The following is a 953190-nucleotide window of genomic DNA, read 5'->3' on the forward strand; positions in this document are numbered from 1 at the left end:
CTCGAAGATGTAACTGATCAATGATATGCAAAACATATGTGAGGTGAAAATTGGAGAAGATAGAGGAAGAAATTCCATAGTTAGAACAATCTATGGTTTAGTTAATGTGTATAACCATATTATTCTCATCTTTTCCAGGGCGTCTGTCCCTGCAGAAGGATACGTTTTTATCAACTTTACATTAGGGAGCCTTTCTAACAAATAAGGCACCACATTCATGGCCACTTTAACAATTTGGCACTGGCCCTTCAACTATATATTGTTTTGTTTTTTTATCCGTTTTCCAAGAGACATAACTTTTCAATTTCTGTCAATAGCTCTATTAATTTTACTATATGAATTACAAAAAATGCGCAAAATGTTGGCATTAGTAAAAAAAAGAAGTAATTTAGCTACTGTTTTTTCCAATACATTCATTTTATGGCAAAAATGACATAAAAATTTAAGTGACGCACCGCCTTATGAGATGCAAGGCCTAGTATCTCGAAGGATGGTTCAGTCGCAGTGACTCCGATAGCTCTAACAATCCCTAGGTTAGGTGGCAATTATAAAGGGGGAGATGATGGATATATGAGAATGAGAGTTATGTTGATGCCCGCAAGGTATGAGGCAGCGGACGAAAGAAGCATACACCGGGGGTCCCATGCAAACTTGAAAGATGAACTTTACTGAAGACTTGTAACAAATCCTATATTTTTCAATATAACAGTCATGGGTAGCAGATAAAAATTTTTCTTACACATTGCGACGGTCAAAGCCTTTTCTCAGTCCTGGCCTTGAGAGGATGGCGGTAACTTTCCATTTGACTAACTGTGCTGTGTGAAGGGGGAGGATCAGCCAACCCTCATCGGATCGGAGTATCCGAGAAATCTGCTTGCAGTTCTGCAGTTCCTTCTCTTGTCTCAGCACTCTGTTGCTGAAAACATGGGGCAATATGATTAGGGTGCTATTTGTACTCCCCGCTTGTCCCAGTAGAAGAGCCCCAATTTTCTTCCTCCTCTCACCACCAAAACTGCCCGTGACAAGACCTTTTCAGTCCCCCATGCAACATCTCCAACTGCCACTTATTTTCAAATCAGAAAAACAAGTTGCAATGTCAAACTAAGGCAGAAGAGGGCAGCATAGTACTCCAAGTTGTAATACCAAAACAAGGCAGGAGAGGGCAGCATAGTATTAAATAATTTACCTCCTCCCAAGGCAAGACGGGGAGCTGGTGTCACAAATGTAATCATGTAAGGAATAGAGAACACACTTACCACATGACATATAGCATACATTAGTAATGTTTTTTTCTGGTCACTACATAAGTATGATTATGGTGACACCAAATTTATATAACCTTTTTATGTTTTACTACTTTTAATAATTTAAAATATGATTACTATTGCCAAAGCTATTATTTTCCACTGATGGAGATGTGTGAGGACTTGTTTTTTATGGGGTGAGGTGTATTTTGATTGGTACCATTTTGGGATATATATGTCCCCCTTTGATCACTTTTTATTCCATTTTTTGGGAAAAGGGAATTTATGCATTTGCTCACACAAATACATGATTTAAAGTGCAAAATCTCCCGATTGCTAAAAAATGGTTTTAATAATCTCCAGGGGTTTGGCAGTGAACCTCATACAGGAAAATCCTCATGTGACAAACTCCATTACCAGTTATTAGTAAATAAATCACAGGCATTTTACTTACCTCGCTAAATATTTGTCAGACACAGTTTTTTGTGCACAGTGACTTGCGAAAAAAAGCCTCCCACAGAGAAGTTTGTCATATCTGTCGCCTTTAGAAAATTAATTTTTTCTTTGCAGATGGGAATATCATATTTAATTCTATTTATTTGCATACCTGCTATTGTTCTGCGAGATGGACTGAAAGATTTTACAGTTGTGGCCAAAAGTATTGACACCCCTGCAATTTTGTCAGATAATACTCAGTTTCTTCCTGAAAATAATTGCAAACACAAATTCTTTGGTATTATTATCTTCATTTAATTTGTCTTAAATGAAAAAACACAAAAAGAATTGTCCTAAAGCCAAATTTAATATAATTCCACACCAAACATAAAAAAGAGGGTGGACAAAAGTATTGGCACTGTTCGAAAAATCATGTGATGCTTCTCTAATTTGTGTAATTAACAGCACCTGTAACTTACTTGTGGCCCCTAACAGGTGTTGGCAATAACTAAATCACACTTGCAGCCAGTTGACACGGATTAAAGTTGACTCAATCTCTGTCCTGTGTCCTTGTGTGTACCACATTGAGCATGGAGAAAAGAAAGAAGACCAAAGAACTGTCTGAGGACTTGAGAAACCAAATTGTGAGGAAGCATGAGCAATCTCAAGGCTGCAAGTCCATCTCCAAAGACCTGAATGTTCCTGTGTCTACCGTGCGCAGTGTCACCAAGAAGTTTAAAGCCCATGGCACTGTGGTAACCTCCCTAGTTGTGGACGGAAAAGAAAAATTGACAAGAGATTTCAACGCAAGATTGTGCGGATGTTGGATAAAGAACCTCGACTAACATCCAAACAAGTTCAAGCTGCCTTTCAGTCCGAGGGTACAACAGTGTCAGCCCGTACTATCCATCGGCGTCTGAATGAAAAGGGACTGTATGGTAGGAGACCCAGGAAGACCCCATTTCTTACCACGAGACATAAAAAAGCCAGGCTGGAGTTTGCCAAAACTTACCTGAAAAAGCCTAAAACGTTTTGGAAGAATGTTCTCTGGTCAGATGAGACAAAAGTAGAGCTTTTTGGGCAAAGGCATCAACATAGAGTTTATAGGAGAAAAAAAGAGGCATTCAAAGAAAAAAAACACGGTCCCTACAGTCAAACATGGCGGAGGTTCCCTGATGTTTTGGGGTTGCTTTGCTGCCTCTGGCACTGGACTGCTTGACCGTGTGCATGGCATTATGAAGTCTGAAGACTACCAACAAATTTTGCAGCATAATGTAGGGCCCAGTGTGAGAAAGCTGGGTCTCCCTCAGAGGTCATGGGTCTTCCAGCAGGACAATGACCCAAAACACACTTCAAAAAGCACTAGAAAATGGTTTGAGAGAAAGCACTGGAGACTTCTAAGGTTGCCAGCAATGAGTCCAGACCTGAGTCCCATAGAACACCTGTGGAGAGATCTAAAAATGGCAGTTTGGAGAAGGCACCCTTCTAATATCAGGGACCTACAGCAGTTTGCCAAAGAAGAATGGTCTAAAATTCCAGCAGAGCATTGTAAGAAACTCATTGATGGTTACTGGAAGCGGTTGGTCGCAGTTATTTTGGCTAAAGGTTGTGCAACCAAGTATTAGGCTGAGGGTGCCAATACTTTTGTCTGGCCCATTTTTGGAGTTTTGTGTGAAATGATCAATGTTTTGCTTTTAGCTTCATTCTCTTTTGTGTTTTTTCATTTAAGACAAATTAAATGAAGATAATAATACCAAAGAATTTGTGTTTGCAATCATTTTCAGGAAGAAACTGAGTATTATCTGACAAAATTGCAGGGGTGTCAATACTTTTGGCCACAACTGTAAATAATTAATTAAAGAAAAATTTTACTTGAAAATGAGATTTTACAAATGATGGGTTCTCTCTGTCTTCTAAAGAGTGTAATCTCTTATAGTTAGCAGGGTCCTCTCTCTCACCTGAAGAGTGTAAGCTCTTATGGTCAGCATGTTCTCTCTCTCCTGAAGAGTGTAAGCTCTTATGATCAGCAGGGTCCTCTCTCTCCTGTAGAGTGTAATCTCTTATGGTCAGCGGGGTTCTCTCTCTCACCTGTAGAGTGTAAGCTCTTATGGTCAGCAGGGTACTCTCTATCTCCTGTAGAGTGTAAGCTCTAATGGTTAGTGTGGTTCTCTTTGTCGCTCTCTCCTGTAGAGTGTAAGCTTTTATGGTCAGCAGGGTTCTCTTTCTCTCGCTTTCTCTCCTGTAGAGTGTAAGCTCTTACTTTCAGAGGGCTTCTCTCTCTCCTGTAAAGTGTTAGTTTTTTGTTAAGTGGAGTCCTCTCACTCTCTCCTCTGAGGTGCAAACTCTTTTGTTCAGCGGTGTCCCCCCTTTCTTACCTGAAGAGTTCAGTCTTTTATGATCAGCAGGGTCCTTTCTCGCTCTTTCTCTTCTGTAGATTGTAAGCTCTTTTGGTTAGTAGAGTCCTCTACTGTAGAGTGTGAGCTCTTATGTTCAGAGGGCTCCTCTCTCGGTCCTGTAAAAGTGCTTGTTATTTTGTTCAGCGAAGTCTTCTCTCTCTCTCCCCTGTAGATTATAAGCTCTTATGGCCAGCTGGGTGCTCTCTCTCTACTGTAGAGTTTAAGCTATTATTTTCAGGGGGCTTCTCTCTCTCTTTCCTGTAAAGTGTATGTTTTTTGTTCAATGGTGTCCCTTCTCTCCTCTAAGGTGCAACCTCTTTTGTTTAGAGGGATTCTCTCTCTCTCTCATTCTCTCTTTGTTGCACAGCTTCTGCATACCCACAGTTATGGTAAAAACTTCACAGAGCAGATTACATGGGATAACAAGCTTTTACTTCTCAGAACATGAGGTATAGGAAAAAATGCACAGTCATTCAGTGCTGCACCAGGAAGAAGTAAACAAAACTGAAAGTACAAGAAAGACCTTTTCTTTTACAATACATTAAGCAAGGAAACTTAACACAACATCGCCATCTATTGTCAGATCAGCATAAAGTCCTCCTTCACATAAACAAAGAAGTCCGCAACTGTTGCATATACCAAAACTCTTTTCTGTAGATTATAAGCTCTTTTGATCAGTAGAGTCCTCTTTTTGGTACAGTGGAAGCTCTTATGGTCAGAGGGCTTCTCTCTCTCTCCTGTAAAGTGTAAGCTGTTTTGGTCAGTGGGGTCCTCTCTGTCTTTCTCTCCCCCATTTGTATTACAACAAGCTTTCCAGGATGGAGAGTTGCCCAAATTTATTTGCTACAAATTGATTGTTTTGGACAAATTAGACAAAGCTGAGGAATTTGAATTTCCGCTCGTGTCTAATAATTATTACATTTTTATATTTTATGCTGATATTATTTCAATCTGATTTTTAGATAAATTTGTAAATTAGCACTACCCATTTTCATGTCTTGTTTAATAAATGATTCAGTGTAATTACAAGGATGCCAATGTTTTTTTCAACAAAGTCAATATATTATTATGTTTAAAATCCATGAACTATTGTGTATAAAATACATATATTATTCTGTGGGATCGATCATTTCTAGTGATACTAATGAATGAGATGAGCACAGGGTGAAGAGCGGAATGTATCATTCTAATACATCATGTAGCTTTTCTCTCTTTGTCTTCTACTAGACAAACAGAATGAGAAACTAATTAAATTATCTTAGACACAAGAATTTTTTGCCCTATTAAGTGTAGCTGGAGGCTAGATTGACCCTATTACAGCAACTTAGCATTGATGTGCGCACTGGGAGACCCACATAGCAAAGACAAATGTAGCTGCTGCGAGGGATGTGGAGTAAATGTTAGCTGCAATTCCAACATTAACACACTATAAAGGATGACATGAAGCATAATACATGATATTGAGAAATAACCTGCCTATAATACAGTTGCTGCAATAATAAATAAACAAACCCAATAATATTAGTAAGAGAATATTAGTAATATAAGATCTTGAGAACATCACTTGATGCTGAGATGTGAGAATTTTGAACAAAAAACTGTGTTTCATGACTTGCACCATTATTATGAGTTTTAGACACTTTCAGCTGATCAAAAAATGGCCTCACATAAAATTTTTTTCCCTGGCATTCACTAAGACTTCATGTAGCATTCTGTATTATGGCTCGTATGGGCTGAGAAAAGTACCCATAAAAGTGCATGGAGCATCTAATGTAGCCCCATAAGTCTCCGTCTTTCTAGCTTGGCCAGTCTGACAGGTCTTTCCCTATGTTTGTGTATAGGAAAAGACCTGTCAGTCTAAGTAATCCAATGGGGACCTACCTCTTGGAATAGTCACCTCGTTCCTGGCAACGCTTTCAACTTTATTTTTCCTTGAAATAAGGCAGAACTCCAAAGTTCAGTTTTGGTTCCAAAACTGTACTTGAACTTGAACCGCAACCCGAACACCATTGAAAGGAATGGGGACCTGAACTTTGAGATAGAAAATCTCTCTCTTTACAGTTTGGGTTCGCTTATCTTTATAGATAATAGGACTAATGCAAATGCCTTGACTCTCCTATCTCTGTAATAAGGTATGTATTCCTGAATGAATTTTCTCTTTAACCTGTTAACACAAATCATATTTTTTAAAAACAATATAGGATATACACATGTGGTCAAAATTGTTGGTACCCCTCGTTTAATAACAGAAAAACCCACAATTGTGACAGAAATAACTTGAATCTGACAAAAGTAATAATAAATCAAAAATCTATGCAAATGAACAAATGAAAGTCAGACATTGCTTTTCAACTATGCTTCCACAGAATTAAAAAAAAAATAAAACTCACGAAATAGGCCTGGACAGAACTGATGGCACCCCTGAAAATAACGTGACAAAAGGGACATGTTAAATCGCAGTGTGTCCACTAATTAGCATCACAGGTGTCTACCATCTTGGAATCAGTGAGTGGCCGGTATAGAGGCTACAGATACAGAAAATCGAGAGGTGACATAAAGTTAGAAAAAAATGTAAATATCAAGATACAGCCTATAACAATATAAACTGGAATAAAATGAATTGATCCATGGAGGATCGAGTCTAAGTCAAATTTCCTGAAATTTGTGGTTTCATACAAATTCAAAGATTGTGAGATTCGATGTTTACAAAAAACAAACCTTTGCCCCGCACCATTTCCCACACAGCTAAAGCATCAGACAGCCGGAAAACGTCATTTTGCGTTGGCACGCAACCTCCCTATAATGCCCTGCTGCTATGACAGGATTATCATACCTTGTACAGTGGTGGTCAGTACCTGGGCCATCACAGATCAGTGGTTCCTAGTGAAGCACAGTTTGTAAGACGGAGTCATTTTCCATCTCCAGAATCACTTGGTAAGTCTCTATTGTACAGTGTAATCTGTTATGATCTGTTGGGCCCTATCTCTCTTTCTCTCTTGCAAAGGGTAAGCTCTTATGGTCAGTGAGGTCCTCTCTTTTCTGTAGAATGTGAGCTTTTATGGTCACCTGGGATCTCTCTCTCTCTCTTCTGTAAAGTGTGAGCTTTTATGGTCAGCAGGGTTCTCTCTCTCTCTCCTGTAGAGTGTAAGCTTTTATGTTCAGCATGCTCCTCTCTCTCGCCTATAGAGCGTAAGCTCTTATGGTCAGCAGGGTTCTCTCTCGCCTGTAAAGTGTAAGCCCGTTTGGTCGGCGAGGTCCTCTAGCTCACTCTATTCTGTAGAGTCTAAGCTCTTATGGTCAGCGTGGTCCTCTCTCTTTTTCTGCTATAGTGTGTAAGCTCTTATGGACAGTGGACTTCTCTCTCTCCTCTCCCCCACGTATATTTTCATTGCAGTTACAAGCTTTTTATTGTTAAGATTCACACAAATTTATTTGCATCAAATCAAATTTTTTGGAAAAAATTAGTGAAATCACCGAATTGTAAAAGGTCCACTAATTTCAACAAAAAGAGATTGTTAGATTTTGACTTGAAATTACATGGTAGTAAAAGATTTGCTTTAAGCTCAATTTGCAATTGTCTGTATGTTGTTTTACTAGGACAAGCGAAGAGGGGGCACAGCAGAAATTAATAAAACATATATTTCATGTGCCTCTGGCATGCATGCCTTGTTTGTCTGCACAATGATAAAGGCCCCTGACTTAATTGTACTGTGCCTGTGTAAGTAACTAGTTATGTTTTTCATCTAGTACTAGACATTTGTATTTTCATCCAGCCCTAATCTCTTTGCTGCTTTTCATGTGCATATTTAATAAAAGCACTAAATCAGCAAGTTTATCGCAGTTTCTTGTAAAGTAATGTAATCACCATGACTGACATCTCAGTAAAAGTCCTCTTCGGCGACAGGAGTAAGTATAAGTTCTGCGGCCCCTGTGGCAAAGACTCAAACATAGAAAACATTAAGTACAGAGACAGCAGGAAATACTGACTGTGACGTGTGAAATAAAGGTTAGGAAGACAAGGCAGTAATATTAGAAGAAAAATGTTCATTTCTGCTCAAACATGGGCAATGTACGGCTAATAAATACTGAGCAAAATGAAAAAGTTCAGAGGAAACATTGAACAATCATTATGATTGCATGGGAACATCACAAGTCCCTGTGCCAACATACATATTGGTATCAAGAGTTCTGAAGGTCAGACCCCCACCGGTCATACATTGATGGTCTATTCTCAAGACAGATCTTCAGTTTTCACATGGTCTTTGTACTTTCACACAACTTGCTTACATTTGATAGATAATGTGAAAAATGAACTTTCTGCATATTTAAAAATGGTGTCTATCACCAGGTGTTCCCTTCTTTCTAATATGTTGTCCACTGCCTGTTGCCAAGTGCAATCCATCTCAAGCAACTGAGATGATGAGACAGATTAAAGGAAGCGAAGGCAGGTTATTGTCTCTGTACAAGACATTGAGTGGCCTCATTGTACCTCTGATTCTGCTTTTCTGTTTTTACAGTGGCCTTTTTTTGGTAACCTGGAAACTCTCAACAGGGCTACATTGGCCAGGCTTAGCGCTAGTCACTCCATCTACTAGAATCCAGGCTTTGGCTTTCACTCTTTAACTCCTTTATTGTAAGCTGTACTTATATAGGGGCCCTTGTGTTGGGACCATGGAGTAGACTGCTGGCCGGTGGAGAGCACTAGCAGAGCATAGTCAGGAAGCTGCGCTAAGACTATAAGGTCACAAACAGGAACATAATTGCCTGGATGGTTAAAATAAGGACCAAAGTCTTATAACAGTATACAAATAAGCTAGGCAAAGGCAAAACCACAGCACTGAACCAGAGCAAGATTTACAATAACTGGCAGTGGATAGCAGGATTTCAAGAGCTTAAATAGTTTGCAGCCCCGCACAGTTTGAACAGCAAGGAGCAAACATAAACAGAAGGTTCTTTCCGAGCTCCTAATCCTGGACAATACTACACGTCCTAGAGAAAAAGTACTATATCACATGAAGTGAAAGCATGGTGCTGCCCAGTGACAGAAGCTGAAACTGGAATGGCAGACACAAAAACAGATGTCACATCTGCCTGTCCAATTTCATACAGGTTTAACAAAGGAAAGATTTCATATACAAGTCAGAAGAGGACACAGAGGCTGCAGTGGATGGGGGATCTGGATTAAGTGAGTCTAAGCATTATTATTTGTATATATTATATTTAAAGGCACTCTTTCATTATTAATTCTGAAAGCGACTTCGGCCCCTGATGTTTTAGGACCCTAGTAACATCCCGCTTCCCATCAGTTCTAAAGTTTTGTGCCAGGGCTGATAAAGTGGAGTTACCATGAAAGGAGGAATTCAAATCTTCTCACTTTCCACGTTTTGGAAAAGGAGATGTCTGTGAATATGTTCGCACACACATTTTTCTTTTTATTAAATTTTCAAACAAATCTGTTTCAAAATTCACATCAAAGTGGATACAAAGAGCATTTGTTGGGGTTTTCATGTGGATTTTGGAGTGGATCCATTTTAAAATCCACGATAAAAATCATTGTGTGAACACACCCTAAAGAACTTACTTGGAAATTAAGAACTGCATCGCAGTCACACATCTTCACTGACAGCAGGTAGAAGAGGTCCATCAGTCACATTATCGTTCAGTAGACCCTCTGTCCCCTGTAAAAATAGAAACCCTAGAGGAGCGAAGTGATCGACTACCTTAAAGAAAACAACAGAGTCCATTGAAATGAAAAAGATGGAAAATCTAACTGGAAAACATAAAGTTATCACCAAGAGATTTGCTGTTTTTCTTTTTTTCAGCCCAGCTTCACAAAAGAGCCATGTAGCAGTTACAAACATCTGACAAAATGAACGACAGGTGATTTCCCATAGAGGGATCCCGCAAGTTAGCTCATTTATTAAAGGGGTCAGAGTACATGCTTGCTCATGTCTTTCAAGAAAAATAACAATTAACCTTCTGCCATGCACACAATTGTTTGAAAACAGACACCAAAGGTTCTGGAGAAAGAGCATAAAGTTAATTAGCTTGTATGTAATATGGTAATTTTTATATTATCGTCCTCAGCAGCTGGTAGGCAGAGCTGTTTTGAAACATTAATCAAGCGCCAAATATATTCTGATTGTCTGATTGCACCTGTAAATTAAAAATGTTTCCCATGAGCATATTTGTATCTGTATATACATGTAGGGAAATATGAGATGGAATTTACAACTATTTCAATCAGACAAGGGGTGTTATTAAATTATTTACTCCTACCCAATGAAGATCGTGGCTTATTGTAGCTAACATATGTATTGGTACGTTCACGCCACGGAATTCAGTTTCTATAATATTGTTAACATGTCCACACAAGAAGCCGACGGGCGATAATATCCTTCAAAAATGTCACTCGTCCTGCACAAAACAAGCCATCCTATGGCTATGTTGACAGGAAACTAAGGAGGGAAGGAAAAAACTAAATCGCAGAAATAATCATTTGCTCAGTCGGGAAAGGGGTCATTTATACAAGATTCATCCTTGTGCTGCTTTCAAATCCCACTATCCAGGAAACTTCACATTCCTACACAGGCAAGGAACTTTCACCAAATCTCTGTGTCGCTAGTTTTGACATAGTTCATTAGTTAAACAAGCCCCCTTCTCTGTCACAGCTAATGAACTAAGAGTGTCGGTGTGAGGGAGGGCCAGGGCCGTAGTCGTGGCTGAGAGTATATGCTTCACCGTGCCCTTGTCTCCCGTCACATGAATATAATGTCCCCTCTGCAGCATACCTTCTGCTTCACCTTCTGCACCATCAGGGTCTCATCGGGCTGGCTGAAGTTTTACTGCTAGCATTGTTGCATGTAAAGAGACAGAATCCATTTCAAACTTAGAACGTGAAACTTTACTTTCTTCTTTGCACAGCACATCCTTATTAGACACTGCATTTGCATAGGGTTCCAAACAGCTTCCATTATCCTCTTTCTCTGCACTCCTTCCTTGGTCCCCCAGTACCTGCCCGGATTGTACTGCCTCTTGCGGTAATGCAGCATCCTCCCTGTTCAGACTCTCTGTGCTTGGTGGTTCCTTCAGCCATTTAGCCTTGGATCTGAGGGCACCAGCCCATGCGATGATCTGCCACATGATGAGCGACCTGTGTCCCTGTACTGTTCTGGACCTCTTCTCCACTTCTGTTCCCCACTGCTGTCACACTGCTGCTTCCGCTGCACTTCTGTACACTGGATCCTAGATGGCTGGGTCCTTTGCTTTAATGTTATGGAGCTACTGGGTAGCTCGGGCTATAAGCCCACCTGAGCTGTATGAGCTCCCTAGCCCTTCTGAACTATCCAGGAAACTGTTCCTGCCTTACCCTCCAGTGACGCCTCCTAAAGTTAACTATTTACAGGGGTATTGCTACAAGCTACATTGTGCCCCCTCTGGTGGCTAAACTGAGGCACTGAACTGTCCCTATGTTATCAATATTATAAATAGCAGAACACACATATATATATATATATATATACAGCTATACACAAGGAAGGCTTTACAATAAGGGAGTATTTACATTAAGGATGGGAGTGGAGTATTACATGGTCCCGATACACCCCTTACACCTGCACTTTGAGCAACGACTCATGATAAAGCTTCCAACATCCATGCTGCTCTAGTGAGCTAACTGCCACAACTAATCACATGCTGCAGCGGTCCAGCAGCTGGTGGAACAGTGACATCACTACTTCCTGCTTCTGTGCAGACCTTGTAAGTATGAAAGGTTTTATTATTTTTTACATATCCCCAAGGCAAATTATGGTGCTATTCACTTGTCCGTGCTTTTTTACAAACCATGTGTCCATGCAAAACTTACTGATATATGTCTGTTTTTTGCCATATTATGTTTGAAAAGTGTCAATACAATACTATGGTTCCACGAAAAACACGGACAAAAAACACGGAGTGCTGTCCGTATTTAACATTGCAAAAGATAGAAGTTAGCTTTATCATTTATTTATTTATTTATTTATTTATTTATTTATTTATCCATTTGTGAAAAAACACTGATGACACAAATGGTAAAAACAGACAAAGGGACCAAACACTGATTCAAAACACTTGTGACGTTTGTAGAATTTTTTTTCTCATACGTGTGTAAACAGGAGGTTGTGTATTAGGCCTTATTCCTCTGATTTCCTGCTATTTTCGTCAAAATATAAGAGAAGAAAATGGCTTGTTTCATTAGACTTCAACACTTCTGTGCAAAAGACAGTTTTGCCTACCATGGGAACCTTCAAAAGGAACATGAAAAACCAACTCTTCTGACAAGCCTATAACCTACACTAACCATCGCTCCTCCATACCGCTGCACAAGCAGCTCTACCCTCACCTATTGTATCCTCACCTATCCTTTGTAGACTGAGAGACTTCATGGTCAGGGTCCTCTCTCCTCCAGTACCAAGTCGGTGACTTATAGTGTTTAAGATTATTGTCCATGTTTTTATTATGTAAAACCCTTTTCATATGTAAAGCACCATGGAATAAATTGAGTTATTAATTTCATCCAAATTTCAAAACTGTAAACGCTATCCCAAACCCTGATACCTCATGTCTGACCCATTGCTGACTGCTTCTGTGCCATTATAAAATTTCTTCTCTGGGTGAATTGATCAGTCAACTACATTTATTATTATACTTACATTTTTCTAACATTGGTGGTCTGCCAAGCTGATATTTGTGCCACCTGAGTGTGGCTGAGCAAAAAACCAGTTTGAGCTGTTGCATGAGGTATCAGGGCTCCCAGCACAGCAGACTTACATCGATCCCTCACCCACCTCATCTTAATTTAAATTAAATGCTGGGCCATACCCTGATATCTCATGTATGGCCCATGGCTGACTTCTGCTGTGCCATTATCAGGCTAAGTGCACACTTAGATTTTCCTCCTGCGGATTTTTCCGCGCAGATTTGAAGAAATCCGCACGTCAAATGACCTGCATTTTTCCTGCGGATTTCTTCCTTTTTTATTGCGGTTTTCCACTGCGGTTTTCCCCCTGCGGATTTGGAGAATGGAGCAGGTGGACAACCGCACAAAAGAAGTGACATGCTGCATTTTTTGTACTGCACCAAAACCGCGTGGAAAAAAACGCAGCGTTTTTTTTTTTGCTTTGATTTACATTGTACTGTAAATCACTTTGCGGATCTGCAGCATTTCTGCGTGGTAAAATCCGCTGCGGATCCGCAAGAAAAATGCATCGTGTGCACATGGCCTCAAATTTCTACTGTGGGTTAATTGATGCCACTTTTCCTGGTGTCTGCCCCTAAATTGAGTTGTTTTGGCAGCTTTTTGGCCCCCCTGAAGGTGTTGTCGATGGGTTTTGTTTTGCCTTCCGTGGAATTAAAGGGGTTCGGATATGGTCGACGAACTACTCGACAAACTGTTTGGTGAAAAGGTTCTCGCATCTCTACTAATAAGTTTACCAAAAGAAATATTCTTCTTTTTTTGCAAAATAATAAAAGCACAATTACTACGAGAGGGCATATTGATACTACCAGTAGCCTAGCAAGTACTTTATATTTAGAGCATGGTAAGGGTATTAACTATGAATTTATTATCAGGCCATAATGTACAGTTTTATTAGAAGATTAGAAATGCTTATTTGAAATGATATTTTACAGATCAACAGATGGACACTACGATCTTCAAGCATTAATGTTCATATTTTCCCACATATAGCTCAGCAGAGAGCTTAATTTTATTAAGAGAAATGCTAGTTATAAATTTCTCCATCGCTTTGATAGACGCAGAAGGTATGCAGATGTTGATGAATACCTAATCAGCAAGTTGTATGAGCAGAATGTAGGACAGTTACTTTAAGAGAAGTTCTGATTATAAAGTCGGAGGTTTCCACTTTTAGTGCACATTAGAAGAGCGCTGCTTGCAGGTGTGCTTATTTTATAGTGATTGAGCTTGGCTGACAAAGAATTTATGATATTATTTTATGCAAAAGAGAACAACACTTTTTATTTTTTTTCCTGGTTTGAGAAAATCCGGCTGCAGCAATGAGATAAGTATTCATGTATTGAGATTAGCAGGGTTCAGAGTCATTAGAAAAACTTCAAAGAGCGAATGGAATTAAATTTTCACCTACTGTTTTGCAACTCTGATTATAAAAGTACAATATACAAAACAATACAGCAGATATTGGGACATGGAATATCTGCAGCATAGTATATACAATGAGCTTGATAATAAAGAAAAACATGATTATGACTACAAGAAATATGTACAGAATCCTGGGGTCTCATTATTTTGACCACCTAGGGTTTGTTTTTTCTGGTCAAGAAAGTTACATGAGACCAATGATCAATAGATGTTTTTTTTTGAGTGGCCTAATTAGATTAATATATCGTGCATGTGGCGACAAAACAAGCAATATTGTAAGGACTCAAAATATGAAATGGTGAAAAAACCTCCATTATTTGGAGGGTATTTTGGGGTATATGCTGTACAATGCTTTGACAGCAGCAGACGTGCTGTCTGGGTGTTATGTTTGACACCAATCTCTCCTTCACATCCCATATACAATCTTTTGCCCCCTCTTGCCACTTACACCTAAAGAACATCTCTAAAATCTGCCCTTTTTTCACCATGGAAACAACAAAAACCCTCATTGTAGCATTGATCCACTCCCACCTGGATTACTGCAACGCTCTATTAATTGGCCTCCCCATTACTCGACTATCCCTCTCCAGTTCATACTTAATGCAGCAGCCAGGGTCATCTATCTGGCTAATCGGTACTCGGACACGTCCGCTCTTCGCCAGTCCTTACATTGGCTGCCCATTCATTATATGATCCAATTCAAAGTACTTGTTCTCACCCACAAAGCTCTCCACAGTGCAGCACCCCCCTACATCTCCTGCCTCATTTCTGTCTGTCGGCCTAACCGACCGCTGCACTCTGCAAACGACTTTCGACTAACCTCTGCACTAATCCGCACCTCCCACTCCCGACTCCAAGACTTCTCCCGCGCTGCGCCAACCCTCTAGAATGCTCTACCCCGAGAAATTAGGACTATCCACAATTTGCATTGTTTCAGGTGCTCCCTCAAAACACATATGTTCAGGGCGGCATATCACGTTCACTAATCAAAGTCATTCTATGTGTAAGTGTGCGTGTAGCCCATTCACTATCTCCATCTATCCCTCACTCCCTCAAGATGGCTGGACCATCATTGTAAATACACCATTGTAAATACACACCTGTACTCTGTATCTCCCCGACCTCATTGTAGATTGTAAGCTCTCATGAGCAGGGTTGTCTTATTTTGCTTTAATTGTTGTATAGTTAACGTTGTAACTTATGACTTGAAACTGTTAAACTGTAAAGTGCTGCGGAATATGTTGACGCTATATAAATAAAGATTATTATTATTTTGACCTTGAAGCTTTTGCGTGCTAATTTAAAAACAAATCCCCCACACAAAGACACAGGCTAAGGAGTCGATATGTAAAAAAAAAATTGCCAGTATTTGGGATGTAAAAAGTAGCAAGTTTTTGCAAGCCTGCATCTATGTAAAAAAATAAATGCATATTGGTGTTCTTTTGTCAGCACTGCCAAATTTTAAAGTGTGTGGGGAATAGTGTAAGGGGGTGTATGGCCTGGGGTATCCCAACATACTGAATATATTTCTGCAGAAATTATAGCAGAAATATATTCCAGTCAATGAGTTTACTATATTCTTTGATTCTGGCATAGAGGTAGCCAAAAGATGCACCAAATTCATTATGAGGCGCACACTTGTTAGGCCACAGTTAGACAGCCATACAAATCACATGGAGATCGGACTGCGATACATGGACTGGCCAGCAGCATAGAAATACATGCAGCTGTTACGCTCCAGTGGGGAGAGCCGTCAGCCAGTCTGTGCATTGCAGTCAGATCTCCTTTCAATTTATAAGGCTGTCTCACTGCACCTTAAGGCTGGGTTCACACATAGCGGAACTCTCGCAGAAATTACCGCGAGAATTCCGGAATTCCATTCCGCGGGAAAATCGCATTTTAAATTCCCACGGAAAAACTAGCATTTTGCAAGCGTAATTAGCTTGCAAAATTGCTAGCGTTTTCCAAGCGATCTGGAGCATCGCTTGGAGGACTGATTGACAGGTTGGTCACACTCGTCAAACATAGTGTTTGATGAGTGTGACCAACTTTTTACTATTGAGGCCGCCTATGCGGCCTCAATAGTAAAAGATAGAATGTAAAAAATAATAATAAAAAAAAATATTGTTATTCTCACCTTCCGACGTCCCCCGCAGCCTTCCCGCCTCTCTCCACGCTCCCGGTCCCAGTAATCCTTTGCGACAATTACCACGATGACATCTGTTCTCGCGGGATCGCAACGTCTTGCGGTCATTTGCGATGACGTCGCGCGAATGACCGCGAGACTTCGCGATCCTGCGAGAACGGACATCATCGCTCGCAAAGGCTTACTGGGACCGGGGGCGTGGAGAGAGGCGAGAAGGCTGCGTGGGACGTTGGAAGGTGAGAATAACAATATTTTTTATTTTAAATTCTATTTTTTACAGGGATATGGTACCCACAGCCCGGAGGACAGTCTCCTCTCCTCCGAACCGTGGGTACCATCCGCAAATGTTCTGCTTACTTTTCGCATGGTGTGCACAGCCACATGTGGAAAGTAAGCAGAACAATGCATTCCTATGGGTGCAGGATCGCCGTGATTCCGCGAAATTAATGAGCATGCTGTGTTTTCTACCGTGAAGCGATTCCGCCGCGGTAAAAACCGCAGCATTAGCACAGCATTGCGCAATCCCACAGGAATGCATGGTATGCTTATTTTTCACATTTTCGTGGCAAAATCGCGCTGTTAAAGCCGCCGTGGAAACGCGAAAAAAACGCCACGTGTGAACTCAGCCTTAATTTTACCCTAGACTTTGGATCAAAATTGGAATACAAAATGCCAATTCTGATGAATGGGAAATAGCAGCTTATGGAGTCCCTTTAGGATTTGGGATCAAGTATGATGCATTATGTGACAGATAGAAGTTGCACTGTTGATCCAGAAACTAAAGGGGTTGAAATGGTATAGCAGACAGGGAGTGGTTTGCTCAGCCCTAGGGGATACTGGGAAAGATGTTATTGTGTCTGGCACATCCAAGACTTAGGTGTGTGGTCGAGAGTCTCCTGTCATATTGAAATCAGACATGCTGTATTGACCAGTTTTTCCAGAGAAGCGATTGCTGTAATCAGTGAAGCAGTCAGGACAGCCAGGAGCATCTTTATTACCTTAAGATAGAAGTGAGAGAGCAGCAGCACCAAACTCATCCCCCTCCCCCTCCCATGACTGCATGATAAAGATACATTTCTGCTTAGGTTAAGGCATAACTTATGTTTCCTTTGCATTGCCTTCATACAGTATACTGAGTGTTGTGCATGCAACAATTATATTCTGTAGGGTAACTCACAATCGTTTTTTCATCGCTGATCAACGGTCTGCATAGAGAGGTGGAAACTAGGCCATCTCTGGTCCAGTTTTCAGACTTGACCATTTGAGTGAAAAGGTCAGTTAAAAAAAGACAGCATATAGATGGCATGTGTGTGCATAGGGCTTTAGATGGATACAGTCTATAGCATTTTCTATGGGTGCCATATAAGGATGACGGTGCTCAAATTAAAACTCTAATCCCCGCCCCACATGTTAGGTGCCCTTTACATAGACACTAAGCATGTAGGGATTGCCTGCCAGTCACTGTTCTGCCATAGCCATATTGGTAGCGGTATCACTGTGATTCTCTGGTCATATTACACCATCAGGGGTATAAAAGACCAGGCACCGCCACCCTCGGCTCACTGATGCCATTGCACAGCTCAGGGACAGTTCATATTGGAGGGAGAGAGCAGCTATTCAGGTCTGTGGTGAACAGTTAAACTAATCTAAGTCCTCTAGTGTTGATACTGTTACTGATACTGAACCATATTACTAACAGTCCTTCTAAAGGCTAATATTGTGCTTTGCTGTTTGTGTCAAATACATTGTGCATTTAGCCTAGGGACAGTTGCAGGAGCATGGTGAGTGGTAGAATAAAGGCTCAAGGTAGTGCTGAGTGCTTCACAGTGCATTGCTAAATATCTAACTGCTGCATGTGACCAGATTTGTTTTGAGGGGTGAAAAAATTCACTATCATTTTTTGACGTAATAGAGTATTACGTGCTTTGTGATACATTTCTATGATATATAACACTCCCAAAAAGCGTACGAGTATATATTTTTTTCTGGATTCAGTTACTCAACCATATATTATTACGTGTTTTGTGGTATATTTCATTATTATAGAACAGTTTCAAAAAGTGTTAAATGTTTTTCTTGATCCAATTACTCACCCATATAGTATTATTTGGTCTGTGGTACATTTTGTTTGTATCTAACTGTCAGAAAAAGAGTTGAAATTTTTTTTTCTGAATTTAATTACTCACCCATATAGTATTGCGTGCTTTGCAGTGCATTTAGGTGTTATAAAACACTTCCAAAAAGCTTTTAAAAAATTTTCTGGATTCAATTATTGACCAACATAATATTACATGATCTGTAGTACATTTTGTTTGTATATAGCAGTCTTAAAAAGCATTGAAACATTTTTCTGGATTCAGTTCATCATCCATACAGTATTGCATGGTCTGTGTTACATTTTTGTGTTATATAACACTTCCAAAAAGCTTTTCAATTTTTTTCTGGATTCAATTACTCACCCATATAGTATTACGTGGTCTATGGTACATTTGGATGTTATAGAACACTTCCAAAAAGCATTTAAAATTGTTTCTTGATTCAATTACTAACCCACATAGTATTTTGTGGTCTGTTGTATATTTCATTTGCTTCTAACAGTCAGAAAAAGCAATGTAAAAATTGTCTGTATTCAATTCCTCATCCATAGAGTATAAAGTGGTCTGTGGTACGTTTCGCTGGTATATAACAATCACAAAAGGCATCGTAAAATTATTCTTGGTTCAGTTACTCACCCATATAGTTTCATGTGCTCTGTGGTACATTTCAATGTTATTAAACACTTCCAAAAACCGTTTAACATTTTTTCTTGATTCAATTACTCACCCATATTATATTACGTGGTCTGTAGAACATTTTGTTTGCATTTAACAGTCAGAAAAAGTGTTGTAAAAATTTTTTGCATTCAATTACACAACCATATAGTAGTACACATTTTATGGTACATTTCGTTGCTTTCTAACATTCACAAAAAGTGTTGAAAAATTTTCCTGGATTCAATTCCTCATCCATAGAGTATTGTGTGGTCTGTGGTACATTTCATCGGTATATAGCATTGACAAAAAGCGTTGTGCAATTATTCTTGATTGAATTGCTCATACACACAGTTTTACGTGCTTTGTATTACATTATGGTGGCATTAAACTAAAAAAAAGCTTTGCCTGCTGCACATGAACAATTTTTTTTTCCATAAAAATAAACTTGTTTTTCAGAGACCTAGCAGTTGTAAAATGGGTAAAGTGTGCAGTAAGGGACTAAAAAGTGAAAGTGATGATTATGATGCATGCAGATGCCGAGGATGTGGGGCAGGTGTGACTAAACCTATTGCTGGAGCACAAGAAACATGCCTATCCACGACACATAGTTTTCTGTCCTACTTTGCAGGGAAGCATGGTACACCACTTCTGAAGCCACAGTAGGGCGAAGAAGTGGTAGGTTGGATAGCAGATTATGCTTCTAGCCTGCTTGGAAGCACCACCAAGTATTCCACACAGTCCAGTCTCACTAGCAGTCTTCATCCTTACCCTGATGCTCCTTCCTCCCACCATTTTAAATCCCAGGCCACTAGTGAACACACACCAGGACAGTCCAAAGATCTCTTTACATTACTTCTCGATTGTGGCCTCTCACTATGCATGTTCCAAGAGGGACTGATGTAGATGCTGTTTAGTGATGCACAAAACTTAGAGCAGCCACGGCCACAAAAAGATGACGGTAGGGAATGTCAAATTTTGTCACAGGAGGAAGTTGATGAGGAGTAGAGTTGAGCGAAACGGGTCGAAAAAATTCAAAAGTCGCCGACTTTTGGCAAAGTCGGGTTTCATGAAACGAAACCCGACCCTAGGATGAGGTCGGCCACGAGGTCGGCGACTTAGGCGCCAAAGTCGCGTTTCAAAAGTTTGTTTTGCGCTCTTTTTCAGCCAATCAGGATCCACGGACACTGTGGGCAACGTGATGACATAGGCACGGGTCACCACCATCTTTCAGAAGGGCATGCAAGTGATTGGCTTGCTTTGGTGGGCGTCACAGGGGGTATAAAAGGGCGTGCACGCCGACCGCCATCTTACTTCTGCCGATCTTAGTATAGGGAGAGGTTGCTGCTGATTCTGTAGGGAGAGCGTTAGGCAGGGAAGAAGACAAAAAAACTGCTTCTGCTGCTAGCGATTTGGCCTGCACAACACACAAGTCACTGTGTGTGCAGTGCAAGGGTAGGCTATATTGTGGTGTATCAGTGGTGTTGGTTGTTGGGCTGCCTTTTAAGGCTTCCTGACACGCCGGCATTGCTGTTTACCCACTGCTCCGCAAACTGCTTTTTTAAAAGCAATCCAATCTCCCTTATCCTCTCGTCACTTTGGTCACAGGCAGCTGTGCCATCGAGCGTGTCACATAGCGCTCAGATATCAGTGGGCCTCACACCATCCACAAGTGTCCAGTGTCCAAAAGTGTACGCAGAGATTCAAAATCTCCATTATCCTCTCGTCACTTTGGTCACAGGCAGCTGTGCCATCGAGCGTGTCACATAGCGCTCAGATATCAGTGGGCCTCACACCATCCACAAGTGTCCAGTGTCCAAAAGTGTACGCAGAGATTCAAAATCTCCATTATCCTCTCGTCACTTTGGTCACAGGCAGCTGTGCCATCGAGCGTGTCACATAGCGCTCAGATATCAGTGGGCCTCACACCATCCACAAGTGTCCAGTGTCCAAAAGTGTACGCAGAGATTCAAAATCTCCATTATCCTCTCGTCACTTTGGTCACAGGCAGCTGTGCCATCGAGCGTGTCACATAGCGCTCAGATATCAGTGGGCCTCACACCATCCACAAGTATCCAGTGTCCAAAAGTGTACGCAGAGATTCAAAATCTCCATTATCCTCTCGTCACTTTGGTCACAGGCAGCTGTGCCATCGAGCGTGTCACATAGCGCTCAGATATCAGTGGGCCTCACACCATCCACAAGTGTCCAGTGTCCAAAAGTGTACGCAGAGATTCAAAATCTCCATTATCCTCTCGTCACTTTGGTCACAGGCAGCTGTGCCATCGAGCGTGTCACATAGCGCTCAGATATCAGTGGGCCTCACAACATCCACAAGTGTCCAGTGTCCAAAAGTGTACGCAGAGATTCAAAATCTCCATTATCCTCTCGTCACTTTGGTCACAGGCAGCTGTGCCATCGAGCGTGTCACATAGCGCTCAGATATCAGTGGGCCTCACACCATCCACAAGTGTCCAGTGTCCAAAAGTGTACGCAGAGATTCAATATCTCCATTATCCTCTCGTCACTTTGGTCACAGGCAGCTGTGCCATCGAGCGTGTCACATAGCGCTCAGATATCAGTGGGCCTCACACCATCCACAAGTGTCCAGTGTCCAAAAGTGTACGCAGAGATTCAAAATCTCCATTATCCTCTCGTCACTTTGGTCACAGGCAGCTGTGCCATCGAGCGTGTCACATAGCGCTCAGATATCAGTGGGCCTCACACCATCCACAAGTGTCCAGTGTCCAAAAGTGTACGCAGAGATTCAAAATCTCCATTATCCTCTCGTCACTTTGGTCACAGGCAGCTGTGCCATCGAGCGTGTCACATAGCGCTCAGATATCAGTGGGCCTCACAACATCCACAAGTGTCCAGTGTCCAAAAGTGTACGCAGAGATTCAAAATCTCCATTATCCTCTCGTCACTTTGGTCACAGGCAGCTGTGCCATCGAGCGTGTCACATAGCGCTCAGATATCAGTGGGCCTCACACCATCCACAAGTGTCCAGTGTCCAAAAGTGTACGCAGAGATTCAATATCTCCATTATCCTCTCGTCACTTTGGTCACAGGCAGCTGTGCCATCGAGCGTGTCACATAGCGCTCAGATATCAGTGGGCCTCACACCATCCACAAGTGTCCAGTGTCCAAAAGTGTACGCAGAGATTCAAAATCTCCATTATCCTCTCGTCACTTTGGTCACAGGCAGCTGTGCCATCGAGCGTGTCACATAGCGCTCAGATATCAGTGGGCCTCACACCATCCACAAGTGTCCAGTGTCCAAAAGTGTACGCAGAGATTCAAAATCTCCATTATCCTCTCGTCACTTTGGTCACAGGCAGCTGTGCCATCGAGCGTGTCACATAGCGCTCAGATATCAGTGGGCCTCACACCATCCACAAGTATCCAGTGTCCAAAAGTGTACGCAGAGATTCAAAATCTCCATTATCCTCTCGTCACTTTGGTCACAGGCAGCTGTGCCATCGAGCGTGTCACATAGCGCTCAGATATCAGTGGGCCTCACACCATCCACAAGTGTCCAGTGTCCAAAAGTGTACGCAGAGATTCAAAATCTCCATTATCCTCTCGTCACTTTGGTCACAGGCAGCTGTGCCATCGAGCGTGTCACATAGCGCTCAGATATCAGTGGGCCTCACAACATCCACAAGTGTCCAGTGTCCAAAAGTGTACGCAGAGATTCAAAATCTCCATTATCCTCTCGTCACTTTGGTCACAGGCAGCTGTGCCATCGAGCGTGTCACATAGCGCTCAGATATCAGTGGGCCTCACACCATCCACAAGTGTCCAGTGTCCAAAAGTGTACGCAGAGATTCAATATCTCCATTATCCTCTCGTCACTTTGGTCACAGGCAGCTGTGCCATCGAGCGTGTCACATAGCGCTCAGATATCAGTGGGCCTCACACCATCCACAAGTGTCCAGTGTCCAAAAGTGTACGCAGAGATTCAAAATCTCCATTATCCTCTCGTCACTTTGGTCACAGGCAGCTGTGCCATCGAGCGTGTCACATAGCGCTCAGATATCAGTGGGCCTCACACCATCCACAAGTGTCCAGTGTCCAAAAGTGTACGCAGAGATTCAAAATCTCCATTATCCTCTCGTCACTTTGGTCACAGGCAGCTGTGCCATCGAGCGTGTCACATAGCGCTCAGATATCAGTGGGCCTCACACCATCCACAAGTGTCCAGTGTCCAAAAGTGTACGCAGAGATTCAAAATCTCCATTATCCTCTCGTCACTTTGGTCACAGGCAGCTGTGCCATCGAGCGTGTCACATAGCGCTCAGATATCAGTGGGCCTCACACCATCCACAAGTGTCCAGTGTCCAAAAGTGTACGCAGAGATTCAAAATCTCCATTATCCTCTCGTCACTTTGGTCACAGGCAGCTGTGCCATCGAGCGTGTCACATAGCGCTCAGATATCAGTGGGCCTCACACCATCCACAAGTGTCCAGTGTCCAAAAGTGTACGCAGAGATTCAAAATCTCCATTATCCTCTCGTCACTTTGGTCACAGGCAGCTGTGCCATCGAGCGTGTCACATAGCGCTCAGATATCAGTGGGCCTCACAACATCCACAAGTGTCCAGTTTCCAAAAGTGTACGCAGAGATTCAAAATCTCCATTATCCTCTCGTCACTTTGGTCACAGGCAGCTGTGCCATCGAGCGTGTCACATAGCGCTCAGATATCAGTGGGCCTCACACCATCCACAAGTGTCCAGTGTCCAAAAGTGTACGCAGAGATTCAGAATCTCCATTATCCTCTCGTCACTTTGGTCACAGGCAGCTGTGCCATCGAGCGTGTCACATAGCGCTCAGATATCAGTGGGCCTCACACCATCCACAAGTGTCCAGTGTCCAAAAGTGTACGCAGAGATTCAAAATCTCCATTATCCTCTCGTCACTTTGGTCACAGGCAGCTGTGCCATCGAGCGTGTCACATAGCGCTCAGATATCAGTGGGCCTCACACCATCCACAAGTATCCAGTGTCCAAAAGTGTACGCAGAGATTCAAAATCTCCATTATCCTCTCGTCACTTTGGTCACAGGCAGCTGTGCCATCGAGCGTGTCACATAGCGCTCAGATATCAGTGGGCCTCACACCATCCACAAGTGTCCAGTGTCCAAAAGTGTACGCAGAGATTCAAAATCTCCATTATCCTCTCGTCACTTTGGTCACAGGCAGCTGTGCCATCGAGCGTGTCACATAGCGCTCAGATATCAGTGGGCCTCACAACATCCACAAGTGTCCAGTGTCCAAAAGTGTACGCAGAGATTCAAAATCTCCATTATCCTCTCGTCACTTTGGTCACAGGCAGCTGTGCCATCGAGCGTGTCACATAGCGCTCAGATATCAGTGGGCCTCACACCATCCACAAGTGTCCAGTGTCCAAAAGTGTACGCAGAGATTCAAAATCTCCATTATCCTCTCGTCACTTTGGTCACAGGCAGCTGTGCCATCGAGCGTGTCACATAGCGCTCAGATATCAGTGGGCCTCACACCATCCACAAGTGTCCAGTGTCCAAAAGTGTACGCAGAGATTCAAAATCTCCATTATCCTCTCGTCACTTTGGTCACAGGCAGCTGTGCCATCGAGCGTGTCACATAGCGCTCAGATATCAGTGGGCCTCACACCATCCACAAGTGTCCAGTGTCCAAAAGTGTACGCAGAGATTCAAAATCTCCATTATCCTCTCGTCACTTTGGTCACAGGCAGCTGTGCCATCGAGCGTGTCACATAGCGCTCAGATATCAGTGGGCCTCACACCATCCACAAGTGTCCAGTGTCCAAAAGTGTACGCAGAGATTCAAAATCTCCATTATCCTGTCATCACTTTGGTCACAGGCAGCTGTGCCATCGAGCGTGTCACATAGCGCTCAGATATCAGTGGGCCTCACACCATCCACAAGTGTCCAGTGTCCAAAAGTGTAGGCAGAGATTCAAAATCTCCATTATCCTCTCGTCACTTTGGTCACAGGCAGCTGTGCCATCGAGCGTGTCACATAGCGCTCAGATATCAGTGGGCCTCACACCATCCACAAGTGTCCAGTGTCCAAAAGTGTACGCAGAGATTCAAAATCTCCATTATCCTCTCGTCACTTTGGTCACAGGCAGCTGTGCCATCGAGCGTGTCACATAGCGCTCAGATATCAGTGGGCCTCACACCATCCACAAGTGTCCAGTGTCCAAAAGTGTACGCAGAGATTCAAAATCTCCATTATCCTCTCGTCACTTTGGTCACAGGCAGCTGTGCCATCGAGCGTGTCACATAGTGCTCAGATATCAGTGGGCCTCACACCATCCACAAGTGTCCAGTGTCCAAAAGTGTACGCAGAGATTCAAAATCTCCATTATCCTCTCGTCACTTTGGTCACAGGCAGCTGTGCCATCGAGCGTGTCACAGTGCGCTCAGATATCACTGGGCCTCACACCATCCACAAGTGTCCAGTGTCCAAAAGTGTACGCAGAGATTCAAAATCTCCATTATCCTCTCGTCACTTTGGTCACAGGCAGCTGTGCCATCGAGCGTGTCACATAACGCTCAGATATCAGTGGGCCTCACACCATCCACAAGTGTCCAGTGTCCAAAAGTGTACGCAGAGATTCAAAATCTCCATTATCCTCTCGTCACTTTGGTCACAGGCAGCTGTGCCATCGAGCGTGTCATATAGCGCTCAGATATCAGTGGGCCTCACACCATCCACAAGTGTCCAGTGTCCAAAAGTGTACGCAGAGATTCAAAATCTCCATTATCCTCTCGTCGCTTTGGTAACAGGCAGCTGTGCCATCGAGCGTGTCACATAGCGCTCAGATATCAGTGGGCCTCACACCATCCACAAGTGTCCAGTGTCCAAAAGTGTACGCAGAGATTCAAAATTTCCATTATCCTCTCGTCACTTTGGTCACAGGCAGCTGTGCCATCGAGCGTGTCACATAGCGCTCAGATATCAGTGGGCCTCACACCATCCACAAGTGTCCAGTGTCCAAAAGTGTACGCAGAGATTCAAAATCTCCATTATATTCTCGTCACTTTGGTCACAGGCAGCTGTGCCATCGAGCGTGTCACATAGCGCTCAGATATCAGTGGGCCTCACACCATCCACAAGTGTCCAGTGTCCAAAAGTGTACGCAGAGATTCAAAATCTCCATTATCCTCTCGTCACTTTGGTCACAGGCAGCTGTGCCATCGAGCGTGTCACATAGCGCTCAGATATCAGTGGGCCTCACACCATCCACAAGTGTCCAGTGTCCAAAAGTGTACGCATAGATTCAAAATCTCCATTATCCTCTCGTCACTTTGGTCACAGGCAGCTGTGCCATCGAGCGTGTCACATAGCGCTCAGATATCAGTGGGCCTCACACCATCCACAAGTATCCAGTGTCCAAAAGTGTACGCAGAGATTCAAAATCTCCATTATCCTCTCGTCACTTTGGTCACAGGCAGCTGTGCCATCGAGCGTGTCACATAGCGCTTAGATATCAGTGGGCCTCACACCATCCACAAGTGTCCAGTGTCCAAAAGTGTACGCAGAGATTCAAAATCTCCATTATCCTCTCGTCACTTTGGTCACAGGCAGCTGTGCCATCGAGCGTGTCACATAGCGCTCAGATATCAGTGGGCCTCACACCATCCACAAGTGTCCAGTGTCCAAAAGTGTACGCAGAGATTCAAAATCTCCATTATCCTCTCGTCACTTTGGTCACAGGTAGCTGTGCCATCGAGCGTGTCACATAGCGCTCAGATATCAGTGGGCCTCACACCATCCACAAGTGTCCAGTGTCCAAAAGTGTACGCAGAGATTCAAAATCTCCATTATCCTCTCGTCACTTTGGTCACAGGCAGCTGTGCCATCGAGCGTGTCACATAGCGCTCAGATATCAGTGGGCCTCACACCATCCACAAGTGTCCAGTGTCCAAAAGTGTACGCAGAGATTCAAAATCTCCATTATCCTCTCGTCACTTTGGTCACAGGCAGCTGTGCCATCGAGCGTGTCACATAGCGCTCAGATATCAGTGGGCCTCACACCATCCACAAGTGTCCAGTGTCCAAAAGTGTACGCAGAGATTCAAAATCTCCATTATCCTCTCGTCACTTTGGTCACAGGCAGCTGTGCCATCGAGCGTGTCACATAGCGCTCAGATATCAGTGGGCCTCACACCATCCACAAGTGTCCAGTGTCCAAAAGTGTACGCAGAGATTCAAAATCTCCATTATCCTCTCGTCACTTTGGTCACAGGCAGCTGTGCCATCGAGCGTGTCACAGTGCGCTCAGATATCAGTGGGCCTCACACCATCCACAAGTGTCCAGTGTCCAAAAGTGTACGCAGAGATTCAAAATCTCCATTATCCTCTCGTCACTTTGGTCACAGGCAGCTGTGCCATCGAGCGTGTCACATAGCGCTCAGATATCAGTGGGCCTCACACCATCCACAAGTGTCCAGTGTCCAAAAGTGTACGCAGAGATTCAAAATCTCCATTATCCTCTCGTCACTTTGGTCACAGGCAGCTGTGCCATCGAGCGTGTCACATAGCGCTCAGATATCAGTGGGCCTCACACCATCCACAAGTGTCCAGTGTCCAAAAGTGTACGCAGAGATTCAAAATCTCCATTATCCTCTCGTCACTTTGGTCACAGGTAGCTGTGCCATCGAGCATGTCACATAGGGCTCAGATATCAGTGGGCCTCACACCATCCACAAGTGTCCAGTGTCCAAAAGTGTACGCAGAGATTCAAAATCTCCATTATCCTCTCGTCACTTTGGTCACAGGCAGCTGTGCCATCGAGCGTGTCACATAGCGCTCAGATATCAGTGGGCCTCACACCATCCACAAGTGTCCAGTGTCCAAAAGTGTACGCAGAGATTCAAAATCTCCATTATCCTCTCGTCACTTTGGTCACAGGCAGCTGTGCCATCGAGCGTGTCACATAGCGCTCAGATATCAGTGGGCCTCACACAATCCACAAGTGTCCACTGTCCACAAGTGTGTGCAGAAATTCTAAAACTCCCCTGTCCTATAGACACCTTGTACCTTGTTTTTACATTACTATATAGTTTGTTGGATTTTGTCTACATTTCTACCAAAAATGAGGAAGGCTGGTGGAAGAGGCCGTGGAATTGGGCGGGGGTTGGCAGCTGGTAATGATGGTGTTGGTGGTGGATCTGATGGTAGTGGCAAGAGCAAAATAGGACCGAATGCAGGAGGTGCTGACCCTGCGTCATCGTCTGGCTACATAAGGCCTCGAACGCTTAGTTTTCTAGGAGTTGGCAAACCGCTTTTAAAGGCAAAGCATCAGGAAAAAGTTTTGTCTTACAATGCTGACTCAGCCTCCAGCTCTATCGCCTCCTCTTCAGTTGTAAAAAGTAAAAGCACTGAGTCGTCATTGGAGGCTCATGTTCATGAACCACACCTTTCCTTGTGTCCTTCACCCCAACCAAGATTGAAGGATGACGCAGGCCATACTACTGATTACTCCATGGAGCTGTTTTCACATACCATGCCTGGATTATCAAGTGAAATGGTGAATTACCCAGGCCAAGATGAATCTGACATGGAGTGCACTGATGCACAGCTGCTGATGGATGATTCTGCTGGTACATTCACTCAGAGCACTACATTGTCCTCGCAGTGTACAGAGCCAGATTCTGACCCTGATGAGACTCAGGTGCCCCTTCCCGCACACTATACCACCATACACGGTGACACAGAGGAAGGTGCACATGACATAGAAGAGGAGGTGATGGATGACCCAGTTGTTGACCCAGATTGGCATCCATTGGGGGAAGAGGGTGCTGCTTCCAATAGCTCAGATGAGGAGCATCCACAGCAGACATCGACATCGCAACAGCTGTTATCCGGCAGGCCCGGAGCACTCCAAAGACAGGTTCCAAACATCAAAAGAGTTGCTGGACAGCTTGTCCAGAGGGTCAAAAGATCACAGCGTGCTAGGCCGCAAAATGTCTGCCAAAGTAGGAAGAGTGCAGTGTGGCACTTTTTTGAACAAAATCCTCATGATCAGGCCAAGGTTATCTGTAAGAAGTGCGCAAAGACCTTTAGCCGAGGGAAAAATCTGAAAAATTTGAATACCAGTTGCATGCTTAGACATTTAACCAGCATGCACTTGCAAGCGTGGACACAACACCAAACCTCAAGTGCCACATGTGCAACTGATCACAACGAAGGTAGTCAGCAACGCTACATTGTTTCCCCCACTGTAAGCCCACCGGTTAGCACAGCAGCAAATGTTGAGGTGTCGTTGCAAGGCCACAGCAGTCAGGGAATCCCACTGTTATATCAACGAAAGACTGATTCTAGGCCATCAGAAAGAACACCAACTCCATCACCATCATCAACCCTCTCTCAGTCCGCCCTGTCCACCGCTACTTCCACCATATGCAGCTCTCAAGTCCAGCTCACCCTCCCAGACACTATGAGTAGGTCAAGAAAGTACTCAGTCTCTCATCCGTGTACACTGGGTTTGAACGCCCACATTGCCAAACTAATCTCGTTTGAGATGATGCCCTTTCGGTTGGTGGAAAGCACAGCTTTCCGCGAACTCATGGCCTATGCAGTACCACGCTATGACCTACCCAGTCGCCACTTCTTCTCTCGCAAAGCCATCCCAGCCCTCCACCATCATGTGAAAGACCGCATTGTCCATGCACTCAAGCAGTCAGTGAGCGGAAAGGTGCACCTCACAACTGATGCATGGTCCAGCCGGCATGGCCAGGGCCGTTACGTGTCCATCACTGCGCACTGGGTTAATGTGGTGGATGCAGGGTCCACAGGGGACATCGGTGGTGGGACAGTGCTGCCTAGCCCATGGTATAGGAAACAGTTGGCTGTAGGCGTTCGACCCTCCTCCTCCTCCTCCTCCAGAAGCGAAAGCTCGTCCACAGAGCGCAGTCGTACGAGCACTCCATCTGCAGCTGCCACTATTGCACACGATGTGTCCCCCTATCGAGCAGCTAGTGGAAAGCGTCAGCAGGCTGTGTTGCAGATGATGTGTTTGGGCGAGGACACACCGCCGAGGTGCTGGCCGAGTACTTGAAGCGACAAACTGAGTCATGGCTGGGCAGTGTACATCTTGAGGCAGGCAAGGTAGTTAGTGATAACGGCCGTAATTTTGTGGCAGCCATAGCCCTTTCAAAACTCAGCCACATACCTTGCTTGGCTCACACCTTGAACCTGGTGGTGCAGTGCTTCCTCAAAAATTATCCGGAGTTAACAGCCCTGCTACAGAAGGTGCGAAGACTGTGCGCGCACATCCGCCGGTCGCCTGTACACTCCGTTCGTATGCAGAAGCTGCAGCGATTGCTCCACCTTCCCAACCACCGCCTCATTATCGACATTGGAACAAGGTGGAACTCCACCCTGCACATGGTGGAGCGGCTGTGCGAGCAGAGGCAGGCCATAATGCATTTGTGGGAGCATACACGGCCAGGCACTTTGAGAGCAGACATGGAGTTGACAGGCGTGCAGTGGTCGAAGCTGAAAGACCTTTGTAAAGTCCTTCAGTGTTTTGAGGAATGCACACGGCTGGTAAGCGCAGACGACGCCATCCTAAGCATGAGCATCCCACTTATGCGTCTGCTCATGCAAACTTTGACGCACCTTAAGGAGCAGGCGTCTGCAGCCAATGTTGATGAGGAGGAAGAGGAGGAGGGAATCCTTGATGACATTCAGCCATTGTCTGCTCAGGGACCTCTCCTGGACGAGGTGGAGGAAGAAGAGGAGGAGGAGGAGGATGATGGGGATGATTACTTAGGGGAGGAGGATGCATCTCGTGGGGCAAGTGAAAATGTTGGCGTGGCAAGGTCTGGTACAGGGTTTGTGCGTGACTGGAGGGATGTGGATTTGCCAGAAAGTGCTCCTCCACCCAGCACTCGCAGTGCATCATTGACACCGGGAACATTGGCCCACATGTCAGATTATGCCTTGCGGATCCTAAAAAGGGACCCCCGCATTGCCAAAATGATGAACGATGACGACTACTGGTTGGCCAGCATCCTGGATCCACGCTATAAAGGCAAATTACAAAACATCATGCCACAGGAGAACCTTGACCTAATATTGGCTAATAAACAAGCAACTCTGGTAAATCGGTTGCTTGAGGCATTCCCAGCACACAGCAGCGGTGATGGTTCTCACAAGAGCCGTACGGGCCGGGGGCAGCTTGGCAGAGGTGTTCGTGGTGCACACAGCAGAAGTGGCGTTGGAGACAGGGGTTTCATGACAATGTTGTGGACTGATTTTTCAAATACCGCTCACACAACTGGTAATACTGCATCGATGGAAAGTGACAGGAGACAGCAGTTGTCAACTATGGTTACAAACTACTTTTCCTCCCATATCGATGTTCTCCCACACAGGTCATTCCCCTTTGACTATTGGGCCGCTAAACTGGACACCTGGCCTGAATTGGCCCAATATGCCTTACAGGAGCTCGCTTGCCCAGCTGCAAGTGAGCTATAGGAAAGAGTCTTCAGTGCAGCTGGATCAATCCTGACAGAAAAAAGGACCCGTCTGTCAACCCAAAATGTGGATGATCTAACCTTCATTAAAATGAACCACGCATGGGTTTCCAAGGATTTTGTCCCACCTTCCCCTGATGACACATAGGGTGACAGAAAAATGGCTTGCTTTGGTCCACCTCTTCCTGGTACTTCACCTATTTCGCCTTTTGCATCAGCTGAATGTCCAACATCAACATATGCCACTTTCTAAAACTCCATAACTGTGCTGCCTCCCCCCCCATGGCCGGGGTCACCACCTACCGCACGACACCGTGCGAGTGCCGTTGCCCTGGACAGGTGGGTAGGCCGACTCTTGGGCGCGGGCACTGGCACAGGGTCCCTCATAGTGCAATCAAGTGTCTGACGGTGGTGGTGCACACCCGCCGTCAGACACACCGCTGTACTATGAGGGGCCCAGTGCCAGTACCGACGCCCACGAGTGGGCCCCCCTTGCTTGGCCAGGGCCCCAGCATTTGCAATCTTTACCTCTCCCTGCTCCTCCGCTGTGTAATCTGGGCCGTCAAATCCATACTGTGCCTGACACCGTCTGAGCCTGCCTCCTGAGACATATATTTTGAATGTGTACGCTATCCATACATGTTATCCAGGGATATGGTACCCTTTCTAACCTTTGTGCAATGACGTGCAATCCATACTGGGCCTAACACCGTCTGAGCCTGCCTCATGCTGTATAGACATATATTTTGAATGTGTACGCTATCCATACATGTTATCCGGGGATACGGTACCCTTTCTAACCTTTGTGCAATGACGTGCAATCCATACTGGGCCTAACACCGTCTGAGCCTGCCTCATGCTGTATAGACATATATTTTGAATGTATACGCTATCCATACATGTTATCCGGGGATACGGTACCCTTTCTAACCTTTGTGCAATGACGTGCAATCCATAGTGGGCCTAACACCGTCTGAGCCTGCCTCATGCTGTATAGACATATATTTTGAATGTGTACGCTATCCATACATGTTATCCGGGGATACGGTACCCTTTCTAACCTTTGTGCAATGACGTGCAATCCATGCTGGGCCTAACACCGTCTGAGCTTGCCTCATGCTGTATAGACATATATTTTGAATGTGTACGCTATCCATACATGTTATCCGGGGATACGGTACCCCTTCTAACCTTTGTGCAATGACGTGCAATCCATACTGGGCCTAACACCGTCTGAGCCTGCCTCATGCTGTATAGACATATATTTTGAATGTGTACGCTATCCATACATGTTATCCGGGGATACGGTACCCTTTCTAACCTTTGTGCAATGACGTGCAATCCATACTGGGCCTAACACCGTCTGAGCCTGCCTCATGCTGCATAGACATATATTTTGAATGTGTACGCTATCCATACATGTTATCCGGGGATATGGTACCCTTTCTAACCTTTGTGCAATGACGTGCAATCCATACTGGGCCTAACACCGTCTGAGCCTGCCTCATGCTGTATAGACATATATTTTGAATGTGTACGCTATCCATACATGTTATCCGGGGATACGGTACCCTTTCTAACCTTTGTGCAATGACGTGCAATCCATACTGGGCCTAACACCGTCTGAGCCTGCCTCATGCTGTATAGACATATATTTTGAATGTGTACGCTATCCATACATGTTATCCGGGGATACGGTACCCTTTCTAACCTTTGTGCAATGACGTGCAATCCATACTGGGCCTAACACCGTCTGAGCCTGCCTCATGCTGTATAGACATATATTTTGAATGTGTACGCTATCCATACATGTTATCCAGGGATACGGTACCCTTTCTAACCTTTGTGCAATCACGTGCAATCCATACTGGGCGTGAGAACGGCTGGCGAGCTGTTAGGCAAGCTACAGCACCTGTCCAGACAAGTACAGGGATTCCCTTGCGAGGAGTCTTATTTGATTGTTTTCAATGTTGGGACAGCAATTTTTGGGGAGCACTATACTCTGGAGAATGATAGATGGGGCCCACCATACACTGGAACATTCCAAAGGTGGACATCAGACACTGGAGCAGCATTTACAGGGCCCATTATACACTAGAGCATTAGAAATGGGGCCCATTATGTTTGGAGCATTATTTGGGCCCATAAGACAGTGGAGCTTCATCCATGGGGACCAACATATACTGTAGCATTATGTGGAGCTCATCATATACTGTTTCAAACATTATATGGGACCAATGATTTTGTATGGAGAAATAGATGGGCCTCGTCATGAGATGTAAAAAGTGAGGTATTTTTCATTGTACTATACCGCTATTTATCTGCCGTATCGGAGCATGATGAGTTGTGGTATGTGTTAAAGGGGCGCTCTTTCGCCCAGGGCACATGAAAACCTGCAGCCAGCCCTCCCCCCCCACAACTTTAGCCAAATAACCCCCATTTTTCAGTGCGTAACTTGTATTATGAAGTTAATTAAGGTTGACAAGCTTAAGTAAGAAGAATTGATGCTTTTGGCATTCAAATGGGCACTGTAGGTGTGTTTCCTGTCCTCCTCTCACTGCCAACTTTTATTCCCCATTGACTTACATTGGGTTTCGTGTTTCGGGACGACCCCGACTTTTCCCTATAATCGGACGATCTTGCTCGACCCGACTTTTGGAAAAGTCGGGTTTCACGAAACGAAACGCGACCCTAAAAAACCAAAAGTCGCTCAACTCTAATGAGGAGACATAGTTTCCAATAAGTCATCTTGTTGTTAGTAAGTTACCAAGTCAGGAGGTCCAGGACACAGTGGCAGAAGACGAGGTGGTGGATGACAAAGTCATCGACCCAACCTGGGAATCTGGCATGCAGAGTGAGGCCAGCAGTGCTGTGGGGGATGGATAAGAAGCACCAAAACAGGCAGGAAGGGGCACTGGTGTGACCAGAGGGACAAGGTGGGTAACTGTTCTGTAGAGCACTGACACTCCTGAATTTCTAGGTCAAAGAGTTAGTTGTTCCCCAGTCTGGGAGTTTTTTTTAAAGAGGGTTCTGAGGAGTAAAATGGCAACTTGCAACCTGTGCCATGCCAAATTAGAAGGGGCCTGGCCACTTAGAACCTAACCACCACCAGTATAATCAGGCGCATGTTATCTAAGCACTCGAGTTTGTGGTCCGAATGCTTGGATCCATGATTGATGCCATCGGGTGACACCACTGCCTTTTCCACTGTGTTAGGTGCTTCTCAATCCCCTGTCCATAACACTGGAGCAAAAGTCTCCTGCCCTGCACCTATCCTTGCACATTCTGACTTCCCATCATCAGGCTTTTCCAAATCCTTATCCCAGCACAGCGTTCAGCTATCCTTACTCCAGACCTTGGAATGAAAGAGAAAGGTTCCAGCCACCCACAGGCTAGAGCGACTCATTTCCTGGCTGCTTGCCATGGATATGTTGATGTTTTGGCTTGTTGACACCCCCAGGATTTTCGTAAACTTATGGCAGCAGTCATCCCTCAGTACTCAGTCCCTAGCCTCCACTTTTTCTCCCCATGTGGTGCCTCCACCTTGTACCAGCATGTGTCCAGGAACATTACCCGTGCCATTACCAATGTTGTTACTTAGATTTTCCACTTAATGACCAACACATGGGCAAGCTCTTGTGGCCAGGGATGCTACATTTCACTGACAGCACAATAAGTGAACAAGGTGCTGAGTTGCACCCTGGCATGGCACATGTGCTCCCGACACCGAGTATTGCTGGCCCTACTTCTGTCAGGGTTTCCTCCATCTCATACATCAGCTCCTGCTCCTTCTCATCCTCCATCCCTGACGTGTTATCTCAGTGCACTTCGTCCATATGAATCAGAAACAGAAAGCTCTGCGGCACTGCCTTAGGAAAGTGGCTGTTAGGCGTCGGATTCCTGGCACTGCACAGCGGGAATCCAGAGCCAGACATCCTGCGGTCTCCCATTCTCCTCTGACCGCTCGGACTCCTGCTCAGCAATCTCGGCGAACCAGGCATTCCCCGCAGACTCGTTCTGTGAGCCTGGATGTTGCTGCCACCTCTGATGCAGCAATGATAGCGCAACCTGCTTTGCAGGGAACTGCTCCTGAGGCCAAGTCCTCGTGCCGTGCTACTGGGCATGTCCGCAACTTGTCCTCTCAGTGGAGAGCAGGGGTCACATGTGCAGGTCCTATGTCGGATCTGATTGGTCCTTCCTATAGTACTGGAAGGTCCCGGAAGCGCATGGCTATAAAAAGCCCGCATGGCGGCTCGGCCATGCGCTAGTGTAGCATATTATGCTGTGTGTGTATGGTGATGGATGCATGGACTGGTGACTGACTTATTATGAAACCCCTTCCCTTGGATATTACGAATGGTGACAGTTTGCTGGGTTAGTCAGCTCCAGATTGTGGCAAGCTACACGCCACTGAGCCTTCCTCACCTACACTAGCGTCCGTCGGCGCCCGGCTCCTCCGGCACCGTCGCTTAGCGGCTTCAGTTACGGCCGCGCTGCAGTAGCAGCAGCTTTTGGTGTTCGCGGCTGCGACGCCACACGTCGGCTGACCTGTGCAGCTAACAGGTTCAGCCTTCACGTCTATTGTGTATTCAGGCGTCTCTGTGACTCAACAGAGTCTGCCCTCAGGCTCTCGGGTGACGTTAACCCGAGCACTGTATCGCACTCCTAGCGTATCTGCCATTGTCCAGCAGCGGTCTTGTCACCTACCGCACGGTGGACCCCGGGCGGCGAACGCGCCTCCTATTATTTATATCTGGTGCGTTCCGCCGACCCTAACATTACACTAGCGCCAGGGTCTGGCTGGCAATGGCAGACGTGCAGCAGCTGCAGCGCTACATTCGGCAGCTGGAGAGCAGGTTGGCGGCTATTGAGAGCACCAACTCAGCTGCGAATGCTGCGCTGGCTGCTGCTCAGACAGTCGCTGAGGCTGTCTCACGTGCGCCCACACTTTTGCCCCTGCCGACAATGTCTCGCCTCCCACTCCCCGATAAGTTTTCGGGTGATAGTGCCTTCTGTAGGGGATTCGTTAGTCAGTGCTCCATTCAGCTGGAGTTGCTGGCTGCACGGTTTCCTACGGAGCGGGCTAAGGTGGGATTTATTGTCTCTCTGTTGTCTGGCCGGGCACTACAGTGGGCCACGCCATTGTGGGAACGTGATGATCCCGTGGTACAGGGGGCTGCTCAGTTCCTCGCGGCTCTGAAGCAAGTCTTCTTGGGACCACGGGTCACACACGATACGGCTCTCCAACTCTTATCCTTAACACAAGGGTCACTTTCGGTTAGCCATCATGCTGTCCAGTTTCGGACACTGGCTTCCGAGTTAGAGTGGCCGGACAAAGTGTTGGTCCCGGTGTTTTGGAGAGGCCTAGCTGAGCACGTAAAAGATGCTCTAGCTACTAGGGAAATTCCCACCAGTCTGGAGGAGTTGATCGCCGTTTCCACCCGCATTGACCGCCGCTTCACGGAGCGCGGGTTGGAAAGAGCGCAATCCAGATGCAGGGTTAATTTGGCTCCCACCTTTACTGAGCCGCTGATATATCCCGCACAGGAGCTCCCTGCCTCTGAGCCTATGGAGGTGTCTCGCACCGGCACTAAGTCGCGTCCGATGCGGAGCTCTGTGCGCTGTTATCAGTGCCGACAGTTCGGCCACTCGGCTGGCACATGCCCTCAGCGGCCGAAAAGATGACCACGTTCAGTAGCCGTAGGTGGTGGTCAGTCCAAGGTGGGACCCTTTTCACCTAAACCGGTGTTCCGGGGTACATTAGATAGTGGGTCCTCCTCCTGGGAGGCAGAGGTCACCCTGGATTCCGGGGCCGAGGGGAACTTTATGTCCTCGACTTTTGCCCAGAGACACGCTATCCCTCTGGTGTTACTCTCCCAACCTCTGACTATCAGGGTGGTAAATGGGGCACCGTTACCATCTCAGGTGACCCATCAGACAGTCCCACTCGGACTGACTCTCTATTTCACCCTCACACCAGGAGACTCTGTCCCTGCTAATTATGCCCAATGGCATCGATCAGGTGCTCCTCGGAGTTCCCTGGCTTCATTGCCACTCCCCTCATATTGACTGGGCTTCGGGGAGGATACTGGGCTGGGGCAAGGACTGTGAGGGAAGGTGCCTGAGGGGCAGCGTTCAGGTGGCTTCCACAGAAGTGCCTGCTGATCTCTCCGCGCTCCCCAAACCCTACCACCAGTACACGGACGTCTTCTCTAAGAAGTCTGCGGAGACGCTCCCACCGCACCGTTCCTATGATTGCCCGACTGATCTCCTGCCAGGCACAGAGCCTCCCCGAGGCTGTGTTTACCCCTTATCACTCCCTGAGATGGAGGCTATGTCCCAGTATATCCGGGAGAACCTGGCTAGGGGTTTCATCAGAAAATCTGTGTCACCAGCTGGTGCCGGGTTCTTCTTCGTACAGAAGAAGAACGGAGAGCTACGCCCCTGCATCGACTACCGAGGTCTCAATGCCATCACGGTTAAAAACAAATACCCCCTACCGTTGATCTCGGAGTTATTTGACAGGTTGCGGGGGGCCCGGATCTTTACTAAATTAGATCTGCGGGGTGCATACAACCTGATCTGCATTCGCGAGGGAGACGAATGGAAGACAGCTTTTAATACCAGGGATGGCCATTACGAATACCTGGTTATGCCCTTTGGTCTTTGTAATGCGCCAGCTGTCTTCCAAGATTTTGTCAACGACGTCTTCCGCGACATGCTCTCTACCTCGGTGGTGGTCTATCTGGATGACATACTCATCTTTTCGCCAGATTTGACCACCCACCGGAGAGATGTCTGCAGGGTCTTTGACCGTCTGCGGGCGAACTCGTTATTTGCCAAGCTGGAGAAGTGCCAGTTTGAGCAGGAGTCCTTGCCGTTCCTGGGCTATATCATCTCGGCCCAGGGGCTGGCCATGGATCCGGCCAAACTACAGGCGGTAATGGACTGGCAGGAACCCCATTCCCTCAAAGCGGTGCAGCGCTTTTTGGGGTTCGTAAATTACTACCGCCAGTTCATTCCACACTTTTCCACACTGGTGGCTCCTTTGGTTGCTCTCACCAAGAAAGGAGCTAACCCCAATGCTTGGTCAGAACATGTCTCCAAGGCCTTCTCGGCTGTAAAATCACATTTTGCTGGCGCTCCCATATTACATCGTCCCGATGTGGATAAGCCGTTTATCCTTGAGGTAGACGCTTCTTCCGTCGGTGCAGGAGCAGTCCTTTATCAAAAGGATGCTCAAGGTCGGAAGCACCCCTGCTTCTTCTATTCCAAGACCTTCTCACCGGCGGAGAAAAATTACTCCATCGGCGACAGGGAGCTGCTAGCCATGAAGTTGGCCTTCTCTGAGTGGAGACATCTCCTGGAGGGAGCCCGGTTTCCCTTTCTTGTATACACGGACCATAAAAACCTGGTCTATCTACAGACGGCCCAACTGCCTGAATTCCCGTCAGGCCAGGTGGTCGCTCTTCTTCTCACGATTCCGCTTTACCCTCCACTACCTCTCTGGAGAGAAGAACGTCCGTGCGGATGGTCTCTCACGTTCAGTGGTCTCAGCGGAAGAAGGAGAAGCAGAGCCTCGGTTAATTCTCCCGCCGGAGAGTTTTACGACCGTGGCTCCAGTTGCCCTCGAGGCGGTACCACCGGGCAAGACCTTGGTGCCTCCTCAGCTACGGCCGGAGGTTCTTGCCTGGGCACATGCCTCCAGAGTGGGTGGCCATTTTGGTAAAAAACGGACCGCCGAACTCCTGGCAAGGTCATATTGGTGGCCACATATGGCTCGGGATGTCAAGGAGTACGTGCAAGCGTGTGTTTCGTGTGCTCGGAACAGACCCTCTAGACAGAGGCCGGCGGGGCTGTTGTTTCCCCTGCCAGTGGCGGATAGACCTTGGGAGATGGTTGGCATGGACTTCATAGTTGGCCTGCCCAAGTCTGGTGGCAGTACGGTCATCTGGGTGGTCACCGACCATTTTTCCAAAATGGTGCATCTGGTGCCACTCGCACGCCTGCCTTCCGCTCGAGGTCTGGCCACCTTGTTAACCCTCCGTCAGGCGCAATAGATCTGACAGGCACACAGTAATTAGTTTCACTTCTCTCTCCTTGCCCACTTATCAGAAAACCCCACCCCTCCTAGTTATCTCCTGACTCTACAGGCTCTGTGAAACCTGATATCACAGTGACTCAGCAGACCTTCTAGTGAGCAGATATCAACACTTTGGCTTCTCAGGCACATTGCGCCTGATTTCAACACAAATTGAAAGGTTAGTATTTTCTTTTTTTATTCATCACGATTGTGTATTTAGCTTGTTTTATGAAGGATTAATGCTAAGTTAGTGTACATAAGTACTGTTTTCTTAGACAAAAGGAGGGTGGCTTCTAAGGCACATTGCGCCCTAACACATACTCTTTCTCGCTTGCTTCAGATTTTCTGCTGCAATGGCCAGAAAACAGTATGATTCATCTAAACCCCTTCATTTAGAAGAAATGAAGATTTTTTTGTTAGAAGATGATGAGGAAGAACCAGCAGTAACTGAGGATTTAGAGGAATCTAGTGACATTTCATCTGAAGATGAGGTAGCAGAATGGAACACTGATTCTGGAACAGAGCAGGATGGTGATGACACTGATACAGAGGAAACAGACACAGATCTAGCTTATTATTTGGGCAAAGATAAAAATACAAAGGACGTCCCAAGGACGTTCCAGAACAAACACCGACTCTACCACCTTCTAAAAGACGCAGTTGTACTACCTGCTCATTTGTATCTGGTTTCAGAAGGCTTTCTAAATATGACTGCAAAATATGTAAAGAATCAATCTGCCTTTCCCATGCAACTTTCGTCTGCCAGCCTTGCTTTTCTAAGTGTACCTGTGCTGCTTCTGCTGCAATTGAAACCACTGAAGATGAGTAGAAAATAATTAAGTAACATCTAAGTGCAATATCCTTTAAGTTTTTTTCCATAATTTTATATTTAAGCAATAGTTAAGTAAAGATAACTGGAGCCTATTTGGCGGTACTACCGAAAAGTGGTACTTTTAGTTTTAATAAGTTTATGGTTAATAAATGTTTTTTTTTGCATCTGATTTGGTGTAATCTCTTTTAATACATTCCTATGAAGGTCACTGACTACTTCTATAGTCCTGAAATTGAAATATGTAGCTACTATAGGTGGTTTTCTGACCTGTGCTTGTCAGGCACATTGCGCATGAACTGAGGAGAATCTATATTGCGCCTGACGGAGGGTTAAACACGTATTCCGTTTGCATGGCATGCCGGATAAAATCGTGAGTGACCGCGGTCCCCAGTTTGCGTCTCGTTTTTGGAGAGAGCTCTGCAGTTTACTCAGCATCGAGCTAAATTTATCCTCCGCTTACCATCCCGAGACGAATGGCTTGGTCGAGAGAGCCAATCAGACCTTGGTCACCTATTTACGGCATTTTGTCTCTGCCAGGCAGGATGACTGGGCATCCTTGCTACCTTGGGCTGAATTTGCCCTAAACAATGCGGTGGCCGATTCCACTGGTCAGACGCCCTTCCTTCTAAACTATGGTCAACATCCACGTGTCCCGATGCCAGTGTCCTCCACTGACTCCAGGGTGGCAGACTGGGCAGTGGAGGCCCGGGACATTTGGGATCGCACTCAGGATGCTATCCGGGCATCTAAAGAAAGGATGAGGGCGTCCGCCGACACGCATCGGCGGCCCGCGCCAAGCTTCTCCCCTGGTGACATGGTATGGCTCTCCACCCGAAACATTAAACTGCGGGTCGAGTCTCCCAAGTTCGCACCGCGATACATTGGACCATTCAAGGTCCTCGAGCGACTTAGCTCGGTGGTCTACCGCCTGGCTCTTCCTCCACATTTGGCCATTTCGGACGTGTTCCATGTGTCCCTCCTCAAACCAGTTCACATGGTCCGGTTTTCTGAGTCATCTGCCGGGTCATCAGACTTATCGTCTGATGAGTTTGAGGTTAACGCCATCGTGGGGCGCAGGTTTGTCCGTGGCAAAAATTTTTTTTTGGTGGACTGGAAGGTTCATGGGCCCGAGGCTCGGACCTGGGAGACGGTGGAAAACATTCATGCACCGCTCCTGATCGCGGCCTTTGAGCGCAGTAAGGTTCAGAGGGGGGGGGGCCCTAGGGGGGGGGGTAATGTTAGGCGTCTGATTCCTGGCACTGCACAGCGGGAATCCAGAGCCAGACATCCTGCGGTCTCCCATTCTCCTCTGACCGCTCAGACTCCTGCTCAGCAATCTTGGCGAACCAGGCATTCCCCGCAGACTCGTTCTGTGAGCCTGGATGTTGCTGCCACCTCTGGTGCAGCAATGATAGCGCAACCTGCTTTGCAGGGAACTGCTCCTGAGGCTAAGTCCTCGTGCAGTGCTACTGGGCATGTCCGCAACTTGTCCTCTCAGTGGAGAGCAGGGGTCACATGTGCAGGTCCTATGTCAGATCTGATTGGTCCTTCCTATAGTACTGGAAGGTCCCGGAAGCGCATGGCTATAAAAAGCCCGCATGGCGGCTCGGCCATGCGCTAGTGTAGCATATTATGCTGTGTGTGTATGGTGATGGATGCATGGACTGGTGACTGACTTATTATGAAACCCCTTCCCTTGGATATTACGAATGGTGACAGTTTGCTGGGTTAGTCAGCTCCAGATTGTGGCAAGCTACACGCCACTGAGCCTTCCTCACCTACACTAGCGTCCGTCGGCGCCCGGCTCCTCCGGCACCGTCGCTTAGCGGCTTCAGTTACGGCCGCGCTGCAGTAGCAGCAGCTTTTGGTGTTCGCGGCTGCGACGCCACACGTCGGCTGACCTGTGCAGCTAACAGGTTCAGCCTTCACGTCTATTGTGTATTCAGGCGTCTCTGTGACTCAACAGAGTCTGCCCTCAGGCTCTCGGGTGACGTTAACCCGAGCGCTGTATCGCACTCCTAGCGTATCTGCCATTGTCCAGCAGCGGTCTTGTCACCTACCGCACGGTGGACCCCGGGCGGCGAACGCGCCTCCTATTATTTATATCTGGTGCGTTCCACCGACCCTAACAGTGGCAACAGGTTCTGCTAAAACTGATTTGTCTAGGAGACAAACCGCACACCGCGGCAGAGTTACTTAAGAAATAACAGACCAGACAGATCTGTGGCTTTTGCCACTGAACCTCCAATCAGGCATGGTCATGTCTGATAATGGTCGTAACCTGATGGAGGCTGTGAAGCTTAGCAAGTTTACACATGTACCATGATTGGCACATGTGCTTAACTTGGTAGTTCAGAAGTTCATTAAAACCTGCCCAGATTTGACAGAGCTTCTGGTCAAATTACTTCACTTCATTGCCCATTTCCGAAAGTTGGCTACAGCAGCTGCTGCTATGGCAGTGCTGCAGCAGCACATGGAAGTGCCAGCTCACCGACTGGTGTACAATATGCCGACATGCTGGAACTCCACACTACACATGCTGGCGAGGCTTTGTGAGCAGCAGAGGCTAGTTATTGTGTATCAGCTCCAACATGCCCCTCAGTATTCCTGTCAGCCTTCACACATAACAACTGAAGAATTAGCATTTGTGGGGGTCTCCAAGAGTTTGAGGACTCCACAATATGGTGGGCGGTGATGATGCCATAGTCAGCGCAATGATCCCACTACTGTGCCTAATTAAACAGCCACTGCTCACAATTAAATATGAAGCTATGGAACAGTTGGAGATAGAGGAAGATGTGAGACATGGAAACATTACCCAGCACACCCTCATCTCATCTGTTCAACGCGGATTGGGTAACAACGAGGAGGTTGAGGAGGAACAGGAGCCATTCACTAGTGCAACAGAGGTTAGTACCCACGCAACATTCGCTCTGTCTCTCGTACATGGATGGGGTGAGGAGAGAAATGAGGAAGAGGAGGAGGAGATGAAAGTTGTCATCATGGTGGAGAAAGGGAAATGTTTGCTGTAGGGATCTTGGCACATATGGCTGGCTTTATATACCGCTGCCTTTCCCATGACTCTCGCGTTATATTTATCTTGGCCAAAAAATTAGTAAAGGTTGTTCACCCTTCTAGGAGAACTTTGCATCTCTCCTTCCTGAGGCAGAAAGGTAATCTAAAATGTTGCTATACCAGGGGGCCATTGTTACAAATATGTTGAAAAAATTCCCATCAGACAACACTAGCAACAGATGGCAAACTTCTTCGTTGTCAAATCATGGAGGAATGGCTAGGGAGATCCACAGCAGAGGCTGGGTTGCACTGTAAAAGGCCTGGGCCAATTTCATAACACCATCCCTGCATCATGGCCCTGAAGACTGGGCATTTTTGACAAGGAGGGAAAAGTTTTTAAAGATGTTCTCTAATTTCTCTGCAACCTTCAACTATTGTGTCTCAAAGTTGGAAACCTGGCATGAGCTGTCCCTCTTTGCCTTAGATGTCTTGTGCTGCCCTACCTCTAGCATTTTGTCTGAGCGGGTTTTTAGTGCTGCCGGGGTGGTCATAATAGAGAGGTGTTTTTGCTTGTCAACATAGAATGCTGAAAGGCTCACTCTGGTAAAAATGGACAAAACCTGGATTAGCCCACACTTTTCCACACCACCAGATGACAGCAGCTCAAGTGTTTTTAATGTTCAATATTTGAATGAGGCCCTTTAGTTGTTGCCTTAAAGAGTATAAGGCTTATCCTCCTTATAATGTTTTCCTGGCTTTTCACATTGTGCAAAGCCTTTATGAGTGTAGGTATACATCAACTACAGTACCATTTGTTAATGTTTTTTACCAGGCACAAAACTTGCCTTCAAGGTTGTATCGATGACCCTCCTTATAATATTTTCCTGCCTTAGTACTTTGTGAAAAGCCTTCATGAGTGTAGGAGTGTAACAACTATACTTTGTTAATGTTTTTTTATCAGGCACTACTCTTGGTGCCTTCAAGTTTATATGGATGACCCTCTTTATTATTTTATCCTGCCATAGCACTTTGTGCAAAGCCTTTATGTCCGTAGCAATACATCAACTACAATTTGTTAATTTTTTTTATCAGGCACCACACTTGATACCTTCAAGGTTGTATGGCTGACCCTCCATATAATGTTTTCCTGTCTTAACACTTTGTCCAAAGCCTTTATGAATGCAGGACTATAGCAGCTACTCTTTAAAAATATTTGAATGCGGCCTGCTAGCTGTTGCCTTTCAGAGGTCTATGAATGACTGGATGACCCTCCTTAAAATGTTTAATCTGCCTTTGAATTATCTGTAAATTCTTTATGAGTGTAGATGTACATCAACTACACTTTCAAAATATTTATATTCAAAAACTTTCTCAGGATTATATTATTCATCCTTACAGTTTAACATAGTTATTGTAACATTATGGTGGTATATAACACTCTAAAAAAGCTTTTAAAAACTTGTCTGGATTCAATTACTGATCCATACAGTATTTGGTGCTCTGTGGTACATTTTGTTGGTAAATATAATGGGTCGCCCTCCCAGGGCTGTGGGGTACTCGGTACCGGGCCGGTGTCAGGGGGATGTGTCACAGCAGCGGTGACCCGGTCTGTGGCCCTGGGCACCCAAGTCAATGGCGGTTGATGTTTGTAATGTAGTTTATATGGATAGTTTGTGACGCCACCCGTGGTGTTTGGCAAATAAGATGTTAAGCCAACGCAGCTTGCAGATCCACTGGGACCGATGGTGTGATGCAGCAAAGATGGTATAGCTCCCCACAGGTGGAGCTGTAGTCCCAGGGCAGTGTGGGTGCAATGGCTGAGGAGAGTCACAGAATGATGTGGATGCTGATGCCCAGATGTAGCGGTGCTGATGCGAGAATGAGTGGAGGACACCAGAGCTTGCAGTTTCAAAGCTTTACTCACAGTTCGTAGTACACACTGGTGCCTGCTTCAGTACCGTGTCCTCCGGGGCAGAGGCCCAGCCAACCTCCAGGTGAGATAGGACTCTCCCTGCCAACACTTTGCCAACATGTGCCTTTCTGAATGACTCCGCCAATGCGCCTTTAATGGTGAAGCACTCCAGTACTTAGTTACCCTGGAATACCTCCTGTCTACATGTTCCTAGAACTCTCACTTGTATGACAGACAGCTGTAGCCTGATCAGGGACCTCCTGGATCCCGGCTCTCTATCCGTTTGTTGTTGTGTCCCAAGTCTTGGATGGGAGTAGTGCATTTACAGCCAACTACTCCACCGGTGTCTGCTGCAGAACCATAAGTGTCCATACAACCTCGAGGACCGGGCCCCGGCCTTGCGCTGAGAACCTATAGGCAGGGTTCCTATCCAACCCACTCCTCCTCTCTGTTCTCTCTCCTTCTTCGTTCCGTACTTGTCTTTCTATCTCTTATGGAAATGCAGGTTACAGTTCTTCATCTCTCTCCTCCTTCCTTTCCCGTGCCAGCTGGCTCAGATCACTGAGGCAGCTGCAGCACTCCTTTTTCTATTCCTTTCATCGGGAGCTCTCCACTAAGACCAGTCCTCAGCCTCTCCTGACTGACTGTCTTTCCTCTGCCTGACCTCCTGGCAGGCTGACCTCCTTTCAGCCTGCTCTCTCACTCTCCGGTCATACTTACTGACTGAACTCAACTGAACTCTAGATCCTATCTTTCCCCTTCTTTTATACTAACTCCACCCACCTCCCAGCACATCTCGTGTTATGAAGCAAGGATCCACGAAAGGTGCTCTGCTACCCACTAAGCATTGAGCTGCAATCTGGTCCTCTGCTGAACTATCCTGTGTGTGGGATGCAGGTGTTGGAGTGTGGCAAGGAGTTCCCACCTTATCTGGATGGTGGGGCACTACACCTTAGGTGCAGTACCTCTGTGGCGACCGAGCCTCAGGGGCGCCACAATAACACTACAAAAAAGCAGTGGGAAATTTGTCTGGATTCAATTACCGATCCATACTGTATTCTGTCCTCTGTGGTACAGTCAACTGGTATATACAGCACTAGAAAAAAAAACTGTGAGAAATTTGCTTGGATTCAATACATCCATACAGTTTTATGTGCTTTCTGTTACATTTTGGTGTTATATAAAAATAACAAAAATCTTGAAAAAGTCTTTATTGATTAATGCATACATTTTAACTCACTTTGTGTTATTCGCCGGGATTCTCCAACTGCATAAATTAGATCCCAAGCTCTCCAGCTTCAACTATAGTAACTAGCAATAGGCAGCGGCGAACAGATGTTCCTGAGGCTGTCTGGGAATCACCCTACTGGACATGCTCGTGAGGTGGTGACCTCTCATTGGTGGTTGGTCGTCAGCTGCTCCGGTGATGTGGCAGTCCTGGATTGGTCCACGAGCAAGATCCTGTCTGACTGGACTTAAGCATAGTCAATAAAAGGGTCTTTGGGGCACCTGTCGGTGCGCTAAGATCATTTGCAGTCGTGTGTGTGTGGGTGGAGACTCTGCCGCTCTGTCGGTGTGTGAACATCTAGTTTTGCCTAGAGAGGCAGGTTTTTCCTTGGCTTGGCCTAGCACCTGTCTCGGCCGTGTGTGCTGTTAGCATGGGCTGTTTACAGGGCACAGTCAAACCAATGTGCTTTAACCCTTTTGTTTTGGGTGTAGCACACACCTCTTTTGGTACCACTCGTGGTTAGCTGAGCTTGGTTATCTTATTTTTGCGCCACGCAGTGGAACTGAATTAGCTGTTTTTTGTTGCTACTCAGCGATTAGCTGAGCTGGTATTCCTCGGCCAGTGCTCCCCCCTCTCATAAGTTATCAGAGTTGGGAGATCAGCGCTCAGTTCACACAGGGTGAAGTTTAACCCCGTGTGTTCTTGGTGATCACTCACCGCACTGCTCATCCATTGTGCACTAGCAGCAGGTTAACTTCTCTTTACGGTGTACCCCGGGTTGCGATTGCACTAAATAAAGTAACTATTTGCGATCCACCAACCCAACACTTTGTGTAAAATTGCAGTGGGTTAAAAATTTAAAAAAATGCTTGGCCTTGTACCGTTCACAAAATATTTTTGGTCAAAAAATTGACTATTGTCATATATACTGTAGAACCTGCTTTGCGTGAAATTTCATTGGTTTGAAATCAAAACCAAAATTGTCCTGCTACAGGTGTACACTTTTTTAATATTTTAATGAGGCCGTTCAGTTGTTGCCTTCTTGGGTGTATAGATGACCCTGCTTAGAATTTTTGGATGAAACAAAATAGAAGAGAGGAGGAGGCGCTCCTGGTGTAATACCTGGTGGTCAAATAGAGGCTAGGAACAAAGTACACTAACCAGCCGTGGTTATGCTGCCGGCATAGCCACGTTTGCAGAGCTTGCTGTGCTTATCATGCACCATTCGTTGTCCTGGCTTCCAGGTTCAGAGGTTAGCCGGTCACAAGGGGTGTCACATGATGCTGATGTCACCACAGGTCCTCCGTCTTTCAGGTCTCGCAGGATGGTAAGAAGTCTGCTAGGTCCGTGCTGCACCAAGCCGCTCACCCAGAAGGGTGCAAAATGCAAGGAAAGAGAAGTACGGCTAATTAGGGCGCTCAGACCAAGACAGACACTTGTTTTGGATGGAAAAGAAACTTCTTTACTTGGTCATCAGGTGAACCTGATGAAGGCGGATTCACCACCGAAAAGCTTTGTGAGGACATAATGACCAAGTAAAGAAGTTTCTTTTCCATCCAAAACAAGTGTCTGTCTTGGTCTGAGCACCCTAATTAGCCGTACTTCTCTTTCCTTATAATTTTTGGATGGCTTTGCACTTTGTATAATTTTTAGGAGTGTAGGAGTACCACAGCTATTCTTTGCTCGCAATATTTGAATGAGGTACTACAGTTGGTGCCTTCAAGGTTGTATGGATGACCCTGCTACTAATTTTTGGCAGACTTTGTACTGTGAAGAATTTTTATGAGTGTAGGAGTACCACAACTATACTTTGCTCACAAAATTTGAATGAGGCACTACAGTGGGTGCCTTCCAAGGTATATGGATGACCCTACTTATAATTTTTGGAAGGCTTTGCACTTAGTGCATAGCTTTTATGAGGTTAGGAGTACCACTACATGACAATTTGAACAGAATGTGTGTGAGGCCCTCCTTTATATCTAATACATGGTGTATCTGAGTCCTTATATCACAGTTTTGGCAGTTCTTGCTTCCTTTATAAATTACACTGAAATTTACCACAAATTTCAATTTTTGTTTACATAAATTATAATTTTTTTAAAAATAATTTTTAAATGTTGCCTTGTATAAAAGTCATTATACAGGAACGAATGTTTCTTAACATTTTTTTCATGTAAACTCCAATTTCTTGTCAATTTTGAAAGTTCTTGTCAGGACTCTAATATCAGGACCCTGTCAGCATCGGCAAACTGCCACGCCGAGCAGGGTGACATACCCACACTATGGGAAAGCACGGGGTCCAACACTGTTATGAATAGGTCGCCGAGGAAAAAAAAACATCACAAACTAAGTCTCAGAAAACCAGAGAGGTTGGTAACTATGCAGACTGCAGATCCCTGATTCTAACCACGCAACTAGCAGCAGTCGTGGAGTGTTCCTACGTTGGTCCTAGACGCCTCGTCACAACCGGAGAGCTAAATAAGCTTAAAGCAGGAAAAGAGGAAAACTAACTGCTCCAGAGCAGACCCCAAGGGAAAGACAGCCCCCCACATGTATTGACGGTGAAACAAGATGAAAACACATACAAAGGCAGGAAAATAGGCCAAGCAAACGATGGGGCCAAACTAACTAGAAAGGACAGGAAAGGAAAGACACTGTCTGCAATCTGCCAAAAACCCTACCAAAAATAATGTCCAACACCTCTGATAGCAAAATTAACCCTGAAGTCACTAGACTTCTCCCACTATATCAGCACACTGAAATATTCTGAGACAGAGCAAAAAGAAGCCAATCTAATAAGGGACAAAAAAAAACAAATTGGCAAATACAAATAAATAAGAGTGGAAATTCAGCACAGCCCAGCCGGGCTGGCTGATCACACAAAAAACTGAATTAACCAACAAGAGCAAGTGAACATTAGCAAAAACAAACTTAACTTGAGAAGACTGGAACAGAGCTGAGTCCAAGACCTGAGAAGCAGACTGAATCACCAGCACCAGGATAGGGCGTCAGCTGTCTTATATCCAGTCTGATACTCCAGAGATCCAATCGTTATCCTCCTCACCAGGTGGCAGATAACTACCAATTAAACCAACCTCACTACCTTCTGTCACCACCAGATGGAGAACGGAAGGAGAACTCTCAACTGGTGGAACAGAAAATGAGCTCATAACACAACACTGTAGTGATGATTCAAGCAAACAGGACCTGCGGCACTGAAAAAGTAAGGAGTCCCATGACCTACAATCATGTGACTGCAGGGGGCGGGGCTTAGCGTCCTACTGCTGTAGGTGATGTAATGTACCTACTGCAGGGAAACTGTAGAAGAGAAGAGGAAAATGCAGGTCAGACAAGCGAGGGTTCGTACATGGAGAGGGCTGTGCGGTACCAGAGGGATGAGCAGAGAATAGTCAAGTCACAGGCAGAGGGTCATACACAGAGAGGTAGCGCAGTACAAGAGGGACAGGCAGAACTCGTATCAGGGACAGAACCGGATCAAAACCAAACAAGCAAGCAAGTTATCAGGCACAAGGCACACGTGCGCACATGGTCAACTAACTCAGCCGAGGGCAGGAGTATAATTAACACCGGACCTAGGTCAAGTGAGCATTAAATAGCTGCCCTCAGCCAGAGAGAGGCAGAAACAATTAACCCCTGTCTGACCAGGATGGGCCAAAGACAAACCACATCCTGGATCATGACAGCACCCTCCTCTCAATGGGGGGCCACTGGACCCCTGGGTCTCTCAGGATACTTGGTGTGAAAGGCCCGGACCAACCGATCCGCAGGAACCGATCGAGCAGGAACCCACGACCAGTCTTCAGGACCGTAGCCTTTCCAATTTACAAGATATTGAAGGGCACGACGGACCAACCTAGACTCAACAATTCGTTCCACCTCGTACTCAGACTGCCCGTCTACCAAAACCGGTGGCGGGGAAGACGATGATCCCTCTCCACAGGACCCCACGGGTTTCAAAAGGGCCCTATGGAAAACATTGGAGATCCGTAGAGATGGCGGGAGACGCAACCGAAAAGCCACCGGGTTAACCGCTTCAGTGATTTCATAGGGACCTATAAATTTAGGACCAAGCTTTGCAGAGGGGACCTTGAGCCTTATATTCTTGGTAGATAACCATACCTTATCCCCAACCAGGAACACCGGCCCCACGGACCGTTTTTTGTCTGCAAAAAACTTATATTTATCCTGGGCCTTCGTAATGTTACTCTGGACCTCCCGCCATACCTCCCCCAACTGCTGGATAGTCTCATCCACCCCAGGACACCCAGAGTCCAAACATAAAAACTCTCCAAAATGAGGATGAAACCCATAGTTGCAGAAAAAGGGAGATATACCCGTAGACTGGTTAATGCGGTTGTTAAACGCAAACTCGGCCAAAGGTAATGCAGTACACCAATCATCCTGTCGGGCTGAGGTCAAGCAACGCAGAATTTGCTCCAGAGACTGATTGGTCCGCTCAGTCTGCCCATTAGTCTCTGGATAGTAAGCGGATGAAAAGGACAGACCAATACCCAACCTCTTACAAAATGCCCTCCAAAATCTGGAAACAAATTGTACTCCCCTATCAGACACCACATTCAAGGGTACCCCATGCAACCGCACCACATGCTCAGCAAACAATCTGGACAACGTTTCCGCATTAGGTAGAGCTGCCAAAGGTACAAAATGTGCCTGCTTACTAAACCTGCCCACCACAACCCAAACGACGGTATTACCCTTGGAGGGAGAAGGTTGGTGATGAAATCCATGGACAAATGAGTCCATGGTCTCTCAGGAACTGGCAGTGGTACCAATTCCCCGGCCGGCTGGTTATGGGGGGGTTTTCGCACGGGCACAAACATCACAAGCAGACACATATTCCCCAACATCAGAGGCTAAAGAAGACCGCCAGAATATTCTAGCGATGGCCTTCTAGGTAGCCGAGATCCCTGGATGTCCACCTAGAACTGAGTCGTGGAACTCCCGGAGGACCTTGAGACGAAACTGAGCTGGTTTGAAGAGACGAAACTGAGCTGGTATGAAAAGTTTATCCACCGGCTTAGCCGGAGGTGCAAGAGACTGGGCTCCCGAATCTCCCATTCCAACATATTAGAAATATCTGCCACCACCACCCCAGGCTGAAGAATGGAGGATGGAGGTTAGGGAGGAAAACCGGATCTAGACTACGTGACAAGGCATCAGCTCTGACATTTTTGGATCCTGGCCGAAAAGTGATAGAGAAGTGGAATCGGGAAAAAAAAGTGACCATCTAGCATGTCTAGGAGTAAACCTTTTAGCTGACTCAATGTAAGCTAAGTTCTTGTGGTCAATAATTACAGTTATAGGATGAACAGCCCCCTCCAAAAAATGCCTCCATTCTTCAAAGGCCAACTTCACGGCCAGAAGTTCTCGATTCCCAACATCATAGTTTCTCTCCGCAGGGGAGAATTTCTTCAAGAAAAAGGCGCAAGTTCTCAAAGTAGTCAAAGTGGCGGGTCCCTGGGACAATATCGCCCCCACCTCTGAGGCGTCAACGTCAACAATAAATGGTTCAGACGGGTCCGGTTGAATAAGAAACGGAGCAGACATGAAACATTTTTTTAAAAACTGAAACACCACTATCGCTGCGGCTGACCAATTCTTGATATCGGCCCCCTTTTGAGTCATGTCTGTGAGGGGTTTAACCACCTGTGAGAACCCCCTTATAAATTTGCGATAATAATTGGCGAATCCTAGGAAACGCTGCAGAGCCTTCAAATCACAAGGTTGAACCCAATCGACAATGGCCTGCACATTATTAGGATCCATGCAAAACCCCTCAGCAGACACAATGAATCGCAGAAAAGACAGTTCCTGAACAAAAAATAAACATTTCTCTAGTTTAGCAAAGAGACAATTCTCCGGAAGCCTTTGGAGAACTGCCCGAAATTGACCAATGTGAGCCTGTTTATCAGGTGAGTAGATCAGTATGTCATCCAAATACACCACCATAAAACGTCCAATAAAATCAGAGAACACGTGATTGATGAAATTTTGGAAGACTGCTGGAGCTTTGGTCAGACCGAAAGGCATGACCAAATTTTCAAACAACCCTTCAGTAGTGAGAAAAGCAGTTTTTCACTCATCTCCTTCCCGGACTCGGATAAGGTTATACACTCCCCGTAGATCTAATTTCGAAAACCACTTAGCTCCAGACAACTGGTTGTTGAAATCAGGAATAAGTGGGAGGGGATTCGTATTTCTCACAGTTATCTTATTTAACTCTCGAAAATCTCGGCATGGGCGCAAACCACCGTCTTTTTTCTTTACGAAAAAGAACCCCGCCGCCACGGGAGAGACAGAAGGACGAATGTGTCCCTTACGGAGACTCTCGGAAATGTATTCCTTCATAGCAGCCCGCTCGGGACCCGAAAGGTTAAACAAGCGGGCCTTGGGCAATTTTGCACCTGGAACCAGGTCAATGACACAATCAAATGGGCAGAGTGGTGGTAAAACTTCAGCCTCTTTTTCAGAGAAAACGTCCATATAGTCTTTTAGGTACTCCGGAATACCTTCCAGACCAACGGACAACACAGACACAGTAGCAAGACATTTTTCAAAACAATAGGGACCCCATTTAACAATGTCCCGAGATTCCCAATTAATCATAGGATTATGTAATTGTAACCAGGGGAACCCCAACACCAGTCCCGCAGGCAGGTTGTCCATAACAAAGCATGAAATATGTTCCTGGTGCAAGGAACTCACTTTAAGGAGAAACTCTTCAGTACGAAACATAACGTCATTCTTAACCAGTGGTGTTTTGTCAATGGCAACAATGTGAATAGGAGTCTCCAACCTAATTGTCCCTAACTTATACCTGGACACTAAGTCAGAGTCAAAAAAGTTCAATGACGATCCGCAATCCACGAAGGCAGAAGTGGATGTGGAGACACTCCCACAACAAAGTTCCACTTGCAACAACATTTTAGAGAAGGCAGAAAAGGGTACCTGAGAGCCTGGGTGACCACCACGACAATCACCCAGGCTCAGTCGCTTGTTGGTCAGTGGACAGGAGGGGCAATCCTTTTTCCAATGTCCAGAATCGCCACAGTGAAAACAGCATTTTCCCAAGCGCCGTTGTCTCCTTTCTTTCTCCTTGAGGTCGATGGTTCCCATCTCCATGGTGTCCAATGTAGGACTGCCTCCCCTTCCTTGGGAGAATAACGGGGTCTCAATCTGCATCACTCCCCTCGCCCGTAGCCTGCTATCCATTTGGACGGCCAGTGTCATAGCCTCCTCCAGGGAATCAGGCAGAGGGTGGAGAGCCAAGGCATCTTTCAGATGTTCAGACAGGCCTCTACGGAACAAACCCCGGAGGGCGGCACCATTCCAGCAGACCTAAGCAGCCCAGCATCTGAACTCTGAGCAAAACCACTCGGCTGAGTGCTTCCCCCTGGCACACACTCATCACCATGTCCTCAGCCATACGCATCCAATCAGGCTCATCATAAATATGCCCCAGGGCCTCAAAAAATGCATCCACAGTCATACGCTCAGGGGCAGTGGTCAGAAGGGAGAAAGCCCAAGCCTGGGGGGCTCCCCTTAATAGAGACATAATGACCCCCACTCTCTGACTTTCATCCCCAGAAGAGTGTGGTCTCAATGAAAGAAAAGCTTACAGCCCTCCTTGAACACTTTGAATTTCTTTTTATCTCCAGAAAACGTATCCGGTAACTTAACTGGAGACTCAGGGGAAATTAATGTAACATCCCGAGCCCCCGATGACAAAACCCCCTACACAGTGTCAGCGATCAGCTGCTGAGACTGAGCCAGGGCTAGATGTTCCCCCAAGAGTCTCTGAGACATCTGAGTCAGGTGCTTTACCTGCTCAGAAAGAGCGTGCATAGGATCCATCACACACACAGGAGAAGGGGAGCGGAGAAAAAAAAATGGTAACAGTCAGTTATAATGTCAGGACCCTAATGTCAGGACCCTGTCAGCGTCTGCAAACTTCCATGCAGAGCAGGGTGACTTACCCACACTATGGGAAAGCACGGGGTCCAACAATGTAGTGATGGTTCAAGCAAACAGGACCTGCAGCACTGAAAACAGTAAGGAGTCTCAGGACCTACGATCATGTGACTGCAGGGGGCGGGACTTAGCGTCCTTCTGCTGTAGATGATGTAATGAACCTACTGCAGGGAAACTGTAGAAGAGGAGAGGAAAACGCAGGTCAGACAAGCGAGGGTTCGTACACAGAGAGGGCTGTGCAGTACCAGAGGGATGAGCAGAGAATAGTCAAGTCACAGGCAGAGGGTCATACACAGAGAGGTAGCGCAGTAGAAAAGGGACAGGCAGAACTCGTAACAGGGACAGAACCGGATCAAAACCAAACAAGCAAGCAAGTTATCAGGCACACGTACGCACGAGGTCAACTAACTCAGCCGAGGGCAGGAGTATAACTGACACTGGACCTAGGTCAAGTGACCATTAAATAGCCGCCCTCAGCCATATAGAAGCAGAAACAATTAACCCCTGTCTGACCAGGACGGGCCAAAGAGAAACCCCATACTGGATCATGACAGTTCTATTGTCAGTCCTTAAAGTGGAATAAAAGTGTGACACGAATGCTCTCAGCAGCAATCTGGGAGTCAGAGACACTTCCAGGGGGCTTCTCCATCCTGTTCTCCTTCCATTCAGCACTTTTTCCATTCATTTCAACATATTCTCTTTCTCCCAAGCTTCTTTGTTGGGTCTGCCGGAAAAGTTATATTTGTTACTCTAAATGAGCATTAGGAATTGCATAGTTTGAGTAGCGAGATCACTGTACAGTGCAGTAATATGGCCATGTGCATGGTCACTTTGACTTGTCTTCAGTGTAGACATTACAGGGAATTCTGGTCTATTAGCTGGGACACAGCGAGGTCGTGTCAGCAAATGATTAATACCTCAATAGATTACTTTATTTTTTTTCTGGCCCGCTGCCTTTTGTTTATAAGGAGCTGGACAGAGTATGTCAAACTCAAAAGAAGTCAGAGCTGTGCGCAATTTGTAAGCCATTCCTATTTATTGGGACACAGTAGTTATTAGCAGGACGGAGCAGGACCCTCGATCTTTCATTCAAACTCTCATTGCTTTTCAGGCTTTGACTAGCTGTGTGGTTCACCATGGAATCAATTTCCGTGCTGAATGGGATTGGTAGATTGCCTGTCAACTGTATTGTTAGCCGGACGACTTCAGTGAACAAATGTCTGCTCTAATGAATCTTAGCCTCTCTGCCTGAGAATATCTCTTTCCACACCGCACATCATAAACTAGGACAGATTATTATGTAAAAGTGTAAATGGTATAAAAGATTCACGATAAAGAATAAAGACAAATATAACTGCGAGTAAAGGTTTCAATGCACGAAAACTATTTCCATAGGTATCCACTTTCCAGTGGATACAATTGCGGCATAAATCTGACTTGAGAAAAAAGGAAAACTAATTAAATGTAGAGAATTGTGTGTCCTGCACTGTAGACTATTTTAGATAAAGTTTACCAAAGTAATCCTATACAAAATATACCATATTTGTATATAAAGTGTAAAAACCCACAAACAGCCATACACTGTATAAGATAGATATATATTGTTCAGTATAAATACATGTACAGGTGATTATCACAATATTAGAATATCATCAAAAAGTTCATATATTTCAGTTCTTGAACAGAAAAAGTGAAACTCATATATTATATTGAGTCATTACACACAGAGTGATCTATTTCAAGTGTTTATTTCTGATAATGTTGATGAGAATGGCTTACAGCCAATGAAAACCCAAAAGTCATTATCTCAGTAAATTAGAATAATTAACAAAAAACACCTGCAAAGTCTCCCTTAGCATCTAAAAAGGTCCATTAATCTGTTTTAGTAGGCTTCACAATCATGGGGAAGACTGCTGACTTGATAGATGTCCAGAAGGCAGTCATTGACACTCCACAAGGAGGGTAAGCCACAAAAGGTCATTGCTAAAGAAGCTGGCTGTTCAGAGTGCTGTATCCAAGTATAGTAATGGAAAGTTGAGAGAAAAGGCCATTCAAAAATTTGGGGGAGATTCACAAGGAGTGGACTGCTGCTGGAATCATTGCTTCAAAAGCCACCACACATAGACATATCAGGACATGAGCTCCAAGTGTAGCATTCCTTCTGTCAAGCCACTCATGACCAATAGACAACTCCAGAAGCATCTTACCTGGGCCAGGGATAAAAAGAACTAGACTGGACTGTTGCTCAGTTGCTCAAGGTGTTGTTTTCAGATAAAAGTAAATTTTGCATTTCATTTGGAAATTAAGGTCCCAGAGTCTGGAGGAAGAGTGGAGAGGCCACAATCCAAGCTGCTGGAGGTCTAGTATGAAGTTTCCACAATCAGTGATGGTTTGGGTAACCATGTCATCTGCTGGTGTAGCTCCACTGTGTTTTACCAAGACCAAAATCAGCGCAGCCGTCTACCAGGAAATTTTAGAGCACTTCATGCCTCCCTCTGCCAACAAGCTTTTTGGAGATGGAAATGTCATTCTCCAGAACTTTGCACCTGTCAACACTGCCAAAAGTACCAATAGATGGTTTTAAAAACAACAGTATCACTGTGCTTGATTGGCAGCAAACTCGCCTGACCTTAACCCCATAGAGAATTTATGGGGTATTGTAAAGAGGAAGATGAGAGACACCAGACCCAACAATGCAGACGAGCTGAAGGCTGCTATCAAAGCAGCCTGGGCTTCCATAACCCCTCAGCAGTGCCACAGGCTGATCGCTTCCATGCCACACCGCATTGATGCAGTAATTGAGGCAAAAGGAGCCCCGACCAAGTTTTGAGAGCTTTTAGTGAACATACATTTCAGTAGGCCAACATTTCAGATTTTAAAATCATTTTTTCAAGCTGGTGTTATAAAGTATTCTAATTTACTGAGATAATGACTTTTGGGTTTTCATTGGCTGTAAGCCATAATCATCAACATTAACAGAAATAAACACTTGAAATAGATCACTCTGTGTGTAATGACTCTATATAATATATGATACTTTTGTATTGAAGAACTGAAATAAATTAACTTTTTGATCATATTCTAATTTTGTGAGAAGCATCTGTATATATTTATTTATTAGAGAGGCAGTGAATCAAATTGCATGGCCAATTCCATAGTCCATGGCAGTTGTCTGTGACCCCTGCATAAGAACAGTAGGTCTCTTACCTGCGGACAACTCTCCTATTGATTACCTGGCCAAGCTTGATGACATGCTACTGATAAGAGGTGGCACTCGCGTGCAGACCTGTATTATGGCTGATGGAAAGGGACATTCAAATAGATATTTGTGTATTGGACAGGGTCACTGGAAATGTAAGTGAGGGCAGATATGTATCATGAAGATTGCTAGCTTTCATGATGTGAAAACCCAGAAGGCCATGACAGGTTTGGGTTTTTTTGTGAGTATCTGTAAGAGATGGGCAGGATGGTTACTCGCCATATTCTCTATCCAAGGGTGTGGTTTGGTAAGTTAAATGTTCTGCCGCTGATATTTTTTCTCTGTCTGTGGGTTTGAAGGCAGGAGAGTTCCAGAGAAGTGCTGGACTGTGTTGATTGTACCCTGAGTGGGGGGACTCCCACAGCCATAAGGACTGTGCTATATGTTATCTCTTTGCTTCCTGGTTTTGCCAGAAAGGCCATGTTTATTTTGGTTGGTTTATGCCTTGATTTAAACTAGAGAAAGAAACATTCCCGTGTCTCTATGTCTGCCTCTGTAAGCAGCTGAGTGAGTCAATCTACCACAATACTATGTATATGGCCTCTTTCACACATCAGGTTTTCGCCGTCAGGCGCGATCCGGCGCTTTTGACAGAAACCGGATCCGGCGAAATGCAATGCCGGATCCGGTTTCCCCCCCATTGACTTGCATTTGCGCCGGATCACGCCGGATGGCCATGCGTTTCATCCGGTTTTCGCCGGATCCGGCAATGTGTCGCGATCCGGCGTCTGGAAAAAACGGCTACTGTAACGTTTTTTGTCTCCGGCAAAAAGCCGGACACGCCGGATCCGGCGCGTCCGGCTTTTTCACACAATGAAAGCCTATGAGCGCCACAATGCGCCGGATCCGGTTTTTTGGTCTGAGCATGCTCAGTAGCTCTGCCCACAAGACATATATAAAAGCAAGACAGTGGGACCCACAGCCACACCCAACATGCCACCCAAGAAAGCAACCAAGCGAAGCCGGAGAAGGCAGGAAACCACTGCAGCACCATCAGCACCACCACCACCCCAAATGGAGCAGCAAATGGAACATGCTGAGGAGGGGAGGCCAGCAGCAGATGAGAGACGGTAATTATCAAATCCCCCATTCCTCCAAACTAGGGCTATTGAATATCAAGATATTCATTGGCCCTTTGTTTCTCTTTATTCAACAGCCGCCCAATAGATGCAGCAGCAGCAGCAGCAGCAATGGCAGCAGCTGGAACACCACCCACAGGCATGGAGTGTGGCCACCAGGAAGACAGCACATCATCTTCTGGGAGCCCTCCCTCGCATCGTCAGCGTTTGACGGTAAGTTTTTATTTCCAAAATCCATCTTCTCTGTAATATATGTCTATTCATTGCCTTTTATTTCAAAACAGGATTCACAAGATGAAGAGGAGCTTCCAGAAGAAGAAGGAAGGGGTGGACAGACACCTGGAGTGGGCTCACAATTGGTAAGTTTTTTGCATCAAACGCAGAAACACAACATCACACTACACACAACACATAGAAAACAATGTTCTGCAGACCACACACAGCAAACAAATGCCTACATCCAAAGACATAACATTTTTTGTTTTCTTCTCTAGTCTTCCCAATCTGGTGCTCGGCCAAGAGGTCCTCGCAGTGCCTCCCAGGGTCGTCGGCGACAGCAACGCGGCGGTCACCAGCGTGTAAGTATAAATATTTTTGCTTTGTTTTTTTGCACTTTTTATTTCATTTCTTATGTGGAGGCTAATTATGTTATTTTTGTCTTTTTCTTTAACAGCCTTCACAGCGTGCTCCCGACTCTGACGGTGAGGATGGAGGACTCGATGTGGACCACCTCATCGATCTCGTCCGAGAAAGGGAGCCGCTCTGGAATATGGCTGACCGCCGCCACGCTGACCTTATCGTTACCCGACGACTCTGGGAGGAAATCTGTTCGCTCCTTGTGGGCCGCTGGGAGGACCTCGATGTTCGGGCCCAGATTACAGAGCGTAAGTATATACAGTACCGGTTGCTTGATGTAAACCAGTGTTTCCCGAACTCCAGTCCTCGTGGTCCCCACGGATCATGTGTTCAGGATTTCTATTTACTATGGAAATCCTGAAAACATGACCCCTGGGGACCATGAGGACTGGAGTTTGGGAAACACTGATGTTGTATACTAACCACTCCTTTCTCGTTTCAGGGAACAGAATTGTGAATCGGTGGCGGTCTGTGAGGGATCGTTTCAAGAAGGAGTTCAATAAAGAGATGCGGGCCCCGAGTGGATCTGGAGGATGCAGGAGCAAGTACAAGTACGCAGAAGCCCTGTCGTTCCTCCGGGAAACAATGGTCACCAGAAGGTAAATATTACACACCACATGTGAAAACAAATGTTAGATGTAAATTTTTTTTTCAGCCAGGGCCATACCATGTCAGTATTTTAATTGTTTTTTTTTCTCTTTATTCCACAGCACGGTGAGCAGCACTCGGGAGCCTGCACGATTGGACCCTTCTGAGGCGATCCCTGAGGAGACCGGCACCGAGGGACACTTCGACCGCCCCGGTACATCTGCACCTTCCCAGCCTTCCCACACATTCGACCCATCTGTCCCATCCACCAGCACAGGAGCATCGTGGCCGCCTACATTACATGAAGCTGCTGGTGAGGAGATCGCTTTCCCTTTACCCCACCCTTCTGCCCCTGCCACCTCTAGTACACCTGCGGGTACTGGGCGGCAGCGGCAGAGGGGTCAGGAAAAGACTTATGCGCCAGAGTTCTTGCATCTGAATGCATCTTTCCAGAACTGTCTAAAAGTCTTGTCAGAGCAAATCTCCGCAGGCTATCAGCAGATCAACTCCAGCATTCTGGAGGTGAAGACACTTCTGCAAACCATGCATTCAGAAGCAAGATCTTCGCCAAACCACACCTTTTTCAGGTCTGTTGTGGAGCGCATGGAAACGCTCTCTCCTGCCCAGCAGATGCATGTAATGCATTCATGCCACGCTGCTCTCCAGCAAGTTACCTCCCAACCTCCTCCTCCCACCACAGTAGTTCCTCCACCTGCACCCCCTCCAGCCACTTTCCATCCTCCCCCTCCTATTACATCTACACCCCCTCCAGCCACTTTCCATCCTCCCCCTCCTATTACATCTACACCCCCTCCAGCCACTTTCCATCCTCCCCCTCCTATTACATACCATCCACCTCCCCAGCACCATCCACCTCCCCAGCACCATCCACCTCCCCAGCAACAGCAACCTCCCCAGCACCAGCAACCTCCCCAGCACCAGCAACCTCCCCAGTACCAGCAACCTCCCCAGTACCAGCAACCTCCCCAGTACCTGCAAACTCCCCAGTACCAGCAACCTCACCAGTACCAGACATCTCCCCACTTCCAGCAACCTGCCCCGTACCAGACATCTCCCCACTTCCAGCAACCTGCCCCGTACCAGACATCTCCCCACTTCCAGCAACCTGCCCCGTACCAGACATCTCCCCACTTCCAGCAACCTGCCCCGTACCAAACTCCTTCCCCATACAACTTGCCATCAACATCATCTGCTCCTACAGTCCCTGCCCAACCCTCCACTCCACCACCCACCACCTCTTCTGCTTCCCACATGTCCACCCATTCTGTAGTTTTTTCCACACCTTCACCTCTAACTGTTCCTTCCCCACCACGATCCCAGTCCTCTCTCCACACTCCCAGTGTCGAAGTGTCCCGCAGCCCCTACAGCAGTATTTCCACCACACACTACACAGATTTATAATGTGTGTATTTAAATAAAAATGACCAGTTTTATGGTTTCAGTTTTATAGTTTCAAAGTTTTATTAAACAAGTTTATTAAAATTTTAAAAAAGTTTACTAAAAAAAACATTTTTCAATAAAAGTTAAATTATTTTACACTGGTTGTCTGTCATTTCTTTCTGCGGCGAAAAAGGTTAAATACAGGGTATTTAAAAGGTGAAATGGTATTCAAAACTAGGTACAGTATATAACTGTGGGTAAATTTTAGCTTTTTGCCACAGTTGTGTTCCTGGTTGTGTTTGAAGCAAAGTATTTCACCTAAAAAGTTGTGTTTATTGTTGGTGATTTCCTAACAATGTACACAACTTTTGTTAAAAGGTGAAATACTTTGCATAAAACACAACCAGGTACACACCTGTGGCCTAAAGCTAAAAATAGAGACCATGACAAGATAGCCAACTTTGGTTGGCAAAGGTATATACTGTTGGTACAGAAGGTACACAAGTTTGGTTGGGCACAAATCTTTCACACTCTGTCATCCTGCCAGTGTACTCTGCCTTGAGGTGACATAAAGTATAGTGCAAAATTGTCCCTCATTACTGAAACCGTCACAGAACTTCTAGTGGTAATGTCATGGTAATCTTGCAAGGTGGTTTCTTCAGAGGTGTCCTCAATGGAAATGGGTTCCTTGCAGATAACAAAATTGTGGAGTACCACGCACGCTTTGATCACCTCGTCCACAGTTTCTGTCTTGAGGTTGATCGCAGTCAATAGGACCCGCCATTTGGCTGTCAGAATACCAAAGGTACATTCAACCATTCTTCTTGCTCTTGTGAGGCGGTAATTAAAAATGCGTTTTGGTCTTGTCAATCCTCTGCTAGAGTACGGTTTCAAAAGGTGTTCTGACAGCTGGAAGGCTTCATCCCCTACACAGACAAATGGCATAGGTGGACCAGATGTTTGCGGCAGCGGTCTAGGTGGTGGGAACTGGAAGGTGTTTCCATACAGTTTACGCCCCATGGCAGACAGTTTGAAAACTTGAGAGTCATTGGAGCGGCCATAGGCCCCAATATCAACCGCAATAAATTTGTATTCCGCGTCAGCGATGGCCATGAGGACAATTGAAAAATATTTCTTGTAATTGAAATATTCCGATCCCGATCCAGCTGGCTTTACAATGCGGATATGTTTCCCGTCCACAGCGCCCAAGCAGTTTGGAAACTGACATATCTGTTGAAACTTGTCAGCAATTTCAATCCACCTCTCTGTTGTGGGCTCTGGTAAAAACTCTTCAGCTAAGGAGTCCCACAGTGCACGGCATGTGTACTTCACTATTCCAGATATGGTGGAAATCCCGAGTCTGTACTGGAAATGCAGTGACGAAAGGGATTCTCCTGTTGCAAGAAATCTGTGGGGAATTAAAAAACAATAAATTAGTTTTAAATCACAGCATTACATACCAAAACTGACCTATAACACTTGGAGATGCAAACTACCACCAACAAGATTGCAGTGAAAGTGTGCTCTGATGCGAGCATATCCAATAAATGTGGCTTACCTTAAAGTCACCATCAGACGCTCTGCGGGTGAAACAGAGAAGCGGCATTAGGTGTCCGCTTTTCTTATGAGGTGTGCAATGCGCTCCACCAAGTAATCAAAATTCTCCATTTTCATCCGAACATATCCAAAAAATTTATCCGGGTTTCGTCGAAGGTCCATGCATAGTGTAGAATAGACCCCACGCGTCATTCTCTTGGCTGTGATGGGGTGGATCCACAAACGTCGTCTACGATGCCTGATGCGCTGCTGTCTCGCTCTCTCCTTCTCCAGAACAATCACCCTCAAACGATTCGCCTCCGCTGTAAAATCCGCCAAATTCTTCAAAATATTTCCAATGACAACATCCATCTTCGCCAGTAACTTGCTCTTCTCTCCAACCTGCACTTTCTCCTCTACAACCTGTCAAAGAAGGGCTGTAGGAACATGCTATATATAGTTTTCCAGTAGCCAATCCCGTTTGGAAGGCAACAAGGGTCAATTTTAAAAACCGGATCCGGCGTAATCCGTCGAAAAACGGATAGAAAAACGGATGAACTGGATGAGACGGATCCGGTTTTGTCTGTCAAGAAAAAGACGGATCCGGCAGAAAACCGGATCCGTCACATCCGGTTTTACGAAACATTTGCCGGATCCGGCGTTCCGGCACGACGCCGGATCGCGCCTGACGCCGAAAACCTGATGTGTGAAAGTAGCCTATGTATGGAGTCCAATTCAAAAGTTTGGACACACCTGTTCATGCAATGGATTTCCTTGTTCTTATTGGAATGTGCACATTGTAGAGTCAAATAGAAAGGCTGCAAATCCACAAAGGAACACATGGTGAAAGCAAGGAGTAAGGAAAGACGTGTAACGCAAACCAGAATTTTCGTTCTTTCATTAGAAACTGCACTGATTATGCAGAACTGGTATTATCAGTGCAGTTTCTTTGTTTATTTTTTTACAAATAGTGAGCATGTACCTACATTTATTTTACGTGATAATGAGACTATATTATCTCTGTATTGTGACGTTACTGTGTTTACTATCTCTGCACTGTGATATCATATCACTGTGTTTATTATCTCTGTACTGTGGAATGCTATATGATATTTCATATCCCTGTTTAGTGATAAGCGAGTATACTCGTTACTCGAGATTTCCCGAGCATGCTCGGGTGACCTCCAAGGATTTGGATGTGCTGGAGATTTAGTTTCTGTCACTGTAGCTGCATGATTTACAGCTGTTAGACACTGTGAATACATGTTGGGATTTCCTAACAAACAGGCAATCCTCACAATCTCCCTCAGTGTAGATGATAATCAGATTGTGCATATATGCAAGTGTGCAACTGCAAAGATGTGGGATCAGTTATAGAAAGTGCATGAAAGATAAAATGTCAGCAATAAGCTTTATCTCATGAGAAAGCTATATCATTCTAAGCTAAGTGATGGACAGAACATGCAGTACTATATAAGAAACACCAAGAGATTGTGGAGCTTCTCAGGGGTATTGGAGAAGAATTTAAAGAATTACATGTTTCTGCACTTCTATTAAGTGGTCTTCCAGAAAGCTATGACACACTCATGACTGCTTTAGATGCAAGGCCAGATGATGAGCTGACAGTAGAGTATGTTAAAGGCAAACTTGTGAATGAATTCAAGAGAAAAATGAAACATGTAAGCAGCAGCAAAAAATACAGAGCAGAAACAGCATAAAAGACACCGGATTTCCTTAAATATAAGAGCAATCTTAGAGAAACTCGTGAATGTTTTGTCTGTAAAAAGCCCATCCAACTTAAAGCAGAATGCAGAATTTGGAAAGCAAGAATGAGTCAGCTTAAAAAGCATAACAGTCATCAAAGGGTTAAAACAGTTGTAAAGGAAGATTCTGCACGTGTTGAAGCTGCATTTAATGCCAGTACAGCCCAATCTGCAAAGCATATCTGGTGTATAGATTCTGGTGCAAGCAGTCATTTGACAAATCACAAGGATGTCTTCACTGACCTTAATAAAAGCAAGTCAGAAAAGGTCAACTTAACTTATGGTCACTATATGACTTCAGAAGGAGCAGGAGATGCTACCTTCATTGTCCGGTTTCCTCAGCACAAAGAAGAAAGATCCCAGTAAAGTATGTTCTCTATGTTCCCAGCCTTGAAAGCAATGTTCTGTCAGTAAAGAAGCTCATGCTAAAGGGGAATGTAGTTACTAGAGATGAGCGACTTTGCCTTTTTTCGGGTTGAGTTGGGTTTCATGAAACCCGACTTTCTTAAAGTCGGGTCGAATGAAATCGGCCGACTATAGGGAAAAGTCGGGGTCCGACTGAAACACGAAACCCAATGCAAGTCAATGGGGAAGCAAAGTCGGCAGGAAGTGGAGGACAGTAAACACACGTACAGTGCCCATTTCAATGCCAACGACATCAATTCTTATTACTTAAGCTTGTCAACCTTAATTTACTTTATAATAATAGTTACGCATTGAAAACTGGGGGTTATTTGGCTAAAGTTGTTGGGGGGGTAGGGTTGGCGCCAGGTTTTCGTGTGCCCTGGGCCAAAGAGTGTCAGTGCGCCCTTTTAACACATATCACAATTCATAATGCTCTGATACAGCACAGAAATATAGGTATAGTACAATGAAAAATACTTCACTGCTTACATGACATAATAATAATAATAATAATAATACATTTTATTTCTATAGCGCCGACATATTCCGCAGCACTTTACATTTCAGAGGGGATTTGTACAGACAATAGACATTACAGCATAACAATAATCACACAGATTATAACAAATACCAAGAGGAATGAGGTAGACACGAAAGGTGGGTGGTAACAGTTGCCCTGATTGTATGGACCAGCCATAATGTTAAGTGTGTAACAGTACAGACACAGAGGGCTAATGGATGCATAAAGCATGTGGGAACATGGTGCGGGGAACCTGGTTATGGTAAAACTTTTGGCTGTGCCACACAGGGATAGATTAGGTTAATGTGTTGAGGCAATAGGCCAGTCTGAATGACTGATATCTATTTTAAATTCTACAATAGCTCAAAAGATGGACAGTATATTACTCCATACAGTATTATGGCCACCAGCTAGTGTGCCATACAGAATAATGAGCCCCATATATTTCTCCATACAGAATAATTGGTCCCATATTATGTTCCCTACAGTATATGATGAGTTCCACATAATGCTACAGTATATGATGGTTCCCATGGACGATGCTCCAGTGTGTTATGTGTCCAAATAATGCTCCATAGAGTCCATATATAATGGGCCCCATTTCTAATGCTTTAGTGTATAATGCGCCCCATAAATGCTGCTCCAGTGTCTGATGTCCCCCATTTGGAATGCTCCAGTATATGTTAGTCCCCATGGACGATGCTCCATTGTGTTATGGGCCCAAATTATGCTCCATATATAATGGGCCCCATTTCTAATGCTCCAGTGTATAATGGGCCCCGTAATTGCTGCTCCAGTGTCTGATGTCCCCCATTTTGAATGCTCCAGTATATGATGGGCCAAATGGATGATGCTCCAGTGTATGATGGGCCCCACATATCATTCTCCAGTGTACATTGATCCCCAAAAAATCCTCCCAACATTTAAAAAAACTAAATAGCTCTCCTCACTGGGCACTGCTCTACTCTGGAGTCCTCAGCATTGCCATCTTCAAGCTCTCTGCACTTGTACTGTTTCGGTAGAGGGCATACAGACGTGATGTCATCGTGCTCTCTAACCTGAATGTCACTGTCAGGAAAGGCGGAAGACGTCACGGTGGTGGAGCAGGGAGAGGTAAGTATTGCAAGTGCTGTGGCCCTCAGCAAGCATGGGAGGCCCACTTGTGGGCGACGGCACTGGCACAGGGCCCCTCATAGTACGACGGTATGTCTGACGGCGAGTGGGCCCTCCCACTGTCAGAGACACTTTATTGTACTATGAGAGGCCCTGTGCCAGTGCCGTCGCCCAAGGGTGGGGCCACACACGTGTTCAGGGCAACAGCACTTGCCCGGGTGCGGCAGGTGGTAACCCCGGTCCTGGGGTGGGGGGTACAGCCCATTTAGGGAGGTTAAAAAAATGGGATATGTTGATGTGTAGGCTGGACTTTCAGCTGCTGCAAATGGAGGAATTGGAAAAGTCAGAGGAAGAGGAGGACAAAGGCGAGCCTTTTTTCTGGCAACATATGTGTTATCAGGGGAAGGTGGGACAAAATCTTTGGAAACCCATGCATTTTGGGTTGACAGACGGGTCCTTTTTTCTGTCAGGATTGATCCAGCAGCACTGAAGATTCTTTCAGATAGCACACTACCAGCAGGGCAAGCGAGCTCCTGTAAGGCATATTGTGCCAATTCAGGCCATGTGTCTAGTTTTGAGGCCCAATAATCAAAGGGGAATGACCTGTGAGGGAGAATCTCGATATAGGAGTAGTTTGTAACCATAGTTGACAACTGCTGTCTCCTGTCACTTGCATTCGATTCTGTATTAGCTGTTGTGTGCTCGGGTCTTGAGAAATCAGAGCACAACATGGTCAGGAAGCCTCTGTCTCCAACGCCAGTTTGGCTGTGTGCACCACAAACACCTCTTCCTTTTTGCCCACTATGGCTCATGGGAGAACCAGCTCTGCTGCTGTGTGCTGGGAATGCCTCAAACAAACGGTTTACCAGAGTTGCTTGTTTGTTAGCCAATATTAGGTCAAGGTTCTCCTGTGGCATGATGTTGTGTAATTTGCCTTTATAGCGTGGATCGAGGATGCTCGCCAACCAGTAGTCGTCATCCCTCATCATTTTCGCAATGCGGGGGTTCCTTTTTAGGATCCGCAAGGCATAGTTGCACATGTGGGCCAATGTTCCAGGTGTCAATGCTGCACTGCCAGTGGTGGGTGGAGGAGCACTTTCTGGCAAATCCACATCCCTCCAGTCACGCACAAACACTGTACCTGACCTTGGCACGTCCACATTTTCTCTTGGCCCCTGAGAAGCATCCTCCTCCCCAAAATAATCATCCCCTCATCCTCCTCCTCATCTTCCTCTTCTTCCTCCACCTCGTCCTCGCCAGTTCCCTGAACAGACAATGGCTGACTGTCATCAAGGCTTCCCTCCTCCTCCTCCTCCTGTTGCTCCTCAGCTGCAGACGCCTGATCCTTAACGTGCGTGAAAGTTTGCATGAGCAGACGCATAAGTGGTATGCTCATGCTTATGATGGCATCGTCTGAGCTTACCAGCCATGTGCATTCCTCAAACACTGAAGGACTTTACAGAGGTCTTTCAGCTTTGACCACTGCACACCCGACAATCCCATGTCTGCCCTCAAACTGCCTGCCTGTTGTGAGTTCATTTTCCCCTTCATTACTGAGGCCCGAGGAACTCCCTCTTCTGGTAAAGAAAGGTAGTGAGCCTGATTATCAAACACCTGAGGCTGATGATGATGACTGGCTGAGTGGAGTTACTGACTGGATATAAGGCTGCCGACGCCCTTCTGCCCTGCGGGTGATTTCTCTGTGGGATCCTTGGAAACCAGTCTGAATTCCTGCTCCTCTAAAGCTAAGTTTGCTGCTCGGCCTTTTGCTTTGGTGCTTTGACTTTGTTTTGCTTTGTTTTTCTGGATTTCTGCCATTCCCTGCTGGGGTTTGCTGAATTCATTTAGCTCTGTCTTCTGAAAATACTTGAGTGCTGATTTAGTTTTTGAAGCCTAGCTGCTTCAGGGCCTTTTTTCATATCAGCTTGTTGGCTTATGTCTTTGATAGGGTTTTGGCAGATTGCAGACAGCAGCCTTCCTGTCCTTTCCTATCTAGGTAGTTTTGGGCCCCGTCTTTGCTCAGTCTATCTTTCTGTCTGTGTTAGTATTTTCATCTTGCTTCACCGTCATTATATGTTGGGGGCTGCCTATTGTTTTGGGGTCTGCTCTGGGGCAGTTTAGATTTCCCCTTTCTTTCTTTAGGCCTATGTAATTCTCCGGCTGTGATCGAGGGGTCTAGGGCATCGTAGGAACCCCCCACGGCTACTGCTAGTTGTGTTGATAGGTTCAGGGGTCTGCAATCTGATAGTTGCCAACTTCTCTGGTTTTCTGGACTTAGCTTGTATTTCTGCTTTTGCCTCCTACGGTGACTCATTCATAACACCTGCCCGTGTATCCTCCCACAAATGAATTACAGCCTGCCTCTGTTCGCACAGCCTCTCAACCACGTGCATGGTAGAGTTCCATCTTGTAGCAACGTCTATGATTAGGCGGTGCTTGGGGAGGTTGAGAGATCCCTGCAGCTTCTGCATATGACTGGAGTGGACGGTTGAGTGACGGATGTGCGAGCACAGTCTTTACACCTTATGGAGCAGGGCTGTTAACTCCGGATAATTATTTAGGAAGCACTGCACCACCAGGTTCAAGGTGTGAGCCAGGCAAGGTATGTGTGTGAGTTTTGAAAGGGCTATGGCTGCCACAAAATTCCGCCCATTATCACTGACTACCTTGCTTTGCTCAAGATGTAGACTGCCCAGCCATGACTCAGTTTGAGGATGCAAGTAGTCGGCCAGTACCTCTGCGGTGTGTATGCTGTCGCCCAAAGATATCATTTTTAAAACAGCCTGCTGCCGCTTACCATTAGCTGTTCGATAATGGGACACCTCGTGTGCAACACTCACAGATGTGGATGGCGTGCTCATGCGACTGCGCTCTGTCGACGAGCTTTCGCTTCTGGAGGAGAAGGAGGGTTGAACGCCTACAGTCAACTATTTCCTATACCGTGGGCTAGGCCGCACTGTTTCACCGCCACTGTCCCCTGTGCAAACAGCAATGCAGCTTATACGGCAGCTTAATCACCAACAGAGCTGCTGCACAAAAAAGTGTGAAAAAATGAACGATTGGTAACTGTGCAGAAAAAAGGAATAAAAATATTTTTGCTTTTAAAAAAGCACTCTGCACAGCAGGGTGCAAACAGCAATGCAGCTCTCAGTGAGCCTTATAAGGCAGCCTAATAACCAACAGAGCTGCTTCACACAAATATATCCTCCCCTGTCACTGCACACTATACTGTTGTGTTGTACAGTGACATTCGCTATCAGCAGAAGCAATTGCTTTTTTTTTGGCCTGCCTAAACACTCTCCCTATTGAGAACGAGCAGCAGCAACCTCTCCCTATGCTAAGATCGGCAGAAGTAAGATGGCGGTCGGCGGTCACGACCTTTTATAGGCACTGTGACGCCACACAAAGCCAGCCAATCACTTCACTGCCCTTCTCTAACATGGTGGGGGCAGCTGCCTATGTAATCGTGTTGCCCACAGTGTGCGTCCATGATGATTGGCTGAGAAAAGGCGCTGGAAGCATTGTGGGTAACGCGACTTTGGCGCTCAAGTCGGCGATCTCATGGCCGACCTCACGCTATGGTCGGGTTTCGATTGCCGAAACCCAACTTTAGCCAAAGTCGGCGGATTCTGAATTAGGCCGACCCGTTTCGCTCAACTCTAGTAGTTACTTTTAAAGATAACAGCTGCACCATCTCAAAGAAGGGTCACACTCTTGTAAAAGGAAAAATCCAAGATGAACCTTATCAGCTAAAATGCAAAGAAAGAGTGTACAGTGCTAGGCAAGATCTGCATATGAACTGTATCCATGTATGGCAGAGACGTCTTGGGCACAGAGACCCCAAAGCAGTAAGGAATCTAGATCAACTTGCAAATGGCATTGAAATCAACAAGTGTAGTCAAATGCTAAAGTACACAAACTGTTTTAAAGGGAAAATGTCCAGAAAATCCTTTCCTAAAATGAGCACCACTAGATCTGCACAGCCATTGGATCTGATACATACATATCATGATCCAGACCAGGTTTTGGGGCTTGTCTCTATTTCCCGGTCTGGTCAGGTCAATTGTTAACTTTCTCTGCTTCGTTCCGGTGTCGGGTCTGCTATTTCTCTGCGCTGCATCTTGCAGGCAGTACCAGTTATATTTCCTGCCTACAGCATATGTAGCTGGCTCTGGTAAAGCCCTGATTTGTCCTGCTGCATTTAGCTGTCTTAGCCCATGTCTGTTCATTCCTCTCTTACCCTCCCTGACTCTATGTGTCCCTCTGTGTTTGGATTCGACTCTGCTTTGGCTCTGACCTGATTCTGTCTCTTCCTTCTGGTACTTCTGCTATGGACCGGTACTGAACTTTTGGCGCTTTTCTGACTTTGTGTTTGGGATTCCCCTTTGTACTATGCTACTCTCTGGTATTGACCCAGCTTGTCTGATTATTCTGCTGCCACCTGGTGGGAGCCTGGCTGCAGTTATGTTGGTCTGCTCAGAGCAGGATTTCAGCCCTCTGTCCACTCTGCTGCCATATAGTGGAGTTTTCATTTACCTTGTCATGTCAGACACTGTTCACACCAGGGTGTCCGGCAGACAGCGGTAATACCCTGTTGGGTATTCTGTTCCAGTCGGGATAGGGTTAACCAGGTTGTCATGCTGGCTGAGGGCTGGGCCACGCCCTTGGTCTTTAAATAGTTCGTCCTGACTATGGGCGTTGCCGACTATAGCTTTAGCCTAGTGCTAGCAATACCGGTCAGCAGTGGTGGTCTTGGAGCGTCTGATATCTGGTGCAGTATATCCCTCAGTGGTTCTTTCTCCAATCTGTTATATATATATTTGGTTGCCCTTGCACATTATTGTATTCCCTTGTGTATTAACTGTGTGGTGTTTCTTTTACCCCTGTCCATACGTATTTGTGGGGTCTGGTGTCTGGTCCCCTCACTGGGTGGAGGGTGGTGGGTTCAGCTTAGGGCTGGACAGGAGACAGGGACAGGGTGGAGGCTCAGGCAGGCACACCTTCAGTGTAAACCCTGGGTAGAGGGACAGACCGGGTTCCCCTAGTCTGAGGGACATCGCAGGGGTCCCGGGGTTTTTGCCTAAAGTAACCTAGGCATACCATGACATTATAGTCGGCCCAAATAATAAAGTGAGAGAAAAAAAAAAAAAGGTATAGATAGGGAATATAGGGGTTACTTACTATGGATCCTATACTTTCCCTAACCAAGCAGCTGGAGGCTCTATCCATACAGGTCACTGAACTCAGGGGGGCGGTCCAGCAAAAAGGCCTGTCAGCTCCTGCAGTACCTGCTGAGGCTGCAGCCAGGGCAGCTGAGCCCAAGTTTCCCCTTCCTGAACGATTTGCTGGTGATCGTGGTAAGTTCACGGTGTTTCGTGAATCATGCAAATTGTATTTCCGTATGCGTCCACATTCCTCAGGTAATGAGGCTCAACGCGTGGGCTTGGTGATTTCTTTGCTGAGTGGTGACCCACAGGCCTGGGCCTTTTCACTCCCTTCAGACTCACAGGCATTTGAATCTGTAGATTTTTTTTTCTCTGCTCTGGGTTTGATCTATGACGATCCGGATAGATTAAACTTAGCAGAGTCTAAGATACGCTCACTGCTACAGGGTGATCGACCAGCTGAGGATTACTGCACGGAATTCCGGCGCTGGGCGGTGGACACGCAGTGGAATCACCCTGCGCTTAGAAGTCAATTTTTGCATGGGGTTTCTGGAAGGGTTAAACAGACTCTCCTAATGTACGAGACTCCCGCCTCTCTGGAGGCTGCGATGGCACTTGTAGTACGCATAGACCGACGTCTCCGTCAGGGGGCGCTGGTTTCGTTGCCTCCGGGAGGTGGGGGAGTGGTCGGTGAGGTTGCCGCGGGTGAATCCGTGGAACCCATGCAGATCGCTGGTATAGCACAGTCACCGAGTAACAAGCCTAAACGTCCTTGGCACAGAAGGCAGGGGCTCTGGTTTTTTTGTGGCAAAGGAGGACATTTTATTAACGCTTGCCCCCTGGTACCTAAGAAGGGCGCGCCGGCGGAAAACTGATAGGCTCAGAGGGTTTGGAGGAGTCTAGTCTGAGCCTTTGTGTATCCTCCGTCATGGTTTCCCAGTGTATGCTCCCTGCTAGGGTGGTACTTGGGGGGCAAATGCTCTCTATTACAGTATTTATTGATAGTGGCTCAGCTGCCAATCTCATTGATGAGAGGTTCGCGCATACAGCGGGATTTCCGGTGGAGAAATTGCCGAACCCCATCCGGGTGGTTACCATCAATGCTTCTCCGTTGTCTCAAGGGGAGATCACAGAGTGTGTGTTGGATATACAACTCCACATCGGAGTATTACACTCAGAGCGGGTAACTTGTAAGGTGCTTAGTAACTTACCGGCTCAGATGGTTCTGGGCTTTCCATGGTTGTCAATGCATAATCCTGTTATTGATTGGAAGACCCAGGACATAATTCAGTGGAGCAGGGAGTGTCAGGAGAGGTGCCTGGCTACATGTATTTCCGCTTTGACCCCCAGTATCCCGGAGCCGTTGCTGGATTATGCGGATGTATTTTCTGAGAAGGGTTGTTCGGAACTACCACCACATCGCCCCTATGACTGTGCTATTAGGTTGAAACCAGGGGCCAAGTTACCTAAAGCTAGAATGTTTAATATCTCAGGTCCCGAGAGGCTAGCTCTCAAGGAATAAATTGCGGATAGCCTGAGCAAGGGTCATATTAGACCTTCCTCTTCTCCTCTGGCTGCTGGCTTCTTCTTTGTTAAAAAGAAGGATGGCGGTTTACGCCCGTGTCTGGATTTCAGAGAACTCAACCAGATTACGGTCCGTGAGCCTTACCCTATGCCACTTATACCCGATTTATTCAACCAAGTGGTTGGTGCCAGGTGGTTCTCCAAACTGGACCTCAGGGGGGCGTACAATCTTATAAGAGTCCGTCAGGGGGATGAGTGGAAGACAGCGTTCAATACCCCTGAGGGTCACTTTGAGAGTTTGGTAATGCCGTTTGGGTTGACTATGGCACCGGCGGTCTTTCAACACTTCATTAATGATGTCTTCTCTCAGTTGTTGGGGAGGTTCGTTATAATTTATCTTGACGACATCCTCATTTTCTCTCGCGACCATGATACACATATAGAGCATGTTAGACAGGTTCTGCAGTTGCTCAGAAAGAACAGGCTCTATGTCAAGCTTGAAAAATGTGTGTTTTTCGTACAGGAGCTACCGTTCTTGGGTTATATAATCTCCGCCTCAGGTTTTAAGATGGACACCGCAAAGGTGCAGGCGGTACTACATTGGGATCGGCCTGATAATCTTAAGGCGCTTCAGCGATTTCTTGGCTTCTCCAATTACTATAGGAAATTTATTAAGAACTTCTCTATGATTGCCAAACCACTGACTGACATGACTAAGAAGGGTACCGACTTTTCTGACTGGTCTGAGCCTGCGGTAAAGGCGTTTGAATTCCTCAAGAATAGTTTTGCCTCAGCGCCCATTCTGGTGCAGCCCGATGTCTCCTTACCGTTTGTCGTGGAGGTGGATGCGTCGGAGGTTGGAGTGGGGGCTGTACTGTCTCAGGGCCCTTCTTGGGCCAAGTTGCATCCGTGTGCCTTCTTCTCCAAGAAGCTGTCGCCTGCGGAGCGTAATTATGATATTGGCAACAGGGAACTATTGGCCATCAAATTGGCATTTGAGGAGTGGCGACACTTCTTGGAGGGGGCTGTTCATCAGATTACTGTGATAACCGACCATAAGAATTTGCTTTATTTAGAATCTGCTAAGTGCCTGTCCTCCAGACAGGCTCGCTGGGCATTATTCTTCACCCGGTTCAACTTCATTGTTACCTATCGACCTGGGTCGAAGAATGTTAAGGCAGACGCTTTATCCAGGTGTTTTCCTGGTGGAGAGTTATGTGAAGAGCCGGTGCCTATTCTCCAAAAGGGTGTGGTGGTATCTGCCATCACGACAGAGATTGAGGCAGAGATTGCGGAGGCTCAGGAGGTGGTACCGCCGGGGTTGCCTGCTAATAAATCTTTTGTGCCGCTACATCTACGCTCTAGAGTGTTGGGCGAACATCACGACACGGTACTGGCAGGTCATCCAGGGGTTAAGAGCACTCTGGAACTGGTATTGCGTCGTTTTTGGTGGCCTAAAATCCGGCAGGATGTGGCCTCATATGTGGCTGCCTGTACCACGTGCGCACGGGCCAAGACTCCTCGTTCCCGTCCCGCTGGTAGCTTGCAGCCTCTCGGGGTGCCCAGTAAGCCATGGACTGAGATTTCCATGGATTTTATTACTGACTTGCCCGCCTCGGCAGGGAACTCGGTCATTTTGGTAATTGTTGATAGGTTCTCCAAAATGTCACATTTCGTTGCTTTACCGTCTTTGCCCAATGCTAAGACTCTTGCTCAGATATTTATTCGCGAGGTGGTCAGACTTCATGGTGTCCCGTCTGACATTGTGTCTGATCGAGGTACGCAGTTTGTGGCAAAGTTTTGGAGAGCTTTTTGTTCTCGCCTTGGAATCAAATTATCTCATTCATCGGCTTTCCACCCTCAGTCGAATGGACAGACTGAGCAGATGAACCAAAACCTGGAGCAATACTTGCGCTGCTTTATTTCCGACAATCAGGAAGAGTGGTCAGCGTTTCTTCCTCTGGCAGAATTCGCAATAAACAACCATTGCCAGGAATCGTCTGGGGAATCTCCTTTTTTTTGTGTGTATGGTCAACATCCTCAATTTTGCACCTTGCGTCAGGGGTGCTCAGTTGGCGTCCCTGAAGAGGACCAGTTGGGAGCTCAATTGTCGTCTGTTTGGAGGAGAGTCAAGCAGCGCTTGTTGAAGGTGGGTTCCAGGTACAAACGGGTGGCTGACTGCAGACGTGTGCCAGGTCCGGACCTGTGTGTGGGTGATTGGGTGTGGTTATCTACTAGGAACATTAAGCTCAAGATACCGTCACTTAAGTTGGGTCCCAGGTTCATTGGCCCATTTAGAATCTCCACAGTGATCAACCCAGTGGCATTTCGTTTGGAGTTGCCGGCTGTGTATAAGATTCATAATGTATTTCACAAAGCATTGCTAAAGAAGGTCGTGGGTTTGGTGGATGGTTCCCCCGGGCCACCACCTCCCGTCTTGGTGGATGGCGCGTTGGAATTTGAGGTGTCCAAAGTGGTGGACTCTAGGGTTGTGCGTCGCACTCTATAGTACCTGGTCGACTGGCGTGGCTATGGTCCTGAGGAGAGGACATGGGTGCCGGCCTCTGACATTCATGCTGATCGACTGGTTACTATGTTCCATCGTCGCCATCCGGACAAGCCAGGTCCTCGACATGGTGAGGTTCCGGAGGTCCCTCGTAGAAGGCGGGGTACTGTCATGTCGGACACTGTTCACACCAGGGTGTCCGGCAGACAGCGGTAATACCCTGTTGGGTATTCTGTTCCAGTCGGGATAGGGTTAACCAGGTTGTCATGCTGGCTGAGGGCTGGGCCACGCCCTTGGTCTTTAAATAGTTCGTCCTGACTATGGGCGTCGCCGACTATAGCTTTAGCCTAGTGCTAGCAATACCGGTCAGCAGTGGTGGTCTTGGAGCGTCTGATATCTGGTGCAGTATATCCCTCAGTGGTTCTTTCTCCAATCTGTTATATATATATTTGGTTGCCCTTGCACATTATTGTTTTCCCTTGTGTATTAACTGTGTGGTGTTTGTTTTACCCCTGTCCATACGTATTTGTGGGGTCTGGTGTCTGGTCCCCTCACTGGGTGGAGGGTGGTGGGTTCAGCTTAGGGCTGGACAGGAGACAGGGACAGGGTGGAGGCTCAGGCAGGCACACCTTCAGTGTAAACCCTGGGTAGAGGGACAGACCGGGTTCCCCTAGTCTGAGGGACATCGCAGGGGTCCCGGGGTTTTTGCCTAAAGTAACCTAGGCATACCATGACATACCTGCAGTGCTGCAGCGTGACAATACAGATGTATGTGGTCCAGAGGCGTAGCTAGGGTTTTGGTTTGGGGGGGAGGCGAAACTTCTGAGTGGGCCCCTAACTAGGTAACTTTGATTACAACTCAGTGACGCACCCTAATAGTGGATGTAGGAGACGACTGCGCTGTTACTGAAAATAATCTCTATATAAAGACCAACATGGATATTACCGCCATATGGTCAGTGGTAAATAACAGTCCTACAAGACATACAAGTGATTACTGCACAGTTATAGTTGGTGACTTACCGCTGACATTCTTTCTGATGGAATCATTCACTTTTCATGTCTTTTCCATCTGCCCCAGACTGACATTGACAACGTCTCCAGCCAGGACTCGGCTACAGAGAATACAAAAAAGACATGTTTCACTTCTCATATTCCAGCTCCATCACCATGTATCCCCAACCTGCAAAAACCCCTCATCCTGCTTATACCCCAATGCTGAGCCACTGCTGCAGTATGTGTCCCTATTACTGCACCTGATACCCCAATGCTAAGCCACTGCTGCTGTATGTGTCTCTATTACTGCACCTGATACCCCAATGCTGAGCCGCTGCTGCTGTATGTGTCCCTATTACTGCACCTATTGTGTGGTTCTGTGTGACCTCTAAATTCTAAAGCAACCCTCTATAATATAGTAATGCTGGGTGCAAGCACCTAGAAAACAGTGCCCACATACTGTCTCCTAGAATGTAATGTTGCCCTGTGTGTGCCCCTTTGACAGTCACAGTAACCTGAGTTCCCCTATAACAATAAGTGCCCACTTTACATTTCATAATGTCCTGAGTCTCCCTCCAGTACAGCACCCCTATATACAGTATAATGCCCCCTCACTATATACATACTGACCCCTTAATATCCCCCAATGATGGCTCCAACACTGTATGATGGCCCCCTCACTGTAATCCCCACACTGTATGCAGGGCCCGCGTTTGGACCAGGCAGACTCGGCAGATGCCTGGGGCCCCCACCTACAAAGGGGGCCCCCTGCATCTGCAGTCCATTTAAGAAGTGCCCAGAGGGTGTACAGCAGTGAATAATGCTGTGCATTGCTCTGAAGTCTTGGAGTGTCTCTCGCAAAGCTCGTGGAGCCCCCCTGTCTCTTTCTCCCTGCAGTCAGGTTAAAAGTTGAGAGTGAGGGGGAGGGGCCGATTACAGTACAGTGACACTGTATGTCTCCTCCTGAGTCCTGATCATGGCTGCTCCTAGCACTGTCCTGAGAATGGATATGCCTAAGTGAAGCCACAGAACCTAGTAACAGCAGCAATAACAGGTCTGAGTGCAGTGATTTACTCACTGTGGTCCGGAGCTCTGTGCTGATCGCTGCAGGATCAGGATCCACAGCCACATACAGCAGCGATCAGCATCAGCTCTGACCACAGTCACTAATCACTGCTTGTAATGTGACAGGGCGACCTCCTGTCACTACTGTCTGGATGACACAAGACAGGGATATTGTCTGCTGAATCAGGGGATATTTATGATATAGAAATAAGTGAATTCCCATGTGAAATAATAAGAGTACACCATACACATATACAGTACAGGTGTGCATAGGAATCAGCATTTTTGGTGCATTTTTTTTTGCAGCTAAAGTCGGCTCTCTTGGCAGTAAAAACACTGCTTTCAAAATGCCCATTTTTTAGGGTATGTGCAGATGATCCGGAAATGGCAGCAGTTTGGACACAGCGGACATGTGCTCTGTCTAAAGTGCTGCCATCTTTTGAACGCAGGTGATTCCGCATGTGTTCATTGAACCGTGCGGAATCACCGCATCCTATGCATTGTAAGGGTGACATTTCTCTTGCAGAGAATCGCATCTATGGAAGATAAATTGACATGCTGCAGTCTGGAGAGTCGTGCTGCATGTCAGTCTCTGTGGGTGAGGTGCGGGCATATGTGCACGCACAGAGGACATGGAATTTCTAGAAATCCCATCCACTATGCTGTAACATCTGGCCGCTGCGGGCTAAATGCTGCAGATGTACGCAGCATCCAGAGTTTACTGATTGTGGACACATACCATTAGAGCTTTTGCTGTTTTTTTTTACAATATGCATTTTGTCTACAGTACATGTTTAATAAAGTTAGTTTTATTCACCAAAAACACAGCGGAAAAACAACGTTGCGACATTTGCAGCTTTTCTAAAACTTTTTCATTGCTTTCTACGGGTGAAAAAAATTGCTGAAAGAAGTGACACGCTGCAAATTTAAAAAACGCTGCAGTTGTGAAATTCAGTCAGGAGAAAATAAAAGGGTGTTCAGGAGAATCCTGAAAATCTCAGTCTTTGCTTGTGCTGTAAAATGCTGTAAACTTCTTATTTGCAGAAGAAAAAGCTTCAGAAATTCTGCCTATGAACATGGCCAAGAGCGGCTTTTTAAAGTGCCAGCAAAACATGAGATTTCTGAAATCTCCTGCATGCGCTTGTTTTTTTTTCTGACTGAATTTCAGAACTGTAGCGCTTTTTATATCTGCAACATGTCACTTCTTTCAGTGTGTTTTCACCCGTAGAAAGCAATGAAAGAATATAAGAAAGAAAAATGCAGATATTGAACGGCATTTTTCGCTGCAATTTTTTAAGTGGTTTTGGTGAATTAAACTATTAGGTCTCGTTTACATGTTTAGTATTTGGTCAGTATTTCACATCAGGATTTGTAATGCAGAAACAGCAGTGGAACAATGAGAGGAAAAGTATAGTAGAAACGCAGCACCACTTCTGGATTTATCACCCTCCTGGTTTTGACTTGCACATACTGATGTGAAATACTGACCGAATACTCAACGTGTGAACGTGACCTTACACATACTGCAGACAAAGCAAACACCCTCACTTTAAAAAAAGCTGAAAAAAGTATAAAGAAAACAAGCAACGCAACAGAACAGGTTTTGGCTACTGAAAAAATACTTGTGAACATAGCCATAGCGTTTCAGAGTAAGACTGTCTGTGGTGTTACATAGGACTGCAGGTGACATGTACTACATTATCTGTTCTCAAAGAGTTATCACTGTGCTATCTGTGGTGTTACATTGGATGAGGTCACAGTCATGTGACTAGTCACATGATCCGGGGAGGGCTTCTGTTCTGCAGTGTGCTGTGCTGAGGGAATTGTATGGCGATCGGTACACACTCCTTTCTGAAATGACATGTGGGCGTGGTGGCTGATTCACAGTGCGGGAAAACTACAATCCCGACTGGGATGGTGGGAATGTCAAAATCGGGACTGTCCCACTGGATCCAGGACAGTTGGGAGCCCTGCTGTGCTATCTGCAGTGTTAAAAAAAAAATTAAGAGGGGGTTGGGTTACAACTCTTTGTCTTGGGGCTTGGGCCCCCCAATCTTTTCTGACCATAGCAACGCTCCTGTGTAATGCTAATAGTGGCAGACCCGTTGGCTGATATAAGGCCCCTGAATATGGGGGCCACAGTGCCAGCACAGGTCCCTCTGCCACCTGTATCCGCATACTGCTCATGTAATGTAACCTAAGTGTGTGATTTTACAATGTTAACATTTGGGGCCCCACTTTAAACTTTTGCCTAGGGCCCCACTTTGTCTAAAACCGGCCCTGACTGTATGATGGCCCCCTAGATAGCCTCAATATAGTATAATACACCAGATAGTCCTCAATATAGTATAATGCAGCCCCCCATAGGCAGACTCAATAGTACATTGCAGCGCCCCATAAGCAGACTGTAATGTAAGGCAAAACCCCCCTAGAGGCGGACTGTAATATAAGGCAGCACTCCCACAATAGGCAGACTGTAGTATGAGGCAGCCTCCCCATCCTTTATAGGCATACTGTAGTATAAGGCAGCCCCCATCCCCTATAGACAGACTGTAGTATAAGGCAGCACCCCCCCATCCCCTATAGAAACAGAGAGAGAGAAAGAACAGAGAAAGAAAGAAACATAGAACGAAAGATAGATTCTATAAAGATACTATAGCAACCCGGCTGCCATTGTAGTGCCCACCTGAGCCTCCCGGTGCAGGACATATGATGATCCGCTCACATGGCCAGCATTCCTGATTCCAAAGCAATCCCGCTGTCCGCGCTGTTGGAGGAGGACATGGTGATGGATCTGAAGTATTCTCTAAAGTGCCTCCATGGTTCCATCACAATCTCCTCCCGAAATTACCTCATTTCTGCTTCCAGCACATTACTTCCAGTGGAACGTCACGTGCGAGTTTTAAAGTGCTCCTCGGGGCTCCGCCGTGTACTCTTGTGTCCGCGGGAAAGTAAGCTCCTGGCCGGGACAGCGGGGCAGACTCTCAAAATCGGGACTGTCCCGCTGGATCCGGGATGTTAGTGTAATGTCACAGGTGACTGGATACTCTGCCTCCAGCAGGGCGAATTTCTATGACACCCGTGACCCTGGATACACTGCCTCCAGCAGTGCGAATTTAAACAATGAAACGTGCAGCCGGATACACCGCCTCCAGCAGGCGAATTTCAATAGTTACACGTGTATCTGGATACACCGCCTTCAGCAGGGCGAATTTACAGAGATAAGGGAAACACCAGGGAAACCGATACAACGAAGGGCCCTGCAATAGGGAATGGGGACGTGGAGACCTCCTGCACTCCCCTGAGTCAGTGTCTCTACACTCCTGATGGTCCCTAGGCAGGTTCCTCACCTGGCGACGAGCAGGATACCTAAAAACCCTAGCTCGCCCTGCTCCTATCCCTTTCTAATGAATTGGACGGTGCAGAAACTAATCCCACCACTGCACTAAAACACACATAAGGAAAGTTACAAATAGGGAAAAACCACTTAGCTTTGCTCTGTTGCTATTGCTCCCAGCAACAGAGTCCAGCACCTGAGTGCAGCTTTCCTCCTGAACAGCTGCTACTTCACCAAAGCTTTGTCAGAGCTGCAAGGAACTCCTCACTGTTGCTCCTTCCACACCAGGGCTCTGACTGAGCTGCAAGGAACTCCTCTGTAGCTCCTTCCTCCACCAAGGATGGTTGGAAATGACCAATATCACCAACAGTGAGTGGGACCACCTGACTCTCCTTTATAGGCAAGAGCCAAAGCCATCACACCTGCTAGTGATTCCCGTGTAATAATACTAGCCAGCACCGGAGGCAAAACTAGAACTAAAGACACCACTGTGTAATGACCCTTATGGCCACCGGGGGCAAAACTAACTTTAAGCAAACAGCAAAAAAAAAAGGTTACATGTGCTCTTATCTGTCACAATCCAGCATGGATCATGACAGTTTGTTAGGTATGAATGCTCCCCACCATACACCTTGTACACGCACAGCTCCACACACCTCATACACACATGGTTCCACTTTTATGCTTCGTACACACACGGCTCCGCTACGTACACCTTGCACACACACACAGCTCCACTCAGTACACACATGGTTCTACTCCATAAACCTCGTACACACACAGCTCCGCTCTGTACACCCCCCACACACACGGCTCCACTCAGTACACACATGGCTCCACTCCATAAACCTCGTACACACATGGCTCTGCTCCGTACACACAAGGCTCAGTTCTGTACACTTCGTACACACATGGTTCCGCTCAGTACACCCCATACACACACGGCTCCGCTCCGCACCCCCCTATACACACATGGCTCCGCTCCGTACACCTTGTACACACATGGCTCTGCTCTGCACACTCCATACACACTCGGCTCCACTCCACACACCCCATATACACGTGGCTCCGCTCCATACACCTTGCACACACATGGCTCCGCTCCGCACACCTTATACTCACACGGCTCTGCTCCGCACACCCCGTACACATGCGGCTCTGCTCCGTACACCTTGTACACACACAGCTCTGCTCCATACACCTCGTACACAAATGGCTCCGCTCACCCCATACACACAGGGCTCCACTCCGCACACCACATACACACGTGGCTCTGCTTCTCCGTACACCTCATGCACGCATATCTCTGCTCAGTACACCTTGTACACACACAGCTCCGCTCTGTACACCTCATACACATGCGGCTCCACTCCTCCGTACACCTCATACATGCATATCTCTGCTCCGTACACCTTGTACACATACGCTCCGCTCGGTACACCTCATACACACACGGCTCTGCTCTGTACAGCTCACACACACATGACTCCACTCCGTACAATTCATACACACACAGCTCTGCTACATCCACCCTGTAAACCCCTCCTGACCCCACACATAAACTTCACCTCATCCAGCACCATGGCAACCAGCACAGTAGAGTCCTGTAGAAAGAAGCCCCTGATCATGTGACCCCTGACTCCTCCCCTCCTGTGACCTCATCACAGGTCCTGTGTGCACAAAATAGCCCAGCAACCAGCAACTTCATTGCTAGGCTGTGAGGTGGGGGCCACTGCTGGCACCAGGGCCCCCCTGCCTGCTCAGGCTCATAGCGGCCGGGCGGCAAAGTAAGGAGATCGATTCTTCCTGCTGTGCCACAGAATGTACCTGCATCAGCGCGCTGTGCACGAGGATAGAGTTACTGCAGTGTAGCTCTGGGTGGGCCCCCTCAGAGCACGGGGCCCGGGGCCACCGCCCCCTCTGCCCCCCCCCCCCCCCCCCGGTGGCTACGCTACTGATGTTGTCCAATTAATGTTGAAACTCCTAGCAAGAAGAGATATTTTCTCACATTTATTGATGACTACTCAAGATATACAGTCGCTTACCTGCTTCATAGTAAGGATGAAGTGCCACAGAAACTTGAAGAATATCTTGCTGTAGTGTTTAACAAATTTGGAAGAATGCCAAAAGCCATGCATGCAGAAAATGGAACCGAATATACCAGTGGTAAGGTGAAAGCCATTTTGAAAAAGGATGGAATCGTGTTCCAGACTACCATTCCATACAACCCAGAACAAAATGGCATTGCAGAGAGAAAGAACCGTACTCTTTGTGAAAGTGGAAGAAGTATGTTGTTTGATGCGAATCTACCTACAATGTGTTGGGGGGAAATCATCATGACAGCTTACTATCTTCAAAACAGAGTGCCAGGTAAAGCTACAAATAAAACTCCATATGAGCTATGGAACTGCGAGACGCCTAACCTGAAGCACCTCAGAATATATGGAAGCAAAACATTTGTGTATGTTCCCAAATAAAAACGTTTCAAGTTGGAATCACATGCAAAGCAAGGAGTCCTGGTGTGCTATAGCGAAACTCAAAAGGGATGCAGAATCCTGCACCCAGAGACCAACACAATAACAATCAGCAGAGATATAGTGATATAGTGAAAGTGACTCTGTATCGCTCAAATTCCATGAAGTTAGGCTGGTTTCAGATTTGCGCTTTTTACATGCAGCGCACGGCGCCGCTAAGCCCCGCCCCCCTGCCCGCCCCATCCGGTCATCGCTTCCTACTATCGCACACGGCTGCATGTGATCTGCGCACCCTATTTTTAGCATAGGGTGCGCAGACCGTGCGCTGGCCATGCGCTAGTAGGATTTTGGCGTGTGCTGCATACTTTTGAAGGTGCGCCGGTGTGCGCCAAATGCACCATGTTGCATTTTTGCGCGCTCGGCGCACCTTCAAAAGTGCGCAGCGCATGCCAAAATCCTACTAGTGCACGGCCAGCGCATGGTCTGCGCACCCTATGCTAAAGATAGGGTGCGCAGATCGCATGAAGCCGTGTGCGATAGTAGGAAGTGATGACCGGATGGGGTGGGCGGGGGCGGGGCTTAACGGCGCTGTGCGCTGCATGTAAAAAGCGCAAATCTGAAACCAGCCTTACACCACTTATTCAACCTAAGAAGCAAGAGCAAGAATCTCAATCAACAAACCCAGATGCCAAAAAAGAAAACACTGCAGTGTGGATAAGCTCTGAAGCCACCAAGGAAGACACAGAAAAACCAAGTCAACCTCTATTCAGGAGATCAGAAAGGCCAAACAAAGGTATCTCAGCTAGACGCCTTTCTTATATGGTCAGAACACTTCCTGAACCAAAAACTGCCTGTCCACAAGAAGCAGAAGTGAATAAATGCTTCTAATGAGGAGATGGAGTCCCTTCACCAACTCTTGACGTGGGAGCTTACTGATCTACCACAATGAATAAGGAAATTGCAAAGCTAGGTGAAATTCTCAACCAGCACTTTAAGAATAAGGACCTTGGAAATGTGACATATTATTTGGGAATCCCCAAATCCAGAGAGAGGAAGATGGGAGTTTTCTTATCCACCAAAGTTCTACAATTTCCACAATATTAAACCAGTTTGGAATGTCAGAAGCCAAAGGTGTGTCAACACCAATGAATCCATCCTACTTAAATTTGGAAGAAGAAGATCTTCTACCCAGCAATGAGAGTTACAGAAAAGCAGTGGGGGCGCTTCTGTACATAGCAATCACAACTCGTCCAGATATCACAGCCACAGTTGGAATCCTCTGCAGACGTGTAAGCAAGCCACACCAAAGAGACTGGAATGCAATTAAGAGAATTATTCAATATCTTAAAGAAACTCAAAGACTAAATCTTAAGATATCTGCATCAGGAGATCTCACTCTCAGAGGTTATATGGATGCAGATTGGGCTGGAGATTCAAGTGGTTGGAAATCAACAAGTGGTTACTTGTTCAAGTTAGGAGAAAATTAAATTTCTTAGTCCAGCAGAAAACAAGTGTCAGTCGCATTATCTTTTACAGAAGCAGAATATATGTCTGCTGCTTATGCAAGACAAGAAGTAATTTGGTTGAAACAACTTTTGGAAGATTTTTGCAAGCCATTAGCTCAACCAACAGTTATCTATGAGGACAACCAAGAATGCATTAAACTTGCCAGCAGTGAGAAGATTAGTGCAAGGACTAAGCAGCACATTGATGTAAAACATCACCATTTACGTCACTTAGTGGAGAGTGGTGTACTCGAGTTTGTTTATTGCGAGTCTGACAAGATAATAGTCGATGGTATGACAAAGCCATTATGAAGAGCCAAGTTTGTGGACTTCAGAACTGCAATGGGACTAACAGGATAAGTAAATTAAAAACACATGAGACATACACAAAAGTGAACAAGTCGTAGGACAGTGTTCACACCACCCAAAGACTGAAACACAGAAAAAAACACAGTATAACAAACGTGCAAAAATACTCTGTTGTAAAAAATATTTATAACAGTAAACATCAAGTGTTAGTAAAAAGATGATAACAAAAACAGGGTATTTAGTTGACACGATTTTTGCAAAAAATGTATACTAAGCCACTCCACCAACGTCACAGTATACTCGTCTCGGAGCAGTCCTATCTAATGTATTTAAAACCTGATCATGTGAAAAGTACCTACATGAGCAGGATTCAGAAAGGCGTTGCCCGATGTGGACACGCTGTGCAAGATGGCTTTTTCAAGAGGGACTTGAAAAATCAGTCCATAACATGGTCATGAAACCCCTGTCTCCAACGCCACTTCTGATGTGTGCACCACGAACACCACTTCCATGTCGCCCCACACGGCTCGTTGGAGAACAATCATCGCTGCTGTGTGCTGGGAATGCCTCAAACAAACGGTTTACCAGAGTTGCTTGTTTGTTAGCCAATATTAGGTTAAGGTTCTCCTGTGGCATGATGTTTTGGAATTTGCCTTTATAGCGTGGATCCAGGATGCTGGCCAACTAGTAGTCATCATTGTTCATCATTTTGGCAATGCGGGGCCCCTTTTTAGGATCTGCAAGGCATAATCTGACATGTGGGCCAATGTTCCAGGTGTCAATGATGCACTGTGAGTGCTGGTTGGAGGAGCACTCTCTGGCAAATCCACATCCCTCCGGTCACACACAAACCCTGTACCAGACCTTGCCATGCCAACATTTTCTCTTGCCCCATGAGAAGTATCCTCCTCCCCTAAATACTCATCCCCATCATCATCATCCTCCTCCTCTTCCTCTTCTTCCTCCACCTCGTCCAGGAGAGGTCCCGGAGCAGACAATGACAAGGCTTCCCTTCTCCTCGGCTGCAGACGCCTGCGCCTTAAAGTGCGTCAAAGTTTGCATGAGCAGACGCATAAGTGGGATGCTCATGGTTATAATCTGTGCTTACCAGTCGTGTGCATTCCTCAAAACACTGAAGGACTTTACAGAGGTCTTTCAGCCTCGACCACTGCACACCCGACAACTCCATGTCTGCCCTCAAAGTGCCTGGCCGTGTATCCTCCCACAAATGCATTACAGCCTGCCTCTGTTCGCACAGCCTCTCAACCATGTGCAGGGTGCATTTCCACCTTGTTGCAACGTCGATAATTAGGCGGTGCTTGGGAAGGTGGAGCAATCACTGCAGCTTCTGCATGCGACTGGAGTGTACGGCCGACCGGCGGATGTGCGAGCACAGTCTTCACACCTTCTGGAGCTGGCCTATTAACTCCGGACAATTATTGAGGAAGCACTGCACCACCAGGTTCAAGGTGTGAGCCAGGCAAGGTATGTTTCTGAGTTTTGAAAGGGCTATGGCTGCCACAAAATTCCGTCCGTTATCACTAGCTACCTTACCTGCCTCAAGATGTAGACTGCCCAGCCATGACTCAGTTTGTCGCTGCAAGTAGTCGGCCAGTACCTCCGCGGTGTGTCTGTCGCCCAAACACATCATCTTCAACACAGCCTGCTGATGCTTACCATTAGCTGTTCGATAGTGGGACACCGAGTGTGCAACACTGGCAGCTGCGGATGGAGTGCTCTTGCGACTGTGCTCTGTGGACGAGCTTTCGCTTCTGGAGGAGGAGGAGGATGAGGGTCGAATGCCTACAGCCAACTGTTTCCTATACCATCGGCTAGGCAGCACTGTCCCAACGCCGCTGTCCCCTGTTGACCCTGCATCCACCACATTAACCCAGTGCGCAGTGATGGACACGTAACGGCCCTGGCCATGCCTACTGGACCATGCATCTGTTGTGAGGTGCACCTTTCCACTCACTGATTGCTTGAGTGCATGGACAATGCGGTCTTTCACATGAAGGTGGAGGGTTGGGATGGCTTTGCGAGAAAAGAAGTGCCTACTGGGAAGGTCATAGCGTGGTACTGCGTAGACCATGAGTTCACGGAAAGCTTCGCTTTCAACCAACCGGTAGGGCATCATTTCTAGCGAGATTAGTTTGGTTGTTCAAACCCAGTGTACGCGGATGAGAGGATGAGTACTTTCTTGTCCTACTCAGTCTCTGGTAGGGTGAGCTGGACTTGAGAACTGCATATGGTGGAACTAGCGGTGGACATGGCTGACTGAGAGAGAGTTGATGATGGTGATGGAGTTGTTGTTCTTTCTGATGGCCTAGATTCAGTCTTTCGTAGCAATAACATTGTTATTCCCAGACTGCTTTGGCCTTGTGACGACACCTCAACATTTGCTTCTGGTGGTGTGCTAACCGGTGGGGTTACAGTGGGGGAAACGATGTAGCGTTGCTGACTGCCTTCATTGGGAGCAGTTGCACATGTGGTACGTGAGGTTTGGTAGTCCGTCCACGCTTGCAAATGCATGGTGGTTAAATGTCTAAGCATGCAACTGGTATTTAAATTTCTCAGATTTTTCCCTCGGCTAAAGGTCTTTGCGCACTTCTTACAGATATCCTTTGCCTGATCATTAGGATTTTGTTCAAAAAAGTGCCACACTGCACTCTTCCTACTATGGAAGACATTTTGAGGCCTTGCACGCTGTGCTAATTTGACCGTCTGGCCTAGCTGTCCTGCAACTCTTTTGGTTTTTGTAACCCGTTTTTGGACTGCTCTGGGCCTGCCAGATAACAGCTGTTGCAATGTCGATGCCTGCTGCGGATGCTTCTCCTCCTCTTTTGAGCTATTGGCAGCGGCACCCTCTTCCCCCAATGGATGCCAATCTGGGTCAACAACTGGGTCATCCATCACCTCCTCTTCAATGTCATGTGCACCTTCCTCTGTGTCACCATGTAAGGTGGTATAGTATGCGGGAAGGGGCACCTGAGTTTCATCAGGGTCAGATTCTGGCTCAATACACTGAGAGGACAATGTAGTGCTCTGAGTGAAAGTACCAGCAGATAAATCTAGCAGTGGCTGTGCATCAGTGCACTCCTTGTCAGATTCTTCTTGGATTGGGTAATTCACGATTTGACTTGATAACCCAGGCATGGTATGTGAAAAGAGCTCCATGGAGTAATCTGTAGTGTGGCCTGTCGCATACTTTACTTTTGGTAGGGGTGAAGGACACAAGGAAAGGTGTGGTTCCTGACCATGAGCCTCCAATGACCACTCAGTGCTTTTATTTTTTGAAAGTTCAGAAGAGGAGGCGATAGAGTTGGAGGCTGTGTCAGCAATGTAAGCCAAAACTTGTTCCTGAAGCTCTGGCTTTAAAAGCGGTTTACCTACTCCCAGAAAAGGGAGCCTTTGAGGCCTTGTGGAGCCAGACAATGATGCAGGCTCAACACCTCTTGCATTAGGTGCTATTGTGCTTTTGCCACTACCAGCAGATCCACCACCACCACCAACACCATCATTACCAGCTGGCAACCCACGCCCACTTCCACCACACTTCCTCACTTTTGGGAAAATGTACCCAAAATACCACCAGCAATATGGTACTGTAAAACAAGGTACAAGGTGCATAAAGTATTGGGGAGAATTTGAATCTCCCTACAGACTTGAGGACACTGAACTATTATCTCACGCCCAGTGTAGATTACACCTCAAAATAACAGGCTGAAATTGGATGGTGTATAAAATGTCTATATAGGACTGGGGAGAATTTGAATCTCTCTACAGACTTGAGGACACTGAACTATTATCTCAGGCCCAGTGTAGATTACACCTCAAAATAACAGGCTGAAATTGGATGGTGTATAAAATGTCTATATAGGACTGGGGAGAATTTGAATCTCTCTACAGACTTGAGGACACTGAACTATTATCTCAGGCCCAGTGTAGATTACACCTCAAAATAACAGGCTGGAATTGGATGGTGTATAAAATGTCTATATAGGACTGGGGGGAATTTGAATCTCCCTACAGACTTGAAGACACTGAACTATTATCTCAGGCCCAGTGTAGATTACACCTCAATATAACAGGCTGAAATTGGATGGTGTATAAAATGTCTATATAGGACTGGGGAGAATTTGAATCTCCCTACAGACTTGAGGACACTGAACTATTATCTCAGGCCCAGTGTAGATTACACCTCAATATAACAGGCTGAAATTGGATGGTGTTTAAAATGTCTATATAGGACTGGGGAGGATTTGAATCTCCCTAGAGATTTTAGCAAGCTGACAATGATGCTCTCAGTCCCAAGTATGGCAGCAGGCAGCCTAATAAGCAGGACTGCTGCACACAAAAGTGTGGAAAAATGAACGCTTGGTAACTGGGCAAAAAAGAGGATGAAAAGTATTTTTGCTTTTAAAAAATCAGCTTGCACACCAGTGTGAAAACAGCAATGCAGCTATCAGGGAGCCTTATAAGGCAGCCTAATAACCAACAGAGCTGATGCACCAAAATATAGCCTCCCCTTGCACTGCACACTAACTGGTGTGTTGTACAGGCAAAATCGCTACCAGCAGAAGCAGTTTTTTTGTATCTTCTTCCCTGCCTAAAGTTCTCCCTACAGAATCAGCAGCAACAGCAGCTCTCCTTATTCTGAGATCAGCAGAAGTAAGATGGCGGTCGGCATGCACGCCCTTTTATAGCCCCTGTGACGCCACACAAAGCAAGCCAATCACTTGCATGCCCTGCTCAAAGATGGTGGCGACCGATGCCTATGTCATCGTGTTGCCCACAGTGTGCGTCCTCCATCATTGGCTGAAAAAGGGCGCTGAAGCATCATTTGAAACGCGACTTTGGCGCCATGTTCGCCGACCTCATGGCCGACCTCTTGCTATGGTCGGGTTTCGTTTCATGAAACCCGACTTTTGAAATTGACAGACCAGTTTCGCTCAACTCTAGTGGTGACCGATGCCTATGTCATCGCGTTGCCCACAGCGTGTGTCCTCCATCATTGGCTGAAAAAGGGCCCTGGAAGCATCTTTTGAAACGCGACTTTGGTGCTCTGGTCGCCGACCTCGTGGCCGACCTCACGCTATAGTCAGGTTTCGTTTCTTGAAACCCGACTTCAACGAAAGTCGGCGACTTTTGAATATGACCGACCAGTTTCGCTCAACTCTAGTTATAGCAAAAAAAACTCCCAGAGGCTCACACAGGGAGAGCATGTGACTGTATATCCTGTTTTTCCTGTCTCTGTGTATGGAAGATGAAGCAGCCTGCTGCAGATTCTGCACAGATAGAGACACACGAATGATTTGTTCCTGATCTATTAAGCTTATCATGTATTGTTCCTGTTTGTTCCTGAATAAAGAAGCTCTGTTGTCACACGCTTGGAGAGTATCATGAATAATCCGCTGCCAACAAGCCTGAACTTTACAGTTTGGGTTCTCTCATCCCTACTCAATATGACTAGTAGTACAGGGATTCTTCTTTTCTCAAAAATTGAAGTCAGAAGTCAAAGGTAGAAATTGCAAAGAAATGCAAAGACAATGTTGCATTTTCATCTTGAGCTGGAGGAACGCTTAAATCAAAGTAACTCAATTTATTACTAAAAAGCAAAGAAGACTCAAATAATTACCATTTAGCTTGGCGCATAGTCACTTCTGGAAGCAAGGTTACAGGAATTACGAGACACAGTTTTTTTTTTAAATTAGAGCGAAACATATCCTACGGTTATTTCATCAAGTCATTTCCTTTCGAAGAGCATGTCATGCAACTTTTTGTCTAAAACGGCATTGCATGATACTTAAAATCCATAGATTAATCAACTTGTTTTTGCACTATACGATAGAAGCAATTGAAGCCACCACATCCCTTCTCATAATAGCACCTTCACTGTAGCTTAAAGAGAAGTCTATTGTTTCTGAGGATAATTGTCGTACATGTTCCACTTATTCCCAATGTACAAAGTGTTATAATCATTTGAATGGTTTCAGAAGCTCCATTGTTAAAGAAAATGAGTTTGTAAGAGCTGGGCGCTCTCAATCACCTTTAATCTAAAAGTGACAAATTAATACTTACTAAATGACCTTACTCTTTATACAGATAGATGTCCTTGGTGAATGGAGGCTCATTAGAGGATTAATACATTACATGTAAAACAAGACTTCCATAGAGAACTCAAGGAGCTGTCTCTGTGATTAAACTTCAGCATCAAGACAGATGACAGTGAGAATTTAATAGCGGGAGAAAAGTAACAAATCTTGCTCTATATTGGTAAAAATGGCTCAAGTATTTTAGGTTACAATGTCACGATCATCAATTACTACTAAGGAGAAGTTATGGAGGGCTCTTTCTTAAAACTACTTAACCTTCTGTAGAATACTAATGGTACAATTTGGATAGTAAATGACACTTTGAAACATTTATATATAAGGACAAAGTTCCCGATAATATTATTGGGATGTTTGGGTTATTATACATTGGAAACCCTCGGGGCATTGACTTTTATTATATAGAGAGATATGTGGATGTATTTGGCAGTATTAAGAATCCAGTGATTGGTGGGTACTTTGTAAGTTTTCTCATTAGGGTACTAACCAAATGTTAATTAAAATTACAAAAAAATTCTCAATATTCTCATTCTTAGATTGTTGGGTTGCTTTGTTTATTTATCATGTGGGGCTGAAAACATACCGGCAGGTAGTTATTAACTACTTGCTTGCTCTTCCGGCTCAGTCGGTGACTCTCTTGATTCCTTTAACCTCATGTCAGCAGAGGAGCTCTTTCTCTTCTGCTCGGTTCTGCTGATGGGGCATCACTGCCGTTAAGCTGATTGACAGCTGACTCTCTACAGTTAGGCAGTGGGGAGCCAGCTGTCAATCAGCATAACGGCAGTGATGCCCCATCTACAAAGCAGAGCAGAAGAGATGAAGTTATGCTGTCAACATGACTTCTCTGGAAGCAGGGGAATCACTGTAGGAAGCGATCCGTGACTGTTCTGAGCCAGCAATGATCAATGCTGGGCAGAACAGGTAGGTAGTTAGTAAGTTTTGAGAAAAAAAAACAAGCAAAGTCCCAGATAACACCTTTAATTGAGGTCTAGAAACAAGCTACAGGTACAAAAAAATCAGTACATATCCATTGTCACATCATAGAACAACAATAATATAATCAATAGAAATAAAGCAAATTGTGATAATCTCTGGCAGCAAACATATTTCTCCACCAGCACCAGTGGATTTGTTCTGTGGTGGGTGAACATGGGCTGTAAGGGGTGCAGAGTAAGCATGTACATCTAGGACATGGTGTGTAAGACAGCTCAAAGGACCCTATGCCCCATACAATGTCAGAATTGTATATAGAATATGACAACTATTTGGCCTTGTTAGAGATTTTTCATTGGGCCCAAGGTAAATTTAAAGGGAATCTGTCAGCAGATTTTTGTCATGAAATCTGACAGCAACATCATGTAGGTGCAGAGACCCTGATTCCAGCAACGTATCGCAGAGAAAAATTGATGAAACGTTGAGACGCAGGATAGTCCATATGGAGGATAAGCAGCCCCAATCAAGTTCCAAAGAAATTGAAGCCATCCTGCAGGCTCAGTGTGCATCAATGTCATTGTGGACTATCTGTCGACATTTGAATGAAATGAAACGCTATGGTAGGAGACCCAGGTGGATCCCACTGCTGACACAGAGACATAAAAAAGCTAGACTGAAGTTTACAAAATGTATGTAAGCCAATATCCTTTTGTGAAATATTCTTGTGGACAGATGAGATCAAGATAGAGCTGTTTGGTAAAGCACATAATTCTAATGTTTACAGAAAATGGAATGAGGCCTACAAAGAAAAGAACACAGTACCTACAGTCAGATATGGTGGAGGTTGAAAGATGTTTTTGCATTATTTTGATGCCTCTGACACTGGGTGCCTTGACTGCGTGCAAGGCATCACGAAATCTGAAGATTACCAAAGGATTTTGGGTCGCAATGTAGAGCCCAGTGTCAGAAAGCTGGGCTTGCTTCCTAGGTCATGTGTCTTCCGGCAGAACAATAACTTCAAACATACTTCAAGAAGCACCTAGAAATGGATGGAAACAAAGCTCTGGAAGTTCTGAAGTGGCCAGATATATGAGATGAGAGATCTTATAGGAAGAGACAGATTGCAGTTATTTATTTGAAAGGGTGTGCAACCAAATATTAAGTTGAGAGTGACAACAATTTTGACCTGTCCCTTTTTGGGGTTTTGTGTGAAATTATGTCCAATTTGCCTTTTTTCTCCAATTTTTTGTGTTACAATACATATAAACATGAGTATAGCATAATAATTTCTAGGAGATATACTTCATTTTCTGGAGCAATCTCACATTTTCAAGGGTTGTGTATGTATATATACAGTATATATATATATATATATATATATATATATATTTCTACCTTTATTATTTGTTACCAACAAAAGATTAACCATCAACACAACAGAGAAGTTTAGCAAAGACAAGATGCTTCATTGTTTGATTGTGGATGATAAAAGCCTATCTAATCTATTACCATCTGCTTCATACAATGATACAAAGATGCACAAAAAGAAAACAATCAATACAATAATAAAGTGTTATAAAATACTGGAAATATTTTTATTTCAGAATGTGAACCTGCTGTATGATTATCTTGTGTGTTCAAAATAGTATGAAAAAGAAAATGGCAGAAATGATTGGAATTTGCAGCTGATAAATATAGTGGCATTTATGTACCATTAGTTGTCAGGAATAAAAACACTTTGAACTTTCAGGAGAGCAGCAGTTCTGGGCTGCAGAAAATTAAGTAATGTATTCTATTCTAAAAGAAAACCAGTATAAAGGAAAATAGATACTAAAAATAAAAATACTAAAACCCGATGGGTTAAGCTCAAAAGGACCCAGAAAAAAATGGCAAGTTAAAAGAGAAGAAAAGCAAGTGACAGTGCAGTGTCAGAGCAGAAAGGCAGAGGTCGTTCCACCATGTGGATATGGGTGATAGAGTGGGGTGAATGCAGCTTCTATAGAACCTCTCCACTAAGTAATCATATTTTTTCCCTTTGAGTCTATAAATCATACTAATTATGTTTCTTGGCCTTTTTACAACTGCCAATTGATCACAGGCTCAAATCAGCACTATTTTGGTAGTGCAGGTAGGACCGCCATCAGTATAGTACTTGGGGTTTTGCCATCCGATGCCCGGACAGAAATGCTAAAAAGGTTACGGGTCACCACCACCTATGTCAACATGGCCTCCACAATTGATGCCAAATGTTTTCACTTTCATGAAATGAAGAATTCAGTCATAGGGTTGCGACCTCCCACTCTGCTACAGCCACCTGTCCCCTTTTCTATTCCCTTCTTCCTGTACCACAGCAAAGTATACTGTGTGGCCGCATGTGAGGAGCGGGAGACTGAGGAAGGAAGGAGGGAAGGTGAGAAAAATAAAGAAAGAAGGAACAATGTGGATAGATAAATAGATAGAGTAACAGACAGCACTGTGTACTCACAATTGCTCATTTTGCCTTTTTACTCACATAATTCTTCACTTTTCCATTAGGGCTATGACATCACATCATTAAAAATGGACTAGCTGAATCCTTCTAAGCTTCTATGTAAAAACAGGAGGTCATTTTTTTCTGTATGAGTCATAAGTCATTGCAAAGGTCCCTAGCTGGGGGAGAAGGAGCAGCTGGGTCAGGAGTTGAAGAGGGAAATGATAAATGCAGGGACAAAAGACTTCCTGTTTCTACATGGAGCAGAGAGAAGAAAATAATTAACTGGATAGAAAGGCAAAGTAAGCAATTGTAAGTACACAGTGCTACAATATAATAAGAGGATGAAACTGATGGAAGGAGGAGTGCTTCTTTAATGGGAATCTGTCACCCCTTTTTTGAGATATCACATAATGATATCATTCAATTGTGTGTCACATAAGGATTCTCTTAGTACTTTTGCTTCCCCCTGACCCCGCACCTTTCATGCATAAATACCGTTTTTATATCGGTTCAGATGTATGTAAACTGCCGCTGTCCGGTCCGCTGGGCGGGGCTTATTCACCTGCTCCCCCCCTCCCTGTCTTGCTCTACACAAGAAGAAATGCGTAGGCTTACATGTTACAGATTCCTACATTAAGCTTCAAGCAGAATACATATATTTTGTAACAAAAACTAATGGTAGCTATGCATTCCTGTCCTCCGGGTCTACGTAATCCAGGCCAAGGTGGGCAAAGATGTCTTCTTCAGTCCTGGCTTTCAAGAAAACTTTCTACAAAATAATAAAAAAATTAAAGTAATCATTATCATGTAGCAAATATACAGTTTGTAAATGTGTTATATGGTTTATAAGCCATGTTTTATGTATTAAGGTTGAATAACTGAACTAATGAAGGATGGGGCTACACAATTTATGCAAAGTGAATTCCAACATGACCCATGAAAACTCAGTGGATTCCTGCGAGGCACTTTTGTGTCCACAATCCTATTCAATTCATCAACCTAATGACTTACCCACATTTTTTTTTTTTACCGTGGGCTTAAAATCTATCAGGACTTGGATGTGACTTTCACCCCTGCACCACAATACCTACACAACTGGGGCAACTACATGTTGCTCACCCCCTACTACTAGGCTGAAACAAATTAGTTGCATCAGCTATCTACCAGGTTCACTTTAACTACTGTATACATTGTCACATAATAGCAATTATATAAGATCTAAAAATTAGATGTCAACAGGATTTTGATTATATAGTCCCTTTAAAAAAAAAAAAAAAGCTATGAACCAACATATTGCTTTATCAATGGAGCCCAGCTGCATGGGATCTTTCGCCAATCTTAGCTCTGTGAAATTCATAGAATAGTTACATAATTACATAGGTTCCTCCATCAATTACACATTTTTTTGTCACTAAATTATCTATAACCCACTATGCTATGTGTAATGAGAAAATCATCCAGCCCTTTTTTAAAAGTTGTCATTTTGTCTCCCATTACTAACTCTTCGACAGTCTGACTGCTCTAACTGTAAAGAACCCTTTCCTATTTAGCTGTCGGAATCACCTTTCCTCTACTCACAGTGAGTGCCTCCTGGTCCTTTGTAAAGTTTTTGGAAGGAATAAGTCATGCCCCAGTTCTTTGCACTGACCACACAGGTATTTATACATATAATTGAGATCCCCTCAGAGACATATTTTTTTATCTCTCGGAGGGACAACACATGTACTGAGTCCTAAATGCATTTATGGGATTGGGAACCTCTGGGAAGCAAGCAGTACCTTAGCTGTATTTTAAGATCTGTAATGGCAGGTCCACACCACATTTAGGCACTACCTTTGCACATATACTAGAATATTCTTCCAACCCATCAATAACCAACTGTATTTCACAAAAGTTTCTTGACTATTCACTTGACAAGTGTATATATTTATTTTTTGCCTATTGAAAAGCTTTTAGTCAACTATACAGGTGCTTCTCACAAAATTAGAATATCATCAAAAAGTTCATTTATTTCAGTTCTTCAATACAAACAGTGAAACTCATATATTATGTAGAGTCATTACATATAGAGTGATCTATTTCACGTGTTTATTTCTGTTATTGTTGATGATTATAGCTTACAGCCAATGAAAACCCAAATGTCATTATCTCAGTAAATTAGAATACTTTATAACTTCAGCTTGAAAAATGATTTTAAAATCTAAAATATAGGCCTACTGAAATGTATGTTCAATAAATGCACTCAATACTTTGTCGGGGCTCCTTTGGTACTGCATCAATTACTGCATCAATGCAGCGTGGCATGGAGGCGATCAGCCTGTGGCACTGCTGAGGTGTTATGGAAGCCCAGGTTGCTTTGATAGCAGCCTTCAGCTCATCTGCATTGTTGGGTCTGGTGTCTCTCATCTTCCTCTTGATAATACCCCATAGATTCTCTTTGGGGTTTAGATTCTCTATGGGGTTAAGGTAAGGCGAGTTTGCTGCCAATCAAGCACAGTGATGCTGTTGTTTGTAAACCAGGTATTGATACTTTTGGCAGTGTGGACAGGTGCCAAGTCCTGCTGGAGAATGAAATTTTCATCTCCAAAAAGCTTGTCAGCAGAGGGAAGCATGAAGTGCTCCAAAATTTCATGGTAGACGGCTGCACTGACTTTGGTCTTGATAAAACACAGTGGACCTACACCAGCAGATGACATGGCTCCCGAAACCATCACTGATTGTGGAATTTCACACTAGACCTCAAGCAGTGTGCAATGACTCTATATACAGTACTTTTCAGACTATAAGACCCACTTTTTTCCTCCTAAAATGTGGAGGAAAATGGGGGTCGTGTCTTATAGTCTGGATGTACCGGCTCTGGCTGTGGTGGGGAGGTGGGGGAGCGGGACCGGCGGCTGCGGTTAACTCCTGTGCCAGCTGCTAAAGAGAAATGAATATTCATTTCATTCCATACCCATGGGTGTGGAGGGCAATGAAAATTCATTTCTTTTTGGCATCCTGGTATGATTGGCCCTATCCCGTTCCTGGTATGATTGGTCCCATCCTTATCCTGGTATGATTGGCCACATCCTGGTCCTGGTATGCATGGCCCCATCAAAAAAGATAAAAAATAACAAAGCATTACACTTACCTTCCTTCATTGCCAGCAGCTGCTTGATGCTTGTAAGCAGCGCATGGCAGGGATGTCATAATCTGCTCGCAAGCAGAGCACAGCTGCCGGAATACTCACCGGCACTGTTAATCACAGAGAGCAGTGAGTATTTATTGCTCTTCAGTAGCGCACAGTGTCAGCCGGAACCTCCCTGCTGCTCCCGGCCGTCACTTGTGCTGATACTTAAGAGAAATGAATATTCTCCAGGATGGGGCCAATCATACCAGGATAAGGATTAGGCCATGCATACCAGGACTAGGATGGGGCCAATCATACCATGATAAGGATGGGGCCATGCATACCTGGACTGGGATGGGGCCAATCATACCAGGTTAAGGATTAGGCCATGCATACCAGGACTAGGATGGGGCCAATCATACCATGATAAGGATGGGGCCATGCATACCTGGACTGGGATGGGGCCAAACATACCAGGATAAGGATGGGACCATGCATACTAGGACTAGCGCACAGTGTCGACCGGAACCACCCTGCTGCTCCCGGCGGTCACTTGTGCCGATACTTAAGAGAAATGAATATTCTCCAGGATGGGGCCAATCATACCAGGATAAGGATGGGGCCAATCATACCAGGATAAGGATGGGGCCATGCATACCTGGACTGGGATGGGGCCAAACATACCAGGATAAGTATGGGACCATGTATACTAGGACTGGGATGGGGCCAATCATACCAGGATAAGGATGAGGCCATGCATACCATGACAGGGATGGGGCCAATCATACCATGATAAGGATGGGGCCATGCATACCTGGACTGGGATGGGGCCAAACATACCAGGATAAGGATGGGACCATGCATACTAGGACTAGCGCACAGTGTCAGCAGGAACCTCTCTGCTGCTCCCGGCGGTCACTTGTGCCCATACTTAAGAGAAATTAATATTCTCCAGGATGGGGCCAATCATACCAGGATAAGGATGGGACCATGCACACCAGGACTGGGATGGGGCCAATCATACCAGGATAAGGATTAGGCCATGCATACCAGGACTGGGATGGGGCCAATCATACCATGATAAGATGGGGCCATACATACCTGGACTGGGATGGGGCCATGCATACCTGGACTGGGATGGGGCCAAACATACCACGATAAGGATGGGACCATGCATACTAGGACTAGCGCACAGTGTCGGCCGGAACCTCCCTGCTGCTCCCGGCGGTCACTTGTGCCGATACTTAAGAGAAATGAATATTCTCCAGGATGGGGCCAATCATACCAGGATAAGGATGGGGCCATGCATACCTGGACTGGGATGGGGCCAAACATACCAGGATAAGTATGGGACCATGCATACTAGGACTGGGATGGGCCAATCATACCAGGATAAGGATGGGGACATGCATACCAGAACTGGGATGGGGGCCAATCATACCAGGTTAGGCTAGGTTCAGATTGCGTTAATGCAGTCCGTTCAATGCATAGCGTTGGCGGACTGCATTAACGCTACTCCCTGCTGCGATCGCGCTATGCAATCCCACTAGCACAGATGCTTCATCTACGCTAGCAGTGATGGACCTTCGAACGCTGCAGACCGCACCCGAGGGTCCATAGCAGAATGATGGCACATCGCTAACGCATGCCGATTATGATATGCATCAGCGATGCGCTCGTCTATAGTAGTCTATGGGTGCGTTAACACATCCGTTGCATAGCGTTAATGCCTCTAGGTAACGGATGCGTTAAATGCACCCCTTTAATGCAATATGAACCCAGTCTTAAGGATGGGGCTCTGCATACCAGGTTAGGGATGGGGCCATGCATACTTGGACATGATGGGGACCCTGCATACCAGTATAGGGATGAGAGTGATAATTCCTGCCAGGATGAGGATTAGGGGGACCTCTCCTGCCAGGATAGGGATGAGGGGGCACACATACCAGGATGGGGATGAGGGCCATGCATATCAGGATAGGGATAAGGGGGCCATGCATACCAGGATAAGGATGAGGGCCATTTGTATCAGGATGGAGATGAGGGGACCATATTTACCAGGATAGGGGATATTAAGTACAGAATTGACCACATTTTTTGTTTCAGCTTTTTTTTTCCTAATTTCCTCCTCTAAAACCTAGGTGCGTCTTATGGTCCGGTGCATCTTTATAGTCCAAAAAATACGGTAATATATGAGTTTCACTTTTTGTATCGAAGAACTGAAATAAATTAACTTTTTGATAATATCCTAATTTTTGAGGAGCACCTGTACTTGGAAATGTAACTGTATGCAAAAGAAAATATGTACCATATATATTTTGTACATTTATGAGGATATTTGTACTTGTACAGAAATCCCGGAACATGGAGGAATGGTTTTCTTTCAGACACTAACATGATTAACTTTATTCTTTTTTATTTCTAGTACAGTTTCATGTTTGGAGTCAATACTCTGGCACAGGTGTGGTATTATCGTTGGCATCTGTCTACATGCCCATTGAAGACCTTGGCATGAAACCAAGAACTTGCACAAAGTAGATGCTATACTGTTATATTGTTCACTTTACTTTTTTTTGCATTATTATTTTACTACAGTCTTATTCCACGTAGTGAAGGTGTTTATTTGATGATTACAATCAGTGCTATTCTTTACACTTTCCTAGCGGAGGAAGAAAATAATGATTGTGTGTCTTCATCTACATTTTTGCCATTTCGGAGCATAGCTTATAGCTAATCTCTAATCAGCATCAATCAAGCTTATATGAAATGCTAAAGAGCAGCTGGCACTCCCTTGTGTTCTCTGTAGCCATCAATTCCGTTATTTTAATGCTTGCAAATAATGCTTTTGTGGCTGTAAACATGACCATTAACTACACTTAGTGCAGAACAAATGCCCATGGAAAGCAATGTGCTCTGATTTGCAGCTTCCTATATTTATATGTTGACATTGATAATCAATAGCACTAAAACCAGCGGCAGCCGAACCAAGGACGTTTAGGCTATCATTAATTGAGGGATATTTTCCAATCATGGCTAATCAGTGCATTTAATGAGAGCTAGATACATGAGCGCTGTTCTCTTCATTCATGCTTCATCTCATATTAGCAGCATTTGTTACCTGTTTATTAACTCATTCATTCTTTTTTTTTCTACTTTTGGTTTTTCCACCATTTCTTCCAAGAGCCAAAACTTTTTTTTTTTAATTTTTCCATTAACGTAGCTGGATGTGGAATTTGCGTTTTTTTCTTTTCTGGACAATTATACTTTTGAATGACACCATACACCTTCCCAATATAGTGAACTGGAAAAAAGAAATCCCCAGTCGGGAAAAATGATGAAAAATGTTGACATTGTTTTTTATTGAGATTCGTTTTTAAAACCATCCATGACTGGTAAAAATGACCTTGTAGTTAGAATAAGGGGTGCTCACTGCCAAAAGGTAGGTGTTCAGGAGAAAGAAAAGTCAATAAAAAGATGAACTCCGTCACTCTAAGAATACATTTTTATTACAATTAAATTGATTTACATAGCAGACTCAAAAGGAAAAAATGAAAATGCAGACACGTATAATTCAACGTTTCGGCAACCAAGCCTTTTTATGTGATGAGTCTTCTTAAGGGTATGTTTCCACGTGGCGTTATACTTCAGTATTTGCTGCGGATTGGACGCTGTCTACACCCCCAGTGTCCAATCTGCAGCGTCCAGATGTTACAGCATAGTGGAGGGGATTTTATGAAATCCCGTCTCCACTAAGAGTGCAGAGCCGCATCTGGTGGCCCTGCGTAACAGGGTCATGTGGCGTGTCTTTATAGACCGCAGAATGTTTATGTATCTTGCGGAGACACTCTTTCTTCGCAAGATTGTAAGGGTCGGCCAGGACCATAGTCGTGGCCGAGGACTCCGGGGAAACGGTGTCCTGGCCACCCCTCACATAGACATGACAGCTTCCTGTCAGCATACCTGCAGCTCCATTCTTCTCAGGGTTTTCTGTAATGCGCTGCACGTTCTCCTCAGACAATGTGGAACAAACAGAGTCACAGTCCCATTCAACTTTATCAATAACAGCTTTACTCATTTTTGTATGCAGCACATCCATTTTCTTTACAGTGGTTACCTCAAATTCCACAGTGCACAATTCTGTCACTTTCCCTATGCTCTCATTGTCTTCCTTCAGCATATCTCCAGGACGTACCGCCCCGTTCAGCAACACAGCATACTCTCTGTCCAGCTTCACCATTTTTGGCAGTTCCCCTGTCTGTTTCGCCTGAGAAAAAAGGGCATCTGCCTATGTAGCAAGCTGCCTCATAATGAGCGAACTGTGTTGCCATACCGCTGCCAACTGTCATCTGCACCGCTATGCTCTGCTGTGAACTGTGCAGCTGTGATCTGCGCTGCTGTGTTCTGCAGTGTTGTCATCTGTGGCTCTCAGGCCCTGAACGGCTGGGCCTGTGTCTTTAATGTTACGGAGCTGACTGCCCTGTCAGAGCACTCCTGCCCAACTGATTCAAATCTCAGCTGTTCCCCAGCTTAATGCTGTTAGCTCCTCCTACCTTAACTATTTACAGGCTGAGTATGCACTCCACCCCCTGTCTAGTGGCCTAGCTAGAGTACTACGCTTTCCATACAACCATAACAGTAGTTACACATAGCATTTACATAAATATACATTACACTTTTATCCTTTAGGCTATGTGCATACGTTGCGGATTCTGCTGTGAATCCGCAGCGTTTCTGGCCCTGCAGGTCCGCAGAAGTTTCTGCTGCGTTGTACAGTACCATTGTTTCCAATGGTAAAACCAAAAACTCTGTGCACATGCTGCAGATTTTCTGCGGGTTACAATCCGCAGCATGTCAATTCTTTGTGCGGAATCCTCTGTGGTTTCACACCTTATCCATTGTGAGGTGTGAAACCGCAGGGCTAAACTTCAGGCTAATCCGCAGGTAAACCGCAGGACTTTTGACCTGTGGATTTTTACAAATCCGCGGGGAAAAATCCGCAGCTCTCCAAACTACATGTGCACATAGCCTTAAGGTAATACACAGAATAGTGCAGCAGTACCTGTGTGACACATTCATGCACTGTGTTCCAAATTATTATGCAAAAAATATTTCCTCATTTTCTCTAAATTACCTATATGAATTGCAGTCATTGTTATTTTCCAGTCATCTAATATTCTAGTATAATTGCAATGTTTTTGAACAAACTGCCTATGAAAACAGTATATTTTTAAAAATAAGAAACACTCAAAAAATGCATGTTCCAAATTATTATGCACAGCAGAGTTTTCAACCTTTTTATTTTGAACAAAAAAATGGTCAATTGTGAAATTATAAGCATTATTAGCTTATTACAAAATGAAATCAAACAGTTTTCAAGTCAAAACTTTATTCTAGGTGAGGTTACATTTGCACATAGGACCCCTTGTTGGAAAGAAGCTTCTGAACTCTCTCGCTCATTGAATTTGTCAGTTTTTGGATGGTTTGTGCTTCAATTGTTCTGCATGTGGACAGAATACCCTCCCAGAGCTGTTGCTTAGATGTGAACTGCCTCCCGCCATCATAGACACTCCTTTTGATGATGCTCCAGAGGTTCCCAATGGGGTTGAGGTCAGGGGAAGATGGTGGCCACACCATAAGTTTGTCCTCTTTTATGCCCATAGCAGCCAGAGATGCAGATGTGTTATTTGCAGCATGAGATGGTGCATTATCATGCATGAAAATGATCTTGCTGCGGAAAGCACGGTTCTTCCTCTTGAACCATGACAGGAAGTGCTGTTTTAGAAACTCCACATAGATTATGGAGTTCATCTTTACCCCTTCAGGGATCCTAAAGGGGCCGACAATCTCTCTCCCCATGATTCCAGGCCAAAACATTACTCCACCTCCTCCTTGTTGGCGCCTTAGCCGTGTTTTCATGGGGTGTCCATCAACCAGCCATACTCCACTCCATCCATCTGGACCATCGAGCGTTGCACGGCACTCATCAGTTTGGAAGTCAGTCTTCATGTATCGTTTGGCCCACTGGAGCCGTTTCTGCTTGTGTGCAGTGGATAGAGGTGATCGACAGGATGGCTTACGCACAGCTGCAAACCTCTGAAGGACCCTCCATCTTGTTGTTCGGGGGACGTTGGAGGCACCAGCAGCTTCAAAAACTTGTCTGCTGCTATGACAAGGCATTTTTGCAGCTGTCCTTTTAACCTGACGCAATTGCCTGTTGGAAAGAGTCCTCAATTTTTCCTTATCAGCACGCACACGTGTGTGCTGGGAATCAGATACATACTTCTTGATTGTGCGATGATCACGATGAAGTGTCTTGGCGATGTTGATTGTAGTCATGAATTGACCTAAATACTCCACAATTTGTTGCTTCTCAGCAGCCGACACATCCTTTTTCTTTACCATTTTGGCAAAAAATGTAGGCTGCTTAATAATTTGGAACAGCCTTCTTAAGTAGTCTTGCCTTTATTTGGACATACCTGCCAAACTAATTTGCACAGGTATCTGCAATTGCTTTCAGTGATATAAAGAGCCCTGACACACATCACCATCAATGAGTTTAAATGACAAACAAAAAAATTCTAACCTTATCACTCCTAAACTCTTTTTGCATAATAATTTGGAACACAGTCTAATGGTAATGCACATGAACGTGTAGCAGTACCAGTAAAATACGAGAAAGAGGTAAAAGATAGAATAATGTAATAACATTTTCCATTCCCTTACAAGATAAATAACCCAGTCTATGGATACGATGTGGTGATTCCGCATGTGTCCAATGAACACATTCGGAACCACCACGCGTACAACAGGGGGCTGCACTTTAAGCAAAGCGAAGGTTTCCGCTGACAGTACGCAGCGTTGAGACGTACCCTAAGGCCGGGGTCACACTAACCTGCGCAAAATACGGTCCGTAGTTTACAGGCGAAATACGGATGAATGACCCCTAAATAGTGCTCCGTAGGTCATCCGTAAGCAAGGTGCGGTCGCGTATTTTGCGCATGTGACCATCCGTATGTAATCCGTATGGCGAGATTTTCTCGCCGCCTTGCAAAATGGACATATAATGGAGCCCTATGACAGGGTTTATAACAGAAACCAAAGAATAGATATAGACACATAGAATGCACATATATATATATATATATATATATATATATGTGTATTCTATGTGTCTATATCTATTCTTTTGTTTCTTTATTAAAACTGTCAGTGTGAGTTTACTGTATAGCGCACTGAATTGCCGGCTTTTCTAAAAGACACTGGGTGCGTATTTCTCGCAGGTCACATGTGTGGTCCGTGTGTAATCCGTATTTTTTGCGCACCCATAGACTTGCATTGACGTACTACGGGCGTAGTACGCTGACAATTGCAGCATGCTGCGATTGGCACGGAGCGTAGAATACGGATGAGAAATATACGGCTGGTGCGAGGGACCCCATAGAGAATCATTGGTCCGTGTCTAATGCGTGCTTTTAGCGCCTCTCACTCGGCCGTATTCCTCGCCAGTGTGACCCCGGCCTATGGGTAATAGTTATTCATTTCAATGAGGGTATCCGGGAAAGGGTCTCCGGGTGAATGGCTCCGTAAAGAAGTTCGGGTGAAGGTGTCCGGATATAGAAGAAGATAGAACCCTCAGTGTTATCAATAACTATTACCCTTAGGGTGTGTGCACACGGTGCGGATTTGCCTCTGCGGATCCGCTGCAGATCCACAAGCCAAGTACAGTACAATGCTAATCAATGGATTTTAAAAAGTGCACATGCTGCGGATTTTTCCGTGCGTATTTGCTGCGGTTTTAAATCCGCAGCATGTCAATTCTTTCTGCGGATTCCGCAGAGGTTTGATGCCTGTTCCATTGTCCAGGTGTCAAACCGCAGGGGGAAACCGCAGGTAAACCGCAGGTCACTTTACCTGCGGATTTACATGCAAATCCGCATGGAAAAATCCGCAGCAGAATCCGCACTGTGTGCACTCACCCTTAAGAAGACTCATCACACAAAACAGACATTTCTTGAGAAAGGCTTGGTTGCCGAAATGTTGAATTATACGTGTCTGCATTTTCATTTTTTCCTTTTGAGTCTGCTATCTAAATCAATTTGATTGTAATAAACTCTGAAAATTTATTCTTAGCGTGCTGGAGTTCATCTTTTTATTGGTAAAAATAATCTGGCAGTATGATACTGCAAGTCAATATGATTATGATGAAACCAAGATTTTTATATATATATATAATTTACTTGTTTTTTTTCTTTTGGTGAAAATTAGAAAAAAAAAATTGTGTTTCCATTTTCTGAGGCTCAACTTTTTTCAGCAATGGAGTTCTGTATTGGTTGCCGAGCTGAATTTTTAATTTATATCATGTTTTGACTGCATAGTATTGCATGTTCGGGGGAAATGTGGTGACTATAAGGGTATGTTCACACTGGGCATTTTTGCTGCATTTTTTGCTGTTTTTTTATGCTAATTGTGAGCTGCTTTTTACAGTACCAGCAAAGCCTATGAGATTTCAGAAATCTCATGCACGCACATTGTTTTTTTTGGCGTCATAAGGATTTTGTGCTTTGCTGCTTTTTTGGACATGGAGCATGTCACTTCTTTCAGCATTTTTGCAGCGCTTTTGTAGCGTTTTTCTCCCATTGGCTTGAATGGGTGTTGAAAAAACGCAACAAAAACGCAGGTATCATTATTTGCAGAGTTTTTTCTGCAGAAAAGTCATGGACATTAGCAAGGACAAAGAGACACAAAAAAAGCACCAAAAATACACACCAAATCCGCACCAAAAACACACCTAAACCTGCGTTTTTGCCGCAGCTTCTATCCCGCCAAGAAATCAGGTTTTGCTGCAGAAAAAAAAGCAGCAAAAACGCCCAGTGTGAACTTACCCTAAAAGCGTGAATTTGTCTTTTCTATTTTTTTTTGTTTATGGCGAACACTGAATTGGCTATATAGTTTTTTCTTTAAATTATGTAGAAAGAACTTATTGGCAAGTAGTTGCCTGTCCTGCCCGATTCATACTGTGAAAGCCCTGCTTCCTTTGACTACATGAAGTAATAGTCAAAAAGTAGTTATAGGGCAGCTCTTCCTCTTCTACTCTGTTGACAGGGCATCACTGTCGACATCATGCTGGTTGATAGCCGGCTCCCTGAAGTTGGGTTACTGGGAAGCCAGCTGTCAATCAGAATGATGCTGGCAATGATGCACCATTGACGGAGGAGCTGTTCGGTCAACCTGACATTACAAGAAGCCGGAGAACTTCTGGCAGGAGCGGTCTGTGACCATTGTGAGCTGGAAAAGTTAAATGTAGGGCAGGACCGGCAGACAGTTACGATATGTTCTTAGCCCCATAGTGGAATAAAAACAAAAATCCTGGATAACTCCTCCAACTTTGCAGCATATTGTGAAATGTATGATGTCCTAATTAATTAGCATTAATAGGAGCAATCAGTAGGCCCCCAATAGCTGACGTAAATCCTTGGCATCCCATGATTGGGGGATGAATTGGGGTGATGGGTATTACAACAAATCCCTCTAATGATGCCGCTATCGTGATCCTCAAAGGTGGATCTACAATCAAGCACAGGGTGTGACAGAAGGAATAAGGATTTTTTTTCATAAAATAAAGAGCAGAAGATGGCTTTGAGTTCAGTGGTTATCTTACTTTAGGGTCCCAATGACTCCTGTGTCCAATTGGAAAACAACTTGGAAATCTTAGATTTTCTGAATGACAGAGGTAAATAAGTAGTTTCATCTCAGACATCAAAGCCAGCTTTTAAGAGGGTTTTAAAAGTAGGTGCCACTTTGATGTCCCTATGCCCGTATAGGGTGTATAGGTAGGTGCTGTTGTCATAAGAAAACCCCTTTAGATGGCCCTCATCTCTAAGCCAAATTTCTTGCTCTGAAAGGTAAGAAAGATACCTACACTGTATCTATCACATCATGTTAGTGAATTATGTAGTTCACAAGGTCTGTAACAAATTATTGGGCTTAACCTCTTAATCCCTTTCTAATATCGGGCATGACAGTACGCCAATGTCAGACACCCTCCCTCCGGCAGTGAGCCCACATCTTTTCCGGCACATTTCAACTGTTTTGAAGAGCTGATATGTACCCGGAACAGCCATGGGTGGAATCGTGATCAACTCACGGCTATTAACTCGTTAAATGCCGCTGTCAAACTTTGACAGCAGCATTTAATCATGCCGGAAATCCGCCCACCGGTGACCTCAGTCACATGATCATAGGTTACTGATGGGTTGGCATGACAACCAGAGGTCTCCAGGGGACCTCTATAGTTGTCACTGCCAGCTTGCTGTGAGCGCCGCCCAGTGATCGGTGCTCATAGAAAATGAGTAATTCAGCTACCTACAGGCGGACTGAACATCACCTGTAGGTAGCAAAGCTGATCAGGATATGGCAGCTTCTAGTCACCCATGGAGACTATTGAAACATGCCAAAAGCAAAAAAAATGTTTTTAAACATATAAAAAAAACCAAAAAATATAAAAGTTCAAATCACCCCCCTTTCGCCCCATTCAAAATAAAACAATAAAAATATCAAAAATACACATATTTGGTATCGCCGAGTTCAGAATCGCCCGATCTATCAATAAAAAAAAGGATTAACTTGATCGCTAAAAGGCCTAGCGAGAAAAAAGTCAAAACACCAGAATTATGTTCTTTTGGTCGCCACGGCATTGCATTAAAATACAATAACGGGCGATCAAAAGTACGTATCTGCACAAAAGTGGTATCATTAAAAACGTCAGCTCGGCAAGCAAAAAATAATACCTTATCCAACCCGAGAACGTAAAAATTGGAGAAGCTACGGGTATGAGAATATGGCACAATTTTTTTTTTTAACAAAGTTTAAAATGGTTTTTCTCTAGCAACCTTCCACGACAGCATAGAAGGATGTCTCCACGCCCTAATGGGGGACAGGAAGCACAAGAGGTTAAAAGGTCCCTCCCACCTCCCTCTCACCAGTGACTTTCCTGTCCCCCATGGGGCATGGAGAGGTCGGGTGTGCTGTGTGGCCGGCTGCTGCAGCATACCTGAGGAAAGAAAAAGCCGGGCAGTGGTGGTCGGTGGCGCTGCCTCCCCTCCTCCGAGCTGCTCCCGTCTCCTCCTGGATTCGGGACTGGGACTGTTCCTGGCCCTCCCGCGTGCCCCTATGGGGAGTAAAGCGGGCCAATGATCCCTGACCGGAGGCCTCCTGTAGCTCTCTGGTCTCTCCTCCTCCCCCTGCGTGCAGTGTGACACCCGGAAGTGACGTCACACGCACTGGTCACTTCCAGGGTATGTGGAGGTCGCGCTGTCGTGGCATCCCCCATGCTGTTGCCGGCGCGTTGAGCTCACCAGCGCTTGCTGTGCCTGCTCCGGGACCCAGGGAGGAGGAGGGGGAAAACGAATACCGTGCTGAGGGCGGGGTTAATCTGTTATTAACCCGCCAGAAGATGCCGACAGGTAAGATGAGAATCCCCTGTTAGCATGGACGGGTCTTCCTGCCCTGCGTCTGCAGAGCCCAGCGCTGCCCCAGACACAGTAAGTGTCCGGGGATGGGTCCTAGTGGTGCGGTCTCTGGGTATAGGTCCTCAAAATACTTCTCCCCCTTGTTTCATAGGGAGAAAAGTCTGCCCATAAGAGCACCAATACATCCAGCAAGTCGGCTAAATGTGCGATATGCAGCAAGAAACTTCTCAAATTGGGAGAAAAAGCTATGCCAAGCTTGCACAGATATAATAATAATAACACCAATATAACCTGAATTTAGCAGATATTTGAATAAATCAGTCAAGTATTTATATATAATGATAATAATTCCACTGTATATAGCAGCTAAAAGAATGGTAGACCATTCGAAATATTAAGAAAAACCAACAAGAGAGTGTTCGAATTTGGGTCAATAAAGAAGTATTATATTATAATCTGAATACAGAAATTCCGGATAATAATAAAAGAAACATTATCCTTAAAAAGTATACCTTTATTTAAATGGGGTAACAATAGTATACAACCGTGTCCTCCGTGTAAAATAAATAATTTAGAATAAAAAATAATAAATAAAAATAGACATAGCAGGCTGGCAAGTCATTAATCTCAAAAATACATATATATATATACATATATATAAAAAATAATCACAATATATACAAAATCTTTCTCATATAAATACGTAGGGATAAAAATAGTGATAAACACCCCAAGAAAAAACTTTTTTGGATGTGAACAAAATGTAAATTTCCAAACATCAAAAGATTATCATCTTAATATAAAGTGCCAAGTGCCAAAGAAAAAACAATATAACTATTGCAAAATATATGGAATATATAGTGCTTTCCCAATAGCAACAATATGTGACTTTAAACAAAGTGCCAGGTGCAATATAACCAAACAAGGGTATAATCATTCAAAGTGCCAAAGTGCATATGACTGGGATGGATAATGAGAGAAAATGAGAAAGATATGTACCTGGAGCACAGCCTGCCGGTCACAGAGAAACACAGCCCCGACGCGCGTTTTGGAATTAATCCTTCGTCCTGACGAAGGATTAATTCCGAAACGCGCGTCGGGGCTGTGTTTCTCTGTGACCGGCAGGCTGTGCTCCAGGTACATATCTTTCTCATTTTCTCTCATTATCCATCCCAGTCATATGCACTTTGGCACTTTGAATGATTATACCCTTGTTTGGTTATATTGCACCTGGCACTTTGTTTAAAGTCACATATTGTTGCTATTGGGAAAGCACTATATATTCCATATATTTTGCAATAGTTATATTGTTTTTTCTTTGGCACTTGGCACTTTATATTAAGATGATAATCTTTTGATGTTTGGAAATTTACATTTTGTTCACATCCAAAAAAGTTTTTTCTTGGGGTGTTTATCACTATTTTTATCCCTACGTATTTATATGAGAAAGATTTTGTATATATTGTGATTATTTTTTATATATATGTATATATATATATGTATTTTTGAGATTAATGACTTGCCAGCCTGCTATGTCTATTTTTATTTATTATTTTTTATTCTAAATTATTTATTTTACACGGAGGACACGGTTGTATACTATTGTTACCCCATTTAAATAAAGGTATACTTTTTAAGGATAATGTTTCTTTTATTATTATCCGGAATTTCTGTATTCAGATTATAATATAATACTTCTTTATTGACCCAAATTCGAACACTCTCTTGTTGGTTTTTCAAGCTTGCACAGATAAGGTGGTTAGGGCTGAGCACCCGTCATTAATCGACGAGATCCGCAGCTTGGTTACCCATCAGGTTCAAACCTCTTTAGCTGCCCTGCCCCCCCCTCCACCACCTCCACTCCCCCTGATTGTGGGCTCACCACCCCCAAAAAGGCGGAAAATTCAAATAGAGGATTCGGAGTCTGAATCAGAGGGATCATACAAATCGGAATCCGAGAATTGGGAACAACCGGGAACCTCTGGGTCAGCAGACACTAGAAGGTACCTCCTCTCCACAGAATATGTGGAGGAGCTGGTCAGTGCAGTACGTGCCACTATGGGCCTAGAGGATGAAACTGTCACGCAGACAGCACAGGATCGCATGTTTGGTGGATACGAGGGGCCTAAACGAACAGGCTTTCCAATCCACAGGAGTATAGCAGATATGATTTCCCAGGAATGGGAGTATCCAGAAAAACGCTGCTCGGCCCCCTCAGAAATCTGACATAGATTTCCCCTGGAGGGAGAGGAATTTAAATGGGACATCCCGAAGGTTGACGTCCAGGTGGCAAGAGTGGTAAAAAAGACGGTTCTGCCGTTTGATGATGCATCCCAGCTTAGAGATCCGATGGACCGTAAAGCAGAAAGCCTCCTAAGGAAGGCCTGGGAAACCTCTGCCTTTACCTTAAAGTCAGGAATCGCGTCCACTTGTGTCTCTAGGTCCCTCTTCCAATGGATTGAGGAGCCAGAGAGCCATATTTCTCGTGGTACCTCGAGAAGTGACCTCCTTAACTCCCTCCCTATCTTGCAGAGAGCTATGGGTTTCCTGGAAGATGCATCAATGGAGATGATCCGTGCCTCTGCCAGGGCTATGGTCCAGTCAAATTCCGCCAGGCGAGCCCTCTGGCTTAAAACATGGAGCGCGGATGTTACTTCCAAAGTTAAACTCTGCTCTTTACCCTTCAAAGGCGAACATGTCTACGGCCCTGCCTTGGACGAAATTTTAGAAAAGGCCACAGATAAAAAGAAGGTGCTTCCAGATCAGAGGACCTCAAGAAAGCGTCTTTTTTGAGCCCCCCAGAGTCAGTCATCCCAACCGCGAGGAAAGGGAAAGACTGGAAGATGGAGCTACGCTAAAGGGAGAGGCAGGAACATCCTGGTCCCCCAGCAGCAGCAGCAACCTCCACAAGAAAAACAATGACTCGACCCTGGTCGGGGGGGCTTTCGAGGTTTTTTCCTGCCTGGCAGTTGATTTCCAACAGCCCCTGAGTCCTCAGTGTGATCAGAGAGGGCCTACTGCTAGAGATCGAATCCTCCCTCCGCGGGGTATAAGAGTTACCTCCCTACCACCTCGGGAGTCCCCAGCACTAAAATCCGGCATTCGGCTTCTTCTACACTCAAATGCTATCTCTCGGGTCCCTGTGGAGGAGCAAGGAAAGGGGCATTATTCCAGATTGTTCCTAGTGAAAAAGCCCACAGGGGAGGCAAGGATAATAATAAATCTGAAGGGCCTCAACCGACACATTGCATACCGCAAATTCAAAATGGAGTCAGTAAAGACCGCCATTCCTCTGATAGGGCCATCTTACTTCATGGCAACTATAGATCTGAAGGATGCTTATTTCCACATCTCCATACATCCTTCCCACAGGAAGTATCTAAGGTTTGCGATCCGTCAGGGTCCGGAAGTCAAGCACTTTCAATACAATGTGCTTCCCTTTGGAATAACCTCTGCCCCTCGAGTGTTTTCCAAAATTATGACAGAGGCCGTGTCCTACATCAGAAGCCAGGGAATATGTATTGTATCTTACCTGGACGACCTACTGGTAATAGGGTCATCCTACCAGGCCCTGGAAGACCAGGTAGCCCAGACTCTAGACATTCTCCAATCATTGGGGTGGATCCCGAATATAAAGAAGTCGCAAATCCAACCCTCTCAGGAGATAACATTTTTAGGAATCCTACTAGATTCAAAGAATCAAATGTCCTTCCTCTCGGAGGAACATCAGACGTCTATAATGTCAAGAGTCTCAGATTTCAGAGGACAGAGATCCCCGACCCTCAGGGCAGCCATGCCCATACTAGGGTTAATGACCTCCTGCATCCAGTCGGTGCCTTGAGCACAGGCCCACTCCAGAACACTCCAGTCTCATATCTTAAGAAACTGGACCAGGGATCACACCTGCCTGAACAAAAGGGTCCAGACCCCGGGAACAGTGAAAGTTTCACTAGCATGGTGGATGGACCGCAAAAACCTGTGCAGGGGAGTCAACTGGTCCCAGATCCCCCTGGTTACGGTAACAACAGACGCCAGCAAAAAAGGTTGGGGAGCTGTAGTATCTCGTCAGCCATTCCAAGGGCTATGGAGCCAGAAAATGAGTGCAAGATCCTCAAACTTCAGGGAGCTGACAGCAGTGGAGGAAGCTCTCCTGGCAGCAAGACACCTGGTTCAAGACCAACATATCAGAGTGTACTCGGACAACATAACAACAGTGGCACATCTCAGGCACCAGGGTGGCACACGATCCAGCAACCTGGAGGGCCTCTCAGGCCGAATATTTTGCTGGGCCGAAAGACACCTTCGTTCCCTGACAGCAGTCCACCTGAGGGGTACGGACAATCTTCAGGCAGATTTCCTGAGCAGAAAAAACATCCAGCCTGGTGAGTGGGCCCTGAATGGAAGAGTCTTTCGAACACTAGTCAGCAGGTGGCGCCTCCCGGAGGTGGACCTACTAGCCTCAGGAGAGAATGCTCAAGTGAGAAACTACTTCTCCCTGAACCCAAGGGACAGATCCCTGGGAGTGGACGCCTTCGCCCACAAGTGGAGTTTCCATCTGGCATATGCCTTCCCGCCAGTTCCAATCCTTGCTGCAACCCTGAGGAAAATCCGGGAGGATCACACCCCAACAATTCTAGTAGCTCCGCTATGGCCAAAGAGGAGCTGGTACTCTTTAATAACAGAACTACAGGTAGACCGGCCATTCATCCTACCCATAAAAGATGATCTTCTCTTACAGGGCCTTCTGCATCACCCGAACCTCAGGGGAATGAAGTTGGCGGCCTGGTTTCTGAAGCCCAGATCTTGAGGGCCAGGGGGCTATCAGAGGCGGTAATTAAAACCCTCCAGAAATCTCGGAAGCCAGTCACCATTGCCATATGTAATAAAATATGGAAGAGATTCTCCTCATGGTGTCTGCCAGACCTGCCCGACCCAGACAACCCTGACATTTCCCGTATCCTAGATTTCTTACAGAGGGGGCTGGAACTAGGTCTAAAACCTAGCACACTAAAAGTACAAGTATCAGCATTAAGCTCTATGTTTGACTGTGACTTGGCTAACCACAGGTGGATAAAAAGATTCATGACATCGGCCGCTAGGCTACATCCAAGAAAACTAGTCTCTGTCCCACCATGGGACTTGAATGTGGTGCTTACGGGACTCACTCAATCACCCTTTGAGCCTCTGTCATCCTGTACTTCTCAGCTGCTCACCTACAAATTAGCCTTTCTTATAGCAATAACCTCAGCAAGGCGAGTAGGAGAGCTCCTGGCTCTCTCAATGAAGGAACACTACTTAACAGTTAGAGACGATTCCATAGTTCTCTCCCTTGATCCATCTTTCCTACCAAAGGTTGTGTCTGACTTTCATAGGTCTCAAAATATAATTCTTCCTTCATTCTGTCAAAACCCAGCAGACCCCAAAAAGGAGGTGTTTCACACGCTAGACGTAAGACGAATAATTCTCCACTACTTGGAGTACACCAAACCATATAGAATCGACCACAACCTATTTATCCATACCTCTGGTCCAAACAGAGGAAAGAAGGTGGCAAAAAACACCATTGCCAATTGGATTAAAAAGGCTATCTCTGAAGCATACCTGGCGCAAAACATCACTCCCCCTACAGGGATCAAAGTACATTCAACACGATCTACCTCCACTTCATGGGCTGAGAGGGCAGGCGCATCTTCAGAGCAGATTTGTAAGGCAGCAACCTGGTCATCCTTAGATACTTTCACTAAACACTATAGATTAGACCTTGTGTCCAACAGTGATTTAGTCTTTGGCCGAAAAGCTCTTCAGGCCGTTGTCCCCCCTAGTGCAGTATAGGTTGTTATGCCTCCTATGCTGTCGTGGAAGGTTGCTAGAGAAAATAGAATTAGACTTACCGGTAATTCGGTTTCTAGAAACCTTCCACGACACCACTATTTCCCTCCCTGCATTCTTGGACAAATTCTGAGAATCTTAAGATAACCGGTGCTATGGTAATCAGTTATAAGTTTCTGGTGAGAGGGAGGTGGGAGGGACCTTTTAACCTCTCGTGCTTCCTGTCCCCCATTAGGGCGTGGAGACATCCTCCTATGCTGTCGTGGAAGGTTTCTAGAAACCGAATTACCGGTAAGTCTAATTCTATTTTCAACACTTAGATAAAAAAGAATCTAGACATGTTTGATGTCTATGAACTCATAATGACCTGGAGAATCATAATGACTGGTCAGGTTTAGCATTTAGTGAACCTAGTAAAAAGACAAGCAAAAAACAAATGTGGGATTGCCCTTTTTTTGCAATTTCACCGCACTTGGAATTTTTTTCCCGTTTTTTTGTACAAGACATGGTAAAATCGATGGTATCATTCAAAAGTTCAACTTGTCCCGCAAAAAATAAGCACTCACATGGCCATTTTGACAAAAAAAATTAAAACGATATGGCTCTGGGAAGAAGGGGAGCAAAAAATGAAAATGCAAAACCAAAAATACCTCTGGTCGCTAAGGGGTTAAGGACCAGGGGTGTTTACATTTTTGCGTCTCCGTTTTTTGCCCACCTTCTTCCTAGAGCCATAACTTTTTTTAATTTTCTGTCAATATGGCCATGTGAGGGATTGTTTTTTGCAAGACGAGTTGTACTTTTGAACGACACCATTGGTTTGCCAGACAGTTTACGGGATGACGGGAAAAAAATTCAAAGTGCGGTGAAATTGCAAAAAAAGTGCAGTTTTACGATTGTTTTTTGGTCTTTTTTTTTTTTTTTTTTTTACTATGTTCACTAAGTGCTAAAACTGACATGCCATTCAATTCTCCAAGTAATTATGAGTTTGTAGATACCAAACATTGTATAGGTTCTTTTTTATTTAAATGGGAAAAAAAATCCAAAGTTTATAAAAAGAAAAGTTATAATTTTCCTAGACACCCATGATATCGGATTGGGTGAGGGCTTATGTTTTGAGCACCAAGCTGACATTTTTACTGATACAACCTTTTGATCACTCATTATTGCATTTTAATGCAATGTTGAGGCGACCAAAAAAAAACGTAATTCTAGCGTTTTGATTTTTTTAGCGTTACGCCATTTGCCAATCAGATTAATTGTCTTTATATACTGCTCAAAAAAATAAAGGGAACACAAACAGCCTGTTGCAAATGGAACAGTGTTCCCTTTATTTTTCTGAGCAGTATATTTTGATAGATTGTGCAATTCTGAATGCGGAGATATCAAATGTGTATTTTTAATTTTATTGTTTTTTTTTAAATGGGGCGAATGAGGGTGATTTGAAAGTTTACTTTTTTAGTTTTTTATATTTTTAAAAACTTTTTTTCACTTTACACTAGCTTCAATAGTCTCCATAGGAGACTAGAAGCTGCGATCACCTAATCGATTGGGCTACACAGAGCAGGGCTTCGGCCAGGGCTTCAATGCTCATTTGCTGTGAGCGCTGGCCACTGGGCAGAGCTCATAGTAATCCGGCTATGACAACCACAGGGGACTACTGCAGACCCCGGGTTGTCATGCCAACCCATCGGCGACCCACGGTCATGTGACACAGGCTCCGATGGGCGTGGTTTGCACCGCTCGGGTTTATTGCGATTCCACCCGTGGCTGTTAGGGGCACATGACAGCTGATTAGATTAGCTGTCATGTGCCGGAAAAGGTGTGGTCTTCGGGGGTGAGGCACCAAATGACGGACACTGCACGTCATTGGGTGTTAAGGGGTTAAAATACAAAAGGTTTCAAAATATAATGCATTTATTGTGATACTCCAACACATCAAGGAACCCTTGGCCGGAGCCCAAATGGCTAAACTGCCAGTCCAATAAACAGATCACCATCTCCGTTTCTTGCTTCTTCAACAAATCATGAGTAAGCATTGATATTAGGGCAAAACAGCACGGGGCGGCATGGCCAAAACTACGCCAACCCACAGTGGTCAATGGATATATGATTTTGTTTCAAGATCGTGCGTGCACAGAATACTGCGGGTGAGTGTTTCGGGATGTGGATGGGTGCAGTTTTGGGAGGTATTTGCTTTAGAACTGCAATTCAGAATGCAAACAAATGCCAATCATTTCCTTATTTGCAAGTGTACTCGCATAATGAAAGTTGACATTAACCTATAAAACAGACATATTAGATAGAAGGATGCATGAACATAAAGGTATTGTTCCACATTGCACTGTTTTTTTTCATCTGCATCCCTAGTGCGGACTTTTCAATCACAGGCTATATTGCTAAAAATAAGCCTAATTATGCTCAACAGTGCGTCTACAGTCAAGCACAGACTGTGACAGAAGGAATAAGGGTTTTAATAAAAAGAGAGCAGAAGATGGCTTGGAGTTCAGTGGTTATCTTGCGTTTTGGTTCCCGATGACTGCTGTGTCCAATCGGAAAACAACTTGGAAATCTTAGATTTTCTGATTAGACCCAGCGTGTGTTAAAAAGCAGCTGTATAAAAAGCACCACATAGCTGGCAGAACAACCGTGTTTTTTCTTCTATCATTTCCTATCTTCCCTATTACAGTTCTCTAATTTCAAACTATAAAGACAAATTCTTTTACCTCCAAATTTGGAGCATCGAATTATGTAAAGTTTGCTGCATTTTTAAAGACTTAAAGGCTGAAGTGCTTCATTTTTGAAGCGGAGAACAAAGGCCACCTCGCTAATGATCCTACCATACAAAATGATCATGGAGCTGAGATCAAGCACAGCTTGTTACTGACATCGCTTCAATCAGAATGAAATGTATACAGGTGCAAGGACGTTCACAACAGTCAGCAGTGCTTACAATCCAAGTGCTACTCTCACCCTGGGCTCAGTTGCTTCTGTGTTAAGGAAACACAAAGAAACTTGTTGGAAAAGAAGTAAAAGTGAATGTGGGATACTGGCAATATTTCCTGATCCCTGACTGTTCATTATACAGCACACTTATATTTATGCACATTTATTACATACATTTTGGGGTTTGGTGGAGATATTTACTATAATTTAAAGTACTGTTCTCCTTTCTTAGGCCAAAGAGACTTTCTGGTCCCCTCAGGTTTCTTAGCCTACATGCCACTGTAAGGGGATGGGGTGTCCAAGATGTCGTTCATAAAAGCTACACGGCACTTGTGATGAAATGTTGCTGAACCAGCTGAGTAAGGTGGAACCAGAAGGTGGAGGAAGCTTTTCTGGGGGATGAATTTGAGGAGAACCCAAACTCCGCTGGTCAAGACCCAAAGTCCAGTCAACCCAAGCCAAGACCTGATATCTGGACTCTGCAGGTCAAGCAATGAAGGTCGAACAAGGACTGGATGTTTTCCGTGTTGACCAGGAGATGCTGGATCATTATTTCCAACATAGCTGTACGGTACAGGGTGCGGACTGTGACTGTGCAACAGAGGAGACTAAAGGGCCGTTCACACTAAGGGATAGTTAGATAAAGCAGAGGAGGATATTGAAACTGTTATATGGTTGCTGTTGCCATCACTACTAATAGTGCGCCCTGTTACCCTGTATTTGAGCAACTGACTGTTTCCATAATTAGCAATTTCATTTCTATGTTAGAGTAATAAATAGCTTAAGTTAGTTAATTTCACCTCCACATTATCTGCATGTTGCATCCCAGTAACCTGATAACATTTGGTGTAGCCGGCAGGATGCAACATTCTAGCACAGAAATAGCGGATCAGTCACTAAACAAGTTCGCCAGTGGCAGCACTCCCCTGGGGGCTATGCTTAGCAACCTCCCAAAATTTACAGTGAGCAATTTGTTACTATCGGACTGGGTGGGGCTCTTGAGTATGTTAAACATGCATCCCATGACACATGCCTTACAAGCGGAGATTACCCTTCTAAGGGTACCGTTACACCTAGAGACTCACCAGCGATTCCGACCAGCGATATGACGCGGTCAGGATCGCTGGTGCATCGCTAGGTGGTCGCTAGTGAGCTGCCACACAGGCAGATCTCACTAGCGACATCGCTGGGGACGGGGATCTCTACTTACCTGTCAGACGCGGCGATCCTGCGTCCTCCCGCCCGGCTCCACGCGTTGCTCATCGTCACAGCAGGAAGCACCGCAAGAAGTGACCGACGAGGAATGATCCAGGAGCTTCTCACGCGATCAGCGATAACCAGCGGGGGAGCCGGTCGGAGGTAAGTATCACATGCAGCGATATCGCTAGCAATATCGCTGCAACGTCACAAAATCGGTGACTTTACAGCGATATTGCTAGCGATATCGCAGTGTGTAACGGGGGCTTAACCCTACATAGGGAGGCCCGACAGATGATTATGTTCCGACAGCTAAGGGACCATGATACAGCAGATGAAGTGATCAGAATTCTAGAGAACATGCATGGTGACACCACTGACTTAGCTAACTTGTGCATATGGCTGTTCTGTCGGGTTCAGAGAGTGGGTGAGACAGTGGCCCAGTATGGAAATGCCCTGCAGGAAGTAATTGCCTATACCACTATGAAGACTTATGAAGAGTATTTAGAGTTGGGACCGCTGGACAAGACAGACCCTGAAAAAACAGCTATGCTATAACCCCAATATAAATTTCTTGAAAGTTAGGGTGGAAGCCAAGGTTTGAGAATGAGAGGTCCCAGTCATGTCCTTTATTGTCTGAAGCCATGAATTAAACTGTCTCTGAGTCACCAAACAATGAGCCAGATGAGAACATAGAATTACAGCATGAGATGTGTGACAGTAGAAGGGAATCATGCAGCATCAGAGGAACCCCAGCTATTATCACAATGCCTAGCACTGTGGCCTGGTATGGGGAGAAGTCATAGGAGAAATATCTCCCTTCCTGTGGACAACAATACCGATCACATTGTACCCCAGAGGAAGTGTAGTGTAGAATGCTGGACGAGGACACATCTCTTGGAACTGTCTGACACAGGAAAGCCGACAGAGAGGGTGGCCGTTAAATAAGCACGCTCCATGACCATGGAGCACACTGTGGGGATCAATACCGCCAGAAGGGGAGCGAAGATTCCAAAGACACTGTTTTGGAAAGTCCCACTACCTGGGATGAATTTAATGACAAAGAATTAATTGCTTAATGGATACTGGGTCTCAGGTGATGATCATGCTAGAAGAATACTTCTGGGGCCACTTCCTGGACATCGCACGCTCCAGGGAGGAACCAACCATATGACTGGTAGCTTCCAACCAGCTATCTTTTCATATAGCAAAAGAAATGTGTGGATGACCATATGAGTGTGTGGAAAAGATCTGGGAAAGGGGATCATATCAGTAGGGTGGACCCATCGTGACACTGGGAATGAATGTTTTGACAGGAGTGGGAGTTTCTCTACTATGGATAGCAAGGGAGCAGCTGGGCCCGTGTAACCTGACATTATCTGAGAAAGAGAGTGTTCCTGCAACTTATCCAGGTCAACCAGATTTAGAAGTTACCAACTGCATTTCAATATGTCAGGAAGATGGTAGTGGCCCCAGAAGCTACAGTGACCCTAGAATTAGGACAAACCATACTCCCCATGCCAGTGCGGATATGTGTGTTGTTGGAGGGAATGGAGCTACAAGTCGAATCCTCAGTGTGGAAAGAAACAATCCCAGAGTTGGTCGCCCGAACTAATGTGCCAAGAACATTTCAGCGTCTGATGGAGAGGTGCCTGGGGGACCTATACTTTGAAGCAACCCTAATATATCTACATGACATCATAATCTATTCTGCTGTTTTTGAGGAACATCTTATCAGATTGGGGCACATGTTGGAGAGGCTTCAGAGGCATGGGCTTAAAATCAAGCCCACAAAGTGTCATCTGTTCCAAAGAGAGATCGAGTACCTGAGACACACAATCTCCAGTACAGGGGATTATACCACCACAAATAAGGTAGCTGCTGTAAAAAAATGACCTATTCACACAACACTGAGGGAGTTGAGAGCATTCCTGGGACTTTCCAGATACTATTGAAGAATTCTCAAGGATTTTGCAAAGATTGCGGCACCCTTTCAAGAACTGTTAAGGGAAACGGATTGGAGGGACGGTTGATTCAATAGGGCCCAATGCAAGAAGCTTTTCAGGCCTGAATCTTGCACTGACCAATCCCCCCCATCCTGGCATAAGCGGAATTCTCCCAAACTTCGTGTTGTACATCGATGGAAGATTTTACGGTCTTGGGGCAGTGTTGGTTCAGGTTCAACAAGGGTGTGAATTGGTGATCGTGTATGCCAGCCAGTCACTGAAAGATAGAGTTGAGCGAATATCTTTGGTTCCTCGCATATTTGGCAGGCTATAGTGCTTGCCAAATAAGCTACAGCAGGAACCCGGCTTCCAGGATCATGTCGACAGATCAGCTGATTGCCGCAGCAGCTGCATGTGTAGCGGCTGTGTCACTGTCACAGCACATGCATGGAGAGCCTGTGTGTTGAGCTCTCCATGTATGTACTGTGACAGTGACACATGCAGCTGCGGCAGCGATCAGCTGTTCAGCAGGCACGATCCAGGAAGCTGGGTTCTTGCTATAGCTTATTCGGCAAGCGCTATAGCATGCCGAATAAGAGGGGAACCGAAGATATTCACTCAACTCTACTGAAGGACACTGAGAAGAATCCCAATAACTACAGCTCATTCAAGTTCAAAAGTTTGCGGAGTACCTGTCGGGATTGAAAGTATATGTATGAGCTGATAACAGTCCAGGTGTCCACCTGGAAAATGCAAAGCTAGGTGCATTGCAGAGAGATGGGTTGCAAGACTATCCAAATACCGTTATAAGATCTTCTATCAGTCAAAAGCTCGAAATGCAGACGCAATGTCTAGAGTAACCCAGGAATCTCCAAACCATGATACAGATGATGAACTGGAGGATGACTTTAAGCACTTCACGACAGCTGTAGTAGCCGCTCAAGAATCAGGAAAGGAACCCAAATCCACTCAGATCAGGATGAGTGGGTGCAGTTCCAACAGTCTGAACCTGAATTAGCAGAGCTGCGGAAGTGAGTTATCTTAAGTCAGAAACCCAAGAGGGAAGCAAGAGTAACTTTATCCTCCAGTGCCCTTCAAATCCTAGGGCAATGGGAGAAACTCTGCATGAGAAATGGCTTATTGTATCGAAGAATACAGCTGACTTGGGAATTCGGTGTCATATGGTAAGTGGTGGTCCCAGAAAGAATGACGCTAAGAAGCCCATGAAAGAGGTGCACACTTTGACACTGAGAGGACCTTCCGATGGTTGCACGACTGGTGTATTGGCCTAAACTACGCTGAGCATTGGAAGATATTGACAAAGGTGTTGATAGTGTGAGCTGACTAAAACCCCAGAACAAAGGGACCCCATCCAAGTGATCCGAACTTCTGCTCCACTAGATGATGATTGTTATGTCCCATAATGGCTGCGAATACTGTCTGGTAATGACTGGTCACTTCACTAAGTTCACAGTTGTGACTCCAACTAAGGACCAGAGAGCTGAGGCGGTGGCAAGGGCTATTTGCCGGGACTTCTTTCACATGTACAGGTGCCCAAAGAAGATACACTCGGACCAGGGAGCCTGTTTCTAAAGGACAGTGATGGAAGAATTACACCAACTCTACTGCATTGAAAAGTCCAGAACAACACCATACCATCCAAAGGGTAATGGGGCACACAAATGCTTCAGTATGATGTTATTGCAAATGTTGCAGATATTGGATGAAGATCGGAAAGTGAGGTAGCCTGAATTTGTCGCTGAGTTTGTGTACAATAATCAGGGACGTACACCACCGGCAGATGTCCGACATGCTGCTGTTTGGTCGTAATGGTTGAAAAATCACTGAAATAGAGCTGTATCCTAGGGGCAACTATGCGATAAGATGAGTGGTGGAGCAGAAATTCCAGGGAGCTGGTTCATCAAGATGTAACTCCAGTATAGGAAGAGCCGCTTCAGCTGGGGTAGTGGTTGCTAGTGCAGGACAAATAACCTAAAAACAAACTAGATTATCACTGGGAGGCAGTATCCCACCAGATAGCGAAAAGAGTTCGAAATGACAACCCGGTGTATGGAGTTCAATCTGAAGGATAGGAAGAGGTCCCTGGCCAGTTGCTGCACCAAAACATGCTTTGCCCCTCTCTCTCAGAAACGGAAGAAAATAAGAAGACGGAGTCCCTGAAAGAACAGGATAATGCCGTAATGGGAAAAGATGTCAGCGACGAGGATTAATAGTTTGCCATGCCCGCTGAACCACAGGAAATGACATCATCACTCCCAGTGGAAACAGAAAACAGGCCTGGTTGTGAATCTCTGCATGAAGCACCCAAAGTTCAAAGTGCCTTTAAAGCACCCTTGCAGCAAGACCTATGTAAGACTAAACGAGTCAACGTTGGTGTCCCCCCGACCAGATACGCACAAGATGAGTTCATCTGGCAGCACATCAAGCAGGAGCCACCAGAGATTGGAACAGAGCAAAACAGGCAGGAAATTAGCAGCTATCTGTCTGTATCTGCCCCATAAGAAAAAAAAAGAAATAACCGGATAACCACTTATGCATTCTCCTTCCTCCTGCACTGCATCTTGCTCACTTTCTGTCTTTGAAAGGGTCACCCATGAAGAAGTGACCAGGCTCATTGCATCTTCTCGCCCTACTATCTGCACAAGTGACCATATTCCCTCACTTCTCCTCAAGTCTCTTTCCCTTGCTGTCACCACTCACCTAACTAAAATATTTAATCTCTCTGTCATCTCATATTTTCCCTCCTCATTTAAACACGCCAGCATAAACCATTACTTACTAAACATCCCTCAAGCAGTATGTGCTGCTAACTACAGACCTGTCTCCAATCTTCCTTTCATTTCTAAACTAGTGGAATTCTTGGTCTCCCATCTAATCCGCTATCTCCAGAGAAAACTCTCTTCTTGACCCTTTACAGTTTCGCTTCCGCTCTTTATATTCTACTGAAACTGCCTTCATTAAAGTCTCTAATGATCTCCTAATGGCTAAATCTAATGGTTACTACTCACTACTGATTCTCCTGGAACTCTTTGCAGCATTTGATACTGTGGATAACCAGCTCCTCCTCACTATCGGCCTCAATGATACTGCTCTCTACTGGTTCTCCTCCTACCACTCTGACAGCTCCTTCACTGTATCATTTGTTGGCTCTTCGTCCTTTCCCTTTCCCCTTACTGTTGGGGTTCTTCAAGGTTCAGCCCTAGCCCCTTCCTTTTCTCCTTTTACACCACACTTATTGGACAAACAATAAGTAGATTTGGTTTTCAGTTACCATCTCTATGCCGATGACACCCAATTATTTACCTCACCTCCTGACATTAACCCTGCATTAGTGAAAAATACCAGTGATTGTCTTTCTGCTGTTTCTAACATTATGTCCTCCCTCTATACCTAAAACTGAATCTGTGAAAAACTGAACTCCTCATTTTCCCTCCCTCCACTAACCTACCTATGCCCGATATTGCCACTTCCCTGTATGGCTCCACCATTGCTCCCCGGCAACATTCCCACTGTTTTGGTGATTTGATTCCTATCTTTCCTTCACTCGCCACATCCAATCATTCACCTGCTCACGTCACCAACACCTTAAAAACATCTCTAAAATTAGACCTTTTCTTATCTGTGACTCCGCAAATACTCTTACTGTAGCTCTTACTCATTCTTGTCTGGACTATTGTAACTCTTTACTAATCAGTCTCCCTCTTACTAAATTCTCCCCTCTCCAATCTGTTCTTAATGCAGCAGCCAGGATCATTAAAACCGCTACACTGATACCTCTACCCTGTGCCAATCGCTGAAGTGATTGCCCATCCAATACACAGTTTCATATATACTTATAACTTTCACCCACAAAGCCCTCCACAATTCAGCACCCTCTATATCTCCTCCCACATCTCAGTCTACCACCCTACCCATGCCCTCCGCTCTGCTAATGACACACCCGAGAAGTGAGAGCTACGTGTTGGCCAGTTAAACAGATATAAATTCAAAATGAATATTTACTGCTCTCCGCACCCATGTCTCGGCACCGGCTTCAATGATAGTAAAAATCTTCACAGCCGCTGATAGGTGGGCGGGATTATCCTCTGCTTCCAGAAGATAGCGTGCCGAGCATCGTGTCACCATGTCTTCTACAAGACTCGATGACGTGATGCATCCGGCCAATCATAGTAATGCAGAGAAGCCAACATTTCCACGGCATTGCCAAGTATGGCAGACAATCCCCGCATGTGGCTGTTTAACAGCTGCAAAACATGCGGGACGGGGACTTGAGCATGACACTTGAGCAATCGCGATGCTCGATCGAGGAACTCATCAAAAATACAGACATAAAAGATGATCCAAAAATGGCCAGTTACAAAAAAGCCTGTAAGGGCACAAGTGAGGTAAATAGCTGTCATTGAGCCAGTGCGCGTGTACTGAATAAACAAACTGTGCCCAAAAGATACCTGGGGAGCGTGGCAGCAGTGGTGAAAGATGCATGCTTCAGACAAACAGGACCTGAAGCACATGACTGCCAAGGGGCGGAGCTGGCCACAGGTCTCTCAGAGGAAGCAGGAACAGATAGGGAGTGCTTAAGGCACAGTAGGACCTGAATCACCTGACTGCTGGGGGCGTGGTTTAAGCTCCAGAGATCTAGGAGGTGAAGGAAAACTCCTAGCAGGGTAACTTCGGGATAAAGTAACCAAGTGGCATAGACAGAACAGATAGTCAGGATGTAGCCAAGGGGTCAAACACAGAGAGGGCAGTGTAGTGCAAGAGAAGAAGACAGAGGGTAGTCAGGACGTAGCCAAGGGTCATACACAGAGAGGGCAAACAGTACAAAAGGGTCAGGCAAAACTCGTAACAGGGACACAGCAAAATCAGAACCAGACAGACGAAATGTAGCACAGGCACAACAGGGTCAGACACACTCAGCCAAAGGTCAGAGTATAAACGACAAGGATTGGCCTCATAGTGAGGCTATTAAAAGCCTCCCAGGACCCAGAACAAGGCCAACTGAGTTAACCCTGTGACTACCTGGCCCGAGAACCCAGAAAACTATGACAATAGCCCTAAATGGACCTGTGCCTAACATAAGTCCCCATGTTGGGTGAGTGGTGGTAAAGATAAACACAGACCAAAACGTATGCCATAAAGAAAGTGTATAAAGTATCATGGCAAAACCTAGATGATGTCAATAAATTACATGGTGGCTCAGTGGTTAGCACTGCAGCCTTGCAGTGCTGGGGTCCTGGGTTCAAATCCCACCAAGGACAACATCTGTAAGGAGTTTGTATGTTCTCCCCGTGTTTGCATGGGTTTCCTACGGGTACTCCAGTTTCCTCCCACATTCCAAAGACGTACTGATAGGGAATTTAGATTGTGAGCCCCATCGGGGACACTGCCAATAAAATCTGTAAAGCGCTGTGGAATTAATGGCGCTATATAAAAGAGTAAAATAAATAAATAAAATGGCCCACAACATAATATCAGCAAGGAAAATACCATAACAAAAATGCAAGATATTAATTATTAGAGACATAGCAATGTGCAGAGCAATAGAATAATAATACATTTTATTTCTATAGTGCCGACATATTCCGCAGCACTTTACATTTCAGAGGGGACTTGTACAGACAATATACATTACAGCATAACAATAATCACATAGATCATAACAGATACCAAGAGGAATGAGGGCCCTGCTCGCAAGCTTACAATCTATGAGGAAAAAAGGTGAGACACGAAAGGTAGGTAGTAACAGTTACCCTGATTGTATGGACCAGCCATAATGTTAAGTGTGTAACAGTACAGATGCAGAGGGCTAATAGATGCATAAAGCATGTGGGAACATGATGCGGCGAACCTGGTTATGGTAAAAAACTTTTGGCTGTGACACATAGGGATAGATTAGGTTAATGTGAAAAACCCCAATTTCGCGCTGTAAGAACAGCAGCTGGCTGTAGTTTCAAATGTCTGTCATTGGTGGGTGGCAGCAGGACCTGTGTAAATGCGGCATCCACCGCTGGTGTGGCAGACCTGCTGCCACACACCAATGACAGACATTTGAAACTACAGCCTGCTGCTGTTGTTACAGCGCAAAATTGGGGTTTTCTGTGAGTCACAGGATTTAACAATCCCACAAGTAATCCCCTTTGGGACAATTCCCTTCAGGCATAGCCATAGGATGTTTATGCCAACTTCTGGTTGTTGCAACCTTTGGAGCTTTTCAAAGTCACAGATCTAATAATCCTGTATATGATCTCGTTTGGAATATTTCTCTACTACCCCTTCTCTTTGAAATCTACAGGTTTATATACCAGTTCTTACATGGTGGATGGTATCACCTCCAATAGCACCTAATTAACTATTGGTCATACAATATAATGTCCAGAAAATTATAGAGATAGGAGCAGTCTTGTTTACTGATGAAGGCTAGATGATACAGCCAAAACGTCTATATTTGTGACTGCAAATAAAAATTCTTCATCTTTGCAACAAGTTGAGTGCCAAAATTTTTTTTTAGATTATTCTATACTGGAGTAGGAACCTTCTTTTGTGCACCGACACAGCTGTGCCATATTATACTATTGATTAGTAGATCATTAGAGACTTTAGTGAGGGCAATTTCAGTAGCGTGTATAGAGCGGAAACCGGATTGGAGAGGGTCGAGAAGAGAGTTTTCTGAGAGATAGCGGATAAGACGGGAGTGGACCAGGCGTTCCAGGAGTTTAGAGATGAAGGGAAGATTAGAAACAGGTCTATAGTTAGCGGCACAGTTTTGGTCGAGGGATGGTTTTTTAAGTAGTGGATGTATGATGACATGCAGGGAAAGATACCACAAGAGAGAGGTTAAATATTTTAGTTAGGTGAGGGGTGACAGCAGGGGAAAGGGGCTGGAGTAGATGTGACGTAAATGGGTCACTGGTGCAAGTGGTTGGGCGAGAAGATGCAAGGAGCCTGCTTATTTCTTCTGTGACTGGTTCAAAATCAGAGAGTGAGCTAGATGCAGTGGGGGAGGGAGGACAGTGCATGGTATGAGGTGATTGGGAGATAATTTCCTGTCGGATCTGGTCAATTTTTTCTTTGAAGTAATTGGCCAGATCGTCAGCTCGAAGCTCCGTGGTTGGGGCCTGTACTCTTGGGTTGAGTAGAGAATGAAAAGTGTCAAAGAGACGTTTAGGGTTATTGGACAGTGAAGTGATGAGGGTGTTGAAGTAGGTTTGTTTTGAGAGGTGAAGGGCAGTGTTGTATGTTCGAAGCATAAACTTATAATGGATGAAATCTTCGGGTAGGTTGGATTTTCTCCACAGACTTTCGGCGTCTGTGGAGAATAGAAATAAGCATTGTCTTGAAACAAGCATGGTCCATAGATAAAAGAATCAAACTCCACATGCATTGCTGCATGGGTGCAGCTTCATTAGGGAAAGTGTGAGAGAAGGAACGAATAAAAAGCTACATATAGGTAATGGTATAATATGGTAAATTGGATACCTGTGGTGGTATCATTCCAGGAGCATTAATTGATTACTGACTTGTTTTGCAAACCAACAACTTCAAATGGTTTACTTCAATTTTCCAGCTTACATGCTCTCCATATCAGAAAGGGATTCCTACTGGGCAATTTATGAGGATTAGATGGAATTGCACACGTAACAATGATTTCTTGGCTCAAGCTCATCAACTGACTGAATGATTCACACAAAGGAGCTACCCTAAAAAATCTCATCCACTGCTATCCAATGAGTCGGGAACCACTCTCAATGATCATTACTTCAGTCTAAGGCTATTTTTAGGCTATTTTCTTTGTTGGGATTGTGCTGGTGTGGACCATTTTGCAATTTATTGGCATCTATATTTTACCACGAGGCTTTATACACTTTGATTATGGCATCCATTTTGGTATCTTTATCGTCACTCACCCAACATAGGGACTTAGGTTAGACACAGACCCATTTAAGGATATTTATCTCATGTGTGTCCTTACAGGCTTATTTGTAACTGGCCATTTTTGGATCACCTTTTGTGTCTGTACCTGTTTCATATCTTATTGTATGTGATTTTCTTGCCACTATATATAGTAGATTACAGTTTGCGTTTACACGTTTTTTAATGTTTTTATGTTTTTGCATTGCAGATGTGTGTGTCTTTTCATAACAAATTTTGACTTTTATGGTTGTGCGCATCGCTCTTCTATTGCTTTTGTTTGGTCATCGTTTCTTTTTCTTTATAATGTAGCACCCTGTTATATATTATTGGCAGTGCAGTCTTTTCTCTTTTTGTTTGCCAACAGGAACAGCAATGATAATGTCTGTAATGTTCTGTGGAATATGACAGCCCTATATCAGCAAAGTATAATAAATCGGGCAGTGTCAGACTGGGGTTCTTTGGGACCACTAGAAGATAATCTTCATGACCCACCCATCAAGCAGTAAATAGATCATGAACACCTTCCAGTGTCACCTCCAAATGTGGTTGTCTTCTGCAAGGCCAACATTGGGATCCTCTGGTATCCTGGTGGGTCAGTCCATATAAGTTTGACATTGAATCCTACAAAATCCACCTATGTCCCTGCTGCCCACACAGGTACAGACTGGGGCTAAAATTCAGCCCTGGCATTTGAAATCACACAGGCCCATGCTGTCCCCATCTCCAAGCACCAGATGGGACATATTACTACTAATATTACCCTGGATGGAGGAATACAAGATTTACTACAAGACCAATATTTCTAATGATACCTCCGTCACCACTCTTAACAGTTTGAGTGTCTTGAGAACACCAACTCTGTTAACAACATAGCAGACAGGCCCTTCTGGAATATGACAGAAGTGCCAGATGACCAGTCCGGCCCTAAGCCCACAGCATTGTGACTTGACTACAGTCATGAAGTTTCAATCTAATAAATGCAAATCTGACTTTCCCATCTGTAGTATCAAACTTGCATAGGAAAACAAGTTATTCCCTTTAACTTGTCAGAATACTGACATGTAATGAATAATGTTATTCAAATGAATTTCTATCTTGATGTTTGTAATTAGCATTACTGTCACTTTTATCATATCAAAAACTGCACTGATCTTTACAAAGAACTGATCTCCATAGAGAAGCCCCTGAGAATATACATAGCAAATACTCTGGGCTGTGTAATTACCACAACATGTAAAGGTGCCTTATGACTCCGAAATTACTAACATTCAAGCCCCTGGAATCTAATCTGAATCTCGTCGGTCTCGAAGAGGGAGTAAAGGCAGATGCATAGCGGGAAGCACCGGCATCCCACCAAAGCTGTAAATCATCATATGTCTCTAGTTCACGCTCTGTAGGACTTACCTCTACCATCCAATAAATTCACAAATTGGGTAATGACAGCTATTTTTTTATGGTTCCAGTTCTTTAAATGCAAACTTGCCAACATTTATTCCTCTGCTATGCTATCAAGAAGATTGGAAATGCTATAATTATAGGTAGATAAGTCAGAGTCCTACAATTTTTTACTTATCACTGTAATATTAGACAGACTGACATTATTTGATAGATGTTGTGATAAATAGACAATCTGCAAATCAGTTTATTTAGAAATTAATTTGTCTTCTCCCTGAAAAATCACTTCAAAGTGCCACCCACTACTTATCCCCCTACTGTCTAACTTTCTGTTGACTGCCTGTTGTCAAGTGTAATATTTCTCTAAAAGCAGAGAAGACTAGATGGATTAAAAGATGCGGGTCAGTTCCTTGTATCCCTGCTCTTGTTTCCTGTATGTTAAACTGTGTGTGGACTGACTATTTTTAAAGACAATGTCTAATGACTGATTTCAAACAGTGCACCACTCCCTAACTTCCCAGCTTTCTATTTGCAATGGGGTAGTGCATTTTAGAATTAATAAAAAGAATGGACCGGCAACCTTGTCATATCATTGGCCTGAACTGTGCACCTTCTGATCCAGCCAGCTATAGAGGAGTGGTTGCAAGTTCTATAACAAAGAGCTTGTAAGCCCTGCTCTCTTGCCTAGGAAACTGGCCACTGTTGATAGGCTGCAGTGGTGGATGGTAGTCGAGGCCATTAGCAGTAAACTATAAAATGAAAAGGATTTTTTAGTAACAAGTAAATAGCGAAGTTGCTTGCTTTTACAAGTTCTTTGCAATTTTACATATTCAAGAACACGTCCGATTATCCACCACCCTCGGATCCTTCAAACGGAACCTGAAAACCCATCTTTTCAGGAACGCTTACAGCCTGCAATTACCATTCTGCCGCTTCATCACCGCCCGAGCCGCCGCCTCAAAACCACCAGAGCTGCTGCACCCCCAACCTTCTGTCTATTCCCCACTATCCCACACAATGTAAGTCCGCAAGGACAGGGTCCCCTCCCCTCTGTACCAGTCTGTCATTGTAAATTTGTTTACTGTTAACGATATCTATAACTTTGTATGTAACACCCCTTCTCATGTACAGCACCATGGAATTAATGGCGCTATATAAATAAGTAATAATAATAATAATAACTTTAGAATAGCGCTTTAAGGAGACCAGCTGAGTATAGTTTTTTTTTTAAGTGTTCATTTGAAACGAATATGAAAATTGAGGACAAAAAAAAGAATATTTATCATGCTAGTGCCACCTATTAAAGCAAATTACCTATGCTAAGGGTTACAAGAACGTATATTCTATCATCCGGGAGAATTGGGACAATTATGCAAATCACAATTTGATCAAACTCTGTTCCAGTTCTCCAAAAATGGAGAAATCGTGCTGCACTCAGTGGTCATCCGGGTGTATTCTGATGTTCCCCACGCACTCATTGACTTGCATGGCGTAGTGTGATCCGAATATCGAATCAAACTCGGGCATGCTGTGATTTTTTTTCCTGAATCGGCTCTGTCAGAGAAAAATTTCAGACATGTGCAAAGCCCCATAAGAATAATATTGGTGCAGGTGCGATCCGGTGTTTGGTCGGATCGCACTTGGACCAATTATACGGTCATCTGCACCTGTCCTAAATCAATGTCCAGCTCTTTAAAGGGAATCTGTCACACCATTTTCAGCCTATAGGCTGCCGGCACCGCCATCAGAGGCTTAGCTACAGCATTCTGTAATGCTGTAGATAAGCCCCCGATGTAACCTGAAAGAATGAAAAACAAGATAGACTATACTCACCCGGAGATCCGGTCCGGTCCAATAGGTGTCGCAGTCCGCCGCCTCCCATCTTCATACGATGACATCCTCTTCCTTACTTCTGCCGCAGCTCCTGTGCAGGCGTACTTTCTCTGCCCTGTTGAGGGCAGCGCAGAGTACTGCAGTGTGCAGGCGCCGGACCTCTCTGACCTTTTCCGGCACCTGTGCACTGCAGTACTTTTCTCTGACCTCAACAGGGCAGATATAGTATGGCTGCGCAGGAGCCGTGGCAGAAGTAGGGAGGAGGACGTCATCTTTATAAGATGGGAGGCGCCGGACCCGGACCGCGACACCCACCATACCCACCCCCGCCCCCCGGTGAGTATAATCTAACTTGTTTTTCTTATCTTTCAGGTTACATCGGGGGCTGATCTACAGCATTACAGAATGCTATAGACAAGCCCCTGATGGCAGTGGCCGCAGTTTATAGGCTGAAAATGGGTTGACAAATTCTCTTTAACAAGCCTTGTAACAAACCTATGGCTACACTATCAAAATTCCAAAGTTTTCCTCCTATCCGTTTGAGGGATACTTGCAAAGTTCGACTGAGCCTGAATCAATTTACATCCAAAACAAAATTTTCAGGCAGGTTCCTTCACAAATTAAAGCATTTCCGAAGAACACTAGCTGTACAGAAATGATACACTGTGCTAATATGGACAAAGCGGATTTGAAAGGAATTTTTAATAAGACCTGGAAGAACAGCCACAGTCTCACGCAGGTTTGAAAGATGCTCAGTTATTAAATGTAATTTATGCCGTCAGCCCAAAGCTATCTTCTTTCAGCTTAAAGATGGGGAAAAAAAATATTGCAAAATAAATGGGACGCTGTAAGTAAAAACTTGAACTTAGACCCCGCTCCATTTTCTAAACTATAACAATTTGTTGAACGCTAAAATATTGGACAAGCTAAAGAAAGCTGTAAAAAAATAAATGGCTTTAGCTACAGGGGAGCCATTGTTCGAGGCACATAGAGGAGCGATGAGGGTTTTATTTTTTTTTCTCTTTTGCTTAAGCGATTATGTATTATGCTAAACAAGTCTATGACTTATGTTTAGAACTTGTAATGTGTAGGCATTGTAATCTTTTCCGCGCTGTGTTCCCAAAGCCTGATTATCATATTTATTGTCTTTTTCTACATGTATTCTTCAGACTCGGCATCATATATTTTACCTTTATGAGCTTGTTCAATTATCTTCCAAGGTTTAAGTGGATCCAGTAAAAAGGAAAAATTGGACTGAGTTGAAATGACTGAACTATTATTTTTTTATTAAACAAATAATGAATTGCAAACTTTTAGGAAGACTGCACAGATAGCAAAAAAAAAAACAGTAAAAGAAAAACATCAGCAATTATGAAATCAAAAAGGATTGTTTGATCACTAAAAAGTATAAAATACATCTTTGAATACTGCAAAAGTTTATATACATAATATGACTGTTGGCCAAATGTTGATTCAACCAACCATTTGTCTGACAGCCATCAAGGTCAATTCTCCTGTACACAAGCACTAGCTCGCCTCAGTGCTCCTGTATTCTCTTGAGGGCTCATGTAGACGACCATAATAATCGGACAAGTGCTATCCGTTGTTTTGACCAAATCACACTCATCCCCACGTTATTCAATGAAGCTGTGTACTTGTCAGATTTTTTCCTCGGACAATGTCTGTCCGAGAAAAAAATAGCTGCATGCCTGAGTTTGAGCTGGTATTTGGAACGTAATTGGCCATGCAAGTCAATGAGTGCGTGGGAAACATTGGATCATACTCGGATGACATCTGAATGTAGTCTGATTTCCCCGGACTGACACAATGGAGAAGATGGAGAATTGTTTTTTTCTAAGTCTTCTCCACAGCAGAGAAAATCAGATCATGTTCTGATGATACTTTGATCAAACTAGGATCAGAGTCTGATCAGAGTGTGTGATTAGCGTCATTGATCTGATTTTCTCAGGTGACAAAAAATACGCTCGTCTGCACCTAACTAAAAAAAGTGGCCAACAGATATTTCTGCTGGTGGCTCACCTACAGGAGAACAAAGTGATCAGCAATCTGTGATCAGATAGGCTAGATCAACATCTCCGCTGATGATCAGTTGGGCAGGACCCCCAGACATGAGAGCATTGACCAAACCAGTCTTTACAGGCAACTTCAACTGATATTAATCTATTGTGTATGGTGGCTTTTAATTGACCTAACATATCCTCTGCCACTCATATTTTAATGCTTACCCGGATCCCTGCTGCTTGGGACCTCTGAGGGCATTTATTGGTTGCAGCCGTAACATACCGATCAGGAACAAACAATGGTACCTCTGCTTCATGCGGAAATACCAATGGAGTAAGGTTAAAGAAGCACTCTTATCAAAGTTGTTATCATCTTAATATATTACAGTCATTATAGTTATATAATTATCTGGGAAGAAGAGCAAAATGAGCAATTGTAAGTACACAGTGCTATATAATATGATGATTGCAAAATATTAAGAGGATACAAATTTTCAATACCAGTAACTTCATGTCCATGGTGCTGTGATCAGGCATACAAAAATGTTTTGCCACAGGTAGATCAATTCTTTTTTCTCTTATTGTGTGGCGATGAGAATTCATCCTTGTTCTCAGTTTTTGCCCGGTCTCCCCCACATACAGACCCCCAGTTGGACATTTAGTACAATTAATTACTTAATCACAGCACCATGGATATGAAATTACTGGTATTGAAAGATACAGGAAAAATGTATATCTTTGTACCGTGTTAGCCAGTGGATAGAAAAATATTCAGGATTGAGAGTCCTCAGTAGTTGATACCTTTTAATGGCTAACTGAAAAGATGGTAACACATTGCAAGCTTTCGAGACTACTCAGGTCTCTTCATCAGGCTAGACTAATACAAAATCTGAAGTCACATATTTATGCACAATACAGCCTAGAAAAAATGCAATAGATAAGACAAGTGACGTGAAGCAGAACTATCAATATGGGAGAGCTGCACGGAAATTACAACCTTTACTACAAAAAGATGCCCGATTAAAATCCATTTTTCCAGACCCCCCACTGCTGTGTTTTAGGCAGCCCCCAAATGAAGAAGCATCATTGTCAGAAGCTCCCTGTCCTCTCCAACAGCTGCAGGAACCTTTCCGTGCAACCAGAAAAAATGTAAAACCTGTCCATTTATAATGACCACGGACAAGATAAAGATCCCCAACTCACATCAGGACTACAAGATCCCAGGTACTTTCACTTACATTACATCTAATGTGGTATACTTAATTATTTGTACTAAATGTCCAACTGGGGGTCTGTATGTGGGGGAGACAGGGCAAAAGCTTAGAACAAGGATGAATGCTCATCGTCACACAATAAGAGAAAAAAGAATGGATCTACCTGTGGCAAAACATTTCTGTATCCCTGATCACAGCAGCATGGATATGAAATTACTGGTATTGAAAGGTAACTTCACATCTCAGAGAGAGAGACGAGTTTGGGAGTACAAATTTATGACGAACTTTGACACTCTCAGTGCTGGAATGAATGTGTCGCATGGATTTATGTCTTTTTACATCAATTAAGGAATTTCCTTTTAAAACCTTGCGGGGCAACACAGAACTAGACCCCAATCAGAGGACCATAAAACATCCAGACTCCTTATCTATGAACTGGTCCAATGTTTATATTTATGTTTCTCCCTCTCCCATATTGATAGTTCTGCTTCACGTCACTTGTCTTATCTATTGCATTTTTTCTAGGCTGTATTGTGCATAAATATGAGACTTCAGATTTTGTATTAGTCTAGCCTGATGAAGAGACCTGAGTAGTCTCGAAAGCTTGCAATGTGTTACCATCTTTTCAGTTAGCCATTAAAAGGTATCAACTACTGAGGACTCTCAGTCCTGAATATTTTGGTATTGAAAGGTAACTTCACATTTCAGAGAGACAGAAAAATCTGGGAGTACAAAGTCATGATGACCTTTTACACTCTCAGTGCAGGAATGAATGTGTCGCATGGATTTATGTGTTTTTTTAACATCAATTAAGGAATTTGCTCCTATGACCTTGTGGGGGCATCACAACACATTACCAGACCCCAATCAGAGGACAATAAAACTGTCACTCCTTATCTATGAACTGGTCCAATATTTATGGCCATAACTGTCTATCACTCCCCATAAAGATAGTTCTGCTTCACGTCACTTGTCGTATCTATTGCATTTTTTCTGTGCTGTGTTGAGCATAAATAAGTGATTCTTCAGATTTTGTATTAGTCAATGCCTGATGAAGAGACCTGAGTAGTCTCGAAAGCTTGCAATTTGTTACCATCTTTTCAGTTAGCCATTAAAAGGTATCAACCACTGAGAACTCTCAATTCTAAATATTTTTCTATCTACTGGCTAACACGGTACAAAGATATACATCTTTCCTGTATTGAAATGGAGTGGAGATTCAGATGGCTGCCCTAAAAGTGTTTGACAGAAGGAATACAACTTGTAGCCATCACTTAGGGGGAATAGTTCAGGGATAAGAGAGCATAATTTCTAATTAACTTTTATGTGCATGGAATAGATGGAAAGAAAGTTCAAGAGCTTATAGTGCTGTTAAAATGCTGATAAAGAAGTCACACCAAAATCCGTAGAAAGTTGATAAACTGAAGTATATCTAGAACACATCTTAGAAGGCCTAATAAAAGCTTAACAATAGCTACTAGGTCCACCTTATCATACATGTGCCATATGAATTTTTTAAAGTCACAGAACCTGCATCATTTCCAGGGACAAGCTCTTCTCCCTTCCCCTATGACTGCCACCCTTTGCTATGCTTCACGGCAGATCCATCATCTCCCAAAACCTTATAAGACTTCATTGACAGACCCCTGTGTCTGAGTATTTAGACTGTAATGTGTTACATGACATTGGAGTTGTCGAGCTGCGGTCGGGTTGCATCTACCAACCACTAACTCCCAATAAACCCCCAACCCACCTGAACCCCAAATAACACCAGGACACCAGAATGGATATAATGGCCACAGCAGCCTTTTATTTAAGTAACATACAACAGTTATAAATATATACGCAACCTTGGGAGGGTCCTTGAAGCTCTCCAATCTGGTGACCAAAACGTGAAGAATACTTCACAACAAACACATACCATAAATTACTCCCAGCCGTTACCCCACTGGCTCGGGAGCACCAATACCCTATCGGGGTTGCACTGTCCACTTAATCCCTGGGGATCCGACCAACCACTGACGGAAGTCCCCCCAAATCACCAGACCCAAACCACGGATAATAACAATTGAGGAATCCATATTACCACAGATCCCCCAAAACAAATTTAGCACCAACTTCAAGGACCCCCTCCCCCAAAAGCCATAACGAAGGCAATTGAACACCTCAATTGCCTGAGACCCCCCCCACGCCAAAATGCTATGGCCCTCTCAATACCGTCCTGTAGACCCAATGCCCACAAATCAATGCCCACATCATTCAGATGAACACCATCAGCCAGCCAGAACTCCCCACTCCCTTTCTCAAGGTCAAAATGCCGAACCGACATCTCCCTATTCCTAACCACGAAATTGGACACCGCCCTATTAACCTTTATCCTTGCCTTATTTATCTTGACAACCGACCTCGCATGATGCCAAGTCTTTCTCGGGACAATCTCCGACCACACCACAGTTAACCCCTTAAATGACAACCACAAACGGAGAAGATGGTGCTTAATATCCTTAACTAATTCACGAAAAGGACAAACCCCCAAGTCATTTTCCCCCACATGAAGGACTAAAATATCAGGGTCTTTATCAAGCCTAGCGCTACTATGCACCTCCTGCAGGACCCTGTTCCAACCCATACCCCTAAAACCCAACCACCTGATTACTGCCACACTTCGCGAAAAACCCAGCTGCCGTCCTTCTCGCCGCATGTCTGCACGCCAAGCGCTCCATTAAACAAAGGAATGGCCCAGGATCCACACCAGCAAAGAAGTGCAACCTGTAACGACAAAAAACCACCATTAACCAAAACCAAGGCGCAGACAAATTAACCAACCACTCCATACTTAATGCAGCTTAGCACCCAACGCCCCTGGGCGAACATACGACCTGTAATGCCCAGAGTCCCATCTTCCAATCCGTTCTATTACCTTCGATCCCAAGCCCCCAACCGCCGCTTCTGTAGCTGCCCCAATCCTGAAGGAATGAGAAGCGAACTTAGACCCTTCAATACCCAATCTGGTCAATCCTTTACGAAAAACCGCCCAAACTGGAACCTTGACAAGAAGGAACCGTCAGCATGACGCAGCAATGGCCCCTCTCCACTCTGTTGCCACGACGTATAATCCCACAGACAATGCACTGGGCACATCAGAGATCCTGGCACTGCTCCCAAGACGACTCTTTACCCCCTACCCTCCTGGTCCGTTTTAGACCTCCTGATCCAAAACTACAAACCACCATCACCCACCACCACATCTTTAGCTAACAAACCCCCACCTGAATACCGTCCTGGAGATACCAATTCCCCAACCCTCAATGCCCCAAAAATGGCAAGGGAAAATGCCGCCCGAAAAAGTGAACACTCAAGCCTTGACACACAAAACTAGTCCAACACCACCCCCAACCGTTCGAGAATGCCAAATGACAGCGGACACCGGAAATCCTCCTGATTACCCCGACGTCTGAAACCCTTGATGGCCTGGCTGACCAAAAAACACTTGGTCAAATCAACTTGACCCCGCAATTTAAATCCAAAAGCTAAACCAGCCCTCACCTGTGCTATCCTAGACACTGACCAACCCTCATCCACCCCAAAACCCAGCCATGTCAGCAACGCACCTAACTGATCCTCCACCGAGTTCCCACACGAACGTGCACCCAACCAGTTTTCCCAAGAACTCCACACTGACTCATAGATCGACCAAGTACCAGAAGACAGAGATGCCCGTATTAAAGGTTCTGCAGCCCTGCGACCACCTTCCAAAGCCCGGCTGGACACTCCAAACCCGCTTCCTCCGCATCCGGGGCGAAGGTCCGAAAACGCTCCCACTGTGAACTAGATAAAGAATCAGCAATGGAATTCCTAATACCTGGCACATGAGAAGCCATCACATGATCATTAAGCGATAAACAAGTCAAAACTAAATGCCGCAAAACTCGAATCACTGGAGGAGAGGACGCCGCCAAGCTGTTAATGGAACAGACGACTCCCATGTTGTCGCAATTAAAACGGACCCTTCTGTTCCGAAACTCCTCCTTCCATAAGTTCACAGCCACCAATATAGGAAATATTTCCAACAAAGCAATATTCTTAACAAGGCCCAGCTGAAACCACTCATCAGGCCACGCAGCCGCGCACCATTGGCCCTTAAAATGTGCCCCCAAAACCCACCACCAGACACATCTGTAAACAAATCCAACTCATCATTTACAACTGCCTCCTCCATGAGCAAAGAACGTCTGTTGTATTGCTCCAAAAACTTGTCCCACACCTCCAATTCAGCCTTATGTTCACTGGTAAGCCGAACAAAGTGATGCAGGGCCGGCACTCCTGCCGTAGCGCCCGCCAACCACCAAGAAAAGACCCATTGGAATAATGCGACAAGCTAAATTCGATTTTCCAAGTAGTTACTGAACCTCTCTCAATGACAATTTCTTCAACCGCCTGGCTCGAAACACCTCATCCTGCAAGGCCTTTACCTTATCCTCCGGTAAACGGAACTCCGATTCCACCAAATAAATCATGATTCCCAAAAACGACAGACACGTACAAGGCCCCTCTGTTTTACCGGGAGCAAGCGGTACACCAAAATGCTCCACCACCCATTCCACCGCTCTAAGCAACCTCTCACAACAACCCGAGTTACCCGGACCAATACACGAAAAATCAACCAGGTAATGAATCAAAGAATCAAAACCCGACACTTCCCAGACAACCCACTCGAGAAAGGAACTGAACGCCTCAAAAAACACACAAGACACCGAGCAACCCATTGGCAAACACCTATCAGCAAAAAACTCCCCACCCCAGTAACACCCCAACAATCTAACACTATCTGGATGGACCGGGAGCAACCGAAATGCCAACTCGATATCCGTTTTAGCCAAAAGTGCCCCTTTCCACATTTCCGGACCAACTTTGCTGCCTCATCAAATGACGTATAAACCACAGAGCACAGCTCCGGGTCAATTCCATCATTTACCGACCTCCCATGAGGGAAAGACAGGTGATGAATGAGCCTAAACTTATTCGGCTCCTTCTTCAGCACCACACCCAGGGGCGAGACGACCAAATCCTCAAACGGAGGATCCTTAAACGGCCCCGACATCATTCCCAACTTAACTTCCTTCCCCAACTTTTCCGACACCACCTCAGCATATTGGTCAGCTGACCGGAGATTCTTAAGCACCCATGGTATCTCAAAAGGAGGGGCAGGAATTTTAAAACTGTCCCTGAAACCGGACATCAACAGTTCCGCCTTAACCCCATCCGGAAACCTACTTAGATAAGGGACCATCATGGCCAGTTTCACTGGTGTCTCCCCCTTTGGAATTAGTACTCTTTGCTTTTACTTTCTGCTTCCTAAAGCATCTGGAAGCCCCATGTGAGGTTCCGCTGCAATGGGAGCAAAGGTGCTTGAATTTGCAGCTCGCCCCGAATTTACACTGCCCATCATTAAATTGCCAGCAGAGACCCTGTTTCTGGTTGCCCAATTGCCCCGACTGACCGCCTGCCCCTTGACCACTGCTTTGCGCACTTGAAGAACCAGCCCCCCCGGCTCCCCCATGAAGAGAATGGCCGAACTTAGTTGGTGTCATAACTAGTGTTGAGCTTTCCGATACCGCAAGTATCGGGTATCGGCCGATATTTGCCGTATCGGAATTCCGATACCGAGTACCGATACTTTTTTCGTATCGGATACTGGAATCGGAAGTCCAAAATGCAATGAGCCACTTTTGTGGCTCTGATTGGCTGCCGAAATGATGTCATCATGATGCGCTGTCTGTGCGCATCATGATGCGCCGTCAGTTCGGGCCTTCGGGGGGGCTGTGCCGACTGTCCGGGGGTCTGTGCCGGCCTGCTGGTGGTCTGTGCAGGCCTGCCGGTGGGCTGTGCAGGCTCCGGTGGTCTGTGCCGGCCTGCCGGTGGTCTGTGCCGGCCTGCCGGTGGGCTGTGTAGGCTCCGGGGGTCTGTGCCAGCCTGCCGGGGGAGCTGTGCCGGCCTGCCGGTGGGCTGTGCAGGCTCCGGGGGTCTGTGTAGGCATCGTCCGATGCATTTTACAGTGGTGGAGGAATACAGTGCGGAAGGATACCTACCTTCCGTCATTGTATTCCTGGAGCTGGTAGAGAACGGTAGCATCAGCTGATGCTGCTGTTCTCCACGCAAGATCGAGGTGGGACCCTCGTGGACTTCTGCGGAACGGGGTAAGTATATTAGTGTTTTTTTATTTTGATATTTATTCCTCAGACGACAATGGCTTCGGGGATCAAAGTGACAAGTGACGGTAAGTATGTACTCTATGTTATATGTACTGTATGTCTATATGTATGTATTGTATGTAGTATATATGTATGTTGCATGCATGTAGTATATATGCAGTATATATGTAGTATGCATGTTGCATGCATGTGGTATGTAGCATGTATGTAGTATGTAGCATGTATGTATGTTGCATGTATGTAGCATGTTGTGTGTATGTATGTAGCATGTATGTAGTGTGTATGTTGCATGTATGTAGCATGTAGTGTGTATGTTGCATGTATGTAGCATGTAGTATGTATGTAGTATGTATGTTACATGTAGTATATATAGTATATATGTAGTATGCATGTTGCATGCATGTAGTATATACAGTCATATGTAAAAGTTTGGGCACCCCTATTAATGTTAACCTTTTTTCTTTATAACAATTTTGGTTTTTGCAACAGCTATTTCAGTTTCATATATCTAATAACTGATGGACTCAGTTATATTTCTGGATTCAAATGAGGTTTATTGTACTAACAGAAAATGTGCAATCTGCATTTAAACAAAATTTGACCGGTGCAAAAGTATGGGCACCCTTATCATTTTCTTGATTTGAACACTCCTAACTACTTTTTACTGACTTCCTGAAGCACTAAATTGGTTTTGTATCCTCATTAAGCTTTGAACTTCATAGCCAGGTGTATCAAATCATGAGAAAAGGTATTTAAAGTGGCCACTTGCAAGTAGTTCTCCTATTAGATTCTCCTATGAAGAGTGGCATCATGGGCTCCTCAAAACAACTCTCAAATGATCTGAAAACAAAGATTATTCAACATAGCTTTTCAGGGGAAGGATACAAAAAGTTGTCTCAGAGATTTAACCTGTCAGTTTCCACTGTGAGGAACATAGTAAGGAAATGGAAGAACACAGGTAGAGTTCTTGTTAAGCCCAGAAGTGGCAGGCCAAGAAAAATATCAGAAAGGCAGAGAAGAAGAATGGTGAGAACAGTCAAGGACAATCCACAGACCACCTCCAAAGACCTGCAGCATCATCTTGCTGCAGATGGTGTCACTGTGCATCGGTCAACAATACAGCGCACTTTGCACAAGGAGAAGCTGTATGGGAGAGTGATGCGAAAGAAGCCGTTTCTGCAAGCACGCCACAAACAGAGTCGCCTGAGGTATGCAAAAGCACATTTGGACAAGCCAGTTACATTTTGGAAGAAGGTCCTGTGGACTGATGAAACAAAGATTGAGTTGTTTGGTCATACAAAAAGGCGTTATGCATGCGCTGTATTGTTGACCGATGCACAGTGACACCATCTGCAGCAAGATGATGCTGCAGGTCTTTGGAGGTGGTCTGTGGATTGTCCTTGACTGTTCTCACCATTCTTCTTCTCTGCCTTTCTGATATTTTTCTGGGCCTGCCACTTCTGGGCTTAACAAGAACTGTACCTGTGTTCTTCCATTTCCTTACTATGTTCCTCACAGTGGAAACTGACAGGTTAAATCTCTGAGACAACTTTTTGTATCCTTCCCCTGAAAAGCTATGTTGAATAATCTTTGTTTTCAGATCATTTGAGAGTTGTTTTGAGGAGCCCATGATGCCACTCTTCATAGGAGAACTACTTGCAAGTGGCCACTTTAAATACCTTTTCTCATGATTTGATATACCTGGCTATGAAGTTCAAAGCTCAATGAGGTTACAAAACCAATTTAGTGCTTCAGGAAGTCAGTAAAAAGTAGTTAGGAGTGTTCAAATCAAGAAAATGATAAGGGTGCCCATACTTTTGCACCGGTCAAATTTTGTTTAAATGCAGATTGCACATTTTCTGTTAGTACAATAAACCTCATTTGAATCCAGAAATATAACTGAGTCCATCAGTTATTAGATATATGAAACTGAAATAGCTGTTGCAAAAACCAAAATTGTTATAAAGAAAAAAGGTTAACATTAATAGGGGTGCCCAAACTTTTACATATGACTGTATGTTGTATGCATGTTGCATGCATGTAGTATATATGTATTATGTATGTAGTATGTATGTAGCATGTATGTAGTATGTATGTTGCATGTATGTAGCATGTAGTATATATGTAGTATGTATGTTACATGTAGTATATATAGTATATATGTAGTATGCATGTAGTATATATAGTATATATGTAGTATATATGTTGTATGTATGTTGCATGCATGTAGTATATATGTATTATGTATGTAGTATGTAGCATGTATGTAGTATGTATGTAGCATGTATGTAGCATGTAGTATATATGTAGTATGTATGTTACATGTAGTATATATAGTATATATGTAGTATGTATGTTACATGTAGTATATATAGTATATATGTAGTATGTATGTTACATGTAGTATATATGTGGTATATATGTAGTATGCATGTTGCATGCATGTAGTATATATGTTGTATGTATGTTGCATGCATGTGGTATATATGTATTATGTATGTAGTATGCATGTAGTATGTAGCATGTATGTAGTATGCATGTTGCATGTAGTATGTATGTTACATGTATGTAGCATGTATGTAGCATGTATGTAGCATGTATGTAGCATGTAATTTTTTTTTTTTTTTTTTTTTTTTTTTACATTCAACACATTAGCCAGATGATGGGACTACTACTGTCCCATCATTGGCTAATGTGTCAATCACTGTCATGGTAGCAGGCATCGACCGATGGGACTTGTAGTCCCATCGGACGATGCCTGCACAGACCCCCGGAGCCTGCACAGCCCACCGGCAGGCCGGCACAGCCCCCCGGCAGGCCGGCACAGACCCCCGGAGCCTGCACAGCCCACCGGCAGGCCAGCACAGCCCCCCGGCAGGCCGGCACAGACCACCGGAGCCTGCACAGCCCACCGGCAGGCCGGCACAGCCCCCCGGCAGGCCGGCACAGACCACCGGAGCCTGCACAGCCCACCGGCAGGCCGGCACAGCCCCCCAGGCAGGCCTGCACAGACCACCGGAGCCTGCACAGACCACCGGCAGGCCGGCACAGACCACCGGAGCCTGCACAGACCCCCTGGCAGGCCGGCACAGCCCCCGAAAGGCCCGTACAGACCCCAGAGAGGCTGTACAAGGCAAAAATAGGGTTTTTCTTATTCCGATACCGGAAGTCCCATAGACTTGAATGGGACTTCCGGTATCGGAATCGGTGATACCGATACTTTTTTTTAAGATCGTCCGATCCATTCCGATCCGATATTTTCAAGTATCGGCTGGTATCGCTCAACTCTAGTCATAACCTTCAACCACAGACTTATGTCTTTCTGGTCCCACCTAATCGCTGGACTAACCACATTCCTCTGTCTAAACTGTTCGTCGTAACGGAGCCAAGCCTGACCCCCCGTAGACCCTATAAGCCTCCCCAATCGAATCCAAACAACAAAAAAGAGGAGAACAATTCTCAGGCGCCTTCTCACCAATCATGCTAACCAAAATAGCAAACGCCTGGAGCCAATTAGCGAATGTTTGCGGAATCAAACGCCATCATCCTTCCCTTTATCCAAATTAAACTTTTCCAGTGGAAACAGAGAAAAAATCTCGACGTATTCGTCCATCCAGATCTTTTCCTGCACCTCCTTTTTAAGATGAGTGCCCAGTGGGCCCTCAAAGCATACATATACCTCCCCATGGGCCCTATCATCTAAATGGATCTGACATTCCTTTTCTTTCTCAGTCTGAACTGAAACAGACACATGGTCAGTTCGGCCAACTGATACCCCGGTAGCCACCCCCGACAGGCTGGTCCCTCGCTCCTGCGACCCCACCCGGGTGGCTAAATGCACCAGGGGCACTCCAGCTCCCTCCATCCACGCAAACAAATCCCGCATGGAAGTCGAAATCTCCCCAAGCCCCCTGATCCCTGACGGAACTTGCTCCCCAACTACCTGGCCTAACACCACCGGCCGGCCCCCCAACCTACTCCCGACCGCAGGGGACCTCACTAGGGATGAAGACAAACAAGACATGGATACATACTCACCGGGCTGCGAGGACGCTGTGTCTCCTCCAGGCGCCATTCCCGTATCCCGCTGTGCGTCAACTCCGGAGCTTCGCCTCAGACCCTCTGTCCCCAGAGGTCCGCCACCTGCAGAAACAGGTTCTCTCGACACTGCTGCCCTCCCAGGCCTCTCTGTTCTGAGCTCTTCATTGCTCCGTCCCACGCTGAGGCCAGCGGGCTGCACAGGCACAGGGGCTGCCGCCTGTGGCCAACCACCACCCGCACCCCCTACCGACTGCCTCTCGCTTCGTCCAAGTTGGTCCACCGCTGTTGGTCCAGTCAGGGGGCCCGCAGTACTGGGCATACCTGACAGCCCTGTCCGACGGGAGCTGCTGCCCGACGATCCCCCATCCGGGTGAGTCTCACCACTGCCCCACGCAGAGAAGGCAGACCGCCCGTCTCCATGGTGGCCTGCCGTGAAGTCATCTTTCCGCGCCGGCCCAGCGCTTGCAGGCCCCGCCTCCCGCTCAGCCCAGGGAGAAGGCCCTGCAACCGCCGCTGGACCCAGGTCGGCTCATGGATTCCTCCCAGCCCGGGGCCTGCCAGCACCCGAGCCGGAGGGTCCCTGGAGGGGCTCCGACAAAGGCGCTGGGTCCTGGAAGCAGCGTCGCGGGATAGGCGCTCCGAGGGCCTTACCCACCGCCTCGCACGGGGAGAGACACCAGCGGCCGACCCGCTGCTTCCTCCGATGATCCCCGCCACCTGCTCCTCCAGCCAGCCAGCAGGCTGCGACTCCGCTGCAGCACGCAGCCTATTCCATACCGCTGATATGGACTCCATGGCTACAGGACGGACAATCTCTCGTGGCTCCAGAGCGGGAACTGAGGTAACTGCCCATAAGCCTACCTCAAATACCCCCCCTTATTTCCATACTCCACCCCCAGCCACCCCCAGGGATAGTTAACCCCCTCCTTCCAACCCACTGTCATGTGGGCCTCCACTTAGCCGCTTGGGGGGTTGTGCGGCTCACTTTGGCATCTGTCTTTTCTGTTTGGAGATTGCTATCATCCAGGTTCCTCTGCTTCCATCATCTCCTCCTGCTCCTGTGATTTTTATATTTCCATCTGCTACTTCTGTGACCTGTTGGTTAACCCATCATTTGCTGTAAACATCACACACTATCACTCTTTGTTAACTACTTATTGTAATGTGCTGTGTATTCTATTTTTGCTTCTGTGATCTGTTGGTTAACCCAGTGTTTTCTAAAAGCCTCACAAACAGTTATTAGAGCCTGTTAGCATTATGTTGCAATCTGTTGTGGATTCTATTTTTGCATCTGCTGCTTCTATTATCTCTTGGTTAACCCATTGTTTGCTGTAAGTATTACTTACTATTATTGGAGTGTGTTTAAATTATGCACAATCTGCTTTGCATTCTGCTACCTACATCTGAGTTCTACTCCTGTCCTGCAGTTTTCTTCTTCATCTACCCTCCTGGTTCTGTGGCTTCCAGTGTTAACACTTTGCTTCTTTTCTGTCATTCAGCATGGATGGCCTCTTGTCCGGGTCCTACAATTCCATGTACCTTCCAGCCTGCTGTGCCAACAACCCTAGGTACAGATGCCCACCATGACCTGCAGCTTTGTGAATCCACCTCACCACATGAGTGCCTAAGAAATACAAGGAGTCAGCTGATACAATCCTAGAGATAATGAGACCACATTGTGAACGTGTTTTTGTGGTCATTTTTGTACCATTAATTAGCACATGAACTCTCTATATTAAAATCTAGTAGATCTAACAACACTTTAAAGAGCATCTTTGTGTCCTTTCAATACTAGTGCATTCATTTACATAATCACTCTGTGAAATTCCCATATTCATTCAGTTTATGGTTTATTGTTTGTAGCATGTTTTTACTCATTGCTCTAAAACCTCCAACCCCATGAAATTGTACATACATTTGTACTCATGGAACACTACACTTTCTATACACTAAAACGCTGATATTTGACCTCCACAGGATCAGGCCACCAAGCAGTGAAACGTATGGTCCTAATTAATTGTAGATGAAGACATCACCTTGTTAGTTTTCTGTTACTTGCTACTAATTTTGACATTTTATGAAAACTTTAATTATATGAAGCTCGCAGATACTCATTAAACTTTATTTGCATTTGCATTCTTGCTAATAAATTATCTTTCCCTGTGCTAACATAATATCCTGGTGACAGGTACAAACGGGCTCTGTGATAAATGGTTATCTAAGTCATTCTTTAATTATCTTGCCTCACTGATTATTAGTTCACTTCGCTAAATTCACCTGTTGATTAACCCTGCAGTTTTTTGTAACATTTAATGAAAATACAATATAAAGTTGTAAAGTGAAAGACACAAAAGAAAACTATTTTGGTGTATGAGTGTTGACTTCACAGTTCTGATCCCTATGACCCTTCTGCCACTTCAGTGAGTGGCAGTACTCAATGGCATGTGATGGATTAGGGCAGTTGCGGACACATTTGGAAAAGGGCCTTTGTACAAGAACGGTATATGGGCCTTTTGCCGTACAATAACTCTGGCTAAGGCCGGGGTCAGACTTGTGAGTACAATGCGAGAAACTCGCGCATCAGTACCCGGCAGCACTCAACTGCATAGAAATACATGCAGCCGCTCACTCCGGTCCGAGTGCCGGCGTCAGTGACGAGTATTGATGCGCAAGTTTCTCGCAACACACTCGCAAGTGTGACTTCTGCCTAAAAGAGTAGCTGTGTGGAAGTGGTAATGGGCTCCCTTACCTCTTTTTCTAGTGTGCAGCTGCATCAATGTTATGTCCACCCCTGGTTGGAGGCCTTTGCATAGATTTTGCACTGACCCTAAAGAATTTTTTAATGAGGTCTTCCTCCACATCTCATCATCCACTGCCGCTAGATAATCAGGGTTAACATGTTCCGTGCTGCTACAGCCAGTGTCAAATTCTTAACAAGGGTGGGTGGTTATGCTGGACGTAAAATTATTGTTATGAAAAAGGTTGAGGTGTACCCCACAGGGGAAATGTTTGCATTACACATCTAAGAGAGCCTCTCCGTTCAATGGGACCTATTTTTTAATGAGGCCTTCCTCCACGTCTCATCATCCACCACCACTAGATCACTAGGGATAACGTGTTCCATGCTGCTACAGCCAGTGTCAATTTATTAACAAGGGTGGGTGGTTATGCTGGATGTAAAATACTTATTATGAAAAAGATTGAGGTGTATCCAACAGGAGAAAATGTTTGCCAGCCCATACACTTAGTGTATGGACATTACAAGTCTAGGAGACCCGCTCCTTTAAATAGGGCATATTTTTTAATGAGACCTTCCTCCACATCTCATCATCCACCGCCACTAGATCACCAGGGTTAACATGTTCCATGCTGCTACAGCCAGTGTCGAATTCTTAACAAGGGTGGGTGGTTATGCTGGACGTAAAATAATTTTTATGAAAAAGGTTGAGGTGTACCCAACAGGGGAAAATGTTTGCCAGCCCATACATTTAGTGTTTGTGCATTATAAGTCTAGGAGAGTCGCTCCTTTCAATTGGGCCTATTTTTTTAATGAGGCAATCCTCCACATCTCATCTTCCACCGCCATTAGATCACCAGGGATAACGTGTTCCATGCTGCTACAGCCAGTATCGATTTCCTAACCAGGGTGGGTGGTTATGCTGGGCGTAAAATAGTTGTTATGAAAAAAGTTGAGGTGTAACCCACAGAGGAAAATGTTTGCCAGTTCATACACTTAGTGTATGGGCATTACAAGTCTAGGAGAGCAGCTCCTTTCAATTGAGCCTATATTTTAATGAGGCCTTCTTCCAAGTCTCATCTTCCACCGCCACTAGATCACCAGGGTTAACATGTTCCATGCTGCTACAGCCAGTGTCGAATTGTTAACAAGGATGTGTGGTTATGCTGGGCGTATAGTAATTGTTGTGAAAAAGGTTGAGGTGTACCCCACAGGGGAAAATGTTTACCAGTCCATACATTTAGTGTATAGACATTACAAGTCTAGGAGACCTGCTCCTTTAAATTGGGCCTATTTTTTAATGAGGCCTTCCTCCACGTCTCATCATTCACCCCCACTAGGTCACCAGGGTTATCGTGTTCCATGCTGCTACAGCCAGTGTTGATTCCTAACAAGGGTGGGTGGTTATGCTGGCCGTAAAATAATTGTTATGAAACAGGTTGAGGTGTACCCAACAGGGGAAAATGTTTGCCAGCCCATACGGGCATTACAAGTCTAGGAGACCCGATCCTTTGTAATGGGACATTTTTTTTTATGAGGCCCTCCTCCATGTTTCTTCCAAGGGGGATTGGGTTGTGTGCAAATTTCGGTCAAGGCGGCCCTTGCAATCAATGCATAAGGAAACAGTATGGCAGGACTAACTGAAGAATGTGAAATGAATTTTCCTGTGCCCATCCAGTATGTGGGTTCAATGGCTCATTGGGGTGCATATGACTTGGTAGCAGGGCAGATCTTGCAGTCAATGCATACGAAAACAGAATGGGAGTGCGAAATGAATAATGTGAAGTGAGTTTTCTTGTACCCATCCAGTACATGGGTTCAAAGGCTTATTGTGGTGCACATAACTTGGTAGCAGGGCAGGCCTTGCAGTCAATGCATAAGAAAACAGCACGGGAGTAGAAAATGAATAATGTGAAGTGGATATTCTTGTGCCCTTCCAGTACGTGGCTTCAAAAGCTTATCGTGGTGCATGCAACTTTGGGGCAGGCCAGGCCTTGCATTCAATGCTACAGTTTTTCAGGAAGCCCTCTTGTTCCTCTCGTGAAAGGGGTATTGGGGTGCATCATAATTCTTGGCAGCCCATCCACTCACTGCATAGGCAATAACAGCATAGACCCACTGTTTAATAAAGGCCCTTTAAGAAGATTAATACTGCCTGAATCCCCTGTGAAAATAGGATCTGTGACTTTAAGAGTCCCTCCTTCATAAATGAAATAAGATGAGTCTGCTTATGTGTCACACACCACATGGCCAGCTAGGATTGTTAAATGTTACAATGACATTTCCCAGTGTATGCATTTGTATTGGTTAAAAGCAATGCTAAAGTTGCAAAATGCCTCAAAAACGCTGTGTGTGAATATTTTTGTTTTGGGTTAATTATTTTGGCTTTATTAAAGTCATTAACCTGGAAAGGATGTTCCTTAACATATTTTCCCAGCAAAATCCATTTTCATTTCGTTTTTGTAGGTTTTTTGGTGTGCCTGTAAAAAGGGCGTGAAACTATAACAACTTTGTTTAGAGCTGTGACCTCGGAGTCAGGAATGCTTCCAGGGGCAGTTGCCATGATGTTCAAGTGTCATTTGACCAGTGTTTCCATCATTTTCTGACGTTATTAGACCTTGAAAGGACCCCCGGGGGTGATCGCGGTAAAAATGCTCAGGTCTCCCATACACTTACATTGGGCTCATTGTTCTGTCTGAGTACCCGAGTATTCCAATTTGCTTGATCCGAGCAATGAGCATCCAAGCATTTCAGTGATTGCCCTTTACTACTTTAAGTTTTAATCCTTATCACTTCCTAACAAAAAAAAATATGATTCAAAAATTGTACTGATGTAAAGTAGACGTGGTACATGTTATTTATTAACTATTTTGTATGATTTAACTCTGATTTAAAGATATAAAAATTGAAAAGTTTGAAAATTGCAAAATTTTCAACATTTGCTCCAAATGTACATTTTATTAAAAAATAAACACAAGTCATAGCGAAGAAATTTTACCACTGTCATGAAGTACAATGTGTCACAAGAAAACAGTCTCAGAATCAGTGGGATCCGTTGAAGCGTTCCAGAGTTATTACCACAAAAAGTGACACTGGTGAGAATTGTAAAATTTGTCCTGGTCATCAAGGTTTGGGGGCTGAAGGGGTTAAAGAAGTTATATAGGAGTCACATATTCATGACGTATCTATTTGCTTCAATTTGAGAGAAATTCCAATATTCGGCTAAGAAACAATTTATGGAGCTGTGATATACCGCAAACATTTTTCATCCAAGGCAAATTACTCTGACTTACCGACTTTATGCCTGATATCAACCAAATTAAAAATGGCATCAATGGAACATGACAGTGATGAAATTCTCCAATATCTACAGCTGCTTAGTTTGTACACTCTGGTCCCTACACATCCATTCAGCAAGTAAAAAAACTAGAGTTTATTTTAAAAAATTATCCTAAAAACAAATTTAAACAAAATTTGGTCAACTATTGCTATAAACTGCCTAAAAATGAACACATGTCATTGTTGAAAACTCAATGCTTCCTCAGCCAAGTACATTGATTCCCGAATAAAAACTATGTAGGCTTTAAGCTAATCTCACCTCATTGCGCAAGCACCCCTTTGATATCTACCCGGCTAAATTCACAACAATATTCAAATTTCTAAATTACCGTATGAAATACAAAATACCTACGAAAATATAAGCAGCCAAGATAAAATCAATAAATTTTGTATTGAGAAAATTAGAAGCAAGATCAAAACCATATAAAAGGGAGAGTATCAATACAAAAAGCTGAAGCCACACTGGGAGCCCATTAGCCAAAACGATACCAGTTAATTATCAAGCCCCAAAAAATTGTTATATGTACAGGTAGTAAACATAATGCAGTCAATATACCGATAGAAAAGGTAAAAAAGGCGCAATCAGCTCACCTGTTTGTGTGCACGGCAAAATACTCTAGGAATAGTAAGTCCAAACGATAGCCAGCACTAACATCTTCTTAAAAAATTGCTTAATTGATCCAGTAGTATAAAAGGCAAAATAAATGTTTGAACACAACAACAGCACAAAAAATAAAAAGGGAGAAAAGAAATATCCATTGGGCTCCAAAGCAATATGTTTCAGACCTACATTGTCCTTTTTCAAAGGTTGGCCCTGATTACAGCGAATATTTGCAATTTATGGGACAGAGTTAAATATATCTGTGTGGGCTGTGAATGAAGATAAGTCAAGAAAGCACATAAAAGGCTAGCGGTATGATCATATGCTAATTTATCTTTACGTATGTAAGGATTTCTACATATTGTAGCTTAGCACATTTTCCATGTTTACAGTAATAGCCGTATCCATGTCTAGGAAACGCGTCGTACACGCTGTTCAATGTAATTACTTGGTAATCTTATTTTTGTCTTCCTCCTCTACACGTTCATGCAATTTTCTATTTTATTTAGCATTGAAAATTATTGCAGAGGCGAAACACTCTTCTTTGATGTGTCTTTGAAAGACATTATCTGAGATGAGAGGAGCTGTACTTAACAATGACATATTTAAAATGTAAATTTCCTAGTGATTTTTTTTTTTCTTTCCCCCTGTCTGTATTTGTTATATGCCAAAAGATTGGTTTCAAAAATAATTCATTGCTAATCCATGCGTAGGATTAGTGGTAAAGATACATAAAAGGAATGGCGGCTAAAGTTGTTCCATGATGAGTCTGATAAAATGATTCTATACTGTATGTTACTGGGACATAAAAATCAACCTTCTCGTCTTAGGCTGGCCTTATGTTGGCAGAATATTTACTACTTGGCTTATAGCCATCTCTCTCCACCGCTGTACCCATGTCCAGCTGCAAGGGCATATGTTCTGTATAGGGAGAGGGGAAACAGCTGTGGTGGCGGCTCATCTTCCCTGGAAACAAAAGGATGAAGTTGAAATCAAACTGCCCAATCCCATTCTGGAGCTCCGGTGCATATTGGATGATCGTCGGGAAAGCCTATCACTCTGCTAACTCTAATGTGTATAACCAGCTTTAGCTCTTACATTCATTTTATAAGAGATTGCATTATTTCTAAATTTGTCTGAAATGTTTAAAAATAGATACTGAGCATTTATTATGGGATCTATTAAGAAAACTTTTTGCCCAAGTCTCATTTTTGGAAAAATTTTGACATTTTCTAATTTTTTTAAAAAGTTGCCAGGGATTACCAGAGGGAGGCAGGGTCCATCATGATCTGCCATATTTACTATGATTTACAAGTTTTCAGTTTGTGAGAGATGCACCAAATGTATTAAGACTAGAGACATGCTCCACTTATCCCAACGTGCCATAGGCTTGAAACATTATGGTTTTCGTAAATGCCCTTCTGGTACTGAGATTGACAGTTTCACCAACTACGTATACAGCTGTACACCTCTGATACAGTACCGTATAGCTGCTTGTTGGATTACGGTGAAATACATACTGTGTGAGCGTCTGTGACTCAAAATACAGTGGGGAAAAAAAGTATTTAGTCAGTCAGCAATAGTGCAAGTTCCACCACTTAAAAAGATGAGAGGCGTCTGTAATTTACATCATAGGTAGACCTCAACTATGGGAGACAAACTGAGAAAAAAAAATCCAGAAAATCACATTGTCTGTTTTTTTTTCATTTTATTTGCATATTATGGTGGAAAATAAGTATTTGGTCAGAAACAAGCAATCAAGATTTCTGGCTCTCACAGACCTGTAACTTCTTCTTTAAGAGTCTCCTCTTTCCTCCACTCATTACCTGTAGTAATGGCACCTGTTTAAACTTGTTATCAGTATAAAAAGACACCTGTGCACACCCTCAAACAGTCTGACTCCAAACTCCACCATGGTGAAGACCAAAGAGCTGTCAAAGGACACCAGAAACAAAATTGTAGCCCTGCACCAGGCTGGGAAGAATGAATCTGCAATAGCCAACCAGCTTGGAGTGAAGAAATCAACTGTGGGAGCAATAATTAGAAAATGGAAGACATACAAGACCACTGATAATCTCCCTCGATCTGGTGCTCCACGCAAAATCCCACCCCGTGGGGTCAGAATGATCACAAGAACGGTGAGCAAAAATCCCAGAACCACGCGGGGGGACCTAGTGAATGAACTGCAGAGAGCTGGGACCAATGTAACAAGGCCTACCATAAGTAACACACTACGCCACCATGGACTCAGATCCTGCAGTGCCAGACGTGTCCCACTGCTTAAGCCTGTACATGTCCGGGCCCGTCTGAAGTTTGCTAGAGAGCATTTGGATGATCCAGAGGAGTTTTGGGAGAATGTCCTATGGTCTGATGAAACCAAACTGGAACTGTTTGGTAGAAACACAACTTGTCGTGTTTGGAGGAAAAAGAATACTGAGTTGCATCCATCAAACACCATACCTACTTTAAAGCATGGTGGTGGAAACATCATGCTTTGGGGCTGTTTCTCTGCAAAAGGGCCAGGACGACTGATCCGGGTACATGAAAGAATGAATGGGGCCATGTATCGTGAGATTTTGAGTGCAAACCTCCTTCCATCAGCAAGGGCATTGAAGATGAAACGTGGCTGGGTCTTTCAACATGACAATGATCCAAAGCACACCGCCAGGGCAACGAAGGAGTGGCTTCGTAAGAAGCATTTCAAGGTCCTGGAGTGGCCTAGCCAGTCTCCAGATCTCAACCCTATAGAAAACCTTTGGAGGGAGTTGAAAGTCCGTGTTGCCAAGCGAAAAGCCAAAAACATCACTGCTCTAGAGGAGATCTGCATGGAGGAATGGGCCAACATACCAACAACAGTGTGTGGCAACCTTGTGAAGACTTACAGAAAACGTTTGACCTCTGTCATTGCCAACAAAGGATATATCACAAAGTATTAAGATTAAATTTTGTTTCTGACCAAATACTTATTTTCCACCATAATATGCAAATAAAATGAAAAAAAAACAGACAATGTGATTTTCTGGATTTTTTTTTCTCAGTTTGTCTCCCATAGTTGAGGTCTACCTATGATGTAAATTACAGACGCCTCTCATCTTTTTAAGTGGTGGAACTTGCACTATTGCTGACTGACTAAATACTTTTTTTCCCCACTGTATATACGGAGATTTCACTTCTTACATACACCTTACACAGCTGTACGCTACTCATACTGTACCATTTCTCTGCTGGTATTTTTGGTACATTTTCCCAAACATGAGGAAGTCTGGTGGAAGAGGCTGCGGATGTTGGCGAGGGGGCGCAGCTGGTACTGATGGTGGTGGTGGTGCATCGGCTGGTTTTGGCAAAAGCACAATAGCAGCTAAGGCAGGAGGTGTTGAGCCTGCCTCATTGTCTAACACAAGAAGGCCTTTAAGGTTCCCTTTTCTGGTAGTAGGTAAACCGCTTTTAAAGCCGGAGCATCAGGAACAGGTTTTGGCTTACATTGCCGAAACAGCCTCCAGCTCTATTGCCTCCTCTTCTGAAGTTACAAAAACTGCAAGCACAGAGTCATCAGTGCTGGCCTCTGGTCAGGAACAACACCTTTCGTTGTGTCCTTCACCCACACCAAAAGTGAAGGATGCTGCAGCACACACTTCAGATTACTCCATGGAGCTCTTTTCACATACTATTCCTGGGTTATCAAGTCAAATCCTGAATTCCCCAGTCCAAGATGAACCTGACATGGAGTGCACTGATACACAGCCACTGCTAGACGAATCTGCTGGTACATTCACCCACAGCACTACATTGCCCTCGCAGTCTACTGAGCCCGAATCAGACCCTGATGAAACTCAGGTACCCCTTCCCGCATACTATACCACCTTACACGGTGACATAGAGAAAGGTACAGAGGAAGGTGCAGTTGACATTGAAGATGAGGTCATGGATGACCCAGTTGTTGACCCGAATTGGCATCCATTGGGGAAGAGGGTGCTGGTGACAATAGGTCAGAACAGGTGAAGGATCCGCAGCAGGCATCGTCATCGCAGCAGCAGTTATCCGGCAGGCCTGTAGCTGTCAAAAAACTTGGCAAGAAAACTAAAAGAGTTGTAGGACAGCTTGGCCAGATGGTCAAATTAGCACAGCGTGAAAGCCCTGAAAATTTGTACCATAGTAGGAAGAGTGCAGTGTGGCACTTTTTTTAACAAAATCCTACTGATGACACCGTAGTGGGTAAAATGGAAGAGGTGTTTGTGGTGCACACAGCCAAACTGGCATTGGAGACAGGGGTTTCCTGACCATGTTGTGGTCTGATTTCTCAAGTCCCGCGCACACGACAGCTAATACAGAATCGATTGCAAATGACAGGAGACAGCAGTTGTCAACTATGGTTACAAACTACTTCTCCTCCCATATCGAGGTTCTCCCTCACAGGTCATTCCACTTTGATTATTGGGCCTCAAAACTGGACAATATGCCTTACAGGAGCTCGCTTGTCCTGCTGGTAGTGTGCTTTCTGAAAGAGTCTTCAGTGCTGCTGGATCAATCCTGACAGAAAAAAGGACCCGTCTGTCGACTCAAAATGTTGATGATCTAACCTTCATTAAAATGAACCATGCATGGGTTTCAAAAGATTTTGTCCCACCCTCCCCTGATAACACATAGGTTGCCAGAAAAAAGGCTCGCTTTTGTCCTCCTCTTCCTCTGACTTCTCCAATTCCTCCATTTGCAGCAGCTGAAAGTCCAGCCTACACATCATCATATGCCATTTTTTAAACCACCCGAAATGGGCTGTGCCCCCCCACCCCAGGCCCTGGGTCAACACCTGCCGCACCCGGGCAAGTGCTGTTGCCCTGAACAGGTGTGTGGCCGAACCCTTGGGTGACGGCACTGGCACAGGGCCTCTCACAGTACAATAAAGTGTCACTGACGGTGGGGGGCCCACTCGCCGTCAGACACACTGGCTTACTATGAGGGGCCCTGTGCCAGTACCGGCACCCACGAGTGGGTCCCCCCTGCTTGCTCAGGGACACAGCACTTGCAATACTTACCTCTCCCTGCTCCACCGCTGTGTAGTCTGGCCAGTTAAATCCATCACTGGGACGGCCACTACAAATTTGTTGTACTGATCGATAATGGTTAAGATGTAGCTATGTCCTGTCCTGCTGGCCTCTACCTTCAGATTACCAATGGCTACCATTTGTAATGGACGTCAACTCCCAATCGGATGCAATGGTCCTTTCTCATTTTTCATAGTCACAGACATGTGACATTCCTGCCACCATTTTTCAATGTATCCTCTCATGACAATCCAATAGAATCCCCTACGGCCTGTGGCTTGTGTGTTTTGCACTCCAAAGTGACCAGACAGATCATGATAGGCAGTGAGGACCATGTCTACAGCTCTCCCTGTGATCACAATTTGATGGAGACGAGTTACGATGATGGGATCGACGCAACTGCGATACAGCAACCCTTTCTTCACTAATTTGCGTTTTAGCTGTATGCACAGTTAAAGTTATTGAGGGTCAGCATCACCTCTGCGAATTCTCGCGGGACGTTTTCCCGTAATTACAAATTCAAAAACATCTAAAATCACTCGACTTTACGTCTGTACTTTTATCCATCTACCTTCCTGTAGCGGAGAGTCTGGACTGGCAGACTGACAGTGAAATATAAACGAAGATTTCAAAGTACTCCAACACTGTACACTGGTGTACGTTTCGAATACATTTCCCTTTTTCTCATTTTTTTTATTTGGGTGTAATCCATACTGAGCCTGTGAGAGTTTGTGTCTTACTCTGGTAAAGTATAAGGAGATTTAAAATGACACCAACACTGTATGCAGCTGACCGATTGTAAAACATTACCATTTTTCAAGTTTTTATATTCTTGTGTAATCCATACTGAGCCTGTGAACGTCTTTCTGTAACTCCAGAAATATATTTGTAGATTTAAAATTAACCCAACACTGTATACAGCTGTACGCTTGTGATACCTTACCTATTTACTGCTTTTTATATAGTGGTCTAATCCATACTGGGCCAGTGAGAGTCTGTTTCTGACTCTGGAAATATATACTGATATTTACAATTACCCAAACACTGTATGCAGCTGTACGCTTTTGATCCATTACTAGAGTTGAGCGATACCGTCCAATACTTCAAAATATCGGATCGGAATGGATCGGACGATCTTTAAAAAAAGTATCGGTATCGCCGATGCCGATACCGGAAGTCCCATTCAAGTCTATGAGACTTCCGGTATCGGAATTGGAAAAACCCTTTCCTGCCCTTGTACAGCCTCTCGGGGGTCTGTACGGGCCTTCCGGGGGTCTCTGCCGGCCTGCCGGGGGTCTGTGCCGGCCTGCCGGTGGGCTGTGCGGACTGCCCGGGGTCTGTGCACCCTGTGGGGGTCTGTACCGGCCTGCCGGGGGGCTGTGTTGGCCTGCCGGGGGGTTGTGCTGATGTCCGGGGGTCTGTGCAGGCATCGTCCGATGGGACTACAAGTCCCATCGGGCGATGCCTGCTACCATGACAGTGATTGACACATTAGCCAATGATGGGACAGTAGTAGTCCCATCATCCGGCTAATGTTAAATGTAAAAAAAAAATAAAAAAAAAAACTACATACATACATACTACATGCATGCTACATACATCCTACATGCTACATACATAGTACATACATACTACATGCATGCTACATACATACTACATGCTACATACATACTACATACTACATATATACTACATGCATGCTACATACATGCTACATGCTACATACATACTACATACATACTACATACATACTACATATATACTACATGCATGCTACATATTGTACATGCTACATACATACTACATACTACATGCTACATACATACTACATACATACTACATACATACTACATATATGCATCATACATACTACATGCTACATACATACTACATACTACATATATGCATCATACATACTACATGCTACATACATACTACATACATACTACATATATACTACATGCATGCTACATACATACTGCATGCATGCTACATACATACTACATGCATGCTACATACATACTGCATACATACTACATATATACTACATGCATGCTACATACATACTACATGCTACATACATACTACATACATACTACATGCATGCTACATACATACTACATGCTACATATATACTACATACATACTACATATATACTACATGCATGCTACATACATACTACATGCTACATACATACTACATACATACTACATGCATGCTACATACATACTACATACATACTACATGCATGCTACATACATACTACATGCTACATATATACTACATACATACTACATATATACTACATGCATGCTACATACATACTACATGCTACATCCATACTACACACATACTACATGCATGCTACATACATACTACATACATACTACATGCATGCTACATACATACTACATGCTACATATATACTACATACATACTACATACATACTACATATATACTACATGCATGCTACATACATACTACATGCTACATGCATGCTACATACATACTACATGCATGCTACATACATACTACATGCTACATACATACTACATACATACTACATGCATGCTACATACAATACATTCATACAATACATACATAGACATACAGTACATATAACATAGAGTAACATACTTACCAATACTTGTCACATTGTTCCCCAAAGCCATTGTCGTCTACGGAATAAATATTAACATAACAAACCACAAAAATACTCACCCATGATCCGAAACAGTCCACGAGTGTGTCCCACGACGATCTTGGGTAGAGAACTGCAGCATCAGCTGATGCTGCCGCTCTCTACGGGCTGCAGGAATCCAATGACGGAAGGTAGGTATCCTTCCGCACTGTATTCCTCCGCCACTTAAAAAAAAAAAGTCCCTAGTCTCACTTTATGGTAAAAGCTGTGTGGGAATTTCCCACACAGCTTTTACCATAAAGTGAGACTAGGGATTTTTTTTTTTTAAGTGGCGGAGGAATACAGTGCGGAAGGATACCTACCTTCTGTCATTGGATTCCTGCAGTTCTCTACCCAAGATCGTCATGGGACACACTCGTGGACTGCTTCGGATCATGGGTGAGTATTTTTGTGGTTTGTTATGTTAATATTTATTCCGTAGACGACAATGGCTTCGGGGAACAATGTGACAAGTATTGGTAAGTATGTTACTCTATGTTATATGCACTGTATGTCTATGTATGTATTGTATGAATGTATTGTATGTAGCATGCATGAAGTATGTATGTAGCATGTATGTAGTATGTATGTAGTATATATGTGGTATGTATGTAGCATGTAGTATGTATGTAGCATGCATGTAGTATGTATGTAGTATGTATGTAGCAAGTAGCATGTATGTAGCATGCATGTAGTATATATGTGGTATGTATGTAGCATGTTGCATGCATGTAGTATGTATGTAGTATGCATGTAGTATGTATGTAGCATGCAGCATGCATGTAGTATGTATGTAGCATGTAGTATATATGTGGTATGTATGTAGCATGTAGTATGTATGTAGCATGCATGTAGTATATATGTAGTATGTATGTAGCATGTAGCATGCATGTAGTATATACAGTCATATGTTAAAGTTTGGGCACCCCTATTAATGTTAACCTTTTTTCTTTATAACAATTTTGGTTTTTGCAACAGCTATTTCAGTTTCATATATCTAATAACTGATGGACTCAGTTATATTTCTGGATTCAAATGAGGTTTATTGTACTAACAGAAAATGTGCAATCTGCATTTAAACAAAATTTGACCGGTGCAAAAGTATGGGCACCCTTATCATTTTCTTGATTTGAACACTCCTAACTACTTTTTACTGACTTCCTGAAGCACTAAACTGGTTTTGTAACCTCATTGAGCTTTGAACTTCATAGTCAGGTGTATCAAATCATGAGAAAAGGTATTTAAGGTGGCCACTTGCAAGTAGTTCTCCTATTTGATTCTCCTATGAAGAGTGGCATCATGGGCTCCTCAAAACAACTCTCAAATGATCTGAAAACAAAGATTATTCATCATAGCTTTTCAGGGGAAGGATACAAAAAGTTGTCTCAGAGATTTAACCTGTCAGTTTCCACTGTGAGGAAAATAGTAAGGAAATGGAAGAACACAGGTACAGTTCTTGTTAAGCCCCGAAGTGGCAGGCCAAGAAAAATATCAGAAAGGCAGAGAAGAAGAATTGTGGAGAACAATCCACAGACCACCTCCAAAGACCTGCAGCATCATCTTGCTGCAGATGGTGTCACTGTGTATCGGTCAACAATACAGCGCACTTTGCACAAGGAGAAGCTGTATGGGAGAGTGAAGCCGTTTCTGCAAGCATGCCACAAACAGAGTCGCCTGAGGTATGCAAAAGCACATTTGGACAAGCCAGTTACATTTTGGAAGAAGGTCCTGTGGACTGATGAAACAAAGATTGAGTTGTTTGGTCATACAAAAAGGAGTTATGCATGGAGGCTAAAAAACACAGCATTCCAAGAAAAACACTTGCTACCCACAGTAAAATTTGGTGGAGGTTCCATCATGCTTTGGGGCTGTGTGGCCAATGCCGGCACCGGGAATCTTGTTAAAGTTGAGGGTCGCATGGATTCAACTCAGTATCAGCAGATTCTTGACAATAATATGCAAGAATCAGTGACGAAGTTGAAGTTACGCAGGAGATGGATATTTCAGCAAGACAATGATCCAAAACACCGCTCCAAATCTACTCAGGCATTCATGCAGAGGAACAATTACAATGTTCTGGAATGGCCATCCCAGTCCCCAGACCTGAATATCATTGAACATCTGTGGGATGATTTGAAGCGGGCTGTCCATGCTCGGCGACCATCAAACTTAACTGAACTGGATTTGTTTTGTAAACAGGAATAGTCACAAATACCTTCATCCAGGATCCAGGAACTCATTAATAGCTACAGGAAGCGACTAGAGGCTGTTATTTTTGCAAAAGGAGGATCTACGAAATATTAATGTCACTTTTATGTTGAGGTGCCCATACTTTTGCACCGGTCAAATTTGTTTAAATGCAGATTGCACATTTTCTGTTAGTACAATAAACCTCATTTGAATCCAGAAATATAACTGAGTCCATCAGTTATTAGATATATGAAACTGAAATAGCTGTTGCAAAAAACAAAATTGTTATAAAGAAAAAAGGTTAACATTAATAGGGGTGCCCAAACTTTAACATATGACTGTATGTGGTATGTATGTAGCATGTAGTATGTAGCATGCATGTAGTATGTATGTAGTATATATGTGGTATGTATGTAGCATGTAGTATGTATGTAGCATGCATGTAGTATGTATGTAGTATGTATGTAGCATGTAGTATGTATGTAGCATGTAGTATGTATGTAGCATGCATGTAGTATGTATGTAGTTTATATGTGGTATGTATGTAGCATGTAGTATGTAGCATGCATGTAGTATGTATGTAGTATATATGTGGTATGTATGTAGCATGTAGTATGTATGTAGCATGCATGTAGTATGTATGTAGCATGCATGTAGCATGTAGTATGTATGTAGCATGCATGTAGTATGTATGTAGTATGTATGTAGCATGTAGTATGTATGTAGCATGTAGTATGTATGTAGCATGCATGTAGTATGTATGTAGTTTATATGTGGTATGTATGTAGCATGTAGTATGTAGCATGCATGTAGTATGTATGTAGTATATATGTGGTATGTATGTAGCATGTAGTATGTATGTAGCATGCATGTAGTATGTATGTAGTATGTATGTAGCATGTAGTATGTATGTAGCATGTAGTATGTATGTAGCATGCATGTAGTATGTATGTAGTATGTATGTAGTATGTATGTAGCATGTATGTAGCATGTAGTATGTATGTAGCATGCATGTAGTATGTATGTAGTATGTATGTAGCATGCATGTAGTATATATGTAGTATGTATGTAGCATGTTGTATGTATGTAGCATGCATGTAGTATATATGTGGTATGTATGTAGCATGTAGTATGTATGTAGCATGCATGTAGTATGTATGTAGTATGTATGTAGTATTTTTTTTTTTTTTTTAAACATTTAACACATTAGCCGGATGATGGGACTACTACTGTCCCATCATTGGCTAATGTGTCAATCACTGTCATGGTAGCAGGCATCGCCAGATGGGACTTGTAGTCCCATCGGACGATGCCTGCACAGACCCCCGGACATCAGCACAGCCCCCCGGCAGGCCGGTACAGACCCCCACAGGGTGCACAGACCACCGGCAGGCCGGCACAGCCCCCCGGCAGGCCGGTACAGACCCCGGGCAGTCCACACAGCCCCCTGGCAGGCCGGCACAGCCCCCCGGCAGGCCGGCAGAGACCCCCGGAAGGCCAGAAATGACGGCGCATCATGATGCGCACACACCGCCCATCATGATGACGTCATTTCGGCTGTCAATCAACTTTGAACTTCCGTTTCCGATGCCCGATATTGAAAAAATATCGGATGTCGGTATCGGAATTCCGATACAGCAAGTATCGGCCGATACCCGATACTTGCGGTATCGGAATGCTCAACACTATCCATTACCCTTTTACTGCTTTTTATATTGTGTAATCCATACTGACCCTGAGAGCGTCTGTGTCTGCCTCCTGAAAACAATAAGGAGATTTATAATGTTTAATCAATACTATATGTACCTTGTATCTGGTGATACAGTAACCTTTTTATACTTTTTATTTTCTAGGCTAATGCATACTGAGACTGAGAGTGTCTGTGTCTGCCCCATAAAATGTCTATGGAGAATTAGAATGTTTAACCCTTTAATCCCATATGACGCACTATCCTGTCCATGTGCCCTGGGACTTAATTCCCAGGGACGGGATAGTACGTCATAGCGATCAGCGGCGCCCACGTGGTGAGCGCCTCTGATCGCGGCCGGGTGTCAGCTGATTATCACAGCTGACACCCGGCACAATGTGCCAGGGGAGTTCACGGACTGCCCCCAACAAGTTAACCCCTTGCACACCGCAATGAAACACGATCACGGTGTACCGGGGGTTAAAGGGAAGCATCGGCAGGGAGGGGGCTCCCTCCGTGCTTCCTTGAGCCCTCCACGGCAGTGCAATGTGCAGCGCTTCTGCGGGGGACTCCTTCCCTGCAGGCCCCCGAATCTAAGATGGCAACGGGGACCTTCGGGGGCCTGCAGGGAGCCGGCTTCCTCAGTGCCTGCAAAGCGCAGGCACTGAGGAAGCCTGCTGCACTGCCTGTGACAGATCGCTGATCTGTCACAGTGATCTGTGATGTGAGAGATCAGCAATCTGTCACAGGACAGTGATGTCCCACCTGGGACAATGTAATAAAGTTAAAAAAAAAAGTGTTAAAATAATTAAATAATTAAAAAAAAAATTCATTTTTTGGTAATAAAAAAAAAAGCAATAAAAGTACACATATTTGGTATCATCGCGTCCGTAACGACCTGCCCTATAAAACTTTCCCATTAGTTCACCCCTTTAGGGAACCCCTTAAAAAATAAAAATAAAAAACTAAGCAAAAAATAATGATTTATTATCATACCGCCGAACAAAAAGTGCAATAACGCGCGATCAAAATGACGCATATAAATATCCATGATACCGCTGAAAACGTCATCTTGTCCCACAAAAAACGAGCTGCCATACAGCATCATCAGCAAAAAAATACAAAAGTTATAGCTCGCAGAATAAAGCGATGAAAAAAAAAATTATTTTTTATATAAAATAGTTTTCATTGCATAAAACCGACAAAACATAAAAAAAGACCTAAATGAGGTATTGCTGTAACCGTACCGACCCAAAGAATAAAACCGCTTTATCAATTTTATCGCACGTGGAACGGTGTAAACGCACCCCCCCAAAAGAAATTCATGAAACGCTGATTTTTGTTAATTCTGCGTTCCAAAAATCGGAAAAAAAAGTGATTAAAAAATGTCACGTGCCCGAAAATGGCACCAATAAAAACGTCCCACAAAAAATAAGACCTCACATGACTCGGTGGGTCAAAATACGGAAAAATTATAACTCTCAATATGTGGTGATTAGTGTTGAGCATTCCGATACCGCAAGTATCGGGTATCGGCCGATATTAGCGGTATCGGAATTCCGATACTTAATTCCGATACTTTTTTCATATCGGATTCCGGGATCGGAATCGGAATAGGAAGTTCCCATCATGCTATGAGCCTGCTTGCTTTGATTAAGCCAATGGGAATCCTCCGAAGTGTGGGCACATCCTGTTAGGCATGTAGGCATGTTAACTATTGGCATGGCTGTGATTGGCTGCCGAAATGATGTCATGATGCACTATAAAAGCCACCGCAGCCGCCATTTCTGGTCACTCTGCTGTGAATTCAGTTAGGGACAGGCTGCTGTAGAAGACTGTGAGGGACAGTTAGAAATAGCGATTCTAAAAACAATATTGTGCTTTATCCAGGCTACATAAACCACCACTGTAGCTTGCTTTTCCCTAGCAGCGCTGTTTTCACAGCTGTCTGCAAGGGCTGTGTGAGTGCAGCTCACGCTGTGGAGTGGGTCCTGCAGCCACGTCAGGCTGTAGGCCACCCAGTGTGATCACTGCTGCCTCATACATCTTTTATTTTTTGAGCTGCATTTTTTAAATAATTTCAATCTAGTGTGCTTCCATCCGTATCCATATACGTTGGTTGCAAACACTAGTAGTAGACAGCGGAGCCTTTCTGCAGCCTTTCAGTGCTAGTGTCCACTTTGCTGCACTGTTCACGGCTGTCTGAGAGGTCTCTGACTGTGTGTGAGTGCAGCTCACGCTGAGTAGTGTGTCCTGCAGCTACGTCTGGCTGTAGGACGCTCAGCGTGCGTCACTGCCTCACACATATTTTTATTTGAGTGCAGCTCATTTTTTCTTCTATTAGTGTGCATCCATCCGTCTCCATCTACGGTGGTTGCAAACACTATATAGGAGTACACAGCGGAGCCTTTCTGCAGCCTGTCAGTGCCAGTGCCCACTTAGCTGCACTGTTGACGGCTGTCTGAGAGGTCTCTGACTGTGTGTGAGTGCAGCTCACGCTGAGTAGAGTGTCCTGCAGCTACGTCTGGTTGTAGGACGCTCAACGTGCGTCACTGCCTCACACATATTTGTCTCTGAGTGCAGCTCATTTTTTCTTCTCCTATTAGTGTGCATCCATCCGTATCCATCAACATTGGTTGGTTGCAAACACTATATAGGAGTAGATAGAGGAGCCTTTTTTTCTGGCTTGTGCCCTGCCGGCGCAGCCAGATTAGTATTACCCAATTTTTTTGGAGCCTCATCTTTTGCATTGTAGGTTACCTGCCTGCATTGTAATAGCTCCAAAAAGTTGGTGATACTATCAGTTTCAATTCTTTGTTCTCATACTTTGAGTTTGTTTCAAACAAAGAAACCACATAAAAAGTTCACCAAACACTACATTTTGAACTTGTGTAGGCCACATCAGCTCCTATTAAAGTCTAGTCCACACACACACACTTCATAAAATTAGTGTTTCTTGTACCTGTAACCAGCTGTTCAGGAATAAGCACACTAAGGCCCCCCTTTGTCCTTTTTTGCCTATCTTAAGCAGTCTTGCAAGATGAAGAAGGCAGGGAGTAAGGCGCGGGGGCGTGGGCGTGGAGTTTCAGCAGGGAGAGGACGTGGGGATTCTGCAGGGAGAGGACGTGGGGATTCTACAGGTAGAGGACGTGGGGATTCTGGGCCTGCTGCGGGCACCAGTGGATCAGCATCCCCCAGTTTTAGCAGGCAACAGTCCTTTATGCGCAGCTTTGTAGGACCTCAACGTACCCCACTGCTGCGGGAGGAACAAATTGAAGCCGTTGTCGGATGGATGGCAGCTAACGCATCGACTTCAATTACTTCCGCATCCTCTCAGGGTCAGAGCACCGAAGAGCAACCATCTGTCTCTTCACCACCTGCCAAAGTGCCCAGGCAGTCAGAGAGACATGGACAGGAGCCATCACAATCTCTACTTCTGTTCTCGGAATCTGTTGGCTTGGAAAGAGGGGGCCAGCCAAGCAGCATTCCTGAATGTGAAGAAGAGGGAGTATGCAGTGATGCGCAACTTCTTTGTCCCTCTGAATCTGAAGAGGCGAGTGGGCCAGTGCCTATGGTCAGCACACCTCAGTACGCATCAGATGATGACGAGACTCAGTTGCCACTTTCTGGTGCGTACGGTGCTGGCGAGACAACCCCGGAGAAGCAGCTGTTTGAAGAGGGGAGGGAAGATGATGAGGTCCTTGACCCATCATGGCGTGAGCAACAGGAAGGTGGTGGGAGCAGCTCGGAGGAAGAGATTCCCCTACCGGCCAAAACAGGAGGCAGAGGGAGGGGGAAGACTTGGTTGCCTGTACCCTCCACTTCGGCACCCGTTAGGAGCATTCCTCCTTCCAAAGGCAAACCGGGCGCTCACAAGAGTTGCAGTGCGTGGTCCTTTTTTGACACAGTTGCAGATGACATTTGCTTTGTCAAATGCAAGCTGTGTCATCAGAGAGTCAAAAGAGGGAGAAATGTCAGCAACCTCAATACCACAAATATGTGGAAACATGTGCGCACCAAGCACGAGTTGGAGTTGCAGAGACACCCTCAAGACGTAGGCCAACGTACAGCACCACCTACCACCTCTTCAGTTCGTGTTGGGCCCTCTTCCTCCAGCTCACACACTGCTGGTTCGGCTTCCTCACAGGATCGCCAAGGAAGAACCTCTGCCACTGTTGTCCGGAGACCCTGTCAGATTCCACCCATAACAGCACGTTCCCATCCATCATAGCCATCGGTAGCACAGGCATGGGATAAAAGGCGCCCTTACTCGGCAAACCATCCCCGAGCACAGTCTCTGAATGCTGGCATTGCCAAACTTCTGGCAGTTGAAATGCTGTCATTCAGGCTGGTGGACACTGACACCTTCCGGGACTTAATGGCATTGGCAGTCCCCCAATACAACGTGCCCAGCCGCTTTTATTTCAGCAGGCGAGCCGTCCCTGCCCTGCAGAAACATGTTGAGGGCAAAATAAAACATGCGCTACTAAACGCCGTTAGTAGCAAGGTCCACCTGACCACCGATGCGTGGACCAGTAACCATGGACAGGGACGATACCTTTCCCTCACTGCCCACTGGGTCAATGTTGTGGAGCCGGGTACGGATCTGGAGAGTGGCGCTGTACGTGTTCTTCCAACGCCACGGATTGCAGGACTCCAGTCTGTACACATAGACTCCTCCTCCTACTCAAGTTCCTCAGAAACAGCAGAGCAGGAGCCTGTTACGACCGATATGAGCACAGCCGTGGCCAAACGTCAACAGGCTGTACTCAAATTAATTTCTTTGGGGAATCGAAGCCACACAGCGCAGGAGCTCTGGAATGCTATCAAGCTGGAGAGCGATGTGTGGTTTGGGCCAGCGAATCTCCAGCCGGGCTTGGTAGTGTGTGACAATGGCCGAAATCTGGTGGCAGCTCTTGGGCTAGGCAACCTCACACACATCCCATGTCTGGCACATGTTCTTAACTTGGTCGTGCAGAGCTTTCTGAGGGACTATCCGGATCTTGATGCACTGTTGCACAAGGTCCGCATAGAGTGCGCTCACTTGCGACGTTCCAGCACGGCAAGATCGCGCCTCGCTGCTCTGCAGCGACGATTTGGCCTTCCAGAACATCGCATCATATGTGACCTACCCACCCGGTGGAATTCAACGTTACATATGTTGGAGCGGTTGTGTGAGCAGCAGGCAGCAGTCATGGAGTACCAGCTGCATCAGGCGCAAACAAGTCGCACTGTGCGCCGTTCACACTTCAGCACCATTGAGTGGGCCTCTATGAAGGACATCTGCCTCGTTTTGCGTGCCTTCGATGAATCCACGCGGATGGCGAGTGCAGATGATGCACTAGTCAGCATGACTGTCCCCCTTATCTGCCTGCTTCAACAAACACTGCAAGCACTAAGGGATGAGGTTTCAGAAGAGGTGGAGGATGAGGAGTCCCAAATGCCATCTGCTTCTGGACAGTCTGCGCTACGTGTTTCCTCACAAAGGCCTAGGCAGGGGACACTTTGTGAGGAGGATGAGGAGGAGTCGATGGAGGAGGAAGACATCTCTCCAGAGGAGGGAGGTACACAAACCTCTACTCAGTATGTACAGCGAGGGTGGGGTGATGCAGAGCAGGTCGAGGTCACGCCTCAAACAGGGGACAGCGGTTCTTTGGCAGTTGGGAGTCTGCAGCACATGGTTGATTTCATGCTGCAGTGCCTGAGAAACGACCGCCGCATCGCCCACATTCTCGTCTCGGCTGATTATTGGGTGTACACCCTCCTAGATCCTCGCTACCGGGACAGCGTACAAAGGCTCATACCAACGTTGAACCGGGAGCGTAAAATGCGGGAGTACGAAGAGTCACTGGTGCAGTCCATAATGTTTTCCATTCCACCCGACAGCATTGTTGCAAGTGCTTTACAAAGCAGCTCTGTGCGTCGAGGCAGTGGAGGAAACTCTGCACAAAGAGGGAGCAGAGGCAGTGCCGCAGCACAAGGCAAGACCACTATGGCCCAAATGTGGCAAAGTTTTGTGTGTCCACCACAATTGTCTACACCATCAGCGACGCCTCGAGTCAGCAGGAGGCAACGCTTCCGTCAGATGGTGTCAGACTACATGTCTTGCCCTGTCGCTGTACTCCCAGATGGCTCTTCCCCCTTCAAGTTTTGGGTCTCTAAGCTGGATACATGGCCAGAGCTTAGCCAGTATGCATTGGAGGTGCTGGCTTGCCCTGCTGCCAGTGTATTATCGGAACGTGTCTTTAGTGCCGCAGGTGGTGTACTAACAGACCGTCGCACGCGACTATCTTCCGATAATGTTGACCGGCTGACTTTTCTGAAAATGAACAAGGCCTGGATCTCCAAAGACTTTGCCATTCCTCTTACAGACTAAATTAGTGGTTGGCAACTGTATCCAGGTCTGCTGGTGTGTTCATTTTTCTACCACCTGAACTATAATCCCTGTGCTTCAACACAGCCAGTTGTCGCTCAGATGTGTCGTCTGCACAGAGAAACACACTAGCTCCTGTGTTACTGGGGTTCAGTAATGCCAGCTGATCCCCTGCTGTGTGGACGGCAGAGTCACCAGCTCCATCAACATTCAAACCACTACTGATTTTTAACCGTGCCCAACTTAGGTCTCTGGCTCCACTGTCTCTACTATTTCCCCTGACCTCCAACCCCGCCATCTACATCTCTGAAGTGGCGTCAGCACAATCTACACTTGTTCCTGTGTTCCTGTGGCTCAGTCCCATCAGTTTATCCCCTGATGTGTGTCCGGCAAGGTCTCCTGCTCTGTCCACATTCCCATAACCAGTAGTGGGAATGAGGACAGAGCTGGCGAACTTGCCGGACAAACATCAGGGGATCAACTGATGGGACTGAGCACCAGTAACACAGGAACAAGTGTAGATTGTGCTGACGCCACTTCAGAGATGTAGCTGGCGGGGTTGGAGGCCAGGGTAAATAGTAGAGACAGTGGAGCCAGAGGCCTAAGTGGAGCATGGTTAGAATCAGTAGTAGTCCACAACCTCCATAAAAACCGCTGCCCATTGGCCTCTGCATGCGGCATGCGTAATCCTGGGCACCAACAGCGTCAGTTGGTGTTCAGAAGTGTCGTCTCCACAGAGCCAAACACATTCGTTCAAGTGTTAGTGGGGTTCAGCACTGCCAGCTGTTCCCCTGCTGTGGAGATGGCAAGTCTCCTGCTGCCTTCACCTGCCAAAATCCAGTAGGCCCCAGCCTGCTCCTCGCCTAATCCTGGGCTCCAACAGCGTCAGTTGGTGTTCAGAAGTGTCGTCTCCACAGAGCCAAACACATTCGTTCAAGTGTTACTGGGGTTCAGCACTGCCAGCTGTTCCCCTGCTGTGGAGATGGCAAGTCTCCTGCTGCATTCACCTGCCAAAATCCAGTAGGCCCCAGCCTGCTCCTCGCCTAATCCTGGGCTCCAACAGCGTCAGTTGGTGTTCAGAAGTGTCGTCTCCACAGAGCCAAACACATTCGTTCAAGTGTTAGTGGGGTTCAGCACTGCCAGCTGTTCCCCTGCTGTGGAGATGGCAAGTCTCCTGCTGCCTTCACCTGCCAAAATCCAGTAGGCCCCAGCCTGCTCCTCGCCTAATCCTGGGCTCCAACAGCGTCAGTTGGTGTTCAGAAGTGTCGTCTCCACAGAGCCAAACACATTCGTTCAAGTGTTAGTGGGGTTCAGCACTGCCAGCTGTTCCCCTGCTGTGGAGATGGCAAGTCTCCTGCTGCATTCACCTGCCAAAATCCAGTAGGCCCCAGCCTGCTCCTCGCCTAATCCTGGGCTCCAACAGCGTCAGTTGGTGTTCAGAAGTGTCGTCTCCACAGAACCAAACACATTCGTTCAAGTGTTAGTGGGGTTCAGCACTGCCAGCTGTTCCCCTGCTGTGGAGATGGCAAGTCTCCTGCTGCATTCACCTGCCAAAATCCAGTAGGCCCCAGACTGCTCCTCGCCTAATCCTGGGCTCCAACAGCGTCAGTTGGTGTTCAGAAGTGTCGTCTCCACAGAACCAAACACATTCGTTCAAGTGTTAGTGGGGTTCAGCACTGCCAGCTGTTCCCCTGCTGTGGAGATGGCAAGTCTCCTGCTGCCTTCACCTGCCAAAATCCAGTAGGCCCCAGCCTGCTCCTCGCCTAATCCTGGGCTCCAACAGCGTCAGTTGGTGTTCAGAAGTGTCGTCTCCACAGAGCCAAACACATTCGTTCAAGTGTTAGTGGGGTTCAGCACTGCCAGCTGTTCCCCTGCTGTGGAGATGGCAAGTCTCCTGCTGCATTCACCTGCCAAAATCCAGTAGGCCCCAGCCTGCTCCTCGCCTAATCCTGGGCTCCAACAGCGTCAGTTGGTGTTCAGAAGTGTCGTCTCCACAGAACCAAACACATTCGTTCAAGTGTTAGTGGGGTTCAGCACTGCCAGCTGTTCCCCTGCTGTGGAGATGGCAAGTCTCCTGCTGCCTTCACCTGCCAAAATCCAGTAGGCCCCAGCCTGCTCCTCGCCTAATCCTGGGCTCCAACAGCGTCAGTTGGTGTTCAGAAGTGTCGTCTCCACAGAGCCAAACACATTCGTTCAAGTGTTAGTGGGGTTCAGCACTGCCAGCTGTTCCCCTGCTGTGGAGATGGCAGTCTCTCCTGCTGTCTCCGCATTACAAAGACAGTAGGCCTCTGCCTACACCCTCCTATTTCCTGGGCTTCAACACAGCCAGTTGTAGTTCGGAAGTGCCGTCCACACGGAAAGAGATACTTGCTCCCGTGTCTCAGTGGGGTTCAGTAACGTCAGCTGATCCCCTGCTGTGTGGATGGCAGTCTCTCCTGCTGTAAACTCATTCAAAATACAGTAGGCCTCTGCCTACACCCTCCTATTTCCTGGGCTTCAACACAGCCAGTTGTAGTTCGGAAGTGCCGTCCACACGGAAAGAGACACTTGCTCCCGTGTCTCAGTGGGGTTCAGTAACGTCAGCTGATCCCCTGCTGTGTGGATGGCAGTCTCTCCTGCTGTAAACTCATTCAAAATACAGTAGGCCTCTGCCTACACCCTCCTATTTCCTGGGCTTCAACACAGCCAGTTGTAGTTCGGAAGTGCCGTCCACACGGAAAGAGACACTTGCTCCCGTGTCTCAGTGGGGTTCAGTAACGTCAGCTGATCCCCTGCTGTGTGGATGGCAGTCTCTCCTGCTGTAAACTCATTCAAAATACAGTAGGCCTCTGCCTACACCCTCCTATTTCCTGGGCTTCAACACAGCCAGTTGTAGTTCGGAAGTGCCGTCCACACGGAAAGAGACACTTGCTCCCGTGTCTCAGTGGGGTTCAGTAACGTCAGCTGATCCCCTGCTGTGTGGATGGCAGTCTCTCCTGCTGTAAACTCATTCAAAATACAGTAGGCCTCTGCCTACACCCTCCTATTTCCTGGGCTTCAACACAGCCAGTTGTAGTTCGGAAGTGCCGTCCACACGGAAAGAGATACTTGCTCCCGTGTCTCAGTGGGGTTCAGTAATGTCAGCTGATCCCCTGCTGTGTGGATGGCAAAGTCTCCTGCTGCCTACACAGTCGTACCACTACTGATTTTTAACCGTGCTCCAATTAGGCCTGTGGCTCCACTGTCTCTCGTATTTCCCCTGTCCTCCAACCCTGCCAGTTACAGCTCCGAAGTGGCGTCTGCACAATCCACACTTGTTCCTGTGTTACAGGTGTTCAGTCCGATCAGTTAATCCCCTGATGTGTGTCCGGCAATGTCGCCTGCTCTGTCCACATTCCCATTATCGGAATGTGGACAGAGCAGGCGACATTGCCGGACACACATCAGGGGATTAACTGACCGGACTGAACACCTGTAACACAGGAACAAGTGTGGATTGTGCAGACGCCACTTCGGAGCTGTAACTGGCGGGGTTGGAGGACAGGGGAAATACGAAAATCAGTGAATCCACAGGCCTAAGTGGAGCTTGGTTCAAATTAGTAGTCTACAACCGATCTTAAAATTTCTTCAATGCAGCCTAAGCCTGCTCCGTGCTTGTCCCTGGGCTTCAACACAGCCAGTTGTTGCTCGGAAGTGCCGTCTTCACAGAGTAAAACACTAGCTCCTGTGTTTGTGGGGTTCAGTAACGTCAGCTGTTCCCCTGCTGTTTTGATGGCAATCTGTCCTGCTGCCTCCCAATTGACAGCACATCAGGCCTCAGCCTGCTAAGTGCTTGTCCTGGGCTCCAACATCGCCAGTTGCTGCTCATAACTGACTTTGGCACGGGTACTCCCTCCTGCCCAGCTTGGTTCCAGCCCTGCCTGCTGTTTCCGGGAAGTGTCAATGTCAGTTTGCCACCCCAAGTTGCCATGTCGTGTTGCGGTTGGGTTAGCCGAGGCTAGGGTGCCAGCAGTTTAGGTGCTTCCTATGTGGACTGCGGGTTCTGGTAAGAAAGGTTTGTTCCATAGTGCCAGTAGGACAAGCACCCCCTGTAGGACTGTGTGATTCGGTAACTGCGGCCAGCTTGCGGCATGCCAACTTTGCTTTTCAGGGGTAACTTCTGATACCCCTCCGGGTTCCAGCACCGTCAGCTGGTTCTCATCAGAGCCTTTGGCCTAGGTGCCTCCATCTCGGTATCCGAGTTCCAGCAACGTCTGCTGGTCCTTGGTAGTGCTTTGTAGCACAGGTACCTCCTGCTTAGTAACCGGGTTCCAGCACCGTCAGCTGGTCCTCGGTTGTGCCATTGGCTCTTATTCCTTCTGCTGCCCCTCCGGGTGCCAGCACTGTCAGCTGGTCCTCGCTATTTCCATTTGCTCTTGCAGCTTATGCTACCCCTCCGGGTTCCAGCACCGTCAGCTGGTTCTCGTCAGAGCCTTTGGCCTAGGTGCCTCCATCTCGGTATCCGAGTTCCGGCAACGTCTGCTGGTCCTTGGTAGTGCTTTGTAGCACAGGTACCTCCTGCTTAGTAACCGGGTTCCAGCACCGTCAGCTGGTCCTCGGTTGTGCCATTGGCTCTTATTCCTTCTGCTGCCCCTCCGGGTGCCAGCACTGTCAGCTGGTCCTCGCTATTTCCATTTGCTCTTGCAGCTTATGCTACCCCTCCGGGTTCCAGCACCGTCAGCTGGTTCTCGTCAGAGCCTTTGGCCTAGGTGCCTCCATCTCGGTATCCGAGTTCCGGCAACGTCTGCTGGTCCTTGGTAGTGCTTTGTAGCACAGGTACCTCCTGCTTAGTAACCGGGTTCCAGCACCGTCAGCTGGTCCTCGGTAGTGCCATTGGCTCTTGTTCCTTCTGCTGCCCCTCCGGGTGCCAGTACCGTCAGCTGGTTCAAGAGGACAAAGAACAGGAGGACAACCACCAAGATGCAGAACAACAAGAGAGAGAAGACAAAGAAGCATAAAAAAAACAAAGCAGAAGAACATTAAGCATAAGACTAATACTCTGAGCAAATGATATTATCTTATTTATAAGCAGAAGAAGACTAAGCAGTGTATGGGGGTGAGTCCGTTCCTCCTCGTGGTGCCCCTGGAAAAGGCCTGCTTCTGCAGGCCAAACTGAACGCGGACAAATCCTGTTGTAAATCTTTTTACAGGCAGGCAGAACGGAAGGTGTAAACTTCTAACTTTTCTAGATAACAACTACAGGAATGCCTGACACAAACAAGAATATGATGAAGAAGAATAGGAAGAAGATGAAGAAGCTGAATATGTAGAATAATAATTGTTGAATAAGAAGAATATGAAGAATGTAAGAAAAGGAAGAAGAAGAAGAAGAAGAAGAAGAAGAAGAAGAAGAATGTAAAAAAAGGAAGTAGAAGAAGAAGAAGAAGAATGTAAAAAAAGGAATAAGAAGAAGAATGTAAAAAAAGGAAGTAGAAGAAGAAGAAGAAGAATGTAAAAAAAGGAAGTAGAAGAAGAAGAAGAAGAATGTAAAAAAAGGAAGTAGAAGAAGAAGACATACATGTCTGGCAAAATATAAATGAGGCTAACATAGTTAATATCTTTGTAACTCCTAACATCTTTAAAAAAAAAGTTTAATTCCTGCTATTCCATTTGATTGGGCTAAACCTCTATGGCTTTAATGTCTCCTCCACCTCCCACAATACATTCTACATTATTCTTAGTTGTTTTTCTTCATGTAGAATTAACCTACAAGGAAAGAAAGGGTTTTTTTTAATTCCGATATTTTGGCCCCATTGACTTGCATTGGTTCCCGGTATCGGAATCGGCGATACCGATACTTTTTTTTAAGATCGGCCGATCCATTCCGATCCGATATTTTCAAGTATCGGCTGGTATCGCTCAACTCTAGTGGTGATGCAAAAACTATTTTTACAATAAAAAGCGTCTTTTAGCGTATGACAGCTGCCAAACATAAAAACCCGCCATAAATAGTAAATCAAACCCCCCCTGTTATCATCCCCTTTGTTAGGGAAAAATAATAAAATAAAAAAAATGTATTTATTTCCATTTTCCCATTAGGGTTAGGGCTAGGGTTAGGGCCAGGGCTAGGGTTAGGGCTAGGGTTAGGGCTAGGGCTAGGGTTAGGGCTGAGATTAGGGTTAGGGGTGTGTTGGGGTTAGGGTTGGAGTTAGAATTGGGGTTTTCCACTGTTTGGGCACATCAGGTCCTCTCCAAATGCATCATGGCATCTGATCTCACTTCCAGCTAATTCTGAGTTGAAAAAGTCAAATGGTGGTCCTTCCCTTCCAAGCTCTGCCATGCGCCCAAACAGTGTTTCACCCCCACATATGGAGTATCAGCCTACTCAGGACAAATTGCAAAACAACTTTTGGGGTCCAATTTCTCCTGTTACCCTTAGGAAAATAAAAAATTGTGGGCAAAAATATCATTTTTGTGGAAAAAAATGATTTTTTTATTTTCACGCCCGGGCGTTATAAACTTCTGTGAAGCACTTGGGGGTTCAAAGTGCTCACCACACATCTAGATAAGTTCCGTGGGGAGTCTAGTTTCCAAAATCGGGTCACTTGTGGGGGGTTTCCACTGTTTAGGTACATCAGGGGCTCTCCAAAAGCAACATGACACCCGCAGACCATTCCATCAAAGTCTGCATTCCAAAACATCACTACTTCCCTTCCGAGACCCGATGTGTGCCCATACAGTAGTTTTCTCCCACATATGGGGTATCAGCATACTCAGGACAAATTGGACAACAACTTTTGGGGTCCAATTTCTCCTGTAACCCTTGGGAAAATAAAAAAATTGATCATGTTTGTGGAAAAAATACGATTTTTTTTATTTTCATGCCCGGGCATTATAAACTTCTGTGAAGCCCTTGAGGGTTCAAAGTTCTCAACACACATCTAGATAAGTTCCTTAGGGGGTCTAGTTTGCAAAATGGGGTCATTTGTGGGGGTTTCCACTGTTTAGGTACATTAGGAGCTCTCCAAAGGCAACATGACACCCGCAGACCATACCATCAAAGTCTGCATTCCAAAATGTCACTACTTCCCTTCCGAGCCCTGACGTGTGCCCATACAGTAGTTTTCATCCACATATGAGGTATCAGCGTACTCAGGACAAATTGGACAACTTTTGGGGTCCAATTTCTCCTGGTACCCTTGGGAAAATAAAAAAATTGGTGACTAAAAGATCATGTTTGTGGAAAAAATGCGATTTTTTTATTTTCACGCCCGGGCGTTATAAACTTCTGTGAAGCACTGGAGGGGTCAAAGTGCTCACCACACATCTAGATAAGTTCCTTGGGGGGTCTAGTTTCCAAAATGGTGTCATTTGTGGGGGGTTTCCACTGTTTTGGTACATCAGGGGCTCTCCAAACGCGTCATGGTGTCCGATCTCAATTCCAGCTAAAAACGTCAAATGGCGCTGCTTCCCTTCCGAGCTCTGCCATGCGCCAAAATAGTGGTCTACCCCCACATATGGGGTATCAGCGTACTCAGGACAAATTGCACAATAACTTTTAGGGTCCTGTTACCCTTGGAAAAAAAAGAATTGTGGGTGAAAAGATCATTTTTGTGGAAAAAATATGATTTTTTAATTGTACCGCTGTACGTTATAAACTTCTGTGAAGCCCTTGTGGGTTCAAAGTTCTCACCACATATCTAGATAAGTTCCTTGGGGGGGTCTAGTTTCCAAAATGGGGTCATTTGTGGGGGGTTTCCACTGTTTAGATACATCAGGGGCTCTCCAAACGTGACATGGCGTCCGATCTGAATTCCAGCCAATTTTGCATAGAAAAAGTCAAACGGCGCTCCTTACCTTCTGAGCTCAGCCATGCGCCGAAACAGTGGTTCCCCCCACATATCAGGTATCAGCATACTCAGGACAAATTGCACAATAAATTTTGCAGTCCAATTTCTCCTGTTACCCTTAGTAAAATAAAAAAAATTGAACCTGAAGTATTTTTTTTGTGAAAAAAGTTAAATATTAAATTTTTTTAAATATTCAAAAAATTCCTGTGACGCACCTAAAGGGTTAATAAACTTCTTGAATGTGGTTTTTAGCACCTTAAGGGGTGCAGTTTTTAGAATGGTGTTACTTTTGGGTATTTTCTATCATATAGACCCCTCAAAGTGGCTTCAAATGTGATGTGGTCCGTAAAAATAAAATGGTGTTGCAAAAATGAGAAATCGCTGGTCAATTTTTAACCCTTATAACTTCCTAACAAAAAAAAATTTTGGTTCCAAAATTGTGCTGATGTAAAGTAAACATGTGGGAAATGTTACTTATTAAGTTTTTTGTGTGCCGTATCTCTGTGATTTAAGAGCATAAAAATGTAAAATTGCAAAATTTTCAAAATTTTCGCCAAATTTCCGTTTTTTTCACAAATAAACGCAAGTTATTTTAAAGAAATTTTACCACTAACATGAAGTACAATATGTCACGAGAAAACAAGGTCAGAATCACCGGGATCCATGGAAGTGTTTCAGAGTTATTACCTCATAAATGGACAGTGGTAAGAATTGTAAAAATTGGCCCGGTCATGAACGTGCAAACCACCCTTGGGGCTTAAGGGGTTAAACTATACTATATATACCTTGTATCTGGTCATACTGTACCCTTTTTCAACTTGTTACATTATTGTCAAATGCATACTGAGCGTGTGAGCATATGTGTCTGCCTCCTGAAATACATACGGAATGTTAAGTAGACTATATATACCTTGTATCTGTTGATCCAGTACCCTTTGTGCCCGAAATTTATCCTCCACCCACCACTCAAAGTGCATCATTGACACCTGAAACATTGGCACACATGTGTGATTATTTCTTGCAGATCTTCTTTTTATATTATGGTGTGATCCATACTGAGTCTGTGAGAGGCTGTGTGTTACTCTTGAAATATATATGTAGATCGCCAAATGACCCCAACACTGTATACAGCAGTACGCTTGGGATCCATTCCCCTTTTACTGCTTTTTACATTGTTGTGTAATCCATACTGGGCCTCAGAGCATCTGTGTCTGCCTCCTGAAATAAATACGGAGATTTTGAATGTTGAAACTATACTATATATACCTTTGATCTGGTGATACTGTACCCTTTTTCTACTATACTATATATCCCTGTTATCTGGTGTTAAAATGAAACGCCACGCAGGGCCTGGGGTTACTCAGTACCGGGCCTTTCAGGCTCTTTTAAGGGGGAAGTATGTCACGGTGGTGATTGGGACCCGGTCCATGGCCCTGGGTGTCCAATAAAGAAGATGACAGTTCAGATGAGGGGGAAGAAGGTATGATAATTAATTTGGAAAAGGGGGATCGTGACGCCACCCGTGGTACTATGCTAGGGTAGCCGACGCTGCAATTCAGATCCTCTGTGCTGTGTTAAAGCAGACAAGATAATGAAGCTCTCCATGGGCAGAGCTGTATTCCAGGGCAGTTGAGGTGGTGTTTGTGAGATGTTGACGGTGATGGTGAGTGTAGCGTGTGTAGCAGGCAAGTTGTAAAAGCCACCAAGGACGCAGTTGGGTGCAGTTTCTGAGTTTTTCCCCAAAAGTTTAATGCACAAGATGACCCAATTGGTACTGTGTCATCCGAGGGAGGGGTCCGGCAAACTCAAAGGTAGATCAGGAACACCTGTTCAAGTCTCCTCCTTGTGTATCCTTTCTAGGCCGTGTCTCTGCACTGATCTCTCCCTTCCTTCCTGCTGTGGGCCTTCGCAAACAGTGTCCCAAGCTGGCAGCCACGGATCACACCGGGCGATGTCGGTCAGGCTCCGGGGTCCTTTATTCCAACTGCTGCCTTTTTGAGTATTGAATGTGACTGCGACTGAGGCACTTAAAGTTACCTCTGCCACCGTCTTTCTAGCTGAGTCCTGTATTTCTCCACTACCTTCAGGAGCCACCTTCCCCAACGAGGGGAAGGTGGCTGGTCCTTCCTGGTCCTTCCTCTGCCAGAAACGGGCTTCACAGGTGGCTTATTGCACTTCCTGTGCCCCAAGGACCCCTTCCTTCCAGTCTGGGAGCTTGGACAAGATTTTTCTCTCTTCTCTGACCCTCAGCCCTCTCACAGCAATCCTGCTCTTACTCTGTCCTGTCACCGACTGACAACTCTCTAGAAAGATCCATTTACCTCAGACTAGCTTCACCCATCAACTGTCAGCTTGCTCTCTGATTGGATGCCCACAATCACTCCACTAGCTAAGCTCCTCCCACTGTTCCCACCTTCCAAACTAACCCCTAACACCCTTTCCTAGTCAGTCTGGGTTGAGGCCATCCTCCCGCTGGGTACACCCAGGAAGCACTGACTAAGATGTGTGTGTGTTGAGCGCAAGGTTAGAAGTCATGAGTGGTGATCCCACCTTACCTGAGGGTGGGATACCACACCTTTGGATGAGGTGCAGTACCTCTGTGGTGACCGTACCCTCAGGGGCGTCAGAGTACCCTTTCTCAACTTTCTATATTGTTTTCGGATCCATACTGGGCCTGAGAGCGCCTGTGTTTGCCTCCTGAAAAGTATACGGAGATTCAGTATGTTTAAACTATACTATATATACCTTGTATCTAGTGATACTGTACCCTTTTGCAAATTTTTAGATTATTGTCTGATCCATACTGAGCCTGTGACCATCTGTGTCTGACTCATGAAATATATATGGAGATTTACAATTATCCCTAGACTATATAGAGCTGTCTGCTTCTGAAACAGTACCATATATCTGCTGATATTTTTAGTCCATTTTCACAAAAATTATTACGTATGGTAGAAGAGGCCTCGGACGTGGGTGTGGGGAGCCAGCTGGTACTAATGGTGGTGCATCTGCTGGTATTGCCAAAAGCACAATAGCAGCTAAGGCAGTAGGTGTTTAGTCTGCATCATCAGCTGGCACAAGAAGGCCTTTTAGGCTCCCTTTTCTGGGAGTAGGTAAACTGCTTTTAAAGCCGGAGCATCAGGAACTGGTTCTGCCTTACATTGCCAAAAAAGCTTCCAGCTCTATCGCCTCCTCTTCTCAAGGTTAAAAAAATGCAAGCATTGAGTCGTCAGTGCCGGTTTCTGGTCAGGAACCACCCCTTTCCTTGTCTTCTTCACCCCCACTAAAAGTGAAGGATGCTGTTGTGAGTTCATTTTCCCCTTCGTCACTGAGTTCTGGTGAACTCCCTTTTCTGGTAAAGGAAGGTAATGAGCCTGATTATCAGGCACCTGAGCCTATTGAGGATGACTGGCTGAGTGGAGTCTCGGACTGGATATAAGGCTGCCGACGCCCTTCTGCCCTGCGGGTGATTTCTCTGTGGACTTCTAGGACACCAGTCTGATTCCTGCTCCTCTAAAGCTGTTTTCTGCTTTGCCTGTTAGCATTTGTGTTTTGTTTTTGTTTTCCTTGCTTTTCTGGATTCTGCCATTCCCTGCTGGGGTGAGCTGAATCTCCTTTTGCCGGTTGCTCTGTCTTCAGAATATTCCTGAGTACTGACATAGCTTTTTGAAGCCTAGCGTCTTCAGGGCCTTTTTCACTGTCAGTCTGTTGGCTCTTATTTTCATAGGGTTTTTCACGGATTGCAGACAGCAGCCTTCATGTCCTTTCCTATCTAGTTAGCATGGGCCCCGTCTTTGCTCAGCATATCTTTCTGTCTGTGTTAGTGTTTTCATCTTGCTTCACCGTCATTATATTTTGGGGGCTGCCTATTGCTTTGGGGTCTGCTCTGGGGCAGTTTAGATTTCCCCTTTCTTTCTTTAGGCCTATTTAATTCTCCGGCTGTGATCGATGGGTCTAGGGCATCGTAGGAACCCCCCACGGCTACTGTTAGTTGTTGTGGATAGGATCAGGGGTCTGCAATCCGATAGCTGCCAACCTCTCTGGTTTTCTGGACTTAGCTAGCATTTCTGTTTTTGCCTCCTATGGTGACTCAATCATAACAGGATGCAGCAGCCCACACTTCAGATTACTCCATGGAGCTCTTTCACAGGCTATGCCTGTGCTATCAAGTGAAATTCTGAATTCCCCAGTCCAAATGAATTGGAGATGGAGTGTACTGATGCACAGCCACTGCTAGATGATTCTGCTGGTACATTGACCCACAGCACTACATTCCCCTCGCACTCTACAGAGCCAGAATGTGACACTGATGAATCTCAGGAGCCCCTTCCTGCATACTATACCACCTTACACGGTGACACAGAGGAAGGTGCAGATGAAAGTGCCAGTTCCCTGAGCAGGTGGGGGGGGTCCTACTCATGGGCGACGGCAGTGGCACAGGGCCCCTCATAGTACACAAAAGTGTCTCTGCCGGTGGGAGCGCCCACTCGCCGTCAGACATACCGTCGTACTATGAGGGGCCCTGTGCCAGTGCCGTCGCCCACAAGTGGGCCCCCCATGCTTGCTCAGGGCCACAGCACTTGCAATACTTACCTTTCCCTGCTCCACCGCCGTGACGTCTTCCGCCTTTCCTGACAGTGACATTCAGGTTACAGAGCACGATGACATCACGTCTGTATGCCCTCTACTGAAATAGTACAAATGCAGAGAGCTTTAAAATGGCAATGCTGAGGAGTCTAGGGTAGAGCAGTGCCCAGCAAGGAGAGGTATTTAATTTTTTTAAATGTTGGGAGCATTTTTTGGGGAGCAATATACACTGGAGATTGATATATGGGTCCCATCATACACTGGAGCATCATCCATTTGGCCCATCATATACTGGAGCATTCCAAATGGGGGACATCAGACAGTGGAGCAGCATTTACGGGGCCCATTATACACTGGAGCATTAGAAATGTGGCCCATTATATATGGAGCATTATTTGGGCCTATAAGACAGTGGAGCATCATCCATTGGGACCATCATATACTGTAGCATTATGTGGAGCTCATCATATACTGTATGGAACATTATATGGGACCAATTTTTCTGTATGGAGAAATATATGGGGCTCATTATTCTGTATGGCGCACTAGGTGGTGGCCATAATACTGTATGGAGTAATATACTGTCTGGTTTTTGAGCTATTGTAGAATTTAAAATAGAAATCAGTCATGTCATGTAAGCAGTGAAGTATTTTTCATTGTACTATACCTATATTTCTGTGCCGTATCGGAGCATTATGAATTGTAGTATGTGTTAAAAGGGTGCACTGACACTCTTTGGCCCAGGGCACATGAAAACCTGGCGCCAGCCCTACCCCCCCCACAACTTTAGCCAAATAACCCCCAGTTTTCAATGCGTAACTATTATTATAAAGTAAATTAAGGAATTAGAAAAAAGGAAAAGTCGCTCATCTCTACCCACCTCCCGTGCCAGCACAGTTCATACGATGTCAGCACTCAGTCTTTTGGTTCTCCGATACTATTATTGTGACACATGATGCTGGCACCCAATCAGCACTGACGTCACTGTCTCCACCTCCTGTTGAATTGAGCAGGAAGAGGAAGTCCAAGATCAGCTGCTCTCACTTTCTCTTCATGTTCAGTTTGTCCAAAGCCGGAGACAGTGACGCCGGTGCTGATTGGGTGCCGGCATTATGTGTCACAACAACCGTACGTGAGCCCCGGGAGAGTGAGTGCCGACACCGTGGGAACGGCGCTCGCATGGGAGATGAGTAGAAGAGTTGTCCAAGTAATGAACAACAGCTTTAACTTCGCTGGCCTACCCCTCTAATTGGTTTTTCATGCTTTAAGAAAAAAGTAAAAAGATATATTAGGGTACAGAAGCAAAGGTGTTCACAACAACAAAATCTTCTCTGCTCCAGCAATGCTGCTCTGAAACTTTCTACCAGACTGTAAGCAATTACATGAAACCCATTGTTCTCATGACTCTATATGTATATTATCTCTATGGCTTCCTCCAGTCATTTTTTTAACAAAAAACCCCCCAGAAAACCCTTTTAATATGTAGCAAAAAAACATCAACAACTAATGTTCTCTTAAACTTTGAAACAATTTGATACCCAGTACTAATGCATTTACCAGCCTAGGTCGTTGTTATCTATTTTGTGCAAAGCACGCTTGGGTTCTTCTCCTATTAGATCTCTATTTTGTCTTACGTGAACCTCATTTTCTCCATTTACTTGTGGACTTGTTATGCTACTGTTTGACTCGCTAATGCTGCTTACTAGAGTATTAATAAAAACACATTTCAGTAGTCACAGACGGTAGAGAATAAAGTACGGTAAGCTCTATGCAAACAGCTCAGCTCTGCACAGAGTACCTTACACTACATTACAAAATTAACAGATAGGCTGCTCAAGGTTAGCAAATGTTGCATCTCTGTTATATATTTGTGTATAGGAAGAACGTTGCATTATTATTTTCTACAATCCAAGGATCACTTTCCGTTGAAATGTGCATAAAGTTTTAATATGTGATAAAAAATAGCATTCCATATTCAGACAAATAATTCTTATTTCCACCAAGGTTATAATAAATTTCGGATTATTACAATTTTAAAAAAGTTTATTACATTTTTTTAATGTAGAATTTTTTTTTTAATAAATTGTAATAAAAGTGAAGTTTCATTCTAAGCTTGGTAAAAAATAATGTTTTTTTTCCTTTGTGCCTCTAGAAATTTTTTATCACTATATGTTTTTGGTTTATTACGCAATATAAATTTCACTATTTTAGTCCTGTCTTCCCAATAAAAAAAAAAAATTGACAGAACCAATATATATTTGTACAATATGAGGGAGATTTATCAAGGGCAGTACAATGCAGCTCCAGCCGGGTGCCTCAGGTGAGGAAAGGTAGTTAAGGAGCTAAGTAAAACTGGGTCAGCAGGAGCGCAAAGACAGTACTGCCACCTGAGGAAGACAGAATCATCTGTTGAAACGCGTTGTGGATTATGCAATAAAAAGTATCATTTTCAATACATTATCTAATGTCTTTGCACTCCTGCTGACCTGGTTTTACTTAGCTCCTTAGTCATGATGGAGTAGCAGAGATGTTGAATTTATGAACAATTCGGCACATCTTCTGAGTGTCAGAAATGCTTCTCAAGTCAAAGATGGAGATGGCATTTCTGGCCTAAAAAACGCCAACTTTTCAGACTACCAGGTATAACCACACCCCGTGCCGGTCCAACCCCAGCTCCATCTAGTTTGACGGAGCTGATCCAAAGCGTCATTGAAAGGCACAAAAAGTCACTAATTTGGAGGGCAACTCTGCTGTGTAAGAAAAATTATGATTTTTACAAAGCTTTCATGCTGCTTTTGTAGCTTAAAAGTGGTGATGAGTCGGCCTCTTTCTGTTCCTTGAGCTGTGAAGAACATTTTAGCTCACAGTAACCATCTAATTCTTAAAATCAGACAGATTTATCAAACAGTATGAACTACTATGATAAATGTGAAGGATTTTAAAACTTTCTAGGCTAGGTTTGCACTGTCTAACGATTATACAGAATTGATAAATCTGCCCAAATATACTGAGTCCATTTCTGGAAACAGTGGAATTTGATATTGTATTTTCTATCTCATAATACCAATGACTAAAGGTGCATTTGCGCTAAAATATTATTGTGAACTTGTGTTCCTAGGAATGCTTGTTTCACGATATGCTTGCAATGAAAACAGGTGCGGAACACGGATGAACGAAAAAAACGCATGTTTTTTGGGTGAAACAATCTTTTTGTATTGCATAAAAAGATCATGATACTCGTCAGGGCATCATCCTGTGTAATCAGGACTCACACTACCAAGAACAATGACATCCTATGCAGACTGAAAGGTCTATTACAGATAGTTCAGTGCGCATCATTATCTATATGTGTAAATCAGGGTTTTAAATGACCAAACAACAAACAAGTTATTATTATTATTTAATTATATAGCACCATTGATTCCATGGTGCTGTACATGAGAAGGGGGTTACATACAAATTACAGATATCACTTACAGTAAACAAATTGACAATGACAGACTCATACAGAGGGGAGAGGACCCTGCCCTTTCGGGCTTACATTCTACAGGATGGTGGGGAAGGAGACAGTAGGTTGGGGGGTTGCAGCAGTTCCGGTGCTGGTTGAGGCGATATCTGCGGTAGTGGTGAGGAGGTAGCGGGGTCATTCCAGGCTGTAAGCTTTCCTGAAGAGGTGAATTTTCAAGTTCTGTCTGAAGGATCCGAATGTGGTTGAGAGTCGGAAGTGTTGGGGCAAAGAATTCCAGATGATGGGGTATATTCGGGAAAAGTCTTGGAGGCGGTTGGGTGAGGAGCGAAGAAGTGTGGAGGAGAGAAGGAGGTCTTGGGAGGACCGGAGATTACATGAGGGAAGGTATCGGAAGATGAGTTCAGAGACATATAGGGGAGACAGGTTATAGATGGCTTTGTAGGTCAGTATTAGTATTAGTAATTTGAACTGGATACGCTGAGGGAATGGGAGCCAGTGAAGAGATTTGCAGAGTGGAGAAGCGGAGGAGCAGCGAGGAGAGAAATGAATAAGTTGGGCAGCAGAGTTAAGAAAGGACTGGAGAGGTGCGAGGGTGTTAGCAGGGATGCCACAGAAAAGGATGCTGCAGTAGTCGAAGCGGGAGATGAGGGCATGCACAACCATTTTAGCAGATTGAGGGTTGAGAAAAGGACGGATTCTGGAGATATTTTTGAGCTGGAGGTGACAGGAGGTGGCGAGAGCTTGGATGTGTGGTCTGAAGGACAGGGCAGAGTCAAGGGTTACTCCGAGGCAGCGGACTTCTGGTATGGGGGAAAGCGTGATGTCATTAATTGTAATAGATAGGTCAGGTAAGGAACATCTGTGAGATGGGGAAAGATGATGAGTTCAGATTTGTCCACATTGAGTTGGAGAAAGCGAGAGGAGAAGAAGGAGGATATGGCTGATAGACACTCCGGGATTCTGGACGGCAGAGAGGTGATGTCTGGGCCAGAGAGGTAGATCTGAGTGTCATCAGCCTAAAGGTGGTACTGGAATCTGTGGGACTTTATGAGTTGCCCCAGGCCAAGTGTTTAGACTGATAAGAGTAGGGGTCCTAGAACAGAGCCTTGGGGGACTCCAACAGAGAGAGATGAGGAGGTAGTGTGGTAGTGGGAGACACTGAATGTGCGGTTGGAAAGGTATGAGGAGATCCAGCATAGGGCGAGGTCTTTGATGCCAAAGGAGGAAAGGATCTGTAGTAGGAGGCAGTGGTCAACTGTATCGAAAGCAGAGGACAGGTCTAGAAGCAAGAGTATAAAGTATTGCCCATTCGTTTTGGCTATGAGTAGGTCGTTAGTAATTTTGGTTAGAGCTGTCTCAGTGGAGTGATGGGGCGGAAACCAGATTGTAAATTGTCGAAGAGCAAGTTAGATGAGAGGTGGGAGGAAAGTTCAGCATGGACGTGCAGCTCCAGGAGTTTAGATGCGAATGGGAGCAGCAATATTGGGCAATAGCTGGACATAGCGGTTGGGTCGAGGGTTGGCTTTTTTAGGATAGGCGTGATTGTGGCATGTTTGAAAGCAGAAGGAAAGGTACCAGAAGTTAGTGATAGGTTGAAGAGGTGGGTTAGGGATGGGATAATAGTGGTAGGGAGGTTGGGGAGGAGGTGGGATGGGATGGGGTCGAGTGCACAGGTTGTGAGGTGCGATTTGGAGAGGAGACAATTAAGTTCCCCTTCAGTTATGTTGGAGAGGGAGGTTATGGGGTTTGGGCATTGGTCTGGTACAAAAGGGGTTGAGGTGGTTGAACAATGAAGACTTGCCTTGTTTGGTCAATCTTATTTTTGAAGTGTGTGGCAAAGTCCTCAGTAGAGATGAGGGAGGTTGGAGGGGGCAGTGGTGGGCAGAGGAGGGGGTTAAAAGTTTTAAATAGCTGTTTGGGGTTGTAGGATAGGGAAGATGCGAGGGTTGTGAAGTAGGCCTGTTTAGCAAAGGTGAGGGCAGATTTGAAAGCGAGTGTTGCCTGTCTGAATGCAGTGAAGTCGTCTTGCGAATGTGTTTTCTTCCAATGCCGCTCTGCATCCCTGGACAATTGCCATAGCTTTTTAGTGGTGTTATTGTGCCAGGGTTGTCTGTTTGTACGTCGCACTCTGCCATGAACGAGAGGGGCGACCGTGTCAATAGCTGATGCGAGAGTGGCATTGTAGAAAGCAGTGGCACTGTCTCTTTTGTGGAGTGAGGTTATAGATGCCAGTGGTAGAATAGAGTCAGAGAGCATGTGGGTGTCTATGTGTGCAAGGGTTCTGGGGGGTGCGCATGTTGCTGGCCATGGGTAACAGGAGAGGAGGACTGGGATGAGAAAGTGAGTAGATAGTGGTCTGATAGAGGGAGAGGGGTGTGGGTGGCTGAGGAGGACCACTGAGCAAGTCCAAAGGATGAAGTAAGGGACAGGAGTTTGGAGGCTGCTGACTGAAGGGTATCAGTGGGAAAGTTGAAGTCGCCCATGATGATAGTGGGGATGTCAGTGGAAGGAAAATGAAGAAGCCAGGTAGAGAATTGGTCAATGAAGGCAGTGGTCGGGCCTGGAGGTCGGTATATGACGGCCACTTGGAGGTTGGAGGGAGCGTAGATGCGGACAGAGTGGACTTCAAAAGAGGGGAGGATTTGGGAGGGAAGAGGTGGGATTGGGTTAAAGGTGCAGTTAGAGGAAAGGAGAAGACTCACTCCTCTACAGTGTCTGTTGTCAGGGCGAGAAGTGTGGGTGAAGTGGAGGCCGCCGTAACATAGCGCAGCAGGGGAGGTGGTGTCAGAGGTTGTCAGCTATGTTTCTGTGAGGCCGAGGAAGGCAAGATTACGAAAGAGAAAGAGGTCATGAATCACATGAAGCTTATTCCAGATGGAGCGGGCATTGCAGAGTGCTCCAGAGTGAGGGAGAAGGGGTGTGGGTGTCAATGGCACGGGTTTTACGTTGGAAAGATTGCGGTAGTTCTTATAATAATAATAATAATAATAATAATAATAAATTTTATTTCTATAGCGCCGACATATTCCGCAGCACTTTACATTTCAGAGGGGATTTCTACAGACAATAGACATTACAGCATAACAATAACCACATAGATTATAACAAATACCAAGAGGAATGAGGGCCCTGCTCGCAAGCTTACAGTCTATAAGGAAAGAGGTAGACACGAAAGGTGGGTGGTAACAATTGCCCTGATTGTTTGGACCAGCCATAATGTTAAGTGTGTAACAGTACAGACACAGAGGGATAATGGATGCATAAAGCATATGGGAACATGATGCGGGGAACCTGGTTATGGTAAAACTTTCGACTGTGCCACCCAGAGATAGATTAGGTTAATGTGTTGAGGTGGTAGGCCAGTCTGAATAAATGCGTTTTCAGGGCACTCTTTAAATTGTGGGGATTGGAGACTAATCATATTGACCTGGAAGCGCATTCCAAAGAATTGGCGCAGCACGTGTAAAGTCTTATTAGATAGGGAGCAGTAGGATGGGGTAGTAATGGGGGGTATGAGCTGTGAGGGTCCAGGATTGGGAGATATGTCACAAGCAGTGAGGAGAAGCAGAGAAAGGGAGAGCAGGTAGGAGAAGGAGAGTGGGCGGCTTGTTTTATGTTTAATTAGATTTGAGGTTGAGGAGAAGGTCAGCAGAGGAGGTCAGGTGGGGAGGTAAGAGGGAAGGGCAGATAATTTTTTGGTTAGAGGGTGCTGGGGTTTGGGGATAGTGAAGGAGAGTGAGGGCATATGTAAACATGGTGAAGGAGTAAGAGGGTTAATAGAAAAGCTAGATCCAAGTAATAAGAAGTGCTTACTCAGCATACATACCCATAAGAGACAGGTACATAGTTTGGGGTTCTGACTCCTGCCGTGAATAGCTGTCGTTGAAATAACTGCATCTTCTTGATACTTTTGCAGCAGTGATACTTATGCTGCAGAAATACGCGTGCCAGACCCCACATGTGTGCCCCCCTTAGGGTGCTTCTAAATAGATAGGACTGAGTCGAGGATCAGGTGAGAGTGATTGTGGGAACTGGTTTGGGATAAATTAGCAATTGGCTAGCACACCAGGGGAGGTTAGACAATCAAAGGAATCTGACCCACTTAGACTAGCATTTCTTCTGTGGTGTTGCTATCAGTGTGTCAAGAGTGGGAGAAGAGGGTTGCATTGACAATCCAACACAATGGGCAGCACTTTGAACGCATTTTATAAGTGGTCATAAATTTGTTAATAACTCATGAAAGAATAAAGTTATGTTAAAACCAAGCACACAATTGCTTTCTTGTGAAATTTTCAATAAGTCTGAAGTGTCACATGACCTTCACATTGAAAAAAATACAGTTGGATCCAAAATGGCCGACTTCAAAATGGCCGTTATGGTCACCACCCATCTTGAAAAGTTTCCCCCCTCCCATATACTAATGTGCCACAAAAAAGGAAGTTGATATCACCAACCATTCCCATTTTATTTAGGTGTATCCATATAAATGGCCCACCATATATACAGGTGTATCTGACAAAATTAGAATATCATCAAAAAGTTAATTTATTTCAGTTCTTCAGTACAAAACGTGAATCTCATATATTATATTGAGTCATTACAAACAGAGTGATCTATTTCAAGTGTTTATTTCTGTTAATGTTGATGATTATGGCTTACAGGTAATGAAAAGTCAAAAGTCATTATCTAAGTAAATTATAATAATTAACAAAAAACACCTGCAAAGGCTTCCTAAGTGATTAAAAATGTCTGTTAGTCTGTTTCAGTAGACTCCATAATCATGGGGAAGACTACTGACATGATAGATGTCCAGAAGGCAGTAATTGACACACTCCACAAGGAGGGTAAGCCACAAAAGGTCATTGGTAAAGAAGCCAGCTGTTCACATAGTGCTGTATCCAAGCATATTAATGGAAAGTTGAGTGGAAGAAAAAAGAGTGGTAGAAAAAGGGGCACAAGCAACTGGGATAACTGCAACCTTGAAAGTCTTGTTATGCAAAGGGCAGTCAAAAATTTTGGGGAGATTCACAAGGAGTGGACTGCTGCAAGAGTCATTGTTTCCATTTAAAGGGATCTGCCACGAAGCTTTTGTTACCTCATCTGAAAGCAGCATAATGTAGGAAAAAAAATACCCTGATTCCAATGATACAGTATATCACTTGGTTTACAGAGTACATCAGTTTTGAAACAATCAGAGTTTTAGAAGTAGATATGGCAGAATTCAGAAAGCTGTCCCCGCCGACACCAGGAACTCTTGTACATTGTCTATTGAAAGTGAGCAGCTTACCACTGCCTTCACCCACACCACAGTTTTCTATGTCCATTGTATATTGACATTAAGCTGTTAATCAGTGCTGGGGGTGTGGTTGGACAAGGTCTCATGTGGGCATTATTCTCGGCAGTGATAATCTCCTACTAATAAAACACTCATTGTATTGAAATAACAGGACACAGCCTAATAAGTGACACATCGCTGAATTCAGTATTGTATCCCCTAACTCATGTTGCCCCTAGATTACCGTATTTTTCAGACCATAAGACGTACTTTTTTCCCAAAAAATGTTTGGGGAAAATGGGGGTGCGTCTTATAATCGCAATATACTTACTCCTGTGGCTGGTGAGGATGTGTTAGGGATGGCAGAACGCACTAAATATTAAATAACAGAAAGTGCGTTCACCTCCCAGGGTCCACCGTGCAGAGGTGTTAAAACTGCTGCTATATAATGGCAGACGTGCTATATGGCGGTATAGCACACGCGAGTTATACGTCACCCGATGTGCGCTGGCGAGCTCTACTAAACTCACAGAGACGACTAAGTTATCAACATAAATGCCGAGCCTGTTGACCTCACAGATCTCAGCGGTGAGCACACATGGTATATGGTCACAGGACTAGGCCCAAGACTCAGGGTCAATGTCCATCTAGACCTACCGTGCGTGCGGCGTCACTACTGCGGACGCCAACAAGTGCTGCTGACTGCAGCTTGGCGATCGACTCAACCACCACATGACAATGCCCAAGAGGGGGTGCACTGTCGGACGCTAGTGCTGTAAGATGTGAACTGTGGCCTGTAGCATGCCACTGACTGGCGCTGACTCTATGACTAGGTCCCTATCCACACAAGTAATATCAGAGGGAGGGGATCTTAATGAGTCATTCGCAGGCACATGCATTCATCATCATTCACACAGATAGCAATTAGAGTCTATACTAGCGCATGACTCCTGAACACGTGACTCCCGATCTCCACTGGGAGATCGTCTCATGAGCATGACCAGTAGCGCGGCGAGAGGACTTAGCCTCTGGAGTGGCTTGCTGCAGAGCAGGCTGTGCTACCATTGCTGGTCCAGAGGTGGCAGCAACAACCAGACCCAGAGAACTGGTCTGAGCAAGACGTGTGGATCGCCAAGATTGCTGTGCAGGTCCCTGAGAGTTCAGAGGGGAATGGGAGACCGCTGGCTGCATGGCTCTGGATTCCTGCTGTGCAGCTGCAGGAACCCGATGCCTAAGGGTACCGTTACACCTAGCGATGCACCAGCAATCCTGACCAGCGATATGACGTGGTCAGGATCACTGGTGCATCGCTAGGTGGTCGCTAGTGAGCTGCCACACAGGCAGATCTCACCAGCGACATCGCTGGGGATGGGGATCGCTACTTACCTGTCAGACGCGGCAATCCTGTGTCCTCCCGCCCGGCTCCGCTCGTCGGCGCCGCAGGAAGTGACCGACGAGGAATGGTCCAGGAGCTTGTCGCGCGATCAGCGATAACCAGCGGGGGAGCGGTCGGAGGTAAGTATCACATGCAGCGATATCGCTAGCAATATCGCTGCAACGTCACAAAATCGGTGACTTTACAGCTATATTGCTAGCGATATCGCAGTGTGTAACGGGGGCTTAACAGGATGCAGTGGGGCTCTGTGGTGTGGTGGCAGCAGCTCTCTGTGCTCCATGGGGGGCTCCGTTGGCATTTTCTCAAAGCCCAGAAGCCCCCGCACATCCGTTGCAACCATGTTGCGGTGGTCTCTGGGAACATGGATGCCAGGAATATGGCCGCCGGTCTGGGGGCGGTGCATGCTCAGGTTCAGATGTCGTCCCAAGATCTCGGGAGACGAGATTCAAATCTCGACAATGAGATCTCGTTTCCCGACATCTCGGGATGAGATTTGAACCTGAGCATGCGCCACCCCCGGACCGGCGCCCATCTTCCTCGGCATCCATGTTCCCGGAGGCCATCGCAACATGGCAGCAACGGATGTGCGGGGGCCTCTGTTCTTTGAGGAAATGCCAGCGGAGCCACTGCCCCTGCAATGGAGCCGCTGCCCATGCACCAGAGCACAGCCCCACTGCCCCAGCACAGTTCCCCAACACAGAGCCCCACCACAGCCCCCTTGCCCCAGCACAGAGCCCCTGCCCTAGCACAGTGCCGCCACTCCTGCCCCAGCACAGAGCCGCCACCAACGCACCAGCTTGGGATGGGATTTCCTGGAGGCCACTGCACCAGCCTGGACCATCGAACGACCCCTGTGACCACTCCTCCACCTGTGCCAATCCCTTACCTGGTAAGCTGAATTCGGACTGTAAGACGGACCATCATTTGACACATTATTATTTCTTTCCCTATTTTCCTTCTGAAAATTTGGGGTGCTTCTTATAGTCCGAAAAATACGGTACATACTGAAAACATGCTGACAGATTCCATTTAAATGGTCACTGTCATTTCAATAAATTTCATAAAAATCATAATTGAAAAAGTGAAGAAAGAAACTTTGTGATACATCTTGCCATATTACAAAAATAGTCTTTATTTTTCACTTATCCACCACTTCTCCTCACCTTCGGAACTCATCATTTACTCTGATGCTACACTCTTACTGGGTTTTACAAGTATTTGATGTTCATCGTTTACAGTACTCTGATAAACAGCTAAAATCTGTTCTTCTCAAGTTAGATTGCTAGCACACTGAGGGATCATGTTACAGCTGCCTAATGAAGGCTGTGCAAGAGGAAATAGCAGAATGTCAGAGAGAAGGCAGAGAGATAGAATGTGCAGCTGATTCTAGTCATTCGTTTTTTCTCATTTCAGTACTAAGGTTCTGAACATGTGCTACATAGAAACAAGAAAGCAGGTATCCCTCTGTCTTTGTGTGGTTGTGTATGGGAGACATAATAGAAGTTAGTCTCCATCCACTAGCTTAGAGACAACTGAAAATTAGAGCTAGAGCCTGCAGAGGGGGAAACTGGTGAAAATACTGTATATGAAAAAATTCATATACTTGCCAAAAGAAGTGCTATTCCTTATGTTAACACACATGACACCTGAAACCAAAAGTATGCGTTAAAGATGGACAGCCCAAAGCTGTAAAACTTCTGTAATACTCTTATTTGCAAATATTAACACTTATAAATAAAAATGAGAGACTGAACTGATTTGGAATACCAACAAATTTCTCACTTCAAGCGGAAATGTAAACTAATTACAGATCTCATCAACCAGGTGCAAAGACAAACAAATAACTCAATCCGCAGCACAATAACTAGCTGCAAAAGAAAAATGATAAAAAGCTGGGGAATCACTTAGGTAATGAAGGAATATGCATCTGTTATTGTGTTTGCAATGTGATAGTATTTAATTGTGGGAATGAGCTACATGAGCAACACGGATCAAGTTAGAAATCAATATTATAACCTCCGTATATCTTTATGGCTCATCTCAGTCATTATGGCAGACATCTGAAGGAAGCGTTGCAGATGTGGAATGTTTAATTTATCAAGATGTTCTGTGGGCTGACTGTTTCCCTGTTATAACTATATAGTCTTAGAGCAGCGTCTGCCAAAACAAGACTATTACATCTAACTTAAAAAGGCATAAAAAGTCTGCTTAACTGTGCAAGCAAATAGCTTTAGGCTTAGAAATGAGAAGCAGCCAGGGAAACAAGCTCCTCACATACCACCTAATCATGAGCAATGCCCCCCCCCCATTGTTTATTAAAATGGGCAGATTCATAATGGTGAATGTGGAAATGATGACAGCTTTATGGAGAAGTGTAAAGGTATCAGTGAGCTCATCCGGCCTCCATGTTATGAACGGTACGATTAATGTCTATAATAATGATATATGCCACATATCCAGAGTGAACCTATGCTCATAGACCGGAAACCGAATATGAATGCTTTGATTTTATTTACTTAAAAGAAGATAATTCAGTAACAAATAATCGTAAGATAAGAATACAATGGCTACATAATAATAATATTGATCCAAAGAATAACAAATATAATATCCATAATCGGCAAAACTTGGAAGTTACCAATTAAAGGGAACCTGTCACCCCCCAGGCGTTTTTAAGTAAAAGAGCCACCTTGTGCAGCACTAAAGCTGCATTTTGTCAAGGTGGCTCTTTTATTTAGCGTCCCTTCCACCGCATAAATAATCGTTTTTAAAGTTGGTCAAAAATACCTGAAGTTTGACCGGGGGGCAGGTCTTTCCCCCTCTGATACAGATGCCTCACATCCATCATTCATTTCTTCCTTGAGTCTTTGCTCCGCCTCCTCATTGTTCTTTTGAAATCCTGGCGCCTGCGCTGTACTATATTTTCTTGGGCATGCGCAGTTAGCGCTGCCCATGCTCTCACATCACATCCTGGCCTTCCAATCGCGCCTGCGTGGACGCGAGGCCAGAGATCCCGCCCCGCAGTCGCTTATGATTTATTCACACTGCGGGGCTGGGAATCTTAGGCATGAGAGCCACAGAGAACTACTGCGCATGCCCAAGATGCCCAGCCCCGCATGATTTTAGTGTCTTAAATCATGAAGCAAAGAAAAAGATTGACTCTCTTTGGCTGCTAGTAGGTGGTAAAAACCGAATTAAGGAACTCGATGAGTAATATTTAAATATACATATATATATATATATATATATATATAATTCTGTACAATCGCTGCAAACTATAAGAAAGTCAAGTAACATATTTCTATATATAACAATGGCTACCATATTGGTTATTATTTGTCTGGCAAGATGACCGTAAGAGAAAAATGGTCCAAAACTGAGGAGAAGATGTTTCATCTTTCATTTCCCATTGTTCATATAGCACCATTCTTTTTTGCAGTACTGTAAAGAGATTATCACTTGTCACATTTCTACTTGGACCTTCTCCAACGACATCTGATCCCATCTCTGGGAGCCACCGTGTTCACTCTGCACTGGTGCAGATGATGTAAGCGACGTCATGGCCTATAGATCTGGAAGCTGCAGACACTGACCAGCAAAGATATTAGTGTGGCTAGGACTTGTGGAAACGCCCAGCCAAGCAAAATATGTGTGTGCTGTCCAGCGAGCAGCTCCATGCTGTGGCCAGTAGGGTAGAACCACACCTTACTTAATCTCCTACAGCAGGGGTGTGGAGTCTTTTTTCTGCCAAGGGCAGTTTGGATATTTATATCATCGTTCGAGGGCCATACAAACTCCACCCACAAAGTACATCCTGACTCTGGCACTGGTTTCATGACTTAATCTTTCATTGAATGCCCTTCAATGTTCAGTAGTGAACACTGCGTGTGTGTGCTAACAGAGCAAGAAGAAATTAATGAGATTGTGGCAATCAAAATACAGCTCCTGCCCAAGAATGTGGTCCCTGGGAATATGCCCGGGGGCCTGATAAAAGGTCATCAGGGTTGTAAATGGCCCTGGGGCCTGAGGTTCCCCACCCCTGTCCTACAGTAATGATGGGAGATTCCAGATATTGTGCTTACTTTGGTGTTATATACATGCTTCCTTATTCATCCTTACCTAGCTTATGACGTTGACTATGTTTGCCTTTGTGATTCACCTGATCTTGACATAGGCCTATCTCACTACAATCTGGTCTACCTGTTGGCATTTCACTCTGGCTGTTTCCCTGACTAAGTTATTGGTTACTGATTCTGCTTCTGTACCTCCAGATACTGACCTTGCTTAGTTCGACTATTCTTAATTAGACTCGCTCCTCCGGACAGCAGCTACTCCTTGGATGCCACTAAGAAGACCAGCAGTAACATTGAATTCTTATATAGAGGTTGAATTATGAAGGCCGGAATAACTCTCAGATCTACTAAACAGAATGGCTAGCACCAAGTTACATCTCTAGCATTAATGTCCGCTTCCAATTGGTCTCAATAAAATTTACCAATCTTGGGTAGAGATGAGCGAATTTGCTCTGTTTTTGTGCCCAAAACTAATTTTGACATATTGGAGCTATATTCGAACACTATTCATGCCGAATGTTTGTCTTATGATCGGTTCCGAGCATATTCGGAAAATTCTACTCTCATTGACTCTAATGACGCTCGGCTGTGTTTGGCGAAAATTGCAAATAGCAAATTTGATTCCGATCGTATTCGGATCAGAAGCCCAATAAATTTATTCATCTCTAATCTTGAGCACACAAACACTATGCTAGGGACGGCGGAACGCACTAAATATAAAATAACGTAAAGTGCGTTCGCCGCCCGGGGTCCACCGTGCAGAAGGTGTTAACACTGCTGCTAGCTAATGGCGGACGTACAATATAGCTGTATTACGCACGCGGGTTGAACGTCACCCAGGTGCGCTGAGTGATCTCTGTTTACTCACAGAGATGCCTTAAGTGAAAAACACAAAAAGGTTGAGCCTGTTAGCGTCACAGGTCTCAGAGAAGTGCACGCACGGTATATGGTCACAGGAGCCGGGCCCTAGGCAGAGAGTCTGCGTCTGTCTAGACCTACCGTGCATGCGGTGTCGCAACTGCGGACGCCAAGAGGAGCTGCAGACTGCAGCACGGCGACAGACACTGCCGCTAGTCGACAATGCCCGGATGCAGGCGCACTGTCGGACGCTAGCACTGTGGAGGATGCTGTAGTGGCTTGTAGCTTGCCACTGGCTGGCACTGACTCTATAGCTAAGTCCCTATACACACTCGTAATATCAGAGGGAGGGGATCTTAATGAGTCATTCGCAGGGTCATGCATCCATCACCATTCACACAATAGCAACTTGAGATTATACTAGCGCATGGCTGAGCGGCCATGCAAACCTTTTATTGCCGGGACCTTCCGGAAGCTTTCAGATCCCAGAGATGGACCAATCAGATCACGCGAAGGACCTGGACATGTGGCTCCCGATCTCCAATGGGAGATCGTCTCGTGAGCATGCTCAGTGGAGCAACAGAAGGACTTTGCCTCTGGAGCGATTTGCTGCTGAGCAGCCTGCATTGCCATTGCTGACCCAAAGGTGGCAGCAATAGCCAGCCCCACAGAGCAGGTCTGGGCAGAGCGTCTGGGAAGCCGGGATCTCCTCTGCGGTTGAAAGACAATGGGAGACCGCAGAATGTGAGGCTCTGGATTCCTGTTGAACCCCTGCAGGAACCCGACGCCTAACACACTATTAGTGACAGATGCTGTCAGTTCACGTTGAATGGAAAAGGAGTGGTGCTAAAGGCATAGAATCGTAGAGTTGGAAGGGACCTCCTGGGCCATCTGGTCCAACCCCCTGCTCAAAGCAGGATTCGCTAAATCATCCCAGACAGATGTCTGTCCAGCCTCTGTTTGAAGACTTCTATTGAAGGAGAACTCACCACCTCTCGTGGCAGCCTGTCCCACTCATTGATCACTCTAACTCTCAAAAAGTTTTTTCTAATATCTAATCTGTGTCTCCTCCCATTCAGTTTCATCCCATTGCTTCTAGTCTTTCCTTGTGCAAATGAGAATAAAGATGATCCTTCTACAATGTGACAGCCCTTGAGATATTTGTAGACAGCTATTAAGTCTCCTCTCAGTCTTCTCTTCTGCAAGCTAAACATTCCCAAATCCTGCAACCTTTTCTCATAAGACAGGGTTTGCAGACCGGTCACCATTCTGGTCGCTCTTTTCTGAACTTGCTCCAGATGAGGTCTGGAAGTGGTGCTGGCAGTGATGCTGGACAGCAACAGTAGCCCCAGAGTAGTCTGGACTGGAGTCTCTATAGATGGTGGGTTTGGCTGTGGGTCTATAAAGATTGTGGGTGTCATATGGGATCTGTATATATAGGGGAGGATCTTAAGTCTGTGTAAATTTGAGTATGGTCTAAAGTCTGTATGAAGGGGGATGTCTCTATAAATGGGCATACACCCCATCTATCTGATCTAATACTGTAACTACCAGGGTTGCTTAGGTAAGAAGAGGCTGCTCACACTGCTGTCCACCCTGTCTGTTTGAGGAGACAACAGGAGTGTTGAAATAAGGAGAGACTGCTCACACTGCTTTCCTTACTGCCTGTCTGATCTAATAATGGAAATACCCGGGGTGCTGAGGTAAGAAGAGACTGCTCACACTGCTTTCCACAGGGCCGCCATCAGGGCATGACAGGCCTTACATGTGTATGGGGCCCGGTGATTAGGGGGGGCCCGACCATGCTGGCAGCCCGATCTGCGCTGGGGCCCCCCTACATTTTATACAGGCTTCTGCAGCTTTATTTTAAATTCAGACTCAGCGCCTGCCGGGCCCCCCGGGCCCCTGGGGCAGGCCCCCCCCCCCCCGCACCATGGTCCAGCCAGCGCCGAAATCCCCCCCTGCACAATGGTCCAGCCACAGCCCCGCCCTCACCTGACGTCACACACTGCTCTGCTCCTCCACTTCCTCATTCAGTGTGCCACGTGGGACTGGGAGAGGGAGGGAGCCTCGCCGCTGGAGCACAGCCAGATAACAAGGTAAGAAGAATTTTTTATTTTTTTTTTTAGAGCGGCTATCCAGGGGGCCTGGGGCAGAATGCTGGACGCTGGGGCAGAATGGTGGGGGCAGAATGCTGGACGCTGGGGGCAGAATGCTGGGGGCAGAATGCTGGGGGCAGAATGCTGGAGGCAGAATGCTGGATGCTGGGGGCAGAATGCTGGGGGCAGAATGCTGGACGCTGGGGGCAGAATGCTGGGGGCAGAATGCTGGATGCTGGGGGCAGAATGCTGGACATGGGGCAGGAATGCTGGGGGCAGAATGGACATGGGGCAGAATGCTGGACGCTGGGGCAGAATGCTGGACGCTGGGGGCAGAATGCTGGACGTTGGGGGCAGAATGCTGGACGCTGGGGGCAGAATGCTGGGGGCAGAATGCTGGACGCTGGGGGCAGAATGCTGGGGGCAGAATGCTGGACGCTGGGGGCAGAATGCTGGACGCTAGGGGCAGAATGCTGGGAGCAGAATGCTGGACGCTGGGGGCAGAATGCTGGACATGGGGCAGAATGCTGGGGGCAGAATGGACATGGGGCAGAATGCTGGACGCTGGGGCAGAATGCTGGACATGGGGCATAATGCTGGACACTGGGGGCAGAATGGACATGGGGCAGAATGCTGGACACTGGGGGCAGAATGCTGGACATGGGGCATAATGCTGGACACTGGGGGCAGAATGGACATGGGGCAAAATGCTGGACGCTGGGGACAGAATGCTGGACGCTGGTGGCAGAATGCTGGATATGAGGGCAGACTGTGAGACGGGGCAGAATGCTGGACATGGGGCAGAAGAATGCTGGACGCTGGGGCAGAATGCTCGAAACTGGGGCAGAATGCTGGAGACTGAGGCAGAATGCTGGACGCTGGGGGCAGAATGGTGGACGCTGGGGGTAGAATGCAAGACACTGGGGCAGAATGCTGGACATGGGGGCAGAATGTGACAGTGAGACACAGGAGGGGGCAGAATGTGACAGTGAGACACAGAAGGGGGCAGAATGTGACAGTGAGACACAGGAGGGGGCAGAATGTGACAGTGAGACACAGGAGGGGGCAGAATGTGACAGTGAGACACAGGAGGGGGCAGAATGTGACAGTGAGACACAGGAGGGGGCAGAATGTGACAGTGAGACACAGGAGGGGGCAGAATGTGACAGTGAGACACAGGAGGGGGCAGAATGTGAGACACGGGGCATGATTGGAGATAGATGGAGCAGGGTCATGGGGCAGGATGGATACGATTTAGACAGATTGGTCAGGAGGGAGATCATATGGGGCAGAATGGATACTGATGAGGGTGGGATGGGAGAACATATGGCTGAAGCCAAAAATGAGACACACGGGAGTCAGGATGGGGGATATTATTACCATAGGGGCTAATTAAGGGATATTATTACTGCAGTGATGTATTTTATTTTCTTGAGAATACTGTTGTAAATGGGGGGGCGGTCCTGTTACTGTGTAGAGTGATACTATGTCGCCTTTTTTTCTTCATGTGGTGTAATGTAGAAGTTGGGAAAAAATAAGTAATGTGTTCTGCACGCGGAGCTCTAGATAACTGTGTTATTTCCTGCAGAGACAAGTCCTGGCTGGAAGACGTGATGGCGATCTGTGCTGGATGAAAGATGAAAAACAAAGATGAAGGACTTCACCTAGAGACATCACTGGTGAGTTAGTGTGTTACCTGTACACTGACACTATGTACAGAGGTCCTGTGTATAATGTCACCGGTGATCACTGTGTTACCTGTACATTATATACAGAGCTCCTGTGTATAATGTCATTGATCACTATATTACCTGTACACAGACACTGCATACTAAGTACAGATCTTGTGTGTATAATGTCTCTTATGGTCATAGTATTATGTTTTTTTAATTAATGTCAGTATTGTAGTATTCAGTCTCCATGTGGTGGTAATATGTGGTCTGGGCGTGGTGCAGTGGTATTTGTCCCTTGTATATTCTATTATTTGGTCACTTTGTGGTGGTAATTTGCGGTCTGTTCATGGTGCGGTGGTATTTGTTCGTTGTATGTGATATTATTCGGTCACTATGGTAGTAATATGTGGTCTGGTCATGGTATGGCGGTATTTGTTCCTTGTATGTCTTATTATAGGTCACTATGTGGTGGTAATATGTGGTCTGGACATGGTGTAGCGGTATTTGTTCCTTGTATGTGGTGGTAAGTTGTGGTCTGGACATGGTGCGGTGGTATTTGTTCCTTGTATGTGATATTATTGGTCATTTTAAAAAATTGAAAAATAAATAAAAATATACCTAAATTGTATTGCATATTTTAACAAATATTTAATAAGTTACAGTAGAGTAGGGCCTGGCCAAAAGTGTCTACCCTGTTATGGTGGCGACTTAAAACAATCTTTTGGCCAAAGCAAAAGCTGCTGGCTATATGTGTGATCTGGTGATGGGAACTGTTAATGTGTGATAGGTGAGAAGTGGAGTTTATCCAAGAGAGAGCGGTGGGACTGTGGACAGTTCGAGTGGTGGAGGCGGGGCTGGATGGAGCCTGGGCGGAGTCTAAAGGGGGCCCCGAAAATTTTGCCAGTATGGGGCCCCGAAATTCCTAGTGGCAGCCCTGGCTTTCCATATTGCCTATCTGATCTAATAATGTAAATACTGGGGGTGCTGAGGTATATTGTAGGGGTTTACTCAGCTGCGGTTTGTGGTAGGTACAGGAGGCAGTTTTCATAAAAATGTCAAGTCAGGTTTATTAAACTTCATAAACCTGCTTAAGCATAGGCAAAACAAAAGATAGCCAAAGTGAAAACACACAGAAAATAAACAGTCCATATATTACTGCGGTTCTGCCCGCTCAGGTCAGTGTCTTCAGCATATTTCCTCTCTGTCTTCAGTGAGGAAATGTGAGCAGTCATTTGCACCCATCTCTTTTGACTGCTCGTAAAACCGAGTCCTGGAATGACCTAATAACTCTCTCAGCACTATATGTGCTGGAGCATGCTTTCTGAGCTCACATCACCAAAACTACCAACCTCGATGATACATATCTCCCTAAAGGACATGTCAGGCCGCCATCTTACAATATGCATATATACACACACACAGTATTGCACAAAGACAAAATACTACGTGATTTTATTGAATACATTTTCTTTTTTTTATAAATTAAACAAATTAACTTATTTATGTGTGGAGTTTAGTACAGGTATTATTCCTTGTTTCCACTGGTGATGAAATTTAAGCACATGTGAAATGCATTTGGCTTCAGGTCTCTCAAATGCTTGTGACCCGGATGCATTTTTTTCTATGAAATACAGCTACTTGTACAGTAAGTGCATTAGGCCAGTTGCACATTTCCGTTTCTTGACGGAAGGCCAAATCCGCCAGCGCTGTTAAAAACGGATCCTCTGCTGTTGTGGGCAAAACGGTCGTCACTGGATCCGTGTTGTGTACGGATCCGCTGGAGTCGGTATGTGGGCGAAATTTAAAGGTACCGCGGTCCAGGAAGGAGAGAGAGAGATTTTTTTTTTGGCGCTTCCAGAACGGTATTTAGGGTTAATATGCTTGGCAGGGGAAATCTGCCGGGAATGCGCACCATAAAATAGCAGACCATCGCTGCAAAAAAGTTGCATCGTCCGTCTCTTCCGCCCGCGAGACGCTAAAATTTTCACGGATCCTTCAAAAAACGGATCTGACGGATGAACATCAGTCAAAATCCGCCGCTAATGCAAGTCTATGGGGGGAAAAAATGGATCTGCCAAAAAATGGTCGGATCCGTTTTTTTCTAAAAGTGGCGGATTTTGACTGACGTCAAAAAACTGAAGTGTGAAACAGGCCTTAGGCAAAGGATTTATGTATTGATATGTCCTTGTGTTGTGTTACTACAAATTCACAACTCAACAAAAGCCCTCTCCAATTGCTTTTACTGTAAAAAAATAAAATAAAATGAAAAAACACTTAAGATGATTTTATCAGGGTTGAAAAACATGTAATATTATAGTTTAAACTATGTGAAAAAATGAATCTCAACTTGGTTTACACAGAAAGAAGATAAATATAAAAGCTAAATTGCCAATAACATTTTTGTAATGGTGCATGTACACATCTAATATAGTGTGGAGTCCTAGGACAGTGCAGAGAGATCACCAACTTGCGGCAAAGTAAGAATATATACAAAAAGTAAAGAAACAACTCTGAACAAAATTCATGGAACTGAATCAATCATTAATGGGCTCTGCCCAGGGGTCCTAAATTGTATCTGTGTATATGTTAGGACCAGGGCTGGCGTTAGGGGCAAGCAGACCATGCAGCTGCCTACGGCCCCCGCTCCTCCAGGGGCCCCCAACCAGTGGCATGCCGCTAATAGCGGCACACTATGCGGCTGCTATGGGGCCTGTGAGTAAGAGGGGCTTGGCGTTGCCACCCCGCATTGCGCATTCATCTTATCAGCAACAATGTTGATATAGTTGAAAGCAGTGATGGCGGCATCGATGCCGATACAGTTGAAAGCAGTGAGTGTGCGTGCGCATATATGCATTATAGTGTGTGTGTGTGTGGCTGCTGCTATATACTGTGTGTGGGGGTCGCATTATACTATGAGTGTGTGGGGGCTGCACTATACTGTGTGTGTTTGTGGGGAGGCTGCTTTATACTCTGGGGGGCTGTATTATACTGTGTGTGTGGGGCTGCATTATACTCTGAGGGGCTGCATTATACTCTGAGGGGGCTACATTATACTCTGAGGGGTCTATGTTATACTCTGAAGGGGCTGCATTATACTCTGAGGGGGCTGCATTATATTGTGTGTGTGGGGGTCTGCATTATAGTCTGCTGCGGCTGCAGTATACTCTGAGGGGCGCTGCATTATACTCTGTGGGGGTGCATTTAACTCTATGAGGGGTGCTGCTGCATTATACTCTAAGAGGGGGCTGCATTATACTCTAAGGGGGGCTGCATTATACTCTATCAAGGACCATGAAGCAGGCATTATACAATGTGTACTGTATGGGACCTGCATTATATTGTATTGAGGACTATCTGTACCCATCATTCTTCCTCAGCCGGAGTAAAAAGGCCAGGAAACAAGTGTCAAAAGACTTCAATATTGTCAATTGCTCTCGGTTAGAGGCCTGAACTCAGCGCATGTAAATACAACAGAAAAGTGTCTGTGTGATGGTGCAATATTTGAGCATTTGGGGCACCACTTCAAACTTTTGCCCAGAGCCCCACTTTGTCTAAAACCGGCCCTGGTTAGGACAAGTTGTGTAGGCCATTAATATTTCCCTATTTGTACAATTAGGAAAAGGTGTGATTATTTTCTTTTTTTTTACCCTGCGTAGAGAATAGATTTTATAGCTGTCCTAACAAAATTTTACTAAATTATTTAGTTCTTTGAAGCCATTTCACCCAATTTCACCTTCAGTTTAATGGTCTCAAAGACTCAATCATACTTACTTTATTGAGAAGAAGAAAAGGAGCCACTAAACATCTCTGGCAGAGATCCCCCCTAAAAAAAAATCATAGGCTCGGGAATGTTGAATTTTACCACCATCTACCATTATCTGCCAACATGGACATCATAGGCACCATTATACAATAGAGCACTGGCTGATCTTGCCAAATGTTTGGTTTTGCCTAAACTTTTATCTTATGCCCAAGGAAACCAGATACAGTATGTGACTGGGGAGCAATGTAAGACTATCATTCAATACAACCATCAAAAAATCATCAGAATCTGCCTTTTAACTTTCAATTACAGTCTGAATTAATCAGGCTAATCTTTGAAGACCAGTATATTTAGCCATTCAAATGATAGAAAAAAAAATCCGTTCTTCAAGGTACATGCCCTCCTCCTTTGAAAAGCTTTGAAGTGTAAATAGAATACTCATTTTGTTTTCCTTCTAAAGAATTTTTTTTTTAATTCCGTGACACTTAGAGATAAAGGTTGCAAATCTAGCAATACGTGTTAAATAGTAATGTCATTAGAACGGATTTTTCTGGCATAAAATAAAGCAGATTTCACAGAAAAAGTTATTTTTTTTTAGGTTAAACAGGACGTTCAATGGAAAGGTGAAAATGTGAGGAGATAATTGACAAACAACATTGGAAGCTTTTAACACTATTTATATATATTAAGTAAGGAACGTAAAAGTAAGTGAAGGTGCACTTATAATAATTTCAATACCACTTAAACACTTCACAGGCAGGGTTTCTGAAGGTTGATGGAAAATTTGAAATCATCACGGAAATGTACTTAGAGCGGCCTCAAGGCGACTTTTATCACTTACATTATTTTTAATATATACCCTTTAAGGAGCTGGTAAGACAACCAAAAAAATAATGTATCAGCTATTATTTGCCAAAACTCCTCCAGGATATCTAGTTGCCTCCTGGAAAAATGAAAGTTTTTAGTCCCCACTAGTGTTGAGCATTCCGATACCGCAAGTATCGGGTATCGGCCGATATTAGCGGTATCGGAATTCCGATACTTAGTTCCGATACTTTTGTCATATCGGATTCCGGAATCGGAATCGGAATAGGAAGTTCCCATCATGCTATGAGCCTGCTTGCTTTGATTAAGCCAATGGGAATCCTCCGAATTGTGGGCACATCCTGTTAGGCATGTAGGCATCTTAACTATTGGCATGGCTGTGATTGGCTGCCGAAATGATGTCATGATGCACTATAAAAGCCACCGCAGCCGCCATTTCTGGTCACTCTGCTGTGAATTCAGTTAGGGACAGGCTGCTGTAGAAGACTGTGAGGGACAGTTAGAAATAGCGATTCCACCAAACATCTAGTGCTTTACCCAGGCTACATAAACCACCACTGTAGCCTTCTTTGCCCTAGCAGCAGTGTTCACAGCTGTCTGCAAGGGCTGTGTGAGTGCAGCTCATGCTGTGGAGTGGGTCCTGCAGCCACGTCAGGCTGTAGGCCACCCAGTGTGATCACTGCTGCCTCATACATCTTTTATTTTTTGAGCTGCATTTTTTACATAATTTCAATCTAGTGTGCTTCCATCCGTATCCATATACGTTGGTTGCAAACACTAGTAGTAGACAGCGGAGCCTTTCTGCAGCCTTTCAGTGCTAGTGTCCACTTTGCTGCACTGTTCACGGCTGTCTGAGAGGTCTCTGACTGTGTGTGAGTGCAGCTCACGCTGAGTAGTGTGTCCTGCAGCTACGTCTGGCTGTAGGACGCTCAGCGTGCGTCAGTGCCTCACACATATTTTTATTTGAGTGCAGCTCATTTTTTCTTCTATTAGTGTGCATCCATCCGTCTCCATCTACGGTGGTTGCAAACACTATATAGGAGTACACAGCGGAGCCTTTCTGCAGCCTGTCAGTGCCAGTGCCCACTTAGCTGCACTGTTGACGGCTGTCTGAGAGGCCTCTGACTGTGTGTGAGTGCAGCTCACGCTGAGTAGAGTGTCCTGCAGCTACGTCTGGTTGTAGGACGCTCAACGTGCGTCACTGCCTCACACATATTTGTCTTTGAGTGCAGCTCATTTTTTCTTCTCCTATTAGTGTGCATCCATCCGTATCCATCAACATTGGTTGGTTGCAAACACTATATAGGAGTAGATAGAGGAGCCTTTTTTTCTGGCTTGTGCCCTGCCGGCGCAGCCAGATTAGTATTACCCAATTTTTTTGGAGCCTCATCTTTTGCATGGTAGGTTACCTGCCTGCATTGTAATAGCTCCAAAAAGTTGGTGATACTATCAGTTTCAATTCTTTGTTCACATACTTTGAGTTTGTTTCCAACAAAGAAACCACAAAAAAAGTTCACCAAACACTACATTTGGAACTTGTGTAGGCCACATCAGCTCCTATTAAAGTCTAGTCCACACACACACACTTCATAAAATTAGTGTTTCTTGTACCTGTAACCAGCTGTTCAGGAATAAGCACACTAAGGCCCCCCTTTGTACTTTTTTGCCTATCTTAAGCAGTCTTGCAAGATGAAGAAGGCAGGGAGTAAGGCGCGTGGGCGTGGGCGTGGGCGTGGAGTTTCAGCAGGGAGAGGACGTGGGGATTCTGCAGGGAGAGGAGGTGGGGATTCTACAGGTAGAGGACGTGGGGATTCTGGGCCTGCTGCGGGCACCAGTGGATCAGCATCCCCCAGTTTTAGCAGGCAACAGTCCTTTATGCGCAGCTTTGTAGGACCTCAACATACCCCACTGCTGCGGGAGGAACAAATTGAAGCCGTTGTCGGATGGATGGCAGCTAACGCATCGACTTCAATTACTTCCGCATCCTCTCAGGGTCAGAGCACCGAAGAGCAACCATCAGTCTCTTCACCACCTGCCAAAGTGCCCAGGCAGTCAGAGAGACATGGACAGGAGCCATCACAGTCTCTACTTCTGTTCTCGGAATCTGTTGGCTTGGAAAGAGGGGGCCAGCCAAGCAGCATTCCTGAATGTGAAGAAGAGGGAGTATGCAGTGATGCGCAACTTCTTTGTCCCTCTGAATCTGAAGAGGCGAGTGGGCCAGTGCCTATGGTCAGCACACCTCAGTACGCATCAGATGATGACGAGACTCAGTTGCCACTTTCTGGTGCGTACGGTGCTGGCGAGACAACCCCGGAGAAGCAGCTGTTTGAAGAGGGGAGGGAAGATGATGAGGTCCTTGACCCATCATGGCGTGAGCAACAGGAAGGTGGTGGGAGCAGCTCGGAGGAAGAGATTCCCCTACCGGCCAAAACAGGAGGCAGAGGGAGGGGGAAGACTTGGTTGCCTGTACCCTCCACTTCGGCACCCGTTAGGAGCATTCCTCCTTCCAAAGGCAAACCGGGCGCTCACAAGAGTTGCAGTGCGTGGTCCTTTTTTGACACAGTTGCAGATGACATTTGCTTTGTCAAATGCAAGCTGTGTCATCAGAGAGTCAAAAGAGGGAGAAATGTCAGCAACCTCAATACCACAAATATGTGGAAACATGTGCGCACCAAGCACGAGTTGGAGTTGCAGAGACACCCTGAAGACGTAGGCCAACGTACAGCACCACCTACCACCTCTTCAGTTCGTGTTGGGCCCTCTTCCTCCAGCTCACACACTGCTGGTTCGGCTTCCTCACAGGATCGCCAAGGAAGAACCTCTGCCACTGTTGTCCGGAGACCCTGTCAGATTACACCCATAGCAGCACGTTCCCATCCATCACAGCCATCGGTAGCACAGGCATGGGATAAAAGGCGCCCTTACTCGGCAAACCATCCCCGAGCACAGTCTCTGAATGCTGGCATTGCCAAACTTCTGGCAGTTGAAATGCTGTCATTCAGGCTGGTGGACACTGACACCTTCCGGGACTTAATGGCATTGGCAGTCCCCCAATACAACGTGCCCAGCCGCTTTTATTTCAGCAGGCGAGCCGTCCCTGCCCTGCAGAAACATGTTGAGGGCAAAATAAAACATGCGCTACTAAACGCCGTTAGTAGCAAGGTCCACCTGACCACCGATGCGTGGACCAGTAACCATGGACAGGGACGATACCTTTCCCTCACTGCCCACTGGGTCAATGTTGTGGAGCCGGGTACGGATCTGGAGAGTGGCGCTGTACGTGTTCTTCCAACGCCACGGATTGCAGGACTCCAGTCTGTACACATAGACTCCTCCTCCTACTCAAGTTCCTCAGAAACAGCAGAGCAGGAGCCTGTTACGACCGATATGAGCACAGCCGTGGCCAAACGTCAACAGGCTGTACTCAAATTAATTTCTTTGGGGAATCGAAGCCACACAGCGCAGGAGCTCTGGAATGCTATCAAGCTGGAGAGCGATGTGTGGTTTGGGCCAGCGAATCTCCAGCCGGGCTTGGTAGTGTGTGACAATGGCCGAAATCTGGTGGCAGCTCTTGGCCTAGGCAACCTCACACACATCCCATGTCTGGCACATGTTCTTAACTTGGTCGTGCAGAGCTTTCTGAGGGACTATCCGGATCTTGCTGCACTGTTGCACAAGGTCCGCATAGAGTGCGCTCACTTGCGACGTTCCAGCACGGCAAGATCGCGCCTCGCTGCTCTGCAGCGACGATTTGGCTTCCGGAACATCGCATCATATGTGACCTACCCACCCGGTGGAATTCAACGTTACATATGTTGGAGCGGTTGTGTGAGCAGCAGGCAGCAGTCATGGAGTACCAGCTGCATCAGGCGCAAACAAGTCGCACTGTGCGCCGTTCACACTTCAGCACCATTGAGTGGGCCTCTATGAAGGACATCTGCCTCGTTTTGCGTGCCTTCGATGAATCCACGCGGATGGCGAGTGCAGATGATGCACTAGTCAGCATGACTGTCCCCCTTATCTGCCTGCTTCAACAAACACTGCAAGCACTAAGGGATGAGGTTTCAGAAGAGGTGGAGGATGAGGAGTCCCAAATGCCATCTGCTTCTGGACAGTCTGCGCTACGTGTTTCCTCACAAAGGCCTAGGCAGGGGACACTTTGTGAGGAGGATGAGGAGGAGTCGATGGAGGAGGAAGACATCTCTCCAGAGGAGGGAGGTACACAAACCTCTACTCAGTATGTACAGCGAGGGTGGGGTGATGCAGAGCAGGCCGAGGTCACGCCTCAAACAGGGGACAGCGGTTCTTTGGCAGTTGGGAGTCTGCAGCACATGGTTGATTTCATGCTGCAGTGCCTGAGAAACGACCGCCGCATCGCCCACATTCTCGTCTCGGCTGATTATTGGGTGTACACCCTCCTAGATCCTCGCTACCGGGACAGCGTACAAAGGCTCATACCAACGTTGAACCGGGAGCGTAAAATGCGGGAGTACGAAGAGTCACTGGTGCAGTCCATAATGTTTTCCATTCCACCCGACAGCATTGTTGCTAATGCTTTACAAAGCAGCTCTGTGCGTCGAGGCAGTGGAGGAAACTCTGCACAAAGAGGGAGCAGAGGCAGCGCCGCAGCACAAGGCAAGACCACTATGGCCCAAATGTGGCAAAGTTTTGTGTGTCCACCACAATTGTCTACACCATCAGCGACGCCTCGAGTCAGCAGGAGGCAACGCTTCCGTCAGATGGTGTCAGACTACATGTCTTGCCCTGTCGCTGTACTCCCAGATGGCTCTTCCCCCTTCAAGTTTTGGGTCTCTAAGCTGGATACATGGCCAGAGCTTAGCCAGTACGCATTGGAGGTGCTGGCTTGCCCTGCTGCCAGTGTATTATCGGAACGTGTCTTTGGTGCCGCAGGTGGTGTACTAACAGACCGTCGCACGCGACTAACTTCCGATAATGTTGACCGGCTGACTTTTCTGAAAATGAACAAGGCCTGGATCTCCAAAGACTTTGCCATTCCTCTTACAGACTAAATTAGTGGTTGGCAACTGTATCCAGGTCTGCTGGTGTGTTCATTTTTCTACCACCTGAACTATAATCCCTTTGCTTCAACACAGCCAGTTGTCGCTCAGATGTGTCGTCTGCACAGAGAAACACACTAGCTCCTGTGTTAGTGGGGTTCAGTAATGCCAGCTGATCCCCTGCTGTGTGGACGGCAAAGTCACCAGCTCCATCAACATTCAAACCACTACTGATTTTTAACCGTGCCCAACTTAGGTCTCTCACTCCAATGTCTCTACTATTTCCCCTGACCTCCAACCCCGCCATCTACATCTCTGAAGTGGCGTCAGCACAATCTACACTTGTTCCTGTGTTCCTGTGGCTCAGTCCCATCAGTTTATCCCCTGATGTGTGTCCGGCAAGGTCTCCTGCTCTGTCCACATTCCCATAACCAGTAGTGGGAATGAGGACAGAGCTGGCGAACTTGCCGGACAAACATCAGGGGATCAACTGACGGGACTGAGCACCAGTAACACAGGAACAAGTGTAGATTGTGCTGACGCCACTTCAGAGATGTAGCTGGCGGGGTTGGAGGCCAGGGTAAATAGTAGAGACAGTGGAGCCAGAGGCCTAAGTGGAGCATGGTTAGAATCAGTAGTAGTCCACAACCTCCATAAAAACCGCTGCCCATTGGCCTCTGCATGCGGCATGCGTAATCCTGGGCTCCAACAGCGTCAGTTGGTGTTCAGAAGTGTCGTCTCCACAGAGCCAAACACATTCGTTAGAGTGTTAGTGGGGTTCAGCACTGCCAGCTGTTCCCCTGCTGTGGAGATGGCAAGTCTCCTGCTGCCTTCACCTGCAAAAATCCAGTAGGCCCCAGCCTGCTCCTCGCCTAATCCTGGGCTCCAACAGCGTCAGTTGGTGTTCAGAAGTGTCGTCTCCACAGAGCCAAACACATTCGTTAGAGTGTTAGTGGGGTTCAGCACTGCCAGCTGTTCCCCTGCTGTGGAGATGGCAAGTCTCCTGCTGCCTTCACCTGCCAAAATCCAGTAGGCCCCAGCCTGCTCCTCGCCTAATCCTGGGCTCCAACAGCGTCAGTTGGTGTTCAGAAGTGTCGTCTCCACAGAGCCAAACACATTCGTTAGAGTGTTAGTGGGGTTCAGCACTGCCAGCTGTTCCCCTGCTGTGGAGATGGCAAGTCTCCTGCTGCCTCCACCTGCCAATATCCAGTAGGCCACAGCCTGCTCCTCGCCTAATCCTGGGCTCCAACAGCGTCAGTTGGTGTTCAGAAGTGTCGTCTCCACAGAGCCAAACACATTCGTTAGAGTGTTAGTGGGGTTCAGCACTGCCAGCTGTTCCCCTGCTGTGGAGATGGCAAGTCTCCTGCTGCCTTCACCTGCCAAAATCCAGTAGGCCACAGCCTGCTCCTCGCCTAATCCTGGGCTCCAACAGCGTCAGTTGGTGTTCAGAAGTGTCGTCTCCACAGAGCCAAACACATTCGTTAGAGTGTTAGTGGGGTTCAGCACTGCCAGCTGTTCCCCTGCTGTGGAGATGGCAAGTCTCCTGCTGCCTTCACCTGCCAAAATCCAGTAGGCCCCAGCCTGCTCCTCGCCTAATCCTGGGCTCCAACAGCGTCAGTTGGTGTTCAGAAGTGTCGTCTCCACAGAGCCAAACACATTCGTTAGAGTGTTAGTGGGGTTCAGCACTGCCAGCTGTTCCCCTGCTGTGGAGATGGCAAGTCTCCTGCTGCCTCCACCTGCCAAAATCCAGTAGGCCACAGCCTGCTCCTCGCCTAATCCTGGGCTCCAACAGCGTCAGTTGGTGTTCAGAAGTGTCGTCTCCACAGAGCCAAACACATTCGTTAGAGTGTTAGTGGGGTTCAGCACTGCCAGCTGTTCCCCTGCTGTGGAGATGGCAAGTCTCCTGCTGCCTTCACCTGCCAAAATCCAGTAGGCCACAGCCTGCTCCTCGCCTAATCCTGGGCTCCAACAGCGTCAGTTGGTGTTCAGAAGTGTCGTCTCCACAGAGCCAAACACATTCGTTAGAGTGTTAGTGGGGTTCAGCACTGCCAGCTGTTCCCCTGCTGTGGAGATGGCAAGTCTCCTGCTGCCTTCACCTGCCAAAATCCAGTAGGCCCCAGCCTGCTCCTCGCCTAATCCTGGGCTCCAACAGCGTCAGTTGGTGTTCAGAAGTGTCGTCTCCACAGAGCCAAATACATTCGTTAGAGTGTTAGTGGGGTTCAGCACTGCCAGCTGTTCCCCTGCTGTGGAGATGGCAAGTCTCCTGCTGCCTTCACCTGCCAAAATCCAGTAGGCCCCAGCCTGCTCCTCGCCTAATCCTGGGCTCCAACAGCGTCAGTTGGTGTTCAGAAGTGTCGTCTCCACAGAGCCAAACACATTTGTTCAAGTGTTAGTGGGGTTCATCATTGCCAGCTGATCCCCTGCTGTGGAGATGGCAGTCTCTCCTGCTGTCTCCGCATTACAAAGACAGTAGGCCTCTGCCTACACCCTCCTATTTCCTGGGCTTCAACACAGCCAGTTGTAGTTCGGAAGTGCCGTCCACACGGAAAGAGGTACTTGCTCCCGTGTCTCAGTGGGGTTCAGTAACGTCAGCTGATCCCCTGCTGTGTGGATGGCAGTCTCTCCTGCTGTCACCTCATTCAAAATACAGTAGGCCTCTGCCTACACCCTCCTATTTCCTGGGCTTCAACACAGCCAGTTGTAGTTCGGAAGTGCCGTCCACACGGAAAGAGATACTTGCTCCCGTGTCTCAGTGGGGTTCAGTAACGTCAGCTGATCCCCTGCTGTGTGGATGGCAGTCTCTCCTGCTGTCACCTCATTCAAAATACAGTAGGCCTCTGCCTACACCCTCCTATTTCCTGGGCTTCAACACAGCCAGTTGTAGTTCGGAAGTGCCGTCCACACGGAAAGAGATACTTGCTCCCGTGTCTCAGTGGGGTTCAGTAATGTCAGCTGATCCCCTGCTGTGTGGATGGCAGTCTCTCCTGCTGTCACCTCATTCAAAATACAGTAGGCCTCTGCCTACACCCTCCTATTTCCTGGGCTTCAACACAGCCAGTTGTAGTTCGGAAGTGCCGTCCACACGGAAAGAGATACTTGCTCCCGTGTCTCAGTGGGGTTCAGTAATGTCAGCTGATCCCCTGCTGTGTGGATGGCGGTCTCTCCTGCTGTCACCTCATTCAAAATACAGTAGGCCTCTGCCTACACCCTCCTATTTCCTGGGCTTCAACACAGCCAGTTGTAGTTCGGAAGTGCCGTCCACACGGAAAGAGATACTTGCTCCCGTGTCTCAGTGGGGTTCAGTAATGTCAGCTGATACCCTGCTGTGTGGATGGCAGTCTCTCCTGCTGTCACCTCATTCAAAATACAGTAGGCCTCTGCCTACACCCTCCTATTTCCTGGGCTTCAACACAGCCAGTTGTAGTTCGGAAGTGCCGTCCACACGGAAAGAGATACTTGCTCCCGTGTCTCAGTGGGGTTCAGTAACGTCAGCTGATCCCCTGCTGTGTGGATGGCAGTCTCTCCTGCTGTCACCTCATTCAAAATACAGTAGGCCTCTGCCTACACCCTCCTATTTCCTGGGCTTCAACACAGCCAGTTGTAGTTCGGAAGTGCCGTCCACACGGAAAGAGATACTTGCTCCCGTGTCTCAGTGGGGTTCAGTAACGTCAGCTGATCCCCTGCTGTGTGGATGGCAGTCTCTCCTGCTGTCACCTCATTCAAAATACAGTAGGCCTCTGCCTACACCCTCCTATTTCCTGGGCTTCAACACAGCCAGTTGTAGTTCGGAAGTGCCGTCCACACGGAAAGAGATACTTGCTCCCGTGTCTCAGTGGGGTTCAGTAATGTCAGCTGATCCCCTGCTGTGTGGATGGCAGTCTCTCCTGCTGTCACCTCATTCAAAATACAGTAGGCCTCTGCCTATACCCTCCTATTTCCTGGGCTTCAACACAGCCAGTTGTAGTTCAGAAGTGCCATCCACACGGAAAGAGATACTTGCTCCCGTGTCTCAGTGGGGTTCAGTAATGTCAGCTGATCCCCTGCTGTGTGGATGGCAGTCTCTCCTGCTGTCACCTCATTCAAAATACAGTAGGCCTCTGCCTAAACCCTCCTATTTCCTGGGCTTCAACACAGCCAGTTGTAGTTCGGAAGTGCCGTCCACACGGAAAGAGATACTTGCTCCCGTGTCTCAGTGGGGTTCAGTAATGTCAGCTGATCCCCTGCTGTGTGGATGGCAAAGTCTCCTGCTGCCTACACCTGCCAAAATCCAGTAGGCCCCAGCCTGCTCCTTGCCTAATCCTGGGCTCCAACAGCGTCAGTTGGTGTTCAGAAGTGTCGTCTCCACAGAGCCAAACACATTCGTTAGAGTGTTAGTGGGGTTCAGCACTGCCAGCTGTTCCCCTGCTGTGGAGATGGCAAGTCTCCTGCTGCCTTCACCTGCCAAAATCCAGTAGGCCCCAGCCTGCTCCTCGCCTAATCCTGGGCTCCAACAGCGTCAGTTGTTGTTCAGAAGTGTCGTCTCCACAGAGCCAAACACATTCGTTAGAGTGTTAGTGGGGTTCAGCACTGCCAGCTGTTCCCCTGCTGTGGAGATGGCAAGTCTCCTGCTGCCTTCACCTGCCAAAATCCAGTAGGCCCCAGCCTGCTCCTCGCCTAATCCTGGGCTCCAACAGCGTCAGTTGGTGTTCAGAAGTGTCGTCTCCACAGAGCCAAACACATTTGTTCAAGTGTTAGTGGGGTTCATCATTGCCAGCTGATCCCCTGCTGTGGAGATGGCAGTCTCTCCTGCTGTCTCCGCATTACAAAGACAATAGGCCTCTGCCTACACCCTCCTATTTCCTGGGCTTCAACACAGCCAGTTGTAGTTCGGAAGTGCCGTCCACACGGAAAGAGATACTTGCTCCCGTGTCTCAGTGGGGTTCAGTAACGTCAGCTGATCCCCAGCTGTGTGGATGGCAGTCTCTCCTGCTGTCACCTCATTCAAAATACAGTAGGCCTCTGCCTACACCCTCCTATTTCCTGGGCTTCAACACAGCCAGTTGTAGTTCGGAAGTGCCGTCCACACGGAAAGAGATACTTGCTCCCGTGTCTCAGTGGGGTTCAGTAATGTCAGCTGATCCCCTGCTGTGTGGATGGCAGTCTCTCCTGCTGTCACCTCATTCAAAATACAGTAGGCCTCTGCCTACACCCTCCTATTTCCTGGGCTTCAACACAGCCAGTTGTAGTTCGGAAGTGCCGTCCACACGGAAAGAGATACTTGCTCCCGTGTCTCAGTGGGGTTCAGTAACGTCAGCTGATCCCCTGCTGTGTGGATGGCAGTCTCTCCTGCTGTCACCTCATTCAAAATACAGTAGGCCTCTGCCTACACCCTCCTATTTCCTGGGCTTCAACACAGCCAGTTGTAGTTCGGAGGTGCCGTCCACACGGAAAGAGATACTTGCTCCCGTGTCTCAGTGGGGTTCAGTAATGTCAGCTGATCTCCTGCTGTGTGGATGGCAGTCTCTCCTGCTGTCACCTCATTCAAAATACAGTAGGCCTCTGCCTACACCCTCCTATTTCCTGGGCTTCAACACAGCCAGTTGTAGTTCGGAAGTGCCGTCCACACGGAAAGAGATACTTGCTCCCGTGTCTCAGTGGGGTTCAGTAACGTCAGCTGATCCCCTGCTGTGTGGATGGCAGTCTCTCCTGCTGTCACCTCATTCAAAATACAGTAGGCCTCTGCCTACACCCTCCTATTTCCTGGGCTTCAACACAGCCAGTTGTAGTTCGGAAGTGCCGTCCACACGGAAAGAGATACTTGCTCCCTTGTCTCAGTGGGGTTCAGTAACGTCAGCTGATCCCCTGCTGTGTGGATGGCAGTCTCTCCTGCTGTCACCTCATTCAAAATACAGTAGGCCTCTGCCTACACCCTCCTATTTCCTGGGCTTCAACACAGCCAGTTGTAGTTCGGAAGTGCCGTCCACACGGAAAGAGATACTTGCTCCCGTGTTTCAGTGGGGTTCAGTAATGTCAGCTGATCCCCTGCTGTGTGGATGGCAGTCTCTCCTGCTGTCACCTCATTCAAAATACAGTAGGCCTCTGCCTATACCCTCCTATTTCCTGGGCTTCAACACAGCCAGTTGTAGTTCGGAAGTGCCGTCCACACGGAAAGAGATACTTGCTCCCGTGTCTCAGTGGGGTTCAGTAATGTCAGCTGATCCCCTGCTGTGTGGATGGCAGTCTCTCCTGCTGTCACCTCATTCAAAATACAGTAGGCCTTTGCCTACACCCTCCTATTTCCTGGGCTTCAACACAGCCAGTTGTAGTTCGGAAGTGCCGTCCACACGGAAAGAGATACTTGCTCCCATGTCTCAGTGGGGTTCAGTAATGTCAGCTGATCCCCTGCTGTGTGGATGGCAAAGTCTCCTGCTGCCTACACAGTCGTACCACTACTGATTTTTAACCGTGCTCCAATTAGGCCTGTGGCTCCACTGTCTCTCGTATTTCCCCTGTCCTCCAACCCCGCCAGTTACAGCTCCGAAGTGGCGTCGGCACAATCCACACTTGTTCCTGTGTTACAGGTGTTCAGTCCGGTCAGTTAATCCCCTGATGTGTGTCCGGCAATGTCGCCTGCTCTGTCCACATTCCCATTATGGGAATGTGGACAGAGCAGGCGACATTGCCGGACACACATCAGGGGATTAACTGACCGGACTGAACACCTGTAACACAGGAACAAGTGTGGATTGTGCCGACGCCACTTCGGAGCTGTAACTGGCGGGGTTGGAGGACAGGGGAAATACGAAAATCAGTGAAGCCACAGGCCTAAGTGGAGCTTGGTTCAAATTAGTAGTCTACAACCGATCTTAAAATTTCTTCAATGCAGCCTCAGCCTGCTCCGTGCTTGTCCCTGGGCTTCAACACAGCCTGTTGTTGCTCGGAAGTGCCGTCTTCACAGAGTAAAACACTAGCTCCTGTGTTTGTGGGGTTCAGTAACGTCAGCTGTTCCCCTGCTGTTTTGATGGCAATCTGTCCTGCTGCCTCCCAATTGACAGCACATCAGGCCTCAGCCTGCTAAGTGCTTGTCCTGGGCTCCAACATCGCCAGTTGCTGCTCATAACTGACTTTGGCACGGGTACTCCCTCCTGCCCAGCTTGGTTCCAGCCCTGCCTGCTGTTTCCGGGAAGTGTCAATGTCAGTTTGCCACCCCAAGTTGCCATGTCGTGTTGCGGTTGGGTTAGCCGAGGCTAGGGTGCCAGCAGTTTAGGTGCTTCCTATGTGGACTGCGGGTTCTGGTAAGAAAGGCTTGTTCCATAGTGCCAGTAGGACAAGCACCCCCTGTAGGACTGTGTGATTCGGTAACTGCGGCCAGCTTGCAGCATGCCAACTTTGCTTTTCAGGGGTAACTTCTGATACCCCTCTGGGTTCCAGCACCGTCAGCTGGTTCTCGTCAGAGCCTTTGGCCTAGGTGCCTCCATCTCGGTATCCGAGTTCCGGCAACGTCTGCTGGTCCTTGGTAGTGCTTTGTAGCACAGGTACCTCCTGCTTAGTAACCGGGTTCCAGCACCGTCAGCTGGTCCTCGGTTGTGCCATTGGCTCTTATTCCTTCTGCTGCCCCTCCGGGTGCCAGCACTGTCAGCTGGTCCTCGCTATTTCCATTTGCTCTTGCAGCTTATGCTACCCCTCCGGGTTCCAGCACCGTCAGCTGGTTCTCGTCAGAGCCTTTGGCCTAGGTGCCTCCATCTCGGTATCCGAGTTCCGGCAACGTCTGCTGGTCCTTGGTAGTGCTTTGTAGCACAGGTACCTCCTGCTTAGTAACCGGGTTCCAGCACCGTCAGCTGGTCCTCGGTTGTGCCATTGGCTCTTATTCCTTCTGCTGCCCCTCCGGGTGCCAGCACTGTCAGCTGGTCCTCGCTATTTCCATTTGCTCTTGCAGCTTATGCTACCCCTCCGGGTTCCAGCACCGTCAGCTGGTTCTCGTCAGAGCCTTTGGCCTAGGTGCCTCCATCTCGGTATCCGAGTTCCGGAAACGTCTGCTGGTCCTTGGTAGTGCTTTGTAGCACAGGTACCTCCTGCTTAGTAACCGGGTTCCAGCACCGTCAGCTGGTCCTCGGTAGTGCCATTGGCTCTTGTTCCTTCTGCTGCCCCTCCGGGTGCCAGTACCGTCAGCTGGTTCAAGAGGACAAAGAACAGGAAGACAACCACCAAGATGCAGAACAACAAGAGAGAGAAGACAAAGAAGCATAAAAAAAACAAAGCAGAAGAACATTAAGCATAAGACTAATACTCTGAGCAAATGATATTATCTTATTTATAAGCAGAAGAAGACTAAGCAGTGTATGGGGGTGAGTCCGTTCCTCCTCGTGGTGCCCCTGGAAAAGGCCTGCTGCTGCAGGCCAAACTGAACGCGGACAAATCCTGTTGTAAATCTTTTGTGACAGGCAGAACGGAAGGTGTAAACTTCTAACTTTTCTAGATAACAACTACAGGAATGCCTGACACAAACAAGAATATGATGAAGAAGAATAGGAAGAAGATGAAGAAGTTGAATATGTAGAATAATAATTGTTGAATAAGAAGAATATGAAGAATGTAAGAAAAGGAAGAAGAAGAAGAATGTAAAAAAAGGAAGTAGAAGAATTTAAAAAAGGAAGAAGAAGAAGAATGTAAAAAAAGGAATAAGAAGAAGAATGTAAAAAAAGGAAGAAGAAAAATGTAAAAAAAGGAAGTAGAAGAATGTAAAAAAAGGAAGAAGAAGAAGAAGAATGTAAAAAAAGGAATAAGAAGAAGAAGAAGAAGGTAAAAAAAGGAAGAAGAATAAGAAAGAAGAAGAAAGAAGAAAGAAGAAGAAGACATACATGTCTGGCAAAATATAAATGAGGCTAACATAGTCAATATCTTTGTAACTCCTAACATCTTTAAAAAAAAAGTTTAATTCCTGCTATTCCATTTGATTGGGCTAAACCTCTATGGCTTTAATGTCTCCTCCACCTCCCACAATACATTCTACATTATTCTTAGTTGTTTTTCTTCATGTAGAATTAACCTACAAGGAAAGAAAGGGTTTTTTTTAATTCCGATATTTTGGCCCCATTGACTTGCATTGGTTCCCGGTATCGGAATCGGCGATACCGATACTTTTTTTTAAGATCAGCCGATCCATTCCGATCCGATATTTTCAAGTATCGGCTGGTATCGCTCAACTCTAGTCCCCACCTAAAAAGTCAGAAACAAATCTCCCCTTGTCGGAATACTCTGTCGATAGACAAAATCCTGCATTTCAGTTGCTCTTTTCAAGGGAGGATGGGGGGGGCATTAAAGAAAGGCAATGTCACCAGTGAAAATGTCATCTCTTTTCATGCCATTCGAATGATTCTCCAAAAACAGTCAACTTTGAAAATTTGAGTTTTCCCACTAAAGACTGTAGTAAGTTATGAACATGCCATCGCTTATTAATCATTGGTTGAATGCCAGGACCACCACGATCTTTAAAATAAAGGGGCCACAATGCTGGCTAATCGCTGTTCCTCCTTTACAAGCAATACATAAAAATTAAGGTTATATTGTATTTTTATGCCCTGAGCGCTATTATTTGTTTTCTTCTGCAGGGATCCCAGAGAACTTTGGAAAAGATCTGCGATATTAATGGACAGACTCAGAGGTTGGAAAATCAGTTGATGCTTTAGGATCTTTTTTCTTTAGCGCTACTGAATAAAAGGACCTCAAGCCAATAAGAAATTGATATTAAGATCGATAAACCTTTTTAAAACCTTAGCCAATGATGTCACAGTGATGTCAAAATGCTTAGATTTGTAATCATCCTACACAGTGAAAGTTTTCTCAAATGTTGAAATAAAGCGAAACCTCTCCAAAAGACTACATTATTGAGAAGACAACTCCTGATCTAGACCAAATTTTATTGTGATGGATTAACAATTTTCCTTCATCCTAGGTCCATCGATGATCTTCACAGATATTAGTTCCACTAAAAGAACCCTTAACTATTGGGGGGTAAATTCAAGAGGTTTTACTGTATATTGCTAACATTTGTGAATAAATGTAAATCTTGGTTTATTTTTATAGTTCTTAAATGTGATGTCCCCCTAAAGTGGAAATTGCTTAGCGCTAAATCTGGACAAAAGTTTGATAACTGTATAAGTTCAATTTAATGACCACAGTGATACTAACATAAAAAAAATATTTTGAATTCAAAAACTAAAATAATGTATTGAGTGATATAGGGTTGGAACAGAATTTAGATTGAGGCCAAAATATCTGAATTTTCTTGCTTATACAATGGCTACAACCCTGAGACCTCTTTTGGTTATATAGTTATATAGGTTGAAAAAAGACCTAGGTCCCTCAAGTTCAACCTTTCTCCACCAATTGTATATTTGTCACTAATTTAACTATAACCTGCAATGTTATGTGTATCAAGGAAATCATCCAGCATATTTTTTAAAATATGTCATATTGTCTGCCATTACTACCTCTTGTGGTCGGGCATTCCATAGTCTAACTAACCTAACTGTAAAGAAACCTTTCCTATAAAGCTGGAGGAATCGCATTTCTTCCACCTGTAATGAATTCCCCCTGGTCCTTAGTATTGCCTTTGGAAGGAATAAGACATGCTCCAGTCCTTTGTACTGACCACACATATACTGTATTTATACATCTTTGGTGGAAGTTGAAGAAAGTGGTCCATGATACGGCTCCAACCTGCAAAGCTGATCTGGCAACAGCAATCAGAGAAAGTTGGAGCCAGATTGATGAAGAGTAGAGTTGAGCGAAACGGGTTGAAAAATTTCAAAAGTCGCCGACTTTTGGCAAAGTCGGGTTTCATGAAACGAAACCCGACCCTAGGATGAGGTCGGCCACGAGGTCGGCGACTTACGCACCAAAGTCGCGTTTCAAAAGTTTGTTTTGCGCTCTTTTTCAGCCAATCAGGATCCACGGACACTGTGGGCAACGTGATGACATAGGCAGGGGTCACCACCATCTTTCAGAAGGGCATGCAAGTGATTGGCTTGATTTGGTGGGCGTCACAGGGGGTATAAAAGGGCGTGCACGCCGACCGCCATCTTACTTCTGCCGATCTTAGCATAGGGAGAGGTTGCTGCTGCTGATTCTGTAGGGAGAGCGTTAGGCAGGGAAGAAGAAAAAAAAACTGCTTCTGCTGCTAGCGATTTTGCCTGTACAACACACCAGTCACTGTGTGTGCAGTGCAAGGGGAGGCTATATTGTGGTGGATCAGCGGTGTTGGTTGTTAGGCTGCCTTCTAAGACTTCCTGACAGCTGCATTGCTGTTTACCCACTGCTCTGCAAACTGCTTTTTTAAAAGCAATCCCAATTTTTTTTTTGTCCTGCTGAGGTACTGAGCGTGCATTTTTTCACACCATACAGCGGTGTACGCTCCTCACACAGTACCGTGTAACGGCTGTTATCACAGCCAAAGTGAAGCTATCTGTGTGTCACTCTGTGAGAATAAGTCGAGGACATGTTCCGTTCTTACAGACCTGCACCTTCTAGTTATGTCTAGCTTTCAAACAGTTAAATATATTTGCTGTTTGATGACATTCAAAACTATAGAGAGACAGCGTGTGTCAGTCCGTATACTTAAAAAACACGGAGCTTGACAATTTTACGTACACCGGACAGCCGTGTACGTGCACGCTCCTCTCAGTACCGTGTAACGGCTGTTATCACGGCCACAGTGAAGCTATCTGTGTGTCACTCTGTGAGAATAAGTCGAGGACATGTTCCGTTCTTACAGACCTGCACCTACTAGTTTTGTCTAGCTTTCAAACAGTTAAATATATTTGCTGTTTGATCACATTCAAAACTATAGAGAGACAGCGTGTGTCAGTCCGTATACTTAAAAAACACGGAGCTTGACAATTTTACGTACACCGGACAGCCGTGTACGTGCACGCTCCTCTCAGTACCGTGTAACGGCTGTTATCACGGCCACAGTGAAGCTATCTGTGTGTCACTGTGGAAGGATAAGTGGAGGACTTGTTCCGTTCTTACAGACCTACACTCTAGGGAGATTCCTATTCTGCCCAATTCTACATACACCTTGTAGTTTGTGATACACTAGCCAATTTCTGCCTGTGACATAGCGCTCTGATATTCAGTGGGCCTCACACAATCCAAAAGTGTCCAATGTCCACTATTGTGTGCAGAAATTCAAAACCTCTGTGATCCTGTAGTCACTTTTTTCACACCTGTGCCATCGAGCCTGTGACATAGCGCTCTAATATTCAGTGGGCCTCACACAATCCAAAAGTGTCCAGTGTCCACTAGTGTGTGCAGAAATTCAAAATCAAAATCTCCCCTGTCCTATAGACACCTTGTACCTTGTTTTACATTACTATATAGTTTGTTGGATTTTGTCTACATTTCTACCAAAAATGAGGAAGGCTGGTGGAAGAGGCCGTGGAATTGGGCGGGGGTTGGCAGCTGGTAATGATGGTGTTGGTGGTGGATCTGATGGTAGTGGCAAAAGCAAAATTGGACCGAATGCAGGAGGTGTTGAGCCTGCGTCATCATCTGGCTCCACAAGGCCTCAAAGGCTTACTTTTCTAGGAGTTGGCAAACCACTTTTAAAGCCAGAGCTGCAGGAAAAAGTTTTGGCTTACATTGCTGACTCAGCCTCCAGCTCTATCGCCTCCTCTTCTGAAGTTGTAAAAAATAAAAGCACTGAGTCGTCATTGGAGGCTCATGTTCATGAACCACACCTTTCCTTGTGTCCTTCACCCCAACCAAGATTGAAGGATGACGCAGGCCATACTACTGATTACTCCATGGAGCTGTTTTCACATACCATGCCTGGATTATCAAGTGAAATGGTGAATTACCCAGGCCAAGATGAATCTGACATGGAGTGCACTGATGCACAGCCGCTGATAGATGATTCTGCTGGTACATTCACTCAGAGCACTACATTGTCCTCGCAGTGTACAGAGCCAGATTCTGACCCTGATGAAACTCTGGTTACCCTTCCCATATACAGTTCCATCTTACACGGTGATAAAGAGGAAGCTGCAGATGAAAGTGCAGGTTCGGCCCACCCGCCATCAGACACACCACCGTACTATCAGGGGCCCTGTGCCAGTGCCGTCGCCAATGAGTGGGCCCCCCCTGCTTGCTCAGGATCACTGCACTTGCAAGGTTGAAATACTGTGCAGTGAGATGGAAGATGGGGACGACGAGGAGTCCAGACTAGTACAGGGATTCCCTTGCGAGGAGACTTATTTGATTGTTTTCAATGTTGGGACAGCAATTTTTGTGGAGCACTATACTCTGGAGAATGATATATGGGGCCCACCATACACTGGAAAATTCCAAAGGTGGACATCAGACACTGGAGCAGCATTTACAGGGCCCATTATACACTAGAGCATTAGAAATGGGGCCCATTATGTTTGGAGCATTATTTGGGCCAATAAGACAGTGGAGCTTCATCCATGGGGACCAACATATACTGCAGCATTATGTGGAGCTCATCATATACTGTTTCAAACATTATATGGGACCAATGATTCTGTATGGAGAAATAGATGGGCCTCGTCATGAGATGTAAAAAGTGAAGTATTTTTCATTGTACTATACCGCTATTTCTCTGCCTTATCGGAGCATGATGAGTTGTGGTATGTGTTAAAGGGGCGCTCTTTCGCCCAGGGCACATGAAAACCTGGAGCCAGCCCTACCCCCCCACAACTTTAGCCAAATAACCCCCATTTTTCAGTGCGTAACTTGTATTATGAAGTTAATTAAGATTGACAAACTTAAGTAAGAAGAATTGATGCTTTTGGCATTCAAATAGGCACTGTAGGTGTGTTTCCTGTCCTCATCTCACTGCCAACTTTTATTCCCCATTGACTTACATTGGGTTTCGTGTTTTGGGACGACCCCGACTTTTCCCTATAATCGGCCGATCTTGCTCGACCCGACTTTTGGAAAAGTCGGGTTTCACGAAACGAAACTCGACCCTAAAAAACCAAAAGTCGCTCAACTCTAATGAAGAGTACTGTTTGACACTCATTAAGTCCATGCCTCAGAGTCTGCAAGCTGTAATAAAAGCCAGATGTGGTGCAACAAAATATTAGTCATGTGTTGGAGTGTTTTTTTGTTGGTTTGTTTTTCATGATTCCATAATTTTTTCCCTCAGAATTGAGTGATTCCATAATTTTTCCCCTATGCTTGGTTTAAAAAAGTAACCATTCCTGACTACCACATTTTTTGTTCTTGTTTTCTTTTAGTGTTTCTTAAAGCCAGAAAGTTGCCATTTGAATTGACTTTAGCTATGTGCCATGTCTGTGATCTGCTTTTTTTCTACAAAATTAAACAACTGAATGAACATCGTCCAAGGCCGGTGATTCCATAATTTTTGCCAGGGGTTGTATAAATGAGATCTCCTCTGAGGCGTCTTTTTTCTAAGCTAAACAAGCCCAACTTTTCCAACTTCTCATCGTATGATGTAATAATTTAATTAATCCCTTGTAATAATCTAGTTGCCCGCCTTTGAACTGACTAACTTCTCAATATCCTTTTAAGAGCCCAAAACTGGATCCCATATTCTATATGTGGCCTCACCAGTGATTTATAAAGAGTTAACAATACGTTGGGATAGCGGGATTTTATCTCTCTTTTTATACATCCTAAAATCTTGTTTGCTTTTGCCGCTGCTGCCTGACATTGAGTACTGCTGCTCAGCTTACTTGTAACCAGAATACCCAAGTCCTTCTCCTGTTCTGCAGTCCCAAGTATACTCCCATTTAATGTACCTCATTTTTCCATTTTTCGGACTATAAGACGCTCCGGATCATAAGACACGCACCAAATTTTCAGAAGGAAAAAAAGGGAAAAAAATGAATGCATCAAATGTGGGTCTGTCTTACAGTCCAAATCCAGTTTACTGGGGGAAATCAGTAGCGCTGGGGAAGCATGGTCACAGGGGGTGTTCGATGGTCTGGCAATGATATGACTCCCATCCCAGACTGGTGCGGCAGGTTTTGCAGTGCTCGTGGTGCGGGGGGGGCTCCACCGACATTTTCTGAAATCCCGGAGCCCCCGCACATCCATTGCTGTGAAGCGGTGGCCTCCGGGAAAATCCAATCCCAGGCTGGTGCAGCAGGTTCGTCGGTGCTTAGTGGTGCAGGGGTTCCGCCAAAATTTTGTGAAAGCCCAGAGCCCCACACATCCCCACTTCTGCAATGCGGTGGACTCCGGGAAAATGGCCTCTGGGAAAATGGCCGCATGCACAGATTGAGATCTCAGCAGCGAGATCTTGTCTCCCGAGATCTTAGGACGAGATCTTGTTGCCGAGATCTTAATCTGCGCATGCGCCGCTTCCGGCATCCATTTTCCTGGAGCCCAACCATCACAGCAATGGAAGTGCGGGAGCTCCAGACTTTCATAAAATGTTGGCGGAGCCCCACACTACTGTGCACCACCGAATGCTGCCACACTAGCCTGGGAAGGGGGTGTGATCATCGCCCTGCAGCATCGGACCTCCGCAGAATTGCCCAACTCCTGCTGCCGCCACACTACTTGTAAGTATATTCCTACTATAAGATGCACCCCCATTTTCCCAAAAAATGTTTGGGAAAAAAGTGCGTCTTATAGTCCGAAAAATACGGTATATGCAGTAATAGGATTACTCCGTCCCTGGTGCATTACTCTACATTTATCTACATTAAAACTCATTTGGTATATGGAATAGAGAAGAGATCCACTATAATTCAAAAGTAGACAATATTTATTTGGAAAATAGTTGAAAAAAGGATTCAAATGATTACAACAACAGAGTGCCTATTTAGGGCGACCCTGCTGAATCCAGGGGTAAATAGCAGTATGATACACAAATGCAAAAATTGTGAAAAGCTGCTGCCTATAAAGTGTATAGTTTAGTACAGTATGGAATGTGCATTCAGGAAAAATGGTGACCCATAATTGTAATTGGAGGTGAGTCTGACCCTACCTTCACATGTATAAACTATCAGGTTCTAATTAAGCTGGAAGCATGCTAGAAGGTAAGAGTACAATACTAACACATACAACACAATGGAACATCATGACAATATAGAAGTACCTGAAAAATTGGTAAGATGGCAGCAGGGCTAATGAGCCTGGATGGAGCAGAGTCCCCATAACCCCGATGCATGTTTCGCATCTTGCTTCTTCCAGGGGTGCCAAACTATTGATTCTGGACACCCTTTTGTTAATTCAACCTCATTTTCCAAGTGTTTGCACATTCAACATCTTATTCAAATCGTTTAGCAATATTGTGATGTCACTGTCAGATTTTAATATCCTACATAGTTTGGTCTCGTCAGCTAAGCCTCACTACTCTCAATCCCATCCACTAGGTAATTAATAAAGAGGTTAAAAAGAATCGGTCTTATCACAGATCCCTGTGGTCCCCACTGCAGACTATATCCCATTTAGAGAACGTACCATTTATGACGGTTCTTTGTTTCCTGTCATTTAGCCAGTTCCTTACCCATCTGCATATAGTTTCCCCCGGTCCTTGCCTCTGTAGCTTCAGTATAAGACTGTTATGTGGTACAGTATCAAATGCTTTTGCAAAGTCCAGATAAATCACATCAGCCGCATTACTAAAATCCAGTTCTGCACTCACCTCCTCATAGAAACCCAACATGGTAGTTAGACACGACTTATTCTTCATGAATCTTTGCATGCTGTAATTTATTATATTATTATCTGCAATATATATCTGCCGATCATCTCTTATGATGCCCTCAAAAACTTTGCACACTACTGATGTCAGGCTTACTGGATGGTAGTTACCTGGATCTGCCTTCTTACCTTTATTAAATATCAGTAGCATATCAGCCATCCATCATATAGCATCACCCCTGTTACAAGAGAGTCTATGAATATGAGATACGGCTGTTTGTCAATTACTTAGCTCAATTCCCTCAGTATCCGTGGATGAATGAATGATTTGCTCAGACGCAACTGTACTTCTTTTTGTGTTAAACTCATTATATCAGGTGGTGAACTTTGATTTTTGCCTTGTTGAAAGATCACTGGAACAAACAGGTCATTGTGAGCATGGATGAAAAATGCCTGTATCTCAGCCTTTTCTTTGTCCTCTAGAAATATCTTGTTATTGTCATCTTTTAAGGGGCTGATACCATCTGTTCTTTTCTTTTTGGCATTGATGTATTTGTACAATTTTGGGGGATTTATTTTAATGTTGCTGGCTATTTGTTTTTCTTTAGATAACTATGCCAGCTTGATTTCTTTTTTACATTTCTTATTTAGATCCTTATACTCCTGAAATGCTATTTCTGTTTTTTAGGCCTTCAAGATTTTGAATGCCCTTTGGTTTTTGTCTTATTAACTTTGTACTGTCTTATTCATCCATAATGGCTTCTTTTTATTCCTTGACATTTCATTACTAGAGGGTATAAGTTTTCTACAGGATTCTAGCAGTATTTCCTTAGACATGCTCCATTTATGTTCGATATCCCCAGTTACCATGACATTTCCTAGTCTCCTTGATTATTTCCTTAATTTGTTGAAATCAGCTTTCCTAAAGTTTCAGTTTTTGGCATTTCCCCTTTTGAGTGTTGGGTTGAAAATTACATTGAAACGTACCATATTATGGTCACTGCTTCCCAAATGCTACATGACCTCTAGATCTGAAATTGTATCAAGTCTATTTGACATTACCAGATCCAGCAGATTACCTCCCCTGGTTGGTTCATCTACCAGCTGAGAGAGGTAATTGTCCTGAATTTGCAGCATTTAGCACAATCAATTGAATGTCTGGATAGTTAAAATCCCAAATAATAAGGACCCTATTTTTATATGCTGCCTTTTTAATTTGTTGCAGCATTTCATCCTCTACCTGTTTAGCTATATCAGGAGGTTTGTAGCAAACTCCAATTAGCAGCTTTCCATTACTGTATTGCCATCCCCATATACATTTACCCATACTGACTCTACATGATTCTGACAAAACCTATGATATTTTTAATTCAATCGGAGTTACACATATAAAATATAGTCATATTATGGCAATGTCAAATGCCCCTAAAGCTATGAAGTTGTAAGCTTTAGCTGCAATCAAAACTGTTCAGCCCCCCTTGCAAATTAGGTTTATTAGTAAAATGAAAAAAACATTTTTCCTGTTCACAATAAACCAGTCAAACAAGAACAATATTAGTAGCTCAACACAACTAATACTCTACAACAAGTGGCTTCTCCAAATCCCCATAAAATGCTACTTTTACTGACTACTGCAGTCTCAGATTTATTGAACCCCTTCATGACAAGCATCCAATGATGACAAAGCTTCAGTTTCCTCACAGAAGGCATGATGTTTTCTCCTAGGATTTACCTACACATGATTGAATCCATCCTGCTCTCCACAGGCTATAGATTTCCAGTTCCAGGGAAAGCTAAGCAGGACCAGAGCATCACAGATCCACCACTATGCTTCACTGTAGGCAGGGTGCTCTCTTCAGTGTGAGATTCTGGTGATCAATAGGACCAAAATGATCTAGGTTTGTTTCATCATTACACAGAACAAAATCTTGACAGGTGGGCCCCTTGCGACTTCTCCCCTCCCACTGCGAGTAACTGACCGATCTCTCCCTACATGCACACACAGGGAAGGATCTGTTACTCTAGGACAGTGGATGTGTAGAAGCTGCTGGAGACCTTCCTGTCCTACTAATCTTCCTTTCAGCTCGTTCCCTGATGGCTTTTAAACTGGGTTTTTTTTCTGAAATGCTGCAGCATTTCAGAGTCAGACATATGGCTGAAATCATGCAATTAGTGTCTGATACACCCTGCGCCTTGATCAGGCAGTCTGTATCAGCTGTCAGGTTCACTTTAAAAGTAGTATTGTTTATAACATTTTTGATAAACCAAATTTACAATAAGGGTTTTTTATTGCATCTGTATTTACTATGTATGACCACATAGTACAATGTGATTAAGGTTTGATTTCTTTATTGTAAAAAATGTCAGTGAGCAATAGTAATCCAATAATGTAGCAATTTGTAGATCTTCTGACAAACAAAATAACAGCAGAGATACTAAGTCCCAGTATCCAGTTTGCCTTGTAGCAATACCTCCTACCTCATTCCCCCAACTCCTACACAAACATACGAGAGTGTTTTATTTACAACCTAAGGGAAAAAAAGTGTAATAAAAGCTTATCACAAAAAGTTACATTCCCTTTGCTTTAGATGAACCCTTGATTAATAAATAGTTATTTTATTTCTTGGCCTCTATCCTCTCAGCCTTATGCAACTTGCTGTTCTTGATGTTGTTGGGCATTTCAGATAAGAGATACCTAAAATCAGATGTTTTCAAATGTGATTTGAGACCTTAATAAAAGAAAACATTTTTACTGGCATTTAAAGGATATTGTACACTTTAGATCCTTTTAGCTGGATTGGTGCCACAAAAATAAACTGATCTTTTTTTTTTTTTATTTGTAGCCTAGTTTTCCTGAGTTGGTTCCCTTTTCTTCCCAATCCTTTCCCAATATCTTCCCTACTTGTATGAAACATGTCAGAAGTGTTGGTTTTGGTGAGTAGGATCAGGAGCTGGGCCTGTCCCTGCATGGCCGGAACTGGCTGTGTTATGCCGCCTGTAACTGTCTCTAAAGGCCCCTTTACATTTAGCGATGCACCAGCAATCCCGACCAGCGATCCGACCCGGTCAGAATCGCTGGTGCATCGCTAAATGATCGCTAGTGAGCTGCCACACAGGCAAATCTCACAGCGATGCAGCAGCGATACAGCGGACGATACTTACCTTTCAGACGCAGCGATCCTGACGTCCTCCGCCCGCATCCACGCGTCGCTCGTCGGCGCCAGCAGGAAGCCCAGCAGGAAGCAGACGACAAGAAATGGAACTGGGCGATCTCGCGTGATCAGCGATAGCCAGCGGGGGAGCCGGTCGGAGGTAAGTATCACACATAGCGATATCGCTAGCGATATCGCTGCTGCGTCACCAAATCGGTGATGCTTTAGCGATATTGTTAGCGATATCACTATGTGTAAAACCACCTTAACAGTGGCAGTGGCTTAAATGCTTCCAGCTTCCCCTCTGTAACTCCTTGTTGTATATGCAGTCACGCTTATTGACATATTCAAAAAAAATTAATCAAGAAAAAGTTTCTGCTTATTTATTTCTTTAAAAATCTTTATTCTTAATGTGTGTGTTTTTTAACCCTTTCAGACTAGTGGTTTAATAATGGAGAGGTGTCTTATTGACACCTCTCCATTATTAACCCATCTTAATGTCACCTAACAATAGCAAGGTGACATTAACCCCTTATTACCCCATATGCCACCCGCTATAGGGAAATGGGAAGAGAGAGGGTAAATGCCAGAATTGGCGCATCTTACAGATGCGCCTTTTCTGGGGTGGCTGGGAGCAGATATTTTAGCCAGGGGTGGGCAAAAACAATGGTCCCTCTCTAGGCTATTAATTTCTGCCCTCAGTCACTGGCTTTCCCTCTCTGGCGGAGAAAATTGTGCGGGAGACCATGCCAGTTTTTTACGTGAATTCATCCTTTAATTTAACATCTACAGCTCCAATATTTTACACACACAGACTACTAAAATTATTAGTGAGGGACATATGAAAATCTAATGGATATACAATGGTTTACTGTGTGTAAACCATGTCTTATATCCTGTCAGGTTCTGTAATGATTTTACAGATGCCGACAATTGAATTTTCACCTATTGTGCTATCTATATCTCTATGAAATATAAATATATATATACTAGCTGAAGAGCCCAGCGTTGCCTGGGCATAGTAACCAACTGTGGTTAGTTATAACAAATTATAATGATTATATTGCACATAAAAACCGTGCATCTAATCCTGATACTGAATGCTGAGCCGTGCATCTAATCCTATTGTGTGTGATACTGACTGCTGAGCCGTGTATCTAATCCTCTCCTGTGTGATACTGACTGCTGAGCCGTGTATCTAATCCTATCCTGTGTGATACTGCCTGCTGAGCCGTGTATCTAATCCTATCCTGTGTCATACTGACTGCTGAGCTGTGTATCTAATCCTATACTGTGTGATACTGACTGCTGAGCCGTGTATCTAATCCTATCCTGTGTGATACTGGGCTCCCCCTGCAGTCTGTGTCAGAGGGTGGTGTGTGTTGGCACGGTAATAAATTGTTTTATTTCCAGCTTTACAGAAGGATGATAACACCATAGAAATGATAAGAATAATAGGCCTCAGTTACCACAACTGTCTACAAACAAAACTGTTGCTGATAACAACCAATCACAGCTCATTTTTCATCTTTTAAACAGCTCTGGGACAGTGTGGCGAGTTTTGAGTGGTGACTTTTGTGTTGCGAGTTTTATGTGGCGAGGTTGGTGTATGTGTGGTGAAATGTGTGCTGAGGGTGGTATATGTGTTGAAGCACGTGGTATTGTGTGGCGCATTTTGTGTGTGTGTTCATATCCCCATGTGTGGTGAGTATCCCATGTCAGGGCCCCACCTTAGCAACTGTACGGTATATACTCTTTGGCGCCATCACTCTCATTCTTTAAGTCCCCTTTGTTCACATCTGGCAGCTGTGAATTTGCCTCCAACACTTTTCCTTTCACTTTTTCCCCATTATATAGATAGGGGCATAATTATTTGGTGAATTGGAACGTGCGGGGTTAAAATTTCGCCTCACAACATAGCCTATGACGCTCTCGGGGTCCAGACGTGTGACTGTGCAAAATTTTGTGGCTGTAGCTACGACGGTGCAGATGCTAATACATACACTTTTTCCCCATTTTGTAGATAGGGGCAAAAATGTTTGGTGAATTGCAATGTGCGGGGTTAAAATTTCACCTCACAACATAGCCTATGACACTCTCAGGGTCCAGACGTGTGACTGTGCCAAATTTTGTGGCTGTAGCTGCGACGGTGCGGATTTCAGTCCCGGACATACATACATACACACACACCCACATTGAGTTTTATATATTAGATATCTATCTATCTATCTATCTATCTATCTATCTATCTAATATATAAAGCTCAAAGTGTGTATGTATGTGTGTATGTATGTGTGTGTATGTGTGTATGTCCGGGATAGGCATCCGCACCGTCGCAGCTACAGCCACAAAATTTGGCACAGTCACATGTCTGGACCCCGAGAGCGTCCTAAGCTATGTTCTGAGGCAACAATTTAACCCCGCGCATTCCAATTCACCAAACAATTTTGCCCCTATCTACATACTGGGGGAAAAAGTGTGTGCACGTCAAGCCCCGCCCCTCATTATGATGTCATAATGCACCTATTTGCATACTGGGGAAGCCCTGCCCCTCATTATGATGTCACAATAGTTGCCATGGCGACGCTGATGTCATCATAGGTTGCAAGCCCTGCCGCCGCTCATTATGATGTCATAATGGTTGACTATGGGATGGAGGATGTGTGATGGGTATATGGGCACTGGACTATGGGATAGAGGATATGTATGACGGGTATATGGGCACAGGACTATAGGATGGCGGATATGTATATAGGCATGGGACTATGGGATGGAGGATGTGTGATGGGTATATGGGCACTTGACTATGGGATGGAGGATATGTTTGACGGGTATATGGGCACGGGACTATGGGATGGCGGATATGTATATGGGCACAGGACTATGGGATGGAGGATGTGTGATGGGTATATGGGCACTGGACTATGGGATGGAGGATATGTATGACGGGTATATGGGCACGGGACTATGAGATGGCGGATATGTATGATGGGTATATGGGCACGGGACTATGGGATGGAGGATATGTATGATTGATATGTGGGCATGGGACTATGAGATGAAGGATGTGTGATGGGTATATGGGCACTCGACTATGGGATGGCGAATATGTATGATGGGTATATGGGCACTTGACTATGGGATGGAGGATATGTTTGACGGGTATATGGGCACGGGACTATGGGATGGCGGATATGTATATGGGCACGGGACTATAGGATGGAGGATGTGTGATGGGTATATTGGCACTGGACTATGGGATCGTGGATATGTATGATGGGTATATGGGCACGGGACTATGGGATGGCGGATATGTATGATGGGTATATGGGCACGGGCCTATGGGATGGTGGATATGAATGATGGGTATATGGGCACGGGACTATGGGATGGAGGATAATTATAATTTGCTATAACAAACCACAGTTAGTTACTATGCCTGGGCAGCTCCGGGCTCTTCAGCTAGTATATATATATATATATATATATATCACTGATATAGTGTATATCTATAATAATAAATGCCCTAAGCAGCTTCCGGTTGTAACAACTTCCGTCCAGTTGTAACCGGTGACGTCACCACACACCTCTTTCCATGTTAACCCTCAACACACCACTCCTCCTCAACACACACACTCCTCTCACCTTTCACCATCTCCACTCACGTCCACTCACTCTTTCACTCCACATACGACCCTTTCTCTCACTCCGTCTCTCATACTCACGCCGTCATCGCCGCTGATCCACGACCCCCGACATCTTCTTCCGCCGGCGCCATCCTGGATCCAGACGTCCTCCACGCCGGCGACATGTTCTTGCGGCGACGCCATTTTGGATCGGCGAAATCCCGCGATAGTCAAGATGGCGTCGGGATCCAAAATGGCATCCGCGAAATCTCGCGAGATTTCGCCGACGCCATTTTGGATCCCGACGTCCTCCACGTCGGCGACATGCTCCTACTCAAGGTGGCGTCGCCGCAAGAACATGTCGCCGGCGAGGATGACGTCGGGATCCAAAATGGCGTCGGCAAAAACTCGCGAGATTTCGCAGACGCCATTTTGGATCCCGACGTCCTCCACGCCGGCGACATGTTCTTGCGGCGACGCCATCTTGACTATCGCGGGATTTCGCCAATCCAAAATGGCGTCGCCGCAAGAACATGTCGCCGGCGTGGAGGACGTCTGGATCCAGGATGGCGCCGGCGGAAGAAAATGTCAGGGATCGTGGAGCAGCGGCGATGACGGCGTGAGTATGAGAGACGGAGTGAGAGAAGGGGTCGTATGTGGAGTGAAAGAGTGAGTGGAGATGGTGAAAGGTGAGAGGAGTGTGTGTTGAGGGTTAACATGGCAAGAGGTGTGATGCTATCGCATCCTCCTGATGCGATAGCATCGGGCCATAATCTAGTGTATATATATATATATATATATTATATATATATATATATATATACATACATACAGTACAGACCAAAAGTTTGGACACACCTCATTCAAAGAGTTTTCTTTATTTTCATGACTATGAAAATTGTAGATTCTCTCTGAAGGCATCAAAACTATGAATTAACACACGTGGAATTATAGAACTAACAAAAAAGTGTGAAACAACTGAAAATATGTCTTATATTCTAGGTTCTTCAAATTAGCCACCTTTTGCTTTGATTACTGCTTTGCACACTCTTGGCATTCTCTTGATAAGCTTCAAGAGGTAGTCACCGGAAATGGTTTTCACTTCACAGGTGTGCCCTGTCAGGTTTAATAAGTGTGATTTTTTGCCTTATAAATGGGGTTGGGACCATCAGTTGTATTGTGCAGAAGTCTGGTGGATACACAGCTGATAGTCCTACTGAATAGACTGTTAGAATTTGGATTATGGCAAGAAAAAAGCAGCTAAGTAAAGAAAAACGAGTGGCCATCATTAAATGAAGGTCAGTCAGTCCGAAAAATTGGGCAAACTTTGAAAGTGTCCCCAAGTGCAGTGGCAAAAACCATCAAGTGCTACAAAGAAACTGGCTCACATGAGGACTGCCCCAGGAAAGGAAGACCAAGAGTCACCTCTGCTACGGAGGATAAGTTCATCCGAGTCACCAGCCTCAGAAATCGCAGGTTAACAGCAGCTCAGATTAGAGACCAGGTCAATGCCACACAGAGTTCTAGCAGCAGACACATCTCTACAACAACTGTTAAGAGGAGACTTTGTGCCGCAGGCCTTCATGGTAAAATAGCTGCTAGGAAACCACTGCTAAGGACAGGAAACAAGCAGAAGAGACTTGTTTGGGCTAAAGAACACAAGGAATGGACATTAGACGAGTGGAAATCTGTGCTTTGGTCTGATGAGTCCAAATTTGAGATCTTTGGTTCCAACCACCGTGTCTTTGTGCGACGCAGAAAAGGTGAACGGATGGACTCTACATGCCTGGTTCCCACCGTGAAGCATGGAGGAGGAGGTGTGATGGCGTGGGGGTGCTTTGCTGGTGACACTGTTGGGGATTTAATCAAAATAGAAGGCATACTGAACCAGCATGGCTACCACAGCATCTTGCAGCGGCATGCTATTCCATCCGGTTTGCGTTTAGTTGGACCATCATTTATTTTTCAACAGGACAATGACACCAAACACACCTCCAGACTGTGTAAGGGCTATTTGACCAAGAAGGAGAATGATGGGGTGCTACACCAGATGACCTGGCCTCTTCAGTTACCAGACCTGAACCCAATCGAGATGGTTTGGGGTGAGCTGGACCGCAGAGTGAAGGCAAAAGGGCCAACAAGTGCTAAGCATCTCTGGGAACTCCTTCAAGACTGTTGGAAGACCATTTCCGGTGACTACCTCTTGAAGCTCATCAAGAGAATACCGAGTGTGCAAAACAGTAATCAAAGCAAAAGGTGGCTACTTTGAAGAACCTAGAATATAAGACATATTTTCAGTTTCACACTTTTTTGTTAATTATATAATTCCACATGTGTTAATTCACAGTTTTGATGCCTTCGAGAGAATCTACAATTTTCATAGTCATGAAAGTAAAGAAAACTCTTTGAATGAGAAGGTGCGTCCAAACTTTTGGTCTGTACTGTATGTGTGTGTACATGTATTCTATCTATTCTATTTTAACCTGCCAGTGTGATTTTACAGCATAGCGCACTGAATTGCCGGCTTTTCTAAAGGACACCGGTGCATATTTCTCGCAAGTCACAAGCATGGTCCGTGTGTAATCCGTTTTTTTCTTGCACCCATAGACTTGCATTGGCGAGTCTCGGGCATAATGCGGTGCACATCACAGCATGCTGCGATTTCACCCACATGTATAATGCGGGTGAGAAAAAAATGGATAATGGGAGCTGCCCCATAGGTTAACATTGGTCCTAGTGCTCTGCGATTTTTTCTCACATTGCACTCATCCGTATTTCTCTCTGGTGTGACTCCGGCCTGACAGCAGTGGTCAGACCTGGCAAACGGCTTCCAGCTTCCTGCTTTAACTTAATTTTCCACAATTATTTTGCATTCCTGCTGAGCTCATGGCATTATCTAAATAGTGTTTCCTTCCATTTCCCTTTCGCTACTCCCGCTCCACCTTCCCTCCTTGTACTATAGGCCTTATTGGCATATTGTAAAAAAATAAATCAAAACTCTATATGCCATCACAATAAAAAGGCCAGGGATCAAAAACATTACAAGCTGCAAAATGCTTTTAGAGCTAGTAGTCTATCTCTTGTTCCTCATTAGCAACCATAATTATCTTCTTACATCACACAAAAAAGTCTATAGATAAAGCAATTAGTCTTGCTACAGTAATGAAAACTCTGGTAATGGATTGTGATCTACAAATGTAGCAGAGCTCAGTATGTCAATGAAGCAGAAAGTTGTCAAGGTACACAAAAGAAGCTTTGTAACAAGCTATAGAAACATTGGTACCGAGGTAGAACATCTCTGTAATGCAGAACCATAAGGAGCACCATATGGCAGCATAAGCAGTGCTAGTTTACGGCTCTCCGGTATGGAGCCACAGGGCTCTATGTGCCACCATACGACTGTGAGTGGCTTCCTGCAAATATTTATATACTGTATACTGACTGTAGCAAGCTGTTTTCCATTCCCTGTATATCACGAAAAAGATAAGCCATGGTGTTGACGACTACAAATGTTGGCCATGTCGATTAACCCTTTAGAAACCTCTGATATTTTTCATTTTTGCTCCTTAGCTTTCTCCTCCCCTTGTTCCAAGAGCCATATCTTTTTATTCTTCTATTGAGGGCTTGGGTTTTTTTTTTAGGACAAGTTGTAGTTTTGATTAACTGTATCCATTTCTCCACATAATCTAACAAAAATTGTGAAAAAAAAAAATTAAGTAGGTTAAAATGGTGAAAAAAAATAGTTTTTTTGGGTGTTTGTTTTCACTGCATACATTGTGCACTAAAACTGACCTGGTTATATGATTCTCCAGGTCAGTACAGCTATAGAAATATCAAACATGTACGGTTTAGTTTTTATGCATTTTAGTAGACAAAGTGGTTGTCCACCACTAGGACAACCCCTTCTCATAAACCATGCTTGACCCCGATAAAATAAAAAGCCTATACTCACCTCCTTTGCCGGCGCTATTCCCACGGTGTCAGCGCTCGCGGTCTCGGCGCTCCTGTGCAGTTGCATGTTACGTAGTGCTCGGCACTTAATCAGCGCTGGTATCACTGTCCCTGGCTTTGGACAAATTGAACATTAAGAGGAAGTCAGAGATCAGCTGCAGCCCGGACTTCCTCTTCATGTTCAATTTGTCTAAGATGGGAACAGTGATGCTAGCGCTGATTGGGCGCCAGGGTCACATGTCACAGCAACAACACAGGAGCCCCTGCGAGAGCGAGGGCCGACACCTTGGGAACAGTGCCAACACAGGAGGTATTAACTTTTTTTATTTTATTGGGGCCAAGCATGGAGTATGACAAGGAGTTGTCCAAGTAGTGGACAACTTCGTTAAAGAAATTAAAAACTTTGTAAAAAATATGATTTTGTTTCGACACTTGCTAGGCTGGTTTGACATTAGCATTTTTTGCGCAGCGGATCGTGCACATCCGTGCGCATGCATCATGCGCCCCTATGTTTAGCATGGTGTGCGCATGTTCTTGCGTTTGAATGCGTTCAGCTGCGTTTTCGTGAGCATGTGTTTTTTTCAGGTGTGCGTCTAGATGCGCCAGATGCAACCTGCTGCATTTTTGGGTCCGTCCAACGGCGTTAAAAAAACGCATGCGTTTGCTTGCGCACGGAATGCGTCAAAAAACCGCATTACAGTCTATGGGAACGCAGGCGTGCGCATGGACATGCGTATGCCTGCATTTGCATGCGCATGTGTTTTAAGGGTAAAAACATGTCTACACAATGGAGAGCGAATGCGCATAAAAACCGCAAGCGCATGCAAAAACGCATGATACGTTTTTGCATGCGTTTCTATTGCGCACGATACGCTGTGAAAAAAACGCTAATGTGAAATTAGTTTAGTACCGTAATGTTCTCATTTTTTCCTCTGTTTAGCTGAGTCAGGGCTTGTTTTTTTGCGGCGAAGCTGATGTTTTTATTTATACCATTTTGGGGTTATATATGATATTTTTATTGCTTTTTATTGTATTTTATTTTAGGAAAGTCTAGAAATCATAACAATAACCCTGATTTTTTTTTGTCTTTTTGCCATTTAGTGTACAGTTTAAATACTTTTATATTTTAAGAAAATCAGACTTTTTTGAAAACCAATGAAACCAAATATGTTGTTTTATTTTATTTTTTTTATGAGAAAACAAAAGGGTATATAAAGTTTTCGATATTTTATAATTTTTTTTGTTATGTTGTTTTAAAACAGGTTTTTGAATTATTCTTAAGTCTCCTTAGGAAACCTGACCCTGCGATCTTTCAGCTGATTATACTAGACTGTAGTATTTGTAGTATATAGTACATCGGTGCAAATGAAGCAAATCTACTGCACTGCACCTTAGGGTTCCTTGGCCCCCAGACCGCCTATATTTTTAATGTACTGAACATACAGCCCCATGGGGTTGTTTGGACCACCAATATCTCCACAGGTCTAATCACCAAACAAGACCCCTGGGCATCTGTGGTGCTGCAAAATAAGTAGAGCCACAAGGGTCCAGTTAGTAGGCTAGAAAACTATGCATGTAATAATAAGTCTATCATTAACCTATAAACTCAAAACTACCTGACAGAATACTGGAAAATGTTTTATTTTTCTAAAACATGTAAAATTACAGGCTGAATCGGAGACTCATTTTGCTTTTGTTTCCATGACAACGAGGCCCGCTAACAGTTCAGTGTCATCACCGGTGACATTAGCCATTATAAAAACTCGTCAAGCATATTTAGAAAAATTCGGAGTCTGATTGATTCCTATGGGGCTCAATCTCCTCAACTTCCAGACGGAAGAGTTAAGAGTTGTCATGGGGATGATGCTACTGAAGATCTTCTGTTAGACACCTGTAACTTTAAATTGGTTGTCACATAAACAACATATATAACCTATCTAGAGGATAGATAATAAATAACATCCGGACCCCACTAATCATGACAACAGAGAACACAATTGCATCTCCCCCTGTGTGACTGGAGCTGGGGATTATGAGATCACTGCTCCATTACAACCTTTAGGATGGGCTGTCACACCTCTTCACTACAGCTCCATTCACACAGGACCCCCCAACTTTGTGATATGTGGCAGTCAAACACCCAGTTTTCAAATATTTCTAATGTACCTTGAGGAGAAGGGACATATATTGTTTATGACACAACACCTTTAAAGTTGGATTTTCTGAAGTTTGACAGTTATGCTCTATCCATGAGAGAGGGGATAACTTCCTGACCGCTGGGGCCCCCAATGATCCTGAGATCTTTGGATCTAAGCTGCACAATTGATTTAGAATCATCCAGCAACTATAGGGGTTAAAATGGTTATAGCAGACAGGGAGCGGTTAGCTCAGCCCCAGGAAATATTCTGAAAGTTATTACTTTGTCCTGGACATCCTCGAGTAAGAAGTATGCTATAGAGTCTCCTGTCAGACTGAAGTCAAACAAGCTGTATAGACCAGTTCTTCCTAGGAAGCGATTGCTGTAATCACAGAACCAGTCAAGGCAGCCAAGAGCATCTTTATTACCTCAAGATAGAAGTTAGAGAGCTATAGCACCGGACTCATCCCCCTCCGCCCACCTCCCTGCATGAGCAAGGTACAGTTCTGCTTAGGTTAAGACACTGTGTGTGAAGAGACGTTATCTGTGAAGAGAATCTTCATATATGTTGATGAAGCATTGCATGAAGAGAAGTGATTCTGTGTACTGAAAAAGAAAGCTTGAATAAAACCCCTGTGATCAACTTCAGATCAGGATTGTGTCATGTTAATACCCAGCACTGCCGTCAGCACTTAGACAGGAGTGTGTGGCTGCATGTATTTCTATGCCGCCTCACACTCCGCTCCCGAGTGCCGGTGGCAGTGCCGTGTATTAACATACGAGACACGTCCGAGTTTCTTGCATGTGTGATCCTGGCCAAATGCAGAGATTGGCGATCTTAAACGGTCATATTATGAATTAAAGGAGCGACAGTGCACATCATTGAGCACAACTCCGTTCACATGGGGTTTTTCAGAGTCTCAATTACCAGGTATCAAGCGAGGAGACTCCCAGTGATTAGAATTTTTCACCTACTCTTTAAATAGGAAATAATTTCCAAACTTGAGAATGCCACTTTATGGCATATTACTGTTTTTTCATTCCTGCACATTTTTTCTGCATTTTAATTTCACTTCTATATGATGTCGTACCGTTAATTACATTTTTGATTATCATTCGATTCATTTAACATTCATGGTCTGCTCACAAGGAGTAATCTGACCTTGATTTTTCTGGCTGAAAAAATCCACGTCTAAAAATTGCTAATAAAAGATGTCGTTTTTGACAACGTTGTATAAGAAACTGTGTTTTTTTTTATGTTGTTTTGACATGTGTTTAAATGTGTTTTTTTATGCGCTTTTACTTACAAGGATGTGTTTATGCTGAGTTATTTACCAAGTATGTTCTTCTGCCACAATCTAAAATTGCTCAATCTAAAACTGAAAATTACATCTAAAATTACATCTAAAAATTAAAATACTGCTTCCAATATTTTTTGAATAGTGTTTGATGCCGATTATGGATCAGATCTGCTAAGAAAGTCTTACAAAAAAAAAAAACTGTGTGAGCGTACCCCAATATTAGGTATAGCAATAAGGGGTGTTTTCTTGTATGTTTCGGCTGCAAACATTTTGTGAAAAGACATATGAGAAAACGAAGATGGAGCTGTGTGTTTTTCCCAGATTTCCTTTCTGAAAACAAGCCAAAGATTTGACAGGATGCTTTTACTAACACGCCTTGAAAAATTTATGTATAAACACAACTATAGGCACGTTTTCTCATTCAAATGAATGGGAAGTTGGTTGGAAGCAGATTTACAATGTATTTATTTTTAATGTGAATTTTGGCACACAAAAACTGCATGAGGAAGAAACTGAGTGTGAACATACCCTTAGAAATATCTACTATATAATCGTCTAATTCTGTCTGTCTGTCTGTTTGTAACAGAAATCCCGCGTCGCTGATTGGTTGCGCCGGCCGGGCACGACCAATCAGCGACAGGCGCAGTCCAGCCGCGAATTGGTGCAGAATTCGAACGACTCACGCCACCGCTACCATCGGGAGATCTGTGACGTTAGCTGCTGATCTCCCGATGGTTGCCGCGGGTCATCTCCTGCCGCACGGATTTGCCGCAATCAGCTATATTGGCGCAGAATTTAAAGGGGATCTGTCACCCCATTTTTGGCCTATCAGCTGCAGCCACCGCCATCAGGGGCTTATCTACAGCATTCTGTAATGCTGTAGATAAGCCCCCGATGTAACCTGAAAGATAAGAAAAAATTGTTAGATTATACTCACCCCGGCGTTCGGTCCGGTCCGATGGGTGTCGCCTTCCCGTTCGGCGCCTCCCATCTTCATACTTTATCTGCCCTGTTGAGGGTAGAGTAGAGTACTGCAGTGCGCAGGTGCCGGACCTCTCTGACCTTTCCCGATCCCTCAACAGGGCAGATAAAGTACGCATGCACAGGAGCCGAGGGAGAAGCAAGGAGGAGAACATCATCGTATGAAGATGGGAGGCGCCGGACCGGACCACGACACCCACCGCCCCCGCCCCCCGGTGAATTTAATCTTACGTGTTTTTCTTATTTTTCTGCTTTTATTGGGGGCTTATCTACAGCATTACAGAATGCTGTAGATAAGCCCCTGATGGCGGTGGCCCCAGCTTATGGGGTAAAAATGGGGTGACAGGTTCCCTTTAAATAAACTACATACATATTCTAGAATTCCCGATGCGTTAGATTCAGGCCACCATCTAGTCAATGTATAACAGCACACATTAAAAAGAGAAGAAAGGTAAACCGTGGTTATTTCTCCGTACCTTGGTTTTATCAAACAGAGCGTGGTTATCCAGCATCATCTTTTTCTCCTGGGTAGCATATCTCCGTAAATCTCGCTCAAACTGCTGTTACGGAAAAACAAAGAATACATTTCATTTTTCTTATAGCTATTGTATTGCTTATCGAAGGCGGTAATATGATGAGTTCCCAGCAAACAAATGTCACTGAGTATACAATTTCTCCTTTCGCAGTATTGGAACGGGCGTATTAGGAAAGAGGTTTTGATTATAGATGGGCATATAAAATCGGCTTAAATACCTGATAAACTGTCTGAGCTCTGTATTAAAATAATTGGCCTGCGAGGATTATCACTTGACAAGACCATGCGCCTCTTCACTCTTAATTTAGAACATTAAAGAGCAGCAATCTGAGGGGAACTGCAGTTAGTTCATGCATTTTAATCCCATCTCATATCTACTTTATGCGTTTCCTACAAGGCTTAGAAATAAATGAGAATGAAGGAGCGATGCTATTACTTGGCCAAATAAATATTTTTTTCATAACGGACTATTCATTTGCATGCAAATTTCAATTTTTTAAAGAGAAGTTGTTCTTACAGTGTTCTTTTTTTTTTTACAAACATCGGAATGAAAACATTTAGAGGGGCTGTCCACTTATTGGCACATTTTTATAACTTAAATGCATGTATTTTGGGCTAAAATTAGTTTTTAAAAGTAGGTTTCGTAAAAGACTTTTTACAACTTCTGCTTTCTGCAGCCTTTGTGTTGCACTGCGTGTTGCTGGATGCAGAATGAGTTAACTGAGAATCCATCAGTCAGCTGGTGGCAATACTTATCTGTATTTTTCGGATCTCCCTTCTGATTTATAACTACCGACCAAATCAAAGTCGAATGTGCAGCAAAACAGAGCGCTTGTGAAAGTCAAATGGCGCAAAACAATTTACTAAACCCAATTGCATAAATGATTTTTAGCCCCAAATATGTTTATTTAAGTGAAAAATGAATAACCCTTTTAAACAATTCTGGAGATTGACGGTACAGCGTTTCCATGAGAAAGTGTTATAAATTTGTGACCCCATGACAAAACTTCATATGCCAGTTTTCTGGAAGTTTCATATTATTACATTTGGACTGAGCAATTTGTCAAATATTTTTATTCTAAAAAAAATGAAAGTTGGATTGAAATTGGTTGTTATGATGCCTGATGTCATCACAATAATTCTCCAGTATTCGAGAACAGATTAATTAGTACTAAAGTTGCCATTTTTACTTTAATAGGGCCCAATGTTCTCTTCCCTCACCTCCACCCCAATAAAACTTACTTTCCTAACTTATTACATATACCTTATTACACATTTTATACCAGGTAGTTAAGCATTTCTGTATTATCCCAGGGTTTCTAGTGTGGCTTTGTGATTCATACATATGAAACTATATGGACACATGTATTGGCACACCTATACAATAAACCTACATGATCTTTGTAACTCACTCATACATGGGTAAATGGGCATAATAAAGACTACAACACAGACAAGCTGCACCTACGCCCTACTGGTCACAGTACAGACTAAACAATCCCTAGCCACACTTTTAAAGAACACCACCTCAGACCTTGATTCCTAAAAGGCCATTGAGGGGTTTCTCGTACGTGCTGAGGAATCAGAGCAGAGGCCACTGTGCACAGCTAACCAGCGGAGGGAAAGTGTTCAGAGGGATGCGAGGACCGGGGTTAGGAAACTTAAAGCAGGTACATGAAGGGGAAATAAGGAGGATAAATGAATGAAACAAGAATAATTTCCCACTAACCTAACTGAGGAGAAAGGAAAGGTGCTGGGAAGACATACAAACAAACACACAACAGAAAAAACAAACAGAAAAAAAGTGGTATTTTCAAAGCAAGGAAAATGTCTTTGCTGAAAAGCTGAAACTCCTTACTACTAATCTATTTAGCAGTATATCCAGCAAGGAAGTGCAGTGAAGAGAGAATATATATAGCCCAACCCAGAACATGATAGGTCAACCAAAACTGGATGATTAATACCTGAAGAGCAGCAAATCCATAAATTAAAAATAGACAATAGTGCATCAGCATATGGACAAGGATGAAGAGGGCAATAGCTCAGCAAACAGGAGAACTTCCACAGAGGAAGAGGTCACCAGATTGAATCCCCAAACAAAGGCATAACAATCTTTTATGACATCCCTTTCTAAAGCCATACTTATTAATATGGAGTTGGTCCCATCTTTGTAGCTATAACAACTTTCATTCTCCCTGGAAGACTTTATACAAAATTTCCAATGATGTCTGTAGGATTTTTTGCCTATTCATCCAGAAGAGCATTTGTGAGGTCAGATATTGAGGTTGGAGAAGAAGCCAGGCTCACAGCCTCTGATCTAGTCCCAAAGGTGTCTGATGGGGCTGAGGTCCGGCTTCTGCGCAGCCAGTCAAGTTCTTCCACATTAAACGCCATCAACCAGGTCTTCATGGACCTTGCTTTGGCCACTGGGATGCAGTTACAGTATATAGAACAGAAAAGGGCCTTCCCCAATCTGTTACCAAGCTGGAAGTTACAATTGTGCAAAATGTTTTGTTTGTTAAGGCATTAAGATTTCCATTCACTAGGACTAAAAGTTTTAGGCCATTTCCCCCAAAAAATCCATAGCATTACCAAACCCAGACACGTCCTCCAGATGCCAGATAGCATAATAATCACACTAAAGAACTTATTTCCCCTGCTCCAGAGTCCTGAGATGGCTGGTTTATCTGATGCTTGACATTGTGATTGATGGTGTAAGGCTTGCATTCAGTTGCTCAGCCATAAAGGAACCCATTGTTTTTGTCCTGGTGTTAATACCATGTAGCGACTTTTCTGCCCTCTGGTGCTCAGCACTTGGTAACCCCATTCTATTACTGTACTTTACCAGCCTGACATTGGCTTTTACAGTTAGGTCCATATAGACTTGGACAGAGACAACATTTTTCTAATTTTGGTTCTAGACATTACCACAATGAATTTTAAACAAAACAATTCAGATGCAGTTGAAGTTCAGACTTTCAGCTTTCATTCGAGAGTATCCACATTAAAATTGGATGAAGGGTTTAGGAGTTTCAGCTCCTTAACATGTGCCACCCTGTTTTTAAAGGGACCAAAAGTAATTGGACAGGAGGAGTAGAATTGAGGGAGGAGTAGATAAGAGGGGAGTAGAAAGGAGATCTTTTGAGGATTGGAGTTTGCTTGCAGGTAAGTATCAGGAGACTATGCTACAGCTAGAGCAAACAGTTTATGGTTAGCTTTGTGTGCCATGGTTAGAGTTTTGAACTGGAGTCTCTGGGCAGTGGAGAGCCAGTGAAGGGATTGACAAACAGCAGAGGCCGGGGAACAGTGGGGGTACAGGTGGATTAGTCAGGCAGCAGAGTTTAGGGTTGATTGGAGGGGTGCGAGAGAGTTATAAGGGAGGCCAGAGAGCAGGAGGTTGCACTAGCCGAGGCGGGAGATGATGAAAGCTAACACTAGTGTTTTTTGCAGATTCTTGATTAAGGAATGTGAGGATCTGGGAAATATTTTTGAGTTGTAGTCGGCAAGAGGTAGAAAGGGCTTGGATATGTGGTTTGAAGGTGAGAGCAGAGTGAAGGGTTCCTCCGAGGCAGCAAGCTTGCGGAACTGGGGAGAGTGAGCAGCCATTGACTTTGATATATTGATCTGTTGGGGAGGTCGAGTGAGATGGGAAATAGATTATGAAATCTGTTTTGTCCATGATAAGTTTTAAAAATCTAGCTGAGAAGACGGATGAAATAGCGGACACACATTGTGGGATTCTGTTTAGTAAGGAGGTGATATCTGGTCCAGAGAGATAGATCCGTGTGTCATCAACATAGATATGATACTGAAAGCTATGGGACTCTATGAGCGGTCTCAGGCCAAAGATGTAGATGGAGAAGAGCAGGGGTCCTAGAACTGAATCTTGGGGGACAGTAACAGATAAGTGGCAAGATGAGAAGGTGGTCTGTGAGTGGGAGACGCTGAACGTCTGTGATGCCAATGGATGAGACAATCTGTTGTAAGAGGGAAGGGTCCACTGTGTTGAAGAAGGAAGAGGACAGAGTAATATCGATTGGATTTGGCGGTTTGTAGGTGATTGGAGATAGGCGATTGGTGACTTAAATCAGGGCATTTTCAGAGGAATGATGCAATCGAACACCAGATTGAAAGCGGTCAAAGAGGGAGAAGTGAGCAGACTGTTTAAGATGGATGTGTTGTTACAGTAGTTTTGAGGCAGGAAATATGGGGGATAGCTAGACAGAGAGGAAAGGCCAATGGAGGACTTTCTGAGGATGGGTGTGATCGAGGCATGTTTAAAGCATGAGGAGAAGACACCAGTTGTTAGCGATAGTTTGAAGAGATGGGTTAGTGTTAGAAAGAAGACAGTAGTGAGGTTTGGGATTGGCTCAAGTGCACAGGTGGTGAGATGTGATCTTGAGAGTAAAGAGGAAAGTTGATCTTCCGTAATGCAGGAGAAGCTGGTTTTGAAGGAGGGCAGTGTAGTTATGAGGAGGGGCTGTGGTGACTGTAGGCCAAAGCTTTCACTGATGTCAATCTTCTTCTTGAAGAATAAGGCAAAGTCTTCACCTGAGATGAGAGGAGAGGGAGGAGGTGTTGGAGGATGGAGAAGAGCATTGAAAGTGTTGAATAACTGTTTAGGATTGTGAGACAGGTAGAATATGAGAGAAGATAAGTATATTTGTTTTGCTGAAGTGAGTGTGGACTTGAAAGTAGTGAGGGACTATTTGAATGTGATGAAGTACTCATTGGAATGGGATCTTTTCCATCTCCACTCTGCAACCCTGGAAGTCCACCTCAGTTCTTTAGTCAGGCTGGTGTGCCAGGGTTGCCTGTTGATTGTGCAAGCTTTGGTATGTGTGAGGGGGCCACCGATTAAAGAGCAACAGCTGTTGCGGTGTTATATAGAGGCAAAAGCATCCCCATTGTGTAAGAAACCTTTGTCTGCAAGAGGGAGAAGGTGAGTGTAAATCACGGTGATTGAGATTTCTGCAAGGGTGTGCAAGTTTGTGCAATGGGGATCGTGCATCTGGAGAGGAGAGGGAAGAGAATGTGAGTAGGTTGTGGTCAGACATGGGAAGGGGTGAGTTAGAGAGGTTAGATAAGGGAAAGAGGCAGGTAAAGATGAGGTCCAGTGTGTGGCCATCTTTATGAGTGGCTGGGTAAGACCATTGAGCAAGGCAGAAGAAGGAGGTGATAGTTAGAAGCTTGGAGACAGCTGAGTGAAAAGTGTCAATGGGGAAATTGAAGTCACCTATAATGATAGTGGGGATGTCAGCATAAAAGAAATTAAGTAGCCAGGTGGTGAAGTGATCAAAAAAGGCAGTGAATGGCCCTAGGGGGCAGTAAATGATAGCCAGTTGGAAGTTGGATGGGTAGTAGATGCGCACAGAGTACACCTCTAAAGAAGGGAGAGTAACGGAGAGTGGCAGTGGAATTTGCGTGAAGGAGTAAGTATCTGACAGGAGAAAAAAAACTCCACCACCATGTTGCTGCTGGGTCGTGGGGTATGAAAAAGATGGAATCCACCATTATAACTAAGTAGGACCTTATCCCTTCCACAGTACATACTAAGCCTTCAGGCACAAGCAAAGCTCAGGAGAACAAGAGTTCATCCATAAGGCATTCCTTGTTGGTAGATGACTTATACACTTTTTGATTAAAAACAGTTAACTAATTAGCAGTACCTCACTTTGTTATGTCTGTAGAAATAGTAGAGTCTATGTATCCATTTAATGAAGTGTGCGGATGCAGCTTGTTGGCATGCTCATCTTTAGTCCCAGAGGATTACTGTGCTCAGTGCAGCATTTCTGTTCCTTCATTTTTGCAATCGGTGGTTGTCCCAACACTTAGACCCCCTAACATTAAAAACATCTGACATAGCTGAATATTTTATCCTGGAGTGCTCAAAGAAGGGTTACTGAGTACCACATTGTCCATGGTTATGGAAGACAAAGCAGCATTTATCTCTTTTGAGAAAGTCTGTAACTTGTTAGGGGTTGAATGGGGTTAAAACCACAAAGGATTCTTAATAAGTGGTGGTCCCCTCATCTAAACCCCATCTTTAGTTAAAGTAGAGACCCACTGCAAAGAATTTCTCTCTAAAAGACCTATTTTGTCTGAGCATTAGATGGACAGTCTATTGAATTAGCAGCAGTCAATGTTTATATGGTATGTTCATTTTCCAGAAAATGGGGCTAAGGTAGGTAATGGATAAAAATAAGAAAATAATCATTACTTACTGATTTAGCCGCTGATGCTAAACCACTTCTTCTCTGTTGTAACGCTTATGTCCCATCCTCAAAACATCACTGCCTCAGCTAATTACTGGCCACAGTGGTCTCTTGCTGTCTTTCTCTGCATGTATGCCGAGGCCAAACATGATTTGTGATGCAATTATTCAGAAAAATGTAATTATTCATAAACTATGTTTAGAAATGTTTTTGCATTTTAATTTTTTTATAGTATTATCTACCTTCTGTAAAATGTTCTATATATGTGTGTGTATATATATATATATTATATATCTCGTAAGGTTTCAGATCTCTGGTAACAGCTTGGATGCACACCAGCATAGGATTTTCAGAGTTTTTATATCAAAATAGAAAAAGCTTTATTGTCCATCAGAAACATTACAGCTCCAAAACGTAAGCAGCTTTTTCTCCAATACATATGCATAACATAAACAGTCCTTTCTTCAGGCACAATGAAACAGTGCAAGTGTATTAGCCTCATCAATCTCTATATTCCTGGCTGTAGCAGCTCAAGTAGTTTTAAATGCTTTGACCAGACAAACACACCTCTATTCAGCTCGACCACAACTCAATATAGGGACAAGCTTTTCCACCCAAGCTCTTTTGATTGCCCCTAAATCCCAGACCCAAAATCCAGTTAAATTAAATCTCTCTCAGTAACCTAGTGTAATTGGCCCAGACTTTACATTACCATGACCAACCACCTCAATGACACATATCTGCCATCCAGGACCTTATCTCCTGCTTTCTTATAATTTATATATTTTACAATTTGCTCTACAATCAAGCGCTAAATAGTAGAAATTATCCACTCATATTGCAAACACATAGCAATAAATAAAATAATAACCAAAAAAATGTACTTTGTTCATAAAATGATTTAATTTGGCCAATAATGAGTAAGAAATATGATAAAGAAGAAAGCATTCATTGAAGATTTGTGTTTCAAGGTGAAAACCCCATTTAAAATGCAATTAATTAGTTGAATATTATAACCTCTTGATATGAAGGAGTCAGAGGATTGTAGATTCCTGTAGGCAGTCCAGGGAGCAGAACTACTGTAGATGATAATGATGGATGGTGTGTCACGGAGGCAGGAGAATCACTGCAAGACAATGAATTAATGTTTGCTCAGGGAAAATTAAACTTCCGTGATGAAAGTAATTATGAAGTTTGTGATAATGGTGATGGGTATAAGGTATAATGATTATGCTGCTATTTGCAAAATTGACTTTCAACAGCAATTCAAGGAACACAAGATGAGGATTAGCGGACTTTGATGGTATAACCAAAAGGAAACTCTTGGGTCAAAATGCAAAATCAGTAGCAAAGGCCCAAATATAGTACATTTTTTCCTGTACTGGCTCTCTAAAATGGATCAGAGAACTTTACGCTCTAGAGCCTGGTTCTGACTGCAACCACTGCACCTCCTATATATAAATCACTGAGTAGTATACATTTAGTCAGTAGTAGGAGCTTTTTTATTTGGCAATAAAGGGGTTAAATGCCCATATCAGAAGACATAATGCAGTGCTTTTGTTGGAGTATACAACAGCTGTAAGCATATACTGAGAGACTGTCTTGTGCCCACAGTAGATATGGCTGTCTTTAACCCCTTCGCAACCTTGGTACTTTACATTTTTGCATTTTCGCTTTTTGCTCCTCTTCTTCCCAGAACCATATCTTTTTTTATTTTTTCATCAAAATGGCAATGTGAGGGCTTGTTTTTCGTGAGACGAGTTGTACTTTTGAACTACACCATTGGTTTTACCATATAGTATATCGGAAAACGATAGCAGATCAGCAATGACAAAAACAGGGGTTTCCTGCCAACTCATTGGTACCCCACGATCATGTTACAGGTGTGCCAATAGGTTGAGCTACTGATCCACATCTGATTTGTGCGAGTTAAATGTCGCTGTCTGAGACTGGCAGCGGCATTTAACATGTTAACAGCATGAGTGGATCGCGATTCCCCCAGCGGCTGTTGGTGGCAGACCACGGGTTGATCAGACCAGCTGTCATGTGCTTGAAAACATGTGGGTTCAGCACCGGAGCCAGTACCAAATGCTGGGATATGACCTATCATGTACCTATACATCATAAGTTGTGAAGGGGTTAAGAAACTATTTCATCTTCTCACTCAGGGCACTTGTCCTCTGCCTCTTGCCTTCTTGCTAGCTGAGGGAGGATGTGGCCCTGAAGATGAAGGTTCAGGTGGCAGTGTGGCCTACAAGTTGGCATCAATTTGCTATTCTTCATGCTGAAAGCAGTTACAGGACTTAAGGAGCACAGGGGCATTGAATTTGGTCATATCCAGCAATACGGCCATCTTCAGAGTGGCGCTTGTAAGTTTTATAGCAAACAGTTTGCAAACTCCCGCTACTGGTCTGAGGTGACCGGTAACCGCAGCAATGAGAAGGAAACTATAGAGTTTAAAACCCTGCTGCTTTTGAAAACAGAGAGGACTTGTAATAAGGTGGTAAAATGGAAAGTTATTTTTACAAGCACTTTCCAATTTGATCAATTTAATAAGCCAATAGTGTATAGGAGTGTCCTGCGGAAACCCAGTCAGCCCTACTATGCAGACAGGAGACTGAAGTTCCACTGTAACTTGGGCTAATGCACCATCCTTAGTTTCAGGTGAAATAATGAAAAAAATAATGTTTTAATATATTAAAATGCTCCCCTCCCCCCCCATAAAAAAGTATTTAGAGCTCTTACAGTGTGAGAAATAAAAAACATTTAAAAAAAATTGATTAGCTTAAAAAGTGTCACTTCCAATCTGAATCTTTCTTTCTAGCCCTGCCTCCATTAAAACAATTATCCAATGTATACAAATAATTTCAACTTAAAGAGAAAAACTATTTTTTTGGCTGTACTTTGTGGTCATAAAAAAAGGAAAATAAAATAAAAGAGGTGAAAATAGATATTTTTTTGCATTTTCCACTGATATCAGCAAAATAAATAAAATTAAGCCCCATATATCTTGAAAAATATAGAGAACTATGTTTTGGACCACACTCCCTTGAAAGTCATAGAATTAGAAAAATTCATATTTTCTGTAAATTATTATCTGTCTGCTGGCTTATGTAACCATTCAGACCAGCTGGTCCTTCTCAAAGAGTCCAGAGGGGGTGATGAAGTTCTATAAAATAAATCTATCCATCTGTGTATCTATTTATGTCATATCTATCTATCTATCTATCTATCTATCATTCATCTAATCTATCTATTATCTATCTAATATCTATCCCATAACTATATATCTCATATCCAAGGGGTGCATGCAGTGTGGGGTGCACGCATCCCCTCAGCAAAGCATCCCAGAAGCTAAGCATTCTGAAAAAGCAGTTAATCCATGGCAACGAATTAACATCCATCTTCTCTCTTCACACAGGTACAACTCCCCACCTCTGTTTGCTGTCTCATCTGCTGCAATATATTCTAATGGTTCAACTCCCCACCTCTGCTTGATGTCTCATCTGCTGCAATATATTCTAATGGTACAACTCCCCACCTCTGTTTGCGGTCTCATCTGCTGCAATATATTCTAATGGTACAACTCCCCACCTCTGTTTACGGTCTCATCTGCTGCAATATATTCTAATGGTACAACTCCCCACCTCTGTTTGCTGTCTCATGTGCTGCAATATATTCTAATGGTACAACTCCCCACCTCTGTTTGCTGTCTCATGTGCTGCAATATATTCTAATGGTACAACTCCCCGCCTCTGCTTGCTGTCTCATGTGCTGCAATATATTCTAATGGTACAACTCCCCACCTCTGCTTGCTGTCTTGTGCTGAAATATATTCTAATGAACTCTGATTATTGAATATTTGCTATAATTTATCTGTAGCATTGTAATTGGGATGATTTAGCGAATCCTGCTTTGAGCAGAGGGTTGGACCAGATGGCCCAGGAGGTCCCTTCCATCTCTACGATTCTATTCTACTCAGTACTTACTTTTGTATATCCATGGAATGGGCGTCACTGTAGAAACTATCTTTTGAAAGGTGTTATAGCATAGAAATAGAGGCAGGACAATTGTCTTTGATCATCTATCTATTGTGTAGAGTGTAGAGCAAATGCTGCTAATTTATCCCAAGCCAGCTCCCACCATCCCTCTCTCCTGACCCTGTATTGTGGCCTATAAATTTAGAAGCATTCTAAGGGGTGCACGCAGTGTGGGGTGCATGCATCCCCTCAGCAAAGCATCCCAGCAGCTAAGCATCTAGAAAAAGCATACAATCCATGGCAGTTAGGGCAGGAGACAGGTAACCTACAATCTCCCTTTTAGCCATATGCTTTATTTCTATCCTCCTCTGTTCCCTTGCCATCCACATTCACCACCCCATCCCCCTCCATCACGTCTGATACACATCAGCCCCTCTATATTTCTCTCTCCCATGTACAACTCCTATGCACTTCTCACTTTCCCGAAAAACCTCAGCCCATCTTGCCCAAACACATTGCACAAAAAAACTTCTTACAATTCCAATAGCTACTTGCTCTTTATCTTCCTAATCCTAATGATTTCAGGGGACATCTCCCCCAACCAAGGTCCACCATCCCCCAACCTCAACACCTACCCTACCTCACATCGAGACCTTACTAACCTTATTAACATTTGTTGCACTTCTTCATCTCCTTCATTTAATTGTGCCCTCTGGAATCCATGGTCTGTATGTACCAAACTTCCTTTCCTGCACACCTACTTTATGACCAACTCTCTTAATCTGTTGGCCCTCACTGAAACCTGGATTCAGGATTCTGGCACTGTCTCCCCTGCTGCCATTTCCCATGGTGGCTTACAATTCTCCCATTCACCGAGACCCACAAACAGACCTGGTGGTGGAGTCGGCATACTCCTGTCCCCACAATGCACCTTTCAGGTCATCCCCCCCAGTTCCGCCACTCTCATTCCCTTCTTTTGAAGTCCACACCATCAGGCTCTTCCATCCCCTCTCCCTCAGAGTAGCAGTCATATATTGGCCCCCAGGCTCACCCACCCAATTCCTTTACCATTTCTTGTCCTGGCTGCCACACTTCATGTCCTCAGAACTACCAACCCTTATCCTGGGAGACTTCAACATCCCCATTAACAGCCCCACTTCCACATCTGCATCCCAGCTTCTATCACTAACCACTAGTGTTGAGCGATACCTTCCGATATCGTGAAATATCGGAACGGATTGGATCGGACCGATGCCCCAAAAATATCGGGCATCGCCGATTCCGATACCGGAAACCCATGCAAGTCAATGGGACACAAATATCGGAATTAAAATAAACCCTTTCTTTCCTTGCACATCCAGTTCGGGAGGGGGGAAGAGTGTGGGCGGTGCGTGGGCGGAGACTGTGCGTGTGTGTGCGGGCGGGGTCTGTACGGGCCTCTCGGGGGTCTGTGCGGGCCTGACGGGGGTCTGTGCGGGCCTGCCAGGGGTCTGTTCGGGCCTGCCGGGGGTCTGTGCGGGCTGCCGGGGGTATGTGCGGGCCTGCCGGGGGTCTGTACGGGCCTGCCGGGGGTCTGTGCGGGTTGCCGGGGGTCTGTACGGGCCTCTCAGGGGTCTGCGCGGGCCTGCCGGGGGTCTGTGCGGGCCTGCCGGGGGTCTGTATGGGCCTGCCGGGGGTCTGTGAGGGCTGCCGGGGGTCTGTGCGGGCTGCCGGGGGTCTGTACGGTCCTGCCGGGGGTCTGTACGGGCCTGCCGGGGGTCTGTGCGGGCCTGCCGGGGGTCTGTGCGGGCTGCCGGGGGTCTGTGCGGGCTGCCGGGGGTCTGTACGGGCCTGCCGGGGGTCTGTGCGGTCTGCCGGGGGTCTGTGCAGGCCTGCCGGGGGTCTGTGCGGGCTGCCGGGTGTCTGTGCGGGCCTGCCGGGGTTTGTGTGTGTGTGCAGGCATCGTCCGATGCGACTACAAGTTCCATCGGGTTATGCCTGCTACAATGACAGTGATTGACACATTAGCCAATGATGGGACAGTAGTAGTCCCATCATCTGGCTAATGTGTTGAATGTAAAAAAAAAAACAAAAAAACATATATACTACATACATACTACATATATACAACATACATGCATACTACATACATACTTCATATATACTACATTCATACAACATATACAACATACATACATACTACATACATACTACATTCATACAACATACATACTACATAATACATGCGTACTGTGATAAAACACTCCGGGATCGCCTTTGCTGGGGTCAAAGGTCACGTGCGTTCAGCATGAAACTCAGGCGCAGAGCTGGGATTCGTGTATAACTGACCCTGGGTCAGGTTTATTAACGGTGAAAGCAATGCAAAAGGAAATAAAACATAAAACAAATCCTTGCCTGTCCGGCACTAACTAAACAATGGACAACCTAACTACCAACTGGCGGGCTTCTCCCGTCCAGCCAAACCACAGTTGCAGTGGGCACTGCTTCCACTCACGTGTGTCTCTCACACAGACAGGCTCTCTGTGTTCCCAGGCTGAGACACTCACACAACCACCTGGCATCCTTTTATATCCACCTCCCATTATCCATTAGTAAGCAGGTGCGATACTGTCCAGACTAGGCCACATAGGAAAGGAATCTGGGCGAGATATACCTGCCCTTATCCACTATTCCCACATGATTCTCACATATCCCCCCCCTCTGCTCAGACCACTCTGGTCGAGCAATGACACCCGCCAAACAGTGCACTCGGGACAGGGCATCTGCATTCCCCATCTGTACCCCTGGGCGGTGCTCCACCGTAAAAGTGTAGGCCTGCAGGGCAAGGAACCACCGGGTCACCCGGCTATTCCGTTCCTTGTTCAAGTGCATCCACTTGAGAGGGGCATGGTCAGTGATCAGCCTGAACTTTCGGCCCACCAGGTAATATTTGAGGGCCTCTAGAGCCCACTTAATGGCGAGGCACTCTTTTTCTACGACTGCATACCTTTGCTCGTGTTTATTCAGCTTCCTGCTGAGATAGAGGACTGGGTGTTCCACTCCGTCCCTCACTTGTGAGAGTACGGCCCCGATACCGGTATCAGAGGCATCCGTTTGTACCACAAACTCGCTGCGGAAGTCCGGAGTCACCAGTACGGGCTGATAGCAAAGTGCCCGTTTTAGGCTATGGAAGGCTTCTTCAGCCGCTAAACTCCATTTAATCATGACGGAGTCTTTCCCTTTTGTAAGATCTGTCAGGGGGTAGCGATGGCTGCAAAATTGGGTATGAACCGGCGATAATAGCCGGCGATCCCCAGGAAGGCTTGCACCTGCTTCTTGTTGACAGGTTGTGGCCAGTCCTGAACCGCCTGAATCTTATCAACCTGGGGTTTAACAACACCCCTCCCAATTACATACCCCAAATACCGGGCTTCTTCTAGCCCGATGTGACATTTCTTGGGGTTCGCGGTTAGACCTGCCTCCCACAGGTCGTCAATCACAGCTTGTACTTTCTGGAGATGAGTCTCCCAGTCCAAGCTGTAAATGACAATGTCATCCAAATAAGCCGAAGTGTACCGCCTATGTGGCCTCAAGACTCGATCCATCAGTCTCTGGAAGGTCGCCGGTGCCCCGTGCAGTCCAAACGGCATATACACATACTGAAATAAACCTTCCGGCGTAGCAAATGCCGTCTTTTCTCTGGCAGCCTCAGCCAGAGGGATCTGCCAATACCCCTTTGTTAGATCTAGGGTCGTAATTAGAGTTGAGCGATACCATCCGATACTTCAAAGTATCGTATCGGATGGTATCGGCCGATCTTTAAAAAAAGTATCGGTATCGCCGATTCCGATACCGGAAGTCCCATTCAAGTCTATGGGACTTCCGGTATCGGAATAAGAAAAACCCTTTCCTGCCCTTGTACAGCCTCTCTGGGGTCTGTACGGGCCTTTCGGGGGGCTGTGCCGGCCTGCCAGGGGGTCTGTGCAGGCTCCGGTGGTCTGTGCCGGCCTGCCGGTGGTCTGTGCAGGCTCCGGGGGGCTGTGCCGGCCTGCCGGGGGGCTGTGCCGGCCTGCCGGGGGGCTGTGCAGGCTCCGGGGGGCTGTGCCGGCCTGCCGGGGCGCTGTGCCGGCCTGCCGGGGCGCTGTGCCGGCCTGCCGGTGGTCTGTGCAGGCTCCGGGGGTCTGTGCAGGCATCGTCCGATGGGACTACAAGTCCCATCGGGCGATGCCTGCTACCATGACAGTGATTGACACATTAGCCAATGATGGGACAGTAGTAGTCCCATCATCCGGCTAATGTGTTAAATGTAAAAAAAAAAAAAAAAATTACATGCTACATACATACAACATGCATACTACATACATGCTACATACATGCTACATTCATACTACATACTACATACATGCTACATTCATACTACATGCAACATACATACTACATATATACTACATACATACTACATGCTACATACATACTACATATATACTACATGCATGCTACATACATACTGCATGCATGCTACATACATACTGCATGCATGCTACATACATACTGCATGCATGCTACATACATACTGCATGCATGCTACATACATACTACATGCTACATATATACTACATGCATGCTACATACATACTACATGCTACATACATACCACATACATACTACATATATACTACATGCATGCTACATACATACTACATATATACTACATGCATGCTACATATATACTACATGCATGCTACATACATACTGCATGCATGCTACATACATACTGCATGCATGCTACATACATACTGCATGCATGCTACATACATACTACATGCTACATATATACTACATGCATGCTACATACATACTACATGCTACATACATACCACATACATACTACATATATACTACATGCATGCTACATACATACTACATATATACTACATGCATGCTACATACATACTACATGCTACATACATACTACATGCTACATACATACTACATACATACTACATATATACTACATACATGCTACATACATACTACATGCATGCTACATACATACTACATGCTACATGCATGCTACATACATACTACATATATACTACATGCATGCTACATACATACTACATGCTACATGCATGCTACATACATACTACATATATACTACATGCATGCTACATACATACTACATGCTACATGCATGCTACATACATACTACATATATACTACATGCATGCTACATACATACTACATGCATGCTACATACATACTACATACATACTACATATATACTACATACATACTACATACAATACATTCATACAATACATACATAGACATACAGTACATATAACATAGAGTAACATACTTACCAATACTTGTCACATTGTTCCCCGAAGCCATTGTCTTTCCGGAATAAATATTAACATAACAAACCACAAAAATACTCACCCACGATCCGAAGCAGTCCACGAGTGTGTCCCACGACGATCTTGGGTAGAGAACTGCAGCATCAGCTGTTGCTGCCGTTCTCTACGGGCTGCAGGAAACCAATGACGGAAGGTAGGTATCCTTCCGCACTGTATTCCTCCGCCACTTAAAAAAAAAAAAAGTCCCTAGTCTCACTTTATGCCATTGCTGTGTGGGAATTTCCCACACAGCAATGGCATAAAGTGAGACTAGGGACTTTTTTTTTTTTAAGTGGCGGAGGAATACAGTGCGGAAGGATACCTACCTTCCGTCATTGGATTCCTGCAGCCCGTAGAGAACGGCAGCATCATCTGATGCTGCCGTTCTCTACCCAAGATCGTCGTGGGACACACTCGTGGACTGCTTCGGATCGTGGGTGAGTATTTTTGTGGTTTGTTATGTTAATATTTATTCCGGAAAGACAATGGCTTCGGGGAACAATGTGACAAGTATTGGTAAGTATGTTACTCTATGTTATATGTACTGTATGTCTATGTATGTATTGTATGAATGTATTGTATGTATGTAGTATATATGTAGTATGTATGTAGTATGTATGTAGCATGCATGTAGCATGTAGTATGTATGTAGCATGCATGTAGTATGTATGTAGTATGTATGTAGCATGCATGTAGTATATATGTAGCATGTATGTAGTATGTATGTGGTATGTATGTAGCATGTAGTATGTATGTAGTATGTATGTAGTATATATGTGGTATGTATGTAGTATGTATGTAGTATATATGTAGTATGTATGTAGTATATATGTAGTATGTATGTAGCATGTAGTATGTATGTAGCATGCATGTAGTATATATGTAGTATGTATGTATGTAGTATCTATGTAGCATGCATGTAGTATGTATGTAGTATGTATGTAGCATGTATGTAGTATGTATGTGGTATGTATGTAGCATGTAGTATATATGTAGCATGCATGTAGTATGTATGTGGTATGTATGTAGCATGTAGTATATATGTAGCATGCATGTAGTATGTATGTAGTATGTATGTAGCATGCAGTATGTATGTAGTATGTATGTAGTATATATGTAGTATGTATGTAGCATGTATGTAGTATGTATGTAGTATATATGTAGTATGTATGTAGCATGTAGTATGTATGTAGTATTTTTTTTTTTTTTTTTTTTTTTTTTTTTACATTTAACACATTAGCCGGATGATGGGACTACTACTGTCCCATCATTGGCTAATGTGTCAATCACTGTCATGGTAGCAGGCATCGCCCGATGGGACTTGTAGTCCCATCGGACGATGCTTGCACAGACCCCCGGACATCAGCACAGCCCCCCGGCAGGCCGGCACAGCCCCCCGGCAGGCCGGTACAGACCCCCACAGGGTGCACAGCCCCCCGGCAGGCCGGCACAGCCCCCCGGCAGGCCGGTACAGACCCCGGGCAGTCCACACAGCCCCCCGGCAGGCCGGCACAGCCCCCCGGCAGGCCGGCAGAGACCCCCGGAAGGCCCGAAATGACGGCGCATCATGATGCGCACACACCGCGCATCATGATGACGTCAGGCCGTCAATCAACTGAACTTCCGATTCCGATGCCGAATTCCGATATTGAAAAAATATCGGAAGTCGGTATCGGAATTCCGATACAGCAAGTATCGGCCGATACCCGATACTTGCGGTATCGGAATGCTCAACACTAGTCGTAATATACCGGGCTTATCCTAACCGATCTATTAACTCGTCGACCCGGGGCATAGGATAGGCATCAAATTTTGAGACCGCATTCAGTTTCCTGAAGTCATTGCAGAACCGGATGGTGCCGTCCGGTTTAGGAATTAGCACAATCGGGCTGGACCACGCACTGTGCGATTCCTCAATGACTCCTAACTCTAACATTGCCTTCACTTCTCGGGAAACGGCTTCACGGCGCGCTTCCGGGATTCGGTAGGGCTTTACGTGAACTGTGACACCAGGTTCCGTTACGATGTCATGTTTCATTAGCATAGTCTGCCCGGGTTTTTCTGAGAAAACTTTTGGTTGTGAAGTAGAAACTGCCTGACCTCAGTCTTTTGCCGCTCCAAGAGAGTCTCTGCAACCCGTACCTCCGGTACGGTATGCGAGCAGACAGGACGGGCCAGCTCCGCTGACAAGGCAGACCGATCCTTCCAGGGCTTTATCAGATTTACATGATAAATCTGTTCAGGTTTCCGTTTAACTGCCTGGTATACTTTGTAGTTTACTTCACCAACTCTTTCCTTGATCTCAAAGGGGCCCTGCCACTTTGCCAGGAACTTACTGTCCACCGTGGGGACCAGGATCAACACCCTATCTCCGGGTGCAAACGTACGGATCTTGGCGCCCCTATCATAGATTCTTTTTTCGGCTCCTTGAGCCTGTATCATGTGTTCTTTGACGATAGGCATAACAGCCACAATACGGTCCTGCATTTGTGTGACGTGATCTATCACTGTTTTAAATGGAGTGACCTGACCCTCCCAGGTTTCTTTTGCAACGTCTAACAGTCCGCGAGGACGTCGGGCGTACAATAACTCGAAAGGAGAGAATCCCGTGGAAGACTGGGGTACTTCCCTGATGGCAAAAAGCAAATACGGAAGTAAATAGTCCCAGTTCTTCCCATCCTTGTCTATCACCTTTCTCAGCATCTGCTTCAGAGTTTTATTGAACCGTTCAACCAACCCGTCTGTTTGAGGGTGATACACGGATGTGCGTAACGGTTCGATTTGTAACAATCGGCAGAGCTCCTTCATTATCCTGGACATAAAGGGGGTCCCCTGGTCGGTGAGTATCTGTTTTGGTATACCGACCCGACTAAACACATGCACCAGTTCCTTGGCAATCGTCTTGGTGGCCGTGTTACGCAAAGGGATAGCCTCCGGGTAACGAGTGGCATAATCCAAGATGACCAGGATATGTTGTTGTCCACGTGCAGACCGTGGAAGGGGCCCAACTAAATCCATCCCAATCCTCTCAAACGGGACTTCAATAATAGGTAGGGGTACCAAAGGGCTACAGAACCGGGGCTTAGGTGCAGAGGCTTGGCAGTCAGGACAAGACTCACAATATACACGAATATCGTGATGCATGCCTGGCCAAACAAAACAGTGTAATATCCTTTCGGTGGTTTTCTGGACTCCCAGGTGACCTCCCATCACATGTCCGTGGGCCAGGTCCAGCACCTGCCGCTGGTAGGGTTTTGGCACGACTAACAGTTGCACCGTATCTTCCCCCTTTTTCTCTATCTGATAGAGTAAATCATTCTCCAGAACCATGTAAGGATATGCCAGCCTAGAGCCAGGTTCTACGGGTACCCCATTTATCACTTTTACATTTGTCCTAGCCTGAGAAAGGGTAGGATCCTTTATTTGCTCGCTTTGGAAGTCATCTTTCTGAACTTCTAAATCCGGCAAACGGGGAGGTGGACGGCTGTCGGCCTCCTCCTCTTCCCCGGTCTCCTCCGTATCACCCGCCATGACTGAAAACGGGAACTGCAGGTCATATCCCGCAGACTCTTCCCCAGAGTCTTCCGGGGAGACCTCTTCCAGGGGTTCGGGACCCACACGCTCCCTGGGAGAAGAATCATGTACACTATTACCCGAGGGCATCAACTGATTCTCCCACAATTGCCAGAAGTGGGGAAAATCCCGGCCCAGGATAACATCATGCAATAACGCCGGGACGAGTCCCACTTTATGTTGCACAGACCCATAGGAAGTAGTAATGCATATGACCGTGGTGAGGTACGAACAGGTGTCTCCATGCACACACGTTACAGAAAATTTGTTTGATGGTCCAGTCGGGGCTGACACCAGACTGGCCTTCACCAGAGTCACCACACTTCCCGAGTCTAACAATGCCACCACATTTTTGCCATCAACAGTTAAATCACACAAGTGTTTTTCCACATCCTTTTGACCGGCATTCACACTCACTACCCGTGCAACCATAGACATGCGGTTTTTAGAGTCTGTGACGTCGCACTGCATGGGTTCAGTAGTGACCGGACAGTTCGCAGCAATATGTCCCATCTCTTGGCAGCGGAAACACCTAACGGGCCCCTTGCTTAGACCATAGTTCGTTACTCTCGGCCTCGCAGTGCGGGCAGTCCCGTTTTCCTCCCCCACTGTCTTAGGGATTTTTCCATCTCCCCTACTCCCTGGAACAGTCTTACCGGTTCCACGTGGAGATGATGAAGAACGAGGTGGGGTAGCGTCGTCTCGGAGTCCTTCCGCCACGGAGTAATGTTCAACCAGATCCACCAGTTGATCTGCCGTCGTAGGATTTCCATGGCTTACCCACTTCCTCAGGGCTGGCGGTAGAGCTCTCAGGTACTTGTCCATGACGACTCTCTGGATTATCTCTTTCGCTGTCAACACCTCGGGTTGTAGCCACTTCTTCGTCACGTGGATCAGGTCGAACATCTGGGACCGCGGTGGTTTATCCGGCTGATAAGTCCATTGATGCACTCTCTGTGCACGGACAGCGGTCGTCACTCCCAGCCGGGCCAAGATCTCGGCTTTCAGTTTGTTAAAGTCCTGCGCGGCTTCAGTCTCTAAGTCATAATAAGCCTTTTGGGCCTCACCAGAAAGAAACGGGGCAATCAGGCCGGCCCATCGTGCCTTCGGCCATTTTTCTCTCACCGCCGTCCGTTCAAACGTGGTCAGGTATGCCTCGACGTCATCTTCGGTCGTCATTTTCTGCCAGTACCGACTCACGTGAATCACTCTCGACTCGGCTTCCAGGTTAAGCTCAGGTAAGCATGCCAAGCACCTGCTGGAGAAGCGAACGATCTGCAACTGTCATGTCCACCAACTCCTTCAGCTGGGCCATCATCACCCGATTAGCTTCTTGCTGGACGGCGGTGGACTGTACCAGCGCTTTCACCACGTCCTCCATGCTCATGCTTGCAACGTGTTGCCTGCGTTCTCCACCACAATGTGATAAAACACTCCGGGATCGCCTTTGCTGGGGTCAAAGGTCACGTGCGTTCAGCATGAAACTCAGGCACAGAGTTGGGATTCGTGTATAACTGACCCTGGGTCAGGTTTATTAACGGTGAAAGCAATGCAAAAGGAAATAAAACATAAAACAAATCCTTGCCTGTCCGGCACTAACTAAACAATGGACAACCTAACTACCAACTGGCAGGCTTCTCCCATCCAGCCAAACCACAGTTGCAGTGGGCACTGCTTCCACTCACGTGTGTCTCTCACACAGACAGGCTCTCTGTGTTCCCAGGCTGAGACACTCACACAACCACCTGGCATCCTTTTATATCCACCTCCCATTATCCATTAGTAAGCAGGTGCGATACTGACCAGACTAGGCCACAAAGGAAAGGAATCTGGGCGAGATATACCTGCCCTCATCCACTATTCCCACATGATTCTCACAGTACATACTACATATATACTACAATCATACAACATACATACATACATACTACAGATATACTACATTCATACAACATACATACATACTACATATATACTAGCTTCATACAACATACATACATACTACATATATGTTCATATGTTCATATGTTGATGAGTTTGTGATTTGATATGATGAGTTTGTGATTTGATCTTTATCTCTCAATGGGAGATCGATATGCTGGAAGGTTGCCAGATTATGGTCTGAGGCCTACTCGAGTAGCGGAGAACAAACACACACAGAGACAGGGTATGTATCTGCAGGATGTTCCCCTTTTCCTGATTTAATTAGGTAGCTTATATGCTCATTCGAGTAGGCGGTAACATTACATCATCACATTTCATTGGACAATTGATCATTCAACAGTAAGCATAAATGGTTCCAACCAATCATATTCATATTCGTTAACCAATCAGATTGTACTCGGCTGTTAATTATTAGTATTTGTGTAGACGTGCTGAAAGCTTTAATAGGTCTTGGGTAAATTACACAAGACCCCAATATCATTCTCATTAATCTAGCCTCATGACAGTTATAGCTCCATTAGCCTCATTAACCTGTCTTACTAAGTATTCATGGCCCCAGTATCTACCTAATATGTGGACGTGTAGTTTCAATGTCCAACTGGGTGCAGTAAACAGTTTATCCATCACGTACAAGTTCTTATGAAGAATAAGGTTATAGGTAATCATTATCATGAGACAGCATTTTCATATACAGAGTATGCATGTAAGACCCCAGAAATACATTGATATTAAAAGGACATACAGAATTCCCTGTCAGTATGAATGTAGTATATACAGTATGTAGTATGTATGTATGTTTTATGAATGATGTATATATGCAGTATGTATGTAGTATTTATGTTTTTTTTTCGTTTTTTTACATTCAACACATTAGCCGGATGATGGGACTACTACTGTCCCATCATTGGCTAATGTGTCAATCACTGTCATTGTAGCAGGCATAGCCCGATGGGACTTGTAGTCCCATCGGACGATGCCTGCACACACACACAACCCCCGGCAGGCCCGCACAGACCCCGGCAGGCCCGCACAGACCCCCGGCAAGCCCGCACAGACCCCTGGCAGGCCCGCACAGACCGCGCATCATGATGACATCATTTCAGCAGCCAATCACAGCCATGCCATTAGTTAACATGGCTAACACAACTGGCTCATTGCATTATAGGAACTTTCGATTCCGGTATTCGATATTGTAAAAATATCGGAACTCAGTATCGGAGCTCCGATACAGCGAATATCGGAATGCTCAACACTACTAACCACTTCTCTAGGCCTCTCAGAGTCCTCTGAAACACACAAAGACTGGTCTTTGTCCGGCTCTGTTCAATCTCCTACCTAAATAACTCACCACTTCCCCTCTCTGACCACAACATTCTCTCCTTCATGCTCACAATTCCTCGCTCACCCCAGCACGTACCTACCTACCAAACATTCAGAAATCTACATGCCATAACCCTCATACACTTTCATACTCCATACACTCATCACTGTCCCCAATCTCCTCTTTTTTCTGTTCTGATATGCCTGTACACCACTACAATGACACTCTCAGAAGCACCCTTGACCAAGCAGCTCTCCTCACCCTCAGAACCTCCAAGCACAGAGTAAAACAGCCCTGGCTCACATCGCCAACTCTATTTCTACAGCAATGCTCTAGGAGTGCTGATCGCTTATGGAGGAAAACTCGCACACCAGAAGACTTCATCCACTTCAAATTTATGTTAAGCACCTATAACTCTGCATTTCACCTTGCCAAACAGACCTACTACACCACCCTGATCTTCTCACTATCCAAAAACGCAAAAAACTTTTTGACACTTTTCACTCCCTCCTCAGGCTGAAAGCATAAGCCCCTATCACAGACATTTGTGCTGATGACCTGGCCTCCCACTTTATAGAGAAAATAGATACTATCTATCAGGAAATCCGCTCCCAGCCACCAAGTGCAGTGACTCCCATCCCTCCCTGCATTTCCCCTGGCTCACTCTCCACATTTGATACCATCACAGAAGAAGTCTCCAGGTTCCTTTCTTCTTCTTATCTGACTACATGCACTACTGACCTCATTCCCTCACATCTCCTCCAGTCTCTCTCTCCAGTTGCCACTACTCACCTAACTACAATCTTTAATCTCTCCATCTCCTCTGGCATTTTCCCATCCTTCTTCAAACGCTATCATTAATCCATTTTTAAAGAAACCCACCCTCGATCCATCCTGCACAAACAACTACAGACCAGTCTCCAATCTCCCCTTCATCTCTAAATTCTTGGAGTGCCTTGTCTACTCCCGCCTTACCCTTTACCTCTCCACTCATTCCCTCCTAGACCCTTCACAGTCTGGCTTCTGGCCCCTACATTCAACAGAAACTGCACTCATCAAAGTGACCAATGACCTTCTGACAGCAAAATGTAACGATGACAACTCTCTGCTCATTCTTCTGAACCTTTTAGCAGCTTTCGACACTGTTCACCACCGTCTCCTACTCTCTAGGCTCCAGTCACTAGGCATTAAGGACACTGCCCTCTCCTGGTTCTCTAACTACTGTATCTTTCTGACCGCTCCTTCAGTGTTTTGTTCACTGGCTCCACTTCATCCCCTCTTCCTCTCACTGTTAGGGTATCACAGGACTCAGTCCTTGGCCCCCTTCTCTTCTCTCTCTACACTGTCCCAATTGGACAGACCATCAGCAGATTTGGCTTTCAGTGCCATATTTATGTTGATGACACACAACTATACTTGTCATCCCCTGACAGTACCCCCGCTGTACTACAGCACGCCAGTGTCTGTCCGCAGTCTCCAACATCATGTCCGCCCTCTATCTGAAACTCTACCTCTCCAAAACTGAACTTCTTCTGCTCCCACCGTCTACTAACCTCCCTAAATCTAACATTGCCCTCTCCATGGGTGGCACCAAAATAACACCCCGGCAGCAGGCGCGCTGTCTGGATGATATGTTTGACACCAATCTCTCCTTCTCCTCCCATATACAATCTCTCTCTTGCCTCTTACAACTAAAAAACATCTCTAGAATTTGCCCTTTTCTCACCATGGAAACAACAAAAACCTTCACTGTCGCCTTTATCCACTCCCGACTGAACTACTGTAATGCTCTATTAATTGGCCTACCCTTTACTCAACTTTCCCCTCTCCAGTCCATCCTTAATGCAGCAGCCAGGGTCATCCATCTGGCTAATCGGTACTCAGACGTGTCCGCTCTTCTCCAGTCGTTATACTGGCTGCCCATTCACTACAGGATCCAATTCAAAGTACTTGTTCTCGCCCACAAAGCTCTCCACAGTGCGGCATGCACTTACATCTCCTCCCTCATTTCTGTCTATCGGCCTAGCCGATCGCTGCTCTCTGCAAACGACTTTCAACTAACCTCTGCACTAATCCGTACCTCCCACTCCCAATTCCAAGACTTCTTCCGCGCTGTGCCAATCCTCTGGAATTGCTCTACCCCAAGAAATTAGGACCATTCACAACTTGCACAGTTTTAGGCGCTCCCTCAAAACACATTTGTTCAGAGCGGCCTATCACGTTCCCTAGTCATAGTCATTTTATGTGTAAGTGTGTGTGTGTGTAGCCCATTCACTACCTCTACCTACTCCCCACTTCCTCAAGATGGCTGGACCATCATTGTAAATACACACCTGTACTTTGTATCTCCCCCACCTCATTGTAGATTGTAAGCAAGGTCGTCTTATTTTAATTTAATTATTGTATTGTTAACATTGTTACTTTTGACTGTTGTGTTTGAAACTGTTAAATTGGAAAGTGCTGCAGAATATGTTGGCGCTATATAAATAAAGATTATTATTATTATTATTATTGTCTGTCTATCTATCTATCTATCTATCTATCTATCTATCTATCTATCTATCTATCTATCTATCTATCTATCTATCTGTCTGTCTATCTATCCATCTCACTAGCTGTCTATGTAAGTACCAAGAAATAATTGTGCTCAGTAAATGGTATGACCCCGAACCTGCATCCTTCTAAATAATAGCAATAACAAAATGTCAACACTCCAATTAGCAATATGAACATATCTATCATTTTATATGAAGATGAATCAAATTTAAATTAGAGAGATAGATGTCCAGTAATTACAAGGTGAGAGATAAATTAGAATAAATCTTGGTATAAAAGACAAAAAAATAAAAGTAACTGCCAAAGTGATTGGAAAGTGATTAGAATGACTATTCCACTGATTTCTTCTCCTTCTCATGTACAAAACTATGCACCTAACTATGGAAAATGATTGCAGAGAAGACAATCCCTACTTTGTCCAGCATTCACATATGATATATGCATAATATCCCTTTTCCTGGCTAATGTTAGTTCTGCCTGTCTGCTCTACTCTAATTATGGAGTGGATCCTGCTTATTACAGCCTGCGCCGTTCTGCATCTGTTTAGGGGAGTGTGCGATTCTTAACAAGTGTAGGTTTCCTATTTTATGGAGTAAATGATAATAACATTGTGTGACAGAGCTCCCCAGACATATTCCATTTCCTCCTGCAACAACTTACATTTTAATCAGGGTTTCTTGATGGTAATAGAATGGGGGATATACTGATCGCCTCAAAATTGTGTTTCTAAAGAGCTCCTTGTAATAACATTAGACTAAGTGGGTTGCACCAGGTACAACTTAAATTAAGACGTATTTCTTCTTCCCAGGCAATTTTCCTTATACGAGACATTTCCTTTGACAACTCACTTTACATTTAAATATTCCAAAGATGAGAAATGAGAAATATAGTTTTCTGAAATTTCTTCTCTCTGGGGTATGCAAATACTTATGCATACCGTCTTCAACTGATCATGGCACCCCTCCGATCCCACGCCATTATCTCGTGATCGCAACTTCCAACTGACTGGAAGACAGAGTTAACAGTCACAAGCTTATGTGGTGCCCCTGAGGATCCAGTCGCCACAGAGGTACTGCACCTCATCCAGAGGTGTGGAATCCCACCCTCAGGTAAGGAGGGAGCACCACCTAGGACTCCAACACTTGCACCCAACACACGCTAGTTCAGTCAGGGCATCTGGGTGTACCCTTCGGGAGGATCATCCCAGGCTGGCTAGGAAAGGGTGTTGGGGAGTCAGTGGGGAAAGGTAGGTAGAAGGGGAGGAGCTTAGGAGGTGGTGTGAGAGAGGGTTTCCAATCAGTGACAGTTGATGGGCGGAGTTAAGGCTGAGGTAAAAGGAAGATTATTCTAGAAAGAGTCAGTTGGTGACCGGACAGCGGAGGACTCAGTCAGACGCAGGGGAGAGAGAAGGAGTGAGGGCTGATAGAGTCTGAAAGAGAGGAGAGCTGAAGGAAGCTTCTGGAAGCACAGAAGGGGTCCTAGGAGCACAGGTAGTGCGGAGATCACCCATGGGGCCCGTATCCAGAAGAGGAAGGACCAGGTCTCAGTGGGGGAGCCAGCCCCTAAGTCTAGTGGAGAAGAATCAGGCTCAGCTAGCAAGCCAGAGGCTGAGGTTACTATAAGTACCTCACCCGCAACCGCAATCATTCCTTGAAAAGGTAGCTATAGAGGATCCCGAGGCCTGACCCACATCGCCCGGTGAGGTCCGTGGCTGCTGGCTTGGGGACACTGTTTACAAAGGCACAGGGTAAAAGAGATACAGATTGGCGCAGTGAGACGGCCAGAAGAACGGTCACATAAAAGGGAGTCATGGAGAAGTGCATCCCAATCTACCTGGGAGTTTGCTGGACCCCCCCCCGGAGGACACAGTGCCAAGCGGGTCACCGTGTGCACAAGAATCGTGAGTAAAAACTGTGAAACTGCACCCGCTGTGTCCTTCGTGTCATTTGCGTCTCGCCTGCTCCATACCGCACGCACCATCACAGTCACCAACTCACCTGTTACCACCTAAACTGCCCTGGGACACACTTCTACCCGTGGAGAGATTCACAATCTCTGCTGCCCTAACACCATCCCAGAGGATCTGCATTGAAGTGTCGGCTACCCTTTCCGAATACCACGGGTGGCAGGGTGGCATCACGACAAACTCCCCACTTCCCTACCGCTTCCCCATCATTTTCCCCATTACCCTCATCATCCTTAATTTAACAACCATTTTATATTTGGACGCCCAGGGCCACGGACCAGGTCACTGCCACCATTACATCCCCTTTTAAGAGCCTGACCGGCCCGGTACCAAGTAACTTAAGGCCTTGCGGGGTGCTCCACTCTCAATGCAAGTCTGTGAGAGCGTCATTCTGTTCTCATTCTGGCTCTCATAGACTTACATTGAGATGTGACTTCCAGCTCGCCCAACAAACACTGGAGCGATCCGGAAGGTCACAACCTGCAGATGACCAACTGGAGAGGCGACGATAACAGATGAAGACGGCGGTTGGTGAATTTAATTCTAAGGGCAGGGAACTTAGATTAGTGACACCACTCCAGCAGTAAAATTTAAAAAAAATTCCTGGAATGAGGCTTGGAAAGGCTTTTCCAGGACTGGAAATCAAGTACCTTCTTATTTGCTGAAACAGCACCAAAAGATTATGTCTGGTATTGCAGAAGTGAATGGAGATTAGCCATAATAATAGACACAATCCATAACCTTATTACCAATATTTGACCCCCCCTGTTAACATTCATGCACATTGCCATATTCAAAAACATCAACCATATCACTTTATCCTTACTGTACCTCCAAAATTGTATATTTGAGGCACCTATACATGTATACACTGAGAATCTGTGAAAAAAATGCTTAATCCCCTGCCAAATTAGGGAGTTATTCTCCTTTAGAAGTCTAAGGGGGAAGTTTTCTCCTTGTGGAGAGTGCCAAGCCGCAATAATGAGACTTGAAGCCAACACAATTCTTCCCTAGGAATATAAATATGTAAATAACCTCTTCAGAAAAAAAGAGGACTAGAAATCTAGCTCCACCTATTGGATGTAGCAATCCTAAAAGTCATTATCGATCCTTTAAAGAGCATTGCCACATGACATAGCATAAGAAGCCAAACCAGATACATCATTTACAGACACCTGCGTTTTGGTGTTTACTAATCATCAGTGCAAAGAAGATGTGATTTTTTTTCTGGATGAGAGGCCTCTGACAAAGGTTTAAAGGGGTAACAATTCTCCTTATGGATAACGCCAAGCTTTCTAGTTTAGCTTCTTATCCTAAAGGGGGTTTTACACATAGCGATATCGCTAGCAATATCGCTAAAGCATCACCAATTTGGTGACGTAGCAGCGATATCGCTATGTGTGATACTTACCTCCGACCGGCTCCCTTGCTGTCTGTCGTTGATCGCGCAGCTCCATTTCTCGTCGGGCGCTTCCTGTGGTGCCGACGAGCGACGTGTGGAGGCGGGCGGGAGGACGTCAGGATCGCCGTGTCGGAAAGGTAAGTATCGTCCGCTGTATCACTGATGCATTGCTGTATGATCTGACTGTGTGGCAGCTCACTAGCGATCATTTAGCGATGCGCCAGCGATCTTGACCGGGTCGTATCGTGGTCGGGATCGCTGGTGCATCGCTAAATGTAAAAGGGCCTTAGTCATGTGGCAAAGATCGTTGAAAGGTCATTATTGACTTTTAAAATTGCTACTCCAGTAGATATCACTTGTTCATGTTATGTTTTTCTCTGAAGAGACTAATTGCATATTCAAATTAGCAGAGGAGCATTGCAGTGGGAGAGGCCTCTCACTTAGCCAAATCAGAGCTCCTGCATTGCACTGATGAGAGGCAAACACCCAAAAACACGTGTATGCTAATGAACTCTGGTTTGGCTTCTTATTCTAAGTCATGTGGTAAGGCTCGCTAAAGCAATATTGACTTTTAGGATTGCTACTTCCAATAGATGTCACTAGAGTTCCAGCCCTATTTTTCTCTGAAGAGGCTATTTGCATACCTTCTGTGGAAGCGATATGCCTTTGTCATAGAGGCACCATATTTTACCACATGTAGGGCCTTTGGGTATGTATTATGTCCCTATGGAGTGTATAAGAGGCCATATTTCACACTATAATTTTCTGCTTTGATTTATGCCATGCCTATATGCCCTGTCGAGTGGATAACATACTTTTCTGAAGCACAGATAGTTAGTATTCATCAGTGTTCTTATGTTTGTACTGTAAGCTGTCCCTCTGGTTGTGACACTTAGGTTTGCAGCTGCTGATGATGCAGACTGCCCAAAGTTAAGTGACCAGGAAGCAGACAAGAAATGGACCAGAAAAATGTGATAACAAACCAGTAGGCCAGGCAAACATTAAACTACACGCAAACTATACAAATATGTACCATGACTAAAGATGTGAAGAACAGAGCTTAAGGTAAAACCAGAAACAAAATCAACACAAGACATGACACCCATGACCAGCTGAAATATGTGAGACAACTATTAAAATACAGATGAAATTCAGACAGTGAAATCCTAGTACAAGCAATTCACCTAACAAACACTGACTGATCACAGACACACTTAGCATAAGCATCTCACAAACTTTGAAATCAAACCATTTTTTAAAAGGTGGATATGTCACACCAGTCATTGTACGATATGAGTGAAAGGAAAGGGAAAGGAAAGGGAAAGTGGAAATAAAAGGAAAGGGAAAGGGGAAAGAAAAGGAAAGGAAAGAAAAGCGAAAAAAAGGGAAAGGACAGGAAAAGGAAAGGGAAAGGACAGTAAAAGGACAGGAAAAGGAAAGGGAAAGGAAAGGGAGAGGGGAAATAAAAGGGAAAGGAAAGGGAAGGGAAAGGGTTAGGGGAAAAGGTAAAGGAGAAAGGAAAGGACCCATCTGTATGTAGTCAAAATTAGTGAACAATTCAGGAAAACAGTTTTGGCCTTAGAATCCTACTTTAAAAATGCCAAAAGTCAAGTACCGTATATACTTGCGCATAAGACTACCCGAGTATAAGCCTAGGCACCTAATTTTACCACAAAAAAATGGGAAAACTTATTGACTCGAATATAAGCCTGGTATGCATTGTCCTCTCATTCCCATCCTTGTATGCATGGCCCTCTCATCCCTATCCTGGTATACATGGCCCCCTCATCCCCAACCTGGTCTGCATTTCCCCCTCATCCCCATCCTGGTATACAAGGCCTCCTTATCCTCATCCTTGTATGCATGGCCCCCTCAACCCTATCCTAGTATGCATGGCTCACTCATCCTTATCCTGGTATGCATGGCCCCCTCATCCCCATTCTGGTATGCATGGCCTCCTATCCCCATCCTGGTATACATGGTTCCCTCATCCCTATCCTGGTCTGCATGGCTCCTCATCCCTATCCTGGTCTGCATGGCTCCTCATCCCTATCCTGGTCTGCATGGCTCCTCATCCCTATCCTGGTCTGCATGGCTCCTCATCCATATCCTGATATGCATGGCTACTCATCACTATCCTGGTATGTTGGTATGTATGGCTCCTCATCCCTATCCTGGTTTATGGCTCCTCATCCCTATCCTGGTATGCATGGCCCCCATCAGAAAAACATTAACAAAAATAAGTCATCCTACTTACCATCCTTGCGCTCCTTTGCAGCGTCTCGTAATGACGACGCCAGCTGCAGCGATGCAATCATGTGTGTCCGCTGCTAAAGAAAAATGAATATTCACTGCGCTCCCAGTGAATAATCATTTCCTTAAGTAGCTGGCATACATGATCACCCAGCCGCTGCTAGAAGCTGGTTACTGTGATTACGTTCCCCCTATTAAAGAGAAATGAATATTCACTGCGAGCACAGTGAATATTCATTTTTCTTTAGCTGCGGGCACAGGCTTTAGCCGCAGCAGCCGGCTCCTGCCTCCAGTGTTACACTGCTCCATCGCTGCTGCTCCCCCCCGATCTTCTGAGACCCTCACTCAAGTGTAAGCCAAGGAGGGGCTTTTTCAGCACAAAAATTGTGCTGAAAAACTCAACTCTTACTTGAGTATATACGGTAATACCAAAATTATGACAAAAATGTACAGTAAAAGTGGATCCTTCACCCAATTTCACAATAGAAACTTGATACATTATTAATTATCTTTTAGATCTGATAAGGATTATGAAATTTTAACTCAATTTCAGTCCACTTAGCATGACTGACAGCCTCTCAGTGTGCCTCTTCACTGCTGAAATCTCACTGCTCAATACGAGCAGTTGTGTGTCAGGGTCAGTCAGGTTGGGTCGGTGGAGACAGAATATACTTGGTATTATGAACTATTTAATTTTATATTTTTATATCTGGGTTCATAATTAGCTTATCTTAATATCAAGGTTATACTGAGGTGGATTTTCAAAGTAAATACATCAGCACCATCAGTGCTGGAAGTTACTACTGATTTTATAGCAAACGAGCTGAGGTCTCCTAAGATTTTAATTGATCCAGCCTTTGTATATTAAGTGTATACACACAATCCATAGGGTTTATGGTGTAAACATTAATGAAAGCTCACCTTTACAGATGAGCGGATTGATCTGTGGGGAATAGCATTTCCTGAACATCATGGTTGCACATGAATTTGAACATTTTAAGATTCAATTTGAGGTTGAAAAAAAAAACAACTTCGCCAGACACCATTTCCCACGGAGCTGAAGAATCAGAGAGCGGACTAATGATTTTTTATGTGGCCACGTGGCCCTTCCTAAATTGCTCTATAGCTAAAATGTCTTGCGAATTATCATACCTATACAGTGGTGGTCAGTCTATGGGTCATCACAGAGAATGCTATAGCATAATCAGATTTCTAAATGAAAGCCGAAAAAAATTGCCCAAAATAGCTAAGATACGGGTGCAACATAGAATGGGAATTTAAAACATTTATTTAACTATTTAAAAAAGGCCAATATAAAACCAAAGCACACATATATATTTATATATATATATATATATATATATATATATATATATACAGTAGGGAAAAATAGTATTTAGTCAGCCACCAATTGTGTAAGTTCTCCCACTTAAAAAGATGAGAGAGGCCTGTAATTTACATCATAGGTAGACCACAACTATGAGAGTCAAAATGAGAAAACAAATCCAGAAAATCACCTTGTCTGATTTGACAGGATTTATTTTTCAAATTATGGTAGAAAGTAAGCATTTGATCATTAACAAAAGTTCATCTCAATATTTTGTCATATATCCTTTGTTGGCAATGACAGAGGTCAAACGCAGATCTCCTCTAAAGCAGTGATGTTTTGGGCCTGTCGCTGGGCAACACGGACTTTCAAATCCCTCCAAAGGTTTTCTATGGGGCTGAGATCTGGTGACTGGCTAGGCCACTCCAGGACCTTCATGTGCTTCTTACAAAGCCACTCCTTCAATGCCCTGGCAGTGTGCTTGGAATCATTATCATGCTGAAAGACCCATCCACGTTTCATCCTCAATGCCCTTGCTGTTGGAAGGAGGTTTGCACTCAAAATCTCATGATACATGGCCCCATTCATTATTTCATGTACACGGATCAGTCATCTTGGTCCCTTTGCAGAGAATAAGCCCCAAAGCATGATGTTGCCACGCCCATGCTTCACAGTAGGTATGGTGTTGTTTGGATGCAACTCAGCATTCTGTCTGCTCCAAACATGACGAGTTTTGTTTCTGCCACAAACCGTTCTACTTTGGTTTCATCAGAACATATGACATTCTCCCAGTACTCTTCTGGATAATCCAAATGCTCTCTAGCAAACTTCAGATGGGTCCGGACATGTACTTGCTTAAGCAGTGGGACGTGTTTGGCACTGCAGGATCTAAGTCCCTTACAGCTTAATGTGTTACTGATGGTAGCCTTTGTTGTGGTGGTACCAGCTCTATGCAGTTCATTCATTAGGTCCACCCGTGTGGTTCTGGAATTTTTGCTCACCGCTCTTGTGATTATTTTGACCCCATGAGGTGAGATCTTGCGTGGAGCCCCAGATCGAGGGAAATTATCAGTGGTCTTGTATGTCTTCCATGTTCTTATTATTGCTCCCACAGTTGTTTTCATCACACCAAGCTGCTTGCCTATTGCAGATTCAGTCTTCCCAGCCTGGTGCAGGGCTATAATTTTGTTTCTTGTGTCCTCCGACAGCTCTTTGGTCTTCACCATAGTGGAGTTTGGAATGTGACTATTTGAGGTTGTGGACAGGTGTCTTTTATACTGATAAAAAGTTCAAACAGGTGCCATTACTACAGGTAATGAGTGGAGGACAGGAGCCTCTTACAGAAGAAGTTACAGGTCTATGAGAGCCATAAATCTTGCATGTTTTAAGGTGACCAAATACTTATTTTCCACCATAATTTGAAAAATAAATCTTGCCAAATCAGAAAAGGCGATTTTCTGGATTTGTTTTCTCAATTTGACTCTCATAGTTGTGATCTAACTATGATGTCAATTACATCTTTTTAAGTGGGAGAACTTGCACAATTGGTGACTGACTAATTACTTTTTTTCTCCACTATCTCAAACACCTATTACAGAACACAGGTGAATAAATATGGCATTACAGTTTAGTGAAGTGTTGCAATAAATTAAATACCTTCACATGCATGTACTTCACCAAACAAAGAGATTGTGAAGCAAAGTTTGCATGGCAGAGTTATTTTCCATCTCCAGAATCACATGGTAAGTGTCCTATAGAGTGTAAGCTTTTTTTGTCAGCGGAGTATTCTCTCTCCTATAGAGAGTAAGCTCTTATGGTCAGCGTACTCCTGGTTCTACTATAGAGTGTAAGCTCTCATGGTCAGCATAGTCCTGTCTCTCCTATAATGTAAGCTCTTATGGTAAGCGTAGTCCTGTCTCTCCGATAAAGTGTAAGCTCTTTTGGTCAGCGAAGTCCTGTCTCTCCTATTACACGTAAGCTCTTTTGGTCAGCGTAGTCCTTTCTCTCCTATAAAGTGTAAGCCCTTATGATCAGCGTAGTCCTGTGTCTCCTATAAAGTGTAAGCTCTCATGGTCAGCATAGTGCTGTCTCTCCTATAATGTAAGCTCTTAGGCCTCTTTCACACATCAGGTTTTCGCCATCAGGCGCGATCCGGCGCTTTTGACAGAAACCGGATCCGGCGAAATGCAATGCCGGATCCGGTTTCCCCCCATTGACTTGCATTTGCGCCGGATCGCGCCGGATGGCCATGCATTTCATCCGGTTTTCGCCGGATCCGGCAATGTGTCGCGATCCGGCGTCTGGAAAAAACGTCTACTGTAACGTTTTTTGTCTCCGGCGAAAAAGCCGGACACGCCGGATCCGGCGCGTCCGGCTTTTTCACACAATGAAAGCCTATGAGCGCCGCAATGCGCCGGATCCGGCGAAAGCCGGATCCGGTGGCCGGATCCGGTTTTTTTGGTCTGAGCATGCTCAGTAGCTCTGCCCACAAGACATATATAAAAGCAAGACAGTGGGACCCACAGCCACACCCAACATGCCACCCAAGAAAGCAACCAAGCGAAGCAGGAGAAGGCAGGAGACCACTGCAGCACCATCAGCACCACCACCACCCCAAATGGAGCAGCAAATGGAACATGCTGAGGAGGGGAGTCCAGAAGCAGATGAGAGACGGTAATTATCAAATCCCCCATTCCTCCAAACTAGGGCCATGGAATATCAAGATATTCATTGGCCCTTTGTTTTTCTTTATTCAACAGCCGCCAAAGAGATGCAGCAGCAGCAGCAGCAGAGATGGCATCACTGGCAGCAGCAACAGCAGCAGCAATACCCACAGCCATGGAGTCTGGCCATCAACAGGACAGCACATCTTCTTCTGGGAGCCCTCCCTCGCATCGTCAGCGTTTGACGGTAAGTTTTTATTTCCAAAATCCATCATCTCTGTAATATATGTCTATTCATTGACTTTTATTTCAAAACAGGAATCACAAGATGAAGAGGAGCTCCCAGAAGAAGAAGGAAGGGGTGGACAGACACCTGGAGTGGGCTCACAATTGGTAAGTTTTTTGCATCAAACGCAGAAACACAACATCACACTACACACAACACATAGAAAACAATGTTCTGCAGACCACACACAGCAAACAAATGCCTACATCCAAAGACATAACATTTTTTGTTTTCTTCTCTAGTCTTCCCAATCTGGTGCTCGGCCAAGAGGTCCTCGCAGTGCCTCCCAGGGTCGTCGGCGACAGCAACGCGGCGGTCACCAGCGTGTAAGTATAAATATTTTTGCTTTGTTTTTTTGCACTTTTTATTTCATTTCTTTTGTGGAGGCTAATTATGTTATTTTTGTCTTTTTCTTTAACAGCCTTCACAGCGTGCTCCCGACTCTGACGGCGAGGATGGAGGGATTGATGTGGACCGCCTCATCGATCTCGTCAGAGAAAGGGAGCCGCTCTGGAATATGGCTGACCGCCGCCACGCTGACCTGATTGTTACCCGACGACTCTGGGAGGAAATCTGTTCTCTCCTTGTGGGCCGCTGGGAGGACCTCGAAGCTCGGGCCCAGATTAAAGAGCGTAAGTATATACAGTACCGGTTGCTTGATGTAAACCAGTGTTTCCCGAACTCCAGTCCTCGTGGTCCCCACGGATCATGTGTTCAGGATTTCTATTTACTATGGAAATCCTGAAAACATGACCCCTGGGGACCATGAGGACTGGAGTTTGTGAAACACTGATGTTGTATACTAACCACTCCTTTCTCGTTTCAGGGAACAGAATTGTGAATCGGTGGCGGTCTGTGAGGGATCGTTTCAAGAAGGAGTTCAATAAAGAGATGCGGGCCCCGAGTGGATCTGGAGGACGCAGGAGCAAGTACAAGTACGCACAAGCCCTGTCGTTCCGCCGGGAAACAATGCTCACCAGAAGGTAAATATTACACACCACATGTGAAAAAAATGTTAGATGTAACTTTTTTTTTTCAGCCAGGGCCATACCATGTCAGTATTTTAATTGTTTTTTTTTCTCTTTATTACACAGCACGGTGAGCAGCACTCGGGAGCCTGCACGATTGGACCCTTCTGAGGCGATCCCTGAGGAGACCGGCACCGAGGGACACTTCGACCGCCCCGGTACATCTGCACCTTCCCAGCCTTCCCACACATTCGACCCATCTGTCCCATCCACCAGCACAGGAGCATCGTGGCCGCCTACATTACATGAAGCTGCTGGTGAGGAGATCGCTTTCCCTTTACCCCACCCTTCTGCCCCTGCCACCTCTAGTACACCTGCGGGTACTGGGCGGCAGCGGCAGAGGGGTCAGGAAAAGAGTTATGCGCAAGAGTTCTTGCATCTGAATGCATCTTTCCAGAACTGTCTCAAAGTCTTGTCAGAGCAAATCTCCGCAGGCTTTCAGCAGATCAACTCCAGCATTCTGGAAACCATGCATTCAGAAGCAAGATCTTCGCCAAACCACACCTTTTTCAGGTCTGTTGTGGAGCGCATGGAAACGCTATCTCCTACCCAGCAGATGCATGTAATGCATTCGTGCCACGGTGCTCTACAGCAGGTTACCTCCCAACCTCCACCTCCCACCACTGTAGTTCCTCCACCTGCACCCCCTCCAGCCACTTTCCATCCTCCCCCTCCTATTACATCTGCACCCCCTCCAGCCACTTTCCATCCTCCCCCTCCTATTACATCTGCACCCCCTCCAGCCACTTTCCATCCTCCCCCTCCTATTACATACCAGCAACCTCACCAGTACCAGCAACCTCCCCAGTACCAGACAACTCCCCACTTCCAGCAACCTGCCCCGTACCAAACTCCTTCCCCGTACCAAACTCCTTCCCCGTACCAAACTCCTTCCCCATACAACTTTCCATCAACATCATCTGCTCCTACAGTCCCTGCCCAACCCTCCACTCCACACCTTCACCTCTAACTGTTCCTTCCCCACCACGATCCCAGTCCTCTCTCCACACACCCAGTGTCGAAGTGTCCCGCAGCCCCTCCAGCAGTATTTCCACCCCACAGTACACAGATTTGTAATGTGTGTTTTTTGTAATAAAAATGCCCATTGGGTTTAACACCTTTATTAAAAAAGTTTTTTTCACTTTAAAAACATTTTACAAAAAAAAAAAAAAATTTAAATAAAAGTTAAATTATCGTTTCACAATGGTTGTCTGTCATTTCTTTCTGCGGCGAACTATGTTTTAAAAAAAGGTTAAATACAGGGTATTTCAAAGGTAAAAAGGTATTCAAAACCAGGTATATAACTGTGGGTAAATTTTAGCTTTTTGCCACAGTTGTGTTCCTGGTTGTGTTTGAAGCAAAGTATTTCACCTAAAAAGTTGTGTTTATTGTTGGTGATTTCCTACCAATGTACACAACTTTTGTTTAAAGGTGAAATACTTTGCATAAAACACAACCAGGTACACACCTGTGGCCTAAAGGTAAAAATAGTAAGACCATGACAAGATAGCCAACTTTGGTTGGCAAAGGTATATACTGTTGGTCCAGAAGGTACACAAGTTTAGGGCACAAATCTTTCACACTCTGTCATCCCAGTGTACTCTGCCTTGAGGTGACATAAAGTATAGTGGAAAATTGTCCCTGAAACCGTCACAGAACTTCTAGTGGTAATATTTCCAATGACAACATCCATCTTCGCCAGTAACTTGCTCTTCTCTCCAACCTGCACTTTCTTCTCTACAACCTGTCAAAGAAGGGCTGTAGGAACATGCTATATCTAGTTTTCCAGTAGCCAATCTCGTTCGGAAGGCCACAAGGGTCAATTTTAAAAACCGGATCCGGCATAATCCGTCGAAAAACGGATAGAAAAACGGATAGAAAAACGGATGAACCGGATGAGACGGATCCGGTTTTGTCTGTCAAGAACAAGACGGATCCGGCAGAAAACCGGATCCGGCACTTCAGGTTTTACAAAACATTTGCCGGATCCGGCATTCCGGCACGACGCCGGATCGCGCCTGACGCCGAAAACCTGATGTGTGAAAGTAGCCTTATGGTAAGCGTAGTCTTGTTTCTCCTATAAAGTGTAAGCTTTTATGCTCAGCGTAGTCCTGTCTCTCCTATAGAGTCCAAGATATTATAGTCAACAGAGTCCTCTCTCTTCTGTATAGTATAAGCTCTTATAATCAGTGGAGTTCTCTCTCTCTCCTTTCTCCCACATGTATTTTTTGAGCAGTTTAGTGTTGAGCATTCCGATTCCGCAAGTATCGGGTATCGGCCGATATTCACGGTATCGGAATTCCGATACTTTTAGGATATCGAATACCGGAATCCGAAGCTCCCATAATGCTATGAGCCAGTTTGATTTGATTCAGCCAATGACAATCCTCTGAAGTGTGGGCACATCCTTTTAGGCATGTAGGCATGTTAACTAATGGCATGGCTGTGATTGGCTGCTGAAATGATGTCATGATGCACTATAAAAGCCGCTGCCGCCGCCATTTAGGGTTCACTCTGCTGTGAATTCAGTTAGGGACAGGCTGCTGTTCAAGACTGTGAGGGACAGTTAGAGAACGATTTTCCAAATAACATTGTGCTTTACCCAGGCTACATTCTCAATAAGTGTAGCTTTCTTTTGCCTTGCAGCAGCGCTGTTCACAGCTGTCTGCAAGGTCTGTGTGAGTGCAGCTCACGCTGTATTGTGTCCTGCAGGCACGTCTGCTTGTAGGCCGCTCAGCGTGTCACTGCCTCATACATATTTTTCTTTTATTGCTGCTCATTTTTAATTCTCCTATTAGTGTGCAATTGTGCATCCATCCGTATCCATATACGTTGGTTGCAAACACTACAGGAGTAGACAGCGGAGCCTTTCTGCAGCCTTTCAGTGCTAGTGCCCAATTCCCTGCACTGTTCACGGCTGTCTGAGAGGTCTCTGTGTGAGTGCAGCTCATGCTGTAGTGTGTCCTGCAGCCACGCTGGTTGTAGGCTGCTCAGCGTGCATCACTGCCTCATACATATTTTTCTTTTATTGCAGCTCATTTTTCATTAATTCTCCTATTAGTGTGCATCCATCCGTATCCATCTACATTGGTTGGTTGCAAACACTATATAGGAGTAGATAGAGGAGCCTTTTTTGCTGGCTTGTGCCCTGCAGGCCCAGCCAGATTAGTATTACCCTATTTTTTGGATCCTCATCTTTTGCATTGTAGGTTACCTTCCTGCATTGTAATAGCTCCAAAAAGTTTGTGATACTATCACTTTCAAATCTTTTGTCACATCCTTTTTGTTTTTTTGAAAAAAACAAAAACAAAATAAAGTTCACCAAACACTCCACTTGACAGTTGTGTAGGCCACATTAGCTCATATTAAAGTGTAGTCCACACACTTTATAAAATGTTTCTTATACCTGTTAGCAGCTGTTCAGGATTAAGCACACTAAGCCCCCCTTTCTACTTTTCTGCCTATCTTTATCAGACTACCAAGATGAAGAAGGCAGGGAGTAAGGCACGTGGTCATGGGCGTGGAGTTGCAGCAGGGAGAGGACGTGGGGATTCAGTAGGGAGAGGACGTGGGGAATCTGTGCCTGCTGCCGGCACCAGTGAGTCAGCATCCCCCAGTTTTACCAGGCAACAGTCCTTTATGCGCTGCTTTGTAGGACCTCACCGTACCCCACTGCTGTGTGACGAACAAATTGAAGCCGTTGTCGGATGGATGACAGCTAATGCATCGACTTCAAGACTTCCACATCCTCTCAGGGCCAGAGCACTGAAGAGCAACCATCTGTCTCTTCACCACCTGCCAAATTGCCCAGGCAGTCAGAGAGCCCTGTACAGGAGCCATCACAGTCTCTACTTCTGTTCTCTGAATCCGTTGGCTTGGAAAGAGGGGGCCAGCCAAGCAGCATTCAAGAATGTGAAGAAGAGGGAGTATACAGTGATGCGCAACTGCTTTGTCCCTCTGAATCTGAAGAGGCGGGTGGGCCAGTGCCTATGGTCAGCACACCTCAGTACGCATCAGATGATGATGAGACTCAGGTGCCACTTTCTGGTGCATAAGGGTGCTGGTGAGACTACCCAGGAGAAGCAGGTGTTTGAAGAGGGGAGTGTAGATGATGAGGTCCTTGACCCATCATGGCGTGAGGAACAGGAAGGTGGTGGGAGCAGCTCTGAGGAGGAGATTCCCCGAACGGCCAAAACAGGAGGGAGAGGGAGGAGGCAGACTTGGTTGCCTGTAGCCTCCACTTTGGCACCCGTTAGGAGCATTCCTCTTCCAAAAGTCAAAACGGGCGCTCCCAAGACTTGCAGTGCGTGGTCCTTTTTTGACACAGTTGCAGATGACATTTGCTTTGTCAAATGCAAGCTGTGTCATCAGAAAGTCAAAAGAGGGAAAAGTGTCAGCAACCTCAATACCACAAATATGTGGAAACATGTGCAGACCAAGCACGTGGTGGAGTTACAAAGACACACTGAAGAAGTAGGCCAACCTACAGCACCACCTACCACCTCTTCAGCTCGTGTTGTAGCTAGAGTTGAGCGACTTTTGGTTTTTTAGGGTCGCGTTTCGTTTCGTGAAACCCGACTTTTCCAAAAGTCGGGTCGAGCAAGATCGTCCGATTATAGGGAAAAGTCGGGGTCGTCCCGAAACACGAAACCCAATGTAAGTCAATGGGGAATAAAAGTCGGCAGTGAGAGGAGGACAGGAAACACACCAACAGTGCCCATTTGAATGCCAAAAGCATCAATTCTTCTTACTTAAGCTTGTCAACCTTAATTAACTTCATAATACAAGTTACGCACTGAAAAATGGGGGTTATTTGGCTACAGACTGTGGGGGGGGGAGGGCTGGCTCCAGGTTTTCATGTGCCCTGGGCGAAAGAGCGCCCCTTTAACACATACCACAACTCATCATGCTCCGATACGGCAGAGAAATAGCGGTATAGTACAATGAAAAATACCTCACTTTTTACATCTCATGACGAGGCCCATCTATTTCTCCATACAGAATCATTGGTCCCATATAATGTTTGAAACAGTATATGATGAGCTCCACATAATGCTACAGTATATGTTGGTCCCCATGGATGAAGCTCTACTGTCTTATGGGCCCAAATAATGCTCCAAACATAATGGGCCCCATTTCTAATGCTCTAGTGTATAATGGGCCCTGTAAATGCTGCTCCAGTGTCTGATGTCCACCTTTGGAATGTTCCAGTGTATGGTGGGCCCCATCTATCATTCTCAGATGGTGTTAGGCCCAGTATGGATTGCACGTGATTGCACAAAGGTTAGAAAGGGTACCGTATCCCCAGATAACATGTATGGATAGCGTACACATTCAAAATATATGTCTCAGGAGGCAGGCTCAGACGATGTTAGGCCCAGTATGGATTGCAAGTGATTGCACAAAGGTTAGAAAGGGTACCGTATCCCCAGATAACATGTATGGATAGCGTACACATTCAAAATATATGTCTCAGGAGGCAGGCTCAGACGGTGTTAGGCCCAGTATGGATTGCACGTGATTGCACAAAGGTTAGAAAGGGTACCGTATCCCCAGATAACATGTATGGATAGAGTACACATTCAAAATATATGTCTCAGGAGGCAGGCTCAGACGGTGTTAGGCCCAGTATGGATTGCACGTGATTGCACAAAGGTTAGAAAGGGTACCGTATCCCCGGATAACATGTATGGATAGCGTACACATTCAAAATATATGTCTCAGGAGGCAGGCTCAGACGGTGTTAGGCCCAGTATGGATTGCACGTGATTGCACAAAGGTTAGAAAGGGTACCGTATCCCCGGATAACATGTATGGATAGCGTACACATTCAAAATATATGTCTCAGGAGGCAGGCTCAGACGGTGTTAGGCCCAGTATGGATTGCACGTGATTGCACAAAGGTTAGAAAGGGTACCGTATCCCCAGATAACATGTATGATAGCGTACACATTCAAAATATATGTATCAGGAGGCAGGCTCAGACGGTGTTAGGCCCAGTATGGATTGCACGTGATTGCACAAAGGTTAGAAAAAGTACCGTATCCCCGGATAACATGTATGGATAGCGTACACATTCAAAATATATGTCTCAGGAGGCAGGCTCAGACGGTGTTAGGCCCAGTATGGATTGCACGTGATTGCACAAAGGTTAGAAAGGGTACCGTATCCCCGAATAACATGTATGGATAGCGTACACATTCAAAATATATGTCTCAGGAGGCAGGCTCAGACGGTGTTAGGCCCAGTATGGATTGCACGTGATTGCACAAAGGTTAGAAAGGGTACCGTATCCCCGGATAACATGTATGGATAGCGTACACATTCAAAATATATGTCTCAGGAGGCAGGCTCAGACGGTGTTAGGCCCAGTATGGATTGCACGTGATTGCACAAAGGTTAGAAAGGGTACCGTATCCCCGGATAACATGTATGGATAGCGTACACATTCAAAATATATGTCTCAGGAGGCAGGCTCAGACGGTGTTAGGCCCAGTATGGATTGCACGTGATTGCACAAAGGTTAGAAAGGGTACCGTATCCCCGGATAACATGTATGGATAGCGTACACATTCAAAATATATGTCTATACATCAGGAGGCAGGCTCAGACGGTGTCAGGCACAGTATGGATTTGACGGCCCAGATTACACAGCGGAGGAGCAGGGAGAGGTAAAGATTGCAAATGCTGGGGCCCTGCCCAAGCAAGGGGGGCCCACTCGTGGGCGTCGGTACTGGCACTGGGCCCCTCATAGTACAGCGGTGTGTCTGACGGCGGGTGTGCACCACCACTGTCAGAGACACTTGATTGCACTATGAGGGACCCTGTGCCAGTGCCCGCGCCCAAGAGTCGGCCTACCCACCTGTCCAGGGCAACGGCACTCGCACGGTGTCGTGCGCTAGGTGGTGACCCCGGCCATGGGGGGGGAGGCAGCACAGTTAGGGAGTTTTAGAAAGTGGCATATGTTGATGTTGGACATTCAGCTGATGCAAAAGGCGAAATAGGTGAAGTACCAAAGGACCAAAGCAAGCCATTTTTCTGTCACCCTATGTGTCATCAGGGGAAGGTGGGACAAAATCCTTGGAAACCCATGCGTGGTTCATTTTAATGAAGGTTAGATCATCCACATTTTGGGTTGACAGACGGGTCCTTTTTTCTGTCAGGATTGATCCAGCTGCACTGAAGACTCTTTCCAATAGCACACTTGCAGCTGGGCAAGCGAGCTCCTGTAAGGCATATTGGGCCAATTCAGGCCAGGTGTCCAGTTTAGCGGCCCAATAGTCAAAGGGGAATGACCTGTGTGGGAGAACATCGATATGGGACGAAAAGTAGTTTGTAACCATAGTTGACAACTGCTGTCTCCTGTCACTTTCCATCGATGCAGTATTACCAGTTGTGTGAGCGGTATTTGAAAAATCAGTCCACAACATTGTCATGAAACCCCTGTCTCCAACGCCACTTCTGCTGTGTGCACCACGAACACCTCTGCCAAGCTGCCCCCGGCCCGTGCGGCTCGTGTGAGAACCATCACCGCTGCTGTGTGCTGGGAATGCCTCAAGCAACCGATTTACCAGAGTTGCTTGTTTATTAGCCAATATTAGGTCAAGGTTCTCCTGTGGCATGATGTTTTGTAATTTGCCTTTATAGCGTGGATCCAGGATGCTGGCCAACCAGTAGTCGTCATCGTTCATCATTTTGGCAATGCGGGGGTCCCTTTTTAGGATCCGCAAGGCATAATCTGACATGTGGGCCAATGTTCCCGGTGTCAATGATGCACTGCGAGTGCTGGGTGGAGGAGCACTTTCTGGCAAATCCACATCCCTCCAGTCACGCACAAACCCTGTACCAGACCTTGCCACGCCAACATTTTCACTTGCCCCACGAGATGCATCCTCCTCCCCTAAGTAATCATCCCCATCATCATCCTCCTCCTCCTCTTCTTCCTCCACCTCGTCCAAGAGAGGTCCCTGAGCAGACAATGGCTGAATGTCATCAAGGATTCCCTCCTCCTCTTCCTCCTCATCAACATTGGCTGCAGACGCCTGCTCCTTAAGGTGCGTCAAAGTTTGCATGAGCAGACGCATAAGTGGGATGCTCATGCTTAGGATGGCGTCGTCTGCGCTTACCAGCCATGTGCATTCCTCAAAACACTGAAGGACTTTACAAAGGTCTTTCAGCTTCGACCACTGCACACCTGTCAACTCCATGTCTGCTCTCAAAGTGCCTGGCCGTGTATCCTCCCACAAATGCATTATGGCCTGCCTCTGCTCGCACAGCCGCTCCACCATGTGCATGGTGGAGTTCCACCTTGTTGCAATGTCGATAATGAGGCGGTGGTTGGGAAGGTGGAGCAATCGCTGCAGCTTCTGCATACGAACGGAGTTTACAGGCGACCGGCGGATGTGCGCGCACAGTCTTCGCACCTTCTGGAGCAGGGCTGTTAACTCCGGATAATTTTTGAGGAAGCACTGCACCACCAGGTTCAAGGTGTGAGCCAAGCAAGGTATGTGGCTGAGTTTTGAAAGGGCTATGGCTGCCACAAAATTACGGCCGTTATCACTAACTACCTTGCCTGCCTCAAGATGTACACTGCCCAGCCATGACTCAGTTTGTCGCTTCAAGTACTCGGCCAGCACCTCGGCAGTGTGTCTGTCGCCCAAACACATCATCTGCAACACAGCCTGCTGACGCTTTCCACTAGCTGCTCGATAGGGGGACACATCGTGTGCAACAGTGGCAGCTGCAGATGGAGTGCTCGTACGACTGCGCTCTGTGGACGAGCTTTCGCTTCTGGAGGAGGAGGAGGAGGAGGAGGGTCGAACACCTACAGCCAACTGTTTCCTATACCGTGGGCTAGGCAGCACTGTCCCACCACCTCTGTCCCCTGTGGACCCTGCATCCACCACATTAACCCAGTGCGCAGTGATGGACACGTAACGGCCCTGGCCATGCCGACTGGACCATGCATCAGTTGTGAGGTGCACCTTTCCGCTCACTGACTGCTTGAGTGCATGGACAATGCGGTCTTTCACATGATGGTGGAGGGCTGGGATGGCTTTGCGAGAGAAGAAGTGGCGACTGGGTAGGTCATAGCGTGGTACTGCATAGGCCATGAGTTCGCGGAAAGCTGTGCTTTCCACCAACCGAAAGGGCATCATCTCAAACGAGATTAGTTTGGCAATGTGGGCGTTCAAACCCAGTGTACGCGGATGAGAGACTGAGTACTTTCTTGACCTACTCATAGTGTCTGGGAGGGTGAGCTGGACTTGAGAGCTGCATATGGTGGAAGTAGCGGTGGACAGGGCGGACTGAGAGAGGGTTGATGATGGTGATGGAGTTGGTGTTCTTTCTGATGGCCTAGAATCAGTCTTTCGTTGATATAACAGTGGGATTCCCTGACTGCTGTGGTCTTGCAACGACACCTCAACATTTGCTGCTGTGCTAACCGGTGGGCTTACAGTGGGGGAAACAATGTAGCATTGCTGACTACCTTCGTTGTGATCAGTTGCACATGTGGCACTTGAGGTTTGGTGTTGTGTCCACACTTACAAGTGCATGCTGGTTAAATGTCTAAGCATGCAACTGGTATTCAAATTTTTCAGATTTTTCCCTCGGCTAAAGGTCTTTGCGCACTTCTTACAGATAACCTTGGCCTGATCATGAGGATTTTGTTCAAAAAAGTGCCACACTGCACTCTTCCTACTTTGGCAGACATTTTGCGGCCTAGCACGCTGTGATCTTTTGACCCTCTGGACAAGCTGTCCAGCAACTCTTTTGAAGTTTGGAACCTGTCTTTCGAGTGCTCCGGGCCTGCCAGATAACAGCTGTTGCGATGTCGATGTCTGCTGTGGATGCTCCTCATCTGAGCTATTGGAAGCAGCACCCTCTTCCCCCAATGGATGCCAATCTGGGTCAACAACTGGGTCATCCATCACCTCCTCTTCTATGTCATGTGCACCTTCCTCTGTGTCACCGTGTATGGTGGTATAGTGTGCGGGAAGGGGCACCTGAGTCTCATCAGGGTCAGAATCTGGCTCTGTACACTGCGAGGACAATGTAGTGCTCTGAGTGAATGTACCAGCAGAATCATCCATCAGCGGCTGTGCATCAGTGCACTCCATGTCAGATTCATCTTGGCCTGGGTAATTCACCATTTCACTTGATAATCCAGGCATGGTATGTGAAAACAGCTCCATGGAGTAATCAGTAGTATGGCCTGCGTCATCCTTCAATCTTGGTTGGGGTGAAGGACACAAGGAAAGGTGTGGTTCATGAACATGAGCCTCCAATGACGACTCAGTGCTTTTACTTTTTACAACTGAAGAAGAGGAGGCGATAGAGCTGGAGGCTGAGTCAGCAATGTAAGACAAAACTTTTTCCTGATGCTCTGCCTTTAAAAGCGGTTTGCCAACTCCTAGAAAACTAAGCGTTCGAGGCCTTATGTAGCCAGACGATGACGCAGGGTCAGCACCTCCTGCATTCGGTCCTATTTTGCTCTTGCCACTACCATCAGATCCACCACCAACACCATCATTACCAGCTGCCAACCCCCGCCCAATTCCACGGCCTCTTCCACCAGCCTTCCTCATTTTTGGTAGAAATGTAGACAAAATCCAGTAAACTATATAGTAATGTAAAACAAGGTACAAGGTGTCTATAGGACAGGGGAGATTTTGAATTTCTGCAGACACTTGTGGACACTGGACACTTTTGGATTGTGTGAGGCCCACTGATATCTGAGCGCTATGTGACAGGCTCGATGGCACAGCTGTGACCAAAGTGACTAGAGGATAAGGGAGATTTTGAATCTCTGCACACACTTTTGGACACTGGATGGACACTTTTGGATTGTGTGAGGCCCACTGATATCTGAGCGCTATGTGACAGGCTCGATGGCACAGCTGTGACAAAAGTGACTAGAGGATAAGGGAGATATTGAATCTCTGCACACACTTTTGGACACTGGATGGACACCTTTGGATTGTGTGAGGCCCACTGATATCTGAGCGCTATGTGACAGGCTCGATGGCACAGCTGTGACCAAAGTGACTAGAGGATAAGGGAGATTTTGAATCTCTGCACACACTTTTGGACACTGGACACTTTTGGATTGTGTGAGGCCCACTGATATCTGAGCGCTATGTGACAGGCTCGATGGCACAGCTGTGACCAAAGTGACTAGAGGATAAGGGAGATTTTGAATCTCTGCACACACTTTTGGACACTGGACGGACACTTTTGGATTGTGTGAGGCCCACTGATATCTGAGCGCTATGTGACAGGCTCGATGGCATAGCTGTGACCAAAGTGACTAGAGGATAAGGGAGATTTTGAATCTCTGCACACACTTTTGGACACTGGACACTTTTGGATTGTGTGAGGCCCAATGAATATCTGAGCACTATGTGACAGTCTCGATGGCACAGCTGTGACAAAAGTGACTAGAGGATAAGGGAGATTGGATTGCTTTTAAAAAAGCAGTTTGCGGAGCAGTGGGTAAACAGCAATGCAGGAATGTCAGGAAGCCTTAGAAGGCAGCCCAACAACCAACACCACTGATACACCACTATATAGCCTCCCCTTGCACTGCACACACAGAGACTGGTGTGTTGTGCAGGCCAAATCGCTAGCAGCAGAAGCAGTTTTTTGGTATTCTTCCCTGCCTAACGCTCTCCCTACAGAATCAGCAGCAACCTCTCCCTATACTAAGATCGGCAGAAGTAAGATGGCGGTCGGCGTGCACGCCCTTTTATACCCCCTGTGACGCCCACCAAAGCAAGCCAATCACTTGCATGCCCTTCTGAAAGATGGTGGTGACCCGTGCCTATGTCATCACGTTGCCCACAGTGTCCGTGTATCCTGATTGGCTGAAAAAGAGCGCAAAACAAACTTTTGAAACGCGACTTTGGTGCGTAAGTCGCCGACCTCGTGGCCGACCTCATCCTAGGGTCGGGTTTCGTTTCATGAAACCCGACTTTGCCAAAAGTCGGCGACTTTTGAATTTTTTCGACCCGTTTCGCTCAACTCTAGTTGTAGCCTCTTCCTCCAGCTCACACACAGCTGGTTCGGCTTCCTCACAGGATCGCCATGGAAGAACCTCTGGCACTGTTGTCCAGAGACCCAGTGACATTCCACCCACAGCACCACGTTCTCGTTCATCCTCACACTCTCAGGCCACTCTACAGCCTTTGGTAGCACAGGCATGGGAGAAAAGGTGGCCATACTCGGCAAACCATCCCCGGGCACAGGCTCTGAATGCTCGCATTGCAAAGTTACTGGCCCTTGAAATGCTCTAATTCAGGCTGGTGGAGACTGACACCTTCCAGAACTTCATGGCATTGGCAGTCCCACAATACACCGTGCCCAGCCGCTTTTATTTCAGCAGGCAAGCCGTCCCTGCCCTGCAAAAGCATGTGGAGGCAAAAATTAAACATGCGCTACTAAACGCCGTCAGTAGCAAGGTCCACCTGACCACCGATGCGTGGACCAGTACCCATGGACAGTGACGATACCTTTCCCTCACTGCCCATTGGGTAAATGTTGTGGAGCCAGGTACAGATCTTGAGAGTGGTGCTGTACGTGTTCTGCCAACTCCAAGGATTGCAGGAATCCAGTCTGTACACATTGACTCCTCCTCATATTCCAGTTCCTCAGAATCAGTGCTGCAGGAGCCTGTTACAACCGATATGAGCACAGCCGTGGCCAAATGTCAACAGGCCGTACTGAAATTAATTTCTTTGGGGAATCGAAGCCACACAGCGCAGGATGTCTGGAATGCCATCAAGCAGGAGAGCGACATGTGGTTTGTGCCAGCGAATCTCCAGCCAGGCTTGGTAGTGTGTGACAATGGCCGAAATCTGGTGGCAGTTCTGGGCCTAGGCAAACTGACTCACATCCCATGTCTGGCACATGTGCTCAACTTGGTCGTGCAGAGCTTTCTGAGGGACTATCCGGATCTTGATGCACTGCTGCACAAGGTCCGCATAGAGTGCGCTCACTTGCGGTGTTCCAGCACGGCAAGATCGCGCATTGCAGCTCTGCAGCGCCGATTCCGCCTTCCGGAACATCGAATCATATGTGCCTACCCACCAGGTGGAATTCAACGTTACATATGTTGGAGCGGTTGTGTGAGCAGCAGGCAGCAGTAATGGAGTACCAGCTGCATCAGGCGCAAACAAGTCGCACTGTGCGCCGGTCACGCTTCAGCACCACTGAGTGGGCCTCTATGAAGGACATCTGCCACGTTTTGCGTGCCTTCGATGATTCCACACGGATGGCGAATGCAGATGATGCACTAGTCAGCATGACTGTCCCCCTTATCTGCCTGCTTCAAAAAACACTGCAAGCACTAAGGAAGGAGGTTTTGGAAGAGGTGGAGGAAGAGGAGTCACAAATGCCATCTGCTTTTGGACAGTCTGCCCTACGTGGTTCCTCACAAAGGCCTAGGCAGGGAACACTTTGTGAGGATGATGAGGAGGAGTCAATGGAGGAGGAAGACATCTCTCCAGAGGAGGGAGGTACACAATGCTCTAGTCAGTATGTACAGCGAGGGTGGGGTGATGCAGAGGAGGCAGAGATGACGCCTCAAGCAGGGGACAGTGTTTCTTGGGCAGTTGGGAGTCTGCAGCACATGGTTGATTTCATGCTGCAGTGCCTGAGAAATGACCGCCGCATCGTCCACTTTCTCAACACGGCTGATTATTGGGTGTACACCCTCCTAGATCCTCGCTACCGGGACAACTTAGAAAGCCTCATAGCACCGTTGAACCGGGAGCATAAAATGCGGGACTACCAAGAGACACTGGTGCAGTCCATCATGTTCTCCATTCCACCCGAAAGCAGTACTGCTAGTGCTTTACAAAGCAGCTCTGTGCGTCGAGGCAGTGGAGGAAACTCTGCACAAAGAGGGAGCAGAGGCAGCACCTCAGCACAAGGCAAGACCAGTATGGCCCAAATGTGGCAAAGTTTTGTGTGCCCGCCACAAATGTCTACACCATCACAGACGGCTCCAGTCAGCAGGAGGCAACGTTTCCGTCAGATGGTGACAGACTACATGTCTTGCCCTGTCAGAGTACTCCCAGACGGCTCTTCCCCCTTCAAGTTTTGGGTCTCTAAGCTGGATACATGGCCAGAGCTTAGCCAGTATGCATTGGAGGTGCTGGCTTGCCCTGCTGCCAGTGTATTATCGGAGCGCGTCTTTAGTGCCGCAGGTGGTGTACTAACAGACAGTCGCACGCGACTATCCTCCGATAACGTTGACCGGCTTACTTTTCTGAAAATGAACAAGGCCTGGATCTCGCCAGAATTTGCCAGTCCTCTTCCAGAATAAATAATTGGTTGGCAACAGTATCCAGGTCTCCTGTTGTGTTCATGTTTCTACCACCTGAACTGTAATCCCTGGGCTTCAACACAGCCAGTTGTTGCTCAGAAGTGCCGTCTGCACAGAGACAGACACTAGCTCCTGTGTAAGTGGGGTTCAGTAACGCCAGCTGCTCCCCTGCTGTGTGGACGGCAATGTCTACTGCTGCCTCCACATTCACACTACTACTGATTTCAAACTTGCTCCAACTAGGTCTCTGTCTCTAGTATTTCCCATGCAAAACACAAGCTGCGGAGACACCATCACATGTTTCTCAACGCAAGCAATGACTAGCCAGATCTTTCCCCAGGAAGGAACAACCACGGGAAGGGCAGTCTCCAATGAAGGAAACCACCTATGCCAAAACATGGTATCCATCCAAAGACAGCTGTTTCGGGGTATTGCCCCTCATCAGTGTGGAGTAGGAAACTGGCTAGTAGGAGCAATGCCAGTTTCCTACTCCACACTGATGAGGGGCAATACCCCGAAACAGCTATCTGTGGATGGATACCATGTTTTGGCATAGGTGGTTTCCTTCATTGGAGACTGCCCTTCCCATGGTTGTTCCTTCCCAGGGAAAGACCTGGCTAGTCATTGCTTGCGTTGACAAACATGTGATGGTGTCTCTGCGGCTTGTGTTTTGCATGTTTTTGCATATTTCCCATAAGGGATGGGGGCATTGCTCTAGAATCACTGTGTTGAGAAACATGTGATAGTGTCTCCGCAGTGTTGGATGTTGATCTCCATGAGTTCATTCATCCTCATTTTTCACAGTCTTTTACTAGGCATTGCTCCTGCTAGCCAGTTTCCTACTCCACACTGATGAGGGGCAATACCCCGAAACAGCTGTCTGTGGATGGATACCATGTTTTGGCATAGGTGGTTTCCTTCATTGGAGACTGCCCTTCCCGTGGTTGTTCCTTCCCGGGGAAAGACCTGGCTAGTCATTTCTTGCGTTTAGAAACATGTGATGGTGTCTCCGCGGTTTGTGTTTTGCATGTTTTTGCATATTTCCCATAAGGGATGGGGGCATTGCTCTAGAATCACTGTGTTGAGAAACATGTGATGGTGTCTCCGCAGTGTTGGATGTTGATCTCCATGAGTTCATTCATGCTCATTTTTCTCTAGTATTTCCCCTGGCCTCCAACACCACCAGTTGCTGCTCAAAAGTGGTGTCTGCACCACTGGGAATGTGGACAGAGCAGGAGACATTGCCGGACACGCATCAGGGGATCAGCTGACGTTACTGAACCCCACTAACACAGGAACTAGTGTTGATTGTGCAGACGCCACTTCTGAGCAGTAACTGGTGGTGTTGGAGGCCTGGGGAAATACTAGAGACAGAGTGGAGCCAGAGGCCTAATTGGAGCACGTTTAAAATCAGTAGTAGTCTACAACACATATTAAACTTGATGAATTTAGGCCTCAGCCTGCTCCATGATTGATCCTGGGCTCCAACATCGCCAGTTGTTGCTCAGAAGTGCCGTGTACCAGGAAAAACACATGTTCCAGTGTTAGTGGGGTGCAGTAACGCCTGCTGCTCCCCTGCTGTTTGTACGGCAAAGTCTCCTGCTCCCTCCACATTCAGACTGTGTTGACCTAAGGGAGGGGAGGAACCCCTTGGCGCATTTCCTCAGCCCCACTTAACCACTACAAATCAGACACGGAGACCAAATGATGGGTGAAGGTTGGTCACAGCTTTATTTAAAAATTTTTCTTAACAACCATTTGAAAACAGGCACTTCGCTTTCTTAAACACGCGCTAGCCGCCAAGTGCCCTGCTGCATAGTCGCAGGCAAGTCAGCCAGCAAGCCGTAGCTTAGTGCCATAACTTCTCCACCGCTGTGACTTGAAATAACTACAATAAAAACAAGACAACATAACATCAGTAATTTATAACAAAAGAGGAGGGAGGGTGGGAAAAAGCACCTACAGGACCGCAGTAAGAACGGGGAAGAGGGAGGGCTGCCTAAAACCAGGGACTTTATATACAGAGGAAGGGGTTGTGCTATCCCCTTCCTCATCCCATTGGCCCCCATACATAAACCCCACCCCACTAACACGTGGGCAGGGCAGCTAAAATGCCTAAACCAAACAGGGGTAAGGGGAGGGTAGGAAAGGCACACCCAGTCAGTGGTACTTTCCTTAATCAGATCAGTGCCCACCAAAATAGATCATATTTTCAACTTGCTCCAAGTAGGCCTCAGCCTGCTCCATGATTGATCCTGGGCTCCAACATTGCCAGTTGTTGCTCGGAAGTGCCGTCCGCACAGAGAAAAACACTAGCTCCTGTGTTAGTGTGGTTCAGTAATGCTAGCTGCTCCCCTGCTGTGTGGATGGCAATATCTCCTGCTGCCTCCACATTCAAAATAGATCATATTTTCAACTTGCTCCAAGTAGGCCTCAGCCTGCTCCATGATTGATCCTGGGCTCCAACATCACCAGTTGTTGCTCGGAAGTGCCGTCCGCACAGAGAAAAACACAAGCTCCTGTGTTAGTGGGCTTCAGTAAAGGCCCTTTTACATTTAGCGATGCACCAGCGATCCAACCAGCGATCCGACCCGGTCAGGATCGCTGGTGCATCGCTAAATGATCGCTAGTGAGATTTCATACAGAAAGATCTCACAGCGATGCAGCAGCGACGCAGCGCACGATACTTACCATTCACACACAGCGATCCTGCGTCCTCCCGCCCGCCTCCACGCGTCGCTGGACGTCACAGCAGGAAGTCTCAGCAGGAAGCGCCCGACGAGAAATGGAGCCGGACATTCTCGCGCGATCAGCGATAAACAGCGGGGGGGCCGGTCGTTGGTAAGTATCACACATAGCGATATCGCTAGCAATATCGCTATAACGTCACAAAACCAGTGACGTTTTAGCGATATTGCTAGCGATATTGCTTAGTGTAAAACCCCCTTAATGCTAGCTGCTCCCCTGCTGTGTGGACGGCAATATCTCCTGCTGCCTCCACATTCAAAATAGATCATATTTTCAACTTGCTCCAAGTAGGCCTTAGCCTGCTCCATGATTGATCCTGGGCTCCAACATCGCCAGTTGTTGCTCGGAAGTGCCGTCCGCACATAGAAAAACACTAGCTCCTGTGTTAGTGGGGTTCAGTAACGCCAGCTGCTCCCCTGCTGTGTGGACGGCAATATCTCCTGCTGCCTCCACATTCAAAATAGATCATATTTTCAACTTGCTCCAAGTAGGCCTCAGCCTGCTCCTTGATTGATCCTGGGCTCCAACATCGCCAGTTGTTGCTCAGAAGTGTCGTCCACACAGAGAAAAACACTAGCTCCTGTGATAGTGGGGTTCAGTAATGCCAGCTGCTCCCCTGCTGTGTGGACGGCAATATCTCCTGCTGCCTCCACATTCAAAATAGATCATATTTTCAACTTGCTCCAAGTAGGCCTCAGCCTGCTCCATGTTTGATCCTGGGCTCCATCATCGCCAGTTGTTGCTCGGAAGTGCCGTCCACACAGAGAAAAACACTAGCTCCTGTGCTAGTGGGGTTCAGTAACGCCAGCTGCTCCCCTGCTGTGTGGACGGCAATGTGTAATGCTGCCTCCACATTCAAAAAACATCATATTTTCAACTTGCTCCAAGTAGGCCTCAGCCTGCTCCATGTTTGATCCTGGGCTCCATCATCGCCAGTTGTTGCTCGGAAGTGCCGTCCACACAGAGAAAAACACTAGCTCCTGTGCTAGTGGGGTTCAGTAACGCCAGCTGCTCCCCTGCTGTGTGGACGGCAATGTCTAATGCTGCCTCCACATTCACACTACTACTGATTTCAAACTTGCTCCAACTAGGCCTCTGGCTCCACTCTGTCTCTAGTATTTTCCCAGGGCTCCAACACCACCAGTTGCTGCTCAGAAGTGGCGTCTGCACAATCAACACTTGTTCCTTGTTCTCACTATTAGTGAGAATGTGGACAGAGCAGGAGACATTGCCGGACACACATCAGGGGATCAGCTGACGTTACTGAACCCCACTAACACAGGAACAAGTGTTGATTGTGCAGACGCCACTTCTGAGCAGCAACTGGTGGTTTTATTTGCTCCAGCACCGTCAGCTGGTCCACGGTTGTGCCATTAGCTCTTGTTCCTTCTTCTGCCCCTCCGGGTTCCAGCACCATCAGCTGCTACTCGCTAGTTCCATTTGCTCTTGTTCCTTCTGCTACCCATCCGGGTTCCAGCACCGTCAGCTGGTTCTCGACAGTGCCTTTGGCTTAGGTGCCTCCTTCTCGGTATCCGAGTTCCAGCAATGTCTGCTGGTCCTTGGTAGTGCTTTCTAGCACAGGTACCTCCTGCTTAGTAACCAGGTTCCAGCACTGTCAGCTGGTCCTCGGTAGTGCCATTGGCTCTTGCAGCTTCTGCTACCCATCCGGGGTCCAGCACCGTCAGCTGGTTCTCGGCAGTGCCTTTGGCTTAGGTGCCTCCTTCTCGGTATCCGAGTTCCAGCAATGTCTGCTGTCCTTTGTAGTGCTTTCTAGCACAGGTACCTCCTGCTTAGTAACCGTGTTCCAGCACCGTTAGCTGGTCCACGGTTGTGCCATTGGCTCTAGTTCCTTCTGCTGCCCCTCCGGGTTCCAGCACCGTCAGCTTGTCCTCGCTAGTTCCATTTTCTCTTGTTCCTTCTGCTACCCATCCGGGTTCCAGTTCCGTCAGCTGGTTCTCGGCAGTTCCTCAGCCTTCTTGTACCTTCTGCTACTTTTCCAAGTTCAAGCTTGTGGAAATGGTTTTTGGTTCTCACTCTGGATCTCCCTGACGACGACCCTGAAGACGACGACCCCGAAGACCACACCGAAGAAGACCAAAAAGATGACCCTGAAGAAGTTGACCAAGAGGACAAAGAACATGAAGACAACCACCAAGATACAGAACAACAAGAGACAGAAGACCAAGAAGCAGAAGAACAAAAAGCAGAAGAACATTACGCATAAGACTAAAAATCAGAGCAAAATATATTATCTAAATTATAAGCTGAAGAAGACTAAGCAGTGTATGGGGGTGAGTCCGTTGCTCCTCGTGGTGCCCCTGGAAAATGCCTGCTGCTGCAGGCCAAACTGAATGCGGACAAATCCTGTTGTAAATCTTTTGTGACAGGCTGAACGGAAGGTGTAATCTTCAAACTTTTATAGATAACAACTACAGGAATGCCTGTCACAAATAAGAATATGATGAAGAAGAAGAATAGGAAGAAGATGAAGTAGAATATGAAGAAGAATAATCATTGAATAAGAAGAATATGAAGAATGTAAAAAAAAGAATAATAGGAAGAAGGTGAAGAAGAAGAAGAAGATGAATAAGGTGAAGAAGAAGTTGATGAAAAAGATGCTGCTGCTGAGGATGATGAAGGAGAAAGTGTGGGAAAAGTAAAAAAGAAGGTGAAGAGCATGGAAGTAGTGAAACATACATATCTGACAAAAAATAAAAAAGGTTAACATAGTCAATATCTTTGTAACTCCGAACGTCTTAAAAAAAAAAATTATTCCTGCTATTCCATTTGATTGGGCTAAACCTCTATGCCTTTAATGTCTCCTCCACCTCCCCAATACATTCTACATTATTCTTAGTTGTTTTTCTTCATGTAGAATTAACCTGCAAGGAAAGAAAGGGTTTTTTTTTAATTCCGATATTTCTGTCCCATTGACTTGAATGGGGCTTCCGGTATCGGAATCGGCGATACCCGATACTTTTTTGGTATCGGTCCGATCCAATCCGATCCGATATTTCACGATATCGGATGGTATCGCTCAACACTAGAGCAGTTACAAGCAAATTCAATTTTCGAAAGATCCGCTCATCTCTATTCTCTTTATTAATGAATTATTGACTTTTTAAATGAAATCTACCAATTTGAAGCAGCTTGGTGAGTACTAATATGATACAGTATTATATCTTACCGGAGACCCGGTCCATCCAAGAAGTGCAAAGGCGTATTGTTCCTGTGGAGTTATTACTAGGTCTACCCGTACAGCCTTCCACTCCTTAAGATAAGAATCTTCAAGCTTTGTCCATCCATCCTCTCTTGTTTTTTCAGCCATAACTTCTTTTTTCAAAAGTTTCAGTATTAAAAAGCTCTTCTGATAATGATCGAGGTTATCCACACACCTGCTGGGACGTTTCGTGTCATCAAATGTTGATTCAATTATATCATGATAAAGAAGGCGACCCTTCAAAAGCAAATGATTTGCAGAATTATTATTACGGCAGGACAGAAAAGGTAGAACAAAAAGTGAGATTGCACCTTATTTTGATCTGTTTTTGTACAAAGTCTACTATTTTTAAGACTTGTGACCTAACAACTCAATATCTGTGACTGTGATCAGAACTGTCACGTTGCACTGTCCTAACTCCTCCATTTTTCGTTTTTTTTTCAGTCTGCTGCCTGACCTGACCATCACTAGTCTATTATTTGTGACTTGCCTTGATCTGTGCTCAATCAGACAGCAAATCCTGTTTATCACATTGGTATTACATCCTAGTGTCAATTTCCCAAAAAAATAACCTCACAATTTCTTTTGCCACACTCCCTGGTTTTGCCCAAAGCCAAACCCGTTAGTGCCCCTGTAGATTCACATCACCAGAAGGCCATTGTAACAGCAAAAGAAAGTTAAAGTTCTGAATATAGCTTTTTGTCTGAATAAATCTTCTGTAATACAATAGCGTCAAGTCATTACTAGGGATGAGCAAGTAGTGAAATACTCGGACTCGCTGTACTCGTTATGAGTAGCTCCTAATACTCGGGTACTCGTAACGAGTAGCGAGCCCAATGTATGTCTATGGGAAATGCGAGTAAGGGGCGGAGACTAGGTGTGCGGGCGGAGAATGTGTGCAGGGTTCTGTGGGGCTGTGTGTGTGCAGGATCTGCCGGGCTGATCGGGGGTCTGTGCGGCACAGACCCCCGATCAGTCCAGCAGAGCCCGCACAGACTCCCAATCAGCCCAGCAGAGCCTGCACAGACCCCCGCACACAAATGAAGCTGCGCGGCCAACCAATCACAGTAATGCCACAACAAAGAAGACGGTGGCTTTACTGTGATTGGCTGACCCATGCCGGGCAGGAGATCCGAATATTGCGAGGCGAGTAGTGAAATTTACTCGCTAGGATTCAAGTACCACAAGTACCGAATAACTCGCCGAGTACCAAATCCTCGCTCATCCCTAGTCATTACAAAACGAATGTGTATTTTGAGGGAAAGAAAGGAAGTAAAAAAGAAGACAAAGAAAAATGAGGGAAACTTTGAGAATAGCATTTTTGCATATTGTGCGAGAGAAAGAAAGAACAGAAAGAAAAGGGATCCTGCAAGGGTCTTATCAAATCAATGCATCCTATAGATGAATAACACACTTTTTTCATTTGAAGAACCAGTGTTCTACCTTTTTTCAAGATGGATAAATAGTGAGCTATATTATTATTATTATATATATTATATATACTACATTAGTAGAAATATTAGAGAATTGGGATCCAGCAAAAACATGAAAGTTCACCAGAATTATAAAATCTTCTTCTTTATTTATCCATTAATTCATATAAAAAATGTATGAGGAACTCAAAACAATTGATAACATTCCAGCAAAGGGACTACATGTTTCAGCACTATGTGCCTTCTTCAGCACATAGTGCTGAAACATGTAGTCCCTTTGCTGGAATGTTATCAATTGTTTGGAGTTCCTCATACATTTTTTATATGAATTAATGGATAAATAAAGAAGAAGATTTTATAATTCTGGTGAACTTTCATGTTTTTGCTGGATCCCAATTCTCTCATATTTCTATTTGTTGGGGCACACTCCCTGCCTGGATCCGTGCAGAATATAAGGTGAACACCGACGAGGAACTCCTTTATGGTGAGCTGGCTATATGTTCTTTAGAAAATTAGGAAGGGGAAAGGGAAATTTGTGCTCACCAAAATAGTCCTATAAGCCGGTCGTGCCTAGAGATCAAATGGCTGACCACCATGTGTTGCAAACATGAAGAGAGAAGGAAGATCCGGCACTGGAGACTTGATAAAATCCACGATAAGTTTTATTCACATAATTTCATGATAAAACCATAAAGGGGAAAACAGACCCCCACGCCTGACGCGTTTCGAACCTTAACCAGGTTCTTCCTCAGAGACATGAAACAAAACAGTTCACAAAATGATTATAAACATTCCTAATCAGCAGAGGGACTCCACACATGTGTATAATCAAAGAGGCAGACAACTAAGCCCTCAAATCACTGGTGGAGTCACTCCCTTGCAAGAAGAAAGAAAAAAAAAAAAAAAAAGGAAAAGACCTAAACAGCAATGGACAAGACATAGAATATACAAAAACATGTGCAATACACACGTATAAATGCATAAATACATAACAACTTTCAAATGACATAAAAACAAAAAAACAAAAAAAAATATCAAAAAAAAAATCTCAGCACTCAATAGAAATACATAAGATCATTTCTATAATTTAAACCTTGCGGATATCGTGCATCAAGTGCAAGTATCCAGAAGGCTTCCCGACAGTGTAGTAAATGTTCCCAGTCACCCCCTCTGGGGGGTTTCAATACCCGTTCTATTCCCTTAACTTTAAGACTGCATAAATTACCCTTGTGTATTTCAAGGAAATGTTTGGACAAGCCAGACACATTCCTACGACTGGACATAGACTCTGGATTAGAAGCGGTGATGTGCTCACTTAGTCTCCTCTTCAGGCTGCGTGTGGTACAGCCAATGTAATATAAACTGCACAATGTGCACTCTGCCCTATACACTAAGTGTGTGGTGTTACAATTCATGTAGGTTTTAATTTTGTAGGTTTGTTGTGTACTAAAATTAACAAATCTATCTGTAATATCCATATAGCGGCACAAACCACACAATTTTTCACCACACTTATAATTACCCAAGTAATTTAACCACGTAGGTTTATTGCAATCAGACAAATACAATGAGGGGGACAAAAAATGACTCAAATTTTTAGCTCTCTTTGGAACACACCTATGTCCACCAGCCAATATCTGCGATAAGACTGGATCTTGATGCAGTAAGGGAAGATGTTTATTTATGATTTTAATAACACCCTTGTAATCTGAACTGAAAGCGGTAGAAAAAGTGGGAATATTTTTATTTTGATTAGTATGTACCATGTCATTCTGCAATAAACTACTCCTGGTTTTGTTATCCACTTTCTTAATAGCCCTATTTAACATCCAGTTCTTATAACCCCTTTTTGATAACCTGGTGCAAATTTTACGACGCTCGGATTCATAAAGAGCGTCATTAGAGCATGATCTTTTGGCACGGATTAATTCACCCAACGGTAAATTTCGTATCACATGTGGCGGGTGACAACTATCCGCATGCAATATGGCATTACCACTGGTATCTTTTCTATATAGGGAAGTATATATATTCCCCGTTTTGACATCTCCCATAATTTTAACATCTAGATATGTGGCACAGATGCCATGTATTTCAAAGAATTAGTCCCAATATACTTAAAAAACTCAAGCATGCCAGGAGAGGGAGATACATCACAACGATCAAACCACAATAGGATCACGTCATCAATGTATCTCCCCCACCACAATACATTGTCTAAATAGGGATTATCCATAGTATATATATATTTGTTCTCCCAAAAGGACATATATAAGTTGGCCAGAGTAGGAGAAAATTTTGACCCCATCGGGCAGCCACACACCTGAAGATAGTACTTAGTGTCAAATTTGAAAAAATTGGTGTTCAAAAGATGTTGTAACGCCATAATGATAAATTTTTTAAGATCAGAACTGAAATTACTTTCTTCAGTCAAAATGGTGGAAAATGCATTTATACGTGTGTATTGCACATGTTTTTGTATATTCTATGTCTTGTCCATTGCTGTTTAGGTCTTTTCCTTTTTTTTTTTTTTTTTTTTTTTCTTTCTTCTTGCAAGGGAGTGACTCCACCAGTGATTTGAGGGCTTAGTTGTCTGCCTCTTTGATTATACACATGTGTAGAGTCCCTCTGCTGATTAGGAATGTTTATAATCATTTTGTGAACTGTTTTGTTTCATGTCTCTGAGGAAGAACCTGGTTAAGGTTCGAAACGCGTCAGGCGTGGGGGTCTGTTTTCCCCTTTATGGTTTTATCATGAAATTATGTGAATAAAACTTATCGTGGATTTTATCAAGTCTCCAGTGCCGGATCTTCCTTCTCTCTTCTTTGATTATACACATGTGTGGAGTCCCTCTGCTGATTAGGAATGTTTATAATCATTTTGTGAACTGTTTTGCTTCATGTCTCTGAGGAAGAACCTGGTTAAGGTTCGAAACGCGTCAGGCGTGGGGGTCTGTTTTCCCCTTTATGGTTTTATCATGAAATTATGTGAATAAAACTTATCGTGGATTTTATCAAGTCTCCAGTGCCGGATCTTCCTTCTTTTTTCATGTTTGCAACACATGGTGGTCAGCCATTTGATCTCTAGGCACGACCGGCTTATAGGACTATTTTGGTGAGCACAAATTTCCCTTTCCCCTTCCTAATGTTCTAAATATACTGACTAACTGTGCTCCCATTAAGCCGCACATTTGTTAACATGCAAGCCGAGACTAAAAATATTACAGCAACTTGCTTGTTAAGAAGAAAAAAAGCTGATGAATTATTTGGCATTTCCTCTGATAATGAGGATAAGATTAGTATGGACATGCATTCACTTTTCTCTGAGTTGGAGAGAAAGATGACTTCTCACCTTAAAACCTGGTGGGATTCAGTGACTCTTGAGAAATACGTCAGTCATAAGATGATACCGCGAGGTTTGAGATTAAAGAAGGTACCGACTGTGATTTATAATGATACCTTTCTACAGAAGTGGAATGATATTTTGAGTGAATGCTCTTTGAAACTAATGTCTCTTATTGTGGAGGAAGAATCTGTCAAATTGACCAACATTGAAGCTTCCATCAAAGATTTGGAGTCTAAGTTGGATGTATTTTCTGATCATATGACATTTTCTAAGAGCTATGAACGATTACATGCTAATATTGATAATTTGGAAAGCGGCATTACCAAGTCCAAGAAAAATAAGTTCCTGCGTGATCGCAGGGACTATGACTCTAATATGGTTTATGCTTGGAAACAATTCACTCCGTATAAGCCTAGATCTATTCTCAAGAGGAATCAATCATTCCGTAGTAACAACGTCAGTTTTTCCTCATGTGAACAGTCATTTAATTCACCTACTACTTCTGAGGGTTCAATGGACTCTAACCGGGTGTTACCTTTAACATCACACCCAAAAAACGATCAAAGAAAACAAGGCGAGGTGGACGCCGACGTAAGAAGAAAGCATCAATATGGTCTGCGGAATGTGAATCATTGGAGGAAATAAACGGTAACATTGCTGCGTCTGATGAGTTTACAGTTATAAACATTTCAGCTACCATACTGAGTGAAGCTCAGCTGAGCGTTTTGAAGAGAGGACTTTCCTTTGTTCCTACATGTAGAGGGGATTTGTTTCAAACATTATGTGATGTCAATCGATTCGTGCGATTATTAACAGTTAAGAGACATTTCTTTACTCCTGAGTCTGGTATTGGTAATCAATTTTCTGATATATCATCCTTGAGTTCAAACAATGTTGATTTGTTGCCACTTGCTGCTCCTGTTAGAGATCAAATTATGTTTGACATGTTGTCTAGTTTGGAGAATACAAATCAACATACAGCAGTACAATGTGACACAAATGTACAGATATCTAACCCCACTTTTTACCCCCTTATATCTAGAGTGCCCATTATGGACACTTTCCAGAGGGCAATAGAACGTGATGTTAAATCTCTGTTGGATTCAGATGTGCAGTCTTGTATGAATTTATCTGTAATTGAGCAGCATGCGCTTCATTTACTAAGTAAGAACCAACATATAGTAGTCCGCCAATCAGACAAAGGGGGGTCAGTGGTGATTCTAGACTCACTACTATATCGCAATGAAATTTTATCCATGTTATCTGATATTAATACATATCATCCTCTCAACAATGATCCTACAAGCTGTATTCAGCAGGGTTTATCTGTGATTTTGCAGGAGGGTCTTGCTTTGGGAATATTGGACAAGCGCATGGCTGATTTTTTATATGTGGATAAACCAGTGTGTCCTGTATTTCACGCCTTACCCAAAATTCATAAAGGCGTGTTTCCTCCACCTTTCAGGCCCATAGTGGCCGGTATTGGAGGGGTTAATGAAAAACTCTCCGAGTGGATAGATAGAAAATTACAACCTTTGGTTTTGAAAACACCAGGTCACATTAGAGACACCAAACAGCTTCTGCAGGCACTTCAGGAGGTTGCATGGGGGCCTCACCACACATGGATAACATGTGATGTTGTTGCTCTATATTCATGTATACCTCATGATTTGGCATTATCTGCTGTTTCCACCATTTTGACTGAAGAAAGTAATTTCAGTTCTGATCTTAAAAAATTTATCATTATGGCGTTACAACATCTTTTGAACACCAATTTTTTCAAATTTGACACTAAGTACTATCTTCAGGTGTGTGGCTGCCCGATGGGGTCAAAATTTTCTCCTACTCTGGCCAACTTATATATGTCCTTTTGGGAGAACAAATATATATATACTATGGATAATCCCTATTTAGACAATGTATTGTAGTGGGGGAGATACATTGATGACGTGATCCTATTGTGGTTTGATCGTTGTGATGTATCTCCCTCTCCTGGCATGCTTGAGTTTTTTAAGTATATTGGGACTAATTCTTTGAATATTAAATTCACCCACGAAATACATGGCATCTGTGCCACATATCTAGATGTTAAAATTATGGGAGATGTCAAAACGGGGAATATATATACTTCCCTATATAGAAAAGATACCAGTGGTAATGCCATATTGCATGCGGATAGTTGTCACCCGCCACATGTGATACGAAATTTACCGTTGGGTGAATTAATCCGTGCCAAAAGATCATGCTCTAATGATGCTCTTTATGAATCCGAGCGTCGTAAAATTTGCACCAGGCTATCAAAAAGGGGTTATAAGAACTGGATGTTAAACAGGGCTATTAAGAAAGTGGATAACAAAACTAGGAGTAGTTTATTGCAGAATGACATGGTACACACTAATCAAAATAAAAATATTCCCACTTTTTCTACCGCTTTCAGTTCAGATTACAAGGGTGTTATTAAAATCATAAATAAACATCTTCCCTTACTGCATCAAGATCCAGTCTTATCGCAGATATTGGCTGGTGGACATAGGTGTGTTCCAAAGAGAGCTAAAAATTTGAGTCATTTTTTGTCCCCCTCATTGTATTTGTCTGATTGCACTAAACCTACGTGGTTAAATTACTTGGGCAATTATAAGTGTGGTGAAAAATTGTGTGGTTTGTGCCGCTATATGGATATTACAGATAGATTTGTTAATTTTAGTACACAACAAACCTACAAAATTAAAACCTACATGAATTGTAACACCACACACTTGGTGTATATGGCAGAGTGCACATTGTGCAGTTTATATTACATTGGCTGTACCACACGCAGCCTGAAGAGGAGACTAAGTGAGCACATCACCGCTTCTAATCCAGAGTCTATGTCCAGTCGTAGGAATGTGTCTGGCTTGTCCAAACATTTCCTTGAAATACACAAGGGTAATTTATGCAGTCTTAAAGTTAAGGGAATAGAACGGGTATTGAAACCCCCCAGAGGGGGTGACTGGGAACATTTACTACACTGTCGGGAAGCCTTCTGGATACTTGCGCTTGATGCACGATATCCGCAAGGTCTAAATTATAGAAATGATCTTATGTATTTCTATTGAGTGCTGAGATTTTTTTTTTGATATTTTTTTTTTTTGTTTTGTTTTTATGTCATTTGAAAGTTGTTATGTATTTATGCATTTATACGTGTGTATTGCACATGTTTTTGTATATTCTATGTCTTGTCCATTGCTGTTTAGGTCTTTTCCTTTTTTTTTTTTTTTTTTTTTCTTTCTTCTTGCAAGGGAGTGACTCCACCAGTGATTTGAGGGCTTACTTGTCTGCCTCTTTGATTATACACATGTGTGGAGTCCCTCTGCTGATTAGGAATGTTTATAATCATTTTGTGAACTGTTTTGTTTCATGTCTCTGTGGAAGAGCCTGGTTAAGGTTCGAAACGCGTCAGGCGTGGGGGGTCTGTTTTCCCCTTTATGGTTTTATCATGAAATTATGTGAATAAAACTTATCGTGGATTTTATCAAGTCTCCAGTGCCGGATCTTCCTTCTCTCTTCATATATGTTCTTTACATTGTTTGAATATATACTACATTAGTATATACTGTATATATATTATATATACTATATTATTATACTATATATATATTATAAATAAACGTCAGCTATATTAGCTACATAGATATGACATAGAGTGACAGGCAGACAGAAGAAAAAGACGCAGCACTCCGTAACTTGGCAAAAAAACAAGGTTTATTTCATGCTCCCTGAAGAAGGAGCATTGAGCTCCGAAACGCGCGTCGGGGAGACGCTTGTACTCTGACCGCTTCTACCTCTTCTCTCCTGCAGCCTGCTGTTGTAATAAGTGGATACCGTAGGTATGTTTATCTCATTGATTATTCATCTTTTATGATAATATGAGTGCCTTTTGTTTTAGGCACATACACTATGGTACATGATATGTTAATAAACTCAGGAGAGATTACCTTGCTTCCATATGCAAAACTATTAGGCTTTTACTGGTCTTATATATGGGCTATTGGTGTGATGAGTCAGCGTCATTAGTTTTGTAAACTATAATCACGCTGTGGTGTTTTAGCCTTTTCCATGTTCCCATTATAATAAAGAACTTTTTAAGAATTTTTCACATCAATTGCTGGACTTTTGGATCGTTCTTTTTGTTTTGTGTATAAGGTTTATTTCATGCCAAAGGTATACAATGTTTCGGCTCAAGCAGTGAGAGTTTCTCAACTGAGCCTTTTTCTAATTGAAAAAGATTCACTGCTTGAGCTGAAATGTTGGCTATCTTAGGGATGAAATAAACCTTTACCTTTTTTTGCTAAATTACAGAGTGCTGCCAAGGTTTTTTTAGATTAAAGTGATCCAGGAGCCAGTGGATCTAGATTGCACCCATATTATGTAGGATGAATTCTGCTTTATTCTCATTAGACAGATAGATAGATAACAAGTATATAAATAGATAATAGATAGATAGATATAATAGATAGATAGATGGATAGATAGATGAGGGATAGATACAGTGGATACTGTAGACAGATAGGTAGATAATAGATAGAAATGAGATAGATAGTTAGATAAATAGATATGAGATGGGTAATAGACAGATAATAAATAGAAGATATGAGACCTTTGTTTATACTTAGTAGAATGTTTCACCTGATTTTTTAGTACATTAATGGTGTTGTGCAAAATATTTCTTTCGACTCCACTTCTGGGACATGTAATTAAGAGATCCACATCGTGTCCAACACCTTTACCCCTGTTAATTGAAGTAAAAATATTTCTTGGTCACAGATTGTTGTACCTTTCCCACATTTCATCATGTCTCATTTGTGCCGTGAGTATGTTTTCCTATCTATTTCATACATTACTTATTGATGTTTTCTTAATTTATTAAGTTAACAATCTACATCTTATATCGTCCGTGTTTCTGCCCCTTTTACCCTTTGCCTTGGGTGTATAATATCCTGAATCACCAGGATCTTCTGTAGTGAAATCGGCTTCTAATTATTGAGGAACACGGACCACTTAGGCTGGTTTCACACTTGCGTTTTTTTTCGCGGTATTTTAGCGCTAAATAGCGCATGCGTTTTTTTTTCCTATACTTTGCATGGGATGCGCTTATGTGCGCATACACATGCATTTGTACGCGTTTTTCCGCGCATGCGGTTTTTTGCGGTATGCGCTCGGGCGCACAAAATGCAACCTGTTGCATTTTTTGGGCGTCCGACTTGCCTCAAAAAAACGCATGCGCGCGCAATGCGTTTTTTTACAGCAAGACACCCATCATAAGTCTATGGTGAGCATATGTGCGCATTGGCATGCTTATGTATGCGTTTTTTTGCACATGCGTTTTTTTTTACCATTAGTTTAGACAATGGAATTTAGGGGTTTGGGTTAGAGTTAGGGTTAGTTAAGGGGGTTTAGGGTTAGGGTTAGGGTCAGGGTCAGGGTTAGGGTTAGGATCAGGGTATGGTTTGGTTAAGGGTTAGGGTTAGGGTCAGGGTTAGGGTTAGGGTCAGGGTATGGTTTGGTTAAGGGTTAGGGTTAGGGTCAGGGTCAGGGTTAGGGTTAGGGTTAGGGTCAGGGTTAGGGTCAGGGTTAGGGTTAGGGTTAGGGTCAGGGTTAGGGTTAGGATCAGGGTATGGTTTGGTTAAGGGTTAGGGTTAGGGTCAGGGTTAGGGTTAGGCTCAGGGTTAGGGTCAGGGTTAGGGTTAGGGTTAGGATCAGGGTATGGTTTGGTTAAGGGTTAGGGTTAGGGTTAGTAAAGTCATGGTTTGGGTTAGTGTGAGGGGCCACCTAATGTTGGAAAAAAAACGCAAACGCGGTAAAAACGCACTAAAAACGCATACAAACGCATAAAAACGCTGCGTTTTTTTCATGCATGCTCATAAAAATGCTTGAAAAAAACGCAGCATCTGTATGCGTTTGTATGCGTTTTTTCAATGCGTTTTTTTGTGGGAAAAACGCGCTGCAAAAAAAAGCAAGTGTGAAACTAGCCTTAGTGTAGAATAGGACCTTATAGTGGAGTAAGTTGCCCCAAGCCCAAAAGAGCGGAGAATATTGAAGGTAGCAGTGCAGTCTTCAAAAGTTGAGTGATAGTATATAGTTCCCCCAAAGATGCAATGGAACAGAGGGCTGAATCTGACTGACTCGTCTTATACCTCAGCTATGATTCCAGCCATCTGTGTATTTGCCACCAGAAGTACGTTCAATGCCGACGCGGTTAGAGACATGAGAATATTTAGCACATTTAAATGTGTAATGATTAGTTGTAAATAATTAGTATATTGTGTTTCACAGTTTTACTCCTACGCAGTTTTTGTTTCTTGCATCAAAGCTGAGTCACATAAAACAGATTGAGAAATAAGCGATAATCACTGAAAATGCAGAAAAGATAAAAAATAAATAAAAATAAATTCCTCAACCTGAGAGTAAAATTAAGAACTAATGTACTGTATATCTGAGAGATCTGAGGTGTACCACCAATGGTAAACCATGAACATTGGGAAACCCAGAGCAGAATGTCTCTGCTTCTCGCCACCAACTGCTCCCAGTCGTGAGGATTAATATGAAGCGCGCACACGAGCTGGGTCCCTTTTATACCCAGCAGGTGTTGGTTGTTTTACACCTCTAACTGCCCTGATTGGAGCAAGCTCTGAAACAAAGAAGTTTAATCCCTTAGATGTCATGCAGAACAATGAAAGTGACTTCTAAATAGTTAGACTGGGGACGCTCTGACACCCCCATTGGGCCATCACTTTGTGATTCTGGGATATCGATGGGTTATTTAAGGACATTCATCCACGGAGTTCCTATTCGAACCAACGAGTCACTATGGTCAGCACCTTGGCTCAGTGGTTAGCACTGTTGCTTTGCAGCGCTGAGTTCCTGTGGTCAAATCTCATCTAGGACAATATTTGCAAGAAGTTTGTATGTTTTTCCCCGTGATTGCATGGATTTCCGCCGGGTTCTCCGGTTTCCTCCCACACTACAAAGATATACTGATAGGGAATGTAGATTGTGAGCCCTGATTGAGACAGTGCCAATAATATCTGTAAAGCGCTGTGGAATTAATGGTGCCATATAACCAAAGCATTATATGGGTTTCCCAGATTTTTATGTAGGCTCCTGAGGGGGGTACAGAGATCACCATCACCCCAGGGCCCAGGCAACTGATGAAAGCCAAAAGGTCCTATTGCTGCCCCATATTATCAGATCAAAACTATAATAATGTGTGATAGTTAGGGTCTCAGTGTGAGATTTTTTAATGGGACTCATGAGCTTCACGTTATCTGTCTGTAGAAAATAAAGTAGGAAACTATCTACATAGCAATATTCTTTAGCCCCCTTATAAAATGTTTTACTGTATAATGGAAATTTTTATAACAAACTGGGCACAGAGAGCAAGATTTTCTAACTGGAAATAATTCCTTTAAGAATATAATTTTGGAATATACAGTACATCACTCCTGGAGGTTGAATGCCAGAATAGGATTCCATTCCATATGTAACACACAGGTGCTTGGATGCAGCGACACAAACGCACAGAGCAGGGGGGTAACTACTATTTAATGGTCCAACAACAATGAACTCCTCACAGGCAAATAACAGGGAAAAGGGGATGCAAAACTAAACTCTATAATGGTTGTTTAACTAGACAGTCTTTTGTTAACAGAGTCACTTATTGTGTCTCTCTGAGCAGCCGCCATCACCTGAATGGCTGCCCTGCAAGGCTCTGCGCAGCATGCACTTTCCTGTGTGCCAGCTGACACCTGAACGTCCGTGCTACGATGCTCTGCCTGGTGCACATTCCTCTGCGCACCCGCCGATATGTGTGAGTCTCTCATGCAGCCGTCCTGTCTCTGCGCGCTGCAGTCTATCGCTCTCCTCACTGCAGCCGCGGTCCGCACCTGCTCAGTTTTCTGGTGGGAAGCCCCATTCATTTCCAGCGCAACCCCTTTTAACTTATTTCCCCTGACTACACCCCCTTCACCCAGGTTACTGGCTCATTCTGTCTGCAATTTCATTCCCTCCAGCAACAGGAGGTTTGGCTTCAGCAGCCCTTGCAGCCCGGTCCTCTCTTCTACACATAAAATATTGGATAAGGACCTTGGCACTCCTGCATGGGCAAAATCCACAAGTGAAACAATTGCATTTCACAGACGACTTTTCCCTTTCGACACCTACTAGGGTGTAAGGATGAAGCAAAGCAGGGCCGGCCCGAACGTATAGGTGAACTAGGCGACCGCCTAGGGCGCCGACCCAAAGGGGGCGCCAGAGAAAAAATAGAAAAAATTATAAAAAATCTTTTCAAAAGGCAAAAAGTTTTAGGGATGGAAAGAAAAGTGTACATATTTAAGGGCAAATATGACGCAAGAGAGGTTGGTTGGGTTGGCAACAATTTCGATAGAATCTGAAGTTGCTAAACAAATTAATCTCGGTGACTTAGTGTCATCCTTTTAAAAAAAAAAGGCAAGGAAACAAAAATTTTAATTACCTATGGTCGTTTTTGTTTTGTGTTATTGATTACTTTGTATATATTTGTCCTACAGAACTTCTCAGAAGATTAAAGAGTTAGGAGAGTTAATTAATCATTGTTGTTGTGGTTTATTTTGCTCCTAAATTTATATCCCAAGTTTTCATCTAGTGCCAAGAATAGTAGGGGCGCAACAAAATAGTTTCGCCTAGGGCGCCGTAATCTCTCGGGCCGGCCCTGAAGCTAAGGAGAAGTTTGCTTTGCGGTTCCAAAGCACCCATTTTCAGTACCACTGAGTGTTTGTGTGCTATAATAATCATAAATAATCTTTATTTTTATATAGCGCTAACATATTCCACAGCACTTTACAGTTTGCACACATTATCATCACTCTCCCCGATGGGGCTCACAATGTGCTATCTGGGGGTTTGTTGCTTATTACTTTTGAGGGCACAAGTGGCTTGATGGTAAGGAGACCACAAAAGTATGCGCCGAATCAGTGAGGCTAGAATCCGTTTTAAAAAGATTAAAACTTTTTTACATTAAACAGGATTTCAACAATTGATAGCAGGCATAACAGTTCTTGCACATTTCTTTTCCATCAAGCAGAGGCTCCTTCATTGACAGAATTAAATACAGCATTTCGATAGTATAGGTACAGTTCAAGAGTGACAGAGTACTATTAAACTTTCTAGCTCCAGTCTCACTTTTTTTTATCCTCCACTGCAATGGTTACTCATTGTTCCTTCCTGGTTGGAACAGTACTTCTCTAAACCTCTTTGACTGGTTTACATGTTGCCGTTAAGTAGCCAACTCGTTCTAGCTCCCTAGGGGAATTACATCTCCTTCATCTCTGTTTTTGCTGTAGCTGGTACTCATTGTAGGTGAAAAGAACTTTCTTATTACTCTTCCGATCTCTGCACTCCAGCCGTATAAGTAGTCAGTTGTTGTATAACTTGCTATCTCTTTAAATCTGTCGCTAAACACACTTATGGTCTTCTCTTACTCAGCAATACTTCTTATTTCTCTAACAGCTATGTGACGGCGGTGTGGACCTACTGCACCACTGGCTGGGCTTACTTTGAAGGGGTGTAACTAAGTGGCTACTGTGGTACAGTAAAGGGTGTTTTACTAGATGGGAGATACATTTCTCCCAGTAGATTAATGTTTGGCCAGGTTTTTCCCTAAAGACAGGACCTGCGATGATGTAATGGTCATGTGATCAGCCCATGTGATGTCTACCTCATCAGTAGGAGGGGTTATGGGCTATGTAATGGAGGTTGGTATTTGGCACATGGAGAGTGTGTGTCTGGATGTTACAGGAACTTGGCTGGACTTAGCCTGAACTTGTACGCAGAATCCCCATGCTGCAGGACTATAGCAGCAAGACTCTCAACAACCCTGGGAATGGCACCGGATGCCACAGGACCTGGCAGCCACTTAGTTAAGCCCGTCCTGTGCAAGGGGTGAGTCTGGGACCAGTGGTTCTCCAAACTGGAGTACATTTATGTTTTTCCCTTATTTTCTGTTAACCTGCTGTTTGCAAAGTGACATTAAACCACTGAAATTAGACTTTGAACCTGTGTGTTGCCTCGTTACTGCAGCCCTGCCATTGCCTGCCAGAGCGAATCCCTACACAACCTGGTTCTAACTAGAGTCTGATAGTGAGGATAGGCTTGGGCCATTAGGATATCCAGTAGGTACCACACCAGGGCAGTGACGGACCTGCAGCAGCTAACCGAAAGGTCAGAGCCTCAGCCATGAAGCATAGAGGGAATAAACAGAGACATGGTCAGGAAGTCCAAGGTTGGGGTAGAAGCACCGATTCAGAATACAAAGCAGAGGTAAGGAGTGGTGAGGTCAGACAAAACAAGTACACAAGTCAGGTCAGTAACAGGAAAATCAAAACAGGAATGCACCAAGACAGGTAAGTAGAAAGTCTGGAACTAAGAACCTACAGTAAGTTCAGGCAAGGAGTGGATGGAGGAGATTCTTAACATATCCCATGCTGGCAAGGGATATGCCAGGGAAGGAAAACTCTGCAGGACACAGTGGGTTAAATTCCTGCAGAGTCTGACCACGCCTCCCAAAAGCCAGGTGGAGACTCTCCAGTAATAGGGTTATTAAGCAGAGCTGTGCTGCAGAGGCAGGTCAGCTCAATGGCCTGGTGAGTAGGAGTGCGCTGAGAAGTTGTGCAAGTTACCGACCAACTGCCTAACAACAAGGAACTAGCTTCCTAGGTGCCCTCTTAACTTTTCCCAACCTGAGCTGGCACTACCTATTAACCCTGTCCTAGGCTAACCAACTGCAGCAAAACACAGTGGATGTAAAATCACAGGAACTAAGACACAAAACCGCACATCAATACTGAGAAGTCTTCAGAGAGGGTGTTTGGTCCTTCTATAAAAGATGTAGAAGTCATCTAAACTGTCATTTTTGTTTTGGATTGCACAATAAATAAATCATTTATCTCAAAATCAAAAAGGAGACCCAGTTACTTATCCTTTAAGAATATACTACTTTCCACGAGCATGTTCAATTCAGAATAATTGAAAATCAAACTATGCCATAATAATATAATTTTGATTATCTCTCCAGTGGTGATAGTAACAAAGGATTTATTAACTGAAATAATGCAAAAGAAAAAAAAAGAAGAAAACAATGAGGGAATCATGATATTTTTAATTGATTGCTTAAAGGCAATTAGTGAGTAAGAGATTATGGCATCAGAAAACATTGTTATTATCATGCCTGAAAATAAATTTCTGGGTGGAGGAGGATGCTTTTTTCTCTTAAAAACATGTGCTTCATCTGCGACAGCGATCAGCATCATCGCCTTTAGATGCCCATTTTCAAATCAGATTCACTCCAGTGCAGATCATTTGCTCCGGTACCATCTGAAAATAATTAGAATTTTCTATTTCTGTCAAAAGACGGTTTGTGAGAATTTTTTTTCATATGTACAATTATTTCTAACAGTGATGTGCATATAAAATAGATCTCATTTATCGTTTTCTAAACAAATGTTTTATTATTTATTATGCTTATATAGCGCTATCTTATTCCGTAGCGCTTTACAGACATTATCCGCACTCACCCCATCGGGGCTCACAATCTAAATTTCCCATCAGTAAGTCTTTGGAGTGTGGGAAGAAACTGGAAAACCCCATACCATAACGAAACAGCCTTACCAAAACCTGACAGATGACAAATGCACTAGCAGAATGCAGCAGGCCCCCGCTATAAAGGCAGGAGCAACACAGGTGCAAACTATTGATAGAAACAGCCACCCACACACCTACCAGATCATGGAGGGGTTGGCTGCCTAGTTGAAAAATTGCACACAAATGAGGCTTGCGGAGAACGCCAGTCACACAGGTATCTGTGGTGCAAAGTGTCCGGTTTGCAGCCTATTGATGGCGCCCATATTATATCAGGCGGGCTGCCCAGCACTATATAAATACACCCCACATGGACAGATGACCAAGTACACCCAGCCAACAAAAAAAACAGAGAACCTGGAGGAAACGCAGGCAAACATGGGGAGATCATACAAACTCCTTCCAGTTGCATTCCAATTATTCTGGTCAGACTTTGATCGTAGTTGATCAGAGAATGATCCAAGTGTTATCAGTAGAGTTGAGCGAAACGGGTCGGTCAAATTCAAAAATAGCCGACTTTAGCTAAAGAAGTCGGGTTTTGCCGATCGAAACCCGACCATGGCGTGAGGTCGGCTATGAGGTCGCCGATCAGAGCGCTAAAGTCGCATTTCAAATAATGCTTCCAGCGCCTTTTCTCAGCCAATGATGGAGGACGCACACTGTGGGCAATGCGATGACAAGGGCAGCGGCCACCACCATCTTAGAGAAGGGCATTGAAGTGATTGGCTGGCTTTGTGTTGCATCACAGTGGGTATAAAAGGCCGTGACCGCCGACCGCCATCTTACTTCTGCCGATCTTTGAATAGGGAGAGGTGATGCTGCTGATTCTGAATAGGGAGAGCATTAGGCAGGGAAGAAGAAAAACCAAATTGCTTCTGCTGATAGCGCTTTTCGCTGTACAGTTAGTGTGCAGTGAAAGGGGAGGATTTTTGTTGTGTTCAGCAGCGCTGGTGGTGATTAGGCTGCCTTTTAAGGCTACCTACTAGCTGCATTGCTGTGTGCACACTGCCGTTCAAACTGCTTTTTTCAAAGCCGTGGAGATTTTCCATTTTTCCAGACCTACACCTTATAGAGCTTTCCGCTTTTCAAACAGTTTCGTATATCTGCTGTTTGATTATGGTCAAAACTAGACAGAGACAGCGTGTGTCAGTCCGTATAAAAATAGACGGACATTGACAATTTTCTATACACACACTGTATAGAGCTGTCCGATTCTCAAACAGTATTGTATATCTGCCGTTCGCATTATAGTCACATCTATACAGAGTCAGCGTGTGTTTGTGTGACACTCCGTAAAAACATTTATGAATATTGTTAGTTACACAAAAAAAGTATACAGCTGTACACTTCTGATACAGTTCTGTATATCTGCTTGCTGGATTACGGTCAAATACATTCTGTGGGAGCGTCTGTGACTTACAAAATATATACGTAGATTTAATTTTTTTAATACACCTTACACAGGTGGACGCTCCTCATACAGTACCATCTCTCTGCTGGAATTTTTGGAACATTTTCCCAAACATGAGGAAGTATGGTGGAAGAGGCCGCGGACGTGGGCAGGGGGGCGCAGCTGGTACTGATGGTGGTGGTTCATCAGCTGGTTCTGGCAAAAGCACAATAGCAGCTAAGGCAGGAGGTGTTGAGCCTGCATCATCGTCTGGCCCAAGAAGGCCTGTAAGGTTCCCTTTTCTTGGAGTAAGAAAACCGCTTTTAAAGCTGGAGCATCAGGAACAGGTTTTGGCGTACATTGCCGAAACAGCCAACAGCTTTATTGCCTCCTCTTCTGAACGTTCGAAACCTGCAAGCACAGAGTAGTCAGTGCAGGGTCATGGTCAGGAAAAACACCTTTCCTTGTGTCCTTCACCCCCATCAAAAGTTAAGGATGCAGCAGCCCACACTCAAGATTACTGTATGGAGCTCTTTTCACATACCATGCCTTGGTTATCCAGTCAAATCCTGAATTCCCCAGTCCAAGATGAATCTGACATGGAGTGCACTGATGCACAGCCACTACTAGATGATTCTGCTGGTACATTAACCCAGAGCACTACATTGCCCTCGCAGTCTATTGAGCCAGAATCTGACCCTGATGAAACTCAGGTGCCCCTTCCCACATACTATACCACCTTACACGGTGACACAGAGGAAGGTAAAGAGGAAGGTGCAGATGACTTTGAAGAGGAGGTAACTGATGACCCAGTTCTTGACCCGGATTGGCATCCATTGGGGGAGGAGGGTGGCGCTGGCAATAGTTCAGATAAGGAGAAGGATCCGCAGCAGGCATTGACATTGCAGCAGTGGTTATCTGGCAGGCCCGTAGCTGTCCAGAAATGTGGTCAAAAACTAAAAGAGTTGCAGGACAGCTTGGCCAGACGGTCAACTTAGCACAACGTGCAAGGCCAGAAAATGTATACCATAGTAGGAAGAGTGCAGTGAGGCATTTCTTTGTCCAAAATCCAACTGATGAGGCAAAGTTTACCTGTAAGAAGTGCGGAAGGACCTTTAGCCGAGGTAAACAACTCAGAAATTTGAATACCAGTTGCATGCTTAGACATTTAATCAACATGCACTTGCAAGTGTGGACGGACTACAAAACCTCAGGTAGCACATGTGCACCTGCTCCGACTGAAGGTAGCCAGCAACGCTCCATCGCTTCCCCCACTGTAAGACCACTGCCACCGTTAAGCACACCACCAGCACTAAATGTGGAGGTGTCGTTGCAAGGCCGAAGCACTCAGGGAATCACAATGGTTTTGCAACACAACACTGAATCTAGGCCATCACCACCAATACCATCACCAACCCCCTCTCACTCTGTCCAGTCCACCACTACTTCCCCCATATGTAGCTCTCCAGTCCAGTCCACCCTACCAGACACTCTAAATAGGACAAGAAAGTACTCATCCTCTCATCCGCGTACACTGTGTTTGAACGCCTACATTGCCAAACTAATCTCATTAGAGATGATGCCCTATCGTTTGGTTGAAAGCGAAGCTTTCCGCAAGCTCATGGCCTATGCTGTCCCACGCTATGACCTACCCAGTCGGCACTTCTTTTCTCGAAAAGCCATCCCTGCCCGCCACCGGCATGTGAAAGACCACAATGTCCATGCACTAAAACAGTCAGTGAGTGGAAAGGTGCACCTCACAACAGATGCATGGAATAGTAGGCATGGCCAGGGCCATTACGTGTCCATCACTGCGCACTGGGTTAATGAGGTGGATGCAGACTCCACAGGGGACAGCGGCGGTGGAACAGTGCTGCCTAGCCCACGGTATAGGAAACAGTTGGCTGTAGGCTTTTGACCCTCCTCCTCCATCAGCAAAAGCTCGTCCACAGAGCGCAGTAGCACAAGCACTCCATCCGCAGCTGGCAGTGTTGCACACGAGGTGTCCCAAAATCGAACAGCTAGTGGTAAGCATCAGCAGGCCGTGTTAAAGATGATGTCTTTGGGTGACAACAGACACACCGCGGAGGTACTGGTCGACTACTTGCAGCGACAAACTGAGTCATGTCTGGGCAGTCTACATCTTGAGGCAGGCAAGGTAGTCAGTGATAACGGCCGTAATTTTGTGGCAGCCATAGCCCTTGCAAAACTCACACACATACCTTGCCTGGCTCACACTTTGAACCTGGTGGTGCAGTGCTTCCTTAATAATTATCCGGAGTTAACATGCCTGCTACATAAGGTGCGAAGACTGTGCTCGCACATCCGTCGCTCAAACGTCCACTCCACTCATATGCAGAAGCTGCAGCGATTGCTCCACCTCCCCAAGCACCGCCTAATCATAGACGTTGCAACAAGGTGGAACTCCACCCTGCACATGGTTGAGAGGCTGTGCGAACAGAGGCAGGCTGTAATGCATTTGTGGGAGGATACACGGGCAGGCAGTTTGAGGGAAGACATGGAATTGTCGGGTGTACAGTGGTCAAAGCTGAAAGACCTCTGTAAAGTCCTTCAGTGTTTTGAGGAATGCACACGGCTGGTAAGCGCAGACAACGCCATCATAAGCATGAGCATCCCACTTATGCATCTGCTCATGCAAAGTTTGACACACATTAAGGATCAGTTATCTGCAGCGGAGGAGGAACAGGAGGAGGAGGAGGAGGGAAGCCTTGCTGACAGTCAGCCATTGTCTGGTCAGGGAACTGTCCGGGACGAGATGGAGGAAGAAGAGGAAGAGGAGGAGGAGGAGGATGAGGGGCATGATTATTTTTGGCAGGAGGATGCTTCTCAGGGGACAAGAGAAAATGTTGGCATTGCAAGGTCAGGTACAGTGTTTGTGCGTGACTGTAGGGATGTGGATTTGCCAGAAAGTGCTCCTCCACCCAGCAGTGGCAGTGCAGCATTGACACGTGGAACATTGGCCAACATGTGCGATTATGCCTTGCGGATCCTAAAAAGGAACCCCTGCATTGCCAAAATGATGAAGGATGACGACTACTGGCTGGCCAGCATCCTCGATCCACGCTACAAAGGCAAATTACACAACATCATGCCACAAGAGAACCTAAAGATAATATTGGCTAACAAACAAGCAACTCTGGTAAACAATTTGTTTGAGGCTTTCCCAGCACACAGCAGCGGTGCTGTTTCTCCCACGAGCCGTAGTGGGCACAATGGAAGAGGTGTTCGTGGTGCACACAGCCAAAGTGGCATTGGAGACAGGGGTTTAATGACCATGTTGTGGAATGATTTCTCAAGTACCGCTCACACGACTGCCAATACTGCATCGATTAAAAGTGACAGGAGACAGCAGTTGTCAACTATGGTTACAAACTACATCTCCTCCCATATCGATGTTCTCCCTCACAGGTCATTCCCCTTTGACTATTGGGCCTCTAAACTGGACACCTGGCCTGAATTGGCACAATATGCCTTACAGGAGCTCACTTGCCCTGCTGCTAGTGTGCTATCTGAAAGAGTCTTCAGTGCTGCTGGATCAATCCTGACAGAAAAAAGGACCCGTCTGTTGACCCAAAATGTGGATGATCTAACATTCATTAAAATGAACCATGCATGGGTTTCAAAGGATTTTGTCGCACCTTCCCCTGATGACACATAGGTTGCCAGAAAACTGCCTCGCTTTTGTCCTCCTCTTCCTCAGACTTGCCCTATTCCACCCTTTGCAGCAGCTGAATGTCCAGCCAACACATCAACATATGCCATTTTTCAAACCTTCCTAAGTGGGCTGCCCACCCACCGCCCAATGGCTGGGGTCAACACCTGGCGCACCCGGGCAAATGCCGTTGCTCTGAACATGTGGATGGGCCCACTGATGGCCGACGGCACTGTCACAGGGCCCCTCATAGTACAATACAGTGTCTCTGACGGTGGGGGGGCCCACTCGCAGTCAGACATACCAGCGTACTATGAGAGGTCCTGTGCCAGTATCGTCGACCACAAGTGTGCCCCCCCACTTGGTCATGGCTACCGCTGTGTAGTCTGGGCAGTTAAATCCTTCTCAGGGACGGCCACTAGAAATTTGGTGTATTGATTGATGATGGATAAGATGTAGCTATGGCCTGTCCTGCTGGCCTCTAACTTCAGATGATCAAGGCTACCATTTGTAATGGATGTCAAGTTACAAGCAGATGCAGTGGTGCTTTATGATCACCTTTCACAGTTGTGATAGTCACAGACATGTGACATTCCTGCCACCATTTTTCCATGTCTCCTCTCATGCCAATCCAATAGAATCGCCTACGGCCTGTGGCTTCTGTCTTTTGCACTCCAAAATTACCAGACACATCATGATAGGCAGTGAAGACCATGTCTACATCTCTCCCTGTGATCACAATTTGATGGAGACGAGTAACGGTGATATGATCCATGCTACTGCGATAAAGCAATCCTTTCTTCACAAAGAACTGTTTTCGCTGTCTCCACAAACACAGTAATTGAGGGTCTGCATCACCTCTGCAACTTCTACCAGGAGGTTTTCCCGCAATGAGTAATTCCCAAATTTCTGCTAACACTCGACTTTCTGTCTGTACTTGTGTCCATGTAGTTTCCAGTAGCGAAGAGTCTGGACTGGCTTACTGAGATTGAAATATATACCAAGATTTAAAAGTACCACAACACTGTATACTGTTGTACGCTTCAACTACCTTTCCCTTTTTCTACTTTTTAAATTCTGGTGTAATACATAGTGAGCCTGTGAGTGTCTGTGTCTGACTCCCGAAGTATAGACGGAAATGTACAATTACCCCTAGACTGGATACACCTGGTATGTGCTGATACAGAACCTTTGTTCAAAATTTTGTGTTACGGTATCATCCATAGTGAGTGAGCATGTGTGGTTTACGCCTTCTATATAGACGGTGAATCGGAGATACCAATTTTTACCCTATACTCGATACAGCTTGTATCTTGTTATACAGTACCTTTGTTCGACATTTAGTATTATGGTCAAATCCATACTGAGTAAGCATCTGAGAGTGACTACGGGACTCTGTATACGGAGATTTCAATTGTACCCTATAATATATATATACTTGCTATCTTGTTATCCAGTACCTTTTTTACAACATTTTTTATTATGGTCAGACCCAGACTGAGTGAGCGTCTGAGGGTGACTCCGGAAATATATACCGAGATTTCAAATTTGGCCAACACTGTATACAGCTGTACGCTTCTGATACAGTAACCTTTTTAGCTGTTTAGATTCTGGTGTAATCCATAGTGAGCCTGTGAACGTCTGTTTGTTACTCCGGCAATATATTAGGAGCTTTAAGATTACCCCAACACTGTATACAGCTGTACACTTGTGTTACATTACCCACTTACAGCTTTTCATATTGTTGTGTAATCCATACTGGGCCTGAGAGCGTTTGTGTCTGCCTCCTGAAATGTATACGGAGATTCAGAATGTTTACACTATACTATATACACCTTGTATCTGGTGATACTGTACCCTTTTTCAACTTTTTATTTTATTGGGTAATCCATACTGAGCCTGTGAGTGTCTGTGTATAACTCATGAAATATATACGGAGATTTACTGTTATCCATAGACTGTATAGAGCTGTACGCTTCTGATACAGTACCATATATCTGCTGGTATTTTGGGTCCATTTTCCAAGATATGAGGAAGTATGGTGGAAGACAATGCAGACGTGGTCATAGGGGGCCACCTGGTACCGATGGTCGTGGTGCATCTGCTTGTTATGCCAAAAACACAATAGCAGCAAGGCAGGAGGTGTTGAGCCTGCTTCATGGTTTTCATCTGGAAGGCCTGGAAGGCTCCATTTTCTGGGAGTAGGTAGACTGCTTTTAAAGCCGGAGCATCAGGAACTGTTTTTGCCTTACATTGCTGAAACAGAATCCATCTCTATCACCACCTCTTCTGAAGTTTAAAAAAATGCAAGCACTGAGTCGTAAGTGCAGGCTTCTGGTCAGGAGCAACTCCTTTCCTTGTGTCCTTCACCCACCCCAAAAGTGAAGGATGTGGCAGCACACACTTCAGATTACTCCATGGAGCTCTTTTCACATACCATGCCTGGGTTAATTAAAAATGGGGCCCATCATATACTGGAGCATTCCAAATGGTCGACATCAGACACTGGAGCAGCATTTACAGGGCCCATTATACACTGAAGCATTAGAAATGGGACCCATTATATATGGAGCATTATTAGGGCCCATTATACACTGAAGCATGATCCATGAGGCCCATCATAAACTGGAGCATTCCAGATTGGGGACATCAGACACTGGAGCAGCATTTCCGGGGCCCATTAAACACTAGAGCATTAGAAATGTGGCCCATTATATATGGAGCATTATTAGGGCCCATATTACACTGGAGTATCATCCATGAGGCCTATCATATACTGGAGCATTATAAATGGGGCAGATCAGACACTGGAGCAGCATCTATGGGGCACATGATACACTGGAGCATTAGAAATGGGGCCCATTATATATGGAGCATTACTAAGGCCCATCATACACTGGACCATCATCCATGAGGCCCATCATATACTGGAGCATTCCAGATTGGGGACATCAGACACTGGAGCAGCATTTATGGCGCCCATTATACACTGGAGCATTAGAAATGGAGCCCATTATATATGGAGCATTATTAGGGCCCATGATACACTGGAGCATCATCCATGAGCCCCATCATATACTGGAGCATTATGTGGAGCTCATCATATACTTTATGGAACATCATATGTGAGTGACCAATTTTTCTGTATGGAGAAATATATGGGGCTCATTATTCTGTATGGCGCACAATGTGGTGGCCATACTGTATGGAGTAATATACTTTCCTTTTTTTGAGCTATTGTACAATTTAAAATAGATCAGTCATGTCATGTAAGCAGTGAAGTATTTGTCATTGTACTATACCTATATTTCTGTGCCATATCGGAGCATCATGAGTTGGGGTATGTGTTAAAGGGGAGCACTGACACTCTTTGGCTCAGGGCACACAAAAACCTGGAGCCAGCCCTACCCCCCTCCACAACTTTAGCCAAATAACCCCCAGTTTTCAATGCCTAACTATTATTATGAAGTAAATTAAGGTTGACAAGCTTCAGTAATAAGAATTGATGTTTTTGGCATTAAAATGGGCACTGTAGGTGTGTTTCCTGTCCTCCACTCACTGCCGATTTTGCTTCCCCATTGACTTGCATTGGGTTTCGTGTTTCAGTCGGCCTCCGACTTTTCCCTGTAGTCGGCCGATTTCGTTCGATCCGCCTTTTGCGAAAGTCGGGTTTCATGAAACCTGACTTGACCCTAAAAAAGGCAAAGTCGCTCATCTCTAGTTATCACTTTTTCTAGTATGTAGAGAGAGAAACAAAAAGGTTTCTCTACCTTCTATTTTCTGATAGTTTGTGAAAATTAGGCCTCACTCAGATGTCCTCCAAGTGTGGTCTGAATTTTTACGAACACAGATTTGCATGGCTGATTTTGATCCGAGCCTCGGATCAAAATCAGACATGTCTCCAATATTTTCTGTGGATCAATCGATCCGAGTAAAAAAAAAATCAGACATTTGTACAGCTCCATAACATATCAGGTATGATTACTATCTGTGAAAACCATGGATAGTACTCATACAAGTCCTAAGTGTCCAAGATTCGGAAAAACAGCCGAAGTTCCTAATCTTTTACAGTTGCCCTGAATGAGGTTGAGAGTGGGATAGTGGGATATAGGAGGCAGTCGCTTAGCAAGTGATGTCAATGTCCAAGGTAAGACAAGTATTTTTAGCCTTCTAACTAGTGTTGAGCATTCCGATACTGCAAATATCGGGTATCGGCCAATACCGAGTACCAATATTTTTTCAATACCGGAATCGGAAGTCCCCATAATGCAATGAGCCACTGTTGTGGCTGTGATTGGCTGCTGAAATGATGTCATCATGATGCGCAGTCTGTGTGCATCATGATGTGCGGTCTGTGCCGACTGCGGGGGGCCTGTACCGACTGTGGGGGCCTTACAGGCCTGCCGGGGGCTTGTGCTGGCTGTCGGGGGTCTGTACGGGCCTGCCGGGGGCCTGTGCCGGCTGCTTTGGGGTCTGTACGGGCCTGCCGGGGGATTGTGCCAGCTGCCGGTGGTCTGTACGGGCCTGCCGGGGGCTTGTGCCGGCTGCCGGGGGTCTGTGCGGGCCTGCCGGGGGCTTGTGCCGGCTGCCGGGGGTCTGTGCCGGCTGCCGGGGTCTTGTGTGTGTGCAGGCATTGTCCGATGGGACTACAAGTCCCATCGGGCGATGCCTGCTACAATGACAGTGATTGAAACATTAGCCAATGATGGAACAGTAGTAGTCCCATCATCCGGCTTATGTGTTGAATGTAAAACAAAAAAAATATATACATATACATACTACATATATACTACATACTACATACATACTACATACATACTACATACATACTGCATACATACATACAACATGCTACAGACATACAGTACATGCTACATTCATACAACATGCATACATACATACTACATATATACTGCATTCATACTACATACATACTACATACATACTACATATACACTACATTCATACAACATACATACTACATTCATACAAAATAGATACATACTACATATATACTGCATTCATACTACATACATACTACATGCATACTACATATACACTACATTCATACAACATACATACATACTACATATATACTACATTCATACTACATATACACTACATTCATACAACATACATACATACTACATATATACTACATTCATACTACATACATACTACATACATACAACATGCTACAGACATACAGTACATACTACATACATACTACATACATACTACATATATACTACATTCATACTACATACATACTACATACATACAACATGCTACAGACATACAGTACATACTACATACATACTACATACATACTACATATACACTACATTCATACAACATACATACTACATTCATACAAAATAGATACATACTACATATATACTGCATTCATACTACATACATACTACATGCATACTACATATACACTACATTCATACAACATACATACATACTACATATATACTACATTCATACTACATATACACTACATTCATACAACATACATACATACTACATATATACTACATTCATACTACATACATACTACATACATACAACATGCTACAGACATACAGTACATACTACATACATACTACATATATACTACATTCATACTACATACATAGTACATACATACTACATGCTACAGACATACAGTACATACTACATACATACTACATATATACTACATTCATACTACATACAAACCACATACATACTACATATATACTACATATATACTACATTCATACTACATACATAGTACATACATACTACATACATACTACATGCGACAGACATACAGTACATACTACATACATACTACATATATACTACATTCATACAACATACATACATACATACTACATATATACTACATATATACTACATTCATACTACATACATAGTACATACATACTACATACATACTACATGCTACAGACATACAGTACATACTACATACATACTACATATATACTACATTCATACTACATACAAACTACATACATACTACATATATACTACATTCATACAACATACATACATACATATATACTACATTCATGCAACATACATACATACTACATACAACATACATACATTCATACAATACATACATACTACATACATACTACATACAATACATTCATACATTCATACAATACACACATATAGACATACAGTACATATAACATAGAGTACATACTCACCAGTACTTGTCATATTGTTCCCCGAAGCCAGTGTCATCTATGAAAAAATATGAAAATAACAAACAAGCCATATACTGCCTGATCCGCAGAAATCCACGAGTGTCCCACACCGATTTCCCATGGAGAACAGCAGCATCAGCTGATGCGACCGCTCTCTACGGGGCTCCAGGAATCCAATGACGGGAGGTAGGTATCCTTCCGCACTGTATTCCTCCGCCACTGTAAAAAAATAGTCCCTGGTCTCACTTTATGGCAAAAGCTGCGTGGGAACTTTTTCACACAGCAATGTGTTTTCACAGCTTTTTCCGCTGATCAGATGGATTTTAAAGCACGTGAAAAAACGTGGCTTTTGCAGCTGGACAAAGTGTTTAACAGTGGTTCATGTGTGGTTGTTGATTCCAAGAATAGGGACCTAACTGAATTAACAATCAAATATAAAGAATTACTCCAACGTAGGATTCGTGTATGGTGGAATAAATCATTCCTTGAAAGATATATCTCTTGTGGCCTTATACCAAGAGGCTTACGTGTTCAAATCTTCCCCTCCTTTATTATTGAGAGTGATCAATTTAAAAACCAATGGGAGGAAATTGCATCAACATGTTCAAAGGAATTTATGGGATTACTGATCTCTATTAATGAGGCTACTCTTAATGAGATTGATAAGAATCTTAACCTTAATCAAGATGAGATTAATAAAAACCTCACTCCTGAAACCAGTGCTAATTTCAAAAATGAGATTGATAATGAAATTGAGAAATTGTAAAAAGAAATTGTTTCTACTAAATCTAAGAAATATCAAAGAGACACAATAGATGCCCAAAATAGTCGGGTATATAGATGGAGATCCAATTTAACTAATAGGAGATCCACATCCAGAGCAAGATCTGTTTCATTTTCATCTGTTTCTTCTGTGGATGAGAGACCTGGAACATCTGATATAAATAAAATGGGTTCTGACAGATTTGATGGTAAAGACCGATGCCAGAGAACAACTAGATTTGGCAATAAGAGGAAGAAAGTAATATCACCTCAGAAAGACAAGAGACCTAAGAATAATACTCTAGAGGTAATTAATTTATCTCGTCATACTCTGACTACACCTCAGAAGGAAGTCTTGGGCCTCGGTCTTTCTTTTTCTCCATGTAATAATTATGATTATTTTACAGCATTGAAAGATTTGCACCTATTTTCACGAAAACTTGTGTTGAAAAAATTGCATTCTCGGTCTACAACAGAGAATTTGTGTATTGCTGAACAAGAAGCCATTTCTATATTGGAGGATTTGGAAAATGAATCTGCGGATTTACCTACAGGTATTTCTCTTCCTCTGATTTCTGCTAAATTGACCACGTTTCCCCCTTTTTCTCTCTGTCCACAAGTGGATATTTTTACTAGATTAGTTTCTGCTGATTTAAAAACGATTTCCAATAAAGGGAAAAGGGACAATCTGACTGTGGTTCAGAGGGAAGCTTTGAAAGAACTAAAAGAATTACATGATGTTGTTATAAAGCCAGCAGATAAAGGGGGGAACGTGGTCATTTGGCCCTTTGAGAAATATGAGAAAGAGGCGTTTAAACAATTACGCAATAAAGAGACCTATGAACTACTCTCTCAGAATCCGCTTTCCCAATTTCAGAGTGAGTTATTGGAGATTTTGGAGGAATCACTTGATGTGGGAACCATTCACAAGAGTTTATTTGATGGATTGGTAGTCAAAAATCCTATTATTCCAACATTCTACCTTCTCCCCAAGGTCCATAAAGATGCTCTTAATCCTCCGGGGCGTCCAATTGTCTCTGGCATAGGAGGGCTTTGTGATCCGATTTGTAAATTTATTGATCATTATCTTAGATCACTGGTAGAAACGTTGCCCTCCTATGTCAGAGACATTACTGACATACTGAGGCGTCTGGATGGGGTTATTCTTGAGCCAGATATGCTGTTAGTTACGGCGGATTTTGAGGCTTTATATACCTCCATCCGCCATGATGATGGACTTGAAGCGGTTTCATTCTTCCTGGAATCTAGCAATATTGATGTGGATGTTAGGTGTCTGGTGCTGAGGCTCTTGCGATTCATTCTTACTCATAACATCTTTACCTTTAGGGACCGGTACTACCTTCAGAGTAGGGGCACCGCTATGGGGGCGGCCTGTGCGCCCTCCTATGCTAACCTCTTTATGGGTTTCTCGGAGAGGGGCATTTTTCAGGGGGTTGTACAGGCTGCTCCCCACATTCTGGGGTGGTACCGATTCATAGATGATATATTATTCATTTGGCAAGGTACTGTTGACCATTTACATGAATTTATGCAGGAATTGAATCGCAACAGCCTCAACATCAGACTCACATATAGTTATCACATGAAAATGATCTCTTTTTTAGACATCAATTTGCTTGTCCAGAGTGATGGCTCAATCCATACTGATGTGTTTAGGAAAGAAACATCCGTGAATGCTCTCCTCCATGCTTCCTCATCCCATATGAGCTCTACAATTGGAGCGATTCCTATTGGACAGTTTTTACGGATGAGGAGGATTTGTACTACTGAGGAGACATTTGAGCGTCAATCTGTGGACCTTGGGGAGATATTTCAAGCACGAGGATATAGTAAGAGGAGTATTAAGAGAGGATAATATCGTGCGAGAAATTCTAAACGGACTGAACTGCTCGCAATGAACAAGAAGGTCAAAAAAGAGGATTCAAGAATTCGGTCTATATCCACATTTAATCATAGGTGGGAGACTATGAGATCGATTCTTAAAAGACATTGGCCAATATTGAAAACTGACCAGGTGCTGCCCAGGTATCTCTCGGATTCCCCCCTCATGACGGCCAGGAGGAGTAGGAATCTGAGAGATATTCTGGTACAGAGTCATTATGTCCCCAAAAAACCTGATCCCTTCGGAGCTGGCAAACGAAAATGGGGTTTTTATCCCTGTGGAGACTGCTTAGCATTCCAAAATCATGTCCGCACCACATCCTTTATGTCTGCTGATGGCCAAAAAGATTTTAAGATTACAGAGTATATTTCATGTAGTACTGCATTTGTAGTCTATGTGGCAAAGTGTACTTGTAGTCTTTTGTATGTTGGCCTGACATCACGCGAATTGAGAATCCGCACTCGTGAACATGTCAGAGATATTCTAGCAGCAAAGGAGGTGGAGGACATTGCACTTCTTAAAACTGCTCCACGACATTTCAAAATACATCATAAATGTAATCCCAGTGACTTGCGGGTCTTTGGGATTGACAGAATTAGATGTGGCATTAGGGGTGGGGATATGAAGCGTTAATTGGCATAGGTGGAATGCCGTTGGATCATTGTCTTGGGGACTATGAGTCCTCTAGGCCTGAACGAGCAGTTGAGTTTCGCATCTTTTTTGTGAGTAGTTCTAATATGGATTATGTCCCAATTTTTTGGATTTTAATTTGTGTGTTGTTGTTTTTTTGTTTATTTTTAATATTTTTGCTCATTGCACCCATTCCATCATTGTCTGATGTTCGGGGTATTTTGTGATTGAAGATCATCAAGTGGATTCAGAATAACTGGCTATTCAAGATACGGCAATCCTGAAGCGGTCTTTCCATAACTGGGTTGAATATTCTATATGGAGGGGTTTTTTATTGTAGTTTTTTATGTTGATGTATTATCACTATATATATATATATATATATATATATATATATATACAGTGGGGCAAAAAAGTATTTAGTCAGTCAGCAATAGTACAAGTTCCACCACTTAAAAAGATGAGAGGCGTCTGTAATTTACATCATAGGTAGACCTCAACTATGGGAGACAAACTGAGAAAAAAAAATCCAGAAAATCACATTGTCCATTTTTTTTTCCTTTTATTTGCATATTATGGTGGAAAATAAGTATTTGGTCAGAAACAAAATTTCATCTCAATACTTTGTGATATATCCTTTGTTGGCAATGACAGAGGTCAAACGTTTTCTGTAAGTCTTCACAAGGTTGCCACACACTGTTGTTGGTATGTTGGCCCATTCCTCCATGCAGATCTCCTCTAGAGCAGTGATGTTTTTGGCTTTTCGCTTGGCAACACGGACTTTCAACTCCCTCCAAAGGTTTTCTATAGGGTTGAGATCTGGAGACTGGCTAGGCCACTCCAGGACGTTGAAATGCTTCTTACGAAGCCACTCCTTCGTTGCCCTGGCGGTGTGCTTTGGATCATTGTCATGTTGAAAGACCCAGCCACGTTTCATCATCAATGCCCTTGCTGATGGAAGGGGGTTTGCACTCAAAATCTCACGATACATGGCCCCATTCAATCTTTCATGTACCCGGATCAGTCGTCCTGGCCCCTTTGCAGAGAAACAGCCCCAAAGCATGATGTTTCCACCACCATGCTTTACAGTAGGTATGGTGTTTGATGGATGCAACTCAGTATTCTTTTTCCTCCAAACACGACAAGTTGTGTTTCTACCAAACAGTTCCAGTTTGGTTTCATCAGACCATAGGACATTCTCCCAAAACTCCTCTGGATCATCCAAATGCTCTCTAGCAAACTTCAGACGGGCCCGGACATGTACAGGCTTAAGCAGTGGGACACGTCTGGCACTGCAGGATCTGAGTCCATGGTGGCGTAGTGTGTTACTTATGGTAGGCCTTGTTACATTGGTCCCAGCTCTCTGCAGTTCATTCACTAGGTCCCCCCGCGTGGTTCTGGGATTTTTGCTCACCGTTCTTGTGATCATTCTGACCCCACGGGGTGGGATTTAGCGTGGAGCACCAGATCGAGGGAGATTATCAGTGGTCTTGTATGTCTTCCATTTTCTAATTATTGCTCCCACAGTTGATTTCTTCACTCCAAGCTGGTTGGCTATTGCAGATTCAGTCTTCCCAGCCTGGTGCAGGGCTACAATTTTGTTTCTGGTGTCCTTTGACAGCTCTTTGGTCTTCACCATAGTGGAGTTTGGAGTCAGACTGTTTGAGGGTGTGCACAGGTGTCTTTTTATACTGATAACAAGTTTAAACAGGTGCCATTACTACAGGTAATGAGTGGAGGAAAGAGGAGACTCTTAAAGAAGAAGTTACAGGTCTGTGAGAGCCAGAAATCTTGATTGCTTGTTTCTGACCAAATACTTATTTTCCACCATAATATGCAAATAAAAGGAAAAAAAAACAGACAATGTGATTTTCTGGTTTTTTTTTTCTCAGTTTGTCTCCCATAGTTGAGGTCTACCTATGATGTAAATTACAGACGCCTCTCATCTTTTTAAGTGGTGGAACTTGCACTATTGCTGACTGACTAAATACTTTTTTGCCCCACTGTATATATGTACTACATATTTTCTCACTTTATTTTCCTTTATTTTGGGATTTTATTAATACAGTCTTAGTATTCACATTTCATATATTTCACATGTACACACATTTCTTTTGTTTATATACACAAATTTGTATATATATATTACTTTTAATTATATAATTGTATTTATGTGGGTCTGTTTAGCAGGGGTGTTCTCTTTTTATGGCCCCTGCTATCACAATAGATAGACACATGTTTTCACTATATCATTGTTTTTGCTAACATGAGATATTGCGATATCTATGCCCTCTTTTCTGCCCCTATGGAAGATGGCGGCTTCAGTGTGTGCACATGCCCAGTGTGGCGGCTCCTATGACTCAACTCTCCGGTGGCTAGTGGTGACATGGGAGGCTATTGATGTCATGAGGGATTTCCCTCTGCCTTCCGGTCACATGGGCGGCTGTGGGCATTGATTTGTGGCGTCTTGCTTAACACTGCGCATGCGCCGATAATGGCGCTGAGGATTGTGTACACCTAGATCCCCTACATAAAATGCCCATATGTCCAACACACAGACACAGCCCCCCGAGGAAGCCCACGCGAAATGCGCGTCGGGGCTGCTCCTTCTAGTGCCGCGCTCACCTGCAGTTACTTTATGGGTATGATATTAACTTCTTTCACTGTGTTTTATCAAATTAATCTTTTGGAGTGTGATAGCTCTGTTTCTCTATATGGTGGCCTATGCACTATGCATATACATTATCTTTATGATATGAAAGTATTGGCAGCATTGAGATTCATTGCTTCATATGTATATCACCCAATCTGCTATATAGGGTGTTGCTAGCGGTTACCACATGTGAGCCTTGTATGAGCACTTTTGTCATTTGTCTGTATTTTGTACAATTATTTATGAATTTGTAACAATAAAGTGTATTTTTTATTATACTTTTTGGAACATATCTCCGTGTTTTTTGTAGGATTTATATATAGTATGTATGTATGTATGATGTATGAATGTAGTATATATGTATGTTGTATGAATGTAGTATATATGTAGTATGTATGTAGTATATATATATATATATATATATATATATATATATATATTTTACATTCAACACATTAGCCGGATGATGGGACTACTACAGTCCCATCATTGGCTAATGTGTCAATCACTGTCATTGTAGCAGGCATCGCCCGATGGGACTTGTAGTCCCATCGGACGATGTCTTCGCACACACAAGACCCCAGCAGGCCTGCACAGACCCCCGGCAGCCGGCACAAGACCCCGGCAGGCCCGTACAGACCTCCGGCAGCCGGCACAAGCCCCCAGCAGGCCCGTACAGACATCCACCAGCCGGCACAAGCCCCCGGCAGGCCCGTGCAGACCCCCGGCAGGCCCGCACAGACCCCGCCCGCACACACAAACACGGACAGTGTCTGCCCACACTCTTCCCCCCTCTCGAACTGGATGTGCAAGTAAAGAAAGGGTTTTTTTTCATTCCGATATTTCTGTCCCATTGACTTGAATGGGACTTCCGGTATCGGAATCGGCGATACCCGATACTTTTTTTTGTATCGGGCCGATCCAATCCGATACGATATTTCTCTATATCGGATGGTATAGCTCAACACTACTTTTAACTTGTAAACCATTATTTTAAGAAAATACTAATTTAATTATAGGTTGCCCTTTGGCCCTGTAATATTTTTCAGCTTTTTGCTAAAATACAACATAAAATGTTACCATTTTAAAAATAAAAGGTTCTATATATTTTTTACGTTTTGTTAATTTTTTTCATGGCTTTTTTTTATACTTTTTTTTTTAATGCAATCATTTTATTACCCTATTTCTGACCTAATGATAGTTGGGGTATAAAGTATAAAACATAAAATTAATTCCTATATGTCTGTGGTTTTCTTTTTTTTTTCACAAGGGATACTTTTTTATATTTGGGATATTTCTCCCAGCAGGTCTCTGTGTCAAAAATTACAGGACAGTACACAATTAATTAGCTGCTCAGACTCTCAGTTCCTAAATAGAGCTCAGAAGCTGAGAGGAGTTTGTCATTGGCTGACGCGCTCTGCATAGGCAGCTGAGATGACAAAGCGCACATCACTAAATGGTTACTGCCTATGTAGAGTGCAGCAGCTGATGACAAACTCATGTACAATGCTATGCTTGGAAACTGGTGGTAGTGACCTAGAGTAGAAGCCAAAGCTGTCGCTGGCAAATTTACTTATCCAGCTTGCAGGTACTCTCCATGAAATTGCACCACTCCAAGAAAAAAATAGCGCATCACGCACCGCCCATGTACATTTTTTGACATTATTTGGCATTGCGGCAGAAGAGGGGGGAATTTTGTACTCCTGTAGAATTTGGAACTTTGTGTAACCAAACCTGTGCCCCCCACCACCACCATCACTACAGAAAGAGGATTATATAGTAGGAGAAGTTAAATAGAGGGTTAAAGATAGAACGTAACACAGAAGGATCACTAATAGGTCAAGGAAGAAGAAAAAGGAAATCATTATACATAGAGTGGAAGGAAGCAAGAGGTTACGGATAGGAGATCACTGCTTCCTGTAGTCTCAATAACTGAGCAAAATAAGGGCAGGTTCACATGAGTGTATGAAGAGATCATCAGACTTTCATTCAGAAAACTTTTTTTCTCATGAGTCATCCACATGCAATCCATTTTATACAGCAGCAGTTACTAAACATTTAGAAGACTAAATTCACTTTACTATGTTAAAGAATTCCAATATATCCATAAAAATTGGAGGCTACATTATGGCTCCATATGGAACCTGATTTTTTATTTTTTTTTTGGAAGGGGCACCCATAAACTTGAGTGGGTGAATCTCATCTGACACAAGGAAGAAACTAGCGCATGCTAGTCCGTGAAAAAAAATCCTCATCGGCTACAGCTACGCGTTTCGACTCTACATGGGTCTTTATCACAGCTGTGAGCTGTGATAAGACCCATGTAGGGTCGAAACGCGTAGCTGTTGTCTCAGTGCCTCATAGCACATCCATGCACTCCTGAGGAGTAAGCCGCTGTACTATTTTAATTTTTCAATAAAGCAAGAAAAGTTATCAGCTGGAACGCCCCTTATGTTTCTGTCTACTATCAACTATTGCTGGGTCTAGACAAGGTTCCGGCTGTGGCTGTGGTTGGTGAGCTGGCTAGGGCTTTTTTAGCCCATCTTTTCTTCTATTTGTGATAGTTTGCTACTTCCCTACATTTTTAAAAGACTGCAGCTGCATCTCCCTCCTCTCTCTTTTTTTCTTATTCATTGTACAGGGTAGCCCAAAAATAGTTATAAGAATCTTGCAACTTGATGGAAGACATTTCGACAACTTTTAAGATTAAATGGTGTTAAACAAATGTAAGGCTTGCCATATATATTAGATTTCTGTCAGCTGAACTATGCGTCGGGCGATCGTTTGACTGACAGCCATCTCAGCCGACACTCCCCTAAACAGGAGTGCTCATTTGGCCAACGCCTCCTGTGTTCTCTATGACAAAGCCACCGGCAGACACATTGTTCGGTGGCTTATCTCAGGGAGAACATTAAAATTGGCAGTCTGCAATCAAACATGCACAATCGACATAACTCCCAACCAAGAGTGGAAACTGATGGAAAAGGGCCCCTTTGTAAGGTCGGGATCACACTCGCCGAGTCTCTAATACCTGGCACTGCTGCCGGAACTCAGGACCGGAGTGTGCGGCTGCATAGAAAGACAGACTCACGCAAGTTTATCTCATCAAACTCGCAAGTGTGATCCCGACCTAAGAAAAATAGAACAATACATGGGCACTTTGGAGTCCAATAGGCCCAGCTGCATCCCGCTCCTCTGTTTTTTACTCACTATATTATTGTAGATAGATTAGTTGAAGATGAATTGGGTAAAATTATATTATCTGCCTTGTTGCTCCCCCTTTGCAAAAAATACAGTCCCACACACTGATCCTAATAAACTGCAGTTTCATCTCCCTCCTGTGCAGTTTTCATTCACTACATTACTCTAGATGGATTGTTGAAGACTAAGGCTATGTTCAGACTTTGCATTTTTGCTGCGGTTTTTTTTTCCACAGGCTAAACGTGCTCTCTTGGCATTAAAGAAGCAACGTCAAAAAGGCAGGTTTTGCAACGTTTTTGCTGCGTTTTTTTTTACTGCGATTTGGCAGGGTACATTTGTCTCTTCTGCATGCTGATAAAGTTTAGTACAGAAAAAAATAAATCTGTTTCAACTTTATCAGTTTTGACACCAAAAACGCAGCAACACCTGATACCTGCGTTTTTTGTGCTACTAATTGCTTTCAATGGGTGAAAAACGCTGAAAGAAGCGACAGGCTGCATTTTTCAAAAACGCAGCTCTTTGACAAAATGGTCCAGACAAAAGAAAACTAATGATCTTTTTACTCTTAGACCTGTGACGGGGACAAGGGGGCATCCTCTATGTCTGGAGGAAAGAAGGTTTAAGCATACTCACAGACGCGGATTCTTTACTGTAAGAGCAGTGAGACTATGGAACTCCCTGCCATATGATGTTGTAATGAGTGATTCACTACTAAAATTTAAGAAGGGACTGGATGCCTTTCTTGAAAAGTATAATATTACAGGGTATATACACTAGTTTCCTTAATATTGCGTTGATCCAGGGAGCTAGTCTGATTGCCGTGTGTGGAGTCAGGAAGGAATTTTTTTCCCCAATGTGAAGCTTACTGTTGCCACATGGGGTTTTTTGCCTTCCTCTGGATCAACATGTTAGGGCAAGTTAGGACAGGATATGGGTTGAACTAGATGGACTTAAAGTCTCCCTTCAACCTTAATAACTATGTTACTATGTTATGTGTGTGCATGAGCTTTCTGAAATCTTATAGACTTTGCAAGGTACTGTGAAAAGCAGCTGAAAATTTGCATAAAAAAGCACATAAAAGGAAAAAACCTGCTGCAAAAACGCAACATGTGAACAAAGCCTACTAATACTACTACTAATTTATACAAAAAAGTAATAAACAACGGTATACTGTAAGGCAGTTTCATTTCACATGTGATATTATTTCTGTGTCTTGTATTGGTAGAGGTTTGTTCTCTTTTCCAGTAAATGTTCCCTTTAATTATATACTGTGAGTAAGGTCTCATGCGTAAAGAACATGAATACATTAGTTAAATATGGGCATAACGCATTTGTTAGCTAAGGTTGACCACCATTAAAGCATGCACAAATTATCCCCAAACCTATTATTACATTTCCAGCCAAAATTCTAATATTATCTCAGTTAGACCAGCGTTATCATTACTGGAGCATAAGAAAAACCACAGAACTACAATTAACAATAGGGTTGTAAGGGGTAATTATTTTTTAACAAGTGGAAAATTGTTTAAAAATGGAGAATTTGTCACATAGAAGCTTTTCTATTTTTCTTTTAACCCCTTTCTGTCATGTGACGTACTATTCCATCCATGTGACCTGGGACTTAATTCCCAGGGACGGGATAGTACGTCACAGCGATCAGTGGCGCCCACGTGGTGAGCGCCGCTGATCGCGGCCAGGTGTCAGCTGATTATCACAGCTGACACCCGGCACAGTGTGTCAGGAGCGGTCACGGACCGCCCCGACACGTTAACCCCTTGCACACCGCGATCAAACACGATCGCGGTGTACCGGGGGTTAAAGGGAAGCATCGGCAGGGAGGTGGCTCCCTCCATGCTTCCCTGAGCCCCCCACAGCAGTGCAACCCCACGGCAGTGCAATGTGCAGCGCTGCTGCGGGGGGCTCCATCCCTGCAGGTCCCCAAATCCAAGATGGCTATGGGGACCTTCGGGGGCCTGCAGGGAGCTGACTTCCTCACTGCCTGCAAAGCGCAGTCATGAGGAAAGCCTGTGCAGTGCCTGTTACAGATCGCTGATCTGTCACAGTGATGTGTGATGTAACAGATCAGCGATCTGTCACATGACAGGTATGTGCCCCCTGGGACAATGTGATGAAGTTAAAAAAAAAGTGTAAAAATAATTTTTAAAAATCGCTAAATAAATAAAAAAAAAAAAAAAATATTCCCTAATAAATTCATTTTTTGGAAATAAAAAAACAATAAAAGTACACATATTTGATATCGCCGCGTCCGTAACGACCCGCCCTATAAAACTGTCCTGCTAGTTAACCCCTTTAGCGAACCCCTTAAAAAATAAAAATAAAAAACTAACCAAAAAATAATGATTTATTATCATACCGCCAAACAAAAAGTGCAATAACGCACGATCAAAAAGACGCATATAAATATCCATGGTACCGCTGAAAACGTCATCTTGTCCCGCAAAAAACGAGCCGCCATACAGCATCAACAGCAAAAAAGTTATAGCTCGCAGAATAAAGCGATGCAAAAATAATTATTTTTTATATAAAATTGTTTTCATTGCATAAAAGCGCCAAAACATAGAAAAAGACCTAAATCAGGTATCGCTGTAACCGTACTAACCCGAAGAATAAAAGGGCTTTATCAATTTTACCGCAGGCGGAACGGTGTAAACGCACCCCCCAAAAAAAATTCATGAAACGCTGGTTTTTGTTCATTCTGCGTCCCAAAAATTGGTATAAAAAGCGATCAAAAAATGTCACGTGGCCGAAAATGATACCAATAAAAACGTCAACTCGTCCCGCAAAAAATAAGACCTCACATGACTCTGTTCGTCAAAATATGGAAAAATTATAGTTCTCAATATGTGGTGATGCAAAAACTATTTTTAGAATAACAAGCGTCTTTTAGCGTGCGACAGCTGCCAAAAATAAAAACCCAATATAAATAGTTAATCAAACCCCCCGTTATCACCCCCTTAGTTAGGGAAAATAATAAAATTAAAAGAAAATGTATTTATTTCCATTTTCCCGCTAGGGTTAGGGCTGAGATTTGGGTTAGGGGTGTGTTGGGGTTAGGGTTGGATTTAGAATTGGGGGTTTCCACTGTTTGGGTTCATCAGGTGTTCTCCAAATGCAACATGGCGTCGGATCTCAATTCCAGCCAATTCTGCATTGAAAAAGTCAAATGGTGCTCCTTCCCTTCCAAGCTCTGCCATGTGCCCAAACAGTGTTTTACCCCCACACATGGGGTATCAGCCTACTCAGAACAAATTGCAAAACAACTTTTGGGGTCCAATTTCTCCTGTTACCCTTAGGAAAATAAAAAATTGGGGACTAAATGATCATGTTTGTGGAAAAAATAGGATTTTTTTATTTTCACGCCCAGGCGTTATAAACTTCTGTGAAGCACGGGGGGGTTCAAAGTGCTCACCACACATCTAGATAAGTTCCTTGGGGGGTCTAGTTTCCAAAATGGTGTCATTTGTGGGGGTTTTTTCACTGTTTTAGTACATCAGGGGCTTTCCAAACGCGGCATGGTGTCCGATCTCAATTCCAGCCAAAAATGTCAAATGGCGCTGCTTCCCTTCCGAGCTCTGCCATGCTCCCAAATAGTGGTTTACCCCCACATGTGGGGTATCAGTGTACTCAGGACAAATTGCACAATAACTTTTAGGGTCCTGTTATCCTTGGAAAAATAAGAATTGAGGGTAAAAAGATCATTTTTGTGGAAAAAATATAATTTTTTGATTGTACCGCTGTACGTTATAAACTTCTGTGACGCCCTTGTGGGTTCAAAGTTCTCACCACATATCTAGATAAGTTGGGGGGTCTAGTTTCCAAAATGGGGTCACTTGTGGGGGGTTTTCCACTGTTTAGGTACATAAGGGGCTCTCCAAACATGACATGGCGTCCAATCTGAATTCCAGCCAACTTTGAATTGAAAAAGTCAAACGGCGCTCCTTCCCTTCTGAGCTCTGCCATGTGCCGAAACAGTGGTTCCCCCCACATATCAGGTATCAGCGTACTCAGGACAAACTGCACAATAACTTTTGCAGTCCAATTTCTCCTGTTACCCTTGGTAAACTAAAAAAAATTGAACATGAAGTATTATTTTTGTGAAACAAAGTTAAATGTTCATTTTTTTTTAAATATTCAAAACATTCCTGTGATGCACCTGAAGGGTTAATAAACTTCTTGAATGTGGTTTTGAGCACCTTAAGGGGTGCAGTTTTTAGAATGGTGTCACTTTTGGGTATTTTCTATCATATAGACCCCTCAAAGTGGCTTCAAATGTGATGTGGTCCGTAAAAATAAAATGGTGTTGCAAAAATGAGAAATCGCTGGTCAACTTTTAACCCTTATAACTTCCTAACAAAAAAATTTTGGTTCCAAAATTGTGCTGATGTAAAGTAAACATGTGGGAAATGTTACCTATTAAGTTTTTTGTGTGCCGTATCTCTGTGATTTAAGGGCATAAAAATTCAAAGTTGGAAAATTGCGAAATTTTCAAAATTTTCGCCAAATTTCCATTTTTTCACAAATAAATGCAAGTTATTTGAATGAAATTTTACCACTATCATGAAGTACAATATGTCATGAGAAAACAATGTCAGAATCACCAGGATCAATGGAAGCGTTGCAGAGTTATTACCTCATAAAAGGACAGTGGTCAGAATTGTAAAAATTGGCCCGGTCATGAACGTGCAAACCTCCCTTGGGGGTTAAGGGGTTAAACAGCTACATAAATGGTATGAGCTGGCATCAAATATCTTTTACCGTATAGAAACCTGGCTTACCATAGACACAATATCAAAAATATCATCAATTTTTTAATAAATAATTCTGATGGAGCTGCCTAATCTCAATAATGAAAGAATGACTTAGGATTGTTGTAAAAAAAGAGTTAAGTAGGTGAAAAGTAAAATGAAGGACGCCACTGAGTAAGTTAGAAACCACCTATTGAATTAAGTCAATGCCTGGGAGAGTTTAATGGGAACCTGTCAGCAACATCACCCTTGTGCAGGCGTAGTGTAAAGCATTATGAATAGTGTTGAGCTTTCTGATACCGCAAGTATCGGGTATCGGCCGATATTAGCTGTATCGGAATTCCGATACTGACTTCCGATACTTTTTTCGTATCGGATACGGGAATCGGAAGTTCCCATAAAGCTATCAGCCTGCTCGATTTGATTCAGCCAATGGGAATCCTCAGAAGTGTGGGCACATCCTGTTAGGCATGTTAACTATCGGCATGGCTGTGATTGGCTGCTGAAATGACATCATCATGATGCGCGGTCTGTGCGCATCATGATGCGCGGTCTGTGCCGACTGCGGGGGGTCTGTGCCGACTTCGGGGGTCTGTGCTGACTGTCGTGGGTCTGTACGGGCCTGCCGGGGGGCTTGTGCCGGCTGCTGGTGGTCTGTGCGGGCCTGTCGGGGGTCTTGTGTGTGTGCAGGCACAGGCACAGGTGCAGGTGTGTGTACAGGCACTACAAGTCCCATCGGGCGATGCCTGCTACACTGACATCGATTGACACATTAGCCAATGATGGGACAGTAGTAGTCCCATCATCCGGCTAATGTGTTGAATGTAAAAAAAAAAAGCATACTACATACATACTACATACATACATACTACATACATACAACATACATACTACATACATACTACATACATGCTACATACATGGTACATATATACATACTACATACATACTACATACATAATACATACATACAACATATATACTACATTCATAAAACATACATAATATACTACATACATACTACATACATGCTACATACATGCTACATATATACATACTACATACATACTACACACATGCTACATACATACTACATATATACATACTACATACATACTACATTCATACAGCATACATACATACTACATACATACTACATACATGCTACATATATACATACTACATACATACTATATACATACTACATATATACTACATTCATACAACATACATATATACTACATATATACTACATACATACTACATATATACATACTACATTCATACAACATACATATATACTACATACATACTACATACATGGTACATACATACTACATACATACATACTACATACATACTACACACATACTACATACATACTACATACATATATACTACATACATACTACATACAAACTACATATATACATACTACATTCATACAACATACATATATACTACATACATACTACATACATGGTACATACATACTACATACATACTACACACATACTACATACATACATACTACATACATACTACATACATACTACATACATACTACATACATGCTACATACATGCTACATATATACATACTACATACATACAACATATTTACTACATTCATAAAACATACATAATATACTACATACATGCTACATACATGCTACATATATACATACTACATACATACTACATACATGCTACATACATACTACAAACAGTATATACATACTACATACATACTACATTCATACAGCATACATACATACTACATACATGCTACATATATACATACTACATACATACTATATACATACTACATATATACTACATTCATACAACATACATATATACTACATATATACTACATACATACTACATATATACATACTACATTCATACAACATACATATATACTACATACATACTACATACATGGTACATACATACTACATACATACATACTACATACATACTACACACATACTACATACATACTACATACATGCTACATATATACATACTACATACATACTACATACATAATACATTCATACTACATACATACAGCATACATACTACCTACATATATACTACATACATACTACATACATGCTACATATATACATACTACATACATACTATATACATACTACATACATACTACATACAGTGGGGCAAAAAAGTATTTAGTCAGTCTGCAATAGTGCAAGTTCCACCACTTAAAAAGATGAGAGGCGTCTGTAATTTACATCATAGGTAGACCTCAACTATGGGAGACAAACTGAGAAAAAAAAATCCAGAAAATCACATTGTCTGTTTTTTTTTCATTTTATTTGCATATTATGGTGGAAAATAAGTATTTGGTCAGAAACAAGCAATCAAGATTTCTGGCTCTCACAGACCTGTAACTTCTTCTTTAAGAGTCTCCTCTTTCCTCCACTCATTACCTGTAGTAATGGCACCTGTTTAAACTTGTTATCATTATAAAAAGACACTTGTGCACACCCTCAAACAGTCTGACTCCAAACTCCACTATGGTGAAGACCAAAGAGCTGTCAAAGGACACCAGAAACAAAATTGTAGCCCTGCACCAGGCTGGGAAGACTGAATCTGCAATAGCCAACCAGCTTGGAGTGAAGAAATCAACTGTGGGAGCAATAATTAGAAAATGGAAGACATACAAGACCACTGGTAATATCCCTCGATCTGGTGCTCCGCGCAAAATCCCACCCCGTGGGGTCAGAATGATCACAAGAACGGTGAGCAAAAATCCCAGAACCACGTGGGGGGACCTAGTGAATGAACTGCAGAGAGCTGGGACCAATGTAACAAGGCCTACCATAAGTAACACACTACGCCACCATGGACTCAGATCCTGCAGTGCCAGACGTGTCCCACTGCTTAAGCCTGTACATGTCCGGGCCCGTCTGAAGTTTGCTAGAGAGCATTTGGATGATCCAGAGGAGTTTTGGGAGAATGTCCTATGGTCTGATGAAACCAAACTGGAACTGTTTGGTAGAAACACAACTTGTCGTGTTTGGAGGAAAAAGAATACTGAGTTGCATCCATCAAACACCATACCAACTGTAAAGCATGGTGGTGGAAACATCATGCTTTGGGGCTGTTTCTCTGCAAAGGGGCCAGGACGACTGATCCGGGTACATGAAAGAATGAATGGGGCCATGTATCGTGAGATTTTGAGTGCAAACCTCCTTCCATCAGCAAGGGCATTGAAGATGAAACGTGGCTGGGTCTTTCAACATGACAATGATCCAAAGCACACCGCCAGGGCAACGAAGGAGTGGCTTCGTAAGAAGCATTTCAAGGTCCTGGAGTGGCCTAGCCAGTCTCCAGATCTCAACCCTATAGAAAACCTTTGGAGGGAGTTGAAAGTCCGTGTTGCCAAGCGAAAAGCTAAAAACATCACTGCTCTAGAGGAGATCTGCATGGAGGAATGGGCCAACATACCAACAACAGTGTGTGGCAACCTTGTGAAGACTTACAGAAAACGTTTGACCTCTGTCGTTGCCAACAAAGGATATATCACAAAGTATTGAGATGAAATTTTGTTTCTGACCAAATACTTATTTTCCACCATAATATGCAAATAAAATGAAAAAAAAAACAGACAATGTGATTTTCTGGATTTTTTTTTCTCAGTTTGTCTCCCATAGTTGAGGTCTACCTATGATGTAAATTACAGACGCCTCTCATCTTTTTAAGTGGTGGAACTTGCACTATTGCTGACTGACTAAATACTTTTTTGCCCCACTGTACATACACCATACATATAAACTAAATACATGCTACATACATGCTACATATATACATACTACATACATATTATATACATACTACATACATACTACATATATACTACATTCATGAAACATACATATATACTACATACTACATATATACATGCTTCATATATACTACATTCATACAGCATACATACATACTATATACTACATATATACTACATTCATACAACATACATACATTCTACATACTACATACATGCTACATATATACTACATTCATACAACATACATACTGCATACAACATACATACATAGTACATACATACTACATACATACTACATACATGCTACATATATACTACATTCATGCAACATACATAGATACTACATACATGCTACATATATACTACATTCATACAACATACATATATACTACTATGTATGTTGTATGTAGTATGTATGTTGTAAGTATGTAGTATATATGTATGTTGTATGAATGTAGTATATATGTAGTATGTATGTAGAATGTTTGTAGTATGTATATATGTAGTATGTATGTAGAATGTATATATGTAGTATGTATGTAGTATGTATATATGTAGTATTTATGTAGTATGTATGTAGTATGTATATATGTAGTATGTATGTATGTAGTATGTATATATGTAGTATGTATGTAGTATGTATGTATGTAGTATGTATGTAGTATGTATATATGTAGTATGTATGTAGTACGTATATATGTAGTATGTATGTAGTATGTATATATGTAGTATGTATGTAGTATGTATATATGTAGTATGTATGTAGTATGTAGTATGTATATATGTAGTATGTAGGTAGTATATATGTAGTATGTATGTAGTATGTATATATGTAGTATGTATGTAGTATATATGTAGTATGTATGTAGTATGTATATATGTAGTATGTATGTAGTATGTATTATGTATATATGTAGTATGTATGTAGTATATATGTAGTATGTATGTATGTAGTATGTATGTAGTATGTATATATGTAGTATGTATGTAGTATATATGTAGTATGTATGTAGTATGTATATATGTAGTATGTATGTAGTATGTATTATGTATATATGTAGTATGTATGTAGTATATATGTAGTATGTATGTATGTAGTATGTATGTAGTATGTATATATGTAGTATGTATGTAGTATGTATATATGTAGTATGTATGTAGTATGTATATATGTAGTATGTATGTAGTATGTTTTTTTTTTTTTACATTCAACACATTAGCCGGATGATGGGACTACTACTGTCCCATCATTGGCTAATGTGTCAATCACCGTTATGGTAGCAGGCATAGCCCGATGAGACTTGTAGTCCCATCGGACATTGCCTGCACAGACCCCCGCAGCCTGCACAGACCCCCGGACAGTCGGCACAGCCCCCCGGCAGGCCAGTACAGACCCCCGGTAGTCCGCACAGACCCCCGGGCAGTCGGCACAGACCCCCGGCAGGCCGGTACAGACCCCCGGCAGTCCGCAGCAATCATCGCGGTAATCTTCATGGCCGCGATCTCCCAGCAATCTTGAGGATGTGATTGGAATCGAGGGAGCTCAGGTGAGATCGGGAGAGAGAGAGAATTTTAGCGGCTCCCGGGACGGCATTTCACGGTTAAAACTGCTCCCGGTTTTCACCTTTAAGGGCATGAGCAGTTAAAAATAGCGGACCGTCAACCAAAAAAAAGTTGCAGTGTCCGTCTGGTCCGCCCGGGAGCTGCTAAAATTCTCACGGATCCGTCAAAAAAAGGACCCAACGGATGACCATCAGTTAAAATCCGCCACTAATGCAAATCAATGGGGGAAAAAAACGGATCCACCCCTTTTTTGGCGGATCCGTTTTTTTATAAAATTGGCAGATTTTCACAGATGACCAAAAACGGAAGTGTGAAACAGGCCTTAAGTGCACCCAGTCTCTAGCAAGCAGGCCATCGTATAGGTAATTCACTCCGTAATCCAGAAATGCAAATCCTTGCTGACAGCTCCATCAACTTAGCCAATTGTTCACCTGCAGAATCTTATTCCACCTCCTTGTTCCATGGCCATCCACTAGGAGGATGGAAGAGAAGACCACCTGCGCTCCCAGTTCTTTCACTTTCTTACCTAAGTTTTTAAAGTCACTGCAGATAGTTTCCAGGTCCTTCCTTGAGGTGTCATTGTAAGGGGGTGAAGAGGAGGAGGAACCTAAATGGGGTTACCTCTCATGCTCAGTGTCCGGAACCACCTGCCAGGCAGCAGCGTTTCCTGGGGGAAGGTTATCAGACCAGGACCGACCCTTCCATCTGACTGTGGGGGGCGGGAACCTGTTAGGAGGGGCTGCGCACAGGAAGCAGAGGAGAGTCAGGGCGGGAAAGTACAGTGCAGCAGACAGAGAGAGCTGCGAGCTGCACCACTTCCCTGGAGTGAGAGAACCCTCCGGCTGAGGACTGAGACAGACCGACAGCGCGCATTGAGCGCCCTTTATGTGAACGCAGACCCGCCAGACTCCTCTGACAAGTCTGAGACCGATGCTAGTGGCTGCAGACCCAGCATGCATATTAACAGACCCAGCGTGCACAGTAACAGACCAGAGCCCCTGAGAGAAGTAGCTGGACTGACCAAGGAGCATGGAACCATTCCTGTGGAGACACGTACTGAGTGTGGACTTGTGACTAAGAGTGGTGAGAGCAGGACCCCCTCTCACTGCCCAGCATCTTGTTGTTCACCCCGGAGACCGTTTCTTCTTCCCGGACAGAGACTTGAGAGACTGCATGTGCCGCTGTTGACGGTGCCAAGTTTGGAGAATTAAACCCTTCCATCAAGCCTTCTACAAACTGATAAGTTTATTCTGCTTCCGTTTATTACCTTAAAATACCGTATCACCATTTATCTGTTGCAATCCCCCCCGTTGCTTCTCCCTGCATGGTGTGAATATCCTTGTAAATAAACCCTTTAACTCTTGGCCTGTCTCAGAACCGTGGCGACATCCTCCGTACCTGCAGGTTATAACAAGTGGCATAGTTGGCAGGATGTCACATAACGGCGTGGAGGCGGCAGACCAAGCAGTTGGGGGAGGCCCCAGGTCTAGCATCTCTCTGGGAGCCATGTTAAATAATTTGCCAAAATGTTCTGGGAACAATGTTATGTGTTATGAGTTCATTTTCCCCTTCACCATTGAGGTCTGATGAACTCCCTCTTCTGGTGAAGGAAGGTAGTGAGGCTGATTACCAAGCACCTGAGCTGGGAGAGGATGACTGGTCGACGGGGATCTCTGACTGGATATAAGGCAGCCGACGCCCTTCTGCCTCGCTGGTGATTTCTCTGTGGAATTCTAGGAGACCAGTCTGATTCCTGCTCCTCAAAAGCTAAGTTTTCTGCTTTGCCTTTTTGCATTTGTGTTTTAGTTTTAGTTTGCCTTGCTTTTCTGGATTCTGCCATTCCCTGCTGGGGTGTGCTGAATTCCTTTTTTGTCGGCTTGCTCTGTCTTCAGAAAATACCTGAGTACTGACATAGTCTTTTTGAAGCCTAGCGTCTTCAGGGCCTTTTTCCCGGTCAGTCTGTTGGCTCTTATTTTGATAGGGTTTTTCGCAGATTGCAGACAGCAGCTTTCCTATCCTGTCCTATCTAGTTAGCTTGGGCCCCATCATTTGCTCAGTCTATCTTTCTATCTGTGTTAGTGTTTTTTCTTCTTGCTTCATCGTCATTATATGTTGGGGGCTGCCTATTGCTTTGGGGTCTGCTCTGGGGCAGTTTAGATTTCCCTTTCTGTCTTTAGGCTAGGCAGTTCTCCGGCTGTGATCGAGGGGTCTAGAGCATCGTAGGAACCCCCCACGGCTACTGCTAGTTGTTGTTGATAGATTCAGGAGTCTGCAATCCGATAGCTGCCAACTTCTCTGGTTTTCTGGATTTAGCTAGCATTTCTGTTTTTGCCTCCTACGGTGACTCATTCATAACAGTTATGTTGTCGAGTTGGACAGAGCGCATCCGAGGGATGATGCGGATTCATCCCATGATGTTGGCCCTGGAAGCAGAGATAGCAGTGATGGCCCTAGAGGGCGAGACACGGGACTGTTATGCTTAGACCCCCCAGAAGAGAAATACCCTGGATAAAGTTCTACTTATACTTGAGGAGATGCATGGTGACCCCGCTGCGTAGGGGAACTGCGCATGCGACTATTCCACCAGGTTCAAAGAGAGGGGGAGACTGTGACGCAGTTTATGAATGGCCTGCAGGAACTCCATACTGCCATTATCCGGAAGGATGGCATAGGTATAGGGCCAATTGACGTTGTGCTGCGAGACCAGCTGGTGACAAGTTTACGTGACGTGAAGATGAAGCAGGCCCTGCAAGAGTGCATGCAGTTAAAGCCAAGCATGACTTTCTCTGAGGTCGGGAGTGAGGCATGCACACGCGAGCAGGAGCAGGGAGTGATAGTACCTGTGGGGAAGGTCCGGAGCGGGGAGGTAGCCGCCACCACAGCCACTGCCCCCAATGGGTGGAGGACTTGAGAAAGGAGATTAAACAGATCCATGAAGAATTGGCTGAATCCAAGATAACCCCTGCCATAGAGTCCAGTCCACCGGTGCGAGACAGAGAGGCAGCCCCTCAATGTGAGACTGTTGTCACCTGGCGATGAGGACCCCCCAAGTGCTACAACTGTGGAGAATCCAGCCATATAGCTAGGTGATGCACCCAGCAGAGCTGACCTTTCCAGCGCCATCTGTTAAACTAGATGTCTCAAAGCTTGGGGGGCGCCGCCCGAAGCCTGATAATTTGAGAAGGAGTAACGAAAGTCCCACCAACCTCGTTTACACTTGTCCCTTGGTCTGGGCAGAGATGAACGGCTGAGCAGTACGTTGCCTAATAGACACTGGTTCTCAGGTGACCACCATGCCGGAGTGATATTTCTGCCAACACTTCACAGAGGCGATATGGCCAGAATGGGGGTTGGTGATTAAGCTCACGGTGGCTAATCACTTGCCCATCCTGGTTGCAGGGGTGGTATGGATGAACATAGTGGTCTGCAGAAAAGATGAAGGGAGAAGGGTAGTAGTGCTGTTAGATGGAGAAGCAGCCAAAGACCATAACGTCACCTTGGGCATGAACGTGCTTAAAATCTTCGGGAGCCTTCTCATCAATGAGTCCCCAGACCAGTTCTTGCGACAGTGAAGCGACCATAGCCCTCAAAGAAGGGTCTTCCAGCAACTAATACGGACAGCTCAGGCCCAGGAAACATACAGTGATGGAATGTCGCTCGGCAAAATAATTGTGCCTGCTTCTGTCAATCAAGTGTTGCCCCCTGGACAGACCTTGCTTCCCCTGCCTGTCTGGGCTGGTATCCCTCAGGAGGGGGTCGGAGTGCAAGTTGAACCTAGTAAGGCCGTTTAGCTACCGTCAGGAATATTAGTTGCGCGGACCCTGGCTACAGTGCGAAACGGAACTGTCCTCATGCGATGTGTACATTTAGGAGAGAATAACGTGACCTTGCCCCCCCAGGAGTCAAGTGGCTCACATCCTAGGTATTCCTGATGAGTTAGTTCTGTCTGAAGCAGTGCAGCTGGCTGTGAAACTGGAAGATCCATGGATGGTGACTGTAGGTGCTGTAGTGACCCTGGACCCCCGATTGCTGAAACAGGGGCGATGGATACTGGAAGACATGCTGGCGGATCTCTCGGAACTGACACCCCAACAGGTTCCCTAGGTGGAGTCCCTGCTAGGAAAATACCAGGATGTGTTTGCAAAGCATGAGGACGATTTTGGGCGCACCACTACAATAACACACGAGATACCCACCAGGGAAGCGACACCTATCAGAGAACGATACCATCAGATACCCCAACAAATGTACCAGGAGGTGAAGGGGATGCTGTCGCAAATGTTGAAGGGAGTAATTCGAGAGAGCCAGAGTCCGTGGGCCGCCCCCATTGTCCTGATATGGAAGAAGGATGGGACTCTACGCTTCTGTGTGGATTACCGTCGGCTCAACACCTACATAGTGCGGGATTCATATCCGTTGCTGAGAATAGAGGAGTCCCTGTCCGCGTTAGGAAAAGCCAGATACTTTTCTACATCAGACCTGGCCAGCGGTTATTAGTAGGTTCCAATATCCGAACAAGACTGAGCCAAGACAGCTTTCATGCTTCCGATGGGACTATACGAGTTCAACCGCATGCCTTTCGGCCTTTCCAACGCCGCCGGAATGTTTCAACGTCTCATGGAGAGGTTTTTGGGGGACTTGAACTTTGAAGCTACCCTGATCTACCTGGACAACATTATTGTCTTCGCCCCCACATTCGAGGAACATCTACGGAGACTGGAGCAGGTTCTGAGTCAACTACAAAAGAATGGGCTGAAATTAAAGCCTCAAAAGTGTCACCTCTTTCGTACTCAGATCGAGTATTTGGGGTACACTGTCTCAGCCGAAGGAGTGAGGCAATCTCATGAGAAAATTGCTGTGGTGCAGGAGTGACCTACCCCAAAAACCGTGAAGGATGTACACGCATTCCTGGGACTCACAGGTTACTTCCGACGCATCGTAAAAGACTTTACACGCATCGCGAACCCCCTTCTTGAGCTACTGAAAGGGATGCCCTCCTGTGCCAAAAACAGGAATGTGCAGTGGGGAGAGCGCCAGGAAGAAGCGTTCCAAGCCTTGAAGAAAGCTTTGACGGAGGCCCCCGTAGTAGCCTATGCTGACTTCACTCAACCGTTCATCTTGCATACCGATGGGCGCCTTCATGGGCTTGGAGCAGTACTTTCGCAGATACAAGATGGTAAAGAACATGTTATAGCGTATGCGAGCCGGTCTTTGCACGACTCCGAGAAGAACCCAGATAACTACAGTTCCTTCAAGTTGGAGTTGTTGGTGTTAGTGTGGGCTATGATGGAGAAATTTGTGGAGTACCTAGCCGGCTCTGAAGTTCACATATGCACGGTCAACAATCCGTTAACCCATCTGGAGAAGGCGAAGCTCGGGGCACTAGAGCAACACTGGGTTTCTCGAATGGTGAAATTTCAGTGCAAGATCACCTATAAAAGAGGAGCAGAGAAAACCCATGCTGATGCCCTTTCCTGAGTAAACTATCGTAGGCCAGCACCTAATCGGGATGAAGAGCTGGAGGCTGTGGAAGTCCTGGAGTTTGGAGGTACTGCCAGGACGATGGCAGCCATGGGATTCTCGAGGTTTACTGAGGTTCTCCTTTCAGCTGCAACGGCCAAAATCCAGTGTTCTTTGAGCTCGCGGAGACTCTTCACTTATCCCAGAATGCACTGGGAATATGCAAATTCTCTCCGCAGGACTCCTTGATTGGTATACAGTGATTTTTGTGCCAACGATATATGAACAGTTTTATGTTGGGGGAGTGCATCATTTTCAAAAACTAGAACTAGTTCAGCAAAAGTAATGGGATTTTTTAATTCAGCGCTCTGAAAATACCCTGAATTCATTAAAAAGAACCTTGGTACCTGAAAAAAAAACATTTTTGTAGACCTGTGTAATAAACAATGATGTCACAGTAGAGAGACAAGAAACACAGTCATATCAGAAGACAGGGATCATAAACCCAGAGATGTTAGAGAACAATGATGATAAATACAGTGATTTCATAGTACAGATATAAACATAGTGATATCAGAGTACAGGGATAATAAACCCAGTGATGTCACAGAACAGATATAATAGACACAATGATGTCACAGTAGACGGATAATAGACCTAGTGATGTCACAGTACAGGGATAATAAACATAGTGATGTCACAGTACAGTGATAATAAACTAGTACAGAGATAATAACCATAGTGATGTCAGGGTGCAGAGATAATAAACACAGTGATGTCAGAGTACGGAGATAATAAATCCAGTGATGTCACAGTACAGATATAATAGACATAGTGATATCACTGTACAGACATAATAGACACAGTGATGTCACAGTACAGGGATAATAGATACAGTGATATCATAGTACAGGGATAATAGACACAGTGATGTCACAGTACAGGGATAATAGATACATTGATGTCACAGTACAGAGTACTAAACAGTGAAGTCACACTTAAGAGATCATAAACATAGTGATGTCATAGTACAGGGATAATAAACCCAGTGATGTCACAGAACAGATATAATAGACACAGTGATGTCACAGTACAGACATAATAAACATAGTGTCAGAGTTCAGAGATAATAAACCAGTACAGAGATAACAACCATAGTGATGTCAGGGTGCAGAGATAGTAAGCACAGTGATGTCACAGTACAGAGATAATAAACATAGTGATGTCAGACTGCAGAGATAATAAATCTAGTGATGTAACAGTACAGACATACTAGACACAGTGATGTCACACTACAGGGATAATGGACACAGTGATGTCACATTACAGAGATAATACACACAGTGATGTCACAGTAGAGGGATAATAAATGCAGTGATGTCACAGTAGAGACATAATAACCATAGTGAGATAGGGAGATATCACCTCAACTAACAACGGAACTGCTGCAACCCCCCAACCTACTGTCTCCTTCCCCACCATCCTGTAGCATGTAAGCCCGAAAGGGCAGGGTCCTCTCTCCTCTATCAGTCTGTCAATGTAAGTTTGTTTATTGTAAGTGATATCTGTACTTTCTATGTAACCCCTTCTTATGTACAGCAGCATAGAATCAATGGTGCTATATAAATAATAATAATAATAATAATAATAATAATAATAATAATAATGTCAGGGTGCAGAGATAGTAAGCACAGTGATATCACAGTACAGAGATAATAAACATAGTGATGTCAGACTACAGAGATAATAAATTCAGTGACGTAACAGTACAGATATAATAGACATACTGATGTCATAGTACAGTTATAATAGACACAGTGATGATACAGTACAGGGATAATAGACATAGTGATATTACAGTAATGAGATAACAAACATAATAATGTCAGAGTACAGAGATAGTAAACAAAGTGATGTCACAGTACAGAGATAACATACACAGCGACATCACAACATATGGATAATAAACACAGTTATATCACAGTTCAGAGATAATACACACAGACAGGGTCAGACTGGGGTACCTAGGGCCCACCAGGGGAATTGACTCTAGGGGCCCACCCTATGGCAACCATAAACGGTTTTATTATGTGTTCATTTTTTGGCCTCTCCCACTAAAACGTGTCTTTTAGCAAGCTGTACAGTGTGCAAAACAGAACGCTCTCAGCCTCCTATATATCATACAGACCGCACTCTCAGCCTCCTATATATCATACAGACACTGGCGTAGCGTGGGGGGGGCGGGGGGGGCGGTCCGCCCCAGGCGGCATGTGTGTGGGGGCGGCGCGGCAGCAGCAATTCCACCCTGCAGTGCAGTGCAGCGGCGGGCAGGGAGCTATGCGATCACGGCAGCTCCGCTGCCTGCAAGAGTGAATAGCAGGAGCGGAGCGGCAAGGGTCCGTCCTGCTTCCTGCCCGGAGGCCGCGCTTCCTGTTTCACACAGAGGAGCGCCGCTGAATGACGTCATCATTCAGCGGCCGCTGCTGTGTGAGGGAGGAAGCGCGGGCGATGCTGCGGACAGGTGAGAGGAGAGAGGTGGTGTCTTGTGTGTATGTATGTATGTATGTCTGTGTGTGTGTGTGTGTGTCTGTGTGTATGATGGAGCAGGCAATGATGGGAGTGATGGTCTAGCAGGCAATGATGGGGTGATGGAGCAGACAATGATGGGGTGATGGAGCAGGCAATGATGGGGTGATGGAGCAGGCAATGATGGGGTGATGGAGCAGGCAGTGATGGAGCAGGCAATGATAGGGTGATGGAGCAGGCAATTATGAGGGTGATGGAGCAGGCAATGATGGGGTGATGGAGCAGGCAATGATGGGGTGATGGAGCAGGCAATGATGGGGTGATGGAGCAGGCAATGATGGGGTGATGGAGCAGGCAATGAGGGGAGTGATGGAGCAGACAATGATGGGGTGATGGAGCAGGCAATTATGGGGTGATGGAGCAGACAATGATGGGGGTGATGGAGCAGGCAGTGATGGGGTGATGGAGCAGGCAATGAGGGGAGTGATGGGGGTGATGGAGCAGGCAGTGATGGGGTGATGGAGAAGGCAGTGATAGGGTGATGGAGCAGGCAATGATGGGGTGATGAAGCAGGCAATGAGGGGAGTGATGGGGGTGATGGAGCAGGCAATGATGGGGGTGATGGAGCAGGCAATGATGGGGTGATGGAGCAGGCAATGAGGGGAGTGATGGGGTGATGGAGCAGGCAGTGATGGGGTGATGGAGAAGGCAGTGATAGGGTGATGGAGCAGGCAATGATGGGGGTGATGGAGCAGGCAATGATGGGGTGATGGAGCAGGCAATGAGGGGAGTGATGGGGGTGATGGAGCAGGCAATGATGGGGGTGATGGAGCAGACAATTATGGGAGTGATGGAGCAGGCAGTGATGGGGTGATGGAGCAGACAATGATGGGAGTGATGGGGTGATGGAGCAGGCAGTGATGGGGTGATGGAGAAGGCAGTGATGGGGTGATGGAGCAGGCAATGATGGGGGTGATGGAGCAGGCAATGATGGGGTGATGGAGCAGACAATGATGGGAGTGATGGGGTGATGGAGCAGGCAATGATGGGAGTGATGGGGAGAAGGCACAGTGATGGGGTGATGGAGAAGGCAGTGATGGGGAGAAGACAATGATGGGGTGATGGTCGAGAGGGCAATGATGGGGTGGTGGGTGAGAATGCAATGATGGTGGTGGTGGAAAGGGCAATAAATGGGGGGGGTGGAGGAGGAGGAAATGATGGAGGTGGGGGAGAGGACAATAATGGGATGCGAGGGGAGGAGGACAATGAGGGGTGTGGGGGATTGGGATGGGAGGAAGGGGGACTTATAATGGCCTTAGGAACAGGGGGAGGTGGAGGAAGACATTATCGTTTATTATGTCTAACACAGTCCCTTAGTATATAGTGTACTCACTAATTCTGTATAACACCATCCTTAGTTACATAGTTTCCTCTTTTATTATGTATAACACCGCCCCTTATTACCTACCATCCTCTCTAGTTATATATGGTGCCGTCCCTTATTATATAGCTTCCTCTGCTGTTATGTATAGTGCTGTCTCTTACATAGTGTATTTTTGTTATTTTTGTTATTCACAGCGCCCTCTTTTATTACATGGTCCCCTCTCTTGTTAGATATAAAATGACTGCTGATCGAGGAGCCGGTGACCAGACGACCAGTCCATCAGCTCCTCCATTAGAAAGGAAGCTTTCCCATGCTCCATCAGCCATCATTGCATTATACAGCTAACAAGACAGGACGGTATGTAATAAAAAACAGGGCTCTATATAATCCAATATGTAAGGGACGGAACTGTACATAACAAGAGAAGGCACTGTGTATGGGACAGCAATATACATAATAAAGGAGACTATGTAATATATACCTGTATGTGTGTGTGTGGCTATATAATATCAATAATCTATCTATCTATATATATATATACACACACACACGTAGCTTTGACGCCATAAAAGGAGGGGGGCCCGGACACATTTCTTGCACAGGGACCCCAAGCTGTCAGTGTCCGCCCCCTGTCCGCCAAAATAATTTGTACTTTCTGTTTTTTTTTCTGTCACATTATTAAAAATTATTATTAAAAAAAGCCATTAGGTCTTCATCCAGCATCATCAAGCTAATACATACATATATATAGAGAACTGCAAGAAGTTGAAAGTCTAGAAATTTAGAAATAATAGCAGAGTTAGTAGCAGACTAAAAATTAGATCTTTGAGTGTAGTGTGGGCTCTTCGGATGCTTCCGAATTATCAACGACCAAAGGGGCGGCAAATTTTTCGACCGCCCCGGGCGCCACAAACAGTTGCTACGCCACTGCATACAGACCGCACTCTCAGCCTCCTATATATCGTACAGACCGCACTCTCAGCCTCCTATATATCGTACAGACCACACTCTCAGCCTCCTATATATCATACAGACCGCACTCTCAGCCTCCTATATATTGTACAGACCGCACTCTCAGCCTCCTATATATCGTACAGACCGCACTCTCAGCCTCCTATATATTGTACAGACCGCACTCTCAGCCTCCTATATATCATACAGACCGCACTCTCAGCCTCCTATATATCGTACAGACCGCACTCTCAGCCTCCTATATATCGTACAGACCACACTCTCAGCCTCCTATATATCGTACAGACCGCACTCTCAGCCTCCTATATATCATACAGACCGCACTCTCAGCCTCCTATATATCGTACAGACCGCACTCTCAGCCTCCTATATATCGTACAGACCACGCTCTCAGCCTCCTATATATCGTACAGACCGCACTCTCAGCCTCCTATATATCATACAGACCGCACTCTCAGCCTCCTATATATCGTACAGACCGCACTCTCAGCCTCCTATATCGTACAGACCGCACTCTCAGCCTCCTATATATTATACAGACCGCACTCTCAGCCTCCTATATATCGTACAGACCGCACTCTCAGCCTCCTATATATCATACAGACTGCACTCTCAGCCTCCTATATATCGTACAGACCGCACTCTCAGCCTCCTATATATCGTACAGACTGCACTCTCAGCCTCCTATATATTATACAGACCGCACTCTCAGCCTCCTATATATCATACAGACCGCACTCTCAGCCTCCTATATATTATACAGACCGCACTCTCAGCCTCCTATATATCATACAGACCGCATTCTCAGCCTCCTATATATCATACAGACCGCACTCTCAGCCTCCTATATATTATACAGACCGCACTCTCAGCCTCCTATATATCATACAGACCGCACTCTCAGCCTCCTATATATCATACAGACTGCACTCTCAGCCTCCTATATATCATACAGACTGCACTCTCAGCCTCCTATATATCATACAGACCGCACTCTCAGCCTCCTATATATTATACAGACCACACTCTCAGCCTCCTATATATCGTACAGACCGCACTCTCAGCCTCCTATATATCATACAGACCGCACTCTCAGCCTCCTATATATTATACAGACCGCACTCTCAGCCTCCTATATATCATACAGACCGCACTCTCAGCCTCCTATATATCATACAGACTGCACTCTCAGCCTCCTATATATCATACAGACCGCACTCTCAGCCTCCTATATATTATACAGACCACACTCTCAGCCTCCTATATATCATACAGACTGCACTCTCAGCCTCCTATATATCGTACAGACCGCACTCGCAGCCTCCTATATATTATACAGACCACACTCTCAGCCTCCTATATATCATACAGACCGCACTCTCAGCCTCCTATATATCGTACAGACCGCACTCTCAGCCTCCTATATATCATACAGACCGCACTCTCAGCCTCCTATATATCGTACAGACCGCACTCTCAGCCTCCTATATATTATACAGACCACACTCTCAGCCTCCTATATATCATACAGACTGCACTCTCAGCATCCTATATATCGTACAGACCGCACTCGCAGCCTCCTATATATTATACAGACCGCACTCTCAGCCTCCTATATATCATACAGACCGCACTCTCAGCCTCCTATATATCATACAGACCGCACTCTCAGCCTCCTATATCATACAGACCGCACTCTCAGCCTCCTATATATCATACAGACCTCACTCTCAGCCTCCTATATATCATACAGACCGCACTCTCAGCCTCCTATATATCGTACAGACCGCTCTCTCAGCCTCCTATATATCGCACAGACCGCACTCTCAGCCTCCTATATATCGTACAGACCGCACTCTCAGCCTCCTATATATCATACAGACCGCACTCTCAGCCTCCTATATATCATACAGACCGCACTCTCAGCCTCCTATATATCGTACAGACCGCACTCTCAGCCTCCTATATATCATACAGACCGCACTCTCAGCCTCCTATATATTGTACAGACCGCACTCTCAGCCTCCTATATATCGTACAGACCACACTCTCAGCCTCCTATATATCATACAGACCGCACTCTCAGCCTCCTATATATTGTACAGACCGCACTCTCAGCCTCCTATATATCGTACAGACCGCACTCTCAGCCTCCTATATATTGTACAGACCGCACTCTCAGCCTCCTATATATCATACAGACCGCACTCTCAGCCTCCTATATATAGTACAAACTGCACTCTCAGCCTCCTATATATCGTACAGACCGCGCTCTCAGCCTCCTATATATAGTACAAACTGCACTCTCAGCCTCCTATATATCATACAGACCGCGCTCTCAGCCTCCTATATATAGTACAAACTGCACTCTCAGCCTCCTATATATCATACAGACCGCGCTCTCAGCCTCCTATATATAGTACAGACCGCTCTCTCAGCCTCCTATATATCGTACAGACCGCGCTCTCAGCCTCCTATATATCATACAGACCGCTCTCTCAGCTTCCTATATATCATACAGACCGCACTCTCAGCCTCCTATATATCGTACAGACCGCACTCTCAGCCTCCTATATATCATACAGACCGCACTCTCAGCCTCCTATATATCGTACAGACCGCACTCTCAGCCTCCTATATATTATACAGACCACACTCTCAGCCTCCTATATATCATACAGACTGCACTCTCAGCATCCTATATATCGTACAGACCGCACTCGCAGCCTCCTATATATTATACAGACCGCACTCTCAGCCTCCTATATATCATACAGACCGCACTCTCAGCCTCCTATATATCATACAGACCGCACTCTCAGCCTCCTATATCATACAGACCGCACTCTCAGCCTCCTATATATCATACAGACCTCACTCTCAGCCTCCTATATATCATACAGACCGCACTCTCAGCCTCCTATATATCGTACAGACCGCTCTCTCAGCCTCCTATATATCGCACAGACCGCACTCTCAGCCTCCTATATATCGTACAGACCGCACTCTCAGCCTCCTATATATCATACAGACCGCACTCTCAGCCTCCTATATATCATACAGACCGCACTCTCAGCCTCCTATATATCGTACAGACCGCACTCTCAGCCTCCTATATATCATACAGACCGCACTCTCAGCCTCCTATATATTGTACAGACCGCACTCTCAGCCTCCTATATATCGTACAGACCACACTCTCAGCCTCCTATATATCATACAGACCGCACTCTCAGCCTCCTATATATTGTACAGACCGCACTCTCAGCCTCCTATATATCGTACAGACCGCACTCTCAGCCTCCTATATATTGTACAGACCGCACTCTCAGCCTCCTATATATCATACAGACCGCACTCTCAGCCTCCTATATATCGTACAGACCGCACTCTCAGCCTCCTATATATCGTACAGACCACACTCTCAGCCTCCTATATATCGTACAGACCGCACTCTCAGCCTCCTATATATCATACAGACCGCACTCTCAGCCTCCTATATATCGTACAGACCGCACTCTCAGCCTCCTATATATCGTACAGACCACGCTCTCAGCCTCCTATATATCGTACAGACCGCACTCTCAGCCTCCTATATATCATACAGACCGCACTCTCAGCCTCCTATATATCGTACAGACCGCACTCTCAGCCTCCTATATCGTACAGACCGCACTCTCAGCCTCCTATATATTATACAGACCGCACTCTCAGCCTCCTATATATCGTACAGACCGCACTCTCAGCCTCCTATATATCATACAGACTGCACTCTCAGCCTCCTATATATCGTACAGACCGCACTCTCAGCCTCCTATATATCGTACAGACCGCACTCTCAGCCTCCTATATATTATACAGACCGCACTCTCAGCCTCCTATATATCATACAGACCGCACTCTCAGCCTCCTATATATTATACAGACCGCACTCTCAGCCTCCTATATATCATACAGACCGCATTCTCAGCCTCCTATATATCATACAGACCGCACTCTCAGCCTCCTATATATTATACAGACCGCACTCTCAGCCTCCTATATATCATACAGACCGCACTCTCAGCCTCCTATATATCATACAGACTGCACTCTCAGCCTCCTATATATCATACAGACTGCACTCTCAGCCTCCTATATATCATACAGACCGCACTCTCAGCCTCCTATATATTATACAGACCACACTCTCAGCCTCCTATATATCGTACAGACCGCACTCTCAGCCTCCTATATATCATACAGACCGCACTCTCAGCCTCCTATATATTATACAGACCGCACTCTCAGCCTCCTATATATCATACAGACCGCATTCTCAGCCTCCTATATATCATACAGACTGCACTCTCAGCCTCCTATATATCATACAGACCGCACTCTCAGCCTCCTATATATTATACAGACCACACTCTCAGCCTCCTATATATCATACAGACTGCACTCTCAGCCTCCTATATATCGTACAGACCGCACTCGCAGCCTCCTATATATTATACAGACCACACTCTCAGCCTCCTATATATCATACAGACCGCACTCTCAGCCTCCTATATATCGTACAGACCGCACTCTCAGCCTCCTATATATCATACAGACCGCACTCTCAGCCTCCTATATATCGTACAGACCGCACTCTCAGCCTCCTATATATTATACAGACCACACTCTCAGCCTCCTATATATCATACAGACTGCACTCTCAGCATCCTATATATCGTACAGACCGCACTCGCAGCCTCCTATATATTATACAGACCGCACTCTCAGCCTCCTATATATCATACAGACCGCACTCTCAGCCTCCTATATATCATACAGACCGCACTCTCAGCCTCCTATATCATACAGACCGCACTCTCAGCCTCCTATATCATACAGACCGCACTCTCAGCCTCCTATATATCATACAGACCTCACTCTCAGCCTCCTATATATCATACAGACCGCACTCTCAGCCTCCTATATATCGTACAGACCGCTCTCTCAGCCTCCTATATATCGCACAGACCGCACTCTCAGCCTCCTATATATCGTACAGACCGCACTCTCAGCCTCCTATATATCATACAGACCGCACTCTCAGCCTCCTATATATCATACAGACCGCACTCTCAGCCTCCTATATATCGTACAGACCGCACTCTCAGCCTCCTATATATCATACAGACCGCACTCTCAGCCTCCTATATATTGTACAGACCGCACTCTCAGCCTCCTATATATCGTACAGACCGCACTCTCAGCCTCCTATATATCGTACAGACCGCACTCTCAGCCTCCTATATATCGTATAGACCGCGCTCTCAGCCTCCTATATATCATACAGACCACACTCTCAGCCTCCTATATATTGTACAGACCGCACTCTCAGCCTCCTATATATCGTACAGACCACTCTCTCAGCCTCCTATATATCGTACTGACCGCACTCTCAGCCTCCTATATATCGTACAGAGCGCACTCTCAGCCTCCTATATATCGTATAGACCGCACTCTCAGCCTCTTATATATCATACAGACCTCACTCTCAGCCTCCTATATATTGTACAGACCGCACTCTCAGCCTCCTATATATCGTACAGACCGCTCTCTCAGCCTCCTATATATCGTACTGACCGCACTCTCAGCCTCCTATATATCGTACAGACCGCACTCTCAGCCTCCTATTTATCCTTCAGACCGCACTCTCAGCCTCCTTTATATCGTACAGACCGCACTCTCAGCCTCCTATATATCTTACAGACCGCACTCTCAGCCTCCTATATATCGTACAGACTGCTCTCTCAGCCTCCTATATATCGTAATATATCGTACAGACGCACTCTCAGCCTCCTATATATCGTACATACCGCACTCTCAGCCTTCTAGATATCGTACAGACCGCACTCTCAGCCTTCTATACAGTTGTGGCCAAAAGTATTGACACTCCTGCAATTCTGTCAGATAATACTCAGTTTCTTCCTGAAAATGACCTCTGCTTTCTCACACTGGGCCCTACATTATGCTGCAAAATTTGTTGGTAGTCTTCTGACTTCATAATGCCATGCACACAGTCAAGCAGTCCAGTGCCAGAGGCAGCAAAGCAACCCCAAAACATCAGGGAACCTCCACCATGTTTGACTGTAGGGATCGTGTTCTTTTCTTTGAATGCCTCTTTTTTTCTCCTGTAAACTCTATGTTGATGCCTTTGCCCAAAAAGCTCTACTTTTGTCTCATCTGACTAGAGAACATTCTTCCAAAACGTTTTAGGCATTTTCAGGTAAGTTTTGGCAAACTCCAGCCTGGCTTTTTTATGTCTCGGGGTAAGAAGTGGGGTCTTCCTGGGTCTCCTACCATACAGTCCCTTTTCATTCAGACGCCGACGGATAGTATGGGTTGACACTGTTGTACCCTCGGACTGCAGGGCAGCTTGAACTTGTTTGGATGTTAGTCGAGGTTCTTTATCCAACATCCGCACAATCTTGAGTTGAAATCTCTTGTCAATTTTTCTTTTCCGTCCACATCTAGGGAGGTTAGCCACAGTGCCATGGACTTTAAACTTCTTGATGACACTGCGCACGGTAGACACAGGAACATTCAGGTCTTTGGAGATGGACTTGTAGCCTTGAGATTGCTCATGCTTCCTCACAATTTGGTTTCTCAAGTCCTCAGACCGTTCTTTGGTCTTCTTTCTTTTCTCCATGCTCAATGTGGTACACACAAGGACACAGGACAGAGGTTGCGTCAACTTTAATCCATGTCAACTGGCTGCAAGAGTGATTTAGTTATTGCCAACACCTGTTAGGTGCCACAGGTAAGTTACAGGTGCTGTTAATTACACAAATTAGAGAAGTATCACATGATTTTTTGAACAGTGCCAATACTTTTGTCCACCCTCTTTTTTATGTTTGGTGTGGAATTATATCCAATTTGGCTTTAGGACAATTCTTTCTGTGTTTTTTCATTTAAGACAAATTAAATGAAGATAATAATACCAAAGAATTTGTGTTTGCAATCATTTTCAGGAAGAAACTGTGTATTATCTGACAGAATTGCAGGGGTGTCAATACTTTTGGCCACAACTGTATATCGTACAGACGCCTCCTATTTATCATACAGACTGCACTCTTAGCATCCTATATCACATACAGATCGCACTCTCGGTCTCCTATAACAGATACTTTCTATAAGAAGCTGAGAATGTGGTATGTACAGGATGCCGATATTGTGGTATATAAGGCATATTGGCCTTGTATATAGTAACATAGTAACATAGTTATTAAGGTTGAAGGGAGACTTTAAGTCCATCTAGTTCAACCCATATCCTATCCTAACTTGCCCTAACATGTTGATCCAGAGGAAGGCAAAAAAAACCCATGTGGCAACAGTAAGCTTCACATTGGGGAAAAAAATTCCTTCCCGACTCCACATACGGCAATCAGACTAGCTCCCTGGATCAACGCAATATTAAGGAGACTAGTGTATATACCCTGTAATATTATACTTTTCAAGAAAGGTATCCAGTCCCTTCTTAAATTTTAGTAGTGAATCACTCATTACAACATCATATGGCAGAGAGTTCCATAGTCTCACTGCTCTTACAGTAAAGAATCCGCGTCTGTGAGTATGCTTAAACCTTCTTTCCTCCAGACGTAGAGGATGCCCCCTTGTCCCCGTCACAGGTCTAAGAGTAAAAAGATCATTAGAAAGGTCTTTGTATTGTCCCCACATATATTTATACATTGTAATAAGATCACCCCTAAGCCCTCGATTCTCCAAACTAAATAACCCCAAGTGTAATAACCTGTCTTGGTATTGCAGACCCCCTAGTTCCCTAATAACCTTGGTCGCTCTTCTCTGCACCCGCTCCAGTTCAACTATGTCTTTCTTATACACCGGAGACCACAACTGTACGCAGTATTCTAAGTGTGGTCGCACTAGTGACTTATATAGAGGTAAAATTATGTTCTCCTCATGAGCATCTATGCCTCTTTTAATGCATCCCATTATTTTATTTGCCTTTGCAGCAGCTGCTTGACTCTGGCCACTAAATGTGAGTTTGTCGTCCACCCATACACCCAGGTCTTTTTCAGTGACTGTTTTGCCCAGTGTTTTACAATTAAGCACATAATTATACATCTTGTTTGTTCTACCCAAGTGCATGACCTTACATTTATCCCCATTACAGCTCATTTGCCATTTATCAGCCCAAGCTTCTAGTTTACATAAATCCTCCTGTAATATAAAATTGTCCTCCTCTGTATTAATTACCCTACAGAGTTTAGTGTCATCTGCAAATATTGAAATTCTACTCTCTATGCCCCCTACAAGGTCATTAATAAATATGTTAAAAAGAAGAGGGCCCAAAACTGACCCCTGTGGTACCCCACTGCTAACCGTGACCCAGTCCGAGTGTGCTCCATTAATAACCACCCTTTGTTTCCTATCCCTGAGCCAGCTCTTAACCCACCTACACATATTTTCCCCTATCCCCATTGTTCTCATTTTATGTATCAACCTTTTGTGTGGCACCGTATCAAAAGCTTTTGAAAAGTCCATGTACACCACGTCCACTGCATTCCCTTGGTCCAGTCCGGAACTTACCTCTTCATAAAAGCTTATCAGATTAGTCTGACAGGAACGGTCCCTTGTAAACCCATGTTGATATTGGGTCATGAGGTTATTCTTCTCCAGATACTCCAGTATAGTATCTCTTAGAAAACCCTCCATGATTTTACCCACAGTTGAGGTTAAACTAACTGGCCTATAATTTCCAAGTTCAGTTTTTGTCCCCTTTTTGAATATTGGCACCACATTTGATATACGCCAGTCCTGTGGTACAGACCCTGTTATTATGGAATCTTTAAAGATTAAAAATAATGGTCTATCTATGACTGTGCTTAATTCCTGCAGTACTCGTGGGTGTATCCCATCCGGGCCCGGGGATTTGTCAATTTTAGTAATTTTTAGACGCCGCCGTACTTCCTGCTGAGTTAAGCAGGTGACATTTAACAGAGAATTTTTATCCCTGATCATGTTATCCGTCATGGGATTTTCTTGTGTAAATACTGTTGAAAAAAAGTTATTTAGCATATTGGCTTTTTCCTCATCCTCATCCACCATTTCACCCAGACTATTTTTAAGGGGACCAACACTATCATTTTTTAGCTTCTTACTATTTATGTAGTTAAAGAATATTTTGGGATTATTTTTACTTTCTCTGGCAATGAGTCTCTCTGTCTCAATCTTTGCTGTCTTGATTTGCTTTTTACAGAATTTATTTAATCTTCTGTATTTATTTAATGCCTCATCACTACCTACTTGCTTTAATTCTCTAAATGCTTTATTTTTATCTCTTATTGCGCCCCTTACTGCTCTATTTAGCCATAGTGGTTTCCTCCTATTTCTCGCATGTTTATTCCCATACGGTATATATTGTGCACAGGTCCTATTCAGGAGGCTAATAAACGTCTCCCATTTTCTTTGTGTATTTTTATATCTCAGGATATCGTCCCAGTTAATTGCACCAAGATCATCTCTCATCCGTTGGAAATTTGCCTTCCTGAAGTTTAGTGTCCTTGTAACCCCTATACTACACATCTTATTAAAGGATACATGAAAACTTATTAATTTGTGATCACTATTACCCAAGTGACGCTCAACCCTTACATTTGATATGCGGTCTGGCCTGTTGGTTAATATTAGGTCTAGCAGTGCCCCCCCTCTTGTTGGGTCCTGAACCAGTTGTGAAAGGTAATTGTCTCTCATCGTTGTCAGAAACCTATTACCTTTGCTGGAACTGCAGGTTTCGGTTCCCCAATGTATTTCAGGGTAGTTGAAGTCCCCCATAATAATGACTTCTCCTTGAGTCGCTGCTCCATCTATTTGCTTTATGAGGATATTCTCTGTAGCTTCCATTATTTTTGGAGATTTATAACAAACCCCTATCAGTAATTTATTATTTTTCCCCCCTCCCCTTATCTCTACCCACAGGGACTCTACATTTTCATTAGATTCATATATATTATCACGAAGGATGGGTTTTAAGGATGATTTTACATATAAACACACGCCTCCCCCTCGCTTATTTGTTCGGTCATTTCTGAACAGACTATAGCCCTGTAAATTAACAGCCCAGTCACGGCTCTCATCCAGCCATGTCTCAGATATCCCCACCATGTCATAATTATGTTCCAACAACATTAACTCCAATTCCTCCATTTTGTTGGCGAGACTTCTGGCATTAGTATACATGCACTTTATGTATCTCTCTGTACCTCTATTCTTTCTTAAATTATTAACTGTTCTAACCCCACCCCCCATGCCACCTCCACCCCCAATGTCATTATTTGTGCCCAGGTCTCTATCTGGACTGTCTTCCCCTCCTATAAAAGGAATACCCTCCCCCCCGTCCCTAGTTTAAACACTCCTCCAACCTTCTAGCCATTCACTCCCCCAGCACAGCGGCACCCTCCCCATTGAGGTGCAGCCCGTCCCTAGCGTAGAACCTGTAGCCAACTGAGAAGTCGGCCCAGTTCTGCAGGAACCCAAACCCCTCCTTCCTACACCAATTCCTGAGCCACTTATTAACCTCCCTAATCTCCCGTTGCCTCTCTGGTGTGGCACGTGGTACAGGAAGTATTTCCGAAAATACCACCTTGGAGGTCCTTGCTTTAAGCTTACAGCCTAATTCCCTGAAATCATCTTTAAGGACCTTCCACCTACCTCTAACTTTGTCATTTGTGCCAATGTGCACCATGACCGCTGGATCCTCTCCAGCCCCTCCCAGTAATCTGTCAACCCGATCAGCGATGTGTCGGACTCGAGCGCCAGGTAGGCAGCACACCGTTCGACGATCCCTGTCTTTGTGACAGATTGCCCTATATGTTCCCCTAATAATTGAGTCTTCCACTACCAGAACCTGTCTGGCCTGCCCTACTCTCCTATTTCCCCCCTTACTGGAGCAGACACTCCTCCGGCTTTCAGAGGACATTCCTTGCTGCAGCAGTGCTACTCCTGCACTAACACTCCCCTCATCTGCCAACTTAGCAAACTTATTGGGGTGTGCCAGATCAGGACTAGCCTCCCTGGTGCTCTTCCCTCTACCCCGCCTTCTAACTGTCACCCAGCTAGCTGCTTCATTGTCCTGCAGCTCCAACCTAGCATCCCCCCCCTCATCTATCCCATTGAGCGTCTGCTCAGTGAGCAGAAGACTCCTTTCCATATTGCCTATGGATCTCAGTGTTGCCAGCTGCACATTTAGATCCAGTATCTGGGCTTCCAAATGCACAACGTGCTCACATCTTGCACAGCAGTATGCACCCTCGACCGGCTGTTCAAGGATTTCATACATGCGGCAAGATGTGCACTGGATGGCATTGGCAATAGTGGAGCACATCCTAATGGGGATTGCACCAGACAATAAGATAAGCAAAAATAAATTAAAAAAAAAAAAAAAAAAAGTATTAATATAACAGCAATTCAGTAAGACCTCACTTGGAAACTCCCTGAATCTAAAGTCACTGAATTTCAAGTCACACACTTACCACAGTTCACACTTACGCTCAGGTCACACTCAGCTCGTTCACACTCGCTCAGGAAGAAGATTTATGACATACAGGCTGTCGGCCTTCTTTTAGGCTTCCTATGAGACGTACAGACTGTCAGCCTCCTATTAGACCTCCTATAAGATATACAGACTTTCGGCCTATTATTAGGCCCCCTATAAGACATACAGACTGTCGGCCTCCTATAGGACATACTAAGTTTCGGCCTCCTATTAGGCCCCCTATAAGACATACAGAGTATTGGCCTCTTAGATACTGTACAGACCGCACTCTCTGCCTAGGTACGGCATACAGGAGGATGATAGTGCGGTCTGTACAGTCGGTATACAGGCCTCATATGACATATTAGGCCATATAGGAGTGTGGTGTGTGTGTATCTTATATAGGAGGCACTGGCAGAGATTGTGATCTGTGATGCTGCATCATGTCATGTGTATGAGCAGGGCCAGTTTTAGGTAAAGTGGGGCCCTAGGCAAAGTTTAAAATGGGGCCCCAAATGCTAACACATAGCACATCACACAGAAGCATTTCGATTGTATTCACATGTGCTGAGTTCAGGACGCTAAATGAGTGTGATTGACAATATTGAAGTCGTTCAACACTTCTTTCCCGGCCTCTTTCCACCGTCTGAGAAAGAATGATTGAGACAGAACAATCACTAATGGATCAATCTGTCCCCATATAGTATTATGTTATCAGCAGCACATCTATAGTTTACACCCCATAGTCCTCAATATAATATAATGTGCCCCACAGTCCTCCATATAGTATAATACACTCCTAGGTCCTCCATATAGTATAATATACTATATGGAGGACTATGGGGAGTGTATTATACTATATGGAGGACTGAGGAGTGTATTATACTATATGGAGGACTATGGGGAGTGTAATACACTCCCCATAGTCCTCCATATAGTATAATACACTCCTCATAGCCATCCATATATTAAAATACACTCAGTCCTCCATAGAATATAATACACTTCTCAATATATTTAAATACACTGCTCAGTCCTCCATATAGTATAATACACTCCTCATAGTGCTCCATATAGTATAATACACCACCAGTCATCCATGTAGTACAATTCACCTATAATGCACCCCATAATTCTTCATATAGTATAATGTATTCCCCATAGTCCTCGATACAGTATAATGCAGCCACCCCATAGAGCATAATGCAGCCACCCCACATAGTATAATGCAGCCCCGCCATACAATATAATGTAACCCCCATAGAATACAATGCAGCCCCCCTCTTATAGTATAATGCAGCCACCCCTTAGAGCATAATGTAGCCACCCCACAGAATATAATGTAACCCCCATAGAATATAATGTAGCCCCCCTCATATAGTATAATGCAGCCCCTCTATAGAATATATGGCAGCCCCTTATATAGTATAATGCAGCCCCTCAATAGAATACAATGTAGCCCTCCTCATAGTATAATGCAGCCCAAATAGAATATAATGTAGCCCCTTCAAAAAGTAAAATAAAGTCCCCATACAATATAATGCAGCCCCCCATAGAATGCAATGTAGCCTCCTCATATAGTATAATGTAGCCCCTTCATAGAGTATGATGCGATCACCCCCCCAATAGAATATAATAAAGATAATACAGCCCCCCATAGAATATAATGTAACCCCGAATAGAATAGAATACAGCCCGCCTCCCCATAGAATATAACGTAGCCCCCCATATTATATAACACAGCCTCCCCCTTAGAATATAATGTATAATGTACCCCCCATGGCATATAACACAGCCACATAGTATATACCACAGCCCACATAGTATATAACACAGCACCACACGGTATATAACACAGCACCACACGGTATATAGCACAGCACCACATGGTATACAGCACAGCACCACATGGTATATAGCACAGCCTCACATGGTATACAGCACAGCACCATGGTATACAGCACAGCCCCACATGGTATACACTGTGTAACTAGATTCTTATACAGGGGTATAATGAGGCCTCACTGTACAGGAGAGACCGGAGTGAGGAGCAGGGGCCTGATCACAAGAGCTGACAATCTGAGGACACAACAATGCTGAATAACAGTCTACACTGCATCACTAGATCCTTATACAGGAGTATAATGAGGCCTCACTGTACAGGAGAGACCGGAGCAAGGAGCCGGGGCGTGATCACAACAGCTGACAATCTGAGGAAATGGCAATGCTGATAACAGTCTACACTGCATCACTAGATTCTTATACAGGGCCCAGGGGTATAATGAGGCCTCACTGCACAGGAGAGACCTGAGCGCGGAGCAGGGGCCTGATCACAAGAGCTGACAATCTGAGGAAACAGCAATGCTGATAACAGTATACACTGCGTCACTAGATCCTTAAACAGGGCCCAGGGGTAAAATGAGGCCTCACTGTACAGGAGAGACCGGAGCGAGGAGCCGGGGCCTGATCACAAGAGCTGACAATCTGAGGAAACAGCAATGCTGAATAACAGTCTACACTGCGTCACTAGATCCTTATACGGGGCCCAGGGGTGTAATGAGTCCTCACTGTACAGGAGAGACCGGAGCGAGGAGCCGGGGCCTGATCACAAGAGCTGACAATCTGAGGAAATGGCAATGCTGATAACAGTCTACAATGCGTCACTAGATCCTTATACAGGGCCCAGGGGTGTAATGAGGCCTCACTGTACAGGAGAGACCGGAGCGAGGAACAGGGGCCTGATCACAAGAGCTGACAATCTGAGGAAACAGCAATGCTGAATAACAGTCTACACTGCATCACTAGATCCTTATACAGGTGTATAATGTGGCCTCACTGTACAGGAGAGACCGGAGCGAGGAGCAGGGGCCTGATCACAAGAGCTGACAATCTGAGGAAACAGCAATGCTGTATAACAGTCTACACTGCATCACTAGATCCTTATTCAGGGGTATAATGAGGCCTCACTGTACAGGAGAGGCCGGAGCGAGGAGCCTGATCACAAGAGCTGACAATCTGAGGAAAGGGCAATGCTGATAGCAGTCTACATTGCATCACTAGATCCTTATACAGGGCCCAGGGGAGTAATGAGGCCTCACTGTACAGGAGAGACCGGAGCGAGGAGCCGGGGCCTGATCACAAGAGCTGACAATCTGAGGAAATGGTAATGCTGATAACAGTCTACACTGCGTCACTAGATCCTTATACAGGGCCCAGGGGTGTAATGAGGCCTCACTGTACAGGAGAGGCCGGAGCGAGGAGCCGAGGCCTGATCACAAGAGCTGACAATCTGAGGAAATGGCAATGCTGATAACAGTCTACACTGCATCACTAGATCCTTATACAGGGCCCAGGGGTGTAATGAGGCCTCACTGTACAGGAGAGACCGGAGCGAGGAGCCGGGGCCTGATCACAAGAGCTGACAATCTGAGGAAACAGCAATGCTCTATAACAGTCTACACTGCATCACTAGATCCTTATACAGGGCCCAGGGGTGTAATGAGGCCTCACTGTACAGGAGAGACCGGAGCGAGGAGCCGAGGCCTGATCACAAGAGCTGACAATCTGAGGAAATGGCAATGCTGATAGCAGTCTACACTGCATCACTAGATCCTTATACAGGGCCCCGGGGTGTAATGAGGCCTCACTGTACAGGAGAGACCGGAGCGAGGAGTCGGGGCCTGATCACAAGAGCTGACAATCTGAGGAAACAGCAATGCTGAATAACAGTCTACACTGCATCACTAGATCCTTATACAGGTGTATAATGAGGCCTCACTGTACAGGAGAGACCGGAGCGAGGAGCAGGGGCCTGATCACAAGAGCTGACAATCTGAGGAAACAGCAATGCTGTACAACAGTCTACACTGCATCACTAGATCCTTATTCAGGGGTATAATGAGGCCTCACTGTACAGGAGAGGCCTGAGCGTGGGGCCTGATCACAAGAGCTGACAATCTGAGGAAACAGCAATACTGATAACAGTCTACACTGCATCACTAGATCCTTATACAGGGCCCAGGGGTGTAATGAGGCCTCACTGTACAGGAGAGACCGGAGCGAGGAGCCGGGGCCTGATCACAAGAGCTGACAATCTGAGGAAACAGCAATGCTGAATAACAGTCTACACTGCATCACTAGATCCTTATACAGGTGTATAATGAGGCCTCACTGTACAGGAGAGACCGGAGCGAGGAGCAGGGGCCTGATCACAAGAGCTGACAATCTGAGGAAACAGCAATGCTGTACAACAGTCTACACTGCATCACTAGATCCTTATTCAGGGGTATAATGAGGCCTCACTGTACAGGAGAGGCCTGAGCGTGGGGCCTGATCACAAGAGCTGACAATCTGAGGAAACAGCAATACTGATAACAGTCTACACTGCATCACTAGATCCTTATACAGGGCCCAGGGGTGTAATGAGGCCTCACTGTACAGGAGAGACCGGAGCGAGGAGCCGGGGCCTGATCACAAGAACTGACAATCTGAGGAAATGGTAATGCTGATAACAGTCTACACTGCGTCACTAGATCCTTATACAGGAGTGTAATGAGGCCTCACTGTACAGGAGAGACCGGAGCGAGGATCAGGGGCCTGATCACAATAGCTGACAATCTGAGGAAGGAGCAATGCTGAATAACAGTCTCTACTGCGTCACTAGATCCTTATACATGGCCCAGGGGTATAATGAGGCCTCACTGCACAGGAGAGACCGGAGCGCGGAGTCGGGGCCTGATCACAAGAGCTGACAATCTGAGGAAGCAGCAATGCTGTATAACAGTCTACACTGCGTCACTAGATCCTTATATAGGGGTATAATGAGGCCTCACTATACAGGAGAGACTAGAGCCGGGGCCTGATCACAAGAGCTGACAATCTGAGGAAACAGCAATGCTGTATAACAGTCTACACTGCGTCACTAGATCCTTATATAGGGGTATAATGAGGCCTCACTATACAGGAGAGACTAGAGCCGGGGCCTGATCACAAGAGCTGACAATCTGAGGAAACAGCAATACTGATAACAGTCTACACTGCATCACTAGATCCTTATACAGGGCCCAGGGGATATAATCAGGCCTCTACTACTCACTGGACCTGGAGGGCTGTGTTTACACACACTGAGGCACAGAGGGAGCAGGAGCAGCAGTGTGAGCACAGTGCACTGCAGAGTGCGGCGGCCTCCTACTCTTGTGCTGGCGCTGCTATTAGCCAGGCAGCAGCAGCCAGTTACAGAACGGGAACTCAGTCGCGCGGGGTGGTTGTCACCGCCCACCAAGAGCAGGCCGCTGAAGGTCACGCAGCGGCGCTGGTGAGCGGATGAGTCATCACAGCCTGGAGCTGCCGCCGGCCGGAGCCAGCCAGGGGGTTGCCGCCCGACCGCGACGCGCGCTAAAGTATGTACACGCGCACGGCACAACGCTGAAGCTCTTAAAGGGCCATCATCATTAAAGGGGCAGCAATTTTAAAGGGCCCCCGCAACCCTCGAAGCCCACTGGGCATTTACCCGGTACCCTGCCAGGCCAGACCGAGCCTGCACACAGTGATATCACAGTATATGGATAATAAATACAGTTATATCACAGTTCAGAGATGATATTCACAATGATGTCACAGCACAGAAATAATAAACACAGTGATATCATAGTACTGAAAAATAATGCACAATGATATAGCAATTTTAATAATGTAAGCAGTATTGTCATATTACAGAGATAGCACATACAATCAGAGTCAGAGCAAAAAAAAAATGATGATGAGGAATGCTCTTTAAAGTCATAACATTTAAAATTGAAATTAAAGGAGATCCACCGTACCGCCTAACCATCTAATTTAGCGGCAACTACCAGTCAGTAAGTTGTAAATCAAGTATTATCGGCAGCTCATGTTAACCCTTTTCCGGAGCACCGGGTAGATGCCCCAATGTAGATTGCAGCTTTCCTTCGACGTCGGCACTTTAAGAAGCACTTTTTGTCCAATTTCTTTATGTTAATTTATAACTGCTAAATCAGCAAATGATATAATGAAGCCGCGGTTTGACGACATGCAGGTTTTCTGTCTGAAAAATTCCGAAAATAGATTACGGAGTTTGTTTTTATACGTTCTGTTGATATTACTGCTGATTCAGTTGTCATGGGACAAAGCCTAAATAACAGGATTTGAAGGCAAGAAAGTGCTTCTACTTTGCTGCTTAATAGGGTTTTTTTTTCTGAAACTCCATCTTCAATCCCTAATAATCTTCTTATATAAGTATAGTCTTCCAGCACTACAGCTCCGAACCTTATGGGAATATAATTTAATGCGTGCAGGCTAGAAATTGATGCAATTTTCTTGTCTCTCATTAATGCCTATACACTTGTAGCAGGTAGGAGGAATAAGATAAAGTAGAATAAAATCTTAAGTGCAGCAGAAATTAGAAATGAAAAATGGGTCCTTTGTACACTGCTCAGGGGATTCCATTTTGTCTTTAGAAAATAGCAAAAAGTTGTTGCCTGCCTAGTTTATGTGCATTTTTATGTTAATTTATATAACCTTTGTAGCAAGGTAAATTATCCTGAATGCTTTGAGCCCATAAATAGTCTTAGCAGCCCCCGCGGTGCCAAAAGTATTGTGCATGCCCCTTGGTGTTTATATTCACTTTGCATTAATATAATACAGATTGCCTTTGTAATTCTGTTTGTCTTAGCATCATGGTATCAGCGAGTGGTACAAGAATTGTTTATTTCCATTTATACTGCAGATCTCACTTACATCTTTTTTAGATGCAGGAGTCTAATATGTGCCATAAAAAGCCAGAAATAATGGATCTGGAGAAATGAGATTCTAAATAGGATTCTCTTTTAAAGGGAAGGTGCCATCCAAAAAAAAATTTTTTCAGCAATTGAAAAAATGTAAAGAATTAATGTTTACATTTTCTTAAAAAAATATTATCATTTGTTTGTGATTTTGTAAAATATGAAAAATAATTTTAAAAAGTTTGGCATTTCCACTTGTTAACACTAGGGGGAGCAGCTACTGAAATTTGGCACAAAAACCTAGTGTACAACTAGCTCACATTACTGCCCTGCAGTAATTATGGGCGGAATCTGCTGTCATGGGGGTGGTGTCACTCCTCTCCTCCCTTTCTGGGTGTTTGCTAAGGGAAAAGAGAGGATGACATTTTGGAACACAGTGAGCAGCCATTTTGATGGGGCCTGCAAAGTTACTGACTGTCTTTGCATGCAAAGTCTGGATCAGAACAGGCCGTCAATCAGCAGAAATGTTTCCTGGATTTCTGTGGAGCAGACAAGCAGACGGTCCATCCATGTGTATAAAACACAGCGCTCTATGTACAATCCCTGGCACCGAACAGGGTGCCCCCCATAGACCAGCACATTGCTCTCCTGAAATACTCTGTGCTGCTGTCACCCTGCTCCTTCCACCATATATCAGGCCCCTGTCACCTCGCTTTCACACATCGCCAGGACAGGATCTGAGGAGAGGAATGGGGCTTTTTCGGTCACCAAGGATGGCAGGCAGCAAGGATTATGGGAGCAGGGTGACAGCAGCACAGAGTATTTCAGGAGAGCAGTGTACTGGTCTATGGGGGGCACAGAGGGAGATATATGGGGAGGAGCAGGGTGACAGCAGCACAGAAATCCAGGAAACATTTCTGCTGATGGATGGCCTGTTCTGATCCAGACTTTGCATGCAAAGACCCCATTCCCCTCCTCAGATCCTGTCCTGGCGATGTGTGAAAGCGAGGCGACAGGCGCAGTCCGGGGTGATGCTGGGAAGCAGGATGGGGGGAAATGTAGCCATACAGTAATGATAAAAATGACACCCCTCTCTTCAGCTGCCTCACCAGCCCTCGTGTGCAGGTGCTCAGCCAGAACCACCCGAGAATGGGTCCCCTTTTAGCAGATAATACTGCCATAGGGTTCTCACACAATACCGCCATATACTTCACACATAATACAGCCATATACTTCACACATAATGCCGTCATATAGATCATACACAATACCACCATGTAGATCACACATAAAACCAGCAGGGTGACAGCAGCACAGAGTATCTCAGGAGAGCAGTATCACACAGGATAGGATTAGATACAGGGCTCAGCAGACAGTATCACACAGCATAGGATTAGATACACGGCTCAGCAGTCATTATCACACAGGATAGGATTAGATGTCCAGCAGATGGCCAAGTGTTTTGAAACAGCAGGGGGCAGCTCCTCCTATGTTTTGCAAGAGCAGGGGCTGCAGCTGGTCGGGTGTTTTGGAAAGAGCAGCTGGGTCTCCAGGAGCTCGTCATGTATCCTCTCCTGCAGCTGGTATGTGCAGAGTGAACATCCAAGCCCTGTTATGGTGGAACAGTACAGCATCCAGGGCTTGCAATAGAGTGTAAATGGAGCTAAAAGGAAAGCACTGGGCTCTAATAAGATGGCGCCTGTCCACACCTACAGCTGTGAATTGAGCTGCCCACAGAGGCGTGCCCAGTTCACTCCTGATGCTGCTGCAATGATACAGATAGGGGACGGGAGCCGACTCTTGTCTTTTATGCCCAGGGACTGCCGTAAATGAGCATGGAAAGTGTCGTTCAGCAGCCAGAGAGGTAATATGGCAGCCCCCAGTGGCTGCATTAATACAGTAAAAAAAAACATACACACCACTGAGTCAAGCTTAGGGGACAATATCTTTTTGTACCATTTTCTTTTTTACATTAAATTATGAAAAACACGGCACCTTCCTTTTAACTTTGTACGATATTAATGCACTGATTAATTATTAATTAATTAATACACTGATTTCTAGTACACATTGGAACCTACAGGTTTCTCAATGATGTATTGCACAACGTTGGAGAACCGTTCATTTTCACCCACCAAAGGAAAATAATATAAATTGAAGATTTGGCAATCCAATTATGAGCAAAAAAGTGTTTTTTTTAATCTCATTTCACACTGGCAATCCACTTATATAAATAACTAGCTGAAGAGCCCGGCGCTGTCCGGGCATAGTAACTAACTGTGTTTAGTTGTACCAAATTATAATTATCCTCCATCCCATAGTCCCATGCCCATATACCCATCACACATCCTCCATCCCATAGTCCCATGCCCATATACCCATCACACATCCTCCATCCCATAGTTCCATGCCCATACACCCATCATACATATTCGCCATCCCTTAGTCGAGTGCCCATATACCCATCATACATATCCGCCATCCCATAGGCCCGTGCCCATATACCCATCATACATATCCTCCATCCCATAGTCCAGTGCCCAAATACCCATCACACATCCTCCATCCCATAGTCCCATGCCCATATCCCCATCATACATATTCTCCATCCCATAGTCCCATGCCCATATACCCATCATACATATTCTCCATCCCATAGTCCCATGCCCATATACCCATCATACATATTCGCCATCCCACAGTCGAGTGCCCATATACACATCACATATCCTTCATCTCATAGTCCCATGCCCATATACCCATCATACATATCCGCCATCTCATAGTCCCGTGCCCATATACCCGTCATACATATCCTCCATCCCATAGTCCAATGCCCATATACCCATCACACATCCTCCATCCCATAGTCCCGTGCCCATACACATATCCGCCATCCCATAGTCCAGTGCCCATATACCCATCACACATCCTCCATCCCATAGTCAACCATTATGACATCATAATGAGCGGCGGCGGTGCTTGCGACCTATGATGACATCAGCATCGCCATGGCAACCGTTGTGACATCATAATGAGGGGCGGGGCTTGATACGCACACACTGCTTCCCCAGTATGCAAATAGGGGCATTATGACATCACAATGAGGGGCGGGGCTTGACACGCACACACTTTTTCGCCCAGTATGTAGATAGGGGCAAAATTTTTTGGTGAATTGGAACGCACGGGGTTAAAATTTCGCCTCACAACATAGCTTAGGACGCTCTCGGGGTCCAGACGTGTCACTGTGCCAAATTTTGTGGCTGTAGCTGCGACGGTGCGGATGCCTATCCCGGACACACACACACACACACACACATACATACACACTTTGAGCTTTACATATTAGATTGACGTTTCGGGGAATCATTAGGTCTTCATCAGAACTACGGTATAGAAAAAAGAAGAAATAACAAAATTGAAAAATGTCTAACATCCTAATTAGAGTTGAGCGACTTTTGGTTTTTTAGGGTCGAGTTTCGTTTCGTGAAACCCGACTTTTCCAAAAGTCGGGTCGAGCAAGATCGTCAGATTATAGGGAAAAGTCGGGGTCGTCCCGAAACACGAAACCCAATGTAAGTCAATGGGGAATAAAAGTCAGCAGTGAGAGGAGGACAGGAAACACACCTACAGTGCCCATTTGAATGCCAAAAGCATCAATTCTTCTTACTTAAGCTTGTCAACCTTAATTAACTTTATAATACAAGTTACGCACTGAAAAATGGGGGTTATTTGGCTAAAGTTGTGGGGGGGGAGGGCTGGCTGCAGGTTTTCATGTGCCCTGGGCGAAAGAGCGCCCCTTTAACACATACCACAACTCATCATGCTCCGATACGGCAGAGAAATAGCGGTATAGTACAATGAAAAATACTTCACTTTTTACATCTCATGACGAGGCCCATCTATTTCTCCATACAGAATCATTGGTCCCATATAATGTTTGAAACAGTATATGATGAGCTCCACATAATGCTACAGTATATGTTGGTCCCCATGGATGAAACTCCACTGTCTTATGGGCCCAAATAATGCTCCAAACATAATGGGCCCCATTTCTAATGCTCTAGTGTATAATGGGCCCTGTAAATGCTGCTCCAGTGTCTGATGTCCACCTTTGGAATGTTCCAGTGTATGGTGGGCCCCATCTATCATTCTCCAGAGCATAATGCTCCCCAAAAATTGCTGTCCCAACATTGAAAACAATCAAATAAGTCTCCTCGCTAGGGAATCCCTGTACTTGTCTGGACTCCTCGTCGTCCCCATCTTCCATCTCACTGTACAGTATTTCAACTTTGCAAGTGCTGTGATCCTGAGCAAGCAGGGGGGGCCCACTCGTTGGCGACGGCACTGGCACAGGGCCCCTGATAGTACGGTGGTGTGTCTGATGGCGGGTGGGCCGAACCTGCACTTTCATCTGCAGCTTCCTCTTTGTCACCGTGTAAGATGGAACTGTATATGGGAAGGGTAACCTGAGTTTCATCAGGGTCAGATTCAGGTCGTGTAGCGTGCGAGGGGAATGTAGTGGTCTGGGTCAATGTACCAGCAGATTCATCGAGCAGTGGCTGGGCATCAGTGCACTTGTGTCGCCCCCAGGAGTACGGTCGCCACAGTGGCATTACCTTCTTCCTAGGGAGTGTGATATCATGCTTGGGAGCAACGAACGATCTCTCTAGCAGGTTAACTGATTGGGCGGCGTTATTCCCACGAGTCATGACCCTCCAAACAGCGTTCATGAAGGCAAAGTGTTTGTTTTACGTGGGCAGTATGGTTGCAAAGCTGAACCTTAAAGGAATGTCCAGAAGGGCACCACCAGGAGTGGAGCCTACGGTTAAATTCGACTCCACCTGGGAAACCTCAACCATGCCAGCTACAGAACAGATGCACACATTGCAAGCTTAATTCCGTTAACGAACGAGACTCCGTCATGCCCCGCGGTCCGAGTCCGGCTTACTAGAGGGACACGTGAGGCTCTGGCACATGAGATTGGCCAATAACTGGTGTGTCATGCCCTTACATGTCCGTGGCTGCATGTGCGCTACACTGAAAAGGCCAGGGTTTGTCGCTTACAGGTGCAGATAACCCGCTGAACAACGTTAGTGATGGGGATCACTGATTACAATTATTACCCGCGAACAATGATTTCCCAGTAAGTGCAGGTCAACCGCAGTTCCGGAATTAGGCCTAACCGTTATTCCTGAAAAAATGAAAAACTTACGTGTGCAAACCACAGGTGCTGTAGCTTGCTTAACAGCTCGCCAGCCGTTCTCACGCCCAGTATGGATTGCACGTGATTGCACGAAGGTTAGAAAGGGTACCGTATCCCCAGATAACATGTATGGATAGCGTACACATTCAAAATATATGTCTATACATCAGGAGGCAGGCTCAGATGGTGTTAGGCCCAGTATGGATTGCACGTGATTGCACAAAGGTTAGAAAGGGTACAGTTTCCCCGGATAACATGTATGGATAGCGTACACATTCAAAATATATGTCTATACTTCAGGAGGCAGGCTCAGACGGTGTCAGGCACAGTATGGATTTGACGGCCCAGACTACACAGCGGAGGAGCAGGGAGAGGTAAAGATTGCAAATGCTGGGGCCCTGCCCAAGCAAGGGGGGCCCACTCGTGGGCGTCGGTACTGGCACTGGGCCCCTCATAGTACGGCGGTGTGTCTGACGGCGGGTGTGCACCACCACCGTCAGAGACACTTGATTGCACTATGAAGGACCCTGTGCCAGTGCCCGCGCCTAAGAGTCGGCCTACCCACCTGTCCAGGGCAACGGCACTCGCACGGTGTCGTGCGCTAGGTGGTGACCCCGGCCATGGGTGGGGGAGGCAGCACAGTTAGGGAGTTTTAGAAAGTGGCATATGTTGATGTTGGACATTCAGCTGATGCAAAAGGTGAAATAGGTCAAGTCCCAGGAAGAGGTGGACCAAAGCAAGCCATTTTTCTGTCACCCTATGTGTCATCAGGGGAAGGTGGGACAAAATCCTTGGAAACCCATGCGTGGTTCATTTTAATGAAGGTTAGATCATCCACATTTTGGGTTGACAGACGGGTCCTTTTTTCTGTCAGGATTGATCCAGCTGCACTGAAGACTCTTTCCGATAGCACACTTGCAGCTGGGCAAGCGAGCTCCTGTAAGGCATATTTGCCAATTCAGGCCAGGTGTCCAGTTTAGCGGCCCAATAGTCAAAGGGGAATGACCTGTGTGGGAGAACATCGATATGGGAGGAAAAGTAGTTTGTAACCATAGTTGACAACTGCTGTCTCCTGTCACTTTCCATCGATGCAGTATTACGAGTTGTGTGAGCGGTACTTGAAAAATCAGTCCACAAAATTGTCATGAAACCCCTGTCTCCAAAGCCACTTCTGCTGTGTGCACCACGAACACCTCTGCCAAGCTGCCCCCGGCCCGTACGGCTCGTGTGAGAACCATCACCGCTGCTGTGTGCTGGGAATGCCTCAAGCAACCGATTTACCAGAGTTGCTTGTTTATTAGCCAATATTAGGTCAAGGTTCTCCTGTGGCATGATGTTTTGTAATTTGCCTTTATAGCGTGGATCCAGGATGCTGGCCAACCAGTAGTCATCATCGTTCATCATTTTGGCAATGCAGGGGTCCCTTTTTAGGATCTGCAAGGCATAATCTGACATGTGGGCCAATGTTCCCGGTGTCAATGATGCACTGCGAGTGCTGGTTGGAGGAGCACTTTCTGGCAAATCCACATCCCTCCATTCACGCACAAACCCTGTACCAGACCTTGCCACGCCAACATTTTCACTTGCCCCACGAGATGCATCCTCCTCCACTAAGTAATCATCCCCATCATCCTCCTCCTCCTCTTCTTCCTCCACCTCGTCCAGGAGAGGCCCCTGAGCAGACAATGGCTGAATGTCATCAAGGATTCACTCCTCCTCTTCCTCCTCATCGACATTGGCTGCAGAAGCCTGCTCCTTAAGGTGCGTCAAAGTTTGCATGAGCAGACGCATAAGTGGGATGCTCATGCTTAGGATGGCGTCGTCTGCACTTACCAGCCGTGTGCATTCCTCAAAACACTGAAGGACTTTACAGAGGTCTTTCAGCTTCGACCACTGCACACCGGTCAACTCCATGTCTGCTCTCAAAGTGCCTGGCCGTGTATCCTCCCACAAATGCATTATGGCCTGCCTCTGCTTGCACAGCCGCTCCACCATGTGCAGGGTGGAGTTCCACCTTGTTGCAATGTCGATAATGAGGCGGTGGTTGGGAAGGTGGAGCAATCGCTGCAGCTTCTGCATACGAACGGAGTGTACAGGCGACCGGCGGATGTGCGCGCACAGTCTTCACACCTTCTGGAGCAGGGCTGTTAACTCCGGATAATTTTTGAGGAAGCACTGCACCACCAGGTTCAAGGTGTGAGCCAAGCAAGGTATGTGGCTGAGTTTTGAAAGGGCTATGGCTGCCACAAAATTACGCCCGTTATCACTAACTACCTTGCCTGCCTCAAGATGTACACTGCCCAGCCATGACTCAGTTTGTCGCTTCAAGTACTCGGCCAGCACCTCGGCGGTGTGTCTGTCGCCCAAACACATCATCTGCAACACTGCCTGCTGACGCTTTCCACTAGCTGCTCGATAGGGGGACACCTCGTGTGCAACATTGGCAGCTGCAGATGGAGTGCTCATACGACTGCGCTCTGTGAATGAGCTTTCGCTTCTGGAGGAGGAGGAGGAGGAGGGTCGAACGCCTACAGCCAACTGTTTCCTATACCGTGGGCTAGGCAGCACTGTCCCACCACCGCTGTCCCCTGTGGACCCTGCATCCACCACATTAACCCAGTGCACAGTGATGGACACGTAACGGCCCTGGCCATGCCGACTGGACCATGCATCAGTTGTGAGGTGCACCTTTCCGCTCACTGACTGCTTGAGTGCATGGACAATGCAGTCTTTCACATGATGGTGGAGGGCTGGGATGGCTTTGCGAGAGAAGAAGTGGCGACTGGGTAGGTCATAGCGTGGTACTGCATAGGCCATGAGTTCGCGGAAAGCTGCGCTTTCCACCAACCGAAAGGGCATCATCTCAAACGAGATTAGTTTGGCAATGTGGGCGTTCAAACCCAGTGTACGCGGATGAGAGACTGAGTACTTTCTTGACCTACTCATAGTGTCTGGGAGGGTGAGCTGGACTTGAGAGCTGCATATGGTGGAAGTAGCGGTGGACAGGGCGGACTGAGAGAGGGTTGATGATGGTGATGGAGTTGGTGTTCTTTCTGATGGCCTAGAATCAGTCTTTCGTTGATATAACAGTGGGATTCCCTGACTGCTGTGGCCTTGCAACGACACCTTAACATTTGTTGCTGTGCTAACCGGTGGGCTTACAGTGGGGGAAACAATGTAGCGTTGCTGACTACCTTCGTTGTGATCAGTTGCACATGTGGCACTTGAGGTTTGGTGTTGTGTCCACGCTTGCAAGTGCATGCTGGTTAAATGTCTAAGCATGCAACTGGTATTCAAATTTTTCAGATTTTTCCCTCGGCTAAAGGTCTTTGCGCACTTCTTACAGATAACCTTGGCCTGATCATGAGGATTTTGTTCAAAAAAGTACCACACTGCACTCTTCCTACTTTGGCAGACATTTTGCGGCCTAGCACACTGTGATCTTTTGACCCTCTGGACAAGCTGTCCAGCAACTCTTTTGATGTTTGGAACCTGTCTTTGGAGTGCTCCGGGCCAGCCAGATAACAGCTGTTGCGATGTCGATGTCTGCTGTGGATGCTCCTCATCTGAGCTATTGGAAGCAGCACCCTCTTCCCCCAATGGATGCCAATCTGGGTCAACAACTGGGTCATCCATCACCTCCTCTTCTATGTCATGTGCACCTTCCTCTGTGTCACCGTGTATGGTGGTATAGTGTGCGGGAAGGGGCACCTGAGTCTCATCAGGGTCAGAATCTGGCTCTGTACACTGCGAGGACAATGTAGTGCTCTGAGTGAATGTACCAGCAGAATCATCCATCAGCGGCTGTGCATCAGTGCACTCCATGTCAGATTCATCTTGGCCTGGGTAATTCACCATTTGACTTGATAATCCAGGCATGGTATGTGAAAACAGCTCCATGGAGTAATCAGTAGTATGGCCTGCGTCATCCTTCAATCTTGGTTGGGGTGAAGGACACAAGGAAAGGTGTGGTTCATGAACATGAGCCTCCAATGACGACTCAGTGCTTTTACTTTTTACAACTGAAGAAGAGGAGGGGATAGAGCTGGAGGCTGAGTCAGCAATGTAAGACAAAACTTTTTCCTGATGCTCTGGCTTTAAAAGCGGTTTGCCAACTACTAGAAAACTAAGCGTTCGAGGCCTTATGTAGCCAGACGATGACGCAGGGTCAGCACCTCCTGCATTCGGTCCTATTTTGCTCTTGCCACTACCATCAGATCCACCACCAACACCATCATTACCAGCTGCCAACCCCCGCCCAATTCCACGGCCTCTTCCACCAGCCGTCCTCATTTTTGGTAGAAATGTAGACAAAATCCAACAAACTATATAGTAATGTAAAACAAGGTACAAGGTGTCTATAGGACAGGGGAGATTTTGAATTTCTGCAGACACTTGTGGACACTGGACACTTTTGGATTGTGTGAGGCCCACTGATATCTGAGCGCTATGTGACAGGCTCGATGGCACAGCTGTGACCAAAGTGACTAGAGGATAAGGGAGATTTTGAATCTCTGCACACACTTTTGGACACTGGACACTTTTGGATTGTGTGAGGCCCACTGATATCTGAGCGCTATGTGACAGGCTCGATGGCACAGCTGTGACCAAAGTGACTAGAGGATAAGGGAGATTTTGAATCTCTGCACACACTTTTGGACACTGGATGGACACTTTTGGATTGTGTGAGGCCCACTGATATCTGAGCGCTATGTGACAGGCTCGATGGCACAGCTGTGACCAAAGTGACTAGAGGATAAGGGAGATTTTGAATCTCTGCACACACTTTTGGACACTGGATGGACACTTTTGGATTGTGTGAGGCCCACTGATATCTGAGCGCTATGTGACAGGCTCGATGGCACAGCTGTGACCAAAGTGACTAGAGGATAAGGGAGATTTTGAATCTCTGCACACACTTTTGGACACTGGATGGACACTTTTGGATTGTGTGAGGCCCACTGATATCTGAGCGCTATGTGACAGGCTCGATGGCACAGCTGTGCCTGTGACCAAAGTGACTAGAGGATAAGTGAGATTTTGAATTTCAGCAGACACTTGTGGACACTGGACACTTTTGGATTGTGTGAGGCCCAATGAATATCTGAGCGCTATGTGACAGGCTCGATGGCACAGCTGTGACAAAAGTGACGAGAGGATAAGGGAGATTTTGAATTTCTGCAGACACTTGTGGACACTGGACACTTTTGGATTGTGTGAGGCCCACTGATATCTGAGCGCTATGTGACAGGCTCGATGGCACAGCTGTGACCAAAGTGACTGGAGGATAAGGGAGATTTTGAATTTCTGCACACACTTGTGGACACTGGACACTTTTGGATTGTGTGAGGCCCAATGAATATCTGAGCGCTATGTGACAGGCTCGATGGCACAGCTGTGACCAAAGTGACTAGAGGATAAGGGAGATTTTGAATTTCTGCACAGACTTGTGGACACTGGACACTTTTGGATTGTGTGAGGCCCACTGATATCTGAGCGCTATGTGACAGGCTCGATGGCACAGCTGTGCCTGTGACCAAAGTGACTAGAGGATAAGTGAGATTTTGAATTTCAGCAGACACTTGTGGACACTGGACACTTTTGGATTGTGTGAGGCCCAATGAATATCTGAGCGCTATGTGACAGGCTCGATGGCACAGCTGTGACCAAAGTGACTAGAGGATAAGGGAGATTTTGAATTTCTGCACACACTTGTGGACACTGGACACTTATGGATTGTGTGAGGCCCACTGAATATCACAGCGCTATGTCACAGGCAGAAATTGGCTAGTGTATCACAAACTACAAGGTGTATGTAGAATTGGGCAGAATAGGAATCTCCCTAGAGTGCAGGTCTGTAAGAACGGAACATGTCCTCGTTTTATTCTCACAGAGTGACACACTGATAGCTTCACTGTGGCTGTGATAACAGCCGTTACACGGTACTGTGTGAGGAGCGTACACCGCTGTATGGTGTGAAAAAATGCACGCTCAGTACCTCAGCAGGACAAAAAAAAAAAATTGGGATTGCTTTTAAAAAAGCAGTTTGCGGAGCAGTGGGTAAACAGCAATGCAGGAATGTCAGGAAGCCTTAGAAGGCAGCCCAACAACCAACACCACTGATACACCACTATATAGCCTCCCCTTGCACTGCACACACAGTGACTGGTGTGTTGTACAGGCAAAATCGCTAGCAGCAGAAGCAGTTTTTTTTTCTTCTCAGCAGGACAAAAAAAAAAAATTGGGATTGCTTTTTAAAAAGCAGTTTGCGGAGCAGTGGGTAAACAGCAATGCAGGAATGTCAGGAAGCCTTAGAAGGCAGCCCAACAACCAACACCACTGACACACCACTATATAGCCTCCCCTTGCACTGCACACACAGTGACTGGTGTGTTGTACAGGCAAAATCGCTAGCAGCAGAAGCAGTTTTTGGTGTCTTCTTCCCTGCCTAACGCTCTCCCTACAAAATCATCATCAGCAGCAGCTCTCCCTATTCTGAGATCAGCATGAGTAACATGGCGGTCGGCGTGCACGCCCTTTTATACCCCCTGTGACGCCCCCCAAAGCAAGCCAATCACTTGCATGCCCTTCTGAAAGATGGTGGTGACCCGTGCCTATGTCATCACGTTGCCCTCAGTGTCCGTGGATCCTGATTGGCTGAAAAAGAGTGCCAAACAAACTTTTGAAACGCGACTTTGGCGCGTAAGTCGCCGACCTCGTGGCCAACCTCATCCTAGGGTCGGGTTTCGTTTCATGAAACCTGACTTTGCCAAAAGTCGGGGACTTTTGAAATTTTTCGACCCGTTTCGCTCAACTCTAATCCTAATACAGTGATTTTCAATTTTGATCCATGTGATATCTGTGTATAATTTTTTAACTCACATGATCGTACATTTGGAATTTTTAAGTTTTACCATTTCTTCTCTTTTGTATACCTTAGTTCTGATGAAGGCCTAATGATTGGCCCAAACTTCAATTGCTAATATATAAGGATTGTCTTTGTTTAATAAAAAAACAACATTTTATGCTCAGAATTGGGAGTGCCGAGTCTATAATTTGTATTAGTTTTGGAGTGGAATCCTACTTGAGCACCCATGTGGGTGCAGCCTTCTTCAATTTCATCAAATGAAATTATTCTTAGGCTCCCCCTCCATGAATACAGAACATATATACTGTACATTTATGATTAAAGGGTTTATTCTGGACTATTTTTTTCATGCAAGCAATTAAAAATTAAAGAAGGCATTTTGGTCAGATGATGACCTTCATCAGTCAGACAAAAGGATACGGGTAATAAGGAACTTGCAGCACATGCTGCTGATCCAGATTATTTGTTATTACCTCTATTCTTTTGCACACCGCAATCTGTTTGACTGATGATGGTCACTATATGATCGAAATGTCTTTATTTTTGGATTGCTTGCACATAATAAAATTATCTTCTTACAACTTTTATGTGAGTTCAAAGTTTGCTACAAGTGAAACACAAATGTTACTGGGAGGAATACATTTCATTTCCTCCCGGCAGCATGGGTCTAAGTGTGTGTGCCGGACATGATCGGAACACTTAATAGCCTTTTTTCTCATGGTTTTAAGGGCTTTTTTTTTACTGAAATGTAACTATTTATAAGGTTTTATTAAAATGTTGAACTCTGGCTTCTACAGCCTTTATGCATCACAGTACATAGCAGAATTCAGAATGAGTTACCAGTATACTGATCTCTTCTCGTCTGAGCTCTTCTAATCTAAGGCTCCCGTTACATTTAGCGATGCACCAGCAATCCCGAAAACGATACGACCTGGTCAGGATCGCTGGTGCATTGCTAAATGATCTCTAGTGAGCTGCCAAACAGGTAGATCTCACCAGCGATGCAGCAGCGATAAGCGATCCGTCAGTGGTCGCTGTTACCTTTCACACCGCAGCGATGATGATGACTTCCGCCTGCGTCCATATGTCGCTAGTTGGCGCCAGCGGGACACCAACGACGAAAAAATGGCCCAGAACATTCGAGCGCGATCAGTGATATCCAGCAGGGGGGCCGGTCACAGGTACGTGTCACACAAAGTGAGATCGCTAGCGATCTCGCTATGTGTGAAAGGCCCTTAACACTGAAGAGTGACTGAGATACCAAATGGTACTACATTATCGCAAAGCAAGTTCTCAAAATCTATACAAAATTTACATAAATCTATATTAACCTAAATATCATCTATTAAAACACATTCATAGCTACAATTCCATCCAGACTTAAAGTAAATCCAGCAAAGACAAATAAAGTTCTCATAAAAATGGCTCCCTCTAGGATCTGTCATTGACATATGTATTATGTTACTGGGAAAAAAAAGACTAATAAGTATTAATTTAATGAATGTTCCAAGATCTGCAATTAATTAGTGTTTTTTTTAATAAAAAAAGAAAATATAACAATCAGCTTTTGTCTGCCCCATGCTAATAATAACGAGTCATGTTTCTCAAGGATAAATGAGCATTTAATTCTTACAAGGAAAAGTATTCTTTGATAAAATGGTTGTTGGATTAAAAATGACAAGACCTAAAAAGACGTCCGCAGCTGAGAATTAAATGCTGTGACAGAAGCAATAATATGATATAATCATTGTGGACCCATGTACCGGGTGACCCAATTGACCCAACACTTGTGAGCTTGGAATGATTGCAGCCCGCTGGTCCTAGCTTAATCACAGCCTCTGCTTTCTATCACATACCTCTGCTGTGATAAAATGATCTTTTCATTTACTTATGGAACTAATTGCATAAATTCTTGAAATTGGTTTGATTATGAGAAGTAAACGTGTGTACATGACACCCGTTGGTTAAGCGCTGTACTGAGGCTTTGAGACTAAAGATGAGTGAATGTTTTGAGATTCAATAATTCACCAGCTTTGGCAAATTTTTTGCCAAAAATTCGATTTTCAGCAAATCACCAATGCTCAATTTACAATAAAAAAACACATATAACAGAGATTTCTCATGATTGTCTCCAATCCCCTTCAAACTATTTTAAGGGAACCTGTCAGTTGATTCATGCTGCCCAAACCATGCAGCCACTCATGTTTTTCTATTAAGTGCTCTGACATTTCAGAGAATACACAGTTTTAAGGGACAACCGGGGACCACAGGGAAAATCTAGCCTTGTCTGCCACTGTCATCACCCACCAGCTTCTTCCTGTGCCATTCTAGTTGATTAACAGGTCTCATCTTATGTGGGTACCTCGGGAGAGATTTGGCAGATAACTAAAGAGGTGACGGGAGTAGCCGGCTGGAGGCAGCACCAGACTAGTTTGGTCATTCCCTATAGTCCACTTTTAAAAATAGAAAAAAATCTGACTTCAGTCGTGCAGTGCTGTGAGCTATAATGTCTTGTCACTATCCATATATGCTACAAAATGGATGCATCATTCCCTGCCTTTGCTTTCATACAGGCTTTAACAGTTTAGCACCTCCAAACAGAAGGGGCTATTTGATTAAATAGCTGCAAGGGATTATGAGAAATCCTGCTCGGCAATGCTTGAGGTCATGTGAGCTTTCAAAATTATTAGAAATAAATATGTTGAATGTGTCAAGTACAAACGATGCAAAGTAAAAATGCCACCAAAATGTAAAAAGAAAAAAATAAATAAATAAAAGTGCTCAAATTGATGAACTCAAGATTAGGGTTGCATCTGGACGATTATGATAATCTGGACGATTATGTTAATCACACTCCGACCAGACTCTGATTAGCGTTTGATCAGTGTGATCATAGTGTGTGCAAATTTTCTCAGATGAGGAGAACATCATACCTAACAGACCGGACATTCAGCGTCTCCCACTCACACACCACCTCCTCACCTCGCCCCCTATCTGTCCTTCAGTCCTTGGGCCCCTGCTGTTCTCTATTTACACCTTTGGGCTGGGACAGCTCATAGAATCTCATGGCTTTCAGTATCATCTTTATGCTGATGACACACAGATCTACATCTCTGGACCAGATATCACCTCCCTACTAACCAGAATCCCTCAATGTCTGTCCACTATTTCATCCTTCTTCTCCGCTAGATTTCTGAAACTCAACATGGACAAAACAGAATTCATCATCTTTCCCCATCTCACGTGACCCCCCCTACGAACCTATCAATTACAGTAAATGACTGCCCACTCTCCCCAGTCCCACAAGCTTGCTGCCTCGGAGTAATCCTTGACGCTGATCTCTCCTTCAAACCACATATCCAAACCCTTTCCACTTCCTGCCGACTTCAACTCAAAAATATTTCACGAATCCGTTCATTCCTCACCCAAGAATCTGCAAAAACCCTAGTCCATGCCCTCATCATCTCTCGCCTTGACTACTGCAACCTCATGCTCTGTGGCCTCCCCTCAAACACTCTCGCACCCCTCCAATCTATTCTAAACTCTGCTGCCCGACTAATCCACCTGTCCCCCCGCTATTCCCCAGCTTCTCCCCTCTGTCAATCCCTTCACTGGCTCCCAATTGCCCAGAGACTCCATTACAAAACCCTAACCATGACATACAAAGCCATCCACAACTTGTCTCCTCCATACATCTGTGACCTCGTCTCCCGGTACTTTCCCGCACGCAACCTCCGATCCTCACAAGATCTCCTTCTCTACTCCCGTCTTATCTCCTCTTCCCACAATCGCATACAAGATTTCTCTCGCGCATCACCCCTACTCTGGAACTCTCTACCACAACATATCAGACTCTCACCTACCATCAAAACCTTCAAAAAGAGCCTGAAGACCTACCTCTTCCGACAAGCCTATAACCTGCAGTAACCACCGATCGACCAAACCGCTGCACGACCAGCTCTACCCTCGCCTACTGTATTATCACCCATCCCTTGAAGATTGTGAGCCCTCGCGGGCAGGGTCCTCTCTCCTCCTTGTACCAGTTATGACTTGTATTGTTTAAGATTATTGTACTTGTTTTTATGTATACCGCTCCTCACATGTAAAGCACCATGGAATAAATGGCGTTATAACAATAAATAATAATAATAATAATAATAACATGGAAAACATTTTTTTCCATCTTCCCATTCTGTCAATCTGTGAAAGCGGACTGCACTCAGATGCAATCCGACAGTAGTCCAATGTTTTCCACACACTTATTGACTTGCATAGTCGAGTCCGATCAAAATAACTGATCATACTCAGGCATGCAGAATTTTTTGTTCCCCAAATCGGCTCTGTCCGAGGGAAAAATTGGACATGTGCACAGCCCCATGGAATAACATTGGTCCATGTGTGTGATCTGATGTGCAGTTCAATGTTTTCCACAGACTCATTGACTTGCATGGCCAAAAGTGATTCACTAATCGGGCCCAACTCGGTCATGCGGTGATGGTCCGACATGTGCCTGATAGAATAATATTGGTCCAACTGTGACCCGATGTTTTTTCAGATCACACACGGATTAAAAATACAGTCATATACACGAACCCTAAAAATGTTGAAAATCCAGGGTTAGTGAAATGCCAACTCCAAGGAACTGCATCTTTGTGTTGTTGTGAAGTAGGACTGCATCTCGGCTGCGCCGTCACACTAATGGTTGTTAATCATTATCATCCAATTTTGACTTTTATTAGTCAGTCATTGCTTGGACTATAATTCACAGAGAGACCTATAAAACAGGCTGGATGAGATTACTTCTGTAGACGACATCATTAATTGTTACGATTAACTGACTTGTTTATTGTACCCCTGGTTCATTTATAACAACCCGAAAAAAGTTCTTCCATTTCGACCTAATGAAGAGTCTAATATTGAATACTCGAGGATTTCAGCTCGAAAATCAGATTTCCCAATAAGTTTTGAAATAAATGGAACTACTGGTCTGAAGAAGTCGATGATCCAGGGACTCCATAAACGCAGTGACCCCGAGAAATTTTAAGGGATGCAGAGTGAATGATAGAATTTAATACTGTTTTATCTTCTGTGTGTTCATTTTATGCCTTTCCCAGAAATATAATAGAGGATGGTGAACATAACAGATAGTGTGACGGAGATGAAATATTGATGTCAGCACAAGCAGCGTTGCATACAGCCCACAAGTGCTAGAAACGTATGATCTGAGAATCGAGGACTGCCAACTGTGGACAACGAAATAAGATTGATGAGGAAACCACCATTATAATATAAAGTCATTAAATGTATAAAGATTCCAACAGTAAAGGATGGAACATCAAATGCATCAATGAGTCGGGTATGGCACTTATATGTTGACAGTCAGGCAGAACGAAGACTCATAAGACTAGATTTATAAATTGTATATTAAATTATCAGAACAATATTAGATCTTAGAATTATAAAATGTTACCCGCTCTCATTTTTGATACTTTTATAGATTTATCTATTGAAAATAGTAATGTAAAAAGTGTTAGCAGAACACATAAGAGGCATAAGCGAGTGATGGGAGCGTGAGACTTGCACCGGCCTATATAGATTATTGATTCCCTTATCTCTATATATAAAAAAAATTAATCTCCATCATCTTTTGTCCGTTCCTTGTGTATTGTCAAACGACTAGAACAATTGGCACCAAATTTGAAACATACGATAGGTAAATCAAGGGCTTCTGAAGGATTTTAGACCAGCATTTCAGCTCTCCATGACCTACCATAGATATAGAGATATTCACTCCCCCCAAAAAAATAATATGAAGGCAAATATTAATCTACAGCTAAACGATGGAACCAATTTACCCCAATTTTGGCATGTTGGTAAATCGGGCACTTCGGGAAGGTTTTACACCAGGTTTCAGCTATCTCAAACCTATCGTTTTCCAAATATTTGCCAAAAAAAAAGGAATGTAAATGCAAATATTAATTTACAGACAAACGACAAGACCAGTCTACCCCAAAAGTTAGCATATAGGTAAATTAAGCACTTTGAAAGGTTTTAGACTAGATTTCAGCTCCCCATGACCTACCACTCTTGAGATATTCTCCAGTAAAAAAAAAAGGAACAGAAATGCAAATATTAATTTATGGCCAAACAACTAGATCAATCTGCCCAAAATTTGGTATGTACAGTAGGTAAATCAGACACTTTGGAAACGTTTTAGAAAGGGTTTCAGCTATCTAGAACCTATCTTCATTGACTGGATGAATTTACCCCAAATATTCCACATACTGTAAGCAAATCAGGAATTTTGAAAGGCTATATACCAGGCTTCAGTTCTGTCGGACCTACCATTTCTCAAAATATTCTCAAATAAATGAATACGAAAGCAAATGTCAATTTCCGGTGAAACAACTAGAACAATTTGCAACAAATTTGGCATAAATGTAGCTAAATCAGGCACTTACGAACGTCTAAGACTAATTTTCACCTCTCTAGAACAGACTGTTTTCAAGATATTCACCCAAAAACATTGCCACTGTGATGTCACGTGTGACTGGATACCCCGCCTCCAGCAGGGTGAATTTCTAAGGCTACTTTCACACTTGCGTTTTTTTGCTGCGCGTTTTTTGCACACACAAACGCATGAAAAAGATGCATCATGCGTTTGTGTGCTTTTTTTGCGGGTTTTGGCTCATTTTTTTAAAAAAACGCATGCTTTTTTTGCGCATACGTGCGCATTACAGTGTGCACGTATGCGCACCCAAAGACTATAATGGGTATTTTTCTGTAAAAAAAAAACGCATTGCGTGCGCATGCGTTTTTTGGGGGCAAGTCGGACGCACAAAAAATGCAACAGGATGCATTTTGTGCGCCCGAGAACACACTACAAAAAAACGCATGCGCATACAAACGCGTACAAACGCATGTGTATGCGCACCTATGCGCACCCATGTTAAAGTATAGGGGAAAAAACGCATGCGTTTTTAGCGCTAAAAAACAGCGCAAAAAAACGCAAGTGTGAAACCAGCCTAAGACACTCGTGACCCTGGATACACCGCCTCCAGCAGGGCGAATTTACAGAGATAAGGGAAACACCAGGGAAACCGATACAATGGAGGGCCCTGCAATAGGGAACGGGGATGTGGAGACCTCCTGCACTCCCCTGAGTCAGTGTCTCTACACTCCTGACGGTCCCTAGGCAGGCTCCGCACCTGCCGACGAGCAGGATACCTAAAAACCCTAGCTCGCCCTGCACCTATCCCTTTCTAATGAATTGGACGGTGCAGAAACTAATCCCACCACTGCACTAAAACACATATAAGGAAAGTTACAAACAGGGAAAAACCACTTAACTTTGCTCTGTTGCTATTGCTCCCAGCAACAGAGTCCAGCACCTGAGTGCAGCTTTCCTCCTGAATAGCTGCTACTTCACCAAAGCTTTGTCAGAGCTGGAAGGAACTCCTCACTCTTGCTCCTTCACCACCAGGACTCTGACTGAGCTGTAAGGAACTCTTCTCTAGCTCCTTCCTCCACCAAGAATGGTTGGAAATGACCAATGTCACCAACAGTGAGTGAGACCACCTGACACTCCTTTATAGACAAGAGCCAGAGTAATCACACCTGCTTGTGATTCCCGTGTAATAATGCTAGCCACCACGGGGGGCAAACTAGAACTAAAGACACCACTGTGTAATGAACCTAATGGCCACCGGGGGCAAAACTAACATTAAGCAAACAGTTTAAAGGAAAAATATGCTTTTATCTTGTTACACCGCTCCGTCTTACTCACCCGGCCTCCGCTCCCACGCTGCAGCCGGCCTCCGCTCCCACGCCGCAGCCGGCCTCCTCTCCCACGCCGCAGCCGGCCTCCTCTCCCACACCGCAGCCTCTCTCCACCCGACAGCCACGGCGGTCACCTCTGACGGGCTCGTGGCCAACGCCATTCCTGCATGCAATGCGCATGCGCCATAGGCCGTGCCACCCTGCTGCTTCTTGTGCTCCAGCTGTGCCCTGACCCGGAAGCACCTTCGGACCAATGGCAGACCAGACGGGGATATATCAGGCTGCTTCCCCCTGAGGGAGGCGCCTGATCGTTGTGTTACCTTGCACACTGGGCCCTGCTTCCTCCTGTGCTCTCTACAGTCTCTCGGTGCTGTCCTCAGTGTTTCCTGCAGCAGCCTCGCAGCCTGTCTTCCGTGTTCGCTAACAGTTATTCTCAGTCCTGCTCCAGTGTTCCTGTTTCCTCCGTCTCCTACCTCCGGTGTTCCTGATCCATCCTGCTCCAGTCCTGCCATCCTACTCCAGTCCTGCCTCCGGTGTTCCTGTTCCAGTCCTGCCGTCCTATTCCAGTCCTGCCTCCGGTGTTCCTGTTCCTTCCTGTTCCAGTCCTGCCGTCCTACTCAACTCCTGCCTCCGGTGTTCCTGTTCCATCCTGTTCCAGTCCTGCCTCTGGTGTTCCTGTTCCATCCCATTCCAGTCCTGCCATCCTACTCCAGTCCTGCCTCCGGTGTTCCAGTTCCATCCTGCTCCAGTCCTTCCGTTCTCCTTTATTCCTGTCTCCTGTGTTCCAACTCTGTCCTGTCATCTACACTTCAGTTCCTCCACGTTCCAGTCTATAGTCTTACTCCATTGCTGTCTCCTGTGTGCCAGCCCTGTTCTGTCATCTACACTTCAGTCCCACTGTCCTACTCCAGTCCATCCTGAGCCGCCCCTCTCGGTACCGGCTACCGTGGTACTCGAACCCCTGGGCCTGCTCCTAATGGTCCCTGTATAGGGGGCGGTTCCACCTGGCAGCTTGCCCGGGGCCCCTCGGCTGACCACCCACGCTAACATATCTGTCACAATCCAGCATAGATCGTGACAGCCACTCAGATAAATCACGTACTTCAGAAGGTTTTACACTGGTTCTCATCTATCTAGGAATGATATGTTGATTTCATATTAGTAGCAAACAAAGTTCTTAACAACAAACAGTAAAATCAAATAGACTCATAAAAAGGCGGAGTGATCCTACTAGTCTTATATATATCACCAACATATTCCACACTGCAATAAAGAGATTATCACCATTCACATTAGTTCCTGTCACAATTTACTTTTCCACACTGATGTTTTTTTCCGAGGCAGCCAACTGATCTCTTAGTTTATTTTCAGAGTACATGGCGACACCAGAATATCTAGAGGAAACCCACGTGAACTCCATGCAGCCCATCAAAACCAGGACCCCAGAGCTGAAGAGCAACAATCCTAGCCATACTTGAGCACCTGCTCCCATACTTTTTCCATTACTACAATGTTGTGCTACTCCATGTTATCATTAAAGTTTGGAGAACAAATAGACACTGAACAAAATTAGAAGGTGGTCTGCAGGTACACTGCATGGTCAAATGTATTGGGACCTACATATTACACCTACAGGATCTTTTATGACATCTAAATGAAAAACTCATGAATATTAATATGGATTCCTTCACTTTTGAAGCTATTGCTGCTTTCACGCATCTGGGAAGACTTTGTACAAGATTTTGGAGGTGTCTGGGAATTGTTATCCATTCTGCCAGAAGAGCATTTGTGAGATCGAACACTAATCTTGTATGAGAGTACTGGCTCACAATTTTTTGTTTTAGTCTTCCTAAAAATGCTTGAAGAGGTTGAGATCAGGGCTCACTGCAGCCTGTCATGTTCTTCCACACTAAGCCCACCCAAACATACCTTTATGGACCTTGCATTGTGCACTGGAACTAAGGGGTATTGGCCTGAAAAACAAACCCATAAAGTTATTCCTAAATCAAAAAAGTTACAGATGGCACAAAACAGTCAGGCAGGTAATGTTCTCCTAGCATTCACCAAGCCCAGACTCGTCCATGAGATGCCAGACAAAAAAGTACAATCATCACTCTACAAAATATGTTTCCAGTGCCCTAGAGTCAAGGGCCAGTGACTTTACACCACTTCCTTCAACTGTTGTTATCGTGCTTGGTGATATTAGGCTAGGATGGAGCTGCTCGACTATAGAAAATCATGCCATGAATCTCCTGGTGCACTGCTTTTCTGCTGAAGTTAATACCAGTGGAGGTTTGTTATAATGTAGTTATTGTGTCAGCAGAGTGTTGGCATTGTGAGTCTGCACTCGGCGATCCTGCTGTGTCTTCTGCATGAACTGACTTGTTGAAACTGTGGCATCTTACTAGAGTAATGCACTCAGAGTCAGTGAGCTCTTTAAATCAGGCTACTCCTTCACAGAGTCTACAGACTACATGGTAAGGGGCTGGATTTTATACACCGGCGCAATGGAGATGAATGAAATACCCGATTTAATAATTAGAAGGTGAGAGCTGTTACATTTGTCCAGATAGTGTATGATATATGCAGCTGCAGTAGGACTAGATATTGTGTCCTACTGTCCCTACATAAAAATATATGCATTGGTCCTGGAAGCATAGAGAGTCGGCCATTACTAAATACTAATGTTTGTGGCAGAGCCGCTCAGTCCGGCGATCGGTTGCAGCGCTGCTGCTGGTAAACAGTCACTGCAGCGGCAGTGGAGACACAGCTTTGAATCTCTTTGCTCTTATTATTTTTTTAACACAGGCATGACAATGGCATACAGAACACTGAAAGTTTTCATCCACTTTAAATTTATGCATCTCGGTTGCCAACAGTTTAATAATTCCTGAATAGGCATTTTTGCTCCATTTGTGAAAAAAATATTGATGTTTAATTGGGTTCTTTTTATAATGTTGGAATAGATTGTGTAGATTATTTATGTTTTAATAATTTTTTTTTTACATGTCATAACATAGGCGTGCACAAAAGTTATGGGGCCCCAGGCTCGGACTGGCCCATAGTGGAACAGGGGAATCCCCCGGTGGGCCCCTGTACAGAGCTGGGCTCCCAACTCCACTGTATGGGCAGTACTTGTCATAATTTACAGTACTTGATTCTCTCTGTATAGAAAAAAGCAGCATCTCATTCATTAACCCAACTACCCAGTTTATTATTATATAGAGATATAGGTAAACTTGTGAAAGAGGGTAGTGTAATATTTTTATGCAGGAGAAAAGTGGGCCCCCAAAAGTCAATGTTACTGGTAAGCCCTTGGCACTCCAGTCCTTCTACAAAAAATAGGTTCAGCATGGTAGGTGGGATCACGGATCATAAGCGCCAAATTTTAGACAAGAAAAGAGAGAGTAATTTTGTCCCTATAGAAAACCCTCGGAGAATACATGATGCTACAGTCATGTCACCCATAGCGTATGATCCCAACAAAAATATATACAGCTCACTGTATAATTTCCCCACAATACTCCCAACATGCACAGTATAATGGCACTACAGTGGCCCTAACAAAGTATAATACCCACACAGTGCCCTCAACACAGTATTATGCCCCCACAATTCCTCCACACCAGTTATCTCCACTACAGTATGATATTCCAACAATCCCTCACACATATTATATACCCACATAGTATACAGCCTCCACAACTTTCCTACACAATATGATGCCCCCCACAGTGCCTTATATACACTATGATGGCGTCCCCTCCTAAGATCTACACGCAGTAGGATGGACACTCACATAATATGATGGGCCTTGCTGTTCCTTCTATATACAGTATGATGTCCCTACACATCCCCACAAAGAAAAATGTCCCCAACAAAGTATAATGCCCCTCCACACACCCCCCACACAGTTTGATGGCTCCCACAGTCTCACAATAGTATAATGTCCCTCCACAGCCCTTCACACAGTATGATGGTTCAACCGTAGCCCCCACACAGTAAGCTGGCCCCCACAGGCTCACTATAGTATAATGTCCCTCCACAGCCCCTCACACAGTATAATGGTCCAACTATAGCCCCCACACAGTAGGATGGCCCCCACAGTCTCAAAATAGTATAATGTCCCTTCAAAACCCCTCACACAGTATGATGTCTCTTCTTAGCGCCGCACACAGTATGATGTCTCTCCACAGCCCCCACCCAGTATATTGTCCCCCCGCATAGTATAATGGCCACCCACAGCTGTAGAAAACAATATGACACGATTGTTTTTTGCATGCCTAATGCAACATTTCCTTAATTAATATTCATTAAAGTAATTAAAGTTAATATTTCATCAGAGAATTAATTACCTATTGCTTAAATCAGGTTTCTATGTTAAACGTATCTTTAAAAAAACTTGTTTTTTTGTTATTTTTTTTGTTACTAATATTGTAACAATGCTAGAAAAAAAACTCCAAACTCTTACACTTTTCACACTGGCCATTTCCTGTTCTCTGTATAAATATTAGGTGTAATAAACTGACTCAGACCCTCTGTCTCTGTATAGAAATATAAATTTAGCATCTAATCCAGGCAAAGGTCATTGTGACGGGAGTTGGGGAGGGAGAGAGATGTTAACATCACTTATTATAAATGGTGGAGTCTGTGTTATCTAATATATTTAGAGGTGTTACCTGTAATAGTGAACCTGTCTAATGATAATGAGACTGTTAAAATATTTTTCTGTGCAGAGCAGGAAGTAAGTGTCAAATATAATGACTAATGATCAGTGTGAAAAATTGCAATTTTTCTGATTTTTTTTCTTATGCAGAACATATATTTTGAAAAAACAGACTTTTTTTTATCTAGAATATAGTTATAAGAAAAGCAAAAAAACTTTTAAAACTTTTTTATTTTTAGAACTTTTAACATTGATACGTGATTTAAACAACAGATCATTTTCTTGATGAAACATTTTCTTTACTAAAAGCACAAAGGAGCCTCATAAGGGCAAGTGTTACTAGCATGTTTTTGGTATAAGTGGGAGCATTCGGACCAATGTTATTCTTTGGGACCGTGCACTTGTCAAATATTTTCCCTGGACCAAGTCTGCCTGGGGAAAAAAAATTGCAGCACAATTTGCATCTGTAAATTGGATCGCACTCTGCCATTCAAGCCAATGAGTCTGGGGAAGAAACCAGATCGGATTTTCACGGACTTAGATGGAGAATTTTTGTTCCCCATCTTCTATACATCCGAGAAAATTTGATCACACTCTTATCAAACTCTGATCAGGAAGTGATTAGCACAATCGGAACGATTTTCTCGGCTGATTGAGAATACTGTCGTGTGACCCTAGCCTTACGGTAAAAGTTTAAGCACTAGCTATAATTGAGTAGTCGGAATGGATAGTTATATATTTTTTTAAAAAAAAAACAACATTTGAATTAATAAATTAACACAATAACTTCCGTTAAGGAATTAAAAAGGAGGACTTGTAGTTAGAGAAGTAAAACAAGATTTTCCTGCGGGATTCTCAGTGATTCCGGACCTAATCTATTCTTAGACTGGAGGTTAACAGATACTGGTATCCTCAGAGGATAGTGTTTAAGATGATTTTCTGAGGACGTGGAGATGAGTAGAAGAACATAAAAAGCATCACATTGATCTGTTCCTAGAGAGCCCATCTCAGAGTTGTCTACAGTGATTTAGTCCATGTGCTGATGGGTGCATAACGTCTTGAATGGTCAGGAAAATTTTCACAAACTATTGTTTATTGTAAATCATACATTAAACATACACATGCAAAAGGTTAACACAGTAATCAATAACTGGCCATCTTCAACTTTAATGGTTTCCTTTCCTTATTTATAGCCGTAAAGAAGGACTGTAAACTTCTAATAAGATTTCACGCAATGAACTGGTGTACTGACTTACCCTGGGAATTGCTAGAATCTTAAAATCTATGGGAACCTACTTTGTGAACTTCACCTTCTCCCTACCGAAAAATAATTTTCTGACTTCGTATAACATACAGAATGAATTTATAGATATTACTAGCTGAAGAGGCCGGCGCTGCCCGGGCATAGTAACTGACTACGGTTAGTTATAACAAATTATAATGATTATATCTAAATATATATGTATATATATATATATATATATATATAAAGCTGAGTGTAGAGCCCCGCCCACTCCACATAGCCACATTCACTATAATATCCCACATCATCCCGTCAGCCAGATCCACCAGACTACTACCCCTAATATCCCACATCATCCTGTCAAAGCTACCGGACTACTACCCCTAATATCCCACATCATCCCGTCAACCAGAGCCACCGGACTACTCCCCCTAGTATCCCACATCACCCGTCAGCCAGAGCCACCGGACTACTACCCCTAATATCCCACACCATCCCATCAGCCTGGGCGCAGAACCAGAGTGCTGAGTGGAATGGTCCTAACTTCCATACTGGGGATCCCTTTAAGAGAGGTCTGGCATCAGAACCAGAGCGCTGAGTTGATTTGCCCTGACTTGCATACAGTGATCCCTTTAATAGAACCATGGTGTCAGAATCAAAGCGCTGAGGGATTTTCCCTAACTTCCATGCAGGAGATCCCTTTAAGAGAGCCTGGGGTCAGTAGCAAAGCGCAGAGTGGATTTTCCCTAACTTCCATACCAATGATCCCTTTAAGAGACCCTGGGGTCAGAACCACAGAGCTGAGTGGAACGGTCCTAGCCTCCATACCGGGGATCCCTTTAAGAGAGGCCTGAGGTCAAAACCAAAGCGCTGGATGGATTTGCGCTGACTTGCATACCAATGATCCCTTTAATAGAACCATGGTGTCAGAATCAAAGCGCTGAGGGATTTTCCCTAACTTCCATGCAGGAGATCCCTTTAAGAGAGCCTGGGGTCAGTACCAAAGCGCAGAGTGGATTTTCCCTAACTTCCATACCAATGATCCCTTTAAGAGACCCTGGGGTCAGAACAACAGAGCTGAGTGGAACAGTCCTAACCTCCATACCGGGGATCTCTTTAAGAGAGGCCTGAGGTCAAAACCAAAGCGCTGGATGGATTTGCGCTGACTTCAATACCAATGATCCCTTTAAGAGGGAAGATGTACCTATAGGATGGAGGATGTGTGATATGTATATGGACGTGGGAGGGGGGATTCATTTCTGTCATGTTCTCTCTGCTCCTTTTTGGGGGGCAGACAATGGCTGGGAGCTTATGTTCCCAGGGATGCTAGATTTCTCCCACCATGTCAGTGTCTGCTGAGGTGTTGTCAAGTGGGAAAACTTGCTCATAGCAACCAATCACAGTTCAGCTTCTTTTAACCAGCTCTGGTGAAATTAGAGATGCTTAGTGATTGGTTGCAAGGAAAACTGTTGCTCATAGCAACCAATCACAGCTCAGCTTCTTTTGAACAGCTCTGGTGAAATGAAAGATGCTTCATGATTGGTTGGTGATACACACATATATACATATACAGGGTGGGCCATTTATACGGATACACCTAAATACAATGGGAATGGTTGTTGATATCAACTTCCTGTTTGTGGCACATTAGTATATGGGAGGGGGAAAACTTTTCAAGATGGGTGGTGACCATGGTGGCTATTTTGAAGTTGGCCATTTTGGATCCAACTTTATTTTTTCCAATGGGAAGAGGGTCGTGTGACACATCAAACTGATTGAGAATTTCACAAGAAAAACAATGGTGTGCTTGGTTTTAGCGTAACTTTACTCTTTCATTGGTTATTTACAAGTTTATGACCACTTTTAAAATGTGTTCAAAGTGCTGCCCATAGTGTTGGATTGTCAATGCAACCCTCTTCTCCCACTCTTGACACACTGATAGCAAGAAACCTCTCTTTAGTATGAGACGCCCTGGGATTTCAGCATGAGCAGCTGGGATCAGAAGATGCAACGAAGACTGTCCAGGTGATGGTGAGGAGAGACGAGGACGAAGTGGAGATTGGTGAGGAGAGTATAAGGACTTTCTGTACTTTACATAATGTGTTTGCTATGTTCTGAAGAGAAAAAAAATTGCCGACATTCAAATTTCACAGGAGAAAACACAAGGATAGGCAAATTCTAACATTGCCTGATCCACTCATACCTATACCATACAATAAGGCCATACATATCATTTTTTTGCGCCACAACTGATGAAAAACCATGTCAGTTCTCACTTAGCATTTCCTCGAAATTCTACAGCAAACTGACGAGCCGTATCAATAATCGCAACACATAGCATTTTCTTCACTATTACCAATAATAACTTTTGTGCTGAATGAATGTCAATGATCCCAGAACAAACCATGGCATCCATACTTTCATCATTTCTGTACCTCGCCGGGAAAAAGAAAAACGAACTGCTAACTAAATGGAAAATCTGTCAAACTGAATATACAGTAACTAAAAGATTAAATGGTACCAACATGAAATGCAAAAATAATTCTACCAAAAACTAAATAGTTTCAAAGTATTAAAACTTTATAAAACAAAAACTGAATAATACCACCAGACAATGTCTAAATACTTCCTTGAGAAAGTGCCCGAATAGAAAATGACCGAATAATACTAGCTTACAATAACTCTATGAAAAAGTCAGTGACTGAATGTTGCCACCAATGCAGTAACTGACAAATACCACTGAAAAATGCCATAAAACAGTCAAAGAATACACGCTGTCATAAAGCGCTAAACTAACACTACTTCTAAATAGTATTAGTGATCACATAGTAGCACCACACATGGACCAAATAATGGTTGAATGATATTGTTATAAGGTATTCAAATAACAAAGGTATAAAGAACTGAAGCAACCAACATAAAGAGGCTGATTAATAACATTGTACGGTGACTTAATAGTTCCTCCATACAGTAACCAAAAAATATGTCATATAGCTCTGAATCATACAGAAGCATAATAATAATAATAATCTTTATTTATATAGCGCCAACATATTCCACAGCGCTTTACAGTTTAACAATTTCAAAACACAAGTCATAAGTAACAACGTTAACAATACAATAATTAAAGCAAAATAAGACGACCCTGCTCGTGAGAGCTTACAATCTACAATGAGGTGGGGGAGATACAGAGTACAGGTGTGTATTTACAATGAAGGTCCAGCCATCTTGAAGGAGTGAAGGATTGATGGAGATAGTGAATGGGCTACACATGCACACTTATATATAGAATGACTTTGATTAGTGAACGTGATAAGCCGCTCTGAACAAATGTGCTTTGAGGGAGCGCCTAAAACTATGCAAATTGTGGTTAGTCTTAATTTCTTGGGGTAGAGCATTCCAGAGGATAGGAGCAGCACGGGGGGAAGTCTTGGAGTCGGGTGTGGGAGGTACGGATTAGTGCAGAGGTTAGTCGAAAGTCGTTTGCAGAGCGCAGCGATCGGCTAGGCCGATAGACAGAAATGAGGGAGGAGATGTAGGGGGGTGCCGCACCGTGGAGAGCTTTGTGGGTGAGAACAAGTACTTTGAATTGGATCCTATAATGAATGGGCAGCCAGTGTAATGACTGATGAAGAGTGGACACATCCGAGTACCGATTAGCCAGATGGACGACCCTGGCTGCTGAATTAAGTATGGACTGGAGAGGGGATAGTCGAGTGACGGGGAAGCCAATTAATAGAGCGTTGCAGTAATCCAGGCAGGAGTGGATCAATGCTACAGTGAGGGTTTTTGTTGTTCCCATGGTGAGAAAAGGGCGGATTCTAGAGATGTTCTTCAGGTGTAAGAAAGTGTAGAAGCATAAGAAAACTCAAATACAAAATGTATATACTAGTCACACAAGTCAATGTTCTCTGAATGCAGTTTGAACTTTCATTTTTCTCCATCTGGGTAAGACCATCATAAGAACAATGAAAAGTAAATTATTTATATATGGACATTTTTGGTTCCGCTTATTAGCACAAGCTCATTTTCTTATCTTTTTGTGTTATGTTGCTTATTATCTTTTAATCTTATCAAAATAATATCATTCACGATAATGTTGCAGTGTAAACAGACTGTTAAGCACCCAAATATCTAACAAAATTCTCATTTGTTGAGTAAAATTATCTTTTGTGCTGTGTCTTGTGTAAACAGAACTAGTGCTGCCGAGAACAAAATAAGCTCATGTGCGCTCAGCCATGTATTTCAGATCATTTAGTGAATATCTGAAACCAGGTTGGCCTGCCAACGGGATATTACAGTGGGTACAGAAAGTATTCAGACCCTTTAAATTTTTCACACTTTTTTTCATTGCAGCCATTTGGTAAATTCAAAAGCTCATTTTTTCTCATTAATGTACACTCTGCACCCCATCTTGACTGAATAAAAGCAGAAATGTAGAAATTTTTGCAAATTTATTAAAAAAGAAAATCTGAAATATCACATGATCATAAGTATTCAGACCCTTTGCTCAGTATTGAGTAGAAGCACCATTTTGAGCTAGTACAGCCATGAGTCATCTTGGGAATGATGCAACAAGTTTTTCACACCTGGATTTGGGGATCCTCTGCCATTCTTCCTTGCAGATCCTCTCCAGTTCCGTCAGGTTGGATAGTGATCATTGGTGGACAGCCATTTTCAGGTCTCTCCAGAGATGCTCTATTGTGTTTAGTTCAGGGCTCTGGCTGGGCCAGTCAAGAATGGTCACAGAGTTGTTCTGAAGCCACTCCTTTGTTATTTTAGCTATGGGCTTAGGGTCATTGTCATTTTGGAAGGTGAACCTTCGGCCAAGTCTGAGGTCCAGGGCACTCCGTTCAGAGGTTTTCATCCAGGATATCTCTGTACTTGGCCGCTTTCATGGTTCCTTCTATTGCAACCAGTCGTCCTGTTCCTGCAGCTGAAGAAAACCTCCATAGCATGATACTGCCACCACCATGTTTCACTGTTGGGATTGTAATGGGCAGGTGATGATCAGTGCCTGATTTTCTCCACACATACCGCTTAGAATTATCACCAAAAAGTTCTATCTTCGTCTCATCAGACCAGAGAATCTTATTTCTCATAGTCTGGGAGTCCTTCATGTGTTTTATAGCAAACTCTATGCAGGCTTTCATATGCCTTGCACTGAGGAGAGGCTTCCGTCAGGCCACTCTGCATAAAGGTCTGGCTGGTGGAGGGCTGCAGTGATAGTTGATGTTGTGGAACTTTCTCCCATCTCCCTACTGTATCTAAGGAGCTCAGCCACAGTGATCTTGGGGTTCTTCTTTACCTCTCTCACCAAAGCTCGTCTTCCATGATTGCTCAGTTTGGCTGGACCACCAGATCTAGGAAGACTTCTGGTGGTCCCAAACTTCTTCCATTTAAGGATTATGGAGGCCACTGTGCTCTTAGGAACCTTGAGTACTGCAGAAATTGTTTTGTAACCTTGGACAGATCTGTGCCTTGCCACAATTCTGTCTCTGAGCTCCTTGGCCAGTTCCTTTGACCTCATGATTCTCATTTGGTCTGACATGCACTGTGAGCTGTGAGGTCTTATATAGACAGGTGTGTGCCTTTCCAAATCAATCCTACCAGTTTAAGTAAACACAGCTGGACTCCAGTGAAGGCGTAGAGCCATCTCAAGGAGGATCACAAGGAAATGGACAGCATGTGATTTAAATATGAGTGTCTGAGCAAAGGCTCTGAATGCTTATGACCAAGTGATATTTCAGTTTTTCTTTTTTAATACATTTGCAGCGATTTCTAGATTTCTTTTTTTTCAGTCAAGATGGGGTGCAGAGTGTACATTAATGAGAAAAAAATGAACTTTTATGAATTTACCAAATGGTTGCAATGAAGCAAAGAGTGAAAAATTTAAAGGAGTCTGAATACTTTCTGTACCCACCATAAGTAACTGCCAATCAGCAGATAAGTAGTTGATCAGTGGTCATTTAGTGCCCCAGGTCAGATAATGTCAACGGACCATTAGTCAGCTGCCATTGTAAATTGTCCCTCCAATAAATAACTTTTCTTAGTTCTCTCTTTCTTAAGTTTGTATCCAGTAAGAAAGTTATTCTCTATTCAACCTCATGATTGTTGCAGGTCCGACTGATATGACTGCAACTGATCCTGAGGACAAGGCTTTGCAGAGCCCCTACTGAAAGGAACGGAAGTCGAGCATGAAGTTTCTATATTTCTTGGAGTCAAGATGAGCGTGCTTAACCTCTGCTTCATTCAGTCGAGGCTCAGCAGAGAATAGTTGTGGGATCGTTCAATGTCCTAGCAGTTGGACTCCAAGGGATAAGAAAGGTATGCCCAATCAATAACTCATACTTTAAACTCTTTAAATATTGACTATCATGTGCTTTGATAAATAGTGCTGCCTTCCATCAATACTGCTCACAGTGCCAGTGCCAATAAGCAATACTTGTACCTTTTGTATCTGAAGTGGTACATTTACGCATTCATTGATTTTCAGATGTCTCTTGTTAGCAGAAAAGAGGAACAGAACTAAGCAACAGCACATGTGAAAAACACGGGTATGCTAATAGATCACTGACTGCACAGTAGTCAACAGTGTGATGCAGCAGCAAAAAAGGCAAATGTAATTCTGGGATGTATTAACAGAAGCATACAGTCTAGATCACGTGAAATCATTATCCCCTTCTACTTCTCCTTGGTCAGGCCTCATCTGGAATATTGTGTCCAGTTCTGGGCACCACATTTTAAAAAAGACATGGGATGGTGAGTGGACTGCAAACTATGTCCTACGAGGAACGGTTAAAGGATCTGGGAATGTTTAGCTTGCAAAAAAGAAGGCTAAATGGAGACTTAATAGCTATCTACAAATATCTGAAGGGATGTCATGTCACAGTTTAGCGGGATCATCATTATTCTCATTTACACATGGAAACACGAGAAGCAATGGAATGAAACTGGAAGGGAGAAGATACAGAATAGATATTAGAAAAAAAAATTTTGATAGTGAGGGTGATCAGTGAGTGGAACAGGCTACCACGAGAGGTGGTGAGTTCTTCTTCAATGGAAGTCTTCAAACAGAGGCTGGACCGACATCTGTCTGAAATGGTTTAGTGAATCCTGCACTGAGCAGGGGGTTGGAGAAGATGACCCTGGAGGTCCCTTCCAACTCTAACAAAAAGATCATGACAACCAATTTGCATGAGATTGACTCTTTTACAACCTCCAGTTATGTGTTGTATTTTATTCAGGGTTCATTGCCACAACGCAAAAAAATGCATAAAAATAATATAAAACTACAGTATACATAAAAATAATACAATACAAGTTCGTTATGAAAAACTCATCATCGAATGAGTGCGCACAGCTGGGGCTTCATGTCGTCTATAATATACTAGCTAAAGAAACTGCTGATCAGAGCATAAAGCCGTGTACGTCCTATACTAAGCACATATCACCTCTTGCTTTATAGCTCTCATTGTATTTCTATTGGTGCAGTCAAGAACCTGACCAAGACTGGTAGTAAAAACCAAATAAAGATGGAAATTTAAGGACTCTCATAAATGTAATTACCATGGCTCATGAAAATACCCCGCTAGCTCTAATCTAAATATAAAACATATTCCATATATATTCTTATAAAGCGGAGAATAAAAGAGGATGAAGTGGTAACACAAGTGAATATAGATTTCCAGAAAAGAACAAAGCCAACACTGTTAATCTTTTTTACATTGCCGCCCGGGAAAATTGACGGCTCAGCTAAGTTATAATGGTTTGGAAAAAATGGCTTGGTCTATAAATGGCTATGTAATTTATTGGTAAAGGACAGGTGGAACAAGGCGGCAATGTTAATGCTATAGTGATTACGTCCCTAGATAAAACAATTGTGATTTACCAGTGAAAAGTATTTAGTAAAGTAAATTTTAATGTAAAAATTACAAATAGTATTTAGAAATGTAATTAATAAGGACATCTCCTTTAGTGATTTTCTCTTTCTTTTCCCAGATGACCCTTTTAAGCCTGTACTACTGGTCGCAGCTTCACCTGACGATAACGAGTGATTATTGAGCATTTATGAAGTCAGAATCACTGTCATCAGCTGATTGCTCCTCTAACTTTTAACCAAGAAAATGTTTTTCTTTTAAGAAATTATTTTATGTATCAAAATCTTTGGAATAGTTTTTTCTAATGATATATCTTAAGTTAATAAACTAAAAACTTTCGATGTTCATTCTGTGTCTGCTCACTATTAAAGAACCTTTCCAAAGAATAGTTAAAGAAGTCTAAGCTTATTATCTATATATGGGATAGGGATATCTTCCCCATTGTTGGGGATCAAACAGCTGGAACCTCCATCAATCCCAAGAATCAATGGAACGATAATCAATTAGGAGCATTTGCCATTCATTTATTCTTAGTCGTACCGCCTGAGATGGTGCTGCGCTCTGCTGGTCTTCAGCATTCCCATTAAGAATAATTGGAGCGGCAGCGCACCACTGTTTCATTCACATGAGACTCTTCAGAGCCACTGTTCTCAGGATTGGTGGGGGTCCTAGAGGTCACACCCCCAGTGATCGGGAAGTTATCCCCTATAACTTCCAAATTTGAGAATATCCCTTAAATGGAGGATCCTAATCATAGTTACAATGATAAGAGGAGGAGGCACTGCTGCCCATTAAAGGGAACCTGTCATGTAAAATAACTGTATTGTATGGGGTTAATCTGCAGGCTAATAGAGTTCTGACATTCTGCGGCGCCGGCACTTAGAGCACCGCTGCCGGGAAGGAAGTTAACTTTATTAACACCAGCAGCATTCAGGTTCCAGACATAGGGGTGGAGCCAGCACTGTTTCAGTCACAGCTCAGTGTAACCGCACTGTAACCGCGGCGCTAGCACTGACTGACAGCAGACCCTAATGCTGAGTTGCAGTCATTTAATGCTGGGGGTTCGGTCACAGTCGCTGCTCCCCATACACATAGTTGTGACTGAACCCGCGCTGGCACCTCCCCTGTGACTGGAAGCCAAACATTACCGGGAGGCATACATGCAAAGAGAAAATATGAGTAACTAGGTGAATATAATGAAAATACGTCTTTATTAGTTAACATATGTATCACATAGTACAAAAATACAGAGAATAAAATGACACCACAGGATAGAAAAACAGAATAACCTGGGAAAAGCACCCAGCCACAAGATGTCAAGTAACACAGCAGTATACAGACACTGGTTACTTACATTGATGTGGCTATACTCTATATATACTGCTGTGTTACTTGACATCTTGTGGCTGGGTGCTTTTCCCAAGTTATTCTGTTTTTCTATCCTGTGGTGTCATTTTATTCTCTGTATTTTTGTACTATGTGATACATATGTTAACTAATAAAGACGTATTTTCATTATATTCACCTAGTTACTCATATTTTCTCTTTGCATGTATACCTATTGGAGTGGGTGTTTCAGGTGTTTTCCTGACTAGGGTGGCTACTTATAGCCCTAAACCCTATTTCTGACATAGTGATAATGTCACTGAGGTTTTTGCATTTAATTACCGGGAGGCAGTGGGACTGTCAGTGCGGGCTCTTAACGATATCAATTATCCTGCAGATTAATCCCATAGCTGCAGCAGGTTAATAGTGTTATTTTACATGACAGGTTCCCTTTAAGTATAATGCTGTGCAACAGTACAGCTGCATCAAGGCTGATGGGGTCTCGGGCAAAATATTTGTTAGGGGCCACCTGTATTTTCTAATTTGCTTTTTCTTAAGTCTGTTTTTCATTTTAAAGGGGATATGCCATGAGGATATTGCTGCCCCATCTGAGAGCAGCATGATGTAGGGTCAGAGACCCTCATCCAGCTATGTATCATTTCCTAGACTGATTGCTACAGTTTTATTCAAATCGCCGTTTTATCTGCTGCACATTTTGCAGTGCTCTGAATGCTGAGCTCTGTATAACCCCGCCCACACCACTGATTGGCAGCTTTCTGTGTACACTGTGCATAGGTAGAAAGCTGCCAATTAGTGTTGGGGCATGGTTACACAGAGCTCATGAATGCTGAGGACTACATGGCAGCGGTTTTACTAGTCCTCTAGTGATAATAATCTAATAATCTCCTGATAATCCTAAAAAAAGTGATTTTATCAAAACTGCATCAAGCAGCCCAGTAAGTGACACATCGCAGGAATCGGAGTCTCTCTCTCTACATTAAGCTGCTCTCAGATTAGGCAGCAAAAAATGGTGACAAATTCCCTTTAAATATGCAGAGATGATGTCACGTGGGGCTTAGTCCCAATAAGGCTGTAATACCCGGGGGCCCTGTGATGTCCCTATAACTAGGGGAAACCCTGTCTGACCCTCAACCCAGGGTTTTTGCTGATGGTGCAAATGCCTGAGCCTCCAACCTTTCCTTGTCTCCTGCTCAGCCCTGCACTTAACCCTCCACCCTCCACCCAGTGAGGAGACACACCACCAAAGCCCCCACACAAATAAAGACAGACAGGGAGAACTTAAACTGCACTGCTCCGCACACACACAGGAATATACAGTAATGTGAACAGGGCACAACTAAACACAAATATGGGAAGGAGAAAGGATAACAACGGATCATACGACACCAGATACAAATCTCTCTCTCTGCAACACCTCCACTCCAGACCGGAACCACTTGGTATGAAACACAAGCTATAATCGGCGACGCCCATAGGCCAGCATGACTATTTAAAGACCGTGGGCATGACTAACCATCCAACCTGGTCTCCAGCAGGATTAACCCCCGAGAGCCTGAAGATCAGGCCGGCGCCACTGAGGCTATAGTGGCTGGAGGTGGAACTACCTCTGCCTGCCGGACGCTGTGGTGTGAACAGCGTCCGACATGACATTACCCCGTTTTCTACGAGGGACCTCCGGACCCTCAAGACTCATAGGACCCGGCTTGTCCGGATGACGACGGTGAAAAGAACTGACCAGCCGATCCGCATGTATGTCTGAGGCTGGAACCCAAGACCTCTCCTCCGGACCATACCCCCGCCAGTGCACCAAATACTGAAGAGTACGGCGTACTACTCGAGAGTCCACTACCTTGGCGACCTCAAATTCTAAATCGCCATCCACCATGACTGGAGGTGGCATCGGCGTCACGTCCACAGAGCCTACCACCTTTTTCAATAAAGCTCTGTGAAACACGTTGTGTATCTTGTACACCGCAGGAAGTTCCAACCGATACGCCACTGGGTTAATGATGGCAGAAATCCTAAAAGGCCCAATAAACCTTGGACCCAGTTTTAAAGATGGAATTTTGAGTCTTATGTTCTTCGTAGCTAACCACACCCATTCACCCACACACAGGTCCGGACCTGGCACACGTCTACTGTCAGCCACCCGTTTGTACCTGGCACTCATGCTCAACAAACGCTGTTTCACCCGCCTCCAGACTGATGACAATTGGGCTCCTAGCTGATCCTCCTCCGGGACACCCCCCCGAGTCACCCTGACGTAAGGTACAAAACTAAGGATGTTGACCGTACACACAAAAGAATGGAGACTCTCCCGATGACTCTTGGCGGTGATTATTTAACGTGAATTCGGCCAGAGGAAGGAAAGTAGACCACTCCTCCTGGTTGTCGGATACAAAGCATCGTAAATATTGTTCTAGATTTTGGTTCATGCGCTCAGTTTGTCCATTAGACTGTGGATGAAACGCCGATGAATGTGACAACTTGATCCCCAAACGTGAGCAAAAAGCTTTCCAAAACCTCGCCACAAATTGCGTACCCCTATCAGATACTATGTCCGACGGTACTCTGTGGAGTCTGACCACCTCCTTCACAAATACCTGAGCCAACGTCTTGGCATTGGGCAAAGAAGACAACGCCACAAAATGCGCCATCTTTGAAAAACGGTCAACCACCACCAGGATGACCGTGTTCCCCGCCGAGGCTGGCAAGTCAGTGATGAAATCCATGGAGATTTCTGTCCATGGCCTATTGGGTACCCCCAGAGGCTGTAGCGTGCCAGCAGGACGGGTACGGGGTGACTTAGCCCTAGCGCACGTGATGCAAGCTGCCACGTATGAGACCACGTCCTGCCGGATTTTGGGCCACCAGAAACGACGCGATACCAGCTCTAAGGTGCCCCTCACCCCTGGATGACCAGCCAGTAAAGAGTCGTGGTGTTCCTTCAACACCTTAAGCCGAAGATGCAGGGGTACAAATGATTTGTTGGCGGGAAGTCCTGGTGGTACCTCCTCTTGGGCCTCGGCAATCTCCGCCTCTACCTCCGTCATGAGAGCCGAGACCACTACCCCTTTCTGGAGGATGGGTACCGGCTCTTCCCTAGGTTCTCCCCCCGGAAAACACCTAGACAAAGCATCCGCCTTGGTGTTTTTAGCCCCGGGACGGTAAGTCACCAGAAAATTGAAACGAGTAAAAAACAATGCCCAGCGAGCCTGCCTAGGAGACAGACGCTTGGCCGACTCCAGATAGAGCAGATTCTTATGGTCGGTGATGACTGTGACCTGGTGAGCCGCCCCCTCCAAAAAGTGTCGCCATTCCTCAAAAGCCAGTTTGATGGCCAACAACTCCCTGTTGCCGATATCATAATTCCGTTCGGCCGGAGACAGCTTCTTGGAGAAGTAGGCGCATGGATGCATCTCGCTCAAGGACGAGCCTTGAGACAGTACTGCCCCCACTCCCACCTCCGACGCATCAACCTCCACCACAAAAGGTTTAGACACGTCTGGTTGCACCAGAATGGGGGCTGAAGCAAAACTATTCTTCAGACGCTCAAAGGCACGTATAGCCACCTCAGGCCAGTTCGCCAGATCGGCACCCTTTTTTGTCATGTCCGTGAGCGGTTTGGCGATAGTCGAAAAGTGTTTTATAAACTTCCTATAATAATTCGCAAACCCAAGGAACCGCTGGAGTGCTTTCAGACTCTCCGGCCTCTCCCACTGCAGCACCGCTTGCACCTTAGCGGTGTCCATTTTAAACCCGGCTGCGGACACAATATATCCCAAAAAGGGCAAATCCTGGACAAAAAATAAACATTTTTCCAGCTTAGCATAGAGCTGGTTCTCCCGGAGCAACTGTAACACCTGCCTGACATGCTCCAAATGAGTGTCCCGATCGCTAGAATAAATGAGGATATCATCCAGGTATACAATCACAAATCTCCCCAGGACATGAGCAAATACATCATTAATAAAATGTTGGAAAACGGCAGGCGCGGTGGTCAACCCAAACGGCATAACCAGACTCTCAAAATGACCCTCAGGAGAGTTAAACGCCGTCTTCCACTCATCCCCCTGACGGACCCTTATGAGGTTATACGCCCCCCTGAGGTCCAGCTTGGAAAACCATTTCGCCCCTGCTACCTGGTTGAACAAATCCGGGATTAACGGCATAGGGTAAGGATCACGGATAGTAATCTGGTTTAACGCTCGGAAATCCAGACACGGGCGTAACCCCCCATCTTTCTTCTTAATGAAGAAAAACCCCGCGGCTACAGGCGAGGACGAAGGCCGGATGTGTCCTTTGCTCAGACTCTCCGCGATGTAGTCTTTCAGAGCTTGTCTCTCAGGACCAGAAATATTAAACATCCTGGCCTTAGGTAATTTGGCCCCGGGTTTTAACCTGATCGCACAGTCATAGGCTCTATGTGGAGGCAGTTCTGAGCAAGCCTTCTCAGAGAAAACATCTGCGAAATCCTGCAAAGCCTCCGGCAGGCTGGGCGTCACAGCGGACACACATGTGGCCAAGCAATTGTCTTGGCAAAAACCACTCCATTGTACTATGTCCTGAGTTTTCCAATCAATTACCGGGTTGTGTCTGGACAACCATGGAAAACCCAGTACCATTTGTGCTGGGAGATTACGGAGGACCCTACATGTAACCGACTCAGAATGTAGGACCCCAATGTGGAGTTTCACCTCTGCCACAAACTCCGTAATCTCCCCTTGAGGGAGGGGAACAGCATTAATGGTCACCACCTGTATGGGGTGAGGAAGTTTTTCAATCTTAAACCCGGCGGTGTGTGCAAACTCCTCATCTATGAGATTGGTGGCGGAACCGCTATCCACAAACACTGATATTGGTAGCTCTCTGCCCGCGATAATAACCTTGGCAGGGAGCATACATTGAGATACCATCATGGAGGATATGCATACGCTCAGTTGGGTCTCCTCCATACCCTCTGAGCTTAACAGTTTTCCGCCGATGTGACCCTCTTAGGTAGTACCGGGCAAACGTTAATATAATGACCTCTTTTACCACAGTAGAAACATGTTCCGGGCTTCCGGAATCCCGGAGCGCGACGCTTAACCTGTGCCACGCCAGCAATCTGCATAAGTTCAGGGGACTCATCTACTTCAACCACACTTGCACCTCTGCTTTCCCCCAGAGGTAGCGTCTCCTGTACCCCCTGACGAAAACGGCGATCAATACGTATCACCAAACTCATGGCAGACTCCAACGATGCCGGAGACTCATACATCAGGAGGGCTTGTTTAACCCTCCCTGACACCCCATGCATAAACTGGCTCCGCAGCGCTGGGTCATTCCACTGTGTGTCTACAGCCCAGCGGCGAAATTCCGAACAATAGTCCTCTGCCAAGCGCTCCCCCTGGCGGAGGGCGCGGATTTTAGATTCCGCTAGAGCCAGTCGGTCAGGATCATCGTAAATGAGTCCGAGGGCAGAAAAAACATTATCAACAGAAAGAAATGTAGCAGAGTCAGCTGGTATGGAAAATGCCCATGCTTGGGGGTCACCACTCAGTAATGACAACACCAGCCCTACCCGCTGGGCCTCATTACCTGAGGAGATTGGCCGCATGTGGAAGTATAACTTGCAGGCCTCCCGAAATACGACAAATTTGCTGCGATCCTCTGAAAAACGTTCTGGCAGCGGAAACTTCGGCTCTGCACCGATACCTGCAGATGCCGTTTGTACCTTCGCTACTACCAGGCCCTGCTGCTGAACTGCCCCTTTCAACTCGGAGACCTGTAAGGACAGCGCCGCCAACTGGCGGGTTATGGACTCTAATGGATCCATGGACTCCTGAAAAAATGTGGGCCGATTATAATGTCACGTGGGGCTTAGTCCCAATAAGGCTGTAATACCCGGGGGCCCTGTGATGTCCCTATAACTAGGGGAAACCCTGTCTGAACCTCAACCCAGGGTTTTTGCTGATGGTGCAAATGCCTGAGCCTCCAACCTTTCCTTGTCTCCTGCTCAGCCCTGCACTTAACCCTCCACCCAGTGAGGAGACACACCACCAAAGCCCCCACACAAATAAAGACAGACAGGGAGAACTTAATCTGCACTGCGCCGCACACACACAGGAATATACAGTAATGTGAACAGGGCACAACTAAACACAAATATGGGAAGGAGAAAGGATAACAACGGATCATACGACACCAGATACGAATCTCTCTCTCTGCAACACCTCCACTCCAGACCGGAACCACTTGGTATGAAACACAAGCTATAATCGGCGATGCCCATAGGCCAGCATGACTATTTAAAGACCGTGGGCGTGACTAACCATCCAACCTGATCTCCAGCAGGATTAACCCCCGAGAGCCTGAAGATCAGTCCGGCGCCACTGAGGCTATAGTGGCTGGAGGTGGAACTACCTCTGCCTGCCGGACGCTGTGGTGTGAACAGCGTCCGACATGACAGATGAGTGGCGTAAGAGGAAAGCAATTTTTTTTCTAAGCTAATTAACTTGTGCCACCCATCTCGGACCGAGAGGCGAAATAAGGAAAGAAACATCACCAGCAATATAATATGTAATCATTTCAGCTGAATTGTCCCCAACCCTTGTAGTTTTAGGTATTTTAACAAGCTTGTTTCTTTACTTCCTCAGGCCATTGCCCTTTTTGCCCTTCCTATAATTCAGTCATGTGCAGCATTGGATTCAAAATGCAATCACCTGCGACTTGCCAGGTTCCGTGTCAAGGTCACACACCCAGAACACTGTCATTTATTCATATGGAAACCATGTTTGTTTCTTTAAATTCCGTCCATCATGTTGCATCTAGAAGCCTGGCACATAGAACAAATGCCAATCAAACCGCTGTTTTTTTTAGCTAGTAACACGGAAAAAGAGCTAAATACAAAACCCTATATTACTATATATGCTCTGATTAAAAAAAAAATCAAAAAGTAATTTCCCAAAGAAAAATCATAACATTACAGATTGGGAAAAGTCCTTCTATGAACTATATCCACAAATAATAGCGAATGGGAAAATGAATTCATATAAATAAAAATGTGACTGCATTTATGGTAATTTTATCTTGACCTCGTGTCCTCTGTAAAAATACAAAGGCAGTAACTCATCGCGCTGTCTTTGGCAAATGCACCACATTGCTGACACAGATATAAAGGTTGCAGGGAGCTGTAATGTCAGGCCAGGAACTATAATCTCCCAGCAATAATTCTAGTTCAGCACACTGTTATATTGTTCTGTGATTTCAGGGCTATTTTTGTCGTAATGAATTAGAACAACAGCAAAAAAATGGAATTATTGTCTCAGAGTCAAACTCTATCACAAAAACACATTGACAGACATCCGTAATATGGGGACGCAATATGGACGTATTACAGCTTAAAGGGAATCTGTCACCCCATTTTCGGCCTATAAGCTGCGGCCACCGCCATCAGGGGCATTCTGTAATGCTGTAGATAAGCCCCCGATGTAACCTGAAAGATAAGAAAATCAATCACCGGGGGGGCGGAGTCGGGTGCGGTGGGTGTCGCGGTCTGGTCCGGCTCCTCCCATCTTCTAGCGATGATGTCCTCCTTCTTACTTCTGCCGCGGCTCCTGCTCAGACGTACTTTATCTGCCCTGTTGAGGGCAGAGTAAAATACAGCAGTTTGCAGGTGCAGGGAAAGGTCAGAGAGGTCCGGCGCCTGCGCACACTGCCGTACTTTACTCTGCCCTCATCAGGAGCCGAGGGAGAAGTAAAGAGGAAGACATTAACGTATGAAGATGGGAGGCGCTGGATCGGACCGCAAGATCCATCGGACCGGACCAGATCCCCGGGTGAGTATAATTTAACTTGTTTTTCTTATCTTTCAGGTTACATCAGGGGCTTATCTACAGCATTACAGAATGTTGTAGATAAGCCCCTGATCGCTGTGGCCGCATCTTATAAGCCAAAAATGGGGTGACAGATCCCCTTTAAATGGCGCAGTATAGCGGCAGTATTGCATCAGCATCACCACTGCAAGTAGTAATTGGCTGCATCCAATCAAATCTGTTTATGTACATTTTGTTCTGGCCAGTGATTGGCTGCACCAGTCACTTACAATGGGGAAAATAAGTATTTGATACGCTGCCGATTTTGCAAGTTTCCCCACCTACAAAGAATGGAGAGGCCTGTCATATTTATCGTAGGTACACTTTACCTGTGAGAGACAGAATCTAAAAATAAAAACATAAAATCCAAATTTATGATTTTTCAATAATTAAACAACATTTTATTGCATGAAATAAGTTATTAATGCAATAGAAAAATAGAACATTATATTTGGTACAGAAACCTTTGTTTGTAGGTGAGAAAGCGTGCTAAATCGTAAGTGTATCAAATACCTATTTTCCCCACTGTACCTGCCACTCCAGACCAGTCTAAATTCTCCAGACTGGTTTAAATAATCCCCACCTCAACTGCTTGGTGGTCTCTGCCCACTCTGTGGACTCGTGTGCACAGTTAGCTATATCAGACAAGTGCCATCTGTGGTTTTCACGGGTATCACTCGTACCCATATTATTCTATGGGGCTGTGCATATTTTCAATTTTTTTCCTCGGATCTAGCGGTCTGAGAAAAAAGGTCAGCGACAGGTGAGATTTTTATCAAAATGTCAGATCAAAATGGGAAAAATGCAAATCTATGGGTCTGTGGAAAACATCGGAATTTCACAGACTAACATAATGAAGATAGTGGAGAAACTATTTTTTTCCCTCCACCTCCATGAAAAACTGAGCAAAATTTGATCAGAATATGATCAGAAAAATCAGATTGTTTTTCTCAGATGGAGAAAAAATGATTGCGTGCACCTACCCTATCCTTGAATCTGTGGGAATAGCAGTGCCACTCCTTCATTTGTAGAGCCAAAATATTTTCCCCATAATCCTGAAAAAAGCATAAAATAAAAAAATCTTAAAAAAATATATAAAAATCTACAAATGGAAAAAAATATTACTTTATTTTAGTTGATCAAAAAAGTAAAATTTTCTGTTTACAAAATTGCTGAAATACAACTACAAACATCTTCTCAGCCAATTGGAAAGGCCCAAGAATACATAATCATATATAATAACCTGCAAGTACTGCGGATGTCGCCACAGATCAGAGACAGACCAAGAGTTAAATGGTTTATTTACAGGGGATAGATTCTACACGCAGGGAGGAGCAATAAGTAAGAGTATCAATATAAACGGCAAAATAGACTAAGAAAACTACTACAATTATGCAGAGTTGAGATGGTTCAACTGGAATTAATATGACTTATCAGTCTGGGGAAAGCTTGATTGCAGGGTCTCTTTCTCCCACGTTGGGGCCATCAACAGCAGTGCTTGCAGTCTCTGTAGTCTCCTCTGGATGTAGCTGGAACCTCAGGGGTTAAGTCTCTGCGGTCTCTTCTCAAGGTGAAGCTGGGACTTCAGGGGTTAAAGCAGGAAGCAGGGACATGCTGCGAACCTGAGTCTCCCATGCTCTAAGTCTCTGCATGGTACGCTGACAGTCTCTCTGCAGTAACGATGCTGCGCACACTGGGACGTCTCTTGGCCACACTCAGGGGCCTTGGCTTGTCACTGAAATCCCCAGTCCTGCACACTTGGTCACTGTCTTTGCACTGCCAGGGGGAAGGTCTCAGCTGGTCATGGAGGCTACCGAATCCACGTACTCACATACAGCACGCACTATGTCTTGTACTTCAGTCCCAGAACACTGACGGGGAGTTTTCTTTCTCTTGGAGTGCGGTGCTGCAACCTGATTTCTCTCTAGCATGCTCTCCCCTGTCTCTTGCACGCTCTCCTCCGTGCTTGGTGAGCTCTGTTTTCGCACCCTCTGCCTGCACACGTTCCGGTCCACTACCCATTCCTCTTCCTCCCTGCCCCTTGCAGTCACATGGTCCAGTCCGTCCAGGGCAGAAAGTCTTCCCCCCGGCAACCCTGCTGTCTGGCTAAGTGGTTCCGGATAAGGAACAGGGAAGTTAACCTCCTTTGGGCTCTTCATCCTCTTCACCCCCTTACATTCTCCCTCTCTTAAAGCTCACCATTCCACGGGCGAGGGTTCGTGGTACTCCACTATGTCCACCTGAGGACCGACAGCTGCCCTCAACCTTCACAACTCCTTTTGTCTTGCTGGCTCCAAGTTCTTCCAGTAAGGCTGGTTGAAAATACTTTAGCCTTCATCCTCATCTTCATCAGCTGCAGAAGAGAATACCTCAGATGAACTTGGCTTTGTCTTCTTCTTTTTCTTCTTTCTTTTTGCTTTGTTGCTAGCTCTCCTTCTCCCGCTGTACCATTCCCTCCAGGGGCAACGCTCCCTCCAATTAGCAGGACCCACAGAGGGATGAGCGGATCTTTGCCTCCGCTTTTCTTGGGTAGGGCAATTTCTGGACAGGTGTCCCACTATTCTGCACACCCAGCACTCACGTCTGCGTCTGTCTGGTGGGTGCTTTGGTCTGGTTTATTGACCTCGGTGGGAAGCATCTCTCATCTGCGGTTGCTCTTCACTCCAGGATATGGGGTTACGCTCTGGAGCTGCCACTGAAGTCTTCTTCATGCTCCACACCTCTCCTCTATCTCCCTCCGTCTGCTTCCACACGTTACCTTGAGAAATACCGCTGGTCCCCCAAGACAGCAGTAAGGGCTTCCCCCAGACACTCAATCATCTCCCAGATTCTTATCTTCAGCCATGAATCCTGGGTCCATTTCGTCTCTTCTTCATTCGGGCTGGGTACTCCACAGTTGTAGCATGTGGGCGATATTCTTCGCCCAGCGGCACAAGTTTCACGTTGGGGGGTGGTCTCTCTGTCTCGCACCGGTGGGCTGGACTCTACAGCAGGGGTCCTCTTATATTCAGCCATTTCCTCACGGATTCGTTTAATCTCCTTCTTCAAGTCCCCCCCCCCCATTGGGGGGCAGCTACCTTCCCGCTCCATACCTTCCCTACCGGCACTATCAATCCCTTCTCCTGCTCGAGCGTGCGTGCCTCACTCCCAAACTCAGAAAAAGTTATGCCTGGCTTAACCCGCATACGCTCTCACAGGGCCTGCTTCATCAACATGTCATGCAAACCCGTCACCAGCTGGTCTCGTAGCACAACACCAATTGGCCCCACACCTATGCCATCCTTCTATACGATGGCAAATGGAGTTCCTGCAGGGAATTCAAAAACTGTGTCACAGTCCCCCCCTATCTTTGTACCCAGTGAAACAGTCACATGCGCAGCTCCCCTATGTCAGTGGGGTCCCCATGCTTCTCCTCAAGTATATGCAGAACTTTGTCAGGGCATCTCTCGCCTGGAGGGGTCTAAGCATAACTGAGTCCCGTGCGTCCCCTTTAGGGCCATCACAGCTCTTTCTGCCACCAGGGCCGGCGTCATGGGATGCATCCACATCATCCCTCGGATGCGCTCCATCCAACTCCACAGCATAACATTGCTCCCAGAGAATTTTGGCAAATTAATTAGCATGGCTCCCAGAGAATTGCTAGACCTGGGGCCTCCCCCAACTGCCCAACTGCTTGGTCTGCCCTCTCCGCACAATTGTGCGACATTCTGCTGACTACGCTACTTGTAATAACCTGCAGGTACTGAGGATGTCGCCACGGATCAGAGACAGACCAAGAGTTAAAGGGTTTATTTACAGGGGATAGATTCTTCATGCAGGGAGGAGCAGTAAGAGGATTAAATAATAATAATAATAATAATTTTTATTTATATAGCGCCAACATATTCCGCAGCACTTTACAATTAAGCGGGGACATGTACAGACAATAAATTCAATACAAGTTAAGACAATTCAAACAATGACATTAGGAGTGAGGTCCCTGCTCGCAAGCTTACAATCTACAAGGAAATTAAATGAGTAAGAGTAACAATATAAACAGCAAAACAGACTAAAGGGGGTTTTACACTAAGCAATATCGCTAGCAATATCGCTAAAACGTCACTGGTTTTGTGACGTTATAGCGATATTGCTAGCGATATCGCTATGTGTGATACTTACCAGCGACCGACTCCCCCGCTGTCCATCGCTGATCGCGCGAGAATGTCCGGCTCCATTTCTCGTCGGGCGCTTCCTGCTGAGACTTCCTGCTGTGACGTCCAGCGACGCGTGGAGGCGGGCGGGAGGACGTCTGGATCACTGTGTGTGAATGGTAAGTATCGTGCGCTGCGTCGCTGCTGCATCGCTGTGAGATCTTTCTGTATGAAAGCTCACTACCGATCATTTAGCGATGCACCAGCGATCCTGACCGGGTCGGATCGCTGGTTGGATCGCTGGTGCATCGCTAAATGTAAAAGGGCCTTAAGAAAACTACTAAACAGTTAAGCAGAGTTGAGACAGTTCGACTGGAATTAATATGACTTATCAGTCTGGGGAAAGCTTGATTGCAGGGTCTCTTTCTCCCACATTAGCGTTGTCAATGGCAGCACTTGCAGTCTTTGTAGTCTCCTCTGGATGTAGCTGGAACCTCAGGGGTTAAGTCTCTGCAGTCTCTTCTCAGGGTGAAACTGGGACCTCAGGGGTTAAAGCAGGAAGCAGGGAGATGCTGCAAAACTGAGCCTACCCTGCTCTAAGTCTCTGTATGGTACACTGACAGTCTCTCTGCAGTAACGATGCTATAGCAAGCAAGCAAAGGTATACCTCTGCATCATGTGTACTAGAACTATAGGATGCCGAATATATTGGATAAGCAGAGGATCAGTCATTTAAGCGCATAACATAGAGGATGTGGAGACCACAAATTATGACCAAAGATCCAATAGAAAAACCATAAATACTTTATTAGGGAAAATACACAGAACAGGAGATAGGGGGAGCAGATGCAAAAAGACGCAAAGTGCTACAGTGCAAGAGGACACGTGACCTAACCCTGACCAAATCTACATGTATAGATATATACATAAATGGATAAAGGTAAATACCATCATTCCTAAGGCCTATATAACCTAACAGACTCTGTAATAAATAAGGGGACACAATCCTCTCCCGTTCTGTGTATTTTCCCTAATAAAGTATTTATTGTTTTTCTATTGGATCTTTGGTCGTAATTTGTGGTCTCAACATCCTCTATGTTATACGTTTAAACGACTGATCCTCTGTTTATCTAATATATTCGGCATCCTATAGTTCTAGTACACATGATGCTGTTGTATACCTTTGCTTGCTTGCTATACTGTTACTGTTCTGTGTTTTGCACAGGTTTTGGCACGGGTCAGATGGATTACAAAGCCAGGGAAAAATCCTGGTTAGGACAAACTGATGATGTTTTCGGACAGGACGGGACCAGTGGTATACAGGCTGGTGATCTTAAGAATGATGCGTTATTTGATTCCATTAAGAAAATGTTGACAAAACGCACGAAAATCTGGTGGAACAGAATTTTTTTAGAGAAATATATTATGAAAAATATGATACCTAGGGGTCTCCGTGTCCGGGTCCTACCCACCTTCCCCATTGATGATGCGGAATTTGTGGCTGGGTGGGAGGATGCATGTGGGACTTGCTCAGCCACTCTGATGAAATTGCTTGTGGGACATAATACCAAAACCATCAATAGTTTAGACAAAGAGATTTATCAGGCCTTGATTGATCTCCGGACTACCTGTTCAGCTGAACAGTTGAAAGTATATGAGGAGATTCTTGATAAGTCAGTGAATGCTATTGTGAAGAAAATTAATGAGACACAGATCTCAAAATTTAATAGAATCTTAAAGATTACCAAATGAAATCAGTATATCAATGGAAGAAATTTACTTCAGATTCATCATCAATGCATCGCAGTGTGTCCAACACTTCGGTGTCATCAATTAGTGCGCAGTCCGATGTCTCTGCCTCTTCGATAATTACTCGATCCAGAGCCAATTATGGGAAGATGAGGAATTATAACTTCCACCCATACAAAAGACAGAGAAATCGCTCTCCTGGAGGCCTCAATAGGGACAATAAGGTAATTAACCTTAGTACTCATATTCTTACACAAGCTGACTGCGCACTTTTACATAAAGGCCTGTCTTTCTCACCTGTGGCGGGTTTTGATAGGTTTACGGCTTGCTAGGTCTCTTTTGTTTAAGCGTTTTTTCTTTGGGAGCTCCGAGAGTGGACCCTCTGGACCGTGGCACCGAGGGACCCCAGGCGAGCTGCCAGGTGGAACCGACCCCTATACAGGGACCGTTAGGAGCAGGCCCAGGGGTTCGAGTACCACGGTAGCCGGTACCGAGAGGGGCGGCTCAGGATGGACCGGAGTAAGACTGAGACTGGAGTAGGACGGCAGGAGCACTGAAGACAGGACTGGAGTAGGACGACAGGAACACTGAAGGCAGGACTGGAGTAGGACGGCAGGAACACTGAAGGCAGGACTGGAGTAGGACGGCAGGAACACAAGGCAGGACTGGAGTAGGACGGCAGGAACACTGAAGGCAGGACTGGAGTAGGACGGCAGGAACACAAGGCAGGACTGGAGTAGGACGACAGGAACACTGAAGGCAGGACTGGAGTAGGCAACCAGGAACACGGGTAGCAGGACTGAGAAGCTGCTGTGAGGAGCAGCCGAGACAGGAACTGCAGGAGCAGAGTGTGCACGATGGAGCGAGGCCAGAGTGTCAGGAAACACAACGATCAGGCGCCTCCCTCAGGGGGAAGCGGCCTGATATGGCCCCGTCTGGTCAGCCATTGGTCCAAAGGTGCTTCCGGGTCAGGGCACAGCCAGAGTATAAGAAGCAGGAAGGAGGCGCGGCCGCGGCCTATGGCGCATGCGCATAGCATGCAGGGAAGGCATCGGTCGCGGGCCTGTCTCAGGTGACCGCCGCGGCCGTCGGGTGGAGAGAGGCTGCGGCGTGGGAGCGGAGGGTGACTGCGGCGTGGGAGCGGAGGCCGGGTGAGTATGGCGGAGCGGTGTAACAGTACCCCCTCCCCTAAGCCGCCCCCCCCCGGAGATTAACAAGAAACCTCTTGAGGATACGGGGAGCATTAATATTCTCCTGAGGCTCCCAGGATCTCTCCTCTGGACCAAAGCCCTTCCAATCAACGAGAACGAAAGTCCTAACTCTAACCCTTTTCACAGCGAGGATGTCCTGCACTTCAAAAACGTTGTCGGCACCCACTGGCTGAGGACCAAGATCAAGCAAGGAATGGAAACGATTCAGCACCACAGGCTTCAGGAGAGAGAAGTGAAAGGTGTTCGGGATCCGGAGCGAAGCAGGCAACCTCAATTTGTAGGCAACTTCGTTAATACGTCCCAGAATTTCAAACGGACCGATGTAGCGTGGACCCAACTTGTAGGAGGGCAGTTTTAGTCGGACGAATTTGGAGGAGAGCCAGACCTTGTCGCCAACACGATACGGAGGAGAATCCAACCTCTTTTTGTCTGCATAGTTCTTCATCTGATCAGCGGATCTCTTGAGTGATGTGTTGGTCTCAGCCCAAATCTTAGAAAATTCCGAGGACAAGGCATTGGCCGCGGGTACCTCAGAGGCAGGGGTTATCGGAAGAGGGACACCAGGATGTCAGCCAAAAACAATGAAAAACGGAGACTTGGCCGAAGACTCACCAGCATGGTTGTTATACGCGAACTCTGCCCAGGGGAGAAAGTTGACCCAATCGTTCTGGTGGGCGTTAGAGAAGTGGCGTAAGTATCCCGTAAGCGTCTGGTTGGTACGCTCTACTTGTCCGTTGGACTGTGGATGGTAGGCCGAGGAGAAGTCGAGGGAAACGTTCATAAGCTTACAAAGCGAACGCCAGAACTTGGAGGTAAACTGAACCCCTCGGTCAGACACAATGCGTCGAGGTAGTCCATGAAGCCTGAAGACTTGATGAATGAAGATCTCGGCCAGCTCTGGCGCTGAGGGAAGACCGGGCAGAGGGATGAAGTGAGCCATCTTGGAAAAATGATCCACCAGAATGACTGAGCAGCCCGCAGAGCAGGGTAGGTCGGTGATGAAATCCATGGCGATGTTCTCCCAAGGAACCGTAGGGACAGGCAACGGAAGCAACAAGCCGGACGGAGATCTCCGTGACACCTTGTTCTTTGCACAGGATGGACAAGAAGCCACAAAGTCGAGTACATCTTGGCGAAGTGAGGGCCACCAGTAGTGACGTTTGATAAGGTCAAGGGTCTTCTTAGTTCCGGCATGGCCGGCCAATTTGGAGGAGTGCCCCCATAGAAGAACCTTTTGCTTGAGATTCTCTGGCACAAGCGTCTTGCCAGGCGGAGGAGTAAGCCAGTTCACTGGAGCCACGGTGATGATCCTAGTGGGATCAATGATATGTGACGGTTCCTCCGTGGATTCGTGTGGTTGGAAGACCCTGGACAGGGCGTCGGCTTTGGAATTCTTGTTGCCGGGACGGAATCGGAGCTCGAAATCAAATCGGGCAAAAAATAAAGACCATCTGGCCTGGCGAGGGTTTAGTCTCTGGGCAGACTGGAGATAGGCCAGATTCTTGTGGTCCGAGAAGATGACAAAAGGATGGACAGCTCCTTCCAGGAGGTGGCGCCATTCCTCCAAGGCCAACTTGATGGCCAAAAGTTCCCGGTCACCGATCGAGTAGTTACACTCGGATGGAGAAAAGGCCTTCGAGAAGAAGCCACAAGGGTGCAGGCGACCGGAGACGGTTCTCTGGGACAGCACCGCCCCGGCACCAGTCGAGGAAGCGTCCACCTCGAGTACAAAAGGTCGATCGCTCTCAGGGCGATGCAGGACCGGAGCCGTGGAGAAAGCCCGTTTTAGGGACAGAAAGGCCTCCTCTGCCTCAGGAGACCAATCCTTGGAAGTAGACCCTTTACGGGTGAGCACAGAAATGGGTCTTGTGATCGCGGAGAAGTGGGAGACAAATTGCCGGTAATAGTTGGCGAACCCGAGGAATCGTTGTATCGCCTTTAATCCGACGGGGCGAGGCCATTTGAGGATGGCAGACAACTTCTCGGGATCCATCCTTAGACCAGCGTCGGAGATAATGTATCCCAGAAATGGCAGAGAGGTCTGTTCGAAGAGACATTTCTCGATCTTTGCGTACAGACGGTTCTCCCGAAGACGCTGAAGCACCAGGCGGACACTCTTTCTGTGGGACGAGAGGTCCGGCGAGAAGACGAGGATGTCGTCTAAGTACACGACCACACAGGAGTACAAGAGATCCCGTAAGATCTCGTTAACGAACTCTTGAAAGACTGCAGGAGCATTGCAAAGACCGAAGGGCATGACCAGGTACTCGTAATGGCCATCTCGAGTGTTGAAAGCGGTCTTCCACTCGTCACCTGCACGGATACGGACCAGATTGTAGGCTCCTCTGAGGTCCAGTCTGGTAAAGACCCGAGCCCCTCTGAGACGGTCAAACAGTTCCGGAATGAGTGGAAGAGGGTACCTGTTCTTGATGGTAATCTCATTCAAGCCCCTATAGTCAATGCATGGCCGTAGAGTCCCGTCCTTCTTTTTGACGAAGAAGAACCCGGCTCCCGTGGGCGAAGAGGATTTCCGTATAAAGCCTTTGGCGAGGCTCTCTCGGACGTACTCGGACATGGCGGTGGTCTCCGCGGGAGACAGAGGGTAGATTCTGCCCCTTGGGGGGGTTGAACCAGAAACAAGTTCAATTGGGCAGTCAAACGGCCGGTGTGGAGGGAGGACCTCCGCTTCCTTCTTATCAAAAACATCGGCGTAGGAGCTGTAAGCTGGAGGAAGACCCGGGAGGTCCGGAGGTGACCGTGGAGCGGCCGCCAGGCGGACAGGAGTCAGACAGCGAGCTTGGCACGGGTGCCCCCAGCGGAGTATCTCCCCAGAAGACCAGTCGAGAACAGGCTGATGAGTCCTTAACCATGGAAGACCGAGTAGAATGGCGTGAGAGAGCTTAGGTAAAGCGTAAAAGGCTATCTTCTCTCGATGTAAGGCTCCGATTTGCAATTCCACCTCTTCAGTGACCAAGGTGACGGTCACCTGTAGCGGTTTGCCATCCACGGTGGCAATCTGAATTGGGTTAGATAGAGTGACTACAGGAATTTGGTATTTGTCTACCTCTTCCGGCCGAATGAAGTTACCCGCTGAGCCCGAATCCACGTAGGCCACCTCGGAACCACGCCTCCCTCCTGAAACCAAAAGCACAGAAATCGTAAGGGGTTGAGAGGAATCATCATCATCACCTAGGAAGGCCTCTCTTACCTGACCTAGGTGGAGTCGTTTCCCTGTCTCTTAGGACAGGTGCGGATATAGTGTGACGAATGACCGCAATAGAGGCACAGACCTTGTGCCCGTCTCTCTCTCTGACGTAACTCGGCCAACCTGAGATGATCTATCTGCATGGGCTCACCCGAAGAGAGGGAAGAAGATCCGACTGAACGTGAGCTGGCCGACTGAGTGAAAGGAGAAACTGACCTGGAGGAGCGCCTGTCTCTCACTGACTCCCGAGCGCGCTCCAGGAAGCGCAGGTCAATGCGGGTAGCCAGCGAGATAAGGTCCTCTAAGGTGGACGGGGTATCTCGACCTGCGAGTTCATCCTTTATTTTACTAGAAAGACCGCGCCAGAATGCCCCCACCAAAGCTGCGTTATTCCAGCCGAGCTCAGAGGAAATAGTGCGAAAGCGAATAGCGTACTGTCCAACCGTGAGAGAGCCCTGGTGTAAGTTAAAGAGTGACTCAGTGAGAGAGGCTAACCGGCCCGGCTCATCGAAAACCTTACGAAACGTATCCAGGAAAACCGGGAGACTCGAAACGACCGGGTCGTCACGTTCCCAGAGCGGGTTTACCCAAGAAAGGGCCTCTCCCTCCAGATGGGACATGATGAAGGCCACTTTGGCCCGGTCCGAGGGATATTGCTGCGGCAGCCATTCAAAGTGGAGACTACACTGATTTAAGAACCCCCTACAGAGCTTGGGATCCCCGGTGAAACGAGGCGGCTTGGCGAGGCGGGGCGTCGGAGGAGCAGCAGACGCAGGGGGAGGAGTCGGCACTGCAGCGGCAGCCTGGAGGGCCGACAAGCGACTATCAAAGGAGGCCATGTAGGACAAAATGTGGGTTTGAGTATCTTGCTGCTGACCCAGCTCCTGTTGGAGACTGGCCAGCTGAGTGGCATTTCCAGGATCGGCCACCTGTAAGGCCGACAAACGGGTGTCCATCGACTTCATGATTGACATAATGCGCCCCTGATTCTCCCGTAGGAATAGCAACTCTTTCTGGGTAGCAGCCGTAGTACCGGCGGAGTCCATGGCCTGATCGTACTGTTAGCGCGGGTGGTCAGGAGCGGGAGCTCCGAGAGTGGACCCTCTGGACCGTGGCACCGAGGGACCCCGGGCGAGCTGCCAGGTGGAACCGACCCCTATACAGGGACCGTTAGGAGCAGGCCCAGGGGTTCGAGTACCACGGTAGCCGGTACCGAGAGGGGCGGCTCAGGATGGACCGGAGTAAGACTGAGACTGGAGTAGGACGGCAGGAGCACTGAAGACAGGACTGGAGTAGGACGACAGGAACACTGAAGGCAGGACTGGAGTAGGACGGCAGGAACACTGAAGGCAGGACTGGAGTAGGACGGCAGGAACACAAGGCAGGACTGGAGTAGGACGGCAGGAACACTGAAGGCAGGACTGGAGTAGGACGGCAGGAACACAAGGCAGGACTGGAGTAGGACGACAGGAACACTGAAGGCAGGACTGGAGTAGGTAACCAGGAACATGGGTAGCAGGACTGAGAAGCTGCTGTGAGGAGCAGCCGAGACAGGAACTGCAGGAGCAGAGTGTGCACGATGGAGCGAGGCCAGAGTGTCAGGAAACACAACGATCAGGCGCCTCCCTCAGGGGGAAGCGGCCTGATATGGCCCCGTCTGGTCAGCCATTGGTCCAAAGGTGCTTCCGGGTCAGGGCACAGCCGGAGCATAAGAAGCAGGAAGGAGGCGCGGCCGCGGCTTATGGCGCATGCGCATAGCATGCAGGGAAGGCATCGGTCGCGGGCCTGTCTCAGGTGACCGCCGCAGCTGTCGGGTGGAGAGAGGCTGCGGCGTGGGAGCGGAGGGCGACTGCGGCGTGGGAGCGGAGGCCGGGTGAGTATGGCGGAGCGGTGTAACAATGACAACTTGAATAAATTATTCCCTACAGAGAAAGAACGATCGGCCCTGAGGATATTAGAGGATTTGTCTGATGAACATCTAACATCAGAGGGAGATAAGACACCCCCGTCAATCAGGCCACACTCTAAGAAATCCCCCCCCCCTTTCAAGATGTAGTGCCATCGATCTTTTTGTGAAAGTGTGGTGAGCAATGAGTTCTTGAAAGTTCCTCAGTACATCCAGAGGGACAATTTAACTGGGGAGGAGAGAAGACGTCTTACCCATTTGAAGAGTCTCCCTGACGTTGTGATCAAACCGGCGGACAAGGGGGGTAATATTGTTTTATGGCCCAAACAACTTTATGAAAAAGAAGCCATGCGTCAACTCTCTGATACTACCTGTTATAAGAGATTGACATATAACCCCTTGTCCGCCTTTTGTGGGCAACTCAGGGAGATTCTGAGAAGAGCTATGGAAACTGATATTATCTCTAAAGAGCACTTGTCAGCTTTGATTGTGATTGAACCAACTATTCTGACGTTTTATGTGCTCCCTAAAACTCATAAGAACATACAGATGCCACCAGGTAGGCCCATAGTGTCGGGGCGTGGGAGTTATTTGGAGTGTGTGAACAAATGGTTGGATTCTATCCTCCAATCACTTGTGGAATCCTTACCCATATCTCAAGGATACTAATCAGCTGTTGCGCAGGATAGATAATCTTTTTCTGGATAGTGATACGCTTTCAGTCACCATGGATGTGGAGTCGTTATATACGAGTATCCGCCGTGGTGATGGCCTGCGTGTCACGGAATTTTTTCTGTCAATGTCTAATTTATCTCTGGGATTTAGGGCCTTTATCCTAGAGGTTTTGGAATTTTCTCTTACGTACAGCTTTTTTGTTTTCAGGGGGTCCTTTTTCCTACAGCTCCAGGTTACAGCCATGGGAGCGGCCTATGTGCCCTCCTATGCTAACCTGTTCCTGGGGCTGTGGGAAAGGGATCTCCTGATGTCAGATCGTCTGTCGTCTATGGAGCGCGTCCTGTTATGGACGCGTTACATAGATGATATTCTTGTTATCTGGCAAGGTGAGGCTGGGCCATTGGAGGAATTCATAGGGGCACTTAACGATAATGACCGGAATATCCGTCTCACCGCCACCTTTGACAGGGATAGGGTTGAATTTTTAGATGTTTCTCTCTCTAGGGGGGAGGAGGGTTTGTTTCATGCAACTATATTTCGTAAACCGACATCCACGAATGTATTCCTACATGCATCCTCCTCTCACCCAATACATATGGTGCGATCTGTACCAGTTGGCCAGTTTCTGAAGGATCTGCTCAACTGAGGAAGAATTTGAATCTCAAGCTTTTGATTTGAGGAATCGGTTTTCTGAAAGGGGATACAGTAATCGCTCCATCAAGCGGGCATATCTCCGTGCTAAACACAGCAGTAGGAACTCCCTTTTGTACAAAACTGAGGAGGTACAAAGGAAATCCGACACGGTGAGATTTATCACTAATTTTAATGCACGGTCGGGACAAATGCGTGGGATTCTGGAAAGGTCTTGGGCCATATTAAAGACAGATCCCATTATTACTAAGATCATTCCCGACAGACCCCAGATTACCTTCAGGAGGGCCAAAAACCTACGGGACCACATTGTACGCAGTCATTATATTGGTGAATCCCCGATGACCTTTCTGGATGATTTTGCCAGAAAGAGGAGTGGTGGGAGTAAGGCCTGTGGTCATTGCGTGGCGTGCAGTAATATGGTCAAAGAGGATACGTTCTTTGACTCTTCAGGACAGAAAGAGTTTAAGATCAGGAAATCTATTACTTGCACGTCCCTCAATGTAATCAATTATGCCACTTGCCCCTGTTCCTTGATCTATATAGGGTTGACTACTCGGCAGTTAAAGGTGAGGATCAGGGAACATGTTTTGGGCATACAGGCCGCAGCAAACGAAGATCTTAATTTGCTTAAAACTTTACTGAGACATTTTAAGATCTATCATGACTGCAACAGTAGTGGCCTAAAGGTGAAAGGCATAGATATGATCGATGTGGGGATTCGGGGTGGGCGAGTGTCTCAACAATTGGCCCAAAAAGAGACACGTTGGATATGGACTTTGGACACGGTACACCCCCTAGGATTAAATGAAAATTTATCATAGGTTCCATTCTTGTGATGCCCCTGTTTTTTTGGAGCAGTGCATGAATATGCATTGTGTTGCAGTTTGTTTTGGTTTTAATCTGATTTTAATTAATTTTTATTTTAGTTTTTCCTAGATTGTTCTTTTATGGTCCGGATTAGAATAGCATGGAAGATCTGGGATCTCCCCTCCCGTCATGGATGAAGATTGGTCCTTTCCCTCCCCCCCTCCCTTTCCTACCCCCTTTCCTTTTCATGGACAGGACTGTGTTATATATTTACATGCATATATGTATCACCTAATCTATATATATAATTTTTTATTTATGGATTTTTTGTCTACTTTCTATTTTTTATTTATTTTTTTCACTTTATTCTATGTTATTTTGGATACATTTTGCATATGTTGGTGCTATTCATCTTTCATTTTGGGCTCTTCTTCCTCTTCACCCCCTTATATTTACAAAACTAAATGACGAAACTGCTAAAAAAGAAGTATATTTTCAAAACTATTTTCTAAGAATCTTATATAAAAAGCCAAAAATAAAAAAAAAATGAAAATAAGCAGTGTGCCACATATCAAACGGTCTTTAAATATTGTTGTTCAGGCTTCAAAAAAGAAGCTCCTGCTTTCATCTCCAAACAAATATCTTGTTTTTATTCCTCAAGCTCTTCTTGATGGCAGAAACACAGACTGTAAACATATCAAGAGAGCATTTAAAGTGTGTGAATGACCGTTTGGAAATGAAGCCGCTTATAGTATCTGAAAGCTAGAGATGCATAAAATAAATTAAATCTGCTGTATAGACGTCTCCCATGGGTGTGTGACAGTCCCGGCTAAGAGATAAACATATCTAAAATAGCTATAGGGAAGGACAACGGACGCTATTGTTAGATCATTTTAACAGGAAGCCGTAACGTTGACATATAAATCGACAAGAATACAAGAAATAAGAAATTACATTTCTTCTCTCCAGAGACTATGGGTCACTAAGTGTAAAATTGTTCATGTGAATTCTGTGTTTTATCAAAGCAAGTAATCCATATCTCGAGGAAAAACACTTTAGAGGTTTCATTTTGCATGAGACTGCGGAGGAAATGGAATCACACACGAGACACGCAGAATATAGAAACAATAGTAGATTGAATAGGCAGCAATGTTTTCTTATTTAGTGACCTAAGAACATGTTTTTCTATGACATTTCAAGAGGTGAGGATTACAATACATATTATTACTGGGACGGTATAAGGAAACATGTACAAAGGTAGCAGCCACCAGCATGATGGACCGTGACAGTGTGGAGCCAGAAGAGCGCAGCGTCTGATTGCTCCTACTCTGGCGCTGAGAAGAAGCACTTCTTCATTTTAAATGTGTTTATTTCTTCCAGCAGAACAGGGGTTAATCGGCCATCTTGGAAATCCCTGCGCTCACTGCTGAGCTCAGTTAGCCATTCATTTCCCCTTTATAATTTGAGTTCTGTAACAAATCCTTGTCAGAGCTAGCATTTGCTGCATGGCTAATGGTGGGAGAGGAGTACATATGAGAAGAAGAGTTGGAGGAATTATCTGTGACTGTTGTTTGGTGTGTATGTGTGGTAATTCCTTATCCTTCTCTATTTTGGTCTATTTTCTCTAGCTTCACACCCTGTGGATTCCTCTGTTATATGTGTATGAATATTTTGCATGCCTGGAGTTTTCTGTTAACCCTTGTCTGTGTTGCATTGTTTGTCAGGTTGGTGTACTGCGGTGCCCAGTAGCACCCCCCTCTTCCCTGGGTGGGGGAAGAGAACAGACAGAGGGCTTTCTCAGGAGATAAGACAAAAGCGGAGGCCCTGGCATCTTCAACATCTGAAGTATCCCCAGGAGCAGGGCGAGCTGGGTGCCCCCTAGTGCCTGGGACAGGGTAGGAGCCCCTGGTCCCGGGTCACTCAACAGCAGTGTCATGACACTATGTCTATAGCGCTCTATGGTGCTCTTAGCATAGTGTGGCAATCGTTCAAAATGAGTGCCCTCATAGAAGATAGAAAATTTATAATTAGAGAAGAGCAAATCAAATCATAATGACTTTTTGGGATTCAATTTGCCCAAATCCAGCAACATGGTGGCCAGCTAGATGTAATTTTGCTGTTTTTTTAAGGGCTTAAAAAATTATAATGCTAACCTGTCTTTGACCAACCTCTCAAATATCTTACCTTTGCAGCTCTCTGCCCAGACTTCTGTTTGCACCAGGTCTTTGGGCATATATTGTAATCGTCGACCTCTTGCCCTCTTACTATCTCACAACAGGTACTATAACAGTCTATGAGTGGTGAATGACACAGTATGGTATCTGTGAAAAACTTCATATTTTGAACTATATTGATATATGCAGGTCCAACAGAGGTCAGAGTTCCGTTTTTTGGACTTCATTGAGCTAATGTAACCCTATGGACAAAGGAAACGTGTACTCCAGACAGGATCATTTTTAGCATTCCTGCTGCTGGAGGCAAGAACTGAAATGCAGCCCCTCTTTACCGTGCAATAGAAGCCTGCAGTAAATAAGTGCAGAATCATTATTTTTTTTGCATTTTGCCTTTACGGTATTTATTCATGTCTTTTAGCACCCTTGGGGAACTTGAATTTGTGATCATCTGATCCGTTATACCAGGGTTCCCCAACTCCAGTCCTCAAGGCCCACCAACAGATCATGTTTTCAGGATTTCCTTAGTATTGCTCAGGTGATAATTGCTTCACCTGTGCAATACAAAGGAAATCCTGAAAACATGATCTGTTGGTGGGCCTTGAGGACTGGAGTTGGGGAACCCTGCGTTATACTATAATTATATGGAAACAAGAAACCAGGTTGCATACTATTTGCAGAAAAAAAATTGCACAATAATGTGCAATATATCCCAGAGGGAAATAACCAACTCCAAATATGACATAGAATAGAGGAGAATATGGAGTAACTAGGTTAAAAAGATATTTTATTGTACAAATACAGTACATATAACAAGTCATATACAGTGGGTATGGAAAGTATTCAGACTCCTTTAAATTTTTCACACTTTGTTTCATTGCAGCCATTTGGTAAATTCAAAAAAGTTCATTTTTTTTCTCATTAATGTACACTCTGCACCCCATCTTGACTGAAAAAAACAGAAGTGTAGACATTTTTGCAAATTTATTAAAAAGAAAAACTGAAATATCACATGGTCATAATAAGTATTCAGACCCTTTGCTCAGTATTGAGTAGAAGCACCATTTGAGCAAGTACAGCCGTAAGTCTTCTTGGGAATCATGCAATAAGTTTTTCACACCTGGATTTGGATGCAATAAGTTTTTCACACCTGGATTTGGGGATCCTCTGCCATTCTTCCTTGCAGATCTTCTACAGTTCCATCAGGGATGGTGAACGTTGGTGGACAGCCATTTTCGGGTCTCTCCAGAGATGCTCAATTGGGTTTAGGTTAGACCTCTGGCTGGGCCAGTCAAGAATGGTCACAGAGTTGTTCTGAAGCCACTTCTTTGTTATTTTAGCTGTGTGCTTAGTGTCATTGTCTTGTTGGAAGCTGAACCTTTGGCTAAGTCTGAGGTCCAGAGCACTGGGAAGAGGTGTTCATCCAGGATATCTCTGTACTTGGCCGCATTCATGTTTCCTTCATTTGCAACCAGTCGTCCCTGCAGCTGAAAAACACTCCCATAGCATGATGCTGCAACCACCATGCTTCACTGTTGGAATTGTATTGGGCAGGTGATGAGCAGTGCCTGGTTTTCTTCACACATACCGCTTAGAATTATCACCAAAAAGTTCTATCTTCATCTCATTAGACCAGAGAATCTGATTTCTCATAGTCCGGGTATCCTTCATGTGTTTTTTAGTAAACTCTATGCGGGCTTTCATATGTCTTGCACGGAGGAGAGGCTTCCTTCGGGCCACTCTGCCATAAAGCCCCGACTGGTGGAGGGCTGCAGTGATAGTTGACTTTGTGGAACTTTCTCCCATCTCCCTACTGCATCTGTGGAGCTTAGCCGCAGTTATCTTGGGGTTCTTCTTTACCTCTCTCACCAAGGTTCTTCTCCCATGATTGCTCAGTTTGGCTGGACGACTATGTCTAGGAAGACTTCTGGTGGCCCAAAACTTCTTCCATTTAAGGATTATGGAGGCCACTGTGCTCTTAGGAACCTTGAGTACTGCAGAAATTCTTTTATAACCTTGGCCAGTTCTGTGCCTTGCCGCAATTCTGTCTCTGAGCACCTTGGCCAGTTTCTTTGACCTCATAATTCTCATTTGGTCTGACATGCACTGTGAGCTGTGAGGTAAGACAGGTGTGTGCCTTTCCAGATCAAGTCCTACCAGTTTAATTAAGCACAGCTGGACTCCAATGAAGAAGCAGAAGCACCTCAAGGAGGATCACAAGGAAATGGACAGTATGTGATTTAAAAATGAGTGTCTGAGCAAAGGATCTGAATACTTATGATCATGTGATATTTCAGTTTTTCTTTTTTAATAAATTTGCAAAAATTTCGACATTTATGTTTTTTCAATCCAGATGGGGTGCAGAGTGTACATTAGTGAGAAAAAAAATGAAATTTTTTGAATTTACCAAATGGCTGCAATGAAACAAAGAGTGAAAAATTTAAAGAGGTCTGAATGCATTCTGTACCCACTGTATACTTACTTCCCATGCTGTTGCCATTCCAGCGGCATCTGCACTCGCGCTCCTGGGGTTCTCATGTGGTTATGTGGTTATGACACATGAGCCTGGCACCTAATCTGCGCTGCTGTCACTGTCTCTGCTTCTGGACAAATCAAACATCAAGAGCAAGTGAGAGAATAGCCACCACCTTGACTTTCTCTTAATGTTTGGTTTGTCCAAAGGCAGGAACAGTGACGCCAGTGCTGATTGGACACCAGGCTCACGGGTCATAACAACCGCACAAGAGCCCCCAAAACACAAGGGCTGACACCGCTGGAGTGGCCCCAGAGGTGAGTATAAGCTATTATATTTTATCAAGGCCATGTGTGGGGTATGAGAACGGGCAGTCCAAGTAGTTGACAACTTCTTAAAGCACTTCGGAATAATTTCCACTCATTGTTCCCTTTGCACAAGATATGACAGTCACAGTGTCTCTATTATGATACATTGCCTCTGCTCTGTCCTCTCCTATAAAATATTGCCTTTACATCTTCTGCTTTCATGAGCTATACACACACACCACACCGTCCACCGTTACGAAATACAACTGCCACATCATTCTCCCTAATGAACTACAACCGCCACACTGTTCACTTTCATGGACTATAGACAAAATACTGTTTGCACTTTATCTGAACTATAACTGTCGCAATGTCTACTCTAATCTAATGAGCTATAATGCCACACTGTCCACCCTTATGAACTATAATCACTTCACCATCCCCAATTCACGTTGTCCTTTCTCCACTGATTCTTCTTACATTTTTCCCATTTCTACACTGCCCCTACTAACACTGAGCCCTCACACTGTCTCCCCTATGCTATTGTATGGAGGTGAAGTACAAGAGCAGCTGGGGGAGGGCTGCCTCCTCTGCTCCATGCACAGAACCATTGGATAGGGAAGGGGCTGAGCACAGGGGGCCAGGAGAGGAGAGCAGAGAGCGGGAAATCTGCCCGGGCTTTCTCTCAGTGCAGCCTGGGGAGTTGAAGGGGAAGGACGCTGATAGAGACTGCAGAAGAGACAGAGCTCCCGGTCACAGAGAAAGTCTGGGGTATCGTGCATAGGGACAGCAGAACGTTAGTACGTGTGACTGTGTACTGTGAAGACAGTGGAGCTGCGCCCTGACCCCGTGGACAGACAGAGACCTGGAGCATGAAGAAGACTTCAGCAACGGCTCCAGAGTGTGATCATGTGTCCAGAAGTGAGGAGCAACCACCAATGAGAGACGCTTCCCACCGAGGTCGGCGATACAGACCAAAGTGCCCACCAGATAGATGCAGCCGTGAGTGTTGGGCTTGCGGAAAAGTGGGTCACCTGTCCAGAAATTGCTCGACCCGAGAATGGCGGTGGCAGAGATCCGCTCACCACTCTGAGGTTCCTGCTAATTGGAGGGAGCGTCACCCCTGGAAGGAAAGGTATTGCGGGAAAAGGAGAGCCCCATGCAGAGCAAGACAGTGTTCTGGTGTCAGATGCCAAGAAAAGGTGGAGAGGATGTCGACTGTCCACGAACATATGTCTGTACTGTCCCGGCACGTGGAGGCGGGGTTGGAAGAACCCCAACCTGGGTATGGAGGCCACGATGGTAAAGTTTGACTCATAGAGGAGGAAGAGACTATTGCCCGAGTGGTCCATCAAGATGAGTTACTATCGGACCCGCCACAAGCTACCAGCCAAGGAGAAAAGGAGAAAAGAGCTTCTGAAATAAATACCCATTCCTGCGGTTCCGGTCAATGAGGAGAAAGAGCCACTAGTGTCGTCCCCTGAGGTGGGGCCTGTGCCGTCTGCCAGCTCACAAGATTTCAACTGGGCAAACAAGATAGTACAGCGGTGTGAAACAGGGAGTGTGGCTGAAAAGTACTGGAAAGTGACGCCCGACGTGGATGTTGAAGATTCCTGCTTGAATGACCCTGATCCCACCGGTTCTACTTTTGACGAAAGTACTCCTGTCAAAGAGGGGGGAGCTGTGGAGAAGAATCGCAAGGACTAAGTCCCCAAACTGAGAAGCCCAGGCAAGAAGTCCCTACATTTCCCGCTGATGGTGAAGTAAAGGGCGAAACGTCTGTTAGCGGCAAAGCCAAGAAGAAGAAAAAAAGAAGAAGAAAGTAGAAGCCGTCGGAAGAGTTAATGCGATAACACAAAAGGCATCTGAGGAATTGTCTTCTACAGCTGACGATGAAGTAGAGGAAGAACATCCAAACCTAATCGATGAGCTACTCCTAAATCAGTTAGTTTGGGAGTATTTGGCAGAAGAAAGACTGGAGCAGATGCGAGGTTTACTGGTATCTGTCTACCCGCAACAGAGCAATGAGAAGCACGAAGACCCCTCGCCCATGGAATAGCGAGCTAAAAGAGAGGGGGAATGTAAGGAGGTGAAGTACAAGAGCAGCTGGGGGAGGGCTGCCTCCTCTGCTCCATGCACAGAATCATTGGATAGGGAAGGGGCTGAGCACAGGGGGCCAGGAGAGGAGGGCAGAGAGCGGGAAATTTGCCCGGGCTTTCTCTCAGTGCAGCCTGGGGAGCTGAAGGGGAAGGACGCTGATAGAGACTGCAGAAGAGACAGAGCTCCCGGTCACAGAGAAAGTCTGGGGTATCGTGCATAGGGACAGCAGAACGTTAGTAAGTGTGACTGTGTACTGTGAAGACAGTGAAGCTGTGCCCTGACCCCGTGGACAGACTGAGACCTGCAGAGAAGCAGAGACCGTAGCCTGTGACTATGAACAGCTGGAGTCTGCAGTGACAGATAAGTTGTGTCCTGATCCCCATGTGAAGTCTGTGTCCAGATCAAGGGCTGTATGCTGTGATTAGAGACTTCCCTGTGAACCTCCTTAGAGAGACTGTGATAGTGGCAAGACACTTCCTTGCAGACAGGCTGCATTCAGTAGCTGAGCTGAGACCTGTATAGAGAGACTGAGCCATGAACGAGGGGCTGTGATTCATGTGTTAATGTAGAGCCCCTGATGCTGGTGAGAGAACACCTCTGCCAAAGCAGGGAGAAGGACTTGAAGAAAAAGGGGCATATCGTCAGCCTCAGACCCTTTTGGCTCCTGCGTTAACCCCTCATACTAAAGCTGGACTTCATTAAGGACCCCAGAGACAGAGGACATCAAGCACCGCTTGTGCCTCGGTGCCAACGTTGGACAAGATTGATCCCCTCCAATCAAGACCCCCGGGACTGATAAGTTTGTCTCATAGGAGAATACCTTTTCTGCTGATTGAACCCCATATATGTCTCTCTGCTGTTGTTATAATCTGTTATATCTCATTCTCTGTTATACTGTATGTTTTACCAGTATTATCCATTGTAAATAAACATCGCCGTTTACTGTTGGTCTGCCTGTTCTGTGGTGACATATATCTCTCCTGCACCTTATTACACTATCACCTCTCAATTCTTTCACCAGACTATACTCTACCTATGTTGCCCCCTTTCCATTCTGTTCCCCCGTTTCACACTGTGCTCTGCTAATGCTTTTCTTATCTCAACATTGTCCCCCCCGATGCTGCCCTTTTCTGATGTGGTCTGCAATACCAAAAACAACCTGAAGATAGGTGTGGTGCTGTTTGGAGGAAGTTTTTCTAATCTTGTTTAACCCATTTAAGTCCAAGAGTGAATAATCATATTGTGACGATTGAACTGAAACTATATAGAAAAGAAAATATGTTAAAATTAATTTTTGAAAACGATTTTTTCCACTGTGTGTCCTCATCGCCAAATAGTGTTACTTTTTTGAGATTTTACCTATCACACCTAAATTGTGACACCTCCAGTCTTGTGCTGTGACCCTTGATTGTATCTTGACACCTGGCTGGGATCACTGATGTAGCATTAGCTGTGAGTCTCATGGAGAGATACCTGCCTGGCAGCAAAGTACTCCTAGAAATAGATTTCACATCTTGGCAGCTGCGCCACTTGTAAAGACTCTGGGAGACTCCTTCGGCACATACACATTCTCTATGTGACTTCTGAAATAAATCCATTGCAGATACTGCAGAGAAGTCCTCTCGCGGAGGAGCCCATCTGACATCATCTCATCATTTTTTTCCTATCATTTTAACGCGCAGGATTTCTCTATGAACCCGAGCATCCCGATGCGCAACACAGCAAAGAGGGCTTTATGGCAGGGAGGAACCTTCTGTATATAGATTCAGTTGAGCTTGTTTTGCCAACTTTTTGCAACTATTGATTTTCCTCCTGAGTCCTGACCTAAAACTTTGTGTTTAGATATCTCTAGCTTACCCCCCACAGATCCCTTTAACAATGCTTGACAAAGACATGTTGTGCATTTTACTTTTGCCAATCAAGTCAGAAGTTTTATTGGTCTATAAACTGTACTTTTCAGTGGCAGAACCTTTTGTTTTTTCTTCCTAGGAAGTTTGTACATCTGCGACATGGTTTTCTCCAGCTATGATAAAACTGTTGGAACATTAGTTCGCTAATTATCGTCTTGCAATTTGTGTTTCTCAGGATTTACTATGCATTTACTGTCGTAAAACCCACTGGTTTATTTATGCAGAATTAAAGGTTAATAACAGAGGCAAACTGTAACCAGTGGTCCAGTGGGCCCAGTTAAATATTTGGACCTGGCCCCCACCTGTATTTTCATCAGATGTATGGGTCCTTGTAGCTCTCCAGATCCTGTAAAGACATACATGTTCACCCACTCATGTAACAATGTCCCTCATCCAGTAAAAAGGTCCCCAATCCTGGTCTCTTCTTGTTATAATATCCCCTATTCTGGACCCCTTTCCTGAAATAATGTTCCCCATCCTGGCCTCATCCTGTAATACTCTAATGTCCCTCATCCTAGGCCCCTTCTAGGTGTGTTGTCCCCCATGCTGTGCCCTTTCCAGATATAATGTCCCTCCATCCTCCTTAATATCCCCATCTAGGACCCCTCCCAGGTATAGTGCCTTACTTTCCTGGTATAATGGCCTCTAATGGGCCCCTTCCTGAAATAATGTCGCCTTTTCCTGGTATGATGTCCTCCAATCTGGGCCCATTCCTGGTATAATGTCCCCTATTTTGGGCCCCTTCCAATAATATACAGTATGTCCCCTATCCTGTAGCCCTTCCAGTAATGCACCGAATGTCCCCATCTAGGAATCATACCTCTCAACCTGGGCCCCTTCCAGTAATATATGTCCCCCATCCAGGTATAATGTGCCCCATCCTGGGCTTCTTCCAGTAATAATGCCCCTATTCTTCAGCTCTTCTCCAACAAATATAAAAAAAAGATTTTACTCACCTTCCCTCTCTCCCACGAGGCGCGACGTCCTCTTCCATAGCCACAGCAGAAGCCAGCAACTGACTTCAGCGTGAAAGCAACAGGCAATACATGACGTCGCTGCCATGCTCTATGAGTGACTTGCACGTCACTGTCAGCTGCCAGCCACTAATGGGCCGGCAGCATGTACTGCAGTGTAGAGACCCAGCAGGGCTCTGCACTGCAATACATTTCAGCTGAATGTACGTCCTTGGATGCACATACAGCTGAATAAGCTGCTGGCGTAGGCAGACTGCCCACTGACATGGGCCTGGTCGCACTCTCTGTGACCTCGATCGTTATACAGTAGTATGACAGTAGAATAAATCAATGTAGATGTTCTTTAGATTTTTTTTTACATAAATATATTCTACTAGAAATTTTCGCGCATTGGTCGTCGGGGGCGCAGGCAATTTCAGAAAAAGCAAGCTGGTCAAATGTAAATGTATTTCAGGAGCTGATAAACACAGACAGGTATTTATATATGTAGATTGGTAATACAATAAATTGTTTTGATAAGTAGAGGCCAAAAAATGTCTTCAGGTTGAGGTGCCACCTGCAGGTCATTGTGTCTTTCTGCAGGTTTATGAAAATGAATGTTTAATCTGTATTTAGTGATAAAATCGTGGATGTGTGGTTTGTTTGGCTCTTTTCTTACTGAAGGGGGCAAGTTTACCTTTCAAATGGTGTATCATGTGTGTGGAGCAGCTTTGTGGTAGTGTGCTTTGGTATACTGTGGTGCCACCTGCAGGTCATTTTTCCATACTGCAGGTTTATGAAAATTAATGTTTGAACTGTATTTTGTGAGCAAATCGTGGATGTGTGGTTTGTTTGGCTATTTTCTTGCTGATGGGGGCAAGATTACCTTTCAAATGGTGTATCATTTGTGTGTGTGGGTGCAGTATGAACTGGGATACAAAGGAATCACCGAAAAATAGTGAATAGAAATATTAGAATAGATTCTATCCAGTGTGGCTACTTTGGGAGTCTTTGAAACAAAGGCCTCAGCCTTAGTTTGTCCCATCTTTGCTTGTTACTGACTGCAAAGTATGTATGGAGAAGTCGCCTCTCCATAGAAAACATTTGTTTTGCAAAAAGGAGGGTGCAAAATTGTCATACAAGTCTGCTGACAAAATACACCATAATAGAAAACAATCAAGGCAACTACAGAACTAGCCATCCACAAGATTTACTTTTAGGCCGGGATCACATACAGCGAGATACGGCCGAGTCTCGCAGGTTAAAACCAAGCTCTGGCACCGGCACTCTGGAGCGGAGCGTGCAGCTCCATGTATTGCTGTGCAGCTGCACGCTCCGCTCCGCAGTGCCGGTGCCAGAGCTTGGTTTTAACCTGCGAGACTCGGCCGTAGCTCGCTGTAGTGTGACTTCGGTATATATACACAGTGTATATCTAATATATAAAGCTCAATGTGTGTGTGTGTATTTATGTATGTGTGTATGCCCAGGATTGGCATCTGCAACGTCACAGCTACAGCCACAAAATTTTGCACAGTCACATGTCTGGACCCCGAGAGCGTCATAGGCTATGCTGTGAGGTGAAATTTTAACCCCGCGCGGTCCAATTCACCAAACAATTTTGCCTATTATCATTTCTATGGTGTTATCGCCCTTCTGTAAAGCTGGAAATAACACAATTTATTACCGTGCCGACACAGACCACCCTCTGACACAGACTGCAGGGGGAGCCCAGTATCACACAGGATAGGATTAGATACACGGCTCAGCAGTCAGTATCACAGGATAGGATTACATACACAGCTCAGCAGTCAGTATCACGCAGGGAGGATTAGATACACAGCTCAGCAGTGAGTATCACGCAGGAGAGGATTAAATACATGGCTCAGCAGTCAGTATCACACAGGATAGGATTAGATACATGGCTCAGCAGTCAGTATCACACAGGATAGGATTAGATGCACAGCTCAGCAGACAGTATCACACAGGATAGGATTAGATACACGGCTCAGCAGTCAGTATCACACAGGATAGGATTAGATACACGGCTCAGCAGTCAGTATCACACAGGATAGGATTAGATACATGGCTCAGCAGTCAGTATCACACAGGATAGGATTAGATACACGGCTCAGCAGTCAGTATCACACAGGATAGGATTAGATACATGGCTCAGCAGTCAGTATCACACAGGATAGGATTATATACACGGCTCAGCAGTCAGTACCACACAGGATAGGATTAGATACACAGCTCAGCAGACAGTATCACACAGGATAGGATTAGATACATGGCTCAGCAGTCAGTATCACACAGGATAGGATTAGATACACGGCTCAGCAGTCAGTATCACACAGGATAGGATTAGATACACAGCTCAGCAGTCAGTATCACGCAGGGAGGATTAGATACACAGCTCAGCAGTGAGTATCACGCAGGAGAGGATTAAATACATGGCTCAGCAGTCAGTATCACACAGGATAGGATTAGATACATGGCTCAGCAGTCAGTATCACACAGGATAGGATTAGATGCACAGCTCAGCAGACAGTATCACACAGGATAGGATTAGATACACGGCTCAGCAGTCAGTATCACACAGGATAGGATTAGATACACGGCTCAGCAGTCAGTATCACACAGGATAGGATTAGATACATGGCTCAGCAGTCAGTATCACACAGGATAGGATTAGATACACGGCTTAGCAGTCAGTATCACACAGGATAGGATTAGATACATGGCTCAGCAGTCAGTATAACACAGGATAGGATTAGATACATGGCTCAGCAGACAGTATCACACAGGATAGGATTAGATACATGGCTCAGCAGTCAGTATCACACAGGATAGGATTATATACACGGCTCAGCAGTCAGTACCACACAGGATAGGATTAGATACACAGCTCAGCAGACAGTATCACACAGGATAGGATTAGATACATGGCTCAGCAGTCAGTATCACACAGGATAGGATTAGATACATGGCTCAGCAGTCAGTATCACACAGGATAGGATTAGATACATGGCTCAGCAGTCAGTATCACACAGGATAGGATTAGATACACAGCTCAGCAGACAGTATCACACAGGATAGGATTAGATACATGGCTCAGCAGTCAGTATCACACAGGATAGGATTATATACACGGCTCAGAAGTCAGTATCACACAGGATAGGATTAGATACACAGCTCAGCAGACAGTATCACACAGGATAGGATTAGATACATGGCTCAGCAGTCAGTATCACACAGGATAGGATTAGATACATGGCTCAGCAGTCAGTATCACACAGGATAGGATTAGATACACGGCTCAGCAGACAGTATCACACAGGATAGGATTAGACACATGGCTCAGCATTCAGTATCACACAGGATAGGATTAGATACATGGCTTAGCAGTCAGTATCTCACAGCATAGGATTATATACATGGCTCAGCAGTCAGTATCACACAGGATAGGATTAGATACACAGCTCAGCAGACAGTATCACACAGGATAGGATTAGATACATGGCTCAGCAGTCAGTATCACACAGGATAGGATTATATACATGGCTCAGCAGACAGTATCACACATAATAGGATTAGATACACAGCTCAGCAGTCAGTATGACACAGGATAGGATTAAATACACGGCTCAGCAGTCAGTATCACATAGGATAGGATAAGATACATGGCTCAACAGTCAGTATCACACAGGAGAGGATTAGATACACGGCTCAGCAGTCAGTATCACACAGGATAGGAATAGATACATGGCTCAGCAGACAGTATCACACAGAATAGGATTATATACACGGCTCATCAGTCAGTATCACACAGGAGAGGATTAGATACACAGCTCAGCAGTCGGTATCACACAGGAGAGGATTAGATGCACAGCTCAGCAGTCAGTATCTCACAGGATAGGAATAGATACACAGCTCAGCAGTCAGTATCACACAGAATAGGATTAGATACACGGCTCAGCAGTCAGTATCACACAGGATAGGATTAGATACACAGCTCAGCAGTCAGTATCTCACAGGATAGGAATAGATACACAGCTCAGCAGTCAGTATCACACAGGATAGGATTAGATACACAGCTCAGCAGTCAGTATCACACAGGATAGGATTAGATACACAGCTCAGCAGTCAGTATCACACAGGAGAGGATTAGACACATGGCTCAGCAGGCAGTATCACACAGGATAGGATTAGATACACAGCTCAGCAGTCAGTATCACACAGGATAGGAATAGATACATGGCTCAGCAGACAGTATCACACAGAATAGGATTAGATACACAGCTCAGCAGACAGTATAACAGAATAGGATTAGATACACAGCTCAGCAGTCAGTATCACGCAGGAGAGGATTAGACACATGGCTCAGCAGTCAGTATCACACAGGATAGAATTAGATACACAGCTCAGCAGTCAGTATCACACAGGATAGGATTAGACACATGGCTGAGCAGAAAGTATCACACAGGAAAGGATTAGGTACACAGCTCAGCAGTCGGTATCACACAGGAGAGGATTAGATACACAGTTCAGCAGTCAGTATCTCACAGGATAGGAATAGATACATGGCTCAGCAGACAGTATCACACAGAATAGGATTAGATACACAGCTCACCAAGTGCTTCACAGAAGTTTATAACGCCTGGGCGTGAAAATAAAAAAATCATTTTTTTCCGCAAAAATGATATTTTTACCCCCAATTTTTTATTTTCCTAAGGGTAACAGAAGAAATTGGACCCCAAAAGTTGTTTTGTAATTTGTTCTGGTAGGCTGATACCCCATATGTGGAGGTAAAACACTGTTTGGGTGCATGGCAGAGCTTGGAAGGGAAGGACCACCATTTGACTTTTTCAACGCAGAATTGGCTGGAATTGAGATCAGACGCCATGCTGCATTTGGAGAGCCCCTGATGTGCCCAAACAGTGGAAACCCCCAATTCTAACTCCAACCCGAACCCCAACACACCCCTAACCCTAATCTCAGCCCTAAACCTAGCCCTAACCCTAACCCTAGCCCTAACCCTAATGGAAAAATGGAAATAAATACATTTTCTTTTAGTTTTATTATGTTTCCCTAACTAAGGGGGTGATAACGGGGGGTTTGATTTACTATTTATGGCGGTTTTTATGTTTGGCAGCTGTCACACGGTAAAAGACGCTTTTTATTGTAAAAATAGTTTTTGCATCACCACATATTGTGAGCTATAATTTTTCCGTATTTTGACCCACTGAGTCATGTGAGGTCTTATTTTTTGCGGGACGAGTTGACATTTTTATTGGTACCATTTTCAGGCGCGTGACATTTTTTGATCGCTTTTTATTCCGATTTTTGGGACGCAGAATGAACTAAAACCAGCGATTCATGAATTTCTTTTGGGGGGGTGCGTTTACACCGTTCCGCGTGCGGTAAAATTAATAAAGCGGTTTTATTCTTCGGGTCAGTACGGTTACAGCGATACCTCATTTAGGTCTTTTTTTATGTTTTGTCGGTTTTTTGCAGTGAAACAATTTTATATAAAAAATAATTATTTTTGTATCGCTTTATTCTGCGAGCTATAACTTTTTTATTTTTTTGCAGATGATGCTGTATGGTGGCTCGTTTTTTGCGGGACAAGATGACGTTTTCAGCGGTACCATGGATATTTATATGCGTCTTTTTGATCGCGCGTTATTGCACTTTTTGTTCGGTGGTATGATAATAAATCATTATTTTTTGCTTCGTTTTTTATTTTTATTTTTTTAAGGGGTTCGCTAAAGGGGTTAACTAATGGGTCAGTTTTATAGGGCGGGTCGCTACGGACGAGGCGATACCAAATATGTGTACTTTTATTGTTTTTTTTTTTTCATTTTGAAAAAATGGATTTATTGGGGAATATTTTTTTTTTTTACTAATTTATTTAGCGATTTTTTAAAAATTATTTTTAACACTTTTTTTTTTTTTTACTTTATTACCTTGTCCCAGGTGGGACATCACTGTCCTGTGACAGATCGCTGATATGTTACATCACAGATCACTGTGACAGATCAGCAATCTGTCACAGGCAGTTCAGCAGACTTCCTCATGCCTGCGCTTTGCAGGCAGTGAGGAAGTCAGCTCCCTGCAGGCCCCCGAAGGCCCCCGTCGCCATCTTGGATCCGGGGGCCTGTAGGGAAAGAGACCCCCGCAGTAGCGCTGCACATTGCGCTGCTGTGGGGGGCTCAGGGAAGCACGGAGGGAGCCCCCTCCCTGACGATGCTTCCCTTTAACCCCCGGTACACCGCGATCGCGTTTGATCGCGGTGTACAAGGGGTTAACGTGTCGGGGTGGTCCGTGACCGCCCCTGACACATTGTGCCGGGTGTCAGCTGTGATAATCAGCTGACACCCGGCCGCGATCAGCGGCGCTCACCACGTGGGCGCCGCTGATCGCTGGGACGTAATATTCCGTCCATGGCAATTAGGTCCAGGGTCACATGGACGGAATATTACGTCCATTGTAGGTAAGGGGTTAAAAAGCTTTGACACATGGCTTCTGATAAATAGCTATGTCAGTTCTTCTTTGCATTGATGAGTGGCAATAATCCTGAAAAATATGGTTGCAAATCATATTTCTGGTATGGTTGCATACAGTGGGTGTGGAAAGTATTCAGACCCCTTTAATTTTTTCACTCTTTGTTTCATTGCAGCTATTTGGTAAATTCAAAAAAGTTCATTTTTTCCTCATTAATGAACACTCTGCAACCCATCTTGACTGAAAAAAACAGAAATGAAAAATTTAAAGGGGTCTGAATACTTTCTGTACCATAGTATTTCTGCTCTGCTGGTGGTTCTGGTGATGTATTTCTATACTTCTGGTGGTTCTGGTGATGCATTTCTGTATTGATGAGGGTTGTGATGCTGTGCTTCTGTACTGATGGGGGTAATACTGATGTACTTCTATACTGCTGATGGTTCTGGTGATATTTCTGTACTGCTTGGAGCTCTAGTTGATAATTTAGTATGGCCCCGAACTAAGTTATGAATATCCTCCAAATAGCTCTTAGCAGATAAAAGGTTTCACAGCAGGACTGGAAGTAATTAGAACCATTCTTTGGTCACCTGACCACTAAGACCTCCGGTGACTGAACAAAACATCATCAGATGTGCTTCTGCTGATGCCCTGTAACAGGTCTCAGTAGTCAAGTGGCCAAAGAATTAGATATTATTTATCTCTGTCTAGCCGGAGTCCACCAGAGTGACTTGTGATGAAGCCAAGGAGTCAGTATACAGTGCCTTCTGAAGAGTACCCATAATACAGTGGCTGAGAGCGCCCAGTGTTTTATGGAGAGTACTCATAACACACCAAATGTGAATAGAAAATGAATGGCATCAAGGCAATGAGGCAATAAATCCAAACGCCTGTGGATAGGGATTATATGCGGCTGATAACTAGCGGTCTTTGAACTATGGATGTATGGTGCTCAGCATCAGAAAAATACATTTTGTAAACATCAAAACAAGGAAAAGAGATGCGGCACTCACCCATTAACTATAAAACAAAGTCCTCTATTCAACCTTCATCGGTTTCAGATAAGGTTTATGGGACAAGAAGGTTAAAGAGGCATGCGGGGAAAGAACGGATGACGGCCATTTCGCATACTTGAGGTTTCCACAGGTCCAGGAAGCATCAAGTACGTGAAACGGCCATCATCCGTTCTTTCCCCGAATGTCTTTTCAACCGGCTTGTCCCATGAACCTTATCTGAAGCCGATGAAGGTTGAATAAAGGACTTTGTTTTATAGCTAATGAGTAAGTGAGTGCCACATCTCTTTTCCTTTTTTTGATGTACCTGTAACACAGTGCCTTCCTGAGAGCACCCGTAACACAGTGCCTTCCTCAGAGCACCCGTAACACAGTGCCTTCCTGAGAGCACCCATAACACAGTGCCTTCCTCAGAGCACCCGTAACACAGTGCCTTCCTGAGAGCACCCATAACACAATGCCTTCCTCAAGCACCCATAACACAGTGCCTTCCTCAGAGCACCCATAACACAGTGCCTTCCTCAGAGCACCCATAACACAGTGCCTTCCTCAGAGCACCCATAACACAGTGCCTTCCTCAGAGCACCCATAACACAGTGCCTTCCTGACAGCACCCGTAACACAGTGCCTTCCTCAGAGCACCCATAACACAGTGCCTTCTTGAGAGCACCCGTAACGCAGTGCCTTCCTCAGAGCACCCATAACACAGTGCTTTCCTCAGAGCACCCATAACACAGTGCCTTCCTCAGAGCACCCATAACACAGTGCCTTCCTCAGAGCACCCATAACACAGTGCTTTCCTCAGAGCACCCATAACACAGTGCCTTCTTCAGAGCACCCATAACACAGTGCCTTCCTCAGAGCACCTATAACAAAGTGCCTTCCTGAGAGCACCCATAACACAGTGCTTTTCAAAGAGTACCTATGACTTTTCAGAGAAGCATGCCAAATTCAAACTTTTACCTTTCAAGTAAAAGTTGTTTGTATCATTGAAAGTTCTATTATGTTTTTCATTTACGACCAAAAAAAAATCTGTTAATGTATGAATAGTTTTTTTCTAAACTAAAATCTCAGTATTCAGGTTAAATTGCCATGTTCCCACTTTGAGACAAATAAATGAGTTTTGGATTGCAGTTTGGGCACTTTGTGTCATGATCTCTGTGCAGGTTTTTGAGCTGCACACCTGGGGTTAATGTCTGGAGCTTGGTGCAGGTTTTGACCTGCACACCTGGGGTTAATGATTATGGTCTTTTTCTGGTTCTGGGAGAGCTTCTTAAACCCCTGGGAAGCTTCAATCCCTGCCAGTTATACTTTTACCTTTGGCCTAGTGTGCTGACCCCTGTGTGCCTGTTTGTTGCTATAGCTTGTTTATATGGTTCTGACCCGGCTCTGTTTCCCGTTGTGAGTTTGCCTGTTGATTTTGTACTGCACTACCCTCCCTGTGTATGACTCATTGCCTGTGATCTGACTACTCTCTGCTCGCCCCTCTTGTACCTTTGCAGCTATCTCTGTGTGTGACTCATTGGCTACGTCTTGACTATTCTCCCTGTCTATGCCCCCTGGTAATTTTGTCTTGCAGTTACCCTGCTAGGAGTTATCTTGCAGCTCCTAGCTCTGTGGAGTTTAGGCCATGCCTCTAGCAGTCACTTGCTTCAGGTCCTGCGGCTCTGAAGTACGCATCTACTCGGCTGCTGCCCGCTCCACAGGTATCTTTGAGCACAGTTCACTTTACTCTGGACACGCGCACTGGCTCAGTGAGCAAGTTCAGTGCGGTGTTCCTGACATTATAACTGGCCTACAATTTTTTTTTTCTCTCCTCACTTCTGCAGCATGGACCCAACGTGTGCTTTATCTGAGCAGGTGAAATGCTTGACTCAGTCACTGCAGAAGCTTAGTTTGGAACACCAAGCTCTGGCCCAGTCCCAAAGGCGGGTGGAGGACTCAGTTCAGGGGCTGTTTTCTGCAGGCTTCCAGCAGGTGGGGAGTAGAGAAGTCATTTTAGTCTCTTGAATCCCCGGTTAAATTGCCAGATACATTTTCTGGTAACAAGGATGATTTCAGGGCATTTAAGGAGGGCTGTAAGCTCTTTTTCTCTTTGAGACCCGGCTCCTCTGGGGATGAGAAACAGAGGGTGGGGGTGGTGATGTCCCTGCTTAGGGGGTCCCCACAAGCCTGGGCATTTTCGCTTTCCTCTTCTGCCCCTGAGATAATGTCTGTAGATGCGTTTTTTGAAGCCTTAGGGCTTATTTATGATGAGCCTGATTGAGTGCAGTTGGCTGAGGACAAGGTGATGAGTGTATGTCAGGGGGAGCACTCGGCCGAATGGTTCTGTACTGAATTCAGACGTTGGGCAGCCGAGATTTCCTGGAGTGATGCCGCCCTTCGGGGGCTGTTCCACAGAGGCCTGTGTGAACGTCTGAAGGATGCTTTGGCACTTCATCCTCCGCCTGACTCCCTGGAGGATGCCATGATCCAAGCTGTTCACATGGATCGCAGGCTGCGGGCTAGAGGCATTATGCAACGGGAATCACCATTATTCTTCAGTGGAGATGAGACCCGGACTCTTACTATGGCTATGGAGGTGAGCGCTGTCACCTGTGAGGGAAAGGAAAGAAGACGCCGCCGGGAAAAGCAGTTGTGCTTCTATTGTTGGAAATCTGGACATTGGAAGGACTGCCCCTCCTGTCCGTCATCCTCCAAGATGGCGGGAAACGACTAGGTATGGGTAGTAATCGAGGAGGCTACCCAGACCTTCAGGTACAATTTTCCTCATGTGCAAAAATGGTGCTGCAGGTGGAACTGGAACTTGGTGATGGTCCTGTTCAGACTACTGCTTTTATTGACTGCGGTTCTGCTGTGAACCTGATTGATACCAAGGTTATGACTCTTAATAAGATAGGGACAGTCAGGCTTCACGATCCTGTTAAACTTGTGGCAATTGACTCGTCTCCTCTTACCCAAGATAGTATCTGTTGCAGGTCTGAACTTTTTTCTCTAAAAGTGGGTTCCACTCATGTGGAAAAACTAAGTTGTCTTGTGCTAGATAACTTGCCTGCAGGACTGGTACTGGGGATGCCTTGGCTTCAACGCCATAATCCTACCATTGATTGGGTTACAGGGGAAATCACTCAATGGGGATGCAATAATAAATGTGGTAACCTGGGACATCTTGTTAACGCTGTTAAAACCGTGTCTGTGTTGTCTGTCGGTCTGGAAGGTATTCCGGAGTACCTGAAGGATTTCGAAGACATTTTTTCCGAAAGTGAGGCTGAGGCGCTGCCACCACATAGACCCTACGATTGTGCCATTGATTTAGTACCCGGAGCCAAGTTACCTAAGGCTCGATCGTTCAATTTGTCTGGGCCTGAGCGCCAAGCCATGAAGGAGTACATAGCTGAGAGTCTCCGCAAAGGGCATATCAGGCCTTCTGTGTCACCTGTGGCAGCAGGGTTCTTCTTTGTGAAGAAAAAAGATGGTGGTTTGCGGCCGTGCCTCGACTTTCGGGAACTGACCAAGATAACGGTTAGGAACTCTTACCCGCTTCCCCTCATCCCAGACTTATGTGACCAGTTAGCTGGGGCCCAATGGTTCTTCCATTTAGATCTGCGGGGGGCCTACAATCTGATAAAGGTTCGGGAAGGGGACGAGTGGAAAACTGCATTCCTCACATCAGAAGGACTCTTTGAGAACCTGGTAATGCCGTTTGGGTTAACTAATGCACCCGCTATTTTCCAAAATTTCATCAATGTTGTGTTTTCTGATCTGATAGGCCGTTTTGTTATTATTTATTTGGATGACATTTTGGTGTATTCCCCGGACAGTCAATCTCACTTGCAACATCTAAAGACAGTTCTCCAGAGACTAAGGGAGAACCAATTGTTCGCTAAATTGGAAAAATGTTCGTTTTTTGTACAGGAGCTGTCTTTTTTGGGGTTGATTGTGTCCTGTGAGGGGTTTCGTATGGATCCTAAGAAGGTGCTGGCGATCGCTGACTGGGTTCAGCCTCGAGATCTCAAGGGGCTCCAGCGCTTCTTAGGATTTGCAAACTCTTACCGGAGATTCATTAACGGTTTCTCACAAGTGGTTAAACCACTCACGGATCTTACCCAGAAGGGCGCTGATGTAAAAAATTGGTCTGTACTCGCTAAGGAATCCTTCTCAGCGATTAACAAATGTTTCATGTCTGCCCCGGTGTTGGTACAACCTGACCCGTCCAAACCATTCATTGTGGAGGTGGATGCTTCTGAAGTGGGGGTGGGGGCTGTGCTGTCCCAGGGTCCGGCCACCCTTACCAATCTCAAACCCTGTGCCTTCTTCTCCAAGAAGTTCTCTTCAGCTGAGAAAAACTATGATGTAGGCAATAGGGAACTTCTTGCGGTCAAGCTGGCATTTGAGGAATGGAGGCACTTTTTGGAAGGGGCGGCTCACCCTATCACGGTTATCACGGGTCACAAAAATTTGGCATACCTTGAATCTGCTAAGAGGCTTACTCCTAGACAAGCCCGTTGGTCACTTTTTTTTTCACGATTTCAGTTCTCCATTACTTTTCGACCGGGGTCCAAAAATGTTAAAGCGGATGCCCTGTCCAGAAGTTTTGATCCAGTGTCTCCCCCTGAGCCGCCGTCCTCCATTCTTCCCCCAGGGGTGGTAGTGGCAGGGGTCTCAACTGAGTTGGAACAAGAAATTCTAAGGGCTCAGGCCCTAGCTCCGGCAACCAGGCCAAGGGATAAACTGTTTGTTCCAGATTCATTGCGGCCTAGACTTCTGCAGGAGTTTCATGAGTCTAGGCTGAGTGCTCATCCAGGTATCACGGCCACTAGAGAGGCAGTAGCCAGGGGTTTTTGGTGGCCTTCATTAACAATGAATTTGTTTCTGCTTGTGGCATGTGCGCCCGTTCCAAAAGCTCGCATAACCGACCGGCTGGGGAACTCATACCTTTACCGGTTCCTGATAGGCCATGGACTCATCTTTCCATGGATTTTATTACTGGCCTTCCACCTTCCAGGTGCAATACGGTGATCTGGGTGGTGGTGAATAGGTTTTCGAAACAGGCCCATTTCATTCCCTTGGCAGCATTACCCTCAGCAGAAACATTGTCAAGGTTGTTTGTGCATCATGTGGTCCGATTGCATGGGGTACCCCTGAATGTTGTGTCTGACAGAGGTGTGCAGTTTGTGGCCAAATTTTGGAGGGCGTTCTGTATGAAATTGAGCATCTCACTCTCCTTCTCGCCGGCATATCACCCGGAGAGTAATGGTCAGACAGAACGCACCAATCAATCCCTGGAACAAATTCTCAGGTGTCTGACCTCCGCCAGACAGGAGGATTGGTGTGATGCGTTACCGCTGGCTGAATTCGCTTTTGACAACCGGGTGAGTCAGTCCACCAACATGTCCCCATTCCTGATTAACTATGGGTTTAATCCGCATTTTGGGGAGTTTTCTCGGGTGGATTCCAGTTGTCCAGGGGCAGAGGGGTCTGTTCAATGGTTAAAAAACCTCTGGGCTGAAGTCCGGCGTAAAATCTCTCAGGCCCAGGGGAGATACAAATATTTTGCTGACAAAAAGAGAGCCTCGGGAGACATGTTTCAGGTGGGAGAGAAGGTTTGGCTCTCCACACGTAACATCAACTTAAATGTACCATCAGCTAAGTTGGGACCAAAGTTCATTGGTCCGTACGAGATTATGGAGATAGTCAACCCAGTGGCATATAGGTTGCGTCTCCCTGCCTCCTTAAAAATATCCAATGTGTTCCATAAATCTCTGTTGAAACCCGCAGGATCTGTCAAAGAGAACTCTGAGTCTGTTGTTCCTCCAGTGCTGGTGGAGGGTCAATTGGAGTATGATGTCGGACATATTGTGGACTCTCGGTGGGTGCGCCGCTCTTTGCAGTACCTGGTCCACTGGAAGGGATATGGACCAGAGGAACGCTCATGGGTCCCTGATCGCTCGGTACATGCAGATCGCCTGGTTCGGGCTTTCCATGCCAAGTACCCGGGGAAACCTGGGGGTCCAGAGGCCCCCCGTTGAGAGGGGGGGTACTGTCATGATCCCAGTGCAGGTTTTTGAGCTGCACACCTGGGGTTAATGTCTGGAGCTCGGTGCAGGTTTTGACCTGCACACCTGGGGTTAATGATTGTGGCCTTTTTCTGGTTCTGGGAGAGCTTCTTAAACCCCTGGGAAGCTTCATTCCCTGCCAGTTATACTTTTGCCTTTGGCCTAGTGTGCTGACCCCTGTGCCTGTTTGTTGCTATAGCTTGTTTATATGGTTCTGACCCGGCTCTGTTTCCCGTTGTGAGTTTGCCTGTTGAGTTTGTGCTGCGTTATTATCTCTGTGTATGACTCATTGCCTGTGACCAGACTACTCTCTGCTCGCCCCTCTTGTACCTTTGCAGCTATCTCTGTGTGTGACTCATTGGCTACTATTCTCCCTGTCTATGCCCCCTGGTAACTTTGTCTCGCAGTTACCCTGCTAGGAGGTATCTTGCAGCTCCTAGCTCTATGGAGTTTAGGCCATGCCCCTAGCAGTCACGTGCTTCAGGTCCTGCGGCTCTGAAGTACGCATCTACTCGGCTGCTGCCCGCTCCACAGGTTTCTTTGAGCACTGTTCGCTTTACTCAGGACACGCGCACTGGCTCAGTGAGCAAGTTCAGTGCGGTGTTCCTGACACTTTGTCTCTAAAGCCTTCGCCATAACTGTCTTAAGTCATATGACAAGGCTTTTTTTAAAGAGTTAATATTGACTCTTAGGATTGCTACTTCCAACAGGTGGCAGTAGCCTTACTGCTCTTTTCCCTCTGTGAAGAGGACATTTGCATATTTAATTTTCTAAGGAAGTATTGCATGGCCTATAAGTCTCCCTATGCCTACTTTACACCCTCTACAAGGAGAAACTTTACCCCTCATGCTATTATATTTTGTTATACATGGTTTATGTAGCAGAATTAAAACAAATAATTCCCTGATGGATCACGCATTACGTAACTATGTTGTTGGTTTATATCTCACTACAGTTAGGTCCATATATATTTGGATAGTGACAACATTTTTCTAATTTTGGTTCTAGACATTACCACAATGAATTTTAAAGAAAACAATTCAGATGCAGTTGAAGTTCAGACTTTCAGCTTTCATTTGAGGGTATCCACATTAAAATTGGATGAAGGGTTTAGGAGTTTCAGCTCCTTAACATGTGCCACCCTGTTTTTAAAGGGACCAAAAGTTATTGGACAGATTAAATAATTGTAAATAAAATGTTCATTTCTAGTACTTGGTTGAAAACCCTTTGTTGGCAATGACTGCCTGAAGTATTGAACTCATGGACATCACCAGACACTGTGTTTCCTCCTTTTTCATGCTCTGCCAGGCCTTCACTGCGGTGGTTTTCAGTTGCTGTTTGTTTGTGGGCCTTTATGTCTGAAGTTTAGTCTTTAACAAGTGAAATGCATGCTCAATTGGGTTGAGATCAGGAGACTGACTTGGCCATTCAAGAATATTCCACTTCTTTGCTTTAATAAACTCCTGGGTTGCTTTGGCTTTATGTTTTGGGTCATTGTCCATCTGTAGTATGAAACGACGACCAATCAGTTTGGCTGCATTTGGCTGGATCTGAGCACACAGTATGGCTCTGAATACCTCAGAATTCATTCGGCTGCTTCTGTCCTGTGTCACATCATCAATAAACACTAGTGACCAAGTGCCACTGGCAGCCATGCATGCCCAAGCCATCACACTGCCTCCGCCGTGTTTTACAGTTGATGTGGTATGCTTTGGATCATGAGCTGTACCACGCCTTCACCATACTTTTCTCTTTCCATCATTCTGGTAGAGGTTGATCTTGGTTTCATCTGTCCAAAGAATGTTCTTCCAGTACTGTGCTGGCTTTTTTAGATGTTTTTTAGCAAAGTCCATTCTGGCCTTTTTATTCTTGATGCTTATGAGTGGCTTGCACCGTGCAGTGAACCCTCTGTATTTACTTTCATGCAGTCTTCTCTTTATGGTAGATTTGGGTATTGATACGCCTACCTCCTGGAGAGTGTTGTTCACTTGGTTGGCTGTTGTGAAGGGGTTTCTCTTCACCATGGAGATTATTCTGCGATCATCCACCACTGTTGTCTTCCGTGGGCGCCCAGGTCTTTTTGCATTGATGAGTTCACCAGTGCTTTCTTTCTTTCTCAGGATGTACCAAACTGTAGATTTTGTCACTCCTAATTTGGTAGCAATTTCTCGGATGGGTTTTTTCTGTTTTTGCAGCTTAAGGATGGCTTGTTTCACCTGCATGGAGAGCTCCTTTGACTGCATGTTTCCTTCACAGCAAAACCTTCCAAATGCAAGCACCACACCTCAAATCAACTCCAGGCCTCTTATCTGCTTAATTGAGAATGACATAATGAAGGGATTACCCACACCTGTCCATGAAATAGCCTTGGAGTCAATTGTCCAATTAAACAGGGTGGCACATGTTAAGGAGCTGAAACTCCTCAACCCTTCATCCAATTTTAATGTGGATACCCTCAAATGAAAGCTGAAAGTCTGAACTTCAACTGCATCTGAATTGTTTTGTTTAAAATTCATTATGGTAATGTCTAGAACCAAAATTAGAAAAATGTTGTCTGTCCAAATATATATGGACCTAACTGTAGGTAGATCCAATGCGATCTCACAATACGAAGATTTTTTTTTTAATGACAACTAGCATTTCTACTAACAAAGTTATGTTGTTGCGGTTGTCTCAGCCACATGCAAGCAACTCGGAGCCTTAAAGATTCACACTGCGCTCTCCTTTGTCAGACTTTGATTATGAGTCTTTCTACCCATGCATTCTTCAAAGCGCTTCCTTTCCCTGCCTTCCCGCCATCTCATTTATTCCCTTCCACTTTCTGCATATGTTACGTGTAGGAAAGAAATGGAGCCTCTAATTACGGCAACGTAACAGAATTTCTGCCATTTGCTTATGCCTCTTTACTAGATGCAAGGAGGTTTAGAAAGCAGGCGGAAAGATCTTCCTTGTGCTGCCGCACTGTCAGTCAGTTCGGAAAATGCCAGGATGGTAATTAACACTGAAACATCAGTCTAGCAAAGTAGCTAGGACGAGATGAACACTCATTTGAGAGCATTTTGCACTTGCCATTGAATATCAAGCTTCTCAAGTGGCACAAATGAGGAAAAGCTAAATGGAAGACAAAGCGGTTGAAGGACTTTAATTGCATCTAGAGGAAACAAAAGTGGATGAGGAAAGACAAGGTGAATCCGTCCCTTGGAAATTACTTCCATGTCCTCTATACGCAATCAGTGTGAATAAAGAAAGATAGTGTGCAGCATTCCCGCAACCGATGTGTTATTTGTATTCTATTATCATATACTGTACATAACACACGTCCTTGTACTGTTCTCTCTGTCCTGCTGAGACCCGTTATCAGAAAGGATTCTCTGCTCTTACGTTCGCCTCACATCTTGGCAGGAATTCTGGCGTAAAAGACACATTTTTCACTTAATGTTATCCAGAGTAGAATAAAAGAAAACATCAAATAACATACATGTCAAAGCAGCGTTTGAACCTGCAAAAGACAGTCAGAGATTTCTACACAAAGAAAAGAAGAGGCAGGCAAACAATCGCTGTTAAGGTAGCGGTAGCACTCAATAATTCTTACAAGTTGAGAGGCAAACACCATATAATACAGAAAGTTGCAGTTTGATAGAAGAAAAAATGTAACTTTGCTGCACAGGTTACACAATGACCATATACAGTATTTATCAAGGGCACAGACAGAAGAGGGCCCCTGTGCAAGAACAGTATATGGGCCCATAGCTTATCATAATGCGCAATTCCACCAGCTTTGGAGAAGGAAGTTTGCCTCTTTACCGCCTGGGCCCCTGCATAGGTTGCACCAATCATTTGTCCACAGTGACATAGCTAGAGTCCAAGGAGCCCAGGAGAAAATTTGCGAGTCTGCAAACTGGCTGCCCGGAAACCAGCAGTGGACATTGCGTTACCTTTAGCAGACAACACCACTATCCACCACCGGTAAGGCACACTTTATTTTCCTATACCTACCTCCTCCCTTATGGACACTTATGGGACTTTGTCACTTTATACAATTAGGCAGCAACTAAAAAAGGACTGAAATCCTCCACAAATTCAAAAGACAGCAGAAAAAAGGCAGCAATGTTTTTACCTGCCTAGGACTCCAGCCAAATCCACTTCAGGGCTCAGCAGGCCCATGTGGCAGATAACACAGGTGCAAAGATACTGATGATACAGCCACTCACTACCTACCAATCCATTGAGGTGGTGGCTGCTTAGTATATGATTGCACAATGAGGACTTGTATGTAGTGCTGTTCACACAGTGGTAATGCACAGCATCCAGGTTACCAGCTTATTAGTGACGCCCTTCTATTAGGCGGGTTGCCCCGTACTATCAAGATGCATCCCATGTGAAGGTATCTTTGCACCTGTGTTACTGCCATCTTAACCACATGGGCCTGCTGCGCTCTGAAGTGCATTTGACTGGAGGCCTAGGTAGGTAAAAACATTGCTGCCTTTTTTTCTGCTGTCTTTTTCACTTTATAGAATTGCCCTACACGGCAGGGGCAATGTAAAAGTGCCCAGAAAAAATTCCAATCATAAAGTGCAATAAGTGCTTTCTATATAATGTGCTATATATTAATCAATGGCGCCAGGCTTGGGGACACAGTTCACCTCCATACTAGTAAGTTCTTGGATGGCAGTTTGTTATGTGATATAATTAAGCAATAGGATGTGATTTATTTTTTCTTGCACCTCATGATTATTTTCTTTTAGTACATCCTACAAGCACTTTATTTAGTGAATACTGCATTGGGCGGTCATTGATTAATATATAGCACATGGGAGGTACTGCTGTCATTTAAGTAGGGGATCACTCGCTTGGCAGCCACAAAATCAGATCAAGCATGGGTTTTCCATAAACCGGAACGGTCCATGCGGTTTATTAAACATCATAAACCATGACCAAAAATATATAAACGGCATAGCTTCCATGACAGAGCTTCACTCTGTTAGCAATGTCCAATACGCAGGCTTTTCAGCCTCACAGTTATATCTCACCCCGTCAGGGTTCTCTCATGGCTGCTTCTCCATACTGCAGACATTCATTCCCTCCAGGGAACTCTCAGGCACTTGCAGCCATTACTCACAGCGTCCACACGTGCTGTTAGGCAGAAAGCCCCATCTCAGCAGGACTTTCCACACTGGACCAACCGGGTCCAAGCATTCACCCCCTGTAACCTACCCTGGCCACATTATATGGTTCATAGCCACGCCCACCGGGTCACATGACTCTGACCTCATCACAGGTCCTTCAAGCATTTACACACTCTTTACAACAGTGTTCTTTAAACACACCCCCCGGGTGGGTTTGTAGGTAACCAGGTCCACCCATCTCTCTAGTTACCTCGAGACCTCTCCCTTACACATTGAAACAACACCTCAGCAATATCATTGCTGAACAACACATAAGTCTCCATCCAAAAGCCACCCACTTTGGGATATATAACAGCCATTCCGTATTCTGCCATTCATCCTTTCTCCTTGGACATCCACACAGCGCCCCCTAGCGGACTCAGTGGTTACTACACCACACACATTATATAGAAAGCACTTATTGCACTTTATGATTGGAATTTTTTCTGGGCACTTTATATTACCATAATTGTATTACCCTATATGAGAACTATGGGGTGTAAATTGCTTTAGTAATTGGTCATGATTGCTCAGCTTTTTAGTGACTGGTTCTTATGAACATGGTGTAGAATAATTATTATCTGTGATTAAACCCCCATGTGTTAAGCCTGTTTGGTATAGTGTGTCTTATATTTTTTATGTATTTGTATCTAATAAAATTTACTTGTTTTTCCAAGAATACTCATTTGAACCTTGTTTTCCTTCCATATATGGAATTGGGTATAACATGGTTATTTGATGTTGAATAATTTAATTTCTGCAGTGTGGTCAGCTGTATTGACCAAAACGTTTACTGCCTTTGACTGCAAATAAAATTCCTCGCTTATTCTCAAGTTGAGTGCCAAAATTTACTTTATTATTGTTCTGGTGTGAGAACCTATTTTGAACACCAACACAGCTGTGCCACGATATACTTCTTATCCGGAGAAAATTTGAACCTGGGCCCCCCTGCATATTGGTCAGATGTATAGGCCCATGTAGCGATCCTATAAAGACATACATATTCACCTCCCGCTTTCATTATGTGGTAATCTCCCCAATCCTGTACTAAACTCTCCCAACCTAAGAAATGTATGTCCCCCAACCTGGGCCCCATCCTGGTATATAGGTCCCCCATTATTTTATATATATCAACAATCCTGGGTCCATCCTGGTATATATGTCCTCCATCCTCCTCATATGTATGTTTCCCATCCTGGTATGTATGCCAACTATTCTGGCATATATGTCCACCATCTTAGAATACATGTCCCCCATTTTGGTATATACAGTATGTTTCCCATCCTGGGCCCATCCTGGAATGTATGGCCCCCATTCTGGAATATCTGTCTTCTATACATGTCTTCTATCCTCATTATGTCCCTGTATGTCCATTCCTGAGACATATATAATAATTGTTGTTCTATTTATATTGAGCACCTGCAGCACAATGGGGCAACAATGTTGTGTTTTAGATCATTCACTTTGCATTTTGTTAATTAATAAAAATAAACTATTATCCCTTCTGTTTTTTTAAAGCATTCTTACTTTGCTGCACTTTTCCCTACCTGCCTAAAACTTTTGCACAGTACTATACATGACAATGGGTAAATTGATTTTAGCTGATCTTCACTGCAGTGATGTCACGCACTCTCTGTAATGTTTATTCAATGTTTTAATGCTTTCTCTCCCTATCGCTGTGGTTAAGCTGCGACATCCTCTCACTATCAAGATTTAGCATAAAATGACTACTGCATTCCCTGCTTCTGCTATGATAGTCTCTCCATATTGGCTGTGCTATACCTTGAATGTGACATCCAATAGGAATTTGTTACCACCGCTGCCGGCCCCCCTGCCGCCATGGCTTCTGTGTAGGGTCTGTCCCGTGACTCTGGCACTTCTTATTCTCCCCCTCATCTGGGTAAACCACCTCGGTATAGTGGTGATCCCAAGTTATGTCAGGTTTTTTGAACCAGTGCCATCTTCACTTTGAATTATTTCCCCAGCAGTATCCTACCGACCGGTCTAAGGTGGCATTTGTGGTATCACATTTAGAGAGAGAAGCTTTGGCTTGGGTAAATCCACTATGGGACCGTGATGATCCCATAATCTCTCAATTGTCTACTTTTTTGGAGACCTTTCATAAGGTATTTGACGAATCAGGTCACGTAGCATCGGCTACAGAATCTCTTTTTAATCTCCACCAAGGCTCACTTACTGATGGGCAATACGCCATTCGTTTCTGTACCCTATCCTCAGAGTTGGGATGGAATAACGAGGCGCTGGTTGGGGATTTTTGTAGGGGTTTGTCGGGTCGTATCAAGGATGAACTTGCAGGTCGAGATACTCCTGCTTCCTTAGAGTATTTATTCTCTTTGGTCACATGTATTGACTTACATTTACAAGAGCATTCGCGCAAGTCTGCTAGAGAGCCTTTAGTTAATCGCTCCTCTCCTATCACTTATACGTCTCCCAGTCCATGACCTACTGTGTCGTCACCCGCATCCATGCCTTAACCAATTCAAGTGGGTAGGGTCAAGATGGCGGAGCAGCAACAGAGAGAAAGAGTCGCGCAAGGTCTATATTTCCACTGTTGCAGCGCCTCCCACTTTCTTCGTTCTTGTCCGCTGTAAACTCTTCCACCTAGGTCTGATAGGAGAGGCCTCCCTAGGTGTACATGATTCCTCTCTGCCTCGGACTCTATCGGTCCAGATTAATTTAGGCCCTAAGGGATACTTGGAGGTGGCTTATGTGAATTCGGGTGAGGCAGGTAACTTCGTAGGTCTCAAGGAGGTCAACAAATACCACATTCCGGTCAAGGATCTGGCGAACCCACAATTGATTTCTTCGTTGGATGGTAGACCCCTGCAAGAGACTGTAGCTAAGGTTACTGAAGAGGTAGAGCTGCAGATTGGAGCCTTGCATCGCAGGATAATTGCATTCTATGTATTGCCTCACTTATCTCATGCCATTCTTCTTGGTCTTCCCTGATTAAGGGCACACAAACCGATCCTTTATTGGCGGTCCGATGTTCTGTGCTGGGGTCAGGACTGCCAGGATCGTTGTCTACCATCCGTTTGCCCTGTCGGAGATTCTCGACCTGCTTCCGTTCCAGTCGCCGATGTCTCCTGCAAGCACATCGTGGCTATGACTGACCGATTGACCTTGTTCCTGGTTCTACTCCTCCCAGAGGTAGAATCTGCCCTCTCTCCAGCCGAAATCTGGGCTATGTCGGATTATATCCAGGAAAATTTGTCCAAAGGCTTCATCCGGAAGTCTACTTCTCTTGTTGGCACAGGATTCTTTTTTGTCAAAAAGAAAGATGGCTCCCTTCGCCTCTGCATCAATTACAGAAGTCTTACTGACATTACCATCAAGAATAAGTACCCTCTGCTACTCATCCCTGAGCTCTTTGATTAACTACAGGGAGCCCGGATCTTCAGTAAGCTTGATCTTCGTGATTCGAGGTGGGGACGAGTGGAAGACCGTATTTAATAACCGGGACAGCCATTATGAGTACCTGGTCATGCCCTTCGGCCTCTGCAATGCTCCTGCAGTTTTTCAGGAGTTGGTTAATGACATCTTCTGTGACCTCTTATATTCTTGTGTTGTGGTTTGCCTGGACGACATCTTGTTTTTTTCTCCTGATCTTTCTACCCACAGAAGGAATGTTCGTCAGGTATTGCTACGTCTACAGGAGAATCAGCTCTACGCCAAATTCAAGAATTGCATCTTTGAACAGACCTCTTTGCCTTTTTTAGGATATATTATCTTAGATTCTGGTCTTATGATGGATCCGGAGAAGGTGTCTGCTATCCTCAACTGGCCATGACCTCAGGGAATTAAAGCCATAAACATTTCTTTTGCTTTGAGAATTATTCCTGACAATTCATCCCTCATTTCTCTTCTTTATCTCAGCCAATCTCGTCCCTCATCCATAAGGGGTCCAATCCCAAGGCCTGGTCGTCCACAGCGGAGAGTGCCTTTGTAACCTTAAAACAGGTGTTTGCAAAAGCAACAGTATTATATCGTCCAGAGGCCAATAAGCCATTCATTCTCGAGGTAGATGCTTCATCCACGGGAGCGAGTGCTGTACTCTCTCAGAAGTCTCCCTCTGGTCATTTAGTTCCCTGTGTTTTTTCTCCAGAGGATTCTCTACCTCCGAACGCAACTATTCCATTGGGGACAGGGAGTTATTGGTCATTTAGTTGGCATTGGAGGAATGGTGGTATCTCCTGGAGGGAGCTGTACATCCTTTTGTCATCTACACCAACCACAAGAATTTATTGTACATACAGTCCGCTCAAAGGCTTAATCCCCGACAAGCCAGGTAGTCCTTGTTTTTGCTCAGTTTGAATTTGAACTCTGCAGATGCATGGTCTAGATCTTTCCTGTCGGAGTATATTTTGGACGAACCGTCTCATATTAACAATCCCACCAGAATTATCACCGTAGCTCCGCTCAGATTTTCTAACCCTCCACCAGGTAAGATATTTGTGGCAGAGGCCGACAGAATAAATTCCTGCATAATATCTATAAAAAATAAATGTATACAAGTTACCCATACTGGTGCTGGCATTGGAAGATACGTAGTGTGCATGTCTAAGATGTAGACATCCATTCTAAGCTGACTAGTGTGCGGACATATGACATATGTCAGTGCCGAACACAAAAAGCGCCTGCGCAGACAGTCAACCAAAACCAAATGGACCTCTAAAGAGTGGGCAATAGCCCACAAGGTGCAGCAGTTGTGCAATACTGAATATGGGGGCCGGTGGCCATCACTGAAAAAGGTAAGTAACCCAAAAAAGATCAAGTTTAAAATGAAAGGGAAACACATTAAGAAAAAACGAGGAAGGAAAAAAGGTCATTAGAGGACTATAAACAAGTCGACACACTCAGGGACCCGATTCATCATTTGCAAGGGTGATGGGATTAAGTCACTTCTTTCTTTTGAGGTATTCACTTTTGTTTATTGGGCCGAAATCATCAAAATGGTCTAACGCGGTTCATAAATTTGGAGCAAAATAAAAAATAAAAAGAGGCTTCTATCCTGTTATTAACCTTATTTTGCAACATTTAGAGCAAAAGATCGCATCTTTTTTTTTTCCAAAACGGTGCAGAATTTTTTCAGAAACATGCATAAAACTATAGAAGGAAGTGACGGAATGGAGTTGCATCAAAGTTTGAGACTTTTTAAAAATTTGCAATTGATGAATTAGCCAAAAACATCTTACGGTAACAGCGACTATAAAGTGGAAAAATGAGGCAAGTACTCATAAAAAAGAGACTTTAAAAAGGTCTAAAATAAATTAATGAATGGGGTGCAAAAAAAAGAGTAAAACCAAAAACTAGACAAAAAAACTGAGCAATGACAATGATGAATCAGGGCCAAAGGGTCTATAACCATCTTGGTAGTAACTACCCCACTCCTGATGCTAAGGGGTCAATCAGTCGCAATAAATCACAGAATGGCCACAGAAGTCAGTAAACCACACCTTACAATATCTGCTGTAAAAAAGGGGTTATAGGCAGGATCAAAGGATGGAAGAGATTAAAAACTATAAATGTGTGCACAAATTCAAAATGGCAGTGCTAAAACCATTTACCGTACTTGTGTCTATAGAAAAAAGTTGTCCACAAATGGTAGCACTCCAAATGTTCTAGACAAAACTACATCAATAAAAGGATAAATATATTTATTGGTCACCCAATAGATGTTGTGTAAAATGGCGGCAGGTATTTGACAATTTGCACAAATCTGATTGCTTGAATTTTCCATGTTCAGCAAATTTCCAAAAAATTTAACACAAATTTGTTTCACCTTGAATTAATTTGCTAATTTCTAATTACATCTACAGTGTTGGATGCCCTGTTTTTTAAGTAAAAGTCATCATATCATGGACATTTTCCCAAAACCAAGAGTTTACTAGTAATCTTTGCCATGTTTTATAGAGCAGGACTTCTTAGGGAGGTACAGTTAATGTGTAGTTTAGATTCCAACTCATTCTGGCTCTGCTATATAACCGTTGATGTATGAGAGCACGGAGCGGATGAGAAGGTGTTCACTATCATGGATGTGCTCCTTTGGTTGTGAATCACCAGCCGTTTCTTCTATTCCTTCAATGCGCTCTGAATGCTTTTACTCTGAAAGCCAAAATCTGAGTTAGTGAAGTGGAATCTATTAATCATGTGGGCAAGGAGGTGGATGACTTTTATTGCAAAAATATTCATCGGCAGAGCGGTGTGAAACTGTATCCATGTAAATCTTTGTTTAATGCTAGAATTTAGTTCACACATTGTCACTGTAATGCTCAAGCTGACAAAAGCGTTCTATTTCTGTACAACCTGTTCTACGGATTCCCTTGTTTTATGTTCCGTTATATTCTGCTTCACCTTTACTGTTGGACACCGTGTTACCGAATAGGCTTTATAACATACAGCTAGATATGACTGGATGTGAAATAATTTTCGCAAATAAAAATTTTATTTCAGTTAAAAGATAAAATCCAGGTTATCATGGTCACTAGAAGATCAACCCTAGTATTTGACTTTCACTAGATGCTGAGTTCCTCAAGTCGGATCCTGCCACTGGCACCATTGAGCTTCCTCCCTCTCTACAGAAACAATCACAGATAATGACATTTTGTACCAGCTGAGGATGATGCAGTAAAGTCCAGCAGGCAATGATACAAGCGAGTAGTAGGAGGTAGGGGAGGCAGGTGGGTGCTAGATGAGTCTACTGGGAGGAATTAGAGCTGAACAGAGTGCTGCTATGAAAATGGAGGTGGCCATGCTGTCATCGATGGTCAAGGCATAAAGAGGTAATAGTTGCGCAACTACAGGGGGTCAAAATTACTGCATCTAGTATGAAAATACATTTTTATTGGAACTTATGAGGAAGTTGTCCCCCGGTGCGGTAACTACGAAAGGAGTTGGGGTTGGATCTTGCTGTAGCTATTGTGAAAATGGAAGACAGGCTTTCTAAGGTTAATGACAAAGTTAGGAATTGGACTTGTTCTAGCTCTTTGGAAAGTTCGGGTAGGCTAGCCATGAATAGTGTGGCAGGAGGCCACTGTGGCTCCTGAAGAAAAGGGAATGCCTACTTTTACTACTAGGGATGTTATGGTTGGGAAAGTGGGGCTTGTTCTACCGATTGGGAAAGTTCTGGATGTCTAACCATGAGTAGTGTGGCAAGAGGCCACTGTGGCTTCTTAAGAAAAGGGAATGCCTACTTTTACTACTAGGGTCGTTATGATTGGGAGAGTGGGGCTTGTTCTAGCTATTGGGAAAGTTCTGGGTGTCGAGCCATAAGTAGTCTGGCAAGAGGCCACTGTGGCTCCTGGAGAAAATGGAATGCCTTCTTTTACTATGGGCGACGTTATGGTTAGGATAGGGGGATTATTCTAGCTATTGGGAAAGTTCTGGGTGGCTAGCCATGAAAAGTGTGGCAAGAGGCCACTGTGCATCCTGAAAAAGAAAGAGGGCCTGAGTGGCTTCAAGCATTAGGAGCATGCTTTCATAACTGCATAAGTGGAAAGAAGAGTAAGCACAATTTCTATTACTACTGCTATGACTATTAGGGCAGGTGTAGACGACCATATTCTCTCCATCCGAGAAAATTGGTTTGATTATGCTAATCACACTCTGATCAGAGGTGGAGAAAAGAAAAGTTGCTCCACCTTCTCCATTATGTGAGTCTGTTAAAATCAGCCCGCACTCGGATGTCATCTGAGTGCCATCTTATTCTTGGAGACAAATAATGCATGCTGCGATTCTTTTCATGGGACCATTTGGCTTGAGGAAAAAATATCTGACATGTGCACAGCCCCATCGAATAACATGGGTGCGAGTGTCAACCATCAAAACCACAAAGGGCGCTTGTCCGATCACAACGGCTGTCTGCACGAGCCCTTAGGGGGATATTCATTCTGACTGCTGGAAGCTAAACCTCAAGCAATATAAAAGGCCTGGTTCCCATATTGAATGCAAGAAGCAGCATGTCTTTCTTTACTGACAATCGCATGGATGAGGCTGTAAAATAAATATAAAAATATCTTGCGAATAATTGGTATTTTTACAGTATATTTATATATTTGCTGCATTTAATTGCATCATGTCTACACCTAATAAGAAATAATTATGTGGTCGGGTGAGCACAGAGGCAGGAGGCATCGTGAGCCCCTCCAGGCATTCAGCATGCCGTCACGCTACGCCTCTGTATCGCGCTGGATTAAAGAGACATTTTCTCCCAGAACTTATGCATTTTTTCAATTTCACATTGAATTTAAAACAATAAACTTCTGTTTTCCTCTGTATTAAATTGGTGATCCAGAAGGATATAGTAAGGGCTCTATGTGCATTTATGGGTGCTCCATTATGGCTTCATTAGTTTGGGTCAGATTACATTTTAGCCATAAAGATATGTTTGCACAAAGTTTTGTGAAGCCTCATTGATGGAACGTAGGACATTTGTGATTGTAGAATGATCCTGTGCTTTACCTGCTGTACACAGTTTATGTGATGTGCTTTATAACATTGTTCTCGAGAACATTATTTGCTGTGCCGAAATGTGTTCATCTATTAATACAAGCCCCAGAGAGAGGGATAAACCATCGAAACGGTCTTTTTACACTTAAGATTTGTGATACGTGCTCCTGAATCGACCCTTGGTGGAAAGTTTAATCTGCACCATGTTCACAAGTCTGGAGATGGTTCAGTGGAGGCTCTGCACGATCGAGGTGATGAAAGGGTGAGAAATGGAACTGTTGTTGTCATCCTCAGCATTCTTAGCGGGAGCTGTTACATTGAGTTAATTTTATCATTTTATTACATATCACAAGGGAGTTGAAACAATGTATCAGAAAAAAAACAACACTTAATATAAAAACCCTTTAGAAAAGTAAAGTCTTGCTGCTTTTATCTTCCTCACAAGTATAATTGCTCTTAATGCACTTAGCTGTATAATATGTCCATGAACTGACTTATAGGGAACATGTAATGTGCCCAAATGCTATTAACCTGGAGAGATCGGGTTAATGTGCAGACTAATAACATTCTGAAGTTCCCGCGGTCGCTATACTGAAAGCTCGACTGCCAGAAGGAAATTAATTTTATTTCTCCCAGCAACCCTGGCTTTCAGTCAGAAAGGTGTGCTGGTATGGCTGTGAGTACAACCCCGATGCATTGACTGACAGCTGTGTAGGCAGCGTATCATCGCAGAGATGCCGCTCAATGAATACTAAGCAATGGCTGAAGCTGTCCTGCCACATCTCGCTGTGACTGAAAGCTGGAGGTTCCAAATATCTGTGCTTTCTGTTCGGTGGCCACGCAGCTTTAGAACTATTGATCTGCATATTAACCTAATATTTGCAGGTCAATACCATATAGAAACTTGGCAGGTTCCCTTTAATTCTCATGTTTTTATAACACGCCATGTTCTCTTTTTGAGTTCAAGGTTCCTCTTTATTATCATTCAGCCAGAACTATAGGCGCTGGACCTTATGTTCTCTTAATTCCAATTATGCAATATGATACTGTATATTGGTTTGTCTGTCCTGAACTGATAGCCAAGTTTTGGTATGCCTGCATGCAGTTTAACAGATAGGAAAGCAGAAAAACAGATACAAAGGCGTGTCCTTAAAGGGGTTGTCCGGTCCAAATCAATATGTCTGCAGTCACTCTGCCAGCTGTCTAATGTATATGAATAACAGGAATAGACATCACTCTATAATCTTACTAGAACTGCAAATCAGATTGTGTAACGTTTCGGTCTAATATTTAGACTTTCATCAGACAAATTGCTATATAGAAAGTATTATAGACGATGGAACATCATGAACATTTTACGTCTTTGTAAACGAGTTCCAGATTATTTCTTATGTTTGATGTACATGGGGGGTCAAGGCAAACGACTGTCAGAGAAGTTAAAGCCCCCCGTCTCACATAGCGAGATCGCTGAAGCGTCACCGATTTTGTGACCTCGCCAGCGATCTTGCTACATGTGACATGCAGCGGCGACGGCCCCCCGCTGGATATCGCTGATCATGCTCGAATGTCCTGTGCCATTTTTTCATTGTCGGTGTTCCGCTGGCTAGCGCGCATCACTGTTTTTGAAGCAGGCGGGAATCGTCAGAATAGCTGCTGTGTGAGAAGGTACCAATGACCTCCGAGGTCATTATATGGATCGCCAGATCGTTGCTGCATCGCTGAAGAGATTGGCCTGTTTGGCAGCTTACTAGAGACCATGTAGCGATGCACCAGTGATCCTTACCAGGTCGTATCATTGTCGGGATCACTGGTGAGTTGCTAAGTGAAATGGAACCCTAAGGCTCCTGCAAATTTTAGACTGTCGATTCATTGGTTCTATTTGAGATAAGCTGCTGACTGGGATGTCTGATGGCAGCTCTATTACAGACAAGAGTGCCCAGAAGAACAAGCACTCCTTTGTACGGGAGAGACGGCCGAAATAACTGCCAACCATATAATCGTCCCAAACATCGTTTGACGAACAGCTATCTAAGATGTACGGGAGCCTTTATCTCCTATAATCAGTCTCAGCGATTCTGCTGAAGATAGATTATACTCAACAACAGGCAGTGGACACCAAATTAGAAAAAAGCAAGACACCCAGTGACCGGCACTTTGGAGTGATTTTTCAGGGGAAAAATAAAATAATATTTAAATAAAGTGATTTGTAGATAGTCTATTTATTACACTATCAATCAAACGAGCCCCAGTTGTCTAAAAGAAACAATGACTGTTCAATATACAGATTTTTTTATCTATTTAAATAGAAATAAATGGTTTAAAAATCACTCCTAATATTCATATATGCTGATTAAATTCATGTACAAGTATTTTAATGAAAGAACTGTCTAGATACCTAAATATATACCCTCTAAATGGAAATGACCTACAGAATTCAATCAGTGCACCCATTAAGGAGACGAATAGATGAAAAGTAAAAGACAAGCACTTAATGAAATGTATATTAAATAGCATTATTGATTTTCTCTATGGCATGGCATAAATATACTATGCAACCCTTCAATAGATTTGAGGGAGGGGGGCAAATTTTGGGGTTAGTAAATTGAATATATTGGTCCTTTCATATGGATTTAAAACAATATAACAATATTTGTCTCCAGTTGTGGCAGATAAACAAAAATCTAATAATTCCTCAGATTTCCATTCCATGAAGACTGAATGCTGAAGTATGTGAAAGCAGAACAGCAAACAATATGAGCGATTTTAGGAATGAAATTCGGGACTCCTAAACCTAAGACACTTTGGGAGCGCTAACGGCTGTAGGCAAAATACTAAAGAACATGAATAGGGTCCATCTGTGTCTTTTTCAAGCAGATCTGCCAAATGTACCTCAAATCTCTAGAAACTCAAGAATGTAAATGTAGCAGTGTGATCAGTTCAAGTGCCAGATGGGAAGGAGATCCCTGAAGTGTTTATACAGATTTCGGTTTTGTACTGCGGGATAACATCACTTCTGTTACAAAAGCTGCATATTGGTTGTTTATTGTAATCTGCATACCAAAGCTGCCCAATATTAGTGTCAATGCTTATAATGAAAGCTTTATACTTCTTGTACCAGATAGAATAAGCCTGCAGTTTACATTATTCTGTTCATCTGAGGTCATAAAATACTAAGGGAATGGAACCTAGATGCCATGTAGTGAAGCTATCGGGTTGAGTTGTTCCAGTTGTGAACAGGTCCAAGGTTGGAAGATCAGCATTTCTTATAAGCGAGAAAATTGTAATTGTAATGGAAACCTGGCAGTTCTTATTAGGTCTTCATTGGACACGCTTTGCTCAAGCAACTCCACTTTTAGCAGGTTGCAAGGGAACTCTTGCGTCCCTATACAGAGATTACTTGAGCATGGCCCTTTAGGTTAAGCGCATGGAGTTGGTGCTGGCTGGTGGAGCGAGCTAACAAAGGATTATCATGATACAGAGTCTAAACCAGGTGTTTAAGGTCACAGATATAATCGTGAGACAGTTGGGTATTCAGAATACCAAGTTCAGGAATAAATAAGTGGGAGATTCAAGACGCAAGCTAAACTTATAGGGGGGGGTAAGTAAAACTTATAACTGGCAGCTTGACATAATCTTCTGGGTTTTAAAATAGGGAGTGGCCCCACCAGTGGCTCCCAGCAGGAGATGAGTACAGCTAGTAATCAGCACTCTGCAGTAAAGGTGCTGTCACACTTAGCGATGCACCAGCGTTCCCGACCAGCGATATGACGCGGTCATGATCGCTGGTGCATCGCTAAGTGGTCGCTAGTGAGCTGCCACACAGGCAGATCTCACCAGCGACATCGCAGGGGTCGGGGGTCGCTACTTACCTGTCAGAAGAGGCGATCCTGACGTCCTCCCGCCCGTCGGCGCCACAGGAAGCCCAGCAGGAAGCTGACGACGAGAAACGGCCCAGGCCGTTCTCGCGCGATCAGCGATAATCAGGGGGGAGCCGGTCTGAGGTAAGTATCAGACATAGCAATATCGCTAGCAATATCGCTGCTGCGTCACAAAAACCAGTGACGTTACAGCGATATTACTAGCGATATCGCTTAGTGTGACAGGCCCTTAAGACATGGATTCCCCGACTGGGCAGCATCACAAGTCCTAGCCAGGCAAATGTAAAACAGGGCCATGCTGTGTTCAGGCCTGGATACACTAAAGAAAACATGGCAGCCATTGCTTCCTTGCTCCTCAATTTACAGAGGAAGCCCCAAATGTCTTCCATTAAAGCCCCTATGTACTATAGCATACTTTTTACAGCTCTGGATAAAGTGATGTAGTGGAATTACAGCATTTTCCTATATGTAGTTGCAGGAAGCGAGCTAAATTCCAATGGCCGCATTAAGGGCTGTGTTCAGACGGCCATACTAAACCTGGGGCAGTCACAGCAGAAAACTAACAGGTATTAATCTTGTCAATAAATTTGTTGGTGTGCATGTAGGGGGTGGACTGACCTATGGACCTGTCTGATGTGGAAAGAACATGTAAAAGATGATGTGCACTATGCTTTATTATATGTGTAAGGATAACAGCTGGAATTGGTACAGGACGACGTAGTACCAGGTTTAACCACAAGATGGAGACAGAGAGCAGTGAGAAAAGGACTCAATAACAGCCTTAAGCTAGGGAAATCGCAGAGTCATGGTGGGTGGAGTCACGGGACTGGGAAGGGGATTTCCAGAAGGAAGAAATAAAAAGGAAGGAGAGTGCCAGAGGAGGGCAGACACCCAGGAGGCGGCGAGAAGCGAGAAGAGCTCAGGAGAGGATGGAGGAAGGAAAAGCTCAGGAAAGATAGAAGAGAGAGAGACGGTCATTCGGAGAGGGGGGTGCCCCTGAGAGGACAGCTGCAGGACAGAAAGACAGTGACTAACGGAGGCCTGGGGTACCGGACAGCTGGACACCGAAGAGTGAGTAAGTATTACAGCGGGCAGACTCGGCCTGGTGAAGCGCTGTGGCCGTGGGCCTAATGGCAGCCACGGAGAAAGAAGCCGGAGGGTTAATGCCCACAAGAGTAAGAGGAGGTGACGGGTACCCTGGCCTAGGAGCAGCAGCTGTCGTGTTGGCTGTGGATGTTAAGAGGACACCCAATAAAATTGAACCTGGTTGAACAAGCTTCTGTGTCTGTCATCAGTCCGTCTCGCAGCCGACAGGGTCCACCCCCCAGTCAGCACACATACTGCATGCACTGGCTCACTGGGTATTATTCGATCAGTGTGATGTCAATGAGCACAAGGACTGCACTTCGACTGAATATGGCCGTCTGACTGAACCTTTGCATGTATGTTTGGAGGAGGTCAAAGTTACAGCATGACAACTAGCCACATTCCACATTTCTCAGCTAAAACACATATAAGAAGGATACATTTCATCTATTTAGAGAGGAGAGGAGGATCGCGTTTGAGTAAAATTTCCTAGCAAATGCGAACATTTTTAGATTCGTTTCCCAAAAGAAAAATAAAATTGCCCAGCACCATTTCACACACTGCTAATGAATCATAGAGAGGGTTGCTTTATTTTGCAGTGGTAGGTCGACTGTCCCATAATTCCCTGCAGCTATGACATCTAGCAGATTATCATACCTTGTACAGTGGTGGACAGTACCTGGGCCATCACAGATTCCAATCCAGAACAGCTTGCAGAGCCCAGTTGTTTTCCATCTCCAGAGTCATTGGGTAAGTCTCTCCCTCCTGTATAGCATAAGCTCTTATGGTCAGTGAGGTCCTCTCTATCTATTTCTCTCTCCTGTAGAGTATGAGCTCTTTTGGTCACTAGGGCCCTATCTCTCCTGTAGAGTATGAGATTTTATCATCAGCAGGGTTGTCTCTCTCCTGTAGAGTCAGAGCTCTTTTGTGCAGCAGGGCCCTCTCTCTCCTGTAGAGTATGAGATTTTATCATCACCAGGGTCGTCTCTCTCCTGTAGAGTCTGAGCTCTTATGGTCAGCAGGGCCCTATCTCTCCTGTAGAGTATGAGATTTTATCATCAGCAGGGTTGTCTCTCTCCTGTAGAGTCAGAGCTCTTTTGTGCAGCAGGGCCCTCTCTCTCCTGTAGAGTATGAGATTTTATCATCAGCAGGGTCGTCTCTCTCCTGTAGAGTCTGAGCTCTTATGGTCAGCAGGGCCCTATCTCTCCTGTAGAGTATGAGATTTTATCATCAGCAGGGTCGTCTCTCTCCTGTAGAGTCTGAGCTCTTATGGTCAGCAGGGCCCTATCTCTCCTGTAGAGTATGAGATTTTATCATCAGCAGGGTCGTCTCTCTCCTGTAGAGTCTGAGCTCTTATGGTCAGCAGAGTCCTCTTTCACCTGTAGAGTATAAGTTCACATGGCCAGCAAGGTCCACTTGCTCACCTATAAAGTGCAAACTCTTATGGTCAGTGGGGTTTTCTCTCTCTCCTCTCCCCCACATGTACATTATGTTAAGTGCATTTCCAGCTTTCCAGTATTGAAGTTTGACAAATTTATTGAACACAAATCTAATTTTTTTATAAAATTTGACAAACTACAATATTGTATTCAACTTCTAATACATATATATATATATATATATATACAATATATTATATATACAGTATATAATTCTGCATGTAATGCACATAATATACAATGCCTTATTTCAAGCACGTGTAATAATAATAATCTTTATTTTTATATAGTGCTAACAAATTCCGCAGTGCTTTACAGTTTCGCACACATTAGCATCGCTGTCCCTGAAGGCTCACAATCTAAATTCCCTATCAGTATGTCTTTGGAATGTGGGAGGAAACCGGAGTGCCCGGAGGAAACCCACACAAACATGGGGAGAACATACAAACTCCTTGCAGATGTTGTTGTTGGTGGGATTTGAACCCAGGACTCCAGCGCTGCAAGGCTGCGCTAACCACTGAGCCACTGTACCGTAATGAGCATAATGTAAAGGGTTAATGTAGTGCCATGGAGGGTGATGTTTTTAGCTTTTTATTAGACTTTAATTCAGTTACGTAATTGTGGATGTAGGTTCATATCCAGATTCCTTTGAAACGCCTAGCTCCAAACTGCCCCACCACTGATCTGTGTGATTCCTGAATTGGTTTTATTTATTATAATAAACAAAGGTTCATTGTTAAGAACCAGATCCATTAACATTATAGATTTGTACTCCAGTGTTAATAAGGGGCGTGCAGGAAAAAGATGTGCCAAATTCATTAAGATGCGCACTTAATTAATTTGGCACATCTTATTAGTGTCAGGGACTGGAGTATCATTTCTGGCACAAAAAAATGTCACCACTATTGTTGAATTTGACAAGCAATGCCCTGGCTCCTTCCCCATTCTGTCCATTTGGCAAAGCTGCCAAAACTGTGGTGAAAACACTAAAAATCATAAGTTTTATATGAAACTTCACAATGTGCTAAAATGTTGTGACTTTTCAAAGTGTTTAACGCCAATTTTCTGATATAAACACTTTGATGAATTGGGGGCAAAGTGAAGGTTCACATTTCATTTGAAATATATCAACTTGCTCGCATGTTGGCAGGTAGACTCCTTGGATTTCTTAAAAATTGGACAACCAGTGCCGGCTTGGCACTCTCCGCAAAGAGAAGCGTTCCATCTTAGACCAACAATCGGATCCTCTCATCCAGCCAAATTAGATCTCTTGATTTGTACTGAAGAGAGGCAAAACCCTGAAACACCTGCAAATGGAGTTTCTGGCTTGGTTTCTTATCCTAAATCGTATGGCAAGGCTCCTTAAAGGGTCAATAGTGACTTTTAGGATTAGTCCATCCAATAGGTGCTGCCAAAGATAATGTCATCTTCTTTCTAGCGGTGAGATAATCTCTATCTTTTTTGTATATTTAGTAAGTTGCTTAACTTTTCATTTCAGAAAAAAATTCTGTGCAAAGGTGTACATAGCCTTTAACTCTGTACTTATCCCCAGAAGATAGTAACTTGGGTTTGATAAGACTGAAGAATTAAAATTGCCTGTGGCTGAGTTTCTGACAAATTGTAATGTTGAACGTTCAAAGCAAATGAGATTGATTGTGTTCCGCTGAAAGAATCTAAGGCACCGAAAGTTCCATCATTCCGTCAATTGAGGCAATATTGAGAGTTTAGTCAATGATTGCTCCGTTCTTCTGTAGATAAATAGTACCGGAATAAAGTGCTATTTGTGACATTCCCTTTTCTTCCAGCAGACAGAAAATCATATGTATTTACATAAAGAAACCATTACATCTAATGACAAACAGGAAGTTCTCAATTCTAAAAAGCCGAGAAAAAGATAGAATGGAGGGAAAGAAAATGAGATCTAATTTTTGTTCATTCTGCAAAGTTCTGGTCACATCACATGTGAAATCTGTACAAGGGGAAATGGAAAGTTTATCGTTCAGAATACTATTTTTTTCCTATAAAGAACATTGCTTTTCAGGCTAAATTGGATATAAAATCATGGTAACTAGTCGAAAAATGCCTTTCTTTGTTAAACGGTGGCTCAAACTACTCAATACAATTTACCGCACAAAACAAGTCCCATTTGGCTGTCCAAATCTTAGCATTTGTAAACACCTTGAATCTAGGCTAAGAGGAAATTGCTGAAAATATAAGATCATGAAATTACCCAGCCACAGAAGCTGCTATATAAAAATATGTACGATATTAAGTTGGCTATAGAAGGACATTTTGGGTGGCTCTGGAAATGTTTAGTAGGATCTGCTCACCTATCTATATCTAATCTATAAAGAATAAAAAATATTGCTGATTTTACTTTTTACAATTATGCTGTTTGGAAGGCTGTATAGGGGCCATTGAACTGTGTGGCGGGCTATATTGGGTCATTATACTATGGGCAGCATGGTGGCTCAGTAGATAGCACTACAGCCTTACAGCGCTGGGGTCTAAGGTTCAAATCCCACCACGGACAACATCTGCAAGGATTTTACTTTTTACAATTATGCTGTTTGGAAGGCTGTATAGGGGCCATTGAACTGTGTGGCGGGCTATATTGGGTCATTATACTATGGGCAGCATGGTGGCTCAGTAGATAGCACTACAGCCTTACAGCGCTGGGGTCTAAGGTTCAAATCCCACCACGGACAACATCTGCAAGGAATTTGTATGTTCTTCCCTTGTTTGTGTGGGTTTCCTCCCACATTCTAAAGACATGCTGATAGGGAATTTAGATTGTGAGCCCCATCGGGGACAGTGATGATAATATGTGCAAACTGTAAAGCGCTGCAGAATATGTTAGCGCTATATAAAGATTATTCTTATAAAATGAACATTATTATTATTATACTATTTAAAAGTTTATATGAGGGCCATTATACTGTTTGAAGGGCCATGTAGGGGAAAATTTATATTTTTCAGGGGGTTGTTTTGGACCCATCATATCATGTGGAGAGTTGATAGGGGTCTATTATACTGTGAGGAGGGGCTTGGGGCCACTATGCAGTATGGAGGGCCAGTGTACTGTATGGCAAGCCTTAATAATGTATGGAGAGCTGTGAGGGGCCGTTATATCATGTGGAAGGCTGTGAAGAGATTTATACTTTGTGGAAGAACTGTGTCAGGGCCATCCTACTGTTTGTGGGAGGCATCATACTGTGTTGTGTCACTGTGGGGTTATCATTCTTTGTGGGTGGGAGGTACTGTAGGGAAAGTACTGTGAAGGAATTCAATGACGTGGCATCATACTGTGTTTGGGGGCACTTTTGTTGGAAAAAGCTGTCAGGTTCTCTTTAAATAATAGAAAAAAAAGATGCCGTGTCACGAGTGTGTCATGTCCTCCTGCGAGGACTGGGGTAAGGCGATCTTTATGTACTGTAAATCACAGGTCTTCCATTTAGCCTGTGTGTTTTGTTCCTCAAATTAAATGGACTCTATTTCTTTTGGCGCTGAAGAGGTTAACGACTCTTTGTATGCTGGTTAGAGACATGCAGCTCTATCTCACGTCTGCTACTAATCGGCTCATTTTCTCTCTATAAAACCTGGCCAGACCTTCTCATCCCTGACTGTGAAAGTTTTACTTCCTGGCTTGCTTGAGTTGATGTGCTGAAGTTGAACTTCGTGGTTGCTGCTGAAGATTGTTTGCTGTTTTTGGATATATGCGTTCTCCATTATCCTTTCCTTTATTCCTCTCTACCCTTGGTGAGTGTTTTTGTATGTAAGTTGCTTTTTGTTATGTCTGTTTGTTTTCCATGTATATACACTAACAGCTCTGTCCCAGGCACCTGAGGGAGGGGACGGCTTAGGACATTAACAGGAGCATAGTTAGGTCGGAGACTCAGGCCTCTCCACCTTTAAAAGTACCCATGGAACAGGGATAGTTAGGGTCCTAGTTCCAGTGACAATTTGAGGCCCCTCTTTCCTTACTGAAGACCCTTACAGGGTAACTTGCTGGCAGAAGAACAACTGCAAATATTATGGTAAAACCACAATGAAGCTACTTCAGGAAAAAGACCACCAGCTTTTTCAAAAAGCTTCTTTTAACTAGGTAAACCTTCTAAAACCATCATGTGCATATACCGTACCCAGAAATGTACTAACTAGACAGATTGACCTTATGTTAGTGATAATATGCAGAAATACAATTATGATTAGGGCTAGCGCAATATATAGGAGACAAAATTCAATAGATTCTAACACTACAATATATACATATATACATAAACCTATACGTTGACCAATGTACTGAAAATCCTACTTCAATTTTCAGTGTGAATAGGATGCAAGAAACCTGCGCACTTGACAAATCAACGTCCAGTTTGGTTACCTTAAGCAATTAGTTAAGAGAGGATTAAAAATCCTTTATTAAAGCCGGCTTCCAATTTTAATTTGCGATGCGCAGCTTATGAAGCAGGTGTGCTCAACTTTGATGTAATTAAATAATGGCTGAAATAAGAAGAAAGGAATTGAGCTATGTTTAATAATGCATGCCATTGAAGCTGACTGAGCACCGTATTTTTCGGCAGCAGGTTGATGTATTTAATTACTTGAAACTTGGTATTGAAACTTCAATGGACTTTTCACTGTAAAGGAAAGATGCTATAAATAAAGCATTATTCCTTAATTAAAAATAACAAAGCTGGTGTTGGCCTTTTTTGACAGCAGCATATCAGTTTACCACTGTTAGCACCACATTAACAGAAACGGTAAGTTGAATGGTGTTAGGTATAACACCTCAGATATGTAACGAAATTCATTTATTTTAACCCCTTAACATCTCATATTTTTTACACTTTAGCTTTGATTTTTTTTTAGTCCCCTTCTTCCAAGAGTCAACTTTTTTATTTTTATTTTTTTTATCAAAAAACATGTTAACTAAGTACTCCATATTATTTTCATGCACTATTTCTGTTAATTTATTTACTGCAGAGTATTCTATCATTATTAGAGTTGAGAGAAATGGGTCGGTCAAATTCATATGTCGCCGACTTTCGCTAAAGTTGGGTTTCATGAAACGAAACCCGACCATAGCGTGAGGTCGGCCATGAGGTCGGCGACCAGAGCGCCAAAGTCGCGTTTCAAATGATGCTTCCAGCGCCCTTTTTCAGCCAATGATAGAGGATGCACACTGTGGGCAACGCGATGACATAGGCAGCGGCCAGCACCATTTTAGAGAAGGGCATGCAAGTGATTGGCTTGCTTTGTGTGGCGTCACAGGGGGTATCAAAGGGCGTGCACGCCGACCGCCATCTTACTTCTGCCGATCTTAGCATAGGGAGAGGTTGCTGCTGCTGATTCTGAATAAGGGAGAGCATTAGGCAGGGAAGAACAAAAAAACTGATTCTGCTGTTAGCGATTTTCACTGTACAACACAACACTTTGTGTGCAGTGACAGGGGAGGCTCTATTTTTGTGCATCAGCTCTGTTGGTTATTAGGCTGCCTTATAAGGCTCCCTGATAGCTGCATTGCTGTTTGCACACTGCTGTGGAAACTGCTTTTTTAAAAGCAAAAATACTTTTCTTCCTCCTTTCTGCACAGTTACCAAGCGTTCATTTTTCCACACTTTTGTGTGCAGCAGTCCTGCTTATTAGGCTGCCTGCTGCCATACTTGGACTGAGAGCATCATTGTCAGCCTCCTAAAATCTCTAGGGAGATTCAGGTTCTCCCCAATACTATATACACCTTGTACTTTGTCATACACCAGCCAATTTCAGCCTGTTAAATTGAGGTGTAATCTATAGTGTGCCTGAGATAATAGTTCAGCCTCCTAAAATCTCTAGGGAGATTCAAATAATTCTCCACAATACTATATACACCTTGTACTTTGTCATACACCAGCCAATTTCAGACTGTTAAATTGAGGTGTAATCTATAGTGGGCCTGAGATAATAGTTCAGCCTCCTAAAATCTCTAGGGAGCTTCCAATTCTCCCCAATACTATATACACCTTGTACCTTGTTTTACAGTACCATATAGCTGGTGGTATTTTGAGTACATTTTTCCAAAAATGAGGAAGTATGGTGGAAGAGGCCGCGGAAGTGGGCGGGGATTGGGGTGGTGGTGCATCTGCTGTTAGTGGCAAAAGCACAATAGCACCTAAGGCAGGAGGTGTTGAGCCTGCGTCATAGTCTGGCTCAACAAGGCCTTGAAGGCTCCCTTTTCTGGGAGTAGGTAAACCGCTTTTAAAGCCGGAGCTTCAGTAACAAGTTTTGGCTAACATTGCTGATACAGCCTCCAGCTCTATCGCCTCCTCTTCTGAAGTCTCAAAAAATAAAAGCACTGAGTCATCAGTGGAGGCTCCTGGTCAGGAACAACACCTTTCCTTGTGTCCTTCACCCCTACCAAAAGTGAAGGATGCGGCAGGCCACACTACAGATTACTCCATGGAGCTCTTTTCACATACCATGCCTGGGTTATCAAGTCAAATCGTGAATTCCCCAGTCCAAGATGAATTGGACATGGAGTGCACTGATGCACAGCCACTGCTAGAATTTTCTGCTGGTACTTTCACTCAGAGCACTACATTGTCCTCGAAGTGTATTGAGCTAGAATCTGACCCCGATGAAACTCAGGTGCCCCTTCCCGCATACTATACCACCTTACACGGTGACACAGAGGAAGATGCACATGAAATTGAAGAGGAGGTGATGGATGACCGAGTTGTTGACCCAGATTGGCATCCATTGGGGGAAGAAGGTGCCACTGCCAATAGCTCAGAAGAGGAGGAGGAGGATCTGCAGCAGGCATTGACATCGCAACAGCTGTTATCTGGCAGGCCAGTGGCAGTCCAAAAACGGGTTACAAAAACCAAAAGAGTTGCAGGACAGCTTGGCAAGACCGGTCAAATTAGCACAGCGTGCAAGGCCTCAAAATGTCTTCCTTACTAGGAAGAGTGCAGTGTGGCACTTTTTTGATCAAATTCCTAATGATCAGGCAAAGGTTATCTGTAAGATGTGCGCAAAAACCTTTAGCCGATGGAAAAATCTGAGAAATTTGAATACCAGTTGCATGCTTAGACATTTAACCACCATGCACTTGCAAGCGTGGACGGACTACCAAACCTCACATACCACATGTGCACCTGCTCCGAATGAAGGTAGTCAGCAACGCTACATCGCTTCCCCCACTGTAAGCCCACCGGTTAGCACACCAGCAGCAAATGTTGAGGTGTTGTTGCAAGGCCAAAGCAGTCAGGGAATCACAATGTTATTGCTACGAAAGACTGAATCTAGGCCATCAGCAAGACCACCATCACCATCACCAACCCTCTCTCAGTCCGCCATGTTCACCGCTAGTTCCACCATATGCAGCTCTCAAGTCCAGCTCACCCTACCAGAGACTCTGAGTAGGACAAGAAAGTACTCATCCTCTCATCCGCGTACACTGTGTTTGAACGCCCACATTGCCAAACTAATCTCGTTAGAGATGATGCCCTACCGGTTGGCTGAAAGCTAAGCTTTCCGCGAGCTCATGGCCTACGCAGTACCACGCTATGACCTACCCAGTCAGCACTTCTTTTCTCGAAAAGCCATCCCAGCCCTCCACCTGCATGTGAAAGACCACATTGTCCATGCACTCAAGCAATCAGTGAGTGGAAAGGTGCACCTCACAACAGATGCATGGTCCAGTAGGCATGGCCAGGGCCGTTACGTGTCCATCACTGCGCACTGGGTTAATGTGGTGGATGCAGGATCCACAGGGGACAGTGGCGGTAGGACAGTGCTGCCTAGCCCACGGTATAGGAAACAGTTGGCTGTAGGTGTTCGACCCTCCTCCTCCTCCAGAAGCGAAAGCTCGTCCACAAAGCGCAGTCACACGAGCACTCCATCCGCAGCTGCCAGTGTTGCACATGAGTTGTCCCACTATCGAACAGCTTGTGGTAAGTGTCAGCAGTCTGTGTTGAAGATGATGTGTTTGGGCGACAACAGACACACCGCGGAGGTACTGGCCGACTACTTGCAGCGACAAACTGAGTCATGGATGGGCAATCTACATCTTGAGGCAGGCAAGGTAGTTAGTGATACCGGCCGGAATTTTGTGGCAGCCATAGCCCTTTCAAAACTCAGACACATACCTTGCCTGGCTCACACCTTGAACCTGGTGGTGCAGTGCTTCCTCAATAATTATCCAGAGTTAACAGCCCTGCTCCATAAGGTGCGAAGACTGTGCTCGCACATCCGCCGGTTGCCCGTACACTCCAGTCATATGCAGAAGCTGCAGTGATTGCTCCACCTTCCCTAGCACCGCCTAATTATCGACGTTGCAACAATGTGGAACTCCACCCTGCACATGGTTGAGAGGCTGTGCAAACAGAGGCAGGCTGTAATGCATTTGTGGGAGGATACACGGGCAGGCAGTTTGAGGGCAGACATGGAGTTGTCTGGTGTGCAGTGGTCGAAGCTGAAAGACCTCTGTAAAGTCCTTCAGTGTATTGAGGAATGCACACGGCTGGTAAGCACAGACGACGCCATCATAAGCATGAGTATCCCACTTATGCGTCTGCTCATGCAAACTTTGATGCACACTAAGGAGCAGGTGTCTGCAGCCAAGGAGGAAGAGGAACAGGAGGAGGGAAGCCTTGATCACTGTCAGCCATTGTCTGCTCAGGGAACTATCCTGGACGAAATGGAGGAAGAAGAGGAAGAGGAGGAGGAGGAGGAGGATGATGGGGATGATTATTTAGGGGAGGAGGATGCTTCTCAGGGGGCAAGAGAAAATGTTGGCGCGGCAAGGTCAGGTACAGGGTTTGTGCGTGACAGGAGGGATGTGGATTTGCCAGAAAGTGCTCCTCCACCCAGCACTCGCAGTTAGAGTTGAGCGACTTTTGGTTTTTTAGGGTTTCGTGAAACCCGACTTTTCCAAAAGTCGGGTCGAGCAAGATCGTCCGGTTATAGGGAAAAGTCGGGGTCGTCCCGAAACACGAAACCCAATGTAAGTCAATGGGGAATAAAAGTCGGCAGTGAGAGGAGGACAGGAAACACACCAACAGTGCCCATTTGAATGCCAAAAGCATCAAGTCTTCTTACTTAAGCTTGTCAACCTTAATTAACTTCATAATACAAGTTACGCACTGAAAAATGGGGGTTATTTGGCTACAGACTGTGGGGGGGGAGGGCTGGCTCCAGGTTTTCATGTGCCCTGGGCGAAAGAGCGCCCCTTTAACACATACCACAACTCATCATGCTCCGATACGGCAGAGAAATAGCGGTATAGTACAATGGAAAATACCTCACTTTTTACGTCTCATGACGAGGCCCATCTATTTCTCCATACAGAATCATTGGTCCCATATAATGTTTGAAACAGTATATGATGAGCTCCACATAATGCTACAGTATATGTTGGTCCCCATGGATGAAGCTCTACTGTCTTATGGGCCCAAATAATGCTCCAAACATAATGGGCCCCATTTCTAATGCTCTAGTGTATAATGGGCCCTGTAAATGCTGCTCCAGTGTCTGATGTCCACCTTTGGAATGTTCCAGTGTATGGTGGGCCCCATCTATCATTCTCAGACGGTGTTAGGCCCAGTATGGATTGCACGTGATTGCACAAAGGTTAGAAAGGGTACCGTATCCCCAGATAACATGTATGGATAGCGTACACATTCAAAATATATGTCTCAGGAGGCAGGCTCAGACGGTGTTAGGCCCAGTATGGATTGCACATGATTGCACGAAGGTTAGAAAGGGTACCGTATCCCCGGATAACATGTATGGATAGCGTACACATTCAAAATATATGTCTCAGGAGGCAGGCTCAGACGGTGTTAGGCCCAGTATGGATTGCACGTGATTGCACAAAGGTTAGAAAGGGTACTGTATCCCCAGATAACATGTATGGATAGCGTACACATTCAAAATATATGTCTCAGGAGGCAGGCTCAGACGGTGTTAGGCCCAGTATGGATTGCACGTGATTGCACGAAGGTTAGAAAGGGTACCGTATCCCCGGATAACATGTATGGATAGCGTACACATTCAAAATATGTCTCAGGAGGCAGGCTCAGACGGTGTTAGGCCCAGTATGGATTGCACGTGATTGCACAAAGGTTAAAAAGGGTACCGTATCCCCAGATAACATGTATGGATAGCGTACACATTCAAAATATATGTCTATACATCAGGAGGCAGGCTCAGATGGTGTTAGGCCCAGTATGGATTGCACGAGATTGCACAAAGGTTAGAAAGGGTACCGTATCCCCGGATAACATGTATGGATAGCGTACACATTCAAAATATATGTCGCAGGAGGCAGGCTCAGACGGTGTCAGGCACAGTATGGATTGCACGTGATTGCACAAAGGTTAGAAAGGGTACCGTATCCCCAGATAACATGTATGGATAGCGTACACATTCAAAATATATGTCTCAGGAGGCAGGCTCAGACGGTGTTAGGCCCAGTATGGATTGCACGTGATTGCACAAAGGTTAGAAAGGGTACCGTATCCCCAGATAACATGTATGGATAGCGTACACATTCAAAATATATGTCTCAGGAGGCAGGCTCAGACGGTGTCAGGCCCAGTATGGATTGCACGTGATTGCACAAAGGTTAGAAAGGGTACCGTATCCCCAGATAACATGTATGGATAGCGTACACATTCAAAATATATGTCTCAGGAGGCAGGCTCAGACGGTGTTAGGCCCAGTATGGATTGCACGTGATTGCACAATGGTTAGAAAGGGTACCGTATCCCCAGATAACATGTATGGATAGCGTACACATTCAAAATATATGTCTATACATCAGGAGGCAGGCTCAGACGGTGTTAGGCCCAGTATGGATTGCACGTGATTGCACAAAGGTTAGAAAGGGTACCGTTTCCCCGGATAACATGTATGGATAGCGTACACATTCAAAATATATGTCTCAGGAGGCAGGCTCAGATGGTGTTAGGCCCAGTATGGATTGCACGTGATTGCACAAAGGTTAGAAAGGGTACCGTTTCCCCGGATAACATGTATGGATAGCGTACACATTCAAAATATATGTCTCAGGAGGCAGGCTCAGACGGTGTTAGGCCCAGTATGAATTGCACGTGATTGCACAAAGGTTAGAAAGGGTACCGTATCCCCGGATAACATGTATGGATAGCGTACACATTCAAAATATATGTCTCAGGAGGCAGGCTCAGACGGTGTTAGGCCCAGTATGGATTGCACGTGATTGCACAAAGGTTAGAAAGGGTACCGTATCCCCGGATAACATGTATGGATAGCGTACACATTCAAAATATATGTCTATACATCAGGAGGCAGGCTCAGACGGTGTCAGGCACAGTATGGATTTGACGGCCCAGATTACACAGCGGAGGAGCAGGGAGAGGTAAAGATTGGAAATACTGGGGCCCTGCCCAAGCAAGGGGGGCCCACTCATGGGCGTCGGTACTGGCACTGGGCCCCTCATAGTACAGCGGTGTGTCTGACGGCGGGTGTGCACCACCACCGTCAGAGACACTTGATTGCACTATGAGGGACCCTGTGCCAGTGCCCGCGCCCAAGAGTCGGCCTACCCACCTGTCCAGGGCAACGGCACTCGCACGGTGTCGTGCGCTAGGTGGTGACCCCGGCCATGGGGGGGGAGGCAGCACAGTTAGGGAGTTTTAGAAAGTGGCATATGTTGATGTTGGACATTCAGCTGATGCAAAAGGCGAAATAGGTGAAGTACCAGGAAGAGGTGGACCAAAGCAAGCCATTTTTCTGTCACCCTATGTGTCATCAGGGGAAGGTGGGACAAAATCCTTGGAAACCTATGCGTGGTTCATTTTAATGAAGGTTAGATCATCCACATTTTGGGTTGACAGACGGGTCCTTTTTTCTGTCAGGATTGATCCAGCTGCACTGAAGACTCTTTCCGATAGCACACTTGCAGCTGGGCAAGCGAGCTCCTGTAAGGCATATTGGGCCAATTCAGGCCAGGTGTCCAGTTTAGCGGCCCAATAGTCAAAGGGGAATGACCTGTGTGGGAGAACATCGATATGGGAGGAAAAGTAGTTTGTAACCATTGTTGACAACTGCTGTCTCCTGTCACTTTCCATCGATGCAGTATTACCAGTTGTGTGAGCGGTATTTGAAAAATCAGTCCACAACATTGTCATGAAACCCCTGTCTCCAACGCCACTTCTGCCGTGTGCACCACGAACACCTCTGCCAAGCTGCCCCCGGCCCGTATGGCTCGTGTGAGAACCATCACCGCTGCTGTGTGCTGGGAATGCCTCAAGCAACCGATTTACCAGAGTTGCTTGTTTATTAGCCAATATTAGGTCAAGATTCTCCTGTGGCATGATGTTTTGTAATTTGCCTTTATAGCGTGGATCCAGGATGCTGGCCAACCAGTAGTCGTCATCGTTCATCATTTTGGCAATGCGGGGGTCCCTTTTTAGGATCCGCAAGGCATAATCTGACATGTGGGCCAATGTTCCCGGTGTCAATGATGCACTGCGAGTGCTGGGTGGAGGAGCACTTTCTGGCAAATCCACATCCCTCCAGTCACGCACAAACCCTGTACCAGACCTTGCCACGCCAACATTTTCACTTGCCCCACGAGATGCATCCTCCTCCCCTAAGTAATCATCCACATCATCATGCTCCTCCTCCTCTTCTTCCTCCACCTCGTCCAGGAGAGGTCCCTGAGCAGACAATGGCTGAATGTCATCAAGGATTCCCTCCTCCTCTTCCTCATCATCAACATTGGCTGCAGACGCCTGCTCCTTAAGGTGCGTCAAAGTTTGCATGAGCAGACGCATAAGTGGGATGCTCATGCTTAGGATGGCGTCGTCTGCGCTTACCAGCCGTGTGCATTCCTCAAAACACTGAAGGACTTTACAAAGGTCTTTCAGCTTCGACCACTGCACACCTGTCAACTCCATGTCTGCTCTCAAAGTGCCTGGCCGTGTATGCTCCCACAAATGCATTATGGCCTGCCTCTGCTCGCACAGCCGCTCCACCATGTGCAGGGTGGAGTTCCACCTTGTTGCAATGTCGATAATGAGGCGGTGGTTGGGAAGGTGGAGCAATCGCTGCAGCTTCTGCATACGAACGGAGTGTACAGGCGACCGGCGGATGTGCACGCACAGTCTTCGCACCTTCTGGAGCAGGGCTGTTAACTCCGGATAATTTTTGAGGAAGCACTGCACCACCAGGTTCAAGGTGTGAGCCAAGCAAGGTATGTGGCTGAGTTTTGAAAGGGCTATGGCTGCCACAAAATTATGGCCGTTATCACTAACTACCTTGCCTGCCTCAAGATGTACACTGCCCAGCCATGACTCAGTTTGTCGCTTCAAGTACTCGGCCAGCACCTCGGCGGTGTGTCTGTCGCCCAAACACATCATCTTCAACACAGCCTGCTGACGCTTTCCACTAGCTGCTCGATAGGGGGACACATCGTGTGCAACAGTGGCAGCTGCAGATGGAGTGCTTATACGACTGCGCTCTGTGGACGAGCTTTCGCTTCTGGAGGAGGAGGAGGAGGGTCGAACGCCTACAGCCAACTGTTTCCTATACCGTGGGCTAGGCAGCACTGTCCCACCACCGCTGTCCCCTGTGGACCCTGCATCCACCACATTAACCCAGTGCGCAGTGATGGACACGTAACGGCCCTGGCCATGCCGACTGGACCATGCATCAGTTGTGAGGTGCACCTTTCCGCTCACTGACTGCTTGAGTGCATGGACAATGCGGTCTTTCACATGATGGTGGAGGGCTGGGATGGCTTTGCGAGAGAAGAAGTGGCGACTGGGTAGGTCATAGCGTGGTACTGCATAGGCCATGAGTTCGCAGAAAGCTGTGCTTTCCACCAACCGAAAGGGCATCATCTCAAACGAGATTAGTTTGGCAATGTGGGCGTTCAAACCCAGTGTACGCGGATGAGAGACTGAGTACTTTCTTGACCTACTCATAGTGTCTGGGAGGGTGAGCTGGACTTGAGAGCTGCATATGGTGGAAGTAGCGGTGGACAGGGCGGACTGAGAGAGGGTTGATGATGGTGATGGAGTTGGTGTTCTTTCTGATGGCCTAGAATCAGTCTTTCATTGATATAACAGTGGGATTCCCTGACTGCTGTGGTCTTGCAACAACACCTCAACATTTGCTGCTGTGCTAACCGGTGGGCTTACAGTGGGGGAAACAATGTAGCGTTGCTGACTACCTTCGTTGTGATCAGTTGCACATGTGGCACTTGAGGTTTGGTGTTGTGTCCACGCTTGCAAGTGCATGCTGGTTAAATGTCTAAGCATGCAACTGGTATTCAAATTTTTCAGATTTTTCCCTCGGCTAAAGGTCTTTGCACACTTCTTACAGATAACCTTGGCCTGATCATGAGGATTTTGTTCAAAAAAGTGCCACACTGCACTCTTCCTACTTTGGCAGACATTTTGCGGCCTAGCACGCTGTGATCTTTTGACCCTCTGGACAAGCTGTCCAGCAACTCTTTTGATGTTTGGAACCTGTCTTTGGAGTGCTCCGGGCCTGCCAGATAACAGCTGTTGCGATGTCGATGTCTGCTGTGGATGCTCCTCATCTGAGCTATTGGAAGCAGCACCCTCTTCCCCCAATGGATGCCAATCTGGGTCAACAACTGGGTCATCTATCACCTCCTTTTCTATGTCATGTGCACCTTCCTCTGTGTCACCGTGTATGGTGGTATAGTGTGCGGGAAGGGGCACCTGAGTCTCATCAGGGTCAGAATCTGGCTCTGTACACTGCGAGGACAATGTAGTGCTCTGAGTAAATGTACCAGCAGAATCATCCATCAGCGGCTGTGCATCAGTGCACTCCATGTCAGATTCATCTTGGCCTGGGTAATTCACCATTTCACTTGATAATCCAGGCATGGTATGTGAAAACAGCTCCATGGAGTAATCAGTAGTATGGCCTGCGTCATTCTTCAATCTTGGTTGGGGTGAAGGACACAAGGAAAGGTGTGGTTCATGAACATGAGCCTCCAATGACGACTCAGTGCTTTTACTTTTTGCAACTGAAGAAGAGGAGGCGATAGAGCTGGAGGCTGAGTCAGCAATGTAAGACAAAACTTTTTCCTGATGCTCTGGCTTTAAAAGCGGTTTGCCAACTCCTAGAAAACTAAGTGTTCGAGGCCTTATGTAGCCAGACGATGACGCAGGGTCAGCACCTCCTGCATTCGGTCCTATTTTGCTCTTGCCACTACCATCAGATCCACCACCAACACCATCATTACCAGCTGCCAACCCCCGCCCAATTCCACAGCCTCTTCCACCAGCCTTCCTCATTTTTGGTAGAAATGTAGACAAAATCCAACAAACTATATAGTAATGTAAAACAAGGTACAAGGTGTCTATAGGACAGGGGAGATTTTGAATTTCTGCAGACACTTGTGGACACTGGACACGTTTGGATTGTGTGAGGCCCACTGATATCTGAGCGCTATGTGACAGACTCGATGGCACAGCTGTGACCAAAGTGACTAGAGGATAAGGGAGATTTTGAATCTCTGCACACACTTTTGGACACTGGACACTTTTGGATTGTGTGAGGCACAATGAATATCTGAGCGCTATGTGACAGGCTCGATGGCACAGCTGTGACAAAAGTGACTAGAGGATAAGGGAGATTTTGAATCTCTGCACACACTTTTGGACACTGGATGGACACTTTTGGATTGTGTGAGGCCCACTGATATCTGAGCGCTATGTGACAGGCTCGATGGCACAGCTGTGACCAAAGTGACTAGACGATAAGGGAGATTTTGAATCTCTGCACACACTTTTGGACACTGGACACTTTTGGATTGTGTGAGGCCCACTGATATCTGGGCGCTATGTGACAGGCTCGATGGCACAGCTGTGACCAAAGTGACTAGAGGATAAGGGAGATTTTGAATCTCTGCACACACTTTTGGACACTGGATGGACACTTTTGGATTGTGTGAGGCCCACTGATATCTGAGCGCTATGTGACAGGCTCGATGGCACAGCTGTGACCAAAGTGACTAGAGGATAAGGGAGATTTTGAATCTCTGCACACACTTTTGGACACTGGATGGACACTTTTGAATTGTGTGAGGCCCACTGATATCTGAGCGCTATGTGACAGGCTCGATGGCACAGCTGTGACCAAAGTGACTAGAGGATAAGGGAGATTTTGAATCTCTGCACACACTTTTGGACACTGGACACTTTTGGATTGTGTGAGGCCCAATGAATATCTGAGCGCTATGTGACAGGCTCGATGGCACAGCTGTGACAAAAGTGACTAGAGGATAAGGGAGATTGGATTGCTTTTAAAAAAGCAGTTTGCGGAGCAGTGGGTAAACAGCAATGCAGGAATGTCAGGAAGCCTTAGAAGGCAGCCCAACAACCAACACCACTGATACACCACTATATAGCCTCCCCTTGCACTGCACACACAGTGACTGGTGTGTTGCGCAGGCCAAATTGCTAGCAGCAGAAGCAGTTTTTTTGTCTTCTCAGCAGGACAAAAAAAAAAAATTGGGATTGCTTTTAAAAAAGCAGTTTGCGGAGCAGTGGGTAAACAGCAATGCAGGAATGTCAGGAAGCCTTAGAAGGCAGCCCAACAACCAACACCACTGATACACCACTATATAGCCTCCCCTTGCACTGCACACACAGTGACTAGTGTGTTGTGCAGGCCAAATCGCTAGCAGCAGAAGCAGTTTTTTTGTCTTCTTCCCTGCCTAACGCTATCCCTACAGAATCAGCAGCAACCTCTCCCTATACTAAGATCGGCAGAAGTAAGATGGCGGTCGGCGTGCACGCCCTTTTATACCCCCTGTGACGCCCACCAAAGCAAGCCAATCACTTGCATGCCCTTCTGAAAGATGGTGGTGACCCGTGCCTATGTCATCACATTGCCCACAGTGTCCGTGGATCCTGATTGGCTGAAAAAGAGCGCAAAACAAACTTTTGAAACGCGACTTTGGCGCGTAAGTCGCCGACCTCGTGGCCGACCTAATCCTAGGGTCGGGTTTCGTTTCATGAAACCCGACTTTGCCAAAAGTCGGCGACTTTTGAATTTTTTCGACTCGTTTCGCTCAACTCTACTCGCAGTACATCATTGACACCTGGAAAATTGGCCCACATGTGTGATTATGCCTTGCAGATCCTAAAAAGGGACCCCGCATTGCCAAAATGATGAACGATGACGACTAGAGTTGAGCGAAACGGGTCGAAAAAATTCAAAAGTCGCCGACTTTTGGCAAAGTCGGGTTTCATGAAACGAAACCCGACCCTAGGATGAGTTCGGCCACGAGGTCGGCGACTTACGCGCCAAAGTCGCGTTTCAAAAGTTTGTTTTGCGCTCTTTTTCAGCCAATCAGGATCCACGGACACTGTGGTCAACGTGATGACATAGGCACGGGTCACCACCATCTTTCAGAAGGGCATGCAAGTGATTGGCTTGCTTTGGTGGGCGTCACAGGGGGTATAAAAGGGCGTGCACGCCGACCGCCATCTTACTTCTGCCGATCTTAGTATAGGGAGAGGTTGCTGCTGATTCTGTAGGGAGAGCGTTAGGCAGGGAAGAAGACAAAAAAACTGCTTCTGCTGCTAGCAATTTGGCCTGCACAACACACAAGTCACTGTGTGTGCAGTGCAAGGGGAGGCTATATTGTGGTGTATCAGTGGTGTTGGTTGTTGGGCTGCCTTTTAAGGCTTCCTGACACGCTGGCATTGCTGTTTACCCACTGCTCCGCAAACTGCTTTTTTAAAAGCAATCCAATCTCCCTTATCCTCTAGTCACTTTTGTCACAGCTGTGCCATCGAGCCGGTCACATAGCGCTCAGATATCAGTGGGCCTCACACAATCCACAAGTGTCCAGTGTCCAAAAGTGTGCGCAGAGATTCAAAATCTCCATTATCCTCTCGTCACTTTGGTCACAGGCAGCTGTGCCATCGAGCGTGTCACATAGCGCTCAGATATCAGTGGGCCTCACACAATCCACAAGTGTCCAGTGTCCAAAAGTGTGCGCAGAGATTCAAAATCTCCATTATCCTCTCGTCACTTTGGTCACAGGCAGCTGTGCCATCGAGCCTGTCACATAGCGCTCAGATATCAGTGGGCCTCACACAATCCACAAGTGTCCAGTGTCCAAAAGTGTGCGCAGAGATTCAAAATCTCCATTATCCTCTCGTCACTTTGGTCACAGGCAGCTGTGCCATCGAGCGTGTCACATAGCGCTCAGATATCAGTGGGCCTCACACAATCCACAAGTGTCCAGTGTCCAAAAGTGTGCGCAGAGATTCAAAATCTCCATTATCCTCTCGTCACTTTGGTCACAGGCAGCTGTGCCATCGAGCGTGTCACATAGCGCTCAGATATCAGTGGGCCTCACACAATCCACAAGTGTCCAGTGTCCAAAAGTGTGCGCAGAGATTCAAAATCTCCATTATCCTCTCGTCACTTTGGTCACAGGCAGCTGTGCCATCGAGCGTGTCACATAGCGCTCAGATATCAGTGGGCCTCACACAATCCAAAAGTGTCCACTGTCCACAAGCGTGTGCAGAAATTCTAAATCTCTCCTGTCCTATAGACACCTTGTACCTTGTTTTACATTACTATATAGTTTGTTGGATTTTGTCTACATTTCTACCAAAAATGAGGAAGGCTGGTGGAAGAGGCTGTGGAATTGGGCGGGGGTTGGCAGCTGGTAATGATGGTGTTGGTGGTGGATCTGATGGTAGTGGCAAGAGCAAAATAGGACCGAATGCAGGAGGTGCTGACCCTGCGTCATCGTCTGGCTACATAAGGCCTCGAACGCTTAGTTTTCTAGGAGTTGGCAAACCGCTTTTAAAGGCAGAGCATCAGGAAAAAGTTTTGTCTTACATTGCTGACTCAGCCTCCAGCTCTATCGCCTCCTCTTCTTCAGTTGTAAAAAGTAAAAGCACTGAGTCGTCATTGGAGGCTCATGTTCATGAACCACACCTTTCCTTGTGTCCTTCACCCCAACCAAGATTGAAGGATGACGCAGGCCATACTACTGATTACTCCATGGAGCTGTTTTCACATACCATGCCTGGATTATCAAGTGAAATGGTGAATTACCCAGGCCAAGATGAATCTGACATGGAGTGCACTGATGCACTGCCGCTGATGGATGATTCTGCTGGTACATTCACTCAGAGCACTACATTGTCCTCGCAGTGTACAGAGCCAGATTTTGACCCTGATGAGACTCAGGTGCCCCTTCCCACACACTATACCACCATACACTGTGACACAGAGAAATGTGCACATGACATAGAAGAGGAGGTGATGGATGACCCAGTTGTTGACCCAGATTGGCATCCATTGGGGGAAGAGGGTGCTGCTTCCAATAGCTCAGATGAGGAGCATCCACAGCAGACATCGACATCGCAACAGCTGTTATCTGGCAGGCCCGGAGCACTCCAAAGACAGGTTCCAAACATCAAAAGAGTTGCTGGACAGCTTGTCCAGAGGGTCAAAAGATCACAGCGTGCTAGGCCGCAAAATGTCTGCCAAAGTAGGAAGAGTGCAGTGTGGCACTTTTTTGAACAAAATCCTCATGATCAGGCCAAGGTTATCTGTAAGAAGTGCGCAAAGACCTTTAGCCGAGGGAAAAATCTGAAAAATTTGAATACCAGTTGCATGCTTAGACATTTAACCAGCATGCACTTGCAAGCGTGGACACAACACCAAACCTCAAGTGCCACATGTGCAACTGATCACAACGAAGGTAGTCAGCAACGCTACATTGTTTCCCCCACTGTAAGCCCACCGGTTAGCACAGCAGCAAATGTTGAGGTGTTGTTGCAAGACCACAGCAGTCAGGGAATCCCACTGTTATATCAACGAAAGACTGATTCTAGGCCATCAGAAAGAACACCAACTCCATCACCATCATCAACCCTCTCTCAGTCCGCCCTGTCCACCGCTACTTCCATCATATGCAGCTCTCAAGTCCAGCTCACCCTCCCAGACACTATGAGTAGGTCAAGAAAGTACTCAGTCTCTCATCCGTGTACACTGGGTTTGAACGCCCACATTGCCAAACTAATCTCGTTTGAGATGATGCCCTTTCGGTTGGTGGAAAGCATAGCTTTCCGCGAACTCATGGCCTATGCAGTACCACGCTATGACCTACCCAGTCGCCACTTCTTCTCTCGCAAAGCCATCCCAGCCCTCCACCATCATGTGAAAGACCGCATTGTCCATGCACTCAAGCAGTCAGTGAGCGGAAAGGTGCACCTCACAACTGATGCATGGTCCAGTCGGCATGGCCAGGGCCGTTACGTGTCCATCACTGCGCACTGGGTTAATGTGGTGGATGCAGGGTCCACAGGGGACAGCGGTGGTGGGACAGTGCTGCCTAGCCCACGGTATAGGAAACAGTTGGCTGTAGGCGTTCGACCCTCCTCCTCCTCCTCCTCCTCCAGAAGCGAAAGCTCGTCCACAGAGCGCAGTCGTACGAGCACTCCATCTGCAGCTGCCACTGTTGCACACGATGTGTCCCACTATCGAGCAGGTAGTGGAAAGCGTCAGCAGGCTGTGTTGCAGATGATGTGTTTGGGCGACAGACACACCGCCGAGGTGCTGGCCGAGTACTTGAAGCGACAAACTGAGTCATGGCTGGGCAGTGTACATCTTGAGGCAGGCAAGGTAGTTAGTGATAACGGCCATAATTTTGTGGCAGCCATAGCCCTTTCAAAACTCAGCCACATACCTTGCTTGGCTCACACCTTGAACCTGGTGGTGCAGTGCTTCCTCAAAAATTATCCGGAGTTAACAGCCCTGCTCCAGAAGGTGCGAAGACTGTGCGCGCACATCCGCCGGTCGCCTGTACACTCCGTTCGTATGCAGAAGCTGCAGCAATTGCTCCACCTTCCCAACCACCGCATCATTATCGACATTGCAACAAGGTGGAACTCCACCCTGCACATGGTGGAGCGGCTGTGCGAGCAGAGGCAGGCCATAATGCATTTGTGGGAGGATACACGGCCAGGCACTTTGAGAGCAGACATGGAGTTGACAGGTGTGCAGTGGTCGAAGCTGAAAGACCTTTGTAAAGTCCTTCAGTGTTTTGAGGAATGCACACGGCTGGTAAGCGCAGACAACGCCATCCTAAGCATGAGCATCCCACTTATGCGTCTGCTCATGCAAACTTTGACGCACCTTAAGGAGCAGGCGTCTGCAGCCAATGTTGATGAGGAGGAAGAGGAGGAGGGAATCCTTGATGACATTCAGCCATTGTCTGCTCAGGGACCTCTCCTGGACGAGGTGGAGGAAGAAGAGGAGGAGGAGGAGGATGATGGGGATGATTACTTAGGGGAGGAGGATGCATCTCGTGGGGCAAGTGAAAATGTTGGCGTGGCAAGGTCTGGTACAGGGTTTGTGCGTGACTGGAGGGATGTGGATTTGCCAGAAAGTGCTCCTCCACCCAGCACTCGCAGTGCATCATTGACACCGGGAACATTGGCCCACATGTCAGATTATGCCTTGCGGATCCTAAAAAGGGACCCCCGCATTGCCAAAATGATGAACAATGACGACTACTGGTTGGCCAGCATCCTGGATCCACGCTATAAAGGCAAATTACAAAACATCATGCCACAGGAGAACCTTGACCTAATATTGGCTAATAAACAAGCAACTCTGGTAAATCGGTTGCTTGAGGCATTCCCAGCACACAGCAACGGTGATGGTTCTCACACGAGCCGTACGGGCCGGGGGCAGCTTGGCAGAGGTGTTCGTGGTGCACACAGCAGAAGTGGCGTTGGAGACAGGGGTTTCATGACAATGTTGTGGACTGATTTTTCAAATACCGCTCACACAACTGGTAATACTGCATCGATGGAAAGTGACAGGAGACAGCAGTTGTCAACTATGGTTACAAACTACTTTTCCTCCCATATCGATGTTCTCCCACACAGGTCATTCCCCTTTGACTATTTGGCCGCTAAACTGGACACTTGGCCTGAATTGGCCCAATATGCCTTACAGGAGCTCGCTTGCCCAGCTGCAAGTGTGCTATCGGAAAGAGTCTTCAGTGCAGCTGGATCAATCCTGACAGAAAAAAGGACTCGTCTGTCAACCCAAAATGTGGATGATCTAACCTTCATTAAAATGAACCACGCATGGGTTTCCAAGGATTTTGTCCCACCTTCCCCTGATGACACATAGGGTGACAGAAAAATGGCTTGCTTTGGTCCACCTCTTCCTGGTACTTCACCTATTTCGCCTTTTGCATCAGCTGAATGTCCAACATCAACATATGCCACTTTCTAAAACTCCCTAACTGTGCTGCCTCCCCCCCCCATGGCAGGGGTCACCACCTACCGCACGACACCGTGCGAGTGCCGTTGCCCTGGACAGGTGGGTAGGCCAACTCTTGGGCGCGGGCACTGGCACAGGGTCCCTCATAGTGCAATCAAGTGTCTCTGACGGTGGTGGTGCACACCCGCCGTCAGACACACCGCTGTACTATGAGGGGCCCAGTGCCAGTACCAATGCCCACGAGTGGGCCCCCCTTGCTTGGGCAGGGCCCCAGCATTTGCAATCTTTACCTCTCCCTGCTCCTCCGCTGTGTAATCTGGGCCGTCAAATCCATACTGTGCCTGACACCGTCTGAGCCTGCCTCCTGAGACATATATTTTGAATGTGTACGCTATCCATACATGTTAACCGGGGATACGGTACCCTTTCTAACCTTTGTGCAATCACGTGCAATCCATACTGTGCCTGACAGCGTCTGAGCCTGCCTCCTGAGACATATATTTTGAATGTGTACGCTATCCATACATGTTATCCAGGGATACGGCACCCTTTCTAACCTTTGTGCAATCACGTGCAATCCATACTGTGCCTGACACCGTCTCAGCCTGCCTCCTGAGACATATATTTTGAATGTGTACGCTATCCATACATGTTATCCAGGGATACGGTACCCTTTCTAACCTTTGTGCAATCACGTGCAATCCATACTGGGCCTAACACCGTCTGAGCCTGCCTCCTGAGACATATATTTTGAATGTGTACGCTATCCATACATGTTATCGGGGGATACGGTACCCTTTCTAACCTTTGTGCAATCACGTGCAATCCATACTGGGCCTAACACCGTCTGAGCCTGCCTCCTGAGACATATATTTTGAATGTGTACGCCATCCATACATGTTATCCGGGGATACGGTACCCTTTCTAACCTTTGTGCAATCACGTGCAATCCATACTGTGCCTGACACCGTCTGAGCCTGCCTCCTGAGACATATATTTTGAATGTGTACGCTATCCATACATGTTATCCAGGGATACGGTACCCTTTCTAACCTTTGTGCAATCACGTACAATCCATACTGGGCCTGACACCGTCTGAGCCTGCCTCCTGAGACATATATTTTGAATGTGTACGCTATCCATACATGTTATCCAGGGATACGGTACCCTTTCTAACCTTTGTGCAATCACGTGCAATCCATACTGGGCCTGACACCGTCTGAGCCTGCCTCCTGAGACATATATTTTGAATGTGTACGCTATCCATACATGTTATCTGGGGATACGGTACCCTTTCTAACCTTTGTGCAATCACGTGCAATCCATACTGGGCCTAACACCGTCTGAGCCTGCCTCCTGAGACATATATTTTGAATGTGTACGCTATCCATACATGTTATCCGGGGATACGGTACCCTTTCTAACCTTTGTGCAATCACGTGCAATCCATACTGTGCCTGACACCGTCTGAGCCTGCCTCCTGAGACATATATTTTGAATGTGTACGCTATCCATACATGTTATCCAGGGATACGGTACCCTTTCTAACCTTTGTGCAATCACGTGCAATCCATACTGGGCCTAACACCGTCTGAGCCTGCCTCCTGAGACATATATTTTGAATGTGTACGCTATCCATACATGTTATCCGGGGATACGGTACCCTTTCTAACCTTTGTGCAATCACGTGCAATCCATACTGTGCCTGACACCGTCTGAGCCAGCCTCCTGAGACATATATTTTGAATGTGTACGCTATCCATACATGTTATCCAGGGATGCGGTACCCTTTCTAACCTTTGTGCAATCACGTGCAATCCATACTGGGCCTGACACCGTCTGAGCCTGCCTCCTGAGACATATATTTTGAATGTGTACGCTATCCATACATGTTATCCGGGGATACGGTACCCTTTCTAACCTTTGTGCAATCACGTGCAATCCATACTGGGCCTAACACCATCTGATCCTGCCTCCTGAGACATACAGTGGGGCAAAAAAGTATTTAGTCAGTCAGCAATAGTGCAAGTTCCACCACTTAAAAAGATGAGAGGCGTCTGTAATTTACATCATAGGTAGACCTCAACTATGGGAGACAAACTGAGAAAAAAAATCCAGAAAATCACATTGTCTGGTTTTTTTTCATTTTATTTGCATATTATGGTGGAAAATAAGTATTTGGTCAGAAACAAGCAATCAAGATTTCTGGCTCTCACAGACCTGTAACTTCTTCTTTAAGAGTCTCCTCTTTCCTCCACTTATTACCTGTAGTAATGGCACCTGTTTAAACTTGTTATCAGTATAAAAAGACACCTGTGCACACCCTCAAACAGTCTGACTCCAAACTCCACTATGGTGAAGACCAAAGAGCTGTCAAAGGACACCAGAAACAAAATTGTAGCCCTGCACCAGGCTGGGAAGACTGAATCTGCAATAGCCAACCAGCTTGGAGTGAAGAAATCAACTGTGGGAGCAATAATTAGAAAATGGAAGACATACAAGACCACTGATAATCTCCCTCGATCTGGTGCTCCACGCAAAATCCCACCCCGTGGGGTCAGAATGATCACAAGAACGGTGAGCAAAAATCCCAGAACCACGCGAGGGGACCTAGTGAATGAACTGCAGAGAGCTGGGACCAATGTAACAAGGCCTACCATAAGTAACACACTACACCACCATGGACTCAGATCCTGCAGTGCCAGACGTGTGCCACTGCTTAAGCCTGTACATGTCCGGGCCCGTCTGAAGTTTGCTAGAGAGCATTTGAATGATCCAGAGGAGTTTTGGGAGAATGTCCTATGGTCTGATGAAACCAATCTGGAACTGTTTGGTAGAAACACAACTTGTCGTGTTTGGAGGAAAAAGAATACTGAGTTGCATCCATCAAACACCATACCTACTGTAAAGCATGGTGGTGGAAACATCATGCTTTGGGGCTGTTTCTCTGCAAAGGGGCCAGGACGACTGATCCGGGTACATGAAAGAAAGAATGGGGCCATGTATCGTGAGATTTTGAGTGCAAACCTCCTTCCATCAGCAAGGGCATTGAATATGAAACGTGACTGGGTCTTTCAACATGACAATGATCCAAAGCACACCGCCAGGGCAACGAAGGAGTGTCTTCGTAAGAAGCATTTCAAGGTCCTGGAGTGGCCTAGCCAGTCTCCAGATCTCAACCCTATAGAAAACCTTTGGAGGGAGTTGAAAGTCCGTGTTGCCAAGCGAAAAGCCAAAAACATCACTGCTCTAGAGGAGATCTGCATGGAGGAATGGGCCAACATACCAACAACAGTGTGTGGCAACCTTGTGAAGACTTACAGAAAACGTTTGACCTCTGTCATTGCCAACAAAGGATATATCACAAAGTATTGAGATGAAATTTTGTTTCTGACCAAATACTTATTTTCCACCATAATATGCAAATAAAATGAAAAAAAAACAGACAATGTGATTTTCTGGATTTTTTTTTCTCAGTTTGTCTCCCATAGTTGAGGTCTACCTATGATGTAAATTACAGACGCCTCTCATCTTTTTAAGTGGTGGAACTTGCACTATTGCTGACTGACTAAATACTTTTTTGCCCCACTGTATATTTTGAATGTGTACGCTATCCATACATGTTATCCGGGGATACGGTACCCTTTCTAACCTTTGTGCAATCACGTGCAATCCATACTGTGCCTGACACCGTCTGAGCCTGCCTCCTGAGACATATATTTTGAATGTGTACGCTATCCATACATGTTATCCAGGGATACGGTACCCTTTCTAACCTTTGTGCAATCACGTGCAATCCATACTGGGCCTAACACCGTCTGAGCCTGCCTCCTGAGACATATATTTTGAATGTGTACGCTATCCATACATGTTATCCGGGGATACAGTACCCTTTCTAACCTTTGTGCAATCACGTGCAATCCATACTGTGCCTGACACCGTCTGAGCCTGCCTCCTGAGACATATATTTTGAATGTGTACGCTATCCATACATGTTATCCGGGGATACGGTAACCTTTCTAACCTTTGTGCAATCACGTGCAATCCATACTGTGCCTAACACCGTCTGAGCCTGCCTCCTGAGACATATATTTTGAATGTGTACGCTATCCATACATGTTATCCGGGGATACGGTACCCTTTCTAACCTTTGTGCAATCACGTGCAATCCATACTGTGCCTGACACCATCTGAGCCTGCCTCCTGAGACATATATTTTGAATGTGTACGCTATCCATACATGTTATCCAGGGATTCGGTACCCTTTCTAACCTTTGTGCAATCACGTGCAATCCATACTGGGCCTAACACCGTCTGAGCCTGCCTCCTGAGACATATATTTTGAATGTGTACGCTATCCATACATGTTATCCGGGGATACGGTACCCTTTCTAACCTTTGTGCAATCACGTGCAATCCATACTGGGCCTAACACCGTCTGAGCCTGCCTCCTGAGACATATATTTTGAATGTGTACGCTATCCATACATGTTATCCGGGGATACGGTACCCTTTCTAACCTTTGTGCAATCACGTGCAATCCATACTGTGCCTGACACCGTCTGAGCCTGCCTCCTGAGACATATATTTTGAATGTGTACGCTATCCATACATGTTATCCAGGGATACGGTACCCTTTCTAACCTTTGTGCAATCACGTGCAATCCATACTGGGCCTGACACCATCTGAGCCTGCCTCCTGAGACATATATTTTGAATGTGTACGCTATCCATACATGTTATCCAGGGATACGGTACCCTTTCTAACCTTTGTGCAATCACGTGCAATCCATACTGGGCGTGAGAACGGCTGGCGAGCTGTTAAGCAAGCTACAGCACCTGTCCAGACAAGTACAGGGATTCCCTAGTGAGGAGACTTATTTGATTGTTTTCAATGTTGGGACAGCAATTTTTGGGGAGCACTGTACTCTGGAGAATGATAGATGGGGCCCACCATACACTGGAACATTCCAAAGGTGGACATCAGACACTGGAGCAGCATTTACAGGGCCCATTGTACACTAGAGCATTAGAAATGGGGCCCATTATGTTTGGAGCATTATTTGGGCCCATAAGACAGTGGAGCTTCATCCATGGGGACCAACATATACTGTAGCATTATGTGGAGCTCATCATATACTGTTTCAAACATTATATGGGACCAATGATTCTGTATGGAGAAATAGATGGGCCTCATCATGAGATGTAAAAAGTGAGGTATTTTTCATTGTACTATACCGCTATTTATCTGCCGTATCGGAGCATGATGAGTTGTGGTATGTGTTAAAGGGGCGCTCTTTCGCCCAGGGCACATGAAAACCTGCAGCCAGCCCTCCCCCCCACAACTTTAGCCAAATAACCCCCATTTTTCAGTGCGTAACTTGTATTATGAAGTTAATTAAGGTTGACAAGCTTAAGTAAGAAGAATTGATGCTTTTGGCATTCAAATGGGCACTGTAGGTGTGTTTCCTGTCCTCCTCTCACTGCCGACTTTTATTCCCCATTGACTTACATTGGGTTTCGTGTTTCGGGACGACCCCGACTTTTCCCTATAATCGGACGATCTTGCTCGACCCGACTTTTGGAAAAGTCGGGTTTCACGAAGCGAAACGCGACCCTAAAAAACCAAAAGTCGCTCAACTCTAATGACGACTACTGGTTGGCCAGCATCCTGGATCCACGCTATAAAGGCAAATTCCAAAATATCATGCCACAGGAGAACCTAGAGCTAATATTGGCTAACAAACAAGCAACTCTGGTAAACCGTTTGTTTGAGGCATTCCCAGCACACAGCAGCGGTGATGGTTCTCACACAAGTCGTAGGAGGCAACATGGAAGAGGTGTTCGTGGTGCACACATCCGAAGTGGCGTTGGAGACAGGGGTTTCATGACCATGTTGTGGACTGCTTTTTCAAGTCCCGCTCACACGACTGGTAATACTGCATCGATTGAAAGTGACAGGAGACAGCAGTTGTCAACTATGATTACAAACTACTTCTCCTCCCATATCAATGTTCTCCCTCACCGGTCATTCCCCTTTGACTATTGGGCCTGTAAACTGGACACCTGGCCTGAATTGGCACAATATGCCTTACGGGAGCTCGCTTGCCCTGCTGCTAGTGTGCTATCCGAAAGAGTCTTCAGTGCTGCTGGATCAATCCTGACAGAAAAAAGGACCCATCTGTCGACCCAAAATGTTGATGATCTAACCTTCATTAAAATGAACCATGCATGGGTTTCAAAGGATTTTGTCCCACCTTCCCCTGTTGACACGTAGGTTGCCAGAAAAATGGCTCGCTTTTGTCCTCCTCTTCCTCGGACTTCTCCAATTCCTCCATTTGCAGCTGCTGAATGTCCAACATCAACATATGCCATTTTTTCAACCTCCCTAACTGGGCTGCCTCCCCCCCCAGGGCCGTGGACACCACCTGGCGCACACACCCATGCGAGTGCCGTTGCCCTGGACAGGTGGGTGGGCCCATTCTTGGGCGACGGCACTGGCACAGGGTCCCTCATAGTCCAATCAAGTGTCCCTGATGGTGGGGGTGCACAACCGCCGTCAGACACACCGGCATACTATGAGGGGCCCTGTGCCAGTACCGCCACCAACGAGTGGGCCCCCCTGCTTGCTCAGGGCCCCAGCACTTGCAATACTTACCTCTCCCTGCTCCACTGATGTGTAGTCTGGGCTGTTAAATCCTTCACTGGGACTGCCACTACAAATTTGGTGAACTGATAGATGATGTTTAAGACATAGCTATGCCCTGTCCTGCTGTGCTCTATCTTCAGATGATCAATGGCTTCCATTTGTTATGGACGTCGACTCACAATGAGATGCAGTGGTGGTTTATCATCAGCTTTCACAGTTTTCCTACTCACAGACATGTGACCTTCCTGCCCACATTTTTAAATGTATCCACTCATGCCAATCCAATAGAATCGCCTACGGTCTGTGGCTTCTGTCTTTTGCACTCCAAAGTTACCTGACAGATCACGATAGGCAGTGAGGACCATGTCTACATCTCTCCCTGTGATCACAATTTGAAGGAGATGAGTAACGGTGATGGGATCCACGGTACTGCGATACAGCAACCCTTTCTTCACAAAGAACTGTTTTTGCTGTCTCCACAGACAAAATAATTGAGGGTCAGCATCGCCTCTGAGAATTATCCCAGGAGTTTTTCCCGTGATTAGTAATTCCAAAATTTCTGCAATCACTTGACTTTCGGTCTGTCCTTGTATCCATCTCGTTTCCTCTTGCGGAGAGTCTGGACTGTCTTACTGAGACTGAAATATATATGAAGATTTAAAAATTCCCCAACAGTTTATACTGGTGTATGCTTCGAATACATTACCCTTTTTCTACTTTTTAGATTCTTGTCTAATCCATACTGAGGCTGAGTGTCTTTGTCAAACTCCGGAAATATACACAGAGATTTTTAATGTTTAAACTATGCTATATATACCTGTTATCCGGTACTGTACCCTTTCTCACCTTTCTAGAATCTTGTCGAATCCATACAGGGCCTGAGACCATCTGAGTCTGCCTCCTGATATATACACATAGATTTTTAATGTGTAAGCTATGCTATATATACCTGCTATCCGGTGATACTGTACCCTTTTTCAACTTTCTACAATCTTGTCGAATCCATACTGGGCCTGAGACCGTCTGAGTCTGCCTCCTGATTAGAGATGAGCGGTGTTCGAGTCGAACTGTTTGCCAAGTTAAAATTCGAGCTGTTTTGGGTGGTGTTCGAGCCGTTCGTTGAACTCGAACACTTTGCTTAAAATTTGGCTGTTCGAGGTTCCGTTTGAGAACGGTTCGTTCACCAAAAGCGTAACTTTATTTTCACATTAATAATGATTTTCAATGTTAATAGACAGTTTCATGGGATAGTAGTGGTGTCTGGAAGCCAGCAGTGTAGTACACCTGTCAAGGAGCTACACCGTGTGTGTTTCTAATAATTTTTTACCGCATCTTGTCCAGAAAATCCTTTTGGACCTTGAAGCACTGTCTGCTACTCAGCAGAGGAGCCCACCCGTGAACCTAGCTATGCTGCCTGTTTATGAAAGAACCAGTTTTTGACTGCATTTAGCCCAGTCAATACTTTGGGCCTAATACCTGTGTCTACTGCTCAGCAGAGGAGCCCACCCATGAACCTAGCTATGCCGCCTGTTTATGTAAGCACTTTCTTCTACTCAGCAGAGTTGCCCACCTGTGAACCAAGCTATGCCACCTGTTTATGTAAGAACTGTGTGCTACTCAGCAGAGGAGCCCAGCTGTTAAGCAAGCTACAGCACCTGTGGTTTGGACACTTAATTTTTTCACATTCTTTCTGGAATGCCGGTTAGGCCTAATTCCGGAATTCCGGTTGACCTGCACTTACCGGGAAATCCTCGTTCGCGGGGAAGAATTGGAATCCCAGATCCCCATCACTAATGGGGTTTAGAGGGTTATCCGCACCTGTAAGCGACACACGCTGGTCCTTTCAGTGTAGCACGCGTGCAGCCCCGGACATGTAAGGGCATGACAGACCTGTTATTGCTCGATCTCGCGTGCCAGAGCCTCACGTGTCCCACTAGTAAGATGGACGCGGACCATGGGGGCATGCCGGAGTCTCGTTCATTAACGGAATTAAGCTGACAAATCACTAACACAACTAAAAACGGCCATGCACCACCACCCACAGAATCGAGAAAGCTTGCAATCTGTCCTTCCTTTCCATGGCTGGCATGGTTGATTTTGCCTGTGTGGAGTCCAATTAAGCCGCAGGCTTCACTCCTTGTGGTGGTGCCCTTCTGGACATTCCTTTAAGGTTCAGCTTTGCAACCATACTTCCCCCGGAAACCAAGCACTTTGACTTCCTGAACGCTGTTTGGAGCGTCGTGGGAATAACGCCGCCCGATTAGCAGTTGGCATAATTTATGGTTGGAAGTCTGACAGTATATGATCGTCTTCGATTTTAGAATTTTAGAATTTTTTTTGTATTTTAGATTTTTATTCCAGCCTTTCTTGACTTTATAAGGGCATGACATGCCTATATCTGTGTCTACTCCTCCTCCTTTTACTCCTCCACCTCTTTTCTATATGTAGTTGCCCTTTTCCATATGTTATTTGTGCTTCTGAGCATTTTGTCTGCATTGGGACACCTTTTAAGGTGTTTTGTATGTGTTTTCTATGTGTTTGTATGTGTTTGAGTTTGCCTGCCATTGTTTTCAATGGGGCTCGACGGTGTTCGTCGAACGTTCGACGAACATTCGGCGAACTTGCCTCCTGTTCGACGAACAGAACTCGAACACTAGCGAGGTGGCTCAACCCTACTCCTGATATATAGACATACATTTTTAATGTTTAAACTATGCTATATATACCTGGTATCTGGTGATACTGTACCCTTTCTGCCAGAAAGTCCTCCTCCACCCACCACTCTAAGTGTATCATTGACACCTAGAACATTGGCCCACATGTGTGATTATTTCTTGCGGATCTTCTTTTTATATTGTGGTGTGATCCATCCTGAGCATGTGAGAGTCTGTGGGTTACTTCTGCAATTTATATGTAGATTTAAAAATTACCCCAACACTGTAAAGGTATACAGCTCTACGCTTGTGATACATTACCCATTTACTGCTTTTTATATTCTGGTCTAATCCAAACTGACCAAGTGGGAGTCTGTTTCTGACTCTGGAAATGAATACTGAGATTGACAATCACCCTTGCACTGTATATAGCTGTACGCTTCAGATCCATTACCGTTTTACAGCTTTTTATATTGTGTTGCAATCCATACTGAGCCTGAGAGCGTCTGTGTCTGCCTACTGAAATATATACGGAGATTTAGAATGTTTAAACTATACTATATATACCTGCTATCTGATAATACTGTACCCTTTTTCTACTGTTATATTCTTGTCTAATCCATACTGAGCCTGTGAGCATCTCTGTGTGACTCATGAAATATATACGGAGATTTACAATTATCCTTTGACTGTATACAGCTGTATGCTTCTGATACAGTACCATATATCTGATGTTATTTTGGGTACATTTTCTCCCAAATTTTGAAGTTTGGTGGAAGAGGCTGCGGACTTGGGCGTGGGGGGGCCAGCTGGTACTGATGGTGGTGGTGCATCTGCTGGTAGTGGCAAAAGCACAATAGCAGCTAAGGCAGGAGGTGTTGAGCCTGCGTCATGGTCTGGCTCCTGAAGGCCTAGAAGGCTACCTTTTCTGGGAGTAGATTAACCGCTTTTAAAGCCGGAGCATCAGGAACTGGTTTTGGCTTACATTGCCGAAACAGACTCCAGCTAATATGCCCTCCTCTTCTGAAGTTTCAAAAAATGCAAGCAATGAGTCGTCAAGTGCTGGCTCCTGGTCAGGAAGAACCCCTTTCCTTGTGTCATTCACCCCCACCAAAAGTGAATGATGCAGCAGGCCACACTTCACATTAGTCCATGTAGTTCTTTCTCACATACCATGCCTGGGTTATCAAGTCAAATCGTGAATTCCCCAGTCCAAGATGAATCTGACATGGAGTGTAGGTCACCAGCCAGGGCAGTGGGGTTAATTGGTACCGGGCCGGTGTCTCAGAGGGATGTGTCACGGTGGTGGTGACCCGGTGCGTGGCCCTGGGCGTCCATTCAAAGGGGTGAATAACATTTATAGGTGAATGATACATGACGCCACCTGTGGTTTCTGATCACATTGACCAGCACTGCAGTGTCGCTTCTCTGGGACAGATGTTGTGGTGCAGCTAAGATGTAGAAGCCCTGCACAGGTAGGGCCGTAGTCGCAGGGCAGATGAAAGAGTTGGTAGATGGTGTGCAGTGCAGGATGTAGCAGAGCCGTGCACCAGGCGCAGGAGAAAGATGACAGAAACAGTTGTGCAGTTCCTTTACCTGTACTTGGTAAGTGCCATCCAGGACCCAGAGTACAGATGGAGAAGGAGTTGGTCAGCCTGGAAGCAAATTAGGAATTCTCTCTCTGCAAATAGGTAGTGTGGCCTCCGTTCTAGCGCTTATCTGAGGTACTCGCAGTACTGAGTTCACTGAAGATCCCCCTGCTGACTCTCTTTTGGAACTTTCTCATATGGCAGGCAGCCGTAGCCTTTTCCTTCTGGCTCACACACGTCACTGCTGGGGCCTCCAAGCCTTAGTTGGGAACAAAGCATTTACAGCTGCTACTTCCTCCATTTTCTGCTGCAGGACCGTCAGTGTCCCTACAAACTCGGAGACCGGAATCCGGACCATGTGCTCCAGCTAGGAGTGAGCCTTAACTCTGCTCATCCTCCAGCTCCCCTTCTCACATCCACACACTTCCCCTTCCCTTCACAGACTGCCCTAAGTTCCCTCCTCCAGACCACAGAGAGCAGCTCCTCAGTAGTCAGGTTCAGAGCTCTCCCTGCTGGTCTGGAGTGGGAACTGTGTTGTGTGTTGGTTTAACAGCTAGAGAGATCCTTCGTTGCTCCCAAGCATGACATCACACTCCCTAGGAGGAAGGTAATGCCACTGTGGCGACCGTACTCCTGGGGACACCACAAGTGCACTGATGCCCAGCCACTGCTAGATAATTCTGCTGGTACATTGACCCAGTCCACTACATTCCCCTCACACTCTACACAGCCAAAATCTGACCCTGATGAAACTCAGGTTCCCCTTCCTGCATACTTTACCACCTGACATGGTGACAAAGAGGAAGGTGCAGATGAAAGTGCAGGTTCCTTGAGCAGGTGGGGGGGGCATACTCATGTGCGACGTTACTAGCACAGGACCCCTCATAGTACGCAAAAGTGTTTCTGCCGGTGGGGGAGGAGGGCCCGGGCCCACCCACCGTCAGACACACCGTCGTACTATGAGGGGCCCTGTGCCGTCGCCAACGAGTGGGCCCCCCCTGCTTGCTCAGGATCACAGCACTTGCAAAGCTGAAATGCTTACCTCTCCCTGCTCCACCGCCGTGACGTCTTCCATGTTTCCTGACAGTGACATTCTGGTCAGAGAGCACGATGACATCACGTCGGTACGCCGTCTGCCTAAACAGTCCAAGTGCAGAGAGATGGAAGATGGGGACGACGAGGAGTCCAGAGTACAGGGATTCCCTAGCGAGGAGACTTATTTAATTGCTTTAAAGGTTGGGAGCAATTTTTGGGGAGCACTATACTCTGGAGAATGATATATGGGGCCCACCATACACTGGAGCATTCCAAAGGTGGACATCAGACACTGGAGCAGCATTTACAGGGCCCATTATACACTGGAGCATTGTAAATGGGTCCCATTATATATGGAGTATTATTTGGGCCCATAAGACAGTGGAGCTTCATCCATGAGGACCTACATATACTGTAGCATTATGTGGTGCTCATCATATACTATATCGAACATTATATGGGACCAACGATTCTGTATGGAGAAATAAATGGGCCTCATTACTCTGTATGGCGCACTATGCGGTGGCCATAATACTGTATGGAGTAATATACTGTCCGTTTTTGGAGCTATTGGAGAATTTAAAATGCATATCAGTAATGTGATGTAAGAAGTGAAGTATTTTTCAGTACTATACTGCTATTTCTCTGCCGTATCAGATGATCATGAATTGTGGCATGTGTTAAAGGAGGCCAGTGACACTCTTTGGCCCTGGGCCCACGAGAATCTGGAGCCAGCACTACCCACCCCCACAACTTTAGCCAAATAATCCCCAGTTTTCAATGCCTAACTATTAGAGTTGAGCGAAACGAGTCGAAAAAATTCAAAAGTCGCCGACTTTTGGCAAAGTCGGGTTTCATGAAACGAAACCCGACCCTAGGATGAGGTCGGCCACGAGGTCGACGACTTACGCGCCAAAGTCGCGTTTCAAAAGTTTGTTTTGCGCTCTTTTTCAGCCAATCAGGATCCACGGACACTGTGGGCAACGTGATGACCTAGGCACGGGTCACCACCATCTTTCAGAAGGGCATGGAAGTGATTGGCTTGCTTTGGTGGGCGTCACAGGGGGTATAAAAGGGCGTGCATGCCGACCGCCATCTTACTTCTGCCGATCTTAGTATAGGGAGAGGTTGCTGCTGATTCTGTAGGGAGAGCGTTAGGCAGGGAAGAAGACAAAAAAACTGCTTCGGCTGTTAGCGATTTGGCCTGCACAACACACAAGTCACTGTGTGTGCAGTGCAAGGGGAGGCTATATAGTGGTGTATCAGTGGTGTTGGTTGTTGGGCTGCCTTTTAAGGCTTCCTGACACGCTGGCATTGCTGTTTACCCACTGCTCCGCAAACTGCTTTTTTAAAAGCAATCCAATCTCCCTTATCCTCTAGTCACTTTTGTCACAGCTGTGCCATCGAGCGTGTCACATAGCGCTCAGATATCAGTGGGCCTCACACAATCCACAAGTGTCCAGTGTCCAAAAGTGTGCGCAGAGATTCAAAATCTCCATTATCCTCTCGTCACTTTGGTCACAGGCAGCTGTGCCATCGAGCGTGTCACATAGCGCTCAGATATCAGTGGGTCTCACACAATCCACAAGTGTCCAGTGTCCAAAAGTGTGCGCAGAGATTCAAAATCTCCATTATCCTCTCGTCACTTTGGTCACAGGCAGCTGTGCCATCGAGCGTGTCACATAGCGCTCAGATATCAGTGGGCCTCACACAATCCACAAGTGTCCAGTGTCCAAAAGTGTGCGCAGAGATTCAAAATCTCCATTATCCTCTCGTCACTTTGGTCACAGGCAGCTGTGCCATCGAGACTGTCACATAGCGCTCAGATATCAGTGGGCCTCACACAATCCACAAGTGTCCAGTGTCCAAAAGTGTGCGCAGAGATTCAAAATCTCCATTATCCTCTCGTCACTTTGGTCACAGGCAGCTGTGCCATCGAGCGTGTCACATAGCGCTCAGATATCAGTGGGCCTCACACAATCCACAAGTGTCCAGTGTCCAAAAGTGTGCGCAGAGATTCAAAATCTCCATTATCCTCTCGTCACTTTGGTCACAGGCAGCTGTGCCATCGAGACTGTCACATAGCGCTCAGATATCAGTGGGCCTCACACAATCCACAAGTGTCCAGTGTCCAAAAGTGTGCGCAGAGATTCAAAATCTCCATTATCCTCTCGTCACTTTGGTCACAGGCAGCTGTGCCATCGAGCGTGTCACATAGCGCTCAGATATCAGTGGGCCTCACACAATCCACAAGTGTCCAGTGTCCAAAAGTGTGCGCAGAGATTCAAAATCTCCATTATCCTCTCATCACTTTGGTCACAGGCAGCTGTGCCATCGAGCCTGTCACATAGCGCTCAGATATCAGTGGGCCTCACACAATCCACAAGTGTCCAGTGTCCAAAAGTGTGCGCAGAGATTCAAAATCTCCATTATCCTCTCGTCACTTTGGTCACAGGCAGCTGTGCCATCGAGCGTGTCACATAGCGCTCAGATATCAGTGGGCCTCACACAATCCACAAGTGTCCAGTGTCCAAAAGTGTGCGCAGAGATTCAAAATCTCCATTATCCTCTCGTCACTTTAGTCACAGGCAGCTGTGCCATCGAGCGTGTCACATAGCGCTCAGATATCAGTGGGCCTCACACAATCCACAAGTGTCCAGTGTCCAAAAGTGTGCGCAGAGATTCAAAATCTCCATTATCCTCTCATCACTTTGGTCACAGGCAGCTGTGCCATCGAGCCTGTCACATAGCGCTCAGATATCAGTGGGCCTCACACAATCCAAAAGTGTCCACTGTCCACAAGTGTGTGCAGAAATTCTAAATTTCCCCTGTCCTATAGACACCTTGTACCTTGTTTTACATTACTATATAGTTTGTTGGATTTTGTCTACATTTCTACCAAAAATGAGGAAGGCTGGTGGAAGAGGCCGTGGAATTGGGCGGGGGTTGGCAGCTGGTAATGATGGTGTTGGTGGTGGATCTGATGGTAGTGGCAAGAGCAAAATAGGACCGAATGCAGGAGGTGCTGACCCTGCGTCATCGTCTGTCTACATAAGGCCTCGAACGCTTAGTTTTCTAGGAGTTGGCAAACCGCTTTTAAAGGCAGAGCATCAGGAAAAAGTTTTGTCTTACATTGCTGACTCAGCCTCCAGCTCTATCGCCTCCTCTTCTTCAGTTGTAAAATGTAAAAGCACTGAGTCGTCATTGGAGGCTCATGTTCATGAACCACACCTTTCCTTGTGTCCTTCACCTCAACCAAGATTGAAGGATGACGCAGGCCATACTACTGATTACTCCATGGAGCTGTTTTCACATACCATGCCTGGATTATCAAGTGAAATGGTGAATTACCCAGGCCAAGATGAATCTGACATGGAGTGCACTGATGGACAGCCGCTGATGGATGATTCTGCTGGTACATTCACTCAGAGCACTACATTGTCCTCGCAGTGTACAGAGCCAGATTTTGACCCTGATGAGACTCAGGTGCCCCTTCCCGCACACTATACCACCATACACGGTGACACAGAGAAAGGTGCACATGACATAGAAGAGGACGTGATGGATGACCCAGTTGTTGACCCAGATTGGCATCCATTGGGGGAAGAGGGTGCTGCTTCCAATAGCTCAGATGAGGAGCATCCACAGCAGACATCGACATCGCAACAGCTGTTATCTGGCAGGCCCGGAGCACTCCAAAGACAGGTTCCAAACATCAAAAGAGTTGCTGGACAGCTTGTCCAGAGGGTCAAAAGATCACAGCGTGCTAGGCCGCAAAATGTCTGCCAAAGTAGGAAGAGTGCAGTGTGGCACTTTTTTGAACAAAATCCTCATGATCAGGCCAAGGTTATCTGTAAGAAGTGCGCAAAGACCTTTAGCCGAGGGAAAAATCTGAAAAATTTGAATACCAGTTGCATGCTTAGACATTTAACCAGCATGCACTTGCAAGCGTGGACACAACACCAAACCTCAAGTGCCACATGTGCAACTGATCACAACGAAGGTAGTCAGCAACGCTACATTGTTTCCCCCACTGTAAGCCCACCGGTTAGCACAGCAGCAAATGTTGAGGTGTCGTTGCAAGGCCACAGCAGTCAGGGAATCCCACTGTTATATCAACGAAAGACTGATTCTAGGCCATCAGAAAGAACACCAACTCCATCACCATCATCAACCCTCTCTCAGTCCGCCCTGTCCACCGCTACTTCCACCATATGCAGCTCTCAAGTCCAGCTCACCCTCCCAGACACTATGAGTAGGTCAAGAAAGTACTCAGTCTCTCATCCGCGTACACTGGGTTTGAACGCCCACATTGCCAAACTAATCTCGTTTGAGATGATGCCCTTTCGGTTGGTGGAAAGCACAGGTTTCCGCGAACTCATGGCCTATGCAGTACCACGCTATGACCTACCCAGTCGCCACTTCTTCTCTCGCAAAGCCATCCCAGCCCTCCACCATCATGTGAAAGACCGCATTGTCCATGCACTCAAGCAGTCAGTGAGCGGAAAGGTGCACCTCACAACTGATGCATGGTCCAGTCGGCATGGCCAGGGCCGTTACGTGTCCATCACTGCGCACTGGGTTAATGTGGTGGATGCAGGGTCCACAGGGGACAGCGGTGGTGGGACAGTGCTGCCTAGCCCACGGTATAGGAAACAGTTGGCTGTAGGCGTTCGACCCTCCTCCTCCTCCTCCTCCTCCAGAAGCGAAAGCTCGTCCACAGAGCGCAGTCGTACGAGCACTCCATCTGCAGCTGCCACTGTTGCACACGATGTGTCCCCCTATCGAGCAGCTAGTGGAAAGCGTCAGCTGGCTGTGTTGCAGATGATGTGTTTGGGCGACAGACACACCGCCGAGGTGCTGGCCGAGTACTTGAAGCGACAAACTGAGTCATGGCTGGGCAGTGTACATCTTGAGGCAGGCAAGGTAGTTAGTGATAACGGCCGTAATTTTGTGGCAGCCATAGCCCTTTCAAAACTCAGCCACATACCTTGCTTGGCTCACACCTTGAACCTGGTGGTGCAGTGCTTCCTCAAAAATTATCCGGAGTTAACAGCCCTGCTCCAGAAGGTGAGAAGACTGTGCGCGCACATCCGCCGGTCGCCTGTACACTCCGTTCGTATGCAGAAGCTGCAGCGATTGCTCCACCTTCCCAACCACCGCCTCATTATCGACATTGCAACAAGGTGGAACTCCACCCTGCACATGGTGGAGCGGCTGTGCGAGCAGAGGCAGGCCATAATGCATTTGTGGGAGGATACACGGCCAGGCACTTTGAGAGCAGACATGGAGTTGACAGGCGTGCAGTGGTCGAAGCTGAAAGACCTTTGTAAAGTCCTTCAGTGTTTTGAGGAATGCACACGGCTGGTAAGCGCAGACGACGCCATCCTAAGCATGAGCATCCCACTTATGCGTCTGCTCATGCAAACTTTGACGCACCTTAAGGAGCAGGCGTCTGCAGCCAATGTTGATGAGGAGGAAGAGGAGGAGGGAATCCTTGATGACATTCAGCCATTGTCTGCTCAGGGACCTCTCCTGGACGAGGTGGAGGAAGAAGAGGAGGAGGAGGAGGATGCATCTCGTGGGGCAAGTGAAAATGTTGGCGTGGCAAGGTCTGGTACAGGGTTTGTGCGTGACTGGAGGGATGTGGATTTGCCAGAAAGTGCTCCTCCACCCAGCACTCGCAGTGCATCATTGACACCGGGAACATTGGCCCACATGTCAGATTATGCCTTGCGGATCCTAAAAAGGGACCCCCGCATTGCCAAAATGATGAACGATGACGACTACTGGTTGGCCAGCATCCTGGATCCACGCTATAAAGGCGAATTACAAAACATCATGCCACAGGAGAACCTTGACCTAATATTGGCTAATAAACAAGCAACTCTGGTAAATCGGTTGCTTGAGGCATTCCCAGCACACAGCAGCGGTGATGGTTCTCACACGAGCCGTACGGGCCGGGGGCAGCTTGGCAGAGGTGTTCGTGGTGCACACAGCAGAAGTGGCGTTGGAGACAGGGGTTTCATGACAATGTTGTGGACTGATTTTTCAAATACCGCTCACACAACTGGTAATACTGCATCGATGGAAAGTGACAGGAGACAGCAGTTGTCAACTATGGTTACAAACTACTTTTCCTCCCATATCGATGTTCTCCCACACAGGTCATTCCCCTTTGACTATTGGGCCGCTAAACTGGACACCTGGCCTGAATTGGCCCAATATGCCTTACAGGAGCTCGCTTGCCCAGCTGCAAGTGTGCTATCGGAAAGAGTCTTCAGTGCAGCTGGATCAATCCTGACAGAAAAAAGGACCCGTCTGTCAACCCAAAATGTGGATAATCTAACCTTCATTAAAATGAACCACGCATGGGTTTCCAAGGATTTTGTCCCACCTTCCCCTGATGACACATTTGGTGACAGAAAAATGGCTTGCTTTGGTCCACCTCTTCCTGGTACTTCACCTATTTCGCCTTTTGCATCAGCTGAATGTCCAACATCAACATATGCCACTTTCTAAAACTCCCTAACTGTGCTGCCTCCCCCCCCATGGCCGGGGTCACCACCTAGCGCACGACACCGTGCGAGTGCCGTTGCCCTGGACAGGTGGGTAGGCCGACTCTTGGGCGCGGGCACTGGCACAGGGTCCCTCATAGTGCAATCAAGTGTCTCTGACGGTGGTGGTGCACACCCGCCGTCAGACACACCGCTGTACTATGAGGGGCCCAGTGCCAGTACCGACGCCCACGAGTGGGCCCCCCTTGCTTGGGCAGGGCCCCAGCATTTGCAATCTTTACCTCTCCCTGCTCCTCCGCTGTGTAATCTGGGCCGTCAAATCCATACTGTGCCTGACACCGTCTGAGCCTGCCTCCTGAGACATATATTTTGAATGTGTACGCTATCCATACATGTTATCCGGGGATACGGTACCCTTTCTAACCTTTGTGCAATCACGTGCAATCTATACTGGGCCTAACACCGTCTGAGCCTGCCTCCTGAGACATATATTTTGAATGTGTACGCTATCCATACATGTTATCCGGGGATACGGTACCCTTTCTAACCTTTGTGCAATCACGTGCAATCCATACTGGGCCTAACACCGTCTGAGCCTGCCTCCTGAGACATATATTTTGAATGTGTACGCTATCCATACATGTTATCCGGGGATACGGTACCCTTTCTAACCTTTGTGCAATCACGTGCAATCCATACTGGGCCTAACACCATCTGAGCCTGCCTCCTGAGACATATATTTTGAATGTGTACGCTATCCATACATGTTATCTGGGGATACGGTACCCTTTCTAACCTTTGTGCAATCACGTGCAATCCATACTGGGCCTAACACCGTCTGAGCCTGCCTCCTGAGACATATATTTTGAATGTGTACGCTATCCATACATGTTATCCGGGGATACGGTACCCTTTCTAACCTTTGTGCAATCACGTGCAATCCATACTGTGCCTGACACCGTCTGAGCCTGCCTCCTGAGACATATATTTTGAATGTGTACGCTATCCATACATGTTATCCAGGGATACGGTACCCTTTCTAACCATTGTGCAATCACGTGCAATCCATACTGGGCCTGACACCGTCTGAGCCTGCCTCCTGAGACATATATTTTGAATGTGTACGCTATCCATACATGTTATCCAGGGATACGGTACCCTTTCTAACCTTTGTGCAATCACGTGCAATCCATACTGGGCGTAAGAACGGCTGGCGAGCTGTTAAGCAAGCTACAGCACCTGTCCAGACAAGTACAGGGATTCCCTAGCGAGGAGACTTATTTGATTGTTTTCAATGTTGGGACAGCAATTTTTGGGGAGCACTGTACTCTGGAGAATGATAGATGGGGCCCACCATACACTGGAACATTCCAAAGGTGGACATCAGACACTGGAGCAGCATTTACAGGGCCCATTATACACTAGAGCATTAGAAATGGGGCCCATTATGTTTGGAGCATTATTTGGGCCCATAAGACAGTGGAGCTTCATCCATGGGGACCAACATATACTGTAGCATTATGTGGAGCTCATCATATACTGTTTCAAACATTATATGGGACCAATGATTCTGTATGGAGAAATAGATGGGCCTCGTCATGAGATGTAAAAAGTGAGGTATTTTTCATTGTACTATACCGCTATTTATCTGCCGTATTGGAGCATGTTGAGTTGTGGTATGTGTTAAAGGGGCGCTCTTTCGCCCAGGGCACATGAAAACCTGCAGCTAGCCCTCCCCCCCACAACTTTAGCCAAATAACCCCCATTTTTCAGTGCGTAACTTATATTATGAAGTTAATTAAGGTTGACAAGCTTAAGTAAGAAGAATTGATGCTTTTGGCATTCAAATGGGCACTGTAGGTGTGTTTCCTGTCCTCCTCTCACTGCCGACTTTTATTCCCCATTGACTTACATTGGGTTTCGTGTTTCGGGACGACCCCGACTTTTCCCTATAATCGGACGATCTTGCTCGACCCGACTTTTGGAAAAGTCGGGTTTCACGAAACGAAACGCGACCCTAAAAAACCAAAAGTCGCTCAACTCTACTAACTATTATTATAAAGTAAATTAAGGTTGACAAGCTTAAGTAATAAGAATTGATGTTTTTGGCATTAAAATGGGTACTGTAGGTGTGTTTCCTGTCCTCCACTCCCTGCCTACTTTTTTTCCCCATTGACTTGCATTGGGTTTTGTGTTTCAGTCGGCCTTCGATTTTTCACGATAATCGGCTGATTGCGTTCGACCCGACTTTTGCGAAAACATATATAGACTTTTATTACTTGTACCACTAAATCTTCAATCACTAAAAATATTAGGCTTCAACAAAGATATAATGAGGTAAAGAATCCTACCGCACTTCTCAGTAGTTACCAGTATTGAGCAAAAGTGCTTGAATAAGGTGTTAGCCGAGTATGCACGGGTGCTAGCAGAATATCTTCAGCATGCTCAAATACTCATGTTCTTGTTGCCACGGCTACTTGTCTTGTGGCGATGTCAAGGTGAAAATATATTTTCTTATATAACTTTTATATTTTTATACTGTGAAACAATAAGTTTTTCCTAATTGCTTGCTAATGCAAATGTAACTGTATTAAAGATGGCTGCCAGTGTTCACTTTCACTTAAATTCAGTGTCTAAAGAGTTAAGTTAAGTTTCATTTCTCCTAAAAAAGATAACTCAGGAATGTGAAGAAGGAGTAACCATCGGGAGACGTTTTGACGAATCAGAGAGAGACTGGACACTAGATGTATACTGCATAAACCCCGCCTAATGCACGCCTTCCCCTAACACTCAATATAGTATTGTGTATTTGTAAATAAAAGCCAGTTGTTGTACTGCTCCTGACAGGTGTGGATGCAGGACATTAGCTAAGACTGAATCAGCTGCGTGTCTGAGTCATTCTTAATCGGTACCAGATGTTTTGCGCTCGCACAATGATTTGGAATGACTGGTGAATGAGGATTCATTGTCGTTTACGACCCTGACAATTTGGAGCCCAACGGGGGGCGTGGACAGTGATCCGAGGCTCCTCTGGACCCATGCTTGGATGTCTGTGGATGATACCTGTAGTGGCTGACCTCGAGGACTGATCAACCTCCAAAACACGGTAAGTGAGATCATATACACTGTATGTGTCACACTTGCTAGTGTCTCAGCCGTTATTGGTTTGTCTGTGGTCTCCTTGGGTCTGAGGGGTGACCGGTCGAGTGGTGAGACCGAGTGCGATCCTGTGCCACGCTCTGAACCAGCAACTGAGAGACGTCGCATTCTGCGCGTCCTCGTGTACACCACACCTCCTCCACCGGTCATTGTACTCCATTTAACCACCCTACCCGTGACTATTGTCTAGTAGTGAAGTGGAGTGATAAATTGAGCTAGTTGCAGATTGTGGGGCAACCTAGAGGAAGGGATAGGAGACGCAGCCTCTGTGATATTGTACCAGCTAGGTAATTAAGACGTCCCGAGAAGGGACCACCTGTATTTCTGTGGAGGGCTCTCACTAGGAGACCGCCTCCCGACTGTTGGAATATCGTGGCAGGATAATCTGTTAATCACTGCTGTTCAAGGTTAGGGAAAGGAAATATTGAGCGCGAGGCTCTTTTCCTAGTACGTCGAACGTGAGGCTCCGTACTGTGGAACATCAGTGTTGATATCGCTACCAGTGGTTTTTCTGCAGAGAACCATAGTATTCTGTAAGAGTCATGCTGCGTATCTTAAAGCAGAAGAAGTCTGTGCCCCACAAGTTAGATGAGGATGCTGTGGAGGTCAAGGCAATAGTAGCGTCACGGGAAGGCAAGAAGGCAGTCAAGAATGTTGAGAGATTGTATAAGCATGTAGGATTGCCCTCGTCAGGGAGATTACAGCCGGCTATGTGGCATAATCTCAGAGAACAAACGAGGCATGTTGAAAGATAAAGGATTGTTAGAACAAGCACAAGCTCATCTGCGAGTTGCGCGAGGCTTGAAGAATGAAGGATGGAAAGAGATTGATGGGGAACAGTCAGGGAAAGACACCTGAAGAAGGAAACCGGTTATGTGATATAATTGAGGATAGATATGGAAGTAGTGCAGCAAAGAACCTGGAAAAAGTATTAATCAAATCCAAAGTGCAAGATAGGCAGGCTGTGTGAATCCTTGTATATATGTCTATGAGAACCTCTGAATAAGAGGAGAGATGAGAAAAAAAAAAAAAAAATCAGTGAATGAGCACGTATGAATGAATCATCACACATCGTTTTTGTGTCAAGAGATTTGTGACCTTTCTAGTTGTGGTGGAATCCCGGACAGATGCGTTATAGATATTTCAAATCTACATCTGAGACTGAATGAATTGAGTAATGATATAGTTCGTGTTATATGTGGCATTACATTGTAAAGTTTCCTGAATGCATTTGGCCAGAAAAAGGGCAAGGCATGGTTAATCTCATTATACAGTTATCTGCCCTTACAGTGAAATCCCGTGATTTTGAGTTTCTTTGTAGAAATTGATTTTGATAAGTCTAAAGAACTACAGAATTCTGTGAAGGACGACGCTGCATTCTGACGGGAGGGGTGAAGGATGGAGCTGCGTAGTTTCTTCTCCCTTCGCTCTTATCTCTGCTGAGTGTGAGCTGTGCTCAAAATTCTCTGTAATTCTATCCGTAAGGTACAAGCTGAAAGATTTGTGCATTTTAAAGCAACAGTACTTAATTGAAGATTGGAAGTTAAAAGTAAGATATGGTGCCTAATTTAGAAGGGAATTGTAAGTGATTGCTTGGTCATTAATGTGTTTGAACCTGCTTCTAGTTGTGTGATTGATTTGTATAGCAAATTGTGTCAAATTACAAGAGACAGAGAAGGAAGGAAGCAGTAAAACAAGTGGGACAAACATTGAAAAAGGCAAAAATACCAGAGTGTGAATGTTTGGATGTACAAAAAGGCACAGACAAGGGAAGAAAATAGCAAGTGAATAAATGATGCTTGACAATGTGCAGCAGTATGGAAGGTGTATTATGAATGTTTGATTGACAAAGTGTAACCAGAGACCCAGACAAAATAGATGGACTTGTAAACACTGTGGTCAGACTCAGACAAATCCAGACTGAATAGCTACTTGTGTGACCTGTGCTACTGACCTAAGAGAATTGCACTAAATCTTATCCAGACAAGATCATAAGAAGCTGACATAATAGTGTGGATAGTGGGTAGTGGGGACATTGGCCCTTGAGGAGTAAGCTGACAGTAGACATCAGACGGCCAACCCCATCAGGACCTAGAAGTGTGACTAGAATAAGAAAGATGCAGGTGTATTATCCCTGGAGCCCCTCTGACCAGCTAGCTTTGCTGAAGCAGCTGCCTGCCCCTGAAGACCAACCATTCCCGTTTTACAGACACATAAAGGAAGTACAGCAGACATATAAGTGTACCTGGGCAGACCTAGAGAGGTTGGTGAGTTTAAAGGCAGGTGACGCACTAGATCATATAATTAAGACACACAGATGTGACAAAGAATCAGGCTTGGGGCATGGATGATAAATCTGCACGATCTGGGGAGACGTACTGTGAGTCACTAAGACAATGGGCTGCAGTGGAACAATCAGAGCAGTCTGTACTCCTGACTAATGTGACACAGCAAAGAGGAGAGAGTGTAGAGATGTACTTTGGACGGTTACAGCTGAAATGGGCAGACATGGGGTACATTTGCATAAACCCACTTGATGTTAGAATACTGGTGAATGCATTCATTGACGGTATGAACAAAGACTTACGAGACGCAGTACAGACAGCCAGACCTGAATGGAGACATGTAGATCCGAAAGACCTCCTTAAGGTAGCTAAAGAAATTGAGCAAACAAGGACAATAAAACGACCTGTCATGTATGCTGGAGCACAAGGAAAAAAGTGGAGACGTAATAGGAAAGGCATGTGAGATGACACTGACGTTTCTTTTGACAATCTATTCCCCACATGACATCCATGCCATACTCCTACAAGTTCAACCAAAACATCTGTCTATGGCCAGACAGCTCTGACTTGAGTGTGCTCTACTAATTCCTGAGTATGTCACTCCTCAAAAGATGTAACGTTCTGAATCCAGCCACCCTCCTGCCTGTGGATTCAGAAAAGGGGGAATTGGTGACCGTATTGGCGAGTGAGGAAGGATACTTTGACATGACGCATGAACATGTCTGCATAGAACTGATGAGTCAGGAGACAGTTGGGTTTGCACACATTCATGAAAAACCTGTTCCTAATGCAGACTTTGAGTTTCTTTTTTGTAGATGGCCCCAGATACCACCAGGATGGACGATTCTATACTGGATATGCAGTAGTATCCTCACATGAGGTAATCCGAGCGGAACCACTCTCTCCTCACATGTCGGCGCAGGAGGCAGAGTTGAAGGCACTCACTGAGGCGTGTAGAGCCGCTGCAGGTAAAGTCGCTAATATTTTCACAGATTCGAAGCCCATTAAAAATGCAGAGCTGGTGAAACAATTGATGGAGGCATTGATGTTACCAGTCCAGGTTGGCATTGTCAAGGTAAAAGCACACACAAAGGTGACTCCGTGGAGGTAGAGGGCAATAGAAGGGCGAACAAGGCTGCTAAAATAGCACAAGGCGGCCTAGAGAGAGCAGTGGACGGTGGCGGGGAGTCAGCGTATTCCAGCCACATTGGGTCTAGATGTCCTGAAATCCCTCCAGCAAAAGGCTGCCCAAACAGAGAAGGTACACCGGGGGAGACTGGGAGCTGAGCTGAACTCAAATGGAGTATGGGAGAATAAGGATAAAATGTGCCCACCAAAGTCCCTGTTCCCAATCATGGCGCAAGCAGCACATGGCCCCAATCACACCTCAAAAAGTCACATGTGTGCCATGGTAGATGCCTTCTGGATCGCTCCTGGCTTCAGTTGCGCAGCCGCGAAACTTGTACAATCATGCCTCATCTGTGCACAGCACAACCCAGGTAAAACAGTAAAAGTCCCTAAGAAAGCGACACCTAGGCCTCTCTACCCGTTTCAGAGACGGCAGATTGACGACATACAGCTACCAAGGTAGGAGTGTATGCAAATATCCTAGTATGTGTAGATCTCTTCTCTGGATGGCCAGAGGCCTACCCGGTGAAAACGGCTACAGCTCGAGCTACTGCAAAGAAACTGGTGATGGAACTAGTACCACGATTCGGTGTCCCTGAAACAATTGAATCAGACAGAGGTACACACTTTACTGCTGAGGTTATGCAAAATGTCATGCAAATGATAGGTGTAGAACAGGCATTTCATACACCCTACCACCCACAGAGTTCAGGGAAGGTAGAGAGAATGAACGGGACACTGAAATTGAAAATACAGAAAACCATGGAGCAGACCCATAGACCATGGCCAGAGTGTCTCCCATTAGCATTATTCTCAGTAAGGTACACACCCACGGGGAAAACTAAACTGTCACCCTTCGAGATACTGTTTGGAAGACCACCGAACACAGGGTTGTACTACCCACAGGTCTTAACACTCAATGTGGATAATTTGACAAGTTATGTAATCCAGTTGCAAAAGCATTTAACTCAAATGCATTCTCTAGTTTTCTCTTCCATTCCAGATCCAGATAGTGTGGAAGGAACTCACTGTCTACAACCTGGTGATTACGTATATGTCAAGAAACACTCCAGAAAGACCCTTGAACCCTGATATCAAGGACCTTACCAAGTACTCCTAACAACGCCTACTTCTGTTAAGTTGGAAGGACGACCAACCTGGATCCACGCATCGCATTGCAAACTAGCCACAGGAATTAACAAAGCATAAGAGTAATATACCTTGCAACGAGTCATCTGGATATGAGAAAGGAACTCCCACCTGTAGAAATCCCGATGTAGGGTATTGTAGCCCTTTAGTACAACTTCCAAATTGGTGTATGCTTCAGAATGTATCTGCGTTCATAGATTTAGTTCATAGACTGGTATTACAACATTCAGCCCTATGGGACCTACCTAGTGACATGTTCTGGGTATGTGGAGACAATGCATATAAATGGTTGCCAGTAGGGGTAAAAGGTGCTTGTACTCTGGGTCGTTTGACTCCAGCTACCTTTGTTATTCCGAATGACCAGTTGAATACTCAGAGCATACCTAAACACCACTGCCTGTGTCATGAATTTGTTGAAAGGTTTGAAGCCCACTGATTGCCCAGATTACGTCCCACTAATTCATAAGGAACCCAAACTAAAGGTCCCAGGAGAAGTAACTGTATTAGCTGACAATTACACCTGCTATAATTCCCACGACACCACAGGTACACCAGTAGGGATCTTCGAGACAGGTTTCTGCAAAGAGAATAGTTCTCTAGATACTGACTTGTTAATCAAACATACACAATATATGTATGACATTTATTGGTTATGTGGAGATGGTAAGCTCCGTCCTAGGTTGCCAAATGCCTGGACAGGCCAATGCACCCTTGTTAAACTAGCTATGCAGTTCAAGATTCTACCCTGGGATCCAAAGATACCTGATGAACCTACCAGGAAAAGGAGAAGCCTCGATCAGCTCCATATGAGTTATGAAGAAGATCCACTAGTATATATTGATGCTATTGGAGTGCCAAGGGGGGTGCCTGACCAATTTAAAGCCCAGAACCAGATCTATGCTGGCTTTGCTTCTATAATCCCACAGGTGCAGATTAATAAAAATGTTGAATGGATCAATTACATATATTACAGTGAACAAAGGTTTGTCAATTTCAGCCAAGATGCCTTCCAAGGTATAGTTGAAGAATTGGGCCCTAACACTAGAATGACACTCCAAAATCGACTAGCCCTTGATATGATATTAGCTGAGAAAGGAGGAGTTTGTGGGATGGTGGGAGAGGAGTGTTGTACCTATATCCCTCAGAACTCTGGAGTGAATGGAAAAACCATGATAGCCCTTAAAAAGATAACTGGGTTAGCAGCAGAATTGAAAACTAATGCTGGAGTAGACACATCTTTCTTTTCCGGCTGGTTGGGTGGACTCAAGGGATTCCTTCAACAAGCTTGTATAGTACTGATTGCCCTCCTTGTAATTGGATCGATAACTCTTTGTTGTGTTATTCCCTTGTATAAAAAGGTTATTGCCAAAGCAACTCCGACTGGCACCTTCCTCAATCAAGAAGTAGACTCACCAGAGTACGATGGTACTGATCTATGGGAGATCCCTAAGTATATTCCCCTCAAGAGAGTAGACAAAACCCCCCATTCTCAGATGATGTTAAGAGACTTAGTTTAGGGACAGCGGGAGAACTCCATGTGAGGTTAGTGAAGGGTTCAGCTGCCTGGAGGCCTCTCGCTAGGGGAGAGCTTCTGAGGTGTCTGGATGAAGAAATCCACCTCCCCTTTTCCCATCACATGGACAGTCTCGAAGGATCTTTCATTAAGGGAAAAACTTAGTGTTTAGGGGGGATTGTCAAGGTGAAAATATATTTTCTTATATAACTTTTATATTTTTATACTGTGAAACAATAAGTTTTTCCTAATTGCTTGCTAATGCAAATGTAACTGTATTAAAGATGGCTGCCAGTGTTCACTTTCACTTAAATTCAGTGTCTAAAGAGTTAAGTTAAGTTTCATTTCTCCTAAAAAAGATAACTCAGGAATGTGAAGAAGGAGTAACCATCGGGAGACGTTTTGACGAATCAGAGAGAGACTGGACACTAGATGTATACTGCATAAACCCCGCCTAATGCACGCCTTCCCCTAACACTCAATATAGTATTGTGTATTTGTAAATAAAGCCAGTTGTTGTACTGCTCCTGACAGGTGTGGATGCAGGACATTAGCTAAGACTGAATCAGCTGCGTGTCTGAGTCATTCTTAATCGGTACCAGATGTTTTGCGCTCGCACAATGATTTGGAATGACTGGTGAATGAGGATTCATTGTCGTTTACGACCCCGACAGCGACAACATCAAGGAATTGCCTAACAAACATGTAATCCCTGCATGCGTTGTGGCTGCTGAACAGCCGTGGAACATGCAGCTGCGACGACTTGAACATATTATCAGACGTAATCACTGCGGTCCAGTTACCAGTCACATTGTATTGTAAGATCCACCCCTCATCATGTGATTAACAACACAAATACCTTCCCAGTACATGTCAGTCAGTTTTAAGCTATTAAAAATGGCATTTAAAGCGAACCTGTTATCAGGTTTGGCTGACATAAGATATGGCCACTGCCTTAAAGGGCTTATCTACATCTTCATGGCTCCCCAGCATCGCACTCCTATGCAGATGTACTTATCTGCCCTGTTGAGGGCAGAGTAAAGTACTGCAGTGCGCAGGTCTGGATCTCTGTGACCTTTCCCAGCACCTGCACACTGAAGAACATTACTTGCCCTCAACAGGGCAGAAAAGTATGCCTGCGCAGGATCGTGATGCTGGGGAGCCATTAAGCAAGAAGGAGGACGGCATCGCAAGAAGATGGGAGGCGCCGGACAAAGACCTGTGACACCCATCGGACCGGACCACCCTACAGGTGAGTATAATAAAAGTTATTTTTTTTCTCTTGCAGGTCGGATCGGGGGCTTTTTTACAGCATTATAGGATGCTATAAGATAAGCCCAGAAAGGAGGTGGCTGTAACTCGTATCGGCCAAACCTGGTGACAGGTTCCTTTTAAAATATATCTTATTTACAAGGGTTCATAAAATAGAGGGGTATATTTTAGCCTGGAGGGGTATAGTTTTGCATCGGCTATTTTACACCCCGGGTATAGTTTGGCCTAGAACAGTTTTCCCTCAGGTATACTCTGGCCTGGGCCAAACTATACCCCGGTTTAATCTGGACAGGAGTTAATTTGGCCTGTTACATCAGTGTAACAGGCCATAGTATAGCATGAGTCCATGACCTGGACCAAACTATACCCAGGTTTAATCTGGACAGGGGTAAATTTTGCCTGTTACACTGGTAACAATAATGTTCAATGCACACAGAAAATGGATGAGGACTACTCTGACTGTATGAGGCTCGGAATATTTTTGATGGCAGTTTTGCCCTGCTTATAAGCAATAACATCACAATCCAACATTATGTTTAGATCTTTTAGAAATCGAATCTTTGTAATTTACAGCCATTCTGAAACTTTCAGCATTTTGCAGCGTTCAGGCCAGGAGACAGCAGTGTATTACTCCAGGCAATATCCTGTTTCCTGTAAAAAAAAATATACACTACAGTACATTTTGTCTCTGCTGAAATAACACTGACATTTATTGCTATCGGTGGAATTTGTTAGATAGATGAAAATAATAATATTAATAATCTGCTGAGGAATCTAGAATGTGAACATTTACTCCTCTGTGACAAGCATGAAAGTAGACGCAACTAATATTTAGTTAAAGGAGGAAAATATACTCAGACGTTTATTTCACTATAAAACATGGAAACTGAGAAAATTATTCTTATTTGGTGCCCAAGAAAATGGGATAAAGGGATTTCCATTTGTGTACGGAGTTTTATTGCCTTGTGTCTTTTTAAAGCAATAAATCTCATTCTGCTGTATTTTACGCAGCTTACCAGGCATATTAAGAAAACAGGAGCCCATCTGGTGTTGCCTACATGCATAGTGATCAATTAATTTTACCCTTAAAAAGGTTGCCTCAAGATATTTCTTCTGGAGTGCACCCCTCCTTGTGCCTTGCTGCGCACTCCTGAATGATTGACAGTTTGGGCTAGCAGCATGGTTGAGTCACTGGCCCGAAACACGCTCTCATGCAGATTTGTCTCTGTAGCATTGAAAGAGCACAGGGTGGGTGAAGCTAGCCGGCCACTGTAGAGCAGTATTAGATATGTCTAAAGGAAACAGCTTAAAAGCACTGCACCTGTTCCTTTGCCTAGGAAACCGGCCACCATTGATAGACTGCAGCAGCAAACACTACATACAGCTCCGGCAAAAATTAAGAGACCACCTTCAAATGTTCAGTTTGTCTGATTTTTCTCTTTAAAGGTATATTTTTGAGTAAAATGTAAATTGTTCTTTTAGTCTACAAACTTCTGACAACTAAGTGATGAGCGAGTATACTGTATATACTTGCGTATAAGCCAAGATTTTCAGCCCATTTTTTGGGGCTGAAAGTCCCCCTCTTGGCTTATACGCAAGTCATATATGGGGGTCGGCGGGGGAGGGGGACCGGGGGTGTCAGATCATGCTTACCCTTCTCCAGGTGCGGTCTCTGCAGCCCCCCCGCTTCTCCCATGGTCTCAGGCTCCTTCTTTCAGCGGTCACGTGGTACCGGTCATTAAAGTCATGAATATGCGCATATTCATGACTTTAATGAGCAGTGCCACGTGACCGCTGACGGAAGGAGCCTGAGACCGGGAGAAGCGGGGCTGCAGAGACCGCACCAGGAGGGGGTGAGTATATGCAATATTCACCTGTCCCCGGTCCACAGCTGTGGCTACTCTGTTCTCCGCGTCCTCTGGCTGTGATGTTCAGGCAGCAGAGGGCGCGATGACGTAGTCAGTGCATGCCGCACCCTCTGCTGCTTGAACGTCACTGACCGAGGACCCGGAAGAGCGGCAGCGATAGACCAGGGACAGGTGAACATCTCAGGTGCCAGGGCCCTGAGCCAGCAGCGACACCGGCACCTGTCTCCTAGCGACGAGATTTATTTGCAGCAGCGGCAGCATATGGGGCAAAATCTATGGAGAATTTTATGGGGGCAGCATCTATGGAGCATCTTATGGGGCATCTTATGGGGGCATAATCTATGGAGCATCTTATGGGGGCATAGTCTATGGAGCAGCATATGGGGCATTTTATGGGGGCATAATCAATGGAGCATCTTATGGGGCATGTTATGAGGGCATAATCTATGGAGCATCTTATGGGGCATTTTAAGGGGGCATAATCTATGGAGCATCTTATGGGGGCTGTGGTGTAGTGACCACTGTGTCCGCTAGGGGGCACTGTGTGGATGTCCGAGGAGAGAGGATGAATGGCAGAGTCATGAATGACCATTATGTATCTCAAGGTGGGTGGCCTTGAGATGGAGACTGATGTGTGTGTTGATCAGCAGTGATACTGCTGACGTGTTGTGTCAATGTGTCAGGGAGAAGTCTCCAGGTAGCTGGGGAGACGGGCGACCCAGTTACAGGGGAACGAATGAATGTCTGGAGTGTGAAGCAGCCATGAGGAGACCCTGACAGTGTGAGATAACTTGGTGGCTAGAAAGCCTGCATATTGAACATTGCATAACCTGTAGGACTACAGGGTAACAGAGTGGAGCTCTGGCATGGATGCTATGCTGTTTAAATGAACTTTATGTTATGGCTGTGGGTTTATGGTGCCTGAATAAACCGCATGAAGTTATTGTTTTATGGAAAACCTGTGCCGGATGTGATTATTTGGCTGCCAAGCGAGTGATCCACCAAGGGGAATGACAGTGCTACCTCACAATTGGTGGAGATTGCAAAGGGCAATATTGTAGCCTTGCTGCTGGGAGCAACGGAAGAGGACTGCAAAATTCGGTGGCTAAGGGCAACGCTGAGCCAGGAGGGCTGACAGTCGAGAAAGCAGTGTAATATGCTGACCGGTCACGTGTGTGAGCAGAGCCTGTGACGGCCTGCATTTGGGGAAGCCACTGTCCGGCTGTAGTTCTGGAACCGTGAGGCGGCCTAGTGAGTAAGGCATAGTCCGGATCGGTGAGGCCAGTGCGGCCACTTCCCCAGGAGAAAGAGACTGGTGATTGCTAGGGTGCCTCTGCAGAGAAGGGGTACCCGAGGACCTGTGTGGCCGACACAGGTAACGGACAGGTGTTCGTGTGGTACTGACCTGGGTCAGTGAGTAAGACTGTGTACCTGGAGGGTTCAGTGAGGAAAGGTCCTGAATGGTCAGTGTTGGGAGATTCTAGGAGAAAGAATCAGATCCCAGGAGCACGTGGTATGACCTTGGACCTGGTGAGGCACGAGTGTTGGGCAGTCTCAGGCGGAGACGGATGTCCTGACGAGCACCCACCGAGCCCCTGGACCTGGTGAGGCCGGTGTGTGGGGCGACCCTGGGAGGAGGGTCGCTCCCTGAATCGCACCCGGTGCGCCCTGTGTGTTGGACGGTCTCAGGCGGAGATGGAACATCCTGAATAGCACACAGACAGGACATGTGAGTTTTGTGTGGTGTTTTTTTTTCTTTTCTCCACTCAGCCTGCGGTGGCTCAGTGCGAGTCAAGAAGGTGACAAGCGGCTTCCTGTAACTCGGCGGGTTTACAAAGGGGATAAGCGGCTTCCTATAACTCGGCGGGGTTACGAAGGGGACAAGCGGCTTCCGGTAACTCGGCGGGGTTACGAAGGTGACACCAGCAGCTGTGTGTGAACGGCAGCCGGTGGTGTCGAAGATCGGTGACAGCAGAAGCTGTGGTGGTGCCAACAAGGACTTGTGTGGTATCGTAAGAGACATAAACTGTGTGGTGTGAACTGTGGTCTGAGAAGACCGGTATAACGGACATGGGGAAATCCCAAAAGGGGGCAGTGTCCCAAATCGGGGTGGTAGCCCAAAAGGGTGTGGAGTCCCAAATCAGGGTGGTAGCCCAGAAGGGGGTGGAGTCCCAAATCGGGGTGGTAGCCCAAAAAGAGGTGGAGTCCCAGAGGTGGGCGGTGACCCAAATTGGGGTGGTGGTCCAGAAAGGGGCTGGTGTGGCAAAAGAGGAATCGCAGTGTTCCTGTATGTTGTTTCCAGAATGTGGGATATTCTTTCCGGATGATGACTGGCCGCAAGTGTGTACTGTGATGCTGCACCAAGAAGGAATCTCGGGACGGTTGGACTCAAAGAGTCAGGTGACTCTGGTAGGAACTCCTCTCACTTTCCGTCTGACCGAGAAAATGGTCCTGGTTAGCTGTAAACATGGGGTCACGGTGAACTGTGCGGTAGACAGAGTAATGTTTGAGGGGATCAAAGGCAGTGAGTGCCAAGGTGGCAGTATACCACCAGACTTAGTGTATGCCTTGGAGTGGGGCCAGGACTTTGTCAGGTTTGATGACATATCCTGGGAGGGTGGAGACATTCCTACGGTTGGGCTAACCGATACTAAGACAGTGACGGCTCCTGACGTGGAGAGGTCAGAAGTAGAAGTGACCGGGAAAAGGGGTACGTCGGCCCAACGGACGGAACTGACATCTCGTGACAGGACTGACATTGACCTGGTCGATAAGACACCTGGAGTATTCTCACGGTTAATAGGTAACTGGAGAGATTGCTTGGCAGGTCGGGGTGACTCAGACTCTGGGGGTGACTGTGGCTCTGAGAGAGACAGGGAGTACAGACTAGAGGAGCTAGAAAAAGAAGTCTCTGAGCTCAAAGGTCACATGGTAAAGTGGCAAGCACTGAATAAGGCCCTCAGAGAAGAGGTAGAATATGTTAAACGAGAAAGAGTCTTGAGACAAACGGCCGAGCACAGGGTCGAGGAGCTCGAGAAAGAAGTCTTGGAGCTCAGAGGTCACCTGTCCACCTTGCAAAGTGTGAATAAGACCCTTTGGGAAGAGATGGAAGAACTCAAAGAAACTGTAAGAGATCTTCGGCAGGAGAGGAAGTTGGACGAAGACTTACCACGGGTGAGCACGAATGACAACAAGACAGAACTGCCAGTACCAATCGTGGCAAAGGGTCATAAAGAGGTAAACTCTTGTGAAGTTTGTGAGCTAAGGACTGAAGAATACAGTCACCCAGTCGGGTCAACTGAAGTGAGGGAAGTGTCCGTTTTAAAGCCAGAGTCTTCTGTCCAGGAAGAGAGCAAGACCACGACCTTCAAATCTGTAATCGAGGTACCCGAAGACATGCAAGAAGCCTGTGCGGAGGAAGGTGTACATGAGGCTTTCAAAGTGGCGGTCAAGACATGTAAGGTGCACTGGGCACCTGAGGCCTGGCATATGGTGATAATATCAGCCAGGGAAGATACAGCAAACCGGGTAGCTGTCCTGAAAGAGATGCATTTAGAATCATAGAATCATAGAATCATAGAATCATAGAATCGTAGAGTTGGAAGGCTTTCAAAGTGGCGGTCAAGACATGTAAGGTGCACTGGGCACCTGAGGCCTGGCATATGGTGATAATATCAGCCAGGGAAGATACAGCAAACCGGGTAGCTGTCCTGAAAGAGATGCATTTAGAATCATAGAATCATAGAATCATAGAATCATAGAATCGTAGAGTTGGAAGGGACCTCCTGGGCCATCTGGTCCAACCCCCTGCTCAAAGCAGGATTCGCTAATACATTTACAATGTATCCAAGCCAAACAGCTGGTCAGGCGGAGTAATATGAAAGCTGCTCGACGCCTAGAGTTAGCGAAGGAGGCTATGGATCGGCTGGGTTTGCGGAAAGATGTGGTTCCGGTACCCAAAGCTCTGATTCTGAGAATCGTTGGAAGACTCGGGAAGGTAATGCAAGACCTTGTCAATATCTCCGGTGTGGTGAGGGTGAGGATCCGTCCTGAGGATGAAGACCAGGTATCCAGTGAAGTGGGTAGGATTCCCATCATGGTGGTTGGATCCGTGGAGAGCATGAGAGACTTTCGGATGCTCGTGGAGTATCGAGTGGTGTACCTGCAAGAGATTGAGCAGTTGAGGCGGGACCGTCAGCGAATCAATAAAGAGGTAAGGAACACCAGGTGGCGGCAGCCTTCAACCCAAGATGTAAGGACCCGAACGGTTCCTCCAAGAAGTGACATGGCAGATGGCCAAAGAATGTCAGCAAGTGGTAGTTCGACTGGCAGGATGACGTAGTTCCTGTGAGACACTGAATGAGTCAGACTCAGGCCAGACTGTAGGCGTAGCTAAGACTTATGACCGTACTGGCTGGGGAAGCTGGTCAGGGAATGGAACAAACGGGGAGAGGAATGGGGTGACTAAACAGTGTCTGATGACGCAGACAGGCTGTGACTGGAGGGCCAAAGATCAGGGCCGATATTCTGACCGCTGGATGTGGGGGAGGCCTAACGTAGGAATGAGGCCATATGACAGATGGAGACGGTTCTCTCAACCTGGGGGGCAAGGTGTAGTGCGTGCCCAGTCTCGAGATCCTGGGGTTATGCTGTGTGTTCAACCCCACAGGGTTGAACAGAGGGGGGAGGTATGTGGTGTAGTGACCACTGTGTCCGCTAGTGGGCGCTGTGTGGATGTCCGAGGAGAGAGGATGAATGGCAGAGTTATGAATGACCATTATGTATCTCAAGGTGGGTGGCCTTGAGATGGAGACTTATGTGTGTGTTGATCAGCAGTGATACTGCTGACGTGTTGTGTCAATGTGTCAGGGAGAAGTCTCCAGGTAGCTGGGGAGATGGGCTGGCCCAGTTACCTACAAACCCACCCAGGGGGTGTGTTTAAGAACGCTGTTGAAAATTGTGTGTGAAGGGGTCAAGAACCTGTGATGAGGTCATAGCCATGTGACCCGGTGGGCGTGGCTACAGACCATATAAGGTGGCCAGAGTAGGTCACATGTGGTGAATGCAGGGACCCGGTTGGTCCATTGTGGAGGGTCCCGTTGGGAGATGGGGCTTCCTGGCTAGCAGCATGTGAAGTGGCTGTGTGTAATGGCTGCCAGCATCTGAGAGTTCCCAGGGGAACGAATGAACGTCTGGAGTATGAATCAGTCATGAGGATACCCTGACAGGGTGAGATAACTTGGTGGCTAGAAAGCCTGCATATTGAACATTGCATAACCTGTATGACTACAGGGTAACAGAGTGGAGCTCTGGCATGGATGCTATGCTGTTTAAATGAACTTTATGAGGTAATAACTCTGAAACACTTCCATGAATCCCACTGATCTGATTCTGACAATGTTTTCTCATGACATATTGTACTTCATGTTAGTGGTAAAATTTCATTCAAATAACTTGCGTTTATTTGTGAAAAAAATGGAAATTTGGCGAAAATTTAGAAAATTTCGCAATTTTCCAGCTTTGAATTTTTATGCCCTTAAATCACAGAGATACGGCACACAAAAAACTTAATAAGTAACATTTCACATATGTTTAATTTACATCAGCACAATTTTGGAAATTTTTTTTTGTTAGGAAGTGATAAGGGTTAAAAGTTGACCAGCGATTTCTCATTTTTGCAACACCTTTTTATTTTTAGGAACCACATCACATTTGAAGTCACTTTGAGGGGTCTATATGATAGAAAATACCCAAAAGTGACACCATTCTAAAAACTGCACCCCTCACGGTGCTCAAAACCATATTCAAGAAGTTTATTAACTCTTCAGGTGCTTCACAGAAATTTTTTGAATGTTTAAAAAAAATGAACATTTAACTTTTCTTTCACAAAAATATTAATTCTGGTCAAATTTTTTTTATTTTACCAAGGGTAACAGGAGAAATTGGACTGAAAAAGTTATTGTGCAATTTGTCCTGAGTACGCTGATACCTGATATGTGGGGGGGAACCACTGTTTCGGCGCATGGCAGAGCTCAGAAGGGAAGGAGCGCCATTTGACTTTTTCAATGCAAAATTGGCTGGAATTAAGATTTGATGCCATGTCACGTTTGGAGAGCCCCTGATGTACCTAAACAGTGGAAACCCCCCACAAGTGACCCCAAATGTGGTCTGAGAGCAGCATAATGTAGCGCAAGCGACACTGGGTGCAGCAGTTGTGACACAGTTTTCAGATGTAAAATGCTGCAAAGCTCAAAAGCTGCCCCCACCAGGCTATGTTTGTACATTGTCTATTGACAGTGAGCTGCTTATCCCTGGAGAGGCGTGGTCAGACCAGAACTCACACCCTGCTGTAATGCAGTAGTGATTACCTCCTACTGATAAAACCTTTATTGTAAGTAAACAACAGCACACAGCCAAAAAAGTGACACATGGTTGAATTCAGTTTCTCAGCTGCTACCTCATGCTGTCCTTAGATTACATAGCAAAAACCTGCTGACCGATTCCCTTTAAGGTTGCAAGTTTGCTTACATGGTCCCTGGCACAATTAGTCTGTATCATAGAAAAGGGGCATTGCCAGCAGATTAATTTACTCCAAATATCAGTCATATGGGAATCAAATTCTTAAGAACTCAACCAATCCCAAAAACTTGAGTACTACAGTTGATTGAATCGATTCCAAGTCACATTTCCTGAAATCTGAAGGTCCCATTGAAGTGGAATCTGTGCAAATGTGGTGCCCCCAGCAGTATGGTTGCCACAGTGGCATTACCTTCCTCCTAGGGAGGGTGATGTCATGCTTGGAAGCAGTGAAGGATCTCTCTATCAGATAAATCAGCACACAGCACAGTTCCCACTCCAGGCCAGCAGAGGGAGCTCTGAACCAAACTGGGGGAGGAGCTGCTCTCCGGGGCCAGGAAAGGGAAGTTAGGGGAGTTCGTGTGGAGAAGGCAAAGAGTGTAGATGTGGAAAAGAGGAGCTGGAGGATTGAGCAGAATTCAGGCACACTTCCAGCTCTAAGTGCATGGTCCAGAGTCCGGTATCCGAGGTTGTATGGATGCTGATGGTCCTGCAGCAGAAACCGGAGGAACAAGAGGCTGTAAATGCTCTGTTCCCAGCTAAGACTCAGAGGCAGAGCAGCAACTTGTGTGAGCCAGGAGAAAAAGGAGCCTATGGCTGTCTGCCATACGAGGGGAGTTCTAAAGAGAGCAAGCAAGAGGAACTTCAGTGTAACTCGGTACTGCAAGTACCTCAGATAAGCGCTAGAAAGGAGACTACACAACCCATCTGCATAGAGACGAAAAGGAGATAAATCCAGCGAGCCAAGTTTGAAGTACTTAAAAAATCTTCTTCTTTATTTCAAACGTAGATTAAAAATATTTATCAATAGCAGCATATTATAGATGTAGGCAGAAATAGGAAAAATTACTGCTGTAAAGCGCACGGCAAGACGCGCTTCGGCTAGACCTTTATCATTGCCATGATATTATGGCAATGATAAAGGTCTAGGTCTTTATCTGCATAGAGAGATTCCTAAGTTGCTTCCAGGCTAATCAGCTCATGTTCCATCTGTAATCTGGATCCTGGACTGCACTTACAAAGCACTTACAAAGCACAGTAAAGGTAAATGAAACTGCACCCTGTTGTGTCATTGCCTTCTTCCTGCAACCCCTTCAGCACTGCTACATCTCTGTGGCTAACACGGCACCCTCTTCCTCAACATCTATTACTATTGCCCTGGGACTACAGCTCTACCTGTGGGGAGCCCTTACATCTTGCTGCCTTATACCATCTGTCCCAGAGGATCTGCCTGCAGCATCGGCTTAACCCCTTCATTGCTGAGAACCACAGGTGGCGTCACGTATCATCCACCTATAAACTTTATTCAGCCACGTTTCACCCCTTTTGCAGGGATGGCCAGGGCCACGGACCGGGTCACTGCCACCGTGACACATCCCTCTGAGACACCGACCCGGTACCGAGTAACCCCACTGCCCTGGCGGGCGATCCACATTGATACGGGCAAATTGCGCAAAAAAGTCAAGCAAGGGCTGCATACACTTCCCCAAAATACCTTTCACCTGTATGAGATCTCTATCTCTCTTTAGTTAACTGCTATTGAGCTGTCCTTCTCCTCGGTCTGTAATCCACTGCTGCTGAACTTTCTCTCTCCAGTCTCATGTTATCTACTGCTAAACTCTCTCTCTTTCCAGTCTTGTGTTACCTACTGCTAAGCTCTCTCTCTTTCCTGTCTTGTGTTACCTACTGCTAAACTCTCTCTTTCCAGTCTCCTGTTACCTACTGCTAAACTCTCTCTCTTTCCAGTCTTGTGTTACCTACTGCTGAACTCTCTTGCTCCTGTCTTGTGCTACCTACTGCTGAACTCTCTTGCTCCTGTCTTGTGTTACCTACTGCTGAACTCTCTTTCTCCTGTCTCGTGTTACCTACTGTTGAATTCTCTCAATTATACTAGTCTCGTGTTCCCTACTGTTGAAACTCTCTCATTTTCCTGTCTCATATTCCTTGATGCTGACCTCCCTCTCTGTTTCTGGTCTCATTTTCCCTGCTGAATACCCTCTTCCCAATTTCTCGGTCCCTGCTGCTGAACTCTCACTCTTTTCCTGGTTTTGTGTTGCCTAATGCTGAACTATAGTTCTTTTCTGGTCTCATGTTCCTTACTGCTGAACGCTTTTTCTCTTCCCAGTCTCATTTTCCCTGCTGCTGTACTCTCTCTGTCTTCCCAGTCTCGTGTTTTCTTCAGCTGAACTCTCTCTCTTCCCGGTCTGGTTTTGCCTGCTGCTGAGCTCACTCGCTCATCCTGGTCTTGTGTTCTCTGCTCCTGTACTCTCTCTCTCCCAAGTCTTGTGCTTTGTACTGCGGAGCTCACTCTCTCCTTCTGGTCATGCATGCTCTGCTGCTGAACTCTCTCTCTCCTCTCTCATTTTCCCTGCTCTTGATCGGCTACCAAGCATTACGTATCATTGCTCAGATCCACTAATTTCCACGTATTGACTGCAACAAACAGACAGAGAGGTCACATGTCAATGTATTTCTACATGTCTACCTCTGTTTATCCTGAACCAGAAGTGTGCCCGTCTCTCTCACATCTCACGCCCAAGTTACTTAGGCCCATTAAGCACTAGTGTTAGTTTAGTAGTCATGAAATCATGTGACAATCTGAAATTGGAATAAATCTGCCAGAAATGCATTTTTTGGTTAATAATAGTTGAATATGGTGACTTAGAATTTTCATTGGTTCAATCATCTCTAATAGATACCAAATCTCAATTGCAAAAAATGTCAAAATGCCAAAAATGTCTTTAAAAAAAATTGCTCAAATACTCAGAAAATCAGAAGAATACAGAAACAATGTATCACTACTCTCAATTAGGAAGGAAATTGGTGCAAGCTTGATCACATTCCCTCCTCTTTGCTGTTTTCATAGACTCTTTTGCCTCTACCCTTACTGAAAGATCAGAGTGTTATTTTGTGGTGTGGCGTGACTGGTGGTCACGTGGTTAATGGGAGGTATGTATCACAGGCATGGCAGCTCCCTGTGATGTAGCCCGGAGTGTTTTCTTAAGTGTAAGTAAATTTTTAAGTAGTTGTTCACATTTGGGTCTGGGCTATGGGTAGCTATGAGAGTTGTGAGGGTCTGGCTACCCATGTGCCTCACTCCGTGGTGAGGGAGCTCACTGTACCCTGTTTGTCTAAAGATATGTGTGTGGTTGTGAACATGTGACTAGCCATGTGATAAGTAACTGGGAGTGGTTACAGGATATCTATGGAAGGTGTGTTGCACGTGTGAGAGTGTGTTAGGAGTCTGTCAGCTTGGACAGAGCTCCCATGTTTCAGGCTCGGACGTTTTTGGCTCCTTTTGGCTCGGACAGGGAAGCCATGCTGGCGAGTCCGAGCCAAAAGGAGCGGACAGTCTTGAAAACCGTGTGATACTGACCGGGGTCAGTGAGAAGTATTTACAGGATACCTCTGTGGATAAGAGGGATCCGAGAACATGTGTGGCGATTCAACAGGTAGCGGTCTTGACAACTGTGTGTTACACTGATCAGGGTCAGTGAGAAGTATTTTTCAGTGAGAGACTGTATTCATGTGTTAAAACTGAATGTTTAACAGACAGTGTAATGGCTGCTGGAACAGTCTAAATAATAAATCAAATGGACTCGTGTTAACCCTGAGCATGCCAGTGTTTACCTCAAAGACCTGTAAAGTGAGTAATCCCCGTCCATTCACATGGTGGAATCTTACAGTGGGTTCAGGCATCATCCCCTTAAGCAGAACCCAGTCAGGTGGACTTATATTGCGATTTATCAACTAATCCCTTGTTGAATTATTAGTTGCCATTTGAAACCTGATTTCTGTGCTACTTATGATTGTCGGGATTGTGCGGCATTTCAAGCAAGGTCTTGATTAATTTCCACCAGAAGCAGTGCCATTCCTTACCAGAGCGGTGTCTTATATTGCAGCAATTCTCCATTCAGGTAAACAGACCTGAGCTGTAATACCAGACATATTCCCCAGTAAGGAGTGGCGCTATATCAGGAGCAGTGGGGGGTAAAAGTACACTTTTTCTTGTAGATTAAGGAACTTTAACTACACATTAACTTTCCCTGAATTTTCATATTTATATCTATGCACTATATTCCGAAACCTCCTTATGTTACCATAACAGATCGGTGCCCAGAACAGATTGCACGAGCTGTCTTGCAACCTTAATTCCCTCCTCTAGGTCTATTTATGACGCTTTTCTAAACACACCAACAGATTAAAGTATAGGAATGTGGAAATGTAAAAGCAGAATGTAATTAATTGATTATTGAAGCAGAAAGATTAAAAAAATGTTATTTTCTTATGCACAAGAGGGTTTTTTCCTCCTACTCCCTAATTAGGCAATACAGCTGTTCATCCTAAATTTCCTACAGAAGAAACTTCAGATATATTTTGTTTTATTCTATTGCCTCGGGCAACTTTCTTTCAAAATCTGTTCTTGTGCTGAGGCTTAGAATCCACAAGTCTCAGCATCCGGTTAGGTTACAAATAGCTTTTCAATGTACAACATCATTGCTTATTAAATCCTGTTTATTATAAAAACGCCAGCATTTTATATATTGTGGAATCAATTATATTTGTCCTGGGATCAAAAATGAAGCAGACTGAAAGTGAGCTTGTATAATGGATATTAAGGACAAATTGATGCATAATATAGTTTTGATGGAGCCTGATCTCTAGGGTTCACCGGCTGGTTTGAGCAATTAGTGACATGTGAATGACACTGGCTTTTTAAGTGCTTGACATTACATTAAAAGAGTCCCCTGCCTATACCGCAACTCTTCAGACCCTCTTAGAGACCTCGATGAAACTGATGCATTGTCAAGAGGGAACATTCCGTCTTTGAAAAACAAATCAAAGCCATTTTTTTCAAAAAGGTTCGATAATTTCTGGATGAGGTAAAGATTCATATTCTGTTTGTTAAGACAAGTCTTTCCAGCATAAAACATAATATTTATGCCTTCAGCTTTCAAGACGAAATTTTCATTCCTGCACTAGAGAGACGAAATCCACCACAAACAACCGTAAGAAGATTAAAGGAAAACCAAAGTAGATTTGAAATGTTGAAAAACATTTGTTTTATAGATTATTTATTCTATGAAACACTTCATGCCTAGTTTATTTTACATGGCTAGTGTGTACCCATTTGTGTATAATTTGTGGGATTCGATGTTCCTTGATCAGTAGCAAGATATTGTCACATCTTCACCAAGACCTGCTCCTGTGACATCTGCTTATGTCACCAGACACCTCTGTATCCTTCTATAGGCAGCACTGGTGAAGGAGGAGGAGCAGACTTTGGAAATAGAACTTCTGGGTTGCATGGGAGACTGTCCAGTCACTAAGATTAGAGAAGCTGGGATCTGTAGGACTGTCCAGTCTGGAAGTATGGATGTATGTTCTGTCCAGCTGGAGTAATCAGCTTATTGAGTTATAGGTTAAGGTCCTTGACTTGGTTATAGATATTTCTCCTACCTGACAATTTTGTACTTTCTCTGCCCTCTTGGTTTTGGCACATCTACCACACCATTCTCTTGTCCTGATTCGATCTTCTGGACCGCAGCCCTTCTATGGTGGAAGCAATCCTGCGGACCCCGTTAAAAAGCCAGATGCCTGTTCAGCCTTTAAAGGATGAAGACCGGGGTTCCTCTGAAATCTTCCAGGCAGAGTACGGTAGCTTACGCCAAGTCTGTACAAGGTGGCCATTTTGGGTCTGTGGCCTCTGACAGACATTACATATTTTTTTTCTAAAAAATAGAAACTATACGAATTGATGCATTCTATGTGTTTTGTACGTCTAGAAACTTCCTTCAGGATAACTCATCTCAAATGTCTTCCTGTGGACATCCCATATTATACTCAAGCACTAGCTCAGATTGAGAGCTGCAAGACATTCCAAGATCCTTTTCAATGGAGATCCCAAGTACCAATTCTGTGGCATCACACCATCTTTGTATACATATCCCAAGATCTACTCTACAGACAACCCAGAATCCCCCCCATGAAAATTCCAAGATCTTTCTTTTTGCTTTTTTCCAAGATCTATGGACATCTCAAAATTTCCCTCTATGAATAGCAGATAAGAGGAAAGAACTGCACACAAAAAGGCACGTAGAGATGATTTTAATAGGATTTCTTATGAGGATCTCATATCAGCTGATCACACACCGCATTAGGCACAAAATAAAAGCCACAATGCTTTGGGCATAACACCCTTCATCAGGCACGTATAGTATGCAAGATTGATCCAAAGTATGGGATGGGTTTCCCCAAAAGGCAAACCAAGACACAGTCTTACCTATATCCTATTTGTGGTCACAATTTACTGTATAATCTGTTAAGATCCAAGAGCTGTAATAAAAGACAATGTATATATATATATATATATATATATATATACACACACAAATAGTAAATTCTCCCCACTCATTCCCAAAAAAAATAACATGCTTGGTGTCACTGAATACATAATTATCCAAAATAAAAATATATATATTCCATTTACTGAATGTCAAAATAGAAAAAAAAATCTGAATCACAGTTTTTTTTGGACGCATGACCTCTTATTCGATAGTAAGTGGTGAAATAAATTGTGAGAAAAAAAGGAGAAGACAAGCGCACATAGGGTGATATTGAAAGGTACAGATGAGATAGGTGTTGTGGAGTCGCACACCTGAAAAAGTCATGATTGTCACAACTCCAATAATTGCCCATGAATAATACAGCTGCTGCAGTCTCATCAACATATCGATTAGTAGAAAAAGGAGAATGACATCTCAAAGTTGACCGTGCTGCTGTAGAAAGGAAGCAGTTCCAGAGTGGAATAGTAATTTTGTAGCCGAGCCCTTTTTCAAAAGCATATTGTTTTTTCTATTTAGGTGGTTTTTGAATAAGGTCTCTGCATGAGCACAAAAAGCATAAAAATAAAAACTATGATATTACTACAGTATTCCATTTCTTTTAATAGCAGTTAGTCTATTTTGAGACAGCAGTCTCCTTTTTCTATTAAGCAAAATGAATGGTGTCATCCAAAACTACAGCTTGTTCTTTAAAAAGTCTCTACTGTATATGGTCGTATTGGTGGGAAAATAAAAAAGTTGACTCTTGGAAGGCATAAAGAAAAAAATTAAGCAGAAAAATGGAAGCTACTCCAAAGGAGTTAAGGACCTGAGGGAGTGGTACATGACACAAGGATTTAACAAAAAAAGTGAACCCTTAAAGTCCTGTACAGTATTTAAATATGTATGAATTGTTCATTGAATGAAAAAAAAAGTCTATAAGCCACCGACTATGCATGATAATGATGTTGTGTTGCATGGAATGATTATATACAGTCATGGGTGAAAGTGTTGGCATCCTTGAAATTGTTCCTGAAAATGAAGTATTTCTCCCATAAAATTGTTGCAATTGCAATACATTTTTATACAATACATGTTTATATCCATTGTGTGTAATAGAACAACACCAATAAAAACAGAAAAAAAGGCAAATTGGGCATCATTTCACACAAAACCCCAAAAATGAGCCAGACAAAATTATTGGTATCTTTCCAAAATTGTAGGTAAACAACTTTGTTTCAAGCATGTGATGCTCATTCAAACTCAAATGTGGCAAGTGGGCAATGTGAAAATCCCATCTAAAACCAGCTAAAAAGGGGAAGAAGACTCAATTTTTGCATTGTGGGTCTGTGTGTGCCTCACTAAGCATGGAGAACAGAAATAGGAGAAGAGAACTGTTTGAGGACTTGAGAACCAAAATTGTTGAACAATATTAACAATCTCAAGGCTACAAAAAGTCTATCTCAAGAGATTTTGATGTTCCTTTGTTCATGTTGCTCACATAATCAAGAAGTTTACAGTGCTAGCTAATCTCCCTGAAGGTGGATGGCAGAGAAAAATTGATGAAAGTTTGCAACGCAGGATAGTCTGAATGGTGGATAAGCAACACCAATCAAGTTCCAAAGACACTCAAGCAGTTCTGCAGGCTAAGGGTGCATCAGTATCAATGCAAACTATCTGTCAATATTTGAATGAAATTAAACACTATTACAGGAGATTCAGGAGGACCCCAATGCTGACACAGAGACATAAATAAGCGAGACTGCAGTTTGCCAAAATGTACATGAGTAAGCCAAAATCTTTCTGGGAAAACATCTCGTGGACAGTTAAGACCAAGATAGAGCTCTTTGGTAAAGCATATAATTCTACTATTTATTGGAATAACATTGAGGCCTACAAAGGAAATAACACAGTACCTACTGTCAAATTTGATGGAGGTTCAAAGTTGTTTTTGGGTTGTTTTGCTGCCTCTGGCGCTGGATGACTTGACTTTGTGCAAGACATCATGAAATCTGAATATTACCAAAGGATTTTAGGTTGTAATATAATGCTCAGTGTCAAAAAGCTGATTTTGTGTCCTCAGCCATGGGTCTACCAGGTAGACAATTACCTTAAACATACTTCAAGAAACACCCTGAAATGGATTGGAAACAAAGCACTGGAGAGTTCTGAAGTTGCCAGCAATGAGTCCGGATCTAAATCCAATTGCTCACATGTGGAGAAATTTTAAAAAATTCCTGCTGGGAGAAGGTGCTTTCAAATATGAGAGACCTGGAGCACTTTGCAAAACAAGATTGGTCCAAAATTACAGTTGAAAGGTGTAAGAAGTTTATTGAAGGTAAGGAAGTGATTGTTTGCAGTTAGTTATTCCGAAGGGTGTGCAATCAAACATTAAGATGAGGGTGCCAATTTGGTTTGGCCCATTTTTGTGGTTTTGTGTGAAATTATATCCAATTTGTTCCAATACACTGACAGGAAATAAATATGTTTGTACCATAACATGTGTAATTGCAATAATTTTCTGGGAGAAATACTTCATTTTCTGAAACAATTTCAAGAGTGCCAACACATTTGGACATAACTGTATAATACTACAGGTTCAAATGTCTGCTTCACCCCTGCTTATACCAAGGGGGTGAGCAAAAAATTATATTTATTTGTCTCAAAGGATAAGTAATGCCATTTCTACACTTGCAGACCCAACTGATTGAAGTTTATTTTGCCAAAGATGCTTCCAATCTCTTTACATCACAAAGCAAAGTCTGATATGGCCCATGCTGCGATCACTTGCCTAATGTCAAAGAAAAAAGATTTAAAGGGCATCCCTATATGATACTTACAAAGTTTTAACCCAATATTCATGGCAGCACATAAAGTTTGGCCAGTCTGTGTTGAATGCACTTTCTGCATGATACATTTCACATCCTAAAAATATTCCAGTCAGGTATATCTGGAGCTCACGCTGCAGACATGAAAGAAACAGTAGGGATTCCTCACCGCAGGAGCCCCCGGGAAGGTTGAGAAATAATTACAATATTCACATGGTGCAGGAATACCGTAAAACAAGTTAGCCATTTGTTGCCGTAACTTTCTTTCTCCTCTCATGTTTTCTATTAAAGATCCTTATGTATGGGAGTAATAAGAAACTGTTGGTTACACTTATGAAACTCTCCCATCACCGAGAGTGCAGCACGCATAATCATTATATCATCCATCTGCATGTGACGTAGTAGAGTACGCCTGCCTTTATCTGTCTCCCCTACGAGCATTTTATGGAGTTATTTTGGCTTAAAGGGGATATGTCACCCCAAAAACTGAAATTAAACCAACTACACATTACATAGGGCATTAATCCCCAATAAAATGCATACTTGTAGTACAGATTCAATCTATTGTGTTTGATATAAAAACAGATTTATTTCATATGTAAATGAGGGGGCTTCGATGCACCATTGTTGTGGCCAAGTGCTAAGTGCACTGTTCTACCCCCTTAATTCCATCCTCTGCCCCTCCCCTTCTGATGATTGTTGGCACTCCAAGGAACGCAGCCTTTATTGGCTCCTCAACCCTGCACACTGACATTGCAAGAGCCGAGAGCTCACACATTGTCACTGAATGTGCGCTCACATCTCTTACTCCTGTTTGCAGCGGCCGCTCACTGCACACAGGATCGCCCAGCAGTCAGTGGCCAATGCTGACAGGAGAGGAGATGAGATCTTGCTCTGACACTGCAGAAGCCCAGCATATAGAGCAGTGTTCCCCAACTCCGGTCCTCAAGAGCCACCAACAGGTCATGTTTTCAAGATTTTCTTAGTATTGCCCATCTGATAACTGGAGTACCTGCACAGACAATAATTCTATCACCTGTGCAATACTAAGGAAGCACAGAAAACATGGATCTGTTGGTGGCTCTTGAGGACTGGAGTTGGGAACACTGATATAGAGTATCAGTGTTTACGCACTCTCATGTCATCTCCTGTCAGCATCAGGTGCCCGCTGCTGTTCAATCCTGTGTGCAGCATGTTGACGCTACAGACAGGAGATGGGAGCGTGCCCGCACACACTGACATTGTGTAAGATCTAGGCTCCTGGAGGGCTGTGAATACAATACAAGCAGCTCTCCTTGGATAGCTGCCAGTCATCACAAGGGGAGGAGTGGAAGACGGTAATTGAAAAGTCGGAACGGTGCACCACTCACTTGGACATGCAAAGGGTGCACGAAAGCCCTCTTATTAAAGTATCCAATAAAACCGTTTTACATAAAACAAAATAAATAAAATGTGTACCAGAAGTATGATTTTTTTTATAGGACTAAAGGCCCAATGTGAAGGTATGCTGTATATGGTTTATTTTCAGTTTGGGGGGTGACAGACTCCTTTTAAAACAGATCTGTCACCAGATTTCACAATATACTATACCTGATGATGCTGGCATAATTACTTTGAAAATGTATGTAAGAAAGGCTGCATAATCCCACTTGAAAGTTTTTTTTGCCTGTTATCGAAATGAGTCATTTTCTGAGCCCAGCTCCTGCTAAATTCAAAACCGCTGTATAATCTTCATGAGCAATTTATAATTTATATTCAAATAGTGGGAAAAGTGGGTGATCTGCGTTGATGGTTTTGAATCCACGATAAAAGGTCCAATATGCAATGTCACAGTGTCTACAAGATCTCTACATGAATCGAAGTTAACGAACTTCAGGAGAACCTGAACCGGTATGGTTCTCCCGAAGAAGTAGTTTGTTTACTTTAAAAACGTGTTGAGATTAAATCACATAAACTCCATGACATTGCATATTTGACCCAGATCACCTACTTTTTCCACTATTTGAATAGTATAAATCTATATAGATTATGCTGCAGAAATGGTGTGAGTTTACTGAAGAATTTCCCCCTTGTACTGCAAATTGTAAAATCTGTATTGAATATTTACACCTTTTCAGCTGCTTATTTGTCGGGTTTGGGCATATGGCCCATTTCCCTTTTTTAAAAAAAATGGAATGGGAAACTTAACTTTTGACTAAAGTCCTCAACAAGCCAAGATATCCAGAAATAACTAAACAAATGTTTACTTTCTGCTAACAAATGATCACATCGCTCTTAAGGTCCCGTCACACTAAGCGAGATCGCTAGCGATATTGCTCAAGCGTCACTGATTTTGTGATGCAGCAGCGATATTGCTAGCGATATTGCTATATGTGACACTTACCTCCGACTGGCTCCCCCGCTGTCTGTCGCTGATCACGCGAGAACGTCCTGGGCCATTTCTCGTCGGCGGCTTCCTGCTGGTGCCGACGAGCGACGTGTGGACGCGGGCAGGAGGACGTCTTCATTGCCGCGTCTGACAGGTAAGTAACCACCACCGACCGCTGCTACGTCGCTGGTGAGATCTGCCTGTGTGGCAGCTCACTAGTGACCATTTAGCGATGCATCAGCGATCCTGACCGGGTCGTATCGTGGTCGGGATCGCTGGTGCATCGCTAAATGTGACAGGACCCTTACTCTATTTGTACAGCTTGGCTGTCCACTTTGTATTATAGGGGTCAGGCAAAAAATAGCACGCCGTGCTAAGGGACAAAATGAACATTTGTTTGGTGCTTGCTACATCTGTATTTATGGAAAGGGAACATGTGGTCTCTTAGGCGTAATAGCCATAATTTCAACTAATCCAAAGGTGTGAAAGTTGCTAAAGTGAGCCTGTCAGCAGTTTTGGCCGATATAAGCTGCGGCCATCACATTTCAGGGCTTATACACAGCATTCTATAATGCTGTAGATTAGCCCCCACCCGACCTGGAAGAACTGAAAAATTACTTTTATTATACTGACCTGCAGGGCTGCCCGGTCCGATGGGTGTCGCTGGTCTTGGTCCAGCGCCTCCCATCTTCTTATGATCGCCGCCCTCCTGCTTGCTTCATGTGGATGACGCCACCCTGCATCATCCACACAGGCTCCCCAGCATCGCGCCCCTGCATAGGCGTTGAGGGCAGATCAAAGTACTACAGTGTAGTGCACAGGTGCCTGGGCTCTTTGACCTTTTCCGGCACCTGTGCATTGCATTACTTTGCTCTGCCCTCAACAGGGCAGAGAAGTACGACAGTGCAGGAGCGCAATGCCGGGGAGCCTGTGTGGATGATGCAGGGTTGTGTCATTCACAAGAAGCAAGCAGGAGGGCGGTGATCATAAGAGGATCGGAGGCACCGGGCCAAGACAAGTGACACCCATCGAACCGGACCGCCCCGCAGGTGAGTATAATAAAAGTTATTTTTCAGTTCTTCCAGGTCAGGTTGGGGGCTTATCTACAGCATTATAGAATGCAGTGTATAAGCCCTGAAAGGTGGTGTCCGCATCTTATATCGGCCAAAACTGCTGACAGGTTCTCTTTAATCTAGTGATATCCTCTTATCTTGAATTTCTCTTGGGGTGCATTTGCTTGACCTTCGCGTTCCACACTGGGCTTAGAGTTGTTACTATGCCTTTATCGCCACGCAGTGTCAGAGAAAAAACAATTCAACTTTGCAAGTCTGCAGCAAGTTCTGGGTCATCATTGCTACTTTATTACTACATTTCTCACTTTGAAAGGAAATCTTCCTGCAGCACAGCTGCTATTCTGCTGGATTCATATAAGACTTTTAAGTGCTGCTATTTATATTTTAATTCGCTCGGAAATGTGTGTCAGTGTAGAAAAGATCCACTTGTACATTAAAGGCAGGAAGAAATTGAATCCTTAAGAGCATATTAGGCAAAATGTTTTACAAAATGTGAAGGAACGGGAGAAGAGGGATCTGGGCAATGTTATTCAATTATATCATATCAGTGGGGTTTATTTCTTGTGCTTTATAACGATGTTACAGAAATGATGACTTTGTCAAGTTTCTCATGCACAATTAGTGGAATACATTACTGAGGACTATTAAATATGTGCAATGTATGATCTGCATCATTGGCACTCATTGGCGGAAAAATATTAAAAATGTACCAAATTAATGAATAAATAGGTAATTAATACAATCTAAATACACTGTTTGTACCAAATAACAGACATACCATGAAAAAGAAATCAACACATTAGTAAGGACCCTAGAGCTCCAATGCACGTTTCGCCTTTTGGCTTTCTCTAGGAGTCAAAGGAAGGAAGTAGTGCCAGAGAAGGGGAGGAGTTAGTAGTGTCAGAAGGGGAGTCATTATAACAACTTTTTAATTACAAGGTTTTGTTTTCCCTTTTTTCCTGGCATATGAACACATTTTAGTAACTTACATTTCAGGAAACATAGAGAAAAAAATAACCACCATGGTATGCTTTATGGCAGATCCTTTTTTCAATAATAAAAAGTTGACAAGCATTTTATTTTAAGAAAACCTACAATTTCTCACCCCTCCCTTGACCTTTTTGTCAGTTCTTGAAAAATATAAACAAGAAATGTTCAATAAAAAAGGACAAAAATACATATACAAGTACTCTCCCTGCCATGTATTCATAAGCCCATAAATACAGTGCTAAGATTAAGGAAAACAGTGTTTACACACGATGCCCCAGAAATGTCAGAACAAATGGGAGATGTACACTCACTGGCCACTTTATTAGGTACACCTGTCCAACTGTGTGTTAAGACTTAATTTCTAATCAGCCAATCACATGGCGGCAACTCAGTGCATTTAGGCATGTAGACATGGTCAAGACAATCTCCTGCAGTTCAAACCGAGCATCAGTATGGGGAAGAAAGGTGATTTGAGTGCCTTTGAACGTGGCATGATTGTTGGTGCCAGAAGGGCTGGTCTGAGTATTTCAGAAACTGCTGATCTACTGGGATTTTCACGCACAACCATCTCTAGGGTTTACAGAGAATGGTCTGAAAAAGAAAAAAAATCCAGTGAGCGGCAGTTCTGTGGCCGGAAATGCCTTGTTGATGCCAGAGGTCAGAGGAGAATGGGCATACTGGTTCGAGCTGATAGAAAGGCAACAGTGACTCAAATTGCCACCCGTTACAACCAAGGTAGGCAGAAGAGCATCTCTGAACGCACAGTGCGTCGAACTTTGAGGCAGATGGGCTACAGCAGCAGAAGACCACACTGGGTACCACTCCTCTCAGCTAAGAACAGGCATCTGATGGCTACTTTCAGCAGGATAATGCGCCATGTCATAAAGCTCGAATCATCTCAGATTGGTTTCTTGAACATGACAATGAGTTCACTGTACTCAAATGGCCTCCTCAGTCACCAGATCTCAATCCAATAGAGCATCTTTGGGATGTGGTGGAACGGGAGATTCGCATCAGGGATGTGCAGCCGACAAATCTGCGCCAACTGTGTGATGCCATCATGTCAATATGGTCCAAAATCTCTGAGGAATGCTTCCAGCACCTTGTTGAATCTCTGCCACGAAGAATTGAGGCAGTTCTGAAGGCAAAAGGGGGTCCAACCCGTTACTAGCATGGTGTACCTAATAAAGTGGCCAGTGAGTGTAATTCAATATTAATTATAGTTATATTATGACTTAAATGGAGACAAAATAAAAGGTCTGAGATTAATGGAATAAAGGGTCATACTGGGGTGCATTGCCAATGTGTGTGGGGTTTTAAAAGCCCCAGTCAAAGCATTATGGCATATTACTGAATCAATAAGATGCAATAAAGGTCATGTTCGGCCTTATTGTGAAGTGCATGAAGCCATTTATTACTACTAGCGTTGTATGTTACATTTTGTTGTCACCACTAGCAAAAGGTTATAGGTAAAGCAGAAATCAGACTCAAGTGTAGGACGATTTGTAGAATTCAGTATGCTCATTCAGGCAACCTAAGAAACCTAAGCCCCCTGATACTGTAGTTGGCATAAACCCTTGTTTGGCCAGTTGTTCAGAGAGCAAATATCTTGACCCCCACTCTCCCACACACATTTTCTGCCAAGCGCTCCTTAGCGCTCTATGAAAGCGACACCGCCAGACATGTGTCTCAGGAAGAATAAAAAGATTGACAGTCCCTAAATCGGAAATCTGAGATCTTTATCTTCCCTAACATCATTTGTCCCGGGTCCACATACACATTAAACTGTTATTATACCCGTCGATATTGGCAGGTTCGGACGATTTTGTTCCAATGTGTATGGGAGGGTGAAGTCAGTAGACGGTAGATGGTTGGACTGACTTCCCTGGATTCATGCAGGGCAGTTTGTTGTTTTCAGGACATGTGGCACATGTAACTTTGGCACATAGCCTTCTGTGAAAGGTATGTTACTGTTATGGATGTTTTGTGCCGACTCAAAGTCAGACTACTGGATCACCAATGTGGCCAAATTGTAGGCTCTCTTAGGCTAATTTAACATTAGCTTTTTTTTGCGCAATACAAACGCATGCAAAAAATGCAACATGCGTATTTTCATGCGTTTGCGTTTTTTATGCGCATTTGTTCTCTAGGGGTTAAAACCAGTGTCTACACATATTTACACCAAAAACGCATGCTCACGAAAATGCAGACGAACGCATGTCCATACGCAAGCCTGCGTTCCCATAGACTGTAATGCATTATTATGTCGCATTCCGTGCGCAAGTGTGCGCATGCGTTTTTTTTACGCCTTTCAACGGACCCAAAAAAGCAGCAGGATGCGTCTTGCGCGCCTAGGCGCACACGACGAAAAAACGCATGCGCACGAAAACGCAGACAAACGCGTGCAAACGCAAGACCATGCGCACGCCATGTTAAACATAGGTACGCATGACGCATGTGCATGGACGCGCTGCGTAAAAAAACGCTACTGTGAAACCAGCCTTAGTCACGAGTGCTCGGAGAATACAATGCACACTGGTCATGATGAGCTTAAGCAATTCTATTTATTGGCCTGTAAGAAGTTTTCTTAAACCATTTGCAAATAAAGTAACACTCCATGTACAGTTGTTCTCAAAAGTTTACATACCCCAGCAGAATTTTTGCTTTCTTGGCCTTTTTTCAGAGAATATGAGTGAAAAACTCCAAAACTTTTTCTCCACTCATGGTCAGTGGTTGGGTGAAGCCATTTATTGTCAAACTACTGTGTTTTCTCTTTTTAAGTCATAATGACAACCCAAAACATCCAAATGACCCTGATCAAAAGTTCTGCAGAAAGTTGTAGGTTCTTTAGCCTCTTTTGTACAAGGCTATATATAGTAGGATGCACTATTGAATTTGGATTTTTATTATGACACAACATTGTGAAGACATCTCAAAGACATTATAGACATTATAAAACAGTACCATTTGGAAGCACTTAATAAAGTCTTACAAGTTTAAGTTGCACAATGGAATACTTTGAATGTATAGGATGTGACTAAACCATTCAGTTACTATAGAACATAGAGTATGACCCAACATCTAGACAAGATCACAGAGAACAAACTCATGAATGCGGAAGACACAGAACCTACTGTAATTTCTAAAACAAAAATTGATGTTTAAACTTGTAGGAAATCCGCGTTATTGCAAGCTATTCTACTAAATTGCTGCCATATGCATACAACCACAGGTCATCTTAAAAAAGTAACTCAACTTATCACATTTGAATATTTGAGCGCCCATTTGATTGAATGTAAAAGCAGATATGCGAGTTCCAAAATCCTGAAACCTTCACCAATCGCCTCCACGCTCCCCAAAAAAATCTAAAAGCACACAGCTCAGATGTGTACATCTCCTGCCTGACCCCGCACACAAAGTGGGGTACACACGTACTAGAATGCAGAGTCTATAAAGTTATCAAGCCTATGCTTTCTATTGAATCCAAACTCCTTTCTGTGTGCGCTCCTTTCACCAGAGCACATCTCTTGGGGGGATTTTGAATAATCTGTGGGGGTCTCAGGACCAGGAACTGCACTGATTTGCTTGCAATTAAAAGTGTACTCACATAAAAGAAAGTGAAAAAGATTTAGGTACACTTTAAACCAGTTTCATTCAAAAATTGCTGAAAAGTCTGCTCACCTTTTCGCAACCTCACAACCCATGATCCAAGAGACCTCTTTTCAGCATTATTCTTCATGACACAAATTATTCCATTTGGGCACCTGGGCTCCTTCTTGTTTATGTCAAGAATAGCAATTATTGGCATGAGGCGGCATTTGAATACCTGATACTATGCTGCTAAGAGGCCAGGAAGAAAGGGAACAGATTCCAGAGTTGGTACTGTTGTTTCTAACTTCGGTGTCGGCTGCTATATTGTAAAGCTTCGGCAGCAGCGCTGCTAACCTTGGATGAAGGACCAGGACATGGTCCCGAAGTTACATTTTTGTCTCACCCTATTGCTTTAAAGCGGACCTGTTACTTGCCTCAAAAATTGAATTGAAGACCTTACGAAAATCCCTAAGTTCATCTTATTGTGCTGTATTTTTCTGTTTTGCACGGCATCACACTGATTATGCACCTTTTTTACATTTGGTGCTGCGTCGTTCCATTGCAGAGATATTCACATTTGTTGTTTTTGTAGCTCAACATGTGAAATCTCAACTTGTAGTACAACTGGGTGTTTCATTAGCATTTCCTCAGATGTACTGTTTGTTTTACTGTATAGGAAAGTGCAGCAGATTGTAGTTTCCTACAGAGATGGACATTGCAAACAAATGTAAACCAGGCCGTAAACATGTTTTTTTACGAGTGCCTATGGTGGGTGGATGCCTAGGCAGTGATCCTGACTGTGGACACTGTTGGGTGGGTAGATCCTGACCGTGTGTACCCAACCAGCGGTCTAGCAATCTTACAGTCTTTCACACCTCTCTCCCAGACTCTAGGATTGACAGCGTCTAGGACAGAGGGGTAAAAACGCACGTGCCAAGAGAAGAAACGCCTAGTTGGACTGCAAACAAAGATTTCACTTGCTGCACTACAAAAGCAACAAATGTGAATATCTCTGCATTGGAGCCTTGCAGCACAAAATGGAAAAAAGTGGTATAATCAGTGGAGCATAGGAATTTTTACAAGGTATGTAACTCAATTGCTTTGAGCAAGTGACAAGTCTTCTTTAATTGCCTGTTCATGCCAGTCTGAAATTATATAAATGAAAATGTGCAAATATTAATCTTTACATGCAGCATTATATTATGTTCTAGGTTAGTCTTTAGAGAGACATTTTACAATACTTTACTAATATATTAGCAAAGCCTCTAAAAGCCAGGAAAAAATATTTATTTGTGTGGATCGTAATGTAGTCTCCAGCCATTGTAAATTTGAATAATATATATCAGGCGAAATATGAAATTGTATATATTTATTCCCTCATCACCAGTTTCAGCTCATCTCTGTAAAAGTAGAGAAAATAAATGTGATGTATCAAGACAATAAAAGACGCAGCATAGATGCACTAATAGGCCATGTTAGCGAACGCAGGTAGATAAACATCAGCTGCCAATGAAACTTCTGAACAAGCCGATGATGAGCTACTAAATAATGCACACACATCTGTAGGCAGGAGAAGAAAGAGTCTCTGTACTAATAAATAAATGAGTGTTATTGTTATTGAGGAATAGTTATAGGACATCATTATTTTTGCATGTTTTATAAATATTTACTATATTACCACAATGTATTATTCTCAAATTCATCCTCGGGATTATAGTTAAAAAAATATATATTTTATGTGAGAGTGGTCATGTGACGACCGCTGGAACCTGCAAGCAGAGAGGAGTCCTGACATTGTGGATTGGCATGATCCACTCCCTGACGAAAATAATTCCAGGACTGGAACCCCCTCTAAATGTTTAGTGACAGCTTCACTGGTAGTGTATGTGCTAAACTGGTCAGTATCAGCATCCCTGATGGATTATTGTATTGAAGGGGCTATTGCCCAGATGTCTGCCAGTGAAATGGTCAATGTTAACCACCCTACTGGTCTGCAGATTTATAACTTCCTGACAGCCAGGATACAGAGTGTAAAAGTTGGACCATTCACTTCGGACACCTTGGTCACAAACATCGGGGCACCTCAGGGGTGTGTTTTGTCCCCGTTACGGTTTTCTCTCCATACGAATGATTGCATCTCTTCAGCAGACTCAGTAAAAATCTTGAAATTTGCCGATGATATGACACTGATTGGTCTCATCAGGGGAAATGCTGAAGACTTGTATCGGAGTGAGGTGAAAAGAATATGTGACTGGTGTAAAGCCAATAATCTTGTACTCAACACTAAAAAAACTGCTGAGATGGTTGTGGATTTTAGGAAAGATCAACATGAGATACTTCCAATCTACATCCATGACGAAGTGGTTCTTAGGGTCACAGAGACCAAATTCCTTGGTGTTATCATCTCTCATGATCTTAAATGGGGTGAAAACGTGGATGCTGTTATAAGAAAAGCACAAAAGAGGATGTTCTTCCTGCGTCAGCTGAAAAGATATGGTTTGTCTAAGAATCTGCTGATCTTATTCTTTAATGCTGTCATCAGATCTGTGATTTGTTCCTCTCTGATAGTCTGGTATGGGGGAGCCACTGCGCATGACAAACTCCGCTTACAAAGGACTTTCAGAACAGCAGAGAGAATTATAGATTCCCCCCTGCCTAAAATCCAGGATCTTTATGATAAGAGTATTCGATCCCACGCATTGAAAATTTCATCCGATCCCTCTCACCCGGGACACTCCTCATTCCAACTACTCCCTTCAGGACGTCGCTTCAGAGTCCCCAAATGCAGCACCAACCGCCATATGAACAGCTTCTATCCACTCTCTGTTCAACAATTAAATCGTCATGTGTAGACTATATACTGTATCTGTCTTGATAGATGTTACTTGTTGTAGCTGTTGTTATATATTATGTTGCCTCTTTGCCACAAAGAATTCCTTGTATATATGTAATATGTACTTGGCGATAATAAATTTGATTGATTGATTGATTGAGGTGTTTTGTGGTACAAGGGTGTTATTATAGCCATCCCTGGTAGCTTAGGACAATAAGGGGTTAATATCAGCATCTTTGGTGGTTTGGAGAAAGTGATTTGTGGCATTGAAAATACCAGGCTCAAATATTGGGCAGGCCGGTCACAGTTGGGAAGTGCTACTAGTTTCAACTGGAAAACCATTTGACCCCCAATCAAGAGATGCAAAGAGAAACTTCGTGAGTTGATGCACCCTTAAGTTACTTAGTCCCACAAGTAATTGAATGGTTGCCACTGTATTGTTCTTGGAGTGGATGTTAAAGAGCAATGGTTCCATGTCTACAGCAATGGTTACATGGCTGTATTGTTATTTTTTGTCAGCTGGAGCCTTGATATGGAAAAACCGGAAACTAGAATAGATGTAAAACGTTTGGCAAAACCCGGTCAATCAGCAACATCATTAATATGGAAGCATGAGAAATGCCGCTTACCTAACGGTATCCAAAATAGCTTTTTTGATTAGCCAATCTGGCACGACATCAATGTGGTGAGGTGACACAAGCTGGCTACTCAGGAGAAGAGCCATGGACGTCTTCAGGTAAGCATCTGTTCTCAGGGCTCCCTTCCAGAAGCCGCATATTAATGATGTGACCAATGGACTGATTCAAATCAGCTTTACTGCACACCCTTTTATCCTGCAAACACCTAATTTTTTAGACATTTGTGTTGACAAATGACAATGACTACCCTTTACGATGGCAGGTGCAGAGTCTGCAAAATCCCCAATATAACAATCTTAGTTCCTTTTACTCCTTTTTTAAATAATTATATCCATTATGCAAGAGATAAGTAATAACATAAGGATAGGTAAGAATCGAACTCCATTCACTGACAAAGCTGCACTCTGCAACTCTATAGCATGCAAACATGAAATATATGAATTTGGAATTGCATTACTGTTCTAGAAAATAGGTCAAAATGAAGATACTTAGCACATAAATTGGCCAATTCATGTGTAGCGATGAGATAAATATGTTCGGAAATGATCACCGAATCTGAACTTGCAATATTTGTACTCTATTCGTGCCGAATTTATGTTTGACGATCGTTTCCGAACATATGTGCTCATTTCTACTCCTATTGACTCCAATGGCATTCAGCTATGCTTGGCGAATAATGCAAAAACAATATTCGCCGGGGCGAACGTAATTCGAACCGAATATTGAAAAATTTGCTCAACTCTATTCATGTGAGCCCAGCAGCCAACGACAAGGTAATCCTCTTTTCTGGGAACCTAACCTAATATGATATCTCTCCTGGGCTCCAACCACTGTGACACCAAACGAACTCAAGAATAGGGCTCTGACATGCCTCCATTGGTATGAAGCGGGAGTTGCACTGCTGCATTCATTGTCTATGGTAGTGTTGGAAAAACAAGTGCGATAATCATCTACTGTATGTCTTCTCAGGATCAATTGAAGTCCCAGTAGATGGGCCCCTACCAATCCACGAGTTATCACATTTATTATGATAATGTAAAATTATTAATCCCATAGTTACAAATTAAGAGGATGTTGCCCTCCAACGAGACCATGAGTTTCCGTACATTTAAATGGCTTACGAAAACCACAATATACACGTTGTCAACGTTTTACAAATATTTTACTGATTCACTTCAATATAGGGAAATTGATTTAATTGCAACTTTTTTTTTTCCTACCACTTTTCTCTTCCTCTCTTCGGAGTTGTTTGCTTTACAGCCGATGCCCTTTCAAGCAGAACAGAACAATATTGTATTCTGGCCTTGTAAACAACCTAAATGCGTTTTATGTATTCTAGAATTGCATTGTGCAAATGTTGAATAATATTGTTATGAAGCATCTGTTCATCAGCGGTGCATGTACAAGGTTAATATATTGCTGCCAAGTTCTAGAAATATGTCTGCTGTTGTTGAAATGAAAATCTTGTCAGGATCACATTACCTTCGAAAGCCGCCAGTGATTGTCACAATTGCATCTGGCACAAACTCGCAAATAATATTCCTCACTAGATGCTCCACCGCATCAGCCTCCATCTTTGATACATAACTAGAGATGTCCTCATAGTAAAGTAGTCCTGCAAGGCAATAAGATATCATGGGGTAAAGTATCAACCCTGACTACAATATGTAGACTGATGTTACAAAATTACAAATTATCATCCTTCCTTTAATTATTAAAAAAATAAATAACATTGACTTGAAATAAAAGGGATTGCCACACAAAAATATCAAAATGACGCATTAAGAAAACATCTCAAGCCGCAAAAATTTTTGTGCAACTCGGAAGTTGACGTTTACGAAACTACAACTGGCATCAATTTCTGGCAGTGGTGCACGCTGGGTAACCGAGACCCCAAAAATTCATTGAGCCGTTTAATGAATCAGGTCAGAGTACTCCAATGAGTGCTCCATTAAAGGGGGTTTTACACATAGCGATATCGCTATAACGTCACCGATTTTGTGACGTTATAGCGATATCGCTTTGTGTGATACTTACCTCCGACCGGCTCCCCCGCTGTCCATCGCTGATCGCGCGAGAATGTCCGGCTCCATTTCTCATCGTCAGCTTTCTGCTGGGGTTTCCTGCTGGCGACGACAAGCGATGCGTGGACGCGGGCGGGAGGACGCCAGTATCGCTGTGTGTGAAAGGTGAGTATCGTGCGCTGCGTCGCTGCTGCATCGCTGTGAGGTCTGCCTGTGTGAAAGCTCACTAGCGATCATTTAGCGATGCACCAGCGATCCTGACCGGGTCGGATTGCTGGTCGGATCGCTGGTGCATCGCTAAATGTAAAAGGGCCTTAAGACTAGAGTGTGATTCACCTGTCTTAACCCCTTCCTGCCATCCGACGTACTATCCCGTCCACGGTACCCGGGCCCGTATGACCGGGGACGGGATAGTACGTCGGTGCGATCAGCGGCGCCCACGTGGTGAGCGCCGCTGATCGTGGCCGGGTGTCAGCTGATTATCACAGCTGACACCCGGCACAATGTGTCAGGGGCGGTCACGGACCGCCCCCGACATGTTAACCCCTTGCACACCGTGATCAAACACGATCGCGGTGTACCGGGGTTAAAGGGAAGCATCGGCAGGGAGGGGGCTCCCTCCGTGCTTACCTGAGCCCCCCACGGCAGCGCAATGTGCAGCGCTGCTGCGGGGGACTCCCTTCCTCCAGGCCCCCGAATCCAAGATGGCGACGGGGGCCTTTGGGGGCCTGCGGAAGCTGGCTTCCTCAGTGCCTGCAAAGCGCAGGCATGAGGAAGCCTTCGGCACTGCCTGTGTCAGATCGCTGATCTGTCACAGTGATCTGTGATGTGACAGATCAGCGATCTGTCACAGGACAGTGATGTCCCACCTGGGACTATTTAACCCCTTACCTACAATTGACGTAATATTCCGTCCATGTGACCATGGACCTAATTACCATGGACGGAATATTACGTCATCGCGATCAGCGGCGCCCACGTGGTGAGCGCCGCTGATCGCAGCCGAGTGTCAGCTAATTATCATAGCTGACACCCGGCACAATGTGTCAGGGGCGGTCACGGACCGCCCCCGACACGTTAACCCCTTGCACACCGCGATCAAACGCGATCGCGGTGTACCGGGGGTTAAAGGGAAGCATCGGCAGGGAGGGGGCTCCCTCCGTGCTTCCCTGAGCCCCCCACGGCAGCGCAATGTGCAGCGCTGCTGCGGGGGACTCCCTTCCTCCAGGCCCCCGAATCCAAGATGGCGACGGGGGCCTTCGGGGGCCTGAGGAAGCTGGCTTCCTCAGTGCCTGCAAAGCGCAGGCATGAGGAAGTCTGCAGCAGTGCCTGTGACAGATCGCTGATCTGTCACAGTGATCTGTGATGTGACAGATCAGCGATCTGTCACAGGACAGTGATGTCCCACCTGGGACAAGGTAATAAAGTAAAAAAAAAAAAAAAAAAAGTGTTAAAAATAATTTTAAAAAAATCGCTAAATAAATTAGTTAAAAAAAAAAAAATATTCCCCAATAAATCCATTTTTTGAAAATAAAAAAAAACAAAACAATAAAAGTACACATATTTGGTATCGCCACGTCCGTAATGACCTGCCCTATAAAACTGTCCCATTAGTTAACCCCTTTAGCGAACCCCTTAAAAAATAAAAATAAAAAACGAAGCAAAAAATAATGATTTATTATCATACCACCGAACAAAAAGTGCAATAACGCGCGATCAAAAAGACGCATATAAATATCCATGGTACCGCTGAAAACGTCATCTTGTCCCGCAAAAAACGAGCCACCATACAGCATCATCCGCAAAAAAATAAAAAAGTTATAGCTCGCAGAATAAAGCGATACAAAAATAATTATTTTTTATATAAAATAGTTTTCATTGCAAAAAACCGACAAAACATAAAAAAACGACCTAAATGAGGTATCGCTGTAACCGTACTGACCCGAAGAATAAAAACGCGTTATCAATTTTACCGCACGCGGAACGGTGTAAACGCACCCCCCAAAAGAAATTCATGAAAAGCTGGTTTTTGTTCATTCTGCATCCCAAAAATCGGAATAAAAAGCGATCAAAAAATGTCACGTGCCCGAAAATGGTACCAATAAAAACGTCAACTCGTCCCGCAAAAAATAAGACCTCACATGACTCGGTGGGTCAAAATATGGAAAAATTATAGCTCACAATATGTGGTGATGCAAAAACTATTTTTACAATAAAAAGCGTCTTTTAGCGTGCGACAGCCGCCAAACATAAAAACCGCCATAAATCGTAAATCAAACCCCCCGTTATCACCCCCTTAGTTAGAGAAAAATAATAAAACTAAAAGAAAATGTATTTATTTCCATTTTCCCGCTAGGGTTAGGGTTAGGGTAGGGTTAGGGCTAGGGTTAGGGCTAGGGTTAGGGCTAGGGTTAGGGCTAGGGCTAGGGTTAAGGCTAGGGTTAGGGTTAGGGCTAGGGTTAGGGTTAGGGCTAGGGTTAGGGCTAGGGTTAGGGTTAGGGATAGGGTTAGGGCTAGGGCTCAGATTAGGGTTAGGGGTGTGTTGAGGTTAGGGTTGGAGTTATAATTGGGGGTTTCCACTGTTTGGGCACATCAGGTGCTCTCCAAAGGCAACATGGCGTCTGATCTCAATTCCAGCCAATTCTGCGTTGAAAAAGTCAAATGGTGCTCCTTCCCTTCCAAGCTCTGCCATGTGCCCAAACAGTGTTTTACCCCCACATGTAGGGTATCAGCCTACTCAGGACAAATTACAAAACAACTTTTGGGGTCCAATTTCTCCTGTTACCCTTAGGAAAATAAAAAACTGGGGGCAAAAATATAATTTTGCGGAAAAAAATGTTTTTTTTATTTTCACGCCCAGGCGTTATAAACTTCTGTGAAGCACTTGGGGGTTCAAAGTGCTCTCCACACATCTAGATAAGCTCCGTGGGGGGTCTAGTTTCCAAAATGGGGTCACTTGTGGGGAGTTTCAATAGTTTAGGTACATCAGGGGCTCTCCAAACGCACATGACACCCGCATACCAATCCATCAAAGTCTGCATTCCAAAACGTCACTACTTCCCTTCCGAGCCCCGACGTGTGCCCATACAGTAGTTTTCTCCCACATATGAGATATCAGCGTACTCAGGACAAATTGGACAACAACTTTTGGGGTCCAATTTCTCCTGTTACCCTTGGGAAAATAAAAAAAATGGGGACTAAAAGATGATGTTTGTTGAAAAAATACGATATTTTTATTTTCACGCCCGGTCGTTATAAACTTCTGTGAAGCACTGGGGGGTTCAAAGTGCTCACCACACATCTAGATAAGTTCATTAGGGGGTCTAGTTTCCAAAATGGGGTCACTTGTGGGGGGTTTCCACTGTTTAGGTACATCAGGGGCTCTCCAAACGCAACATGACACCCGCAGACCATTCCATCAAAGTCTGCATTCCAAAACGTCACTACTTCCCTTCCGAGCCCCGACGTGTGCCCATACAGTAGTTTTCTCCCACATATGAGGTATCAGCGTACTCAGGACAAATTGGACAACAACTTTTGGGGTCCAATTTCTCCTGTTACCCTTGGGAAAATAAAAAAATGGGGACTAAAAGATCATGTTTGTGGAAAAAATACGATTTTTTTATTTTCACGCCCGGTCGTTATAAACTTCTGTGAAGCACTGGGGGGGTTCAAAGTGCTCACCACACATCTAGATAAGTTCATTAGGGGGTCTAGTTTCCAAAATGGGGTCACTTGTGGGGGGTTTCCACTGTTTAGGTACATCAGGGGCTCTCCAAACGCAACATGACACCCGCAGACCATTCCATCAAAGTCTGCATTCCAAAACGTCACTACTTCCCTTCCGAGCCCCGACGTGTGCCCATACAGTAGTTTTCTCCCACATATGAGGTATCAGCGTACTCAGGACAAATTGGACAACAACTTTTGGGGTCCAATTTCTCCTGTTACCCTTGGGAAAATAAAAAAATGGGGACTAAAAGATCATGTTTGTGGAAAAAATACGATTTTTTTATTTTCACGCCCGGACGTTATAAACTTCAGTGAAGCACTGGGGGGTTCAAAGTGCTCACCACACATCTAGATAAGTTCCTTGGGGGGTCTAGTTTCCAAAATGGTGTCATTTGTGGGGGGTTTCTACTGTTTTGGTACATCAGGGGCTTTCCTAATGCGACATGGTGTCCGATCTCAATTCCAGCCAAAAACGTCAAATGGCGCTGCTTCCCTTCCGAGCTCTGCCATACGCCCAAATAGTGGTTTACACCCACATGTGGGGTATCTGCGTACTCAGGATAAATTGCACAATATCTTTTAGGGTCCTGTTACCCTTGGAAAAATAAGAATTGAGGGTGAAAAGATCATTTTTGTGGAAAAAATATGATTTTTTAATTGTACTGCTGTACGTTATAAACTTCTGTGAAGCCCTTGGGGGTTCAAAGTTCTCACCACACATCTAGATAAGTTCCTTGGGGGGTCTAGATTCCAAAATGGTGTCATTTGTGGGGGGTTTCCACTGTTTTGGTACATCAGGGGTTTTCCAATCGCGACATGGTGTCCGATCTCAATTCTAGCCAAAAACGTCAAATGGCGCTGCTTCCCTTCCGAGCTCTGCTATGCGCCCAAATAGTCATTTACACCCACATATGGGGTATCAGCGTACTCAGGACAAATTGCACAAAAACCTTTAGGGTCCTGTTACCCTTGGAAAAATAAAAATTGTGGGTGAAAAGATCATTTTTGTGGAAAAAATATGATTTTTTAATTGTACCGCTGTACGTTATAAACTTCTGTGAAGCCCTTGTGGGTTCAAAGTTCTCACCACATATCTAGATAAGTTCCTTGGGGGGTCTAGTTTCCAAAATGGGGTCACTTGGGGGGGTTTCCACTGTTTAGGTACATCAGGGGCTCGCCAAACGTGACATGGCGTCCGATCTGAATTCCAGCCAATTTTGCATTGAAAAAGTCAAACGGCGCTCCTTCCATTCTGAGCTCTGCCATGCGCCGAAACAGTGGTTCCCCCCCACATATCAGGTATCAGCGTAGTCAGGACAAATTGCACAATAACTTTTGCAGTCCAATTTCTCCTGTTACCCTTGGTAAAATAAAGAAAATTGAACCTGAAGAATTTTTTTTGTGAAAAAAAGTTAAATGTTCATTTTTTTTTAATATTCAAAAAATTCCTGTGACGCACCTAAAGGGTTAATAAACTTCTTGAATGTGGTTTTAAGCACCTTGAGGGGTGCAGTTTTTAGAATGGTGTCACTTTTGGGTATTTTCTATCATATAGACCCCTCAAAGTGGCTTCAAATGTGAAGTGGTCCCTAAAAATAAAATGGTGTTGCAAAAATGAGAAATCGCTGGTCAAATTTTAACCCTTATAACTTCCTAGCAAAAAAAAATTTTGGTTGCAAAATTGTGCTGATGTAAAGTAAACATGTGGGAAATGTTATGTATTAAGTTTTTTGTGTGCCGTATCGCTGTGATTTAAGGGCATAAAAATTCAAAGTTGGAAAATTGCGAAATTTTCAAAATTTTCGCCAAATTTCCGTTTTTTTCACAAATAAACGCAAGTTATTTGAATGCAATTTTACCACGAACATGAAGTACAATATATCATGAAAAAAACATTCTCAGAATCAGTGGGATCCATGGAAGCGTTCCAGAGTTATGACCTCATAAAGGTACAGTGGTCAGAATTGTAAAAATTGGCCCGGTAGTTAACGTGCAAACCACCCTTGGTAGTGAAGGGGTTAATAAAGTAAAAAAAAATAAAAAAAAGTGTAAAAATAATTTAAAAAAAATCGCCAAATAAATTAGAAAAAAAAAAAAAATATTCCCCCAATAAATCCATTTTTTGGAAATAATAAAAAAAAAAACAATAAAAGTACACATATTAGGTATCGCCGCGTCTGTAACGACCCGCCCTATAAAACTGTCCCATTAGTTAACCCCTTTAGCGAACCCCTTAAAAAATAAAAATAAAAAACGAAGCAAAAAATAATGATTTATTATCATACCGCCAAACAAAAAGTGTAATAACGCGCGATCAAAAAGACGCATATAAATATCCATGGTACCGCTGAAAACGTCATCTTGTCCCACAAAAAACGAGCTGCCACACAGCATCATCAGCGAAAAATAAAAAAGTTATAGCTCGCTGAATAAAGCGATGCAAAAATAATTATTTTTTATATAAAATAGTTTTCATTGCATAAAACCGACAAAAACATAAAAAACGACCTAAATGAGGTATCGCTGTAACCGTACTGACCCGAAGAATAAAACCGCTTTATCAATTTTACCGCACGCGGAACGGTGTAAACGCACCCCCCCAAAAGAAATTCATGAAACGCTGGTTTTTGTTCATTCTGCGTCCCAAAAATCAGAATAAAAAGCGATCAAAAAATTTCACGTGCCCGAAAATGGTACCAATAAAAACGTCAACTTGTCCCGCAAAAAATAAGACCTCACATGACTCGGTGGGTCAAAATACGGAAAAATTATAGCTCTCAATATGTGGTGATGCAAAAACTATTTTTACAATAAAAAGCGTCTTTTAGCGTGCGACAGCCGCCAAACATATAAGCCGCCATAAATAGTAAATCAAACCCCCCGTTATCACCCCCTTAGTTAGGGAAAAATAATAAAATTAAAAAAATGTATTTATTTCCATTTTTCCATTCGGGTTAGGGCTAGGGTTAGGGCTAGGGGTGTGTTGGGGTAGGGTTAGGGTTAGGGCTAGGGCTAGGGTTAGGGTTAGGGTTAGGGGCGTGTTGGGGTTCGGGTTGGAGTTAGAATTGGGGGTTTCCACTGTTTGGGCACATCAGGGGCTCTCCAAATGCAACATGGTGTCTGATCTCAATTCCAGCCAATTCTGAGTTGAAAAAGTCAAATGGTGCTCTTTCCCTTCCAAGCTCTGCTATGCGCCCAAACAGTGTTTTACCCCCACATGTAGGGTATCAGCCTACTCAGGACAAATTGCAAAACAATTTTTGGGGTCCAATTTCTCCTGTTACCCTTAGGAAAATAAAAAATTGGGGGCAAAAATATCATTTTTGTGGAAAAAATGATTTTTTTATTTTCACGTCCGAGTGTTATAAACTTCTGTGAAGCACTTGGGGGTTCAAAGTGCTCACCACACATCTAGATAAGTTCCGTGGGGGGTCTAATGTCCAAAATGGGGTCATTTGTGGGGGGTTTCCATTGTTTAGGTACATTAGGGGCTCTCCAGAGGCAACATGACACCCGCAGACCATTCCATCAAAGTCTGCATTCCAAAACGTCACTACTTCCCTTCCGAGCCCCGACGTGTGCCCATACAGTAGTTTTCTCCCACATATGGGGTATCAGCATACTCAGGACAAATTGGACAACAACTTTTGGGGTCCAATTTCTCCTGGTACCCTTGGGAAAATAAAAAAATGGTGACTAAAAGATCATGTTTGTGGAAAAAATACGAATTTTTTATTTTCACGCCCGGGCGTTGTAAACTTCTGTGAAGCACTGGGGGGTTCAAAGTGCTCACCACACATCTAGATAAGTTCCTCGGGGGGTCTAGTATACAAAATGGTGTCATTTGTGGGGGGTTTCCACTGTTTAGGTACATTAGGGGCTCTCCAAAGGCAACATGACACCCGCAGACCATTCCATCAAAGTCTGCATTCCAAAATGTCACTACTTCCCTTCCGAGCCCCGACGTGTGCCCATACAGTAGTTTTCTCCCACATATGGGGTATCAGCATACTCAGGACAAATTGGACAACAACTTTTGGGGTCCAATTTCTCCTGGTACCCTTGGGAAAATAAAAAAATGGTGATTAAAAGATCATGTTTGTGGAAAAAATACGAATTTTTTATTTTCACGCCCGGGTGTTATAAACTTCTGTGAAGCACTGGGGGGGTCAAAGTGCTCACCACACATCTAGATAAGTTCCTTAGGGGGTCTAGTTTCCAAAATGGTGTCATTTGTGGGGGGTTCCACTGTTTTGGTACATCAGGAGTTTTCCAAACGCGACATGGTGTCCGATCTCAATTCCAGCCCAAAACGTCAAATGGCGCTGCTTCCCTTCCGAGCTCTGCCATGCGCCCAAATAGTGGTTTACCCCCACATGTGGGGTATCAGCGTACTCAGGACAAATTGCACAATAACTTATAGGGTCCTGTTACACTTGGAAAAATAAGAATTGAGGGTGAAAAGATCATTTTTGTGGAAAAAATATGATTTTTTAATTGTATGGCTTTATGTTATAAACTTCTGTGAAGCCCATGGGGGTTCAAAGTTCTCACCACACATCTAGATAAGTTCCTTAGGGGGTCTAGTTTCCAAAATGGTGTCATTTGTGGGGGGTTTCCACTGTTTTGGTACATCAGGGGTTTTCCAAACGCGACATGGATGTCCGATCTCAATTCCAGCCAAAAACGTCAAATGGCGCTGCTTCCCTTCCGAGCTCTGCCATGCGCCCAAATAGTGGTTTACCCCCACATGTGGGGTATCAGCGTACTCAGGACAAATTGCACAATAACTTTTAGGGTCCTGTTACCCTTGGAAAAATAAGAATTGAGGGTGAAAAGATCATTTTTGTGGAAAAAATATGATTTTTTAATTGTATGGCTTTATGTTATAAACTTCTGTGAAGCCCATGGGGGTTCAAAGTTCTCACCACACATCTAGATAAGTTCCTTAGGGGGTCTAGTTTCCAAAATGGTGTCATTTGTGGGGGGTTTCCACTGTTTTGGTACATCAGGGGTTTTCCAAACGCGACATCGTGTCCGATCTCAATTCCAGCCAAAAACGTCAAATGGCGCTGCTTCCCTTCTGAGCTCTGCCATGCGCCCAAATAGTGGTTTACCCCCACATGTGGGGTATCAGCGTACTCAGGACAAATTGCACAATAACTTTTAGGGTCCTGTTACCCTTGGGAAAATAAAAATTGGGGTGAAAAGATCATTTTTGTGGAAAAAATATGATTTTTTAATTGTACCGCTGTACGTTATAAACTTCTGTAAAGCCCTTGTGGGTTCAAAGTTCTCACCACATATCTAGATAAGTTCCTTGGGGGGTCTAGTTTCCAAAATGGGGTCACTTGTAGGGGGTTTCCACTGTTTAGGTACATCAGGGACTCTCCAAACGTGACATGGCGTCCAATCTGAATTCCAGCCAATTTTGCATTGAAAAAGTCAAACGGCGCTCCTTCCATTCTGAGCTCTGCCATGCGCCGAAACAGTCGTTCCCCCCCACATATCAGGTATCTGCGTACTCAGGACAAATTGCACAATAACTTTTGCAGTTCAATTTCTCCTGTTGCCCTTGGTAAAATAAAAAAAATTGAACCTGAAGTATTTTTTTTATGAAAAAAAGTTAGATGTTCATTTTTTTTTAAATATTCAAAAAAATTCCTGTGACGCACCTAAAGGATTAATAAACTTCTTGAATGTGGTTTTGAGCACCTTAAGGGGTGCAGTTTTTAGAATGGTGTCACTTTTGGGTATTTTCTATCATATAGACCCCTCAAAGTGGCTTCAAATGTGATGTGGTCCTAAAAATAAAATGGTGTTGTAAAAATGAGAAATCGCTGGTCAACTTTTAACCCTTATAACTTCCTAACAAAAAAAAATTTTGGTTCCAAAATTGTGCTGATGTAAAGTAAACATGTGGAAAATGTTAGTTATCAAGTTTTTTGTGTGCCGTATCTCTGTGATTTAAGGGCATAAAAATTCAAAGTTGGAAAATCGCGAAATTTTCAAAATTTTCGCCAAATTTCCGTTTTTCTCACAAATAAACGCAAGTTATTTGAATGAAATTTTACCACTAACATGAAGTACAATATGTCACGAGAAAACAGTGTCAGAATCACCGGGATCCATGGAAGCGTTCCAGAGTTATGACCTCATAAAGGTACAGTGGTCAGAATTGTAAAAATTGGCCCGGTCATGAACGTGCAAACCACCCTTGGGGGTGAAGGGGTTAAAGAATCGTAAACCATTGAGTTTTATGCACAAATTTCCCAAATGTGAATCACAGGATAAGGACTTACAATCCTACTGGACATAAACAATTGAGGTCAACTTTGACACAAGACAAGGTTTTCAATATTAGACAGTGTAGGACTATCCCGAACAGAGTTACCGTGTCGTGGTGGGATAGCTTTCATGCTACTTTTGATCAAAAACAGTATCACTAAAAACTCTGTATTATTTAGATGCACTTTTGCTTTTACTTATTTAGTTACAGCAGGGTTTTTGCTCACTTTGTCTTTTGCAGGTTTTATGTTTTATGGCCAGTGTCAACATGCATTTATATGCTGCATGTGTATCAACTCTAACCAAGCTCGATTTTTGTATTTTTTTCTCTGTAATTTTGCATTCTGTGCAAGCTGGGGTGTGGCCTCCCTCTCCTGAGCTGGAAATTGTATATAAGGCTTCCACAGACTGGTGTCTACTGTTTGGGACCCAGTCCTTTTGTCTGCCCTTGTTCACACATTGAGGTCAACTTTGACACAAGACAAGATTTTCAATATTAGACAGTGTAGGACTATCCCGAACAGAGTTATCGTGTCGTGGTGGAACGGCTTTCATGCTACTTTTGATCAAAAACAGTATTACTAAAAACTCTGTATTATTTAGATGCACTTTTGCTTTTACTTATTTAGTTACAGCAGGGTTTTTGCTCACTTTGTCTTTTGCAGGTTTTATAAACAATAATATGACTGAGCCGGCCATATCTACAGTGATGATATAATCCCATAATGTTCCACAGTAATGATATTCAGTCTACAGAAATTACTTTATATGATCCCACCACGTCTACAGCAATTATATAAATCCCCGTATGAGTGAAATCATCTCTGATTTATAGTCACACAGACCAAATTTATATACTGCCACAAAGAAAGTTCCAATAGAAATATGTAGCCATCCTCCTAGCTTTCATTACCATAGTTATCCTGTAGGAATTTAAGGGCGTGAACAGAAATGTGAAACGGATCTTCCCAGTAGGTTTAAAGAAGCCCTCCTCCTCCCATCAAAATTTTTATTCTCTTAATATATATAGCACTGTGTACTTAAAATTGCTCATTTGCTTTTCTACCCAGCTAATTTTTCTCTTTTACATTAGGTCTATGACATCACATGATTAAATACTGATTAGCTGAATCCTTCAAAGCTCTATATAGAAACAGGAGGTCAATTTTCCCTGTAGTCCTTGCAAAAGTCCCTGCCACGGGAGAGGAGGGAACAGCTGGGTCAGGATTTGAAGAGAGGAATGATTTATGCAGGGAAAAGAGACTTCCTGTTTCTACATAGAGAGCAATTATCTGGATGGATAGGCAAAATGAGCAATTGTAATTACATAGTGCTATATATGATGAGTGCAATATATTATGAGGATACAACTTTGATGGGAGTGATTATTTAAATCTGTGCATACGTGTTTGTTGTTTAGTATGTATTAATATAATCACCTACCGCTGCCTTTTCCGGGATCCAGCGCCGTTCTTCTCTTCTCAGTGACTTCAGCGCTCTGCAGACTCTCCAGATCACGTCGCACTCTATGTGACCTGGTAGTGGCTTTTTACAATATAAGCCTATGCAGTGTCAGAATGATTCTCCATAGGCTTTCACTGTAAAAGAGAGTTCCAGCCTACTCACTGAGCATAGAGTCAGCTGGCTGGGTCTTCCGGAAAAATGCTTGAGTTTCCCAATGACTTCCATTATGCTCGGTACTCCAGTCAAGCCCGTCCGGGCTCGATTGGACTACCGAGCGCAAAGGCATTTTAGTGCTCGATCATCCCTATAGCTGACTAATTAATGGGGTGGTGGATGGGGAAGATTACCAGCTTGTAGTTGTGGTACAAAGGTTGTCAACGTTCTTTAAGGGAATTTAGATAAAATCTGGGGAGATTGCCTTTCACTTTCTGTTATATGTTTTCATTCTTGCCATGTTTGGAAGCTTTAAAGTAGCTTTACGTCATTACCTTGGACTAAGTAGAAGTGGATTAAAATTATATTTCTTTACAGTACGAGTGATGGATGCGTGAATTTTCAGTCTCACATGGCAGATACATTTTAAGGGATGGAAAATTATATGGGTTCTTGATATGGTTCATAAGCTGTCAAAGCAGCTGTAGAATATGTGTTGCACACAGGTTATTGAAAGTCTCAGCATGACTTTCTGCAAAACAAAGAATTTTCGGAGTTGCGTCAGGTCTCACAATTCTCACATACATTGTTTCTACAAGTTCTAAAAAATTTTTATTTGACTTTTAACCGTATGAGCCCCCATTTTAGAAAAGACTTAGCCAAAAGAGACACACATCTGTTTTTCTGACCAATTGACCCTACACACAATGATAGCCACCAGACATATAATTCATTATTCCACATGTGCTTTGGTCCATGCTGTCCTCAGGAATTACCGTAGCAACTGTTTCTCTACAAAATTGGACTATACTTTGTATTTTTAAGTAAATAAATATTATAGCTAAAAATTATCACTAATAAGAATGAAATAATTACCATGTTTCTGCATGCTGGTAAGCTTTAAATCCTTGTTGTTTTTTATATCTTCTAATGTCCTAAGACCCAATCTGTACCATTTTTCTGCAGTCTTCAGTCCCACTCCAAAGATAGATGTAAAAACCTGTGGAATAGAAAATATTAAATAAGTTAATGGAACAGTCAAGTCAGAACTTAAAGTAAATCTTTCACTGGATTTTTTTTGGCAATAGAGTACATTCTCCAACTGGTGCTGCTCCACTGATTCTGGAACAGTTTTTAGTTTTCTTTTGTGCCCCTCCATTCCAAAGTTATGCCCTCCAGAAATAAACTTCCAAATTTTCCCCTTTTACTCACAGAGTTCATAGTGATCTCATTGTCCTTTCTCACAATGAAGTGTCGGGGGAACGCAGCCTCAGTGACCTGCCGAAACCTAGATGACATCACCGCTAGTCACTGATGTTGAGCTCGCAGCACCTCATTCTCACATTATGCCACCATTCAGGTTGCAAACCACATATCAAAGACATAGATTACGATGTGTGACATCTTCACTTAAGAGGTGAGGGATATGATTGTTTATTATTTTTCTTTTTTAAATGGGACAAGGGCTTCAATGGAAGGTGAGTATAACTGTGCTTTTTTTATTTTTATTTCAGCTGTCTGTTTTAGCTTGGCTGGTTGTCAAAAAATTGGCTTTACCACATGCTGTTTTTTAAAATTATTTAGTTAAATAATTTTAAAAAAGACATGGTGACTGGTGACCCCTCTATTCTTGATAACCAGCCATGACAAAACTGGCAGCTGAGTGTTGCAGCCCGCAGCTGTCAGTTTTGCCCACACTGGTTATCAAAAATAGAACTGTTTTCAGTGACAGCCGGCATAGGCTTATGGGAGTAGTACTTTTTTATCATCTGACGCCTGTGTACCGCCGGTCACAGCTGCTAGTTCACACTCTCATCTGACAGCATGGGAACCTAAGTTCTCTGACCAGCGGTAATAATCTCACCACTGATCAGAGCCAGTGCTTGCTACGCTGTCATGCAGATGACAGTGTGGCAAACAACTGATGTTTGGGCCCCCCCATTCATGTGCCTGGGGTCCTGGTTTGGATTTGGGTACCAATCTGGCACCCGAACCAAACTTTTTTTTAGATGTTTGACCGAACTCAAACATCCACATGTTCGCCCATCACTAATCTGAGTCTGTCAATTTCAGTGGGAAAGGATGAGCAACTGGTGTGCATAGGGGGGTATATTGACTTTCCTCCAACAGATGATTTTCGCAAAGAAGTGCACTCAGGACATGGGAACGTCAACGGCCAATCTTTTTGTTTTCATTGGAGATAAGCAGCTGGCAGAGGCTTTCTCCTCCCTCCCCATGAAAAACAATGAACACTCATCAAAGCCAAAAGTTCATGAGTACAGAGGAGATTGGAGAAATAGATATCTACTGACGGGCCATCTTTAGTTGTACCGTATTTTCCTGCAATGCAACTGCAAATAGATGGAGAGAACTACTAATGGCTCATTCAGACATCTGATTTTCATATACAAGTGCTATCCTTTTCTTTTTTACAGATAGCACGCGTACTTGTGATAGTCTATGGGGCCATTCACATGTTGGTGAGTTTTTGCGGACCGAAAGGTTCACGAAAAATTGTAGAAGTATGTCCAATTTTGATGCCAGTGCGGACCAGAATCAGCAATGCAAGTCCGTGAAAAAAATAGGGCCACACTCAGTTGACAGTGTTGTCCGATATTCACAGACTGTCAGAAAGGAAAAGGTGGAGAAAATTTTTTAAAATTTCTCCATGTAAAAGAAAAAGGAATGACATGTCTTCTCTTATGTGGAAAAATCAGAAGTGTGAATGAGCCCTAAGCCTGCACTGATAACGGTGAGGATTAGGGATGGGCGGACCGGTGAAAGTTCGGGTTCTTGCACCTGACCGAAACTTTTTAAAAAGTTCGGGTTTGGGTACCAGAACAGTACCCAAACTTCCACCAGAACCCGAATGCCTTTGAAAATATGGTCACTCAAACTGGTAACAAAATCTCTATCTCCATCCCCCTCTCCTCTCGTGCCACCACGGACTTACCCAAACACTGCACCGGACTTCAGCAGAAAGTCCGTCTTTGGCGTTCAGGCCCGAACAGTCACTGTCTGGTACGAACACCGAACATTTCTGTTCGGGTTTGCCCACCTCTTTTGAGTTTAGCACAGACATAAAAACTATAGATTTGGATAGATTTGGAATCAGCATATTTGAATCCGATTGTTAAAGTTTAGAGGGTTTCAGTGGGGGCGGAGTCCCTTTAAGCCTTCTCCTTTCCTACTCCAGATGGAAATTTGCTTTAATTCTACAAGATGCAAGACCAAAAACTCATTTGAAACAAATTTTCCCTGCATTTGGTTCATATCCAAGAATGATCAGATGCAAATTTACTATTCTCAATATGTTTCTGATAGTTTCAAAAGTCAGAGTCAATAAATTTTTATGCTACTGATGCAATATTTCCAGTCGTGTCTGCAAACTAATATTTTCTTTGTAGTAGACTGCAGGAGCCGACTGCAATAAAAAGTGACAATGTTCCAAAGTAATTTAACTATAATACTGGCCATTCTTATTGAGAAAGGATTGGTACATTTCCTCCAGGCACATTATTGCATTTCTCATTAAAAGAGATTTATATCTTGTATTTTTAATTATTTTCCATTTATTATTTTTTAAGGCGCCATCAGAACATGGCACACAGTTTCATTAACATCAGCAGAGGAAATAATATTGGAGCTAATTCTGTCACACAGAACGTGAAAGCGATCATAAAAAGGTTTAAACCGCCAGGTAAATTGAAATTACTAGAATCTTATTTTTAATTTATGAGATTTGCTTGCAGATTATTTTATTGTCATCTTGCTTTTTAAAAAAATTCTTTGCTTTTCAAACATCTTAGGACAGTAGTAGGACATTTTGATATCTCGGACATTGGTCCTCTGTTTGGTACCTTCTAATAGTTCGATCAGCGCTTCCCTCCCTGGCAGACCTTGACCGTTTATGTATAAAAAGGGAATCTGTCACCCGGGTTTTGGGGTCACTTAATCTGAGAGCAGCATAATTTAGAGACAGAGACCCTGATTCCATCAATGTGTCACTTACTGGGCTGCTTGCTGTAGTTTTGATAAAATCACTGTTTTCACACTTTTGCACATCCACAACAGAGGATGAATGAAGTGGTGAACGTGCAAGTGCATGGCTGCACCATTCAGACAGGAAACAAAAGTCCCCCATCCTGACATGGTAGTAATAATAATAATAATAATAAATTTTATTTCTATAGCGCCGACATATTCCGCAGCACCTTACATTTCAGAGGGGATTTGTACAGACAATTGACATTACAGCATAACAATAATCACATAGATTATAACAAATACCAAGAGGAAGACACGAAAGGTGGGTGGTAACAGTTGCCCTGATTGTATGGACCAGCCATAATGTTAAGTGTGTAACAGTACAGACACAGAGGGATAATGGATGCATAAAGCATGTGGGAACATGATGTGGGGAACCTGGATATGGTAAAACTTTTGGCTGTCACACAGGGATAGATTAGGTTAATATGTTGAGGCAATAGGCCAGTCTGAATAAATGCATTTTCAGGGCACGCTTAAAATTGTGGGGATTGGGGAGTGATCGTATTGACCTGGGAAGTGCATTCCAAAGAATTGGCGCAGCATGTGTAAAGTCTTGGAGACGGGAGTGGGAGGTTCTGATTATTGAGGATGCTAACCTCAGGTCATCAGCAGAATGGAGAGCGCGGGTAGGGTGGTATACTGAAACAAAGGAGGAGATGTAGGGTGGTGCTGAGCCATGGAGGGCTTTGTGGGTGAGGGTAATAAGTTTATACTGAATTCTGGAGTGGATGGGTAGCCAGCGTAATGACTGGCACAAGGTAGAGGCATCGGTGTAACGACTGGTGAGGAATATGATCCTGGATGCAGAATTCAAGACAGATTGGAGAGAGGAGAGTTTGGTAAGAGGGAGACCGATTAGAAGAGAGTACAATAATAGAGACGAGAATGAATAAGAGAAACAGTAAGAGTTTTTGCAGAGTCAAAAGTAAGAAAAGGTCGGATTCTAGAAATGTTTTTGAGGTGCAGATGACAAGAGCGAGCCAGTGATCGAATGTGGGGGGCAAAGGAAAGCTCGGAGTCAAGTATGACCCCAAGACAGCGGCCATGTTGCTGGCGAGTAATAGTGGAGCCACACACAGAAATGGCAATGTCGGGTATAGGTACATTAGTAGAGGGAGGAAACACAAGGAGTTCAGTCTTTGACAGGTTCAGTTTCAGATATAGTGAGGACATGATGTTAGATACAGCATTTAGACAATCGCCGGTGTTTTCTAGAAAGGCTGGCGTGATGTCAGGAGAAGGAGCATATAATTGGGTGTCATCAGCATAGAGATGGTACTGGAAACCAAATCTACTGATTGTTTGACTAATAGGGGCAGTGTACAAGGAGAAGAGGAGGGAGCCTAGAACCGATCCTTGAGGAACCCCAACAGTAAGGGGAAGGTGAGAGGAGGAGGAACCGGCGAACGATACAGTAAAGGAGCGGTCAGAGAGATAGGAGGAGAACCAGGAGAGAATGGTGTCCTTGAGGCCAATGGAACGGAGCATAGTGAGGAGGAGCTGATGATCCACAGTGTCGAATGCTGCAGAGAGATCCAAGAGAATTAGCATGGAGTAATGACCATTTGATTTAGCTGTTAGTAGATCATTAGAGACTTTAGTGAGGGCAGTTTCAGTAGAGCGTAAAGAGCGGAAACCGGATTGGAGAGGGTCGAGAAGAGAGCTATCAAAGAGATAGTAGATAATACGGGAGTGGACCAGGCATTCCAGGAGTTTAGAGATGAAGGGAAGATTAGAGACAGGTCTTTAGTTAGCGGCACAGTTTTGGTCGAGGGATGGTTTTTTAAGTAGTGGATGTATGATGGCATGCTTAAATGAGGAGGGAAAGATACCAGAAGAGAGAGAGAGGTTAAATATTTTAGTTAGGTGAGGGGTGACAGCAGGGGAAAGGGAGTGGAGGAGATGTGATGGAAATGGGTCACTGGTGCAAGTGGTTGGGCGAGAAGATGCAAGGAGGCTGCTTACTTCTTCTTCTGTGACTGGTTCAAAATCAGAGAGTGAGCTAAATGCAGTGGGGGAGGGAGGACAGTGCATGGTATGAGGTGATTGGGAGATAATTTCCTGTCGAATCTGGTCACTTTTTTCTTTGAAGTAATTGGCCAGATCGTCAGCTCGGAGCTCCATGGTTGGGGCCTGTACTCTTGGGTTGAGTAGAGAATGAAAAGTGTTGTGAGTTCATTTTCCCCTTCATCACTGAGGTCTGGTGAACTCCCTATTCTGGTGAAGGAAGGTAATGAGCCTGATTATCAGGCACCTGAACCTGATGAGGATGACTGGCTGAGTGGAGTCACGGACTGGATATAAGGCTGCCGACGCCCTTCTGCCCTGCGGGTGATTTCTCTGTGGACTTCTAGGACACCAGTCTGATTCCTGCTCCTCTAAGCTAAGTTTTTCTGCTTTGCCTGTTTGCATTAGTGTTTTGTTTTTGTTTTCCTTGCTTTTCTGGATTCTGCCATTCCCTGCTGGGGTGAGCTGAATCTCCTTTTTCCTGTAGCTCTGTCTTCAGAATATTCCTGAGTACTGACATAGCTTTTTTGAAGCCTAGCGTCTTCAGGGCCTTTTTCACTGTCAGTCTGTTGGCTCTTATTTTCATAGGGTTTTTCACGGATTGCAGACAGCAGCCTTCCTGTCCTTTTTTATCTAGCTAGATTGGGCCCCATCTTTGCTCAGTCTATCTTTCTGCCTGTGTTAGTGTTTTCATCTTGCTTCACCGTCATTATATGTTGGGGGCTGCCTATTGCTTTGGGGTCTGCTCTGGGGCAGTTTAGTTTTCCCCTTTCTTTCTTTAGGCCTAGCTATTTCTCCGGCTGTGATCGAGGGGTCTAGGGCATCGTAGGAACCCCCCACGGCTACTGCTAGTTGTGTTGATAGGTTCAGGGGTCTGCAATCCGATAGCTGCCAACTTCTCTGGTTTTCTGGACTTAGCTAGCATTTCTGTTTTTGTCTCCTACGGTGACTCAATCATAACAGAAAAGTGTCAAAGAGACATTTCGGGTTATTGGAGAGTGAGGTGATGAAGATGTTGAAATAGGTTTGTTTGGAGAGGTGAAGGGCAGTGTTGTACGTTCTAAGCATAAACTTAAAATGGATGAAATCTTCATGTAGATTGGATTTTCTCCACAGACGTTCGGCGCACCTGGAGCACCGATGCAGGAAACGTGTTTGCAGGGTGTGCCAGGGTTGTCGCCATCTGTGTTGTGGCGTTCTATTTATACAGGGTGCAAATTCATCCAGGGCACTTTGAAGTGTTTCATTGCAGTGCTTCCATGCAGAATCAGGACATGAGAGGGAGGAGATAGGGGCCAATGAAGACTGCAAGTTCTTCATAAGTTTCTGGGTGTTAATTGCCTGTATGTTTCTATAAGTATGGACAGTGGGGGTGACCTGAGCAGCCTGGCAGTTCTTGATAGAGAATGAATGAAGATTGTGGTCAGAGAGCGGGAGAGGGGAGTTTGCAAAATCATCCACTGCACAAAGCCGAGAGAAGACCAAGTCGAGGGAGTTTCCGTCTTCATGCGTTGGAGAATTAGTAAGCTGCAAAACGCCAAGCGAGGAGGTTAGAGATAAAAGGTAAGTAGCAGATGGGGAGAGGGGAAGAGCAATGGGGATGTTGAAATCTCCCATGATGAGGGTAGGGATGTCACAGGAGAGAAAATGTGGAAGCCAAGTGGCAAAATGATCCAGGAACTGATGGGAGGGGCCGGGAGGACGATACACCACCGCCACTCGCATGGAGAAGGGGGTGTAGAGTCTGACAGCATGGACCTCAAAAGAAGGGAAGACTAGTGAGGGTAGTTGAGGGATAACCTGAAAGGTACATTTTGGTGATAGGAGCAGACCAACGCCTCCACCTGCTCTATTGGCTGATCTTGGGGTATGAGAGAAGTGTAGTCCCCCGTATGAAAGAGCAGCAGCAGTGGTAGTGTCTGACTGCTGGATCCAGGTTTCAGTAAGAGCCAGGAGGTTAAGAGAATTAGAAAGGAAAAAGTCATGAGTGAAGGCGAGTTTGTTACACACTGAGTGAGAATTCCAAAGTGCACAATTAAGAGAGACAGATGGCATGCAGGGAATATTAATGAGATTAGAGGGGTTTCTGAGTGTAGCAGTTGGGGGGTTTGACTTTCTATAACATGGGGGACCAGGGTTGGGAGCAATGTCTCCTGCGATTAGGAGAAGGAGGATAGAAAGAGTGAGCCGATGGTTAAGTGATTTGTGAGAGCGTCTCTGATGTTTAATGGTGGGACTGACTGGATCTGTGCAATTTAACAATGTGAAAAGAGTGTGAGTGCTATACATAGGAGAGGAAAGGAGCGAGGGGCCGATATGGATGGAGTGTAGAGAGTTAATGCCAGGGCGGTGGATGTGTGTGAATGCAGCGGCCAGGATATAAATTACAAAAATGCATATGGTATATATTTGTTGTACTCCAAATGTACAGGGAGTAGATATATATAAAGGTCTTACCTGTCTCCTGCCCTGTCTAACTGCTGTGTTATAACCGCCAGTACTTTGATACATGTACTTCGATTACATGTGCATACATACCCCCTGCATAAATGCTCCCCCAAGCTATGTCTGGATATATAGGAGGCTAAGGCTTAGTTGTTTTCTTTTTTTTGTGCTCTCTCTCTTCTCGTTAATCAATCAAACTAAATTGAGACAGCAGGACCCAATAAAATGTTGTGGTCAGATAAACAGATGTCCAGCACTACATGGATCATAAAGCATTTTGAAAAGTTTCTTGACCTCACAACATAAGGGGACAAGCAGAGTAAGTTGAAATAACTATATACCATATATACCTATATACACTCACTGGCCACTTTATTAGGTACACCTGTCCAACTGTGTGTTAAGACTTAATTTCTAATCAGCCAATCACATGGCGGCAACTCAGTGCATTTAGGCATGTAGACATGGTCAAGACAATCTCCTGCAGTTCAAACCGAGCATCAGTATGGGGAAGAAAGGTGATTTGAGTGCCTTTGAACGTGGCATGATTGTTGGTGCCAGAAGGGCTGGTCTGAGAATTTCAGAAACTGCTGATCTACTGGGATTTTCACGCACAACCATCTCTAGGGTTTACAGAGAATGGTCCGAAAAAGAAAAAAAATCCAGTGAGCGGCAGTTCTGTGGCCGGAAATGCCATGTTGATGCCAGAGGTCAGAGGAGAATGGGCAGACTGGTTCGAGCTGATAGAAAGGCAACAGTGACTCAAATTGCCACCCGTTACAACCAAGGTAGGCAGAAGAGCATCTCTGAACGCACAGTGCGTCGAACTTTGAGGCAGATGGGCTACAGCAGCAGAAGACCACACTGGGTACCACTCCTCTCAGCTAAGAACAGGAAACTGAGGCTACAATTTGCAAAAGCTCATCGAAATTGGACAGTAGAAGATTGGAAAAACGTTGCCTGGTCTGATGAGTCTCGATTTCTGCTGCGACATTCGGATGGTAGGGTCAGAATTTGGCGTAAACAACATGAAAGCATGGATCCATCCTGCCTTGTATCAACGGTTCAGGCTGGTGGTGGTGGTGTCATGGTGTGGGGAATTTTTTCTGGGCACTCTTTGGGCCCCTTGGTACCAATTGAGCATCGTTGCAACGCCACAGCCTACCTGAGTATTGTTGCTGACCATGTCCATCCCTTTATGACCACAATGTACCCAACATCTGATGGCTACTTTCAGCAGGATAATGCGCCATGTCATAAAGCTCGAATCATCTCAGATTGGTTTCTTGAACATGACAATGAGTTTACTGTACTCAAATGGCCTCCTCAGTCACCAGATCTCAATCCAATAGAGCATCTTTGGGATGTGGTGGAACGGGAGATTCGCATCAGGGATGTGCAGCCGACAAATCTGCGCCAACTGTGTGATGCCATCATGTCAATATGGTCCAAAATCTCTGAGGAATGCTTCCAGCACCTTGTTGAATCTCTGCCACGAAGAATTGAGGCAGTTCTGAAGGCAAAAGGGGGTCCAACCCCTTACTAGCATGGTGTACCTAATAAAGTGGCCAGTGAGTGTATATATATAACTGAAAACACATATATAGCATTCAGGATTAACTGCTTGCTGACACTGAATGGAGTGGAGAAACACAGGAGTTGATTCAGAGCAGAGATTGAAAGAGCTGGTTACTAAATATAAGCTCGCATAGTTGAAAGCACATATATAGCATTCAGGATTAACTGCTTGCTGACATTGAATGGAGTGGAGAAACACAGGCGTTGATTCAGAGCAGAGATTAAAAGAGCTGGTATGTATGTAGTACCAGCTGTCAGACCACCATCATTCTATAAGTTATCAGTTATGGTGTGGGAAGGTGATAATTTTGTGCAAATAAAGAAAACGTTTAAAGAAGCCCTCCTCCTCCTCCCATCAAATATTTTATCCTCAATATATTGCAGTCATCATATTATATAGCACTATTGTCATGATCCAGTCCAGAGTTTGTTTCCTGCTGTCTTCTCTTTGGACTGGTTATGCGGGGGTTAATCCCCTCTGCCTCGTTCTGGAGCTTGCTGGGCTATTTCAGTCCTCTGCAACTTGCGGGCCAGCGTCAGCTATACTACAAGCTTCCAAGCTAGTACCTCTGACCTGTATTCCTTTAGGGCTCCTCCTGCCCCCTGATTACCTGGACTTGTGTAGGACTCGGCTTGGTCTCTGGACTCTGCTTCTTGTTTTTCCGTTTCTGATACCACGCTTTCTGACTGGCTTTGACCCTTTGGCTTGTACCCTGACAACGGCTTATGTCTTATGTTTCTGATACCACGTTTCAGGTAGGTCCTGACTTCTCACTTGTCCCTGACAACGCACTTGCTGTCTCCCTTGATACTTCTGCTCCTGACAGTTGCTGACTTCGGTTAGTCTGACCACTCTTTCGTTACCTGTGACACCTGTGCTATTGCTCTGTGTTACTACACTGTGTGGGTGTGTGCAACCTCTTTTCCCTCACCATCACCCCCTGGTGGAGGTTGTGCTGTAATACACTGAAGCAGCACGCTACATTATAGCTGACACTACACATTTAAAGGGGATTTTGCATTTTTTTTCTCTTTGGTCATGGATACGCCTGGTAACTTAGCGGATCAAGTTTCCAGGTTGACACAGGAGATGCGGGTTTTTTCGGTGGAACATCAGGCCCTTGTCATGTCTCATACTCTCTTACAGAAAAAACTGACTGAGACTGTTCAGACTGTGCAGGAAACTGCCCATCATGCTGTTAGTCGATCTGGGAATGCAGTTGATGATGTTGTGCATTCTGATGAACCTCAGGTTAAGTTTCCTGATACCTTTTCTGGCATAAGAGATAAGTTCCATACGTTCAGGGAGAGTTTGTAAATTATTTTTTTCTTTGAGACCTCGATCGTCTGGGGATGAGACTCAGCAGGTAGGGATTATTATCTCCTTACTTAGGGAGAGTCCCCAATCTGGGGCTTTCTCGCTGCCCCCTTCTGCCCCTGAATGGATGTTGGGGTAGATAGGTTCTAAGAGGCCCTAGGACTTATCTATGATGAACCAGACCATGTCAGGGTGGCAGAGGACACTGTTATGGGTCTGGTTCAGGGAAAGCACTCAGCTGAGTGGTACAGCTCCGAGTTCCGTCGATGGTCCACTGAAGTGTCCTGGGGTGACTCCGCGCTGAGAGGTCTGTTCAGGTGTGGATTGAAAAAACAGACACGGACGGCACCGCTATTACCATAGAAGCTCAGGTGGCGTGCGGCATTCAGGAAGCTGACAGCTGGGATCCTCGGGTGCCCAACCTTGGAACAAACAATCCTTGGAATCCACATAGAAGAGATGGTCACACTCAACGAGTTAAACAATAATTCACAGGTTTATTGACGCATGCAACACATGTCAGGCCGGGGGAGTGACAAGGAGTGCATAAAAAGACTGACAACGTGTTGTGAGTTCATTTTCCCCTTCATTACTGAGGCCCGAGGAACTCCCTCTTCTGGTAAAGAAAGGTAGTGAGCCTGATTGTCAAACACCTGAGGCTGATGATGACGACTGGCTGAGTGGAGTTACGGACTGGATATAAGGCTGCCGACGCCCTTCTGCCCTGCGGGTGATTTCTCTGTGGGATCCTTGGAGACCAGTCTGAATTCCTGCTCCTCCAAAGCTAAGTTTGCTGCTCGGCCTTTTGCTTTTGTGCTTTGACTTTGTTTTTGCTTTGTTTTTCTGGATTTCTGCCATTCCCTGCTGGGGTGTGCTGAATTCATTTAGCTCTGTCTTCTGAAAATACCTGAGTGCTGATTCAGTTTTTGAAGCCTAGCTGCTTCAGGGCCTTTTTCATATCAGCTGGTTGGCTTATGTCTTTGATAGGGTTTTGGCAGATTTCAGACAGCAGGGTTCCTGTCCTTTCCTATCTAGGTAGTTTTGGGGCCCCGTCTTTGCTCAGTCTATCTTTCTGTCTGTGTTAGTATTTTCATCTTGCTTCACCGTCATTATATGTTGGGGGCTGCCTATTGCTTTGGGGTCTGCTCTGGGGCAGTTTAGATTTCCCCTTTCTTTCTTTAGGCCTATGTATTTCTCCGGCTGTGATCGAGGGGTCTAGGGCATCGTAGGAACCCCCCACCGCTACTGCTAGTTGTGTTGATAGGTTCAGGGGTCTGCAATCTGATAGTTGCCAACTTCTCTGGTTTTCTGGACTTAGCTTGTATTTCTGCTTTTGCCTCCTACGGTGACTCATTCATAACAGAATCACCCGCCATACCGCAGATTCTAGGGTACTCAATAGCAGGAAAGAATTGTTAAGAAAAAAAAAAAAGTGTGTATATTTTTTCCTCTATATCTCTGAGGCCGTAGGGGGAATTTTTTTTTTTCTCTCAATGGAGATAAAGCAATTGTCTGATCGTGTGGAGCAGCTCGCTGTGGAAGTGCGGGGAATTTCCGCCTACCTTGCTCATTCACATGCTGCTGAACCAAAGATTCCTTCACCTGATGTATTTTTTGGGAATCGGTCTAAATTTTTGAATTTCAAAAATAATTGTAAATTATTTTTTGCCTTGAAGCCTAACTCGTCAGAGAGCTCCGCGCAGCAGGTTAAAATTGTCATCTCTTTGCTGCGTGGCGATCCCCAGGATTGGGCGTTTTCTTTGAAACCAGATGATCCTATTCTGACTAATGTGAACGCATTCTTTCAAGCTTTGGGGTTGTTGTATGACAAACCTAATGCCATTGATCAGGCTGAAAAGACCCTGCTGGCATTGAGCCAGGGTCGTGATTCTGCAGAATTGTACTGTCAAAAATTCCGAAAGTGGGCAGTACTTACTACCTGGAATGATACTGCCTTGGCTGCTCTCTTTCGGAAGGGGTTGTCAGAAGCCGTAAAAGATACTATGGTGGGATTTCCTGTTCCCTCTGGTCTTGACGATTCTATGTCATTAGCCATTCAGGTTGATCGGCGTTTGCGCAAACGCAAAGCTGCACGAGAGGTGTTGCCACCTGTTGAACAAATGTCTGAACCTATGCAATGTGATAGAGTTTTTTCCAGAGAGCAGCATCAGGAGTTCAGAAGGCGTAATAAGTTGTGTTTTTTCTGTGGAGATGCCTCGCATATTATTTCTGTCTGTCCCAAACGAGAGAAACGCTTTGCACACACGTTTTCTGTTGGTGGTGTTCAACCTAAGTGTCATGATCCAGGACGGGATTTCGCTTTGACCCGTCCTGGTTAGACTATGGGTTAATTGTGCTGCCTCTCTCTGGCAGCAGGAGGCTATTTAGTGCTCACTGGACCTGGGTCCGGTGTCAGTTATACTCCTGCCCTCGGCTGAGTTAAGTGACCTCTTGTATACGTGTGCCTTGTGCCTGATATTTTGCTTGCCTGTTCGGTTGTGATCTGGTTCTGTCCCTGTTACGAGTTCTGCCTGACCCTCTTGTACTGCGCTACCTCTCGTGTATGACTCTCTGCTTGTGACCTGATTTCTCTCTGCTCGTCCCCTTGGTACCACGTCGCCCTCTTGTGTATGACCTTTGGCTCTGTCTGACTACCCGTCTGTTTGTCCCTCCTGTACCTCGTTTGCCCCTCCTGTACCTCGTTTGCCCGTACTGCTGTGACCTCTGTTTTGCCTGACTCTGAGTTGTTGTATGGTGCCCTGTCCTATCTGAATACAGGACGCTAAGCCCCGCCCCCTTGCAGTCACATGACCATAGGTCCCGTGCAGACTATTCAGTTTCAGTGTCCGCAGGTCCTATGCCTCTTTACTTTCCAGCACTGACTGGACCCTGACACTATTAGCCTGAAGCACGCATGGTCACCTCTGCTGCCCTGCTCCCCAGGTAACTTTCAGCACTGCTTCTGTACTCAGGACACGCGCACTGGCTCTATGAGCAAGTGCAGTGCGGTGTCTCTGACACTAAGTTTCTTCTGGCTATTACTCTGATCTGCTCCCTGTCCACATTTTCCGCCAAGGCTTTTGTGGATTCGGGAGCAGCCCTAAACCTAATGGACTTGGATTTTGCTAAACGTTGTGGATTTCCGATGACACCTCTGCAGACGCCTATCCCTTTGAGGGGAATTGATGCTACTCCTTTGGCTAAAAATAAACCCCAGTTTTGGACCCAGGTGGTAATGCGGGTCGCCCCAGACCATCAAGAAAATTGCAGATTTCTGGTGTTGCATAATCTGCATGATACTATTGTTCTGGGGTTTCCCTGGTTACAGATTCATAATCCAGTTTTGGATTGGAAATCTGTGTCTGTGGTGAGTTGGGGTTGTCGGTGTGCCTTTAGTGAGGCTCCGTGTTTTCCACCTCTCCTCAGTCGCATGATGTTCCTGATTATTTGGCGGACTTTTATGATGTATTTAGTGAGAATGAGTCTGTGTCTCTGCCTCCTCATAGGAGATATGACTGTGCAATTGAACTGAGCCCGGGGTGTAAATTTCCCAAGGGTCGGCTCTTCAATTTATCTGTACCCGAGCACGAGGCTATGTGATCCTATATTAAGGAGGCGTTGGAGAAGGGTCATATTAGACCATCCTCATCACCCTTAGGTGCCGGGTTTTTTTTTGTAGCCAAAAAGGATGGATCATTAAGACCTTGTATTGATTATCATGCCCTCAACAAAATTACTGTTAAATATCAGTATCCGTTACCCCTGATTTCTGATCTATTCTCCAGAGTTAAAGGTGCTTGCTGGTTTACCAAGCTTGACCTCAGGGGGGCGTATAATCTTATTCGCATTAAGCATGGGGATGAATGGAAGACGCCGTTTAATACTCCGGAGGGACATTTTGAGTACCTGGTGATGCCTTTTGGGCTCACTAATGCCCCTTCTGTCTTCCAGTGCTTCATGAACGATATTTTCCGAGATTTTGTCGATAAATTTTTGATTATCTATTTGGATGATATTTTGATCTTCTCCAAGGATTGGGATTCTCATGTGGAACATATTCGGACTGTGTTCCGGATCTTGAGGGAGAATTCCCTGTATGTCAAGGGATCTAAATGCCTTTTTGGAGTGCAGAGGATTTCTTTTTTGGGATTTATTTTGTCCCCGTCAACTATTGAAATGGACCCGGCCAAGGTACAGGCCATTCACGATTGGGTTCAGCCCACTTCTTTGAAGGCCCTCCAGAAGTTTTTGGGTTTTGCTAATTTTTATCGGAAATTTATAGCAAAATTTTCTAGTATTGCCAAGCCATTGACTGATTTGACTAAAAAGGGTGTTGATGTGTTAAATTGGTCTCCGGAGGCTGTTTCTTCCTTTCAGGAGCTGAAGCAAAGATTCACCTCCGCCCCGGTTTTGCGGCAACCTGATGTCTCACTTCCATTCCAGGTAGAGGTGGATGCTTCTGAGATTGGGGCAGGAGCTGTTTTGTCCCAAAAGGATCCTGTAACATCTAAAATGAATCCCTGTGCTTTCTTTTCCCGAAAGTTCTCTCCATCTGAACGTAACTATGATGTGGGGAATCGGGAACTGTTGGCCATGAAATGGGCATTTGAGGAGTGGAGACATTGGTTGGAGGGAGCTAAGCATCAAGTCGTGGTCCTCACTGACCACAAGAATTTGATTTACCTAGAGTCGGCTAAGCGCTTGAACCCTAGACAGGCTAGGTGGGCCTTGTTTTTTACACGTTTTGATTTTGTGGTTTCTTTTCTTCCTGGAACAAAGAATGTCAAGGCAGATGCCCTCTCTAGGAGCTTCCTTGCTGATTCTCCTGTGGTGACCAAGCCTGCTACCATCTTAGGCGAAGGGGTAGTTCTTTCTGCCATCTCACCCGATTTGAGACATGCTCTGGAAGAGTTCCAGGAGGACAAACCTGAGCGTTGTCCCAGTGGAAAGTTGTATGTTCCTGACCAGTGGAAGAAGAGAGTGATGTCTGAAGTTCATTGCTCTGCTTTGGCTGGTCATCCAGGTATTTTTGGTACTAGAGATCTGGTGAGTCGGTTTTTTTGGTGGCCCTCCTTGTCTCGTGATGTCAGGAATTTTGTGCAGTCCTGTGGGACGTGCTCCCGGTCTAAATCGTGTTCTCGCTCTAGTGGGTTGTTGATGCCTTTGCCTGTCCCCAAGAGGCCATGGACCCATATTTCAATGGATTTCATCTCTGATATGCCTGTCTCTCAGAGGATGACTGTTATTTGGGTGATTTGTGATAGGTTCTCTAAGATGGTTCATCTTGTACCACTCCCTAAGTTGCCGTCTTCCTCTGAGTTGGTGCCCCTGTTTTTACAACAGGTGGTTCGTTTGCACGGGATTCCTGAGAACATTGTATCTGACAGAGGAGTCCAGTTTGTGTCTAGATTTTGGAGAACTTTCTGTTCCAGGCTGGGAATTCAGTTGTCCTTCTCCTCTGCTTTTCACCCTCAGACCAATGGGCAGACAGAGAGAACAAACCAGACCTTGGAGTCATATTTAAGATGTTTTATTTCTGCTGATCAGGATGATTGGGTTTCATTTTTGCCCTTGGCCGAATTTGCTTTGAATAATAGAGCTAGTTCTGCCACTTTGATGTCACTTTTTTTTGTAACTTTGGGTTTCATCCTTGATTTTCTTCAGGGCAGGTGGAGCCCTCTGCCTGCCCAGGTGTTGACACTGTGGTGGAGAGAATGCACCAGATCTGGGACCAAGTGGTGGATAAGTTATCTCTCTCCCAGGAGAAGGCCCAGCGGTTTTCCAACCGACATAGGACCATTGGTCCCCAGTTTAAGGTTGGTGATATGGTGTGGTGATCATCAAAAAATATTGCTATGAAGGTGGCTTCTCCTAAGTTTAAGCCTAGATTTATTGGACCTTACAAGATTGTGGAGATTATTAATCCGGTCTCTTTTCGTTTGACTCTTCCTGTCACATTTAAAATCCATAATGTGTTCCATAAATCTTTGTTGAAGAGGTTTGTTGAACCTGTTGTTCCGGGGGTGGCACCTCCAGACCCTGTATTGGTTGAAGGTAACATGGAGTATGAGGTAGAGAAAGTACTGGATTCCCGTCTGGCTAGACGGAGACTCCAGTATTTGGTTAAGTGGAAGGGTTATGGTCAGGAGGATAATTCCTGGGTCTCTGCCTCTGATATTCATGCCAAACGATTGGTGCGTGCCTTTCATCGGGCTCACCCTGATCGTCCTGGTGGCGTAGTTGAGGGTTCGGTGACCCCTCCTCAAGGGGGAGGTACTGTTGTGAGTTCATTTTCCCCTTCATTACTGAGGCCCGAGGAACTCCCTCTTCTGGTAAAGAAAGGTAGTGAGCCTGATTGTCAAACACCTGAGGCTGATGATGACGACTGGCTGAGTGGAGTTACGGACTGGATATAAGGCTGCCGACGCCCTTCTGCCCTGCAGGTGATTTCTCTGTGGGATCCTTGGAGACCAGTCTGAATTCCTGCTCCTCCAAAGCTAAGTTTGCTGCTCGGCCTTTTGCTTTTGTGCTTTGACTTTGTTTTTGCTTTGTTTTTCTGGATTTCTGCCATTCCCTGCTGGGGTGTGCTGAATTCATTTAGCTCTGTCTTCTGAAAATACCTGAGTGCTGATTCAGTTTTTGAAGCCTAGCTGCTTCAGGGCCTTTTTCATATCAGCTGGTTGGCTTATGTCTCTGATAGGGTTTTGGCAGATTTCAGACAGCAGGGTTCCTGTCCTTTCCTATCTAGGTAGTTTTGGGGCCCCGTCTTTGCTCAGTCTATCTTTCTGTCTGTGTTAGTATTTTCATCTTGCTTCACCGTCATTATATGTTGGGGGCTGCCTATTGCTTTGGGGTCTGCTCTGGGGCAGTTTAGATTTCCCCTTTCTTTCTTTAGGCCTATGTATTTCTCCGGCTGTGATCGAGGGGTCTAGGGCATCGTAGGAACCCCCCACCGCTACTGCTAGTTGTGTTGATAGGTTCAGGGGTCTGCAATCTGATAGTTGCCAACTTCTCTGGTTTTCTGGACTTAGCTTGTATTTCTGCTTTTGCCTCCTACGGTGACTCATTCATAACACAACGGCCGTTTCGCGCTGTTTGAGTGCTTCAATGGGTCAAACAGTGGAAGGAAGTGACAAGTTCATATTGTAATCACATCACCTAACACCTCCTCCTTCCACAGCTGTTGTCTAAGTGACATTAGGTGGAACGGGTGGTGGATTCTCGTATGCTCCGCTGTTCACTTCAATAAACCTGTGAATTATTGTTTAACTCGTTGAGTGCGACCATCTCTTCTATGTGGATTCTGTTCAGGTGTGGATTGGCGGATAATCGGAAAGACACTATGGCTCTCCATCCTCCCAGCTCATTGGAAGAAGCTGTGACTCAGGCTATCCGCTTGGTTCGGAGGCTGCGTGCGAGTGGTATCGCACAGCAAGAGGTTCCATTGCTCTCTGCTGGTCCTATTGTTTTGCCGCTGTCTAAACCTATGGAAGTGGGGGTTGCCAACCTCGAGGAGAAGGAGAGAAGATGGCGGCATGAAGGAAAATTGTGTTTTTTTGTGGAGACATTGGAAAAAGGTCTGCTCCTCCTGTCCACCGACCAACTAGTGGCTGAGTTTGGGTGATTGTCATGGAGGTCACCCAGGCTCTCAGGTACCTTTTCCTCCATTTTCAAAAATTTTGTTGCAAGTGGAACTCTGTTGTGGCAGTGGTTCCACGTCCACTTCTGCCTTCGTGGATTGCAGGTCGTCCTTGAACTTTATTAACTCTGACTAGGTTTCCAGGTGTAAGTTAGGGACAGTCAGGCTGGAGACTCCTATCCATGTTGTTGCCATTGACAAAACACCACTGGCTAAGAATGACATCAAATTTGTTTCAGAGGAGTTTCTCCTTAAAGTGAGTTCCTTGCACCAGGAATGTATTTCATGCTTTTTTATGGACAATCTACCTGCGTGACCGGTATTGTGGTTCCCCTGGTTGCAATTACATAATCATGTGATTAATTGGAAATCTTGGGACATTGTTAAATGGGGTCCCAATTGTTCTAAGAAATGTCTTGTTTCTGTATCGGTGTCATCCTTCAGTCTGGAGGGTATTCCGGAGTACCTGAAGGACTTTGAGTATGTGTTCTCCGAAAAGGAGGCTGAGTTTCTACCACAACACCGTCCATTCGATTGTGCTGTTGATCTTACTCCCAGTGCGAAATTGCCCAAAGCCCGTCTGTACAATCTCTCCACTCCTGAGCGGGCCGCTATGAAGGAGTATATCTCTGATAGCCTCCGTAAGGGCCACATTCAGCCATCTGTCTCTCCTGTGGCGGCGGGGTTCTTTTTCTTGAAGAAAAAGGATGGTGGTTTACGCCCATGCCTCGATTTTCAAGAACTTAATAAAATAACTATAAGAAACATTTATCCCCTTCCACTTATACCCGATTTGTACAATCAATTGTCGGGCGCCAAGTGGTTCTCTAAGTTGGACCTCAGGGGGGCATACAATCGCATCCGAATGCGGGAGGGGGATGAGTGGAAAACCTCTTTTCTCACTTCTGAGGGTAGGGTCTGTTTGAGAATTTGGTTATGCCCTTTGGCCTGACTAACGCACCTGCAGTAGTTTCAAAATTTCATGAATCATGTTTTCACTGATTTTATTGGGCGTTTCATGGTTATTTATTTGGATGACATTCTTATATATTCTTCTGACAAACAGAGTCAAATGGGCCACCTCCGTGAGGTTCTTCAGAGGCTTAGGGAGAACTCACTATTTGCTAAACCAGAGAAATGTTCATTCTTTGCTCAGGAATTGTCCTTCCTAGGGGTCATTTTGTCTGTTGAGGGGTTTTGTATGGACCCTAGGAAGGTACAGGCTATGGTTTATTGGGTGCAACCCAGAGATCTCAAAGGTCTTCAGCGTTTTCTGGGTTTTGCCAATTATTATAGAAAATTCATTAAGGGGTTTTCTCAGATTGTCAAACCCCTCACGGATTTAACTTGTAAGGGGGCTGATCTTAAAAACTGGTCAGCTCCAGCTGTGGCAGCTTTTTCTTCTTTAAAAAACTATTTCATGACCGCCTCTGTATTGGTTCAACCTGATTTGTCTAAACCATTTATCGTACAGGTGGACACCTCAGAGGTGCGAGTGGGGGCTGTATCGTCCTAGGGGCCCACTACATTAACTTAAGACCTTGTGCCTTCTTTTCGTGAAAATTTTCCTCTGCTGAGAGGAATTATGATGTGGGTAACTGTGAGCTATTGGCCATTAAATTGGCGTTTGAAGAATGGAGGCATTTCTTGGAGGGGGCTGTCCATCGTATCACTGTCATTACTGATCACAAGAACCTGTCGTACATTGAGTCCGCCAAAAGTCTGACTCCGAGACAGGCAAGGTGGTCACTTTTTTTTCCCGATTTCTGTTTTCTATTACTTTCAGACCAAGATCCAAGAATGTGAAGGCTGATGCCTTATCTTGCAGCCTGGATCCAGTTTCTCCTCCTGAACCTCCTTCCTCCATTCTTCAGCGCAGAGTGGTGGTGGCTGTGGTGTCCTCAGCATTGGAATGAGAGATTCATGAGGGCCAATCTCTTGCTTCTTCGTCTATACCTGATAATAAGCTCTTTGTGCCTGTTCAGTATCAATTAAGGGTGCTTCGGGAGTTCCATGACTCAGCTCTGAGTGGGCATCCTGGAATCTCGGCCACACGTAAAGCCATTACTAGGTTGTTTTGGTGGTCATCGTTGGCTTCTGATGTCACTGAATTTGTGTCTTCCTGTGAAACATGTGCTCGCGCTAAATCCTCTCGCAACCGGCCGGCCAGGGAATTGATGGTTTCACCCTCACTTTGATGAGTTTTCCTGGATGGATTCGGGGTGTCCAGGGGCTGATTCGGCCTTTTTGCAGTTGGGGGAGATCTGGGGGTAGGTTCAGAGAAACATTGGGGTGGCTCAGGGCAAGTATAAATTTTTTGCAGATAAATGACATTCTGTGGGGCCAGCCTACCAGGTGGGGGATAAGGTATGGTTATCCACCAAGAATTTTAGATTAAGGATTCCTTCTGCTAAGTTGGGTCCCAAGTTTATTGTCCCTTATGAAATTTTAGAGGTGGTTAATCCTGTGGCCTTCCGTCTGCGCTTGCCTCCGTCATTGCGGATCCCCAATGTATTCCATAAGGCGCTTATGAAGCCATCGGTGCCTTCCTCTGGTGAGTCTCCCTCACTCCCACCGCCTGTTGTGGTAGATGGCCAGACCGAGTATGAGGTGGAACAGGTGGTGGATTCTCATATGCTCTGTTGTTCACTTCAGTACTTGGTCCATTGGAAAGGTCATGGTCCAGGGGACCAGTCATGGGTGCCGGCACGTTTGGTCCATGCGGATCGGTTGGTCCGGGCCTTTCACGCTCATTGTCCAGGAAAGGCTGTGGGTCCTGTGGCCCCCCATTGAGAGAGGGTTACTGTCATGATCCAGTCCAGACTTTGTTTTCTGCTGTCTTCTCTTTGGACTGGTCATGTGGGGGTTAATCCCCTCTGCCTCGTTCTGGAGCTTGCTGGGCTATTTCAGTCCTCTGCAGCCTGCGGGCCAGCGTAAGCTATACTGCAAGCTTCCAAGCTAGTGCCTCTGACCTGTATTCCTTTAGTGTTCCTCCTGCCCCCCGGATTCCCTGGGTGTTAGGCGTCGGATTCCTGGGACTGCACAACAGGAATCCAGAGCCGTACATCCAGCGGTCTTTCATTTCCCTCCGACCGCTCAGGGACCTGCTCAGCAATCTTGGCGATCCAGACATCCTGCTCAGACTCGCTCTGTGAGCCTGGATGTTGCTGCCACCTCTGGTGCAGCAATGGTAGCGCAACCTGTTCTGCAGGGAACTGCTCCAGAGGCTAAGTCCTCTCGCCATGCTGCTGGGCATGCCCGCAAGATGACCTCTCAGTGGAAAGCAGGGGTCACATGCTCAGGTACTGTGTCGGATCTGATTGGTCATTCCCAGAGTATTGGAAGGTCCCGGACGTGCATGGCTATAAAAAGCCCACATGGCGGCTCAGCCATGTGCTAGTGTAGACTAATTATGCTATGTGTGAATGGTGATGGATGCATGTATCTGGTGACTGACTTATTTGAAACCCCTACCCTCGGATATTACGAATGGTGACAAGAGTCCGTCAGTGTCCGCTTCCCCGGCACTGACATCAAGCGGCCTCAGTTTAAGTCGCGCTGCAGTCAGCAGCATCTCTTGGCGTTCGCGGATGCAGCACCACATGCCGGCAGCCTGTGAGGTTAACAGGTCCGGCACTTATGCCTTATTTCCTCTAGGGCGTCTCTGTGCCTGTAACAGAGCCGCACCTAGCACCTCGGGTGACGCTAACCCGAGTGTAGTGCTCTGCCTCCTAGCTAGTCTGCCATTGTCCAGCAGCGGTCTTGTCACCTACCGCACGGTGGACCCCCGGCGGCGAACGCACCTCCTATTACTTACATTTGGTGCATTCTGCTGTCCATAACACTGGGCTTGTGTATGACCCGGCTTGCTCTCTGGACTCTGCTTCTAGTTTTTCCGTTACTGATACCACACTTTCTTACTGGCTTTGATTCTTTGGCTTGTACCCTGATAAAGGCTTATGTCTTACGTTTCTGATACCACGTTCCTGGTAAGTCCTGACTTCTCACTCCTCCCTGACTATGCACTTGCTGTCTCCCTTGGTACTTCTGCTCCTGACAGTTGCTGACTTCGGCTAGTCTGACCACTCTTTCGTTACTTGTGACACCTGTGCTGTTGCTCTGTGTTACTAGGCTGTGTGGGTGTCTCTTCCCTCAACATTACCCCCTGGTGGAGGTTGCGCTGTACTACTCTGCAGCAGCATGTTACAACTATGTACTTACAATTGCTCATTTTGCCTTTCTTCCCAGCTAATTACTCTTTTTGCTGCTCTATGTAGAAACAGAAAGTCTCTTGTCCCTGCACTTATCTTCAGCTCTTCACCTCCTGACCCAGCTGCTCCCCCCCTCCTCCCCCTTCCGGGAACATTTTTAGTGACTTTCGACTCATGCAGGGAAAATTGACCTGTTTCTACATGGAGCTTAGAAAGATTCAGTTAGTCAGTTTTTAATCACTTGATATCATAGACCTAATGTAAAAGAGAAGAATTAACTATGTAGAAAATGAGCAATTGTAAGTACACAGCGCTGTAAATATAATGACTGATATATATTAAGATGATTAAAACTTTGATGGGAGGAGGAGGGCTTTTTGAATAAATATTCCTTTGTGTGTAAATAGAGCCTATTATTTTTTTAATAGGTTTTTTCCTTCCAGAAAAAAAACTACACTGTGAAAATTGGGAGCCCACTAAGGGGCAAATGCACATTGGTGTATTACGACACCTTGCTAACTTTAGTACAGACTTTTCTCCTCTGAAAGACAAAGTTGAAAACCACCCCCTGGCAATAAATCAATACATTTCTTTTTTTTTTTTTTGCTTTCCATACAACTATAATATGATCCTTTCTATAATGACTATTTATTTTTAACGTTTGTCGTTCATAGCGATATCTAGAAATCAGAAACCTACTGACTCTTTATCATATATCACCTGATGTTCCAGGGACAACACCTAAATTACTAATAAATGACTGATAAATTAATTAATACCTTAAATGCTTTATATCGCTCCGAATTCATTACTTCTACAACTCGGCAACATTTTCCCTCTTCAAGGATATCCTAACGACATAAAACACGTATTATTCAGACTCGTTATTACACAAACCTTCAATTACATTGTGATTTTCAATAAATAAAAAAAACACATTCAGCATGTTAAATTCTATTCAAAATATTCTACTAAATGCAATCTTTTGTGATTTTTAGTTTGGCATTGCACACTGTAAAAAAAGCAAAAAATAAAAAAAATTAGGTGCCTCTTAGTCTGATGCCTCTTACAATTGGATATACGGTAATTCAAATCTGGATCACTTTGAGGTATATGGGACTGTAATTAAATCAAGACTAATTGTCATTAAATAATTAAATCAAGACTAAACGTAGGCAGGTACAAAAGTGTGCAGAAGCTTCTCGGCTTTTTTTTCCATCAAAAAATTAAAACATCTGTATAAATGACGGAAAAAATGCTAAAAAAAAAGAAATTGAGATGCCAAAAAATGCTAAAAACATTGAAAAGGTTGAAAAAAAAAGTTTTCCTGAATTTGGATGAGTGGACCCATGGAAGTTTAGTGCAAAGTTCAGTTCTGATACTAGAACTCTACCTGAAGTTTATCTAGAACCCTCTGTATGACATCCAATTTTTTTCACGCACCCATAGACTTGTATGGTTGAGTATCATCCGATTTATGGGAGGATCTAGTGCAAGCTGCATATTTTTCACATGCAGATTCGGTCAGTGGGAAAAAAATTTGCTCATCTGAACTACCCCATTGAATAACATTGGCCGGAGTGATGTCCGTTTCTTTCACGGACAGCACTCTTGCCAAAAATACGGCTGAGTTGGAGAGCTCTTGGTGTAGATTTTTCCAAAAATTACCAGTGCGATAGTTTTAGATCATCTCCAGCCCCACATTCTGGTTCTATCTTTAAATTTTCCCATTTTCACTCACTTCAGTCTGTGATCCTTATTATTTCTTATTTTTAATCCTTCTCTGATTTTTCATGTATTTTAATATTTGTTTACATATAATACTCTTTTCGATCACGCATACTCTACCTCAATGATATATTTCATCTCATCCCCCAGAAGTGGCAAACTTTCTAAGTCTTTAATAGAAACGATAGGAAACTGAAGTGATTTCAGAATCGAAGATGCTCTCATAAATTTCACACGAGAACCTTTATTTTCCCAAAATTCGTAATTTTCTGCCAAAATATCAAATGCATCCTATGGAAAAGAGAGGAAAGAATAACAAATATCAAACTTGATGTTTCAAGTTTTTCAACAATAGCGTGCCATAGGTCAGACCATGAGATACCAGGGACTCAGTAATGAAATAAACAGTGGTTCCAACTTAGCCAGTTTTGCTCCTGACCTGTTCTTGCAATAAGGGTGCAGCTAGAGAGCCGTATTAATCGCAGTGAGTTTGATTCACAGTGCACGGACTGGTCGGCAGCTCTCCCGACCTGAGCATGACATCTGCATGAAATTGGACCGCAGTGAATGGACTGGCCAGTGGCTCTCCCAACCGGAGCATCACAGCTGCAAGAGATCGGACCACAGTGCACAGACTGTATGGCGGCTACCCCAACTTGTGCATGACAGCTTCATGTGTTTCTATACAGCTGTCACACTCAGGTTGGGATAGCCACCGGCCAGTCCATGCACTGCGGTCCAATCTCACTCCGATTTATACAGCTGTGTGACTGTGCCATTAAATCCAAGAAAATACACTGACCTGTCATTTTTTTTAATCCCAACATCCAGTGTATCTGCAGCTGCTCTAGTTGAAAACATAAGCCAATCAGAGCCACTGAGCTCACTGAATGGCTACAGTGAAGTCAACCTGTCATCAATGTAGGGGGGAAGAAGATGTCAGATCAAGAAAAGGGTTAATGTGAATAGTATTTTATATGAATGCATTATGGTTATATGTTTTTGCTAAACAATTTTTGCATATTATCCTTATGACCAGTTTGTGTTTCCGTTCTCTGCCTCAAGGAAATTCCCTTGGAATTGGGGAGGTCTGTCCACTAGGGGAACCATTGTAAACCATAGGGATATAATTTGCATCACTCAGGATAGTATAGAGTTAACAGCAAGGGATTAGCCCATATACTGGGCGGGGTTAGATCAGTTTAGAAGGGGAGCATTTACTGCGTTAGTGAGTCAGGTTGAGAGTCAAATTGAGAGTCAGGTACTAGTGGAGAAGAGTTCATTCGGAGGACGTGATCAACAGTGACAGTGTTTAATAGGTCCCAAGAAAGTGATACAGCAGCGGAGAAGTGGTCCTATCAGTGTCAAATCTCCAAACAGTATAAGGACACATCTCAAGTCTCATGCAGATCCTGGGGCAGGCTCAAGCCTAAGGTCCAGAAGAGGCATTGGGTGCCATGTGAGGAAGATGCCAGTCGGGTCCCAGTGAGAGGGAAAGATGGTGAGTCCCAGGGAAGCTGCTATGCAGGATGGAAGGTCCTTGGTACCGACAGGAGATTTTGAGGCAGGGGCATGTCGGGCAGATCTGAGTCAAGGACTGATAGTACACTGGACAAAGGGAACATCATCTATAGGGAATTCTCTCTGTGTGTCACAACTGCATGTATCCGAATTGCACAGTAAAACTGAACCTGTTAAACCGGACCCAAGGTCTCCTGCCATGTGTGCAACTGAATCCAGTCCCATGGACGAGTAGATAACAAGGACCCCCGAACTTCATGTGAGTATAGAAAGAATCCATCAACACATTACACTCATGTCAGACACCTGTTTAGAAGAGGGGTTTCAAGGCAAAGAGAACTCAGTCAGGTCCACAACAACTGGCCCTGTGCCCCCTTTATAAGTGCTGCAGACAATAACAGACACCATGAGCAGCGGCGAAGGTCCTGGTTGGGCTTGGGAATGATAAATACAGCATAGTTTTTTAGTTTTTTGTTTGTTTTTTTTGCAGCCAAAGGACAGGGGTTTTCCAAAACTTAGACAATCCCTTTAAGCAGACAATATAACAGCAGCAAATAGTTAAAAAGCAACAATCACTACTTGTTCTGTAAAACAGCCGGTATCTTTCTTGTATGTTCCGGGCTCAACTCCTGAGCCCACTCTATAGACGAAGACCTGATCTGTGATGTACTTTTACAACACATCGGGAAGGGTTAATATACTCCAGGTTTCTGGGACAACTACATTTTGTAGATAGGGACCAATATCTATTTAATTATAAAACTAAAAGTTTTCACTGACAATGTTTCTGCTGTTATTGATCATTGACGTCAGGTTTATACATATTCACACAGCAATATTTAGCAGCAGTATATACAAGCCAGTTTATTTTGCTGCAGTATATACAAGCCTAAAGTAGAAGTTGAATCAGAACTAATAATAATAATCTTTATTTTTTTTAATTTTTTTTTAAGTTTGTTGACTATTTCCACTGACCCCGTCACACCACAAAGTTAAATAGCCATCAGATAGCAGGCTACTGCATACTTCTGCTCTCATAGCAAACATGCACTGCACTGAACTCAGGGCTAGTCTGTGGACTATGAGATGACAGCTCCTGCTGTGCACCAATATGCATTTGATGTTACTTTCTAGCCTTCACTTTCTTCATTTTTTAAAAAACATACAGCTGCAAGAAACTGTTAAATAGGGTAGTTCTGCAAAAAAAACGATTGTGTTAATTTAATGTGTCCACGTTTAAAACTATGGCCCGTATTGTATGGTCGTAATATGCAGAAATGGTCCCTGAATAGTGATCCGTATGTCATCCGTTGTCAAGGTGTGGCCGCGTATTTTGCGCATGTAAGCATCCGTAAGTAATCCGTATTTGATCCGTATTTTTTTTTTCCTCACAACCTTGCAAAATGGACATTTAACAGTTTTGAGGCCTGCACATAATTTAAATCATTATCACCAACCCTATTTATTGCCTCTACAGCAGGTTCCAGCCTCCAATCTGCCCATTTTGGTGATGTGCTTGTGTTGTTGTTTTGGTGGTTGTTTGCAAACATGTCAGACATACTTCCCCCCAACTGACCGTGTTCTGTACAACTGGGTTTTGTCCCGACACTTTGGCCAGTCATACCCAGTGATTGTGGATCCAAGGAGGAGGAGACGAATGTGGGTGCATCCGCATTTGAGACAACGCCTCAACAAAAGGCCATTTTCACAGGCTTTATTCATCTCTTCGGACACATCCCGACAAGTTTTTCCAAGTTTTTCCTCTATTGTCGGATGAGCATTTCCACCATTGATGTTTTGTTGGAGACAGTGCGCCCATGGATTACCTTCCAGGACACCAGGATGTGCAAATGTATCTCTGTTGAGGAGCGCCTTCTCCTTACGTTACGGTATGTATTCCTCAGCTACAGAATGTATGTAGATGATTCGTTTTCCAAATAATTCTTTTACTCAGTGACCCCTTTTTTGCTGAGTTACCTTCTTAATATATCCAAAATCTATTGTCTAAGTAAGAATACTATGATGTTTTATTACACATTACATAGCTGTGGTACGTGTGTATATGTAGTGTAAGCCTTGCTTCTTAGTTACACACTCTTCGGGTGATCTATATGTAATGAGTGCAACCTTTTGCATGTTGTAATGTATATTTTTTATCCATTTGTTTAATTGTAGGTTCCTCACAATTGGGCTTTCTTATGCAGCACTCCATCTGGAGTTTTTGATTGGGAGATCGACCATATCTGGCATAGTCCGGGATACATGTTCTCAAATCTGGACCTGACTTCATCAAGTGGTCATGCCTGAGCCCAAGATGGGAGACTGGTTGAGGATTGCCAGGGGATTTGAGGCGCACTGCTAATTTTCCAATTGCATTGGAGCCCTGGATGGGAAGCACATCCGTGTGCGTAAGTCGCTGAACTCAGGGTCCCAATTCTATAATATAAACAATATTTTTCTGTAGTTTTGTTGGCTCTGGTTGACAGTAACTACAGGTTTATAATTGTACACATTGGGGCATATGGAAGAACTGGAGACTCTAGAGTCCTCAATTCTTCCATTATGAGTCGTCGGCTACGCAATAACCGGTTGGACCTACCACCACGTCAGCTTCCAGGCTCCAATCAAGAAGCAGTGCCTTATGTCCTAGAGGGGGATGAAGCCTTTCAATCAACCAGGCATGTAATGAGGCCATACCCGCGCCGAAACCTTGACCACCGGCGCAGGATATTTAACTTGTTCCTATCACGTGCCCGACGACTGGTGGAGTGTTCCTTTGGCATTCTTTGTGCCAAATGGGGGGACCTCCAGTCTGCCATTCAGCTGAGTGAAGCCAACGTCAATGAGGTCATCAAAGCTTGTGTGGTCCTCCATAACTTCACTAGACTGCATGATTGTTCCTCATCTGATGCTGCTGAAGGTGTGGTGGACAATGTGGATAGGCCTAGGCCACATGTGCTCCCTTTAAAGCGTACTCTCTCAGGACTCAAAGTCCGTGATGTGTTCACCCTGCATTTTCTTTCACCTCAGGATGCTACTACCTGGCAAGATCAGGCTGTATCTATGTTGTGATGTTCTTATGTGTGTATATATAAATTGTTTGGGTCCCTTTAATATGGTTTGTGTGTTCTGTTAACTTGGCTTAAAGATGTCTAACTTTTTCCATTTTTTAAAATAAGGAAACAAGAGTCCAAACTTTGCATTTTCAACTTTTTTATAAATGCAAAAGGTAACTTGTGATAGTGGTTACCATATTTTTTTCATATGGCATTTATTGCCCTTAAAATGTGGGCATTTATGTATTATACATTATTTGGACAACCAAATACATAAAAAAATCAAATCATTTGCTAACGCAAAAAAATACATAACAAATTTTTTTTATAATTGCTGGTATGTTGGTGGAGGTGAGGGCGGGAGGCCTTCATCTCTTTGTTGGTGGGTGGGGTTCCTAGCTTGACCATCACCCTGTTGTGGTGAATAATCTTGGCCCTGTGGTCAGGGGCGTATCTAGGGGGGCAGCCGTGGCAGTTGCCCCGGGCACAGACGGCAGGGGGCGCAGTCCGGGCCGCCTAATGCAGCGGTCCGCAGTGTCCTCCCTGGCGGCTCCGTTCTGCCGCCCCCCGGCCTGAGAGTCGGCGGTTCTCTGTGTCTGCTGTCAAGCTGACAGCTGACGCAGAGAAGGTGCTCGTGCCGGCTCCCAGGGAACAATTTTACTGGCGTATAATGTGTGGGGGTTAATGAGTGGGGATGGGGTTAATGTGTAGTGGGGTTAATGAGTGGGGATGGGGGTTACTGTGTTGGGGGTTAAAGAGTGGGGATGGGGGTTACTGTGTGGGGGGGTTAAAGAGTGGGGATGGGGGTTAATGTGTGGGGGGGTTAATGAGTGGGGATGGCGTTAATGTGTGGGGGGTTAATGAGTGGGGATGGGGGTTAATGTGTGGGGGGTTAATGAGTGGGAATGGGGGTTTATGTGTGGGGGGTTAATGAGTGGGGATGGGGGTTAATGTGTGGGGGGGTTAATGAGTGGGGATGGGGGTTAATGTGTGGGGGGTTAATGAGTGGGGATGGGGGTTATTGTGTGGGGATGGGGGTTATTGAGTAGGTATGGAATTAATGTGTGGAGGGTTAATGAGTGGGGATGGGGGTTAATGTGTGTGGGGGATTTGAGGTGGGGGGTTCATAATGTGTTGGGGGATTTGGGAGTAGGGATGGAGGGTTAATGAGTGGGGATGGAATTAATGAGTAGGGAAGGGGGTTATTGTTTGGGGGGTTAATGAGTGGGGATGGGGTTAATGAGTGGAGATGGGGTTAATGAGTGGGGATGGGGGTTATTGAGTGGGGATGGGGGTTAATGTGTGGGGGGGATTTGGAGTGGGGGGTACATAATGTGTTGGGGGATTTGGGAGTAGGGAGGGGGTTAATGAGTGAGGATGGAAGTACTGAGTGGGGATGGGGGTTATTGTTTGGGGGGTTAATGAGTGGGGATGGGGTTAATGTGTGGGGGATTTGGAGTGGGGGGTACATAATGTGTGTGGGGGACTTGGGAGTGGGGATGGGGGTTATTTAATGTGTGGGGGATTTGGAGTGGGGATGGGGGTTAATGTGTGGGGGATTTGGAGTGGGGGGTACATAATGTGTGGGGGGATTTGTGAGTGGGGATGGGGGTTATTTAATGTGTGGGGGATTTGGAGTGGGGATGGGGGTAACTTAATGTGTGTGAGGGATTTGGAGTGTGGATAGGGGGTATTTAATGTGTGTGGGGAGATTTGAGGACACAGAGTATGTATGAGGAAACAGTATGGGGGTTGGGTGCAGACAGTATGGGGAGCGAACGGGTTAATGTATGTGGACACAGTATGGGGAGTCAGGGGTATGTGTGAGCAGACAGTATAGAGAGTGAGGGGGTAAATATATGATGAGACAGTATGGTGAACAGAGGGATGTTAGAGGAGGGAGGGGAATAGTGTGAGGCGAAAGTATATTGCAGACATTTTTATTCAGGAGCATTATAATGACACATCTATCTTTTAAGGGCATCGTGTGGAGATTTGCTGCAGAAGACCGGAGAAGATGGAAGTCTGCAGAGGCCGCTGTGGATGAGAAAACTCATCATGGGGTCTGGACAAGAAGAAGAAAAGGAGAACGACTCCAGAGACGTCATCTATAAGGTACTTGGATGTAAATGTTATTTGTGATACTGACTAATTCTCATGTTTTTATGTTTATGTTAGGAACATTAAAGGGGTTGTCCAGGTTTGTGCTGAGTCTGCAGTCATTCTATGTAACTGCAGACTTCTGAATTCTCACAGTGCTCACTGAACGCTGTCACGATTCTCTCGTGATGGTAATTTACATACATGCGGTCACATGCTGACTAGACATGTGTGGCCTCACTCAATGAACATGAACGGAGCGAGGTTGGGCACGTCTAGTCAGAATGTGGCCAGAAGTATATAAATCACATACTTGTGCTGACATGATTGTATATCGGCAAGGGAGAATCCTAAAAGTGTGCAGTGCATTAGTTGTGAGAATTCAGAAGCTGCAATGTCAGGATTCAGCTCTGCAGGTTCCAGTAGTCATCACACAGACACTTCACTCATATGCGATTTTCATACTTGACAACGAGCTTCTCTTCCTGCTTTCAGTTTTTTCTGAACATTGAGAGCATTAGGGAGAGGAGCTCGTGGGTACATGGCTAAGTGTGCAAGTCGCATATGTACTTGGTGTGTGTGGGGGGGGGCTCTGAAGCAAATTCTTGCCCCGGGTGCCAGGAAGCCTAGATACGCCTCTGCCTGTGGTAATATGTGGCCAGGGTCATGTTGCTGTGCGCTGAAGTGGCCATATGGATAATGGAGATTATACTCCTGTGGCTGATTGTAGACCCGTCCACCATACCCCCATATCCATCATATGACCATGTCGAGCAAATCCAGGTTGGGGCCAGTCTCCAACACCTGGTCTATACAAGTGGCCATATTGGGCAGGTTGGCTATAGGCCGCAATTTGTGCCTGTTGTGGTCAAGGTTGGTTTTGGGGGGGGAATGTGTTGAGGTGTAGGCTCACGTGCAGAAGGAACTTCAGATCCTAACTGAGCAGGCACATCTGGGTGTGGGGTAAGGCGGAGACGGTTACGGGGTGAGAGCAGCCACCTCTCAAAAAACTCAAACACCTCATATGGGGTACTGTGGTGTGTGCATGCATCAATTAGGATCTGAATGGATCCTCGCACACGTAGCCTCACCTCACGGGTAGGGGACGGAGGTAATGGGCCAGGCTTCGGGAATAAGCCTCCTCACCCTCATCCAGGGCAGCCCTGGACATGTAATCGAGGACACCTGTGTCTACATGCCTCCGGGTATCAGAGGCAGTGTTCTCTCTCCTACGTCTCCCTTGGCGGTTTACAGCTGCAGGCTGGGGGGAGCCCTCAAGACAGACAGTAGGGCTGTTGTGGGGTTTATCAAGGATTCCAGGTGCTGGAGCAGCTGCTGGTTCTGGACCAGGTAAAGAAACAGATGCTGGTCCTGGTGCTGGTGGAGCTTGAGGGTTGCAGCTGGCTCAGAACATGGGCCAGCCACCTCTTCACCTCCCCCGACGGGGTCTATAATGGCCTCAGAATCCGATCCTGTCTCCCTCTCTGTGAGGTTGGACTGAGTTCTGTTAGGAAATGTAACAAAAAAAAAAGGTTGGAGCTCTGACCCTAAACAGGATATGTGTAATGTGGTGCGATGTCTGTACTTACGGTCTGAGATCCATAATTGGAGCCAAAAAAGCCAGGCGGTCAAAATGAATGTATTTGCGCTTGGTCGGTGCTGCTGAACCCACTCCTGGCCCTCTGCTGTCTTTCCCGCCGGTACTGGTCGTGGATGCTGCGCAAGCGTCTCCTCACATCCTCAACTGCAATGTGAACTAAAATTTTAAATTTACATTTGTGAAATGTGACAAGCAACTTTCTAAACATTTCACATAGTCATGTGGCCTGCTTTAATTAAAAGATTTTCGCTTAGAATGATAACTACATACACAGTAGAGGATTTTAGGGGCTAATTTGAAAAAAGCTTAGTTCTGTCATTTAAGATGATTGCTAAAAAAGGCGCAAACTTAGGCTACTTTCACACTAGCGTCATGTGACGTACGTCGCAATGCGCCGTTTTGGAGAAAAAAACGCATCCTGCAAAGTTGCCCGCAGGATGCGTTTTTTCTCCATAGATTTGCATTAGCGACGCATTGCGACGGGCCTGTACCGACGCAAGTGTGAAAGCAGCCTTACTCATTTGTTGCTGCTCCTCACGTGGCCGTTCACCAAAATCAGGAAACATCTGCCCACAGATGCACCTCCATGCCACCTCTTTTCTAGCCCGGTCGGAATAATGTGCATCCCTTTGGTCCCAAATTACGGGCCTTTCCTGGACCAAAACGATTAACATCTCCACATTGATGTGTGGAGACATGCTGCTGGACTCCGTGGAGGCGTTCTTCCAGGATGTCTGGAGCACTTTTTGAGCTAATTAGCATGTCTAAGCTTCCTGATAATGGATTGGCCCATTTCCTGTCACCTGGAGAAGTCTTGCGTATTTCTCGAAAGTCACACATCTGGCCCGTGTGTAATGGGTATTTTTTGCGCACCCATAGACTTTCATTGGCGTATTTCAGCTGTAGTACGCTGGCAATTGCTGCATGCTGTGATTGGCACGGACCGTAAGATACGCCAGAGTAATATACGCCTGTTGGGAGCTACCCCATAGAGAATCATTGGTCCTTGTGCAATGTGTGGTTTTAGGGCCTCTCTCTCGTCCGTATTTCTCTCTAGTGTGACGCTGGCCTTATTTTCATAATAGTCAAACCTAATTTATTGTCTATACAGTTATGTATAGTTTTTATATGGTGATATAGATAAGCAGGTTAGAGGCCCTAAGGCCATGTTCATACGGTCACTATTTGGTCAGTATTTTACATGAGTATATATGTAAGCTAAAAACCAGGAGTGGAACAATCAGAGGAAAAGTATAATAGAGACCCGTCACCACTTCTGTATTTATCACCCACTCCTGGTTTTGGCTTACAAATACTGAGGTAAAATACTGACCAAATACAGAACATGTGAACGTGGCCTAATGGTAAAGCAACGGGTAAATAACAGCATGGAGGGTAAACTATTATCAGGAGTTTTAATACAGGAAAGATGTGTATCTTTGTACCGTGTTAGCCAGTAGATAGAATATTCTGAATATTTTTCAGGAGTTTTAAGTCATTTTTCTGAGTGTGCTTTTTTAAGTCAATTTTTTTATGCCCGTGTACTTGGTGCAAAAGGTATTAAAATGTTTCATGATATATGGAAATGATTTAAGCAAGTGGGGAAAAAAAATTCTGCAAAGTAAGGGTAAGTTCACACAGGGCGTTTTTGCTGCGTTTTTTTATGCTAATTTTCAGCTGCTTTTTCCATTACCAGCAAAGCCTATGAGATTTCAGAAATCTCATGCGCACACATTATTTTTTTATGTCATCAGGATTTTGTGCTTTGCTGCGTTTTTTTGGACATAGAGCATGTCATTGGCTTGAATGGGTGTTGAAAAAAAAAACGCTGCAAAAATGCAGATATCATTACTTGCTGCTTTTTTCTGCAGAAAAGTCATGGCCAGCAGGAAGTGACCTCACAGCGAGGTGTTAAGAGCTATTGTGAGGGAGTGTCTGGTAGTGAGGTGTCCTGATAGTGAGCTATTGTGAGGGAGTGTCTGGTAGTGGGGTGTCCTGATAGTGAGCTATTGTGAGGGAGTGTCTGGTAGTGGGGTGTCCTGATAGTGAGCTATTGTGAGGGAGTGTCTGGTAGTGGGGTGTCCTGATAGTGAGCTATTGTGAGGGAGTGTCTGGTAGTGGGGTGTCCTGATAGTGAGCTATTGTGAGGGAGTGTCTGGTAGTGGGGTGTCCTGATAGTGAGCTATTGTGAGGGAGTGTCTGGTAGTGGGGTGTCCTGATAGTGAGCTATTGTGAGGGAGTGTCTGGTAGTGAGGTGTCCTGATAGTGAGCTATTGTGAGGGAGTGTCTGGTAGTGAGGTGTCCTGATAGTGAGCTATTGTGAGGGAGTGTCTAGTAGTGAGGTGTCCTGATAGTGAGCTATTGTGAGGGAGTGTCTGGTAGTGAGGTGTCCTGATAGTGAGCTATTGTGAGAGAGTGTCTGGTAGTGGGGTGTCCTGATAGTGAGCTATTGTGAGGGAGTGTCTGGTAGTGAGGTGTCCTGATAGTGAGCTATTGTGAGGGAGTGTCTGGTAGTGAGGTGTCCTGATAGTGAGCTATTGTGAGGGAGTGTCTAGTAGTGAGGTGTCCTGATAGTGAGCTATTGTGAGGGAGTGTCTGGTAGTGGGGTGTCCTGATAGTGAGCTATTGTGAGGGAGTGTCTGGTAGTGGGGTGTCCTGATAGTGAGCTATTGTGAGGGAGTGTCTGGTAGTGGGGTGTCCTGATAGTGAGCTATTGTGAGGGATTGTCTGGTAGTGGGGTGTCCTGATAGTGAGCTATTGTGAGGGAGTGTCTGGTAGTGAGGTGTCCTGATAGTGAGCTATTGTGAGGGAGTGTCTGGTAGTGGGGTGTCCTGATAGTGAGCTATTGTGAGGGAGTGTCTGGTAGTGGGGTGTCCTGATAGTGAGCTATTGTGAGGGAGTGTCTGGTAGTGGGGTGTCCTGATAGTGAGCTATTGTGAGGGAGTGTCTGGTAGTGGGTGTCCTGATAGTGAGCTATTGTGAGGGAGTGTCTGGCAGTGGGGGTGTCCTGATAGTGAGCTATTGTGAGGGAGTGTCTGGCAGTGGGGTGTCCTGATAGTGAGCTATTGTGAGGGAGTGTCTGGCAGTGGGGTGTCCTGACAGTGAGCTATTGTGAGGGAGTGTCTGGTAGTGGGGTGTCCTGATAGTGAGCTATTGTGAGGGAGTGTCTGGTAGTGGGGTGTCCTGATAGTGAGCTATTGTGAGGGAGTGTCTGGTAGTGGGGTGTCCTGATAGTGAGCTATTGTGAGGGAGTGTCTGGTAGTGGGGTGTCCTGATAGTGAGCTATTGTGAGGGAGTGTCTGGTAGTGGGGTGTCCTGATAGTGAGCTATTGTGAGGGAGTGTCTGGTAGTGGGGTGTCCTGATAGTGAGCTATTGTGAGGGAGTGTCTGGTAGTGAGGTGTCCTGATAGTGAGCTATTGTGAGGGAGTGTCTGGTAGTGAGGTGTCCTGATAGTGAGCTATTGTGAGGGAGTGTCTAGTAGTGAGGTGTCCTGATAGTGAGCTATTGTGAGGGAGTGTCTGGTAGTGAGGTGTCCTGATAGTGAGCTATTGTGAGAGAGTGTCTGGTAGTGGGGTGTCCTGATAGTGAGCTATTGTGAGGGAGTGTCTGGTAGTGAGGTGTCCTGATAGTGAGCTATTGTGAGGGAGTGTCTGGTAGTGAGGTGTCCTGATAGTGAGCTATTGTGAGGGAGTGTCTAGTAGTGAGGTGTCCTGATAGTGAGCTATTGTGAGGGAGTGTCTGGTAGTGGGGTGTCCTGATAGTGAGCTATTGTGAGGGAGTGTCTGGTAGTGGGGTGTCCTGATAGTGAGCTATTGTGAGGGAGTGTCTGGTAGTGGGGTGTCCTGATAGTGAGCTATTGTGAGGGATTGTCTGGTAGTGGGGTGTCCTGATAGTGAGCTATTGTGAGGGAGTGTCTGGTAGTGGGGTGTCCTGATAGTGAGCTATTGTGAGGGAGTGTCTGGTAGTGGCGTGTCCTGATAGTGAGCTATTGTGAGGGAGTGTCTGGTAGTGGGGTGTCCTGATAGTGAGCTATTGTGAGGGAGTGTCTGGTAGTGGGGTGTCCTGATAGTGAGCTATTGTGAGGGAGTGTCTGGTAGTGGGTGTCCTGATAGTGAGCTATTGTGAGGGAGTGTCTGGCAGTGGGGGTGTCCTGATAGTGAGCTATTGTGAGGGAGTGTCTGGCAGTGGGGTGTCCTGATAGTGAGCTATTGTGAGGGAGTGTCTGGCAGTGGGGTGTCCTGACAGTGAGCTATTGTGAGGGAGTGTCTGGTAGTGGGGTGTCCTGATAGTGAGCTATTGTGAGGGAGTGTCTGGTAGTGGGGTGTCCTGATAGTGAGCTATTGTGAGGGAGTGTCTGGCAGTGGGGTGTCCTGATAGTGAGCTATTGTGAGGGAGTGTCTGGTAGTGGGGTGTCCTGATAGTGAGCTATTGTGAGGGAGTGTCTGGCAGTGGGGTGTCCTGACAGTGAGCTATTGTGAGGGAGTGTCTGGTAGTGGGGTGTCCTGATAGTGAGCTATTGTGAGGGAGTGTCTGGTAGTGGGGTGTCCTGATAGTGAGCTATTGTGAGGGAGTGTCTGGCAGTGGGGTGTCCTGATAGTGAGCTATTGTGAGGGAGTGTCTGGCAGTGGGGTGTCCTGATAGTGAGCTATTGTGAGGGAGTGTCTGGTAGTGGGGTGTCCTGATAGTGAGCTATTGTGAGGGAGTGTCTGGTAGTGGGATGTCCTGATAGTGAGCTATTGTGAGGGAGTGTCTGGTAGTAGCCATGTTTTGATATAGGAGGATGAGCATTAATATTATGGGTAGTTCTGCAGGAAGCAGTTTTTTTTTTCTCTGGGGCACTCAACTTTATTAGCATGCACAAAGAGACACAAAAAACGCATGAATAAATGCACCAAAACCTGTGTTTTTGACCCAGCTTCTTTCCTGGCAAGAAATCATGTTTTGCTGCAGAAACAAAAACGCAGCAAAAATGCCCAGTGTGAACTTATCTTAAAAATGCTTTTAAAAATGGTAGTGTTACTAGCTACTCAACACAAAGAACACTGACTACTGCCAGGCGACAAACTGGAAGTTATAAAGGACTTCAACTTACTCAGATCGATGATCACTCAAGAAGATGCACCGACAACACCAGGAGTAGGAGCAGGGCCGGACTGACCATCGGGCACTTCTGGCAAATGCCAGAAGGGCTGGTGCCTGTAGTGGGCTGCTCTATCCGTTCCTGCTTCCAGGGCACTGCACGCAAATGCGGGGTCCCCCTCCTGCAATGATGGGATGAGACTCTGCACGGCACGTCTGACCCCCCCGCAGGCAGCTCCGTTCTCAGGCTGCAATTGGCTGCTCTGTGCGCACCGGTCCTGTGATGAGGTCACAGGAGGGGAGGAGTCAGGGGTCACATGATCAGGAGCCTCCGTGTCTATGCAGGACTCTGCCATGCTGGTTGTCATGGTGCACTGCTGGATGCGGGTAAGTTTCTGTGTGGGGTCAGGAGGGGTTTACAGGGTGGATGTAGCAGAGCCACGTGTGTACGAGGTGAATGTGAGTGGAGCCGCGCATGTACGAGGTGTACGGAGCAGAGCCGCGCGTGTACGAGGTCTACGGAGCGGAGCCGCGCGTGTACGAGGTGTACGGAGGGGAACCGCGCGTGTACGAGGTGTACAGAGCGGAGCCGCGCGTGTACGAGGTGTACGGAGCTGAGCCACGCGTGTACTTGGTGTATGGAGTGGAACCACGTGTGTATGGGGTATGCGGAGCGGTGCCGTGTGTGTACGGAGTGGAGCCATATGTGTACAGGATGTACGGAGCGGAGCCAAGTGTGTACGAGGCATACAAAGCAGGCTTTTCCCATGGACACAGGAGTACACGTGGAGCCCCGAGGAGTATTTTAAAACTCACACATGACGTTCCACCAGAAGTGATGTGCTGGAAGCTGACCGGAAATGAGATAATTTCATGAGGAGATTGTGACGGAACTAGGAATGCTTCAGATCCATCACCATGTCCTCCGACAGCGCAGACAGCAGGATCGCCATGGAATCGGGGATGCCGGCCATGTGAGCGGATTGTGATATGTCCTGCCCCGGAAGGCTCAGGTGGGCACTACAATGGGAGCCGGGCTGCTATAGTATCTTTATAGAATCTTTCTTTATTTCTTTCTCTCTGTTTCTTTCTCTGTTCTTTCTTTCTCATTCTCTGTTCTGTCCCTCATTTTCTTTCTCTCTCTCTGTTCTTTTTCTAATCTTTCTTTTTTCTTTTTCTCTCTGTTCTTTCTTTGCCCTCTTTCTCTCTTTTTCTTTCCTCTGTTTCTTTCTCTCTGTTCTTTATTTCTTTCTTGCTTTACTTCTTTCTTTCTCTCTCTCTGTTCTTTCTTTCCTTCCCCTCTTTCTTTCTCTCTCTGTTCTTTCTTTCTCTCTCCCTCTGTTTTCTTTTTTCTCTCTGTTTTCTCTCTTCCTTAGTACCAGTCAGTGTGCCCACAGTACCAGCAAATGTGCCCATAATGCCAGCCATTGTGCCCTCAGTACCAGTCAGTGTGATCAGCAGTGCTAAATGGGTGCAGTTGGGCGTGGACATGGGTGTGACTAGTTGTTAAATGGGTGTGGCCAGGCGTGGCCTAAAATTTGCAGTGGCGCTCTGCGTGCGACGCAGTAACATAGTAACACAGTAACATAGTTAATAAGGCTGAAAAAGACTTTAGTCCATCCAGTTCAGCCTATAAAATTCTGTCAGAATAAATCCCCAGATCTACGTCCTTCTAAGGAACCTAACAATAACTGTAAGATACAATATTGTTACGCTCCAGTAAGACATCCAGGCCTCTCTTGAACCCTTCGACTGAGTTCACCATCACCACCTCCTCAGGCAGGGAATTCCAGATTCTCACTGCCCTAACAGTAAAGAATGCTCTTCTATGTTGGTGGAAAAACCTTTTCTCCTCCAGACTCAGAGAATGCCCCCTTGTGACCGTCACCTTCCTTGGTATAAACAGATCCTCGGAGAGATATTTGTATTGTCCCCTTATATACTTATACATGGTTATTAGATCGCCCCTCAGAAGTCATTTCTCTAGAGTAAATAATCCTAATTTTGGTAATCTCTCTGGGTATTGTAGTTCCCCAATCCCCTTTATTAATTTTGTTGCCCTCCTTTGTACCCGCTCTAGTTCCATTATATCCTTCCTGAGCACCGGTGCACAAAACTGTACACAGTACTCCATGTGCAGTCTAACCAGAGATTTGTACAGAGGCAGTATAATGCTCTCACCATGTGTATCCAGACCTCTTTTAATGCACCCCATGATCCTGTTTGCCTTGGCAGCCGCTGCCTGGCACTGGCTGCTCCAGGTAAGTTTATCATTAACTAGGATCCCCAAGTCCTTCTCCATGTCAGATTTACCCAGTTGTTTACCGTTCAGTGTGTAATGGTGATATTGATTCTTTCTTCCCATGTGTATAACCTTACATTTATCATTGTTAAACTGCATCTGCCACCTTTCGGCCCAAGTTCCCAACTTATCCAGATCCATCTGTAGCAGAATACTATCTTCTCTTGTATTGATTGCTTTACATAGTTTTGTATCATCTGCAAATATCGATATTTTACTGTGCAAACCTTCTACCAGATCGTTAATAAATATGTTGAAGACAATAGGTCCCAACACCGACCCCTGCGGTACCCCACTGGTCACAGCGACCCAGTTAGATAATATACCATTTATAACCACCCTCTGCTTTCTATCACTAAGCCAGTTACTTACCCATTTACACACATTTTCCCCCAGACCCAGCATTCTCATATTGTGTACCAACCTCTTGTGTGGCACGATATCAAACGCTTTGGAAAAATCAAGATATACCACATCCAATTACTCACCTTGGTCCAGTCTATAGCTTACCTCTTCATAAAAACTGATTAGATTGGTTTGACAAGAGCGATTCCTCATAAACCCATGCTGATATGGAGTTAAACAGTTATTTTCATTGAGATAATCCAGAATAACATCCCTCAGAAACCCTTCAAACATTTTACCAACAATAGAGGTTAGACTTACTGGCCTATAATTTCCAGGTTCACTTTTACAGCCCTTTTTGAATATTGGTACCACATTTGCTATGCGCCAGTCCTGTGAAACAGACCCCGTCACTATAGAGTCTCTAAATATAAGAAATAATGGTTTGTCTATTACATTACTTAGTTCTCTTAGTACTCGTGGGTGTATGCCATCCGGACCCGGAGATTTATCTATTTTAATCTTATTTAGCCGGTTTTGCACCTCTTCTTGGGTTAGATTGGTGACCCTTAATATAGGGTTTTCTTTGTCTCTCGGCATTTCACCTAGCATTTCATTTTCCACCATGAATACCATGGAGAAGAAGGCGTTTAATATATTAGCTTTTTCCTCATCATCTACAACCATACTTTCCTCACAATTTTTTAATGGGCCTACACGTTCACTTTTGATTCTTTTACTATTGATATAGTTGAAGAACAGCTTGGGATTAGTTTTACTCTCCTTAGCAATGTGCTTCTCAGGTTTCCTTTTTGGCAGCGTTAATTATTTTTTTAGATAAATAATTTTTCTCCTTATAGTTTTTTAGAGCTTCAACGGTGCCAACCTGCTTTAGTAGTTTAAATGCTTTCTTTTTACTGTTAATTGCCCCTCTTACTTTTTTGTTTAGCTACATTGGGTTTTTCCTATTTCTTGTCCTTTTATTCACACAAGTTATAAACCGCTTACAGTGCCTAATAAGGATGTTCTTAAACATTTCCCATTTATTTTCTGTATTCTTATTTCTGAGGACATTGTCCCAGTCACCCAGATTAAGGGCATCTCTAAGCTGGTCAGTCTTTGCCTTCCTAAAGTTCAGTGTTTTTGTGACTCCCTGACATGTCCCCCTAGCGAAAGACAAGTGAAACCGTACAATATTGTGGTCGCTATTTCCTGGATGCCCAACAACCTGCAGATTTGTTATTCTGTCAGGTCTTTGTCCCTCTTTCTCTTCTTCAAAAGTTGGGAGGTATCATAGGGGCGGCTATGACCAGGGGGTCTGGTTGCCCAATGGATAGCAGTTCTGCCAGAAATTCTGTCACTGTACGCACAAAAGGGGACAGAGCTTTGTGAGGAGTACTGCAACTAAAAGCAATAAATAGGACAGAGCTGAAATACTGGGCACAGCTGTGACTTCATGTTATATAGTCGTGTTAATCTCCTCTCACTTCTTGTAATCTACAAGTGTACAAAGATATTATATAGTCACCATGTGACTAGTGGGCCTGTGTAACTTCAAATGCCAGGGCTGAATTTTAGTCCCAGTCCGGCCCTGAGTAGGAGAATAGCTAAGGGCAAATCAACAGTGAAGTCACGGGATAAGTTCTTCAAATCAAGGACAAAGACATGGCTCGTACATAGTTTGGTCTTTTCTGTGGTAACGTATAGATGCAAAACCAGGACAATAAAGAAACAAGATAGAAGAATCACCTTCGAAATGTGGTTCTGGAAAAGGATATTATCAATACCATGGATGAAGAAAAAACAAATTAATTTTGGAACACATCAAGCCACACATGGTACTCGTAGGAAGGATCACCAAGCTATGATTACCTACTTTGGACACATCATAGAAAGAGAGCAATCACTGAAGAAGGACATTATGGGTCTAATGAATGAAAGGAACAAGGTGAAGAGGAAAACCAGATACCTGATGGCTTGATGCTACCAAAGTAGTGGAGGAGAAAACTCTGATGGACCTATCTAGACTTGCAGAAAATTAAGCCTACAGATCGGTCATCCTACAAGTCGACATGGACCTTAAAAACATTAAAAAATGCGTTATTAGATTATTTTTATCAATCAATCAAAATACAAATTGAATGAACAAAAAAAATGTAACCGAACTCAAACTTTTGAGTGATGATCACTAGAGTTGAGTGACTTTTGGTTTTTTAGGGTCGCGTTTCGTTTCGTGAAACCCAACTTTTCCAAAAGTTGGGTCGAGCAAGACCGTCCAATTATAGGGAAAAGTCGGGGTCGTCCCGAAACACGAAACCCAATGTAAGTCAATGGGGGATAAAAGTCGGCAGTGAGAGGAGGACAGGAAACACACCTACAGTGCCCATTTGAATGCCAAAAGCATCAATTCTGCTTACTTAAGCTTGTCAACCTTAATTAACTTCATAATACAAGTTACGCACTGAAAAATGGGGGTTATTTGGCTAAAGTTGTGGGGGGGGAGGGCTGGCTGCAGGTTTTCATGTGCCCTGGGTGAAAGAGCGCCCCTTTAACACATACCACAACTCATCATGCTCCGATACGGCAGAGAAATAGCGGTATAGTACAATGAAAAATACCTCACTTTTTACATCTCATGACGAGGCCCATCTATTTCTCCATACAAAATCATTGGTCCCATATAATGTTTGAAACAGTATATGATGAGCTCCACATAATGCTACAGTATATGTTGGTCCCCATGGATGAAGCTCCACTGTCTTATGGGCCCAAATAATGCTCCAAACATAATGGGCCCCATTTCTAATGCTCTAGTGTATAATGGGCCCTGTAAATGCTGCTCCAGTGTCTGATGTCCACCTTTGGAATGTTCCAGTGTATGGTGGGCCCCATCTATCATTCTCCAGAGTATAGTGCTCCCCAAAAATTGCTGTCCCAACATTGAAAACAATCAAATAAGTCTCCTCGCTAGGGAATCCCTGTACTTGTCTGAACTCCTCGTCGTCCCCATCTTCCATCTCACTGCACAGTATTTCAACTTTGCAAGTACTGTGATCCTGAGCAAGCAGGGGGGGCCCACTCGTTGGCGACGGCACTGGCACAGGGCCCCTGATAGTATGGTGGTGTGTCTGATGGCGGGTGGCCGAACCTGCACTTTCATCTGCAGCTTCCTCTTTGTCACCGTGTAAGATGGAACTGTATATGGGAAGGGTAACCTGAGTTTCATCAGGGTCAGATTCAGGTCGTGTAGCGTGCAAGGGGAATGTAGTGGTCTGGGTCAATGTACCAGCAGATTCATCGAGCAGTGGCTGGGCATCAGTGCACTTGTGTCGCCCCCAGGAGTACGGTCGCCACAGTGGCATTACCTTCTTCCTAGGGAGTGTGATGTCATGCTTGGGAGCAACGAACGATCTCTCTAGCAGGTTAACTGATTGGGCGGCGTTATTCCCACGAGTCATGACCCTCCAAACAGCGTTCAAGAAGGCAAAGTGTTTGTTTTACGTGGGCAGTATGGTTGCAAAGCTGAACCTTAAAGGAATGTCCAGAAGGGCACCACCAGGAGTGGAGCCTACGGTTAAATTCGACTCCACCTGGGAAACCTCAACCATGCCAGCTACAGAACAGATGCACACATTGCAAGCTTAATTCCGTTAACGAACGAGACTCCGTCATGCCCCGCGGTCCGAGTCCGGCTTACTAGAGGGACACGTGAGGCTCTGGCACATGAGATTGCCAATAACTGGTGTGTCATGCCCTTACATGTCTGTGGCTGCATGTGCGCTACACTGAAAAGGCCAGCGTTTGTCGCTTACAGGTGCAGATAACCCGCTGAACAACGTTAGTGATGGGGATCACTGATTACAATTATTACCCGCGAACAATGATTTCCCAGTAAGTGCAGGTCAACCGCAGTTCCGGAATTAGGCCTAACCGTCATTCCTGAAAAAATGAAAAACTTACGTGTGCAAACCACAGGTGCTATAGCTTGCTTAACAGCTCGCCAGCCATTCTCACGCCCAGTATGGATTACACGTGATTGCACAAAGGTGAGAAAGGGTACCGTATCCCCAGATAACATGTATGGATAGCATACACATTCAAAATATATGTCTATACATCAGGAGGCAGGCTCAGACGGTGTTAGGCCCAGTATGGATTACACGTGATTGCACAAAGGTTAGAAAGGGTACCGTATCCCCGGATAACATGTATGGATAGCATACACATTCAAAATATATGTCTATACATCAGGAGGCAGGCTCAGACGGTGTTAGGCCCAGTTTGGATTGCACGTGATTGCACAAAGGTTAGAAAGGGTACCGTATCCCCGGATAACATGTATGGATAGCGTACACATTCAAAATATATGTCTATACATCAGGAGGCAGGCTCAGACGGTGTAAGGCCCAGTATGGCTTGCAAGTGATTGCACAAAGGTTAGAAAGGGTACCGTATCCCCAGATAACATGTATGGATAGCGTACACATTCAAAATATATGTCTATACATCAGGAGGCAGGCTCAGACGGTGTTAGGCCCAGTATGGATTGCACGTGATTGCACAAAGGTTAGAAAGGGTACCGTTTCCCCGGATAACATGTATGGATAGCGTACACATTCAAAATATATCTTAAAAAGGAGAAAACGGAGTAACGGATACAAAATATATGCAAAAGTATAAATTTTATTAGTACTCACATCAAGTGCTGACAAGTATACAAGTTGACTAAAATAGGGGGGATAAGCCCCAATGATGCAACAATCAGGACAGACAAGGACAGGGTAAATAAAATGATACCAGTGCTCAAAATCTACATGGCACAACGTTCAGTCAGCCCATGGGCATTGCACATAACAGACATATGTCTAATGGTAAAAGATAATCAAATATGGCATACTCAATTAAATGTGTATTGTACATAGTTGTACATGTCTAGAGCGCCAAAAAAAAAAAAAAAAGCCATCCAGAGGGGTCAATGTGCAAGTCCAATGGACACTGAACATAAATGAATCAATGACATGTGAAAGGATTCTTAAATAGTAAATAACATATGTATCAGCATATCAAAACTGCGCAATTGTGCCAGAGAGAACCCGGGAGACGACCCGCCCAGCGGTCCAAATGACCGAAGTGTGGAAACGAGTAAAGGCAGGCTGCTTACCGGGGAGCAGAGGAGGTGAAGGCCCATGCAACGACACCCGACGTACGTTTCGCGCCCGCCACAGGCGCTTTATCAAGGGAGTGTTGACTGAGGTGAACCACCATGTTTTTATGCAGAAAGACCTCCCACTTGAAAGCGGTCACATGGGGCAGGTCTACCAACCAAAGGCAGCGGACAGAGCATGCGCAGTGCAGCTCACTCAAACCAGGAAGTGATCAATAGTATGGTCACAAAAAAAAAAAAAAAAAAAATGGCGGGACAAAACCGCACTCATATAAAAACTAGATAGCATCGTTACCCTAGACGCCTGCGCAGTGTATTACGTTGACAAAAAGTGTCAGAGCTCAATGAATGATAAAGATGTAATCAGACCATAATAGCGGCGCATACTCAGCGCAACACCTCAGTCCTCCAGGAAATGGGGCAGGCGTCACGCGTCAGGGAAAACAGAGGGAATTTAACCCCGTGTATAACCTGAGGCGGGCAGACGCCCAAACCCATATCGGAGCAACGGGTGAGCGCAGGTATGCGCACTAAGGTCACAGCATAAAGAATCAGGAGAAGAAAATTAAAAAAAAAACAAAAAAAAAAAACAAATAAAAAATAAAAAATAAATAATAAACCAAGGTCACGAAGACAGACCATGGAGGAAATACAGTAAAGATAGTGACATCAATCATAATTGGGGCAAACAATATAAACACATTATATGATAGTGTGTGCTACCAAAAATCCAGAGCACCAGTAAGGATTGTAAAGGCACACAATAAGATTGATGCAACAGTCCAGAGAAACTTTTTTTTTTTTTTCTTTTTTTTCTTTTTTTCTCCTCCTTCTCTTCTCCTTTTCTCTTCTTCTTATATAGTAATAGATGAGTGACCCGAACACGATGGAGTGTCCGCATTCTCCATAATATCAATATGCCGTGAAACGATGATGAAGGTAGATATTCTTTCCAGATCCAACAGATAATAAACGCAGGCGTGGGTACGGACATCCAGAATAGAGGGGTCCACACCACACAATGGTACCAGTGAGTTCACATGTAGCCAACACAGAAAACACAGGGAGACTAAAAAAAATATATAAAAAGACAAAAAGTTAAAATCATACAGACCGAACGTTGATAGGGCCTAAAAAAATAAAACAATGGTGAGTGCAGCGGAGACAGCAGAAGCTATAAAAATGAGGAGAAACTCAGAGATTCGTTAAGTCCTTTGGGGGTCATAGTATCCAGAGCGACGATCCACTTAGCCTCTCTCTGGGCCAACGCCTTTTTGTAATTTCCAGCTCGGATTCCCAAGTGTACACATTCAATACCTCTTACCATGAAGGACCCCGGGTCACAATCATGGGAGGATCTGAAGTGACGTGGGATGGTCTTAAGGGTAGTAGGATCGACCACTGTCTTGGCCGCCCGAATGTCCCTAACATGCTCACGAACTCTCACACGTAATTCTCTTGATATGAGGCCCACATATATCAGTGGGCACCCACATGTCGCGTAGTATATGACATTAGTACTACTGCAGGAAATGTGTTGTTTGATGTGAAAATCTTTTTCACCATCGGAGGACTGAAAGGAGGAGCAGCGAAGGACATTCGGGCAGGCAACACAGTGGCCGCAGGGAAAACACCCCCGAGTTGGACCAGTAGATCCAAAGGGGTTCGTTGTCGTCGCGATGTAATGGCTCTTGACCAAAAAATCCCTCAAGTTTCTACATCTTCTTGAAGTCATCAGAGGACGATCACCGATAACCTGGCCCAGAGATGGCTCCGAGCCAAGAATTGCCCAGTGTTTGGCCAAAATGCTCCTCATGTGTTCCCATTCATGATTGAAGGTAGAGATGAAACGTATTGGGGCAGATCCACCTGACTTAGCAGATCTCCCAGTATTATCACGCCTCGGATAAAGCAAGTCCCTACGGGCAGTAGCCCTGGCTCTACTGTAACCCTTTCGTATGCTCCTGTTACTATATCCCCGGTTGCGAAAACGAGTCTGTAGGTCCCTAGCTTGCCTTTCAAAACCATCCTCGGTGGAGCAGATCCGCCTCATCCTGAGGAACTGACCGACAGGAACGGCCCTGATGGTAGAGGTGTTATGTGCGGACTCGGCATGGAGTAAAGAGTTGACAGAAGTGGGCTTCCTGTACACGTCAGTCTGGATCCGGCGTGTATCGTCGATCTCCAGTGTGACGTCCAGGAAGTCAATAGTTTTAAGATCATATTTAAATGTCAATCTAATGTTAAAAGTATTAACATTGAGCCATGCCATGAAGTCCCCGAGCTGCTGCAGTGTCCCGTCCCAAAAAAATAAAACATCATTTTTTGGGACGGGACACTGCAGCAGCTCGGGGACTTCATGGCATGGCTCAATGTTAATACTTTTAACATTAGATTGACATTTAAATATGATCTTAAAACTATTGACTTCCTGGACGTCACACTGGAGATCGACGATACACGCCAGATCCAGACTGACGTGTACAGGAAGCCCACTTCTGTCAACTCTTTACTCCATGCCGAGTCCGCACATAACACCTCTACCATCAGGGCCGTTCCTGTCGGTCAGTTCCTCAGGATGAGGCGGATCTGCTCCACCGAGGATGGTTTTGAAAGGCAAGCTAGGGACCTACAGACTCGTTTTCGCAACCGGGGATATAGTAACAGGAGCATACGAAAGGGTTACAGTAGAGCCAGGGCTACTGCCCGTAGGGACTTGCTTTATCCGAGGCGTGATAATACTGGGAGATCTGCTAAGTCAGGTGGATCTGCCCCAATACGTTTCATCTCTACCTTCAATCATGAATGGGAACACATGAGGAGCATTTTGGCCAAACACTGGGCAATTCTTGGCTCGGAGCCATCTCTGGGCCAGGTTATCGGTGATCGTCCTCTGATGACTTCAAGAAGATGTAGAAACTTGAGGGATTTTTTGGTCAAGAGCCATTACATCGCGACGACAACGAACCCCTTTGGATCTACTGGTCCAACTCGGGGGTGTTTTCCCTGCGGCCACTGTGTTGCCTGCCCGAATGTCCTTCGCTGCTCCTCCTTTCAGTCCTCCGATGGTGAAAAAGATTTTCACATCAAACAACACATTTCCTGCAGTAGTACTAATGTCATATACTATGCGACATGTGGGTGCCCACTGATATATGTGGGCCTCACATCAAGAGAATTACGTGTGAGAGTTCGTGAGCATGTTAGGGACATTCGGGCGGCCAAGACAGTGGTCGATCCTACTACCCTTAAGACCATCCCACGTCACTTCAGATCCTCCCATGATTGTGACCCGGGGTCCTTCATGGTAAGAGGTATTGAATGTGTACACTTGGGAATCCGAGCTGGAAATTACAAAAAGGCGTTGGCCCAGAGAGAGGCTAAGTGGATCGTCGCTCTGGATACTATGACCCCCAAAGGACTTAACGAATCTCTGAGTTTCTCCTCATTTTTATAGCTTCTGCTGTCTCCGCTGCACTCACCATTGTTTTATTTTTTTAGGCCCTATCAACGTTCGGTCTGTATGATTTTAACTTTTTGTCTTTTTATATATTTTTTTTAGTCTCCCTGTGTTTTCTGTGTTGGCTACATGTGGACTCACTGGTACCATTGTGTGGTGTGGACCCCTCTATTCTGGATGTCCGTACCCACGCCTGCGTTTATTATCTGTTGGATCTGGAAAGAATATCTACCTTCATCATCGTTTCACGGCATATTGATATTATGGAGAATGCGGACACTCCATCGTGTTCGGGTCACTCATCTATTACTATATAAGAAGAAGAGAAAAGGAGAAGAGAAGGAGGAGAAAAAAAGAAAAAAAAGAAAAAAAAAAAAAAGTTTCTCTGGACTGTTGCATCAATCTTATTGTGTGCCTTTACAATCCTTACTGGTGCTCTGGATTTTTGGTAGCACACACTATCATATAATGTGTTTATATTGTTTGCCCCAATTATGATTGATGTCACTATCTTTACTGTATTTCCTCCATGGTCTGTCTTCGTGACCTTGGTTTATTATTTATTTTTTATTTTTTATTTGTTTTTTTTTTTTGTTTTTTTTTTAATTTTCTTCTCCTGATTCTTTATGCTGTGACCTTAGTGCGCATACCTGCGCTCACCCGTTGCTCCGATATGGGTTTGGGCGTCTGCCCGCCTCAGGTTATACACGGGGTTAAATTCCCTCTGTTTTCCCTGACGCGTGACGCCTGCCCCATTTCCTGGAGGACTGAGGTGTTGCGCTGAGTATGCGCCGCTATTATGGTCTGATTACATCTTTATCATTCATTGAGCTCTGACACTTTTTGTCAACGCAATACACTGCGCAGGCGTCTAGGGTAACGATGCTATCTAGTTTTTATATGAGTGCGGTTTTGTCCCGCCATTTTTTTTTTTTTTTTTTTTTTTGTGACCATACTATTGATCACTTCCTGGTTTGAGTGAGCTGCACTGCGCATGCTCTGTCCGCTGCCTTTGGTTGGTAGACCTGCCCCATGTGACCGCTTTCAAGTGGGAGGTCTTTCTGCATAAAAACATGGTGGTTCACCTCAGTCAACACTCCCTTGATAAAGCGCCTGTGGCGGGCGCGAAACGTACGTCGGGTGTCGTTGCATGGGCCTTCACCTCCTCTGCTCCCCGGTAAGCAGCCTGCCTTTACTCGTTTCCACACTTCGGTCATTTGGACCGCTGGGCGGGTCGTCTCCCGGGTTCTCTCTGGCACAATTGCGCAGTTTTGATATGATGATACATATGTTATTTACTATTTAAGAATCCTTTCACATGTCATTGATTCATTTATGTTCAGTGTCCATTGGACTTGCACATTGACCCCTCTGGATGGCTTTTTTTTTTTTTTTTTTTTTTTTTTGGCGCTCTAGACATGTACAACTATGTACAATACACATTTAATTGAGTATGCCATATTTGATTATCTTTTACCATTAGACATATGTCTGTTATGTGCAATGCCCATGGGCTGACTGAACGTTGTGCCATGTAGATTTCGAGCACTGGTATCATTTTATTTACCCTGTCCTTGTCTGTCCTGATTGTTGCATCATTGGGGCTTATCCCCCCTATTTTAGTCAACTTGTATACTTGTCAGCACTTGATGTGAGTACTAATAAAATTTATACTTTTGCATATATTTTGTATCCGTTACTCCGTTTTCTCCTTTTTAAGATTAGCATATGGAGTGGTAATCTATGCACAAGGCGTTTTTGGACCATGGTCACCGCCTTGTCTCGTTCTCTGATACTGGGCATTATCATATATACATTCAAAATATATGTCTATACATCAGGAGGCAGGCTCAGACGGTGTCAGGCACAGTATGGATTTGACGGCCCAGACTAAACAGCGGAGGAGCAGTGAGAGGTAAAGATTGCAAATGCTGGGGCCCTGCCCAAGCAAGGGGGCCCACTCGTGGGCGTCGGTACTGGCACTGGGCCCCTCATAGTACGGCGGTGTGTCTGACGGCGGGTGTGCACCACCACCGTCAGAGACACTTGATTGCACTATGAAGGACCCTGTGCCAGTGCCCGTGCCCAAGAGTCGGCCTACCCACCTGTCCAGGGCAACGGCACTCGCACGGTGTCGTGCGCTAGGTGGTGACCCCGGCCATGGGGGGGGGGAGGCAGCACAGTTAGGGAGTTTTAGAAAGTGGCATATGTTGATGTTGGACATTCAGCTGATGCAAAATGTGAAATAGGTCAAGTCCCAGGAAGAGGTGGACCAAAGCAAGCCATTTTTCTGTCACCCTATGTGTCATCAGGGGAAGGTGGGACAAAATCCTTGGAAACCCATGCGTGGTTCATTTTAATGAAGGTTAGATCATCCACATTTTGGGTCGACAGACGGGTCCTTTTTTCTGTCAGGATTGATCCAGCTGCACTGAAGACTCTTTCCGATAGCACACTTGCAGCTGGGCAAGCGAGCTCCTGTAAGGCATATTGTGCCAATTCAGGCCAGGTGTTAAGTTTAGCGGCCCAATAGTCAAAGGGGAATGACCTGTGTGGGAGAACATCGATATGGGAGGAAAAGTAGTTTGTAACCATAGTTGACAACTGCTGTCTCCTGTCACTTTCCATCGATGCAGTATTACCAGTTGTGTGAGCGGTACTTGAAAAATCAGTCCACAACATTGTCATGAAACCCCTGTCTCCAACGCCACTTCTGCTGTGTGCACCACGAACACCTCTGCCAAGCTGCCCCCGGCCCGTACGGCTCGTGTGAGAACCATCACCGCTGCTGTGTGCTGGGAATGCCTCAAGCAACCGATTTACCAGAGTTGCTTGTTTATTAGCCAATATTAGGTCAAGGTTCTCCTGTGGCATGATGTTTTGTAATTTGCCTTTATAGCGTGGATCCAGGATGTTGGCCAACCAGTAGTCGTCATCGTTCATCATTTTGGCAATGCGTGGGTCCCTTTTTAGGATCTGCAAGGCATAATCTGACATGTGGGCCAATGTTCCCGGTGTCAATGATGCACTGCGAGTGCTGGTTGGAGGAGCACTTTCTGGCAAATCCACATCCCTCCAGTCACGCACAAACCCTGTACCAGACCTTGCCACGCCAACATTTTCACTTGCCCCACGAGATGCATCCTCCTCCCCTAAGTAATCATCCCCATCATCCTCCTCCTCCTCTTCTTCCTCCACCTCGTCCAGGAGAGGTCCCTGAGCAGACAATGGCTGAATGTCATCAAGGATTCCCTCCTCCTCCTCTTCCTCCTCATCAACATTGGCTGCAGACGCCTGCTCCTTAAGGTGCGTCAAAGTTTGCATGAGCAGACGCATAAGTGGGATGCTCATGCTTAGGATGGCGTCGTCTGCGCTTACCAGCCGTGTGCATTCCTCAAAACACTGAAGGACTTTACAGAGATCTTTCAGCTTCGACCACTGCACACCTGTCAACTCCATGTCTGCTCTCAAAGTGCCTGGCCGTGTATCCTCCCACAAATGCATTATGGCCTGCCTCTGCTCGCACAGCCGCTCCACCATGTGCAGGGTGGAGTTCCACCTTGTTGCAATGTCGATAATGAGACGGTGGTTGGGAAGGTGGAGCAATCGCTGCAGCTTCTGCATACGAACGGAGTGTACAGGCGACCGGCGGATGTGTGCGCACAGTCTTTGCACCTTCTGGAGCAGGGCTGTTAACTCCGGATAATTTTTGAGGAAGCACTGCACCACCAGGTTCAAGGTGTGAGCCAAGCAAGGTATATGGCTGAGTTTTGAAAGGGCTATGGCTGCCACAAAATTACAGCCGTTATCACTAACTACCTTGCCTGCCTCAAGATGTACACTGCCCAGCCATGACTCAGTTTGTCGCTTCAAGTACTCGGCCAGCACCTCGGCGGTGTGTCTGTTGCCCAAACACATCATCTGCAACACAGCCTGCTGACGCTTTCCACTAGCTGCTCGATAGGGGGACACATCGTGTGCAACAGTGGCAGCTGCAGATGGAGTGCTTGTACGACTGCGCTCTGTGGACGAGCTTTCGCTTCTGGAGGAGGAGGAGGGTCGAACGCCTACAGCCAACTGTTTCCTATACCGTGGGCTAGGCAGCACTGTCCCACCACCGCTGTCCCCTGTGGACCCTGCATCCACCACATTAACCCAGTGCGCAGTGATGGACACATAACGGCCCTGGCCATGCCGACTGGACCATGCATCAGTTGTGAGGTGCACCTTTCCGCTCACTGACTGCTTGAGTGTATGGACAATGCGGTCTTTCACATGATGGTGGAGGGCTGGGATGGCTTTGCGAGAGAAGAAGTGGCGACTGGGTAGGTCATAGCGTGGTACTGCATAGGCCATGAGTTCGCGGAAACCTGTGCTTTCCACCAACCGAAAGGGCATCATCTCAAACGAGATTAGTTTGGCAATGTGGGCGTTCAAACCCAGTGTACGCGGATGAGAGACTGAGTACTTTCTTGACCTACTCATAGTGTCTGGGAGGGTGAGCTGGACTTGAGAGCTGCATATGGTGGAAGTAGCGGTGGACAGGGCGGACTGAGAGAGGGTTGATGATGGTGATGGAGTTGGTGTTCTTTCTGATGGCCTAGAATCAGTCTTTCGTTGATATAACAGTGGGATTCCCTGACTGCTGTGGCCTTGCAACGACACCTCAACATTTGCTGCTGTGCTAACCGGTGGGCTTACAGTTGGGGAAACAATGTAGCGTTGCTGACTACCTTCGTTGTGATCAGTTGCACATGTGGCACTTGAGGTTTGGTGTTGTGTCCACGCTTGCAAGTGCATGCTGGTTAAATGTCTAAGCATGCAACTGGTATTCAAATTTTTCAGATTTTTCCCTCGGCTAAAGGTCTTTGCGCACTTCTTACAGATAACCTTGGCCTGATCATGAGGATTTTGGTCAAAAAAGTGCCACACTGCACTCTTCCTACTTTGGCAGACATTTTGCGGCCTAGCACGCTGTGATCTTTTGACCCTCTGGACAAGCTGTCCAGCAACTCTTTTGATGTTTGGAACCTGTCTTTGGAGTGCTCCGGGCCTGCCAGATAACAGCTGTTGCGATGTCGATGTCTGCTGTGGATGCTCCTCATCTGAGCTATTGGAAGCAGCACCCTCTTCCCCCAATGGATGCCAATCTGGGTCAACAACTGGGTCATCCATCACCTCCTCTTCTATGTCATGTGCACCTTCCTCTGTGTCACCGTGTATGGTGGTATAGTGTGCGGGAAGGGGCACCTGAGTCTCATCAGGGTCAGAATCTGGCTCTGTACACTGCGAGGACAATGTAGTGCTCTGAGTGAATGTACCAGCAGAATCATCCATCAGCGGCTGTGCATCAGTGCACTCCATGTCAGATTCATCTTGGCCTGGGTAATTCACCATTTGACTTGATAATCCAGGCATGGTATGTGAAAACAGCTCCATGGAGTAATCAGTAGTATGGCCTGCGTCATCCTTCAATCTTGGTTGGGGTGAAGGACACAAGGAAAGGTGTGGTTCATGAACATGAGCCTCCAATGACGACTCAGTGCTTTTACTTTTTACAACTGAAGAAGAGGAGGCGATAGAGCTGGAGGCTGAGTCAGCAATGTAAGACAAAACTTTTTCCTGATGCTCTGGCTTTAAAAGCGGTTTGCCAACTCCTAGAAAACTAAGCGTTCGAGGCCTTATGTAGCCAGACGATGACGCAGGCTCAACACCTCCTGCATTCGGTCCTATTTTGCTCTTGCCACTACCATCAGATCCACCACCAACACCATCATTACCAGCTGCCAACCCCCGCCCAATTCCACGGCCTCTTCCACCAGCCTTCCTCATTTTTGGTAGAAATGTAGACAAAATCCAACAAACTATATAGTAATGTAAAACAAGGTACAAGGTGTCTATAGGACAGGGGAGATTTTGAATTTCTGCAGACACTTGTGGACACTGGACACTTTTGGATTGTGTGAGGCCCACTGATACCTGAGCGCTATGTCACAGGCTCGATGGCACAGCTGTGACAAAAGTGACGAGAGGATAAGGGAGATTTTGAATTTCTGCAGACACTTGTGGACACTGGACACTTTTGGATTGTGTGAGGGCCACTGATATCTGAGCGCTATGTCACAGGCTCGATGGCACAGCTGTGACAAAAGTGACGAGAGGATAAGGGAGATTTTGAATTTCTGCAGACACTTGTGGACACTGGACACTTTTGGATTGTGTGAGGCCCACTGATATCTGAGCGCTATGTCACAGGCTCGATGGCACAGCTGTGACCAAAGTGACGAGAGGATAAGGGAGATTTTGAATTTCTGCAGACACTTGTGGACACTGGACACTTTTGGATTGTGTGAGGGCCACTGATATCTGAGCGCTATGTCACAGGCTCGATGGCACAGCTGTGACAAAAGTGACGAGAGGATAAGGGAGATTTTGAATTTCTGCACACACTTGTGGACACTGGACACTTTTGGATTGTGTGAGGGCCACTGATATCTGAGCGCTATGTCACAGGCTCGATGGCACAGCTGTGACAAAAGTGACTAGAGGATAAGGGAGATTGGATTGCTTTTAAAAAAGCAGTTTGCAGAGCAGTGGGTAAACAGCAATGCCAGCCTGTCAGGAAGCCTTAAAAGGCAGCCCAACAACCAACACCACTGATACACCACAATATAGCCTCCCCTTGCATTGCACACAGAGTGACTGGTGTGTTGTGCAGGCCAAATCGCTAGCAGCAGAAGCAGTTTTTTTTTCTTCTCAGCAGGACAAAAAAAAAAAATTGGGATTGCTTTTAAAAAAGCAGTTTGCGGAGCAGTGGGTAAACAGCAATGCAGGAATGTCAGGAAGCCTTAGCAGGCAGCCCAACAACCAACACCACTGATACACCACTATATAGCCTCCCCTTGCACTGCACACACAGTGACTGGTGTGTTGTACAGGCCAAATCGCTAGCAGCAGAAGCAGTTTTTTTTTCTTCTCAGCAGGACAAAAAAAAAAATTGGGATTGCTTTTAAAATAGCAGTTTGCGGAGCAGTGGGTAAACAGCAATGCAGGAATGTCAGGAAGCCTTAGAAGGCAGCCCAACAACCAACACCACTGATACACCACTATATAGCCTCCCCTTGAACTGCACACACAGTGACTGGTGTGTTGTGCAGGCCAAATCGCTAGCAGCAGAAGCAGTTTTTTTGTCTTCTTCCCTGCCTAACGCTCTCCCTACAGAATCAGCAGCAACCTCTCCCTATACTGAGATCGGCAGAAGTAAGATGGCGGTCGGCGTGCACGCCCTTTTATACCCCCTGTGACGCCCACCAAAGCAAGCCAATCACTTGCATGCCCTTCTGAAAGATGGTGGTGACCCCTGCCTATGTCATCACGTTGCCCACAGTGTCCGTTGATCCTGATTGGCTGAAAAAGAGCGCAAAACAAACTTTTGAAACGCGACTTTGGCGCGTAAGTCGCCAACCTCGTGGCCGACCTCATCCTAGGGTCGGGTTTCGTTTCATGAAACCCGACTTTGCCAAAAGTCGGCGACTTTTGAAATTTTTCGACCCATTTCGCTCAACTCTAATGATCACCCTTTGCTTTCAAAACAGCATTAGTTCTTCTACACTTTCACAAACTCAGGAATTTTGTAAGATTATATTATGGTGTATGAGTAATCCATTATACCAAGCATGAAATTGATCGTTATTATTGTATTGCTGCTGCAGCGCAGTATTGCGCACCCTTCACCAGGTGGTGGTGGTGCAGGAAGAAAGGATGCACTCACAGCACAATATCACCATGCGGCAGCACAGGCGCCACTAGGTGGTGTGAGAGAGGTCAGACAAGCCGGGTTAGGAACGGACAGGAAACACAGTACCAGAGGAAACAGCAATAAACATAGTCAGACAAAAGCCAGAGAAGTCGGAGCCAGTTGGGAGCAGAGATGCCAGAGACTTGAGACAGTAAAACAGGTGAGATGGTAAGCCGGGTCAAATACCAAGGTCACAGCACAGTCAAAATCAGTTGGTTCCTGTCAACCCATAAATGTAGGCTTTGCTGAAAAAGGTGTCCACATTCACCCATGCATTCAGACATTAGACAGTGTTTTCACAAAAAGGGCAAAAAATCTACATGGTACATTTTGCCGGTGTAAACAACGTTGAATTGTAATTTGGACTAGAAATTTACATATTGCTGGGCGTCACTACTGTGTGTCCTTATTTTGCACTTTTTATAAATGTCTTGTCTTCTATTTGTTCAATCGTAACATACATAGTAACATAGTAACATAGTTTTGAAGGCTGAAGGAAGACCTTATGTCCATCTAGTTCAGCCTATTTTTAGTGCAGCTGTTCTGCATTGTTGATCCTGGGGAAGGCAAAAAACCCACAGAGTAGAAGCCAATTTTCTCCATAGGGAAAAACATTCCTTCCCCTAAGCTGGGTCAACCATCTACCTATAATATTCTGTTATTCGTAACCTTCTATACTGTTACTCACAAGAAAAGCATCCATTCCTTTCTTAAAGTCATTCAGTGAGTTGGCCATCACCACTTCCTCAGGAAGAGAATTCCAGAGCCTCACTGCTCTTACCGTGAAGAACCCTCTTCTATGCTGGTGCAGAAATTGTCTTTCCTCCAAACGAAGAGAATGCCCCATTGTTCTTCTCACAGTCCTTGGTACAAATAGTTCATTGGAGAGATCTCTGTATTTCCCTCTGATATACTTGTACATATATATTAAGTCTCCCGTAAGTCTTCTCTTTTCTAGAGTAAATAGACCTAATTTTGATAACCTTTCTGGGTATTATAGTGAATCAACTCCATTTATCATTTTAGTAGCCCGCCTGTGAACCCTTTCAAGTTCAGTAATGTCTTTCTTGAGCACCGGCGTCCAAAATTGCGTGTTAATAAAGATTTTATATATTAAATAAAAAACACTCCTTTGTTCCTCCTTTTTTGAAATTTGCTATTTTTGGAGTGGTTTTCCTTCTGTGGCTAAGTGTATTGTATATTTTGTTCACAAACTACCATGAGACTAGGCTTGTGTCTAATGTTTATTAATTACATGTGGCATAAACCACGGTGAAGTAAATTAAACACGGCCCTTTGGGCGAAACAGGAAAACAAAACAAAATGATATCTCACAGCCCATACGTCTGCGAGGATCTGCCACTCTCAGGGTTAGCAAAACTACATGGTTCAGTTCAGCACCAAGACAAGCACTTTTCTGAGGTTACTCTCTCCAAATACGCTGAACCCTGAATGCCTCTGGAGGCTAACTATTTAAGCCCCAGACCCCACCCTAGGGTGGAGATAAGGTGGACAACCTCCCACCTGCTTTATGTTTGTCCACAAAAACCCAGCCCTTCAACAAAATGGCTAATGAACCCCTCTGAACACTTAGTGTCCTGGAGAAAAACTTCTGGGTCTTAAATCACTGAAGCCAATACCCTTAGCGAAACATATCTCCCCTCCAGAACTTTGCCAGTGACTTTGTCCCAGTAGGTTGAAACACAGACATTAACTGCCATACACCACACCATGGCAAGATGGAACACAGAAACAAGACACAAGTCAAAGCAGACTTGGGTTTTCAGATGTGTTGTTCAAGCTCTTTTGAAGAAGCACCAAGAAACAAGTAACGTTGAGGACTAAGAAAACCTAGTACAGCAGCTGACACATAATACATACTTCCCTACGAAATCAGAAGATCTCCGGCAGTGCCATCAGCTCAGAAATGGCAGCAACCAGTTGGACTCAGCTACACCCATTTACTGATTGTAAAAGTCGTGCCTTATGTGGTCTTTATGGAAGATTTGCCGCTAAAAAGCCATACCTCCAATATATAAACAGGTTCGTATGACTCAACTATGCACAAAAACTTGGAAACCGGGTGCAGAAAAATATCAGGAGGTGCTCTGATGAGTCAAAAAATGTGAAATATTTAGCTGCAACAGAGGGCAGTAGGCTACAGTGAAGCATGATGGAGGGTCCTTGCAGTTTGGGGCTGAATTTCCGCAAATGGAGCTGGGAATTTAATCAGAATTAATGGTGTCCTTAATGCTAAGAAATACAAGCAGATAATTAATGAAACACCATCAGGATGGCATCTGATTATCTCAAAATTTATTCTACAGCAGACAACGGCTCCAAACATACAGCCAATGTCATTAAGCTCTATCTTTGTGGTAAAGCACAGAGTCATGGAGATAATGATGTGACCCCAAAAGAGCCCTGATCTCAATATCTTCCTGTCTGTGTGGGATTACGTACATGATTACGTACATGAAGAGACAGAAGGATTTGCGCTAGCTGACATCCACAGAAGATCTGTGGTTATTTTACCAAGATGTTTGGAACAACCTCACTGCTGAGTTCTTTCAAACACTGTGTGTAGGTGGTGTACCGAGAAGAATGGATGCTTTGATGCTGTGCTGAATGCAAAGGACGGTCACACAAAGTATTGATTTGATTTAGATTTCTCTTTTGTTTATTCACTTTGCATTCTGTTAACTCATAAAAATAAACTGTTAATGCTTCTATTTTTGCAAGCATTCTTAATTTGCAGCATGAATTCAACACCTGCCTAAAACTTTTGCAGTAGTTATACAGAAATATATCACCCAAAATTTATTAGAAAAAAAAATCCCTTCACTGTTTTAAAAATATTAAAAAAAAGTCTTTGAAAATGTGGGGGAAAATAAACAAAAATTTGCACAGAAATCAGTTTTAAAGAGGACTTTTCTCTTGCCATAAATATGAATTTTCTTTTACCCTATGTGCTGCTGTTTTCCTGAATTTGTAGATTTTTTGTGTGCTTTTTTTATTTTTGCTCCTGCTACTCTCCATCCTTGAGATATGGCCCACTCTTGTATTTAATCTTGTCTTGTGAGCTATGAGGACATAGTCATCATCTCATTTCTGAGCATGAATCTTATGAGGATTATTCCATTTTGAATGTGTGACTGGATGTACAAACAGGGAAGAAGAGCCCATATCTCAGGAGCAGAAGAGACGCTGAAAGAAATAAAATAAAGACAGATGTAAAAGAACAGAAGCATTTGCAACAGAAAAAAAACAATTACATATTGTGGGCAATTGACAGATCCTCTTTACAGAGAACCTGTCAGCACAATTTTGTAACGTAAAGTACAGACATGGCTGCTGTGTTGCATCAACACATATTAAATTGATTCCTTAGGTGAAGAAATCCGCTTTGTGGTTCTTCTTTAATCACCATTTGAGGTTTTCTGCTAATTAGACTTCGATGCAAAGCCACAAGTCAAAAAATTTGCTACAAACTTCTGGAAAAGCAATCTCTGCCCACTTTCACTGACAGAAACCTATACTGATTCAAGTTACTGTAAAAGGGAGCAAATTGGCCCACCCGAGAAAAGACAGACAAAAGGTGCAAATTACTCCGAAAAGGTAGAGTAAAAGGAATAACACTATTCTAACTATTTTCTTTGAAAATATAGAGATGATAGATATAACACTGCAGCTAGAGATAGATGATAGATAGATATTAAATAGATAGATAATAGATAGATAACATATAGATATTAGATAGATGATAGATAGATATTAGATAGATAGATAATAGATAGATAGATATTAGATACATAATAGAAAGATAAATAGATATTAGATAGATAGATAATAGATATATTAGATATGTGGCGCACCCGAGGGTACAGTCACCACAGAGATACTGCACCTCAGCCAGAGGTGTGGTATCCCACTCTCAGGTAAGGAGGGGGCACTACCCAGGACCCTCACACTAGCACCCAACAATAGACTTCTCCAGGTCAGGGAGGAGCTGGGTAGAGGGTGTGGGTGGAGGAAGTGGACAGAGTAGGAGACCAGAGGTAAATTGACAGTTGGAAGAGGAGTCAGGAGGAGAAGTCAGTTGGTGGAAGGGACTGGAAGAGTGAGGAGCTCGTCCCAGGACAAGAGATAATAGAGGAGTGATAAAGGAGTCAGAGAGGTGATTCAGAGAGTAAGAAGGGGTCCTAAGGGTACAGAAAGTGAGGAATCCACCTGTGGCGCCCGAATTCAAGCTGACTGTAGTCGGGTGGAGGGACCAGGTCGCAGTAGGGGAACGGCCCCAGACTAGTGGAGATACTGCAAGACTCAGCTAGCATACCGGAGGCTGTAGTGACTGTAAGTGCGACAGCCAAATCCACACACATTCACTGAAAAGGCAGCCACATAGGATCAAGGGGACTAGGAGGACGTCGCCTGACAGGCTCCAAGGCCGCTGGCTTGGGACACTGGGTGTGAGGCGCAGGGCAGGAGAGGCGGGAGCCAGTGCTGAGAGAGACGACCAGAGAAGGAACATAAGAAGGGGGTCCTGGTAAATTGTACCCCAAATTAGCCAAGAGCTGGCTGGACCACTGACCCAGAGGACACAGCACCCCAGCTGGGGACTGCAACTCGAAAGACCGTGAGTAAAAGTGTGAAGACTGCACCCCGCTGTGTCCTCAGATTTATTTACTGCGTCATCTGCTCTGCACTACAACCATTTCCATCACCTTTAACCCTCTGACTGCCCTGAGGCCTAGCACTATCTGTGAAGAGCTGTAACTTCTCTGCTGCATCACCAATCGCCCCAGTGGATCTGAATTGCAGTGTCAGCCATCTTCTTATTGCCGAACACCACGAATGGCGTCACGATTTAATCCCCTATAAACTTGTCCCCTTACATTTTATTGCACGCCCAGCACCATGGACCAAGTCACTGCTGCCATGACATCCCCTGAAAAGCCGTCCGGCCCGGTACCAAGCCGGGGGGGCTCTAGCGGGCACTGCAACTTGGCTTTATGAACAGGATGTACCGACCGGGTCTCGTGCGCCCAGAGACAATGCAAAAGGGAGTGGGCTGGGTTGCTGAAAGGCACAAAAACCATGCCCGCCCATTGTGAATACTTCTGTGCAGTTAGAACATGTCCGTCAGCCAGGGGGATCTGCCTCCTGGCCTGGGGTGGTTGGAAAAGAAAAAGGAACCGCCCACGAAGGAGTGAGCGGAATCAGCGTGTGGAGGAATGTGCAACAAGGAACCCGGAGCGCATCATGGTAAGTGGTGACTGGAAAGATCCGGTGCGTGGGGTGGAAGCAAAGGGCGCCCCCAGCCAACTGCATAGAAACTCGGACCAGCTGCTCGCAGTGGACCTGGTGTTCCTTGGAACCGAGGTGGAGGAGCTGAGCCTGCACAGATCACTGCGGTGTCGAGGTGGAAAGAGTCCCTGCTGGAGAAAGTGTCCAGGCGGTGGACGGCCTCGCGACCAGCATCCCAGACCCCGGAGGAAGAGGAGTCCGGCATCGGAGAGGCAACGGAGGCAGGTACTGCTACCGACCTTGCTCCGGTGGCCGATGGGACCTTAGTAGGTCCCTTAAAACCCCCGCCAGCCCTCAAAACCAGCCAGGCATGTAAACATCTAGCCTGGGACCAGCCGTCAGATATCGGGCACCTACTGGCAGTTCCACTACATCCTGAACATATGCCCCAGTGTAGAAAAATTTTTGGAAAATTTTGCTAAATTGAATGTTTATAATGTTTTTCTGTGTTTTCACATGACCTAAATTCATGCACATGTGCTGCTGTGTTCTTTTTTGTCTATATTATGCAGTTTTCGCAGCTTGCACATGTTCACACTAGGAGGTGCTGATTATTTTTTTGGCTTATTTAAGTAATACTGGATGCTGGCTGCCTCCAGTCTGATCTTGCACCCCTCCCATTGGCCTTGCAGGTGCCAAAATCAGCTCTACCAGCCCATAAATTGCAGGCTTAGCCCAGTAGTGACATGTTTGTCTAAAATTGTAGGCTGGTGGCCCAGAAGTGGCTTGTAGTGTAGAGGAGGGACCCATCAAAGGGAGGTCACCTTGCCATGGTTGATGGGCATATATGAATTGGCCAATTTGTGCACTAAGAACCTTCATTTTTTCATCAATTACTGTAAGTAAAAAAAAAAATTTTGTAAAAAATGTTTTGGAAAATTTTGCTAAATTGAATGTTTTTAATGATTTTCTGTGTTTTCACATGGCCTAGATTCATGCACATGTGCTGCTGTGTTCTTTCTTTGTCTAGATAGATAGATAGATAGATAGAATTAGAGGTGGCATTCCCATTCAGATACTGTTATAATAATACAACTTATGATATTACTTTCTTTTCTACTTTATTAGATAATAAAAATATTATCTGTCATGTAAATTCTCCTACTATTAATCACGTCGATGTTACTTGCTGATGTCAAGCTGAAGGTGACCAGGTAAGATTGAATTCACACTGCTGCCTTTGACCTTTCCTACAGTAGCATATGTTACATGGATGTGAGGCGTCCGGGGTCAGATCTGTGAATACCAGCCTATGAATCATGTCTCTCAGGTGAAGGGAAGGGTAACAACTTTTTATGACATCGTATTGTCAGTTTTCACAGGGGTAATGTTAATCTGTGCCTTCTTTAGGAATCTTTCATTTCTATGTCCGGAGGGCATACTACTTTAGAAATAGATTTCCGACAAAATATAGCTACAATAAAATAACATTGCCAAATCAATGCCCAGTTTATATGTTACCGGCGCATCGAACTAGCAGTTCCTGATGACAAACTCATCCCACCTTATGCTCTTAAAATACCTGGAGGTTTAATTTGATTTTTTTATTTGTTTGTATAATGAGGGGAGAAGGAATAACTGGGGAGTCACAGAATTAAGTACCCGGCCCTGTTCAAATTTCCTCCTTTTACCATTTACCAGTGCCTGCTACTCGCTTTCGATTAGACTTTTGATTTGAATCTCCCTGATTAGGTCCCAAATGGTCACGTGGATTGCGATGCACCTCATTACCATCAATGATGTGGATCATGCCCCATGTGACCGCGTGTGATGACTTAAGTCATTGGGGTAATTCAAAACCTGTATGACCATGAAAGGCCTAGTCAGTATCAGAAAATTCAAACTTAAGACCAATCTGAAGACCAATGACCAACCCAAGTACTGATCTGAAGAAAGGGGAGAACCGGGTGGTGAGATGCAGCGACAGGAAAAGTGATGAGTCTAGGACAGGTGAGTAAAAAATGTTATCTTTTAACCTTTTACTGGCCCTCTCTATGTCAGAGACACCGCACTGCACTTGCTCATAAAGCCAGTGCGCGTGTCCTGAGTACAGAAGCAGTGCTAAAAGATGCCTGTGGAGTGGGCAGCAGAGGTGACCATGCGTGCTTCAGGCTAATAGTGTCAGGGTCCAGTCAGCGCTGGAAGGTAAAGAGGCATAGGACCTGCGGACACTGAAACTGAATAATGTGCACGGGACCTATGGTCATGTGACTGCAAGCGGGCGGGGCTTAGCGTCCTGTATTCAGATAGGACAGGACACCATACAACAACTCAGAGTCAGGCAAAACAGAGGTCACAGCAGTACGGGCAAACGAGGTACAGGAGGGACAAACAGACGGGTAGTCAGACAGAGCCAAAGGTCATACACAAGAGGGCGACGTGGTACCAAGGGGACAAGCAGAGAGAAGTCGGGTCACAAGCAGAGAGTCATACACGAGAGGTAGCGCAGTACAAGAGGGTCAGGCAGAACTCGTAACAGGGACAGAACCAGATCACAACCGAACAAGCAAGCAAGATATCAGGCACAAGGCACACGTATACAAGAGGTCACTTAACTCAGCCGAGGGCAGGAGTATAACTGACACCGGACCCAGGTCCAGTGAGCACTAAACAGCCTCCTGCTGCCAGAGAGAGGCAGCACAATTAGAATCATAGAATCGTAGAGTTGGAAGGGACCTCCTGGGCCATCTGGTCCAACCCCCTGCTCAAAGCAGGATTCGCTAAATCATCCCAGTCAGATGTCTGTCCAGCCTCTGTTTGAAGACTTCCATTGAAGGAGAACTCACCACTTCTCGTGGCAGCTTGTTCCACTCATTGATCACTCTAACTGTCAAAAAGTTTTTTCTAATATCTAATCTGTGTCTCCTCCCCTTCAGTTTCATCCCATTGCTTCTAGTCTTTCCTTGTGCAAATGAGAATACAGTTGATCCTTCTACAATGTGACAGCCCTTTAGATATTTGTAGACAGCTATTAAGTCTCCTCTCAGTCTTCTCTTTTGCAAACTAAACATTCCCAAATCCTGCAACCTTTCCTCATAAGACAGGGTTTGCAGACCGGTCACCATTCTGGTCGCTCTTTTCTGAACTTGCTCCAGTTTGTTGATGTCTTTTTTAAAATGTGGTGCCCAAAACTGGACACAATATTCCAGATGAGGTCTCACCAAAGAGGAGTAGAGGGAAATAATGATCTAGACTGTATGCTTCTGTTAATACATCCTAGAATTGCATTTGCCTTTTTTGCTGCTGCATCACACTGTTGACTCATATTCAGTCTGTGATCTATTAGTATACCCAAGTCTTTTTCACATGTCCTGTTGCTTAGCCCTATTCCTCCCATTCTGTATATGCTTTTTTCATTTTTATTGCCCAGATATAGAACTTTGCATTTCTCCCTGTTAAAAACCATTCTGTTAGTTGCTGCCCACTTCTCCAGTTTATTTAAATCTTTTTGAATCCTCTCTCTCTCTTCTCTAGTATTAGCTATCCCTCCTAGCTTTGTGTCATCAGCAAATTTAATCAGTTTACCCTCAATTCCTTCATCTAAATCATTGATAAAGATGTTGAACAATACAGGGCCCAGGACAGAGCCCTGTGGTACCCCACTTGAGACATTCTTCCAACTGGATGTGCAGCCATTTACGACCACTCTTTGGGTCCGATCACTAAGCCAGTTATGAATCCACCTAACAGTTGCCTTGTCCATTCCATACTTAGTCATTTTTTCAATAAGGATTGTATGAGAGACTTTGTCAAATGCTTTGCTGAAGTCACGATATACTATATCTACAGCATTTCCTTGATCCACCCAATCAGTGATACCGTCATAGAAGGAAATTAAGTTAGTCTGACATGACTTATTAGTTAAAAACCCATGCTGACTCTGTTTAATCACTTCATTCTTATCCAGGTATTGACATACATGTTGTTTAATAATTTGTTCAAAGATCTTTCCTGGTATAGAAGTCAGACTCACCGGCCTATAGTTGCCTGGGTCCACCTTCTTCCCCTTTTTGAAGATAGGAACAACATTTGCTCTTCTCCAGTCTTCTGGCACTTCTCCTGTTCTCCAAGAATTTTCATAGATTATGGAGAGGGGTTCAAAAATTTATTCTGCTATCTCCTTCAGTACTCTGGGGTGTAATTCATCTGGACCTGGAGACTTGAATTCATTTAGGTTAGCTAAGTGTTTCCTCACTATCTTTCTGTTTATAGATATTCTGGATTCTTCTATTCCCTTAATAGGACAGTGAATAACAGTTGATGTTACATTTCCTTTCTGAGAGAAAACAGATGCAAAATAGGAATTTAAAAGTTCAGCCTTCTCAACATCCTGTCTTACCATTTCATTATTTTCATCCTGTAAAAATCCTATAGCATCTTTGACTTTTCTTTTACTTTTGACATATCCCCAAAATCCTTTATTATTGCTTTTTAACCCATAGTCTAACCAGGACGGGTCAAAGCGAAATCCCGTCCTGGATCATGACACTCTAGTTTTGCACATTGAGGTGTTTCTAGACCCCAATGCAAAACATTTTTTCAGGACAGTTTCGAATTGGACCAAATTTTATTTGTAGTGAATCTGTTAAAGGGCTCACCTTGTGAGGTGGATCCTCTATGCTCATGTTAGGGTAGACACATGGATATCGGGCACTGATACAGCAGCAGAAGAGCATGAACAAAGCAAGGCGTTGAAGCACTGGAAACCACAGGCAGACAGGACACAGGATGAGTTAGTGGTGATCAGTAAAACAAACAAAACCAAGAGTTTTAACATTAACACACAAGTATTAAGATATGTATCAGGACATATAGGTCTAGGCAGATGACCATGCGGGAGCATGCCGGGCCATTTGTAAAACTAACATGGCGCACAGCAGAGGGCAGCAGCCATAGGGGAAGGTGACTCGAATTACTGCCTAAATAAATGGAGAGAAATTAGGTCAAATAAGGCCTAGTCAGCACCAGAAGATCCAGATTGAAAACCAATGACCAATCCAAACACTGATCCAAAGGAAATGGAGAACCACGTGGGGAGCTGTAGCAGCAGGAGATGTGTATAAATTTATTTGCATTTTGCAATGAGAAATAAGTATTTGATCCCTCTGGCAAACAAGACTTAATACTTGGTGGCAAAACCCTTGTTGCCAAGCACAGCAGTCAGACGTTTTTTGTAGTTGATGAGGTTTGTGCACATCAAGAGGAATTTTGGTCCACTCCTCTTTGCAGATCATCACTAAATCATTAAGATTTTGAGGCTGTCACTTGGCAACTTGGAGCTTCAACTCCCTCCATAAGTTTTCTATGGGGTTAAGGTCTGGAGACTGGCTAGGCCACTCCATGACCTTAATGTGCTTCTTTTTGAGCCACTCCTTTGCTGCATTGGCAGTATATTTTGGGTCATTGTCTTGCTGGTAGACCCAGCCACGACCCATTTTTAATGTCCTGGCGAAGGGAAGGAGGTTGTTGATTTTACGGTACACGGCTCCATCCATACTCCCTACTCCATACTTGGTGTGGTGAAGTAGTCCTGTGCCCTTTGCAGAGAAACACCCCAAAAACATGTTTCCACCTCCATGCTTGACAGTGGGGACGGTGTTCTTTTGGGTCATAGGCAGCATTTCTCTTCCTCCAAACACGGTGAGTTGAGTTAATGCCAATGAGATCAATTTTTGTGTCATCTGACCACAGCACTTTCTCCCAATCACTAACAGAATTATCCAGGTGTTCACTGGCAAACTTCAGATGGAAACCTCCAGTAGATTATATATTCAGGATTATGTACTCTAAACAGAACCAGAAAAAGAATAATCCCTAAAAAATTAACTTTTAATTCAATCACTAAAAAGCATACTACAGTAAAATTACCTCAATACATAGGGAGGTAGATAAATAGATAGAGGGTCAGGTAACCAAATGGTTCAATAATTCACAGACATTACGGGCCAAAAACTACTTCGCCCTAGTATGCCCTACCAAGACCCTTCCAGACCGCGGAGGTTGGCACCCTAATTATTGACGATGTGGCGCCCCCGCTCAACGTCGGCTTCCCTAGTAACGCCCTAGACCTCCCTACATATACAAAAATAGGGGACACAAAAAATACCCACACTCACACCCACAATACCGAGAATAGTGGAGAGACAATAATTGTCTCATGCTAAAAAAAGTGCTAGGTGCTGTAAACTTATCTCGTAGTATAGGACTGTAAACTTATCTCGTAATAGAGGACTGTAAACTTATCTCGTAGTCTAAAAATTCTTAATAATTCACAGAATGGGTATCAGCAGAAAAAATAGAACTTATCTCGTAGTCAAAAAAATTATACTACCCTGCTGAAATAAATCAAACCCATACTAGAAAATCTTAGAAAAAACGTATACAAAGAGATCAATGTCGCTAGTCTACAATAAAAGTACACATATTTGTTCAAAATTGAAAACCAGCAAAAAACACTGTAAACACTGCACTCTTAAATAATGGAAAAATAGTATCTGTTAGACAGCTGTTGCACATGCGCATAAATTTAATCAGCCCAATATGTCCTGAGGCTCAGTCAACCTCAAAAGATGCACACAATGTCAAAATGAGTCACAGTATTGATATAAGGCAGTACTTCATGAGGTTTAAAGTTGAATCACCTCCATACGCCTAAATTCCTCATGGGGCACAATAAAATATAACACCATGCAGTAACCCTTCATATATGCAAGCAAAATAGATGAACTATATCAGACATCCTCCCCATGGCAGTATGGGGGACGATGAGAATTCATATACAACATCGCATTGCACTCTTCAGCTTTTCACATTTCATATGTAGTGCAAGGAAATCTCAGTCTTGCAGGGTTAATACTGCTCTTTAGAGAAAAAAAAAAAAAATGCAACATGAAGTCTGTCATAAAGAAAATGTGCAGCATATACTTATCAGCGATAGATGTAGGCAGAGGAGTATCCAGGGGGGGCAGCCGGTGCAGTTGCCCCGGCCGCCTAATGCAGCGGTCCACAGTGTCTCCCCCCGGTGGCTGCGCTCTGCCGCCCCCCGTCCTGTGAGCCGGCTGTTCTCTGTGACGGCTGTCAAGCTGACAGCCAGCGCAGAGAAGGAGGCCGCGCCGGCTCCCAGGCAGCAATTGTACTTGGCGTCTATACAGACGCCAGTACAATTGAAGCTCTGACCGCCGGGTCAGAGCGACGTCAGCAGCGTGATCAGGTCATGTGATCACGCTGCTGACGTCACTCCCCGGTGCCCAGAGCGAACGTTCAACGCTGGTGGTAAGTGTGCTCCTCTGTGGAGCTGAAGAACCACCGAAGATGGGAGATGGGTGGTGTTCATGAGAGGGGGGTTAATGAGTGGAGATGGGGGCTTAATGAGTGGGGGGGTTAATGAGTAGAGGGTTAATGGGGGTTAATGTGGGGGGGTTAATGAGTGGAGATGGGGTTAATGAGTGGTGATGGGGTTAATGTGGGGATGGGGGTTAATGAGTGGTGATGGGGGTTAATGTGGGGATGGGGGTTAATGAGTGGAGATGGGGTTTATGTGGGGATGGGGGTTAATGAGTGGGGGGTTAATGAGTAGAGGGTTAATGAGTGGAGATGGGGGTTAATGTGTGGGGGGGTTAATGAATAGAGGGTTAATGGGGGTTAATGTGTGGGGGGATAATGAGTGGAGATGGGGTTAATGTGGGGATGGGGGTTAATGAGTGGTGATGGGGGTTAATGTGGGGATGGGGGTTAATGAGTGGTGATGGGGGTTAATGTGGGGATGGGGGTTAATGAGTGGAGATGGGGTTTATGTGGGGATGGGGGTTAATGAGTGGGGGGTTAATGAGTAGAGGGTTAATGAGTGGAGATGGGGGTTAATGTGTGGGGGGTTAATGAGTGGAGATGGGGGTTAATGTGTGGGGGGGTTAATGAGTAGAGGGTTAATGGGGGTTAATGTGTGGGGGGTTAATGAGTGGAGATGGGTTAATGAGTGGAGATGGGGTTAATGTGGGGATGGGGGTTAATGAGTGGTGATGGGGGTTAATGTGGGGATGGGGGTTAATGAGTGGTGATGGGGGTTAATGTGGGGATGGGGGTTAATGAGTGGAGATGGGGGTTAATGTGGGGATGGGGGTTAATGAGTGGAGATGGGGTTTATGTGGGGATGGGGGTTAATGAGTGGGGGGTTAATGAGTAGAGGGTTAATGAGTGGAGATGGGGGTTAATGTGTGGGGGGTTAATGAGTGGAGATGGGGTTAATGAGTGGTGATGGGGTTAATGAGTGGTGATGGGGGTTAATGTGGGGATGGGGGTTAATGAGTGGAGATGTGGGTTAATGTGGGGATGGGGGCTAATGAGGGGATGGGGTTTAATGTGGGGATGGGGGTTAATGTGTGGAGATGGGGGTTAATGAGTGGAGATGGGGGTTAATGTGTGGGGGTTAATGAGTGGAGATGGGGGTTAATGTGTGGGGGGTTAATGAGTGGAGATGGGGGTTAATGTGTGGGGGGTTATTGAGTGGGGATGGGGATACTTAATGTGTGGGGGGATTTGGAGTGGAGATGGGGTTATTTGTGTGTGAGGGATTGTGGATGGAGGGATTTGGAGTGGGGATGAGGGATTTAATGTGTGGGGGGATTTGGAGTGGGGATGGAGGTACTTAATGTGTGTGGGGGATTGGGGATGGGGGGATTTAATGTGTGTGGGGAGATTTGGGGACACAAAATGAAGAGTATGTATGTATGAGGGCATGTATGAGGAAACAGCTTGCGGGATGGGTGCAGACAGTAAGGGGTGTGAACGGGTAAATGTATGTTGACACAGCATGAGTAGCGATGGGAAAAATGTATGTGGACACAGTATGGGGAGTGAGGATGATGGGATGTGTGCAGACACAGTATGGGGAGTCGGGGGTATGTGTGAGCAGACAGTATAGAGAGTTTGGGGGTAAATATGAGGAGACAGTATGGTGAACAGGTGGGATGTTAGAGGAGGGAGGGGAATAGTGTGAGGCGACAGTATATTGCAGCCATTTTTATTCAGGAGCATTATAATGACATTTCTATCTTTAAGGGCATCGTGTGGCGATTTGCTGCAGAAGACCGGAGAAGATGGACGTCTGCAGAGACGGCTGTGGATGAGAAAACTCATCATGGGGTCTGGACAAGAAGAAGAAAAGGAGAACGACTCCAGAGACGTCATCTATAAGGTACCTGGATGTAAATATTGTTTGTGATACTGACTTATTCTCATGTTTTTATTTGTTAGGAACATTAAAGGGGTTGTCCAGGCTTGTGCTGAGTCTGCTGTCATTCTATGTGACTGCAGACTTCTGAATTCTCAAAGTGATCACTGCACACTGTTAGGATTCTCTCGTGCCGGTAATTTACATACATGCGGTCACATGCTGACTAGACATGTGTGGCCTCACTCAATGAAAATGAACGGAGCGAGGCCGGGCACGTCTAGTCAGAATGTGGCCAGAAGTATATAAATCACATACTTGTGCTGACATGATTGTCAGGGAGAATCCTAAAAGTGTGCAGTGCATTAGTTGTGAGAATTCAGAAGCTGCAATGTCAGGATTCAGCTCTGCAGGTTCCAGTAGTCATCACACAGACACTTCACTCATATGCGATTTTCATACTTGACAACGAGCTTCTCTTCCTGCTTTCAGTTTTTTACAGAACGTTGAGAGCATTAGGGAGAGCCGCTCGTGGGTACATGGCTAAGTGTGCAAGTCGCATGTGTGCTGGGGGGGGGGGGGGCGCCGAACCAAATTCTTGCCCCGGGTGCCAGAAAGTCTAGATACGCCTCTGGATGTAGGCAGAAACCCGACGCGTTTCCCCCTCAATATTCATGAGGGTTCATCAGGGGTCAGTTACTAGGGGCTCAATCTCCCTGGCCAAAGTGACCATGCAGTATGCGGCTATTCCGCGGTCAGGAAGGGTCTTGGTAGGGCATACTAGGGCGAAGTAGTTTTTGGCTCTTAATGTCTGTGAATTATTGAACCATTTGGTTACCTGACCCTCTATCTATTTATCTACCTCCCTATGTATTGAGGTAATTTTACTGTATTATGCTTTTTAGTGATTGAATTAAATGTCAAACTTCAGATGGGCCTGCACATGTGCCTTCTTGAGCAGGGGGACCTCGCAGGCATTTCAGGATTTTAAACCATTACAGCATAATACAATGTGATACCAATGGTTTTTCTTGGTGACTGTGGTCCCAGCTGCCTTGAGATCATTAACAAGTTCCCCCCGTGTAGTTTTAGGCTGATCTCTCACCTTCCTCATGATCAAGGATAGCCCATGAGGTGAGATTTTGCATGGTGCCCCAGATGTCGATTCACAGTCATTTTGTATTTCTTCCATTTTCTTACTATTGCACTAACAGTTGTCTCCTTCTCACCTAACGTCATACATATGATTTCGCAGCCCATTCAAGCTTTGTGCAGGTCTATGTTCTTGTCTCTGGCATCCTTATAAAGCTTTTTGGTATTGCCCATGTTGTAGAAGTTACAGTCTGACTGATTAATTGAGTCTGTGGACAGGAGTGTTTTATAAAGGTGACTATGTAAGACAGCTGTCTTTAACCCCTTCACCCCCAAGGGTGGTTTGCACGTTCATGACCGGGCCAATTTTTACAATTCTGACCACTGTCCCTTTATGAGGTCATAACTCTGGAACGCTTCTATGGATCCCGGTGATTCTGACATTGTTTTCTCGTGACATATTGTACTTCATGTTAGCGGTAAAATTTCATTCAAATAACTTGCGTTTATTTGTGAAAAAAACGGAAATTTGGCAAAAATTTTGAAAATGTCGCAATTTTCCAACTTTGAATTTTTATGCCCTTAAATCACAGAGATACGGCACACAAAAAACTTGATAACTAACATTTCCCACATGTTTACTTTTCATCAGCACAATTTTGGAACCAAAATTTTTTTTTGTTAGGAAGTTATAAGGGTTAAAAGTTGACCAGCGATTTCTCATTTTTACAACACCATTTTATTTTTAGGACCACATCACATTTGAAGCCACTTTGAGGGGTCTATAGGATAGAAAATACCCAAAAGTGACACCATTCTAAAAACTGCACCCCTTAAGGTGCTCAAAACCACATTCAAGAAGATTATTAACTTTTTAGGTGCGTCACAGGAATTTTTTTGAATATTTAAAAAAAAATGAACATCTAACTTTTTTTCACAAAAAAAATACTTTAGGTTCAATTTTTTTTATTTTACCAAGGGTAACAGGAGAAATTGGAATGCAAAAGTAATTGTGCAATTTGTCCTGAGTACGCTGATACCTGATTTGTGGGGGGGAACGACTGTTTCGGCGCATGGCAGAGCTCAGAATGGAAGGAGCGCCATTTGACTTTTTCAATGCAAAATTGGCTGGAATTCAGATCGGACGCCATGTCACGTTTGGAGAGTCCCTGATGTACCTAAACAGTGGAAACCCCTACAAGTGACCCCATTTTGGAAATTAGACCCCCCAAGGAACTTATCTAGATATGTGGTGAGAACTTTGAACCCACAAGGGCTTTACAGAAGTTTATAACGTACAGCGGTACAATTAAAAAATCATATTTTTTCCACAAAAATGATCTTTTCACCCCAATTTTTATTTTCCCAAGGGTAACAGGACCCTAAAAGTTATTGTGCAATTTGTCCTGAGTATGCTGATACCCCACATGTGGGGGTAAACCACTATTTGGGCGCATGGCAGAGCTCGGAAGGGAAGCAGCGCCATTTGACGTTTTTGGCTGGAATTGAGATCGGAGACCATGTTGCGATTGGAAAACCCCTGATGTACCTAAACAGTGGAAACCCCCAACAAATGACACCATTTTGGAAACTAGACCCCCCAAGGAACTTATCTAGATGTGTGGTGAGCACTTTGAACCCCCCAGTGCTTCACAGAAGTTTATAACGCCCGGGCGTGAAAATAAAAAATTCGTATTTTTTCCACAAACATGATCTTTTAGTCACCATTTTTTTATTTTCCCAAGGGTAACAGGAGAGATTGGACCCCAAAAGTTGTTGTCCAATTTGTCCTGAGTATGCTGATACCCCATATGTGGGAGAAAACTACTGTATGGGAACACGTCGGGGATCGGAAGTGAAGTAGTGACGTTTTGGAATGCAGACATTGATGGAATGGTCTGCGGGTGTCATGTTGCCTTTGGAGAGCCCCTAATGTACCTAAACAGTGGAAACTCCCCACAAATGACCCCATTTTGAAAACTAGACCCCTAAGGAACTTATCTAGATGTGAGGTGAGCACTTTGAACCCCCAAGGGCTTCACAGAAGTTTATAATGCCAGGGCATGAAAATAAAAAAATCGTATTTTTTCCACAAACATGATCAATTATTCCCCAATTTTTTTATTTTCCCAAGAGTAACAGGAGAAATTGAACCCCAAAAGTTGTTGTCCAATTTGTCCTGAGTAAGCTGACACCCCATATGTGGGAGAAAACTACTGTATGGACACACGTCAGGGCTCGGAAGGGAAGTAGTGACGTTTTGGAATGCAGACATTGATGGAATGGTCTGCGGGTGTCATGTTGCCTTTGGAGAGCCCCTAATGTACCTAAACAGTGGAAACACCCAGAAATGACCCCATTTTGGAAACGAGAACCCCTAAGGAACTTATCTAGATGTGTGGTGAGCACTTTGAACCCCCAAGGGCTTCACAGAAGTTTATAATGCCCGGGCATGAAAATAAAAAAATCGTATTTTTTCCACAAACATGATCAATTAGTCCCCAATTTTTTCATTTTCCCAAGGGTAACAGGAGAAATTGGACCGCAAAAGTTGTTGTCCAATTTGTCCTGAGTACGCTGACACCCCATATGTGGGAGAAAACTACTGTATGGACACACGTCGGGGCTCGGAAGGGAAGCAGTGCCATTTTGGAATGCAGACTTTGATGGAATGGTCTGCGGGTGTCATGTGCGTTTGGAGAGCCCCTGATGTACCTAAACTATTGAAACTCCCAACAGGTGACCCCATTTTGGACACTAGACCCCCCCACGGAACTTATCTAGATGTGTGGTGAGCACTTTGAACCCCCAAGTGCTTCACAGAAGTTTATAACGCTCGGACGTGAAAATAAAAAAAATCATTTTTTTCCACAAAAATGATATTTTTGCCCCCAATTTTTTATTTTCCTAAGGGTAACAGGAGAAATTGGACCCCATAAATTGTTTTGCAATTTGTCCTGAGTAGGCTGATACCCTACATGTGGGGGTAAAACACTGTTTGGGCGCATGGCAGAGCTTGGAAGGGAAGGAGCACCATATGACTTTTTCAACTCCGAATTGGCTGGAATTGAGATCAGACGCAATGTTGCATTTGGAGAGCACCTGATGTGCCCAAACAGTGGAAACCCCCAATTCTAACTCCAACCCGAACCCCAACACACCCCTAACCCTAATCTCAGCCCTAACTCAAGCCCTAACCCTAGCCCTAACCATAACCCTAACCCTAGCCCTAACCCTAACCCTAGCCCTAACCCTAGCCCTAATGGAAAAATGGAAATAAATACATTTTTTAAATTTTATTATTTTTCCCTAACTAAGGGGGTGATAACGGGGGGTTTGAGTTACTATTTATGGCGGTTTTTATTTTTGGCAGCTGTCGCACGCTAAAAGACGCTTTTTATTGTAAAAATAGTTTTTGCATCACCACATATTGAGAGCTATAATTTTTCCGTATTTTGACCCACCGAGTCATGGGAGACCTTATTTTTTGCGGGACGAGTTGACGTTTTTATTGGTACCATTTTCGGGCACGTGACATTTTTTGATCGCTTTTTATTCCGATTTTTGGGACGCAGAATGAACAAAAACCAGCGTTTCATGAATTTTTTTTGAGGGAGTGCGTTTACACCGTTCCGTGTGCGGTAAAATTGATAAAGCGGTTTTATTCTTCGGGTCAGTACGGTTACAGCGATACCTCATTTAGGTCGTTTTTTTATGTTTTGTCGGTTTTATGCAATGAAAACTATTTTATATAAAAAATAATTATTTTTGCATCGCTTTATTCTGCGAGCTATAACTTTTTTATTTTTTTGCAGATGATGCTGTATGGTGGCTCGTTTTTTGCGGGACAAGATGACGTTTTCAGCGGTACCATGGATATTTATATGCGTCTTTTTGATCGCGCGTTATTGCACTTTTTGTTTGGCGGTATGATAATAAATCATTATTTTTTGCTTCGTTTTTTATTTTTATTTTTTAAGGGGTTCGCTAAAGGGGTTAACTAATGGGACAGTTTTATAGGGTGGGTCGTTACGGACGCGGTGATACCTAATATGTGTACTTTTATTGTTTTGGGTTTTTTTTATTTTCAAAAAATGAATTTATTGGGGAATATTTTTTTTTTTTTTACTAATTTATTTGGCGATTTTTTAAAAATTATTTTTACACTTTTTTAAATTTTTTTTTAACTTTATTACATAGTCCCAGGTGGGACATCACTGTCCTGTGACAGATCGCTGATCTGTCACATCACAGATCACTGTGACAGATCAGCAATCTGTTACAGGCAGTGCACAAGGCTTCCTCATGCCTGCGCTCTGCCAGGAAAGGAGTCCCCCGCAGCAGCGCTGCACATTACGCTGCCGTGGGGGGCTCAGGGAAGCACGGAGGGAGCCCCCTCCCTGCCGATGCTTCCCTTTAACTCCCGGTACACCGCGATCATGTTTGATCGCGGTGTGCAAGGGGTTAACGTGTCGGGGGCGGTCCGTGACTGCCCCTGACACATAGTGCCGGGTGTCAGCTGTGATAATCAGCTGACACCCGGCCGCGATCAGCGGCGCTCACCACGTAGGCGCCGCTGATCGCGCTAGACGTACTATCCCGTCCATGGGCATAGGGGCCCGGGTCCCATGGACGGGATAGTACGTCTGATGTCAGGAAGGGGTTAATACAGGTAATGAGTTGATTAGGAGCATCTAACTGGTCTGTAGGAGCCAAAACTATTAATGGTTGGTAGGGGATCAAATACTTATTTCTTACGGAAAAATAAAATATATTTATATGATTTATACAATGTGATTTTCTGGATTTTATTTTTGATATTTTAGCTCTCAATTTTCAAATTAACCTACCCATAATATTATAGACTATTCATGTCTTGGTCAGGTGGCAAACTTACAAAATCAACAAGGGATCAAATACTTATTTACTCCATGTCAGAATTGCTTTATAATCCTAATGTTTTTTGTGGGATGAGTTGTACTTTTGAAGGATACCATTGGTTTTACCATATCGTATACTAGAAAATGGGAAAAAAATTCTAAGTGCGGGTGAAATTGCAAAAAAAAGTGCAATCCCACACTTGTATTTTGTTTGGCTTTTTTACTAGGTTCACTAAATGCTAAAACTGACCTGGTATTATGATTCTCCAGGTCATTACGAGTTCATAGACACCAAACATGTCTAGGTTCTTTTTTATCTAAATGGTGAAAAAAAATTCCAAACTTTGCTAAAAAAAAAGCGCTTTTTCCGATACCCGTAGTGTCTCAATTTTTTGTGATATCAGGTTGAGTGAGGTCTTATTTTTTGCATGCCGAGCTGACATTTTTAATGATACCATTTTGGTTCAGATACGATCTTTTGATCGCCCGTTATTGCATTTTACTGCAATGTCGCTGTGACCAAAAACAGTAATTCTGGCATTTTTACTTTTTTTCTCGCTACACCGTTTAGCGATCACGTTAATCCTTTTTTCATTGATAGATCGGGCGATTCTGAGCGCGGCGATACTAAAAAATTTTTTATTGTTTTATTTTGAATGGGGCGAAAGGTTGATGATTTGAACTTTTATATTTTTAAAAACTTTTTTTTAACTTTTCCCATGCTTCAATAGCCTCCATGGGAGCCTAGAACCTGCCATAACTCGATCGGCTCAGCTACATGCAGGCGATGATCAGTTCGCCTATATGTAGCTGAATTACTCACTTGCTTTGAGCGCCGTCCATCGAGCGGCGCTCACAGCAAGCTGGCAGTGACAATCATAGAGGTCTCCAGGAGACCTCTGGTAGTCATGCTAACCCATCGGTGATTCACGTTCATGTCACGGTGGTCACCAGTGGGCGGATTTCTGACGCGATTGCCGGAAGCACATATTAAATGCTGCTGCCATTAATAGCCGCGGACGGATCGCGATTCCACCCGCGGCTATTCCAGGCACATGTCAACTGTTCAAAACAGCTTCCATGTGCTGGGAAAGATATGGGCTCACCGCTGGAGCCCACATCAAAGGGAGGGAGTCCGACATTGGCATACTATTAATATTAGGCAGGAAGACTTTCAAAAATGGTTACACAGCCATGATATAGATTTTTGAAAGTAAGTATACCAGCCTCATCAGATCTAAGAGATCTATTTCATGCAGCTTATATTTGGGAGGTCTGGTGATAGCTCTCCATCTTTATATTTGAATCACCTGATTTTCGGATCGGATTCGCCAATGCAAGTCTATTGGTGCGATTAAAAATCACATTGAAAACGCACCACACGTGTGACTTGCGATTAAATCGCAAGACTTCTCCAGGTCAACAGGAAAGAGCATCAGGCATTGGCATTGGATGTCAATTTGATGCTTAGATGCGAATAAAATCGGTTTATCGCCGTAAAATCGGATGACAGACGGATCCCTGGACAAGAAATCTTTGTGCAATTTTGTACAGTAAAAATAGGACCGATTTTTTAATCGTTGTGTGTGACTCCAGCCATAAAGAAAGAGTGATGTGAAGCCAGGCAGAACGCTACAGTCACAGGGACTGCTGTATTAATGGTGATTGGTAGAGTTGAGCGACTTTTGCTTTTTTAGGGTCGCGTTTCGTTTCGTGAAACCCGACTTTTCCAAAAGTCGGGTCGAGCAAGATCGTCCGATTATAGGGAAAAGTCGGGGTCGTCCCGAAACACGAAACCCAATGTAAGTCAATGGGGAATAAAAGTCGGCAGTGAGAGGAGGACAGGAAACACACCTACAGTGCCCATTTGAATGCCAAAAGCATCAATTCTTCTTACTTAAGCTTGTCAACCTTAATTAACTTCATAATACAAGTTACGCACTGAAAAATGGGGGTTATTTGGCTAAATTTGTGGGGGGGAGGGCTGGCTGCAGGTTTTCATGTGCCCTGGGCGAAAGAGCGCCCCTTTAACACATACCACAACTCATCATGCTCCGATACGGCAGAGAAATAGCGGTATAGTACAATGAAAAATACCTAACTTTTTACATCTCATGACGAGGCCCATCTATTTCTCCATACAAAATCATTGGTCCCATATAATGTTTGAAACAGTATATGATGAGCTCCACATAATGCTACAGTATATGTTGGTCCCCATGGATGAAGCTCCACTGTCTTATGGGCCCAAATAATGCTCCAAACATAATGGGCCCCATTTCTACTGCTCTAGTGTATAATGGGCCCTGTAAATGCTGCTCCAGTGTCTGATGTCCACATTTGGAATGTTCCAGTGTATGGTGGGCCCCATCTATCATTCTCCAGAGTATAGTGCTCCCCAAAAATTGCTGTCCCAACATAGAAAACAATCAAATAAGTCTCCTCGCTAGGGAATCCCTGTACTTGTCTGGACAGGTGCTGTAGCTTGCTTAACAGCTCGCCAGCCGTTCTCACGCCCAGTATGGATTGCACGTGATTGCACAAAGGTTAGAAAGGGTACCGTATCCCTGGATAACATGTATGGATAGCGTACACATTCAAAATATATGTCTATACAGCATGAGGCAGGCTCAGACGGTGTTAGGCCCAGTATGGATTGCACGTCATTGCACAAAGGTTAGAAGGGGTACCGTATCCCCGGATAACATGTATGGATAGCGTACACATTCAAAATATATGTCTATACAGCATGAGGCAGGCTCAGACGGTGTTAGGCCCAGTATGGATTGCACGTCATTGCACAAAGGTTAGAAGGGGTACCGTATCCCCGGATAACATGTATGGATAGCGTACACATTCAAAATATATGTCTATACAGCATGAGGCAGGCTCAGACGGTGTTAGGCCCAGTATGGATTGCACGTCATTGCACAAAGGTTAGAAGGGGTACCGTATCCCCGGATAACATGTATGGATAGCGTACACATTCAAAATATATGTCTATACAGCATGAGGCAGGCTCAGACGGTGTTAGGCCCAGTATGGATTGCACGTCATTGCACAAAGGTTAGAAGGGGTACCGTATCCCCGGATAACATGTATGGATAGCGTACACATTCAAAATATATGTCTATACAGCATGAGGCAGGCTCAGATGGTGTTAGGCCCAGTATGGATTGCACGTCATTGCACAAAGGTTAGAAAGGGTACCGTATCCCCGGATAACATGTATGGATAGCGTACACATTCAAAATATATGTCTATACAGCATGAGGCAGGCTCAGACGGTGTTAGGCCCAGTATGGATTGCACGTCATTGCACAAAGGTTAGAAAGGGTACCGTATCCCCGGATAACATGTATGGATAGCGTACACATTCAAAATATATGTCTATACAGCATGAGGCAGGCTCAGACGGTGTTAGGCCCAGTATGGATTGCACGTCATTGCACAAAGGTTAGAAGGGGTACCGTATCCCCGGATAACATGTATGGATAGCGTACACATTCAAAATATATGTCTATACAGCATGAGGCAGGCTCAGACGGTGTTAGGCCCAGTATGGATTGCACGTCATTGCACAAAGGTTAGAAGGGGTACCGTATCCCCGGATAACATGTATGGATAGCGTACACATTCAAAATATATGTCTATACAGCATGAGGCAGGCTCAGACGGTGTTAGGCCCAGTATGGATTGCACGTCATTGCACAAAGGTTAGAAGGGGTACCGTATCCCCGGATAACATGTATGGATAGCGTACACATTCAAAATATATGTCTATACAGCATGAGGCAGGCTCAGACGGTGTTAGGCCCAGTATGGATTGCACGTCATTGCACAAAGGTTAGAAGGGGTACCGTATCCCCGGATAACATGTATGGATAGCGTACACATTCAAAATATATGTCTATACAGCATGAGGCAGGCTCAGACGGTGTTAGGCCCAGTATGGATTGCACGTCATTGCACAAAGGTTAGAAGGGGTACCGTATCCCCGGATAACATGTATGGATAGCGTACACATTCAAAATATATGTCTATACAGCATGAGGCAGGCTCAGACGGTGTTAGGCCCAGTATTGATTGCACGTCATTGCACAAAGGTTAGAAGGGGTACCGTATCCCCGGATAACATGTATGGATAGCGTACACATTCAAAATATATGTCTATACAGCATGAGACAGGCTCAGATGGTGTTAGGCCCAGTATGGATTGCACGTCATTGCACAAAGGTTAGAAAGGGTACCGTATCCCCGGATAACATGTATGGATAGCGTACACATTCAAAATATATGTCTATACAGCATGAGGCAGGCTCAGACGGTGTTAGGCCCAGTATGGATTGCACGTCATTGCACAAAGGTTAGAAAGGGTACCGTATCCCCGGATAACATGTATGGATAGCGTACACATTCAAAATATGTCTATACAGCATGAGGCAGGCTCAGACGGTGTTAGGCCCAGTATGGATTGCACGTCATTGCACAAAGGTTAGAAGGGGTACCGTATCCCCGGATAACATGTATGGATAGCGTACACATTCAAAATATATGTCTATACAGCATGAGGCAGGCTCAGACGGTGTTAGGCCCAGTATGGATTGCACGTCATTGCACAAAGGTTAGAAGGGGTACCGTATCCCCGGATAACATGTATGGATAGCGTACACATTCAAAATATATGTCTATACAGCATGAGGCAGGCTCAGACGGTGTTAGGCCCAGTATGGATTGCACGTCATTGCACAAAGGTTAGAAGGGGTACCGTATCCCCGGATAACATGTATGGATAGCGTACACATTCAAAATATATGTCTATACAGCATGAGGCAGGCTCAGACGGTGTTAGGCCCAGTATGGATTGCACGTCATTGCACAAAGGTTAGAAGGGGTACCGTATCCCCGGATAACATGTATGGATAGCGTACACATTCAAAATATATGTCTATACAGCATGAGGCAGGCTCAGACGGTGTTAGGCCCAGTATGGATTGCACGTCATTGCACAAAGGTTAGAAAGGGTACCGTATCCCCGGATAACATGTATGGATAGCGTACACATTCAAAATATATGTCTATACAGCATGAGGCAGGCTCAGACGGTGTTAGGCTCAGTATGGATTGCACGTCATTGCACAAAGGTTAGAAGGGGTACCGTATCCCCGGATAACATGTATGGATAGCGTACACATTCAAAATATATGTCTATACAGCATGAGGCAGGCTCAGACGGTGTTAGGCCCAGTATGGATTGCACGTCATTGCACAAAGGTTAGAAGGGGTACCGTATCCCCAGATAACATGTATGGATAGCGTACACATTCAAAATATATGTCTATACAGCATGAGGCAGGCTCAGACGGTGTTAGGCCCAGTATGGATTGCACGTCATTACACAAAGGTTAGAAGGGGTACCGTATCCCCGGATAACATGTATGGATAGCGTACACATTCAAAATATATGTCTATACAGCATGAGGCAGGCTCAGACGGTGTTAGGCCCAGTATGGATTGCACGTCATTGCACAAAGGTTAGAAGGGGTACCGTATCCCCGGATAACATGTATGGATAGCGTACACATTCAAAATATATGTCTATACAGCATGAGGCAGGCTCAGACGGTGTTAGGCCCAGTATGGATTGCACGTCATTGCACAAAGGTTAGAAGGGGTACCGTATCCCCGGATAACATGTATGGATAGCGTACACATTCAAAATATATGTCTATACAGCATGAGGCAGGCTCAGACGGTGTTAGGCCCAGTATGGATTGCACGTCATTGCACAAAGGTTAGAAAGGGTACCGTATCCCCGGATAACATGTATGGATAGCGTACACATTCAAAATATATGTCTATACAGCATGAGGCAGGCTCAGACGGTGTTAGGCCCAGTATGGATTGCACGTCATTGCACAAAGGTTAGAAGGGGTACCGTATCCCCGGATAACATGTATGGATAGCGTACACATTCAAAATATATGTCTATACAGCATGAGGCAGGCTCAGACGGTGTTAGGCCCAGTATGGATTGCACGTCATTGCACAAAGGTTAGAAGGGGTACCGTATCCCCGGATAACATGTATGGATAGCGTACACATTCAAAATATATGTCTATACAGCATGAGGCAGGCTCAGACGGTGTTAGGCTCAGTATGGATTGCACGTCATTGCACAAAGGTTAGAAGGGGTACCGTATCCCCGGATAACATGTATGGATAGCGTACACATTCAAAATATATGTCTATACAGCATGAGGCAGGCTCAGACGGTGTTAGGCCCAGTATGGATTGCACGTCATTGCACAAAGGTTAGAAAGGGTACCGTATCCCCAGATAACATGTATGGATAGCGTACACATTCAAAATATATGTCTATACAGCATGAGGCAGGCTCAGACGGTGTTAGGCCCAGTATGGATTGCACGTCATTGCACAAAGGTTAGAAGGGGTACCGTATCCCCGGATAACATGTATGGATAGCGTACACATTCAAAATATATGTCTATACAGCATGAGGCAGGCTCAGACGGTGTTAGGCCCAGTATGGATTGCACGTCATTGCACAAAGGTTAGAAGGGGTACCGTATCCCCGGATAACATGTATGGATAGCGTACACATTCAAAATATATGTCTATACAGCATGAGGCAGGCTCAGACGGTGTTAGGCCCAGTATGGATTGCACGTCATTGCACAAAGGTTAGAAGGGGTACCGTATCCCCGGATAACATGTATGGATAGCGTACACATTCAAAATATATGTCTATACAGCATGAGGCAGGCTCAGACGGTGTTAGGCCCAGTATGGATTGCACGTCATTGCACAAAGGTTAGAAGGGGTACCGTATCCCCGGATAACATGTATGGATAGCGTACACATTCAAAATATATGTCTATACAGCATGAGGCAGGCTCAGACGGTGTTAGGCCCAGTATGGATTGCACGTCATTGCACAAAGGTTAGAAGGGGTACCGTATCCCTGGATAACATGTATGGATAGCGTACACATTCAAAATATATGTCTATACAGCATGAGGCAGGCTCAGACGGTGTTAGGCCCAGTATGGATTGCACGTCATTGCACAAAGGTTAGAAAGGGTACCGTATCCCCGGATAACATGTATGGATAGCGTACACATTCAAAATATATGTCTATACAGCATGAGGCAGGCTCAGACGGTGTTAGGCCCAGTATGGATTGCACGTCATTGCACAAAGGTTAGAAGGGGTACCGTATCCCCGGATAACATGTATGGATAGCGTACACATTCAAAATATATGTCTATACAGCATGAGGCAGGCTCAGACGGTGTTAGGCCCAGTATGGATTGCACGTCATTGCACAAAGGTTAGAAGGGGTACCGCATCCCCGGATAACATGTATGGATAGCGTACACATTCAAAATATATGTCTATACAGCATGAGGCAGGCTCAGACGGTGTTAGGCCCAGTATGGATTGCACGTCATTGCACAAAGGTTAGAAGGGGTACCGTATCCCTGGATAACATGTATGGATAGCGTACACATTCAAAATATATGTCTCAGGAGGCAGGCTCAGACGGTGTCAGGCACAGTATGGATTTGACGGCCCAGATTACACAGCGGAGGAGCAGGGAGAGGTAAAGATTGCAAATGCTGGGGCCCTGGCCAAGCAAGGGGGGCCCACTCGTGGGCGTCGGTACTGGCACTGGGCCCCTCATAGTACAGCGGTGTGTCTGACGGCGGGTGTGCACCACCACCGTCAGAGACACTTGATTGCACTATGAGGGACCCTGTGCCAGTGCCCGCGCCCAAGAGTCGGCCTACCCACCTGTCCAGGGCAACGGCACTCGCACGGTGTCGTGCGCTAGGTGGTGACCCCGGCCATGGGGGGGGAGGCAGCACAGTTAGGGAGTTTTAGAAAGTGGCATATGTTGATGTTGGACATTCAACTGATGCAAAAGGCGAAATAGGTGAAGTACCAGGAAGAGGTGGACCAAAGCAAGCCATTTTTCTGTCACCCTATGTGTCATCAGGGGAAGGTGGGACAAAATCCTTGGAAACCCATGCGTGGTTCATTTTAATGAAGGTTAGATCATCCACATTTTGGGTTGACAGACGGGTCCTTTTTTCTGTCAGGATTGATCCAGCTGCACTGAAGACTCTTTCCGATAGCACACTTGCAGCTGGGCAAGCGAGCTCCTGTAAGGCATATTGGGCCAATTCAGGCCAGGTGTCCAGTTTAGCGGCCCAATAGTCAAAGGGGAATGACCTGTGTGGGAGAACATCGATATGGGAGGAAAAGTAGTTTGTAACCATAGTTGACAACTGCTGTCTCCTGTCACTTTCCATCGATGCAGTATTACCAGTTGTGTGAGCGGTATTTGAAAAATCAGTCCACAACATTGTCATGAAACCCCTGTCTCCAACGCCACTTCTGCTGTGTGCACCACGAACACCTCTGCCAAGCTGCCCCCGGCCCGTACGGCTCGTGTGAGAACCATCACCGCTGCTGTGTGCTGGGAATGCCTCAAGCAACCGATTTACCAGAGTTGCTTGTTTATTAGCCAATATTAGGTCAAGGTTCTCCTGTGGCATGATGTTTTGTAATTTGCCTTTATAGCGTGGATCCAGGATGCTGGCCAACCAGTAGTCGTCATCGTTCATCATTTTGGCAATGCGGGGGTCCCTTTTTAGGATCCGCAAGGCATAATCTGACATGTGGGCCAATGTTCCCGGTGTCAATGATGCACTGCGAGTGCTGGGTGGAGGAGCACTTTCTGGCAAATCCACATCCCTCCAGTCACGCACAAACCCTGTACCAGACCTTGCCACGCCAACATTTTCACTTGCCCCACGAGATGCATCCTCCTCCCCTAAGTAATCATCCCCATCATCCTCCTCCTCCTCCTCCTCTTCTTCCTCCACCTCGTCCAGGAGAGGTCCCTGAGCAGACAATGGCTGAATGTCATCAAGGATTCCCTCCTCCTCTTCCTCCTCATCAACATTGGCTGCAGACGCCTGCTCCTTAAGGTGCGTCAAAGTTTGCATGAGCAGACGCATAAGTGGGATGCTCATGCTTAGGATTGCATCGTCTGCGCTTACCAGCCGTGTGCATTCCTCAAAACACTGAAGGACTTTACAAAGGTCTTTCAGCTTCGACCACTGCACGCCTGTCAACTCCATGTCTGCTCTCAAAGTGTCTGGCCGTGTATCCTCCCACAAATGCATTATGGCCTGCCTCTGCTCGCACAGCCGCTCCACCATGTGCAGGGTGGAGTTCCACCTTGTTGCAATGTCGATAATGAGGCGGTGGTTGGGAAGGTGGAGCAATCGCTGCAGCTTCTGCATACGAACGGAGTGTACAGGCGACCGGCGGATGTGCGCGCACAGTCTTCGCACCTTCTGGAGCAGGGCTGTTAACTCCGGATAATTTTTGAGGAAGCACTGCACCACCAGGTTCAAGGTGTGAGCCAAGCAAGGTATGTGGCTGAGTTTTGAAAGGGCTATGGCTGCCACAAAATTACGGCCGTTATCACTAACTACCTTGCCTGCCTCAAGATGTACACTGCCCAGCCATGACTCAGTTTGTCGCTTCAAGTACTCGGCCAGCACCTCGGCGGTGTGTCTGTCGCCCAAACACATCATCTGCAACACAGCCTGCTGACGCTTTCCACTAGCTGCTCGATAGGGGGACACCTCATGTGCAACAGTGGCAGCTGCAGATGGAGTGCTCGTACGACTGCGCTCTGTGGATGAGCTTTCGCTTCTGGAGGAGGAGGAGGAGGGTCAAACGCCTACAGCCAACTGTTTCCTATACCGTGGGCTAGGCAGCACTGTCCCACCACCGCTGTCCCCTGTGGACCCTGCATCCACCACATTAACCCAGTGCGCAGTGATGGACACGTAACGGCCCTGGCCATGCCGACTGGACCATGCATCAGTTGTGAGGTGCACCTTTCCGCTCACTGACTGCTTGAGTGCATGGACAATGCGGTCTTTCACATGATGGTGGAGGGCTGGGATGGCTTTGCGAGAGAAGAAGTGGCGACTGGGTAGGTCATAGCGTGGTACTGCATAGGCCATGAGTTCGCGGAAAGCTGTGCTTTCCACTAACCGAAAGGGCATCATCTCAAACGAGATTAGTTTGGCAATGTGGGCGTTCAAACCCAGTGTACACGGATGAGAGACTGAGTACTTTCTTGACCTACTCATAGTGTCTGGGAGGGTGAGCTGGACTTGAGAGCTGCATATGGTGGAAGTAGCGGTGGACAGGGTGGACTGAGAGAGGGTTGATGATGGTGATGGAGTTGGTGTTCTTTCTGATGGCCTAGATTCAGTCTTTCATTGATATAACAGTGGGATTCCCTGACTGCTGTGGTCTTGCAACAACACCTCAACATTTGCTGCTGTGCTAACCGGTGGGCTTACAGTGGGGGAAACAATGTAGCGTTGCTGACTACCTTCGTTGTGATCAGTTGCACATGTGGCACTTGAGGTTTGGTGTTGTGTCCACGCTTGCAAGTGCATGCTGGTTAAATGTCTAAGCATGCAACTGGTATTCAAATTTTTCAGATTTTTCCCTCGGCTAAAGGTCTTTGCGCACTTCTTACAGATAACCTTGGCCTGATCATGAGGATTTTGTTCAAAAAACTGCCACACTGCACTCTTCCTACTTTGGCAGACATTTTGCGGCCTAGCACGCTGTGATCTTTTGACCCTCTGGACAAGCTGTCCAGCAACTCTTTTGATGTTTGGAACCTGTCTTTGGAGTGCTCCGGGCCTGCCAGATAACAGCTGTTGCGATGTCGATGTCTGCTGTGGATGCTCCTCATCTGAGCTATTGGAAGCAGCACCCTCTTCCCCCAATGGATGCCAATCTGGGTCAACAACTGGGTCATCCATCACCTCCTCTTCTATGTCATGTGCACCTTTCTCTGTGTCACCGTGTATGGTGGTATAGTGTGCGGGAAGGGGCACCTGAGTCTCATCAGGGTCAAAATCTGGCTCTGTACACTGCGAGGACAATGTAGTGCTCTGAGTGAATGTACCAGCAGAATCATCCATCAGCGGCTGTGCATCAGTGCACTCCATGTCAGATTCATCTTGGCCTGGGTAATTCACCATTTGACTTGATAATCCAGGCATGGTATGTGAAAACAGCTCCATGGAGCAATCAGTAGTATGGCCTGCGTCATCCTTCAATCTTGGTTGGGGTGAAGGACACAAGGAAAGGTGTGGTTCATGAACATGAGCCTCCAATGACGACTCAGTGCTTTTACTTTTTACAACTGAAGAAGAGGAGGCGATAGAGCTGGAGGCTGAGTCAGCAATGTAAGACAAAACTTTTTCCTGATGCTCTGCCTTTAAAAGCGGTTTGCCAACTCCTAGAAAACTAAGCGTTCGAGTCCTTATGTAGCCAGACGATGACGCAGGGTCAGCACCTCCTGCATTCGGTCCTATTTTGCTCTTGCCACTACCATCAGATCCACCACCAACATCATCATTACCAGCTGCCAACCCCCGCCCAATTCCACGGCCTCTTCCACCAGCCTTCCTCATTTTTGGTAGAAATGTAGACAAAATCCAACAAACTATATAGTAATGTAAAACAAGGTACAAGGTGTCTATAGGACAGGGGAGTTTTAGAAATTCTGCACACACTTGTGGACAGTGGACACTTGTGGATTGTGTGCGGCCCACTGATATCTGAGCGCTATGTGACACGCTCGATGGCACAGCTGCCTGTGACCAAAGTGACGAGAGGATAATGGAGATTTTGAATCTCTAGGTACACTTGTGGACAGTGGACACTTGTGGATTGTGTGCGGCCCACTGATATCTGAGCGCTATGTGACACGCTCGATGGCACAGCTGCCTGTGACCAAAGTGACGAGAGGATAATGGAGATTTTGAATCTCTGCGTACACTTTTGGACACTGGACACTTGTGGATTGTGTGCGGCCCACTGATATCTGAGCGCTATGTGACACGCTCGATGGCACAGCTGCCTGTGACCAAAGTGACGAGAGGATAATGGAGATTTTGAATCTCTGCGTACACTTTTGGACACTGGACACTTGTGGATTGTGTGCGGCCCACTGATATCTGAGCACTATGTGACACGCTCGATGGCACAGCTGCCTGTGACCAAAGTGACGAGAGGATAATGGAGATTTTGAATCTCTGCGTACACTTTTGGACACTGGACACTTGTGGATTGTGTGCGGCCCACTGATATCTGAGCGCTATGTGACACGCTCGATGGCACAGCTGCCTGTGACCAAAGTGACGAGAGGATAATGGAGATTTTGAATCTCTGCGTACACTTTTGGACACTGGACACTTGTGGATTGTGTGCGGCCCACTGATATCTGAGCGCTATGTGACACGCTCGATGGCACAGCTGCCTGTGACCAAAGTGACGAGAGGATAATGGAGATTTTGAATCTCTGCGTACACTTTTGGACACTTGTGGATTGTGTGCGGCCCACTGATATCTGAGCGCTATGTGACACGCTCGATGGCACAGCTGCCTGTGACCAAAGTGACGAGAGGATAATGGAGATTTTGAATCTCTGCGTACACTTTTGGACACTGGACACTTGTGGATTGTGTGCGGCCCACTGATATCTGAGCGCTATGTGACACGCTCTTTGGTCACAGGCAGCTGTGCCATCGTGACGAGAGGATAATGGAGATTTTGAATCTCTGCGTACACTTTTGGACACTGGACACTTGTGGATTGTGTGAGGCCCACTGATATCTGAGCGCTATGTGACACGCTCGATGGCACAGCTGCCTGTGACCAAAGTGACGAGAGGATAATGGAGATTTTGAATCTCTGCATACACTTGTGGACAGTGGACACTTGTGGATTGTGTGCGGCCCACTGATATCTGAGCGCTTTGTGACACGCTCGATGGCACAGCTGCCTGTGACCAAAGTGACGAGAGGATAATGGAGATTTTGGATCTCTGCGTACACTTGTGGACAGTGGACACTTGTGGATTGTGTGCGGCCCACTGATATCTGAGCGCTATGTGATACGCTCGATGGCACAGCTGCCTGTGACCAAAGTGTCGAGAGGATAATGGAGATTTTGAATCTCTGCGTACACTTTTGGACACTGGACACTTGTGGATTGTGTGCGGCCCACTGATATCTGAGCGCTATGTGATACGCTCGATGGCACAGCTGCCTGTGACCAAAGTGACGAGAGGATAATGGAGATTTTGAATCTCTGCGTACACTTGTGGACAGTGGACACTTGTGGATTGTGTGTGGCCCACTGATATCTGAGCGCTATGTGACACGCTCGATGGCACAGCTGCCTGTGACCAAAGTGACGAGAGGATAATGGAGATTTTGAATCTCTGCGTACACTTTTGGACACTGGACACTTGTGGATTGTGTGCGGCCCACTGATATCTGAGCGCTATGTGACACGCTCGATGGCACAGCTGCCTGTGACCAAAGTGACGAGAGGATAATGGAGATTTTGAATCTCTGCGTACACTTGTGGACAGTGGACACTTGTGGATTGTGTGCGGCCCACTGATATCTGAGCGCTATGTGACACGCTCGATGGCACAGCTGCCTGTGACCAAAGTGACGAGAGGATAATGGAGATTTTGAATCTCTGCGTACACTTTTGGACACTGGACACTTGTGGATTGTGTGCGGCCCACTGATATCTGAGCGCTATGTGACACGCTCTTTGGTCACAGGCAGCTGTGCCATCGTGACGAGAGGATAATGGAGATTTTGAATCTCTGCGTACACTTTTGGACACTGGACACTTGTGGATTGTGTGAGGCCCACTAATATCTGAGCGCTATGTGACACGCTCGATGGCACAGCTGCCTGTGACCAAAGTGACGAGAGGATAATGGAGATTTTGAATCTCTGCATACACTTGTGGACAGTGGACACTTGTGGATTGTGTGTGGCCCACTGATATCTGAGCGCTATGTGACACGCTCGATGGCACAGCTGCCTGTGACCAAAGTGACGAGAGGATAATGGAGATTTTGAATCTCTGCGTACACTTGTGGACAGTGGACACTTGTGGATTGTGTGCGGCCCACTGATATCTGAGCGCTATGTGACACGCTCGATGGCACAGCTGCCTGTGACCAAAGTGACGAGAGGATAATGGAGATTTTGAATCTCTGCGTACACTTTTGGACACTGGACACTTGTGGATTGTGTGCGGCCCACTGATATCTGAGCGCTATGTGACACGCTCGATGGCACAGCTGCCTGTGACCAAAGTGACGAGAGGATAATGGAGATTTTGAATCTCTGCGTACACTTTTGGACACTGGACACTTGTGGATTGTGTGCGGCCCACTGATATCTGAGCGCTATGTGACACGCTCGATGGCACAGCTGCCTGTGACCAAAGTGACGAGAGGATAATGGAGATTGGATTGCTTTTAAAAAAGCAGTTTGCGGAGCAGTGGGTAAACAGCAATGCCAGCGTGTCAGGAAGCCTTTAAAGGCAGCCCAACAACCAACACCACTGATACACCACAATATAGCCTCCCCTTGCACTGCACACACAGTGACTTGTGTGTTGTGCAGGCCAAATCGCTAGCAGCAGAAGCAGTTTTTTTGTCTTCTTCCCTGCCTAACGCTCTCCCTACAGAATCAGCAGCAACCTCTCCCTATACTAAGATCGGCAGAAGTAAGATGGCGGTCGGCGTGCACGCCCTTTTATACCCCCTGTGACGCCCACCAAAGCAAGCCAATCACTTGCATGCCCTTCTGAAAGATGGTGGTGACCCGTGCCTATGTCATCACGTTGCCCACAGTGTCCGTGGATCCTGATTGGCTGAAAAAGAGCGCAAAACAAACTTTTGAAACGCGACTTTGGCACGTAAGTCGCCAACCTCGTGGCCGACCTCGTCCTAGGGTCGGGTTTCGTTTCATGAAACCCGACTTTGCCAAAAGTCGGCGACTTTTGAATTTTTTCGACCCGTTTCGCTCAACTCTAGTGATTGGGATAGATTCATGTGTGAAATCTAAATCTTTGATGCAAACTAAGAAAGTATAAATTATCTTGGCAGCGCAGAATAAAATATTCAAAAGTCTCACGAAGCACACGTACATATTAAAATGATAAATGGAGAAAAGTATTTGGTAAATAATCAAGGCTGCATTTAATCTACGCCTTTTCTAAATTTTCACTGAAAGATAAAGATTCAGAAGGAGTAAAAATGACTAAGTGAAGGATGAGGTGCAATTTTTGCTGTTACTCCAATATATTTGCTGCCAGCGTATTGATAGTGACAAATACAGACAATATTTATCAATGTTAACTTAATAAAATTAAGTAAATAAAGTTTTTTATATCCAGTGCACTGTGCCAACATTGGCATCAATGTCTACTGCTTTAAAAATGCAACAATATGGCTTCCTAATTACCATGTGGGTCATCGTTACCCGCACCGCCTCACCCCCATGTGTCTACCCAACAGCGGTTGTAATTTTCCTTGGCATCCAGTCCTTCCTTCCGTAAGTAGATTCCTTAAAATTATAGACTGTTCATGGGTCTGTCAGTGGGAAAACTTACAAAATCAGCAATGGATCAAATACTTATTTCCCCCACTGTATATACTAAGGAAAACAAGTGTAAACAAGTAATGGTTCCAAGCATAAAAGAGGTATAGAAACAGAGCATAAATTAAGGTGCTAACAATATTAAACTCCCATATAATAAAGAGCATAAAGCTCAAATAATACACATGGTAATGAAGTCATGTTCAGGCTCACCCAAGAACTTGACATGCGTTTCACCAGTGCTTCATCAGGGGTGGTTGGAGGGTTTACATTTCCAAGTATGTAAAGGATGGAGACAGAGACAGTCACAAATGAGAATACACAGATGTTCAATAAACACGGGAAATTAACCGGTAATGGAGACTGCAGTACAGATGGAGACATATAGCAATTATAAATGCTGTCTTTCACTTTGTGTGTCCTCTCTTGTCACAGAAAACCCATGGATTTTAACCCTCCGTCAGGAACAATGGATCTGACAGGCACAGCTCTTCTACTTTCATTTCTCCCTTCTCATCAGATTTTCAGGAAACCCCCTCCCTCCAGATAGTCTCCTGGCTCTAGCTGCTGTGTGAAACCTGATACCACAGTTGGTCTGCAGAGCTTCAGGAAGGAAGATATAGCTGTGCTGGCTTCTCAGGCTCATTGGTCTCGAACACATCACACTTTATAAGGTTGGTATGTACTGTTTTTAGTCAATACTATTGTTTATTTAGCTTGTTTTATGAATTGATAGAGAAAGGTTTGTGGATATTACATAAATAAGGCAGATTTTCTTACAAATGAAAGTGTACTTCTCAGGAGTTTTGAAATTTGTGTATATCAAAGTTATTACTTTTATGTTGAGTAAATGGGTTTGTTTTGCACCTGATAATGTGTAGTCTCTTTTATTACATCCCTATGAAGGTCTCTGATCACTTTTAGATCACTGAAATTGAGAAAATTAGATATTCTAGGCATTTTTCTAGCCTGCGCTTGACAGGCACATTGTTCCATTACGAGTTAGTGCGAATATTGTTCCTGATGGAGGGTTAACAGCCAATAAGTAATGCTAAATTTTTCTGTAAAGCTAAACTGAACACTTGCTGCAAAGTTTATCGCTTGCGTCCCTGCAAAGGGCACTTTGTGATCTGTTTTGTTGTCATTAATTCTTTAACAATAAAACCTTTAATGATGCAAAGATGAGCCATACAGTATACCAAAAAGACTTCACAACCTTTAAATTTGTAGTCTCTTAGTCATGATATTAGGTTATGGTGCCACCGAAAAAAAGTAAGTCTTGGGTGACTGGTGGGCTCTCATGCATTGATCATTAATGATGAAGCTGGGGCAACACAGAGACGATGTCCACAACACAGGTCACGTGGTCAAAGATCGCTAAGTGTTGCTGCTACATCACAGCGTGATGCAGGCTAATGGGGCATCATTGTGACTCATAGGATACTGTGACAAGCATAAAATACAACTGGACATGACTTTCTGTCACTTGCTTGTCACAGTTGTCGCAACCTAAGGGCCCAAATTTGACCCAGTGCACCTGAAATGTTGTGTTGACACAGCAATCTTTGTCCTCTCTTCCTGTGTGGGGGATTTTGTATAGGTTTGTGAAGTAGTAGTATCTGTAAATTAATAGATTTAATGGAAGCAGATTGCATGCAGGGTTTGATTTTTAAGAAGTTCAGAATTATTTTTTATTTCCTCATTATTTCCCTATAGTTTTGGAGACTTAAATCATGCTATATTCACTCTCCCCGCTACAGCGGTGGTATAATGACTATAGTGTGCATGACCGCTGCAACAAATCCCTGGGCTCAGTGATGAAGAGGGTAGAGATGATATGAGATATGGAGCCCAGTGATTGGCTACAGTGTTATTTCAACCCTGTTCAAGTGACAGAATACCGCCTGGGTATTCAGGTAGCTCCCCTTCTGACAATAACTTGTACTGTGAACCACCTTTTTCTTTAACACTGATGTTCTAGCAATTAAACACCTCTAGAAATGCCACTTCTACACCATTACTATACCAGCTTTGCTATCAACCAACACTTCTAAAACTAAGCTATATCAGTGTAAGGTGGCCAGAGTAGTAGTCGTGGCAACAAGCTGTAGGGTTCCCACAACCTGGCGCCCCACAAATGAAACATAATGACTAGAGTTGAGCGAAACAGGTCGGTCAGATTCAAAAGTCGCCGACTTTCGCCAAAGTCGGGTTTCGCCGAGCGAAACCCGACCATAGCGTGAGGTCGGCCATGCGATCGGCGACCCGAGTGCCAAAGTCGGATTTCACAGAATGCTTGCACTGTGGGCAACAAGATGACATGTGCAGCATCCGGGGAGAGAGAGAGAGAGTTTTCGCGCACTTTAAAAAAGCGGTCCGGCATGTAGGTGTGTTTACTGTCCTCCACTCTCTCCCAACTTTGCTTCCCCATTGACTTGCAATGGGTTTCGTGTTTCAGTCGGACCTTCGACTTTTCATGATAGTCAGCCAATTTTGTTCGACTCGACTTTTGAACCCTAAAAAAGGCAAAGTCGCTCATCTCTAATAATGACCCTTCTGCTGTATGTGCAGCATGTGCAATAGAACACTCACATTTACTGTCGGATTCCCCTCTGCTTCTGTCACTCCAGCTCCAGATCCACGAGCTTCACAAACAACTCCAGTTACAATGTATTTCTTAACAGTTGAACTTTACTCATCAGAAGGGTTTCCATTAAAGATGTGGCACAGTGTGTGCAAAGTTAGATTCCTAAAGGCCCCATCACACTAAATGATGTCCCAGTGATCCCACCAACGATCTGACATGAAGGGATCGCTGGGACATTGTTAGGCTGATCACTGGTGAGCTGTCACATAGACAGCCCCAGCGATCAGGACCAGCGATGCTGGACGCTGGTTTCTAATGTAAACGTCGGGTATCCAGGAGCCGCGCGACTCCTGGATACCCGCTGTTTACCTTGGAAACCGGCGTACACACTGGTTTCCAAAGTAAACATCGGGTATCTAGGAGCCGCGCGACTCCTGGATACCCGACGTTTACCTTGGAAACCAGCGTGTGCGCCGGTTTCCAAGGTAAACAGCTGGTATCCAGGAGCCGTGGCTCCTGGATACCCGACGTTTACATAAGCAACCAGCGTCCAGCGTCGCTGATCGCTGGTCTCTCGCTGCCACACGCAGCGATGCGCACTGGGCAGCGGGGGACCAGCGATCGAAAAACAGCCCAGACCTCTCGAGCACGATCAGCGATAAGCGGCAGGGGGGCCGGTCGCTGATCCCCATCACACACAGCGATCTTGCTGGCGAGATCGCTGATGTGTCACAAAATCAGCGTTCTCGCTAGCGAGATCGCTTAGTGTGACGGGGCCTTAAGACTTCCCTATCTTCCTAGCAATCTCTGCACTTCATGGACAATACCTCTCCTGTTCCAGCAATCACTGCTCTTCATGGACAATCCAAGTCCCTTTCCAGCAATCACTGCTCTTCTTGGACAATCCCTGTCCCGTCCGTGCCATTAGGCCCACCAGCTTCTACCATTCCCTTGTCCGGCTTCAAAAGGAAAAGGTACCAGGATCGCTGTCTCAGCTTCACCTGCCCAGTTGTAGACCCCGGATCCTCATCAGGTTGGTTACTATTCAAGCTGTTGACCGCCTGCATGCCACTCAGCCTCGGGCTCCTTCTTGCTGAAGCAACCTTATCCCCACAGCTGTCAGTGTATCCCTGTTGTCACTGCTGATCTCAACTCCTTGCCCTGGGCAAGGCTGCCCAGGCTCTGCTCTCTAACTAGGAATTGTCTACACTATATCCCCACTATTCTGCACTACACTACTCTGTAACTCCTCCCTGTCTGGAAAACCCCCAATGCTCACTATACTATTCTATCATCTTCCCTATCTCTATGATGCCCCCACTATTGTCCCATGTTATTACCCTACACTGTCCTTAATCTTATAAACAGTACGTACATATCAAGTACATACACAACACAGCAACATTACATGAACATATTAACATTGATAAACAACAATGTCCCGCTTGTGATACTTGTGAACAGTGTGCAAAGAGAGAGGCATATGAAGACCGCTGTCACCTCCTTACATCAGTATCGGTTGTCCAGCTCTGGTACATCAGTGATCACTGTTCCACAGTGATTCAGCTCTGTTTCACCAGTCATCACTGATCCAGTTCTGCTTCACCATCCATTGCTGATCTAGCTCTTCTTCAACAAACATTTATCCAGTTTTGCTTCACCAGTCATCACTAATTTAGTTCTGCTTCACCAGGCATCTCCAAATCAGCTCTTCTTCACCAGACATTACTGTTCCCGCTCTAATACATCGGCTTGGCTTTTCTTATACATCCCACTCCTCCATCTTGCTGCTCCGGTGGTACCTGCTCATGCTGCTCTTCTGGATCCAAAGCTTCAAGGATCCACGTCACCATGTGAGACATTACAGGAGTTTTGTGTAGCATTATATGTCAGTGATATTTTTCCTGATATAATGCATAATCCAACCTGAAGTAGGTCACAATTTATTTTTCTCCGTATGAAATCTCAGGACATATGGATCCCGTAAAAGCCTATGGAAGTCCTAGTATGTTTCACCTCAATTTATTCTTGGAACTTGTATGAAGTTGTGCACATGAATCTTCACATTACCAAACAATGTGTCAAATATTCGATACAAAATTCATTTTATCTACCTTTTATATGTCTCGTACTGAACTATTTCAGTATTGTCTTTAGAAATTGCAATAACAATTTGGACGAAAATTGGCAACATGGATCTACTATTTTCCTAGTCATCCAGTTATAGCAGTACTCCTTTCAAGCATGTGGGCTGATTTTACTAAAAAGGTGGGCCACGGTAATGGATTTCGCTGTTGGAAATCAATACCGCTCATTATAATGTAACGTGATATGCACAATACACTGGAACTAAATGAAAATCAGTTTATTGAAAGAAAGAAATATACGAAAGCTCTCACGATGGTGGGGAATAAATTGTCCTTTAATGCCTGTAATTAAATTTTACGTCTTAGATAAATGCTAAATTGCCTGGAAGATAACGGCATCAAATTCTTTGATGATGTGTTATAGCCACAAGACGATAGCGCGCCATCGCCTTTAACTCGTACTCGGCAGGTCTGTCGTGTGTCAACGTAAAGCATTTAATGCACAACTGGATAATGATATAAATGGCTTTGGGTGCATTGACTAGAGAAATAGGAAAATTGGTCTTGTCCCTGTAAATCTGTTTTTATTTGCAATAGCAAGTCATGCGTGCAGTGGCCTCAATATCCCACAACGCGGAACATGTCCCAGCTTTGCATAGCAAGTAGAAACCACTCTCCGAAGCCTGTACACTGGGGCGCCTTAAAGTAGTAATCTTACAGATTATCAGCTGCTGAACCATTGCCTTCCCTAGCACTCAATAACACTAAAATGAGTCAGATAGCTGGAATAAGTATACGTTTGAGAAGGAACAGCGTTTCGATGTTGCCGGATTGGAACATCGCCTATGGATCATCAGAATTCAGAACACTCACAGTGAGAAAAAATTGGGTGTTGACATTATCTCTCTATGGCTCAAATTTAAATGTCATTTGAAAAGTTGACATGTTGGAACGAGTACATTAAAGATTAGCGCCAAGCGAATATCAATTCGACTTTCACATTTATATGATTGCAGAATAATACTTGGACAAAATACATGTTGCAGTGAACATGAAAAATAGCTTGTAGTGGAAGAATGCAAAAATCATTTTCGCTATTGATTCCCAAGTGTTTGTAAAATCCTCGCCCAGCTAAGCCCTATGCAATTAAATGGAATATTTCTGTCCCTGCCAGTACCAGTCACAGCTGAGACGGGGCTTAGAAAATCACAATGAAATTCTATTTCACCGGTATAAACCTGACCCCTGAGTTCACTTTTTTTTCCCACTCTGCTGCCTGCTATATCATTATTTTAGCTAGCAGTTTTGATGACTGTGTAGCCAATAATTATTACCGTGAATATTCTGTTGATGTCTTGGAGCTGAGTCCGTCTCTGACACGCATATGGAGACATATGGACACAAGATGAAGAGACTGGAGGATTGAAAGTGGCAGAGCAATCTTCCTGGACCTGCAGTGAAAAAATACATATAAGAAGAACAGCCATGTTAGAAAAATCGAAAAAATGTAATTCTTTCCTCTTTGCCATATGCCTGGTTAACGTGAAAAAATTATATAAACATATAATTCTCTAGGAATCTGCTCCAATTATAATCCCCATGGTCTTAGAAAAGAGGTTTGCAATTTTATGCAATTAACTTTACATGTGCGACAGTACAATCAGCGATGAGTGCCCTTTAATATATTTATGTTGGAGCATTTCTAAACTGACATGTGCTAGATGGCAAAACTTGTGATGACAAATTAATACATGCAAAGAACAATTTTTTTTTAACACTGATGTTTGTTTTTTTAAGAAAAGTAATAGAAAGCGCTAGGGAACAGCTTCAGGAACATATAAATATATATATAAAAGATATTATAATAGAACAAAATTGTTATTATATTTTAGAACATAAATCCAGTAGGTTATTTTTGTGAAATAGTAAAGTTACAGTATCGTAGATGGTCTCAATGCAGGACATCAGAAGGGTCTAAGTCAAGAAACGCTTACTTGAAAGGCTTCTTTTACACTTGCGGTGTTTTTGCGGCCCCAGTTGATTTCTATGGGGCCGCAAAAACGGGCTGTAAAAATTTGTCAGAGCGCCGTACGCCATATGGCCGTGAGGGTCGTATTTATGGACATGGCCCCCATTGAAATCAATGAGGCAGCAAAAACAACGGAAGCTTGCCCAGTGTGTTGATTTTGCGGTACACCGTGAAGATCATATTTTCAAAATACCATATTTTTACTAGGACACTCCCATGTATTTCCTGTTTATCACTTCGAAGGCCTGCAGAAATCCGAGAAGATTTTTGCGGCCGGTATTTGCGGCAGACCATGAAAATTATGGCAATACGGCCTGCAAAAAAAGGCCCGCAAAAAATAACTTTGGTTGAACTCATCAATTTCACCAATATCATCCAACCATTTAATGTACAGTGACTGGCAATAGTATTCACCCGCTTGTCAATTTTCTTGTTTTGCTACCTGCTACATGCCTACAGCTGTGAACATTAGGTTTTCTTTTTATTGTGAAGCAAACAACAAATAGGACAAAATAACTGAAAACTTCAGTGAGCATAACTATTCACCTGCCTAAAGTCAGTACTTTGAAATTACAGCTGCAAGTGGCTTTGGATAAATCTCTAGCTCACATCTGGCCACTGGGATTTGTGGCAATTCCTGAAGGTAAAACTGCTCCTGAAAATTAGATGAGGAACAGCAATCTTCAAGTCTGACCATAGATTTTCAATTGGATTAAGGTCTTGGCTTTGACTAGGCCACTCCAAAACATTTACCAGTTTCCCCTTAAACCACTCGAGTGTTGCTTTAGCAGTATGCTTTAGGTCGTCTGGTTGGAAGGTGAACCTTAGTCCCAGACACAGATCACTGACAGACTGAAACAGGTTTTGCTCAAAAATATCCTTGTATTTTGCACCATCCATCTTCTGCTTGACTCTGACCATTTTCTCTGTCCCTGCTGCAAAAAAAATCCCCCACCACCATATTTCACTGTGGTGATGGTATTCTTGGGGTGATGAGCTGTGTTGGTTTGGCACTAGACATGGCATTTACCTTAGTGGCCAAAAAGTTCAATTTTGGTCTCATATGACCACAGCACCTTCATACATTTGGCCAGTCTCTCACATGTGTTTTGGCAAACTCAAAATGAGCCTTAAAATTTGTGTGTATAAGAAATGGCTTTTTTCTGGCCCCTCTTCCATAAAGGTCACCTCTATTGAGTGTATGGCTTATTGTGGTCATATGGACAGAGGACAGATACTTCAGTCTCTGCTTGGGAACTGGAGCTCTTCGGGGTTTCCTTTGGTGTCTGTGCTGCCTCTCTGATTAATGCTATCCTTTCCTGGGCTGAACATTTTGGTGGGCAGCCCTCTCTTGGCAGGTTTTTTTGTGGTAATATGTTCTTTCCATTTGATCATAATGGACTTGATCGTGCTCTAGGGGATCATCAGAGATGGGGATATTTTTTTTAGAACCCAACCATGACTTGTACTTAATGTACTGCTTAATGGTGTTGCAGCCTTTGTGGCCTTTCAGAAAAGGAGTGTATATACTGGAAGACATGTGACACTTAGATTGCACACAGGTGTCCAGATGCTATGATGACATCTCACAGCCACTGCCCATCAGTGCCTACTTCCATTTTCTCCTGTATTGTGCAGCACATCCCGACAAGGTGCCCTTAGATATAGCAGTGTCTTCATAATGCTCCTGAATAAGAATATCTGTCCTACACTGAGCCCCTGAATAAATAATTGCCCCTCACTATATCCCCCATACAAATACTGTATGTCCCACACATTATTCCTCTTATAGTACATGCCCTCCATTTTGCCCCCTCCTTTCTATACTGAGCTCTCTTCCCACTGTCCTCTCACACTTTGTCCCCCTTATAGTGCCAAGTCTATATACTGTGCCCCTCCTCAATTCTCCCTCCTTAGCATACTGTCCCCTCCTGGCTGTGCCTTTACACTATTCCCTCATGCTAACCTCTCCACCCACTACTCAGTTTCTATACTGTGATCACACCCACTGTGTGTCTGCTCACACTATTCCTCTCAATTGTCTCAGGTTGACGGAGGGGTTGCAAGTTCTCTTTCTGGGTTCCCTCTGCTGGTTACTGGAGGTAATGGAGCTGATCTGATTAACAGAGGCTTGCCACCTGATAATGATGATGACGATTGGAGATCTGGGGTTTCAGACTGGATTTAAGACAGCCGACTCCCTCTATCCCTGCTGGTGATTTTTTCCTGCCTCCTGAGGTCTTAGTTTCCAGCTCAGTCCCTGCATGCTCAGCTAAGTGTTCTTTTGCTATTCTGTTCACATTTGATCTGGTTTTGTCTATTTCAGTTTTGTGTGAGTCAGCCAGCTCCGGCTGGGGCTGTGCTGAATCACCATCCATATGTTACTGATTGTGCCAGTTTGTTTTTGTCCCTTATTAGATTGTCCTCTTTTTGCTCTGCTTTCAGAATATACCAGCGTGCTGATATCATGGGCGAAGTCGTGCGACTTCAGTATTTTTGCATCAGACGTGTTGGACCTTTTTGCAGGGTTTTTTTGCATGATTGCAGACAGTGTCTTTCCTTTCCTGTCCTGTCTAGTCAGTGTGGGCCCCATCGTTTTCTCAGTCTATTTTACTTCCTGCGTTTGTGTTTTCATCTTGTCTCACCGACAATATATGTTTGGGGGCTATCTATTCCTTTGGGGTCTGCTCTGTGGCAGTTTAGATTTCCCCTGTCTTGCTTTAGGCTTAGTTAGTTCTCCGGCTGTGCCGAGGCATCTAGTATCATCGTAGGCACGCTCCACGGCTACTGCTTATTGTGTGGATAGGATCAGGGGTCTGCAATCTGCTTAGTTAACAACCTCTCTGGTTTTCTGTGGCTTAGCTTGGGCTTGCTCTCCTCCTTGGTGACCCAATCACAACAGTCTCCTCTCACATCCACACATTTAAGGAAGCGAGGGGACTAATGTTTGTGGACACAGAATGTGCAGTTGAGGGCTCCCCATTTTGTGTCCACAAACACTATTCCCCTTGCTGCTTATACTGTGTCTGCATCCTTCCCCCCCTCTCCTCATACTGTGTCCACACCCATCCCACCCTTGTACCTTATATTGCCTGCACCCATCCCCTCCCTATACGGTATCTGCCAGCACCCTCCCCATTGTCCACACCCATCTTCCCCACTCACCATATCATGTCTGCACCCTTCCCCCATACTGTTTACTCATACATGCCCCCACATTTCTCCCACTCCCCACATTGTGTCTGCACCCATCCCTTCCTCATTCCCCAAACTGTGTACTTAAATCTTCCCAACCCCCTTTGCAATAAATATTCAGTGTCTTCAGCTCCACTGGAGCACTTACCATAAGTTGTATGTGCCTCTACAGCATCAGCAGTGTAATCACATGACTTCATTTTGTTGCTGACGTCGCCCTGACCCCGATGGTCAATGCTTCAATTCAAATGCCCGCGTGTAGGATCACTGGGAGCCGGCGCTCTGCACTTTCTCTGAGCCAGCTTTCAGCTTTACAGATGGCCCAGAGAACTGCCAACTCCCACTACGTAGGGCGGCAAAATGAAGCCGTCAGGGAGACACCTCAGACTGCCCCACCGACGGCACCCCCTGCTGTCTGCTGTCTGCACCCGGTACACATGTCCCATTTTCCACCCCTCCCTAGATACGCCTCTGCTCTCTTTCCACTATATACTGATTCTCGTCAATTAACCAAATATGTAACTATAACTTAGCTTTTAAAACAGGACTGGATGATTTCCACAGTACACATAACATTATGGGTTATACATAATTTAGTGACAAAAAATGTATAATTGGTGGAGAAAAATTGAACTTGATGGACCTAGGTCTTTTTTCAACCTATGTAACTATGTAACCTATGAATGGGACATTCATAGCCAAAGTATAGTCTTGAATGTCTAAATTGAAAAAAGAACAGTAAAAGGTAGACAATAGAGTTGAGCGAAACGGGTCGAAAAATTTCAAAAGTCGCCGACTTTTGGCAAAGTCGGGTTTCATGAAACGAAACCCGACCCTAGGATGAGGTCGGCCACGAGGTCGGCGACTTACACGCCAAAGTCGCGTTTCAAAAGTTTGTCTGTGGGCAATGTGATGACATAGGCAGGGGTCACCACCATCTTTCAGAAGGGCATGCAAGTGATTGGCTTGCTTTGGTGGGCGTCACAGGGGTTATAAAAGGGAGTGCACGCCGACCGCCATCTTACTTCTGCCGATCTTAGCATAGGGAGAGGTTGCTGATTCTGTAGGGAGAGCATTAGGCAGGGAAGAAGAAAAAAAAAACTGCTTCTGCTGCTAGCGATTTTGCCTGTACAACACACCAGTCACTGTGTGTGCAGTGCAAGGTGAGGCTATATTGTGGTGGATCAGCGGTGTTGGTTGTTAGGCTGCCTTCTAAGGCTTCCTGACAGCTGCATTGCTGTTTACCCACTGCTCTGCAAACTGCTTTTTTAAAAGCAATCCCAATTTTTTTTTTTGTCCTGCTGAGGTACTGAGCGTGCATTTTTTCACACCATACAGCGGTGTACGCTCCTCACACAGTACCGTGTAACGGCTGTTATCAAAGCCACAGTGAAGCTATCTGTGTGTCACTGTGGAAGGATAAGTGGAGGACTTGTTCCATTCTTACAGACCTACACTCTAGGGAGATTCCTATTCTGCCCAATTCTACATACACCTTGTAGTTTGTGATACACTAGCCAATTTCTGCCTGTGACATAGCGCCTCTGATATTCAGTGGGCCTCACACAATCCAAAAGTGTCCAGTGTCCACTAGTGTGTGCAGAAATTCAAAATCTCCCTAATCCTGTAGTCACTTTTTTCACACCTGTGCCATCGAGCCTGTGACATAGCGCTCTGATATTCAGTGGGCCTCACACAATCCAAAAGTGTCCAGTGTCCACTAGTGTGTGCAGAAATTCAAAATCTCCCTTATCCTGTAGTCACTTTTTTCACACCTGTGCCATCGAGCCTGTGACATAGCGCTCTGATATTCATTGAGCCTCACACAATCCAAAAGTGTCCAGTGTCCACTAGTGTGTGCAGAAATTCAAAATCTCCCTTATCCTGTAGTCACTTTTTTCACACCTGTGCCATCGAGCCTGTGACATAGCGCTCTGATATTCAGTGGGCCTCACACAATCCAAAAGTGTCCAGTGTCCACTAGTGTGTGCAGAAATTCAAAATCTCCCTTATCCTGTAGTCACTTTTTTCACACCTGTGCCATCGAGCCTGTGACATAGCGCTATGATATTCAGTGGGCCTCACACAATCCAAAAGTGTCCAGTGTCCACTAGTGTGTGCAGAAATTCAAAACTCCCTTATCCTGTAGTCACTTTTTTCACACCTGTGCCATCGAGCCTGTGACATAGCGCTCTGATATTCAGTGGGCCTCGCACAATCCAAAAGTGTCCAGTGTCCACTAGTGTCTGCAGAAATTCAAAATCTCCCTTATCCTGTAGTCACTTTTTTCACACCTGTGCCATCGAGCCTGTGACATAGCGCTCTGATATTCAGTGGGCCTCACACAATCCAAAAGTGTCCAGTGTCCACTAGTGTGTGCAGAAATTCAAAATCTCCCTTATGCTGTAGTCACTTTTTTCACACCTGTGCCATCGAGCCTGTGACATAGCGCTCTGATATTCAGTGGGCCTCACACAATCCAAAAGTGTCCCGTGTCCACTAGTGTGTGCAGAAATTCAAAATCTCCCTTATCCTCTAGTGACATTTTTCACACCTGCGACATCGAGCCAGTGACATAGCGCTCTGATATTCAGTGGGCCTCACACAATCCAAAAGTGTCCACAAGTGTCTGCAGAAATTCAAAATCTCCCCTGTCCTATAGACACCTTGTACCTTGTTTTACATTACTATATAGTTTGTTGGATTTTGTCTACATTTCTACCAAAAATGAGGAAGGCTGGTGGAAGAGGCCATGGAATTGGGCGGGGGTTGGCAGCTGGTAATGATGGTGTTGGTGGTGGATCTGATGGTAGTGGCAAAAGCAAAATAGGACCGAATGCAGGAGGTATTGAGCCTGCGTCATCGTCTGGCTCCACAAGGCCTCGAAGGCTTAGTTTTCTAGGAGTTGGCAAACCGCTTTTAAAGCCAGAGCTTCAGGAAAAAGTTTTGTCTTACATTGCTGACTCAGCCTCCAGCTCTATCGCCTCCTCTTCTGAAGCTGTAAAAAATAAAAGCACTGAGTCGTCATTGGAGGCTCATGTTCATGAACCACACCTTTCCTTGTGTCCTTCACCCCAACCAAGATTGAAGGATGACGCAGGCCATACTACTGATTACTCCATGGAGCTGTTTTCACATACCATGCCTGGATTATCAAGTGAAATGGTGAATTACCCAGGCCAAGATGAATCTGACATGGAGTGCACTGATGCACAGCCGCTGATAGATGATTCTGCTGGTACATTCACTCAGAGCACTAAATTGTCCTCGCAGTGTACAGAGCCAGATTCTGACCCTGATGAGACTCAGGTGCCCCTTCCCGCACACTATACCACCATGCACGGTGACACAGAGGAAGGTGCACATGACATTGAAGAGGAGGTGATGGATGACCCAGTTGTTGACCCAGATTGGCATCCATTGGGGGAATAGGGTGCTGCTTCCAATAGCTCAGATGAGGAGGAGCATCCACAGCAGACATCGACATCGCAACAGCTGTTATCTGGCAGGCCCGGAGCACTCCAAAGACAGGTTCCAAAAATCAAAAGAGTTGCTGGACAGCTTGTCCAGAGGGTCAAAAGATCACAGGGTGCTAGGCCGCAAAACGTCTGCCAAAGTAGGAAGAGTGCAGTGTGGCACTTTTTTGAACAAAATCCTCATGATCAGGCCAAGGTTATCTGTAAGAAGTGCGCAAAGACCTTTAGCCGAGGGAAAAATCTGAAAAATTTGAATACCAGTTGCATGCTTAGACATTTAACCAGCATGCACTTGCAAGCGTGGACACAACACCAAACCTCAAGTGCCACATGTGCAACTGATCACAAAGAAGGTAGTCAACAACGCTACATTGTTTCCCCCACTGTAAGCCCACCGGTTAGCACAGCAGCAAATGTTGAGGTGTCGTTGCAAGGCCACAGCAGTCAGGGAATCCCACTGTTATATCAACGAAATACTGAATCTAGGCCATCAGAAAGAACACCAACACCATCACCATCATCAACCCTCTCTCAGTCCGCCCTGTCCACCGCTACTTCCACCATATGCAGCTCTCAAGTCCAGCTCACCCTCCCAGACACTATGAGTAGGTCAAGAAAGTACTCAGTCTCTCATCCGCGTACACTGGGTTTGAACGCCCACATTGCCAAACTAATCTCGTTTGAGATGATGCCCTATCGGTTGGTGGAAAGCGCAACTTTCCGCCAACTCATGGCCTATGCAGTACCACGCTATGACCTACCCAGTCGCCACTTCTTCTCTCGCAAAGCCATCCCAGCCCTCCACCATCATGTAAAAGACTGCATTGTCCATGCACTCAAGCAGTCAGTGAGTGGAAAGGTGCACCTCACAACTGATGCATGGTCCAGTCGGCATGGCCAGGGCCGTTACGTGTCCATCACTGCGCACTGGGTTAATGTGGTGGATGCAGGGTCCACAGGGGACAGCGGTGGTGGGACAGTGCTGTCTAGCCCACGGTATAGGAAACAGTTGGCTGTAGGCGTTTGACCCTCCTCCTCCAGAAGCGAAAGCTCATCCACAGAGCGCAGTCGTATGAGCACTCCATCTGCAGCTGCCACTGTTGCACATGAGGTGTCCCCCTATCGAGCAGCTAGTGGAAAGCGTCAGCAGGCTGTGTTGCAGATGATGTGTTTGGGCGACAGACACACCGCCGAGGTGCTGGCCGAGTACTTGAAGCGACAAACTGAGTCATGGCTGGGCAGTGTACATCTTGATGCAGGCAAGGTAGTTAGTGATAACGGCCGTAATTTTGTGGCAGCCATAGCCCTTTCAAAACTCAGCCACATACCTTGCTTGGCTCACACCTTGAACCTGGTGGTGCAGTGCTTCCTCAAAAATTATCCAGAGTTAACAGCCCTGCTCCAGAAGGTGCGAAGACTGTGCGCGCACATCCGCCGGTCGCCTGTACACTCCGTTCGTATGCAGAAGCTGCAGCGATTGCTCCACCTTCCCAACCACCGCCTCATTATCGACATTGCAACAAGGTGGAACTCCACCCTGCACATGGTGGAGCAGCTGTGTGAGCAGAGGCAGGCCATAATGCATTTGTGGGAGGATACACGGCCAGGCACTTTGAGAGCAGACATGGAGTTGACAGGTGTGCAGTGGTCGAAGCTGAAAGACCTCTGTAAAGTCCTTCAGTGTTTTGAGGAATGCACACGGCTGGTAAGCGCAGACGACGCCATCCTAAGCATGAGCATCCCACTTATGCGTCTGCTCATGCAAACTTTGACGCACCTTAAGGAGCAGGCGTCTGCAGCCAATGTTGATGAGGAGGAAGAGGAGGAGGGAATCCTTGATGACATTCAGCCATTGTCTGCTCAGGGACCTCTCCTGGACGAGGTGGAGGAAGAAGAGGAGGAGGAGGATGATGATGGGGATGATTACTTAGGGGAGGAGGATGCATCTCGTGGGGCAAGTGAAAATGTTGGCGTGGCAAGGTCTGGTACAGGGTTTGTGCGTGACTGGAGGAATGTGGATTTGCCAGAAAGTGCTCCTCCACCCAGCATTCACAGTGCATCATTGACACCGGGAACATTGGCCCACATGTCAGATTATGCCTTGCAGATCCTAAAAAGGGACCCACGCATTGCCAAAATGATGAACGATGACGACTACTGGTTGGCCAGCATCCTGGATCCACGCTATAAAGGCAAATTACAAAACATCATGCCACAGGAGAACCTTGACCTAATATTGGCTAATAAACAAGCAACTCTGGTAAATCGGTTGCTTGAGGCATTCCCAGCACACAGCAGCGGTGATGCTTCTCACACGAGCTGTACGGGCCGGGGGCAGCTTGGCAGAGGTGTTCATGGTGCACACAGCAGAAGTGGCGTTGGAGACAGGGGTTTCATGACAATGTTGTGGACTGATTTTTCAAGTACCGCTCACACAACTGGTAATACTGCATCGATGGAAAGTGACAGGAGACAGCAGTTGTCAACTATGGTTACAAACTACTTTTCCTCCCATATCGATGTTCTCCCACACAGGTCATTCCCCTTTGACTATTGGGCCGCTAAACTGGACACCTGGCCTGAATTGGCCCAATATGCCTTACAGGAGCTCGCTTGCCCAGCTGCAAGTGTGCTATCAGAAAGAGTCTTCAGTGCAGCTGGATCAATCCTGACAGAAAAAAGGACCCGTCTGTCAACCCAAAATGTGGATGATCTAACCTTCATTAAAATGAACCACGCATGGGTTTCTAAGGATTTTGTCCCACCTTCCCCTGATGACACATAGGGTGACAGAAAAATGGCTTGCTTTGGTCCACCTCTTCCTGGGACTTGACCTATTTCGCCTTTTGCATCAGCTGAATGTCCAACATCAACATATGCCACTTTCTAAAACTCCCTAACTGTGCTGCCTCCCCATGGCCGGGGTCACCACCTAGCGCACGACACCGTGCGAGTGCCGTTGCCCTGGACAGGTGGGTAGGCCGACTCTTGGGAGCGGGCACTGGCACAGGGTCCCTCATAGTGCAATCAAGTGTCTCTGACGGTGGTGGTGCACACCCGCCGTCAGACACACCGCCGTACTATGAGGGGCCCAGTGCCAGTACCGACGCCCACGAGTGGGCCCCCCTTGCTTGGGCAGGGCCCCAGCATTTGCAATCTTTACCTCTCCCTGCTCCTCCGCTGTGTAGTCTGGGCCGTCAAATCCATACTGTGCCTGACACCGTCTGAGCCTGCCTCCTGATGTATAGACATATATTTTGAATGTGTACGCTATCCATACATGTTATCCGAGGATACGGTACCCTTTCTCACCTTTGTGCAATCACGTGCAAGCCATACTGGGCCTAACACCGTCTGAGCCTGCCTCCTGATGTATAGACATATAATTTGAATGTGTACGCTATCCATACATGTTATCCTGGGATACGGTACCCTTTCTCACCTTTGTGCAATCACGTGCAATCCATTCTGGGCCTAACACCATCTGAGCCTGCCTCCTGATGTATAGACATATATTTTAAATGTGTACGCTATCCATACATGTTATCCGGGGATACGGTACACTTTCTCACCTTTGTGCAACCACGTGCAAGCCATACTGGGCCTAACACCGTCTGAGCCTGCCTCCTGATGTATAGACATATATTTTGAATGTGTACGCTATCCATACATGTTATCCGGGGATACGGTACCCTTTCTCACCTTTGTGCAATCACGTGTAATCCATACTGGGCGTGAGAACGGCTGGCGAGCTGTTAAGCAAGCTACATCACCTGTGGTTTGCACACGTAAGTTTTTCATTTTTTCAGGAATGACGGTTAGGCCTAATTCCGGAACTGCGGTTGACCCGCACTTACTGGGAAATCATCGTTCGCGGGTAATAATTGTAATCAGTGATCCCCATCACTAACGTTGTTCAGCGGGTTATCTGCACCTGTAAGCGACAAACGCTGGCCTTTTCAGTGTAGCGCACATGCAGCCACGGACATGTAAGGGCATGACACACCAGTTATTGGCCAATCTCATGTGCCAGAGCCTCACGTGTCCCTCTAGTAAGCCGGACTCAGACCGCGGGGCATGACGGAGTCTCGTTCGTTAACGGAATTAAGCTTGCAATGTGTGCATCTGTTCTGTAGCTGGCATGGTTGAGGTTTCCCAGGTGGAGTCGAATTTAACCGTAGGCTCCACTCCTGGTGGTGCCCTTCTGGACATTCCTTTAAGGTTCAGCTTTGCAACCATACTGCCCACGTAAAACAAACACTTTGCCTTCATGAACGCTGTTTGGAGGGTCATGACTCGTGGGAATAACGCCGCCCAATCAGTTAACCTGCTAGAGAGATCCTTCGTTGCTCCCAAGCATGACATCACACTCCCTAGGAGGAAGGTAATGCCACTGTGGCGACCGTACTCCTGGGGGCGACACAAGTGCACTGATGCCCAGCCACTGCTCGATGAATCTGCTGGTACATTGACCCAGACCACTACATTCCCCTCGCACGCTACACAGCCTGAATCTGACCCTGATGAAACTCAGGTTACCCTTCCCATATACAGTTCCATCTTACACGGTGACAAAGAGGAAGCTGCAGATGAAAGTGCAGGTTCGGCCCACCCGCCATCAGACACACCACCGTACTATCAGGGGCCCTGTGCCAGTGCCATCGCCAACGAGTGGGCCCCCCCTGCTTGCTCAGGATCACAGCACTTGCAAGGTTGAAATACTGTGCATTGAGATGGAAGATAGGGACGACGAGGAGTCCAGACTAGTACAGGGATTCCCTAGCGAGGAGACTTATTTGATTGTTTTCAATGTTGGGACAGCAATTTTTGGGGAGCACTATACTCTGGAGAATGATAGATGGGGCCCACCATACACTGGAACATTCCAAAGGTGGACATCAGACACTGGAGCAGCATTTACAGGGCTCATTATACACTAGAGCATTAGAAATGGGGCCCATTATGTTTGGAGCATTATTTGGGCCCATAAGACAGTGGAGCTTCATCCATGGGGACCAACATATACTGTAGCATTATGTGGAGCTCATCATATACTGTTTCAAACATTATATGGGACCAATGATTCTGTATGGAGAAATAGATGGGCCTCGTCATGAGATGTAAAAAGTGAAGTATTTTTCATTGTACTATACCGCCATTTCTCTGCCGTATCGGAGCATGATGAGTTGTGGTATGTGTTAAAGGGGCGCTCTTTCGCCCAGGGCACATGAAAACCTGGAGCCAGCCCTACCCCCCCACAACTTTAGCCAAATAACCCCCATTTTTCAGTATGTAACTTGTATTATGAAGTTAATTAAGGTTGACAAGCTTAAGTAAGAAGAATTGATGCTTTTGGCATTCAAATGAGCACTGTAGGTGTGTTTCCTGTCCTCCTCTCACTGCCGACTTTTATTCCCCATTGACTTACATTGGGTTTCGTGTTTCGGGACGACCCCAACTTTTCCCTATAATCGGCCGATCTTGCTCGACCCGACTTTTGGAAAAGTCGGGTTTCATGAAACGAAACTCGACCCTAAAAAACCAAAAGTCGCTCAACTCTAGTAGACACTAGATACCAAAGTCAAAAGTATTGTATAGCTGAAATGGAAAACAAATAGCTCAGATGAAACTTGTGTGGTTGCATGTGAAATTACATAGAAAAGATAGTCCATCCAGCAAAAATCATGGTAGACATGCAGTCGTTGTGAAAGGAGCATCTGCTCTTTTTTTGAAGGGGGAAATTACATGAAATACAAACTAGGTAACACATTTTAAAATAGTGCTACCAAATTAAAATACTTTTGTAAGGAGGTGAAAGACTTATATGGCTGAATGCACGGTGGGGCCTATGTAAACAAAAACTGCCACATAGTGACTGGAGAGTATAAGAACGGGAACAAAAAGAGAGAGTAATGGCCATTTTACATTTAGCGATGCACCAGCGATCCAACCAGCGATCCGACCCGGTCAGGATTGCTGGTGCATCGCTAAATGATCGCTAGTGAGCTTTCACACAGAAAGATCTCACAGCGATGCAGCAGCGACGCAGCGCACGATACTCACCTTTCACACACAGCGATCCTGATGTCCTCCCGCCCGCCTCCAGCGTCGCTCGTCGTCACAGCAGGAAGCAGACAATGAGAAATGGAGCCGCCCGATCTCGCGCGATCAGCGATGGACAGCAGGGGAGCCGGTCGGAGGTAAGTATCACACATAGCGATATCGCTAGCAATATCGCTATAACGTCACAAAATCAGTGACGTTTTAGCGATATTGCTAGCGATATCGCTATGTGTAAAACCCCCTTAAGGGTCCCATTACACTAAACGATGCACCAGCAATCCCGACAACGATACGACCTTGTCAGGATTGCTGGTGCATCACTACATGATCGCTGGTGAGCTGCCAAACAGGCAGACACAGCAGCGATCAGGACCAGCGAGGATGCTGGTATCCAAGGTAAATATTGGGTAACTAAGCACGCGCATCATTTAGTTTCCCGCTGTGTACCAGCGTGCTCGCGCTGAGAGCTGGTATCCAAGGTAAATATCGGGTAACTAAGCGCGCGCAGCACTTAGTTACCCACTGTTTACCTTGGATACCAGCTCCCAGCACGAACACGCTGGTATCCAAGGTACACAGCGGGTAACTAAGCGCCTTCGGCCGAAGGCGAGGGGGAACAAAGGTCTTGCCCGGCGGCACAGAGTTTGGCCATTGCGGGGCCCCGTTATCCTGGTAAACAGAGTGCTGACAGTGGCAACCGCAAATGGAGCTTAGTGCCGGACGCGCCTCGAGACTGGCGCGAGACACCTCCATGGGCTCTGGGAGTGAACACCCTGGCTCGGGTGATTCCAGAGGTTCAATCAGCGTGCATTATGTTGAGTGATCGTGAAGCTCTTGTCTGGCTCTCTATGAAGTAGTCCCCTTTTAGTCGTGGATTTAAAACAGAATTCACAGCTTGCAGTAATTGGACAGATTGAGACTATAAGATCCTTTGTCAGGGTATGTTTTTGCAGTTCTTTAAAGGAGTCATTCAGGTCTATTTTATGTTTTTACTATGGGCCTATGCACTATAAGGCAGGTAGTTGCTAACTATCTGCCTGTTGTACCCGGCACCGATCTTTGCAGGCACAGAGCAGTCACAAACTGCTCCTGCCATAGATTTTGTGACTGCAAAAGCAGAAACTTTTCTTCCGCTCTGCTCTGTTGACAGATCGTGACTGGTGACGTCATGCTGATAGACAGCAGGGAGCTTGCTGTCAATCAGCATGACGCTGGCAGTCTTGCCCCAATTACAGAGCAGACCAGAAGAGAAAGAACTGCTCTGTTAACATGGAACAGCTCAATTGCTGGCAGGAGTGGTTGGTGACCGCTCCGAGACTGCGTCGGCTAGATCAGGCAGGTAGTTGACTTTGTAAACAACTATCTGCCTGTTAGGTTTTAGGTACATAGTAAAAATAAAATAGTCCTGGACAATCCCTTTAATGCTTTTTGGATTTGTATTACTCGGAGGTCTATGCCACTTCCGAGTACTGTCATTGTGTCCATGTGTGCCAAGTCTCAAGTATTCATTTACTATGTGGAGATTATATAAATGCATATCCACTTTAGCATTAGCTGTCACACACTTTCCCAGGAAAAACTGCGCAAAACAGGCGAATTTGAATTTTGCCTGATTCGCTCATCTCTAATTACTAGCCACTGGATTATTAGTCTGGAATGGCACTTAATTATTTTTGGGGGTAGTCTTCTGTGGTGGGCATTTATGAGAAACCCTTAAATGAAATACTTATTAGGTAGCCTGTGGTTGCAGCACTAAAGGTGGCACACAGATAAATCAATGGAGCTAATTATTGTAAATTGTACTAAAGTACGGCATTCAGTACGATGAACGACATATTTACATGTTTTTTCTGCTGTGTACTGAAGTATATTGACACTAATCACATTAACAAAAAATCTATAAATTCTTTTTATTTCAAAGATTGCATTTCCTGTGAATTTTGCTAAAGTCGGTTTATTCATGCAGGAAATCAGAAAGGTAGGACAGATTTTTAGCCAAATAAAATGTAAGAAAAATAACAAAAGGGCCTCAAGGAGCAGTTAAGATTTGAGTAATATACGGCATTAGAAATATTACTCATGGCTGCATGCTGCTTGAGTGCAAATTCAACAATGAAAATTTAGTAAGGATCAAAAAATACAGAATAAATGTGCATGGATTCTGAAAATACGAATACAATTATACTTCGTTTAACCTTCAGAAAACAAGCGACTTTCAGCACTGGAGAAATAATACCTGATAAAAAAAAAGACCATAAATATAATATGACCTTTAAAAAGAGAAGGCTAATTAAAAAAATATTTATATAATCAGAGATGTCGAGGCCATAGTTAAAGGGCAATTTCATAGCAGGACATTGTCTAAGAATAACACAATAAAAAAGGAGTCATCCTTTACAATGGGTTTATTAGTGAAAGTAAAGAAAGTATTATTACATTTGACCTTAAAGGAAACTCGAAAGCTAACCATACACATTAACATAATGATGGCCAAATCTACCGTCCATCTAGCGTGCTTTTCTCTACAACTGATGACATAGGGAAGAAACAGCTAGCATGTTAAATGTCAACACTTCATCCTTTTGTTCTCTGGGGAGCTAAAGATGCCACCAGAAGTGCCTATCAGAAACATACTCCCTCTGCCCATGGAAAACACATGCTTACTTGGCATGCATGTATATAGAGAGCCGAGAGCGATAACTGCCACCAGACTAATGTTTGTCCAACATCTACTGATGGTGTAGGTGTAAGGGACCTCTTGTGGCGAGGTTTGCTTCATGGTCTCAGAACCACCCATTTACGGTACCCATGAGTGTGTGTGTGTGCGATCTGGGAGTTTGCCGCTTACCCCTATTTAGTCAACAGGTGGTTTGATAATATGGGGACCTTGTAGATACACGTCGAATCAGTGAGTCCAGAATCCATCGTAAAAAGATAAACAATTTTACCAAAATTCCTTGAGTAGAACTGTAACAAACGATAGCAGGCATAATACTTTTGGTACTTCTCTGCTGCATCATACAGAAGGTCTCTACTTATGTGTAACACAAATGGCATTTCAGCAGTATTAATATTACTCAAGAGTGACAATACTTCACAAGCTTTGTAGCACTGGGCTTCACTTCTTTATCCTCCACCGCAATTGGACCAGGTGTCCCCTCCTGGTTGGAATACGAGTTGTCTAAACCTCCCGAACTGGTTAACATGGTATCTTTCAATAGCCCACTCCTTCTGTGCCTCCCTCAGCTCAGTTTTGCCATGGCTGTACTCACTACAAATGGAAAGAAACTTTCTTATGACTTTTTTTCTCTGCACGGCGCTCAGTGACTGATCTCTAATAGATCATTCAATGTACCTCTACGGCCATAGTTCTCAGCCGTGCAAGTCCTGTTTACAGAGGACGATTTGCAGCACTTAAAGTTATTTCACCCGAAAAACGACACATTTTAACTTGAGCAGCAATCAAGGATTAGATGAAATAATTGTGACATGCATTAAATATGCATATAGTAACTCACATATATGAGACATCAAGTTTCTCATGCCCTTATACCCCATTCCTTACAATGAAGCACTTTGAAGGTCAGTGTGACTCTGCAAGGTTATATAGCTAAATCATGGATTACAAAGTGAACAAATCCCTGGAAATCTGCTATATTGCGTGTACCCTGGAGTGGGAGGATTAGATAAAATCCTACTTTTCGGTGTAACTTCTGTAGGAGGGTGCAGAAGGTCGCACCTGAGACTAGAGATAGGGCAAATCAGTATTTGGAGGACCTAGTTCGAGTTGAGATTCCTAAAATTCAAGGCTAACGCAAATTCAAACACTTTGAGATTCGATTTCCCCCCAAAAAAATGCAGTAGGAAATGGTGCCTGGAAAATAGAGAAGGCTACTGTATGCATGGCCTTGCCGTATTGCTCTTCAGTTATAACATCTAGCGGATTACCATACCTTGTACAGTGGTGGTCAGGACCTGGACCATCACAGATCAGCAGTTCTCAGCGAAGCACAGATTCTATGGCATAGTCATTTTCTATCTCCAGTCACTGGGTAAAGGCCGATGGAAATAACCATATAACTGAGATAAGTGACATCCATCGCTTTAATGTTATTCAATGAGGCCTTTCATATGTTCAATTTTTTTTCCTCGGACCGAGGAAAATAAATCACAGCATAAACGATTTGCCTCCGATATTTGCTCACTATCCATAGCGCAGGGCGGAACGCTTCAGTACACCAGGCATGGATCGGATCCTCTTTACTTCTGTTACACGGTCGGTGGTGGCCATGCCCGGCGCCTGGCACTTCAGAAGCACTATAATAAGGAGGCACATGGCTGTGGGTGTACGGGGGGTAAAACACCGCTGTTTACTCTTTCGTCTAGGTGTGATGGTGATGACGTTCCCCACAATGTAGGTGCATAGGGAGAACAGGAGAGTCAGGAGTCAGGTTAGCGGTAGAACTGCACTTTTAGCACAGCCAAGCAGATAAGAGCCAGAGATGGTACAATAAAACATGTACAGATGATTAAAGGCAAAAAATCACATTTGGTAGCAGAGGCAGAGAATCAGGTGCATGAAGAACACATGACGGCAAGTTCCTCCATGTTCTGAATGTGACATCCAATACTGACACTGGGGAATTATCTTCCACCCTTTCAGGGCTGTGACCCCTAGCTGGCCTCCATGTCCCAGCCTCACTAACCTTCATTATGTGTGACGTGCATTAGCAAAACGTTTTCCCTATAGTTGCTATGAGTAACTTACTTCTGGCTGAGTGTTCTTCCTGCATTCTAGGCATGCTTGCAATGGCAGTTAGACTTGAATGTGTGATTGGTAAAGAGTCAGGATGTGATGCAGAAGTGGAGTTTTTTCAAGAGCAGGCGGTGGGACTGTGAAATGTTCGAAGAGTATAGGTGGCGTTGTGGTGGATATGAAGCTGGGATGGAACCTGGGCAGAATCTCAAGGTTGCCACAAAATTTTGCTCGTATGGGGCCCTGAAATTCTTGGTGGCAGCCCTGGGGTCATCTCTGTCTCTCCTGTAGAGTGTAAACTCTTTCGGTCATTGGGGTCCTCTCTCTCTCCTGTGCAATGTAAGCTCTTATGCTCACTAGGGCCGTCTCTGTGTCTCTACTTTAGGTCAATGGGATTCACTTTCTCTCCCCACTCCTCCACATCTCTTCCCTAATCAATTTCAAGATTTCTAGTATTCACATTAACTAGACTTTATTATCTCCAAAATCTTATTTTGTGAAAAATTTGGTAAAGCAGGAGAATTCAATTTTAAAAAATATGCTAATTTCTACTTGGTGACATTTTGCACTCATTCCTTCTGCATTCATTCATAGATTGAATGTGTGGGCAGGTGGCCACCTTTCCAAGCTGGACATGGGATCCATAATCTGGGTATAGATGAAGATCTCAGAAACCTGCTCCTATCAGACATTTATAGCATATTATCTGGATATGATGATATCCTCTGCTACAAAGCATGAATGTATGAAGTGTGTCTATTAAGTCACGATTAAATTCACATGGCAAAATGTCAGCTATTTCTTATTTTATCTTTAACTAGCTGCCTGAAAATGAAGACATGCACTTTAGAAAAAAAAGGTTGAACCAGCAGGCTTTTCAGTTCAAGTTTGGGTTCAGCTGTGCCATAGCTTTTTCCATTCTGTTTCATTATCATCTTCTATATTTGAAGTTTTCAGTGATGGTTTTCCTTTAATATTGAAGTTTTCAGCCTATTGCTGAAAAGATTCTGGATGTTCTGTCTCCTTCATCTTTAATTGAAATGAATGACTTGTGTTTAGGATATTAACGGTGAAACTTGGGATTGGAAAAGCCTTTTCACTTTGATTTATAGATTACCTACTGAATTGATGGGCCCGTTCTACTGTACATGGACACTCCAGAAATATCATGATGTCTGCGTTCACCTGAAATGCGTTGACTTACCCGATATGTCTGTGCCAATAAGGCATCAGTGTGATAGCTGCCAAAAATTTCAGTTGAATGCCTAGACCTTTCTGAAGCCCATTTCTACAAATTACCTCAATGTAGAGATGTGATCACTTGAAGTTACATGTCCGAATCCTGAGGTGGCACTACCGCAAACTTACTAACATTGGTGTTGCCAATTTAAGGATGCTAAAGATCTCAAGAATTCCCTAATCCCACAAGAAAATGTCCCCAATTTGTAGTTTTTGCAAACCATGACTCCTTTTCCAGGACACTGCAAATTTGCCAGTACATGTTCTGAAAAATTAGGACAATGCTGACAAATTTGGGAAAGTTGGCAAACTGTATACATTACTGAGAGGTTGCAAAGGAAACATGATGCTTTCTTATTTATTTCAAGGTTCAGTTTGTCTTGCCATGGAAAGGAGTATATCTACGAGCTAGAGCTCTCTGACTGGGACAGCTACCAACTTCAGATGTCAGAAGTCAGTAGATGCTGCTCTATTCCTGGGGGTTATTAGTGATCTGGTCCTGTGTGTGTGAACCGTGTTCATGAACAGTTCTCTCGTAGTTCAGACTGTTCAACACACCAAAAAAGCTAAATCAAGTTAGTGGAGGTGTCCAACGGGGACATAGAGACCTAGAGACAACCAGATGTACTGATGACAAGACAAACAATCTAAAGTCAGACTGTATGGATCAAGTTAAAAGGGTTGTCCGATACCTGTAATGCCCATTATAAATATCTATTTTTAAGTCCACTGATTTTGTAATTTGTGATTATTATAAAATTCCCTTCCATTCGCCTTATCCTGCTATTGCAGCTGCCCAGGTGACAGTGTCTAATGCAAGAACTGTAGCAGTGGCAACTAAAGATGCAGTCAGGCACAGATGAAGAGTGGTGGTGGCCACTGAACCTGTAGTAACTTCTCCCTCTGAACCAAGCCATCATCAGGAACGGTAGTGACAAAGCAAAGAGATGATACAAGCTGTGGGGAAGTGACTGTAGGGTCATCCTCCTGTGACATCCCTTTGGAGCATCCCCTAAAATGAAACTATGCAAATTGTCTCTTCAGAGAGGAAGAGGACTAGAACTCTAGTGCCACCTATTGGAGGTAGCAATCCTAAAAGTCAATGTTGACCCTTTAACGAGCCTAGTTACATGACTTAGGATAAAAGCCAAGCCAGAATCTCCATTTGCAGACACTGTGTTTCAGGGTACTGCCCCTCATCAGTGCAAAGTGGGAGAAGATCTGGTTTGGCTGTGAGAGAGGCGTCTGACCGATATCCAAGAAGTATCATTTCTCCTTGCGGAGAATGACAATTTCTCCGCAAGGAGAAATGATACTTCTAAAATGAAACATCACAGTAATTAAAGTAATATATATATATATATATATATATATATATATATATATATATATATATATATATATATATATATATATATATATATACACACATACACAGGGTGAGCCATTTATATGGATACACCTAAATAAAATGGGAATAGTAGGTGATAACAACTTCCTGTTTGTGGCACATTAGTATATGGGAGGGAAAAAACTTTTCAAGATGGGTGGTGACCATGGTGACCATTTTGAAGTCGGCCATTATTTTTTTCAATGGGAAGAGGGTCATGTGACACATCAAACTTACTGAGAATTTCACAAGAAAAACAACGGTGTGCTTGGTTTTAACGTAACTTTATTCTTTCATGAGTTATTTACAAGTTTCTCTTTGTTTAAGACATGTCGCAGAGGTTAACGTGTGAGGAGAGGATAGAAATTGTGTTTAAGTCTGGTGAACACAGTACCCGGGTCATTGCAGCAGATTTCAATGCAAGACATCCTACGCAAGAAAACTGTCACAATTCCAAAGTTTGCCTCAACACTGAACATAATGTTTTGTGTAAACTGAGGGTCCTGTTCCAATTTTTCTTTTACCCATTCTGCAAATTCAGAGCACCGATTTGGGTCACCAACCATTCCCATTTTATTTAGGTGTATCCATATAAATTGCCCACCCTGTACATATATATATATATATATATACAGTATATATATTTATATATATATATATGTATATGCAATAGCAGGATAGAAAGAACAATAGTGAATTTTATAGTGAAGCAAGTTGCAAAAGAGGTTAAGGATTAAAGAAGATATTTATTAAAAGGCGCATTAGTTATCGGACCAACCCTTTAAAGTTACAGCTTGTGATGCAGTATATCCATTTCAAGGGGTTGTGCGGTACAAAATAATAAGTTTGCAGTCACAGTGTGTGACATCAGACTTATGAATCCGCCCAGTGCATGCACTGAACTCCCCGAGGATTCGCCGGTTTCTGAGCCAGGACCGGCAGGTTTCTATGCATTATGCATGCTAATGGCTGTAGCCTAACTAGTAGGTGTGGCCTCGTTCCATACACTTGTATTGAAAGTGCACCCCATCTAGTGACATGGCCGTCTAGTTGACGCAGCCTTGCTCTGTACAAGTGTATGGAGCGAGGTCACGCCCACCAAACGGGCTCTAGCCAGGAGTATGTATATGTACCTACCAGTCCCAGCTCAGAAAACAAAGAGTCATTGCAGCACCCAGTGTATGTGCTGGAGGGATTCATAAGCCTGCAGTCACACAGATTGCCTGCAATCTTATCATTTTAGACTGGACAACCCCTTTAAGAGATCGTGTTTTTGCTGGAATTTGGTGCAACAACTCCATTCCTGTTTATGAGTGTTTAGTTGCTAGATTTGTATGCTGCTTATAAAGTTTAAAAAAACTCCCAAAGGCTCTCACAGGGATAGCATGTGACTGTATTTCCTGTTTCACAGATAGAGACACATAAATGATTTATTCCTGATCTATTAAGCTTATCGTAGATCCTGTTTGCTCCTGAATAAAGAAACTCTCTTGTCACATGCTTGGAGAGTATCCTGAATAATCCACTGCCAACAGGTTATGGGCCCAGAGTGACACAGAACCCCAGAGTAACAAAGCAACAGAATCCCAGAGCAAAAGCAGCACAGAGCAACAGAGAAGATGTCCTCTAGCAGCAATCTTGTCAAGTTCTCAGTGCTAAGCCTCACCAACCAAAACTATCAGTCCTGGAAATTCAAGGTAAAGATGCTGCTCATAAGAGAAGGTACATGGAAATATACTCAGGAACAAGTGCCTCATCCATTACCAGATGATTGACTAGAGAAGGATCAGAAAGCACAAAGCACAATATCCCTCAGTGTAGATGATATTCAGATTGTGCATATATGCAAGTGTGCAACTGAAAAGGAGATGTGGGATGAGTTACAGAAAGTGCATGAAAGATCAAATCTCTGCAATAAACTTTATCTCATGAGAAAGCTGTATCAGTCTAAGCTAAGTGATGGACAGAATATGCAGGACTATATAAGAAACACCCTAGAGATTGTGGAGCGTCTCAGGGGTATTGGAAAATAAATTAAAGATTTTCATGTTGCTGCACTTCTATTAAGTGGTCTTTCAGAGAGTTATGACACACTTGTGACTGCACTAGATGCGTGGCCAGATGATGAGCTGACACTAGAGCATGTTAAAGGCAAACTTGTGGATGAATTCAAGACAAAACCACAGCATGTAAGCAGCAGCAGGGCCGGCGTTATGGGCAGGCAGACCAGGCAGCTGCCTAGGGCCCCCGCTCCTCCAGGGGCCCCCAGCCAGCGGCACATCACACAGCCACTATGGGGCCCCTGTGAGGCAGGAGGGCCCGCCTGCCCCCAGCGCCGACTCCCGCCGCCGCACTGAAGGAGGCAGTGATGGGGGAGAGAGCGTCAGCTGATGCTCCCTCTCCCATCATTCCCCGCTCTGCCTCTGACACAGCGGGGGCTATATACCATGCTGGGGGGCTATATACCATGCTGGGGGGGCGCTATATACCATGCTGGGGGGCTATATACCATGCTGGGAGGGCCATATACCATGCTGGGCTGTATTATACCATGCTGGGGGGACTATATGTATACCATGCTTGGCTGTATCATACCATGCTGGGGGGCTATATACCATGCTCGGCTGTATTATACCATGCTGGGGGGGCTATATACCATGCTGGGCTGTATTATACCATGCTGGGGGGGCTATATACCATGCTGGGCTGTATTATACCAGGCTGGGGGGGGCTATATACAATGCTGGGCTGTATTATACCGTGCTGGGGGCTATATACCATGCTGGGCTGTATTATACCATTCTGGGGGGGGCTATATACCATGCTGGGCTGTATTATACCGTGCTGGGCTGTATTATACCATTCTGGGGGGCTATATACCATGCTGGGCTGTATTATACCATTTTGGGGGGGCTATATACCATGCTGGGCTGTATTACACCATTCTGGGGGGACTATATACCATGCTCGGCTGTATCATACCATGCTGGGGGGGGGGCTATATACCATGCTGGGCTGTATTACACCATTCTGGGGGGACTATATACCATGCTTTGCTGTATCATACCATGCTCGGCCGTATTATACCATGCTGGGGGGGGCTATATACCATACTGGGCTGTATTATACCAGGCTGGGGGGGCTATATACCATGCAGGGCTGTATTATACCATTCTGGGGGGCTATATACCATGCAGGGCTGTATTATACTATGCTGGGGGGGCTATATACCATGCTGGGCGGTATTATACCATCCTGGGCTGTATTATACCATTCTGTGGGGGGATATATACCATGCTAGGCTGTATTATACCATGCTGGCCTGTATTACACCATTCTGGGGGGTGCTATATACCGTGCTGGGCTGTATCATACCATGCTGGGGGGCTATATGCCATGCTGGGCTGTATTATACCATACTGGGCTGTATTATTCCATTCTGGGGTGCTATATACCATGCTGGGCTGTATTATACCATGCTGGCCTGTATTACACCATTCTGGGGGGGGGGGGCTATATACAGTACCATGCTGGGCTGTATTATACCATACTGGGCTGTATTATTCCATTCTGGGGTGCTATATATCATGCTGGGCTGTATTATACCATGCTGGGGGGATATATACCATGCTGGGCTGTATTATACCATACTGGGCTGTATTATTCCATTCTGGGGTGCTATATACCATGCTGGGCTGTATTATACCATGCTGGGCTGTATTATACCATGCTGGGTTGTATTATACCATGCTGGGCGGGCTATATTATACAATGCTGGGCTGTATTATACAGCCCAGCATGGTATACAGCCTGTATACCATGGTGGGCTGTATACCATGGTGGGCTGGGCTGTATACTATGCGGTGTGTTATATACCATGTAGGGTACATTTTACACTATATTCTATAGGGGGAGGCTGTGTTAAATAATATGAAGGGCTACATTATATTCTATGGGGAGGTGGGCTGTATTATATTCTATGGGGGACGCTGTATTATAGTTATTATATGAGGAGGGCTACATTGTATTCTATGGAGGGGCTACATTATACTATAAAAGGGGCTTCATTATATCCCATGAGGGGGTTGCCATATATTCTATGGAGGGGCTGCATTATACTATATGGGGGGTGGTGTGACGAACAGCCCACGGCCGTTCGTCCACTTACGGGCGACGACTAACGGGGGTCCCGCTGCCACCAAAACGCGACGGACAGCGGACCCTGTGTCACCACTATGTCACAATCCCACCACTGACACCGGTGTATCAGCGGACGGAGGGACGTGACACAATGCCGGCACACGGCTATCACAGGCGCAGGGGGGCTTATCTTAGTTATCCCACCACTGGCACCATGTGACAAAAATATCCAGCAAGCTAATCTCGCTCTACAATTTGCCGCAGGGGGAGTTTAATTTGGATGCCCCACCACTGCTATCAATCTTCCAAGTACTGCGGGGATTTGTGTATATCCCACTTTCTCAGTTCCACCTTGGAACTCGCAGCTCTCCGGCGCCCCCCTTACCCTCAGGTCAGTCAGGGAAGTGCACCTAGGATAATTGGTCGCCGGACGGGCTGCCTGTTGTGAAGCGGCAATTAGGCTTCTGCAGTAAGGGAATTATCAATGCTGTGGCCGCAGACCCTTATTCAGCAATATAAGACCCTTCTGTACTGCCAGCAAGCCGTAATAGCCGTACACAACGCGCTGCCACCAGTCACGGTTACTTAATTCACAGTGTTAAATTAAGAGGGTCCGTGGCAAACCCCTTGAATTAGTAGCGATTATCTATCAAAGGCATATAGTTCGAGTCTTAGAGCATAGAGACAGATCTAAATAATTATTTCATTTATTTTCCGAAAGAGGACAGTGATTACAGATAAAAGTTGCTATAAAATTGAGACATAAAATATGTACAGTACAGGTATAAAATAAAAGTGGAGAAAACAAAGGGATTACACTCACAGTTCCATATTGTTCCTTAGGCAGACCATGTGGCTTTAAGGTGGGTGGAGGCGGAGCTGCACTTCTCCGCTCATCTGAGTTCTTGTCAGCACGGACTCTGCAGCTGTTCTGAGCTGGTTTGCCCAGGGAATGCCTTATAGGCTTTGCTTTGTGACATCACGGAGAGATGCATTCTGGGTTGATCCCTCCTCTCTCATCCGAGTTATGTTTTGGCTACAAAACTTAGATTAGCTATAACTTTATGGGAGAAGCTGGTATGGACTCATCAGTGGTATCATGTTTCCCAGCGTAATGAGCCTATCAAGAAAACATCAAACATCTATGCGATATGACCATCCATTTGGGCGCAAATCCTATCTCATGTTCTGGACAGGGTAGAACTTCGAAACATACGCGGTCTCGAAGCTGGGACCGCTCAGGTTACAAAAATATGATTTCCATATCTCTACTTGGTACGGTTTTCGCAGGGCAGGCTCTTAAAGTTTTATTTCAAACAAAGACCTTTTCCCGCATTTTTCTTTCAGCTGAGAGAAGCCAAATGGTGTGAGGAAGATGGTCTAGCTAATTAACATTCCTGCTCTTCCAGAGGAAATGGCAGGGTTGGTAAAACCTGGGGGGAAGGAATTCCTACTACTGACAGTTTACAATGTCCTAGGATGGAGGATTTGTTAGCACATTGCAACAGAAAACATATCTTGCAGATATTGTACATCACACCTCCCCCCTTAAGAGGGCGCTAAGGAGGCATTACCTCTCGGTAATCGGCCATGCGCACCTCAGCGGGTTCGCCCCGGCGGGACAACCCATCGGCATTGCCGTTTTCACTGCCCTTCCTGTGTTTTACAGTGAAGTCATACTGCTGAAGGGCAAGGCTCCAGCGGAGCAATCTTCCATTGGTTCCCGACACTGTGTGCAACCAGCTCAGAGGGTTGTGGTCAGTTACCACCGTGAAGGCGCGCCCGTACAGGTAGGGCTGCAAACGTTGCAGTGCCCACACCATGGCCAGACACTCCTTCTCGATGGTCGAGTATGCCACTTCCCTCGGCAAAAGTTTCCGGCTTAGGTACAGCACGGGGTGTTCTTGGTCTCCCGAGTCGACCTGGCTAAGCACAGCACCGAGGCCAAACTTGCTGGCGTCGGTCTGTACCAGAAACGGGCGACTGCTGTCGACTGCTCTCAACACTGGAGAGTTGCACAGGGCTGCTTTCAAAGCTTGGAAAGCCGCCTCACAGTCATCTGTCCAGTTGACTGTTTGGGGTAGCCTCTGCTTGGTGAGGTCAGTCAAGGGTTTGGCAAGGGCGCTATAGTCCTGTACGAACCGCCTATAGTACCCTGCAGTGCCCAAGAAGGACTTCACCTGTTTCTTGGTCCTGGGGGTGGGCCAGGACACGATTGCGTCCACTTTTCCTGGCTCCGGACTCATGGAACCCCCGCCTACCCGGTGCCCCAGGTAGTGGACCTTGCGCATGCCTATCTGGCACTTCCCCGGCTTGATGGTCAGGCCTGCCTGGTGAAGACGCTTGAGCACCTCCTGGAGGTGCTGAAGGTGTTCCTCCCAGGTGGAACTGAAGACGGCAATATCGTCTAAGTACGCCACCGCGTACTCCTCCAGTCCCCGAAGCAGGTGGTTGACCATCCGCTGGAAAGTGGCAGGGGCATTCTTCATGCCGAAGGGCATGACCGTGGACTCGTACAGTCCAAAGGGGGTGATAAAGGCGGATTTCTCCTGCGCCTCAGGGCTCAGGGGAATCTGCCAGTATCCCTGACTCAAATCCATGATGGATATGTAGTTGGCGTTTGTCAACCGCTCGAGCAGATCCTCGATGCGCGGCATTGGGTGGGCATCAGAGGTTGTGATGGCGTTGAGCCCCCTGTAGTCCACGCAGAACCGGGTGGTTCGATCCTTTTTAGGCACGAGGACTACAGGTGAAGCCCACGCACCTTTTGACCGTCGAATCACTCCCAGCCTTAACATCTCATCGACCTCTCGGCGCATGACTTGTTGCACCGTTTCAGAGATCCGATAAGGTGTTCGCCGTAATGGGGCATGATTCCCGGTGTCCACCTCATGAACCGCTAACTCCGTCCTCCCAGGACGGTTGGTGAACACGGGCCGGAAGAGTTCCAGGGTGGCCATCAACTGCAACCGCTGGGACACGGTGAGCGAACCACTTATCTCCATGTCCTCAATGGACCCATTGGCCTTGGCCTGGGCCAGCATGTCCAGGAGGGAATCTTCCTCCCCATCCTCTGGAAGATTGCAGACCGGTAGGATGCAAGCTTCACGTTCGTAGTGCGCCTTCAGCATGTTGACGTGAAAGGCCTTGCGCCTACCCCGAGCATGGTCAAGCGTGACCACGTAGGTGACCGGGTTGAGCTGTTGGTGGACGACGTACGGGCCTTCCCAGGCTGCCTGAAGCTTCTCCGTTGGTACCGGGACCAACACCCACACCTTTTGACCCACCTGGTAGGTCCGCTCCCGGGCGTTCTGGTCGTACCAGCGCTTCTGGTCAGCCTGAGCCTGCGTCATGTTGTCATGCACCAACTGCGTCAAGGTCTGCATCTTGTCACGGAAGCGCATGACATAATCCACGATGGACACTTCTGTGGGGTTTGGCTCATCTTCCCAGGATTCTCTTATCAACCCAAGGGGTCCCCGGACTCGCCTGCCATACAGGAGCTCGAAGGGAGAGAACCCGGTCGAGGCCTGCGGAACTTCTCTGTAAGCGAACAGCAGGTGTGGGAGGTACCGCTCCCAGTCGCGCCCTTGGGTCTCAACCAGTATGCGGAGCATCTGTTTGAGGGTACCGTTGAAACGTTCACACAAACCATTAGTCTGTGGGTGATACGGACTCGATACCAGCTGCGTCACCTGCATTTTCTCACAGAGAGCCTCCGTTAGGCGAGACATGAATTGGGGCCCTTGATCGGTAAGCATCTCCCTGGGAAATCCTACTCTTGAAAAGATGGTCACCAGTGCGTCAGCCACCTTATCTGCCCTGGTTGAAGACAGAGCTACTGCCTCTGGGTACCGGGTAGCGTAGTCTACCACGGTGAGAATGTATCGCTTTCCGGAGCTGCTGGGGACGGACAGCGGTCCTACAATGTCCACCGCGATTCTCTGGAAAGGCTCCTCTATCACCGGCAAAGGAATAAGGGGAGCCTTAAGAGCAGGCCCCGCCTTACCCACTTTTTGACAGGTGGCACAGGAGCGGCAGTAGTGTGTTACATCTGTCCCCATCTTGGGCCAATAGAAGTGTTGAGACAGCCGTGCCTTTGTTTTGCTGATCCCCCAGTGTCCAGCGAGTGGAATCTCATGGGCAATCCGCAACAACTCAGTTCTGAACTGATAGGGGACGACCAGCTGTCTTTCCCTCAACCACTCCTTTTTAGGATCTCCGGGTACTGTCTCCCGGTACAACCTTCCTCGTTCCCAGAACACCCTCTCCTTATCAGACTTGGAGGTGGGCGTCTCGGCGAGACCTCTCAATTTCTCCAGGCTGGCATCTGAGTGCAGAGCAGCCTGGAACTCCATGCTGGAGGCTGCCAGAAGTGACGTCAGGGTCCCCTCTTTACTGGAACCCTCTGGAACCGGCTCTGGGTTCACCTCTGGTTCAGTCTCTCCTGTAGCAGCAGAGGGTCCAGAAGACAGTGCGTTACCTGCGATCTGGGCACTCTGACTGCGTGTGACAGCTGCTATGTATGCTGTCTCCCTGGGGATTTCTTCAGACCCACCAGCTGGTGCTGCCCTGGGCTCTACCTCCCCATCCACCCCCAACACTTCAGGAGCAGTGCTACTTATGGGCCAGTTACCTTCCTCGGTGGCACTGGTCAGCTGCATGGCATTACCTTCCTCATGGTCCCCATGCACCTCCCCATTCTCTTGAGCACCGTTGCTTGCTCCTGCCAGGGGTTCCTCAGCCGTCTCACTCCGCAGAGTGACGGGGCTGAGCACCTCGGTACCTGTGGACACATCTACCGTTTCAAAGAAAGGGTTAACGGGTTCAGTCGGCACAGATACATCAACATCATCATTCCTAGGAAAAGAATGGTTGTTAGTTGCATCATTACTCATCAAGGCATTAGCAGGTAACACATTCAGTTTCCCATCACCAACATCATCAGGGTTAACGTTACCCTTATTATCAGTTTGGGGAAGGGTGTCAGGGACATAGTATGCAACCATCCTCCCCAAGTCAGTCCCCAATAAAACATCAGTGGGCAGGTTTTCAGACACTCCCACCTCCCTCAACCCGCTCCCGGCACCCCAGTCAAGAAAAACTCGTGCCACTGGCAAGGGACAACGGGTTCCTCCAATCCCGGTGACAGTCAGGGTTTTCCCCTCAACAAACTCTTCAGGGGCCGCCAGTCCAGGACGGATGAGGGTTCGTTCAGCCCCGGTGTCCTTGAGGCCTGTAGCAAGACGGGCCCCCACCTGAACAGGTTGAACGTTGTCGTCAGCCCTCCCAACCACACCTCCCACCAAAAGAACAGAGGCGTTGGGCCCGGGGGCCTTGGCTGGGGGGTTCTTCGGCCTATTCGGACAGGTGTAAAAGAAGTGACCAGGCCGCTGGCAGTGGTGACACAGGCGACTGTCAGTAGCCGGCCTGCTGTTGGCAACAGGGACAGGGCCTCCGGAGGGACGGCTAGCTGGGGCATTGGGGTTGGTTGCTGGCTTACCCCCTTTCCAGCTGGTGGCGACTGGCCTCCGCGTCTCGGGCTTCCGGTTGGCCTCGTGGTTGTCGGCGATCTGCGCCGCTTTGTCCACGTTCGTTGGTTCGCGGTCCAGGATGAACTGTCGGACCTCAGCTGGGCAGAGATGCAGGAACTGGTCTTTGATCATCAGGTCCCGTAGCTGCTCAAAGGTTTCAACGGACAGTCCATGGATCCACTGGTCAAAGTGGGTCCTGAGTCCTTGCACCACATCACTGTAGCTATCGTGTGGGCCACGTTGGAGGTGTCGGAACTTCTTTCGGTATACCTCAGGTGTCAGCCGGTATTTGGCGATCAGCGCCTGCTTTATGGCGTCATAGTCGTCATCGGCTTCTGGCGGAAGAGAAGCAAATGCCTCCAGGGCTTTGCCTTTTAGCCCTGGGGTCAAGTACCTTGCCCATTGGTCTCTAGGCAGCTGGTACTGTCTGCAGGCTTTCTCAAAGGCTCGCAGAAATGTGTCCAAGTCCCCATCCTTTTCCATCACGGGAAAATGCTCTGGCCGGGGTTTAGGAGTCTGGACGCTGCTGGGCTCACTGCTTCGGGCTGTGGGGGCATTCCCACCCCGCTGGAGTACCTCCAGTTCATGGGCCCTCTGCGCCTCCCTCTCGGCTCGCTGCTCTGCTCTCTCAGCCTCAGCTTGGCGCTCACGTTCGGCTTGGGCCTCCTGCCGATATTGCTGGATCAGCCTCACCCGCCCATCCCTGTCTTCGGCGAGGAGTTCGTCCAAGGCCATTTGCAGATAGGGGTCCACCCCGTTCTGGTTGAATGTGGGGCCAGCGCTCAGGAGTGGAGCCTCTGCTGCAGCCCCATTGCAACTTGGGCCAACTTCTGCGCTCGCTGGATTCTGGTCGTTGTCCAGCTGCACTAGAGCCGCGATCATTTGAGCTCTGTTTTTGTTTGTGGCGTCTCCTTTTGCCGCCATGGTTGCCAAATAAAAGATAGAAAAAGAAAAACGAAGAAACGGGAGGGGGATACTTGCAAGTACACACTAATGTCTCAGGACTAGTAACCACTGAGTCTGTTCTCCAAAACCTATGATGCAGGATTCCCGCAGGAACCGTGCAGGTTTTTAGTGAGAGGAATGATTGCTCAAACCAAATCACTAATGCTCTAGGATTATCCCACCGCTCTGCCACCAATATGTGACGAACAGCCCACGGCCGTTCGTCCACTTACGGGCGACGACTAACGGGGGTCCCGCTGCCACCAAAACGCGACGGACAGCGGACCCTGTGTCACCACTATGTCACAATCCCACCACTGACACCGGTGTATCAGCGGACGGAGGGACGTGACACAATGCCGGCACACGGCTATCACAGGCGCAGGGGGGCTTATCTTAGTTATCCCACCACTGGCACCATGTGACAAAAATATCCAGCAAGCTAATCTCGCTCTACAATTTGCCGCAGGGGGAGTTTAATTTGGATGCCCCACCACTGCTATCAATCTTCCAAGTACTGCGGGGATTTGTGTATATCCCACTTTCTCAGTTCCACCTTGGAACTCGCAGCTCTCCGGCGCCCCCCTTACCCTCAGGTCAGTCAGGGAACTGCACCTAGGATAATTGGTCGCCGGACGGGCTGCTTGTTGTGAAGCGGCAATTAGGCTTCTGCAGTAAGGGAATTATCAATGCTGTGGCCGCAGACCCTTATTCAGCAATATAAGACCCTTCTGTACTGCCAGCAAGCCGTAATAGCCGTACACAACGCGCTGCCACCAGTCACGGTTACTTAATTCACAGTGTTAAATTAAGAGGGTCCGTGGCAAACCCCTTGAATTTGTAGCGATTATCTATCAAAGGCATATAGTTCGAGTCTTAGAGCATAGAGACAGATCTAAATAATTATTTCATTTATTTTCCGAAAGAGGACAGTGATTACAGATAAAAGTTGCTATAAAATTGAGACATAAAATATGTACAGTACAGGTATAAAATAAAAGTGGAGAAAACAAAGGGATTACACTCACAGTTCCATATTGTTCCTTAGGCAGACCATGTGGCTTTAAGGTGGGTGGAGGCGGAGCTGCACTTCTCTGCTCATCTGAGTTCTTGTCAGCACGGACTCTGCAGCTGTTCTGAGCTGGTTTGCCCAGGGAATGCCTTATAGGCTTTGCTTTGTGACATCACGGAGAGATGCATTCTGGGTTGATCCCTCCTCTCTCATCCGAGTTATGTTTTGGCTACAAAACTTAGATTAGCTATAACTTTATGGGAGAAGCTGGTATGGACTCATCAGTGGTATCATGTTTCCCAGCGTAATGAGCCTATCAAGAAAACATCAAACATCTATGCGATATGACCATCCATTTGGGCGCAAATCCTATCTCATGTTCTGGACAGGGTAGAACTTCGAAACATACGCGGTCTCGAAGCTGGGACCGCTCAGGTTACAAAAATATGATTTTCATATCTCTACTTGGTACGGTTTTCGCAGGGCAGGCTCTTAAAGTTTTATTTCAAACAAAGACCTTTTCCCGCATTTTTCTTTCAGCTGAGAGAAGCCAAATGGTGTGAGGAAGATGGTCTAGCTAATTAACATTCCTGCTCTTCCAGAGGAAGTGGCAGGGTTGGTAAAACCTGGGGGGAAGGAATTCCTACTACTGACAGTTTACAATGTCCTAGGATGGAGGATTTGTTAGCACATTGCAACAGAAAACATATCTTGCAGATATTGTACATCACAGGTGGGACTGCATTATATACTATGGGGAGTTACATTATATTCTGTGGAGTGGCTGCATTATATTCTATGGGGGTTACATTATATTGTATGGCGGGGCTGCATTATACTCTGTGGGGTGGCTGCATTATACTATATGTGGGCTGCATTATGCTGTATCGAGGACTATGGGGAATACATTATATGAAGAACTATGGGGTGCATTATGCTATGGGAAGTGATTTGTACTACATGGGTGACTATGGCGGTGCATTATACTATATGGAGTGTATTATACGGAGGACTGAGCAGTGTATTTTAATATATGGAGGGCTATGAGGAGTGTAGTATACTATATGGAGGACTGAGCAGTGTATTTTAATATATGGAGAGCTATAAGGAGTGTATTATACTATATGGAGGACTTTGGGGCAGATTATATTATATGGAGGACTATGGGGTGTAAACTGTAGATGTCCTGCTGATAACATGATACTGTATGGTGATCTGTTAGGGTGGTTTCACATTAACGTTGCAGGCCGCTAAGCCCCCCGCTCTCTGCCGCACCTCCTTCGGTAGCTCCGCCTACGGGCGCATGACGCTTTAGCACTGGGGACGCACACGGCCGCCGCTAAGCCCCGCCACCTGCCGCGCCTCCTCTGGTAGCTCCTCCTATGTGCGCATGACGCTGCATGCATCCTGCATCCCCTATCTTTAGCACTGGGGATGCAGGCTGTGCGCAGGTATGTGTTTGGCGGTGCATGCGTCCTCTTGACGGTGCGCCGAGCGCACCAAATTGCAACAGGTTGCGTTTGGCGCTGGTCGGCGCACCGTCAAAAGGACGCATGCGCCGCCAAACGCATATCTGCGCACGGCCTGCGTCCCCAGTGCTAAAGATAGGGGACGCAGGACGCATGCAGCGTCATGCGCCCGTAGGCGGAGCTACCGGAGGAGGCGCGGCAGGTGGCGGGGCTTAGCGGCGGCCGTGTGCAGGCCGATGCTGCGGCCTGAAACGCTAATGTGAAACCACCCTTAGGGTGTGTGCACACGTTGCGGATTAGTCTGCGGCTTTTTCTGCAGAGAATCCATATCTCTTGGCAGAAACTGCAGGGTAAAACACATGCATTTTTTCTGCGGATTCCTAGCATGTGTACAGCGGATTTGATGCAGGTTCTAGTGCGGTTTGGCAGTGTGAATGAGAGAGAGAGAGAGATTGATTTGTATGTCCCGGAACATACACTGCAGCTGCGGACCCGCAAAAAAGACGTAACATGCTGCGGAAAATAAACCGCAGCAAATCGGCGCGGAATTTTCCGCAGCATGTGCACGGCGGATTTGGTTTTCCATAGGTTTACATTGTACTGTAAACTGCATGGAAACTGCGGCGTAACCGCAGCAAAAACCGCAACGTGTGCACACACCCTTAGTGATCGTTCTGTTCCCATCATTCTTTCTCAGATGGTGGAAAGAGGCCGGGAAACAAGCATTGAACAACTTCAATTTTGACGATCATTTAGCGGCCCGAACTCAGTGCATGTAAATACAATCGAAATGCTTCTGTGTGATGTGCAGTATGTTAGCATTTGGGGCCCCATTTTAAACTTTGCCTAGGGCCCCACTTTGCCTAAAACCGGCCCTGAGCAGCAGTAATGAATCCAGAGCAGAAACAGCATTACAGACATTGGATTTCCCTAAATATAAGCACAATCTAAGAGAAACTCGTGAATGTTTTGTCTGTGGAAAGCCCAGCCAACTTAAAGCAGACTGTAGAATTTGTAAAGCCATATGACAAATAACAAGGATTTCTTCACTGACCTTAATGAAAGCAAGTCAGAAAAGGTCATCTTAGCTAATGGTCAATATATGTCTTCAGAAAGAGTAGGAGATTTCTACCTCCACTGTCCAGTTTCCTCAGCAAAAAGCAGAAAGATCCCAATAAAGGATGTTCTCTATGTTCCCAGTCTTGAAAGCAATCTTCTGTCAGTAAATAAGCTCACGCAAATGGGGAATGTAGTTACTTTCAAAGATAACAGCTGAAAACATCTCAAAAGGTCACACTCTTGCAGAAGGAAAAATCGAAGATGAACTTTATCAGCTAAAATACAAAGAAAGAGTGTACAGTGCTAGACAAGATCTGCATAAGAACTGTATCCATTTATGACAAAGATGTCTTGGGCACAGAAACCCGGAAGCAGTAAGAAAGCTAGCTCAACTTGCAAATGGTATTGAAATCAACCAGTGTAGCCAAATGATGAAGTGCACTAGCTGGCTTAAAGGGAAAATGTCCTGAGAAATCTTTCCTAAGCACCACTAGATCTGCCCAGCCACTGGATCTGATATATACAGATATATGTGGTCCAATGAGTATTCAAACTCCTAGAAAGAAGAGCTATTTTTTCAAATTTATTGATGACTACTCCAGATATACAGTTGTCTACATGCTTCACAATAAGGATGAAGTTCCACAGAAACTTGAAGAATATCTTGCTGTAGTGCTGTTTAACAAATTTGGAAGAATGCCAAAAGCCCTGCATGCAGATAATGGAACCGAATATACAAGTGGTAAGGTCTAAACCAGGGGTCTCAAACTCAATTTACCCGGGGGCCAAAATTATAAGAAAAAAATAAATCAATCAGTAATAAATAAATAAAATGAAAATGATAATACAGCTGATATAGAAGACTGAAGAAACCACATATAGTTGCTGACTAGAGAAATGTAATTATTATTATTCAGATTCAGATGTCTGTATTAACAGTTCTTTAACATTTAACTTTCTGAACATGAATGGAACATTGAACATAAACTGTTTTGAACATGGCTTCGTCTTCCTACTTCTTGCTGCTAGAGATCTGGCAGCGCTTACTCTCCCATAGCCGAGCCACATTTGGCTAAAGGGAGGAAGCAGTTGAGACCCTCAGTAGGGATTGAAGATGCTCATCAGTAAGTCTGGACCTGTACTTGGACTTATTGAAGTTCAAGGTAGAGAAGAGCTTTTCGCACAAGTATGTGCTCCCAAAAAGACACATGGTCCACTTGAACATTCGGGAAAGCTCAGGGAAGCTGGGGGGCAATTCTCTCAAAAATTGCCCGAGCTTGTCTGCTTTTCCACTCACCTCCCTGAACTTGGCTTTGAGTTCAGAGTTGCACTGCAGGTCAATGAGCTCCATTTGAAACACAGGAGGGGCATCTTGCACATCAAAGGAGTAGGGGACCGCAAAAATTTGAAATGTTGCTCTGTGCGCTGTGGGAATAGATAGCTCAGCTAGGATCTTTGCTTTGGCACAAGCGTGTGGCTATGGAGTCACTACAGCAGACTAGCAAGCTCCACATGGATATGGACATGGCATATTTATTGTGCACACTAGATATTCAATGTTACACATGCCAAACATGAAATAAAACATCTAAGGCCGTCTGGCCACTAACTAACAATAGCAGGCTAACTACAAAATAAACCTATATAACAGCAAAGAAGTCCATGTAATCTTACTGTGTCAGCTCCCAGCTCAGCAGACAAGATAGACTGAGAGATCCCAGCTCCTCCTGATTATATCAGCTGGACCAGTCAGGAAACCAAAACCTGGATGGAATTAGTGGAGGGGGAACTACCAGTCCTTTCCATGCTGATCACTAAGGAAACCAGGACTGGATTACAGTGAAATAAACTGGCTTCATCATCAGTACAGGGAGACATATGAAATGAAACGGGGAGAAATATACCTGTTTTCTAGTACCTCTCCCCTTGGCACCTCACACACCCCCCTCCTCTGTTCGAGCCTGTGGGGTCAGACACGATGAGTCACCAAGCAGTGCGTTCTAGACAACGCATCTACATTTCTGTGCGCTGTGCCCGCCCTGTGCTCAACGGAAAATTTAAACCCTTGTAATGCTAAGAACCAGCGTGTCATCCGCGCATTGCCCTCTTTTGCCCGGGACATCCACGTTAGGGGCGAATGGTCCGTCACTAACCTAAACTGGCGACCTAGTAAATAATAGCGCAAGGTGCACAGGCCCATTTCACAGCCAGGGCTTCCCGCTCAACTACACTGTAGTTCCTTTCTGCTCTCGTAAGCTTTCTGCTTATATAGGCCACTGGGTGTTCCTCGCCATTTACTTCTTGAGACAAAACCGCGCCGAGGCGCACCCCAGAGGCGTCCGTTTGGACAATAAACTCCCGTTTAAAGTCTGGTGCAACCAACACTGGTTGGTCACAGAGGACTGTTTTCAATCGCTGAAAGGCCTCCTCTGCTTCTGCGTTCCACTTTATTGTGACAGATTTCGACCCCTTAGTAAGATCTGTGAGAGGAGCTGCGATGGTCGCAAAATGTTTGATGAACCGCTTATAATAACCAACGATCCCTAAAAAAGCTCCAACCTGTTTTTTGGTTACCGGTCGTGGCCAATTTTGAATAGCGTCCACTTTATTGGCTTGAGGCTTCACGATGCCTCTCCCTATGCTATATCCCAGATAGCGAGCCTCTTCCATTTCCAACGTACATTTCTTGGGATTGGCAGTCAACCCAGCTGTTTTTAGGGAGTCTAAGACGGCTTGTACTTTTGACAAATGCGTGTCCCAGTCATCGCTAAAGATAATGATGTCGTCCAAGTATGCGGACGCATATTGGCCATGGGGTTTTAGGACAATATCGATTAAACGTTGGAAGGTGGCTGCGGCACCATGCAAACCAAATGGCATATCTCGGTACTGGAATAATCCCTGGGGCGTAACAAAGGCAGTTTTCTCTTTGGCTGATTCCGTGAGGGGAATCTGCCAATAACCTTTTGTTAAGTCAATAGTGGATATGTACCTGGCCGAACCCAGTCTCTCTATCAGTTCATCGACTCTTGGCATCGGGTAGGCATCGAATTTCGATATTTCATTTACTTTCCAAAAATCGTTACAAAATCGGATAGTCCCATCGGGTTTGGGCACCAGTACGATAGGGCTAGCCTAATCACTCCGGGACTCCTCAATGACCCCGAGCTCTAACATCTTCTTCACTTCCTGGGCAATGGCTTGTCTCTGAGCCTCCGGAATTCGATATGGTTTTAGCCGTACCCGCGCCTGTGGATCAGTAACAATGTCATGTTTAATTAGGTGAGTCCGGCCAGGAAGTTCCGAGAAAACATCTGCGTTCCTCTGTATGAACTCCCTGGTCTCTCGTTTTTGGCTTTCGGATAGCGTGTCTGCAATACCCACTTCTGGTGGAGCTACCTGGGGGTCCTTTACCTTAGAAGGTGGTGCCCCTCGAGGCCCATCCTCAAGGGCAGCTCCTGCCACCAGACTCTCCCTGTCCCGCCAGGCCTTAAGCAAGTTTATGTGGTATATTTGTTCGGGCTTTCTCTTGTCTGGTTGGTGTATCTTATAATTTACTTCACCTATTCGTTCCAGCACTTCGTATGGTCCCTGCCATTTCGCAAGAAATTTATTTTCTACGGTAGGTACCAATACCAACACCCTGTCTCCGGGTTGAAAGACTCGTGTTTTAGCCGCTCGGTTGTATACCGTGCTTTGGGCATGTTGTGCGTGCTCTAAACACTCTTTAACTATTGGCATAACTGCTGCAATTCGGTCCTGCATAAGTGTTATGTGTTCAATTACACTGCGATAAGGAGTCACCTCTTGTTCCCAAGTCTCCTTGGCAATATCTAACAGGCCTCTAGGACACCGCCCATAAACCAACTCAAAAGGTGAAAAGCCTGTGGAGGATTGGGGTACCTCACGTATAGCGAACAGGAGGTATGGTAGTAGGGTATCCCAATCTCTCCCGTCCTTATCCACCACCCTTTTCAACATTCCCTTTAGGGTTTTGTTAAAGCGCTCCACCAAACCGTCAGTCTGAGGGTGATATACTGAGGTACGCAAATGGGAGATTTTTAGTAGTTTACATAAATCCTTAAGTATACGAGACATAAAGGGGGTCCCTTGATCCGTAAGTATCTCTTTCGGAATGCCGGTGCGGGAAAACATATTAACTAGCTCCTTTAAAATTGATTTTGCATTGGCATTCCGCAAGGGCACTGCTTTGGGATAACGCGTGGCATAATCCAATACTACCAAAATGTACTGATGACCCCTGGCAGATTTAACTAACAGACCGACTATATCCATTGCTATCCTCTCGAAGGGCACCTCTATTATTGGTAAGGGCACTAAGGGGCTTCTAAAATGTGACATAGGTGCAGTCAATTGACACGTAGGACATGACCGACAGTACTGGGTCACGTCTCCCACTAGACCCGGCCAAAAGAAACGTTGCAGAATACGGTGTTTTGTCTTTTCTACCGCCAGGTGTCCTCCCAAGGGATGTTTATGTGCCAACTCCAAAACTACCTGGCGAAAGGACTTAGGTACCACTAGTTGTTCTACCACCACTCCTCGCACCTTGTCTATGTGATACAGCATATCCTGCTGCTCCGCCATGTGTGGGAACTCGGTTTGAGCCCCTGGGTACAATGGTCTTCCCTCGGAGACCTTTACGTTTTCCCACGCCCTTGCTAGAGTAGGATCCTGGTGCTGAGCGGTCCCGAACTTACCACGGGCCACCTCAAGATCAGGCATTTCTAAAACATCCTCTAGCTGGTCTGCCTTGCCTGCATACACAGCCAGAGGAGAGTCCACAGATTCTAGTACTTCCTCTGAGATGGGTTCTCCGTCGTCTTGCTGCAATGGTTCAGGGGCTAGCTCCGGAGTACTGTCTTCAACTAGAGGGTTCATGCCACTTTTGAAGTTCCACAAGTCCCAAAATAAGGTAAAGTCTCTCCCCAGGATTACACTGTGTCCCATAGACTTTATGACTGCGGCCTGATGTCTTTTGGTCCCTACTGGCGTGGCAAGAGTAACCCAGGCAGTGGGGTAGTTCTTAGTATCCCCATGGATGCAACTAATAACCACGGTTAAGTTCGTTAGGGCGCTAGAGTCCAGCAAACTGGCATGTACCAAAGTTACTTGACTGCCGGAATCCAAGACGGCATTCACACTATAACGTCAACCTCGACGTGGCACACGTGTTGTTCATTTCCCGTTAGGGTCTCCGCCACACAGACTGACTGCACATATAACGAAAGACGCCTCATAGCGTTACAGTCCATTGGCTCTGTAGTCATTGGGCAGTTAGCTGCTACATGGCCAAGCCCGCGACATCGCCAACATTGTATAGGCCCTTGCCTCCTCGACGGAGATCCCAGACGAGGTCTGCTGACTTGTTGTGAGCCCGTACCACCTCCATAGTCCTTTGTAGGTCTGCTACCCTTCATTGTGACGTTCTCTTCTTTTGAAGATGAAGTAGGTTTCGCAGGACTCTCCAGCGATTTCTTGGGGAGCCAGTGGGGTGCTAACGTCCCTTCGAGTAGGCTTTCAAAAGCATTGTAGCGTTCGACCATATTCACCAACTGGTCAGCGGTAGTTGGGTCACCCTGTCCAACCCACATCTGGATATTAGCGGGTAAGGACCGCAGGTACTTGTCTAGAACAACACGCTCCACCATCTGTGCGGACGTCAAAGCCTCTGGTTGCAGCCATTTTTTTACTAGATGGATGAGATCATGCATTTGTGAGTGGGCCCCACAAAAGTCCATAAGTGCACCCTCTGTGCCCATACATGCGTGTTTACTCCCAGCCTTGCCAGGATTTCGCCTTTGAGTTTGATATAGTCCATAGCATCCGCTCCACTCAGATTGTAATAGGCCTTTTGTGGATCTCCGCTCAGAAATGGAGCAACTACCTCAGCCCATCTGTCCAGCGGTAAGTGTTCACGTTCTGCAATACGTTCGAACACAGTGAGGTATGCTTCCACTGTCCACATCATCGTCTGCGGTCATTTTAAGCAAAGTCTTCTGTATGGCTTTCTGCGCACTTGCAGCGCTTTGTGCACGGTCTCCCTCATCTCGGGGTTGCCGAACCAAGGCCTGTTTTATTGCCTCCAACTGCTCTTGCTGCATCTGGTGTTGCTGCTCCAGAGCCTTCTGGAAGCAAGAATTAGTCTGCTGTTGTTGCACATTTGCTTGCAATAACTGCTTCACTAGTTCCTCCATATTACTGGACTCTTGGCTCTTCAAAAGCGCAGAAGCTTTCAGCCAGGACATACACAGCGTTTTCTCTGCAGTTACAGTCCAGTAGCCACAGTTGCCCGCATTCGAAACACCATTTGTGGGAATAGACAGCTCAGCTGGGATCTTTGCTTTGGCACAAGCGTGTGGCTATGGAGTCACTACAGCAGACTAGCAAGCTCCACATGGATATGGACACGGCATATTTATTGTGCACACTTGTTATTCAATGTTACACATGCCACACATGAAATAAAACATCTAAGGCCATCTGGCCACTAACTAACAATAGCAGGCTAACTACAAAATAAACCTATATAACAGCAAAGAAGTCCATGTAATCTTACTGTGTCAGCTCCCAGCTTAGCAGACGAGATAGACTGAGAGATCCCAGCTCCTCCTGATTATATCAGCTGGACCAGTCAGGAAACCAAAACCTGGATGGAATTAGTGGAGGGGGAACTATTAGTCCTTTCCATGCTGATCACTAAGGAAATCAGGACTGGATTACAGTGAAATAAACTGGCTTCATCATCAGTACAGGGAGACATATGAAATGAAACGGGGAGAAATATACCTGTTTTCTAGTCCCTCTCCCCTTGGCACCTCACAGCGTCTTGAAGTCTGCAAATCTGTGATCAAATTCCTCCTGTAGCTTCAAAATGACATCCATATACTCCTCACCACTGAATGGTGTGCCTGCTTCCATGAGTGCCTTGCATGATGGGAAATGGCAAAGGTTTGTCTGAGAAACGTGGGCTTTCCATAACATAAGTTTTGTAGAGAATGCTCTCACGTTGTCATAGGCAGCACTGACCAGTTGCCCCTGGCCTTGTAACTTCTTGTTCAGTACATTAAGCTCATGTGTGATATCAACAAAAATAGCTAAGTCCATGAGCCATTTTGGATCACTTAGCACAGGAACAGCAGCCCCATCTTTCTCCATGAAGGCTTTCACGTCCGCTCTCAACTCAAAAAATCTCTTCAATATGTTTCCCCTGCTGAGCCAATGTACCTCGGTGAAGTAAATCACATCCCCATATTCTGACTCCATTTTCTCTAAAAAAGCACAAAACCTTCTGTGGTTTAAGCCCCTGGATCTGATTTGGTTGATGCATTTCACAACGAAAGACATCATATTGTCAAACTTCAGGCATTTGCTGCAAAGGGCCTGCTAATGGATAATGCAGTGCAGAGCAATGACCTCCTCCCCACCTTCCTCTTCCAGTTTTTTTTAACAAGTGCCACCAGCCCATTTTTCCTCCCTGTCATTGATGGCGCTCCATCAGTTGTTATTCCAGCAAACCTCCTCCAAGCTAGACCTGCATTCTCAATGGCATCACACAGCTGGTGAAATACCTCCTGAGCGGTGGTCTGGCCATGCATTGGAATCACTGTGAGCAACTCCTCTATGACTTCAAAATTGTCATCAACACCATGGACATAGATTGCGAGCTGGGCAGTGTTGGTAATGTCTGTAGTCTCATCCAGAGCGACTGAGTATACACTGAAAAATGAGGATGATTGACCTCATGGAGATCAACATCCGACACTGCGGAGACACCATCACGTGTTTCTCAATGCAGTGATTCTAGAGCACTGCCCCCATCCCTTATGGGAAATATGCAAAAGCATGCAAAACAGAAGCCGTGGAGACACCATCACATGTTTCTCAACGCAAGCAATGACTAGCCAGGTCTTTCACCGGGAAGGAACAACCACGGGAAGGGCAGTCTCCAATGAAGGAAACCACCTATGCCAAAACATGGTATCCATCCACAGACAGCTGTTTCGGGGTATTTGCCCCTCATCAGTGTGGAGTAGGAAACTGGCTAGTAGGAGCAATGCCTAGTAGAAGACTATGAAAAATGAGGATGATTGACCTCATGGAGATCAACATCCGACACTGCGGAGACACCATCACGTGTTTCTCAATGCAGTGATTCTAGAGCACTGCCCCCATCCCTTATGGGAAATATGCAAAAGCATGTAAAACAGAAGCCGTGGAGACGCCATCACATGTTTCTCAACGCAAGCAATGACTAGCCAGGTCTTTCACCGGGAAGGAACAACCACGGGAAGAGCAGTCTCCAATGAAGGAAACCACCTATGCCAAAACATGGTATCCATCCACAGACAGCTGTTTCGGGGTATTTGCCCCTCATCAGTGTGGAGTAGGAAACTGGCTAGTTGGAGCAATGCCTAGTAGAAGACTATGAAAAATGAGGATGATTGACCTCATGGAGATCAACATCCGACACTGCGGAGACACCATCACGTGTTTCTCAACGCAGTGATTCTAGAGCACTGCCCCCATCCCTTATGGGAAATATGCAAAAGCATGCAAAACAGAAGCCGCGGAGACACCATCACATGTTTCTCAACGCAAGCAATGACTAGCCAGGTCTTTCACCAGGAAGTATACACTGAAACATTTTGCTTTCTCACATTTGATCATAAATGTCACTTGACAGGTCAGAAATGCGCTCTGCTACGGTGTTGGCAGAAAGGCTGATGTTGCTAAACTGACCTTTCTTTTCTGGACAGACAATACTTGCAGCCTGTAATATGCACTTATTTACAAGTTCACCTTCTTTGAATGGCTTTCCTGCTTTAGCAATCATCTCACTAACCACGTAGCTAGCTTCGACTGCTGCATCATTCTCTTTGGTTGCTTTCTTAACGAAATTTTGTTGTCTCAGTAGATATCTTTTAAGATTAGCAGCCCGGTTGGCTCTTTCATCTCCCTGGTATTTTACAAACTCCTCAGCATGTCTAGTTATGTAATGACGTTTCAAATTGTATTCTTTGTGCACTGCAACTTTCTCTGTGCAAATAAGACACGTCAGGATGCCCCTGTGCTCAACAAAGAAAAAGTGTACTTCCCACTTTTCCTGAAATTGTCTGTGCTCATCACCAACCTTTCTCTTCACTGCAGGCTTTGAAAAAGACATGTTTGGGGCTGTGTAATAGATAATTCCACTTGGTGTCACTGTTTCAGTGTTAGCCCATGCGTCTTTTCTGCTTTTTTTCTGCCCCGCTGAGCAGCAATTTCCGCGGCCGCCTCCGCTTCTGAGCTCGGGGTAATGGCGCAAGTTCGCAATAAGGCCAGCTGATGTCCCGCCTCCGAGAACAATATACCGCACCGCCCCACCGCTCATTCTGAACCCGGCGCACCTGAGTCTGTGGCGCGGTCTGGTCCCTGCTCGGCTGCTCCTGCTGTATGTGTTGTCAGTGTGACTCATACGCCTTGCCTGTTGACAGCAGGCTGCTGTGACTGTCAAGCCATCTTCATACTCACCTCCTCCTGCTGCAGCTCCGATGGTCCAGCGCCGACATCTTCTTCCTGTATGAGCGTGCAGTCACACTTCATGTGGTACCGCTCATTAAGCTCATGAATATGGGTGCCACGCCTATGAGAGTTGAGTGGCATCCATATTCATGACCTTAATGAGCGGTACTAAGTGTGACTGGGATTTCACATGCGAGACTCGGCCGTGTTTCTCGCATGTGTGATCCCGGCCGAGGTGAGGGCCGCAAATTATTGTCCTGAGGGCCCATGAGGTGAGGGCCGCAAACTATTGTCCTGAGGGCCGCAGTTGGCCCGCGGGCCGCGAGTTTGAGACCCCTGGTCTAAACCACTTTGAAAAAGGATGGAATCGTGTTCCAGACTACCATTCCATACAACACAGAACAAAATGGCATTGCAGAGAGAAAGAACCATAGCCTCTGTGAAAGTGGAAGAAGTATGTTGCTTGATGCGAATCTACCTACAATGTATTGGGGAGAAACCATTATGGCAGCTTGCTATCTTCAAAACATAGTGCCAGGTAAAGCCACAAATAAAACTCCATATGAGCTATGGAATTGTGAGAAGCCTAACCTGAAGCACCTCAGGATATTTGGAAGCAAAATGTATATGTATGTTCCCAAAGAAAAAAGTTCCAAGTGGGAATCACATGCAAAGCAAGGAGTCCTGGTGGGCTATAGCAAAACTCAAAAGGGATACAGAATCCTTCACCCAAAGACCAACACAGTAACAATCAGCAGAGCTGTAGTGATTGATGAAAACTCTGTATCGCTCAAATTCCATGAAGTTACACGAGTTATTCAACCAAAGAAGCAAGAACAAGAATCTCAATCACCAAACCCAGATGCTGAGAAGGAAAACACTGAAGTGTGGATAAGATCTGAAGCCACCAAGGAAGACACAGAAGAACCAAGTCAACCTCCAGTCAGGAGATCAGAGAGGCCAAACAAAGGGATCCCAGCTAGACGCCTTTCTTATACGGTCAGAACACTTCCTTAACCAGAGCCACAGTCATGACAAGAGATGTAAAAACTGCCTGTTCACGAGAAGCAGAAGTGGATAAATGCTGCTAATGAAGAGATGGAGTCCCTTCACCAACTCCAGACATGGAAGCTTACTGAACTACCACAATGAAAAAGAAATTGCAAAGCTAAGTGAAATTCTCAACCAACACTTTGAGACTAAGGACATTGGAAATGTAACATATTATTTGGGAACCAAATCCAGAGGCATTAAGATGGGAGTTTTCTTCTCAAAGTTCTAAAATGTCCGCATTTCTAAACCAGTTTAAAATGTCAGAAGCCAAAGGTGAGTCAACACCAATGGAACCGTCCTACTTAAAGTTGGAAGGAGAAGAAGATCTGCTACCCAGCAATGAGAGTTACAGACAAGCAGTGGGGGCCATTCTGTACATAGCAACCACAAGTCATCCGGATATCACAGCCACAGTTGGAATTCTCTGCTGACATGTAAGCAAGCCACACCAAAGAGACTGGAGTGCAATTAAAAGAATTCTTCAATATCTTAAAGAAACTCAAAGCCTAAATCTTAAGATATTTGCATCAGGAGATCTCACTCTCAGAGGTTATGTGGATGCAGATTGGGCTGGAGATTCAAGTGATCGGAAATCAATAAGTGGTTAGGAGAAAATTCAATTTCTTGGTCCAGCAGAAAACAAGTGTCAGTCACATTATCTTCTACAGAAGCAGAATATATGTCTGCTGCTTATGCAAGACAAGAAGTAATTTGGTTGAAACAACTTTTGGAAGATTTTGGCAAGCCATTAGCTCAACCAACAGTTATCTATGAGTACAACCAAGGATGCATTAAACTTGCCAGCAGTGAGAAGATTAGTGCAAGGACTAAGCATATTGATGTAAAACATCACCACTTACTAGTGATGAGTGAGTATACTCGTTGCTCGGATTTTCCAGAGCATGTTCGGGTGATCTCCAAGTATTTTGGCGTGCTCGGAGATTTAGTGTTTGTCGACGCAGCTGCATGATTTGCAGCTGCTAGACAGGCTACATCCACAAAATTTGGCACAGTCACACATCTGGACCCCAAGAGCGTCATAGGCTATGTTGTGAGGCAAAATTTTAACCCCGCGCATTCCAATTCACCTAACAATTTTGCCCCTATCTACATAATGGTGATAAAGTGCATGTATGTATTGGCATCTGCACCGTCGTAGCTACAGCCACAAAATTTTGCACAGTCACACATCTGGACCCCGAAAGCATCATAGGCTATATTGTGAGGCGAAATTTTAACCTTGCGAGTTCCAATTCACCAAACAATTTTGTCCCTATCTACATAATGGGGAGAAAGTAAAAGGAAAAGTGTTGGAGGCAAATTGACAGCTGCCAGATGTGAACAAGGGGGACTTAAAGAATGAGAGCGATGGCGCCAAAGAGTATATACCATACAGTTGCTAAGGTGGTGCCCAGACATGGGATACTCACCACACACGGGGATATGAACACACACACACAAAATGTGCCACACAATACCACGTGCTTCAACACATATACCACCCTCAGCACACATTTCACCACACATACACCAACCTCGCTACATAAAAGTCGAAACACAAAAGTCGCCACTCAAAACTCGCCACGCTGTCCCAGAACTGTTTAAAAGATGAAAAATGAGCTGTGATTGGTTGCTATCAGCAACAGTTTTCTTTGTAGACAGTTGTGGTAACTGAGGCCTATTATTCTTATCATTTCTATGGTGTTATCGTCCTTCTGTAAAGCTGGAAATAACACAATTTATTACCGTGTCAACACAGACCCCCCTCTGACACAGACTGCAGGGGGAGCCCAGTATCACACAGGATAGGATTAGATACACGGCTCAGCAGTCAGTATCACACAGTATAGGATTAGATACACAGCTCAGCAGTCAGTATCACACAGGAGAGGATTAGACACATGGCTCAGCAGGCAGTACCACACATTAGATACGCAGCTCATCACACAGTATCACACAGACTAGTATTAGATACATGGCTCAGCAGACTGTATCACACAGAATAGGATTAGATACACGGCTCAGCAGTCAGTATCACACAGGATAGGATTAGATGCACGGTTTTTATTTGCAATATAATCATTCTAATTTGTTATAACTAACCACAGTTGGTTACTATGCCCAGGCAACGCCTGGCTCTTCAGCTAGTAATAAATAATAATAATAATATAGCCCTGCACAGCCTGCAAGTTGTGCAAATCTGTAAAACTCCTCTGTGGATAATGATAATCTATGTCATAATACAAAAACTATGTGATGCTATGGTATCTCATTCGTTCTATATTATAAAAATATTCAGGTTCCATACTAAGGTGCCATCTGGCAGACCACTTTGTGCCCATGGCTTGTTCTTTTGCTTGCAATTAAAAATCTGGGAGTAAAAAGGTAGAAGAATTTTCCTACATTGCTAAAGTTCCACACTGAAGAAAAACTGTATTTTGAGAATTCGAACCTATGGTGGGACAGTAGATAACACTTCTCCCACCATATGATGCATGGAGCCATCTTAATGTTGTTTATTTTCAAAAGTTTTAATATTTTATAAAGAAACAATTACCTTTCAATAAAAATGTCAATATTTGTGCCACCTTCTAAATTACTTATGCACTGCCTTAAATTCTTCGGACAACTTATGTATCTGAGCGTCTGCTCTGCAATTTTTTCAATATTTAGATGTTCTTTCTGTAGCTTGCAGGCTGTTTGCACATGGGAGCCAATTAGCAGAGAAGTACACTAAGGGAATAAAGTTTTCATTTTCCTTCTTCACCTCACGAACAGGTGACTACTTTTACGCAGCATAGACAGCCAACTTTTCTGCATATTTCCAAACACTTGGACATCTCATTAGGTAACTCCATAATTCTCTAGGTGGATATGGTGTATAGTAAAGGTGTCCAGGCTGGGTGTAATTTTGACAAGCAATTAGGCTGGTTTAGAATTGGCTGAAAATTGCGATGTGCATGGGAACAAAATGACCCCCCGAACCTGACAAGCTCATGATCTAAATCAACAGCAAGCTCGGGGGGATGAAGACAGCAATGGACAGATTGAATACAGATGTAAAGGATGCAAATTATACTGATACATGCCACTGAAAAAGAGCTCTTTCAGACATCTGTGTGTCTGGTACGTGTGGTGACTGTTTTCACATGTACCGGAGAAACTTACACATATAGACATATTCAAGTCAATGGGTCTGTGCACATGTCAGTGTGCTTCGACGTACCATATGTCCATGGACAAAACACGCTAACTAGAGTTGAGCGAAACGAGTCGAAAAAATTCAAAAGTCGCCGACTTTTGGCAAAGTCGGGTTTCATGAAACGAAACCCGACCCTAGGATGAGGTCGGCCACGAGGTCGGCGACTTACGCGCCAAAGTCGCGTTTCAAAATTTTGTTTTGCGCTCTTTTTCAGCCAATCAGGATCCATGGACACTGTGGGCAACGTGATGACATAGGCACGGGTCACCACCATCTTTCAGAAGGGCATGCAAGTGATTGGCTTGCTTTGGTGGGCGTCACAGGGGGTATAAAAGGGCGTGCACGCCGACCGCCATCTTACTTCTGCCGATCTTAGTATAGGGAGAGGTTGCTGCTGATTCTGTAGGGAGAGCGTTAGGCAGGGAAGAAGACAAAAAAACTGCTTCTGCTGCTAGCGATTTGGCCTGCACAACACACCAGTCACTGTGTGTGCAGTGCAAGGGGAGGCTATATAGTGGTGTATCAGTGGTGTTGGTTGTTGGGCTGCCTTCTAAGGCTTCCTGACATTCCTGCATTGCTGTTTACCCACTGCTCCTCAAACTGCTTTTTTAAAAGCAATCCCAATTTTTTTTTTTTGTCCTGCTGAGAAGACAAAAAAACTGCTTCTGCTGCTAGCAATTTGGCCTGCACAACACACCAGTCACTGTGTGTGCAGTGCAAGGGGAGGCTATATAGTGGTGTATCAGTGGTGTTGGTTGTTGGGCTGCCTTCTAAGGCTTCCTGACATTCCTGCATTGCTGTTTACCCACTGCTCCGCAAACTGCTTTTTTAAAAGCAATCCAATCTCCCTTATCCTCTAGTCACTTTGGTCACAGCTGTGCCATCGAGCCTGTCACATAGTGCTCAGATATCAGTGGGCCTCACACAATCCAAAAGTGTCCAGTGTTCAAAAGTGTGTGCAGAGATTCAAAATCTCCCTTATCCTCTAGTCACTTTGGTCACAGCTGTGCCATCGAGCCTTTCACATAGCGCTCAGATATCAGTGGGCCTCACACAATCCAAAAGTGTCCATCCAGTGTCCAAAAGTGTGTGCAGAGATTCAAAATCTCCCTTATCCTCTAGTCACTTTGGTCACAGCTGTGCCATCGAGCCTGTCACATAGCGCTCAGATATCAGTGGGCCTCACACAATCCAAAAGTGTCCATCCAGTGTCCAAAAGTGTGTGCAGAGATTCAAAAACCTCCCTTATCCTCTAGTCACTTTGGTCACAGCTGTGCCATCGAGCCTGTCACATAGCGCTCAGATATCAGTGGGCCTCACACAATCCAAAAGTGTCCAGTGTCCAAAAGTGTGTGCAGAGATTCAAAATCTCCCTTATCCTCTAGTCACTTTGGTCACAGCTGTGCCATCGAGCCTGTCACATAGCGCTCAGATATCAGTGGGCCTCACACAATCCAAAAGTGTCCATCCAGTGTCCAAAAGTGTGTGCAGAGATTCAAAATCTCCCTTATCCTCTAGTCACTTTGGTCACAGCTGTGCCATCGAGCCTGTCACATAGCGCTCAGATATCAGTGGGCCTCACACAATCCAAAAGTGTCCATCCAGTGTCCAAAAGTGTGTGCAGAGATTCAAAATCTCCCTTATCCTCTAGTCACTTTGGTCACAGCTGTGCCATCGAGCCTGTCACATAGCGCTCAGATATCAGTGGGCCTCACACAATCTAAAAGTGTCCATCCAGTGTCCAAAAGTGTGTGCAGAGATTCAAAATCTCCCTTATCCTCTAGTCACTTTGGTCACAGCTGTGCCATCGAGCCTGTCACATAGCGCTCAGATATCAGTGGGCCTCACACAATCCAAAAGTGTCCATCCAGTGTCCAAAAGTGTGTGCAGAGATTCAAAATCTCCCTTATCCTCTAGTCACTTTGGTCACAGCTGTGCCATCGAGCCTGTCACATAGCGCTCAGATATCAGTGGGCCTCACACAATCCAAAAGTGTCCATCCAGTGTCCAAAAGTGTGTGCAGAGATTCAAAATCTCCCTTATCCTCTAGTCACTTTGGTCACAGCTGTGCCATCGAGCCTGTCTCATAGCGCTCAGATATCAGTGGGCCTCACACAATCCAAAAGTGTCCAGTGTCCAAAAGTGTGTGCAGAGATTCAAAATCTCCCTTATCCTCTAGTCACTTTGGTCACAGCTGTGCCATCGAGCCTGTCACATAGCGCTCAGATATCAGTGGGCCTCACACAATCCAAAAGTGTCCAGTGTCCACAAGTGTCTGCAGAAATTCAAAATCTCCCCTGTCCTATAGACACCTTGTACCTTGTTTTACATTACTATATAGTTTGTTGGATTTTGTCTACATTTCTACCAAAAATGAGGAAGGCTGGTGGAAGAGGCCGTGGAATTGGGCGGGGGTTGGCAGCTGGTAATGATGGTGTTGGTGGTGGATCTGATGGTAGTGGCAAGAGCAAAATAGGACCGAATGCAGGAGGTGCTGAGCCTGCGTCATCATCTGGCTACATAAGGCCTCGAACGCTTAGTTTTCTAGGAGTTGGCAAACCGCTTTTAAAGCAAGAGCATCAGGAAAAAGTTTTGTCTTACATTGCTGACTCAGCCTCCAGCTCTATCGCCTCCTCTTCTTCAGTTGTAAAAAGTAAAAGCACTGAGTCGTCATTGGAGGCTCATGTTCATGAACCACACCTTTCCTTGTGTCCTTCACCCCAACCAAGATTGAAGGATGACGCAGGCCATACTACTGATTACTCCATGGAGCTGTTTTCACATACCATGCCTGGATTATCAAGTGAAATGGTGAATTACCCAGGCCAAGATGAATCTGACATGGAGTGCACTGATGCACAGCCGCTGATGGATGATTCTGCTGGTACATTCATTCAGAGCACTACATTGTCCTCGCAGTGTACAGAGCCAGATTCTGACCCTGATGAGACTCAGGTGCCCCTTCCCGCACACTATACCACCATACACGGTGACACAGAGGAAGGTGCACATGACATAGAAGAGGAGGTGATGGATGACCCAGTTGTTGACCCAGATTGGCATCCATTGGGGGAAGAGGGTGCTGCTTCCAATAGCTCAGATGAGGAGCATCCACAGCAGACATCGACATCGCAACAGCTGTTATCTGGCAGGCCCGGAGCACTCCAAAGACAGGTTCCAAACATCAAAAGAGTTGCTGGACAGCTTGTCCAGAGGGTCAAAAGATCACAGCGTGCTAGGCCGCAAAATGTCTGCCAAAGTAGGAAGAGTGCAGTGTGGCACTTTTTTGACCAAAATCCTCATGATCAGGCCAAGGTTATCTGTAAGAAGTGCGCAAAGACCTTTAGCCGAGGGAAAAATCTGAAAAATTTGAATACCAGTTGCATGCTTAGACATTTAACCAGCATGCACTTGCAAGCGTGGACACAACACCAAACCTCAAGTGCCACATGTGCAACTGATCACAACGAAGGTAGTCAGCAACGCTACATTGTTTCCCCCACTGTAAGCCCACCGGTTAGCACAGCAGCAAATGTTGAGGTGTCGTTGCAAGACCACAGCAGTCAGGGAATCCCACTGTTATATCAACGAAAGACTGATTCTAGGCCATCAGAAAGAACACCAACTCCATCACCATCATAAACCCTCTCTCAGTCCGCCCTGTCCACCGCTACTTCCACCATATGCAGCTCTCAAGTCCAGCTCACCCTCCCAGACACTATGAGTAGGTCAAGAAAGTACTCAGTCTCTCATCCGCGTACACTGGGTTTGAACGCCCACATTGCCAAACTAATCTCGTTTGAGATGATGCCCTTTCGGTTGGTGGAAAGCACAGCTTTCCGCGAACTCATGGCCTATGCAGTACCACGCTATGACCTACCCAGTCGCCACTTCTTCTCTCGCAAAGCCATCCCAGTCCTCCACCATCATGTGAAAGACCGCATTGTCCATGCACTCAAGCAGTCAGTGAGCGGAAAGGTGCACCTCACAACTGATGCATGGTCCAGTCGGCATGGCCAGGGCCGTTACGTGTCCATCACTGCGCACTGGGTTAATGTGGTGGATGCAGGGTCCACAGGGGACAGCGGTGGTGGGACAGTGCTGCCTAGCCCACGGTATAGGAAACAGTTGGCTGTAGGCGTTCGACCCTCCTCCTCCTCCTCCTCCTCCAGAAGCGAAAGCTCGTCCACAGAGCGCAGTCGTACGAGCACTCCATCTGCAGCTGCCACTGTTGCACACGATGTGTCCCCCTATCGAGCAGCTAGTGGAAAGCGTCAGCAGGCTGTGTTGCAGATGATGTGTTTTGGCGACAGACACACCACCGAGGTGCTGGCCGAGTACTTGAAGCGACAAACTGAGTCATGGCTGGGCAGTGTACATCTTGAGGCAGGCAAGGTAGTTAGTGATAACGGCCGTAATTTTGTGGCAGCAATAGCCCTTTCAAAACTCAGCCACATACCTTGCTTGGCTCACACCTTGAACCTGGTGGTGCAGTGCTTCCTCAAAAATTATCCGGAGTTAACAGCCCTGCTCCAGAAGGTGCGAAGACTGTGCGCGCACATCCGCCGGTCGCCTGTACACTCCGTTCGTATGCAGAAGCTGCAGCGATTGCTCCACCTTCCCAACCACCGCCTCATTATCGACATTGCAACAAGGTGGAACTCCACCCTGCACTTGGTGGAGCGGCTGTGCGAGCAGAGGCAGGCCATAATGCATTTGTGGGAGGATACACGGCCAGGCACTTTGAGAGCAGACATGGAGTTGACAGGTGTGCAGTGGTCGAAGCTGAAAGACCTTTGTAAAGTCCTTCAGTGTTTTGAGGAATGCACACGGCTGGTAAGCGCAGACGACGCCATCCTAAGCATGAGCATCCCACTTATGCGTCTGCTCATGCAAACTTTGATGCACCTTAAGGAGCAGGCGTCTGCAGCCAATGTTGATGAGGAGGAAGAGGAGGAGGGAATCCTTGATGACATTCAGCCATTGTCTGCTCAGGGACCTCTCCTGGACGAGGTGGAGGAAGAAGAGGAGGAGGAGGATGATGATGGGGATGATTACTTAGGGGAGGAGGATGCATCTCGTGGGGCAAGTGAAAATGTTGGCGTGGCAAGGTCTGGTACAGGGTTTGTGCGTGACTGGAGGGATGTGGATTTGCCAGAAAGTGCTCCTCCACCCAGCACTCGCAGTGCATCATTGACACCGGGAACATTGGCCCACATGTCAGATTATGCCTTGCGGATCCTAAAAAGGGACCCCCGCATTGCCAAAATGATGATGATGACGACTACTGGTTGGCCAGCATCCTGGATCCACGCTATAAAGGCAAATTACAAAACATCATGCCACAGGAGAACCTTGACCTAATATTGGCTAATAAACAAGCAACTCTGGTAAATCGGTTGCTTGAGGCATTCCCAGCGCACAGCAGCGGTGATGGTTCTCACACGAGCCGTACGGGCCGGGGGCAGCTTGGCAGAGGTGTTCATGGTGCACACAGCAGAAGTGGCGTTGGAGACAGGGGTTTCATGACAATGTTGTGGACTGATTTTTCAAATACCGCTCACACAACTGGTAATACTGCATCGATGGAAAGTGACAGGAGACAGCAGTTGTCAACTATGGTTACAAACTACTTTTCCTCCCATATCGATGTTCTCCCACACAGGTCATTCCCCTTTGACTATTGGGCCGCTAAACTGGACACCTGGCCTGAATTGGCCCAATATGCCTTACAGGAGCTCGCTTGCCCAGCTGCAAGTGTGCTATCGGAAAGAGTCTTCAGTGCAGCTGGATCAATCCTGACAGAAAAAAGGACCCGTCTGTCAACCCAAAATGTGGATGATCTAACCTTCATTAAAATGAACCACGCATGGGTTTCCAAGGATTTTGTCCCACCTTCCCCTGATGACACATAGGGTGACAGAAAAATGGCTTGCTTTGGTCCACCTCTTCCTGGTACTTCACCTATTTCGCCTTTTGCATCAGCTGAATGTCCAACATCAACATATGCCACTTTCTAAAACTCCCTAACTGTGCTGCCTCCCCCCCCATGGCCGGGGTCACCACCTAGCGCACGACACCGTGCGAGTGCCGTTGCCCTGGACAGGTGGGTAGGCCGACTCTTGGGCGCGGGCACTGGCACAGGGTCCCTCATAGTGCAATCAAGTGTCTCTGACGGTGGTGGTGCACACCCGCCGTCAGACACACCGCTGTACTATGAGGGGCCCAGTGCCAGTACCGACGCCCACGAGTGGGCCCCCCTTGCTTGGGCAGGGCCCCAGCATTTGCAATCTTTACCTCTCCCTGCTCCTCCGCTGTGTAATCTGGGCCGTCAAATCCATACTGTGCCTAACACCGTCTGAGCCTGCCTCCTGATGTATAGACATATATTTTGAATGTGTACGCTATCCATACATGTTATCCGGGGATACGGTACCCTTTCTAACCTTTGTGCAATCACGTGCAATCCATACTGGGCCTAACACCGTCTGAGCCTGCCTCCTGAGACATATATTTTGAATGTGTACGCTATCCATACATGTTATCTGGGGATACGGTACCCTTTCTAACCTTTGTGCAATCACGTGCAATCCATACTGGGCCTAACACCGTCTGAGCCTGCCTCCTGAGACATATATTTTGAATGTGTACGCTATCCATACATGTTATCCGGGGATACGGTACCCTTTCTAACCTTTGTGCAATCACATGCAATCCATACTGGGCCTAACACAGTCTGAGCCTGCCTCCTGAGACATATATTTTGAATGTGTACGCTATCCATACATGTTATCCGGGGATACGGTACCCTTTCTAACCTTTGTGCAATCACGTGCAATCCATACTGGGCCTAACACCGTCTGAGAATGATAGATGGGGCCCACCATACACTGGAACATTCCAAAGGTGGACATCAGACACTGGAGCAGCATTTACAGGGCCCATTATACACTAGAGCATTAGAAATGGGGTCCATTATGTTTGGAGCATTATTTGGGCCCATAAGACAGTAGAGCTTCATCCATGGGGACCAACATATACTGTAGCATTATGTGGAGCTCATCATATACTGTTTCAAACATTATATGGGATCAATGATTCTGTATGGAGAAATAGATGGGCCTCGTCATGAGATGTAAAAAGTGAGGTATTTTTCATTGTACTATACCGCTATTTCTCTGCCGTATCGGAGCATGATGAGTTGTGGTATGTGTTAAAGGGGCGCTCTTTCACCCAGGGCACATGAAAACCTGGAGCCAGCCCTCCCCCCCCACAGTCTGTAGCCAAATAACCCCCATTTTTCAGTGCGTAACTTGTATTATGAAGTTAATTAAGGTTGACAAGCTTAAGTAAGAAGAATTGATGCTTTTGGCATTCAAATGGGCACTGTTGGTGTGTTTCCTGTCCTCCTCTCACTGCCGACTTTTATTCCCCATTGACTTACATTGGATTTCGTGTTTCGGGACGACCCCGACTTTTCCCTATAATCGGACGATCTTGCTCGACCCGACTTTTGGAAAAGTCGGGTTTCACGAAACGAAACGCGACCCTAAAAAAACAAAAGTCGCTCAACTCTAACGCTAACATGTCCGCTTTTACCAGCAGTACAGACCCCGAAACGTCCTGCACATGTGAACACAGATGACACGCAGGGATGTCATCAGTGTGACACGCATCGGCACCTGAGAAGCAGCGGTACAAGTTATCTCTGTTCCCAGACACCTGGAGCTGAATACAGCTCTCATCATTCTCCCTGCTCTGCCAGCAAGCAGCGCAAGCAACAATATATGTTTGAGGGCTATCTATTCCTTTGGGGTCTGCTCTGGGGCAGTTTAGATTTCCCCTTTCTTGCTTTAGGCTTATTTAGCTCTCCGGCTGTGTCGAGGCATCTAGGATCATCGTAAGTACGCTCCACGGCTACTGCTAGTTGCGTGGATAGGATCAGGGGTCTGCAATCCGCTTAGTTACCAACCTCTCTGGTTTTCTGTGGCTTAGCTTGGTCTTGCTCTCCTCCTCAGTGATCCATTCATAACAGAATCACCAGCCTAAACCGCAGATTCTAGGATACTCAAAAGCAGGAGAGAATTGTAAAAAAAAAAAAAAAAGTGTCAGAATTTTTTTTATTATATATATATTTTTTCCTCTTTTTCTCTGGGGCCATAGGAGGATTTTTTTTTCTAATGGAAATTAAGCAATCGTCTGATCGTGTTGAACAGCTCACTGCTGAAGCTGTTCAACACCTATCTCGTTCAATCATCTGCTGTTGAACCAAAAATCCCTACTCCTGATGTGTTTTCTGGTGATCTGTCTAAATTTTTGAATTTTAAGAATAATTGTAAACTATTTCTTGCCTTGAAGTCTAACTCATCGGGGAGCTCTGTGCAGCAGGTTAAAATTGTCATCTCCTTGCTGCGTGGCAATCCTCAGGATTGGGCTTTTTCTCTGATACCTGGAGATCCTATTCTGACTAATGTGGATGCATTTTTTCAAGCCTTGGGGTTGTTGTATGATGAACCTAATGCTATTGATCAAGCTGAAAAAACCTTATTGGCATTGAACCAGGGTCAGGATTCTGCAGAGTTATACTGTCAAAAATTCCAAAAGTGGGCAGTCCTTACTAAATGGAGTGATGATGCCCTAGCAGCTCTCTTACGGAAGGGTTTGGCAGAAACCGTAAAAGATGTTATGGTGGGATTTCTTGTTCCCTCTGGTCTTGACGATTCTATATCATTAGCCATTCAAGTTGATCGGCGTTTACATGAACGTAAAACTACACGAGAGGCGTTGCCGCCTTTTGAATGAACGTCTGAACCCATGCAATGTGATAGGGTTTTGTCTAGGGCGCAACATCAATAGTTTAGAAGGCATAATAAGCTGTGTTATTTGTGTGGAGACGCCTTTCATACTATTTCTGTCTGCCCTAAATGAGAGAAATGTTTTGCGCATGCATTTGCCGTGGGCAGTGTACAGCCTAAATTCCTTTTGGCAATTACCCTGATCTGCTCCTTGTCTTCATTTTCTGCTAAGGCTTTTGTAGATTCAGGAGCAGCTTTGAATCTGATGGCTTTAGACTTTGCTAAACGTTGTAGTTTTCCCATGATACCCCTGCGCAACGTCAGGAGTTTAGAAGACGTAATAAGCTGTGTTTTTTCTGTGGAGACGCCTCATACTATTTCTGTCTGCCCTAAATGAGAGAGACAATTTGCACACACATTTGCTGTGGGCAGTGTACAACCTAAGTTTCTTTTGGCAATTACTCTGATCTGCTCCTTATCCACATTTTCCGCTAAGGTTGTTGTAGATTCAGGAGCAGCTTTGAATCTGATGGATTTGAACTTTGCTAAATGTTGTGCTTTTCCTATGATACGTCTGCGAACGCCTATCCCTTTAAGGGGTATTGATGCTACTCCTTTGGCAGAGAATAAACCCCAGTTTTGGACCAGGTGTTAATGCGGGTCGCCCCGGACCACCAAGAAAATTGTAAATTTTTGGTGTTGCACAATTTGCATGATACTATTATTCTGGGTTTTCCCTGGTTGCAAACACATAATCCTGTTTTGGATTGGAAGTCTGTGTCTGTGGTGAGTTGGGGTTGTCAGTGTGTTCTTAGTGACACTCCTGTTTTCTCCATCTCCCCCCAGTCTCATGATATTCCTGATTATTTGGCTGATTTTTCTGATATATTTAGTGAGAGTAAGTCTGTGTTTTTGCCTCCCCATAGGAGTTATGACCCGGGTGTAAATTTCCCAAGGGTCGGCTTTTCAACTTATCAGTACCCGAACATGATGCTTTGCGATCTTATATCAAGGAGTCTTTGGAGAAGGGTCATATTAGACCATCCTCTTCACCTTTAGGTGCTAGGTTTTTTTTGTGGCCAAGAAAGATGGTTCATTAAGGCCTTGAATTGACTATCTGTCATGGGAAGCCTAGGTAACTTTAGGCTGAAACCCCGGGGCCCCTGCAGTGTCCCTCAGACTAGGGGAAACCCTGTCTGTCCCTCAACTTAGGGTTTACACTGAAGGTGTGCCTGCCTGGGCCTCCACCCTGTCCTTGTCTCCTGTCCAGCCCTAAGCTGAACCCACCACCCTCCACCCAGTGAGGAGACCAAACACCAGAGACCACAAATAAGTATGGACAGGGATAACGGAAATGCACCACACCGCGTACACACAGGTGAATACAGTAATGTGCAAGGGCAACCAAATAATACAACACAGGGAGGCAAAATGGCAACAATGGAATATACTACACCAGCAACCGTATGCTCCTTAGACCACCACTCCAGACCGGTATCGCTTAGCACAAGGCAAGAGCTATAGTCGGCGACGCCCATAGTCACACAAGGTAATTTAAAGACAGAGGGTGTGGCTAAGCCCTCAGCCAGAATGACAACCTGGTTAACCCAATCCAAGCCAGATCGGAAGACCAACCAGCGCCGCTGAGAACCAAGTGGTAGGATGGGGTATTATCGCTGTCTGACGGACACCCTGGTGCGAACAGTGTCTGACATGACAGTACCCCGCCTTCTACGAGGGACCCCAGGAACCTCACAATGTTGAGGACCCGGCTTGTCCGGATGGCGGCGATGAAACACTGTAATCAGTCGGTCTGCATGTATGTCCGAGGCCGGCACCCAAGTCCTCTCCTCAGGACCATAGCCACGCCAGTGGACCAGGTACTGTAGAGTGCGACGCACTACCCGAGAGTCAACCACCTTGGACACCTCAAACTCCAACATGCCATCCACCAAGACGGGAGGTGGTGGCACGGGAGAAACATCAACAGCACCCACGACTTTCTTAAGTAACGCCTTGTGAAACACATTATGTATCTTGTATACGGCAGGTAACTCTAAACGAAATGCCACAGGGTTGATAATTGCGGAGATCCTAAATGGACCAATGAACCTGGGCCCCAACTTAAGCGATGGTATTTTGAGTTTGATGTTCCTTGTAGACAACCACACCCAATCACCCACACACAGGTCCGGACCAGGCACACGTCTACCGTCAGCCATACGTTTATACCTAGAACCTACATTCAGCAAGCGCTGCTTTACTCTCCTCCAAACGGATGACAATTGTGCTCCCAACTGGTCCTCCTCAGGGACGCCCGCAGAGCTCCCTTGGCGCAAGGTACAGAATTGGGGATGTTGACCATAAACACAAAAGAAAGGAGATTCCCCAGACGATTCCTGATAATGATTGTTTATCGCGAATTCAGCCAGAGGAAGAAACGCCGACCACTCTTCCTGATTGTCAGACACAAAACAGCGTAAGTATTGTTCCAGGTTTTGGTTCATACGCTCAGTCTGCCCATTCGAGTGAGGATGGAAAGCCGATGAATGAGACAATTTAATCCCTAGGCGTGAACAAAAAGCTCTCCAAAATGTTGCCACAAATTTTGTACCTCTATCAGATACAATGTCAGACGGGACACCATGAAGTCTGACCACCTCGCGAATAAATACCTGAGCAAGGGTCTTCGCATTGGGCAAAGATGGCAAAGCAACGAAATGCGACATTTTAGAGAACCGATCAACTATTACCAGAATGACCGTGTTCCCAGCCGAGGAGGGCAAATCCGTAATGAAATCCATGGAAATCCCAGTCCATGGCTTACTGGGCACACAGAGAGGATGCAATGTGCCAGCAGGACGGGAGCGTGGTGTCTTGGCCCGTGCGCACGTGGTACAGGCTGACACATATGAGGCCACGTCCTGCCGGATTTTGGGCCACCAAAAACGACGTGATACAAGTTCCAGAGTGCCCTTAACTCCTGGGTGACCCGCCAGGACAGTATCGTGATGTTCCCCTAACACTTTTAAGCATAGGTGTAGTGGCACAAATGATTTATTAGGAGGCAGATCCGGTGGTACCTCCTCCTGAGCATCAGCAATCTCTGCCTCAACCTCTGTCGTGAGAGCCGAGACCACAACTCCCTTTTGGAGGCACCGGATCCTCACGTGGCTCTCCACCCGGAAAACATCTGGACAAGGCGTCCGCCTTAGTATTCTTAGAACCTGGTCAGTATGTCACAAAAAAATTGAACCGAGTGAAGAATAACGCCCAGCGAGCCTGTCTGGGGGACAGGCGTTTAGAAGACTCTAAATAAAGCAGATTCTTATGGTCTGTTATAACAGTAATCTGATGGACAGCCCCCTCCAAGAAGTGTCGCCATTCCTCAAATGCCAACTTGATGGCCAACAATTCCCTGTTACCAATATCGTAATTACGCTCGGCCGGCGACAGTTTCTTGGAGAAGTAGGCACACGGATGCAATTCGCCCAAGGATGGACCCTGAGACAGTACCGCCCCCACTCCAACCTCAGATGCATCCACCTCCATGGTAAATGGTAGGGAGACATCAGGCTGAACCAGGATGGGAGCTGAAGCAAAACTGTTTTTGAGGAATTCAAACGCGTGCACAGCAGCCTCAGACCAGTCAGAAAAATTGGTACCTTTTTTAGTCATGTCGGTGAGCGGCTTAGCAATCATAGAAAAATTCTTAATAAATTTCCTATAATAGTTTGAAAAGCCCAGGAATCGCTGAAGCGCCTAGAGATTATCAGGCCGATCCCACTGCAGCACCGCTTGCACCTTAGCGGTGTCCATTTTAAACCCTGAGGCGGAAATTACATAACCCAAAAAAGGTAATTCTTGGACGACAAATACACATTTCTCAAGCTTGGCATAGAGCTTGTTTTCCCTGAGCAACTGCAACACCTGCCTAACATGCTCTATGTGTGCATCACGGTCGCGTGAGTAAATAAGAATGTCATCAAGGTATATAATAACAAATTTCCCCAAGAGATGAGAAAAGACATCATTTATGAAATGTTGAAATACTGCTGGCACGCTCGTCAACCCAAATGGCATCACCAAATTCTCAAAATGACCCTCAGGGGTATTAAATGCCGTCTTCCATTCATCCCCTTGACGGACTCTTATGAGATTGTACGCCCCCTGAGGTCAAGCTTGGAAAACCATTTGGCACCAGACACCTGGTTGAACAAATCGGGTATCAGTGGCATCGGGTAGGGGTCACAAACCGTAATCTGGTTGAGTTCCCTGAAATCCAGACACGGGCGTAATCCGCCATCTTTCTTCTTGACAAAGAAGAACCCTGCCGCCAAAGGAGATGATGAAGGCCTGATGTGCCCTTTGCTTAGACTTTCTGCAATGTATTCTTTGAGAGCTTGCCTCTCAGGACCTGAGATATTAAACATCCTGGCTTTTGGTAACTTGGCCCCCGGTTTTAACCTAATAGCACAGTCATAGGGTCGGTGCGATGGCAGCTCTGAACAACCTCTTTCAGAAAATACATCAGCAAAGTCCAGCAGTGGCTCCGGGATGCTGGGAGTCACAGCGGAGATACACGTGGCCAGACAACTCTCCTGGCAGTATCTGCTCCACTGAATTATGTCCTGGGTTTTCCAATCAATCACCGGATTGTGCATAGACAACCATGTAAACTCCAGAACTATCTGAGCAGGTAAATTACTGAGCACCTTACATGTTACTCGCTCAGAGTGTAGGACCCCAATGTGGAGTTTTACATCAGCCACAAACTCTTTAAACCTCCCCTTGTGAGAGAGAGGAGGCATTGATGGTAACCACCCGGATAGGATTAGGCAGCGTCTCCACCTTAAATCCCGCAGTACGCGCAAACTTTTCATCAATGAGATTAGCGGCTGAACCACTATCTACAAATACAGTAATCGACAGCTCTTGGCCCCCGATAACTACCTTGGCAGGGAGCATACACTGGGAGACCACCATGGAGGATATGCAAAGGCTCAGACTAGACTCCTCCAAACCCTCTGAGCCTAGCAGTTTTCCGCCGGCATGTCTTTCTTAGGTACCAGGGGGCAAGCATTAATAAAATGTCCTTTTTTGCCACAAAAAAAACAGACCCCTTGCTTTCTGGGCAAGGGACATTTATGCTTGCTATTATGTGTATGTGATATACCAGCAATCTGCATAGGTTCCACGGATTCACCTGAGGCGACCTCACCAGAGGTTGCCCCTCCCCCCACAGGCAATGTCTCCTGCGACCTCTGACGAAAACGGCGATCAATGCGTACTACAAGCACCATAGCAGCCTCCAGAGAAGCGGGAGTCTCATACATTAGCAGAGCTTGTTTTACCCTTTCAGAAACCCCATGCAAAAATTGACTCCTTAGTGCAGGGTCATTCCATTGCGTGTCCACAGCCCAGCGACGAAATTCCTTACAATAATCCTCCGCCAGTCGCTCACCCTGGAGTAGAGAGCGTATTTTAGACTCTGCTAACGCCAGTCTGTCAGGATCGTCATAGATTAAACCCAGAGCAGAAAAAAAAAAGTCTACGGACTCAAATGCTGGTGAATCAGAAGGTAGTGAAAAAGCCCATGCTTGTGGGTCACCACTCAACAAAGAAATTACCAAGCCCACACGCTGAGCCTCATTTCCTGAGGAGAGAGGACGCATGCGAAAATACAATTTGCAGGATTCACGAAATACAACGAACTTACAACGATCACCAGAAAATCGTTCAGGGAGAGGTAACTTAGGTTCAGCTGCCCTGACTGCTGCCTCAGTTTGCACAGCAGGAACTGAGAGGCCTTGTTGCTGGACCGCCCCCCCTCAGTTCACTGACCTGTATGGACAGAGCCTCCAGCTGCTTGGTTATGGAGACTATAGGATCCATGGTAAATAATTCCTATTTTTTTTTTTTCTCTTTTTGGGCCGACTATAATGTCATGGGAAGCCTAGGTAACTTTAGGCTGAAACCCCGGGGCCCCTGCGGTGTCCCTCAGACTAGGGGAAACCCTGTCTGTCCCTCAACCCAGGGTTTACACTGAAGGTGTGCCTGCCTGGGCCTCCACCCTGTCCTTGTCTCCTGTCCAGCCCTAAGCTGAACCCACCACCCTCCACCCAGTGAGGAGACCAAACACCAGACCCCACAAATAAGTATGGACAGGGATAACGGAAATGCACCACACCGCGTACACACAGGGGAATACAGTAATGTGCAAGGGCAACCAAATAATACAACACAGGGCGGCAAAATGGCAACAATGGAATATACTACACCAGCAACCGTATGCTCCTTAGACCACCACTCCAGACCGGTATCGCTTAGCACAAGGCAAGAGCTATAGTCGGCGACGCCCATAGTCACACAGGGCAATTTAAAGACAGAGGGCGTGGCTAAGCCTTCAGCCAGAATGACAACCTGGTTAACCCAATCCAAGCCAGATCGGAAGACCAACCAGCGCCGCTGAGAACCAAGTGGTAGGATGGGGTATTACCGCTGTTTGCCGGACACCCTGGTGCGACCAGTGTCCGACATGACACTATCATTCCCTTATCAAAATCACTGTTAAATATCAGTACCCGTTACCCCTCATTTCAAATTTATTTTCCAGAGTTAAAAGTGCCTGCTGGTTTACCAAGCTTGACCTCAGGGGGCGTATAATCTTATTCGCATTAAGCACGGGGATGAATGGAAGACAGCGTTTAATACTCCGGAAGGACATTTTGAGTACCTGGTGATGCCTTTTGGGCTCACTAATACCCTTTCTGTCTTCCAATCTTTTATGAACGATATTTTCCAGGACTTTGATCAGTTTTTGATCATTTATCTGGATGATATATCGATCTTTTCCAGTGATTGGGATTCTCATGTGGAACATGTCCAGACGTGTTCCAGATTCTGAGGGAAAATTCCCTGTATGTTAAGGGATCGAAGTGCCTCTTTGGTGTACAGAGGATTTCATTTTTGGGATTCATTTTGTCCCTGTCAGATATTGAAATGGACCCGGCCAAGGTACAGGCCATTTATGATTGGGTTCAGCCCACTTCTTTGAAGACTCTCCAGAAGTTTTTGGGTTTTGCTAATTTTGATTGTAAATTTATAAGTAATTTTTCTGGTATTGTCAAACCACTGACTGATCTGACCAAAAAGGGCGCTGATGTGGTGAATTGGTCTCCAGAGGCAGTCTCGGCATTTCAGGAGCTTAAGCGGAGATTCACTTCTGCTCCGGTTCTAAGGCAACCTGATGTCTCACTCCCATTTCAGGTGGCGGTAGATGCTTCTGAGATTGGTGCAGGAGCAGCTTTGTCCCAAAAAGATCCGGTGACTTCTAAAATGAATCCCTGTGCCATCTTTTCTCGAAAATTCTCCCCATCTGAACGTAACTATGACGTGGGGAATCGGGAATTGTTGGCCATGAAATGGGCATTTGAAGAGTGGAGACATTGGTTGGAGGGAGCTAGACATCAAGTAGTGGTCCTCACCGACCACAAGAATTTGATTTGTCTTGAATCAGCCAAATGCCTGAATCCTAGACAGGCTAGGTGGGCCTTGTTTTTCACACGTTTTAATTTTGTGGTCTCTTTTCTTCCGGGCACTAAGAATGATAAGGCGGACACCTTGTCTAGGAGTTTCTTTGCGGATTCTCTTATTGTGACCGAGCCTACTACCATTCGAAAGGAGGGGGTAGTTCTTTCCGCCATCTCACCCGATTTGAGACGTGCCCTGGAGGAATTTCAGGAGGACAAACCTGAACGTTGCCCTATGGAAAAATTGTATGTCCCTGACCAGTGGAGGAAGAGAGTAATGTCTGAAATTCATTGCTCCGAGTTGGCTGGTCATCCAGGTATTTTTGGTACAGAAATCTGGTGACTCTGTCTTTTTGGTGGCCTGACTTATATCGTGATGTCAGGAATTTTGTGCAGTCCTGTGGGACTTGTTCTCGGTCCACACCTTGTTCTCATTCTAGTGGATTGCTGATGCCCCTGCCGGTTCCCAAGAGGCCATGGACCCATATCTCAATGGATTTTATTTCCAATCTTCCTGTTTCTCAGAGAATGACTGTAATCTGGGTGATTTGTGATAGATTTTCTAAGATGATCCATCTTGCACCACTCCCAAAGTTGCCATCTTCTTCAGAGTTGGTGCCCTTGTTTTTACAACAGGTGGTTCTGTTGCACGGGATTCCTGAGAACATTGTGTCAGACAGAGGTGTCCAGTTTGTTTCCAGATTTTGGAGAGCTTTTTGTTCCAAACTGGGAATTCAGTTATCTTTCTCCTCTGCATTTCATCCTCTGACCAATGGGCAGACTGAGAGAACAAAGCAGACTTTGGAGTCCTATTTGAGATGTTTTATACTGTATCCGCTGATCAGGATGACTGGGTCTCATTTTTGCTCTTGGCCGAATTCGCACTAAACAATAGAGCTAGTTCTGAAACTTTGATGTCGCCCTTTTTCTGTAACTTTGGGTTTCATCCTCGATTTTCTTCAGGGCAAATGGAATCTTCGACCTGCCCAAGTGTGGACACTGTGGTAGAGAGAATGCAGCAGATTTGGGACCAAGTGGTGGATAAGTTGTCCCTCTCTCAGGAAAAAGCCCAACGGTTTTCCAACGGCATAGGATCTTTGGTCCCCGGTTTAAAGTGGGTGATACGGTTTGGTTGTCGTCAAAGAATATTCCTATGAAGGTTGCTTCTCCAAAGTTGAAGCCAAGATTCATTGGACCTTATGAGATTTTGGAGATTCTTAATCCTGTTTCTTTTCGATTGGCTCTTCCAGTTACGTTTAAGATCCATAAAGTGTTTCATAAATCTCTGTTGAAGAAGTTTGTGGAGCCAGTAGTTCCTATGGTGGCACCTCCTGACCCTGTATTGGTTAAAGGCAATGGGGAATATGAGGTAGAGAAAATATTGGATTCTTGTTTGGCTAGACGGAGACTCCAGTACTTGGTCAAATGGAAGGGTTATGGCCAGGAGAATGATTCTTGAGTCTCTGCTTCTGACATTCATGCCAATAGATTGGTTCGTGCTTTTCACCGGGCCCATCCTGATCCGCCTGGTGGCGTGGATGAGGGTTCGGTGACCCCTCCTCAAGGGGGGGTACTGTTGTGAATTCGCTTTCTGGCCTACCTCTGGTTACTAGTGAAGGTAGTGGAGCTGGTCATATTGCCAGAGGGGTCACTAGTTCTCTTTCTGGGCTCTCTCTGGTGTTTACTGGAGGTAATGGAGCTGATCTGATTAACAGAGGCTTGCCACCTGATAATGAGGAGGATGATTGGAGATCTGGAGTCCCTGACTGGATTTAAGACAGCCGACTCCCTCTATCCCTGCTGGTGATTTTTTCCTGCCTCCTGAGGTCTTAGTTTCCAGCTCAGTCCTGCATGCTCAGCTAAGTGTTTTTTTGCTATTGTTCACATTTTATCTGGTTTTGTCTATTTCAGTTTTGTGTGGTCAGCCAGCTCCAGCTGGGGCTGTGCTGAATCTCCATCCATATGTTACTGCTTGTGCCAGTTTGCTTTTGTCTCTTATTAGATTGGCCTCTTTTTGCTTTGCTTTCAGAATATACCAGAGTGCTGATATTGTGGGCGAAGTCATGCGACTTCAGTATTTTTCTATCAGACGTGTTGGACATTTTTTGCAGGGTTTTTTGCGTGATTGCAGACAGTGTCTTTCATTTCTTGTCCTGTCTAGTTAGTGTGGGCCACATCGTTTGCTCAGTCTATTTTCCTACCTGCGTTTGTGTTTTCATTTTGTCTCACCAACAATATATGTTTGGGGGCTATCTATTCCTTTGGAGTCTGCTCTGGGGCAGTTTAGATTTCCCCTTTCTTGCTTTAGGCTTTTTAGCTCTCCGGCTGTGTCGAGGCGTCTAGGATCATCGTAGGTGCGCTCCACGGCTACTGCTAGTTGTGTGGATAGGATCAGGGGTCTGCAATCCGCTTAGTTACCAACCTCTCTGGTTTTCTGTGGCTTAGGTTGGTCTTGCTCTCCCATTCATAACAGGCGTGACAGTTATATTCAACTGATAACAGCGTGTCACGCACAGTGTAAGACAGATTAAGTGCAACACAAAGGGAAGGGAACCAAACACTAGGGAAGGGGGGAGTGGAGACCCCTAGACAGATCTAACATCACCCTGTCTGCCCTATTGTCCCTATATAGGTTTCACACCTATCATTGAGTAGGATACCTAATCTCTGCCTGACCTTGGTGATAAGCTCTACACCGGGAAGGACAGAAGTCACTCCCCACTACTGCTAAAGTCAGCTAGGCTACACAAAACAAGGGAACACTTAGCTTGAGTAGACTCAAAGAGAAACAACAACATCCTCCACACGCCAAAGAAGATGTTAGCGTACTGCTGTAGCTCCAAGCCTTAACAGGGAAGCGCAAATAGAAAATATCACCACCAACTCCCAACAGTAAGTTGGGGAGTTATAAACAACCAGATCCAGGTGTGACCATTAGAGCTGGGGGGTGGCCACTGGGTCCAAGCATCAGAAGGACCAGGCAGAAGTCTGCAAAGCAAACTGCTGAGACCATCTGCAGACAGATGCAGTGCAATGGTTTGCAGCCTCCGGACACTCAAGAACAGGTTTCTCAGGATAAGGGGTGTGGAACGAATGACCCAGCCAGGGAGTGTTCACCTCTGATGCAGAAACCCACATCCTTTACTCTGGACCATAACCCCTCCATTGCACCAAGTATTGTAAGAAACAGCGTTGGAGTCGAGAATCTACAATTCTCTAAATTTGAAACTCGAGGTTACCATCAACCATTATTGGGGGAGGCGGTGTGAGGTCTCAAGGGGTTCCACATATCTCTTGAGCAAAGACCTGTGGAAAACTTTGTAGATCTTAAGAGCCTGAGGAAGCTCAAGACGAAATGCTGCTGGACCAATGACTGTTGTTATCCTATAGGGACCAATGAATCTAGATCTCAACTTCCAGGAAGGAACCCTCAACCTGAAATTCCTGATACATAACAACACAAAGTCATTCACATTCAGTTCTGGAACTAGCACGCGTTTACTGACAGTCATACGCTTATACCTGTCTCCCCTGACCCTGTTTAGAATGGGTAGTGATGAAACAAGACCAGATGGACGGGTATGTGGTACTTTAGAATGTGCACAAACATTGCAGGTCGACATTTGCTCAATCACATCCCGATTCAATCAAAAACGATGAAAAAGGAGGTCCGTGGTTGCCTTACCACCTGGGTGGCCAGCAAGTAAAGAGTTATGAAATTATCTAATTACTTTCAGGTGCAATTTAGAAGGCACACATAACCTCAAGGCATGTACGTCCCCTTGAGCTTCTAACACCTCACCCTTCAATTCAAGGCCGAGATGCCTACCCACTTCTGCAAAATTGGGGCAGGGTCCTCCAAGCCAGACAAAAATGCCCTTAAGGACCCTGTAGATGCAGCAGAAGGGGAAACGTTTAGGCAGTTACCATGACAGTAATCTCCCCATTTCACAATCTCTCTGGATTGCCCATCCACAGTTCGATTATGATTCTCCAACCAGCGCAAACCCAGAATCATTGGAGTCAGGGCCGGCCCGAACGTATAGGCGAACTAGGCGGCCGCCTAGGGCGCCGACCCAAAGGGGGCGCCAGAGAAAAAATAGAAAAAATTATAAAAAAACTTTTCAAAAGGCAAAAAGTTTTAGGGATGGAAAGAAAAGTGTACATATTTAAGGGCAAATATGACGCAAGAGAGGTTGGTTGGGTTGGCAACAATTTCGATAGAATTTGAAGTTGCTAAACAAATTAATCTCGGTGACTTAGTATCATCCTTTTCAAAAAAAAAGGCAAGAAAACAGAAATTTTAATTACCTATGGTCGTTTTTGTTTTGTGTTATTGATTACTTTGTATATATTTGTCCTATACAACTTCTCAGAAGATTAAAGAGTTAGGACAGAGTTAATTAATCATTGTTGTTGTGGTTTATTTTGCTCTTAAATTTATATCCCAAGTTTTCATCTACTGCCAAGAATAGTAGGGGCGCAACAAAATAGTTTCGCCTAGGGCGCCGTAATCTCTCGGGCCGGCCCTGATTGGAGTGTGGAGACCTTCAGGACATAACAAGGGCTTACTTCATAATGAAAAGACTCCACCTTCAGTCTTCTGTATGAACAATTTGTGTCAGTGTTCTCTGTGCAAGTGGTGCTGAGTCAATGGGGCAAATAGGAACAGGTTTAGCCAAGTTAATGCAAACAAAACCATGAGTTCTAGCAAACTCAGAATCCACCATACAGACTTCAACTCCACTGTCCACAAACACAGAATTTTTTTCAGACCTGCTCTAAAGCACCATCTCTGCTGTCAGAACAAAATGAGAATTGTAGGCCGAAGGCGAACACACCTCTTGATTATCAAGCTCGAGGTTCCCAAAGGTTAATCGAGTCTCTTTTTTGCTTTGGGATTGCAGGACATGCCACAATAAAATGTCCCTTCCTCCCACAAAAAAACATACACCCTTTTTCTTGCAAATGTCGGGGGAAACATGTGAAATAAATTCACCTCTCAACTGCATGGGCTTCTCAAACTCTGAAGGTATAGGTTCACCTCTGGACCTTTCCTCCAACACCAGGATCTTGTCCCGGAAAGAGGGCTCAGTAGCAGGTTGTCTTACCCATCTGCCCCCAGGCATCTATCCATCTGAATAGTCAAGGACATGGCAGCCACTAGTGACACAGGAGTTTCAATCACTGCTAATTTGTCCTTTAACCTTTCAGTGACGTCCTGAAGGAATTGGCTTCTGAGAGCTTGGTCATTCCATTTGGTGTCAGTTGACCACCTGTGGAATACAGAGCTATACGTTTCTACCAAACTATTTGCTGAATGCGACACAGCCTGGATTCAGCTAAGGAAACACGGTCAAGATTATCATAGATAGGGCCCTGAAAAAATCTTCCACAGACTGTAGACACATAGAATCCTGTGGTAGAGAAAACGCCTTGGACTGAGTTTCCCCCTGCAACAGTGAAATAACAACTCCTACTCATTGCTCCTCTTCTCTAGATGAGCAAGAACGAAGCTTAAAGTACAGTTTGCCTGCCTCTATAAAAACAAAAAACTTGTCCCTACTCCCAGAGAACCTGTCTGGGAGGGCATTTTTGGGTTCCAGCCGGACCCGCCTACTTGCAGAATCCCCCACAATAGGAGCCTGCAGCAGCTGCCGTTGTTGTTGAACCTCAGAATAAAGGTCAGTCACCTCCGTAACAACCTCTGCAGCTGCTTTGCCAGCACAGTAACGGGATCCATGAACCCAGCAAAATGAAAAAAAACCACAAAGAAAAGACACACCAAAAAAAGCACGTGTCAGGTTTCTTTTTTTTTCTTTTACAAATGTGAAGAGCATGTGATAATGCCACGCACAACGTAGAAAAAGGGGGAGACAAAAGCGCACAATTGGGTCTTATCCATTGATATAAACGTTTCACAGATATGGATCCACTCACCTGGTTCAGTTGTGTGGAATACAACAACCATAAGCACAAATGGGTAGGATCCGATGAACTGCAGCAATCAGCCGGTCACTAGAATTGCATATATAGGAAGGAGAGAAGTCCGGCTTTCAGGATCGCGCTGTTCCAGTCCAAAGTTCACAAGGAGTTAATCCAAGGACCAAGCAGTGATTATAACTTTCTTTTTATTCCACAAACTCTACGTGTTTCGTGTACACACTGTACACTTCCTCAGGAGAAAAGTTACACTGGCATCACATTCCATTCTCCTTATATACTAACTCCCCAAGGAAGTGAGGTAGGTGCTCATTGCACTTAAAAAAATTCACACATAACTATCAACATAATGTAAAATCACAAAAATCACTAAAATTCATCTATAAAACACACTTCTATAAAAACACACATATGTAAAACTTCACACTAGAAAAAATGTAAAACATTATAATAAAATTATGATTATACTCAATAAAAATCTAAAAATCTTGGTACATCATATCAATTAGCAGAACAACATTCACAAATCTCTTATATAACCGCACTTATATTTTCCTTTCAGTATTAACCCTTCATTCAACATATTATACTTTTACTTTCCTTATATTTCAGGCAGATGATCATATATTAATTAATGTATGTACTCCTATGCAGATTCAATCCTGCACAGCAGACCCATGCTCTGCACTCAAGAAACTTTTCTGTTCTCTCAGCCAAAGGCACCACATCTCCAGAGCTGTCAGTTCTTTTTCAAGGCACCAGACAACTATTCCAATCATAGTAAAATGCCGCCGATTGTATCTCTTTATATGTTAGCGATATGATCATTCCCTTGCTGTAATGTTATAGCATGGACATCACACAATTATCAGATGCCAATACTACTCTAATCCTTAGCAGACAAATATGCAGTAAAAGTATAATATGTTGATAGTTATGTGTGAATTTTTTTAAGTGCAATGAGCACCTACCTCACTTCCTGGGGGAGTTAGTATATAAGGAGAATGGAATGTGATGCCAGTGTAACTTTGCTCCTGAGGAAGTGTACAGTGTGTACACGAAACGCGTAGAGTTTGTGGAATAAAAAGAAAGTTATAATCACTGCTTGGTCCTTGGATTAACTCCTTGTGAACTTTGGACTGGAACAGCGCGATCCTGAAAGCCGGACTTCTCTCCTTCCTATATACGCACAACGTAGGACAGACTAAGTGCAACACAAAGGGATAATTGGAAGGGAGCCAAACACTAAGGAAGGGGGGAGTGGAGACCCCTAGACAGATCTAATGTCACCCTGTCTGCCCTATCATCCATATATAGGTTCTGCACCTATCACCGAGCAGGATACCTAATACCTACCTGACGCTGGTGACAAGCCCTGCATCGGGAAGGACAGGATAAGTGCTAGTCAATCCCCACTACCACTAAAGACAGCTAAGGGAACACAGCTTGAGTAGACTGAGAGAGAAACACCAATGTCCTCCAAACTCCAAAGAAGATGTTAGCCGATTGTCGCAGCTACAAGCCTCAACAGGGAAGTGCAAATAGAAAATATCACCCACAACTCACAACAGCAAGTTGGGAGTTATAAACACCCAGATCCAGGTATGACCATTAGAGCTGGGGAAGGTGGCCACTGGGTCCTAGCGTCAGAAGAACCAGGCAAAAGTCTGAAAAGCAAACTGCTGAAACCTTCTGCCGACAGATGCAGCGCAACGGTCTACAGCCTCTGACATATCCGTGACACACCAATTCCGGCAGAGATGATGCAATGAGTCATAAAAACAAAAATCTTGGATTGTCTCTTGTTGTGAGTTCATTTTCCCCTTCGTCACTGAGGTCTGGTGAACTCCCTATTCTGGTAAAGGAAGGTAATGAGCCTGATTATCAGGCACCTGAGACTAATGAGGATGACTGGCTGAGTGGAGTCACTGACTGGATATAAGGCTGCCGACGCCCTTCTGCCCTGCGGGTGATTTCTCTGTGGACTTCTAGGACACCAGTCTGATTCCTGCTTCCCTAAAGCTAAGTTTTCTGCTTTGCCTGTTTGCATTTATGTTTTGTTTTTGTTTTCCTTGCTTTTCTGGATTCTGCCATTCCCTGCTGGGGTGAGCTGAATCTCCTTTTGCCTGTTGCTCTGTCTTCAGAATATTCCTGAGTACTGACATAGCTTTTTTGAAGCCTAGCGTCTTCAGGGCCTTTTTCACTGTCAGTCTGTTGGTTCTTATTTTCATAGGGTTTTTCACGGATTGCAGACAGCAGCCTTCCTGTCCTTTCCTATCTAGGTAGTTTGGGCCCCGTCTTTGCTCAGTCTATCTTTCTGTCTGTGTTAGTGTTTTCATCTTGCTTCACCGTCATTATATGTTGGGGGCTGCCTATTGCTTTGGGGTCTGCTCTGGGGCAGTTTAGATTTCCCCCTTCTCTCTTTAGGCCTATTTAATTCTCCGGCTGTGATTGAGGGGTCTAGGGCATCGCAGGAACCCCCCACGGCTACTGTTAGTTGTTGTGATAGGATCAGGGGTCTGCAATCCGATAGTTGCCAACCTCTCTGGTTTTCTGGACTTAGCTAGCAGTTCTGTTTTTGCCTCCTACGGTGACTCAATCATAACAGTCTCTGCTCTCTTTCTAACATCACCACCTCCCTTCTCCCTCTATCTGACCACCATCTACTCACTTTCTCATCCCTGTCCTCCTCACCTGGCACCCATGTCCAGCAACACACGCAAACCCCGCAGAAACCTTTCACACCTAGACACCCACATGCTCTCTGACTCTATTCTACCACTGGCATCCATATCCTCATTCCACGACACAGACGGTGCCACTGCTTCCTACAATGCCACACTCGCATCAGCTATTGACGCAGTTGCCCTTCTCGTTCATGACAGAATGCGACGTATCAACTGACAACCCTGGCACAATAATACCACTAAAAAGCTCCGGCAAGTGTGCAGGATGGCAGAGTGGCGCTGGAAGAAAACAAATTCGCAAGATGACTTCACCACATTCAAACAGGCAACACTCGATTTCAAATCTGCCCTCACCTCTGCTAAACAGGCCTACTTCACAACCCTCGTATCTTTCCTATATTACAACCCCAAACAGTTACTCAAAACTTTTAACTCCCTCCTCCGCCCACCACTGCCTCCTTCAACCTCCCTCATCTCTGCCGAGGACTTTGCCACACACTTCAAAAATATGATTGACCAATCAAGGCAAGTCTTCATCACTCAACCACCACAATCCCTTTGTATACCAGACCAATGCCCATACCCCATAACCTCACTCTCCAACATCACTGAAGGGGAGCTTAATCGTCTCTTCTCCAAATCGCACCTCACAACCTGTGCAATCGACCCCATCCCACCTCCTCTCCAACCTCACCACCACACTTATCCCATCCCTAACCCACCTCTTCAACCTATCACTAACGTCCGGTACCTTCCCTTCTGCTTTCAAACATGCCACAATCACGCCTATCCTTAAAAAGCCAACCCTCGACCCAACCACTATGTCCAGCTATCGCCCAATATCGTTGCTCCCATTCGCTTCCAAACTCTTGGAACAGCACGTCCTCCCACCTCTCATCTAACTTGCTATTTGACAATCTACAATCTGGTTTCCGCCCCCATCACTCCACTGAGACAGCCCTGACCAAAATTACTAACGACCTACTTACAGCCAAATCAAATGGACAATACTCTATACTCCTGCTTCTAGACCTGTCCTCTGCATTCGACACAGTTGACCACTGCCTCCTACTACAGATCGTCTCCTCCTTTGGCATCAAAGGCCTTGCCCTATCCTGGATCTCCTCATACCTTTCCAACCGCACATTCAGCGTCTCCCACTCCCACACCACCTCCTCATCTCACCCTCTCTCTGTTTGAGTCCCCCAAGGCTCTGTTTTAGGACCACTACTCTTCTCAATCTATACACTTGGTCTGGGGCAACTCATAAAGTCCCACGGATTCCAGTACCACCTTCATGCTGAGGACACTCAGATCTACCTCTCTGGCCCAGACGTCACCTCTCTGCTGTCCAGAATCCCAGAGTGTCTATCAGCCATATTGTCTTTCTTCTCCTCTCGCTTCCTCAAGCTCAATGAGGACAAATCTGAACTCATCATCTTTCCTCCATCTCACAGATCTTCCTTACCCGACCTAGCTATAACAATTAATGACATCACGCTTTCCCCAGTACCAGAAGTCCACTGCGTCGGAGTAACCTTTGACTCTGCCCTGTCCTTCAAACCGCACATCCAAGCTCTTTCTACCTCCTGTCACCTCCAGCTCAAAAATTTTTCCAGAATCCGTCCTTTCCTCAACCCTCAATCTACTAAAATGCTTGCGCATTCCCTCATCATCTCCCGCCTCTACTACTGCAACATCCTTTTCTGTTTTCTCCCTGCTATCACCCTCGCACCTCTCCAGTCCATCCTTAACTCTGCTGCCCGACTAATTCATCTCTCTCCTTGCTACTCCTCCACTTCTCCCCTCTGCAAATCTCTTCACTGGTTCCCATTCCCTCAGCGTATCCAGTTCAAATTACTAATACTGACCTACAAGGTCATTTATAACCTGTCTGCCCCATATGTCTCAGAACTAATCTCCCGATACCTTCCCTCACGTAATCTCCGGTCCCCCCAAGACCTCCTTCTCTTCTCCACACTTATTCGCTCCTCACCCAATCACCTCCAAGACATCTCCTGAACTGCCCCTATTCTCTGGAATTCTTTGCCCCAACAAGTCCGACTATCAACCACATTTGGATCCTTCAGACGGAACCTGAAAACCCACCTCTTCAAGAAAGCCTACAGCCTGCATTGACCCCGCTACCTCCTTCTCTCTCACGACTACCGGTGATATCACCTCAACCAACACCGAAACTGCTGCAACCCACCAACTGTCTCCTTCCCCACCATCCTGTAGCATGTAAGCCTGAAAGGGCAGGGTCCTCTCTCCCCTCTGTATAAGTCAGCCATTGTTAGTTTATTTACTGTAAGTGATATCTGTAATTTGTATGTAACCCCTTCTCATGTACAGCACCATGGAATCAATGGTGCTATATAAATAAATAATAGTAATAATATGTCATGAGATTGCGTAGCCAGTTAACACCAAACATATTAAGAGCCAGAAGATGCCAAAGATAGCCCCGTGAAGGTCACCACCATGACTTGACCGAAAAAGAAAAGCTAGATTCAGGTGAGTATTAATTTTTTTTTACATTTTCTTAACTCCTGCCCTTTTGAATCCAACAAAATAGTGGTCAACGGCTCGTGTTAATCGTTTTGCAAACATTCTGGCAAATCCAAATTTTTGGGTGAAATTTGAGGGAATTCAAAACTTTTCAAAGCAGTTTGCTGATCTCCAAAGACTACTGCTTTGACCATGTACCAAACAGTTTTACCTAATTGTGTGAATCCAAAAATCCACCTCTGTTTTCTACTAGGCCACCACTGAAGGTGTACTGGCCATTATAAACATGTGGCTTTTTCTTCAATGCTCTCCCAGTCAGTGCAGATGAAAAACTAATTCAAGATCGTTTGAAATTCGAATAAAAGTTGATTTTGTGAATTATGTTTACGAGGAGAGAGGGGAAGCATTGCAATTCTTAAATTCAGTGTGTTACTAATTAAAAACAGATAAAGCAGATTCTGTTTTCTTATCCATTTTTAGATCATAAATGTTATTTTATTTCCTTCTTCTGATCATGCGGGCAGCCTTTTTGCTTGAGCTTCTGCTCGGTTTTGTTAACAGAAGTACGGATATATTGCTTTACAGCAGCTACACGGACTAGTGGGAAATGTGCTGAAGATGACTCACTGACCTCTGCGGAGAGTGCTGTGGTCATGTGCTGTGATCTGTGGTGAGGTCACTGTTCAAGGATCGGGAGGGGAGGAGGTGAGCTGTGACATCATTTATTATCAATGGTGGATTCAGTATTATCTGCTTCTAGTTTAATAATACAGAGATTAATTTATGTTACAATCCTGCCTGTGATGAGAAAGAGATGAGTGCTGAGAAGTGATTACAGATATATAGAGAACAAGAAGTGTCAGTCAATTCTGAGGCTCAGTCGGCAGTGAGAACGGCAAGATTTACAGACTTGTGCCATGAAGCCTTCCTCATTGTAAGTGTTGCTCTGGGTTGTAACTCACGATCAGTGCAACTATGTCTGTGTCAATATGTCTATGTCAGTATGATTTCACGCATGCACTTTAATAATCTTAAAGGGTTTGTTCAGAATTATTGTCACGCTGCTGCTATGCAGATAGATGCAAGCTCCACTAGATGGCGTGGAGGGAGGACTACACACAGCAAGAGCAGACTTGCAGTGCAGCATCGAGGCTACCAGCAGGTGGCATCAGGGTAGTCAAACAAGCTGGGTCGATATTAGTCTGTACGCAGTACCAAAGGAATAAGCAAACACAGAGTCAGAACCAAACCAACAGCTGGTGAGGATCCAAACCAAGTCAAATACCAGAGAGTCCAAAACATGAAAGGGGGAACACAGAGTCGGGACAGGAAGAGGGGAACAAAACAGACACGGGCAAAGTCAGCAACAGCAAAAGGACAAATCAGGGTATACACGGAGTCAGCTACTCACGCCGGCAGAAACTATAACTGACACCACCTACAGGGTGCAGTGACGAGAAATAGCCAGCTGGGTGCCAGAACGAGGCAGAGAAAATCCTTAACATGATCAGACTGGGAAAGGGAGACAGGATATAAAACCTGGCCTGGATCATGACAGTTATGATATTGTGCTGTTAGCTAACCTTTTGCAAGAAATTCAGTCATTGTAGGGCATCATCTGATGTATATAGTTTAATTACATCTATTGTATTTGTTGTGCTTTGCTGCCATCTACTGGCCGTTGTTATATGTTCTTCCTATTACTGGGCTTTACCCATAATACCATTCTTTCTGCAACTCCTCCTGTCTTTATCTCATTTCCTTCTTCTTGGTCAGTGCCATCTTGGACAACACATGCTTCAGGACTGGAGATAGGATTCTCTTGTTACCTCTAGCTTTGTGCTTCTAACCTGCAGTGCTAACTTCTACTTCAACTTCATCACTTCATCTCCCCTGATATCTCACTTCATTTCATAAAGGTACTGTGAATAAAACCTGTTGAATTCATCACTGAATCATCCATCCAAACTAACCACGTGCAGCTCATGAGGAAGAGTAGCACTAGTTAACGCTACCTGCTATTGCGTATACAGAGAACCGTGTTCACATCCCTCAGACACATCTCACCCACGTACATCTGTGGCATAATAGATATTGATTACCTGACCTTATTTAAATTAATGGAAGTTGAACTAGAATACTCTGTACAGCATATACAGCTGTGCATTTGTAAGGGTAGCTGACCGTTGTGGTCACATTTCTACCACTGAAGACACCAGACACGTCACTGTGATGTAAAGTGTGAATTGTGTCTGGCGTCTTATGTAGCTATTATGTAATGTGAATTGTATTGTATTAGGATGTTTGCCTGTATAATTGTAGAAAGTTGACTGTAGGGTAAATTAGGAGTTAATGTTTGGGACTAGCTTGTAGTTGGAGTTGATCATCTTAGGGAAAGTAACTCCTTCTAGCTGGGAAGGCAGTCCAAATCTGAAATGCATTGGAGGGTGACCCTAAATGAGCGGAGATCAGAGAGAAGAGATAGCATATCCTGAAGATAAGTAACTAAGAGAGACAGAGTGGACCTCCAGGAGCCCAGCCATGAGACCTTGGGCTTTTAACTCTGAGAGGTAAAGGGCCTAAACAGAACTGAGTACAGGGGAATAGTGAAGGGTCCTGAGTAGAGATGAGCAAATTTGTTCAGGTCCATGCTTATTCAGCAAGCTATAGCGCTTACCGAATAAGCTACAACAGTAATCCGGGTACATGGAGCATGCCGGCTGATCAGCTGATCGGCACCACAGCTGCATGTGTCGCTGCTGTGTCACAGTCACAGCACATGCATGGTGAGCCTGAGTTTTGGGAACTGTGCTGTGAGGATTCTTCGGTGTCAGAGCTGAGAACGGTGGTCATGTGACAGCAAGTATGTGATATTCTTACTCCCAGCCACAGTCCAACTAGACAGTATCCAGCCTCGGTCAATACACTTGCACTGCGTGTGGCAGAAACCAACTAGTTGGAATGTGGCTGGGAGTATGCATACCACATACTACCGGTCACATGACTGCCATTCCTGACATTGACTCTGGATAATCCTCACAGCGTACAGTGCACACGATGGGTAAGTTTCTCAAGTCTGACTGAAGACTTCTAGTTTTAAGGCCCCATCACACAGCAATCTCGCTAGCGAGATCGCTGATTTTGTGACACAACAGCGATCTCGCCAGCAAGATCGCTGTGTGTGACGGGGATCAGCGCCCGCTCCCCCTGCCGGTTATCGCTGATCGTGCAGCATCGGCCAGGGCCACTTTTCGATCGTTGGTCTCCCGCTGGCCAGCGCGCATCACTGGGTGTGGCAGCGAGAGACCAGCGATCAGCAACGCTGGATGCTGGTTTCTAACGTAAACATTGGGTATCCAGGAGCCGCGGCTCCTGTATACCCGCTGTTTACCTTGGAAACCGGCGTACGCGGCTCCTGGATACCCGACGTTTACATTAGAAACTAGCGTCCAGCGTCGCTGGTCCTGATCGCTGGGACTGTCTATGTGACAGCTCATCGTCACCAGCGATCAGCCTAACGATGTCCCAGCGATCCCATCATGTCGGATCGTTGGTGGGATCGCTGGGACATCGCTATGTGTAACGGGGGCTTTAGACCACGCAACTCCTTTAAGACCCATTGCAAAGTTTAAAAAAACATACCATGTTTGGGTATGTTTTTGAATTTATGTCCTTTAGTGAGCTGCTTTCATTGCAAAGTTACTTTGTTTTTCATTTAAGATGCGCTGGGACTATTAAAAAAAAAGTTTGATGCAACGTTGGACATACTTAATGTGAAAGTGTCAGCAGTTTTGGCCGACATAAGATGCGACCACCACCTTTCAGGGCTTATCTACAGCAATCTATAATGCTTTAATGATATATCAACACATGGGGTCCCTGTGTCTCCAGAGTACGTACCATCTACGGCTCTAGGTGCTGCCATACAGTCACTGCAGTGCACATAAGGACTTCTTGCATCTTATAATACAGTATTAATATGACTCTAATGTGTGTCCTATAAAAAGGTCAAAAGAAAAAAGTAAAATGATACCAAGAATATTTAGTGCAAAACGCAAAATATATTAAAAATGTCCTAACGCGACTCATCTTAAACACTATAATTTACTGCAATGGGTATTTAAGTGTGAAAGGATTGAAAGTGTATGGAAATGAGTCGAGAGAGATGGAGGAGGAGAGAACACAGGAGGTTTCAGGATTAGCATAATTTCAAAGCAATGTACTGTTCCCAGTTCTACATAAGATGCTGAAAGATTTTATTTGTGTGCCCCATTGCTTGAACCATGGAGAAACACTACACATACTAAAATACGGCTCATCTATATAATTCATGCAGAACCCACCATTCCACTTTTATTTTGGTCGTATATATTTAAAAAACATAAAAATCAGACCCCCAGTCATCCGTGAATAAGTCCTAAAACAGAAAGAAATGCTCACATCCCACAGGCAGAATACTTCATTACTTTCAAAGGAATTTAGGATCTAAACCGTTTGAGGAAAAGGAGCTTATGACTGATATTAGCAAAAAATCAAGAAATGGTTCCATTAAATCCCTTTTTAGGATTCTGACAGACCACTTTAACTAGCTGCTCAAAATCCCTTTGGATATGTTCCACATGTACAGCAAAAAAAAAATTAGCCTATGTTCTCTAGGGATCTCCAGAAAGGGTTTAGAACAAAAAAGGTCAAAAAATTATAAAAAGTTCTAAAAGAAAATTTTACAATATGTATATATGTCTTGATGTTGCAGTCGAGCCATTGAGCCCTCTTAAATATCGGGGTCCTTGAGAAACTGCAAATGCTGCACCCCTTATGTGTACAGTAAGGCCCATAAATCAATGGAAAATTCATTGCATAGACAGGATAAAAAATTTTTCTGTGTGTCTCTCTCTCTCTCTCTCTATATATATATACTAGCTGAAGAGCCCGGCGCTGCCCGGGCATAGTAACTAACTGTGGTTAGTTATAGCAAATTATAAATTATCCTCCATCCCATAGTCCTGTGCCCATATACCCATCATACATATCCACGATCCCATAGGCCCGTGCCCATATGCCCATCATACATATCCTCCATCCCATAGTCGAGTGCCCATATGCCCATCACACATCCTCCATCCCATAGTCCCATGCCCATATATCCATCATACATATTCTCCATCCCATAGACCCATGCCCATATACCCATCATACATATTCTCCATCCCGTAGGCCCGTGCCCATATACCCATCATACATATTCGCCATCCCATAGTCGAGTGCCCGTATAGCCATCACAAATTCTTCATCTCATAGTCCCATGCCCTATACCCATCATACATATCCTCCATCCCATAGTCCCGTGCCCATATACCCATCATACATATCCTCCATCCCATAGTCCAGTGCCCATATACCCATCACACATCCTCCATCCCATAGTGCCGTGCCCATATACATATCCGCCATCCCATAGTCCCGTGCCCATATACCTGTCATACATATCCTCCATCCCATAGTCCAGTGCCCATATACCCATCACACATCCTCCATTCCATAGTCAACCATTATGACATCATAATGAGTGGCGGCAGGGCTTGCAACCTATGACGACATCAGCGTCGCCATGGCAACCATTATGACATCATAATGAGGGGCGGGGCTTGACACGCACACACTTTTTCCCCCAGTATGTAGATAGGGGCAAAATTGTTTGGTGAATTGGAACGCGCGGGGTTAAAATTTCGCCTCACAACATAGCTTAGGACGCTCTCGGGGTCCAGACATGTGACTGTGCCAAATTTTGTGGCTTTACCTGCGACGGTGCCGATGCCTGTCCCGGACATACACACATACACACACACATACATACACACATACATACACACTTTGAGCTTTATATATTAGATATATATATATATATATATATATATATATATAGACACACATAAGGGGTGCAGCAGTTGCAGTTGTGCAAGGATCCCAATATTTGGTAGGGCTCAATGGCCTTTCTGCAACATCAAGACACCAATACTATATCTGGCACATACTAGGTAGGGGCCATGTTACATATTTTGGTGCCCAGTAATACTGATTTAAAGGAGTTTTACAGAAAAACATTTTTTTAATGGTAGCAAAAGTAAACCAAAATATTTGTACATGGTACTGATTAAAATTTCCCCTGGATGTGACCACTTGATGCCCCTTTTCTTCAAACACAGGAAGTTCCCATGCCAAGATGTAAAGGCACCATGTGACCAAAGATGTTGACTCATTTTTGCTCCGCTCTAAGCGTTTGGGTTTTCTATTCAGACTATTATTATTAACAGCCTTCTGCTTGATCTCAGGCCACGGTAACTTGAATAATGAATGCTCTGTAGCAAGATTGATCTTCTGCAAGCCTAGATATGTCCAATATGGTTATCTCTGCCGTTATATTCATTGTATCAAGCCAACGGGTTGCTGGTCTTCCTTTTCACCTTGTTCCTTCTATTCTTCCATCCATGATGTCCTCCTACAGTGATTGCTGTCTTTGTATGATGTGTCCAAAGTAGGCAAGTCATAGCTATGGTGATCCTTACTTAGCGTGACATGTGTGGCTTGATTTGTTCCAGAATATATTTATTTGTTCTTTTTGACAACCATGGTATTGACAGCATCCTTCTCCAGCACCACTTTTCAAAGGCATCGATTTTTCTTCTGTCTTGTTTCTTTATCATGTACAAATTGTGTCTTCATTGCCAATGAAATGTTCCTCGATTTGAAGATCTTGTCCAGTGGCTTCATTATTGAGTTGCTCATAGCTATTCCCCTATTGACTTCCGATGTTGTCTCTGCATCTTGAGTGATCATTGATCTGAGTTGGTTGAAGTCCTTTACAACTTCCAGTTCTTCCTGTCACGCCGCCTGTCACGCCGCTCTCACCTGGGAGCGGTACCTCGGTCCCGACGTCATCTCTTCCGGAGCTGCGCCAGCTCCGGGGGTTCCGCCGGGTGCGTATGCGCACCTCTCGTACTTAGGTTCATGTTTTCTCCATGTTCTGTGTGCGCACGCGCGCTCTTCTCTGTTCTGCCTCCAGGTCCGTCCTCTCTATGGTATTGGAGGACTTGACCAGGAAGCCCTAGTGATCATGTGCTATATCAGGCTACCTCTTCCTATGGGAGGTGTCTGATTATTGTTGTACTTCCTGGCTTGGTCTGCCGTGTCCCTGCCTGGCTGTGCGCTGTATTCGGGTCCTCTGTCTTGTACTCTATGGTGCCTCTTGGCACACGCTCCGAACCTGTACTCTGCCTTGTACTCTATTGTGCCTCTTGGCGCACGCTCTGAACCTGTACTCTGCCTTATATTCTATTGTGCCTCTTGGCACACACTCTGAACCTGTACTCTGCCGTATGCTCAGTTGTGCCTCCTGGCACACACTCTGATCCTGTGCTCTGTCTTATACTCAGTTGTGCCTCCTGGCACATGCTCTGATCCTGTGCTCAGTCTTATACACAGTTGTACCTCCTGGTACACACTCTGATCCTGTGCTCTGTCTTATACTCTGTTGTGCCTCCTGGCACACACTCTCATCCTGTACTCTGTCTTATACTCAGTTGTGCCTCCTGGCACAAGCTCTGATCCTATGCTCAGTCTTATCCTCAATTGTGCCTCCTGGCACACACTCTGATCCTGTACACTGTCTTATGCTCAGTTGTGCCTCCTGGCACACACTCTGTTCCTGTACTCTGTTACACCTCCTGGCACACCTGCTGCCTAACTCAGTACTCAGACGTGCTCCTTTGCATGCATCCTGCTTTGCTCACACCCGGACGTACTAGTCGCTGCACGCCATACGTGCTCTCGTGTACCCATCTTGCACTATCCTGTATCTAGCGCACTCACGTGTACATGCCTTGTGTTCCCGAGTACTCTCTGTGCCTCTGTACACTCACCCTGTACCGTCCTGTACACCACGTGTTCCTGTGTCCATGCTTTACACGTTCCTGCAGACACGTTCACTCGTGTCACCTGTGAGCCAGCCACCTGGTGCCAGCAGTCGTGGTACCTTACCCCCTTGGGCTTGCCCCTGACACTCCCTGTGGGTGGTCCTCACTAGGTCAGCTCGCCCTGGGAGGGCTGGTGCCACGACCCAGAGGGTCCACTCCAGGAATCATCACACTTCCACTGCAAATGTGTCCCAGTCATACCTAGCAGTAGTCAACATCTTTGTCTTCTTTATATTGGGTAGGAGTCCCATGCTCGAGCTTTCCATCTTTTCAGCCTTGCTGAAGCTGAAAGCTGAGGGTTGCCCCCATCTGTGAGTTTTGTCTGGCTATTTATCAAAAATAAAGGGGAACCCACGCAGGGCTTTTTTTAAATTATTTATAGCGCAGGAGCTGTCTCATGAATACTCCCCAGCCACTCCTGCTCTCACTGCTATTAGTGGCAGCAGGCGTTGGCTGAAGGGAGCAGTAGTCCCATCAACTGACACCAGTGACCGAAGGTAAACTTTATACCTTCGATCATAACTGCGCGCTCACGATGTCTTTTGACAACTGTGGCTATCTGACGGGCGATCAGAAGCGGTGTTTGCTGCACTGTAATGCACATAACAATGCAACAAACACCCAGTGTTCAGGCAGCCGAACCCGAACAGTAGCAAGGAATTCCTTGTGATGTCCATGTTCGGTGTCTGTGCCCGAACAGTAGGTGTTTAGTTCGGACACAGAACTTTACTGTTTGGGTTTGCCCATCTCTATTTATTAGCTTTATTGGAATATTGTCATATTCAGGCACTTTGTTTTTTGACAGATGCTTCATTTGTGATTTTAGAAGAAGGTGTTCATGATGGACAGTTCATTGGTTGTACGAAAGTCTATGAATTTTCCTCCAGTCTTGTTTCATTCACTAAGTCCAAGTTTTCCATGTTTGCCATGTCCCACTTTGGAATTCTAGTCTCCCACAATAATGAGACAGTCTTGTTATAGCATTTTGACGATTTCTTCTTGAACTTGATCGTAGAATAGTTCAACATCCTCCTCCTCCTCGGCATCTGCTGTTGGTGAGTAGACTTGTATAACTGTGACATGAACTGGAACTCCTTGTAGTCGTATAGAGATGATTAGCACTGATTGCATTGTACTTCAGGACAGTGTCGGCCAATCTTTGGTTACCAATAAAAGCAGCACCATTTTTTCTTTAGTTATCATTGTCAGAATAGTAGACCCAATGTTTATTTGACTGGAATTGTCTGGATTGAGTCCATCTTAGTTCACTAATTCCAAGTAAGCTGTTCTGTCAATTTTGGCTCTGACAATATCGAATTTGCCTTGGTTCATAGTTCGTACATACCAGTTTCCAAGTTCTGAGCTTTATGATCTTCCCTTTCGACCAAGCGATATCAGCAACAAGACATTCTTGTGGCCCATCAGGAGCATTGATCATACTCAGGTAGACCATCGACTTTTCTCCAGTAGTTTGTGGAATACCGTCCGACCTAGCGGTGCATCTTCCAACATTATGTCAAATTCCTTAAGTTGTATTGTCCATCAAGTTTTCTTAGCATAATACAGAAGTAGATTGCCAGGCCTTTCTTCCTCGCAGTAATGTGGCTATCATGAAGGATCCACACTGAATCAGAGTTGTATATTACCAGTAGAAACTGTCTCATCATGCAACGTCCTGCTTCTGACATTGGCACTGGGCTGTATGCTTTGTTTGGTATCTCAGTTGAAACCTGTCCACCTGGGGTGTCCCTGATGGCAAGATAGATTGCCGATGCTTTCAACATCACTGATCCAATTCGCACAAATCAGACTACAGGGGGATGAATAAAAATGCACCTCACAATTTTCAGATATATATTTTTAGAATATGTATAAAATATGTATTAATCCCTTTACATTTTACAAATACATTAGACTACGGGGGGGGGGGGGAATACAAATATACATCACAATTTTCAGATTTATATTTTTAAAATAATTCTAAAATATGAATTATTTCCTTTACACTTTAAAAACAACTACTTGCTACTTTACTTTGTGTTGGTATATCATGTAACATTCAAAGAAAATACAGTGAAATATGTGGCTGTAACATGAAAAACAGGCAGAAAAGTTAGAATCATAGAATCATAGAATTGTAGAGTTTGAAGGGACCTCCTAGGCCATCTAGTCCAACCCCCTGCTCAAAGCAGGATTCGCTAAATCATCCCAGACAGATGTCTGTCCAGCCTCTGTTTGAAGACTTCTATTGAAGAGAACTCACCACCTCTCGTGGCAGCCTGTTCCACTCATTGATCACTCATTTTCTAATATCTAATCTGTGTCTCCTCCCATTCAGTTTCATCCCATTGCTTCTAGTCTTTCCTGGTGCAAATGAGAATAAAGATGATCCTTCTACAATGTGACAGCCCTTTAGATATTTGTAGACAGCTATTAAGTCTCCTCTCAGTCTTCTCTTTTGCAAGCTAAATGCAAGCTTTGCATTCACAAATCCTGCAACCTTTCCTCATAAGACAGGGTTTGCAAACTGGTCACCATTCTGGTCGCTCTTTTTTGAACTTGTTCCAGTTTGTTGATGTCTTTTTTAAAATGTGTCGCCCAGAACTGGACACAGTATTCCAGATGAGGTCTGACCAAAGAGGAGTAGAGGGCAATAATGACTTCACGTGATCTAGACTGTATGCTTCTGTTAATACATCCTAGAATTGCATTTGCCTTTTTTGCTGCTGCATCACACTGTTGACTCACATTCAGTCTGTGATCTATTAGTATACCCAAATCTTTTTCACATGTGCTGTTGCTTAGCCCTATTTCTCCCATTCTGTATATGCTTTTTTTATTTTTATTGCCCAGATGTAGTACTTTGCATTTTTCCCTGTTAAAAACCATTCTGTTAGTTGCTACCCACTGCTCCAGTTTATTTATATGTTTTTGAATCCTCTCTCTCTCTTCTCTAGTATTAGCTATCCATCCTAGCTTTGTGTCATCAGCAAATTTAATCAGTTTACCCTCAATTCCTTCATCTAAATCGTTGATAGAGATGTTGAACAATACAGGGCCCAGGACAGAGCCCTGTGCAGCCATTTACGACCACTCTTTGGGTCCTATCACTAAGCCAGTTTTGAATCCACCTAACAGTTGCCTTGTCCATTCCATACGTACAGAAAGTTGTGGGAAGCAGGGTGTGTTGCAGTCCGCGCTGCCGAGATTAACAAATCACCTGGGATGCAAGATGTTGTAGCAGTGTACTCCTTTATTTCCTCCTACGCGTTTCGGCGCCCTTCCTGGCACCTTCCTCAGGGATATCCTACGCGTTTCGGCGCCCTTCCTGGCACCTTCCTCAGGGATATCCCTGAGGAAGGTGCCAGGAAGGGCGCCGAAACGCGTAGGAGGAAATAAAGGAGTACACTGCTACAACATCTTGCATCCCAGGTGATTTGTTAATCTCGGCAGCGCGGACTGCAACACACCCTGCTTCCCACAACTTTCTGAAGGTTTTTCCACGTGCGAGTGGTTGGTGGAGGTCCTGCAGCAGCTGATTCTGTGATATGCTCTCAATCCAGTTGTGGGTTACACAACTGGAATAGGTGAGTGGAACTGTATTATACCGCTCATACTTCAATTGTCACTAGTGATAGGGCACTATTGCGCCTCTTGTTCCCCCCACCATTTTTTGTATTCATTCCATACGTAGTCATTTTTTCAATAAGGATTGTATGAGATACTTTGTCAAATGCTTTGCTGAAGTCAAGATATACTATATCTACAGCATTTACCTGATCCACCCAATCAGTGATTCTGTCATAGAATGAAATTAAGTTAATCTGACATGACTTATTAGTTACAAACCCATGCTGACTCTGTTTAATCACTTCATTCTCATCCATGTTGTTTAATAATTTGTTCAAAGATCTTTCCTGGTATAGAAGTCAACCTCACCACCAGCCTATTGTTGCCTGGGTCCACCTTCTTCCCCTTTCTGAAGATAGGAACAACATTTGCTCTTGTCCAGTCTTCTGGGACTTCTCCTGTTCTCCAAGAATTTTCAAAGATTATGGAGAGAGGTTCAAAAATTTATTCTGCTATCTCCTTCAGCACTCTGAGGTGTAATTCATCTGGACATGGAGACTTGGATTCATTTAGGTTAGCTAAGTGTTTCCTCACTATATTTCTGTTTATAGATATCCTGGATTCTTCTATTCCCTTAATAGGACAGTGAAGAACAGTTGATGTTACATTTCCTTTCTGAGAGAAAACAGATGCAAAATAGGAATTTAAAAGTTCGGCCTTCCCAACATCCTGTCTTACCATTTCATCATTTTCATCCTGTAAAAATCCTATAGCATCTTTGACTTTTCTTTTACTTTTGACATATCCCCAAAATCCTTTATTATTGCTTTTGACGTCTCTTGCAAGCCTCAATTCATTGTCAGCTTTAGTAATCTGATTTGTGCCCTGCAGGTTCTGCAGACAGCATTATATTCTTCTTTAGATATGCCTCCTTCTTTCCATTTCATAAACATTTATTTCTTCCTTTTTAGCATGTGCTTAAGTTCTGTGTTCATCCATCCTGGTTTCCTTAAATGCTTCCTATTCTTCCCTCTTTTTGGAATTGTTAACAATTGTGCTTTGAGAATTTCATTTTTCAAGATTTCCCATCTGTAACAACCCTGCTGGCATCACTGCATGGCCTCCCATCCCCCGCACACCAACTTACTTTCTGCTTCAAGCCATGCTGTGAATTCTGTCTGTGGCCAGCTCTGTGCCTCTGCTCTCCATGTTTCCTGACTGTGTGTATAGGGGGGCGGCGCCTGAACTCTCTGGTTCTTATGCAGTCAGGGTGCACCTGTGTAATATGTCCCTTACCAATCACTTAGAGCCCTTGACTATTTAGTTTCGCCACACACACTGACCTTTGCCTGTGCAATGTCTAATCTCAGTTAGTATCTTGCTGCTGAGGAAGCCAGGCCCTGTTCTGTGCATTTCCTCCTTCTCTGGAGGAATACTTCTTGTCTTGCCTCATACCTTGTCTGCCTGCCAGGAGGCTGAATATCCTGGCCCTTGAGTCTTGGTTCCAGTACCCTGTCTGTACTCTGTCCTACCTTAATCTCCCTTTCTCCTTGTCTGTGGCTTCCTTCCCTGCTGTGTCTTTCCTTGTGTCCTCCCTGTCTGTGCATCTGCACCCTTGCAGCTCTGTCTGTGAATCTGCACCCTTGCAGCTCTAGCTGTTCATCTGCACCCTTGCAGCTCTGTCTGTTCATCTGCACCCTTGCAGCTCTGTCTGTTCATCTGCACCTTTGCTGCTCTGTCTGTGAATCTGCACCCTTGCAGCTCTGTCTGTGTATCTGCACCCTTGCAGCTCTGTCTGTGAATCTGCACCCTTGCAGCTCTGTCTGTGAATCTGCACCCTTGCAGCTTTGTCTGTGAATCTGCACCCTGGCTGCTCTATCTGTGCATGGCCCTCTAGCCGCTCTGCCTGCACGGCTCTCTAGCCGCTCTGCCTGCACGGCTCCTCTAGCCGCTCTGCCTGCACGGCTCCTCTAGCCGCTCTGCCTGCACGGCTCTCTAGCTGCTCTGCCTGCACGGCTCTCTAGCCGCTCTTCCTGCTCGGCTCCTTAGCCGCTCTGCCTGCTCGGCTCCTTAGCCGCTCTGCCTGCTCGGCTCCTTAGCCGCTCTGCCTGCTCGGCTCCCTTGCAGCTCAGCCTGTCCAGCTCCCTTGCAGCCCAGCCTACTCCGCACTCCTGCGGCTCCGCCTATTCCACACTCCTGCAGCTCCGCCTACGCCGCACTCCTGCGGCTCAGTTCCTAACCTGTGTCAACATATTCCACTCCTTCCTGCCTGTATCCATACCTGCACCTCTTGTGTGAACAGGTCCAAACCTGTTCCTTCATATTTCACTCCTTCCTGCCTGTATCCATACCTGCACCTCCTGTGTGAACAGGTCCAAACCTGTTCCTTCATACACCACACCTGCTTGCCCTGTGTCTCCAAGCCGTGCCTGCTTGCCCTGTGTCTCCAAGCCGTGCCGGCTTGCCCTGTGTCTCCAAGCTGTGCCTGCTTGCCCTGTGTCTCCAAGCCGTGCCTGCTTGCCCTGTGTCTCCAAGCTGTGCCTGCTTGCCCTGTGTCTCCAAGCCATGCCTGCTTGCCCTGTGTCTCCAAGCCGTGCCTGCTTGCCCTGTGTCTCCAAGCCGTGCCTGCTTGCCCTGTGTCTCAGCCTGCCTGTTAGTCACACCTGTCCAAGTGACTTGTCCCGGAGTGGGATCAGCAGCCACAGCCAGACACCACCCTGGAGTGGCACCCGACAGCTACCTGCCGCACAAGCCTGACCTCACCATCAGAGGCTCCAGTGAAGACTGAGGTAGCTGCCATAGTTACGCCCCTTCCAGGGTAGTCTGGTTTGTGGCACAGTGGGGCCACAACCCCCCGGCTCGTGCCATTCAGCCAAGGCGTGAGCATGACACCATCCTTCCTGGACATTTTTGTCCTTAAGGATATCCAGACATTGGATCCTTCCAATTCTCTTTCTGAGTCCCTTAAAATCTGCCTTTCTTAAATGTAACCTGTCATGAATGGGTCACCGAGGAGGAAAACAAGACCAAGCAAAGTCACAGAAAACCAGAGAGGTTGGTAACTATGCGGATTGCAGACCCCTGATCCTAACCACACAACTAACAGCAGCCGTGGAGCATACCTACGATGATTCTAGACACCTCGTCACAGCCGGAGGACTAAATAAGCCTAAAGCAAGAAAAGGGAAAATCTAAAACTGCCCCAGAGCAGACCCCAAAGGAATAGACAGCCCCCACACATGTATTGACGGTGAGACAAGATGAAAACACTAACACAGGTAGGAAAATAGGCTGAGCAAACGATGGGGCCCACACTAGCTAGAAAGGACAGGAGAGGAAAGATACTGTCTGCAATCATGCCAAAAAACCCTGCAAAAATGTCCAACACTTCTGATAGCAAAAAATACCCTGAAGTCACTAGACTTCTCCCACTATATCAGCACTTTGGCATATTCTGAGAACAGAGCAAAAAGAGGACAATCTAATAAGGGACAAAAAGCAAACTGGCACATACAGTGACATAAGAGTGGAAATTCAGCAGAGCTCCAGCCGGGGCTGGCTGACCACACAAAAAACTGAATAGACCAAACCAAATTAAATGTGAACATTAGCAAAGATGACTTAGCTTGAGAAGGCAGGAACTGAGCTGGAAACTAAGACCTCAGGAGGCAGGAAAAAATCACCAGCATGGGAATAGGGAGTCGGCAGTCTTAAATCCAGTCTGAGACTCCAGATGTCCACTCCTCTTCCTCATTATCAGGTGGCAGGTCTCTGTTAATTAGATCAGCTTCACTACTTCCTGCCACCACCAGAGGGAGCCCGGAAAGAGAGCTCACAACTCCTCTGTCAGCACAACCAGCTCCCTCACCAGAAACCAGAGACAGACCAGAAAATGAGTTCACAACAGTAACCCTGATGTCTGAGTCTTCACAGGTCTTCCTCCTCTAGTTATCCAAAATTTTAAAATATCATGGTCCCTACCTCCTAGGGTCCCAGCCACTTTTACCTTCTCAACCATTTCCTCCCTGTTTATAAGGATTAGATCCATGGTAGCAGTTCCCCTTGTTTTCTCCCCTACCTTTTGGAAGATAAAGTTGTCAGCAAGAGAGGATAAGAATTTCCTTGACCTGTTAGTTTTGCCTGAGAGAGATTCCCAACAGTCTCCCATGACAACTATGTCATATTTTTTTGGAGAACTTGGCCATTTGATGCATAAAGAGTTCATCCATATCTTCAACTTGCACAGGCGGTCTGTAGTAAATGCCTACAATGGTGTCCTTTCCATTGTTCTGTCCTTGTATTCTTACCCAAACAGTTTCCACAGAACTCCCAGTCTCTGAAGCTTCAATCTCTGTGCAGATATACGTGTTTCTAACATACAATGCGACACCTCCTCCTCGTTTATCAAGTCTGTTTCTTGTAAATAAGTTGTATCCTTCTAGCCTTGTATTCCAATCATGTGTATCATCCCACCAAGTTTCAGTGATTCCAATGACATCATATTTATTTTCCTGCGTTAGTAGTTCCAATTCTCCTTGTTTGTTGCCCATGCTTTGTGCATTAATATAGAAACATTTTAGTTTGTGATTGGTTTCTCTTTCTCCAATATTTTTATTATTTAGATTTTCACGGGGGATAAATACTTTTCAAGTCACTGTATGTACTATATACTTTGTATAGGGCTGCAATGTGATTATAGACACATCCTATGAAGAAAAGTGGCACTCATTCTAGGAAAAAGCCTTTTATGCAAGGCTGAGCTCGCTTTACATTTGGGCCACATGTTTGTGGTTCCATCTCGACCAAGCTTTTGTATCTGCCTTATAAAGGATGCACACTACCGAAAAAGAATCCTATTTTTCATGGCTTCAGATGGAAACACTAACGTGTGGCCCCAACATAATGCGAACGTAGCGAGTAGGTCCTTTTGATCAATAGTTAGCATAGCTAAACATTTTATACTCTCATTTATACATAAATACATATTATGCTACTGTGCAGTCTCGGATTATTCTAGACGGGCAAACATGGGATTCATTGCCCACGTGGTTTTAGTAGATATAAATGTGACTTTTACAAACTAATTCAACACCTTCACACCAATCAACACCTATGAAATCAACACCAACATCTCAACCTGTGACACTGTTATTGCCTCTCGTGATACAAAGCTGAGATTTTAACCAGACCAGAGAAAATAGAATTTCCAGGTATCTCCTAACTGAAGAAATATAGCAAATGTACTTGAAGAAAATAGAATAAAGCTTCTGTGGAGACGTCTGATATGATTTTATGTTCCACCTTCCAACAGTCCATTACATTCCTGATATTTGATACATGGAGGAAGAGGAGGAATTGTTAGGGACGGCGGAACGCATTAAATATAAATAATAGGAAGTGCGTTCGCTGCCCGGGGTTCACCGTGCAGTAGGTGTAACAACCGCTGCTGAGTAATGGCAGACTCGCTATATGGCGGTATACTGCGCTCGGGTTAAACGTCACCCGAGGTGCGTGGAGCGGACTCTGTTAAACTCACAGAGGCGCTTTAGTCTAAATAAAGCATAAGCGCCGAGCCTGTTAGCTTCACAGGTCTCAGCTGGCGTGCACACATGGTATATGGTCACAGGACAAGGCCCAAGGCAGAGGTCGGTGTCCGTCTTGACCTACCGTGCGTGCGGCGTCGCTACCGCGGATGCCGGTAAGTGCTGCTAACTGCAGCGTGGCAGTAACTACTGCCGCTGTACGACAGTGCCGTGAGGCATAACACTATCGTATGCTAGTGTAGCGGTGCGATATGCACTGTGGCTTATGGCTTGCCACTGACTGGCACTGACTATAACTCTAATTCCCTAACCACATACGTAATGTCAGAGGGAAGGGGTTTCAAATGAGTCAGTCACCAGAATCATACATCCGTCACTATTCACACATAGCAAGTATAGTCTATACTAGCGCATGGCCGAGTGGCCATGCGGGCCTTTTATAGCCATGCGCTTCTGGGACCTTCCAGACCTCTGAGATGGGCCAATCAGATCAGAAGGACCTGAGCCCGAGATCCCCCGATCTCCACTGGGAGATCGTCTCGTGGGCATGCCCAGTAGCGTGGCGAGAGGACTTAGTCTCTGGAGTGGTTTTCTGCAAAGCAGGTTGCACTACCATTGCTGGTCCAGAGGTGGCAGCAACATCCAGACCCAGAGAGCTGGTCTGAGCAGGGTCCCTGGATCGCCAAGATTGCTGTGCAGGTCCCTGAGCGGTCGGAAAGGAATGGCTCTGGATTCCTGCTGTGCAGCTGCGGGAATCCGATGCCTAACATTACCCCCCTCCTGTTCTCCACTGGCACCCAGTTCTGGACCATGACCCTTCCAGTCCACCAAATAAAACTTTTTGCCACGCACAATCCTGCGTTCCACAATGGTGTTAACCTCAAACTCGTCCGAAGACAAGTCTGATGACCCGGCAGATGACTCAGAGAACCGGGACATGTGAACAGGTTTGAGAAGGGACATGTGGAAAACGTCAAAAATGGCTAAATGTGGAGGAAGAGCCAGGCGGTAGACCACCAAGCTGATTCGCTCGAGAACCTTAAAAGGTCCGATGTATCGCTGCGCGAACTTGTTGGACTCGGCCCGCAACTTGATGTTTCGAGCAGAGAGCCACACCAAGTCGCAAGCGGGAAAGGTTGGAGCGAGTCGCCGATGTGTGTCGGCTGATGCCCTCATTCTTTCTTTAGAGGCACGAATAGCATCCTGAGTGTGATCCCAAATGTCACGAGCCTCCACTGCCCAGTCTGCCACCCTGGAGTCAACAGAGGACACTGGCATCGGGACAGGGACGCGCGGATGTTGGCCGTAATTTAGAAGGAACAGCAACTGACCAGAGGAATCGGCCACTGCATTATTCAGGGCAAATTCAGCCCATGGTAGCAAGGATGCCCAGTCATAATGCCTGGCAGAGACGAAATGCCGCAGGTACGTGACCAAGGTTTGGTTGGCTCTCTCAACCAAGCCGTTTGTCTCGGGATGGTAAGCGGAGGACAGGTTTAGCTCAATGCTGAGTCAGCTGCAGAGCTCCCTCGAAAACCGGGATGCGAACTGGGGACCTCAATCACTAACAATTTTGTCCGGCATGCCATGCAGACAGAATACATGTTTTATGAACAGTGTGGCAAGACCACGAGCGAAAGGCAACTGTGCGAGTGGCACCAGATGCCCCCTTTTTGGAAAAATGGTCGGTGACCACCCAGATGACCGTACTGCCACCAGACTTGGGCAGGCCAACCACAAAATCCATGCCAACCATCTACCAAGGTCTATCCGCCACTGGCAGAGGATACAATAACCCAGCCGGCCTCTGTCTAGAGGACCTGTTCCGTGCACACGAGACGCATGCTTGTATGTATTTCTTAGTGTCTCGAGCCATGTGCGGCCACCAATATGACCTTGCCAGGAGTTCTGTGGTCCGCTTATTGCCAAAGTGACCACTCACCCTGGACGCGTGTGCCCAGGCAAGAACCTCTGGCCGTAGCTAAGGAGGCACAAAGGTCTTGCCCGGTGGCACTGACTCGAGAGCAACTGGAGCCACGGTCGTAAAGCTCTCCGAAGGGAGAATTAGCCATGGCTCAGCCTCCCCTGCCTCCGCTGAGACTCGAGAGCAACTGGAGCCACGGTCGTAAAGCTCTCAGAACGGAGAATTAGCCATGGCTCAGCCTCCCCTTCCTCCGCTGAGACCACCGAGCGCGAGAGAGCATCCACACGGACGTTCTTCTCTCCAGAGAGATAGTGCAAGATGAAGCGGAAGCGGGAGAAGAGCGACCACCTAGCTTGACAAGAGTTTAAGCGCTGGGCCGTTTGTAAATAGACCAGATTTTTATGGTCCGTATACACCTGGAAGGGAAACCGGGCTCCCTCCAGGAGATGTCTCCACTCGGAAAAGGACAACTTCATTACTAACAGCGCCCTGTCCCCGATGGAGTAATTCTTCTCCGCCGGTGAGAAGGTCTTAGATAAGAAGAAGCAGGGATGCTTCTGACCTTGAGCATCCTTCTGGAAAAGCACTGCTCCTGCACTGACGGAAGAGGCATCTACCTCCAGGATAAACGGTTTATCCACATTGGGACGGTGTAAGATGAGAGCGCCAGCAAAATGGGATTTTAGAGACAAGAAGGCCTTGGAGACCTGTTCAGACCAAGCGTTAGGATTAGCTACTTTCTTTGTGAGAGCAACCAAAGGAGCTACCAGTGTAGAGAAGTGAGGTATGAACTGGCGGTAATAGTTGACGAACCCTAGGAAGCGCTGCACCGCTTTGAGTGAGTGTGGTTCCTGCCAGTCCATTACCACTTGCAGTTTGGCCGGATCCATAGCCAACCCCTGGGCCGAGATGATGTAGCCCAGGAACAGCAAGGACTCCTGCTCAAACTGGCACTTCTCCAGCTTGGCGAAAAGAGAGTTCACCCGCAGACGGTTGAAGACCCTGCAGACGTCTCTCCGGTGGAAGGTCAAATCTGGTGAGAAGATGAGGATGTCATCCAGATTACCACCACTGAGGTGGAGAGCATATCGCGGAAGAAGTCGTTGACGAAATCCTGGAAGACAGCAAGCGCATTACAAAGGCCGAAGGGCATGACCAGATATTCGTAGTGGCCATCCCTGGTATTAAAGGCTGTCTTCCACTCGTCTCCTTCGCGAATGCAGATCAGGTTGTACACCCCCCGTAGATCTAATTTCGTAAAGATCTGGGCCCCTCGCAACCTGTCAAATAGCTCAGAGATCAACGGGAGAGAGTATTTGTTTTTAACTGATATGGCGTTGAGACCTCTGTAGTCAATGCAGGGACGTAACTCTCCGCTCTTCTTCTGCACGAAGAAGAACCCTGCACCAGCCGGCGACACTGACTTTCTGATAAAACCTCTAGCTAGGTTCTCCCGAAAATATTGAGACATAGCCTCTGTCTCAGGGAGTGATAGCGGATACACATAGCCTCTAGGAGGTTCCGTGCCCGGCAGAAGATCTATCGGGCAATCGTAAGGACGGTGCGGCGGGAGCGTCTCCGCAGATTTTTTAGAGAAGACGTCCGCGTACTGGTGGTAAGGTTTAGGAAGCGCGGAGAGATCCGCGGGCACTTCAGTGGAAGCTACCTGAACACTGCCCCTCAGGCACCTTCCCTCACAGTCCTTGCTCCAGCCCAGTATATTCCCCGAAGCCCAATCAATATGAGGGGAGTGTGTTGTGAGTTCATTTTCCCCTTCACCATTGAGGTCTGATGAACTCCCTCTTCTGGTGAAGGAAGGTAGTGAGGCTGATTACCCAGCACCTGGGCAGGATGATGATGACTGGGTGACGGGAATTACTGACTGTATATATGGCTGCCGACGCCCTTCTGCCTTGCTGGTGATCTCTCTGAGGGATTCTAGGAGACCAGTCTGATTCCTGCTCCTCAAAAGCTAAGTTTTCTGCTCTACTTTTTGCATTTGTGTTTTGGTTTTGTTTTGCATTGTTTTCCTTGATTTCTGCCATTCCCTGCTGTGGTGAGCTGAATTCCTTTTTGCTCTGTCTTCAGAAAATACCTGAGTACTGATATAGTCTTTTTGAAGCCTAGCATCTTCAGGGCTTTTTTCCCTATCAGCTGTTGGCTCTTGTTTTGATAGGGTTTTGGCGGATTACAGCCAGCAGCTTTTCTATCCTGTCCTATCTAGTTAGCTTGGGCCCCATCATTTGCTCAGCCTATCTTGCTTCACCGTCATTATATGTTGGGGCTGCCTATTGCTTTGGGGTCTGCTCTGGGGCAGTTTAGATTTCCCCTTCTGTCTTTAGGCTATGTAGTTCTCCGGCTGTGATCGAGGGGTCTAGGGCACCGTAGGAACCCCCCACGGCTACTGCTAGTTGTTGTTGATAGGTTCAGGGATCTGCAATCCGATAGCTGCCAACTTCTCTGGTTTTCTGGACTTAGCTAGTATTTCTGTTTTTGCCTCCTACGGTGACTCATTCATAACAGAATCACCAGCCATACCGCAGATCCTAGGGTACTCAATAGCAGGAAAGAATTATAAAAAAAAAAAAAAAAGGTGTGTATATTTTTTCCTCTATATCTCTGAGGCCGTAGGGGGATTTTTTTTTTCTGTCAATGGAGATAACGCAATTGTCTGATCGTGTGGAGCAGCTCGCTGTGGAAGTGCGGGGAATTTCCGCCTACCTTGCTCATTCACATGCTGCTGAACCAAAGATCCCTACTCCTGATGTGTTTTTTGGGGATCAGTCTAAATTTTTGAATTTCAAAAATAATTGTAAATTATTTTTTGCCTTGAAGCCTAACTCGTCAGGGAGCTCCGCGCAGCAGGTTAAAATTGTCATCTCTTTGCTGCGTGGCAATCCCCAGGATTGGGCGTTTTCTTTGAAACCAGATGATCCTATTCTGACTAATGTGAATGCATTTTTTCAAGCCTTGGGGTTGTTGTATGACGAACCTAATGCTATTGATCAGGCTGAAAAGACCCTGTTGGCATTGAGCCAGGGTCGAGATTCTGCAGAATTGTACTGTCAAAAATTCCTAAAGTGGGCGGTCCTTACTACCTGGAATGATAATGCCTTGGCAGCTCTCTTTCGGAAGGGTTTGTCAGAAGCCGTAAAAGATACTATGGTGGGATTTCCTGTTCCCTCTGGTCTTGACAATTCTATGTCATTAGCCATTCAGGTTGATCGGCATTTACGTGAACGCAGGACTGCACGAGAGGTGTTGCCACCTGTTGAACAAATGTCTGAACCTATGCAATGTGATAGAGTTTTGTCCAGGGAGCAACGTCAGGAGTAGAGTTGAGCGATACCGTCCGATACTTCAAAGTATTGGATCGGAATGGATCGGCCGATCTTAAAAAAAAGTATCGGTATCGCCGATTCCGATACCGGAAGTCCCATTCAAGTCTATGGCACTTCCGGTATCGGAATAAGAAAAACCCTATTTTTGCCTTGTACAGCCTCTCTGGGGTCTGTACGGGCCTTTCGGGGGGCTGTGCAGGCTCCGGTGGTCTGTGCCGGCCTGCCGGGGGGCTGTGACGGCCTGCCGGTGGTCTGTGCAGGCTTCGGTGGGCTGTGCCGGCCTGCCGGGGGGCTGTGCCGGCCTGCCGGGGAGCTGTGCAGGCTTCGGGGGGCTGTGCAGGCATCGTCCGATGGGACTACAAGTCCCATCGGGCGATGCCTGCTACCATGACAGTGATTGACACATTAGCCAATGATGGGACAGTAGTAGTCCCATCATCCGGCTAATGTGTTGAATGTAAAAAAATAAAATAAAAAAAAATTACGTGCTACATACATGCTACATACATACAACATGCATACTACATATATACTACATGTAACATACATACTACATATATACTACATGCAACATGCATACTACATGCATGCTACATACATGCTACATACTACATACATGCTACATTCATACTACATATATACTACATGCATGCACCATACATACTACATATATACTACATGCATGCAACATACATACAACATATATACTACATGCATGCAACATACATACTACATATATACTACATGCATGCAACATACATACTACATATATACTACATGCATGCAACATACATACAACATATATACTACATGCATGCAACATGCATACTACATATATACTACATGTAACATACATACTACATATATACTACATGCATACTACATACATGCTACATACATACTACATGCATGCTACATACATACTACATGCATGCTACATGCATACTACAGGAGGTTAGCGTGCACTCAAGTCCAATAGCGAGGTGCAGGTGTAACGGACCTGTAGGTCCTATTACCAATGATACTATAATTCACCGCACACTCAGAGGGGGTTTTTTTATGCAAATAAGTGCTTATTTTTATTATATAAAAAACATGTGGGAGCCAAACAAGTATATATAGCACGAAGTAGAAGCGATATAATTTAGTACGACGTTTCGGCTCAATCTGAGCCTTTATCACTTTTATCGCTGAATTGAAATTCGGATCTTTGAGTAAGGAAGAACAGAACTCCCAAGAGAATAGCCCAAGAAAGATGGCTGGTGCAGTGGTGCTAGATAGCGGCGCTCCCACGCCTAGCTGCAGTGGCGTCATGCATGACGCCACTGCAGCTAGGCGTGGGAGCGCCTCTATCTAGCACCACTGCACCAGCCATCTTTCTTGGGCTATTCTCTTGGGAGTTCTGTTATTCCTTACTCAAAGATCCGAATTTCAATTCAGCGATAAAAGTGATAAAGGCTCGGATTGAGCCGAAACGTCGTACTAAATTATATCGCTTCTACTTCGTGCTATATATACTTGTTTGGCTCCCACATGTTTTGTATATAATAAAAATAAGCACTTATTTGCATAAAAAAAACCCTCTGAGTGTGCGGTGAATTATAGTAACATGCATACTACATGCATGCTACATGCATGCTACATACATACTACATGCATGCTACATACATACTACATGCTACATACATACTACATATATACTACATGCATGCTACATACATACTACATGCTACATACATACTACATACATACTACATGCATGCTACATACATACTACATGCATGCTACATACATACTACATGCTACATACATACTACATACATACTACATACATACTACATGCATGCTACATACAATACATTCATACAATACATACATAGACATACAGTACATATAACATAGAGTAACATACTTACCAATACTTGTCACATTGTTCCCCAAAGCCATTGTCTTTTACGGAATAAATATTAACATAACAAACCACAAAAATACTCACCCATGATCCGAAGCAGTCCACGAGTGTGTCCCACGACGATCTTGGGTAGAGAACTGCAGCATCAGCTGATGCTGCCGCTCTCTACGGGCTGCAGGAATCCAATGACGGAAGGTAGGTATCCTTCCGCACTGTATTCCTCCGCCACTTAAAAAAAAAAGTCCCTAGTCTCACTTTATGCCATTGCTGTGTGGGAATTTCCCACGCAGCAATGGCATAAAGTGAGACTAGGGACTTTTTTTTTAAGTGGCGGAGGAATACAGTGCGGAAAGATACCTACCTTCCGTCATTGGATTCCTGCAGCCCGTAGAGAGCGGCAGCATCAGCTGATGCTGCAGTTCTCTACCCAAGATCGTCGTGGGACACACTCGTGGACTGCTTCGGATCATGGGTGAGTATTTTTGTGGTTTGTTATGTTAACATTTATTCCGTAAAAGACATTGGCTTCGGGGAACAATGTGACAAGTATTGGTAAGTATGTTACTCTATGTTATATGTACTGTATGTCTATGTATGTATTGTATGTAGCATGCATGTAGTATGTATGTAGTATATATGTGGTATGTATGTAGCATGTAGTATGTATGTAGCATGCATGTAGTATGTATGTAGTATATATGTAGTATGTATGTAGCATGCATGTAGTATGTATGTAGTATGTATGTAGTATGTATGTAGCATGCAGTATGTATGTAGCATGCATGTAGTATATATGTAGTATGTATGTAGCATGTAGTATGTATGTAGCATGCATGTAGTATATATGTGGTATGTATGTAGCATGTAGCATGTATGTAGCATGCATGTAGTATATATGTAGTATATATGTAGCATGTAGTATGTATGTAGCATGCATGTAGTATATATGTAGTATGTATGTAGCATGTAGTATGTATGTAGCATGCATGTAGTATATATGTGGTATGTATGTAGCATATAGTATGTATGTAGCATGCATGTAGTATGTATGTAGTATGTATGTAGTATGTATGTGGTATGTATGTAGCATGTAGTATGTATGTAGCATGCATGTAGTATATATGTGGTATGTATGTAGCATGTAGTATGTATGTAGCATGCATGTAGTATGTATGTAGTATGTATGTGGTATGTATGTAGCATGTAGCATGCATGTAGTATGTATGTAGTATATATGTGGTATGTATGTAGCATGTAGTATGTATGTAGCATGCATGTAGTATGTATGTAGTATATATGTGGTATGTATGTAGCATGTAGTATGTATGTAGCATGCAGTATGTATGTAGCATGCATGTAGTATATATGTAGTATGTATGTAGCATGTAGTATGTATGTAGCATGCATGTAGTATATATGTAGTATGTATGTAGCATGTAGTATGTATGTAGCATGCATGTAGTATATATGTGGTATGTATGTAGCATGTAGTATGTATGTAGCATGTATGTAGTATATATATATATATATTTTTTTTTTAAACATTTAACACATTAGCCGGATGATGGGACTACTACTGTCCCATCATTGGCTAATGTGTCAATCACTGTCATGGTAGCAGGCATTGCCCGATGGGACTTGTAGTCCCATCTGACGATGCTTGCACAGACCCCCGGACATCAGCACAGCCCCCCGGCAGGCCGGTACAGACCCCCACAGGGTGCACAGACCACCGGCAGGTCGGCACAGCCCCCCGGCAGGCCGGTACAGACCCCCACAGGGTGCATAGACCACCGGCAGGCCGGCACAGCCCCCCGGCAGGCCGGTACAGACCCCGGGAAGTCCACACAGCCCCCCGGCAGGCCGGCAGAGACCCCCGGAAGGCCCGAAATGACGGCGCATCATGATGCGCACACACCGTGCATCATGATGACGTCATTTCGGCTGTCAATCAACTTTGAACTTCCGATTCCGATGCCGACTTCCGATATTGAAAAAATATCGGAAGTCGGTATCGGAATTCCGATACAGCAAGTATCGGCCGATACCCGATACTTGCGGTATCGGAATGCTCAACACTAGTCAGGAGTTCAGAAGGTGTAATAAGCTGTGTTTTTTTTGTGGAGATGCCTCGCATATTATTTCTGTCTGTCCTAAACGAGAGAAACGCTTTGCACACACGTTTTCTGTGGGTGGTGTTCAACCTAAGTTTCTTCTGGCAATTACTCTGATCTGCTCCCTGTCCACATTTTCCACCAAGGCTTTTGTGGATTCGGGAGCAGCCCTGAACCTAATGGACTTGGATTTTGCTAAACGTTGTGGATTTCCTATGACACCTCTGCGGACGCCTATCCCTTTGAGGGGGATTGATGCTACTCCTTTGGCGAAAAATAAACCTCAGTTTTGGACCCAGGTGGTAATGCGGGTCGCCCCAGACCATCAAGAAAATTGCAGATTTTTGGTGTTGCATAATTTGCATGATACCATTGTTCTGAGTTTCCCTGGTTGCAAATTCATAATCCAGTTTTGGATTGGAAATCTGTGTCTGTGGTGAGTTGGGGTTGTCGGTGTGCCCTTAGTGAGGCTCCGTTTTTTTCCACCTCTCCTCAGTCGCATGATGTTCCTGACTATTTGGCGGATTTTTATGATGTATTTAGTGAGAATGAGTCTGCAGCTTTGCCTCCTCATAGGAGTTATGACTGTGCAATTGAACTGAGCCCGGGATGTAAATTTCCCAAGGGTCGGCTCTTCAATTTATCTGTACCCGAGCACGAGGCTATGCGATCCTATATTAAGGAGGCGTTGGTGAAGGGTCATATTAGACCATCCTCTTCACCCTTAGGTGCTGGTGTTTTTTTTTTGTGGCCAAAAAGGATGGTTCATTAAGGCCTTGTATTGATTATCGTGCCCTCAACAAAATTACTATTAAATATCAGTATCCGTTACCCCTGATTTCGGATCTATTCTCCAGAGTTAAAGGTGCTTGCTGGTTTACTAAGCTTGACCTCAGGGGGGCATATAATCTTATCCGCATTAAGCATGGGGATGAATGGAAGACGGCGTTTAATACTCCGGAGGGACATTTTGAGTACCTGGTGATGCCTTTTGGGCTCACTAATGCCCCTTCTGTCTTCCAGTGCTTCATGAACAATATTTTCCGAGACTTTGTGGATACATTTTTGATTATCTATCTGGATGATATTTTGATCTTCTCCAAGGATTGGGATTCTCATGTGGAACATGTTCGGACTGTGTTCCGGATCTTGAGGGAGAATTCCCTGTATGTCAAAGGATCGAAATGCCTTTTTGGGGTACAGAGGATTTCTTTTTTGGGATTTATTTTGTCTCCGTCAACTATTGAAATGGACCCGGCCAAGGTACAGGCCATTTATGATTGGGTTCAGCCCATTTCTTTGAAGGCCCTCCAGAAGTTTTTGGGTTTTGCTAATTTTTATCGGAAATTTATAGCAAAATTTTCTAGTATTGCCAAGCCATTGACTGATATGACTAAGAAGGGTGCTGATGTGTTGAATTGGTCTCCGGAGGCCGTTTCTTCCTTTCAGGAGCTGAAGCGAAGATTAACTTCTGCCCCGGTTTTGCGGCAACCTGATGTCTCACTCCCGTTCCAGGTAGAGGTGGACGCTTCTGAGATTGGTGCAGGAGCTGTTTTGTCCCAAAAGGATCCTGTAACATCTAAAATGAATCCCTGTGCTTTCTTTTCCCGAAAGTTCTCTCCATCTGAACGTTACTATGATGTGGGGAATCGGGAACTTTTAGCCATGAAATGGGCATTTGAAGAGTGGAGACATTGGTTGGAGGGAGCTAGACATCAAGTTGTGGTCCTCACCGACCACAAGAATTTGATTTGTCTTGAATCAGCCAAATGCCTGAATCCTAGACAGGCTAGGTGGGCCTTGTTTTTCACGCGTTTTAATTTTGTGGTCTCTTTTCTTCCGGGCACTAAGAATGTTAAGGCGGACACCTTTTCTAGGAGTTTCTTTGTGGATTCTCTTATTGTGTCCGAGCCTACTACCATTCTAAAGGAGGGGGTAGTTCTTTCCGCCATCTCACCCGATTTGAGACGTGCCCTGGAGGAATTTCAGGAGGACAAACTTGAACGTTGCCCTATGGAAAAATTGTATGTCCCTGACCAGTGAAGGAAGAGAGTAATGTCTGAAATTCATTGCTCCGCGTTGGCTGGTCATCCAGGTATTTTTGGTACCAGAGATCTGGTGACTCTGTCTTTTTGGTGGCCTGACTTATCTCGTGATGTCAGGAATTTTGTGCAGTCCTGTGGGACTTCTTCTCGGTCCAAACCTTGTTCTCATTCTAGTGGATTGCTGATGCCCCTGCCGGTTCCCAAGAGGCCATGGACCCATATCTCAATGGATTTTATTTCCGATCTTCCTGTCTCTCAGAGAATGACTGTAATCTGGGTGATTTGTGATAGATTTTCTAAGATGATCCATCTTGCACCACTCCCAAAGTTGCCATCTTCTTCAGAGTTGGTGCCCTTGTTTTTACAACAGGTAGTTCGGTTGCACGGGATTCCTGAGAACATTGTGTCGGACAGAGGAGTCCAGTTTGTTTCCAGATTTTGGAGAGCTTTTTGTTCCAAACTGGGAATTCAGTTATCTTTCTCCTCTGCATTTCATCCTCTGAGCAATGGGCAGACTGAGAGAACAAACCAGACTTTGGAGTCCTGTTTGAGATATTTTATACTGTATCCGCTGATCAGGATGACTTTGTCTCATTTTTGCTCTTGGCCGAATTCGCGCTAAACAATAGAGCTAGTTCTGAAATTTGAAATTTGAGGAGTGGAGACATTGGTTGGAGGGAGCTAAACATCAAGTCTTGGTCCTCACTGACCACAAGAACTGGATTTACCTGGAGTCGGCCAAATGCTTGAACCCTAGACAGGCTAGGTGGGCCTTGTTTTTTACACGTTTTGATTTTGTGGTCTCTTTTCTTCCTGGCACTAAGAATGTCAAGGCTGACGCTCTCTCTAGGAGCTTCTTTGCTGATTCTCCTGTGGTGACCAAGCCTGCTACCATCTTCGGAGAAGGGGTAGTTCTTTCTGCCATCTCGCCGGATTTGAGACATGCTCTGGAAGAGTTCCAGGAGGACAAACCTGAGCGTTGTCCCAGTGGAAAGTTGTATGTTCCTGACCAGTGGAAGAAGAGAGTGATGTCTGAAGTTCATTACTCTGCATTGGCTGGTCATCCAGGTATTTTTGGTACTAGAGATCTGGTGAGTCGGTCTTTGTGGTGGCCCGCCTTGTCTCGTGATGTCAGGAATTTTGTGCAGTCCTGTGGGACTTGCTCCCGGTCTAAACCTTGTTCTCGCTCTAGTGGGTTGTTGATGCCTTTGCCGGTTCCCAGGAGGCCATGGACCCATATTTCAATGGATTTCATCTCTGATATGCCTGTCTCTCAGAGACTGTTATTTGGGTGATTTGTGATAGGTTCTCTAAGATGGTTCATCTTGTACCATTCCCTAAGTTGCCATCTTCCTCTGAGTTGGTGCCCCTGTTTTTGCAACAGGTGGTTCGCTTGCACGGGATTCCTGAGAACATTGTATCTGACAGAGGAGTTCAGTTTGTGTCTAGATTTTGGAGGACTTTCTGTTCCAAGCTGGGAATTCAGTTGTCCTTCTCCTCTGCTTTTCACCCTCAGACCAATGGGCAGACGGAGAGAACAAACCAGACCTTGGAGTCGTATTTGAGATGTTTTATTTCCGCTGATCAGGATGATTGGGTTTCATTTTTGCCCTTGGCCGAATTTGCTTTAAATAATAGAGCTAGTTCTGCCACTTTGATGTCACCTTTTTTTTGTAACTTTGGGTTTCATCCTCAATTTTCTTCAGGACAGGTGGAGCCTTCTGCCTGCCCTGGTGTTGACACTGTGGTGGAGAGAATGCACCAGATCTGGGACCAAGTGGTGGATAAGTTATCTCTCTCCCAGGAAAAGGCCCAGCGGTTTTCCAACCGACATAGGACCATTGGTCCCCAGTTTAAGGTTGGTGATATGGTTTGGCCATCATCAAAAAATATTGCTAGGAAGGTGGCTTCTCCTAAGTTTAAGCCTAGATTTATTGGACCTTACAAGATTTTGGAGATTATTCATCTGGTCTCTTTTCGTTTGGCTCTTCCTGTTACATTTAAAATCCACAATGTGTTTCATAAGTCCTTGTTGAAGAGGTTTGTTGAACCAGTAGTTCCGGGGTGGCACCTCCGGACCCTGTATTGGTTGAAGTTAACATGGAATATGAGGTAGAAAAGATACTAGATTTCCGTCTGGCTAGACGGAGACTCCAGTATTTGGTTAAGTGGAAGGGTTATGGTCAGGAGGATAATTCCTGGGTCTCTGCCTCTGATATTCATGCCAAAAGATTGGTGCATGCCTTTCATCGGGCTCACCCTGATCGCCCTGGTGACATGGATGAGGGTTCGGTGACCCCTCCACAAGGGGGAGGTACTGTTGTGAGTTCATTTTCCCCTTCACCATTGAGGTCTGATGAACTCCCTCTTCTGGTGAAGGAAGGTAGTGAGGCTGATTACCAAGCACCTGGGCAGGATGATGATGACTGGGTGACGGGAATTACTGACTGGATATAATGCTGCCGACGCCCTTCTGCCTTGCTGGTGATCTCTCTGAGGGATTCTAGGAGACCAGTCTGATTCCTGCTCCTCAAAAGCTAAGTGTTCTGCTCTACTTTTTGTATTTGTGTTTTGGTTTTGTTTTGCATTGTTTTTCTTGATTTCTGCCATTCCCTGCTGGGGTGAGCTGAATTCCTTTTTGCTCTGTCTTCAGAAAATACCTGAGTACTGATATAGTCTTTTTGAAGCCTAGTGGGCTTTTTTCCCTATCAGCTGTTGGCTCTTGTTTTGATAGGGTTTTGGCGGATTACAGACAGCAGCTTTTCTATCCTGTCCTATCTAGTTAGCTTGGGCCCCATCATTTGCTCAGCCTATCTTTCTATCTGTGTGAGTGTTTTTTCATCTTGCTTCACCGTCATTATATGTTGGGGGATGCCTATTCCTTTGGGGTCTGCTCTGGGGCAGTTTAGATTTCCCTTTCTGTCTTTAGGCTATGTAGTTCTCCGGCTGTGATCGAGGGGTCTAGGGCACAGTAGGAACCCCCCACGGCTACTGCTAGTTGTTGTTGATAGGTTCAGGGGTCTGCAATCCGATAGCTGCCAACTTTTCTGGTTTTCTGGACTTAGCTAGTATTTCTGTTTTTGCCTCCTACGGTGACTCATTCATAACAGGAGTGACAACGGAGCCAGGGAACTCAGAGAAGCACCTGGTCGATGCCATCTGGCAAAATGAACAAGGACAGAATCTCACGATGAGAGGGTGAGATTGAGAGCCTGAGTGGGGCTGTCTGGTGGGTCACCTGAGATGGTAAAGGTGCACCATTAACCACCCTGATGGTCAGAGGTTGGGGCAATAACACCAGTGGAATAGCATGTTTCTGGGCGAAGATCGAGGACATAAAGTTCCCCTCAGTCCCGGAATCCACGGTAACCTCTACCTCCCAGGTGGAGGCCCCGCTATCTAAGGTCCCTCGGAATACCAGTTTGGGACAAAAGGGTTTCATATTTGACTGACCACCACCTACGACCACTGGACGTGATAGTTTTTCCAACCGCAGAGGGCACGTGCTAGCCGAGTGACCAAACTGCCGGCACTGGTAACAACGTGTGGAGCTTCGCACCGGACGTGGCTTGGGGCCGGCACGAGACACCTCCATAGGTTCGAAGGATGTAAGCTCTTCAGCGGGAGATCTTAGTGGCTCGGTGAAGGTGGGAGCCAAGTTAACCCTTCGTCTGGATTGTGCACGTTCCAGCCCGCGCTCCGTAAACCGGAGATCAATGCGGGTGGAGATGGCAATCACTTCCTCCAGACTTGTGGGGACCTCTCTGGTTGCTAGAGCATCTTTAACATGCTCTGCTAACCCTCTCCAAAACACAGGGATGAGTGCTTTATCAGGCCACTCTAGTGCGGAAGCCAATGTCCGGAATCGGATGGCATAATGGCTGACCGAGAGAGACCCCTGTGTTAGGGCCAATAATTGGAGAGAGGTGTCGTGCGTGATCCGTGGTCCCAAAAATACTTGCTTCAGAGCCGCGAGGAACCGAGCAGCGCCCTGAACCACGGGATCATCACGCTCCCACAATGGCGTAGCCAACTCTAATGCCCTGCCAGATAAAAGAGAAACAATAAACCCCACCTTAGCCTGCTATGTAGGGAACTGTGCAGCCAGTAACTCAAGCTGGATAGAGCACTGACTCACGAATCCCCTACAGGTGGCGCTGTCACCCAAAAACTTGTCGGGGAGCGGGAGGCGAGATATTGGCATAGGCGTGAGTGTGGGCACGCGTGAGACAGCCTCTGCGACTGCCTGAGCAGCGGCTACCATAGCATTCGCAGCTGAGGTGGAGCTCTTGATAGCCGCCAACCTGCTCTCCAGCTGCCGAATGTACCGCTGCAGCTGCTGCAGGTCTGCCATTACTAGCCAGACCCTGGCGCTAGTATAATGTTAGGTACGGCAGAACGCACTAAATATAAATAATAGGAAGTGCATTCGCCGCCCGGGGTCCACCGTGCAGTAGGTGTAACAACCGCTGCTGAGTAATGGCAGACTATGGCGGTATACTGCGCTCAGGTTAAACGTCACCCGAGGTGCGCAGAGCGGACTCTGTTAAACTCACAGAGGCGCTTTAGTCTAAATAAAGCATAAACGCCGAGCCTGTTAGCTTCACAGGTCTCAGCTGGCTTGCACACACGGTATATGGTCACAGGACACGGCCCAAGGCAGAGGTCGGTGTCCGTCTTGACCTACCGTGCGTGCGGCGTCGCTACCGCGGATGCCGGTAAGTGCTGCTAACTGCAGCATGGCGGTAACTACTGCCGCTGTACGACAGTGCCGTGAGGCATAACACTATCGGATGCTAGTGTAGCGGTGCGGTATGCACTGTGGCGTATGGCTTGCCACTGACTGGCGCTGACTATAACTCTAATTCCCTAACCACATACGTAATATCAGAGGGAAGGGGTTTCAAATGAGTCGGTCACCAGAATCATACATCCGTCACCATTCACACATAGCAAGTATAGTCTATACTAGCGCATGGCCGAGCGGCCATGCGGGCCTTTTATAGCCATGCGCTTCTGGGAACTTCCAGACCACTGAGATGGGCCAATCAGATCAGGAGAAGGACCTGAGCACGTGACCCCCGATCTCCACTGGGAGATCGTCTCGTGGGCATGCCCAGTAGCGTGGCGAGAGGACTTAGCCTCTGGAGTGGTTTCCTGCAAAGCAGGTTGCGCTACCATTGCTGGTCCAGAGGGGGCAGCAATATCCAGACCCAGAGAGCTGGTCTGAGCAGGGTCCCTGGATCGCCAAGATTGCTGTGTAGGTCCCTGAGCGGTCGGAAAGGAATGGGAGACCACTGGATGTATGGCTCTGGATTCCTGCTGTGCAGCTGCAGGAATCCAATGCCTAACAGGAATAAAGTGACTTAGCAGTTTGCTACTATACGTAGTTGAGCAGGACAAAGAACATATCCAAGCATTGCATGGTCAGCATATTGACTGCTAAGGATATGCCATGTGTAATGGTTTATTTGGCCTCAGGTGATGCTCATAGTCTTAAACAATTAAAAATCCAAGAAAAGTTGGCAGCCGAGAATGGCCACAGTTGGTGAAAAAAATGTCCTCCGAGAAACTTTGGTACCTCCCTATAAAGTTCTTCTACCAACTTCTCACATAAAATTAGGCTTGATGAAGCAATTCGTAAAATCACTTCCAAGAGATGGGGAATGCTTCAAATACTTGGTCACCAAGTTTCCAAGCCACTCAGAGGCAAAATTTAAGGAAGGTGTATTCGTCGGACCAGACATTAGAAGGCTTATAGCTGATAAAGAGTCTGTCAATACCATGACTAGTGTTTAGCGATATCTTCCAATATCGTGAAATATCGGATCGGATTGGATCGGACCGATACCCAAAAAGTATCGGATATCGCCGATTCCGATACAGGAAACCAATGCAAGTCAATGGGACAGAAATATCGGAATTAAAATAAACCCTTTCTTTCCTTGTAGGTTAATTCTACATGAAGAAAAACAACTAAGAATAATGTAGAATGTATTGGGGAGGTGGAGGAGACATTAAATGCATAGAAGTTTAACCCAATCAAATGGAATAGCAGGAATTAATTTTTTTTTAAGACGTTCTCAGTTACAAAAATATTGACTATGTTAACCTTTGTTATATTTTGTCAGATATGTATGTTTCATTACTTCCATGCTCTTCACCTTCTTTTTTACTCTCTCACACTTTCTCCTTCATGACCCTCAGCAGCTGCAGTTACTTTTTCATCAACTTCTTCTTCACCTTATTCATCTTCTTCTTCTTCACCTTCTTCCTATTATTCTTTTCTTTTACATTCTTCATATTCTTCTTATTCAACTATTATTCTTCTTCATATTCTACTTCATCTTCTTCCTATTCTTCTTCTTCATCATCATATTCTTATTTGTGACAGGCATTCCTGTAGTTGTTATCTATAAAAGTTTGAAGATTACACCTTCCATTCTGCCTGTCACAAAAGATTTACAACAGGATTTGTCTGCCTTCAGTTTGGCCTGCAGCAGCAGGCATTTTCCAGGGGCACCACGAGGAGGAATGGACTCACCCCCATATACTGTTTAGTCTTCTTCTGCTTATAATTTAGATAATATCTTTTGCTCTGATTTTTAGTCTTATGCTAAATGTTCTTCTGCTTTTTGTTCTTCTGCTTCTTTGTCTTCTGTCTCTTGATGTTCTGTATCTTGGTGGTTGTCTTCATGTTCTTTGTCCTCTTGGTCATCTTCTTCAGGGTCATCTTTTTGGTCTTCTTTGGGGTGGTCTTCAGGGTCGTCGTCAGGGAGATCCAGAGTGATTACCAAAAACCATTTCAGAAAGCTTGAACTTGGAAAGGTAGCAGAAGGTACAAGAAGGCTGAGGAACTGCCGAGAACCAGCTGACGGTACTGGAACCCGGATGGGTAGCAGAAGGAACAAGAGTCAATGGAACTACCGAGGACCAGCTGATGGTACTGGAACCCGGTTACTAAGCAGGAGGTACCTGTGCAAGAATGCACTACCAAGGACCAGCAGATGTTGCTGGAACTCGGATATCGAGATGGAGGCACCTAAGCCAAAGGCACTGCTGAGAACGAGCTGATGGTGCTGGAACCCGGAGGGGCAGGAGAAGGAGCAAGAGCCAGTGGCACTACCGAGGACCAGCTGACGGTACTGGAACCTGGTTACTAAGCAGGAGGTACCTGTGCTAGAAAGCACTACCAAGGACCAGCAGACATTGCTGGAACTCGGATACCGAGAAGTAGGCACCTAAGCCAAAGGCACTGCGGAGAACCAGCTGACGGTACTGGAACCCAGATGGGAAGCAGAAGGTACCCCTGAAAAACAACGTTGCAAGGCCAAGAGCCGGCCGCAGTTACCGAAAACCACAGTCCTACAGGGGGTGCTTGTCCTATTGGCACTACAGAACCAGCCTTTATTGCCAGATCCCGCAGCCCACGTAGGAAGCACCTAAACTGCAGGCACCATAGAGTCGGCTAACCTGACCGCAACATGACAGGACAATGTATTGCTACCAAAGTGACGTTGACACTTCCCGGAAACAGCTGGCGTGCTGGAACAGGCTGGGCAGGAGGGAGTACCCGTGCCAAAGACACTGCCGAGAACCAGCTGACAGTGCTGGAAACCGGAGGGGTAGCAGAAGCTACAAGAGCCAATGGCACTAACGAGGACCAGCTGACAGTGCTGGACCTCGGTTACTAAGCAGGAGGTACCTGTGCCAGAAAGCATTACCAAGGACCAGCAGACGTTGCTGGAACTCGGATACCGAGAAGGAGGCACCTAAGCTAAAGGCACTGCCGAGAACCAGCTGACGGTACTGGAACCTGGATGTGGGCTTCCTATGTGGGCTGCGGGATCTAGCAATAAAGGTTGGTTCCATAGTGCCAATAGGACAAGCACCCCCTGTAGGACTGTGGGTTTCGGTAACTGCAGCCGGCTCGCGGCCTTGCAACTTTATTTTTCAGGGGTACCTTCTGCTTCCCATCTGGGTTCCAGTACCGTCAGCTGGTTCTCAACAATGCCTTTGGCTTAGGTGCCTCCTTCTCGGTATCTGAGTTCCAGCAACGTCTGCTGGTCCTTGGTAGTGCTTTCTGGCACAGGTACCTCCTGCTTAGTAACCGGGTTCCAGTACGTCAGCTGGTCCTCGGTAGTGCCATTGACTCTTGTTCCTTCTGCTGCCCCTCCGGGTTCCAGCACCGTCAGCTGGTTCTCGGCAGTGCCTTTGGCTTAGGTTCCTCCATCTCTATATTCGAGTTCCAGTAACGTCTGCTGGTCCTTGGTAGTGCTTTCTAGCACAGGTACCTCCTGCTTAGTAACCGGGTTCCAGTACCATCAGCTGGTCCTCGGTAGTGCCATTGGCTCTTGTTCCTTCTGCTGCCCCTCCAGGTTCCAGCACCGTCAGCTGGTTCTCGGCAGTGCCTTTGGCTTAGGTGCCTCGATCTCAGTATCCGAGTTCCAGCAACGTCTGCTTGTCCTTGGTAGTGCTTTCTAGCACAGGTACCTCCTGCTTAGTAACCGGGTTCCAGTACCGTCAGCTGGTCCTCGGTAGTGCCATTGGCTCTTGTTCCTTCTGATGCCCATCCGGGTTCCAGCACCGTCAGCTGGTTCTCGGCAGTGCCTTTGGCTTAGATGCCTCCATCTCGGTATCCGAGTTCCAGCGACGTCTGCTGGTCCTTGGTAGTGCTTTCTAGCACAGGTACCTCCTGCTTAGTAACCGGGTTCCAGTACCAACAGCTGGTCCTCGGTAGTGCCATTGGCTCTTGTTCCTTCTGCTACCCATCCGTGTTCCAGTACCATCGGCTGGTTCTCGGCAGTTCCTCAGCCTTCTTGTACCTTCTGCTACATTTCCAAGTTCAAGCTTTTTGAAATGGTTTTTGGTAATCACTCTGGATCTCCCTGACGACGACCCTGAAGACCACCCCAAAGAAGACCAAAAAGATGACCCTGAAGAAGATGACCAAGAGGACAAAGAACATGAAGACAACCACCAAGATACAGAACATCAAGAGACAGAAGACAAAGAAGCAGAAGAACAAAAAGCAGAAGAACAAAAAGCAGAAGAACATTAAGCATAAGACTAAAAATCAGAGCAAAAGATATTATCTAAATTATAAGCAGAAGAAGATGAAGCAGTGTATGGGGGTGAGTCCATTCCTCCTCGTGGTGCCCCTGGAAAATGACTGCTTGTGCAGGCCAAACTGAAGGCAGACAAATCCTGTTGTAAATCTTTTGTGACAGGCAGAACGGAAGGTGTAATCTTCAAACTTTTATAGATAACAACTACAGGAATGCCTGTCACAAATAAGAATATGATGACGAAGAAGAATAGGAAGAAGATGAAGAAGTAGAATATGAAGAAGAATAATAGTTGAATAAGAAGAATATGAATAATGTAAAAAAAAAGAATAATAGGAAGAAGGTGAAGAAGAAGAAGATGAATAAGGTGAAGAAGAAGTTGATGAAAAAGTAACTGCTGCTGCTGAGGATCATGAAGGAGAAAGTGTGGGAGAGTAAAAAAGAAGGTGAAGAGCATGGAAGTAGTGAAACATACATATCTGACAAAATATAACAAAGGTTAACATAGTCAATATCTTTGTAACTCCGAACGTCTTAAAAAAATAAATTAATTCCTGCTATTCCATTTGATTGGGCTAAACCTCTATGCCTTTAATGTCTCCTCCACCTCCCCCAATACATTCTACATTATTCTTAGTTGTTTTTCTTCATGTAGAATTAACCTACAAGGAATGAAAGGGTTTATTTTAATTCCGATATTTCTGTCCCATTGACTTGCATTGGTTTCCTGTATCGGAATCGGCGATATCCGATACTTTTTGGGTATCGGTCCGATCCGATATTTCACGATATCGGAAGGTATCGCTCAACACTATCTATGACATAACAGAGGTCATTTTTAGAATCAGCGTACACGAAAACATAAAGATTACATGGAATAACCAAAACAGCTCTTGAAATGTTATTTTTTGCAGACCTGTGTAATTGTCTCCTTTTTGTTGTTTTTACCTTTCTTCGCTTTCCATCTTCCGTTTTTCTTTTTTTTACTGTTTACTTTAAAAATGTATAATAAAAATGTAAATGTCAAAACAGCAAATGCCAAATAAAAAATGTATTTAATATGAACCAGATTTAAATAATGTGTTGTTTTCTGATGTTACATTCCTTTCAATAAATTATAATGCAATGATCATAAATCTCATGACTCTGAATGTGTCACCACTAGCATAATATCATAATATCTTTCTATATTTTGCCCTGGTGCATGATGGATGTGATCCTCAGAAGTAATTAACTTATATGAAGTGTGTTCACTATAGCAGCCATTGTTAAGGACATTCTTGAATTTTTCTTTCGACTTTCAATCTTCGGTGAAGAACTCTATAAAATTCTTGACTGCTTTTTAATCTTGAGAGGTCGTAGCACCCAGTGCAAATTATGCGTGAGGTTCCAAGGTTCTATTTCATTTCTATGATCCGTTCATCAAAGCAATGTTTTTCAGTGCTTCCCAAGACTTTTCTCATTTCCTTTGTTTTTTTACTAAATGGCACGAATAATTTTTTTTTGTGTCCCTGAAAGTTTTCACAGCAATAGCCAGGCTGTGCCATTTTATGACAGATGGTTGCAATTCTCAATTTTTAGAATTTATTTAAACCCTGTGTTACGAAACAATGAACCATAAGAAATATTATATTGAAATCTTGTTGGATTTCATATTTCCAAGGAAATAGTTGTGTACAATACAAAAAAAGTAATAAAAAGGTGATTACTTCATTTTGGAATTATAGGGGTTCTGTTCCCTATACTGTGGGGGAGGTGGTCTCGATTTATATGTAGTATCGTTATGGGCAATTCAATAGAGAAAAAGCAAAAGTAGCAATTACCAAACTTAGTCTACTGTTTAATTAAAAACGCCTGCGGCTAACAGGTGGAGTGCTCAGTCAGAAGGTTAATGAATACAAATTTCAAAAACTGACCATCACATCCAAGCATAAGCATAGTGTGAACAGGTGCTTAACCTAGAGTCACCAACTCATATACATTCAAAGAAAAAAGGAAATGTCATGATCCAGGTTGGATGATGACAGATTTTGCACAAGTAACCTTTTTTTTTCCTTTAAGCTGTTTGCTTAAAGTTAGTTTTGCCCCCGGTGGCCATTAGGGACATTACACTGTGGTTGTCTAAGTTCTAGTTTTGCCTCCGGTGTCCATTAGGGTCATTGCACTCTGGTTACTTTGGTTCAGTTGCCCCCCGGTGGCCGCTAGTGTTTGTGCATGTGATTATGAAGCAGGTGTGATTCCCTGGCTCCTACCTATAGAGGAGTAGCAGGTGATCTCACTCACTGTGGGTGATATTACTCATTTCCAACCAAGTCTGGTGAAGGATGGAATTGCAGAGAGGAGTTCCTGCCAGCTCAGTGGAGCTCTGGTGTAATAGCTTCAGGCGGAAGCTGAATTCAGGTGTCGAGCTTCAGGGGTGAAGCTGAACTTTGTTGTTGTACTCTGTTGCTGGGAGCAATAGTAACAGAGCAAAGCTAAGTGGTGTTTTTCCCTGTTTGTGACTTTCCTTGTGTGTGTATTAGTGCAGTGGTGGGATTAGTTTCTGCACCGTCCACTTCACTAGAAAGGGATAGGTGCAGGGCGAGCTAGGGATTTGAGGTATCCAGCTCGTCGCCAGGTGCGGAACCTGCCTAAGGATCGTCAGGAGTGTGAGGACACTGACTCAGGGGAGTTCAGGAGGTCTCCACGTCCCCGTTCCCTATTGCAGGGTCCTCCATTGTAACGGTTTCCCCGGTGTTTCCATTAACTCTGTTTAAATTCGCCCTGCTGGAGGCGGTGTAGCCAGGTTCACAGGTGTTATAGAAATTCGCCCTGCCGGAGGTAGTGTATCCAGTCACACGTGACATCACAGGAAGCACACTGTAGCGCGTGTTAGCCGCAGGCATTTTTAATTAAAGTAGGGCAACTACCCATCCACAGAGATATAGACTTCAGTCTAAACAGAGGATTTACATATGTTCCCATTCAGATGAAGACTTCAGTCTAAGTGAGGATTAGCATTAGATAGGGTCCTGGAAAATGAGAAACGCCTTACCATGGCTTCCAGGTACACATAACTTGGCCATTTTATGCGCTAAACTTTCTCAATTTTTCATACTTCTAATGCAGTAATGCAATTTATTTTTCATGTTTGCATGTTATGGCGCTACAGTGTGCTTACTTTTTTGTTCAAACTTTTGCATAGAACCATTTTCCTTTTTGTAATTTTTAAAATGGAAACATTGACAATATATATATATATATATTTTGGCCTAAAATACAAAGAAATTTGTTATCTTTAACTTTAAGCCTTTTAGAGATCATTTGATCTTCAACTTGCTTAGCTATTCTCAATAACAGTAATTTTGACCAGGGGTGCCCAAACATGTACATGCCACTGTAAATCTGCTCAACTCCCCTTGCTCTATAACATGGTGCCTGCCGATTGGGGTTAATTTTCATGGTGACAGGTTCGATTTAAATATACTATTGGTTCCCACCGGACATTAATAAAGCTGTATTTGCATGTAAATGGTGAATTTCTGCACCACAAATCATATTATTGAACAATATTCAGCAAAGCTAGCAAATTCGAATTTCAAAGTATCCGCTCACTCTAGTAGCTAGCAGTGGGGATGAGTAAGCACTCACTATTAAACATTAGCATCTTAGACTTAGGAAGGTCTACTGTGGAGCAAGAAAGCTATAGCCTGACAAGTAGTTTGTGAGGTTTGTCATTTTGTAGTGTACAACAACTGCAGGCTTAAGCTGTAGAGGGACTATCCATAGCAGACAGCAGATGGTGCAATGTTCTAGACTGTGTTGTATGACCTTTCTTGTTGTCTCTGGTTCTTCCTGTAATCTTCCATTTTATGTTAATGAAGAAAATGGATTCTGATTGCCCAAAGTAACACAGTTCATTCTCCCACAATGTCTGAATACTCTTAATTCTGTTGTCTGAAAATCTGCAACAAGTTATGGGCCCAGAACACAATGGCACACAAAGATCACTATGCAGCTTGGAGAACAGATCTACTGTATGTAAGTAATTGTTCTAAAATTATCATGTCCTGTACGCAAGAAAGTAACTCAGTCCATACATACAAAAGAGAAAAGGAAAATGACCAGCTGCTCAAAACCTTTGTTGTTGTTTGGATTTTAACATTAATGGTCTATCCTTAGGATAGGTCATCAATGTCTGATCGGTGGTGAGGTTGCGACACCCGGCACCCCTGCCAATCAGCTGTTCCTGGTTCTGATGTTGCCAAAACTGCTAAATAGCAGAGCTTTACAGAGCAACTTTATCGACTGCATAGTGGCTGTGGTTGGTTACTGCGCATCCACCATGTATTCAAATCAATAGGGCGTGGATGTGCAGTACCTGGCCGCGGCCACTATTCCATTGATGGAGCGGTTCCGACCGACACCGATGTCATACCCACGCTGATGACTTAACCTAAAGATAGGCTGTCAATGATAAAGTTCCAGAAAACCACTTTAGGCTATGTGCACACGCTGCGGATTCAACTGCGGGTTTTTCTGCGTGGATCCGCAGGTAAAACCTCAGGTAAAGTGACCTGCGGTTTTCCCCTGCGGTTTGGCACCTGGACAATGTAATAGGTGCCAAACTGCTGCGGAATCCGCAGAAACAATTGACATGCTGCGGTTTTTAAACAAAACCGCGTGGAAAAAACCGCAGTGTGAGCACAGTGGTTTTGAAAACCCATAGGGTTACATGGTACTGTACCATGTCTGCGGAACTGCTGCAGTTCCGCAGGTCAAAAAACGCTGCGGAACCTCAGCAGAATCTGCAGCGTGTGCACATAGCCTTACACTTACTGTGTCCAAACTGAATAATGACATTTACCAACGGTAGATATTTAAATCACCACTACGGCATTTTTTTTTATTTCACTGTCAGAATGGTGTCACTTAGGTTAGTTCCCTGCCCCTTTATGTATCAAACTATGTTGCATAGATGGAGACAGACTGACCTGAGTCATTTTATTATAATTAGAGGATGGAGAGATTTATGTCTTGCTGTAGGGCTAGTAAATGGGTATTCATTATAATACAGACACATACTGTATGACGATTGCTAAAATTAATAATACATTTGATTATATGCAAAAAAAAATGTGGAGGAGAATTATAAATCTCAGAATTCATCTGTATTCACAATGTCCTGATAGAAAAAACCATTAGACAGTTATACACAGAACTTGCACATAAATTTAGGATCTTCAAAATTAGCAAATGAGTAAAGAACCAGACAATAAAGGATACCCCCTGTAAGGAATGGGAATTGGAAAGAGATTATTGAATCAGTTTGATGAAAATCAAATTTGCGTTGAATTTTTAGGAATCTGTCAAAACTGACAAATTTGAAAACAATTTCCGATCTGCTTCGTACAAAATTGCCTAAAATAGCTGACTCCATTTTATTCATTGCAAATGATTGCATCAGCCAGAGAAAGCTCGCATTATGGCCAGATTAGCTTACCCACAACACATTGCAGCTATCATATCATATGATACAGAACAGTCAATCAGGAGGCTCAATCATAGCCTGTATAAAAGCAGAGGCAAGGAATGCAGCAGCCAATTTTTGCTGAATGTGGATATTGAAAGGTTGTCAAATTTCACATTTTAGCCATAAAGATAGGGAAGAGAAGGCAATAAAACACTGAGCAAATTGTAAATATAGTGTGTGTGACAGCACAACAGGGAAGCAGATTAATGTGAGGATACCTAATCACCATAATTCTTTGAATGAAGCCATCCCTGCTTTGCTCTCATGGGGCAAAGACTGTGGCCCACTCCCTAGAAATGTGCTGCAAGGTCCACTCTACCATGAACAGCAGCAATTACGGCAAGAGACTTAACATGGCTTTCAAGCCCACTGAATCAATGTGTTGTATGGCTGGCAATGCACCACCGCAAACGGGATCATAGTTTACTGATGACACCTCCGCACCAGGCAGCACTTATGCACCTACTTCCTCTACACCAACAGCAACCTGGCAGAATGCTATATGAAATGTCACACTGGGTGGCTCTACATTAACTACAACTGATCAATTTAGTAGGCTATAATGCCAAAATCATGATAGCTGTAATGCATTTGGGCAAAGTAACACCTACTCCCTGCATGGTGCGCATTCTCAATTTGCAATTTTTTTTTTAACAATTATACCCACTTGATCAAGGTGCTGCTCATGGCCAAAAACATTTGTGGGCACAGTAACTGTTCTTACGTGTTAAAGAATGGCCTCTTTGATTTGCGTTGGAATTATAAACTGTATCTGTTGGAGCGTCTGTAAGAGCAGCATAAAGCAGTGACTGATTATATCATACCAATGAGAAACTAGAGCTTGTGACACCTTGAGATTTGCCATTGGCAGCTAATAAAGTGGCGATTGAGGCCTTTTGAAAAGACTACAAATTTATTTGCAGGGACCACTGTGGTAACAGTGATACTATTCCCCTCTTAAAGGGGTTTTCCACTACTAGGGCAACCCCTTCTCATTCACTATGTTTGGTCACAAGAGAACAAAAATAAAAATGCTTATACTCACCTCCCATGCTGGAACCATTCCAGTTGTGTCGGCATTCATGTTCCCTTGACTCACATGCAATTGTTATGACACGTGAGCCCATCTTCCAATCACCGCTGTTGTCTTTGTTCCCTCCTTTGGATGTATAAGTAAAACAGAGGAAGCCAGAGCTGCAGCTGGCCAATCCTTTTCACTTGATTATGAGAACGCGAGTGCCGACACTGCTAGAACATCGCCTGCATGTGAGGTGAGTATAAGGCTGAAGTCCGTTCTCACGGGATCTCGAAGTCTCACGGTCATTCGCGCGACGTCATCGCGGGCATTTTCGCAAAGGATTACTGGGAACGGCAGCGTGGAGAGAGGCGGGAAGGCTGCGCGGGACGTCGGAAGGTAAGAATAACACCATTTTTTATTTTTTTATTTTTTTTTTACATTTTATCTTTTACTACTGATGCTGCATAGGCGGCCTCAGTAGTAAAAAGTTGGTCACACTCGTCAAACACTGTGTTTGACGAGTGTGACCAATCTGTCAATCAGTTCTCCAAGCGATGCTACAGATCTCTTGGAAAACGCTAGCATTTTGCAAGCTAATTACGCTTGCAAAATGCTAGTTTTTCCATGGGAAAATCGCGGGAATTTAAAATGCGATTTTCCCGTGGAATGGAATTCCAGAACTCTCGGGTTAATTTCCGCAAGAGTTCCGCTACGTGTGAACTTAGCCTAATTGTTTTTATTTTCTCCAGACCAAACATGGGGAATGAGAAGGCTATTGTCCTGGTAGTGGACATCTCCTTTATTTTTATTACAAAAACTGCAGCTAAGACTGCAACAAGAGATGGAGGAGGAATACAACTTCCAAACTTATTCTGCCATTTTAGAACTGTTGGGACCTATTGCTTTTTCATGGGTTATAGTGTATGTTCCTATCCCTGCTGCTTTACGTTGTTTGCTTTATAAACGTCATTAATACCTTCTTTGTTTGGGTTGTGAAGGCAAAGATTATTTAACTTTTAGGAATTTTTCTGCTGGGCTGCCAAATAAAACTGTTTTGCCACACCTCAAAATATAAAGCATTGATTTCTTAATTACTTATCTATCATCCTTACCATTTTTTTTATAAAAATGAGAATTTGAAGGGCATTGGCTGGTCTTTATTTGCCCACACACACGTCAACTTTGACACATGATAGGGTTATTAATACTAGACAGTGTAGGACCGCCCCGACCACAGAGTCACCTTGTCGATGGTGGGATGGCTTTTATGCTATGTTTGATCAAATACAGTATTACTAAGAACTGTATGATTTAAATGCACTTTTGCTTTTTACTTATTTAATTATAGCAGGGTTTTTTTTTCATTTTGTCTTTTGTAGGTTTTGTCTGCTTTTTGGCCATGTGAACATGCATTTGTATGCTGCATGTGTACCAACTCAAACCAAGCTCAATTTTTGTGTTTTTTCTTTATTTGCCCAGTAGGCCCTGAGCAAAATAAGCCCCTTCCCAGAACTAATTAAAACGGCTAAAAAAAAAAATCCATGGCCATGAATGTTATTTTATTTACTATCAATCGCTTTTTTTTTCTTGAATATTTGAATTTTATGCACTTTAACTGGTGGTATGGATTCCCCGGGTTCAAGACTGCACAAAAAGATAATAATTTGAAAGAAAGATAAAATATTGCTTTCATGCTGTGTAGATTATTTAGAATCATCCTTATGTTTTTGTAAAAATTGAGGTTTTTTGTATTGACTGGTTTCAATTTCCTTGGTACAACCTTGAGCAAGATTGGACCCCTGCTCAAGAATGGGAATATAAAACAATGTTGTAGTGTTATTTTTAACTACCTTACGGGGTCAGAGAGGATAATCGAACTCAGAATCCAACCTTGATTCTACGTCCATTTATACTGGCCACCTTGATTGCCAAACAAAGAAGCATACAAAGTTGATATGGCAGACAGTGACACCCGAATGGATGGTCATCAAAGCCCCTATGCAGCATTAATAATTAAAAAAAATGCATGGACCAACTGGATTTAGTTTGAACCAGATGCAGAGGCAGGTGAATTCTGTCTGTAGGCTGTTGGGCAGTAAATTTCTTCTAAACTTACAGACTAAAAAAAAGATTGGTCTGCTTTTTTTCAATATTAAAACACATAAAAAGTCGATCAGTGCATTGTGTTACTGTAAGGGTCGGCCAGGACTATAGTCGTGGCCAGAGACACTAAAGCATCAGCGTCCAGGTCTCCCCTCACAGAAAAATACAATCCACTGTTCGGCGTACCTGCGTCTCCAGGTTCGGGTCCCCCTGGGCACTTCCAAAGCGGCAATGGCCCCTCTTCGAGGTGACTCCCAGTAACTGATACACAGTCCAGGGTAACTTGAAGGGTTTCTTCACTGACAACTTTACACAATATATCTGTCTGGAACACAGCACTACACTCGCTCACTGAGCCAGTGCGCATGTCCTGAGTACAAAAAATCGTGCTCAAAGATACCTGTGGAGCAGGGCAGCAGCGGTGACAATGCGTGCTTCAAACTATCAGGACCTGAAGCATGTGACTGCTGGGGGCGTGGCCTAAGCTCCACAGAGCTAGGAGCTGCAGGGAAACTCCTAGAAAGGTAACTACGGGACAAGTTACCAAGGGGCATAGACAGGGGCGGAAACCAGATCAAGCTGGGGTCAATGCACGAGATAGCAGGACAGTACCAAAGGGTTAGACAGAGCGGATAGTCAGGACGTAGCAATAGATCAGAAAACCAGAATGGGCAATAGACGGTGCAATAGGGGCAAATGGTAGCGGAGTAACAATAGCCAAGCCAGGACGTCAGAACCAGAGAAGACAATAGTACCTAAAACGTGAGACGGAGTTCAGAGTGAGGGGACAGGCTGGGTCATACACGGGAATCAAACAAGCAATGCAGTACACGCACACCAGGGGGGTCGGTCAGACACACAGCCAGAATAACAGTATAGCTGACAGAGAATGCTAGTCTGGAGTGAGTATAAATACCCCTCCCAGATCCAAAGAGAGGCCGGCAAAATTTAACCCTGTGAGAACAGGACATTAACCAAATGCTAACCATGACAATATCCTCAGTTGGCACATTGATAACACATCAGTCTTTACTTGCTTCCCCAGCTTTGCCTACTTTGCTGACACTTCTTTACGGCACATACCCAGACCAGACCATCTTAATCTGCTTCCCAGCTTCTTCCTGGCCTAAACTTTCTATGATGACAATTCTTTCTGCCTGTTTCGCCCCAGACTTGAAATCATCCACCACCTGGTTTAGTTGCCTCTGGAAAAGCATCCGACCCATCTGTACTGCTCTCTGTGAAGTTACAGCATCTTCTTTTCCTCACTCCATCCGACTCCTGCCCTAAGAGCGTCCACCCAGACTACAAGTCGCCACATCTTCTCTACTGTTCTGGCTCACTCTACTGATGTCCAATAGCCGTGGATAACTTGGACTTTTGCTATCTAACGTTGTGTGGCTGCCGAACCATCCTGGGCCTATAGCCCATGCGGACACTTCAGGCACCCTGGCCTCGTCTGAACTAAGTTCCTTCTAACCTAGCCTTAACTCCCGGCAGCCCCTCCTACGCTTAACCCTATCCTACTAAGAGCTCTATATACTAAATTGCCCCCCTCTAGTGTCCAAAGGGAGCACTATACTTTCCCTATCTAAAACATAGCATTATACAATGAAACACAACAGCTTGTGTTAAAGTGCTTGAAAGTGGTTGGATACAGTCCAAGTAGACCTCAGAGTTCATAAACATCTTTTCTGGCCAATTAAAGCCTTTGGAATACTTTTGATTTAAGGTGAATCAATTCGCCACAAAATGATTTTTCTTTGAAAAGACAAAATGGAATTTCCAAAGATTCATAAAGCTCTAAAATGAGCCTCACTGGAAATATTTGGTCATGTAATCTGTACAACAGCCTTCTTAGAAGACCTCTGCTCTGGAAAAGTTTCCTATCTTCCACATTGAGCACTCTGAAATAATTTATGATACATTGTAAATCATGAGATAGGATAGGATTTATCCCTACTGACTATATGACATAATAAATTTATATAATATTTTGCAAATACATAATGTAAAAGAGATTCAAGCCAAACTGATAGAAAAAAAGTTGTTTGAAACTTTCTTCAGGCATGTGCCAACCCTGCATGAAACTACTGACCTTATTACCATATTAATAAGACCGGCTGTTGTAGGAAAATCAAGATCCACTCTTAATTTGCATTGCATATGATTCGACACAATGTATCTGGCGTAGTCGTCCTCTGTGTATTTAAAGTTTGGAAATTCCAGAAAACAACAGACAAGTTCAAAGTAAGAGACACCAAACCCAGACGAAGGTAATGGGGTCATTGGTCAAAGTGAAAAGCCCAGAGAAAAAATCTGTGCTTATACTCTCATGGTAATAATGAGAGTATTTAACGAACGTTCATTCGCATATTAAAGTAAATTGTGATTATCAATTATATTAATGTATCTATTATTTTCTCTTCGGCAGGTCTTACACAAGTGTGGCATGCAGCTTGTCGTTGCTGAGAAATAAAACACATTTCCTGCCTTGCAATTGTTCTTAGCCTGAGAGCGATGGCTCCATCTGGTGTGTTGTTTCTCCTTTACCGGCTTTTTAAAAAAAAGACCTTTTGTTTGTAAATAATCCACTGATAAAGTAGATCACGAAGTTTCTTCTGATAAAGTAGATCACAAAGTTTCTTCTGATAAAGTAGATCACAAGGGTTCTTCTAACGCAGTGAATATAGAAGAGGATATCCAATGGGAGAGAGGGATGAAAAAAGCAATTTGGAAAAACATTTCCCACAAAAAAAATAAATTAAAAAAAATGATCAATAAAGGAATACAATTCACTTTGGGAAGGTTTATCACGTGTTTCGGGCAGTAATGATGGCATATTTTGTGCTATTTTTAGTTTTTAGAAATAATTTTAAAAGTTGGCCCACATTTTTCAAACATTTTGTGCCTAGACCATTATTTTGAGCTTGTCAAAACAGGCAGGCTCTCTCTCGCTGTAGAAGTAGTGGCATCAAATTTATCAAACATCATGCGACACTTCGATAAGTTTAGCAAAAATTACAACAATGCAGTCGCAAGCAAAACTGACTGCAAAATTCCCTTCATGATAGATTCCCCACCACTGAATGTGCAATAATATGTTAATAAGGCATTCACATTTGTCACATTTGTCAGTGAGAATCAATATGTCACATAATTTGGGCAGTTAAAGTTAAAGGGAACTTATCAGCAGGTTTTTAGACCCCAAGGTAAATGTCATCACAATAAAGTACCTGTAATGATTATTGCTTCCATAGTTTTATATCATAAGGCCATGTCTCCAGTGTCACATAATTAATCGAAAATGACCACGCCAGGGTGAGAGGTCAGTCTCTGTGACCTGCTCCCCCACCTGAGATCTCGTGCAGGCATTCGGGACAGCGAATGCACAGGTGGATGGTCCAGCTCTCACTAAGTCATCAGGATGTTACTGCATATGTAGGTAACAGCAGGTACGCAGGATGCAGTGATGAGACAGGAGACTGAGCTGAACTTTGAGAAGAAAAACTTTTAGAAAATTTAAGCCCCTAGGGCTATGCTAAGCAACCAAAACACAATAACAGCTATTGTCCTCGCAGGGACTTCAGCACAAACAAACACTTTCAAAGAGAACACGACTAACCCAGTAAAGGCCGGTTGCTATAGGGCCGCGATATGGCCGACTACGGGTCCTTATTTCCTATAGTGTCACTTATCCGTCCTGATGTCCCTTGGCATCTCTGATGAGGCTGCAATGGTGTCGCAGCCGCTGGGCCCAGCTGCTGAACATCTGTCGTAGTCTTCGGGCACCCCAGCGCCCAGGAGGAGTTGGGGCACAACAGGCCCTGAAGGAGTCCTTTGATGAGGTAGCCCCCTGTAGAAACAGCGGGGTTCCGCTCATAAGCGAGTTCAATGAGACTCCAGTCTCCAAGCAGGGTTGAGTCGCAGATCCCAGGAGTGGCAGTTGGCAGGCCACGTGCACGGCCTGGGCCTAGGCAAAGAGTTTCTCTTTAGGCGAGGAGTAGGCCTCAACTGCCGACTGCAGCAGGGTGACGTCAACTGCAGGGGATGATGAACAGGCCGCAGCCGCGAGCTGAAGCGGGGTGGTAGTGGGCAGGCTGCAGCCGTGGGCTGGAGTGAAGTGGCAGGTGCTGCGAGAGGCGGCGGACAGGCCGCAACAGGCTGGAGCACAGCGGTAACAGCTGAGGATGACCGTGGGCAGGTAGTGACCCCGGATTGGAGTGAAGCGGCAGTATCTTGTTGGTAAGTTTGGCGCTTACTCTCCACAGGCCACTGTAAGTCTCCCCCCTTCCGCTGGTCTCCTCTCTGGTCACCGTCTGTCACTCTGGCTCTCTCAAACTCCCACAGTCTCTTGCTTCGTGTCTGCCGTTCTGCCAACTGACTCCCCTGTGCGCTCCCTGTCCTTTCTATACTCACCCCTCCCCTTGCTGTCCTGTCACTCACAGCAGTCCACTCTCCTCCTCCGTTCCCAGGGTACAGTTCCCTTAGGAACCTAGATGGCAGTCCCTTTGGTTCTGTCCCGGACACTCTGCGAGGGCCCTCCTCCCTACACTCTCCCATCCTGTGTGCTCGCCAGTCCTCAGGCGAGGCCCTCAGTATACTTGGGTTGGTCTGTGGAAATTCAGTTTTTGCTGCCTTGTGAACTAGTCCTGTTCGTATCGGTCGGGGGGTTTGCCGGCTGTTGACCGCCCGTCTTAGTTCGACTAGGGTGGAGTCTTCCGGGGTGGTGGACGGTGGTGGGCTAGCTGGTTCGGGCAGGCTAATTGGGTCAGTTGGGTTGTCATTGAGTGGAGAGCCCCTGGATATGGTGGGGAAGTCTTTTTTGTCATCCAGGTCCCAAAACACTGGCAAGGGTTCAGAGACCTGAGGAGTAGGTTCAGGTTGTACTGGGTCGGTGGAAGTACATGGACGTAACATATTACGGTACACAATACGAGTGGGCAGCGTTTCGTCTTTCTCGGGTCGTATTTCGTACACAGGACCTTCAGGGTTTATACGGCGTAGGACTCGATAGGGACTCTCTTCCCAGCGTAGCTCTAATTTGTTTTGGGGGCGTTGGTGTAGTTCAAGTACTCGGTCTCCAATTTGGAGGTGGGGATAGATTCTTTCCTGGGTGTTCTAAGTCTTGGAGTTTGGTATGTTCAATTCGATGTAGAGTTTGCAGCCGGTGCCGGTGATTTCGCACCCATGATGATACCCCGGTCCAGGGCTGGGATTCCTCTGGGTCCAACTCTACCTCCACGATCCCTTTGCCTTCTCGTCCGAATAGCAGGGAGTAGGGGGTATAGCCGGTAACTCGGTGCGCCCGGTTGTTATAAACCCATACTAGTTCAGGGACATATTCGGGCCAACGGGCCTTCTTGTCACTCTCCAGAGTATGCAACATTTGGATTAACCCCTTTCTGTCATGTGATGTACTATCCCGTCCATGTGCCCTGGGACTTAATTCCCAGGGACGGAATAGTACGTCACAGTGATCAGTGGTGAGCGCCGCTGATCGCGGCCGGGTGTCAGCTGATTATCACAGCTGACACCCGGCACACCGCCATCAAACACGATCGCGGTGTACCCGGGGTTAAAGGGAAGCATCGGCAGGGAGGGGGCTCCCTCCGTGCTTCCCTGAGCCCCCCACAGCAGCGCAATGTGCAGCGCTGCTGCGGGGGGCTCCATCCCTGCGGGTCCCTGAATCGAAGATGGCGACGGGGACCTTCGGTGGCCTGCAGGGAGCTGGCTTCCTCATGCCTGCAAAGCGCAGGCAAGGAGGAAGCCTTGTGCAATGCCTGTGACAGATCGCTGATCTGTCACAGTGATCTGTGATGTGACAGATCAGCGATCTGTCACAGGACAATGATGTCCCACCTGTAATGAAGTTAAATGTAATAAAGTTAAAAAAAAGTGTAAAAATAATTTTTTTAAAAATCGCTAAATTTAAAAAAAAAAATTCCCTAATAAATTCATTTTTTGGAAGTAAAAAAAACCAAAACAATAAAAGTACACATATTTAGTATTGCCGCGTCTGTAACGACCTGCCCTATAAAACTGTCCCATTATTTAACCCCTTTAGCGAACCCCTTAAAAAATAAAAATAAAAAACAAAGCAAAAAATGATTTATTATCATACCGCCGAACAAAAAGGCACGATCAGAAAGGCACATATAAATATGCATGGTACCGCTGAAAACGTCGACTTGTCCCGCAAAAAACGAGCTGCCACACAGCGTCATCAGTGAAAAAATAAAAAAGTTATAGCTCACAGAATAAAGCGATGCAAAAATAATTATTTTTTATATAAAAAAGTTTTCATTGCATAAAAGCACCAAAACATAAGAAAACGACCTAAATGAGGTATCGCTGTAACCCTACTGACCCGAAGAATAAATGGGCTTTATCAATTTTACCGCACGCGGAACGGTGTAAAAGCACCCCCCAAAAGAAATTCATGAAACGCTGGTTTTTGTTCATTCTGTGTCCCAAAAATCGGAATAAAAAGCGATCAAAAGATGTCAAGTGCCTGAGCATGATACCAATAAAAGCATCAACTCGTCCCGCAAAAAATAAGACCTCACATGACTCTGTGGGTCAAATATGGAAAAATTATAGCTCTCAATATGTGGTGATGCAAAAACTATTTTTACAATAAAAAGCGTCTTTTAGCGTGTGACAGCTGGCAAACATAAAAACCCGCCATATATAGTAAATTAACCCCCCCTTTATCACCCCCTTAGTTAGGGAAAAATAATAAAATTAAAAGAAAATGTATTTATTTCCATTTTCCCATTAGGGTTAGGGCTAGGGTTAGGGCTGAGATTAGGGTTAGGGCTGAGATTAGGGTTAGGGTTGGAGTTAGAATTGGGGGGTTTCCACTGTTTGGGCACATCAGGTGCTCTCCAAATGCAACATGGCGTCTGATCTCAATTCCAGCCAATTCTGCGTTGAAAAAGTCAAATGGTGCTCCTTCCCTTTCAAGCTCTGCCATGCGCCCAAACAGTGTTTTACCCCCACATATAGGGTATCAGCGTACTCAGGACAAATTGCAAAACAACTTTTGGGGTCCAATTTCTCCTGGTACCCTTAGGAAAATAAAAAATTGGGGGCAAAAATATCATTTTTGTGGAAAAAAATGTTTTTTTTATTTTCACGCCCGGGCGTTATAAACTTCTGTGAAGCACTTGGGGGTTCAAAGTGCTCACCACACATCTAGATAAGTTCAGTGGGGGGTCTAGTTTCCAATATGGGGTCACTTGTGGGGAGTTTCAATAGTTTAGGTACATCAGGGGCTTTCCAAATGCACATGACACCCGCAGACCATTCCATCAAAGTCTGCATTCCAAAACATCACTACTTCCCTTCTGAGCCCCGACTTGTGCCCATACAGTAGTTTTCTCCCACATATGAGGTATCAGCGTACTCAGGACAAATTGGAAAACAACTTTTGGGGTCCAATTTCTCCTGTTACCCTTGGGAAAATAAAAACATTGGGGACTAAATGATCATGTTTGTAGAAAAAATACAATTTTTTTATTTTCATGCCCGGGCATTATAAACTTTTGTGAAGCCCTTGGGGGTTTAAAGTGCTCACCACACATCTAGATAAGTTCCTTAGGTGGTCTAGTTTCCAAAATGGTGTCACTTATGGGGGGTTTCCACTGTTTAGGTACATTCGGGGCTCTCCAAAGGCAACATGACACCTGCAGAGCATTCCATCAAAGTCTGCATTCCAAAACGTCACTACTTCCCTTCCGAGCCCCGACGTGTGCCCATACAGTAGTTTTCTCCCACATTTGGGGTATCAGCGTACTCAGGACAAATTGTACAACAACTTTTTGGGTCCTATTTCTCTTGGTACCCTTGGGACAATAAAAAAAAGGGGACTAAAAGATCATGTTTGGTGAAAAAATACGATTTTTTTATTTTCACGCCCGGTCATTATAAACTTCTGTGAAGCACTGGGGGGTTCAAAGTGCTCACCACACATCTAGATAAGTTCCTTAGGGGTCTAGTTTCCAAAATGGGGCCACTTGTTGGGGGTTTCCACTGTTTAGGTACATCAGGGGCTCTCTAAAAGCAACATGACACCCGCAGACCATTTCATCAAAGTCTGCATTCCAAAACGTCACTACTTCCCTTCCGAGCCCCGACGTGTGCCCATACAGTAGTTTTCTCCCACATTTCGGTTATCAGCGTACTCAGGACAAATTGGAAAACAAGTTTTGGGGTCCAATTTCTCCTGGTACCCTTGGGAAAATAAAAAAAATTGGTGACTAAAAGATCATGTTTGTGGAAAAAATACGATTTTTTTATTTTCACGCCCGGGCGTTATAAACTTCTGTGAAGCACTGGGGGGTTCAAAGTGCTCACCACACATCTAGATAAGTTCCTTGGGGGTCTAGTTTCCAAAATGGTGTGATTTGTGGGGGGTTTTCACTGTTTTGGTACATCAGGGGCTTTCTAAACGCAACATGGTGTCCGATCTCAATTCCAGCCAAAAATGTCAAATGGCGCTGCTTCTCTTCCGAGCTCTGCCATGCGCCCAAATAGTGGTTTACCCCCACATGTGGGGTATCAGCGTACTCAGGACAAATTGCACAATAACTTTTAGGATCCTGTTACCCTTGGAAAAATAAGAATTGAGGGTGAAAAGATCATTTTTGTGGAAAAAATATGATTCCTTAATTGTACGGCTGTACGTTATAAACTTCTGTGAAGTCCTTGGGGGTTCAAAGTTCTCACCACACATCTAGATAAGTTCCTTAGGGGGTCTAGTTTCCAAAATGGTGTCATTTGTGGGGGGTTTCCACTGTTTTGGTACATCAGGGGTTTTCCAATCGCGACATGGTGTCCAATCTCAATTCCAGCCAAAAAAGTCAAATGGCGCTGCTTCCTTTCTGAGCTCTGCCATGCACCCAAATAGTCATTTACACCCACATATGGGGTATCAGCGTACTCAGGACAAATTGCACAATAACTTTTAGGGTCCTGTTACCCTTGAGAAAATAAAAATTGGGGGTGAAAAGATCATTTTTGTGGAAAAAATATGATTTTTTAATTGTACCGCTGTGCGTTATAAACTTCTGTGAAGCCCTTGTTGGTTCGAAGTTCTCACCACATATCTAGATAAGTTCCTTGGGGGGTCTAGTTTCCAAAATGGGGTCATTTGTGGGGGGTTTCCACTGTTTAGGTACATCAGGGGCTCTCCAAACGTGACATGGCGTCCGATCTGAATTCTAGCCAATTTTGCATTGAAAAAGTCAAACGGCGCTCCTTCCCTTCTGAGCTCTGCCATGCGCCGAAACAGTAGTTCCCCCCCACATGTCAGGTATCAGCGTACTCAGGAAAAACTGAACAATAACTTTTGCCGTCCAAATTCTCCTGTTACCCTTGGCAAAATAAAAAAAATTGAACCTGAAGTATTTTTTTTGTGAAAAAAAGTTAAATGTTCATTTTTTTTTTAAATATTCCAAAAATTCCTGTGAAGCACCTGAAGGGTTAATAAACTTCTTGAATGTGGCTTTGAGCACCTTAAGGGGTGCAGTTTTTAGAATGGTGTCACTTTTGGGTATTTTCTATCATATAGACCCCTCAAAGTGGCTTCAAATGTGATGTGGTCCGTCAAAATAAAATGGTGCTGCAAAAATGAGAAATCGCTGGTCAACTTTTAACCCTTATAACTTCCTAAGAAAAAAAATTTGGGTTCCAAAATTGTGCTGATGTAAAGTAAACATGTGGGAAATGTTACTTATTAAGTTTTTTGTGTGCCGTATCTCTTTGATTTAAGGGCATAAAAAATTAAAGTTGGAAAATTGCTAAATTTTCAAAATTTTCGCCAAATTTCCGTTTTTTTCACAAATAATCGCAAGTTATAAGAATGAAATTTTACCACTAGCATGAAGTAAAATATGTCTCGAGAAAACAGTGTCAGAATCACCAGGATCCATGGAAGCGTTCCAGAGTTATTACCTCATAAAGGGACAGTGGTCAGAATTGTAAAAATTGGCCCGGTCATGAACGTGCAAACCACCCTTGGGGATTAAGGGGTTAATGTCCGATTATATCGTTTGCAGGCCCGTTTCCCTGCGGATGGTATGGCGTGGTCCGTGATTTGTCAATACCGTAGAGACGTTGCAGTTACTCCATAATTTTTCCCAAAAAACATGCTCCTTGGTCGGAATGTATACATTGAGGGCAGCCGTATACTTGTATGAAGTTTCTACAAATTGTGGAGGCGGCCGACTCTGCGTTTTGGTCTCGAGTGGGAGTGACCACAGCGAACTTAGTGAAATGGTCTACCATGACGAAGCAGTTTTCATACCCCTGGAATGCGTGACCAATGGTCAGGTAATCCACCGTCAGAAGCTCAAGCGGTGCTGAGGTCACTATTGTTTGTACTGGGGCTCGCTGTGCGGGCGGTTTGGCTAATTCGCATAGGCGGCAGGCCCGGCAAGTCTCGTCCACAACAGCATGCAAGCGTGGATGGTAAATTATCTGTTGCATCCATTGCAAGGTCTTTTGAACTCCAAAATGAGCCCCCTTTTGGTGGGCTTCTCAAGCCAGTTCGTTAAGTTGGGCTCCGGGTGCAACTACCTGCCAAATCGTCATAGATGTTGTCCTTGATGTCATTTTACGATACAATAGTCCCTTTCTGATAACCAGCCTCTCTCATTGTCGTAACATCAGCGACATGTCCTGAGTCAAAGTCTGTCTTTGGGAGTCAGTGGGCTGTTGGATCCATTTATCACGGGATTGCTCCAGCATTCCCCTTAGGGTGTCCGAGGGGAGTACTTTCTGGGTGGCAGCTGTGAGCGCGGCAGCGGTGAGGGCGAACGGTATCTCTTCCCCTTCCAGTTTGTCGTCTCGACTCTTCCCTGGGGTTGTATGTTGAATCCTGGAGAGGGCGTCAGCGTGTACATTCTCGGCCCCTCTTTTATAGATGACTTTATAGTTGAATTTCGCCATCTGGGCCACCCATCTTTGCTCCAGAGCCCCCAGTTTGGTGTTCTCCAAATGAGCCAGCGGGTTATTGTCGGTCCGCACCACTACTTCAGAGCCCGCCAGGTACTCTGCGAACCGCTCCGTCATGGCCCACACTACTGTGAGGAGCTCGAGCTTAAAGGAGCTGTAATTGTCAGGGTTGCGCTTGGAATCATGAAGTGAGTGGCTTCCATTCGCGATCACTCTCTTCTGGCCGTCTTGAACTTGTGATAACACAGGATGAACGATTGCGAGAAATCTGCATAAGCTAACACCGGGGCATCCAAGAGCGCAGCATTAATGTCTTGGAAGGCCTCTTCTTGGGGTTGTAGCCACTGGATTTTCTGGCCATTTGCCCCAGCTGGAGCCCCCTTCAGCAGGTCGTGCAGGGCTCGAGCTCGACATGCAAAATTCTTTACGAAACGACGGTAGTATCCGGCCAACCAAAGAAAGGCCCGCACGTCTTTTATTGTCTCGGGGGTAGGCCATCCCTGAATGGCAGCAACCTTTTCCCGGGACGGCCTTACGCCCTCCGCCGAGACGATATGGCCCAGATATTCAATCTGGGTGCGAAATAGGTGGCATTTTTGGGGGTTTTACCTTCAACCCGTACTTTTGCAGCCGGCCGAGTACCTGCCCCAACCGCTTCAGGTGGTCCTCGAACGTGGCAGCATAGATGATGATATTGTCTAGGTATATCAACGTGGCCTCGAAATTGAGATCTCCCAGACACCACTCCATCAACCGCTGAAAGCTCCCCGTGGCATTGGCCAGTCCGAACGGCATTCGATTGAACTCAAATAGTCCCATAGGAAGTATGAACGCCATCTTAGCCCTGTCTTCTTCTGACATGGACACCTGCCAGTACCCACTGGCCAGGTCCAAAGTCGAAAAATACGTCGCCTTCCCCAAGGCAGACAAGGATTCTTCTATACGGGGTAGTGGGTACGAGTCTTTGATGGTGCAAGCATTCAGCTTTCGATAGTCCACGCAGAACCATAGGGTGCCATCCTTTTTGCGGACCAACACAATGGGAGCCGCCCAGGGGCTTTGGCTTTCTCGGATAACTCCCTTCTGTAGCATTTGGGCCAGCAAAGTTTTCACCTCTTGGTAGAGCTGTGGAGGAATCTGTCGATATCGCTCATGGATGGGGGCCGCTCCTGCCATGGGAGTTCCATGGGTGATGGCTGTGGTACATCCAAAATCTTCCTCATGACTAGCAAATACCTTGTGGTAATGTCCGAGCAGTGTTTTTATCTGGGAAAGCTGAGCTGAAGTTAGTCCGGAGAGCTCGGCCCTCATTTGTTCCAGGATGTTTCGGCCCTTCTCCTGAGTCGAGATTTCGGTAGCCTGTAGAGTCCGGATAGTTACTTCCCAAGGGTCCTCGAATTGCACTCTCAATTGAACCGCAGGGGCCAGCAGCACTTCTTCCAAAGGCCTTACTAGCTTGGCCAGTTCAGTTCGGGGCTTCAGGACGATGTCTTCATCTTCAAGGTTGACGCAGTACACCAGGACGGTCCCCTTTTGCACTGTGGTCAGGGAGCGGGCCACCAGTATGCCAGGAGGCAAGCTCTCTGAGTAGAATGGCTCCACCTGCATCTCTACACCCTCCAAGGGTATTGAGGCTCGAATTGGCAGGGCCATCACCATCTGTCCAGGGGGCAGTACAAGCAAGGGAGCCGCTGGCGCGATGACTTTGCCCAGAGCCTCGCCCTCTGGGCAGTCCTGATGTACTCGCGCTTCCCACACCAATTGCTGGAATACCTGTCCTTGGGCCGTGCGGGAACCCCACTGCTTCAGGATCTAGTGCGTGGGATCATTGAAGAGCAGATTGCAGAACTCCCGTAGTATGTTCATGTCCAGAATGACTGGATGCTGCTTATCGGTTTCCCCTTGGGTCAGAACCACTCCTCTGCGGCCGAGGGATTTACCGCACAGCGTCACCTATACCCACACCACCCCGGCAACAGGGACCGGTAGTTGATTGGCGGCTACTAGTCAGATCATGGTTGCCCACTGGGGTCTCGCTGCCTCGGGGAAATTCTGGGTACAGTTCCCTTAGGAACCTAGATGGCGGTCCCTTTCGTTCCGGCCCGGACACTCTGCGGGGGCCCTCCTCCCTACACATATATAATGCCACCTGAACAAGATGTCAGACGGGGATGCAGGTCACAGAGAATAGTGACCTATCAATCATTGACAGGAAGCCAGCACTGGGAGGAGAAAGAGGAAGAGAAGCTGGAGAGCAGAGGTGGAGACCAAGCCCCTGCACTTGCGAGCTTATTTGCATAAGCATTTGCAAAAGGGCTACAAGACAAAGAAGATACAAACACATAATGTAAAGGATTACAAGTACGGTAATCATCAGTACAGGTATTCTACTGTGATAATGTTGCTTTGGGGGCTAAACACCTGCTGACATGTACTTTTAAGGATCTAGCTATTTTTTTTTTCTCATTGCGGCATTCTGGAAGTCATAATTTTCTTATTTTTCTTTTACACAACTATATGATGACTTGTTTTTGTAGGTATTGATATATTTTCTCATCGCCATCATTGACCACATTTATTACCTCGTTCTGGCGGAGTAAGTGAGGACATACATTTCATTATTTTTTTTGTTTTATTTTTGCGCAATTTACTATAAACTTTGTTTTTACTTTCGAACTTAGTCTCATTTGGGAATTGAAACTTCTATAAGCTGGAATGCACCATATAATAATCCATACTATTGTATGGCAGTTTACCATGTCTGTCAACATAATGCCTCCACAGAGTCTAATAGGTGTAATATATGAAAACAATAATACTAAACCATATATCATAATTGTATGAAATCATCAATGTGGCGGCCTACTGTCTCTGATAAGCCAAATATATTAGGAACACTTCACTGTAACCATTCAGCACCAAAAAACAATGAGTAACAGTCTTTTTTAAAAAAAAATACAAATTTATTAAAAGAAATTACATATATAGACAATAAAAAACATGTACATTACATATGAAGGCAACTAAATCAAGAAGGGCTCAGTGGTTACAGGTGACTAGCTCATCCTAGAAATGTAAAGTAGACATGGGGGCTGGATAATGAAAAGAGATTGTCGCGGTCACGCGTGGCTGGACACAGTGCCTCCAGCAGGGTAGATTTAGATGACACACGTGGCCCTGGATACACCGCCTCCAGTTAGGCGAAATTAAATAATAAAACGTGCAGCTGGATACGCCGCCTCCAACAGGCGAATTTCGGAAATACACGTATGACTGGATACCCCGCCTCCAGTAAGGCGAATTTAAACAATAAAAGGGAAAACCTGGAGACCTCCTGCACTCCCCTGAGTCAGTGCCTCTACACTCCTAACGTTCCCTAGGCTGGTTCCACACCGGGCGACGATCAGGAACCTAAAAACCCTGACTCGCCCTGCACCTAAACCCTCACTAGTGAAGTGGAAGGTGCGGAAACTAATCCCACCACTGCACTAAAACACACATAAAAAAAGAGACAAAACAGGGAAACACCACTTAGCTTTGCTCTGTTGCTTACGCTCCCAGCAACAGAGCCCACCACCTGCGTGCATCTTTTCCTCTGACCGGATTCAACACCATAGTGCAGCCTTGGAGCAAAAAGAGTCCACCACCTGCGTGCAGCTGTCCAGAAACAGAGTTCAGCATATGAGTCCAGCTATCCAGCAAAAGAGTCCAGCATCTTGAGTCCAGCTTTCCAGCAACTGAGTCCAGCATCATGAGTGCAGCTCTACACCATAGCTGCCACTCCACCAAGCCATGCAAGAACTTCTTGCTGACACCATAGCTGCAACTCCACCAAGCCATGCCAGCCCTCCTTGCAGACACCATAGCTGCCACTCCAGGACTCTCACTGAGCTGCCCGGGACTCTCCTTCAGCTCCATCCTTCACCCAGGCTTGCTTATAACTGAGGACTAATCACCAACAGTGATTGCAACACCTGACACTCTTTTATAGGTAAGAGCCAGCAATCACACCTGCTTTAATCACGTGCACTAAACTAAAAAAACCAGAGTGCACCACCGGGGCAAACTAGAACTGAAAACACAGTGCAATGACCATAACAGCCACCGGGGGCAAAAACCAACTCCGAGCACACAGCTCAAGGAAAAAAAAGGTTACTTTGTGCATTTATCTGTGAGATACAACCTGGATCATGACAGAGAATCTTCCAAATAGTACAATTAATACTACTCATTAAGTGCAAGTACCTCAATATTTCAAAGTACACCAAAAATGCAGAGGTTTTGCTGGTAAAAAAAGTAACTCATCATAATCAATCATATTAATTAAGGTGAAATATACTGGGAAACCAAACAAAACCCCCAACAGCTGACCATTGTATATATGGAGATTGCATATCACTCAATCAACATCCTTAGCCATGTGGTCCTACTCGGATGAGGCAATCAGGAGCCCCGACACGCGTTTCGCGTGTGCTTCCTTGAGGGGCTATACCTGGTGTAATATATGGCAGACCAAGAGGACATTGTTTTCCCTATCAGTATACCACAACCGCAAAGCAAGAGGAGGATAATGGGTAACAGAGGAAGTCCCCCTCTTTATTAACTACTTTAATGCTGTAGTCAGTATTGACAGCTGCATCTAAGGGTTGAATGTCCAGGATCTAACTTACCATATATACTCGTGTATAAGCTGAGATTTTCAGCCCATTTTTTTGGGCTGAAAGTCCTCCTCGGCTTATACACGAGTCATATACCGGGGGTCGGCCGGGAAAGGGGGAGCGGGGGTGTCAGATCATACTCACCCTTCTCTGCAGCTCCCCTGCTTGTTCCATGTTTGTCGGCGCTGCTCTCTTCCTGCTTCAGCTGTCAAATTGCACCCGCTCATTAAATATGCACATATTTAATGAGCGGGTACCACGTGACCGCTGAACCAAGAAGAGAGCAGCGCCGACAAACATGGAACAAGCAGGGGAGCTGCAGAGACAAGCACCAGGACCCAGTGAGTATGAACGGGGGGTGGGGAGGCATATTCACCTGTCCCTGCGCTCTGCTGTCTTGCGTCCTCTGCAGTGACATTCAGGTCAGAGAGTGCTATCGCGCTCTCTGCCTGCACAGTCACTGCAGAGCACAACGCTGATGAGCAGCGGGCAGCGACTGAGGTGAGTATACAGTTTTTTGGGGGTTTTTTTGTAAGGGAGTCAGGGGCAGCAGCAACATGATGGGGTCACTCACTGTGCAGATAACTGGGGCCACTCACTGTGCATCATAACAGGGGCCACTCACTGTGCAGCATAACAGGGGCCACTCACTGTGCAGCATAACAGGGGCCACTCACTGTGCAGCATAACTGGGGCCACATACTGTGTAGATAACTGAGGCCACTCACTGTGCACCTTCGGCTTATACACGAGTCAATAAGTTTTCCCAGTTTTTTGTGTCAAAATTAGGGGGGTCGACTTATACTCAGGTCGGCTTATACTCGAGTATATACGGTATTAACTTAGGTCATAGAATGGAAAGGGTTCACGATGATCTTCAAACTTTCTAGACATTTCTGTTTAAACACTGAAAAATCAATACCTTGATTAATCTCCTCCTTTTCCTCATTATCATATATTACAAGTAAAATTGAGAAAAATATACAAAAATCTTTTTTTTGCGTGTCTTTTTTTGTGTGTTTTTTTCCTCACTGTCCTGTGTATGGCTGTATGACAACTTACTGCAGCAGAAGCTTTCCCCTTGTGCAGTAGGAAAAATATCACTAAGCTCCACCCCAGGGTTCACCCACAGGAATGGCTTCAGTTGTCCACCAGAACAAACATGGAACCAATCAACAAGAGATTAATCCATTTGTTCTTTGCCGTCAAGACTCACTATTTCAACATCTGCCAAACTCGATGAAGGCTAACAAGGAGTTCCTCTATTATTCTTCCTGTAAATGTTTTAATAAACTTTCTTTGCAATTTGGTGTACGACCGCATGGTCTGACATTGTCAATACTGATTGGATAACACAAGAAATGGAGGGTTTATGGTTCCAAACTAGGCAAGACAAGGATGTGTGGGCTGATGGATGAGTCCTAATTAGAGTTGAGCGACTTTTGGTTTTTTACGGTCGAGTTTCGTTTCGTGAAACCCGACTTTTCCAAAAGTCGAGTCGAGCAAGATCGGCCGATTATAGGGAAAAGTCGGGGTGGTCCCGAAACACGAAACCCAATGTAAGTCAATGGGGAATAAAAGTCGGCAGTGAGAGGAGGACAGGAAACACACCTACAGTGCTCATTTGAATGCCAAAAGCATCAATTCTTCTTACTTAAGCTTGTCAACCTTAATTAACTTCATAATACAAGTTACGCACTGAAAAATGGGGGTTATTTGGCTAAAGTTGTGGGGGGTAGGGCTGGCTCCAGGTTTTCATGTGCCCTGGGCGAAAGAGCGCCCCTTTAACACATACCACAACTCATCATGCTCCGATACGGCAGAGAAATAGCGGTATAGTACAATGAAAAATACTTCAATTTTTACATCTCATGACGAGGCCCATCTATTTCTCCATACAGAATCATTGGTCCCATATAATGTTTGAAACAGTATATGATGAGCTCCACATAATGCTACAGTATATGTTGGTCCCCATGGTCTCATGGTTGGTCTCCACTGTCTTATGGGCCCAAATAATGCTCCAAACATAATGGGCCCCATTTCTAATGCTCTAGTGTATAATGGGCCCTGTAAATGCTGCTCCAGTGTCTGATGTCCACCTGTGGAAAGTTCCAGTGTATGGTGGGCCCCATCTATCATTCTCCAGAGTATAGTGCTCCCCAAAAATTGCTGTCCCAACATTGAAAACAATCAAATAAGTCTCCTCGCTAGGGAATCCCTGTACTAGTCTGGACTCCTCGTCGTCCCCATCTTCCATCTCACTGCACAGTATTTCAACCTTGCAAGTGCTGTGATCCTGAGCAAGCAGGGGGGGCCCACTCGTTGGCGACGGCACTGGCACAGGGCCCCTGATAGTACGGTGGTGTGTCTGATGGCGGGTGGGCCGAACCTGCACTTTCATCTGCAGCTTCCTCTTTGTCACCGTGTAAGATGGAACTGTATATGGGAAGGGTAACCTGAGTTTCATCAGGGTCAGATTCAGGCCGTGTAGCGTGCGAGGGGAATGTAGTGGTCTGGGTCAATGTACCAGCAGATTCATCGAGCAGTGGCTGGGCATCAGTGCACTTGCGTCACCCCCAGGAGTACGGTCGCCACAGTGGCATTACCTTCCTCCTAGGGAGTGTGATGTCATGCTTGGGAGCAACGAAGGATCTCTCTAGCAGGTTAACTGATTGGGCGGCGTTATTCCCACGAGTCATGACCCTCCAAACAGCGTTCATGAAGGCAAAGTGTTTGTTTTACGTGGGCAGTATGGTTGCAAAGCTGAACCTTAAAGGAATGTCCAGAAGGGCACCACCAGGAGTGGAGCCTATGGTTAAATTCGACTCCACCTCGGAAACCTCAACCATGCCAGCTACAGAACAGATGCACACATTGCAAGCTTAATTCCGTTAACGAACGAGACTCCGTCATGCCCCGCGGTCCGAGTCCGGCTTACTAGAGGGACACGTGAGGCTCTGGCACATGAGATTGACCAATAACTGGTGTGTCATGCCCTTACATGTCTGTGGCTGCATGTGCGCTACACTGAAAAGGCCAGCGTTTGTCGCTTACAGGTGCAGATAACCCGCTGAACAACGTAAGTGATGGGGATCACTGATTACAATTATTACCCGCGAACGATGATTTCCCAGTAAGTGCAGGTCAACCACAGTTCCGGAATTAGGCCTAACCGTCATTCCTGAAAAAATGAAAAACTTACGTGTGCAAACCACAGGTGCTGTAGCTTGCTTAACAGCTCGTCAGCCGTTCTCACGCCCAGTATGGATTACACGTGATTGCACAAAGGTGAGAAAGGGTACCGTATCCCCGGATAACATGTATGGATAGCGTACACATTCAAAATATATGTCTATACATCAGGAGGCAGGCTCAGACGGTGTTAGGCCCAGTATGGCTTGCACGTGATTGCACAAAGGTGAGAAAGGGTACCGTATCCCCGGATAACATGTATGGATAGCGTACACATTCAAAATATATGTCTATACATCAGAAGGCAGGCTCAGACGGTGTAAGGCACAGTATGGATTTGACGGCCCAGACTACACAGAGGAGGAGCAGGGAGAGGTAAAGATTGCAAATGCTGGGGCCCTGCCCAAGCAAGGGGGGCCCACTCGTGGGCGTCGGTACTGGCACTGGGCCCCTCATAGTACGGCGGTGTGTCTGACGGCGGGTGTGCACCACCACCGTCAGAGACACTCGATTGCACTATGAGGGACCCTGTGCCAGTGCCCGCGCCCAAGAGTCGGCCCACCCACCTGTCCAGGGCAACGGCACTAGCACGGTGTCGTGCGCTAGGTGGTGACCCTGGCCATGGGGGGGGGAGGCAGCACAGTTAGGGAGTTTTAGAAAGTGGCATATGTTGATGTTGGACATTCAGCTGATGCAAAAGGCGAAATAGGTCAAGTCCCAGGAAGAGGTGGACCAAAGCAAGCCATTTTTCTGTCACCCTATGTGTCATCAGGGGAAGGTGGGACAAAATCCTTGGAAACCCATGCATGGTTCATTTTAATGAAGGTTAGATCATCCACATTTTGGGTTGACAGACGGGTCCTTTTTTCTGTCAGGATTGATCCAGCTGCACTGAAGACTCTTTCCGATAGCACACTTGCAGCTGGGCAAGCGAGCTCCTGTAAGGCATATTGTGCCAATTCAGGCCAGGTGTCCAGCTTAGCAGCCCAATAGTCAAAGGGGAATGACCTGTGTAGGAGAACATCGATATGGGAGGAAAAGTAGTTTGTAACCATAGTTGACAACTGCTGTCTCCTGTCTCTTTCCATCGATGCAGTATTACCAGTTGTGTGAGCGGTACTTGAAAAATCAGTCCACAACATTGTCATGAAACCCCTGTCTCCAACACCACTTCTGATGTGTGCACCATGAACACCTCTGCCAAGCTGCCCCCGGCCCGTACGGCTCGTGTGAGAACCATCACCGCTGCTGTGTGCTGGGAATGCCTCAAGCAACCGATTTACCAGAGTTGCTTGTTTATTAGCCAATATTAGGTCAAGGTTCTCCTGTGGCATGATGTTTTGTAATTTGCCTTTATAGCGTGGATCCAGGATGCTGGCCAACCAGTAGTCGTCATCGTTCATCATTTTGGCAATGCGGGGGTCCCTTTTTAGGATCTGCAAGGCATAATCTGACATGTGGGCCAATGTTCCCGGTGTCAATGATGCACTGCGAGTGCTGGTTGGAGGAGCACTTTCTGGCAAATCCACATCCCTCCAGTCACGCACAAACCCTGTACCAGACCTTGCCACGCCAACATTTTCACTTGCCCCACGAGATGCATCCTCCTCCCCTAAGTAATCATCCCCATCATCATCCTCCTCCTCCTCTTCTTCCTCCACCTCGTCCAGGAGAGGTCCCTGAGCAGACAATGGCTGAATGTCATCAAGGATTCCCTCCTCCTCTTCCTCCTCATCAACATTGGCTGCAGACGCCTGCTCCTTAAGGTGCGTCAAAGTTTGCATGAGCAGACGCATAAGTGGGATGCTCATGCTTAGGATGGCGTCGTCTGCGCTTACCAGCCGTGTGCATTCCTCAAAACACTGAAGGACTTTACAGAGGTCTTTCAGCTTCGACCACTGCACACCTGTCAACTCCATGTCTGCTCTCAAAGTGCCTGGCCGTGTATCCTCCCACAAATGCAGTATGGCCTGCCTCTGCTCGCACAGCCGCTCCACCATGCGCAGGGTGGAGTTCCACCTTGTTGCAATGTCGATAATGAGGCGGTGGTTGGGAAGGTGGAGCAATCGCTGCAGCTTCTGCATACGAACGGAGTGTACAGGCGACCGGCGGATGTGCGCGCACAGTCTTCGCACCTTCTGGAGCAGGGCTGTTAACTCTGGATAATTTTTGAGGAAGCACTGCACCACCAGGTTCAAGGTGTGAGCCAAGCAAGGTATGTGGCTGAGTTTTGAAAGGGCTATGGCTGCCACAAAATTACGGCCGTTATCAATAACTACCTTGCCTGCCTCAAGATGTACACTGCCCAGCCATGACTCAGTTTGTCGCTTCAAGTACTCGGCCAGCACCTCGGCGGTGTGTCTGTCGCCCAAACACATCATCTGCAACACAGCCTGCTGACGCTTTCCACTTGCACCTCGTGTGCAACAGTAGCAGCTGCAGATGGAGTGCTCGTACGACTGCGCTCTGTGGACGAGCTTTCGCTTCTGGAGGAGGAGGAGGGTCGAACGCCTACAGCCAACTGTTTCCTATACCGTGGGCTAGGCAGCACTGTCCCACCACCGCTGTCCCCTGTGGACCCTGCATCCACCACATTAACCCAGTGCGCAGTGATGGACACGTAACGGCCCTGGCCATGCCGACTGGACCATGCATCAGTTGTGAGGTGCACCTTTCCACTCACTGACTGCTTGACTGCATGGACAATGCGGTCTTTTACATGATGGTGGAGGGCTGGGATGGCTTTGCGAGAGAAGAAGTGGCGACTGGGTAGGTCATAGCGTGGTACTACATAGGCCATGAGTTCGCGGAAAGCTGCGCTTTCCACCAACCGATAGGGCATCATCTCAAACGAGATTAGTTTGGCAATGTGGGCGTTCAAACCCAGTGTACGCGGATGAGAGACTGAGTACTTTCTTGACCTACTCATAGTGTCTGGGAGGGTGAGCTGGACTTGAGAGCTGCATATGGTGGAAGTAGCGGTGGACAGGGCGGACTGAGAGAGGGTTGATGATGGTGATGGAGTTGGTGTTCTTTCTGATGGCCTAGATTCAGTATTTCGTTGATATAACAGTGGGATTCCCTGACTGCTGTGGCCTTGCAACGACACCTCAACATTTGCTGCTGTGCTAACCGGTGGGCTTACAGTGGGGGAAACAATGTAGCGTTGCTGACTACCTTCTTTGTGATCAGTTGCACATGTGGCACTTGAGGTTTGGTGTTGTGTCCACGCTTGCAAGTGCATGCTGGGTAAATGTCTAAGCATGCAACTGGTATTCAAATTTTTCAGATTTTTCCCTCGGCTAAAGGTGTCACGGTCCAGTCCGGAGTTTATCTTCTGCTGTCTTCACTCCGGACTGGTCATGCGGGGGTTAATCTCCTCAGCCTCGTTCTGGAGCTAGCTGGGCTATTTCAATCCCTCACAGCCTGCTGACCAGTGTTAGTGATAGCTCAAGCTTGCAGTTTAGAGCCGCTGACCCATGTACCCTGGTGATCCTCCTGCCTTGGACTGATATTCACGTATATGACCCGGACTGATTTCTGACCCCGTCTCTTGGTATTTGTTTCTGCTGTTACGTTCCCTCTCTGGCATCTGACTCCCTGGCTTGTACCCCGACCACGTATTTCGTCTCATATTTTGGACCCTGTGCTCATGTTCTGGCTTTCTGACTCTCGGCTTTGGTATTTTGACTACGTGTATTGCTGCTCCTTCTGGTACGTCTGCTCCTGTTAGTTTCTGACTCGGTTCGTCTGACTATTCTCTCTCGTTACCTGTGGCACCTGTGCTGTTGCTCAGGGTTGCTCCTCTTAGTGTATAACCTCTCTTCCCTCACCAGCTCCCCCTGGTGGAGGTTTCACTACATTATCACTAACCACACATTTAAACAGGATTTTGCTTTTTTTTTTTCTCTGGCCATGGATCTGCTGCATAACTTGGCAGATCAAGTGTCCAGTTTGACACAGATGGCGCAGGACTTTTCTGTGAATCATCAGTCCCTTGTTATGTCTCAGACCCACTTACAGAAAGAACTGACTGAGACTATTAAGACCATGCAGGGAAACACCTCTCATATTGTTTGTCCACCAGGTGACTCTGTAGATGTTATTTTGCACTCTCCTGAACCCTCAGTTAAACTTCCTGACTAGAGTTGAGCGATACCGTCCGATACTTCAAAGTATCGGATCGGAATGGATCGGCCGATCTTTAAAAAAAGTATCGGTATCGCCGATTCCGATACCGGAAGTCCCATTCAAGTCTATGGGACTTCCGGTATCGGAATAAGAAAAACCCTGTTTTTGCCTTGTACAGCCTCTCTGGGGTCTGTACGGGCCTTTCGGGGGGGATGTGCCGGCCTGCCAGGGGGTCTGTGCAGGCTCCGGTGGTCTGTGCCGGCCTGCCGGGGGGCTGTGCCGGCCTGCCGGTGGTCTGTGCAGGCTCCGGTGGGCTGTGCCGGCCTGCCGGGGGGCTGTGCCGGCCTTCCGGTGGTCTGTGCAGGCTCCGGGGGGCTGTGCCGGCCTGCCGGGGGGCTGTGCCGGCCTGCCGGTGGTCTGTGCAGGCTACGGGGGTCTGTGCAGGCATCGTCCGATGGGACTACAAGTCCCGTCGGGCGATGCCTGCTACCATGACAGTGATTGACACATTAGCCAATGATGGGACAGTAGTAGTCCCATCATCCGGCTAATGTGTTAAATGTTAAAAAAAAAAAAAAAAATACTACATGCATGCTACATACATACTACATGCTACATACATACTACATGCTACATACATACTACATGCTACATACATACTACATATATACTACATGCATGCTACATACATACTACATGCTACATACATACTACATGCTACATACATACTACATATATACTACATACATGCTACATACATACTACATACATACTGCATGCTACATACATACTACATACATACTACATGCATGCTACATGCATGCTACATACATACTGCATGCTACATACATACTACATACATACTACATACATACTACATGCATGCTACATGCATGCTACATACATGCTACATGCATGCTACATACATACTACATGCTACATACATACTACATACATACTACATGCATACTACATACATACTACATGCATGCTACATACATACTACATGCATGCTACATACATACTACATGCTACATGCATACCACATACATACTACATACATACTACATGCTACATACATACTACATATATACTACATGCATGCTACATACATACTACATGCTACATACATACCACATACATACTACATACATGCTACATGCTACATACATACTACATATATACTACATGCATGCTACATACATACTGCATGCTACATACATACTACATACATACTACATGCTACATACATACCACATATATACTACATACATACAATACATTCATACAATACATACATAGACATACAGTACATGTAACATACTTACCAATACTTGTCACATTGTTCCCCGAAGCCATTGTCTTTTCCGGAATAAATATTAACATAACAAACCACAAAAATACTCACCCACGATCCGAAGCAGTCCACGAGTGTGTCCCACGACGATCTTGGGTAGAGAACTGCAGCATCAGATGATGCTGCCGTTCTCTACGGGCTGCTGGAATCCAATGATGGAAGGTAGGTATCCTTCCGCACTGTATTCCTCCGCCACTTAAAAAAAAAAAAGTCCCTAGTCTCACTTTATGCCATTGCTGTGTGGGAAATTCCCACACAGCAATGGCATAAAGTGAGACTAGGGGCTTTTTTTTTTTTTAAGTGGCGGAGGAATACAGTGCGGAAGGATACCTACCTTCCGTCATTGGATTCCTGCAGCCCGTAGAGAACGGCAGCATCATCTGATGCTGCAGTTCTCTACCCAAGATCGTCGTGGGACACACTCGTGGACTGCTTCGGATCGTGGGTGAGTATTTTTGTGGTTTGTTATGTTAATATTTATTCCGGAAAAGACAATGGCTTCGGGGAACAATGTGACAAGTATTGGTAAGTATGTTACTCTATGTTATATGTACTGTATGTCTATGTATGTATTGTATGAATGTATTGTATGTATGTAGTATATATGTGGTATGTATGTAGCATGTAGTATGTATGTAGTATGTATGTAGCATGCATGTAGCATGCAGTATGTATGTAGCATGCATGTAGTATATATGTAGTATGTATGTAGCATGCATGTAGTATATATGTAGTATGTATGTAGCATGTAGCATGTATGTAGTATGTATGTAGTATGTATGTGGTATGTATGTAGCATGTAGTATGTATGTAGCATGTATGTAGCATGCATGTAGCATGCATGTAGCATGCATGTAGCATGCATGTAGTATGTATGTAGTATGTATGTAGCATGCATGTAGCATGCATGTAGTATGTATGTAGTATGTAGCATGTATGTAGTATGTATGTGGTATGTATGTAGCATGTAGTATGTATGTAGCATGCATGTAGTATATATGTAGTATGTATGTAGCATGTAGTATGTATGTAGTATGTATGTAGTATGTATGTGGTATGTATGTAGCATGTAGTATGTATGTAGCATGCATGTAGTATGTATGTAGCATGCATGTAGTATGTATGTATGTAGTATGTATGTAGCATGCATGTAGTATGTATGTAGTATGTATGTAGCATGCAGTATGTATGTAGCATGTATGTAGCATGTATGTAGTATGTATGTAGTATATATGTAGTATGTATGTAGCATGTAGTATGTATGTAGCATGCATGTAGTATATATGTAGTATGTATGTAGCATGTAGTATGTATGTAGCATGCATGTAGTATATATGTAGTATGTATGTAGCATGTAGTATGTATGTAGCATGCATGTAGTATATATGTAGTATGTATGTAGCATGTAGTATGTAGCATGCATGTAGTATATATGTAGTATGTATGTAGCATGTAGTATGTATGTAGTATGTATGTAGTATTTTTTTTTTTTTTTTTTTTTTTAACATTTAACACATTAGCCGGATGATGGGACTACTACTGTCCCATCATTGGCTAATGTGTCAATCACTGTCATGGTAGCAGGCATCGCCAGATGGGACTTGTAGTGCCATCGGACGATGCTTGCACAGACCCCCGGACATCAGCACAGCACCCCGGCAGGCCGGCACAGCCCCCCGGCAGGCCGGTACAGACCCCCACAGGGTGCACAGACCACCGGCAGGCCGGCACAGCCCCCCGGCAGGCCGGTACAGACCCCCACAGGGTGCACAGACCACCGGCAGGCCGGCACAGCCCCCCGGCAGGCCGGTACCGACCCCGGGCAGTCCACACAGCCCCCCGGCAGGCCGGCAGAGACCCCTGGAAGGTCCGAAATGACGGCGCATCATGATGCGCACACACCGCGCATCATGATGACGTCAGGCCGTCAATCAACTTTGAACTTCCGATTCCGATGCCGAATTCCGATATTGAAAAAATATCGGAAGTCGGTATCGGAATTCCGATACAGCAAGTATCGGCCGATACCCGATACTTGCGGTATCGGAATGCTCAACACTATTCCTGACACATTTTCTGGTGAAAAAGATAAATTTCATATATTCAAGGAGAGTTGTAAATTATGGTTTTCTCTTAGACCCCGATTGTCTGGGGATGAGACTCAGCGGGTGGGGATTGTTATCTCCTTACTTAGGGAGGGTCCCCAATCCTGGGCTTTTTCATTGCCCCCTACTGCCCCTGAACGGATGTCGGTAGATAAGTCCTAGGGCCTCAAAGAACCTATCTATGATGAACCGGACCGTGTTAGGGTAGCAGAGGACACTATTTTGGGTCTGGGGCAAGGGAAGCGCTCAGCCGAATGGTACAGCTCTGAATTCCATCGATGGTCCACTGAGGTGTCCTGGGACGACTCTGCACTGAGATGTCTGTTCAGGAAGGGACTGTCGGATTGCTTGAAGGACGCTCTGGCTCTCCATCCACCTCCCAGTTCATTGAAGGAGGCTATGACTCAGGCTATCCGTATGGATCGGAGACTGCGGGAGAGAGGTGTTACTCAGCGAGGGGTTCCGTTTTTCCCTGCTAACCCTGATGTTTTGCTTCCATCTGAACCTATGGAGGTGGGAGCCACCAACCCCCAGGAGAAAGAGAGGAGACGGCGACGTGATGGAAAATTGTGTTTTTACTGCGGAGATCCCGGACATTGGAAAAAAGACTGCCCCTCCTGTCCTCCGACTAACAAGCGGCTGAGTCTGGGTGATAATCGTGGAGGTCACCCAGACTCTCAGGTACCTTTTTCTTCCTTTTCAAGAGTACTGCTAAAGGTGGAACTTGGTGTTGAGAACGGCTTTTTCCATACTTCGGCTTTTGTAGACTGTGGGTCATCTCTGAACCTGATTGACTCTAAGCTGGTTGCTCGCTGTAGATTAGGGACAGTTAGGTTGGAGACTCCCTTAAAAATTGTGGCTATTGATTCTACACCTCTCACTAAGGATGGTCTCCATTTCAGTTCTAAAGAATTTACCCTCAGGGTGGGGGCCCTACACCAGGAGCGCATGTCATGCTTTTTTTTGGATAACCTCCCTGCTGGCCTGGTGTTAGGGGTTTCCCTGGTTGCAACGGCATAACCCAGTTATTGACTGGGGGTCCCGGGATATTGTTAAATGGGGACCTGGGTGTTCTGAAAATTGTCTTGCTACTGTGTCTATGTCATCCGTCAACCTGAAGGGTATTCCGGAGTACCTAAAGGGTTTTAAGGATGTGTTCTCCGAAAAGGAGGCTGAGGTTCTACCACCACACCGCCCATTCGATTGTGCCGTGGATCTTGTTCCCGGTGCCAAATTGCCCAAAGCCCGGCTGTACAATCTCTCCAGCCCTGAGCGGGCTGCTATGAAGGAGTATATCTCTGAGAGCCTCTGTAAAGGGCATATACGGCCATCTGTCTCTCCCGTGGCAGCGGGGTTCTTTTTTGTAACCTCAGGGGAGCATACAATCTCATCCGTATGCGGGAGGGGGATGAATGGAAAACTGTGTTTCTCACCTCTGAGGGTCTGTTTGAAAATTTGGTTATGCCCTTCGGTTTGACTACCGCACCAGCGGTATTCCAGAATTTCATTAACCATGTTTTTTCTGATTTTATTGGACGTTTTGTAGTTGTTTATCTTGACGATATACTTATATATTCTTCTGATAGACAAAGTCATATGGGTCATCTTCATGCGGTTCTCCAGAGGCTCAGGGAGAACTCACTCTTTGCCAAATTGGAGAAGTGTTCATTTTTTACTCAAGAAGTGTCCTTTCTAGGGGTCATCCTGTCCGCTGAGGGGTTTCGTATGGACCCTAGGAAGGTACAGGCCATTGTGGATTGGGTGCAACCCAGAGATCTCAAGGGTCTTCAGCGATTTCTGGGTTTCGCAAATTATTACAGAAAATTCATCAAGGGGTTCTCTCAAGTGGTCAAACCCCTCACTGATCTCACCCAAAAGGGAGCGGATCTTAAAAACTGGTCAGCTCCAGCTGTGGCGGCGTTTTCTTTGTTAAAAGAACGTTTCATGACTGCTCCGGTACTGGTGCAACCTGATTTGTCTAAACCATTCATCGTAGAAGTGGATGCCTCTGAGGTGGGAGTGGGGGCTGTGTTGTCCCAGGGGCCCACCACATTAACTAGCTTAAGACCCTGTGCCTTCTTTTCTAAAAAATTTTCCTCTGCTGAAAGGAATTATGATGTGGGTAACCGAGAGTTGTTGGCCATTAAATTGGCTTTTGAAGAATGGAGGCATTTTTTGGAGGGGGCTGTCCATCGCATCACGGTCATTACAGATCACAAGAATCTGTCTTACATCGAATCCGCCAAACGTCTGACTCCGAGACAGGCAAGGTGGTCACTTTTTTTTTTCCCGATTTCAGTTTTCCATCACTTTCAGACCAGGTTCCAAGAATGTGAAGGCGGATGCCTTGTCTCGCAGCCTAGATCCGGTATCGCCTCCGGAGCCTCCTTCCTCCATTCTTCAGCGCGGGGTGGTGGTGGCCTTGGTGTCCCAGAGATTGGAGCAGGAGATTCATGAGGCCCAATCTCTAGCTCCCCCATCCATACCTGAAAATAAGCTCTTTGTGCCTGTCCAGTATCGGTTAAGGGTGCTTCGGGAGTTCCACGACTCGGCTCTGAGTGGGCATCCAGGAATCTCGGCCACTCGTAAAGGCATCACTAGGCTGTTCTGGTGGCCCTCGTTGACTTCTGACATCACTGGTTTTGTGTCCTCCTGTGAAACTTGTGCCCGCGCTAAAGCCTCCCACAACCGGCCGGCCGGGGAATTGGTGCCACTGCCAATTCCGGATAGACCGTGGACTCACCTGTCCATGGATTTTATCACCGATCTCCCACCCTCTAATGGCAAAACCGTGATCTGGGTAGTTGTGGATAGGTTCAGTAAACAAGCACATTTTGTACCCTTAACGGGCCTTCCTAATGCTGAGACTCTATCTAAGCTATTCATTGAGCATGTGATTCGGTTGCATGGTGTGCCTGTCAGTGTGGTGTCTGATAGAGGGGTGCAATTCGTGTCAAAATTCTGGAGAGCTTTTTGTAAAAGGCTGGGCATCAGTCTGACCTTTTCATCGGCCTACCATCCCGAGACCAATGGTCAGACTGAAAGGACCAATCAGTCTTTAGAGCAGATCCTGCGGTGTCTTGTCACATCCAGACAGGATGATTGGTGCTCTATGATACCTATGGCGGAATTCGCCTTCAATAATCGTGTCAATCAGTCTACTGGTACTTCTCCTTTCTTCTGCAACTATGGGTTTCACCCTCATTTTGGTGAATTCTCCAGACTAGATTCGGAGTGTCCAGGGGCTGATTCAGCCTTTTTGCGGTTGGAGGAGGTTTGGAGGGAAGTTCAGAGAAACATTGGGGAGGCTCAGGGCAAATATAAGTTTTTTGCAGATAAATGACGCTCGGTGGGGCCGACTTATCAGGTGGGGGATAAGGTATGGTTATCCACCAAAAACATAAGGCTGAGAATTCCCTCTGCTAAGTTGGGTCCCAAGTTTATTGGTCCGTATGAGATTTTAGAGGTGATTAATCCTGTGGTCTTTCGCCTGCGGTTGCCTCCGTCATTACGGATTCCTAATGTGATCCATAAAGCGCTTCTGAAGCCATCGGTGCCTTCCTCTGATGAGTCTCCCTCGCACCCGCCGCTTGTTATGGTAGATGGGCAGACCGAGTACGAGGTGGAACAGGTGGTGGATTCTCGTATGCTCCGTCGTTCACTTCAGTACTTGGTCCATTGGAAAGGATTCGGTCCTGAGGATCGGTCATGGGTGCCGGCGCGTTCAGTCCATGCGGATCGGTTGGTCCGGGCCTTTCACGCTCATCATCCAGGGAAGCCTGGGGGTCCAGTGGCCCCCCCATTGAGAGGGGGGTACTGTCATGGTCCAGTCCGGAGTTTATCTTCTGCTGTCTTCACTCCGGACTGGTAATGCGGGGGTTAATCTCCTCAGCCTCGTTCTGGAGCTAGCTGGGCTATTTCAATCCCTCACAGCCTGCTGACCAGTGTTAGTGATAGCTCAAGCTTGCAGTTTAGAGCTGCTGACCCTTGTACCCTGGTGATCCTCCTGCCTTGGACTGATATTCACGTGTATGACCCGGACTGATTTCTGACCCCGTCTCTTGGTATTTGTTTCTGCTGTTACGTTCCCTCTCTGGCATCTGACTCCCTGGCTTGTACCCCGACCACGTATTTCGTCTCACATTTTGGACCCTGTGCTCATGTTCTGGCTTTCTGACTCTCGGCTTTGGTATTTTGACTACGTGTATTGCTGCTCCTTCTGGTACGTCTGCTCCTGTTAGTTTCTGACTCGGTTCGTCTGACTATTCTCTCTCATTACCTGTGGCACCTGTGCTGTTGCTCAGGGTTGCTGCTCATAGTGTATAACCTCTCTTCCCTCACCAGCTCCCCCTGGTGGAGGTTTCACTACAAAAGGTCTTTGCGCACTTCTTACAGATAGCCTTGGCCTGATCATGAGGATTTTGTTCAAAAAAGTGCCACACTGCACTCTTCCTACTTTGGCAGACATTTTGCGGCCTAGCACGCTGTGATCTTTTGACCCTCTGGACAAGCTGTCCAGCAACTCTTTTGATTTTTGGAACCTGTCTTTGGAGTGCTCTGGGCCTGCCAGATAACAGCTGTTGCGATGTCGATGTCTGCTGTGGATGCTCCTCATCTGAGCTATTGGAAGCAGCACCCTCTTCCCCCAATGGATGCCAATCTGGGTCAACAACTGGGTCATCCATCACCTCCTCTTCTATGTCATGTGCACCTTCCTCTGTGTCACCGTGTATGGTGGTATAGTGTGCGGGAAGGGGCACCTGAGTCTCATCAGGGTCAGAATCTGTCTCTGTACACTGCGAGGACAATGTAGTGCTCTGAGTGAATGTACCAGTAGAATCATCTATCAGCGGCTGTGCATCAGTGCACTACATGTCAGATTCATCTTGGCCTGGGTAATTCACCATTTCACTTGATAATCCAGGCATGGTATGTGAAAACAGCTCCATGGAGTAATCAGTAGTATGGCCTGCGTCATCCTTCAATCTTGGTTGGGGTGAAGGACACAAGGAAAGGTGTCGTTCATGAACATGAGCCTCCAATGACGACTCAGTGCTTTTATTTTTTACAACTTCAGAAGAGGAGGCGATAGAGCTGGAGGCTGAGTCAGCAATGTAAGACAAAACTTTTTCCTGAAGCTATGGCTTTAAAAGCGGTTTGCCAACTCCTAGAAAACTAAGCCTTCGAGGCCTTGTGGAGCCAGACGATGACGCAGGCTCAACACCTCCTGCATTCGGTCCTATTTTGCTTTTGCCACTACCATCAGATCCACCACCAACACCATCATTACCAGCTGCCAACCTCCGCCCAATTCCACGGCCTCTTCCACCAGCCTTCCTCATTTTTGGTAGAAATGTAGACAAAATCCAACAAACTATATAGTAATGTAAAACAAGGTACAAGGTGTCTATAGGACAGGGGAGATTTTGAATTTCTGCAGACACTTGTGGACACTGGACACTTTCGGATTGTGTGAGGCCCACTGAATATCACAGCGCTATGTCACTGGCTCGATGGCACAGGTGTGAAAAAAGTGACTACAGGATAAGGGAGATTTTGAATTTCTGCACACACTAGTGGACACTGGACACTTTTGGATTGTGTGAGGCCCACTGAATATCAGAGCGCTATGTCACAGGCTCAATGGCACAGGTGTGGAAAATGTCACTAGAGGATAACGGAGATTTTTAATTTCTGCACACACTAGTGGACACTGGACACTTTTGGATTGTGTGAGGCCCACTGAATATCAGAGCGCTATGTCACAGGCTCGATGGCACAGGTGTGAAAAAAGTGACTACAGGATAAGGGAGATTTTGAATTTCTGCACACACTAGTGGACACTGGACATTTTTGGATTGTGTGAGGCCCACGGAATATCAGAGCGCTATGTCACAGGCAGAAATTGGCTAGTGTATCACAAACTACAAGGTGTATGTAGAATTGGGCAGAATAGGAATCTCCCTAGAGTGTAGGTCTGTAAGAACGGAACAAGTCCTCCACTTATCCTTTCACAGTGACACACAGCTTCACTGTGGCTGTGATAACAGCCGTTACACGGTACTGTGTGAGGAGCGTACACCGCTGTATGGTGTGAAAAAATGCACGCTCAGTACCTCAGCAGGACAAAAAAAAAATTGGGATTGCTTTTAAAAAAGCAGTTTGCAGAGCAGTGGGTAAACAGCAATGCAGCTGTCAGGAAGCCTTAGAAGGCAGCCTAACAACCAACACCGCTGATCCACCACAATATAGCCTCCCCTTGCACTGCACACACAGTGACTGGTGTGTTGTACAGGCAAAATCGCTAGCAGCAGAAGCAGTTTTTTTTTCTTCTTCCCTGCCTAACGCTCTCCCTACAGAATCAGCAACCTCTCCCTATGCTAAAATCGGCAGAAGTAATTTAGTAATGTTGTTGTGCCAGAATATTTTTTTACACAAATTCTTTTAAACAAATTTATTATCTAAGAAATGTTTGCTTCACTAGCCGCTAGCCAAGTGTCTAGAAAAGTGAGCTTGATTTAGCAATTGTAAAAATGCACATTAATTAATATTGTCAAATACCGTTTTTTAGGTGCGAATTAATGGTCTAAAGTATACCAAGAATATATAAGAATAATGATTCCAAAGACATCTATCTAATGCGCTTTACCTGCTGCAGCTGATGTCTGCGTTCAATTTTTATGGGGTATCCAGCTCCCATGCATTCTGTGAACCAAGAGATATCCAAAATCTGATAGCCATTTGCTTTAGTCAGTTTTGCGGATTTCAGCCACTCCAAAACTTCACCTCCAGAATTATTCTCAGCCACAATATGAGTTACTGACTCTCTGCAAGACAGATAATAAACATGATCGTAAAATAAAAACATATATATATATATATATATAATAATAATCTTTATTTATATAGCGCCAACATATTCCGCAGCGCTTTACAGTTTAACAGTTTCAAAACACAAGCCATAAGTAACAACGTTAACAATATAATAATTAAAGCAAAATAAGACAAAATAAGATGACCCTGCTCGTGAGAGCTTACAATCTACTATGAAGTGAGGGAGATACAAAGTACTGGTGTGTATTTACAATTGTATATTTACAATGATGGTCCAGCCATCTTGAGAGAGTGAAGGATGGATGGATATAGTGAATGGGCTACACACGCACACTTACACATAGAATGACTTTGATTAGTGAACGTGATAAGCCACTTTGAACAAATGTGCTTTGAGGGAGCGCCTAAAACTATGCAAATTGTGGTTAGTCCTAATTACTTGGGGTAGAGCATTCCAGAGGATAGGAGCAGCATGGGAGAAGTCTTGGAGTCGGGAGCGGGAGGTACGGATTAGTGCAGAGGTTAGTCGAAAGTAGTTTGCAGAGCGCAGCGATCGGCTAGGCCGATAGACAGAAATGAGGGAGGAGATGTAGGGGGGTGCTGCACCGTGGAGAGCTTTGTGGGTGAGAACAAGTACTTTGAATTGGATCCTATAATGAATGGACAGCCAATGTAAGGACCGACGAAGAGCGGACACGTCCGAGTACCGATTAGCCAGATGGACAACCCTGGCTGCTGCATTAAGTATGGACTGGAGAGAGGATAGTCGAGTGACGGGGAGGCCAATTAATAGAGCGTTGCAGTAATCCAAGCGTGAGTGGATCAATGCTACAGTGAGGGTTTTTGTTGTTTTCCATGGTGAGATTCTAGAGATGTTCTTTAGGTTTAAGCGGCAAAAGTGGGCAAGAGATTGTATATGGGATGTGAAGGAGAGATTGGTGTCAAACATAACACCCAGACAGCGCGCCTGCTTCCGGGGTGTTTTGTGGTACCACCCAAGGAGAGGGAAATGTCCGATTTAGGGAGCTTAGTAGATGGCGGGAGCAGAAGAAGTTCAGTTTTGGAGAGGTTGAGTTTCAGATAGAGAGTGGACATGATATTGGAGACTGCAGACAGACAGTCACTGGCGTTCTGTAGTACAGAGGGGGTAAGGTCGGGGAATGACGTGTATAGTTGTGTGTCATCAGCATAAAGATGGTACTGAAAGCCAAATCTGCTGATGGTCAGTTCAATTGGGGCTGTGTAGAGAGAAAAGAAAAGGGGGCCAAGGACTGAGCCCTGAGGTACCCCGACAGCAAGAGGAAGAGGAGATGAAGTGGAGCCAGAGAACAAAACACTGAAGGAGCGGTCAGAGAGATAGGAAGAGAACCAGGAGAGAGCAGTGTCCTTAATGCCTAGTGACTGGAGCCTAGAGAGTAGGAGGTGGTGGTCAACAGTATCGAAAGCTGCAGATATGTCAAGAAGAATGAGCAGAGAGTGGTCACGTTTTGCTGTCAGAAGGTCATTGGTCACTTATATATATATATATATATATATGGTATATATATACATGGTGTGTATATATATATATATATATATATACATATATATATACTAGCTGAAGAGCCCGGCGCTGCCCGGGCATAGTAACTAACTGTGGTTAGTTAGAGAAAATTATAATTATCCTCCATCCCATAGTCCCGTGCTCATATACCCATCATACATATCCACGATCCCATAGGCCCATGCCCATATACCCATCAAACATATCCTCCATCCCATAGTCAAGTACCCATATACCCATCACACATCCTCCATCCCATAGTCCCATGCCCATATACCCATCATACATATTCTCCATCCCATAGTCCCATGCCCATATACCCATCATACATATTCTCCATCCCATAGTCCCATGCCCATATACCCATCATACATATTCGCCATCCCATAGTCGAGTGCCCATATACCCATCACACATCCTTCATTTCATAGTCCCATGCCCATATACCCATCATACATATCCTCCATCCCATAGTCCCGTGCCCATATACCCATCATACATATCCGCCATCTCATAGTCCCGTGCCCATATACCCGTCATACATATCCTCCATCCTATAGTCCAGTGCCCATATACCCATCACACATCCTCCATCCCATAGTCCCATGCCCATATACATATCCGTCATCCCATAGTCCCGTCCCCATATACCCATCAAACATCTCCTCCATCCCATAGTCCAGTGCCCATATACCCATCACACATCCTCCATCCCATAGTCCCGTGCCAATATACATATCCGCCATCCCATAGTCCCGTGCCCATATACCCGTCATACATATCCCATAGTCCAGTGCCCATATACCCATCACACATTCTCCATCCCATAGTCCCGTTCCCATATACCCATCATACACATCCTCCATTCCATAGTCAACCATTATGACATCATAATGAGCGGCGGCAGGGCTTGCAACCTTTAATGACATCAGCGTTGCCATGACAACCATTGTGACATCATAATGAGGGGCGGGGCTTGATACGCACACACTGCTTCCCCAGTATGCAAATAGGGGCATTATGACATCACAATGAGGGGCGGGGCTTGCCTCGCACACACTTTTTCCCCCAGTATGTAGATAGGGGCAAAATTCTTTGGTGAATTGGAACGCGCGGGGTTAAAATTTTGCCTCACAACATAGCTTAGGACGCTCTCGGTGTCCAGACATGTGACTGTGCCAAATTTTGTGGCCGTAGCTGCGACGGTGCGGATGCCTATCCCGGACATACACACACACACACACACACACACATGCACACATACATACACACTTTGAGCTTTATATATTAGATATGGTGTGTATATATATATATATATATATATATATATATACACTAGCTGAAGAGCCCGGCGCTACCCGGGCATAGAAATTAACAACGGTTAGTTATAACAAATTATAATGATTATATCTACATACTGTATATAAAGCTGAGTGTAGAGCCCCGCCCATTCCGCATAGCCACATTCACTATAATATCCCACATCATCCCGTCAGCCAGTGCTACCGGACTACTACCCATAATATCCCACATCTTCCCATCAGCTAGAGCCACCAGACAACTACCACTAATATCCCACATCATCCCGTCAGCCAGAGCCACCAGACAACTACCACTAATATCCCACATCATCCCATCAGCCAGAGCTACCTGACTACTACCCATAATATCCCACATCATCCTGTCAGCCAGAGCCACTGGACTACTACTCCTACTATCCCACATCATCCCATCAGCCAGAGCCACCAGACAACTACCACTAATATCCCACATCATCCCGTCAGCCTGGAGTCAGAACCAGAGCGCTGAGTGGAATGGTCCTAACTTCCATACCGGGGACCCCTTTAAGAGAGGCCTGGCATCAGAACCAGAGCGCTGAATGGATTTGCCCTGACTTCCATACCAATGATCCCTTTAGTAGAAGCCTGGGGTGAGGATCAGAGCACTGAGGGATTTACCCTAAGTTCCATACTGGTGATCCCTTTAAGAGAGGACTGGGGTCAGTACCAAAGCGCAGAGTGGATTTTCTCTCACTTCCGTACCGAGGATCCCTTTAAGAGGGGACTTGGGGCAGAACCAGAGCACTGAGTGGATTTGCCCTAACTTCCATACCGGGGATCCCTTTAAGAGAGGCCTGGCATCAGAACCAGAGCGCTGAATGGATTTGCCCTGACTTCCATACCAATGATCCCTTTAGTAGAAGCCTGGGGTGAGGATCAGAGCGCTGAGGGATTTACCCTAACTTCCATACTGGTGATCCCTTTAAGAGAGGACTGGGGTCAGTACCAAAGCGCAGAGTGGATTTTCTCTCACTTCCGTACCGAGGATCCCTTTAAGAGGGGACTTGGGGCAGAACCAGAGCACTGAGTGGATTTGCCCTAACTTCCATACCGGGGATCCCTTTAAGAGAGGCTGGGATCAGAATCAGAGCGCTGAGGGATTTGCCCTAACTATCATACAGGAGATCCCTTTAAGAGAGCCTGGGGTCAGTACCAGAGCATTTGAAGGCAGTTTCCCTGACTTCCATACTGGGGATCCCTTTAAGAGAGGCCTGGGGTCAGTACCAAAGCGCAGAGTGGATTTGCCCTAAATTCCATACCAATGATCCCTTTACGAGACCCTGGGGTCAGAACCACAGAGCTGAGTGGAACTGTCCTAACTTCCATACCGGGGATCCCTTTAAGAGAGGCTTGGGGTCAAAACCAAAGCGCTGGATGGATTTGCTCTGACTTCCATACCAATGATCCCTTTAAGAGGGAAGATGTGCCTACGGGATGGAGGATGTGTGATGCGGATATGGGCAGGGAGGGGGGATTCATTTCTGTCATGTGCTCTCTGCTCCTTTTAAGGGGTCAGACAATGGCTGGGAGCTTATGTTCCCAGGGATGCTAGATTTCTCCCACCATGTCAGTGTCAGCTGAGGTGTTGTCAAGTAGGAAAACTGTTGGTCATAGCAACCAATCACAGCTCAGCTTCTTTTAACCAGCTCTGGTGAAATGCTTCATGATTGGTTGGTGATACACACACATTCATATATATATATATATATATATATATATACAGTGGGGAAAAAAAGTATTTAGTCAGTCAGCAATAGTGCAAGTTCCACCACTTAAAAAGATGAGAGGCGTCTGTAATTTACATCATTGGTAGACCTTAACTATGGGAGACAAACTGAGAAAAAAAAATCCAGAAAATCACATTGTCCGTTTTTTTTTCATTTTATTTGCATATTATGGTGGAAAATAAGTATTTGGTCAGAAACAAGCAATCAAGATTTCTGGCTCTCACAGACCTGTAACTTCTTCTTTAAGAGTCTCCTCTTTCCTCCACTCATTACCTGTAGTAATGGCACCTGTTTAAACTTGTTATCAGTATAAAAAGACACCTGTGCACACCCTCAAACAGTCTGACTCCAAACTCCACTATGGTGAAGACCAAAGAGCTGTCAAAGGACACCAGAAACAAAATTGTAGCCCTGCACCAGGCTGGGAAGACTGAATCTGCAATAGCCAACCAGCTTGGAGTGAAGAAATCAACTGTGGGAGCAATAATTAGAAAATGGAAGACATACAAGACCACTGATAATCTCCCTCGATCTGGTGCTCCACGCAAAATCCCACCCCGTGGGGTCAGAATGATCACAAGAACGGTGAACAAAAATCCCAGAACCACGCGGGGGGACCTAGTGAATGAACTGCAGAGAGCTGGGACCAATGTAACAAGGCCTACCATAAGTAACACACTACACCACCATGGACTCAGATCCTGCAGTGCCAGACGTGTCCCACTGCTTAAGCCTGTACATGTCCGGGCCTGTCTGAAGTTTGCTAGAGAGCATTTGGATGATCCAGAGGAGTTTTGGGAGAATGTCCTATGGTCTGATGAAACCAAACTGGAACTGTTTGGTAGAAACACAACTTGTCGTGTTTGGAGGAAAAAGAATACTGAGTTGCATCCATCAAACACCATACCTACTGTAAAGCATGGTGGTGGAAACATCATGCTTTGGGGCTGTTTCTCTGCAAAGGGGCCAGGACGACTGATCCGGGTACATGAAAGAATGAATGGGGCCATGTATCGTGAGATTTTGAGTGCAAACCTCCTTCCATCAGCAAGGGCATTGAAGATGAAACGTGGCTGGGTCTTTCAACATGACAATGATCCAAAGCACACCACCAGGGCAACGAAGGAGTGGCTTCGTAAGAAGCATTTCAAGGTCCTGGAGTGGCCTAGCCAGTCTCCAGATCTCAACCCTATAGAAAACCTTTGGAGGGAGTTGAAAGTCCGTGTTGCCAAGCGAAAAGCCAAAAACATCACTGCTCTAGAGGAGATCTGCATGGAGGAATGGGCCAACATACCAACAACAGTGTGTGGCAACCTTGTGAAGACTTACAGAAAACGTTTGACCTCTGTCATTGCCAACAAAGGATATATCACAAAGTATTGAGATGAAATTTTGTTTCTGACCAAATACTTATTTTCCACCATAATATGCAAATAAAATGAAAAAAAAACAGACAATGTGATTTTCTGGATTTTTTTTTTCTCAGTTTGTCTCCCATAGTTGATGTCCTCCTATGATGTAAATTACAGACGCCTCTCATCTTTTTAAGTGGTGGAACTTGCACTATTGCTGACTGACTAAATACTTTTTTTTTCCCCACTGTATATATATATATATATATATATATATATATATATATATAGGGTTCCACAGGAAGGAAAAGGGAAATGTCTTTATAAATATATTCCTAAACAACTTGAATTAGCAAATCACACTTGTTTTGTCTAGTGAGGTAATCACTTTAGTATATAAGAATGGCCACCAACTTGTTATGTAACAACTCGCAGCAACTTTTCCTAGAATGTTAATAGGACAGAAACCAGTGGGCATGTGCAGTAGGAAACACCATTGCTGTAACCTGGAGATAAACTATGCCACATATTTCAAACTATCTCGAGGTCACAACAACCAGTCAGCATTGAAAAAGACAGGTTGGATAGCAGTGTGAGCAGCCTCTTCATACCTCAGCACTCCTGGTAATTCCAGTATTAACTCCAGTATTAGATCAGACAGGGTGGACAGCAGTGTGAGCAGCCCCATCTTACAACAGCACTCTGGGATCTCCAGTATCAGATCAGATAGACATGATGGACGGCAGCGTGAGCAGCTATGTCTTACCTCAGCACCACTGATATCACCAATAGTGGACAGATGTGTGAGCAGCCTCTTGTTATCTCTCCACCCCTGGTATCTCCAGTATTACATCAGATAGACATGGAGGACAGCAGTGTGAGCAGCCTCGCCTTACTTCATCACTAGGGATGAGCAAATGTGCTCTGTGATACTCGGATATCACTTGAGTGCCTGAACGCTCAGATGTGCTTGGCACTCAATGAGCACTGGCTGGTGCTAGTATTTGAAGCTCGAATCCCCACCCGCATGTTTGGTGTCTGCTACACAGCAAAATAAACAAGCAGGCATTTCATGCCAGTCACTGTAATACCGTAGCCATCTTGGTAGTGGTAGTGGCATTATTGTTATTGGCTTTCCACATTACCTCCAGAGATTATAAAATGACTGGTACTGCTGCGCTCAGCTCACTGATGCCATTGCACAGCTCAGGGACAGTTCTGATTGGAGGAAGAGAGCAGTTATCCAGTCCTGTGTGTGCACAGTTTAACTAATCAGAGCCCTCTAGTGTTGATACTGGTGCTGATGTTGAACCACCATACTTAAAGTCCTAAGGGTTAATCTTGTGCTTTGCTGTTTGTATCAGATACATTCTGCATTTAGCCTAGGGACAGTTGCAGGAACCAGGAGAGTGTCAGAATACAGGGGCTTAGGGCTTTGCAGTCCATTGCTAAATATGCAGCTGCTGCACGTGACCACATTATTTTTTGAGGACGTGAAAAAATTGACTGTATTGTCATCCATACAGTATTACTTGCTTTCTTTTAAATTTTGGTGGTATATAACACTCCAAAAAGCATTAAAAAAATTTCTGGATTCAAATCGTCATCCATAGAGTATTATGTGCTTTGTTTTACATTTATGTGATATATAACACTCCAAAAAAGCATTTAATTTTTTTCTAGATTTAATTAGTCATCCATAGAGTATTACTTGCTTTGTTTAACAGTTCCATGGCATGGCATATAACACTCCAGAAAAGTGTTCCAAATTTTTTCTTGGTTCAATTAGTCATCTATAGTATTACTTTATTTATTTTATTTATTTATGCATTATGCATTACTTGTATAGCACTATCTTTTTCCGCCGCACTTTACAGACGTTATTATCACTGTCCCCAATGATGCTCACAACCTAAATTCCCTATCAGTATCAGTATCTTTAGAGTGTGGGAGGAAACTGGAGTACTTGGGGGAAACCCGCGCAAACACGGGGAGAACATACACAAGCTTTGTTTTACATTTTGGTGGTATATAACATCAAAAAAAGCATTCAACATTTTTCTGGATTGAAATAGTCATCCACAGAGTATTACGTGCTTTGTGTTAAATTTCGGTGGTATATAACATTCCAAAAAAGTGTTGAAAAATTTTTTCTGGACTCAATTTGTCATCCATAGAGTATTACATGCTTTGTTTTACAATTCGGTGGTTTATAGCACTTCAAAAAAGCATTGAAAATGTTCTGGATTCAATTAGTCATCCATAGAGTATTATATACTTTTTTATATTTCAGTTATATAAAATACTCCAAAAAAGCTTTGAAACATTTTTCTGTATTCAGTTAGTCACCCATAGGGTATTATAGACTTTTATTTACATTTGGATGAAATATAACACTCCAAAATAGCATTCAAAATTTTTTTGTGGACTCAATTAGTAATCCATATAGTGTAACGTGCTTAGTGGGCAACCAGGCAACAAAGGTGGCAGAATCCCGCGAGACTCCAGACAGAGCAATCAGAGGAATTATTGGAGCTAGACCAAGCTGGCGTGACAGTAAAGGTGGCAGGAGCCTGTTGTCTGGAACCTGACACTTGCCTGGAACCATCAAGGCCCAAGCCCAAGCCACAGCCTTCACTGCTGGGGTTCTTGCATACTGCAGATGGGAGAGACACGATCCAGCTAGCGGACTGCAGAGCCTAGGCTGGTCAGAAAAGAGAAGTAGGCAAGCCCGGACCAGAGCTGGAGACATGCTAGTGGGACTGCTACTCACAATGTACTGAGAGTTGGAATCCTGGGGGGAGGTCGTTAGGTATGACCATCATCAGAAATGGGAGTCCATAGAAGGGTTTTGGATCCGTCATTACATCTCGTTCAATTCAGTGGGCAGTACACATGAAACACTAGACATGAAGGCTGAAAGAGCTGATAGCTGGAACCAGGGTCACGTTCCTCAAAATGGAGGGACTGGTATGCGGTGGCTGGGATCCGAGAAGGAAGGGAGAAGAATGAAACTTTCTTGCAAAATGAAGGGGCCTGGGAGAGGCTCCTCGAGGTGGCTTGAGACGGGGCTACCACCCCCTAGAGATTGGACTGTCCTTGGGGTTCCCCTCCTCCTATGCATGAGCAAGTGATAGTATAGGTGACACAGGGGATGTTGCCTATTTGTACATTTGTACATGTTGGGAGCTCCAGCACTACCGAAGCTGGTTCACTTTCAGCCAAAGAACCTGAGATTCGGGCTCCAGAAAGCAGGTGGAGGTAGTCTCCCTAGCCTCCCGATGAAGGAGAAGAAGAATCGGATACCTGAAGAGAATTACTGTATCATTCTTCTTATACATTTTTTTCTGGCTTTGCACTTTGTGCAAAGCCTTTATGAGTGTAGGAGTACTTCAACTACACTTTCAAAATATATACAGGTGCTTCTCACAAAATTAGAATATCATCAAAAAGATAATTTATTTCAGTTCTTCAACACAAAAAGTGAAACTCATATTAAATAAAGTCATTGCAAACAGAGCAATCTATTTCAAGCGTTTATTTCTTTTAATGTTGATGATTATGTCTTGCAACCAATGAAAACCCAAAATTCATTATCTTGGTAAATTAGAATACCGTATATACTCGTGTATAAGCCGAGATTTTCAGCCCATTTTTTACGGCTGAAAATCCCTCCTCTTGGCTTATACACGAGTCATATACCGGGGGTCGGCGGGGCAGGGGGAGCGGGGTGTCAGAGACCATACTCACCCCCTCCTGGCACGTCTCTGCAGCCCCTGCTTCTCCATAGGTCTCCTGCGCCTGTGTTCTGGGTTATGTGGTACCGCTCATTAAAGTCATGAATATGCGCATATTTCTGACTTTAATGAGCGGTACCACGTGACCGCTGAACGCAGGAAGAAGACAACCGAGGGTGAAACAGGGGCTGCAGAGAAGACCATGTGCCAGGATGGGGTGAGTATGACGGGGCAGAACAATATTCACCTGTCCCTATTTCACCACCGTGCACCGCTCTGTCTCCGGGTCCTCTGGCTGTGATATTCAGCAGAGGGCGTGATGACATAGCCAGTGCGCGCCCTCTGGTGAACGTCACTGCAGAGACCCTGGAGGCAGAACGGCGATGGAGCGGGGACCAGTAAATATCACCAGTGCCGGGGGCCTGAGCCAGCGGTGACACTGGCACCTGGCCCACATAGTGCGCCAGTGTCACCGCCTGCTCAGGACACCGGCACCTGGCCCCCAACGAGAGGTGAGTATGTCATTTTTTTCTTAATTGCAGCAGCGGCAGCAGGATATGCCGAGGTATTTATGGAGCATCTTCTTGGGCCAGCATTAACCCTTGTGCAGCAGCATATGGGGGTATTTATGGAGCATCTTCTTGGGCCAGCATTAACCCTTGTGCAGCAGCATATGGGAGGGTTTATCTATGGAGCATCTTGTTGGGCCACCATTAACCCTTGTGCAGCAATATATCGGGGGGTTTTATCTATGGAGCATCTTGTTGGGCCACCATTAACCCTTGTGCAGCAATATATCGGGGGGTTTTATCTATGGAGCATCTTCTTGGATCACCATTAACCCTTATGCAGCACCACCCTCGGCTTATACATGAGTCAATAAGTTTTCCCAGTTTTTTGTGGCAAAATTAGGGGGGTCGGCTTATACAGAGGTCGGCTTATACACAAGTATATACGGTACTTTATAACACCTACTTGAAAGATGATGTTAAATTCCGAAATGTTGGCCTACTGAAATGTATGTTCAGTAAATGCACTCAATACTTGGTCAGGGCTCCTTTTGCATCAATTACTGCATCAATGCGGCGTGGCATGGAGGCCATCAACAGTGTTATGGAAGCCCAGGATGGTTTGACAGCATACTTCCGCTCATCTGCATTGTTGGGTCTGGTGTCTCTCATCTTCCTCTTGACAATACCCCATTCATGTACATTCAAAAATTGTTCTGGATTAAATTTGTCATACATAGAGTATTATGTGATTTATTTTACATTGTGGTGGTATCTAAAAGTCCAAAAAACAGTTAAACAATTTTTTCTGGATTCAATTAGTCCTCCATGCAGTTTAACTTGCTTTGTGTAAAAGTATGGTGGTTTAAAATGTTTAAAAACCTCCTGGTCTGGTACAGTTCACAAAAAAATTTTGTTTAAAAAATTGACTTTTGTCGTACATACTGTATAAACTGCTTTGGGTGTAATTTTATTGGTTTGAAATAAAAAAGAAAAATTGGCCTGCTACAGGTGCACAAATTTAGTTGTTCAAAAATTGACTATTGTAATATATACTGTAGAAGCTGCTATCTGTTAAATTTTGTTGCTATGAAACAAAAACCAAAATTGGCCTGCTACAGGTGTGCAAATTTGGTTGATCAAAAATTGACTATTGTCATTTATTCTGTAGAACCTGTTTTGTGTGAAATTTCGTTGGTTTGAATTAAAAAACAAAATTGACCTGCTACAGGTGTACAAATTTGGTTCCTCGGTACTCGGTCCCCAGCTGCCATTAATTTCACTGGTGTGGCACCCCCACCCTGTACCAGCACTTGTCCAGGAACATCACCCATGCACTTACCAATGCAGTTACTGGGATCATCCACTTAACAATAGACACGTGAACAAGTGCTTGTTGCCAGGGACGCTACATTTCCCTGATGGCACACTTGGTGAACATTGTTGGGGCTCGGGCCGAGTCCCACCCTGCCGTGGCACATGTGCTACAGAAGCCAAGGATTGCTGGCCCTACTTCTATTATGGCTTCCTCTACCTCCTACACCAGTTCCTGCATCCCCTCCTGCTCCTCCTCATTCTCAATTTTCGGGGTTCTATCTCAGAGCATGATGTCCACATCAGCAATACATGTAGTGCAGTGCGGTTCCTGGTGGGTGAACTCAGTCTCTCTAGTTAGGAGTAAGCACTGCATATCTAGCAGCTATATGGCACTTTTTTAATCACTGTCAATTTAACTTCATTAATTTAGTAACCATACTAACTCTGCTACCTCATGACACAATCTTTTCTACTCTCTTGTACTCAATATGAGGAATTGGCTGTAAAGGTAGTTGCCACTGTGTGTACACAAATGCATTGTTTTAGGGTCTGATGCTGTTTCTCACCCTTTATTTTTCTCCTTCTTCAGACCTGATCTACATCCTTATATTGGTGTTGAATTTTTTAAAACTTTTTTCACAATATAAAGGTGGTTTTAATTTATTTCTTTGAATAGTGGTTATTGTTTACTCCACTTTCCTAGGCTTATCTCAGCTGCTCAGCGCGGATTGGGTAACAATGAGGAAGTGGTGGCTGAGAAAGAGGAGGAGGAACAGGCGCTAGTATCCACACAAGCTTCATCTCATCTCTGCAATGGGCTGGGGTGGGAAATGAGGAGGAGGAGATGGAGGAGGAGGAAATGGAGAGTAGTCATCATGGTGGAGACAGGTAAGTGTTGGCTGTAGGGAGCTTGGCACATATGTCCGACTTAATGTACTGCCTGCCTTTCCCACGATCAGGGCCGCCATCAGGGCATGACAGATGTAACTGCTGTATGGGGCCCAATGAACAGCAGTACAGAAGGTGACCCCGCAGATCAGGGGTCCCGCTCCTGTGCTTAGTCATCGGGCCCCAAGACATGGGGGCAGATTGCAGACATGATAGGGCAGAATGCAGATATGATGGGGGCAGAATGCAAGACATGATGGGGGCAGAATGCAAGACATGATGGGGGCAGAATGCAAGACATGATGGGGGCAGAATGCAAGACATGATGGGGGCAGAATGCAAGACATGGGGGCAGAATGCAAGACATGGGGGCAGAATGCAAGACATGATGGGGGCAGAATGCAGACATGATGGGGGCAGAATGCAGACATGATGGGGCAGAATGCAAGACATGGGGCAAAATGCAAGACATGATGGGGGCAGAATGCAAGACATGATGGGGCAGAATGCAAGACATGATGGGGGCAGAATGCAAGGCATGATGGGGGCAGAATGCAAGACATGATGGGGCAGAATACAGACATGATGGGGCAGACTGCAAGACATGGGGGCAGAATACAGACATGATGGGGCAGAATGCAAGACATGGGGGCAGAATGTGCCAGTAAGACAGGATGGGGCAGAATGTGACAGTGGGACACAGGAGGGGGCAGAAAGTGAGACATGGGGGCAGAATGTGACAGTAAGACACAGCAGGGGGCAGAATGTGACAGTGAGACACAGGAGGGGGCAGAATGCGAGACATGGGGGCAGAATGTGACAGTGAGACACAGGAGGGGGCAGAATGCGAGACCCTGGGGGCAGAATGTGACAGTGAGACACAGGAGGGGGCAGAATGTGAGACATGGGGGCAGAATGTGACAGTGAGACACAGGGGGGGCAGAATGTGACAGTAATGACACAGGAGGGGGCAGAATGTGACAGTAATGACACAGGAGGGGGCAGAATGTGAGACATGGGGGCAGAATGGACATGGGGCAGAATGTGACAGTAAGACACAGGAGGGGGCAGAATGTGACAGTGAGACACAGGAGGGGATAGAATGTGACAGTAAGACAAAGGAGGGGGCAGAATGTGACAGTGAGACGCAAGAGGGAGCAGAATGTGAGGCACGGGGGCAGAATGTGACAGTAAGACACAGGAAGGGGCAGAATGTGAAAGTAGGACACAGGAGAGGACAGAATGTGACAGACACAGGAGGGGCAGAATGTGACAGTAAGACACAGGAGGGGGCAGAATATGACAGTGAGACACAGGAGGGGGCAGAATGTGACAGTGATACACAGGAGGGGCAGAATGTGAGGCACAGGGGCAGAATGTGACAGTAAGACACAGGAGGGGCAGAATGTGAAAGTGAGACACAGGACGGGGCAGAATGTGAGACACAGGGGGCAGGATGGGAGACACATGGTGCAGGATCATGGGGCAGGATGGAAACGATGTAGACGGGGCAGGATCGGGAGATCATATGGGGGCAGAATGGATACTCATGAGGGCAGAATGAGAGAAAATATGGCTGAAGTCAGGAATGAGACACACAGGGGTCAGGGTGGGGGATATTATTACCATAGGGGCTAATTAAGGGATATTATTACTGCAGTGATGTATTTATTTTATTTTTTTGAGGATATTGATTTAAATGGGGGGCGGTTCTGTTACTGTGGAGAGCAACACTATGTCGCCTTTTTTTCTTCATCTGGTGTAGTGTAGAAGTTGGGGAAAAAATAAGGAATGTGTTCTGCAAGCGGAGCTCTAGATAATTCTGTTATTTCCTGCAGAGACGAGCCCTGGCTGGAAGACGTGATGGCGGTGTGTGCTGGATGAAAGATGAAAACCAAAGATGAAGGACTTCACCTAGAGACATCACTGGTGAGTCAGTGTGTTACCTGTACACTGACACTATACACTATATACAGAGTGCGTTTGCACAGTCACCACTGATCACTGTGCTATCTGTACACTGACACTATATACAGACAGAGCTCCTGTATATAATGTCACCTGTGTTCACTGTATTACCTGTATACTATATACAGAGTGCATTTGTACAATGTCACCAGTGATCACTGTATTACCTGTACACTGGCACTATATACAGAGGTCCTGTGCATAATGTCACCGGTGATCACTGTATTACCTGAACACAGACACTACATGCTAAGTACAGCTCTTCTGTGTATAATGGCACTTATGGTGATAGTATTATGTTTTTTATTAATGATCAGTATTGTAGTATTCAGTCACCATGTCGTGGTAATATGTGGTCTGGGCATGGTGCGGAGGTATTTGTTCCTTGTATGTGCTATTATTCTGTCACTGGTGGTAATATGTGGTCTGGTCATGGTGTGGCAGTATTTGTTCCTTGTATGTGGTATTATTGGTCACCATGTGGTGGTAATATGTGGTCTGGGCATGGTGCCGTGGTATTTGTTCCTTGTATGTGCTATTATTCTGTCACTGGTGGTAATATGTGGTCTGGTCATGGTGTGGCAGTATTTGTTCCTTGTATGTGGTATTATTGGTCACCATGTGGTGGCAATATGTGGGTGGGACATGGTGCGGAGGTATTTGTTCCTTGTATGTGCTATTATTCTGTCACTGGTGGTAATATGTGGTCTGGTCATGGTGTGGCAGTATTTGTTCCTTGTATGTGGTATTATTGGTCACCATGTGGTGGCAATATGTGGTTGGGATATGGTGTGGTGGTATTTGTCCCTTGTATGTGTTATTATTTTGTCTCTGTGGTGGGAATATGTGGTCTGGTCATGGTGTGGCTGTATTTTTTCCATGTATGTGGTATTATAGGTCACTATGTGGTGTTAATATGTGGTCTGGACTTGGTGATGGTGCGGTGGTATTAGTCCCTTTGGATGTGATATTATTGGTCATTTTAAAAATTGAAAAATAAATAAAAAATATACCTAAATTGTATTGGACATTTTTGCAAATGTTTAATAGGTTACAGTAGAGTAGGGCCCGGCCAAAAGAGTCTACCTTGTCGTGGTGGCAGATTTAAAAAATCTTTTTGCCAAAACAAGAGCTTCTGGCTAGATGTTTGATCTGGTAATGGGAACTGTTAATGTGCGATTCATGAGAAGTGCAGTTTTTCCAAGAGAGAGGTGGGACTGTGGACAGTTTGAGGGGTGGAAGTGGGGCTGGGGTGGAGCCTGGGGGCGGAGTCTCAAGGGGGCCCCGAAAATTTTGCCAGTATGGCCCCGAAATTCCTAGTGGCAGCCCTGCCCACGATCCATGTGTTACATTCAGTCTGGCCAAAAAGAGTACTGGTTGTTCACCCTGCTAGACCCATGCTAGAAGTAGAACCTTGCATCTCTCCTTCCTGAGATGGCAATGTCTACTAAAATGGTGCTATACCATAAGGCTATTGTGGAAAATATGTTGAAAAAATTCCCATCAGACAATGCTTGAGGCCAGGAGCAAGCTTCCTTGCCTAACTAAGGAGGAGAGGTGAGGGAGTATCACACCAGGTATAGCAGAGGCCTACAGCAGCACACTCTCAAAGGCCTGCACAAATTTCATGACACCCTCCCAGTGTTCAGTCCCTAATGACTGGTTATTTTTGATAAGGAGGGAAAAGTTTTTAACCATAGTTAAGCAACACCAGCTGACAAAACCAGTGTACTCTTTGATTCCTCTGCGACTTTCAGCTATTGGGTCTCAAAGCTGGGCACCTGACATGATTTATGCTTTGGAGGATTTGTGCTGCCCTGCTGCTAACATTTTGTCTGAGCGTGTTTTAGTGCCAATGGGGGGTCATAACAGACAGGCTCTTTCGCCTGTCAACAGAAAGTGCTGACAGGCTCACTCTGATAAAAATGAACAAATCTTGGATTAGCTCTGACTTTTTCACACCATCAGACAACAGCAACACAGTGTTTTTAATCTTCAAAATTTGAATGAATCTCGCCAGTTGTTGCCTTCAAGGGTCTATGGATGACTGGATGACCCTTCTTATAATTTTTCTAGCTGTGCACTGTGTGCAAAACCTTTGAGTGTCACTCACAGCGAGACCGCTAGCGAGATCGCTGATTTTGTGACGTATCAGCGATCTCTTCTGAGATCTCGCTGTGTGTGACATCCATCAGCGACCGACAACCCCGCTGAGTATCGCTGATTGTGCAGGATCGTCCTGGGCCATTTTTTGATCATTGTCTCCTGCTGAACAGCACACATTGTGTGGCAGCGGGAGACCAACGATCAGCGACGCTGCACGCTGGTATCTAGGGTAAACAGCGGGTAACTAAGAGCCATACAGCTCTTGAATAACCACTGTTTACCCTAGATACCAGCGTGCTCGCTCATCCTGATCGCTGGTGAGTATGTCTATGTGACAGGTCACCTGCGATCAGCCTATGTCCCAGCGATCCCATCCATGTCGGATCATTGGTGTAACGGGGCCTTAAGAAACTGCAACATGCGCAGTATGCACTACGCAGACAATAGGGATGTATAATCTAGCAAGGTGCCTCTCCTCTATGTTTGCTAATGGGAATTGGTTATAATTAGGGATGGATATTTAAATGGGAAGGGGGATGTTACTTGGAGATCTAAAATCGGGCCACAGCATATCATGGACATCAATTTCTGACATCATCTTTTCCTGGAACTTAGGCCTGTTTCACACATCAGTTTTTTACCATCAGTCAAGATCCACCAATTTTTTAAAAAAACGGATCCGCCGAAAAAGGGGCGGATCCGTTTTTTCACACATAGTCTTACATTATTGGCGGATCTTGACTGATGGTCGTCCGTCACACCCGTTTTTGTATGGATCCGCCAAGATTTTAGCGGCTCCCGGGCGGATGAAACGGACCATGCAACGTTTTTTTCGTTGACGGTCCGCTAATTTCACCATTAACCCTTCCGGGAGCCGATAAAATCTCTCTCTATCTTTCTCTCTCCTCACCGCTCCCGCGACATCTCCGTGCCGTCCCCGCTCCCGCGACATCTCCATGCCCGACATCACCTTCCCCGCTCCCGCGACATCTCCGTGCCCGACATCACCGTCCCCGCTCCCGCGACATCTCCGTGCCCACGACCTCACTGCTCCCGCGAGTTCTCCGTGCCCGCGACCTCACCGCTCCCGCGACATCACCATGCCCGCTCGACATGCAGATGCCCGCTCTCTTCTTTCGGCTCCCGGATACCGCTACATCGCCGGTATAAGGTTTTTGGTTTTTTTCCCAGGCGCGGTTCCTTTAACGGCGGATCCCAGCGCACCAACGGACCAGTGGCTCCCGTTGGTGTTTCGTCGCCCGCGGATCCTTTTTCTGACATATTGGCGGATTTTAACTGACCTGAAAAACTGATGTGTGAAGCAGGCCTTACTGAGGAGTCATATAACAGAGGGGATCCGCGTTGAGGCTATAAGCACATGCACAGCAGTGGATTCATATAAGCACACCAATCTGATAAGATACCATGCTGATGCTGTTTGTTTTTAAAGCTATAGTCACAACTGGGGATATAAATAAGCACATTTTCTAAATCAAGATTTTTCTTTGCTGTGCACTGTGGGGGGGTTATGCTCCCCTTCCTCTTTAACTATACATAGCAGGCATTATAGAGGAAAATACAACAGAACATCCTGCAGTTTTGTCTCTTCTGAATACTGCCTGATTATTTTTTGTGGTTTAAATCCAGTTTTCCACTCTGTTTGGATTTGTAATCTGCAGGCCAGTAGGGCCTTAATTGGAACTGGCCTGTATTAGACCAGTAATTAATAGGATCTATCAGAGTCAGCCGATAGTGAGCGGGGGGGCGCCATTTGCGTTCATTACAGGATGCCAACCTCAGTGGCTAAGTAGGATTATCAGTATAGGGACACGTAGGGAGAGAGAGAGGTATCTTTTGTACTATAGTCTCTGGGGCATAAATTAGTTATCTGTTTTCTATGGTAGAAATCGTATATTGCTTATCTTCTTAAAACATTTTGTTTATCTTATTACCTCTATCATGGAGGAATTTTTCTATAAATATACAATTTTTAATAAAATTTTAAAAGTTAAGTTTTACGGGGTATTTTTGTAAGCTATTACTCCTTTAGCCAGTGCTTCTGTAACGCCATGTTATGCCATTCCTCTATTAATCTTAGAAATGTTTGATAACTAGGTAGTGATCTATTGATTTTATGAAAATATTTCAAAATGATTTAACTTTATACAAATTAAAGTCATAGAGACCATAGTCACAGCTAAGCAACCATATATTCATTATGTAGAGATGAGGAAATCGATCTGCGGAGGATCAAGTTTGAGTTGAATTTCCTGAAATTCACAGTTTCACACGAATTTGAACACTTTGAGATTTGATTCACGATTTACAAAAATAAGTGCCCTCCACCATTTCCCACAGGCTAATGTTGGTTAGCATGGCCGCACAGGTTTCTTCATAATGCCCTGCTATGCCCCAATATGACAAATAGTGGATTATCGCACCTTGTACAGTGATGATCAGTACCTGGGCTATTACAGATCAGATCAATGGAGAACAGTTTGTAGATCAAAGTGATTATCCATCTGCAGAGTCACTGGGTAAGGCTGGAGTCACACACAATGTAGGAAAATATGAACTATACTGTACAGCCGTAAGGCCGGGGTCACACTAGAGAGGAATACGGACAAGTGAGAGGCGTTAAAAGCACGCATTACACACGAACAAATGATTCTCTATGGGTCAGCTCCCAACAGCCGTATAATTCTCGCCCGTATTCTATGGTCCATGCCAATCGCAGCATGCTGCGATTGTCAGCGTACTACGCCTGTAGTACGCCAATGCAAGACTATGGGTGCGCAAAAAATTCCAAAAAATACGGATTACGCACGGACCACACGTGTGACTTGCGAGAAATACGCAGGTCTTTTGGCAGGTGACAGGAAATGGGCCAATCCATCATCAGGAAGCTTAGACATGCAAATGAGCTCAAAAAGCGCTCCAGACATCCAGGAAATATGCCTCCATGGAGTACATCAGCGTCATGGCGCCATATTTTCTCAATGTGGAGATGCTTATTGTCTTAGTGCAGGAGCGGCCAGAAATCTGGGACCAACGTGATGCCCATTATGCCAACCGGGCAAGAAAGGAGGCGTCATGGAGGCGCATATGTCGCCAGATGTTCCACGATTTTGGCCTACCCCTACCCAACTTTCCCAACAGCAGCCATATATGTCTGGCTCTAGCCAACCTCACCAATATGGCCACTTGTTCCCACCCAGTGTTGGAGGCTGGTCCCCACCTGGTTGGGGACGACATGGATATATTGGTGGGTATGAGACACGGGCCTACCAGACCCAACAAGATGCCCCTCTTCATTTTCACTCTGGCCAGTACATGAAACAATCCCAGGAGGCAGTACACTACCCACATCATGGGAAACAGTATGCCCCCACACAGGGCGATGTTGGGCAAAGTAGCCAGCAGCAACCACAGGCTGGTCTTCCGCCGTCTCCTTCCCCTACTTTCCAAAATTTATAATGTAGCCATTTTTGTATTGCATAATGTTTTTTTTTTTTCTATGTGTGAAAATTTTATTCGGAAAAAATGTTCACATCTGCAAATAGGCCAAATAGGCCAATTTGGTCCATTGCCACAGTTCTCATATTGCAATAATATGTTTTGGTTAAAAAAAAAAAGGCAACAGTAAACATTTGTCTACTACATTTTATGTCTCTGTCTCAATTCTAAAAAAACAGTGTCAGCATACTAACATACGCTTACCAATGCAATTGAACAGTCATAGAATAAGAAGGGGTAGAACTATATATATTTAGACACACATAAACCAAAAAATTATAACATAGACGCAGCATGCTCTTGCCAAGAAGTTTCCCCCTCAGGTGACATAAAGTAGTTTGTGAAAATATCACGCACTTTGAGGCCAGAGAGCGGTCTACGTTGAGGGTTGTTAGGTGGTCTCGACCTACGCACATTGTCCATCCCACGCACAACACCAGCAGAGAAGGAACAATCATGTATCCTGGTGAAGTTATGAAGAACCACACAGGCTTTAACCACTTCATTAACATTTTGTTCACTCAGCTGAATGGCAGACTGGAGTACCCGCCATTTGGCACAAAGAATGCCAAAGGAACACTCCACCAGTCGCCGAGCACGTGATAGGCGCAAGTTAAAAATTCTGCGCCGGTGGTCAAGGTTGCGCCAGGGATATGGCCTCATGACATTGCGCGTTAACTGAAACGCCTCATCTGCCACAAGGACATAAGGGACAGATTCTTGAGTGGAGCCTGGTAGCTGGCGTGGGGGTGGTAGATCCAACTGGTTGGTGCGTAGCCGTCGAGCCATAATGGAAGTATTGAAGACTCGAGAGTCTCCCGTCCTTCCATAGGCCCAATGTCAACAATTATAAACTTGTAGTGAGGGTCGACCAGAGCCAACAATACGACCGAAAAGTATTGTTTATAATTGAAGAATTGGGAGCCAGAGTTCGGCGGCTTACGCACCCGTATATGTTTGCCATCAAGGGCCCCAATACAATTAGGAAACTGGCACTCCTCCTCAAAGTCCCTTGATATCCTCAACCAGTCTTCCATCCTGGGCTCAGGCATGACGAGTTGATGTAGTCTTGACCATATTTCACTACATGTCGACCTGACTATGCCAGAAATGGTAGATCTTCCAATCAGAAACTCATGGTGGAGGGCAGCATAAGACAGGCCAGTGGACAGGAAGCTGAAGAACAACAGAAAAGGAACATTTTAGAATGCACAAATTAACCAAAAAACAGGTACATACATACCAAACTTGTTGGATTTCAGATCTACTAACACATACATATTTGGTCACACAATGACTAAGTGATATTCAGTACATATTACACATAACATTCTGGTCTGTAAGTTTCAACATATCTGGAATGAGGGCATTCAAATTAGTCCATGAAGCAATAAATACAGACTTTGGGCAACACATTATGAACATAGAGAATGTGGTTGTGTAGTACATACCGTAATGTGAGTAGAAGTCGCTCCTCTGCAGATATAGCTTTGTGCATCCTTGTGTCCTGAAAGGTTATCCCAGGGCGCACTGTCTCCAAGAGTCGATCAAATGTTGCAAGGCTCATGCGACAGTATTGGTAGAATTTTACAGGATGCTCCCGCAGAGAAGAATAGAGGCGGTGAAAATGACCTCTTGTGAGTCGTTGCCTCAAAAGTGGATGGATCCACATGCGCCTCCTCCTCCGCGGATCCACTATCACTGGGTATGGTTGACCAAAGCGGCGTGACAAAAGGCAGTTGAAGAGAACCTGCTCAGTTGTGTTGAAACTCAGACTGTCTGCCATGTTGCACATACAACACCAACACACCTAGTGAAGGCAAGGTCACAAATGGACAGAATGGAGGCAGCCACCTGTTCCTGAGCCAATAAATAGGGTGCAGGCTAATGATTTAAATAGGTTGCAGGCCTCAAAACCGTTAAATGTCCATTTTGCAAGTCTGCGAGAAAAGCTCGCCATACGGATTCCATACGGATTACATATGGATGCTGACATGCGCAAAATACGCGACCACACCTTGCTTACGAATGCTTGCATGAGAAAAATACACGGCCACACCCTGACAGCGGATGACATACGGAGAACTATTTATGGGTCATTCATACGTATTACGCATGTAAACTACGGACCGTATTTTGCGTCTGTTAGTGTGACCCCGACCTAATACGCATAAATGGTCCCTAAATAGTGCTCCGTATGTCATCCGCTGTCAGGGTGTGGCCGTGTATTTTTCTCATGCAAGCATTCGTATGTAATCCGTATGTGATCCGTATACCGTTTTTTTCTTGCAGGCTTGCAGAATGGACATATAATGGAGCCCTATTATGTGTGTGTCTCAATAACATGTGTGTGTGTGTGTGTGTGTATATATATATATATATATATATATATATGTGTGTGTGTGTCTCAATGACATGAGTGTGTGTGTATATATATATATATATATATATATATATATATATATATATATACAATTTATTCTATGTTTATATATCTATTCTTTCGTTTCATTATTAAGCCTGGCAATGTGATTTTACTGTATCGTGCACTGAATTGACGGCTTTTCTAAAGGACACCGGGTGCGTATTTCTCGCAAGTCACACATCTGGTCCGTGTGTAATGAGCTTTTTTTGCGCACCCAAAGACTTGCATTGGAGTTCTGCGGTCATAGTACGCTGACAATCGCAGCATGCTGCGATTGGCACGGACCATAAAATATACGCGAGAAAATTATGGCTGATGGGAGCTACCCCATAGAGAATCATTGGTCCGTGTGCAATGCGTTTTTTTAACGCCTCTCAGTCGTCCGTATTCCTTTCTAGTGTGACGCCGGCTGTTGTGAGTTCATTTTCCCCTTCACCATTGAGGTCTGATGAACTCCCTCTTCTGGTGAAGGAAGGTAGTGAGGCTGATTACCAAGCACCTGGGCAGGATGATGATGACTGGGTGACGGGAATTACTGACTGGATATAAGGCAGCCGACGCCCTTCTGCCTTGCTGGTGATCTCTCTGAGGGATTCTAGGAGACCAGTCTGATTCCTGCTCCTCAAAAGCTAAGTTTTCTGCTCTACCTTTTGCATTTGTGTTTTGGTTTTGTTTTGCATTGTTTTCCTTGATTTCTGCCATTCCCTGCTGGGATGAGCTGAATTTCTTTTTGCTCTGTCTTCAGAAAATACCTGAGTACTGATATAGTCTTTTTGAAGCCTAGCGTCTTCAGGGCTTTTTTTCCCTATCAGCTGTTGGCTCTTGTTTTGATAGTGTTTTGGTGGATTACAGACAGCAGCTTTTCTATCCTGTCCTATCTAGTTAGTTTGGGCCCCATCATTTGCTCAGCCTATCTTTCTATCTGTGTGAGTGTTTTTTCATCTTGCTTCACCGTCATTATATGTTGGGGGCTGCCTATTGCTTTGGAGTCTGCTCTGGGGCAGTTTAGATTTCCCTTTCTGTCTTTAGGCTATGTAGTTCTCCGGCTGTGATTGAGGGGTCTAGGGCACCATAGGGACCCCCCATGGCTACTGCTAGTTGTTGTTAATAGGTTCAGGTGTCTGCAATCCGATAGCTGCCAACTTCTCTGGTTTTCTGGACTTAGCTAGTGTTTCTGTTTTTGTCTCCTACGGTGACTCATTCATAACAGCCGGCCTAATTCTCTCCTGTAGAGCGAAAGATCTTAGGTCAGCGTTGTCCTCGCTTTTTCCTGGAGAGTGTAAGAGCCCCATCACACATAGCGACGCACCAGCAATCCCGACAACGATATGACCTTGTAAGGATCGCTGGTGTGTCGCTACATGATCGCTGGTGAGCCGCCAAACAGGCAGCTTCACCAGTGATCAGCACCAGTGACACGGGGGTAACAAGTGACACACGTCGCTTAGTTACCCACTGTGTACCTTAGTTACCAGCGCGCTGGTGCAGGGAGCTGGTAACCAAGGTACACATCGGGTTTCTAAGCGGCGCGCGGCACTTAGAAACCCTATGTGTACCTTGGTTACCAGCTCCTTCCCCAGCGCGCTGGTAACTAAGGTACACATCGGGTTTCTAAGCGTTGCGATCGCTGGTCTCCCGCCTGCCACACGCAGCGATGCATGCTGGCAGCGGGAGACCAGCGATCAAAAAAAATGTCCTTACCATTCCAGGACGATCAGCGATAACCAGAAGGGGGGCCGGTCGCTGGTCAGTGTCACACACAGCGATCTCGCTAGTGAGATCACTGTTACGTCACAAAACTTGTGACTCAGCAGCGATCTCGATAGCGAGATCGCTATGTGTGACGGGGGCTTAACATCCTACGGTCAGCTGGATCATCGCTCTCTCTTCTGTAAAGTGTAAGCTCTTTTGGTCACTTTTCCATTTTGTCATAGCTCTCACCCCTAGAGGTACTGTACAGTAGCATGAGGTGGTGTCTACAACCCACAGAAATTGTTTAGGTAGTGCAGCTCATCCAGGATGGCACATCAATGTGAGCAATGGCAAGAAGGGTAGCTGTGTCTGTCAGCACAGTGTCTAGAGCATAGAGCTGATACCAGGAGACAGACCAGTACTCCAGGAGGGCAACAACTCAGCAGCAGGACCGCTACATCCTCCTTTGTGCAAGCAGGCACAAGAGGAGTAGTGCCACTGCCCAGCAAAATGACCTCCAGCAGGCCACTAACATCCATGTGTCTGATCAAACTGTCAGAAACAGACTCCATGAGGGTGGTATGAGGGCCCATCATCCACAAGTGGGTGTCGGGCTTACTCTGTGCAGGGTAAGCCCAACACTGTGGAGGGTGATTGGCATTTGCCAGAGAACATTAAGATTGCCAGAATCAACATTGGCGTCCTGTGGTCTTTACAGATGTCAGCAGGTTCACACTGAGCACATGTGACAGACGTGACAGTCTGTAGATGCCATGGAGAATGCACTGCTGCCTGCAGCATCCTCCACCATGACCGGTTTGACAGTGGGTCAGTAATGGTGTTGCGAGACATTTGTATGGACGGCCGCACAACCCTCTATGTGCTATCCAGAGATACCCTTTCTGCCATAAGGTCCCAGGATGAGATCCTCAGACCCATTGTGAGAACATATGCAGGTGCAGTACGCCCTGGGTTCCTTCTAATGCATGACAATGCTAGGCCTCCTATGGCTGAAGTGTGTCAGCAGTTCCTGCATGATGATGGCATGTTCCCCAGAACTGAATCCAATAGAGCAGGGTTCCCCAACTCCAGTCCTCAAGGCCCACCAACAGATCATGTTTTCCGGATTTCCTTATTATTGCTCAGGTGATAACTGCATCACCTGTGCAATACAAAGGAAATCCTGAAAACATGATCTGTTGGTGGGCCTTGAGGACTGGAGTTGGGGAACCCTGCAATAGAGCACATCTGGGACATCATGTCTCTTTCCATCCACCAATGCCACATTGCATCACAGACTGTCCAGGAGTTGACTGATGCTTTAATCCAGGTCTGGGAGAAGATCCAACAGGAGAACATCCGCCGCCACCTCATCAGGATCTTTCCCAGGCATTGTAAGGAGGTCACAGAAGCATGTGGAGGCCACACACACACTACTCAGCATCATTTCCTTGTCTTTAGGTTTTTCCACTGAACTTTGATCAGCCTGTAATTTGATTTTCCACTTTGATATTGACTATCATTCCAAATTCCACATTGATCATTTTTATGCTTTATTGCTCTTAACACATTAAACTATGTAGTGAATAAAGATTTGTAACTGAAATATTTAATTCAGTGATATCTAGTGTATGAAAGCCGCCGGACAGGTCATTGAGGGGAGATATGTGTCATCGTGGTTATTAGCAGCGGTGATGTTAGCTCGGAAGCATGCTCCCGTACATATAGTGCTGGGAGCGTGATTATGCCATTCCAGGGATGGGTTTTATGAGCAGTCATAAAAGGTGGGTGGGAATGACTGCTCACATATCCCAACCTCAGGGGCGTGGTTTGGCAGATAAAATGAAACTCAGAGTGTCTCATTCAGTGTCTAGAGCTGGAGATGAGTGGATCTCCTGTGTGTTGGTCTGAGTTAAGGCCTAAAGAATCGGACACTATCCTGAGTGGGCAGACCCGCTATATGTTGAATGGACTTTTTTCTTTGTTTTCACTTTGTGCTGGAAAAGACTGTTGTTTTGTTTTGCTATCCTGACTGGTTTATACAGTTTAAATAAACTTGCCTGAACATTTCAGCAATACCGCTTCCTGTGCCTACCTCAACCGCAGCTGAGTGAGTACAAACCTCTACACTAGGATGTGGTATTTTAGTGCTCCCTTGATTTTTTTGAGCGGTATATATAGACCCTATATGGCCTGCACACTTGTGTACTTTGCTTAATGGCATCTTCTTCTGACTCGTTCCCCCCATCTTTTGGTCATTCAGGGTTTTATCAGAGAATTCCTTCAATCAGGACATGAAAAGGAGACCATAAGCCATACTTCAATTAGTATAACAGCTCACAGGCCCAGGAAATATGCCCCCACATAGCCCACTACATACAATATGAGCCTCCACACAGCCCCGTACATACAGTATGAATCAACACACAGACCCCTACATACAATATGATCCCACACATAGCTCCCTATATACAGTATAAGCCCACACAGCCTCCTATATACATTATGAGTTTGCACATAGCCTCCTATCTACAGTATGAGCCCCCATAAAGTCCCTAAATACAGTAAGAGCCTGCACTTAGCCTTCTGTATATAGTGTGAGCTCCCATATAGCCTCCTGTGTACAGTATGAGTCCCCATATATCCTCCTATACACAATATGAATTTGCACATAGCCTCCTATATACAGTATGATCCCCTATATAGCCTCCTATATATAGTATGAGCCCCCATAAAGCCCCTATATACAGTATGATCCCTCACATAGCCTTCTGTATATAGTGTGAGCTCCCATATAGCCTCCTGTATACAGTATGAGTCCCCATATATCCTCCTATACACAATATGAGTTTGCACATAGCCTCCTATATACAGTATGAGCTCCTATATAGCCTCCTATACAGTATATAGTATGAGCCCCCATAAAGCACCTATATACAGTATAAGCCCCCACATAGCCTTCCGTATACAGTATGAGCCTGCCCATAACCTCCTGTGTACAGTATGATCCCCCACATAGCCTCCTATATACAGTATGAGCCCCTATATAGCCTTCTATATATAGTATGAGCCCCCATAAAGCCCCTATATACAGTATGATCCCTCACATAGCCTTCTGTATATAGTGTGAGCTCCCATATAGCCTCCTGTATACAGTATGAGTCCCCATATATCCTCCTATATACAATATGAGTTTGCACATAGCCTCCTATATACAGTATGAGCTCCTATATAGCCTCCTATATATAGTATGAGCCCCCATAAAGCACCTATATACAGTATAAGCCCCCACATAGCCTTCCGTATACAGTATGAGCCTGCCCATAACCTCCTGTGTACAGTATGATCCCCCACATAGCCTCCTATATACAGTATGAGCCCCTATATAGCCTTCTATATATAGTATGAGCCCCCATAAAGCCCCTATATACAGTATGATCCCTCACATAGCCTTCTGTATATAGTGTGAGCTCCCATATAGCCTCCTGTATACAGTATGAGTCCCCATATATCCTCCTATATACAATATGAGTTTGCACATAGCCTCCTATATACAGTATGAGCTCCTATATAGCCTCCTATATATAGTATGAGCCCCCATAAAGCACCTATATACAGTATAAGCCCCCACATAGCCTTCCGTATACAGTATGAGCCTGCCCATAACCTCCTGTGTACAGTATGATCCCCCACATAGCCTCCTGTATACAGTATGAAGCCGCACAAAGCCTCCTGTATACAGTGACCCAGGAGGTCCCTTCCAACTCTACGATTCTATGATTCTATGATTCAGTGTGAGCCCCCATATAGCCTCATATATACAGTATGAGCCCATACATTGACTACTGCAAACAGTGAGAGCCCCCGTGGGGATCTGGCAGCACGTTTCCCTTAGGTAAATAATGACCTACTGAGAAGTTTTAATATATTTTTGTGACGCACCATATCCCTTCTACTTACCGCATTTGCTGCTAACATTGTCATATTAACCGTTTAGCACTGTGCACTTCATATTTTATTTCATTATCTTATACAGCTTTTTGCTGCATATATGTGTCACTTCTATTATATTTGCTGCTAACATTGTCATATTAACCCCTTCATGACGGAGCTTTTTTCCTTCTGCTCCTAGCTCTATGAGTTTTTGGCCACGCCCCCAGCAGTCAGGTGATTCAGGTCCTATCTGGCCTGAAGCAATCTCTCTCTGCTCCTGCTTCCTCTGAGAGACCTGTGGCCGGCTCCGCCCCCAGCAGTCATGTGCTTCAGGTCCTGTTTGTCTGAAGCACGCATCTTCATCGCTGCTGCCCCGCTCCACAGGTATCTTTGAGAGCAGTCTGTCTCACTCAGGACATGCGCACTGGCTCAGTGAGCAAGTGCAGTGCGGTGTTCATGATAGTAGAATTGCAGAAGACTTGCTATGAGCGCTGAACACAGGGTGGTGCTCACAACAATCCGGCATCAACAACCATAGAGGTCTCAAGGAGACCTCTGGTTGTCATGTCGACACACCGGTGACCAGCGATCATGTGACGCAGGTCATCAGTGTGCGCATTTCCGGCAATTGTGTTAGCTTTTGACAGCGGCATTTAACTAGTTAACAGCCATGGGCGGATCTTGATTCCTCCCGTGGCTATTTCGGGCACATGTCAGCTGTTCAAAACAGCTGACATGTCTCAGCTTTGATGTGGGCTCACCGCCGGAGCCCACATCAAAGGCAGGAATACTGACATCGGTGTACTATTATGCCCGATGCCAGTAAGGGGTTAACCCTTCAGCACTGTGCTGTCTGCACTTTATATTTTACAAGCTGAAGAGCCCGGCATTGCCCGGGCATAGTAACTAACTGTGGTTAGTTATAACAAATAATAATGATTATCCTCCATCCCATAGCCCAGTGCCCATATACCCATCACACATCCTCCATCCCATAGTCCCGTGTCCACATACCCATCATACATTTCCTCGATTCCATAGTCCTGTGCCCATATACCCATCATACATAAACTCCATCCCATAGTCATATGCCTATATACCCATCACACATCCTCCATCCCATAGTCCAGTGCCCATATACCCATCACACATCCTCCATCCCATAGTCCCGAGCCCATATACCCAACACAAATCCTCCATCCCATGGTGAAGTGCCCATATACCCATCACACATCCTCCATCCCATAGTCCCGAGCTGGGTGGACTGGAGATGTGCTGTTATGTAACCTGGCAGTGCGGCTCTGTGTGCGGTCACTGATGATGCGATTTTCTACGCCGGTAACATTAGAGCCTGGCAGTAATAGAGGAGGGGGTGATTCATTTCTGTCATGTGCTCTCTGCTCCTTTCTGGGGGGCAACAATGGCTGGGAGCTTATGTTCCTGGGGATGTTAGATTTCTCCCACCCGGTCAGTGTCTGCTGAGGTGTTGTGGAGTGGGAAAACTGTTGCTCATAGCAACCAATCACAGCTCAGCTTTCATCTTTTAAACAGCTCTGGTGAAACAAAAGATGCTTAGTGACTGGTTGCCATGGGCAACACAGGCAAGTGTAACTGTTGTGGTCAAGAAGATGTGCCTATGAAATATATATATTAGATATTTACTATATATATACAGTATTAGATTAGATATTTATTCGGGGCTTTGCGTGTGGAGTGAGTGTGGCTATGTGGAGTGGGCAGGGCTATGTGGAGTGGGCATGGCTTGATACACACACACACACACATACATACATACACTCATTTTCATATATATAACTTTCATCTGTTCATACAGCTTTATGCAGCATTATATGTGTTTTTGGAATTGCACTTTTTTGCACATAATTTTGAATAATTTGCACATACTTATATTATTTTTTTAAGCATTCACTGTTATTCATTTTCACTGGTTTCTTTGACATATGTTGTATTATTAAGGTGCTATGATGTTATTTATATATTGATCAATTTTGGGCATTATGCAATAATTTATAACCCAACCAGGGGCATAGTGATATATTTTATATCCCTTATTATATGTGTTACGTGCTCCAATACCTGACTCAGCTTTTATTGATTTTGGTGTTACTATTCATTATTATTATTAATATTATTATTTATTTTATTTTCCTTTTATTATTTTATTTATTTTATTTTCAATTTATTTTATTTATTTTATTAGTTATTTTCTTTTTATCACTATATTGTATTTTTTATATAATATTCTATTATAACAATATTGTATAGATGTATTCATATGGATGTATTCCTTTCTGGTAAAAAATTGTTCATATGATCAGTTTTATTGAAATATATAATGTTCCTTAGATATCTATATTGTAATATGCATATTTGATATCCCTTTTTTTTAAATTTGTATGTTATTTGGTTTTGCCGGGGTTATTTATACCATGTTTACAATATACTTGGGGTGTACACATCATTAACTGAATGCTCTGTATATTGTAATTTTTTCTATGTTATTTATTCTCTGATCCTATTAGCTATATTATGTTGCTTGCATTTCAAATAGGAGCAAATTCACAGTGACGTGTTATCTACTGCTAACAGGGGAGTGGCTATTGTTGTTTATCTTCCATGATAGAGCGCGTTAATGTCGGCACGTCACTCCCTGTTACAGGGGAGGAGTTGTATCTGCTTACGTTCCATGCTGGAACACGTCGATGGTGACGCGTCGTTCCCCGCTGTAGGGGTGGAGTTAGCTCCGTTTTGTTTTTCAATCTTAGCGGTCAGGTCCGGAACCGTCATTTCCGGTTCCGGTTTTTCGTCGGTAGCTTGCGTTCCACACTAGGGCGCATTATCCATTGTATTTCCGGCCACAGTAATGGCGGCTGCAGCGTGCATTCCAGTCTGGAATGCACATCATTATTGTCTTATGGATATATTTTTTTCTTTTGCTCCTAATATATATGTTAAGGTTGGAAGACATTAAACTGAATTTGGGGCTTGATCACTAATACTTACATTTGTTTTTTTGATTATTAAACTACACAGGACCAAGAGTTTCCATTGGTCTGTTTAGCATACAGTATAAATACTTCCCCTTTTCACCATTACCTCACTCCTTAAGAAAGCCACGGTAGGCGAAACGTACGTTGGAGGGAGCAGGAGACACATTGAGCCACTGATTACGGGTATTTATGATCCTATTACATTTCCTGTGCACCTTATTTGGGCTTTCAGACTTTAGGTCTGTTCACTATATGCACTTTATATTGCTTATGGATTTCCTATGATCACAGTATTTACTCATGGCCCATTTGTTCACTATGTAATTATCTCCTTACACTATGACATATTATGGTATTGTATTATGTCCAATTGTTTGGTCTTCCTCTTATTGTGTAATTAAATTAAAAAAAATTAAGTCTTTATTAACTTGGACTTTATTTTGGTTTATTCATATTTGTTTGAGAAGGTTTCCATTATTATATGTGTTACGTGCTCCAATACCTGACTCAGCTTTTATTGATTTTGGTTTTACTATTCATTATTATTAATAAAATTGTGTTTTTATTGATTATATTTATCTTATTGGTCTTTATTGCACACTTTTCTTTTATAGTCCCTGTATACAGTATGAGCCCGTGCATATTATCCTGTATATAGTGTGATCCCATGTGAGCCTACACATAGCCTCCTGTATACAGTGTGAGCCTACACATAGCCTCCTGTATACAGTGTGAGCCTGCACATAGCCTCCTGTATACAGTGTGAGCCTGCACAAAGCCTCCTGTATACAGTGTGAGCCCGCACATAGCCTCCTGTATACAGTGTGAGCCTGCACATAGCCTCCTGTATACAGTGTGAGCCCGCACAAAGCCTCCTGTATACAGTGTGAGCCTGCACATAGCCTCCTGTATACAGTGTGAGCCTGCACAAAGCCTCCTGTATACAGTGTGAGCCCGCACATAGCCTCCTGTATACAGTGTGAGCCTGCACATAGCCTCCTGTATACAGTGTGAGCCCGCACATAGCCTCCTGTATACAGTGTGAGCCTGCACATAGCCTCCTGTATACAGTGTGAGCCTGCACAAAGCCACCTGTATACAGTGTGAGCCTGCACATAGCCTCCTGTATGCAGTGTGAGCCCGCACATAGCCTCCTGCATACAGTGTGAGCCTGCACATAGCCTCCTGTATAAAGTGTGAGCTTTAATAAAAAGGGAAAAAACACATACAGACATATTCACCTCGCTCCCGTTCCCCTGGAGCTATGCTCCGATCTCCAAGGCTCCACTTCTACTGGCCAGCACCTACATGCTAGCGCAATTACATCATTGCACCAGCTGATGACATCATCACGCTGGCACGTCACAGCTGAAGCGACGTGAGCTCCCCTGGAGCTACCCTGTGATTCTGTATTGTCAGCAGCGTAGCGCCTGGAAAGATCCCTGCAGGGATACGTGCGCAGCCGATGGTAGCATACAAAAGCATTATAATGAGGGCAATCTGGCGATGGGCTCCCCGGAGAACCGGGCCCCGGGCGGTAGCCAAGATTGCGCTCATTACAATCTGCCTATGATTACCAGTACTGAAATTTACGCAGATTTATTGGCTGCAGATTAAATTTGGGGGGGAAAATTCCACAAATTCAGATAATTTGAATTTCAAAAGATCCGCTCATCCATAGCACTATGCTATACAGAGATTTACAACTTTTACTCACAATGTAAACTTGTAGATTTTTTCACAAAATCTACAGCAGGTGTGATTGGTGGAAGAGTACTGTGAGAGTTGCAGCTGGCAACACGCACATTGCCAATGTCTATAATTTCCCTGTTTGTAAAGAGCAGATTCTATAGTCAGACTAATTGTACGTTGCTATTACATGTACAAGTGAATATCTGAGTAAATAATGAATAATTAAAAGAACAGCTTTAGGACAACAGGAGTCCTTGTTAATTTATGAACCTCTGACTTCCAACAAAGATGTGTAGCTGCTGCTGCAGATTTAGAACGGATTTTTTTTCCTTTTGTGCTGATTTTTTTTATTGTTGAAAGGAGCTTCTATTTTTCGTCAGCTATTCCTCTTGCGGAGTAAATCTAACCTGCCAGCAAGAACAAATTGTGCACATTTTTCTTATTTCTAATGAGTTCATAAAAAGTCATGAAAATATTAATATTTTACGACATATTTATTATTCCTCCTAGCCAACATGTTCAATCCCGAGTGATATTTTTTAAAAAGCGTTTCTCACAAATAAGTCTACTTTTCTGCATTGCATTAGAAAATGTTGTAGAAAATAAAGAAAAAAGCTTTAATTTTTTGTATCTCCACAGAACTAATTGCAATGACACACTGTACGTATTTTTACATTCTTATTAATATACATGGAAAGTTTTTGTTCCCCCCCATTTGTTAAGGCTAGTTTCACACTTGCTTTTTTTTGCAGCGCGTTTTTCCCGCAAAAAAACGCATTGAAAAAACGCATACAAAAGCATACAACTGCTGCGTTTTTTTCAAGCATTTTTATGAGCATGCATGAAAAAAACGCAGCGTTTTTATGCGTTTGTATGCGTTTTTAGTGCGTTTTTACCGCGTTTGCGTTTTTTTCCAACATTAGTTGGCCCCTCACACTAACCCAAACCATGACTTTACTAACCCTAACCCTGACCCTAACCCTAACCCTAACCCTGACCCTAACCCTAACCCTGACCCTAACCCTTAACCAAACCATACTTAACCCTAACCCGAACCCTAAACCCTAACTAACCCTAACCCTAACCCTGACCCTAACCCTAACCCTAACCCTGACCCTAACCCTAACCCTGACCCTAACCCTAACCCTAACCCTGACCCTAACCCTTAACCAAACCATACTTAACCCTAACCCTGACCCTGACCCTAACCCTAACCCTAACCCTGACCCTAACCCTTAACCAAACCATACTTAACCCTAACCCTGACCCTAACCCTAACCCTAACCCTGACCCTAACCCTTAACCAAACCATACTTAACCCTAACCCTGACCCTAACCCTTAACCAAACCATACTTAACCCTAACCCTGACCCTAACCCCAACCCTAACCCTGACCCTAACCCTTAACCAAACCATACCTGACCCTAACCCTAACCCTGACCCTAACCCTTAACCAAACCATACTTAACCCTAACCCTGACCCTAACCCCAACCCTAACCCTGACCCTAACCCTTAACCAAACCATACTTAACCCTAACCCTGACCCTAACCCCAACCCTAACCCTGACCCTAACCCTTAACCAAACCATACTTAACCCTAACCCTGACCCTAACCCTAACCCTAACCCTGACCCTAACCCTTACCCTTAACCAAACCATACTTAACCCTAACCCTGACCCTAACCCCAACCCTAACCCTGACCCTGACCCTTAACCAAACCATACTTAACCCTAACCCTGACCCCAACCCCAACCCTAACCCTGACCCTGACCCTAACCCTAACCCTAAACCCCTAAATTCCATGGTTAAAAAAAAAAAAACGCATGTGCAAAAAAACGCATACATGAGCATGCCAGTGCGCATGTATGCGCATCCATAGGCTATAATGGCCATTTTTAGCGCAAAACGTGCGCATATGTGCGCATGCGCTTTTTTGCAGGGCCAAAAAATGCAACATGCTGTGTCTGGAAAATCCAAACGCACACCCCAAAAAAACGCAGCGCATGAAAATCGCATACATGCGCTTACCAGCGCGCAGGTATGCGCACCCATGTTAAATATAGGGGAAAAAACGCATGCGCAGGTATGCGTTTTTTTCCAGCGCTAAAAAACGCAAATGTGAAACCAGCCTTAGTCATACATTATTACCATCCTTTACCCTATTGTCTCCCATTCTTCCCAACTTCCCTTTTTTCTTTTCTCCCATCCTTCTTTCCCTTCAATGTTTCCGGTCTCCATTATTATTTTACAGATAACAAGAAGTAGATGTAGCAGAGCCGGGTGTAAGGCGCAAGAATAAGTGGAGGACACAAGGGCATGTAGTTCCAAGGCTTTACTCATAGTCTGGTGCACACAGATGCCTGCTTTCGTGCCGTGTCCTCCAGGTCAGGGGCTCAGCCAACTCCCAGGCAGGGTAATGTACACCTTTCCAGCACTCCTCCAACATGTGCCTTCTCTGAACGTCTCCACACTAGCGCCTAATCTGAAGTACTTGTAGTTGCGTATTAAACTCAAGTTCCTCCTTCTTGATGTTACTTAGAACTCTACTTGTACGGCAGACAGCTGTAGCCTGCTTCGGGGACTCCTTGCTATCATGTCCCGGCTCAACCACGTTGCTGTTGTGCCCCCAAGTCTTAGATGGGAATAAAGTGGTGACAACTTCTATTCCTCCGGTTTCTGCTGCAGGAACATCAGTATCCATACAACCTCGGGGACCGGACCCCGGCCATGCGCTTCAAACTTGAGGAAGGGCTCTGCTCGGACCCTAGTCCTTAGTTCTCTTCTTCGCCTTACGTTCCGCACTAAACTATCTTCCTTCTGAAGAATCAGGCTTTCTATGGCTCTTTCTTGTGCCAACAGCTCCAGGTCACAGGAGTCTGCTGCAGCACTTCCTTCACTCCATCCCTCTCAGGGGATCTTCTCTCACAGACTGACCTTTTCCTAATATTTTCCTGCTCTCTTGTGCAGTCTAAGCTCCACCCACCTCCCAGCAATCTTCGTGTTCCAATCAGGGAGCTACAAAGGTTGCGCTGCTACACTACTAGTGTGCGTGTGGGATGTGAGTGTTGGAGCGTGGTCAGGTGTCTCCACCTCACCTGAATAGTGGGGTGCCACACCTCAGGAGGAGGTGCAGTACCTCTGTGGTGACTGAACCCTCAGGGGTGCCACACCTCTTTCCTTCAATTCCCGAGTTTCCTCCTTTTCTTCCCAACCTCTCTTCCTTTTCTCTTATCCTTCTTTTCTCATTTTCGTCTTTTGTCCTTCCTCCCATGTTTCCCCCACGTCCTTTTTTTTTCACTACCCAACGGTTTAGGTATTTCCTTTATTTCCATCTTCATTTCCTTTTTCCTTCATATCTCTTATTCTACATTTTTCTTCCCTCATTCATTTACTTTTTTCCATTTACTTCCATCCCGTTACTTCCCTTATTTCACTCCATGCTTCTCCTTTCTTAGTGCCTTTCCTTCTCTCCCTTCAGTCCCTTTCCTCCATCCTTCTACTCACTTAGCTTTCCAACAATCAATGTTTTAAGTCTTCTCCTTCTTTCCATCCATTTTTCATTCTTTTTGTCACGCCGTTCTGTTTGTATTTGGTTGTCGGCGTGACAATGCATGTTTTTTGCTTTTACCCCTTGCTCTTTTCCACCTAATTGAGCTGGGATACTGCTGGCTGTTACCTGTATGGAGCCTGCTCAGTTCCCTGCTCTGCTGCGTAGCTGCACATGTGGTGTTAGGTCTTTGCTCTGCTGCTTGACCATTCGCATGTGTGGTCCCTTGTCACCGCTGTGGAAGCTGTCCGCGGGTTGTGAGGTCATTTGCAGCTGGTGCATGACTTTCCATGTGTGTCTAGGCTTGCAGACGATGCCAGGTGCTCTAAGCTGCAGTTCCTGCACTGATTGTGCTGTAATGGTTTCTGTGTGTGCTTAGGGTGTGCGCGGCCACAGCTCCCCTGCTTTTATCAGGGTTAGTGTGTGTACTTGAAATGCTGTCCCCAGCCAATTGCTGAGGGGCAGCTCCTTTATAAACTTACCCTGCCCTATTGGCGGGGCCAGAGCTGCTCACAACTCACAAAGCTCCTGGACTTTGCCATGTGTGTCTCGTGTCTGTGTCTCTGGACCTCGTCTGTCTCAGTTATGGTACCAAAGTCCCTGCCTTGATTCCTGCTTTTTCCTGTTCCGTCGCCCTGCCCCGGAGGCGGTATATCCGGGCCTGAATCCTTGATCCTGTACCTGTCCTGTACCTGACCCTGTCTAAATTTGCCCTGGCCTGGAGGCGGTGTATCCAGGCTTGAATCCTTGATCCTGTACCTATCCTGTACCTGACCATGTCTGAACTGTCTGCTGTGTTATGTTCCTGAAATCCCTCTGTGTTTGGAGCCCTGCACCCAGTGACTCTGAGACTCTTGTAACCAGTGTTCCTGCTGAGCATCTACTATCCTGTGCTCTTACTACCATGCGGTGCTAGCTCCATGCAGGCCCAGCAATCCTGCGGTGTTAGCACCATCACGCTTGAGTTCCTTCCTAGGTCCTATGCCCGGAGCCTGACGACCGCAGTCTCGAATCTGATGACCGCTACCTGGAGCCTGGAGCTGGATGACTGCAGTGGTGCCTGTAGGTCGTGTTGGATGTCCAGAACCAAATGACTCCCATCTGATGTCTGCCGGGTACCCTTATATCCTGATGACCTTGTGTGTCCTGATGTCCTGATGACCTTGTGTGTCCTGATGTCCTGCCTGTGTCCCAATGTCCTGCTTATGAGTGCCTTGGTGATCCGATGGTGCCTTGGGGTCCACTGGGTGGTTCCCTTCTGGGAGGTGTGGAATCGGGAGCCTGGTTTAGCCCTGTTTTGTCTATGTACTGTGACTTTACTTTAAGTAAACTTTACTTTATTTATACCTGAAGTTGTGCGGTGTCATCTAGTCCTACGTGTCTTCTTTGTCCACATGCGCAGCTGCCACAGAATCCCGGTCGCTGCCCTTCCCTAGTTCGGGTAGGCCTGGGTCCCCCTCTGTGGTATAGACGGTCCATATTGCGTCCCCGGGGGACGCCCGCCCCCTCGCCATGGCGTGGAGGTGCCTGCTGGGCCGCGTCTGTGGCCGCAGTCGTGACACTTTTCTTCCTTTACAAATTTACATTAATCAGAAGTAAAACATCTTCAGCCAGGAAGTTGATGTAAAGATAGATCAGTAGCCACAAATGTCACACTTCTAAAACACGTGCAGATTTCAAGACACAAGTGTTATAAATGCTTAAAATACACAGTATAAAATTATTAACGCACTGAATGCAAACCAACAAATGAACCAACTACCAACATTAAATTGGCTTTCTGAGGTCGGAAGACAATTCAGGATATATGGCACTCCTGCTCTGTGTCTTAGTGTCGAGAGGAAGATCTTCCGATGTAATGACTGTAGCCAAACACTGGCCCCAGTGGTGTCTTAAAACGAACAGCTTGTCACTGACTAATAGAGACAGTAATGAATGGGAGACTCCATATTCAAATGGGAAAAGCCTTTGGAGTATGCCATCTCTGAAGTTCTTTTCCAAAAACATCCAGTATGCATTAAAATATTGAAAGAAAATTAATTTACAGATCTGTAAGCAGGTTGCAGGATGCAGTGACAGACAGAAGGTAGAGCAAGGGTTAATAACTTTACTTTAACAGGGGAATACTCCACGCAGGGAGGTAAACAGTTAAATGAGGAAATATAAGGTTCAATTTGCAAAGGATATGCAGAGTTAGGAACAATGAATCAGGTAAGGGCAGTTCTTGTGAAACACTTAACTGTCAGAAGTTCCTCAGATTGTGACTCCGGCTGAGGAAGTCAATAGTGCCAACCACAAGATGGCGCGGTGCTTATCCAGGAAGGTCCTCTAGGCAAACAAGGATTTGTCTTCTGGTGGCAGAGGTCGGTCTCCGACACCTTCCGCTGAGCCTCTAGTCCACAAGTTGATGCGGCCAAGTTGATGCGGCCTAGTCAATTAAGGCCACAGCTCTGTCCGGGTACAACGTAGACCGGTAAGTATCAACTGGCAAATCAGGGTGCAAGTGTCTGTCCCATACCCCGTTTCTCTTATGTGGCACGTGCGCTGTACTCACGGACACTGAACATACAGCACCTTGCTCTCTGATAGTCACCGGACACCCTGCACCCCTCTCAGGTCCCCGCGGTTGGTGGCGGGGGTTAACGGACGTAGGCCTACGCAGCACCGGTGCTCTGGGGACAGAGCACTCCTCCCAGTCTGCTGCACGCTGCCTGCGCTAAAACTTTTTAAAGGCCACTGGGTCTGTCTGCCGCAGTCTGTCACAGCGTCGGCAGTTCGGTGCGGAGCTCGCTGCCTGCCCTGCTGCTCGCATGTTGACGGCAGGGACCTCTCTGCAGCTTTACGTGCTTTCTACCTCAGCTTCCGGCCGCGTTCTCTGACTAAACACGCCCCCTCTTCCTGGGTCATGGGGCCTGTCTGGTCCCCTATTCCTTCCCCCAGGAAACAGGGAAAGCAGCCTCAACAGTCCCGTTCACGGCAAGCTTCACAGTCAAGTTGCCCCTGCAAGTATCTTATTCCTTTTTCTATTCAGTTGGACATGTGACCACGATGCGCTAGATGCTTCATCACAGCCAGAGAGCTAACTAAGCCTAAAGACAGAAAGGTGAAATCTAAACTGCCCCAGAGCAGATTCCCAAATGAATAGACAGCCCCCAAACATATATTGTCGCTGAGACAAGATAAGACACAGGCAGAGAACAGACTGAGCAAACGGTGGGGCCCAAGCTGTCTAAACAGGACAGGACAGAAAAGATACTGTCTGCAATCATGCACAATACCCTAAAAAAGTCCAACACTTCTGATATACAAAAAACCTGAGGCCACATGACCTCACCCCCGCTAGATCAGCACTCTGGTATAAACCAGGAATCAAAACAAAAGATACTAGCATAACAGGGGACTGAACAAGCTGTAACATATGAAGCAGGGCCCAGTGCTGCCCCCAGCAGGGAGCATGCTGAACCCTAGCAACAAAGCAGAAAGCAAAAAAAAGGCACAACCAAATTAGATGCAAAGGATTAGCAAAAGAATCACTTAACTGAACCATACAGATCAGGCAGGGAACAAAAAGAACTCCAAATGCACAAGGAGGAAATCACCAGCAACTGCCAAGAGCAGCCAACTCAATTATATGCTCCCAGCCAGTAATCCCAGGTTCCCAATTATCGTCATCAGGTGGGGAACTTCCATCCACCTGGCCAGCTCCACTACTCCCAGTAACCACCAGTGGGAGCAGAGGAGGCTTCGGCTCAGAAGTCCGAGCAAAGGAATTCACAACACTCAGGGTTCTGTTTGAAGCACAGAGAGCATCATGAAGACCAAGGAACAAAACAGGCAGGTCCGTGATACTGTTGTAGAGAAGTTTAAAGCTGGATTTGGATACAAAATGATTTCCAAAACTTTAAACATCCCAAGGAACACTGTGTAAGCGATTATATTGAAATGGAAGGAGTATCATACCACTGCAAATCTACCAAGACCCAGCCGTCCCTCTAAACTTTCATCTCAAACAAGGAGAAGACTGATTAGAGATGCAGCCAAGAGGCCCATGATCACTCTGGATGAACTGCAGAGATCTACAGCTGAGGTGGGACAGTCTGTCCATAGGACAACAATCAGTCATAAACTGCACAAATCTGGCCTGTATGGAAGAGTGGCAAGAAGAAAGCCATTTCTCAAAGATATCCATAAAAAGTGTTATTTAAAGTTTGCAACTAGCCACCTGGGAGACACACCAAACATGTGGAAGAAGGTGCACTAGTCAGATGAAACCAAAATCGAACTTTTTGGCAACAATTCCAAATGATATGTTTGGCGTAAAGGCAACACAGCTCATCACCCTGAACACACCATCCCCACTGTCAAACATGGTGGTGGCAGCATCATGGTTTGGGGCTGCTTTTCTTCAGCAGGGACAGGGAAGATGGTTAAAATTGATAGGAAGATGGATGAAGCCAAATACAGGACCATTCTTGAAGAAAACCTGTTGGAGTCTGCAAAAGACCTGAGACTGGGACGGAGATTTGTCTTCCAACAAGACAATGATCCCAAACATAAAGCAAAATCTACAATGGAATGGTTCACAAATAAACGTATCCAGGTGTTAGAATGGCCAAGTCAAAGTCCAGACCTGAATCCAATAGAGAACCTATGGGAAAGAGCTGAAAACTGCCGTTCACAAACGATCTCCATGAAACCTCAGAGCTCGAGCTCTGTGCCAAGGAAGAATGGGCAAGAATTTCAGTCTCTCGATGTACAAAACTGATAAAGACATACCCCAAGCGACTTGCAGCTGTAATCACAGCAAAAGGTGGCGCAACAAAGTATTAAGTTATAGGGGCCGAATAATATTGCATGCCCCACTTTTCAGTTTTTGAATTTCCACAAAAATTTAAAATAACCAATAAATTTTGTTCAACTTCACGATTGTGTCCCACTTGTTGATTCTTCACCAAAAATTTACATTTGGTATCTTTATGTTTGAAGTATGATATGTGGGAAAAGGTTGAAAAGTTCCAGGGAGCCGAATACTTTCGCAACGCACTGTATCTATAAGGCCGGATGATGTTATACATAGCCATCTTCTGTACATGTTGACCTGAACTTGCAGACATGTGACTACAGCGAAAAATCACTGATCACTTTGGATGCATTAGTCACATGCCCATTCGGTCAGGAAAGGAAGTGTGGAGACTAGTGAAGAGCGAACATACTCGGATAACGTGTATCTTGGCCGTGCATGTCTCATGGTGGTAGACAACTGCAACACATGCAGGAATTGCCAAAAAAACAGACAATCCCTGCTTCTGTAGCAGGTGTCTACCACATGCAGCCGCAGGGATTCGAATATATTATCCGAGCACGCCCAAGATACTTAGATAACACCCGAGCATGCTCGGATAACACGTTCGCTCATCACTAGTGGAGACCAACTGGTACCAAGGTCAAGATGAAAGAGGAACTACCAGGAATCAGTAATTTTAGAATGTTTTCCCTTATTATATTTAAGCATGCTGAGTGGTTTTGGAAAAAAGAAATCAAGAGTGGACAACGCCTGCCTCATTAACTGCCTCAATGCTGCTGTTCAAGATATCTTTATTTCCAAGTGAAGGATCCTTTCTAAATTTTCTTTATGACCTCATGAGTAGTGATGAGCGAGTATACTTGTTGCTCGGGTTTTCCCGAGCATGCTCGGGTGTCCTCTGAGTATTTTGGCGTGCTGAGAGATTTAGTTTGTGTCTACGCAGCTGCATGTTTTGCGACTGCTAGACAGCCTGAATACACGTGGGGGTTGCCTGTTTGGTAGGTAATCCCCATATGTATTCAGGCTGTCCAGCAACCGCAAATCATGCAGCTGAGTCAACACAAACGAAATCTCCGAGCACGCCAAAATACTCAGAGGACACCCGAGCAACGAGTATACTCGCTCATCACTACTCATAAGATATGAGGTCAATTCACTATTTCACCAATGAAAAAAATGATAGCCTGCTGAATATATGCATCAATCAGTGGACTTGTAGGATTCAGAAAGGTTATATTTGGGGAAGTCTCTTGGGTTTATCATGCTCTGAGATATGCCTTTGCAGTGGCGCTCCTTACAGGATGTTTGTGCTTAATGTTTGTTTATGAAAACAGATATTCATTCGTGTTTCATTCTCCAGTAAATACCACAACCCGACATGATTTTTCCTGTAGTAAGAAAATCAGTTGGAGATAGAACGGCTGTTTCCTGTGGTTCATCTACATTATATAAAATATTCACATTAATTGTTAATTCGTTACACAGGCGGCAAGACTGGGAAAATTGCCATTTCCAGATCTAGCATTGGGGTAGTGGAAGCACTGGAGTTGCTGATCGCAATACTCCCCCGATACCTGTACAGCTGTGTCTGCTATTTGGCACAGAGAACAAAATATATAAAGCTCCCTCAGCTAAGCACAGCAAAAAAGACAAAATGCTAAATAACAAAGTACAAAACAACAGATGCTTCAATATCATACACAGCAAGTTACAACTTGACCTGCTTTTTTCAGTACATCGTCCTGAGAGGTGAAAGCTACAGATGGGATTTAGGAATTTCTCAACATTGTTAGATCACTAATGGCTCCTCCATGACCACTTACAATCTAAGTCAGCCTCTGTCTTCAGATTAACTCCCTCAATTCAATTTTTACCACCTTAAAGGGGTTGCCCAAGTTCTAAAATAGGTAGATGTTATAAAAACTTAAAAAAAGACTCTACTTACTGCCAATCATCAGACAAGTGAGTAGTATACTGCTCAGTGCACAGATATGATGCCAATAGTATGGTACTTGCCGTTTGTTTGGCTGCAGCTGTCTAATGATAGCCACTTGTATACAAGGACCAAGAGGAGGAGGGGAGCATCTGCATTGGATCGGAAGAGTTAAAAATTATTTGTTTTAATATTTGCTACTGTTAATATGGGGTTTTCTTCCCAGAAGTTGGTCAACACCTTCAACAAGGAGAAGGTTACATTAACTCCTAGAGAGTTCTTCTCACTTCAGATCCTGCAGTTCCAAAGTTTGAGCCTGACACCACTTATAACCTGAACCCTATATTTGTACTGTTATTTTCCAAATCCCCCCAAAACATATTTCCAGACTGTTAATGCACCAGTCTATGCTCCATCAATGATTGCGCATAAAAGCTCTGTAAGCAAACCCCTCTTACACACCCATTACACAAAACCAAAATCACTCACAGCCATGGTGCCACCTTCTTTCTGTCACGTTACCAGATCTAAATTGGAGATAGACTATATGAACAAGGTATTAGGACTCACTGCTAATCACTAAACTCAGTTCTTTCATTCAGTCTCATTGACACAAGTGCATAAAATTCAGCCCCTCACAATGTAGTCTTCCCTTACAAACATTTGTAAATGAATGGCTAGTTCCAAAGAGATCACTGAAATTGGTGGTATTATCGAGAAGTGGAAGCGTTTAGAAAGCAAAGCAAGTCAGTCACATTTATAGTTCCAGAATGGGTTTGCCAAGTTCTGAGACATATAGTGCAAAAAGAGTTCCAAACCTCAAGCACTAACATTAGCACAAAACCTGCAATATGGGAAGTTTTTTAACATGGGTTTCCACGACTAGTCATACATTACCAAGCACAATGCCAAATGATGGATGGAGTAGTGTAAAGCGAGTGGACACCTGACTCTGGAGCAGTGTAAACGTGTTCTGTGGACTGATAAATGATGCTTCTCTATTTGTACCACTCTCAGTTTGGCGAATGCCAGGAGAATGTAAACTTACAGTAGACTTTGGTGGAGAAGGGAACACCTTTTGGATGAACTAGAACGGTGCTTATGTGCCAGGCAAAATTCCCACAAACACACTGCAAAATCTTATACAAACCTGTTATGAATGGGTCACCGAGGAGGAGAGCAGGTCCAGGCTAAGCCACAGAAAACCAGAGAGGTTGGTACCTAAGCGGATTGCAGACCCCTGATCCTATCCACACAACTAGCAGTAGCCGTGGAGCGTACCTACGATGATCCTAGACGCCTCGGCACAGCCGGAGAGCTAACTAAGCCTAAAGCAAGAAAGGGGAAATCTAAACTGCCCCTGAGCAGACCCCAAAGGAATAGATAGCCCCCAAACATATATTGTCGGTGAGACAAGATGAAAACACAAACACAGGTAGGAAAATAGACTGAGCAAACGATGGGGCCCACACTAACTAGACAGGACAGGAAAGGAAAGACGCTGCCTGCAATCACGCAAAAAAACCCTGCAAACAGTCCAACACGTCTGATGCAAAAAACACTGAAGTCACACGACTTCGCCCCCCACTATATCAGCACTCTGGTATATTCTGAAAGCAGAGCAAAAATAGACCAAACTAACAGGGGATAAAACAAACTGACAAAAGCAGTAACATATGGGCAGTGATTCAGCACAGCCCCAGCTGGCTGACCCGCACCAAGAAGAGATAGACAAAACCAGATCAAATGAAAACAGAATAGCAAATAAACCACTTAGCTGAACATGCAGGGACAGAGCTGGAGAAATAAGACCTCAGGAGGAACAGGAAGAAAATCACCAGCAGGGATAGAGGGAGTCGGCTGTCTTAAATCCCAATCCGAAACCCCAGATCTCCAATCGTCATCATCATTATCAGGTGGCAAGCCTCTGTCAATCAGATCAGCTCCATTACCTCCAGTAACCACCAGAGAGAGCCCAGAAAGAGAACTTGCAACCCCTCTGTCGATCTGACCAGCTCCACTACCTTCAGTAATAACCAGAGGGAGGCCAGAAAGCGAATTCACAACACAAACCCTTCACAGAAGAATGGAAACTATTTTCACTACAAAGGGAAGACCAACTCCATATCAACTTCTATCAATTTAGACTGAGATGTCATAACAGTTCCTGTAAATGTAATTTGTAGGTGCCCTAATACTTTTGTCCTTAGGCCGGGGTCACACTTGCGAGTGAAATGCGAGAAACTCGCTCGAGTCTCTCGCCTCAATACCCGGCAATTCCACCGGAGGTTTGGACTCGAGCGTTCAGCTGCATAGAAAGACATGCAGCCGCACACTCCGGTCCCGAGTGCCGGTGGCAGTGCCAGGTATTGAGGTGAGAGAATCGCTTGAGTTTATCGCATTGCACTCTCAAGTGTGACCCTGGCCTTAGCGTGTATGTTACAGACACCTTTTGGTTTCTGAAAAACTCCCAGAAGCAGGGAATGCATGAGGCCTTAAAACAGCATCCTATACAATAATTATACGTCCACATGGAAATAGGGAGGAATATAGAGTACATGGACCATCGTAATCTAAGCCTTCCCCCTTGTTTTCCAAACAATTTAAACCTGAAATACTGATTATATGAATATATTAAATTCCTACCTTAGTTCATTTTCAATATGGAAGCCCCTTTTCCTTCCAAGTTCCATCAGAAAATTCCTCCTGCTTGTCCCCATTTTCCTTTCCAAGAGATACAAGACGATTCCTTTGAACTTTACTTCATAGCGGTAAAAAACAGAGGAAATATGGACAAGTTTGGGTTTCTTCTTTATAGGAACCAATGCTGATGTTCTGAGTAAGTCCATGATATCCACTCAATGCCAGCGTGATGACTGTGCCAATTATTCCACTGGCAGCTGCATTTTTATATCCCCCACCACCCATTAGTTTCAGTTTTCCTGCCAGGTTGGTGGTTTGTTTGTAGTAGATTTTGTACATCTGCGCAGATATTCTCTACATTTACCAGAAAGTTAGATTATTTTATATCAGTAAATGTCTTAGCAGATGTTCTTTCAATTCTATGGCAACTGTAAGGCTCCTGTCCTAGATACATGTAATGAGACAATAGAAATGTATACATCAAACACTTTTGTAATGTGATACTATAATTCTGTGTTACGCTATGAAATGAGCACCGATTGTGGGAATCTGTGATCAAATTGATGGAATTAGACAAATTATGGTAAAGGAGCTACCATATTTAACAATGAGAACTAAGCCAGGGTACGTACTGTTGGTGGTCAACATTGTCCTATGTGCCACTTGCCTTATTTTAAAGCTTATATGTTCGATAATCCATCTAAAAATGTTCCCTATATGTTTTTTTTAAGACTGGATCCTTGTTGGCTCAAGGTGTGTATAAAGGGATTGTCATGAGATACTTCCTGACCTTCGTGCTACAATACAGAGCTTTCTGTCCTAATGCTTCTAATCTAAAGGCCCCAACGCACATTAATAATAATAAATTTTATTTTTATAGCGCCGACATATTCCGCAGCACTTTACATTTCAGAGGGGATTTGTACAGACAATAGACATTACAGCATAACAATAATCACATACAGTAGATTATAACAAATACCAAGAGGAAAGAGGGCCCTGCTCGCAAGCTTACAATCTATGAGGAAAGAGGTAGACACGAAAGGTGGGTGGTAACAGTTGCCCTGATTGTATGGACCAGCCATAATGTTAGGTGTGTGACAGTACGGACACAGAGGGCTAATGGATGCATAAAGCATGTGGGAACATGATGCGGGAAATCTGGTTATGGTAAAACTTTTGGCTGTGCCACACAGGGATAGATTAGGTTAATGTGTTGAGGCGATAGGCCAGTCTGAATAAATGCGTTTTCAGGGCACGCTTAAAATTGTGGGGATTGGGGACTAATCGTATTGACCTGGGAAGTGCATTCCAAAGAATTGGTGCGGCACGTGTAAAGTCTTGGAGACGGGAGTGGGAGGTTCTGACTATTGAGGATGCTAACCTCAGGTCATCAGCAGAACGGAGGGCGCGGGTAGGGTGGTATACTGAAACATGGGAGGAGATGTAGGGTGGTACTGAGCCATGGAGGGCTTTGTGGGTGAGGGTAATAAGTTTATACTGAATTCTGGAGTGGATGGGTAGCCAGTGTAATGACTGGCACAAGGTAGAGGCATCGGTGTAACGACTGGTGAGGAATATGATCCTGGCTGCAGCATTCAAGACAGATTGGAGAGGGGAGAGTTTGGTAAGAGGGAGACCGATTAGAAGAGAGTTACAATAGTCGAGACGAGAATGAATAAGAGAAACAGTAAGAGTTTTTGCAGAGTCAAAAGTAAGAAAAGGTCGAATTCCAGAAATGTTTTTGAGGTGCAGATGACAAGAATGAGCCAGTGATCGAATGTGGGGGGCAAAGGAAAGCTCGGAATCAAGTATGACCCCAAGACAGCGGGCATGTTGCTGGGGCGTAACAGTGGAACCACCCACAGAAATAGCAATGTCGGGTATAGGTACATTAGTAGAGGGAGGAAACACCAGGAGTTCAGTCTTTGACAGGTTCAGTTTCAGATATAGTGAGGACATGATATTAGACACAGCGTTTAGACAATCGCCGGTGTTTTCTAGAAAGGCTGGCGTGATGTCAGGAGAAGAAGCATATAATTGGGTGTCATCAGCATAGAGATGGTACTGGAAACCAAATCTACTGATTGTTTGACTAATAGGGGCAGTGTACAAGGAGAAGAGGAGGGAGCCTAGAACCGATCCTTGAGGAACCCCAACAGTAAGGGGAAGGTGAGAGGAGGAGGAACCGGCAAAAGATACAGTAAAGGAGCGGTCGGAGAGATAGGAGGAAAACCAGGAGAGAACGGTGTCCTTGAGGCCAATGGAACGGAGCATAGTGAGGAGGAGCTGATGATCCACAGTGTCGAATGCTGCAGAGAGATCCAAGAGAATTAGCATGGAGTAATGACCATTTGATTTAGCTGTTAGCAGATCATTAGAGACTTTAGTGAGGGCAGTTTCAGTGGAGTGTAAAGAGCGGAAACCGGATTGGAGAGGGTCGAGAACAGAGTTTTCTGAGAGATAGCGGATAAGACGGGAGTGGACCAGACGTTCCAGGAGTTTAGAGATGAAGGGAAGATTAGAGACAGGTCTATAGTTAGCGGCACAGTTTTGGTCGAGGGATGGTTTTTTAAGTAGTGGATGTATGATGGCATGCTTAAATGAGGAGGGAAAGACACCAGAAGAGAGAGAGAGGTTAAATATTTTAGTTAGGTGAGGGGTGACAGCAGGGGAAAGGGACTGGAGGAGATGTGACGGAAATGGGTCACTGGTGCAAGTAGTTGGGCGAGAAGATGCAAGGAGCCTGCTTACTTCTTCTTCTGTGACTGGTTCAAAATCAGAGAGTGAGCTAGATGCAGTGGGGGAGGGAGGACAGTGCATGGTATGAGGTGATTGGGAGATAATTTCCTGTCGAATCTGGTCAATTTTTTCTTTGAAGTAATTGGCCAGATCGTCAGCTCGGAGCTCCGTGGTTGGGGCCTGTACTCTTGGATTGAGTAGAAAATGAAAAGTGTCAAAGAGACGTTTCGGGTTATTGGACAGTGAGGTAATGAGGGTGTTGAAATAGGTTTGTTTTGAGAGGTGAAGGGCAGTGTTGTATGTTCTGAGCATAAACTTAAAATGGATGAAATCTTCGTGTAGATTGGATTTTCTCCACAGACGTTCGGCGCACCTGGAGCACCGCTGCAGGAAACGTGTTTGCACCGTGTGCCAGGGTTGTCGCCATCTGCGTTGTGGTGTTCTATTTATAGGGGGTGCAAATTCATCCAGGGCACTTTGAAGTGTTTCATTGTAATGCTTCAATGCAGAATCAGGACATGAGAGGGAGGAGATAGGGGCCAATGAAGACTGTAAGTTCTTCATAAGTTTCTGGGTGTTAATGGCCTGTATGTTTCTATAAGTCTGGACAGTGGGGCTGACCTGAGCAGCCTGGCAGTTCTTGATAGAGAATGAAAGAAGATTGTGGTCAGAGAGCGGGAGAGGGGAGTTTGCAAAATCATCCACTGCACAAAGCCGAGAGAAGACCAAGTCGAGGGAGTTACCGTCTTCATGCGTTGGAGAATTAGTAAGCTGCGAAAGGCCAAATGAGGAGGTTAGAGATAAAAGGTGAGTAGCAGATGATGAGAGGGGAAGAGCAATGGGGATGTTGAAATCTCCCATGATGAGGGTAGGGATGTCACAGGAGAGAAAATGTGGAAGCCAAGTGGCAAAATGATCCAGGAACTGATGGGAGGGGCCGGGAGGACGATACACCACCGCCACTCGCATGGAGAAGGGGGTGTAGAGTCTGACGGCATGGACCTCAAAAGAAGGGAAGACAAGTGAGGGTAGTTGAGGGATAACCTGAAAGGTACATTTTGGTGATAGGAGCAGACCAACGCCTCCACCTGCTCTATTGTCTGATCTTGGGGTATGAGAGAAGTGTAGCCCCCCGTATGAAAGAGCAGCAGCAGCGGTAGTGTCTGACTGCTGGATCCAGGTTTCAGTAAGAGCCAGGAGGTTAATAGAATTAGAAAGGAAGAAGTCATGGATGAAGGAGAGTTTGTTGTTCCGCCGCCCAAAAAAACGTTGCAAGCTCCGTTTGGAAATCTTTGAGGATGTTGACGGACACCAACATTTTGGCGGATCCTCACAAAAACGGATGCAACGGACGGCAATCCGTCAAGATCCGCCAATAATAAAAGTCAATGGGGAAAAAAACGGATCCGCAAAGAAAAATGGCGGATCCGTTTTTTTTCCAAATCGGCGGATCTTGACTGATTGTCAAAAACGGAAGTGTGAAAGAGGCCTAATGTGTATGAGGCCGCCAACAATGATAAGAATATGGCATATCCGATTACAGACCACCATTCCTTTAGTTCTACAAGAGATAAGCTACCAACAGAAACGTCCGGCAGCGACTCTCTCATAAAGAAATGTATGGGATGAGATAGCTGCCAGCTGGCCCGTTCAGTCAACAACTATCGCAAGTATTGGGAGGGCTTAAGGCCCCGTCTCACACAGTGAGATCGCTGAAGCGTCACCGATTTTGTGACACAACAGCGACCTCGCCAGCGATCTCGTTACGTATGACACTTAGCAGCGACCAGGCCCCCGCTGCGATCTCGCTGATCGTGCTCAAATGTCCTGGGCCATTTTCTGATCACTGGTGTCCCGCTGGCCAGCATGCATCGCTGTGTTTGACACAGACGAGCAACCTCGTTAGCGACGCAGAACTCAGGGACGCAGGCAGGAGTCATCAGAATCGCTGCTGTGTGACACGGTACCAACGACCGCCGAGGTCGTTATATGGGTCACCGTATCGCTGCAGCATTGAAGAGATCTGCCTATTTGGCAGCTTACTAGCGACCATGTAGCGACGCACCAGCGATCCTTACCAGGTCGTATCATTGTCGGGATCGCTGGTGGGTCGCTATGTGAAACGGGACCCTTAAGACGTTACTTTGCTCAGTAAGCCATGCACACAATAAAGGTCTTGGGATGTGGCAATAGGGATAATATAGACAGAAAGGAGCGACAAAAAAAAACAATGAGAGAATAGTTTTAATACTGTTAGTGTGATCAATATAAAGTTACCATAGTCCCAAATATGTCTGACTATGGTTGCAACTTCCTGTTTCCAGTTAAAATAGAAAAAGGGGCTTTGAGAAAAAACTAATGGGGCTGTAACATGAAAACAGTCATGGACAGAATCAATAAAATCTTTTCTCCTTACAGAGAAATTGAGGACATGTGCAAGCTTCAGTAATGCTGCAAATGTAACTGTGAATCCCTGGACTTGATGTCAGTCATACAGTTCTATAAATGCACATATGGGAGATGCATAATGAATATGACTGAAAAGATGAACTAGCACTATGCCATATATGCTCGGCCAAAGTCACAGGTAAGGTTATAGAGGGGAGATATGTGTCACTGCACTTAATGGCGTCAGTGATATGAAACCAGAGTATGTTCCTCCAGCACAATACGTGTTGTGAGGGTTAAATTAAAGTTGTATAAAGGGTTGGTTTCATGTGGACCTTCATAGAGTGGGTGGGAGAAGGTCCATTTTATCTCCACTGGCAGAGCTGCCAGGACCTGTGTGATGTCATGATTATGTGATCAGTCACACGATGGAAAAAGTCACATGGTCTGTGGTTTAAGTAAATGGGCTCTACAGGCAATCTGGGTTCAGCAAGACTGGAGAGAGGAGTCTCCAGTGGCTTTGTGTCTTGTAGAGGACGGGCTGAACCTGTAGTGCTCTAGAGCGGGGTGCCACCCGCAATGAATGGACTGTGTTGCAGCGTGTTTGTTTTTCTTTGTTGTTTTCCTGTTTTAGCCGGAAAGGCTGAATTTATTTTCCCTCGTGTTAGTTATGCCGCTTACTAATAAACCAACCCAGGATTTAAAGAGACGGTGTTCTTATTTTTCCTTCCTCCGTATACCGCCAAGTGAGTTGAACTGCCGCAATGCCATCAACTATTACTGTAACTATGAGAGCGCAAATGTATTTAGAGGGAACCTGTCACCAGGTTTTTCCCATATAACTTGCTACCACCACCTTTCAGCCCCATGTGACATCATTCTAAAGTGCTGTATATATGACTCGATTTCGCCCTGTGAGGCAAAAAAAAAACACACCTTTTTTATGCTCACCAACAGGGCCAGTCCAATGGACATCGTTCATACCATGTTCCTGTACAGTCAGACAAAGCCATTACAGAGTACACAGCAAGGACACATTTATAAGATTATCTCAGCACAGGAACATTTTCTTATCACATCCAATTGTAGAAATTATTATTATTCCAAGATCTATTGGCTAAAATGAACTTTTGTTCATATGAAATTGAATTCTACTCAAATAATGACAAAATCCCAATTCACTAAATTACAGACTTTTTAGTAGATCGCATGGATACAGCAAAACTGATCACCATTTTTCTGAACTGTTAATAAAAGTACCGTAAATAAATATTTACAATCACCTTATTGATCACCTCCCTGGTCCATCTGTTCCTCACCATCACTCATTCTGATCACTTAAATCACTGGATCTCTCCCGCTGGCCCTGATTTCCAGCACTCATGAGGCCTCGAAGGGTTCTGCGCATGTGCGCACAAGATCACGGTGCATGTTGTGATATCATGATATTTAATTCCTCTCATCGTAGTCGAAGACCCATCCTAGTGTGAGAGGACTGAGAATTTCAGCACTTGCTTTGGTGATAAAAAGATGCTACAAGGACCAGACAGATGACAACGGTGAGATGCGAAGGGGCCAGTGAGCGGTAAGGTGAGTATAAGGATTTTTTTTACAGCTTACATTCAGTATACTCTGGGGTCCTGAGAGGCGCTAGAGCATAATATGGGACAATAAATCCACAAAGTAAAACTTAAATTTCCCAAGAAGATCCACACAAACAGGAGAATTCTAATTTATTCTGATCCCCTCATTTTTTGGACCAAGGGTATATTTCATGGCAACCTTACTTGCATGTGACTCCACTCGCAGACCGGGAGAGTTTCAGTAGCAGGGTTGAAATTGGGACCTACCAAACTTTTTTTGCTCGAAGTCTTCACCTATCTTGATCCATTTCATCTTTTAGTATTAAAACCTAAAAAAACAATTATCTCATAGTACAAAATTTGTATTCCGCGTCCCAATATTATATCAGTGAATGTATTACGTGCCTTTTTAAAGTTTTATGCTCCTGCGGCTCCTTTGTACTTTCCTTTTAGGTTATAACCCCTTTGAGCTTGCTGATAATTTGTCATCGGAGAGATTGATACGTCTTAGATCGTTGTAAGGTAAAAACATGTTTGTTTGAGAATGCGTTGTCCTTGTCGTAGGATAAATAAAGCGCTCCTCTCCATTTCGCTGATGTCATTCCCTTTCTTCTCACTGTCATGCTTTGTACAGTCTTTCTGTTATTTATGACTCCTCGGAGATCCTTGTGATTTCTCGTGGAGGCTCGGCTTTATATTTGTTGCTAAGTGTTTTGCCTATTATTGCTTCACTCTCTCCATGGTGCCTGAGTGCTTAGAAATAATTTTGACATTCTGCCTCATTCTTTTGGGAGCTGTCTCTGTGGGATAGATTCATAATTTAAATGAATACCAAAATATATCGGCGGTGCTGTGGTTGTGGGTTTCTGGGGTGTCTTTAATAGGCGCAGCACAGTCAATTTATTCACGGATAAAAAGAAAAAAGTAGAATACTTATTATAAGATGCCATCCCTGCACCTTACTGTGTGCACTGGAAACATAATTCACGTCCTTATTCCTAAGTGGGGACTTTGATGAGAAAAGTTTGCATCAACATAGATCTAGTGCTGTATTACCCCTATCGAGCATCAATTTCATGGGCTCAGAGATGGAACTTCAACTGTTCCTGTCCATAAACACAAAACCTGTGCAAACCTTCATTGCCCATAACAAGTTGAAAAAATTGGTTCACATACCTGTATGATATAGTCAGGAACCATCCCTGTTCTCATAACTCATCATGAACTCCTTTTCAATGGGCATTCTGCCAGCAGCATAGATTCTAGAGCTTTGTTTCCCTCACTTCCATGCATGCATTGCTCCTGCAAGTGTCCAACTACTTGCCTGCCCTGAACTGAATGACCACCTCTCTATTTTATCTGTATGCAGTTTGATGGACAGGAGAAAAAGAGCAGAGAGAAAAAAAACCTACCCTCACTTTCAGCAATCTGTCTCAGCATCTCTGCTGCTAATGATGGATCACACTCCACAACAGGCAGTTGACAGCAAGTTAGACAAAAGGCAGACAACTACTGACCATAAATTTCGAATGAATTTTCAGAGGAAAGTAACACATCATTTTTAGGGCTTGTGACCATGACTGTAATAATCGGACGAGTGCTATCCATTGTTTTGACAGATAGCAATCATCTTCATGTTATTCTATGAGGCTGTGCACATGTCCAATTTTTTCCTCAACCAAGTCTGTTCAAAGAAGACATTGCAGTATGCACAGGTTGCATCCAATTTTGGGATCACACTCAGCTATTCATGTCTATGGTTTTGTGGAAAAAAAAAAGACACTTCAACATCACATCAACACTTGGTTGAGTCCAATTTTCACGGACTGACAGAATAGAGGAGATGGAGATTTTTTTTTATTTTCCTCATCCTAGAAAATCGGATCAGTCTCTGATCAGACTCTGATAAGAGTGTAATTTGCATAATTAACCGATTTTCTTGCATGAGAGAAAAACGGTGGTATGACTCTAGCCTTAAATAAAGTGATGTGCAGATTGGCTATATATATCACATAATATCAAATGAGATCAAGTTGTCAAAAAGTGATATGGCTGTTTTAAGACCTTAGGCACCAATGTAACATCTGTAATATGGCCACTACCTATCATGTGCCTTTTGTGCCTTCTTATGTTTCTGCTAGGCTTTTGGATTCTTTTGTCTCATTGACCCTCTGCACAAAATTAGAGGCATTGAGATCTATAGTATAGATGCAGCAGTCTGGGGTGAAAAAAGGTACAGCTGCATTTTCTTAAGGGTTTCAAATTAAGTTTTAGAGACTTGGAACAACCAAAATTTCTTGAACCACAACACTGGCAAGCAATTGTAAAGAGTGAAAGGGAGCAATTCTGTCACGGACACCGCATCGGACTCACCATGTGAGCCTGTGCACGTGTCCGGGGACGTGCTGGGAGTATTCATGGACTCCTACCATGCCGTGTGGCTGTGGCTGTGAGTGCGCCGTAGGTGAGCAGGACCTGCGGCACGTGACCACCGGGGAAGTGGCTGGAGGCGGAGTCATGCCCCGAACCCCCAGGGATGCTAGCGCGGGCTGGCGTAGATGAGAGGAGTGTCATACAAGCTGAGGTAAGACCAGAGTACGGTGCAGTAACCAGAGGGAAAGACAAATAGCGTAGTATGGAGCGAGCCGGGGTCAGAAGCCAGAGAGAGCAACGTGGTATCAGAGGGACAAACTAGCGGGAAGTCAGGGGAGGTAGTCAGATCAGGAGGTACAAGATTAGAAGGCAGATATCAAATGGGAATCAGACCGGGTCATACACAAGCAAGCACATGGGAACAGGCAGCACACACAGATATACGGGGTCAGTTGCTCAGCCGAGAACGGAAGTATCACTGACGAGGACCTCAACACAGAGGCGGGTACATATGGTCCACCCTAATTCAAAGGGAGGCCACACAGAATTAACCCTAAGAGGACGGACAACGGAATCCAGCCTATGACCATGACAAATTCCTTGACCAAGCACTGATGAGACAGCTAATAGGGAACATAGGAGGAATTCATCAAAGGCTTTAAGACACTTGCCAGGAGTAAAAAAAAGTTATTGAACATTTTTGGGCAATCCACCGTTCCACAAAAATGTTACTTTACTGTTTTTATGCAGGTCTTAACACTTTTTGTCACGGATTTATATCTGACTATGACCTAGGAATGCTGTGAGTGACAGCTCAGCCACTATATGGTAACTGGAGTGTTTTGGACTGTTGGTTGTGTGAGTGACAGTCCAGTCATCCAATCTGATCCTGGGGTGTGCGTGCTGGGCTGTCATCACTTTGATTAAAATCCCTGCTGCTCTATCTGGTTTAGACTTTTCCTAAGGTGCCTTGTATCCTTATTCATTTGCAAGGTATTTAGCTGGCTAGCTGTTAGTAGTCAGTGTCAGTTGTAGCTTTACCTTAGCTGAACATGTTTGTTTAGCTCTGTGTCTTTTTCTTCTGACCCTGTTGCTAGACTTTGGATTTGTCATGACTTCTCTTGTGGATTTCCCCTTCTACTTTTGATGCTCTCTGACATTAGGTATCTGACCTTGGAATTGGCCTCTGACTATCCGTTTGTTGCACTCTCTAGTTTTGACATACCCTCCTGAAATTTGAACCCGGACTGTTTTCTGACCAAGCATTTGACTTACCCCTCGGCACTTTGAGCCCTCCTGGTGTCTGTCCTCAGACCTCCTGACTACCCTGTTTCATGGTTTGCCCGTGAGTAGTGACTCAGCGTCACACTTTTCTTTTAGAAAGTGAACAAAGAGAAACGTGCCATGTCCCACCATGACATGACAGATTTATTATATTTAACTTCAAAAATTGGTGTAAATTATATATGAAGTAGATATCCAGACAGAAAAAAGATGCACCAAATGATTAAATTTATTTGATGCACCTTACTCCAGTAGTCATTTGATCAAAACTAGCATAAAAAGTATACCCTGCACAATACTAAAGGAACATAACTGATTTCATTTTGGGAACCATCCACATTTTTGCTTTAAGAGGCTCCTCCTCTTTCTACAGTGCAGCTCTCAGTGTATGGGTTAAATTGCTGGATAAGTAAGTCAGTGCTATAAGCTGATTTCCATTACTGCGGGAGATTATCAAGTAATTGGCACACACACATTCTGCAGCAAATAAGCTGCAGAAGTTGGGTTTCTGCTTTAACGAGGCTGTAATAAGATTGGAATGTATTCTGTATCAAAAGGATTGAGAGTAACTTTTTGATCACTGGGAGTCAGACCGCTGAGACTCCCCTCTGATCCCAAGAACTGAACTCTGAAGCAATGTGCTTGGCTATTCTTTGGAACTCCCCTCAAGAATGAACAGAGTTGATGTGCGCAAGCTCGACCTCAGCTCCATTCATTCAAGGCTCTTCCCCGATCAGTGGAGATGCCAAAGGTTGGACCTCCTGCAATTGGGAAGTTAATCCATATACTATGGATAGAGGATAACCTCAGAACTTGGTACAACCCATGTAAGGAAGAGCAGCTGGCACAATAGAGTGAAGAAGACCTTAAAAAAGTAATAGCAAAGACACAACCCTCTTTCAGTTCACTTGGTGGATCTCAGTTATTTTGATAGCTGATCTTTTTTAACTCTCCCGTGAATATGTCCATGCACGTAAAGCTCTTTCTATTCTCTTTGTGCCTCAGTCAGCCGATTCTTCTCTCGAATTCTAAGATTTGAAAAAGTTTTTGGTTTGTTTTTTTTCGGGGTTTTTTTCACATAGTCCCCAGTCTCTAATTATAATCTAGTTCAATAGCCAGAATCGGGCCAGCACTACATGCACACAGAGGCAGAAGATTAGCAACAGATGGTACGAAAGCACAAGATTCTGAGAAGGAGGAGACAGATTGCAGAATGTGAAATTCAACTGCTGCTTCATGGAAACAAAGCTCATCTGTTCTACACATTTTTCTAAACGTGCTCTTTTTGCTCTCTTTATGCTTCTGTTTCCCCCATACACCAAGATGGAGCAGCATCCTGCAATAGTAAGACAGGCAGATCTAGGTCATGTATTTGTGTCACCTAATTGGGGAGGTTACCATACAGAACACCCACGGCAAGTGGCATTTTCTTATTCTACTTCTTGTACATGTTCAGCTTGGGCCATGTGGAATTTGTAAATTATATCAAAATCTTCATAAAAGTTATTTGTAATATTTGCACACACCTCCACAAATATACTAAACATTTTATAAACTACAAACTACAAATCCTTTGGTATATAGTAACTACTTGCGCTAGCTAAGTCCAGGAGAAAGATGCACATAAATTTGGGTGTATATAATAAATGCACCCTCCTCTTCTTCCAAGCAGGATGATAGCGTCCCACAATAATTAAAAAACAGCACTAAAATAAATTGCAACTCAAACAGAGCGGTACCTTCGTTCAAATGGAATGCGAGATGATTGAGAAGAGTCCTGGCTCCAAAGTGTCCCGATGCAAAAGCAACAATTCCAGCAGCGATAGTTCAAACAATGAAGCCCGCAGTCCAAATCCCCGAAGCACAGTTCCCCGTTTCTGGGCAACAGTTCAGACGGACAAGACTGGATTTGAGTGCCGACTCTCAGGTCCTTAGAGTGCAGGTCACAACCGTGAGTATCGGACGCTGTCCCGGCCGGTGACAGACGTCCCCCTACACGCGTGGCAGCCGCTAGAGGCGGCAGATGCACAGCGCGTATAAGTTCAGAGCCAGCAAAGTGCAGAGATCCTCGCAGGACCTTGCGTGACGTCACGGTCACGTGGAAGACCACGTGACTGGCTACTGAGCGCGGACTAGACCACAATACTGTCTTACGCATTTCGGAATCGTCGGACACTTTGGAGCCAGGACTCTTCTCAATCATCTCGCATTCCATTTGAACGAAGGTACCGCTCTGTTTGAGTTGTGATTTATTTTAGTGCTGTTTTTTAATTATTGTGGGACGCTATCATCCTGCTTGGAAGAAGAGGAGGGTGCATTTATTATATACACCCAAATTTATGTGCATCTTTCACCCGGACTTACCTAGCTAGCGCAAGTAGTTACTATATGCCAATGGATTTTTATTACAGGACAAATTAGGTGGTTTTGTCCATATTTGCTGCTGCTGGTAGTGGGATTCAACGACTTGCGCCTCTGTATATACCTTCTTTTTATTGTTATACAAACTACAAATACCTGGTTAAAAACAGCACTTAGCCTAAATGAAACAGATATCAAATCCATCTACTGGTTGGCGTATATACAGGGTCTGCTTTGGAAAATCACCCTACCTCTTCCAAAAAATTAGTTGATTATAAGCTTTTCTACAGATTTAATCACAGTGATCAGCTGAAATTTGTGGAGGAACCCAGGAGCAAGGGTACAGCTACCCTACAGCCCCACTACAGGAGAAATGAGGAATTACATGGTCACTATTAAAAAATCATTGTCTTTTTACTGCTAAGACTATATAGGTCCTCCACAGAGATGCATCTTTGTAGATAATTTTGCTTTGATATATTGATGATGGTCCCATATGATAGAAGACTTTGAATGCAGTAATAAGGTTTTCTATCATCACACTTCTTAGTCCTAAAAGTCCAAAAAGGGAATAAACTATCAGTTCATGACCGCACCATTTCCCTTGCTCCTGACCAGACAAATTTTCAGTACATTCATTGCCATGTTTTTTAGGGTACATGAGCTGTTAACTGTCATGCTTCTGTCTCAGCTCGGCAGGGCTTCATCACCTTTTCCTATGGCTGCTGCCCTCTGCTGTGCTTCACGTTGAGTTTTGCAAGTGGCCTAGCACGCGCCCATGTAATCATCTGACCAGGCCTATATAAAGCTTACCAAGACGCACACCTGTGTCTCGCCATTAAGATGCTTAGTTCTGTTTGACTGTGCACAATTACTTGCTTCTTTCCTGCTTTCCTGTGTCTTGTCTTCTTGCAGCCTCCCGTTCTCCAAGTCCTCGTTCCATAGTTGCTTCATGGCTGCTGCATCAGCGCTCGCGATTAACGGCTCTAAAAAATGTTCTCATTAAGATATCAAAGTAATTTTAGCCTAATTTTTAGGTGAAACATGGGGCGTAATTTTAAAGTATCTTTATATATTCCTTTTTCTTTGCTTATATCGAGGGTAAATATTTAATAAGAACAGGTCTATTTTTCATACTTTGTATTTTATTTTTTAATGACCTCAATGGACATTGTCCCATTGAGATCCCGTTTCCATTGAATTTAATTTTAGATACTGGCCAATTTTTTTTTATTGGGCTGGGGATAGAAAAAACTATTTGGACATGGTCTTGCTGTGTCTGTTTTGCTTTTTAATGCAAGTCTATGGGGAAAAAAGCAGACCTGCCAAAAAAGGGGCGGATCCGTTTTTGTTTTTTTTTACAAACTGGCGGATTTTGACTGACGTCAAAAAACGGAAGTGTCAAACAGGCCTAATCTGTATACACAGTGCTTGTAATCCAGAACGTAGGAATGATAATAAATAATGTCTGCCTTCTCTGCAGGGAGTCTAGCTGTGTCTGACAGTCGACTCCCTGCCCCCACAGCAGTACAATGTGTGCAGCAGCTCTTTTATATAAGGACGGTATAGAACATCATTGACTGATAGAACGGGGACCTCCTTGATGTTTAAAGCCTATGGCCAGTCCTGAAGTAGTTAACCCCTTCACTACCCAGCCTATTTGGACCTTACTGACCTGGCCATTTTTTGCAATTCTGCACCATTTGACAGAAAACGCAGGTAAAAATCAGCTCATTTTTTATGCTTTTTCATGTGGATTTGATGCGGATTTTCATGCAGATTGTATGCATTTTTGTAAGCTAAATAAAGATATGCTATTTAGCAAAAAAAAAAAAGATTTGTGATGTCATTTCTTGTTCAACCTCCTCTTTTACATTTGTCCAACCCACACTGCATTACACACACAGATAGACAGATAGATTGATCTATATATAGAGAGGTGTATAGATACATAGATAAATAAACTGCGTGCAGAATTATTACAGAATTATTAGGCAAGTTGTATTTGAGAGGATTCTTTTTATTATTGAACAACAGCTATGTTCTCAATCAACCCAAGAGACTCATAAATATGAAAGCTTAATATTTTTGGAAGTTGGAGTGGGTTTTTTTTAGATTTGGCTATCTTAGGAGGATATCTGTTTTGTCAGGTAACTATTACTGTGCAGAATTATTAGGCAACTTAATAAAAACCAAATATATACCCATCTCACTTGTTTATTTTCATCAGGTAAACCAATATAACAGCACAAAATTTAGAAATAAACATTTCTGACATTCAAAAACAAAAAAAAAAAATCAGTGACCAATATAGCCACCTTTCTTTACGATGACACTCAAAAGCCTTCCATCCATAGATTCTGTCAGTTGCTTGATCTGTTCCGAGAGGTGTACTGTTTTCCCTCCTTGTAGATCTCACATTTTATGAGGGACCACAGGTTCTCTATAGGGTTCAGATCAGGTGAACAAGGGGCCCATGTCATTATTTTTTCTTCTTTTAGACCTTTACTGACCAGCCACGCTGTGGAGTATTTGGATGCATGAGATGGAGCATTGTCCTGCATGAAAATCATGTTTTTCTTGAACGATACCGACTTCTTCCTGTACCACTGCTTGAAGAAGGTGCCTTCCAGAAACTGGCAGTAGGTCTGGGAGTTGATCTTCACTCCATCCTCAACCCGAAAAGGTCCCACAAGTTCATCTTTGATGATACCAGCCCATACCAGTACCCCACCTCCACCTTGCTGGCGTCTGAGTCGGAGTGGAGCTCTCTGCCCTTTACTGATCCAGCCTCGGGCCCATCCATCTGGCCCATCAAGAGTCACTCTCAGTTCATCAGTCCATAAAACCTTAGAAAAATCAGTCTTAAGATATTTCTTGGCCCAGTCTTGACATTTTATCTTTTGTTTCTTGTTCAAAGGTGGTTATTTTTCAGCCTTCCTTACCTTGGCCATGTCCCTGAGTATGGCACACCTTGTGCTTTTTGATACTCCAGTAACGTTGCAGCTCGGGAATATGGCAAAGCTGGTGGCAAATGGCATCTTGGCAGCTTGACGCTTGATTTTCCTCAATTCATGGGCAGTTATTTTGCGCCTTTTTTTATCAACACGCTTCTCGTGACCATGATGACTATTTGCCATGAAACGCTTGATTGTTCGGTGATCACGCTTCAAAAGTTTGGCAATTTCAAGACTGCTGCATCCCTCTGCAAGACATCTCACAATTTTTGACTTTTCAGAGTCCGTCAAATCTTTCTTCAGACCCATTTTGCCAAAGGAACGGAAGTTGCCTAATAATTAAGCACACCTCATATAGGATGTTGATGTCATTAGACCACACCCTTCCTCATTACAGATATGCAAATCACCTGATTTACATAATTAGCAGTTGGCTTTCAAGCCTACACAGCTTGCAGTAGGACAACATGTATAAAAAGGATGATGTGATCAAAATACTCATTTGCCTAATAATTCTGCACACAGTGTATATATATATATATATATATATCTAATATATAAAGCTCAAAGTGTGTATGTATGTGTGTATGTATGTATGTGTGTGTGTGTGTGTGTATGTGTGTATGTCCGGGATAGGCATCCGCACCGTCGCAGCTACAGCCACAAAATTTGGCACAGTCGCACGTCTGGACCCCGAGAGCGTCCTAAGCTATGTTTTGAGGCGAAATTTTAACCCCGCGCGTTCCAATTCACCAAACAATTTTGCCCCCATCTACATACTGGGGGAAAAAGTGTGCGTGCGTCAAGCCCCGCCCCTCATTGTGATGTCATAATGCCCATATTTGCATACTGTGGAAGCAGTGTGTGCGTATCAAGCCCCACCCCTCATTATGATGTCACAATGGTTGCCATGGCGACGCTGATGTCATCATAGGTTGCAAGCCCTGCCGCCGCTCATTATGATATCATAATGGTTGACTATGGGATGGAGGATGTGTGATGGGTATATGGGCACTGGACTATGGGATGGAGGATATGTATGACGGGTATATGGGCACGGGACTATGGGATGGCGGATATGTATATGGGCACGGGACTATGGGATGGAGGATGTGTGATGGGTATATGGGCACTGGACTATGGGATGGAAGATATGTATGACGGGTATATGGGCACTCGACTATGGGATGGCGAATATGTATGATGGATATATGGACATGGGACTATGGGATGGAGAATATGTATGATGGGTATATGGGCACTGGACTATGGGATGGAGGATATGTATGACGGGTATATGGGCACGGGACTATGGGATGGCCGATATGTAATATGGGTATATGGGCACGGGACTATGGGATGGAGGATGTGTGATGGGTATATGGGCACTCAACTATGGGATGGAGGATATGTATGATGGGTATATGGGCATGGGACTATGGGATGGCGGATATATATGATGGGCATATGGGCACGGGACTATGGGATGGAGGATGTGTGATGGGTATATGGGCACTGGACTATGGGATGGAGGATATGTATGATGGGTATATGGGCACGGGACTATGGGATGGAGGATATGTATGATCGTATATGGGCAAGGGACTATGGGATGGAGGATGTGTGATGGGTATATGGGCACTGGACTATGGGATGGAGGATATGTATGACGGGTATATGGGCACGGGACTATGGGATGGCGGATATGTATATGGGCACGGGACTATGGGATGGAGGATGTGTGATGGGTATATGGGCACTGGACTATGGGATGGAGGATATGTATGACGGGTATATGGGCACGGGACTATGGGATGGCGGATATGTATATGGGCACGGGACTATGGGATGGAGGATGTGTGATGGGTATATGGGCACTGGACTATGGGATGGAAGATATGTATGACGGGTATATGGGCACTCGACTATGGGATGGCGAATATGTATGATGGATATATGGACATGGGACTATGGGATGGAGAATATGTATGATGGGTATATGGGCATGGGACTATGGGATGGAGGATGTGTGATGGGTATATGGGCACTCGACTATGGGATAGAGGATATGTATGATGGGTATATGGGCACGGGCCTATGGGATGGAGGATATGTATGATGGGTATATGGGCACGAGACTATGGGATGGTGGATATGTATGATGGGTGTATGGGCATGGGACTATGGGATGGAGGATGTGTGATGGGTATATGGGCACTGGACTATGGGATGGAGGATATGTATGATGGGTATATGGGCATGGGACTATGGGATGGCCGATATGTATTATGGGTATATGGGCACGGGACTATAGGATGGAGGATGTGTGATGGGTATATGGGCACTCAACTATGGGATGGAGGATATGTATGATGGGTATATGGGCATGGGACTATGGGATGGCAGATATATATGATAGGCATATGGGCATGGGACTATGGGATGGAGGATGTGTGATGGGTATATGGGCACTGGACTATGGGGTGGAGGATATGTATGACGGGCATATGGGCACGGGACTATGGGATGGAGGATATGTATGATCGGTATATGGACATGGGACTATGGGATGGAGGTTATGTATGATGGGTATATGGGCATGGGCCTATGGGATGGAGGATGTGTGATGGGTATATGGGCATGGGACTATGGGATGGAGGATATGTATGATGGGCATATGGGCATGGGACTATAGGATGGAGGATGTATGATGGGTATATGGGAACTCGACTATGGGATGGCGAATATGTATGATGGGTATATGGGCATGGGACTATGGGATGGAGGATGTGTGATGGGTATATGGTCACTCGACTATGGGATGGAGGATATGTATGATGGGTATATGGGCACGGGCCTATGGGATCCTGGATATGTATGATGGGTATATGGGCACGGGACTATGGGATGGAGGATAATTATAATTTGCTATAACTAACCACAGTTAGTTACTATGCCTGGGCAGCGCCGGGCTCTTCAGCTAGTATATATATATATATATCCATATATCTATCTATAGATCTATCTATCCATCTATAGATATATCTACAGATAGATATATCTATAGATACATCTATAGATATCTATCCATATATCTACAGTATATCTATCCATATATCTATCTAGCTATCCATATAACTATGCACCAGAGAGGGAAAGCTGATGGCCGGGGACCAATATTTGTAGCCTGGGAAGGGGGTAATACCCATGGCCCCTTCCCAGGCTATGAATATCAGCCCGCATCTGTCTGCATATCCTTTACTGGCTATTAAAATAGGGGAACCCCCCAAAAAACTGACGTGGGGTCCCCCTATATTTTAAAGCCAGAAAGGCTACGCAGGCAGCTTTGGGCTGATATTCATAGCCTAAGAAGGGGCCATGGATGTTGGCCCCCTGCCTGGCTACAAATACCAGCCCGCAGCCACCCCAGAAATGGCGCATCTGTACGATGCGACAATTCTGGCACTTAGCCTCTCTCATCCCACTCCCGTGTAGCGGTGGTATATAAGGTAATAAGTGGTTAACGTCACTTTGCTTTTGTAAGCTGACATTAAGCCCGGTATCAAAGGGTTAAAAAAAGACACACACATAAGAATAAAGTGTTTTAATGAAATAAAAACCTGCAACGTGTGCACATACCCTTAATGCATTTTTAGGGAGGAGGTATGGTCAAAAAATAGCAATTCTGGTGTTTCCACTTCGTATTCTTTACAATGTTTACCTTACCTTTATCTTCCTTTGTTTTAAATGCACAAAAGGGTGGGATTTGAATGTTTATGTTTTAACTAGAAAAAGGCCCGATGCTATTGCATCGGGAGTGCGATGAAATTAACATCTGTGTATGCTTAGGGGTGCTGACAGGAGCAGAGCGGTTGTGACTGTTACTGCGCATGCACGGGAATTGCGGCCACGAACTGCGCCTGCGCAAGTGCTATTCCCACGCATGTGTAGTAATGACGCGGCTGTTACTGCGCCTGCATGGGAATAGCGGAGTCGTGTACCTTATATACTCGAGTATAAGCTGACCCGAGTATAAGCCGAGGCACCTAATTTTGCCACGAAAAACTGCGTAAGGTTATTGACTCGAGTATAAGCCAGATTTGCATTGTCCCCTTGTCCTGTCCTGTAATGTGTGGCTCTCCCATCCCTGTCCTGCTATGCATGGCTCCCCCATCCCTGTCCTGCAATGTGTGGCTCCCCCCGTCCCTGTCCTGCTACGTGTGGCTTCCCCGTCCCTGTCCTGCTATTTGTGGCTCCCCCTCTCCCTGTCCTGCTATTTGTGGCTTCCCTTGTCCCTGTCCTGCTGTGTGTGGCTCCCCCCATCCCTGTCCTGCTATGTATGGCTCACCCCATCCCTGTCCTGCTATATGTGGCTCCCCCCATCCCTGTCCTGCTATGTGTGGCTCCCCTGTCTTTGTCCTGGTATGTGTGGTGTTCCCTGTCCTTTCCTGGTATGTGTGGCTCTCCCCGTCCCTGTCCTGGTATGTGTGGCTCTCCCCGTCCTGGTATGTGTGGCTCTCCCCATACCTGTCCTGGTATGTGTGGCTCCCCCTGTCCCTGTCCTGGTATGTGTGGCTCCCCCCATCCCTGTCCTGGTATGTAGGGCTCCCCCCTTCCCTGTCCTGGTATGTGTGGCTCCCCCTCTTGTATGTATGGCTCCCTGGTCCCATCCTGTATGTATGGCTCCCTGGTCCCATCCTGTATGTAGGCTCCCTGGTCCCATCCTGTATGTATGGCTCCCTGGTCCCATCCTGTATGTATGACTCCCTGGTCCCATCCTGTATGTATGGCTCCCTGGTCCCATCCTGTATGTAGGCTCCCTGGTCCCATCCTATATGTAGGATCCCTGGTCCCATCCTGTATGTAGGATTCCTGGTCCCATCCTGTATGTAGGCTCCTTGGTCCCATCTTGTATGTAGGATCCCTGGTCCCATCCTGTATGTAGGCTCCCCTGGTCCCATCCTGTATGTAGGCTCCCTGGTCCCATCCTGTATGTATAGCTCCCTGGTCCCATCCTGTATGTATAGCTCCCTGGTCCCATCCTGTATGTATGGTTCCCTGGTCCCATCTTGTATGCATGGCTCCCTGGTCCCATCCTGTATGCATGGATTGCCTTGGCTCGGCTCCCCCGGACCTCACTCGTCCTCCCCGGTCCTTCTCCATCCTCAATGGTCCTCCTCGCGCAGTGACTGCATTGTCCCTGCATCTCTCTCTGATTTCCCGGCTTCCAGCAGCACTTCCTGTATTCAGCGGTCAGGTGATACCGCTCATTAAAGTAAACTATTACTTTAATGAGCTGTACCACCTGACCGCTGAATACAGCAAGTACTGCTGGAAGCCGGGAAATCAGAGACAGACGCAGGGACGTTGCAGCCAATGAGTGAGGAGTGGGTGAGTATGCTGTTACAGCTGCTCTCTCCTGCCGCTCCCCCTCCCCTGCTGGCTTGCTGGCTTATACTCCTAGTGGTGGCTATATCAGAGGTGGGGAGGGGTCCTTGCAGCGGGGGAGTCCCAGCGGCGGGGGTCCGGCGGAGACCCGCTGGTGGTACTGCGCAAGGGGCTGGTACCACCAGCGGGTGCCATATTGGAACATCCATTACATGGGTGTTCCAATATGGTGGTCAGCGTACTTCCCGTCGCTGCAATGAATTATGGGATTCGAGGACATCCAGACGGAAGTGAATGACAGACAATTTTAGGTAAGTATATAGTAGAAGTTTTTATGTATGTTCAAAAACATTTTTTTTTTTTACTTTTCACTGTATATTTTCGTTTTCATAGGTCATTTCATATTCTTGAGCCTGCTATCATTTAATCGCTTTTACTATATACTCCTGGGCTTCACGAGAGTACTAAGATTTTGATGATAGCAATCTATCGACATGATCAAGTAGCTGAACGGTGCTTTGAGCTTGAATGGAAGACCACATAAATAGTGATCACGGAACAATCACTGACCTCAGGGAGACCAGTCAAAGAAAACACAGCGGCAGCTGGCAAAGTCCGTGGAGCCTCTTTTAAGACTGTGTTTGAGACTCTTAAATGAGGCTCCACGGACTTTATTTGCATATTTGTTTTTCCCAGGGAGCAATGCACCTAGGATTTCACCGATTGAGTGCCTTTGCCGGCTGCCGCAGTGTTTTCTTTGACTTGTCTCCCTGAGGTCAGTGATTGTTTCGTGATGTTGGTCTACTAGGCATTGCTCCCACCTAGCCAGAATCGTACTCCACACTGATGAGGGGTAACACCCCGAAACAGCTGTCTGTGGATGGATACCTGGCCTTGGTATTTCCCTTGTCATATCTGTAAACTCATAAAGAGCTGGATATTGACTTAAAGGGCCACTTAATATGGTGGTTTCCGAAAGGAGCCGCTCCTTGGCTGGGTCCTTCCCTGGAGGAAGATCTGGCTAGTCCCGTGTTTGAGACTCTTAAATGAGGCTCCACGGACTTTATTTGCACAAATAGTGATGTCAAAGATTGACAGTGGCACTTAAGTGGTTAGACAGCAGCCATCAGAGCTTGCTCTGGATGCTACAGTTAGAGGAAGGTGCTGCCTGTATAACAGCCAGTACCTGCCCTTTGTTGAGCAGATTTAGTTCCTTAGCCTGCTCTATGTACCTGCATTCACACAGTATATTATGGAGGCTAAAAGGTATTAATATAATTTAAATTGCTTTTAACATGAAAAAAATACTGTTCTCAAAATTTCTTATATGCCTCCCTAATGTTGATGCTAATCTTTTCTGCTGTGGGCAGGCTCTAGAATCACTCTCCTCCCCCCTCTGGTAGCTGACAATATACTCCTTATTTCCACTGCGGAAGAATACTGCCAAGGTAGTTCAGAGGCTTTGTTCCTTCTCTGACAAGCAGAAAATAAATCTATTTTTTATGGCTAGTAAACAGAGGATCTTTCTGCAGGCAATTGGCTGTGGAGAGAATGACTATGCATGTATTGTTATACACATAGAGTGTATTGCTGTGGACACTAGGTGGTGCCAAACTGTGTAGGTAAATGTCATGAATGATTTCTGTATCATTTATAGAACAACATGCAAATGGCAAATGTGTTTATTTTTTTACGATTTAGGCAATAAATATGATCTTTAAAGAAGCCCTCCTCCTCCCATCAAAATGTGTATCCTCTTAATATATTGCAATCATATTATATAACATGTTCAAATTCTACTCAAAGGGTTGTTTACACCATTGAAGAACTCCCATCAAAGTTCTTTGCAGTCATCATATTATATAGCACTGTGTACTTACAATTGCTCATTTTGCCTTTCTACCCAGATAATTCTTCTCATTTCCATTATTTCTATGACATAATGTGATTAATAACTGACTAGCTAAACCCTTCTAAGCTCTATGCAGAAACAGGAGGTCAATTTTCTCTGTCTGAGTCATAAGTCATTGCAATAGTTCCTGGCTGGGGGGAAGAGGTAGCAGCTGGGTCAAGAGGGGAAAGAGGGGAATGATTTCTGCAGGAACGAGAGACTTCCTGTTTCTACATAGAGCAGAGAAAAGAAAACAATTAGCAGGGTAGAAAGGCAAAATGAGCAATTGTAAGTAGACAGTCCTTTATAATATGATGACTCCAAAAAACATTGATGGGAGTTCTTCATTGGTGGAAACAACACTTTGAGTAACATGCAATTTTTAATATTTAAGGTAAAAGCATTGTTTTTAATATTGAAAAAATAAAATAAAATACAGTCTCGATTTCTTTTTAAATCATTATCACATAATATCATATGCAATTTGACTGTACCTCTAAGGGCACTGACATTAGTTGTGTTATCATTGTGCCCACCTTGAACAAACTTTTTTGGAACACCAATAATGATACAGCTATCAAGGGTTGGAAGTCTGGATAAAATTGGCAGAAATTTCCATTTATATGAGACTTCGGCTCTGCATACATTTAATAGTTCTCTAGTTTGTAATTTGTTTTCAGCTGTGCCGTAACTTTTTATTGATAGGATACAGCATTTTTTTTACATACACCCAGGACCATGGAATAACATGATGCACTTCCAGCAGCTGATAAAACTTCACAGATGGCAACTATAAAATACAAGAATACAGAATATTATTGAGAGCCATCACAACTTGAGCCATTTAAAGTGTCACATATTGCCAGTTAAATCCAAGCAGAGGTTGTTTATATGATATAGCTAAGAGGTATGGACACCGAAAACTAAATTCTCCGCTTCTGACCTTGCAGAGCTGTCTAATCCCCTGAGCAATATGAAAGACAGAGAAGGCTGAGTACAAGACTGTCAACTCCACTGATACAGTATTTTGACCCCCATACAGCAAAAGTTAAAGCATATCGGTAGTTTCAGGTGACTTTTCAGAATAAATTATCATCTGTGTGTACATGAGGAATAAAAGTATTTCTGGTCATTATATGATCTGTATACTTCATTTTTACAAGTTTTATATTTAATTTTCAATTGTCTTTGAGCTGCTATGGTATCTCCCATTCACAGTATACAGAGTCATGAGGGAATCCTGCTCTCTAGTCTCTATATAGTAAGGTTCAGAAGCAGTGTAGCTGTGAATCCAGCTCTAGGGTGAGATACAACACTTACTAGAAAGCAGCTGTAATCTCTGTCTTTAAATTCCTTTTCCATATAATTTAATAGTCAACTGTAATTTGATCCCTCACTGAACTGTCTTGACTTCAGCAGGATGCATTGTAACTGTGTTTGAAATGGTTGTCAGGTCTTCTAACTTCTGGTATTCAGGTCTTCTGTGTATCCGCAGACTTCTGAATCCTTACAGTGTGCACCTACATAGATGTAGCCAAATGTAACTATGCAAATAACTTGCCATACTGACAACTTTTCTCAGAATGTTATCTCTCTTGTTGCTTGGTCTTAACCCCTTCACGACCTTGGGATATTCCGTTTTTGCACTTCCCAGAGCCATAACTTCTTTATTTTTCTGTCAATATCCCCATATGAGGGCTTGCTTTTTTGCAGGACGAGTTGTACTTTTGAACGACACCATTGGTTTTACCATATCGTGTACTGGAAAAAATGTGAGAAAAAAAATTACAAGTGTGGTGAAATTGCACAAATAGTGCGTACCATGTTTACTAAATGCTAAAACTAATCTGCCATTCTGTTTCTTCAGATCATTACGAGTTTGCAGATACCAAACATTTGTAGGTTCTTTATTATTTTAGTGGTGAAAAAAAATCTAAAGTATGTTAACAAAAATGGCGCCATTTTCTGAGACCCGTAGAGTCTCCATTTTTCAGGATCTTGGGCTGGGTGAGGGCTTATTTTTTACACACCAAGCTGATGTTTTTATTGATCAATGTTTTGATCACCTGTTATTGCATTTTATTGCAAAGTTGCAGTGACCAAAAAACCTAATTCTGATATTTTGATTTTTTTTTCTCATTACGCCATTTACAGATTAATTTAATCTGTATTTTGATTGCTCATGCGTTTCTGAAGGCAGCGAAATCAAATGTGTATTTTTTATTGTTTCATTTTAAATGGAGCAAAAAAGAGGTGATGTGAACTTTTATATTTTATATTTTTTAAAACATTTTTTTTTTTTGCTTCAATAGCCACCTTAGGAGACTTGAAGCTGTTATCATCCATTCGCTTCTGCTACACATAAATCATCCTCTCCTGTGGAGATAGAATCATAGAATGTTAAGGCCCCGTTACACACAATGATGTCCCAGTGATCCCACCAACGATCCGACATGCATGGGATCGCTGGGACATAGGCTGATCACTGGTGACCTGTCACATAGACAGACTCAACAGCGATCAGGACCAGCGATCATCGCTGGTATCTAGGGTAGACAGCGGGTATCCAAGAGCCACACGGCTCTTACAGTGGGGAAAAAAAGTATTTAGTCAGTCAGCAATAGTGCAAGTTCCACCACTTAAAAAGATGAGAGGCGTCTGTAATTTACATCATAGGTAGACCTCAACTATGGGAGACAAACTGAGAAAAAAAAATCCAGAAAATCACATTGTCTGTTTTTTTTTTTCATTTTATTTGCATATTATGGTGGAAAATAAGTATTTGGTCAGAAACAAGCAATCAAGATTTCTGGCTCTCACAGACCTGTAACTTCTTCTTTAAGAGTCTCCTCTTTCCTCCACTCATTACCTGTAGTAATGGCACCTGTTTAAACTTGTTATCAGTATAAAAAGACACCTGTGCACACCCTCAAACAGTCTGACTCCAAACTCCACTATGGTGAATACCAAAGAGCTGTCAAAGGACACCAGAAACAAAATTGTAGCCCTGCACCAGGCTGGGAAGACTGAATCTGCAATAGCCAACCAGCTTGGAGTGAAGAAATCAACTGTGGGAGCAATAATTAGAAAATGGAAGACATACAAGACCACTGATAATCTCCCTCGATCTGGTGCTCCACGCAAAATCCCACCCCGTGGGGTCAGAATGATCACAAGAACGGTGAGCAAAAATCCCAGAACCACGCGGGGGGACCTAGTGAATGAACTGCAGAGAGCTGGGACCAATGTAACAAGGCCTACCATAAGTAACACACTACGCCACCATGGACTCAGATCCTGCAGTGCCAGACGTGTCCCACTGCTTAAGCCTGTACATGTCCGGGCCCGTCTGAAGTTTGCTAGAGAGCATTTGGATGATCCAGAGGAGTTTTGGGAGAATGTCCTATGGTCTGATGAAACCAAACTGGAACTGTTTGGTAGAAACACAACTTGTCGTGTTTGGAGGAAAAAGAATACTGAGTTGCATCCATCAAACACCATACCTACTGTAAAGCATGGTGGTGGAAACATCATGCTTTGGGGCTGTTTCTCTGCAAAGGGGCCAGGACGACTGATCCGGGTACATGAAAGAATGAATGGGGCCATGTATCGTGAGATTTTGAGTGCAAACCTCCTTCCATCAGCAAGGGCATTGAAGATGAAACGTGGCTGGGTCTTTCAACATGACAATGATCCAAAGCACACCGCCAGGGCAACGAAGGAGTGGCTTCGTAAGAAGCATTTCAAGGTCCTGGAGTGGCCTAGCCAGTCTCCAGATCTCAACCCTATAGAAAACCTTTGGAGGGAGTTGAAAGTCCGTGTTGCCAAGCGAAAAGCCAAAAAGATCACTGCTCTAGAGGAGATCTGCATGGAGGAATGGGCCAGCATACCAACAACAGTGTGTGGCAACCTTGTGAAGACTTACAGAAAACGTTTGACCTCTGTCATTGCCAACAAAGGATATATCACAAAGTATTGAGATGAAATTTTGTTTCTGACCAAATACTTATTTTCCACCATAATATGCAAATAAAATGAAAAAAAAAACAGACAATGTGATTTTCTGGATTTTTTTTTCTCAGTTTGTCTCCAATAGTTGAGGTCTACCTATGATGTAAATTACAGACGCCTCTCATCTTTTTAAGTGGTGGAACTTGCACTATTGCTGACTGACTAAATACTTTTTTTCCCCACTGTAGTTACCCACTGTTTACTCTAGATACCAGCGTGCAGCGTCGCTGGTTGTTGGTCTCCCGCTGCCACACGCAGCAATGCGTGCTGGCCAGCAGGAGACCAACGATCAAAAAATGGCCCAGGACGATCCTGCACGATCAGCGATACCCGGCGGGGGGGGCGGTCGCTGATGGATGTCACATACAGCGAGATCGCTGGAGAGATTGCTGATGCGTCACAAAATCAGCGATCTCGCTGTGTGTGACGGGGCCTTTAGAGTTAGAAGGGACCTCCAGGGTCATCATGTCCAACCCCCTGCTCAATGCAGTATTCACTAAACCATCTCAGACAGATGACTGTCTATCCTCTGTATGAAGACTTCCATTGAAGGAGGACTCACCCCCTCTCGTGGCAGCCTGTTCCACTCATTGATCACCCTCACTGTCAAAAAGGTTTTTTAATATTGTTCTGCCCATCTATGTGCAGCTAGTTAATTCATAATATAGTACCAGTTATAACCATTAGAGGTCATTAAGTACCCATTTGTCCTGTTCCGGGATACAGGAACATTTCTCCTTTAACAAAGTAATGTGTTCTGATTAGTACCGCCCCATTAGTTTCCCGGGCAAAAAAGGCTTGCAGACATTTCCCAGGCTTTCCTGAGTGATTCACATGTACTCCAGGCTCTATCTCTCTACAAATCACTCCTCCTGACCAGTGGATTCCGGTTACAGTCAAATGTACCTGTGTGTTTATGTAAGAATCTGTATATGCAGCCACCATGTAATATACTGTGTGGTGAGGTATATTGTGCTCTGTATCCTGCAGCTTAATTATAATGCTCTTTGCACTGCATCATTTCTGTATAGAGTAGTACAGTGCTAGCAGTGTGACTTGCTCTAGTTAGCCATTATAATTGCATTGCTGTATTATGCTGTTGTTGTGCAATCTCTGCAATGTCCCATTTATTCATGTTAATTGCATCCTGTATCATGCTGTTGTCTCTGTAATGTGCCAAGTGCTGATACACTGTTTTTTCCCTTCTAGTTTTTACCCGTGATCTCATATCGTCCACTCCGTTATTGTCCGCTATATCGTCCATATCATCACTATTGTCCACGATCATCGTTCACTGTTACCAAGTTCACATTTTCACCTCAATAAATATAGGCTTAAGAATCCATACAGTCTGTTTACTGAGAAGTGGATGAGGGTTTGCTGTATGCTGAAATCCACACAGCACCATATGTGGTGGAATCTAGAACAAATATCTAATCTGTATCTTCTCCCTTTCAGTTTCATTCCATTACTTCTCATGTTTCCATGTACAAATGAGAATAAGAATGATCCCTCAACACTGTGACAGCCCTTAAAATATTTGTAGACAGTTATTAAGTCTCCTCTTAGGAGGACATACTATGCAGTCCGCTCACCATCCTGGTATCTCTTCTCTGAACTTACCCCAATTTTTTTATGTCTTTTTTAAATGTGGTGCCCAAAACTAGACACAGTATTCCAGATGAGGCCTGACCAAGGAGAAGAGTAGGGGGATAATTTCTTCATGTCATCTATACTATATGCTTCTGCATCCCTGAACTCTGTTTGCCTTTTTTGCTGCTGCATCACATTGTCTGTGATCTATTAGTATGCCCAAGTCTTTTTCAGATGTGCTGTTTAGTTATATTCCTCCCATTCTGTAGATGTAATTTTCATTTTTCTTGCCCAGATGTTGAATCTTGCATTTATCCCTCTTAAATACCATTCTATTAGTCGCTGCCTATTGTTCAAGCTTATCTAGATCCTTCTGAAGCTTTTCTCTGTCTTCTCTATTGTTAGCTATCCTTCCAAGCTTTGCATCGTCTGCAAATTTGATTAGTTTACCTTCAGTTCCATTATCTTCATCATTTAGAAAATATATAATATTGCAGGGATAAAAAAAAAATAACGTTCATTAAAATGGCGCTGGAGAGGGTCAATGCACACTATCACATTCCGACAGATGCTACTGCGCAGGCGCCGCAGCCGGGATTATTTTGCTCGGTTTTAGGAAGTTTCGCCCCCAGAAGTTCGCCCCCAGCAGTTCGTACCCGGTTGTTTCGCCCCCAGCAGTTCGCCCCCGGATGTTTCGCCCCCAGCAGTTCGCCCCCGGATGTTTCGCCCCCAGCAGTTCGCCCCCGGATGTTTCGCCCCCAGCAGTTCGCCCCCGGATGTTTCGCCCCCAGCAGTTCGCCCCCGGATGTTTCGCCCCCAGCAGTTCGCCCCCGGATGTTTCGCCCTCAGCAGTTCGCCCCCAGCAGTTCGCCCCCGGATGTTTCATCCCCAGCAGTTCGCCCCCGGATGTTTCACCCCCGGATGTTTCGCCCCCAGCAGTTCGCCCCCGGATGTTTCGCCCCCAGCAGTTCGCCCCCGGATGTTTCATCCCCAGCAGTTTCCCCCAGATGTTTTGCCCCCAGCAGTTCACCCCCGGATGTTTTGTCCCCAGCAGTTCGCCCACAGCAGTTCGCCCCCGGATGTTTCGCCCCCTGCTTTTTGCCCCCAGATGTTTTGGCCCCAAATTAGGCAGGGAATTTTGGCCTTGTGTTTTAGCCCTAAGACCGCTTTCACAGTAGCCACTTTCCCAAGTGCTAAGCACTGGAAAATCGCTAAGAAGATTGCCAATTTTGAATATACTACATGGTGGCCCGATTCTAATGTATCGGGTATTCTAGAAGGCACAGCCACGTGGTATGTTGCACAGGTTATGTAGTATATTGGACAGTCCACGTAGTACATTGTACAGGCCACATAGTATATAGGACAGCCGACGTAGTATTTTGGACAGCGCACGTAGTAAATTGCACAGTCCACGTAGTAAATTGCACAGCGCACATAGTAAATTACACAGCGCACATAGTATATTGGCCTGCCAACGTAGTATATTGCACTGGTCACGTAGTATATTGCACTGTCCACGTAGTCTAGGAATGTGGGCACTATATTCGTGTTTAAAAAAAAAATAATAAAGATATACTCACCTCAGCCACGGGCCTTGAAGTCCTCGCGCCTCTCTGCAGTGCTGGCGGTGGCTTCCGGTCTGAGCGTAGGACCTGCGATGATGTCGCGGTCACATGACCGTGACATCATCGCAGGTCCTGGACGGTGTGCATTGGAGAGAGGCGCGGAGGACAGCGCGACGTTGGAGGGGGTGAGATTAATTTTTTTTTTTATCATTATTATTTTTAACATTACATCTTTTCACTATTGATGCTGCATAGGCACCATCAATAGCGAAAAGTTGGTCACACAGGGTTAATAGCAGCGTTAACGGAGTGTGGTACACCGTGATCCGTTAACGCTGGCATTAACCCTGTGTGAGCGGTCAGCGGTGAGTGCAGGGCAGTGAAGCAGCGGCCATTTTTATGGCAGACTGTGACCGTCGCTGATTGGTCGTGGGCGTTTTGCCACGACCAATCAGCGACTTGGATTTACATGACAGACAGACGCCGCGACCAATGAATATACGAATAAAACGTTACAGACAGAAAGACGAAAGTGACCCTTAGACAATTATATAGTAGATAAGTCAATGGCTAGAAAAGCGAGGTGTTGTTTCGGCCAGCTCTTTTTATTTTATTACAGGAGCTATTTTTGAGCACTTAGCGTTCATCAATAGCCTGTATCTTATGGGTCATTACCGATAGCGCTCACAAAAGCGCTCTGAAAAATGCCAGTAAAGCACGTGCTTTGGAGTTCTAAAACAGTGGCAGCATAAGGGTGCTTTCACACTTCCGCTACATATGCACTACAGGCCGCCCGTTTACTTCTGTAATGCTGCATTCCGCTAACCTGCAGCGGAACGAAAAGAAGAAAATGCTCTTCTTTTTGTTCTGACACTGATAGCGGAATGCGGCATTACGAAAGCGAACGGGCGTCTGCAGATCACGGAACCCAGCCGTTCACTTCTATGGGCAATGCAAGCGGAATGCCAGCATTCAGCCAGCATTGCCCTGGGGTCAGCTGGATGTCAGATCCAGAGCGGATCGACCTCTGGCGGCCACAAACACAAGTGTGAAACCACTCTAAAATTAGGCCTCTTTCACACATCCGGTTTGTGCCGTCAGGCACAATCCGGCATGTGTGTAAAAAAACGGATCCGTTTTTTTTTACCGCCGGATGCGTTTTTTTGTCATTGAGAAGCACATGCGCCGGATCGCGCCGCATGTGCTTCCGTTTGTTCCGGTTTTTACCGGATCCGGCTGAATTCCTCTGTCCGGCGGCTGGACAGGACGGGTGCTGCAGCGTTTTTTTGTCCGGCGAAAAAAGCCGGACATGGACGCATGCGGCCCTTCCGGCTCTGCGGGACAATGTTTCTCAATGGCACATTCCGGCCGCCGGATCAGACTTCTACCTGATCCGGCCACCGCATGCATGGTTTTACCCTGTGCGCATGCCTGGATATCTCTCTCTTTCTCTTTAACCCGTTCTCTCTCTCTCATACCCCGGTCTCTCTCTCTCTCTTTCATATCCCGTTCTCTCTCTCTCTTTCATGCCCCGTTCTCTCTCTCTTTCATACCCCGTTCTCTCTCTCTCTCTTTCATGCCCCGTTCTCTCTCTCTCTCTTTCATACCCTGTTCTCTCTCTCTTTCATACCACGTTCTCTCTCTTTTTCATACCCCGTTCACCGGCTCCTGGATCCTTTTCTTCCCTGATGACCCCTTTGCAACATAGCCGTGTCAGGCGCTGTAAGATGCGCCGCATATACTTCCGGTCCCTCCGTTCACGGCTGGATCCGGCACTCCATCTTTTTGCCGCATGGCGCCGGAATGCCACCGACGGACATGTGAAAGTAGCCTAACAGTGTGCAAGAGGCCTAAAATCTAAACAATTTTGAACTTTTACCTGACCCAGCACTGACCTGCTTTGTTGCAAGGTTTGTTGCAGATGTAACAAGTAGCATGGTCACATGTCCTGCAAGTTACATTAGACTAGCTTTTATTCCATCTGTATATCAGAATATAGCAGTGTCTGAAATCTCCACAAAGAGAGAAGTGTACTGCCACAAAAAATCAGTCAGCTTCCACAGCAATTCACTTTCTACAACTATGAATTCAGTTCTGTCCAAACGTGGAAGGAGGAAGTTGGTCCATGAGAATCACATTTACTTATTTTCCAAACGAACCGCTGACGATGTTCATTCCATCTGGGTATGTGAAAAACGGTCGACTTGCAAGGGACGTGTTTGGACCAATGAAGAATCTGTTGTGAAAGTAGTCAATCTTCACAATCACGCAGCACAAGCTGCAAGACCTGAAGCAATCCGACTTGTTAATGAGGCTGTGACCAGGGCAAGGACAACACAGGAGACACCACAACAGATTCTCACAGACGTCGTTTCAGGAGCCCATTCTAATGTTGCAGCACTTCTCCCAAGGAAAGCATCACTGAAGAGGACAATACGATTAGCAAGGCAACTTGGCAATATCCCAAGGTTACCTCAAACCCTTGATCAACTTGTTATCCCCCTGGAGTTCCAGGAGATCAGTATTGATGGTGTCCTGCAGCAGTTCCTTCTGAATGACTCTGGTAAGCTACTTAACCATTTAACATTGTATTAAAACAATTCCATTATGCATAATTATTGCAAAGTTTATTTTGCACAAATGTGAAAAATGCTACACTATAAGGTGCTGATATAAAATACTATGTGATTTTTGCCTTCAAGGGAAACTTTGAGGGTAATATAATGTAGTGAGGCCTACTGATTCCAACTAGTGTTGGCCGATCACTGGAAAGATAGGATCAGATCGGGCTGATCATACCGAAAGATTGGAATTAATTCAGATCCAATCTCCAGAGCTAGTTGTAGATATATATATATATATATATATATATGCACACTGTACGCCCGAACAGTGTGTGTGTGTGTATATATGCATATATGTGGGTGGGTGATGGTGGTCTGGCACTTTTGGAACTTTGAAATGCAATAAAGGATTTGTATAGGACTTCAGGAGCGCGGAGGTCTTTCTTCATGGATGCATGTTAAGTACGGGCGGAAGCCAACCCCTGCTCTAGCAGCACACTGAGTCCTCAGCAACAATCTCAGTTGAGCCACTCTTCTTCCAGCTTTCTTGCATATATATAATGGCCCTAAGCTGCGCTGTTAAAAAATAAACAAACCCAGTTATTCAACTCTCTCTCCGGTGTCCAGCGCTGTCTCCGGCGGTGCAGGGAATTCCGAAATCCCAATGCTATGCATTCTGGGTTGTGCATCACCACCTCTGCATATGTGCCGGGCTGTTCTGTGACGTGATGTGGTGCTTTCCCAGGACCGTCTAGTGAGCGGTCCTGGGATCACTCTCCACTGTAGTTATAGTACGGCAGGCACAGAGGCGGCGATGCGCCGCCTGGATTTCGGGATTCCCTGCACTGCTGGGCTAGGAGCCTGAGCCAGTACTGGACACTGGAGAAAGAGGTGAGTAACTGGGTTTGTTTATTTTTTAACAGCGCAGCCTGGAGCCATTTACTAAAGCTAAATATGCACACACGCTGTACACCTGTATAGTGTGTGTGTGTGTGTATATATATATATATATATATATGCGCACACTGTTCGGGAGTGTATGCCCGGACAGTGTTTTCAGATTACGGAGGATTCCGATTTCTAATTCAGATCATCATCATGATCTGGCTACAAATCGGATCGTAATTTAAAATAACGATCAGCCTGAAAATCGTAATAAATTACGATCTTCAGTGATCGGACCGGCCAACACTAATTCCAAATATGCAGCATTGTACTGGCCATACCTGTCCTGGATGCTGCCCCGTTCAGCCTCACCTGTCTGCGGCATGCACGGACTGAACTGCCATCGCCGGCTGATTCCTCGGCTCTCGTAGTTCAGTCCTGCAGATCCGTGGACAGGTCGGGCTGAACTCCGGAGCTCAGGTGAGATACGCCATGATTTGCAGATGCGTTTTGCCTGCTGCTTCCAAGCACTTTTTAAGCACTTTGCAAGCGCTTTGGCAAAACGCTTCTGCAAATAGGGGACGTGGCCAAGCTCTGCTATGGGCGTGGCCATGCCCTGCTATGGCCTAAACCGAGCGTATTTGGCATGGTTTGCAGGCATTTTTCGGGAGGTTTCCCTCTTGCCCATTCCCATTCCTTCCGGGATCCGCCGGAAAATAGCTTTGAAGCTATTTTCCGGTGGGGCGTTTTCCGGCCCCGGCCGGAATCCGCCCGTAACCCGCACCATAGACATGAAAGGGCGGGTTTCAGGCAGGAAACACAGCACGGAATACGCCTGTAAATCCAGCTTGTCTGGATAAAGCCTGAGGCCTCGTGCCCACTGACGGAAGCGGATTGTGGAGCGGCATCTCCGCAGCGGCTGTAATTGCGGTAGCAATTGGAGATCCCACAGGAATCTATTTGTGCCTGCAATTGTGGCCACTATTGTGGTACCCTAATTCTGTATCAAAATCTTCACTTAACTCTATGGATTTAGGTGCAGGTTTTAGTGCAGGATTTCAGCCCCTTGTCTGAATGGCTGGAATTTTGTTTGTATAATGGCAGCATACATTGACATGCTGCACTGCATGTTTTTTTTTTGTAAACAAAATTTTTTCATCAGCATGTGGATGGGATTTACACATTAATGCTGCATATGACCCCAGCCTAATGGACCATTCAGTTATGCCTTAGGCCAAAAGCACACTGGTGATTTTACTGGCGTTTTTTGCGTCCTGCACAATCCTCTCAATGAGACAGCATAGGCAGCGCGGACGTCACGAACGTCCGCGCTGCCCACCCGACGACTAGCGTGCCCATCCGCCTGAATGGAATGCCCCATTCAGGCGGGCGGACCGCCCAGTCGTTCATTCAGACGTCCAGCCGCACGCCGCGTCTGGATGCGGCTGTCAACTAGACGGCCCGTTCAGCATAGTGGCGATCAGCCGTGCTGAACGGCCGTCTAGTTGAAGGGTCTAAAGGTACCCTAAAAATGTGACCTATTTCAAGTTTGGAAGTAATTTTAATTTTAAACAAAAATATATAATTTTCCACTGGGACAATATATGTTGTAAAAAACTATTGGTTGGCCCCTTCACACTAGATTTTGCTTCAGTTTTTTTATTATGAAATCAGAAAATCTGGAGCAAAATGTGAGTATTTAATGTGAGATATGAACAGAGTCTTCTGATTAGGATATTTTTTTTGTGAATTTATCCCAAAACTCTGCTGCTTGTTACACTTTTTCTGTTATTTCCTCTACTAATACTTTCATTTTAAATTAGGAAATGGACACAGCCGTATGTTGATATTTGGAACAAGAGACAATCTCCATCTACTGGCACAAAGTAAAGAGTGGTTTGCTGATGGCATGTTTTTCACTACACCAGCCTTGTTTAACCCCTTCCTGACATGAGACGTACTATCCCGTCCACGGTACCCGGGCCCGTATGACCGGGGACGGGATAGTACGTCTACCGCGATCAGCGGCGCCCACGTGGTGAGCGCCGCTGATCGCGGCCGGGTGTCAGCTGATTATCACAGCTGACACCCGGCACAATGTGTCAGGGGCGGTCACGGACCGCCCCCGACACATTAACCCCTTGCACACCGCGATCAAACGCGATCGCGGTGTACCGGGAGTTAAAGGGAAGCATCGGCAGGGAGGGGGCTCCCTCCGTGCTTCCCTGAGCCCCCCACGGCAGCGCAATGTGCAGCGCTGCTGCGGGGGGCTCCTATCCTCCAGGCCCCCGAATCCAAGATGGCGACGGGGGCCTTCGGGGGCCTGGGGAAGCTGGCTTCCTCAGTGCCTGCAAAGCGCAGGCATGAGGAAGCCTTGTGCACTGCCTGTGACAGATTGCTGATCTGTCACAGTGATCTGTGATGTGACAGATCAGCGATCTGTCACAGGACAGTGATGTCCCACCTGGGACTATGTAATAAAGTAAAAAAAAATTTAAAAAAAAGTGTAAAAATAAATTTAAAAAAATCGCCAAATAAATTAGTAAAAAAAAAAAAAAATATTCCCCAATAAATTCATTTTTTTAAAATAATAAAAAAAAAAAAAAATAAATGTACACATATTAGGTATCGCCGCGTCCGTAACGACCTGCCCTATAAAACTGTCCCATTAGTTAACCCCTTTAGCGAACCCCTTAAAAAATAAAAATAAAAAACGAAGCAAAAAATGATTTATTATCATACCGCCAAACAAAAAGTGCAATAACGCGAGATCAAAAAGACGCATATAAATATCCATGGTACCGCTGAAAACGTCATCTTGTCCCGCAAAAAACAAGCCGCCACACAGCATCATCAGCAAAAAAATAAAAAAGTTATAACTCGCAGAATAAAGCGATGCAAAAATAATTATTTTTTATATAAAATAGTTTTCATTGCATAAAACCGACAAAAACATAAAAAAACGACCTAAATGAGGTATCGCTGTAACCGTACTGACCCGAAGAATAAAAGCGCTTTATCAATTTTACCGCACGCGGAACGGTGTAAACGCACCCCCCCAAAAGAAATTCATGAAACGCTGGTTTTTGTTCATTCTGCGTCCCAAAAATCGGAATAAAAAGCGATCAAAAAATTTCACGTGCCCGAAAATGGTACCAATAAAAACGTCAACTCGTCCCGCAAAAAATAAGACCTCACATGACTTGGTGGGTCAAAATACGGAAAAATTATAGCTCTCAATATGTGGTGATGCAAAAACTATTTTTACAATAAAAAGCGTCTTTTAGCGTGCGACAGCCGCCAAACATAAAAACCGCCATAAATAGTAAATCAAACCCCCCGTTATCACCCCTTTAGTTAGGGAAAAATAATAAAATAAAAAAAATGTATTTATTTCCACTTTTCCATTAGGGTTAGGGCTAGGGTTAGGGCTAGGGGTGTGTTGGGGTAGGGTTAGGTTAGGGTTAGGGTTAGGGTTAGGGCTAGGGTTAGGGTTAGGGCTAGGGTTAGGGTTAGGACTAGGGCTAGGGTTAGGGCTAGGGTTAGGGCTAGGGTTAGGGGCGTGTTGGGGTTCGGGTTGGAGTTAGAATTGGGGGTTTCCACTGTTTGGGCACATCAGGGGCTCTCCAAATGCAACATGGCGTCTGATCTCAATTCCAGCCAATTCTGAGTTGAAAAAGTCAAATGGTGCTCCTTCCCTTCCAAGCTCTGCTATGCGCCCAAACAGTGTTTTACCCCCTCATGTAGGGTATCAGCCTACTCAGGACAAATTGCAAAACAATTTTTGGGGTCCAATTTCTCCTGTTACCCTTAGGAAAATAAAAAATTGGGGGCAAAAATATCATTTTTGTGGAAAAAAAATGATTTTTTTATTTTCACGTCCGAGTGTTATAAACTTCTGTGAAGCACTTGGGGGTTCAAAGTGCTCACCACACATCTAGATAAGTTCCGTGGGGGGTCTAGTGTCCAAAATGGGGTCACTTGTGGGGAGTTTCAATAGTTTAGGTACATCAGGGGCTCTCCAAACGCACATGACACCCGCAGACCATTCCATCAAAGTCTGCGTTCCAAAACGTCACTGCTTCCCTTCCGAGCCCCGACGTGTGTCCATACAGTAGTTTTCTCCCACATATGGGGTGTCAGCGTACTCAGGACAAATTGGACAACAACTTTTGGGGTCCAATTTCTCCTGGTACCCTTGGGAAAATAAAAAAAATGGTGACTAAGGCTAGTTTCACATTAGCGTTTTTTTGCGCAGCGCATCGTGCGCATAAAAAACGCAAAGAAAAACGCAAAACAAATGTGCGGTTTTTTTTCTTCATGCGCACGCTGATGCGTCAAAATAACGCAGTGTTACTTGCGTTTTACATGCGTTTTTGCATGCGGTTGCGTTTTTTATGCGCATGCGTTTTTAGGTGTGACATTTCACAATAGCAAAATCTTTGACCACCAATGGGTCACCAGTGGGCGTGTTTCATTGGAATGTTTTATAGACCCTGTACTGCTGAATTCATCAGATTTTGCTGCTGTTTCCGGTGTCAAGATGGACTTGCGTCTGGATAATTTCCGCTTCAAGCTGGATCTTGACATTGCGCTGTCTCAGGCGTATGTCTTTTGTTGCCAGCAAGAAAGGGAGAGGGAGAGACAGCAGAGACGGCAGCGGCGTAGGTTTTGGAGGCATCCAATCATCGAACTCCGGCCAAGCCGTGGAGCATATCACACGCTGTACAGCGAGCTACAGGAAAACCCGGAGAAATTTGCTGACTATACACGGATGTCCCAGGAAAGCTTCCTTGACTTGCTGGGTATGGTTGAAGGAAACATCCGGAGAAGGGACACTCAGCTCCGGCGTGCCATTCCTCCCGAAGAAAGGCTCCTTGTCACCTTACGGTATGTATGTTGTTATGTTTGCATAATTTTTTTGGCTTTTTATTTTTTTTTTTTTTTGGTCCAAAAAATTAGGTTTTTTTTGGCTATTGATTTTTAACATTATTTTTGTGAAATTGCTTTTTTGCATAATGGTTTTTCTTCTGGCATGTACTAATCCCAAGCCTTTATAAAATGTTTTTTTGCTATGTTGTATTAAAAAAACATGCAAAATAGTTAGGCCATGTACTTTTTTATTTTCAGTGTTTTTAGTAATACCCAAGACAGAAATATAATTATTTTTTCTTTTTATGTTTGGCAGGTTCCTGGCAACTGGAGAGAGTCTTTCATCCCTGCATTTCCAGTACCGGCTGGGAATCTCAACTTTATCTGGGATTGTTGCCGACACCTGCAGGGCTCTGTGGGATGTTCTGTGTCCGGAGTTTCTGCCATTGCCCACTGCCGAAAAGTGGCTTCAAATATCGGAGAAATTCTGGGCAGTCTGCAATTTCCCGAACTGCCTAGGAGCGGTGGACGGGAAGCACATCCGCATCACAAAACCCGCAAGAAGTGGCTCCGAGTACTACAACTACAAGAAGTACTTTTCCACAGTCCTAATGGCCATTGCGGATGCAGACTGCCGGTTTGTGGCGGTGGACATAGGGGCATTCGGACGGGGCAACGATTCACAGACTTTTAAGAACTCTGATATGGGCTGGAGGTTGTACGGCAACCATTTCAATTTTCCACTGGCACGGCCTCTTCCCCAAACCCAAACTCCACCACTGCCATTTGTAGTGGTTGGGGATGAGGCATTTCAGATGTGCCCAAACCTGCTGAAGCCGTACTCCAGCCGTGACTTGGACCACCGCAAGAAAATTTTCAACTACAGGCTTACGAGGGCTCGCAGGACTGTAGAGTGCGCCTTTGGCATTCTAGTGTCCAGATGGCGAATTCTCAGCACCGCCATCAATCTCAAAATGGAAACAGTTGATGAGGTCGTGAAGGCATGCGTGGTTCTCCACAATTTTGTTATGGCAAAGGAGCGGCCGAACTTTGACATGGATGAGCCTGCTGCCAACCCTTTGCCAGATTTTACTCAGCACCCTCTTCGGTCCTCAGTCGAAGTTGCCCAAATGAGGGACCAATTTGCGGACTACTTTTTATCCGATGTTGGTCGTGTAGCATGGCAGGATCAAATGGTTTAATAGTTTTGTTGTTTGTTAAAAATAAAATACATGGTTTTTTATACCTGTACCCAGTGTACTGTGTCTTAATAAACTCCACTACTCATCTGCCCAGGTTAAATTGAAGAAAGGGAAACCACCATAAAAAAAAAAAAAAATATATATATATATATATATATATATATATATATATATATATAAATATATATATATATATATATATATATAAATATATATATATATAAATATATATAAATATATATATATATATATAAATATATATATATAAATATATAAATATATATTTATATTTATATATATATTTATATAGATATATATTTATATAATATATATATATAAATATATATAAATATATATATATATAAATATATATATAAATATATATATATATATATATATATATATAAATATATATATATAAATATATATCTATATATATATATAAATATATATCTATATAAATATATATATAAATATAAATATATATTTATATATTTATATATATATATTTATATATATATATATATATATATATATATTTATTTTTATATATATATATATATATATATATATATATATATATATATATTTTTTTTTTTTGTTATTGTGTCTTTCGCCGCCTGCACACACTGCGCCCTACACTATGGTTTCCCTTTCTTTACTTTCTACCGGATGGTATATATATATAAAAAAAAAAGAAATATAGTATCCCTTTCAGAGTTGGATGGCTGACCATCCGGTAGAAAGTAAAGAAAAACAAACCATAGTGTAGGGCGCAGTGTGTGCAGGCGGCGAAAGACACAATAACCAAACATTATTTTGAAAAAAAAATATAACATTTATTTAAATTATTTTTTAGTTGCTGGAAACTGGGGGGTGTGGAGGGATGAGGAACGGCTTTGGGTGGAGTAAGGGGTTCTAGGGGAAGGAGGAACCAAAGAAGTGGGGGAAGGGAGCTGAGGCAAGGAAAGTTGTGAAGTGGGAGGTGAGGGAGGAGGGAGGGTAAGAGTCCTCCTCTTTGTTTTTTTAGGACGGTGGCCCGTCGTCTTCCTGCTGTCCTCGCTTGAGCCTGAGGACTGGCTAGACCCCGGGGACCGCCTTGAGCCTCTGGACCGCCTTGAGCCTCTGGACTGCCTTGAGCCTCTGGAACGCCTGGAGGCTGGGGACTGGCTGGAGCTGGGGGACCGCCTGGCACTTGTTGACCGCCTGCCAGGATCTTGTTCCAGCTGTGGCATGCTGGAGGTGGTGGATGTCCTGGCAGGGGCCGTAAATATTGAATGCGGGTCCCCCAGCTGATGCTGCTCCGAGGTGGTGGTGGTGGTGTTGGTGGTGGCGGTCCATGCAGGCGTGGTGGCTGTGGCGGTCCATACCGGGGTGGTCCTCCCGCTGGTGGTGGTGGTTGCGGCGCTCAAGGCAGGGGTGGTGACGACGGGCCATCCAGTGGTGGTGGCGGCAGCAGTGGTGGGCCAGGCAGGAGCAGCGCTTGGCATGGTGTTGGCGGGTAAGTGTCCAGCTGCACTCGGACTTGGGGCGGTATATTGGTGTCCGGCGAGGCTTGGAAGTGTGGTGGCTGTGCAGTGATATGCAGCAGAAGTAGGTAATGCTGTAAAACGAGTCAGTGGTGGCACCGGTGGAAATGCCACCACTGACTGCTGCATAATCCTACTCTGCTGCATAGCCTGCATAAAAGCATTGTTGCAGGCCTGCATGACAGTCAACTGGAGGTCAGGGGTAAGGTGTTCCGCCGTGTCCCGAGCTATTTGGGTATAAAAATGATGCGCTGGTCTGGCGAGGTCGACTTCCAGGCGCTCAAGGCGACCCTCGATAGACTTGTAGCGTTGGTCCAAAAGGAGGAAACCACTCTCAAGTCTATCGGAGAGTGCCTTGAGGCTACTCTGAAAGACCGAGCTCAATTCAACGAACTCGGGCATGAGAGGCCTGTCCAAGGTCCTCTGCCGCTGCTGGCGGGAAGTGCCCGCAAAACCAGTGGCAGAGACCTGGGACAGGGGAACACCTGAGCGACCAGCTTCCTGGTCTCCAGATGACTGTGGTGCAGACCTGCAAGGTGCTTCCTCGCTGATGGATGGCTGGGAGGGGTCCGGGGCAGCTTGATGAAGGACCGCTTCGGGACCAGGTTGCAGGGTGCTGCTCCAGGTGCTGTGAAAAGAAAAGAAAGAAATTACTACCATAAATTAACAATCGCCAACTCCTGTGGAATAGAAAAGCACAGAATAAAACACAATACAACTAGAAAATACTTACGTTCGGGAGGCAAGGACCGGTCTTAAAAATGCCAAGGCACGATGGTATCGGTACTTCGTGCCGGTCCTTGCCGCAGCACCACTGCGAACCTTATTCTCCTGACGGATATCCCTGTTGAAGCGGTCCTTCATCGAGCGCCAACGGGTTCTGACTTTGTTCACTGTGATGGAAAAAAAAAAAAAAAGAAAAAAAGTAAGACTATGCACTGGAGGCTGTGATCATCCAACTGTGTGTGATGATAGAAACTCCATGGAGTTAATAGCATCACACACAGTTGGGTGATCCCGGCCAAGATCACTGCTGCATCACACTGCATTTAAATACTTACGAAAATCCTTGCGGACCCGGGGAGAGGCGTTGTCCCAGCCATCCATCAGCGATGCGGCCACCTCGTTCCAGAGCCGCCGGATCACCACGTTGTCCGAGTGCAGTTGGTGACGGGTGTCCCACAACGGGACTCGCTCCTGGACTAGACGGATGAGCTCGTCGTTGTCCAGGGCGAGGTCCTCCTCCCGCTGTGGAGCCTAGAAAAGAAAGACAAACATTAATCTTTGAAAGATTTTTAAAAAAAAAATATCGATAACTAGCTGAAGAGCCCGGCGCTGCCCGGGCATAGTAACTAACTGTGGTTAGTTATATAAATTTAAAATTATCCTCCATCCCATAGTCCCGTGCCCATATTCCATCATACATATCCTCCATCCCATAGTCCTGTGCCCATATACCCATCATACATATTCGCCATCCCATATGCCTGTGCCCATATACCCATCATACATATTCGCCATCCCATAGTCCCGTGCCCATATACCATCATACATATCCTCCATCCCATGCCCATATACCCATCATATATATCCTCCATCCCATAGTCCCGTGCCCATATTCCATCATACATATCCTCCATCCCATAGTCCTGTGCCCATATACCCATCATACATATTCGCCATCTCGTATGCCTGTGCCCATATACACATGATACATGTTCGCCATCCCATAGTCCCGTGCCCATATACCATCATACATATCCTCTATCCCGTGCCCATATACCCATCATATATATCCTCCATCCCATAGTCCCGTGCCCATATACCCAAACAAACAAACATACACACACACACACACAAACACACACACACACACATACACACTTTGAGCCCTGGATATTGATAAACAATCCATGAAAAAATTATTTGTTTTAAATGGAAATAAATGGAAAAAAAACAACAAACATCGAAAAAAACAACCATGAAAATTTAAAAAAAAAAAACTAAAAAATACCAAAAAAAAAAAAAAACCAGACTAGAAAATAAGTAAAAAAAAAAAAAAAACAGTCCGTCTGTACTTACATCACGTCTACCCGCCCGCACTTGGCCTTGCTGCTCCTGCCGTTCCTCCGGTGGTGGTGGCGTGATGGAGGATGAGCTCTGAAAATTAAACCAAAAAAATTAATCACATGTGTTTATTTTTTCAAATCCATACGGAAGCATAGTACTCACTTCTTCTGCCTCTTGCCCTGTCCCGGGGACATATTCTTCACCAGATGAAGACATGCTGCAATAAAAAAAAAAAGAGACATAAGTACATAGAAATGTATTGAAATTTCAGCCAGACATTAGGTTTTTCATACTTACATTGGTGCAGCTTGTGCTGTGTGTCCACTAGTGAGCAATCCTTAAAGTATTGTGGAATCCCAGTGCCCACACCATTTTATCACCTTGGTTCAATTTTTTTTTTTACTGTCTAGACCAAATTTCAGTCATGTTTATGTAAAAAACGCATGCGCATAAAAACGCAAGACCATGCGCAAGTATTGCGCTCCCATAGGCTCCAATGTGGTGTTTTTGCGCATTCCGTGCGCATTCCGTGCGCATGCGTTGTTTTAACGAGACAGGGCGGAACCAAAAATGCAACATGTTGCGTCTGACGCGCCTGGCGCAAAAGACAAAAAAACGCAGGCGCACGAAAGCGCAAATATGCGCAAGACCATGCGCACATCATGTAAAATATAGGTGCGCAGTGCGCATGCGCACTGGTGCGCCCGATGCGCTGCGCACAAAAGCGCTAATGTGAAACCAGCCTAAAAGATCATGTTTGTGGAAAAAATACGAATTTTTTATTTTCACGCCCGGGCGTTGTAAACTTCTGTGAAGCACTGGGGGGGTCAAAGTGCTCACCACACATCTAGATAAGTTCCTTGGGGGGTCTAGTTTTCAAAATGGTGTCATTTGTGGGGGGTTTCCACTGTTTAGGTACATTAGGGGCTCTCCAAAGGCAACATGACACCCGCAGACCATTCCATCAAAGTCTGCATTCCAAAACGTCACTACTTCCCTTCCGAGCCCTGACGTGTGCCCATACAGTAGTTTTCTCCCACATATGGGGTAGCAGCGTACTCAGGACAAATTGGAAAACAACTTTTGGGGTCCAATTTCTCCTGGTACCCTTGGGAAAATAAAAAAAATGGTGACTAAAAGATCATGTTTGTGGAAAAAATACGAATTTTTTATTTTCACGCCCGGGCGTTGTAAACTTCTGTGAAGCACTGGGGGGGTCAAAGTGCTCACCACACATCTAGATAAGTTCCTTGGGGGGTCTAGTTTCAAAATGGTGTCATTTGTGGGGGGTTTCCACTGTTTAGGTACATTAGGGGCTCTCCAAAGGCAATATCACACCCGCAGACCATTCCATCAAAGTCTGCATTCCAAAACGTCACTACTTCCCTTCCGAGCCGCGACGTGTGCCCATACAGTAGTTTTCTCCCACATATGGGGTATCAGCATACTCAGGACAAATTGGACAACAACTTTTGGGGTCCAATTTCTCCTGGTACCCTTGGGAAAATAAAAAAATGGTGACTAAAAGATCATGTTTGTGGAAAAAATACGAATTTTTTATTTTCACGCCCGGGCATTGTAAACTTCTGTGAAGCACTGGGGGGGTCAAAGTGCTCACCACACATCTAGATAAGTTCCTTAGGGGGTCTAGTTTCCAAAATGGTGTCATTTGTTGGGGGTTCCACTGTTTTGGTACATCAGGAGTTTCCCAAACGCGACATGGTGTCCGATCTCAATTCCAGCCAAAAACGTCAAATGGCGCTGCTTCCCTTCCGAGCTCTGCCATGCCCCCAATTAGTGGTTTACCCCCACATGTGGGGTATCAGCGTACTCAGGACAAATTGCACAATAACTTTTAGGGTCCTGTTACCCTTGGAAAAATAAGAATTGAGGGTGAAAAGATCATTTTTGTGGAAAAATTATGATTTTTTAATTGTATGGCTTTATGTTATAAACTTCTGTGAAGCCCATGGGGGTTCAAAGTTCTCACCACACATCTAGATAAGTTCCTTAGGGTGTCTAGTTTCCAAAATGGTGTCATTTGTGGGGGGTTTCCACTGTTTTGGTACATCAGGGGTTTTCCAAACGCGACATGGTGTCCGATCTCAATTCCAGCCAAAAACGTCAAATGGCGCTGCTTCCCTTCCGAGCTCTGCCATGCGCCCAAATAGTGGTTTACCCCCACATGTGGGGTATCAGCGTACTCAGGACAAATTGCACAATAACTTTTAGGGTCCTGTTACCCTTGGAAAAATAAGAATTGAGGGTGAAAAGATCATTTTTGTTGAAAAAATATGATTTTTTAATTGTATGGCTTTATGTTATAAACTTCTGTGAAGCCCATGGGGGTTCAAAGTTCTCACCACACATCTAGATAAGTTCCTTAGGGGGTCTAGTTTCCAAAATGGTGTCATTTGTGGGGGGTTTCCACTGTTTTGGTACATCAGGGGTTTTCCAAACGCGACATGGTGTCCGATCTCAATTCCAGCCAAAAACGTCAAATGGCGCTGCTTCCCTTCCGAGCTCTGCCATGCGCCCAAATAGTGGTTTACCCCCACATGTGGGGTATCAGCGTACTCAGGACAAATTGCACAATAACTTTTAGGGTCCTGTTACCCTTGGGAAAATAAAAATTGGGGTGAAAAGATCATTTTTGTGGAAAAAATATGATTTTTTAATTGTACCGCTGTACGTTATAAACTTCTGTAAAGCCCTTGTGGGTTCAAAGTTCTCACCACATATCTAGATAAGTTCCTTGGGGGGTCTAGTTTCCAAAATGGGGTCACTTGTAGGGGGTTTCCACTGTTTAGGTACATCAGGGACTCTCCAAACGTGACATGGCGTCCAATCTGAATTCCAGCCAATTTTGCATTGAAAAAGTCAAACGGCGCTCCTTCCATTCTGAGCTCTGCCATGCGCCGAAACAGTCGTTCCCCCCCACATATCAGGTATCTGCGTACTCAGGACAAATTGCACAATAACTTTTGCAGTTCAATTTCTCCTGTTACCCTTGGTAAAATAAAAAAAATTGAACCTGAAGTATTTTTTTTATGAAAAAAAGTTAGATGTTCATTTTTTTTTAAATATTCAAAAAAATTCCTGTGACGCACCTAAAGGGTTAATAAACTTCTTGAATGTGGTTTTGAGCACCTTAAGGGGTGCAGTTTTTAGAATGGTGTCACTTTTGGGTATTTTCTATCATATAGACCCCTCAAAGTGGCTTCAAATATGATGTGGTCCTAAAAATAAAATGGTGTTGTAAAAATGAGAAATCGCTGGTCAACTTTTAACCCTTATAACTTCCTAACAAAAAAAAATTTTGGTTCCAAAATTGTGCTGATGTAAAGTAAACATGTGGGAAATGTTAGTTATCAAGTTTTTTGTGTGCCTTATCTCTGTGATTTAAGGGCATAAAAATTCAAAGTTGGAAAATTGCGAAATTTTCAAAATTTTCGCCAAATTTCCGTTTTTCTCACAAATAAACGCAAGTTATTTGAATGAAATTTTACCACTAACATGAAGTACAATATGTCATGAGAAAACAATGTCAGAATCATCGGGATCCATGGAAGCGTTCGAGAGTTATGACCTCATAAAGGTACAGTGGTCAGAATTGTAAAAATTGGCCCGGTCATGAACGTGCAAACCACCCTTGGGGGTGAAGGGGTTAAGCAACTTTACACAATCCATGTAGTCCACAGCGGCCTTGTTGTTCCTGTAGTGTACACCTTGCTGACAGACAAGAGCCGTTCTACATACCAGAGGTTGCTGCAAGAGCTGAAGAACTTGCAGCCTGGACTGCAGCCAGACAATCTGATGTTGGATTTTGTCCAGGACAGAGCACATGAGCGGAGGGTTAAGGGGAGCTTTGCAGAGGGCTGTGAACAAGCAGCCCTGAATGTATCATAGGGAGCCAGGATCCGTTCTGCTCCCAAGGGGGCACGACCTCCTTAGTAACCAATGAAATCCTACTATTTTCCTGTCTGTTTGTAAAATTACTCATCTAGAAAACAAAGTTTGAGAATAAAAAAAACTAATTTGATCAGAATTGTATATCTTAAACTCATATGGTGTATTATTAGTGATAAGCAAACCTGCCAATGTTCAGTTCAGGCAGGTTTTTCCCGGATGCGAAAGATCCAAGAGCAAATTGCTAGAGGCAAAACATCCAGGGATGAACTGCTGGGGCGAACTGACAGGGGGCGAAACATCCGGGGGTGAAACATCCGGGGGCGAACTGCTGGGGGCGAAACATCCGGGGGCGAACTGCTGGGGGCGAAACATCCGGGGGTGAACATCCGGGGGTGAACTGCTGGGGGCGAAACATCCGGGGACGAAACATCCGGGGGTGACCTGCTGGGGGCGAACTGCTGGGTGCGAAACATGCGGGGGCGAACTGCTGGGGGCGAACTGCTGGGGGCGAAACATCCGGGGGCGAACTGCTGGGGGCGAAACATGCGGGGGCGAACTGCTGGGGGCGAAACATCCGGGGCAAACTGCTGGGGGCAAACTGCTGGGGGCGAAACATCCGGGGGTGAACTGCTGGGGGCGAAACATCCGGGGGCGAACTGCTGGGGGCGAAACATCCGGGGGCAAACTGCTGGGGGTGAAACATCCGGGGGCGAACTGCTGGGGGCGAAACATCCGGGGGTGAACATCCGGGGGTGAACTGCTGGGGCGAAACATCAAGGGGCGAAACATCTGGGGGTGACCTGCTGGGGGCGAACTGCTGGGGGCGAAACATGCGGGGGCGAACTGCTGGGGGCGAAACATCCGGGGGCGAACTGCTGGGGGCGAAACATGCGGGGGCGAACTGCTGGGGGCGAAACATCCGGGGGCAAACTGCTGGGGGCAAACTGCTGGGGGCGAAACATCCGGGGACGAAACATCCGGGGGCGAAACATCCGGGGGCGAAACATCCGGGGGCGAAACATCCGGGGACGAAACATCCGGGGGCGAAACATCCGGGGGCGAAACATCCGGGAGCGAACTGCTGGGGGCGAAATGTGCGGAGGCGAAACATCCGGGGCCGAACTGCTGGGGGCGAAATGTGCGGGGGCGAAATGTGCGGGGGCGAAACAACCTGGGGGCGAAATGCTGGGGGCGAAATGTTCGGGGGCGAACTGTACCTGGGGGCGAACTGCTGGGGGCGAACTGCTGGGGGCGAAACTTCCAACTCCCATTTTGCTCAATGTAAATTTTTTTTTTCCTAAACTCACCATAGTACATGCAGTATGTAAAATAGGAGAAAGGTTATTGAGGGATCAGTGAACTGTCATAAGCCCATACAGATGAATAACTAATCAGAGCACCACATAACCCCCCCCCACAGGCCACCTCGGAGCACGAAAATCTCATTAACTGAAAACTACAAATAAAGATTAAACAACAACCACAAGACAGATTTAATCAACTAAGATATCATTTTAATCAGTATAACGGCGCAAACCTGACAGTGTCTGTAGTTTTCTGAGCAAAATCCTGCTGACAAGAACAGTGCAAAAGCCATTTACTGATTTCAAATTATGTGTCAGATTACACTTTTTTGCACCATGATATCCCAGTGTTGTGTTATCTGCATTCTTTTAACCATTCTTTTAACCACGGCTACATCTATTTTTAAGGCCATTAGAGGCTAACGTCACAGAATGTCAGCCATGTTTTCAAGATGTGAGATAGTGATGAGTGAATACATGTGCAGAACCATGGCTCAGTCACCACAATGGTATTCTTGACATCTAATAAAACAGAAAACAGTATCAGAATGATCCATTCACAAGAAAAATGTAAGATCTAATGAAAAGTAGACAGAAACATGATATGTGATATGTACAGACTGTCAGTAGATTCCCATTATTGTTTCCTTTAGTGGGAATAGGGCTCATCGGCCAACACTGACTTCAATAACAGTTATGGAAAAGCAAAATTTCGCAAACTGGGAGGTATGAATCATAAACTTCCTAAAATAATTTTCCTCACCAACTTGTTCCCCTCAGCTTCAAAAAATTAGCATTTTGCAACAGAACATTGTGCACAGTGAAAAAGCTGAAGAAGATAAAGAAGCCGTGATATTTCCCCAACCTGATTCCGTCAGACAAGCTGCGCTCCACTGCCGAGGGGCACACAAACTTCCTGTAGATTTGACATTGCTATAATCATAGTAAACCGTGCAAATCATACGAGACCCAGCAGCACTGGGAACCAATCCAAGACTATAGGAGTTTAACAAACCCTCAACTTTTGTAATGAATTCAAGTAATCGGTGAAAGCTAGATGAGGATTCTGCACAGCTATGGACTGGTGTTAGAGTTTCAATAGAATGATTCTTCGCGCTTAGCCAACTGACACAGATGTAGAATACACATACACTCAAGCCGCAATAGACACTTTGTGTATAAGTTGGAGATACGGCACAAAGAGCCTCGGTATACTGGGTATTGTGGTACACCTGAGGATACTGAATATATAATAGTTAATCCTGGTAATGACCTATGCCAATAGTAGGTGCGTAATTTTCAGCATTGAGATGGATCATGCAGATAAAAGCATGCAATTGAAAGAAAACACTTGGTTTTTCCTGTTGTTCGTTCAGTTCATGAGGCATCCACGGTTTCTGTGGTAAAACTAGCTGAGGAGGCACTGATGTATTATACTGTACATCGTGCGGTGGTGAATCAGGTCTTCAAGCAGGACAAGTCTGCGTGTCTTGAGAGCAAAGGAGCGGTGCCCTGACCGGCAGCACACCCTCTAGGCAACTCTTCCGGATCAGCTGATAAACGTTGAAAGCAGAAAAACCTTTGTGACATTATGCTGGTTAAAGCCGGTGAGAGTCTCTGCAAGGACCAAACTTCATCTTACTCATTTCTGAAAAGCTATGGTTTTCTTCATCAAGGATGGTCCTTAGATGATAGATGGTGCTTTATATATACTTCATAATGCTCTATACTCCTCCTTCTAGACCTGTCCTCTGCCTTCGACACAGTTGACCACTGCCTCCTACTACAGATCCTCTTTTCCTTTGGCATCAAAGACCTCGCCCTATCCTGGATCTCCTCATACCTCTCCAACCGCACATTCAGCGTCTCCCACTCCCATACTACCTCCTCATCCCACCCCCTCTCTGTTGGAGTCCCCCAAGGCTCTTTTCAAGGACTCCTACACTCTTCTCAATCTATACACTTGGCCTCTCATAAAGTCCCATGGATTCCAGTACCACATTTATGCCGATGATACTCAGATCTATCTCTATGGCCCAGACGTCAACTCTCTGCTCTCCAAAATCCCAGAGTGTCTATCAGCCATATCTTCCTTCTTCTTCCCCCGCTTCCTCAAACTGAATGTGGACAAATCTGAACTAATCATCTTTCCCCCATCTCACAGATCTTCCTTACCTGACCTATCTATAACAATTGATGACATCACGATTTCCCCCATACCGGAGGTCCACTGCCTCGGAGTAACTATTGACTCTGCCCTGTCCATCAAACCGCACATCCAAGCTCTCTCCACCTCCTGCCGCCTCCAGCTCAAAAATATTTCCAGAATCCGTCTCTGCCTCAACCCTCACTCTACTAAAATGTTTGTGCATACCCTCATCATCTCCCGTCTCGACTACTGCAACATCCTTTTCTGTGGCCTCCCTGCTAACACCCTCACACCTCTCCAGTCCATTCTTAACTCTGCTGCCAGACTAATTCATCTCTCTCCTCGCTACTCCTCCGCTTTTCCCCTCTGCAAATCTCTTCACTGGCTCCCATTCCCTCAGTGTATCCAATTCAAATTACTAATACTGACTTACAAGGCCATCTATAACCTGTCTCCTCCATATATCTCTGAACTAATCTCCCGATATCTTCCCTCACTTAATCTCCGATCCTCCCAAGACCTCCTTCTCTCCCCCACACTTATTCACTCCTCACCCAACCACCTCCAAAACTTCTCCCGAATAGCCCCCATCCTCTGGAATTCTTTGCCCCAACACGTCCGGCTATCAACCACACTCGGATCCTTCAGACGGAACCTGAAAACCCATCTCTTCAGGAAAGCCTACAGCCTGCAATGACCCCGCTGCCTCCTCACCACTACTGGAGCTACCGCCTCACCATCACTGGAGCTGCCGCAACCCCCCAAACTACTGTCTCCTTCCCCACCATCCTGTAGAATGTAAAGGCCCAGTCACACATAGCGATCTCGCTAGCAAGATCGCTGCTGAGTCACAACTTTTGTGACACAACAGCGATCTCACCAGCGAGATCACTGTGTGTGACAGCGATCAGCGATCAGCGACCAGCCCCCCTGCCGCTATCGCTGATCGCTGCAAGAAACCTCTGGACATTTTTTTGGTCGCTGATCTCCCGCTGGCCAGCACGCATTGCTGCGTGTGACAGGTGGGAGACCAGCGATCAGCTGTACTATGATGTAAAAAATAATAAAAAAAATAAAAAATATTGTTATTCTCACCTTCCGACGTCCCGTGCAGCATTCCTGCCTCTCTCCACGCTCCGGTCCCAGTAATCCTTTGCAAGAATGACCGGGAGACTTCGCGATCCCGCGAGAACGGACGTCATCGCGGTCATTCTCGCAAAGGATTACTGGGACTGGAGCGTGGAGAGAGGCGGGAAGGCTGAGCGGGACGTTGGAAGGTGAGAATAACAATATTTTTTATTTTAATTCTATTTTTACATGGATCCATGACATCACCGCTAGCGAACACAGCAATGCTGCGCGCTCAGCATTGCTGTGCTAATCGCTGGTGAAGCTGTCTGACAGCTCACCAGCGATCACATAGCGACTTACCAGCGATCCTGACACGTTGATATCATTGTCGGGATCGCTGGTAAGTCGCTATGTGTGATTCCAGCTTAAGCCCGCAAGGGCAGGGGCCTCTCTCCCCTCTATATCAGTCTGTGATTGTTAGTTTTTTTACTGTAAGTGATATCTGTAATTTGTATGTAACCCCTTCTCATGTGCAGCACCATGGAACCAATGGTGCTATATAAATAAATATTAATAATAATGACCTTTAGGTGTACAGCTGCCAGTCATTGAAATACAATAAGCTCCACTTCGTTATTCAAGCTCCTTGGTCTTAGAGTGTCTAGTTCAAATATCCAGCGGTTTTCTGCACGCAATATTTGTTTGATGTAATTGCCGTTTTTGGAATGTCCACTATTTCTGTGCCATGACTCTGGTGACAGATCATTGTCTGCTGTGATGGCATCACTGTGAATAGCAAATCACCATAACAGGTGGCATTTAGAAAAATCATCAAATGATGCAACATAAAAAATGTACACACATGATGTTTGGACCATCAGCTCCAGCAAAATAACAGTTGTAAAATAATAAGTATTATTTTTGGATTTTGGCCTCCTGAAAACTTTTTTATATATTGAAACATAAAAGATCTTTTAATTTTGGTCTTAATGACAATTGCAAGAGACGTACAGTATCACGGATGTATCGCTGATTATATATATATATGGAAAGATAATACTTGGAATGTTTTTTTGCTAAACATAGCCTAAAAGTCTCCTTGGTGACCAAGTTCACTTTTCCTACCATTATCCAAATATTTCAGATGGAAAAAATGGCCTAAAGTGCTGTGTAAATGAATTTGCCTTTACAGTTGCATGTGCAAACAAAATAAAAAATTTGCAACTTAGGCCTCTTTCACACATCAGGTTTTCGCCGTCAGGCGCGATCCGGCGCTTTTGACAGAAACCGGATCCGGCGAAATGCAATGCCGGATCCGGTTTCCCCCCCATTGACTTGCATTTGCGCCGGATCGCGCCGGATGGCCATGCGTTTCATCCGGTTTTCGCCGGATCCGGCAATGTGTACACGATCCGGCGTCTGGAAAAAACGGCTACTGTAACTTTTTTTGTCTCCGGCGAAAAAGCCGGACACGCCGGATCCGGCGCGTCCGGCTTTTTCACACAATGAAAGCCTATGAGCGCCGCAATGCGCCTGATCCGGCGAAAGCCGGATCCGGTTTTTTTGGTCTGAGCATGCTCAGTAGCTCTGCCCACAAGACATATATAAAAGCAAGACAGTGGGACCCACAGCCACACCCAACATGCCACCCAAGAAAGCAACCAAGCGCAGCAGGAGAAGGCAGGAGACAACTGCAGCACCATCAGCACCACCACCACCACCCCAAATGGAGCAGCAAATGGAACATGCTGAGGAGGGGAGGCCAGCAGCAGATGAGAGACGGTAATTATCAAATCCCCCATTCCTCCAAACTAGGGCTATTGAATATCAAGATATTCATTGGCCCTTTGTTTCTCTTTATTCAACAGCCGCCCAATAGATGCAGCAGCAGCAGCAGCAATGGCAGCAGCTGGAACACCACCCACAGGCATGGAGTGTGGCCACCAGGAAGACAGCACATCATCTTCTGGGAGCCCTCCCTCGCATCGTCAGCGTTTGACGGTAAGATTTTATTTCCAAAATCCATCATCTCTGTAATATATGTCTATTCATTGCCTTTTATTTCAAAACAGGATTCACAGGATGAAGAGGAGCTCCCAGAAGAAGAAGGAAGGGGTGGACAGACACTTGGAGTGGGCTCACAATTGGTAAGTTTTTTGCATCAAACACAACATCACACTACACACAACACATAGAAAACAATGTTCTGCAGACCACACACAGCAAACAAATGCCTACATCCAAAGACATAACATTTTTTGTTTTCTTCTCTAGTCTTCCCAATCTGGTGCTCGGCCAAGAGGTCCTCGCAGTGCCTCCCAGGGTCGTCGGCGACAGCAACGCGGCGGTCACCAGCGTGTAAGTATAAATATTTTTGCTTTGTTTTTTTGCACTTTTTATTTCATTTCTTTTGTGGAGGCTAATTATGTTATTTTTGTCTTTTTCTTTAACAGCCTTCACAGCGTGCTCCCGACTCTGACGGTGAGGATGGAGGACTCGATGTGGACCACCTCATCGATCTCGTCAGAGAAAGGGAGCCGCTCTGGAATATGGCTGACCGCCGCCACGCTGACCTTATCGTTACCCGACGACTCTGGGAGGAAATCTGTTCGCTCCTTGTGGGCCGCTGGGAGGACCTCGATGTTCGGGCCCAGATTAAAGAGCGTAAGTATATACAGTACCGGTTGCTTGATGTAAACCAGTGTTTCCCGAACTCCAGTCCTCGTGGTCCCCACGGATCATGTGTTCAGGATTTCTATTTACTATGGAAATCCTGAAAACATGACCCCTGGGGACCATGAGGACTGGAGTTTGTGAAACACTGATGTTGTATACTAACCACTCCTTTCTCGTTTCAGGGAACAGAATTGTGAATCGGTGGCGGTCTGTGAGGGATCGTTTCAAGAAGGAGTTCAATAAATAGATGCGGGCCCCGAGTGGATCTGGAGGACGCAGGAGCAAGTACAAGTATGCACAAGCCCTGTCGTTCCTCCGGGAAACAATGGTCACTAGAAGGTAAATATTACACACCACATGTGAAAAAAAATGTTAGATGTAACTTTTTTTTTTCAGCCAGGGCCATACCATGTCAGTATTTTAATTGTTTTTTTTTCTCTTTATTCCACAGCACGGTGAGCAGCACTCGGGAGCCTGCACGATTTGACCCTTCTGAGGCGATCCCTGAGGAGACCGGCACCGAGGGACACTTCGACCGCCCCGGTACATCTGCACCTTCCCAGCCTTCCCACACATTCGACCCATCTGTCCCATCCACCAGCACAGGAGCATCGTGGCCGCCTACATTACATGAAGCTGCTGGTGAGGAGATCGCTTTCCCTTTACCCCACCCTTCTGCCCCTGCCACCTCTAGTACACCTGCGGGTACTGGGCGGCAGCGGCAGAGGGGTCAGGAAAAGAGTTATGCGCCAGAGTTCTTGCATCTGAATGCATCTTTCCAGAACTGTCTAAAAGTCTTGTCAGAGCAAATCTCCGCAGGCTTTCAGCAGATCAACTCCAGCATTCTGGAGGTGAAGACACTTCTGCAAACCATGCATTCAGAAGCAAGATCTTCGTCAAACCACACCTTTTTCAGGTCTGTTGTGGAGCGCATGGCAACACTATCTCCTACCCAGCAGATGCATGTAATGCATTCGTGCCACGGTGCTCTACAGCAGGTTACATCCCAACCTCCACCTCCCACCACTGTAGTTCCTCCACCTGCACCCCCTCCAGCCACTTTCCATCCTCCCCCTCCTATTACATCTGCACCCCCTCCAGCCACTTTCCATCCTCCCCCTCCTATTACATCTGCACCCCCTCCAGCCACTTTCCATCCTCCCCCTCCTATTACATACCAGCAACCTCACCAGTACCAGCAACCTTCCCAGTACCAGCAACCTCCCCAGTACCAGACATCTCCCCACTTCCAGCAACCTGCCCCGTACCAAACTCCTTCCCCGTACCAAACTCCTTCCCCGTACCAAACTCCTTCCCCATACAACTTTCCATCAACATCATCTGCTCCTACAGTCCCTGCCCAACCCTCCACTCCACCGCCCACCACCTCTTCTGCCTCCCACATGTCCACCCATTCTGTAGCTTTTTCCACACCATCACCTCTAACTGTACCTTCCCCACCACGATCCCAGTCCTCTCTCCACACTCCCATTGTCGAAGTGTCCCGCAGCCCCTCCAGCAGTATTTCCACCCCACACTACACCGAGCTATAATGTTTTTTTTGTAATAAAAATGCCCATTTGGTTGGTTTCAAACCTTTATTAAAAAAGTTTTTTTAACTTTAAAAACAGTTTACACAAAAAACAATATTTTAAATAAAAGTTAAATTATTGTTTACACTGGTTGTCTGTCATTTCTTTCTGCGGCGAAATATGTTTAAAAAAAAGGTTAAATACAGGGTATTTAAAAGGTAAAAAGGTATTCAAAACTAGGTATATAACTGTGGGTAAATTTTAGCTTTTTGCCACAGTTGTGTTCCTGGTTGTGTTTGAAGCAAAGTATTTCACCTGAAAAGTTGTGTTTATTGTTGGTGATTTCCTAACAATGTACACAACTTTTGTTAAAAGGTGAAATACTTTGCATAAAACACAACCAAGGAACACACCTGTGGCCTAAAGCTAAAAATAGTAAGACCATGACAAGATAGCCAACTTTGGTTGGCAAAGGTATATACTGTTGGTCCAGAAGGTACACAAGTTTGGTTAGGGCACAAATCTTTCACACTCTGTCATCCTGCCAGTGTACTCTGCCTTGAGGTGACATAAAGTATAGTGCAAAATTGTCCCTCATTACTGAAACCGTCACAGAACTTCTAGTGGTAATATTTCCAATGACAACATCCATCTTCGCCAGTAACTTGCTCTTCTCTCCAATCTGCACTTTCTCCTCTACAACCTGTCAAAGAAGGGCTGTAGGAACATGCTATATATAGTTTTCCAGTAGCCAATCCCGTTCGGAAGGCCACAAGGGTCAATTTTAAAAACCAGATCCGGCGTAATCCGTCGAAAAACGGATAGAAAAACGGATGAACCGGATGAGACGGATCCGGTTTTGTCTGTCAAGAACAAGACGGATCCGGCAGAAAACCGGATCCGGCACATCAGGTTTTACAAAACATTTGCCGGATCCGGCATTCCGGCACGACGCCGGATCGCGCCTGACGCCGAAAACCTGATGTGTGAAAGTAGCCTAAACTTGTGACTTTTGCACACCAAAAATCTGGGGCAAAACCCTTCATAAATTAACCCCCGTTGTGTTGGAAGGTGTAGATGACTCTAAAACCAACTTTTCCAAACAGTTTAGGAAAAAGTTTATCGACATATAAAGCACAAATGTCAAAGAAAAAAAGACAAATTAAATTAAAGTACTTTTTATCTTTCAAAGAATTGTTATAAATTAGGGCTTATAGATTAGGTCACTGATAATACTTGACCTATTTCATCCACATACTAAGCACAGTTGCTGATGTGCGTTACTGATAAATTAACTGCAATGTCAGTGAGTGACAACAGGAACATCGCGGATAGCGAGCAGCACTAGTAATCATGGGAGACGGCCGCTCTGGGGTACGGGGACTCTAAACAATTGATGTGTGTGTACTCTTTGGTGATGCTTGCACAGAGAAGACATACTGAGGGTGACAGCCTATGACCACTTACACAAGGAGTGTTAGAAAGAGATTCATCAGAGCCACAACCTGGAGGAAAAATACTGACATATTATGTTTTCCTCCGGCACTGTAATGTGAAAGATGCATTCACGGGGAATAACATGCGTCTAAATACACCAATGACATCACAAAACGGTGTTGCAAGATATGTGTTAATGAAGACAGCTTCACCGTACAGCAGCAGTCATGCAGATGCCAGCTCAGGGATCGGAGAGAGTATTCAAACTGGAAATATTGTCTGAAAACTTAGCGGCCCATTTTTCTAGGAATATGCTTGGCAAGTTGACCTTTAACAGTTGAATCTAAGATACCTTCAAGGGCAGGTGCACACGAGGGTATTTGCTGTCTGAATGCAATCTGACAAGACATTGAATCGCACTTGGACCAATGTTAGGGTCCCGTCACATTTAGAGATGCACCAGCGATCCTGACAACAATACGACCCGGTCAGGATCGCTGGTGCATCGCTAAATGGTCGCTAGTGAGCTGCCAAACAGGCAGATCTCACCAGCGACGTAGCAGCAGTCGGCAGTCGTTACTTACCTGTCAGACGCGGCGATAAAGACGTCCTCCCGCGTCCACGCGTTGCTCATCGGCGCCAGCAGGAAGCCGCCAATGAGAAACGGCCCAGGGCGTTCTCGCACGATCAGCGATAGCCAGCGGGGGAGCCGGTCGGAGGTAATTGTCACACATAGCGATATCGCTAGCAATATCGCTGCTGCATCACAAAATCGGTGACGCTTTAGCGATATTGCTAGCGATATCGCTATGTGTGACGCCCTCTTTAGTCTTTGGGGCCTTTCACATGTCCAGAGTCTGTCCAAGAAAAAAAAAAGCACCATGCCAGAACAACAATTGGATGTTACCCGAGTGCAGTTCAATTTCCACGGACTGACACAATGGAGAAGATGGCAACTTTTTTCTCCATCTTCTCCACATTCAAGAGAAACGGAGCACACTACGCTCACACTCAAAGTTTGATCATATTCATGAGTTTGATCAGAGTGTGACTTGCTTAATTGGACCAATTCTCTTGGATGAGAGAATCTACGGCCATCTGCACCTGTCCTAAGGCTGAGGTTACACACAGGTCATTGGTCGCTATGTGTCGCTGCTACATCGCAAAAAAATTAAGTGCAACTTCTAGTGTATCACAATAATGTAAAAAAAATAGCTTAAAAAAATCAAAATCAGTTAGGTTTATCCAGGGATTGCAGAGCGACCTCATTCACTTGTAATGCGCTGTGATGTAGCAGCAACACAAACAAAATCTATGGCCATGTGACTTGTGCCATGACCAAAGTCGCTGTGTAGTCCTAGGAAAGTTGACTGACTCCCCCCCACAATTTTTTTTTAAAAACCCTTCCTGCCGCAGCCAGCTTCCACTTTTTCACTTTAGTTTTCCGCATACTCACTCCCAGAGTCATACCTTTTTTTGCGAGTTTTAACTCTTAGGCTATGTGCTCACGTAGCGATTCTGAAGCAGAATAAACCTGACCAGAATCGCACACTCTGCTCCCGGGAAAATGCTTGGGTTTTTTGACGCGCTTTTGACCGCAAAATTAGTGAACATGCTGCGTTTTTAATCGCTAAGCGTTTCTGCAGCGGTTAAAAACGCACCATTGGCACAACATGTGCGTTTTTCATTAAAATATCAATTGGATGCTTTTCTAAGCGTTTCTGCAGCAGAATCGCTTGTCTAAAAGCGCTGCAGAAATGCTTAAAAAACGCTACGTGGGCACACAGCCTTAATATACTGAAAAACTAGGAAGTTAGTTGAAAAAGTGAAAAACTCTATTTTGTAAAAGTCTTTTGGGTTTTGTTTTTAATGTGTACCGTGCTGCATAAAAATGACCTGGCAACAAGATAGAGCTGAAACAGACGCAGCTAGCGTAAGCCCAGACATGACCAGAGATTGGAAGTAGGAGGCTAGGAAGGGGTTGACTGTTGGTTCTGCACATACACCAGAGGGTGAGTTAGAGGGACCTGGTTAGATGATAGGTCACATGGAGTTGGATTACATTTGGATTGGGTAATCTGTTAAGAAAAGGAGGACCCGTGGACCAATGACTGCCATTCAGGTTCCAGGCCCGGTGAACATCCCTCCCACCCACACCTTTTTTATGTTTGGTTTCAAGCAAATTTCGAGGTGTGAGACAGATTTTTCTTTTGCTATAACTATATCATAGCAATTGGAGATGAGAAGGTCAGGGACAGTCTTGGTTAATGGAGTCAGAGCCACATCAGAGGTATCGTGACCCTCCATTACTAATTTCAGGGAACAGAAATTTGTTGTATGGGCAAAATCATGACAGTTTCATAGCCCCGAGTTGGACTGGTATTATCCAGTGTTAGTCTAAGTTCAAACTTGCATTTGGCAAGAGTGCAGAGGGCGGCATACTTCCTCCCTTAAGTCCCGCCTACTTCCACACATCTTGTGGCACCCCTGAGGGTCCAGCCGCCACAGAGGTACTGCACCTCATCCAGAGGTGTGGTATCCCACTCTCAGGTAAGGGGGGGCACTACCCAGGACTCTAACACTCGCACCCAACACACACCAGTTCAGTCAGGGCATCTGGGTGTACCTTTGGGGAGGATGGCCTCATCCCAGGCTGGCTAGGAAAGGGTGTTGGGGAGTGAGTGTGGAAGGTAGGAAAAAGGGGAGGACCTTAGAAGGTGAGAGTGAGTGAGCAGTGACAGTTGGTGGGAGGAGTTAGTGCTGAGGTAAGAAGATTGTTGTGGAAAGAGTCAGTCAGTAAGAGGGGAGTGAGAGAAGAAGTGAGGGCTGACAGAGTCTGAGGAGAGTTGGTGAGGAGACGGAGAAGGAAAAGGACTGCAGTAGGAAGAGCTAGAGAGAGAGTTGTGAGGGGAGCCTGAAGGAAGCTCCCGGGAGGACAGAAGGGGTCCTTGGGGCACAGGAAGTGCAGAAGCCACCCATGGGGCCCATATCCAGAAGTGGAGGGACCAGGTCACAGTGGGGGAGCCGACCCCTAAGACTAGTGGAGGACTACAAGACTCAGCTAGCAAGCCAGAGGCTGTGGTAACTGTATGCACTTCAGCCGCAACCACATCCATTCACCAAAATGGCAGCCATATAGGAGCAACAGGATTCAGAGAACGTCGCCTGACAAGGTCCACGGCTGCTGGCATGGGGACACTGTTTGTGAAGGTGCTGGGCAGAAGAAGTGGAAACCAGTACAGTGAGACTGCCTGGAGGGAAACACATAAAAGGGAGTCCTGGAAAGGTGTATCCCAATCTACCCGGGAGTTTGCTGGACCCCTCACCTGGAGAACACAGCACTAAGCAGGCACCTGCGCATAAGAGAACTGTGAGTAAAATATTGGAAACTGCACCCGGCTGTGTCATCTGTGTCATTTGCGTCTCACCTGCCCTGCACTGCACTCACCACAACAGCTACTATCATCGCTTTTAACATCCTAACTGCCCTGGGACACAGCACTACCTGTGGAGAGCTTAACCATCTTTCCTGCCCAACACCATCCCAGAGGATCTGCATTGCAGCGTCAGCTGCCCTTGCCGAATACCACGGGTGGCGTCATGACTACATCCCCTATAATCTTTTATTATTTTTACTGGACGCCCAGGTCCACGGACTGGGTCACTGCTGCCGTGACATCCCCTTTAAGAACTGCCCGGCCCGGTACCAAGTACCCCACAGCCCTGTGGGGCGCTCCACATGCGTCCTCCTTACCTATCTGTAAAATTGGGTGCTCAGGGACATGTTGCATTCCTGTGCGGTCGGTGGGCACATCAAAACGCTGCATGCAGACGCATCCGCATACAACGCATGTCCCTGCGTACCCAATGTTAAAGATAAGTATGGAGGACACATGCGAAACTATGCAGAGGTTAAGGGAAGATGTGCGGAAGTAGGCGGGGGTTAAGGGAGGAAGTATACAGCCCTCCGCACTCTTGCCAAACTCAAGTGTATACCCAGCCTTAATGGGCCATCCAGGATTTTCTCAGGAAACTAATGGAGTGTTTTTCATACATGTTGCTATTAATAAAAGCTGCTGTGGCCATTTTTATTTCCATCGTCACTCAGCATTATATCTTTATTCATATAAATTCTAAGCAACAAAGGACATCTGTGGGTTGATATTAATAGCCCTTAGCCTCGCTCTTCCCACTTGCCCTGGTGGGTTGGTAAGTGGGGTAATAGGGTTGTGGTTGATGTCAGCTTTTTATTGTCAGCTGACATCAAGCCCAAGGGGTTAGTAATGGAAAGGCGTCTATAAGAAACCCCTGTTACTAACCTCAAAGTGATATTGTAATAAAGACACAGTAAGAATAAAGTCCTTTAAAGGCAACGTGACATGTCAGCCTCAAACCAGTCCAGAAAAATGTCAACTCCAATATGGCGCATCTTCCCTTCTGAGCTTTTTACTGTGCCACATATGAGTTTTCAGCATGCTCAGGAAAAATTGCACAACACATTTTGTGGTCCATTTTTTCCTGTTACCCTTGCGAAATTAAAAAATGTTGGATGTAAATTAAAACTGTTGTGGCAAAAAGTTAAATGCTCATTTTTTTCCTTCCACATTGTAAAAATTCCTGTAAAGCCCCTGAAGAGTTAATAATTTCATGAATGTGGGTTTGAGCACCTTGAGGGGTGCAGTTGTTAGAGTAAAAAAAAGAGAATATCCTCCAACTGTAGCCAAAAATATAAAAAATATATAGTTTATAAATCACATTAAAAACTGTAGTAGCAAGTCACCAAAAGAGATCCATAGACATAGGAGTAGACAAACTAGTTTCGGCTTAACTCCTTAATCATGGTATAGCAGCTACAAAGATTTTTAGCGTGGTGTCACTTTTGAGCATTTTCTGTCACATAGGCCCATCAAAGTTACTTCAAATGTGAGGTGGTTCTTAAAAGAAATGGTTTTGTAAATTTTTTTGGAAAAGTGAGAAATTGCTGGTCAACTTTTAACTAGTGTTGAGCATTCCGATACCGCAAGTATCGGGTATCGGCCGATATTAGCGGTATCGGAATTCCGATACGGACTTCCGATACTTTTGTCATATCGGATTCCGGAATCGGAATTGGAAGTTCCCATCATGCTATGAGCCTGCTTGCTTTGATTAAGCCAATGGGAATCCTCCGAAGTGTGGGCACATCCTGTTAGGCATGTAGGCATGTTAACTATTGGCATGGCTGTGATTGGCTGCCGAAATGATGTCATGATGCACTATAAAAGCCACCGCAGCCGCCATTTCTGGTCACTCTGCTGTGAATTCAGTTAGGGACAGGCTGCTGTAGAAGACTGTGAGGGACAGTTAGAAATAGCGATTCCACCAAACATCTAGTGCTTTACCCAGGCTACATAAACCACCACTGTAGCCTTCTTTGCCCTAGCAGCAGTGTTCACAGCTGTCTGCAAGGGCTGTGTGAGTGCAGCTCACGCTGTGGAGTGGGTCCTGCAGCCACGTCAGGCTGTAGGCCACCCAGTGTGACCACTGCTGCCTCATACATCTTTTATTTTTTGAGCTGCATTTTTTACATAATTTCAATCTAGTGTGCTTCCATCCGTATCCATATACGTTGGTTGCAAACACTAGTAGACAGCGGAGCCTTTCTGCAGCCTTTCAGTGCTAGTGTCCACTTTGCTGCACTGTTCACGGCTGTCTGAGAGGTCTCTGACTGTGTGTGAGTGCAGCTCACGCTGAGTAGTGTGTCCTGCAGCTACGTCTGGCTGTAGGACGCTCAGCGTGCGTCAGTGCCTCACACATATTTTTATTTGAGTGCAGCTCATTTTTTCTTCTATTAGTGTGCATCCATCTGTCTCCATCTACGGTGGTTGCAAACACTATATAGGAGTACACAGCGGAGCCTTTCTGCAGCCTGTCAGTGCCAGTGCCCACTTAGCTGCACTGTTGACGGCTGTCTGAGAGGTCTGGACTGTGTGTGAGTGCAGCTCACGCTGAGTAGAGTGTCCTGCAGCTACGTCTGGTTGTAGGACGCTCAACGTGCGTCACTGCCTCACACATATTTGTCTTTGAGTGCAGCTCATTTTTTCTTCTCCTATTAGTGTGCATCCATCCGTATCCATCAACATTGGTTGGTTGCAAACACTATATAGGAGTAGATAGAGGAGCCTTTTTTTCTGGCTTGTGCCCTGCCGGCGCAGCCAGATTAGTATTACCCAATTTTTTTGGAGCCTCATCTTTTGCATTGTAGGTTACCTGCCTGCATTGTAATAGCTCCAAAAAGTTGGTGATACTATCAGTTTCAATTCTTTGTTCACATACTTTGAGTTTGTTTCCAACAAAGAAACCACAAAAAAAGTTCACCAAACACTACATTTGGAACTTGTGTAGGCCACATCAGCTCCTATTAAAGTGTAGTCCACACACACACACTTCATAAAATTAGTGTTTCTTGTACCTGTAACCAACTGTTCAGGAATAAGCACACTAAGGCCCCCCTTTGTACTTTTCTGCCTATCTTAAGCAGTCTTGCAAGATGAAGAAGGCAGGGAGTAAGGCGCGTGGGCGTGGGCGTGGAGTTTCAGCAGGGAGAGGACGTGGGGATTCTGCAGGGAGAGGACGTGGGGATTCTACAGGTAGAGGACGTGGGGATTCTGGGCCTGCTGCGGGCACCAGTGGATCAGCATCCCCCAGTTTTAGCAGGCAACAGTCCTTTATGCGCAGCTTTGTAGGACCTCAACGTACCCCACTGCTGCGGGAGGAACAAATTGAAGCCGTTGTCGGATGGATGGCAGCTAACGCATCGACTTCAATTACTTCCGCATCCTCTCAGGGTCAGAGCACCGAAGAGCAACCATCTGTCTCTTCACCACCTGCCAAAGTGCCCAGGCAGTCAGAGAGACATGGACAGGAGCCATCACAGTCTCTACTTCTGTTCTCGGAATCTGTTGGCTTGGAAAGAGGGGGCCAGCCAAGCAGCATTCCTGAATGTGAAGAAGAGGGAGTATGCAGTGATGCGCAACTTCTTTGTCCCTCTGAATCTGAAGAGGCGAGTGGGCCAGTGCCTATGGTCAGCACACCTCAGTACGCATCAGATGATGACGAGACTCAGTTGCCACTTTCTGGTGCGTACGGTGCTGGCGAGACAACCCCGGAGAAGCAGCTGTTTGAAGAGGGGAGGGAAGATGATGAGGTCCTTGACCCATCATGGCGTGAGGAACAGGAAGGTGGTGGGAGCAGCTCGGAGGAAGAGATTCCCCTACCGGCCAAAACAGGAGGCAGAGGGAGGGGGAAGACTTGGTTGCCTGTACCCTCCACTTCGGCACCCGTTAGGAGCATTCCTCATTCCAAAGGCAAACCGGGCGCTCCCAAGAGTTGCAGTGCGTGGTCCTTTTTTGACACAGTTGCAGATGACATTTGCTTTGTCAAATGCAAGCTGTGTCATCAGAGAGTCAAAAGAGGGAGAAATGTCAGCAACCTCAATACCACAAATATGTGGAAACATGTGCGCACCAAGCACGAGTTGGAGTTGCAGAGACACCCTGAAGACGTAGGCCAACGTACAGCACCACCTACCACCTCTTCAGTTCGTGTTGGGGCCTCTTCCTCCAGCTCACACACTGCTGTTTTGGCTTCCTCACAGGATCGCCAAGGAAGAACCTATGTTACTGTTGTCCGGAGACCCTGTCAGATTACACCCATAGCAGCACGTTCCCATCCATCACAGCCATCGGTAGCACAGGCATGGGATAAAAGGCGCCCTTACTCGGCAAACCATCCCCGAGCACAGTCTCTGAATGCTGGCATTGCCAAACTTCTGGCAGTTGAAATGCTGTCATTCAGGCTGGTGGACACTGACACCTTCCGGGACTTAATGGCATTGGCAGTCCCCCAATACAACGTGCCCAGCCGCTTTTATTTCAGCAGGCGAGCCGTCCCTGCCCTGCAGAAACATGTTGAGGGCAAAATAAAACATGCGCTACTAAACGCCGTTAGTAGCAAGGTCCACCTGACCACCGATGCGTGGACCAGTAACCATGGACAGGGACGATACCTTTCCCTCACTGCCCACTGGGTCAATGTTGTGGAGCCGGGTACGGATCTGGAGAGTGGCGCTGTACGTGTTCTTCCAACGCCACGGATTGCAGGACTCCAGTCTGTACACATAGACTCCTCCTCCTACTCAAGTTCCTCAGAAACAGCAGAGCAGGAGCCTGTTACGACCGATATGAGCAAAGCCGTGGCCAAACGTCAACAGGCTGTACTCAAATTAATTTCTTTGGGGAATCGAAGCCACACAGCGCAGGAGCTCTGGAATGCTATCAAGCTGGAGAGCGATGTGTGGTTTGGGCCAGCGAATCTCCAGCCGGGCTTGGTAGTGTGTGACAATGGCCGAAATCTGGTGGCAGCTCTTGGCCTAGGCAAACTCACACACATCCCATGTCTGGCACATGTTCTTAACTTGGTCGTGCAGAGCTTTCTGAGGGACTATCCGGATCTTGATGCACTGTTGCACAAGGTCCGCATAGAGTGCGCTCACATGCGACGTTCCAGCACGGCAAGATCGCGCCTCGCTGCTCTGCAGCGACGATTTGGCCTTCCGGAACATCGCATCATATGTGACCTACCCACCCGGTGGAATTCAACGTTACATATGTTGGAGCGGTTGTGTGAGCAGCAGGCAGCAGTCATGGAGTACCAGCTGCATCAGGCGCAAACAAGTCGCACTGTGCGCCGTTCACACTTCAGCACCATTGAGTGGGCCTCTATGAAGGACATCTGCCTCGTTTTGCGTGCCTTCGATGAATCCACGCGGATGGCGAGTGCAGATGATGCACTAGTCAGCATGACTGTCCCCCTTATCTGCCTGCTTCAACAAACACTGCAAGCACTAAGGGATGAGGTTTCGGAAGAGGTGGAGGATGAGGAGTCCCAAATGCCATCTGCTTCTGGACAGTCTGCGCTACGTGTTTCCTCACAAAGGCCTAGGCAGGGGACACTTTGTGAGGAGGATGAGCAGGAGTCGATGGAGGAGGAAGACATCTCTCCAGAGGAGGGAGGTACACAAACCTCTACTCAGTATGTACAGCGAGGGTGGGGTGATGCAGAGCAGGCCGAGGTCACGCCTCAAACAGGGGACAGCGGTTCTTTGGCAGTTGGGAGTCTGCAGCACATGGTTGATTTCATGCTGCAGTGCCTGAGAAACGACCGCCGCATCGCCCACATTCTCGTCTCGGCTGATTATTGGGTGTACACCCTCCTAGATCCTCGCTACCGGGACAGCGTACAAAGGCTCATACCAACGTTGAACCGGGAGCGTAAAATGCGGGAGTACGAAGAGTCACTGGTGCAGTCCATAATGTTTTCCATTCCACCCGACAGCATTGTTGCTAGTGCTTTAAAAAGCAGCTCTGTGCGTCGAGGCAGTGGAGGAAACTCTGCACAAAGAGGGAGCAGAGGCAGCGCCGCAGCACAAGGCAAGACCACTATGGCCCAAATGTGGCAAAGTTTTGTGCGTCCACCACAATTGTCTACACCATCAGCGACGCCTCGAGTCAGCAGGAGGCAACGCTTCCGTCAGATGGTGTCAGACTACATGTCTTGCCCTGTCGCTGTACTCCCAGATGGCTCTTCCCCCTTCAAGTTTTGGGTCTCTAAGCTGGATACATGGCCAGAGCTTAGCCAGTATGCATTGGAGGTGCTGGCTTGCCCTGCTGCCAGTGTATTATCGGAACGTGTCTTTAGTGCCACAGGTGGTGTACTAACAGACCGTCGCACGCGACTATCTTCCGATAATGTTGACCGGCTGACTTTTCTGAAAATGAACAAGGCCTGGATCTCCAAAGACTTTGCCATTCCTCTTACAGACTAAATTAGTGGTTGGCAACTGTATCCAGGTCTGCTGGTGTGTTCATTTTTCTACCACCTGAACTATAATCCCTGTGCTTCAACACAGCCAGTTGTCGCTCAGATGTGTCGTCTGCACAGAGAAACACACTAGCTCCTGTGTTAGTGGGGTTCAGTAATGCCAGCTGATCCCCTGCTGTGTGGACGGCAAAGTCACCAGCTCCATCAACATTCAAACCACTACTGATTTTTAACCGTGCCCAACTTAGGTCTCTGGCTCCACTGTCTCTACTATTTCCCCTGACCTCCAACCCCGCCATCTACATCTCTGAAGTGGCGTCAGCACAATCTACACTTGTTCCTGTGTTCCTGTGGCTCAGTCCCATCAGTTTATCCCCTGATGTGTGTCCGGCAAGGTCTCCTGCTCTGTCCACATTCCCATAACCAGTAGTGGGAATGAGGACAGAGCTGGCGAACTTGCCGGACAAACATCAGGGGATCAACTGACGGGACTGAGCACCAGTAACACAGGAACAAGTGTAGATTGTGCTGACGCCACTTCAGAGATGTAGCTGGCGGGGTTGGAGGCCAGGGTAAATAGTAGAGACAGTGAAGCCAGAGGCCTAAGTGGAGCATGGTTAGAATCAGTAGTAGTCCACAACCTCCATAAAAACCGCTGCCCATTGGCCTCTGCATGCGGCATGCGTAATCCTGGGCTCCAACAGTGTCAGTTGGTGTTCAGAAGTGTCGTCTCCACAGAGCCAAACACATTCGTTCGAGTGTTAGTGGGTTTCAGCACTGCCAGCTGTTCCCCTGCTGTGGAGATGGCAAGTCTCCTGCTGCCTTCACCTGCCAAAAACAACAGGCCCCAGCCTGCTCCTCGCCTAATCCTGGGCTCCAACAGCGTCAGTTGGTGTTCAGAAGTGTCGTCTCCACAGAGCCAAACACATTCGTTCAAGTGTTAGTGGGGTTCAGCACTGCCAGCTGTTCCCCTGCTGTGGAGATGGCAAGTCTCCTGCTGCCTTCACCTGCCAAAATCCAGTAGGCCCCAGCCTGCTCCTCGCCTAATCCTGGGCTCCAACAGCGTCAGTTGGTGTTCAGAAGTGTCGTCTCCACAGAGCCAAACACATTCGTTCGAGTGTTATTGGGTTTCAGCACTGCCAGCTGTTCCCCTGCTGTGGAGATGGCAAGTCTCCTGCTGCCTTCACCTGCCAAAAACAACAGGCCCCAGCCTGCTCCTCGCCTAATCCTGGGCTCCAACAGCGTCAGTTGGTGTTCAGAAGTGTCGTCTCCACAGAGCCAAACACATTCGTTCAAGTGTTAGTGGGGTTCAGCACTGCCAGCTGTTCCCCTGCTGTGGAGATGGCAAGTCTCCTGCTGCCTTCACCTGCCAAAAACAACAGGCCCCAGCCTGCTCCTCGCCTAATCCTGGGCTCCAACAGCGTCAGTTGGTGTTCAGAAGTGTCGTCTCCACAGAGCCAAACACATTCGTTAGAGTGTTAGTGGGTTTCAGCACTGCCAGCTGTTCCCCTGCTGTGGAGATGGCAAGTCTCCTGCTGCCTTCACCTGCCAAAATCCAGTAGGCCCCAGCCTGCTCCACGCCTAATCCTGGGCTCCAACAGCGTCAGTTGGTGTTCAGAAGTGTCGTCTCCACAGAGCCAAACACATTTGTTCGAGTGTTAGTGGGTTTCAGCACTGCCAGCTGTTCCCCTGCTGTGGAGATGGCAAGTCTCCTGCTGCCTTCACCTGCCAAAAACAACAGGCCCCAGCCTGCTCCTCGCCTAATCCTGGGCTCCAACAGCGTCAGTTGGTGTTCAGAAGTGTCGTCTCCACAGAGCCAAACACATTCGTTCAAGTGTTAGTGGGGTTCAGCACTGCCAGCTGTTCCCCTGCTGTGGAGATGGCAAGTCTCCTGCTGCCTTCACCTGCCAAAATCCAGTAGGCCCCAGCCTGCTCCTCGCCTAATCCTGGGCTCCAACAGCGTCAGTTGGTGTTCAGAAGTGTCGTCTCCACAGAGCCAAACACATTCGTTCAAGTGTTAGTGGGGTTCAGCACTGCCAGCTGTTCCCCTGCTGTGGAGATGGCAAGTCTCCTGCTGCCTTCACCTGCCAAAATCCAGTAGGCCCCAGCCTGCTCCTCGCCTAATCCTGGGCTCCAACAGCGTCAGTTGGTGTTCAGAAGTGTCGTCTCCACAGAGCCAAACACATTCGTTCGAGTGTTATTGGGTTTCAGCACTGCCAGCTGTTCCCCTGCTGTGGAGATGGCAAGTCTCCTGCTGCCTTCACCTGCCAAAAACAACAGGCCCCAGCCTGCTCCTCGCCTAATCCTGGGCTCCAACAGCGTCAGTTGGTGTTCAGAAGTGTCGTCTCCACAGAGCCAAACACATTCGTTCAAGTGTTAGTGGGGTTCAGCACTGCCAGCTGTTCCCCTGCTGTGGAGATGGCAAGTCTCCTGCTGCCTTCACCTGCCAAAAACAACAGGCCCCAGCCTGCTCCTCGCCTAATCCTGGGCTCCAACAGCGTCAGTTGGTGTTCAGAAGTGTCGTCTCCACAGAGCCAAACACATTCGTTAGAGTGTTAGTGGGTTTCAGCACTGCCAGCTGTTCCCCTGCTGTGGAGATGGCAAGTCTCCTGCTGCCTTCACCTGCCAAAATCCAGTAGGCCCCAGCCTGCTCCTCGCCTAATCCTGGGCTCCAACAGCGTCAGTTGGTGTTCAGAAGTGTCGTCTCCACAGAGCCAAACACATTCGTTCAAGTGTTAGTGGGGTTCAGCAATGCCAGCTGTTCCCCTGCTGTGGAGATGGCAGTCTCTCCTGCTGTCTCCGCATTCCAAAGACAGTAGGCCTCTGCCTACACCCTCCTATTTCCTGGGCTTCAACTCAGCCAGTTGTAGCTCGGAAGTGCCGTCCACATGGAAAGAGATACTTGCTCCCGTGTCTCAGTGGGGTTCAGTAACGTCAGCTGATCCCCTGCTGTGTGGATGGCAGTCTCTCCTGCTGTCACCTCATTCAAAATACAGTAGGCCTCTGCCTACACCCTCCAATTTCCTGGGCTTCAACACAGCCAGTTGTAGTTCGGAAGTGCCGTCCACACGGAAAGAGATACTTGCTCCCGTGTCTCAGTGGGGTTCAGTAACGTCAGCTGATCCCCTGCTGTGTGGATGGCAGTCTCTCCTGCTGTCACCTCATTCAAAATACAGTAGGCCTCTGCCTACACCCTCCAATTTCCTGGGCTTCAACACAGCCAGTTATAGTTCGGAAGTGCCGTCCACACGGAAAGAGACACTTGCTCCCGTGTCTCAGTGGGGTTCAGTAACGTCAGCTGATCCCCTGCTGTGTAGATGGCAAAGTCTCCTGCTGCCTACACAGTCGTACCACTACTGATTTTTAACCGTGCTCCAATTAGGCCTGTGGCTCCACTGTCTCTCGTATTTCCCCTGTCCTCCAACCCTGCCAGTTACAGCTCCGAAGTGGCGTCTGCACAATCCACACTTGTTCCTGTGTTACAGGTGTTCAGTCCGGTCAGTTAATCCCCTGATGTGTGTCCGGCAATGTCGCCTGCTCTGTCCACATTCCCATTATGGGAATGTGGACAGAGCAGGCGACATTGCCGGACACACATCAGGGGATTAACTGACCGGACTGAACACCTGTAACACAGGAACAAGTGTGGATTGTGCAGACGCCACTTCGGAGCTGTAACTGGCGGGGTTGGAGGACAGGGGAAATACGAAAATCAGTGAAGCCACAGGCCTAAGTGGAGCTTGGTTAAAATTAGTAGTCTACAACCGATCTTAAAATTTCTTCAATGCAGCCTCAGCCTGCTCCGTGCTTGTCCCTGGGCTTCAACACAGCCAGTTGTTGCTCGGAAGTGCCGTCTTCACAGAGTAAAACACTAGCTCCTGTGTTTGTGGGGTTCAGTAACGTCAGCTGTTCCCCTGCTGTTTTGATGGCAATCTGTCCTGCTGCCTCCCAATTGACAGCACATCAGGCCTCAGCCTGCTAAGTGCTTGTCCTGGGCTCCAACATCGCCAGTTGCTGCTCATAACTGACTTTGGCACGGGTACTCCCTCCTGCCCAGCTTGGTTCCAGCCCTGCCTGCTGTTTCCGGGAAGTGTCAATGTCAGTTTGCCACCCCAAGTTGCCATGTCGTGTTGCGGTTGGGTTAGCCGAGGCTAGGGTGCCAGCAGTTTAGGTGCTTCATATGTGGACTGCGGGTTCTGGTAAGAAAGGCTTGTTCCATAGTGCCAGTAGGACAAGCACCCCCCTGTAGGACTGTGTGATTCGGTAACTGCGGCCAGCTTGCGGCATGCCAACTTTGCTTTTCAGGGGTAACTTCTGATACCCCTCCGGGTTCCAGCACCGTCAGCTGGTTCTCGTCAGAGCCTTTGGCCTAGGTGCCTCCATCTCGGTATCCGAGTTCCGGCAACGTCTGCTGGTCCTTGGTAGTGCTTTGTAGCACAGGTACCTCCTGCTTAGTAACCGGGTTCCAGCACCGTCAGCTGGTCCTCGGTTGTGCCATTGGCTCTTATTCCTTCTGCTGCCCCTCCGGGTGCCAGCACTGTCAGCTGGTCCTCGCTATTTCCATTTGCTCTTGCAGCTTATGCTACCCCTCCGGGTTCCAGCACCGTCAGCTGGTTCTCGTCAGAGCCTTTGGCCTAGGTGCCTCCATCTCGGTATCCGAGTTCCGGCAACGTCTGCTGGTCCTTGGTAGTGCTTTGTAGCACAGGTACCTCCTGCTTAGTAACCGGGTTCCAGCACCGTCAGCTGGTCCTCGGTTGTGCCATTGGCTCTTATTCCTTCTGCTGCCCCTCCGGGTGCCAGCACTGTCAGCTGGTCCTCGCTATTTCCATTTGCTCTTGCAGCTTATGCTACCCCTCCGGGTTCCAGCACCGTCAGCTGGTTCTCGTCAGAGCCTTTGGCCTAGGTGCCTCCATCTCGGTATCCGAGTTCCGGCAACTTCTGCTGGTCCTTGGTAGTGCTTTGTAGCACAGGTACCTCCTGCTTAGTAACCGGGTTCCAGCACCGTCAGCTGGTCCTCGGTTGTGCCATTGGCTCTTATTCCTTCTGCTGCCCCTCCGGGTGCCAGCACTGTCAGCTGGTCCTCGCTATTTCCATTTGCTCTTGCAGCTTATGCTACCCCTCCGGGTTCCAGCACCGTCAGCTGGTTCTCGTCAGAGCCTTTGGCCTAGGTGCCTCCATCTCGGTATCCGAGTTCCGGCAACGTCTGCTGGTCCTTGGTAGTGCTTTGTAGCACAGGTACCTCCTGCTTAGTAACCGGGTTCCAGCACCGTCAGCTGGTCCTCAGTAGTGCCATTGGCTCTTGTTCCTTCTGCTGCCCCTCCGGGTGCCAGTACCGTCAGCTGGTTCAAGAGGACAAAGAACAGGAAGACAACCACCAAGATGCAGAACAACAAGAGAGAGAAGACAAAGAAGCATAAAAAAAACAAAGCAGAAGAACATTAAGCATAAGACTAATACTCTGAGCAAATGATATTATCTTATTTATAAGCAGAAGAAGACTAAGCAGTGTATGGGGGTGAGTCCGTTCCTCCTCGTGGTGCCCCTGGAAAAGGCCTGCTGCTGCAGGCCAAACTGAACGCGGACAAATCCTGTTGTAAATCTTTTGTGACAGGCAGAACGGAAGGTGTAAACTTCTAACTTTTCTAGATAACAACTACAGGAATGCCTGACACAAACAAGAATATGATGAAGAAGAATAGGAACAAGATGAAGAAGTTGAATATGTAGAATAATAATTGTTGAATAAGAAGAATATGAAGAATGTAAGAAAAGGAAGAAGAAGAAGAAGAATGTAAAAAAAGGAAGTAGAAGAATTTAAAAAAGGAAGAAGAAGAAGAATGTAAAAAAAGGAATAAGAAGAAGAATGTAAAAAAAGGAAGAAGAAGAATGTAAAAAAAGGAAGTAGAAGAATGTAAAAAAAGGAAGAAGAAGAAGAAGAATGTAAAAAAAGGAATAAGAAGAAGAAGAAGAAGAAGGTAAAAAAGGGAAGAAGAATAAGAAAGAAGAAGAAAGAAGAAGAAGACATACATGTCTGGCAAAATATAAATGAGGCTAACATAGTCAATATCTTTGTAACTCCTAACGTCTTTAAAAAAAAAGTTTAATTCCTGCTATTCCTTTTGATTGGGCTAAAACTCTATGGCTTTAATGTCTCCTCCACCTCCCACAATACATTCTACATTATTCTTAGTTGTTTTTCTTCATGTAGAATTAACCTACAAGGAAAGAAAGGGTTTTTTTTAATTCCGATATTTTGGCCCCATTGACTTGCATTGGTTCCCGGTATCGGAATCGGCGATACCGATATTTTTTTTTTAAGATCGGCCGATCCATTCCGATCCGATATTTTCAAGTATCGGCTGGTATCGCTCAACTCTACTTTTAACCCTTCTAACTTCCTGACAAAAAAATTATGTTTCAAATATTGTGCTGATGTAAAGTAGACATGTGGGAAATGTTATTAACTATTTTGTGTGATATGATTTATGGGCATAAAATCAAAAGTTTAAAAATTGGTAAATTTTCAAAATGTTTGCCAAATTTCCTTTCTTTTTCCACAAATAAACGCAAGTCACATCAAAGATATTTTACAACTATCATGAAGTACAATATCTCATGAGAAAACATTTGTGAGAATCATTGGGATCTGCTGAAGTGTTCCAGAGTTATTTCCACACAAAGTGACAATTTTCAGAATTGTAAAATTTGGCCCGGTCATGAAGGTGAAAACAGGTTTGAGGATGAACGGGGTAAAGAAACTGATTAGCTTAGAATTTTTAATCAATTTAGATCAAAAAGATCAAAGCGAACTTGTATTTCACAGAAAATCTTTCATTACATCTTGAGTCAAATAACACCTTAATTTTTTTTATTTTTTATTTTTTCATTTTTCTCACTAGTCGCAAACAAAAGCTATGGTGTCAGAATGGGTCAATTTAAGTAAAGTAGTTGCATGACCTGTATAAAATCTGATAAAAATGATTGAGTAATTGAAATCACCTCTAGAGACGGCAGGGTCGATTTGCTAGGGTTGAAATTTGTTGCAAAGTCAGTAACATTTTTAAAAAATAAAAAAAAAAACAAATAGGAAGTGAATAATGTGACAATTCCCTGATTATTTTAAGGGAAAATAAAGCTGCTACTATTATTATTATTATTATTTATTTATATAGCACCATTGATTCCATGGTGTACATGAGAAGGGGTTACATACAAACTACAGATATCACTTACAGTAAACAAACTAACAATGACAGACTGATACAGAGTGGAGAGAGGACCCTGTCCTTTCGGGCTTACATGCTACAGGATGGTGGGGAAAGAGACAGTAGGTTGGTAGGTTGCAGCAGTTCCGGTGTTGGTTGAGGTGATATCACCGGTAGTGGTGAGAGAGAAGGAGGTAGCGGGGTCATTGCAGGCTGTAGGCTTTCTTGAAGAGGTGGGTTTTCAGGTTCCGTCTGAAGGATCCAAATGTGGTTGATAGTCGGATTTGTTGGGGCAAAGAATTTCAGAGAAAAGGGCTATTTGGGAGAAGTCTTGGAGGCGGTTGGGTGAGGAGCGAATAAGTGTGGAGGAGAGAAGGAGGTCTTGGGAGGACCGGAGATTACATGAGGGAAGGTATCGGGAGATTAGTTCAGAGACATATGGGGGAGACAGGTTATAGATGGCCTTGTAGGTCAGAATTAGTAATTTGAACTGGATACGCTGAGGGAATGGGAGCCAGTGAAGAGATTTGCAGAGGGGAGAAGCGGAGGAGTAGCGAGGAGAGAGATGAATTAGTCGGGCGGCAGAGTTAAGGATGGACTGGAGAGGTGCGAGGGTGTTAGCAGGGAGACCACAGAAAAGGATGTTGCAGTAGTCGAGGCGGGAGATGATGAGGGCATGCACAAACATTTTAGTAGATTGAGGGTTGAGGAAAGGACGGATTCTGGAAATATTTTTGAGCTGGAGGCGACAGGAGGTTGAAAGAGCTTGGATGTGCGGTTTGAAGGACAGGGCAGAGTCAAAGGTTACTCCAAGGCAGCGGACTTCTCGTCCTGGGGAAAGTGTGATGTCATTAATTGTTATAGCTAGGTCGGGTAAAGAAGATCTGTGAGATGGTGGAAAGATGATGAGTTCAGATTTGTCTACATTGAGTTTGAGGAAGCGAGAGGAGAAGAAGGAGGATATGGCTGATAGACACTCTGGGATTCTGGACAGCAGAGAGGTGACATCTGGGCCAGAGATGTAGATCTGAGTGTCTTCAGCATAAAGGTGGTAGTGGAATCCGTGGGACTTTAAGAGTTGCCCCAGACCAAGTGTATAGATTGAGAAGAGTAGGGGTCCTAAAACAGAGCCTTGGGGGACTCCAACAGAGAGAGGGTGGGATGAGGAGGTGGTGTGGGAGTGGGAGACGCTGAATGTGCGGTTGGAAAGGTATGAGGAGATCCAGGATAGGGCAAGGCCTTTGATGCCGAAGGAGGAGAGGATCTGTAGTAGGAGGCAGTGGTCAACTGTGTCAAATGCAGCGGACAGGTCTAGAAGCAGGAGTATAGAGTATTGTCCATTTGATTTGGCAGTAAGTAGGTCGTTAGTAATTTTGGTCAGGGCTGTCTCAGTGGAGTGATGGGGGTGGAAACCAGATTGTAGATTGTCAAAGAGCAAGTTAGATGATAGGTGGGAGGAAAGTTCAGCATGGACATGCTGTTACAGGAGTTTGGAAGCGAATGGAAGCAATGATATTGGGCGATAGCTGGACATAGCGGTTGGGTCGAGGGTTGGCTTTTTAAGGATAGGCGTGATTATGGCATACTTGAAAGCAGAAGGGAAGGTACTGGACATTAGTGATAGGCTGAAGAGGTGGGTTAGGGATGGGATAAGTGAGGTGGTGAGGTTGGGGAGGAGGTGGGATGGGATGGGGTCAAGTGCACAGGTTGTGAGGTGCGATTTGGAGAAGAGGCGATTAAGCTCCCCTTCAGTGATGTTGGAGAGTGAGGTTATGGGGTTTGGGCATTGGTCTGGTATACAAAGGGGTTGTGGTGGTTGAGTGATGAAGACTTGCCTTGTTTGGTCAATCTTGTTCTTGAAGTGTGTGGCAAAGTCCTCGGCAGAGATGAGGGAGGTTGGAGGAGGCAGTGGTGGGCGGAGGAGGGAGTTAAAAGTTTTGAATAACTGTTTGGGGTTGTAAGATAGGGAAGATACGAGGGTTGTGAAGTAGGCATTTTTAGCAGAGGTGAGAGCAGATTTGAAATCGAGTGTTGCCTGTTTGAATGTGGTGAAGTCATCTTGCGAATTTGTTTTCTTCCAGCGCCGCTACTAAAGGCTACATATTAACTAGTGAAAGTAAGACATTTACATTTTAATCTTTTTTCACGTCAATCTAACCCACAACATTTAAGTTTAAGTAACAATGATGTTACAACGCTGCAGCCAATCACTGAGCTCAGTGGCTTTTTCTTTCTACATGGGTACTGCTGCTTACCTCAGTGATCGGCTACAGAGATGATGTCGTGCCGTCACCACTGCACCCAGTTAACTGAGACCGACGCAGTTGTGGAGACACAGTGCTGGACTCAGGGAAGGTAAGTAAAGCGTGCTTTGTTTTTTTTTTAAACTGTTCATATTCATAAAAGTTTCCTGAAAGGGGAAAACCTGTTTAATGCCCAACTGAAAATTTGGCTTTGTTGTCCAAAGCAATGAATCATGGTGAAGCAGAAAAATAAAGGCCTCCATACACATTAGATTGACGTCATCCGAACTCGTCGATATCTGCCGAAAGTGTAATGTGCATGGGGGCTCCCAACAAAAAATTGTCAAGGGAGTAAAGCATATGGCATACTGATCCTTCTGTTCCTTAAAAGATAAGATGCCATCAGAGATGTCTAGCAGCAGTGGCAAAACTTGAAGCTCATGGGCCCCGATGCAAAAGCTCCAATTATTGCAAATCTTTAATAGTATTGGTCTTTTCATATAAGAAAAGGGACTTTTTGGGCCCTTAGACTCCAGGACGCAGGTCCCATTGCACTAATTATAGTTAATGTGTGGCAACGGCTCTTTCATAGAGAAACAGAAGCGCTTAGAGCGATCACTCTTTTGTATGGGAAAGTCAGGCAAGATGGCTGCCAACCTATGATCACCTGAACCATCATTTGTCCAACAATGATCTAGAGTACACAGGGGGCTTTAGTCTGGGCACCTCTCTGCTTGTGCCCCACAGCAGCCACATAGTCTGCTCCTTTGGTATACACTTCCCTTCCATGCACGCTTACAATTTCCTCCAAACTCCATCCAGACGTTACACTGGTAACTTCCCTTCAAGCTATTTTCAGCTCTGTAAGTAAATGAGTTACAGTAAAATGAAGAAATAGTATTTAAAGGGCACTCCAGCTTTAGCAAACTGAACATATACTTGGTATAGTAAAAGTCACGCCGACTGTAATACTCATCTGGGCACAGGCAGTGTTCTTTGTACCACCCTTCATACTTCAGCGGGAAACCCTTCATTTCGGAGCAATCACTACATTGTATCTGCCATACATGCACCCAGTCTACTCCAACTGGTAGGAATGAGTTTCTTAAAATCACTGCCATCGTTATCCTTTTACCCATTACAGTGCTTCTCTAGGGGTCACTATGGGACACAAATAACTTTGACTCTCCCGATACCCTCCAGATTTGGTACTCTTTTCAGCTTGGTTCTCCGGCAGCTCCCTCTTGCCCAGCTCTCTTGCTGCTTCTTCAAGACTACGTACCTTGTCAGCTCGCCTTCCTTCTCAGGTGATGCATATGGCAATGCATATACTGCAGGTCCTCCTGTTTTCAATATGCAGGTAATAAAACACATATTCTCTGAAGTCATAAGCCTAAATTCACAATCAACAATGTTGTCACCTCTGGTCTCCTCCAGCACCTTCATCCAGGTGGAAAGACTCCAAGATGATCATCATCACTTCAGAGGACTTGTTCCTTCCCCTTCAGCAATGCCTCAGCATCTCCACCTTCCTATAACTTAGCACTAATATCTGGTGTGCAATATTTAGCATGTGGCAACTGAAAAATAAGCATCTTAGAAGCTAAAATGTGCCCAAGACGGCCATCCACAAAAAAATCAGCAAAGAATTGTAAACATCAATGCTTCATCTTCAGTCATTCTTCAATAGCACGATGATGAGAAAAAAATATCACTTAAAATTGTATATTCAGCTTTTACCACACTGTTAACAAATGCAATCTTGGGTGACGAAACACACTAAACTAACAGAACTAGATAAAACCTATATGAAAAAATTAGGAATTGAGGTCACCACATTGCAAAATTGATTTGCTAGAGCTGAAATTTAAAAGGAATTAATTTAAGTAATGAGAAACTAAAAAATATTGGCAATTAATATTTTGAAACCTGGCTGGGTATACTTAAAATATGGTTGAAATGCATCAAAATATATAGGTATTGTATTGTGTTTGTCAACATGATATTGGACATCAATTATCAAAATTGTCCAAAACTGTCCAAAGCCATCAATCACAGTGCAGCTTTTCCAGAGCAGTTTAGTGAGTTCCTGTTGTTTTTTTTATTTTGTAACTCAATAATATATAAGATATATTATAAAGTTATTTTCTTATCAGAGAAATTCAAGTCATAGTTAAAGTCTGTAATATTTGTATTTAGTGAAAACAGATTTCCCCATTAGTGAGATAGGAAATGACAGTTGGTGCTTGTAAAATTCTATGGAGAGGAGGCAGGCGTTAGAGACAGAAACAGACATTCTGCTACAACTTCTCCAGGAATGACAGTTAGTTCTCCATAGAACTTTATGAGCACAAACTGTCATCTCCTATCTCAGTAATGGGAAAATCTTTATTCAAGTAATACAGATTTTACCCATGGATTAAGAGTGAATGATTAGTCCAGGAGGAGAAAGAGGCTAATTTCTATAATAAGAGATATTACAAAAAAAATTTTTTTATTTTCAAGTGTTTTTTTAATTTATGGGGGGAAAAACTATAAAGATGATTACTCTTTAAGAGATTAAAGCTGAGCTCTGGGCAACAAAGAGATTCTTAAATAAGGGATGCAAACACATTGGTCATGGCCCACTCTCTCCAGAGTCCCCTTAGAACTGACATAATCTGTTTTTTTCAGTACATCTTTGGAATTTATGCTAGAGCCAATCTTCCAAGGTCTATCGAGCAGAGAGAAGGATAACCTACGTAGAATTCCCTCTAAAATACAGCCAAAGACATGACTGCTAACTTTCCTTATGTTGTGTGACCAAATGTGTCACTGGAAATGGGTGAAATGATCAGTAGAGAAGATCAGGTATGAAACTCTGCCATGGTCATGTAATGATGGCAAAGGAGCAGAGCATCCTATAAAAGAGAGCTCTGACACACTGTAACAAATCTGCACCAGTGTGTGTGTCATATCATTATTTCTATTTTCTTACCCTTGATATACACAATGGAGATTCCCATTCATTGAGTAAGAGCAGAGATCCTCAACTACTTCCCGTCATGTCAATGACGTTTTACATCCTGGTGGCAACAGCCACGTTCCATTACGACATAAAAAGATGCTTGTGGCCTTCCCTGCAGATAGCACCCCCTCTATAACACTGCTCATTTCTGGCTGCAAGGAAAAAGTCAGCAGAACGAAGTGAGACGGACAGTTAGAGACCAGTTCGCATAAATTAAAGGAGATTTCTGGGACTTAAAAAAAAAAGGCCTGTAGTTTCTAACACAGGTAATTACCTGTCTGTTGTATCCAGTGCCAGCCATTGACCGCTCCTGCCAGAGATTAAGCTACTTCCTGTCAACAGAACAGCAATATCTCTTCCAGTTGACAGGGCGGGACTACTGGCGTCATGCTGATTGACAGCTGACTTCCCCCAATTAGGCAGTGGAGAGGAGGCTGTCAATCAGCATGACACCAGTAGTCCCGCCCTGTCAACAGGAACACAAACCACTGTTCTGTTGGCAGGGAGCTGAATCTCTGGCAGGAGCAGTCAATGACCGGCGCCGGGTACAACAGGCAGGTAGTTACCTCTGTTAGCAACTTCAAGCCTTTTTTTTAAAGTCCCGGATATCCCCTTTAAGACCTTAGATACCACAGTCAATAGTGACTGTGGCTCTAAGGTGTTAGATAGAGGGAGTGATTAATATGTAATGAGTAAGATTAGAATAAATTGCATGTTCGTAAAGGTTGCTGTAATCAACATACTGTATGGTCACACGTGTTGGATGCCTCCCCCCAATATCAGTGGGTTCAACAGGCAGTCTAATGTGTATGGGGGCCTCCCAACTCTCCCCCGACATCGTACAACATCTCCAAGTTTTGGATGTCTGATCCTTTAAGCCCCCGTTACACACTGCGATATCACTAGCAATATCGCTGTAAAGTCACAGATTTTGTGACGTTGCAGCGATATTGCTAGCGATATCGCTGCATGTGATGCTTACCTCCGACCGGCTCCCCCGCTGCTCATCGTTGGTCGCGCGAGAACATCCTGGACCATTTCTCGTCGGCCACTTCCTGCGGCGCTTCCAGTGGCGCCAACGAGCAACACGTGGATGCGGGCAGGAGGACGTCAGGATCGCCTGGTGTGACAGGTAAGTAGCGACCCCCGACCCCAGCGATGTCGCTGGTGAGATCTGCCTGTGTGGCAGCTCACTAGCGACCACTTAGCGATGCACCAGCGATCCATATCGTTGTCGGGATCGCTGGTGCATCGCTATGTGTAACGGTACCCTTAGTGTTTGACTAGATAGGGAGTAAACTGAGATAATAAGGTGAGCACTCTAGATAAAGGCACCTTTGCAAACAACAATGTAAGAACAATAGTATCTTATCGTACAAACTTACAGCAGACTTTTGAATCCCCCTAGCACATGCACTGTGCACTATTTGGATTCATTGGTTTCTGAGCCCGGAATGGCAGAACCCGACTAGTGAATGTGGCCTCGCTCCATCCACTTGTAGTAGTGAGGCCGCGCCCCGTCTAGTGATGCAGCCGTCCAGTGAGCATGGCCTCTTCCAGTACAAGTGTACAGTATGGAGTGAGGCCACACCCACTAGTAGGGCTATGCCTGGGGGTATGCATAACGCATATGTACCCGCCAATCCCGGCTGAGAAACCAGCAAATTACTGCAGTGCACAGTGCATGTGCTGGGGGGGATTCATAAGTCTGCAGTCACACAGAGTGACTGCAGACTTATCATTTTGGACCGGACAACCCCTTTAAAAGCTTTGTATTGCGTATGAATGCAATTTCAGATTTCCTATCTGCTGACTCACATTTCACATGTTGCTACCTCACTGCTTACTTCAGTGGCATCAAATACAGGAACTGTTTACTATGTGAATGGTGCCTATGAGAGTCCATGAAGATGGGACTGACAGCCACAACATGCAGGACACATAGAACTAAAACTGCTTTGAGCAACTTTCCACTGATAATTATCCTCATTATTTTATGTGCATTG

General features: G+C 45.3%; 1 protein-coding gene across 1 annotated transcript; it reads right to left on the reverse strand.

Moving 5' to 3' along the window:
• Positions 1–94238: 94238 nt before the first annotated feature.
• DNTT (DNA nucleotidylexotransferase) lies at positions 94239–871732 on the reverse strand. Its single transcript, XM_073546529.1, has 11 exons — positions 871530–871732; positions 825657–825834; positions 670259–670375; positions 595946–596116; positions 594877–594948; positions 571726–571849; positions 558671–558803; positions 309979–310081; positions 300503–300772; positions 244285–244368; positions 94239–96174 (listed from the first exon to the last, which is right to left on the reverse strand). The coding sequence occupies exons 1-11, from the start codon at positions 871730–871732 to the stop codon at positions 96088–96090; spliced, it is 1542 nt and encodes a 513-aa protein (XP_073402630.1). The 3' UTR covers positions 94239–96087.
• Positions 871733–953190: the final 81458 nt, after the last annotated feature.

The sequence above is a fragment of the Dendrobates tinctorius genome, unplaced genomic scaffold (assembly GCF_039654945.1).
Source record: "Dendrobates tinctorius isolate UK_male_01 unplaced genomic scaffold, ASM3965494v1 ptg000147l, whole genome shotgun sequence".
Lineage (NCBI taxonomy): Eukaryota > Metazoa > Chordata > Amphibia > Anura > Dendrobatidae > Dendrobates > Dendrobates tinctorius.

Bases quoted from the DNA above. Each gene is read 5' to 3' on its own strand.
- DNTT (XM_073546529.1), bottom strand. From the start codon at position 871,732: ATGGACTTACTCAGAACATCAGCATTGGTTCCTATAAAGAAGAAACCC. The intron at 825,835-871,529 runs GTAGGAATTTAA...TCTGTCTTGCAG, and splicing joins CATATTGAAAATGAACTAAG to AGAGTCAGTAACTCATATTG. The intron at 244,369-300,502 runs GTAAGATATAAT...TTTCCGTAACAG, and splicing joins TTGGATGGACCGGGTCTCCG to CAGTTTGAGCGAGATTTACG.